At 40.3% G+C, this 1,075,231-nt stretch overlaps 1 protein-coding gene and 1 pseudogene across 1 annotated transcript; both read right to left on the minus strand.

The window, feature by feature from the left end:
* Positions 1-363,151: 363,151 nt before the first annotated feature.
* NALF1 (NALCN channel auxiliary factor 1) lies at positions 363,152-970,600 on the minus strand. The gene is made up of 3 exons (XM_088022221.1): positions 969,716-970,600; positions 393,779-393,950; positions 363,152-363,441 (listed from the first exon to the last, which is right to left on the minus strand). Exons 1-3 carry the CDS (start codon positions 970,598-970,600, stop codon positions 363,152-363,154), a joined length of 1,347 nt encoding a protein of 448 aa, XP_087878347.1.
* On the minus strand, positions 874,110-875,138 carry LOC114196645 (PIH1 domain-containing protein 2 pseudogene; annotated as a pseudogene).
* Positions 970,601-1,075,231: the final 104,631 nt, after the last annotated feature.

Consider the following 1,075,231-nt stretch of genomic DNA (forward strand, 5'->3'; position numbering starts at 1 on the left):
CCCTGTGATCCCGGGATATGTCCCCAAGGTTAAGCTGGTGATTGCTTCCCATTACTGGGTGGTGGTGTGATAGTGGTTTTACTGGGTAATGCCATGACTTGCATGTTTAAAATCAATGTATGTATGTTTCAGATAAGTCATTATTGTTGGTGTTCACATTACCATCTTGAGGCATAACTTGCAATCTTGTAATGGTTAGAATTCAAACGGTCACAACAGCACTTCCTGGGAATCATGATCTAATGCAAGGAACAATACCGTGCAAATAAATAGATTTCCTCCCCTCTGGCCACTGGCGTTTCCCCTATTGTGTACGTCTTCCCTGGGCATTGAAAACTAGGAAATGTCTTCACAAAAGATTCCTCTCACTTCCAGGTTAGAAGGCTCTTTCTTTCACCAGTCTTTGTTTCTCAGACAAATTCATATGCTTTTTCTCCCCATTCATCCAAGACCATGACTAAGTTTGGAGACACTCACCCCCGAAGACTGTACCAATTGTTGGGGTGTTGAATGAAGGTCAGGCGGGACTGGTGGGTACTCCTTGGAAATGTCTGCCTGTTGTATTTATAGAATGGACCTCTTTCATTTTTGCTTCCGGCTGATCAAAATGATGAAAGTTGAGGACCAAAGGGTGGACTTCGTATATGGTTATCAGGCCATTAAGAAATAAGAAGGTAGAAGGGCCCCTTGGTGGCTCAGTCCGTTAAGCATCTGCCTTCAGCTCAGGTCATGTTCTCAGGGTCCTGGGATCAAGCCCCATGTCGGGCTGTCTCCTCAGCGGCAAGTCTGCTTCTCTCTCTCCCTCTGTGATCTCTCTCTCTCTCTCTCTCAAATAAATAAAATCTTTAAAAAAAAAAAGAAATAAGAGGGTACAATGTATCCTGTTTTCTGTTTTGCATGCAAGGGAAATTTGTGCCTTCCTTCTCCAGCTTGGAGGAGGGAGAAACTTTCTGGAGTCCCTCCCCTAGGATTTCTCCTGTGGTCCGGTTCATGTGGGAGTAGAGAAGAGTATCTTACTTCCCTGCTGAGGGCCACCTCTGACCATCCTGCAGATAGATAGCAGATGCCACCACAGGGGCTGTCCTTGAACAAACCCAAGGAGAACACTGATTCATTCACTGAATCAATAAACATTTATTGTAGGCAGAGCATTGTGAAAGAGACAGATGTGTTTAAGACGTGCTCCCACACAACGGGGGTTACATCACTGCCTAATTTAAACTCACGCCAGGTCTACATGACTTCATCACAGAAATGCAATTGTCTTGGCTCTCTCCACACTGCACTATTCTTTTCCTGAACATTCCCGAACATTCTCCGCACATCATCTCTGCTTTTGTCATTTCCCCCGAACCCTGGACACATTTTGCCAAGAACGAATTGTGTGTTCTTGTGATGGCAACTCAGCCCTTCGTCTTTCAGTGTCTTCATCTCTAAAATGAGAGTATAAGCCATATCAGATGATGCTGCCATCACTTCCCTCAGTGGGTGTCTGCGGGGGGGCGGTGGGGCTGAGGTGACAAGGTCCAGGTGTTTGGCTCACAGAGCCACTTCTTTTTATCTGTTCTATGTATTGTTAATATTGCTTCTAATGCATGGAACTCGATAGTATCATAGACTCCCATGGCTATAAAGTCATATTCATAATTACTATCTAATTCCAGAATGCTTTAATCACCCCCAAAGAAATCCTGGCCCCATTAGCAATCACTTCCCATTCTATCCCCCACCCTGTCCCTGGAGAACGCTAATCTAATTTCTGTCCCTATGGATTTGCCTGTTCTGGGCATTTCATATAAATGGAATCATACAGTCAGTGATCATTTGTGACTGTATTCTATTATTTATCACGATGTGCACTTTGAGAAAGTTTCATCCATGTTGTAGCGTGTATTGATACTTGATTCCTTTGAATTGATGAATAATCATCCATTGTATGGATATACCACATTTTGTTTATTCATTCAACAGATATTTGGATTGTTTTCACTTTTTGGCCATTATGACTAATACTGCTATGAATACGCATGTATACTTTTTGTGTGTGTGAACGTATATATTCTGTTTTCTTGGATACATACCCAAGAGTGAAATCGTTGGGTTATATGGTGTGATGTTTAACTTCTTGAGGAAATGCCAAACCCTTTTCCACAGTCGCTGAGCCATTTTACATTCCCACCAGCAACGTATGAGCTTTCCCCACATCCTCACCAACAGTCTCTATTGTACGTCTTTTCAATTATAGCCATCAAAGTGGGTGTGAAGTGACATCTCACTGTGGTTTTTATTTGCATTTCCCTAATGACTAATGATGTTGAGCATCTTTTCATGAATTTGTAAGCCAGTTGCATATCTTCTTTGGAACAATGTCCATTCACATCTTTTTACCATTTTAAAAGTGGATTGTTTATATTTTTATTGTTGAGCTGTGTTCTTTATGTATTCTGGATACAAGAACCTTTTCAGATATGTAATTTGTTAATATTTTTTACCACCCTGTGGCTTATATTTTCACTTTCTTGATGGAGTCCTTTAAAACATAAAAGCATTTCATTTTGAAGGTCAATTTATCTTTTCTCCTTTCATTACTTATGTTTTGTTGTCACATCTAAGAACTATTGCCTCATTCAAGTTCATGAAGATTTAAGTGTGTATTTTCTTACAAGATTTTTCTCTCACATTTAGGTGTTTGATCTATTTTGAGTTACATTTTGCATATGGTCTAGGTAGAGATGGAACTTCATTATTTGGAATGTGGATATCCAGTTGTCCAGCATCATTTATTGAAAAGATGATTCTTTCCATATTGAATTTTCTTGGCACCCTTGCTGAAAATCAACTGACCACAAATGTAAGAGTTTATTTCTGGATGCTCAGTTATTTTCTATTGATCTATATGTCTGTCCTTAGGCCCATACCTCACTGTCTTGATTACTGCAGTTTTGTAATAAATTATGAACTCCAGAAGTGTGAGTCTTCCAATTTGCTCTTCTTTTCCAAGACTGTTTTGGCTGTCATGGTTCTCTTGCATTTTCATAAGAACTTTAGGATTAGTTTGTCAATTTCTGCAACAACAACAAAAAAGCTAGCTAGAATTTTGATAGGCACTGTATTAAATCTGTAAATCAAATCGGGAATATTTGCCATATTAACAATATTAAGTCTTCTGACTCATGAGCATGGAATGTTTTTCCATTTACTTGGCTCTCCTTTAATTTCTTTAACAGTGTTTTGTAGTTTTCAGTGTTTGTCTTGCACTTATTTTGTTAAGTTTACTTGTAGATATTTTATTCCTTTTGATACTATTGTTAATGGAATCATTAATTTTTATGTTCAAACTGGGTTTTTAGTTTACAGAAATACCATTTATATTTGTATAATTGATTTGGTATCTTGTAATCTTACAGATCTTGTTCATTAGTTCTTACAGTATTTTTCCCTGTGTGCGTGTGTTCTTTAGCATTTTCTATATTCAAGGCCATGCCATCTAAGAATAGAAATAGTTTACTTATTTCTTTCTTCTTTGGGTGTCTTTTTATTATTTTTCTTGCCTAATCTTCCTGGCTAGAACTTCCAGCACAATGTTGCCTAAATGTGTCAGGAGTAAGCATCCTGTCTTGTTTCCTATCTAAGGGATAAAGCTTTCATTTGTTCACCATTAAGTATGATATTTTTTGTGGGGTTATTTTGGTAGATTCCTTCCTCAGGTTGTGGAAGTCCCTTTTTATTCATGTTTATTAACTTTCCTTACCATGAAAGGATTTTGGATTTTGTCAAATGCTTTTTCCTCAATGGACACGCTCATGTGCTTTTTTTGGTTCTTTATTCTATTACTATAATGTACTACATTGATCGATTGCCATATGTTGAATTAACCTTGCCTTTCTGGAATAAATCTTAGTTGGTAATAGTATATAATCCCCTTAGGATGTTGCTGGATTGCTTTTGTTAGTGCACTATTGAGAATTTTTATGTCTATTTCATAATGGGTATTGGATTGTAGTCTTCGTTTCTTGTGATGTCTTTGTTTTTATTATCAGAGTAATATTGGTCTCAGAGAATGAGTTGGGATGTCTTCCTTCCTAGCCTAGATTTGGAAGACTTCGTGAAGGATTGGTATTAATCTTTAAATGTTCTAGAATTTACCAGTGAAGATATAGGAGCCTGAACTTTTATTTGTGGGGAGTTTTCTTTGGTTGATTTTTTTTTTTTGAACTTGTTATAGCTTTATTCAAACTTTCGAATTTTTCTTTAGTCAGTTTTGGTAGTTTATGTCTTTCTAGGAATTTGTCTATTTCATCGAAGTTGTCGAATCTGTTTGGCATGTACTAGTTCATAGTATTCCATATAATCCCTTTTATTTCTGTAAAGATGGTAGTAATATTCCTCGTTTCATTTTTTATTTTAATTAGTCTTCTCTCTTTTTCTCTTTGTCAGACCAGTTAAGGGTTGTCAGTTTTGTTGATCTTTTCAAAAAACCAATTTTTTATTTTCTATATTGTTTTTTCTATTCTCTATTTCATTTATTTCTGCTCCAATTATTATTATTTCCTTCCTTTGGCTAGCTCTTCTTTTGCCGACATTTTAAGGTGGAAGGTTAGGATAATTATTTGAGATCTTCCTTCTTTTTTCTATAGGCACTTACAGCCTCAAATTTCTTTCTAAGCTTTGGACGCATCACATACATTTTGGTATGTTATTTTTATTTTCATTCATCTAAAAGTATTTTATAATTTTACTTGTGATTTCTTACTTAACCTATTGATTATGTGGAAATGCATAATTTAATTTTAATGTATTTGTGAATTCTCCAACTTTCCTTCTGTTATTGATTACTAATTTCATTTCACTGTGTTTGGAGAACATACTTTTTATGATTTCAGCCCTTTTTAATTTTTGGAGACTTGTTTTATGGCCTAACATATGGTCTATTCTAGAAAATATATATTTTTTAAGATTTATTTATTTATTTTAGAGGGGGGAGGGGCAGAGAGAGAGAAAGAATCCCAAGCAGACTCCCCGCTGAGCACAGAACCTGACACAGGGCTAGATCCCACAACCCTAAGACCATGACCTGAGCCAAGATCAGGAGTCAGATGCTTAACTGACTGAGCCACCCAGGTCCCCAATCCTAAAGAATATTTCATGTGTCTTTGTAAATATGTATATTCTGTCGTTATTGAATGAACTGTTCTATATAAGTTTTTTAGGTCTTGTTGGTGTATGGTGTTGTTCAAGAATTGTAATTCCTTGTTACCTGCTGTCTAGCTCTTCTCTCCATAATTGAAAATGGAGTGTTGAAGTCTCCAAGTACTATTATTATAATGTTTACTTGTCCCTTGAATTCTGTCAGGCTCTTGTTATGTGCATACATATTTAGAATTTTTTTTTCTGATGGATGGATTCTTTTATCATGACAGAATGTTCTTTTTGTCTGTAGCATCATTTTTTTTAAGGCTTTTTATCTGATACAGCAATTCCACTTCTCTTTTGGTTACTGTTTACATGGTATATATTTTTCCATCCTTTTATTTTCAACATATTTGTGTTTTAATCTAATGTGTGTTACTTGGAGAGAATATATAGTTAGGTCATGCTTGTTTTTTTTTTTTCTTTTCCCAATTCATTCTGTCCATTTCTGCTTTTTAATTGGAGTGTTTAATCCATTTGCATTTAGTGTGTTTACTAATGTCTACTTGTATTAGTTCTCTAGGGCAGCTGTAAAAAAGAACCACAGACTACGTGGCTTAAATAATAAAAAATAATTTCCTCAGTTCTCAGAAACTATTAAGGGTTAGCAGGTTGGATGTCTTCTGAGGCTTCTCTTTTTGGCTTGCAGATGGCTGCTTTCACATTGTGTCCTCATATGGTCTTTTTCCGTGTATGTACATCCCTCCTGTTTCTTCTGCACGTACAAATTTCCTTTTTTATAGACACCAGTCAGATTGGATTAAGTCCCATCCCAATGGACTAATTTAATTTAATGAGCTCTTTTAAGAACATATCTTCTAATACAGTCACATTCTGAGATACTAGAGATTACGGCTTCCACACATGAATTTGGGGGAGGACAGAATTCAGCCCAAGACATTGTCATTTTGCTATGTTTTTTTAAATGTCTGATATCTGTTTTCTTCATCTTTTCCTCCATTACTGCATTTTTTTTGTGTTAAATAGATGTTTCTTTGTGTACTATTTCAATTCCCTTTTTGTTTCTTTTATTATATTTTTTGGGTTATTTTCTTAGTGACTTCCTGAGGATTAGAATTAACATCCTAGTTAATAGCAATCAAGTTCATATTAGTAACAATTTAAATTCAATAGTATACAAAAATGTTGCCTCTACATAGCTCTGTTGCATCTTCCATCCTTTGTGCTATTATTGTCATACAAATGACATCTTTACACATTATAAACCCACGGAAACAACTTTACAACTTTATTATTTTATTCAATTATCTTTTAGAAGAGAAAAGAGCTATAAACCAAAAACATACATTTATATTGCTTTTATATTTAGCTATGAGTTACCTTCACTGATGCTCTTTCTTCTTCATGTGTTTTTGAGTACTGTATAATGTCCTTTCATTTCAGGCCAGTAGACTCCCTTTAGTATTCCTTATAGGACACTTATGTTAGTGAGCAACTCTTTCAGCTTGTTTATCTGGAAATGTCTTAGTTTCTCCTTCATTTTTGAAGAAGAGTTTTTCTGGATACAGAATTCTTGGTTGACAATCTTTTTCTTTCAGCACTTTAAATATGGCATCTCTCTGTATCTGGCTTCCATGGTTTCTGATGAAAAACCAACTGTTAATCTTTTTTTTTTTTTTCTCCAACTGTTGATCTTACTGAGGATTCTGTACATGCAGGGAGTCACACTTTTCCCTTGTTGCTTTTAAGATTCTCTTTTTGTCTTTGGCTTTCTACAGTCTGATTATTTAAATGAAGTGTCTAGGTATGGATGTTTTTGAACTTACTCTACTTGGAGTTTGTTGAGCTTCTTGGATATGTATATTAATGTTTTTCATCAAATATTGGAAGTTTTCAGCCATTATTTATTCAAATGTTCTTTCTTTCTCTTTTCTTTCTCTCTCCTTCTAGCATTCACATTATGCCTGTATTGATAGGTTGGATTGTGTTGCACAGGTCTCCAAGGCTCTGTTCATGTTTTATTGTTACTATTTCTCTCTCCTCTTCAGACTGGATAATTTCAATTGACCTATCTCAAAATTTACTGGTTCTTTCTTCTGCCAGTTCAAATCTGCTGTTGAGACCTCTAGTGAATTTTTCATTTTAGTTATTGTATATTTCAGCTCCAGAATTTCTCCTTGGTTCCTTTTTATAATTTGTATCTTTTTATTCACATTCTTTATTTTGTGAAACACCATTTTCATACTTTTCTTTAGTTCTTTAGATGTAGTTTCATTTAGTACTTTGGTTATATGTATAAGAGCTGATTTAAAGTAATTGTCTAGTAAGTCCAGTATCTAGGCTTCTTCAGGGAAGTTTCTACTGACTGCTTTTTACAAGATGTGTATTGGCCATCCTTTCCTCTTTTATAAAGTTGTTGTTGTTTAATGATTTTATTGAACTAATTCTGTAAAGTCTCTGTTCTTTGTTTATGACCACTGAGGTCTCTGTTCAGTTAGCTTAGTGGCCAGCTAATGATTACACCAAGATTTCCTGAAATGCCTTGAGTGGATAACTATCCCAGCCCTGTCAACAGGCTATGAGCCTCCTGGAGCATCTAGCTTCAACACTCCAGGAGGCAGGTTAGTACTCTTTGATAGCTTTTACTTTCCGTGCAGAAGCTCAAGGTCCACCAGAGGGGAGATATTAAGGCTTACTCAATTCTTTCCTAAACCTGTCCACAGTACTGCATATGCAGGTGGACCTCTTGATTTTCGGGAATACGTCAGAATTCTTCAAAGATTCTACATACATCTCGGGGCACCTGGGTGGCTCAGTCAGTAAGTGGTTGCCTTCGACTCAGGTCATGGTCCCAGGGTCCTGGGATTGAGCCCCACATCGGGCTCCCTGCTCGGCAGGAAGCCTGCTTCTCCCTCTCCCACTCCCCCTGCTTGTGTTCCCTCTCTCACTGTCTTTCTCTGTCAAATAAATAAAATCTTAAAAAAAAAAGATTCTACGTACATCTCATTCCTTAGATTTTCCCATAAGTTTCTTGAGCAGCTTCTCATTTGCCTCAACTGTATCACTTCCTCAGGCAGCCACCATGTTAAGCAATTGTGAGTAATTGTTTTTGAAAAGTGTTCTGGGAAGAGATTGTTTTTGGTGAGTTTATTTTGACTGTCAAATGAAGAGAAGCTTTACGGTTTAGGGTTCCCATGGAACTTCCAGACAGGTCAAACAATGACAATTTTCTGAGATGGGGGATTTGGGGGTAATTCCAAATTCTTTCTGCACCCACCAGTGGCTTCCAAGCTACTGGTTTTCATGGCTTTCATGATTGCAAGGCTGTTGGTTTTCAAGGTTCCTGCAGAGATAAAGAGTAAAGGATGGAAATAGAGCAAGTTAAAATGCCCAAAACTCACTGTTCTTACTGAGATTCAGCTGTTTTTATTGAACAAACATTCTTCATATTGTTGCAAAATTTGGATAATTTCCACAGTTCTGAAAAAATTGATTTTGATAATTTTGCCAATGTTGTCATTGCTTTTATGGAGAGGCAGATTTTGAGAGGCTCTTGCCATTCCAGAAGTGACTCTCTGACATTGTATTCTAATGTGTAAATATTTTCTTGTTTCCACTAATTCATTGTACACATTAGTCCAGTGCTTCTTTAAATCTTTTCGGTTGTTGTTGTTAATGTCAAGGTAACTATAAAATCCAATGGATCTTGTATGTTTTGAGTTCAGGAGTATTGGGATTTTGCATTAAGAGCTCTTTGGTAGAATCTTTTGGCAAAGAGTTACATTACAATGAAAGCATATTTTGGCATTGGCTTCCAGCCCCGGGACTCACATTTTTGGTATCTGATCAATTATTAACTTTTTGAGCAGAAGCATTGGTGGATGACATGGTAGAGAGACCATATTTTTCTTGACACAGCTGTGAGCTCTATTTATTTTTCAGGTACTCTTTCATCAGAATCCAGCAGGTTCTTAGTAAAACTATGTCAGCATACACAGGGGAGAATGGAGCTCATTTCTTCTTAAATTATAATATTGCTGTTATAATAATTAAATTAAAAGACAAATGAAAGCAAAACCTATTTAGTAATGGATGTTAAGATTGTAAAAGAAATTTTCAAAGAATACTGCTCTATTATTTTACATTTTAGCAAATAATATGCAAACACATATAACATTATGAGTTGGAATTCAATCTAATTAAACCACAAATAGCAATCCTCATACCATGAATTATGTCAGCCATAAGTGACAGTCAGGGATGCCAGGGAAATCATTCTCTATCCCTTTTGCACAAGTTAAAGCATATAATGAGGGAAAACAAAGGGTCGAACTGCATGTCTATTTCCAAATTGCTTTGCTAATGTATGATTTTATCAAGGAGTTGAGTACTACTCCTTTATATCTTGAAGAATGGCCGCAGTGGGAGAAATTAACTTTGTGTGTATGTGTGAGGAAAACGTTCTGTGTGCTTCTAAAGATATGCCAACTTTAACTCAAATTTTTGGGGTAAAAATATTAAGAACTAAGTTATATTTATTGCCATTTATGGATTTGATGAGATAACTCTTGGTCTGTGGTTCTTTAAAAAACTGGAAAGTTTCTTAAAGAAATTTAGATGACTTTCTACTTGAAGGTGAATTGTCATATTGAACTTGGTACGTTCAGGTGCTAAATGTAGACTCTTCTCAGGAACACATACGCTTTCTATTTTATACATACCCGTGTGAACACCTGTTCCATGTGTGTCATTGTGCTATGCCAAGGACTGAGGGTGTAATAGCAAACCAGGTTGTTCTTTTCCCCATGGAATTCTCACATGCTGGGAGAAACAACAGAGCAAGCAAATGTATTGCGACCAGCTGTTTTTGGTGGAAGGCTTAGAAGTAAGCAGGGTACAAAGGACTGAAGATAAATACAGTTGGGTTTTCTATGGAGAAAAAACCTAGACAGGTTGCATGGAACATGGAACGTTAGCTAGAGGTGAGGCAGGTGTGTTACATGGGATCATTTATTTGAAAACATAATTTAAGCTACATCTGAGCTATGGCAGCCACATTAAAAAATGTGAAATAGAAACCAGTGAGATAATTTTTAAAATATGTTTTAATTAAGCCAGCATATCCAAGATATTACCACTTAAACATATAATCAATATAAAAATTATTAATGGGTATTTTGTACTCCTATTTTTACTAGCTTTCAAAATGTGTGCTCTTTATAGCACACCCCAATTTGGGCATGGAATTTTCATTGGGAATAATCAATCTGCATTAAGATTTCATAAAATTAACAGCTAAAAATTAAATTTAACTGCTCAAGTTGTTCCAAACATACTTAAAGTTTTCTAATGACCGAACAAAATATCAGCTTTTCAATTTAAATTTAAATTAATGAAAATTAAAATGTGAAATTCAGTTTCTCAGTCTCACCAGCTACATTTCAAGTGTTTATTTTTGTTTTTTGTTCTTTGGTTTTTCTTAGAGAGCTCGCTCCCTCTTGAGCAGGGCAGGGGAGGGGCAGAGGGAGAGGGAGAGGGAGAATCTTAAGCAGGCTCCACACCCAGCACGGAGCTGACAGGAGGCTCGATCTCATGACCCCGAAATCATGACCCCAGCCCAAATCAAGAGTTGGACACTTAACTGCCACCCAGGTGCCCCCAAACCCCTCAACTGTTTAATAGCCACACTATTGAGCACGTGAAAGGTTCAAGTCAGGTAACTGGCATAGGTCCTCTCCTTGAACTGGCAAGGTGCCTAGTTGATAGTGGATACTGGGTAAGTATTTGTTGAAAATGAAGCAGTTGGGACCCAGTCAAGTTAAATGACATGCTCAGCATTCCCCAGATAATAAGAGATGGTGAGGATAAACTAGCACCCAAGCCTCTTGCTAACTAGTAAAATCCTAGAATCCTATCAGTGTTTGGGTTTCAGAAAATGAGTCCCTGAAATAGTTGCCAAATCTACTCGGTTCTTGAGTTTGGACAGAGAACTTCAACAGGAAGAGTTCAGTTAGCAATACCTGCATTTACACTGTTAAAAGCTAGGAAATGCAGTATAATAGAATAAAGGAGCAATGCACTTCACTTAGCCTCTTTTACCTACAAAGCATTACTATGGCTGTGCGGAGAATCTAATTCGAGTCTGAATTACATCTTCCTCTTTAACAGTGAAGGTCAGTAGAAGCGTGCAAAGATGTGTGAAAGGGGTTTAGATTCAAGGTTGGAGCAGAAGCAAATGATCTGGGAGAGGGGGCAGGGTATTGACTTGTGCAACTGCCTTCAAGAGAGGTGGTTACAGTTCAGCTTGTTGGCTTCCTGGAGGAGCGAGTAGGAACCAATCACTTAGCCATACTTAGTTATGGAACTTTAAGAGCTGGAGAAAGCCGCCGTCAGTCTGTTCAGGCTGCTGTGACAGAAAAACCATACACTGGTGGCTTATAAACAACGTAAATTTATTTCTCACCGTTCCGGAGGCTGGGAAGTGCAAGATCAAGGCCCTGGCAGATTGGGAGTCTGCTGAAGATCCACTTCCTGGATGGCTGGTCTTTTTGCCCTGTCTTCCTTCACAGGATGGAAGGAGCTGTGGAGCTCTCTGGGGTCTTTTAAATCAAAGCACTAATCCCATTCAATAGGGTTCCACCCCCATGACCTAATCACCTTCCAAAGGCCTCACCTCCTAATACCAACACCTTGGGGCTTAGAATTTCCACATATGAATTTATGGGAGACATAAGCATTCAGTCCATTTGACATAAGCCTGCAGTCACATTTGGATTGAGAGTTTTTCCTGGGAGAAATATATGATATGATGAATGAAAGAACTAAGTCAGGAGGCTTCTTTTATTTGCCGTTCCTACATTGAAAAATTGATTCCACTCAACTTATCAAGAACTCTTCCCTTTAATTTTTCATTTAGAGGGAGGACAGTTAAGCAATCACAATATCATTAGCTAGAAATAATTGTTTTTGGTTTATCAAACTTTATTTGGTATGATTAGAGTATTAGTTTTCATCAGAATTGGGATGAAAACAATCAATAACAAGACATTGCATTTTAAACAAATAGGGCCCTTTTCAAATGAACTACCTTATAGAAAGCCTGTTGAAATGTTTAAAAAGGACTGCAGGGTTTTTGCATCACGCATATTTATTTATTCAGCTTTTGGAATGTTTGTAATTAGAGAGAAAACATTACCACTCCATAGATGGATACATCTCTAACAAATACACCCAAGACAAATGACAACTACCATTTGGGGTCATATAGTCCCTTGCTCTCCTCTGGGGCATCCATGACTCCATATGAATGATCCCCTTATGGTTGTCCCTGTTGATGTCATCGAGAGGGACCCATCTGTGTCAACTCATATTCTTTCCAAACTTTACCTACTTCTCTACAATGTCACGCTTAATTTCACCTTCATAATGAATTATTTTGACAAAGAGATGGTAATGAGCTTTTAAGAGATTTAAGAGACCACACCGCTGCCTGAGTGGTGCAGTCAGTTGAGCAACCGACTCTTGGTTTCAAGCCGGGTTACAATCTCATGATCGTGAAATCGAGCCCCGCATCTGGCTCCACACTCAGTGCAGAGTCTGCTTGAGATTCTCTCTCCCTCTCCCTCTGCCCCTCCCGCTCATGCTCTCTCTCCCTCTCTCCCATAAATAAATCTTAAAAAAGAGAGAGAGAGAGAGACTAATGGAGGCTAAACCATGGTACTATTATTTTTAGCATTATGACGGCTTCAGCTAGTTGACATTGAGTTTTTTGCTTGGGAGCAGAATGGTATACCCCCCAAATGTCTAAATCATCCTGACCTCTGATGTGTTAAAAGTCCACTGTACTGGTCATTAAACAACTGTCTGCAAGAACAGGAGTGATGTTTAATGGAAACTTGAGACATATTTGGATGCTGACATGAGTACATTTTGCGAGTAGCCATAATCTTGAAAGTTTCCTGAGCTTGCTCATTTATCTTCTCCCAATTTAACAAGCATGGGTTTCTTCAACTTTTCAAGTGCATATTTTGATATCTACCATGAACTAAAAATAACTCTGAATGGCATGCACTTAAAATAAATGGTTGTCTCCTTAGTATAATTAAAGAGATCAGTATCATCCAAAATCCTCATTTATTTCAGGGAAACCTAGACAAAATCATCTACTTAAGTAAGGTATAGTCTATAAATTAGATTAATTTGCTAATATGCATTTAGAGTGATAAAAATTCTGAAATTTAAAATTGACATGGAAATCAGTCTTGATAATGCTTACTGAAGTAAAACTATTTTCTGGAGGAAATTTCTGAAGTTATGAATGCTTGGATTTTGAGTAGAAATCTGCTCTAATTACAATTATGGCATGTGTATTGATGGAAGTCTGCAGTTTGCTGTGTAGAATTTTCTTCCCTTATACCTGAACTGTGTGTGGAGGGGGTTTGACGAATGTTCCATCCTGACCTGAGGTGACTCCCCAGATGATGCCAGGAGCCCGAGTATAAGAAGTGCCGGGCTTTAGCAGGAGAAGAGAAATAATAAAGATCAGAGCAGAAATCAATGAACTAGAAACCAAAAGAACAGTAGAACAGATCAACGAAACTAGGAGCTGGTTCATTTGAAAGAATTAACAAGATTGATAAACCCCTGGCCAGACTTATCAAAAAGAAAAGAGAAATGACCCAAATCAACAAAATCATGAATGAAAGAGGAGAGATCAGAACCAACACCAAAGAAATACAAACAATTATAAGAACATATTATGAGCAACTCTATGCCAGCAAATTAGATAACCTGGAAGAAATGGGTGCATTCCTAGAGATGTATCAACTACCAAAATTGAACCAGGAAGAAATAGAAAACCTGAACAGACCTATAACCACTAAGGAAATTGAAGCAGTCATCAAAAATCTCCCAACAAACAAAAGCCCAGGGCCAGATGGCTTCCCAGGGGAATTCTATCAGACATTTAAAGAAGAATTAATGCCTATTCTCCTGAAACTGTTCCAAAAAATAGAAATGGAAGGAAAACTTCCAAACTCATTTTATGAGGCCACCATTTCCTTGATCCCAAAACCAGACAAAGACCCCATCAAAAAGGACAATTACAAACCAATATCCTTGATGAACATGGATGCAAAAATTCTCACCAAAATACTAGCCAGTAGGATCCAACAGTACATTAAAAGGATTATTCACCACGACCAAGTGGGATTTATCCCTGGGCTGCAAGGCTGGTTCAACATCCGCAAATCAATCAATGTGATACAATACATTAACAAAAGAAAGAACAAGAATCATATGATCCTCTCAATAGATGCAGAAAAAGCATTTGACAAAGTACAGCATCCTTTCTTGATCAAAACTCTTCAGAGTATAGGGATAGAGAGTACCTACCTCAATATCATAAAAGCCATCTATGAAAAACCTACAGCGAATATCATTCTCAATGGGGAAAAGCTGAGAGCTTTTCCCCTAAGGTCAGGAACGCAACAGGGATGTCCACTGTCACCACTGCTATTCAACATAGTATTAGAAGTCCTAGCCACAGCAATCAGACAACAAAAAGAAATCAAAGGCATCCAAATCGGCAAAGAGGAAGTCAAACTCTCACTCTTTGCAGATGATATGATACTGTAGGTGGAAAACCCAAAAGACTCCACCCCAAAACTGCTAGAACTCATACAGGAATTCAGTAAAGTAGCAGGATATAAAATCAATGCACAGAAATCAGTGGCATTCCTATACACCAACCACAAGACAGAAGAGAGACAAATCAAGGAGTCGATCCCATTTACAATCGCACCCAAAACCATAAGATACCTAGGAATAAATTTAACCAAAGAGGCAAAGGATCTGTACTCAGAAAACTATAAAATACTCATGAAAGAAATTGCAGAAGACACAAAGAAATGGAAAAACGTTCCATGCTCATGGATTGGAAGAACAAACATTGTGAAGATGTCAATGCTACCTAGAGCAATCTACACATTCAATGCAATCCCCATCAAAATACCATCCACTTTTTTCAATGAAATGGAACAAATAATCCTAAAACTTGTATGGAACCAGAAGAGACCCCGAATAGCCAGAGGAATCTTGAAAAAGAAAAGCAAAGCTGGCGGCATCACAATTCCGGACTTCCAGCTCTGTTACAAAGCGCTCATCATCAAGACAGTATGGTACTGGCACAAAAACAAACACATAGATCAATGGAACAGAATCGAGAGCCCAGACATGGACCCTCAACTCTATGGTCAACTCATCTTTGACAAAGCAGGAAAGAATGTCCAATGGAAAAAAGACAGGCTATTCAACAAATGTTGTTGGGAAAATTGGACAGCCACATGCAGAAGAATGAAACTGGACCATTTCCTTACACCACACACAAAAATAGACTCCAAATGGTTGAAAGACCTAAACGTGAGACAGGAGTCCATCAAAATCCTAATGGAGAACACAGGTAGCAACCTCTTCGACCTCAGCCGCAGCAACTTCTTCCTAGAAACATCGCCAAAGGCAAGGGAAGCAAGGGCAAAAATGAACTATTGGGATTTCATCAAGATAAAAAGCTTTTGCACAGAAAAGAAACAGTCCACAAAACCAAAAGACAACCGACAGAATGGGAGAAAATATTTGCAAATGACATATCAGATAAAGGGCTAGTATCCAAAATCTATAAAGAACTTATCAAACTCAACACCCAAAGAACAAATAATCCAATCAAGAAATGGGCAGAAGACATGTACAGACATTTTTCCAAAGAAGACATCCAAATGGCCAACAGACACATGGAAAAGTGCTCCACATCACTCGGCATCAGGGAAATCCAAATCAAAACCTCAATGAGATACCACCTCACACCAGTCAGAATGGCTAAAATTAACAAGTCAGGAAACGACAGATGCTGGCGGGGATGTGGAGAAAGGGGAACCCTCCTACACTGTCGGTGGGAATGCAAGCTGGTGCAGCCACTCTGGAAAACAGTATGGAGGTTCCTCAAAGAGTTGAAAATAGAGCTACCATACGATCCAGCAATTGCACTACTGGGTGTTTACCACAAAGATACAAATGTAGGGATCCGAAGGAGTATGTGCACCCCAATGTTTATAGCAGCAATGTCCACAATAGCCAAACTGTGGAAAGAGCCAAGATGTCCATCAACAGATGAATGGATACAGAAGAGGTGGTATATATACACAATGGAATATTATGCAGCCATCAAAAGGAATGAGATCTTGCCATTTGCAACGACGTGGATGGAACTGGAGGGTGTTATGCTGAGTGAAATAAGTCAATCAGAGAAAGACATGTATCCTATGACCTCACTGATATGAGGAATTCTTAATCTCAGGAAACAAACTGAGGGTTGCTGGAGTGGTGGGGGGTGGGAGGGATGGGGTGGCTGGGTGATAGACATTGGGGAGGGTACGTGCTATGGTGAGCGCTGTGAATTGTGCAAGACTGTTGAATCACAGATCTGTACCTCTGAGACAAATAATGCAATATATGTTAAGAAAAAAAAGAAGAAGAAGAAGATAGCAGGATGGGAAAAATGAAGGGGAGTAAATCGGAGGGGGAGACGAACCATGAGAGTCGATGGACTCTGAAAAACAAACTGAGGGTTCTAGAGGGGAGGGGGGTGGGGGGATGGGTTAGCCTGGTGATGGGTATTAAAAAGGGCACGTTCTGCGTGGAGCACTGGGTGTTATGCACAAACAATGAATCATGGAACAGTACATCAAAAACTAATGATGTAATGTATGGTGATTAACATAACAATAAAAAATTAAAATATATATATATAAAAAAAAAGAAGTGCTGGGCTTGCATTTGGCCCACGTGGACATGACTGGGAGAGCCAGCCCATCGAGTTCGTGAGAAAAGCCCTGGGCTTTGGGAGCCGGAATGCAACTTGAAAATATATGGACACCAAACACCGCTATCACTGGTATTAAACACGAATTTTTAAAAATCTTTGCTTTCATGAGGTACAGGGAATAAATAAGAAAACCTGCCAAGAGAAAAAAATCTAAAATTAGACCCTACATTTCTTACATTTTAAGCATGTAAGCTCCGACTATCTCCTTTTTATTTAGAAGCAGACAGATTTACTTGAGTATGGGTAGATAGAATCTCTCCATAGCTTAGAAAATTTGGGAACTTTCAACTCTATTTTGAAGGAAATATCTTATTTTTGTGATACAACGGGTAATATATACCTAAGCAGACACTGATACAGTAACATCTTCTTTAACTAACATCTTTAAGGAATGAAGTCTTCCACATACACAATTTTCCTGATAACAAAAACTTCTCTCTCTGAAATAAAATGAACTTAGAAATTTCTTCATTTTTTGTCAGACATCAGTTTACGAGGGCATTTGCGCTTCTCAGCTACCTACACAGAATTAGTAAACATTGTTTAACTTTTCCTTGACGGTTTAGGGACATTTATAGAGAATTATAATTATAATATTTTAAGTCCAGTGTGCCTTTAAGTTTAGTGCACATAAGAACAAACTTGTAGCCTGTCAGAAATATATATTCTCAGGACCCTTTACAGAATTTCTTATTCAGTAGTGTGGAATCTTCATCTGTGATAAGCTTTCCTCCTGGTTTCTCCTGCTTCTGGTCCAAGCAGTCAGGAGACTCACACGTGGAGAAACCTTCGCTTCGAGAGCATCCTTCAGAAAATGCCAATAATCGGGGCGCCTGGGTGGCTCAGTCGTTAAGCATCCGCCTTCGGCTCAGGTCATGATCCCAGGGTCCTGGGATCGAGCCCCGCATCGGGCTCCCTGCTCCACGGGGAGCCCGCTTCTCCCTCTCCCACTCCCCGGGCTTGTATTCCCTCTCCTGCTGTGTCTCTCTTTGTCAGATAAATAAATAAAATCTTTAAAAAAAAAAGAAAACGGCAATAATCATAACAACCAAACCTCATTGTCAAGCGCTATTCTATAGTCTTCCACGAATTAGCTCATAGCAACACTACGGAGTAGGCATTATATTCGTCCCTGTTTTTCTGATCTGCAGCTGAGCACCAGAATGATGGAAATGTCTTACTAGATCTCCTCACCACCAAGTGGCAAAATTGAGGTTCCAAGCCAGCCCTCCTGACTCTGGGGCTTGACCGTCATGTCATATGCTCAATTCAGATATGCAGAGATAAGCCTTTTTCAACATTTTATGGAGGTATTGGCTTCCATTCTCCATTTCTGGTTCTTGGAGGGTCTGCTAAAGGATCAGACTTACCAGCAGGAAGACCTGATGTCCTCCAGGTGAGACGGACCCCACTGGGTGGGGCTTGCTGAGAAGCATTGCTGCAATTAGTTTACCGCCCTCCCCTTTTTCATGGACGGATCCTAATCGCGGACACAGCAGGAAACCACATGGCCATCTGCAAAGGAAGTGGGCCCATAACATACAGCAACTGGGCTCTGAGCGGCATTTTAAATTAATTATATTTAATGAGTCATTTTTCTAAGTATATTGTATAATACTGATTATATAATAATAATATGGACTCATTGTGGAAACTGAAAAAAAAAAAACAGAAAAGGATCATGGAAAATGTAATATGCAAACTAGTCAGAGATGATACTACTACCTTTGGAGTCTCTTTAAGGTGGTTTCCGTATATATTTACTCATAAACCTGCAAATACATTTTGTGTGTTTATATGTAAATATGCAGGCATTATTTACACATATAATGCTGTCATCTGTATTATACCACTTACACGATTGAGATAAAGCTGCACATAATACTTTGCATTATTCATTCTTCACTTAACATTGTTCTATGAGCATTTTCCCAGGATGTTAATAATTTTTTAGAACTTTTTTTTCCATTAAAATTGCAGGCATAATTTTCAATCATGGCTGTAGTTTAATTTGCATAAATCTGAACTTATTTTTGAATTTATCTTGTTTCCATTTTTAGCTATTATAAATAGGGCTGGAAGAATCATCTTTGTACACCAGTTTTGTCTGCAGCTTGAATTGCTTCTTTAAAATGGCATGTTAGAAGGGGAGCTACCTTGTTACAGAGGATAACTCTTCTTAAGGAACTTAACAAATATTTCCCACATTACTTTTCAGAATGGCTCTGTGGCTTTATGTGTCCATACCCAGGATGGGAGAGACAGACTTCACCCTGCCCCCGAACTACTGCATGCGCTCGGTACAATCATTACAAATAAATATTCCCTTGTTTAACAATTAAAATAATATGTCTTTTATTTCAATTTGCAGTTCTTTGATTACTCCTGAAATTGAAACTTTTTCCCATATATTTCTTAGCCACTTGTTTTTCTTCTTGCGTGACTACTCTATAGTTGTTTCCTTGTGTCTTTTTCATTTATCTATAGTAGCATCTTACATATAAATTGTGGCCATGTTTTCTATAAATATTGTACTTTTAACTCTTTTAGGATTGAGAGAGGGAGCTTAAGGCCCCTGATTTCATGATAGCGTTTTTGGGTGGCTAGAAGGGTTCTGATTTATTTCTGAGCTCTTGGCTCTGTTAGAAACAGTTGACACTAGTAGCCTAGTAAAAGAATAACTTAATGTAAAGCATGATATATATATATATATGTATATATATACATATATATTTAAAGATTTTACTTATTTATTATTTGAGAGAGAGAGAGAGAGAGCGAGAGAGAGAGAGCACGACCACAAGCAGGGGGAGGCAGAGGGAGAAGCAGACTCTCCACTGAGCAGGGAGGCCAATGTAGGGCTTGATCCCAGGACCCCGGGATCATGACCTCAGCCAAAGGCAGACGCTTAACCGACTGAGCCACCCAGATGCCCCTAGCATGTTATATTTTGTACTGAATGACAATTGAAGGTCAGATTGATTTTTACTAAAACCATTGCTTTTCCAGAAAGTTTTGCAGAGATATAAGATAAATCAAGTTTTTAACTTTCTCTTTTATTTCAGCTGCATGGTTTCAGCCTCTACCTATTTTGTACCCCAAACCCCATCTCTGTTTACAATACAGAATATCAAACTCAGAGAAGATCAATGGCTTGGCCAGGGTATCATCAAGTATCCATCTTCAAAGTTTTTACTTTTGCTATTACATCAATTTCTTTAATATTACAAGTAAGATCCCATAGTATGTGCTTCGGCATTTTCTGACAATTTAAATATACGTTTTAATAGTGTGACTCAACCTTTTATAGAAACATTTTACAGAATTACTTTTAAATACCTGTAGAAGAAATAAATAGTCCCAGGCTTACAGTTGTTGTGGAGTAAGTAAGAACAGTGGTTGGCTCAGGCTGACTTTCAGAGAGTTAAAATTGTACACCATGAAGCCCCACACTTAACTCTGTAATTAAAAATTCATTTCTTACTTCGGTAAAATAAAATAAAATAAAATATTTTATTTTATTTCAAAAGGAGAAAAGGAAGAAGAAGAAGAAGTAGAGGAAGCTATAGCAGTGAATTAACTAACTTCCATAAAAGACAGTAAAATTCTCACTGGTTCCAGTTTTCCAAATTTATCTCAAAGTCTTATATGACTAGTTTTTCTACTTAAGGTGAAAAAAAAAAGAAAACAAAAACTAAAGGAAAGTACAAAAAAAAAAAAATACTGGGGGAGGGACATCAAGGTCTTAGTAAAGACCTTAATGGCTTAAACAATTCCTAAAGTAGGGATAGGAAAAAATAGGAAAATTAAACAGGTTTTTCTGAAGAGAGTACATTCTTAAAAACTCCACACCCAAAAGAATGGGTTGTATGCAGAGATTTTTTAATAAATCTTATTAAGGTGAACACTGCCCTGTGTCTATAAACCTAGTGACTGAGGTAAACAGCCAAGGGCTGCGGGTTAGCTCAAATGGCCAGAGAGCACATGACCGTCCCCAGTGATGGAGCTGTTCCCTGCCTACGTTCGTTACTCACACTCCGCTGGGGCCCCGGGGAATGTGGACCGGCCAGGCCTCATCTTGTTGATCTCACAAAAAAACATCTTGTGACGGTTTCAACATGTTTCATTGGGTGATTCAGCCCAGGTCAGGCCATTCCCCACTCCCCATGCCCGCCCTTTCCCGGGCCACCAGGCTTAGCACCCCAGCTGCCTCTTCGCCAGAGAAGAGGTGTTTTGGAAGTACAGGGTGCAGGAAGATTTGAGTGAACAGTTACTGTTATTCTTTCCTGTCTGAAAGCTGGGCCCCCTTCTCCCCAGTGGGTACAGAACTCAGGGACTCCACCACCCCGTGGTCTCTCACTGTTTGTCCCAGACGCCTGGTGGCCTGTGTCCAGCCAATGCATCCCCTCCAGGGAGAAGAGACACCCCTCTGTTTCTTACCTGGTGGCGTTCTCCTCCCCCCACACCCCCACCTCGGGCGAGTTCCCTTCTCTTAATCTATTCAGAGGACCAGAAAGTGCTCTAGAGAAGATGCCAGGGCTCTTGCTCTTCACTCTCACATCCCAGTACTTGTTGGAAGGATTCTTTTTGAAAAGGTGCTTCTTACCTTGTTTTACTTTGAAACTCCTTCCAAGGAGAGTTCAGACCGCTGCAGCCAGGCAGATGTGAGGTAAGTTCTGCGTTGGGAACGGAGTTCTGAGCTGTGGGAGGCGAGCGGGAGAGGGCGGTGTGCGGAGGACACGGTTTCCCACTGACAGGAGGAAGGACAGGAAGGCCACCTCCGTGTCACCTTTGTGAGACCCTTCTGGATTTTTGAGGAGGAATTGCTGGTCAGAAGCTTTTTCTTCCTCAAATCAGGCTCTTTTACTAAGATTCATGTCTCTTTTTAATTCTTTAGGAACTTTGGTTTATCTAAAAGCCTCTATCTGTGGTGTCCTTGCACAACGTTTTATAAATTACGGTTGTTTCTTTTTTATTTTATTTTATAATTATGTGCCAGTGTGAGTAAATAGGGTATTACCCTGGCAATGATGTTTTCCTAAAGATTAAAGTATATATGAAGTGAATATATTTTAATGATAAGATCCTAATAATTGTCAGCATCGACACACTTAGCTATACCATAGCGTGGCTAAGGGACAGTGAGAAAAATTAGTTTTATCAGCCCGCAGTAAGATATGATCCTTTCAGCTTATATTGCAAGTTATCACTGCTCTGCTAGATCTTGGAAATGCAATTCGTCCTACTTCAAGGTCGAATCTATTAGTTTGGGGTTTTTAAAATTTTTCCCCCCCACACAATAATTAGGGATTTTCTTTTCAACTCTTACCACAGAAAAGATTTCTGCAAGAAATGAGTTCTAAAAAATGGCCAACTTACTTCATTCCTATTAGTGGTTAAAGTTAAAAAAAAAAAAAAAAAGCCCGTGGGACTAAATCTTGTTACTTGTTAACTGAAAGTAGACACATCTGAGTAGGAAAGGAAAATTTGCCAAAGCGATGCATTTTGGTGTGCTGCTTTGCTTGACTGACCCACCGAACCTGAGGTTATTGTGTTGGATTCTGTCTTTGCTTTGAATTTAAGCATCTGCGGGGAAGGTGTGTGTTGATGATCTCCAGTTGAGAAGAGCTATCTGCCAAGTACCGGGATGGCACTGCTCACTCGCAGTGTGGCCTGTGGGGGTTGCGAGGGTTGACAGAGGAAAGTCGCTTGTGCCATGAGCTCAGCCTTCTCTGGAGTCATAGCAAGGAGTCCAGCCAGGGCCCAGGTATGATTGCTTACACTTGCCCTCTCATGGCCAAAAAAAAAAAGAGAGAACCCCAGGATCTTGTGGGCATTAAGGTGAGTAAAGCAACAAAGTCTAATTCTCACTGTGATTTTAAGTTGTTTTGCACGGTTTAGAAATTTTGGCAGCACATTCATAAATGGGACTAAATACGAGAGAGGCCGTGCTAAATTGGTCCTCGCAGAACATCCCAGCAATCTTCCCCCAGGAAGGCCCTTGTTTAAGTAGAATTTGGAAGCACCGTTTTTGCTGTTTCTGCAATATTAAAATAGCGTGAGAAAAGCAGGCTGGAGGAATTTTGGAGTTCGGGCACAGGGGTGCTACCATTGTACACGCAGCTTAAAATCCATCACAGTAAAAATGTGGATTGAACAGGAATTCATTCAGAAAGGAATTAGAAAGCCTGGCATGTTTTTACAAGGTGTTTCAAATTGATTGATTAATCCTCATAACATCTGGAGTGAGGAACCACAGAGAGTAGCCCGCGGAGGCTGCAGCAAAAACTGAGATGAGAACCTAGCCAGAGTGATTAGCCCATTAAACCCAAGAAAGAGGTGAAGGGGTTTCTTACACTGTACTTGGTTGATAGACTGCGAGTGATACTTCATTGTGGGGGAAAATGAACTTGAAATATATTCGGCACAATTAAGGGAGATCTTTAAGCCTTTGCATTCTGAGCAAGATAAGCAGAATGACTTCTGAGACTGTTTCATCATACTCTTTAAATGGAAACATTTTCCACTTCTCTTTATTTACCCAACTTCTCTCATCCTTGAAAGATGTCCTCAAATTGTCTCCTCCATGAAGTCCTTTTAGCTTATAGAAATACCTATGATTTGCTGAGAAATGCTTTATTTCTCCTTTTCATGAAAACTTCGTGAACACTTGTGAAATAAAAAGAGCTGGGATTTAGAGCATTTCTTTACTAATGAAAGTTCGAGTCAGAATTCAACCTCATGAAAGCTAATGCAGGTGTCTTCAGAAAAGACGATGCCCGCCCCCTTCCCCCGCCATAGTGTATAATTAATCTACCATTGCATTCCACTTTATTCATCATTATTTAAATAGTTTAATATTAATCTTACAATTTATCAATATTTCAATTTTTCAAAAGGAGAAACTATGGTTATATTTCTAATGAAAACTCACTAGTGGTTGGCACAGGTTACCAAATATATATATTTAAATACTGGTGATTTGACTTTCCTATTTAAAAAAAAAATGGAGGAAAAGGTCATAAGTGCTGGGCCAATGTCATCCTTTCCTCAACTGGAATGACCCATGTGTGGTGTGGAAGGGAGAAACTCTGTGCCTGGTCCCGTTCTGAACCTTCTCCGTGTTCATGGAATCTTCACTCCAGGTCAGTGAATAGTCCTTGAGGGGCTGCATGACCTTGTATAGAGCCTAGTGTGGAAAGAGATATCTTTATTGAGTAAATAAATGTTTGAATGCAAAGACAACCCTTACATGAGGCTACTATAACAGAGAGAACCAATCAGCATGCATCATTAGAGCGAAATTTCATCTCCTTGTAGAGAAATTTCTGGAAAAATCAGCTTTAATAGGGCCAGTGTATGACTTCACTCTTCTGAGATTTCTGTTTTGCTCATGAATGTGTTGATGATCATTTTCATTTCTTCCCTATTTTTTAACGGAATTTACCATGTTTACCTCCAAGTGAATTTTCTTTCTCTGGCGAGATGCTATTTTGATTGGTAGGGTCATCTTTCCCTGTAGAAATTCAAAATCTGCTTTAGTAGGAAAACATCATGAGAGGCTTCATCTTGAGAACTATAGATGATCTCAAAGAACGTGGTTAATAATACAACCAAAGTCAACACAAAGTAACCTCTCCCAGAGCCCCAGGTAAAGGCTGTTGTGAGTCTCTTGGCACCGGAGTGTGGGGGCCAGTGCAGGATTGCTGTGTTAGGGTGTCCGCTGCTTCAAGGAGAGAGGAAAGGACCCGGTATCTGCCTGGACAGCAGAGAGAGCTCATCTGCTTCTCTAACTTCTAAAAAAGGCAGTGAAGAGAAAAATATGCCAAAATAATACCACGACTCGGGGCGCCTGCCTGGCTCCGTTGGTGGAGCATGTGACTCTTGATCTCGGCTTGGGGTTGTGAATTCAAGCCCCACTTTGAGTGTAGAGATTACCTAAAAAATAAGATGTTAAGAAAATATAATACCACAACTCTACTACTCTTCATACATCTGACACCATACATGAGCAAAGGGACACAGGAGATGGCTCACTACTTAAATGCCTAAAAATCAGAAAATCACAGGATGCTAGAGCTCGAAAAGATTGTAGAAATAGTTTAGGTTGGCTCATGTTTGTTTGCGATTGTCTCTTCCTGCATCCTGCATGAGAATCCTGTAAGGTCTTATGATTTTGATATGATTCTGACATGAGGAGAACTAAACAGCCTTGATTTCAGAGTACTGGTTTCGTTCTCTCCTCGGTCCATTCATCCAGCAAACAGGCATTAAATGACCACTATCGGTCAGTCTCTGTACCACTACTTTCCAGGGGCAGAAGGGTGAATATGTCAAGGGCTTTGCTAGCATTGGAATTCCACATGTAAACATTTAATTCGGATACCACAGAATATTTGTTAAAAGGTGGGTGTTTATAAAATGCTATGGAAATGCAGAGGAGGGGATCATTTCTCCTGCTTGACATAGTTGGAGAAAGCCAGAAGAAGTGGCACTGGAATTAAGGAAGCTTAGAAGATGAGTAGGTGTTCGTTAGTTAGAGAAAGGAAGCAAAGGGGAATGGTATCTCAGACAAAAGGAAGAGGTGAATTACACAGTGAGTTCACAGGATAATCTGATGCTGTTACATGGGAAGGTAGAAATGAGATGTCTCATTAACCTAAGACATTACTGATCATCCCTGTTGCTATGATTTTAGTGTATCGGAATACTGCATGGCCCATTTCTTCTTTTCGGTTTTGAGCAGGCAGCATACTCATTCCCAGAATCAGAGGTGTGTTATGTAAACAGCCCCGGGTAGCCTTCACAATAACCTTGTTTTCCCTAACTTAGGTAAACAGGAACCAAACCCTGACACATTGTCAAAAGCAAAGACAGCGGGTGATCATCACACTCTGCAAATACGGAGCATTTTTATGCTTTTATCTTTGTAAAAGAATAAAGAATAAAGAATAAAAATGGACACATTTCCTAAATAGTGACTCTTGACACTGGAATCTGTTACATGTCCCATCTCCTCTTTCTAACCTTTTGGAAACCACATCTTTAGTTAATGTTTGAATTTCGATTTTTACAAGTCCTGTAGAAAGAGTTCTACCGTTCCATTTGACCTTGAATCTCAAAGTTTAAGTTGATGGTAAAGTCATCAGAATTTTTGAGAAAACGCATTTAGCGAAATGGAGACAGCCCCTCACAGAGCTGAAGAAGTTTCAAGTGATCGACCTTAAGCGAGTTGTGAGAAACATGATGGCTTTTAAGGACAAGTAGCAAATTTAAAAACATGAATAAAGTCCCAGAACATTTCTGTAAGACATACTAGTACACTTGAGAACCCTTTGCATCTTATTTTTGTGTTTGCATTTTCTCTTTGGAAATAGACTTGGCAAAGTGCCTGCAGAATGGTATGTAGGAAGAATAATTAAAACCATTGTCTGCCAGACTTTCCTTCACTTAACTGAGCCATTCATTCCAAGTAGACTCAGTCCTCTTGCTGTGGAGCTTTTGCAAAGGTCAGGGTTCTGCCCGAGAATAGTTTTTATTTAAATAGAGCCACAAGTTTATTTCTTTATCTTCCTTCCAACTTTCAAAAGCCCCAAGGATTCCCGACTTCCTCTAGGGCTCAATCTTTTGGTTCCTCCACCGGCACAAAAACTTTACATTTGTAAGGCAATCCTTGATCTTCACCCAAAATTGGATGTGCCAGCTTGTTATTCCTTCTTTTAAATGCTATTTTCAAGGAGCACCATAAGAGTGGCAAGAGAAGTAGGGTAACTGGGAGATTTTCAACAGAAACAAAAAATTATGAGGTGTGTAGGCACCACACTACCCACAGAAGCCCGTGGCTGGAATGATACCCACCCAAACACAGTCCTTACGTCGGAAGAATCTGTGGGATTACGTCAGTTCTCCGGTCTGCTTTCTTCACATAGGACCTTCTATTTGTCCCGTCTCTTGTGAGCTGTGGTCTCTTCCTCAATTCCTCTTTTTTATTTTCTTGTGGAAACAACTGTACGTAACTTCACATCTGTCCCTCAGTTAGGTCCACCGTTGCTCCCCAGCCCGTGGTCGGCCAGCCTTACACTACAGGGTGGGGGGGTGCACTCAGCCGTCTTCGGTGCTGTGCTCAAACACGTCAGCTTGCTAGAGAAGGGACCTCTGGTGTCGGTATCCGTTTTCCCTCCTCCTGTGTTCTCATAAAAATGGAGACTTTCTCTCTGTCCATTTGTTTATATCATAAGGTTCTTAGGGGCTGATATCCTTTTGGTTAATTTTCTATAGCAGCTAACTACTGAGGCACTTCCAGGACATCAACTGTTTTATTTTAATTTTACTGGTGAGCAAGACATTTTTCTTGGGTCACTCTAAGTGAATTTTAAGACATGCATTTTTTAGCTCCTTGCAGTAAGCTGGAAAACATCCTTTGCGTAAAATCACCTTTACCTCGCTTACACATCTTTGTTTGCCCTTCGGATTTTCACAGAAATACAACAGTTTTCAATCCCGGCAGTTGGCGCTTTTTGATCCAATTCGTACTTGATTTGAAAACAGTGAATGACAAAGGAGGGTTTGCCAAACCAGTATCATTATTGCCTCCCGTTAGAAATCTCATTTAGGTAAGGTTTCAAATATTTAAAAGATGCTGTCATAATGGAAAAGATCTGACACCAAAGTATGCATTTAAACAAAAGAGGTTAGAAAGTTTTAAAAGTGAGAAAGTCTGAGAAACAGGCAAAAGAAGTATCATTCTGGGGAGAGTATTTCAAAAGAGACCACCAATGAGCATCTATTGACATTTCTTTGATATTCGGTTCCATTCCAAGAAAAGGAACTCTTACACGGGTGTGTGATGGGCTGGCTACTATTTTGTTTATTATTACCATTTTGTCACCAACAATTTGTTCTTCACTGTCACCTCAATTTTTTTTGTCACCACAGCTGAGTTTATTTTCCTTATTGACTTCTTAGATTATTCTTTTCCAAAAGTATTATTTTTCATTCATCTGGGATGTATTTCATTTTTGTAAAATGACTTGATAAGACACCTCGCACTGGAGGCCAACATGAGGCATTCTGAACTGTCCGAGGTGAGCTGCATTATTCTCTCCTCATGTGCAACACGTCTCCATGTTCCCTAACTTTATTATTTTTGCCTTATTGCCTTTGAAGTCCATTTTTTTTTCTTAGTTGATCCGTGGGTGAACAACTCTACTGCTCTTCTAGGAAAAACTTTGCCTAGAGCTCTTAGGTCATTTCTCGAAGGTCACCTACCAATGACATGATGCTAGACAGTGTGATTAGGCTAGAGTCACACTAATGAACGTTGAGTAGCCGGAAAGGAAGATAGCTCAAGTTAGCTTGACTTTCCTGACACATGAGAAGCAAGTCCTCCAGAGAGAAACTCAAGAGGAGAAAGCTTTTGGGCAGTATACACCTCATTGCAGAGAAGTTGAAAATGAAGAGATGTTTGTCTGGGGGCAGATTTACTGAAGTTTTTCAAGCACCAGAGCTGGACCTTGATTGGAAGACTTTGGCAACTTCCTTCTACCTGATTTAAGTCACCGTGGATTTAGACGTAAAGACTGATGGTTAGTCTTTGGTGTTCCAGTGTGTTGGCTGGAAGGGCATCCCAGTGACCATTTTTATGCCCTTTAAAATATATAACTAATTATCAAGGATAGCTACATTTGGAAGCGAAAGTGACATTTGAGGGGGGAACAGTCAGATGACCTAGAAGAAAGAGGTAAATGTAGATAATGCATAAATGTTTCATTTCTCTGAGGACTTACTGTAGTTGGTTGGGGTGCACTCATACCAGAAAGGTGAATGTCTGTATGGTCCTGCGGTAACTCAGCTCCCAGGCCGCATGCCATGTAGCTGGTTTCTTTGCTTTAAAAATCTGAACTAAGATAGGACCAATGAAGGCGTTGCTTCAGCTCTCAGTTTAGGTTCAACCAGGGATGCACTAAAAAAAAAAAGTAAAAGCGCACAACAAATCTGGTGAGAATTAAAAATAAGCAATTTATTAATCATTTCTCTTTACTTATACTTAACAATTTACAAAAAACAAGTTTGAGGCATATTAAATGTTAAAGCATATCTAAAACAGAGAAATTAAAATACAAGGAGAACAAAGCTAAAGTGACAAAGAGAAATGAATTATACCTTAATAGTGTTGAACAGCAAACTGAGCTTTGAGTTTCTAGAAAGTCTGTTTTAAGGACAAGATTACATTAGATTAGATTAGAGTTGGTCTTTGTCAGATGAAAGGCCAAAAAAAAAAAAAAAAAGCTGCAAAAAACACACAACCAAGTAGTGAAACATATTTTTTGAAACATGTTTTAATTAACCTAATTCTACAAAGAATGCTTCATATATGAATCTTAACAAAAACAGGTAGTTTATATTTTGCAGGATCATTTTTGACTATGGTTTTGTAGGAGAATTTCCTGCCTAGGTCAAACCCTATCATAATCCACTCTTAAAGCATCATGTTTCTCTCCTTCAAAGTACTTAGCAGAGTGGTAATTTGTGCACGAGCATTTTCTGTATCTTGCAGTCATTGAATGTAAATTTGATGAGAGTAGAAGCCAAATATACTTTTGTTCAACACTGTATTTCAGACACCGGGCTGGCATAAAGCATAAACTCAGTAAAGGTTTGTTTAATGAGTGAATTTTTCTGATGAAAGCCTTCTATACTATCCTTCAAACCTCAGGACATTATATTAAATTTCAACTTGTGTTAAGAAATTTCTCTAAGAGAGAGAAGATAATATAATCTAATTGTTTGGGTTTTGATGATATCATTATTCAGGAATACGGCTTAGAAAATCCGGAGGAACGAGTAAATCACATGCCCCTTAGATTGTCCCTTCAATTACCGGGTATCTCTGGTACATTTTGGCAGATACTGGCCCATAGGAATTTATGGTTACATTTTCTGAAAACAAAATGCTTGAACTGTAATTCATTAAAGAAAAATCAATACCGACATTAAAATGGAAGAGTGAACTTTTTTTTTTTTCTGTAAGAATTCAGAGATCTGGACTGCCTGCTTGCTTTGATGGAGAGCTGTGTCCCCTCCCTATGAGACAGTGCGGCGCCCTGAATGGGGACGGGACCTCAGAGCCAGTCAACGGTGAGTTCAAGTTCCGTTCTGCCATTTAATCTGTGAGATGTTGAGCAGAATTTCCTGGCTAAGGCACAGGTTGATTAATTGTAAGTGGGACAGCAACACCTGAAACTCCTCAGAATTGTTGTAGAGATACGTGACAATGAATGAGAAGTGTCCAGCACATAGTAGGTTAATAAATAGAATTTTTTTTTAATGAATGTGTTTTTGGAGGTCATCTAGGTAATCAAGTTGACTAATGACATTCAGCTTCACCAAAGGTACAACTAATGCATCTGGAACCAAGATGACTTCTGGGGTCAATAATATGTTAATGACAGTTTCCAGAAGTTTCCAGAATACTGTCACATACTGGAGCTCAATCAAGAGTTGCTAAATTAAGAGTGAATGAATAAATCAATAAATTTGGATCTGAAATCTCTTGATTTTCTTTTACCCTGGCTGGAATAAAACTCTGGGGCCAATAAATGGAATTCAGTTTAGCATTTACATTACTTTTCTCCACCTATGGACTGAAATTTTGAAATGGGGTTTTGAATAGCCTTGAAGATTAGTGAATTTACAAGTATTTTAAGAGCCAAATGTGTCTCGTCTCCTTTTTGCTGTTGTATAAGCACGTCTTAAAACAGTCTTTCTATGTGACTAGGCTGCACTAACATAACATAAGGTTTATTTGCCCCCATATTAAGTATTTAATGGAAAGAAAAATATTATTTATTTTCACAGCATATTTTCTGGTAAATCTTTCTATTCCTGGAATCCAGCAGGCATCCAGTGAACTTGGGGAATAAATGAATGAGTGCCTTCTCCTTAAGTTCATTTAGAACCAACCTCACTTTTATTAGAGTCTAGGTGTCCCCAGCTGTATAATTGCTTCAGTTACTAAAACTGGAATATCCAAAATTTCCTTTATGAGAAATCTATGTTTCATTGAGAGGTCAACAATTCTCTTTTTGTTTGGAAAACAGATTCAGATTTTAATAACCAGCACTCTGCCATCTGCTCCGACTCTGAATTGTATATACAATTTATCATCCTGACAGGATGATGCCGGGTTAGAATCATTGAGCAGGAACCGTGTCTGGGGTCCACTCGCTTCTGAAAAAGTCACTGGGCCCTTTTTCACTCAGCACAGATCATGTAGATAGCTTAGAGAGCCACATCGTGATACAAAGAAGGGCAGGTACCCCAGATACATCTCAGAAGCGCTAAGCCTTTTTGAAAAAGATACAGCTGAATGTAAAATAGTGCGCTTATTCCAGTGTATCAATTCTTATATCTTCAAGCAATTATCCTCATAATCTATAAGCAGCTCAAACAAATGAATTAATCCAAGCTTAAGATATTAAAGTCTTTGTGTAAAAACATATTTGGGGGAAAAAGAGCATCTGCACCATGATTTCCAAATCTTTGAAAAGAAACACAAATTGATGAAAATAGTTTTGAGTTTTAGATACTGACTCTAGAGTCCACAAAAAATACAGTAGACCATGAGTAGGCTTTTCTTAAAGTCGATGGCTTTGTAACTTTTAGAAAGCCAGACTGGAGTCATCCCAGGAACATCAGGTGTTTTGAAATTCTCCTCAGAACTTGGGAGTGGAGGAAACCAGCCTGCTGCAGGTGTTACCATGTGTTTACTAATGCGGATAAAATATGAGCTGCATTGTTGTTATTTTTTTAAAAATCTGCTTCATGTAAATCTTGCACAAGACTGTGAACACCGTGGCAGAGACAAAGAAAATTTGAACAGCTCCTTCATTAATGACCACAGTGGCTCTTGGGTGTAGGCAACAATTTCCCTGTCAGTCTTGAAAGTGCAAAATCTGCTATTATAAGGATGATCACCTCGAGGCATTCGATACCTTTTTATTTGTATTTTTAAGTCCAGTTTCTGCAACTTAAAGGCTCAGGATAAGACAGTGGAATCTGGTCATTCAACCCTGGCATTTCTCTCGAAAGTGCACCTGTGCCCACCCCTGGGTAGGGTAGGATGCTTCTGGGTAGGATGGCGTTCCCCACCCCAGACACGGACTGCAGGAAGGTGAGATTAGAGTGTGAACAGAGTAGTCGTCCCTATTGGTACACATGCCTCGTGGACCTTTCTTGCCAACAATGTGTTTTTTGACTCCCTTTCAAATGAAAGCTAGAGCCCCAGATCAAAAGGCGAGCCAGTGCGATGGTCAGCCGCTCAGTCCTATCGTTGGCCTGGGTTTCAGTTGGAGCTCTGCCTCTCTGGGCCCAAGTGGCCTCATCCAACAGTGTGTGCCTCATGGGGTTTGGGCGTATTGACAGACTGAGTATGTGAAAAGCTGCTGGGACGTGCTAGGTGTGCAGGGTGAGCGTTGCCCTTGGGTCTGGCATGGGCCTTGTGCATCCAGAGGAGACTCACAGAAGGGGATACTGAGGCCCAAAGAAGGGAAGTGATTTGTTGCTGGCATGTTGGTCTGGTCAAGGTGGGGGTGCAGGGCTCCCAGGTGCTACCCTGACTTCTATCTACTCTGACCACTTTTCTTTCTTTTTAAAGTTTTAACCTTCCTTACTATTAACACAGAACAGAAACGAATTTTCAAGGGGATTTTTTTAAAATTTCAGGACACATCCACATGAGCAAGATTTTCTTTATTTTGAAAGATAAAGGTTAGCAGATAAGCCACTTTCTATATTTTATTTTCCAGCTACAGGTTTTTATTGGCATTAAAGTCATTATAAAACATTTTTATAGTCAGATCTAGAAACTTTGTGAATCACTAACTGCTACACGATCCCATGAGCACTAGACCTGAGCCATCCAAGTAGAGATGTTGCAGGAGAAAGCTTATTTGTGCCCATCGACCTAAATGTTGACATCTCCTCATAGGCTTTTAAGAAGCATTAATCCTACCGTAAGATCTGAAGAGGTGAGATGACAAAGATCTTAAAGGAATAGTGACTTAAAAGAAGACACCTGCATTTCTTAGATCTTGGCATCGAATACTTTCATTTGTTGTCCCAATAGTAAGAAAAGGATTTCAACCGAATAGAAATAACATACACTACTTATAAATAAAATATCTCAGTAAAGTGAGTTGGCGTCTAAGAAGTCAAACGTAAAGGATTCACACTGAATCTGATCTTGCAATGACAACAGACTGTTTAAGGGCCATTTTCGGTTACAAGTTGTACTATGTTCACTCCAATATTTGTGTGATGGTTTGTTTTTATTAGTAAATACAGGATCTTATTTTATATTTTCCTGTTGAGTCAAAATGAGTAAAATATTCTTAGGTTAATCTCATGAACGATCAGTTCATATCATCGGATTTTCTTTTAGATACATTTACTGCAGTTTTCTACAGAATGATAAAAATGTAGACTTCAGCCAGGCAGCTGCAAGTTAGCATGGAAAAAGGTTCATATACATTTGCTATGGACAGGTATATCTTCCCTCCCACACCCAGCCAGGATAGAAAAAAAGAAATTACAATAAATCCACCCTTTTCTAATAACTTCCTTTCTATAGTCCCTCTGCTGCATTATAGTATTTCTTTCCACCAAGGAGAAAAGCCAGCTAAAAAAAGTCAAGGTGGGTCTCCGAACACGAGCGAGCAATTCCCACAGGGGAGTGTGTGTTCGACTTTTACACAGAGCCCAGACTGGTGGGAAATTGGAAATTAGATTTATGAGAAACTGATGTTGATTCTTAACTGTTCTCCATTTACAGTCCATTGTTTTCAGGGGAGTATCTGTTTCTCACAGGCGGAGGAGAGAATCCAAAGTGAGATGCTACAGAGAGGTGGGAAGTCGTAGATTGGCATGATGTCAAGATGCCTGCTACAGTCTGGGGTTCATAAGCACAGGGCTGAGGTTGAACCATTTCTTTGGTGGCACAGAGGGACGTCGTGAGACCTTTAAAAACCTAAGGGGGTAGCAACTGGGCAAATGTGTCAGGACCCTAGAGCTACAAGAAAAACTAACAGCTGGGTCTGAATAAAACGGTCCTCCCCGCCCTTCTGGTGGTTTCTAGGTAAAAGAGGGAAGGCCCATAACAGAGTTATTGTGTTTCTCTAACCTAGGGAAGGAAATCCAACACTCTGCAGCATTCACCTTCTGAACAGGCTTCATTTTATTCCCGGGGAAACAAACTGAAATTTCAGCATAGGCAAGATGACTGTTTCTGATGCAGAAACACGGAGAATATCCCTAGCAGAGTGTAACTCTTAATCAGCGTTGTTTATCCACACTGGGAGCCATGGCAGGTCATGCTGCTTGCCTGATGCCTTTGGGTCTGCTCTGACGCCTTTCTGGACAGGAAGTCCTTAAGATTAAAGATTATATTTTTATGGGCTTGTGCTTGCCTACTCCAAGCTATTAACTGAAAAGAAATGCAACTAGAAGCCAAATTCTAGAAAGCATATTAACAATCATTTGTGTGTATGTCAGGATGAAAAATAGGAGGAAATCAAGGTGGAGAAACAGAGGGAAGAAGCACTAAATAGAAACCAGCAAAGTCATTGGAATATTGGGAATAAAAATATTTTCTCACTTGGGATCGGTGATGCATCGAGAATGAAAACAAACTTGATGAAGAACTTAGGATGGATACCGTGACACTAACAGGCTAAGAGATTTCATCTTACTCTCTGCGGCTGCCTGTCACAAAGGACCTTTTATTTTCTTATTTTCCCCCAAAACAACATCTTGGCAAGTGGAAACAAAATAAATATTTGAAGAAAATACAACTTCACACGAGTGCCAGGAGTGAGAGGCTGTTTGTTCTCGTCCAGTCACCTTGACGTTGTGGCTCATTCTACAAGGGTTTAAATGGAACACGTTTTGAAAATTGAGTTGCTTCATACAAATCTGGTGGATGACTTGTAGTTCTGTACTTGATGGGCACGCCGCGTGGGTTCCATATTTCCATGCCCGCTAGTCAAGCTAAATCCGGAAGAGCGTACGAGGTGCCACGTCCGATTAAATGATACTTGAAAAAATGCCTTAGCTTTTCGGAAGAAATAGTTCATGCAATAGGAAACTCATATTTATTGCCCATGTTTGGTGTTTTATTCTAATGGTTTTAAAACTCATAGCTTTGCATATACATTTTTAGAAATGACTGAAATTTTTGGCATTTTGTATGCACGTGCGTACACGTGGACGTGTTCACTTCAACATAAAGGTGACACTGAATCAACATGGAACATGAAGAAAGTTCTGAAACATGTGATTTCCTTCTAATCCTCTTTTAAACTTCGATGAAACCAATACTCACCTAATGCCTTTTCTTCAGGTCAAGTCACAAAAAATAGTAAAACAGTCCTTGAAGTGGAAAATAAGTTACTCAGCCAATTTCTTTATTATCAATAAAGCGACTGTTTATTAATACAGGACAGCCATCATGTGCATGAACTTAATGTTCCTTTGAAAACGAAGAGATGAAAAGTTTGGCGTTGATAAAAGAAATTATTTCTAAGAGGAGTAGCAACAGCAGCTCTGCGTGCTGGGAAGACAAAAGAACCCCTAGAAATTTAAAAAATAATAGCCGGTATATATTCAATATAGAAAAATGTTTTTAAAAATGCAGAGAAAAATGGAAAGAAAACAGCAGTTGGCCATAATCTCATCTGCTGGTAGGTGCTGTTGACATTTTGGTTTGCCTGATTTCAACCCCTTTTCTGTGCACCTGTCTGTCTTGAGGTAGCTCTGTATTAATCTACCAATGCCGGTAGTCTTCCAGAGGGATCCTCTTGCGTCATTTGCTTTTCTACACTGTAACAAGAATATTTTCTGATGCCATTTGCTTTTCTCACAACTGACATTACGCTTTATTTAACCAACCCTGCATTGCTGGGCATAGGGTTGGGATTTTTCCCAGCGGGTACTGTCGATGGGAAGTGGCCGTAATGCTAACACTCTGGGCTCCTCCCAGCATGGCCATGGCCGTGGCCGTGGCCGTGGCCATGGGCAGGAAGGCAGAGAGACAGGGAGGCACTGAGGGCAATGCTTTTGTGAGCCTTTCCTCGGAGGAAACTCCTTCACGCTCCCCACCTGGTATTTCTGCCTGGAGCTCTTCTTTACAGACCCCTCTTCCTCTGCTCTCCTATTAGCTGGAATCACACCGCTCAAGTTATTTGGGACTGTACACTATTGTTAAAAAAACAAATCTAAACAGTTGTCTTGGAGGTTCCCGTTGGATCGTGTGTGTTTTTCAGACACAGGAGATGATTTGTATCCATTTTAGGTGCACTGCTTCAATGCTGTAATACGAAAATAGATTGTCCTTGTGCAGATTTCCTCGGACACCCTGAAGGCAGCTTCCTTCCAGCTTATAAAAGCCAATTTTGCACTTATCTGACAGGGCTAAGAATGCTTGTTTTCCTGTTATTTTCCTCCTTTTTGTCTTTATATAGATAATATTTTGTAAACAAAAGGTGGACATTTGAGGCCGGGGTCTGAGAAATCCAGTTGGCTGGGAACAGGAAGGGGTGATGGGACAGGGCCCTTGCTCCCTGGAAACACGCTCTGCAGGTGGATGCTCTCTCTGGCTCAGCTGGACCCCTTGCTGGATGCACCTTTGTGTCCGTACGTTCAAGGAAAGGGAAGGTTCTCACAGTTCACACACAGAACTAAGGAAATGTGAACAGGGTCCACGGTGAGCTACAAATCCTAGAGATTTTTGGAGCCTCATCCATAAATGTTCTTCCTATTGTTCTCTGTGTCAACTGAGGATGTGGAACACAGAAGCGATGTTGAAGGAATCATTCTCCTGATGTATACTTCCTAGTCTTTACATCATGTTTTTATTTTCCCTTTGAGAAGGAGAGAATGAGTGATCCCTGATTACTTAGTTCCTTCCCCAGGATTCCTCTTGAAAGCCACACTCATGAGTGGACTGGTGATGGACACCGGAAGAAAGCAAAGTGCCTGGCAGGCGAGGCTCTGATGACCACTCTTTCCACGGAATCTGTCTCCGAACCAGTTGAGTTCTCACAGGTATCAATAAGTGCCTGTGCACCGTGCGAGAAACCCATGAACGAGAATCTACACCCAGGATCTGAGGCTGTTGCCAGGGCCACACAACACACACACACACACACACACACACACACACAAGCAAAGGAAAGAAAAAAGACAAAGAAAAAAAAGAAAGCCCAGTGATAAAAGCATGTGGAATTTTGTTCACTTAAATGTAGTACATTAAAATGAACTAGAGTGAGCACAGAGTGAAAACCAAAAAACAACAACAACAAACCCAAACTACGCAGACTAATTAAACTTGTCACACTCCTCGAGCTGCTTTGATTGACACTTAATAGCTAAGCTAGTTCATTTGCTTGCAAGGCCCAAGTTCCCACCAGAGGAGAATTGCACAATAGGCCGGGCGTGGCAGCTTTTGTGGACAAGTGCAGGGAGCATGGCAAGCCCGAGGAGTCTATTGACGAAGCAGGGGTTTGCGCCCCCACTTCCGACCGGCTGGCCATGCGGGCCGGCTCTGCTCAAAGCACCGCCCCCCCGCCCCCGTTCCCCTCCATGCTGCTTGCTGTGCACCGAACAGAAGCCAGGCGTGCACTGGTTTCGGCGGCTTCCAGGAGCCGATGCTGCAGGTGCCTTCCGAAGCAGGAGCGAGACGGACATTGAGCGGCTCTGGCTTTCAGGATGTGTCCATGCAGGGGTGACCTTCCCTGCTGCTCAGCCTTCTACGTCGTCACCACCACTGGTCCTCTTGACTTCCCGCCACTGTCAACACAGGCCCCGGGCTCGGAATGCAGGGAAGACAAATCCTCCTTGCGTTCCTACGTTTATATCTGCATGGAGAGATTCAAATACGATCGCAAAAAAGATCATCATATTTTATCTGTGTGTTGTTAAAACTAACCAGGACACCTACCCTGACTCAGAGAGAGACTAATGGTAAAGATTTTACACGTGTGAACTACAGAGATGTGGATGAGCAGGTTATCCATACAAACCTATATATGCGAAGAGCGTATCCATGAAAGAGAAGATTTAAAACGTAGACTTGTTTTTGTAACAAATTGCTAAACTCTTTTTTTTTAAGATTTAATTTATTTATTTGAAGGAAAGAGACCATGAGTGGGGGGAGGGGAAGAGGGATAAGGAGAAGCAGACTCCCTGCGGAGCAGGGAGCCCCACGCTGGGGTTCAATCCCTCAGATCCGGAGATCATGACCTGAGCTGAAGGGAGACGCTTAACCGACTGAGCCACCCAGGCGCCGCTTGCTAACTTCTTTATATGGCAGTTACATTGCCAATAGGAAGAGTTTGAAATCATTTCCTTATTTTAAAAAATGAAAAGTGTGCTTGGTTGTGAGTTCTCACAGAATGTGAGAACAACAGCTATCAACGTTGTGCATATAGATTCACAGGACAGGTTTGTGGGGGTCTCGGATGCCCTCAGACATGCTGACCCTGCACGGACTCCCGCGTGCTCACCTTGGGGAGCTTGCCTGAGGTCTGCTGCCGGACCATGACCGCATCTGGAGGAGCCCAGCCACGGAAGTCCATGAACCACTCCCTGTGGGCTCCTTCCTCGCTCCAGCCCTGGAGGTTCATGCCCAGACCTGCTACCCGCACCTGCTGTCCTGTCTTCCAGATTGTTCGCTCCTCACCCAGTCTGCTCCTTCCCGGGACTCAATCAAAGATCACTCTTGCCTCGAGCTGCCCCTCGGGCTACATTCCTCCTTTGGTTGTGGATGAGACAGTGTCAGGATGTCCCCATCAAAGCTCTTGGAGGCTTTTCAACACGTCTTACCGGTCTACCATTCTGTGCACCAGCTGTGGGCAGTTACTGCTGCCTTCCTAGCAGGTGTGCCCACAGCCCGACACTGTCCTAGCACTGTTGGCACCCCATCCAGGTGTGCGGTGTGAAGGGTAGATACTAGTGGGGGGCTCACAAAGACAGGAAGGACAGAAAGAAGGAAGCCAGCGGCAGTGGTGTGCTGGGTGCTGAGTCACACTCCACGAGTCCTTCCTTTTGAAACCAAGGTACTGGCGCCCCACTGCTGGCCGTCAGCCTGCTGAGGGCTGCCACTCAGTGCTTGCCAACCTCTCCCTTTCCCGGGGCGGCCATCACCTATCATGGTGACAAGCATTTATGACAGAAACATAAACAACTGAAGTGCATCCCTCATGGTGCTGGAGGGCGGAAGTCTGGGATCCAGTGTCCAGCAGAGCCAGGCTCCCCCCCCGAAGGTCCTGGGGCAGACGCCTTCTTTGCCTCGTCCAGCTTCTGGTGGCCCCAGGAGCTCCTTGGCTTGCAGCCACACTGCTCCAATCTCTCTTCGTCTTCCCATGGCCTTCTCCTCTTTCCATATCTTCCTCTGCGTGTCTCTGGTAAGGACACTTATTATTGGATTTAGGGCACTCATAATCCAGAAGGATCTCATCTCTAGATCCATCACTTGTTCGCATCTGCTAACTCTTTTGCCAAATAAGCGCATGGTTTTCAGGGCTTAGGACATGGACATATCTATAAGGGGCGCACACAAGTCTGTGGTAATTTGCTAAGGCAGCTCTAGGCAACTGCACTGGGGACGCCCCTCACACAAGGAAGCTGCCTTGGCTGAGGCTGTGCCCCTACCCCAGGGAGACCCCACCTAGTGACTGGTCGAGGGTGGGGTATAGAAAGGCCAGTTTGGGTATAGAAAGGCCAGTTTCCTTGTGTCAGTTGGTGACAAGTCTGAAGGATCCTCTTAGCTCCAGAGGCTCTCTGTGGGACAGGCTGGGGTCTCCACTGCCACCCCACGTGTCCCATCCCTCCACTAACTCCTCCCTTCAGCACTTGCTGACTTGGTCTTTTGTAGCTTTCCTAGGCTTTGACCTTTCCTCTGTAACATGAAGGTAATGACAGCTGAGACAGGGTAGTCTTGAGATTTAAAGGTGGCCCTTTAGCTGGGCGCTGGCATGCAGACACTGCTAGTACAGAGCAGCTGCGGTCACTCCTTTGGCTCGCCCTCCTCCCCCTCCCTGGGTGTTTTTGATGCTGGCCTGTTGAGGGTCATCGTCACTGAGGTTCCCGAAGAGGAAAGGAATCGGCTCCAAATCCCAGTTTAGTTCACGTACAAGGGGGGTTGTAAAAGGCAATGAACTTGCTGTTTTCTCCTTTAGTCCCTGGGGATCATTAGCTCTGGTCCTTGGCCTAAGAAAAGAGTCTCATTGGTGTGCTGTTGGGGACACACAGGTGAAGCTCCCTGTGAGCTGCCCACGTCCCTTGGTTTTCAGGTCGAAGCCGCCTAGTTGGAAGGAAGATGGCCTGGCCCCCAGGTCCCTCTTCTGAGGCTGGGTGTGTGGCTGCTCGGAAAGCATGTGGCCGAGTCCACAGGGCTGAGGTGATGATGCTCGTGTGGGATACCAGGGAGCGAAAGTGCTGCTGGTTAGCCTGCCTTCTGTGGGCAGAGGGTGTGTCTCCAACGTCGAGCTTCAGGGTACCATATTTGATCTACAGTGGGCCGGTCTTCCAAATCTTATCTCTTTTCTGCTCAAGTTTGGCTGTCTATGTTAATTCAAACAAATAACTGCCAAATCTCCTCTTTACTATGTATAAGTGTGGTAAAGTGTAAGCTCCTGATCTGAAACTAACCCATATTCAGTAGAATGAGAACTATGAACACATGCGTTCATTACTGTATGCTCTGTACAATATTCTCAGATACTTCATTGACTTTTTAAGCTCTTTTTCTGAAAGATAACATGATAAAGTAAAGGGTACAAGTTTTAAGTGTACAGCATGATGAAGTTTTATAAATATCTACATTCATTTAACTAACACACAGATGAAGACATACCAGGATAATCAAAGCTGGCTTAGGAGCCTCCATCTTGCCCTTCCCATTCAACGCTTCTCCATTGGGGTATCCACGACCCTGACCTCTACATCCTTCCCATCTTTCATGCTGATCCTCGAAGGCTAATTACATGTTACCACTGAACCCTTCAATATACATTATCATTACAATTCATTATAATTTATTATTTTATTTATTCTATAATAAATATGTAATAATTTATTTATAAATATCATAACATTATTATTTATAATAATTTATTATTATAATTTTTCTTAAAGATTTACTTATTTGTTTTAGATAGAGACTGCGAGCCTACACAAGCCGGGGGAGGGGCAGAAGGAGAGGGAGAGAGAGGATCTCCAGCAGACCCCATGCCGAGTGTGGAGCCCGACTCAGAACTCAATCTCAGACCCTCAGATCATGACCTGAGCTGAATCAAGAGACCAATGCTTAACCGACTGAGCCACCCAGGTGCCCCTACAATTAATTATAATTTAAAAAGAGAAACTGTATGAAGTGGTTAAGAGAAAGAGCACATAAGGCCCATGTTCAATTGCAGGTTTGCTACTTGCTCTGTGAACTTGGGCCAGTAACTGATATTAAACAAAAAAGCTAATAGAAGGTGAAAGCTAGACAGCAAACTCATTGAAGGTGGTCAGGAGGATTATTTGCTAGATGTAATCTTCCTTGTATATATGAGGCCTTGAATGCCAAGGTGAGTTAGAAGGTGTTTCGTGCGTCTATTCATAACATTATGATTGCGGTACCTCATCTCAGCTCTGTGCCAGGTGTTATCGCACATGTGTTCCCCTCCTGACTCAACACAACATGGCTTCCAGAGGGAAGGGCCCACATCCTCACTATCTTACAGGGGATGAGGCAGAAACACAGAATCATTACGTAATTTGTCCGAGATTGCAGAGCTAGTACCTGAGGCATCCTGGATTTTAACCCACAGCTTGTACTCCTGAGTACTGCACTGTTTTTTTGTTTTTGTTTTTGTTTTTTGCCTTTTCCATTTCATTTCAAAATGGATAAGCATATCATATGATTAAAGAAAAGCAATTAAAGATATTTCATGAAAGTTGAAGTACCAATTCTTTAGCCTAAATTGACTTTGATTTCATCCTATCATTGACATCTAGATTTGAAGAAACTATTTATTAGCTGATTCATAAGCATACCTTTTAGCCTTCCTGATAAACTCAAGCAGGTAAGAGTCCTAGAAATATAACATAATCAAAGCTACAGTTACCATCACGCAGGCCCACAGAACTTAGGGAATCTTTGTGGGCTGTATTCCCAAGAAACCACCCCAGAAGCCTGGGAAGCCGCTGATGTACAAATGATTGGACGAGGGGTACAGATGGAGGCTCATGAAAGAGAGTGCTTCCCAGTGCTTTGGGTAACGCCAAGAGGTGGTGCTAAGTCAACTCCATCACTTTCCCATACGACATGGTCTAACCATTATCACCCACATCCTTTTGACTTATGACCCTGCCTTTGTTTGCCATGGAACTGGATCTCTCCCTGAACCTGGATATCGTACCATCTAAACCCAAACACCATGGCTACTGAATCGCCATTCATGTGTCTTCTCAATTTTCATGACCAGATACGAACGTTTCACAAGTGTAGGCCTTGCCCCTCAAATGATTTTCCTCAAATGAAACATCTCTCAACACAAATGATTTATGTGTGTTGGGGGTGAGGATGAGGCCCCCCCAACCTTCCCCAAGTACGTCAAAGCAAATCAGAAATAGTAGGAAGCTAAATCTGTGCAGAGTTATCCATTTATATGCAGTACCCATTTCAACTAAAGCTTCTAAAATCGTGCTCGCCACTTCCTGAGGATCAGTTACCCAGCTTGCTGTGCGTTAATGACTCCTGTAGCTCTGATATGTGCAGTGAAGATTCGGATCTAAAGGAGAGCACGCCAGAGTCGGAGCAATAAACACAGCTCCAGCTGCTTCTTTATTTTTATTTTTCTAATCAATGGAATATTTATTCTCTCTACTGACACACACCCACATACACACCCACACAGACATACACACACAGTATATGGGGTACCCCCAGAATGAACACTTGAACTGCTTCAAACTGAATGTGTCCCCCTCCCCCAAATTCATATGCTGAAGTTCTCATCCCCCAAAGGTGATGGTGTTAGTACAGGAGAACTTTGAGACATGCTTAGGTCATGAGGGGAGAGCTTCCTGAAGAATATCAGTGCCTTTTAAAGACCTCACAGAGCTCCCCAGGCCTTTCCCTCCCACCGTGTGAGGACACAGTGAGAAGTCTGCATGTGACCCAGAAGAGAGCTGTCACCCTCTGTGCTGACCCTGATCTTAGACTTAGAGCTTTCAGACCTGTGAGAGGTAAATTTCTGTTGTTTATGAGCTACCCAATCTGTGATATTTTGTTGTAGCAGCCCTAAGGCATGAATCATACTTAGGAAGTGATAAAGCATAGTATGTACATTAAAGGCATATAAAGCAAAATTCCAAGAGGGTCAAGATCAAGGACAATGCAGAATTTGAGTTTGTCTTTGAAGAATGAGCAGGCTCTTTGTGAACAATGAAAGAAGCAGTAAACTATTTTGGTGTAAAGCCACATGAACACAGGTGGGAACATGGTTTTTGTTGGGAAGAATGAGGCTAACTCAAAAAAAAAAAAAAGAGAGAGAGAGAGAGAGAGGGAGAAAGCTTTACTATGGAGATTTACTTTGGATAAAGTTGGATTTGTAATTTGGGGGCAAATTATAAAAGGACTGAAATTTTTAATGTCAGATACATACAGAAATGTTGAAGTTCAGGATGAAGGAATGGCTTTATGAAAGAGACCTTGCAGTATATTATTTGTGTGGATCAACCCCATGGTGGAGAATTCAGGCAGAGGCCACTTTGAAAACTGAAATACCAAGGAATAGTGAATGTTAACGAAGGGATCAAACAGAAAGATGAATCTGATGGATCCCAAGGTACTAAGTCTCTGGATACTGACAAAAGGAAGAAATAAGGGACAGGAAGCTGGATGGCTTGAAAGGTGGTGAATTTAGTCTTGTATATTTTAATCTTGACATCCATGTTGTCACCTGCTGTCTGCATGTCCTCTGGGATGGGAAATATTGGCAGCAAATTTCAGATGTCGTGGCATTTTGAAGAGGGCAGTTAGCTGGGACTAGCTGCTGTAGGCTCCAAACTCCTGCACGAAAGCAAAGAAAGGCCTCCCTTAATTCAATGATGTTTCATTACGTTCCAATTATGCATGAATCACAATGTGAGGAGCACAGATTCCTTTTCTTGTATTGATCACGAGGGGAAATGACACCCAACAGAATGAGGTGGTGAGCACTTTCACAAGCAGCTCTGGAGGGAGAAGAGAGAAGGGGGGTCTGGCAGCACCTGGGTGAATGCTGGGAGAGGAGACCCACTGGAGGGACAGGCTCACGGGGGAGGCAACCCATGAGTTGGGTTGTAGTGGTTCTAGGATACATTTTTAAGAAGACAGGATGAGAGATGCAAAGACTTAAAGCAAAGGAACAGCTTCTTGCTTTTCCCAATAATCGCCAAATCACCCATAGCATTTGACAAATTCATTCACAAAACTTACTGGTCAGGTCATGGGGATCTGAAGCTAAAGAATTGGCAGGGGTTTGTATGCTGTACAAAGAATTTTAGATTTCAGTCTGTAGGTGATGAGGAAACATGGAACAATCTTTTAGCCCGGGGGGCGATTTGATCACTGTTAGGTTCTAGAACGATCAGCGTGGTCTTGGTATAGACGACGCATTAGATGAGGCATGACCACAAGACTGTCAGGAATCTCATGTAGGTAACTCCCAGAGAGAAATGAGATGATTTGAAATACAAATGTTGAGGAAGGACGGGAGGGGTGGAATGGAGTAGACGAGAGATTTGATGTCTGCTTGATATGAGAGTTCAGAGAGAGAGAGCGCCGTCTAGCATCACTCAGCTCTTGGGTCACTGGGCTCTGCTCTGTGGTGAGACGGGCCACAGAGAAGCAGCAAGTTGAAGGGATTAGGGTCAACATGGGGGCTTCATGAGTTCAGTGGGGGGGCATGTTGAATTTGAGGTGGGGTGTAGGCGATGTTCATGTTCCTTCCAAATTCATATGTTGAAATCTAATGTGATTGTATGTGGAGTTGGGGCCTCTGGCCGGCGATCAGGTCATGAAGGTGGGGCCTCTCCCAAATGGGATTAGTGCCCTGGTAAAACGGACCCCAGAGAGCTCCCTCCACCCTTCTGCCTTGTGAGCCGGGAAAGGGGCTCTCACCAGATACCAAATCCATAGCTTCTGAATGGAGGGCAATAGATGTCTGTTGTCTGTAAGTTCCTCAGCCCACAGTCGCCAGCGACAGGTGCCCAGAGGGACTGACGTGAGGTGCCGAGCTGGAGCTGTTTGGAAGGCAAGTTTTTATGTTGGTCTGGAGCTTAGAGGACATGTCTGCCTGGAGATGAGATTTTCAAGGTCATCAACACATAGGCGATTGCGACAGGAGCTGCTCCAATGCCCTCAGGTGCCATGTAGGCTGAGAGGCTGGGGGTGGGGGGGCCAAGTGCAGACTCGCGGTGGGGGGAACAGGAGTCTTGTTGCTGGTGCTAGACTCCTATTCCCTGATTGTCTCCCCTAGCCCCAGGTCCCTAAAGTGACACATTCACTTCAGATGTATATATTATTTCCTGCTGGCTTTTTTTGTTTGTTTCTAATAGAAAGGCCAATTTACGTAATGGGAACCAGAGTAACGTCTGGAAGAATTTATCCTCATAATGCCCATCTCAGCTTTTTAACTGCATTCGCTTTGGGCATGGGCCGGTCTCACAGATTTGGTGAAAGCTGGTCCTACCCCTTCTAGCAGGCTGATGGTGTCAACAGGTGGGAGTTTTTGCTGAACGGGGAAGGGAGCGCCCTCTGGGAGGGAGAAAGAAGGGAGCTCCTATTTAAGTGCTCATTGTGCCAGGTACTGCACATTCCTCATCACCTAGCCCCTAGGGCTCCACGTGAAGTGGGTGTTGTTCTCCCAGTTTTCAGATGAGAAAACCCGGCTCACTGTGTTGTTGGGGATCACACCGTTCATAAGGACTGTGGATCGTGTTCTGGAATTGCCTCTCGCCCTTTCAGACTAGGTTTCCTATCTTCTGCCTTTCTTCAAACCTTTGCCCGGTGAGTCCTAACCAAGCGAGGCTGTGTCCCATAACCCTCTTCCAGGTCAGAGAAAGTTTGGGCACATCCAGGATGGGGTTTAGGCACGTTAGGGCACAGGATGGGGACTGGGGTCCTCCGGGAAGACCGCTGAGTCTCCTTCCAGACACTGGCTACATTGCAAAGGGCAGCCCTGGTCCTCGAGTCTTTCCTTCCTGACATGTGGGTTCCTGTTCAAGACACAGAATCAGAACCTTTGAGATCTGGAGGAAATCACCCGCTTTTAAAAGATGTATTTACTTGGGACGCCTGGGTGGCTCAGTCAGTTAGGCATCCAGCTCTCGATTTCACTCAGGTCATGATCTCAGGGTCATGAGATTGAGCCCTATGTCAGGCTGCGCACAGTGTCTGCTTGGGATTCTCTCTCCCCCTCCCTCCCCCTTTGCTCCTCCCCCACCCCAGCTTGCCTGCACATTTTCTCTCTCTCTCTAAAGAAAAAAAAAAAGGAGAGAAAGTATTTGTTCTATTAAAAAAGATAGTACGTACCTACATACCCATGGAGCAACATCTAAATGTACAAAAGGAAATATGGTGAGAAGTAATTGTTGCCTTTGGCCCTAATTTAGCTGTCTATGTTTTCCAGGGTGATTAATCAGTTTGGACTTCTCTCTTCCTTTTATAATTCTGTGAGTTAGACCCTTACCTCATTTATGTTTACTCTTTATTGTGATAAATATAAACACTTAACATAGTACCTTTTCTCTGGCTTTAGGCATTACAATATTTCAGCTATATAATATTAAATTTTATTAAATTATGTAAAATGTTAAATACAGCATTTTCTATTTATATTATAACATAGACTATTAAGTATTAAGATATCTTAGCTCTATGCTATTTTCTACAGCCTGTGCTTTTTTACCTCTTCTGTTATCAACAGTTGTTTAAGGTTGCAAAACTTTAAAATCTTAAGTGGATAGCTTTTTATATTTTGTTTTTAAAAAATACATTATATTATATTATGATTAGAAAATGCTGGTTTATGTCAGTGACTCTGCTGGCGAGGCTCCTTGGAATTCCAGATATTTGGACACCACAGGATTAGTAATTGGCAATGGGCTCCAGCCCTGCCCTAGTCCCAGGTCCCAGTTGGGGTGGGCTGGTGCTTTTCTTGCCCATGGAGCAAGGGGTTAAGAAGTAACTACTTAATGATGCTTAAGACTTGCTTAATTCCGGAGATGACAAATTTTGTAACATTATACGTTTACTCTCTTTGTAACAGACCAAAAGATAAATATTGTTTTTCACTGACCTTACAGTAATAATGTGTCACCCACATTCTGTGTTCTCAAATGTATTATTCAGGGTTTCAATCTCCTTCCTTTACTGATTTTTGAAGTCCAGTAACTATCACTGAGGTATGTCCTATTGTTGACAGTTGCCTTTTGTTTCTGCTATTGTTTCTTTCTAAAGCATATGCCATTTCAGTAAGTCTTTGAGTTATGGAAAGTTTATAGAGCCTCCTTTCTTCGGAGTTGGGGATTCTCTCTCTTTTTAATTATTCATATGTTGGATTTCCTTTGTCTTGCATTACCCATGATTACCATTTTCTCTCTAATTCTTTTGGTACTTAGTTCATTTGCATTTCATTTGCCTTAAGTTATACCTTCCATGGCCTTCATTAGGTTTCTATAAGATATCTGTTTTCTATTTTGCTACCTCCAATATGGCCTTCATCTCTGAGATAGTATTTTGCTAATTTCCCACTTATTTCCTGATCTCTGCTAGCTCAAGTCTCAATTCCTGTTTTCCTGGCAGATCTTCCCTGAAATTTTATATTACTTTGTGGAACTTTTGTTTTATAGAAGCAATTTCCTGGTCTGGTTTTACTTGATGGATTCATATTTTTTGAACGTGTGTGTGGCTATATATTGAGTCATACTTTTATATCTGCTTGTGTCATTGTCTTCTGATGAGCGTTCCTTTGTTTTGTTCTTTTTCTTACAGTTGTGTGCTTCGGTACCATCTCCCCCTACACCCCCTCCTCCTTCCTTCCCTTCTTAGCTGTTTTTGCCTTTGGATGCGATGACTTCCAGGCTAGCAGGAATTCTCCTTATGAAATAGGATGTGTGAGTGATCGAGTTCCTTCACCAGAGGCAGGGGCCGAAGGGCTACCTGCAATGCAGAGACTCTTCCTTCCGCTCTGCCTCAACTGCACAGGGCTTCCTGGAAACATGGTGTGTGTGTTTCCCCCCTCGGGTGGCTCAACCACATATCTGCACACCAGTAACTCTGACTACCAGCCCTTCCCATGGCTCTACATCAGGCTGTGGATGTGACAGTTTCTTGGAAAATGAGTGTTTTCCTGACTGAGTCTGGTCTGAGGTCTGCAACTGCAGACACTGTCTCTCTGTATCTCCCCCGCCCCCCACTGCCACCCCCATTTGACCTTCACTGGGTTGAACAGCTTTTTCTCACATATTACTGACTTTTCAGGTGTTACTATTTTCTATAAAAATGGAATGTGCATTATTTTTGTAATCTTCCTAGTTGCTTTGGGTGGTTAGGATGGGAGAAGAGGAAAATGTTGTCCTGTTGTTTGTCCTGCAAATTGGAAGTGAAAACGGGCCTTAAATCAATTAGTTAATAAGGCATATGTTACATATTAAGAGATAAGAAGGATGAATTGGACATTCTCTTCTTAAGAATCATACAATGTATTAATGTGGCCAAGAAATAACAAATACGAATAGAAGACCAACCCAGTAACAGGCAACAGAAGATTGCTTTCTAAAGAGACAATAAAATTTGGGGAATTTGGACAAAGGGAAAATCGTGGGGGCATAGTGGTCACACCTGGAAATTACCCCTGCTTTCTGCTTCTCCTCTCCAGAAAGGCTGCCAGCAACCAGGCTCTGACCAGGCTCTTCCCTCCTCTGCTCCCTGCTCTCCCTCCCTGGCTTCCCCTGCAGATGGTGAAGGAGAATGCCCCATTGAGAGAAAAGGGTGGAGCAACATGGCATCATGAAGTGTTTCCCAAACAGTGCCTGCCCCTAAGAATCACCTGGGAAGGTCATTACGGCAGACTCAGGATCTGCAAAGACCAGGACCTGTGCTTTTCACCAGGGCCCTTTGGAATGTGAGCAAGCAGGCAATTTTGGAAATCCCTGGAACGATGCACACAGCGCTCTGCCGGACGGTGAAGGGGCTGTGTTTTACTTCTGCAGGGCTGCTAACTAGGTGTAGGGTTTGGATGCGTTTCAATGTATCAGAGCCTCAAATTTCTTGTCTATAAAAGGAGGGAACTGGGCTTGATGGCTAAAAGCTCTTCCAACTTTAATATTCCACAAATCTCTAAAATACACAGAGCTGGTATAAAACACTGCAAGTCCCTTATAAAATGGCAAAAGAGAAAGAGGAGAAGTGGGAGCAGGGGACTAAGGAAGGAAATAAGAGGGCGTTCCCCTTGCACACAAAGGGATTGGAATGAAGCCCTTTCTCCTGCTTTGTTTGAAACACGAACCTGTAGGAGCAGAGCTTAAATTGGACCAAAGTTCAGTAAGATTCCAGTTTTAAGTGATGGCGTTGGACCAGAAGAAGGAGATGCACCCATGATCTGTATTTGAGACTATTCATTTTTAGAACATGAATTTTCTCAAAAGAAACCCCCCAAAAGCACCAACAAGGTATTTTCTCTTTTCCCGGAGTGTGTGAAAACATGGGTCTCCACCTAAGTGAGATCCCAAGTTTCCCCTGGGTTGCCTTTTGGTGAGAATGGCCATTTTCTTACTTTAGGAGTTTGATTGACAGGTCCCTACTGAGGAGGGAAAATGAATCGCAAAGACAGGCTTAAGAAACACTGTTCTTCCTGCTCTCTCTGGACTTCTGTTGCTCCAGGTGTTCCAGGAAAAACAAATTTTTCACTGCTCTAGTCCCTGATAATGGCATTATTAAGAACCCCAAGCACATCTGATATTGCTCTTCTCAAGCCTTGGGAGTGCCTTGCATTTATTGATGTGGTCGCCACAAAGAGACCACATCTTGCTTTGTTTGAAGGAGCCGAGTGCCCCTAATATTTTTATTTGTAGACACGGGGTATACTTGAAAGCAGGGGGGAGGGCAGGGAGCCGCGGAGAAGAAAACAGCCCAGGATCTGGCTGCCAATTGCCTTTTTTTATTTGCTTGGCAAGGCTGTGGGTTGCTCGATTGGTGATTTGGGCACTGCTTCTCCCTCCTCTCTGCAGCCTGTGCCTGCGGTGTTCAGTAGCACACGCAGAAGGCGGTGAGTAGGCTGTGGATGCTAATTGGTTTGTCCCACCGCATTTTCCTTGGAAGTGTAGCCGACTTGGCATTTTCGCCATGGGGGGCTGGAACAGCATGTGTAAAACTTCCTGCTTTTCTGAATTGTTTCCAAAGTTCCCCTGGATCAAAAGTGGACTAATCCCGAAAGCGAGGGCCGGCGGGCGGTGGGTGAGATTTCAGTGGACGCAGGGGAGGAACAGGAAGGCTGGTAGGACACGAGCTTGTCGTGGCAAGAGCTCAGCAGGAGGCTGGGGAGAGCCCCCGGCGGTTCAGCCTCAGTGGTGTGATGGTGGGTATTTGAACAACTCGGATCAGGACAGACTCCAAGAGGCCCTACTTGCAAGGAAATTTCACTTCTGGAAAACTCCGTCTTCTGCAAGAGCTATGAGCCTTCCCCAGATGAGTCCAAGGAGCCTAATAACCCTAATCCCCAAACCAGTGGCACCTTATCACGCATGGAGAGAACTCTGCAACCTGCACCACGGCTTTCGAAGCAATGGATAGCAAGCTGTGAGGACAAACTCCAGACGCGCAGCAGGGAGAAAAGACAGGTGCCTGAGAAGCCCATTCTGAACCTGACACTGGTTACAGTAGCAGAGAGAGAGTCGTGAGCTGGAAAATGACCAGGGGAAGACAGTACCCCAGCACAGAGAGGTCACTGGGAATGCACAGCCCCAGCGAAATGACTTCCGTGTTGTCCAGGTTGACTCGTTCACCTTCATGGCTGCTCTCCCAGACCCGTGGGAAGCCTGGAGTCCCAGACCAGGGGCGCCTGGCTCTGGAGCAGGGCCTTGGCACGCGTGAGGTTCTGCCTCTTGTTCACACAGGTGCCCCGAGGCTGGCTGGCTTCCCCCACTCTTGCTTCCCCTCCTCAGCATCCAGGAGAGTTTCCACTTCACCCCAGCCCCTTTTGATGACTTCTTTGATGCTATTTACACTGTCTCCATGGTTGCTAGCTCTTCCCTCTTGTCTTCCCTTGCTCCCCGCCCATCCCCACCGGCAGCCCTGACCTCGGCCCCTCGGGGCCTCTGCTCACCAGGCAGTTTGAACAAGCAGCCCCTGTATGAGCAGGTGGGAAAATGTGGAAGGATGGATATATCAATGACACCGCTTTTCACAGAAGGTACAAACTCAGAGCTTCAGTTGAGAGCGCAAAAGCAGAGTAGATCTCCCTTTTCCCGCCCTGCCATGGGGCTCGGGGCCCTCAATGGCCTCTGCAGGTTTACCAGAGGGTGCCTGCGAGAGGGGGAAAGATTCGGAATGGGTAGGTGGACCCGAGTTCGAGTCCCAGCTCTGCCCCTGAGCCGCTGTCTGTTCTGGCAAACCCAATCACCTCTCTGGGCCCAGCGTTCCCATCAATTGATGACAAGGGTGGGATGTAGAGTGTTAATAACAACACCATTTGGGGAGTTTGCTATGGGGGAGGGTTGTGCTTGGCCCATTGCAGGCTCTCGAAAACATAATTCTTCGTTAATCCAGTCCTCACATATCCGAGCACCTCCCTCGTGCCGGGGAGGGAGCTCCAGTCACCGTGCAAGAATGAACAGAAAGAGTTCCTTTCTCGCACCTTTCTCTTTTCCCGAGCACCTGCCCCCTTCTGCTGTAGTCACGTGGAAGCAGAGGGGGTAAGGCTCCTCTCTCTAAGAATCCCTTCCGCCCTTATGTGGAGGTTGTTCCTGCTATAGGAAGCTGGGGGCTCAAGGAAGCCCTTGCTCAGCGCCCTTCCGCCTGTCTATTCCAGGATTACACGATGCTGTCCCAGAGCCTCTCAGTCTCTGTCTCTCTCTGCACACCTGTCCCTTGCTCTAATTCTCTCTTTCTTACATACACATGCACACACACACACACACATGCCCACACGCACCACCTCCCTACCGACTGGGTCACACCCGTGCTCCCCAGTGGAGCTTAACCCCTTCCGTGGCCTCTCGTGAGGTCCCTCTATGCATTCCCTCCAACAGCTGGTACACACATTTCCCACAGCCAAGCCCCAGTCTGGACTTTTTTCCACTCAGCAGATGACCCTACTCTTTGGGTTTCTAAAAAAAATTTCCTACCAAATTCTCCAGGGTCTCAGTTTAATCAGGATCCTGTATAGACTCCTGTGCTGCTAAAAATCTACGATTAGATGCATTCCATTTGTTGTAAAGTTCCCAAAGTCCTTTGCTGCACGTATCTCTGACCTCAGGATTTCTCGGCATCTCCAACCATTTCCTCCTCCTTGGTGCCTGGAGAGAGACAGGGTTCCCTGGAGCTTTTTGAGGGGAACCCTCCTCCCCGAGCTCCCCAGTGCTGTCCCCTGGTCCCTCGGAGCTTGCGCACATTCGTTACTTTCCCATACCCCCTGTTCCAGCAATCTCTCGCTCCTAGTTTGTCTACATTTTCCCGTCTTTGTTGACATAATCAAACATTATCGTAAGCCTACCTTTATTTTCACCCTGCTTCACGAACATATTCCCATTCTAATTTTCCCCTTTAGCGACATACACAAACTTCGTGAAAAGTCTTTTCAAGCAAATATATTTCACCAATGAATATGTAATTAGTAAATATACATATTTGTATACATATGTATATATGAATATAGGGGATAATGAATGTTTTATTAAGCCAATAACGAAATATTTTACTAATATCCATTTTCTTAGCATTTTCTTCTTAATACCTGTTATCTACTTTCACCATTTTGATAAAATATTTTTATGCCAGACGATAAGCTCTAAACTGTAAGATCCAATGGCATTTTCTAGGATTTTTTTGTAGGTTTTCCTCCCACCGATCTTCTCAGCCACACATGACTGCTGATTATTTGTAAATGAAAACATCTCCCTAGGATGATTCTGTCACATTCTTGGTCTAACCCAGAGACTGGCACACTTTTTCTGTAAAGGGCCAGACAGTAAACATTTTCAGCTTTGAGGACCATATGGTTATTGTCGAAACGACTCAACTCTGCCCTGTAGCAGGAAAACAGCCAGAGACGATATGTAAACAAGTTGGCATGACGGCGCTCTCAAAAACTGTTCACACGCAGATATTGGCCTCCAGCCTGTGGTCTGCAGACCCCGCTTCTTACCGAATTCTAGCTCCTTCCTGGGGACGCTCCTTAACCTCTACTTTACCATTTGTGATAGACTGAACTAAGGCCCTGCAAAGGATAGCCACGTCCTCATCTCTGGATCTTGCAAATGCTAATTTCTATGGTTAAGAAAAAAGAGAGAAAGAGAGGTCCTTGCAGACGTGCTTAAAGATCTTGCTTGAGGTGGGGAGGTTTTCTTCTGAACTATCTAGGTAGATCCCAAATGCAGCCACATTTGCCCTTACGAGAGAGAGGCAGACACGTGCTCCCCGGGGGAGAGGGCAATGTGGACACGGAGGGAAAGTCTACATTTATGAGGCTTCATAACAAGGAATGCTAGTGGCCACCAGAAGAAGCCAGAGGAAGTGAGAGGCGGGATCTGCTGCTCCTTGCTGGGCGGGCCCGGAAGACTCAGGTTGAACTTTCAGCCCCCAGAATTGCGACAGGACGCATTTCTGTTGTTTGAAGCCACCAGATCTGTGGAGGTTTTCATAGCCTCGCTAAGAACCGAACGGGTCATGGCCACTGATTGACCCTTACCTCACGTTCCAAACATCTTCCTCCTTTGAGGTTCTTGCCCTCAGGTCCTACCCTCATGTACCTTTCTTCTCCACCTTCAACGACCGGAGTCTTGAACATGCCCTCAAATTATTGCGGACTTTGGCTTCTGACTCATCCTTTTCTACCCTGCATCCAGCCATTGTCCTGTTGTTTTAACACCCCTGGGGATATCCAGTCTGATTCCTAGCGTCCAAACTCCTTGGTCCACGTGGCTTCAAGGAAGGTCCTTACCCCCTCACCGATTCCACATCCCCGGCTTAATTGTCTGCTATGGACTGAATGTTTGTGTCCCCCAACCCCCTCCCCCATATTTATATATCGAAATCCTAACCCCCAACTGGGGAAATCCTAACTCCAGGGTTAGGAGGTGAGGCCTTGGGGAAGTGATTAGGTCATGAAGGGGAGCCCTCCTGAACGGAAATTAGTGCCTTTATAGAAGAGACCCCAGAGAGGTCTCCTGTCTCTCCCACCCCGTGAGGACACACCGGAACTGGGAGCAATAGCGTTCTGTTGCCTGTCAGCCTCCCGGTCTATGGGATTCCTGTTCTAGCAGCCTAAAGGGACGGAGACAGAAGCAGGATCAGCCCCGTGTGGACTGTGCAATACTGAGAAATCATTCTCAGCACACCCTTCCTGAGATCACCCCACGTCTCGGCCTTCTCATTCCTCTTTCCAGGCAAGCGCTTTCCCTTCTTGGACTCACATCTGTCACATGCTTCTGAAAGGCAACATAAATGAGATGTCCCGGCGTCAGATTCTTACTCACTGTGGGAACTACGGCAAATTACTTAATGTCTCTGAGCCTCCGTCTTCTTGTCTTTAATCATGCAAGGGTGTAATTACAGCTGTGACCATGAAATGACGTCACATGTAGAAAAGGCTCAGGACAGGACACGGCCTGTGGTTAATGCTCTGTACATTTTCGTTGCTATTATGGGAGAATCAAAGCATCTCAGGTGGTTGAAAAGTGTGAGATCCAGCCTTGCCATGTTTGAAATCTCCGACAAGGTTCTTGGTGAAGAGTCATACAACTCCTTCAATGCCCCGAGTGAAAGGAGACTCAGCACCTTTACAGGTAATTCATTCTCTTGTTGGAGAGTTCTGGATATTGTAATGCTCTCCTTTATCTTGAGGAAACCTCCATCCCCCTGAAATAGCTATTCATTATTTCTAGAAAGGCTTCTTGGGGCCATTTTGGATAAGTCTATTTCCTCTTCCATCAGAGAGCCTTTTTAATATTTGAAGAGAGCCAGGATGCCTCTTTCCCCTTCATATTCTGTTCTCCTATGAGTTAAACGGCCGCATATCTCTAACGGGCCCCCCTATGATGTGGCTTAGGTCCCCTGACCACGTAGACATAGAAGGTCATATAAGCTGTCCTTACTCTAGCAAGATCCCATTATCCTTACAACAGATGGATTAGGAACAACTACTTTTGTTGCTTAACAGCAGAGAACAGGAAAATTCTATTTTAGCTCTTTGGAAATCATAGTTCGCATGCAAGCATGGTAATTCTCTCTTTATCCAATGTCATTCAGGAACGAACTGTTCTACATTTGAGAATTTTCCAAATAATTTAACATTAACCTTTAAAGTGCCAACTTTTTTTTTTTTTAGTAACCATTCATTTTGCAAGTGAGATCTGAATACTTCCCAAATTCTAAAATCTTATGGTAGGTGCTAGCAGTGCATCAATAGAATACATAGTCCTTACCACCTGACAGCTTAAAAATCTGAGTCAGGGACATACACGCACACAACTCATCATAGAGCTTGGCAGCAGTGATCCATGTCAGCTGGAGCAACCAGAAAATGCACCCAAGATTTAGAGGAGGGGATGGGCAGGAGTGAACAGGGTGGCAGCATTTCTCCATCAAGGGGGAAGAAAGAATGGCCCTCCAAAAGGACTCGAGTCCTAACAGGTGGAAATGGGAAGTATAACATGACAGGAGAAATGGCACTGGAGTGGTCAACAGTGGATATGTCCAAGAAATGAGGGGGCATAAAGTCAAGTCGGGAAACTGAAGAGTAGCACGGAGGCACTGAGTGGTAAAACTTCGAGTATTACGGTCTGGATCTTGTTTGTCCTGGGGGTACAGCGCTGAGTGAGCACAGCCTGGCTTTAGGTCTGGCGGTGCTTATAGACTATTGGGACAAGGAGGAAGAAGGCAAATATTGCACAGATTTGCACAAATAAATTTGTTATACTTTTGATAGTTCCGTGAAGGAAAAATACAAGCTGCTGGGAGAATGGATAACAGCACATCCTGCAGAATCAGGGAAGGCTTCCTGAGGTCGCCATTTCGTCTGGGGGGCAGTGGCAATAGGCTGGGTGCTAGAGGAAGGCGGGAATGAAGAAACATTGCAAACCCCAAGAATCTCACAGAGCACAACTTATTGGAGGAACACTACTCCAGACTAGTGTTCAGAGAGCAAAGAGGTGAAAAGCAAGCGAGGGGTGGGGCATCCGATTTTGGATGTTCATCCTAACAGCAGTAGAGTTGATACACTCTAAGCAGGCCCTGTCAGAATCAGATTTGCATTTTTTTAATAATGTGTGGTCAGAAAGTTGAGGGGGCATGATAGATTTGCCATCAGGGTAGATGAGCTTGCCTAAGGAATGAGTGTTGCATCAGGGGGGAGAAAAAGAACCTTAAAAACTCTGATGTTTAAGAGTCAGAGGATAGAAGAGCAGCCAGATATGAAGATCTTGGAAGACCGGGGACCATGGAACGTCAAGAACCTGACCAACAAGATCAAGATGTCATTTTGGCATCTCCTTCCAACTCACATACAGCTTTCCCAACAAAGACGTTGTAGACCCATGAAGCTAAAAGTCGCCTCTCCAGGTCCTAAAACTCCCAATATTCCTTTTTGCTTTTCCTTCCTAACACTCTTATTACTCACTAGCCAGAAATACGTATTTTTTTACAAACTGTCCTTTCTATAGACTACAAGCTCCTAATGTCAGAATCTATTTCTTATTCATTCTTGAATCACCAAAGCACCTAACAGAGATTTGCGCACAAGGAGTACTTAGTTTTTATTGAATAAAAGAATGATCTAATTTGTGCAAAATGAAGATAAATTGAAGTTATGATCAAGAAGGACGGCTGAGGAGAGAGACCACACACCAGGTACAGAAGTACCTCAGTGGGGCTTCGGGAAGCAAAGATTAAGGGCAGTACAAATAAGAGGAAGGATGGCTTTCTAAGAGAAATTAATAGGGTTAGGTGATCTCATCCCATTGTATGGTTTAAACGCTTTTATATATTGATGATACCCTTATTTACATATCCAGACTTAGCCTCTCCTTTGAGCTCCAAATTCATATATTCAGCTGTTGACTTGGTGCGTCCACATGATTCCCCCATCCTGGGTTCTGTTCTCCCTCTAGTCTTCCCTACGTCCTTTGCTGTCATCACAACAATGACTTGCTCAGGAACCATGTCTGATTCTGGACTTTCTCTCGTCTCATCTTCCCTGGGCCCTCCCCTCCCACTTGGCCCCATGTCGAGCCCACAAGTGAATCTGGTTCTATATTAAATTATATTCTAAAGTGGACTTTTGTCATCACCTCCCACTCTTTGGCTTGTCATCTTTCCTCTGGAATAACTTAGAAGCCTCCTGACCAAGGGCCTTTTTTCTTTCCTCTCTTGTCTTTGTGTAGTCCGCTCTTCCAACAGCAACCAATGATCTATAAACGTAAGAGTGTAGCATCTAACTGCTTAAAGCCCTCTAGCCCTTGCCCCTGTGCATAGACAAAACTCGGGATCCTGAGCTGGCGACTGCCTACCTACCTCACCGACTTCATCTAAGTGCCTCTTGACATCCCTCCCTCCAGCTAGCCCTTCTCCGTTGTGGTTCTTTTAGAGAATTAGTCATAGTGCCCTAAGCATGCTTTGTGCATAATAGCTTCTCTCTGGAGCATCTAGAATGGTACCAAACTTGAGAGAGCTGAGAAAACTGTCATTCAGGTCAATTCCCACAGGGCTTAATTCTCTTGGCAATCCTGGTGGAGAAAGCCTTCCAGACTTGCCGACACAGAGATGTTCTTCTTGTTCCTTGAACACCAATACCTGCCTCCAGGCCCTTGCATTTGCTCTTTCCTTTGCCAGGACTTCACTTTTCCTGGAACCTCCAAGAGCTGGCTCCTTGCTGTCATCAAGACTCAGCTCAAAAGTTTCAAAAGTTCAAGTGTCGCTTCCCCAAACGGCTGCCCAGACCCACCCTTTATAAGGTAGCTCCATCTGCCTAGTCTTCTCTGTCCATTGCCCTCATAAATTACACTGTGAACATAGTCATTTTTTGTTTCCTTAACTAGATTAAAAATAGTATAGCGCAGATCAGGTGTGCACAAATGTAGCCTTCCACATTTCTCTTTAATGGGATCATATGTCTTAATTTTGCATCTATCGTAGACACCACCACTACCAAGTCTAATCCTGGGTAATAGAGTCAGTCACGGTTTACCTCCATCGATTCTGATCCGGATGTCAATGTTCAGTCTTTCCTTCGGCCTCTGTTCCTCCCTCTCGATCCCTCCTTCCGAGGTGGTCTTTGGGACTCACACCCTTAGGACGCTTTGGAAAGGCCTCTCATCAATGTCTGGCCGAGAGGAGGTCCACTGTGCTTGGTCTTTGAGCCTCAATGTGTGTGCATTAGCTGCAGTTACCTGTTGTCCTTGAGGCAACTTATGGTCATCAGAAACACATTTTTTTAAATCTTCTCTGAACGTACAGTTTGTCTCTTCCAGTTTGCTTGTCTTTGCCTTTTGGCTGCCAACCTTCCTTTCTTGGGAAGCCCAGGGATGCTCTACTGCTACCTTGGCATTGAAAGTGCCTGGGATGGATGTAGCTGCGCTTGTGGGCTGCTCTGGGCGGCAGCGCATGGTCCCTGGATCTCTCGGACCAGTGAGGATGGGCTAGGTAAGATCAGTGGCGTAAAGAAGTACTGGTTCGTTTTTGCTCATGTGACATATCAACCAAGCTCCAGCAGGGTTTTGCTCCTAATCCCCCTGGGACCCAGCAGGTGCAGCCCCTGGCATCTCCAACATGACACGTGGCATTTCCACTCACATTTGATCGACCAAGGCAAACTACATGGCCACTCCTAACTTTTAGGATGAGGCAAATACAATCCCACTGCAGGCCCAGGAAGATATCCGGGGAGGAGTGCTAAGTGCTAATGACCCCCGCAGAGGTCTTGCTTGACACCTGTCTCATTGTACCTCCACAGCAGTGGCTCTTAAGCCGAAGGTGCGTCAGGGCCACTGGAGGCCTTGATAGAGCGCTGAGCCTCACCCCAGGGTTTCTGATTCAGTAGGTCTGACGTGGGGCCCCAATGTGCATTTCACAGGTGCAGGTGACACTGGTGGCGGGGGGGAGCATCTTGGAGAGAGCCGCTACGCTAGCGCTCAGAACCTCTGTTGGTCGTGAGGCCTCTCTGAGAGGAGGTGGCTGCCAGAGACTGCATCCTGGGAGTAAATTCATCCTTGCAATGCCTTCTAGAAATCAGGATTTCCCCAAGAACTTCTGTGATCCCGGCACCTCCCACCACACGCTCGTGCTCCGGGGATCATGTGCTGGTCCGCCTTCCATGTCCAGGCCGTAGACCTTAGTCACAACCAATTTTCCCTCCAATACACGTTTAAAAAGCAAATATTGGGGCGCCTGGGTGGCTCAGTCGTTAAGCGTCTGCCTTCGGCTCAGGTCATGATCCCGGGGTCCTGGGATCGAGCCCCGCATCGGGCTCCCTGCTCGGCGGGAAGCCTGCTTCTCCCTCTCCCACTCCCACTGCTTGTATTCCCTCTCTCGCTGTGTCTCTCTCTGTCAAATAAATAAATAAAATCTTTAAAATAAATAAATAAATAAAAAGCAAATATTGACAATTAGTTTCTATTCCACAAAGTATGCATACAGAGGCTTGATTCCCTTTGCTGGTGATCTTGAAGAGGTTTAGAGAGCAACTGACACAATTCATTAGGAGCAAACAGTTTATTACTGTGAAGTACATACAGTGTAAGTTAGGGAAAAGAATTCTGTAAGGAAGTCGCGTTAATAAAAAAAAAAAGATTCTGTTTGAAAGGGTTTTTGTGAATTGTCAACATCGGCACTGTAATTCATTTGCAACACAGAGAAAGATTTTGCTAAGGTGAAAATTTGCCCCAGCTTTCCGGAAGGACACATTATGGGAGTGTGCTTCGGTAGGTAAGGTGTGGCTCTATCACAGGTCCCATCGGACACACTGGAGTTGGGATGTAGAGGCACAGTGTTCTCAAGGGTAACTCTGTTTCATCAGAGTAGGATTCCCCCCCCGCCCCGCGTGAATCATAATACCCTGAAATGCCAGGTGCTTTCTGCAGCATTTGGTGAAGCCAGCTGATGTTTTTAAGTAGATGTTTATGACCTCTCCACTCAGTCCTCCGCTCGGGCTGGAGGAGAGGGCTGGGGTGCAGAGAATCACCTGATGACTCTGTGACAGCATTTTCTTTTCAAGAATGTTAATCTGTTCCTCACCATTAAGACACAACGTTCTTTACTTTTATAATAGCTTTTGCTTCTCATTATGCAATAATACATATTCATTGTAGAAAGTTTAAGAAAACACAAGACAAAAATCCACCTTTAATTCTATCACTGAGCAATATTGCTAAATATTAGTTTATATTCTTTTATTCTTTTTTTTCCTTCTAGTTATAAACATGTCTCTTTTTAAAAAAAAGACAAAATGGTAATTTACATAGTTAGGTAATCTACTTTTTAAAAAAAAAAAAAACAATATATCAGCAACTTTTCCCCAAATCATTAAATATTATTCTACACAAATAATCACTGCACTGAATTCTATGTCAATAAATATTTCGAGTTTTATTGAAAAGAAGACAATGCACTAGACTTACTTAAGTCACTCACTGGGAAAGAGTTTTCTGGGTAATTCATGATTAAAGTGCAGGACGTGGGATACATTAACAGTCATATTAGAATTTTTAAATGCTTTTACTATCACTAGTCTCCATGATATCCACCAAATTATTTTGTAGTAGTAATTTCCTGTAACAAGGAGCTGCAAGAATTTAATGCAGAATCAAATTCCTAAGATTTGCAGAAAGTTTGAGGTAAGTCTAAGCACCATAGGACTCCTCAATACTTGCATGCTTAAAAGTGTTGCAGTGCTATGGGATAGAAGACATCTCAGAACAGCACTCAGTTTACTCTAACCCATTTGCTTTATTTTTTATTTTATTTTTTAAAGATTTTATTTATTTATTTGAGGGAGAGAATGAGAGAGAGAGAGCATGAGAGGGGGGAGGGTCAGAGGGAGAAGCAGACTCCCCGCTGAGCAGGGAGCCCGATGCGGGACTCGATCCCAGGACTCCAGGATCATGACCTGAGCTGAAGGCAGTCGCTTAACCAACTGAGCCACCCAGGCACCCTAACCCATTTGCTTTCATCCATATGCCTTAATTTGAAGCATCCATGTACATGAATCTTCACAGATTTTATCTCTGGTCTTTTAATATTTTTAAAGAAGATCCTACAATTATGTTCGCTAATACCTGTGTGGGTTGAGTACCCTCTACTGTCTGTGAACACTTCGTATCTCCCATGTAACTGAAATCCCTCCCTCTGCATTTTCGCTACCTTTCTCCTCCCTTTTAATGGGGGAGGAAGAACAACTGGTCACTAATTCTCTCTCTCAAAAGGCTTCTCACTCATCCAAGAGTATAACTGGGCCAAGTAGAATAGACATCCAGTTGGGTTTCCACGCATTCCAGCTGAGATGATTGTCAACATGTCAGACATAAGACACCTTGGGTATAAGGAACATTTCCATCGAATATTTATTCTCCCCACTGGGTGTCTGGCACTCTAAACAAAGTGTTTACTGGGAAAGTGATCTTTAGATTCAGTGAGACCAGTGTCACTTAACGTGCTACCTGAGTCTTAATTGTAGTATATTTGACACCGCTGAAAGTGACAAAATGAAACCATTTAGAAGTGCCGACTTGCCCTTCTGTGTTTACTTAGCACGGGAGGCCTAATTGTGGTGTTGACAACCCATGGCTTTTACTTCACTGACTCATTCTGTGCTCATTTGAAAAGTTCATTATAGTTTTCATGATGCCATTGTTTCTTCTTCCATGTTTTTAGATGGAATGGGGGCCTTAACTTTATCATGTTTGAATGTCTTGACCTTACTGAAAAGAAGTGGTGTTGGCTTATTTACCTGTCAGTTTTTTACCTATGAGAGAGGAAAATCTTTTGTCTAGGACACATGCAAGAGTTCCTCTCAAACTCTCAGAATCCCATTAGCTACCGTATTAGAGTGAAGAGAGCATAAATCACATTGGCATTTCACTCCAGTTCATTTCCACCATCTTGTTATTGGATTTAGAGTGACTTTTATACGTTTAGGAAATAACCACCTGCTCTAATTTTCAGACTGAATCTTTTTCCTCCTTTTATTTTGTATCCCACTCCCTATTTAAGCCGTTAATAAATGCATGAATTAGTAATAACTGATATTATAGAGTCTCTCTATGTGCCTGGCATCGTTATAAATGTTTCCAAAGATAAACTTTACTCATTCAACTCCCTTTTCCTAAAAAAAAAACTCTCTGAGGTGGAGACTGTCCTTGTCCCTTCCTTACAGACAAGGAGAGTTTTTAATTAGAATAGATAACTTGTCCAAAGGTACACAACCAGGTTGTCCACATTGTGGTCATTGTCTTAACATAGGGCTAGACTTGAAAAATGAAAATCTTTAAGGGAACTTAGTAAAGTCAAGGCTTAGACGAGAGAGTTGGGTGGATGATCAAGACAAAGAGCTCCCCTCTCTGCCCTGGAGGAAAAGATCTCCCTGGGCTGGTGGAATGGCCATGGGAAAGGGCATGAGATAAGAGCAGGATGTTCCTGCAACCTGCTTCTTCTTCCCTGGGGAGTTCTGGGGAGGCATGAAGCTTGAGGCAGACGGGAACAAAGAAATGGTCTCAGAGATCCCAGGGCCTCACACAGCCTAGACACAGCAGGGAGAATTCTCAGGAATCTCAGAAGCTCAGGAAACAGAGCTGAGAGCTGAGCTGTTCCATGGCCCAACGTGGACTAACGGCCCACAGTCAGAGGCCATGGACATCTCAGCACACACCTGCAGAGATGAGGTGACCCAGAGATCCATAAACCTTCTCCAGGCCTCTCCACCACATAGCTCCCCAGAACTTAGACCCAACCTCCAGGAAATATAACATTGACAGTGGTTAAGGTTCTACTGTCCTAGTGGAATGCTGGCTTAGAATTAGAAATTAGGGGGGCAGGGCGTCTGGGTGGCTCAGTTGGTTGAGCGTCTACCTTTGGCTCGGGTTGTGATCCCAGGGTCTTGGGATCGAGTCCCGCTTTGGGCTCCCTGCTCTGCAGGGAACCTGCTTCCCTCTCTCTCTCTCTCTCTCTCTCTCTCTGTCTCTCATGAATAAATAAATAAAATCTTAAAAAAAATAATTTAGGAGAGGTGACTTTCTTGCACACCTGACCCTACAGATGTTGGGGAGCTGAACTGAATGTATCTGATGCATCCATATAAAGTTTTGCCACTTCTATAGAACCATTGCTTATAAACAAGCTTACTTTGCCTTCTTCTGTGGAGGAGAAAAACTTTTACTCCACCCTCTTAGGGTCCCTGCCTTGGTCTGAAATCAGACTGACAAGGACAAATTCACAGGACAAAAGCACACACATGTATTTAATATGTGACAATATGAAGACATGAAGAAAGAGTTAAACGTGTTTCTATGCTAGGTTTGATGACGACTGGGCGGTCCTGGAAAGATATGATAGGTTAAGGAGTGTTAGGCAAGGGTAGTAAACTGGAGGAAACTGAACAGGTCCTGTTGGCTCAGCTTCTTTGTGTCATCCCTCCATCTTGGAGAGAGGTTGCGCCTTTCCTCTGGGGAGGGTGAGGGCACCTCTCGCATAAGGGTCCTCTGTACCAGAGAAGGGGCAGGAGGAGTCCATTTCTCAAAGTTCCTTCAGCTCAGAATGTTCAGTATTCCAAGGTGCCATAGTTTGGGGTAGCTTGTTCTGAACCCCCTCACTTCTCTTCCATAATAATTGCATAATTATTTTATGATTGGTTAACTGATTTGTGATACTATACACTCTTTATGTAATTAATTGCTAATCAGGAGTATTAACTGTGGGGCCAGTTCAGAGAATCTGAGTGACTAGTAACATTTGGGAAGCCTACCCTTAAGAGTCGTATCTTAGCACAAAGGTTGGTATCACTCAAATAAAGCTCAAATGATAAACTGTGCTGTCAGAAGTCACGACAGTGGTTGTCCTGGGTTGGGGGGAGGAGAGTTATTGGAAAGGAGGGAGTGAGGGTGTCTGGAAAATGATTGTTATGGGCTGAATTGTGCCCCTCCAAAAGAGATGGTGAAGGCTTTATCCCCAGTACCTGGGAATGTGACCTAATTTGGAAATAAGAGTTTTTGCTGATGTCATCAGGTTAAGGCGCATCATCAGAGTGTCCTCAAAAGAAGAAAAGAGGACACACAGGGAGAAGGTCATGGGAAGAGAGAGGCAGAGACTGGAGGGACGCATTGACAAGCCAAGGAACCCCAAGGATTACCAGCCGTCCCTCCAGCTAAGGGAGAGGCCCACAACAGACAGCTTCCAGAAGGAACCAGCCTTGCTAATGCCTTAACTGGGGACGCCTAGCCTCTAGAACTGTGAGACTTGAGCCCCTTGTTTCTGTAGCTGGCCACATTCTGTCCTTAACCTGGGTGCTGCTTAGATGGGAGTTTTCCGCTTGCGAAAACCTGGAGGGCTGCACATTTAGGAACTGTGCACTCTTCTTTCGTGTATGCTACTCCAACAAAAAGGCAAAAGTGTATCTCACAAAGCGTATGCTTGGGTGGCGCCGAGGGAAAGGCTCTTTCTTGTGCTCAGTTGACGGAAAGAATGTCATGGCTCTGTTGCCCTTTCCTTGAGGTGCTTTTGAGGAAACCATGTGGGAAAGTGATAAAATGATTTTAAAAAGATGGTAAAACAGAAGGGCACAGAGGAACGGAGTGTAACCGAGAGGGTTCACATTAGGGCAGAGGAAGACTCCTCTTCAGAAGGTGAATACAAGAAAACAATAGTTTGCAAATTTAAAGGAAATTTGATTTCTCTCTTAAGAGCTTATCTGTTCACGGAACCAACACTTTTAGGTCAGCTGTAATTACAGCTAGTTCTTTGCCAGACCCTTCGCTAATGAGGCTCTTCACACTCCTATTAGGGGCTGGCTTTGTTTCCTGAGAGGTGGCCCTGGTTTGTCATGGAAGCTTCCACACATATGAGACAAGGGGAGTGGAAGGAAAGGCTGAGAACCCAGAGCCACAGGGAGCCTCTTCAGGCACTGGAAACACTTGGTAACTTTCCTTAGAACTGTCACTGTATTAACTTCTAACCCATTAAACTCGCTTACAGGATAGCTTTAGTCAATGAAGCAGGAGATGGCCTTTCCTTGGCCTCTCCAATTCCAATTCTAGCAAAATGAATGAAACACAAGAAGTTCACAGGGGAGGCGGCTGGGGAGGCAGTGTTGGGAGCTGGTGTCGGGAAGAGCTTTTAACTTGTCTTAACATTACTGTCCTTTCCCGTTTCAACTTTTATCTGCTCATTAGCTCCTTAAAGTTTGCTCATCCATCCATCAAAAAGAAGAAAAAGAGAAGAAAAAACCAAATGATGTGTGAAGAGATCTTCTAGGTGTTGCTAGGTCTGGAATGTCATCTCCTAAATTTGTCTAAACATGATGGGCTTCTCATCAGGGACAGAAGCGCTCCTTTTCATGAATGGTTAATGGTCATTTGTGATTTTTTTTTAAAAGCACTTATGTATGAAATGGCTTTAGAAGTATTTGGAATCATTTCTTTTTCTGAACAGAAGGAAGCGGTAACTATCCCAACACATTGGTCTTTACAAATGACGAAGTGTGTTTAAGGTTACTTTTTAATGATTGCACAAAGTAAAGATGTTTCAGATCGTGAGATATCGCCCACCCAATCTCACAGAACTTTTTCCTGGAATGCATCATGTTAATTTTGTGTATGGGCCAAGAGCCAAGTATTGAATAAAGGAATCAGGGCTTTGATTACAAAGCATACAAGTTTATTGGTCACACGAATTTGTGTCTGTTTACTAAATTCATACATAGGACCCTGCTCAGATCTTTGCAGACTCATTTCTCTTAACTTCCAAAAAGGAACCTGATTCTTTAGAGGGAAAGGGGAGATACTGATTAGAAAGGTTTTTTTCAATTGACTAATAGGCTCAAAGTGAAGAAGAGCATCAGTGCTGTGGAATCCAAATAGAGCTAGCATTCAGTCTACATCAAAGATACTCTTCATTCATTCATTCGTTCATTCATTCATTCGTTCAGATAACTATCAACAAGGACATTAGTATAAAAGATGCGAAAGTTTAAGTTCTCACACCAAAATCTCAATAGTCCTGTAGGAGATATAAACATAAGTTTAAGGCAATTTAAATACTTAAATACACTTCCAGACAGAACATGAAGTTGTTGTAATCTATAAATATTAATTGCTGAGATAGTGGGGGTATAAAGAAAATCTTCAAAGCCCCAGATGGACGCATTTACCCATCATTATAGAGACAAGGACATTCTCCAATGTTTCAACCATGAGCCCTATCTGGACTCAGTGTTCCCAGCCACACACACACACGCAAAAGGAAGGTTGGACTGCTAGATAATCTCTTTACACATTTTTCCCACTGACATGACTACTATCCTGATTATTTTGTGGAGATTGAGAACAGGTTCTAGTATTGACATTGAAGAACCTTGCTTGCTCATGTATCTTTAGGACAGCATCATTTTAAGGCAGTACCCCTTTTTTTACATAGATCATCTATTTTCAGTAGTAGTCAACTGACAGGTCAGAGGCAGGGCCAAATGTTAAATCTAAGTTGGACTTTAGACACAAGCACACACTTACTTAATTTGCAGGGCAAACCCAGTTCCCAGTGCGCGCCGAGTGCTGTGCTGCATGCTGGGACTCTAAGTACAAAGGTGCCAGTTGCTTGATCTCAGTGAGATCTAGTACCCTTTCTCCTCCCGTTGGCTTACCATAACCGCATATATCTAGCCAGCTTCCTTGGAGCAGAGAAAATGACATCGCTTGAATGAATGGGTGAATGTAGGCTAGAGGCCTGGCCCCTGTTTTGGAGCCGTTCAGAGTCTCCTAGAGGAGACAAGTACATACACAACAATGACAGAGCCAAACCAAGTACACCAGCGGCCATCTAAACAGCGTGTCACTCGGGTCCAGAGGTGGATGAACTAATTCTGACTCCAGGAGCAGGCTGGCCGTGGAGGGGAAGGGTATTCAGTTTAAGTGGGGAAAAGAAAACCCTTTTATGTAGAAAATTATGCTTAACAGATGCCTCCCTGCCTAAGTAATTACTTCAGAGACCCTGGAACGTGTGTAGTCCGCCACCCTCATCCCAGCTCCCCACGGTCATGGCCGCCCTTCCAAGCAAGCAGAGTGACTTTGCGTTCCTGGTGAGGCGGTGGCAGGGAGCTCTTTGAACATCGTATTCCTGAGTTTACAGAAGGTCTAATGTGTGTGCGTGCTCCAAATCGTCTCTTCTGTTGGTGTGCTATGGCAGCTTCCTTTCTGAAGGACCGGCACGACACTCCCTCTGGGGAAGTCGCATCTCCAGGCTGCACACTCAGAGCTTGGTCCCTGTGGAGCTCTGGGAGGATTACCCGAGTGCCTGCAGGTGCTCAGGTGTTGAGTTCACCTTGAGAATACATGCGGTCAGAGTTTGAGAGCAAAAGAGGGGGGAGATACAGTGTGGAATATAAACACTTGAGAATGCTAAGGCAGGACGGTGGGTCCAGGTGGAGGAAGCAGAGGCTTAAGCGACGGAGCCACCCGGGTGCCCTAAACCTCCTCTGTTTTAAAATGTTGTCTGCAGCAACCCTGAGCCTAACCGTACTGGCATTTGAAGATCCTCACCACAAGCCGTGAATTCTGTTTAATTCCCCGCCCAGTGTGTTCTTTGTCTTTTTTTTCCTGTATTAAAATTGTTCAGACTTTTCAAATTCCTGAGAAATTGAGATTTCCAAAGAGAGAGACATCTCAGGATAGCTGATAACACTACACTGGGCAAGATCCTCCTCTGGGGGGGGCGGGGGGAGAAAAGGCGGAAGGGAGAGAAGGAGGGAGGGAAGGAAGGAAGAAAAGAAAGGAAGGTTGAAATATTATTTTGTGTCTTCTCTTTCTTCTGCATTTTCCTCTGCAGGTAACTGTTGCTTTGGGAGATTTTGCCTGAGGAACTTCTGCAGGGCTGGAAAGTAGAAACCGCTTCTGCCCTGAGGCTGGGTCTCTCTTTTGCAGAAGGAAAGCGCACGGAGGGATCATCCCTGACGGGCTTTTGCGTGGACTGAGGGCTCAGGGAAAGAAAGAGCTGGTTCTGGATTTAGAAGGGGGAGGGGGTCTTTGGTCTCTCCCCGACCCCAGCAGGAACCTGACCCTCCAAGGAACCTGCCAGTGCAGAGGCATCGGAGCCTGTTACCTAACCTGCAAGGACCATGTGGGAAACTGGGTGGCCGCTTCTGGAACAATCTCCACAGTTCTGGGGACAGGGGGTGATGCAGTCATAGCTGAGACTGCATTTCCCATAAGGCTGGAAACATGGGGCAGGGAGAGCCAGAGAAGCTGACTTCCAGAAAATAAAGGAACATTTCCGACACACTTCATCCTGTTGGCCAAAAGACATTCTTTCTATAATAATTATGTTATACTTACTCTTTTATGTAAAACACACTGAGGGCTGCAGCTAAATAGCTAGCCAGATATATGCAGCAATGGCAAGCCAAATCAATTTCCAATTTACCAATTTATCAAAATTATAAATATGCTCATGAACTGATTTTAACTAAAGCCCTGTTGCTAAGGGAAATGAAATCTTATATAAGTACCAAGACACCCCGATGGCTCCTCATTAGTTAATGTATTTTATATCTAACGATGTTAATTTATAGTTTTTAACAGAGCAACAAGGGAAAGAACCCAAAATATTTTTTTTAATGTAGGATGTTACAATTTTAAAATGTAAGAATTTCTTTTGAAAATTCTCTTTAATGTATTTTATATTTTGACAATAGGGCCTTTTACAACAAGAACATGGTACATGCAAGTGTGTCTCGAATGTTTTTCTGTTGAATGGCCTATCTAATTAAGGAAGGGACATCCCAGACGCTCTCCAAAGTGGCTTATTAGAGTGCACAGCGGCACAAATCTTGGGAGTGATTTGGCAACATTTACAGACATCCTAAAATTATCCATAGCTCTTGACTCAGAAATCCCACTTCTAGGTATTTATGCTAAGGGAATAATTACAGAAATATGCTACAATGAAGAGGAAGAATGCCTGGCTGATCACTTGTTTTAAAAAACAACATTTAAGATTGTAAAGAATGCTAATGTCCCAAAGTAATGCATGATCCATCATATAACGCTGGGCTCTGCAGTTCTTGGAAGTCATGTGTGTACAAATTGTATACTCTTTGTCTATTTTCAAGCTACATCCAGCCACTCAAACACACGAAGTATCCTTTCACTACCAGATCTAACTCACTTGTATATGGCTATGTAATTTCAATTGTCTTCTTTTTGCTATGACCAATGACTACTCTTAATATAAGGAAACTATTCTCAATAAAATTAATTAGGACCATAAATTTAAAAAGAAAAAGGACATGAATATGGATTGTTGCATTTTTTGTTCAATAAAAAGAAAAATATCTTAAAAGAGTAATGATCATGTTTAGTAATATGATGACCATTATTGTCAATGATAATAATTAGTATTAATGATTATCAAGGTTTAGTAATAACTGCAATATCAATATATAGACATTTTTTCATTTTAGTCTTAAGTAGACTATGTTTTAGAGCAGTTTTAAATATACAGAAAAGTTAGGGAGACAGCATAGAGAGTTTTCATATATCCTCTGCCACTTTCTGCTATTGTTAACATCCTCAATTTGTTATAATTAATTATTTCTACTGGGAGTCCTTAGCTTCTCTAGAGCCTCCTTAGTTTTCGCCCCGTGTCCTTTTTTGTTCTAGAATCTCATCGGGGATACTACATGACATGCAGTCGTCCTGTCGCCTTAGGGTCCTTACGGCTGTGACCCTTTCTCGGGCTTTTCTTGTTTCAATGTCCCTGACAGTTTTGAGGAGGGCTGGCCAGGTCTTTTGCAGAATGTCCCTCTAACGGAATTTGGCTGATGTTTTTCTCATGAGTAGACTGGGGTTTCAGTAACACGTTTTTAAAAATCTTCCCTCCAGCTTTCCCTTCGAAAAAAAAATAATAAAAAAAAAGAATTCATATCCTTAAACATCACAAAATCCCCAAGTTGAAACCCAGGACAACGTCTTGTGTCTTCCAGTTCTTTGACAAATATGTAAAATGACAAGGTTCCCAGGCTGCAGGCCTCTCCATTAGTAACCTAACCCCTGGGTGCAAATAAACATCAAATTTGATGGCAGTCACAACCACGGACGGGCGGGGGCTCTGGCCTCCGGGGCTATAGGACACTCCTGCCGCCTCCCCACAACCCTTCCATGTTTGAATTGTGACGAGGTGTAGACCGTGGGCTCGAAGTGCACTGCTGTTTCCTGTTTCTGTTTCAATCAGCCTCTCAGCCTCGGGACTTGACACGAGTTTCAAGCCTGAGCGTGACGTAAACAACTAGAGACAAACGCCTAATTATTTTTCAGTTCCTTAATATTGCAACTTATAAGAGAACATACAACTTTTCAAATAGGCATTCTTATCACATCATGAGGAAGAAGACTTTGCATAAGACTTGTTGAAAGGTGCCGAGAGGGCCAACTCCCATTAGTGGCTTTTGGGTGAGCGCTCAGCGGGGAAGCTCGGTCCAGGGGTCTGTACACTTACCCTTTACCAGATGAGAGCAAACTCCTTTTTCTGCTCCACACGCGGGGTCTCATGTCCTTTGGAAAACTCCAAATCTCTTAATGCAGATCCCGGACAACCCCTTGGTTAGGAGACGAGAAAATGTACTTTTGCCATTTAAAAGAAACACTGATGTCCTTTTTAGTGTTGTTGTCGCCATCAGTGGGCTAAGCTCTGGGGCTGCTTGAATCTTGGCAGCAGATCGCTGGGGAGGGATCCTGGGGTAGATGGAAAATTAACAGAGCTAACTTCGGAAGCAAGGTGCCAGTAGCGGAATTTATATTAGAAGGGAAATGGGACTGGGCCCGCCCTAATGCAAAAGATGGTTTGGGCTGGACTGAGCCTTTACTCAGAATGTGATAGGGTCTGGGCTGGGGAAGGGGCATGGTAAGAATCCCACTGGGCATTGGGACCAGAGCCAGGCAGTCAAGTGTTCGGGGACAAATTCTAAAATCAGTATCAGGACACTGGGGCAACAATCCAGACGCGGGGATAAAGCAGCCAGTGCCAGATCCGCTATCAACTGACAGTGGGGGGCGGCTTGCGGGAGGGCTCAGGGTCCTACAGAGCAGCAAGGTGGATTCCAGATTGCTGACTTCTTGCCTTTATTTCAGATGTTTTTCCTGGTTTGTTATCTTCATATTGACTTAGAAATATATTCATTTTGATTTACTATCATAATCTTTTAAAAATTTTTTTCTGAACTTCTGCGTTTGGAAAGTTCATTCTACCAGCGTATCAGATAATTATTCATTTATAGTTTCTATTTGGGTTTTTTTGGGGGGGGCTTGTTTTACATTTTTAAAAAAGACTTCATTTATTTATTTTAGAGAGAGAGCAGGAGAGAACACAAGCAGGGGGAGTGGCAGAGGGAGAAGCAGATTCCCCACTGAGTGGGGAGCCCTGTGCTAAGCGGGGAGCCCTATGCTGACCAGGGAGCCCGATGCTAAGCAGGGAGCCTGATGTGGGGCTTGATCCAGGACCCTGGGACCATGACCGGTGCTGAAGGCAGACGCTTAAGGGACTGAGCCACCCAGGCGCCCCTGTTTTTTGTTTTACCTTTAAGACACTTAAGATTCCATTTTAATGTGTGGTGCAAGGTGAGGATCTAGATTCATCCTCCATCCTTACGTGGCTAACCACGGTCCTCAGCATCAACCGCTGAAGAAAGACCCTGATCCCAAGACTGGAAACCCCTGGCCTTACGTAGCTTGGCATCACAAACACCGACACGTAGTGTGGTATCTGGTCCCTAGTAGTGGCTCAATGAAGTATCTGTTGGGTAAGCAAATACTTGCTCAACTTGTCCCTGTCCCCTCCCCAAGCTGTTTGGTCGCATCTCACAGATTACACCATTACTTTAATAAGGAGTTCTTTTGGAGACAGATCTCTAGATAGATGGGTGCATAACGACAATGATTAATAAGGAAAGAACTGACTTTCTCTAACGCGGCCAGATGCTGGGAATGAATCCTTCCCATCAAGGCCTCGCTCAGGCCACTTCCCGGTGGGAACAGCTTCTCAAGCAAAGACGTCGGGGTACCTGTGACTCCCGGGTGTCTGCCCTCCAGAGCAGCTCCTGCATGTCCCTGGCTTGCCTTGGGTGCCTCTCCTAAGCGGGGTAGCATATCTACCATTCGTTCCTCTAAACAACATCTGTCCATCCCCTATGGCTGTCCTCTGTTCCGGGAAGAAAACATTTTCGTATTTCATATTTTAGGGCATCTCGGCATAGTGTTTAAGAGTTGGATAACCTCCCCATTCACCACCTGTGACATGGAGTCCCCATACCTCAGATTTGTCACCTGCAAAATGAGTGTAATACCAACTCCCACTTACTTACCATCCACTCTGTGCCCGGCACTGTTCCTGGGGCCTTACGCCCAGTGATTATTTAGTGCTCCTAGGAGGGATGCGCTGTCTCTATCCTGTCTTTACAGAGGAGGACAGACCGGGACACATACAGGGGTAACTGACTTGCCTACGCTAAACAGCCAAGACTGACGGAGCCGGGATTAAAATGCAGGCACTTCCGGCTCCAAAGTCCGAAATCTCAGGGCAGGGTTATGCTCTGTCGGGCCCCACAAATTAAGCCACCTTAGAAAGCTGCCGTGAAGATGGAGTGAGGCTCCCGGGCAAGACACACAGTGAACGTGGGAGAGCTGTTGGCTCTGTGACACGAAGTGGTACCCCCTCCCTCACTTCCGTAGGGATACAGACGCTCGAAACGTCACTCCCCACTCAGCGGCACAAGAGAGCAAGAAATACAGGAGGCGGGGACCCCATAGCAGGGCCCCGGTCAGATCTGGAGGATAAGGAAATACATCCCTTTGCAGGGGGACATTATCTGTATCCATTATTATTGGAGGGGGGAAGAAACGCCCCAGTGCAAAACTCCCCTCCTTTCCCTGTTCCAATCTCAGGGATTATTTGCCCTCAACAGCCTCTGTGGGTTTCTCTTCCTCTTTCTCCATCCATTTCTACTGCTGCTCAGCCTGTCCGCTTTTGCAGACTTCCCCCCCGGGGGACAGGGTGTACGCAAAGACACAATCATGCATTTCCATCCGTCTCACAACCCGGTGGGTGAGGATGCGCCCAGACGAGGGTAGTTGGCTCATAGCACGTGCTATAAGGAGAGGGAAGTGGGGAGAGGAGTCAGTGTTTTCGGAAGCATTCAGACTTTTTATGTTTTACATGATGTCAGTTTCTCGAGCGTTAGCCTGGATGGGTCTCATCGCGATTTTCCAAAGGCAGCCCCAAATGAGCCTTGTTCCGAAAGCCATCGGAGTCCCAGGTAAACGTATATACACACACCTGACATGACAGCCTCCTGACTCACTCATGATGTTCTGGAACATAACGTATCACACTGAGACAGACCTTAGGGGCTCTCTAGTTCCACTGCCTGCCCATAAAGACTTCCTTTGACTGGACAGGTGTTTTTTCTTGTTTTCCTCTTTTCTCTTAAATAATCGCAGTGATACGAAGCTTACCAGAAATCAGAGCAGCCATTTTGACTGTGGAGCAGCTAAAATTTTAAATGTCTCAAATTACACTGACCTAAAGTCTACCTGGAATTGCAATTTCCAACATTGGTCCTTGTTCTGTCCTTCGCAGAGGGAAAAAAACACAACAAAACAAAAACAAAAAAACTTTTTTTTTTCCTGTAAGTTCACACAATTTCATGGTTTCTCTTTGTTCTTTGGATGAAATAATGATGCCAGTTGTCGAGGTCTTCTTTATTTTCCAGGAAGCAAGCTGTGCTAAGTACGATAACGAAGGATTCCGTTTTATATGTTAATCTGTTTGGTTTACTTTAACGATGTTGTTACCTGGAAACTTTTGCGTAATCTTGAGAAAGTTAAACATGTGACATTATAAATTATTTTTAAAAACAGAATTACACAAAACAGTTAAGACTTAAACAAAACATATGCGTGAGAAATGCATTTTTTTAACTGTTGCTTTATAAGTTGTGTTCATTTCTACTTAATCAATATAAAAATGACACCCTGGGAAATGAAAATGGTTTAAATAATAAGCTCAAATATAAACTCACTAATGCAATTCAAAAGGAATCTCTTATAAACATATTTATTTTTCTGATTCATTTATAAATGCAAAAAATGATATATCCTTTAGAGATGAAGATGTCTTATTTGCTCATTCTATTAAACAACAGAAATGACAGTGGTAAATACGTTTTCAAATGGCACTTACACTTCACTATGATTTTTATATCACCTCTTTAAGTTCAGATGTACTTTTAAAAGCTATGTGTAAATTTAAGAATCTTTTGTAAGAAGGTTGCTTTATAGTTTGATATAAAACATTCCTCTGTAAAATATGTTTCCATATTAACATTTCAAATTAGGAAAGCGAACTGAAAATTGCCATTAAGATAAACCTTTCTCTTAGAAAACCTTAAAAACATTCAGTTGGATTTAGGACAAGCCTAATTTAACATTCTGATGGTAACATCCCCCCATGTCCACTACCCATTCTCCAAAAGGCTGTGATATTACTTTTATTTGGTTCTTATTACTTTGTTTTCCAGATCTTTCCATTCATTCAGTTGTGGAGCGTGGCATAATCAAGGCCGGTTTATGTGATGTAGTCTGGACTCTAATCCCTGGGGATTTTCATGTGTTTAATGATGTGCTGAAGATACGCTATTGAATTCAAAGAACATGGTTCGTTCTCAGAAATATTAATTTGGCTTGAATAACGCCAGCCCACCCCCCACCCCCCAAGGTTATGGTTGATCTCTTACCTTGGGAAAATCCTAACTGAATTTAATTCACTCCCAGTTTGAAAGTTCAGCTTTGCAAGGCAGAGCTTTGCAAACTTATGCAAAGCAGAGCCATACTCTTAAATGTAACCCTTTTGGACCGAATCTTATTCTTCTGACTTTATATGTCAGCTATAATAATGTAGATTACGCAGTTGAAAATAAATGATTATTTCAAAGCACTTTGATCATTCATCAAACGTGTAAATTTTATCTTTTCAACTTTGGAACATTAAATAAAATGACATTTCCTCTCCGTTCTACAAAATAATATCATTGTAACCTCCGTTGAATGCATGGTTTGGCTCTCAGAGCCTCTTAGGTCTTGGGTCGAATTCTGTGTCTTCTTAAGTATCGGTATTGTCACGCTCCTTTTGTTTTGTCGTTCGAGAAGAAAATGAAGATCTTCGACATCATTTATTCTGGAAACAAGTACCCAAGTGTGTTTCACCAGAAAAACCAAGGATGTAACTTCTGCCCCACTGGTTTGAAAATCCAAAATCTTCTTTGCAAATAGAGTCATTCATTAGGTACAACCGGATGAAAAAGTAGCAAGTTTTGTCTAAGTCTTTAGCCCCACACCTCCCCAGCCGTCTCCCAGATTAACTCTGTTGTGCCTGGATTAACCTCTCAGAATCCTGGTATTGTTTCTCGTCATTACATTCATCCCCATGTCTCCTGTTGTTCTTGCTTTTCAGGAGGAGGAGTAAACAGTAGAGGGTTTAGCCATGATAAGCTTCTCCAGCTTGGAGTATCTGTTTGAGCTTCATATTTGACGCTTGTTTCCCCTTTCAATGTAAACATTTCACTTTGAATCCAATAACCTTGTCAATAGAAATCGTTAATACTGGAGTGTAGAACAGACTGTGTGAGTAAATACCAGTGAAGTCTCATTAGTCGCACAAATCCTAAAGCCAGAGATGACAGTTTTGCAACTGAATTAATGGTCCGTTGACCCATTTTGTTGTAAACAAATTGGAAAGGGTATTAGCATATGAGAACCATATCCGTTTTAATATGATGAATTTAAAACGAGTACAGTATGTCCCTGGAGCCTGTCAACAGACAGTTATTCATAATACACTCTATTCTTTCATTTTCTACCAAATCTTTTAAACAGATTGGAATATTACATGCATTTAATATAAATTCGTTGGCAGTGCCCTGGATTAAAAGAGACAAAGTAAACATAACTTTATGCTGGCTGTGGATAGAAACGATTCCATCCTGATCTCCAGTTATTGTTTCAGTTAAGACCGCTATTCCTGACCTGGCCCCAGAGGAAATTTAACATTGATTAGAAAGGCCACGAGCATAGGCCTCTGAACTAAATCCTGGGGAAGGACGAGAGTGATGTTATTTTTCTTAGAGATGGCATGACAAAGAATCGATACTGGGAACATTCTATGATGTCATAATTTGATTTACTAGCTGACCTGCCCGCCAACCAATGACTGATTAAGATCCAAGAGAGCCTCATTGGGCTCATCAGACAAAACTTGCTTTTCTATTTACATGTGAATTTAATCTCGACATAAGTTTGGAACCCCCCCAAAGATTAGTCACCCTGTCATGATTAAGTGAAAATACTTACAAAGCTGGAGTCTTGAGGTCACAGATTATCTATGGTTTTCCATAGTTTAGTGACCTTTTCTGTTCCGTTCTTCCGCTAACAGTGCAGAGAGCCCAGGGTTTTTACTTCATCTCTGAAAGTAATTCTCAAATGCAAACCTATAGTCAGGTGCAAAAAATAAGGGCTCAGAAAGCTTCCTGGGAAAGAGAGACAGTTCTTCTTACTATTATTTGTCCAAAAGGAAAGAGATACTCCTATGTTCTTTTCCCAGTACACGAAACGAATTTATCTGTATGTGACTCGTGACTTGGCCACATGTTTTATCAGAAAGAACATTCGGTGTTTGACGCTGGGGCTAAAACCAGCTACACAATTTGAGAGGCCGGGGGTCTTTTGTCCAAAAATCTCTAAAGAATTCAAGACGGCAACAGCATAGCATTAAACCAAGCTCAGGGCCATTCTCGGAGCGGAGCCTACGTGACAACCCAGATCAAGGGCCCATGACGCCTGGGCTGGTTGGGGCAAAATCTTCAAGTTATTCAGCAGTGTTTGCTTAGGGGACTGAGGAATGCCTGATTCCTACTTCAAATCCCAGTGTCCCCTACTTAGGAGGCTCGCAGGGAGTTACAGACATAAGTAACAATGGCAGAAAAATAAGACAGGACACGCCACCTCTCACTGGAGGGGCTGGTGCAGGAAAACTGCAGAGTACGTTGGCAAATGGGGCTGGAGTAGGCCGCCCCATAAGGCCACAGTGTCCCCTGCACAGAACCCAAGCCCAGTTTTGGAATCTTGCCCTTCCGCACCAAGGCTGCCTGATTCCGGGTGAGCGGGGAGCTGGGGGAAGAATCCAAACCCAAACAACCGAGTTTGAAGACAGTCAGACTGACAAAGAAAGTGAGCCGGCCTTGGACTCAGGAGGGAGCCTGGGTTCAGCGAGCTATTTGGCCAAAAAGAAGCAAGAAGAAGCCAAAAAGAGATACCCCATTGATGAGTGTGATGTTTGGCTGTACAGTAGTCTCACTCCTGATGCAAATGGTCACGGAGTGTGACCCAGTGGGTCCGCTGCCACCTCTGGCCGGGGCAGGGCATGTGGGGGGAGAAGGGTACGCAAGGGCATCCTCCCACCTCTCCCGAACACAGTAGGGGAACCATGCAAGGACAATGTCGTTTCTATTAAACATTCTCCCAATTACAGGCTACTAAGCTCTCTTAGCGCCACAGAAATAACAGATGTTCTCTGAAGAAAATATAAAAATAAATAAAAACAAAACGCAACAATAATAAAAAAAGATAAACCAAATTCAATCTCCCATTGTCTCACAAGTCAAGCATGAGTGATGCTAACATTTCGGGCTATATCTGATCTTACTTTCGATCCCGGCATTTCCAATACTACATGTAAGTTAGTAAAAATTGCCATTCTGCTGTCTGTGGCCTGCTCCTTTTGTTAGTGGTGCATCATGAGTGCCTTTCCACGCTACCAAATACCTCTCTCTACCTTTATTTTAAATGGCTACCCAGTGTTTTTTCATGGGTACTTCCTTAAATACTTTGAATATTTATGCTGTTTATTAACTTTACCTACTATAAATGATTGGGCATGGATGTCCTTGTGCATGTAACTTTCCAACATTTCTGGTTATTTGCTTAGATTAAATTCCTAGAAGTAAAATTAGAGGGTATGTGTATTTTAAAGACTTTTCCTACACGAGTGAGTGGCATGATAGTTTGTGATTCCCCCAACACGGTTAGAGATTGCTGCCCTGGATGGTGCTAGGCATGGTCCTTCTGTTTTAATTTTTGCCAGTCTGTTAGGCGAAACTGTTACCTTTTTATTTTAATTGCATTTAAAAATATTCTTGATGAAGTTATTCCCCTTCTGTAATTCTTAGGCAATATGCACAAAATATAAATTCTCTTTCAATTTTTAAAATTATCCTTCTTATAAGGATGCCTACATTTCAGAGGAAAAAATTTAACCCACAGAGTTTCTGAAATAACAAAATGTTTTCATTTCAAGAAGTTCAGTCACATATGTCAAATTACAGGGGCTTTTTTTTTTAGAATACATCGGGGTTTTGATTGCAAAATGTGTTTTAGAAATCATAAGATATAGAATAAAAGTATGGTAGTAGGCTGAACTGAAATTGGGGGTTCATTTGGCATGAAAGTGTGGATGAAAATCTGGAAATTAAGCCCAGCATGATCAACGTCAAAAATACACATGGAGCACGTATTCAAGTAAATTAGGTTAGGAAATATATAAAAAAGTTAATCACATTAGCAATCCTGAATATCTACAAACATTCAATTAAACCAAAATTAAAGATAATGAACTAGTGCGAATATGTAACCTGCAAATAAATATGTTTAATGCAAATGCACCTGTCACCTCATTATTTAAATGGAAGAAAAGAGAGATTTAATAGACACCTGGTAGAACTCCTCATTGACTCTTGACATTAGCCTTCTCCTGGTCATGACCCTGAAAAACAAATTCTTTATCTTTCTTCTTGAAGTTTCCTAAATACCATTTTTTTCAATCAGTCTTTCAATTTTTAGCATCTTTTGGAAGGCTGATGCCTGGGAAAATCGATGCATATTCCAGCCTAAGCACCTTCCTTTTCAGCACATGGAATGCAGGGAGGAGGTGAAATCAGATGGCAGAGGTGCTGATGATGGCATCTCTGTGTCTCACTCGGAGTGTCGCCAAGATACCACGGGCAGGACACGCCACATTTGGAACAATATCCATTAATGCTTTCCTTTCTCTCTGAGCGCAAGCTTCTAGGGTCTGGGAGAGGTGAGGGGTTTGTGATTTTCTGCTCTCATTGTTACGATCTAACGTTTCTATCTACAGAGGCACTGACACATGAGCCGTGAATCCGAAACAGAGAAGGTGAGGGAGGATGTTCCTAAGTGAGCCGTGAGGGAGGGATAAATATTCGTGTAACCTAAGGGTCAAACTCTGGAGCGCAGGTCAGCTACCATCACTCCTTAGATTTATTATTGAACAGGGACACTATCCAACAGCAGAGGTCTTATGACGGCCCTGGGATCCAAACAGGAGGGAATTTTTTTTTTTTTTTTTGTACTCAAATAGGATAAGCAAAATATTTTAAGCAATATGTCTTGGAAATACACCTTGTAACAACAGGCTTCCATGTGTGCATGTGTGGCCATAAGAGTATTTTGTGTGTTGTATTGCGTTGGTAGAGATAGAATACGTTGTATGGCTGCAACTGGGAAGGCATGCTTCGCTTCGTAGGACACTTGGAGAGGCAGGGAGGATGTAGGTGTGAAGGCTCTGCACTGTTTTGGCTTCCTTGTGACCACAGAACAATCTGGAGTCCCTGGGGAGGTTTGTGCATAGACCAAAGGCTGAAGCCATGCTGCTAAGTGTTTACGCTGTGAAGAGGAAATATAGTGAAACACAGCTGTTGAGAACACCTTGGCCTCGAGCTAACCCATCATTTCTTTCCTCAGTATGATATTCAGATTAAATTGCAAATGTGTGTGGCTACATATAGCTTTCCTTTCCTCCAGCGGACCATTGCTGCATAGAAGAAAATCTTAAAGGAATCAAGGCTGGGAAGACAGCATAATCAATGTCTAATTTTGGTTGATGACCCCTAGTCCTTCTTCAAACCCTGCAACAGGGTCCATTTCTCTTTGGAGATGTTAGTATCCCTGCTTGACATGTCAGGAGGTTGTAGAAAGAACAGTTCGACCTCATCAGTCTCATTTTGCACAGTAAAGAAGTCTCCAAGGAGAATGTTTAATTTATTACCTTTGTGAAAAACAAAGTTCTGAATTATAGATTATCATTATTTTCGTGTGATTTCTTTCTGAGGATTTTAAAGATCTATTTGCTTTGTGCCTCTTTATCCACAAAAAACGTTTAAAGATAAAATTTAGATATTTTTATTAAATTACTAAATATAGAGCTGTATGGCTTAGTTATACACAGAATGTTATAGTACAGAGTTTTTAAAATTGTATGCTATTATTTTTGTATATAGGTACATACAATGCTTTTGAGTTGGAATTACGAGGAAGAACAGGCCAGTTTTCCTAATGCAAATATGCTACTCAGAAGGACCCTTGGGTGGTGCGTCTAAAGTTCATCAAGAGTTGAAGTTTGGGGGCTCCTAGGTGGCTCAGTCGGTTGAGCCTCTGCCTTCAGTCAGTTCATGATCTCGGGGTCTTGGGGTCAAGCCCCGCATTGGGCTCCATGCTCAGTGGGCAGCCTGCTTGTCCCTCCGTACCCCCCCGTCCCAACTGTGCTTGTGCCTTCTCTTTCTCTTTCTCTCTCTCAAATAAATACATAAAATCTTAAAAAAAAAAAAAGAGTTGAAGTTTGGCTTATGCCACTCACTTGGAGAGCCTCCCCTTGCAGTAAACAGAGCAAGGTGGCCACACGGAGGAGATCCCACAGCTTGTGACCATCAAACATATATTCAATTCCCCAAGTTTGAAACTACCTAAGCCAAACAAGCAATGCATACATTTCTACACTACTAAAGGTTAAGGTAAAAACCAGTTAATCTGAAAGAAATAATTGTTCATTATAGGAAGGGAGCATTAAACTTCCCCTACCTACCCTTAAAAATATCTATACCTCTATCGTCTACTTATTGGCTATCATCTACCTATCATCTGTCTATCTAAACACACGCACGTGTGTATAGGTGGGTACATAGACTTATATATCTATATGTCATTTCTGTATGTATGCGTAGTATGTCTAAATGCATAGCCATATATCTATATATTTATGTACCTCAGTATATAGAAAGAGATGTCTAGGAGCTTTGAATTGTCGTCGTCAAGGAATAAACGCCCATTGCAAATATCGTTCCATCTCAAAAACCTGTCTCTTTTTGAATGTCTGCAACTGAGGGCACCCTCGCACAGTGAATCCTCCGTACCGGAAAAGACAGAAGATATGTATGGGCACATATAGATACATGGAAATGGAGACAGAGACAGGGAAACAGACGCAGGTATATAGACATACGCTTGTTTCTCCCATTTCATCCTGAACCCTGAAGAAGAGAGAGGTAAACAGTCAGGGTAGAAATACAGGTCTGGGACTGGAGTAGCCTCTCCCAAGAGATTTAAGAATAGAAAATGAAGTCAGAGCTGGTTAATTGGTATGTCACGCCAGAAAATTCTGCCCCCACACAGAAGAATTGGCAAGATTGAAAGTGCATACTGCGCATTTTGGGGACGAGGCAGTGTATCTGAGTTGACAGGCATGTGACTGATCTCAGCAATGGATCGTATCTGGGTGTGAACCCAGCTCCACCAGCAGGATGACCTTGGGCGAGTCCCCTAACTACTTGTGTCCCAGTGCCCTCAACTCTAAAACGTGGAGTGTTACATGCTGCATCTAATGGGCTAAAACGGTGCCTGGCACACAGTAAGCACTCAATAAAAGCTAATTGTTATTTATATGGAGAGGAGAGTATGGGTAATGCTCTGGGATGATGCCCCCCCCACCTCCTGATTTCTAAATTAAATGGGGGCAAGTTCGCCCAAGAATGTTTACTTTACCTTCTTATAAAATTCTCCAAAATACTTTCATTCTCCTCAGTTTTTCTTATACATCAAGAGAGTTAAAATTCTTTAATTCTAGTCCAAATGACTCATTATTAGAGACGTTTTAGAACACATAACAATACCTGGGAAAAAAAATTATTTACTTCACCCAATCCTGACCTTAAGACTTGCTTCCATACCAGGTACAGTTAATTAATTCAGCATCACAGAAGGGCCGGCTCCAGAAGGGGCTCAGCCCACGGACCAGGGAACCACACACCCACCCATTCCAACCTCTGTGTCTTATTGGTCATGTAGACTCGGGCATTTAACCTAATCCCTACCTCTCCACTTTCGTATCAGTACAATATGGGGAAAATAGCACCTACCTCGTAAAATTATTAGGAGAATTTCTCTACTACTAGTAGAAAAGTAACAGAGTACCTTAAAATGTATTCCATACATGTGTGTAAGATTAGAAAATATGTATTCATGTTTCTTTCTCTAAATCCAATATTAAGCTACTACACGGAAGTTACTGATCTTTAAAGTATTCATTCACAACCTAAGATTGTATTTGTAACTTACATTTGGCATCCTAAGGGAGAGGTACTTTGGACTACTTTATCTTTATATGTATATTTTCTTATGACACACTATTCTGTTTATTTTTTTCACTATATCTTTGCATTGTCCCTCAGCAAGGCAGAAAGTTCTTAAGAGTAGGCGTTCATTTTAATCTATTCGTACGGCGTCTTTAACTGTCATTGATAGAAAACCCCCCAAAGTTAAGGGTTCCGTCTATACCTCTATAACTTCCCAGAGAGGCTATCTGGTGCCCTATAGGATGTAGACGATTGTTTTATTTTATTTACTGACTGAATTAGATAATCAGGCTATATATTTGAATGGTCTGCACCAAATGGTTTACTATCCCAGCTGCACGGAGGTAATGTTAAATTTAAGGGAGACATATATTTTCAGTGTTTAGTTAACTGCAGTCACGGCAATGTATAATGACCCTCACCGGGAAATCTTTGATTACTTGGACAACTCTAAGGAAATATATAACATGTTATAGATTGATTATTCCTATCTTCTACATTTCTGTTGCTTTTACATACAGATCATTAGGCAGAAATAGCTCTTGTTTCAGACCTACGTAAATCTTTCAATGGGAAGCCAAGGCAGTCTGGGTTTAAAATGTTACACTACTATATTTAATGGGATTACCTTCTAGTATATGAAGTGAGAAATAAATTATTTGGGGAAATCTAATCAATGATGCTATAAAAAGTAATTGCAAAAGACTAGGCTCATTTAACTTTTGTTCTATAAAAATGGTCAATGAAAAAAATATGGTTAGTGCTGGTGTATGTAGGGTAAATCCAGCAATAATTGTCAGGCAATATATGATATGGACTTTCAAAGAACTAAAGGAAACTTGCTTGGGTTTACTTGCACAGGAAAATACAAGTGTGAAATCATTTTACCTGAAGATAATCTAAATTAGTATTTTTGTCAGACGTCTTTTGTATTTTTTTTCTCCCAACATTTATCGTGAAAATGTTCAGATACAGCAAAGTGGACAGCATTTTTAGGTGAATATCCGTAGACTCACCAACTGGATTCTAGCATTAACATTTAACTAAAGTTTCTTTACCATATGTCCTACCCATTTTTCCATTCCCGTATCCAGCAATGAATGAATCATTGTACGTTCCTAATGTATTTCAAAGTACCTTGCAGATAGTACAATTCCTCCTAAATACCTACGCAGTGCATCATGATTTTGAATTTAAGACTTATTTATATCCTTTTGGTATAAGATGTACACAGAATGAAATGTACTGATTTTAAGTGTACATTCTCAGAACGTTGGCGAATGCCTACAACCCAATACCTGATCATGACACAGAGCATCACCATCACCCCAGAAGCGTCCTGCCCCTCATGCTCCTTCCCAGTCATCCTCAACCACTTTCCCAGAGGCCAGCATGATTCTTTCCTTCTGCCACAGATGGTTGTCTTCCTCCTCTAGATTTTTATATCAGTGCAGTCCATTTTCTTCTGTGCAGCACCTCGTTCACTTAGCCTAATGCCTTTGAAACCCACCCACACCTGTACCAGCAGTCCACTCCCTGTTAGTGCTAAGCTGCATCCATGTGTGGACACACGGAGGCTTGCTGGCGTGCCTTCCTATGGATGGATGCCTGGGCTCTCCTCAGTTCGGGGCTGTCATGAATAAAGCTGTTATGGACATTTGGTTCTAGTCTTTCTGTGAACTTAATGTTTTCATTTCTGTTCGGCAAACCCCTGGGGATGGGCTTGCTGGATCACACTGTAGGTAGATATCTAGTTGTTTTTCTTTCTGCCCCCTAATTTTCTAAGCTTTCAAATTTTTTTTTAGAGGGGGAAGTGGCAGAGGAAGAGGGAGGGGGAGAATCCCAAGCAGGCTCCACGCCCAGCAGAGAGCCCGATGTGGGGCTCAATCTCACAACCCTGAGATCACGACCTGAGACAAACTCAAAAGAGTCAGATGTTCATCCGACTGAGCCACCCAGGTGCCCCATCCCCTTAATTTTCTCAAAACACCATCTGTGAGGTGGGTACAATTATTATCATCATTTTGCAAATGATCACAGAAATTCTGTGGACGCACGGGCAGTAAGCAATAAAGCCAAAGTTTGACCCCAGGAATTTCGTTCCAAGATTCATGCCTCTAGCACATGATAGATTGGTGACAAAACGCGACTGGAGAAATGTCCAGGAGGTAGGTCACAAGTGCCCTGTAAACCAGTTTGAGGGATTCGGGATCAGTCTTATGTGAGGGGTCTCCTAAGGTATTCATTTCTCTGTTTGCTATTGAAGGTTTGAACATAAGGGAGTGACATGCTTGGATCTGTGCTCTAGAAAGATGACCACATTCCTAGTGGTGCAGAGAAAACTCGAAGCTCAGAGGAGCTTTAATGATGATAGCTTCACTCAACTCTTCAGCCAATATTTATTGAGCACCTACTATGTGCAAGAAGGTATTTCAAGAACTGGGAATCCAGCACCGAACGAAACGGCCTCCCTCATGGAGCTTACATTTTAGTGGATAGAGAAAAATGATAAACCGATAAACAAAAATACAGTCTGCCAGGTGGAAACAAATATCTGGAGAATAATAAAGCAGTAAGAGAGAAACGGGTTTTTTTCAGGACATGAGGAAGAGTTAAAATTGTATTGAGTGACCCAGGAAAGACTCCAATCTGCAATGAAGGCAGAGCCTGAGGAGCTGAGAAGTAAGTTACACAGATATCTGGAGAGTCTTCTATCGAGAGTAACAGCATATGCAAAGGTCCTGAGTGGGGAGCGTGTGTGGCATGTTGGAGGGACAGACAAGGAAGAGAGGGTGGGAGAAGTTGCTTTCAAAACATGGCCATGAAAACACATATAGATCCGTTCCAGAGTAGTTGCTGCGAACACCAGAGGACAGTTTATGGTTTGATCCTGTCTGGGGGCTACTGTCAGGGAGATGAAGAAAAGATGCCTGGGTATTTCTGCTGGTGTGAATTGGGCTCTGTTCCCTCTCTTGGTGCTGTTAAGATTAAATGATGAGTGGTAGGGGCGCCTGGGTGGCTCTGTCTGTTAAGTGGCCCTCTCTTGATTTTGGCTCAGGTCATGATCTCAAGGTTGTGAGATGGAACCTGGAGTCGGGCTCAGTGCTCAGCAGGGGGGTCTGCTTGGGGTTCTCTCTCTCCTCTCCCTCTACCCCTTCCCCTCCCTCTCTTAAATGAATATGTGAATAAATAAATAAATAAAATAATGGGTGGTGGAAGTACGGAAGAGTTTATCACTCTCGTAAAGTATCTATGTATTTATGACCTTCCTATCATTTTTTTTAGCAATATATTATACCCTCAGTCCTTTGCCCTTTTTGAGAACATGTTGCACATCTAGAGCGAATCTATTGAAATAAAGCCACCCGTGTGTCCCCATCTTGGTATCTTTTTTCAGTATCGTACTTATCATCGCAAACATACATTTGTTGTCTCCTGGTTGTTTCTTCATTTCTGGTTTCAAACACGGCGACTTGGACTTCTTAAATAAATGGAAGAAAGATCCTCACCAGAAACCAGTCTTTTCCCGTACTCTGCTTGGCTTTATCAACTAAATCTGTAGAGTTTGCATAGGCTTTGTCTTATGCTGATGATCCTGTAAAGAACATTCTGGAAGAAATCATCTGGTTGATATCTATGGAGATTTGAATTTCAGCAGTTGACTACAAAACTCACTTAGGACCTGCAGGCCATCCTGTGATCTATCTGGAACACTTTTAAGGGGAAGATTTTGCAGCACATGGAGCTGTCACATCCAATGGAGCAGAGCTGCCATGCTCCTAGAAATCACGTGAGAGGGTTCTGAGTGCCTGGGTAGATGTTCCCAAGCACCAGAATAACATGAAACATGTCCTTATATATTTCAAAGAGAAAAGTTGGTGATATCACATGGTATTGAGGTTTGTGTGTGTAATATATTCAAATCACTTCATGTCCCTTCCTCTTCTCCACATTCTGCTTTTTCTATTGAAGTAAACATTAGGCACTATTTCTGTTCTTTCAGCTAATTTTTAAATTAAAAAAAAAAATACTCCATAGCCAGTCTTCACAGCTAAGGCATGAGGGTACTGCCTACAGTTTGGTTTACTAATGTAATTATCATGTTTTTATTAAGTTTTTGTTTGTATAAACAATTATATGTTTTTAATAAGTTTATGCGCCTTGTCATGTGCTGCCAGGTGGTGGAAAGAACTTTCTGGAAGAAATTACAGCACCCCAGATTCAGGCGTTGAATCTCACCGGTCTTCCATGAAGATGACTCTGATATCTAGCGGGTTTGAAAAGGGACACAGTTCAAAGAGAAAACGGTGCTGTTGTTCTCCTTTTAGGCTGAAAACTTTGCAATGCACCTTCTCTAATTATGTCTCTTACTCTGAGCTGATGCACAGAAAATTGCCAGTGCAAACCTGTTTTCCCTCATATTTCATTTGGAGCACACATGGCCCCTCTCCCACCCCGCTGTTTCCCCCTGGGCTCTCTTCCTCATTTGTTTGCACATCTACCTTTCCACTGGAAGCGACGGCTTGAAACCCCACCATCTGTTTCTGTCAGAGAACTCACATCCCAGGCCTGCAGAGGCAAGGAGGCGCATGCTCAGATGTGTGCCGGCTCCCCGGGCCTGCAGCCTGGACGCGGTCCCGAACTGAGTGCGACGGAGCAAGCTGGCATTCAGGCAGCTTAGAGCAGGCCAGGCACAGAGCTCAGTGGCTGTTCAGGGCTTTTCTTCTGGAAAGTTGTGGATGAACCCCAGAGAAATTAGTGAAATGTTCCCCTGGCCTCCTGGGGCCCTTTGTCTTGACACAGAATGTCAGGCTTCTAAGGACTTGACTCAGTGAGCACAGCATCCACTTGCTCCTGAGGAGCCTCCTGAGGACTGTCTGAAGGGTGACGAGGTCCCCACAGTGACAGCTCTGTCAGGGATGAGGAGAGAGGCCCAGGGGGGACGAGGGGCACAGCCTGGGGCTCCCCCAGCTCAGAGCCTATGTCTCCTCAAGGAATCCTTCAGGGGAGGAAGGAAGGATCCTGTAGTTTTAAAAGTTCCTCTCGCTGCAGCCATCAACACAGAGCAGAGGACCAGGAAAACGTTCATACTCCCTACTTCTCTTGGCCTGCTTTCTCTTCATTTTTTTTAGCTTATCTCTCTGCAGAATCCCTCACCTGGCTCCAGGAGGACAAGGTGAACTCCCTGTAGCCTCCCACATGGGCTGTTTTTTCTTCCAGAGAACTTACCCCACATTTATCTGTGGGAGCACAAAAAGGCAGGTTTGCGAAGTGGCAGAGGGACTGATTCCAAAACCTAGGTTTTCATCTTTCTAGAGATTTTAAGGTTGGAGTTGAATCCACTCTAATTTATTCCAATTGAGTATGTATTCTAAAAAAATCTTACTTTTTGATACTAACACAATTGACTCAACCTTGATGTTACGAATTCAGAGAGGACTTTTTTCATTTCATATTAAACACCACATGAATTATTTGTATATAATTTCAATTAAAAATAGATGACAATGTTTAGAAATAGGGTAATTTAATATTATGCTTTCCCCTCTTTTAGTTCTACATTCTACATTTAATTTCCCAATCCACATTTTGATCAGTGTGTTAAAACAGTAATTTTAAAAAATAAATGGGTATTTTGCCCATTTCACATCTTATTTGTAGTCCATATAAGCTATGTCATATCCTGTATTTGACGACATTCCTTGCAATAGTATTTTTCTTCTATTTAAAAAAAAAAAATTTTTTTTTCTAGAACAGTAGCCTGCTTTCCAGCCTGCTCTGATCCTGCCCTCTTCCTTCATCTGCTTTTTTTAGGCACATTGCCCTTCACCTCAGCGCACTTCGTACAGCCTCCCCACCCCCAGCAACTCATCACTCAGCAATAAATATCTTGGGAACACTGGTTGAAAAAAATGAATTAGATTCTGGAGCTTTCTATTTCACATTTTAATTTAGCTTTAATAAAAACTATTTAGAGATCACTTTTTGATAATTCACTTTAAAAAAAATGTAAGCCCCATCACAAAAATAAAAAAACAGCATTTGAAGAAAGAAGTTATTTGCCTATCTTTTCTGAGCCCCAGCATCTCAGAAGCTCAGAAAGCACCTGCCCACGGTCAAGGTGGCCCCCAGGTTCACTCCACCCCACACTGGCCATGAACCTGCTGTGCTGTGTGGGGAGCTTCAGGAAACCTCTCCACAGGCGTCCTGGTGCAGGAGAAAAATGGACATCAAAGGGGAAATGGAGGGAAATTTATCTTTGTTTTTTTCTGGCATATTTTGTTTAATAAGGTATGTTAACACCTCTTGAAGAAGAGCAGCAAACTCTAAAGAGAGAGGCCTGAATAGATCCTCTCAAAAAAGTCTATTCTGCAATTGTCTTGGAATGTGAAGACAAGATTAGTTTCTTCTTTTCCACGCTACATGTGGATTACAGAATGAGCCTTTGTTCTTGTTTTTATTGTTATTACAATTAAGTGGAAGGATTTAGAGAATCCTCACACTTGTGAGCGTTTCCAAGTACTTTTCTTCATCATGTTTGGGCCAAAGCTCTTCTAGCTCTTTGCCTTATTCATTAATTCTCTCATATTAACACACTAAATTCTCACAGGAAGTCGAGAAGATGCTAATTTGCTTCTAAGATCAATAAAGGTACACGCCTAGTATTAACGTGGAGGAATGATGATGAACAAGGGTTCATTAAATGAAGACCTGATTGTCTCCTTTCCCTGCTCAGGACTCTGCCCTCATTCCCTTTGGCCTTCAACAGAGCATGGGCCCGTTGGTGAGTCGGGGGTTCAGCAGTCCGCCTACAACGCCCTCCCGAGTCTGGGTCACCCCCACTCAGACCTCAGCCTGCCTCACCCCTCACATTTTGTCCTGTGGCTCCTTGCACTTTCTAAACTGCACCCTGAACTCACTGCTGCCTCCAGATCTTTCCCGCAGCTTGATTCCTTCACGAAGGTGGTCTATCTCTCTCCTCATCTCTTGAAAGAAGATTTTATCTATCATCCAAGACTGAGGTTTCTGAGAACTATCTTGGCATTGTCGAGATGAGTATTTCCCTACGTCAATCTTTCCCAGCCATTTATCGGTTCCTCTGCTACGAATAGCAGGACAATTAGCTTTGTATTAGAGACACCACCCCTACTGCCACCTTCTCCAAGAGACTCCATGTTCCTTGAAGACCACACTCCATGCGTATGGAATTGAAATAGCTAGTATCTATCAAATGTGTATGCACGTTGCCCTATTCATAGATGTTTTCCAGTGTTCATATGAACTGTGGCTATGTCATAAAATACTAATGAGTTCTAATTTCTTCCCTTCCGACCCATACAAATAAGCACCTACCCAGATAGCATGTTACCCAGCAATACACCGTGATGGCGCCAAAAGAAATATTGCTTATTAACTTAAAAATATGTGCAAAACTGTTTTGGAAATTATAAAGTGCAGTGCTTACACTAACTGGTATTGCACAGAGAGCTTTAAGTAGTGGCCCCCCAAAATCACACCTACTTCTCTCTCTCTCTTTTGCAACTATAGAAATTTTATTTTACAAACTTTTACAAACCATTTCCCTTTCCTTTGTGGGCTAGCATTCTTTCTGAGGGCCTGAGAGCCCAGTGCATTGGTAGGGCAGACTAGCACTGTCAACTCTCCCCGGATGAGACACCTGCTCTGGTCAGTCTAATGCGAGGCTGTGAGTTTAAGCCAGCTCCTGTGTCCAAATCTGTAGGCTGGTTCTTCAAGCACCCTGCTCTCCTGACTTGCCCTTGACATTAACTTGGGACTGAGGTAGGCCTAATGGTTTCCTTTTTCCTAAGGATGCTGGTCTTGTTCGTCCTGAGGACGTGGAGGATTTCTGGATAGTTCTTGGAGGTATCCCGGGATCCTGATTTACTTGCGGTCTCAAAGGCATACTGTGGTACTTTTAAAATATGTCCACAAAATCTTTGGCACTCTTCCTATAAAAGGAAGAGACCAACTCTTCTCCCCTTGAATATGGGCCTGACTTACAAGTTTGATTTTAACAAACAGAATGTGGCAGAGGTGGTGGTGAGTAACTTCTGAAGCCAGGTCGTAAAAGACAGCATCGCTTCTGCCTTGATCTCTCTCTCAGATCAATAGCCAGGTCTCAAGCGTAACCTCTCAGCTATTGGAAAAGCTGTCACAGCATGGAACTGAGATTTCTCACCAACTACCAGCACCGCCTCCCAAAATGGCGGACCCGTCAGTCCCAGTCAAGCCCTGGCCGACCTCTTGAGTATGACCACAGGGGAGACTCTGGTTGAGCTGAGCCAGAACTTACCCGCCCACCTGTGGGGCTCTTAAGGTCCTGAGCTACGGAAAATAGAAGACGATAGATGATCAGCTTTATTTTAAGCACCCTTAGTTTTGGGGCAGTTTGTCATCCAGCTGTCGGTGACTAACACAGAATGTGGTACCTGGAAGTGGGGTATTGCCATAGCAAAAACCTTAAATGTAGACTTGGATCTGGAATTGTCCAGGCAGTGGGGGCTCGCAGGGATTACCTGGCTTCTGCTTGCTGCTTGCAGAAGAAGGTACAGTAGAGGAAGTTCTGGAATCCTCAAGGACACAGGAATTGCTGTTTAGAAAATCCCAGACTCTCTATCAAATGATGCCAAAGCTAAAAATGGCTTTGGGGCAAAGAGGAAGTCCAGAGCACAGCCAGGGAAACATGATGTGAAAAGCTAGCCAAGGGTGTGGCTGTAAATTCCTTTGTTAAGACTGCAGAAATACCTAATCCATGCCTCAGAGGGCCATTCGGAAAACAAGGTTTCTGAAAATCTTAAAAGTGTTGTCTCTTAGCAGTCTCAGAGGATGTCCAGGGTAGAGAAATATTTATCTCCAAGAGATTTGTGGTTATGGCTTTTGTCTAAAGGACTGAATGCTTGCAGGGATCATAGGAGACCCACAAAATTTTTCAAAGAATTTTATTGGCAAAAACATTGCTTGCTTGAACTACAAGGGACAAAAACAGTAGACTCGAAGAGACCTCTAGAACCCCAAAATTGCTACAAGCAAGAAGCAGGCTGAGAAAACTATTCCGCTGAAAACATGAGCTGCTTTTCATGGAAAAGAAAAACTAATCCAGAGGAAAACCAAGTGCTTGGAGGGCAGAGCCACAAGCTGTGGATGGAGATTATTCCCAGACCTTGACTCTTCATCAAGGAACTGTCCACACGCACCCTGCCAGATTTCAAAATCGCCATGGACCGGTGCCTCCTGTGTGTCTTCTGTTTGGCCATTTTTAAAAGGGGAGGTGTGTACACTGGGTGCTTAAGTCTGTCTCACCGTTACATATTGGCGTGTGGCACAATGTGATGTGTCTCTTCAGGGGCAGGTCTTCAGATAGGGAGGAGCAGTAAGCAAGCCAGCACATTCAAAGAGCTTTGCTTGTGGCCAAGCTTGACTTGGGTTCCAAGATCCTCTAATGTGAGTCTCCGTTGCTGCTGTAATAGATGAGATTTGGAGGAGTGTGGGGAGAAGGTTAATAATTCTTAGAGGGCAGACTCTGGTGGTTTTCAATATTTATTTATTTATTTCAGTGAGAGAACATGCGTGTGCATGAAGTGGGGGGAGGGGCAGAGGGAGAGGGAGAGAGAGAATCTCAAGCAGACTCCCCGCTGAGCGAGGAGCCCGACACAGGGCTCTCGCCTCCCTGAGACCATGATCTGAGCTGAAATCAAGGGCCAGGCGCTTAACTGACTGAGCCACCCGGGCGTCCCTCTGCTGGTTTTATAATACGTTCCTGAGGTGGGAATCTTCTGTGGACCATTTTGAAAGTTGACTATTAGAGTGAGATAACAAGTGGTTGTTCTTTATTCTGCTAAGTTTGGGCATAATTTATTAGGCAGCAACAGATAACTAATATGCAAACAGACTATTATGGAATACTTTGTTTCTAATATACAAACAGACCAGTATGGAATGCTTTGCTCATTCCTCATGATTCTGAACGAGAGGGGTGTTGTTGCTTCCTGCCTCCTCTGTTCATGGAGCACTGGGAGCCAGCGTGGGCCAGAAGGACGCACACCGGCGCCTGTTTTAGTAGAGCTCTCTAGTTGGAGAGGGGTACTAGGCACCCCAGCATCTCTGGAACTGGCCTGACATCTTAGCAGCTGGGGCTGGGGCATACATCGTGACAATTCGTTAGCCAGTTTTATTTATCTATTTTCTAATTTTGCAAACTTCAGATTTTCCCGTTTTGCCTAAATTCCAATCTTGGCTTCTAACGCCTTTGTATTCCTTTTGGTAAACAAATGTCATATGCTTTTAGAATAAGCTTTTTACACCATGTCTTTTTAAATATGAAAGCTACTGAGTTTGCTCCCTACCCAGGCTTTTTTCAGAACACTGTAATGTAAATCAGCCTCCCCAGATAGAAGCCCAGAAAAAAAGAAGATCAGAGAGGTACAGCATGTTGTTTCCAGCAAGGTGGAAACTTCATCTGAAATGACAGAAATCCTGTATAATGATGAATCTCTGAGGATTCATGTGTCACAGCAAACTGGCTGATCCGTATGTGCAATTGAGCTATAGCTTAATATCAATACTTACACTCCCGTTTGGATTGAAAATGAGGCAATTAAAATTTCCTAAATTCCTTGTTTTGAATTGCTTCTGGTCCCCCTGGGTTTGCCATAGAGCCCAGTTTTGTGCCCCTTATTTTGAGAAGCCCTGTCTTGGAAATCTGAAAGTTCATAGACTCTATTTTGAAATAGACTTCATTCCAGAAATAGATTTTACTTTATTATTTTTCACTCCCTCGGGGATGTCTTGACAAAAATGGCAAAACCCAAAGACTTCCTGAAGGCTAATCTTTTTTCTGGGTTGTATGATTCTTTTCAGTTTTCATCTGGAGAGGGTTTTCTGCTCACAACAGGTTTGGCTGTCGGTGAACTGGAGAAAATCCTGTTGCTTCAGCATTAACAATGAGTAGGATGCCAGTGTGGTGTGGTTGTTTGCTCAACACAATAGAAGTTGGGAGAGAGTGGGCTTGCAGGAGTCCAAGAGATCACGTGGGAAAATCCGTATTACTGCCACAGAGTCAAAAAGCAGTTTCTGAATGCAGAAACGCTGACGGGACTGCAGCAAACAATTTGACCAACTTGAATTCGTATCCTAGGATTAAATAGGATTAAAAAGATCCCTGTCAAGAAATGGTTAAATATTGCAATCAGCAGGGATCTGCAAACCCAGAGGGGGGGGGGGAAGAGAGGAGTCAGTGAAATGAAACATGAGACACACAAAACAATATGCAATTAATAATAGCTGTCTCAGAGTCGGGTTTGTTACAAGGTGGGGGCGATGAAAGCACGAGTGATCCGGAGATGCTGAAGTCCTCACACTCATTACTCACACGCGTCGTGAAGTGTAAAACAGACAGTGATTAGGTGACAGAGATGCTCTATCTTTGGCTAGTTTTAAGCTTTTCTTTTTTTTTTTTTTTTTACGTTTTTTAGTTTTGTTAAAAAAAATTCAGACAATTCAGGAAATACGAGTTTCGGAGAGTTTTAAGCTTTTCGCTCTGTTGGCTAAACAGTTTCCAAGTGGATATGAATTGAGTTGAACCTGGTGTGTCTGAGTCTACTGGCCAGACGTAGCCCCTCAGATAGGGCTTGAATCCATCACTGCCTTCCAGCATGCAAACATGCAGGCTCACAGCCCAGGAAGGCTTAGGAGGTTGTGGGTCAAGAGCGAGACCTGGGCTAGCAGTCAGGAAGCAGAGGTTCTGGGCTGCCTCAACAACTGGGCATGAGTGGATTGAATGCCGTGGGTCCCAATTTCCTGTAGACGAAATGCGAGACTCGGCTCCTTACCTGTCTGCTTCACAAGGTTTTTGAGAAGGAATCAAAGGTAGTTGCACGCATGGGTGCACACACTCTCACACTCACATACAAACACACACACACACACACACACAGGAAAGCACTGTAGAATCCTTTTTTTTTTTTTCCACTCCTCCAGTCAACGAAGGGAAACTTTATGAGGCCCCCCCCTGCCAAGCTCAAGCTTGGGGCTCCAGCGGAAAGCCAGTCCTCAGGAGGGGAGAACAGCACACTGGTTGATCCAAATGAAAACAAACATCATATATTCAAATATTTAAGGTAAATACTATTATTGCCTTCATGATTCAAATGACACCATGACATCATGATGTCCAACGACGTCCCTTGCCTTCAGGCAAGCAAGTAGAAATGGTGGGTCCCAAGTCTGAGTTAGGCTTGAGGACTCCAAACCACAGGCCGGTAAACACCATCCTAAAACCCGGGGAAAGGAGGAACTGCTCTGATCACGGAGAATCCTGATCAGTGCACAGCCCACGTGCTTGAGGTCTTGCCTGCAATAAAAACCAGTTAAAGTCAAGGTGGAAATGAAGCTTAAGCTTTAGGTACAGTCAGTCATCTGGGGGCAATTCATACTTTGTTTGGAGATCTCAATCAGAGATGGCACTGGTCATGCCAGGGATGAAGAGAATGCTGGAACAGCATGATCTCTCAGTGTGGTTCTAAAACAGGGTTTCTCGACCTCGGACCTGTTGACAGTTGGGCCAGATGGAACTTTGTGGTGGGTGGTTCCGAACGCTGTAGGGTGATTAGCAGCATCCCTGGCCTCTGCCCACTAGATGCCAATAACACACAGTCTTCTCCCCCGAGTCGTGACAACCAGGAAACGTCTGCAGATGTAGTCGAATGTCCCCAGGGGTACAAGATTACTCCTATTTGAGAAACTTTGCTCTAAAAACATCTCAAAAAACGAACCCATGGACGGCCACTCACTCGGTATATTTGTATAGCAGTTGGAAGAGCCCAAGCCTTGTATGCAGATTTTATATTAGTAAAAGGTCAATAGCATATTAGACTATTTTTAAAGCAATTTTAAATGTGTATATGCTTCAATTACTAATGTGTTTTTGAAATTGAAAAGACTGTTGCCTTCTTATTAATAGACTCTTTTATATTTTAATCAATAAGCAGGGCCATCCACTTATTGTATTACTCTCTTTTTAATTCTGCTTGCTTTATTCCAAATAAGATCCTGAAAATAGAGTATCAAGAAATAAAGTAATACAATATAAAATCAAACACATTAAAATCTAACAGCTGCAGTTTCTCCTTCAAACTTTATATATCTGAGACACTTTTTTATCACCATACTAGCCAGATGCCATTTTGAAGAAAAAACTTAAGAAAAAAAAAAACAAAACAAAAACAGATTTCCAATTTCCATACACCTACAACAGGAACATGTCTAACGCACGCACATATGTGTGATGGTTAATTTTATGTGTCCACATGACAAGGCCAAGGGAGGCCCAGATAGCTGGTTGAATATTATTTCTGGGTGTGTCCGTGAGGGTGTTTCCAGAAGAGATTAGCATTTAAACTGGTGGGCTGAGTAAAGCAGACTGTCCTCATCAAGTGGGTGGGCATCATCCAATCCTCTGAGAGACCCAACAGAACAAAAAGATGGAGGGAGTTTGGACTCACTCTGCCTGACTGCTTAGCCGAGGCATCAATGTTCCCTTGCCCTCAGCACTCGTGGACTATACAACATCTCAAAGCTCTCAGGCCCTGGAAGAAAGTACTGGTTTTCCCGTGTCACCAGCTAGCAGACGCCAGATGGTGGGACTTCTCAGTTCCCATAATCGCATAAGTCAATACCGTATAATAAATATACAAATATAAATATGTGAATATACATACATATATATATATGAATATGTGCAATCTCTCTCTCTTCCTATAGATCTGCATCTATGTCTCTATATCTCATTGGCTCTGTTGCTGGGAGAGCCCTCACTAATATGTATGAGTGTGTATATGTGTTTAGTGGGTTGACTATTTCCCCCTCAAAACTCAAGTCCATTTTTAACTTCAGAATGTGACTTTACTTGAAAAGAGGATCTTCGCAGATGTAATGAAGTTAAGGATCTGAAGGTGAGATCATCCTGGATTTAGGTGGATCCTAAATCCAATGATTCCTTATAAGAAGAGAGGCCATAGACGGGGGTGCAGGGGGAAGCCACGTGAAGATGGAGACAAAGATTGGAGGGACATGTCTATAGGCCAAGGAATGCCGAGGACTATCTGGAAACCCCAGAATCTGGAGAGAGACATGGGATAAATCCTCCCTTAGAGACTCCAGAAGGAACCATCCCTTTGGCACCCTAATTTCAGACTTCCCAAAGGCCTCACCTCCAAACACCATCACACTGGGGATTTGGGGTTCAACATACGAATCTTGAGGGGACACAAACATTCAGTCTATTGCAATCGTATTCCCATGAATTCCTGAGGAATTCATTGATTCCCTACATCCTTGCTCAGGCCTATGTGGATTTTTATTTTGGTTAATTCATCAGTGAGCAGAGAGAACATTCTGCACATGGAAGGGATAGAGTACTTTTTTGAGCATTAGGACACATGGAAATGTCTTCTAACCGCATAGGATGTCTGGTCATTTGTGAAGATGCTATAGGAAAACCATGTTGGGAAGGTCACTGTCTCTCACTTAAGTGGGTTCAGTAGATTCAATTAACACAGATGACCAACAAGTAATCATCAAGTTTTGCATGACGTATTCTGCTCCAGAAATGCGATAATTGTTGAGGGAAATCCAGTTTGCTGAGTCACAAGACCTACAGAAGCTTTGTCCCAAAGAGGATGGATATGCATTTGAAGTCCTGTAATTGTGGGATAGATGGAAGACTGACCAACAAAAGTAGCTTGTGCCTAATGCAGAAGACCCCAAAATAAGGAAGGATTATAAAAGCAACTCAGAGCAGTTGGGCCCAGACTTGATGAAGAGGAAGCAAGGTCTAGCACAAACTCAGGGTCTTTGGGGTCAGATAGAGCTGCCTTGGATCTTCTTTCTGCTTCATCTTCGCTGTGGGCTACTGATACGAAATCAATAAACTGTGGGTTTCACATCTATAAGAAAGCATGCACCATGGGAAGAGCCAAGGACGTTCGGGCTAGTTTCTGCTGAATGACGCCCCAACACACACACACACCCATTTCACAAGTGAGGAAAATAAATCAGGAAAAACAATTGTCATGGAATTCCGTGACCGTCTGCTCAGCCACCATCTTTAAACTGATTGTTTACAAGGCCCAGATGTGCAAAGTGTGATGCACTTTCCTCCAGTAATCCCAAGCTGACTTTGCATAAGAAAGAACATTTATGAAAATCCCAGCTGGCTCTCTGCCTTTTGAGGGACTCACTCTGGGTTAAGAGAATTTGGAGAAAATGTCACAAGTTTTCAATTTATAAAGTAGTACTCTCCCTTTTAAAGTATTTGTGATCTTCAGAAAATGGAATTTAATGTGTCCATGTTTCTCTTTTTGACAATTAGATATTTAAACACTAGTTAAAATAATGAAATCTGAAATTATAACTCACTGCCATATTATAATGCTCAGGATTGAAAGTTCCAAAAGGATAAATATAAAGTAAAATAAATGAAAGGTCTTTTATTGCCCCGTTCCCTATTGCTATTGAAGAGAACCCAGCTTCAAAGCAGAATCTCCTTAACTTTTCTAAGGGAAGTCTATTTGTTTCTAAAGCCTAGACGTCAATGGATCTGCAGAAAACCCAGCCAACATTTTAAAACATGACAGCTATAGTACAAACATCAACATACCTTGGGTCAAATTAGATTAAATTGTATTATCTGGGGGCGCCCCTGTGGCTCAGTTGGTTAAGCGTCTGCCTTTGGCTCAGGTCATGATCCCAGGGTCCTTTCTCAGCAGGAAGCCTGCTTCTCCCTCTCTGCCTGCCTGCCGCTCTGCCTACTTGTGATTCCTCTCTCTCTCTGTGTCAAATAAATAAATAAAATCTTTAAAAGAAAAACGTCTTTAAAAAAATAAACTGTATTATCTGACTCTTCTGTCAATGAAAGTACATTGCAAAATGCGTGCTATCTAGTACAATATAAGATCAAGCAATTTCGATGTTGTACTGGTAAAGTTTTCAAATAAGAGGCTCTGGCTATCTTTGAAAAAAAATTAAACCGAATTACTTATTTTTAGTGCAAAGTTTATTTTTGATGCGTACACTTGTCTTGAATACTAAAGGAAAGTCCGTGGAGGAAGCAGACGTGCCGCTGAAATTCACAAGGGGGAAATCTGAACTCATTTCTCTTCTCCTTCCCCCTATTTAAAAAAAATAACATTTTCTTAACTAGCTTATTTTTGGCACACAAAGAATACTCAATTTCTTTTCTTTTCATTCTGTTCATTGACAGGACCTCCAGGTAAAAGAAATGTTTTTAATAAAATATATTCCCTCACCCAGTGTGGAGTAGAGGTAGCTGAGCAGGGATAAAGATGTTCGTGCTGACTCCTCTGAGACATATAAGATGTTCACTTTAATCTATTTGATTGTCCCTGAATTGCTGGTTGCTGCTCTTTTCTCTCCAAGGCACAAAAGGGAAGCTTAATATATTTATATATGTACACACACAGAATGTACGGCCTGCATTAGGCATGCTCATTTGCTTTCTTTTTTACCTCTCTCTGTTTCTGCCTTTCTTCTCACTGTGAGCTGAAAAATGGAAGCAATTTGCTGGAGCCATTCCTAAAGTTCTCCTACCCAGCATCCTGAGTTTTATAATTGCTGTGATATTTCACCCATGCCAGCCGAGATGAGTGAAAACTGTTAGTGGCCCGTGTGGGGGTGCTGATGTGCTGATGTGCCACGGGCAGCAACCCAGAAACTTGTGTCCCATTTCTCCTTGTACGCAGACGAGCTGCTCCTGCGGCCACGCAGGGCTCTGTGGGTTTGGCCACACGATCCCCCGTGTCCGCTGAGCCCCGAGACATGAGTGGTCATCGCTGGAATGGCTCTTCAGCCGAAGTGAGCATCTTGGGTGAGACCCCTCCCCTGCTCTGTATGGAAATCCACACTGTGTAGAGATATCTGGTACCTGTTATAAAAATTAAGCATCCAAATAAACCATCGATTTTAGGATAACAAGTTTATCTGTGGGCTTTCTTTTTTTCAATGTTACAGTTAAAGCCCTGTATTTCTTTGACCAGTATCTGCACTGATGGTTACTTGGGAATTCCACAGTGTTTCTCCTGCTCGCCCAGACCCAGGGCCATTCAATAGCCCTCATTACGTGCCTTTCCCCAAGACAGATTTATTTCCTTCCACCTTCCAAATGGATGATTCCCTTTGCTGTTTAATTACGACATTGACAACTTCCCCCAATTGTATTTTACTTCGCGGATCAATCACTGTCCCATTGTCCCGCTACTGCACATAAATATATTTAATCAAAAAAGATTGGATTACCTCTCCATCATTTGTGGTGTTGATTACATGAAAGCTAGACTCAAAGGCAGCCGAGCAAGGCGATGTGCCTCTGTTGGCAGCCCCCAACTTAAGTCGTTCCCCAAATCTGCCTTTCTGGCTCCTGGCATCTCGTTATGCTTTGTGTTTCTAGGACTCACGACGGTTCTGGATGCATTTGTCCATGATCGTAAGTTGCATATTCTTTGGTCACATAATGATGAACTGACAGTAACTATATATATATGTATACTTTTCTTTCTTTCTTTCTTTCTTTCTTTCTTTCTTTCTTTCTTTCTTTCTTTCTTTCTTTCTTTCTTTCTTTCTTTCTTCTTTCTTTCTTTCTTTCTTTCTTTCTTTCTTTCTTTCTTCTTTTTTTTTCTTTCTTTCTTTCTTCTTTCTTTCTTTCTTTCTTTCTTTCTTTTCTTTCTTTCTTTCTTTCTTCTCTTTCTTTCTTTCTTTCTTTCTTTCTTTCTTTCTTTCTTTCTTTCTTTCTTTCTTTCTTTCTTTCTCTCTCTCTCTCTCTTTCTTTCTTTCTTCCTTCCTTCCTTCTTGACAGTTATTGAAGAAACATGAAGCCCTAGGCTCACCTGCGCTTTCAAGTCATTTACAGTAGTTTGACATCAGGTAGTTTCATTTATTCCTTCGGTCCAGGACGGGCACCTTCGTGGGATAAAGAAGACAAGGCAGAGATGAGTAAGATATCGCTTCTGCTTGAAGGATCTCCAGTCTGACAGCCGACAAGTAGATACAACTCTGCACTGCTGGCTTGTTGGGTAGGAAGCTCCCGGTTCTGCTAGGAGCTCATCAGGCCCCAGTAGGCTTGAGGGAATATTCAAGGGCCCCCATCCCGCATTCGCTCTCACAGCGTCTTCCCTCCCTGAGCTGATCTGCAGATTGGATGCTCCGGGCTCAGGTGTTGGGGGAAGCACTGATGCAACAGACCTAACACAACACCAGGGCACCTGGGTGGCTCAGTCGTTAAGCGTCTGCCTTCGGCTCAGGTCATGATCCCAGGGTCCTGGGATCGAGCCCCACATTGGGCTCCCTGCTCAGCGGGAAGCCTGCTTCTCCCTCTGCCTGCCGCTCACCCTGCTTGTGCTCTCTCTCTCTCTGCGTGTCAAATAAGTAACTAATGTCTTTTAAAAAGCCAAAAAACAGACCTAACACAACGAGGACATTTATTTCTGCTTCCAATGTAGGGGCCACCACATGAGGGCCTGAGGTCTGGTCATCTGCAGAAGATAGAAGGAGCGGCTCACGTGTGCACGTGTGCAAACGCCAGGCAGGAGACACCTATCCATGACTGCACTTCAAACCACGCTCAGAGGTGGAATATAGTGATAAAAATGCCAGTAAGAGATTTAAGAGACTATATCAACAGATACCCACACATTCCTATAATGTGAACGGGATAGAAACGATGTGATTTGAAAAGAATATTTTCTGTGTCTCTTTTACAATTTATGTAGCATTATAGACAGCATCAGCCTCCACACATAAAGCTACATATCGTGTATGGCACGTCTTATTTCATTTACGAAGTTTTGCTCTTTAAATCGATTTAAACTAGGTTTTATTCCCATTAGGTTTCTACAGTTGTCTTTTCTATTTGCCTGTCTTTAATTTCGTTTTACAGATGAACTTCAGCTTTGGGGTGCACTTTTATCCCCACCCTTGCATGTCTCAGTCTCGAGTTAATAAAGCAGAGAATGTTGCCAGAACAAAGCCACAAGGTTCCGTGCTGCATGCAGAGACGTGGGACACACGTGTGAATGTAGGTTACACACAGTGGGATACAAGAGAATGTGGTGGGCTTGAGGTAAAATGCATACATTCCGGGCTGGCTTTGTCCATGTCCTGGCTGTGTGATCTGAGGTGGTTCACTAGCCACACCAGTTAGCAGTGCCTTCATCTACAGAAATATAGTCACGCCTTCTTCAAGATTCCCTGTGAGGATTAAACTAGATGTTATAGACAAAATGCATGCAGTAGATCATAGTCATATAACACTTAACGGGTTCATTCCTACAAATGCGATTGATAACTACAAGTGGGTAACATCTTCAAGGCTGGTAGTGCTTATTACCGGATTTTTCTCCAGAAAGGTTACATTCCCAAAGAATCATGTACCTGGTGTTTCCACATGCCTGTCAACACTGGGTAGTGTTATGTTCGCCAAGGGACTAGGTTGAAAAGATACATGTATTTAAGTGTTGTATTTTGAATTCTCTTGATTTTTAGTAGGTTGAGCATTACAGCAAAACAAAATGGAGTTAAGGTCATTTGAATGCTTTTGCCACTTACCATTTTGGTTTTTCCCCATTATTCTATTATGGCATTCATTTCTTTCTTAAGGATAACTTTTTTAAAGAGATTTTATTTATTTATTTGACAGAGAGAGGCAGCGAAAGAGGGAACACAGCAGGGGGCGTGAGAAAGGGAGAAACAGGCTTCCCGTGGAGCAGGGAGCCCGATGCGGGGCTCGATGCGGGCCTCGATGTGGGGCTCGATCCCAGGACCCCGGGATCATGAACCGAGCCGAAGTCAGACGCTTAACGACTGAGCCACCCAGGCGCCCCTAAAGGTGACTTTTTAACAACACTTTCTATACATTAAAGGCATTAAAGCTTTCTCGGTCTTCTACATTGCAAATATGTTTCCAGTTTGTTGTTATTGTTGTTTGCATTCATAGCTTTTAATAACTTTGTTTTTCCCTCCCAGAAGTTTTTACTTTTTATAAAGTCAAATATGTTGGACTTTTCTTCATGGCTCCTTTTCCCTAAAATTATAAGACCTCCCTCACCACAAGATTTTAGAGGAGATTTTCTGGTGTTTTGTTGTCAAAACATCCGGTTACTGGCAGGCTCTGCTTTCCCTGCCTTGTTTTGACTTCTGGAATGTTCCACGCTGACCAAGCCATCTTCTTTTTAATCCCAGATATCGTGTATCTCAGAAGTTCTTCAAAATTTCTGGCCCATCGATGGGCCTATGCTCTATGTTAAGAATACTGTAGATTTTCTTTCTTTCTTTCTTATTTTTGTGTGCCTTCTGTCATTGCCATGGGATTTGAAGCAAGATTTGGGCCTTACCATCGGCTCAGTCTGCCATCTGATAAACAGAGGCCAGCACTCCTTAAATAATAGATATTTAAAAATGCTGGTTGAGTAGGAAAATGGACACATGTGGGAGCTGTGGATTTTATGTGTCCTCCAAAGGCATCAAATAAATTCATTTCTTTCCGTTTGGAGCTTTGGAATGGCTTAATGAAGCCTTACAAATCTGGGCTCTTCTTTATAAAAATAAAACAAACAATAAATACTTAGAAGATGAAGGCAATATTACAGGTTTTCAGTTGGAAATATAAACTTTCATTTAGTACTTAAAATAATAGTTGGTTTTTTTTTAGAAAGTATGCTAGTTCTCTGTCTACTCCAGCCCCTACTGAAAGCAGTTAACCACCTACCAAAATGCTTCTGTCATGTGCTTTCAATGTTAACTGGCTTTTTCCACACTGCAGCTCATAGTTGGAGGGTTTTTAGACCAAAGTGAGCAATTTCTGCTGTTATTCTCATTGCAGATCCAATGGTGTCACACCCTGCTTCACCCTTCAGTGGCCTCCTTCTGCTCTTACCCGAAGTGGAATCCCTGGACTTGTTGGGAAACCCTCTAGTCCCCACATGCGAAGAGCTCCCCTTGCTGTGCGGAAGACTAGCCCCGGAATGTCCCGTATGTCCCAACACATAGAAGTAAAAGCAAACGATGTGCAGTTGGTATTTCCCCACCAGATCAGTGTCCTTGTTTTTCCCATGTTAACATCTTCACTTCAGTATGAGTAACGTATTTAAAACACCCAAAACACTTGCTTTTTTACTAACTTCTTCTTTAGGAAAACCTTCAAACCTACAGAGGGCACGTCTGGACGATCCTCCTCTGTCTGCCCTGTGACATTGTGACCCAGCCTCTCGTCTTTCTTTTCAAGTAAATGTGAACAGTTCACAAGGTAAGCCAGAGAAAAACAGATTTCCAAACTGTCACGAGTGACTTCGTCCGTCTTCTATAGGGAATTGGCTCATAATGTGGGTCAACCCCCCCAAAGAGGAGCTGTCTTTTTTTTTTTTAATTTTATTTATCTATTTGAGAGAGAGAGAGCATGAGCAGGGGGAGGATCAGAGGGAGAAGCAGGTTCCCTGTTGAGCAGGGAGCCCGATGCCGGGCTGGATCCCAGGACCCTGGGATCATGACCTGAGCCAAAGGCAGACGCTTAACTGACCGAACCATCCAGATGCCCCAAAGGAGCTGTCTTTATGACTTTTCTTCACCATGTTTGCCCAAGTATTATATGCATCCATGTGAGGCATCTCATGAAATTTCCCACCTCATTCTCCTTCTCTGTCTCTTTCAGAAATAGGACGCTATGGCCAGTGTCATGACGACTGAGTGGTGTGCTAGAGTCTATGCAGACCTGCTCACGAGATAATTGTTGTCTTTTAGGTACTTGTGGGCCTGTAGATGCTATGTTGGTAGCTCCACATCACCCATGGCAGGAGTCTCACCACAAAAATAAGCAAATGCTGTGAACCAGGGCTCGGCTAACTCCCTCTGGAGAGCCAGGTATGAGGCCTTTACCCGCACACCAAGAAGGCTGTGTGAAAGGCCTGGCCTGCCCTCTGCAGGCCTCCGCTCTTCCATCCCGTCTTCCAGGAAGCCACGTGAGGGAGCCCCTGGTTTCTTTGTCCACACGTATGCTATTCCAGGTAAGTCTGCATCTCTGCGGTGTCTTCAATTGCTGGTGACCTGGGAACCCAAGTTCTTCCTCGAACATGTATCTGTAATACACTGAAGAATCATAATTGAACTGATTCTTATTAAAAATGAGCAAAGAAACCTGGGGAAAGTTTCAGAAGATTCAGCGTGGCTCGGTCCTAAGTCTGGTTCTGGCGTTTCCCAGGTGTGTGTGCGGCCTGGAGCAAGTGACCTAACTTCCTTTGTGTCTTAGTTACCTCGTCAGCAAAAGGAGCTGAACATTGCTTATCTTTTTGGACTTTGCGAGGATTAAATGAAATTATATTATATATATGTATTTATATACATGTACTTTGTACGTCTATAGATAGGATTACATGTAGGTGCGTTAGAACAGTGTCTAGCACAGAGTGATCACTAAAACTTAATTAGCATTATTGTCTATTGAAATAATTTTAGACTTACAGAAAAGTCACCAAGACAGTATAGAGAATGCCTCTGAGTCTTTCAGCCTCTCCTCCGAACACCTCACATAACCATAGCAACCTTTTTGGAATGGAGAAGAAATTACTGCTGTTAACGGATCTGCAGACCTTCTGGTAGTTGCCATGCTCAGGTTCTTCTGAGCTCTTCCTCTTCCAGAGTGGCACCTGTTGGCACGTCTGCTCCAGTGTGTTACACGCCCGTGCTGGGAGGGGAAGAGAGTCACTGGCTGGCTTCACCAAGACAGAGCGTGAGGCTTGGGATAAAGCACAGTGAGGGAGGGTGGAAGACATCTCCCCGTGCGTGGAAACGTGGCCTGCAAACACATATCCTCAGGGACCTAGGTATTAGTGTACAGAGCACTGGTCAGAGATGGGGTCCTGGAAACCTTGGTGAGCTGCTCCATGCTTCAGAGATAGCCACAGAAGAGTGCTTTGTGGCCACACTTCTCAGCAACTGTGTTGTGGTGTCAGCATCTGGCAGTGAAGGCTTTGCATCCTTTCTTCCCCAAGGAGGCGAGTTTGGTGAGTTGCCTCCACACAAGTGTGTGTTGGCCTTTTCCGGCGCTCCATGGCTGCGCAAGCCGGCTTGTTAAGTAAGCCCTTCGATTCCGTGGGCGCAACGGACGGAAGTCAAGTCCCCAGGGAGATCTAGAGCAAATGTTTTATAAAAGCCACGTGTGACTACACAGGACAATGATGTGCATGTTTCGGGCAATAGAGGGTGTAACATATATTATCGAGGAGAAAAAAATAGTTATCTTTGCATCAATTTTTTGTTCATAATTTGTTTTCAACATAACCTAAATCCACCTGGCTCTACTTCAACTTTCTAGTTACTTGAAAATCAACCAAGATGGCAGTGGCTCAGGCAGTAGCCCTGTGATTCTCTATTCCAATGCTTTGCTGGTTTCCATAGTCTTTTTCCCCTGCAATTAGGTAAGAAAAAAACACTCCCGTTTAAATGCTGGTGGACAGATTCATACATATTAGCTTCTGGACACCACGATAATTAAGACACCATCTGTGTGTCGGCGAGATTTGCACTCAGAAAAGGCTGGAATAATCTGCTCTTCTAGCTAACAAAAAGGGTGGGTTAGACACACTGAGCCAAAATCAAACATCAATGTTGAAAATGAAGAAAATATCTTGGTAAAATATGAGCTGTCTTGTGTCCCGTTCCATCTGAACTCACACCCACTCCATGCTTTCAAGGTGCAGGAAAGGGGTCTATTTCAGGTTTGGAGATCTTTAACATCGAGGTTCTTCTTTAACAGAAGAATAAAAATACCAGGATTGAAAGGCTTCCACGGTCACTGGGCGAGACAGGGGTCACACGCCAATGCCGAAGGGGAAGGTCAGGTGTATCTCACACAGGCAAAGTTTTCAGCACAAAATCAACCAGGGGATAATTTTCATTCGTTTGGCTACATACACACACAGACGCTTACACACACACACACACACACACACACACACACACACACGTGTACACATTGCACATGCATTTGGGCACACGGAAGACCCGCGTGAGGATGGAACAGGGAAGACAAGAATTTCTCAGCTTCAGTCCTTCTTAGGCACAAGATTTCTGGCCCAATTCTGCAGCTCTGGACGGGTTAGAATGTCTGCAAAAGATCTCAAGAACCACAGGAGCCTGAGAACTTGGATTCCTTCTTCCTTCTCTACCTCCAAGCGTCCCATCCCTTACAGGACGCCCGCCATCACTAATCAGAACAAGGATTGTTTTCCTTCCCCTCACAAGCTCCCCAATTAAAAGTGAAAAACTGGACTTCAGCTGTGGAAGGTTCCAGCTTCTAAAGAAGATAAACTGGAACGAAAGGCCCTCTTGTTCATTTTTCTTTTCTCTGGGAAAGCTACCTTTAAGGTTGCGAGAATATAGCATGCAATTATTCTAAAAGGATGTGCTTTGAGATTTTTAATTCATTTTCATCTTCCTTGTATTGTGAAAGTTATACTTCTTTTGAAGGCTTTCAGACTACCAGCTTAATTTTCATATTGATTCATTCGGGGACAAAACAAAACTTTGTATAAACTGAATGGAAAATGACTCTTTTGTGGTGAAGAATCTGTGCTCGCATTTAATTATAATGCATGGAAGCGTTCCTTCCTAATTAAACATTTAAATGAAGAGGGAGTATAAATAGAAATTTTAAAAAGCGAGTGAGCATGACACCGTTCACCCGTCCCAAGATGAAGGTCCTCGTCAGATCGTACTTTTTCCCATACTCAAAGCTGATGTGATTGTCCGGGGTTTTAAAGTGTGCCCGCACATTCTGGGGGGGGAATTTTTCAGTGCATGTGACAATTACCATATTAGCAATATTCTTCACCTACATAGGCTTGTCAGGGTGGAGCCTCAAAGTGCTTTATTATCTTAAATAAACCTCACAACCTGATGCAATTTTATTAAGACATAAAGTGAAACCCAGGACAGTTGAGTGTCTGCCTTTACGGTGTAGGATGGGAAAAAGGATAAAAATATAAATTTGAGTTTGGAAAAAGAGAACACAGTTCAGCCCCTGGACCCCTCAGCAGCCTCCCAGCTCAAGGAGCACACATTTCTGCATCTTAGAAAATGTGGGAAAAAATGTAAAATCTGTTCATGTACAGATGCTCATATTTCACATGAAAGGTAACAACAGCCTTACCTTATTGAGTCATTTTGTACATTATGTACTATGAGATTTTACGTCTCTCTGTCATTGTATTCTACTTTTATTCCCAACCACACCTTCTTGAGCCAGAGAGTGATTCTCTGCCTCTGGTTATCAGAGCAATATTTGCTTTGCTGTAGGAGAGGGCATCCACATCTTTTTATTTTCTAGCAGAGTCACTCAGTATGCGAAGTGCTGAGAGCTCAAGTGACCCCAGCACGCTGTTTCACGCGCATCCTTTGACCTGCGGTAGAATCTAGTACGGTCCCGTGCGTGTAGGAGGTACTGAACAGAAATTTACTGAAGGAAGCAAAAAGCCCCCCAGAAGCATTTAGGGGATGTGGGAGAATATGTGACATACCAAACAGAGGATTGTCTGGTAGTCACCACACCTTACAGTGTCCATGGCTAAGAATTTGGCAGAAAATCAGCAATAGATTGGAAACGATATAGAAATATAATCTGCAGAAACATCCCCAGAACCGAGAGAACACAGTAAAGTCCAGAAAACTTGCATGTACATAAGAAAATTGAGTGTAGGTAACAGCATCTATTGTTTAATGAAATCTCAGACGCTTATAATAACAAGCATTTCTTACTGCTCATGAATCTGCGGGCCAACCCTGTGGAAGGTTGGCTGGTTGTAAGCCGGTTCAAAATGGCCTACGACGAGGACCGTGGGCTCTTCTCTACATGGTCTCTGGAGCCCCGACAGTCTGATCCAAAATATGTTGAGAGAGAGAGAGACAGAGAGAGAAGCCCACATGGCTGCTTGAGATGGGCACACCATCACTTCAGCTCCCTTCCTCTGGCCAAAGTGACAAGGCCAGCCCAGAGGAACGATGGTGAAAGACAGTGCGGTAGCTGATGGAGATGCAGGACACAGATGCAGGGAAACCATTAATTAGGGGCTTCAAGGTAGGCACTCCACCACCGCAGGTGGCTGTCCCATGGGCATTTCAAGTCACTGCGGAGAGAAGCGTACGTCCAGTGAGGGAAACAAGTAAACATCTGGACCCAAAGAAATAAAACTCTCTGGGTAACAGAAAAGAGAGAACTTATCTTTATAAACTTGAGATGGAGAAGGCCTTTCTAAGAAAGACACAGATGTTAGGATTTGCACTGAAGAGGATAAACAGATACATAGAAAGTGAAACGGATAGAGTCGCTTTCACGCACTATCAGTGGGAGTGTAAATTGAAATGGACTTTTCATCTGTAAATCACACAGATACAGGAATATTACTTTGTTAATTACTGGAATCTTGCAATGAATTAAATTTTATTTTTGTATTAACCTTTTGTTTGTTTGCTTAACCATTACGTTATCCTTATATGCTACTTCACAGGCGGCAAAGCAAAAGTAAATTAAGCTTTTTACCAAAATGGTGACTGTAAGTTACATGCCTGCTCTTAGAGATTTTCAATGCCTTGTAAAATGTACTTGAGCTTTTCAGCCTCACCGTTTCATCTGCAAAATTAAAAAAAAAAAAAATCTTGCTATCTTTCTCCTCTGAAAGTTGAAGGTGAGTTAATTTGCCCAAATTAGTGAAATCTGATACTCTTCTGAGCAAGGTGGTTGTTTATGGGTAGCGGTTGGCCCTGTATTGATCCAGACGTACATGGGTAAAAATTAATACATCCCTCTAATAATGGCTTTTTTTTTTTTTTTGAGAGCTGGGTTTCAGACACAGTATCTGGTAATTAGCAATTACTCAGAAACTTTTGATAGATGATTGTTTTATTAATTGATGGCCTCATTCAATTATGACTGGTTAGGTTTCATAACCCCGCCTTTTACAGGAGATAGCTGAAGGCAAACACCTGCCAAAGGTCACCCACCTGGGAAAGGGTGGACTTCATGGGACTTCACGTGGAGGGGGCGCCTCTGTGGTTTCTGTTTGCAGCCACGGGCAAACTGAATTCAAACACCCAGGTTGTGCCTCGTTTCCACACGCTCCTTGTGATAGACACAGGAACTCAGAACCCTCAAACCAACATATCACACATTTTAAATAAAATTAAGTGTAATAAAATGTTTGCACTCTCTTTTCAAAAGTCAGTGATTAACTTGAAGTTTTTTACAAAGCCATCATGAATTTAGATCACAAGTCCAGGGGGCATGTTCAAATTGTTAAATGAAAGAAATCTTCCTATGAGAGTCAAGTACACCTTTCCCTAGGCTTTCCTGAAGCAACCTATTAAAATGAAAAAGCAGAAATAAAGTGATTTTCCCATCATTTAGACATATTTGAGTGGTTATTTGAACCGTCGTGAAAGAACCTGACCCTCACAGGACCGTACATCTGCTTCTGACAGTCCACCAAACCAGAAAGCATAGTTCTTGCATGCTTGAGAGTAAGCCGGAAGTCACTGTAATGTTTATTGCCTCTTTGCTGATTTTCTAGTACATCTGAGGATGGTTCTCCAGGTCTGCTTTCTGTGTTCCATCACCGTCCCCACCAAACTGGTGTCAGGAACCTTTGACGGTGAGAGAGATCTCAAGGTGCTGCAACCTTTTCTCTGTGTAGAAATCAGTAAAGGGCTTTCGCGGTGAACAGTCCAAATAAATGAATGACAGACAGCGGCATGTGCCTTTTCTTTTTCTTTCTTTCTTTCTTTCTTTTCCTTTTCTTTGCATTGAGATGTCCCTGTTTACTCTGGAAAGATAATCAGAAGAAACACTGGGGGACGTTTCATTTTTAAATCCACCGAGTAGTACTGTGTTAGGTTGATATAATGATTTTTAAAATAGCGATTTCACTTTGCTTCTTTGTTTAAGTGGAAATGTGATTACTCAAAGGCTCACTTGTGTGGCAATCACAAATAATATATTTTTTCCCAAAGCTCAGTGTAGTAGGGTATCAAAGTAGTTTATAATCACCCAAACAAATATCCTTTTGGAGACTTCCGGTTAGGAGGGCTGAAATGTTTTCATTAGGAGGAAGGGATTTATTCATCGGTAAATCTGTTTCAAGGTAGTAAAACATCTGAACATTTGCATAAATAACCACGAAAGAAATGTAAATGACAAAGGAGGATTTCATTGTCATAAAACTCTCAGGCTACCTGAAGGGCTTGGAATGTGGGCAGATCTGGTTTCAAGCACCCTCTCACCTTTACAAGACAATTAGTTTAGGCATTTCTCGGGAGAGAAAGAACCCTACATGCTTCTTGGCAACAGCCCTCACATATTAACTAGCTGGATCCTCAAAACGGAAGGGCTGCTTTTGACTATTTGTATATTAAATATCTATCTGCAAAATCCTCCTGTGTCTCATCGCGCGTGCGGGCATTAGGTTGCTCTGAGAATATTTCCCGAATTACTCCTGGAAAACCAGTGATCATAACAGGACTGGACTAATCAGAATGCTCTCTCTGCAGCATGGTACATTTTGCAAATCACTAGCACACAGATTTCAATTTGCTCGCATCATGAAGAAGGAAACTCATATGGATTTAGAAGGGAGACTGTCGGATCCATGATGGCAGCGCCGACTGATGCGGAACATTAGCCCCAGAAGGCTGAAAACGAGGAGACATTCCCCTTCTGCGCTGTGTACACAGGCATGAGGTGTTTAGCAAACACAGAATTTTCGAAGGGCAGGATCCTGCAGTTGATTAGAGTGCTAGGATTTCACCCTTGGGCTCTGCCACTAGGTCTGCTCTGGTTTCAAGGGTTGGGGGTCTGGGCTTCAGCAGACCTGCTTTAGGAGATTAGTTCCTTTTAGAAAGGATCCTGGAACTTCTCAGCCCATCCGGAATTGCATGTCTGTGTGTGTGTGTGTGTGTGTGTGTGTGTGGGTGGGGGGGGGTGGGTGTGTGTGTGGGTGCGCGTGCGTGCATGTGTAAGTTCGTGCACACATGTGGATGTGGGGACTGCACAGAGACTATCGCCCTTACCTCCAGAGCCAAGCTATGCTCTCCCTATCAAATTTCCAAGAATCCCCCCTCCAACCTGCCGCCACCTCTTACCCTGGCTTCCATTGTTTTGCTCCCTACCTGCAATGGATTTCTAAAAGCTTGGTTGCTGGGTTGACTGCTTCCTCATTCCGTCTACTTCCCCTTCTGCCTTCACTCCAGCCTAAGCAACAGTACTGTGATGTCTAAGAAAAAAGAAAGAAGGCGTTTCCGTGCTGGCTAAATCAGAGAAAGCATACATCCACATTGTCCCCCACTAGAAAGGAAGTTAAAAAATAAACTGAAATGCTCAAAAAGTCAGGTGTTTTTCAGCCAGAAAATTAGCTCTGCTCTTCGGCGGAAATTCTCATTTAGTCATATTGCTTCTGGTGGTTCACAAATGGTAGCTTTGGTTTTTTTCACTGTGTGCAGTGACCAGTGTGGGACAGTTTTATGGTTTTATATGGGACATCTGGTACATTCATAAGAAAAATGTATTACGAAAATGGTTACAACCTCTTGCGTAACTTTCTGTTCTCTAACTCTCTTGAAAATACGAAGTGATATTTAATACAAATATTGAGAATTATGGCATTTTAACAATATTCATTATTTATTTGGCTCAAAATACCAGCACTAACAGAGAACATTTCTTGGGTCTAAATATGAGACATTGTACTAATCTTCTTATGAATATTATTTCATTAAATTCTTCCATCAACTCTATGATGTAGGTTTGATTATTGTCCATATTTTGTCAAAAAATATGAAGCCTGAGGGTTTTTTGTTTTTTGGTTTTTGGTTTTTTTTGATTCTTACTGGTTGGTACTTTTATTTCCGAAAATGGGTTGATAGATCACAAAGTGCATTCAGTTTTCCCTTTAATAGGTTACAGTCGTTCACACTCTCACAAGTCATGTAGAAAGATGTCCATTTCCCCACATTCTGTGTTTTTTATTTTATTTTTATTAGTTTTTAATTTAATTCCAGTTAGCTAACATACAGCGTTGCATTAGTTTCAGTTGTATAGTATACTGATTTAAGACTTCCATACATCACACGGTGCTCATCATGACAGGTGCACGTCTCCATCCCCATCACCTAATTCCCCCATCCTCCCACCCACCTCCCCTCTGGTGACCATCAGTGTGTTCTCTATAGTTAAGAGTCTGTTTCTTGGTTTGCCTTCCTCTCTCTCCCCACCCCTTTGTTTGTTTGCTTTGTTTCTTAAATTCCACATCTGAGTGAAATCATACGGTATTTATTTGTCTTTCTCTGACTGACTTATTTTGCTTAGTGTAATACTCTCCAGCTCCATCCATGTTATCACAAATGGCAAGATCTCACTTCTTTTCATGGCTGAATAGTATTCCATTATATATATCTATATATATACACCACATACATCTTCTTCATCCATTCGTCTATCAATGGACACTTGGGCTGCTTTCATATCTTGGCTATTGTAAATAATGCTGCAACGAACATAGGAGTGTGTGTATCCCTTTGAATGAGTATTTTTGGGATTTGGGGTAAATACTCAGTAGTGTGATTATAGGGTAGTTTTTAGCTTTTTGAGGAGCCTGCATACTGTCTTGCATAGTGGCTGCCCCAGTTTGCATTCCCACCAACAGTGTAGGACAGTTCCCTTTTCTCCACATCCTCTCTAAGGCTTGTTTCTTGTGTTGTTGGTTTTCGCCACTCTGACAGGTGTGAGTTGATATTTTAGAGGCCTAAAGAGTTTTTAACAACTTCTCCAGTCTCACAGCCAGCCATGGTGGAGCTGGGCAGCATCTGGTGGCGCCAGTCCATCATGTGATGGTACAATGCTGCCCGATAGTTGCAAAAGTAAAATAGTAGTAGAAGCAAGGATGCATGCCGAGCAAGTTGTCTAGCCACCTACACATTGGTGTGGGATGGTTTGATGTCATGGGGCAGGGGTGTACACGTGGTTAGAAATCATGTGTTTAGCAAACTTAAATGAAGAGCTATGCCCCAGGCAGGATGTTTTAAGTCAGCGTGTTTCTTCTCTGATTCCCCACTGGAGTTCTAACTGGGGAGATGGACAATCCATGACGAACATGCCGCAATGTTAGTTAGTGCTATGTGTGAACACAACGTGCTCTGGCATGGACTCAGTGACATCCTTGGACACAGAGCAGGCTGGAGCAAACACTTCTCATTTCTCCCTTCAGCGAACAGGCCACCATGTTTTCCTCTACTGAGACAAAGTGGCCTAAGTCAACGTGCACAGGTCAGATTTCTTGGATGTCTCTTTATGGTTGTACTTTTTATCTGTACTCTGTGTTTACCTGCATCTGCTACCTTTACTTCTTTCAAGATACATAGACTGGTCAATCTGGTCTCATGAAACAAGCAAGACTAAAGAGTTACACAAATGTGAGGTCGAATCCTGGTTTAACCTCTTAATAGTTGTATGTATGGTCTCAAGCAGATCTTTCTAATCTGCTTGTATCTCTGGATCATCTAGTAAGTGAGGTTAAGTTATTATGAGGACTCATCAGATAATGTATGCAAATTTTGAGGACTCAAATTTTTTAAACTCTTATTAGAGTTTCTGTTACCTCAAATAATATGTGAGGTTAAACTGTTATAAGGACTGGATTAGGTAATATATAAAAATTGTGAAAACCCAATTAGATAATATATACAAATGGTCTTAAACAATTCCTGGCATATAGCTGGTACTCAATAAATACTAGCTATTACTCCCTTATATACCCTGCTCCATATCACTATTGTTGTTGCTTGTTTTGTTTTGTCAGAAAAAAAATCGTCAAAGATTTGGAAATGGACATCACAGAGCACTGGGCAGCCTTTCAGTTGAGCACCGGTCATCTGGTAGTACAGTGTTGTTCAGTAGAACTTTCTATGGGGATATTCTACACCTGCCCTGTCCACATGTGGCTAGTGGCCATGCGATTGAGCAGTGTGGGTTGAGCCAGATTTCTGGGGACCTACTTCAAAGGAGTGTAGGATTTTAAATACCTTTCTGTTGACTAAGCCATTTTATAACTCTTTAGGGTGGAAGTTAAGTTGCAGAAAACTGATAATGGAAATGATTCTTGTCCTTAGCAAAGCAAATGAATTTTATCCAACACATGTAACTGATATCTACCTTACTGAAAAGACAACCCAAACACTGCTTTTTATCTCCCCATTGGATATTAGTCAGTTTAACATCTGTTTATAAATTCATTTCGGCTCTCCTGACTGGCTCTGTTGATGTCTACTCTTTAAACCCATTTTTGAGCTGATTTTAACATCTGGCTAGTTTCCACTGTTATAAATGAGTTAAATAAAATCTTTGCCTGTATTCACTTTATGTTTACATGAAAATGATGATTTTACCTTGAAAAATCAAGGGTCCTCTCCCACTTATGTCCTAATAATGGTTTTATTCCAGCTCAGTTGACTGGGGAAATGGGACGTTTTTTCAATGTAACCTGTGTTTGTGGTTGCTTCTTTTACCATACCTATTTTTCACTTAGGGGAAGGTGTGGTAGGAAATTACTTGACGGGGTTATTGCAGGGTTGAGGAATAGTATCGGGAAACAACACAAAACAAAGAAATAAATTCCGAGCTTGGTGCATGAGTTAGCCATTTCTCCTCTCGCTCTAGAAAACTGTTTTCATGGATTAGAAATTGTGAGGCTTTAACTACAATGTCGCTGCTCATGTTGTTGGTTTATATTTCATTGCCATATGAATGGAACAACGTGAGTCTTGAGTGTGTTCGTAATACCCAGCCAGAACCCGGAAGGGGAGCATTACTGGATGGTGTGGCATGACACACAGAAGCACAGGGAATGTGGGTCCATGGCGAGAGGAGAAAATGCTGATCACAGAGCTCAGTTTATTCTCCCTGGCTTCCTGTTTCTAGGCAAGCTGGACACATAAATATAAATACAGCTGCTTCTTAAGAAAATTGCTTGAGAATTAGAAACAGAACTATTGTGCCTATCTAGAAAAAAATGGAATTGAATTACGCCTTAAAGAGTTTTAAAAGTGGGGCGACTGGGTGGCTCAGCCAGTTAAGCGTCTGCCTTCGGCTCAGGTCATGATCCCAGGGTCCTGGGATCGAGCCCCGCATCGGGCTCCCTGCTCGGCGGGAGGCTTGCTTCTCCTTCTCCCTCTGTCCCTCCCCCCCTGCTCCTGTTTTCTCTCTCTCAAACAAATAAATAATTAAATCTCTAAAAAGAAAAAAAAAAAGGAAAGAGAGTTCCAAAAGTGGAGTACAAGTGTGAGAAATGGCAAAGGCTTTAAAATAACTGACACAACACATGTCCACCTCAACTTCTATGTAGCTGACAAGGTATCATGAACCATAACCCTTAGCCTCTGCCTGGAATGGTTTTTTGGGGACCAGAAATAGTAACCTGATGTGAGCTTTCCAACAGTGGTTAAGGCGGAAATCCTACTGGCTTTATGTTTACCACATACCATCGATAGTCCTTAACATGGCCCCAAAGTCTGTGACTAGAAACGGATGAACTCCAGGTTAGTTAAAATCAGCTACATGAAAGTTACAATAGAGTTTTCCATCACCTGTTGCCATGACAAACGTAACGCGTGACTCAAGCAGAGATCATGAAAGCAGAGATTCCTGAGCATGTTAAAAGGAAGGAGGAGAGGAAAAGAAGAGGCATCTTGACAAAATAGATGATCACCTAATTATGAAAACAGTCACTATCCTAACATTATGGGGAAGGAAGAAGTGTTCACCAAAGAATGTTGAGTGAAAAAACAGAACACAATTTTGATGGATATGGTGACCACTAAAGATACAAAACTATATAATTCTATGGACTAAAAGTCACAAGGAAACATAAAAAGCTTCCTTCTTTTAACTTAAGTTTTTTTCTCTCACCATCCTTTAAACGTGGTTTAACAACACATTATTTATCTTTGAAAACAAAGTGGAAAAAGACAAAAAGCAGGAGAGAAAGGATGAAAAGGAGACACTAAAAGAATCAGGAGAGACAAAAGAACGGGCAGAAAGCCTCAGCAGCGCTGCCTCTCCTTTGACGGCCAGGGCGGCCGGGGCAGCCAGGGCCCAGGGTGCAGGGTCTGGGACCAGGGGTGGCCTGTCCCCTTCCCTTCCCCACTCCTTGCTTAAAATGCCTGCCCGCCCGACCGCGACGGGTCCGACAGACTTTCTGGGGTTTGCTCCCTCTCCTTCTTGTGTCATGCAGGGAAAGGGAGTTTATGCGCCTTAGGTAACCTCTGACATAGGGAATTCGATTGTCTGAACAGAAGCCTGAAGAGATGGGCTCTGTTCGCAGCCAAGTCATCCACTGAAGGCGCCGGAGAACAGGGAGGGGCTGAGGGCAAGAGCTGAGACTCCTGCCCGTTGAAGAAGTTCCGGTAAACTTAGCTCTATTGGTGGTCGGAGAGCAAAGATCTCCTTTGTGACCTTTCTAAACACAATCAAGCAAAGGTGTTAGACAAACATAAGCCAACAGGGAGGCGCTTACTGCATTTCTGATGCAGGACACGACAGCCAGAGAAGAACACACCCTGAAGATTGTAGCTGCTGGTGGATGCTGGTGGCTCCAAGCAGACAGATACACACATGTGCAGCTCCCTCCAGAACACTTGGAAAGAACTACAGAGTATTTATATGACAGTTTATAATGCAATATTCACAGTTCTTCAATACAACTCTCTTATTACCAATTAGGATTCCAGCTTGGCAGAGCTAGTAATTTTTTTATGTTTCCTTAGGGCAGTAATCAAAACTCTCCTCTATGTAACCCTTGCAGTTTGCATGACAGTGTTTTACAAGTTGTAGATGTTCAGTTGGGGACCCATGTAGTGGAAAGATGGCTTTGCAGTCAGAAAGAGTTCAGCTCTAAGCTCCGCCCCCCCATCCTTTTATGACCTTGGGTGAGTTCCTCACTCTCTCTAACGCTCACCCGTACACAGGAGATTTAGTGTGGATCCAGTGAGATGACACAGCAGGTATAGTGTCCAACACACAGCAGGACCATCGCAGGATTTATCTTGTGAGGGTGTTTTGACAGTGGGGTGTCTGAGTGGAACTCTTGCTTAACATTTTGTAGTCCAATTTGAATGGTCATGTATCAGACACATGGATCTAGAACCTGGTATCAATGAAAAGAGTGGAACAGAGTATGACTAGACACTATTAGAAGAAGTAAGAATTCCTTTTTTGCCTATATATAAAAAGAAGAAAATAACATTCAGCAAGGATATTGGGAGCCCACACTTAAGGAATTGGGCTGAGAAATTAACATGAGTTATCTCATTTAATCCCCATACCAACTTTGGGAGAAAAAGTGCTACACTCATCTCATTTTACCAGGAACTGAGTTAATAAGATAAAGTGCCCAAAGCGCTTTGAGAAAGTGGAGGGATTCTGGAATGATGACTTCAACTGTCTGAGTGTAGATGCCAAGATTTAACAAAAAATAGATACTGGAATTGTACAGGGAAGAGATACTACATGCCTACATTAAGCACGCACAACCCTAAGCTTGAATATGGAGAAATGATGTTGTTCTAGAAGAATGTACCTATGGGGCCCACTGATAGTAGGTTAGAACACAGAAGGAGAGAACTCTTCAGTACAGAGAAGGGGGTTAGCAAGAAGCGGGGAAAGAGGTTGGGTCAACATTGGAAACAAAAGGGAGTGACCAGGAGGCCAACTTGGCAGTGAGTCTCCAGCAGTGCAGTAGGATACCAGGTTCCACAATTTGATCAAGGCACTATGGTCCGAGCTGCGCCTAGAGTCTACGGAACCACAAAGGTACGTGCTGACCTGTGAGGAGGGCGGTGCTACTGCCCCTAGGCAGGAAAGTCCTCCAGACTCTGGAGACAGAGAGTGCTCTGTGGAGGAGCCACCCCAACAAGAGGACCGGTCCCCTATTGAGGAAGGTGAGGTGAGAATGCAGGGAGGGAGCTGGAGCGAAGGTAGTCTGACAGGCACTCCGTTCCTTTCCTCCAATATGCATGCCTGTACTCCCTATCGGCGGAGCCCAACTGGAAACAAGGAGTCTGCCGAAATAATGCACATGGATCAGCCTGATGGGACAAAGAGAAGATATCCATGGGCACGTCATAGAAAGATTCGCTAGGATGTCAAAGAGTTGGGTTCGTATCCTATAGGTGATTGAAAGACATTAAAAGTTTCAGGAGAGAGGGCTTATCAGCACCATACCCCAAAGGGCACATCCAGCTAGTATGCTTTGTGGCCACCCAACTAACTTCCCTTGCTCTGATTCAGTGGACCGTGACTATGAAAATAATGGAATTAAGGTGCACAAAGCTGGAGGCCTTGTGCCATAAGGATGTTAATGCAGTGGTTAACAAGATGAGAGCCTGAACAAGATTAGTATTGATGCGGATGTGAAGGAGAGATTGAGCTTATATTTTGGAGACAGGATATGAATGTTGAGAGGGAGAAGTCAAGGATGGGTCTAGGTCTATTGCTCGAAAATATGAGTAGATAGCTATACCAACAAATGAGATAGCGAACACAGGCTTAGGAGGAGGTTTAGTGATGAATATGATCAATTTAATAAATTTAAATTTGTAAAGTATGATTATAAGAGTCTTATATAAATTTAAAGTCGTCTTGATCTTAATCAACATTAAGACGGATGATTCCGCTTCAAGACCATTCACTATCTGGTCTTTATCTTTGCCGTTGCTATAGCATCTAAAATCATAGACTCTGAAGAATATTATGGGTATCGTAATCTTTTTTTGTCCCATTTCTTCCCCCTATTCAACCCATATTCCATATCTTTTGGTTGAAGAGTAATTCAAATTGGATTGCAAAGGCTTGACTACAGATAATCTTAACTAAATCACAAAATAATGTATATTTAAGTTTATTTTATCCAAATAAACTTAAAAATTAATAGCCTGATGCTCCTGAATTTTTCTCCTTTTTGGAACTGTTATTATGAGTGGCCTTAGGCAAGCTACTTCTTACTCAGTTTCAATAATACATAGCCACTTGCAGTGTTATAAACAAGTTTTCACAAAACACTCCCTTATAGGCAAAATAGAATTAATAATACTTTGCAACATTGAGGTCATAGGTATTAATTATTTCAGGTTCTAAGCAGGGATGCAGCAGACATTTTATTTCTAGGACAGAATGTTTGCTGCAATGCTTTGTTCTCCCACGTAATTATAGATCACTTAAAAAGCATATTTAAAATACGATTTTATGTTTAAATCTTCCAAATAACATGTTCAAGGATAACAATTTAATTATGGAAACAGGATTTTCTTTATTATCATATTCTCTCCTGTAAATACTGGATTATGAGTGCCTTAGATTCATACATGGAGATAGCTATTCAATATTCATTCTTGCTTTGCTCTACTGATTACTTGTGATTCTGCCAGTTAATAAAATAAGATTTTATTTGCAAGGTGTCTATACCCTTTAGAAAGAGTTTCTTTCTTGGCACTAGGTTGGTCATTTCAATGGCTGCCACAATAGTCGCATCTGTTAAAAAACCCAGTACTTACAGTTAAGATGACTTTCCAGTCATGAGTATTTTAGGACACATATTAGCAGACTCATCTAATGTTACTCAGAAAAATATATTTAAAATCCTTGCAAATCAGTACCATTTGTGCAGAATCAATTTCTTAACAGGGATTCTTTCTTTTTTTTTTTTTTACTATATAAAAGTAAATGCTTAAATAAACAAACAAACAAAATCCAGATAAATGTAAGCACCTTCTTCCTTTAAATTCCGCCATTATTGCCACGACTTTGGGACCTGATGTTTGTTCAGTGTTTGTGGGCTCAAGGTCCCCTTCTCCTGGGATTGCCTTTTTCGATACTGGTACTGCTTTGGTGGTAAACTGGGACTTAGAAAAAAGCTCTGAAATGTGTTGACTCCCTAACTTCTGGCAAGAAATCCTTTAATTGGATGTTTACCCCGATTACCCCAAATAGAACTTAACATATTCTTGCTAGTTTTAGGGGCTTTAAGCCTTTCCTAGGGCCTGGCAAAATCCTTCCAAAAGCTCTTGCTTCCTGTCCTGTCTTATCTTGTCACTCAGTAACATGGTGTGGGGAAACACCATGGATCACAGCATCCCCTGATCCTCCAAGATGGACTTTTCCCCTAATCAGTGAGATAGTTACTCTGTAATAACCACCCTCCAGTTTTTTTCTGCAGGTGGTTGAGGAGTAGGACCTTTGCCCTATTGCTTTAGAGTATGGCCATCAGAAAAGAGGACAAAAGGCTATAACGTCTTGAATTATTCACATACAATCCAGATATTTTTCTGGCAAACAAGGTAGTACATAAGAAAGTATAGAAGACAGTAATTTCCTTATCACCATGATTCAAAGACCACAGCCTAGTCATTGAAGGCATATTCCTGGCCAGTTTGTTTGCCTGAAAAAATATAGCTATTTTCCTCTTGTGAAGCTGCAATTTGTGATGATAAATAATGTGGAACATGGAGAGTTCCAGATTCTAGAAAATCTGATCCCTTGCACATGGGAATGAACTACAAAGGTATAATCAAGTTTACCTTTAAGTCTACTGTTAAAGAACTCTACCAGAAAAAAAAAAAAAAAGAAACAAAACACACGTCCTACTGAAACAGCCATAAGCTTTAAACATGTTGTCTTTAGAGTTTAGCAGGAGGCGGGGTTGGGAGGCTCACTTACTAAAATCGCCCTCTCAGTAGGAAGACTGCCATGTGCAAACCAAGAAGTGGGCCCTCACCCAGAACCAAATCTGCTGGCACCTTGAGCTTGGACTTCCAGCCTCCAGAACCATGAGAGATAATTATCTGTTTTTAAGCTCCCAGTCTATGGTGTTTTGTTATAGCAGCCTGAGCTGGCTAAACCATCTACTTGAAAAATTTTTTCTACTTGAAAAGAGACTTAAGAAATCCACAATTTCATGGTTTTTAAGCTAGACCTGCTGGATGAAGGTGGTTGGGACCTGGCCTCCATTTCCTTCTTTTGGGATATAGTTTATTCTCACCCTGGATCAGCATGAAGAACCACAATAATTGAAAATCAAGCATGCACCTTTTTATGAAAAGGTTAGACAGTTTGAGGAGTGAGATACCATTGCTACAGCAGCTCAACAGATGCTGTTGGCGGCAACTTCACCATCGTCCGAGTTTGAAGGAAGTGAGAGTCTCAGGGACAGAAGGTGAAATCTAATATGCACATCTTCTGAACTACTCAGGGCAATTGATTTTTGCAGAACTACCCTGTGTTGCTTTGCATTTTGATTTTATTGTCAAGTAATTAATCTAAGAAGGGAATGGAAGGTCCAAAGAAGCAAAGTTAAGAGTCTTTGAGTTAAAGGAACCTTGATGGACCACCAAGATCCTCTCCTTACCCAAAGAAAGAATCGTTGGACTGCCACCTCTGGAATCTCTCCCTGCCCAGCCCTCAAGCCTTGAGTCCCACAGAGACAGAGTTAATCGGCCGAAGTTTTTGCATCTGCGCGGCACTCGCTTCTACTTCCCTCTGCGCTCCCTGCCCTCACCTTCCCAGCTCCAAATAAGAACAAGTCCGTTGGTAGACCTTCGATTCAAGAGATGTCAAAATTCCTGATCAAACTTAGTCTGCACTTTTTTTTTTAAAAGCACTGCAATTTTAAGGCCGACTTCATTGCTGAGTCTCAGAAAACTATAGAAGAACAGTTGTACTTGAAGAACAATTCTTGAGCCACTGGGTTCATGGCATTCTTGGGGCCAAGGAGCTCCTGTTGGGGGATGCATAGGGGAGGAAGGGCTATTGCTTTGTTCTATTTACAGAATTGGCTCTCTCTTGACTTCAAAAGCCATTAAAAAAACAAAAACAAAAACAAAAAAATCAGAGCAGGCTTCCAGTCATGATGCTTTAATTTCAGGCTGTTTTTCATTCTAGGAGAATGAAAATTCTCTATTTGGTAATTTCCTTTCTTGCTCAAGGTTTGTACTTTTAAAAGGTTTTCCCTTCTTATTAGCTTGGCCACTGTCACTGTTACTGTAACCCAAATGTTGACAAAAGGTAAAGAAAAAAAACCACAACAAAACACCCGAACTTCTCCAAAACAAAACCAGAGAAACAAATAAAAAAAGATTTCTGTTTGGCGTGTTGCCTTGGAAAGGGTGCAGTTCTGTTGCCAAAGAGGGCAACGGGTCCCAGGAGTACCAGTGGAGGCCGGAATGGACAGAGCCCACTGCAATCTTCATGGAAAATAAACAACGTGCAGATAATCTCACATGTTTTCAAAGGAACTGCTGTACTTGTAAGTTCTCATAGCCTGCAAGACTGAGTTATTTACTCACAACTGTCGAAAACTTTTACTTCAAACACTTTCAAGATATTCCTCGGCCATCGACCAGTATGTCACACAGTGACATCAACCCGCAAGGGCTTACATCATCCGTGACCTCAATGACCATGTCTTGTAGCTGTTACAGCTCAGGGGCGTATCTTAGAGAGCTAGAAATAGATTCAAGAAAAAGCTTAGTCAGATATTCAGCTCGCTTTTCCTGTGACATGTGAGTTATTTTGGGGACTCATGAGCTTTGCCTACCGATAATGTAGTATTTCTGCTTGTGTCAGGAACTGAGCTGGGCTCTGAAAATAGGAACCAACGGGACACCGCCCTGCTTTCAGAGTCTACAGAGGAGAGACAGGTAAAGGGGAACCCACACAGAAAGGCAGGGACCACAGAGTGAGCGTTGTGCACAAACTCAGCTGGATGAGCGCAGGGAGCAGGGCTAGTCCCATCTGTCAAGTTGCTAGAGAAGAAGTGAAGGGACCAACCAACCAGTGTTTTCCCTGAAATAACCTTAATGGCAGTGAGGAGCGAATGCAAAATCCCAAAGCTTTCCCATCACCTCCAAGGCAACCATTGGCACACTCAAAAGAATATGTGAATGCTTGGGGCATCAGGGTGACGCAGTCTGTTGAGCGTCCGACTCTTGGTTTTGGCTCAGGTCATGATTTCAGGATTGGGTTCTGTGCTCAGCAGGAAGTCTGCCTGAGATTCTCTCTCCTCTCCCTCTGCGCCCCACCCCCAAATACATAAAATCTTAAAAAAAAAAAAAAGAGTATGTGAATTCTCATATTTCAACTCAAAAGTGAAGGGAGAATTTGTATTGTCTTCCATACATTAGATGGGCTCATACAAAATTGCTGGCTTGGCAGGTCAAACACATACAAAGAATGGTAATTTCATGGAGTACAGACGTCTGGAGAGACGGCTTTGCATGGTTTGCCCTCTGTCTGTTGTCCTGCTGTTTCCTGTGCCTGGGGGACGAGCTTGGGTGGTGGCAACCAGGGGCCCACGTGGGGAGCTGCGCCTGGGTGGGGTGTCCACGTGGGGAGCTAAGCTGGGCTGCAGCCGGGACAGAGCGCAGATGCGGCATCTTTCTGGGCGGACAACTCCCCCTGGATGCTGGAAGTGAGAGAAGGAAGCCCGGGAGGGGTGGGAGCAGGGATCTGACCTCCTTACGCCCGAGAATCCCGTTCCAGCGGAGGGCTGCACATGGCCCACAGAGCCAAGGGCTGGGGTACCAGGCTCAACAGGAGATGAAAGATACAAGGTGGGAGGCACTGCAAGGAAGAAGGGAGCTGCTCGAGAGTTTTCTCAGGGTTGGAAGCAACAAAATTTGCTAAATGATTAGAAATGGGAGCTAGGGGGAGGAAGAGTCTAAGATCAGAGTAGCAATTGCTTACCTTCACTTCACTCTGGCCGCAAGCCCTCCGCCTTCTGCTCGGGTCGTCTCAATAAGTGCGTATTAGAAATCTCTGTCAAGCCCATTTCCCAGATGAGGAATGAGGCTCTCAAATAGGTGAAGTCACTTGCCCAAGGTCACCAAGCCTGTCAGTGTTTGGTCCCTGAGTTGGATCCACGTTTAAATTGCTGGGCGACTCCTGGAGCCATTCACTGAAACAGAGAAGAAGAATCACAACAAGACAATTCAGCAGTTATTGAGTGCTTGCTATGTGTCAGGCAGTTTTCTAAGCCCCTTTCACAAACTAACTGACTTAATTCTCAAATCACTCTGTGACAGCATATTACTATTTCCCCCATTTTATAGATGAAGAAACTAAGGAACAGAGAGGCTAAGTAATCTGGCCAAGGTCACACAGCTTGTAAGGTAGAAGAGTCAGGATTTAAATTGGGCAATTTGGCTCTAGAACCCATGCTTTTTTTCTTTTTTAAGATTTATTTATTTATTTTTTAGAGAGAGAGAGTACATGAGAGAGAGAGAGAGGGCATGAGAGAGAGAGCATGCAGTGGGGAGGGGCAGAGGGAGAGGGAGAGAGAGAATCCTCAAGTAGACTCCCCACTAAGCACGGAGCCCGATGTGGGGCTCGATCCCACAAACCATGAGGCCATGACCTGAGTCAAAACCAAGAGTCGGATGCTTGACTGACTGCACCACCTAGAAGCCTCTAGAGCCCCTGCTTTTAAAGACTTCATGATACCAGAAGTTTAGAAACGTGGTGGAAGGGACCTGCCCATATCCCAAGAGCAAAGACCTCCAGGCAGTTGGATTTATTGGTTGGAACTCAGAATAGTGATCTGGTCTAGGGATGTGCATTTGGGAGTCACTGCCTTACAGCTGAATTCAGACTCTGGGAAGAATGTGGGACCACCCACATATTACAGCTGCACATACTTCATACCCACAACTTCGGCGCTCCGGAAAGTTCCTCCAGCTGGCAGAGCACCACCTGAACGCCCGTCCGTCTCCAGCGCGAGGCACCACCAGCCCCTGCTCTCTCTCAGAGAAGTTGTCACTGTTGCCTCTGATGCATTCATCTCATAAACAGGAACATTTGTTTACATGTAAAAACAAAGTATACTTGAGTCTTGGCGATACATTTATTTTGTCACAGGTTTTTATTTTGTCTAACGCCCAGGTTTTTTTTTTGGCAGACAGAAAATCATAGTCTCTTGCTTTCTGAGGCTGTGGTGCTTCACGTGTTTTCCATCAGAGGCAATTAATTACATAATTAAGGGAAAAATATCATTTGAGATAGTGCAATAGTGGTGGGAAGAGTACTTATTTTTAAATATTGGATTATCTCTCAAGTGGTCTCTATTCTCCAGTCTGTGACTATGCCCACAGCAGCATCTGTGATCACTGCAAACAAAACCTAACCTTTCGCAAGATGGGTGTGCAGTGATGGCAAGGGGGTCCACAGGAATTCTCTCCCAAAGCTGCCTTTTTTCTCAGAAGGGAGGATTCCAGAATAAGTTGAAAATAACAAAAATACCATCAGGGGATGCTGGTTGAAAGGTCAACATTTGCTCCTCCTTGGGTCCTCCATGAACGTGCTTAAACAATTTCAGAATCATTAGTTAGGAAGTTACGTGTCCAGTGAAATAGCTATTTAGTTTATGAGAAATTGAATCCGGTAAATCAACTGAATCCCATTCTGTTTCTTTCTCTTGTGGAATCATCTAAATTGTTTTTAGAATGTAGAAGCACTCTAAAGGAAAGTGAGGATCTCTCAAAATTGGATGTAGTGTCTTAAAGCAGCCCCACAAATCTTTATTTTACTTGTTTTTGCTCACTTAATGTTTAGGATAGATGTTTTGATGCTCACGATGAAGAAGAGACACCAAGTTTCTGAATGTTGAGGGGATTTTCTCAAGGTCATTCAGCCTTCAGGGACACAGACAAGATTTTGGGCAAGATTTAAGTCTTCAATGAGAAATCCAACTTTCCTTACTGGCTCAGATACGTCTAGATAAACACTTTCTAAATCACAGCCAACACTTGATAATACGATTTCTACTTTTAGTTGTTGGTGATTTAGTAGCACAAGAGGGAAATTGTTAACATGATGGCAATTTGTTAACTGCTAAGACAAATGCCTTGTGTTCATACCCACAGAGCTTACAGTACTTCTAAAAATAAGCACCACCTTAGCTGAGGATTTACCGTGTGAACTGAGGATTTACCGTGTGCTCAGGCTGTGTGGGGAGCCGGTCAACAATAACAGTAGCAGAAGAGGAAAGACCATTTTTATTTTGGTCTGTCATTTCAATCAGAGAACTCACTAACCCTTTCAGGGGAGACTACTGCTATTAAGGAAAAGTAGTTTTCCGGGATGGCAACACACCTCAAGAGACACATGACACCTGTGACTGGGCGAGGACCAGCCTTCAGGACTTCTGACAAGCTCCTTGGCAGATGAGCTCTTATACCAGGAGGGTTCGGTCCTTTAAGTCTGTTTAGCTGTCATCCGTAATAGGTGTCCACTCTCGATTTTTCTTTTCTTCTTCCCTGTGAGAGAGTATTAAACACACACACACACACACACACACACACACAGACACACACACACACACACACACACCCAAACAAAAGATACATCTGCGTTAAGCCAACTCAGCCTTAAACCGACATCCACTGAAGTGTAGAGCTGGTATCAGCAGACACCCCAGTGAGAGTCACACTCCTGATGGCCTACACAGAAAATCCTCTATCAGTGAATTCATCGCTAAGTATGCACAGATCGACTCATGACACGTCACGATGGTCACTGCGTCCTTTCCATAGCACGAAGCCACGCGCTGAAAAATCACGGAAGGAAACCAGCAAATGTGTCTGGCAATAATGTCCACGTGAGAGTCGAAGACTTTGTTCTGATTGAGAAAAACAGGTGGCCTTCCAAAATCATTCAGCTAATTGAAAACTCTCATATTTTCTGCTTAACAAAGTCCTCATTGCCTGAACCGTGACCCTCGTCTGTTCCTATTTTTTAAATTTTTTTTCAAGATTTTTATTTATTAATTTGACAGAGAAAGACAGTGAGAGAGGGAACACAAGCAAGGGGAGGGGGAAACGGAGAAGCAGGCCTCCCGCGGAGCAGGGAACCCAATGCGGGGCTCGATCCCAGGACCCCGGGATCATGACCTGAGCCGAAGGCAGACGCTTTCCAACTGAGCCACCCAGGCGCCCCTGTTCTTATTTTTAAATTCCTTTCAGGGCGGATTCTTCCTGTAGGAGAGGAGAGCTCTGTTGGCTCTCCTGTCACAGATTTGTGCACATGTAGTCATGATTGTGACAGACATTCCTGAATGTCTCTCCTTTGGTGGGAAAAATGTAAAATGGATCTGCATTCAGGAAATTTTTTCAGAAAGTCTGATTTTCCTGATCCTGGGATCTTGGTGTTTCTGCATTGCAGATTGGGAATGGACAACGTAGATTTCATTGCCGACAGCGTCAGGGAAATGTGCCCAACGGAAGCTGAGTCTCCCCCATGACTCTCACGCACTGACTTGTATGAAGTGAAGCGAGTGATAAGAGTTCCAAAGGTTCATGGTCACTTTTCTGAAAAGTCTGGGTAGGTATTTTATGTACACACGTGCACACACATGTGTAACTGAATCCACATCTGCTCAAATGTGAGCCAACAGGTCATTTCATACATTCATTGTTGCTTTTCCCACTTAAGCTGTATTATAAAATCCGCCAGAAAAAAAATATGCTTGTTATGTTGGTTCCCAAATCAAAACCGTCTCGGCTGTGCTGTATCTGAAGACTGTTAAAAATATTTTAAGATCATGTAAACAATCCCAAGGTCTCTAGGAATGAACACTGGGAAGTACTCAGTAAACTGGGCTATTTTAGTTCCTGTCCAACTACGCGTTGTCTCTTTCTACTTCCAAAAGCATGCTCCTTGTTGCTCTCTTATTAAGGATAGCGAGGGTTACTTTCTAGTAGGCTCCCATACGTAAAATGCTGTGCCTTTTGTTTTAAAAAGTTTATCACTTCGTTAAACGAAGGAAATCGTGTGAGTGTTGCTAGCCCTACCAATTTGGGCTGCACTGAAGTGTAAGCTAGAACTTTGGCTGCAACCCTGAAGACCATTAGCAAAGAGAAACAAATGGTGGCTTATGTGTATTTGTATTCAATCCAGTGCTGGTTGTCTGTTTACAAAATACACTCAGTTCCTCAAAACGACTTCCTGGAGCCTTCACACTGGGGTCGGGTTTCGGGTTTCGTAGCCAGCACACACAATGCCCTGGGATTTCAAAAGTGGTCCTGGATTACCCACTCAGCCAAGCAGAGGGTGTGAGCGAAAACAAAGTAGAAAGAAAAAGGATTTCAACAAGAATCCTTTTGAGTTGTCTGTGCCTAGAACTTCCCTGAAGTACTGCTAGATGGACTTCATTCTTCAGAGAGGCCAAAGGTCACATTCTTCCTTTTCTTTTTTAAAAGCACTACAAATAACAGTTGGTTATTGAAGGCCTGGCCTTCCCACTAGTTTCAGAACTTTTATTTTCCACCGGTTTGCAGGGGGGGGCTGTGCCCATGGGACAGGGCTTGGCCGGGATCTGACTTGGAGCCTTCAGTGGCTTTCTCTGGGCCTTTCCTCGCTACCTGCAGGTGGAAATCAATGGATCATGCTCATAACCGATGATTCGAGGCAGCGATACGGCCATGTTCCTTAGTGATACAAAAATAACCAGCAGAAAAATTAAAGACAAAAGGTGTCAAAGTGATCATCTCTGGGAAGCAGCCTTACTGAAGGAGGTGGATCAGGGAAATACTGTTTCTCTTTGGAAACCCTGAAAGTAACTGCTCTTTGTTTTTATTATTAAAGACATTATATGTGTGACTTCTATTAAAAATCAATCTGTTTGAAGTTTAAAATTTTGGATTTGTTTCTTTTTAAAAATTGTTTTCCACATGTCTCATTCCATTTTTTAAATGTAATGTAATTTTTACCTGTAATTTATCTGCCCAGATTAAGGTATTTTCCCCATTAATAAATGTTTGTTGTCTGGGCCCCCGGGGATAAAAAAAAGGTCAAAAGCACTCTGTTATAATATATTTTGTAGCAACACAGTAGTTGAATGAAGAGAAAAAAGGAGTCTGTGATAAGAAACAATGGAAAATGCTGAGCCTTCTACATTTTTTTTTTTTACTACTATAGAAAGAATTCAGAATACAGCTTAATAGACTTATTGGAATATATTTTTCTCCCACTTTTATTATCTCCCTAAAACACTGTATCATTCTTTGGCCATACTTATGACATATCATAAACCTGGTTAAGAATATGTACTTGGATTCATACAGACCTTGCACTTGGCTCTGTGAGTTCACTCCCCCCACAGCCTGCATAAAGGGCATCTCACACTAGCACCTGCCTTAAAGGGTGGTCGTAAGAATTAAATGGATGACTTATTCAAAGGGCTTTGCACAGAATAAGCATGCACTGCATTTTTTTATTATTGATAAGAAAAACAAGTAATCTGGTAATGATGTTGGGCAGGCGTACAAGTATACAAAACACACGTGGAGTTACCGTAATGTGGGTCAGATACATTTTGCTAGACTGCCCAGTGTCACGGGGGATACCACTTTGTGGCGGCCCAGTGGAGAGACCACGCCCATCCACGGTTGACACCTACCAAGGCCTAAGTTCAGTGTGGATCCAAGTAACTTCATAAAACAGTTGTGGCCCGCTTCCTAGTCTTACAGCCATGATTTTATTTTCTTACAAAATTAGGCCTGCGTAGTACTTGCCCAAATTGATACCCACTAAATCATTTAAAAATTATGTCCCTAAAGACAAGACCTTCCGGAAATTAGGACCCAAGGGAAGATTGCTTTTTCTCTAATTTCTTTTCTCCTTCTGGTTTCATAGAACAGCCCCATGTTCTCCGTGGCCAGAAGATGGCAGGGAAGGAAAACTGCTTCCCTTGGATCCGCTGCGCCTTCTATTTGAACTGGTTCATGACTTGGCTGTCTGATTTTCTACCTCGGGCAAAACCACATAATGTGTTCCCATGTGTTCTCTGACAGGCTTCAGAGGACCGGGGCTCAGGGTGAGATCGACAGTCGCAGTGACTGTCTCTATGTTTCACACATACACACACACACACACACACACACACACACACACACACACACACTCATGCACACACAGGCACACGCCCGCACATAAACACAGATGCTTATAACAATAAAGCACATGCATGTTGGTACTCTACCTCGAAATGCAAAGTCTAATTTTGGCCTTTTCTAACTTTGCCTTTAGGTTTTCCAGGAATATAAGTCGTCTTCTTTTTTTTTTTTTTTAAGATTTTATTTATTTATTTGACAGAGAGATAGGGAAAGATAGCACAAGCAGGGGGAGCAGTGGATAGAGGCAGAGGGAGAAGCAACCTCCCCACTGAGCAGGGAGCCCAACGCAGGGCTTGATCCCAGGACCCTGGGATCATGACCTGAGCCGAAGGCAGATGCTTAACTGAAGAAGCCACCCAGGCACTCCTAAAAATCTTGTATTTTTATTTATAATGCAAATGCAAATAGAAAGTCAAAAGACAGAGGACAGTGGGCTATTGTTCAAGGAAGTGTAGGTTGCTCACACATTTCTTGGGGCTTCTTTAAGTACAGAAGCATTTGGTCCCAATAAGTCTGTGGAGGAAAATCGATTGCATCTTTACCTGATTACCTCTCTGTGGTGCTTTAAGAATCTGAGTACCTAATCCATAACAGAGATACTAGCTCTCACATCCGAAAATGGAAAATATTCCTACTAGTTCATAAGAGCTGATTTCCGGTCTGGATGTGTTCAAGAAGGGTGCTGTCACTTGTCACCCTCTGTCCTGCCCTCTGCTGTCACTGTCCTTTCCCTGTTCTCCTCCCAAGTTCCCAGGCTCTCCTGAGCTCCCACCAGGAGTGTGGACCCCACTGCTCTTCCCTCCAAAGCCCACAAAAGCTACCATGTACTGCAGACGTTAAGTGCACTCTGTAGGATAGTAGCAAAGAATTAAGATACAAGGCAGCTATCCTCTCATAAGCCCAGAATCACTGCACTGGACATCAGTTGGCCGTACCCATGTTCAGGGACACTCAAACAGGCCAATATTTTCCTAGCCATGGATTATTGGTCTCTTTCTGGAGACTCATTTTCTTCTGAAGAGAGTCCCGTATTTCCAGATTCCTTTAGATCTCATTTAACTTACCAAGTGTTCGACTTGAATAGTTGAGTCATATGGTGCCCAGCGGTATAAAGAACACTCCTCTTCAATCCAGGACAGACAAGCTTGTAAGGCATTAGGTTTTGCTGTGGGAGGGAAGTCATGACCCAGAGGGAGGCAGGAAGGCTGTCCCTCTGGGACCAGAGACTTGTGGGGAAAGAGAAATCAGAGAGGATGGCAAAGCAGTCAACACTGCTCTGGTTTCCTCTTTCAAGATGTCAACTCAGAGAGAGGGACATAGTGTCGCTGGGTAAGCAAGAGCTTTGAAGAAAAGGTACTCCTGCTGCCTTCCTGACTTGGGGCTCAGAAATTGCTTCGACATCTTCTTGGCCCCCATGTGGAGAGCATCCAGGTCAAAGCAGACTGACACCGCAGAAGGAGATTGCATGGGTTGTTCAAGGCTGCCATGACCAAGTACCACAGACTGTGTGGCTTAAAATAACACACACTTATTGTCTCACAGTCTAGAAGTCTGACATAATAGTATTTGTAGGAACACGCTGTGTTGGGAACCTGTACGAGCTAATTTTTCTTGCCTCTTCTAGCTTCTAGTATTTGCTGACAATTCTCGGCCTTCCTCGGCTTGTAGATGTGTCCCTGCAATCTCTGCCTCCATTATCACCAGAGCCTTCTCTCTGGGTCTCTCTCTTGTCATAAGGACACCAGTCATATTTGATGAAGGCCCCCCTACTCTAGTATGACTTCATTTTAGCTTAACTAATTCTATCTGCAACAACCTTATTTACAAATCGGGTCCCATTCTTAGGTCCTGGGGGTTAGGATTTTAACATACTGTTTTTGGAGAGGATATAATTCACAGAAATTGAGATTTGCTCTGTCAGTTTTGGTTCCTATGTGGCAGAGATGGGGTAAAGGAAGTCCCCAAATTCCTTCCTGTAAGACTAAGAAGATAACTGGACCCTGCCTAAGGCCATCTATGTTAAGAGATGAGGTCACCCTTCAGAAAAGACTATGGGAGGGCTTCTTGACAAGATATGGTCTATGCGAGGCATCTGCAACACTGGTGAGAACCACGGTAAGATTCAGTTTCTCAGAGAAGGTATAGGCTCTGGTGGTGAGGGAGACCGGACTTCATGCTAAACTACTATAGCTTTCAATGCCAGATAGATAGGAACACCCCTCAGGAGACCAGAGGAGGCAAACACCAAACCCAAGAGGTCATAAGTGTTCCAAGCCTACCCAAATGCTCCTGAAAAAAACTAAAAGGCTTAATAGTATGTAAAGGACTGTTTCAATTATTGGATTGGATTGGGTTCAAGGCCACTTCAGAACCTTCAGGTTTACAACTGCAAAATGGAACCATGTCTACATAGGTACCTGTCATCTGGTCAACCTATACTAACCTATGTGAGATGGTGAAGGGCCCTTGCAGGCAGGTTGGGGCATCATCCTGGGGGTATGCATTCACTCTTCTCTGCTTTTATAGGTGTACAGGTTGAAAGACTGAGAAGCACAATTGCAGTGTCTCCTCAAGGATCCTTGTCTGGGAACCGGGACTGATGAGATGGCATCCAGGACCAGGGCACAGCCAAGACTGATGTTCTCACAAGAATTTCTTCTGAATATGCAGACTTAAGGGTGCAGGAGTAGAATACAGCCAAGAGGGAAAGAAAGGAATGGGGGTCAGGAAGGTTGGTCTGAGTGGAGTTGAAGACGTAAGGCTGAGCTGAAATGCTAACCAGGCAGCAGGTTGGTGGTCAGTGAAGTTGAGAGAGGGGTCAGCAAACGTATTGTTATGGAGCTAGATGCTCCTACACTATAGACCCTCTGCTTAGGGAAGGTCAGTTCCTAGGAACAACTGGACTGGACCACACTCCATAATGATCCACATTCTCTGCACCAAGAACCAGGAAATGAAAATGTCCCAAGGGAGTTAGGATTGAAGCTCTAATAACTTTGATTGGCCATCAATCAGAAAACCCAGCCCAACTGGCTGAGTCACAATTCATTAATATTCTTTAAATTTATCATATTTATTTCATTAGAATTTTTAAGATCTCACAAAGGTACTGCAACGTAATTATAGGCTGAATTTAAAAGTTTTAAATCTGACATTTCAACTCCCTTTTCCTTTTCGTTTGTGAATACATGCTCTGTATACATCACCCACGATCTGTTAAGAAGCAGATAAAGAACCACTTCCTGGTGATCTATTTCCCCAACATTTTTAGGCATAATCTCGGAAATTTTATCCTTGAAGAAAAATTGAGACAACCTGCAAGTATCTTAAAATTGCGACTTGAAACAGAAAGCGTTTTGTATCCTTAAATACAGCATTTTCTGCCATGCGTGCCTCGTGGGTAGGGTTAGTCTCTGCACACATTGTTATGGAAATATTTCCTTTCCCTCACATCTTATTATTAGTTATGTTCTTTTTGTTCAAACATTTAAATTTGAGCTAGATTGGGGAAGAAGAGAATTATTATTCCTGACAAAACGTTATTTAGAAAGAATGATTTATTTTTTTTCCCAAGCGTATGTAGGAAGTAAATTTATCTTTAAAAAAAGGCACAAAGGCACCCCTAGGCTTAGCAAATAAGAATATTTAAATATTTTAAACGTCTATTTATAGTTTATTATTTAAACGTACTTATTCCCCTTAATATCCTAGAGAGATAAGGAATGTTTATTTGCCCAGGAGGAGATATCCACAGGCGATATGTACATTCACAACCGGGTTTAAAAATGCTTCTTTCAGAGAGATCTTAAGATCTTTTGCTACAATATCACCTGAGATGCTTATTAAATATGCAGATTCCTGATCTTCTATAAGAACTGCACAATCAGAACCTTGGGAATGGAACCAGGAAACATGCATTTAAAAAAACCCCAAACCTCCCCTCTCCCTGCCTCCATGCACCGATATATTCTAATGCAGGCGTTAGCAATCTTTTTCTGGAAAGGACTAGAGAGTAAATATTTTGGAGTTTGAGGACTACACTTTCTCTGCTGCAACCCCTAACTCAGCTGTTGTACCACAGAAACAGAGACAATCTATAAACCACTGGGCAGGGCTGCATTCCTATAAAACTTCACTCATGCACATCTCCATTTGATTTCACAAATGTCCAACGTCATGAAATGTTACTCTTCTTCTGACTTTTTAAAAAAGATTTTATTTACTTATTTGAGAGAGGGAGAGAACAGGAGGGAGGGGCAGAGAGAGGGAGAAGCCTCAAAGCAGGGTCCAACACGGGTCCCACGTGGGGCTCATTGCAGGGTCCAACCCCGGGGCTCATTGAGGGGCTCCATCCCAGGACGCTGAGATCATGTCCTGAGCTGAAGGCAGATGCTTAACCGACTGAGCCACCTAGGTGCCCCCTTCTTTTGACTTTTAAAAAATAATTTATATATGTAACAACCATTCTTAGCTCTGGTGCTCAAGCTGCAGTTTGCGAACCCTTGAAATTGGAGGACAGGTAAGCCAGAAAGATGGTGAATGATGAACACGAGGCATTCATAAATATTTGTCCAGAGCACAAGATAGTTATGGTATCTTCTTACTTCAAAAAGAAGAGCACCCTAGTTCTTTCTATTTAGTCATGCTACATTTTTAGCAAAATGTTAATAACTTCAACCAATCATTTGTACATGTTCAATTCTTACAGCTCTTATGAATGAGTAGCAATATTTTCTCAACCTATACATCAAGCAGATTAAAATAAGTGGCTACGGTCTCACATCTTATGCCTTTTCTAGCAGAGGGTAAAGGAAAGTGATGAGACCATGACTGTGGGCTGATGGTCTGGACCAGTCCATTCTTGCATCATCACCAGTGTAGTCGTGCAGGGCACCATTCCACACTTTTTCCTCATTTGTTTTCAAATCTTTTCTGCTACCATCACTTCAAAAGGCTGTATAGTAAACTGTTGTTGTCTTGCGGATTCATGTGTAACAGGATGACTGAATGAGATACTAATTTGCCCTATTTCCCTGTGTTTTTCCCACCTCCAATGAGAAAACCTCATTGATGTTTCTACTACGGAGGCTGAAACAAAAGTTACCTGTAGACACCCAATCCTGGTCTTATATTCTAAAATCTCTGTTTACTGAGAAGATGATGTTGGTTTGTTCTAGAGAGGAGGAGAAAGGAGATCTTGCTCTTGCATGGAGAAGAAACTAAAGCAAGAAAGAATGGATATATTGAGCATCTCAAGAGGATGACCCTACCACCAAGACTTGACCCAAAATCCCAGAACCCAAGCTTGACCCCAAAGAGGTAGCCAAGGAGTCCTGTTGAGTTGGACAATGAGCTTATCAGTCATGACCAGACTGAACAGATGACCACAGGAATGCTTGCACTGTATAAACCTTCATCTTCACACAAATCTGGAAGCAGAGAGATAGTGATAGAGCATCACCACCTTGGTGAACGGGATTAGGAGTTAGATTTAATAAGACTGGAATAAAATTCATCCCTACTCCACAAGGATTTGTTTATCAGTTGAGTATAATTTAGATTTAGCTTGTCTACTTTCTTGTGACAATTTTTTGAGATAAATTATATCCACATCACTAATTCTATATCAGCAATCTCAGAAATTTTAGCAATAATAATCAATTTGAGTAAAGTGATTTATTTCAACAACTGTGGAGAAATATAACATTTATGCAACAACGCTTAATAATATGAACAACCCAGAATAAGAAAATAGATTCTGATCAGATTCTGATATTTCTATGATATTGAGCACTACTATGAGGTATAACTGAAGAAAAGAGAAGGACAGGTAAAGTTGAATGAATGGTAAATTATTTAAAAGGTAATTGAACCACAGGACTTTTCTTCTATTTTGCTTTATCAAATTAGCAATTGCTGTTGTTTGACTTCGAGGAAATTGAATTTACTCACAGAGATTGGCTAAGGCAAGACGGAGTTTGTTGGTGTAAGAGGTAGATGGTGCTGATGCAGTTATTATCTGGTCTTCTCTATGGAGCTACTTTCAAAATCTCCTTTGCCACGTTGTAATTATAATGTCATAAAGAATTCGCCAATGCTTTCGCACGAATTCATGTTTTGTTAATTGTAACGACACGTGAACAGGTGTATAGATATATGCGAAAGGCATTGTTTCATCGGCCGACAACCCATGAGAGAGATGTGGGTGAGGGTGCTCATGGTGACCCATGCCCTCTATAGCTCAGTCAAGCTCCCAACTTCTTGACTTATCTCCCCTCTTGCTGTCTGTGTGATCATTGCCACATAAACAAACCTTTTAATTTCCTGGGTCTTCAGATTTTTCATTTGTAAATGCAACATTAACTACATCACTGGTTTCCGAATCTAGCTTATCAGGATCTCCCATGTCTTAAAAAAAACATGGTTTCTCTGTCTGAATTCCCAAAATTCTTATTCAGTACACAGTGAAGAATGAACCTTACCTAAAAAGTGGTCTGGGGGCGCCTGAGTGGCTCAGTCTGTTAAGCATCTGGCTCATGATTTCAGCTCAGGTCATGATCTCGGGGTCATGAGATGGAGTTCTGAGTTGGGCTCCACTAAAATTCTCTCTCTCTGTCCCCTCTGGCTCTCCCCCTTGTTTGCCTTTACTCTCTGCTACTGAGAAGTGATGTCTAGGCATCTCTAGGCACCTGGAGTGCCCTGCCTGATAGGCATGTCTTTGTCTGCCCGGGACTTTGGCCACTGGACAGTCTAAACAATGCACTTACAATGGGGACCTTGGAGGGTAAGCGATATTAATTTCAACCTTTGGAGGAGCCGGAGAAAAAATGGTTTTAGCCCAAACACCCAGGAGGGGCTGGAGAATAAAGCTCAGCCGTGCAGGCAGTATGCGACTGAGACCTCACAAAAACCCCGGACATCAGAAGTCTGGGTGAGCTTCCTCAGTTGACTTACAATGAAGGGACGGTAATGCGTCCGGACCCTGTCCTGTCAGTGTCTTCCTCTGGCTGGTCCTAATTTGCATCCTTTGCCCTAAAAAACATGACCATGAGTGTAAGAGTTGTCAAGTGAGTTCTGTGAGTCTTTCTAGTGAGTTACTGAACCTGAGGGTGCGTGTGGAGACCCTCAAATGTGTAGTCAGCTGTTGGCAGCAAAGGCAGTTCCTGAACTTGCTGCTGATGTCTGTGGTGATGGTCTCGTGGGGTTTGCTTCTTCAGACTTGGAGCTTGTCCCACTCATTGCATTCAGTACATTCGAAAGGAGCTAGAAATTGTTAAAAAGAATTTGAAGGGCACTGCTGAACTATATTCTATCGAAGGTCCTTTGCAGGTCTAGACTTTATTTCTTTATATATTTTGTCTATTTGGCTTATGCACTTGTTTAGTATTTGGATCTCAAGCGCAGAAAGTTGAGTGATCCGTGCTCCTTACTTCATGGAGCACTATGATTCTAGGGTTTGTTGTAATTCTCTGTTTCACTGACTTACCCTCGTATGTGTTTTCTTTGTTTCCAACTCGTTCCTTTGAGTTTACCCCCTTGTTTTTTTTTTCAACTTCTTAAGTTTCTTAGCTCATTTTTTTCCAAATTTCTAGCTCACCAAATAATTCATCACAAGCTACAGGCTGTTTAGGATGTGTTGCACACATTTTGACATGGAGAATTCTACTGTTCAGCTTAGATATTCCATAATTTCCCATGTAATTTACTCTTTAACCCAAAACTCATCTAATAATAATCTCTTGAGTTTCCAGGTATGTGAAATTTTGTTCAGTCTTTTTTTTTTTTTTTGTTATTGATTTCTAATTTTGCTAAACTTAAAGTCAGAGATCTTGGGTCATTGTTGTCTAAATTTATTATGTCATTAGAAATAGCAAAATTGTGATTTTGTGATTCTCATTCCTCTTGCCTTTATTAGCTGGAATTCTTTCGTACGGAAGACATATCCCTCAGCAACCATTTTCTTACCCTGAAATAGAGTTGGCAAAAGTAATTCAGAATGAATGTTTGATTTTCTTGCCTTTATCAATTTTCAGAATCATGGGCTGGTGTCCTAGCAACCTCCAATGGTGACCAATGTGTGCATTTTCATACCAAAAACTCAGGCACATAAATATGCTCGAAGCATCTCCATTTATTGTCATGACTCTTTTTCATGCTCCAGTTTCTCTCTCTTAGGCCAACGGAAGCACCTTTAGGTGAGTTCCTGTGTCCTTTTAATAGATTTCTGTTGGTCTTTGATAATTTCCTTACTTTCTGGCATAACAAAAGTTTATGCCAGAAAGATATAACTGTATGAACTTTCCACCCCAGGCCTGGCATCAGCTGTATATCTATGCGCCCAGGCCTCTTTCATGGGAATTATTTTGGGAGAGCATAGGTGCGAGGAGCTAGCAGTGATCTTAAGCTCCTTGCTCCTCGTCTGGAAGAGACATACGATTTTAAAAGCCAAACACATCATAAAACTGTGCTGATATTTCCAATTCAAATTCAATACTGTAAGATTTTCAACGTATCTATTTTATGTTATTTGCTCAGAAATTTACTTCTCTCCTTCTATCCCAGAGATAACCAGTTTATTATTTATCTTACATTGTTTCTTTTGAAAAAAAAATATATTGCCTTCCCCCCTTACTTACTGGAGAGTTTGTAAAAAGTAACCATTGTCAGGGCGCCTGGGTGGCTCAGGCAGTTAAGTGTCTGCCTTCAGCTCAGGGTCCTGGGATCAAACCCCGCATCCGGCTCCCTGCTCAGTGGGGAGTCTGCTTCTCTCTCTCCCTCTGACCCTCCCCCTGCTCATGCTCTCTCTTTATTTCTTTCTCTCAAATAAATAAAATCTTTAAAAAAAAGTAACCACTGTCTCCACTTTGCCTCTTTCATTAACGACATAGCTTGGAGATCGTATCACTTTCTAGAGCTCCTCTGTGGTGCTTGTTATACTTGGTTGCATGTTTTCCATCTTGTGGATATGTTCAAGTTTTTCAGCTGTTCTGTTGGTGGTCATCTGGGTTGTCTCCACTATTTTGCTCTGAGAAATAAATGCTGAAAAGGTGCCCTGTGTAAATTTCATCTTGTGTTTTTGTCAGTGCGTCTTTGAGATAGGTTTCAAAGAGTAAGACTGCTGGGTCAGAGTTAATTCATATAGAACTTTTCTATATAGAGACAAAACCTTTTCCAAAGTTTTGAATGATTTTGCATTCCCACCAGCAGTGAGCAAGCACACACATTTCCCCATGGTCTCACTAATAAAATATGTTGTCAAATATTTGGATTTTTACTGCGCATATAAATAATGCACAGTATCTCAGTGAAGTTTAATATACTTTCTTTTCCCTACGAGCAAGACTAATTAACTTTTTTGAGTTATCTTTTTCTTCTTATAGTTTTGTTAGTTGTTTCTTTATATTTTGTGAGGCAATATTGTCAGGTCAATAAATGTTTATAAAAATAATATCCTAAGATCTGTTGTTATTTTATTATTTAATGTCAGCTATGAAATTTTTACCTTGAGTTTTTACTTTTTGTGATTTTAAAATCACTATCTTGGTTTTCTTATGGCTTACCTCTGTCTGGTTATATCTTTCTCAATCCCTTGACTTACAAACCTCCTGGATCCTTTGGTTTTAACTGGGTCTCTTATAGACAACATATTGTCCGATCTGTTGTATTGGAGGATTTCAGGTCTGAGAATGTCTTGATCACAGAGTGTAACCATTTATATATTCCCGTAAGTCTTACAGTCGGATTTACTATGGCATTTTTTTAATGTGTTTTTTGAACCATATGTTTAAATTTTTCTCTTTTTCTGTTTTTTTAAAAAGATTAATATTTTATTCTTTTGGTTTAAAAATTATGTTGTGGGCGCCTGGATGGCTCAGTTGGTTAAGTGTCTGCCCTTGGCTCAGGTCATGATCCCAGGGTCCTGGGATCGAGTCCCACTTCGGGCTCCCAGCTCAGTAGAGAGTCTGCTTCTCCCTCTCCCTCTTGCTCTGTGCTCTCTCTCTCTCAAATAATTAGTTAACTGAATCTTTAAAAAAAGAATAAAAATTATGTTGTATTTTTTATGCTTATGGCAAGTACCCCTTGTTTTTTAAAGGCCCATAATTATTTATATTTTCTTCCATGAAGTCTTAGGCTTATCAATATCTGTATCTGTATCCCTAAACAAACCAAACCAAACACAACTAAAACCAAACTCTAGCCTGGTCTTTTACCCCCAAACAAACTCATCCTTTCCCCTGATCTGCTTTTCTGCCTTTAACCCGAACAGCACATGGTAATAAGCTATTTATTCATTGGTAATTACATGAAATATATATTTCATAGAATCTAAATTTATTTTCCTTATTTTTTAAAAGATTCTATTTATTTATTTGAGAGAGAGAGAGGAAGAGAGCATGAGTGAGGGAGAGAGAGCACGAGGGGGCGGGGCAGAGGGAGAGGGAGAAGCAGCCCCCCTCCCCCGAGAGGAGAACCTGATGTGGGGCTCGATCCCGGGATCCCAGGACCGTGACCCGAGCCGAAGGTAACCGACTGAGCCACCCAGGTGCCCCATATTTTCCTTATTTCTGACCTGTTTCTTTTATGAGAGTTTTGTCTACTGAAACTTCTGTGGATGCAAATGATTGATAATACAATTGAGTGGGAAAATTCTCGTTTCAATGTTACCAAACTGAAAATACTTACTCCATCGTTGTTTTTAACACTATCACTTGATCCTTTCAATATTCCAAAAAACCTACATCTATTTCCTTGATACATGATAATTACAAATTACAAAATATTTGTAACAGAGACAATCAAGTTTCTCTTATTATTAAAAATATTTTTCATCAGTTTGGTTGTTTTATTATTATGCCAGATAACAAGCTACATTTATTTTTTTAACTTTACTTATTTATTCATTTGTTTGTATGTTTTTTTATTTATTTTAGGGGGAAGGAGGAACAAGGGGAGAGGGAGGGGACAGACTCCCAGCCAAGCATGGAGCCCCATGCAGGACTCGATCCCTCCACCCGGAGATCATGACCTGAGCCGTAACCCACTGAGCCACCTAGATGCCCCACAAGCGACATTCAATACGTTTAATCTGATTTAGAAAAAATTCAACCTTCGGTCATCTGATCTGGATGTATATTCTTTATTTGTTACCAATAAGCAGAGGAAACCCTCTCAGTGGTTTTGGCGAAAGGAGATTTTATTTCTCTTCATCCAGATCAGACTGATTCTCCATAGAGCTGTGCATACCCTCCCAGATATTTTCCCCAGGCAAGCCTATGGGCTGGAATTTTATGCTCTGAGATTTTTTTTTTAAGTGATGACAGAGTTAGATGTGTCGCAAACTGAAAGCCAAAAGCGTCTGCTGTGACATCCAGCATGGAGAAGAGAATGTTTGAAGTCACTAATCTTCTACACTCCTTTCCATATGTAGGGAACACAGATGTGAGAGAAAAGCAGGGAGATTATTACCCATAAATTATCAGGAGGAATTGCTAGTTTTTGAAAGTTTGATTTAAATATCCTGCATTTTGAACTCCCCTTCTTATACTTTCTGTCCATCTGGCCGTCTCCACTTTGAAAGATAATTTTGACAAAAGAGAACTTAAGATGAGAGGGAGAGGCTCCCTGACAGAGGGAACCGTGACACCTAAGGGAGAAAAGTAGTAAATGTAGGAAGAATACTGGAGTCGGAACATCTGTTTGAGAACACACAGATGATACAACCATAAGAACGGGGGTACATCGGAAGCAGCCAGGCTACAATGATGAATTTTAACCAGGTCTCTGCAAAAATGAAACCAAATTCTTTGAAGTACTAAGCCTTCACAACATATTATTCATGTGTGTATGTGTGCCTATATATCTGCCTCTACTACCAAGGCTTTAATGTACTCGCAACTTCTCTTCCTACATCAGGTTGTATGGATCACATGCAGACTGCGGTGTAGACTCCAACATCTGCCAGGACTGATCCCCAGCAAGAAACACAGATACGTGGCACCGAAGTGCTCATTACAGAATGTGTGCCGTTCCCGCCTTCCCTGCACTGGATGCCCCATAAGGAATGCTTCACCACTTCAATAGCAAAATCTTGCCATTATTTAATAGACAATAATTAATTAAAATGATTGATTTCACTTTTTGTGTGTGTGTGTGTGTGTGCTGCCAAAGCAAGCACTTGATTTCATTTTTTTGCAAAAAGTTTTAGGTGTACAAATAATACATAATAGCTATAGAAATTTAGAGCAAAAATCGCCTATAACTCCACAACCCAGAGATAAACACTACTTAGGATTTGTGGACGTTTCCCACAATATTTTTTTTCTGTATGTTTTATAAATCAGATTATATGTATGGAATTCTCTAGCCTGCTTTTGGTGATTATATATATCACTTTCCTTGTTGCACTAATTACTTCATAACACAATTTTCTGTGGCTGTGTAAGATTCCATTTTATGAATATGCAATCATTTACTTTCCCTGATGCCTTTTAATTTTGAGACATTATTGTTTGGGGAGTTTTCACCAAGCCTAGAGGTTCAACCAAGAAGGAATAATTAATTTAACTCTTTTTTTTTTTTTAGAATTTATTTATTTATTTGAGAGAGAGACAGAGATAGTGAGAGAGAGCACAAGCGGGGAGCAGAGGGAGAAGCAGGCTCCCTGCAGAGCCAGGAGCCCGACGCGGGGCTCGACCCCAGGACCCCAGCATCATGACCTGAGCCGAAGGCAGACGCTTACCTGACTGAGCCACCCGGGCGCCCTAATTTAACTCTTTTTGATATATCATTTAAATTATTTTGGCTTTTCACTTCTTAAAAGGGGGTCAATTATACATGTATGACATCTACTAAGATAACAAGACCTGCTCAGGAGAAAAGGCTGAAGGTAACTACTACAACCAGTTGAAATTGCTTCAATTACTTTATTCATCTTTTAACTGAAATAGAGTTTATTTTAAACATTTTTAGTATTCCTGAGGCTTGTCAAGAGATGGCCCCACTCTTACAGTTTGTTTGGCTCTGCTAGAGTGTGTGCTTACATTCATGCACACCTGTGTAATTTCCATGTTTCAAGACATGGCTTAAGCTGAAGTACTGAAGCTTTCTTTTGAGGACCCAATGATTTATTATGCTTAGCATTTCATTTGAGGGGCGCCTGGGGGGCTCAGTCGTTCAGCGTCTGCCTTCGGCTCGGGTCATGATCCCGCGGTCCTGGGATCGAGCCCCGCATCGGGCTCCCTGCCCCACGGGGAGCCTGCTTCTCCCTCTCCCACTCCCCCTGCTTGTGTTCCCTCTCTCGCTGTCTCTCTTTCTGTCAAATAAACAAATAAAATCTTTAAAAAAAAAAGAATTTCATTTGAAATACAATGAAAAAAAATATTTGAAAAGCTCATCCATCTTGCGTAGTGACGTCCTTCAAAATCAATGGCAGGATTATGTCACCTACAATGGCAACAAAATTAAACAGCTGTTTTCCCTAGTGTGTTATGTGTACAAAATAAAATGACATTTTTTTAGAACACTTTCTTTTGCCCATGAAAATCCAATAATCCACATACACGTTTTTCTGAAAAATATAGTGGATCAGTCAGGGTTCAACCAGAGAAGCAGAACCAATAGGGGAGAGCGGTGGGAGGGGAAAGAGAGTAGAGAGATACACGTATAGATGGATGGATAGAGAGAAAACAGGTATTTTCATTTATTGCAAAGAATTGGCTTACACCATTGCGGGAATTGTCTAGGTAAGTCTGAAGTCCATAGGGTGGGAATCAGGAAGGGAAGATGATGAGTAGACCCATGAGGATGAGCTAAAGCCTGGAGTCATCAGGCTCAGTGAAGCCCTAAACCCTCTTTTTTTTAGGGGCATACCTGATCAGGTCAGACACATCTAGGATAATCTCCCTTTTGATTAACTTAAAGTCAAATAATTGGGGATTCTAATCACATCCCCCAAAACCCTAGATTCATGTTTGATTGAATAACTGAAGACTACATTTTAGCTTAGCCAATTTGCCACATCAAAAAGTCATCCCATATAAGGGTAAAATAAATTGAGTTTAAAGTCCGATTTTCAGTGCTTATTGGAAAAAGTTTGACCATCTTGTTTTTTTGTTATTTGTTTTGAGCTGAAAGAGTTAACAAAGATGGACAACATGACTTCCAGCAATTCATTAGTTGTCTTCAGCGTGTTGGGTTTGCCTGATATGCATAGTTAGAAATACACGAATTTTGTATACTTTTGCTCCATTTGTTATTGACTGCTACAGTTCTTCTTTAAGCTTTTAGCCACCATTTGCATTAATATTAATATTTAATACAATTATGGCTAATATTATCCTCTGAATGCTTTTATATAATAATAGCTTTGCATTTACACAATACCACTCTACCAAAGATCTGTGAGTGCTTTGTCCACAGTGAGCCAGATTTCTTCCCCTGAGTAAGCTATTCTCCACCTATCCCTAGAGAAATATTAACACTTTAGAACAGGACCTTGATTTGTGCTTATCACAGAAATAAAGTAATCAGTGTTCTTATAGCATAAGGTACTTCTCCAATAGGTCCTGGGAGGATTATTCAGTGTTTTAAGCACTTCACAAAATCTCATATGGAATAGTTCTTCATTACACTCTGAAATTAAACACAGAACATTGGACAATGTGAAAGTCAGTATTTTTGAATGATGGATAAGCCGTGGCTAGAACAATCCACTGTTCAGGTCAGTGGGATTTTCCATTGGTTTTAGGAAAGAAGTGGGTGTAGTTTGGTTAGGGTAGCAGCCTTCTTATTATGTGCACAAAAGAGAATTTTTATAACCAGGAGGAGGAAAGTTCTTGGTTGTAAAGATTGGGATAACCTAAATACTTTCTTTTTGGCTGGAAAAATAAGGACCATCTATTGTGTTCGGACTAAGATGCTATCAGTGAAATGTCCCAGGGGACAGTATCATTCTATTAAACAATAAGCCAATCTGATGATACTGTACAGAAAATACTCAACTGAGGGCTCATGAAATATCTTGCTGGCTTTGTCCCTAAGTAGCTCTGTAGTTTGAGCAAACCACTTAACTTCTTTTAAGTTGTCTCTCTTTCTTCATTTATGTTGTTAGGAGCTGATTTAATGACATTGCTCAACCTGTTTGTGTCTAAAACTCTAGAAAAGAGGAGGTCAGATATCTTGAGGGCTGCAAAAATTACTTAGAAAAGGGGTATGGACATTTTTACTTGATATTAGCAATGCTTCAATTTTTTTGTCCTTAAATGCCAAATAATTTCCATATCGGGGCAAAGCCATGGCATGCAACATAGTACAAATGAACCAGTTTAATATTTATTCTAGACAACTTGGTGATTTTAGCTGGTTTTATATATTCTAGTATAATTTAAAAACTTGGTCAAATTCTCTTTTATCTTCCAACCTAAAATTATAAATTTAAATCAGTTACTTAATTACACTTAAAAAATTGTGGATTCTCTCGCTAAGTCTCTTAAACATTGCAAGTACTCTACATACTTGTTAGTCCCAAACTTAACACAAAATCTTCATCCTATGAATTTGATTTATGTCATCAGTATAGTTAATTCCAAACCTTCCTGGGTTATTTATAGTGCCTATTTATCTTTTATGGAAACGATTTCTTATCCCAAGTAAATTGGGTTATGTCATTAACAGGCTGAGTTTTTGCGTTCAGAGATTCTGGCTGGAGTAGGAGATCTGCAGAGGTCGACATCCAGGGCAATTTTTCTCCCAACTGTGAGAGACAGACTGACGGAGACTTCCTGGAATAGTTTCAGGGTGGAACTGGGTGCACTTTGATTTGCATCTGCAACATCTCCAAGTCCCAGCGGACATGAGTTTGCAACGCGTCTAGGCTACTTCACCCCGCCTGTGGAAGCAACTAATGATGAATACTAAACAGCACTTACTGTGTGGTGTTCTTCTGAATTTCCCTCCTACTCATCGCTATTTAAAAGTTACTGAATTTGATTCTGCTCAGCTCGTGTGTTTGTATCTGGTGATGTCATAGACGCAGCTTCTTCATTCATTCCGATGACAAGACAGATTTTCACTTTGAAATGTACTGTGTCATTTGAACCTTGCCCCTTACAAACGCTTTGGGATGGGGAGAAAAATAACAATAGGCTAAAGAATAAATAGAAGTTAAGAAGTCAACACATTTTCTTGCAACATGTATTTTGAATTATTATCATAAAATAATTTACATTTACATAGTGAAATGTAATGTACATTTACTGGTGCATATGACACTCCCTATTTAAATGTAAATTAAAATATATTATATAAATATAAAATATTATATTAAATATTTTATGCGCCTTCATGTACACACCGTATTTAATCCTTGTAATACTTTGTCAAGTCAAGTAAGAAGTTACAGCCCCTGTTCTGTCAATGATCAATCGGAGACGCAAGGAAGGTAAGTGCTGTCTTAGTCTCACAACCTGAAGTGTGTGTGCGCGCGCGTGTGTGCTTGTGTGAGTGTTCTCCACAGTGGTTGTGCATTAGAACAACAGGGGAGTCAACAGATGATGCCCACACAGAGGACTTGACTTCAGTGAATTACATGCAAGTCTCTGGAAGTGGCCTGGCCTTGTTATTTCCATTTTGGTTTCCAGATAATTCTGATATGCAAGTGGGGATGGGTACAAGAATTGAACTTAAAATGTAGGTTTTTCTCATTGCAAATGCCATGGTTTTCATGTCAGAGCCCAGTAATCATTTGAATCTGGCTATCGAGGAGGTTAAGTCTGGCTCCATGAGGTGGAGGAGAAATGGTTTCATCAGGCATTTCTCGGAGCACTCAGCCGTCCAGGGGAGGACCTGGTGTCCCTAAGTGCTGCGGTGTCATGAAGCTTAGGGAATTTCGAGTTTACAGACACAAACCCTGCTCACCGAGCCCCACAGCATTACCCTGCGTCCCGGGGAAGAAGAAGAAGGTCTAAGAAGATGACAACAGAATTCTCCAAAGACGGAATGGATTAGCTAGGGAGGTAGTGAACATCTATTCACAGAAGGTTCAGGTATAAGCTGGATGACAACGTGATATGAATTGACCAATTAATTAAACAAGTATTGACCCAGTGCTTTCTGCGTTCCCGACACTAGATTCTGCACTGGGGATTCAGCAGTGCACAAACAGACTAAAATCCATCTGGGGACTAAATTCTAGTTGAGAAAAACAAATTCTGGTTGGGAGAAACTAACAAGTAAAATAATAATATATTTTGTTATAGTTAATATAATATTTGTGTCCTCTTCTGTGGAAGGAACTGACAAGAGGGCTCCACTAGGGTGATGAACAGTGTTCTTTTCATGACAGCGAGGATTTCGGGCTTCTCTCTGCTATTAGGCTTCTTTGTCATCACCATCTTATTTCCATCACCTTCGTTCCCCCAGCATCTATTTAGTACATGGGGAGGGGTCAAGAATGGAAGAAAAGCAAAGCGGTGATTTCTTGCTCTGCTTTTGCTGCATTATTTATGATGCAGGTTCTTAGGGAGGGCTGAGACCCCGCGTTGCCATGATGAGCAAGCAGCACTCTAACGTCTGCAAGGACAGCCGTCCTGCTTCAGGACTCCAGGCTTTCCATTTGGGTGACACTCACTTCCCTCCTCAGCCAGCTGGGAAAATATATTTAGCAATGCAGTTGAACTCCTTTAAAATGTACCTGCTTTATCGAGTGAAAGATGAGAATCTTATGTACCCAAGAGAAAGGTCAGATGATTAAGGGGAAAACTATACAAAATATGAGCTTTCAATCCTTCTGAGGTTTGGTTTTTAAGACTTACGATCTGTGTAAAATGGTAGAACCCCTTTCACTAAGTATGGAGAAGCTTGAAGGTCGCAAGGGAGTTAATAACAAAAGTCTTTGTTTGGAAAATAGAGATTTGATCAGGGAAGAGGAAAACCAGGGAGGGAATGGTTTCCAAAAGAAAGAGAAAGAAAAGAAAAGGCAGCAAGTAAAGAAAATCCCTTGAGGCAGTCAGGTGTGAAGGGGTCTTCTAGACTCAGAGATAAAAAGCAGACTGGTTTCTTATTACTTTAATTGCTTCCTGCCTGCTTGGGTCCCTGGTCGAAAGTAGAGCCAGGGGATGGGAAGGGAGAGAAAGCACCTTCTGGAATGGTAAGGACAAGCACACTGAGAGACCTGCCATTTAATTAGCACGAGTGGCCTTAATTGGTGAGTGGATTTGGGGTAAGCAGTGGAGAGAAAACCTTTGGCAGGTGTAAGAAGCCGGAGGGCCGCAAGAAGACAAGATGGTCTAACGTCCCACGGACACAGGTTCCTAAGATATAGGTCAGCCCCGGAGCGCTACGACCCTAAAATCCAACCTCACACCTGGCAGGGAGGACGCTTTCCAAAGACAGACAGGGAGGATGGCCACATGAAGCTGTACACTAGAGTAAGCAAACACTGACAAATGGACGTCTGACTTGAGCATTTAAAAAGATCATCGTCCGTAAACGCACGTAACGTAGTCTTCTTTGATTTCTAGCCTATTTAATGATTAGACCATGTATAAAAGATCAGTGCATAAAAATCTGTACTAGCTGATTTCCTTATCACTCCCTGGTTAAAAGCTTGGTCGTCAGGCCAGTCCAAGGAAGGAAGAAGCATCCTCTGTAATCGCCTGGGGAAAGCCTGTCCTTCGATGAGGGACATTAACGCTTTGTAGTTAAAACCACTACCTAAGCGGTAATGTGGGCCATTACCAATGTTGTTTTACAGCGCTGAAAAGCAATTCAGAGAAGAATCTTTTATTCATTCAGCCAGTAATTGAGTCTACTGGGTGCCAAGCACTTGCAGAGAACGGAGGGTCGAGAGATGCGGGACACTCCGCCCTTCAGGAGCTCGGGTCTGCAGAAGCAGCCCGTGCAAAAGGCTCAACTCAACATGCTCTTCCAGAAGGAAATGGTTTGGGGTCCAGCCAGAGACACAAGATGGGAGTTATGGGAAGAGGCGTGGGCTGCCTTCTTCGCCAAAGAGAATTTATTGACAGATTTTCAGATTTATTTGGTTTTACAGATTTTTAGGAGAAAGCTTTTCTCTAGCACATGTGGCACGAAGAGGGTGAGTTGTACACCCGCTCCGGGAGTCAGATGTGCATTTGACAGGTTGTTTACCTCCTCTGAGCTGCAGGGAGAAGTCCACATCTGTAACAGAGACAGTTGGGTGCTCTATGGAGTACGTGAGGTAGTGCAGGTAAAACAGCACACAGGACCTGGTTAAGAGTTCAGGGCTATCATCATAACGCTGGGGGAGGGGCACGTCTTCCCCAGGACCTCCCGGTCCCCGTCCCCGTCCCCGTCTGGTGATGAGGCTCACTAGCTTCAGACCTTGCCACCAGAATGAGCCATGGAAAGCTCAGAGCCCCCAATGATGTTTCCAGATTGAAACACTTTCCTGAGTCCCCTGCCTGAAGACAAAATCGCTAGTCCCCGCTTGATACATAAGGTTGCCCGTGACCCGCTGAGTCGCGCTTTTCGCATCTTACCCCCCACTTCTCTTCTGCCTCTTTGAAGCTTCTCCTCCACCAGGACCGGAGAGAGTGCAGAGCCTGAGCACAGGACGTCATTCCACCACCCTCTACCTTGATTACCTGCCGTTTCTCCTCTTGGGATGCCCCTTCACCTCCTCTTGCCATAGACAGGGTTTCTGGTTTCTAAATGCCAAGCATTATGGAGAATCTCCCTGGCCATGTCCTTTCCATGACAACGTGTCTGTGCTCTGTCTCTCACGCGTGGAATTCTGAGCTGTTTCCGTGGTCTGTCTCCCCGTCTATAGTGCAGACTCCTCACTGTCTCATATTTGTGCTGTGCCTCCATTTCTCAGGCCAGCGCCTGACCTGTGGTGGACATTCAGTAATGTCTACTGGAGGGGACCCAGCTGCGGGTACCTCCCCCACGCCTTACACACACACGCACGCGCACGCACGCACACACATGCACGCATGCACACACGTGTGCACGCACACGTGCAAGCGCGCACACACGCACATAACTTTTTGGGGGGCTGATTTAGTACAATGTGTATTACAAATTCTTGTGTCCCTTAAGCTCAAGTCCTGACAACCGCTACTGTGTGTTGTTAGCATTGTTGATAATTATAAATCTTGCTTCAGGCCGTTTATCTCCATTACTGCGTAACTCAGAATCAATCGGCTCTGCGTTACCTCGTGCATCTCGCTCTCCTCCGTGTCCTTCCACTGCCCTGCAGTGACCTGGGTGAGGATCCAAAGCTGTGTTGCCCTCTCCTCTTTCCTGGTCTTGCCAACAACTCTGTGCCCTCTGACACCTTTGACCGTTTGCTTTAATTACACTCCATCTTTCTTATGATTCACACTATATTGCCTTGAGGTCTCCTATCTCCAGTGTCATTGGCGTCCCCTGATGATATATTCTGGAACCAGTTCACCGTGTCTGGAATATGCGTCTATTTGTCAGAATAACCTGCGCTCATCACCTACACTGTCACACTAATGGCACTTGGGGATATTTATGGGTCTTTGCAAAGACCACAATGGCTCCTACTGCATCTGCTGATTGTTCTTCTGATGCTAATGTTTGGATGTTGGCTAATTTTCTTAAGGATAATTCTGATAAAATAGGGCTCTTACAGAAAAGTCCTCTCCACAGAGATATCTATTAGCTCCTTCCTTCTGCATGATTTCTTGAGTCTTTTTTCAGACTTTCTAATCTTCGAATCACCTTTGGCTTTGAGTTTCCTTGTAGGACGTATTTGAAACAAATCATTGTTTGCATGATTGTCTTTAGGTCGCTGTCTTAAATTTAAGTCCCTGACACATGTGATGAGAATCGAAATGACACACCAACAGTGTGGGCAGGTGTTATCACCTCTCACACCCAGATCTAAATGGGAACTGATGCACGGATCATCTCGCTGAACCCTCCCGTTAGTGTTCTGTCCCCACTTAGCGTGATGACACACCTTCTGCTCCCAGGCTAATAGGCAGTTCCATCCTTCTCTTGAATACTAACATTTTCCTGTCATTCCTTTCCTTGTCCTCGGAAAATCTGCATCACTGATTTCCCCCATGGACTTTCTGGGTTTCTTTCATCTGACCCTTCTCTCCAAGATTATTTTACTTCATCTTGGATTCTTACAAAATCTTGCAAGTTAACCCTCCACACCTTCAGGAGTTGGGCTCGTTCAGGGCACTGTCAGTGGAAGGACATCTTTTTCTTCTGTGACTTAGAGACAGACCAACCCCAGAATCCACCCAATTCAGTCTGTGGAGACCCAAGCCCACAGCACTTCTCTTCCTTGCCTTCATTCGTCAGTGCCTCAGGCCAGGCCCCGCCATCTTCCAGTACTGCTTGGTGGTCCCCACTCCCTGTGCCCAGCCTCTGCCATCACCCACCTCCCACAGCCCTCTGTGATGTAGACACCTTGCATCCCCCAACGCTTCTTACTTGGCTCTCATCCGGGGCCACAATCTGCCCTGCAGCCCCCCACAGCTGCCGTGTGTTGTCCGGCACTTCACGTCCCCCAGGGATGGGGCAAGGTCTGGGCTCTCTCCTGGCCCCCCATTGCTGCCTTCTGACCACAGCTCCTCCTTCTCCCGTAAACAGAAAATGAAGCTACGGCAACAGCGGATCTTGGTTTTTTGAGGCTCAAGACATTTCTCACGAATCTCCAACTCTTTCTCCCCATTGCTATCACCTACTTTCTAACCTCAAAAATGGCATGGCTTTTGCACTTGACTTAGAGTCGTTGCTTTCCACAAGGCCTATCGGCAGCGTGGGTGCCTCCCCTACCTGTGGGCCCCTGGCCACCCCCGGCTTTCTCACCTCATCATTACTCTGTGTCCTAACTGGACCACAATTTGTTTCCAATTTTTTGCTTGTCCTAAAGTTTATAGTGATGTGCCCTTTCCTCAGTGATCCCAGCTGGACAGCAGTCTTCTGGGTCTTCTCTGCACTTGAGCTGCTCTCATCCTGGGATGGGCTGTACCTGCTCTTCGTCTGGATCCATCATTGCCTGAATCCCATGGCTTTTATCCTTTTGCATTCACCCCGCCCCTTTTGGTGGCTTATATTTGCACCGATTTTCAGAGAAGTGTCCATGAGAAGTAAACTTTAGCGATCTCTGAATGGTTAGCAAGGTGGCTGGCATCTCACATTTGATTTCTAGTTTGAGTCCCAAATCATTTTCCATTAGGTCTTAAAGGCGTTTCTCCATTTTCTCCTTCCACCAGAGTTACCGACAAGGGATCTAACTGGGTGGCATGTTTGTTCTTTGATAGGACACCTCTCCCACCCCTTACAAAAGCACGCAAGACTTTCATCTCTGCTCTTGGGTGAATGCATGGCACTGCACCTCAGCATGGGCCTTCTTGCATCCATTTTCCTTTATACTTATTGGATTCTTTTGATCCGAAGACAGGTGACTTTTTTCAGGTTTGGGGAATTCTTTTTCTGTTATGTCTTAATAATCTCCTTTTATTTTTTTCTTTTCTCCATTTGTGACATGCATTATTTGCATATTAGTCCTCCTGGATTTGTCCTCTATGCTGCAAATATTCTTCTAGACTTTCTACCTCTGTTGTGTGGTTCCACATTCTGGCAGATTGTCTGGATTTTATTTCCTGTCTCTTTCATGGATGTATTTGTCTTCAATTTCATCAATCCTATGTAGTTTCCCAGCTATCTGCATTGTAACCTTTTCTTTTTTTTTAAATTGAAATTCAATTAGCCAACATATAGTACATCATTAGTTTCAGAGGTAGCTCTCAATAATTTATCAGTTGTGTATAACACCCAGTGCTCCTCACATCAGGTGCCCCTCTTAATGCCCATCCCCCAACTACCCCATCCCCCCACCCCCCTTCCCTCCAGCAGCCCTCAGTTTGTTTCTTAGAGTTAAGAGTCTCTCGTGGTTTGTCTCCTTCTCTGGCTTCTTTCCATTCAGTTTTCCTTCCCTAGACCCTCTGATCCACTGTGCTGTTTCTTATGTTCCACATATGAGTGAAACCATATGATAACTCTCTTTCTCTGATTGAGTTATTTCGCTCAGCATAACTTTTTTGTAGAATTCTGTTTGAAACAGATTTTTTCCTCAAATCTCTAATTTTATCAATAAGACATTTACTTCCCTTTCTTCTTCTTCTCCTTCCCCACCTCCTCCTCCCTCTTCTTTCTCTTTTTCTTTTTTTAAAAGGTCTCTTTCTTCTCTGAATCGGGTGTTTCCTTGTAGGTTTTCTGTTTTCTCTGTCTTGCTTTTTCACCCTGATGAGCTTCCTCCTTGACAGCCAGCCCCTTTATACGACTGAAAGCCTGGGGCGCTGGTTGGGTTTTCTCCACTGCGACGCACCCACACTTTCAGGCTTCTCCCTCCTGTGGGCAGATGGACAGAAGCCCCTGCGATGTGGGGGAGCCTGTCTCCTGGCTGGCTTCCCTCCAGCCTGCTGTTGGCTGCAAGCGCGAACCCCTCCCAAAAGAAAATGTCACAGCTCAAGACTGTCACACCCACATTGTTCCTCCTATTGTTGTTGTTTTAGTGATAACAACTCCCCGGTTACCTATGCATGGAAGATCTTCAGTGAAAATAAGTATTCACATGGTTCCCCTGTTTTTAGCCATATTGCTCTCCCCATGCTCTCCCACACCTGCGGAGTTTTCTGTTAAACCACCACCTCTGGGTGCAGAGGCACCGAATGGCTTCACCTTCCCTGGGGCCCCTGCACAGACGAGTGGATTCTGGGCTGTGTTGCCTTCGTTCTGTTCCATATGCCCATAGACTTGGCTTGGCTTTCTGTCTTCCTGTAACTCATTGATAACGTACATCTGATAATGACTTCCTTTCCCTTTCTCTTCTTTTTCTGTATAGCTATGGATTTATTCCTTTTTATACTTCTGATGGACTTTAAGAGAAATGGGAAGTGATCCACGCGCTTACTCCTGCCAACTTGAACTTGAAGCTCTCATACCTAGTTAAAAAATTCATGAATGAAGAATCATTTTTGAGGAATTATTAATTATTAAGCACAACGCTTGAGATTTTCCTGTGTCAGCTCACTAACTTCTTATAATGACCCGAAGCCTTCTCATTTTACAAGTGAGGAAATTAAGGTTCAGAGAGGTCTAGAGCCCAGGGTTGCACAGCTTTTGAATGGTAGAGTCAGTATTTCATCTCAGGCTTCTGATTCTAAGGCGTGTGTGCTTTTATTTACACTACAGTTGAAAAGAAACTGGCCATCATAGACCTTGGGGAGGGTTGGCAACAATACAGGGAAAGGAGAATTTTGTACACAATCACGTCTGTGAACTACGGGGCCTGGATCTCTTTCTACGGCTGGCGTACAAACATCAACTCTGAACCTGTCCCTGGAAGTTTACATAAACAGGGATTGTAACTTGACAGTCAGAAACAGGAGCAGTATTTTTGAGAACCAAAAACACTTGAGGACAGAATGAGGATCCAAACTGGTCACAACAGGCATGACTAGAAAAATTATATTTAATCAGAATATGTTACATAAGATGAGCAGATTTAGCAAATAAAAATATGCGAGTTAAATTTGAATTTCAGGTAGACGATGAAGAATGTTTTGGTATAGATGGGTCCCACTAAGAAAAATGATTTATTGTTTATCTGAAATACAAATTTTACTGGGTTTCCTGTGTTTTATCTGGCAACACTACATAGAAATAAATGCATTTTCATGAATTTCAGCCTTAAAACTCAGTCATACAATTGTAGGATGGGGAACTCTGATAGGGGTTCCTGTAAGAAGACTTATTGTTTGGGTGGATTGTAATATCACTATGAGTCTGTAGTGTGGTGAAAAAAAATAGTAAGGTCTGGGCGCCTGGGTGGCTCAGTCGTTAAGCGTCTGCCTTGGGCTTCGGTCATGGTCCCAGGGTCCTGGGATCGAGCCCCGCATCGGGCTCCCTGCTCGGCGGGAAGCCTGCTTCTCCCTCTGCCGCCCCCCCTGCTTATGTTCCCGCTCTCGCTGTGTCTGTCAAACAAATAAATAAAATCTTTAAAAAAAGAAAAAAAAGAAAAAAATAGTAAGGTCTGAGGCCAGATTTAAAAAAAAAAAGAATAGACCCTCCCCCCTCTCATGCTCTATTTCATTCTCTCTCTCAAATAAATAAATAAAATCTTAAAAAAAAAAAATAGACCGCCCCCCCCCCCCAGGAAAGGTTTCTGAAATATGAGCTGAGGGAATCCTGTCCATGAAATCTGGGTTATTTTGTTTCAAATGTAGCTTTCTGGGCTCCTAGAGACCTGAATGTCTAGGAAGGGAGCTTAGAAGTGTCCATTTTTAACAAGTTCCCCAGGGAATCGTTGGACACAAGAAAGTTTGAGAACTACTTGATAAAGGAAAATGAGCTGTCTCATCAGGAGCTGGTCCGCCCCCCGGCCCGCCCCGCGAGGACTGGATCGTGTTCAGTGCCCGGTGCTTCCATAGACGGAACACACATCCTGAGACATGAGGCTGGGTCTGCCTTGCTTCTCCATGCACAACAGAGAAAACTGCCCCGTCCAGCCCAGAGAATTCAGAAGAAGCTATGAGGTTTTTGTTCAATCTGATTGTAGAAGACTGTTTGGATTTTTGCCCAATGCGTGCCCAGGAGTTATAATTAGGATAAATTAATAGAAATTATGAGCAAACTTGGGTTTACTGTAAGGACTGATTACCTTGCCGTTAGAGTATCTAAACAGAGGGGGTCTCCTTTTGAGAGAGTGACTTCTCCATCACTGGGTGTTTTGAAAATGAAAGATGAAGGCTTGTGAGAGATTCTGTTGATGGGCTTCTCTCAGAGGCCAGCCTGAGGGTTAACTGAGCAAGTGAGCGCCAGGCACAGCCCTGCTCCCAAATCTCAGGCTCAGTGTGGAGAACCCGCATGTTTACACTGAGGGGGGTGAACATAATTAAACTGTTGAAATTGTGTACAAAATTAAATAAGCAGGCTTCTGAATTTCAAGCAGAGTAGAAAATGTTGAGAGTGATATAATGATTTTCAAAATCACGCTGCCCAAAGGAGTCTAGGGCTCCTCATTTTGGAAATACGGGCGAAGAAACGCCACTGTGGACAGATTTTTTTTTTTTTTCCCCCAAAGGTAGGCTTGTTGGGGCAAACAGCAGAATCTTTTCTTTTTGCAGGGTGAAAGCTTTCTGAAAAGATTAAGTTCAGCTGAGGTGTGAGGTGGGTAGTGAGATGCAGGGGAACCTGAAGATTTTGTATTAACCCTTGGAAATCACATGACCCGTAGGTAGCACTTAAAAATACCCTCTCTTTAAAATTAAACATGCATAATCTGGATGGTGACATCGATTTCTTTTAAGAGTGTGAATGCTTACATTTATTCTTTTCGACTCAGAAGCATCTGCGTATGCAAATAAAGGCCATATTTCCCCTTTCTGAAAAGCCCGGTGCCCTCCAGCAGCCTCCGGGCCCTATTTGAAGTGAATCTTGCTCAACTATCTGAGGAGGGGAAGGCCGCTGGAGAGGCAGCTGCTTAGGAACTAAATTGTTTGTTTGCTTGCTGGTTTTTTCCTTCTCATAATACAAAGAATTTTAATTTTACTCATATTACCAAGGTCTTACTCACCAGGGGACCTGGATTCCCTGGAGTCCTGGGAGTTAAGTAATGCCCTTAGACCCTGGGGAGCCTGAACCTTCTTCTTCTTGTGATGATTTTAAGAGTCCGCTTTGGCCTTTGCCCTCTCCTTCGCTTTCCCGAGGAAGAGACTGAAACAAAAAAGGTGAGCATAAGGAAGGAGGCCCAGGAGCGGGGAGAGTAAGCCGCTGGGGCAGTGAGCGCGGGTCGGGTCACAGCAGAGGGCTTGAGAGGTCAGGGCCCAACAGGCCAGCCCGGGACGCGTCCAGGCGCAGGGTGCGAGTCGGGACGGGGACCAGCGAGTGAGGGCCGCGGGGGGGTGGAGGGGCCTTGAGGGAGGGCGGGCTGCCGCGGGAGGGGAGTCCGCGGGGAGCTGGCCTTGGAGCCGCGGAGCGGGGACACGGGAGGGCCAACGCCTGAGCTCTGAATGCAAGCAGGCTATTTTTAATTTCAATGACTCTATTAAAAGATCTAGAAGACCCTGAGGACCAAACTGGAGGTACAGCCTCCTGGGAGGACTGGGGCTTTCTGTGCAATCATCTGCTGTCCCTCCGGGCACGGGAGGGGGGCCGCGAGACCTGAGCCTGAGCCGGGGAGCCGGGGAGCCGGGGAGCCGGGGAGCCGGGGAGCCGGGGAGCCGGGGGGCCGGGGAGCGGGGGAGCCGGGGAAGGCCGGCGGGGTTGGCGCGGGGCGGGAGCCGGGGCAGCGCGCAGCTCTGTGGGCAGAGGAGCAGGCCCAGCCTGTCTGCGGCTTTGTGGCATCGAATCGAAATGACGCACGGAGCGGAGATGAAGAAGTCAATTACTAGTTTTTGCTGAGAGACAAAATGGAGTGGGGGGTGTGGAGGTGACTTCCTGGGGGAATGTCACCAACGGCGGCGGATTTTCTGGGAAGCCTCAAATCCTCCTACTGCATTTAAATTCGTATTTTGATGCCAGCGTTTTTGTTTCTTCCGTCAGAAATTGCTTCACGTGAAACTATATATTTTTGGGGGGGGGTCTTGTAGAACTAATAGGATTTACTGTCCAGATGAACAGACGGTTTCTGCTGTGATCTACTGCCCTCTGCTGGCCACTTCCGTTGTGTTTTTTTTCCCAGTGGCTCAGTGGGTTTAAGAAGGAGGTTGGATTAATTTAAATAAATAAATTCGACTTTTTTTTAACTCTTTATGGGCAAACCTAAAAAAAAATCTAGGCTGTTACCACATTTAAAATAATAAATAGACTGAAGAATGTTATCTCTTAACCTTGCTGTATCCTCCTAAAAGTATAGTGGACATTTTATTTCAGACTAAAACTAGCGTTTGGCTCCCGGGTATTATCTTTCTGCTCTAATGTACCGAAGACTATTCGTATGAGACTAGAAGTTCTCGGGCTAATTTTTATTTATAAAGACTAAGTCATATAACTTTCCAAAATATTAGGCTCTACCAGTAATCCATGATGTGGAAAGAGAATATCTAAGTCCAAAATAAAAGGGTACAATGAATAATGCAGAGAAATGTCTTTGAAGCCCACACAAAACTTTGCAAGGCACACTTGAGAGACAGCTTCTAAATACTAGGTTATGTAGAATTGCTCACTAGCAACAAGCGCCGAACCATTTCGTGCTTTGTAATAACTTAAAACAAATGTTCATAAACGATGCAGTAGATTCATGCTTACTTGTCAAAGCAACTGTGATAGAATGAGAGTTAGTGACAAAGTGTGGATTGGAATTAATTGTCTCAGAATCCCCCAGCCTACTGCTTTGTCTACCGAGCAACGTTCTGCCTTTAATAGAAATTAGGAGAAAGAATTTGGTGTGTCACACACTTTATTGCAAAACCAAGGTTCAGTGGTGAATTCTAATTAAAGTCATTTTATTATTTAAAAAAAAAAACCCATAAACTTTAAAGCATCTTTAGAAAGGGAAGCTACTATGGCATGGAAATGGATTGATCATTGTTGATTTAGCTGAGGTCTGTTTTAGAGTTAGTTATCTTCTGTTGTTTATAATTATTTGGGGTTTTGGAGGATCTCTTGTGGCTTTTCCTCGGGTTCTTTAGAAAGAGCTGAGTTGCACACATTTCCATTTGGTTCTGGTTGAGTAAACTTCTTCAGTGTATTGGGGTGTCACATCACTTCCTGGATGAACAGTTGGTTGCTGAGAGCAGGTTTATTTAAAGCAAGAAACTCCTTTAAATAAGTCTTTGGTCACGCTGTCGAGGGGGTTGTTAATGCACTGTGAGCACCAACTATACAAGCGTGGGGACGTTTGTAAAAGGCTCTCTGGTTTTCTGATGATGTAGGTCTTAACGAAGTCCTTTTTGTACATCTAAGACTTTATGTTCATTTTATTATACACAGTCTTAATTTGAGTCTGAAAAGGGGAGCTCCAGGGCAGACATAAAATTAACTTCTCTTTCAGTGTCCTAACCTTTTGGTTTTAATTTATTCACTTGTCAATCTTATGAATGCCTCATGAACTCCAGCCATTGATTTCCGGGGCCAATGCTATCTTTCCTGTTTATTATAATATATTGTCCCATTGTTGCTGGCCGTTTGCACTCAGTTAAATTTCCCACACAGCGGACAGGAAACCGTTCCATGGCATCAGACTTCCTTGGATTGATTTTCACAGAGGCAGGGAGGGACCTGCCCACTTCTGGCCCCAGTAAACGGCCTGTAGGCCTGTATGGACACTTCCTTCCAGGCACCCAGAGCAGACGACCGGCCTGGGCAGGCCCTCCCCTGCAGTCCCACGCAGCTCCTGGGAAAAGCCTCTTATCAGCGCCGAAGATTATGTCATTTCTTTTTACATATGATGTTTATTGTCTTTAGAGCCCGCTCTGTGGGAATGTTCTTTTCAAGGGCGACAATGGGGAACCACAGAACAAACCTGGTGAAATCACTCAGGCCCGGAGGAGCAGGCCTTCCAGGCGCTTTATAATTAGAAAACAAGATGCTCGGCCACAATACAAACGATGTTTTTACACTCGCTGGCTACTGAATTATTTATTAATAAAAAGCTTTATCACCAGTGTATTATCTACCATCCTAAATGTAGTTATAAAAAACACTGAGAACCCATTTGGGATGAACCAGAGGACCTAAAGGGCTCTCTTTTTTTTTTTTTTAAAGTCAATATTTATGTTACTATTTTGAGTTTCACTAAACACTCCAAAGCTTTTCTGGGCAAATGTCAGCATGTATCCCAGTTAGTTGGGATTTAAGAGACACCTGCCATACATAGACTCAGCTCTTAGTTTGGAATACTTGTAAACTCAACAAGTTGTCTTAGGCAACACGTACGGGTGTTTGGTATCTTAAAGAAGTAGATTGCCACAATGGCTGATTTGCTGACATGTGTGCCATCAAAGTCAAACATTTAAACGTCTTTCTGTAAATTTGCCTTTCTTTCTAGCAACTTGTTTGCCTTTTCGGGACTAGTTTATTGCAAAAGATGACACAAAATGTAGCAGATAACTTTCTAAAAAGCAGGTGTCATCCTTTGAACATGCTGATGAATCCTGTTCCGTCCAGAGCTCATTCTCATTAGAACACCCCCGCCCCCCCCATACACGCAGGAGATAAATAGATAAATAGAAACCAGTTCCACAACCATAGCTGCAATCCCATGGAAGAACCTGTAGGTACAACCCACTTTGGGTTTCTTTCCTTCTCCCCCCACCCACCCAAGTGTAGAAGATTTCAGAGGTCATAGGGGGAAAGAGGTAAAATTTACTTGGACTTTACCAAGGGAACTCCAAAACAGCTCAATCTATTGGAGGGGGGCGTGGCTGGGGTGGGGGGAGCGGGGTAAGGAGGGGCTCAATTTCCATTTCAGCGTTTTAATTGTTTGGGATGAATGTTTCCCTCTGAAAATCGATGGCCAATTTATAGAGGTATTGAATGAGGTAATAATGGTTTTGATCAATTGAAAATGAAATCTTGTTCATTTGCATCAGCAATGGGCAGGACTTGTAGGGTTTGACCAAGTTTCATTAAATCATTTCCAAGGTTTAGACTTAGTTGAATGGGCCAAGTGACACCTAGGTTCTCAGACGAAGAAGTTATAGACATACACATTTCTATTTTACTGATTTGGAAAGTGAAAGTCACAGGTATCTTGTGTGCAACTGAATCCCATGTATATCTCTGGATGGGAGGCAAGCTCTTCTTTTTACCACCCTGTTTGTTCAATTGTACTGTTTCCCTGTTGGGGGTGGGGAGGGGTTCTTTTATAGTGAATACATATGAGGAATCAAAACGAGATGACCAGATAATTTAATTTTACATAAATAGATATAGGAAAATGGCCCAAATAGGTAGACTCTGCTTTAGGGTGACATACTGGTAAGTAGAATACATATTGGGAGAATTTTTCTCCCTCTAGTAAAGTGACTGATATTGTAGTTTATAGATTTGATCCAATTAATAGTAGAGACAGGCAAGCCATGCAGAAGGTGAGCTACCAGTTTAATTATGGATTTGTGTTCTTTCTCTAATGGATGTACTTGGTGTCATACTTCTTGTGTGCTTTCTTCTTAAACCATAGTTTCAATCTCTTATGGGCCTTGGGCAGTATCAATAGATTATGTGTATTGGATCCAAGTATTTTTGCTCACATATTTCCCTACATGGTGATTGAAAAAAATCCCAGACTTAAGGCTACAAAAAATAGGTCGAGCTACCTCCAAGAGAAACTCTCCCTTTCTCCTGGAGGCAAGCATAAGCTAGTGGGTTTCTCTGTGCTCTAACTTTAGAGTCAGGGGTTGATCCAGGGAAGATTGGGAAACAAATTTGTGAGGAACAAAGTCTACTGAAGAGCCAGGTTAAGGGATATATGCAGAGTTAACGAAGTGTTCATTTTGCGGGAGTAACCTAGGAATACCCTAAAATTTCTGGCTTGAGTGATTGGCTTGTTGAGAGTGCTAATATTTAAGACTGGGAGACTGTTAAGGGGTACCAGTTTCGGTTGGGAAGTTGAGGAGACCACAGGCCCAGTTTAGGATGTGTTGGATAACACAGGTGGCCAGCCTATGGCACATCCGGATATTTGTATCCAGAAGGTGATGGCTCTGAGCACAGTTAGAGAGAAAGGGACAGGGCAAGTTTGTGAATGTCGGTCTGCACACATCATCAAAACCTTGAGAATATCAAGGTCACCCAGGATGGTGAGAGAAAGGAGACCAGCGGGCCGAGGAAGTAACTCAGGGCACACCCGTTTTGAAGGTACGGCGAGGAGGACCCCAACATGAGATAGAGAAACATTACATAGAAGAAGGAGCGTAAAGGAATAATGTCAGGGTCATAACTGTGCCCATGAATCCTTCTACAGTCTTTACACAGGGAGCATTTGTCATAGAAGAGTGTCTGTTTATCTGGAAACTTCATCAGGAGTTGATAAACTCTGGCAAGGAGAGTGTGGGGTTATGGCGCTCGATCCATATATTCCCTACAGATAACTTACATAAATTGTATAATGAGGAGGAACTATCATCATAGGAATGTTTTCACTCTGTATCAATTGGTCGGCCTTTGAGAATTTTTTTTTTTTTGAAACTCTAATTGGTTTGGTTAAATGATTCATGAATAGGGCAGCACCCCACGGAGCAACTAGAGGGAAACTCCCCTTGAAAATGGTTTTTATGCTTTGTATTTCATACTGTTTTTGTTAAAGTAGAGAGGAAACGCCCTTCTCAGGGTCCCAGAGGACACAGAAGAGATTGAAACACCATCGCAACATTGTGAATCATCTTCAGAATGAGAGAGGGAGGCCGGTCACCCCACAAGGGAAGAACATCCATTAGGCTATGTTCACGGAGACCGTGGGTGAATTTCTTTTCTGAGGTAGCTTTTTCTCTCTATCTAAATTGTGAAATGGCTTAAGGACATTCCTAGCAAAGGGCAAAGAAAGCTGTATTTCTAGTAAATAGAATCTGTTAAAAGTCAAACAGACAAAAAAAAAAAAAAAACTTCCGACTGAGGTCTGTCTCTGAAGTTTTAAAAATCCACCCATCAGTGACATAATTAAAACAAACAAACAAACAAACTTTTTTTGTTTTTTATTCAGTTTTTTTTCAGTACACTGAATACATGTGTACTTTGGAAAGGAGATTGACATGTGGCCAAGGACAGTTCTGAAATACTGAGTGATTGTGGAGACCCAGGAAGACAAGGGCTGGAGGGTGCCTAGGAGCTCTGACAAGAACGACGACTTTGCTACCCTTTGCCAGAGTCATTTCTGTCGTGTTGAAGAGGCAGAGCGCAGATGGTCCTTGGTACAAACATGCACGCGAGGTGAGGAAGATGTCACTTTCATCACTTTCGAGCAACTTGGCTGAGAAAGGAATGAAAGCTAAAGGTGGGAGCTAGGAAGTGACTAGGAGTCAGAGTGACTCTGTTTTATTTTATTTTGTGAAAGAAAGGGGGTTGCTTAGAAGTTAGGGAGAGGGGCGACGGAGGGAGGGAGGCTGGGAGAGAGATACCAGGAGGGTGTAAGGACAAGTGAGCAAAGGAATGGGGACAAGATGAGCCTTTTCTCTTCTCCCTCCTCACTATGGGATGTTAATAAGCACGATCCCCACCCTCCGTGCCTCTTACCTGCTCATCTCTCACCCCAGTTCCAAAGGAGACCACCACCAGGATACACTCTCCTGAAACTATGGCTCCTTGCTCCTCACTAACTCTATGGAAGAGATACCTGGGCTTGATGAGTGACAGGAGACTTTCTTGGACTTGTGTCCCCTGGCTTTTCCTTTGCAATTGCCCTGTAACTTCTCCCCATTCCTTTGGTCCCATGCACATAGGCTCCCAGAACCATTTTTCTAGAACACATTGAATTCTCTTGGTCTAAAATTCTGTAATGATTCTCCATCAGTTCCATCTGGATAAACTCCAAGCTCCTTAGCTTGGGAGATGAGACAAGGCACACGACACGGGTGTCCTTGCGCATCTGGTCCTCCCCTTCTTCACATGTATCTAATGTCTGCTCACATCAACCTGTAGCTCATTAACCACACGCATGGGCCCTGGAGAGTGTCCGCCTGGGTCCAGCCTCTCATTCACCACTTCGGGGTTTTGTAAACTTGGGCAGATTACTGTCCGTGTCGCCAGGCTTTCTTACCGGTCCAGTGGGGGCAAGTAGCACTTACCTTATTGGGTTGTTGGCAGGATCAAATAAGGCACTAGTTAAAGACCTTTGAACAGGCTTGGGCTCAGAAGACACATTCCAGTTTAGCTGTCCTTATCAGTGCATTTCTTCCCTCCTTTCTGTCTGCCCACGGGGTCCTCCCACAGTCCTTCCAGTGCAAAATTCCTGTCTTCTCAAGATTCAGTCTAAAGGCTCACCCTGCTGCCAGGCTCTCCCAAATGTCTTCCCACCTGAGCCTGGCCCGCACTTGCGTCCGTGTTCTACTTTTCTGCCCTGTTTTCTGTGAGCATCTGTGGAGCCCCATGCTAGCCCTCTGCCTAGTGGAATGAATCCCATGCCTGTCTCCACCAGAGAATTATAAAGCCTTTGCGAGAGCAAAGGTCAGGTCGTAGTCACTGCTGTACGTCCAGCACTTTATAAAAATGTTATCTTCTCATTAATCTTAATAAAATACAAATGTTATCCTTCGATGGTTAATGTGTCTGTGTTTCAGATAGTATTATCCAGACAAATCAGAGATCAGACTCAAGTAGAGAGTTCATTTTGCGGGGCCTCTAGCACAACGTTGAAAGAAGAATTGTTGGAGCCAAAACAAAATAAAAAGTGTGGTGAATCCTAAAGACCGATAGCATGGTTTCTAAGAGAAAAAATGTTGCAATCAGAGAGGTCCTTGTTAGAGCCTTAATTTAACTTCGATAAAGTGGAAAATGGCACCATGTCTGGTGTGCGTAGGGAATTTAAGAATAGAGGTTATAACTAGGAGTTTCCAACTCGAAATGTTCAAGTTGGAGAGGTTGAGACAATCAGCCTCCTGCACGGACTTATGATAACTTACACTGTAGCGATTTCATCCACCTGTCACCCTTTTAACAAGCTGACAAATATTCAGACACTGCTCACCCCAACTAGTTCCCTCACCCCAAAATATTAAGGTTTCCTATTCACTATTCGGTGTTCAAAAGAGATATTACGAGCTTGAGTGATAATGCACAGCCAACAAGGTGAGCCTTTAGGGGAGCGTGTTGAACACAGGATATTTGCAGCTGTAGGGCTGTTTTCCATACTAGATTTTGTAAGGCAGCAAATAATCAGCACTGGCTTTTACTAATACATAGAAATCTGCTCCATCTGAGAATGCTTAGACGCTAAAAGTAGACCAAATTAAAACTTCCATGAGATAAAACTCACAATAAATTTAACTAAAATTTTCAACACTTAAAATTTGTTTGATGTTAGGATCTGATGGCAGAGTTATCTCAGGCTGTGGTGAGACCCCCTTGCAGGACTGCTGTGAACTTCTTCCAGTTTGTTGCTAATTTCCCCTCAGTTTTATTTGGATCAGGGTCTTGTCTCTTTCCCCCCAGGAGACATGGCTGGCCTCTCTGATGGTCGCCGGGGCCAACTGTCCCCTCCTGGCTGGACGCCTCACTGGGATCGGCTCCATGTAGATTTCCAGACATGATTCTTTCTGCATCCAACTCTGGTCCCTTGAAAATTGTGCAACTTTTTACGTCCATCCTTATACATCCTTACCAGTTTTCCTTGGTTATGACCACTAGTGGTGCTATTAGTAACCCTCATTAGTATTTTTGCCATTGTTATTTTATCTAAGGAATATGTTTTGAAAAAAGACAGATAGCTCTAATGAGAAACCCAAACCTTGAGGCTGCTGACCTAATTGTTTTTGTGGTTACCTGGATCATCTGTCACACTGTCACCATCAATGCATGAGTAATATTTCCTTACTTACCTATAATATTTCCTCTCTCAAATAGGATTCTTTTAAATATAAGTAGTGGGTAAAAACCTGGATTCTGACACAAATGATACACTAGTTTTGGAAGCGTGTCAGCAAGGTGTGAGTCTGGGACTGGGTTCTACCTAAAGGCTTAGGGAAATAGTCTTAGTATCATTAAGCACTTCCAGCCTGAAAATGAGAAAGCTGCCTTCAGCATCGACATCGTCCCAACAAGGGCAGGTCGCCACATCTATGCGATTGATCCCTGGAAACCGCTGCTTCTGGTAATATTCTTCATCGGTGTTGGTGACTCTGTGAAGACAAGAAAAAGTTTTTTTTTTTTTTAAAGATTTTATTTATTTATTTGAGAGAGCGAGAATGAGAGAGAGAGAGCACATGAGAGGGGGGAGGGTCAGAGGGAGAAGCAGACTCCCCACCGAGCAGGGAGCTCGATGCGGGACTCGATCCCGGGACTCCAGGACCACGACCTGAGCCGAAGGCAGTCGCTTAACCAACTGAGCCACCCAGGCGCCCAAGAAAAAGTTTTATTCCCTTCCTCCCTTTGTCTTCCTTTACCTTCATCAAATCCAGTTTGTCTGTGTTCCAAACTCTTCCTCCATTGTGTCTTCCGATTGCTGTAGGTGAAAGCAAGACAAATTTCCTTTTGGAGAAGCTACGTCAATCTATTATTACTCTCCAGTTACCCTCAACTAATGTATTCATTCACAACACATGTCCCATAAATTTGAATCAGAAATAGGAATAGTCATAAATGTAATTGTTTATTTATCACTGTTCATGTACATGGAAATAAATGAAAGTACATGTGATTCTACAAGTGTCTATTTTACCTAATGAATTACATATCCAGTTAGAGTGCCTTCACCAAGGTGGCCACATAGGTGGTTCCTGACTTTGCCTCCCTTCACGACACCACCGAGAGAATCTTAGAACGCAGGGGTGAGGCTGAAGCACCCCCTGAACCTCAGGGACCAAGACAGATTGCATTGGAAGGGGAAGAGGAGAGGCTGCTTGTCAACTGCATTGCCCTTCCTCCAGGACAGCCCTGCACCACATGGAGAGGTCCCCCCTTGAGCCTCCGGTTTCTCCAGCAGGAAAAGAGAACCAGTGGGGAAAAGCAGCCCCTCCCCAGCATTATGGGTCACTTTGTGGGAACCTGTACTCAGATCTCCCACCACGGAGATTACAGGGGAATCTCAGGGCTCAGCCACTTGGAATCTGACTGTGATGGGAAAGGAGGGAGGGGCTTGCAAGAGCCTGTACATGGTCCTTGGAAGACTGAATTCACACCTGCAGGGCCCAAGTAGTAATCCCAACCAACAGTTTTGCTCATCCGCAGAACCACGATGGGGATGCACCTGAGAACTTGGCAGGGTGCAGATCTGCCTTATTCGGATCATCAAACAAAGAATTTTGCCAGCCCCAGTTCCTTGTTTGTCCATGTCCAGGCAAGGTGCTGAGTCATAGCACCAGGTGCTATGGAGTGTGTCTTCCAGCCCCATCTGACCAGAAGGCTGGTGACAACTTCTGGAAGCTCTGTGACCCAAGGGTGCTCAAGCTGAGAGGCAGGTAGGCAGGGCTGACTGCCCCCAGAACAAAGTCAGTACCGGGTATAGACGCTTGCTGTGCAAGAGCTTTCTGAATTAGGTGAGCTAATTCACTTGTCCATGTACTCCTGAATATAATGCCCAGTCCTGATCATCTTGAAAGCCTGACCAGAGAATTCACACAACCATGGAGCCTATCCTATAGCCTCACTTGGGTAGAGAACCAAGCCAAGAGTCCTATCCAACTGTCCTCAACCGGCAGCACATGCTTCCATCCCCATCCTCAGAGTTCAAACAATTGCCTTACTTCAAATAGACCATAACAGCAGGCCCCACCTGCCCAGAGAAATTACCATCAGAAACACCCAGAAACCCAAAGTGAGCTGATGCGTGAAGAGTTGTCTCTGCCAAAGCAGACCTGTAAAGTCTGAAAGAAGAGGCTCATTACACAAATGCACAAATTCCAATATAGGAATCAAGGATCATAAAAGTCAGGTAAATATGACACCAGCAAAGGAAACTAATAAAGCTCTAACAACTGACCCTAAAAAATGATCTATGAACCGTCAGACAAAGAATTCAGAATAATCCTTTTAAGGAAGTTTAGTGAACTACAAGAAAACACAGAGAGACAACTAAATGAAATAGGAAAATAATGCATGAACAAAACAAGAAGTTTGACAAGGAAATAGCACCCATTAAACACCGCTGTCCTGAACAACCACTCGAAGAGTGGGAAACACTCCCAAACTCATTCTACAAGGCCAGCATTATCTTCATACCAAAACCAGAAAAGGATGCTGCTAGAAAACTATAGGCCAATATCCTTGATGAGTAGAGACAAAAAAATCCTCAATAAAATACTATCATACCAAATTTGTAGCATATTTAAAGAACTATTCACCATGATCAGGTAGGATTTATCCCTGGGGTAAAAGGATGGTTCAACACAAAGCAATACACAAATGAATCAACGTGATACATCCCATTAATAGAACAGAATAAAAGAATCTTACAACTATCTCAATAGATGCAAAAAAAGCATTTGACAAAATTCATCAATGATTTAATTCATCAATGATTAATGATAAAAAGTCTTAACAGATCAGGCATAGGAGGAACATTTCTCAACATGATAAAGTTCATATATGACAAGCCTACGTAATAACTAATGGTGAAAGATTGAAAGCTTTTCCTCTAAGATCAAGAACGACATAAGGGTGCCTGTTCTCATCATTCATATTCATTGTAGAATGGGAAGTCCCAGCCAAAGCAATCAGGCAAGAAAAAGAAATATAAGGTATTAGAACTTGAAAGGATGAAGTAAAATTGTCTATATTTGCAGATGACATAATTTATGTACAGCTCAGTCAGTTAAGTATCTGCCTTTGGCTCAGGTCATGAGCCGAGGGTCCTCTCTCAAATAAACAAATAAAATCTTAAAAAAAAAAGAAAAAAAGAAAATCCTGAAGACTTTTAGACCAAGCCAAAAAACTATCAGTTCTAATCCACAAATTCAGTACAGTTGTAGGATACAAAATTAATATACAAAAATCAGTAATGTTTCTATGTACTAGCAATAAAATTTCTGAAAAAGAACTAAAGAAATCGATCCCATTTACCATAGCATCAAAAGCAATAAAATACTTAGAACTAAATTTAACTGAAGAGGTGAAAGATCTCTACACTGAAAACCATAAGATATTAGTGAAAGAAATTGAAGAAGATACAAATAAATGGAAAGGCATTCTGCGTTCATGGACTGGAAGAATTAGTATCATTAAAATGCCAATACAACTAAAACCCATCTATAGATTCAGTGCACTCCCTATTGAGATTCCAGTGGCATATTTTACGAAAGTAGCAAAACACTCCTAAATTCTCTAGGGAACCACAAAAGGCCCCAAATATCCAAAGAAACCCTGAAAAAGAAGAACAATGCAGGAAGTAAGACATTTCCTAATTTCAAGCTATACTCTAAAGCTATAGTCATCAGGACAGTATGGTACTGGCATGAAAACAGACAAATGACCAATGGAACAGAATCAAGAGCCCAGAAATACACCCAAGCACAGATGGTCAACTGATATTTGACATGGGAGCCAAGAATGTTCATTGGAGAAAAGACAGTCTTTTCAGTAAATGGTGCTGGGATGATTGGATATTCACATGTAAAAGAGTGAAACTGGACCCATATCTTAAGCCACTCATGAAAACTAATTCAAAATAAATTAGAGACTCAAATGTAAGACCAGAGACCATGAAACTCCTAGAAGAAAACATAGGAACGAAACTCCTTGTCATGGGTCTTACTAATGAGTTTTTCGATATGACACTCAAGCACAGCAACAAAATAAAAAATACACAAGCAGGACTAAATCAAACTTAAAAGCTACACAGAAAAATAAACCATCAACAAAGTGAAAAGATGAACTGTGGAATGGGAAAAAAATATTTGCAAGCCATGTATTTGATAAAGGGTTAACATTGAAAACACATAAAGAACTTGTACAACTCAATAGCAATAATAATAATAATAATAACAATAATTAAAAGGGACGCCTGGGTGGCTCAGTCGGTTAAGCGTCTGCCTTCGGCTCAGGTCGTGATCCCAGGGACCTGAGTTCGAGTCCTGCATCGGGCTCCCTGCTCCGCGGGGAGCCTGCTTCTCCCTCTCTCTCTGCCATTTCTCTCACCCCCACTCGTGCTCGCTCTCTCTCTTTCATATAAATAAATAAATAAAATGTTTAAAAATTAAAAATTAATAATAATGATCTAATTAAAATGGGCAAAAGGCCTGAATAGACAGTTCTCCGAAGAAACTTCAAAAAGCCAAAAAGTACATAAAAAGGTGCTCAACATCACTAGTCATTAGGGAAATGTAAATTAAAACCTTAATGAGATATCATCTCTCTCCTGTCAGGATGGTTATTATCAAAAAGACAAGAGAGAAATTTTGGCATGGATGTGGAGTAAAGAGAACCCTTGTGCGCTGTTGGTGGAAATGTAAATTGGTAGAATGTAAATTGGTGGAAAACAGTATGGAGGTTCCTTGAAAACTTAAAGATAGAGCTACCATATGATCCAGCAATTCCACTTCTGGGCATATAGCCAAAGGAAAAGAAAACACTAACTCAAAAAGATATATGGAGCCCCATGTTCAAAGCGGCATTATTTATAATAGCCAGGACATGGAAACTACCTCTGTGCCCATCGGTGGATGAGTGGGTAAAGAAGTTGTGGTATATAGATATAATGGGATATTATTCAACCATGAGAAATGAGGAAATCCTATCATTTACAACAACATAGATGAACCTTGAGGTCATTATGCTAAGTGAAATAAGTCAGACAGAGAAAGACAAATACTGTATGAGCTCACTTATATGTGGAATCTAAAAGAAAAAAAAAGTGAAACTCATTAAAAAAGAGAGAGAGAGAGAGAGAGAGAGATCAGACATTTGGTTCCCGGAGGAGACAGGGTATTTGGGGAGGGGAACTGGAGGAAGGTGGTCAAAAGGTGCAAACTTCTGGTTATAAGATAAATAAGTGCGAGGGATGTAACGTTCACCATGATGACGATAGTTAACCAGTGCCTTTGCTTTTCCCACAGGAAGCCAAGTGGATCAGCCTCCAAACAGGACTCTGGCAACTTCTTCATGGGTAATTCATGCCAGGAAACTTTTCCACCTCAACCCCTTTGCCTGTAAGTAACCGTATGTCTATACGTCATGGAGAATTGTAGGATATTCTCATATAATTACCTCTTCTTCCCAGATCCTGTTCAGGGTTAAATTGTAGTTTTTGAAATAATAGATCCCATCAGTTTCCCCCTATAGTTCACTTTGAAACTTTTGGGTCATTTGAAAATCTGATGAAATATTTTTTTGTAGAAAATGTACATGATTAGCAGATTTTACTTTCCACTTGAGGGATTTCAGGGATCCTGACCTCATCCAATGTCCAGGTATCTTCTGCTTTAGAGATGGTCTTCGTGGAAACACTTTGTCTCCCATGAACAAAAAATGGAATTTTTTTCCTTCTGTCTCTTTTCTGGATTCACTCAGAAGTCTTCCCAATGAATTCTATCTTTGTGTCCAAGGAAATTAGTTAAGTACTGATATTTAATTTCATCTGTGATAAGGAGAGATATATTTATCCGAAATGAACAAACAATAGCTTCTTTCTTTTCTGCCCTTTTAAGGAACATCAGTACAGTAAAATAATGGCATTACATGATTGCATCCACAAACACCCAGAACAACACCAAAAGGAAGCATTAGGAGGACATCATTATAGTAAGGTCGATAGTTCCAAATTACATGCAATAGATAGAAGGCTACATCTTATAGAGGCATAGTTCAACAGCATTATCCAGAAGTGCGATTTCACCTTTGAGGGAGGTGACAAGTTGGAAAAAATGAATGGCTCAAGGTGAAGTGCTTTTTGTCACAGCACTTTGATGGGGGTGGTTTCTCTAGATTTCTCACGTATGTTTGTAGAGTTCTCTGTTCAAAGTGACCACTGTATTGGGAAAGGAAGAGAGGAGGGACATCATATTAGAAAAGCAGGAGGAATAAGCCATAAGGGGGCATGCTCTGTATGGTTACAACTATATTTATACCCATAAGAACACTGAGGAAGGAAAATGGAATAGAAAAAGTCAGTGGATAGTAGCAACTAATTTCTGGCAAAATAGGTAAGTTCAGCCAATTTTGCATTTATGATGGGCCTAATTTGTCTTAAAAGACAGTACTTTGTTCAGCTTAAATCCAAAAGAATATTGCCTAGCTTCAATCTAGAAGCTTCACTTTCCCCAAAAAGGGTTAGGTTTCCCATTTCAGAAAAATAACTTTCTTATGCACAGTCTTTAAAAGTGTCGGACCGTAAAGCATCTCCTCTTTGCCGAGTAGAGCATCCCGAGCTGACCCCGTCTCACACTGCACCCCGGGCAGAGCTTTTGGGAAGAGAAGTTCTATCAAGATTCTCTTGTTCAATCTCATCACACGATCATTTATTTCCCTTCACACACAGTGAGACACAGCCCTGCACTTAACTATTTAACCAGCCAAGGCTAAAACAATTAGGCTCATCTTTTTTTTGATGTCCTAGAAGAGATGCTTGGATGAAACTCAGCTGCCCTGTGGTGATGGAAATGTAGTTCCAGCTGCCTGCAGATGTTTTTACAGTTGTTCCTTCTTAGTGAAACTCTCCAAACAAATAATGGTTGGCCTTGCAGCATTTTATTTTTCACATTTATCCCCGGACTAGAAATCATGTTAGTTGATTCCACTTAATGCGCTCTACTGATTAATCCATTTCCTTAACTGAGACACTCTAAGACAACATTACAGATGCAATACTTATTTCTAAAGATTTCTTCTTCTTTTTATTACTTTCCAAGTCTTTGAATTTGCTTTTAAGTCTCTTCACTAACTGATTAGGTTCCTTAAAGAATTCTCTCTTTATTACAATAATTTCCTTTTCTTTCTGGAAGTGACGGAGGGAGTGAAGAGTCCTTGAAATAGTGTGAGGATATTAGCTACATAAAATTAGAAAACAGGAGCTGATCTATGAATTTAGAGAAGAACTTGTGATATGTGGATATGTGCCACTAAGAGACCATCACAGGAAGTCAGGTAATTGCAATGCTAAGTTACGATTTCTCCTCTGGTGTTGGTTTAAGAGAACATTCATTCTCAGGCGAGGACACTGCTCCCCATTGCTAGTAGTGATTTCTTTCTTGCTTAAGGTCAAATGCTGAGCCAAGTACTCACTCAGAAACATGAGTGAGGTGGGGGTGAGAGAGAGAGAGAGAGAGATGGGGGAAGAATATATTGCTTTGATATGATCATTAGCAGGAAAGATCTATTGAAATTTGCAAAAATGATTTCTTCGTCACTTTGCATCACTTTTTGCCTGTAGGATGGGGTGCTACTTTTGATGCAATGGAGAGGAGTTATATAGAAATAAATGAAGATAAAGATGATGTAGCGAGTAATTCCAGCCCATCCATGAAAAAACCCACAGAATCAAAGCACAGGGAGCTGTGGAGAAACACCCATGGAGCTCTTGCAAACATGGCCCCGTGTCTATACACTGCTCGCCTTTGCAGCACTAGGGGCAAATCCAGCCGAAGGCAAGTTATCATTCACGTTCATACATTTTTAAAATTTCCTTACCTGAGGATCATTTGATATTGGTTCCACAATGATCATGGGGTCAGATGTCATGAATTTTGATGATTTTATTGGATTTTTGTGAATTTAGCAAAAATGTCCCGAACCTCGGTAATTTATATGTAATTCCATTTAAAGGGGCCAAGCTAAAATATGAGAAGATATCAAAGGTAGAAACACCAAGACAGGTTATAGTCCCTTAATTCTTTTTTAAGTTAAAACTCCAGGAATTTGATGGCAATTCCTTGGCATTTTTTCCCCAGGAGATAGATCTATTTATTCCCTTTCTGTATTAGTACCGCTTTCCAGATAAATGAAGGAGGAGGGGCAAAGAACAATTCAGCCATCAACTCACCTTTTATCTATTTTTAAAGGGTCTTTATTTTTAAAAATCTTTTTGAGACATTTCTTCAGAGTCAAGGAATCTTGAAAATGATTATATGGAATAAGAAAAATCATTTTCCCCTAAAGTCTCAAACAGAAGCTGGCAGGATGCCTTTGTCATCAGTCAGGAAAGATGTTATTTAAGTGACAGAAATCGTCTTGCCCTTCGTCGTCTGAGGGTTGTCTGTATTCTCACGGGTCTTTTTTCTCAAACTATTGTGAAAATCCACTCACACCATTATAATTTTACTTTCATCTTTCCCGCTAATTGACTATCACACAGTCTCGAATCAAGGAAAGATGAAATCTGCTCCTGAGTTCGCAAGAGTACGGCAAGGTAAGGGCACGGCAGCACTGACCGTTTCGAAGGTTGGCTACTGTCCTGACCAGGATGATAAGGGCACCGCGGCTGGGCTGTGGACCATGCCTTCACTTCACTTCTTATCTTAAATAACTTCCTATTCCAGAAGACTCTTTTACCTCTCACATGTGCTTCTCCGAGACCTCCCATCCTCCAGTGCGTCAACCTGGGTATAGGAAACTTCCTCCCATAAAAAAGTACTTTCCAGTTTTGTCTTGAAAAATGTCCAGATGGCCTCTTTGGCTCGGCGAGGGTGTGGGCGGTGGGTTTTCTCCGTCATCCCCTTGCTTCCAGGAAGACCCCGGAGTACGGAAACCACAAAACTAAGGTCTGAACTTTTCTTCTCCTTGCAAGAGCCTGAGTTCTTACGGGTCAGACAACCTGATGTGAAGAAAGGGAGATGGCTTTAGATGCGAGCAAGCTCGCTGCCTCGGAGAGCCACGGAGGAGAGCTTTAGACACAACCGACTCTGACAGGAGGCATTCCTTGAAGTGGAAAGTAAGCGAGAGAGGACGAAGTGGGAAATTGAGCGTAAAAATAAAGGAATGTATGATCAAATTTTTATATCCTGAGAAGCTCTAAATATAGATTAAAAAGTGTTTTAAAGCCACATGGGCCATGCCAGTGTATGACAGGGTACTGGAGCGGGGCCTGGCGGGATGTCATAGCCGAATCCTTCTCATGGCAATTTTTATGATCTGTTAAGGTAGCAAAAGATCGTTTATTTTACATGGACATAACATAGACAGTATGCGTGTTCTGCACAGCCACACCAAAGTATTTCTCTGGATGCTGTGGAAAGGGAGTTTAGCGATAATACATTTCTACAGAATCCACAGAGAATTGAGGAGGGAGAAAGTTTGCTTTTATGTCAATCTTCAGTCTAACTTAAAACCTAAAATAATAGTATGCTTTTTTTTTTGATGCATTGCTGATTGTAGGGTACCAGTCATGCTTGTTGTTAATATAAAGAGTCCTTGATATAGCATAGGACTCAAAATTAAGGTGGAACATTCTTCTAGTGTAAAAGTAAATGCTCTCTTGGTTCTGAGGTGTGAGCAAAAGTTTGTTTTGGGGTCCTTGCCATTTATCCTAGGGGGAGGCACGTTGTGGGCTGCAGAATGTCGCAGACGTGTGAGAGACATGGACCCACCCAGAGTTGCTGGGGAGGCTTGCTTTAGACTGATAGTCTAGGGGTTCTCTTTTTAAAAAATACAAATTGGCTGCTATAGCAACTCTTATTTCCATTAGAAAGGAGAATGTTATTTTTCTTACACATGGAGTTGGACTCCACCGTCTGTGAAAAAGGATTCTTTGTCCCAGGGAGGTGTGTGTGTGTGTGTGTGTGTGTGTGTGTATGTGCATGTGCTCACGCAGGTGCAAGGTGCACGGATACTTAGGGGTGTGTGTGTGCATGTGTGCACACGTGTACATACTCACACAGGTGCAAGGTGCACAGGTACTTTGGTGTGTGTGTGTGTGTGTGCGTGCGTGCACTCACACAGGAGCAAGGTACATGAAGGCTTAGGGGTGTGTGTGTGTGTGTGTGTGTGTGTGTGCACTCATGCAGGTGCAAGGTGCACAGGTACTTTGGTGTGTGTGTGTGCGTGTGTGTGCTGCACTCATGCAGGTGCAAGGTGCACAGATACTTAGGGGTGTGTGTGTGTGTGTGCGTGCGTGCACTCACGCAGGAGCAAGGTACATGAATGCTTAGAGGTGTGTGTGTGTGTATGTGTGTGTGTGTGTGTGTGCACTCACACAGGTGCAAGGTGCACAGGTGCTTTCTGTCCTGGGATGATCACAAGATGCAGGAGCATCTCTGAGCCATAGCAGGAAAGGATGAAGAGCCCGTTCTTGACCTCTGGCCACAGAGGAGACAGAGACGGTGCAGCAGCCCGCCTTGGACCGGCCTGCAGAAGACTTCCGTGGCTTTGCTCTGGACTGTAAACCACACTTGGGAAATATTCCCTAGGACACCAGAATTGGATGAATAGTCACCTACTGCCATTCACCCGGGGGTCTAACCTGCAACATCAACTCCTCATTGCCTTCAAAGCCACTCCCTCTGCATTCTCCCGTGTCCCAGTAAAAGGCACATTTATCCTCTCGGGCTGCTCAGGCCACAAAAAACTTTAATTTTTCTCTTTCACTTGCAGTTTGCATTCAGTTGATCTACCCTCAAAATACTGCTACTCTGTTGCTAATTTCAAAGGCTAATTTACCATCATCTTTTCCATACACGGTTTCAAAGATGTTTTAATAGGTCCCCCTGCTTCTGTCCTTGTCCCCACAGTATGTTCATAACATAGCGACCTAAGCATATAATTCTCGTCAAATCCTCCAGTGTCCTCTCATTTCACTCTGAGTAAGAGGCAAAATCTTTACTCTGGCCTTAATGATCCTGTAGCTCTACACCCACCCTCTGACAATGTCTTGATCAAGATTCCCCCTCTCATTCACTCACTTCCTAGTTAAATCAGCCTCATTGCTGTTCCTTCGACACAGCAACAAGCCCTACCTCAGGGCCTTTGCATGTGCTGTGCCTTCTGCTTGGACACTCACCTCCTAATTAGCTGCATGTAAAATCCCTTACATCTCAGAGGTCTTTGCTCAATTATATGGTATATGAATCCTTCCCTGGTAAACTCCATTTAAACCTGTAAACCCTCCTGAACACCTTTTCTCTTTTCTTGCTTTAGTTTAGTGATTTACTTGATGTTTTCCTTACATATTTTTAATGCACTATACTCCAAAGAATGTAAACTCTATAAGGACACAAATTTTTATTTTTTTAAAAATTTATTACTATATCCTACTGCCTAGATTTTTGCCTGGAACTAATACATATTGAATAAATAATTTGTGGTCAAAATAATGTTTCCATATCCCTGTCCTTATGAGTCATACCCTAAGGTAGGCAGAAATTTAAGTTAGAATGGGGAGAGAAATGATAAACCTCTTTTCTTTTTAGCATAGGTGACATTTTTTATAGAGATGCTCTGGACATTTTCTGGCCAAGAACAAGCATGTCACGAGGCAATTGAAATTCTGCAGATTGCAATGCTCTATCCTAGATCGGTTTCAGAGAATTGGTAAATATGGGTGTTTGGGGAGGTTAAAGCAGGTTGGGCTGTGTAGACCAACGGTTAGATACCCAGCATCCTTAGACTCAGGGGAGGCTTACGTGGTGGTGATGATATAGAAACACGTAGGGAAGTTTCAATTCACTCCTAAAGGGCAATAAACTCCAGAAAAAAAGATCTATCAAGACCCTCAAACAAGCAAAACAAACCACAATATGTCATTTCATACTGCGTATATTGAATCTTAAAGCAAGGAATATAGTTTGATTCACTTTTTATAAAGACATGATAAGGACTCTTGCACTCTCATGAAATAGCCAATATTAAAAATATATATTTAGTAGTACAAGGGAGAAAGGGACCTGGAGGAAGAGGAAAGGAAATGTATGGAAAGGGGTGGAGATCAAAGCAAAGAGCTTTGAGGGGAGCTCCCCGCCCCTCACTGCCTTGTTACGGTTGACCTCTTCTGCATTTGTGAACTGGCATCTCTAGCTTCCTATGGGAGACAACATGTTCACGATCTACTAGAAACCCAAATTCCAGGTCATTCTGGTGACATTTGGTCATTTTGGGGCGCCTGGGTGGCTCAGTTGGTTAAGCGTCTGACTTCAGCTCAGGTCATGACCTCAGGGTCCTGGGATGGAGCTCAGCAGGGAGTCTGCTTCTCCCTCTGCTCCTCCCTCTGCTCATGCTCTCTCTCTCTCAAATAAATTAATAAGATCTTAAGGAAAAAAAAAAGGGGGCAAAGTGTTTTGTACTTTCAAGTAACTCACAAGAAATTGAGCATGTCCAAAACAGGATTTGCTGTCTCTCCATTTAAAGGTGCTATAACTGAAATATAAAATATGTGAATTGAAAAAAAAAGTAAATAAAAAATAAAGGTACTATGTTTCCTTTATCTTAATATTGCTTCCTTTGAGCCATAAAATCTCAGGCTGCTGTCTTATATGTTGCTTTATGTTGATTTAATTGTCAAATCGTGTTGAATTTGACATTAAAATAGATTTGTTTAATCTCTAATTTTGCACTCCCCCCGCTAGGACTGCATAACTTTGCTGGGTGACCCTACTGCAACTGACCTTTGCCTCCAGTCTCTTTCTTTTCCATCCTGGATCCCGCTATTGACTTACCTTCCTATGCCAAAAGCTCTCAGTCTTGTATGAGCTCTGACTGTCACGTAAGCACACAATCCCATGCCCATGGACGGAAATTCACCCTCCCTCCGCACCACGGTATGCAGAAATAAAGCAAAGACTGCCACATTTTTTTGGTGTGATCATCATTAAAATATTTAAAAGCACGCAAGTAATGAAATCAACCATTTGAAGATATAAAAAAAAAAGTCATTTAACTGGAAAAATAAATAAATGGACAATTTTGATTTTAAGGATTTTTATTTTTATACGAAATAATTCAAACATACCAAAAAGCAATGAAAATAATATAACAGTTAACGACGTGTCGACCACCCAGAGTTAACAGATGTTAACAGTTTGCTACATTGGCTTCAGAGTCCTTTTCTTTGTTTTCAAGAAAAAAAAGTTAGAGATACAGTAAAACTGGCCTCCTGTCCATTTTCCTTCTCTTTCTCCCTGGAGGCTGAAGTTTTGTATATCATTGCTGTGCAGATATTTGCATTCCTGGATATGTTTATATTCGTAAGCAACTTATATTATTGTTCTGCTTATATTTTTACTTAAATTATATCACACTATATTTGCCCTTTTGCACCCTACTTTTTGTCATCAACATATGTTGATATGTGTTAATATGGTTCATCCAATCAATTGTCTTATGGAATTCCAATATCAGAATAAACCCGTTTATTTATCTCTTCCCCTACTGAGGGGTAGGCATTTTGTTCCAGCTCTCATTATTTCACTGTTACAAATACTGCTGCAAAAGTCTTCCTGAATATCCTTGTGCGGTGTCTGGCCGACATTCTGGGGCCAGAGTAGAAAGTTTGCTATCTAGAAACAGATCTCCTAAATGTAGGGAATAGACATCTTTAGCTTTGTTGGGTATTGCTGGATTGCTCACCTAGGAGCATTCTCTGCCAGTTCCGTCTTCCTCATTGTCACACACGGAGCCACTGATGGTTTAGTTTAGAATTGAAATAGAATCTCATCATCGGCTTGATTTGCATTTCCTTGATTCCTAATGATGTTGCAGGAATATATTCATATGTTTATTGGCTAATCCCATTTTTCTTTTCTGAGAATGGCAGAATATTCACAACTTTTGCCCACTCTTATTGGGTTGTTTGTCCTGTTTTTTTTTTTTTTTAATTAACTTGTAACATATTCTATATTCTAATTTAATTAAGCCAATTTTGTCAAATTTCATTTTTGTGTGTGTATGAGCTTTACTTAAAAGCTGTTCAACAACGGTGACAAAACATTATATTTTTTCTGAAGTTTTTTAGTTTATTTTATCTAAAAAATCTTAATCCAAATCAAAGTGTGAGCATATGTGTGTGTGCACATGTATTAAAGTGTGTAATTTCATTAGTTCATGTATGGTCTATGATCTCAGTATTTCTGTTTCCACTGATTTGCCACATCTATCACATATCCTGTTTCCAGGTCTGGGGGTCTGTCTTTTGATCAAATATATATTAAAATTATTTTATGTAAAAATAATTTTAAATATCCATTTTACATGTGCTTTTCTTTGTTTATAGCATATTTTATAAAAGAAAAGATTTAAAACATCATTTTGAGGTTTTTCCAGATCTCAATCACATGCATTATATAAATTTTTAAAAAAGCAAGCACAAAGTATTAAACCATAACTATACAAATTCTTATTTTGTTTAAAAACATACATAATAGAATTTACATAATTTAACATATTATTTGTAATATAAATATAATATTGCCAATTTCACACAAATAATGTCTTTGTCTACCTCTGATTTTGTTAGAGTAAATGATATACTTATAGAATTAATCTAACCCAGGTACAATACAGAAGCAAATGTCCTTTGAATGGACATTTAAAAACCCTTTTTGTCTTCCTAAATTATGTATAGTTTAAAATTGGGAGATAAGCTAAGTATGATAAATTAATATTAGTATGAGGACTATTAGCACAGTCGTACGTATGTTTTCCTACAGCCGTGTCAGAGACCAGCCGGCTGAACAAGACCAATTCTGTGAAGGCTCCCGGTACTTTCTGCTCCTCCTCTCACATCAGATATTTTGAAGGGCGTGATCTAGAGAGATGTTATTATAGGTGAATGTTTTGGCAGAGATATTTACTGCTTCCGAATATCCCTGAGCTCTCCCCAGTTTCCCACCTTCCCCAGTAGTGATGTGGGGGCCAAGTGATCAGTTCTAGAAGTTAGGAGATGAGCAGAAGTGCAATGTGTTCACTTATGAACCAAGGTGTCTTGGAGCTGAGGTAGAGCACTCTAGCCCGGCTTCCCTCTGGCCGCAAACGTCAGGCCACGTTGCAGATGGCAGACTTGCGAGATTTTACAGGCCTGGATCCCTGAGCCTGGGGAGCTGCTGTTGGAGAGATACTGTTGAATGCACATTACTTCACAGGGCAGTGGTCTTGGCACGTAACAGAAATACATTGCTGTTTGTTAAGCACTGATATTCCCGGGGGGGGGGTTGCGAACACAGCCCTCTGTGCCCGTCTACACCAATGGGCATGTAACTCAGACTGATGTATCTCTTGCGGTGCGGGTCAGGGCTCCATACTCTCACTAAAGGTTTTAAAAAGATTTCTATCAAGTTATGAAGAAATGTAAAATAAGCACATGTCCGATGGGTCATTTACATCCTTTTTTCTCAAACTGTGGTCCAGCAACATTGACGTCACCTGGGTGGGGACTTGCTTGCTAGACTCTCCGACCGCGCCCAGAAGATGCCCAGATCTGTTGCTGCACACCGAAGTGTAAGGAGCACTGTTTTAGGGGCTCACCTGTAAACATTACTGACTCCCACTGGTGTCTGGGTTCACTCTTTCATTGCCACCAATTAGTTGTCTTTTAATTTCAAAGGTTAATGAGAAAAGGACAGACACAGCCTGTGTATGTGAACAGTAAATATTTAGCGTGGTGGGCTTCCCTGAGGTCTTGCAGTGGTTCAACGGGGGAAAAGTGCTGGGAGATTTAAATCCGCGTATGGCTTCTGGTGCTTTAAGCAGGTACCATTTAGGAGAACTTGGCCCATGGCTCTCAGAGTTGTATCCCTGGTGCAAACGGTGACAAATTTTGCAATCATCGTGCATTTTACATTCCTTTTATTGGTTAGTTTCCTTTTTATTTAATTTATAAATTAGTTGGGATTTTTGCAGATGTATTATAGACATAAGAATAGGGAATTTATCCATTCTTTGATGTTTATACATCAACTTTATAATATAAATAACTGGTAGCTGTATTTGTTTCTTAAGGCTGCTGCAATAAATCCCCACAAACTTGGTGATTTAAAACAACAGAAATGTATTCTCTCACAGTCCTGGGGACCTCAAGTCCCAAATCGCTAACCCTGGGCCAATCTCAAGGCATGAGCAGGGCCCCCCTCCTTCCAGAAACCCCAGGGGAGAATCTACGCCTTGCCTCTCCCAGCTTTTGATGGTGACCAGTCTTCCTTGGCTTGTGGCTGCATCTTCAAACTTTTCTTTCCTGTGCCTTCACACTGCCTTCTCTGTGTGTGCAAAACTGTCTTATGCCTCCTTCCTGTGGGGGTACACATGACTGCATTTAGGGCCCACCAAGATAATCCAGGATAACCTCCCCATTTCAAATTCTCCATTTAATCATGTCTCCAAGCTACCTTCCCTTTTCTGGTTCTATAGGCTAGTATTTACAGGTTCCAGAAAATAGGACCTGAATATCTTTGAGAGAGGGGGATGCATGTTCAGACTGCCATAATAACTTTATAATGAAAATAATTGGTCACCATTAAAAGTCGGTTTGCTCTCTCTCTCCCTTTTAGTATATATACTACTCAAGTTTGAGACATTCCATTATTATGGGAATAATATTGGTTGCACTTTACTTTATACGGCAAATACGTCATTTACAAAATTGGGCACTTGCGACATTCAGACGTAAGCCTGGTGGCTCACATGAGTGTTAGGGGATCCGGGATACGAGCAATAGTTTTCCGAGACAGATCAGACCCTCCCGTCCACTCTCTGCTGGCACCCGAGGCCTCTCCCAGTCTCTCAACTACTTTCCTACTCTCAGGTTTTCACTGCACCTCTGTATCTTCTTCCTCACCTCTCCACCCATGCAGTCGGTAGGGGGGCCTTGCAGGTGAAAATAGGATAATTGTCTGAACTCCAGTTTTAACCAAGGCTCACCACACCCATGGAGGCACCTGGGGGAGGGCTGGGGCAGAGGAGGCCACCAAAACCCCAAACCCCTGGAGGTTAGGGACGAGGGCATGCTGCCCATCAACACGGGCATGCCTGGCATGCTCCTCCATGGAAGGTGGGGTTGAAAGTCCACCAGTTATGAAGAGTGACTGAGGTTCTTAATGTTTCCAGAGGAAGAGTAGAATTCTGCTATGAACACCTCAAAGATTGCTCAGGGATGGGTCCATGGCTGGGATAGGACCCAACTTTTATTTATTTTTGGATTTATTGATATGTTTATCTCTTCTATTTGTGTAATTGCTGAATTATTAATTGGTGAACTTTGATAAAATAAGGCATCATATTCATGTTTTGCTTTTGTATCTAGAACCATGAAGACTAAAATGTTGGGTATACAGAAGGAGCAGCTTAAAAACACCACAAATACCTTTGTTTGGGTCAAAGACCATTTCGCATCAAACACTTTTCATCAGGAGATTGAAATTTTTCTAGAAAGAGAAGCTTCAAACAAAATAGAAAAAAATTAAACTCAAAAACTGACTAATTATAGGTTCCAGAGGACCAGCTGAGATTTTTGTTGACAGGAAATTATGAAGTTTTTTTTGGCTAAGTTCAAAGACAGCTATTGTAACAACTTTCGGATGTTTCTAGATCAGTTGTGTGGGAGTCCCTGCTGCACATGAAGTTAACCTCGCAGTTTCCTCTGATATCTGAAGTGTGTGATTTTATTCTCAGTGGCAAATTGGAATAGAATATAGTCCAATCCTAGAAATTTATTACAATGGAAAAATAATGCTGCCTTAAAATTATATGGACAACATTTTAAAATCAAAATTAATCTAATGCACTTTGTCTGTGAGGATTAACTCCAGATTCCTGTTATGTGTGTAATTTTGAAGACTCTTCAAATCGATGGTTTCTTGATGTAAAATATTCATGGTTCAATTCCATTTCTTCACTGGCATTTGAGGGGAAATATAATCAATAATGCACTATAGATTCAGTTGGATCTCAAATAAAGCAGTGTGATGACTCTAATTCCATTTGTTGGAATATTATTATATTCAAGTTGTTATATTATCATACATCACATAGTTCAAAACCAGACATAAAATGATTAGATCCTTCAGTTTAGCTCTCCTTCCTGAATTTGAATCCAAGGGCCAGTGAATACAAAATTCCATTTACTTTGTCTTCTTTATAGGGTCTGACAACTGTTCAGCATGTGGGTAGGATGGACAGCCACATGGGAAATGGTGAAGATGTAAAGATATGCCTTACTGAGAGGGTAGGCTTGTGTATTCTTTTTCTAGGGTTGCTGGGACAAAATACCACATAACTGGGTGGATTAAAACAACGGGATTTATTTTCATGCAGTTCTGGAGGCTGGAAGTCTAGATGGGGTATTGGTGGGGTTGGTTCCTTCTGGGAGCTCTGAGTAGAATCCTCCCTTGCTTCTTCCCAGTCTCTGGTGGCAGCCATCTCCTTGGTGTTCCACGGCTGGATGCCACGTCATTCCGGTCCCTGCTCCATCCTCACGTGGCCTTCCGCTGTATCTCTGAGTCTTCATATAGATGCTTCTCTCTCGCCTCCCTCTTCTTCTTATAAGGACACCGGTCATCTTGGCTTAGTTACCCACCCTACTCCAGCAGTAGGACCTCATGCTAACCTAAGTCATCACATCTGCCTGTTTCCAAATCACGTTATGTTCTGAGGTACTGGAGCATAGGACTGCACCGCATCTTTTTGTGGGGACCCAATTCAGCCCATAAGCTTCTGAGGCAGGATTCCTTTCTAGAAACAACTCTGTCAATTTGTAGAGCAGCCCTTTTCACAGGTGACTTTTAATATTTGCAAGTACTGGACAAGAAGGGAGGTAGACTCACAGGAGACAGAATCACAGAACCTTAGAGCTGAGAGGTACCTCAGAAATCTTAAAGTCTGATGACTTCCTTGTCTTTTATTTGATAAGTGATAATGATAAAAATAACACATATCATTATAATGATAAACATGTCACATGTTTATGGTAAATATATATATATGTATAAAATATATATATATATGATCAATGTATTAAAGAATGTCATTCTTTCCTCATATACTTTTCCTGGTCTTGGAGGGAAATCAGTGTTAATTTCCATATTCGATTTCCCCCAAATATTCTATGTTTATTCAAGAATGTATGTATGTATAAATGGAGTGATACTGAATGTATGCCTGTGCAATTTGCCTCTTTTATTTTATAATAAATCATGTAGCCTGAAGGAATAGCATAGCAGTTCTCAAAATAAGCCCTGTGGCACCCTGGGTGACAGAGGTGTTTCTGGGGCTATGAAAATTAAACATTTGCTTCTGCCAAACAATTGAAATGGATACTGCCTGAGGGCCTCTTTTATCACTTTCATCTATTTTTAATGTTGAGGATTCCTTAATAAGATGTCACACAAAAATAAGAGTCTTATTGGGGCGCCTGGGTGTCTCAGTTGGTTGAGTGTCTGACTCTTGATTTTGGCTCAGGTTGAGATCTCAGGGTCGTGGGATCGAGCCCTACGTCAAGCTCTGTGCTCAGTGGGGCGTCTGCTTGTGGACTCTCTCCATCTCTCTCTGCCCCTCCCCCCTGCTCAAGTGTGCATGCTCACGCTGTATCTCTAAATAAATAATCTTAAAAAAATAAGAGTTCTATTGCAAAAAGGGAAGGTAGAGAAAAATAGAAAGAACCCATTAAACAGGATTAAATCTAGAGGCCCAGATTCAACTAGAGGTCCAGAAAAGGCACTGGAGGGCTAACGGGAAGCAGTCATGCGCTCTGCTGTGCCTGGCACTCTGCCCAATAGGCACCTCGCACACCTTGGTGGACATCAGGTATTGGTGGGACCCTCTTATCTCTTACTTTTGTTCCTCAAAGCCCGGGTCACTTGGCTCTAGGCTCTTCACTTCAGGATCCTGGAAATGAGCAAGGGTTGGGATTTTGTGAGAGTGGTGCGTGGATAGACGTGGGGATGCAGGAAACTAAGGGTCCCAGTGAGAACATCGTTCAGGTGATCACACAGAGAGACCAAACCTCGAGGAGAAGGAGGGGAAACTGAGAGGGTCTAGTCAACGAGGAGAAATGGAGGAACGGGGAGCACGGAGACTTAGCAGAAAAAGTGGGTATGAGGGTGGGAAAACTGACAGACCAGGAGGCCGTTGGTCAGATGGAGGGTATGATGGAGAAAGGGAGTTCTGGGTGAGGAGACTACGGACTCCGCATGACGGCGAATGAACCAGAAAGGACATGGAATGGAGGAAAAGGACATAGGCGACATTAGGGGGAAGATGTACCGACGGGGGCTCGGAGGAGCGTAGTTTCCAGGCAGGACCAACAAGAGGAAGAAGGCGCAGGGAAGTACGTTCCAGAGCAGCATCTGTGACAGATGCCACCAAAATGAAAGCACAGAGAATTGCAGAGTGACAGCTTAAATGTCCTCAAGAGAGAGCTAATGAGCAGAGAAACCTACATTCTGGATAGTAGGGAGGGAGAATAAGGCCATGGGACGTGGAGTGGTTCATTGGTTCCTAATGGATTCCCATACAGAGGCTGACCACTCCATCTGATGTGTCCGGGCCCAGAAGGTGAGGAGGTATGCTCAGAAAGCAAGCTCATCAGTGTGTGCCAGGCACCAGGAAGACCAAGACAAGGGACGCCGCTCCAGGCTGTGAAGGAGCTGTCAGTTGTGGGGTCACGGAGGGAAAGAACCGTGTAAACACAATGTAATAGGGGCATATATAAGGGGCCTAGCCCTGACCAGGAAGATATGAGGCTGCCGAACCTGGACAGATGGCTACACTGCAGCTGGAGGAAGGCTGGTGACGGTGTAAGAGCAGAGGGCATTCCAGAAAGTTGCAGGGCACAGCGGACTCGAGACGTCTGGGTGGACCCAAGCAAGAGGCCCGGATGCCACAGCTGTACAGTGGTGGCATTCCTGAATGCTGGGCTGCAGTGTTTGGGTAAGTCTTCTGGGCTTGAGCCTTTGAGGAGGAACTGAATGGGCTTCTCTGAAGTAGTTCAGCAGGAGTCAAATACTAATGAGGCCCCAGCTTCTTGATGAGGGCAGTGTTCTGTTCTTCAGATGGTCTCCATGATTGCTCCTTGGGTGGTCACTGAGAAACTCACGACTGGTCCTAACAGAGCAGAAGGGACCCACATCAACAGGGTCTATAAATCAACGGTACAAACAGCGTCCTACTGGCAAATGTTTGGCCATGCACATGTTTCATTTAGGTTGGTATGTGCATATTTCAGCTAACAACACCAGTGTGATTTGTATGGGAACTCACTGTTGTCATTCCCTGGGGATATCAAAGGCTAGAGTGTTATGAAAATGGTAGATGGAAAAGATGAGATGAACTTTTGCCCATCAGGCTATTAACTTGTGGGTGTTTTCGTATGGTTCTTCTCATTATCTTTACATTTGGAAGACCCTCCATTATGTATTACTGTAAAGTGACATGTAGAAGGTGTGAGCTTGGATGGAAAGTGGCCCCCTTGATAGATAAAAGAGAATGCCAATCAGGCCTGAACCTAGAGAAATAAGGTGTGAGGGATTGCCCCAGTTCCTCCCCCAGCCTACTCTCACTGCGCTCTGTGGGGAGCGATAGGAACATAGATAAGGGGAAACAATCGGTGTGGACTTCAGGCTTTTGATCATGGATAGCACCTAACAACTGATTCCACAATGACTCTAGATATAAACAAGGACAGGACCAGAACTGCTTGATATTTTAATAAATAATCTATTAAAATGAAGAATGTGAAGAACATTACTACCATGACCATTGATAATAAAATAAACATGCTTGCTTTAAGTGTTCTGGAAGAGAGAAAGACATTTAAAAACGACCCTGAAGACCTAGAAAGATGATACCACAAACAGAAAGATATTTAAAGAGATCGTTTTATGCCCATAGGTTGAGAATATACGGATTGGTCTTATATCTCACTTGGGGACCAAATTCATAATTCTGAATCTTTTTGATATTTTTTCACATATTGCAGTCTGTTTTCTGGAAATGGTCTTAAATAAACCAAACGTGTTAATATAATGACGGAATTTAATTTTTTCATTTTTTTATGCACTGTATATCAATTTTTCTCAAACTATCTTGGTGAGAAGCCCGGTTTTTAAATTTCCAACTCATTGCAAAACCATATATTTGTAAACTACAAAAGAAGTGAAATGCTAGGAAAATGAAAAGAAAAGGTACACAAAATATAAGTTTAATTTTTTATTATTGGATTCAACACATGTAGAATCACACTGTCAAAATGTTCTAGATGTTTCTGAATGGTTGCTCTCAATTCCAGTGCCTGTCTAATCAAGGACAGGTAGCAGTTTTGAACTAGCATCCAAGCATGGAGGATATTTATATTTATATATATTTAGACACTCTGAGCAGGGAGGGGCCTGAGGTCTAACCCTGGCACGCCCTCCGGGTGCTTGCTGGGGAGTACAACTCGCTGTCCCCGGTGAGGGAGACCCACGTCCCACCCGGAATCGGCTCACAGTTTAATGCGAAATTTCAGGCAAATCAGGTGCTAGTCCACTCAACCCTATGTAATTTTGTTGGAAACCTCTTTTTTAAAACTGTTATATTAAAACGTAAAATCATAAATTTGATCATTTTATTTTTATTTTTTTTAATTTGATCATTTTAAAAGTGCTTTTTTATCTCCAAATTTCCGTTTCTATACTGATTTTTGTTGCTGCTGCTGCTGCTGCACAATTATCCAGTTGAAACCCTAGGACTTTTTTTTTCTTCTAATTTATACTTGAAAATTCCTTGATGATCCTTTCTTCATAGATTTCTTGTTTTTCAACAAGAAAAATATCCTGTATCTTTCCCTTCACTGCTAAATTCCACTCTGTTTATTATTTCAGTGGTATTTTGAATTCTAACTCTGTGGCTAACGGTGATAATTATACCTCTTAGACTATCACTGGTTCACATAACAAGCGTACAGTCTATTTTGTATGTGGTCAAATTGAAAATATCAAATAAGACTAGATCCCAACTGGACCTCTTACAAAATCCCACTTTTAAGCAATAAACCTGAAATGGAATTATTCATTAATGAACAGTTCAGTGAAATGCCACAGTTATGTCTCTGACCATGTAACTTTATTATGACCTCCAGCCCTAGTTCATATTTACTCAGATTCTATGGGAATAAGAGACAATAAACTTTATTAGGGAAGAAATACGATGCCATTTCTGCCCTCTAATTTACCAGGCTATCACTATCGTAGGAAGAAATTATAAAACTTTGACAACCTTTTGCTTCACAACGGCCGATGAATTATTAGCTAGCACGATGTGCTCTCCTTGTTGCTTGCAAATTGATTTTTGGATGATTTGTTCTGGTTTTTCCAGGTAAGGAAAATAAGCTGACGCCTGTAGTTTCAGGGTCATTGTTCAATCCTATTTTTAAATATAGACACTACATTTGCCCTTTTAAGTCCTCCAGAGCTTCACGAGCGTCCTCCACGAGTTCTTACAAATAATAGCTGGTCAGCTGATAAATATTTCAGCTGAGTCCTCTGACATGCGACGCTGTTAGTCCCGTGCATTTGAAAACTCTATGCTTTTAAAATGTTTTTTAAGTAGAAGGGAGCCAAAAATGGCACATCTAACAAGACAAAGGCAGAAAACCATTTGCTGGCGGGAACCTGTTTATGCTGGTGAGGGAACATCGTCAAGCTTTGATAGGAAAGGACCATTCAGTGCAATTTCTATCTTTTCTTATATAAACACAACATCATGCTCACATAGTGACCTGCTAATTTCATGCCCCTCCCACAACAGATGCAAAAAGTGAATAGCACGTGTTCCTCTTACCAAGATTTTCATCGGGTTTGCAAATCCGTATGGGCTGAAAGAGAAGTCCTGGCCCTTGGCAAGAATTGGCTCAGCCCATCAGACCTAGGACCAATATCTAGGCACCAGGAAAGGCACCGTGAGCTCTGTGTGGGCAACACTGTGTTTCCACAAGAGGCTCAGGGCATTTTGTGAATGCTCAGTGAGTGAGTGGCTACAGTGCTGGCCTCGGGCTCTGCTGGGGTTGGGTCAGGTGACCCTGTGGTCTGATCTTATCCCCCGGAAGGTGCGGGTTCCTTCTAACTTGTATTAGGGTGCTCTCAGATGCTCCTCCCCCAAATCAACTCTGGTCCTCATTCACTGTGGGGATGGGATTTGGTCCAGAACTCCTCTTAGATTTCCATTAACCTCTCTGCATCACCCTGATGACGGGCTTAGACCCTCAAGGAGGCCTGTTGCATTGACGTGTCATTTCAAGGTGATTTGCCATCTCTGCCATGACAAAAACCTAAAGCACAGGGGCCTCAGACTCAAGTATTATGTGTCTGTGTCTTCTGGTACCTATTCCTGAGAAATAGATGTCAAATTAGTCATCTGGCAAGCTTGGTTTATGGGTTAATTTGCTTATAAAATATTTAAGAAGAGAGTATCTGTTTCCTGAAGCATCTAGACATTTATATACATAAATCTGGCTACTTGGAGCAGATGATTTTGCAAGATTCCTCCTAACTCTGCACTTCTGGGAGAAATAGAATGCATGTTTTCTAGGCTTTCAAAACCATCTGGAGTTGTGGGGGCTGGGAAGAAGCATTTACTGAATGAAGCTCTAAATCTCTCCACTCTAGCCAACCTTCTTTCCCCCTTCTCGCAGCAAAAAGTGATAGGAGGAAGAGGGATGCAATGCACATCCTTAATTTAAATACCAAACACCACTTCTGACTAGGCTCTGCCTCCCACATAAGCGCATCATCGATCATCTATTTCTATTGGAATCCCAAAGAGAGACACTTAACACGCGGGGATGCATCAGTTATGCCCAAGTTCTTAATGACCAATTATCAGACAGTCAGATATTTAGCATACTTAGACCCCAGCTCTATCTAGCTGAGTAGTTGGAGAACGTTAAGGTAACTGTGGTTAATATGTTTTTGTCTTCATGTGTTCAGAAGCATCAGGTCTCTTCCATCAGAGGGCACAAGAAAGTGCATTTGGTCACAGTGAGCGTTTAAACCTCACTTGGCGTCGTGTGAAAAACGATCGTATCCGTTTTGTCACAATCGATGGCCATTCCTGTGTTTCCCCTTTGGTATTGCTGTTTAAAATACTATAAATACATTTTTGGGAAAACTTCTATGGATGGAAAGCACATAATTGCAACTTGGCATCATTTTTATAAAGAATTTAATTTTGGGTCTTGGGGGTTACATACACTTGTTTTGTGTCACCAAGGAAATTTCAACTTCAGCTAAAAAAAAAAAGGAAATGGAAAGGTAGACATTAAGGTAACACCACAGAGAGAGAGAGAGAGAGAGAGAGAGAGAGAGAAGAGACCTATTTCATCTTTTGCCTAATTGTAAGGGAAAGAGAGGCATTCGGCACATCTTGAACCAAAGGTGACCTGGAAAAGCCAATTGTTATATAATTTAATGACCCTCACATACTTCTATCAAGGTATCCAAGGCAGTTTTCCTCTTTCATACAAATCTCATGGTAACCTTTGCTCCCCAGTGGTTTAAATCACATTCTTAAGGGATTAAACTGTTATGACAAAAGAGGAATGTTTAGATACTGTGCTTTGCAGCTCAAAATTTGTCAGATTAGAAACGGTGTATTTTATAATCTTTAGATCAAAGAAACTCTCCATCAAAGCTTTATGTCTACTACAATATTTTCCCAACCTTTGTTGAACCTGAATTGTTTTGGATTATCTCACATCGGGTTCACTGAGTATGCCTGGACTAATGTGGAAGGAAAAGCTTTCTTCCAAATATTTTAAACATTTCGCATGTGCAGGGCTTGGGAGCTAAGCTCCAGATATTCGTTTATGGAGTGGTGCGGCCTGCCTTGACAGTCTTTTTAACTCTAGTTTTATGTGAGACGCTTTTTGAGATTAGTATGACAGATAAAACCCTATAGGGCAACCGTTTATCTTCCATTAAGAACACTGCTCACTTTCTTTAACCAGCTGACCGAGTGCTCTGTAAAGAGGCCTTTTTTTATAGTTTTTACATCTCGATGGATTAGGTATCATTACCCTGTTGGAAAAAGAACAGTTCAATTTTCTCAGAAGAATGGTTTGTTGGAGCAGAGCGGTTTGTCTTTATCCGTCTCTAAATCCAGCAATCATGTTTCCCAAACAGGCACAAAGCCATGATCATTCAAAGTTCAAATTGCTGATTAATTTCGAGTCTGTTCCCTGAATTCCTTCGTTATTGTACTGCCATGAATCCAGTGAGGCAAGCAGGAGGTCAACTTGATAGTATCTGTTATAAATATTTTTGTATGTTAAAGGAAAAAAAATCGAATCTATTGATGGATAAGATGTTTTTAAGGAACACCAAAATTCAGACGAAGTGCTTTAAAAATTACTTTTTTGATAAACGAATGAGAGACACCTTAGTTGCAGAAATAAACACAGTTGAAGTATGTGTTTCACATGCCTCATCTTTGCATTTCTTTTCTCATTATATCAAAAAACGAGAATGCAAGGATGTGGCACGTAGAAAATATACTTCAATTGCATTTATTTCTGCAAGTAAGATGTCTTTCATTCATACATCACAGAGTGTGATGTACCTTGCCAAAGAGGTGCATGACTGATCACTGTATTCCAGAAAAACAGAAGACTATAAATATGGATGTTGGTTTTGCTTTAGACCATCACCTTTATTGTACCATGCGAGTGTATTTCTCAAATGAGTTAATGAAGATCAGTTTTGAAAGGATGTTGTTCTTAAAATCATTGTTATTCATAGAATTATGTTCATCCCCTGAAACCCACAGGAGAAATTTCTTCAGTTTTTAATATTTTTTTAATAAATTTTTATTGTTATGTTAATCACCATATATTACATCATTTGTTTTGATGTAGTGTTCCATGATTCATTGTTTGTGCATAACACCCAGTGCTCCACGCAGAATGTGCCCTCTTTAATACCCATCACCAGGCTAACCCATCCCCCCACCCCCCTCCCCTCTAGAACCCTCAGTTTGTTTTTCAGAGTCCATCATCTCTCCTGGTTCATCTCCCCCTCTGACTTACTCCCCTTCATTCTTCCCCTCCTGCTATCTTCTTCTTTTTCTTTTTCTTTAATATTAGAAAGGCCTGTGGTCCTTTTGAGCAACTGCTTTGTTTGTAATTTCAGAGCAGGTAACTCCTGCATCTGCTCATTCTAGAACACTTCAGTCCGGGTTTGTGGTCCGGCTCCAGGGAGGTGCAGGAAATTTATGGCAAGCATTTTGCAATCTGACTTCACTCCAGATTCCATTTCACTTTTCAACCTTTTAAGTTACTTTTAGATTTTCATGACCTATATTAATTAATTTTTTGTTATATCGTACGCATCTTTGTAACTTAACATGCTCTCGGAAGCAAGGAAAGGGTAAAATTTTAAAAACGGAGGGTTTTTTTGGTGTGTGAATAATCTTGTGAAATCAAAGGCAAAAGTTGAAAATGTCCAGATGAATCAGTCGGAGCAAATCGTGAAGCTGTATTGGTCTAGAATCTCTTACGGTACTGGGAGCTGTACCTCAACTCGGGTCTGGCCAGAGGCGTCCACCAGCTTTGGGGACCCGGCCTCGGCCTCCAAAGCAGCTAGTCAAGCAGCAAGAAGCTGTCCCATACAGAGGTCTGTAGTATGACTGTAAGAAGTTTCATGGCAGCAGAAAATATCCTCCCTGCTCTTGAGGATCCAGTGCTTCCCTGAGAGAGAGACTAAGTACGCAGGAATAGAATTTCTATCAACACAATTAACATTTCTGTTATCTCATAACATCATAACGAATTGTACTTTTACAGAGGTACTGACTAAGGAGGAGCAGCTGGGATGGCTGAGGACAAGGAAGTTGAGGAATGCTGGGTGAAGCTATTGGAATCTTAAGTTAGGGGTCAAGGAGAATAGGAAAACGCTTCATAGGATACTTGTCAGGCCTGGGTGACAAAACTAGATTTGGTATATCTGTTTTTTCTCCAAGTTAGGATCATTAGAAGGGTAAGCTGATTCAATTTGGGAACGGGTTTGTTTTTAAGAAAACATCGAAGAGATGTTTAAAATTACAAATTATAGGAAAAAATAACTTACTACTTTAAAAATTAATGTCCATAACAACTACTATTTATTGAATAGAATTTTGTTGTTGCTTTCCATTTTATAGTCGCTATTACCAGGAGAGGGCGGGGCCGCAGGGTGGATGCCATGGTGCAGGAAGGGAGCGGAGCCCCAGGGTGGGTGCCATGGTGCAGGAGGAAGGCGGGGTCCCAGGGTGGGTGCCATGGTACAGAAAAGGAGCAGGGCCCCAGGGTGGGTGCCATGGTGCAGGAAGGGGCGGGGCCCCAGGGTGGGTGCCATGGTACAAAAAAGGAGCAGGGCCCCAGGGTGGGTGCCATGGTGCAGGAGGAGGGCGGGGCCCTAGGGTGGATGCCATGGTGCAAGAGGAGGGCGGGGCCCCAGGGTGGGTGCCATGGTGCAGGAAGGGGGCGGGGCCCCAGGTGGGTGCCATGGTGAGGGAAAAGGGTGCAGGCTGAGAGGCAGAGAGAGGACAGAGAGCTTAGGAGACCAACACTGAATGGGCAAACTTGAGGAGGAAGACAATGAAGGGAACTAGAAGGCACAGGCTGAGATGCGCAGCAGCTTTAGGGGACACCTGTGCAGGTGGCCAGTGCCAACTCTCCGGAGGAAGACCGAAGTAGCAGAGCTGGAACAGAGACTGTGGACTCCAACAAGGGAGTGGTCCCGAGTGACTTCAGTGGAGTTCTGAACTTAGGGGAGGAGGTCAGGTTTCCAGAGAGCTGAGAAGCTAAGGGTACAGATGGCACAGGACAGTGTCCCCAGGGATTTGCTGTGTAGAAGGGATGACGGCGGGGGGTGGAGGAAAAGAAACTCTGTGAGGGTAAAACTGTGCTGTGATGGCGGCTGAGACGCAACTCTCCCTCCCCCCATGACTGTTCCCAGCCTGGTCCTGAGCGTCCTGCTACCCTCAGCCTCCTTGGCTCCCGCAGGTGGTGCTCAGCCTGGGGACCACCCTGCAAGTTCCCGCAGTGCCAAGTCGGGAATCTGAACGCGTTTCTCTCAAATGCTGGTTAGATGGGGTTGTACTCACAGGGCTCTAATCCAGTTAGATTTTTAACTGAGTGGATTTCTCAGGGTCCCATCATAAGTAAAAAATTCCTATGGAAAATGTGTTTCAGTTTCCAAACAACTTTTTTGGAACAGAATCATTTATGTCCTGCATGGTATCCACTCCCCTGTGTACTCTTTATTGAGGATTTTCATTCATCGGTTCTTGGTAAATTACAACTTCAGTTAATTCTTAACCTTTTTGGGGGTGATGTGGGGGGAGCATGTCATGACTTGAATGTTTAACTACAGCCTGCATACACATACAAGAAGTGGGGACGCTAAAGCCCAGGACCTAGAAAGATTAAACACACAACACATGGGCCAATATATCTACAAAACATTCACAATGCTTACTGTATTGGTTTGTTTTGGTCCTTTTGGCTCTTTTGTTACTGTTTATGTTAGCCTGTATGGCCATTCACTGGGTAGTGGAGGTGGACCATTCATTTATACGTTTTGGTTCCCTTTCCTTTTCCCAAAGTTTACAAGCATCACTAGTGAGATGGGGGAACTTTATGTCTGGTCTGGTTTCCCTTTATATGAAGAGCTGACAGCACATCACAGGGCCAGAGGGGGGCTATGTTCTCCGGAAGAGAAAATGATGCTCTCCCGACAGTCACCCCGTGATTTGGGGAAGAGGCAAAAGGAAACCCATGGGATCTCAATTGTGAGCCCCTCCCATGTTCCCTGGCATGCTGACACACCCACATTTTTAACAACTTAGTGATTTTCAAGGTCCCCATCTTCATTAAACAAAAAGAAGTCATATAATATTTAAATTGGAATTTTTGCTCTTCGTTGGGACACCAAGAAGGCATGGAGCTATGACCCCAGACAAGTGCATGGCATCAGCAGCCTCTTCAATCACAAGCCAGGCAGCTAAAAGTTTACCTACTCGCCTTGGACACATTTTGCCCAAAACCGAGAGTTCCAGACCAAAGTTTTATCTTTCATGTATTTACACAAGTTCAAAATGGTATCACAGAATCTTCTATATTTTGGCCCAAGAGTTTAAAAGAAAAATGCATTTCAACTTTGGACCGTGCCCATGTCGAAAGAAAACTGACCTAACCACAGATAGGGTAGATACCCGAGAATCGAACGGCTTAGAAAATCAAGAGAAACTGAAAAGCTTCTTCAGCCAGTTTATGAACTTGTTGTGGGACCTCTAGGGGGACACATTCACAACAGAGAGACAGATCCACCTAAGTGGTACCTGCGCCTTCCACTTTTTGCTGAGCCTGCTTCTACCCCATTTTTCTATTTTCCATTGAATCTTTAGTAGAGTTAGAATTGGTTCATTCAGGGAAAGAAGAGGTCAAAAGGTACATTTATGTGTTTTAAATAATCAAAGGTGAGTATATGCTCTGGGAATCCCATTTATTGTGATCAGAGAAGGGAGGAAGCAGATGGAAATTGGAATAGCTGAGAAATCCTCATCACCAGGATCCCAGCCCAGCTAGATGTGTGCTCCAGTCACTAGAGAAGCATCCTGACCTGGGTCTGCATGTCTGGCTCTCCATTTCTCTTACTCCGTGCTGCCCACATTTCACGGACTAAGTGGCAGTGCCTAAAGATAGGGTTTTATCATACTTTCTTTGTTTGAAACATTGGCCCTTCTTCATGCTTCCTCATTCCTTTGGTAGACTTGACTTTTTTTTTTTTAATAATGCAATGTATGTTGAATTTTCCTGTTGGTCAGTTGGACTCTTACTTTGTCTTTCTTGATCCATCTTATAGGAGATAAATCTGGTATACAATTTTAAAGAAAACTCCTAATTCTCTTCTTCAATACTTTGTTATCTGGACATGACTCTTAGAAAAATCTGTATGGAAATAACTGATGTAAATGCTCTGAGGGGGGAAAATTCTTAAATGGCAATTTCTATTCTTGCAACCTACTTTTCCTCACTAAGAAATGCGCCTATGGAAAAATCCATATACTTTGGCAGATATACGTATGCAAAAGGCTTTGAATTCACATCTTTTTGTTGGAGTTCTGATTTTAGGGCAACATGGCAATTGGGGATGCAGTTCTTTTTTTTAAGATTTTATTTATTTATTAGAGGGAGAGCGCACAATCAGGGGGAGCAGCGGAGGGAGAAGAAGACTTCCCGCTGAAGCCCAATGCGGGGCTCGATCCCAGGACCCTGGGATCATGACATGAGCCGAAGGCAGATGCTTAACTGACTGAGCCACCCAGGCGCCCCGAGGATGCATTTCTACTTACTTTCCGTATGATCCAGAAGAACCTAAAAATTTTCATTATAGACAGGCAACTCTTTGAAAGTTTTAGTCATCACTAGATGTCATTCTGAATAAAAACTTTTAGGGAAAATAAATATATAAACGATCTCAATTTTATACACACATGTTAGATGATAGTGGTTGAATATATAGGTAATTTGGAGAGTGACAAAAGAACTAATGTTCTAAAAGACCTTTGTGTACTATAACACACTGAATAAATGTGAGGCATTATTATTATCATTACTATTTTTAATGAAGATCCTACTTTTATGCATAGTGGATCTATTTCTGCCCACCTTCTAACCACTTTCCTTGTGATACATGCTGCAAAAAGAAAGTATTTTAATACTTCACTTAGTACTCAAGGTGTGGTTGGTGGACCATCAGCATCGTCAATACCTGGGAACTTGTTAGATGCAGAGTCTCAGTACAGGTCCCAGGCTGAGCACATTTTAACAGGATCTCCACGTGATTCTTACTCTTGAGAAGCATGGCTTTGACCATACAAGCTGCTAACAGTACTTCAGGTGGCAGCACGGGCGTGGGTGGGAAATGTAGTAAGACTGGAATCGGGTGTACTTAATCACTTGATCTTCAGCTTTCCCATGTGAAAAATGAGGTCTAGTTAAAATTCTATGTATAACTTGTAAAGGTATCTCCCTGTATAGATAAGTGGCAGTTGGTTATCAACCAGATGCCCACATTGTCATTCCATAAGCTCCTTATAGCAAGGAGTGGAACTTGGAGAAGCTTGGAGCTTGTTACTAATAGATGAATCAGACATCACTGATCTTTTCCCTAGTTCACTCCACTCTCTCCCACATCCTTGCTTTTCCTCCAGCTTCTCTCCCTGGTTGACAAGCTAGCTCTCACCATGTCTCCACTCCCCTGGGACACCTTCTGGCGCTCCTCAGTGACCATCAAATGAAGTAAATACAGATTGCTCGCAGTGGCTTTTATCATCATCCATATTAAGACCCAAAGTGACTTTCTCTGGTTTCTCTCTCTCCCCTTTTCCTGCCCACACATGATCCTTCAGACGCTGCAAAATCCAAGGGCGTTTTCCTCTTCTTTGCAATCCTTGCCACTCCTGGGACCTTGGCCTGTTCTGAGTGACTGCTTGAAAGCATGTTCAGTGCCCTGAATGGAACTGGAGTTCTCAGAAACATGAATTTGGTTTGGTCCAGAGAGCTGGGCATCTGGGAACGCTCAGGCCCACTGTCCTCCACGCCCAGATTTCCGACCCATCCCAAACATCACTGTCTTTCCTGGGCACACATCTCTCGCAACACACAGGCACGTCAACATCAAGAAGAGAGGAGTTCAGTCCAGTGGAACATTTTTCCTTCTTATTTCTTTGAAAACCTCTTTTGGCAGCATTTTACATCTTAATTTCATAGCATTTCATGCCACATTTTACAAGTCAAGATTAAATTTTCTGCTCAGCCTTCAGAGTCAAACTATTCTCTCTTGAACAAAAATAAAATGACTCACTATCCAGAGTGTACTTTGCCATGTGAAATAGAATTTAGTCATGTGAGCATTTTTAATCAAACTACCTCAGTAGTCTGTGAACACTAGTTACAAAAATTGGGCTATGAGAAAATCTATAGAAACACTTCATCATTAAAGAAATGCATTGTATGCTCTTGAGTTCAGTTTAGCAAGAAGGCAATTTACATCATTGGAACGTTTCAACTGAAATACTTTTTAAACCCAAATTAAACATTAGGACTAATACTGGAATCAATCATTCTTTTTTTAATGATTTTTTTTTCTCTAGTTTCACTGTAGTTTTATTTGTTCAGTGGAAGCATTTTTAGGTCTAATAATTTTTGGCAAATATTGGAGCATTTGATACAATAAAGCAAGTTCCTTTGCTTTCATGTTACCTACAAAAGCACGTCTTAACTTGTTGGGCCATAAAAAATATTAATGAATTTGTGATTTGTCATAGAGATGAAATTCTTTTCACAGAGAAATGAGTTGTAGGAAACACATGTGGCTCAAACCCTCTAGAATACTTTCTCCTCTGCTTTACAAGGGAGAGTAACATATTCATAATCAAGGGAATTTAGAGGACTCTGCTTGAAGTTAGCTGGAATAAGGTTTCAGAACAATGTTGGGCTCTTCATGCTTGAGCGGCACAAAGATAATTATTTGTCATAGCTGTTTCTGGCTTCGGGAATGATAGAATTAGGGAATTGTATTTACAAACAGATGCAGTTTATTACTGTTCACATTACTTTCAGCTAAAGTCAGTGTATAACTAAAGGGGAATATTTGGTTTTCTTTCTTTTCTTTCTTTCTTTCTTTCCTCCTTTTTCTTTTTTCTTTGAATGAACTTCACAGGTTTATGCACAGTAGCAACTGTTCCAGTTTTTAAAAATTTGTCAAGTTTCACCATAAGACTAACCCAAACACCTCTTACTTCAAATGCATGAGCACCTGGTTAGCTCACTCTAGGCCTCTGTGACCAATTGTCATCTTCTTGGTCATCAGGGCCGCTCACCAAGTTTCATTGCGTGCCACACTCTCGAGGACACTGGACCAGAGAAGACTTGCAGAATTTTGGTGAGGATTGGATTCATCCTGGAGAAATTAACAAAGTCTGGAAGAACTGATCCTTTTCTAATTTATGCATGGACCCACTTGTCAAGGAAGCATGTCCTACCCTTCGAGTTTTAGTTCAAGGGTTCATATTGGAAATTGGCTATTAACTCAAATTGTGATGGGTATCGTTCTGTCATGCTATGTTTTTGGAAAAGTCTTCATGTGTATGAGTTGCTCGTCCTTCAGTTATAATCCCTGTGTTTGTCATCAGGATCTGGGAAGGCACCTTGTCTGACATCATAGTCCTTAGCTCATTTTCTTGAGACTTTCTGGGTTAGCAGCCAGTATATTTACTGAACAGTTCTCCATGGCCATGGTATATGCTCAGCGTAGGAAACCACAACGTCATCTAGATGATTATAATCTTGTGTAAATGTTGACAGATGTGATATCTATGCAATATATATATTTATAAAACTATATTGTAAATACAGTTATACACATCTGTATTTATTTGTCTTTAATATGTATTATGCTGGTAACATTATAAATATTTAATGAAACATTTAATCAGACCTCTTTGAATGAAGATATAATGCTATGTTGCAAAAGGTGATATTACATCATGTATAAACAGTAGTCATTTCCTACATGTAGAACCTAAGAAAGAAACCTCAAAAAGGAATAGTGACAAAGAGGTTAATAACATCAAAGCTGATTTATGTTTATTCCTTTGTCTAAAAAACAAATAAAACATATGCTTGTTTGATAAAAAACCTTAGACCATGCCAAAATTTAAAGTAAACAAAAAGATAGAAAAGATCTTTGATCCCAGTGAGGTGATACCTTTTTATCATCTGGTGATACAATTCTAACTTAATATCGTTAGGATACATGAAGTACGTATGTTGAGCCCATGGATATTTAGTTCCTTGTTAACATAATTAAGATAATATATTACCCAACGAAACTCTCCCAAAGTGAAAATGTTCTTAAGCGTAGGACCGTAGTTCACAGATCATCCAATGTTTTAGAAGATCTTTGTTACAACATTTCTTTATTTACATCTTGGATCCAGACTCCTGTGAGTAAAAAGCAAAAGCATCATATCTAACATTTTCCCCAGCAGCTTCAGAATGTTCATTACCTGCTCTTACTTAAGAACCATTATAAAGCATTGTTTAGATAAGGAGGCCCCGCTATCGGCGAAACTGACCTTACAATGCAGCTCATTTGATAAAATGGCTTTAAGTTGTAGTCAATAAATAATCCTGCTGCTCAGGAAACTATCTCAGGCCAGCCCTTGGATGAAAGTCTGTATAAAACAAGATGTCAAAACCTTACTCTCTCTTTGTCCCTCCCCACTCTGCAGACCCATATCCTCCTCGGTTAATTAAGACAGATTTCAAGTTCTCGGCATCTATAATAAAAAACAAAAGCCAGAGAACAAGAACAATGACAACCCCCAACAATCACAACTTAGGTTCTTAAATTGGTAAGTGTTTTCTGGTTGGTTTGAGACGTTAATGCAAGCCAAAGAGCTCACTAGTCGGTGGATCTCAAACTTGACCATGTATCAGAATTGCGAGGCCCCACCCCCCAGGTCTGTGATTCGGGAGCTCTGGGTGGGACCCGAGGGTTTGCAAGTCTAGCAGGGCACAGATGACACTAAGGTGTAGACCCTTAGGTGTAGCACCACATTTGGAAATCACTGCTTTTCTTAACTATTACTTCTGGGTTCAGTTTAGAAAGAGTTTTGTATCATGTTTTTAAAAAATAGTGCTATCTTAAAGCAAGGTTTTTTTTTCCTTTCGCCATTCCAGCAAGGAATCGCATAAATACTGTTCATGTTTGTGATGAATTTTGTTTTGTGATGCTGTTCTGGGTTGCCAGATAAAATACGGAAGACCCAGTTAAATTTGACTGTAAGATAAACAGCTGATGGCTTTTCAGTGTAAGTATATCCTATGGATAAATTTGTTAAATTTGCAAACCTTGCATTGAGCCACAAAATGTAAGTTCATAGCCTCTTTAATTTGCCCGTTTTCAATTAAGCAAATTACCATTTTAATGGAAAAATAGATATAGTCTATGAGTATATTCAAGTTTCCATAATTTCTGAAAGTATAACTAAGATTTGAGGTGATTTTGTAGTTTAATAATGCTACAAGTTTGGGGTGCTCATTTTAGTTAATTATGAGACCTAAGTATATGCCTTAAATGCCTTTTAAGAATGGTTATCCCCAATTAAGGCAAGTGTTGCCGTGTTAGATTGGCAAACTGACTTAACCTTGCTGAAAGAGGTCTGGAACAGGATGCAGCTTTGTGGAGTGAGAAACACAATGACAACTGTGTAGACTCGGAGCTGTGTATCAGTCATAATCACAGGTCACTGGGGGGCTTCGAGGAAGGCAGTGGTCTCCATTTTCTGACTTGTGAAGAGGATTGCATGGGATCAAGGCTGCACCTTTGTTAAATATTAGACTTCAGGAACTCAATGTTGAATTGGGACTTCTTGATCACAGGAGAGCTGATGGATGACAATCCAAGTTACAAAGGTGTTGCCCATGTGGATATCAAATGATGATTGAAGAGAGGACCCCGTTTCCTATTGACGCAGAACTTCTAACAACACTGGTTGGCATTTCAGGAGTTAAACAGCATCAGATCTACGCTTTCTTAAATGTATCAAAATTCTACTGCCAAAGCTCATGTTTTTGTCTTTCCTCTCATGCAAAAGAAACTTTCCAGTAGTCAGAAATTGATTACAGGGCACTTTGGCAGACACCCATGTGCTTCTCATTCACCAGAAAGGGAGTGAGGCATTATTAGAAAGCCAAGGGGCGGCTATCATTCGTGAGATTTTGTTAATACTTTTTACCGCGGTATAATCCCTTTAATTGTCTCAAACGAGAGCCCCCTGTACTATTGCATTTGCAGGTAGAGAACACACACTGTTACTTGTCTTTTGGCACAGAAACTTCTTAATTGAGCCCAGGATCTACTACTTGAAGATATGTCTCCTGACTTTTTTCTCTATAGTACTTGAGGTTGATGTAGCTTTTATTTTTCCAGAGTGCAAATTTGACTCGCTCCCAGGTTGAGAAATATTTTCCATGAAGGGCTATGGAAACGAAAAGAAAAATGATGTTGACTTTGGTATTTTGGAACTTATACATGAGAAAAAGCTTTCAGGAGATTATTCCTAAAAAAAGAAAATGCTGGCTTTCCAGGATTTTTCAGTAATCATACTCCAGCCTACCATTTTCAAGGGAAAAAAAAATGCCTCAAGATTTTTGGATTGAAAGCTAACTTGAGCGTTGTTTTGGAACATCCTTATTGAAGGAATTTTGCCACTGGTCTTGCTGGAAATGAGACTGCCTTTGCCAAGCTGCTCAAGTAACACCTTAGCTAAACAAGTGTCCTTGTGTCTTTCAAATCCTTTTTTTTTTTTTTTGAGAAAACAACGCATTTATTTCTTTGGTGAAAAAAAATACTTATTGCCAATCCACTCAATAAAAGAAAGGTTTGGAGGAAAGCGCCTAATGCTTAAGAAGCCAATTTCTCTTTTCCCTTTTTGCCTGAGTCCACTGCGATTTAGTTTCCTAAAGCCACCATCCATCTCAGTTATCATTAGCCTTCGTGTTGCAAATCCAGTGGCCATTTCTGAGTCCCTGAGTCCCTTTTCCCCTAGTAGCATTTAACAGGCATGGTGCTCTGCTTTCAGATGTTCTCTTTCCTTGGTTTTCAGGATGTCACATTGTCTGGGTTTTTCTTCTGGCTTCCCAGCTCCTCTGCAGATTTCTCCGTCTCCCTGACCTTTGCAGGGCTTAGACCTTCTGCTCTTCTCCTACCTGTTCGCACCCTGGGGATCTTAAAGTCACCCAGACACATGACTTTAACCAGCATCGGGAGGTTGTTTCCCGGATCGATCTCTCCAATCCACACGTCTCCCTCTACATCCAAGTGTCCAACTATCTTCTCGACATTCCCCTTGATCTCATACTGAAAATAGGCAATGGGTCTAAAACCTGATATTTCCTGATAGTTGAACACACTCTGAACCCAATTCCTTCCAGGTAATTCTTCTGGTCGCTCAGACCAAATGCCATGGTGTCATCCTTGACATTTCCCTCTTTCTCTCTTTTCTCATTCTTGGGCCATCCTATCTAAAATGTCATCTCAACCGCTGTCCTGGTATTTCCTTTTTTTTTTTTTTTTTACTTCTTCACATTTAGGAATATCTGACACATTATATGTTTACTTTTCATCCTATTGCCTGCCTCCCTCCAGGCAAATAAAGTTTTATCAGAGCAAAGATGTTTGTCTGTTTTGTTTACTACCATATCTCTAGATCAGAGGCAGTACCTAATGCAGAGGAGTTGCCAAATAAGTTTATTTAAAAAGTGAATGAGTGGACAGTAATTACAGTGAAGATAGCCTTTACGAAATTTAAGTGAGATTAACACAGTTAAATAGACAGAACCCAGTGAAGTAGAAGAGTTATCTCTTTAGCCCCAGATCCTGCAGTGGGAAAAAGGGATTGCCAACGTTGGCAGAGATGCAGGGAACAGTCATAACAATCAGAGAATGATTAATTACTTCAGGTGTCCTTCTACTTTGTAGTCCACCTAGAAATTATTCTGTCTCTGCCCAAACCAGAGAATTCTATAACATTTCCCACCTATTTGATTACCTTCTTTTTAATAACAGGTGTTTTTTTTTTTTTCCAGAGGACATTAATATTAGGAGAGATTTGTTTTTTCTGGCACCTCAAGGATATTAGCAGGAGAGAGTGCTGAGATGACAGAAATTCAGTAGGTGAAATTAATATAATTTGAAGACAACTTTGAGACAGAAGACAGAGTACCCTCTGCAATTAACACATCCATCCTTATTAAGGAATTTGGCCAAGTCACAAGACTACTGAGAACTAATAGTCGAACCAAAACAAGAGGAAAGACATTCTGAAGACTGAGGATTTTATTAGTGGCTGATCATTTCCTATGGCTCATTTCACACATATTTATTCTTTAGTACCCTGCTAACGATGCTTCATCAGAGTGTTCTAGTATTTTAACTTTCTTGTCATATATGATACTCAGCTCAAAGTTGCACTTAAGGTACAGAGAGAAGTAGGCACGTAATCACTATCCTACACATTCACGATAGAAGGCAACCAAATAAGACCCATTGTTTAGAAGAACTGCCCCCTTTCCTATGCATAGATCACAAGGGTTTCAAATGTTCAGAAAAGATGCATACTGGGTTGTGAACTGGGCCACAAAAGACTTCGCACTAAATTCTTATCTTCACTGACAGGTAGCGAAGTACCAGGACTTGTGGCAAGAACCGTCTGTGTACAACCCCATTTATTGTTTACAACTACCCTACGGCATCGAAAGAAATCGGCATGAGTGAGAATATGATGATAGAGACTTTCATAATGAGTCTGGCGAACAGTGATTAGCTTTAGTTAGCACTAAGAATTTGTTTTTCAAGGTAAGGAAAATTGAGTTTGGAAAGGAAGGTGGATTTACCATGGTAGTGGGCGCTGTCTGCCACTCATATTTCCCTATTGCCCTAGACATTATTTGGGTCTCTCTTCTGCTTATATTCCCAGGGTCTCCTGCATGATAAGGTTTATTTCCAGGGCCACTGTTCTTGGGTAAGAGCATGGCAAATTGTCCCTGGGTTTCAGCAGTAGAGAAAAGAAAGCTCCCCAACAAATCTCAAGGGAGGAAACTTTATATGGTGAAGGCAGGAAATTAGTAGTCGATCTATGATTCTTTGTCATAAATCTCAACTCCACCCATGTAATTAAAATAATATAATCTGATCCAATGACCAGTATATATGTATGAGAAACAATATCTTGGGACCAAGTAACTAAATTTTTGGAAGAGGTCTTTGGAAGATCCATGACTTTTTTCTTATCACTAAAATAATAAATCCTATTTCTCCCAATTTTTCATAAATTTATTAGCTATGAGGTATAACAGACAAAACTTGCTTCTATTCATCTTTCTACCTTCTTTACTCCTCTTCGTCTAAGCCTACCTGCTCTGCAAAACTTATTGGGGATTACTCCCCTCTCTCCTTGCCCCCATCAATAGTTTATTTAGCACTGAAAGAATTTAGCTCATTAGGATCATCGGTACAAAGTCCATTCCTTGAAAGAGACGTTTCCTTCCCTGTCTTCCTCCTTCCCTACCATCCCTACCTGCCATATTGCCTCGTACTCCACACACAGAAGGTGCTTAACATATGCATTTTGTTGCGTATTTAGTAACATTTGTGAGGTATGTTGCTATTGTCGCTGCCCACAGAGGGGGAAAAAAATGAGAAGGTGTTTTACAGTAATGTGGTGATATCACGAAGTTCACGGATAAATTGTCCTGCTGAAACATTTTTAAATTAATGTATGACCCTTCACTGGGTATCATTTTGAATACAGCTATAACTTTTTAAGAAAATAAATCACTGAATCAGACAGTGTTTATTGGTCAATGTTCTCTTACTTCTTAAAGCACTGCTTCTACTTATGATAAAATTGGCAGCCAGGGGAGATAAAAAGGGTATTTGAAAGTGTTGTATCCACAGGTCCCAGATGAATTGCAAAAATATGTTCTTTAATTTCACTTTGATGTCTTAAAAAACACTATTTAAAAATATTAGTTATCTTTCCTCCAACTGTGTTTAATGAAAATATTTCATGATTCTGTATTGAGGGAAATCAGCATTCATTCACATAGTCTCCTCCTGCCTTTCCACCACTGGTCTCTGATGTCTGTAAATTATAAATTTGTCTTTTATCGGTTTTCCATTCCATGTTCTACAATAATTACACCACTGGTTACCTTGCCTTCTCCCCAGTCGTGGGCAGCACATCTAAGATATATATATATGTATTTTTTTTTTTTTTGGTCAGACTGAGAGAAAGAGAGGGAGAGAGCACAAGCAGGGGGAGCTGCAGGCAGAGACAGAGGAAGAAGCAGGCTCCCCGATGTGGGACTCGATCCCAGGACCCCAGGGTCATGACCTGAGCCCAAGGCAGTCGCTTAACTGACCGAGCCACCCATGTGTCCCAACACATTTAAGTTTTATGATAGCTTTTTGTTGCACTTGTGGAAAGATAAAAGGGCCCATCACATCTCAAGAGATGGAAGGCCAATGAATCACAACGTAGTTAGGAGGCAGGTCGGAAGGATGATGTCCTGTTGGAACACTGCAGGGTTCTCTGGGATGGCGGGCCTTGACACATGGCCTTCCATTGTGTTCGATGAACTTGCTCATGACCAGTGATTTTTAGGTTTTGCCATGCATGTTGGGTTTGGGAGTTGACATGGCACACTCTAAACAAGCAATTCCAGGAAGCCAACATGTGGGTTGCTAAGTGGTCTGTGCCTTTCTGACAAAGGCGAAACCTCTGTGTATTCTCCCTGTTTTCTCCTTTACTTTTGCCCAGAGGTCAAGATGTCGGCTCATCTGTAGGCCTTGGCAGCATCTCAGATGGTGTGAATCACCTCAGAGAATCTTGCAAACATCCCATTTTCTAGTAAATCATCCTTCACTCTTATCCTCCCCATCTCACCGAGCTGCCAGGACCAATGAGGCACAAAGAACAAATGCTCTGCGAGGAAATATTTAGGGGTGGGGTGGGAGATGGTATCAGAGGAGTTTCTGGAGGGACCAGGGAGGGACTGGAGTTTTGCAGTGTACATTCAGGGTTAGATAAGAAATCAGCCTTAAAAAGTATAAATTCAAAACATAAAAAACGACCAACGAAATGCATTCCTCTTCCTCAGGAAAATATAACATGCACATCTCTAAAAGGCGATGTGACCCTCGTGCTTTCTAAGAGAAATGGTCTGGTGCCTTCCCTGGCCACCCCGACACATAAGCTTGGAGATTGTATCTCCAATCTTCCAGATAGGATGTGCGCTTCAGTCTTTGAAATGCGTAGCCTCCTTTCCGAATTTCACTTCAAATTCAGAGCTCTTTTTTTTTTTTTTTTAAACTATTACTGTAAATATTGTTTGGTGCATCTTCTGCCGGAAACAAGCTACCGAGCAAGGTGATGTCCTTGTGTTGGGTCCTGTGGGGGTGCAGGGAGAGGCATCTCCTGGCCGCCTGTCTACATGGGCTGTGCTGGGGCTGGTGGCGATCAGGTAGCCCTGGGGACACCCCCCTCACACACGCACCCCACGCCCGGGTGCAGAACTGAGATTCCCCCTTTTGTGCACTATTTACAGCTTGAGGCACTACGTGCTCTAGGGCTTCTTAACCTTACCCAAATGTAACTCCGTTCAGGGCTAGGCATCAAGTGCATGAAGTGCTCCACGTGGCAAGAAGTAGCCATCAGGGGAAGCGTTATTTTGTTGGGATGGAGCTCAAGCCAAAATGGCTTAGAAGGAAAATTGGTGAGCAACAACAGTTCTCTCCTTTCTTCTGCCTAACAGCTGGGAGAAATCAGCTCCTTCTGCGAGCTTAGGTTGCTGCTGACCGGTTGGCACAGAGCCCCGTGGAGCAAGAGCGCCAGATACTTAACAGCCGTATCACTGCGTACCTAGTACCCATCTGTACCACACACCATATGCCAAACCCCAAAGTAGCTGGGGAGGAGATCCCCTGAAAAAGAGATTTTTCAAAGCCACAGAGAAAAAGCATTTTCTCCTATCATGTACATGCTTTGATCTCATATTCTCATGCTCTTTCTTTCCCCCTTTCCTCACCCAATTTGGACATCCCACATCCTTTAGATTTGATGCAAAATAGTAACGGAGCAGTTTACTCGGTCAGCTTCAGGAAATCATTTTTCAGGTAACTGCAAAGAAACCGAACACCTGTATCCGTTTTTTTGTTTTTTTTTTTTTTTTAAGAATCGTGTAATCCTTTAATTTGGAAAAGCCTCTTAGGATGTTTAAAAATCATTATTTATGTTTTAATGTTTCATCATCATGCCACATTTTGAACTGACTTTGAAAAGCACAGACTAAGTACCTTCAGGACATATTCCAAGATTTTCTTCATCTTCGTAATTTTAGAAGTTCATAATCGACAGTTAAGGAACACCATATCCCAGCAAGCCCCTCCAGGCTAGTTCTTTCCTTTCCAAGGTCATGGGAGACCGTGAGAATTGAACTGTGGGACAGTCTGAACGGATACTCCATTTTATAAAAGGAGATGCTCGTCTAAGTAAATGTGGATTCTAGAATGGAGACTGTTTAGAGCAATCGCTTGCAGAAATTATTTCCTGCTGGAAATGAGAGGAAAATATTTTCCCACTCTTTTGTGAACATCTCAAAATACACATGGCCAGGGGCCAGTGGACGCGGGAATGGGGATGGGCCACCCCGGTCCCTCAGAGATGGCCGAGCTGCCTTGTGACCCAGAGCCCAGCCGCACTGGGCAGCCAGGGGCTCTCGGGGACACATTTGCTGTAACTTCCCTCGGTGCAGACCTCATCGTGGTCCTGGTGGAGCCGATGGCAAGGGCTAGATCGTCATTGTGCCTTCCCTCCTCATCCACGTTTTACTTGGATGTCTGAGTTTTCCCTCCATTACTATTACAAACACTATTTCACATTTACATACTACTTTATTGTTTAAAAAGTGCCTGTTCATGAAATATTTCCTTTAAAGAGACCGTGCAAAAAACAATGAAGCCCTTTGGAAAGTGACACCTGCTGGAATAGAACTGACCTCGTCAGCACCATTTGGTGGTGTAGCTTTTATATTATCCTGAATGTAAGCAAGGGGCCACATGACGTAGTCTTTGCATGGAGTGGTATTCGGAGAGGAGTCCAGCTGTCGAGCAGTAAACATAAAGGAATTCTAATTTTTATTTTCATTTTTCAAAGAACATTAAAGGGAATCCATTTTCTAATTTTCAACAACATTTCCTATAAACTCCTTTTCTCCCCTTTCCAATTGTATGTTCTTTCTCTAGATTCTGAATCACAAAGAATCTGGGTTGGCAGAATCCTTTGCTGACATATAGGTGCAGTGTGTGTGTGTGCGCGCGTGTATATATATAAAATACGCGTGCAGATGTATCAGAGTGTATACATACATATACATACATTTCTGCTAGACTCACACATATATGATACACATGAATATATAATAATAATATATGCCTAAACATACCCACAGGAAACATATGCATATATGGGCTTCAGTTTAAGCATAGATAAGCATATTTAAAAGGCTGGAAGTAATCTTAGCAACACATGCTTGTTATTTATCTTAGGATGGTGGAATTATAGATAATATCATGTCCATTTCCATTTATTCTCCAAAAAGTCTACAACGAATCCGTGAGAAACATGCCCCAAATAGCAGTATTGCATACAGCAGAAGCAGTCTTTGCCTTAGACGTGAGTCACCAGAGTTTAAGGAATCCAGAGGAATATATCGATGTGGTCAATAGAGTCAGTAGGGCCCCAAATGCAGGAAGGGTCCCCTACCGCGTCTCTAGAGGACATCATGGGACCTACAGAGAGGTAACAGTGACAATCTCTGCAACAAAGATCCTTTGTCCCCTAGGGCTGCTGTAACAAAATATTATACACTGGGTGGCTTAAACAGCTGTGATTTAACAATTGTGATTTGAGTGAAGCAATTGTGATTTTGTATCCCGTTCTGAGGACTGGAAATAGAAGGTCAAGGTGCGAGCGGGGTCAGGTTCTGGTGTGAGCTCTCCTCCTGGCTCACAGACAGCCACACCTGGCTGCGTCCTCACAAGGGCAGAGCCAGAGCTCTCCGGAGAGCTCTCTGGTGTCTCCTCTTATAAAGGCACTAATCCCGCTGTCATGAGGATGCCACCCTCTGACCTCTGACCTCCTCTAACCTTCATTGCCTCCCTAAGACCCCATCTCCAAATACCATCACGTTGGGGTCTAAGGCTTCAGCATAAGATTTGGGGGATGCTACAAGGTGAATATGGGCTTCATAACAGGGGCCATCCATCATTTTATGTCAGTAAGTATTCCAGGCTTATGACATACTTGGTGGGAGGTTTCTAGGGACACACAGCTCTGTTTCAGGCCCTTGATGCGGAGGCTACATTGCCCTGACCATGTGATCCACAGACAGGGAGCGCAAATGCCCTTCTGGAGTCCCCTGAGGGAAAGATAGTATTATTCTGGAAGTGGCAAGAAGCCCTTCAACCCCATATGTTATTTTCAATTCGGGGCAGATGATAGGAAAAAGAGGCACACACAGAAATTAAAAGAAAAACAAATTCAAAACAGATGTCAGGAAATACTTTGCTCCCCCGAGGAGGAAAAAATATAGACGAGAGGAATATTTAAACGAGGCAGTTTACCGGACTGAGAAACGGGGATCATCATGTAGGAACCGCGAGCGGGTGCAGGGCAGCAGGTGCGGCAGGCAGACGCTGGCTTTGGAAGGAGAAGCGTGACCCTCCCTGGCTGAGGACGAGCCCGGTGTGCAGGAGCCCCAGTGCTCACGGCCCGCTGCCCCCCGTGCTCCGTCTGTCCTTGGGGCTGTGAAAAGGTGTGCTCAGGTCACGGTTAGGAGACAGGAAAGACACGTGTTAGCAGGAAACAAATCCGAATGTCAGAGAGATTCTCGCTGGGTGAGGTCCTCCCTTCAGCTGAGTGTTTCACACGCTGTCATTTCAAGGTGAAGGTGAAGGTGAAGGTAGTGGTTTGAGAAGCTAAGGGGAAGTGTGGAGCCAAGAACAGCTGGTTATTTTAGAAATTCGTGTCCAAGAATGCCAAACTTTTTTAAGCTCCTCAGATAGACACATCAGTGTGGGTCCCTTCGTCTCTACAGCAAGTCACTCCTCAGAAATGGCTCAGCTGAAGAATCTCAGACCCGTACCTCTGAAACAAATAATACATTATATGTTAAAAAAAAAAAAAGATAGTAGGAAGGGAAAACTGAAAGGGGGGAAATCGGAGGGGGAGACGAACCATGAGAAGCTATGGACTCTGAGAAACAAACTGAAGGTTCTAGAGGGGAGAGGGTTGGGGGGAAGGGTTAGGGTGGTGATGGGTATTAAAGAGGGCACGTACTGAATGGAGCACTGGGTGTTATACGCAAACAATGAATTATGGAACACTACATCAAAAACTAATGATGTAATGTATGGTGATTAACATAACATAATAAAATTAAATTAAAAAAAGAAAAAAATGGCTTAAGACATGATGCTGCCTAATAATAGCTAGAGTAAGAAATTAGAAATGGGAGATTTTTGCCCAAATCTGCACGAAATTAAAAAAGAAAAAGAAAAAAAACACACCACAAGAAAATGTCATCCCTGATGTGAAAATGTTCACTGTCTAGCGGAAAGTCAGTGATGTACCTGGGGCATAGAACAGTGGGTCCTGACAATTTCATACAAAATGCCATTTTCTTCACTGACTCAGTCCCAGTGCCACGCGGGAACTGTGGCACATAGTAAGTGCCCTGTAAGTCACGCGGAAGAAATAAATATTCCATGATTTTAGTCTTTGTTCAGATTGCTTCTGCTTTTCTTTTATTTTTTATGCAGCACACCATTATTTGATACACCTAGCATCAGTTTAAACACCTTTTCTAGAAGCATTCTAAAACAGATTCCCTGCCTCCACTGCCCCTCACCCCACAAAGAATTTGTTGTTCCCTCTTTGGAGGAACCATAAACCTTTGGACATAGCATTTTTATAGCAATTACAGTATTGTATTGTGATGATGTGTCTCTTTGTGTCGCTCCGTCAAAGAAAGCTCCCACTCTTTGGGATCAGAATGTGCTATAACACTGCTTATCTTCAAACCTGAGCACATTTCCCAGCATAGAGTTAATAGCCAAACAGAGTTTATTGAACTGAAGTGTTGTGGGAAATGTCTTAGTTTGACTTCACTCAAAAAGAGAGCCTGAGATTAGATCTTGGGTGCAGGCGGTCTATTTGGGACATGATTCCAGGGGTAAGGGCATGGGGAAGGAAAAAGCCAATAAAGGATGTGTCATTGAAAAAGGCAATAAATAATTTAAAGATTGGGATTACACAAAAGCGGCTCTGGTCCTCCGGGGACCCTCTGAGAAATGTCATTGCATGGATCCCAAAACTCTCCTCCGAAGGAAGACAGGTTGGAGCATTTATCTGCCCATGCCCCCACCCACCAGGAATGGTTGTCCTGGGGAGCCACCCTCCCAACTTCTTGGATACTCCCAGGCTTTGGAGAAAGCACAGAGACAAAAGAGCTAAAAGTCACACAGGGCTGATTGTGGAGGGAAGCTGTCAGAAAACAGGGATCTGTCCATCCAGCCACAGTTGAAGCCAGAGGTGGGCAGAGGAGGCATGGCGTGGAGTATGCCAGTGTCTGTTCAACCCCCAGTAAGACCTTGGTGAATGCACAGATGGAGGAATGAGTGAGAGAGAAGCCTGGAGAAGGTTGTGAGTAGATGGACATGTTTGTGTCCAGCTACAGTGCTGTGATGAACGTGGAGAGATAGAATTCCTGGATGCGTCTAGTGGTCTTCCCCTCAGGCTGACAGTAACCTCTGTAGAGGGCTATAGCTTAAGACAATGCAGAACCATAAGGAGATTTACAACTGCGTATGTGAGCTTTACAGAGACCTGATGAAACAATAGGGCATTTTCCCTCAAAGAACTTACTAGGGCATGCTTCCATGTTTTACATTTTCACAGGTTTTATTAGTTCCTTCATTCATAACCATCCCATGAGATCCCTAGGACCTCATGTTAAGTTGTAGAACTAATATAAAAATCTGTGTCATAATCTGTCTAGTGTCTTTGAAAACACTTGGATATTCATTTACTAATCCTAATCACATTTTCTGCTTGGACCAGAGTTACCTTACAGCTAGGAGATGTCTGATACAGAAATGAAATGATTCACGATTAGTGCTGATGAGAAAAACAAATTTCCTGACTTTTAACTTCAACACCATCTACTAAATTCAACAACAGTATTGAGTCAAGCAAGGAAATTTATGCATATAAGACAAAGTGAAGAAACTTGCTGAGGAGGGCCAATGAAAATTTTGACAATAATGGAATCATCTGACAAATTATGGGCTCTTGGTGGTAGACTTTTATCAGATGAATTCATTTGTAGAGTACTTTTGACCTCAAATTATGTTTGACTTTGGAGTGAGAGGAAACCTGATATTTTACTTGGTAGAGAATTAACCTGATTTAGAATTTAAAGATTGGGATCACACAAAAGAGTATGAGTGATATTTAAACAAGAGAGGATTTCAAAGATTTGGAATGTTTTCTAACAAGATATAATGCTATGTTTTAAAAATAAAAGAGCTATGGGTTTTCTGCAAGAAATATTAAGACCAGTGCATGTCGGCCATCTTCAGGTTGAACTGGAAACAAAACAAAAAGTTACATTTTTAAGTTAGCATACATCATATTCTGGAAGTGTACTATATAATAGGGACCCAAGAATGCTATGGCATCAAGTCACTTTGGCCTCACAAGTGACTCAAACCTAATACTTGAGACATAAGTGATTAAGAAGACCCTATTTATGAATAGGTTGACCCAAGAAATAAGGAATGCTAGGGCTAGCAGGTAATTCTGGAAGTTTGTGTTTGAGAACATCTTCACAAGCCCGCTGAATGAGAACAGCTTTATTGGTGGGGTCCTTCAACTGGATCTGATCAGACCCTCAGTGGTGACCTTCTCATGGATAAACCCAAGCTGTGCAAATAATGATGCACTGGGTAACAAAGATTAAGGCTATTTAGAAAAGATAAATTCTGTTGTATTAGAACAGAATAGTCAATAATTTATTTGGTCTGAACCACATTCTGCATATCTGCAGAAGCCAAGTAGCGTTCACCAGGGGCTTGCTATTTATCCTGTTCTTAAGAGAACGAGACCACGAGAAGAAGATGCTTGTAAAAGAGTATTGAGTTATTCATGTGCATATGAAATCAAAATACAAAGTGCAGTGAGGGTTCATTCCCCACTGATGGCTGGGAAGACCCATCCCAGCACACTTCTGGTCCTGGTCTTCTTCTTCTTATTATTTTTAAAGATTTTATTTATTTATTTGAGAGTGAGAGAACACAAACAGGGGAACGGGCAGAGGGAAAGGGAGAAGTAGACTCCCTGCTGAGCTGGGACCCCCCCCCCCCAACTCAGGGGTCAATCCCAGGACCCTGAGATCATGACCTGAGCCGAAGGCAGACACTTAACCGACTGAGCCACCCAGGCACCCTCTGGTCCTGGTCTAAAATGGGCCAGAGAGAAAAAAATGAATGATCGTTTTAAGGAATCACATTTAATGGGGATTAGGAGGGGCAACAGTATCCAAGTTTAATTACTCATGTGGAATTTAAGTCTTTTTTTCTATAACATTCTTATCAATGGTCTTTATGTGTGTGCTTGCATTTCAATAGTATTAAAACATTTCATACCTCCTGAGACAGTTACTCTGTTTTGAGCTGAATGATTTCTCTGATTGTTTACAATTCCTTGAGTATTTCCCACTATATGCCTAGATATTCTTAAAATGTAGTCTCAGGATATTCCAGAAATTAAAGTGCAGAGTATTAAGTCTGCCATTTAATAAATTACGCAACTCTTAATGCAGCTAAAGATCAAATCGGTCAGATTGGAGTCGGTTTGGCAGTCGGCCACATTGCACTGTTGATTTATAAAAAGTTTCATGTACCTATGACCCCACATGGCTCTCTTATGCCTATAACCACTAAGGCATGGGTTCTCAACTGTTTTAAACTTCAAAAGTTTAAAAAATAGAAATGCTGTCTCCTAATTTTGAATCCAGTGGGTAATTTTATCAGATTCTAGGTAGAATCTATGCTCTGTGTATACCCCTTTCTGCCCTCACTGGCCCTGCACACCAAGATCCTATGGCTGCAATGTGGCCTGGGCTACAGCCTTCCTCTGCCGTGGTCGCCCCTATGACAAGCCATTGTGCCTGCACATCTTCAGAGGGGTGGTTCTCAGCTGAGGGCGATTCTGTCCCCCACAGGACATCTGGCAATGTCTGAAGACATTTTGGGTCGGCACCACAGGGGTGGGGGGTGTAACTGACACTGAGAGGGTGGGGGCCACGCGAGGCCAGCCCCCCACTCAGTGCATTACACAGCCCATAGCGTCAATAGTGCCGAGTTAAAAACCCCTGATGCTAATCATTTTCATGACCAACAATATCCCAATGAAGTGCCCTCCTGTGTGCACTGCTATACGTAGAAGTTGGATTTAGTTCTTGTTCTCGGGTATTTGCGCTCTCAAACAGCTAATTCTGATCAGTGGCATATCGGATGTATTGAGAAAGAGCACAGGAATAAATACAAATATGTTTATCCCTGTATTTCACACTGACATCTTTATAAAGCTGTGGCCACGTCCTCTGAGAGATTTGGCGTCTGAAGTTCTTTAAGTTTGATTCACGATTCAACACACATGAGTCAAAATTGTGAATGCAATGTGAGTCTTAAGTGCTGGTTTCCATAATTCGGACTCTGAGTATTATAATGTCTATTACTCATGTTTCTCCCCTGGTAAGGTTTTAAGTAGAAGAATGACACAATCAGGCAGCTGATGACCGTGTTTCGGGTCCTGTCTCTTGCAGGACACCCATTCAAGGCCCTGGAAGGTCCCTCGTGATATATTAAGCATTTTGTTTTCCTTTTGTTAAAGAAGATCCAAAAAATTGTTAAGCTTCAGGCTCTACAGAACCTAGATCGGCCCTGATCTTTATCATTACTCGTGAAAAGAGACTGATGGACATACTGTTTGTATTTAAGAAAATTGTTAAGCATAAGTTTGCTTTGTATAATACACTGTGAATTTAGTTCTATTCAATGAATTGTTTGCTCATTTTTAAAAAACATTCCGCTAAAGAAACCGCCATAGGTCTTAGAAGAAGTACCAGATACGTCCCACCGTCACATGGTGTCATTCCATGGTGTCAAGACTGCACAGGTGAAATATAATATGCACTCAGTTTGTGGCAGGAGGAATGGGTCTCTGTCAGCCTAACATAAGCGATATGTTTGGGTTGTGACTAGTTTAAAATGCAAACTTCTAAAAGTAAAGCTGCCCAGGTTTGCGGCAAAATACTGGAGGATAAAGATGTGAACTGTTTTCCTTAAGAATGTACTTGGAAGTTAATGCTTAGAGTTACACACTCCCAGGTCGGACCACATGCTGAACATAGGCAAGTTTCGTTTGTCAGAAACAAATTAATACGTATTCCAAGCAGCAACGCAGAATGTGAAGAATGCTCCCTTTATGATTTATTTCAGGAGACCACTCTAAAGATTGGTAAAACCAACAGCCTCTTGTTGACATTTGCAGGAAAGGCGTTGGATGAAATAGTTTTTTTCTGGCTTTTTGACCCGGCCTATCGGGCTTCCCTTGGGCACACCTGTCCGCATATGAGCCGATGCACCAGCAGAAGGAAACAACACTCGCCCCGCACAGTGTCTGGGTCTGGGTGCTCTGAGGTCGGGCGCAGCCCTTTCCCCTCCACACACGGCCCAGCGGGCTTGAGCACCGTGCCATGGGGCTTCAGGGGCTCCGCGGAGCACCAGCCAGACACCACGGCCGAGATGGCGATCGGGGACTGCGAGCCGCGTGGGCAGCGCGGGCCGCCGGCACAGAGTGCCGGGGAGCAGACATTTATTCTCACGCGCCGGAAGCCGGCGAGTCTGAGCTGAAGACGGCAGCCTGGCGGGGTTCTGGCTGGGTCCTCGTCCGGGCTTGTGGAGCGGGGCCTCTCACCTTGTGGCCGGTGGTGGAGCGAGAGCGCTGGCCTCTCTTCCTCTTCTTACACGGGCCCCCGCTGCTGTCACCTCCCACAGGTCCCGCCTGCTAATGCCGCCCCGTTAGGGGCTGGGCCTTCACCGCGCGGCTCGGCGAGGCGCCGACGTGCGCTGCGCAGCAGCGAGCGGGGCCAAAAGCCGGAAACAACGCGCCGTGGAACTCGGCGCCACCTGTGCATCCACAGCGTCACTCCATTTTATTAAATAATAATTCTCTTGTTTGATTTTCATTTTTTCTTCTCAGTTTTTTTTCCTCCCTCCCTCCTGCCTTCCCACTTCTCCTCACTCCCCCTCCTCTCTTCCTCCTTCCTTCCTCCTTCCTTCCTTCCTTCCTTCCTTCCTTCCTTCCTTCCTTCCTTCTTCCTTCCTTCCTCTTTTCCTTCCTTCCTTTTCTTCTTTCTTTCTTTCTTTCTTTCTTTCTTTCTTTTTCTTTCTTTCTTTCTTTTCTTTCTTTCTTTCTTTCTTTCTTTCTTTCTTTCTTTCTTTCTTCTTTCTTTCTTTCTTCTTTCTCTCTCTCTCTCTCTCTCCCTTCCTTCCTTCCTTCCTTCTTCCTTCCTTCCTTCTTCCTTCCTTCCTTCCTTCTTCCTTCCTTCCTTCCTTCCTTCTTCCTTCTTCCTCTTCCTTCCTTCCTTCCTCTTCCTTCCTTCCTTCCTTCCTTCTTCCTTCCTTCCTTCCTTCCTTCCTCTTCCTTGCTTCCTTCCTTCTTCCTTCCTCTTCCTTCCTTCCTTCCTTCCTCTTCCTTGCTTCCTTCCTTCCTCTTCCTTCCTTCCTTCCTTCCTTCTTCCTTCCTTCCTCTTCCTTCCTTCCTTCCTTCCTTCTTCCTTCCTTCCTTCCTTCCTTCTTCCTTCCTTCCTCTTCCTTCCTTCCTTCCTTCTTCCTTCCTTCCTCCTTCCTTCCTTCCTTCCTTCCTTCCTTCCTTCCTTCTTTCTTTCTTTCTTTCTTTCTTTCTTTCTTTCTTTCTTTCTTTCTTTCTTTCTTTCTTTCTTTCTTTCCTTTTCTTTCTTTCTTTCTTTCATGAAACGGCATTGTACCATCCAATTCAGCTGCTGCTGACACCAACAATGTGCAATGAATGGACAGAAAGTTGCTTTGCTTTTGTTTTTCCTGAGGTTAAACCCATTAATGGCAAATGGGCTTTAAGCATTTCATCCAACCGTACCTTGATTTGTAATTTTCTATTTTTAATTTAGAAAAAAAAACTCTATGCAGAACATTAAATATGAATTAGACAATTACTTCATATTAAAAAGATGAAAGTTTAAGGAATAAAAGAATACCAGCATGTCATATTAGAAATGAGGGTATATAATGTTTTAAAAAAGTGTTGTTTCAGATGTTTAAAAGAACAAACCTGAGGATGCATGAAGCACGGGTGAGAATAGTCACTGTAGTGGTCATAATTAAACTCTCCAAAATGAAAATTTTAGTTGCATCCTTAAAAGAAGTAACCATCAAATATTGTAAAGATTTCTTCTAGAAAACACACATACATGTTTCTTTACATAAGGCCAACACTGGCCAAATAATATGCCAAAAAATAGATGCTTGACCATTTATAAAACTTAAAAAAAAGGCATTTAAAATCATTTAGTGTATATTAGCACAGGAAGTATAGGTGTCTCGCTCTTTTGATTCCTATATATTTGGCAGATTTCTTCACATGTCCTCAGTTATTGATATTGATGGGACAGCTCTTCATTGTAATATGGCAGGTTATTAAATCTCAGGGCCACCCACCATAATTTATGTTGCCATAGTTTGAAATATTGGAATAGAAATTGGTGCTTATGATATTCTTGGATGTGGGGAGGAGAGGAATGAATAGTCCCTTGTTCTCACTGAAAGTCTCCCCATTTCTCTTTCTCCAGTTTGGGGTAGTTTGGGATATACAGGAGCTTGATGGGGCATTTTTATCTCTTTCAGTGTCTAAGTAGACCCTCGGGAAACTTCTCCTATTGACTTGGCATTATGAAATTTCCATAGCCTGCTTCACAGAAATAATTTGTCTTTAGGCATTCCCTCATCTCTGCTGCCCAACTATTTTATTCACCTCTATGTCATGCTAAAAAGAAAACAACCAAAATAAAATACGATGATTAACACGGGCAATACTGGGTTCTTTAGAGAGGTAAAGTGTTTGTACGACTTTATCTCAGTATAAAAGCATAATTAATAAGAACAATTAACAAATAATGGATGAATAATTAATGACTACATGTAACAGACCAGGCACCAAAATAGACATATTCTGACTGCTCTCCACCCCAGATTGCTCCTCCCGCTGTCTTTTCTTTCCAGTGCAGGACAACTCTGTTTTCGATGGTGTGGGTCTAAAACTCTGGAGTTATCTTAGACCCGCTATTCCTTGCACACCTCCACAGCAAATCCTGTCAACTTTACCTTCAAAGTATCCAGGGCCTGATCACTTTCCATCTCTCCACTCATACCACACTGGTCCCAGCCACCATGACCACTTGCAGACGTTCCACCACCTTGCAGCTCTTCCCTTGGCTCCCACCCTTGCCCTCTAGAACACATGCTCCAGAGATGATCCTTTAATTATCGAGGGAGATGGAGTCACTCTCTGAGATTTCCCATACCAACCCGAGTGAGAGCCAGAGCCTTGAGAGTAGCCTACCTCTTCAAGTTCTGCTTGCCGTGCCTCCACATTGCCTCCCTCACCCCCTTCTCCCTCAGCCCTTGCTTACTCCTCTCCAACTACACCAGCCCCTCCCTGTTCTTCCGACACCCCAGGCACGTACTCAGCTCAGGGCCTTTGCACTGGCTGTGTTCTGTGCCTGGAATCTTCTTCCCTCGTCTATCTTTCGGTCTTGCTACTTCACCTCTTCCTGGTTGGTTGTTACTCAAACGTCACTTCATGGGGCCATCCCTGACAGCCTACTTAGAATGCTCAGCCCTCATATAATACACCATATACACATTTATAGTGTGTGTTTATGTTGTTGTCCATCTCCCCCACTCTCACCCCGCATCACCGTAGAATGTAAATTCTATGACGGCAGGGATTAGGGTGTGTTTTATTCACTGCTGCACTAAGAGTACAGAAAAAAAGGCCTGGTCCATGTATAGAACCCCCAAAATACTGGTGGACTTTATTACTGACAACAAATAGTTCTAAAATCTGCTAAAATCTCAAAAATTTCTGTAATCCTGTTTTCAATGCCCCACAGTATGGCCCCTTTACATTATTTACATCCTCCTGCCTCTAGAATGCCCCGTCATCCATCTCCGCCTGTCCCACTCGGTCCAGCTGCTACTTCTCCATCAAGCTTTAGAGATAACACCGGATGCAAGTTTACTCTCTTCCTGGTTTTGGATACTTATGTGTCTTGACTTACATGTACGTTATATTCCTCCAAAGCAGGGACGTATCTTACCCAGCCCCTGGTGCACATTGTTATTCCCATTTGGTAAATTAACCCTTGTTGACAGACTAAATGAAGATTCAAATAAAGGAAAAAAATGAATGAATGAAAAATACTTTGCTTTTTAGCGAATGGGAAGAGCGTATAAAATCTGGAATTTATTTATGGGTGTATTAGCAATATCCCGAATACACATTGATGGATTAGGCTGCTGATACCTTTTAATCATACACATCTTGGGTGCTTTTTCATTTGATTGAACTTCTTTTGGAAGAGATTTTATTGAAAACTTATATTATCAAAGCTAAGAGCCAAATTTTAAAGGTGAAACGCCCCCTTTCTTCCTGCCCCAATAATGATTCTTTTTTTTATATATAATTGGAAGTTAAATTTTGTATGACTTTTTGTTTTATTATCTTTAATTACCTTCAGATTAAGTAAATTAAACTTAAAGAAATTTTCTAAGGAAAGTTAAAACCATCATTACATTGTCCTGAAAGGAAACATTTTTTTTTCGTACTAATTCAGCTGCTTTTTACAAATTTGATTTTTGATAACAATTTAATGACACAAACTTATAAAACCCATAATTAGACTACTCTAAAAATGCAATAATTTTTAAGCTATTGCAACAGCAAAGTTTTTGATGTTCAGTAAAGATTATTATGCAAATTCCAGCTGGACAAATTCTCACAGATTTTACAAAGTATGTGAGTTTGTGGAAGTTTATAGTGTGTTTATCATGTGTATGAGTCAGTGTATCCGTCTGCATTTTACATGTAAAATACCTATAAAACGATATAGCTATATGGAATGCACCCACTGAAAAAAATAAGAAGCTCAAGTATCAAAATGAGTTCTCACCTAAAAATCAGAAGACATTAGTTCTTAAATAATATTTACATAACTGCAACTATTTATTAAATGTCTATTTTGTGCTAAGTGCTTTGCATGTGTACTACCTTAATCCTCCCAACATATGTGTGAAACAAGTACTATTATCCTCTTTTGCAGTTTAGGAGACAGGTACAAAGAATAAATGACGAGGATGATGATAAACATCAGGATCGAGACCACCCAGCTGGGAAATGCCCACGAGACTCTAATGCCTACATTCTGAAGCTTTGCCAGTGAGATCCGCCTCGGTCATTAACTGTCTTTGCTATTTGATGAAAGTCACCTGATAGTTAGAATGTGACTAGTGCCCACTGGAATTTTGCAATACAGCTGCCATGCTTCTGTGGGTCCTCAGTGTCTTTGCCTGTAAACCAGGAACAGTAATAGCTGTTCTGTTATCTCAGGGTTGACTGGTGGTGTAGAACTTGCATAAAATTCAAGAAATGACACCAGTTTGAATGGCAGCACTATGGTTGCATTTTATTTTTTTAGAGATTTATTTATTTATTTGAGAGAGAGAGGGAGCTTGCAGGGAGGTGGGGCAGAGGGAGAGGGAGAGAGAGAATCTCGAGCAGACTCCCCACTGAGTGAGGAGCCCAACGCTGATGCAGGGCTTGATCCCATGACTCTGAGATCATGACCTGAGATGAAATCGTGAGTCGGATGCTTAACTGATTGAACCATCCAGGTGCCCAGTACGGTTGCATTTTAAAGACCCAAGTATAGGAATGTCAGTGTTCCAATTTGAATTATTAATCATTATTTTATACAATTATTCATTATTAGGAGTGCAGATACTATTATCCTCAGCTCAAACAACCCTTTCCTGACTGCTAATTCCTCTCTTTCCAACCTGTTACTCATGAACATTGATTTTTCCCATCCCGACTGTTTGCCTCTTGAAGAAAAAGCTGCGCATTTTTCACCATCCCCAGTCTTTCCAGGTTGCTCAGTTCCCACATGCATCTATGTCATCTACTTGGATCTACTCAATCTCAAACGTTTCCTCGATTTATGTTTTCCGAATTTACTTAAGTCCTTTAATTTCCAAGTTGACCAACAATACGAACATGTCATCCAGTGGCCTGGTTTCTACTCCACACTGTAGCTCCGGTAGGTCAGATTCTTTCAGATTTCTTGGTCAAATGAATACAGGTTAATAAACGAATGTTTTGATCATGTGCTCTTAATTGTCTCTGCTTTTACAAAATGTGATTAAAATGGTGATTTAAAATATAGGGTTTAACTATTTGCATCTCAACTGACGAGGATTATGATGAGTAACATCTCACTTTCATAAATCAATAATTTTTAACTTTTTTAAGTACATTTACCATATATGGATTTTTTTTTAATATTTGGAAGTAACATTACATACCATTGCTTTGAAGAATTCCTGTTGACAAATGGATCCTTTAGATCTGCATAGGATGGTATTTGTTATGTAGCCACCTGGAGTGGAGAGAAGACTTCAACTTCTGAACTCTATTCCCCGTCCTCGTCCCTACCTCCCCAGCGGGGAGGGTAGGAGGCTCCAGAGTGGCGTGTGGGCTCAGCCCGAGATGGTGGGAAGCCAGGTGCTTGCCCAGCTGTGGCACAGCTGCAAGGGCTCTCGACCTCAGCTAATGGGGGGAGCATAAGCCATCTTGAAGTAATCATAATTTTACCTTCTTGGAGGAACCTCTGCAGCTGAATTTATACTTGACCTTGGACCAAGTCCTTCTTAATGGCTCTCATGCATGGACAGAGACGGGGTATGCTACAACAAAATTGCAGTGATGATGCTAATCCTTCTCCGCAGCACACCAGGCAGAAGGACGTGACTTGTTAAGGTCTGTATGAAACCAGAAATGGAATGAAGAAACTGTGTCGAACATTTTTTTTTTTTGGTTGACTTCTCCATTTTCAATTTAGAATCGATCATTGACTCTTAGGCACTTCAACTCATGAGCTGTTAACAGTGTATAGCCATTTTCTGGGCTTTGTTTTGTTTTGTTGTAAAAACCATGACATCTGTGTTTGGGTAGCAACCACCTGAGTACCATTCAGTGCCCGCCCACCACGTGCCTGACACTGAAGTAACAATTCTGGATCTGGTGCAGGCTAAAGGGGATCTAACACGTGTTTTCCACTTCATAGCCTCTGAAGTCTGTGTTAGCTTAATTGGGGAGTAGTTAATAAATTATCGGAAAGAATTTACCCATGTGTAGCATTAATAGTCTTTTATCATATCCCCACAAACTATAAAGCAATAAAACACAATAAAGTCATTCTAATCTTTTAAACATAAATTTGGAAACAATAGAATTCACTGACCACCTATGTCTGAAAATTTTTGTTACAAGACCAAGTGTGATACCTTTCTCTTGACTTCTTTCCGTTCATTTTCTGGAGGCTTCCATCTTTTATAAATGTATATTGACATATAACTTGCCTAAGGAATTCCACTGCAGTTAAAACATGGACCTCAGTGAATGTCCCCATAAATAAACTGTAGTGAAAACATACTTTACATTCTCAACATGAAATGTTACATACAGAAGTAACTCTATTTGGGACACTAATTCTTGTGGCCAATATAAACTTATGTTCTTTCTACAAAGGACTAAAAAATAAATGTTCACAGATCGGACAAACATGGCCAGTGAAGTTCATTCATTTAAATACAAAATTTAAAGCCCGTTCTATATGCTTGATGCTTTTGCTTTGGAAAAATGTGTACTGTCTCAGAAAGCTAGGGAAACAGATTCCTCGATACAAATACCAAGTAGAATTCTGTAATAAGCAATACATAAAAGCAAATATAGTTTAACCAGACATAAAAATGAACAAGAAGAATTTTTGCTCTAGAGTTGAGAAAAGACACCAATCTGAATCAGACATAATTTAGAAAATATATGTCTTCAGCAAATGTGGAACACACACACAACAAACATGCACATATACACACACACACACACGCATACTCGCATGCACATACAGGCAGGTACACACACACACACACACACACACACACAGCATACACTGACATATTGACACACATTAGCTCTGAGTTAACTCTTGGTCAATAATAAATTGCAAACTATTTTTTCTTTCTCCTGAATTCCAGTATTTTCTGTTCCATAAGACCAAGCATATCTTCAGCACATATTTGGGACACTCAGTAAATATTTGTTAAGTTGGACTTACTGGAATGAGCTCAGGATTATGTATAGACTCCTGGTGTATGGAAAGCCACTCAAACTGGCAGTAGTAGTTTGGACTGAGTAAACACTTTTTTTAATTGTCAAATTCTCGTACCATCTTCCCTAGTATGTTTAACACTGACATAGACACAGGACCAGTGGACAGAACATTCTCAGGTTGTGAAAAGGTGCCAGGCAGTGGCTGCTAAAGTTATACCTTTAAAAAACAGAAAAGCACGTGACTCTTTTGAATTCCTTTGTCTGTTCATATTTGCAGCTTTTCTGTCACAGTATAGATTTTTCTAGTAAGTCTCCGGTCCAGAAAGGAAACAATGCCTAGCCTTCTGAAGTCAGAGGAACTGTTACCTGAAAGGAGAGTCCATCATGTTGCCCAACTTGGGACAAATTAACATGAAAAGAGGACAAGCTAAGACAATTCTTAGGATTCTTTTGTGTCGATTCCCAAATGTGGCCTATATTTCCACATCAGGACTTTTGTAGAATCGCCTTTCTCTTTCAAAGCTTTCTTTTTTTATTTTTATTTTTCTCATAGAGGAGTAAACTACAAAGTGGGCTTCTATATTTTGCTTTTGGGGTTAAACTGGCAGAAGCAAAAGGTCACCAGTTTTCCTTAAGTGCAACGCTGTCTGCAGGGAGACAGGTCACGTGCCACCCGCAGTATCTAAAATGATCTTTTCCGGGCAGGATGTGGAGACATGAGGTGTCTCCTTCAGCAAGACCTTCCAAAGTGCCTAATCTAAAGTAAATAATGTCTCAAGATCCTCAGGTAGAGTACCCACACTTTTGAAAGCTTTCTTGGGCAAGGAAAAGGTCAGCAGAAAGAACCAAAATAAAATGGCAAACCAGATAAGATTATCACTTCACAGACCTAAGAACTGCTTGGGGGTGACGGTCAGTTTCTGTGGGAATGTTTGGTCAACAAGCAAGCCATAAAAAGAATCAGGGGCACACCTAGTTTATCGGTGTTGTAGAAACAGAATATTGATCAGACAGGTAATTCCACTTGATAATCTTCAAACACTAGTCAAAAACTGGTGACCGATTTGAGGAATACAATAGATAATTTTTAATAATTGCTTTGCTTTAATAAGTCCCGATTTCATTCAGTAGATAGGACTCTGAAGAATGTGAGGAATTATGAGGTATAATGCTCTCTTAAGATAGAACAGGGAGATGTTCGGTCGTAGGTCTTTCTTTGCCCTCTGAAACAAACAGACAGATAGAAGAGAAGAGCCAATGCCCAGCTATTTGCCTATACACAGATGCCCACATACAGATATCTTAATGTGCATTCATAGGCTCCTCCCTCAATTTTGCATTTACCTTAAAAGGATGGGGAATCTTCATTTTAATCAGAGAATAGATTCGACTCTATCTGGATTCCAGGTAGGAATACTTATTTTGTGTAGAGTCCTTTCAAAGTCTAAGGAAACAAGAAGAGACGAGGGCTAGTGCCTTTCTCTGGGGACTGATCTTAACCATCTGGCTCACTGGTTAGTATGGACCAGGAAAAGCATTTTCACAAAAGCTGGGCTCGTTATGATTTTCAGCTTGCTCTTTAGAATGAAGCAAATCAACAATATTACTTTCTGACGTACAAAGACAGTCTCTTTTCCTCATCCTATGATTTGCCTGGTTTTAGAATCTAGTCTGTATTTCCCAGACACCAAAATACCTTCGGAAAGTCTCCTCCACACGATGTGTCTCTAACCCACTTGCAGTTGATTTTGTGTTCAGAATTTGTGCAGAGCTGCCAATTCCGGGATAAAAAAAGAAAAAGTGAAAAGAGTTTGTTTTTGCTTCTTTGGTTTAAATTAACATCTGCCATCTTCCTGACCTGAATTCTGACAACACAATTGCTATGAAATATTGGTTTGAACTTAAAACCAGAAATCCTGAATGTAGCTTTCTGCCAAGTAGGTGCTAGTTAGAACCAGCTGCATGAAGCGGAACTGCTGAGTGCTTCAAGGTTGCCTGTGATCTGAGCTGGTCTCCCTTTTCAAAGGAGAAACTGCTAGTTCAGATACTTCTGGATGGATGAAGATTTATCTATAGCCCAGGTTAATGTATCATTGTGTAGATCCCACACCGAAGCAGGAACAATACCTTGTTGCTATATTTAGGAACGTCAAGCAATTATCGTAGGCTGTAAGTGGGGGGTGGGAGGTATGTATGTGTGAGGGGCGTCAAGGGAAAGAGACGGCATGCCAATAAATCTGTGGAGGATTGTCATGGAACACACGTTCTGGAAAGAGGCTTTAAACTGGTGTATAATGGAAAGTGCAAGTCAAAACAGGCTCAACTCACACCTCTCCATATCTTTTCGTGCAACAGGTGACCCTGGATCATCAAACACAGTCAGAAGTTTAACTAATAGAAAAAATTCTCTGTGGGTGGAATTGGCCGTGGTCATCTCATTAACCACACAGTTCTGTTTTCAACATAATTAGCCATCTAATTACTCATCTAAAATTAGTTAGTGCATTCAGATGCCTAATTAATTATAATTTCATTCAAAGTACTCTGTTGGTAATGCTTTTGTTCTCTGTTCCGACAAATCAAATTACTAAGGGACAGATTTGATTTGAAAATTGGTTTGGGTCGAGTCTTATCGTAAACATATTAAAATATTAATGAATAAAACAGTGAGAGTATTAATTTCCATAATAAAGATAACCCCGCAAATGTTAACTATTTCCAAGGAACACTACAAACATCGGAGCCGTGGATCTCCTAGAGTCTTGGGTTGGGTGCTGAGGTGGAAAGATCGAGACCTAAGTTCAAACGCCCCCCCTCCCCCCACCCCCTGACTGGTGATAAAGTTCTGTGCCCCTAGGACTGGACACTGAGCGTGGAGTCCAGCAGACCTGGGGGTATGGAGGGCTGTCTGGTGTCTTACGATCCATGGACAATGGGCAAACCATAGTGAACAGTCCATGGTTAACCAGGTCCAATTATTCTAGAAGATAATCTCATCTAGAATGTGTATGATAATTCATCTATAACTTTAGCATATTTCCAGGGAAAAATTGTAAACAGCTGTTATTTGGGTCTGATCATGCACCCGTCATTCCTCTAAAGGCTTTGAATTTTCGCTCATTTAATCCTCACGGCTAAGCCTTTGAGGTACGGACGGTTGTTAGCCTCACTTCACAGAGGAGGAAAGGAAGACACAGAGAGGTGGGGTCACTGGGCTGAAGCCACCAGAGGGAAGTAATAAAGAGCTGCTCTCTTAGAAAATCAACTTGAATGCAACGTATCCTGAGTTTTTTCTGAGAAATGTCATAAAAATAAAACATGTCTGAAAACGAAGATTGATTATGAAAATATTCATGAGGATCTGCTCTTTTCTCTTTTTTGGGGGCCCTGCTGTGATGTGCATCCACATCCAATGTGAGTGATAAAGGAGCCCACAGATGCCCACTGCCTCAACGTCATGTGTACTTACAGGACAGTGGATGAGATTGCGCTCTTGTTTTTTCAGAAAATATCAAGGAGAATGACTGAGGCTTTGAAGGAAAGCTGACTTGAAATAGGGAGTGAGAGAAGAGATGAAGAGAACTCCAGCTGCATTCAGCAATCGTGGGGAGAAAGACAGGAGTGAGGGGCCTACTTTGAGATGTCTTACCCTCCTCACCACCCCCCCCCCCGCCCCCGGTGTCTGTTCCTCATTGCTGTCCTGGCAAACCTTACAGGTCCTGGAATACTGGAGGTGCTTTAGTGCGGCCCAGGGCTGCCCCTGAATTACCGTCTCGACCTTAGAATCTTCTGAGGTCTCTGGCCCTGGCCAACCCATCCCAACTAGTTTGTATGCAGGAGTTCTCTGCTCTGTGATCTAGTTAAAAAGAATGCAAACACGTGTAAAATACCCCTGTTCCCATGCCGATGGATCACTGTGAGGCCAAATAAAAGGTAGCTTCATCTAATGGCCAGCGCACGCTGAAAGGCCGGACTTCTGGCTCCATGTCTACTCCCAATTAGCATGGTAACCTGGGCGAGGCCCTGGATTTCCCTGCAACCTCTATTCCTCTTTGCAAGACGAAGGAATTGGGCTTTTCAGTCTAAAAATGTATGACATGAATGACCCCACCTAACATCTTTAACCTCAATTGCCTTATATACATGAAAGAAGTAAAAATGCAAATAATAAAGAACATACCATAATAATAATAATAATTATGAATAGTAGTCATGAACACCAGGGGCTGACGCCGGACAGTAAGTACAACGGTGGTTTTGATAATATAAAACCACTGGATGAATATCGCTTTGATATGTAATATAATATTATAGTACCTAGTTTCCTTTTTCTCTTCATTCAAAGTTAGCTTCATGGATGCTTTATGCACAAGAGAAGACCCTCGCATGAATTGGGGCCATTCTTTTCCAAATATACTGTAAACTACATTTAAAAAAAAAAATCTACTTTTTAAAAAACTGGGCCACTGACTCATCTTTCTATTATGGTTCTAAAAGGAAAAATTTAAACTCCTCAAGGGAAAGAGACAAAACCAGAGAACCCAATTACCCAGCTGAAACTGTACAAATATCTGCTCGCACGCCCAGCCTCAGAACAATAGGTATTGTAATGAATGACCCCCTTCCCTGAAAGCCCTCTGTTTCCAGCCCCTGGTTTGCGATTTTCTCCGAAGGTGGCCGTCCCGTCTGAGCTATAAAGAGGTGATGCATTGCTCCCTTTTCCTCATTGCCACCTCCTGAAGTCGGTATAGAAATTAAACCATTCATTTGCATTTTTCTCAAGAGTTTTCTGGCCTTAATGAATGCTTTTACAAGAAGAGAGGAAAGAAAGGAGTGAAGATGGGATATAGGAAGAGACTAGAGAAGATCTTGAAGGGACAAAGTGTCAAAGGATGACTTGGAGCGAGGGGAGAGTCCAAGCAAGGAGTGGGGAGCTGCGAGCCAGAGGAGGGCTAAGCCCCCACGCTTCGTGCTCATCTTTCTTCATTTGTTAGTTTTCTACATCCCTCTCTCCTCCCTTTCATCTCCGGTCCTCCTCTGTTTCTGATTGTGCCCTTCAGAACTCACCCGAACTAGAAAGGCTCCATGTCTTTCTTCCCAGATCCTCTTTGAATGATGAAATAATATAAGGTCTATGCATAATTGCTCTGTGCTGTTCAAAAAGCATTTTCTTGAAGGGAGCTTTACACTTTATCCATTTCAGCTATTAATGTGTGTATAATATGCCTTCATTCCTAATTATTTTGTCACCATTTTGTTAAGCGTCCAGGATCTACATTTGAACTAAGACACTTTAATTATCAAATTAACACAATTTCATGGTTGATATGTTCAATTTCTCACCACTGGACTTTTTAATTTTTTTATTAACTGGCTCCTTTCTGGTCCTTTCCCCCAATCATACAAAGAAGCGAATAATGCCCTTGTTTCACATTCATGAATACTTTCCATAAATATCCAGAAATTAAGGGTTGCTTAAGAGCACCCATTCTTGCAACAAAGTCTTCCTTGTAGTTTTTCTTTATTGATTTCTAGCCATCAATGACATTTATTTATTCACAGGTTAGGAGCTTCAGTTCACTTGGAAATATAAAATTTTCATAGCTTTTTCTACAACTAATTGCTTGAACTCAGTAGTCTCATGTACACAAAGAAAGGAACTTTGCATTAATGAAAAGAAAAGGGGCATCTAAAACTCTAGCTGACATTAAACTATGAAAAGAAGAAAGATAAGGGGTTATTTTTTTAAAAGTTGTCAAACAGAAATGATAGAAGTGAAGGAGTAATGGCTGAATAAAACTGAAAGTAATTACAAGATCCAGAATAATTAATTTCTGAAGCTCTCTGTAGAGCTGATTCATTGTAAAGTACTTTGCAGTTTCTATCATGTATTAAGCAGCCTGAACACATTTGTTCCTACACACTAAGATTGCAATTTGCCCCCTGTGAAATTCAGAGCCGATTCGGAGGCAAAGTAACTATAATAGCACTCAAGTTTAGAAATTTATCTTGGTGAAGTCAAACTGGCTGAGTTATCCGCCTGCACCGCCATCTTGTCAAGCGTCATTTTTAAATTACTGAGGTGTAAGTTATTGAGGTACAATTTACATGCTACTAAATGTACCCTTTTAAGTGTGTAATTCAATGAATTCTTGTAAATTTGCATAATTAGGAAAACATTACCATAATCCAGATTGAGAACTTTTCCATCACCCAAAGAAGCGAGGTATTCATTTTCAGTCAATCCATTTCCACCCCCTGATCCTGGGCATCACTGGTCTTTATATATATTTTTCTTTGTATATTTGCCTTTACAGATATCTCATGTAAATAGAGTCATATAATACGTGGTCTTTTGTGTCTGACTTCCTCCGCTTACCGCAGTGTTTCTGGGGTTTACCCATGCTCTGGAACCATCGTTTCATTAACCTCAATCTACTGTTGCAACAGTCCTTCTGACAGGTTTTGGTCCAAATTATAGTTCCTCCTACAAACAGTTTTGTGGGAGTCTGCCATATTGTGTGGTACATTTCCCTGGTTGCAAAAATGAACAAATACCAAATTTTGTTGCAGTGGAAAGATATTTTTTGCATGATCTAAAGAATCTTACTCAGAGTGAGTACAACGGCAAGAATGGGTTGGATAGAGATAGATGATATTTAGTGACAAAACGTTAAAGAAAAGCCACCCTGAATGGACACATACAGGCAATGTCTGTGAGAAATACTTTGGATGAAATATTTGCATACTTCAATGTGAAAAGATTAGAAATGGGAATATTTTCATTTGAAGAATGAAGAGTTAAGATGCATCAGACGAGATTGAGTAATAAAAACAAAATGAATGCAAACTATTTCTTGGGTATCCATCAGATTAGATACTAGGAAAATGTACAAAGGGATTTTTTTTTCCACTAAAGTATTCACAAAATATAAAAATTTCTCTATCAGGAATACATAGAAAGTGAGTGCCCTCACACTGGTTATGAGTCTTTAAGATTAAGAGTAAGTTCAGTAGAAGTAATTGGTAGGAGAGGGAAAACAGCAAAGGCATTTAACATTGATATATGGCACAGATGTTTTTCTGAAGACATTTTTCAATAGTGTACTATCATTTTTAATTTTTAAAATAAAATTACCAGCAATTTTTTTCAAAGCATCATTCTATGGCTACTGAATTTGAAATTGGCGCTTCTTTGTAGATGATGATTTCTTTTTACAAAATATCTACTTACTAAGGGTTTTGACTGCCCCAAATCATAGCATACTGTAGTATTTTTAGATCTGGGATTGTTTCTTGAAGGAAATCCTGGCTCAAATTCAGTGGAAATACAGACAATCTTTTTTTTTTTTAAAGATTTTATTTATTTATTTGGCAGAGAGAGACACAGCGAGAGAGGGAACACAAGCAGGGGGAGTGGGAGAGGGAGAAGCAGGCTTCCCGCGGAGCAGGGAGCCTGATGTGGGGCTCGATCCCAGGACCCTGGGATCATGACCTGAGCTGAAGGCAGACACTTAACGACTGAGCCACCCAGGTGCCCCTACATTGACAATCTTAGAATGAATATACAAAATATTGGGATCTTCCAGCTGAATGAGTTGGGGATACAGCCATTGTCAGCTGAGCCATATTGGCGCTCAAGGTGCAAGGGAAAATATGAGTCCTTGTATATACACTTTTATTATTTTTTAAAAATAGATTTTACTTTTAACACAGTTTTAGAATAGCAGAAGAATTTAAAAAATAGTCCAGAGATCTCCCATGTACCTCCTCACCCAGTTTCCTGCTATTAATATATTAGATTAGTATGATACATTTGTTACAATTAGTGAACCGATATGGGCACATTATTATTAACTAAAGTCCACAGCTTATTCAGACTGACTTTGTTTTAACCTAATGTTCTTTTTCTATTCCAGGATTCTTTTCAGGATGCTACAGAGCACATAACCATCATGTCTTCTTAGGTCCTTCTTGGCTTGATAGTTTCTTAACCCTGTTTTTGATGCTCTTGACTGTTTTGAAGAGGACTGGCCAGATATTTTGCAGGATGCCCCTCTATTGGAATTTGTCTAGTTTTTGTTTGTTTGTTTGTTTGTTCTCAAGATCGCACTGGGATAAAATGTTTTGAGGAGGAAGAGCACGAAAGTAGAGTCTCATTCTTGTATCATATCAAGGTTACATGCTACCAGCATGAATTATCGCTGTTGATACCAACACAGATCACATGACTGAGGTAGTCAGAAACCTTGTCAGGTTTCTTCACCAGAAAGTTACTCCCCCAGCCTTCCGTACTGTCCTTTTTGGGAGAAAGTCACTGTTCACAGTCCATACTTAAGCAGAAGTGGGTTATGCTCTACCTCCTTGAGGGGAGAATATCCACATAAATTATTGGGAATTATGCTGCATGGGACATTCATGTAGTCTCTCCTGTTTGTTTGTTTGTTTAGTCAGTTACTTATATTAGTAGGATCTCATGGATATTTAGACATTTATTTTATCATTTTGGTTATATTCCAATACTATTTTATATTGTTGCTCAACTTGTTCCAGTTTTGGCCATTGAGAACTCCTTTAGTTGGCTCCCATGTCCCACTGACATAACCCCATCAGTGTAGATATTTATCTTTGTTAGCACTGCCTTGTTTTCTGGCACTGCCAGATGCTACAGGCTCATCAAATATATCTGCTGCACAGTCCTCCATTCAGCCAATTCCCTCTGGAACCCTGATTTCTCTTCTTAGAGAATGGTATTAGAAACCAAGATCTAGCCATTAGGTGTACTTATTGCTACTGGAGTATCACTGCTTCCAGTCACCTAGCTGACAGAACAAGGAAATACATGTATGACCATAATATTTTTACATGAGGAAATACACTTTTTATGGGAGCTAAGCTAGCTGGTAATCTGAAAGCGAATTATTCTACATGGATAATAGTCTCATTTCTGATTTGTTTTCATATTAAGTTATGTAAATATTTCAGATTAACTCTTTACCCCGATACTTCCGTTTTGGAAACTTTTATTCAACAGATACTTTCACAAGATTTTTTTCAGTGCTTTTTAGGAGAATGAAATTTAGAAGCTTCTTAGTTTACTTTAATTTGCTACAAATTACTGATTTACCCAATTAAAAATAGGAGCTCCATCAAGTGAAATTTATGCTGAATCGATTTATTTCAAAATGCAGGTATAAAAGACTACATTTAAATCTTGAAAACCTTTTGAATTCTCACCACTTAATTTGTTGGTTCATCCCTTGCTTTTTAGAAACAATTTATAGTATCTTCCAATTTGGAAGCTTTGAATTATTGCATTTGCTAAAAGTTTCCTAAGTTGACTTTCTTTGGATACTCAATATATTAAATAATATGAGTAAAAATTTTCATGTGACTTTGAACAAAATTGTAACTAAAGTTCAATATTATTTTAGTTATGAAACTAATTCTTCAGGGCGTCTGGATGCCTTAGTCGTTAAACGTCTGCCTTTGGCTCAGGTGATGATCCCAGGGTCCGGGGATCGAGTCCCACATGGGGCTCCCTGCTCGGCAGGGGGCCTGCTTCTCCCTCTCCCACTCCCCCTGCTTGTGTTCCTGCTCTCGCCATCTCTCTCTCTGTCAAATAAATAAAATCTAAAAAAAAAAACTAATTCTTCAAAGGCTTAAACATTTCAAAACCTGACTGATGCTGGGTGGCAGAGTGAACTGCCATGCCAAAGGATTTTTTGTATTCTTATCAGTTTCCTTCAAAAATTTGGAGTTGAGTCTTTCTAAGTGTAAAAAATAAAAATATTTATAATCATTCTATATTTGATAGAATATTAAAACTTATTTGGATGTAATTATGAATCATGTGTACACTACCACCAAGCTCCTAGGTTTCTTAATTTAGTGAAAGAATTGCTTTACCTCAAAGCTGTGCTTGACCAAAATTTGTATTATCTGTTATCATCAAAAACAAACAGATAAAACAACAGAACAACACATTGTCCTATCTTCAATGTTGAACTTTTCATTTGACTTTATAATAGCATTTACAATCATGTTTCACCTTTGACAGAAACTCCAAGAGCCTTCCTTTGATTCTGTGAACTGGATGAAAACTTAGAACTCTTATTAGGATTAACTTCTTTCCCCTTTGGATCACCTGATGGCACTGATATAAAACTGACGGTGTTTATTTAACTCTTTGACATATTCTTCCTCCACTGGAGCCAACACATGGAAAGGTTTCACTTTTTATGGGTGCATATGAAAATCTGGAATCAAAAAGAAAGAGTGTGGAGTACCTGGCTGGCTCAGTCAGTGGAACATGTGGCTCTTGATGTCAGGGTTGTGAGTTCCAGCCCCATGTTGGGTGTAGAGATTACTAAAAAAAAAAAAAGAAAAGAAAAGAAAGAAGTGAAATTAATTGAAAGAGTCATTGATCTAAATGAAACATCATGCTTTACTGAGTGATATGTAAATGACCTTTTCTAAAGCTGTCGCATAATATTTGGGTCAAGTCTCAAAAATAAAAACTAACTTTGGAAGTAGATACTGGGGCTCTTTCAGAAGCGGTTGGTAACATCATTAGGACCCCGCTGCTCTCTCTCTGTGAATGGTGAACTTTGAAAAACAACCCAATCCATGCAAATGCATCAGCAACTTTCTTAGAAAATGAAAACTCAGTGCCTTATTTTCAATGAAAATAATTTTTTTTTAGTTTTTCGATGTCCAAAGTATTTATTGGAAAATGAGGAAAAGCGTCATAAAGCAGTATTAAACAGTTGCATTTTTTCACTGTATGTTAAAGAGGGGACAGATTTTCTCTCTCTGCCCTGTGTCATGATGGCTCCGCCCTTATTTCCTACTTGTATTTTCACATCTATACAGCCTAGAGTTTCTCATATTTCCTGCGGAGCCAACTGACTCGCAGCTCAGTGGCTTGATGACTCGCACAGCACAAAGCCGTGGCCACTCACAGCTAGCTGTTGTTTGGGGTTGGCAGGCTGAAACTGTAGCGCAAGCCACTTTTCTGCTACGCTGGAGACAGAAGAGTTAGCTGGCCCAATCACCTGAGTTTGAATCCACTTTGTTTGTCCTGGGTATCCTGCACATTCTCCTTGAAAAGAAAACCAAGATACATGGTCAGCCTGGTTGTGACCAGATGTCTCCTGTCTTGAGCACATGTTTCAGCCATGGGGAATAAGGACCAGGAGCTCCCACTCTTGGGTTCGTGGACCACAGGGGGACCTGTGGATGGGCTTCAGGGAGACCCCAAACCTCCTAAATTAGTAGGCATAATGTTGTGAGTGAGTGATCCATAACTTTCATCAATTTTCAGAGGCTAACCACTACTAAGAAAAATTATTTGAAACTTGGAAATTAGGCAAAAATGTGAATTGTATGTCTTTTCCATATCATATTGGGTTATTGCTCATCGAGTTCACCCAATCCTTATTCAACATGTTTGACTTGGTTGTTTGCTCTTTTACTACAAGGATAGGCACCATGAAGTTACATGTTAATTGCAGATTTCTTTTTGGTAGGAAAAAAATAATCCCAAAAGACTTTGGGTTTTGTTTTTGTTGTTCTATAGAATATTAATCAGTTTTATATTTAACTTAACTTGTATTTCATTCAATATTCAGCTTTTTTAATGCATCTCCAGAGGATGTATCCAAAACCCTCTTCCTCAGATGTTCTTGGGTCCAGATTTATCATCTTCCTAGTCCCCCCCCCCCAATTAAGGAGGTAAATAAAACCCTTGAACACCTTCCTTCTATATGGGTACACAGAACATATTTTTAACTTTCTGGAAATTATACATTGACAGTCCGAAATATTAAGAGCTTCTGGTGTAGAGAGCTATCTGAAAGACACGAGGGGTTAAGCTTCTTCTTTATCTCCCTACCCCCGCCATGGAGATTATCAAGCAAGAACAAGGATGTGTCCTAATCTATAATTGTTATTCTGGAAGAAAGCAAAGGTAACTGCCTTTTATTCAGGAATCAGTGAAAGCAAGGGCCTCCCTATACGGTTGGGATAGCTCTGTAGAACATAACTCCTGAGATCCTCTGAACTCTCAGTCTATATGCTCGTTTATTGTTATACCAAATTCACAGCTGCAAGCGACTGCACTCAAGAAGGAAGTTTTTCAGGATGAGGATCAACAAACAACCCTTCTTTCCATATCCAAAGCATGTCTACACATAGAAGACCCATATCGGGGGAGGGGGGAGATCAATCATAGGGAAATAAAAAATGCAATATAATCTATGGTGGGCTCAGAGAGACATTCATGGATAATTTTATCCATCCACACATGCATTAATTTATTATTTCATTCAAAAAGCGTTTGTGAGTGCTTTCTTAATGTCAGGTGCCAGTTTAGGTTCTGGGGTTTCAAGGCAGATGTGGGTGGGGATTAAGCAATTAATATACAGTTAAGATACAGTAGGGCTTCAGGGAATATAATGGGGGCTAGGTGGGGACGGCCCTCACCCATATTATGGAGGAGATGACAACCTTCCTCAACCTTTATATCCTGTTTTCTCTTTCATGAACTTCGAACTTCGATTGGAAACATAGGCACTGATTCAACCTCAAGGCTGGGCAATCGATCTGCATTCCTAAAATCACTACACACTGATAAAAATAGAAGTTGGGCATCTGGGTGGCTCAGTCGGTTAGGCGTCCGACTCTGGGTCTCAGCTCAAGTCTCCATCTCATGGTTGTGAGTTCAAGCCCCGCATTGGCCTCCACACTGGGTGTGGCACCTACTTAAAAAAAGAAAGAGAGAAAGAAAGAAACAGGTGTTAACCAAATCATAAACTCTTCTGTATGGGAAGTAAGCTGGCAAGCGAGGTAATAAACAGGTTGAGAGAGGGAGGCTCTTGGGCTGGACAGTTCAAAGGTCTGCACATCCAGCGGTTAAAAGGAAGAGGAGGGTGCATTCAGGGAAGGATTTTTAGAACTCACATTTCAAAAAGTTTAAAAAGCAATTTGAAACATTTTAGAAAGTAAATGTTTTCCATTTGTTTCTAAGCAGCAGGAAACAAGGGACCACAGACTTGTTATACCACATATATTAAGGTGCACTATATAAATAGTAAAAAAAGCACTTTATTTTAGAATCTCTCTCCCCCCCGCAAACAACCATGTAGTAGTGCCTTTGTGCATTTAAAAATATAGTTCACAATGTACAAATATTTGTAGTGCAAACTTTCTTGGTAATAAATCTACTTCAAAGGAATGTATGAAAAGACCAGAGGGTAATTTATCTCATGTGAAATTACAAATTTGTGATTCCAAATGTGTTAGTTTTATGAAATCATCTTCTCAGACTATATATTAGTGTAGTTCCCTATTTTTTTTTAATTTTAGGTTTTTTTTAAATTTAGTATACATTTGCTTATCAATTAGAAAGATTAACTGCGATTGATTTCTTTGGCTAGCCTTTCGCTGTTGGGTCATAACTGAGCCTTTTCTCAGAATAAACCCCTTCGGCCTGTCAATCAAACATTTGCTGTTTGCTGCACACCCTAAGGAGCCATAACCTGCTTACCAGCCTGCATCCATCTGCTCAGCAGGCACTAGAAGCCGAGTGGAGTGGAGGAGAAACATTTAGATTTCCCTTAATTAATTCTCTGACCTACTGGTGTTTGTGTTCAGAATAATCAATCACAACCTAGCTACAGAAAAGAAACTTCAGTGAATTTAAGGGATGAGGTCACCACTGAAAAGACTTAAGGCCATTTTTATTCAAGATTTCTTCAGAGTCCTACCTGTTGGATGCATATCACAGCCATCTTGGTGATAAATTGTTGAAGGCTATGGAGGCCAATCATTTTTACTTAGATTTTACAAGTAATTATTTACATGCAAACGTAATACATGATACAAAATTTCCAAACCATATTGTGCTTTTCATATAAGCAGGATGATGCTCTGAATTCAATCTTTGTCTCAATATAAATGTAGATATAGATATATAAATATGTTTTATATATAAGTGTATATAAATTTATATATGTACAACATTTATATGGAGAGGGAGAAAGATGAACAGTAGGAACATTGCACAGTCTATTCAGAAATCTGCAGTGTACTTTTTTTCACTTATCAGGAAAATATTTTTTCATTATTACAAAGAAAATTGTAAACTTACTTCTTCTGACATCTGTTTCAAGCAGTTAACATACCTCTTCAGAAACTCCACAGCACAAAAATAAATATGCAAACTCTCAAGAACTATTTTATATTCTTTGAAAAAGAATACAAATTGGAAAGAAAGGTATCTATGTAATCAAAGAAGAGTCACAGCTCATGTCTGAACTTAGCCAACGAAGACAGATGATCTGAAGAGTTATTTTCATTTGGAAGTCCATTAACAGTCCGTAAGTCCTGTTCTGTAAGAAGTGACAGTCGGACCAGAAGTTTCAAGCCACCAAGCAGAGCAACTTCAGCTCCTGGCAATAAATGTACTTTCAACTTTAAAACATGCTATTTGAGGGACACCTGGGTGGCTCAGTCGGTGAAACATCTGCCTTTGGCTCAGGTCATGATCCCAAGGTCCTGGGATCGAGCCCCACATCGGGCTCCTTGCTCAGTGGGGAGCCTGCTTCTCCCTCTGCCTGCTGCGCTCTCTTTCACACAAATAAATAAATACATAAAATCTTTAAAAAAAGAAACCATGTTATTTGATGAGCAGGAAAATTCTGTGGTATTCTTCCCATAAAATAAAGCATAGGTCAAAATGAATGCGTGTATCAGCCCCTGGGCTAAGCATGCTCTATAAAGTCTTTAGGGAAGAAAAGTTAATAGAGCTTACCTTGAAGATGAGCAAAGTTTTCAGGAGTGGAGGCAAAAACCTTCCTCCATGTTTTAAGAGTCAAGAGAAGAGATTTAAGCAAAAGCAAAGGAATAAAAGAGCTCCCGTTGTGTCCCAGGACAGGAGAGTTACAAAGATCTGTGCTGGAGATGATAGGAAAGGTGATTTTGTCCCATCACAGAGCACTAAGGAGTGTGTACCACCTGCTAGAGGCAGAAGGAACGGTTGAAGTCCTGTGAGGACATGGTGCCCACATAGCAGCCTGGTGGGAGGGTGGGGACCTGAGGACTTGAGCCAAGGTGAGGCAGAGGAAGGTAACAGCCAAGTTGAGCTGACCTGGCCAAAGGGGAGGAGAAGAACGAAGAAGATTGGGTTTGGACAGTTTCAATGTCCGGGTTGCTCATCACTGTGGATGCTAAGGGCTAAGGCAGTGCCTGACACAGTGCAGACCATAAGTAGGCGTGGCGTTAATGAACAGAAGGACCGAATGGAAGAAAACACAGTACTTTGACTTTAGGCAACTGAACAGGATAATTGTATCATTTAGGGGAAAAGAAGCTGGGACTTGAAGCTGGTTTGAAGGTAAATACAATAATTTAATACACTGAGTTGGATGTGAAGGTGATCTGCCCAAGAAAAAATATTCAGCAAGCAATGCAATTCAGGTGGGAATTTAGGCCTGCAGAGAAAGGATTTGGTAATCTTCTGTCTAAAGACAATAGGGAAAGTCTTGGGACTAGATGTATGTTCAAGGAGTAGAGAACGGAAAGAACAAATTTAGATTCAAATTTAATGCAACCGCCATTTTGGTTCATACTACACACGTACATGACCTCATGGAATTACCAGCATAATCTGGTGAGGTGGGCATGAAAACCTCACACGTGGTGGAGGAGCAGCCTGGGGATGAGAAAGGTAGCATGGCCTGTTGAGGAAAATGGGGTTTGGGGAGAGTACGACCAAGGGCAGCTCTTTGTGCTCCAGCAGCCTCAGAGCGGGGCCAAGGGGTGGATACTGGAAACTGAGCACAGAGTTGACAGTTGTCATTGACAATCTTACATGTGGTTTGGTTTGGCTGGCTTTGACTTCCAAAGCAAATACAAACCAGACCCTGCGTTATACCTATTCTCACTGCTTATTCCTTTCCCTACAAAATTTTCCTGTTCTGTTTGGAACTCTCTGTGTATTTTTAGTCACTAGTTTAGATATCACATCTTAGTTCAAACATAAGCCATTAAAATGACTTATAAGGTAAAATGTAAATCTTTTCCCAGCAAGCGGTCTATTTATACATTTTTTTCTTGAAAATAATTAAGGGCTTATTCATGCTTTTGGATTTCTTTCTCTTGACATGCATTTTTATATCACTATTAGCAAATGGTATCAGACGCAAGATAATCTCCTCCAGCTATCCACAGGAGGAAAGCAAATATGTACTGAACCACACTGAAAGTTATCTACACCTTGGCTTTCTGAAGTCTTTTCTGCATTACATTTATTTAACAGTGAGGTGGATACTGGCCCCGGAGCAGAGCACTGAGATGGGCAGAATGGATTTATTAAGGTATCGTGTCCCCCCCCATGCACTGAGCATCACCGAGAAGAATCTCAAAGGGTCCTTCCAGAGAGGGGTGAGGATCTGAAATCAAGAAGGAAAGAGTGGTTTGAAGTAAGCCTTGACTAGTTCAGGGCTGGGGATACCTTAAGCTCAAATCACCTCCCCACCACGAAGGTAGTGCAACTACTGGGCCTGGAAATGTATCTTTCCATCGACTGGAATTTGAATATCACTACAACTTGTCTTATAGCAGTTTATTGAACTGAGATATGTTTCACTCAGATGGGGACACTGAGATCTAAAGAACAGGTTGATTTTTCAAAATAATGCCTTCTTAATTTTTCCCACATTGCTCTCCTTCCCAGCTTGTGAGCATATTTAGGTCAGAAATCTGTATTTCATCTTTGAATCCCCATGGCCTAGCACAGAACTTGACAGTTACTGAGTGCCACAGAATGTCTGTTGAATGGATGCGCAAAAGAGTCAAAAATCAAGGTGAAGGTCCAAGAATGTTAAGATGGATGACACCAAAGTCCCATTTACCTTCTAGGATTCCCAGACGTAATACACTTTTACCCCGAGACAAGGCTCGCGTGGTCTGGCATTCCAATCTCTCTCTCTCATCACTCGCTCCCACCACAAACAAAACAAAATGACAAAACTCGACAAAAAGAATTTGAGAGATAAAATTAATCACAGAAAGAAGAGCCTGACATTTGACTGACTCGATCAGCTGGGTTAAGGAAATTAAGGAAAAGAGCAAACACAGATATAATGGTGGGACCGCAGAGTGTACTCTGGAGACCATGGCTTCGGTGTTCCTGCCATGTTGTAGCGCAGGGTAGTTAGCAAAGCGATGCTTCCCACATTGTGACTGAGACCCCCTCATGGCTGAGAACTCAGTGTATGGGTTGGAGTGGACCTCACAAAGATTAACAGAAGAACAGTGAAGTGAAGTGAGCTGTAAAAGAAGAAAGTTCATGAAACTTCTGATACACTTACTTATGCATGTAGAAACGGCTAGGTCGTCATTACATGGGTACTTGTTAAAAAGGTCTAAAGAGGGATGCTAAAATAAATTATGCTCTTAGAGTTAGGAGATTTAAGTTTTTCTAGGCCTAGATAAAAGGCACAAGAGCTTTCTCCCTAATCACTCTGGAAGACCATATCCGAGCTGTGACAAGTCACTAGCAGACCAGTTCTATGAAGTCACCCACTTGGTGTGGCTACAAGCATAGCCTCGCCATAGAAAAGGCATTGCCATCCATGTGGCATTTTTCAAACACTCTAAAGACGTTACTAGTTGCGGGCAAGGTCAGGCTGATACGGTTCTACAACAGAAAACCTGTTCAAGAACACATGAAAAGAAAACCGTTTCATTACTCTCTTACCCCCTTGGCTGTCAGCTGACAGGCAAAGGCTTTGTGCGTCTCTTAAGTGCTTCACAGAATAACTTAGAAGCAATCCCGAGGAGGACATTTATTGTTTGAATGCAAATTTTGGCTAGAATGGCTTAACCAGAATTTGTTGACCTTTGCTGCAAAAAGTGTTCATTAATTAGCTTTCTTTTTTTCTTTTTCTTAGAAGACCCATTTTTACATAGCTTGCTATAAATATGCTATGTCCATGTTTCATTTACGATTTTGTTGCTTTTTTAAAGATTTATTTGAGAGAGAGAAAAAGAGCACACACGCACAAGTGGGAGGAGGGGCAGAGAGAGAAAATCTCAAGCAGACTCCCCGCTGAGTGGGGAGCCTTCTGGGGCTCAGTCTCATGACCCATGAGATCATGACTTGAGCCAAAATCACCAGTCGGGCATTTAACAGACTGAGCCACCCAGACGCACCATAATTTTGTTATTTACATCAATAGTATTCAGTTAGCTTCTCTATTTGTTGGCTGATTCATTCACCTTCATTCATCTTCACTGAGCTCTAACAATGTTCCAGGTTATGTGCTAGAGGCCAGGGAATGAAGAGACATGGTTCTGCCTTAGGAAGGCTGCAGCTTAGCTGGGGAGAAAGACAAGTAGATACGCCAGTGTGATGAGTTTCTTGATAGGCTGCTCTGGAAATACTGAGAAGGGATATTAAAATTTGACCAGGTTTCAAGGAGAGCAATCCCAGAAAAGGGATACTTGAGTTTCTTTACAGTTCATCCTGCACTCTATGAACAGTTTGAGATTGCAACACGATTGATCGTGTTCATCTTATCATTTCCTTCGGTGGGAAGGTAAGGTGTATTCTAACAGCTAAGAGCCTTCGTGACTGGCCCCCGGGCCCCTTCTAACCTTGTCTCCCACTCTCACACGCGAGTGATACGCCTTCCTGACGCTTGCCCATGGGCTGCTTCTACTTCTATTCTTCCCTTATTTCTGACTAATCATCTCAAAACCCACATCAGAGAAAGTAGAAATCATTAAATACATCAACGCTTTACCTTCTTCCGAGCTACAGCTTTGGGTTGTATTCATACTCATTCCAAGTTCCATCCCTCTTGTTTCAGGGAAAAATACATACGTTCCCCTTCCTCTTCCTGACCTCCATCCTGCGAATTTGTCCTCACCTCCCTTCCCTCCTCCTCTCTCTTCCCTGCTCTCGCTCTTCCTCTCCCTCTGTCTCTCTGTATTTTACTAGGTGGTTTCATCCCTATGTGTGGCTTCAATTACTGCACGATGACCCACAACTCTGAAAGCAATGTCCAGTTAAGACTTTTCACCCCAAATCCCCACCTGTGTTTCCAGCTGCCCACTTACTCTAAGACACATGATTGAGATTGGAATCAGTCCCGCTTCTCAGCTTGAAGGAAATCGTTTTAATGAGATGGAAATAGATTCATCACCTATTATTCACGCAGTAGTCAATGGTCTTCAGTGCCACCTGAGTCCCGAGATCCAGGATATATGCCAAATGCCCTTTCCTACCTCATATAATCCTCATGACAACTCGATATGGTAGGTATGATTGTTATCCTGATTTTACAGATAAGGAGTTTTAGAGAGGCTAAATTACAATTTCCTCCAGGCCACATACTTCAGAGTGAGCAGAATCCAGTCACAAACGCAGGCCTAATCATAGTCCAAAATCCTTATCTTTAAACAACTCACTATACTGCTCTCAAATATAAGACTTTTTGTTGTTGTTGTTGTTTAAGCATTCTGCAGTGATCTGTGTTCATCTCACTAAAACTCCTATGGGTAAATATGTTGTTTATCCTCCTACTTTGCCAACTAAAGACTCGAATACAAGGAACGTGAGGAGAGCCGTTCAAATTAAGTGTGTTCACACAGTGAATGGCATGTCTGGGGATTAAATGCAAATTTAGCAATGCATATTACAGAGCATAAAGGAACAGCACAGGCTACACAAGTGAACTTTAAAAATTTGACTCTAACTTCATATACAGTTTGAATTCCAATGAATTTTGAAGACTGTTTACAATATTGATATAAAAATATTTATTTGCTAGAATATAGCTTTCCTGAACTCAAATAGAAGCAAGAGCTACTAATTCTCAAAATCACTAACCAAGAGAGCTTGCCTTTCTTTTTTTAGTATTATTTTAAAATGAGCGTCCTTAGGAACTGTTCTCTTTCAGTACATTACGAGCTGCAACTCTTTTGTGATTTGTTATCTGTGATGACAAAATGAAATATTACTGTACAAATTCTTTTTTCCCTAAAATAAGAGCTAACTGCTGAGACAGCTCCCACAAATAGGCAGATAAGACTGGCTTCAAATGACAGAAAAAGCAAAACCAACCTAGCAAATGCCTTACAAAGTCAAGCAAAGAGAGATAATTTTGTTCTTGAATAATCATAAGGTCATGGAAAGAAACAATATTAAATTGCTTGCTGACAGACAATCTAGAGTCCTGGGTTTTTATTCCGGGGGATAGATACCTATGTCCTGATTCTATGCACTCTCTCACAGGGTCATAAAATGTCTTATCCCATGTAGTTGACAAATCAAAAAAAAAAAAAATCCTTAAAGAAGTAATGCTAAAGGACAAAATAAACAGGAAGAAGCTAAAATGACAAATGTTAAAGTTGAATAAACTCTATGGGTGATGGATGTTAAAGTCATTTATGGAAAAGTTTTGGTTATTTTCAAAGACCAGTGCAAAATAGCATCATTTCTCACAATTTCCGCCCAAAAGTAGTGGGCTTAAACATAAGTAGTGCCTAAGTATAAGCTTTTATCAGCATTTGTATTATTTTCATTCCTGAAGAAAACACTATTCAACTTCCCTAATTTATACCTTCTCCCATCAATTGTCTCCAGAACACTCCAGACAGGTCCTGGTTGATCCTCCTTAGTTTACTGCTTGGATTCCAGCAAACATCCTGTCTCTGGTTGTTGCAGTCAACATTTTAGGTTGAGGCCGAGAGTCTCTGAGTGACTTCTACTCTTGTGTGATTATTCAGACAGCCACAGGCTATGTATGGGCCAAACCACTCATGACAACCAGCTTCCACTGCCTAAGGAATGGCATTTGGCAGGGAGCTAGACATCCAATAGGTTCTTACTAACAACTTTCATTACAGCTTAGTAGGTTACTCTCTGGCTATGTTTACATTGTGCAACCAAATTATCCTTAGGTAAGAGGTTTTGTGCTTCCTGACTCTCTCTCTCATTTTAAAGTCATGTCTACCTATCTTGACTCTTAAACTCACAGTCTCACTTGTGCTGCATGCAATACCATGTTTTCAATTTGAAATGTATTTTAAGAAGAGGTGACAAAATTTTCCTTGAACGCTGTTCTGATATTTTTCTTGGATATAATGAATGTAGATACTGATTAATTAAGACGAAAGTCCCAATGTCCTGTCTGAAGTAGTTTGGGACCTAGAACAGAAAGAAAGGTATAGAAGTTGTTACAGCATGAACGTAGTGAGGTAACGTTGGATTGAAATATATCGTTCCAAAACCATCATAACATCAAATGAAATATGAAATATAAGCATTCAATTTCACATAAGCTTACGTTTTCCTTTTTAAAAATTATCTTTAATAATTTATTATGACTTTATATCCAAAATGCCAGTCATATTGCTGATATGACCTTGAAATCCCTAATACTTACATTTAGAAAATAATCACCTACACAGTAGTTATGGTCTTTAGAAAAAATATGAGTCCTTACGCATAAAAATAACATCCCATACCACCTATGCACATCAGGCTACTATTTATCACTTTGGAAAAATCTGATTCACTTGGGAATCTGGTTAATGGTGATGAGCCCATCCTTAAAAAGATCCTCCTTTGAATTCCTACACTAGTGGTTTTTAAAGCAAGTTCCATGGGCCGATCAGCTCTTCAAACCATTGTCTCTCAAGTCCTTGGTTATCAGTTGTGGTTCCTGCAATGAGTCATTGTTCTCACCAGCCAAGGAGAGCCATCTTCTGAGCAGTTTCTCTTTATTGTGTCAGAGGGAACAAAGTTGACTCTATTCTAGAAGTATCTCTGAAGCCTTCACAGCAACACTGCAACAAAAGGTAATCTTAAAATATGCAGTCCTAGATAATTTCTAGCCAAGAAAGATGAATTCATTTGAGAAGTTCAAACAAGCTATGCTATCAGCTGCTGGTACTCTTAATGGCAGGATTTATTCATATTTAGTTCATCAAAATAAATGGTGATTACAATTTATCAAGAGGCATTTCTGTTTTGGATGCTTCATACAGATCATTTGGAATTTCCAAGACCTTCTATCAGGATAGATGGTATTATACTTGTTTCATAGATGGGGAGAAAGGCTCAGAAAGGTCTATGTAATTTGCTCAAAAGCATAGTACCTTGTTGAGGTGGGGTTTAAGCCCAAGATTGTATTGTTACAGAGGCCAGTCTTAGAAAAACAGTCTTGATCACTTTACAATATTTGAGAACTGGCTGGATAGTTATATTAGGCAGGGTTTTTCAGAGAAACAGAATCTATATATACTCTCTCTCTCTCTCTATATATATATATATACATATATATACACATACATATATATATGTGTGTGTGTGTGTGTGTGTATATATATATATACATAGTATGGGTAAATATGAGATTATGGGGTCTGGCAAGTCCCAAATCTACAGAGTAGGCTGGCAGACTAAGACCCAGGGAAGAGTTGATGTTGTGATGTTACAGTCTTGGATCCAAAGGCCATCTGGACACAGAATTCTTTCTTCCTGGGGGAGCACGATCTTTTCTCCCAAGGCCTTTCACTGATGGGATGAAGCCTACCCACATTAAGAAGGGTAATCCACTTTACTCAAAGTCTACTGATTTAAATGGTAATCTCATCTAAAAAACACCTTCACAGTAACATCTAGATTCGTGTTTTGACCAAAAACTGGTACTGTAGCCTAGCCAAGCTGACACGGAAAATTAACCACTGCCATGCACATTAAGCAGAAATGTAGTTAAATGTCAAGAATCTGGCTGGTGATTAACAGTTTGGGAGAGCCTTTCTGAGGTTCTGTGATTTCATCATTTTCCACGTGAAGCAAAATACAGGTGGTATGGATGATTACAACTGAGCCAGGAGACAGGTCCTCAAGGAGTTCACCATCAAATACGAGAATGAACATGAACACAAAGAAGTCCCAGTAAAGATGAAGTTCACAAAGTGATTTTCTTGATTTCTTATAAATAGATTGTGGACGTTTGCCAGTGCTTTTTGGTCTTGACCTCTTTCCTGAACCATAGTGGCTGGCCAGGTTTCAGAGTAAGGAAGCTGAGATCAACAAGGTCAAGATCATAAGTCAGCACGACTAAGGCTGAACGGAGATGTATCATCTAGCTGCCAGCCCTTTTCCTGCTGTCTTGGTTTCTGCCCCTGCTTTATCCGTCCAGTGTAGTTGGGGTAACACAGTGATTCTGGGCAGGAAGTCAGCATTTGCAAATAAGTCTGCCTGCACTTCTAGTGGAGTTGCAGAACTACTTAAATATTCTTGACCAAATAGTAACCCTCTTGTTTTGGGCCATGTGCCTTCACCACATGCTCCATTTCAGGAGGAGAGTGTGGGTAGCAGTGTGTGAGGAGGGCAGGCCTTGCTAAGCAGAGGTCAATTGCCCTGGCTCTGGAGCTACTGGATATTGCAGACAGATGACCTTGACGTCTGTCCGTGATCTAATCTTGACGTAGGAAGCTCCCCCTGGAGGGGGTTTCGTTCTTGTCTGAGGCCCCTCAACGAAACCTACACCTGGGAGTAACACTTACCAGATTTCAAGTGTAAAGTCACTCACAGCAAAGAGGATGAAATATGCTTCCCTACCCCTGCCGGCTCCAAAATTATTCTTCCAGGAAATATCAGTAATGGCTGGAAAACAAACAGTCCTCTTTTATTCCTACCCAAATTTATTGTGCCACCTGGTTTACAGTCTCTTCGTCTTGCGAAGGGTCCCAAATCATGATGTGAAGAACAGCAACAAAATTTTATTAGTAAGGCTTTTTGTAAACATTCTGAATTTACTTTTAAAGTGAAGAAGCCATTAAAAACCAAGCCTGTCTTCTGAAAACCAAATCAGTCTCCAGCACCTTAGCGTTTCTAATGTAAAGATAAGATTTTAAAAACCAAGTTACTTAAAAATCTGAACAGAAACTTCACACCTGCAGATCATCTTAGAAATGTGCAAAATGCAGACACATTTTTAACAAATATAGAAATAACATCCACACTTTGGAAATAGAAACTGAGAAACATGAAATCTTACAAACTTGCAATAAACTTTTGAGATGAAGAAATTAAATGGCCCCCAAAAGAACAGATCGGTGACTTTTAATCATTCTAATGCTAAGATGGGAAGACATTTACTATCTTTCTTAACACATTAATTTTTATATGAAGACATTTCAAAAATCACTTGACTGAAAATATAAATTTAAAAGAAAGATTTTTTGTAAGAGGGAGGCTTTACTATTGCAAAACATGAATGATGAAATTAATTACATTAATTTCATTATTTTACCCCACCTTATGTTAAGCCATCTCTAACCTACAAAGAGGAACTTGCCCTCACGGTGATTATAAAAGGAGTATCGGTGACTTAGTAGTAGAAATAATTAGAAAGCTGTATATGACCAAGCATTAAGAAACGTGTTAAAAGTGTTTGAACGCAGCGGACGTTTAGACAAAGACGGGACAGTGGGAGCAGCCGGGGGGTACCGTGGTAAATTCAAAAATCTTCATGAAGGAAACGAAGTGTGCGTTGAATTCAACATGTACAGATATAGCAACAGATTTCATGTTTATTAGGCTTTCAGGGAATAACAGGTGAAAAAAAATGCTTTTTCAATTTTTCAGAATCATTACCTATATTCTACGGTTAACCCAAGAATGGACACTATGGTCACTCAAATGAAATTCAAAGGAAGCAATACATAATTTTCAGTACTTCTGTCATTAGCCATAAACGAAATTTAAATTTAAAAATCCAACCAGTCCTCAAGTCCATCAGTTTTTATTCCCCAAGTATTTTTTGATGTGCTCCCACATTTCATTCCCATTGTCCTGGCCATCATCCACCCAAAGCCTGGCCCACCGCGCAAGTCCGGGGGCAGCTGTGCACCTGCACAGTGAGTGGTTCCATTGGAATCCGTCCAGCTCCTTGGGCTGAGGCCCTGCAAGGCTCTGATTCTCAACCTGGGGCTCTTGCTGCTTTTTTATCTGGCCCCCTCCATCCTGGTTGCTTTATTTTCCCCATTCAAATCTACTTTCTAAAATGACACAATAATTCTCTTTTTGAAAATGCAAATCCGACTCTGTTCTAGTTCTTTATGCCTCTCATTCCTTCCTCCATTTATTCATCAAAAACTACCCATAAACTCCTAGTTTTTATAAGAACTACTGTGCTTCTCAGGCACCTGGGTCAGTTAAGCAGTCAGTTAAAGTGTCTGCCTTCAGCTCAGGTCATGATCCAGGGGTCCTGGGATGGAGCCCCACATGGGGCTCCCTGCTCAGTGGGGAGTCTGCTTCCCCCTTTGCCCCTCCCACCCCAGCTTGTGCTAGCTTTCTCTCTCTCAAATAAATAAATAAAATCTTAAAAAAAAAGAACTACTGTGCTTCTCAAAATACCATTTAAACTGCATGTATTAGCTTTTTTGCTTCATTTCAACAAATATTTAGTTATCCTAAGTAGGAATGTTGGCGGACCCAGCAACACTCAGAGCCTCCTTGATGGGACCATCCTGTCTCTCCAGACTCCTGGCCACTCTTCATCTCGTACATTCCGTTCCAGCGTGTTTGAAGAATGTGCAGAGATTTCTGGTAAAACACCAGTCTGTTCTGTGGCTCCCAGCTTTAGTGTGTGCTGGGGGTTTTTTTCTCTGAGGTTTCTTTTCTCTATCTTTTGTGTCCTTGGAGATCCACCGGAATGCCTATAATGTCAAGCTGGGGAGGGCAGGGTTTTTGTCTTTTGTTCCCTGAGATACTCTAGGTGCCCAGAACAGTGCCTGGGACATGCAGGAGGCACTCAATAAATATCAGGTGAATGAATGAATGAGTGAATGAATGAGGAATGAACAAATGAATGAAGGCCCAGTTCCTATTGCTTCTTCTGGGAAGCATGGGGAGTTTCTTAAAACCAACACTCTGCAGCTGGAAGGGGTGAAGCTGGGGAGGCGGTTCAGGGGACACTAGGGGCTTCCCGTCCCAGAGCGAGTGGAGCTGCTGCCAGAAACTTTCCCAGGAAGACTCTCCTGAGGAATGACCTCTGAAGGAGAAGGAGAGGGTAAGCATTAGGAAACAGGGTTCTGGAAAGTTGTGTGTACTCGTCTTCAGATGTGCCAATCCCATAAGCATTTTTGCTTCTTGTTGCGTTCACTTGATTTTCTTCATGTCTGACCCAACTTCTGACGAATCACACAAAACATGCTAATCTTCTGTTATGTGGGACCTATACATGCAAAACTAAATGGAAGCATGAGGAAAGCATAAAACAGACCTATAAGAACAATGTCAGGAAGGCTCAAACCCATGACAAATGAAATTCATGAAAAATGCTAGGAAAAAAAATAGAACTTTTTTTGTTTGAAGCAACAAGAACAAAGAAGGCATAGGCCTTTGGGAAATATGATGCAATGTTGACCGAAGGTAAAACTGTGCAATTTCCATTTGGCTTTAGTGCCTTCAACTCAGAGAGTGGTCCCAAACTGTGAAGGGTAGGGCAAATCTGATGGGCAAAACCCAAAACTCAAGTTAGATGCAAAGGACATATACGACAAAATCTATCAATTTAAATAAATTCAAATTTCTATGTACATGAGAATTACATCTAAATGTGTTAAATAAATTTGTGTAATCTCAGAAAAACTTTATAATTTTTAAAAACCTTTGGATTATATGAGGAGTTTTTTTTGTTTTTGTTGGAGAATGGCAAATATTGCAAATCTTCTGGAATTTCCAGAACCTATAGACTATTGTGAATTTTGTCCAAAATATGCAGTTAACTCTTTTTAGTGGATTGTGAGTATTTAGAACAGAATTTTTATTTTTTTTAAAAAAATTTTAAAGATTCTAATTATTTATTTGAGAGAGAGAGCACAAGCAGGGAGAGCTGCAGAGGGAAAGGGAGAAGCAGGCTCCTTGGGAGCCTGACATGGGACTCGATCCCAGGACCCCGAGATCATGACCTGAGCTGAAGGCAGATGCTTAACCAACTGAGCCACCCAGGCGCCCCTAGAAAAGAATCTTTAGAAAAGAATCTTGTGGGTTTATTAACAACATGTCATGTCAGGCCAGAGCAATTTAAAAAATTGTTGTCAGTATTACTAGGCACCTGTTTGCTACATGCCTGATGCAGTTGACGGTTACTCTCCTATATATTAAAATGTCAAAGGAACAGAAGATATTGGGACTAGCACAGAGTGATAATGTCAGGATTCCATCTGCTGTTTAATTATTCGAGGCCTCTATGGAATTCCTAAGTTCAAAACGTTCCTGCCCTTAGATCTGCCTGTCTCAAGGTGTTTATTAATATCTAAAACTAAGGCATAAAAAGACAGGCAAATCTATTTTATGTTGACAAATATATTTGAGGAACATTTAAGATACTGTACTGCATGCACTGTGATGCTTATAATTTATTTTGGAATACCTGAGACTCAGAATAAAAGCATGTTTTGGGGATTACATCCAATTAACCATGCTGTGTGACATAGGAAATTTAAGATTTTGGAAAATTTGAAACACTTCTGTTATGATACAGCTATGTAGGTATTAATAAGATTTTCCTTACCCTATGACATTTCAGAAACTGGACTGAGATCTACGGAGGAGAGACCATCTTTATGGCCATTATGACCAGGACTAGCTTCGCCAAACCTTTGAGCACACCTCTCTCTAGGTGGTACTCAGCTAGACCCTTTGTAGATCCTACCCCACTGCAAAGCTTCAGTAGGAATGTCATAGAGAGGAAGCTGATGATGGTAGAAACCACATTCAGATGTGAGAATGAGCGCTGGAACTGAGACCCGGTTCTGGAATTGCCTCCTGGGTGAGGGTTCCCAAGTCAACCTGCAATCCCAGCTCCAGACTTCTCATCAGGTACACTAAGGGTGTTGTGTGATATCATGATAAAAATACTCACATAATTGCTATCATCTTTATAGAGGTTCTGAAAGTGCCTCCACATGTGTTACTGATTTGATACTCACGGTGACTACATGAGGGATTGTCATGAATCCCTCTTTTACAGGTGAGGCTACGGGGAACTCGGGGAGGTTGAAGGCTTTGTTGTGAACCATGACCAAGCCGCTCCCCCATGGTGGCACCAGGACTGAGACCCAGGATGGCCTGGCAGCCCGTGCCACACATTCTGAGCCCTGCTCGACCACCAGCAAAGCAGGTTCCTGACAAGCCACGTGACCTCCCAAACCACCAAGGCCCTTCTTTCCGAAAAGAAAGATTCGAGGCCCCTAAATTTCCCACCATCAAGTCATGGGATAATTTTGTCTCAAGAACTATGTTTTCTTAAACTGTTTCACTTATTCATCTTGGTACAAAATGGTAGTAATTCTGAAATATCATAGAAGATACAGAATCTCAGTACTGACCCACATGTCTTCATTTTTTCCTACCTGAACCCATTTTAAAGGCAGTTTTCTAAGAATGTTTTAAAAACAATCCTGGCAGCTGGTTGACGTTCCTGCCCATTTTTACAAGACCTTGTTTTTCAAAGTTCTGACCCACATCTTAATTTTCAACTCAAAAAAATGTGGTTGCTTCAATAGATGATGGATCCCTCACCTTTTTTTTTTTTTCTTTTCAAAAATCTAGTACATTTCTAGAAAGAAAAAAGAAACAGTGCAGGCTTTTCAGGATAATCTGAAACAGCAAATCCATCCCTAGGAAGTTCAAATAAAGGCTAGCATCTATAGATACAACTTTAAAATAAACTAAGAAACGGAACTATTTAGACTTTCCATTCTTGGTATATAATACTTTTATTTTAACAAAGAGAAGGACTATGAGAACTTCTGAAAGAGGTCAGAAGTTACGTTCCACCCTCCAGCCTGACTTGCCCCAACTAGAGGGCATTCTCAACACCATGTGAGCCGTTTTCAGCCATCCTTCCAGATCCTTTCAACTCTCTGGTTTCCTTGTAGGGCAGGTGAGTGGACACATATGTTAATGAAGCATTTTTACTGCCAAAGCCCATGTAGATGCAGAGCTAGTGGCTAGCCTTCCATGTGCTTTTTACCTCTGTTGTAGGCACGGCCAGAACGACTTTCCTTTTCAGCTTTTATATTTCCTTTCCCCCTTACCCTCTCTCCTTCTACCCCAAGGAGACAGTTCACAGGGACCTTGAGCTGCTTCCTCAGCCCCCTCCACTACCCGGAGTGCACCCCATGCTCCAAATTGCATGTAATGCTGTAGAAAAGATTTCCGCCTATGACTCACTCCTTCAGTTTCTGATTTCCAAATTTCACATTTGATGAGCTGATACCCCAAGGCAAGCCACATATGAAGATTCAGTCGGGACCCTGAAAGAAGCAGCTGCTACACTCACAGAGGTTACTAAAGGGACTCTGCGGATGGGAGGCAGGGTTGAGAGAGGGTTGGGAGAATGAGGGAGAGTGAAGGGTCCAGGAGCTGGCTATCACGGGAAGCTGTCACCATCCTGAGCCTGAAAAAGTAGGGTATGGAACCATCTTTCTGAAGCCTAGAGAAAGACTGGAGGCCTGGAGAAAGGGTTTTTCAGTGGAAACACTAACAAACGAGCCTCCGTAAGAACCAAAGTCATGGGGGAGCCTCCAGTAGAACCCAGAAGAAGCCAGAGGACCAGAGACCCTGGACAATGTAGAGGTCTCCTGAGATGTGAAGCAGGCAGAAAGGGGTGAAGGATGATCTTGGCATGGGGGCGGGGGGTGTTGGCAATGGGGAATAGCAGCTCATAGCAAAAGAAGGAATACTGGAGACTGAGTACTTCAACCCAAAGAAAAATTTGTTTCCCCTGGAAAAGGAGTTTCAGGCATGAAAAGGAGGGCTCGCTTTATGACAACACTCATAGGAACTGATCCCAAAGTTTGCATAATGCACCGTGGGATGTGTTTAAATTGAAATGTACTGGCTGATTTCTTGAATTGTTCAATTCATATAGTAATGTGAATTCCCACTGGAAATCCTGGGAAGATAAAGTGATTCACAGCTGATACTGAGATGTGACCATCATGAAATGTGAGACACAGCAACCTGTCCCTGACAACAGGTGAGGGAGCTCACCAAACATTCTTTTCAAGAGCAATGCCATCTCACTTGAAGAGCCATGCAAAGTCAAGCTCGGAAGTGTTTGGGTTTCCTCTTGCTCAGACCAAATTCCTTGATTGTCAGGGGTCAGGCTGAACTGCAAGAGACACCACCATACAATGCAGTTTCACTTCGATGACTTTTTCTTTTTCTTTATTTTTTAAGATTTTATTTATTTATTTATGAGAGACAGAGGGAGGGAGAGAGAGAGAGAGAGAGGCAGAGGGAGAAGCAGGCTCTCTACTGAGCAGGGAGCCCAATGCGGGACTTGATCCCAGGACCCTGGGATCACAACCTGAGCTGAAGGCAGACACTCAACCGACTCGAGCCACCCAGGTGCCCTCGATGACTTTTTCTTTAATTTTAATTTTAATTTTTATTTTTTTTTAACTTTGATACAAGCTTTTCCTATAAAAAAGTTGCAAGGACAGTGTATGGAAACATTTTTTCCCCTGAGCTATCTGAGGATATGTTCCCATGGAGGTGCCCTATTCCTCCTTCACACGTTAGCTCGTATTTTCCTGTAAACGTAGACACTCTTGGAGGTACAGACCTCGGATGAGGAAAGCCCCATTCATGCCATATCACCATCCAGTCCTCAGACCCCTTTTCAGATCTTTCCATTTGTCCCCAAAATGTTCTTTACAGCAAAATCTTTTGTCTCAGAATCACAAATGCATTTCGTTGTTATGATCGTTAGCTCATTGAACCTGGAAGAGTTTCTAATCATTCCTTGGCTTTTATGATCTTGAACGTTTTGAGGATTCCAGATCATTTGTTTAGTAGCACGTCCCTCGACTGAGGTTTGTCTGAGGGTTTCGTGATTGAGTTCAGGTTATATACATTTTTCAGGAATATTTCAGAAGCAGCGATGCTTGGAACACACTTTTCAATTTGTTGCATTGTTGATTAAATTAATCTTGAGCATTGGATTAGATACTATCTGCCGACCTTCCTCACTCTAAAATGTCATTTTTCTCTTGGTAATTGATAGTTCCTTGGTTTGCTTGGAGAGGGGGGCATGGAGTTTTTGAGATCATATGAAAATCTCGTTCTTCATCAGATTGTCAATTTATTCGTGTATACATAATACCAGTGGGCACTCATAGGTAGTTTGGGTTACAATCTGTTATTGAAATTATTTATTTTAATGCTGAAACTGTCCCAGATTGACCAGTGGGAGCCTCTTTAAGAAGACCTCCATGTGTTTGTAACATGCTCTCACAATTTTTTTACACATTTCTTTACTATCTGGCCCAAGACGTCCAAGAGTCATTGTGTTCTCTCCTTGCCCCTCTCGTGGAATCAACTGTTTTCTTCCAGAAGCCCTGGCTCCTTGCAGAGGAAAATCGTTTTGAAGCTACAGTCTGAGTACAAGCCGTGCTGGTTGTTTTGTGCTGTTGCTAATCTCGGATCCTCTTAGTGGACAGAGGGAAGAACCATAGCAGATAAAGACATAAAGTCAGGAATACATGAGATGATTTTTCTCACTGTTGGGAGAAGGGAATTATAAACATACATACATACATTTACATCTAAATTATTTCTGTATCTATTTATTTTTACTGAAAGCAATGAGTTCACTCTGATACCTTATTTCTAATGCAAACACACAGGATTCTTTCTAGTTTTCCTTCTTTTCCTATTTGTGATTCTTCTCTTCCAACAGTGAGAAACCTGCCTCATACAACCTTTAAACTATTTGCTTATGTGATCAGTTCCCCCTTTTGTAGCCAATCTTCCCTTCCTACGACCCTGAGCTGTTTGAGAATAGCCTCACTCGGGCTGTGGCCCCCCTGCCTGGCTAGCCACCACAGAGCCATCTCCCTCACACTGCTTGAGCTGTAGCACCCTGGGGGCTGGAGCATTTCCTCATGGGAATGCCATCCCGACTCTGCAGGGGCTCAGCCTCCCTGCCCTGGGCCGCCCTCCCACCAGCAACCCCCCTCACCTCCTTTGGGTCCCAACTCCCTGTGCTGGGCTGGGCAGGAGAACTTATAAAAAGCAAAGGGTACAGGTAAATATTGCAATCAAATATCAGGAAGGTAGAGAAACATGACATGCAAATTGTTCTAGATTTTTTTTTTTTATTTCATTCAATAATCTCTACACTCCAGTGTGGGGCTTGAACTCAACACCCAGAGATCAAGAGTCACATGCCTACCGACTGAGCCAGGTGCTCCTAGAACTTTTGTTTTTGCCAGATGATCATCAAATTCAAAATAATTCATGTCACTGTGAACCAAAAGATTCATCACAAAAATCTCCACTTTAGTAGTGGTGGTAGAAGCTGCGTCTTCTACATCTTTAAGTATTTTGTTGAAAAGTGCATTTTTCTCTTCCAGTTTTTACATTTGCACTATAGGAACACTATTACAAAGCAGTGGAAACATCCTATGGTCACAGGGCTATTCCTACTATCTTATCTACAAAAACCAACCTTTTGTGAAATGCAAATATTTAAAAGTAAAATTTACATTCAAAGGAGAGTCTTTAAAGTACAATTTTATTTCGACAAAATTATTTTTCTCTTTCTAAAGACTTTTGACCCCTACTGAAATGGTGTGCATTCACTTTTCATGCACTTTTGTGGTGTGATGTTGAATGCTCCATCTAATAATTCATTCTCAAACCCCCGGATTTTAGAAATGCTTCCATCCAAAAGTCTCCCCCTGCCACCGCATTTTGTCTGCCTCTGGTCCCAAATGCAGCTTAAATAATATTGCCAGCAGTTAAAGAGAAAATAGCATCTTTTATTTTCTTTCTCTACTCTTTATTCTAAAATGACCTGCTTCTAAGGATAAAACCTTTGGGGAAAACCCTTTTGCCTCAATCAGAGAACACATTGTTCAGTTTTATCTATTTTGGAGGAAGAGGAGGGGCTCTCACCCCACCCACCGTTTTGATCTCTGGCCGTAACTCTGAGGTCAGTTCAGCAAGAGGACCGAGTAGATCACATTTAGCAACGTTTCACGGCATGCTCCATTGTGAACATAATCCTCGGGGAAAAGTGGTCTTTTTTTTTTTTTTTAACACTAGATTAAGCTAGATGATTGCAAGTGGGGTTATAATGTTCTTAAAATATGGAACAGATTTTATTGCCGTTGCTTATATTTTATGGCTGATACGCTTGACCAAAAACCCGTCTCCAGCCTGTATATTTCTACGGGATGCGCATGCAAGGAGCCATGACACGATGCCGGTGGAAAGCACAGAGATCGCTTTCAGTGTGTTACAAGCACACCTGAACTTTTAGCTTCATTGTTCGGGCAGGAAATCACCCCATTTCCCTGCATTTTGTATTTTCTTTCTTCCAGTGTGTATATTTAAAGTTATTATTTTATAAACGGCTATCATGCCATCTCCTTTCGCAGATGACAAAGGCCTTGGGGGAAGTTAATGTTTTGCTACTATTAACTTATCAAGCAACCGCAGTCCCAAGGCATTCTCTCAGGCAATAAACTATATTCCTTTTATTGTTGGCTCACCCTTTATTTTTATGGCCCATTAACCAGTGCTGAATTAAAATCAAATTTGTATAAGTGATATAATGCTGATATAAATAGTTTTGCAACCTAGTTAGTCATCTGAATATCCAGTACATTGCAATGCCGGGATGAGGTTATGAATCAAATACAGTCATAGATTTTAAATGATTGATGGTCAAAAATATTCCTTTTCTTTTTTTTAACCGGTGGCCAAAAATGTGAGAGAAAATGTTCAGGAGTGCCAAACAAGACAAATTTGGCATCAACTTTAGCACACGTCTCATTTACACAGCCGAGCAGGAACTCGTGGCTAAATGAATCCCCTGCTCGCATTGGCGAAGGTACAGTTTCTAGTTTCTTCGTGACACTTCATGTTGGCATTTGGAGGAGCCGAAGGTTTCTGGATGAATTTTTCTACTTTGCAATATGAATACCATCAAAATACACTAAAGCTTTTCTTTGTAAATCCATTCACCATCCTGGAAAAAAAAAATGAAGACTAAACAGAATTTTCAAAAGGGAAAATTTCTGTGATTCTAATGAGAGGTTTGGAGCTCACTGAACCACGAATTAAAATGATTCGATTCTAATTCTCTTCCTCAAATAATAAGCGGTTCCTATTTTTGAGAGAATTTAACTAATTGATTTCCTCCTAACTTAAGGAGAGTGAGTTTCTTAGCTTCTGTGTGACTTTTCACAGAGGTGCCCCCTGGCCTGGCTCAACTGTGGCCACTTGAGTCTTGGGAGAGGCAGTGAGTGGCCCTGGAGGCTCGTGTAGTCTTGCAATGATATCATCACTAAGCAGAGGACTTCTCTGGGTGGCGGGGAGGGGTGTAGAACTGTGGTGCTTTGTGCTCTCAGGTATTTCTCTCGGAGGGCATAAAAGATGTCATTTCACTTTTTCCTTCTGCAGGGAAGTTTGCCAAGCAGACATCCATTTGGACTGAGACACTACACCTTGCAGAAGGGGGGAGGTTGTGTGACAGAAAGAGAGGATCTTTGAGTTAGAGGAACTTCACCCCAATCTTGACTTCACCATTGAATGTATGGGCTCGCTGATCTGTTCTGTAAAATGCAGGCGAGGCACTGGATTAAATGAGATAAGACAGGGGATGCTGTTTGATGCCTGGACATTATAAAAACTCGAGATAGAGATTTCTATTCATCGAATAAAACAGATATGAAAAGCCTCAGGTATTTGAATCAGTTGATAGAAAAGCCAAACAGTTTATCCAGATTATGCATTCTGTTTTGTCCAAAATTGAAAACATCGGTTGTCTTCATCAATAACGTGTTTCTTAGCCCATCTTCACGTCCCGGAAGTACAGTTACTAGAAATCCTGCCCTGACCAACCAATTGTATCATATCGTGGCCCATTTATCTGCATTTCTGTGTGTCCTTGTGTCTCTGGGACTCTGGAGGACCTACATCAGACTCCTGTAACCCACATGCTTTGTCCTGTTCTTAGGCATGTAGATGCAGGGAAGTTGGCTTGTTCATCTTTGTATCCACAGCGTCTAGAATAGTTCCAGACATAGATTAAGCACCTATAAATAGTTGTTAAATAATCAAATGACAGGAATCAATTTTCTAAATGTATGTTTTTTTGCTCAGCTTTCCAAGCCCCATCCATTTATGTTTTAATGTGACAGTTTGATGAGATATAAATCCCCACACTACACAATTCATCCTTTTAAAGTGTACCATCCAATGATTTGTGGTATATTCAGAGTTATGCAACCATTACGGTAATCAATTTGAGAACATTTTCATCACCCCCAGAAGAAACTCTGTACACATTAGTGGGCCTTTCCCGTTTCCCCACAGACCTTAACTCTACACAACCACTGACGAACATTCTGTTTCTATAAATGTGCCTCTTCTGGACAGTTCATACAAACTGAATCATGTGGGATTTTGTGTCTGGCTTCTTTCACTTAGCATAATATTTTAAAAGTTCATCTATGTTGTAGCAGATCAGCACTTCACTCCTTTTGATGACTGAATAATATTCCTTTGTGTGGGGTATTCCACATTTTGTATGTTCATTTACCATGTCAAGAAAACTTTGATTGTTTCTACTTTCTGAATATTTTGAATAATGTTGCTTTGAACATTCATATACATATTCTAGTGTGAACATATGTTTGTAATTCCCTCAATATATACATGGACGTAGAATTCTTAGGTTGTATAATAACCCTCAGTTTCACATTTTGAGGAATTGCCAAAATGTTTTCCAAGTGACGGTACCATGTTAAACTTATACAGGCAATGTATAAAGGATTCAATTTCTCCACATCCTCACTGATACCTGGTATTGTCCATCTTTTAGGTTATAATCACCTTAGTGGGTTAATGTGGTATCTCACTGCAGTTTTGGTTTGCATCTCCCTAAAAACTAATAATTTTGAGTCTTTTCATGTGCTTCTTGGCCATTTGTATACCTTCTTTGAATGTTTATTCAAGTACTTTGATCATTTTGTAATTGTATTGTATTTGTATTGTTGAGTTGTAAGAATTCTGTTTGTTTTGGTTATTGGACCCTTATCAGGTATGTGCAAATACTTTCTCCTCTTCTGTGGGTATCTTTTGACTTCCTTGATAGTGGCCTTTGGAACACAAAAGTTTTAATTTTGATGTAGTCCAATTTATTTCTTTTGTCTTTTGTTGCTTGTGCTTTGGTGCCATGTTTAAAAAACCATTGCCTAATCCAAGGACACAGAGACTTATACCTGTTTTATTTTTACTCCATTTTGAGTTAAGTTTTGATATGATGAGAGGTAGGGTCCAACTTCAATCTTTTACATGTGGATATCTAGTTGTTCCAGCACCATTTGTGGAAAAGACTTTTCTGTCCCCATAAAATTTTCTGAACACTTTTATCAAAAATCAATTAATCGTAGTGTTTAAGCTTATTTGTGGTCTCTCAGTTATATTCCAGTGACCTGCAAGCATATCAGTATGCCAGCACCATGCCGTCTTGTTTACTGTAGCTTTGTTAAAAATTTTGAATTGGGAAGGGTGAGTTTTCCAACTTTCTTTTTTCTCTCTCTCAAGATTCTTTGATATTCTGGGTCCTTTGCATTTCCATGTGAATTTTAGAATCAGCTTGTTAATTTCTACAACATGGCAGCTGGGATTTTGATAGTGCTTTTTTGAACCTACAAATCAACATGGAGAGTATTGTTATCTTAACATATTGTCTTCCAGTCTTCAATTTCTTTCAGTGATATATTATAGTTTTCACTGTACAAGTCTTGCAATTCCTTTGCTAAATTAATTCCAAAGTTTTATTTTTTGATGCAGTCAACAGTGGATGGAATTGATTTCTTAATTTAACTTTTGTATTGTTCATTTCCAGTGTATAGAAACACAGTTGATTTTTGTATACTGGTCTTGTGTTCTGCAGTGTTGATGAACTTCTTTATTTTCCCTAATAGTTTCTTATGTGGACTCCTTAGAATTTTCTACGTACAGTATTATGTCATCTGAAAATGAGACTGTTTTACTTTCTCCTTTGCAATCTTTATTTTTTTTCTTGCCTAATTTCCCTCACTAGAACCTCTAGTTGATGTTGAATAGAAGTAGTAGAGTGGTTATCTTTGTCTTATTCCTAATATCATATGGAAAGCTCTTAGGCTTTTACCAGTAAGTATGGTTGATATTAGCTGTTGGGGTTTCATAGATATAGTTTATTGGGTTGAGAAAATTCTCTTCTATTCCTAGTTTGTTGGGTGTTTTTATCATTGAGGAATGTTGGATTTTGTCAAATACTGTTTTTTCATCTACCTAGATGATCATGCAGTTGTTCTTTTTTTTTTTTCTTAGAGAGAGCAAGAAAGAGAGTGTGTGGTGTGCATGCAAGTGTGAGTGAGTGTGGGGGTGGGCAGAGGGAGAGGGAGAGAGCGAATCCCAAGCAGACTTCACCCTGAGCATGGAGCCAGATGGGGTTCTCAATCTCAGGACACTGAGATCATGACCTAGCTGAAATCAAGAGCCAACCACTTAACCCTCTGAGCCACCCAGGCACCCCTGTTCACTCCTCTTCTCTTTTTTGGAAAAGTTTGCTGAGACCTGGCATTAAATTCTCTTTGAATATCTGTACAATTCAACAGTAAAGCCATCTGAAACTGAAGTTTTGTTTGTGGGATGTTTTTTGATTACTTATTTAATCTCTTCACTTGTTATTGCTCTATTTAGATTTTTTATTTCTTTTGAGTCAATTTTGTTAGTTCATTTCTCTCTAGGAATTTATCCAATTCATCTAAGTTATTAAATTTTTGACATATAATTGTTTATAGTATCCCCTAATAATCATTATTTCCATAAGGTCAGTACCAATACCCTCTCTTTCAGTCCTGATTTTAGTAGTTTGAGTCTTTTCTCTCTTTTCTTTCTTTTCTTGGACAGTTGAGCTAATGATTGCACATTTTGTTGACCTTACGAAAAACAGCTTCGCATTTTGTTGATTTTCATTATTGATTTTCTATTTTCTATTTCATTTATTTCTACCCTAATACTTTTTTATTTCCTTCCCTCTGCTCATTTTGTGTGTAGTTTGCTCCTCTTTTCCTAGTTTCTTACAGTAATGGTTAGGTTATTGATTTGTCATCTTTCTTACTTTTTATATACATCTTTATATACATCTATACATTTCCCTCTAAGCTCTTCTTTGGCTACATTCCATAAATTTTTGTATTTCATGTTTTTGTTTTAATTCACCTTAAAACAATTTCTAATTTCTTTGACCCCACTGGTTATTTAAGAGGATGCCATTTAATTATTACACATTTGAATTTTTTTTCAGATTTCCTTCTATGATTAATCTCTAATTTCATTCCGTTGTGTTTGGAGAGCATAATTTGTAGGGCTTCAATCTTTTTAATTCATTGAGATTTGTTTGATGGCCTAACTTATGGTCTATCCTGCAACACACACACACACACACACACACACACACACACACGTATAGTAATACTAGCCTATGATTTATAAATGCTCATTAAAAAGCCAGTTTTAATCCACAGCTCTACAATATGTATTCTATCAAGGACAATGACCACTACAGAGAACACAGTGAAGAATGGAACTTATCTCCATAGAGTCTATCTGGAGACAAATAAAAAGAAAAGGTAATATAAGTCAGGCCCAGAACTATGAGATAACTAGAAACTATATAATATCAGAAATAACTGAAGTCTTAGGGTATTAAGCCAGGAGACTGGGAAACACATAAGAATTTGTCTTAAACACGTAAGGGACCATAATTTTGTGGCGGGGTTATTGTTTCCACCCTGAATACACTTAGAACCATGAGAGTAAACTAAAGTAAATGAGGAGGAGATTATTGCTAGTAAAATATTTACAAAGATGGAAGGGGTAGTAAGCTCCTTGTCACTGCCAAGTTCAAATATGGCCTGGGTATATGCTTGATTGGAGGAGGCTCATGCGTCAGACCAGGTTGGTATTTGAACAACTTGGTTTTCAGTATTCCTCCAAAACCTGGGAACTCTTGATTCTGTGAGACAGAGTACCAAGAGTACCAAGAATTATTAAGCTATAAAACTAATTGTGGTACTGGCTCTAAGAGGGAAGTTCCGAGGAAAGTGAGAGGGTCTAAGGTAGCTCTGGGCTGAATAAGGGAGGGAAATATTTGTGGAGGATATGGGAGGCTATTCAGGGTTGGGAGAATGCTCTGAGGAAATCTGCAGAGGAGGAAAAAGTTATCAAACACACTCAGATCAATTTGACTAAGATGAAGATTCATGTAGTATTGTATAAAAACTGGACTCAGTGAGGTACACTGTGATACTGCCTACGGGAAGGGGGCAGATTTTGTCAACTCAGAAATGTTTTACAAGTGTTAAGTTTATTCTATTCTCACCAAGAGACCTGAACTGGCAGGTGGAACGTCAAGAAGCCTGGCAGCAGGTAATGCTCAGGTCTAAGGGTTGCCAAAAGTGTGTGTCCCAGCAGAAATGGAGAGCTATGAAACCTTTAAGTTTCCAGGTAATAGGTAACACAAGAAGTTGGCATCAGGGAAAGGACTCTGGCCTTCTAGAGAGCCTATTAAGAATAAAGAAACACCAAAATCCCAAAGAAATGATGTATCCTCAGCAAGTAACCAAGATATAAACTCAGATCTGACACTATATGCCAAGGATCTCAAGGAATCCGTCAAAGCCCAGTGAATAGAACTAACGTGTAAGATCAATAACTTGTGGCAGCAATGAAGAGGCTGACTTCTTTCTGAGCCTCTGCAATTCTGACTTATGGCTCCTTAAACTTTTTTCCTTACTGGAAAGGCTGACCTCAGAACCTGTATTAGAGTTGAACTGGAGATGGAAGTTCAGGGGTCCTAGCCACAAAGACTGGGAAATAAGGGAAGAGAGCAGCAGATCTATTTGAGCTGGCATTCCCACTCCGATCAGCTGCTAGCCACTGCCTGGAACAAAATGCTGAGAAGGCTTGAGAGCCTGTGTTACTACTTCGTGTGAAGAAACACCACAGTCCAGTGATGGCGACTTCTGTGGGCATGGGACAGAAGTCAACACTTGCATCACCTGTTCTTTGTTCCTGCACCAGAACATTCCAAATTAGGCTCAGGGATGAATTAGAGTCAGTGTGGCAGATCTTGGTTACCAGATGAAAGGATCACAATTTTCCGTGAGCGCTAAAGGCCACCACCGGAAGCTCGTGGCCAGTAGGGATGTGCCCTCCTGATGTTGAATTGGGTCAACCGAATAGGTTTGCAGAGAAGACACGTTGGTCGGCATAGCAGTGGTTCTTAAACATCTGTGTGTGGCTCTCAGTTTTCACTCTAGTGTGAGAAATGGGATTCCGCACCCTCATGTTAAATTTTCTGTGCAGTGAATTGTAAAAGCAATTGCCAATAAGAATTATTTCATGTAACGCATAATCCCCTGTGCAGCATGCTGCAAATTTATTCATGATCTTCTCCAGCTAATATGAGGAAACTCAGCTGCAGTGCCAAAATGACAGGATGATTTATATATAAAACTGAAATCCACATTAAAATTCCTCTACTTGATCTCCTGCTCTGGAATGTGAAGGGAAATACAAGGGATGCTTAAAAACTAACCTTCCTAAGGTAAGATGCGCAGGTAGGAAATTAGCATCATTAGATAGAATTTGTGTGTTTCTTATGAATATATGGGACAAAAGTACTGAAGAATGTGCAAGCTTGGTAAAAATTATAGAATTTTAATCTGAAGATGAAAAATATATATATCCTCTGCAATACATTCTATAGATGAAGGAAATGAGGCCCAGAGAACTATACTCATCAAAGGCTCCATAACAGAGGCAGAAACATGACTTGATTTAGATCTGCCATGTCGAGAGCCTTTGTGTTTTTCCCCACATTGTGATGTATTTTGAGTTTTCTATTTTTAAAGTACCTTCATTAGCCCCAGTTGCTAAGATTGAAAATCTCTGTTTCTGTTGACCATGCTCACTCTGTGTTCCTTCCTTCAATCTCTGCTGCCTTCTCTCAGGTGTGGGTATCTGCCTACCTTCTGTTGACCTAACTTTTGCATTTGCCTCTGGTTTTCTTTTTCATTTTTCTTGAGTTTCTAAAATGGACTTGTGTAAGAACATCCTCGTTGGCTTGGTGGTTCTTATAATTTTTCTTCTTTGTTGAGTACCATATACCATCATCAGCACAGTTTGTACCGTCTCTCCCAGGATCAAAAGCTTTCAGAAGCACCCCGTTTCCTACTGATTCAGGTCCAGTGGCTTTATCCTCACACGGAAGAATAATACTCCATCACCTAGTCCCAACTCATGACCCACTGCCAGAAAAAAAATCACTCCTTTTATGTCCCATTCCATATTTTATATATATTAATTTTAATTTTATATATAGTTAACACATTGTTAATATATTGTTAATACAAATGTGTGTCACCTTGTAAACTTGAACATATTTATGACATTTCATTTACTCCACTGAATTCCCCAGAGGCTTTTTACTCAAGGAGCACATCAAACCTGTTGCCTCTGCGCTGGGCTTGTTGACTGCCTCATTATAGACACTCAGGCATTTCATGAGTAAATGAAATTTCCCTCCCAACTTACATGCTCCACCAATTTCTTACACAAGTTTTTCTGGTCCACTCCAAGAACATGTACTATACTGCCCCTCTTCTACTCACTCTTGCCCACCAAGCTCTTTCCCTTCCTCCCTTCATGGCTATCCAGACTAGGTTCTTTTCTACCATTTCAATTCCTACCCAATGTACTCGAGTGCTATTTTTCTTTATGCAGCCTTTCTTGATTATTACAACTGAAAGAAATTTTTCCTGCTTCAGGCATCCTGTCACTTAAGGATTGCAATACAAGACACTTAATGATAAGTGCCCTAAATGCTCTGTATTGCAATTATTTTTTTGTATGTTTTATTTCCTTGTGGATGACGAGAGTTGTCCTATCAATATTTGTGTTTCCTAGAGCAGTTAGTGCCAAATGAAAGAGAAAATACAGAATGCTAGTTCAAGATGGAACACTAACCACATTACTTAATAACAAAAATGGAACTGACTGTGAAAAGGAAGAGGCTTATTAGCAAACCAAAACTCTGAGGAATCTCTGAAAAGTAGGAAAACAACTCACATATAGACATCGCATGATGGGCATTTCAGATGTCCACAGCTAGAGAAAAATGCTAAGCTTTATTTAAAAAAAAATAAGCAGCAAATATTAAACAAACACCGGACTTCTCATTAGCAAAATCTGATGTTTGTCAACAACGGAGCAACAACTGTAATGAAGGAAACCACATTAGCCTTCAAGCTTGAGGGCAAAAGTAGGTGCTTTCCAACATAGAGACTCAGAGAGTTTACTTGGTCATGCACATTTTCTTTGACTATAAACAATTAAAAATAAATCCAAAAAATAAATTCAAAAAGAAATACGCAGAAGAGGAGGATATAAGTTTTAAGAAAGGTGGGACTAACTTATGAATGGGGATAACAGGTAAATTTCAGAGTGACTTCTTTACCGCTGGTAAAGAAATAATCATTCCAAACTAGAAGATGAAATCTGAGGACTGCATGAAAATGTCTTCAAGAAGAAAATAGATAGTGTTCATCCAAAATGAGTGATTATCTTTTTTGTCAAGAAAAAAAAAAGGCAATTACAAAGTGAGGTTAAAAATAAACCCAAAATGAAAATAAATCATGGTCTCCAAAATGAAAGTTTGACATAATTTTTAAACAATTGATGGAGTTTAAAGAGCAATGCCTTTTGAAATAATAAAGTCAAACAAACAATATTCAGGTAATTCCTAGGAAGAGAGAAGGCTGACTGATATTCTCAGTTCAGGTATATAATCACGGTGGATTTATGATAGCCACAAGCCATAATTACTTGACCATCATTTTCTTTCCTAGAGAATGATTTATCACTTTTTGGATAATGACCAACTTAGTAAAGTTTTTGAAAAATTTTATACTTTATTGTAACCTTTAAAAATTTATACATAGTGTTGAGAGAAATTTTTATTTTATGTTTAGCAATTTCTTCAGTTTTATTTCTTTTTTTCCAGTAAATCTGAGTAAAATCAAACACTTTAAGGTATTAACAGTTGTTTTCTCATGATTATTCTTTTCTCTACTTTTCCAAGTTTTATAGCATGAGTACATATTATTTTTAAAACAAAAACATAATATATCATTTTAAGCAAATAAATGTGTTAAAAGTACCAAACAAATATCTTTAATGCTTTTATTTACAGTATTGTAACCCAATTCCAGAAAGAGCTCAGAACTAGTAAGAGATGAGGTAGATTTTCAGTCTATCATGCTGTTTATTTCTTTAACTTTTTAAAAATTCAGTAAATCAAATTGCCCTATTTACTTTGAATGTAGAGTTTCATTACTTCTGAGTGAATTTAATTAATAATATTATTAATGTTTAATCCAAAATTATTTTTCTTTTCATTTTAGGAAAAATAAATCTCAGAAGTTTTAATTAAATTCATCAAGATTAAATACAAAAAAAATCTTGCTGCAAAGGTAAGGGAAAAGATAATCCATTTATATTAGGCTTTTTTATTTTATTGATCAAACATGAAGCATTTAAGCATAGACCAACCTACACAGAAATGTTATTACAATGATGAAAAGGAAAATCCAAGAGGTAGAAAGGACAGAGGAGCCTGGATTGGTCAGTAGTAAATGAGAAAGAGAAGATGGTGTGTAGATTTGGCCCTCTTGTAATTCAGGGGTGATGGGACTGGCCTCAGAAACATCCTCCAGTGGGAAGGAAGAGGCTGATGGAACTGGCTGGAGCTGGAGGGGGCCAGAGTTGCAGAACTGGTTCCTCTCTAGAGAAGTTAGATCCAGATTTGAGAGAGAGGAGCTGTAAATCAATGTTCCTGGCTAAAACAGGCAAATGTCGACTTTGGAGTCAGAGAGATGGGATGAAATCTAGCACCACAATTACACAATCAAATTGTTTGACCTCTTGAAGCTTTATTTCTCCCTATCTTCAAAATGGTGATTATAATTCTTACCTCCTATTTGCTATGAGGCTGGTCAAGTCTGAACAGGTGACATTTTTGTGATCCTAGAGAATTCATTTTGTACAGCAAAGGAATTTGAAGATTGGCAGGGGTTCGGAGACAAGCTTTGGTCTACATAGAACCAGCGTGCTAGCAGGATATTTATGCAGAAAATTTGCATGAAATGGATACACACAGAAAATGTTGGAAAAAAAACCGGGCCTTGTTGAACCCAAGGTGCCTGGTTCACGGTAGGCACACTGGCTACTGGATGCATGACAAAGCCAATTTGTTTCAGCCTTCAGTTGACTTGCGGGGAGTCTGGGTCCCTTATGCCCTCCAGGCTTCCTCAGGTTTAGCTCAAAATTCAGTTGAACTGAATTTACAAAGAACTCCTCTCAACTGTACATTTGGATGATAGATAGCACCTTAAAAATACATTCATATCTGGGTCCTGGTCCCTACAATTTTTATTTAATTGGTCTAATGTGTAACCGGGAATGAGAACTGCTAAGCAAAATTCATTAGTGCCCACAACTAAATGGAGTTGAAAAATTGGGGATTGCAAATTGATTCCTCAGTTATAAAAAGATGCTGCCACCCACTTGCTTTTGATTCTAGTTCTAGAAATGACTATTGTCTCGGGTTCAGTATCAGTTTTTAATTTAATTTAGGTAATATGAATGCATTCCACAGTTTAAAGGCTATGGGATAACTCTTTAAGTAACTCACCGTAATAAATCCTCATGAATATACCTCGGAATAACAGAGAATACTGGATTGAACAAGGTTGCTGGGAAAGTCTAATGTGTGAACATGACATTAAGATCACTGCCTCATTTGCCAAGTAGTCTAGTGCACTTTATATATATTTAGACCAAAACATTCTCCCTCAGCGATTTGCTTGTCTACGCAAGGCTCCCAAAACAGAGTGAGACGGTATTAGAGCCTTGCTCATGGATGTTCTTGCCTTAGTTTTCAAATTAATCAACAAAGAGACACTTTTTCCGACTGACAGGACTCCTGAGGCTAGTGTCTGTGACATTAGCAGATTGCTGTGTATAGATTTATTCTAGTTCCACCCTGACAAATATATATTGATTCATTAATTGATTGACCAGTTGATCGATTTATGGAATTATTTACTTATTTATTCTATTCCACTTTCCAGTAAAAAGTTAAGACAATATGGCGTCTAATGCATAGCCATGACCCCACTTCCTTCCCCTTCCGTTGCAGGGTTCCAATCTAGGCGGAAGTGGCTAGGGAGTGGCATGTTGGTTTGCCTGTTTAAACACTCCGGGCCTGTGTGATGTGGTTGCAATCTGTTCGTTACTCATCCTTCCATATGGCCCATTGACGGCTGATAGCAACTTTGCTCATCATTACAGTTGGGGAGTTGACAGATGACAGATGTCAGTTGGAGATGGCTCTCTCACACATGGCGGACCAATCACCAGGCAAGGTGGGGACAAGATCCCAGCCAACAGATGGCTTGGCCTGTCTTGATTAGGCGGTAATTAAACATTTTGGGTAGAAACCTCCTTTTTTAGGTTTTCCTTAAGAAGTTGTCACTCAATCCCATATGCCCTGATGTTTTCCATCCCCAAACATTCTTTCACACTGTCATTCAGGCGCTTGACAGAAGTTCACACGAGTACATTTTCAGAGGTTCTGATCAAACAAACTCTAGAAAATCTAAAGAGAAAACCACTAATGTTTAATGCATCACAAAGAAACAATTGAACTATAAATAGCAGCTATATGAATGTCAGAGGTGGTTTTAGCAGAAGACTCATTGCTTCCTATTAAAAAAAACAGATGTTCTAAAAGGCATTTATTTTTCTTACAGCTTTCTTCATGTTCTTGCTAATGTTTATGTTTTAAGAAGATTGTTCTTTTTCCCAACTGGGTTTCTCCATCTGATTATTTGTGTAAAAAAGTCCCATGAATTTGGCCAAAGGCATGCTATTTCAGATCAGGTCCAAGCTCATTGCAGGCCCCCCACAGGTGAGTGGAAGGAACAACTTCATTCGTAATGAAAGGAAGCAGCTTTATCTGGGTACTCCTCATCTGAACTCTTCACCCAGACCCACTTCTGGGGACTCTGCTTTAGAGTTTCTTTTTTTCCATTTTATAGAATTCTTCTTGTGACTGATTCCTCTGTTTCACAAATATAGAAAGCATTTTAAAAATGCCACGTATGGACCTAATGGAGGAATACAATATATAACTAAAAAAGTTATACTATATTTTGACATCAAAATATAAAAAGCATTCTAAAAGGTAAAGTTCTGCTTATTTTGTTTTCCTCTAGTAGGAAGTGAATTAAGTTTCCCTGAGACAAATGGTAATGTTTTTTTAAAAATCATGTTGAATATAGGTTTTCCTAAAGGAAAGAAAAATTATCTCTTCAAGAATCAGAGTATCTTTGTCTCAGTGAGCAGGCTAGAGAAAAAAATACATATTTAAAATAAATTCATATCCATGATTTATTGAAGGAAAAACCGGCCACATTTTAATTATGATGATCAACATGCTTGCTTTCATCAAACCCTGTGCTTATAGGACTCCAATCCAATTCAATTTTTTTTTTCCTTAAAGAAAAATTAAGCACACAGGACCATGATCCATAGAAATGCGCCTGTGGAATTGTGCTGTGTATGTGCTGCTTCTTCACGTTCTCACCACCGGTAGCCACAGCCCTCACGTCTGTTGTGGCCCCCACAGTTTGTTGATCCCTCACGCAATGGGACTTCATGCCTTCCACAGTGATCACCATGTGCAGCTCAAGTATGTAGTATGGGGCTCTCCATCCATGGATCAAGGACAGGACAAGGAGACATACACCTTCAAAAATCTACATCAGACCAAGCCAGAGAACACTACCTGTTAATTGTGCATTACTGGTACATTTTTTTTTTTATCATGTTTCTTTTAGAGTTGTCCTCATTCATAATATTGAAGTTCACTCAAGAGTTCTCACCTTTGGGTGGTATTAGAAGCCTTTAGGAGTTCATGCATTATGTATAATCTACATATATATAATCCACACACTTGAAAATTAAGCCATGAGAAGTAATATTAAAAGTACTGTAAAATAATTGATGCTCTGTCAATTTTACCTTCAAATATTTTTATTTAACAGAATCCCCACCTGTAAGGGTCTATAGAATTAGTTGGTCCAAATGATGCTACACATAAATAGCATTTCTAGACGCTGATTCTTTATGATTCTGTAGCTATTGGTTTGTGTGATGTAATGCAGCCAGTAAAAGCAGATCAAATACAGGTTTGGTATCCTTTTAGTCTTACTGCTGATATGACTAAGTTTGGGTTCTTCCAGTAACAGTGCCTGAGCGAAGGATCTGAGTGCAAGCAATTAATTAGGAAGTGCTCCAGGGTGCCAGGGAGAGCAAGACAGAGGAAGGAACAGAGCCAGGCAAGGGTGGGATTTCAGATGAAGACCCAGACTCCCCAGGATTCTGCAAGGGTTCTGAGAGTGTGTCCAGATTCAAGCCAAGTCCTGGGTGTTTGTACTTCCGTACCAGTTGTTGACCTTGAGCCGCTGCTGCTGGTGGTAGTCAAGAGGATTTCTGGTTCTCTTTACAAGTTGGGCAGTGAATTGGACGGCCGAGACCAGCCTGAAGGTGGCTGATGTGAGCCATAGTGGAACAAGGATGCACAGAACTGGTGAAAGACACAGATTCTGTATTACCTGGGGAGGGGGAAGTGAGCACAAACTCTGCCTGCTTACACTACTCACACTTTCAGAAGATCGGGTTCCTTACCTGTGTGCGTGTATGTGGGGGACGGGGAGGGGTTGCCAGCAAAGATGGCGCTAGTGGAGGATAAAGGGACAGTAAATGCTGTGTAAAAGCGCCTGGCACAGTGCCTCAAGTGCGCTCATCCGTTGTCCGTGGTAACTGTCTCTCCATACTTCCTGCGCTAAACTGCTTTTTTGCATCATTCCCAGTTGAGGAATATTCTGTGCTTCCTTTTTCCCACAGGAGGCACCACATTTGGCATTTTTAACAAATACCTTACAGGTCGAAACTGCTGAATCCTGAAGCTGTGGAGACCCTCAAAGTCCACGAACCCACTGAAATTGTATGGGGAAATACAGATTGCAGCTTTTCTTTTTCTGGAAAAAGGGCCTGTCTTGGAAAGGCAGGGGTGGAGCTGAGCTCAAATTCCAGGTTGTCTACTTCTTGCCGAGGGACTTTTATGCCGCTGGTACGAAGAGGAATGATGGGGTTGGAAGGATGGAATTAGGAGAAAGAACTTGTATGAAACACAGCAGGCAGCACATTGAAATCGTGCGCTCATGCACGTGTGTGTGTTACTGTTTGTTACCACTGCTCTTGTTATTACTATTATTGGCCTCATCACATCAATATGCGCTGCTCTCTAAAAGCCCCGATCCCTATTCCTGCAACTGTGCCTCTGCTCATGTGCTCCCTTCCCTGAACTTTGCTGTCCAAGTAACACACTTGCACCCATTCGAGGACCAGCTCCTCCCCCACCAGGCACTGGCGCTCCCTCCGCAGCTGTGAGTCTAATGTCCCAGGTCACTCTGCCAGTAGCCAGTACTCGGTGATCCCGCACTTCCCAGGCTCCCATCAAAGTTCCCAACCCTGTATGTCTCATCCTTCTTAAAAAACTAAACCCTGTAGGAAGAGAGACCTTCCTTCTATGACCCGATGCTCTACTCATCAAGGTCTCGTAGAACCAGTAAATCCTAAGCATGCGGAGTAGACCCTCACCTACTGTGTGTTCAATGCATCATTTTAATGTAGCTCATCCCTGTTGCCAAAGGAAATCTCAAACAAAGAGTGAGTTACTTCCTCACTAACAGTGACCAGGGACACCAAGTTTATGGGTGCCTCACTGAATGCCCGGCGCACCGTAGGTGCTCAGTCAATATTATTGAGTGGGTCAAATAAGCAGTAGAAAGGTTTTACTTAAACTACTGGGAGGGGCACCTGGGTGGCTCAGTTGAACAAGCGTTTGAATCTTGATTTCGGCTCAGGTCATGATCTCAGGGTTGTCAGCGGGAAGTCTGCTCGAGATTTTTTTCTCTCGCTATCTCTCTGCCCCCCGCATATGCCCGTTCTCTCTCTCTCTCTCTCTCTCAAATAAATAAACCTTTAACAAAATGACTGTGTTTGGCATGGATACCAGCATTGATGAATTTATGGTATCTTTACATTTAAAATGTATTAAATAAGGGAGGGAGAACATTATTTCCATCATAGTCATGGAGAAGTTAAAGTATCAAAACAGAGCTGGAAGTAAGAGAAGACAGACTTTTCCAGACACTACAGTTTGTGAAGCAGCCAAGTGTCCCCAACTATACAGCACGACACTAAAATAACTGTTGGCTTTAGGGCTGGTTAATGATACCTCATTACTGATAGAGATAATGAGATGATAAGGGCAAGATTCATTGACCTTTCAAAGGCTTTTGATTTAGTAAATGACACTGTTGGATAAGATAATTAATTTTGGCTTTTCTCCTGTAGTGATGTAGGAGTTCTGATCTCATTTGATTAGTAGGAAAAATCAGGGACTGTTTTAAGGCTATCAGCCTGATTTATTGCTCTTCTTATCTGATGGTGCCTTAGGGCTCAAGAACTGATTGACTTTATTATTTATTTTAAAATTATCTTTCTGATGCTAGCGATAAGCCAAGAATTCACTTACAGAACAATGATAATACCCTGCTGCAAATAACGTTTCCCTTAGTGTCCCAGGACTTAGTATGTTTTTGCCTCTGAGTCCCTACATTTGCCAATAAGGAAGACTCTGGAAGATAAGCTTGCTAATGGTGGAAACATTGCTCGGTGACAAACTCCCCCTACACAGGTGAGAGCAAACAAATTGGAACCTAAGAAAAGCAGGAAGGCAAGCAGTTTGGTGGAGTTGAGTTAGTCAAAGAGTCTACCTAATTCTCAGTTTCTAGGTAATTCGAGGCATGTTCCCACAGCTCTATTTCAATGGTAAAAGCTTGGCCTTTTTTTTTTTTTTTTTCCAATAAATACTGGTCTGGCCTGCTAAACCAGGTCCTACATTGCACTGCAGACAACTCCATAATGGGAACAGATGACTACATTTATTCTTTAGACTGAGGCATATATTTAAAAATGTTTGACACCTACAAAAAGCCTGTAATTTTATTCTTCGTTGAGTTTGATTCTATTCTTCACTGACTGAAGTTAAATGGAAGGAATGTAAAGCAATCTTCTTTTTAACTGAAGTGAGTGTATTTTTTAGAACTTGCGAGTTTAGGTTTATTTCCCTTTGACTTTCAAAGATATACCTGTAAATAGTCATTCAAAAAATGTGGAGCTGAACTCTAATGAGGAAATAAATCATAATTCAAAGCTAGAATTTATAGGAGAATGATACATGGGGCTTCTGATCTCTCTATTATATAATAGACAACGGCAGAGTTAAAAGCCTATTAGCCACATACATCTACCACATGACCCCAAGCCATCATCCTAGGCATTTATCCAAGAGAGCTGAAAGCATATTTCTACTCGCAAATGTTCATAGAAAATTATTCATAAAAGCTGAAAACTGGAAACTACTCCAGTGTCCAGTAATGAACAAATGGATAAAAAAATTGCAGCATATACATACTACACTATATGACTCAGCAATAACAAGTCAAATTATCAATACACACAACACTGACGGATCTCCAACTAATGGCGACGAATGAGAGCCAGACAATAAAAGAGCACATACTGTATTGCTTCATTTGTATCAAGTTCTTAAAAATCCAAGTTAATCTATAGTAACAGAGAGCACATCAGTGTTGCCTGGGGTTTGGGTGGGGAGTGGGCTGGGGCCAGTGTGGAAATGGGGAATGTATTAATCATGGTTCTCCAGAGAAACGGGACCAACAGGAAGTGGAGAGATGAAGATTTATTTTGAGGACAGACTCACATGATTGTGCAGGTGTAAGTCCGAAATCTGGAGGGAAGAGTAGTTGCTGCAGTCCAAAGGCCTTCTGAAGGCAGGATTCCCTCTCACTTGGGAGCTCAGTCTTTTCTCTTAAGAGAAAAAAGACTCTCTCTCCATCAGCTGATTGGATGAGGCCCACCCACATAATAGAGGGCAATCTGTTTTACTCAGCATCTACCAATGTAAATGTTACTCATCCAAAAAACACCTTCACAGAAATATCCAGAATAATGTTTGACCAAATATCTGGGCACCGTTGGCCCAGACAAGTTAACACAAAATTAAACCATCACAGGAAGGGACAAGAGTGAGGATTGCCAAGACCATGAGGGAATTTGGGGCGTTGTATATATGCTGATTATCTTAATCGCAGTGATCAGTTTTATGTATACGTAAGGTGAAGTTTATAAATCTGTACACTTTACATATGTACAGCTTTATTATATGCCAAACATATTTCAATAAAGTTCTTAAAAAACAAAGTCAGCCTTACTCAAAAGACACTCACTGAGCAGGCTGGTTGCCACCGGGGAGGGAGAGATCTCTGAGGCCTCATCTATGTGCCCCTTAAATAACTTCTTTAAAAAAATGCTCATCAGCAGAGAAATGAAGTGTTGCCATATGAAAATAACCTGTGCACAGTAATAATGGTCCATAGGTTCTACTATTGAAAAATTGCATGCTAAAAAAATAAAACACGTATGGGATACTGTACTGTTGACATCCCTCTGAGCATCATGGCAGACCTCACACTTCTGGTGTTAACTATTTTCTTTCGATACAGTAGTTTTTATTTTATTTTATTTATTTTATTTTTTATTTTTATTCATTTTTTTATTTATTTGAGAGAGGGAGAGCACAAGAGGGGGGAGCATCAGAGGGAGAAGCAGACTCCCCGCTGAGCAGGGAGCCCGATGCGGGACTCGATCCCGGGACTCCAGGATCATGACCTGAGCCGAAGGCAGTCGCTTAACCACCTGAGCCACCCAAGCGCCCTCAATACAGTCGTTTTTAAAAAGAGCCCATTCTTTGGGATGTGGTTATCTGGTGCTGTGAAATGGATTAGGGCATGTCATACCCTGGCATACAAATCCACGTTGACAGGGGCACCGCGTGCCCGTGGAGGATGACTTCTGGCGTGATAATTAACTCCTAAATGGAACGCACCACTTGTCTCTCCCTCTCTCCCCATCCTGCTCCCAGTAATTGGCAGATAATTATTTTAGTAGCAAAACAAACCTTCAAATTATACACTCTTTCTTGTGAAAAAAAAATGAATTAAACTCATTTCATGGTTGTAAATGCTAATGAGATTCTGAGAGATGGGTTAAATGAAAGTCCAAGTGGTAGGTTAATATTATTTAGGTCCAGTAGGCTCAAGGCCTTCAAAAAGAATGATGAGTTATTCTTGAAAGTAAAGAGAAGCTTTAAAATAATAACTAAGTTGAATTTTTTTAAACTTTGTTTTTAAGAGTTTTCTAGTCTTTCTTCAGCATTTAGAAGTGATATGACTCCTTATCTTTAGGATCACTGAAATGTGTCTTCTTATGGCTGCTTTTCTCATTGATCTTCCTCTCTTATAATCAGTGCCCTGAGTTGATGCAGGTGAAAATGCCCTCCGAATCTGCCTTGCACAGCAGAATAAAATAAGGAGTCTTTCAAAGGTCAGGCAGACTCAGAATCCTCCTGGACACAGCGTTCCGGGAATCACTGACAACTGTACGGTGACGAGGCAATTGAAACAAATTTATTATCAGCAGTGCAAATGGCACAGTGAATATAGAAAGATCAACTCTGAAAACAAACAGTAGAATCACAGGTAGAAAATATCATCATACCCAAATACTTCCTCCCTCTTCCAGCGACACCCCTTTCTCAGCCCACATATACAGAGATACCGTACTCTGTCCACGTCTAGAAAGCTCGTGTTGGGGAAAGGAGGACGGATTACGCCAGAATATTCTCCCTCTCTGAGGGAAAACAGGATTCTTGGGCCCGGCATTCCGTTCAAGGTGTGCGATTCCAGGAGACATGACTCAAGGCTGTGATCCCTCATTAGTATTCTCCAGGGGGTGGTGGTGCCACTGTCATTAATAACCCAAAGGGGATATTTCACTTGTGAATCTTAAATACCTTTGTAGTTGTTGAATAATTTACATTTTTTCATAACACTCCTGTAAAAGAGGAAGGACTGGTCCACCTCATTGCTTCCATGTCACATGTGAGGGAGCAGAGCCCAAAGGAGGTTAAGTGACTGGGGCGTGGGGATGGGCCAAGGGAGAGCGGAGCTTTGCCTCCTCTTATGGTTGCAAATGAGTTTCTTTCTCCTGGGGAGCCTCCTTCCCTCACACCCCCCAATCCACCACTTGCTAGCTCCTTAATACGCAAAAGCTGGTGCTCCTCCCTGAAATACGTGTCCTCCCTTGGACACTGTAACTAGGACTTAGAGAAATGGGACCCAGGCACTCACGCTCTTTCTCGAGACAAGCCATTTATCGACTGCTTTTTCTTCAACAGCGCTAGTCACCACAGTAGGGTTTGGACTCTCTTTTAAATAGAGATGCAAGTTTTCCGTGTATTCTGAGAGTAGGGACAGGGACGACATGGGCGGGGGGAGGGGGGCCAGGAGTTGCTTCATGTTCCTTTCCTTTGCACGTCTCCAGGCAAAGGGATGCTTCTCCAAAATGCTTGTCTGATGTCCCCAGATGAAAGCCTGTGTTTTTCAGCAAGCTTTTCCACTTTCCCCTAGTATGTGTCTCCTGTGATCACTTCATATCCAGACAGGAGAAAACAACTTCAGTAATTGCTGACTTAATTGGCAAGCATGGATCTCCAGGCTGTACTTACGTGTCTTGTCACGTCAGGTTGCTCCACGATTCTTGGCTGCTCCAGAATCACGTTACTCCCCAGATGCGTGCTGTACATGCCTTTCATTTTCCAGTCACTGTGCTAAATCCCACCCTCCGCTTCCCGCTGGTCTCAACTACCTAGATTGTGAGATGGGGGAGGGGACACCTGCAGCCACTTGGCCGTGTCACAAGAAGGCTTCTTTGTGTGCGTGCGTGTGTTTGTTTGCAGACCCTGCTCATGCAACCCACCCACTGAAGGCCTTCAGCCAGCAGGGAGTGAGGGGTCCCTCAGGGGTCTTCACAGTACAGGGCCCGTGAGGTTGTGACAGGGGACGTGGGCGAAGAATTTCTCAGCAGGCTGAGGATGAAATTGCTTATTGAAACTGGAAATAAAAATAATGAAACCACAAGATCACAGAAATCCAAGGATTGTAGACTTGAAAGGGGCCATGGAGAACATCTAATTTAATTCCCTCTTCTGGGATAAAACGCGGGTCTGAGTCCCAGTGAGGTTAAAAGATTTTAAAAGGATAATTTCATGTTTCTCTTTGCTTTCTTCCTCGAGGGCTTTCAATACTTTTTGTTTGTTTTTGTCTATATGATGTCTTCTCTGAGAATCAACTCTTAATTACACGGGACACGGGCTGGGAAAGGCAGATAAAAGGAAGGTCACTTACGTCTTTCTTTTTGGACTTCACGTGTGAGTGCCTGCTGTCCGAGAAATCCATTAAAGAATGAAGCCATATTCCTCAGACCATCGTCACGTCAGATGTAAACTTACCAAATCTCTTACTGGACTGCTGTCCCTATTTAAATCCAACTCCTTTCTTCCTCTTCCCCGTACCCTAGTTTAGATAATGTCAAATTAAGCCATGAGGAATGAGAGTCGATTGTCTCCCTAAACCCTCTGAAATAACTGTATATTTCTGCTCATGTAAAAATTAGGTATTTATATATTATCCCCAAGGCAGGCCACATCTGTGAACAGAGGACGTGAGAAGATCAACAAAAATTTCACAAATTTCAGAGCTCTCCTTGCTTCTGCTCCAGATTCAGCACTTATTTCTAAAATAGTCACTATTCCTTTGGAGTCCTAGACCTTTTGGGGGAATCTGATAAAGATATGTTCCCTCAACCAGAAAAATAACATATCCATGTGCACCGAATTCTGTTTATAACTTATAGGGAATATAAAGATCTCTCAGGTCAAGAACCCCTATTAGGTATTATCTGTAAGGAACTTAGTCCATTTTTCAGAGTGATTTAATAGCTGAACTTGTGTTTGGAGTCAGGCTGAACTAATGGTAGGTCAACCAATGATAAGAATTAAGATTTTTAGCTAGGACTGATGACTGAGTCTAGTGAAAAAGCCACTAGCCAGACCAAAGATATTTGAAATAACCAAGACTTCTTGCAAATTGGCATCATGGAGACTCATCAATGAAGAATTTGGGAAAACTTCATGATAATTTACCTTAATGGTAAATATACATAAAAATACAAATGACATGAAAAGTTCCTAAGGAAATGTTTTTGTAAATTTTATTACTTCCATAGAATCAAAAGTATGGGGTACAGATGTGCTTAAAATAAAAGGTTTTTTGAACCGCCCTCCCACCAAAGGTGAGCCAGAGGTCAAAACCATCTAATCCATGTAGAATGTATATATTCCAAGAAAAGCAGATTATGTGATGAAGTTGCAATGCACACAGAGTTAAAGAAAACAAATGGAGTGCACTGGACCTTGAAAATTCCTAAGTTTATTCTTTGATGAAATTCCAGAAACAGTTAAGAGGTGGGATCTGGAAGAGGAGAACCCATCAGTTGGGTGGATTTTAGGAATTGTAGAAATACCTTTTAAGAATGGTAGAAGACAGAGAGGAGACACATTTCTTTGAAAAACACAGACACTTCGGTAAGTATACAACACAAGGACACACTGCAAGTTATGCATTTAAAAAGCCATAATTTAATGCAATTATTTATTGACATATATATATAATATGTATTATATATTATACATATATATACTATATATATATTATACGTATATAATAAAAACTTTTTTGGGCATGGGTCCAGACAAGATAAGCAGGGAGGGCAGTAAACCCAGTTAAATATAAATCACAATTTCTACCATCAACAAGATGTACATAAGACTGTTAAATAATAACACAAGGTGGCATTTGAGTATTGGCACATAGAGCAATTTTAAAAATAGAACAAGAAATGTGCGGGAAGAAGGGGATCAGCAAAGACATATGTGAGGGAAATCGCTGTGTAGGAGCTGGGAGTTAAGATGGATTTGAGGTCTGGAGAGAATCTGCATGAGAGTCGGAATGCTGGCTTTAGTTTTATGAACCTTAGTGACAGGCTGCCCTCTCAGTGGCAGGCCGAAGGAGGTACTGTAGTCCGGGACAAGTCACCAAGCAGCACTAAGGAGATGAGGACTGCACAGCCGAACTCCCGAAGTGATAACTTCGAACAGAGACTGGCGTGCCCACCCCCCAGGGCTGCATGGGATGGTGCATTGCAAAATCAGGGTGCGCCTGACGCTTTGTCCAATTAATTCCACATAAATATTGGCCACCAGGATTGTTGGGTGTGAGGTAGACAAAAAGACAATGCAGTGGCCGAATCTGTCATTTTTATCAAGCTATTATTTTGAAGACATGCAATTACAGAGCCCACTTCTTACTGTAGGCTCTGTGGATGTTGATCTTAACGAGGGTATGGGAGTAAGGTATTCTGGGGGCGGGACGGGCGGTTATATATTTCCTCAAGGGATGGTCTTTTCTAGGGGAAATTCTTGCATGGCAATTTTCAAGGAAGAAGTGAGGAAAGGAAAGGTTTATTATTTATTCATTTGAGAGAGAGAGAGAGAGCACAAGCAGGGGGAGAGGCAGAGGCAGAGGGAGGAGCAGACTCTGTGCTGAGCAGGGAGCCTCGCTCGATCCCAGGACCCCGGGATCATGACCTGAGCTGAAAGCAGACGCTTAACCTTCTGAGCCCCCCAGGCACCCCAATTGTTTGTACTTTTTAAAAACCTCTTCGACCTTCTGGTAAACAAAGAAAATCTTTCTTTAATGTCACTTGAAATCTGCACATGTACAAAAAACAGCCAAAGAAACCAATTATAGTACAGAGGGTGCCTTTGCAACTACTCAATCCCTGGAGATTCAGAAATGCCCCATTGGTCAGCTGGACCCGCCACAACCATATTTGTCACGCCCTACAGAGAGCCCAAGGGATTTCAGTGGCTACGATCTTGGGAATTTATTCTTATTCTTATTTTTCTGTCCCTTCTTTTAACAACACACTTTCAGATAGGTCTTCATAAGTTCAAAATTACCACTTACCACTTTGAAACAGGGAGAAGCAAATCATAAGAAGAAAATAACACAAATAACTCTTAACCTATGCAAACAGAAAAATAGTCAAGGGCAATCATTTCCGTGTTTGCTTTCTTCCCCTGTCAAGAATTGGGTTTTTTGCATGGGAGGCTAAGCTCTGTCTGCAGGTGCTGTCTTCCTGGGGGTGAGGGGGCCAGCTGCACAGGGGGGATGCAGAGCAGAGCGAGGGGTCCAGTGCACAGGGTGGAACCCCCAGCCTGTTTCTGGAGTGAAGGCACATGCATGGAGGCAGACCTCAAAGACCCAGATGATTTTCACAGGGAGGAGAAACCTCACCACAGTGGCCGGGGACACCTCATGTGACACCACAGTCAACCCCAAAGCTCTGCCCAATTTGGAAAGTCCTCAAGGGATTAGAGACAGTCTCTCCATTCTCCAACTGGGGACTGAGTCAGAGTTGCTGTTATCGTTACCCCAGGAGAACACGGGACACTCATATTCTCGGTCCAGGCCAAGATTCTGAAGGGGAGAAATGTTTCTCATGTCTCTGATTTCCACTGGATAATAAACCATTTCAGTTTCATTGAGTTCTACCAATAGTAGACTCCCAGGGTTTGAATTCTCTAGACATCTGGCTTTGCTCAGGTTGTTTAAGCTTTCTGAACCTCACTGTTTTTTGTTTGTTTGATTCTTATGGTAGAGCATGGATAAAGTCACTACCTTATCAAATTTCGGGTCCAGTGATATGTATGTAAAGTGTTTCTGTGTGTGGCTGGTGACGCTGGCTGCTAAACTGGACCCCTCAGCTTGACCAGCGCCGCTGTGTTGATGGTTCTCTTGCTTACACCTCCTGGTCCAACCTCAACCCCGAGTTCTAGGCTTCTTTACCTAGCTGTCTACATGATCACTGGAGAGGTGGCAGCTTTAAGAGAAGGGATAGGATTGCTTAGACTCTGCCCCCTCCAATGCTATGTGCTACTGCAAAAGTCACTATGTGCCTTAGCTGCTTCATTGGTTCATTGGGTAATAATAATGCCAATTTTTGTGTGTTATGAAGATTAAATTCGTTAATATACATACAATGCTTAAAGCACGCTTGGTCCATGGTAAGTACTCAGTGCATTCTGGACCATATTACCTCCACTGAATTTCTGATAGGCATCTTGGTTCCTGCCATGTGCAACTTCCTTCACTCATTCAGTAATTCAACTGTTACAGAGCACCTGCCTGATGCAACTGGGGACATGGTGGTTAAGTAGACAGGATTTCTTTGCTCATAGAGCTGACATTCCAGGGCAGAGGCACACAGTAACTAGACAAACACACAATGCAATCTCAGCTTCCTCATTTCTGCCAGGACCCCCCAGGCAGGTTCTGCCACATGGCTGTATCTCATGCCTCATGACACTCCTAGCCTCTTCCCCTCACTGCTTCCCCTCATGCTATTCACCTCTCTTTCTCGAGTGTCCTGGCCCTGAACACACTGCTCTCTCTGCCAGGAGCATCCTTTCCCTGAATTTTCCCATGATTGGCTCCATCTTGGCATCCAGAGCTCACTCCCAATACCACCTCCTCTAGGAGTCTTCCATGGCCTGATGTTGCCCAGTGCCCAGCCTCAGTGATGTGCTGGGTCTTGATCCTGTTTATTCTCTTTCTTGTACTTGCCCACTCTGAAATCATTAATGCTTCTTTCGTTCTTTCTTTCTCTTTCTTTCTTTTGTTCTTTCTTTCGTTCTTTCATTCTTTCGTTCTTTCTTTCTTTCTCTCTTTCTTATTTATTTATTTTTAAAGATTTATTTATTTGAGAGAGCAGGAGGAGGGACAGAGGGAGACAAGCAAACTCCCCACTGAGTGGGGAACCTGACGTGGGGCTCAATCCCAGGACCCTGAGATCATGACCTGAGCCGAAATCAAGAGTCAGAAGCTCAACTGACTGAGCCATCCAGTTACCTATTTGTTTCTATCTTGCCTTCTTGCCACCAGAATGCAAGTTCCATGAGGATAAGGATCTCCATCTGGTGTATTGCTCTGTCACCTGCTTGCATGGTGCCTGGCCTTGGGAAAAGCTCAGCAACATTTACACATAGAGAGAAATGATTCCTCATGTGCCACCACCCCCCCCCCAAGTGAGACCCAATCAACATGTCTACTTGTCCAGGTTCCATCTTAAAAGAGGACCTCATGTGGTCACGATTCAATAGAGGTGGCAAAGCTGGCACGGGTCTGAGTCGAGACTCCTAGGAGATCTTACTAGTGGCACTAACCAGGAAACAAAATGACTGAAGGACAAGAAGCAATTTGCCTAAAGCCACCTGTCAAGTCAGCAGCAGAACCAGAATGGGCCAGCATGTCTGTTGACCTCCAGTCCAGAGGTACCACCATACCACATGTGGTCAGACCCAGTCCTGAGCAGAGACTTGACTCCTCCCGGCAACCCACAGTCTGCTTTGCTCCACCCATGGGAACGCTGTGGGCTCCAGCCTCGTGGCTGGGGCCTTGTGTGGCTTGGTGGTCAGTGATCACCTTGGGTGGGGGCTGACCCCAGCTTCCAGGGGACTGTCACTGTGGACACCAAAACGGCTTAAATGAGTTAAGGTGAGTAAGTCACAATTAAGTCAACTTTTTAAAAACAAACAAAAAACGAGGGCCTCAAATTCAGACTCTAAATAAGTTAATACATACATTAATTCTCTGTGTTAAAATATTATTAATGAGATAAAAGGCAGCTTTGAAATATTACAAATTGTATGATCCTGTTTGAGCATTTCCTCATTGTGAAATATAAGTGGCTCTGCTTTGCCGAATGTCTAAGGAGCCTGCCAATCAGCATCCGCCATGCCTCAAGTACTTTTGAGCTCTCTTCTTTCTCTAATTGCTGCAAACCTTAGCTCTGCTATTTTTGAGGAGACAGAGGTATACCCCTTGTTAGTGGTCATTCCTGAACCATATGTCTATATAACAACATAATCAGATGTCACACATGAAGTAAAAGTAGTGAGGTTGGGTTCAATGCACACACCTAAATTTTTTAAAATCATTACATATGTATACATTATACATAAATTATTTATATATGTTATATATAATGTCTATTATATTTTATAATTATTTTAGCTATCTAATTTTATAATTATTCTAGCTATCAAATACTACTGAGGTTTTTGCTCTGTGATGAATATCATGTTAATTGTTAGAAATGGAAGGAGAATGCAAAACGATCTTCAGGAGTGTGAAATTAAACAGAAGAGATATGTATGAGAAATACGATATCATACAGTATGGGCGACACAAGTAGATAAATATATACAATTGTATAGCAATACAGGAAAAAAAGGAAGTTTCGGGCCTGCAGAGTCAGGGAAAGCTCCGTGAAGAGGGTAATTTGATCTGAGCCCATAGTAGGAGTTTTCCCAGTGAGGAAGGGTGTGAGGAGATGTGAATGGAAGTTGTGAGGCATGCATGGCTTATACGGTGGCAGAAGAAATTGAAAAGTCTGGGGAATGTGGCAGAGACAGAATATGCAGTGACAAGCAGAAGCAGATGCCCCCAAAAGGGTAGGTTGTTGCTGAGTTGAAGGTCCTCATTGCGCGGAGTTTACATTTTTGTTCTGGAAAGCCAACAGAATATTATAAGCATTGGAGTTGCTGGATGACTCTTTTTTTTGAAGGATTATTTTGATAGGGATATGATAAAGGAATTGAACTGTGCATGTTTGGAAGTCGGGACTAAACTATTGTCAGTAAATCCTGATGGAAACTCTTTTAATACTTCAGGGGGAACAAAAATACCAGGGTCACACAGTGTTAGGGTAAGTGGAATACAGTGGCAAAAATTTAGAACCCACAAGAGAATGGACACCATTTGGTTGTTGTTTAGAAGTGAGAGGTTGCAAATTTTCTAGTTTCGAAGGCTAGATGACAATGAGGTTATTAACTGAGATCCAGAACATAGAAGGAAGACCATGATTTAGGAGGAAGGGAATACGTTCCATTCTGTACCTATGAAATGCACAAGTAGCTCTACCTATGGCAGTTAGATATTGAGATCTAAAAAGTAGAAGGGAGTAGGGCAAGTAATTCATTATTCATATAGATGGTATTTACCAATATAAGCAGAGAGAAGCAATGCTGGAGGAAAAGGAGCCAGGTCCAAAATGTGTCATGATATGCCCAGGTTTTGAAGAAGGGAAAATGACAAGGGGGTGGGGCATAGTTTTTTTTTATTTAAATTCAATTAGCCAACATAGACTACATCATTAGTTTCAGTTGTAGAGTTCAATAATCATCGGGTGCATATAACAGCCAGTGCTCGTCACATCATGTGCCCTCCTTAATGCCCATCACCCAATAACCCCATCTCCCCGCCCACTTCCCCTCCAGCAACCCTCAGTTTGTTTCCTAGAGTTAAGAGTCTCGCAAGGTTTTTCTCCCTCTCTGATGACTTCCCATTCAGTTTTCCTTGCCTTCCCCTATGATCCTCTGCACTGTTTCTTATATTCCACATATGAGTGAAACTATATGGTAGTTGTCTTTCTCTGATTGAGTTATTTCACTCAGCGTAATACGCTCCAGTTCAATCCACATCAATGTAAATGGTAAGTATTCATCCTTTTTGATGGCTGAGTAGTATTCCATTGTATATATGAACCACATCTTCTTTATCCATTCATCTGTCGATGGACATCTGGGCTCTATCCATAGTTTGGCTATTGTGGACATGGCTGCTCTGATCATTGGGGTCCAAGTGTGCCATTGGATCACTACATTTGTGTCTTTGGGGTAAATACCTAGTAGTGCAATTGCTCGGTCATAGGGTAGCTCTATTTTTAACTTCTTGAGGAACCTCCACACTGTTTTCCAGAGTGGCTGCACCAGCTTGCATTCCCACTAACGATGTAGGAAGGTTCCCCTTTCTCCAAATCCTCGCCAACATTTGTTGTTTCCTGTCTTGTTAATTTTAACCATTCTGACTGGTGTGAGGTGGTATCTCATTGTGGTTTTGATTTGTATTTCCCAGATACCGAGAGATGTGGAGCATTTTTTTCATGTGTCTGTTGGCCATTTGTATGTCTTCTTTAGAGAAATGTCTGTTCATGTCTTCTGCCCATTTCTTGACTGGATTATTTGTTTTTTTGGGTGTTGAGTTTGATAAGTTCTTTGTAGATCTTGGACACTACCCCTATATCTGATATGTCATTTGCAAATATCTTCTTTCATTCCATAGGTTGACTTTTAGTTTTTTTGACTGTTTCTTTTGCTGTGCAGAAGATTTTATTTTGATGAAGTCCCAATAGTTCATTTTGCTTTTGTTTCCCTTACCTTTGGAGACATGTCTAGCAAGAAGTTGCTGCAGCTGAGGTCAAAGGGGTTGCCACCTGTGTTCTCCTCTAGGATTTTGAAGGATTCCTGTCTCACATTTAGGTCTTTCATCCATTTTGAGTTTATCTTTGTGTATGGTGTAAAAAAAATGGTCCAGTTTCATTCTTCTACATGTTAGCTGTCCAATTTTCCCAGAACTATTTATTGAAGAGACTGTCCTTTTTCCATTGAATATTCTTTCCTACTGTTGAAAATCAGTTGATCATAGAGTTGAAGGTCCATTTCTGGGTTCTCTAATCTGTTCCACTGATCTATGTGTCTGTTTTTGTGCCAGTACCATACTGTCTTGAAGATTGCAATAGAGCTTGTAATAGAGCTTCAAGTCCGGAATTGTGATGCCACTGGCTTTGGTTTTCTTTTTCAACATTCCTCTGGCTATTCAGAGTCTTTTTTGGTTCCATACAAATTTTAGGATTATTTGTTCCAGCTCTGTGAAAAATGTTGGTGGTATTTTGATAGGTATTGCTTTGAATGTGTAGATTGCTCTGGGTAGCATAGACATTGTCACAATATTTATTCTTCCAATCCGTAAGCATGGAATGTTTTTCCATTTCTTTGTATCTTCCTCAATTTCTTTCACAGTGTTCTGTAGTTTTTAGAGTACAGACCTTTTACCTCTTTGGTTAGGTTTATTCCTAGGTATCTTATGGTTTTTGTGCACTGTAAATGTTATCAGTTCCTTAATTACTCTTTCTTCTGTCTCATTGTTAGTGTATAGAAATGCAACTGATTTCTGTGCATTGATTTTATATTGCCACGTTGCTGAATTCCTGTATGAGTTCTAGCAATTTTGGGGTCTAGTTTTTTGAGTTTTCCACATAATGTATCATGTCATCTGTGAAGAGTGAGAGTTTGACTTCTTTGCCAATTTGAATGCCTTTTATTTCTTTTTGTTTTCTGATTGCTGAGGCTAGGACTTCTAGTAACATGTTGAACAACAGTGGCAAGACTGGGCATCCCTGTCCTGTTCCTGACCTTAGGGGAAAGGTCAGGAACTCAATTTCTCCCCATTGAGGATGATATTCACTGTGGGCTTTTCCTAAATGGCTTTTATGATACTGAGGTATGTTCCCTTTAACCCCACCTGTGGAGTGCTTTAATCAAGAAAGGATGCTGTATTTTTGTCAAATGCTTTTTCTGAATCAACTGAGAGGATCATATGGTTTTTGTCCTTTCTTTCATTAATGTGAGGTATCACATTGATTGAGTTGTAAATGTTGAACCACACTTGCAGCCCAGGAATAAATCCCACTTGGTCATGGTGAGTAATCCTTTTAATGTTGTGTTGTATCTTATTGGCTAATATCTTGGTGAGAATTTTGGCATCCGTGTTCGTCATGTATATTGGTCTGTAATTCTCCTTTTTGGTGGGGTCTTTGTCTGGTTTTGGGATCAAGGTAATGCTAGCCTCACAGAATGAGTTTGGAAGTTTTCCTTCCATTTCTATTTTTTGAAACAGCGTCAGAAGAATAGGTATTAGTTCTTCTTTAAATATTTGGCAGAATTCCCCTGGGAAGCCATCTGGCCCTAGACTCCTGTTTGTTGGGAGATTTTTATGGGTCTGTTCAGGTTTTCTATTTCTTCCTGTTTCAGTTTTGGTAGTTTATAAATTTCCAGGAATGCATCCATTTCTTCCAGATTGCCTAATTTGTTGGCATGTAGTTCTCACAATATGTTCTTAAAATTGTTTGTATTTCCTTGGTGTTGGTCATGATCTCTCCTCTTTCATTCATGATTTTATTAATTTGGGTCCTTTCTGTTTTCTTTTTGATAAGTCTGGCTAGGGGTTTATCAATCTTATTAATTCTTTTAATGAACGAGTTTCTAGTTTCATTGATTTGTTCTACTGTTCTTCTGGTTTCCATTTCTGCTCTAATTTTTATAATTTCTCTCCTCCTGCTTGGTTTAGGCTTTATTTGCTGTTCTTTCTCCAGCTCCTTTATGTATAAGGTTAGCTTGTGTATTTGAGACTCTTCTAATTTTTTGAGAAAGCCCTGTATTGCTATGTACTTCCCTCTTAGGACCACCTTTGCTGTATCCCGGAGGTTTTGAACAGTTGTGTTTTCTGTTTGTTTGTTTTTAAGATTTTATTTATTTATTTATTTGTCAGAGAGAAAGAACACAAGCAAGGGGCATGGCAGAGGGAAAAGCAGTCTCCCTGCTGAGCAGGGAGCCTGATGCAGGACTTGATCCCAGGACTCTGGGATCATGACCTGAGCCGAAGGCAGCTGCTTAACCGACTGAGCCACCCAGGCATCCCTGAACAGTTGTGTTTTCATTTTCATTTGTTTCCATGTTTTTTTTTTATTCTCTAATTTCCAGGTCGACCCATTCATTCTTTAGTAGGACGTTCTTTAACCTACAAGTGTTTGAGTTCCTTTTAAATTTCCTCTTGTGATTGAGCTCAATTTTCAAAGCAGTGCGGTCTGAAACTATGCAGAAAATCATTCCTGTCTTTTGGTACGGTTTGAGATCTGATTTGTGACCCAGTATGTGATCTATTCTGGGGCATGTTCCATGTGCACTTGGGAAGAATGTGTATTCTTTTCCTTAAGGATGGAATGTTCTGTATATATCTGTGAAGTCCATCTCACCCAGTGTGTCATTCCAAGCCCTTGTTTCCTTGTTGATCTTCTGATCAGATGATCTGTCCATTGTTGTGAGTGGGGTGTTGAAGTCCCCTACTATTATTGTATTATTATAAAGTGTTTGTTTAATTTTGTTATTAATTGGTTTATATAATTGACTGTTCCCAAGTTAGGAGCATAAATATTTATAATGTTCTTATTGGATAAACCCTTTAAATACGGTATAGTGTCCCTCTTCATCCCTTACTACAGCCTTTGGTTTAAAATCTAATTTGTCTGATATGAGGATTGCTACCCCAGCTTTCTTTTGATGTCCATTAGCATGATCGATGGTTTTCTTCCACCTCATTTTCAATCTGGAGTTGTCTTTGGGTCTAAAATGAATCTTTTGTAGACAGCATATGGATGGGGCTTGCTTTTTTATCCAGTCTGATACCCTGTGTATTTTGATTGGAACATTTAGCCCATTTACATTCAGAGTAACTATTGAAAGATATGAATTTAGTGCCATTGTATTACCTGTAAAGTCCCTGTTTCTGTAGATTGTCTCTGTTTCTTCCTGGTCTATGGTACTTTTGGTCTCTCTCTTCACTTACAGGATCCCCTTTAATATTTCTTGCAGAGCTGGTGTAGTGATCAGGAATTCTTTTAGTTTCTGTTTGTCCTGAAAGCTCTTTATCTCACCCTCCATTCTGAATGACAGCCTTGCTGGATAAAGTACTCTTGGCTGCATATTTTTCTCATTTCTCATTTAGCCAGGTCTCTGTGGATAGGTCTGCTGCCAGTCTAATGTTCCTACCCCTGTAGTTTAAGGAGTCTTATCTCAAGCTGCTTCAGGATTTTCTATTTACCTCTGAAATTTGCAAGTTCCACTATTATATGTTGGGGTATTTATATATTTTTATTTATTTTGAGGGGGGTTCTCTGTGCCTCCTGGACTTGAATGCCTGTTTCCTTCCCCACATTAGAGAAGTTCTCAGCTATGATTTGCTCAAATATACCTTCTGTCCCTCTCTCTCTTTCTTCTTCCTCTGGAACCCGAATAATTCAAATTATTGTTTCACTTTATGGTATCACTGATTTCTCAAAGCCTCCTCTCATGATCCATTGGTTGTTTTTCTCTCTTTTCCTCAGCTTCCTTCCTTTCCATCATCTTGTCTTCTATGTCACTGACTTTCTCCTCTGCTTCATTTACCCTACATGTTAGAGCATCCATTTTGTTTTATTTTATTTTTTTTTAAGATTTTATTTATTTATTTGACAGAGAGATAGAGAGAAAGCACAGGTAGGCAGAGAGGCAGGCAGAAGGAGAGGGAGAAGCAGACTCTCCACAGCAGGGAGCCCGACGTGGGGCTTGATCCCAGGACCCTGGGATCATGACCTGAGCCGAAGGCAGCTGCTTAACCAACTGAGCCACCCAGGCGCCCCTAGAGCATCCATTTTAGATTGCATCTCAGTTAAAGCATTTTTAATTTCAGCCTGATTATATATATATAGATATAGATGATAGATAGATAGATAGATAGATAGATAGATAGATAGATAGATGAGATTATATATATTTCTGCACTAAGAGATTCTCTCTTTTATACTTTTTTTAAGCACAACTAGTAACTTTATAATCATTTTCCTGAATTCCAGCTCTGACACTTTACTTATATCCATATTGATTAAATCTGTGGCAGAGAGTATTACCTCTGGTTCTTTCTTTTGTTGTGAATGCATCCTTCTAGTCATTTTGTCCAGGAAAAAAAATGGGTGAAAGAGAGAATAAAATAGAAAATATCTTCCATGACCCAAGAGACACTAGACAAATCTGAAGAGATCAGAAACCAAAAAAGAAAAGAAAAAAGAAAAAAAGGATAAAAGAGAGAATATAATCTCCCTGGTGGGCAAAACAGTGTGATCCATTTGGTTCTGGGTGTATTTTGGCCTGTTTGTTAGAAGACACTAAATCCCAACATTGTAAAGAAAGCAAAACTTACATATATATATATATACAAAAATGAAATTGAATATAGGGAAAGGAAACCAGAAATGAAAAATATATATATAAAATGTAAATGTGAAAATGAAAATTAAAAAAAAGTACCTAAAAACAAAGAGTTGACAAAATAAGAAACTAGTTGAAAAGGGGAAAAAAAGAAAAAAGAAAAAATTTTAAACAGAAAGACTAAATGCTCATGTGCTAAAACCTCTAATTCTATATACTATTTTTCCCTTGTGCAGGAGTTTTTGGGTTCTGAGTCATCTATAAACTTGATATTCACCTGAGGATCCTGCTGGTCTTCTGGGGGGAGGGGCCTCTTGCACTGATTCTCAGGTGTCTTTGCCTGGGTGGAGCTGCACCACCCCTTGCCAGGGGGCTGGGCTCAGTGTAAGATGCTCTGGGTTGCCCTATGTGGCTTCTGTTCCCTGAAGGTTTTTTATACCATTTTAGAGGATGAGAAAAAGTAAAAAATGGCGGTGCCTCCGTCTCCAGCTCCAGAGCCAAATGTTCATGGCTCCAAGTCTTTAGTGCATCCTCAGGGAAAAAGCAATCAATCCGTCTCAGGTGGGCCAAACTCCACAGACTCCTGCAGTGCACAGGGGAGGAGGTGGGGGGGTCTCACCGCCGCCCTGCCACTGGCTGGGCTCCTGCTCAGGTGGCATTTGCCCAGTCCTGTGCACACTAGAGCCACTCCTCCCAAGTGAAGGAGCCGGATCCCCCAGAGATTGTCACTTGCTGGGCCCCCGCTTAGAGAGCAGTCACCCCATCAGTCAGCAGTTCACAGTGTATGGCCACACCTAGCTGAGGGGTCATTCCAGGGCTCGCTAATTGCAGCCATCTTCTCTGCTCCAATGCTTGGGAACTCTGCCTACTCAGGCACCACCCCCTCATTCTTTCTGTGACCCTGGGTACCCTGAGACCACACTGTCCCATCTAGGATTCTGCCCCACATTGCCACCTGGGCACCTTTCAGGCAGGGATGTTCCTCACAGGATCAGACTTCTGAAAGTTCTGATTTTGTGCTCTGCTGCTATATCACTTTCCAGTAGCTGGCTTATGGAGGCTCCCTCCCCCCGGGATTTATCTACCCACATATCTCCTCAATTCACATCTCTGTACCTCCTGCCCTGCAAAAAGTGGTTGCTTTTCTATTTGTAGAATTCCAGCAATTCTTTTCTTAGATCTCAGGTTGAATTCACAGGTGCTCAGAATGATTTAATAGATATCTTGCTGAATTCAAGGGACCAGATGAAACGTGGGTCCCCTACTCTTCCTCCATCTTCCCTCCCTTGGGGCACAGAGAAATTAACAGATAAAATGAAAACACTAAGCAACCAGCAGCAGAAAAAACATGAAGTGGGAATATCTACAAAAGTGAATGCAGAAAACAATAGGATCATAGTCACAGTGGAGAGGTATAATGAAAATCCAGGAGCATGTACAAACTTGTGGTTCCCATTTTTAGGGTCATTGAAAATGGTCTCTTTATGGTCCTTGTCCATTCTGTTCTCTGATAACCTGGCTTTTCCGCAGGCTCCCTTTCTCACGTGTCTTTGTACTACTCCCACATCCTCCGCAGTACTTAAGAAACTTGAATAGGTCATTGTTTCTTTCAATTAAAAGAAGCTAGCCTTTAAACTGAATGCGGGAGAATAAATTGATTTGTATGCATATTTAGCTATATAAGTTATTATAACTCTATGTACATATGGATCCAGGAATTCCAAAGGAAATGATCAGAGATGTGCAAAACATTTGCACATGAGGGTAGATATTCATGAGAATGTTGTTTCCATTAACAGAAATTTGGGAAATGTCTCACTATATACACTAACGTTAAATAATATAACAAGTGTGTACCATGTGTTAAGGAAGGCTGTACTATGACATAATATGGTATTAGGCAAAATTAAAAAGATTTCAAAACTGTATGTATTGTATGATTCAATTAAAAATACCGATCTATTCCTCGAGGCAGGCAGGTACACAGCAAATGCAAAACACGTTAGTTATCCTATGAGATTGGGACCTTTTCTTATTTATATACTCTAAGATAATGATTATACATCAAGGTTTTAGTGAGATAATCACAAGACAAAACGCAGAAAGGCAAAGGTGGAGAGAAGGCCTTATCTATCCACGGCTGAGAGGGCACAGGAAGGGTGTGGATCTAGGTTGTCTGATTAAAAATTGTAGCTTAGGTGTAAGGATGGAATAGTTTCATTTTATCCTGACTTTAAGCTCATCACTCAGTACCATAGCTTTCTCTCCCTGTGTCTTTTCCAAACACCTGTAAGTTCCCTGGGTGCAGAGGAATGCATGGAGCATTCCTGGGACAGTGTTTGGCATAAACCTGAAAATCACCAGATACTTGAAGGAAAAGTGAATAAAGAGAGGTTAGTCTAGGAGAGGAGCAGTGGTACTTCTCTCTGGTCAGAGGGAAAGAGAAACGAGTCATTCTGAAATCAATTTATTCAAGTGGAAGGAGTGGAAAACTGAGGGCGTTTCTCCAGGGAGGACCCTACATTCCTGTGAGTGGGTGGAAGGTCATGTGCTGAGACCAGGGTGCTGAGAGATGGAGACAGAAGGGAAGGACAATCACTGTGGGTTGGAGTCCAGGATTCCAGTGACTTTAAGGGACGGGAAGATGTCTTCCTGACCTATGTGACTGGTCTGGAAGATGTGTCTATGTGAAAGAGCAGGGGATGATTTTGGCTTTGCTCTGATGAGAATACATCTGCAAAGCTTGTGTATTCTAGGGAAGTCTGTGCTATGACCACTCAGTGTGTCCTGAGATGGAAAAATCCTTGAAAAAAGGGTGTTCCCTGGAAAGGGTCTAAGAGGGATATAGTTTAGTGGAATAGTTGTCTCCTGTCACTCGCATTCACATCACCTTACTTACTTGGCAGGCAGCCCCTTTTGCATGGTCAGTCTTCACTCTCCCGACACTGGCATTCACCTTTATGTGTGTCCTCAGTTACTTGAAACTTGGAGCCCCTGGGTGTGTACACCTTCCTTTTTCAAAAGAGGATCACATTAATTATGATGGCTGTTTCGTTATGAATGTGGCTGTATTCGTTTTCCCGGGGCTGCTATAATAAAATGCCACAAACTGAGAGGCTTAAAACAACAGAAATTTATTGCCTCACAGTTCTAGAGGTTAAAAGTATGAAATCAAGTTGTCAGCAGGGTCATGATCCTTTAAGAATCTGGGCAAAATTCTTCCCACCTTTTCCTAGCTTCTGGGGGTTTGCTAGCAATCTTTGGTGTTCCTTAGCTTGTAGAAGCCTCACTCTGATCCTTGTCTTCATCTTCACATGGTGGTCTCTGTTTCTAATCTTCCCTTTCATGTAAGGCCACCAGTCATGTTGGGTTAGGCCCCCACCCTAATGACCTCATTTTAACTGGATCACTCCCATAAAACCCTATCTCCAAATAAGATCATATTCTGAGGCCTGGGGGTTAGGACTCCAACCTACCTTTTTGGGGGTGTACAAGTCAATCCATAGCACTGATATTAAAGACCCATGGTTTGGCTCAGATATTTTTTGAGTTATTCCCATTCTTGTATGAAAGGCTCTATGAATCTAGCAGAACCTTCACCTTCTAACCTTGAGAGTGGCATCCCAGGCAGTAAACCCTGCATGATGCCCTGTGCTGTCACTGGTCAGAAGTTTCATGGTCACCTGACTCTGGTAGGTCATGTGAACCCCACCACTGTAACACTGATCTCTTTGTCCAAGATGAAACTTCAGTGGAACATGTTTCACATCACCCAAAGGAAAGAGCTGGACCCTCACAGCTCATGTAACGGGTAGCTGTCCATTTTGTGTGCCGTCGAAGGTCTGAGAGTTTGGCTGAAATTTGCCGAGATCAATGACCCTCATAACAAAGGTGACCGTGAGACCTGATTTGCCTGCAGTGTCTTCGTTTGTGCCTGTTGTCCAGGTATAATTACAAATCGCCCTCCACTTCCAGTCCCCAGGGGAGTCTGATTTGGGAGCAAGGCTGGGGAGATATCTCTAATCCCCATCTACCTCTATGGCATTAGTAGTACATGATGCCTGGGCATTATCCAGTTGTCTTAAATGAGGGTATAACAGGGAATCACAAGGACTCTGGTGGATGGAACCCCAGATAGGCATACTGGAGCTGCAGCAGAGCAGTCCTGCATCCTCGTTAGCTATGGGCAGAGAGGAACAGTCTATCTTGAAGGGAAACTGGTGTTTGGATGTGGAGCTGGGTAAACAATGCTGCCTGGAAGCCTAGAGGACCTTTCTCCAAGTCACAGAGCTTAACAGCTGCGCTTATCTCTATGCACAGACTCCTCATAATGGCAGATATCAAACAGATTTCATGTCTCAAGGTTTTAAGCCAAATTCAATGTAATATAGTAAATTTTTGACGGTTCTGATTCCTATATTTGTCAGTGTCATTTATGTCCATTACAGTAGTCTTAAGAGAAAGTAATTCGAATTATTCTAAGTCAATGATGTACAACGATGCTGAATCAAAATGGAAAGACTGTTATCTTTGGCCTACTTTCAGGTTGACCAACACAGACATCAGTTTAACCCAATGGAGGTTCACTGACTGAGGAGATGCCCCCCACTCATCCTGCCCTCAAGGTATATTTTAACCACGTTTGTACTAACTTAGTTCTAATTCATAGTTACATGGTCTTTAATACTTCATAGGGTAGACAACTACCTCATTTCTTTTTTGGATACTGAAACTTCAATATCATTTGGTTTATTGACTGACATGTAGTAGACATCAAATATTTGCCAGACTGAATTTAGGCCTGAGATTCTGTTCATTCACACTGAGGTTAGATGCCGGTACCCACTAGCAACCAATAGCATGGGGCTGATATAGCTTGTCCCCTTGTAGGCAGGCTATAGAATACTTTGTGTGTTTTCTGTGAATAGTCTGTAATGTGTGACCTTCATGTGCATGACCTCGGAGCTGACCAGAGGCCTAGGATAATAGCTCCCACAAACTCAGCACTTAAAACATGTCTGTCTTCTTCTAATTTCCATGGGGCTAAAGTACAAACCAGGTAACCTGGGGTCTCATCCCAGGTTCTCATCCAGGTATGAATCCTGGTCTAGCTGGGCCTGTGGTCCCATCCGAGGCTCACACCCTTGCCCCAGTTCACTGGTTGTTGGTAGAAGCTGTTCTCTGTGGTTGTGGGACTGTGACCTCGGCTTCCAGAGGCTGTCTGTCACTCTCTGTCACGTGGTCCTCTCCATACCATGGCAATTTCCTTCTTCAAGGAGGGCATTTATTGCTGCTCTGATGTTCTCCGGCCTCTGGGTTCACTTTTAAAGTGCTTACCTGATTGGCCAGATGCATTCAGCTTAATCTCCCCTTTGATTAACTTCTCTCCTTTGATTGGAGACCTTAATGACATCTGCAAATCTCTTTCCCTTTACCATGTATTCAGAGGTCTTACCCATGCCCAGAGGGTTCAGTTATAGAGGGTGTGTACACGAGGGGGCAGGAATCTCAGGGGCCATCTGAGAATAAGGGTAACACCCTATGTTCCATTGGAGAGAGGCAAAACTCTTGTACTCAGAGTGCACAGTAATACCTTCACCCGTGCATGTATCATGAGGATTAAGTGACATAAACCATGTATTCATCAAAGTACCTAGCAACATGGTCAGGCTCAGGGTGACTTATTAAAAAGAGCAACACTGAACCTACCAGAGACTTAGCATTGTTTCATATTTCTGTTGCACCAGAACATAATATATTTTAAGGCCACAATGGTGCCCTGCATTCTACTCTTCCTCCCAGGGCTGCCCAGGTAGATGGATGACTACATGGGGGATGAAAAGGTGCCAGGCATTCCTGCAGACTCAAATAGCATTCCACTCTGTATTGTTGGGGGTAAAATTTAAGAATGTAAGATTTGGTGGGGCACCTGGGTGGCTCAGTTTGTTAAGCGTCTGCCTTCGGCTCCTGGGATCGAGCCCTACATTGGGTTCCCTGCTCGCCAGGGATCCTTCTTCTCCCTCTCCCTCTAGCTCTGCCCCTCTCCCTGGCTCATGCTCTCTCTTTCTCTCTGTTTCAAATAAATAAAAAAATAAAATCTTTAAAAAAAAAAAGAATGTAAGATTTGGGGGTTGAAGCAACCACCCAGACTTCATATTCCAAATATATCACAACCAGTAAGGCACAAGAAATTTCCAATAAGGACAGGCCAGATTGATATCTGGAGCTGAACCTAAAGACTCCTTGTGGAGTAACTCTTCAGTTACTGGATGATGATGAGGTTCCAGAATCGAAGGTGGAGTCTAGGGCTTATGAGCAATTTATTTACCAAAAGGTATAGAGATGTTTGGGTATTTTATCAGTCAGTATGCAACATGAGCATACTGGCTATAGACTGGCCCTATTTGTAGTTTAAGAATATTCACCTCCCAAGAGATTTCCCAGGAGAGGTAACCTGTCAAGCCCTCATCAGGGCTAGTGATTAAACTATCAGACTGTAGGAGAAAGGCTGCCTTATGCAAATGCCTTGATATGGTCCAGGTCCTTGTGGTGGGGAAGGGAGAAAAAACTCTCAGAGAATAAAAGGGGGTTGTTCCAGAGTCCAGCCAGCTCTCCTCCCCTGGGCCTTGTTCTGTCTCCAGGAATACCTCTAACATCTGTTACATGCACCAGCTACATCGTTGCAGAGCCTGGTAGCACTCTTGCATACACGAGACCATGGGAAACTGGCTTTATTAATTAGAGCGCTTGCCCAATGGAACTATTTATTTCCATTCATAATTCATCGACATCCTTGCTAAATAAATATTGGGATATTCATTCATCCCGACCAATTATCTAAAAGAAGATACATCCATCACAAGGCTTCACAAACTGGGAGACTAGAGTATAAAAAGTTCTAATTAAAGGAAGCCTACTTTTAATGGCTCATATGCCCATTCTCATCCATATGTGTTCAGTACTTCCCAGTACTGGAAATGAGGGACCAGCCAGGATGACACATTAGAACACAGCAGCAGGCCCTCTCTAATGGAGCATGGCTGTTACGGTGGCACTTGTGGACAGGGAACAGCGGAGGTTCTGGTTGTCCCCCTTGAGGCATCTTCATTCCTCCTTTTGCACCAGGATTGCGGCAGAACAAGCCCGGGGCCCCAGCAGTGTGTCTGTGTCACAGATGGATACAAGGTTTCCATGACCCGCTCCCACTACTTGGACACCCAAGCAGCCATGCTGGCCCACTTTCAACATTCAGTGAAAGTCAGGCAAGTTTGAAAATCAGACTCCACACGAGTTCCAGGGTATCAGAGATTGGAGGGTCTCCACAGGAGATTCCTGCTTCCCCCCAGCTCTGAGAGCCTTGAGGGATAACTTCGCGCCAGCCACCATGCCCCCCTTCCTTCTTTGGGCTTTGAATGGCAAATCATTAGGGCTTCCTCTAGGGCCTGAGTCAGTCCCTAAGTTACGTAAATGATGCATGGAAACAGACAGTTTCTTGCTCCATTTTCCCTCTCAGAGGGTTACAGCAGCCTTCCCACATGAGGTCTCTGCCTTTGTGAGTATTGTAACACGAACCTCCTGTTGACTTGATGTAGAGGCTTGGGCAGCCTTCCAAACGGGTTCTTTGCACCATCTCTTTCCTGATTTTATCCCTATGAAAATGGCCTCCCTATCATTATCCTCGAAAATATCATTGAGTCCGGTAGAGGGTTATGCACCAATATCTCTGCCATGGTCAGTCCTAGAAATTGTTTAAAAAAACTTAGCTTCCCACCTACCTGTTGCCACCTCTGGCTCAGGTGTTTCTTCACAGATTGCTACAACATACACAATGAAGTCCTGAGTTTCCAGAGAATGCATTGTTCTTCCCCGCTGCCTTGTATTTTATCAAACGCTGATGGTGATGGGGAAGGTGATGAATTAAACATTCCATTTTCTTAAAAATAGAACAAGAAATCAATGCACAAGTTTGTTTTTAATATTTCACCAGATCCTATAAACTAACAACAAGTTACCTTCCGTTTCCTGGTTTGAACAAAGTGGTTTTGAGCCTCTGCAGCCAAGTCTTTGGGAGAAGGCATGGGATGATCACTGCTTTAGAAGTTTGTGAAAATAAATATTGATAATGATGATTTGAAAAGGCAGCACCGTTCTAATGAACTTGTGTAAAGGGTTTTCAGAATGGAGGCTGACATGCAAGTACCAGGTGGCTGCCATTATTAGTCTCTCATTGGCTCCATATTGGAAGGCTCCTTTGTTTGCTTCCCATCTTGCACAGGGAAATAATATGGTCTGCCTGCCACCTCCTGGTAACGATGAATGGAAGAGCACTCGCTTGGCCCTTGGAAATTTTGCCTAAGAGTCTTTCTGAGTATTGAATGGTTTTATGTATTTCATTTGTTTAAAAGATTGTGGAATGAAACCTCTCTTCTGGGATTCTTTTCCAGAGTCACACACTGCTGTCAATTGTCATTCACAGTTAACATTAGCGAGGGAATGATTATTGAATCTTTTCTGATGCTCTGCGTTGCATGGCCCAGCAACATTGCACGTCCAAATGACAAAACAGCAGTTCCCTGTTGTAAACTCAAGTGTGCACTGTTACTCTTCATTTTGAGAGCAGCTCTCACGTCCTCGGGAGGCTTTTTCTCCAGAAAAAACAAATCAAGCCTGTGTGAGGCTCTCTGTCAGTCTTCAGAATTTCAAACAGCATCTTCCAAAGAAAGAAATTTACCATTCATATTAAGAATGGTGGGGTTTTTTTGAGAAATGTACATTTCTGAGAAAATGTGTCTTTCGGATTTCAAAAGATGGCTTACTGCTTCCTGATGAGTCATTGCAAGGTGTCAATTGCCTGCATAGCATGATTCAAAGTAATGTCAGCAAAATAAAATTCTTATAATGATAACATCTTGAACTCATATAACATTTATTCTGAAGAATAGAGAGAGAGTCATATAATCACATTTGCTTGTAAAACCTCTGAAAGTTAGTGGGATGTTGTATTCCCAAAGACAGTAATACAAAGAAATGCTATGTAATGCTAAAGTTGACACTAAGTTGAAGGTATATTCATACTTCCTATCTCCTTCAAAATGATTTTTCGTCAATAATTGTTTATAAAATTTTGGTTTGGAAAAAAGTGATGAGTTTTTCTCCTCTTGTTTCTTCTTCCCCTCTCTTTCCTTCATTCTTTCTTCCTCTGCCTTCCATGAACATTCACTGAAGTTATTGAATCATTCAACAAAGTATTTATAGATGACCTACTGTGTGCTCCACATTGTACTAGGTCCTGGGATGTAGCAGTAAATCAAAGAGGAAAAATTCCTCTTTGTCTTCCGGTGCCAGGCACCTCGGGAGCCACTGGCTTCGGTACAGACACAGTCAAGTCCAAGAACAATGCCATGCACAACTAGCCATGAAAATGGTACTGAAATGGCATCAAGAAATCTCCATCACAAAGACATGAATCTCTGAAGAGCGTGGACCCCAAGCTCCTGGGGAACATGAGCTTTGCCAAGAAGCACAACAAGAAGGGCCTGAAGGAGATGCAAGCTGGCACTGCCAAGGCCATTGTACATGTGCTGAGGCCACATCAGGACCCTCATCAAGCCCAGTGAGGTCAAGCCAACGTCCCAAAAGGTGGTAGCCGCAAGCTCAATCGACTTGCCTGCGTCATTCACCCCAAGTTCAGGAAACATGTTCATGCCCATCTTGCCAAGGGTCTCAGGCTCTGCCAGCCAAAGGCCAAGGCCAAGGATTAAACCAAGGCCAAGGCTTAGCTGTGGTTCCAGGTCAAGCTCTCAAAGATATCTAGGGCCCCACAAAGGCTCCAGCCAATGTGAGGATGGAAGGACTGGTGCGACCCCTGAGCTTCTGTCTGCATCGGACTGGTGTCCTCCTATGGTATCTGCATAAAGAAACCTGAAATCTGAGGCAAGATCTGTTAAAAAAAAAAAAAGAAGGCAAAATTCATATATCTCTGAGCTTGTATTAGAGTTGGTATATATACGGAGAGAGAGAGTATTAGATGTTAACAATTGTCCTTGGAGAAAGAATGAGCAAGAAAAGAGGTAAGGAGGGCCAATGTGGGAACAATTAATAATGTTATAAGTTTAAAATAGAGTGTTTGCAGAGGAACCCCCTCAGACCATGGAGCCAGGCACAGGGATAGGCACAAGGATGAAGACAGAATGTTAGGCAGGTCCTCACTGTGGAGGGGGCTATGGTGACGGGTGGGAGAGGTGTAAGGGACAATGGTTGGTGCACTAACGAATGCACATGCCAGATGCCATGGGTTTGCTCTCTGAAGTCCATTGCAACCCTTTTCCCTTCCCTCTTCCAGTGCTGTAATGGCTAGGAAGGTAAAATCCTTACTATTACAGCCTTCTTGCAACTGGGATAGTCACATGACCCAGTTCCAGTCAGTAAGGGACAAACAGAAGTCCCTGGGGAAGGCTTCCCTTTCCAAAGAAGAAGGACACATCTAGTAGGAGAACGTCCACCCCCTTTCCCCTCCTGCCCCCTGGCGTGCTGGTGTAATGCCTGGAAGCTCCACAGGGAACTTGGGATCCTGAAAATGAGAAAGAGAGGCCCTGGGTGAAGGAAGAAGAAAGATGCCACATCCCATAACATCGCGTGCAGCTACCCACCCTGGACCACAGATACCGTACTTCTTTTATGGGAAGAAAAACAACTCTTTATTAGCATAATAATAATAATAGTAATAATAATAATAATAATAATAACAGTGTTAATTTCAAGGCCTTTCATTAACAGTGATGGCCTAAACAAATCAGGTCTGTTCTACTGCAGTGAAAGCTTGAGCAAGCATCTGAGCAAGAGGAAATCAGGAGAAGCTCCCCTTCAGAAAGAATGGCCTGAGGGCTGGGCCCTGGAAATAGCAAAGACTTTTCTAGGTACAGAACCAGGGAGCATGGCAGACCACGTCTCCATCCTGTAACCGACGCCATCAATGTATTGCTCTGACAGGGGAGCACTTACTTCTCAGAGGAAGGTGAAATTTACTGGGGACCCCAAGAACTTTTGTTTGTGTGAGTTATAACTATGGACACTTGTGATATTAGGCTTTAAAATTTTAATGTATTTATTAACTAACTCTTTAAAAAATAGCAATAATAAAACCATCATACATTAAGATAAACAACACCTCCGTATGAAAATAACCATATTTTCCAACATGTAAAAGAGTGAGAAGCATGACATTGTTTTTGCATTTTGCAAATTTCTTAATGTCTGACTTAACAGAAGACAGCTGTGTTCTCAGATCTGCTTTTGCATTCAATCTGCTGTAAGCCATTGTTTTGGCTTAGGTCTAGGAGAAAAAATCTGGCCTCACACAAATACAAGATGTAAGAAAGGTGTGCTATGGCAGCCTTTTCAGATAATTCTGGGTGTTCTTTGATACTTCGGCAAAACTCAACAAGTACTTGTCTTGGAAAGGTCAGGTGAAACATGGAAGCCAAAATCCTATCTTTGAACTTTCCATGTGCTCTTCCTTTAGAAGCCTTCAGTCTGGCTTGCACTTTGGTTGGCTATTTTACTGGTGCACAAATTTGTTAAAGTATGCAGCTAACATACACATATATATTTTAAAAATCACATTTGTCATTATCTTAACTGATCTAATTAGAAAGATAGTCAAGCACTGGAAAACCATTAAGCTCAGAGTGACAAATACCAGGTGTCCAAAATTCTAATTTTTGCTCTAAACTCAACATTTGGCAACAAATACTGGCAATTTTTTTTTTGTGTGCATGTGATGATGAACTCACTTTATTCATTTTGGAGAAAATGTCTGCCAGGTACTCACATCTAAATAACCAGTCTGTCTGTCAGTTTTTCTTTCAAGTAAAAATATTGCTCCATGAATAAAAGCTGCTAGTTCAGCTCACAACTCAAGTGATATCGTTACTTTTCTTTCAGACAACCACCCCCTCTTGGTGTGCACCAAGTACTTCATGCGTACTTCCCATTTCATCACACAAAATAATAAAAAGTAGGCACCCAAGGGTCAAGTTCTAATAAAAGTAATTTTTTTTACTGTGTAATAAAGAATGTATTCAAGTGAAATTAGCATTTCTTTGTAAAACTGCATATTCATGCTGGTAAAATATATATTGACTATTAATATAGTTTGGTGCCACTGCCTTGATTGGTGTTAAGGAATTGGCGGTGTCATTCATCCTTGCTTTTATAGCAAGAGGGCAAATTCTAACACAGTATAAAAGGCAAATAACATCTTGGTATTATTATAAAAGTAGTTTTCCTTGCAGCTCGAAAAGTTTGGGGATCCGCGGAGGCCTGCAGCCATGCTTTGAGAACCACTGCTACAAAACTGTTGGTTCTCAGATCAGTGTGTATCAGAATCTTGTTGTTAAAATGCAGATTTCTGGCTCCAACACAAGAGTTCCTGACTCAGTTCCTGGATGAGCTCAAGAATCTGCGTTCCTAACAACTTCCCAGGTGGTGCTGCTGATCTGGAGACGATGGTTTGAGAACCAGTGCTATAAAGGGAAATCCAGTCCTTTAATATAAAATTCCTACAATATATGTCTCTTACTTGGAAGTTATGATCCATACCCGTGCAGTTATAAGCCTGTCCTACATCCTTGTACCATCTAGCATTGCATTTTGCACAAAATTAACATTATGTCCATAATTTGGGAATAAAAATCACTTGAATAGTGTTATTGCTATTGAAATGTCTTTTCTGACTCGCAACTTGTAAGAAGATAGGATATTATAAATATACCATGGACATGTTATGAGGGTACCTGATGCACCACTTCTAAAATCAAGAAATTATCATGAGCTAAGATCATGTTCAAGAACAACTTAGCTTTTTTTTTTTAAGATTTTATTTATTTATTTGACAGAGAGAGAGAGAGAGCATAAGCAGGGGGAGTGGGAGAGGGAGAAATAGTTTCTCCACTGAGCCCGATCGCAGCACCCTGGGATCATGACCTGAGCTAAAGGCAGATGCTTAACCGACTGAGACACCCAGGTGCCCCTCAAGAACAACATAGCTTTTGCTTCCTGTTGGCAATGTTTCTGGAACCAGAAAGAGGTGACTGGGTGGTTGTGTCTATCTGATCCATAAAACATTGCCTTTGAGGACAAGCTCTTTCAGTGCAGAGCGTGGATTTCTCTTATGGCCTCAGTTTCCAGTGAAAATGAATGAGCCCTTGATTTTATTGTACCTGTCCAGGAACTCTTACTAAAATAAAGAAGGGCTGCTTATCAAAGTTTCAGAACTGGTCTTCAAGGTTACAGTGTCTAAATAACGTTAAGATCACTTGAAGCTAAGAAAAGAAAAAAAAAAAGAAGGTTGATGGTTGAGGAACAGTAAGGTAGACCAGTTCTCGTTTCAAATATCAAAATAACTCAAAACGTCCACACTTTAATTACTTTTGTCAAAGCACATATTTTAGATTCATTGAGTTCAGGAAAGGATGGTTAAACGTCATGAAAAATTGAAAATGTATTTTTATTTCTGCAATGATGAAGTGACATTGCATTTCCCAGTACTCTGCTGTTAGCTGGTTTTTCAAAATTTATTGGCATGATATCCCAGTCAGCCCCAGCATCAATCAAACGTATTAAATATTTGTTTTCTGCTAAAGAAAAACAACACGAATGTGAGACATACTAATAATCAAAGTGCATGAATGAATATTGAAAGAAGCAATTTTTAAGTGTCTGGTATCAAATGTGTCACTTCTCATTTCACTTATAAACAATATTCCTCAATCTTTAACACATTTTCTTTTCTCATAGATACGATTTTATGTTAGAATAGTACAAAGAAATTTTTACATATTGTGTTTAGGCTTTAAGACAGTCATTACACACTTCTGAATTAGAGAAGGACTTAAGTATAAAACTTAATAGTATGCCGTCAAAGAAGGAGGTTGAATGCTGGAAAGAGAAGATGCTCAATCACACATTTTGGCTGTGGTGGATGAATAATTCTCAGGAAAGAATATGTCCAAGTTCTTCGGACCAATGAAGGTTTTATTTATCTGAAGTTATCGCCACCAACATTGACTTTCAGAAAGTCACAGAACTGGAATGGGTCATTCTGGCTACTCTTGCCTATTTTCAAACCAAAGGACTAATGTACTTTAGATAATCTTGAGCTGTAACACGGCCACGTCCAATGTAAAGCTCACTAGCTGGTGGCTGACACAACTCATTCACCTCAGCAGATGTTGGCGTGAGTTGCCTTTCATGGGAAGTTCTGTGCTAAACCATAAAGGCTCCCTCAGTTTTCCTCAGGAGCATCACTGAGGTTGTGCAAGCTGGCAGAATCCTGGTTTTCCCTGAAATGGGCCTTTTACATTGGAGAAGTAATCAGAGTGTGTTGGACCCCTCGGTACCATTTTGGATGCAGCATCGCCGTGAACTTAGCCAGCTGCATCTGGGACGCCCACACAGTCTCTGCTCATCTGAAAGGCGGCTCATTTGGGGACACATGGGAGACTTCTAATGAAGTGAAAAAAACATATTGAAATAGCCCCAAATAACGGCTTGACGGCAGCAGCGGTGAACCAGAATGAATGGACCTAGTTCACCCCATTATCAACCTCCCCCCTTCTCCACCAGCTCCCGTCCCGCATGAGGCTTGAGGGCTTTTGGCAGGAGGCTGCATGCAGAGAGCACAGGGTAATGGCGTGGTGGTGGGGGTTTCTCAGCATTAGCTTTGTACTTTTCTATCTGGGGAGGGTTGCTTTTAAAGCATATGGCTGTGAAGAGGGAAAAAAAGCAAAGACTGTCTTCCCGAGGAGAATGTTTGAGAACTGTTGGAGGCAGAGAGCTGTGTGAAGGTCCAGGACTGTCCGTGGCTGAACCCCACCTTCCCCGAAGTTTACACTCCATGCTCAGCCCTGCATTTCAGGGGAAAGACTGCTCGATAATTTGAAAAAAAATCAATTTCATAAAAACTTTTAAATACTTCTTTCACGCCTAAGCAACGGGAAAGGATTTTGGGGAGATACTGTTTATCTATGGGATTCAGAAAATGTACTCAAAGTAGTTAATTCTGTGAGGAAAAAAACATAGTCAGAGTTGACCCTTAGCACTGGGTAGACCAAAAATAGGTGACCGTCTATGGTTTTCACTCTGTATTTGATTGTGTTAATAATCATCTGTCACCTTTTCCAGAGCTTAGTACTGAGCTGGAGGTTATGGAGAGCATGACCCAACTGAAACAATGGTCTCATCCGATTTGAGTTCGATGAATATTGATCTATAGAAATATGACCCTAGAAACTATAAATAAGTTGAATCCTTAGGAAATAACCTATGGAAACTTAACTTACATGAGTGATAGCTAACTGCAGATGTGTCTCCATCCAAATTGGAAAGGCAGAGGATAGAAATCTAAGGCTGGAAGGATTAATTGGGATTTTCTGTGATAGAACTAGTGTATTGACTATATGAGAAAAGGTCAGTATCAACCAAAGAGGGAAAATCTGTACAGAGCAAAGAAAAATGGAAGTCAGAAAACACAACATTATAGTATTCATTCAACGTTTAACAGAAAGAAATCATACATCTCCCATATCTGAATATTCAGTCACTAGAGAAGTGTGCTCAATTTCAAGACCTGCAGAGTCCACTAGGTTTATATATTCTCTGGGACAATTATTATTAACATTATTGAACCTATGCTCTTATACCCCCCTATCCTCGGGTTCCTGAAAACTGCAGAGTGATCCTGTAAATTCTGCATCGTAAGTTCAAGTATTTTGATCTCTATAAAAGACTCTCTCTCCTTTAATATTATAACATGGAATATTGGCTTATACATTGATCTCTTGTAAGTTTTATCAGTGTAAGTTGGTCCTCCAAATCTAAGCCTTTCTAAATGTACTGACAAAAATTAAGCTTCTAGACAAGGACTCTGAGAGCCCAAACCTTTCACTTGGGGACCCCACTGAATCCTATACAATGAGTGAAGTCCCAGTTTAACAGAAAGCCGATCATTATCCTCTGTGTCCTAACGACATCAGTAAATTAAATTTTGTTCTGAAGTCACTATTGCCAACATCTAATTATGCACATGCATCCTATAATCTCTGGAACCTACGGCTGAGCATAAACGTGAGTCTGCATGGCTACCTGAGATTTGAATGTCCTTTGTGTGTTCACACTTCTTGGGGTAGGGTTTGGGGTTTTGCCACATTTCCTAGACACCTGTGTCATCACAAGTCTCGACTGTAGTCCCACTTGAAGAAGAGCTGTGGAAAACGTGCACTGAAGGTGATGCCTTGAAGTGGGACTCAGTCGGCGCTGGGGCGTGCAGCCTCTGGTCAAGTCTCGTGCAGGAGCTCTTGGGCCTCACAGACACCATGTGGCACTCTGCTGTCATCTGTCCTGTGCAGGTTGTGGTGAGAGGTAACCCCCTGGAAACTTGGGTCCTACAGATCTGCAGAAGTCATGGCTGAGTATGTTGCTTCCACTATTGTGGCAGGAATGACTGTTCTGTTCCACTGCTGGAAGTGACTGTTTGCAACCCCACCAACCGTGTGTTTCTGATGCTCCTTTTGGAGTTACCACTGTGTGGGGTAGGTGGTATGCCAGATTAAGGTGAAGTCCCTGCTCAGAGAGCACGGAGGTGGGGCATTTAAGGAGCATGGACTTAGAGAGTATCTTGGGGAAAGACAAACAGGTCTCAGCTCCCAGGTTGTAGCTGCCAACCCAGTGGATGATGCTCTGTGCTAAGTCTGAAGCTCTATCTAGATTCAGTGTTAAAAGTGCCCTGTTGATTCATCATGTTGGCCATGTGTGTAAAAGGCACTTCTTGAAATATCTTCCAAATGTAAGCCATTCCTCAGCTTGTTCAAACCTCTCACTTTACAACTGAGGAAACAGATTTAAAAAGAAGTGCCTGTAGTCTGCTTTTCCTCCCTGCAATGAATCAGGGGGGAAGAATCATTGACTTCCTAACCCTGGGGGTAGCTGCTCTTCCATTATCCTCTTCGCTACGAAGAATAACAAAAAAAAAAAAAAAAAAAAAAAAAAAAAAAATCACTCCTTACAGGGAATTCTGTTGGATTTGGAAGTTCAGTGTCTCTGGTTTAGGTATGCCATTGTTATAATGACCTTGAGCTACAGTATGCAACTAAGTCTTAGTGAATATTTAGAAGAAGAAAGTTTTATGTCTAAGGAACTGCTATAGTGTTTAATTCGGGTCCTACGGATTATTAAAAATTACACTGGCAAGACATAATATGTGAGGAGGAAATCAGGGACATTTTTGAAGAACTCCAGTGGTATGTGGGTAAGTTTCTGATGAAGGGCTTGAATACCGGGCAGGATGTCAGAATCACTTGGGGTTTCTCACACCTTAGGTCAGGGTTTTTCAACCTCAGCACCATTGACATCTGGGGCTGGATAATTTTTTGTGGGGGTCTGTCCTGGACATTGTAGGATATTTAGCAACATCCCTAGTCTCTGCTCACTAGAGTAAAGAAGTACCCCTCTATCCCAGTTGTCAGAACCAAAAATGTTTCCAGATATTGCCACATGTCCCTTGGGGGGCAAAAGCATCTCGGCAGAGAGCTGCTGATCTAACTGCATCAGTAGCTAGAAGCTTTGGGGAATTATTAAGGAAGGAAGTACACAATGATGGCTTTAAGGAGGATTACTCTGTCATCTCTAGCAGGATGGATTCTTAATTTAAACTTTATAACCTCTCGATTAGTGTGGTATTTTAGAGTGTTTAAGATGGATGCTCTTATTTTTTATTTGATTTTCTTTTTAAAAGATTTTATAGAGAGCGAGAGCAGAAGGGGCAGAGGGAGAGGGAGGGAGAATCCGAAACAGATTCCCCACTTAGCATGAAGCCCTACATGGGGCTCCATCTCACAGCCCTGACATCAGGACCTGAGATCACTGGGAAGTGTGGTTGCTGCATACGGTGGAGCTGACCGTCTGCAGGGCATGCAAGGGAACAATGGAGACAAAGCGGTGGTTCTTAGGAGTCAGCAGAATCCGAATCACCTGGAAGGCTTGTTCCACCACAGATCGCTGGGTCACCCTCCCAGTACTACTGCTTCCATAGGTCTGGGGTGGGGCCAGAGAATTTGCATTCTAACCAGTCCCAGGTGATGCTACTGCCCTCAGAGGTACCCTCTGAGAACCGTGGCTATGGAGCGTGCTGGGACGAAGTCATGGCCAGTTGCAATGGAAGTTGGCCTGAAGCACTGGTGGGATTTAGCTAGGTGAAGGGGGAAGGGGCCCTGGTGGGGAGGAGGGTTTCAGACACAGGCCTAGAACCCAGAGCCAACATGGCACATGTAAAAGGTACTTTTTTCACCTTTTTTAACGGAAAGCTGTTACCAAAGTTATGTCCGTATTATTCATAGATGGACTTTCAGCTCAGCAAACAAGGCTGTGTTTTACGGACATGAAAATACACACAGAATATTAGGAAGAAGGCGCCTGGGTGACTCAGTTGGTTAAGCGACTGCCTTCGGCTCAGGTCATGATCCTGGAGTCTCGGGATCGAGTCCCGCATCAGGCTTCCTGCTCGGCAGGGAGTCTGTTTCTCCCTCTGACCCTCCCCCTCTCATGCTCTCTCTCTCATTCTCTCTCTCTCAAATAAATAAAATCTTTTAAAAAAAGAATATTAGGAAGAAATCTTTGTTACAATATTGATCACACTGTAGTTCAATTGTCTATTTATTTGTACGGCTTTCCAACAGAGGTTGGGTTGGGTTGATTATACCCCAGCCTCAGCCCAATGTCTGGCACAAGGGGGAGTTTTTATATTCAGGTTGCAACTTGAAAATACTAACACAAGTATGATTTCCAAAAATATATCAACATACACCTCTCCTTATTTCCACTTTCCCATTTTCGTGGGAATCTTGTTGGCAGACAATGTTGTAAGTTGAAAACCATGCCAGAGCTTAGATGTATTGAACCAGAGGTTAGGTGCATTGACTTTTAAACATGGAGCGTTAGAAGTGACTTCAGTGACTGTCTTGTCCAGAGTCCTCCATGTGACGCTGACAAACAGGCTCATCTGGTTCAGGGACTTGACTCAGAGCACGCAGCTAGGTACAGGAATCTCTGGGATACAAAGCCAGGGCTCCTGAAGCACCATCAGGTGTTCTTATTTCTCTTTGTCAAGTGGGTCATGTCAGATGAGACAATTACCTCTGATTAATTTGATAAGATACACTAATTACCCCTGGCATCTAACTCCTGAAAGTTAGGAGTTTCTAAGCAGGGTTGGATCTGCTCTAAAAGCAGTCATCCTTGGTTGCCCCTCTGTGACAGCTCCTCACAGGTCCGCCGAGGTCTGTGCATGCAGGTAAGGAGAGAAGTCCATTATCTCTAGCGAAGACGAATCACAGCCGCCATTCTCTGAAATGTCTCCTCCGTCGGAGCATTTTCAGGACGGTGGGATTCGGTATTCTGTTCCCACCTTGGACTCAATCTTCATCCACCGCATTCTTGTTAGACTGTGGAGTTTCTGATGGCTCCCTTAAATTGTTCTCAATTCCAAATATTGATAACAGCCTTCCCATTCCCCAAAAGATTAATTTTGTAATATTTTGGTTGTGAGAGTGTTCTTTTAAATGGTTGCAGTTAAGGGTGCCTCACACTGTCAGGATAATAATAACACTTTGTCCTCATCAAGAGCTTATCCTCGCCAGGGACCACGGTGCTTTCCAACGCGCCCAGCAGGACCCTCGCAGCCTCCCGCCGTCCTGGAAATTCAGCTTATGTGTCTGAAAGGAAAGCCTTTACCCAGAACCTGACCACATTTTGCTTCTTCGCCTTCTTAATCTCAAAGTGAAGCATTTCTGTTAAATCTATCATGGCATTTTTGCACGCGAATATTAAAATCTGGTACTTTTGAACATTGGGAAGGTTAGTTTTAACATCCAATCCTATGGCCTGCTTTTAAAATGCAATCATCGTCACATTTCCCGTTCCATCTTTGATTATCTTGTTCTTCCAAGCATTATGTGAATTTCTGAAAATGCACTTACTTTAGGCAAATCTTATAAAAATGCTCTATCAGTGTGTTGTAAAACAATATGGTCTCAAGCAGTGTAAAGGGCCTTGAGAGAACAAAGTCCGTTTCCAGCTCTTTGCTTCATTAAACAGTCTGAAGGGCCCATCTAAAGGGCAAAGCCTTGAATGGTTAGGTTATCACAACGAAAACCTCAGTCCCGAGGAACCTACTTCAGCCAAGAGACCCCTTGATGCCTGTGTGTAGATGATAAAAAAGAACAAAGCCCTAGCCCATTCACAGAGGAAGCATTCACCCAGCCAGGCTTCACTGGGAAAGCAGAGTTTAGAATGTGCTTAAAGCACAACATAATCGAGGGAATGATTTACTCCGGTGTTTTTCCAAACTTAGGGAAAAAATCACTTCCAACCGGGGGACTCCGGTTTTGAGAGGACATGCAGCAATGTAATTGGTAAGCACCCATGTCATGATCATAAAGGTGACCTATCTGATCCTGATTCTAGGTACAGATACGGGTAACAGTGTGGGCCTTTGGATAGCAGCCCCAGTTTGTTGCTTGCCTATATCCTTGTGATTAATAAAATAAATGGTAAGGTGACCAAAGGACAGAACCATATACATTAATAATAAATCCTGCTTGGAAAATACATTTCGAGAAGTATTATAAGCTTTTAGAATTCTACTGATCCAAGCATGCAGTAAAAGAGATAAGTGACGTATATGGCTCACCCATGAAGGTAGGCATTTCACTAGTTCTTTGCCAAGTTGACATAAATCATAAAACCTTTTGATCTTCCCTGGGGAAGATAGAAAGGAAATAAATTACAAATATTTACGTAGTGTCTAATGTCCCAGGCAGAACGGTTGTAAAATACTGAGACCTACTTAATAAGTAGCAAAATACTAGGAATTTTTTGGAAAGAATGCTTGATACCCATCTCAACATCGTCCAGTTTCTACAGCAAACAAAACTGATGCTGGACAAGTGGTTTAAATATATAAATGCCGAGTTTCTTACTCCTGGGGAAGTTACCCTATTCTTGATATTTATTGTCAACTTAATTAGTAATTACAAGTCTTTTTTTTTTAAAGATTTTATTTATTTATCTGACAGAGAGAGACATAGCGAGAGACGGAACACAAGCAGGGGGAGTGGGAGAGGGAGAAGCAGGCTTCCCGCCGAGCAGGGAGCCCGAAGTGAGGCTCGATCCCAGGACCCGGGGATCACGACCTGAGCCGAAGGCAGATGCTTAACGACTGAGCCACCCAGGCGCCCAGTAATTACAAATCTTAAATAATTTTTAAGAACTTTTGCTTTTATTTATATGATAATCAGAGTAAGACTGCATGAGTGTCATTGATGGATCCTTCTGATTATTATATGTCTTGGGAGTTTGGACAGGAGTCATTCCATTGCTAGGCACCTAGTCCTTTCTCAACGACACTTGCTCTCTGGATACAAAATATTGCATTTGAGGCGGGGGAAAAGAGTTGTTTCTGAGTCTTGCTCCTACATATAAGTCTTCAAAAAATAAAATTTATTTTTTGTGGTGGGGAAAAATATTACAAAAATAGGTCATATATAAATTGAAATACAAGAAAATAAACAAGTGTTGTTTGCTTGATTTTAAACGTGCGTGCGCGCACGCGCGCGCGCGCGCACACACACACACACACACACACACACACACACACACACACACACACAATTACCCTGTAAAAGCATTCTGCTTAGTGCTGAAACTTCAGTGCACCCACCCCGCACACTCAGTTCTCCTCTTTTATTCTTAAAGCTCTCCTGATCCCTTTATATTGTTCCCACTTCAGATGCTCTATATAGCTGGGAGTAAATTGAACTGAAATGGAATTCTAAGTAGGCATAATTTTCTCCACCTTTATAAAGAAGAATTCTAGGCCAGAATCTGATGAGCTGATCTTTTGCTTCTGCAAAGTTAGATAAGCTTAGAACTGATTCACTCATTGCTAGAATAGACAGAGTCTGAGAAAATCAAGCCTCAGCCTATATCAAATGCCCTTAGCCCCTGTTTACATATATTTCTGTTTTCTTCAAGTTGAAACCCAATTTATAGAAAACATTGTTTTCAACATCATATGTTGCAATAATCATTAGGAAGTTCTATCTGTGATGCTTGTTTAAAGTCCTGCTATCAGCCTAAGTGTCTGTCTTGGGTTTTTTGCTCACATTTCCTGCACCTTTATGTGATATTTATTGACTCAGAGGATCAGTGTGATGCTCATGGGAGCAGGGACACAGCTTCTGGAGTCATCTCATTTGGGAGGTTAACCATGCAGAGACTTGATTGTCCTGACAGCCTGGCATTCTGCTGTGAGTATATCTAATCCCCGGGAAGCTCAGAAATCCAGCTGGGCTGGGGCTTTTTCAGGTTCTGTCTGTTTCTTCCAGCGTCTTCCATATGGGTCACCTTCCTAATATTGTCCATTCCGTATAGAATGGGTTGGGGAAATGTAGAAATGGTGTTGAAAACCTGAGCACAAATGTAATGAGGTCATGATGAAGCAATTTATGAGCACGGGGCCTGGCATAGAGTTGGAGACAAATGAATGCTCACTGAATGGAATTGGCTGGCTACACTGTCATTTCGGAATTGCATTTTGCTTGTGACTTCATGAACCTAGTAGGGCAGGGATCTATTATTTGACCCTTTTGTTTCTTGATCAGCGTGCTGTCATGAAATTAATTAAACAAAGGATTAGCTTTGGTCTACTATACCCAATAACGTAAAAAAGTCAGTTGATCAGTCAGTCAATCCTGGCTCATAATGATTTTTGACTTATGTCAATATAAATTCCCAAGCAAAATAAATTTGAAGTGAGGAAAGCTAGAGAATGTCCATCAAAGTATTTTATACACTTTCACTCTTTTTTTCCCATTGGGCTCAGTACCTGATTATCATTAATTCCACTCTTTTTTCCTTAAAGCCAAAGGCATGTGGAATACGACTTATTTCATAGTTTCATTGCAATACATTTAATTTTTATATTTCATTAACAAAATGCCAATAAAATTGACACTAAATTTATGTAGCCAGGCAGAGATGGTGTCTGAGATGCTTGATAGTTTTGTGTCAGCAGAATGAAATATGATGTTTGACAAAATCCTCCTTATGATATATGACACTTAGATTTGCTGTCACACATTTCATCATCACTAAAACGTGATTTATATTGTATTCTCCATCATTGAAATAAAGCCCTGAGCAAATCCCCCTCACTGTATATCTAGGTCTTTCACCTTATTAGTGGTCTTTTATGGCTGAGAAGAGTGACTGCTAATCATCACTCTATGCAGATTACAATATAGTGATAAATAATTATCTTCTAAGGTGATGTATGTGGTGATTTCCTCCACACTCAAAGTTACAGGAGGATAATTATAAGAGTACACAAAGACAGGATTTCCAGTGCTTACGTGTAGACAATTGGGTGATTCTAATTAAATGAAACACCAAAGTCTGCAAAGCCTTTCACTGCCTGCTCCAGACTACCTTTGAGTGTAAAGAACAGATATTTCTTCCCCATCTCCATGGGGCCATCTCTGTGCTGTTTCCAAAATATTTTTTTGCCATTATCCTAGGTGCACCTGTGCCTGGGAGAGTTTTCTTGAATTCTTCGTGCATAATGAAATTCTGCTTAACTCCATTGAAACATTCTTCTTGGAAGCCCTCCTTCATCTTATGTCTGGCACACAAAATTGAGCACTCCTTCTTGTGAATTCCTCTAGTGAGATATCTATCATCTATCTATCTATCTATCTATCTATCTATCTATCTATCTATCTATCAGCACATTCAGTAATGCTGTTTAGATGCACGATTCCTCAAAGCAGACACTTGTCAAGTTTGTAGTCATATCACCTCACAAAGTGTCTGGCATTAGGCACTCGACAGGTAGTTGGATGAATGAATGAACGAATGAAATAGAATGGAAGAATTTGAAAAATATTTTAAAGAAGGAGCTAGTAGTATTAGCTTTTATTTCTAAGACTGGTGCTGGGTTTTAACATCTTTAAATATGCTGTTTGATTGCTTCTGGCCAACTAGTACTGCTATTGCTGTGAGTGCTCTTTTGTGATTTCTTGCTTGTTTTGTGTGTGTGTGTGTGTGTTTGTGTGTGCGTGTATGTGTGTGTTTCCCATAAAAGTGGAAGGTCCTTGAAGTTAGAACCTTTGACTTAGGCTTCCGTGTATCCCCAGCTTACACTCCATGTGGCATGGAGCAGGTGCTCTATAAAAATTTGTTGAATGAATGAACACTCTGTCCTGATTCACTGGTGATTCAGTGTATACTTCTAAAACTCCCTTCATCCATCTAAGTATTCCATACATTTCAGTTATGGTAGGAGAATAGATATTTTCTTGCTGTCAGAGACCCTCCAGATCAGTTTTTCAGAATATCGCCTGTGGCCATCCTGGTGGTCCTTCTTCGGCAGGGCATAACACAAGACTCACCATACAGATCTTCATCAACTTACAGTGAGATTACATTTTGAAAAACCTATTGTAGGTCGCCTGGGTGGCTCAGCCCATTAAGTGTCTGACTCTTTACTTCAGCTCAGGTCATGATCTCAGGGTTGTGAGATCCAGCCCTGCGTTGGGCTCCACGCTGGGCATGGAGCCTCCTTAAGAGTCTCTTTCTCCCTCTCCCTCTGACCATCCCCCCTCTAAAAAAAACCGATTGTAGGTTGAAAATATCATACATCAAAAATGCATTTAATACACCCAACCTACCAAACACCATAGCTTAAACTAGTCTGCCTTAAACATGCTCAGAACACTTATATTAGCCTACAGTTGGGCAAAATCATTGAGAAAACAGCCTATTTGATAAGGAAATGTGGAATATCTCATGTAATGTATTGAACATAGTATGAAAGTGATGCACAGGTACACAAGGGTTGTCAGCATATCAGTTGTTGACCCTCATGACCACGTGGCTGACTGGGAAATGTGCTGCCACTTTCCAGAATTGGGACAAAGGATTGACCCGCATATCGCTGGCCTGGGACAAGATCCCAAATTCCAAATTTGAAGTTCAGTTTCTCCTGAATGTGTATCACTTTTGCATCATTGTAAAGTCTTGTCAAACCATCCTAAGTCGGGGATCATCTGTATACCCGATAGGTAAAAATATTGAGTCAGCTCATATTTACATGAAATACAAATCAAATAATTTTTTAGCAATTGCTAACATTCCCAGTAGACTTTTGGGTACTCGGGGTACAAGAAAACTAAAGCCATAATCTTTGTCAGCAACCCCTGCAGGAAATGCTCTTTATGTAACCTCTTAAAAATGTGGATTGCTTTAGCAGTTTATAGTATAAAAAAAATCACTGAAATTAGAAAAATCTGGAAATACTTGGAAAATGGTATTATTCTGATGTTCAACCTTAACCTAAAAATTTCAATTGATGAATTATTTTGCCACATATCAGAAAATAGTTCAAAAGAGTTCACTTTAAATCTCCAGGATATTTGATCTACTTGACCATATATCTGAGTATCGTATAGACAAGGCTAAATTCTAATTTCAGGTTCACCAACTTCAGAAAGATTTTAATCCCTCTTTCACATCTGAGGGGGATAATACTATGGATGCTTATTGAGTGACAGGAATACACTGAAGATAACAATTAACTGTCTTACTTTGTTAGAAGGTATAATCAACTTGGACATCTTCTATAACATTCACAGTAATCTAAATTTTGGACAGAGGGAAAACATGAAAGTTTCAGAGATAAAAGTTAACTTTAAAAATACAGACCAAAATTGACTACTTAGGAGACACCATGTGATGATTGTGATCCAAAGGCTAAGCCTCAGTTCGTCTTGGTTAAGTCCCACCCAGATACAGATGCTCTTCAGCTGGCGGATCCATTCTTCACTGGATGGGGTCTAAAGTTAGTCTCAGCTCATGACTGTCCTTCCTGGAGTCCATGCAGAACCGCTATTCACTCCCTGTGCATCAAGTTATAATTCTGCCCCACTACTCCCCTGTGTTTGTTTAGTCTGGGGCTGGGTGTCTGTCTTGGTTTCCTGTCTTGTACCATTAGTCCCTTCTGAGAATGGAATTCTGCCCTGGATTCTAGCTGACTTGGTTTGGCTGACCAGCCCTCTCCCCAGGGACTGGATTGTTGCCCATCTCCCCAGCCGCTCACTGTTTCAAATCCCAAGGTTGTGTCTGGAGGAAAGATTCTGGAGAGGACTGATTATGTCTTGTTCGTCATTGTCTTCTCCATGCTTTGCATTCATCTACTAGCGAGGAGATGACAATTATCTGGTCAATGGATGAAAGAATGCATTCAGTCCTTTTCCACTTTTGTCCTCCACTGTATACTCTTTGTCTTTACAGTCAGCTTTCTTGAAGGCTCATCCTCACTAGATCTCTCCACTTCTCTGTTGCAGAGGTACTAAGTCTCCTAGAAGTCTTACACTTAAGATTCCTCTTAGGTGTCCATCTGCCAGGTCAGGCTTCTCATACATAGGGAGAAATGCAGATTGAAATTCATAACTTAGGAAATTGTGGTTTGGACGACTTGTCACCCATCCTGGATCTCTGTTCTACAGCCATGCCCCCTAACTCCACTTGGATTATTCATATTTTCCAACCATCACAGCCTCTCACTCTTGGGATGACAGAAAATTATTCTAGGATCTGGATCTGCCTCAAATGAGGATGAAGATACAAACCAGAATCTTCACAGTGGTTTTCAGGCTTTATAGTGGTCTGTGGAAAAGTCAATACTTCTCCTAAGCAAGGAGAAGCACTAGAGATGCGACCGGGTAGAAAAAAGTTGAGACCTTTTGTGATAATTAACCTTTGTAGGATCAATTTCCTCATCTTAAATATAGGTATTATAAAGTTCATCTTAAAAGTTTTGGGATTGATATTTAATAAAGTACTAAACAAAATCACTGTAAAGTGTTATTTAAATTAGGCTAATAATATCTGAAGTGTGCCAGGCCTTCACATGATATTTACAAAATTCATTCATTTCATTACAGATTATAGTTGACCCTCGAACAATGTGGGCTGAGGGGTGTCCAATCCCCATACAGTCAAAAACCCATATATAACTTTGGACTCCCCAAACGCTTAACTGCTAGTAGCCTACTATTAACCAGAAGCCTTACCGATAATATAAACAGTGGATTAACACTTGTGATGTTTTATGTTATACTTATTTTATATTATCACACAATAAAATAAGCCAGAGAAAAGAAAATGTTATTAAGAAAATCATTAGAAAGAGAAAATACATTTATAGTAGGAACTATAAAAAGTCCATGTGTAAGTGGACCCACACAGTTCAAACTTGTGTTGTTCAGGAGTCAACTATATGTTAAATATGGAATCCAAAATATTCTTATTAAAAAAAAATCTCTAAAAACTTAGTCTGTAGGATGAAATGATCTTAGAACAATTGAAATAATGTTAACCACTAATTTTCTGAGATTTTAAAACTAATTCATGTGCTTCACAATTAGGAAAAAAGAGTTCACAATTGCCTTATATTCATATTGACCTAGTCATAGGGTAGAATCCTTTTTCCTTATCTGTTATTAATTTTGAAATAAAAGTCTTTTTCCTTCAAATGATAGTAAAGAAAGTTAATTAACACTTAAAAAAAATTCTTGCTCTCTTTGTTAGCATAAAAACACGTAGAGTGAAAAAACCCCAGCATTGCATTGAATCACAAGTAGGTGAGCAGACACACAAGCAAGCTCTGGTTCTTGATGGTTTGCTCTCTCACGTGAAGAAATGGACTCTCTCATGGCTTCAACCTGACCCTTTAGTTTGTCACATGGACCAGAACTTGCAGTTGATTTAGGCCAGGATATAACTGTGTTGAAAACCAGGATATAACTGAGTGTTGACCACCATACCTTTTAAAACTGAGATCTACATTCCAAAAGGATTGGGAGGTGAGGGGAGAGGGAGACAAATGTGGAGGGTCTGGTATGTGCCGGGGCACCCTAGTATGGTGTGCGTGAATCTGTCTCATTTCCACTTGTATCACAATCCTGAAGGGGGATATTAATCTCCTCATTTTAAAAATAACAGAACTGAATCTCAGAGAGATTAAATTACCTATAAAAAGATTAAGTTATAAGTAAGTAGCTAAGAAGAATCTGAGCTGAGGGTTGAACCCAGACCTGTGTGTTCCTCCATCAGATGCTCTGTCTACAGTGCTGTGCTCCTATCCATGTCTTATCTTCACAATGTAACCTGAATTCCTAAACTTTCTTCTCACACTTCTCCACTGACACAACCTCTCCAAGAGCATCAACGCCCCTCACACTCCAAGCCAACGGGTCTCCTATCAGTTTGTGTCCTCTGGGACTGTTGAGCAGCACAGCATCCTGTTGACCTGACTGCTTCTTCTTCAAACTCCTCAGTCTTCAGCTCCTCAGGAAACATTTTCTTCTCTATTATCCTCTTGTTTCCTGGGTCACACCTTTTGTGACTTCCACATTCTTCTGTTCTCTAAAGGGGTGTGTTCCAGGACTTAACACTGAAGTTCCTTATTTTCTCTAATTTCTCCCAAGACAAGTCGAACTCATAGAGTCAGTCATCAAATTCCTATAGGTAGTTCCATAATATCAACCTATGATTTATCCACTTCAGGTTATCTCTGCCTGGATGCTCTCTTCCCATGTCTGCCACTTGTTTTGACTAGCTAATACAACATTTATTTTTAACGTTTTGAGTTTAAATTGAATTTAAATACACATAACGTATACTTTTCATTTTGCTGCCATTTTGCTACCCCACTATTCTTTATTACTTACATTGAACTGACTGACACATTTGTGGTACCTGCCAGACATTGTAAGCATTTAAGTTTGTGATTTGTCAAAAATCAACTTTTCATATGTCAACTCATCTAGCATAGGGGTCAGCGAATTACCATCCATGGGCCAAATCTGGTCTACTGTCTGTTTTTATAAATAAAGTTTTACTGGAACTCAGCCATGACCATCTGTTTACATGTTATCTACAGCTACCATTGTGCTGTAACAGCAGAATTAAGCAACGTTGACAGAGACACTATGGCCACAGAAAATTTTTACTATCTGGTCTTTCACAGAAAATGTTTGTCATCCCCAGATCCTGCTCCTATTCCAAATGTCTTAATTGTGAGTGATGGCACTATCATTCTTGCTATAACTCAGTTAAAACCTCTGTCATTACGACTTTTTCTTTTCACCTCTTCTATTTCTAATTACAAAAACATACTGTAAATTTCCTTCTTTTTAAAGTCTCTCACATTCTATTCTGTTTTCTTATACTCACCACACTAGCCCACATTACAATTATAAAAGCCCTTTGGCTAATTTCCCTACTGTTACATTTTTGCCCACTTGCTCATCATGTGATGTACTCCTTATTGATTTTTTAACTCCATAAAATCATCTTTCCTTCTGAATTCTTACAGAATCCCTCAGAATATGTCACAAAGTCACCTTATTACATAATGCTTTATCACAAAAATCATTACTGATCATGTCTACACATGCCTTAATGCCTCAAACATGAATTAAATTAGGTCACTGGGAGATAAATAACTTGTCTAAAACTGTACATCCTGTCCAAGGCAGAGCCGGGATTATAACCCAATTCTCTTGGCTGTCAATGGAGACCTATTTTTACTACTTAGCCTAGTATACAACCCTGTCTGACTTCACTGAAGTCTCTGAAGATTTGTTATCACCTCCTAGGTGAAACCCATCCCTCTGCAAAATGTTTCCGCTTCCCACCTTTGCATGTTAGTTTTAGTCCTTGTTCCTACCTACTATGCCCCTCTCTCTACTTCGTATTCATTGTTAGGCCCACTCAGAACACTTGTCTCTATGAGTCGACTGCAAGTTTCCTACTTTCTCACGGTCCCTTCTTCCCCTGTTGTGAAATTGCTTGTTTGTAGCACTGCTATAAACATAACCGACTCGTAATGTAAGTCTTTCTAACCATATTATGTGCCTACTTCTTCATGGAGTTATGAGTGAGGTGGAAGGAGTTGGTGGGACACACTGAAACCCGGAACCCAAAGCAGGTGTGAAGCCCGGTCCGGAAGGGCTGTGTGTGGGGAAGAGCAAAGCTGACCACCCTTGAGGAGGGTGACCAGAAGTCCACTCCAGTTTCCTTCTGGCGAGTGTTTCTGTGCACACAGTCTCCGTCTTGGTTGAGAGGCACACTGACAAACATGCATATGCAGAATGCTGGAGTCAGGTGGGACACAGGAGGGGACCCTGGCACCTGGCCTCAGGATGCAGTTTGAGGTCAAGCATAGAAGATGGAGCTGATAAGACCCTGGTGTGATGGCATGACACCAGCTCCTGGGGCTTGGAGTTATGTTAAGACCTTAATCCCAATAAGGGAAAAGAGAGCTGAACTGAAAATAGTTATAAAGGCTGGTCCAGTGTGCTGGGCAGAGGAGGGTGCTGTGACTGTATGAGCACGGCGGGGGGGGGGGTCTCATCCTCATAGGATAGTACCCCCGTGGGCACGTTGTCAGAGAAGACTGACACACAAGCTCCTTGGTCACTTTGGGCTTGTGGACCAGTGAGGCTAGACCTTTATGCCGAAGTTGAGAGTGTTCCCTGATGAAAGGCTCTGGGGACACAGGGACTGGTGTCCTTCTATGATGACCCTTTTTATCCTAAGCACTTAGCTCTGTGCTTGATTCACATGAGCCTCTCAACCCATTTACTGCTGTTGCTCAAGAGAATCGCAAGTCATCTTGGGTGGACTTACCACCTTGCAGGAGGAGACAATGTATGGAGGACCGGGGGACAGAGACAGAGCAAGAGAGGGGGACAGTGGGAGACAGAGATGGAGTGACAAACGACCAATACAGACAGGAGACGAAATGTCCATTCTCTGAACCTGCCCGCATTGGGGTAAGCAGTGGACGGCAGAGACCAGCTTTTGATTATTTTGCACTAAAATGCAAACATTTTACCAGTGAAAATGAAAGAGAGACAGAGAAGAAAGGACGCAGAAGGCAGTGAAGGACCCCCAAGGCCAGAGCTCTCACGCAGTGGTCCCCAGTGCAGACCTGGCCCATGCGTGGAGGATGCCTGGGAAGATGATCATTAACCAATGGAAAGAGAAAGCGGCATTTCTGAGAGGGAAAAAGGATACTCAGGAGGAAGTGGTGGGGTGGAAATTGACCACCATTTGAGGAAATATGCAGAAGAGATGTTTGCTCAGTGTGCCCACCCCATCTCATTCCCAGGCCCTTAAAGACAGAGCAAGGACGCTGTAGGTAGAAAGTGTGACAACCTCGGCCATCTGATGACTTCTGTTTAAACAGGCAAATGGCATCACCGAGAGGCTATGTGTCCAGACTATGGCCACCCACCAGGCACTCGGTGGAGCCAAGAACATGTTTCATGTTAAGTTGACTCCTACTCACCTGTTACTTAGCACTCTTTGCCACGAGAGAAGCGAATGGAACATACGATCAGACAGGAAAGCAATATCCTTCCCCTAAAGAAATGGGTAGCTTGCATGATGCTTCTGCCTAACCAAGTAATGGATTGACCTTTAAAGTGAGGGAAGAAAAGTCCTGCTTGGTTTAAAATCCTATTTTTAAGGCCCTTTCAAAGTCTGTTAATATTTAAATTCCACTGGCATTTTCTGAGCAATATGGAGCCCAAATTCAGCCCCCCTGGAGTCTCTTGTCAGCCCTCCCACACTGAAACCCGACTCCACATAAAGCTCACAAGAGTGTTTATTTAAACTATATTCTTTTATAACAAACTGGGATTTATTCCTAGACCAGCTGATTGAATGCTTTAATTTACAAACGGGTTTCCCAAACCTCGGCGAAGCCACCAGATGCAAAGAGAGTGGCCGCATGGCCGTGCTCTGCCTGTTTAATGCAGGCAATATTGTAAACAGCACTCTGGGGACAGGTTTCAGGAGTGCATTTAATTGCATTTTCCACTTCTCATGGCAGCAAGGGATTAAGCCGAGATGGAACGTAATGGATACCTGCTCCATCCTGTCACCTTAGAGCAGGAAGAGGAGAGGAATACACAATGGTGAGTTTGTCAGGAAGAAATGCCATCATCTTTACCCGAGCAAGTTCGTGAACCTGCAAGAGCAAACGCGTCAGTTTATATTTTATGTTTTCTGGTGGTCAGTTTGCAGCGACAAACACCCAGAGGTAACTCACATTTATTCAAAATACCTTCCCACTCTTACAACAACATCTTGATTTCAGAAATAGATTCCAATACGTATTTTATATGTAGCACTATTTAAATTATTTACGCCATCCTGATCTGTACAATAGATAACGGGAGTATATGGCCTGGAGAAACCGGTGGGTCCTCTTTGCTAACCTCTCCAGTTATTGGGACCGTTGCGATGCCATGTGGCTTAAGAAGAAGCTGTTCCAGGTGAACAAAGGTGAATCGGGCCTTTGCTCGCAACACTCGCACTGGGACCGCATCCCCCTCAGGGCTGCACTCCTGTCATGCCCCAGGGATTATGCCTGTGCAGTCCTTCTTAGAGCAGGCTGAATGGTGCTCTTTTTATTCTCATATTTAGTCTCAGAAAGTCTGGACCCCATCTGTAGATTAGGCCTTAGGCATCTTTTTCCAAAATGGGGTTAGCCCTTAACCATCTGTGTCAGAATCGCTTGGATGATTGTTAGAAGTAGAAACGATCAGGTCTCAAACCTTGTGAGTTAAAAATCAGAATTCGTCCCCAGGTGCTTATTGTACACGGTAAATTTGAGAGCTGGTGTTCTACAAGAATCCTAAAGACCCTATTTTGTCAATTTATAGGTTTTTATTGGGCCGGTTAGAAATTGTTTCAATGAGAATTGGCAAGCAGTCCCAAAATGGCATAAACTAATGTTTATGACTTAAATTGGAAGAACATCAGAACTTTCATGTTTTTCCCCCATAATTTGTCACAAGCATCAGTTCCTGCCAAATAGCAGACTCTTCAGATCCATCTTCAAAACACATACTGTCTCCCCCTCTAAAACCAAACCAACAACCAAGATGTGTAGGGTAAGCTCGTGGCTGTAACAAGCTCCAACCCCCAGCAGCTTAGTCCCATGCAGGATGATTTGTCCCTCCCGCCATTATTCAGAGACACAGGCTTCTTCCATATGGTGGTCCCACTGTGCCCTGTGGCTTAGAGTCCGCGTGGGATGCTCTGTTTCCAGCTAGCAGATAAGGGAAAGGAGAAGGGGCAGGAGGAGTTGTAGGGGCCAGGCCCAGACATGGTGAGTATCACTTAAACTCACACTCCACTGGCCAGAAATCAGTCCCAGGAGCCCACTTCACTCAAGGAAGGCTGGGAAATGGGTCTGGCTGGGTGCCCGCCTGGAGAAAGTCCTGGTGCTTGATGAACCCGTAGCCAACTTTGCCATGTGGAGGACCCACTGAGTGTCCATTCATTAAGTGAGAGGCCTCTCCAGTCTGTTCCCCAACCATCCCCAGCCACCGCTCCTGAGCCTCATTGTTCCTCTGCATTTCTAGATGGGTCAATAATAGCTTCCTTAGAAACTTAATTTGATCCTTAAATGACATAACATCTGCAAGGTGCCCAGAATGGTAGAAGGCACACAGTAGGAACTTAAGGTCAGCCAATCCCCATCCTGTAACACTTAGTAAATAACGGCATTTTGAAACTAATCATATTATAATTATCTTCTTTGTTTCTATGTCATCTTCTAGCTTTTTCTACATAGCAGGAGATTTCTTGGATTTTTTACATTTCTAGTGCTTGAGCAAAATGCTTAGCAAAAGTTCGGACGTGAAGGCTCTGGGCTAAAATCTAACACCTGCCACTTAGCAGCTGCTTGTTATCTCTTAGTCTCAAATCTTCAAACTTCTCTTCTGGAGATAACAGCACTGCTTACTTCACGGAACGAGAAGCAACAAACACAAATGCTTACCAGAGTGTCTAGCAAATAATCGACAATAAATTTCAGTTAACATAAATCTTGACTCTACGGTGTGTGGCTGAAAGTTTATGAGGGAGTGTGTGTGAGACAGAAAAAGCTGGTGAAAGCAGCACAATGCTGTTCCGAAAAAGCCCCACGAAGTGACTTATAGATGCTAGTAGTACATGAAACAACTTACCGGAAAATCTAGAAGAGTGCAGAAGGATGCACACAAATGGCATTTTAATTTTATTGGCAAGACTGGAAATGCTCCGAGTAAGACCATCTATGCTCCTGATTTAATTTTTTTTAAATAGAGGGATGTTACATTCATTTTCTCATATTGCAAAATTTAACTCCCAGTTAGGAATGAACAAATCTGAACTCTTACATGTTGAAGTGGGGGTGGGAATGATGGGGAAGCTTCCAAAATATGTATGAGTCAGCCGTAGACAAAAAAACATCCAATCAGTTCTCTGGGAAAATATTGTCCTGATTCATTGTCTGGAGCTAAAGTCTAAACACTGGTTAATATTGCATTTGAAAGATTAGAAAAAATAAGTAGTATAGTTGTCAACACATTGATGCACCTTAGTATCAGTCATTTACTAATACTTCAAAGTATAGTTGAATTTGAGTAAGCCTGGTTAATAAGAAAACCGTCTTTCTTTTCGCTCTTTACAAAATTAAGCATTAACCAGGCGTTTCTCATAACAATATGCTGGGTGAGCCATACTATGCACTCTCATCCCAACACAGACAATCATCTTGATCCTATGCATGCATGACCCAAGTCATAGGAGAAGAAAGAATTAGCTGTATGATTCAGTGAGATTATGTGGAGGTTAAGCTCGGGTAACACCTTGCTCTACCACCTTCCCATATCCCACCCCAGGGATGATCTGCAATACTGAGGGGGAAAAAAAAAAAAAACAACAAAAAAACCCTCATGTTAATGGTTAAGATAAATGGTCTTCTAAAGTGTCATGTTGACAAACATGTTTCTGGGCACTGATGGACAAAAAGAAGTCACTTGGACAACAAACCCTGTGCAAGGGATTAAGTGGGGGCAGAAGAGAACTGAAGAACAGCTCAGCCCCTGTGCCCAAACAAGAGGCAGGTGCAATGGACAAAGTCTGGTTTTTCTTGCTCACAGTGAAGAGCTTGTATATCCTCAGAACATCAATGGGCACAGGTTTAGGAAAGGACATTTAGAAAGGCATGGGGCATTTTGATGGCCCATTTTGACAGTGTGACTACTCACCTGTAGTCACCTGAGAAAGTGGAACAAAGATGCACCTATTCTACACTTTCCTTCGTTAGAGATTGTACCTACCTGTGAGATTCAGAAGCCAGCAGGGAATTCAGATCTATGGGTCAATTAAAATTGAACGGGAAGGGAAACCCACTGAGTATTTCCTCAAGCATTGGCTCTAGAATTGACACCAGAGTAGGATTTAGGGTGTGATAAAGGCGCTAGGGCTCATGGAAGGAGGGACTTGCACATAGCAGATGTTCAACAAATATGTCTTGCCTTTATAGCATTCTCGATTTGTCAACTGACTTAAAGATATCCTGCTTGAACTTCATTAGCTACTTCAGTCTTTAATCACTAATTCATTTCTCATGGAAGCCTTATTCTTTCATTCCCTGGCCCTGGTTGTTATAAAACTGTCTGAAATCTGCCCTGAAATCTGCTTCCTTGTGGTTTCCATCCATTGTTCTTAGTTCCGCTACACTGGACTTGAATTTGGGTGTATTGGTGCCCAAATGGTTGAGAGTGCCCCAGATAGTTGCTTACTTGAGAATTTTGCCTTGGGATCCCCTGTTCTTCAGGGTCTGAGAATGTTATTTCTTCTGCAACAACATGTTCCTCTTGCTGATACATCTTACATTCAAATTAACTCACACCATTTCCAAGACTCAGGGAGAGTCGTGACTCAAACGCACACACGGCCACAATCACCCATTGAGCCAGATCAGAACCCATGCCAAATCCATTATTTTTAGTTTTCCTGAATACATGAAACTGTAAGAAAAGTATCTGGTTTACAAAAAACTACATTTACTGCTTTGTTTGGTTTCATTTCACTCAAGTAAATTTAAGTGTCCTTGCTGAGAAAATCAGAGGGTACAAAAACATAGTAATTTCATTTGAAGTGATCTAAGTTTTAGAGATAACAAATCAAATATTTGAATTAAACTACAATACACAGAATTTAATCCATGAAGGATACTGGTAGCTACTCTTTGTCTCTCCAATGATAGTCCATTTAAAGATGAAGAGTAAAACCAAGAAGAAACAAGCAGTTCCAGAGTATACAATACTAATTTTACATGTAATTAGAACTAACAATTTCTTTTCATTTATAGAACATACTCTGATGACCTTTGAGGCTGGTGGCAGAATAGGACATTAGCTTATAATTATGCTTTGATTTGCATGAAAAATTGAAATGACTATTCCTGTTCAAGCTAAGAAAGAGCAGAATGTGGAAGTACGAAGCATGACTGCCCTCTCCTGGTAGTATCAGGCCTAACATCTCTAAAAAGGATTTCAAAAAAGAAACCAAATTTTAAAAATCATTTTGCACACTAGAAACATTCTCCTTTATGAATTTACATATAACTTATTTTAAAATTATTATTTCTTGTGGCTTTCCAAAATTAGAAATGGCGCACAAATATTTTGAAATCTGGATATAAATTAATGAGTCAGAAAATATAGGAAAAATAATGACGATTGTTAATACCATGCATTGAGACATTTTCAAAGAGCATTTAATACATGTTTCCTCATTTAGTCTCACATTATCCCCAGGAGGAAGCAAATTATTATATCTTATTTGTTCAACTTCTTAGGTCTGTTGTGGCAGCTCATAATTGATTTTTCAAATGCAAGTTGTAGACCTCTAATTGCTTTTGTGATTCAGTTATGTTTTTCCATCCTACGATAGCAGCAAAAGACAGTGCCCAAACATATGTACATAAATGACGACGTCTCTTGGAATAACACTGATCTCCATCCAGAACCAAAGGGACACATCCACATTTCCAAAGAAACATAACTCGTCTAGGGATTTCTACCATTTCACTTTGTCTTTAAAAAGAAAAAACTCAGATCAAAAGATGAGATAAGGCACCATTTGTATTTAATTATGATTTATGATCCACTTAAGCATGGACACCTGCTCCAAATCAGCGTTTACTTTTTTATTTTTGTATCCAGAAGAGAAAATTGCATTTATCCTTTGCTTAAGGACTTGAGAGATTATGGAATGATTGTTGTACTCTGGTTTATATCCATGGCTGCACAAAGGGAAGCCCAGATGGGGAATAGTTGCTTTGGATTTGTGCAAGAAATTTCCAGGGTTTTGTTTATGTTTGTCTTCTCTTCTGTCTTCTGGAAAAGTCCCATTTTTAGGGTCTGCAACCATGCTTGCAGGATATTCTTGACTGTACATTTGGGTCGTTTCATTAATAAGGCTCACCTGGGTAATGGGTAATGCAGTGACAAAATCTTAAAGCTTTATCCTAATTGTACTGCTAAATAAAAACCAATGGCCTTTTATATGTCTTATTTTACAAAGCCCTAGAGTATTCTCATGTTAAAGTGTTTTACAGCAAGTTTGTTTTAGTACTTAAGGACTGAAGTCTAGGGTGAAAATCAAAGTCGATGGTCTTTTACTTCATTGTAGCCTATAGCAACTAACATTCTGTTACTGACATGCAGTGAACTTCCCAAAGGAGGTTTTCATCCACTGATTCAGTAAACCCACAAGTATGTAGTGAAAGCCCATCATGAGCCAGGCACTGTTGGCAGAATGTACACTGCGTGAACCAAACAGGTACGGCTTTGCCTTCAAAGACCCTAGCTGCAGAGATGGTTACACAGCAGATAAAGAGACAAAGAAATTTAGGATTGGAATAAGCACCTGGAGGATACAAGAAGAGTGTTCCGGTTGGGGAGAGGAGCAAGGTACGCCTGGTGATCAGCGAAGGTGTCTGTACATCTGTGGTAAGTTTCCCATCACAACTCAGATGCACTGATTAGAGGACACATTGATATTATATGTTCCACCGGGGAAAAATGTAGCTAATTAAACTATAACCCAAAGCTGTCCTTTAATTAGAATCTCTCTTTATACTTATCAGCAGATATTGTTCTAGACATAGATTTTTCAAACCATAGGTCACCTTTGAGTGAACATAAAAAAGAAATGTGAGCACAATAAATTACAATAATACAATAATTCTAAAACTTGCACCTGTTCAGAGTTCAGATGGGAGTAGGTGGGAGGAGAAGAAGCAGGAAGACCTGGTATAGAACATGTCGAGAAACCTGGCTGTCTGCAGAGCAGAGACATCGGGCCACTGTTGTAGGAGAACAGGTAGACAAGAGTACATGAGTAGGGGGTGGAATCGAAACGCTGGTGAGAGTAATCAGCAGAAGGCAGAGTGGACAGAGGCAGGAGGGGCAGATGGCTAAGGAAGCCACATCCCTGGGCAGGTATAAGGGGGTGGGACCCTGGACGGTGTGTATTGCTCTTTGATGAGAGAAGTCTCGTCCCTTTCTCTGAAAGGACAGAGACAAGTAGGAGGTGACTCAGGTAGGGATTTAGATTTGAGATGACATGGTCGCAGGGTTTCAGTGTGAAGTTTTCTGGTCTCTTGATTGAACACGAGGCCAAGTCATCAGCTGAAAACGGGGATTTGTGGGAAGGAGGTTACAAGAGGTTTGAGAATTGAGAAAAGTTATCAAAAAATCTTTGCGTTATGACTAAGAAACCTGGCATTTTGTTGGACAATGTTGCAAGCCCACTGGAGCCTAGGGCTTACATAATCAGTCCACTTGTACGCTCGAAGGACCTGGGACTATTTTCTGTATGGGACAAGCCACAGATTGTGTACATTTGTATTTTTCCTGTATTAGAGTTTGCCCAATAAAGATCTTAGGAGAAACATCAAGGGACTCTGAGCAATTGCAAGGAAATAATGTAATAAATAGTGGACCACACCTTCAGAGCACTCAGTATGTGCCGAGCTCTTTTTTTTAACCACTTTGCATGAATTACCCATTCAGTCCTTAAAATAGGACCATGAGCTAGGACTATTATTACTAACATCCCCATTTTACAGGTGAGGAAACTAAGACACGAATAGGTCAAATAACTTGCCCAAGGTCTCATCCAGTAATTGGGAAAGCCCAGGACCAAAACATGGCTGTGTTGGAAAACCCTGTGTGATGGTTTTTCTAATTGGAATACTTGCTTAATCCTGTGATTTCAATGAAATGCTGTCGTAAACAAGAAAAAGAAGACATTGGTGGATGACAAATGGGGGATTTGGTAAGATCCTCATCAGCCATGTTAAGGCTGATTGTTGCCAATGTGTGACCAAAAAACATAACAATAATGTTATACAAAAGGAAAGGATAATCAGATTTGTGTCTTTTAAGAAAGTCATGCTGCCACTGTGGATAAGGGACAAAGGATAATCAAGCCTGGAGCACAAAGATCCTTTAGAAAGCTCTTCCAACAATTCACTAGAAAAGTTAGTATCATCCTAGGGGATGGATTGTTCGAATAAGAAACAATGAATACATAAGAGAGACATTTAAGAGGTAGAATCAACAGGACTTTAGATTTATTTAAAGGAGGAGGGGTCAGTGAAGAGTCTCAACTTTCCGGGTAATTTAACTGGATATTGGAACCATCCATCAAGGCAGAAGCAGAAGTCTGAGGACCCTTCCACTTTGGATATTTTGAGTTTCAGATGCCAAAAGGATATTTCGATGGAGAGCTTTTGTTGGGTTTGTTGGGATTTTGTTGGGACTATGAAGCACAACAGAAATACAGCCTGGATTGAAACCTGAAAAGTTGACAGCTTGTTGGTTGTAACTGTCATGGGTGGGCTCCTCAAGGGACACTGTGACAAGGGGGAGGGATTAGGACCAAAACTGGAGATGGGCTGGGAGGATGGAGGAAGCAAGAAAGAAGGCAAAAGAGGACTGGCTAAAAGAGGCAGGAGACCAGTCAGAGGAGTTTGCAGTCATGGAAGCGATGAGAGGAAATATTTCAAGAAGCAGGGAGTGACCAAGAGCTGCAGAAAGGTCAAGAAAGATAAAGCTAGAAGTGTCTACTGGATTTATTGACAAGGAAGTCATGGTGATCTCAATGAGAGGCATGATATTGAAGCAACAGGGTGGATGGCGGATTTCAGGGGCCAGAGTAGGGCAGGAAGGGGAAGAGCTAGAGATAGCAAGTGTAAACAAGCCTTTGCGAAAGTTAGTTGAAGTGGAGGAAAGAGATACAGCTCTAACTAGCAGGGTCAAGTATTTATTTTAAGATGGAGGATGAAGAATGTTCAAGTAGTGCTTAGAAGAATCCAATAGAGAAAAATAAGCTAAAGATATAAGGGAAAAATCATCAAGAGAAAAAAGTCCCTGAAAATATCAGGAGGGGACAGTGTCCTGAAGCAGAAGAAGGGATCGCTCCAGATGGGGACAGACATGTTGCCCATTGCAAGCAGAGGAAGAATCCATGTGTGTGAATGATTCTGTGTGTGTGTGTGTGTGTGTGTGTGTGTGTGTTTGGGTACAAGTAGATAGTCATCACTAGGGACGGAAAGTGAAAACATCTCCTATGATGGCTTGTTTTTCCTTTGAGAAGGGGAAGGTGAGGTCATTTGCTTAAATTAAGTGGGTAATAAGAAGTCAATGATCTGAGAAGGGAAAAGATGGTTTGAAATAACCACTGGAGAGTAGAGGAGAGAAAAGGCATAGTTAGCACAGCAGAAGCATTTATTGTCATTGGTAGCCATTCTGTATTTGTAATGGCGGCATCGAACAGCATGACTGTACTTTTTTTTTTTCTTCTGGCACTCTCAGCATCTTGGGTACAAATGTGGAGAAACATTGATCAAGGATGGGATTTTGACTGGCAAGAGTAATAGAGAATATCTGAGTCAAAGGAGGGGGATTACCCAAAAAGAGTAAAACGGGAAACATGGATCATATGTAGCTACTTTAAGAGCATTTCTCTCATGCTCCCTTTTTCTTTTGAGTAGTCTTTTGTTTCTCTCTGGTTGCAGTCTATTAATTACCTCACTTATGGGAAAATGGTTAGGCTTATTTATATTTCATAGGCCAGATTGTTGGGTTTCCATTTTCTGTTATCTGGTCCCTTCAGGGAAGAGTACAGCTAGATGTTACTCCACCATAGCCAACTCAACAGACTTAGGTTTTTGTTTTTTTTCTTTTTATCTTATCTTTTCTTTCTTTCTTCTTCTTCTTCTTCTTTTTTTTTTTTTTTTGGCTATGTCCTATTACTTACTCTCTACTATCCAGAAAGTTCCTGTATCAGCTCCAGATGCATAAAGGTTCTCAAAAGGCATTAGAATCAGGACGCGTCAAGAATTAGGACATGGAGTCATCATGGGGAGATTTAGGTCACATGAAATTCTGTAGCTCTCAGCAAAAGGAATCTCCACAGGAATCGGAAGACTTTCCTTCATAGCCAAGCTGGTGCCCTCTCCATGTGGCAAATACTGACAGCTGTCAATATTCTACTGTTCAAACATTTCCAGGAATTATCCACTTTGCTCTAGTAACATGTTTTTAAATTCAAGGGCAGCTTCTCTCAAGCTGTTTCCTTCCCCTGCCATCATCTGTCAGTGCCTAGGGAATATAATTTTTAATATTAATTGAATGTAATTGTTAAGGGGAGCCAGGTCCGGAAAAGACATAGAGTGCATACGAGAGCCAGACAAAAATGCTTTGGGGTTATTCATGCTTTTGCAATGTCTCTACTTCCTCTCTCCGCCATGAGCATGGGTAACTAACAGTTGATTGAAATTCCAAAGCAGCATGCCCAACTCCTAGAACTCAATAGTGATCATTGTGTTCCCTACTTTGAAAATATCCTCTTCACTAATTTGCTTTATAATCTCTCCGAGATGTGTCCCTTCTGATTTGAGTAAACTGGAATAGAGTGGCCCATTTGGCTCAATCAGATATATATATATATTTTTTTGGCTTATAATCTCATAACATAGCACTACAATTGACTTCACTTTCAAAGCAGAAAACTTGCTCTGCCAACAGTAGCTATTAACACTATCTCTCTTTACCACTGGGCAGCTAATCATCCTCTAGGTACAACCAGGAACATAAAAGAAATGTTCATCATTTTTTATAAACTTGTTTATAAACCAGAGTGTGTATATAAATCAGAACTATTTTTTTTAAATAAAGGAATTCTTGAACTTTCAGAAAAAGAATTGGTTATGATCCAAAAGTTGATATTAAAATTGTTTGGCTGGAATATTATAATGCGTTTTCCGGTAGATGCAGTGATACAAATTGTGGTTAGGTTTCTAGCATCATAATAACAACAATCATTTATCAACCGCCTACTATTTGTTAAATACTGCCTGTGATTTGTGTGCTGCCTACCTCATCAGGTTTTTTCACTGTTCTACTCTTCTCTGAATTTTTGTGTTTTATCTTTCAGAGGTTGGCAAACGTTTTCTGCAAAGATGCAGATAGTACATACTTTAGGCTTTGTAGGCCACTGATCTCTGTTGCAACCACTCAAAGCTACCATCATAATGCGGAAGCAGTCACAGACAGTAAGTAAGTGAATGACCACGTTCTAATAAAACTTTATGGAAACTGAAATTTGAATTTCACATCTTGTTCATGTGTCACAAAATATTATCTTTTTAAACTATTTTATTTTATGTTATTTTATTGTGGTAAGAAAACAACGTGGGCTCTAAACATTTTTAACCATTTAACAATGTAAAAATTGTTCTTAGCTCACCAGCTGTACAGAAAGAGGGGGCAGCAGGATTTGGCTCACGGGCCATCACTTGCTTATCTACATGAGTTTTCTTCCAATTCCTGAAAACTACAAATGCCTCCACGCCATGTCCCCGTGTCCATTCCTTTCCCTCTACCTGGTAGACTCCATAGTTTTCCACTTTTCCCTTTGTTTTCTCCTCATTGTATCAAAGTACTGCATCTTCAGCCCCACGCCCTTCAGAGCCCACCTTGACTGCTGTGAAGGAAGTCTGCATGAACGCCAACACCAGTTCTGACTTCATCCCCACCCGTGGTCTGCTGTCACAGTGCGTCCTGTGCTTCTCCCTGGAAGAGTTACCACAACTATAAATAAATTACAAACAAAAAGGTCCCCATGTAGTATCTGTCTATACCGCAATAATCTGTATCTGTGAGCTTCTTGAGAAGGTGATTATATTTGTGTTGTTCACAGCTGTATGCCCTGGGCTTAACATGTTGGCACCCACAGAGTAGGGCTTGATACATGTTTGTGAAATTAGCCGATCACTTAATGCCTAATGTAACTCTGCAACATAAATATCCCCACTTTACAGACAAATAAACTGGGGTTTTGGTAACATAGATTCTTTTCTGGAGGCCATTAGATTAAAAAGGTTATATCTGTCTAACTCCAAAGTTCTTGCTGTTTCCACCATGCTACTACTGTATTAAAATATTGTGTTAATTTGTATTAAAACACTATGCATTTTCATTAAATGATGAAATCCATTGATTTCATTTAAAAGAGTAGAAAGCATTGTGCAAAACATAAAATTAAGAGTACAAGAACTTGTTTTTCTATCTCTGTATATGTTAATAAGGATTCTTGTTTATCCTTGAAGCTTGGAGATTTTGGACCAAGTCTATACTTGGATATTTGTCTTTTCTCACCAATCCCATCTGGAATTCAATAATCCCTCTCAATTTCCAGATATAATTCCTCGTCAGAGGGAAATTTTCTTCTCTTAATTTGTTTAATTGGCTATCTTCTACTCATTACATCTTTTCATAAGTCTTATGAATCTCTCCTTAAAGTCCCTTAGCTTTGCCTTTGTGATTTCTACTTTTTCATATATTTTTCTATGATTTGAAATTTTCCTACTTGACCTACTAGATCTCCACAACATTCAATTTAGTACCTGACTCTTTATTTCAATAATCAGATTTTTTTTAATCTCCCAAAACATGTGTTTTCTGATGTGTTTTATCCTTGAGCACTCTCATTTAATTTTTAAAAAGTTGTCATTGAGGGGCGCCTAGGTGGCTCAGTCATTAAGCGTCTGCCTTTGGCTCAGGTCATGATCTCAGGGTCCTGGGATCGAGCCCCGCATCGGGCTCCCTGCTCTGCGGGAAGCCTGCTTCTCCCTCTCCCGCTCCCCCTGCTTGTGTTCCCTCTCTCGCTGTCTCTCTCTCTGTCAAATAAATAAATAAAATCTTAAAAAAAAAAAGTTGTCTTTGAACTCTTCCATCCACTCTAATTCACCAGGGAGCTGTTCTGTTTCTTACACCCCAGCTGCCAAGGCCTCTTAGACCCACAGTTCTCTGGTATGTTAAGTGGCAGAGGTGAGCTACCTCAGCATCTTATGGGTTAGCATTTCAGTGTGATGGAAAGGATAGCATTTTCTGCTCTTGGGACCTGTAGTGTGGCAGACTGGAAATGAGAAGTTTCCTGTTGAGACTCCAGAAACATGCTATTTCTGTTCCCATATATCTTTGCTCTTTCTCCACCCAGATGTTGAGTTCCCCTCATTTCCACAGGGGCCAAAGGACAGTCCACTCACATAGCCTATGGACCCTTTTGCCTGGAGGGAGGAAGGATCACTGAAGTTCAAGGTCCTGCATGGATCTCTGCCCCTCCTCACCCAGCACTCCGTTCAGGTCCCAGTCTCCCCTCTGCTCCTCATATGAGAAAATACCTTCCTCATATGAATATTTTCCTGAAATGTAGGTGAAGCTCCTTTATTAAGGCACTTCCTCCTAAGTAGCTCACCATTGGAATCTAGGTCACTGATAGTCCTTTATATTATTTTGGATGGAATAATTCTGTACCCGATGCTGTGAACCTCTCTTCTTAGTAAACTGAGTGGTAGATGAAAAATTCAGAATTATATTTTGATGAACTCTGAAAGCACCAATCTGTTTATTCCTAGATTATATCAAGCAATAGTCTGACCACAGGCCTGTTGCACAGCCCTGGTTATGAGAGGGTCCTCTGTATTGGAGTGGTGGTATAATAACTAAGAAGCTGCCCTCATTAAGAAGATTCCAGGCACACTTTCCACCACAGAGCATAGCAAAGTCGTCTTGAAAAAATGTTAATTTTCGTTAAGAACCGAAACCTTAGTTTCCAGCATTTGTACCCTTATAGATTAGGTGAAATATTTTTTATATCGTACTGACAATGCACACAATAACTTGAGCATGTTCTTTGCTTTTCAGCTTATAGTTTTATTGATGTTTTGGCCCACCTTCAGATTCACAAAATAAGTCTTTATGATTTCACAATAGCCTTACAATTTTTTCTTTTTGTATTCTACTTCCCTGAAATTATATTTTATTGAAGTATAATCAAGATACAACATTTTATCAGTTTCAGGTGAACAACATGGTGATTTGATATTTATATAAATAATGAAATGATCACTATGATAAATCTAATTATGTTATTTACTATATTCCCTGTGCTATACATTATATCCCTGTGTCTTATTTATACTGCACCTCTTAATCCCCTTCACTTATTCATCCCTGAAATTCTTTTTTTTTAATTGTAGATTGCTTTGGTAATGCTTCAGTTTTGGTATTGTTTTCTGTTTGTTGTTTGAGACTCCTAGCAGCAATACCTACTTGTGTTTATTAGGACAACAACTTCCTTTTTTAAAATAAAAGCTTAACTATTTATGGAACTCAGAAGACATGAGCTTCAAGGGTAGTCAAATACTTATGATCACAAATATTTATGAATACAAATATGAACTTCAGGGGATAGCCCTTGTAAGTGGCCCATAATAGTAGGTAAGAGTCTCTTAGGTTTGGGTTGCTAAGATTGATTATTTATGTAGAAAACAGTCACCTCATGACTCAGAATGGTATTGACTTATTTGGTTAATGAATATGGACACTACTTCCATTGCATGGCATATCGATCACGAGTATTTCAGAGTTTTGTGACAGATTTTTCATCAGTATATGAAGAAGTAAAACTGTATGCCTGTTGTATAAAAACAAAACAATAAATAATGAGCTGTCACAACTAGGTCAATTATTTTATTCCTTCTAAATTAGTTTCCTTACCTGAAAGAAAATAAAAGAAAGCAAAACAATTTTTAAAAACATATGGAAGCATCTACCATCCTAAAGTTCATTCCCCTCCTCCCTGTGCTTGTTTATTTCACTTGTAGCTGTTGAGCAAATGATTTTAATTAGGGCACAACTATGGCTTCTTAAATTGAATTTCAAACCGGTGTGGGACAATGAAGAGTTCAGATTTTAATCACAAAACACCACCAAACAAAACTCCTTCAAAGTGCCTACAAATAAAATGTTTATCAATAAATAATGCCATGTTGGGGCACATGGGTGGCTCAGTTTGTTAAGTGTCTGACTTGATGTCGCTCAGGTCGTGATCTCTGTGTTGTGGGATGGAGCCCTGCATTGAGCTCAGTGCTCAGCGGGGAGTTGACTTTAGATTCTCTCTCTCTCTCTCCTCTCTGACTCTCCCCTGCTCATGCGCTCTCTAAATAATAAATAAAATATTTAAAAATAAATAAATAATGCATGTTATCAATAACAATAATATCAATATTATCTTTCCAGTATCAATAAATAATGCCAACACTTACTGCATGTATTTTTAAAGATTCTTTCTTGGAAAAATAAAAACATTAAGGGGTGCCTAGGTGGCTCAGTCTGCCAGCTCAGATCATGATCCCAGGGTCCAGGGATTGAGCACACATCGGGCTCCCTGCTCCGCGGGAAGCCTGCTTCTCCCTCTCCCACTCCCCCTGCTTGTGTCCCTGCTCTTGCTGTTTCTCTCTCTGTCAAATAAATAAAATCTTTAAAAATAAAAAAAAACTCTTATCTATAAAAAAATAAAAACATTAAGAGCTATAAGATTATTTCCGGGGGCACCTGGGTGGCTCAGTCGTTAAGCGTCTGCCTTCGGCTCAGGTCATGATCCCAGGGTCCTGGGATCGAGCCCCACATCGGGCTCCCTGCTCGGTGGGGAGCCTGCTTCTCCCTCTCCCACTCCCCCTGCTTGTGTTCCCTCTCTCACTGTGTCTCTCTGTCAAATAAATAAATAAAATCTTTTAAAAAAAGATTATTTCCAACATTTTTGGCATTTCTGTATAAGTGAGAGCCCAACCAGTTTCCTTCAATGGGTCCATAATTCAATCTAGGGCAGGAGTTCTCAAAAACGGATGATTTTTCTCCTCACAGGTTATTTGGCAATGTCTGAAGATGCTTTGGTGGTCACAATACAAGAGTGGGGGTGTTTCTGGCATCTAGTGGTAGGGACCAGGGATGCAGATAAATATCCTGCAATGTACAGGACAGCCCCCATGACAAAAAATTATTGAGCCCAGAATGTCAGCGGTGCACAGGTTGGAAATACCTAGAGGCATGCTCTGTGAGGAGGGACCATAGGGTTAGGGGTGCTTTCCTTTGTTACATAAAGTGTTGTTAAGCCCAGTGATAGTCAAATGCCTCAGGATGGGTCTGCAATATAAATTTGTAAAGAAAAAAAAATTAGGACTCTTGATATCCAGGAAGAAAAACTTACTTTAAGAGTCAACTTGAGCATGGAGGAAAGAATTAGATGATGGGCAGAACAAGGGACGGAGATTCCGGAATGATCATTCCTCGTAACCCAGTCAGTAACCCACTCGTAACCCACTACGGACCTTCCAGTTTGATGAAACAAACATGTCTGAGCAAATTATGGTTAGTCCTTGGACAAAAATCTCATCGATACTGAACATTTGAACAATTAACTGATCAAATCAGTATTAAATGACATTGCTAATCAGAGCTAGTTTGTAGATACTGTTCCTATATATGAACAAGTGCTCCTTGCTGAATTCAACAAAATTATAGTTAAGTCTATTGATTAGGTCTTAGAGACCAATCAGACAATGCACAAATATGCACAGGAAAATGAGAGGGAAAATACTACCAATTCAAATTCCTTTATTAGAAAATGAATACAAAGTGCTTGATCCACTTACTAAGAATGTTTGGTATTGATCCTGCAGGCAAATAATGTTATTCGTTATGGGTTGAATCACATCCCCCCAAAAGATACGTTGAAATCCTTAGGTCCAGTACCTGTGAATATGACCTTATTTGGAAACTGGATCTCAGCAGATGTAATCAAGTTAAGATGAGGTCATTAGGATGGACCATAATCCAATATAACTGGTGTCTTTCCAAGTAGAGGAGAAACACAGAGAAGAGAATGTGAAGTCAAAGACAGAATTAAGGAAGATGGCCATATGAAGATAGAGGCAGAGATTGAAATGAAGCTGTCACAAAGCAAGGAGCGCCTAGGGTTACCAGAAGCTGGAAGAGGCAGGAAGGATTCTTCCCTAGAGGTTTCAGAGGCAGCATGGCTCTGCCAACACCTTGATACCTGCCAACACCATAATTAGTACCACTATTTGCCAGATAAAAAACATAGATAATGTTTATAGCTAGAAAGCCTATCTTATAATATTATAAAATTGTATAGGAAATGAAAAAGCTATATACATAAATATTTAAATGCTCTTTATAATATTTAATTTAATCAGGCTACTTTACTCATTAAACATAAAAAGTATACATATATCCACATCTATTATTAACTATTCCACATAATTCTTTTTGGTTTATTTGGTCTTTTGGGGGGATGCCCATATAAGGAAATATTGATTAGTATTGACCTATCCAGCAATTATTCAGCCGAGTTTAAAAATATATATATTTGGGGGCAATTGACCTTTATTTGTTTATGTACTTGTAACTTTTTGAGTAATTATGGTATTTATTAATATTGTGAAAAACAGTGAAAATTTTTTATTTAATTTTCTGCTATTTCAACACACACAAAATCTTATAAGCACGTAACTAAATTTAGAAATTGTGCACTTGTATTGACCATGTCAATAAAACTTCGTTTTGATTGAAAATCAATTCAAACAAATAAAAAGATTAAACTTCCTTTAATTTGTCAGCATCTGCACGTCAGACTTTACAAAGGAAAGGAGCTAGATTGCCTATAAGGCTACCACAAAGTGTTCATCCATTCTGACTGACAAGACCCAGAGATTTTTCAGCCATATTCATGAAGGAGATCATTTTTGTTACTTTATTTTTTCTTATAAAATCAAATGGTTTTGGTGGGATACTACTGGCCCCATAAAATAAGTTGGTGAATGTTCCCTCATTATATTTTCTGAAAGACTTTGTATGGAATTGGTATTATTATTTTCTTAAATGTTTGAAAGATTCACTAATGAAACCACCTTGTACTGGAGTTTCTTTTTGAAAGGCTTGGACTGGGGCATTCAATTTTCTTTACTAGATACAGGGCTGTTTGAGTTATTGATTTCTTCTTGAGTGAATTTCTGTAGTTTATGAGATCTTTGGGGGAATTTTTGTATTTCTTTTTTCTTGGAATTTTTGTATTTCAACTCACTTGAAATCATTGGCATAAAGTTGTTTGTAATATTATAGTACCCTTTTAATGTCTGTAGAATCTGTGTTAGTAACCCATTATTTATGTGTTATATTGGTGATTTGTGTTCTTTCCTTTTTAGATGAGTCTAACTAGTGTGCTGTCAATGTCGATCACTTCAAAAGGCAAGCTTTTGGATTGGCTACTTTTCTCTATTTTATTTTACAATCTTGTTGTACCTGTCTTACTCAGTTCGGACTGCTATAACAAACTATTATAGAATGAGTGGCTTGAACAACAGAAATGTATTGCTCACAGTTCTGGAGGCTGGGAAGTCCAGAATGAAGGTACCAACAGGTTCAATGTCTAGTGAGAGCCTTCTTTCTTGTTTGTAATGGCAGCCTTCCTGCTGTGTCCTTGCTGTGTCCTCACATGGCAGGTGGGCATCATTTCTCTCATGTGTCTTTTATAAGGGTAATACTAACATCAGGAAAGCTCTAATTTTATGACCTAATTACATTTCAAAGGTGCCATCTTCAAATACCATAACACTGATTATTAGGGCTTCAACATATGAATTTTGAGGGGACACAAACATTAAGCCCATAGCAACAACTCTTCTTATTTTTATTATTTTTTTCTTTCTACATGCTTTGAGTATACTTTGCCCTTTTTCTACTATCTTGCAGTAGAACCTTAGAATATTGATGTTAAACCTTTCTTATTGTCTGAAATAAGCATTTGAATTATACACATTTGTCTGAATACGACTTTAGTTATACCTTACAAATTTTGATCTCATATTTTTATTATCATGAATTCAAATATTTTCTAATTTCATAAGTGATTTCTTTGAATGTGTTTAACTTTTAAATACTTAAAAAATAATTTCTAATTATGAGTTTTCCTAGCATCTTACTGTTATTGGCTTTTTATTTAATTCACTTGTGATCATGTAACACATGCTGAATTACATTAGTCTTTGAAAAATTTTAAAGACATGTTTCATGGCACTGTATATATCCTATTGTTTATACAGTTTATTGTATTGTTTACATAATACTATCAGCACTTGAAAAGAACATGTACTCTACCATTGTTCTATAAGTATCAAGAACAGCTAGGTGATTGTTAGTGCTCTGATCTTTTTTCTTTTTTTAATTTAAATTCAATTAACCAACATATAATGCATCATTAGTTTCAGATGTAGAGTTCAATAATTCATCAGTTGCATATAACACCCAGTGCTCATTCCATCACATGCCCTCCTTAATGCCCATCACCCAGTTACCCCATCCCCCCACCCACCTCCCTTTCCGCAGCCCTCAGCTTGTTTCCTGTAGTTAAGAGTCTCTCATGGTTTGTCTCCCTTTCTGATTTCTTTCCATTCCGTTTTCCCTCCCTTCCCCCATGATCTTCTGCACTATTTCTTATATTCCACATATGAGTGAAACCATATGATGATTGTCTTTCTCTGATTGGGTTATTTCGCTCAGCATAATACCCTCCAGTTCTATCTACGTCGATGTGAATTGCAAGTATTCATCCTTTCTAATGGCTGAGTAATATTCCATTGTGTATATATATATATCACACTTTCTTTATCCATTCATCTGTTGATGGACATCTGGGCTCATTCCATAGTTTGGCTATTGTGGACAGTGCTGCTATATACATTGGGGTGCATCTGTCTCTTCAGATCATAACATTTGTATCCTTGGGGTAAATACCTAGTAGTGCAAATGCTGGGTCGTAGGGTAGCTCTATTTTCAACTGCTTGAGGAACCTCCATACTCTTTTCCAGAGTGACTGTACCAGCTTGCATTCCCACCAGCAGTGTAGGAGGGTTCCCCTTTCTCTGCATCTTTGCCAACATTTGTTGTTTCCCATCTTGTTAATTTTAGTCATTCTGACTGGTGTGAGGTGGTATCTCAGTGGTTTTGATCTGTATTTCCCTGATGCAGGCGCCTTTTTAGAGGATAAAAATAAAAATGGGGGCTCCCCGATCTCCAGCCCTGGAGCTGAAAGATCACAGCTCCCACTCTTCAGTGAACCTTCAGGGAAAAGCAGTCAATCACTTTTATGTTGCCAAACTCTGCAGACCCCTGCAGTGTGCACCCCTGCCGATCCTCCCCGGGGGAAGGAGGAGGGTCACCACAGTTTTGCCACTTTCAGGGCCCCTGCTTGGGAGTGGCCACCCAATCATGAAGTGGTCTGTGGTTTATGGCAAATCAAGCTTGAGAGCTCATTACTGGGCTTGCTGATTGTAGCCAGTTTCCCTGCTCCAATGCTTGGGAATTCTGCCCACTCAGACACCCCTACTTTTTCTGTGACCCTGGGGATCCTGAGACCACATTGCCCCACCTAGGCTTCTGCCACTAGGCTTCTGCCACTTTGCCACCTGAGCACCTTTCAGGCAGGGACGTCCTTCATGGGAGCAGCTTCTGAAGGTTCCGATTTTGTGCTCCCCTGCTATATCACTTTTCCGAGAGCTGGTTTTCTGATGCTCTCTCCCCCTGACAGTTATTTTCTGATATATTCCCTCAGATTCACTTCTCCCACTTCCCACCTTGCAAAAAGTGGTCGCTTTTCTATTTGTAGAATTCCAGCAATTTGTTTCTTAGGGCTCAGGTTAAATTCACAAGGGTTTAGAATGATTTGATAGAGATCTAGCTGAATTCAAGGGACCAGATGAAGCAAGGTCCCCTACTCTTCTGCCATCTTCCATCCTCCTGATAGTGCTCTGATCTTTATATCTTTGCTGTTTTTTCAGGTCCGTCAATTGCTGAAGGAGAAGTATTAGAGTTTCTTACTATAATCGTAGAATTTCTCACTGTAATTCTGTTAATTTTTGCTTCATCAGTTTTGAATATCTCATTAGAGACATTCACATTTATGACTGTTATGAATTATCATTATGTCCATCATTATATTATATCCATTTCTTTATAAATACCCCCCTTTTAACTTTGATAATACTGGATTTTCAAAGTCTGTTTTAACTGATATAGCCATTTCACCTTTCTTAAGCTTACTGCTTGCACAGCATATACATTTTTTTACATCTATTTGCTTTCAACCTGGTTATGTTTTTATAATTAAAGTGTCTCTTTTGAGGAAGTCAAACTCTCACTCTTTGCAGATGATATGATACTGTATGTGGAAAACCCAAAAGACTCCACCCCAAAACTGCTAGAACTCATACAGGAATTCAGTAAAGTGTCAGGATATAAAATCAATGCACAGAAATCAGTGGCATTCCTATACACCAACAACAAGACAGAAGAGAGACAAATCAAGGAATCGATCCCATTTACAATTGCACCCAAAACCATAAGATACCTAGGAATAAATTTAACCAAAGAGGCAAAGGATCTGTACTCAGAAAACTATAAAATACTCATGAAAGAAATTGAAGAAGACACAAAGAAATGGAAAAACGTTCCACGCTCCTGGATTGGAAGAACAAACATTGTGAAGATGTCAGTGCTACCTAGAGCAATCTACACATTCAATGCAATCCCCATCAAAATACCATCCACCTTTTGCAAAGAAATGGGACAAATAATCCTAAAATTTATTTGGAACCAGAAGAGACCCCGAATAGCCAGAGGAATCTTGAAAAAGAAAAGCAAAGCTGGCGGCATCACAATTCCGGACTTCCAGCTCTATTACAAAGCTGTCATCATCAAGACAGTATGGTACTGGCACAAAAACAGACACATAGATCAATGGAACAGAATCGAGAGCCCAGACATGGACCCTCAACTCTATGGTCAACTCATCTTTGACAAAGCAGGAAAGAATGGCCAATGGCAAAAAGACAGTCTCTTCAACAAATGGTGTTGGGAAAATTGGACAGCCACATGCAGAAGAATGAAACTGGACCATTTCCTTACACCACACACAAAAATAGACTCCAAATGGTTGAAAGACTTAAACGTGAGACAGGAGTCCATCAAAATCCTAAAGGAGAACACAGGCAGCAACCTCTTCCACCTCAGCCACAGCAACTTCTTCCTAGAAACATCGCCAAAGGCAAGGGAAGCCAGGGCAAAAATGAACTATTGGGACTTCATCAAGATAAAAAGCTTTTGCACAGCAAAAGAAACAGTCCACAAAACCAAAAGACAACCGACAGAATGGGAGAAAATATTTGCAAATGACATCTCAGATAAAGGGCTAGTATCCAAAATCTCTAAAGAACTTATCAAACTCAACACCCAAAGAACAAATAATCCAATCAAGAAATGGGCAGAAGACATGAACAGACATTTTTCCAAAGAAGACATCCAAATCGCCAACAGACACGTGAAAAAGTGCTCAACATCGCTCGGCATCAGGGAAATCCAAATCAAAACCTCAATGAGATACCACCTCACACCCGTCAGAATGGCTAAAATTAACAAGTCAGGAAACGACAGATGTTGGCGGGGATGTGGAGAAAGGGGAACCCTCCTACACTGTCGGTGGGAATGGAAGCTGGTGCAACCCCTCTGGAAAACAGTATGGAGGTTCCTCAAACAGTTGAAAATAGAGCTACCATACGATCCAGCAATTGCACTACTGGGTATTTACCACAAAGATACAAATGTAAGGATCCGAAGGGCTACGTGCACCCCAATGTTTATAGCAGCAATGTCCACAATAGCCAAACTGTGGAAAGAGCCAAGATGTCTATCGACAGATGAATGGATACAGAAGAGGTGGTATATATACGCAATGGAATATTATGCAGCCATCAAAAGGAATGAGATCTTGCCATTTGCAATGACGTCGATAGAACTGGAGGGTGTTATGCTGAGTGAAATAAGTCAATCAGAGAAAGACATCTATCATATAACCTCACTGATATGAGGAATTCTTAATCTCAGGAAACAAACTGAGGGTTGCTGGAGTGGTGGGGGGGTGGAAGGGATGGGGTGGCTGGGTGATAGACATTGGGGAGGGTATGTGCTATGGTGAGCGCTGTGAATTGTACAAGACTGATGAATCACGGATCTGTACTTCTGAAACAAATAATGCAATATATGTTAAGAAAAAAAAAGAAGAAGATAGCAGGAGGGGAAGAATGAAGGGGAGTAAGTCGGAGGGGGATACGAACCATGAGAGACGATGGACTCTGAAAAACAAACTGAAGGTTCTAGAGGGGAGGGGCGTGGGGGGATGGGTTAGCCTGGTGATGGGTATTAAAGAGGGCACGTTCTGCTTGGAGCACTGGGTGTTATGCACAAACAATGAATCATGGAACACTACATCAAAAACTAATGATGTAATGTATGGTGATTAACATAACAATAAAAATTATTAAAAAAAATAAAGTGTCTCTTTTGTAGACAGCATATAGTTGGGTTTTGTTAGTACTTACTCTGTCAGATAATCTCTGCCTTTTTATTGGAATATTTATTCCATTAGCATTTAATGTAATTATTGATATAGTTGGATTTGGGTCGATATTTTACTATTTATTTTCTGTTTGTCCCTCTGTTTTGTTCCTTTGTTCTCTCTTTTCTGTCTTCTTTTGGATTTTTTGAATACTTTTGGAATTTTGCTTTATTTTATTTATTTATTTATTTATTTATTTATTTATTTATATTTTATTTTATTATGTTATTGGAATTTCACTTTAATTTATGATGTCTTCTTAGCTATGTCTCTTGTACTTGTTTTTTTTTTGTAATTGTTCTTGGGGTTACAGTATGCATCTTTATCTTTTCACAATACTTAGAATTAATATTGTACCAATTTATATAAAATGTAGAACTCTTGAAACTGTGTGGATCCATTTCCCCTCCACCATCATAGTGGTTGTCCTGTTATTGTTGTTTTATATATTACAACTAATAACCTGCAAATACCCTGATGCAATGTTATACTTTTTGTTCTCAACAGTAACTTCTTAAAGGAAATTAAGAAAAAAATTATTTTCTATATATACCCATATATTTACCCTTTCCAGTGCTCCTCATTTATTCCTGACAATCCTGATTTCCCACTGAGACCATTTTCCTCCGTCTCAAAAACTTCTCTTAACATTTTTTATAGTACAGGTCTGGTTTTTATAAATGCTCTTAGTTTAACTTTGGCTGTAAATGTTTTTGTTTCATCTTAATTCTTGAAGGTTGTTTTCACTGTTATAGAAGGCTTGATGGACATTTCATTTTTTTTTTCTTTCAGAATTTTAAAAATGTTGTTCTGGTCCCATAATTTCTGCTGAGGTGTTGATAGTTCTTTGCTTGACTGTTCTCTATTTATAAAGTGTTGTTTTGTTCTGGCTGCTTTCACAATTTTTCTCTTTATTTGAATTTATTTTGGCTTTTCTATTTATGTTGGATTTTACTATGATGTCCCCTGGCATGGGGCTGGCAACCACTTTTATCATGTAGTCAAAGTGAAGATCATCATTGATGAGACAGGTTGAAATCATGTTTTACGTGATAGGATAAACATTTTTGACATTCCCTCAATATAATACTGTGAAATGATCAGAAAAAAAAAAACAAATCAAGGGAATTTCTAAAAAATAACTGGCCTATAACTTTCAAATTATCAAGGTCATAAAAGTAAGAGACATACTAAGGAACTGTTTTGCATTGAAGGAGACAAAAGAGGATTGACAACTCAATGTAACATGTGATTCTAAATTGGATTATTGTACCCTATAGGTCACTTTTGGGACAATAGGTGAAATTTTGAATAGGATCCAAGGATTCGATGGTAGAAAGTTTCAGTATTAGCCTTCTGATTTTGAAGATTGTATTGTAGTTATGAAGAAGAACGTTTTTATTCATAGGAAATACACACTTAATCAGAGAAGATACTTCAGGTTGGCAATTTATTCTCAAGTGGTTTGGAAAAGAGGGGAAAGGTTGATAAGACTATTCTTGCAACTGTTCTGCAAGGTTGTGATTGTTTCAGTGTAACAAAAAAGACTATACAGTTTTCCATAATCAGAACTAAATTATATTAAAATAATAGAAACTCTAAACCAAAGGGGCAAAGTTGGCTAAGAACACCACCAAATTATTATGTTTAGAAGTTTCACACCAGAAATTTAGGTAAAACTGGAATATTTGGATTAGTGAACAAGTGACCTGGCTTTCTCTTTTTTATTTGATGATGAAAAAAGAATTTTAGTTCATATACTCGGCAGGTAACAAAAATTTACAATTTTGATTTTATTATCTAAAATATCGGGCAGGGCGCCTGGGTGGCTCAGTTGGTTAAGCGACTGCCTTCGGCTCAGGTCATGATCCTGGAGTCCCAGGATCAAGTCCCGCATTGGGCTTCCTGCTCAGCGAGGAGCCTGCTTCTCCCTCTAACCCTCCCCCTTCTCATGTACTCTCTCTCTCTCATTCTCTCTCAAAATAAATAAATAAATCTTTAAAAAAATAAAATAAAAAATAAAATATCGGGCAATGTTTCATTTCCATTAAAATTTTAATATGTCTATATTGTTTTATAATACTTTTACTATATAGTTATATTTGACAGTGGCCCAGTGGTATCTCTTTTGGGTATGTAATTGGTAAGTATCTGTATATTGTGTTCATGATATTAAGTAACTGATATGTTAGCTATCTGTTAGTTATTGATGTGCTGTGTAGGTAGGGTTACTTTAAATGATTAATTCTACAATGCTAAGTAATACTGAAATGCATTGCCATTGACTTTTTTCTAAATCTTACTACAAATAATTAAATTACCGTTAGCAAACGCACTGGTTTAAATGTACACTGAAATAGAGATATTCCATTAAGCAGAAATGTATTAATATTAAACTGGGAATTGAGTTTTGACATAATCTGAGATAATCTAAATACAGGTCTATTAGTTTAGCCTTTCCAAATGTATTCTTCCTCAACCAGATTTATGTTGAACAACTTTCCTATAAGAACAACAATATAGAGATTCTTTAATTATGAGTGAATTCTTATTCAGTGTGTTAACTCACAAATAAGCTTGGGATTTTCATAATAGTCCCATTACCATATTGAATGATGCAAGTAACTTATACTTTCTGCACATAAAACCTAGCACATGTTATGAAGATGCTTAATTTTGGCTTATTATCAGAACTTAGGCTAAAACCAACATAGTCTATTATACCCAGAACCTCCATTTTGCTCGCATAGACAATTGTACTCATTAATATCATCTAACTGAAAGTGAGTACAATGCATACTTCTTCTCTTACCAGTTAGTAAAATCAACTACCTAGTGCTTTCCAAACCTGCTTATTACATGTTATTTTGGAATAGAGAGGCAGGCTTTAAAGATTTCACAAGTTAGAAGGACCAAGCCTAAAAACAATAAAATCCAGAATATGTCTTTTTTTAAAAATTCATATATTGTGTTATCTTTGATTCTGAAAAAAAGTAAAAAATAGATTAAAGAGTCACTTAGAAAAGTTAAATGTTTTCTTGAAAAATAGGTTTTTATGAAATTATAGGAATTTTCCTAGGCACCCCAACATGTATAGGCTTCACAAAGAATTTCCACCTTGTCCACAAATGACCATTGTTGTCACTGAGCTGGATATAATGTTGGGTTTATAATGAGCCACTCTTTAATTTTATATCTCTTTAGTAATATCATTTATATTCTCTCTTTTAATATATTTCCTTCTGGAGAAAAGTAATTTTCACTATCAGTTTTGAAAGAATGAAACCCAACCACTAAATAATTGAGTGCAAAGATAACTTGGTGATTTGGCAACAACAGACCAAGAATATAAAGTGAAAAGCAGGGCTGCCAGTTATCTTTAAGGCATATAATATGCCTGTAGCATTCACTAAGTTGTAAAGTTGTCAAAATTAAACATAATGTCTATTATTCATCTTGATCATTGATTTGAACACTACGGTAGCTTATTTTAATTAATGTCAACTAATTTTCTTTGGAATTCCATAGCCATGTGATATGATCATATTTAATCAATATTGAAGCCAGACCTTCATTCTAAGGCCGGAGATTTGACAAGTATAAATCTGTGGAGAGAACACTCTGTAAGTTCACTAACTCTGAAGACCAAAAGGCAAGAATGGAAAAATGGGGACGCTTTCACCAGACAATTCCACTGCATTTCTCCCATATTTTTTTTCATTTCTCCCATATTTTTAACAATTAAAAATGCAATTTGTTTTTTATTATTTAAGGTTAAAATTGAATTTTAACTAGTTTGATTTATTCTGGTCTCTTCCCAGATGAAGGAGAGCAGGGTTATACTAAATGTTTTGTGAGGCAAGCAAAATGGTCTGGCATTAGAAAAATCACACCTAAGTCCAAACACAGGTGTTCACTACTTGTGTGACCTTGACCTGTTTCCATGCTCTCTCCGAGACTTGTACCTCCTCCAAAAATCTAGGATGAAAAACACCTTTTATGAGTTTTTTTTGTGAGAACCAGAAATGAATTATGAGAAGTGCCTGATCTTGACAGATGCTTAAAGAAAAAGTTATGTCTCCTTTCAGCATTCTTTGTCTTTTTAACCACTGTGCCCGACATCACTCATTTCCCCCAGAGCTCTTATCTCCAAAGCTTTCGTCACTGTCGTGTTTAGGAGTGGATGCCCTTTTCCCACACTGACCCCTTCAGTGGGATTGATACAGGCCCAGACGAGGCCGTGGGTTTGGTGGAAGGTCAAGACACAAGAAGTCTGGGTGTTGGACGTGGCCACAGGAGAGGCATACACTGGGTGTCCAGGGAAGCAAAATGTAAACGTACTGTGTGAGCTGATGACATTTTGTTGTCTACTTCACAGAACAGGTAGTGTTATCCTAACTAACAGCATGCATTATGTTGCTGGGAGGCAATTTCTCTGACCCTTGCAACATTTCCAACATTGTCCATGGTCCCAAGGCTATTCTTCTTCCTGGATGGTTTATTTGATGAATGGCCACACTGGAAAACTGAGATTGCTTTTCATGCATGTCTCTTTTTTTTTTTTTTTTGGCATTTCACTTGTCTTTATCACTCATATTTGGAAGATCATCAAGCCCCAACAACTCTACATATACTATTTCTTGGATCCATCCCTCTTCTTGGTCTCATTCACTGCTGTGGTTACTCAGAGTCGCATTATTCCCCACGAATGTTACAGTCTCTTACTGCCTTACTTCCCTCAATCTGGGCTCTATACTCCTGCCGAGGGAAAAATTTTAAATGCATGAAGTTCCTTATGCAGTATAATTTTTAAAATATTCTCTAATGATTTTTTTTCTTACTCTGAGAGCCAAATCCAAACTTTTAAGCTGGGCTACAAGAGCGGCCTTTTGTCTCTCCAACCATGAGGCTGTCCCGCCTCATCTCTGTGCTCAGCACACAGAGGTCCCTTCAGTTTTGGTCTTCTGCACGGGTCGACATACTCTGCCCTTCACTTGCTAACCTCCTATTTGATTATGAGGGTGTCACTTTAGCTGTGAAACTTTAACTTCTGTGGATCAGAGTTCAAAGGTCCCAGAGTACTCTAAGTTTGCCACCTTCTTGACTTACTCTCTGCATCATCCTCATAAGTCCTTCTTCCTCACTAGTCCCAGGACTCCTGGAAGTAACCAAAATTACTTCTTTTATATCAATTTCTCCAAAGCCTAGCTTCGTCCCAGTGACTGGAGGCTTCTCAAAAATTTTTTCCAATCAATCATTGGAAATCATGAATGTGGGCAGTTTATATGTCTGTCCTAAATAAACTAATAATTGGAAATGTAAGATATACCTACTCTTCTCAAAATGAAAGGCATTAGGTATTGATTTTAACCCCCAGAGCTCCCCCCTTCCTTTCTGGAAACTTTAATAAAATAAAACGGAAGAGAAGAAATTTATATCATGCTCTCTTTGAATACCTGAAGACATATTTTTTATTGCCCAGAAATTTTACTGGTGTTCATCATATGATTTACAAAAGAAATGTATTCTCTCCCCCCACATCTTTTTCTGATGTGAGCTTGATTGCTGCTTCAAGATGGGTTCCCAATCCTCGGTGGTCAAAGAGCTTAGTCATCAGGAGCGCGTGCTGGCTGGGAGATGTGGGGTTGCTTCCTCAGATGTTGAGTGCTGAGTATACCAGAGACTTTTTGACAGGGGTACAAATAATATTGTGCCTGAGCTTCATCGTTTCTCCTCTAATGACCCAAGAAATAAATTTTCACTTTACACTTACCTTTGAGAAAAGCTTGAGGGAGAAATAGATTAATTGATTGGCCAAGTTCACAGGGAAAAGAAGGAAGAAATCTGGTATTTATCTGTTTCTCCGGATGAAATCACATGCTGATTTGATACATTAAATAAATATTCTGCAGGATTGGGCTGTTATTTGTCACTGCACAGGGTTATAAAATTCGAGATGGATTACTCTTATTTTATTTTAAAGCTTTTATTTATTTGTTTGTCAGAGAGAGAGCGAGCGCAAGCAGGGGGAGTGGCAGGCAGAGGGAGAAGCAGGCTCCCCGCCGAGCAGGGAGCCCAATGCCGGACTTGATCCCAGGACCCTGGGATCATGACCTGAGCCAAAGGCAGATGCTTAACCAACTGAGCCACCCAGCAGTCCCAAGATGGATTACCCTTAAAAGAAAGAATCCTTTAATGTATTTTCTTTAGCTTTAGATCTTTCAAAATATATCTACCCATTTGAAGGCGCAGTGTTACTTACCACTGCAGAGTTTACAAATTATTCAGATAAATACAAAATCTGTGGTGTTGTGGGTGTTGATAAAGAGGGCCAGGCTCTTGTTAAGATGCTACTTCTCCATAAAAATACAAAAATGAAAATTTCTCAATATTTTAAAAAATGTATGCAATACAATTAGGTTTCTGTGGGGGTTAAATTTCCATTTCAGTTGAAACATATTTTTTCCAAAATCAAATTTTGAAAGTAAATTTTCTGTATTTTATTACAATATATATAAATCCAAAAGTGTAACCCTGAGAAAGTCAGTCCCTGTTTGCCTCTTTAAATGTGCTCTTGTAAAGGCATTATATTAGTGCTTCTCACATGCTCTGACAGCTTCCCTAACTCATTTGGAAAAGAATGTTTCTTTGTGAGTCATCGTAAGAAATTAGAGCATCAAAGTTTTTCACTAGGAAATTAAAAGGTCTTGGTTGCACAGCCAAACTTATTCTAATGATGCATTATTTAATATATTTCACATCTTTTAAAAATATAATTTTTTTCTGGTAGGATCATTTAAGCCTCTTTTCAAGTCTGAGAATCCTAGACAGTCCACATGGTTCCACAATGGCATTGACATTAATCCTTTTTAAAAAGATGATGTTTATTTATTTATTTGAGGGAGAGACAGAGATAGCAAGAGAGAGAACAGCAGGAGGAGAGGGAGAAGCAGGCTCCCCGCGGAGCAGGGAACCCACACCAGGGCTCGACCCCAAGACCCTGGGATCACGACCTGAGCCGGAGGCAGACGCTTCACCGACTGAGCCACTCAGGAGCTCCTCATTTCAAAATCCTGAATTTGAGAGAGAGACAGAGAGACAGAGAGGCAGGGAAAGAGACAGAGAGGAGAGAGAAATAGAGATTTGGAAGGAGGAGGAAACGGGGAAAGAGAACAGAATCAAAGCAGGTAATTAAATCTACTTCTAACAACTTGTAACAACATGAGTTTGATACATATTGGGCCTAACAGATGAGTAGAAATTTTAATTTCAAGCCTCTTACTGAACATAAGTATGACTCTGCAAGGTTCCATATGAAATTTGAAGAATCCAGAAGGCTATACAAAGACAGCTTCTGAAAAACCACATAAATTAAATAAAAAGTTACATTGCTTTAAGGAGAAAGGAAAACTGCAATAAAAAGAAAGTACCAAATTTTAGATTCTAATTATGGCAAAAATACCTGAGTATATTTTGAATATATTTGATTACTTATTCATCGCAGTATATGTTTTGCGTATCCAAAACCTTATTTCTCTGTATCGCATTTCAGAAAAAGAAAATCACATTAAATCAAAATGCTTTGGCTCAACTTGATTTTTGCTTGGGGATATAGCAGATGTTTTACCAAGATTTTCATCAAAATAGAATCATTGTTTAAAAGCTTAGAAACAATTTTTTTTTGCTGTTAGATTTCATTTACTGATAACGTTTGTGTGCCCTTCAAATGAAGGGGAAGGGAAAAATAGGTAGACATGTTATTTCTGGTATTACAAGATAATGACATTCTTGCCAAGTGCCTCAGTGGGAGCCCTGGTTTATATGGCCACATCAGCATCTGGTTGATCCAGAGACATCACGTCAGTGGCTGTTCACTTTGGGAGCAAGATTGTAGCCGGACTGACTGACCATTTAGGTCATTCCCAATCCATAAACGTGGTTCCCTTGTCCAAGGATTGACAAAGTTAGCAGAAATGATTACCTTAGCTTGCTGCTCCATTTTTGCAAACTACATATAGGAGAAGGCCAAGAATAAAAAAAACAAAAAACAAAAATAAGACACAAAGGAAAGAATCTAAATAAAGCACTGAAAACTTCATATATAACTAGATAAAATTTTTAAGCCTCAATCAACAATCAAGCTTAATAACATATTTACATCGGCCAATTCTATTTTGAGGGGGAGTCACTTGGGTCAGCACCATAATGGTGGTAAGAGGAAAAGCAAATGAACAATTTAGCCGACTAAAGAAACAAGGCATAAACAAAACTTACCAGTGACTTTCATAACTTTTTAAAAATTTCTTTTCAATATGTCTAATATTTTAATGATTTTAGAATTTGCAATTTAAGAAATAAAGCCTTCTGCCACCTGCTAGCATCTTACATAACAGCTTAGTGAAATTTGCTTGTTTTTATATTATTCTTAGACCTTATCCCTACCATGGTGTTGGTAGTTCTTTCTATGTCTCTATTCACTTAAAAGTATATTTGAATGAACTCAGAAAAAAAATTAAAATCATCTATGTGTTTGTAGAGCCATCCCTATCTTTAATAAATCATAGATCATCAATAAATCCATGAAAATGGAAATATGGCCCATTAAGTTCCAGTGCCTTCAGATGCTTATCATGATATTGAAATAAAAATTATACAGAGTAAAAGGAAGAAAAGTAAAGAGAAAAAGTAACAGGGATGTAGTCTTCATTTCAGACTTTTCCTAACGTCCACATAGAACTTTAACTTTTGCTTGGATGTTCACTTCGTGTTAGGCGACACAGTCAAAGAGAAATGGACCTACACTGAAAATTTGCTTTTCAAACCAAAGGCCCTTCTAGTTAGCTAGTGCTCAGACAGATGGCAGCTTGAGGCAGCCTTTGTGGTGGAAGCTGGAAGTTTCCAGAGAAACGGTCACCGTTTCTATACCTGCTGATCCACAGCCTCCATGCATAGATGGATATCCATAGTCTGACTTCCCACTACACTTGTAAATGGGAAAGAATTTCAAGATATCAGTAGTTGTCAGAAATAGGGAGTGGGTCGAACATATGCAAATACATTAAAACGTCTAGTAGATGGAGGAGAGGTGGCGGGAGGGGCAGAGAGACTAGAATTAGTGAAATTTGAAAGTTCACTCAAGAACCCTGCTCCATTTTCTCAGAGAGTGGATTCTTAGAAGAATCCATTTTCTTAGACTTTTTCAAAAACTTCTCAGGCTTCCTAAATTTTTTTCACTGTGATTTCTTTCCATGGGGATTATGGTATTATTTTAAGACAAACATATCAATCCAGTTTAGATATATATTCATGTAGAATAAGTTTAAATTTACAGTAGTGTTTTTGTTTATGGAATCCAGAGGTGTCAAAGATTAAAAAAAAAATCCACGAGCAGTTTAAAAATCATTTTGAGTCTCCACTATTATTTTCAGGACCATCTTAAATCAATTCACACTTGCACAGGGGTCACCTCTCAGTTCTTATGGATTTCTTTTACTATTCATCTTTGTGAGGTTTTTTTGTGTGTGTGGGAGGGGGGAGACATAAAGAAACAAAAGTTATTTACATTAAAAGTCATTAACATTCATTTTAATTCTATAACTTATATAATTAGAAAAAGAGAATCTGTTGGAAAGTCATCCATGGTCAGTTTGCTAGATTGAAGATGTAAAGTGTTGGGATGCCTGGGTGGCTCAGTCGGTTAACCATCAGCCTTCTGCTCAGGTCATGATCTCAGAGCCCTGGGATCGAGTCCTGGGGGGGGCTCCCTGCTCAGGGGGGGTGTCTGCTTCTCCCTCTGCCCGCCCGTCGCTCCTTCTGCTTGTGCTCTTTCTCTGTCAAATAAATAAATAAAATCTTTAAAAAAATAAAGATGTGAAGTGTTTCCAAAAACATGCTGTTAAGAGAAAAACCAGTACAATCCTGTGACTCTGAAACACTTGCAGGAGCAGTCCCCATAAGTAAGCAGTGAGTTTCCCTTCGTGAATGAGTAACCATCACAACTAACCGTAACCGAGGACCCCATTTTGTCTAGGCACATTTATGTCATTCATCTCACTTCAGCCTCCAGTGGTCTCATGAGGTATTTTCACCTGGTGTGACCTCATATTCAAATATGTCCTTGACCCCTTTGTGCCGTATGTTCGCGGGTATCCAAACCATGGCTTTGCCCCTGAGATCCTGTGCCTCTTCTCTATGGTAAAAAAAAGAATCTTAAAAGCACATAACACTACGATTCTTAGCTAGGGATTTCATCAAGATGTTTCCATTGACCCCCTTCTCATTTACTTCACCACATTGACCAGAGAAGCAGCAAAATTAAATGTGAGCAGATGTGGCTTAAGACATCGGAGAGCCTTTTTTTTGATCGTTTTTAACTTTTTAAGTTTAAAACTTAGGAATTTTATAATTTTCTTAGAATTTGGAGAAAATACATTATATGCCCAAAGCGTGTGTGAGACCTAAGGTTCTCACTAGGCTCCGGAACCCACATTTGGAATTCACCATCGGATGTGGTGGGAGCTCCAACTTTCTCCCACCGACCTGTGTGGCCCCGGGTGACACAGCAGGTGATTTACAATTTGTAACTTTAATCTGAATATTTTATGTCAGGTAAACACGGCCCTGAAGTATGTCAGAACATCTTTCATATTTGGCTTCATGCCTTAAGTTTTCTTCCAAGACCAAGAGGATTATCTCTCCATTTTACCATGGTACGGAGAATTTCTAGGCTCTGAAGCAGTTTGAAAGTTCTTATAAATGTTGTGGGTTTTTTTTACTTCCTCCCATTTAAAGACTTGTTATTCACCATCGCTCAATACCTGCATGCCATATTCAATTTTTTCTAAACATCATTAATGCTTGAAAGAGAAGATTCTGAAAAATTGTTATTCCTTTGTTAATGGAGACATTCCGAGAGTCTGTTTTCCACATCAAAGTAGGTATAGTCTTTAAATGAGCATGCTGCCCAAACTTCAGCAAAAAAAAAAAGAAAAAAAAAAAGGAATCATTCATTATAATGTTACGTGTGTGTTGTCATGGACGGAATAATTTTGTGGTTCAAGTTTTACTTGTAAGCAGTATATGTGTATGTTATACACCCACATATCACTATGGGAGCATGCCAGAGCTGCATAGACTCTCCCTTATATGTACATTTGCATGTGTATATAATTAAGTACCCTGTCTGCAATTCTAGTAAAAGCAAGATGTACCCTTCATATCTCTGACTGAATGCTTCCAGTAGCAAATTTAGTTGTTACCCAGGAAGAGCACAAATGGTGCCTCAGGCTGATCAATGCTTTAATGTTGTCCAGGCATCAAATGCCATCTCTTCGGCATGTGGATCTGACACCCAACTACATCTTTCATTTATTTATTTGTCCTGGCAGAAATGATGTTCTTATTAATTCATATAAAAATCCATTTTTGTTTTCCTTCCTTCCTTCCTTCCTTCCTTCCTTCGTTCGTTCCTTCCTTCCTTCTTTCATTCGCTCGTTCGTTCCTTCCTTCTTTCCTCTCTCTCTCCCTCTTTCCCTCTCTCTCTCTTTCTTTCTCCTTTACTTTCTTTCCTGTCTTCTTTTCTTTCCTTGCTGCCTGCCTTCTTTTATTTTAATAACTACAGGTTCTAGTACTTAATGGCACCAATCCATTGGTAAGGAACTACATTCCCTTGTCCCTAATGATGCCGTTTAAATGAGCAACTTTCACTTGTGGGAGAGGAGAACAACCCCATCTTTTTTAATGAAAGAACAGTCAGTATAAAGTTTCACTGAAAGCAAATGCTATAAGGAATGACATCCAACCCCACTATGTTGCTTGACATTTGGTTTTGCAGAATCAAAATCTTCCACAAGCCGGAATTTCTCTATTGCAGAAAAAAAGACAGTTATAAACATGGGGAAACCTGTTCTATACATTTGTGGATGAAATATCATTTTCTTGATTTTCAACTTGCTTTCAGAAATAATTGTTTCAATATCGTAATTCAACACCTACTATGCAATGGATATCCACCCTGAGAAAAATAGAACGGGATGATGATCACAAAGGTGCAGGGTCTGATCTTCTTGTGCCAGAATTAATGTGCATGCATATGTTGATCAAGTAGAAAAACTTCTTTCAAATGATCCATGGGTATGGTGAGATTGGCATCTTCAATGGCCATTTCTTGACTCTGTCTGGGAGTCATCGTCTGTTTGGATCCTTTGGCTGAACCCAGGAAAAGCTGTTTTAATTCACTGTGTCAGTGAAATGTCATAGGGAAGTGCTTATATATTTAATAATTACTGGGCACTGAGATCATTCTCATATAAGAATAAATGTATTTGGCAAGAAAAGAATCCTACCAGAATGAGAGACAGTTCCAATGCTGGTTGACATGCGGGAAACAACCAGTCCCCTTCTCTCCTTACCAGCCCTTCCTCACCTAAATTATAGTTTCATAGTACAATTAAATACTGTGCTGTTTCTCCCGATTCTTGAAATTGTCTTCTGGAGGACTTACCTATCAGATAAAGTAGTCATGGTTTCTGGTCTCTCTCTTTTGGCTGCCATTCTCCCCAAACTAAAGCTAAAACATGGTCCCCTGGAATCTTCCAATCCCTCTATATTTGAAAAGAATTGTAACAAGTTGCAAAAGATATCAAGAGAAAATGAAACCCTGTTTTTTATGGGATACTGGTGTTTTTTTTTTAATCATTGTCTAGAAATGATTTTTTTTTTAATCAGTGTCTAGAAATAGTAACTTCTTGTCATGAGAGTGGGTGGAATTTGCATCTGTGTTGGTTTGTCATTTTCCCAAAGAATGGAAATTCCCATGGCACAAACAAAAGCATGAGGAACACTGAAGGAATGGCCCGTGGTGTGGCCTTGCCCGGCAGAGGTAGGGGAAAGTCAGAACGGACCTTTTCCTGGCTATATATCCTAAAGCCTTTAAGAGGTTAGTTGAAAAAGAGCTCACCTTAAGTCCTTTGTTAGGAGTCAGCACCCCTTCACCCTCCACGCACTGCTCCCCTACTTCTGTCACCCCCCAACTCCACCGAAATCTGTGGCCCACCAGGAGGGGCTTTAAACATGCTCATTTCTCCCAGTGTTTAACACTTGCCGCAACTCAATGCCCCCGAGGCTCTTCCCACCCACTTGTGGCCCCAGAAATAGCAAGGCATTTCTCTAAATTAAAAACACTGTGCCTGTTATGTGTGTGTGTGTGTGTGTGTGTGTGTGTGTGTGTGCGCGCGCGCGCGCGCGCGCGCGCGCACTTGTGAATATGTGTTGACATTTGCATGAAAAAAACAATTTTTTAAAAAGGAACAAAAACTGGAGAATTTTGCATTTTTGGTGGGTTTTTTTTTGTATTTGCGCAGACCATTTTAGGATTTTCAGTCTCAACAAAACACTATTAAAACGAAGAATCTAGTAAAATATTTGTGCATGTACTGCTAAACAATTCTAGCAATTTTATTAAGCAATACCTTTATTATTTTTGAATATTCTTAACAGACTGGAACAAAACATTTTTTTTATTCAAAACAAAATATGCATACTGTACGCATGTCGCAGGGTTAAGTATGATGCAGAGATTAAAGTTTGTTTGAACAAAAACGAATGCCAGGGGGGAATTTCATAGCTATAAAGTTAATAACTAAATTTTGTTCGCTACGAGGACCTTTTCTATGATTTTCCTTCATCTCCCATCTGAAGAGCAAACACATCTGAAGAGCACTTCCCAAATGTAGTTAGAGTATAGGAAGGAATGTAAAGTGGTTTTTTTTTTAATTATTTGTTTTGTTTGTTTGTTTTTTTTTAAAAACAGCCCTTATGAACTCTTCCTTCCACTGATTCTACTGTAAACTCATAAAAGCCTTTTTTAGAAAGCAAATTCATATACACTCAGCAGGTGAAATGTTCCCACAAAAAGAAAAAATACAAACAGAGCGATCTGATTTCTCCTCTTCTCATCGACTATCTAGAGCGTGTTCGAAGTGACAAAGTTTTTGCACTTGAATGAAAATGGCTAACCTATTTTTTTTTAAACGAGTTCTTTTGTGATAATGCAGAATTGCATACACTTTATACCTGGAATAATTTAAAATTATAGGTTGGGGAGATACTGGGGTAAAATTGTATATATTCTGTATACTGCAGGTGTTGGGGCATCTCTACGGTCTCCTCCACAACGGCAACGGAGGAGAGAGAAACCCAGATTTGTGTCCTCACTCCCTCTGCTGCCATCCAAGGGCCCACAGGCGCCGAAATGTGCCCCACCGTGACTCGGGGCGGGCCCCCAGCCACCTGACAACCAGCGAGGAACGGGGCCTCGGGGAAGGGGAGCTGGAGCAACATAGTTTATGGTGGTTTTTCTTTGCTTTTATTTTGTTGTCAACATAAAAAATGTGTTAACTGTCTGATTCCGCCTACCATGGAGAGCACTTGTTTGTTCAGCTAAAAAGGAATCTCTTGTTCTGCTCCTGGCGGGAGGTGGGGGTGGGGGCCTGCGGCCCCGGAGCCCTGGAGCGTGCGCGCCCAAACTGCGGCTGCGCAGACAGACAGAAGCAAGCCATGTTGTCTGCTGGGGGCAGGGGGGCGGGGAGGGCAAGGAGGGTGGGGAGACCAGGGAGGCGGGGCGGGGGGGGGGAGAGGGAGGCTGGGGGGAGGACGCGGGGCGGGAGGAGGCCGGGGGGGGGAGGGGCAGTCGGTTCGGGAGGCAGGAGCAAAGAGTTCGGGGGGGGGGTTTTTTATTTGTATTTTTTGTTGTTTTCTTTTTTTTGTCTTTTTTATCTTTTATGATTTTTTTTTGTTGTTGTTGTATTTTGCTATACCGTGAGGTCATAGCGATCATTCCTCTAATAGAAACTGACAGGACAGAGAGACAGAACTATCTGATGAACACACACAATGACTAGAAATATATATATAGAGAGAGAGAGACAGTGAAGACTTAGTTTACCTCTGAGAAACCATCCCCAAAAATAAATCCTGTAGTAACAAGTGCAAAAAAGTAAACGAACAAATAAACCCAAACCAAAGGAAAGCAAAGAAAACCTCCAAACATTAAAACACAGTGTATAAAATGGTGTGAGAAATTTAAGTCACTTTACAGCCTTTTAGTCAATAAAAAGCTGTGTTTGTGTCCTCGTTTGGATCCAGGCCCATCTTCCTCGGTTTTACCCTAAAGGCCTCGCGGGAAGCGGCGGGAGGGTAAGAGCACCCCGTGTGTGTCCGAGAGGCAGCGGGCGCGGGGGCTGGGGGGGCCCCCTCCTGGGCTACTCGTCGCGCGGCGAGCTCTCTTCCAGCGCGTGGATGCCCCCCAAGCCCAGCGCCGTGCTGTTCTGCGCCACGGAGGCCGTGAGCACTGTGTGCAGGAGAATCAGTACGAGAACGCACAGTTTGAGTCTGCTGTTGCACAGTCTGGCTGCTGATGACACTGTGAGTGATGTCCTGTGACAGGGGCTGCTGGTCCCCAGCGTCCCTCTGGAGGGCTTGCTCGGGCGCTCTTCTCTCCTGATATCACAGCATTCGGGTTCCTCCGTGGTTAGAAAGGTTTCATAGAGCCCTGGGGGAGGAAGACAGGGGCGCGGTTAAAACCAAGGCGGAGCTGCGGGGAGGAGCGCACAGTAGAGAGAAGCTGTTACTGTAACGTTCTGAGCCACAGCCCCTTAGGAGCAGTTAGGCATTTTGTAACTTCGTAAGGGGGAGGCAAGGCCACACAATCTGGATGCAGAGTCAACTGCGCTCTCAGACCAGTACTTTTAGGTCCCCCACTGTGCTCTCTTTATATTCCCGGAGGTCATGCCAGGGGAAGTTCTGGGTTGTCATGAATATAGGATGAAAGGTTTCATTAGGTCCAAAAGCAGAACCTGAGGTTCTTGGATCAACTTGGTGACCACGGTTGCACAACCATCCTTTTTCTTTACCAGGAATGTGATTAACTGAGGCAACACAATCAAGGAACAGTAACTAGTTGTGCTAAGTGAAACAACCCACCGATGACAGCATCATAGCTCTAGGAACTGCCTCTCCCCATCACTTCCTCTCCTCAACCTCACCCTGTCTTTGCTTTCCTTCTTGGTGGGTGCGCAGAGCCACTAAACATCCAAGGGGGGGACTATTCCCTTTGGATTCATTTTTTAAATATTGCTCTTATTCATCCATTTGCTATTCTACTGAAGAATATCTGTCTTGGGCCTGGACCATTGTGGGAAGAGTCTCTCTGTTCTTGGTGTTCTGTTTCCAACCTCCCGGCTGGTCTGCCTTCCCATGAATGTCTGTCTCACTCACTCTCTCTCTCTTTTCTTCCCTCCTCAAAAGATCTCTTCTCTTTCCCTCTCCTCCTACCCACCCCCCGTTCCTCTACAAGAAGACATTGTTCTGGGGCGCCTGGGTGGCTCAGTCGGTTAAGCGGCTGCCTTCGGCTCAGGTCATGATGCCAGGGTCCTGGGATTGAGTCCCACATCGGGCTCCCTGCTCGGCGGAGAGCCTGCTTCTCCCTCTCCCTCTGCCTGCCACTCTGCCTGCTTGTGCTGTCTCTCTATCTGTCGAATAAATAAATAAAATCTTAAAAAAAAAAGGAGACATTGTTCTTAGTTTTAAATTGATAAATGGATATTTTAGAAACTTTCAAAGTGGTGAAAAGAATAACACACTTTATCTTTCCAATCTTGTTTCTTGTTCTATTATATATAATGTTAAGTAGCTACATAAACCATTGTGTATCCTTTTTTTTTTTTTACTTGACAGCAACATTTTCTCAAGAGTGTTAGAAAAAAGTTTCTACACAAATTTTACTATGCTATCCTTAAGCTTGAAACTTTAAAAGCGAGGATAGAGTAGTTGTAAGGATTAAATAAGATTTTGTATATGTAAAGAGCTTGGCTCAGTGCCTAGCATAGAGAAGCAATTTGAAAATTTTTGGCTACTGTTAATAATAATAGCTATTCCTAGTGTCTCCTTGCCTCCACCTACATAATACAATCTAAAAAATCTTTTCCTGTCTCTTCAGACTCCTTGACCAGTAGCTCCAGACATCCTCCCAAAACACGTGATACTTTCCCCACAGCCCAAGCTGCTTTCTCTTCCTGGAATTTTCCCCATCAACCCATGGACTTTACTCTCATCTATGCTTCAAGGTCAGCTCCCCTGAAATTCCCTGCATGAAGTCTATACGCTCTCCCGGGCTGCTAGTGCATTCTATGTAACTCTTCAATAGAGCAATTGTTATCTGTCCTTTTCAGCACAATTGCTAATTTTAGGTCAGTTTCTTTATTCACCTGTCACCTTAAAAGCAAGAAGTATTTTGGCTTTGTGTTCCCAATATGTAGTAGAACGCTTGAACAAAATAGATCTTTAATAAGCATTTATTACATGAATACGCTCAATATATATTTGTTTAAAAAAAGAGAATCTATTAAATAAGATATTATACACTGCAATCTTCAGTTTCTTTTAAAGAAATGACCAAGATATCCTTATAATGATGCTTACAATATTCATTTCTTCTTAGGCATTCAAAGGTAAACTTCACCTTCTCCTAGATAGAATATGGAAAAAAAACTGAATTAATGAGGTCTGCAGCTCTGACATTTTTAATGTATGATATTTTCTTTTTTCATATATGATACCTCACTAGTAGACTAATCATTTATTGAAGTATACGTTTTCCAAAATTATATTCTACAAAGAAGAGAGTTTATAGTTAAGATTATAAGAATAGATCATTTAGATCAACATTTTAGAATGATAATAACGAGAATATATTTAACGATTTCGCCCAAATAAGAAGCTCTCCCAAACTCGCTCAGAAGCTAGTTTGCTGATTTATAACTAAAGTCGTTTCAGAAAGAATAAGGCAGTTCATTCAGGCCAATAAATATACTCTTCTCGACTGATATAATTCATACTCCTTCTTTTCCCCTTGTCCATCCTTTTAATAAGATATTTTCCAGAGTTATACATGCATATACATTAGTAATCAAATAATTCCACAAGCTCTTTCTTTAAAAATGCCTCCACCTCCCCCATCCCCAATTTTTTCCTTTTCAGAGGCAAATACTTAAACCTCTTTTCGCTGTTTCTATATTTAGCTACATTTCTATAAATAACCTGTTTTATGCTTTTCTTATGCAGTCTCCAGAAAGACTTCCCCCTGGGACCCATGACAGCAACATTATCGGGGATAATATTCATTTTTCGGCTCATATGCGCCCCCATCCCTGCATGGTAGTATGTTCAACAAGGCTCCCTTTATTAGGATGTTACACAAATAATTCTTAACTTAGACATGCAGTAAACTTGAGTTTTCTGTTCCTTACGGCTCCGGTTTTCCTAGAGTTAACCATTAGCTTACAGTTTCCTATGTACTTACTACTTCAAACCCCAAACACTTCCCAGTTGTTTCAGCAGAATAGGGGGTTCTATCAGCTTTATCACCTGGAGTCTTTGACCATCTGGACCTGTTGCTTTGACGCCTGGTGCCCAGCTACCGGCCCGACAGCCTCAGTGAATGCCCTTGTGGGGGATGCTTGTGGCTTCTGTCCGTAGGTTTGCTCTTCAGGAATAGCCTCTATATTCTTCCTTGGTTTGGTGGACCATGCATCTAGGATCTTCCTAAGGAAAAGCTCGTGGGAGCGAATTTCTGAGACGCTGCATGCCCAAAAATGTGTTTATTCTACCTTGTATTTAATTGTTTGGCTGAGCATGGAATTCTAGTTCAGAAATTCTTATCCTTCAGATTTCCGAGCATGACTGCCACCTTCACTTGTCGGGCACCTGGGACCTATCCTTTAATTCTCTTATCTCTCCTACTTTATGCCACTTCATCTCTTTGCTCTACTTTATGGAGGATTCGGTGAGCTTTATCATGTAATGACTTTATTGAGTTTTTTTCTACATTTTAATTTCCGAGAGCTCTTCTATGTACTCTGAACGTTGGGTTTTTCTTTCTTTCTTTTTTTTTTTTTTTGAACTGACTGTTCTCATTTCACAGTTGCAATCTACCCTTTTATCGCTGAGATATTTGCAGTGCTTTTATTTGTCATGTTTTATTTCCTCCCTGCATGGGCCCTGTTTTCTCCAAGCCATTTTTTCTTCTTTGTTTGTTTCTCTTTTATTTTTTATGTGGGAAGGCTGTGCGTTCTTGATTGAATGCCCATCATAAAAAGCACTGCAATCTGGACACCTAGGCAGATGTTGTGAGGGGCCGGGTAAGGCGATCTGCCGGAACTGTTTAGATGGAGAAACTTGTGCATTTCTTCCCTTTATGTTGGTCAGATTTCACCGAACACATTGAGCGTTATGTGTCCAGGATGGCAAAGGCTATGCTGCCGGTTTTCTGAGAACCAGATGGGAGAAGACAGCTGGGGACGGGGGAGTCTGCATCCAGGGTGCACACATTCATTTAACCCACATTTCGGTTCTCCCATCTGACCTCCCCCTGGTGGCACCCAATCCAACAACTTTCTCCAGCCATCTCCAAAAAAGAGTCCTCCCTGCATAAAGAAATAAGCAGCTGCCTTTCTCTGGGGTGAGGGAGAGCAACAGGTCGGTTGGAGGGGCGGGCATGGGCTGTGGAGATCTGATGACTTCTGAACAGATTTCCACTTTCCACCCTATGCTCACGCTGCTGCCTCCTCCACAGTGTCGACTGCCCTCCGTCCCTGTATTTGGAGGGTCTGGGACGTGAATCTGGTTTGCTGGTTACCCTCTGCTATGTCAGCAAAGGTTTCAACAAACCCTTTACTGCGCACCAGTTTTCGTTCTAGTTTCTAAGAGGTTTGGGTTCTTGTCTCCTTATCCATCCTTCCATTCTTTCAGATTTATGCCTAAAAACAGTTTCTTTTCTGTTGGGTCTGCCTAGAAAACATTACCATCCTTTTCTCTACCGGGTTCTGCTCTGTTCCATCCTGACTCACACCCTCAGCTGGGAATGCGGCTGGCAGGTAGAAACTGACTCTGGGCCCCTGGGCGGCTGCCTCCAAACATCAGAGTATCTGTGAAGGGCCATCCCAGCTCCAGATACTGTTCCTCCGCCGAATCCTCCTTTCCTGACCCAGGAATAGGTGCACTTCCCGGATAAACCACCTGCACACTGATGCGCTTCCCGGGAAGCCGACCCAGAGCAGCTAACTCTTCCACACCATTCAAGGGACTATAAGAACTTGTTTCCAGATGAAAATAAGTCATTTCTCAAGCAATCATTTCTTTGCACAGATATGTAAGTGATTGGGGTTTCAAATGGAAAAAGGAAATTGTCAGTGAATGAAATGTTCTGATACATTTTGCTTACAAAATGCTCTATTTGCAATCTCTAATAAATCATTAGTTGCCATTTGACATTGAATAATAATAATGGCAATTATTATTCTATCTTATAGTGCAACCTCATGGAGATTTTCTGGAAAATTAGGTAATACACATAAGTTGCTTAGAACAGGCCCTGACAGATAGTAAAATCTCACATAATAATTATTATTCCTATTGTAACTTGGGATAAATAGCGGAATCAGAATTTATTATGAGGAAAGACTTTAAAGAACATCCAATTCAACTTCTTTTTCTGTTTTCTATTCATATGAGCCACTCATGGAAAAACCTCATTTTTCATAGCTCAGAACAATTACACTAGTATGGTCATAATAAATATTATCTTAAGTACAGGAAAGCCAAATATTCTAAGGAAATATTTAAAATAACCACAGGAAATATAATCCTTCATTATCTCAGTGATTTACCTTTTACTATCAAATATGAGACCAATTTTTTCAGATATATGAACGAGTGATATACTTAATATTTTTCTGAATGCAAAAGTTTAAAAAACAGTAAAATAAAAAGAAGGGGGGGAATCACCCCAAGTCTGACTTCATTAGGATGAAAAGAGAAACAAGAAGAAACTGCTGGAATTTGTTTCCCCAACTTTTTTATTAATACAGACACATATATATACACAGAGAGTGTGCATGTAATTTCTAGATTTCACATGGAAAATTCTATTCAGCATGTGTGACTGTACTTTACAACATTATTCTTTATTTGATTTGGTAGTATTAACTTTAAATGTTGTGTGTATATTACTAAGTGAGATTATATATGTAATATACATATAATATAAATGTATAGTCTATATACATTATTATCGTGTTTTAGTAACTAGAATATTTTATATGGCGTGGAATCCATAAAACTTTCTGGATACAAGCTCTTTCTTTAGGGTAATCTGCATAATTTTATAGTTTCTTTCATGGCTCTTAATCTGTCAAGGTTGTTTTGTGTCAGGTTTGATCATTCATATTTATCTAAAAATAGCCTTTTTATTGAGAGTTTGACATTAATTCACGTAGAGTTATACATATTTGAAGACCAGTTTTCTAATCCTCTCCTTCACTGTTAATACGTCATTTCATCTTTTTTTTGTCTTGCAAGATTTTTTTGCATACTTTCTTTTGCATTATCAAGGAATCAGCTCTTGAACATTGATATGTTCTGACATTGATATGTTCTGTTTGTTAATGCATCAATTTCTTAATCATCTTATCTTTTGTTTAATTTTCTACTATTCACCTTCTAACTATACTGAATTGAATGCAACTTTACTCATTTAAATTCATGTTTTTTCTTAATAAATTAGTTATTGCTCTAAATTTCCATCTGAGAATGATTCAGCCAACTCTCTTATGTTTTAATATGCAGTGATTTTGCATATTCTGTAATTGTAATATATGTTTCATTTTATATCTAAATGACTTAAAGGAGTTTCATGGCTTTTAAAAAATGTCACTGATACATTTTCAAAACTATTTTAGTCACTAATTTCAAGTTTTAGTTACCTTAGTTTCATGAATGTGGCCTTTAAAAAGTTGATTTTCTCTAATTGTTTTCTTTGTGGTTTTTCTTTGTGTTATGTAAAATTATTATTATTTTTTGCAAATATTAACACTGGTAACAATGCTTAGTCTTTATGTTTATATATTTTTTCTATTCAGAATGTCATCAACTGAGAAATATATCTTCTACAACTGTTTCTGATGATTCTGTTTTATACATTTGGCTATTAAGTCAGTAGGTACAGAAAAATAATAAATCTTCACATTTTTCACTAAACCTTTACTATTAATCAAGAAAACATGATACTCTTTGTTCTTACAAAGTACATATATATATACTTTTTTTTTTCAGTGAAGTTCTGTTGTTTTTGTTCCTGTTGTGGTTTTGAACATATTTTGTCTGGTATTAATGTAAACTCCATGCATATTAGCACAGTCATCTGATATATCTTTGTCCATTGTTTTAATTCTCTGGTCTCTATATTTTCTCTGTACTGTGTTCTACATATAAGCATTTCACAATGATCAAAAAGGAGAGTTTAATCCATTTACATTTATTGTCAGAACTGTAGTGTTTGATCTTACCTTTATCATCATATAATAGCATTTCCAAACATTTAAAAATGTTTCTTTACCACTCCCTTTGTTTTCCATCTTTTTCTTTGTGAGCATATTTAAATGCTATTTTTTCATGACTTGTTGAATGCTTGCTGTTGTTAATTCTATTGGACCTTTGCTTTTAAAAAACCACACACAGCTGAACCTTTACTTGTCTAATTATCAGAATCACTGATAAGGAAATTAACAAAATTTTGTTTCCTTCAACTCCTTATTCTTTATCATTTGTTGGCTACCATCAGATGTTTTAAACTCAGTTATTGTCAAATTACTCATATTTTATATCCTGTCTCCTATTAATTATTAATAATATTTGCATATTACTTTACATGGATCTTATTCCGGGATTATGTGGTTGCAACGAACAGAAACTCACAGGAGCTAATTTATATGAAAAATGAAAAGAACGAGAACAGGTGGTGGGGGTAATATTGGAAAAATTCAAGCCTTTTTCATGAAATACAAGGCACACCAGGTGACACGAAGACTAAATCACAAGACTGACCATCAGTAAGGGATGTGCCCTCCACCTAGTGGAGATGAGCAACGTAATCTCAATTTCCTGCTGCACACCTCCTTAGGCAGGCAGGCTTGGCTCCCTTTTCGTGCATATGCGCACACAGGACTTCATCGTTTTGTTCTCTCAGTTCAATACCAACAGGTTGTGACACAATCCCGCAGAGGCAAGTCCGTGTGACTTGTTCCACTTATCCACACCGGTCCAATCAGCCACAGGCTAGAGAGAGATTCCCACAGAACAGACACAGCCATGGACAACCGTCCACTCTTTTTGAGAGAGACATGTAATGTCAGTGGTCAAATGTGGTAGTTTCCCCCCGGAGCTTGTAGGATACTTCCTTCATTCTCAAATTTCAAAAATGTTGGGAACTGAATCCAATTTCTTTAATTTTGCCAGATGGGGAGAATCCTTTAATCTGCCAATGAGAGTGTCCTGAGGCTCAGGAAAGATATTTCCTGTCATTACTTTGATTGTTTCTTTCCTCACTTTTATGTTTTGTATGTTTTCAACTAGTCACATTCTCTGTCATCATTTCTACATTGTTGATCTCCTCCTTGGACCTTGCCCCTGCAAGGGGAAGAATTGCAAGGAAGTCTTCAGTGTGCTCGAATCTGATTTCTCTTCCTTTTGAGGAAATGGCTCAGTTTCTTGCACGTGGATGGCCCCTTTCTGATAATGGCTCAGTTTCTTGCACGTGGATGGCCCCTTTCTGAGGACCTAGAGTTTCCATGACCCCTTAGTTATTTCACTGGAGTCAGAAGTAAGACAGTCAGATGCTTCTCTTTACTTTGTCACTGACTGTCTGCTCCTTTTTTCCCTTTAATAGCAATTGTTAAAGGTACTAAGGATAAGACGGCATGATAACCTTTTACTAATACCCACCTAGGTGAGTTTAACTGGAATGCATTTTATAATAAAAAGTAAATATTTTGAAAATAAACAGGCAATAATGGCAATGAGAAAATTATTACATGAGTATGGACATAAAAATGTTCAAACAACATCAAAAGTATAAAATGGAAAGCGAACAATTACCTTTCTCTTCAAACCTAATCCTCTTCTCCAAAGATAAACACTTTTGATGGATTATTTCTTCTTTTTGTTTGCTTTTGTGTGGGAGTGTTTATATTCATGGCTCTATACAACAAATTCTTTCATCTATTTCTTAATCCAGTGATTTTAGACCCACTAAGGAACCCATTACAGTTCTCTCCGCCCCCACTGATCCCTAAATGTGGCCAATCATTGTTTTCTTTCTAAAACTACATTTTCCTTTGTGTTTGTGTTATATATATTAATTTTGAATATTGGAAGTACAAAAAGGTACATCCTGAGAATTCATTTAATCCCATTTCATTACAATATTATTCAAGATTGTTTAATTATTAGGCAAGACGGATTCTCACTTTTAATGCTTCATCAATTTATAAAAATCATGAAAATTTTAGATAGCTTTCTTTGTGACCCATGAGTCTCTTGTACACTTTTCTCGAGGTTCTCATTGTCTTGCATTTTTCATAGAATCAGAAAAAATGTTTTCCCTTCTTCCCTGTATCACTGATGCATCCAGTCTCATAATCATTCCAGTTTCAATGTTCTAATATATTTTTGTTGCACAGATATTATCTTATGCTTGATTTTTCACTATACCACTACTGTGAGATCCTACAGTACCCTCTTAGACTACTCTTGTTTCAGTAGAGTAAAACTTCAAGTTATGTTCCAGATGGGATGTGTGGAAGGTAAACTTTCAAGAGTATACATATTTAATTTAAACAAATAAACTTCATTCTCACATTTGAAAGACAGTTTGTCAGGTATATGTCCTAGTTCACAATCTCTTTGGTTCTAATAACTTTGGAGGCATCCATCAGCTGTGTCTCAGGGTCCAGTGCTGTGGGGAAAGTTCTAGTTGTACATGTTTCCTGTTGATGGAGTAAGAGCTCACCACACATTCCAACTGTGAAACTAGCCAGCTCACTTAGCTGCTCACACCTGTGTGGTTCAGAAGTCTAGCAGGGCTGACGGGTTCCTCTGGCTTGGGTTCACAAACCAAAATCAAGTTTTTGGTAGGGCTGAGTTCCTTTCCGGAGATTCTCAGGGAGAATTCACTTCTAAGCCCATTCGGTGTGTTGGCAGAATTTGGTTCTCTCTGTGTGTAGAACTGGGGTCCTGCTGTCCTCACACACTGTTGGCAGGGTAACTCTCAGCATCCAGAAGGTGTCCGTCCCCACTTCTTGGCTAACAGCCCCTTTCTCCACCTTCAAAGCCAGCGATGGCTCGTGGAGTCCTCTCATTCTCTCTGACCTCTCCTTTTGTGTCATCTCTCCTGCCTCTCATACTGTGTTCCTGGCTGACTGTCTGCCTTCTTCTGTGGTTTTGGGGGCTCATGTGATCAGAATGGGCACACCCAGATGATCCAGGATGATCTTCCCCCCAAGGTCCACAACCTCAATCCTACCTGCAAAATCTCTTTTGCCATGCAATGCGTTCACAGGCTCTGAGGATTAGGTCATGGGCATCTTTTTTTTTTTTTTTTTTTAGGGGAGCATTATTCAGCCTACCACTCTGCCCTCTGGCTTCTGAAGATTCACATCCATGCCACATGTGAATCACATCCCAAGATTCCAAATGTCTCCACCCAATGCAGCATCAACTCAAAGTGTGGAAATCTCTAAATCTTAGTTCCAAATCCCCAAATCTCCCGACCCAAATCACCTAAATTAGGTATGGATGGGACTCTGGGCAAAGTCCATCCTGGGACAAAATTCCTCTCCATCTGTGGAGATTGTAGAAAGCAAGTTATCTGCTCCCAGCCTCCAATGGTGAGTTAGGCACAGGCTGGGACTTACAGACGCTAAGCTTCAAAAAGGAAGACGATGGAAGGAGAAAACATCATCAGTCCAAATCAGTTTTGAAGTCCTGCACAAACTCCATGCGGTTTCCGGGCTTGGGAATTATCCTGTGTGGTTCTCAGCTTCCCCTCGGGGCTCAGAGCTCTGCCCTCTGACTCATCCTTCCTCTTTCATGATGAGCAGCACGTGTTAACAGCTGAGAGCTTTCATTAGCATGTCTGGGGGTGTCCAGCACCCTTTATTCTTTCCATCCTGCCTCTGTCCCTGCCAGCCCAAGCTGGTGGTGTTTTTGCTGATATTAACTCTCAAGAACTGTGTGAAACTCTTGCCTGTGTCCCAAGGATTCGCTCCCTCAGACAAGGAGTGCCTCCACAGATCTTTCCTAGATAATCCCTTCGCTGTTTTTGGCCACTTCTCAGGTGGCTGAGAGACTCTATGAGTCACACCTGTCACCTCTTCAGAGAGCCTTTGTGTAACTTCATGCTCGGACCATTCAGACTTTCTGAGGTATTGGCCCTGGTTGTGTCACCACACCTTCTGTTCTGTTCTGCTTTCTCTAGAGCATACTTTCCTGACAGGACATTTTTTTAATCTTTCGCCATCTTGGAACATAGAGATTTTTCCCAAATCATCAAATCCTGGATTTATATTGTTTAACAGTTCCCTTAATTTATCTCTCTCTTGCATTTTATTATAAACAGCAAGAAAAGGCTATATCTGAAACACTTTGCTGGGAAATCTCTTCAGCTGTAGAGCCAACTCCATTGCTTACAATCTCTGTCTTCCATGCTTCTGCAGGACCCAGTTCTGCTAGGCTTCCCGATACCACATAACATGTTCCTAGTTTCCATTAACACCCCCCTCATTTCCCTCTGAGCCCTGGCTGGTGGTCTTTAATGCCACACTTCTACCAACATCCTGTTCAAGGCAATCTGGGATTTTCGTTATCACCATTCAAACTTCTCCCAGCTTTCCCCACTGTCTGGTTCCAAGGCCACAGCCACGTTTCCTGGTTGGTTGCACAGCCCCAGACTCCCAATACCAAGATGTGCGTTGGCTTTCTATTGCTACTGTAAAAAATTGTCACAGATACAGTGGCTTAAAATGGCATCCATTTATCACATCCCAGTTCTGTGGATCAGAAACCTGGGCTGGTTTGACCGGGTTCCCCACTCGGGGTTTCGTGAGGCTGAAATCAAGGTGTTGGCCTTGACTATCTAGGCTGATTCGGGGCGTTAGCAAAATTCACTCTCCTGTGGTTGTAAGACTGCGATCCCTGTTTTCTTGCTGGCTCTTGACTGGAGATTCTGCTTCTAGAGGCCACCTGCATCCCTGGCTGGTGGCCCCTTTCCCTGTCACAAAATCTAGCAACAGTGGGGATGAGTCCTTTCCACCTTCCATTTCTCTGATCCTCCTGACTCATCTTTCTGGCCCGCACTTCTCTCTTCTGGGATGACATTGGGCCCACCTGGATAATCCAGGACAGTCTTCCTATTTTAAGATGAGCTAGTTAGCGATCTTAATTCCACATGTAGCATGCTTTCTGCCTTGTAATGTCATGTGCCCACAGGCATACCATCGGGGGAGAAGACCAAGGAGGCCCAAATCCTGCCTCCACACTGATGTCAACATTCCTCTCGTTTCATGAGAGGCTTGCTATCCTCAATGATGCCTTTTTGGATATTGCATGTATCTGTTGTATTCTGAAATCTCAAGAGGATATGTTTGCCCGTGGTTTCTTCATGGCTTCTTCTGCTGAGCTCCTTCCATCTGAAACCACATTTTTCTTCCACTCTGGAGAAAGTCCTTTGCGCATTGCTTTGATAACCCATCCCTCCCCCACTCTCACTTTGTATCCTTTTTTGTTTGGCTTTGTTTTGTTTTGTTTTCTCCAAAAAGCTTATACTGGGTGGATCCCAGCCCTTCCATATAATGTTTCTATCTCTCATTGCCTTCGGTTTGCAGGTCTCTCTACGGGGCAGCATTTTCCTTGGGTGAGTGAACGGGGATGAAAAGGAAGGCTGAGGCTCCCTTTCCCACCACTCCCAAAGGCACTGCTGAAAAGGCTTCCTCACACTCCTCTCGGGAGCTCATTCAATGTCATCACAAGGCAGATCCTTGGGTTTTGTGGGCGAACACCACCACTGTGTGTGGAGGAATGCGATAACCAGTTGGCTCAGGGTCTGCTGAGAGCCTTCACTCCATCAGAGCACTTCTGGTCTCCGTGTTCTCCTGATCCTGGCACATCCTCAGAACAAGCCATGATCAGCAGAGGGTCTTGCTGGAAGAACCGTGCCCTTCCCTGCTGTGGGCTCTCAGTGCTCCGCCAATTCTGACTGTCTTGGAAAGTCTTACAACTGCTTTTTTCCTTCTAGAGAAGAAAACGTGCAAGTGTCCATTTTAATAGTGTCCCACTTTCTAAACAAAACAAAACAAAATGGTTTTACCGCTCCTATGAATATATTTCATTTTGTAGTTTTTATTTCAATTTCGATGAGATTTAGAGACAGATGGGAAGTAAAATTTTGGCTTCAGTCTGTCAGCTTAGACCAGAAGTCACACCCATGGTTTGCAATGCAATGGTTTACTCATTACCAAGATAATTTTTCACCACCATGTAAATCCTTAGTGTCACAGAACATAGTGTCTCAATTTTAGTATCTCTTCATTTTATATTGGCTAGAATAGTGATTTCACATGAATGCAATGTAGGATTTATTCAGAAATAACCTACAAAAACTATAAAATCAGCACTGGTATCCAAATTGTGTCTACATTTTTTAAGATAAAAATACTAAAATAAGTCATCTCTTGAGAATTTGCTAGTTTTCTAGGGTTCTTTTATAATTAGGCTGGTAAAACAATATAAAATGAGAGGTCAAGCTAAGAAATTTAGAACTCATACTGACCAAATCACAATGACCCTCTACAGAAAAGAATTAGAATCAGATTTATGAGTATCTGTATATTAATAATTTTTATTATCTTTTTAGTATCTTTTTAAAGCAAGAGCAAATTTTAGGTAATTAAGGTATTCACTTGAATAGTTTTTTTGAGGGGAGCAGTAGTATCTGCTGTATCATACTGTATCAGATCAGTATGATGAGCAAATGTTAGCGTGGCCTTGCATCTAATATTAATAGCATTGTATTACTTTTCATCTAGTTGACATTCTTGAGAGTAAGGATCACTCCTTCACCATCCTGGAGCTCTAAACACCTAACAGGCTGTTTATCCCCCCAAGAACAATACGTATTTGTTTGACGAGGGGAAGGAATCAAGGGATAATGCACCATGAGTTGTAAGAGAATGTTTCGGTAAGATGAGTATATTAGATGAAAAAGCACAAATACCTGGTTATATAAAGGCCATTCAGAGTTGAAAGCTAACTGTGCATTAGCTAGAATATAAATTGCTCTAAAAACTGAAAATGATGCTAAATGAAATGAAAATCAAAAGCCCACATTAAAATGGCAGAGATGTTCTACAGAGAATTCACTCATTCATTAAAGCCATCAGCTGAGTCAAGAAATAAATCGGGCATTTGAAATGTCTTCATAATGGGTCCTAAAGTTTTCCAGGACTGTGCTAGAAAAACAAAGACTGTCTGCAGCCGGAGGGAATAAAATCTAAACAGAAATCTAACACACGCTGTTAAATATCACATTTCACATTGTTATTTTCCTGAAAATGGTTATGGTGACATTCTAATTTAAAATTTATTCTAAGAAAATAGACAAGAAAGAAAAAAGTAATGGACAAAGAAGATACATTCTCACCAAATGTATCATTTTAATTTTCCACCCCTTCCCTAATGAATCCTTTGCTGGCAGCCTTGAAGGAAACTTTAGTGGATGCGGTGGAGGAGAGCCATACAGATTCCTGGAGAAGTCAGCACGCTATGGGGTCTCCACAAAGCATCAAAACAAGGCAGGGCTCAGGGCCGTGGGTACTGTTGGGACAGGAAGACTCAAGTTCCTCTTCTTTATTTTTTATTTTTTTAAATTTTATTATGTTATGTTAGTCACCATATAATACATCATTAATTTTTGATGTGGTGATCCACGATCCATTGTTTTCGTATAACACCCGGTGCTCCGTGCAGTACGTGCCCTCCTTAATACCCATCACCGGGCTAACCCATCCCCCCCCTCCCCTCTAGAACCGTTTGTTTCTCAGAGCCCGCAGTCTCTCGTGGTTCGTCTCTCCCTCCGATTCCCCCCCCTTCATTTTTCCCTTCCTTCTCCTAATGTCCTCCGTGCTGTTCCTTATGTTCCACAAATAAGTGAAACCATATGATAATTGACTTTCTCTGCTTGACTTATTTCACTGAGCATCACCTCCTCCAGTCCCATCCATGTGGATGTAAAAGTTGGGTATCCATCCTTTCTGACGGCTGAGTGATATTCCATTGTATCTGTGGACCACATCTTCTTGATCCATTCGTCTGTTGAAGGGCATCTCGGCTTCTTTATTCTAATAAGCTACCAAGTACCAGGGGCTCAAGCAGAGCTTACAAGAGTCAGCAGAGAAAGGAATAAAAAATCTCAACTCCTTCTCTTTCTTTGTTATGAACCAACCCCGCTGCGAGATGCTTCTGGGGTCCGACTGCTCTCACAGATGGGAAGAGTGTTGGAGGAACTTCACGAAGTGCATTTCAGAAATTCCGAGAAATTTGTGTAAGTGTGTCATACGACTTCACATCCCAGGAGGATGTGAAAACGTTGGCTCTTTCTCATAGATGTTTCTGTGACTTCGTGCTCAGCACTAGCTAGTTCAGCAGCATTGCCCAAGAAGCCCCATGCAGAAAACTGTATGGTCCTTGTTAAGAACATGACCTATTATGCTCTGTTTCTATTTATTTTTGTTATTTTTTCTGTGACATGGCACGGTGGGCTCACTGATTATAAATCAGTGTCTTTGTTTAGTGTATATCCCACAGTCCTTTTTTAATTTGGAAATCCTTGGTAACTATGAGTCTGCAAAGGAAATATCTTTGCAAACAGGAAACTATATAAATAATTCTGTGGCTGTGGTGTCTCAAACCAGGAGTTGTAATTGAAGAGACAGTTTTGCTAATGCTTTGATCGGTCAATGTTTTTAGAATACGAACAACATTTCCTGCTTTTCTTTCTAAAAAGAAAACCAGACTTTCTCTGTAATCACAGAGCACATACAGAACTATCTCAATGTCTGCTTACACTCATGCATGTGCAGACAAACATTAATGGCTTCAAGGCAGGGAAACACTTCATAAGTAGACTCTGACTTGAAAAATAGGCTTTCTTTTCAATGAGCGAGGGGAAAATTATTTTCCTAATTTCATGTACCAGTTTTTGAAACATTACATGTGAAGAAAAACAGTTGTGACTTCAGTCAAAATGTCTTTACTCAAAACAAATGCCAAAACTTAAATTGGTAATGCTCTGACTCTAAAAAAAAAAAGCAAATATATGAGGCCAGCTTGTGGACCAGAGGAGAAAATCGGTCTCAGTACTTTAGAGTCAATATTAAATTTAACAAAAAGAATATTAACTGGAACTATTGTCCACCTTTATTTGTCTGATTTGAATTGAACTGACTTCCTGTAGTTTCAACATGTAAAGTAGGGCATTCAAAGGAAAATACAGTCATATAAGATAACAATTTTCAAAAAGGAATTACAGAAACATTGGAAGCAATCACATCGGTGGCAGGCAGGTGGGATTTGGTGGACGGAGTGTAGGTCCATTTGAAGACGATATCACTCATGGTTAGAAGGCACACTTCCATGAAAAATAAAGTTATATCTTATATTCACACATATTTTCCACTGAGTGAGATTCTGGCATGTCAGTTGCCAAAGGGAATGTCTCAGGCTGCAGCCCATTAATTGTTTATTTCCTTAGTTACAATGCCAGGTAGAGCGGCATAATCATGATTCATTTCATCCAATGACATCTTGAATTATTTCTGTTTTGCTTTCTGATTGTCGCCCTCTGGGGTTATTGGCTTACGTCCATCACTGAAAAAAAAAACCCAAGTTTTAACAGAATGCAAAGGAGCCTGACAATGGTTGCCAATTCGCCAAAGAATGAGTTTAAGGTGATAGAGATGAAACACTGGGAAATAATAATAACAACTCTTCTTCTTCTTCTTCTTCTTCTTCTTCTTCTTCTTCTTCTTCTTCTTCTTCTTCTTCTTCTTCTTCTCCTTCTTCTTCCTCTTCTTCTTCCTCCTCTTTCCCTTTGCTTTCTTCTTCTTCCCCTTCCCTTTCCCCTTCTTCTTCTTTTTGAAAAATAACAGGATTTAACACTCAGTTATAACTCTTATTTGAGAGACTGAGAATATGGGTTTGGTAGAAGACCTACTAAGCTGGGAAGATAGGAAGACTAGTAGTAATGCGTTGTGAAGTAAATGTCTCTCAGAGGCAAGACAATATAAACTGCTGTGTGGAGAAGGTGCGCTCCCTGGGTCCCCTCCACTTGACATCTGTGCTGTTTGATTCGTCAGCCAGCCTATCCCATGTGGGTAAGACAGCATTCTTAAAAATTCTGTTTCATGCAAGAAACAGATGCAGGAAAAGGAGAATGTGCATGGCTGACGACAGAAAGAAAGGAAGGAAAAAAGAAAAGATTATGTATTAAATTAAAAGTAGATGCTAGGAGGCAATAGAAGGAGAAATAAAAAGAACCAATGTAAAAAAGTGCTAATATTGGTATCGAAAGAATTGAAAAGCAGTGAATTAAATCTTCCTCATGGATTTTATCTTTGCTTGGGAAATAACCTGTTTAAACCCGGGGGAATCTAGTTTTCCTATAGCCCCTTCTCATGTCTGTGCATTTGTGATGATAATACTCTCTCCATATTTACTTCCAAGAAAAGTTATGGAGATACAGTGAATTGTGCCCTTCCTCCTCTGTGCTCAGTTCGTATTTTACATGTAATAACGCCAGTCCAGCTTCTCCGTAATTTGTTCACTTCTACAAATGAACATGTGTTTCTTAGGTTAGGAACCACATCGATTAATCTACCACCAGCGTCTGGCACAATGCTTGATAATAGACATATGCGAAATGATGCCCCCCCCGCCCCAGAGATGTCCGCATCTGAATCCCAGAACCTGTGACTATCTGGTTAGATGGTAAAAAGGAATTAGGGATGCAGATGGAATTAAGGTTGCTCATTAGCCGACCTTCCAATAGGGAGATTATCCAAGTGAGACTAATCTAATCACATGCACTCTTAAAATGGAAAGAAAGAGTCTAAATCATGGGTAAGAGAGATGTGATGGGTGAACCTTCTCCACTGTTGCTGACTCTGGACATGGAGATGGGGAACCACAAACCAAGGGATGTGGGTGGCTTCTAGAAGCTGGGAGCTCTCCTAGCACACAGCCAGCACGAAAAGGGGACCTTGGTCCGACAACAGCAAGGGAATGAATTCTGCCAACAATCAGAATGATCAGGAATCCAGATCTTCTTCTCAAGCCTCTAGAAGGAACACAGCCTTCAGACATCTTGATTTTAGCCTGGTGAGATCTGTGTCCACAACTGTAAGATAACATATTTGTGTTGTTTTAAGCCTCTAAACACTATGTTAGTGACAGTTTGTTAGGGCAGCAATAGAAAATTCATGCAATGGATCCTTAGAAATTTTTGTTGAATGTGTGAAAATGCAAAAAAAAAAAATACTTAGGAGGAAAGGACATAGAACATGCTTTTCAAGAGGTAAAATATGGAGGAGAAAGAATATAATTTTTTAAAAGATTTATTTATTTATTTGAGAGATGGGTTGGGGGAGGCACAGAGGGAGAGGGAGAGAGAATCTTAAGCAGGCTTCATGCCCAGTGTGATCTCAGGATGCTGAGATCATGACCTGAGCCAAAACCAAGAGTCAGATACCTAACCAACTGAGCCACCCAGGCGCCCCAAGAATATGATTTTAAATACTTTTACCACATTTAAGCTTGGACATTTCTCTCTAGCATAGCAGGCATTTTACAATAAAAGCCAGAAGAGCTCATGACCTTCTGTAGTCAAGTGTGTGGTAAGAAAGTCACAGTGAAGAGAAGGTCAGCTATGGTAGTACAAAGTAAAGGCCTGGTGAAAAGGACCAGTGAGCAAGAGCAGGTGCTGTGCTGGGCAGGAAGTCAGATGCCGTGGCTTCTGTGGCTTTTCTTGTGGTTTCTCCCACTGGCTTCCATGGAAACTTGGGAAGGCGTCCTAATTTCCCTACTCTTCAGTGTTCTTATCTGCCAGATTTAACCATTGAGCTATTGTGTTGGACAAATATGAGTCAGGCAAGGCCCTGCCTGCTTCTTCACCCTGCAGACATTTCTGAGTGATCACTGGACTGGTTCCTAGTGACACTTCAGTTCTCCCTCAGTCCAGGGAACTGTCCTCGGAGCCAGCATGAGACACACCATGGAGCTGGGTGACAGCCAGGGTCCTTTTAGCCAGAGACTTCACAATTTCACAAAAGGAGTCCCCTAGTTACATGCTCACGTTTGTTTCTGTTTGTGCTACTTGATGGAGCTCATGATTTTTCAATACATTCAATGCTTTTCCCTGATGGCAGTTTCTCCAAGCTTTCAAAAGTTATCTCTTTTTGGAAAGAATATCATCAATGAACATAGATGTAAACCATTCTTTTTGAAAGGATTAAGATTTAGAATTCAAAAGCTGTCCACAAATTTAGTACAACTGTTATATGTTATATTTCCATCCGCTACAAAAGTAGGTTAGAAGTGATTAGAACAATGACATTTCCAAATGGAAGACAACTTATCTAGAGATGGAAAGTTTATTTGGCTAGAGTTCCCCCCCCCATTTACAATAGACTTAATATTTTTAGAGGAGTTTTAGGTTCACAGCAATACTGAACAGGAAGTACAGAGAGTGGCTAGACTTTTCCAAAACCAAAATGCTCTAACAGCAGTTTCCTGAGAACCACAGATTTCAGATTCAGACTTTAAAATCTTCTAATTGTTGGACCATGAAAATGTGGACACAGAACACTCGACAGCCTTGCAAACTGATTGTGCTTCTAAACTCCCTCAAAAGGAGATTCATGAAATTTACTAAAATAATTTTATCTTACAATTAAAAATGATCTGTAATGGTTAATACTCTCTCTTCTTCATTATTACTCTCCCTACATAAGTATTACCCTCTAAATCCTCTCTGCTGAGCTCTCTCATTGCCTTTATAATTCCTTTTTATTGCTTCCTCTCCTCTAATCCTCCAGAACTTTTGAAGTACGCAAAATTTGTCTTCATATAAGACTTAGACATTATTCTATTCTTGAACAAACAATATTGAATGTATCTGTTTTACTCCAAAATTGCTAGTCATTGCTTGGAACTGCCATGACACAGTGCCACAGAGGGGGCCTTGAACAACAGGGATGTCTGGTCTCCTGGTTCTGGGTGCCAGGGGTCCAAGGTCAGGGTGTTGGCTGGTTGGTTTGCAGATGACTGTCTTCTCCCTGTGCCTCTTCACAGCGTCTTCTCTCTATGTGTCCAAATTTCCCTATTTTATGAGCCTGCTCTTATGGGACAGCTCTGTCCCCTAAAATTATATGTTAAGCCCTAATTTCCAGTACCACAAAATGTGGTCATATTTGGAGATAGGCTCTTTAAAGGGGTGATTATTTTAAAATGAGGTATGGGGGGGGGCTCCTAATCTGATCTGACCGATATCCTTAGAGAAAGAGGACATTTGGACACAGAGGGAGGCACCAGGAGCACATACGAAGGGAAGACAATGTGAAGACACCACAAGAAAACGGACAAACAGGAGACCTTGGGAGAAACCAAACCTGCCAGTCCTTTGATTTTGGACTCCAGCCTCCAGGACTGTAAAGAAGTTAATTTCTGTTGTTTTAATCACCCTGTCAGTGGCATTTTGTCTTGGCAGTCCTAGCAAACTAATGCATACATTAATCAATATTGGATGAGGGCCCAGGCTAATGACCTTATTTTAACGTGATTACTTCCATAAGGACCCTACTTTCAAATAAGGTCACATTCTGAGGCACTAGGTGATTAGGACATTAACCTATGAATTTAGGGGGCCGGGGACAGAATTATGACACTCAGTTTGATGGGGGGGGTGGCATTTAAAATGTAAATCCCATAAGGTGAGATATCACAGCATTTACTAGGCTTTTGTAAAGTCTCAGTGCTCCAGGCTGTGCTGAGTAAGCAAGGTGCGGGATGATGGTCTGAACTCCATTCAGCACGAGTCTTCATAATGCATATGGCGGGGATGGAAAATGAAGGAACAGATTGCTTTAAAGTGAAATGCTGACTTTCTCTTGTCTCCACAGGGGGAACATTTTGTTAAAGTGCACCAACTGTCAGTTCCCTTTTTGTGTGCGTCCCCGTGATGTCACGGGCAGAGGGATACAGGCAGAAGACACCTGCACGCTCTCAGGACATTCCTCACACCACCCTGCCTTCCTGAGGCACTTCCCCACCTCGGAGGGACTCTCCTTGCTTACAACGGGGACCACCACAGACCCCCTTGGGCTGTTACCCATTAATTCATCCATTAGGTAGTTGCCTACTGATCACTGTGTCAGGCACTTTTGTGGGCCCTGGAGACACGGTCAGAAGCAACGTTAAGTTCTGGCCCCATCCAGTTCACTGTGAGGCGGGGAGGATGGGCCGGTCCTGCATGAGGAAGTGCCCTCCAGCACAGCGGGGTTACAAGACAGGGGCACAGTCCAAACTCAGGGTGTCAGGGGCCTCCTAGGAGAATGACAGATGCAAAGGGTTAGCCAGGTGAAGGTATGGGGGCGGGCAGGCCTGGCAGGGCAAGTGGGCCACAGGGGATGGATCTAACCTGGTGCAGGAGCTTAGGGACCATCTAAGGGCATCAGGACTTTGAGAAAGGGATGATCCTTGCCCTGAATGGGCCACACGGTGAGTTTCTTCCAAACACTGACCCAGCAAGCCCACCTCCACCTCTTGGTGCAGCATTTACCCCACAGATAACATCACAAGTGTAGGAAATGATACAGCACCAAAAACAGCCCTTGCCAAACTGGATTTAGTAAGAGATTAGAAATTACCTAAATGCCATCGATTTGGAACTGGTTGGATAATGATACATTTCTAGCTGACAACTGTGTTGCCAGGTGGAGTGGGGAAGGACTTGGCTTCATTTCCACTCCTTAGTATCTTTTAAACATTGTGCATGTGCACGTATTACCAATTCAAAAATAAGCAAATACAGTGTGTGTTCTAGCTGCTTTCGTCTCGGTGATCATCAGTGGGATCATAAGATTTTGCTCCTATCCATGGATGCAGTGCACATGTCTACCCCCCATCCCGGCAGACAGAGAAGGACATTGCAAGAGAAAAGACAGCTGGTGAAAAACTAGTGTGGCTTTGTATCCAGTTCCTGAAAACTGGCCTATACCACACCGTGTGTTTGGCAAAGATGTGGACTTTATCTATTTATGTGCATGTAACATTAGACCTTGGAAGAGATCAGACTCCACATTGGCTCTGCACATTCAAAATGGGACTCTACATTTTTAAATGATCTCTGCAAGAATTCGTGATGCAGGAAGAAGTAGATACTATCTCAGGACAATTATTTCTTGTGGTTGAAATTATTTTAATTTCCTTTGCAATGTTTGTCCCCAAAGGTGGAGGAGGGACCTGGACTTTCTGGGGCTTTCCGAGTCCACATACACAAAGAAAGACTGAATCATGGCAAATGTCCCAAGTCAACCCAACAAAGCATTTTTCCCCTCTGATAATGAAATATTCGGTAAGGAGGGAATGCTAATGAAGGGCACCCGGAACCCCACACTCACTAGAGGGCATGAGTGTCGTGGTGAGGCCAGGGTTTCCAGACTCTGTGCTTGACTTTGGGCAGCAACAACCGGTTAATGAAGAGACAGTATGGTGCATTTGGGACTGGAAGGTAGTGCAACCAATAGGGTAATTAAGGCAATAAAACCATTGTCTCAAATAGCAACCTAGAAGTTTTATTCTCAACTGGGCTTTGTGTGTTCAAGCTTTCCTTTGGGGAGGTTAAACATTAAATTCCATCCGTTCTGTCTTTCCTAAATTGGACTCACTCCTGTTTTTGGAATTGGCTTTAAAGCTAATTTTAAAGCCGTGCTTAAAAACCGACTGTCGATTTTTAAACATATTTCCTTTTATAATTACCTGCATTACTTGTGAAATTTAGCTCTTTATATGCATATTTAAATTGTATATGTGACTTGTATGCATAAATTAATTTTATATATATATATATGGCTACATGTCTGTGTATGTGTGCATGTGTACACACTTACACATTCAGATAAATCTCCTAAAGCATAAAAAGAATGTTGAAGACTGAAAATCCTTTTCTTTTTGTTTAAAGACTTTATTTATCTGAGAGAGAGCATGAGTGGGAAGGTGGGGCAGAGGGACAAACAGACCCCCCACTGAGCAGGGAGCTTGATTTGGGGCTCGATCCCAGGACCCCGGTATCATGACCTGAGCCAAGGGCAGATGCTTACAGTTGGAGCCACTTAGGCACCCCGATGAAAATTATTTTCAAAGAAAATTTAAAAATTATTTTGGACAGTGACTGCATCATAAGTATAAAAACTGTTTCTAAATTAAACTAATTTGAAGAAACTGCACATTGAAGACATGTTCTAATATTCTTTTCCTAAAGAGTAGACATTATGATTACCTGATAATCATATTATTATCAATTAACAATCACCATCTCATCTGGTAATTTCAAGCCAAACCATCAAAAAAAAAAACAGAAAAAAAAAACAGAGGAGTTCAAAATTGAGAAAATTTCATTCATTTTCCTTTTTAAAGTTTATCTAATGTATTATTTCTTTACAGGACACAAACACACATTTATGACCAAATACAAAATAGAAGAAGGTCATTTAGATGGACAATATTTACACGAACATTTTAGAGACTTTGGGTCTTTGTCATGACCCTTCACACTAACACGTGTGCATGTCTGTGTGTACGCAACCTAAAAACCTTGTTCACTGATCTGAAAAAGTTAGCCATCTCAGCACATTTTCCAGAGAAGAGAGCTTGGCAGTTCTCTTTCCTTCAACCAGAAAAAAAATGGGCTGGGCAGAGAACATTTGTAATGCTCATTTTTAATGTGATACGTGAGGTCGGGAAGGAGGGCGTGTGTGTTCAACGGCTGAAGACGTGTTACACAGGCTGTGAGCTGGGGTCGGTCTTCTCTTTCACCTCTGGACCCGCTCTCTCCAGTTGTTGTGTGGGAAGAAAGCAACAGCTTGCAGGCTAATCTCAGGATGGACTGACGGGTCATTTCCTGTCGCCCTAGTAATACAAACACTGAACTAACAGCCAGGGAATGTGGATCTAGTCTTCTTTCTGGAATAACAGTGTTCTTTTTGGGGAGGAGGGTGTTGGGGGGGGCTCTGTATAATCCTCTGTGAAGGCGAACATCAGACTGCATGACTTCTGTAATTCGGGCTGGTTCTGAAATTGACTGACTTCTATCATCCTGTAAGGTACTTGCAATGTCTAAAGCAGCTCAGTATCCAGAACAGCTCCAAGGAGGATACAGATGACTCACAGAGATGTCGAATCCAGACAAAGCAGGGACACACCTTCATTAAATAAGATTTTGCTTGTTCTGGAAGATCCTTCTTTGCCCAACCCTTCCTAACTGAAGTTTCAGACTTTGCATTCCCCCCTTGCCTTACCTCCGTACCCACCGCCACGCCAGCTCTAAGTACTTCTGCGTCTTATCAGTCCCATGCGGGTCTGGGAAACCTGCCCGAGGACGTGTACGTCATCCCCTTTCTTGCTCTAGGGAGAATCTCTGACAGTTTGATTCAACTTCCACCTAAGTCTACACTAACCAACTTGCCGTCCCGGTGCCCAGCACCGCCCCTCTGTTAGGGTTGCAGTCCGCAGTTCTGGCTTGAGCAAGGGGTGGCTCTCCATCCTGGGTGGTTCAGAGAGGACTAGACATAGCTGTCAGAGACAGGAAGGGTCCCTTGTGCTGTAGGTTAACGGGCGACTATGGGCGGATGTCACTTGCAGCCTCCCTAGGAGGTGGCATCAGAGAGGCTAGCTTTCTGCTCAGTCCACCCTCAGGGCTCACCTACCCAATGGCAGGCCAGGAAACGGCCACAGGTGCGGCCCTTGTTGGCTCTCCGGAGCAGCAAACTCCGAGCTCACCGTAACCCAGGCTGCATGCTTCTTGGGGCTGGTTCCACGCCTGGTTCCTCGACGTTCCCTGGTCTAACCCCTTCCAGTTCTTCTCTTTGACCGGATGAGGCATACAGATGGAACACAGGGGGACACCTTGAGCTCTGTTAGAATTCCCCCAGAGTTGGTCTCGGTGAGCAGGCTTGTTAAGGGTATGATCCCTGTTATCGGCAAGGTGGGAACTAGATGATTTTATCCACAGTTCCTCCTGGGATCATTCAGGAGCCAGGTGTCTTTCTGCCCTGGTGGGAATGAGCGTGGTCTTCCTTTTGCTCTGGAGCCACAGCACTTTCCACAAGGACCATGATGGACCAGAGACGGTCCCCATTAAACTCCAGATTCTGTTAGCCACTTGGAAAGATGAGGACATGGAAACCTTCTAGAGGGCATGACTTTCCAAAATTCACAGTTACGGGTAGGATCCGGACATCCTAACCGCTATTCAGTGCCTGTTCCCCACATTAACCCTCTGTTCGAGGCTAGCCTGAGCTGCTGGGAGTATGTCGGAACGGCATCGGGAAAGACCGTCTTGAGGATGAAGACCTGAACTCAGACCTGAATATGTGAAGTTGAATAAACCTCAAAAAGTACCATGTTTTAATGGAAGAAGACGTCCCCAATACACAAAGTTGCTACATTCTACTTTTTTTTTAATAACCCAATTTCGTATTTCCTTATTTTATCCTAGTCACGCCATCTCCCCTCAGATTTCTCTTTTGGCCTTATTTTTTATATATTGATTAGAAGGTCTGTGACCATAAATGGCGCTGTGACAAAAGTGTCAGTTGGTTATTCTGTTCTCGGAACTGCCCCTCCTCCACGTTCTAGGAAACAGTGAAACGTATTCACACACTGAGGAAAATACAGGAATTTAAGACAGTGCAGGTGCACAAACTAAAACCCCTGGGCAGCTGGTTTTTCCACTAACATACTTCTTTTAATGAGGAGATCTTTTATGTTACTAAAAAAAAAAAAATCTTTATCAGCTCCCAGTCATGTCAGAAGTGGATTTTGGAAATAATCTTTCCCAGTTGTGAATGCTCTCATGTGAATTATGAGACATAAGACATTAAAAAATTCCTCTCTAATGTGAACGATATGCACATCAAAGGATTTCCTCCCCTTTCTCTCCGGACGTCCCTCTGCTCCTCATGCCTGCAGGCGACCACCGCCGGCTGCAGTAGCGCAGAGGCGCCACCAGGGGGTGAGCGTCCTCCACCACGTCTAATCAGCCCTGTCACCATCACCAGCAACAGCACCACTGCGTTCCCCCCAGGGACAGAAACATAACCTTATTCTTGTCACAGCCCCCAAAAATGAAATGCAGAATTTACAGAGATTTCTCAAAATATGTTTTATCTCCTTTGTCAGTAACCCCCAGCAGACCAACTTTACTTTCTTTCTACCTATAATTTATGAAAAACAGAGCAGCAAATCCTGTCGACTCTCTTTTATCTATCAATCAAATGGTAATTTTCATAATGTTTGTCACCATAGCACACACAGCCTGTGATCCTCTGTTACTTCTGTTTTCCTCATGTTGGTTCACTGTTACAGGTAAGCAATCAGGGATTTCTCCCGGGTATTCTAGAACAAGGCGAGGGAGGGTGCAGGGGGAAATCCGCATAATTACCACAGTGATGGGTTGACATCTAGAATCTACGAACGACTCCACCGCTGCACTTTGAAGATGAAGAAACGGAGTTTCTAAAATAGCAGTGCATTATGTGAACTGAGCTCAAGAACAGAACCCACCTTGGAAAGTTTTAGCCTAACACTAAAAGACAGCTTTCACCCTGACAGCACGTCAGAATTTTTCCCCAGTTAATTTTCCAAATATGCCTTCAGTAATGTGTCCGTTCTATTCTTTAAAAGAAAAAAAAAACCCAAAAGCAATCTCAGGCAAAGTGTCTTTCCGTTGTCTCCTAAAACAGAATCAAAATTAAACATACACAGAGGCATTCTTCCTGTTGTCTACGTTTGTGGTTAGAACATTTGGCCATGACCTTCTGCAAAATCCTCGGTCAAAGACACTGAATAACAGTAGATACGCATTCTTGGATATTTTGGCTTTTTTCATAAGTGACAGGCTTACTAAGGATCATAGACACATGAAGTAGCAGGTGATCAAAACAAAAAAAAAAAATTAAAACATTCAAATTTAGGAGATGGGTAAGTAGTGTAAACATCATAAACAATGATGCACTAAACATTGAATCTAATAACTGTCACCAAAGCTGAACCCAAGGGCTGAGATGCCCTTTTGGGGCAGATGACAGGAATCCTGAGTGTCAGTATATAGGTAATAAAAGTATCTATGAGAGGAAGAACTGAATGTCCTATAATCCCACATCCCTAAAAGGCTGGATGCCGAGGACTCTACAAAAAAGTCATCACCACACCACTGGTTTGTTACCATGGAGAAGAACCTTGAACAAAATTGATCCTCCCTCAGACAGCATCTGGCAACAAGCCATCTGTAGGAATGTGCTTACTGAATTCTTTTTTGAGGCTGATTCTAGAGGGGGTCTCTATCCTTCTGGAATTTGTGAATTGGATGTATTTCCAATAGTAGGGAAACCTCCATATTAAAATATGTGGAATTTGAAGGGCACTCCATCTATTCATTCAACTCTTGATGATAAATGATTATATACTTTTCACTATACAGAATGGAAAAATTATCAAATTAAAACAAAAAAGACGAATTACTGAAGGCGAGATTAAGACCAACCTATTGGTTAATTTCTTTTCATAGAACTGTGTTTAGTTCTATTTCAATAAGGAAAAAGTCCTACAGGTCTACAACCACTTGAGAACATACAGAGTTGCTGTGAGCCTGCCATCCCAGGGGCCTTAGGTTATCTGCAGCCAGTTGGGAAACTAGAAAAAAAAATTCCTATTTCTCTACTATATTTAGTCCAATCCTGCCTGAGTACTGAAGACATTTCATTCAAAATGCATAAAGGCACCTGACATGATTCATATGCACTCCATCTAAAAGGTGACTTATTTAGACCTTCATGTCCATCTGTTAAGAGATGAGGAGCCAAAAATTGTGTGACAATGTTCGAGAATAAATGCTATACTTATAAAAGTCTTCCTAGTTTCTCTAGAAGTGTGACAAGCCCCTTGGGTCCCTAGGTTTGACCAGTGGTCCCTGGGAGCTGTGCTTTGGGCTAACTTCTTCCCAGAAGGATGCTCTTCTGGGGGTTGTGTTTGGAACCATCTTCAGTAATGACAAGCCAGCAGGTGACTGGCCTCAGTAGAAACATCTCTCTTGTTCAGGTCCAGCAGCACAATTCAAGGGACATCTAAGGGAGAAATGGTGGCTGCTAGTTACCAAGAGAGATAAGAATTCTTCAAGAAGGCCTGGGTCACACCGTAGAAAAGAAGCTCAATCTGAAGATTAGTATCTTTTCTGCCAAAAAAAATTTGTAGAACTTCAAAGTAAAATGCCTTCAGAATTTATTCTGCACATTTTTGAGAAGCTGAGTAGTGAAAGGAACAAGAGCTCAATGGAGAGTGGTGAATGAAGAGTTAGGTTCTGGGTACTGAGTGATGCTCTCAAAAATCTTCTAGGCTCCATGGCATTTTCTCTGAACCCAATGACACCTCCCTTTTCCTGTCTCTTTCTTGTAATGATGTAGCCATGGCTATGAAAAGGCTGAATTTTCAAAACTCAAAGACAATTTAGACTATAAGGAGGAAGACAAATACCATATGATTTCACTTACATGTGAAATCTAAAAAAACCAACCAGCCAACCAACCAACGAACCAACCAAACAAACAAAAGCAGAAACAGACCCATAAATACAGAGAATAAACTGATAGTTGCCAGAAGGGAAGGGTGCAGAGGATGAACAAAATGGGCGAAGGAGAGTGGGGGGTACAGACTCCCATTTACGAAATGAATAAGTCACAGGAATAAGGCATAAGAATATAGTCAGTGATATTGCAATATCATGGTGTTGCATGGTGATGGATGGTAGTTATTCTTGCCGGGTGAGCACAACATAATGTATAAACTTGTTGAGTCACTGTGTTGTACACTTGAAACTAATGTAACACTGGGTGTCAACTCTACCCTAAAGACCAGGTACAGGAGAAGATCAAGACAATGATCTAGTCCTTCATTTGAGGTTTTGAGGTTGTTGTCTACTTTGAGAACCTGGTGAAAGCTTCTGACCTTCTCTAGGAAAAAAATCTATATGCATGTGAATGAACAAACACACAACCTTTACATGAAATGCCACAAGTTTCTCTGAAGTCCTAAAATCATGGACACCTGCTTGACCGCAGAGTCAAGAGCTGAAGACCTTATCTGGATGACCATTTATGGAAAGTTTTTTGTGAATGTCAAGTAAATTAAAAGCCTGTATCTGATGAATTTTGGCTTAAATTCAAGGGAGATGATACTAATTTCTTTCTTTCCTTCTCTCCTTCTTCCTTTCCTTCCTCTTTCCCCTTTCTTTTTTGTCTCTTTCCCTCTTCTCTCTCTCTCACTCTTGCCGTGTCTTCCCACCAGAGAGGAGCTGGAAAAATGGCCTCAGCATTCAGTGAGTAACAAAAATGATTGGTAAATCCATTTACGTTCTACCAATCACTTTCTTATGTACAATGGCTATTGCCTTTTGATGATGTATCTTGTGCTTCTCTCTTATCCATAATCTTCATAGCAAATGTGCCTGCAGGGTATTTGCTATTACTAATTTACTAATGAGGAGCTACCTAATGGCTCAGAGAGAATGTATTTAATAGAAATGGGACAAAAGTCCACGTCTCGTAACTTTCACTTAGATGTTCTTCCCACAAAACTGGGCAGCACAGGAAACAGTCATCCAGTTCTTAAGGCAGATTCTTAAGGGACAAATTTGGTCAAATGTCTCTTGATAGCTATCACTTAGAACAGTATGGGTAATGGATAGGTATATGAATACGCGCTCTAGACCTAATTTGATAAACTCTCATGTGGAGCGTCTCAATATGGCACCCTCTTAGGGGGTTTCATAAAGTCTAATGCATGAAGGAGCCTTTCATGTTTCTTGATACGTATGGTAGCATTTTATCCTTAAAACTTGAAAACTAATCCTGCCACAACTGAAGCCATCTAGTGACAAGGACCACACAGCACTTTTTGTACTGATGTACTGTAGAGCTGCATCACCATGGCAAAGTGTCTTCTTCTCACTTGTCTACTCACCATTTATTAAAAAAAATTACTTTTATTCTTTACATTTTATTCTGTGTCTAAATTATGTAATGCTTATAAATATCCAGAAACTGAATGCTGATATTGGTGTTTGGCCCAGTCTGAGACATTTGCTGAAAGAAGTAAACATTGTTAATGGGGAATATAATATAAAATTGTATCCAGCCCTTATTGTGCATCACACACACACACACACACACACGAGTAACTTAGGTAGACAGTTCTTTATGTTCTTGACACTTATTTAAGATAAAGTAACACAAAACTTCTCAGAAAAATAGCCCCATGTGAAGAAGCAGCATAATTTTACTGGCCTTGTCACGTCCTCTGTTCTTATGTAATGCAAAGATGCACACAGAATCCAACTACTCTAAGTCAGATTCAAGCATACCTCATGATTGCTAACATTTTCCCCTCAGAATTATCCTTTTGCAAAGCTAATGCTTGTGGGTCACAGGCACTCTGTAGATAATGTGATCTTTCCAGACCAAGTTCTTTCAGGGCACCTATGAGGAAAGCATGGAAAACTACCAGGCATATCTTCAAGGTTACATCCATCCGCAGAAGGAAACAACAAAGCCAGCCAGCGTCCCCCAGGAAAGTGGAGCAGCGGGGGAGGCTGTGGGCCACACCCGCCATCACTATACCTGTACAGATGAAGCTGGAGAGTCCCCCGTAGATGACTTCATCATTGTCAGGCAATATAAACGGACACCTCGTCTGAACCTCCAAACAGTATTGCTTGCAAGGAATTGTCTTTCTGCAGTTAAACTGAGCGACTTCAAAGTACTGGGAACACAGCCAGGCTTTGTAGACAATCTGAAAAAAGAGAAGAATCAAAAATCGGGAGGGGTGACAAGAGTTCTGTCTCTAATACAGGACATGCTGTACTGGGAGAAGCATGCTTTGGTGCCAAGTGGATCATAAGGAAACTCTCATTTCCAGAAAGCTCTTTTACACAATAACAGCTGCAAGTGATAACAACGTAGCAACAGAAGTCTGCAATAGAGCAAAACATTATTGGAGTGAGCCTTTAAGAGAATGCAGACGGTAACATGGCTTTTGAGTCGATGTAGCTCCTTTGAAAAACAACGGAGCTCGTCAGAACCTGAAGTTTCAAAATCCAATGATACAGAAAGTTAAAAAAGAAAAAAACAAAACATAATCAACTCTGTGGTCCCCTGTAGTCATTGGCATTGACCGCAGTGTGGGAGGGGAGTCCGTTCTGAGCAGAAGTCCGTCTAGCTATGCTTCCAGTGGACACTAGATGGCGCTGAGTCCTCTACCACCAGGACGAGCAGGCGGTGCAGACCGCCGGCCAGCAAGACCTTCAGCTCCAGGCGCCCGGAGCAAGCAGCAGTGGGCACTGCATTTAGGACTCATATCCAGTGCATTAAAAACCTCATCGTCCCAAAGCCCAGAAACACCCAACCTTGGTCAGACCTAACATGCGCTGGTGTGTTTCGGAGTCCGGGAAGGAAACCCCATCAAAACCACAACCTGGACCTTTGAGAAGTACTGCACGATCCACATGAACATGTGTTAAGTGTTTAGTTAACTTGATAAAATGTGAAACGATTATGGCTTCATTTATCTCTTTGTTTTTGATAGCTATTTAGGAAAATACATATTGAAAAAACACCTTTTTCTATTATAAGGAAACAAGCTGCACCTAAATCCAAATAAAGAGAAAAGCACCCATCTACAGTATAAATCACTGTGATTCGGGTAGTTCCCAGATCCTAGGCATGGAGGGTTGCTGTCTATCTGTTTCTGGGGTTAATAATATTCAGGGAAGATTCTGTCAACTCTGTCTTACTGTGAAACGTGAATGTTTTACAGTTACACGTCGCTAAGAGCTCATGAACACTTGCCAGTAAGAGCAAGAACAGTACCTAGGATTTATCAACTTCATACCCTGTTCTAAGCATGGTTCGTACTTTTTCCCCAGGTAGTTCTTAGCACACACCTAGAAGGTAACTATGAGTCATGATTTGCGTGCAAATAATAATTAGTAATGGAAGTAAATTAAAAATCCAGAATTCAAACCCACTTCCTATCAAATTCCAAATCCTGCATCTTCAAAATTATGCTATGTTTAATTGAAAATGCCTTTTAAGAAAAACTTACAAAATCACAAGGGAGTTGGCGAAATCAATCTGACATCAGCACCAAACTGACGTGCCTGGCCGATGTCCGTTTGGTGTTGAGTTTTGATTCATAACTTTGCATTAGTTTGATCAAAATGAAGCTTTATTCTTTGATCAAAGATGCCTTCGTGGGGATAAAATGGGATGCGTGTGAAATTCAGATATAAGTTTAGACAGCTAAGAGTAATTTACTTGCTGTCATCAGTTATTTATTTATTTATTTATTTATTTTAAGTGGGCTCCACGCTCCCAACGGGGGGCCTGAACTCACAACCCTGAGATCAAGACCTGAGCTGCGATCAAGTGTCGGATGCCCAACCAACTGAACCACCCAGGCTGCCCCCATCAGTAATTTTTTATAAGGGTTTATAATTCCTTAAAACTTGATAGGAAAATATACAAATAATTTGTACTCCCACAGGTCTTTTGAACAGGTCTTCACATAAAAGCATACATTAGAAAAAAAATGCAACAGCTGAGGGAACCCCTGATTTCTTAAATTTCAATGTGGAAACTACGGGTGTGTGAATGTGGGCCACAGAGACAGAGGTGGCGGGTGGGGGCAGATCTGCCATGCTGTCAGAAAGAGGTTGGAAGGATGAGTTTCAGAAGAAAGGAGAGTGAATGGTTTTCCAACCATACTTCGGGGCAGTTGCAGATTGCTTTTCAAACTGCCATTGGTACTTATGCAATCTGACATAAGATATCATCTGATAAAGGACATTTATGACATAAACCAAGTCGTAATCTAGGGATGGCAGTTTCTGTCTTGTGATTCCTGGTTCTAATTTCCTTTTCTCAGCATTAGGGGAGGTTGAGTATATATACAGTACTAACAGTAAAGTGCCATTATAAGGAATGCTCACATTCTGCATACTTCTGGGTGGGTTGTAAAAAGTAGAGTTCTCTCTTTGCCCTTAGGGAATGCTGCTACGTAATTCCAGAAAGTTGCAGGTACTTTTATGGGCCAGACTGTGCTCTCTGTTCTGCCTCCTACTTTGCTTTTACACCATTTTTCAAATTCAAGTGGTTTCTGAACAGCAAGTCCCATCCTGGCCCTGGTGGACATCATCTTGGGCAGGACACTGTCCCCTCTCAGAGACAACGGGGTATCGCATACCGGAGTCTGCCGGGAAATATACACATTCTCTTTGCAGTCGGCCTCCTTGGCATCACCCAACTGGAATGGATCCATTTTTATCCTGGTTCCTTAAATGCTACTTCAACTATATTTCCTTTGCAGATTTTTACGTAAAGGCCTAGTAAGTAACGAAAGTGGTTTTTATAAATATCAGGTAGTAGTTACGGACAAAAGTGCTCAGGACTCTGGACCTTCCACAGGGTGATAACCACCTCTCTGGCCAGGTTTCAACGCATCATCAGTTCTTATGCATGAACTCTGAGACTTTCGAAATGTAATGGAAGATTCCTCCTCTGAGCCTTAAACATCTTCTAAAATTTTAGTGCTGGGGATGCGAAAGTACGAAAGGATTTTCAAACTAAAGCCCATGATGAAAAGTAAATATAGTCATCTCTTTTCACAAAAATTCTGTATTGTGAGGAAGGTTAGGAGTCTTTGCTTAGGATGGCCTCGTCTTCTCCTCCAGAGAGAAGAATTAGGTAATTGCTTTTCTAGGTGTCCTAAATGGTTTAAATGATTATACGATGCTGAACAATAATTTGGGGAAAAAACAACAGGCGTTCCATTAAAAGTTATTTTAGGGACTCCAACGCCCACCACCATCCCCCCAATGTGGAAAATGTATGTAAATGAGTCAGCCTAAAGGAACAGTTTCTTAAGAAGTATGTTTAGAGTTTCATTCTGGGCTCAGGCGAGGGGACGGGGTGAGGAGACAAACTCCTGGCTGAACCACATCCACCCACACCCCTCCTTGAGGGCAAGGGACACTTTTGTGTCTGGAGAGCAATATTTGCCAGGGAATCATGCTCAGGAAGGACATCTCAAATGATCCCATACAGCTCACAGGGAACATTCTCAAGTCATAGTCTACCAAAGCAACAGACTAAGTGATAAACACGGCCTAAAGTTTCCCCCTAAAGTCAGGAACATGGCAGGGATGTCCACTATCACCACTGCTATTCAACATAGTATTAGAAGTCCTAGCCACAGCAATCAGACAACAAAAAGAAAAGGCATCCGAATCGGCAAAGAAGAAGTCAAACTCTCACTCTTTGCAGATGATATGATACTGTATGTGGAAAACCCAAAAGACTCCACCCCAAAACTGCTAGAACTCACACAGGAATTCAGTAAAGTGGCAGGATATAAAATCAATGCACAAAAATCAATGCATTCCTATACATCAACAACAAGCCAGAAGAGAGACAAATTAAGGAGTTGATCCCATTTACAACTGCACCCAAAACCAAAAGATACCTAGGAATAAATCCAACCAAAGAGGCAAAGAATCTGTACTCAGAAAACTATAAAATACTCATGAAAGAAATTGAGGAAGACACAAAGAAATGGAAAAACGTTCCATGCTCATGGACTGGGAGAACCAACATTGTGAAGATGTCAATGCTACCTAGAGCAATCTACACATTCAATGCAATCCCCATCAAAATACCATCCACTTTTTTCAAAGAAATGGAACAAATAATCCTAAAATTTGTATGGAACCAGAAAAGACCCCAAATAGCCAGAGGAATGTTGAAAAAGAAAAGCAAAGCTGGCGGCATCACAATTCCGGACTTCCAGCTCTATTACAAAGCTGTCATCATCAAGACAGTATGGTACTGGCACAAAAACAGACACATAGATCAATGGAACAGAATCGAGAGCCCAGAAATGGACCCTCAACTCTATGGTCAACTAATCTTCAACAAAGCAGGAAAGAATGGCCAATGGCAAAAAGACAGTCTCTTCAACAAATGGTGTTGGGAAAATTGGACAGCCACATGCAGAAGAATGAGACTGGACCATTTCCTTACACCACACACAAAAATAGACTCAAAATGGTTGAAAGACCTAAATGTGCAACAGGAGTCCATCAAAATCCTAAAGGAGAACACAGGCAGCAACCTCTTCGACCTCAGCACAGCAACTTCTTCCTAGAAACATTGCCAAAGGCAAGGGAAGCAAGGGCAAAAATGAACTATTGGGACTTCATCAAGATAAGAAGCTTTTGCACAGGGGTACCTGGGTGGCTCAGTTATTAAGCGTCTGCCTTCAGCTCAGGTCATGATCCCAGGGTCCTGGGATCAAGTCCCACATCGGGCTCCCTCCTCGGAGGGAAGCCTGCTTCTCCCTCTCCCATTCCCGCTGCTTGTGTTCCTGCTCTCGCTATCTCCGTCTGTGTCAAATAAATAAATAAAATCTTAAAAAAAGAAAAAGCTTTTGCACAGCAAAAGAAACAGTCAACAAAACCAAAAGACAACTGATGGAATGGGAGAAGATATTTGCAAATGACATATCAGATAAAGGGATAGTATCCAAAATCTATAAAGAACTTATCAAACTCAACACCCAAAGAACAAATGATCCAATCAAGAAATGGGCAGAAGACATGAACAGACATTTTTCCAAAGAAGACATCCAAATGGCCAACAGACACATGGGAATGTGCTCAACATCGCTCGGCATCAGGGAAATCCAAATCAAAACCTCCATGAGATACCACCTCACACCAGTCAGAATGGCTAGAATTAACAAGTCAGGAAACGACAGATGTTGGCGGGGATGCGGAGAAAGGGGAACCCTCCTACACTGTTGGTGGGAATGCAAGCTGGTGCAGCCACTCTGGAAAACAGTATGGAGGTTCCTCAAACAGTTGAAAATAGAGCTACCATACGATCCAGCAATTGCACTACTGGGTATTTACCCCAAAGATACAAATGTAGGGACCTGAAGGGGTATGTGCACCCCAATGTTTATAGCAGCAATGTCCACAATAGCCAAACTGTGGAAAGAGCCAAGATGTCCATCGACAGATGAATGGATAAAGAAGATGTGGTATACACACACACAATGGAATATTATGCAGCCATCAAAAGGAATGAAATCTTGCCATTTGCAACGACGTGGATGGAACTGGAGGGTGTTATGCTGAGCGAAATAAGTCAATCAGAGAAAGACATGTATGATCTCGCTGATATGAGGAATTCTCAATCTCAGGAAACAAACTGAGGGTTGCTGGAGGGGTGGGGGGTGGGAGGGATTGGGTGGCTGGGTGATAGACACTGGGGAGGGTATGTGCTATGGTGCGCACTGTGAATTGTGCAAGACTGTTGAATCGCAGACCTGTACTTCTGAAACAAATAATACATTGTATGTTAAAAAAAAAAAAAGAAGATAGCAGGAGGGGAAGACTGAAGGGGGGGGAATCGGAGGGGGAGACGAACCATGAGAGACGATGGACTCTGGAAAACAAACTGAGGGTTCTAGAGGGGGGATGGGTTAGCCTGGTGATGGGTATTAAAGAGGGCACATTCTGCGTGGAGCACCGGGTGTTATGCACAAACAATGAATCATGGAACACTGCATCAAAAACTCATGATGTAATGTATGGTGATTAACATAACAATAATAATTTAAAAAAACCACAGCCTAAAGGAGAATGTCATTTTTGCTTGATTTCAGGGTAACAATACTCTCTCTTTCTCCCAAACCATTTTCTCACTTGTTATTCTTTCCCCAGGAAAGCTTGGAGATGTGTCTTGGAAATCTTTTACAAATAAAAAACCAAGCGAGGAAAGACTATAGCAGCGAACGGATGGCACTCAGGTCTTGACAGCTGGACCCACTGTTTCCAGTAGGAACTCTGGAGCTCCCCGGAGGATGCGGGGTGGTCACTACCTGAACATGTGCGCATGTCTGGAGTCACCGAGTCAGGCAGGAGAGGTTCTAGCGGTGGTCCTGCTGGGCCTCTCATTTTAAAGTGGAAATTGGGGCCTTGAAACATCACAGTTGATGGCAACCAGACTTCCAGGCCCTTGTTTTAATAAAGCACCACATTATCTGGAAGGCACTGTGCCTTTCTAACATCCTCTTTTTCTTCCCACAAATCACTTCATTTCAGGACTGCACCTTGGAAACTTTCTCTTGTAATTCCGCACCGGGAGCTATCGTGAGCCAGCCCACCTGGCCCTCAGTCTGGCTTCTAGGTCCTCTCTGCACGCACATCCCCTGGACACACAGGACTATTTGACGATGTGAGCGAGGATAGCCAAGACAGCAGAGAGGCAATCCAAGGGAGCCTGGTCTACAGAACTCATCTCCAGACTCACGATGAAGAACGATGTGTTTTAAAGATAATTCTTAGTATTCAGCAAAGTTTTGGGTATACTGGCACAAGCGTGGTTGAGCGGAAAATCTCAAGAGGTGGACCAGGTGGTGGGGGGTTCTTTGCTTCCCAATTATGGGAAGTGATGTTAAGCTATCGGGCTCTGGAAGGGAATGCTTTACGTGGATAGGAGGATGAGCCTAAAATAGTCACCATTTTGTTCATTGGGAGTTACGCATGGGGCCCTGAATAATCATGGTTAACAGGATTGCTATTATAAATGACCCGAAGCATAAACCATGTCAGGTTCTCATTACTTCTCCTGGTTCTGGACATTCCATTTGGATATGGCTAATCTTGTGGCGAGCCTTTCAAAAACACGTAAGATTGATGTTTCCAATAGAAGCGGGGATTCTCATTCCTGTTAAATATGCTCGCCTTCCTCTCCCAGATCTATATCTATGTTTCAGAGCCAGATAGCAGATTTATATTGTAAATATACATTGGCCTGCTGAAAAAAAAATATCATGCTGGTTACAATTTTTTATCATTAGGAAAAATGTCAGGTATCGAAAATGGTTATCATCTTCATATTAGGAGGTTGCTTACCTATTTCCCCAAGTATTAGCAAGGATGGCTTCTTTCTACATTTATAACATGTGTTGATACATTTTATTAGATCCTTTCCTGTCAGCTCTAATGCATTCCTGGCCTGAGTTTTGCGTGTGTGAGGGTGAAATGATTGGTTATGTAAGCGATAGTCGGCTCTAGCAATTGCCCCCGGGCTCGTGCACTTTGATGCACGCCACGTGCTGCTGCGATTGTAAATGGAGGCAGAAGTCAAAATAAACGTCCTGTGTCTCAACGTCTGCTTTCTTCTTTATTTGAGTCCATATCTCGTTAAAGCACATTGCACCCAGAAATCAGAAATACTGATGTATTCTGCGAGGGAAACAAGAAAACAAACCCCTGCCTAACGATGAGCTAAGGCTTCTGCGGAATATATTAAGGGATGGACAGTGCGCTGAGCACCAAGCTTCTTGATCCTCCAATGTCAGCACACCTTGTCCTCCAGGGCTATGTCTTGGCTCTGTTTCCTAAATAAGATGCAAATGTCTTCCAGTTTCTGTCGGTGACCCACTTTGGGATCCTGTTATAACACGTGGTCTATTCCCCTGAACTTCAGAACTCCCCTGGCTTCCTGGCACTGCCCTACATTTTGAAGTCCACCCAAACCGTGCTCACCACCATTCCAGAGCCCCGGGCTCATTCGGCACAGGACAGGGGGCCAGTCAGAAGAAGGGCTGTGGCTGGGCCAGTCTGCTATTGTGGAGGTCTGTGGACACACATGAGATGCTACTGATGACAGAAAGCAAAGCAACTCTATGGAGCTTTCGTAAACAGAGAAGCTCCATCCAAAGAGGAAACAAACAGCAAGCAGAGCATTTGTCCCTGTGTCTCTAGAGCTTTCCACGGGATACAAAGCCAGCTCGGTTTCTCCTTCCCCCATCCTCCTCATCCCCAGCTGCCTGGCTTTGCCCCCGCTTCCTTATCTCACCTTCTTTTCCCTGATTTGGCGTCAGCCCCCAACCACTCCACAGAAGCTGTTCTTTCTAAGCAAGCTGGCTGCTCTAATGGCAAACCCAGCTGCTAACATGGATTATCGTCTTACTTGACCTCTTGGCAGCACTGACTGCTCCTGACAGTGCCATGCTGGTGGGACTCCAGCTCTCCACTCGCCGCCACGCCTCCCGCCATCTGCACTTGTCACTGTTGTCTCCTCGGCCACTCCCCAAAATGCTCCTGTTTTAAACTTTCCTCCGCGCGTTCTCTCAGGGCAAATCTTCCACTCCCGTGATGATTCAGTGGTCATCTGACAAACAGAAGCTGAACTCTTGGTTTCCAAAGCATCTTTCTCTCTGTGTGCCCTTCTCGCTCTCTCTCTCTCTCTCAAGCATCTGGTTTCTCTTGAATGGTCTCTGGAATGTCTCGGTTTTAGCCCTCTAACCTCTTCATCACTGCAGGTCCACAGTGGAGAGGCAAGAGTAAGAAATCTGGGAGTCACACCTGACACCTCCTTCTGCTCCCTCCCGCAACTGTTTAAGCTCCAAGTCCACCTCCTACATATCTCCATACCTGCTCACACCTCCCGATTCCTATCACCACCATCACCATGTCACCATCACTCTCCCTCCTAGACCACCACATGGACACATCTGTGGACCTCCACGTTGTGACTTCAGGCATGGACTCCTCCTCCATGCCACTCTCCACCCTGAACAGGCTGGTTCCTCCTACCCTGTGTGGCTGCATCTGTGGGTCAACATGGGCCTCTCAAGATCTGAAATGGACTATCCCTAAGGGCTTGCACTAAACCGGAAGCTCCTTCCTCCTCCGCCTTCCCAGCCAGGAGTGCTTGTGCACTTTTGTGTCCCAGCGCCCTGGGGGTGCCTTCCTCAGAATGCTTATTGGAAATTTGTCCCATGGGCCTCCGGTCTGCACAGCCCCATCTTGTGATTTGGTTAGCATGAGCCAGTCCTTCTGGCTCTGAGCTCCTGTGCAGAATAGGGCCTGGAACCGGAACCTTGACAAGCTTCCGAGATAGTGAATCCTATGGACCTCTTCTAGGTGATCAGCTAACTCTTCTACTGGAGGCCAAATAAAACCTTAAGAAATAAGATTTTTAAAGCCCACTTCATGAATGGAACCTCTCTTTCCAAACAGCTAGCGTGGTTTAGGTCCTGTGGCACAGTGGGAGTTGGGATGCAAGAAGACAGGGTTCCCATGCAGAGAGGAGGCAGGGTGTGGAGTGATGCACGGGGCTCGGGAAGGTCTGCAGAGCTTCAAAGGGCAGAGTTTATTCTGTACTTGTTTTTAAAAATGGACATGCTGGGGATGCCTGGGTGGCTTCATCTGTTAAGTGTCTGCCTTCGGCTCGGGTCGTGATCCCTGGGTCCTGGGATCGAGTCCCAAGTTGGGCTCCCTGCTTATTTGGGGAGCCTGCTTCTCCCTCTCCTCTCTGCTTATGCTTTATCTCCTGCTCTCTCGCTCTCTCTCTCTCTCTCTCTCTCAAATAAACAAATCAAATCTTTTAAAAAATGGATATGCTGCTTTGGCTGAGATTTTGGCTAAAAAAGGTTTGGCAGACAGATTACACTAATTCATACCTTTCCCAAACTGTTCCACCATACACTTAGAAATGAATATGAAGATGATAGTAGTAGGTGAATTCAGTTTACAGTGAACAGCCATTTCTTACAGTGTAAGAAAGATCTTTTCCAAGGAGCCACAGTCACCAGATTTTCATGTTGGTGACAAAGACTTCAGGAGCTCTGGTATGGACATCGGAAAGGAAAGAATTCCTTTCACGGACACTACCTCTTAGTCTCAGGCATGAGTGGACGTAGCTGTAGGAATAGGAGTAGATGAAGTTCCTTTTGTAGACCATCAGCCAGTCAAACCTGGGAAGGCGGCAGTATTGCTTGTCACATGGCCCTCTAAACACACCATGTATTTAAACCTGGCTTATATGAACTGCCATCAAAGTACCAGTGACCCTATCAGAATTTATAGCTTTAAAAAAGCAGTGAGCAGACACTTCAATATAAATTCAGTTTTGGGTTCCATGCCTTGAGCAAGCTTAGAATGTTGGAAAGGGTTGAAAAGGCGGGAAATCAGCCTTTGGAAGGAAGAGAAATGACACAAGTCTGTAGACAAGAAATCTATAACCAGTCCTAGGCATATAAAGGGATTATTTACCAAGTAAAGAAGGAGAATGAATGTGTTATTGTGTCAAATTTCCCTTATTCTGTTGGACTCACACAGGAATACGTGGAGCACTTGAGGATTAATACATGAATGAGTGTTATAATCCAGAATCTAGAATATATTTAGAAAATACCGATGCATTCAGTAGAACTATAATAAGTAATCAGCACATTCACTAGAAAGTTCAGATGTGTTCATTTCTTCATAGACTGAATAGAATGGGACTTACTGTAAGGCCCTCACTTAAAAGAAACACACAAAAAGGTCTGAAGAAAGTTAATGCCTGACTTTGTCATAGAACCCAAAGTAAAATATGGAAAATCTGAAATAATAAAGTAAAATTAGTTATCTAATTTCTAGTTATTTCTAACAATATTTCTAATGCGTGTATTCTGATAATTTTTCATAGTTGAATACCTTAAAAAACTGTACTATAAAATGCTTTGGGTATATATCCAAATTTCCTACTTCTTGGCCGTATTGTCAGGACATTTCTGTACCAGCAATGCACAACAGCAGCCCTACTTTACCAAGAGCTGATTCACAAGAGTTATCAATTTTTTTAAGATTTTATTTTTATTTATTTATATGACAGAGAGAGAGAACACAAGCAGGGGCAGTGAGAGAGGGAGAAGCAGGCTTCCCGCTGAGCAGGGAGCCCGACGTGGGGCTCGATCCCAGGACCCTGGAATCATGACCTGAGCCGAAGGCAGACGCTTAACCAACTGAGCCATCCAGGCGCCCCCACAAGTTATCAATGAAAATAATAATAATCTATCTTTGCTCCAAGAAGGTGCACTGTCCCTTGGCTAGCGGAACCTTCGCAGTCTTTTATGTTTCCCACGGATGTGAGCACTTCTGATTTTGGCATTGAAGTCTACGTACAACTAGTGCCAACATGGAGTCATCAGTATGGTTTTCTGCTATAACCCAACGTGTCTGTTAGCAATGAGGGGCGGGGGCGGGAGAGAAGACAGCTGTCCTTGTAGATTAGGAGCAAACCAGCACCTTGGGACCACAGCAACATTGCGTGTCACACGGCCCTTGAAACATGCTATTTACTTAAACCTGGTCTGTACTGACTGTCAGAAAAGTGCCAGTGATCCTATTAGAATTTATAGCTTTAAAAAGTCACAGAGTGAGGGGCGTCTGGGTGGCTCAGTTGGTGAAGCATCTGCCTTTGGCTCAGGTCATGATTCCAGGGTCCTGGAATCGAACCCTGCCTGGCATCGTGCTCCCTGCTCAGTGGGGAGTCTGCTTCTCCCTCTCTCTTCTGTCCCTCTCCCCTGCTCATGCTCCATCTCTGTCTTTCTCTCAAATAAATAAATAAAAATCTTAAAAAAAAAAGTCACAGAGTGAACATTTCAAAATTCCAATTAGGATACAGACTTATAGCCCTTTATCTTGAAACAGAAGAAGCTAACTGAGGCTTCAAAGGTATCATTCCATCTATCTGTTAATCCAAAATTATTTATTGAGAGCGGGCTATGGGCCTGACATTAGATAAATACTCTTGAGAGCAGGGGGTGGAGGGCAGGTTAAAAATGTCATTATAGGACATTTTTCCTGGCATCAAAAATAATATCGTCAAATGAAAGGAGACAAGGCAAGACGTGCTAGGTGGCGTGTTCTGATCAGGGCTCTTGCATTTGGAGAAAGCAGAAGTCACTGATGACCGAAGGGGAGGAGGTTTTTGGACCAGAGAAGGGGACAGTCCATGAGAGGGAGTGACATGGTTCGTCAAAGAGAGGGAGGGAGTAGGGGCCGGTGGGCCTGTGACACAGGAAGGAAGGAAGCAGGACAGAGGGCAGGAGGAAGATGGGGGGTGGAAGCAGATAATTAAATATTTACTAGGATCAGTTATGCTGCTCTGTGTCTTCAATGCATCAGCTATGTTGGAGGAGTGTGATTATTCCAACTTTACAAGTATGAAGACTCAGGCTCAGAGAATCTCAGCAACTTGGCCAAAGTCCCACAGCAGAAAAGAACAGAGCCAGGCTGAGAATTGGGGTCATTTTCCCCTGCTCCCACCCATCACCCATATGCGTTTTATTGTACACCACCCACATCAGGTGTAAGGAAACACCGACCCCTAGGAGTTTCTGTGAGTTGTTCCGGCGCTGGGAGAAGCCCCTCCTCTGGGGGTAAGCTTTGGAGATTCAAACTTTTTCTACACTTCGTAATCTACTGCATATTTCAGTAAGACATTTTAGCAACTGCTCTGCAGTTTACTTGATAGTGAAAGATTTTAAATACTGCAAAGGATCACGTTTGCGGTCTTACTGACAGCTTGAAGCTCTAGCATCGGTGACACAAGTAAGGAACCAGAATTATTTCTGAAAAAAAAAAATGCCTCTCACTAGAACTAATGGCTACCACCAATTAGGAAGCTTATGTTTCTAGTCCTGGTCCTAAATCCACCCCCCACCCCACCCTGGTTATTTCCCCCATAACCATTTATTCAACTATTACATTATACAGAAGTGACATTAAACTGTATATATCTTAAACAGTACTTGCTGAAAATTTGTATTACTCACGTGTTTAAAAATTTTTAGCATATTTCCCTTGCATAAATATTAATTTATAAAGTATACACATGAACCATTGTATAATATGCCTATTATAAAACAGACAGAAAACATAAGTGATTGCAAAGAATGGGCTAGATGATAACTCTGAGTAGAATTTTACTATTTTCCTGTCACATTCCAATGGATCATCTTGTGAATGGCCTGGGTGTGTACACCCCCTTATGAGAAGGCTGAATTAGTTAAAAAAGCAATTATAAACTTTTTAAGTACTGGAAAAAGTCATGTCAATTGTGAAATTGTGTTGGCCAGACATTTAAACTGAGCATTTGCTTGAATTGCACTAGCATATTTTAATGGATTTTATCTAACTGACTCGAAAAAAAATAAAATCATAAAAGGCCTGCCCTTGCTCATCAATGAATAAACCATCAGTGGGAGGTCCCGCCTGGGCAGGACTTGGTTATTACTTCCTGAATGATGAATGAGTTGATGCATATGTCAGTTGAAGGTGAGTCCAAATGGCATAGGCCAATGAAGTGAATCCCTCCTGCTCTATTTAGTAGAATTTATTTTCTCGACCTTAATTATTACTATTACTAATCTAGAAACTGAATGGCATCCATTTCTCCCGATGCACTCTTTTGAGGCTGAGCAGTAGAAGCTGGGCATATAAATACAATTTTGGGGGGCCCCTGGGTGGCTCAGTTGGTTAAGTATGTGCCTTCAGCTCAGGTCATGATCCTGGAGTCCCGGGATCGAGCCCCGCAGGGGGCTCCCTGCTCAGCGGGGAGTCCGCTTCTCCCTCTGCCCCTCCACCTGCTTGTGCTCTCTCTCTCACTGACTCTCTCAAATGAATAAATAAAATCTTTAAAAATAATAATAAATAAATAAATACAATTTTGAATAAGCCATCATGGTTCTGACCTTAATTAGCACTGATAGTGGTAAAAGCTACTATTTCTTTGTTCTGATTGGTATTACTTAGCCGACTCAGCTGCTAAGACTTAAATCTGTAACTAATACTACATTTATTGGCAGGCATCCTGTGAAAATTAAATAATTCGTTGAGTCTAATGAAAGTAGATTGTTAATAACTCCTTTTTTTTTTGCATTCTTAACTGTTTCAACAATTTGGGGGGGACAGCAGAAGAGGGAAACATTTTGCTTCCTGAATTTTTCTGTTCGTGCAGATCCTCAGTAAGCACTGAGATTAAGCAAGATGTATTCTGTTAACATTTTAGATCCTGTAGTTGTCTAAGAAATCAGAAAACACATGCCTTCGAATGGTAAAGTTAAGATGTCTCGGGTAACATAGAAACAAATTCACTCAGGTACAATGGCTTCATAATTCAAATTAAGGCAAACAGGTTAAAAGGTTAAAGGTAGGACTTTTTAATTCCTCCCTAAAACATTTCCTAAGACGATTTTTAATCGGGTGTTCTTATGTCCCATACTTTCATGGTCTTATCCGGTAGGTTAGTAAAATATAGTGCATTTTCTGTTGTCCAAGTATGTTGTGTATGTCTTGGAGAAAAATAAGCCATGCTATTCATAGAGTTAGGAATATGAATATAGGCTAATAGACCCTTTCCACTCACTCTGCAAATGCTGTGCTTAAGAGCATAAGACTCTAGGACGAGAAGACATTTTGTCCCCACTTCCGCAGATACAGATGTGGTATAATAGTCAGTAGGCAGGCTGGCCACTCTTACTGCTATGTCTCCTTTCACCCAGGGCTCAGCATCATCTCAGAAATATGTTCGTAATATAGAATAATGCCTTGTTTCAGGCAATACAATATTCACTACTCCTGAAAACTCTGATTAATAGAATTCATTATAGTAATAAAATGGCTGGTAACAGTAGAAGGGGCAGCCTCAGAGCAGAGTTGATTATTACATATTATTACATATGGTTCAGAATGAAGAGAGTGGCACCTAGTCTCACACTCAGAGTAAAGCCGACAGAAAGTCTGTAACTGTACTGGAATATACCTAAATTAAATCAAGAAAGTACTTTTTCATATCGTTATGTAGACTTACAACAGAACATCTGGATATTGAATTTGAAGAATTTTCTGTACTGAGAATGCATGTTCATATGAATCAATAAAATAGAAATCATTGCATAGACAAATGATGCTTCCATATTTGAGTATCAGTTATATATTGTAGCCCAAAGCAAGGCTGATTGGTAGACAGCTCGTTAGGCGTGTGTCCCTGACAGGCCTTAAAGCTTAAAACTAACAGTTGGCTTCTTTATAGTGCTTTGCTGTGGTGACTGCCATAATCCCTAAAATAATTATTCATCTTTTAATAAGTTGGTTTTATTCAATTTCAAATAATAAGGCTTAAATATCATTTTATTTATTTATTTATTTTTTAAGATTTTATTTATTTATTTGACAGAGAGAGGGCACAAGCAGGGGGAGTGGGAGGGGGAGAAGCAGGCTTCCCGCGGAGCAGGGAGCCCGATGTGGGGCTCGATCCCAGGACCCTGGGATCTGAGCCGAAGGCAGACCCTTCACTGGCTGAGCCACCCAGGTGCCCCTTAAAGATCATTTTCATTTTAAAAATCAACAGCAGTGATAGTTTTGTGGCTTAGAACTGATGTGATTTTTAATACACAAATCCTAATTGTTTGGTTTAAAAACCAAACAAGAGCTGCCAAATATAAAGCTGGGACATCACTAAAACTAAGAAAAGACAACTGAAAAAATAAAATACATAAATACATAAATAAAAACCAAATAAGTTCTTCTTAAAAGTTTATCACTACGTAAGTGAGAGAATCTGTAATGAAGAAATTGATATTCTTTGTGATTCTCAGTGGAAAACAATAAGAACAAATGGAGACAAAATAAAACAAACACTGCAATATGAAAATGGGAAGATTCAAGGGGACATTTAAAATGTAAATGCCACCAACAGCAAGGGTGGGGGTGGGGAGAGGACAGTCAAGGGTGTAAATGGAATACTTTTTTTTTTTTTTTTTCCCCAACACGGGGCTTGAACTCAATGACCCTGAGATGGAGACCTGAGCAGAGATCAAGAGTCAGATACTTCACCAACGGAGCCACCCAGGCGCCCCCGAAATACATTTTAAAATACCTATTCTGAAACTCCCGTAACAAAGTTATCTTATCATTCGGCTTTATTACATCAAGATACTAAAAAATAAAATCAAAGTACCATCATCTTCTCATACTTTCACTACACACACACATACACATAGACACACATTTTCTTTACATTGGGCCAAATTTTATTACCACATCAAGGGGGAAGACACCACTAGCCTGTTAACCTTATGCTGAAACTAGAGCTGAGCTGTTCCTTACAGGTTAAAACAACAACCAACCAAACAAGAACACCCAAAACCTTACTTTCCATATCCATGAACACTCCTTACATTTTTCTCCCGGGTAGAACTATGACTCCAAGAGTCTTTACAGAGCTTAGTACCCTTCATAAAGGTTGTTCTCTTGAGGGTCAGTGAGCCAGAAGGAAAACGATTTACTGCAGTGAGTGCCTGGGGTTTAGACCCACGTCACTGCTGACGTCGCTGTGGGCACTCTGAGAACAGACTGGAGGGAAGACTCTGGGGAAGATGTATATTATCAAGTGAAGAAATCAGAAAATCCTGGCAAAAGTCTCGTTTAATTTCAGTCATGGGGATAAAAAAGTGCAGCCTAAAGAATGTAGTCAATGGTATTGTAACAGCCCTGGGTGGTGACAAATGGTAGACGCACTTGTGAGTGCAGCATAAGGTATAGACTTGTCGAATCACTAAGTTGTACACCTGAAACTCATGTAACATTGTGTGTCCACTGTAGTTCAACTAAAAAAAAAAAATAAATAAATAATGAAGAGTTCAGTATGTGGGAGGCACTGTGCCAGGCAACTAAAACATATATTTTCTCATTAAAAAATAAAAAACTATATATATATATATATATATATATATATAGTTTGATTTTATTCATTAAAATTTATATCTATAGTTTGATTTTATTTATTAAAATTTACAGTACTCTCCATGATTTAAAATCATATTCAGCTAGAAAATGTCTTTTCCATTTTCTGTTCCAAGAGCAAAATAATGTTAATTACATATTTATTGGAATGTGTAAACATTTAGATGGGAAGTGCTTTTTTATAGTGAGAATTAGCCAGTAGCCTGTTTCTTTCACATTGTACTCATGTAAGAAGCCACTCAGCAAGGATTCTCATTAGCTGTGGCATAAAGTGAGTGAGTAACAAAATATGAGATCCTGATGCTTGTATTTCTTAGACCTACAGTCTAAAAAATGTTAACATCCAGGGCGCATGAGTGGCTCAGTCGGTTGGTCATCTGCCTTCAGCTCAGGTCATAATCTCAGGGTCCTGGGATTGAGCCCCACGTTGGACTCCCTGCTCAGTGGGGAGCCTGCTTCTCCCTCTCCCTCTGTGTGTGCTCTCTCTCTCTCAAATAATAAATAAATCTTAAAACAATTAAAAAAATAAAAAATGTTAGCATGCGATTCATGACTTTTCATAACCACTGTCAGTCTGAAAGAGCAGAAGGAAGTTGACAGGTTGAGCCAAGCAAAGATGGTGGACACGAACGCGCAGCGTTTCCTCTGTGCCAGAAACAGTTGGGAGAAATATTCCAGGTCGTAGCTTGTTTGATCCTCACGGCAGTCCTCTGAGGTAAATAGCAACATCTACCTCCTTTTCTTGTGGGTATGAAAAATGAGGCCCAGAAAGTTTAAATCCCTGACCAAAGCAACCAGGCTAAGCCAGAATTTAAAACCCAGACTATTTTCAGACCCCGCCACCCAGCTGCTCTGTTACATGGTGTCTGTGGAGACGAGATAATTTCCGTTCACCAGTATGTGGTTCATTTGTCACTATGTATATTGTAGGTAGATACACTTGTGTTCTATCATTTCAGGAGATTTTTTTTTTTTTCAAAATAGAAGTATAGACTGAACACCTCAACACATCATCAGAGATGCGTGGAAAATTCCTTGAATTTTCCATATGCACCAATCCATCTGCAACAGCTCTCTTCTTATTTCAGTCAAAGTCCTAATCCCTTTCCACATATTTTCCATCTTGCAAAACAGATATTGTGTACTTTTACGCAGACCTTCACTTGTGTGTGCAAATCTCCCCAATATTTTTTTGTAGGCAATAAGCATGGCCATCCTCAGTTACCCCTCAGACGGCCACTACAGATGCTTCTAAATCCTGTGGTTCTCACTGCTTGTGAATCATGTAATACCTGCCTTGTGGCTGCCTTAGTTTCTCCTTTGACAATGATAGTGCTAAGGCAGTTTTTCGTCTACTGGACTTGCCATTAGGACATTTTTTCTGGCATATGTAGAGAGTTCTCCACGTCTAGCACTAAGCCTCACTCATCTATGAAGATTTATTGAATGGGCTTGCTTATTGCAAGCTCCTAAAGATGTTCAAGACACAAGGTGTGTAAGACTCCTAAGGAAAGTGTTTGGTAAACACCATATCTGTAGAGGGCTTTTAAACATCAAAACAGTGATTATGAATGAATTCAGACCTTCTGATCAACTATTCTTGGTAATTATCCAAGAATAAAATTCTTGGATATCCAAGTTGAAATTCTAGCAAACTGCTTTTCTGAAATATCTCTATTACATAATTCAAGATTGCATAGTACTGGTGATTTTCATGTCTTGATCAACAAGAAAGTAGGTATGGTTAAAACAATCGCACACTCTCCCATATGTGCCAGTTTTACAAGAGGAGATTGACAATATAATGGAGAGGATACATAATGGAGAAATAGATTCCTTCACACGAGAAAGAGCCACGGGAAGACACGAGCTATGGCATTTTTACTTGGTACATGTTAAAGAAGTGCATTTATTTGCACTTAGCTTATTCACTTGAGCTTCCATGAGTAATACCAACCTCATAGGATTTTAGGAAGGATAAAATAATCGTATATATGTAAGAAAAATCAAATCTAATAAGAATTTGCCAATGGTATGTGTTGGCAAAGACCCATATTTCAAATTGTGAGCTCTCTCTGTGTAACACACACTGGTAGAATAACGAGTTGCATCTTTTTACTGACTTTCTCCTTCCACCAATATTTGTGAGTATCTATCATGTCAGAAGCATATGCCAGATACATTGGTAAGAGGAATGGGACCATTTTGATTAATTTGTATTCTGGATTAATTTAGATAAACAGTGATATCCATGAAGGTGAATCTCAAAGAAGGCTAATGGCAGCTCCAATCTATCATAGCCTGTTTGAAACACATATAATATAGGTAACGAGGCAGCTTGGAATTATAAAGGAAGCTCCTATAATTCTATTGAAGTGGTCTCCTTGTTGCCAGATTGACAGTCTAATTCAGGGAAATCAAATCATTAAACATCTCTTGTATAATCTTAGATCCTGCATCTCAAAGGGGTAGAAGGGAGGGAAGAACGCAGTGTCGGGAGAGTAGGGAGGTAAGGGAAAGCAGGCAAGAAAAGACCATTGCATCATCACAGGGAAAAGATATCGAGAAGTTACATGTATATCTCTGTTGGAGAGACAAAGCAATGACCTGACCCATCCAATGCGCTCTGTCGTCAAGTTCATCTCAAACACACGTCAAAAAGAATCTGGCCCTTTTGAGTCATTTGTATTGTTATTTGGAACAACATAAACACAGAGAGTAACATAAGGGTAATATACAAGTTGGAGGATTTTGGAAACTCTTGGTTGATGATGCTTCTTCTTGTCTCCCTGAAAAACCCTCCATTTTAATTATGAAGATTATCTTCTGAAAATTGATTATCTTCTACGGTTCAAGCCAACCAGCTTCATAGAAGCTAAGTCATGTGAATGTTTTATAGAATTTCCTAATATTGTCTTGCCTTTAGCTTCTGGCATAAAACTATTTGAGAGTCAGAGATATGTCAGATAAAAATATAAGCCATCTTTTAAACACAGGTACTCAACTATTTGGAAGTAATAGTCAATGTAGGTGAGCAAATTCATTTTGAATTTCACTTTAAAAAGTTTAATGAGGAAATACATCATGGGAAATACATGCTAATCTAACATCAATACCAATTATGATGACGGAGACGAAGGGCTGCTGGAGAAAGGCATTCTCTCTCTGAGGACAGGGAGTTTTCATTATGTCAGCCCTGTGATAAAGAAAGTGTGAGGATCACTTCTCATGCTGGGGGACAAGCAACACCTGCAGCATAATTAGGTACTCAAAATCCGTTTGTATTCTAAAAGTGCTTTATATAACTGTTATTATGCATCAAAGAATGCCTTTGGCTCAGCTGCTAACCTTTGCACGCCATAGTTCAAGAGAGCGGGATGAGGGGTCGACAGGAGATTCAGGGTGCATGAGAAATAATCTGGAGGAAAGCCTGTTTACCAAGAGAAAGCAAAGCTTCCACAGAAAAAGCAGCACAGCGGACCCATGAACATTTATATTTTTATTCCTGGTGTTAAATCAATTCCCTTCTCTACACCCTGACTCAGGGAGCAGAGATCATTAAGAACACATTTAAGTGCTTAATTGGGTTTTGAAGGAGGTTTCTCCATTAACATTAATTAAAGTCTCCCAGAGCTCAAGAAAGCTCATTTACCAGGTAGGGCTTTTCCAGGTTCACTTATGTTCTCACTGCTGTCTCAGCAAAACGATTTTTCTTGCCTCAGATTCCAAACTAAGCTTCAAGTGTATGCGAGGAAAAAGGAAATCCAAAGGAGCACTGTTCCATTCTGTGATGGAAGATTTGCCACATTATAGAGAAGACTTTTCGCCTATGCTTTTGCCCTTGAGAAGAAAGACCATTAGAATTATCGCGACATAATGTGTGTGAGTCGCTGCTGACTGCGTGCAGTTAACTTGACACGGAGATGCCAACGTCTGTCTTCATGGACAGAAACACTTCTGAATTGAAATTACTATTTCATGCATATGCTAATCTTAGGAGGTTGAGCCGTAAGAAATTCCTGATATTCAAGTATTTTGCTCTGCAGTAATGGCTTGATCTAATGGTTCAATCTAATAAACTAGAGACTCTGGATTTTGTACATGAAGAAAAACTATATGCACAAAATCTTCTCTCCTTCATTTCTATATGCCCTTGAATTTCAAAAGCATTTTCATATCTATGCATGTGGATTAGAAGCACAGAATAAGTCAGCAACTTTATCCTTGGTTGCCTGTTGGGGTGGAAAAGCCTTTAAGATTCTTCTGTGTGAATATATTAGCCTTATTGTATTTACTTCCATACCACCTGTCTTCTCTTTGTTTTTTGTTTTTTTTTTCCCCTTCAATATGTAAGGAACAGTACAATTAAGTAGGAAAATTACAAACTTCAAGATAATAAATATTTATTGCCTGTCTAGTAGGTATTGTGAGGAATACAAAGAAGACAAGATATGGAAAAATGAAAGAAAACCCAAGAAAGAGCCAGATAAGAGAAGGTAAAAGAGAAAGCCAGCCAGCCAAATGGTCTGGGCAGTAGAGAACAAGGATCCTGGGGTGACTTGGATGTCGACAAACCAGGGATGGCTGTGTATTCACGGGTTTGCAAATTACCAAATGGAAGCTCAGTAGCATGTATTTGGAATGGAAAATTGGCAAATACAGGTTTTATACAAATGTGTGCCCAGGACAGGGTAAAGAAGGGACAAGACCATCCACATATAAATGACATACAAATCTTTACACAAAAAGCTTCACATCTCCTCACTTATTTGCACATTTTTGTCTGTGTTATCTCAAATGTCTTCTACAATATTAATGATTTTAAATGTTACGTTGGTAAAAATTCATTAGAGAGTAAAGTCTTCCAGATGGTGGCTCTCTTAATGGTTCATATAATCTGTGGTTTTCCCACTATGTTGTGAAGAATTGTGCGTATTGGAAGTTGCCTTAATTTCAGACTAGAATTTCCTTCACATGGAAGAGCTCCACACACACACACAAAAACGCACGCCCCATATTTTTCACCTTTTTGCTTTTCAGCATTGCTATTAATCAACTACAATTTGGTCTTAATGGCAGCTCTTCGTAAAGGCTTTCTGACTATGATATACAAAAAAGCAGTTTTTGAGCTGTGCAAAAATTTCTTTGCCCTCAAGAGAGAGCTGTTAATTTTTGTAATTTTGAATACTAAACGGATTTGTGCTTTGAAGAGCAACCCCAAACCATAGGATATGGCATCAAGGTCAAAGGAAGGAGAACTGAAAAATATTAGCTGTCCTTCAAAAATCTTTTAAATCTCCTGCTTAACTGGTGACTGCAGACAGCATCCTTTGCAGCAGAGAAGTTCTGATGTTTCATTTCATGGGAAAGTAGTCCAACATTTTTAAACAATTTTAATCTATTTCCTTTTATTTTCCAATAATAGAGTTCAAAATGGCTGGGTGTAAAGAAATGTGTCGGGGCAGCTATGAAAGTCGGGGCACTTATAATGAGCAAGCTTGATCAAGCACTTTGATCTAAATTTAAACATTTACAAATAACGTCTGGGAAGACTGGAGAGACAAGGATGTCAGTCCTACAAATCATGGTCATTTCCTCCTTCGTAGTCACCATTTACATAAGCCCTTAGAAATAAAGCCAAGGTAATTAGGTGGGGAAGGGCATGCCCTATTATTCCTATCACAGTGCCTGGCATCCACATCAGAAGATGAACAAACAGAGAGTTCCCAATAAGGGGAACAATGGAGCTAATCAGGGAGACTATCCGGTAAAGGAAAGACTATCCCAAAGCGTAGTCATCTTGATATCTACCTCATCTTCGACATTATAGCGAGTACAAAATATCTCAACTATGGGAGAACACGGAAACGAAGATGGGATCACACAGATACCTTCCATCTCTAAGCTTCTATGCTCTTTCACTTAGCACAAATGACAGACCCTGAAACCAACTGAATGCATCGTCCTAACCATAATCCTTTGAGAAGAGACACAAAAGGGCTCTTCTTCACAATACCTACAATTTGATAGGCTCACAGTGCTAGATGTGTACTTAAAATGTAGGAAATTTCATGATTTTAATAATGTTCCTCACTTCCCTAGTGATCTAGGCTGAAATGATGAGGGCACTTGTTTGGGCTAGATGCAGAACACTCAGAGAGACAGAGAGCTAAAACCCCATGCAAAAAGATTTTGTACATAGTTCCTGGAAAAGCTAATAAGACAGATAATAGAAAGAGCCTACACTTTTTGAGCACTTGCTCCTTTTAAATTATCATTCTAGATACTTGATATGAGGAGACTCATGTCATCCTCCAAATAATTCCAAGCAAGAGGTACTGTCATAGCTCCATCTTTATAGGGGAAAGAATTGAGACACAGAGAAATGAAGTAACCTGTCTAAGATCACATACACAGGTGGATGGTATTGGAGCAAGACCTGGAGCTCAAAGAGACTAGCTTCTGAATCCACGTTCTTCTTGTTCAATACACTGCTTCTCTTTTGGAGACTTTTTTAAGTTCAAAGGGAAGCTTTTTGGTTCTATGCCATTGAGAATTGACATAAAACAACGAAAATAGTTAAGTTGAAAAGTGATGTACTTTAATTCTGAAATTTGAGCAGTGCAAATCTAAAGACAGTCATAGCCTAAGATTGCATCGAGCAGGAAGAGACATGGCAGGATGGGCCCCGGGGTGTGGGGGGAGGTGAGACACAGTGACCAAGGCAGGACACAAGCCAAAGACCACAGTGGGAGGGATTCAGAGTCGTCTCCAATGAGTAGAATCAACTTCTTCTAGGGAGAAAGGACCACAAGTTAAAACAAGAAGCATCTCTAGTTCGCTGTATCTGAAAACAACCCACCACGTAGAAGGCACACAGGTACACCCTTCCCAGCCCAGAGTGTGGGTCGGCGCATCCTCAACCCATTTTGATCTTCAGGAGAGCTTGAGTTAAAGGACCTTTTTGGGTATTGAAATAGATATCTGAGTGGAAAACATCCCCAACAGACAATCACAGCCAAAATTTGGGAGCATAAAAAAGGACAAAAATACCCGTCAGTGGTTTGCTTACAGAGTTACGAAGGCGTATTTCTGTCTGGCTCTGCTACATGTTACATAAGCAGATCTTAGGCAGGAAGAGCAGAACAACAATCAATACCAGCCAAATTGAATTCAGTGCCTGAACAACTACATTTACCACACAAGGCCAGAGAGAGAGAGAGAGGGAGGGAGAGATTTAAATAACACACAAAGTGCTATTTGTTCCCAATATAAATGATCAAATAATGAAGTGAACAATAATTTTATCCCCTTACCTTTAAAAATATTTTATTATTGAAATGTAATTATAGAAACCTAGCCTTCATTCTACAAACGACTTTTGCATCCCACCATGTACCCAAGGAAAGAATAATTTCTTCTGCGTCTTTTTTCTTGAAAGTCTTTATCTAAAAATTATTTGCTATTTAAAAATGCATGCCTTTCTAAAAGTCAATGGAAAATTGACTGTAAACGTATTTCAAATGCAAAAATGAGTCAAATAATCATAATTGGAAGGAGTATAATTCATAAAATATGCATAAGACAGCTAACAAATCACTTTTTAAAGTTGTTATTCGTTCCCAAACTAAATGAAAAAAGATACCCTGATTATAAAAATGTACAGTATAGTCATAAAATGTCAAAGAATAAGAGTCTTAGATGATAAGTACCATTATTGTGTCCAATCACTACATTCCTTTTGTTACATTGCTATTTGAATTACTGCATTACTGTAAAAATTATATGAGAAATAGAACAGTAATAGAAATAAAGAAGAATACTGCTGAAAAATCTTTAGTTTTCCAGTAGTACCAACTATGGTTTCCAAGACTCTGAGTCTCCAATGAGAAGTTAGATATCATGGCCAATGTTATATTTTAAATGGAACCAGCACAATTCAGTGGCGATTTTTGTATGTTCCACTTTTAAAGAGTGATAAATCAACATCCTCTTTCAAACACTCTCTCTCTCTGCTCCTTGTATCTTTAAACAAAGAAAATTTGCGTCTGGTCGAAATCAAACGGCAGACAGGACTTTCCCCAGAGCCTCGGTGAGCCCCCTCTTGCTAGGGAAACCGGGTGACTGGCTGAGCCTGCGTCTTCAGACGCAAGCCAACGCCACCTGCGCGGGGAGTCTGTGCCAACCGTGACCTGGTTACCCTCTCACAAGGGGGGAACGTGTCCTTGAGGGGGCAGGAGTCTGTGTTCTCCGCTTTAATGAGGATGCCATTTTTATAAACATCAAAGACAGGCTGGACAGCCAGCCCAGCAGGCCTGAGAGGTTCTGTCAGCCGACCCTGCGCTCAGCAGTGTACTGGGTCATGTGGAAAAGGAGCGGAACAGGCTCCTCCAAGATCAGCTGTTCTCCTTCACCGAGGGCTATGTGGCCTTGCCAAGAGCACCTCAGGTGACCTCCCCTGAGGCCCCACTGCTGTATCCAGGTATGAGCTCAGTAAAAAAGAGATACTAAAGCTTTGCTACTCTTTTACTTGATAATTTTTTTTAAGATTTTATTTATTTATTTGAGAGAGAGGGAGAGACTACAAGCAGGGGGAGAGGGAGAGGGAGACGCAGGCTTCCCGCGGAGCAGGGAGCCGGATGCGGGGCTCGATCCCAGGACCCCGGGACCGTGACCTGAGCCGAAGGCAGACGCTTAACGACTGAGCCACCCAGTCTCCCCAAACTTGATACTTTTGAAATGCCTTCCAACACGGTTATTCCTAAGAACTCGTTTCTGACATCTCTATTTTGGGTAATTCGTTTGACTGACTGACACCCAGAATCCCCTCCTTAGACATCAGACAGACTTGATGACATGACAGTCCTAATGCTCTGCTTTCTCGAATGCTAACAAGCCCCAGTACAGCCTCTGCCACCCCCTCTTCCCCTTGACTTCCTTCATCCTGATGATCCTCACATCAAATTATCTCCATGCAACTTTCCTCCGAAATGGAAGCTCGAAACTCTCCACAAACAGCCACCTTTTCTTTTCCACATTCTTTTTCTATAGAATTCTGACTTTAACTACTTTAATAGACTAATGTACCACGATACCATTAATCATTTTATAACTTATTAGAAACCTTATTACCAAATCAATAAAACAAGTAATATTTACTAATGAAGTATACCACCTTCTATTATTCAAATGATCCCTGAAAGTAGTTAGTTGTTATATATTTACTAATAATTCCACCTATTAAAAATTTTGGCTGCCTAAACAGTAACATAAAAATAATCCGAGTTTTTAAAAGCACACTTTTAAAAAAAGTCATTGCACCCAGTGCTAAGTAATGTTTTTATAATCCAAAGAAACATCACTTCCAAGAACACTTTTAATCAAATGTTTTTCGAAGAATCGTGACAGAATTACATTAACTATAGAGATTGATATTATTCTATTCGGTTCACTTAATACTTAGTGTGGGTCTCCTCTCTGAAACGCATCAGTTATTATTACTGCCTTCCACATTTTGAAGGCATGTGCAGGAGTTTTCTGCACTTGTAAATATTATCATGCAGAATGATGTCATTTTACAAAGAGAAAATATTCCAAAAGAAAAGCACATGACTCATACATGAATTCCATCACTCACTCTCTCCTCACCGTGCTCGGGAGCACACGACTGCGGTACCCACGTCTGCTACCTCCTCCTCCTCCTCGGAGCTCCGCCCCCAGCCCATCTGCCAGAGATAACGGGAAGGCTGGTGGTGACAAGGACCGGAGTCCCCAGGGCCTGCTACTGTTGGGTGTTCTCCGTTTCGTGCTGCAGTTTGCACCAGGGCACGGCATTTTGTCTGGTGTCAGACGTGCCGTCTGCAGAAGGACACAGAGAAGGGCGACGCGATGGGGATAAAGGTCCAATGAAGTACCACAGTCCCTTAGGCTTGCAAAGCAGAAAGCCTCCACTTTTTCCGCAGAGAAGTGCATTTCAAATGTTCCAGGGGACCTGCATTTGACTGGAGGTCAGTCTCGTCCAATAACGTGCGAGGCTCTTGCCAGGATGTGGAAGAAGGAAAGGATGGTTCCTCTACCTGGCACAGCCCAGAGAGAGCAGAACCGTAAACTCCCAGCCTAGGGGAGGAATAGTCTCACTCTGAAAACTGGAACACAGACATGAAGGCGTGTGTTTCTCAATGTTACATATCAAATTAGTGGAACATAAATGCACATCTCCTCTCCAGTGGTTTAATTATATTCGACCAATATAACTGACCAGTTACATTCCTGGGACATGTTATATAATATTCCTCACTCTATTATTTTTCTGTCCTTGATTATTTTATGAGAAAGTATTATAAACACACAGAAAATATAGAAGTTGTACATTATAAGTAATTTCAACTAGCAACTTAATTTGGAATTACAGAACTAGAAATATTTAATAATAAAAGGTGGAGATAGGTAATAGAGAAAGTTAAACTGTTGATAGTGAGTTCTAGAATACACATTTAGACTATGAGGATGTAGAATGTTAAAGTTTTAAGTATGAAGAAAAGTATAAAAATATTTAGAAATATTCAGTGTCTTAACATTGCTGTGGTTGTCTCAAGTATATCCACAGAAGATATGCATATGATTCATAAATACTGATATACATGACCAATATACAATAAATATATATGTATGATACACATATACCTGTATCATACTGGAAGAAAAACAGCTAAAAGACAGCTGGACACACTGGTCTAGAGTTCTGGAGGGAAATTGGATTTTAAGATATAAATCCAGGAGCCACCAACACACACACACACACACACACACACGTGGGAGTAAAGTCTCCCATAGGAGACACGTACACAGGACGAACAAATTTATTATCTCTAATCGGGAAGATTTTTAAAGTCTAGGCTAATGGTGTAAAATAAGATTTCTTTTCCAGGATGGAGTTGAACTTCGTACAAGAGGGATACTGTCTGTTAAGTAAATGTAATTTATTGCAAGTGTCAAAATTATAAAACACAGAGCCAGCGTGGTGGTGCTGTGTGACATGTCGAGGGTTTGAAATTACCACTTACCAACCTCGTGGCCTTAGACGAGTCATTTAGCTCCTAAAACCTCATCTTACAACCAGAATCAGGTGATGGGCACTTTCAGTAGTGTCCACCCAGTCAATGCTGTTTGAGGGATGAGAAGGACATGGGTGTCATGGCTTTTTTTTAAAATGGACAGCTTGGGGCGCCTGGGTGGTTCAGTCATTAAGCGTCTGCCTTCAGCTCAGGTCATGATCTCGGGGTCCTGGGATCAAGCCCCATGTCGGGTTCCCTGCTCAGCGGGGAGTCAGTTTCTCCCTCTCCCACTCCCCCTGCTTGTGTTCCCTCTCTCGCTGTGTCTCTCTCTGTCAAATAAATAAATAAAATCTTAAAAAAAATAAAATGGATAGCTGTGTATGCGCCAGTAAGGAGACAGTTCGGGTACGCATAGTTGCATTGAGCACCGTCAGCTCTGCAGGCACTCTGCTGGTTGAGAATGGCTCGGGCCACCAGGGAGCTCTCAGTCCACTGGGGGATGGGGCCGGGACAACATCGCAATAGAAAGAGCTGTAGGAACACGTATGGCCAGATGTGGGCAAGTTCAAGGTGCCTTCATGCAGGGGACTGATCCTGAGCTGAATCTGGGGTAATGAGTGGATTTCAGCTCAGGGAATCAAGAAGGAAAGGGCTTTCCAGACAGATGGTATAAGAGCAACAATAGAGAGTCATGGAACGATGTGCTTTTGTGTGGGCAGAATATCAGCAATTTGCTGTTCTTGTAAATTGCTGGGCAGGCAGTGGCAATGAAACCCAACAATCAGACAGAGAAACAGGGCCTTGTAAGTCATTGCAAGAAACTTGGACTTTATCATGTACTGGAAGATAAGCCACAGAATAATACAGCATTTTAAGAAAGGGGGAGCTTTACACAGAGATGTTTTAGTAGATTATGATAACAGCTGTACGGAGGACAGATTTAAATGGGGCAAGATTATAGAAAGAGAAACAAGGGACATGCAATATTCAGGAGAAGTCATGAAGACCTGAGCTAGCACAGTGGTGTTGGAACGGAAGGAGGAAATGCATTTGAGAATTTGCGGGATAAATAATACAGGACAAAGGGATTGATTGAATGTGGAAGGCAAGAGGAAAGAGAAAAAATGATTTTAGATTGAGCATTGTGTCAGTTCCCCGGGGCTAGTGTAACAAAGGACCACAGACTGGGGGGCTTCAAACAACATGCATTTTCTCATACCTCTGGAGACTGAAGCCCAAGATGGAGGTGTCAGCAGAGTCATGCTCTCTGGAAGGCTCTGCGGAGACACTCCACGTCTCCCTCCCAGCTTCTGGTGTCACTGGCATCTGCACCCTCCACACTCTCTGCCTGTCATCACATGGCTTTCTGGGTACATCTGTGTCCTCACATGGTAGCTTCCTCTTCTTTCAAGGCCCCTGGCCATATTGGTTTAGGGCCCACCCGAATGACCTTGTCTTAGTTTGATTATATCTACAAAGACCCTATTTCCACATAAGGCCACATTCACAAGTACTTAGGACTTCAACAACTATTTTGTGGGGGGGGGCAGATACAATTCAACCTATAACAAGTTTCTAGTTTGGATAAGTTAGTGACATTTATTGTAAGAGAGCATTAAAAGCTGATTTGGAGAGGAAGCCCATTAGTTTAGTAAGACACGTTGGATGAACAGAGCTAATGAACAGTTGGACACACTATTCTAGAGCTCAGGAGAGAGATTGGGGTTTAAGATACAAATCCGGGAGCTGTTGACATACACAAACATACGTGTTTCCCCAGGAAGAATGAGGGGAAAGAACAGTAGCAGAGGACGTCAGGAACAAATTCCTCATGAAGCCAGAGGAAAGCGCCCTGGGGAGAATGTTTGTGAGCAGACAGCCAGGAGGCAGGCATCATGGTGGCCAAAGGAGTCAGGAGAGTTCTAAGTTTCTGAATTTGAGAGCGCTGTTAAGGCAAATCTGGTTAATTTTTGTTGCTAGAAATGTAACTTAGGAGTCACTCTAAATTGAAATGAAGCGTTAATGGTTTTACGGGCTGAATTGTGTCTCCCCCCAAATCCATATGCTGAAGCCATGACCTCAGTACCTCAGAATGTGACTGTACTTGGAGAGAGGCCTGTAAAGTGGTAATTAAGTTAAAATGAGGTCAATAGGGTAGGAATCCATCATGACTGGTGTCCTTATGAGACAAGGAAATTAGGACACAGACACACACAGAGGGAAGACCGTGCGAAGACAGAAGCTGAAGATGGCCAACTCTAAGTCAAGAGGACAGGCCTCCCCTCGAGGCCTCTCTAACCCTGCCAACACCTTGATCTTGGACTTCTAGTTCCCAGAACTATGAGAAAATAAACTTCTGTCGTTTCAGCCACCATGTCTGTGGTACTTTGTGATGGCAGCCCTGGTAAACCATTACAAATGGTCTCTACGAAAATATTGAATAGAAATAGTGCCTACAGTAGGTGGAAATTAAATAATATATTAAAACAACTACTTCAAGATAATGAGATTTCCATTCATTCACACAGTAATTATTTCTTGGGTTCCAACTTCACTCCCTAGCAGGGGGATGGTGCTCTACCTTTATGACGTTAACAGTATCACAGGAAAATAGGCATCAAACAGGTTACTGACAAGTGTCATACTTATTTTAAAATATGGGGATGAGCCATATGGAAACCAGGCACGTGGCTGGGTGTTTCCATGCACTGTTTCAGTTGTCCCTCCCAACCATCCGGGGAGCTGGTGGATTGTGCTTCCGAGCGCCCGACCTCCCTCCCAGGTTCCCAGGTCACGGGGACCGTTTACTGCGAAGAAGACCTGGGACACACTACTTTATTTCTCTCTCAGTTTCCCTCATCTATAAAGCAGAGATAACAATAATAATGGTTAGATTGAAGGACTTCAGCCCTTCAGGGAATGTATTTAGCAAGTGCTCATCTATGACCATCTGTGTTACACAGGAGGAGACTGAAATCTACAAAGATAAGGGCTCTTTCCTGAGACCACCCGGGCTCTTAACAATCCCATGTTCTCTAGAAAATACACGAAAAAACCACCTCAGCCCAAGTGGAAATTTCTGTGTCCATTTCTGTGTCAGAGCACATTTTTAAGAATTCTGTGGAGACTATAAATCAGACTTTTTTTTTTTTTGGTTAGGACACAATTTCAGAATTTAAAGTGTTTAGACTTTATTCAAAGAAGAAATGCTTTGTCTAAAGATATCCTTTGCTTCACCTATTTTTTTTAGACTGAATGCAAAAGGAAAGGGAGTGTCGGAAGGCATCATAACATAGGAAATATGTCTCAGAATGGTTAATAGAAACTCTGTCTTTCCCAAATCTTCCTCTGCCTGTGAACCGCCAGAAGACCATGCCCCCCACCCCCCTTTTTGGGCTATTCCTGTTCCTCTCAGCGCCATGGCCTGAGCACATGGACGCCCCCCCCGCCCCCAACTTGCTTACCTACCACAACTTGTACTCAACAGACAAATTCTTCATAGATGGCCCTTTATTTCACCAGATGTAAAACCATCAATCTAAATCCATTCAATTAGTGATGAATACATAATCTATGACTAAGAGTGGAATACATAATCTATGACAGATTAAGAGTGGAACTATAGGTTATAATCCTCTCAGTAAGAGAGAAAATCTGTTTATATACAGAAACCGAATATTTATTTCTAAACAATGGCAGCTTCGTTATGAATCCTTGCGGGGAAGACACAAACTACAAAAATGTGTATTTGTTATGGCAAAAAAGGAGATCTGATATACCTTTTACCTTGAAGCTTAAGAATCAACAGAAGTGGTAGCAAAATAAATTTTCAGAGTACCTTTCTGGGGCCAACCCGATTTCCTCAGAGTTTAATTAGACTCTAATGTTACTCCAATACCATCCCTCCTCTATAGGATCATGGTATTTTACCAAACACTCCTGATTTCACTTTTGTTTTTTCCCTCTGTATAGCGCAGGCGAGAGGGCGTGGTATTAGACAAAGCAGGGTCAGGGGTCAGAGCACCTGGGTTTGCACCTCAGACTCCTGTCCCTGGCACTTACTCTCCATTTTAAACACATTGCTTAATCCATTTAAACTTAAACTGCTTGCACCAAAATCAAACTTAACATTTCCCCTGCTGCCTCGATGTTCTTCCAGCTCCGCTATTCTACAGTTGATTGAAATACGCTGTCAGCACAGCCAAAAACATAGTCATCGTAACCTCACATGGGATGTGAAGACCATCCTAACTGAAAAGTGCCATTGGTGTCCTGGCTGGTCACCCCTCAGTGACAGCGTCTCCTACACATTGGGATGAGATCATGGAGAAACCTGGAACGCTAGGTACTGGTTAGAAATAATTACCTGCCATTTGAATAAGTGTAGTGAAGCCTACTGGATAAGAACATGGATTCTCTTCAGCTCCCAGCCGAGCCACTTGCTAGCTCCGCAACCACGAGCATGCTACTGAGCTTGTGCCTGCCTCAGTTTCTCCCCAGGCAGTGTGCTATTAATGAGACTCAGCTGGTTGGCTGTTGTGAGGATTTCATGACTAACGTAAGAAGAGTCCTTCACACTGCCTGGCATGCAGTAGGCATCTGTTTATTGTTGTGTGCAAAGCTGGCACGCATGTCCTTACTGTTACTGAATGTCTGGTCCTATAAAAGTCATGTAATGATTCTAACACTCTGCTTCTTTGCCTGCCAAATGGGGACATCCATGTCACAGGTGTTACTGAAATAGGCAGTGTGAAATCCCTGAAAGTGAAGTGCTGAGGGGCATCGGTTAGCCGGGATGGCCGAGAGCGGGTCCCTTCCTTGCCACGCAGGACACCCCACCTGCGACTCTCCCTGAGACCCTGGCAGAAGCACTGGAGCGAATCAAACCAAGCTCCCTGATGGGCACACATGGGGGAGCCTGCTGCCTCCAGAGGTCTGAGAAATCTCATCTTCCCATTAGCACCACTCTTGAAAAACCTCTGAATTCTGAAGCCCTTGGACAAACGGAACATTTAGTCGCTCAACCAGACTTTTTAAATTAGTTCAAGTTGGCCTCAAGAGTCCATTTCGTGGTGGACACTCCCAGCTCAGAGGAGAATATAAACATTTCTCCAAAGAGGGTCTTGTGCGACCAGTGAATGATCTTGATCGAAGACCTTCTGGCTCTAAGCAAAGGAGCTGGCTCCTCTTCTCCTCTGCCTTCTCAGCACACTCCCGCGTGCAGCCCACTGTTCTCACTGTGCTGGCCGGACCCTTGCTGGGAAGGTCCTTCCGTCTTCCTCCTCCCTGCCCTGCTCCAGGTGAGCGCCCGGCGGGAGCTGTCAGCCTCGGACAGCAAGATGGAACGGAATGGAAACGTGGAACGACAGTGAGCTGCGTTTGGCACGAGGAGCTTTCTTCCACTTACTGTACAGAATCAAGGGCGTCGTGGTTTTCTTTGCTAGTGGTAAATTACTTTTCTTTCATAACATTTGAACAAGACACGAATGCTATGTTTTGAATTAATTTACATTTATTTTAATTAATTGATCAACATTAATTAACACAGAACTCATAAATAATTCAAAGAGTTAGCCGTGGGCACGGTATTGGCATCTCTCTGTTTACCTGAAGATTCATTCTGCAGGGCAGTGTGGTTGGAAAAAGACCACAGTAAGAAGACTTGGTTTAGAGACTCTGTCACTCTTTAGATGTGAGAGGTAAGCACGTTATATAAACTCCCTGAGTCGTCTCCTAAATAAATTGAATTTGTTGGACAGATGATCTCTCAACCATATTCCAACCTTGGCTCTGCCAGCAAAGAGACTGCTATTCTCACCTGTCATCAATCATACCTGCGAGGCACATCTGAACTATCTCCAAGCTGTCCCTTCCCACCATTCCCACTGCCAGCCTTAGGCAAGCCACCCTCCCCTTGGCCACCACTTACATTCTGGCCCCAGCGACATCCATCTGCACACACAGCAGGCAGGGCTCTTGACCCAAACCTCATCACTCCCTGCTTCCAAGCCTTCACTGCCCTCTCTCTTCTCACTGCCCTGGAAATCACTCCTGAGGTCTCACCTCCAAGACCGCGCCGTGATCTGACCACCGCGTAGCTCTGTGCTGTGTTCTGGGTCCCTCCCCGAGTCTGCAGGCTAAGCTCTTTAGGCATCTTTTGCGTTTTCCCTGCTGGAAGGCCACCTGCCCTGCTTTGCCTCTCATCCTCCTCCCTCTTCAGATCTCTGCTTAGACTCCATTTCCTCAGAGAGAGCCCCCAGACCACTCGACTGCCTTCAGCCCGGCCCCACTCCTCAGCCCCATCATTCCTGGTCAAAGCCCGGCTGGTTTCCTGCGTGGCTCTTGTCACAACCCGTGCTGTTATGTCTTCGTGGACTTGATGACTGCATACCCTCATCCAAATCCTGAGCCTATATGACTGAGGCATACGTCTAGGACCATATCTGTCCTCATTTTTTGGCTGGCATCAAACATAATGCTTGGAACATGCTAGACACTCACTACCTTTTTTTTTTTACCTTTATATATTTTTAAGATTTATTCTATGAACTTTTTATTTTATTTATTTTTTTGAGGGGGGTGGGGGGATGGGTTAGCCTGGTGATGGGTATTAAAGAGGGCACTCACTAAATATTTTTTAAGGAAATCAGTGGATAAATGAATGAATGCACACATCTGTATGGATAGAAAGAGCTAAAGAAAGGCCTTCAGATATTTCATGCTACCTCCCTTTCCAGTCTCCTTATTTCTTTTAAAGCTGGATTTTTATTTCTTTTCCCTACAGCGTTAGATGAACGGCCAGTGCTGTATGTGCGAGCAGGACTGACGGTCAGGGAGGAGCAAACTGAAGGACATTCTCTGTTGTGCCTCCGGGAGGCAGCTGGAAGCGAGAGAAAGATGTGATATCTCCATTTGATTCCCACGTTGTGGGTTCTGTGAGTCATTCAATGTTGCCAAAGAAAAGCTGTGTGGTTGAAGGTACTTCTCATTTATCCTCTCTGCTCCTCTCCTTCACTATTCCAGTCACTGAGGAAAAACACAGACAAAGCAGCGCCAAAAGCTTCAGAAGTCACAGAAATCAGGCTAGCCTTGTAGACCTACAGGAAAGTTGCCCTGTGTATTGGACTCATCCTTAAAAGGCACGTCAAGGACTTTGCAACAATCTGGGCCATCACTCGGTGGCAAGATTTGCTATAGAATTTTCCCTCAATAGGACATCATTTCAAATGCAATAAATTACTCCATTGTTCATATTGACTCTGGATAATGACACGGCAGAAATCTGAGTCAGAACAGTGCTATGATGTTGACAAAATAAATATTAATTGCTATAGTGGTTTTGCTGGGGAAAAGAGGCTTCTTGTAATTTTCTGATGGTCTCATATTCAAAGAAGCACACCATCAACAGAGTATGTACTGTCAGTTTCAAGAGTTGTGTATGCACGTCAAATCCACTACTTATTTATTTAAATGCTGGACGAGCTTTATCATAGTGACCTAGCGTCTTACCAGAATAGGCTCATTTTTCCTCTGAAAGAAAAAAAAAAGGTGAATATGAATTTTAGCCTTACTATGACTAACTTTCTTTTCTTCATGGGTAGATGTGTTCTTTCCTATGACATTCTTCTTGTCAATAGTTAAACATTGTCAGTGTTTTGGGGAACTTGCATGATCTGGTTCTTATATATCTTTGGAGGCTTGTCTCTCATTTCTCCCTACCTTGAATCTGAACGGTGCTGTTTGCAAAACTGACCCAAGGTCCTCATGGAGGAAAGTAACATCTCCCTGCTTCTTATACTGTTCTTGTAATGAAAATACTACAGACAGTATGTGGGCAGTACACGGGAAGCCAATTACTGAATTACGAAACTATTTCCAAATGTAAGCTATTGTTATAAAGTCAAAGGAAAGACATATTCAATCTTTGCTCACCAAGGAATAACTGACTTTCAAGTCAGTACAGTTTAATAATAATTTTGTCTAGGAATATATCCTTACTGTAGAATAAATCCAAAGAGGATCATTTTAGTCATTTTACACACCACTATACTCATTTTGCTGATTTTCTCCTTTGCATCTTTTTTTCCTAGAAATGTTTTCCAAAAGGGACTGAAACTACATCAAATAGAAAAAAACCTTCTGTTTGCCTATCAACCATGCAGGAAGAAGTCATATTTTCAATATTTTTCTCCCAAAATAATCCTTTCTTAAAAATTTTGAAACAATTCTTTCTTGGACATTCAGCCTAAATTAAGTCCCTCCCCCAATCTGGAGATTCATCGCTTAAGTGTGGATGATTCCCAAAGCCAAATGTCTATGCCGATGCTGTCTTGCTCCTGAGGCCCAACTCCACATCCTGAATGGAGGCTGGGCATTTCCTTCTGGAGGAGCGAGTTTCACCTCACCCCTGAACTCAGCTCACGGGAGACAGCCGCGGCAGCCTGCCCCCGGGACTGGCCTCTCCTCCCTCCGCATTTCCGCTTTTGCTGCTCTTGAGAGTGTCCCTCCCTCCACCCGGGGCGTCTCAGTCTGTACAAAAAAACAGCATCCCACTGCTCAGAAACCCTCAGCATTTGCACACTCTGCATCTGTGCATTTTTAAAAATTCATGCCAAGACATGCTTCACATGGTATGGGATATTTTTCTTGCAGATTTTCAGGTGCAAGAATTCCTTACACAGCCACAAAGACAAAAATCATTGTCTTCCCTCTTCAAGACGCGGCTTTCCCCGTTTACCTTCAGTCCGCACCGGAGGGCTATTTTTTTTTTTTTTTTTGTACATTATACATTAAATTCTAATGTATTATATTTAACAAACTTTTTTTTTTTTAAGAATCAAGACAGGGAGGGTTAGAATCCTGCTTGAATATCAAATGCTAATGCTTGAAATCCTGTTAGAGAATGTAGAATGTATTTTTTATTCTTTCATCTTCTTTGCTCTCTTTCAAAGATCAAGTTGTTTTTTAAAAGTCTTCGTTTTGTTTTTCAGAGCAGGATGAGAAGTGACACAGAATTCTCATGAGGTAAGAGATATACCTTTCAAAAAAAGGTATATTTATATATTTTGATGCCTCACGAGTATCTGCTAAAGATTGTAAAGTCTGATCAGAAAACATTTCCCTATTCAGATGCTTTTGCTGGAGTCTTTTGACACTAAAAATATAAGAACCAAAGACTATTCAAACATAAGAAAATTATGGTTTACATTAGCTCTGGGAGAAAACGCTACTTTGGAGATCATTCTTTATGATAAATTGCCAAACATCCTGCTTACGTTTGGATGTAGGAAAGAAGAAAGGAGAGAGTTTCATGTTTCAAAAGTATTTCCCCAAATCATTATAAACAACTAATTAAATGGTAACTCCCTGGATTAAAAAGTACATTTCCAACACTATCATTGCACACATTTATGACCGTTTCCACCAGAGTACTTTTATTTGAGAATTCTAGTGTTTCCATTAGGAGACCTATTCATAAGGATTTACTTCTCATCTGTAAAAATTTACTCAGAGTTGCAACTGAACATTTCTTAGCCAGGAAATAAGTTCTTCTCATCCAATTTAATTTTTAATTAGTTTGGCCTTTTTATCTCCTTGGATTAACATGAAGGAGGAAAAGGAAACAGTTGGAAATGCTACAGTGAATCCAGATTAATGCCACCCATAATCTACTGGTTGAGACACGTAATGGTAAAATATTATATAAGTCACTCTTAAGCCTGTGATTCCTTTTTCTTCTTTGATATTGACAGGGGAAGTTTTTTTAAGAATTAAGAATGAGGAGTCCATTTATCTTTCAATTTTATCTAGGGTTACCCACTGAAATAAAACTCTTGGGAAGACGGTGACAGACAAAAATCTGTTGACTTGCATTATCTTGACAGACATGGATAGTCGGTGCTCTTCATGATACATATACCCCAGAATGAATTTGATTTGCCTAAGCAATCAAAGCAATTGAAGAAAAGACAATACACTTGATTATTTTTAAATAAATCATAATATATAAGCAACTTTTAAATATCCTTGGTGAAAAGATGTTTAATATTAAGGAAAAAACAAAAAAGCTGCCTCAAACAGTAGGAAAGAAAAGAATATTATATACGAAGACCACAAGTTTCATGTGCCATTAAATTGCATATACTTGAAAGAACTCTCTACTTCCCCAGGGAGACATGGGGATATTTGTTATTTTGATTGAAAGGAACTGACTAAATTCAATGGAGCAAACAAAAGGTAATGATGATGGAATGAGATCAGTTATGAGGAAGGGGAAACAGGGATCTCAAATGACTGAGGGATTTTGAAGTCACAGAGGTAGAAACAAATCACAAAGTCCCTCCATGGGCTCAATCTGGCTGACTTCTGTAGCAGAAACATGCCGAATCGAAGTCAGTGTGTCATTATGCAGTGTCTGAAGAGGTCATTTTGCTCAAGTCTAGCACAAGAATGGCTTAGGAGGAGGTGGGAAGGAATGGAGAAATCGCTAACAATTATCAAGCATCATGGGGGATACTCACATTGGTGAGAGAACTTCAAGCATCTCAGATGAAAAGTACCCTGCCAGGTATCTTTACATTACTATTAATATTCCCACCACTTTGCTGAAGCAACAATGAATGGGTGAGGAAAATTATTTGGAAAAGTAAAGGTAAAAAGAGGGAATTAAGGCAGAAGAATATGGCTCTTCACAAGGGAAGGGAAAGGGTCCTGTCAGAAAACAAAAGAACATGCATTAAAAGGAAGAAAGACCCAAGTATTCTGCAGAATCTGGAAAGAAATTCTATGCAAAACTTTTACTGTACAAGACCCAGGTGCTCTCTGTTAGAAGAATACCACACTTAGCATTCAGGCTACAGCCTATCATTTCCCGCTGAGGTCTTGCTAGTTTAGTTATCCAACTGATTATGGCTTACTCTCAGGTATTATAGACACCCATTGAAAGTACTATTCAGAAGCTTAAATTCTCACAGAACTTAGCAAGTCAAAATGTGAAAAATTCCCTGTAGCCTAAGGAAAAGCTAACAGTAAAACTTAATAAAGTGTAACTTTTCTTAATTGTTTTCTGGAAGTTCATCATCCACTTTGGTAGCCACTGGCCACATCGGCATTTCAAATTTAAATTCATTAAAATTAAATAAAATTTAAAGTACACTTGTTTTTTTTAGTTGTACTAGCCACATGTCAAGTCCCCGGTAGCCATTTGAGACATAAACATTCTCATCTTTCCAGAAAGTTCTAATGGACAAGGATTTTTCTAGAGTTCAGTGGGACATTTTGATAATACGGAAACTTTGAGTGTACAGAGTAATGTACAGTCTTTGATACATAGGCTACAGAAACAGATAATTTCTAAGTGAATGGTGTTCACATTAATGAATGTGGATGGAGACACTGCAACAAATACAAAAATTTAAAAAATATTTCTGGAAGGCTGATTTAAGATGAGAAATATAAAACACATGAGAAAAAATGTGCCTTGTTTACATGACCATGTAAACGTATACAGGAACATGTAAACACATATTTTTAAAGCAAAACATGTATTTTTAGAACAGCAGTAACGTCTCGTAAGTTGGAACACGTCTCAGAAAGCATCTCAGAAAATTTCCTGATTCTACAAGTTGTATCTTTCTCCTTAGTCTTCAGTCTATTCAGAGTAAGATTGCTACTTTTATTTAATATCACCTGTACAAAATGACAGAAAATGACTCAGATTACTGTCAAAGCAAAATTTATCTTTTGGGACTTTATTGACAAAGACGTGATAGGGAGATAATTGTATTTTCAGTCACAGGTTTACACATTTGTGTATTGTGATGATTTACGGCAAGGAAATCAAGATTAAATAGAGTTCATTGAGAATCTTATCTTCTCACTGGGGAATAAATAGAGAAGAATGCAAAAAAAAAAAAAAAGATTATCTGAAAAAAAAGTCACATCCCAAATGGTCTTTACAATTTAGACAAGTAAAACTGCACAGGAGGATGCTAGGGGTTGAATCTATTTGATTAATGCTCTTTTAAAAAAACGATTTTATTTATTTATTTTAGAGAAAGAGAGAGCGCACGAGCAGGGGGAGCAGTAGAGGGAGAGGGAGAAGCAGGCTCCCCGCTGAGCAGGGAGCCCGATGCGGGGCTCGTTCCCAGGACCCGGGGATCATGACCTGAGCGGAAGGCAGACGCTTCACCGAATGAGCCACCCAGGCGCCCCTGATTAATGCTCTTATTCTAATGGAACTACCAACTTTGGGGAGCCAAGTGCTGTAAGTTGGATAGCTTTGTGTAAAACTAGCTCAGGTACTCAAGACACATCCTGAAGGGTAGTGACTCTTTCCCATCCACTTGTCATGTACAAATGTTTTGCTTTCACCTTTAGATTCAGAAGAGGTGAACGGTATCAGTTTTAAATATAAGATGTAAGGACATGGCCGAAACGATACTTTTCATTAAGCCATAGATACTTTCACTGTATCCTGAGCATCTCCCTGCTTTCCCTTCCTTTTCTGTCCTGTGGTCTTCTCCTTCCCTCCTTTTAGAATCTATCTTTTAAAAAACATATTGTTAATAAATCATGTTGTCCTTGGCCTTTTGTCTAAAAGTTTTTGTTTCATATAAGTTTTGGCTTAGGAGTTATATGTGTTAACTTAATCATAACGCTTGATTTTCATATGGACCAACTAATTGTGTATTAGTCTATCAGTTTACAAACACGCACCTGCTGTAAGGGACATTCTTTTGGTTATAAATCACTGGTTCTCAACCCTGGATGCTTATTAGTATCACTTGGGGGAGTTTTAAAATAGAATAATGCTTTGTCTCCTAATCAGAACAATTATAACAGATTCTCTGGGGGTTAGCTGGGGTGGTGGCATTTTCTTCCAAGCTCCTTAGTTAATACTATGTGCAGCTAGGGTTCAGAAGTCTGGATGAGATAAATTCTTCACTACCACTAGGACCCTAAATTTGAGTCACATGTAATACTGGTTATACATCAGAAAAAGTCATCTATTTATTGAAGAGACATATTACCAAGAGAAAATACCACAGGAAAAGTATATTTACATAATTGAGATTAGCTAAAAACTATTTTCTGTTGTTAACCAAACAAAAGGGTATTTAGTGTATTCATATCAGAAAAAAGAATTCAAAATATGACCCTCAGCAGTAGTAACAAGAATTTTCAAATACTTAACAACAACAACAAAACAAACGAAAAACTAAGGGAGCTGGAGAAGAGAATGCCAGAAGGAGGAAGATGTCATATCTTCTCTCCCCTGTGACCATAAGGGCACCATGGACAGTAGTAACATTAGATGTGGGAGATATGCGATAGGAATATTACCCATGTTTATTTCACTATCATCTTGTGCTATAATTTTCGGAGGATAGAAACATGCAAAGTGCCATTGTTGATTAGTCTGGGCACATCACGCAGCTGAATTTGTTCTCCAATGAATGCCTCCATTTCCACCTCATTAGACGGAGCCCGTTCAGAAAGCAGCAAACCCAGGAAGTCCAAGCAAGTCACATTTCTGGCCGATCGGAAATGAAGTCATGGAAATAAAGAGTAATATAAGACACAGGCTCGTTTTGTCTCCATTAAAAAGACACAAACCTGGTCAAAGTGGAACACCAGATTGTGCTCTGCAGACAGCGGGGGTTGGGGGGGGAGGGACTCGCAGCTTTCCCCAACGCAAACTAAGTGCCCTCAGGGAAGGGGAGGAGCACCTGTTGGCAGGGACAGCCAATGGGCCGTGGCCCCAGGACCCGCTGCCCAGGAAGAAGTCACAAACTTTGAGGTGGCTTCCAAGACAACTCTGAGGTACAGGTAGGAGAGCTCTGGAATTTAATTATGGAAGAGCCAAAGAAGGCAGGGTGTTGACACCATATAAGCTAAGGTAGGCTGGAAGGCTATGTTGACTTATCTGGGGTCGGCTACCAAGAGGGACTTTTTCTTGTCACATTCAATGGGGAGTTACAAGGTTGGATTTTGATAGAAAAGTGAGATTGTGTGTGTCTAATAAAGAATGGTGTTTAGAATGTGTACGTTTTCATTTCCTGGAAATATCTTCATTCTATTATTGTATAGCTTTTCATAACCAGTACCTAGAATTTTTAAAGCCAAGTTTGAACCAATTCATATTTACTAAGACTTTGAAGTGATGTTTTCTGCTCTCTTTTTGTACTAATCCTTTCTCTCCCTTTTTTTTTAATTTTTCTTTCTCATATGCTTTCTGAATTGTTACTTCCATTTATCAAGTGATAACTTTGTTTTTGGAACAATGAAGCACATCTACACAACTTAGACACCCAGCAGGTTGTTCCTAAATTCATTTGCCCATAAATCAAAAGAGACACCAAGTGACTGATGGCTTGCACTTCTCCAGATGGCAGACACACTTGGGACTGTCTTGCAGATGTTCCCATGCCCTCCTCGGAATCCACCCACAGCAGCAGAAACCCACCTTAGTTCCTAAATTCCACATGGAGGCAGGGGAGGCCCCGTCTTCCTACCCCTTTTCAACTCAGAGTTTGTGTTCCTAGCATCCCTGATGCTTGTTTACATACTGTCATCAAATCATATCATTCAAAATACGAATTCCACAGCATGGTCTATAAACCGACTTACGGAACACTGCTAGTTCCTTAGCATGAGTCCTGCCAATTTCTATAACCGAATCGGTCACTGTCGGAATTATTCTCTCTGGCCACCCAGGGCTTTGTGCATCTTTCTGAGCATATCAGCGCGTTCCTGACTCGGTACCTTTGCGCATGCAATTCCTCCCACCTCCTCATTGCCTCTCCGGGACCTTCACATGTCATCCAGTATCCCGCTCAAACGACAGCTCTCCAGGGGAGTCTTCCCTCTCAATGCCCCACACTGTCTCTGTACTCTTCACAGCTTACATTGTGCGCCATCCTACTGTGTATTCATGTCCTCACCTATTTATTGTGTGTCTCTCCCACTAGAATATAAGCTTGATGATGGCAAGGACTCTGTCTTGCACAAACCACTGTCTGTATTCCAAGTGCCTCCGATCATATCTTCAATATGACAGATGTTTAGTCAATAAGCATTAAATGTGTTTATCTAAACTCTAACCACACAGGAGCTTGGCAAGAATAAGATGAGTTAATAATCGTTAAATGCCAAGTTCACACAGCCAAAGTGTGGAGCACTTGACTTGTTCCGACCATTTAAACACCACCATGATCCTGTGAGGGAGATGTTTTCAATCTCACTTTATAGAACAGAGATCAAAAGGATTAGCTTGTCAAGGGGACACAGGTACAGAGTAACAAAGTCAGGAATCTGAACTCAGGTTGTTCCATCAGAAACTCACATCATTAGCCTTACACGACACTGAAATCATCCTGTGAGAAGTGAGACTTACACTGGGTATTGAACATTAAGTAGAAATTGGACGGACTAAGGAGCTGGAGGAGAGGCGTCCACATTATAAGACAGAGATGGGGATAAATGGAGGGCGGCAAAGTCATAAAAAAAAGGCTTATTAAAAGTTTCTAACACTATAACCAAAAAATCGTTATTGGAGTGAGAAATGGGGATCTCTAGAGCCACTAATCCCATTTGTAAAACACTTGTCCTCAAGTAAGTATGCCACCTATGGTAAGTGATACGACATAGCCTGCGTCCATGAGTCTTGTCCTTTAATCTTCTGGTTTTCACTGACAGAACTTTTAAAAATTCTTATTGCCAATTTCACCTCCCTAATGTGTCTCGAATTTCTGAAAGATTACGTTTCACTCTTGTATAATTCAATCAAGCAAATACTTTCTGGTTGTTACTAGCCTATTGGCTGATCACCCTAAAACATCCAGTTTAATTATACTAACTCAAGAAAAAGACACAGTAGTAGTTAATACATGTCATTGGACCTATGGCAATCTATATTTACTTAATCTTTTCCAAATTAGTTTACTGGCTTATTTGTATTAGTGTATTTCTTTAAAAGAGTAAGATTGCTCAACTCAGGACATGTTTAATTTCTCTTAATTTTCTCATTTACAGGCATTTCACAAATACTATACAATCTTCTACCCCTCGAGGAAGAGGATTAGAGGTACACAGAAAACATCTATTTCGTTCATAGACATACAATTCCTATTTCAAAGCAAGAAAAATAGACAAATTTTTTAAAGATTGTGTATCCTCTCCCTGAATGGTGGCATATTGGCAAAAAAACCCACAGTGAACTCTTTTAGACTTTCCTTCTTTTATTGGCAGAAAGTTTTTATCTATATTCATTATCATCAGGAAAGATCCTTCCTTTTTGTTTTTCTGTTCATCCCTTTATGTTTTAGTATCTCCTAATAGTGAAAAAACTATTACATCAGAGGATGGGTCAGCATTCAACTCCTCTGTCTCCAGTGGGTCCTGAGCAAGGTAAGACGCACCTATGGATGGACCCTTCACTCTCGGAGTGACAGAGAAATACTCACAGCCTTACTGAGTCATTTGCTGACATCCTTACAAGGTTTGAGAAAGGCAAAAATGACCAACTCTGTTTTATAGACCTTGAAATTCAACTGCTAAACGAACATTTGGAAGGACAAATCCAAAATTGACCATCATTAACATTTTCCAAGTTCTTACTATGTGCTCAATTCATATATGATATTCAGCCTCTGATTTAATGCTTACAACAACCTGTAAAGTTGTTCTTACTACTATCACCATGTTATAATGTGAAGCATCCTGGGTCATTTCCTTAGTTATGTCCCCCTAGTAGGTGGCAGACCCAAGATTTAAACTCAGTTTGTCTGCCTCTTAGTCACTTTTCTTTCGTGCCTCCAAATAAAAAGTAGAATCGTATCAACTGATCAACACAGTTACTGGCCTGTTAATATAGGCAAACATTATCAATATGTTAAGAAATTTGAGAAATCAGATACTGGCACAGGCAATAGTAACATTATCTGACACTGTATGTTCAGTGTGAAAATATGCTTCTCACACAACAAGGATATTCCATGATTCATGGAGGCAGTTCATATTGATGGGAAATCCCACTCTTAAATTTCTAGGGATTTTGCAAACGTTGTCAAGAACAGACATTATTAAAGATGAAATTATAGAAATTTATAGTCAAATAAATTATATTAGAAACAAAGACAATATATACTCAAAATGTATCACTTCTTATTGTACTGCATGTTACTGTTATCTGTGCTTGAGATTGTTTACCTCCCATCTGTTTGGGAAGGGGGGGAGCAGGGAGATACTACAAAGTGCATACTGATGTGTTATTGTGTATCTCTTTTCAACTCTGCATTCAGGGATGTTACATTGTACCTTGAGATCGGCGTGATGGAATTTTACAGCACAGAAATAGGTAAACGATATAAATCCAGCTTGATTCATTGTTGTGTTCATTGTCTAGTTCTAAGAAAGTGATGAAGAAAATATTTCAATCAAACTAAACTTAAAAGTGCTTTATGTATGTAACGGTCATGTTGTAAGTAGCACAAAAGTTGAGGAAATATGCTTCCAGTGTTCAAAAGATATCCAATCCAGAAAGGAAGTTGCTCTCATCATGACATTGACAAATGAGTGGAGCTTTAATACATTTCTTACGACATCACTTTCTTCTCATGGCTAATATAACTAAAAGTATCAACCAACATTCAATTTGGGATTACACACTTTTGTCAGGTGCAACCATAGTTTGGCTACTTATAGAAGAGTTTGCAAAAATAAGCAAAAACGTTCTGTGAGAATCAATTGGCTAAAAAGAATTTACAACAAAGAGTATTGCATATTTCTGTCTTGTAAATTGTGTGCTATGCATCCTTTATATCAGCAAAATATATAATAAACTTAGATGCATACACTCATGCATATCCCTTGACTCAGTTGTTGACCACTGACTAGTCCCCCCGGCCCCAACCGGGTATGGCAGTAAATAAGGCAGCCAAGATCTCACCTCTCATGGAGCACAGGATCGTTTCACTAATGATAGGAAATTTAGAATACTTGATGCATCTAACATATGCTTAATGTTTGGAGAAAATGCCAGTGTGTAAAAGAGCTATCATGAGCACTCATGAGACCTCAGAATCATCCTTCCCACATTTTTCTTTTTAATTTAGATTTAATCTCATATGCTCTGGTAAAAACCACTGGGATAGTTATAAAGAGCCTCAGAGCATGACTGAGATGGGTTTTTCTCTTTGATCTTGAGAAACTGCATCAGGGAACTCTCCCATCTGTGAAGAGGCCAGTGACTTATTTCCCACCACTTGATGCCCTGAGGTAGCCTCTCAGAGGCTTGGGCAGCCATCTCTGCAGATGAAACTTAGCAGCTGAGTGATATGACTGTGCAGAAAGACTGCCTTTGGGGTGTTGCAAGGATGGCAAGGGTGAGTGAGGGGTAATGAAACATTATAAAGACCCTTCCCTATCGGCTCTGAAAGTCTTTCTTCTATCAGGATTGGAGTAAGGGAAAATTTCAGCTCTAAGTAACTTAGGCTTTGCTGGATGCATTTAGCAAGTTACAGACCTCCTTTTCAGAGGGAAATACAATTTAGTAGCAATCAATAGTAAAGATCACAGCTTATATTTATTATATGTATATAACATATACACATACATACACAGTAATATTTAAATGAGTCTAATCTAGTGCATATTGAACTGGAGTAGTTTTTGAGTAAGATGATTTGCTTCCTGTTAGTATATACTTTTGTGAAACAACCTGGCATATCATTTTGGGCAACAGCAAATGACTGCAAAGATGATCTGGTTTGGATCTTAGGCAAAATCTACAGAAATTAAATGATAATTTAATAGTTTCTAATGAATTACAATTGAGTGTCACTTTTTATTTTAGGTTTTTATTTTTTAACTTCAGGGTACTAAATCAGTGTTTCAGGTAAGACGGACATTGTTTCTGTTTGTTTTGGTTTTACAGTGCAAAATCCCACTCCCATTGCCTCCCAAAGCATTTGAAATTCAAGGTAAACCAAAATGTTTCATGTTGCCATGTGTCATTCCTCCAGCTAAAGAGAGAGCTAATAGCTTCTGAGTCAAAGATCATAATTAGCTTGCACAATTGGTAAAATCTACCATGGTGAAATTTAATTAGGATACATACAAAGTCCCTTTGTAAGTCTAAAACCCAGCTGTGTAACTACCTGAGGTGTGATTTATCTGCAGCTAATTATGTAAGCTTGATGTGATCCGTTAGGATGATATGGACACCAAGATGCTAGCTGATCTTGGCGCTCTTGGAGAAGAGGGTGTCACCAGGATGAGATAATACTATAGCTTTATTCTGCACTGATGACACCACACAAAGAGCAAAGAGTGTTGTGTTAAATTCTTACCCTATACTAAGTGAAAAGCATCCAAAAACAAGGGGACCAGAATGATGAATGATCTATAAAAGGAAATATATTTATGAATAGATTGTGGAATCAAGGCACAGAGAGCAAAAGAACTCTTAAGTTGTTTTTCAATATTGAAGGATGTTCATGGTGAAACAGGACGTATGGTTCCGTAATACTAAATTAAAATTGCCAGGTGCGATTTTCAGGGAGTTAACTTTCAGTTTAAAGGTGAAAGAAGAGCTCACAGGAAAGCTCTCTGAGGCAGAAAGGGTCCTGAGCTCTCTATCTTTAAAAGGATTTAGGCAGAAACTAGATGATCCTTTTTTTTTTTTATTAGTTTCATAAGTAAGAGTTCAGTGATTCATCAGTTGCCTACAACACCCAATGCTCATCACGTCAAGTGCTCTCCTTAACAGTCAACAAAACTAAAAGGCAACCTATGGAATGGGAGAAGATATTTACAAATGTCCTATCAGATAAAGGGTTAGCACCCAAAATCTACAGACGGTCATTTTATAGAGGAACTTAGAGCCCCAAGATTGGGATAGATATCATTTAGTCCCTTTCCAAATATCGAGCCTGCAATCCTGTAAAACCCTACTCTCAGAGATCATCATAGCAAGATAATTGGATTCTAACCCACATTGTGCAAAAAGTTTCCATCAGGAAGCCATGAAAGGAAGTTTGCAAAACAAATACACACAGAGACTGGAAAAAGAGGACAAAGCAACAATGAAACATTTGTGGTCAGATAGTAAAAGTCAATGTTGAGAACCAGGGCTAGAAGCTTCAAGGGAATCAAGAGGGAATCCAGAATGAAGGGAAAGCAACAAGATGTCCCTGAGTCAACATATACAGAGGTCATAGCTAAGAAAATGACAAAATATAGAGAATAGGGCAGGAACCACTGGATTAAGTTGAGCTCAGAGACTGTACTACTAGATTTGCAGTTACTTGAGTAAATAAATCCCCTATTATTTAACAAAAAGTAATAAATACATCAGAGGACAAATAGCTTGACTATTGCAGCTTCAAAGTGGAAATTTCAAGGCACATTTTATAGGCATAGGACTTTCCTTTTTTTCCTCTCCATTTCAACAAAGTATCCGGGCATGAAAATCTATTTAGGTCACATGTATCTTTGCAAAGCATTTCTGGGATCATTTGTCCACAGCTAGATCATTAACTTCTGAAACCCAGATTAATGCTCCCCAGCGTTCAACATTACATTTCACTTAACTCATTTTGTACTCACTGTGTCAGATCTAACTTTGCATTTTATAAATGAATTTTAAAATTAAACAAAAAGTAGTATTTATTTCAATGCACTAATAATGTGACCTAACAACAAATCACATTTATCAATTTATTTCCTTATTTACTTACATGCTTAGCAGTCACATTAGGGAATAAATAAATAAGATTGAACAAGCTTCTACCTAAGATTATAATAAATAAAGCAAGTTATCATAAAGAACGCATGAAAACTGCAGTTTTTTTCAGATAATGCTTATACTATACATCAAAGCAAAATAGCAGTCCCTTCCATGGGATCTATTTTCCCAGATGAATACATTTACTTCTTTTTTTTTTTAAAGATTTTTTTTATTTATTTGACAGAGAGAGAGAGCACAAGCAGGGGAAGCAGCAGACAGAGGGAGACGGAGAAGCAGGCTTCCCGCGGAGCAGGGAGCCCCGATTCGGGGCTCGATCCCAGGACCCTGGGATCATGACCTGAGCCAAAGGCAGACGCTTAACCAACAGCCTCCCAGGCACCTGAATACATTCACTTCAAAACGTTATTTGATATAGGCACAGAAAACAACTGTTTACCCCAGCAAACCTGAAATTTTACATTATGCTAAAATTTTACATTTTGATAGAAATACATACTGCTTATATAACTCTATCACTTAGACTACCTGACTGGGTTGATGCTCCCCTCTCACATATATTTCCAATATTATCAGGGCAGAAACTACATGACTGGGCTGACTGAGTGGCATAGTCCTGGGCACTCTCTCACTCTTGGGCGAGATCATGCCATTGTACATAAGTGAATTCAATATATCATGAAAATCAAAGTGACAAGTGACCTTATAATATCTGCCACAATTTTACTGTTTGTGTGTGGTGTCCAACGTAGGAGTATTTGGGCAAAATGAAGAGCATTACAGAGTTGATGCTCATAATGGGATGACACGAGCCTCTTCTGTGAAATGTTCAAGAGCAGGAAGAATGACCTTAAGTGGGTAGCAAAGGTTAAAAAAAAAAAAAGGCCAGGGAGGGCTAGGATGACCAACCACCCTGGTTTTCCAGGGACTTCAGGAAAGTCCACATCCTAGAAATCATTCTTGGCAGACCAGGAAGGCTGGTCACCCTTGGAGGGCTCTTTTTAATCTAGCGGCTAAACTATATTCTATGCATAGATGTATAGGCTCCCAATACACCATAAAATGGCAGTAACAACATACATACACACACATATACATACATATATACAAGTATATATGTGTGAATCTGTATGTGCTAACACACACATACACACACATTTACATACAGCTGTGTGTGCGTACATACACTTACACAGTGGATTCACAGCAAACCTTCTGGTTATTACAAAAACCATTTTGTGTCACTGAAGTTCCTGAACATGTAGACTACCACATATTTTTATGGCTGCTATACTCCATTTATTTGTTAATGGTCTATAGGTGTCATCCTATTATATCACTCTACTGTAAAAGTTATTCTAGGTCTTTAATAGAGTGGAACCATGTGGGCAGGGTTTAAAGCCTCCCTTCATGCCTAACTGGCATTCACAGTCACCTCACAGCAGTAACTGATATTAATCCTTTGGTTGAATTAGAAATGTAGCTGACCGTTCCATATGAAATCCTGGCCAGATTAAATTTGATAATGAAGAGTGCATTTGGCAGATTCAGATACAAAATCAGTTTAAAAGAAAATGTGTTTAAATTTTTTCTCCATTCATGATATTGAAACCCCCAAATGGGAGAAACATGCCATTGTTTTTATGTTATAATCCTTATTTTCTATAATGACCATAGAATTTTTCAGTTGTGGTGAATTAATGATTTTCCCATTAACTCTGTTGGCAGTTTCTTAATAATTCTTGAGGTCATTTCAGATAAATAAGTAATTTAAAAGTTGGTTTAGAATCATTAGTTTATAACAAATAATTTGCTTTTCATCACATTTTAAAGATTAAATTCTTTTAACTGGTTTCTATTAGAAATGCACTGGGGAAGCATATGGTTCTTTGACTAAATTGAAACAATTACCTCAATCTTGTTTATAAACCAGTTAGCAAATTTAAATACAACTAAGGGCTGATCTCGCACAAGGGAGGCAACTTACCAGGTCAAGTGATGGGGAAATATTTAGTTGTTTTGTTTTGCTTTCGGTTCCCATTAATGCTATTACAAGCTTTACACACTCTATCATCAACTGGACTAATGTAGCTTTCTTTTGTTTGTTAATGACACAATTAGCCCATGATGCCACCCATGTTTAAAAATATTTTTTTATAAATATGGCTGTAGTGTGATTTAAAAAAAAAGACAAACATGCCTTTTGCAACCACCTCTACCCCGACCCAATGTCATGTCCCATTTCTTGCTCTGAGAGGAAGAGCAGTGACTAGTTTGGTGTTTATTATTCCAGCTGTTTTTCTATGCATTTACATTTATATGCACCTGTGTGGCCACTCAGATGTTTGTGCAAAAGTCACTTTTAACATGTAACTAGAACCACATTGTATGTTACGATTCTGTCGTTCAATTTGATTTTTTGATTCATGCTGACTTCGAGATTAATGTGATCATACAGTGCTCATCTTCAAGGCCATACATATGCTTTCTAAGCTAATCTATCACTTCCTGATCACCGGGCATTTGGTTAATTTCTGATCTTTCACTCCTTCAAATGCTGTTGCACTGCACAGGCTCGCCCTCAGGTTTGTGTGCTGTTTGGGAAGAACCTCTACAGGAGAAATTCCTTAAAGATGACCTACCAGGTTGGAAGGCATTTTATCTTTTGAGAAATGATGCCAGCACACCTTTATGAAGGCTAGTATCATCCACCTTTTTTTTTTATTTTGCCAACTGCCTGATTTTAAAAAGTGATTTAATTTTGGTTATATTACCTATTTCTTTGATTATGATGAGATTAAGTATCTTTTCTATTTCCGACCAATTATTTTTCTTTCATTAACTGCCTGCACTTTTTCCAACTTGCTATTGAGTTGCTTGTTCTTTTCCTCGTTGATTTGTTGAATTCCTATGTTATTCTCCATCCAGCCACATTATTGAATTTGGTTGTTACTAATATTAACATACCCCTCGATACTCTTTAGTTCACTATATTTTATTTTAATTCAACGGTTAAATGTCAAAATTCACTTTAAACATTAATTTAAAGGCATGCCATAGACCTGACATTTTCTAAAATGAACATATGTAGAAAAATTCCTTTGGTCTACGAATATGAAGTTATTTTCCCATGTAATTAATATCTTGGAACTCTTATCATTTTTTTCCACAAGGGAGTGGTATAAACGTAAACTAAATAATTTAAGTATTTCTGAAGTATTGTTTAAGAAAGAAATCAACAGTGTAGCTTCACTGTAGGGAATTACAAAAACATGAGATGGATAATATTTGGGTTTTCTTTACGGTGTTGAGAGATCAGTATTTCAGAGTCTCTCTGATTTAACCTCTCATGTTTCCTGGAACTAGTATCAGATGCTATCATCTCTATTCCTAAAACTAGCAAATTAGCCAGAGAAAGGTTAAATGTTCTTGCAAAGCAATCCAGCAAAAGGGAAAGATTCAGTGAACCAGGCAAGATAACATACACATTCCATAAGCAAGCTGAAGTTACAGGGTAAATCTATGTTCTTCCCATGCAAAGTACTCTTTTCTATCACCCCGATAGATTTTTAGCAACCTTGCTATTCCTGCATGACTTTGGCATGGGGACAAAATACTCATGTTTATTTTGTGTTTATATTTTATGTAAAATATAAAAACTTCCTCTAATACTTTATCCTCCTGAAATTAAAGAAATCACATTTTTATTGTGCAAAAGGATACAAGGTTGTTCACTGTAAGTTACCAGGGCGCTTTGTCCATACTGATCCTGGCAAATAGACGTCTGCCTATGTGGCTGATTAACAAGAGTTCACAGCGCTATACAAACACCAGCTTTCCCTGTTGGCTCTGATTCCTTCTTACTCAGTTTGCTCCCATTGCTCTAAGTGCCCCACCCTCTTGTGTTTGGCTTTCATCTGTGAAAGGTTTTCATATCTATGACTTTATAGATCATCTGTTTTTAATCTATGAACACAGAAGTGTAGTGTCATGGGAAAAGCACCCCAAGTAGTTGACCCAAGTCACAGCACACCACCCTGCAATTTCTAACTCTCCAAGGGGGCGGGGGGATAGACCATGAACCACAATTATGCACAAAATCAGCTATGTGAATTGTTAACAAAATTCCCTTCTATTGCTCAGTGATAGGCCAGTTTTGTCTTCAGGCTAGGTTCTAGCACCACAGTTCAAGTCTGAGCATGGTCTCCCAGAGAGAGGCATGGCTGCGGCTTCAGGCTCCCCAGCTTCTGACAAGGTGCGTGTGGTACAACCCAACTGGTCGTGACCCAAGAGCCCGACAGGTTCCACTTTCTGCCCAGGATGTTTACTGAACAAGCACTACTTCGAGGCCCGTTCTGCCTCGTTTTCTACAAGGGTTGACTGAGCTCTGCAAATCAGGCATTTCACTACGGGGCTAGTACTGGAATCCAGGCCTCCCCCAAATCACTCATTTCCTGGCCAAGGCTCCCTCGACCACACCTTGTTTATTTTGTTTTCCCTTAGAATCCATCGGTCGGTCAATAAATGCTGTTGATCACCTACCTTAAGCCATGCAATATGGAAGAAGCTGGATACACAGGGTCAACACGGAGTTTACAGTCTAGCTAGAACTGCAGATAAATGAAAATTGATGATGAGGATACCGCCTTGCAAAGTGATGACAGAAGTACAGATAAATAAAGGAGGGATTACAAGGGACCTGCATGAAGGCTTGCCATGGGTAAGGTGGGGGGGGGCGGGGGCTGGCTATAAAAATGTCTCATGAGTGGTTCTTCGGGTGACGGAACTGTGTTTTGTCTGGGGTGGTGTATACACAACCCCACGCATGCGATTAAATTGTATTACAAATAAACGCGAATGCACACACAAATGAGTACAGGTAAACCTGCGAAACATCACAGGATCGATGGAGAGCATCATCATCATCATTCTCGTTGTGATCTTTTAACTTTGCAAGATAAGACCATTGGGGGAACCTGAATAAGGGCCACATGGGATCTCTTTGTATTATTTTTACATATAAACAACCACATATTATTTTCACATGGGAACAAATCAGCATGAAATACTTAGAAATGGAACGTTGTTACTGAGAAGGGCATGGGGCATCCCAGGAGACAATGAGACTGGCAGCAATCTCCGCCAGGAGGACTTCTATCCAGAAACTGAGAGATGGTAATAGACTTTCACAGCACAACACACAACATGGAGTTATTCTGAGTCGTAACAATTCCTTCAGGTGGCCGTGTGTCTTGGAGGGCTAGCTCTGCAAACACACAACAGTGCATTTACAACCAACCACACACATTGCACCACCCGAGAACGAGTGAGCCACTAGGAGAGTCGTGATTTAGTAAGGATGTGACTTTTCACAAAGGTTTTTCATTTCTTCTCTTCCCTAATCTATTGGTAGATAACAGAATGGAACTTCTTTACCTTATCAGGCTCTAAAGATTACAGTCATCATTTAATTCTGCTCAACAAATTACATGCCAAGTTTTGACCAAATTTTCAATGTATGGTGCCAAGGATCAGACCAAAGATTAGAAAGGGCTGGCTTATTTGGCGGGAGCTTGTTTTTCTCAAAAATAGGAAATATATCCTGTTATTACATTAATTTAGAATTAGATTTAATTATGACCAATTCAGCATTGAGTTCCAACATTGTTTGCCTAGTCATTTGCAGTCAGACAGAGCAAGTTTATTTTTGGGTAAGCTCCTGGCTACCTTGTGTCACTTTGATTTTTTACCAAATCATTTATCAGCCAAGTTGTGTTTCTAAACTTTTCATTTTGCAAAATATTTATAAAATTGTCAAACACAGACACCCACACAAACACCCACACAGAGACACACACAAACACACACACACACCCACATCAGGAATATCTCTTTTAGCAGCTCATTGCTTCAGCTGCATTCCTTTCCCTCAGTCATAAACTACTTTCTAAAAATCTATACTGAGATAGACTTTAAGATAAAGACGTTAAAATAAACCATCATTACTCTCCTATGCATATGTCCATGATATCATCAAATTTTAACCGGCTGCATTCTCTTCCATCTAAAAGGTCACATTCCCTGTCTTTCCTTGCAGCTAGATATAGCATGGGATCTAAGTTCTTTTCCTGTGAGAAACCAGGAAGGAAAATTGAAATGTGCTTATGGGAACAAGTGTGCCTTCTTTGCTTTTCACCTTCTTCCAGCTGCTTTGCGGGCAGATGTGCTATCCGGAGCCACTGGAACTTCCTGGAACATGAACATCCCGGCAACCGCATGTGACACAACCACAGGGCAGCTGAGGTCCCTGCCACCATAAAGCTACCCTCCGGTCCTCACTGCCCAAGTCCCCTTTATCTGAGAGAGTAATGCATTCCCATTTTGCTTAAGGCACTAAGATTTAGGTCTTTGAAACTTGCAGCCAAGCCTAACTGCAGTTAATAGAGAACATCAGGACCTGCTAACACGGACGACAGGAAAGAAACCAGTAATTAATGAGTGGAAATAACTGTGTAAATAAATATGTTCTTATTTTCAATAGGTGTAAAGTTTTTATTTATGCAGCTCTGGTTATTAAATTTACTGAAAAATTTCCACCATTGGGCCAATAAAGCAGTCCTACCATACTACTTGAAAATAAAAATGAAATTGAACAGTGACATCTTTGGCTCCATATTTTTACTCAGTCGACAAGAAAAAAAAAGCCACTGTTACATTTATCTGCCCATATAGAAAGGGATTATTTCCACATTATACAAATATAAAGTTTTTGTTTTTCACCTGAAGAATTAACATATAATGTCATTAAGATGGACATTCAATTTGGTTACAGAGGAGAATTGCAAACATCGAGTTGGGACACCTAACGTGTTTACTGTCTTTTGGGTGCAAAGTGATAGTGCCCAGAAGAAAGAAAAATGACATAGGAGAGAAGAATTATGAAAAAGAAGAATGGTAGGCCGATTTCTTAGGGAAATAATCTCCTTTTACCTGGAATCCATAGTGAAAACAGGGTCAGCCTCTGAGAGAGAACAAAGCACTTTCCAAACAGAGGTGTTGAGCAGACATCCTGTGACCTCCCAGGATCACAGGGGTGGAGTGAAGTGTCCAAAGAGTACATTGAACTGTTTACAGATTTCTGTGGGAGCACTCCCCTGCATTTTGCTGGGGAGAGGAATCAGCATGCTTACTAGCTTCTCAATGGAGTCTGCAATACCAGTAAATTTAATAACTACCACTCTAGTGAGCTCTCAAAAGAAAAAGACCCAAATCTCCAGGGGTCTAGCGACCTATTTTAATTTTTTTTAATTTTAACCAATATTTCACTTTCATACAAAATTTTGTACCAGTGAATTTGTATTTTTTTTATAATCAATATCCCCAAAGCTTGTACCCGCCCTTGCTACTGCACGTCATGAATATATCCACATGGGGGATGATAGGCTGCATGTCACACACTTAGGTAACAATGGAGCCATTTTCTTTTGTGGAACCCCTACAGCAATGAGGGTACAGTGAACGATTTGGTAGAGCTAATGCCAAGGAAACAAGACAATATGGCCAAACAATGCAAACAAAAGATTAGAGCCACATTTTTAGGAGACATTACTTCTGGTCCAAATACTTTTCTGCCCAAACTCTGGTTTGTGGAAGACAAGTGAAGATTCTGGACCACGGAGGCTGTAGGATGACTGTGTATTTCAGGAAGGTGGACTCTGGCCTCATAGAGGGACCCTGGGCGTATAAAAGCATGCTGGCAGGGAGATCCGTTAGAAGGCCACCACCATAGTGGATTGGGCAGAATCGATAGGGGGTTGCTTTATCTGGCTGGCAGGAAAGAAGTGAGAAGAGAAAAGAAGGAAGGGTTTGAGAAATGTCACAGCGAATGGCACGCCAGTACCCGGGAACTGCTTAGTTATGGAGGAAGGGAGGAGACTCAGAGATGCCTCTCTGCTGGCAAAGCTGGTAGATGGGAGTAGTCTGTTACGTTGAGTGCATTATTCAGCAAGAGAGAAACATATCATTTATAAATTTAAGAAGTCTAAATGTATGCATTGATGTTTAAGATTTAGAACATCCTACAATCTGAAAGCCATCTTTTAATTTAACTAGCCATACATATAAGAATTGGAATTCCGAATTCTCTTTTACTAAAAATATTGATGTCTGTTTTGTTAACCTTAACAAGTATATTTTTTAAAAAATAAATACATAAAGGAAGAGAAAATATAAAAATATAAAAGAAAATTCTTCAGGAAAAATTTCAAAATTAAATTATCTTTCTCCTAAATAAGTTATACAAGATACAGAACACTGTGTTCATATTCCAGGTTTTTATTCAGTTCTACAAAATTATTTGAGTTTCATGGTAATTTAAAATAACTGTTTTCTTCAACTGTGATTTAGAATAACATACAGTGGGTATCAATTAGAAAACTTTCAACTTATTGACTTAAAATTACAAAGTCATTTGTAATGACTGAGCAGTATTTTGAGTGCTAGAGTTAAAAAATGTCTTAATTATTTCTGCAAGTCTCCTTCTCCTTTTACAATTGCCCTAGTTATTAATAAAACTGTAATTTCTGTCAGCATTCACCACACAATGTTAAGAGTTAGATAATAGGCATTCTTAGTTTTGCCTCAATTGTCTTCTGTCAGAAAAGGAAGAATGACATATTCATGTCTACTTTAGGCGATTTCCTTTTAAAACTCAGCTACCCAGAAGGGGAGCTTTCTATTTCTTCCCTTGGTCAAGATGTAGCTGTCTTAAGTTGTCTGCAGGACAAGAAGAGCCATTATCAGTATCTAAATTTGGATTTTGGCTGTCAGGTTCTCATTAACGTTGCATTGGAAAATGGCTACTCGAAGTCACTCATTCTACTACTGAAACTGGCTTTTAAAGCTAATGCCTAAAGGATGTAACTGTGTTTCCTATTTCCATCTATCTCCTCTGTGTCCCTAACTTCAACTTTGGTCCCGACCCACATCCTTATCAATCCATTCCTGGCATTTCTTCTACTCACCTGTTATTTCAAAAGCATCAGTGAGAGAGTTTCTGGATATGATATACTAAACTATATTCTAAACTATAACCATCAAGTCAAAATGGCTCTAAGAGAACCAGCAAGCTGGTAAGAGTTTCACAAATGAAATGAATATGATGGTAGGTGTTTATATTTTGCCCTACACTATGGTCAGGTAATTCTCCCATGAATCTTTCTAAGTAAATGTTCTCTTTCCCATTTACAGTGTGTAAAATTTTTACTACATATTTTTACAACGTCTGTGCCTTTAACTTTGCTGATGTAAAAACTGAAGAGAAAATCTGGCCAAAAGCAGCCGATGTGTTTCCTTTTTACCACGATCAATGGGTAAGTTTTTATAAGATATTTAAAAATGTGTTGCAAAATACCAGTTACCCATTTAATCATAGGTCACACTAATGATCAACTTGTCATTCAGGTAAATTTGTGGATTTGAGTGTATTTAGTAGAAGGAAGAGTCAGTCGCTACGTAGGTTGTTTTACATGTTTTGCTTTGTTTTGTTTTTAGCCCCATTCATACTCAAATTAGATCTATACTCAATGTTGAACTATGCCTTTCCTAAACTCCTGGTCTAATGTTAGGACTGCCATCTGTCTGCCAAAGCACAGTGGTTTGTTTGTTTTTTAAATTAGAAACGCTCCTAATAAGTCCATGCTATTTGATATTTGTTCATGCAGCATATACATGAAGATGGTACAAGACATCAAACAGTAAGCTCCCTGGAATTAAGGATTGTGTGGGGCTTTTTTCCTCCTCATTCTCTCTGATACTCCTTTCATACTCCCTGACACTCAGTATTCCAACAACATGATGAATAAGTGAATGAAAAAGTGAATGAATGGGTGAGTCTATCATGTTTCTCATAATCTAAAAACCTAGAGCAAAAAGGAATGCCAGAAACAATGAATCATGGAATACTACATTAAAAACTAATGATGTAATGTATGGTGATTAACATAACATAATAATAAAAAAGAAAAAAAAAAGGAACGCTAGATATTCTGAATATATTAGCTAATTTTGGATGCCCAGTAAAACAGTTTGTTTATATGAAATGAAACCACTTATCAGCTAATCACTACTGAGTTGTTGTTGTTGTTCTTTTAAATCTCACAATGATAATACTTTAACCTGATCCTATTAAGCTACAAACAACTGGCTAAGAAGCAGAAGTAAACTCCCCATGTTATATAAAATTCCCCTTTCCACATTGCAGCAAGGTTACCAGAAAAAGTCTGGAAAAAATAGTGATAAGATTCAAGGTAAATGAATGGCATCTGTTCTCAACTGTTCCTCTGCCTATTTGTATTTTTGGGATTTTTCTTTCTTTTTTTTTTTTACAAATCATCTGCACTTTCTTAACCTCCCAATTTCTACATCAGCCTCTAGCTGGACTGAGATCAAGGCCATCTTGATTTAAACTGTCAATTTTCTTTTACTCAAAACATTCATCTGCTTGCTCCTTCCTCCAGACACAGGGGAAGAAATGGCTACCCCATTCCTCCACCCTTTCTAGCGTAAATTTTTCCAGCTATGCTCTTGAAATATCCTCTTCCCAGACCTTGCACCAATTATCCTGTTATCTCTCTGTCTTTAATCTGTCCATCTCTACCCACTCAACTCTGCCTACGAAATGCTTCCTTGTTCTAAAAAGTCCCACCCAATCTTGCTTCTTTGCAACCTGCAGGCTTATAGTCCTTCTGTTTTATCATCAATTCCCACAATCTCCACTTTGTACCTGTCTTCTATATCACCTGTCTCTGGAAACTGGGGTGAAAATATGAATTTGTGTCTCAAACTGAAAAGTCTCACAACTAGATACCATGTCTCTAGTTTTCCTAATTGGCTTTCAAAGGCATGTGATCAGAAATAAAAGATTGTAGCACTTATCATTGACAGTTTGCCATAACAGAGCTTTATATTTGTTTAATTTAACTTAATATTCTCTATGAGATGTTCTATGATGCATGTCCATCTTTTTATATCCCTATACACATGCAAAAATAAAGATCTGTATCTATGTTAGTGTTGTACCCTGGCATATATTCATTGGCAAATATTTTAATTTATTCCAAAAATACCTTTTGAGTGCCTGCTACATGCAAGTACTGCTAGGTGCTTTGTGGATCTAAAGATGATTTAGACAAAAATCCTGCTCTTAAGGGACTCCCCAGATAACAGGGAACATAAGAAATATACACAAATAACTCTGGTGCAAGGTTGACAGTGATACATCCCATAAGAGCTTTATAGATGAAATGCCATGGGAGTTCTTGAAATAATGAGGTTCTTCCTGTAGCAAGAAGGAGCAGGAAAGGCATCACAGAATATGTGGAACTTGAGCTGATCCTTTATCAGCTGGTATAATTTGAACATGAGAGGGAAATATTTTAATTAGAGGAAATAAAATGAAAAGAGGCAAAGAGGATATTTCCACGTATCTACAGTTCTGCTATAAGCCTGATGATGCAGAAAGAAATAGAACAGAGACGTGAAGCAAGGAATGGTGAAAATGACCCTTGAGTGGTGATGAGGTATCTCTCCTGGCCCAAGTATATGAAGGCAAGGAGTCTAGAGCCCTGACTTCCTTGAACCTGACAGGGAAGGCTTTCACTCTGTACTGAACTGAATTGTCAGCTGAGCTGGTGCACCTCAGTTGAAGAAGAGGAAGGATCCAGGGAAGTGCAGACTCTTCCTTGGCTGTAAACTTATCTGGTATAATACACACCTGAGACTGCTGATTTGACCAACCCTATCCAAACTCCAAGTTGTCATCATTAACACCAATATTTTTTTTGAGGGGGGGTGGGGAGGGGGAGAAGGAGAGGAAGAGAGAGAATCTTAAACAGGCTCCATGCCCAGCATGGAGCCCAAGGCAGGGATTGATCTCACAACCCTGAGATCATGACCTGAGATGAAATCAAGAGTTGAATGCTTAACCGACTGAGCCACCCAGGTGCCCTGACACCAATATTCTAACCCAGACAAGCCTTTTGAGGTCAGGCTTAAATTATATGGCAAACAATGGAGTAAATAATCATAGCAGTTACTGAGTGCTTGCTACCAATGCCATTGGGTTCAGTGCTGGGTGCTTTAAGTAGAATATACAATGCTTTCACTTAAAGCCTAGATTAGGGTTACAGTAGAGGAATGGACTGGAGAAGATAAATGATAGAGGTGAAATCGGTGAAGTCTTGTTGGCTAATCAGATCCTTGGTGTGGTAGCCAGTTTTCAAGCTGGCCCCTAGTGATTCTGGCCTCTTGATGGGATTAGTGCCCTTATAAGAAGAGATACCAGAGACCTCTCTTTCTTTGTTTCTCTTCATGAAATCACAAAGAAGAGGTCTTGTGTACTTTCAGAGAGAGAGAATTCCACCCACAAGCCAAGAGAAGAGACTGCAGAATGAAACATACACGGTTGACAACTTGATCTTGGACTTACTAGTGGTACCATGGTATTTTGTTATGGCGGCTTGCTAACTCATACAGTAACCAAGTAGAAATTTAGGGGCTGAAAGTACAGTAACTGAAATGCAAAATTCATTAGAGAGATTCAACAACATATTTGAGCAGATGGAAAAAATAGTCAGCAAATTTGAAGAAGAGAGGATTTAAAGTATCCATCCCAAGGAGTCAAAAATAAAAAGAATGAAGAAATATGATCAGAGCCTAAATGATGGGAAATTTTAAAGTTAATCAATATAGGCATTATGGGAATCCCAGAAGGCAAGAAGAGGGAAAAGAAAGAAAAAAGACACAGAATATTTGAAGAAATAATGGCCCCAAATCCCCAAAGTTGTTGACACAAATCAATTTTTTTTCTAAGAAATTCTAAGAATTCCAAGTAGAATAAATTCAAAGAGGTCCACACTGAGACCCTTTATAATCAAACTGTTGAAAACCAAAGAAAAATAGAGAAACTCATTCATTGCTGGTGGGAATGTACATGAGCTCAGCTGCTGTGGAGAAGAGTTTGGCAGTTCCTCTAAAAGTTAATCATAGAATTATCATATGACCTTCCAATAACAGGTAACCAAATTCATGTACACACATACTCATAGCAGTACTACTAACATTAGCCAAAAGGTAGAAAGAGCTCAAATGCCCATGAGTTGATGAATAAACAAATTGTGATACATGCACACCCACACTCACACACCCCGCACACATATACACACAATGGAATACTATTTGGTCATAAAACAGAATGAAATTACTGACACGTTAAGACATGGATGAGCCTTGAAAACATTATGCTAAGGAAAACAAGCCAGACACAAAAGATCACATAGTGTATGATTCATTTTATATAAGATATCCAGAATAGAGATAGAATATAGATTGGTGGTTGCCAGGGACAAGGAATGGAGAGAAATTGATTAATGCGTGAGGGGTGTTACTTTGGAGTGATGATAACGTTTTAGAAGTAGATAGAGGTAGTGGTTGTACAACCTTGTGAATGCACTAAAATGCTACTGAATTGCTCATTTTAAAATGGTTTATTTTATGTTATATAAATTTCACTTCAATGAATTATTTTAAAAATAGACACATGAATCATATTCTTAGGAAGGTGTGAAATGATTACCTTGCTGTAGAAATTGATAAGAGCTGTTAGTGACTAAAAACATATGGTAACTATAGTCTTCACTCCATCTCTGCTACAATCCATCAACATATGCTGTTTGGAAAACCATTCTGGTACAAACAGATCCAGACTTTGTCAGTGGAATATTACAGCAAATACAACACCATCGAGTAATCAAGCTGGCCCCCTCTCTTAATGAGTGTGCATTATAAACACTTTCTAGCTCAGACTTTTCCCATTCTGCAGTAATGTACACAAATCATACATAATGCAAGCTAGTATGTCATGCTTCTCAACTGCTCTCCTAGAAGTTTGGGTTTTTATTTTGTTAGGGCCTCTCTGGTACTCTGAACCGGTCAAACAAAGGGCAAGCAATTTAGATTTCTTCCAGAATTCACAGAGCTTTTTTTGAAGACAGGTTTGTTACATTACATGGAATTCTGATTACCTAATATGAGATTTGTATCCTAACCTAAATGACCTTTTGATATTTGTTTAAATCATACAAGATCATTATTAATAAATGTAAGCTCCTAAGTGTTTCTGGTTCTATAATTTCACTGTGATATACAGATACTTCCAAAGACTTGATCCTTGCCTTCTAGGTCTATTAATATTGGATAATAAAGTACCAAATGTAAAATTTTAATAACTCTACGCTTTTATCATAAAATAATCCTTCTAACCAAAATTCATGGCTATTATTTAAAACACTTGAAGTCATGCCTCAATTGACCAATAGAAATCATATTTAATAGCAGACTAGTGTCATGTCTTGGTAGGAAAATACATGATCTGAAAATATTTTATGTGTGGATAAAAGAAAACAGTGAGACAGTGATACTCTCCCTCATTCCTGGTACAAGTCCTCTGTTAGCTATATTTTGAAGTTAAAACAATGACAAATCCATTAGACAAGACAAGCAGTTAGCTCAAAAAATTTCAAAGTATTAAAAAGACCATGTGAAATATACATGTGCCCTCGTTCTCCTTAACAGTGTCTCATTATCTACTAATATGTAAATTCTGTTTATCTTCATCCCGTCCCCCATTGTCTCAAGTCTTTGTACCTTCAATTCCCACGCTTCAAATACTGTTCTCTCCCTCTGCTTATTAAGGTCTTTGCTCAAGTGTTCCTGACCAGCCTAGCTAAAATAATACCCTCTCATCATGCTCTGAAAAACACCATATTTTTTCCTCCAAATACTTATCACTGGCACTATATTATAGATTTATGTATTTATTGTTTATCTACCCATTAAAATACACGCTCCACGAAGTACCAAAGTTTGTCCTGTTCACTGCTGAATCCTTGCCCCTTAGAATAGTACTCGGCACAAAACACGGGCTCAGTAAATACTCACTGAAAGAGTTGATAAATTCTCTGAAACATTGTATTTTCTGTTCTTTTTGTTTTATAATATAAGTATACATTATAGAGGCATATCATGGCATACCTTTATAACATATGAATACTATGATATGACATACTATATATGTATACACACACACACACACACAAACACACCTATTGGAGGGAGGTGCTCAAACTGTTTACTGATGGTTTAAAGACCAGTGAACTAGAAGATAATCAGATCCAAATTTACTGATCCTTTCAGGGAGTGTAGACATCTGAGTATACACACGCAAATCCATCAGTCTCCATCTGCAGTCATCCAGCTGAGAGCCATTTGGGGATAAAACAGGCTATTTCCTGGATGAATTCGTCACCATCACTCTACCAGAATAGCTTGGAATATAGATGCTTCAATGACTAAAAGAACATTAAAGAAATATGGCCATTCCATGACTCACAAAGTGTGAACGAATAGGTACGAAGAATAAATACATTTAAAACTCAAGCCATTTCCTAGGACCAGCAGTCACAGTAATGAGCCAGTTAGGATATGGGAGAGTTTTGACCATGATCTCACCCAGGAATGTTCAGGAGAACAAGGGTGGCAAGTAACAGGATATTGGCATTTCTGTGTTCTGACAAGATAATGGCAGAATTATCACATAGTGAGGAAGCGTGGACTTCAGTAGACTTCACTGACAGAATTCCTTTGTTAAGTTTTTGAATCTGCTAAGTAGCCCCCCTCTCAGAAACTTCCTCACCACCCCACTCTCTCATGGCAGCAGGAAACTGAAATACATCTTGTTACAAATTATGGTGGCTAATTTCATATCATGAAACTTGTTTTAGTGATTTGAGAAAGCAATGTATTTCCCTCTTCTCTTAAAAAGTGGGGATAAATTAAAAACAAAGTATTTCTGTATCAATATTTTATTTTAAAATGAACTCAGTGTGGTTTAACTAAAGAAATTGATATCAAAGCATGCCTCTATGTGCTACTTATATATATTTATGTAAATATTGTCTATAGTTTTTATAGCCTGGCATAGATTTCTGAGTTTATCTTCAAGTCTGCATGTCATTCAATACAAGGATTGTCTCTCCTTAGGCATACTCTCTTCTGTGCCATATTTTGTAGCTTGATTATGCTTACTGACTAGTTCAAGTATACAATCAAATATTCAAACTCATCTCCCCAAATGTATGCCTTTATTCTGGAAGCCAATTCTTTACCCATTAGCTATACCGATGTGAACAACAAATGACAACTATATCTGATTTAACATTTTCTAAAAGCATTAAGTGATAATAAGAAATAAAACTCCTCCTTTATGTGATTTATATGGATAAAGGATAACCTGAAGTTACCTTTAAAGCCAAAGATGGACAATTACTCATCTCTTGAGATACCTAGAAATTAGGTATCTAGAAAAGCAAGGAAAATATTTTTCAAAGGAATGTTCTGTTTATCTCAACTAAGTATTTCAGATATTTTACTTTCACAATTGGTACATATTCTAAATTGATTTAATTTCCAAATAGAACACAATCATGAGACGTTTTAACATCTTAAACAATTCAGTATGGAGGGATACTGAAATTTATAAATGAAAAGTAGTATCTCACCATATAGCTCTTCTGTCCCTACTGGAATATGATTCTTTGGAAAGCATGCTTTGATTTTGTTATTTTATGCTATTCCACCATAAACTGAAGGCGACTGAAGACTTTCCTGGCAGCCTCCAGTCCTCATTTCCCTGCTTCCCACTCACTGGGATCTGACTGAGCTCCATCACAACAACAAGCAAAAGGCTTCCAGAAGAAAAAAACTCAACCTCATGCATCCAGTGGTAATTAACAGAGTCATCTCCAGTTAGGGATGATGTAATATTTCCTTAGGCCCTTGAAAAAAAAAAAGTGAATTTCTAGGCCTGGACCAAAGAACTTTTGGAGTGGAGCCTGGGAATATGCATTTGTAAGAAGCACCCAAGGCTGTTTAGAGAAACCAGACTTCAGGGGGCACAAACCCAAACAAACCAGAAAATACAAAGCATCTTGCTGGAAAGGCAATTTTGTTTAAGGACTTGGAGGAAAAGACCTTATTATTTTACGTAAAAACAAGCACAGATATTTTATGGCACAGGGTGCAAGTTTAGCATACATTTTTTTAAATAATTTTTTATTGTTATGTTAGTCACCACACATTACATCATTAGTTCTTGATGTAGTGATCCATGATTCATTGTTTGTGCATAACACCCAGTGTTCCACGCAGAACGTGCCCTCTTTAATACCCATCACCGGGCTAACCCACGCCCCACCCGCCTCCCCTCTAGAACCTCAGTGTGTTTCTCAGGGTCCATCGTCTCTCATGGTTCGTCTCCCCCTCCGACTTACTCCCCTTCATTCTTCCCCTCCTGCTATCTTCTTTTTTTTTTCTTAACATATATTGCATACATTTTAAAGAGAAAACGAGAAGGTTTAAGCTCATGTTAGACCACCTTCGCGACACAGGACTGACAGGAACTTGCTCTGCCTTCTTTTACTGCAGGGTAAACTTAGTGGATATGTTTACCAACAGGGCCGGCTGGTGGCTGCCCAGCTGTGTGTGCTGTCCAGTTAACCCGAGAGACTTGCACTGGCTGGGGACCGGCCGGTGGCGGAACATGGCGAAGGAAGAAGTAAAGGAGGAAAGTTACACTACGGACCCTTCCGACAGGAAAACTAGTTGGATCCCGGGCACTGTTTCTTCCTTTTGACTTTTATTATTTTAATTAATCCTTAGACCCTTTGAGGGTAATGTTTTTCCCATTCAGTAAAGCCACGCTGAACCTCATGCTACATAACTTGTCCATGGTCACATGATTATAAGATATCCCATCCAAAATTCAAACTCAGACCTGGATCACATACGGGCTGTGGAACTTTGGAGAAGCTAATTAACGGTGATGGCAAAATAACAGCTAAAATTGTTGAAAAATTCATTCATTTCACAGATATCTATACAGTGGGTAATGTGTGCTGGCTACTCTTCTGAGCATCTTCCAGGTTCTAACTCACAGATTCAGCATGAACGCTATCTGGATGGGACTACAGGCATCCCCATCTTAAAGGTGTGGAAAGAGAGACGGGAGTTCAAGGAACACGTCTGAGGTCAGAAAGCTGTTGTCATGCCTGCCCTGCCTCTCTTCAGGGACATCTCCTCAAGGTCCCCCCTTTTGCAGGTGAGTGTCTCAGGCACTTTCCCTGGATGTGTGCTCACTCAACAACACAACACACCATCTTTTCACCCTGAGTAAGAGATACTGGAGATCCTTCTCCGTGCTGTCATGGTTCTCATGCTCTGTTGCTAAAGCCTCTCCCGGATCACTGAAACAGGAGGAGTAGGAGGGAGCAGAGGGCAAGGGGAGGGGCGAGCAGGAGGGATGGGTGCTTGGCTTCAAAACAGAAGTCGGTACTGAATGACTTTGATTTTGAACTAAATTACTGGGCTTTTTAAATCAAATTTTATTGTTTTATTTTAGAACCAAACCCTATGGGCATGAAATTCACCCTCATCTGTCAAAATCTGATTATTTAAAGAAACACTGTTTTAAAAGTTTCTCAAAAGTTTTTACAGAAATGACTGGTTATTTCAGTTCTTCTGTGCAAGTTGGTATTTTGAACTCTCAGTGTAAATTCTGAAACAAACTTTGAATTCCTTTAAAATGCAAGAGCTTAAAGAACTGAAGAAGAAAGCTTGCCAAAATATACTCTGAAAATTGTTAAGCAAAATACCGGGAACATTCAAAACATTTTTTTTAAACATTGCCAATTTGGCTCTATTTCCATTTTTATGTACATTTTCTTATCTAATTTAATAAGACATGAATTAATGAAAAAAACAAAAAAATTACACAATATCATCAAATTAATAACAGTCCCCAAACTATTTTCTTTGCCAAGAAACACTGCCAAAAGAGTCCTGTAATGCATCCAACTGCATTTTCAGTTGTAATCCATTATAGTGTTTATTTTTTTCATTTTCCTTGAATGTGTCAGAAGAACAGCTAGAAGATACCCAGACCTAGTGCTATTAAAAAGTAGTTACAGTTCAGGGCACCTGGGTGGCTCAGTCAGTTGGGCATCCGACTCTTGGTTTTGGCTCAGGTCATGATGGGTCGTGAGGTCAGGCTCCACGCTGTGTGTGGCGCCTGCTTAAGATTCACTCTCTGCCCCTCCCCACCCCTCTTTCTCTTTCTCTCTAAAAAAAAAAAAAAAAAAAAAATAGTTACAGTTAAATTTGCTCATAGCTTATTTTTGTGAGGCTGGCTACCTTTTAGAGGGATATCTGGTGAATATTCATCAGTGAGACCAAAACTCTATGATAGTATAATAATAATATGTTCCTCGAGAGTGACTAGGAGGGGAACCAGATCTAAGATAAAGGTGCTTCAGTTGCTAACTTGGGAACTAGCATTGCCCCAGAAAATAATCATTTCAGTAAAGCTTCTTCAAGTTATTGGTTTCAGCCACACTGAGGAACTTCTTAAGAGAAAGCATTTCACTTTAAATTGACAAGCAAGGGTATCCAGCTGATACCTGTATTTCACTCTCTTAACGAATATTTTGTAAGGACTGACTTGTCAGACAATCTTCTGGGTCACAGCAGAGTACAAATGTCAAGGTCTTTACAGGGGGAGATAGATAATTACCAGGTAAAAAGTGAGAACAGGTAGAATCTTAAAGAATGGCAGGAGCTGATCAAAACAAGGTAATGTGATTGGAAGTGTTCGCAGATTAGGTTTCAAGGGAGGGTGGGGGTCCTTAGCTCAACGGCTCTGTTCCAGTGTCAGGGGGGAGCCACCCACGCAAATGACTGGGAATAGATACTATCTTCAGATCACACCCAGGCAACAGGTGTCTGGGGAAAAGTTAGAAAACTAATGCAGCATTATCAGTCACCCTTGGACCCACATTAGACCAGAGTATCAGTTTTTTCATTGACTAATAGAGCTATAATAGAAATTACAAATGAAACTGATGTTGAGCATCCTTGACCTTCTCAGTCTGTACAGTGGGGCTCTTGTCCATGATTTTATTGTGACTCTCCTCTGGCCTTTATTGTAACAGTTGGTTTTCCTTCCTTTCTCACTAAATGGGAGGCTCTGTGGGAAAAAGGATCATATCTTTTCATTGCTCTTACCTCCAGTGTTGAGGATTTAGAAACACAAAATGAATGTTTGCTGAATGACTTAATGACTACCTTGATAATGAAAAGAAACAGTGTTTTTCTCAATTTACTAGTAAAATCACTGAGGTCTTGTACAATTCGTCTACCTGAGTTCTCACTGCCCTACCGCTAAAATGAGGTCTATCGCTGAAATTACTTCTGTGTCTGAAACTTACAGAGGAGGCTAACTGACTTCAGGATATTAAAATGAAGGGGCAAATTTATCTTTGCATTTTACCCAAGAATGTGGCCAGAAATTCCCAAAAGGCTGGATTTTGGAAAATGTAACTCACAAGGAGAAAGGGGGGGAAAAATCAAGGGATCTCAGAACTTCTGTAGAAAGGCAATGACCATCAGCACCACTGATGAAAAACTCTGAAAGCAGTCCAGCCTGGGAGATAGAATCCAAACTTGAGTTAAACTCATTCTGTGCATAATTTCCTACTTTAATAATCAGACTTATTTTTATATTTTAATAATGATTTTTGAAGTTATTTAACAGATGGCAACATAGAACAGGCTTAATGAATTATTGCTGAACAGATTATAGCCACATGGATGTGAACTGTGCATACATTAGCAGAAAAATGAGAAACAGGACCCATTTATAAATATCTCCATGGATCCACACAGGTCAGACAATGTTATCCAATTCACTGAGGAATTATTGAACAATTAAAGGGAGCCCTTATTACAGTAAAAGCCATCTGTTATCCACCCAAACATGTCCCCAACTGTAGTCAAAACCTTTTCTATATTTATGCACTGAAGCTTGGGCGAATTTAACAGATCAGGTTGTGAGTCAAGAAACATATATTTATAAACACACACATACATACACACACATAGACATATATTTATTTTTTCCACTGAAAGAACCTGAGGATTACAGAAAAATTACAAAGAGAGTATAGAGATTTCTCATATACTATTCACCCAGCTTTTCCTAACGATAATGACGTACATAACTTTGGCACAATTCTCAAAAACATTTAATTCACTTTGGAATAATATTCTTAAATAAATATAATGGTTTACCTACACCTACCAGTTTTTTTGTGGTTTTTTTTTTTTCGCCTTTTTTCTGCTCTAGGATCCAAGCCAGGATCCCACACTGCATTTTGTTATTGTCTGTTCATACCGTCTTTCTATCCAGGAGAGTTCATTCTTCCCTCATCTTTCATGATCTTGACACTCTGGAGGAGTACTGGTCAGTTTTTTTTGTAGACTGTCTCTCATTTTGGCTTTGCCTGCTATTTTCTCATGCTGAGAGCGATGTTTGGAAAGATTACCACAGAAGTGATCTTTTGCACCCAGTTTCAGGCTCCTCTGGTGTGCTCCCTGTCCGGCCTGAGGATCAGCCATTTCTCAACAAAACCCCGGTTCTTGTTCTTAGAGAACGGCATTTAGAAAAAGACTCTAGCTAAGAACTGGAAATGTAAGAATTTACGCTGAAAAGCAACATATTTACCCAAGGACCGTCAAACAATTTCTTTTCTCAAATAGATCCTAACTGTGCTTTCAGTTAATTTTAGATCAGTTAAATAGCAATGAGTATATTATTAGCTTGTTTTTGCAATTTTTACATCTGGATAATTCTATAATGGAAGTCTTAGCCTAAGCCGGAGAGATTTAGGCATACAGGTCATGTCGGACAAAGTAACCTGAGCCTCAGCCTCACAGGAAACCTAATTTTATTGGGACTGAAGAGATGTGAGGGGAATATTATTTACTTACACAGCACAGGAGTGCAGAGGGCACAAGGCACGTGTGGGTGAATGTGTGTGCGCCTGCGTGCATCTGTGTTGGAGGGGCAGGGCGGGGGGCAGAGACTGTGAATCTCCTGTGACAGACAGGAGGCAAAGTGATTTCAGCCTAAATTAAAAATGTTTCAGTTATTGGAGGGAGATGATAATCCTCATTCCAGAATAGAAACCGCAACATGAATGCATTCCTGTCAAGTTCCTTGTGAGGGAAAGAAGAGCTACAAGTTTTTTAAAATAAATTGTTCTCTAAATTCTAGCATTTTCTCATTCTGAAAGTACCAGGCAGACTCAGTTGGGCCCAAGGGCTCAGAGGACACTGGCGTAGGCAGCATCCGCGTTGGAAGAGGGTGCCTATAGCAAGAAAAAGGTGTTGTTCCTTAGTTCACGTTAAGACATCACCCCCTATAGGACTCCCCCCAAAATGTTTGCAGGAACTGGAGGTCCTGCTTAAACAGGATGGGGTGGTGAGTTCCGAAAATCTGGGCATAAACACCAACTGAGTCCACTCTTACCCACTGCCTGGCAAGGTTTGGGGGATCTGAGCATTACACCATTAAAGGCTATCACTCTAAATAATCAGAAATACCAATTACTCAAGTTCCTGCTCTGATCATTACTCATGCTGTAGCCCTGCCTTGGCTCTCCACTTAGAAAGCCAGCACTAAAATTGATCTAGAAAATTCCAGTCCAGGATAACAACATGATGTGAATATATTCCTTGCATTTACAGCCTCAGGCCCAAATTTTAATCAGATGTGCTTGTAGTTTCATTAAACAAGGTGAGTTATTTACCCTGCTGCTTTAATTAAGTTCATTTGGACAATTAGAATGATTCATATTAATATCTGCATTCTTTCTAAATGACAGGAAATGACATACAAGTATACTTTATTTTTTTACCATGTTCAAAGCATCCATACTCGATTATGATAAAAAACAGAACAGTATTATTTTCATCTTAAATTTTAACGGTAGGCCAAAAATTTCATGCTGTTTGAATATTTTAACAGTTGCCCCTTCCTTATTAACACGTCATGGAATAAAATACAAAAATATTGCATCTAAATGTCAATGAAAAACAATGTAATTGACTAAAGAAATAGCTCTAATATTCATGCTGGTTTACCCTCCAGGGGCAGTTTTAAAATGTATCAGCTAAAATACGGTCTTAGCAAAAGGAACAGATTAACTGTTCAAGTGTTTGTTTATTTCAGCAAGTCCCCCTAGAAGGACAAATATCCAGAGCAGTCAAAATTCAGGTGCAGGTTGAAAACCTTAATTCACATTATGTAACAAGTCTTTCTTACATATTCTTAAATCCATAAGGTTAAACTATTACAAAACAAGATGCCAACATTCAAGGTTTGGGATTTCCCTGAATTCTTCTCCTTTTTATTTTTTATTTTTTTGAAGACTGTATCTATTTACTTGAGAGAGAGAGAGAGAGCGCACAGAGGGAGAGGGAGAAGCAGACTCGCTGCTGAGCAGGGAGCCCGATGAGGGGCTCGATCCCAGGCCCCTGGGATCATGGCCTGAGCCGAAGGTTGACGCTTAACCCACTGAGCCACCCAGGCGCCCCTCTTCTTCTTTTTAAATACAGGTTGTGGTGTAAACTATTTTTTCCTTGTAGGCAGACTACCCATATAATTTAACAGAGGCTTCTGGGTTGAGTCCCCCATCCTGATCCCTAAACTCACTTTGGCAGTTCTTGGATTTGCACTGCAGTCCTCGCCTGTGTGACATTCACCCACGCGTTTGGTTGTTTGCTTACTCACGAATTCAAAACCGAGGACCACCGAGCATGGTGATGTGAAGAATTAAAAAATGAAAAGGTAAAAAACATACAAGGCGATGCTTCCAATAGAGTAAGAAATGTAAAACAAATGTAAAAATTATGGGAATTTGACATAAGTAGTAACATGAGGTAGTACCCTCCAAATATTGGCCCCCACAAAGTGCTAGAAAAGCAGACAACCACACTTCTGCTCTAGATTCACCTCTGCTCTTACTTACTGTGTGAATGCAGAAGGGTTGCTAACCCACTTGCCTGCATTTGTCCACACCAAAAGTGAGAATATTATATGGGATTACATTTTTACCAACTTACCATGGGAGTAATATACCTTGTATAATTACTTATCTTGTATAATTACTTCTTGGAATGGAATTATTTCCTACAAGTTAGGTCCGGCATTATTGTTTTTTTATTCCTTTCTGAACTTCTTCTGACCACTATTCTTATAGTTTATACTTAACCTTAGTTATTCTTAAATATTTTGCTCAGTTGAAAGAAGCAAAATTCATATATAACAACAAGAAGAAAAACCCTGAGACGTTCATCCTCCTAGCAGTGGCAGACTACCTTCTAAGCGATCAGCACTATGGCCAAGAACAACCAGAAAATTAGGAGGAAAATCTATTCTGTTTACACAATCAGAGTGTTGCCAAGGATGTGAGGATTTGAAGACTCCCAAACTGTAGAAACATGAGCGGAAGAGAGGCGGACCCTGTATTTAAAACAGTTTCTTCCTTGTCCGTTTTTGCCTTGAAGCATTTGCTGAATTATAAACTGGCCTAGAAGAGCGCAACCGAGCAATAATTGACCAAAATGGTGCCGTGGGCCAGGTTTGGGCTGCAGGCTGTAGTTTGCCTACTTCTGCCCTAGAGCCTTAAATGACCTTCTTTTTCTTAATGAACTGAACTTACATAACATACTCCACATCCTTGACAACACTCATGATTTTCCATTTTTTTCTAACTGTTGTTCCTTGTTTTGTTATGGGCATCCGAGTGGGGTATGAAGTGATGGTTTTGATGCATGATTTTTTTTTAAAGATTTTATTTATTTGACAGAGAAAGAAAGAGAGCACAAGCAGGGGGAGCGGCAGAGGGAGAAGCAGACTCCCCGTTGAGCAGAGAGCATGCGGGGCTCGATCCCGGGATCCCGGGATCATGACCTGAGCCGAAGGCAGACGCTTAACCGACTGAGCCACCTAGGCGCCCCAGATTCATGATGGTTTTGATTCACATTTCCCTAAGGGCTGACGAGGTGAGGATATTTTTCATACTCTCGTAGACCATCTGTAAATCTTCTTCGAAGAACCGTCTATTCAAGTCCTTTGTCTATTTTTGTTTGTCTTTTTGTTGTTGAGTTGTAGGAGTTCTTTGTATTCTGGATATTGAATGCTTTTCATAAAATTCAAACAAAAATGGCTTAACAAATTCAAGTAACCCAAACCAAGAGAGAAAACTTACCAAACTGCACATGTATGCTTTATGCACTTTTCCGTAGGTATATGATGTTTCAACTAAAAATGTGTAAGTGCCAAATAAAAACATTAGGAAGTTTGTGCCACAAGTGAATTACCATGATTTCCTCTTTTCTTCCTATTTGAGACACTTGTTATTAGAGATCTAGAATCAACATAGTCTGACCTGTTTCAATCTAGTTTCTCAAGTTCCTGAAAGTGGTGATATTACTGGACTCAACAGCATTTCCTATTTCAGTTGTTACAAGCTCCAAAGTGATGAAGTTTCCTTTTCCAACGCGGCCTTTCTTCTACACAATTATACAACACATTACCACACTAATCCTTTCTTGATGTTCCAGATTCATGAAGGATTAGCTGTTCTCTTCAATAAACATTTTCCCTTGTGAACAACTGAATTTTAAAAAAGGCAACTCAAAAGTACGGCAGACACTATCTTTTAAAAGACTGAGATTTTTTTTTTTTTCTGGGAGAACTTCATAGAGTTAAATTGTCTAAATACTATTGTATTTTAAGTAACTATATCTTAATTTACTTCCTTATTTTATTTTTCACTGTCAGGATCATTTTGAAAAATAAGTCAAAACACAGCCTGTTCCTCTACGTTCAGTTTCCCATTCAAGATTTACAAATAATTTGGATATATCCACAGTTTCTTATGGCCATATCATTTTTTTTACCATGTCATCTTATCCTATATGATTCAAGAGAGATAGCAAGAGTAATTACAAAATTAAAAATCAAATTTGGTGGGCCCCTGGGTGGCTCAGTAGGTTAAGCGTCTGCCTTCGGCTCAGGTCACGATCTCAGGGCCCTGGGATTGAGCTCCGCACTGGGCTCCTTGCTCAGCAGAAAGCCTGCTTCTCTCGATTTCTCTCTCTGCTGCTCCCCCTGCTTGTGTGCTCTCTCTCTCTGTCAAATAAATAAATAAAATCTTTAAAAAAAATCAAATTTGGTCACAGTGACATCTTTAATAATGCAGATATTAGACAGAGGGGAGCATCACCCTTCTCTAGCTAGATGTGTTATGTTCATATCTTCCTTTATATGCTTTGACTATGACAACTGGTTCCTCAACATTGAATTTGAGGTACTAATGAACATTAAGATATGAATTTTGGAGTTAAAAAATTGAAATTTAGGCCAAAAACAGAAAAATATATTTTTACATTTAGGAGTCATAAATACAGATGGAGCAGTGAAAAAGACATGCATTTGCTGAGACCATGCAGAGAGCAGAGTGGTTGCAGTGCTGTAAATTTGCACTACACTTTAAGGAACCTTGAGTGTTCAGAGTGTTGGACATGTGTTACCTCAATTGATAGTGACAACAAACCACAGAATTAATTTAAAAATATGAAAATGCCCATTTTATAGTGGAAGAAACTGCAGCTTGAGAGATTTAATGGCATCCACTATAAAAGCTTAAAATGTGGATTCAAGACTAGAATTCTTATTTTCTCATTCTTGGTCTACTGCTCCTTAAGAACCTTGAATAATAATTACACTTAGAAGCAGGGGGAAGATCCAATTAAAGAAGACAGAGTGAAGCAGGAAAGGAGATCCATAACATGCTGATAAGCCAAGGGAGCCCAGTGTCAACGAGATGGCAGTGATCAGAATGTCAATTGCCAGAGTGAGGTCGGGGTTTTATCAACTTTGTAGCCCTATGCAAATGTCATTTCGTATTTATCACTGTTGTTATTATTCCATGAACATACTAAACACCATTAGGTAGTTATGAGCACAGGTTAATTCCTGGAAAATAAATGCAGAAGCCTTCCAAGGTCTTACTGGAGGTCCTGTTCTGAATACAAAATGATAAGAACTCAGATGAAGTCCTTCAGCATGCACAGTGATAATAAGCTATTAAAAGGAATGTGACCAGGGGCGCCTGGGTGGCTCAGTCGGTTAAGCGGCTGCCTTCGGCTTGGGTCATGATCCCAGGGTCTTGGGATCGAGCCCTGCATCAGGCTCCCTGCTCAGCCGGGGGCCTGCTTCTCCCTCTCCCTCTGCTGTTCCCTCTGCTTGTGCGCTCTCTGTCAAATAGATAAATAAATCTCCAAAGAAAAAAAAAAGGAATGTGACCATTGGTTCCCAAACTAACAGCTGGTTGAAAAAAATCAACCCCCCAATTCAACCCGATGCCCACTCCTCCAAGTCATAGCCTTATACTCACCAATACGGTGGTCTTAAGTTAGCAAACCATACTATCTCCTACAGCTCAGTTAAAAAACATTTGTTGTATCTCTACAATGTGTCCAGGATATTGCGGAGGGATCAAACATGCTTAAAAAAAGCAGGTTTTCTCTTTAACTGTCTTTAGGTTAATTATATTAAGAAAAGCAACATAATAAATCACAAAATCTCATATTTAGCTGTTCCTTATCTAGGCGGGATTTTAGAGTATCAATTGTTTGGGCATAAAAATGAAATTTAAAAGCTGGTTGCCTATAGGTTAGTGAGATTTTTAAAACAAATAGCAACATTATATCCATATCCTTCATTTATTTATCCAAATGTTAATTTTATTTATTCCAGATTAAGTTTAAGAATTTCAACATTTTTAAAGTTTATCCCCTTCTCCTGCTTTAGATGTGGTCATGAAAGGACAGAACTTGTGTCCATGAAAAATTGCAACTTGGACACAGAGAAGTTGGTAGAAAGGAGCCTGGATCCTTGACGGCATCACTGAGTTGCCAGCCAACCCATATTTTCTCCCTGGATACTAAACAGCGATGAAAAAGAATAAAATACTCATACAAGGAGCAACATGGATAAATCTTACAGACTTTACATTGAGCACAAGAAGCCAGATATAAAAGAAATATATACTGCTATTTCCTTACATCTGAAATTCTAGAAAAAGCCAAAAATAATAAAACGTGACAAATATAAAAGCAGTGGTTGCCTCTGGAGGTTGGGGACTGACTGGGGAGTAATAAGAGGGAAATGTTTTAGAAGAGAAAATTTTCAATGCTGTGAAAAAGTGTAGATGACATTGGTATAACCATTTGTCAAAATTTCATGGCTGAGATGTATGCATTTTGATGTTTGTAATTTTTACCTTAAAAATAGTAAAAACGGTAACAAATTAAGCAAGCAGTGGTGTGGGGAGTGTGAAATAAGAATGGCAAAATGTTAATAACTGTTGAAGTTGGGTGATGTGTGTATGGCGATTCATTATTCTTATTCCTTCCAATATGTTTAAGGTTTTCCAAAATTACAAATCAAAAAAACTTAAAAACGATCAAATATTAAATAATTAAAAATTAAATTAAATTTAAAAATGAAAAACTATGACTAAAATATTACTCAAAGTAATTATTCAGTATATCCAGAAGAGTTTTTTTTTCTTTTTTTCTGATTAACTTCCTTGCAAATAAAGAGAAACCACTAGACAGTCCAAAAATAAAAAAACAAACCAAAAAACCCATGGTGTGACCTGTCACACTGACAGAAGATCAATATTGGAACGTGGTTATAGGAATGAATCACAAAGGTGTTCTCTACTTCCCGTCTGTTGCAGACGTACATACAGCAACAGTGGAATCATAAAGTCAAAGCTCACTACCATGGTCCACACACAGTGTGTTTCTGTGTGAGTAAATGGCAATGGTTTTGCTATCATTTAGTATCAATGAAGATTTAGTATCAAGGATGAAATCTGGCATTTCAATGATTTGCAAATACTCAATGTTGAGTGGATTATCATTTATCAGTTTTGGGGCTCAGGGGAAAAGCTCCGATCATGATCTGCCAACAAGAGTAACCACCACTGCCACTACAACAACAAAAATGAGTGACATCTTACTTTCGATCAAGAACTGATTGGAAACACCATCTTACCTGATATTTTTACCATGAGGACGAAGAGAAAGTTCTATTTAAAGAATACCGTGTCTTTGCAATGCACAAACTCACCTGAAACCCTGACTTGGCACTTCTTTCTTAATAACGTAAGATTTTGTTCATTTGTATGTCTATTTCCTTCTAAAGCATATACGCCCACTCCCCGTAGCAAAGCCAGGCTACATCTGGGCTCTTCGTCACTTTCATGGTCAGCCTGTACCTCTGCGATGACGGGTGGAGCCACAGACCAGTTGTTCTCAGCTTCTGCTGCCTTGAGAATCCTCCTGGGGAGCTTAGAAATGCCAGTGCCCAGGCTGCACACCATCAAATCAGAACCTTTGGGGACGTGATCCCCCAGGGGTTGTCGAAGGGCCCCAGATTATATCAATATGCAGCCAAGGGGGAGAGCCAGTAGCTTCGAGCGTCTGTCCTGCTTTGTGCCCACTTTCCCCCTTCTTAATCAGAAAGAATGTTTTGCTTCCTGTTGTTAGCCAGGACAACAGAAATTATTACCTACATTAAGAAAATGCATTATTTCTGGGGACTGAGATGGGAAGACAGAGAGAGGAGGTGGAAAGTTGCAGTTTAATTGCTTCAGTTTGGGCACGAACCTCAGGTTAGCAGCCCTGAACTGTGGAGAATATATTCACTGGAAGGGAGGATCATTTTTCCTGATTAGTTTGACTGATACATTTGGATTATATTTACATGATTCTTTTTTCTTCTTTTTTTAAAGAAAAAGCTGTTGGAGCTATGATGGCAGACATACAATCTAAGGACGGAAAATAAGCAGGTGAATGGCTTCAGTCTCAGACCCCCCACTGTCCTTCCTCATTCTCTGCAGCACCACGGAGAGTCCATTCACCCTGGACCTGTGGGGAGAGTTAGGTACTCTTCAACACAAACAGAACGGCTTTATGTCTAACGGCCAAAAAGAAACTTCCCTCGCTTTATACTATTTTCAGTGGACATATAAACTTGCTGTGATTAATGAATATAGGCAGTTAATTACTTAGAAGTGATATATTAAGCCATAATCTTAATATAAATTTCATTTTTTATAACTATCATTAATGATATTGTGATTGTCTTCTGAGGCACAGTTGGTATTATGAAATATGTCATCTTATATCCTTGGTATAACACCAATGTGGGGGAGGTAGTAAATACGGTAATTGTGCTGCTTAATGCCATTATTTTTCTATAGAATATCTCGCCCAGGGAAGCACTAGATTTCTGCATCCTGTTTCCTCTGTTTTTCCCTGTACCTTGTAGCTATGCTTTCCTTTGCTGTATTTCTTTAAGGGCCATAACAACCATAACCAAAATTGTAAAAAGGAACTGGGAAACATTTGTAACTATATGATATGTTACCACCAATTTCCCATAAATCGTAAATAAAGAGACCCTCTAAGTTTCCAAAAATTATTGGGTGCAGGACATGAAATGATGATTTGGAACAAAGGAAATACAAGCACCCACTCACATGATGACTGAGAAAAGTAATTCAACATCAATTGCTTTCAAATCGAAACCAAGTGTTCTCCTTTTTCCAAGAGAATGTTGTAAAAATAAACAAACAAACAAATCCTACCACAGTATTGGGGAAACCAGCACTCTCAGATATCATGAGTGAGCATCAACTGCATACTCTTTGGGAACGCGATTTGCAATATGTACTATAGGGGATTTTTAAAGCTCATACCTTTGACCTACTAGCTCTACTTTTGGAAGACTCTGTTAAAAAAATCAATCACAAATCTGAAAAATATTTATTAACTAACAGATTTATTGCAAAATGGTTTACATCAGCAAAAAAGTGGCGTGCTGGAGCAGGGATGATCCCTAGACTGTTTTCCTGAAGTCAATCCCCAATCAAAGATCTCCATACATTCATTTCTCTCCCCTCCTGAGCCACCAGCCTCTTCAGACTTGAATCCTGCCTTATCTGTCCATTTTTTAATTCCCATAAATTTTTTGAGGTGGGAAACTGGATTGACTTATAATCCAATTTAAGCCATGTAGGCTACAGACCAAATATGTCCTGTCTGCTTGTGTATCTCTCTTTTACAGCAGCATCGTTCCCAAAGAAATGTGTCCACCACTTCACTCTCCTCTTGGCTAACCAAGGAGTTCCCTACGGTGACTCATCCTCTCATTCATTTTGGTCTCTGCTTAAACCTTACAGTTTCATCAAAATGTGGATGAGTGAATGAACAATACGAGCAGGAGCAAACGGAGCTCTTTGTTCCGGACAAATGCTTTCTCCGGTTCACAGAAGTTTAGGAACCACAGGCTGGATGACGGTTTTCCTCACACATCCACTGATGTCCAGAGTTCTTGACCGCTTAAGTCACGCCCAGAAAAGCTCCTGCTTCTAAACGCCAAAGAGCAGGATCGCTTTTACTGCACATTTCTCAAAGCTCGGAGAGAAATCCTGAGGCAGAGAAGACTCGGATGTTGTTAAGAGAAGACAGAGTTTATCTGAGTTAGGAAAGCCTGAGCTGACAGGGAACGAACTGGCATCACCCCAAGAAGAGGGCAGCATGCACGTCTATAGTAAGAACGGCAGCAAGGAAGGTAAAGCTGGAGAACCTGTTCGGTTAGCGGACAATGTTGCTTGAGCTTAGCATGCAGACTGGTGCTTGGTACGAAGGATCAGTCCGCTTGACTACTCCCAGTTCTGGGTCTCTGTTAACATCTCCTTCACCAAGGCACTGGCTCGAATACGGTCAGAACACACAGCATATCCCTCTTAAAAAACACCTTGCTCAATGTAAGGGGTGAGGTTATCACGTGGCTCGCATTTCAGCCTCATGTTTGTTGTGGTGAAGTGGTTTTCTTTTACAACTTTATTCATTCTCTGAGTTTTCCAGTACAGAGGATTCCTCTTAAGTAAGCATGAAGTGCCATTTTATTTCTTTACTTTAAAAGCAGAATACCCTGAGAGATTATCTCCAACATCCCAGATGTCAATCCCATGGCACTTTGAGTCAGCAACTCCCAGCAAGTGGGGATACATTTGCAGGGCTAGGTGGTTTTGTGTTTTTGTGAGTGTGTTTTGCTTTTACTGTCTTTTTTTTTTTAAGTTTTTATATATTTGTTTGACAGAGAAAGAGAGAGAGAGCGTGCACAAGCGGGGGGGGCAGCAGAAGGAGAGGGAGAAGCAAGTTCTCCACTGGGCAGGGAGCCTGATGCAGGACTCAATCTCAGGACCCTGGGATCATGACCTGAGCCAAAGGCAGACGCTTAACGACTGAGCCACCCAGGCGTCCCTGCTTTTAATATCATCATGCTTCAGGTAGTAGAATGTGATTTCTCCTATAATATTGACAAAAAAACCAAAACGGATTTTCTTTTCTTCTCACCAGTGATGTTTCTTTATATCAAAGTATCACCATGAATTTCATTTCATCAAATGTAAAGGAAAAAGTTAGCTCTCATCACACAGAAGTAACGATACCAAAAAAGCCCTGACTTTCTTTTTATGTGAAATATGTAAATATATCCACCCACCCATCATAAGACACAATGGATAAAACAACACAAATGGATAAAATAACACAAAGGATTTTTTTAAAAAAAGGTCTCAATCTGATAAGAAAACAACTCTGAGCCAGCCAACTATCCGGAATGACGTTATAACACATTTTTGTTTTCTACCAAGTGAGCTCTTTCTTCAGCGGTTCCCATCTCTACTACCCGTACTGTTTGTAATATTTTTGCTTGATGGTACTTCATCTATGATCTAAATGAAAAAAGGAGCTGTACAAGAGTCTTAGCACAGACTGAGAATTCCTGTTACCTCCCAGCCTGTTTCTGTAAAGGATAAACATGTTTGCCATCCAAGTTTAAGCTGTGATTGAAGCTGTACGTCAATTTTCAAAGAACCCTCCGAAAAGTGAAATGGTTGGTGTTGCTCTTTTAATCTGAAAACTGTCAGATCTTAAAACACATGTCTCAGAACATATAAACTTTTAATTAATAAAACATCTATTTATTTGGCATTCTTTGGGTTTACCGGCTTAGAAGTGAGCATTGCAGCCCATTAGTCACAAAAGGGTTTTCTTAAGACTGAACTCTGTTGTCGCTCATTAAATAACATGATACTCTTTGAGCAAATTCACCACAATTCAGTTTCCCAAAAAGTGATCCATTAAAAAAAATAATTCAATGGCAGACTTCTGATTTTAAGGTGGCAAAATTCAGCCATTTCTAAAAGTGCTTTCTGTACTTAGAGATCATTAAAATAAAATCAAGGAGAACCAGAGCAGAAATACAAATTTCAGCTTCTATGAAACTCAGGGAGAGACACCAAAAACCCACAATCATAATCATTAAAAGACAAAATGCAGAAGTGACAAGTGACCTAGCAGAGAACTCTCAAGTGCCCACCTGTGCTGGAGCATTAGCGCCAAAAACTCTGGAATGACTCCAAGATCTCCACCCACCAGCAAGAGATGATCCAGTCAGTTTTTTAAGGGTCTCACTCCTGATCATGGGGGCGGGGGGGAAAGTATCACAAAATATTTGAGAAAAGCTCCTTACTTAAAAAGACTGGAACCAAAACAAATCAGAAGGGAGAACTTGGGAGATTATCATAATACTGAGAGCAGAAGAAAATGCTACTACTACAAAAATTATATTCTTGAGAAAAAAGAAAAAACCTGCATTCATGACAAACGGACTAAGTACTGTAAACAGAAATGGGAGGGGTAAGACCTCTTAGAAATTGAAAATATAAGAGCTGAAATAACAAAAGATCAATACAGTGTTTAAAGAATAAAATTAGGAAATCTCCAGGAAGTAACAACGAACAAAATAGAAGAAGGGAAGTAGAGAAATGGCCAAGAGCAGAATCAAGAGCAGGCATTAAAGGAGCAATGGAATAGAACACAGATAAGAAGGGACAAGATTTTCTTAAAAAGTAATGTCAATGTATTTTCCAGCACTTAAGGCGTGAGCTTCCAGATGGAAAAGACTAATCATAACCACAACCTAAATTAACTCTAAAACAAAATTAGAGCAATGAAAGAAGAAAGGAAAACACCTGTGAGTCACCTGTGAGGCTTTGTAATTTACCGAGTCTGACTGTCTTCTAAATAATTCTCAGATCTGCTCCCTTTCTCTCGAGCCCCTCTGCCATTGCCCCAACAGGGGCCCTCATCCTTGCTGTCCTAGAACACTCTGATTGCTTTCTAATTAGGCTTGGGGCCTCCAGCTGGCCTCCTGGAATCCACTTTCCTCAGGATGGTCTGAATCATCTAGAAATGCAAATCCTTTCCTCTCCCCATCGCCCCGGGATAATGAACTAGTTCCTTAATGAGACTGGGCAGGATGTGCCCTGACTTAGTGCTGTTAGCTTTATTTCGCACCCTCTCTGAACTCCCTTTCTCTCCGCCTAGTTATACCCTCTCCTAATTCTGTAGCAAGATTGGATTTCCATTAGGTCCTACATGAACTCATCTTCTTTCCCTCGCTTATCCCTTTGGGCAGGATCCCCCACCCTTCCCCTACACCAGGTCTCACCCCAATTAATTAACTTTTTCTTCTGAGCACCTCCTCCCTGTCCAGTCTAGGTTGGGCATACACTTCGTTGGATGTTGAACTTACTGCCTCGGGTTCTTACTGACTTTTACTTTGTTTATATTTTCCAATAAACTGCCTACGCCAGAAGGATCCTCTGTTTTCTCTTAGCATCTCTAGAACATAGCACCATGCAAAATACTTAGTAGTCACTCAAAAGTACTTGTGGATTTAAGAAACACACAAATGAGAAAAAGCTCATGCAGTTCATATCATGGAATCAAAGCCATACAGCTGCCAAGTGGGGGAGGAGGGTATCTGCATAGTTTGAAAAGAATTTCAGCATTCCTTCACTGTCCCCTCACAACGTCAACGCAGATTCTGCTGATGCGGTCATCCCCTGGGTTGCCACATGCTCTCCAACAATTAACTGGGCACTTCCAGGGGAATTCCCTGCCCTCATCTTCAGTGCAGCTTGAGCAACACTAAAAATATGACCTTTCCCTTCAGACTGTCTCTTTCCTCAACACCCTTTTTGTGTGTCGAGATAGAACATGTGAAAGAATTCAGGAATGTTCCTGCTTTTGCACAGTGCCTCAGTAATGAATTGAGGAATGTTCCTGCTTTTGCACAGTGCCTCAGTAATAAGTCCTTCATGCTTTCTGGAAAACGTCTCTCAGGTTGACCCCGCTTCCTGGCTAATCTCTAAGACAGGCTCTCTGCCCTGTTTGCTCCCTCTCCCGACTCCTTCCCATGCCTCTGGGGAACCATACTGATAAACTCGCTTCCTTAAGACACTGGGTTGCACTGAGCAGTTTTTATACGTAGGAGTTTATGATGTTTTGTGGCGCATGCTTCGCTTCCTCTGTGTGACTTGAAAAGCCTTCCAGAATCTCACCTCGACTGCCTTCTCTTGGTTGCCTATTTTGTCATATAGAGTAAAACGTTGCAGTCAACTTCATGCTGGCCTTGAGCAAAGCGATTTCCAATGTGCTTTGTCAGATTTACTTTTGAATAAGTGTTTTCTATTTTAGACACAAATTCAGTTCCTCCAGGTCTTCTAAACTTATCAGAAGTTAAGGATGAAAAATGTAGCCACTCTTTCCTACATTCAGCTTGAGTCTCTATTTCTGTTCAGTGGTGGTTTTTTGTTTTGTTTTGTTTTGTTTTTGTTTGTTTGTTTGTTTTAAGTCTATAGCATCTCTCTTGGCTGAAAATTATTTTTGCTTTTGGTTTCTTCTCCCCAAAGTAGTAGAAGTGAGCATTTCTTTTCCCAGTAAAAATGACAAATGAAATGGGAGTCCAATGTCTTAAAGTCTTACAACTTAAGTTGTAGTTCTCTTTTTTAAAAAATGTGCTTGCTTTGCATTTTGCTGATTTATTTGCCACTCGTCACCTCATTTTACATCCTCTGTTGTCAAAGAATAGTGCCTAACTCTTTAATTAAGCATCACTGCAACTATAACAGCAAGCAAGAAGTGGGAAGTACTGAAACATTTACTCAAGTAAACACCTAAGTTTTTATTTTATTTTTAGAAAAGTAAATGAAAGCTATTTTCTAGAAAGAAAAGACTGTGTGATAGATCTGGAACTTATCTAACATTATAGCTGAAACATTAGTGACCAAGACTCTAATTCTGATTTTGCAATCAGAATAATACTTTGTCTTACATTTAATTTTTTATCACCTTTGACAAAACTTGTCTAGGAAAATAGAAGATTATTTGGAAGGAGAGTGTGATTGGAGATACACTAATAGTCAAGATGACAATGTCACTATTTTCTGGAGTTAGCTAGCCCATGCATAAAATCCTTCACGGAGATAGGAACTCTTGTCTAGTTAAGTATATATCTTAATGCATTTCTAACAAATATTCAAGAACATAGGCACTTGGATGTCAAGCACTGGTTTTTAACAAAACCATTCTAAGATCCCAGTGAGAAAAAGACTGAGTTTTTATCCAATTCTTTCTGATACTGATAACAATTTTACATATGTGAGGTTTAAGCAAACTTGAGATTTGAGAACATGGAATTCCTGGGAATCATCTTTAGCTTCAAAATCAAGACAGCTCCTGAACCCTCTACTCAAAAACATAAAGTTTAATCTTAGTTCGGGCAAGATAAGTAACATGCCCAGAATAGATTGGATTTCTAGTCTCGCTTAAATCTTATCAATATTAAGAGTACATTCTAGAGTATTTATTATATCAAATAGTATTTAACATATGCATATTGATATTATGCACAAAATAGCTTAAAAACAGGAAATAATGAATGTATGTTTGGACCCTTAACCAGTAATTACATTAAGCCACAATCTCCATACCATAAAGATGATCTGGGATAACCGAGATAAAACAAAGGCACAAACTTTTAGATAAAATAAAGCATCAAAATATTAACTTTATAATTTTTTTTAAATAAAAAAGTCACAGAAATTCTTCATGGTAGTAATGGAAAAGAAGCAAAGACTAACAAAAGAGTTGAAGATAACCTAAAAAAAGCTGAATTTCTGGAATGAAAAGTGTTTCAAAAGCATGAAAAACCCAATACCACAAGTTAACAGAACTGATATAAGGAACAATCACTGAGGTTTCCAGTACTTTCCGGTTACCGCTCTTTGGTAAGAGGCATGCAGATGTGATGAGATAAGACTGTGCGTAAGAATTGTGCCAGGAAAAAAAAAAAAAGTAAAGGAAGCAAATAACTTTTTTTCCTATTAACTTACATTTCATTAGGAAAATACTTACATACTTACTTACATAAATAAGGATTTATTCATTTTATTAGGAAAATACATACTAAGGATTTATTTATGAATGACAGTTTTTATTTTTTATTTTTTTAATTTTTTAAAAGATTTTATTTATTTCACAGAGAGAGACACAGCGAGAGAGGGAACACAAGCAGGGGGAGGGGCAGAGGGAGAAGCAGGCTTCCCGCCGAGCAGGGAGCCCGATGCGGGGCTCGATCCCAGGACCCTGGGATCACGACCTGAGCCGAAGGCAGACGCTTAACCATCTGAGCCACCCAGGCGCCCTATGAATGACAGTTTTTAAAAAAGATTTTATTTTTTCATTTGACAGAAAGAGACAGCACAAGCAGAGGGAGCAGCAGGCAGAAGGAGAGGGAGAAGCAGAACCCCCAGAGCAGGGAGCCCGATGCAGGGCTCGATCCCAGGACCCTGGGATCATGACCTGAGCCGAAGGCAGATGCTTAATGACTGAGCCACCCAGGTGTCCCATGAAGGACAGTTTACTAAGAACATATGTGAATTACATCAATGTTGATTAGCACATAATAAGTCTTTTTGGAGTTTTTTCTCCCTCTTATTATCAACTGCAAAACTCATGCTTTAAAGAAATGAAAGCTAGAATTCATATTTGTACTATTTTTGCACAGAAACAGTCACTGCTTTAATAAGTTTCTCCAAGTTATTGAGTTGCTGAATGCATGCAACTTGCAAAAAATCTGGATTTATTCTATATTGAACCATAGTGTAACTACCACTTTTTTAAACCTAAAAAATCTCTGAGAAAGGCAGTATTTATAAAGTATAGCTGTCAAATGGGAATTCAGATTTATACAGACAAAAGCATCTGTACGCTCTGGGGCAGAGGATGGTAATGGGGTCTCATGTGTACTGTGGTGGGAGTAAAAAGCAGCCTCCCTCCGGAAGCACAACTTGGAAATAGTTATAAACATTTTAAATGTTCATACCCTTTGACTTAACAGTTCTCCTTCTGGTAATCTTCCCAGTTGATGTTCTTACACATGGAAGCAAAGACTATGTACAAGGAGGCTCATGGCCACACTGTATATACAGCAAAAATATGGGGACAAAGTAAAGGTCCATTACTGGGGAATGGCTTGCATAAAATTCATAAAACAAGAATTGAAAGGCTTCGATCTATATGGACTACCTATGGAAGTATGTCCGCTAGGTACTGTTAAATTACAGAAACAGGGTGAACGTGGAGGTGCTCCCGTTTGTAGGTACATTTCTAAAGTAAGTGAATGCATAGTTCAAAGACATATTTGTCCATGCATATTCCTATACAGACTTACACTTGTCTGGGAGAAGGAGATTAAGCAGCATAGTTCAGGAGCTCAGTTTCCTAAACCACCCCAAACCTAACAGCTTCACAAGATCCTAGATGATAGAGACAGAATATTGATCAGTATTGATTGAAAGATGTGAAAGAGAAAGTGCCAAGATACAAGGCTGGACCGACTGGTAAGCAGGCTATTCACGAATGGTTTCTTCAAAAATACCAAAAGATTTAGGTGTTAAAATGATGAGTCACAAAAGAATATTGAACTGATGAACATCGAATAGAATGCTATGATGATTAGCTTTATATGTTGGAAGATCACTCTGCCAGGAGCATGAAGAATGGGTTTCAGGCAAGACCAACCTAGGACGATTAATAAACTGGCAACTTCAGTACCTCATGGAGAGGTGACAAGGGCCTGAACTCAAGCACTGGCCGCGAGGACAGAAAGGATGGAATGGATGAAGAAAAAAATTAAAGGGGGAACTTGATGAAACTTGGTGACTGGTTACATGTGAGGAGAAAGTGTGATATGTCACGCATTGTTCTTAAAGGCGTATAAATAAAATAACATAGAGAATAGTAACTTAAAAATAGTAATTTGTTAAACCCTCAAAACATCTATGTATGGTAGGTTCTAATACAATCGTCCTCCTTGTACAGATGATTAAACAGTAGAATTTTAGGCTTAAATGACTTGCCCATGGGCATGCAGTCAGTGAATGGTGGTCCCAGAATTGGCAAGGAAGGCAGCCTCACACCACTGCGTAGGCCTGTTCCACTGCACTCTGCCCTCATGCTCACCCGAGGACTCTGAGGTGCTCAGATGATGCCAGGATTCCCATGTGGCTGAATGGTGAGAAGAGCCACCACCAACCTGATGCTGAAAATGGAGAACCTGGATTGAATGGACAGACCAGGAGGCCAGTTTAAAGAGTTTAAATTTAAAGTGTCTGTGACGCATCCAAGTTGAGACATTTAGCAGGAGCTTAGAGAAGAGAACAGGGCTCCAGATATATATTTCAAACCTCGTTGGCAAACATATGGTATATGAAGACATGGGCACGGAAGTGGTTTGCTAGGAAAGCAAATCCTGGGACTTTGGGCTTGTTGTGTGTAATGCTGTGCATAGACTTCTCTAGGATAAGTCTTTTAAATATGTGCATATAAAATAAACAGACATTCATTGGGAGTAGGAAGACATGGCCGTTTCACTCCTTTAAAGTAAAACTGAGAATACACAGTTAAAGAGAAAAACACCCCATCAGTGACCTTGTCTTTGGAAGGTTCCCCCCTAGTTCTTCCCACCCACCAAATACGAAACTACAAAAGAAAACCAACGAACCAAACAAAATTACCTTTTCCTGACCCACCCTGCTGTTGTCAGGGAAACCACAAATTCCAATGGGCATCTTCCAAATCTTTGAGGCATTTTCCTACTTCCCCACATTGATTTCATTGTTACTGAGAATGAAGTCGAAGGACCAAGGGACGGAAACAGAATTCAATAGTTAATCATGCAGAGTCTGAGACGGATAATAAGTAATCAGTACTACAAAACAAATCTTGCAACAATCAAGAATTATTTTGACAAGACTTTCGTTACTAATAAATAAATGTTTAATGTTGCAAGAACCATATTCTGTCGAGGACAGAGCCATGGCTTAATGAACATTTACTAAGTTCTATGTCCTGGGCACATGATCCGTGACAGGACAAGCTTACCCGCGTTACCTTTATCTACTGCAAATTTTCATCATACAACGAAAAAGTTACATCGCATGACCACTAACGCCCGTTCTAGCTATGCACCTTTGTGAACTTTTATTGATGACATTGTCTCAACAGGAACTATTATATATTTCAGAATATTATTTCCTGCGAGTATTTACAAAAAAGATTTTATGTGACTTCATAGGCTACAGATGTTTAAAACTTGGAGAAATTTACAATATTATCACACACTGGATCTTAAGATAAATAGCCAGAGTTACAGTGAATGAAGCAAGTCTACCGGATATTCATTCAAAACGTTGGCAAGTGTTTTTATTTTCGTTGGTAATGTATTCATTTTACTTTTTCCATCAATATTAAACATTCTAATTATGAGCCTTTAAATTTGAAAAGTGAAGTTTCCAAGATAAATTAATGAGTTGAAGGGAACAGGCTGCCTAAAAGAACAGAACAAGCAATTTTATTTTTCTGAATATTGAGACAAAAATATGAGAACATTGCTAGTGATTGATAATGAGTATTAATCATTTTCCCTGTAGTTTGGGCAATTTTCACTGCTAGAAGAACATCTCGAACTCCACTAGAAATGTTAAATTTGCTTTGTGTGTTGAAGAAAAAGCTACACTTAGCAAGTTTGTTCCAAGTGTTTAAATGCTGATTTCAGGAATAATTAGTATGATGACTTTCTGAGGATCAGGACGTTAGCCAACATTTTTCTCTTTGGAAAAGCAGTGCGTTCCATTTTCAGACAAATCCAAATGGTACAAAGGTTGTCCTCGTCTGGAACTGAACTCCGGTTTCCAGTAATTTCTGTGAATTTTTCCTGGTCCAACATCTGGAACGACACAGCCTTGGCCCACGATTTCTTTAAAACACACCATTTTGGTGTTTCCACAGACTTTCCACCTGTTAATGCTTTTTAAATTATACTTCACGTCGATTTCCCAGTTTACAATGTGACTTCCAAAACTTACTGAAAAGTATATTTCTGACATAGTGAATCAATTCAGGTAGAGGGAGAATTTTGCCTTCTTTTATAGAACCTAACACATTGTTATTATTTTTATTCTTATTTTAGTCTTAGTAGCCATACCATCTCCCCTATTGGTTTATACTGAACATGGTGTTTTTGTGAAACCAGTTCTCCTTGTCTTGCATTTGTGGAGATTGTCCTGGGACACTGGCACATTCTCTAAATTTGCCTTGTTGTTTTAGTCGGTTGATCACGCTAAGCCAAACGTTCCTAGCAAGCCCTCTAGTACGTAGCTCCCTTCAGACTGGTATTTTTCCTTCAACAACATTCCCTAGAAAAGAACTTCAAGCAGCGATAAACTCAACTACGTGCAATACGAACAAGCCTACATATCTGTATCTTCACCTATAAGGCTGTCAAAGGCTTTAACTTATTAAGTGCCTCTTTGGCATCAATAGAGACGCCTTAGAAGATAAGTAATCTTTGGCACCAGATTGGATAAACTGTGGATTCTTGTGATGACTTCTTGTTTCTTAAGTAACTGCAAACCAATGACTCAATATAAGAAACCAATCTTGGATTGTCATTATGTTACCTGTTCCCTAAATCCATTTCTCTTCCTTTTGAATTTCAGAAAAATATTCCACCTGTAATTTCTTGGGCAACTGCATGCTAATCCCTGGTTTCAGGGTTAATACCAAGGCGGATTTTACCAGCACTGACTTCACTTGCTCTTTTCAACCAATACTATGATTACAGCTGGTTCTCCCTTTTTAGGGCATGCATCTTTTCATGAAGAAATTGTTATCACTTCCTCAATACACCAGACGAGAACTGGCCAGCGAAGACCCATCAGGAGATTACTGGCCGGCGGACCCTCACTAGCCACATTTGCGGCAGGTCTCAGCTCCTCCCCCCCGACAAAACTGCAGATGCCCCCATCTACACAGCTTCTGGTTCACTTTAAGAGAGCTCAGTGAAAGAGTAATATGTCCGTGAACCCCAGTGTCTACTGAACAGCTTTAAAACCTCCACTCTGATTTCAGGACACTTAAAACAATCTTGCTTCAGTTGGGCTTCGATCTTCGGGTCGTCATTTTAGAATTCTTGAGAAAGGCCATCCTGCTCCTTCTAGTATTCCACAGCTCTGTTGCTTTTCTTGGGAATTGGAGGAAAGGTTATAGTATCAGCCTCTGAGTTAGTTCCTGATTTCGCCTTTCCAATTATTTGTCTCCTTTGTCCTCGGAGAAATCTTTTAAATGCAATTCGGCCTACAGCTTTCTCTGCTTAAAAATCTACCAATGGCTCCTAATTGTTCATTTCTCCTCACATCAGATTATAAGAGATGATTACCTGTTCCTCCAGCCCACCCATAAGCCTACTGGAGAACTTGTCCTAGGGTAGGTCTGCAGCAAATAAATAGAAATATTTGCTGTAGAATAAAATAAATGCACAATAACTGAATTATGAACACATATTCATTATATTTTTCCTTGGTCCTTTGTTTATCCTTACTTTTTCCCTAAATTTTTGCTTTAAATTTGAATATATCAGACAGACTGTTAGGATGTATCTGTCCTTTATTTCCCGTATGCTTTTTTTTTCCACCAGTAGCAAAGATATAAGTGGCTTTAGAAAGGATACATTTTTTATGATTGTCACAACACTTTGCCAAATATTTTCTAGTACTTCCTATTATTTTTATAATTCATAGTTATCTTATATTTTTTAATCAAACATATATTTCAAAATGTCTATCATTTTAAAACATTTTGCCTTTTATCCATGAAAAGCTTTAAACCCATTCTAACTTTTCCTCCTTCTGGGTTCAGGGTGCTTACCTAAACTCATCAGGGGCAATTTCAAATTTGCATATCTGAGGTCAAATTTGCATATTTGGCCTTGTAGTTAACTTTCCGGTTAGCAGATTAAAGTAGTACATTTCTATAAAAAACAAACAAACAGAAACTCTGTTTTTGTTTTTTTTTTAAGATTTTTATTTATTTATTTGACACCGAGAGAGAGAGCACAAGTAGGCAGAGAGGCAGGCAGAGGGAGAGGGAAAAGCAGGCTCTCCGTTGAGCAGGGAGTTTGACATGGGGCTCCATCCCAGGACCCCCGGACCATGACCTGAGCCGAAGGCAGACGCTTAACCGACTGAGCCACCCAGGTGCCCCCAAAACCTCCGTTTTAAAGAGCATCGGAACATCTCTACATATTCAGAGACAAACTTCTGGAAAATCCCTAAATTCCAAGAAAGTATCCTTACGCCAGGTACAAACATGGCATAAAGACTTAACTGCCAGTTAATCAAAGCATTGCATTTTCTCACCACACATATACATTACTTCATGGTATATCGTGTATGAGTTCAGTGTGCACACATGTTTGTGTGCGTGCATGCACGTGTGTGCAAAAGATGTACATGTAATCTCATGAAGCAGTGGCCAGACTTCCCTGAAATTGTTTTCACTTTTCAGTAGTTTATGTGACATCTAAAGAAATCATTATTCATTGCAAATGAGTTAAAACAAAATATATAGAACCAGGACAGTTATGCCAAGATATGTCCTGTCGATAGCTCAGGGTACATTCTTCAATACCACATAGACCATTTCTACACTATGCTGTTACCAAAACATGGATAAATCCAGTTGCTCACTTTAATCCTCTTAAATGATTTATGTTCATTGGCACAAAATGGATTTGCTGAAACAACTGAATCAATTGTAAAGAGGACTATTGCAATCCGTTTCATCCTGCCAAAGATAGTCTGTTCAATCAAATGTTGAAATTGTCAGTGTTTTCTTTAAAAATGTGGAAGTACTCTGTTAACATAGGACTTATTTTTCATGTTCTAAAATTATTCATGACACTTAACAAGTACCATATAGTTCGAAAAGCATAGTGTGCATATTGTACTATAAAATGGGATAATATAATACAATGTAAATAAAAAATAAAAATCTGATATACAAATGACATAATATAACAACCTGATTATAGAATGCATCATGAGTTACCTTTTCAAAGTGTTTGATTTTCCAAGTTCTTTCACGTCTATTTCTTAACTAATCTTCTAGATAATCCTGTGAGGCACATTTTATAGTCCTGATTTGACCAAAGAAAAAGGAATAAATGAAAAATAATGACTTGTTCAAAATCTGCTGGTTAGTTTCAGAGCTGAGAGGAGAAAACAAGTCAATTTCTCTCCTTTGACTTCTATCCTATAGTACCTGATAGTTTTTACGAAAATATTTCTATTTCCCATCAAATCAGTTAACTCGCAGCAGCAAGTCATCAGAAAAGGTGAATACGCAAATTTTTAACATTTTTTTTAAATTTGTGGTAGTAGAAAAAAATGTGGAAGACTGACAACCGAGGAAGCAGGAAGCAGGAGGTTGAGATTTGAACCTTATCTAAGTAATGCATCATCTGGTAAAATTAGCAGAAGGCATTTCTTTTTTTTTTTTATTTTTTTTTATTTTTTATTTTTTTTTTTTTTTTTAAAGATTTTATTTATTTATTCATGAGAGACACAGAGAGAGAGAGAGATAGAGAGGCAGAGGGAGAAGCAGGCTCCCAAGGAGCAGGGAGCCTGATGCGGGACTCAATCCCAGGACCCTGGGATCATGACCTGAGCCGAAGGCAGACGCTTAACCATCTGAGCCACCCAGGCGCCCTGCAGAAGGCATTTCTTAACGGCACGCCTAAAGCAAAGTTTAATATAGGTAAGCCCTGCTTACCCAATAAAAACACTTTTGTCCTTTCTCTTTCAGATAAACAGGACTGTCCAAGCATGGCTGACCCCAAAAGGCATTCCTGGACTGTGAGAATATTGCCAGCCACAGGCATTAGATCTTTTCTTAATTATTAACATTTCCCATGTGCAAGGCACTGTGTTAAGTGATTCGTATGCATTATTTCAATTAATTCTCAGAACAACTCTCTCTTTTGCCATTTTACAAAAATAACAACTGAAACTTGGCTAAGTAACTAGCTTATTCTTAGCAAGTCAAGAAGTCTGGATTTGGACTCAGGTTCTTTAGCTCAGACCACATCTGAAGGACTGAGTAGTAGAATGGGTATTGTAATGATCATCCTATTACAAGGAACGTTGAAGATTTGTCCACTGGCTATAAATATGGCCCGGGAGCTTCAGACCCCACAGGACCAGGGTATGGGGAAGTAACAAGCATGGAATCTGTGCTCTTCAGCATGGAGCTCTGTCCTCGCTAGAGCCCCCATTGGTCCTGAATGTGGCCTTAGACGATTCGCTCGCAGGATCCAACCACGTGAGGCAGATCTTGCCCCTGGAACACCTGCTCCGTTGGAAGCCTGAACTGACAGTTTTCACCACCAAGGAGGGCCAGGCCCGAGAGCTGGGTCTGGATGGAGCCAGAAGCACAGTCTTAATGATGGTCTTAATGCCAAGCTACTAATAAAAATATTTGCCTTTAGAGACAAATTTGATTCCACTGTAATAGTCTTCCTGATTTCAAAGTTACAAGAAAGGAGATCTCCAGCTCTTGCCAGTCTCTATATACCTGAAGCTACAAAATTATCAGACAGGTAGTCCAACAACTGTCTTAGGTTCATTGGTTACAGCTCTGCGGGCCACTTGCTTCCCGTACCTTAGGAGGCTAACCATAAGAGGGTTAACCTCTCTCTGCCTTCTATTCAACCCGAAGCTCTGTCGAGCTATGCTCATCGCAAGAGAGCTCATTTTACTAAACAGAGGCAATATGAATGAGAGGGCCAGGTCCAAACTATTCTATAATGGTTAATATTCTAATAGGTTGTCATTCACATATTTGAACGCATTCTTTCCTATTATCAGGCTTTTGGCGTAATTACCGCTTAATCAGATGTCACTGGGTGTCCTAGCTATGGTAATAGTTCAGGCTTGTGAATAATTGCAGGTTTTGAAACATGATGAAAACTTTCACTGACATGAGCCACCAGACCTCAAACGCATCTCACTGTGGGTGATCATTTCACTTTCTCTTTGTTTTGCCTATTGGGGGTTGCGATACCAGCATTCAAATGGCTAAAAATGCCCTCCTAAATACTTGGCAATTGGCATCATCAGCCATCAGATATCAATGGTGTGGTTATTGGTTGTATGTGACTGCTGACTCTATAGGTTGGCTGGGTAAACACTGATGTCCCTGCTCTTCCCTCTGAGAGTGTGGCTCCCTCCACCCAGCTCCAGGTCACCCTTCAGAGCTGAGTCGGATGTGACTTTCTCTTTCCTAAATCCCTTGTCTTTCTAAACCCCCTCCCCTCCGATGTGCGCCCGCACGCACACGCACACACATGCACATTTGGGCTCGGATCTCACTGCTCTATGTTCTTGTAATTTTCCTCCCTAGACTTGTCACACTCTACCTCCACTGCTTGGAATGCTTTTGATGCTTAGAACAAACTTTTCTTAAAGTTTATTCCAGTTGTTTTTTTTATAATTACCTAATTTAGTTCAACCTAAACGCAAGAGCCCCACCTGATCCAGAAGCCCTCACATAATGCATTTTCCTCTGTCAATTAGTTATAACCGGCACTTTGACGGGATGGCTTTGATACAACGTCTGCTCTCTCTGCTCCCTTCTTTTGCTTCGTGGATACCTTAGTGTCTGGAGGAATAAAATACATTTCTAAATGAACAGCATAATGCCTCATAAATATTTTTGCCCATGTTCTAGGAACACAATTTTCTCATCTCATTTTTTTAAAAAGATTTTATTTTAGGGCGAGAGATCAGAGTGAGAGAGAGAGAGAGAGAGAGAGAGAGAGAGAGAGACAGCACAAGCAAGGGGAGCAGCAGAGGGAAAGAGGGAGAAGCAGATTCCTGCTGAGCAGGGAGTCTGATGTGGGGCTCGATCTCAGGACCCTAGGATCATGACCTGAGCCAAAGGCAGATGCTTAACCGACTGAGCCACCCAGGTGCCCCTCTCATCTGATTTTTTTTAAAGGAAGAAATAGAAGAATAAACTTGCAATCCAAAGTCTAAGCCCTTACATTCACAGGAAGAAATAAATGAGACAACACACATGGTTTCTGGGCTCGTCCACACTGGTTATCTAAACCATCAGAAATTTACCTCTTTTGCAACATCTCAAGCAAACACAATTCCACTGAAGAACAAAAAGAATTTCAGAAAAAATACTCTAAGCTAAAATGTCTACAAAAATATTGTTAACTAGGTTTTAAATTAGAGATGTAACTTAGAGTTTGACATTATAACATTTATAAATGAGGCAGAGCTTCTCAGTCGAGCTACATTATCAGGATCATGAGATACTTAATAGTCAAGACCATAAACATAAAGTGACTACATTCCTATAAAATATTATTTTAAGCATAAAACTCAAAATAAGCCTTATGGAATTTAAAAAAGTACAATGTAAGAATAAAATCTCAGTGGACATTAAAGTTTGCTTTGGTATAATAGATTAAATTTTCAATGCAAGTAAGTCTGCAACATTTTCTGGAAATCCATGTAGCGATTTAATAATCAAATGGTGTGGAAATAATCAAACTAGCATTGCTCCCTAGTAAATGCAATCTGATGTTGAGTATCCAGGAAACATTATGTCCTGACCTAGGTAACTGTTTCTCAACAAACCTAATTTTCATCTCTTTAGCAGCTACTCTCCTAAGAAAATCTGACTTGACTCTTTAATTTACTTTCTGAGAGAAAGAAATTGTCCCCATGGGGTTTATTGCCTAACTTCACCTTTTGAAATTTTAGATCACTCTTTTCCTTCCGCTTTCCATGTCAGGCCTATCATGGACAGGGTGTGTCTCCCCCAAATCCATATGTGGAAGTCCTCACCCCCAGTGTGATGGTGTTAGGGGATGGGGCTTTGGAGAGGTGATTAGGGTTGGATGGGGTCATGAAGGTGGGGCCCTCATGAATGGGACTAGTGTTTTTATAAGAAGAGACCAGGGTGGTGTTTCTTCTCTCTCTCTCTCTCTCACCCTGCCACATGAGGGCACAGCAAAAAGGTAGCCATCTGTAAACCCCCCAGCACCTGACCATGAGGCACCCTGATCTTGGACTTCTTACCTACAGAGCCGTGGGAAATAACTGCCTGTTGTCTAAGCCCCCCGGTCTGTAGTATTTTATTAAAGCAGCCTGAGCTGGCTAAGGCAAGGTCCTAAGACTTGGAGAAGTGAAGTTGAGGGGTGAGACATTTGAAGTTTGCTTACAAGGCATCTTTGGTTCTGGAGAACTCAGGAGAAGAAGCTCAACGAGAAGCATCCCTCCCAACACGGCCTCCAGACTCAGGCTTCCCAAGGGAAGGGTGAAGGGAGCTTGAGGAAGTCGGCTGCATTGATTAGCTACACTGGCCAAAATCACAGGCAGTCACTTCAAGACAGTGCCCTTGTCCCAATTCTAGGATCTCTGACGAGAATATGCATTATGGTACCAACCCAGGAGATTTTGAACCCCCAGAAGGAAGAGGAGCTGATCGGTTATTCTGGCTCTGATGATGAGTCATTTGAGCCTTTTTTACTAGATGTCAAAAGGGAAAAGTCATTGACAAATATATAGATACTTGATATTTAGGATCTGTAATATCAGTACTATTTCAATTTTTATCTACATCCTTGATATTATGATAAAATAGATGAAATTGTAGGGAATAAAAGCCTGAATCACGCTAACACTCATTTGATTCTCAATTGGGGTGAAAAATTCATCAAGGTAACTCTGAGAGGAAATGTTTATATATGTGAGCCCAAATGGGAAAGCATCAAAAAGGCACTGCGTATTCTGGGGTTTAAGTACATTGTGCTTCCACCCTCTTCTCTCGGCTGATTCAGAATTACAGCATGAGGCTTTTTCATAGACGCAAGTCCTGTGCAATTTTTCAAGCTGTGGGGCTGTGTCACCATGGTTACACAGGGATACTGGAATAAATGTGCTTCCAGCAATAATTGTTTCATATTTGTGTACAAACAGCTGAACTGGATCTTTCAATTTCAAATGTGGTAAGTCTAAATTCAAATTCTGTCATGAAGAACATCATAGAATGGCCCAAACAAGAATAAAAATAAACATTTATGCTAACAAAAATTCTTTCAAATACATGAACACGTTCTTACCAACTTATCCTTTGGCACCACATCTTTTTCTCCTACACTGTCCTTTCTCTAAATTTTATAGTGAATCGCTTTTAATGGCTGACTACGACTGGTCTCACAAAATATAGAAATATAAGATGGCCCCAAACTTACAGGAAAATATGCAGTAATTGCAGTGACAGAGAATAAGACAGTAAGAGAACTAGAGAAGAAAATAAATACTAGTAGTTTCAAATATTCACTTTTTCTAAAGTGTTTCATATCAAGTTTACAAACAGTGGTAAAGCCAATCTGGAAAGTTCAGTTTTACAATATTGAACAAGAGTTTCTGCATATCGATTTCTTTTTTTAAATTTAAATTCAATTAGCCAACATATAGTACATCATTAGTTTCTGATGTAATGTTCAACGATTCATTAGTTGTGTATAACACCCAGGTGTGTACATATCAATTTCAATTTTTGTTATCATTTAGAGAAATTTCAAACCTAACTTCTTTTTCTGATACTTTTCTCAGTAATATGATATTTTGAAGACTGTAGAACAAGTGTTCAATTGTTTGTGAAACTGAGAAACAATTTGTTTGTAAATAATAAAAACGATATAAAGTTCCCATGGTGTGTGCACATTATCCTATTTTTTCCCAGATGACATGAATCAGAGAGGAAACTCTATGTCAACACCTCAATTCACAATTAGAGTTACTGAGTCCCAGAAAAATCAAGTATCTTGTAAAGATTTATACAGTGGACAGTCAGTACTAAACTCCTGTTCTCCTGATGGTTATCCTGGGCTCTTTCTCTGAACTTAGATAATTATTCATTAGAATATGGAGCAATTTCTTGTAATAGATGCAATGTTCTTTCAACTAATCATTAGAGGAAATTATTATGCATATTTTAAAGATTCATAAAGGGTCAGACATTTAGAAAAGAAAATCCAAATGCTCATGAATGTCTTCTTAAAGTGTTTCATTTTCCCTTGAATATTAACCCTTGGGAGGAAGAACATGTTTCAAAGGACATCAAAATAGCCTCTTAAAAAACAAAGGCAAAACTCACTAAGTATCCTGTTTCTATTATCTATTTCAAAAGAAAATTACATGTAAAATATTTCCTTTCCAAAGAAAACTGCCAGTAAATTTAAATTAAATATCAATAAAAGAGACATTTCTAGATATGGATATTATTGCTTAGTTCATGGAATTGTCCCTTTGCAAATAATCATATTGTTTATATAAGACAATCACTTTTGAATACATGGCTTTTGTTAAAATAGCAATAAACAACCTACTTATGAAAACATTCATTTACTGGTTCCATAACAACTCTGGACTGAACCTTTCCACCCCATACTGATTGCCCAGTTTGTAGAAGAGACAAAAGCACTTACATTCAACCACAGTGCCACCTGGCATACAGATAGAGGATTTAAACATGTGAAGAGGGTTAAATCAAAACTGTTTAAACAGTGAAAAAACTTGTATAGGGAAGCAGTAAAACTGGAGAAAACATAACCAGAGGGTATCCTTATCACCTCCTGTGACAGATGGCTTTCTTCAAGGCTACACAGAGGAGCAAAGCTCTTTCATCACCAGAGATGTGGCTCCAGATTGCCAAAATATAGATAGTAACCCTTCCACTCATGGTCACACTGAAGAACTGTGAAGACATGAGCATATTTCTACAGAAACCCACTACTGCAAATGACTTCTTATCAGCATTCAAAACTGATTCTAAAAGAATAAGGCAATTCTGTATCTAATATCAATTCTAAATAAACTGAGAAAAAAATTACCATAATTTCATTACTCCTGGTAATTATGTCAAGATGCCACAAACACCAAATTAGCAACTACTGAACCACTGCTCCCAGGAGACACATAAGGTTGGGTTCCTGAGAGCTTTCGGTCACAACATTTTCATCTACCAATGTGTACCTCACCTTGTTTATGTGTGTTTCTGTTTAAAGAGACCTTATTTAATATATAATGGTGACTCATTAACATTGAACTCAACCAACAGACTATAATTTGTGTCAGAATAAAGCTCATCTAGCAAATGTATTTTCTCTGTAAGGTATCTCACAGCTTCCTTGCACTGAAGAACACTGGACATCACTTCAGCAAGACTCTTGGGGGCCATTTTAAATGGCGAAATCACCAACAAAAACATTTAAAAAACCAAAAAACATGGCACTACCCAGACCACGAAAACAGTACTTGTTTACAGTATTAGAGCTAAAGCAAAAGGCAGAGTGTTGCCTTGTGTGACCTTTGCTGGGGATGCACCCATAGGGCAACCACAAACTTTTTGCTGCCCTGTGCGCGTCCCTGCATAGCCATGAAAACACCCGAGTATTGATTTGGGGGTTACAAATAATTTTTAGTGAGTAGGTAACTTCCAAAATATACAATCAATGAACAGTTGAGATTGATGGAACCTGAAAAAGCACATCAAATATTCCCATACTTGAGATATTCTAAAAGGTCTGCTCCATAAAATGTTTATTAATAAACAGTGTGCTAAAATGCAGAGCAAGGGAAAGTCACAGTGAGGATGATCAGCTGTCCTCCTTTCTTTTCCTGAGAGGACAGTAAATGCTTCCAATCTGTGGGAGGGATTACTTCTGTTGGTTGGTTTGGGCTGTATTTTCCCTGCTATTCAAGAACCTATTTTGATTCGCAAGTTTCAGAATTCCTCACTGATGAATAATTCAGGGAAAAGGATGTGTCTTTATTTTTGTGTATTTATTTTCTTTTGAGTTTCCCTTAAATAAAGGGAATGTATTCTGTTCATTCATGTCACTGTTTCATTCATGAAGTTATGTTTAGAAGTTAAGAAATGCCTCAGCAAATTTTAAAATCCTCATTGTAAAGGAAACTGAGCACTAATCAAATATTCTTGCTATATTTTAATGAATGTGATGCCAGATCACATTCAAGGAAGTCACTTTTCAACAAAACTTTAGGTAATGTAACATTAATATTCTAAGATTTGCATACAGGGATGTCATTATTACCTGGGAGATCTTCTCAAAACAGAAACCCCGAATGTGTGTATTTTAAAAAATGCTTCATTGGTGAATCTGATCATCTGATTTGATCACACAGTTAAGAACATGTGGCCCATAGCCCCAGCAACCAAGACTCAACTCAACTGGACCCTCACTTTCCTATTCAGAATCTTTTCCAATGCTTCCTTCATAAGCATCCTGCCAAATGAGCTCTGATTCTCTAGAATGTTCCTTTGCATCCCCCTTGATTTACCCATTCTTCCAGAAGGCTCTGTCACTCCCTTAGTGAAAGATTTTGAGAGTCCACCAGAAGTAAGATTATGCTTTTAACCTTGAAAAATGAAAGCAGGGATAAAATGTATTTAAAATTTGCAATTCTTACTAGAAATGGAGCCTTTATTTACCTTTAGGGATATGTGGGGGGTTTTGTTTGTTGTTTTTTTAACTTCTTGAATGCCTCTTTACACAAATTGAAAGCAATCACCTCCTTCTTTTTTTTGGGGGGGGGAGGTGTAAATCATGAAGCCACCTGAATACATACATGGCTGGGGAACAAAATGCTGGGTATGTTTACTAAGTTGTTGAGCCTGTCAATTTTGTGGTGTTTTGTTTTGCTGGGTGGAATGAAGAGCAATCTTCCTAGCCTCAGGCAGAATTCATGATGGAGGCTTATTATATCACTGCTTATTATTGGTAGTGGTGTTTTTATGGTTTAGGTTTTGAGATGTTGAGAGTTGCTGTCAGAGATGAGGAGCTGGGGAAACCTAAACAGCTCACTTTCCCGAGTCCTGGTAAATCTTCCCCATGGCAGAGTCAGCATGAAGTCCGGGGACACTGATTTGGAGAGAATGCTACTCTGCCCACGTCAGCTGCAAAGCCAGCATCCGTGTGCTCTCACACAAAAAGAGCTAGAGACAGTCTTTTGCTAAAGAGAGAGAATAAGATAAGACTCAGAAATTAATATCCATAATCTCATGTGAAATCCCCTGGAAGTTAAAATTGGTGGCTTGGCTACATGAGAATGAAAATTCCTCAAGACTGTATTAAATGACACCTGACAACTTCTGCTGGGCACTGTCACCAGGACAGCGGCCCCTGGATCTCCTGTATTACATGTACTACAGATAAAACTCGTGAAGTGTTTTGAAGCTATCGCCGATCTTTGCCAGCCTTCAGAAAATCTAGAGGAAGCACTTAGGAGACCTCCTATGAAATCCCACAGAGCAACGACCTTTTCCTTACTTTCATCTACAAATGACGGTCTCCTTTTAATTTTCCATCACTTTAAAAATTTAAAATCCCAACCGTGGGGCATGTGTGTGACTTCTTCAGGGCTAGCTCAAAATCTATAGCCATTTGCAGATATAACTGATTGCATTTCTTTTAATCTTAAGTAATTGACACTCATTTTTTATCCTCCCAACCAACTGTACTACACTTACGTTTAACTTCATTAACAAAGACATAACTTCCAAATTTTCACTAGTTCCGTTTTTTAGTCTTATAAATTGAGTCTTTCTAAATTTTAACTAATTAATTTTTCAGGTGTAGAAAATGCATCTTTCAAAATTAAACCATGAGGCAATTGTGGCAAAGAACCACGGGATGGCGAGCAAAAGGATGGGGAGCAGTGATGGACCTTTTTGGTAGTCTTCCTTTCTCTTGCATAATTAGTATCTTTTTATTATCTAAAATCTACTAATAAATTCATGAGTGGAAAAATTGTATTCCAGAACCTTCACAGTGCAAATATTAAGATAATTGAATTCTGTATATATTTAATCTGATGGTTGCTACCAGTGTAACAACCACCGAGGCTGTGAAGTTACTTGCCGAAACCACACAGAGTACAACACAGCTGCTGTTTTCTACCTTGTCAAGAAGAAGGGCTGGGGTCGGGGGGTGTCACACACTATCAACCTGCCGGACCTCATCTTCCTCTTCTGTATTAATGTGCTTGAACCTCAATTTCATGTAGTGCAAAACTGAGAGTAAAGCCCATTATAAGTAATAGTAGTAGTTGGTTTGGTTTTGTTTGGTTTTGTTTTGTTTTATGAAACTACCCTGAAAGTAATTTGTTACAGAACAGGTTTATATTGTGTTTTCCAATGGTCTGATTTCAAGCAAAACTGAATGGGAAAAAAATAAATTTAAATTCATGATTGAGTTTGGTTTGAAGTGTCTCCAAGTCATTTTGTTTCTCCTTAGTTTATTTTACAGTGACAAGGAGATCAAGATAGAAAAGGAAGAACACACCTTTGGACTGACCGTTTCTAATCAATATTAATTAATAATGCATAATGACCAATCAAAGAAAAAGAAACCAGCATTGCTGTTCCTTTATCTCAAATATTAGTTTGTCCTAAAAATAAAATGTTTCCTGCTGTTAACTATGAAAACGCATTAGAAGAACAGGCCTTATTCTGGGCATGACATCTATCATGGTGTGGCCCATACCTTGGAAAATGCATTTGTTTTGTTAGATCGGAAAGCCTAGAATGGGTCCCCTAGAATGCCAGGTGTTGATGTCCCTGTCACAGAGCACAGTGCAATATAATAATTAATAATTCTATTATTTCTTTAAACTTAGTGATAGGGCAATTACTTTGCAGCAGAACAAAATCTACTGTGTAAATACTTCAAAGACTAAAACCCAGTGGCCCTATCTGCATTGCTTTCAAATGTCACCTCTTTCTTTTTAATTTATTGTGTGTCCCTAATTCTTGAGGGAGTTGAGGTATATTTTGGGACTTCTCACTTAATTGCTGAAGTTTATTGATGTGTACTATATTTCCCGAGTGCAATTAATACTGATAAAGAGTTGAACCCTTGACTTTGTATCAGGCTGGATACACCATCCCTCAATGGTCTTGTCTGTTCCCTCCCTTGATCTTGCGACGCCCTTTGAGGTCATTGTTATGGTTGTTTCCTCTGCAAAAAAAAAATCAGGATCTCAGAGCTAAAAGACTTGCACAGAGAGAAGAGTGAAGAAAAGCATCCAGGGCTTGGGACCACTGATGCACCATAGCACAGGACAAAGGCTAGGTGGAATCAGTGAGACCGAATATCCATCCTGACTCTGTAGCTTAATGGTTTGATGTTGAAGGAGTTGCTTAATTTCTCTAAGCCTCAATTGTCTTATCTGTGCAGTGAAATAATAAAAATGCCTTAGCAGATTGCTGAGAAAAAAAATATATATATATATAAACCTGCCACCCTGTCATGTACATAATAACTTAAAACATTGGCTGCAGGTATGGTTATGCTGGGACAATCCAACATTCAACACTGATTGAAAACCTCATATGTAGAGAATGCCATATTTTATCCATTATAACATGCACGTATTTTCTCATTTTAACGTCTCTGAGATGGAGATGTTTCTTAGCTAAAACAACTTCCTAAACTCTATGAAATCAGCATAATCTTTGTATACTTAATATAATAATGAATAATCTTTGCTAAAGTTGAGCTTTTACTATGTGCAAAGCACTAAACTCCTTTTATGGGTTATTTGGACTAATTCTTACAACAATCTCAATAGGGTAGAATCTCTTTATATAAGAGGCTAAGGCCATTTTATGTGGTTAGTATTTAGGGAGGGGGCTGGAATAGGAGATGGTCAAGTTTGGGCAGGGAGGTAGAACTGGGTTGCCAAGTAGCAACTGTATGACTCTAAGAAAGTGTTGAACCTTCCACTTTTCTTGCTAGGGAAATACAAATAAAGTCACATACTTGGTGATTAAGACGTAACATCTGGAGCTAGACTGCATGCTTTGATTACTGACTTTGTTACTTTTTACGTGTGTGACCTTAGCCATTGACCGAACCTCTCAGAGTCTCAACTTTCCCATTTGGAAAATGGAGCCAATAATCGAACAACACATCATGGGTATGTTATAAGGATTCAGTCAGTTCATATTTGCAAAGCTTCTAGGAAAAGGCCTGCCACTCATGAAGCAGTAGTTAGGAGTGTTTACTACTATTATTATCTAACACAGAGGTGAGATTTAAAGGAGGGTTTGTTTAGAAATCGTTACTGCTGTGCAATGTTGGGCCTGTTTGCCTGTGGCTTTCTTGAAGCTCTATGCATAGACAGACAAACAAATGGAGTCATATCCTAAACTCACAAGGTATCCACAAATATCCATAATTTAAAATTTTATAATTTATTTCACATTTAAAAAATCTTATTTATTTATTTATTTATTTTGTTATTGGTATTGGCTTAGAGATTTATGTACCGGGTTTACTTAAATGTAGTAAATTTCTTCTAGGGGCACAGAAGGAAGGCCAGGATGTTAGGCTGTCAAATAATCACGTCTATGTACTTTGATGGTGCTTCTCAAATTTAAATGAGCATACAAGTCACCTGGAGGGGTTGTTGAACTAGAGATTCTTGCCCCTGCCCCATTCTGATTGAGTAGGTCTGAGGTGGGGTCCTAGAAATTTGCATTTTTAACAAGTCCCTGGTGATACTGATGGTGTTGGTCCATGGAGCACTCTTTGAGGAGCACTGGCCAAGGACTCCCCAAAAATGTTGTATAAAAATCACATCCCCCCCAAACAAAGGAATATGTGATTTCTTTAGTGACATCAGAGTCACACATGTAAATTTGGGGGAAATAGAGAGTTTAGTGGCGTTGGACAAGCCATGCCACTTATTTTATTAAAATGAGAAATTCCATACTTTATTTGCACTAATGGCAGAACATTTCCCAGTTAAGATAAACATCAATTTTAAAGAAGAAGTCATTACTTTCTCCTTCATTTCTAACCAGATTTGCAAACTAGTCAGAACATATTATGCTTTTGTCCTTTACAAATAACAGAATTAATAGAAATGCTGTTGTATAGGTCTGGTTCATTGGGCATATGTACACAAACACACATGTGTGCATGTATGTGAATATGCACACATTTCCTAATTGTGTTCCACTATAATTTTTCCCTCAAGAAAAACACTTTCTTCTTCAATTCCTTTATTATATTTCATATTCTTGGGTAATTCTACCTGCCTTTTGAGTCTAGACAACAATAAAATGCAGTTCTCGATTTACCATGTAAAATGGCTGTGAGGAAAGTCACTGCTGCCTTCTGCATTTCAAAGACGTTAGGACTCCCTCACAGATCTCTGTGTTCAGGTATGGCCATTTCTACGCCCAACATGACATTCCTTCTTACATTTGTGTCTTGTCATATGCATTCTTTTAAATGCTTCCTGTGTATTTTTTTCTTTTCTTTTTATTTTGTTAAGCTTAGAAACTAGAGTGAGAAAGGGAGAAAGCATTTGAGGGAAGAGAGGAATTATTGTATATTTCACTGACAGCAGAATACAGATTCATTGTGTTTGAAGGGTGCCAGGGGCCATGGGGCTGCACACAACTCAGGTGTCTCCTTTCCAATTCTACTGTGGGCTTTGGAAATCTATGCTTTGTTCATTTTCAGTTTCGGTGTTTTAATACTCTCTTTACATCCCTGGTTTATTTCCTCATAAATTCAATTTTAACAAAATACGCTATTTTAAACAAGTAGTCTCTGCCTCATCACAGACTGCAAAAGGCATCTCCTGAACCATCATGTCTGTGGGGCTTGGGCAAGCCACTCAATCACAACCCTGTCGCCCCGGGAAAGAACTCTGGTGACAGTTTTGGCTCTGCAGAACTCTAGTTGATTTATAGAATGAAAGTTAGTTGGAAAGATTTAGGAAAAGTTCTGTTACTGCCCAATTTTTCTTCCTCCTATTATCTTTTTTCCTGGAACACCCACATGTATCCTTCTATCTGCCAACATGCTGGAGAACAGCAGTGATTTCCAACAGACACTTGGTGCTAAGGACAAGAAGGCCTAGACTATATTGATGGCAAAAACAAGAAATGTCTTTGGACCTGAGACAGTCACTTTCTAGGAGCCTACCTTTGTATAAACTCTGAAATATTTAGAAAAGAGATCCTGTATAGAGGACTGCTTTTCATTTTCGGGGTACTTGAAAACATATGATACAATAAAGTGGCGTGATAAACACAGTTAGCTTATGTAAACTGACCTAAACACACTGAGCGTGTGTGTGTGTGTATTTGTGTGCGCACACACAGAGACAGAAAGAGAGAGAGACAGAGGGGAATAAGCCAACCACTTAAACGTATATAGTATACATTAGCTCTATAATCCTCACCATAATCCATGGCTGCTATCAGCACTATTATTTCCTTCACATTGTAAATATATATGTATTTACACAGAGACAAAGACACACAGAAGGAAGATACCCATATGGCAAGGGAGGAAGAGATTGGAGTGATGAGATTACAAGCCACTAATTGCCCAGGATTATGGGCAGCCTCCAGAATTTAGGACAGAGTCACAGACTAGGTTCTCCCTCTTAGCACCCAAGAAGGAACAACCCTGATTTCACACTTTTGGCCTCCCACACTGCAAGAGAATAAATTTCTGTTATTTTAAGCCCCAGTTGTGGTACTTTGTCATGGCAGTCCTACAAACTTATACACCACCCATAAGGGAGGGGCTGTTATTACCTTCCTCCATGGGAAAGAAAGTGAGGCACTGAGAGAGATAGCCTGCCCAAAGACCCACATGTGGTGAGCAGCTGAGCTGGAATTCAATTGCTTCAGAGTTCAAGCTTTTTACTACTCTGCTTCACTGCCTACATGAATGATATATGGCGAAGTATTTTTCACTAAAACTGGGAACTTAGTTGTGTTTCAAGTAAAGTTTTGTTTTCCTGTCAAGATCTGGCTGAAGGCCATTTTCCGACATTGCTATAGATCGATACTTGTAAGACCCTATTTTCACAGTTCAATTTTTTTTTTTTCTTTTTTGCTTGGAATGTACCATCCAGAAAAATAGTTCCTCTTACAGCAGGCTGGGTTGACAAGGCATGAATCTGCACAAAAAGAGTCTGTTCAGAGAGGTTAATTGCTCACTTGGGAAAGAAAGCCCATCCCCTAGCCCTGTTCTTTTTTTTTTTTTTAAAGATTTTATTTATTTATTTGAGAGAGAGAGAATGAGACACAGCATGAGAGGGAGGAGAGTCAGAGGGAGAAGCAGACTCCCTGCTGAGCAGGGAGCCCAATGTGGGACTCGATCCTGGGACTCCAGGATCATGACCTGAGCCGAAGGCAGTCGCTTAACCAACTGAGCCACCCAGGCGCCCATAGCCCTGTTCTCGATGTTTCAATTCCATGGCAGATATTATAGCCCAATTTTTATGAAGTTTTTCATTGGGATGTGACATTCTGTATTTTTCAAATTCTTTTGTCTGTTGTTTAACTATAAAGTGATAATTTAAATTGTTCTCATAACTGTGGGCAATAGATCCTTTTCTTTAATTTTTAGTTACAACATATATAAGGGTTATATTTCTTTGGGGTATAAAAACACATAATAGATCCTCTTGTAAGGACACCAGCCACACTGTACTTAGGGCCCACACTCCTCTAGTATGACTTTATCTTAACTTGATTATGTCTGCAAAGAGCTTCTTTCCAAATAAGGTCACATCCACAGATTCTGGGGGTTGGGACTTTAACATAGCTTTTTGGGTGATGCAATTCAACCCATCACGAATGGTTGTGGAGATTAAATGGGGATTGATATTTGTGAAAGTCTTAGAGATGTCATCATGTAAACACAGTATGTGTTTGCTAAATAGAATATAAATGGTGTCCAGTAGATATGTATGCAGATACAGCTGAAATGGAAGTAAACAGGGCTATTCCTGTTTTTGCAGTCATCTTTAAATGCTTGGGAACAAGCCATACAGAAAGGAAATTGACAAAAGATCGGTATATTAGGGCATACTTAAAATGTCTGATGTTGATGGTTTTTCTCCAAAATTATTAGTCTTAAGGAACAATCTCTGATTTTTGCACTGTCACAGATTCAGAATTCTGACAAAATTTGAGAAACAATGCAGCCAACTTTGTATTGTAGATTATGTAATGTGGGACAACTGCCTATTTTTCCCTTCTAGGAATTTGGGGAGGAGGCTCACAACTTTGCTAATGAGGTCTTTCAAACTACACTTATGTTCAGGAGTCAGGATTAGGTTAATTGTCTTAAATCCTTTCCAATTAGAGGCCCACAAGTGTTTTTTAATCAGAAAAGAAAATAAAAGGTGAATACAATCCAGCTTGGATGCCACCCATCTTTACACTAATGAAGCCATCAAGTATAACTTTTCATATATATATATATATATATATTTTATGGAGGACGGGCTGTAGAAGCCATAATGAGGTCTTGGAAGTGGGTACATTTTTTCTTTGGTTTTACCAGCTTTCTCTCCAAGGAGCCTCTACTGATGGCTGGGCAGTGGCACTGCTCCCAGACGTGGGGGTTGCTTACTGCCTTGACTTCTGGGTTCAGCCTTTTTCACTTACCTGTGGAGTCACCGCATCACTCTATTCTTGACATCAGGGATGCCTGCTCGTCCAGGGGACTACCAACCATCTGATACCCTTTCCTTAGTATACTTCTTTCTACCTGTTAAATCGAGCATTCTTTGGCACATGGAATTTCAAGTGGACATGTCTAAATTCTATGCCTTCCTAGAAAAGCAAACAATGTCTTGAGTTATGTAACAAGGTGCACAAAGTAGTCTGTGTAATTATTACAAGCTTATGACAGGCTCTACAACACGCTATACTTTAAAATTCCATCATCTTCTCTTTCACGGGCAGACTATCCAGCCAAGTCAACTAATGACGAGCGTGAAATGCCCGACCTCAAGTCCATGGGCCTGTCCTCATTTTTGGGTTCTTGTTTAATAATACAGAGTGCAAATAGAAAAGTCTGTGTTTGCGTGAAATGAAAAGAAAAAGACTTCCTAATTACTAACCATACCTCTAGAAGTGGCTGCAAATATTGTACTTATGCTAATAACAATGTATAAACGTAAACTTCAGCAATGTCCGCTGAGCATGTTACAGTGATGAGAGCTAATTGTTGGTTGTCCATGAAATGTTCCAAGCTTTTAAGATGCAACGGCCTTATGACGCAAATGCTGTTAGCAAGAACACTCCCCACACCAGCAGTTACTGTGCACCAGGATGGATGTGGTCTGGTTTGTCCTACGTCCCAGCAGAAGAAAAGCCTGACCATCCCTTTTGATTCTAAGTAAGACATGTCCAACACCACTGACATTCTTCCCCAAGACACCCATTTCAGAATATTCCGGTTATTCCATTCGCTGCATTTAAATATCTGGAAACATTTTTCAATTGTCTTAATGCTGTGTGGAACTAGCTTCGAATGTTATTTATTTTATTTCACTTCTGTAGAAAACAAAAGAGCTTCTCAATATTTGATTGGTTGACTGATTTGCCCTGGGCATTTTCAAAGGAAAATTAAGAGTAATATCACTTGTGCACTTTATTGGATCAAATAATTTAAAATAATTCATATAAGTTATGAATTATCAGACTTAAAAAAACATTTAATTGGCATTAAAAAGGAAAGTTCATTCAGAAGTAACTTTAACACTTCAACAGATATCGATAAATGTCTCAAATCAACTGGGTAAATTTAAAATGCGTATAATAAACATCCTTTACTTAATCATTAATGAAGAATGTTCACTGACTTCATTTGGTGACAAGTCATTTATTTTCAGAAGAAGCCAACATTTAATATTTTAATGATATTAAAATATTTGCAATCTGTGTAGGATGATATTTTTAGGTCAGAAAAATATAAGGATAAAAATTAATGAAATCTGATACAATGCATTCTTCATATGTTGCTCATTTTCGTTTTGCTCTTCTTAAATACCCATTCTGTTTCAGATGCTAACTTCCTTTGTAAGGAGTAGAAAGCAAAGATGTCCAGACGGGGACCCCACCTTTGCAGATGTAAGTATGGCGACACTGAAAACAGGGAGACTGTTTTAGATGATCAGATTGGTCCCAATCTAATCACATTCATCCTTACAAGCAAAGAACTTTTTTTTCCCCCACTGGAAACAGAAGAATGCAGCAGAAGGTAAAGTCAGAGGGACCTGAGGTGTGAGCATAACTGGGGTGCTGATTCTGGTTCTGAGACGTAGGGCCCACATGTAAGGATTGGAGAGAATCTTCTAGGAACTACGGGCAGCCCCCCAGCTGACAGCCAGAAAGGAAATGGGGACCTTTGTCCTACAACACCGAGGACCTGGATTCTGCTATGCCCTGAGCGTGCCTGGTGGGGAATCTGTCCCAGAGCTGGTAAGAGCCAGTACAAACCCGCATTTCAGCCTATGATTTCCCACAGCTGAGCCAATGAGGAATTCTGACCCGCAGAACCATGTGATAAGATATTGGTGTTCTTTTCTTTTCTTTTTGCAATATATTTGTATTCTTTTAAGTTGTAAACATTATGGTGATTTGTTATGGCTGTAATAAACTATCCCGATGTTGGCATGCTCACATGTGCCAGTAACTGTGTGAGACATACTGGTGAGGGTTGGTTTATAATCAAGGATCACCTGTTAATTTATCTGTCAACTTGATGGGTATTCATAGTTATACTTTACTTTGAACAAGAAAGACAAGCGACAGTATCTATTGAGCATCTAATATGTGTCAGGCATCATCCTAAATGCGGAACATGTGTTGACACTTTCACTTCTCACAACAACCTCAGAGTACGGTCCCGTTTCCAGCTGAGGGAACCAAAGCTCTGAAAATATGAATAGCTTGTTTAAATTCACACAGAAATTAGAGCCAGGATCCCCTTGATATCAAAGCTATAATTCTTAAACTTCACTTAAAAGAAATGTTTAGAACTGTGAAAAACGTGAACAGCATTTTTATTTTATTCACTTGCCGAGCTAGCTACTTGCACTCTACCTTCTCCGGAGGCAGGAATGAATGGATGGTGTCGCTGGCTGGCAGGGGCTTGGGCAGCACCAGGGGGAGAGCCATAGACGGCCCTGCCTGATGTGAGGGAGGTGTCATGGGGGGTCCGTGGACTCTGAGGGAGGAAGGAGTGAAGGGCAGGAAGAGGGGGCAAGACAAAACTAAGAAATCTGGGAGCCTCTTGGGGGGTGAGAGTCTATTCCTGGAGATGAGATGGCTCAGAGAGATTTTGGAGACTGAGAATTTGACCTCCACTCCCCCCAGCCCCCGGGGGACCCTTCCTGATGCCCTTGGCTCCTCAGTAAAGTCTCCTGTGTTGAGAAGTGTCTGCGAGAGTCATCAATGAGTTTTGGCTCCGCATCTGCAATGACATGGGATACAACAGCAATTCTGCTGGAGAGGAAGATTCCAGAAAGAGAAGATAGAACACAATCGCCCACCGCAGCTAAGAGCGCCAATCCCGGGATTTCACAGACGGTTGAGAGGAGGAAGGGTTTCAGAAGGCCATGGGATTGGGAACTGCAAACCCATCTTCTGGGCAGGGAGGCCCCAGCAGGCGTCTGGGCAAAGCCGGCATCTGTCCTCAGTTTTCTGTGCCTGTGGTTAGGCAAGGTGTCACTGCCTTTCTGGGGACAGCACTTTTCAGCGAGCTAACGGGTGTCCCAGAAAACAGTGCCTGCATAACTAGGTTTGTAAACTCAAATGTACCGGTATGTCATCTCAGGGAACAACAAGTAATTGGGCATAGAAAGTCAGTTTTTGAAGCAGAAGGGAAAAAATAAAAGAACCGGGAGGTGGGGGGAAACTAAGTTACAAGGTGTTCCAAGCAAGGCTATGTATGGGAATCAGTCTCGAATTTCAGTTTGAGAACTACTGGTCTTGGCAAACTTTCATTCTGGCAAAACGATGACAGGTTCTAGAATACACTTATTTTACATTTTTCTAAAGAAGACTCCTGTGCAGAAAAAAATGCCGAGTATAAATTGAGAAAATAAAAGATGAAAAATTTTGCTATTGTAGCCTATCTGTTTCTCAACAAGGTGCGTGGTTGCCTTTAATCATCACGATTCCTGGCATCTAACAATTTCAATGAAAATCTAGGGTTGGTGGCGACATACCTTCCATCTACATAAAGGCTCTCTCTACTGTGACAAATTACTGTCCCTCTGAGAGCCTGTTCCATGGGGTCCTGGGAGCCTACTGCTTCAACAAACACAGACGCAGATGCAATGCTCCTACGCAGGCCTAGTCAGCAGAGATTAAAACCTCAGAGACATCACAGATTTTCTGTGAGCTGTACAGATGTGACCACTGATCAGAAAGGAGCCATACTATACTACTGGTTCATATCTACAATTTACAGATTTTATTTATTTATTTGAGAGAGAGAATGTGAGAGAGAGCGAGAGAGCACGAGCAGTGGGGAGGGGGAGGGGCAGAGGGAGGAGCAGACTCCCCACTGAGCAGGGAGCCTGATGCGGGACTCGATCCCAGGACCCTGAGATCATGACCTGAGCCGAAGACAGATGCTTAACCCACGGAGCCACCCAGGTGGCCCTCATGTCTACAGTTTAGTTCTCAAAGACAATCTGTGTTAGATATTTTAGGCAGGGGGAGTTTAATGCAAATAGAGACTCCACTACACCACAGGGATGCTCAGTTAATTAAGTTTTCAAAAATGTCGGGGGTCTACAACGAAATAGGAACTTAGGTCTCTAGAGAGCTCGGGACCGAGGTGGTTTCCTAAAACTCAGATTCTTTCAGATTGCTGTATGTCTACCAAGGAATCTTAAATGGCTTGGAGAGAAGAATTACATTTTGGGTAGTCTTAATCAATCCAAAATTAACCCGATCTTTTTGCCCTATTCTTCTAGAATGTGTCTGTTCTGTTGCTGACTTCTCTACTCATCCCCTACCTTCACCGGTTGCCTAGCACTCATGCTCAGGAGAGGCAACACAAATGCACAGATCAGGCAGTTTACTGCACCAGGCAAAGCTTTAGGATGAAATGACTTCGGGTAATAACTGGCACCTGTGCTTTTTAAAAGTTCACGATCAAACAAGAAATGGAAGTACATAAAGCTCTCCCTAAAATAAAATTTATCTTGTTAGAGAGGACCTAACTCTTGTTACAATTAATTAACTCTTGTTAAAGTCGTCTTGTTAGCCACGCTGGACAGGGATATGTTCTGTGGTCAAATTCAGCAAGGGCCAAAACAAATTTCAATCAGATTGTCAAACTCATTAGGAGACACGTTAGTTCGCCTTTTGAACAACAATTTGAAAAACAGAGACCAACCACACAAAATTCACTGATTCTGCTTCTACTCAGGCCTTTTCTGTGTGACAATCCCGCTGTTCAGACACATTTTTGGTGACCACCATAGTGTCCTACTCATGCACATGCGCTGAGAGGCAGGAAGATGAATCAAACATAAAGTGGCCCGAAATCTAATAAAGGAGAAAGGAGATGTACATGAATACATATAATGCAAAACAGAAAGCAGACCGATGTTGTGCAACATTATGGCAGATCTTCAGAGAGAGACGGCTTCCGAGATACGTCACAAAGGAAGTAGCTTTGACGTGTGTGAACACAGAGACAGGGCAGGGGGCATGGCCTGTGGACGATCCTTTTATTTTCTCCATGGTACGCATTCCCTCCTCCAAAAAAATGTTGCCACCCAAGTGCTGAGACATAATCAGGAGATAATAATGGGAAATGGTTCCACATTTTCTTGCAGAGAGCAATGCAGTAACATGGGCATGGATCAGAGAGTTTAGTCTAATGGATCATTTCTTGAAGAGTTTTCGAATAAACTCAGCATAGCTCACTGCTATTCAGGAGTAACTCTGTGAGCTTTCTCCTGAAAGCTTTCTGTGGCTTTTTATTTGCATGGACAGTATTAAGGTTAGTCAGATAATCGTCTCAGCAGACCATCTGGGCTATGCCCTTATTGGGGTTGTAATAAATAAATAAAAAAGGAATTATATATATATATATAGTGAATATACGTACACACATGAATATACATTTGTGTAACTATACATGTACATATGTGTGTGTATACACATGCACATATGTGTTTCTCTGTGTTTCTATATGTATACATACACACTCATGTGTGTTTTTCTACCTATTTATCTACCTAATACATATTGTATTATATAATTCAAATTTATTACTGACTTATGCAATTATTATTAATTTAGTATCATTACTATAATTTCTTTCCTTCCTTCATCATTTGCTTGCTGTGTTACCTTCTGAAAATGACCTCTTTTGGGCCTCAGTTTTCCCACCTGCCACAGACAGTGACTGATGGTAATTACCACACAAAGTATGTAAGCTTCAGTGAGGTAGAGATGAGAATTGCTCTGCAGTGCATGGCACTTGGTAAATGCTGGGAAACAGACTCCCCATCTATGTTGAACCCCCATTACTGTATGCGCAGTCATGCCAACCACACTCTAAGAGATATGGAAAGCTCATTAAACTATTGGAACACTAGGCCTACTAGACTCCCAGAAGCATGTCTTTCTAAAATATCCAAAGAAACACATTGTTGCAAATTAAAAAAACAATATCTTCTGTGATCGCCTGGAGAATAAACCATATGTGTGGCCCCTGCATCGTTGAACACACTGTATTATGCAAGCAAATTTAGTCAACATCCCTGAAGTGAGATCTATGTTAATGTACAAGCTGGAAAACCATGACAATATGCATAATTGAAATGTTGATTTTGATGGGTGATGTGTTATGTTTTCTATTCACGTACAGGTTCCTTTGGGACCGGATGAAAGACAAGGTGGCACAGAGAGAATGCTCACCTTTGCAGCTACTTTTTACCAGCATTTCAACCATGAGAGCAAGTTCTTAAGTATCACTTTGTGTTAATTCCTGGTTTTAAAAGCTGCTTAAAGTCCTGGATATTATTGGAGATCCTGAACCACTTCACTGAATTTCCCTTTAATCTTACCTTCGGTACTGTTGCCAGGCTGGTCCAGTAAGTCCCTCAAACAGGCTCTGAACATTCCCTTCACCGGAATTGTGTGCCCAGCTCTCTTATTCTTGTAATGCACTCTTACCTCTTCCCCCAGATCAAAGGATTCCCATTTGTCTCTTCCAGTCTCCTTCCTCTCCCGGGGATTACTCTCTGGACACTGAAACCCATGATGAACATCTCCCACCTTACCATTAGTGTGCTGCCCTGCTGGTTTGCTGGGTGTTGCTCATTGATGTATGTTGTGATTGTCCTGACTCTTCTACTCGACTTCAAAGTATGAGTTAGAGTGGGCTTTGTCTTCCCATCCCTCAGTGTTTAAAATGGAATAAATGGGTGATCTCGTCAGATTCGTAGCTAAAGAGCTGTTGAATAGCTGCTGTGATGTCACTTCATAAAAGACACAAAGAATATGCCTTTACAAGTGGCCAATCTAATCAATATTAAGGAAGTACTGAGTGTCCTATTGATAAAAATTACAAAGTTCTACTTCCTAAAAGGTTTTTTCCCCTTCTTCCCTTCCTGTTTGCTTAATGGCAATCTCTCTCCACTTTAGGAACCAAGTGAAAAATGCTGCCGCCTCTAGAGTGTAACATTTTAATCACTTTCTAAGTGCGGTTGAAATCAAAGCGCCCTAAGAGCTTTGGAGATTCTGTCTTTGTCAGTGTCCCATCAGAAGGGAGGGTGTTGTCTGCGCAAAACCCTGCGACCACGCAGAAAAAACCTATCCGACCACCTTCCACTGTAATTTGTTTGTGTGCACTTTAATGACTAAATTAGTATGCCACATCAGTTCTGCTCCACTGTCATGATAAAACTTGCATTTATATAACCTGTAATCATTTTCACTACGGGCACAAGGGAGAAATTGAGTTTTAAAGTTGACGACCACAAATGTGGTTATGCTATTGCATAGATGTGAGAATTTGCAAATGACTTGTAGCAACATGCAAGAGACAAGTTAAAATTAAATGCATGGCAGTACAAATAATTACTTTGATGATGGCGGCTATGACACTAATAAAGAGAAAATATAAGTAGACTCTTGTAAGCATTCACAAGTCGACAAATTGCACTGGAAATGAAATGAATCAGAGCGAAAGGAAGTTTGTGTAAAGTTGCTAGTTATTTCTGACTCAACAGTTTGTTAGAGCCTAAACTTGATTTAAATTGTAATGAAATCCACTAAACTATGGTTCTCAGATCCCAAAAGAATTCAGGCACCAAATTATCTTTCCTCTTCACTTCCATATCAAAAACCCATCGGATTCCTCAAATCCACTTGGAACTGAACTGCTAATGAGATATCTCACCTTTTCACATCAGGAAAATTGGTGGAGGCTTAGTTGTTCACCAAGGTCAGCCAATCTTTTTTTTTTTAATTATGAAAAATTTTGGACATATAGAAAGAAAAGAGAATAATACATGAACAGTCACATATTATCATTCAGCTTCAACTCGTACCAAATTATACTTGATCTATATCCCCACCCACTTTTTTACACTCTGGGTTCTTTGAATACCAGACATTATATTAATGTGTTTTATTTAAAAAACATTTAAATATACTTTTTAGAACATAACCTCAATACAATTATCATACCTGAAAATTAAAATAATACCTTAATACAGTCAAATTTCTTTTACTTCATGATTTTTAATGGGTCATTCAAATCAGGATGCAACATTTGTAGTTGGTTGATTTTTAAAAGTCTTTTCTAATCTACAGCTACCTCTCCTCCCCCCGTCCCCACTGCTCTCCTCTCCCTTTCTCTTCTCTTCCTCTCTCTCTCTCTCTCTTTTGCATATAATATGCTTGGCTAATAAAAGTTTCTCTTCCTGTAGTTTCCTATAGTCTCAGGTCACAGACTGCTTATCAATGGTGTTGGTAATGTTTTCTCCCAAGCTTCCCGTAAATTGACAGTTAAATCTATAGGCTTGATCAGTTTCAGGTTCTATTCTTTTCAGCCAAGTCTTTCTTACACACGTAGAAATATTTTACTCTGTATATCAGCAACCAAGAACTTGCTGTCCTTACTTGCCAATTTATGGTCCAGCCTTCTTTTCGTGAGTACATACTAAGATAGGTACACAAAAAGTACTTGTTACTTAAACAGCATATCTAAATAGGCTGGAGGAATTCAGGCAGTGTCTTTGAAAGGAAGTGACGTTTGGTGCAAACTTCAAAGCCTGGTGGAGGCTGCTGCAGAAAGGAACACAGGGAACACAGCTGGTTTGGGAAATTTTAAGTCTCAGGTAGTTGGAAATCTGGTTCTGCTGTTCAAGGAGAGTTAGAGACCAGAGATATCTATGCAAAGATGCAGTAATAGACATGAAAGAGACCACTGAAAGAGGAAGCCCGACAGATAAGAAGATATTGCAGAGAGCCTGGATTTCAGAGTTTGGAAGAGGAAGGGGAGTCAAGAGAAAACATAAGGGCTGAGGATGGGAGGCAATGGACAGATCACTGAATGCACCAGAGGAGAATTTTCAAGTCAAAGGATGGTGCAACAGAGGGCACAGTTCTGCACAAAAGATGCAGAAACAAGGTGGAAAGGGAAGGAATTCATATTTGTTGTGGTCTACACACTTTCATTGGGATCTCAGAACAACCAAATAAGATATGTATTGAGATCCTCATTTATAAGTGAGAAAATGAAGTTAAGCAATTAGCAAATGTGGTAACATGACTGGTGGTCATCACTGTGTTTTGCTCCTCTCTGCCTCTGGGCACACTCTCTCATCTCCTAGAAATTAGGCAAGGCCAAATAACTTGCTCTGGGGCAATGAAATGTGAGTGAAAGATAAGCTGTCCCTCTGGCTTGAACCATTTAGAAGTTGGTGCATGATTTTCCCGTCTAAGAAAATCCCAAATCCCTGTTTCGAGATGGCATAGTTATAGCTGGGGCCTGAAAAACAGTGATAAACAGAATTCCCACTGCTGAGCTGCATTCCATGGGTAAAGAAGGGAGAATTAAACTCACATTTTCTTAGGCTGCTGAATTTTGGAGATGTTTGTTAGTAGACCATAATCTATCCTATATTGGTTGATTCAACAAATGGCAAGGCTACCCTGATGGTTCAAGAACCGGGTCAGGTCATGGCTTTGGCTATGATTCGCGTAAAGGGGAAAGAGCAGTCCTGTTGGTTTTCTAGGACTGCTATAACAAAGTATCACCAACTGGGGGGTTTAAAACAACAGATATTTCTTGCCTTATAATTCTGGAGGCTGGAAGCCTAAAATCTGGATGTCGTCTGGGTCATTCCCCCTCTGCAACCTGTAGGGGAGAATCCCTCCTGGCGTCTCCCAGGGGCCAGGGGTCACACTCCTACAGTATGCAGATACCCAGCATGTATAAGGATGGATGTGGTTTTATTGTGAAAGTTATCAGACCAAGTTTGAAAAGGAGCAGAAAAGTCATAGCTGCGAAAAGAAAGAAAGAAAGAAAGGAAAGAAAGAAAGAAAGAAAGAACGAACGAAAGAACAGAAAGAACGAAAGAACGAAAAGAAGAAAGAAAGAAAGAACGAAAGAACGAAAGAACGAAAAGAAGAAAGAAAGAAAGAAAGAAAGAAAGAAAGAAAGAACGAAAGAGAAAGAGAAAGAAAGAAAGAAAGAGAAAAAAAGAAAAGAAAGAAGGAAGGAAGGAAAGAAAGAAAGAAAGAAAGAAAGAAAGAAAGAAAGAAAGAAAGAAAGAAAGAAAGAAGAAAGAAGAAAGAAAGAAAATTCTCCATTGCAAGCAAGGAGTACTCTCCAGGTGTGAAGACAAATGTGAGTTGGGTTTTCTGTTTTCCTCTTGCCAAAGACCCTTAAGTATTCCCCAAAGTTCAAAGTTATTCACTCAAAGCTCTCTTTGCTCTAAGCTTTTCCTCTGGCCCCTGTACAAAGGAACTTTACACCACAAATGTGCATCTCTCAGTTCAATCTTCCTCTGCTTTAGAGGGTTCTCTCTAGAGTTTTTGACCTGAGGAAACATGGCCAAAGTGGAGAAGCAGAAAAGAACAAGGGATGCATGGAAACAATAGTTATGGATTTTTGCTGTTCTGACAATGCTTACTAATGCACTATGCTGCACTCAGGTCGCTGGAAAGTTAGATCTTCTCTTGAGGAGACATTCTGAGTAACAAAGAGAATGAAATCTTGTAGCTTTGCTGGGGGACTGAATCCAACAGTCAACTCGCCATTTAAATCCAAGCAGAGAGATCCTCCTCTAGAAATAGCACGAATTTCAATAGATCTTTCTAGCTACAACCTCACTGGCTTGTCAAATAACCCCCACAACCATGCACTTGCATATACTTGTCCCTATTCCCATCCATTGTTCAGCATGCTATCCCCACACACCATGCACCTGGCTGTTTGGCAAGACTGGAAGTTCAATGACCAACAGTGGGGTCATGAAGGCAACTGTGAGTCTGTTATATTTCTCTGTGTGCTGAATACAACAAAAGAAGTTACATAACCAATACAGAAACCATCCTGAAGCACATGGAGACAGAGAGAGTGATAATCACAATTTATTTTGATAGAAAGAACAAAGTCATTCTTAGCATGTACTATGGCTCAATACCAGGAAGAGAGTTGATGTAGAGCCTCATTCACGGAGAACTTCTCTTGTACTAATGGTTTCTGTGAAATCTGGATTCGTAGCTACAGATGTGGGGGACAGAAAGCGTTCAGTGTGCTATGATTTTAATACCAAAAAAAAAAAAAATCAGGTTATACAAAGAGATGCATTGTTCCTTATGATGAGACATGATTTCAAATATCTAAACTTAAAGGGGGAATTATAATCATTTTGGCTTTTGTTTAAGATTTTATTTATTTATTTGACAGAGAGACGCAGCGAGAGAGGGAACACAAGCAGGGGGAGTGGGAGAGGGAGAAGCAGGCTTCCCGCCGAGCAGGGAGCCCGATGCGGGGCTCGATCCCAGGACCCTGGCATCATGACCGGAGCCGAAGGCAGACGCTTAACTACTGAGCCACCCAGGTGCCCCGCATTTTGGCCTTTTTAACATTCCTCATTCTTTCCCTTTTATTCTGTGTCTGCTACTAAACTCTCTAATGCAAAGCCCACTGTAAGCCCGCAATCAAAAAGAAGGGGGCATATATGGGATGAATAAGCTCATCATGAGGATATCAACAAAAGGTCTCAGGCCAACTTATTTTTGGGGCAAGAGATTCTCATGGTGGCTATTATTTCCCCTTTGTTTTATTCCTTCAATGACCCATTGTCAGTATGGCCACACGCCTTCAACTCTGCCATCTGCATTTTGCTTTGAGAGATTAAACAGTGGGACAGAAAATCCAGAATAACAGTGGCTTAAACAATGTAGAAGTTTATAGGTCTGTCAATTAATTATAAGCCATCATGGCTGGTCTGAGCTTCCCACATCATGAGGGACCCCCACCTCTCTCTCCTTAGTTGATCCATTGGCCTTGATATAGTTTCCATATCCAGGTATCACCTAAAGGTTGGACCATACAGAAAAAGAAGAAATAGACAAAACAGAGGCATCCCTTTACGACGCTTCCTGAATGTTCCATGTCACTCCCATTTTAATCCCACTGGCCCGAACTTCGTTATGTGGGAAATGGAGTCTTTATTCTGAGTGTCCCTGGGCACGGCTAACCTCTGGGGAAGAGAAGAAGGGATGCTGGGGAGAGCTAGTCTTGTACTCAAGGGTGACAATGGGTAGGACAAGAGCGGGTAGCATAAGTTAGGCCAAGGAAAGAAACACTACAATTCAGTTGTATGTGCTTAAATTTGGGATTTAATTTAAAGAAATCACTGAGTGATGAGAACTGAGGGCTAACTACACGGACCGTGTTCATCGTAAATATGCAATTCAGGAATGAATCGCAGTGATAAAAGAGTGAGTGGTAAAGCAAAGCTCATAGAGAGAACCATGGCTCACTCTCTGCCATAACGCAGGCCCCGCGCCTCATCAGCTGGAGTCTCTTCAGTGCGCACAGGGTGCTCAGTCCTGAATGAGCCTGGCCTGAGTATTGTTCCAGAATTCACATTGTCCTGACTTCCTATTTTAGGCCAGGAAGCTAGAGGACAAAGCCTCGCCTTCATTTCCTGTTTGGATGTACTGATCATGTTTCCCAATTGTTTAGCATCTCTCCTGGCTGACAGAAGAAAACCAAACTTGGGCAGAATTCATTGTGAAGGTGGCCTGAATTTTGGTCCACCTGGCAGACACACACAAAGCCTGTGGCTTCGTTAGGACCTTCGTCGGCCCACAGGACAAGCTCTCTAGCAGATTTCCATCACATTACATCAATAGCATGTGCAGAAGCATACCCATGGGGACCCATGTTCTCACATCCGGTTCCACACCCCCTTGTGCAAAATAATAGAAGATTTCATTTTGATATTGATAACTATCCTGAGAGGCAAAGAGGCAAAATATCATTATCCTTTGACAGAGTACTAGGCGAATGTTCAGATGGGCTAAGAAAATTGCTCAAATCAGGATAGGGCTTAAGGAACTCAGCTAGACTACCTCACTCTGACAAAAAAAAAAAAAAAATGCATTTATCTCAGTAATATTTCTTTAAGTGGGATGTCTTTTTGAAGACACTATCTCTGATTTCAGCACAGCCATTATACTGAGCACCCAGGTTTCCTATGGAAAGTGCTAATGATTGAGTATTTTAACCGTATGTATATAAAATATGTGGTTCTGTGTAATTATTTTGAGATAAACAGACCTAAATTGGCTCTTTATGACTCATTATAATTCTTAGAAAAACCCATGAGCTCTTGCATCTAAGCTGCAGAGGGTTATTTTCCTCTATGTAGAGTTGTAACGCAAATACGATGGCTTCACTCCCAACGGAAGTCCAAATAAAGTTCTTCATTATATGGCAAATGATGCCTTTTGTTTTAGTTTCCTATGGCTGCCAAAGCAAGTCACCACGAACTTGGTGGCTTAAAACAACAGAAATGTATTGTCTCATGGTTCTGGAAGACAGAAGTCCAAAACTGCTGGGCTCTCTCCAGAGGCTCTTGGAGAGTTTCTGTTCTTGGCCTTTTCTAGCTTCTGGTGGCTGCAGACAACCCTTGGCATTCCTTGTAGCCCTGTCCTCGGATATCCGCCCCTGTCTCTCGGTGGGCGTCTCCTCTGCGGCTTCTCTTCTGAGTGTCTCCTATGAGGTCACTCGTGAATGGAATTAGGGCTCATCCAGGTAATCTAGCATGATCTCTTCATCTCAAGATCTGTACCTTAATTATATCTATAAAGGTCCTTTTCCCAAAGGTGACAGTAACAGGTTCCAGTGATTAGGGTGTGAATATATCTTTTGGGGGGCGGCGGTTCAGCCCACTACTCCCTTTATGGTGTAGCTTCCTGTGCACATTTTAATCTCATCTCCTGTCACATCCCCCAACATTTTGACCTATTTACTCATCACTATCAAATATGTCAACTCTTCATATAGTTTTGTGCGTTTGTACATTCCATTCCTTCTACGTGAAATTTTGCTCCCTTCTCGCTCTACTTGTGATCTACTCATCATCTGCCGCCAAATTCCCAGTTTTGGCCTCCATGCCCCATTGTCCCAAGGGCAGCTCAGTGCTCTTCCTCTGACCTCCCACAACACCTAACGCACAACCACACTAGACCACTCATGATGCGTTTCTGACACGTTTTCCAACTGTCTTCAACCAGACGTTCCTACACCACAGAATGTCAAGATTCATCTTTGGACATATGTTTCACTATCTGGAATATAATAGTTTTTCCTAGGTGCTCCATAATGTTTTTCAAAACCTTTTTCTCATTACAAGTAAATTTAGATTAGTTAGGTAAGCATAAAAAAAAAAGTGTAACTGCCTGTAACCCTAACATTAAGAGGTAAAAACAGCAAACATTTAATGGATGTATATCTTTCCAATACATATATCTTTTTTTAATAGGTGTATTTATTCATTTTAGAGAGCAAGTGCGTGTGTGAAGGCATGAGTGGGGGGAGGGGCAGAAGGAGAGAATCCCAAGCAGACTCCGTGCTGAGGTGCTGAGCCCAGAACCCACCACAGGGCTCGATCTCAGGACTCTGAGATCATGGCTTGAACTGAAATTAAGAGTCAGATGCTTTAACTGACTGAGCCACCCAGGTGCCCCTATATCTTTTTCATTGTGTGTATACAAATTTGCGTGTACATAAAAAGTCACTGAACATGTTCTGTCCTCCTAAAACAGTATATTTAATAAATATGGGTTGAGTAAATTAACAGATTGCTATATTAAAAATTAAGAACTACCACCTACAGAAAGCTAACATGGTGGGGGAATAAAAGGTTTGGAGAAGTCATTACTCTGGCCCAAACATAAGCCTCTGCTTGGGTTCCTAAAGATTTGTTTTTAAGACCCTATTAAAGGGGGTTTAATTACTATCCAAGTTGTTTACAGTTTTTAAGAATAGAAAGAGATGAAATTCTTCTGGAGAGTGGATACTATAAAAGTAGTTTATTCTTAAAATTACCTCTTCTTTATGATGTTCTAAAATATAAGAAAAGACAGTTGGGATGTTTTCTCCATGCTCTGAGATTTAGTGCCTTTTCAAAGATGGTCTTAGGGCAAATGTGAGAAGATAGCAATTAAGGCCTTATTATAAATGTCTGGTCCATTCATTTACTAAACCAAAGGAAGAACAGAAAATAAACAAGCTATCATGAACTTTTATTTTTTATGAATTCACATTAACATGAATTGCCCTGCAGGGGGAAGAGTGATCATGGAAAGCTTGTGCATAGAGTGCCAATCTTCTGAAAGCTATAAATTTTATTTTCAAAAAGTTAAATGTCTATTAGCCAGAGGCACAGAGATTGCAAGTCTATGAACTTGACAAAGAATAAAAACCCCAGTTTCACTTTCTGCCTTCCAAATTATAGTTTGGGGGAAGGTTAGCTTTGCTGCATACACTTGCCTGGCAGCAATCACTGAGTAATCCCTACCCGGCGTATACCAACCACGTGCAGTGAGTTGAATTGGCATTGGCCAGGAGGCATACTTCCTCAAACCCAAATGGTCTGACTCCACTCTGAAAGAAACTTGAGTCTCCTGACTTCTAGAGAGAATTCGAACACGCTCTTGCAAAGGTCTGTGTATTTTCCTGTGTTCTGAAAATGAGGACTCTCGAAGACTTACAAAGGCTGACTCAGTAGGTGGTAGACAGCCAAGGTCTATCCTTGGTAGTCATCATGAACTCAGACTGACATTGGCTTCAATCTCTCAGATGGAGGCTGCTTTACATGTCCATCTAAAAGTGACTTCATAGGAAGAAAAAGATGAAAGCTTCATAAGTTTTAATGTCTCATCCATTAAACGACTTATTTCTCCTCACCCACCCCTCGATGCTAGGATTTGACTTTAACCAAAAACGTGGCAGAGAATATTGGAAAGTAAAACAACGAACTTGGAGTTAAGAGATCCAGATTTTAGCCCTTTTTCTTTGAGCCCATGTCTCTTCCACTGCACACCTAGGAGGGGGGGTCTGGAAACAAGAGTTTTGAGATACCATCACAGGAAAAACCCAAAATATAAACCAGCAAAGGTTTCTTCATTCTTCATGAGAATAAGCATATTTCATGAGACTGTCCTTAAAACTTTTATTATGAGAAAGCCCATTGGCCAGAAGTGGTGGTTTTGGCAAAGACATCATTTTGAAGTTAGGAGTCATGACATAGGGTTGTGAGTTTATCAAGGTCCAATTTATGTTCTTGGGATTGTACTGACCCTGGGGAATCATAATAAAAAATTAGTAATTAACCCTCCAATCCAGGACACTGTTTAATCGGGGAGAAATGGCAGAAGTTGAAAACTTGCAGCACCAGTCAAAGGAAAAGTGGTACCTGGTGTGTTAAAATGTTAGTTAAGTGTTAGACATATTTAAACATATCTTGTGAAATAGAAATTGAATCACTTTCCAGACTTTCCTTGTCCCAGGATCCTACACAGTTTCAAAATAATCTAGCAAGACGGCCTCTAAGAGCTCTTCCAAGCCTCTAAATTCTGTGACTCTGTCTTTGCTCTTAGACCCGAATAGGGCTCAGTGAAGGGGGGCGGGGGGTGGACTCCGGCTTCGGAGCTCTGCAAGCTCAAGAAAGCCTCGTGTAGCCGCAGAGGACAGGTGCCGGGAGAATAAATCATTACAGATGAACTAAGTCTCTCTTTCTTTCATCTCTCAGATTCTTCTAAGCCCCTCTGATGCTAAGGTTCTAACAATGGGCTTGTGATTTCAAGGGCCCTGAAACCTCCTTTCGATCAGATCCATCTGCCAGTGTCATGATGCCTGCAATTTCTATTTTAGACACCCTTTTGGGTGAGACCTGCAAGGCCTCTGTTGAAACTATAATAACTTGTCAGGGACATCTGACATGCCAGCCATCAATGTCCCAGGCAAACTGAAATATGAATTGTAATTTGCCTAAGCACAGCCTTTTATTCTCACATTCCACAACTATTTACCAAGAGCCTATTCCTTTTGAAAGGCACTATACTTATCTCTAGACTGATGCGGGTCCTCTAGGAATTTAAAATCTAAGCAGAGGAGAAATACTTGAAATTACCAAATAAATAACGATAAATATTGTTAAAGACCGTCATGGAAAGAAACACGAATTAGAACAAAAGCTTGCAGAGGTGGAGGAAATAATCAGGGAAGATCTTTGATTCGGTGAGACAGTGAAAAAGCAATGTGTGGACACCCATCGGTGCTTTCCAAATATGCCCCGAAGAGCGCTAATCTATGGTCAAAGATGTTTGGAAAGGGGCACCCACCGATGGCTGTGGGCATTTAGGTATCAAACGCCAAAAGAAACGCTGGAGAAAATCTACCTGACTTTGTTCAGCTCGGCATTTCTCAAACATAGGCATCTACTAATGTAACTCGCCCACTCTAGTGACACTCGTTACTATGTTAACAGAGACATCCGGATTGGACCCTATGTATCAAAGACATCCAGATTCGTCCACTGCTCGCCTCTGTTAACTCAATGAAGTCATTTAACCTTTGCCTTGATTTCCTTATCTGGAAACTGGGGATAATAATGCTTACTCCGTTTGATCCCTTTAGGATCCGTTCCTATAATTATCGGAGTGACATAATCATCGTATGAATAATGATACATTCATAAAAGGTGGACAGAATACCTAGGAGAGAAAACAAGATTCTTGCTAGGAGCTCAACAAGCCTGGGCTCCCCTTATCTCTTCCTTTTATTCTTTATTAAAGAGTAATAAGGTGGAGCAGGAAAGTAACTTTGTAAGGACTACAAGTGAGAAGCAAATCTGAGACCTCGTAATTGTGACAGCCAGGCCACCGTCCTTGGGAAGGAGGACAGGTTCATCGATGATGCAGATTTCCAGCAGGGAAGCGGACTCCAGACCAGGCTGAAGGTCCAAAATGGAATGGATATGAGAAAAAGAATTCAAATCTTGATTTCTAAGAGTTTCCACTTGAGAGTCTGTTTAGTGACTTAGCAAGATTCCAGTGAGAGCATCCTAACCAAACCTGACTCACTTTGCACTCCACTGCAGCTCCTACAGCGGCTGGAAGATGGGACCTCAGCTGGGTCAGAACTCACTGGTCCAGTGGCTTTCCTAAACCGGACCAAATAAAACAGGCTGCCCACATTTCCAGGGCTAACTCATCTGAGTAAAAGATACTCCTCCTATCACACCTTTCTAAGCATCATCCTGGTCTTTGAAACAGCCACAAGAGGGCAACATGATCATCTTTTCTTTCTTTCCTTTCCTTTCCTTATTTTTATTTTATTTTATTTATTTTATTTTATTTATTTTTTGAACATGAAGATTTAGTCTGATTCACCACACAGAAGCACGTAGTTTCAATTCATAAAAGCCAAGGAAATCTGAATGAGCATGGTAGAAGGGTAAGATTATCAGTCAAAACAGCTTATTTAAAGTGATTTCTATTCATTTAACAAATATTTATGAAAAACAGATTGCACCTGATAATCAAAATTTGAAGCATCATACTTATTACTGAAAATGAAACATCGTTTTTCCTCTTACCACCTAAAAAAATACATTTGGGATGTTTTCTTCTCAATGAACATAATTAAGTTATGTTAAAATATTCATTTTTCTGACTTTTCCAATATTTCTTGAATTAGCGTGTTTTCCAGGCTATTTTATAACAATTCCATGTCCTCGATGGTGAACTGTTCCCCACAGAACATGCTGGTTCCGTGGACAATTCAAGCAAAGGGATGTTGGGAAACATGGTGAGTTCCTGGGAAGATAATAGGTCCAGGTTCACTGAATTGGAAGGATTTGCATAGGAAAACAGGAAGAATAGAGGACATTGGTGGATTTTGTAATATACGTTCTTGACAATTATAAAATAACATTAATTGAGCAGCTTACACTTGAGAAACACATTCTGTAATCATCATGCAATTGCTCACAGAAATACTGAATGAGACGCTAAAAGTTACCCTGATCTTTTGGACACAGAAGTGGGGCTTTGCCCTAATCTCAGAAGGTCAACAAAAGAGAATTTGTTGTGTACAGTTTTCAACTATTTTATTCTCTGCGATAATTTGACTGATGATTTATTTTGATGAAATGAGAAAGGTCATCTGATTATTTTTATGTAGGCTTGGCAAAGAGGTACACTTTTGTAACTGAAATGGTACCCTTCACTGATGGGTAGAATTTTTTTTTTAAATCAAATCTTGTAGCCTCTAAATATATATATGTTTCAGTTATGTTTTCTTCAGTTTTATAGGGGGAAAAAGTGTGCATAAATCTAATTGCATTAACTATGGTAGAATAAGTGTAACACATTTAACATTTTAGCAATTATGATTCAAGGAATAAAAATGAGTAAACTATATAACTGGGATAGGCTGTGATAGCTCATGCGTGTGTTTAGCTTTCAAGTATGTGGTTTTAAAAATACCATTTTCTTACCTAATCATATCCATTAAGTATGTGCAAGCCGCACTTGACATTTTCTTTTCCACCAAGCCAATGAAGATAAATTGGAAATTCTCTTCATATTTTTCATGTTCTCAAAGAGTAAATCTGGGAAATGCTTGGTCACATTCCACAAAAATATCACTATGTATGAAAATATATATTAAAGAAGGAAAAAAAAAAAAGCAGGGGCGCCTGCCTGGCTCAGCCACTTAAGCGTCTGCCTTTGGCTCAGGTCATGATCTTGGGGTCCTGGGATCCATCGAGCCCTGTGTCTGGGCTCCCTGCTCAGCAGGGAGTCTGCTTCTCCCTCTCCCTCTCTGTCCACCCCCCTCCAATGCTCGTGCTCTCTCAAATGAATAAATAAAATCTTCAAAAAAATCTATTAAAAAAAAAGAAGACAAAAACACTCCAGAAAATATCTGAAAAATTTGCAATTTTTCAATAGCAAAAAAAATCAGGAAATATCTCATCTTTGTGCTTTGTCCAATTTCAGTGATGAACTGCCTCACACTGCATATTTCCCCATCATCAATTGAGAAAAAAATAGAATAGGAATAGAACAAATTGGATTAAGCTTCAGTTTTAAATTTTTAATAGTTTAATATTCTAATATTTTTTATCAGTATAAGAACTCTATAAAGAAAAGTACAAAGAACAAAAAAAGTAGCTCCAGGTTTGAAGAAAGGGTCAACACGGAACATTATTACTCCTTTATCTTGATAAACACTCACAGCACAAAGAAAAGAATGTTCTAGATATATATATATATATATAGCTATATAAAGGATATATCAAACTGGGGTAGGGAGTGGAATTGGGAAAATGGAAAATGGGTGGATAGACAGGTTCCAAGATGACACCAATGATCCTTCCCCGCTATTCACACCCTTATGAACACCCTCCCACCCCATGCATAGAAGAACCTTCCCTTTCTCTTCCTAATATTTTCTTGTCTTTTTTTTAAAAAGGCAATTAGCATGTATTCATGTAAGCATCACAAAAGCAACAACTTTGCCTACCTTGTTTATCTCTGTATTCCCATGCCTAGAAAACTACCTGGCACATAACAGGTTCTCAATAAATGTTTGTTGACTCAACTAAGTGAGTAATTGTTTGAATTATAGGAATGCCACTGGGCCCATATGAAAACCAGAAGACCTTGCAAATATAATCAACCACCTTCTGTCTTCAGGGAGTTGCTGAAGATTGTAATGTAACAGAGTCCACAAATTATGTCCAATATTTCAAAAATACCTTAGCTCCCGCCTACAATAAGGTAGGCTATAAATACGTAAATGTTTCAAAACCCTAAAAAAAAAGAGAGTCCATTTACTAATGATAGGGCTGTAACCCACACCTGCCACATTGGAAAGGAGGATACAAATTCACTTACTTTATCACATCTGCTCTGGACAAAAACGGGGAGAATCGCCCAATCAGGAAGATTGATTGCCCTGTAAGCCCATGGTCACCGACCTCAGCCAGCTCTCAACACCCAACAACCGTCCTGCGTTTGTCTTGTCACCTCCTTCCTGTTCAGCACAGTGATGGCTATAAAGCCTCTTTTACTCTCCCCAGCCTCTTAGTATCAGCCAACATCTCTGTTCTCCCTCCCAGACAATTAAGTCACTTTGCCTCCTATTTAGAAAAGAAGACAAAAACCATGGAAAGCAATTTACACTTCGGCAGTAAGCCCACACATTGTCCTTCCCTCCTCTGAGGGGGAAGGAGCCTTGCCTTAGGACCTCCGTAGGACCAAGGGCTTGTCAGAAACCAGGATTAGGACTGTTACTGGTCCTCAGATGTTTCCCACCTCCCGAGGAAGGCTTAGGTGAGCCCAGGAGGCTTGGCAGATGGGCAAGTGACAGGTGCAAGGGCGAGAAGGAGACACTTCCGCCTCTGGCACTTGGGAGCGGCTCAGGAACCAGGTCTCCTCCTGAGGCACCATGTCACCCAGCCCTGCACCTGCATCCCCAAAGGGGGTGGTGGAGACCGCATACAGGGACCGCATACAGAACAAGACTGCTTGTTCACCCGACAGGGGTCTTCTCGGTGGGTCATAGAAATAAAAGGAATTCCAGAGGTTCACACAGACCAGAAAGGAGGCGGGGAATGGGGGTTGCGGATGGCAGGGTCTGTCCCCTGACTCAGGGCCCTGGCATAAAAGGCCCTGAGAGATAGGCATCTGTTTATTTTCAAAATAGTCCAGCATATTGGACTAATTTTTCAATAGCAATACATGAACCACTTGTAACTCCAAATTTAAGTGAGAACTGAGGGCAGCTAATGGACTCAGTGAATGCATGTTCACATTCCTGTCCCCAAAACAGCCTTTTCTTCTTTCTTGTTGCTCTAGCTTCTACCAGATATGATTTCTCCGCTTAAATTCTGTCTCCTCACTCTTCCTGCTCTTCGTTTGTGGACACCTCAGAGTTTAAGCAGAGCGGGGGGAATTCAAAATGCGACCGACGGTAAATTCTGGCCTGCCATGCCCAGGAGGTGGCTGCAACTTCAAAGGTACACCAGTTTTTGTTTTATCTTCTCTATGAGGCTAGAGAGAACGGTAAAGACAACTTTTCCCCCAAGAGTAAACCAAGGGGTTCTCACCAATTTGAATAATGCCAGGAAGTACTGGACCTGTATAATTGATATATATATATAGCAGCGAATGGTAATTATTATTAAGTACCTGCTCCTTGGCAGGTTAAAAAATGAGAGATACATAACATATATACGTATTTGTAATAGGGCCAATTTTGAGGTTACTATATGTTCGGATTAAACACGGACATGGACACATCTCACCAAGTGCTTTTGAACACTCTGAAGTAAAATCCATTTCTAAACTTATTCTGAGAATAAAACTTCTCTGAGGATCAGGACACATTTTCTAGCCATAAACACTATGAGAAATTAGCACAAATTCTGTTTCAAAGTGATAAAACATTTAGCTGAGTCTTTAGAAGCCTGGAGATTCATTTGAATTATTGTCGGTGCTATTGTTGAAAAATAAAGGTAAGAGCAGAATAAAAAGTACATAATTAACCTTACAAGAAATCTTAGGTAACAAGCAGATTTGTTCCCCTGATTTTTAACATTGTTGAAAAATAAGACGGAGACGGATTGACTCTTTAAAAAAAAAATTCAGGTTCTTTGAAGAAAAACAAATGGTGTATTGATTACCTTGAAACCTGGAAAATCAGGGCTTAATATTGTAAGTGAAAGACAAAATTAAGATCTCATTAATTTAGGATGCTTTCATTCTTTGCAGCTTTTGGCCGAAGTAACGATCACCACGGTAGGGTGGTAAGTCGCAGCTAACACAACTTGGTATTGTATCGTGAAGGAATAATTGCTTTGCTAGGTAACTTGCAGGGCCTCCTCTAAAGAGAAATTATTTTATCTTTATAGACCACCTTGTCTGTTAAAAATTATTTTCAATAGAGTTGGAAGGTACCCAGCTCAAAAAATCACTCTGTGTTCTGTTCAGTGATAACCCAGAAATAACCATAGTAGTAGGCTGTTAATTAATTATAGCTTCTCTTATCACCAAGGAAACGGACAAAAACAAATCACAATGACTTTAAATGTCCTAGTCCCAAGCCAGGCCTGATTTGGTTATTGCTATAGTAACTCTCCATTAGTTGCTCAAAACAGTCTAGGATTTGTACGTTTCCACAAAGCCAGAAGGGTCATGGGCTGATAGGATGTTTTTCCACTCTGAGGATGCTTCAGAGTGCGTGGAGCCCTCTGAGAATGCCAGGTGACGGGGAGATACCGCAGAGGAGCTCTGTCCCCACACGGGGGGCATCGGGAGCCCCCTCCCTTCTGAGGGAGGATTCTTCGTCCTCCTCAGCACACCTCACCCAGGAAACCTCCTCCTCTGAGGAGCTGCGTCCCAGCCTGAGCACTGTATTCGACACCTGCTCGGAACTAATTAAACCTGCAGACAAACGACAAGCCTTAAGACAACCTCGCACAGAACACGTTGTTATTTAGACAGAAGGGATCGAAAGAAGAGACCACACGCGCTTTATACTCAAGGCTGAAATGGAGAGTCTCTCTGTTTGATCAATAGGACATGCAGACGCCCAAAATGCCAAGACAGAGGTGAATAAATGCTCTAGTCTAAAGACCCACACTTAGCTCTGCATTTATTATAAACTCCTTTTAAGTCTCAAGAAAACAAAGTTACGCACATGCCAAGATTTTTTTTTTTTTTTTTTGTTAATGGCAGATAAGTCCTTTTCCCGTCTCTACGATACTGAGAAAGGAATAGATTCTTCTGTAGTTATTGAATCAGTACATTCAGTACTAATTTGTTGTATCTTTATGTGTGGCATATCTGAGTTGTTAACTGGACATACCTATGAAAATAAACATTTTTAAAAAGCATTAGTATTTTTAATGTGCTGGTACTGTGATTTAAATCAACATAGCCTGAAAAATTCTAACTTTCCCAGCCTTTAGCAGATTTTTGCATACTGGTAAACTATGTTTCCTTCAGAGTTGTATTTTTTTAAACTCTGGTTATTTATTTATTTATGTGATAGTGATTGCAAAAACAGAAAAGCATAAGCCTACATAAACAAATCGTCTTAAGAAAAAAATCTTACATGAGGAGGAAGTAAGGAAGTTTGACTTGACGGTCTTATGCAATGAAGCATAAAACTTGAGTGCATGTTTACACGGCAGGGAGACATACAAGTATTAATTTAAGGCGGTTCTGAGACATCAAATAACATGATCTCTTTCCCTGAAATTCCCCCCCCCCGACACACACACCCCTTTCAGTACAAGAGACATGGGTTGTTATTTTGTTGAGGGAGCATTTTCCAGAAACAGAGAAAACAGAATATTCTGTCTCTGAGGAAAAGAGAAAGGATTTTGTTAAAAAATGGAGATTAAAAAGTGGATACATGTTAGTAGTACTGGTGGAGTCCCATTTCATTACATTCATATTTTAGAAGAGTTTTATTCTAGAAGGAAATGAGGCTTGAGGAAGAAAAGGAAGAAAGGAGAAAAGGAATCTTAGCCCTTTCTGCCTCTCCATGACCACGTTCTGAGAGGAAGGCCTGGGCTGAGAGATACTGGGGATCCCGGAATAGTTTACGGGGGTCTGAGAGTAGGAGGCTGTTTCTCAGCCAAGTTCCTGCTGATGACACGGGGTCCAGCAGGCACAACAGAATGGGAGTGGTCATTCTTCTCTTCCTGGTGCTTAGTTCCTCTTGGTGCCCACACCCCAAACCGCAGGAGTATTCCTCAGCCATCTCCCGTGCCGCGTCGATCCCCATCCTTGGCCCTCCACCAAATCCATTGTTGCTATTTGAGCTGTACCCCCAACTTCACCTCCACTCCCCACCACTGGCCGCTGTTCCTCAACTAGCCCTTCCCCTCTCGGGAAATGGCACCACCATTCATGAAACCACAGGATTGATCCATGTTTTCTCTCCTCTACTTCTCACCTAACCTATTAACAGATTATTCGGGCTTCTTACAGGGGTACCAGCCTCGCTCAAGCCACCATTCTCTCTGGCTGAGCGTCTATAATTGCCTTCTCACTCCCTTCCCTTGGTCCACCCTTCCAATCTCGAGTATCATCTGCCCAAAGCAGCCCCAGTGACCCGTCCAAAAGCCCCGTGAATCAGATCAGTTACACTTCATCCCAATACCCTCCAATGGCTTACCTTGCATTCAGAATTAAGTGCGACCTCCTTATCAAAGGTTGTAAGGCCCTAATAACCTAGACCCTGATTCTTCAACATCCAACTTATCTCTGCTTTGCTGATTCCCTGGTAGTCACATTGGTCTTCCTGTTGGTTCTCAAATTATTCCAACTGATTCCTAACTTTCTCGAGGCCATTGCTCATTCCTCTCACACCACCTAACCTTTATGTTTAGATCTTCATGCAAATGTCATTTCCTCAAAGATCTCATCTTTGACCACTGTACTTACAATGGTCTGTCCCTCTTCACATCCAACTGCTTACCCTACTTTATATCATAGTGCTCATCACTGTTTGCGATTACATTGGATATTTATTTATTTATTGTCTAACCTCTCCTTATGGAGCTATACTTTCTATAAGGGCAGAAACTTCCTTTTTTTTTTTTTTCCAAGTGTATAGTTAGTATTTAAAACAGTGCCTGGAACAAAGCAGAGTGCTCCAAGTAGCTGTTGGGCAAATGAATAAAAACAAAATAAAGATATGCTGCCTCTAGGCATGTGCAGTGCCTCCAATCCTCTCCGCAACAAAAGAAACATTTTCTATCCAGCCTATCATTTCCAATAAATTGGAAGTCTACACAAATAGTTAATCTAATTCAGAGTCTATCTGAATTCTGAGAAACTTTAAAAATGGAACTCTGTCAAATAAATTACACAAGTGGAATTTCATAACAATTTGAAAAAATAATTTAATGAATAAAACTATAATCTATCAATTGTATTTATATTTTTGCTAAAAGATTAGTAAATTCATGAGAGTTATGAAACGAAAATGCCCCATACTAATTCATGCCACTAAAATAAATTCATTTAATAACATTAATATTGTCACTTTCTATAATTTTCAATGAATGGGTTATAATCTTGGGTTCTTGAGAACATTAGCTAATGACATAGGAAGTGAGATATCCATTAGGTACGGTACATAAACTCAGACCTGTTGGTCTACTTGGTTTTACTGTCACTCTAAAAGCTCTTTAGGCTACATGTTCCCAGGAAAACGAAGGGGACCGTAGATTTGAAATATGATATTTACTAAAAGTGTTCAAGTGTATAACATTTTATGTGTGAAAGCACGAAACCATTAGAAAATGATGGCCTATGGGGTGCCTGGGTGGCTCAGGCGTCAAGCGTCTGCCTTTGGCTCAGGTCATGATCCCGGGGTCCTGGGATCGAGTCCCGCATCGGGCTCCCTGCCCCGCCAGAAGCCTGCTTCTCCCTCTCCCACTCCCCCTGCTTGTGTTCCCTCTCTCGCTGTGTCTCTCTCTGTCAAATAAATAAATAAATAAATAAACAAATAAATAAATAAAATCTTCAAAAAAAATGATGACCTGGTTGATATATACCCGGTGGCATACACATGACAGGCCCACAGCTTATATACAGTACATGTATGCTGCACATAGTGATATTTAATGATGACTTAAAAGTAAAAACCATGTTCGAATAGTTGTATTAACAACCCACTACAAAAAGAGGAGTTTGGCCGAATATTCTATTGTCTTAGTCTGTTCAGGCTGCTAGAACAGGATACTGTAGCCTCGTGGCTCGTAAGCAGCCATTTATTTCTCAGTATTCTGAAGGCTGCAGAGTCCGAGACCACGGCCCAGGCAGATTTGCTGTCTGTTCTTCTTCCTGGCTCATAGTCCTTCCCTGTTGGTCTCAACTGGTGGAAGGAGTGAGGGAGCCCTGTGGGGTCTCTTTCATAAGAGCACAGACCCCATTTGTGAGGGCCCCACCCTCATGACCAAAGGCCCCACCTCCTGATACCATCACCTTGGGGTTTAGATTTCAGCACATACATTTTTAGGAGACATAATGTATGATTTGGAATCATACAACTCTATCTTCCTTAGTGTGTTTTACTTCTCACCTGTTTATAGTTCTAATTTTGAAATAATTTTAGCCTTGCAGAAGAGTTGCAAAGAGTTCCAAGAACTCCCATATAGCCTTCCCCTGGCCTCTCCTAGTATTAACGTCTTATGTAATCACGGTTTGATTATGAGAATTAAGAAACAAACATCAGTGCAATGCTATTAACTAAACAACAACCCTTCTTCTACCCCCAGTGTCTTTGTTATGTCAGGAAGGAATTCAAGACCTCACATTGCTTTAACCGCCCCACCTCCCAAGTGTCCTCTGACCTGAGACCATTCCTCTGTTCTTCCTCGTTCAGGGACTCTGACACTTTGGGAGAATACTGGTTCGTTGTTTGGTAGAGTGTCCCTCCATTTGCCAGTGGACACAAAGCACAGTGTCATCTGATGTTGAGTTCCATTTCTTTTCCCCTGACCTGTTCCACCCTTACATGATTCATTAGCTTGTGGCTCCGTGGCTCATGTTAGCGCTGCTGTAGGGAATAAACACGGATATGGAAGAGACAGCAGAGAGCTAGTAGATGAAGAATTGATTGCCAGATTCTCAGAGACAGCAGGCCCAGAGCTCCCAGATGCAGCCGCCAGGGACCAGGGAAAGGCAACACCAGGATTGATAGCTGGCACATCTCAGCTCTTTGCAGACGTCCTCAGTCTTTAGATACTGAAACTTCATAATTGGGTTCATTTTGAACATTTCGCGGCCTGTTTAAACTGTAAAGATGCTTTTCAGCACAAGTCTGCAAGAAGTCTACAGCTCTGAAATAATAACAGTTGTTGAGGGTATTATGTGATCCCTGCTATTTAACACACAGCTTTAGGAATAAAATGGCAAAATCAGCTGGTGACCCTTTTCTCCATCTGGTGGTGTTCTACTAACCTGGTTAAGATTTGACACGCTTGCTCAATTTACATAAACCTCCATCTCTGTGCATATATTCATTCTGTGTATTTTACATTTAAGATTCATTTACTTTTGATCTCCCTTTCTTTTAATTCTAAAAGTATTAAATTTTGAAGTTCTACATGTTCCAAAGAGCTAAACTTCTCAGAAAAAAGTTCTCACTTTCTTTGTGGATAATAATCAATGTTTATATCTTTGTTGTGTTTAAAAATGTTTTGTAGGGATAACAATCAGATTTTGGGAATACAATTTCCATTGTCATACACTAAAGAAACAATTTGCCTGGCAACCTTTGCTCTCTCTCTTTTTTTTTTTTCCTGAGACCACAACAAATCCATGGTATTTAAGTGTAGTCAAGTTTAAGAAATGGGGAAAAAAGCTTTTAAAAGATGAGTAACTTGTAAAATTAAGAACTAATTCTAAAAGTTACAAATACAGGGGCCTGACTAGCTCAGTCGGTAGAGTGTGAGACTCTTGATCTCGGGGTTGTGAGTTTGAGCCCCAAATTGGATATAGAGATTACTTAAAAAAATAAATCTTTAGAAAATAAGTAAAATAAAAATAAAAATTACAAATAAATTTTTATCTATGTGAAAGATAAATTGGTTGGTTCATTTTTAATGCACTCTCAGCGCAGGGAGGTACTATTTGCCTTATAAATTCAAGTTAAATGCAATTTAAAAATTAAAAGCACTGTGTTTTTTTTGTTTTGCTTTGTTTTTAAAAGCACTATTTTAATCCAAACACAGCTATACCTCAAATGTCAGTGTGCCTCTAGAGAAGACTAGATTTGGCCTCTCACTTTACTTATTAGGAAATCTCGGAGTTTAGTGCCAGAGCCACTAAACAATTATTACATTTTTGAAGAAGCAAGTTACTCCCCTGAAATTTTATTTGGACTGGGAACAATTTGTTATTTCTTTTCTCCCCCCTATAATTTACATACCTTTATAGTGACTGAAATGAAATAATAATTCTTCCCAAATTAGAAGTAAATCCATCATAATAAATAAATCAGTGAAATCAAGCAAAGCATATTTTCCCATCTGATATAAGATAATAAATGAACCTTTATTTGCAAGTATCTTACATTGATTTTTTCCAATCAACTTCCCTCCTTCCAAGTGTGACTTTATGAACAAAACCAGCTGAATCAGAGCCATGAGAGAAAAGGTTAAGGAACATGTCTTCATCTACATGATTCAAAAATGAAAATAAGCCACACAAATAAATAATTTCAAATGGAAGATATGTTACTGTTTCTTCCTAAAGCATGATGTGATGCCTAGTTTACTTCCCGATGATTCTGCCTTGAGGACTGGGAGTCCGGCTGCCTGGGTCCGCATCTCAGTCCCACCCACCACTGGGGGCTTCGGGCAAGCAAAGTAGTCCTTGTCAATCTGTGTCTCCATCTGTAGAAAGCAGATGATAATGTCCATATCTACCTTATATGGTTATAAAAATTAAATTATAGAGTCAGAGTAAAGTGGTTAACATAGTTCTGGCCCATATTAAGAAGTAATTAAATGTTAGCTATTATTCCCATCCTTGTTATTTCAAAAATCTCTGAAGTTAACACAAAGAATAGCTCATTTTTTTTTTTACATTCAGTTGAAAAAAAAAAAAAAAGTAAGTCTCTGCCCCTCCCTTGTTTTCTTTTTCTTTTCTGAAAGAGTTCCTTTCTTTAACTGAAAACACGTCAATGACGAGGAGAGGTAAAGCCAATGTTTTTAAGTTCTTGGAAATTAATTGCACTGACAGGATCTTAAAATAACATGTTTCCATGCTACTTGGAGGACAAGATTTTGTTTTGTTCAATAGTTTGCAATTTGTGTATGCCAATTCTTGGAAAACAGTGTGAAAGGAGCAAATTCCGTATTTCCACATTCTAGTTCCATTGATAGAAAAATGCTATTTCATGGTGCATTTTAAAATTTTGTTCTCGCTTGTTAATGATATGACATTCAAGTTGAATAAAAATGACCTTTCTTAGTTCAATCCAGATATGGTATGACAAAATAATACCTCAAAACTGCAGATTAAAATGTGGGTCCCCTCCATGGATGAAGACGCCTTTGATTCTGTTAAAACCAGATACTTTCCATTGTTTAGTTTTGAAATAGGGAAAAACTTTAGCCTCTAACGGACAAAAAAATCACACTTCTCATAAACACTATTGAACAAGAGATTGTTATTCCTTTGCATGTTCTGTCTTCTCAATGAAAACATGCTTAGTAAGCTTGACATTGAAGCTGGTGCATCAATAACAGCTCAAAGATAGATATCTTCGCTCAAAATATATTTTCTTCAGAATTGAGTTAATGTAGTGTCTAGAATTTTTACAAAATAAAGTGTCTAAAGTCGATATTTACAGACAAAGTCTCCTTGATTGGTTTTCTGTAAGTCAAACTGATACCCCGATTAATGTGGAGCCACTTCTTCCTTTCTGAGATAGGACTGTGTGAGTGACATCTTTTCTTCAGTTGTGAGCAATTTGCTCTCTGCCAACTGGGCTTTTTACACAATTCTTCGGCTACTTGGAAAGTCCCTCCGTATTTCCTCTCCCATAGTCCATCCAGGCTTCTGTAACAAAGTACTACAGCCTGGGTGGCTTATGAGCAACAGAAATGATTTCTCACAGTCCTGGAGGCCGCACGTCCGGGCCCAGGCTGCCCTCACAGAGGGGTCCCGTGAGAGCCCTCTTCCTCACTGAGGACGACAGCCTCGTGTGGTGGTCCTCCCGCGGCAGAGGGGTGATGGAGCTCTCTGAGGTCCCCTTCGTGGGGGGCGCAAATCCCCTTCACGGGGGCCTCACCCTCAGGATCGAATCTCCTCCCCTCCTAATGCTATCATGTGGGGGCCTAGGGTTTCAACATCTGGATGTGGGGGACTCACACATTTGGTCCACAGCACTCTCCAAACTATTCCTTCCCTTTAATGCCACTGAAATGTCACCTGCTCTGGGAAGATTTTCCTGAGTCTCCAATTTTCTCCTGATTTCGAGATCAGTGCTTAGTCTCTGAGCTGGTTTCCTAGTCGCTAACTACAGGGTCCTTGACAATCCTCTGAATTCTGCAAAGTGAGGGAAGTGGCTTGATGACCCCAAACTTTGACTATTCTAAGGACGTTCTGATGACTCTTGCAAACAGGTCCACGGATTTTTTCACAGGCCACTCCCTAGAGTTAACTGAGATGCCCCACTCAAGTGCTGTCACCTGTGCCTCAGAAAGCACTTAGTTCCCACACGGTGAGAGTAGAGGTCAAACGGAAGTAATAGAAGGAGACAGATATCCCAGGGAATGGATAAGGACAAAGTTATCTTTTAAGTAGAAGTGACACGTTAAACAGAAAGCTGCAAATAGTCTCTTCATGTGGTAGCTGGCGCTGCCGACCAGAGGCTGACACATTTGCTCAGTCTGGAGAGACTGCAGTCCTTGTAGGAGATGAGCCCCCCCCCCCTCCGCCCCCACACAAAACACTTCTCCACAGCATCAATAAGGATGACAGAGGACACATCCCTGGGGAGGGAGAAGAAAATGTTTCTTTCAAACGGCACTTTGGCCTTTTAAAAGATTTGAACAAACCTGATGGAAATTAGGTTTCGAGATTTGGACAAATCTGATGGAGATTAAGTTATTTTCTGGAAGGTATCCAAATGTGAACTTTTTAAAACGCAGACATTTCGGAAATCTGTATCACTCCTGGTATAAATTGATTCGTCTCGTTCCATGACCGCAGGTGGGATGGTATTTGACAGAGAGTTTCCCTCGAAGGCTCGGCCCCCGTCAGGCACGAGCAACCAGCAGGTTCTTCCTTACCTCCCAGAGCTCCAGTCTCCCGAACAAGAACAAGACATGACTTATCTTCACACCTTTAATGGGCTACTGTCAACCCGACTGATTGGGGTTCGCCACTTGCCTGTCTACTGCCGTCTTGTTCAATCGACAGCACGTTGCTGGATTCAAAAAAGTTTTCTGGGACCATACAGAGGATCTGCTCAGTGTCAGGGAAATGAGCCGCCCCCTCCCACCCCCCACTGCGATACAATTTCAAAGATCAATTCTGATCTGAGATGAGATTTATATAACCGTGGTGTCATCAGAGGCCAAGCCTTCCCCCAAACTGACAGAGGCAGAGACTCGGAATGTGTGCAGGAGGAAGGGTGCCAAATTTGCAAATCTGTGATGGTAACAATTGGTTAGGCAGCAGCCCCAATTTTGCATAAAGTTGGCTGGAATTATAGGTATTTGCATTTTTAAGCTAAGTCATTCCTCAGCGTGATTAAAACAGAAGTCTTGGTGCCCTTGGCCTGCGGGCAGGAGGTAGGAGCTATGGGAAGTACCATCACTGACCTTCTCCCCAGGGCCCATCTCTCTTCTCTCTGCTCTCTTATTTGGTACACAAGGATTGAACATCCCCCGCCACACACTTCCTCTCTCTGTCCTCTGCCTTCTGCTAATGCATATAGTATGGCAGCCACACCAAGCTCCATTCCCATCCACCTACTCTGAGAAATAAAAACGTTGCTAATCTTCGGTCTAGTTTTTAAAGGATCGGAGGTATAATGTAATGCTCCTGGAATTTCTCTTACAATGCTTAATCATTCATCACATAGATCATCTGGAATCTACTCAAAACAGATTTTTTTCATCTATGATCTGAAGCAAGAGAAAAACTGTCATGTATATTTCATTATGCTGAATGTGTCCCCTGGACAGGGTACTGTACAAAGATATAAAACCTTAGATGCCTCTATTTCTTAAAAGTCCTATGCTAAAGGCTCTATTCCCAAATACTTTGAAAACTGTAAAGCTACAGGGGACCAAGAAGCTATGCTCACACATAACTCTGTTATATTCTCAACAACATTTCTGTCCTTAATGCTACCTCTTTTTGAATACTTAAGAAATTAGGGGGGAAAAAAGGTCCTATAATCTGAGAAAGTAAACATCTCTTAATAAATAAGACCTCCAGGCCCCTGGGTGGCTCAGTCAGTTAAGCATCTGCCTTTGGTTCGGGTCATGGTCCCAGGGCCCTGGGATCGAGTCCCACATGGGGCTCCCTGCTCCAAGGGGAGCCTGCTTCTCCATCTCCCTCTGTCTACCGCTCTGCCTACTTGTGTTCTCTCTCTGTCAAATAAATAAATGAAATCTTAAAAAAATAAATAAGACCTCAATGCCATGCAAAACAAATCAGGTATAATTTGACACAAGATTTTACAACCTAAGGGAGAAATTCTTGCCCTGGATAGAGGCACTGCAGGTGGCACACTCAACTCCTTTTAAATAAAATGCACTCCATAAAGTAAAATATATTAAGAGGGAATGGTGCTTGCTTCTCCACACTGTCGGAACGTGGGGGAAAGAAAGAGGGACGGCGCCAGAGCCTGTAAGCTGCTGTAATCCGGGAGACCACTGGGCAGGGGGAGCAAGGTCATTCCAGTCTATAAGGAAAGACATCTCCAGAAAGTTGTGCAGCAAGAAATGCAAGAATAGGCCCTAGATCACATTAAGCATTTCTTGTTTATTCTTCTTAAACTCATTGCAACTATAAATATCTTTAAAACATCACAGCACTCATGACATTGGAACGTGTCTGCATAATGCGATTTTCCAGCCTCAGAGACGGAAGGGGTCCTATAGCAGAGTCTTTGCCACACCGAAAGGGCCACCCCCGTTCACCCGTGGCAGCTCAGGCTTTCCCTGATCCTTGACATTCAGACACAAAGCAGCTGCTGGGAGGTGTGATAACGCGCTGTAGCTTACCCGTCACAAAGATGCTCCCTCCACGGACAGCCACACACACGGCTCCCTTCTGCACTCCAGGTCCCTGTCCAAAATACTAATCACCTTCTCACACACATTGTTATGGGTTGAACTGTGTCCCCACATCAAGAAAGATAATGGTGGAGCCCTAACCCCTAGACCTCAGAATGTGACCTTATTAGAGACAGAGTCTTTACAGAGGTAATCAGGTTCAAACGAGGCATTAGGGCAGGTCCTAACACAGTATGGTTGGTGTCCTGATTTGTCAAAATGGGAAAATTGCATAGAGGGAAGACAATGTAAAAATTTAGAGAGCAGATCGCCATATACAAGCCTAGGAGAGAGGCCGGGGGACAGATTCTCCCTCGTGGCCACAGACAGAACCGATCCTGCCGACACCTTGATTTCAGACTTTAGACATCAGGACTGAGAATAAATTTCGGCTGTTTGAGCCACCCAGACTGTGGTAATTTCTTGTGGTAGAGCTAGAAAATGAACACACTCACTATCTAATTTATATAGCTATTTATGATTTCATGATTTATGGTGTGCCCGCCCCACCTACACGCAAACATGGAAGTTCCTGATGGCAAGATTTTGTCTATTTTGTTCATTGATCATCTGACGTTTGGAGCTGCTGAGAACAGCGCCCGGCATTCAGCTCTGTTCCATTAACACTTACTGAATGAGTAAATTATTTCAAGGGTCAGAATTTATAATATTCACATGTAATTTGCTGTGACAGTTGGAGCTAAGAACTAAAAAAAGAAGTTGGATTTAATGGCCCAATTATTAGTTAATATTGTCCCTCAATGTGACTTGTCAGATGTTGAAACGTGAAAATAAGACTCATAGGTTTGAATTTTTTTCTAATTATAACTCTACTTATCTCACAATTTCTAGGTGAAGTTAGTGGTTGGCTCACTGTCTGCTTTTGATCAGAAACTTAATTTGACATTGGAGTCTTATAATCATTAAATCCTGAATCAATTAAGCATCTTGAAGCATAACTAAGATGCAAAACAACAAACAAACAAAAGAAAAACACCAAAACAGAAATAAATAAGAAATACTATTGAAAAACTGGTGCTATCAGAATTAACTTGAGAAAAGGCTGATTTGTGGACATCATTAACGATCTGAAACCAACCCTGGTTGGTTGCTGTCATTTTATTGATGAGAGAGGGAAACACACAGAGAAATTAACTCAATGGTCAGCTTTTTGGACAAGACTCTCTTTTAAAGAATGGAAGGAAAGGTAGAGATTGCTCGCTACAATAATATATTTTTAGAAAAATGTTAACCATCTAATATGTGCCAGGCACAATAATTGGCTCTGGGGACAAAATGTGGAGGAAGGAACATCGAAAATGACATACGCACTACCTGCACGGGTAAGATATTTAGGGGTATCATCATAAAGCAGCTCTTTCCTTCTCTTAAGCATCCATTTACATTCTATGTGGTAGTTTCTTCTCACCTCTGTCAGTGGAACCCGGGACGGGTTCCAAGAAGTGTCTCCTCATTCCCAGATGATGAAACAGTGCCCTAAACACTTTAAGTCAAGTCATGGTCTCAGAGCAGGAATTCAAGTACCCAGCCCAGTGTAATAATAAAAATTCCAAACTTTGAGATTCTGATTGCTCCCCTGCCTCTTGTCATTGGCTTCTCTCTTTCCTGCTTCCTGTCTTCCCTTCTTGCTTAACCCCTGGCATCGGCACTCCTCAGTCGCAGGCTGATGGAAGGAGAACCTCTGTTACATGGGGTACTTTTGTGGAATCTTCAGGACTCCTCCCTTCCCAGTCCCTGGAGGCCCACCCCAGGCCCACCCCTGCACCCAGGCCAGTGCATCACTGGTCTAGCTGGTCCGCTGTGGTTGTTTCCCCGTCCCCAGGCATCTGACAGCACCTCTAGCTTCTTTGCACTATGCCCTTTGTCCCTTCAGCTGCTCTCTGACAGGATCTAAAGCAATCCCTTGCTTGCTGTCTCCTGTACAAGCCACGTGCTAAAGACTCATGCATCTCTTTTCCTGTCAAATTCTGTTAGTCGACAGGACAAATATCAGACAGAGACAGCCCCTTCATGCAGCAATTTTTCACGCCTCTGTTTCCAGTAGCGGCTGGCCAGGCTCTCATGGGTCAGATTTTCCAGGGGGTAAAGGACACATCAGTGTTTCTCTGTCTCTCTAAGTGTGTATCTACGGGCTCATTCTGGAAGGTGACATCTATCGTTTTGGGCCTTGGTGGGATCTGGGTGAAACAGTTCCATTTAATATCCTGTTTTATCAAGATTGCAAGAAGGATCTAGCCAGAGTGGACAGATGAGCATCCCATGCAGGAGTCGCACCCCAGAGGCGGTTGGGGTGGACGGGACAAATCATGGCTCGTGTCAGGAGCCGGAAGAATGTCAGTGTGTGGCAGAGTGTCGCGCAGTCCGGTGGAGGGAGGGAAGGAAGAGATGGAGAGGAAGATGCAGGAGGAAGGCACATTGTGAGGTCTTGTTATATCCGTGTTAACGTAGGAATTCATTAGAGACGTTTAAGATTTGCACTGATATTTTACTTACTGTAAAGAGTTATGTGGGAAAGAAGAAGATTCCCTTAACTTTGATTTATAGCTTACTGAACTTTCGGAAATTCCAGGATGGTTTTTCGATGTGAGTCATTCTGTTAAGGAGGAGGAAAAAGAAAAGGAGGAGGAAGGGGGAGAGCGGTAGAGGAGGTCAACCGCTTATTACCACGCTCACTGCGCTAGTCATTCGGCTTCATGGCAATTCACCCAGATCTTACACATTTTTCAAACTTATCACTACTTGCTATGAGCAGTGATGCTGTAAAGGTCTTTATCCATCAGGCCGGAATGATGAACTTGCGAGGTGACCAAAAGCCAATTTCTATACTCATTAGGAGTGCCTTTCCTCCTATGGGGGAGGATGTTATTTAATTTCTAATAACTCCATGGATCAATAGGCCCATGGCTTCCATTCCCATCGGTAGGAAAAGAACAGAAACAATTAAGATAAAATAGCTCGAAAAAACCATAGGGATTGTGTTTATGTCAACCAACAAAAGTTATTGATGATTAAATAAACCACAAAATATGAAAACAATCCTCTGATAGCCATCTCAGAGAAGTTGACAATGGATTCAGCCAAAGGGGGGAGCTGGGATTCTTGTTTTGTTTTTTTTAATGTAAAATCTTACCTGAACATAACTTTGTGTATTTTAAATAAAAACTGATAGAAAGGAAAAAATGATTTTCAAAATATATCTCCATCTAGAATTTTGGGTATCACAGCTGACAAAGAAATGAAAAGGAAACACTTTCCAAGATATTTGACTAAAACACTAAAAATCAAAATGCCACAAAATAAATGTCCAGACTGACAGCTGGGAAGATAGCTTTAAAGTGGTTAAGAAGCACAGACCAGAGGAAACTGTGGGATAATGTAACATACAAATAAAGTCACACCAAAGATACTTCTCAGATTTGTACTAAGTCTTTTAGCAACTTGTGTTACTCCTGTCCCTGTAAGCAGTGCACTTGAGTTACTATTTTGGTGGATGCTCACATGAAGGTATCAATTAAAAATTGTAATCTGCATTTTACTAGATGTCCCTAGTTCAGTAACTTGTTAAAATTATACTGGGAAATATTACTACGGCTTTCAGACTGACTCTGGTAGTAAGTAACTAATCTATTGGAGATCTCAGCCATGTAAAATAAATGAGACCTTAAAATAATGGTTTTTGGGAGTCAACACTGCCCTTACAAATGTGGGGACTCTGTGGTGTGACCACATAATACATCATTCAAAATGGGGCACTTGAGAGTGAAGGAGGAGCTATTAAAGATTTATTTTCTTTGTTTATTTTGAGAGTGAGTGAGCAGGGGGATGGTCAGAGGAGGAGGGAGAGAGAGCATCTCAAGCAGACTCCCCACTGAGTGAGGAACCTGACACAGGGCTCGATCCCACGACCCTGAGATCATGACCTGAGCCAAATCAAGAGTCGGACGCTTAACTGAACAAGCCCCAAGGAAGAGCTATGAATATTCAAGCTAAGATAAAGGAATAGATTGGCATCGTCTGAGGCCCACATATACACAAACCTTTCTGATGACCAGTCGGTAAGGTTGCTGACACTGCAGAGACTAATATCATTATGAAAGTGTTTCCTTTAGCATCTTTTTCTGAAATAAAAATGTACCTGTAGAGATATTATATATTCTTAACATTACTGAAACTTCAGGACAAATTCTGTCATTAGAGACTTTTTCTGTGAAAATCAATGAGATTTTCATAGGAGAGAAAAAAAAAACTGGTCATCAGAAAGGTTTGTGTATATGTGGGCCTCAGACGATGTCAATTTATTCCTTTATCTTAGCTTAAATATCATGACCAATGATGTCCCACTTCATTAAGCTGAAGAACATATTTTTGGGTTCCCATTTTGTGCTGGGTGCTAAGAGAGACACAAAAATATAAGGCATAGTTTCCTTCCACCCCAAAGAAATGAATAGGCCACCGAGGAGCTACATCAGCAATGAGAATGTTAATGTCTTCCAAGAAGACCAGCTTTTATAAGACAAGAAAAACGAATTAGTCTAGTTGGTTGCCTTTGTGTTCATGGCAGCAGGTAGCTGAAATGTCATTTTCAAAAACTGAGATAATCTTATTGACTGTTCTAAATGAGTTGATTCCACTGGTGACACTTTTACCTATGGTGGTGTTTCTTGAGTTGACTGATGACCATGCTCACTTGGTCAGCCACGGGGTGACACTAGGAAAAGTCAAGATCTTCCCAACACTGAGGTCTGTAACAGCCTCAGTGAAGGTCTTCAACTGAAGGCCATGGTAAACCTCCCAGTAACTATTCAGGGCTTCCCAGGAGATGCGACAAAAATCAGAACCACCTCCTAGTTCCTGTTGAGGTTCCAAGGACTACAGGGCTAAGCCTTTGAGATCGTCACCATGAACTCATAGGCATGTCTTTCTGAGGTTTACCCCTTTATGTTATTGCTGCTTCTGCTAGACAGCAAGTTTGTAATTTTCTCTGAAACTCTAATAGTTGGCTAGGGCTGTCATAACAAAATACTATAGACAGGAGGCTTAAAAAAATAGAAATTTATTGTCTCACAGTTCTGAAGCTTAGAAATCAGAGATCAAAGTGTCGGCAGGTTTGGTTACTTCTGAAGCCTCTCTTTAAGGTGTATAGAGGGTCACATTTTCCCTGTGTCTTCATGTCATCTCTCCTCTGTGTCTGTTTCCAAATTTCTTATTATAAGGATACCAATCATACTGGGTTAGGGTGCCCTCTAATGACCTCATTTTAACTTACTTACATCTTTACAGACCCTATATATCGCCACATTTCAAAGTCTGGGGTTAAGACTGTCTTTGTGAACTCAGATGCCATAACAAAATACCTTAGACTGAGTGGCGTAAACAACAGAAATTTACTTTCTCACAGTTCTGAAGACTGGAAGTCCAAGATCAAGGTGCCAGCAGGTTATGTGTCTGGTGAGACATCTCTCCTTAGGTTGCAGAAGGCTGTTTTCCTGTTCATCCTCATGCAGTGTAGAGAGAGAGAACTGGTGTCTCTTCCTCTTCTTATAAGGGCACCAGCCCTATCAGATTAGGGCTCCATCTTTATGACCTCACTTAACCTTTGTCATCTCCTCAGTCTCTATTTACAAATACAGTCACACTGAGGATTAGCCCTTCAACATACAAATGGGGAAGGCAGCACAATTCGACCAACAATGGAAATATCCTGTTATCAAAAGAACTCTATTGTGGCCACTTCCACCTTTAGTTTTGGAGGCATGCAAGAGAGAACATTCAGGGAAGCTTCCCAATACCAGTGATCCAGGAGGCACTGTGGTCCCAGGAAGAACACATACACGGCTCTTTTCAATCAAGAGAAATCTTGATAACCCATTCCAATGCTGAAAGCACTCAAGGAAGCTGAGCTCCTATGACTGATTGCCAGGAGCGCAGTGACAGAAAATGATCATCACAGTGAGGACGACACTGCAAGGTATCACAGAGGCTCGGGAATAATGACATAGGGCACTCACAGAAAGTATCATGAAAAGCTCCATCACTAGCACTGAATGAAAGAACTGAAATAAAGTGCTCCAGTGTCATCCTTGTTCATTTAAGCTGCATCACATCAGAAAAGGTATTGTGGTTAGTGCAAGTCCCTCACAGTCCCGAGGATGGGTTTCTCAGCCTTCTCTCCTGCTCACACTCTCATTTCAGACTTCCTGAGGAGTGTGTGTGTACGTGTGTGCATGTGTGTGTGTGTCTGTGTGCGTATGTGTGGTGTGAGAAAGATTATGAAGTAAGAATTATAAATATTGTTTGATTGATATTAGTCACACTGCATGTGTGTGTTCAATAAATAAATAAATAAATATATATATATATATGAGATCAGTTAAGATAATGGCAGAGGCTAAAGGAAGCAAGGTGGCCCTGGGAAAATATTTGGAGGAGAGAACTCTTCTACCCTTTGTGGAAGGGAACACCTGTGACTGTAAGCCAAGGATTTGTTTTACATTGCCCTCAACACCACAAACATTGGTGGTCTCTAAGCACTGAGCTAGCCATCCCAGTAGGGAAACTACTTCAAGAAGCACCACGAGCACCAGTCCTGAAGTCTGCCATTCCAGAGTCCATCCACAAGTGTCTGCTTCTTCTCTTTCTAACCCCATTTAGGGACTGTAGCTGATTGCCTTCTTCCTGTCCCTTATATTTCCCTTCTCTTCTCCAGGCCTAGAGATGCCAAGAGGAAGAAGAATCACTTAGAGACGCTCCAGGACTTTGCCCGTAATCTGTGCGTTCCCGACATGAAGGTAAAACTTCCATGGAAGGTCAAGGAACCTGGATGAAAACTTGGAAGTGCTTTTCAAACACACTGCACCCACCTGGTACTTTTCCTGTAGACTGGCATGTCTGCTGTTAATTGCATGCATGTGTCAGCCAACAGAAAGGATTCCCAGGCACTCTGGTGTTATTGGAGGCAATCCCCCCAGGATTCTATTCTCATTTTGTGTGTGAGCTGTTCCCCAGTCTGCCAGAGTCTCTGTTTGCATTCAAACATTACTTGATATTAACATTTGGATTCCAACACTTTGATTTTTAGAGCTCCCCAAAGACATGACCTTGGGTTCATCCCTTTGCTCTATATTTGTCAAGTAGAATAACCTATTACAGTTTCCAATTTGTGGCCCTAAGGACTGAATTCCTGGTTCTTGTCTATTTAATTAGTGGTCATAGAAAGGAGGGGAATCAAAAACTTACTGTGATGTTTAATATTAATCTGTCTTCCTATACATAGAAAATTCCAACATCCTAAAAATAACCCAGGGATTGGCATATAAGGCTTATGATATAAATGATGGCCATCCTGAAAAGTGGTTAAAATTGGGGTGGCTAATATGCTGTTACATAATTGATCCTGATATAGATGAACTTGGCTGGTATTTATTCATTCTCCCTCCACCAGCCTGACAATGTTCCAGAAGCAGAAAAATAATGGGCAATTCATTTTTCACCCTGGTTGTCCTCTTCAAAAAAAGAATTTGGTACTTTTTCTCTAAACTTCATGGTAAAGGTTATAATTCCCACCTTTAAAAATCATTTTGAAAGAAGTGTGGAATGCTTCTCCTTGCAAAATGATTCTCTTTTCCGCATATTTTCTTACTATTTTAGCTATCTAAAGCAATAACCACAAAAGCTTAACATTGTTAAAATTCAGATTTTTCCCAGTTATCCAATGGATTCAGAAGAGAGAGATTCCACCCTCACCCCAAAGAAGAGGCATGTAATCTTAAATGTTGGCAGTTGTAACGAATTCATTCTTTTTTTTTTTTAAGGTGATTTGTTAGGTTTTCTTTTTTTTAAGATTTTATTTATTTATTTGAGAGAGAGAGAATGAGAGATAGAGAGCACGAGAGGGAAGAGGGTCAGAGGGGGGAGCAGACTCCCTGCCGAGCAGGGAGCCCGATGTGGGACTCGATCCCAGGACTCTGGGATCATGACCTGAGCCGAAGGCAGTCGCTTAACCAACTGAGCCACCCAGGCGCCCACGAATTCATTCTTAAACAAATATCCCCCCAAAAATCCTAAACAACACAGAATAAATGGACAATGTGAATACTAATGTTTAAGAACATATATACCCTCTGTGGACACTTCTCAAAACTGAGTGGAAGCATTTTTAAATGGTGGCCCTTGGGGTAATTCTTCTTTTGTGGAATAAATAAATATTCCACATATTTAGCAAGTTTTTCTAGATTGGAAATTCATTTATTTTTCTTTGCTTATTGCTGTCCCCAGTACAAATTATGTCCACACGTTATTTATGATAAGCAGACTTGACCTATTAATATTGAGTAATTTGATACCCATAAGTGTCTTTTTTTAAAGATTTTATTTATTTATTTGAGAGAGAGAGAGAGAGAGAGAGCCCAAGAGGGGGTAGGGTCAGAGGGAGAAGCAGACACCCTGCTGAGCAGGGAGCCCGATGTGGTACTCAATCCTGGGACTCCGGGATCATGACCTGAGCCGAAGGCAGTCGCTTAACCAACTGAGCCACCCAGGCATCCCCCATAAGTGTCTTGATGACTGACATTTCTCTCAACACAAAATATAACGTTCAGCATATAATTAATACTTAACATATATTTGTTATATGAATAAGAGAATGAATTGATGGTAAGAAAACCTAAGCAATACATTCTTCCAAGTTGAAGACAAGAGAAACAAAATCATTCTCTTTGAATTTTGACCAATTAGAAAATTCATTTCCTCACTCTTGGCCCTGAGCATTTCTATAAGTGAAGAAGGCTGAATCCTGGGAGTGGTAGAAAAGCTTCTGTTTTAGAGCAGAATGCCTTGGTGGCACTGAAAAATGTCTATCTTAATGAGTAGGCTGGCCATAGATTACAGGAAATACAACTCTTGCAACCAAAACCCCCACAAACCAATCCAGCTATGGGTTGCATGCCTGGCATTACTGTAGAAGCCTCAACTCAGTGCCATGGCTAGACATAGAGACCCGCAATAAAAATTTCAGAATCAGCTCTCTTACTATTTGCTTAGTGCAGAAAAAAATGGACGTGGGGAGCTACTCAGAAAATATATATATATACCTAAGATAGATATGTGTTATGTCATATTCTGAGGAAAGAAATGTTATTCAACCTTTCACATAAACATATATGTATATACAATTATATATCACATGAACACATATATACTATGTATTTGCACAATGGAGATACACACACATATAAAGTAGAAAAATGTTCAAACTTGCCTGAGTGTGTGCACGTGTGTTTGTGTGCTTTGTGTGTGTGCACAGGTGTGTGTGCGTGTCTCCATATAAATGAACACTTACTCTGAGATACACAATAAAACACCCACAATAGAGTGAGATGTTCAACATTCACAGCTCATCTAACCCGTACTGTACTTCCCTAAAAATAAACCATCAAAATTAAAAGAAAACAAAACAAGACACACACACACACACACACACACACACACACACACAGTGCCGGAGAGAAGAAATCAGTTTAGTTGATGAAAAAAAGGTCCCCTCTCCTGTCTGCTCTGTCCCAGGGCCCCTCAGAATTCCATGGTCTGGCCACATCACCACCATGATACATCTGCCCTGAGTCTCTTGCCTGCAGAACGCTGATGAATTCAAATTCCCGGGATTTCCACTCCAGAGAAGAGTTTAGACCTTCTTAAGACCCCACCAACACTCTCAGGGTTTAAAGTAATGGGGAGGGGCGCCTGGGTGGCTCAGTCATTAAGCGTCTGCCTTCGGCTCAGGTCATGATCCCAGGGTCCTGGGATCGAGCCCCATGTTGGGTTCCCTGCTCAGCGGGAAGCCTGCTTCTCCCTCCCCCACTCCCCCTGCTTGTGTTCCCTCTCTCGCTGTGTCTCTCTCTGTCAAATAAATAAATAAAATGTTTAAAAAAAAATAAAGTAATGGGGAAATCCTGAGACACATTACAAAGAGGAAAGAAGTAGCAGGATGCCCCAAATCTTGGCTTTGATTTCTATTAAAATGGCTTTGATTCTTCCTTTATAAACATGCCATTAAAAAGACCAAAGTAAAACAACCATTGAAAGCGGGAAAAAACAAGAAGGTATGCAATAATTACATTGTTCTGTGTATCTTATTGCTGCAAAATTAAGTTATTTATATAAAATGATGTTAACTAAAGTCAATGCATAATAATACTCCTTTTAAAAGACCATAATGTTGCATTTAAACAATTTTACAAGACCATAATGTACGATAAAAATGAGACTAGACTTAAAATTTTGCTAATTGTCTGTATGACATTTGCTTAATACCATATTTATACCTCTACCTCAGAATTGTGCACTGTCTCATGCATGTAATTGTTTAATAAATGATTCACAAATTATCTAATTTTCTAGCTTTTCAAACATAATTAGGCATATTAACATATATGAATTTAGCCTATTATCAATTAGTTATGCAAATTGAGGCATGGATTATTCAATAGAGTAGCTAAGTTTTTTTTTTAATAGTAAACAATTTACTTGCTGGTTATTTTTTTTTCGATATAAGTATGCTTACCTTAGATAACCTTAAGAAAAATTTGCATTCACAGAATAAATATCAACAGGGAGAAGGGAGAACACTGATTGCTAGCCTCTTAGGAGGTCTGGGTTGGAGCCTGAGAAACTGTTTTTCTAACAAATTTCTGGTTGACAATGATGCTGCTGATTTGGGATCCACACTTTGAAAACTGCTTCAGGACAAAGTTAACCTCAAGGAATTGCCAACACTGAGATTTCAAGGTACAGATCACCAGCAGTTAACATTTATGAGTGGAGATTAAAAAGGGCAGGATCATCAGATATTCCAAATTAAAAATCAGTTCATTCCAGTAAGTTTGATTTTTTTCAACCAATTCATGAAATCTAAGCAAAGCTTTTGGAAATTAGTTCTGCTAATAGTGAAATGTGTTATTCTTGTTCTTTTAGATTAAGTTTACCCATTCTCAATTACAATGTTTAAGTACAATGGAAAGTTAGCTATAGATCAGATTTTAGAAATGTTTGAACTATTGAAGAACAACTCTGCAAATTATTCCAAGCATACTACGAACTGTCATCGAACTCTTTTGAAAATAAAGCCTGTAAATTTTTGCTCTATTCAGTCAAAATAAAGTGGAAAATTTAATCAAAATATTTGATAAATAAATCACCAAAAACACTTCAGCTTTGGATTTTTTGTAGCGCTTTTTAGTATTTTTAGCAATAGAAAACAAAGTGTGTAAAAAGGAAAAATAAAACTATAGTTTTATAAAAGCAAGGAAGGAACAGAACAGATTAGTCTGAACAAAATAATGTAATAAGAGTTCAAACAGTGTTCAAGATTTAATTTTGATATTCTAGCATAAAGCCTTGGAATATCGCAACTCATAGAAAGAATCTTTCGAAGGAACTCCTACTTTTAATTAGATAAATTTATACTCTGTAGCAGAATTGCATGGTATTTGGAAAGCCTACAGTTTTGAAGCACCCAAAATCCACAAAGTATTTAAAATAATAATAAGTACACATTGTTCAGTTTTGTCACAAAAATATTTTCAAACAAAGGTGGTATGACTTGAAACAAAAAATGTGATGTTTGCATTCAAATATTTATCCATTTAAATATAAACAAAGTTATATTGAGAATAAGCTCCAATTAGTAAAATTGTCTCTGAATTTCTCAGCTAAAGACATTTTTTCTAAATTAAAAATAGTATAGCATGATCAGAGTTAATTGGACACGTTGATATTTTCAAATTTTATGAACATAAAACAAGACAATGTAAAAATGCATCTTTGATGAAGATTGCAGAAAATTATATTTTTAAAAAATTAAGATCATATTTTAAAAAGCATCCCACAGGAAAATACCACAGAGATAGAGTGTTTGGAGAGACACAGCCAATACACCAATTAAAAGTATGTGAGAATATATCAAGAATAATTTTTCTGTTTGTGTTACTATTTAATGTTCCACTAATTTGTATGAGGTTATTAAGGGCTGTTTTTAAATATGCATGGATTCTTCTCTTTTTTATTTTTGAAAGGAATTTCATTAAAAATGATTTTTGTATATAACTCTTTTCTAAGTCAACCAATTTAATAAAACAATTTGTTGGTTAATACATATATCTTTTAAGTACATATTTCAAACACCCTTTTTCATATTCAAAATTGTCTCCAAATGGGCAACAAATGATATGGTTGATCAAATTTTACTATACTGCTCTTGTATTTTTCCAAAATGTGTTTTATCTCTTTTCTGAACTGTCCTATCTTTGAACGTTAGTAAAAAAATAGCACACATTTAAAAATTTGCTTTTATTAACTTGCCTTAACACTATCAATTTTACTTTTTATCTTTAAAAGTCTCTTACAATCTTTTGAAGTTTTTTTTATTTATTTCTTTGAGAGAGTGAGAATGAGAGATAGAGAGCACGAGAGGGAAGAGGGTCAGAGGGAGAAGCAGACTCCCCGCTGAGCAGGGAGCCCGATGCGAGACTCGATCCCGGGACTCCAGGATCATGACCTGAGCCGAAGGCAGTCGCTCAACCAACCGAGCCACCCAGGCGCCCTCTTGCAATCTTTTGTAACAACACAGTTTGTCAAACAAACCTTGATATATCACTGTGCTCAAAAGTAACTAACTGGGCCAGTTTAGGTAAGACCCCACATAGGCATTCCTTTCCCTCTGAAATTATTTAGATACCTGATTAGCACAACCCCATGACATGGGCTCAAGAATGTGGCAGAATAAATGATGTCTTGATTATGTGTATATTTTGATTTGGTCAACATGTTGAACCCAGGGAACCTAGCATCAACTCTGGAATGCTAAAAAGATTTCATTTTCTTGTCCAGCAGTCCACTGATGACTATGCTGTCTCTTTAAAATAAAATCTGAAATATCTTTATCAAAACAAATACTGGAGATAAATTAAAGCAAATTATTATTTTGTCAACTGGTTTTTGTATGACAGGCTTTTCTCTAGAGCTGCTCATTTCCATGTCAAAGGAAAAAATATTATGCATCTCTAAAATAAACAGACCACTTTTAAATTATCCTCACCCAACTGAAAGAATTGTCACTTTAAAAAACAATGTTGAGCATCTTTTTTTGCTGTAATAATTGCCATTCAGCTCTAATAGCATGTGACTGGGGACACATGATTGGGTAACACATGTAGACCAGGGTGAAGGCTACAAGGACTTTTCACACAAGCAATCTGACCTTTTAATTGTTCTTGAATTAATTCATTAAGTTATTTATTTTAGCATTAAGCTGAATTGTGAGATGACACCCTTATCATTTCTTATAAAAAGGCATTTTGATCTCCATATCTGTTGAGGGTAGACGTTCAGACGGCCCCCAGGGACCCCACCTTTGTGCTTATGTGTACTCCCCTCCTCCTCAATGTGGGCTGGCCTAGCAAAACTGATGGGATGTGCTAAGGCCCCATAAGGCAGAAATTTCACCCTTACCAACTGACTCTCTCCTTTGCTGGCTTTGATGGGACAAGCAGCCACACTGGAGAGGCCCATGTAATCAGGAACTGAGCAAGGCCTCCAGGCAGTGGTCCTTAGTCCAACAACCCTCAGAACTTGAGTTCTGCTAACAACTACATGAACTTAGAAATGGATCCTTCCACAGTCAAGGCTTCAGATGAGGCTTCATCTCTGCCCAAGACCTTGAACCCAGAGCAAAGGAACCAGTTAAGCTGGAGTCCAGGGGAAACCCAGAGCAGAGAAGCCAGTTAAGCTGGGCCTGCACTCCTGTGCCTGGACTCCTGACCCACAGACACTGTGAGATAAGCCAGTATCGTTTTAAGCCTCTACATTTGTGGCAGTTCATTATGCAGCAATAGATAACTAATACAATACTTGACACTATATCCAGGTTTTATTTGAGTTACGTAAGTCATTCATGGCTTTTGCTTATAAATACATCAACTAGAGGTATCGTGCTGCAATTGCATGTTCACTAAGAGACACAGAAAAGTACGGGCTTCGAAGCAGGAGCTAAATGTGAAATCTGTGTGTTTATGCAAAGCATTTAAATTCTTTAGGCCTCAGCTTCCTTGCTTGTAGAAGGGGTTATTATATTATTCTTACCTAAGAGGGCTGGCTTCTTGAAGTATATGAAGTGACTATGTATCCACTTAACAGGTTATCTAGAATTACCACTATTAGTAGTTCAAATGATAACAATGTAATCTATGATTTTTAGGGTTTTTTTCCTTGTTTCTGGCTATTCTGCCATTCTGCTACCCCAACTCATCAGCTTTTCAGCCCAATCTATTGCCCCAAATGTCAGGCCTCAGCAAAAACTGTGTAAGAATTGTCTTGCTAGAGCCAGAGTTTTGTCACTATCAAGGTGTCTAGGTTTGGGTGCCCACAGGCCTGATGGTTTAGCCTCTGAGTTGAGTAATTGCAGCTTCTTGCCCCACATAGGGCTGGTGCTCCCTATCTGACCCCAAATTCTGCTTCCCACCCTTTCTTTTTCTTTTGCTCTGCCTTTTCACTCTGTTTCCATAATCTCTTCTGGTCTGGATGCATAGAAGGGTGATCATGGACAGAATTCAAAGTTTCTAATTCTTGTATTTAAAAATTATTTTAAGCTATTTATGAATCCCCAGTATCTTGCTTTCCTGTGTAATGAATGCACTTGCTCTAACAGAGCACATAGGCAGCTGGTAGAAATCCTGCTGAGTAAAGAGCCACTCTGCAGGCGAATCTGGTCTGGGGAAAAAAAAACAACAACAACCGGTATGTCTGGAGTGATTAGACATCCAGGCTACTCAATAACACTGTTTATTTGGTCTTTAAGATGCAAAATTCAATGTTTTAAATGTTCTCTGAAGATGAAAAAGAATGCATTTTTCATAGCTTATATGACATGCTGGATGTAATACTTAAGCAAGTTGCTAAATCAGTCCTGCAAAGCAGGGGGAAAAAGTGGTCAGTAGTTTTAATAAATGCTAAGCACTGAAGGCAGATGCTTCCACAAGGAAATCCAATACTTTCTCTCCCCTCAAAGATCAAAGAAAAGCAATGACTCACCTTGTTTAGGAACACTATATTTTTGATTGAAATTATATGCCTTTTCAGTTTTTTTTCCTTTTTATACCCAAACTAAGAGAATCTTATTTTTACTTCATATAACCATAATGAAGGTCATATGAAGTAACTAAAAAAAAGTGGTCCTAAGATTGTTTTAGTTTGTGGAAAGGAATACAAGCATAGAGTGCTATTATCCTTTAACCCTCTTAATTGGCTAACATAAAAGTAAGGCTGAAGATTTTTCAGTGTTAATTGATGATTTTATCATGCATCAGAGTGCAACTCATAAAAGTTTTGAAAAGATAAGTTTATTTACTGATCTTTCTGTAAAACACACACATGAAAATGTCATTGTCATGATAAAGGTAAACGTAAAACCCACTCTGAATTAGAACTTTTTGAAAGAGATATTAACCAAAATCATCCGCCCACTCCTACCTCGGGGTGGGATATTTTTCTCCTAACTAACATTTAATTCTGAAAAATCTTCTGACTGAAATTCTGTCAGTGTGCAACTTACAATTTGGAGGTTAAAACAACTCCTGAAACCTGCACGAACCATTCCAGAATGGAGGGAGTTAGAGAGTAAATGGCCGTTGAGGTCTCTCAGGAGCCCCATGACAGCTCCCCTGAATTAACAATGGCTTCAGTGGATTTTCCCACCGAGACAATACGGTTTATGTTCAGAAAATAAAAATAAATATTTTTGCAATTACTGTAATGGTCAGGTAGAGCTTTGAAAAAATTGTAAGGTTAAATTGACCCATAGAAAGCAAATTCTGAAGAAGAAACAGTTGATTCCTAAGAAGGCAGTTATCAAAAGAGCTTGCAGTATGTGTTCATGAAAACTTAGAGAACGAATTTCAGTACTAAATAATAAACAGGGATGTCAGAGATGAAGCTGGAAAACCAGCAAATATTCCAATGCTATCCATCATGTGTACTTCAGTAGGAATGGAAATTTGCTACAGAATGAATCCTATGGATTCTATACAGCATGGCCAAATAATATTGAGCCAGATAATGACAAAGGGTTTAAAAAGATGAATCAACAAAGAAAACCCAAGTGAACAGACTATCAGCTTTATGTTGAAAAAAGTTCTCAGGGCAGGAGGATTGGCTGCTGGCTGGGCCCCGAATGGTAGATGTCAGATCTTACCTCAATCAAATAGGTTCCTTAAAAAGGACCTACCACCCAATCACCACTGCAATGAAATAAAGATAATATTCATCGAACATTCAGTCAACAAACATTGATGGAATGTCAGGCTCTGGGATAGATGTTGGAGATACGATGAGGCACAAAACAGAAATGATCCTTCATTGAACTTATGGTCTTAGAAAGAAATTAATCAAATCACCACGTGAATATTGTAAAAAGGCAAAGTGTGAGAAGAAAAGGCCAGGTAGAAGGAAATCTGGGAAAGAGTCTGGGCAATCAGGGGAGATTTTGTTGAGGAACTGCTGTCTGGGATCCACCATGATTGATGAGCAGAGGTTGCTCAGTGAGGAACATGAGGCTTAGAAGCACAGTCTGCACGATCTCAGGGAGAATGACGACTCGGGCACATTCACGGCACTCGAAGAACATCAGTGGTGGTGAACCAGATGAGAGGAGTGAACATTCTCTACGAGCTCTGCATGCTGTCGCAAGTGTCCATCACAACAACCGATGAAATTGGTTTGAATACAGTTCTCATTATGTACATGTGGAAACCATGGCTTACAGAAAGTTTAAGCAACTTACATGTAGATATCCAGAAAGTAAACTGCAGATCTTGATCTGATGACATCAGTTAGTGTGAATTACATAAAGATACCAGACAGCCAGAATGGAGATTGCTACCCACACCCTCATCTGTCCAATATATCGCCTCTTGTAGTGCCCCAACCCTACACAAGCTTTCTTCAGAGCAAACCCAACGACTGTCAACGGGCCACCTTTCCCTGTCGATTGATTACTCCAGAGAGGGATAGCTTTTTAATTTGGATCATCAGATGCTGGGAATGGGACACACCATAACTGCAGATGAGAAGGGGTTTAATAGAAGTATATGTGATAATGAAATGAATACATACATTAATTCCTATAAATTCCAAAATACCAGAATTGGAAGGTATACCATCAGCTTCCAAAGGTGTAGTTTTATTACAAATTTATGAAAAAGTCTCTCTCTCTCTCTGTATGTGTGTGTGTATATATATATATACACATATATAATATATATAATACATATATGTAATATATTATATTATATATATATATTACCTTGGGCCACACTGTAAAATGGATTTACACCAGTGGTTAATGGTCAAAACATGTGAAAGATGCTGCCTTATAATCTGTCATCCACAGAACAGCCAGGGAAATTCTTTTATGATGCAAGTGTGAGCACGCCACCGTCTTGTTCAACTCTCCATGGCTTCTGCCACTGCAATTCAGAACCCGTGTCCTGGTGCCCAAATTCACCACTTACATCACTGCCGTTCTGCTCCAGGCACACTGACTGCTTGCTGTTCTTGGAACACGTCAAGCACCCCCTGCCTTTTCACACTTGCTCTTTCTCTTCCTGGAATGTTCTTCTCTCTGTATACCCTCACGATTTGTCCTATATCATCAGAGACGTGTCTCTTATCCACACGACCTAAGTAATAGCATGCTCCCAACCTTCTCGCTTTTTATCCTTTTGGACTTCTTTCCCCCCCTTCATTTCCATATCAATACCTGATATTATGATATGTATTTGTTTAGTTGTTTATATGGTGTCATCACCCCCTAGAATGTCAACCATTAGAGAACAGGAATTTTGTATGTTTTATTCACTTTGCAGCTCAGTGTCTAGAACAAAACATGTTCTTGGCACATAAAGAGCGGTCAACCAATATTTATGGAATGGATGGATACATTTCAATTCACCCTATCTGACTGCAAAACCTGAACTTTTAACTTATGTTAGTTTTCCCATGCATTAGGAAGATTGGACACAAACTGAAATTGGTTAAAACAATGATGAGAAGCAATTTATGATTAAAGGTGAAAAGTTGAATTAGAAGTTCAAGGAAGAAAGTGATACAGGAAAATGACATATTCAGTGTTTTCATAAAGAGAAAGGAATTGAAGTAAACCCTCAGTGATGCGAAGGCCAAAATAGGCAGGGATTATAACATTCAGGGAGAGGGTCATGATGCAAATGTAATGATTACCATTTCTAACCTAGCAGCCAATACAATATTCAAAGAGTCTCATTTTTAATGACATACTTTCAGTATTAGCATTGCTAAATATGCAGATTCCCTGTTGTTATTTTTCTGATTTGCACTATGGGAATTCTCCTTCCCCAAATTATAAGAGCGAAGATGGCAAAGCAAATCCGAATACAATCTACTAAAAGAATCAACTGACAGATATGATTTATACTGAGACTGAAACGTACGTCTGTCAAGCCAAGACCACATATGGTCCTTTGGGAAGATATTGGCTCTGCCCAACGGCCCTGGACAATCATGTACGAGAGCCTGGCCCTTATGAATTGGAATAGTTGCATTTAGAAAGGCTCAAAGGGTCAAACACACACACGCAAATAACAATTAAAGCTCTTAAGACACTTGAAAGTTTTTCTGGACTAGGGAGATGGATTCTAAATGTCTCAGAAAGAAATAGTAAACCAGACGCTATATGGCACTTAGGTGCAGACAATCTGGAATTTGTGTCAATCAATTCCAGAATATTTACTTCAGCTATGGCTCATACTTCTTTTTCAAAACCATAAAGGAGGGGTGGGTGGTGGTGTAAAAAACACAGGGAAAATCATAGCAATTCTGCATCTATTGTAAAAAAGATCTACGCAGATCTACAACTTCCACCTGTATTGAAGACATTTGTTCTGGAAGAGACTTTAAAACTCAGTTCAGAAATGCTCAGCAGTCATCAGATTTTCAATAACAGTTAGATTTGGAGGTGGGAGGCAGTACAGCAAATTCAAAGTCAAAACACTACTGACAGTTGGGAATGCAAGCTGGTGCAGCCACTCTGGAAAACAGTATGGAGGTTCCTCAAAAAGTTGAAAACAGATCTACCCTATGTCCCAGCAATTGCACTACTGGGTATTTACCCCAAAGATACAGATGTAGTTACCGAAGGGGCACCTGCACCCCAATGTTCATAACAGCAATGTCCACAATAGCCAAACTGTGGAAAGAGCCCAGATGTCCGTCGACAGATGAATGGATACAGAAGATGATATGTGCACACACACACACACACACGCATGGAATATTACATAGCCATAAAAAATGAAATCTTGCCATTTGCAATGACATGGATGGAACTAGAGGGTGTATGCTAAGCAAAATAAGTCAATCAGAGAAAGACGATTATCACATGATCTACTGATAGGTGGAATTTAAGAAACAAAACAGAATCATAAGGGAAGAGAGGAAAAATAAAACAAGATGGAACCAGAGAGGGAGACAAATCATGAGACTCTTAATCATAGGAAACAAACTGAGGGTTGCTGGAGGGGAGGAGCGGGGAGGGATGGGGTAACCAGGTGGTGGACATTAAGGAGGGCATGTGATGGAATGAGCACTGGGTGTTATATAAGACTGATGAATCATAGGTCTATACCTCTGACACCAATAATGCATTACATGTTAATTAATCGAATTTAAATAAAAAATGTAAAAAAATACACGATCAACAGAAATGCTTGAAACTAGGCATCTGATTTGTTTAGGTTGTATTTTTAGAATGTGAAAGAAATATATATATATTTTTACAACAAAATTACATCTCAGCTTTTAAGATCCTAAGGGTGGTTGGAGAAGCCTCATGAACAAAAGGAAGGAATGTGAAATTCAAGGAAATGTAAGGAGGTTGTGGGTTTCCCTATGTGGCAGGGCCAATGATACATTTCTTCTGGGAATGGTCTGTTGCAATCCTGCCCACAGGCTGAAGATAAAATATAAAATCTGAAGTTGACTTGAAATCATGGATTTACCCCTCATGCAGACAGTCAGGTGTGGGCTAGCTCCTGCAGATGGGGCGTGCACACAGACCACAGCACTCCCGCCCCTCGGTGCTTCACTGCACTGAGGATAAGTGACCAGAGTATGATGACAGTCACCAAGAAGAGCAAAGTATTAGGGGCTCAAAAGAAAGCAAGAAGAGATACTTACTGAGCACTTAAAGCGAGCTAGGAGCACCCTCCCCCCTCCCCCCTGCACACACGATGGTCTCACCGCTGCATTGGCATGGGCTGGGCTTGGGGCTAACTTCTCGGGAGATGTCACTTTTAAAAGAATGAGAACAGCTAGCCAGGTAAATAGGACTGGAAAGAAGGGGCCATTGCAGGTCAAAGGACAGCCTGGGAGAAGTCCAGAAAGACAACAAAGAATGCCGGCGAGAGGTTCCTCTGGGGCACCCCTGCAGATTTGGGGGTGCGGGAGGAGTGGTGTGGCAAAGGGAGAAGCTGGAGCTGAGGCCAGAGAGGTTGGCAAAGGTCTACCTCTCGTCACTATTTTATTCTAAGAACAATGGGAAGCCGCGGACACAATCCGATTTGCACTTTTAAAAACCTGACAATCCACAAATTATTAAAATCTGTCCAACTCACAATTTCACAGCTAAATGAGCTGTGACTCCAAGTGACAGAGACAGAAACACCATAAGGTCCAGATTCCCACAGACTGAAATGAGTTTCCCAGATGAACCTCAGCTTTCTCTGACACAATAGCAACAAGAATGGCTCACACTGAACGGAAGATTTATTTATACCAAGCACCATGCTAACCACCTCATTTAATCCTGAGCATAATGCTACGCATCGGGGACTGTTATTATTTTCATTTTGTGCATAAAATACTTGAATATTAGTGATATGAAAAAAAACTCACACCAAATTCAAAAATGTTAGTAAATGATCACTGTGATTTGGTGTGCATTACACCTGCTGCCTACAAGGCAACCGTTTCCCATGTTACCAGAATATTGACTTGTTGCTGCCATTGAAGTGTTATTATTGGACCCCCAGATTGCTAGATATGCTGTCTTCACCAGCAACATAGATCTTCCGAAAGGATAGTGGCAGGGGTACCACTTGCTCTGTTTATGTCCCCTGCAGCAAGTCACAATTGCTGAGTTCGTATTGCATTTGATGTGTTTTGCATGTCACTGTCACATAACGTTATGGGCGCAGCACAGCATCTGACAGTGGTTCCATCGGATCTTGCCTCGAGAATATTTGCAAACTGTAATATCAAGAAGATGCAGTCTCACCCATTAACACATTAACGCAGCACACTGCGAGGGCTCTGGTTCAAGCTGTACCACAAGAGAGCATCTGGCCTCGGAAAGGCGTCCCGGAAATGAAGTCATAGACCTCATGTTATATTTGAACTTGTAGAATCTTCATTTGTAATAGTAAAAGAAATATGCTTTTGTAGTGCTGTACAGTGTCTACCTCACAAAGGGCAGAGTGTCACTTTGCTTTCCTGCAAAAACACACATTTTTCTCATTAGGGAAATATTACGAGAAGAATTTCCCATTGTGTGTAGTCTACGAAAGCCATGTGAAATTAAAAAAAAAAAAAAAAAAAAGACCTAACCTGGATTTGGTGAATATATTAACAGCAGTTTTCTTGCCAAAAGGAGGAACATCTTTTCCAGACCCAGTCAGAAGGGAACACAAAGAAGAAGAGAATAATCCCATTTCTATCTGCCAGGGTGAAAAGGAGCCTTTGGCTTTTATGGGAAATATTTAACATGTATTATTGTACAATTTATGTTTATGTATTAATATTGTATTTTAGCAAGTGGTTCTGAATAAATAAACTTGAAAAGAATAATTAATTACCACCTAATTCTAAGTGCATGTTATTTGCAATGACAAAAAGGTTAGATGATAATAGTCTTAAGTCATATTTTGATTATAAGAAACAATTTCTGCACGTAGATCTCATCCACCAATAAGGCCTACTTGCCTATTACGGGTAAATAAGAGGAAAATGGCAAAAGCAAACACATCAATCTTCTTAAATCATCTCTGTACTATTTTTAGAGTATATATGTTTAAAAAACAGAAATGATATAATTGAATTGTGGATACAATTGAGGTAAAATTACAGGATAACTAAAAAGGTGAATATCTCATGTTTTTCTCCCTTTGTGAATTAATTCTGTGTATTTACTATATTTTCTACTGTTAGGATTTTCTCTTCACATTGATCACATATTAGGAATACATACTAAGGACAGAGGAACGTCATATATATTGAAAAAACTTTTTTCTCAGGTTTTCATTCAACTTCCATTCATTTAAATGGGAATTTTGTTAGACAGACATATTTTTCATATTTTGTTTTAAAAATTTTATGTCGTCAAAATTATATGTTAAAATCATTTCTTGTAATAATAATGTGCTTTAAAAAGTCTTCCTATACCGAACGTTATTTTTGAAGAACCCTATATATATATATATATATATATACATATATATATTTGTTGTATTTTCATGATGTCACTTTTGAATATTTAAATCCATATTAAATAACTATTAAATAATTGATTAAATAAATATCAAATACCAAATAATAACTCGGTAAAAAGCATGAAGCCTTTCTTCCTTCCATCCCTCCCTCCTTCCTTTTCTCCTCCCTCTTTCTGTCTTTGAGTTTTTATTTCAAATGGCTGCCCCACCATCCCACCGGCATCTCCCACTGGGAGATGGTTTTGTTTTTAATTCTATTTCCCCAACAAATGCCAGTGAACCAATTCTTTCCTCAAATCTTATTCCTCTGCCCATTTGCTCCTGTTTATTCCTCCATCTAAATTTCGGAATTGTTTTCTGGACTTGAAAACGAAAAGCTTTTGTAAGATTGAGACTGAGCTTAAGTTGAATCTATATATGAGATTTTGGATTAATCAATGTTTTGTAACACGGAGCTTCACAGCAAGAAATAATGTTTCTGCATTTATTCTTTTTCTTTTGTTTGCTCCAATAGTTATATGGCATTCTTTTTATTGATTCTGGATATTCCTTGTTAAATTTCTACCTATGTATTTTATGAGTAATTGTTATTGTTTCCAAATTAAATTTGTAGGCCATTTTCTTCCATTATATTCAGTAATTATATATATAATTTATTTTATATATTAATCATATAGTCTGTTTTCTCACTGACCTCTATTTTTTTCAACTAGATTTTCATTAAATTACCTTGCATTTTCCAAGGATAAAAATCATATCATCCCTAAATAATAATATTTTTTCTTCTTTCCAGTTAAAAAGAATGGTGCCAAATCTTATCAAATGCATTGCTCCCAGTAAACTAAGTTTTTATTTATTTTTTACCATAGGTTAACTTAAATCTTACTTTTCAATCTTGACTACAAATGTTTCTGTAAAATCATGTTTATACATAGGTAAGTGGCATTTTTTTGGAAGGGAACACTTCTTAAAAGTGGAAGTCATAAATAATCAGGCTATTAAAATAATATTTTAAAAATAGACATTCTAAAATTTACTTTTTATCAATAGCTACAGATGATTTTACCTTTGATCAACATTCTAGAAGCAAGTGTTTCATAACTTCAATATATATAAAGATAAAAGCACAACTGTCATTGCCAGATAAAAATTCAAGTGATGAATTACAATGTTTAACTGCAGATAAAACCCACAGGAGAAAAACAATAGTCTAGCAATATCTGCATTTTCAGAACAAACTCTGTGGGACATTTTAGTAAGTATAACTTAACATAGTTCTTTAAATTTACTTTTGCTAACTTATTTTTTAAAACATGTCATAGATCGGTGAACCGAGATACACAAAGTTAACTGATTTATTACAATTTGTATGTAGGAAACGCATCTATGAATTTCTCTCTGCCTTGTACATATCCTGTCTTCATAAAAAAGTGCTAACTTTCTCCTTTTTTATTATGAGGATGAGGGACCAGTGTGTTAAAAAAGTAAAAAGATTCATCAAAGAATATATTAAATCCAAGATAGTAAAATTTTATTGGATTTTATGTCCACTTCCAAATGCCCGACATCCTAAGGAAAAAAAAATGAGGTCCAAAATAAGAGACTCTTTTTCTGTGCACAACAAAATCTCCTCTGCTTGGAAACAACAGTACATACTGTACTACCTAGATTGAAGCAGATTTAGGATTAGGGGTGGGCGAAAGCTGGCAAGCTTTCCTTCACATGAACCTTACTGACAACATAGCAGATTTCATCATTCTGGGGAAAAAAAAAACTCCAAACTTCCAAAAATCAATAAAAAAATAGTATGTTTGTGACATTTCACCCCAATTAGTTACTGTTGCCATAAAAGGACCTCACTCTGAATATGAGGAAAATGAAATTGTCTGATCACATATGTGGCGTTATAACTTAGCTTTTCTCTCGCTAAAAGTGCAACCAAATTAGGTCATCCAATTCTGCATTGTACTTTCCATTTAGCATCATCTATAATACATTTTGAAAGACCCACCGAAGTGATGGGTTCCACTATGATCCGGCAGCTCCGTAGGTTTTCCAGTGCCTAACTACAGCATTGAGAAATCCTACCTGGGCACATTAACTCCAGTGTGGGTGACACCTATAATCCGACATCTAAGACCCACCTGAGGTTAAGGGCCGTCCCAGCCCTTGTAAATACTTCACACTGACCTCTTCCCAGACTCTTGCCTTCTCCCTGCCAGTCTTTACATTTTTACTTGTACTATTTCTCATGCTTCCATTATCCCATATCAATCTGACTTTCTCAACCTATGCTTGAAGGAAGAAATCAGTCCTCACTCTCTGCCTATGAAGACCTGTTGCTGAGCTGCCCTGCCTCTCCAGGACTCCGGTTCCCATCACGCCAGTGTTCATGCCTAGTTTGCTTCCAACATTCACCTGGCCAACCTGGGGACCTTTCCTCCCATCCCTGATGCCCTCCATTACAGCTACCTCATTCGTTCAATTTTGTGCAATGGATCAGTGACCCAATGCTTTGTTTAACTTTTCTTCAAAACACCATTCTTTCTCTCAATTATCCTTCTTGATATAATGTAGAATTTACTTCCTGGGACTGGCTGGAAAAGATTCTTAATAACCTGTCCCATGATCTACTCAGAGTCATCCTGTGTTGGACTCCCAACCACCCCCCATGCTCTGAAAACTTGATTCTAATTTCCCAGGGTGAGTTCTTCTCCTGTTGATCAGGTATTTATCCCATTTACATGGAATATCCTTCATTATCCCTTCCCTTTCAGTCTCTGTGTGTCTTTTTTAATGGAAGTATAGTTAACAGAGAGTGTTCTGTTCACTTTAGGTGTATTGATTCGACAGTTCTACACATTACTCAATGCTCTCACTACGATAAGTGTGGTCTCCATCTGTCACCATACAACTTTATTACAATATTATTGACTATATTCCCCATGCTGTACACTTTGTCTCCATGACTTATTTACTTTATAGGTTACAAAAAGACTGACCCTTGTGACTTAGGCTCTCTCTCTTTCTCTTGCTCTTAGATCACTTACTGCTAGGGAAAGCTAGGAGGGAGCTGTGCGTTAAGGCCCATGGAAGCCGGGAAGTACATCTTTTCCTGAAGGCACCTTGTGATAACCACAAATCCACAACACCTGCCACCAGGGAGACCCCGAGCAGGAACCACTCAGCTACATTGCTCCTGGATTCCTGATGCACAGAAACTGTGAGATGAAACATGTTTGTTTTTCTCAGTTGTTAAGTTTTGGGGATAATTTGTATGCAGCAAGAGATAACACACAATCTATTTTTTCGTACACGTCCATGCAATACCACAAAAATAAAGATCACTTATATATACTCTAAAAATGAAACGTAAGTGATCTAAAAAAAAAAAGAAACACAAGCGATCTAGAATCAGAATTCTTAACTTTTCCTCAAAGAACTGTCTGACAGACACTAAATTTTATCTCCTATTGCCCTATATGGGGAAGAAAAGTCGGTGGCAAGAGTGGCACTTTGTACCAAGCTGAGTATATGAAATTGTAATTCTACTCAAACCCAATACATAAATAACCTGACACCATCAGTGGAATTTCTTGCCTTTTGGAACTAAGGTTAATTGGTCCCACAGACTGAAGATTCATTGAACTGCCTATGGTCTGAGTAGAATTTTTTTTTTCTTCGTAGGCGTTTATGGTTCTAATTTTGGTTTGTAGATTTGTATATGATTGATTTAAAAGTAATTCTCCAATTAAAAAGTAACTGAATAGAAACAGTTACATTATTTCTAAAAATTTCTAGAATTTTAAAGCTGCATTTGAGAATGAAAGTCCTCTAACATAATATCAGCTATTGGGTATATCATCCATGCCCATATCCAAAATCAGGCAATTTTTCTGCAGTTAGGACATGACTCATATAATATTGCTATAAAGCTAATCCTGGAATGTACCAAAAAAGAGATACAAGTTTTGGATAAGAAAGAATAGCTTTAAATACAAACGGAACTGCCTCTTATAAGAGGCAGCAGACTTCACATCCTAGAGAAGTTTCGAGCACAGATTGGATCAGCACTGGGCAAAGATACTGAGGCACAGGTGGATGTCCCAACTGAGTGGTTCAATTTTGAGGCCCCTTCCAGATTCAGAACCTACAATTCTAATGAAATAATTAAATGGCAAAAAATTTTAATTTCTTTCCCTAGCCCTTCTAAAGCCATTTCTTTCCAAATATTTAATCAACATGATATGTGAACTATTTCCTTAAGAAAAAAGAGGCAAAATTATAAAATATGTGAAGATAGCAATTATGATGGTAACTGAAATAAGCAAAATAATTACCGAAGTATTTCCCTGATTTTAACGTTTGTAAAAATACATAGCTTTTAGGGGCGCCTGGGTGGCTCAGTTGGTTAGGCGTCTGCCTTCAGCTCAGGTCATGACCTCAGTCAGGGTCCTGGGATCGAGTCCCACATCAGTGGGGTGTCTGCTTGTCCCTTTCCCTCTGCCCACCCCCCAACTCGTGCTCTTGCTCTGCTCTCTCTCTCTTTCAAATAAATAAAAAATCTTTATATATGTATGGCTTTTGTTGTTATCTGAATGTTCAATTGCTCTTCAGTGAATTGTAAAAATATTTGAAAAAATCAGGAGTCAATTTGCTATGGACTGTCGGATGACAATTTACTTACATGTTACATGTCTGGTGTTCATGAGGACAGCCTCAATTACATTTGCAAAATTGCAAAAATTGCAAAGAAATGGAGTGAGTCTGAATTTATAGCCTAGAGAGACAACTGGCCTCTTGTTTTCTCTACCCGATTGCTACTAGGGCACTATAGTTATAAAATTCAATTCAGGTATATCGCAAAGAGAATTAAAAGATGAATGCTGGTTCAAATGGATACTGCTTTGAATCGCTTGCATGTTTTTATAATCAACAAAGGCAATAAGAATTTTTTTCAGTTTTAGAAAAAAATTTAAAAAATAACAAATGAATATAATCATTGGACTGTTTTAAAGCCATCCTTGTTTTATTTAGCTGAATTCCCTAATATAAATTTTTCAAAGATTATTGACTTGACACTGTTAATAATGCATTCCTTCTATCCTAGAGACAATTTAATTAATAAAATAATAATCATGTGCAAGGGAAAACAAAAAAAATACACGTTTAAGATTATTCTTATTATGAGGCCGGATATTGTCCACGTCTAGCTGATAAAAATGATTTCTGTCAAAGCTCATGTGCCTGACACAATTCCTAGAGAAGTTACAGCTGACAAATGAGGGCACAGTGGCAATCACCCAGAAGAGACGAGAACTGCATAGATGGCTTTCATTTCCAAAATGATTACGTCTCTTTTGGGTTTCTAGTGGAACCTATTCCATACATCCTTCTAGGGAATCAGCCACACGCACGGGCATACACAGAGACATTTTCATTTCTGTGCACCTTATTTATCACTGGCTAGGGAACATTGTATAACTTCCCATTTTTTTGTGTTTTTATGCATTTCTCTAGGCATGCCATCCAATATCCCCCTGGTGTTGTGCCATTATTTTTATTTTAGGGACTGCCTTAACTATTTTTATGAAACAATGCGAATAAAAGGTCACAAAGGGGAGCTGTGATCAGTTTTTACCTCACCAACATTCAGCGCTAAAGTGGCTTGAAACACGGGAGGAAATAGCACGCTTTCCCTGAAGTGCACACCTCTCAGCAATGCATGCGCTCTACTCCAAGAGTGGAAAAAGGGAATGATTTCACATAACCTCATGTTTGGTGCTGAGATCTTAAACAGTAGTCTCCTCTGAGCTCTGATGACTTATAATCTTCCTAAGCACAGATTTGTTTTGCATTTTCTTTGGGGTTTGCTCAACATTTATATCCCAATTCTCGTTGAAAGGAAGAATTTTAACTGCTCCAGTGTGAGTTCCTTGTCAGCCAGTCATAGTTTTATTTGTTTACTGGGGGTGTGTTGTGCCATTTAGGCATGTAAAATTACTCCTTAGTCAAATGGCACGATAACTCTGATTCAGAAAACAGTAAATTATAAATGCGAGATAAAACAAATTGTTCCAAACAAATTTTATTTCATTCCATAAATATGAAGAGCCAGAAGGATAGACACGAGGGTTGTTATGCCCATTTCTGTAGCAATGCTTCCTTGAACTAAATTACCCTGATTGATCTCACAGGTGCAGCAGCGGGGAGCTCCACGTTGCTCCTTAGGACGCTGGCAGCGAGGGCTGGGGAGCAGCAGCCGTACCCTTCACCACAAGCTCGCCCTCCTGTTGACCGAGTGGATTTCCCCCTCTTCTGCAGACCCTGGAAAGAATGGTCCTGGGTGGTGTAAAAGGTCAGAGTGTTGCTGGTTTTCAGCCCAGTCTTCACCAAGGCCCTGACTCACACACATCTTTGGAAAAGGCTGACAGGTGGGGATTTAGAAGCAGAGCAAATCGAGCTGTGTTTTCTGACGGTGACGTCAACGAGGCACGGGGATTCTGTTTTGGGATCCTTTTCCCTAGGGAGTAGCAGTTCTCTCCATGTCACTGTTCCATTCTTACTCGCCAACCATCCCGTGTACTTTACAGATCCCTTTTTAAAGGAAGGGGCACTATTCCCATTCATCATCGTGGTTGCAATAATTCTCATGAAAACCTTTATCAAATTCCTCTCTCTACATGTGACTATGCCAGGCATCATACCAAAAAATTAAACTCATTTTCCTCCCCATTAGCAGTTTACTATTCAGTACTGATATGATCGATGTGAAAATATATCCTTCATTGTCTCTTAGCCTTAGGATCTCAACTGTTTTGTCGTGTGTTTTACCTTAGTACATGCCGGTGATGAAGAAGAGTGCCAATCAACAAACTACTCATCGACCAGACTTTATCTGAAACTAGCCAGAGAGATACTCCATGCACCTTAGTGTCTCATGAAATAGAGTTTAAAAACCACTGCATGAATATTAATAATCTTATTCAGCACATCAATGGACCCTAGTAGGGCAGATTGTTCTGCACAGCTTCAAAATCCTGCTTTTTCAACACATCCTTACTGCATATTGGTGGCAGGTTGAGTATTATAAGCAGAGCAATGGGCCCCCCCCAAAGGCCCACTTCCTAATCCCCAGAACCTGCAAATAGATTACCTTCCATGGCCAAAGGGACTTTGCAGATATGTGTATGTTCAGGCTCCCGAGACACAGAGATTATTCTGGACTACCTGGATGAGCCCAGGGGTCACCACACGGGTCCTCACAAGAGAAATAAGTGGCTGGGGGAGTCAAGGTCAGATTAATGTGATAGCTGCCTGGAGACCAGGAGCCAGGGAAGGCAGGCAATCTCTGGAGGGGGGTAAAGGGAAGGAATGCAATCTTCCCGAAAGCCTCCAGAAGGTAGGCAATCCTGTCAACATCTTGACATTGGCCTAGTGAAGCCTATTTTGGTCTTCTGACCTCCAGAACTGTCTATTAATAAAGTCATGTTGTTTTAAGCCACCAAATTAGTGATGATTTGTCACAGCAGCTATGGGAGACTAATAAAGTGATGATATACTGACTCCGAAATACATCAGTTTTGTTCACCTCGGGGACGTGACTACATGGACTCCTGCCTTGGGAGGCAGCAACACACTGATGCATTTCTTAGCCCTACCGACGTCACAAGGAAAACCCAATCTGGAACTAGAAACGTCGTTATTGAGACTGGACTCCAACCAGCAGAGGTCAGAAAAGTAAGGAAAGATAAGAAGGAAGAGATAATTTGGAGCCAAATTTCCTAAGTCTAGGAAGCCCAAGACGGAGTCGGTGGCGCAACGAGCCAGAATCCGGAAAGGGAGCTATTTGTCTGCTGTCTTCTGCAGCCCTAGCTGTCGCCACCGATGGTTCAGGAATATTCCACTTCCGCTGACGGGGGAGACCAGAGCTCTGAAAGAGAAGCCTCTCTCTCAGACAGCAAATATTATTTCAAAAAGAGAAGAACACCATGAAAAAAATGCATTTTTCTTTATTTTCTTCTCAAATGACAGAAGGGAAAACACAAGAGAGAGAAAACGCGCAAATAAATCCTGCAGTAAGCTTCCCTGGTACACCTTGGTTGCTTCTGATGGAAAATCCTATAATATTTTCATATAAACTAGCTTCGGCTCCTGTAAAAAATAAAATAAATTTTGGAGCCCTAATAACACGTTTGGTTTTGAAATTGCTCTGGAAAGGCAATAAGTTATTATTATGAATTTAGTTAAGACATATGGATAATTCTGTGTATCTGCCAGAAGCTTTAGAATAATTCCATATGCTGAATACAAATCTTCTCATTATTTATTTGCAAGATGTTTTTACTGCAAAGCAAGATTGGATTATATGCTCAGGATGATTTGTTTAAGTAATCCCCAGAAAATAATTATTTTTACTTTTAGAATGTCCCTCAATTTGGGTTTGTCTAATGCTTCATCAAGATTAAATTCAGAGTCTGCCTTTTGCCCTGCTCTTTACATCATATCAGGGAATGTGTGGTGTTGACACATCTCATTACTTGTGATGTTCACTTTGATTACTTGGTTAATGTGGTATCTGCCAGGTTTCTCCACTGTAAAGTTATTATTTTCCTCCTTTACAATTAATAAGTATCTTATGGAAAGATACTTTCAGAACATGCAAACGTCTTCTTTTTCATCTTACTATAGGCTAGTACATTTAGCATCCATCGATGCCAGTTGTCTGAAATAATTACTACTGGGATGTTTGCTCAATGTGCTATTTCCATCACCCCTTCTGTATGTGTTAACTGCACTTCTACTGTAATGAAAAAAACATAGCTATTAATACCCCCTTATGATCCCTGAGTGATGTCATGGGGCAGGGCTGGGGATACTGGGATTTCTACTTCCAAACACAGTAGTCAAATGTCAAACTCCTTTGGCTGCTACACATGAGAACCAAAGGGGAGGGTGCTCCAGGTGGAGGGAGGACAAGAAAGGGGGAAAAGAAGCAAAAGAGGAGTCGGAAGGCGAGCAATAGCACCACTTGGAAGATGGACACATTCCAATTTCCCAGCTGAGAACCCTGGCCAGCTTCCAGCAAGCCCTAGAGACACACGGGGAGTTGTCCTCTACTACTCGGACACAGCTAGCATCCCCGGTCCCCTAACGGCTTCCCCAAGACAACCCGTCCACCGCCTTTCTTTCAATCTCTTGGGATTCCTTCTTAATACTTAATATTAGCACAGATTAAATCCTCTCCATCTTGCACTGGAAACAAAAGAAAAATCTTCCTTGAAGGGGAAAAACAAATTTGAAATCACCTACGCCTTTCTACGGGACTGAGACACCCCCACAGGCGTACGCTGATGGGTTGACAGGAATCACCCATGTCCGCCCACTCAATGAACAATAGACCCAGTGGCCTTTTCTCGCTTGTCTGACAGATGCTTTTCCTTGCAGATAATAGGAGCTCACCTTCACTGGGTGCCCACCCACTGCATACCACGGACACTCTGTAGGAAATCTCCCCAACCACAGTATGAGTTTGGCACATAAAGACAAAGACGATGAGGCAGAACTCTTACAGTAAACCACACTGTTGGGTCTCCCAGGAGCTAAGAGTCAAAGCAACCTGACTCCAGAACCCACCACCTCCCAAGGAGAATGTCCACCAGGGGGAGGCACTCCCTGCTGCCTCTCAAGTATTGTCGTCAATTATGTAAGAACTTTTTACCACCTATCCACCTACCATTTATCCAGAATGTCCTACAAGGGCTAAAAAGAAACCTCTCCCATCTTTTTCCCTCATAAGAGCAGTACCTACCAGTTTACAGAGCAGTTATTCACAACAGATCCCGTGCCTGCCCTGAACACTCATATCCACCCGTTGAGGAGTGTACTGAGATTATCTCCCTTTAGCAAATAGGAGGTGGCTGAAAGCACTAAGATAATTTCCCCCAAGTAATTGACATATTTAGTGGCCAAGCCAGGACTTGATGCCAGACTACCCTCTTCCAAAGTCTGCTTATAACCATTTTGCTATATTGACTAACAAGCATCTTCTTTGAAGATTTATCGGGTACGAAGGATTAATAAGCTAGAGAGAGAAGCATTCAATCTTCATTGACTCTAGAACCAGAGTCAGACTACCTCAGTAACGTGATGCAAACACAAACACACCAACACACTGCTACCTCCAGAAACTCACTGTAGACCTCCGTTTGCCAGTTTCCTGGGGCGACCAATGGCATATGCCATTTAACTTATCAAGTTATTTTTAAAGAACACCAAATTATCAATTGAACAGAAACATTTATATCTGTCAGCATTCATCTAGATTTTAAGAAACAGTGTTTCTAACAGAATCGTTTCACTGCTTCAGATTTCAGGTTTTTTTCCTAAATGCAGGCATCTTGGATCAGATCTCATAAAATAGGAGACACACCAAGGGACCCGGTGTAGCTGATTCCTGCAAAACTTCCCGAAGTGGTTGGGGATCGTTTAGTCTGTCTGGACAAGCTGCCTTCTCGAACACACGTGGGCGGTTCTGAGAGACCACGTGTTTGCAGATTGCTTTTGCACACAATTAACAGCATAGTATCTTAAGTGATTATTGATGACCTTATAAAGACCAATTTATCACCTCATCCCACTTAAAAAAAATAATGAGATTGTGTAAAGTAATTGATGTCATTGTTGGGGAGAAGCATTTAGCATTTCAGATTTTCCTTAGATATGCGCCATCGATACCAGGCCATCTTTCTGTTCAAGCCCCTATTGATCTCAACTTTTGTGATTTCTGTGAAAGGTCATTCGATTTTCAGAACTTTCCAGAGATTTTTAAGATTTCCCATGTAGTGAGTTATTGACATGTCACTAAAATGTTCGTTAAGCGCTTTGGTATTCCACGTGAAGAAATGTCATTTTGCCACGTCTGCAATCTCTCTGTTCCTTAGTATTTCCCCTATAAATGGGACACACAAAATATACATCCTTTCACTTGTCAGCTGCAAAGTTCCTTAATCTTCTTGTTGGGTGAGAAAGAAGTATCTGTTCTACAGCCTTGCACTGTTGAGCAGATCAAACCTTCTCTAGCAAATAAGAGTTGTGTTTTGCTCCTAATTTTTCCCTACTGGAAACATTAAGAGAGTTGGGTGGAATAAAGTCCAGACTAGCAGTCAAGAGTAAACTTTGAGACAAGGATGCCTTTTACGAAAGGCAGAGAACTGGGGAGCTATACTGCTGGAAGCAATATGCATGACCACAAATCAAACATGGGCGAACACGTAGATATGTTCTTGCTGGTGGTTGGTAATTCGTTATAGAAGAGGTGCATTTCTAAAGAGAAAAATGTCATCAGTGAATCTGGACTAGAAGATTGTAAAATCAGTTGCAGAATAGCAAAGAGAGCATATGTTTCTAGAAAAAGTATAGAAGGAGAAAAAAAGAGAATGACTAAGTTAGGGCTAAATTATTAGGAAAAGTTTGACCTCCTACTCACTCCGGTTTTTATTTTTATTATTTTTTTCAAAAAATCTCAAATATCTCTGTACCAGAGACTGTGACATATTTTCCATTCAATCTCTTGCTTAAAATCCTGTCAACCACACAGCCTTCTCTTCTTCCTGGAAGAGGCATGCTAGCCCCCACTCCAGGAGGTGAGTACTTCCTGTTTCTTCTGTATGAGATGCTGCCCAGTGGGTTCTTTCCATCCTACACCCCAACTTTACTCCTACACCCCCTCAAATTTCAAGATCACTCCTTCAGAGAAGGCTTCCTTGACATGTCATACCAGGTAAGGATTTCTGTTATATGCTATTAAACATTGGGATTCCTTTTCTCATACCCTCCAAGGTGTCAGCACTTGATTACTGTCACCTGTGTTCATTGGTAAGCTCCAAGAGAACAGGAATTATCGAATAAATGGATAAATGTGGCACAACACTTTAGAGGGTTTAAGAAACTTACAGACAGAACAGATACTTGAAACTTGACCTGAGAGTCACATGAGATTCACATGAGATTTCACCACATCTGAATATTCATGCTCCTGCACCAGTTTTGAAATGCAAAAGAATGTCTGGGAGGATTTTTTTCCTCATATTTTCACAAGGAATAATTGAATATACGGGGGGGGAAAAAAGGGGGAAACTTGTAAAAGGTCCAATCAGATGTGCTTTTGAGAGAGGTCAGAGTGGCCTCTATAACTGCTTCTGTGTGACCAGGTTCTATATTCAAAGTGGCACTGCAGCTTCTTTGAATTTCTAGATTTTTCCACCAAAGAAGCACTATCTTCAAGGACACAGACCAAAGATTTTCATGAGGTTGCTTCCAAGATTTATTTCTCTTCTTTACCCCACAGCAGCTTGCTTCTTGGAAACACTGGCTCGATGACATCATGCTACCTTGAGTCATAAAATAATTCAGATTTCAGGCTCCTGATATAACATGATGAAGTATAATACAGTTATTAAAACTGATCATTGTAGAGACTATAAAACTAAGATAATATATATCATTTTATATGATGTGAAATAATTACTTAGCCCATTATATAACTTAAACAAGTTAGCCAATTACCTCAATTATTATTATAATCATGTGATGATGTGTGTTAATGGAGAATTTCATTATTTTTAATATATGTTGGCATTTCAAATAGATAAATATGCAGATGAGGTTGTTGAAATTTCTTTTTTCACTACAAATAATTATTTTATTCAATTTAACATACCTGATTATACCATTTGTCCATTGTTTTCCAGAACAACATAGATGTTTATGGTTTTGTTCACTTTTTTATACTCTTACTACATTTCTTCCAAAATATTTTTTAGCTCCAGAATGTAACAAGCAGAACATTTTATTTTACATTTTAAAAAGCACTCTTATAATTTGGTAAGAGGTTATCATAGTCATTTTGGCTGGGGAATTTTATTTTATTTTTTCCAAGAGACATACTACTTGAAGTATAAACATGCACATTTCTTTGAATTTCATTTCTTAAAAGCTGAACTTCTTAAGAAACAGAAGGACGATCCAGGGAACCAGAGCAGAGTAGTCAGCTCTAGATAATTTCTTAAATAGTACCTCAAATCAATCAACTTTGAACAGGAAGAAAGAAAAAAGAGAGAGAGAGAGGAAGAGATATGAAGAGATGAAAAAGAGATTTAAAGAAAGTTCTCTGACGTCTTTGCCCTCTTTAATTAAAAAAAAAAAGAAAAAAGAAAAAATATATATACCAAGCAAAACCCCCTGCCGTCTGATTTCTCTCAGCTTGCTCAGGACTGGGACAATTAGGCTCAGGAAACAGGGCTTCCTTTTCAGATCCAGTTATGAGCTTCCTCTTTCAGGAGGCCTAACAGGAATTGTTCATAAGCTCGCTGAGAGGCTCTGTTTCAGGAATAAAAATTCTCCATGAAAAACTATTAAGAATGTGAAAAAAAAGATAAAGCTATCTCTAAAATTCAGTACCCTAATGGAAAATGTACTTCCACTCAATCAGCATGTATTTGATTTGAAATATTCCATTGGGTCTATAGGGCAGGCAACCGTATCCAGGGAGAAAGACATTGAGTTATCGAAGGCAGAACGAACTAATCAGCAAAACAGAATTACTGTGGAAGAAATGGGTGAAATGGCTGGACAGATTTCTTGGAAGAGGGGTTCAAGAGCTGCCTCCTGAAGGCGGTGGGAGGGTAATACTGACAAGAGTGGAACCTAACTCATACATGGCACCCCCTCTTCTAAGACTTTCACATTTATTAGCTCAAGCTGATCCTGGTAACAGCCCAATGAGGCCAGGGATGTGATTATCCCATTTTGGAGATGGGGAAACTGAGGTCCAGTCATTCGGCCGAGATCATACGGCTTCTGTAAATGACCTAACCAGGATCTGAACTCTGGCAATCTGGACCCAGAACCTGGGATCTTCCCCGTGATCTATGGTGCCCTTTGCCCTGGAAGTCAGCAGATGAGAGCTACTGACAGCTGCAGGTCAAAGGCCATTTTCTGGATCTCCTTCTTACCACCAATTATTGGAGAGGTATACAGAAGTAATATAAGAGTAATACAGAAGACTAAGACTGTATTATTGTTTGGTCTTTTCCAGCTCTGACATTCTGAGGACAGAACCTCCCAGAATCAGGAAATAGCCCAAGAATAGGCACTGGGCAACAAAATAATGGCGAATGGTACAACAGAGAGCAACATGCTGGTATGTTGTTAAATTCTGGATTCTCAAGTGTCAAAGCAAATATTCTGAAAAAAATTCAGTGCTTTTGAGGAAGTTTTAAGTTCAATATTTCATTGTTAATTAACTGTTTATGGTGCCCTCTTGGTCTCTTATATTAACAAGCTAGGAATATTCTGGTGCAATGTAACACCTATCTGGCTAATAACAAACCTTAATCCTTTCCATTATTTAAAGTGAAATCCTCTAAGCGCTTAAGTAGATCATCAGACATTTAAAGATGCATTCTTTAAATGTATTTTGAGTGTGTACTACGGACCAGGTGTTATATTGGGTCCTAATCATATAACCACGTCTTTGAGAGGCTTGCGGTATGGATTTTTCAGATCTCTTAAAGAAAAGATTATAAAGCAGTCAAAATGTTTTCCATGTATTTATTTATTTTTTAATTTATTTTTATTGTGTTATGTTAATCACCATACCTTACATCATTAGTTTTTGATGTAGTGTTCCACAATTCATTGTTTGCGTATAACACCCGGTGCTCCATTCAGTACGTGACCTCTTGAATACCCATCACCAGGCTAACCCATCCCCCCACCCTCTCCCCTCTAGAACCCTCAGTTTGTTTCTCAGAGTCCATAGTCTCTCATGGTTTGTCTCCCCCTCCGACTCCCCCCCTTCATTTTTCCTTTCCTACTATCTTCTTCTTTTTTTTTTTTAACATATAATGTATTTTTTGTTTCAGAGGTGCAGGTCTGTGATTCATCAGTCTTACACAATTCACAGAGCTCACCATAGCATGTATTTATTATGCTTGCCTGCCAAATATAAATTAAGGCGATTGGTAGAGTACCAATCGCTAAAGCAATTGAGGGGGAATGCAGAGCGCACCTAAAATGCCTCTCTAAGATTCTGTTTAGATAATACGATAAAATCAGTGTGGGCTGATAGCACTGTTGGGTTGATTTGCTATTGACAGGAGAACCACACTCACTAATGTTTATGAACTAAGTAAAGTCAATGGAGAGAAGAGCCTAAGGGGAGAGCACTGTATTCTTTCCTTCTCCCCTTCTTATTCAGTAATGTTATCAATGACCTAAGACTGCTTACTAATTCTCAGTACAGCCACGCTGGTAAGAAACATGATGATAAAGACAGAATAAAACTTAAAGCAATCAAATGTAGGGGAAACACAGAATCAAAATACCTGAGATGAATTGAACAGGGATAAACGTAAAAATCCTCAATTCAGTCTATCAAACATGCATGTACACTCTGGAGACAATTAAGGCAATTTGATGTACAAAGACTTGGGGGTTTAATATATCCCAATTTAATAAGGACAACATTTGATGAAGCTATTAAATAAACATATAAAATATTAGACTGCTTAACTTCCTTATGTAAGGGCTGAGAGATTGTATTTCGATTTGGGTGTTCAGTTATGAGTCCTAATAATAAGAGAGACATCAGTTTCTACAGAATACATTCACAGCAGGGCAAATCAAATGGAGAGAGAGTCTGGAATATTTTTACTCATTCATTTGTCCATATATTCAAACATACCTATTGAAAAGCTATTCCATGGCAATCAGGCAGTTGGAATATAATGTTGACCGAGATAGCTAATTCAAGTACCTAGCACTGGACATACCAAGGCCAGGAGAGCTAATCGATGTGGAAGTTTGTAACTAAACCCAGTTCTGTCTGACTCCAGGGAACCTACTACTTTTCTCTTCATAATGTGGTCCTCTTGGTGTTGGCCAAGTGAGTCTCCCTCCTAATAGCACTCTTACTGTCCAGAACTGGGGTAAGTCTGCCTCTTGGTGTGCTTGAAGAGGTCCTGGTTGACCTCTTGTGTTTCAGCTTAACCATCATGGTGCTTCCTGAACACACAAAGGTACACACTGCCCCAGTTGGGACAATGAATAATTTGGTCACCTTGCTTACTTAGTACCATGATGCTACTAGTTTCTATGCATAGCATAACCTAAACTGACCGGGTGTTGGCTGCTAGTAGGAGCAAATGTTAAGGAGGTTTATGTGACAGAGGTTTTCCCAACTTTGAAAAGTGCCATGATTACTTAGCTATGTCCTTAATGGGCACAGGAGTGACTGTCTCAAGAATATGAAATGCACCCCCCAATATTTATGCCTCTTTGTGTGCAGTTTTCACTCTTTGTAAAGCCCCTGTCTTCTATGACCAGATAACGGGGATTCTGTGAGAAAATTAAGCCCTAATTGCCCCAAGACTGTCATTGTATATGATGAATTCATTTCGTTCATATGCATCTAGATGGCAGTGGTTACACGAATCCTTGGAGGAACAAAAAAGGTAATCACCTAAAATAATTGTGGCTGTTCTGTGATTCAATGAGGAACCTCATTTGAGAGAGTGGACCATTCCAAATTCCTTGTTTGTACGACATGATCAGCATTAAATTCTCTGCTGTCACAAAGTTCAGTACTCCTTAATCTTGGCTGCAGGCTAGAATTATCTGGGAAGCTTTAAAATAATATGATTTAAAATAAATGATGATCATGTTCCAGCCCCCCCAAGAAGTCAAACTCTCTGGGCTGGGGCTCAGGCATTAGTAGGTATTAAAAGCTACCCAGGCATCTTCCAAAATGTGGCCAAGGTTAAGAATTACTTCTGAGAATAAATCAAAGTGTGAGGAAACCAGTTGTCAGCTGCACCTCAAGCTTTGACCTCTAGATAGGGTGGGCATGGATCCAAAATTGCTTGCCTATGTAAATTCACAACGCTCGACAAGATACTTCAACTTCCTTGGGGCCTTTATTTCTCACAGTCACCTCTGACCCTAGGCAGTCACTACCTGCATTATCTATTTTCACTTTTTCTTTGGGATTTCCATAATTTGCCCAGTCAAATAATTTCAGATTATGATTGGTTTTGTTTACTACTTTGGACAATGGAAAAGGAATTTACATTCATGAAGGCAAAAATGTTATGACTATAAATATTCTTTGGTTGCCTATCACGAAGATGCCGCACTTCCGCCCACCGAGCCCCAAAGCCTCCTCCTGATCACTGACCCTTCTCCCCACCCCTCTCTCACATTGTGATCTTTTCTTTCATCCCCATCTCAAGGTTAGCTTTTATGTTTGATCTTACAGAGAAGTCTGACCAATCTCTTGTTTTGGCCATGAATAGGCATCCATTCCCCACTGTCCTAACTTCATTTTTCAGCAAATTATGTAGGCGTTTTCTCAAAAACCGTCTGACCCTAAAAATTCTGGTATCTGTAGCTACCATGATAAAATGCTCATTTTGTTATGCCTGCTAGATAAATGAAAAAAACTGGAATAAATTAATTTTATCATTGTACATTATTTTTTTAATTATGTTATGTTAGTCACCATACAGTCCATCATTAGTTTTTGATGTTGTCCCATGATCCATTGTTTGCGTATAACACCCGATGCTCCATGCAGTATGTGCTCCTTAATACCCATCACCGGGCTAACCTACCCCCCCACCCCCTCCCCTCTAGAACCCTCCATTTGTTTCTTGGAGTCCATAGTCTCTCATGGTTTGTCTCCCCCTCTGATCCACCCCCCCTTCATTTTTCCCTTCTTTCTCCTAATGTCCTCCATGCTGGGTATTTACCCCAAAGATACAGATGTAGTGAAAAGAAGGACCACATGCACCCCAATGTCCATAGCAGCAATGTCCACAATAGCCAAACTGTGGAAGGAGTCCGAGATGCCCTTCAACAGACGAATGGATAAAGATGGGGAACATATATACAATGGAATATTACTCAGCCATCAGAAAGGATGAATACCCAACTTTTGTATCAACATGGATGGAACTGGAGAAGATTATGCTAAGTGGAATAAGTCAAGCAGAGAAACTCAATTATCATTATACGTTATTGTACATAATTTATCATTTTACAATGCAATTTATGTATTATAATAACTTTGGGCTAGAAAAGAGATCAGGTGCTACATAATAACAACTGGTAACTTTCTAAGGTTACACTAAGTATTTCTCCTACAAATAAGGTTATCTTAAATTGTCTGAGTCTACATCTTCTTACCTGGTCACAGATTTAGTTTTTATGATAATTTACCCAAATTTATCCCAAATTAATCTGCTGCTAGAGTCACAGATTATGGAGGGGAGATTCAGGAGATAATTAGTTCTCTTTTTTTCCCGGAACACACTCTCCATTTCTTCAGTTAAAGGATGGTTCACTTTTGTGTCATGAAAGAAGGACTATAATCACTGATCATACCCTACCGAAAATTCCTGGAGAAGTGAAAGGAAAAGATTTCCCTAGAGATCATTTTCCATTAAGTGTGTAAGGTTAGATAGACTCCCTGATGCTCTGCTGAAATAGAGAAATGCATCTCAAAAACATGCAAGGGACCAGTTTGCCAGCTGATGTGAAGATGAGCACTCAGGAGCTGGCAGACCTCTTTGCACGTTCAGAGGGACATACGATCTCGTGGCCAACGAGCCTTGTCCACTTAATACTCTGTACCACCAGGAAATGTGAGCAAATTAGCTGTCCATTGAACAAGGAGGATGTGCTAGGACATCAGGAAAATGTCAAGAACCAAGGGCCTGACATCCCTGCCCTATGAAAATATTAAAATATCAAGTGAATTTGCCAACTGCATATCCACTTTTAGAATTCCAACAGTGTGTCATTTTTTGAAGAACAGGTCTGATTTCAGTGCCATGTAATCCCATTCAGTTGAAAATTATTTTGCTAATGTGCAAAGAAATCTTGGAGCGATGAACTCCACTGTTTCGATTTCTATATTTATGAAATTAAGAATTTTATGCCAATTTACTGTAGGTTGATTTTCATTGATGCTTAAACTTAACATTCATTTTTACTCCTCTCTTAGTAGGTGACAAGACATGGGATCTTCTCTTCACCTGTGCGTAAAGATCCATCATCATAAAGATGATGAAATTCACACTAACTCTATAGTCGTAGAAGAAGTCCATACAACTCGTAGGAGGCTGTTTTGTTAGATTTTTCTCTGTTCATTTTGCCAGCCTGGCCCTTCTGCACCTTTCTGCCAGTTGGCTCTGGAATCCCAAAATGATTTATGCTTTTCCAAAAATGAACACTAGTAAGAGCTCACAGACACAAGACCACTTAGATCATTGGACCCATGTCATAGAAGGAGAGCAGCATTCAGCATTTGAGAACACAAAGCTGGGAGTCAGATACATCTCACTGTATTTGAGCTCTGCGCTCACTAGCCTTCACTTCGAGGGACGGAAATGTCCTTGCCAAGATACGTTTCCCCCGCTTTTCAAATGCAGAAAGTATTTGATCTTGCAGAATTCTTGTCAAGTTTGAACAGGATGGTGAATACAAAAAGCTTAGCAGAGGGCCCAGAATTCGGAGAGTGTTCAGTAAACATCGTTACCATCATCAGCCTTTACAGAAGAGTGGACAGGACAGACACACAGAAACACCACCTCACTGCCTGGTGAACCCCCTCTTCCATGACATCAAACTTCTCACCTCCAAGTTGGCTTCCAAATGGTTAAGCATCCAACTCTTGATTTCAGCTCAGGTCATGACCTCATGGTTGTGAGACCAAGGCCCACGTTGGGCTTATCGCTGGGCGTGGAGCCTGCTTAAGATTCTCTCTCTCCCTCTGCCTCTCCCCTGCTTGTGCACTCCTTCTCTCTCTCTCTCTCAAAAAATGAAAAGAAGAGAAGGGAAAGGAAATAATAAAATAGGCATGTTCCCCTAGTTCTGGTCCTGAAACAGACCATAGAGCTGCTTCATGGGCTCCTGAAAATCTTTCCCAGCTGTGGAGCTGAGATGATGTTAAAACTAATAGCGTCTTAGAGGTTGATTAGGAGGAAAAAAAAGTCAAGTTAGCTCAAAAGGATGTTAGCAGATCCATCTGAGGTGTTTTCCTTCATTATATCAATAAACGCATGCAGCAGTTTACCTGCTTTCCTGAGTGACGGATCTATTCGTTTCTTAAATGTGTTCTGCATGATTCTATAGGGATATAAAGGCCTATTTTCCATTCATGAAATGATTACATTTTGTGTTAACTTGCCGACAAATCGAGCAGTTTCTCGGTAGATATTCACCCGGCCATTTGCTACCTGAAGGCCGCGAGCTTTCCCTCTGTTCAAATGGGCGGATGGTACAGTGTTCTGAAAGGCGGAAAGCGGGACCGTGGATGGCGTAACAGTCTGATGCCTGTGATGTGGAGGCCTTTGCTAAATGCTCCCATCTCCACTACCTAACTGAAGACAGGCCATGAGAAAGACTTGGGGGGTGGGGGGGAGGGGAGACATTACATAATCAGAACAACCCTCTGACCAGGAGGGCTGCTTCCTTTCTGAGAGCTTGGCTTATGGAGTGCAGGGCTCCATGGGTCCCAGGAGGCCTTCCTACAGGCTCGCCAGCCCCTGGAGGGCCCCGTGCCTCCTCGCCCCGCTCACAGCAGTGTGCTGGTGCTTCGGAGCTGGGCATTTTCTGTCACATACACACAAAACTAGGTCAGCGCTCACCTCGTTAAGAGGCCCACCTTTCTAAAACCCCGAGATGAAAACCTCATCTTAGAGGGCCAGACAGACCAACGAGAACAGTAGACAAGCAATTCTGGCCAAGGGACATTGTGCATGTATTAATATGTTTGTTCTGCATTTTATGGTGTCTTCCTAACACATTTTTAAATACTGCTTGCACACGGTCTCAGAAATAAAACTTGCAGTTACAATTAGTAGCTCAGAGCATTTTCCAAGTAGAAAATTCTCTTTGTTGAAAAAACTGTGAGCAAGCAATTAAAAAACACATCGAAACTCTTGAAAATTTTTAAAAGAGGTAGCATTCACCAGTATGTTAAAAGGATAATAGGTCATGACCGAGCATGGATGATCTCGAACAAAGTGACTTGTCTAATATTTGAGAATAAATTCATGACATTTACCGTATTAGCAATATAACAATGACAAGAAAAAACTTGGGATCATTTTAATCAATGTAAAAAAGGCATTTGACAAAATTCAACACCTATCCGTGATAACAAACAAACAAACAAACAAACAAAAAACTGTCAGCAAACAAATAATAAAAGGGAATTTACTCTGTCTCCCAAGGAGCATCTGTGAAAACTACGACCAGAGTTAATGGTGAAATGCTGGATGTTTCCCCTAAGCCTGGGAACAAGGCAAGCGTGTGCCCTCTCACCACTGTGCCTATGTTTGCTTTTTTTCTTTTTTTTTTAAAGATTTTATTTATTTATTTGACAGAGAGAGACACACAGTGAGATAGGGAACACAAGCAGGGGGAGCGGGAGAGGGAGAAGCAGGCTTCCCGCGGAGCAGAGAACCTGATGTGGGGCTCGATCCCAGGAGCCTGGGATCATGACCTGAGCCGAAGACAGACGCTTAATGACTGAGCCACCCAGGCGCCCCCTATGTTTGCTTTTTAAGACTCTTAATATTGCACACCAGCAACATGATCTTATACAGGCTGTGGCCATTCATTTTAAAGCATTTTATTATGTTTTTGGTATTTCTGTTTAAATTCAGAGATGTCTTCTCTTGTTAACAGGTTGAGGAAAAGAGAGTTCATATAACCCAAAAGCTAAAAGGCAAATGTCTTTTTTTTTTAATTTTACAAATGTCTAAACTCTTTTTAAAATTATTTATTTTGTTAAAGATTTTGTTTATTTATTTGAGAGAGAGAGAGGGAGCACAAGAGCGGTGAGGAGCAGAGGGAAAGAGAGAAGCAGACTCTCCGTTGAGTTGGAGAGCCCCACGCAGGGCTCGATCCCAGGACCCTGAGATCATGACATGAGCCGAGGTCAGACGCTTAACCGACAGACAGAGACACCCAGATGCCCCCAAATATCTAAACCCTTATATTAGGTATATTTAATGCCCAGCAACCACAGTGCTGGGTGGTTGGTGCCCTTATTCCAACATAGTCTTACGTGTTAATTTAGTATCAAGAGCACAAAGACCGAGATCATATTTTTGCCATATCCTGTGATTCTCATCCTGAGCACTTACCATAATATTACGCCCATGTGGCAACCAGAGGAATTAGAGCATCTAAAGGAAAATATATACCAAGTTCTTAGAAGGAAGACAGTGGGAACATTCCATGTTAACAGGACTCGCGCTAACAAACCCTCTTTAGCCCGTCCCCTTTGTGGCTGCTTTTCCCCAGGACCCAGGTCTTGGCTACCTTCTCGTCCCATCGCTGGTACTAATATGTTGGTCTGAGTCTTCCCAGTAGGAACGACAATATTCCCAAGATATCTAAGGGAGACTTCACTCGCCCTGGGATAGTGATTTTAGATGAAAAGACAACTAGCATGTCTTCCCTCCCCATTGCAACGCCACCCCACATCCGTTCCAGTTTCTTCGCCTTGTGTACTGCCTTCCCCCGATCATCCCGTTCTCTGTGTTCAGTAATCTCCCCATCACTCCAGTTGGTTAGGGAAGGCTGTTTTCAGCTGGATATGTTGAAACCAGTTACTGCACTCCTGAAGGATACTTCCTAGGGTTTCAGTTTTTGTCTCGTGAATCTCTGCTCAATAAGCCACCTTCATCGTGAGGCCAGATTTTGCCGCCAAAGTAAATGAGTTTCCCTGGAAATAGTCTCAGATGATTCTGGGCAGGGGTGAAGAAGCCAGGGGAGGGGAGGGAGGAAGAAAAACAATTTACCCTTGACTGTATTACCCTTCCACTGTGATTGAAACTGCAAACGCGAATTATAGACCACTGACAATTTAAAAGGAAAATACGTGCCTTAATTATATGTATGCTTTAATATCTGAACTTTTAAAAACAAATGCTTCCATTTAATATTTCAGAATATGCACTTTCTATCCATTATCACTGCAGTTTGTGCAGGATCAGAGAATCATGGAAAGAAGAGACAAGAGGTTTTCTAGCCCAACATCCTTTGGTGACAGAGGAGGCTTTAGAAATATATTTTGAAGCTCTAGGAGATGCTGACTAATTTCCATCTCTTTATATCTTTGCATGAACATGCTACCTTTTGCCAACAACAGTGGAGTATCCTAGCTACCTGAGTTGAGGAGAGGGTTTCGTGGAATATATACATAGGTGAGGACAGTGGAGGACAAGCAGGGCATAAACAGTCACCACATCAGAATATCAACCGAATGGAGTTGCTTTAACTGGAGCGTGTTAAAGTTTAGGATAGGTGGCTCAACTAAGTCAGCCAGGAGAAGTTAAAGAATGTGTCCCATTACTACGTTAAGTCAACGAGTGTTTATTTAGCACCTACTATGTACACCGTTCCAAGTGCTGGAGAAGCCTGGGGGAACATTTTTGCGGAAGTCTGTGATAGTGTTTGAACTGAGCGTTGGGAGGAAGGGCAGACGGCGGCGCGTGTGGTGAGCGACTCGTAGGTCTGGTGCTGAAGCAGAAAGTCTGAAGAAGGACACACTCAGAAATCAAGCATTTGTTGACTGTGCATGTTTATTGCAATTTATTCTTATTTGTGAGGACGTTAACACGGCATCTTGCTTGAAATTGGATTTTAGTGAACTAATGAAATTCTATAAATTTAAAATCTAAGTGTTTAAGCCAATTTCTGTCACCGGACTGAACTTGTTTCATAATTCTTGTGCTGTGTTGTTGTTCAAGGAACTCCTGTAGACACAGCCTTAGCTCAATCGCAGACAATCTTTGCAGTTATAATTTCCATTTGGCTGCTATTGTATAAAATAAAAAAATGTCCCTGTCTTCAACCAATGTGACCAGATTACCGATTGTGACGTGTCATCTGACCTTGGGCAGATGCTACCTAAAAGGTCCCTTCCCAACCCCCTCAATCGATGCCTTTAAAAATTGTGTGGGGATTCTGGTAGGACTTGCTTCAAGTGTCTGGTTCTGTGTAATTTGCCATCTTGACCAACTCCTGGGAAATTCTGCATAATCAGAGAATCATGGAAGGAGGTCTTCCAAGTCATTCTCTATGTGAACACCCTCCAGTACAGAGAAGCCTCAGAAATATATTTAAAACTCTAAGAAATGTTAATTTCTATCTTTATATATTTTTGCATTAAAATTCTACTACCCTTAGTCGACACCAGTGGAGTGCCCTAGTTACTTCAGATTTAGTTTGATGTAAACTGAGTGAATCTGTGTTGTAAGTTTCATTCTAAAATATTTATAGAATAAGCAAGACAGTCAAAGCTTTTCCTGGCCATGCCTTTGATCCCATCTACAAGTTACTCATTGTTCTTCAGTGTGTGTTTACCTTTTCTTCTTAAGAGGATTCTTTGGGGGTAGTTTGGAAAAATTGATTTACTTTGCTTAGAGTAATAAAAATATATAGTTAATATTTACAAATCAAAAATGACTTGCAATTTTCAAAAATAAGTAAGTTATTTCCTTTAGAATATATGACGAAGACAAATCATCACTTTAAAAAATGTATAGCATAATTGTATCAGTAAGTTTTTTTCTCTCAAAGCATGAGTTAAATCTTTTTTTTAAATGTAACAGGAAGGAAGTCCAACACTGGAATGAGCAAAACCACTATCAATTTATTAGAGTCCTAATTTAATTCTGAAAGCTAAACAAACATAACAACGGAAGAGTTCCACCATTCCCAGTGCTTAGGTTCTAAAGGCTGAAAAATCTCTTCCTCTTCTCACTACCACACTGTATTTACTCGCATACAAAGACAGTCCTACTTTACTCAAGCAGGTTTCAAGGCTTCCTGGGAGTCTGGGGGCCATGTGTCTACAAAATGGGGCAAAGCTGCGGGCGTATGTGCTCGATGGCGACGCGCCCGCCTGAAGGCACACACCCATCTAAGTCAACACCTCAGACCCTGCTAACTTTTGCCCTGTCGGAATTCAGGCCAGGTGCTGCCACAATTTCAACTTTTTCCAAAGAAGCTAGGAATCTGGAGTCTTAGATAGAATTCTTGGATTTCTAAAAATATTGTCCACTAATTCAACTTTTTTAAAGCACTATGCCAGGCTCTGTGTTGGTGGGTAACTTAACCTCGTCGTGCTCCTGTTTTCTCATTTATAAGGTGAAATTTTCAATGAGATCTGCTTTACAGAGGTGTTGGAAATGTTAAATGAATTTTAACTGCTTAAGATATCATGTAACATCTAGTAACAGTCACTGCTAACTATTGAATTGGTACTCTTGTTATATTATTATTATTATTATTATTATTATTATTACATACAAGACAAAGACCATGGTTGGAGTTGAGCATGGCTCTACTTAGTCGTTGGGGTCAGAAGAGTGAACAGTATCATGGGAAGGAATAGACCTCTTAGAAAACTATTATTTTCTAGACACATTCTATAATCTCATTATTTATTCCTCATGACATTTCTAGATGAGGTAGATATTATTTTCATGTTACCAGTGAGGAACCGGAAGCTCCAAGGTTTTAAGTAATTTATGCAAGCTTACACAGTGCTTCTTATAATCAGGATTGTGTGAATAACAATTCCCTGCTCTAGTGGTGCACATTAGTGCCTTTCTCAAGAAGTGGGAATTTAAGTTGATAGAAGGGCCTGGTGAACTGGCCATGAGTCACTGATCATGTCTTGGAGACTGGAAATTAGACTCATTAAAAGAGCAGCAAGTTGAAGCCAAGGGGACTAAACCCAGGCTGGGAGCCTCAGGACCCAGGTGTTGGATCCAGATGAGGTGCCAAGGGCTCAAAGGCCACCAGTTTGACAAAATCAGATTTATTTGACTAGATGCAAGGAGAGAGGACACTCCAGAACCATGGAATGCCATTCCATGAGGGTGAAACAGGAAACATCTTATCTTTTGGTGAAGGGGAAGAAGGACTCAAAGGAGGGTCTAAAGGAAATGGGATCGATTTTAGATTGGTTGCTGCTTCTGAGTCAGAAATGGGGGAAGCGGGAGAGACCAGGGACTGGGTGCCACCACGGAGCTAGCGCCGTTCAACGTTTGCATATACCAGTGATAGAGGAGAACACCAAAGTGGGCATGTGGCATTAACGGTAAGAAAGAAGGCATCATTAGGGCAATCTTTAGCTGCTCCAGGACCTTAGGAGACATGGCATTTCCTGTTCACTTTGCAGCTGGATCTAAGTCTGTTAGCAACTGGATACTCTACCGAGCTCCTTGCTTTCCTTTTCAGTCCACGGGCTTATTTCCATGAGCCTTAGACAGGATTTCACCTTTCCAGGGTGTGTAGGAGTATCAGTAGTGTTGATTAAAGACCTGAAGGCTGGTACAGCCAGAAAGGACTTACATTCTGGAACTGGTCTCGTAACAGGAACAAATAGAAGCAAGAAGGCAAGTAGCAAAGTGATGGAGTGGGCCGGCCCATGCAATGCACCAATGATGGTGGGTCATGGCCATGGGGTCAGTGACCATGGCTCAGGCTTGGCCTTCAGCTCTGTGGGTCCACAAATGTCACCTTTCAGCAAATCAAGAGGAAATGGTTTAGAGGGATTTCATTAAATAAGACAGATGATTAAAACCAAAATGCTGATTTAATATTTAACCCTTTGAAGTAAAGCGATCAGTCAGATTGGACAACATGATTTCTGTAGGCAGAACTACATGGCAAAACTTCTCATCATTAGAAGGTTGCATTTCGAACATCAGAGAAGTCAAGTTGGCCTGTAAGGGCAGGACTACTTATGGTATCAGGTGAGATTGCCGGGGCAGTTCATCTTACCCGGGTGGAGCACAGACTGTGGACCAGATGACCTCTCTTGAAATTCTGGTTCTACTTCTCTATGACCTTGAATAACTTAAGTTCTCTGGGTCTCAGTTTTCTCATGTGAAGTGGGGATAATAATCTACTTCATAGGGGTTCAGGGGGATTAGCGGAGTTAATATAGGTAAAGTACCTAGTACAAAGTCTGGCTCATAGTAATAAAAGCAAGTTGGTTGTCCTTGCTGTTCCAATTACCTGTGTCAGGGTTACAGATTGGTAATGCCCATCAGATTCTGTTCCTGCCATGGTCTCGTGGATACTGCCAATGTTTTCTCTGCAATTCTCATTTTACTAAGTTTCCTGGCTGACCAAACTTTCTTCTAATTAACACTTTCATTTTAAAAATATGCTGATATTTCAATTTGGCAAAAACCAAGTCTTATTGGCCTGGATGGCATTATTTAGAGGCAATTTTGAAACTGTGTGCTCTAATTATATGCCGGTGTTATCTGTAATTTAACTATGAACGGAGAGCTATGTCTCCAGATTTCCAGACAGAAGTGATGATGTGCTGGCCTGAGGCATTTGGGGGTGGTTCTGGGTCCGGGCCTGGCTAAAGGAGACCCATCTTCCCATCTGCCCTTATATATTTTTTTTCTAGTGGAAATTATTATTCTTTGCACATTTTCATTTACATCTCAATAATCTGCTCAGATCGCCATATGTTTTTCAGTTACTGGGCTTCACTTTGAAGGAAAGAATCCCCTCCTAAAAGACATTTGAAAACCACTGATCAAAAACACGCCCCTATGATACTACATGCAGGTGTATCGAAATGATCTTGTTACGTGTGGTCCTGCCGAGCTAAAGCTGGGTAAGTTCTTTCTCTGGTTAGAGGAAGCTACACATGCATGGGGCAATCCTAGAAGATACAGGACACACGGAACACTAGTCACCGAAAACGTTTTACTGCACCCTGGTTTCCCATGCACACTGCTTGGCCCTCACCGTGTCACACCAGGATGTGGAGGCACCCCGTGACGGTGACTGAGCCAACGGGGGAACCGGCGTGGAGTGGGGCTCGATGCTTGGGACAGACAAGAGCCTCCCCCTGAGGCCTCCTCTGCCACCGGGGGGCGCAGCTGTAGCCGGCTACGAGAACCACTATAGTGCATAGCACATTCGGTTTGAAAAGCCAGGAAGCAGAGATGAAGAGAGCAGAGATTCGATGTGAAATCATCTTCCCACTTCTCTCAGCACTAAAGAGTTCTCATCTGTGATACCCAATTCTATTTCCTATTTTTTGGAGGACTAGAAGGAATCAGCCGGCAAATCCTATTGGTACTGCAGCCTCAGCAACCTTCCCATCCACACCTCGTCCCCCGCCCCCCAGCACCCCCGACCATTTAACTAATCTTCGTCACCTCTTCACCCAAAGATCCCTCAGGCCTCTTAATAAGTTTCTCTCCACTCTTCTATTTCAAAATGAAGGCATCAAGACACGTTCACCTAAGTAGCAATCTTTCCCAAATCCTCAGTAGCTCATGATACTCAGCTGTGGATCAGTGTGAAATCATCTCAGACGCATTCCGAGGTAGGTCTGTATCCCTGCAGCTTACCAGCGGTGGGCACTTCTAAACCTGTTTCTCACCTTTGCAAGGAGGGGTCATACCCGATTCTCAGGTTGTTATGAGGATGAGATGATACGATAAATGCGTTTATCATACAACTATTTTAATAAATACCAAAGACACTTCACTTATTATCGTGACACACATTTTAGGCAGATGGCAAGAAAAAAGTCCAACCGTTTTGGTCAAGAGAATGCCAAACAACGTATTTTGTTTGACACCATGTGAAAATGCTTTAATGGCTGTCAACTGAGAGGTTGTTTTATGGCAAAAGGCAATTTCGGGTCCTGTCATCATTCTAACGATTAAATGAAGAACCAAGAACATCAGCTAACAGGGTAGCTGAAACGCACAGTAATGTTAAGTGAGTTTTCCAAAAGTTTGAAACCAGTCAAGCCTCGGGACCAATATCCCATATACAAACAAAAATGTTCAGAAACTATAAAATGGGCGTGAATGAGTCACGATCCAGGGGAGGTGTTGGTGTCTGGTATTTGTGAAAGGAAAAGGGTTAGTCCATGACTACATGACCAACCCAAATGACTCCGGCTAAGGAAAGTGTCCTCAGTCATGAAAGTAAATAGTCCAGGCTTCCGATGATGGAATGAATAAGTCATGGGAAGAAAAGGCACAGCATAGGGACTACCGTCAATGGTACTGAGAAAGCATTGCGTGGTGGCGGATGTAGCTACCCTCCTGGTGAGCACAGCGCACGTGTACAGATGCTGAATCGTTACGTTGTACACCTGAAACTAATGTAACACTGTGCCAACTACACTTCAATCGAAAAAAAATGTTTAACAAATCCTGAATTGAAGAATCTATAATTTTTTGAAGCATCTACAATTTTTATTTGGTAGTATTTTATTATGCACGTACAAAGACAGAAGCGACGAAATTAGTTTTCAGATATGGACATTACATTCAAGTAAGTAATATTCTTAAGCTTTTATTCCTTTCACCTAGCAAGATGCTGCGTGTTTGAGATCTTTCACATTTTAAGAGTATTATTTCTAATTAGTAATAAGTTTTTAAAATCTCAAATTGCTTCATGTGTCAAATGGATACTCTTTAAATGTTTTCTTTATCTTTCTAAAAGTGCTGTAGGGTTCTCATTCTCTTTGTTCAGTGTTCCGCTGGGTAGTCTTGGTGCTGGATAAATACAAGTAAGACGGTGATCCAAGGGTGTCAACCACAAAGGTGGACATTACAGTAATTATGGACAGGTCAAATTACAGAAGAATGGGACAGTTTTCTTGTAAGTTTATTTTCTAGTTGAGATGATTTTTAGTTTCCCCTCAGCTAGTGAAAAAGATTGAGAACTTATGCCACGTGGTTTGCGCACGACATAGGAATAAAACTGAAATTCAGAAAGGTATTCATAATAATTAAAAAATCTTCATTTGGGGGCGCCTGGGTGGCTCAGTTGGTTGAGCGACTGCCTTCGGCTCGGGTCATGATCCTGGAGCCCCGGAATCGAGTCCCGCGTCGGGCTCCCTGCTCCGCGGGGAGTCCGCTTCTCCCCCTGACCCTCCCCCCTCTCATGTGCTCTCTCTCTGTCTCATTCTTTCTCTCAAATAAATAAATAAAAAAAATTTTAAAAATTAAAAATCTTCATTTGGACTAAAAGAAGATGTATATTCTCAGATACTATCTTGTTGGTGAGCGGGCATTACAAATTCTCTCAGTTCGTATTTACTGCCTGCGTACGTGTGCAAGGGCAAAGACAAGGTTCCTGCTCTCAGATACCTGACGTTCCAGAGTGCGGAGTGTGTGATGGGCGGGGACCTTAGGGCTTAAGGTAGAAATTCATTACTGCAATATAGACGAATGAATATAAAGATCCAAGCTTTCCAGCTGATTTGCCTCACAGTGTTGGGTAGGGTAGTTAAAAGGAAGCAAAGAAATTCATGGGCAGACTGCTTTGGTGGTGCAGGCAATGGCCTATTGCAGGCTTTTGGCTCAGGGATAGAGAGGAAGAGTCAGATGTGAGTGACAAGGAAGAAGCATGAATAATGGTCCATGAGAGGAAAAATAGAGCAAGACTTAGTCCTTGTGTGGGTGACTGGGAATATAGCATTACCAAATCAAAAAACAAAACAAAACAAAAAACAAAACCAAGAAAAACTAGGCATTTGGGGGGGGGTTACCTGGAAGAGAAGGAACAGCAGTGAATTCACTTCAGCATCTGCTAAATGTGAGGTCCCACCAGGGCATTCAGGAAGGCAGCGTCCGTGGGCGGCTAGGCCCTGGAACTGTGGGAATGCAGAGGGGGCAGGGAAGAGGCTGTCCCCTTGAGTGCCCTGGACAGAGATGCATGTTCACGGGGCACCTCCACACTGTTTTCCAAAGTCACTGTAGGGTGCCTGGGTGGCTCAGTTGGTTAAGCGACTGCCTTCGGCTCAGGTCATGATCCTGGAGTCCCGGGATCGAGTCCCACATCAGGCTCCCTGCTCGGCAGGGAGTCTGCTTCTCCCTCTGACCCTCTGCCCTCTCGTGCTCTCTCTCTCTCTCATTCTCTCTCTCTCAAATAAATAAATAAATAAATCTTTAAAAAAAAAAAAAAACAAAGTCACTGTACACATGGGATGTGGGAAGCCCTTCACCACTCCAGCGGTGCCCGTCTGAGACAGCTCCTTCTGGGCGAATATCAGATCAGTAGGTTTGATAATATAAATAAATGTGTGAGAGGAAACACTGAGAGAGAAAAAACAAGGTGTAAAATAAGGCTGAGGAAAAAGATAAAAGGAAAATGAGAAAAATAGCAATTAAAGTCAACAAGAGTTCAGCGTTATTAAAGACCAAGAGATCATGTAGGAAAGCCAGAATAGGATGAACTCCCCCCAGAAGTATTATTTGGGGAATATTTGTGGAAGGCGAGATTTCAGATGGAGCCTTAAGTGGCAGAGAGAAACTAAGGCAGGTGCCTGAAAAACCCAGTTAAGAGAGACACAGAGAGAAAGAGAGAGCAAGCACAAGTGAGCCCTGTTCTCTTGGGGCCCCGAACACCTAGCAATATTTGGGTCTGGGCAGAAACTACTTTTTTTTAAGATTTTTTTTTTAATTTTATTTTATTATGTTAATCACCATACAGTACAGCATTAGTTTTTGATGTGCTGATCCACGATCCATTGTTTTCGTGTAACACCCAGCGCTCCGTGCGGTACGTGCCCTCCTTAATACCCATCACCAGGCTAACCCATCCCCCCACCGCCCTCCCCTCTAGAACCCTCAGTTTGTTTCTCAGAGTCCATGGTCTCTCATGGTTCGTCTCTCCCTCCGATTCCCTCCCTTCATTTTTCCCTTCCTTCTCCTAATGTCCTCCCTGCTGTTCCTTATGTTCCACAAATAAGGGAAACCATACGATAATTTCTCTGCCTGACTTATTTCACTGAGCATCATCTCCTCCAGTCCCATCCATGTGGATGTAAAAGTTGGGTATCCATCCTTTCTGACGGCTGAGTCATATTCCATTGTATCTATGGACCACATCTTCTTGATCCATTCGTCTGCTGAAGGGCATGTCGGGTCTTTCCACAGTTTGGCTATTGCGGACATGGCTGCTATGAACATTGGGGTGCATGTGGCCCTTCTTTTCACTACATCTGTGTCTTTGGGGTAAATACCCAGAAGTGCAATTGCTGGGCCATAGGGTAGCTCTATTTTTAATTTTTTGAGGCACCTCCACACTGTTTTCCAAAGTGGCTGTACCAACTTGCATTCCCACCAACAGGGTAAGAGGGTTCCCCTTTCTCCACAACTTTATTTATTTGAGAGAGAGAGAGAGAGAGCACAGAGGGAGTGGGAGCAGACTCCCTGCTGAGCAGAAAGCCCGCTGTGGCGCTCAATCCCAGGACCCCGAGATCATGGCCCGAGCCGGAGGCAGACGCTTAGTGGGTTGAGCCACCCAGGCGCCCCTGGGCAGGAAAAATTTAGAATGAGGACAGGAATTCTGTCCATTTGGTTCACTACTGTATAGCTAGCACTAATGTGTCACTGCTTTTTAAATGGTTTTTGCATAGATAAGCTAGAAAAAACAAAGCAAGAGAAAGACCAGCGTTGGCAATGCACAAGTTTTTCTCACTGTCTGTGTCCCCCTAGTTTGACTAGTTTGTCTGTTTGTGAATGCCTATACATTTTCACATGATCAAAGAGACTTTTTCTGACTGTACAAGCCACCGCATTTGATGGAGCGGATGACTACAGAGTCGTGGAAGGGAATTCAAGAACAGAAACACCTGGCATTGATGTGACCACGGCCAACATCATGTCTCCTGGTGTTCACTCGCAACTGTCCTGTTCTCACACCATACCTTTGAATAATATCCAACATCTCCGTTTTAGTTTTCAGGAGAGAGGTTAAGCACACTAATATTTTAACTATTTAAATTTTTGAATCATATGAAAATGCTTTAGGGTCACAATTTTTAAAAATGCTGATTAAGAAAAAAATCAAACATGAAAAAACAAAAGAAAATGGCAAATCTATGCTGAAATAGTGGCTAAAATTTCAACTGAAACAGCAGTCTCACAGTGTAGATTCCTACGATGCTGAAGACAATATTTTAAAATCCTGTATTTAAGACTAAAGCATAAAAGCATAATTTATCAGAGTAGTCCCTAAACACAGCCATTCTGGAAAATAGTTTGCTAGTCTCTTTCAAAACTAAACACACACTTGCCACGTGACCCAACAGTTATCCCAGGGAGATGAAAATTTATGTTCACGCAAACAACGTACGTGAATGGTTCTAAAAGCTCTATTTGCAAGCAGCCCAAACTGGAAACAACCCAAATGCCCTTCAGTGAATAAATGGTTTAACAAACAGTGGTTTATCCATGCAGTGGAAAGAAAACACCAAACCACTGCTACAAGCAACTAACTACTTGGATGAATCTCAAAGGAATGAAACGGTAGTTTCACGAGCAAGACAGTAAAATAAAAAAGCTTAAAAATAAATTTTCCTGACATGTAGAATAATTTACATAAAAAACAGCCTTTCTAATGGTTGAAAGCGTGAAAGAGCATGAAGTCAATTTGTTTCAGGAAAGAAAGATTCATTACGACACTGGAAACACCACCTATATGAACGTAAATATTAATGCCCATTTGTAGAAAATTTCTCATTTATAAATAGGTCCAAATATAGGAACATCTTCTCTTAAAACTAATTTTATTTATTTGCAATTATGTTTAGCTACCGGGAAAGGTTTTGGAGTCTCTGATTTGCAAATGGGTGTGCCTATAAAATGCAATCTCAGCATATTGTGGTTCACACAATGGCAGTGCATAGTAGGTGCTCACAGACTAAGTTTTAAATAAATACTTGGTAGGAGGTTTATGTTAAGCAATTCACTAAAAAAGGACCTAGAAAAATTATTAGTGACGTTTAATTTGTTTTCAGATGTGCGCATTTAAATGTGCTTTGCATAATCCGAGCAGTCCTTCTGGTAATGTATTTAAATTTGCATCTTCCAATTTTATTAGCAACATGAGGCATTTCATTTTTAGTATTCGTATTAACTGTCCTAAATAGTTTTCTTTTTAGATTTGGTTTCCCTGGAATTATCTTTTCCCATTTTTCCTCGCACATACTGACCACTCTGATATGTCTAAGATAAAAATTGATTATTTAGTCACAGAATACCCACCAAAATCTTTTGCTAAGAATATTACTGAAAATTTTCTGCCTATCATACTAAGATAAAGAAAAAGATGTTTACTTGATGCTTTCCTGTGAGCATTTTAACCTAGTCATCTTATGGTATGCATTGCTAACATGGATTTTCATCAAGATTTGGGTTATTTAGAGAGAAAAAAACCTAGAAGAGCAGTCTGTGACTTGGTGTCCTTGCCTTTTAGCAGATCTGAATTGATTGATGGGTTTAAGTTTGTAATTCGGTGCGGCCAATTCTATTGCTCACAAGTTTCTAGAGACTATTAGCTTTTCTGAGGGGAGAGGAAGCAGCTCTTATGAACCTGGCAAAACAGAAACCACCTTAACATTCTTACATTTAGTATACTGACATTCTCCAAATGAAAAGAGAATGCTGGAATAATGCAGAAAAAATTACATTAATGAAAAGTAAAAGGGAAAAAATAGGACGTAGAATAAACCTCAACTAAATTCACATGATCCTTAAACCTCTTTTTTTTTTTTTTTTTTTGATGGGCTATCCCAGAGCCATGTCTGACTATAATACAGGACTCTGAGATCATGACCTGACCTGAAATCAAGAGTCAGATGCTTAACCCACTGAGCCACCCAGGCCCAATCCCTAAAATTTCATTTTAAAAAATGCTTTTCTTTACTGTTTTACAAAGGAAATTTTCAAATATACGAAAAATAAAATATAAGATAATTAACCTGCCGCTACCCATTAGCTTCAATGATTACCAACATTTTGCCAATTTTATTTCATCTCTTCCTACACATATACTTTTTAAATTTTTCATCTTGAAATAATTACGGATTCACAGGATGGTGGCAAACAACAACAACAACAAAAAACACCGCAATATACAAGGAGGTTCCATGCACTGTCCATCAAGCTTCCTGCACCGGTATATCTTACATAATTACAGTATACTATTAAACCAGAAAACTGACCGACCGACATGGGTATAATCCATTTTACAAGCACATGTGTGTGCATTCGTGTGTGTGTGCATGCATGCACATGCATGTTCTGTGCAATTTTATCACTTGTGTAGCTTCACGTAACCACCATCCCTAATTCCTCAAAACCACAAATCTGTTCTTTGTCTCTATAGTTTTGTTATTTCCCAAATGCTATACAAATGGAGTCATACAGCATGCACCCTGCTGAGACTGACTTTCCCACTCTGTAGAATTCCTTTGAGATTCATCCAAGTAGTTGCTTGTAGCAGTGGTTTGGTGTTTTCTTTCCACTGCACGGATAAACCACTGTTTGTTAAACCATTTATTCACTGAAGGGCATTTGGGTTGTTTCCAGTTTGGGCTGCTTGCAAATAGAGCTTTTAGAACCATTCATATACGTTGTTTGCGTGAACATAAATTTTCATCTCCCTGGGATAACTGTTGGGTCACGTGGCAAGTGTGTGTGTAGTTTTGAAAGAGACCAGCAAACTATTTTCCAGAATGGCTGTGACATTCTACAGTCCCGCTAGCAGGGTATGAGTGATCCCATTTCTCTGCATCCTCACCAGCATGGAGTTATCATCCTGTATTCATTTCAGTCATTCTGATAGATGTGTTGTGGTAGATCATGGTGGTTTTAATTTGCCTTTCCCCTGCAGCTAATGGTGCTGAGCAGAAAAATTCATTTTTAATTTGAATGACCCCATCCAATTCACCTGTGATTTACTTTTTAACTGGACTCTTTATTGTAATGTTTTAAAAAAATATATGTCACATTCATATTTGGGACAGATTGCTTTTCATAGCAAAGAGGAATTCCAGTATGTTCTTTTATCTAAATCCATTTAGTATCATTTTATGTTCTTATTTCCCTAAAATTTTGGTGTGTTTACACATTTCTGATTATAAAGTAATTTATGTTCAGTGGAGAAATATGAAACAAAAGCCTGTAGGAGGAGACAAAGAAAAACACATGCCTGAAATCTCATCTCTCAGGAGTAATCTCATGTAATCCCCACCAACACACACACACACATTGTTACAAAATTGGAATTGTACTCTCTGTATTTTGCTTCCTGCCTTTTTAAAATCTCATGTATCATGACTTTTTCTCCATCACTGTTCTTCTACATTATTATTTTTCTTGGCAGCATAGTATTTCATTTCATGGATAGAATATAATTTATTGAAGGAATTCCCATTTTCTCGGTATTATAACTACTGTACTGATGACACTTTTACTCACCTGTCTTTGTAATGCTGCATACTTATTTTTGGAGGTTAATTTCCCAGAGGAGGTATTGTTTCCTCAAGGACGACCTATAATTTATGATGGTTACTCCCTTCCCACATCTTTTTTGTGTCTTGGTTTGCCTATTCTTATACTGAAATAAAGAAATGGTGAAGAGGATAAGTTGACTCTATGGCAAAATCCTCTTCTACTTTGTTCTGCGAGCTTATTACTCATGTTTCCGGGTGGAAAAAAAAATATAGAACACCGCTCAATCATTGCAGAGAACATCAGTACCTCAGTTGTGCAGAGGCATTTATAGGTTAAGAAGTCTGGCAATGTCTGCAGTAATCACATGGTTCATTCTGAGCCAGTAGGACGTATGTTTGCCTTGTGAGAGCAGGAGCAGAGACCTTTTTCCTCACCATTGTACACTTAGCACCTGGCATTGCTCGACAAATAGTAGATACAAAATAAATATTTGTCTGATGAACGGAGGAGGTACTGCATAGCTGTTTGCATTTCAAAAACGTGTGCTCAGTCTTTTGGTGGGCCCTTTCATGAACAAGAATGTTTCCCGAAGTAACTTTTCCTGGTTGGCCATGCTGGTTAAGTCAGGAGTGGCCAGTGGCTAAGTTATAAAGTAACAACATTTTGCTTTCCAAGATTTGTCATTATTATTATTATTATTATTATTATTATTATTACAATTATTATTTCCCCAACAAGATTTCTGCCAACTCTGGGTGCCCTCTTGCTGCCTTGGTCCTTCTCTGCAGATTCACCCAAACTAGACCCAACAGGGCCTTCACACTTAACTGCATCTCTCCTCTCTCCACAAAACCTACCATTCTGAGTCCAGTCACTCTGGGAAGCTTATTTCTACGAGTGACACAATCTGCTGGACACATTCCCCTTTCTGCACTACTAGTAGGAATAACGAGAGCTAGCTTTTATGGAGCTTTGGCAATACGCACCCTACTGAGCACTTTACAGGTATTATTTTATCCATCCCTTTTTCTAGCTCTCTCAGGGGGCTGTTTCTATTAGTCCCATTTCACAGAGGAAGAAATGAGGCATAGCAAGTAGAAGTAAATGGCCAGGGGTCACTCACCCAATGAAGTGCAGATGTGTGTTGTGTGCGCTGTGAGCTCAACCACAGGGCAGCATCCACAATCAACTCGGCTGCATTTGAAGCCAGCCGTCTGGTGTCAGGGCTCACAGCGATTAAGCAGCTGCAGAGGCTGGAGCATGAGAACCTACCTGATGATCGCAGCCACTGCCGAAGTGCAGGGACTGTCCGCACTTGACCTTTCTGGGCTGCACTTGGGAGGCAGTGGTATGAGCTTGCTGCAGTCAGGAGCATTGAAAGGGCTCCTAATCCAACTCCAGGTCCCAGGGAACAGCATGGTTGCTCTTTCAGATACAGGGTGACTTTGACCCTTTGTCTTCTGTTTACCTTCTGCCACCCCCCCCACCCACCCAAGCTTGAATTTGCTCCCTTTCTTTCTCATACAGTGTTCATTAGCACAGCCTCTGGCCCTCAGCCTTCCCGCTCTTTCCTGAATTCTAGTCGCCCTGTGTCTTGGCCCCACATGGCGCATACCTGGCTCCAACTTGGCACCAAGCCGTATCTCTCAACCAGTGCCCACTCACTGTGTGACAATGACTGGAGCTAATTGGATCAAAAGAGGGAAAAAAATGATGCAGATGTATTAAAGAGATCATTTGAATTTTTAATAGTGTTCTTCTCTTTCCGGTACTTGAACCTAAAGAGAAATTCCTGTATTAGGAATTTCAGTCACATGGCATGGAAGTCGAGGAGATAATTTTTGGTAGTCTGGTACGCTGGATCACTTCATCCTACCTTGGCATAGAGTTGGCCTTGTTCACGGAAGTGGAGAAATAGAATATTTATACAATATTTCATGGAGAAATGGGAGGGACGGTGTCTAAGATGGGTCATGGCCCTGACACTCATTTGTTGTGTTTCCTTTACGCACTTTTGCATGCATTACTGATTTATTCAATCATTTGAAACACCTAGAACGAGCACCTACGACCTGCCAGGAGCTATTTTAGGGGACAGGGTCCATAATGGACCCACACTTGTGTACACCAGCAGCCCTGGGATTGCTTTTGAAAGTTAAATGTCGGGCGCCTGGGTGGCTCAGTTGGTTAAGCGACTGCCTTCGGCTCAGGTCATGATCCTGGAGTCCTGGGATCGAGTCCCACATCGGGCTCCCTGCTCAGCAGGGAGTCTGCTTCTCCCTCTGACCCTCTTCCCTCTCGTGCTCTCTATCTCTCAGTCTCTCTCAAATAAATAAATAAAATCTTTAAAAAAAAAAAGAAAGTTAAATGTCTGAAAGTGGCACAACAGACTTACATGTTAGAGATTTGAGGGAATAACAATGTTATGCACCAAATAGGGTTCACGTAGGCATTGCCCTTTTCAAGCTGATGTGATCGGAGCAGAAGGGCTCTTTCTGGCTCTCCCCCCGAACGCTGCAGAGCCCAGCGGTGCTGTCTGAACATCGCACGGGCTGAGGCGGGGAGGACCGGAGGATGGGTGGGGTGGTATGGAGAAAGGGAAGAAGAACCGGTTGGGAGACCTTCCATTGTCCAAACTAGAGAAGAAAGCCTGACCTAGATCACTGACAATGGAACTAGAAGAATGAAATGGATAAAAAGGGAAGAGGTAACATTGCAGAGGGTATATTTGGAGGGTAAAAGAGATAAAGAAATTAAAGTGACTGAGGAGGTTCAAACAAGAATGCTGGGGGAATCTAATGATGATTTTTCTCTAAAAGCCCAGGAAGATAACGCTCAAGCAGACTGGTAGACGTAGGTAAAGAGAAATTGGATTTTGATCCTGTTGTCAGGAGCTTGGGGAGCATGGAGGTCAAGACACTAATCTGCCCCTAGAGCTCAGGAGAGAGAATGGTGCTAGAAATGTAGGTTAGCGAACAAAACTGTGTTTAATAATAATAGCGGACGACCACACAGCTCTTAATATGTGTCGGAGGCTATTCTCAGTCTTTTAAACATAGTAACTCATTGTATGATCATAACAACCTATGCAGTAGGGCTCATTAACATTCCACATGTTACAGATAGGGGAAACAGAGGCACACGGAGGTTGGATGCCTTGCTAGGATTCCGCAGCTGGGAAGGGAGCAGATAGGGGAAACAGAGGCACACGGAGGTTGGATGCCTTGCTAGGATTCCGCAGCCGGGAAGGGAGCAGAGCAGACAGCTCTCCATGACCTGTCTCATTCACTACCTCGCACTGGCCAATTTAGACACCTGCAGTTTTCTTCCAGGTGTTTCTCCAGGGGGATGTGGGGGTTGAGAGACAGCGAGGAAGGGTGACCGGAACAAGGCACACGAACTGAGAAGAGGACAGAAATAGTGACACGCCTTCCACCACCAGTCCCCCTGGAAGCCAAGCCCGGAGCCGCATTCCACTTAGTGCCCTGCACAGGAGACAGATCTCGGAGTTGGCTCTGAGTTGGAGCTAAGATCCAGCGTGCTAGACAGCGCTGTGAAGAGGAGAGTGTAGCCAGATCTTAAAGAACACCTACAGCTGAAGGACTGGGGAAAGGAAACGGGTGAATGAGGAAGACAGGGGGGAGGAATCATCCGAAGGGAGGTGGGGAAACAAGAACGTGTCCATCCCAGAACCGCAGAGACCGACAGGCCCCTGGACGAGAAGGTGGCTTCGGGCCACCTCTGGAGAGGGAAGGAAGACGGGGGTGGTGAGGACTAAGAAGAGAATGGAACAAAGGCAGTTGAAAGAGTGGATGCGCCTAAAGCCTGAGACCTTAATAGAACTGTTTCTGCAGTGATTCAGGGAAGGAATACCAGGGGGTGAAGTACAGGAGTCAGATGACCAGGCAGAAGCATGACGTTTCGACTGCTGCCCAGAGTGACTTGGGCTCCGGGAACGACGAGAAGCCAGACGTGTGCTGCGCACAGGGACACAGGAACAGAGGGTGGCCGGGCTGCCCCGTGTAAGGTGTCTTACGGATGCCATGCGCGCAGCCCCCAGCCCCCGGGGCCCGAAGCAGCTTAAAATTGAGGAACGAAGTAAGGCTGTGCCAATCTCACTAGACATCCCTAATAGTCACAAAGAGCTAATCTGCCAGAGGATGAAAGAATCCAAATTCATGTTGCCAACACTAAATATTTAACCAACGGAAAATATAGGCTTTGAACGGGCTGTGGAAACCTCCAACGATGCGCTACATTTTAAATACTTGGTGGCCCAGAGACGATGTTTCACTTCCCGGCTGTGCCAGATGGGGTGTGAGTCACAGAACAGGAAATCACACTGGGTTTCGTATTATTTTGCTTCCACAAAGGATGCGGACCTTCGGAAACCAGCTCCCCTGTAGATGAAATGAAAACCCAAAGGGAGGCAATTAGGACAGCCGGGCTCTGCTGAGCAGACCGGGCGTGCGGACCGCAGGCTGGCTCCGAGTTCTGGGGCTGCACACCAGGGATGGCAGGAGGCAGCCAGCACATCAGCAGGTGGAAATGTCTGCCTCTCTTGCGCCAGGATGCGGGTGCAGATAGACGGACCCATCCGTGAGATTTATAGAACCGTGCAGACTCGTCAGTTGGGGTGGGGGGGAGGGGAAGGTCTGGGATGAGTTAATTAGGTTTTCCTGATCTCCCCTCCTAGTTATTATATTGTGGGTGTCTAAAGATACCTTCTCTTGAAGCACAGGAGCTAGATTAGATGAATTCAAAGCTTGATAATAACATGCTGTGTCCAGATCACTTAGGGGTTATAATCCCCAGAACAAACTGCACTTAATAAGCCGTGAGTGTGTGAAATAATAGGAGCTTCCAGAATGATAGGGCATAGTGTCATTTTAAAAATAAGTGCAAGCAGAAGCATATTTAAATAAACTCTTGGGAGATTTCAGCCCATTTCCTCTTTTCCTCCGGCACTTTTCATTCACTGTCCTCCTTGCTGCTTTTCTCACTTCTGCTTTGCACTTGAGCAGATCTCTTCCCTTAACTAGGAAAATTATTTCTCTCTTGACTTCACCTTATCTCCATAGTCTCTGATCACTTTCTTTCCCTTAACGGTCAGGCTTCTCAAATAAGTAAAGTGCGCATAATGCTTTCCAATTTCCCACCATCTGTGTCTTTTTCCCGTCCCTAAACGACATTTATCCCCCTAACGCTTGACTCCTATCAGTGGCAAAGGTCAAAAGTAACCTTAGGGGCCCAATACGGTGGATTGCCTTCAGCCTTATCTGTTAGGATGTGAATTCCAGGAACAGGGTGCAGATCTCACCTCATCCTGCTTGCTTGCCCTCTGCTTTATCACTCGCCTGATTTCACACTGTTTTCTTCCTTCCCTTCTCTCTCTCCCCGTCCGCCCCATCTCTTCCTTTTCTCATGCACCGATGCACTTTATTTCACTGACCTCCCCGCTGCCTCCTTCTCCTTCTGCTTTCCCACCCGCTCCTCCCAGCTCCACTCCACCTTAGGTCGGCACTCCTCAAGAGTCTCTTTCTCAAACCATCTCTCTCACTTTAGCAGGTGGGACACTGGTGACCCAAGGCCACACTGGGCTTGTGGACATGCTTGTTTTCGTCTGCCAGGATTCACTTAACATTGAGGCATGATTTTTAAATTGGGAGGTTTTTACGCTCTGGTTTCTGTTGAAAACATGAAAAATCTGGAAATATTTCTGCCATGACCAGTTTAACAGCATCGTTCTGGACAGAATATGATCCTTACACACTCACCCCGGAGGTCCCTCGGGAAACTGTCCACCATTCAGATGATTTTCCTAGGCCCACAGACCCTTTCTCGTGATTGTGTTGTTATGGTGGTGGTTTGCAAGGGGTTAAATCTTTTTGCCATTAGGCAGATGAAAGAGACTTATGTATTATTACCAGTACATTAGGGCTGGCTAGTGACCATTTTTATTAAGTTAAATTAAAGTGGAATGGGAGTTTTTTTAATAATCCAATTTTTGCTTTACTTGTCAATATAACACACTGTCTCCCAGTTAAACTAAGTTCTTCAATGTTAATGTTTAATGAAATCACAGGTTAAATTGGACACCTCAAAAATTCTATAACTGCCCATAAGTATTGCCTTATTTTTTAAAAAAAATAGATTTAGAACACTTTGAGAGTCACAACAAAATTGACTGTAACATAAAGGGATTTCCTATATGGCCCCCGCCCCCACACTTGCACAGCCTCCCCCACTGTCGACATCCCCTGACCGAATGGTATATTTGCTATAACTGATGAACCTCCCATGGTACACCATCACCACCCACAGTCCATAGCTTCCGTTAGGGTTCACTCTTAACTGCTGCATATTCTATTAGGTTTGGACAAATGTATAATGACATGTAACCACCATTGTAGTATCATACACAGCAGTTTCACGGCCTCAGAAATCCCCTATGGCTCACCTGTTCAACCCTTCTTCCTTCCCAGCCCCTAATGAGTACCGACCCTTTCGCCATCTCCATAGTTTTACCTTGTCCTGAATGTCACAGAGTTGGAATCTTACAGTAGACAGTCTTTTCAGACTGACTTCCTTCATTTAGTAATATGTATTTAAGGTTCCTCTGTGTCTTTTCATGGCTTCATTGCATATTTCTTTTTAGCTCTGAATAAAGTCCATTGTCTGAATATTTATTTATACACTCACCTACTGGACATCTTGGTTGCTTTATTATGAATAAAGCTCCCATAAACATCCATGTGCAAGTTTTTGTGTGGACATGAGTTTTCAGCTCACTGGGTAAAAACCCTGGATCGCCGTACCTTATTTTGCAGTGCTCCCTGTTTGACTGCAGGATTGTCAAAACCCTGAGCGAAATAAGTCAATCAGAGAAAGACACTGATCATGTGGTCTCACTGATAGGTGGAATTTAAGAAACAAAACAGAGGAGCATAGGGGAAGAGAGGAAAAAATAAAACAAGACAAAACCAGAGAGGGAGACAAATCATAAGAGACTCTTAATCATAGGAAACAAGCTGAGGGTTGCTGGAGGGGAGGGGGGCGGTGGGGGGATGGGGTAACTGGGTGATGGACATTGGGGAGGGCACGTGATGGAATGAACACTGGGTGTTATATAAGACTGATGCATCACAGACCTGTCCCTCTGAAACCAATACATTATACATTATTTAAATAAATATAAAATATAAAACAAAGCATATTTTTTAAAAAACGCTAGGTGGTGGGGGAAGGGAGCTGTAAGGACCTTCTTCAGTGCTACAGACTGTAAGCAATCCATGTCAGAGGGCGGAAGAATAGCCTAGAATTGAAATTTGTCAAGAGTTAGGGCTTTCTCTCCCGACACCACTGCCCCTGTTTAATGCAGAGCTTGAGCACAAGATATTATTTTTCCCTAAACTGCAATCCATAAAAGTGAAAGCAATGGTCAACAACTAGATCACACTATCACGGAGATTTATGTTGCCCAGGACATTTACCATTAATTTTTCAGAATGTGCTTGTTATCTGAGTAATCTAACAACTTAAGAATTCTTTGCTTGGGACCAGTAGGAATCGCCCAAATAAATCAGACCACATCTGAATGAAACTCTCTACTTGGCCTATTCAGTTTGATAAAATATTTAGAGATTTTAAACAGTAGTCCCTGTCTCTGCATCAGGCTTTTACTCCCTGGTGCACAAATGGGGAAACTCTTCCCACCATGAGAGTTTCCAGCAGTCTTATTTTCAGCGACAAGACAGGTCTTATGAACCCTTTGACTTCCTTATGCACCCCCAGATTTCTTATGGGCTTTATTTCAAAAAAATGAAACAGAACTCGTCTATGCTCAGAGTGGTTTATATGGTTGGCTTGTGAGAAGTATACTGTCATGTTCATATTTTTTTTAAAAAATGGTATTTAAAATCAAAGGGTATCATCTCATTAGAGAGATGAGATTTGATCGATGAGAAATTTCCACCACAGTTGCCATAATATGTTCTCTGTCACCACTGAGCAGCTCTGTAAGTTACTGTCTTCATTTCGTTAGGGAGTTTAAGATGTTAACATTTATATGGTATCTGTTGACTTGAGAGCAGAAGGCAGAAGGATGCCAGGAAGAAGGTAACACACAGAAAGATTCAATGATCAAATTGCTGGAAAGAGTGTTTCCTTACTTAATTTTCCCATTAAAGTTGACTAGAACCTGCTTTAATAGTGAAGAAGGGTACATCCCGACAGTGATGGTCTGGTTTAAAGTAGAACCTCTTCACGAGGCGATGACACAATAATGTGTCCATGGAAGATGAGCATTGGAGGAGGCATTCAAGGATTTTCTCTAAATTCCTCATTTTGCTGGTGAAGAATCTAAAACCTGCCGTGATGAGGTAGTTTACCCATGACACCCCATTAACCAGCCAGAAGCCAGCCAGAACTAGCATTCCCATTGGACCTGTGAGAAACACAGCATGTGAAATCAAGAGACTGTAGAAGAACACTGAGATTTTCACACATGCAGAACTAATATCGGTATTGATATAATTGATGAAATAATTGGTTAAGCAAATTTGCATCTACAAACAATGTGCTGAGGCCCAAGAATTTGTGGTCAGCAGGAGAGAAGCAGGAATAATTTGAACACTTACTAGCATAAAACCCCATTAGGAACATGCTTAATATTCCATTTGCTGAACTGGTAACTTTATCTTTCTAGGCTAAGATAAAAGAAAAGCATATATGTGGTTTTGAACACACTACGATTTATTTATTGCTCAAGGCTAAATGGCCAATTGAAGATAATATGAACAGATGTAAACAGAAATCTAAGGTAGTCTTTTAAACAAATGTTCTAACATTTGTTTTGGTTAAGAAAGCCCAACAAATAAACACTTTCCAAGCATGCTTCCATTGATTTATTTATTTATCTTTGGCAACGCTGTTCAAATTTATTTCTCCACTTGTTACAAGTGCAGACTCTGGTAGTCTTCAGAGATATTTCCAAATGCAAACACAGACGTCGCCTCCACCTTGCCTGCTCATTTCTGTGTGGCGAATTCTTCTTTATGGTGTGCAGGCCACATGGTTTAACTGACAAACACTCTGCAGCACTATCCTTGAGTAATCACTCATGCTCTATACTTATCATTTTACTGCTCTAAAAAAAAAAGCAAGAGGAAGAAAATAATACAGAGGGAAGCATTTTGCATTTTTGCATGTGTTCATTTGTTATTTGGTTCAAAAAAGACCATCTACTTATTGCCGATTTCATTCTAGACGCAATATAGGAAAACAAAGGAAAGGCATATCCTACAACAGAAGGAACAGTTCAGAAGATAAATAAGTGACCAGCCCTCACATATGGCATAATGAGCATTGTAGAACCACTGTGGCAAGAGAGATAAGGGACACTTTATTAAATAGAGGGGACCAGAGAAGGTCTCTGGCAGAAATAGTACCTGAGCTGGTCTTTACCTAGCATTTGTAAGCAAAAAGAAGCAATATCTCATTGTGGTTTTGATTTGCATTTCCCTGATGATTTGTGATGTTGAGCACCTTTTTATATACCTGTTGGCCATTTGTAACTATTAGGGTGGCTTTATCAAAAACAAACAAACAAACAAACAACAACAAAAAAACCAAACAACAAACAAGAAAACAAATGTCAGAGAGGATGTGGAAAAAAAAAAGGAGCCCTTGTGCACTGTTGGTAGAAATATAAATTGGTGTAGCCACTGTGGAAAACAGCATGCAGGTTCCTCAAAAAACTAAAATAGAGGTACCAGATGACCCAGAAATTCTACTTTGAGTAGAAGTTCAAAGGACTTGGAATCAGGATCTCAAAGAGATACCCACACCCCCATATTCATTGTAGCATAATTCACAAAACAGCCAAGACATAGAAGCAACATAAATGTCCACTGACAGATGAATGGATAAAGAAAATATGGTATCTACATGCAATGGAACATTATTCAGCCTTAAAAAAAGAAGGAAATCCTGCCATTTGTGACAACATGGATGAACCTGGAGGTCATTACGCTAAGTGAAATAAGCCAATCACAGAAGGACAAATACTGCATGATCCCACTTACATGATGAATCTAAAACTACCAAAGTCTTGGAAGTAGAGAGTGGAATGGTTGGTGCCAGGGGTTGGGGGGAGGAAAAACGGGGAGGTGATGGTCAAAGGGTACAAAGTTTTGGCTAAACAGGATGAATGAATCCTAGAAATCTATTGCACAGCATAGTGCCTATTGTTAACAATACTGGACAGCAATCTTAAAATTTGGCAAGAGGGTAGATCTTATGTTAGGTGTTCTTACTAGATAGATGATAGATAGATAGAAAGATAGATAGATGACAGATGATGATGAGAGATAGATAGATAGATCGATAGATAGATAAAAGGGTGGGAGGAAACTTTTGGATGGATAGGTGTATGGCATAGATTATTCCGATTGTTTCACTGATGTACACTTACCTCCAAACTCATCAAAGTGTATATATTAATTATGTACAGTTCTTGTATGTCATATATATGTGTATATACATGTATATGTGTGGAGAGAGGTAGATGACAGCAACAGAAGGAAAAAGAAACAGTGGGAAAGGCACTCCAGGCAGAAGAAACAGGGTGTGCAAACCCCAACAGCCTTGGGCTGCCTCATTCTCAGGAGTGGCCAGGGACACAGGGAGCACGCACCAGAATGTGGACTGACAGAATGAGGGATGAAACTATCAAAGGAGGAGTGTGCTGCTCTGGACAGGAAATGCCTGCCAGGCAAAGTCAAGGGCCACTAGTTCCCGGGGTTGTGATAGAAAAAGGAGCAGGTGATAGATCAGGCACAAAGTGAAGTTCAACAGGAAGGCATTTAAAGTTTAAAAAGAAACTTCCTTGACCTTCAACATGTTTTGGGACCTAAGGAAAACTGCTTTGATTTATTCACTCTTAAAAGGTTTAAATTAAAATTTTCCAAAGAGTATACCGATGGAGCAAAATGGACATACAGAGACAAAGAACAGAAGGTCTGGAACGAAGTTTTCATTTTCCACCTATGACTAAGTGTTATTTCAATATAAAGAAAGTAGTTACTTAATATTTGTCACCAGCCTAGTAATTTTTTTTTCATTACTAGACTATTTTTAAGAGCAGTTTAGATAGAGCATCAAAAGCATAATCCAGGAAAGAAAAAAATTGGTAAGTTAGACTTCATTAAATTAACAACTTGTGCTCTATAAAGACACGGTCAAGAAGACAAGCCAAGGACTGGGGAGAAGGTATTCCCAAAACACATATCTGAAAAAGGACTGGTATCCAAAGTATACAAAGAAAACTCAACAATGAGAAAAGAAAGAACCCAATTTAAAAATGGGCAAAAGGTCTGAACAGACACTTCTCCAAAGAAGGTATGCAGATGGAAAATAAGCATCAATTACTTTTAAAATAGTTCTTTTCACTTTACACAAGTGTGCTAATAAATTACACATTGATAAAAGCTTTTAAAATACAATATAGACATAAATAAACAGATCCATTTTGCAAACAGGCCGTGAAAGAAGGCTTTCTCAGATGAAACATGAAAGACAATAAAGCCAAAGACTGACAAATATTTCATACATAATATACATATAAAATAGAAAATATTTTTTATCAGAGATCACAATAATATTATAGGGTTGTACTCTTAGGGTGCATGACACTTGGTTGCACTGACAGAGTTCAAGAAATATCCTCATTCCAAGGCTACAATATGTGAAAGCCAATTGGGTCCAAGCAGAAGTTTTTTTCTGCTAAAGCAAAAGTAAGTATAAGTCCCTTGTGTGTACGAAAACCATTTCTAGGTTTAACTACCCCCCCCACACACACACACACTTTTCTGTGCATGTGAAGTGAAGTCTTGTATTTTGGAACCAAAGCAAATGTTTAATTAAAAAGTGAAATGAATATTCCTTTATACCTCATTTCTTTCATCTCACCCCCAAAGAGGCAAGAGTGGGAGGTGACAAAATGATAAATTAAAAAGCCAGAAGCCCGGGCATCTCCAGGGTTTCACAACCTCCACATTTATCCCCAAGAGGCACAGCTGTGCATCCCTCAAACCAGGCTCTGCACCCAGAGGGACTGTAGATGGGAGCTCGGTAGCTGGGGTTAGCGACTCTTTATATAACATCCAATTATTTTTCTAATTTAACACATATCTCAAAAATTCTCAGACTTAGCACCTACCTCTAATATTATGAACTAACAACTGACATCCAGGGTATTATTCTGTGCTAAGAGTGGGTGTGCTCTGTCCCAATATGCTTACTTGTTTCAAGGCCTTTTGTTCTATAAAAGATCTTTCCGGGCATCAAATTCAATTTCTGCAAAAGGCACACAATTCTGTGGTTAAGCAAAGCATTGATCTGTTTTGCACCTGGTCAATCTCATGAGAGATTTCAACATGTGCTATCTTTTGAAAGGTGACACATTTTGCAGATCTAAAAGTTCATAGCTATTATAGTTGTATTTAGTATTATAAATGTACCAGACCGTGTATAATGAAAATAAAAAGTTACCATAGTTTTTTTTTTTTTTTTTTTAGTTTTTATTTATTTATTTTTGGTGGGGAGGGAAGGGGCAGATGGAGAGGGAGAGGGACAAGCAGACTCCATGCTGAGTACAAAGCCTGACACAGGGCTCCATCCCAGGACACTGAGATCAAGACCTGAGCTGAAATCAAGAGTCAGCCGTTTAACCGACTGAGCCACCCATGTGCCCCTTTACCACAGGTTTTATAAATGTGATTTTGCTCCTCTCTAAACTCGTATTTCTCAAGGCAAAGTTATTCTAAAATTACTTTTCTTCTAAAGATTCTTTACGGGGGCATCAAATTTAGCCTTTAGATGCAAGAATGCCTTTGACTAATGGCAGTATAATCTAATCATGGGTATTAGAAAGAAATACATGACATTAAGGTTGTTTTCAATGTAATCTTATTCTTTACAAAGGAATCAGTTGTCACATGAGGACACATCTTTTAGTACTTAACGTGGAACTTAAAAACACCTTATAAAATATGGAGTATAAAATCAGAGTATACTGACTGATTTTAACTGATCACCTAAAAGACCAAAATTCAGAGGATATTTTTGTTAAAAGGGCAATAACAAAACCAGAAGGCTGAATAAAGACCAAAGGTATGGATTAGGCCCCAAGGTTTCAGACTTGTCATTCAATATCATTGTTTTAAGTAGAAATAATCTATATTCCTTTTTTTAAAAATTAGATCTAGTAAAATTAACTTTGAGAAATTATAGTTTAATTGAGTGGAAAAATATACTGATGATAAATGTCCTTGTATTAATGAAAACTATCATTAACATTAAGTAAAACTGGGTGAAATCATGCTATGCCTTACATAAATATTCACCTGTCATGTCATTTATGAACTAAATACCTAGAATATTAGACCTGGCCAGCTGAAGAACACGAGATTTAAGAGATGTTTTAGAAACATTCGCTCACCTCTGTGTCTGAACTTCCAAAACCCTGTGTTCTCCATAAAAGCCCTCTACATACTGCCTGACCGTGAGGTAGGAAGAATAAAAAATGTGCCCTTTTCCTGCATGCATTTTTTGTCTCCAACTAGGTCAGAGGCATTTTTAAGAAATTATATCTGCTTTTTTCTTTCCTTTTATTCACCCATTTCAGTAAGGATCCTCCACAAGTTTTCAAAACACGTTTTTTGATGATACTGTTAAGATCCAAGGAAGTACTAAATTGAACCAAGTGGAGAAGCCTGGGCATGGTCTTCTTCCTACTTTTGCCCTCAGATCCCAGGCCCTGCCAATCATCACAAAGACGGAGTTTAAAAAAGGCATCAGGTTCATCCCACTCATGTCTTTAGGCAGTCACTTATCTCACTTTAGCTTCACAAACATCAGCTTTGACCCTTATCTTTTTAGTGGTTTTTGTTGAGGTCGAAGCCTTCCAAGGAAGGTAGTCTCTGTTCGCCTAGAAATGGTGCATTTTGCCCTGTGTGCGCTCTGAATTAAAGTAAAGATCAAAATGTTGAGTTCCTTTGCTTTCTCCTGTACCTTCAAATCGCTAAGAATCTTTGAAGGCTCTCTGAGAATCCGAAGAAATACAAAGTTTGAAGTTGGAACAAATACAAAGTTCATGTTGTAGTCAGTTCCCTGAAACTAAAAGAGAAACAAAAGAAACTTGTCTCTGAATTATTATACTCAATGATGAACCAAGAAATGCAGAATGAATATTACATATGGATAACGAAATGGGAGGCCATGGTAGGAGTTTCAGATATGCACTCAGGTATTAATTCACCCACTCAGTATAAAATGCTACACAGTGGAAAGATAGAAGAAATAGGCATGTGATATCATCGTAATAAAACAGTATGCAGCCAAGGGTTACTTCGGCAGGCTCATTGGTCCAAGTCCTGCACATTCTGGAAAAAGACCTGCTTCAGGAGGGCTGGTCTTGGATGGGCTCCTGAGGTATAACTTCTCAGCCCTTGGAAGGTCCTACCTGATCATGGTGACTGGGTGTGTCTGCAGCCTTGGGGCCACACTGTATGGGTTTAACCAGATAGTTCATGCTGACAGTGTGAGTTATAGGAAAGGCCTTTTTTAGATATCCCTGAGGTCTTCAGCCCCCACCGTTCAGTGGTTTGACTTATTCGGAGCTTGAGAGTGAGTAGCTGGGGTCAGTGTCGCGTGCCTATGGTACTGGCCCTCAACAAAACCCTGAACCCCAAGGCCCCATGAGCTTCCTGGCTGGTGCACTTCCCAGGTGCTGTCTCATCCCTGCTGAGAGGACGAAGGCTATCAGTAGGATGTCACCGGGAGAGGACACCTGGAAGCTGGTGCCTGGTTTCTCCTGGTCTTCACCCTATGTACCTTTTCCCTTGGCTGATTGTAATTCTGCGTCCTTTTGCTGTAAGAAACCATGACCATGAGCACAATAGCTTTTCTGAGTCCTGTGAGACCCACTAGCGAATCATCAAACAGGAGGATGGTCTGGGGACCCCTGAAGTGGGTATGCACACCACGACAGAAGCACAGAAGGAGAGATGGTTCCCCACAGAGATTCAGGACTGACCTGAGATAGAAGGACACGTGTGGTTCTCCAAGAAGGGAAGGAAAGGGACTCTCGTTTCTGAGTAGCTACTCATACTAGAAATGGTGCTTCATGATTTTACATCAATTATTTCGTGCTGTCCTCAGAGTGTCCCTTGATGTAGGAATTATTGTCTTCATTTTACGAATGAGGAAAGCACGTAGACAGAAGGAAAGGATGTAAGATTTCAAGGCAGGTGGTTTAGACTACCAAGTCCATGCTTCACCGTCCCTGGGGGCACCGAGGCATCTGCTACGGAAATTGTGAATATCTCGGTGACGGTACACAGCAGAGTGAGGGAAAAGGACAGAGCTGGACAAAAAAAAAAAGCATTCGTGTCAGAATTTGAACTTTACTCTGTGGGCAACACAGATATACTGAATAAGGTGGAAGAAAGAGATTTTGTTTTTTGTCTTCGAAAAGTTTATGAACCAAGAAGCTTAGACATAAATGGAGAGTACAAAATAAAAGAGATATAAAGGTCCCCTAATATCATGCACCAAAAATAAGGTTCATTTATTGTACATGATGGAAGTAGTGTTATGGAGGCTCAAAATGGAGGCGCGGTGGTTGTGGAGAGCAGGGAGCTTTCACAGGGTAAGGGACACTCAGTAGAGAAGGGAAGAAGCATGGATGGTATTTACACAGACAAGGGAAAAAGGAAAAAAAAGAAAGGGGGAGTCCAAAGAAGCAGGAACAGCAGTTAGCGAGCCCTTGCACGAAACCAGAAACTGCGCTTGCTGCTGGCATAATGAGAAGGAAGGCTGGCTTTCTTGCCCTTCGAATGCTCCTAAGCAAGTTGTGAAGAACTTTAGTGTAAAGAGACCACTTCTGACGTGGATCAGGATAATACAAGAGCCAGGGGCAAAGGGCTATATCAACTTGAGAAGCAGGACTACCAATCAGGCTTAGAAAGTGAGACAGTCCTAGACCCCAACCCACCGGTCAGACACCAAACCTGTGCTCCCCTTCAGGCAGGTGGCTGACTCCTTTCTCCTCAACGTCCTAAATCATGCTACCATGGACAAGTTACCAAGTTCCTTGGTGGCTATTTTGCCCATCAGTAAAATAAAGATAATTCATTCACCAAGTCACATAAGAAACTGGCATATCAAAGCAGACCAATACAAGATAATCACTGAGTGATGGTCAGCTGTTCCTGTGATTACAAAAGAGAAGGAAGGAAATTTGAATGTGAACTATTTGACAGTGGTGTAGACAGTGTATGTTGCTGGGAGGGGGAAAGTCAAAATGACACTGTGGTGACAAAACAAGGAGCCTGGAAGAGAGTATCCCACTGTGAGCTCCGAATGCTTAGGAGACTTACTTTGGAATCTTTATGTTATGGGAAATCCTGCGTGGTTTAAACATATGCAATATGAAATTTTAAATGAGTAAAATAAGAATGATTTGATCTTCACTTCTCTATCAGGTGGCCTTATGTTTTATTTTTCACAAAGGATTGACCCTACAGGACACACTTTGCCCTTTTTATTAAATTTACATTTTGGGGTATAAGCTTTACTTTTAACTTTTATTAATAGCACAAAAATCAGCAAGTCTGATTTATATTTACTTATTTATTGCATCTATCATTAAAATTATCTGGAGCTTTGGTAATATCATAGACGTTTTTAACCTAGATTTTTTAGTATAAAAGGAAATCACATAGAGCCTCCTGGTTTATTAAATACTTCTTGGTTTCTGGTTTATTAAATATTTTTATATTATTAATGTATACCATTAATCAAATCGTGTAGTTATTTAGATATCTCTGTTTATTTTCTTTGTTCAGCAAAAACCTTAAAGTTTTCCCATTTTTCCTTTGAATTTTTCTGCACCCCCCACCCGACCCTGTTCAAACTCCTGTTACTCATATCTTAGCACCTGCCCGGTCCTCTGTGTTCTGTGAGTACCTCTATCCCAGAAAACTGTAAGAACGAAGCAACTCCGAGGCGATCTGTTGGTCCAATGCTTGCGCTGGCACATCTGTGCTAATGCTTTCCTATATAATGAGCTTCTGCCCATTTTCACCAACCAGAACCAAGAAAGGAATCCTACTCCACACCTAAAATAGTGCTATAGCTATTGATGAGATGGAGTCCTGGAGGCGAGTTCAGGAATGTGATGGATCTGGTAATGAGGGCAAGACTGGCTGGGGGGAGAGCAGAGGCGAGAAGAGCAAACTGGGGCGGGGTGGGGATGGTCATCAAGAATCTCAGCACTGGGTCTAGAGCAAATGGGGCAAAGAACTTCTTGCTTCCTGGAGCCCAACCATAGCCCAGCCCTTGTGGCCTAGAGCACATGGACATCTTATAAAATCTTCAGATTTTGAGTTGTCTGGTCTTTTCGACTTCAGGCAGAATCAGGGATGGAGAGAGTTATTTCATGGTTCAAGGCCTGTTCCCCAAGATAAGAGAGAGAGAGAGAAAAAAAACAAACATTGAATTAAGCTGGAAATGGGCTTTGAACTGGGGAAATCTCTTTGTATCATATGGTTTTTCAAAACTTCTCGTAAAGTTGTGTGTGTGTGTTTTTCTTTTCAGGGTGTTTTCTCAGTTTTTCCTCTATTTGGGGGTTGTTTAGGCAATGTGCAGATGGGGTGATGGTGTTGCAATCTGCTCTTGCCTCTTTCAAATTGCTCTACCAACTTCATTCACTCCAAGTTTCCCATTCACTTATGTCCACGTTGTGCTGCACTCAACTGACAGTTCCTGGCAATCACTTACAGACTTGACTCCCTCTCCCACCAAAACTTCACAGGACAGTTGTGACCACTTTATCTTTCTTGGGAATTTTTATTATTCTTTTCATCTATTACTTCAATATGTTCTCTAAACACACGTGTAAACTTTTTATATATAGTATAACATATGTTCTTGGCCACTGGAATTTACAGACAAGCTACATCGTTCCACCCCGACACAGAAGTAGGTGAATCCTGGTGACATTTCTATTATGGATAGAAATGACAAATAATCAAGTTAAAATCTATATAATTTTGGCCCCTGGCATAGATATACTTTCTTTACTGAAAAGTGAAGGTCAAAAATATGCCTCTGGTTCTCTAAAAGAACTATTTGTACTCCATATTCTCCCATTTCTCTGTAAAATAAATACAAAAATTCTACAATCCACCTACAAAGGGGTAGCAGTGCATTCAAGTCCCACTTACTCTTTAATGTGGCTGTGCAATCAAGCTACTGAAATCCACAATAAAAATTCCATTACCTTCTTCCAATTCTTATGGTACAATTTTTTAATGATTAATGAAAATAAAAAATCAATTAAGAAGTTTGTTGTTAATATTGTATTTAGCAGGGTAATAGCTATGTGCGTAGCAAATAAGATCACAGAAAAGTCAAATACTTTAAACTATCAGTGAAATTTTTATACAAACTAACAATCAATATTTTGGAACTGTTAAAATCAGTAATTGTCAGGCTAAGAAAGGTCACGTGACGGTTCCTTACCTCTGTCTTGTGCCAGGGCAATGCACTGAACTAATGCAAATAAGAAACAAATTGCTGATGTGTTGTACAATTCAAAGAAGAGAAGTGCTAATACTTCAAAGAAGTATAGTGATTTTTGTTTCAATTTCACTCAATACTAACTTATTAAAATGTACTTGTAATTACAGGCAAATGGAGCCCACAGTCTAAAAAGCTAGATTCCACTCAACAAATGTTTGCAGGTACCAAGAAGAATAGCTGTTCATGTCTCTACCTTCAAAGACCTTAATATCTGGAGAAGAAGGAGGCAGCAACCCTTGACACTAGTCCACGGCAGGATAAAGTCAGTGCTGAGCATGTGCTGTTCAGAGTCTTCAGAGCCACGCCTGTCACCAGTGTTTCCTCCACTTAAAATTCTGTGCCTGTTTCCTCTCTTGAACACTAGTCATAAGAAAAATATGAGAGTGCAATGAAACAAGATGTGAACAGGTGTCTATTTTCAGCAATAGACTGGCCAGTATGTGTTTTAAACTGCAGATGCAGAACACCTAGAACTTCTGGATAAAATAAACATATAATGTACACCTTTTAATGAGTGAGTGAGCTTGTGGAATAGTACGGGAGGAATCAAATATGGAGACACATAACTATAAGAATGGCTAATATCGAAAAAATAAGGAATATCAAGTGTTGACTGAGGATAGAAGAAAAGGGGGCCCTTGTACACTGTTGGTGGGAATGTAAATGGGTGCAGCAACTGTGGAAAACAGTATGGAGGGTCCTCAAAAACTTTAAAGTAGCAATGCTATCAATCTAGCCATTCCACTACTGGGTATCTACCCAAAGGAAACAAAAACTCTAATCTGAAAAGATATCCACACCCCTATGTTCATTATAGCATTATTTACAATAGCCAAGATATGGAAGCAACCTAAGTGCTCATCAATAGCTGAATGGATAAGGAAGATGTAACACACACACGCTGGAATGTTAGTCAGCCATAAAAAAAATGGTATTTTGCCATTTGTGACAACACGGATGGACCTAGAGGGTATTATGCTAAGGGAAACAAGCCAGAGAAAGAGAAATAACCATGTGATTTCCCTTCTATGTATAATCTAAAGAGCGAAACCAATGAACAAACAAACAAATAGGAAACAGAATCATAAATACAGAGAGCAAACTTTTGGTTGCCAGAAGAGAGGGTTTGGGCGATGTGGGCTGGATGAATTAGATGAAGAGGACCAAGAAGGACAACCTTCTAGTTATAAAATAAATAAGGCAAGGAAAGAAAAGTACAGCATGGGGAATAGAGTCTATATTGCAATAACGTTGTATGGTGATGGGTGGTAACTACACTTACTGTGGTAAGCATAGCTTACCATGCAGAACTGTGGAATTACTATTGTACACCTGAAATTAATATAACACTGTATGTCAATTAGACTTCAATAAAAAGAAAAAGATAGAAAGCATGGAGTAATGTATAGAATTGTTGAATAATTATATTGTACACTTGACACTAATATAACACGGAATGTTAATTATATTTAAATTTAAAGAAAAGAAAGGAAGGAAGGAAGGGAGGGAGGAAGGGGATATGAGCAAAGCACTTTGGAAACAAAGAAGAGGGAAAATATTCACAGTGAGAGAAAATAATTATCTTATAGGTATATTTGCATGGTATCAGATCAAAATGCACATAACATACACAATTAGCTACTGAAATTAAACTATCTGATGATTTTTAAATAAGTGCACAGAAGTATGATTATAGTTAATAGTACATAAAAGATGGCATGTTTTGCTGAATTTTGAGTTCCTCGATACAATTTTTATCATAAAATATGACCTTGACTTCTCTCAAAGCTCTGAGGTCTTACTTTCATAGATATACTGATTTTTTTTCTTAAAGATTTTATTTATTTATTCATAAGAGACAGAGAGAGAGGCAGAGGGAGAAGCAGGCTCCCCGCTGAGCAGGGAGCCTGATGCGGGACTCGATCCCAGGACCCTGGGATCACGACCAGAGCCGAAGGCAGAAGCCTAACCATCTGAGCCACCCAGCAGCCCCGATATACTGATTTTTTTAATGTGATTTAAAAATCTACTCAATATTTGAAAAACACAGTGATGAAAAAGTGTTAATAAGTTCCCCTCTTGAACAAGATATTCTACTTTAAAATATATTTTATTATTTTACAACCCAGCTACATGTAAAGTCTGAACACATCCTTTGACTAAGAGATAAAAGACTGTTTTGTTTATAGACAATCATGTTCATAGATGATGTTTCAAGTCATATTTTTTAAGCTTACAAAATAGGCACATGATTTCTACAAGTCTAACCATAGGAACAGAAGAAATTCAAAGTGTCTACTATGGATGTATATCATTTTAGTCAAGATAAATTTATGGCATATTTCTTAGAGGGTATAAATCAATACCTATGGCTATTTTGGATCTCATAGTAATTATTTAATTAATTAAATTAATTATTAAAAATATTTAAATTATATTAAATTATATTTAAAATATAATTATTTTTAAAAAGCCAAATTATTTTAAAACATGCTCGAATGATTAAGTCTTAGCTGGAAGGGTCTAATGATCCCTACCTCAACCCCTTCCTAAATTTTTTGCATATACTTATTATTTAACTATTTTTATTGAGGTATAATTGACACATAACATTATGTTAGTTTCAGGCATACAGCATAATGATTCAATGTTAGTACATATTGCAAAATGATCACTATAGTATGTACAGCTAGCTAACATTCATCACCAAAGTTAAAAAATTTTTTTCTTGTGGTGAGAAGTTTTAAGATCTACTCTCCCGGCAACCTCCATGTATGCAATACGGTATCCTGACTATAGTTAATTAACTATTCCTGTTCTTTTTTTTAAGATTTTATTAATTTATTTGACAGAGAGAGACAAAGCGAGAGAAGGAACACAAGCAGGGGGAGTGGGAGAGGGAGAAGCAGGCTTCCCGCGGAGCAGGGAGCCCAATGCGGGGCTCGATCCCAGGACCCTGGGATCATGACCTGAGCCGCAGGCAGACGCTTAACGACTGAGCCACCCAGGCGCCCCTAATTAATTAACTATTTAACTTACTGCTTTACTGATTTGACAGTGCAGTTAGGTAGTATAGGAAAGTTTTGAGTTCTCAATGCTTTAGGTCAATTATTTAAACATACTCATTTTCAAAAGGAAAATGAAACTGTCTCTCAGGCAGATGGTAGAGCACAAAGGCTATTCTGGGATGGAAAGAGTCATAAATACTTGTTAATAGTAATGTGCTGTAATATGTAATAGTAATATGCTCATGAAAGTCAGGGCATTTTCTTACACTGCTCAGTCATAATCTCTTAGGAATAAAAATAGAAGTTAAATTGACCAAAAATTTTCCTTTCTAGAAGCTATCCTTCACCAATATTTATATACATGCACGTGTATATATGTATGCTATATATTCACTGTGTCCCCCTCCAAATCCATATGTTAAAGCCCTAACCCCTAATGCGGTGGTAGCCAGAGGTGGGGCCTCTGGAAGGCAATTAGGTTTAGATGAGGCCATGAGGGTGGGGTCCTCATATGAGATTAGTGTCCTTATGAGAAGAGACAGGAGCGCTCCCTCCCTCCCTCCCTCCCTCCCTCCCTCCCTCTCACACACACACACATCATGTGAAGACACACTAAGAAGGCGGCAGTCTGCCAGCCAGGAAGATGATCTTCAGAATCAAATCTGTCAGTACCTTTATCTTCCAGCCTCCCACACTGTGAGAAATACATGTCCCTGTCTAAACCCCCCAAGTCTATGGTATTTTGTTACAGCAGCCCAGGCTGACTAAGACAATGTACGAAAATGTTTATTGAAGAATTTGTTCTAAAACTAAGGAAGCTGGAAAAACCTAATTGCCCCTTCACGGTATGTACACCAATGAATTATTTTATGTACATACCATAGAATATAATGTGGTCATGAAAAATAGTAAGATGATTCTGTATGAACTGATATAGGGGATGCCCATTAAATATTTTTTAAAGATTTATTTATTTATTTGAGAGAGAGAGAGAGAGCGCGTGTGCAAGTGAACGAGTGCGGGGAGGCACAGAGGGAGCCTGAGAGAACCTTCAAGCCAGCTCCCCACTGAGCGTGGAGCCCCACTTGGGCCTCGACCCCACAGCCCATGAGGTCATGATCTGAGCCAAAACCAAGAGTCAGATGCTCATCTGACTAAGCCACCCAGAAGTCCCACCCCATCCATGAAATATTTTTATTAAAAATATTTTATATAATTATATTACTTATAAGGCATTTATATGTACACACATATTTATACATACACAAAAGGATAATATTAAATTATTAATAACAGATATTATGAATAATTTGAGAGGCAACTTTGACTTCATATTTTCCAGGTCTTTATATCTATTGAGGGTTTGCAGAGTACATATCGCTTTTGCAATTTGAGATAAAGATGAACATAAACAGCTTATGACTGAGAAGGAGCAATGATTCACAGAGCTAGGAAATGAAGCACGGTGGATGATGACATTAAGCCCCTCTTATCTGAACCCTGGTGATAAAGCTATCCATCTTACGTGGAGATCCTGAGAGACAAACCCATGGGTCTCTAGGCACAATATTAGGAACTGGTTCCATCCAGAAAAATGGAAGAAAAGATTCTCCTCAGAGAGCCAGGGGGCTCTAGATTGTTCGAGAGGAGAGTGGAAGAGCTGAAGCATGGGAGGCAGTCACAGCCATGGGCGGCAGCTCTGAACTCTACATTCAAATACACGGGAAAGATACCACTCCCTCCGGTTTGCACACAGCATTTTTGTTTCCATGCATACGTGTTAATTACCATAAGGTGATCAAATGCCTGATCTTCTCGACAATGGGCTTATTGGCGATTCGTTGGATAATAAGAATTTACTCTTCAAATCAGTGTTTTAAAGACACCCTTGAAGAGGCAAGTAATAAAGTAATGAAAACAAGTATAATTATAACTTAATGCTATTTTAGAAACTGCTAAAGAAATTCTCAGGAAACTTACTGTCTCTTTCAGTTCAATTAAATGGACACAATTACATCAGAAAGCAAAGGACCTCAAGGGAGAAATTATTTTCTCACAGGAGCTCTTTGTTGAGGGTTGTTCAACCAATGCCTTGTAGGAGCGCACAGAGAAATGCACCCCCACAGCCTTCACCCAGTGCAAAAATACCATTTTCCCCTGTATTCTTTTTAAGAGACAAGGAGAAGTAGAAACACACGGAGAACTGACAGAGAAAGCAGCCAAAAACCCTATAAATGGCTGGCCCAGGACGCCTCTGGGGACACACTCATTGGGAAGAGGAGATTCTAGGTCTGCAGACAACCCCATTCTTTTGGGGGACAAAACAGTACTCAGTTTGCACAATGAGTTTGTGGAAGAAATACATATTTCGAAAATGAAGGCTTTTAGGATTAATACCTCCTTGAGTGACAAAGTCCTGTTCTCGTAGGCAGCAAGCCTCTTGATGACTGAGTCGACAATCTATGGACCCAAATGATCTGTCATAGCTCTGAATTTTAAAAATATGAACCACTCATCAAAACAGTGATTGAAAAAGGTCAGCTATACTGACCTAGCCAACTACATGATATAGAATAAAGAGCTATAACACACAAGTTTAAAAAGTCTGATTTCCCCTACCAACTATCTGACCACATCCTTAACCACTTGAGCATTTTTTTCTCATGCACAAAATGTAAGAGAAAAATAAGATAAGATAAACTAAATTAAATTTTGGTGGCAAAAGTATATTTCTCTTTCTTTAAAAATATTGATAATATTAAATTAATTTTTAGTATATTATAAGCAAATTGATGATCATTCTAAGAGTAAGAACTTTAAAGTATTTCTTTGATATTTGGACAGAATCAAACCATCCAAAACATTTAATCTTTCACATAGCAGTGACTGAAGTATAGATAACTTTTGGTCTTTGATTGATTCTGTTTATAACTACATTTCACTTTAGGCACATGAAGTTGGGATTTTTTGCATTCAGTCTCATACGGATGTGATCATAGATTTATACTGGAATCCCTAAATGGACTCACCTGGTAAAAATTATCTGGCAGCAGAGACGACCACAGAGATCCTCTGCTGAGTCAATTAATACAAGTGTTCCTGTAATGAGCCAAGAGGTATTTAGAAACTCAGGGATCAATTAATTTGTAAGTCAACAATTTAGGAGAGTAACTAGAGCATTTAAATGGACATTAATTCCTTTAAAAATACAAATCATATTGATGTGACCTTAAAAAGTATTTTCATGTGATACCTGAAGCTCTTAGGAATGGCATTTGTAGTTGGGGAAACTGAGTCAATAAACAAGTCCAAGTCAAATGAAAACCATCTTTGTCTTCTATTTCAATTTCTAACACACACACACACACACACACACACACACACACACCACACACACACACACACACAGAGTTGAATCGTCAATTAACTACTGAAAATTGAGACCTCAAGTATTCCCATAGTTTCATGACCAGGACTAAGATGAAGGCTTTCTACAACAATCTGATTTTATTATTTGTTCCAGCAAATTCTGTCTCAGGAAGACGAGGCTATGTAAGCCAGTAAATAACTTCATTGTATGCTTCTGGAACTTTGCCCAAACCAACAAACTGCCCAAACAGTGTCCTTCTCTAAACCACTGTTCATTTGTAAATACCTGCTTCAAGACACTTGCCTTTCTGGGTCTACCAGTCCTGAATTACAGTATCACGACCTTGACTTAATCTCAATCAGATCCCTGCATTGAAAGACTCATTTTAAATTCTTGAGTCCAGACCTCAAAAGCACATCAACCTGTCCGTGGGTCTCTCTTCGGAAGCCACTGAAAGACTTGTCACGCATCCTTCCACAGTGGAAGTAACGAACAGAACCTGACGTGGTCAACACGTTAGTCTGGTGGTTGACCATGATGACCCTAATGTTCTCCATGCGCTGAAACCACAGACACAGACTTCTTCCTGATTCTAGGCCCCTGACCTCCTTTTTCTTTTCTTAGAACACTTTTTTTTTTCACTTGTAATTGTAAATATTGCAAGTTTTGTCCTTTCGAGATGTACATTGTTGTAAAGCCTCTTGCCACTTCTACAACCCAGGAGGCCTTCCTGAGGACCTGGGAGCCATCACTTTGAAATGTAGTCATCAGACGAGATAGTGCCCTATCTCCTAGTCTCTGTTGGTGGGGGGGTGGGGGGAGGCTGCCTTCTGCAGGTGCACAGCTACAAGTGGTAACAGTACCTCCTGTCATGGAAAATTGACTTTTTGGGGTAGGGGGTAAAAACAATCAGCACATTCAGATAGTCTACAATCCCACCCCACACTTTGTTTTGGCAGAGCGGACTCAGGTGGGGTTCTGGCTCCTCTCCTCTATTACAACAGCCTTGAAAAAATTCATGCCGGCTTTTTTAACCTCATCAGGTGCAAGTTTTGTTTTGGCGTGGTCTTTCAAGTATTTGCTGGTCAAAGTTAATTTTCTCACATGAAAATGTACACTTTTAATGCACAACTCAAACATGCTTCAGTTTAATGCAAATGCTTTTTATTTCTAGTTGGACCTCATTTTTTTTCTTCAGGGAATTCAACAAAATCTAGTTAATTATGCAATTTGATAAACACATATTTGGAAATGATACAAAACACATATACTTCGAATGAAATTATTTTATAAACGTAATATAATGTATCAAGATAAAGCACACATATGTGAACTTATAGGTAATAATATATGCCATTATTTATTGAATATTCAATAAGTAACAGGCCACACAAAAATCTCCCTGTTATATGAGTATCTTATGCAGTTGCATTAAGTATTAAAAATATGCATTAGGTTTAATATACAGGATCTTTAGAAATAAATGTGCTTGTTCCAGATCCTAAAATGAAATAATTTCTGACTTTCCATAAAAGTTGCAGTTCAAAATTTTCTCTAGAGTTTCATCATGTGGAATACTTGGCAAACCAGGAGAATTAAAAATTCTTCACATCAAAGTTACTTTTTTATCCAAATGGGTTCTGAGTGCCAAAGGGATTGCTTACGTTGCCAGTTCCAGTCTTCCCTTCATAGAAGATGCAATTCATATCGGTCCCTGAAACCAAGGGAGGACCAGCCACCCCCTTCTGGTCCATTTCTGCCCTCCCTGCCCAGGCATCTTAAACATCTGACTGTCAAAAGTGGCAAGGCAAAATCCCAAAGATATCTAATGTATAACCAAGTTCTGCCTTTGGGAATTTCAAAACTCCTGACATCATAACAATGAGCTTCTTATGAATAATTTTTCTTCATAATATCCCTGTCTTGTTTTACTTTTAGAGTCACATTAAAGAAACAGGAATAGTATATTCATCCCCTGTATTACAGAACACTCCATTGCTTTCACCTCTCTGTCAAAGGAGACACCCTAATTCTGCGCTCCTCCACACCAGCTTTTTAAACAGTTCCATTTGTCACTGGCATTTATTCTATACGTACCCATTTTCACAATTGTGGCTTTTTGCTCTTTGGTGGTTAGAACTGTTAAATAATTAATTTCTAAACTGAATTCAAGTGCTAACCGAGGTTTTAAGTGAGATCTGCTCTAGGGGAAAAAATTGGAAAGAGGACTAGCTGATGCTTACTAATTAAACAATAATAATGAGGATATTATGTTCCTACCAGATTTGGCCTATTGTAAAATGATTACCGTAGACACGTGAAATGTGACCGTCATGTATTTGAGACTTGTCGGAAACTCTATTTAAATCAAAGTGGATTTTTAAAGAAAGTTAATACTGTGGAAGAACTTCACAATCATTTTTGGAAAGTTATACACAATTATTTCCACTCAGTTTCTGCCCCCCAGCCCCCTGTGCCTAAGTTTTACCTCCCTGAGAAGTGCTGTAACAGCAAGGATGAGATCGAAGCTCTGGAAGATGAGCCAATTACAAAATTTCTGCCTTGAGGGATGGCAGGAAAAAAAAAAATACATGTATGTTTCAAAGGGTCCAATTTTCATAATCAGTGGAGGGGAATTACTTTACTCATAATGTGGAGACAAAACTTCAAAGCCAAGTCAGGTTATTGAAAGCTAACTTCTTTTAGCATGCCTGCTGCTGGTACCATTCTTTGTGGAGGACAGCAAGGCTCAAGGAGGTGAAGTGGAGGGGCCAAGGACACATGGCTAATGAGGGGGCAGCTGAAGTTCAACCCTGGCAGCTGGTGTCAGAGACTGACTTTTCAAAGCACTAAGTTTGCCTCTGTAGAGGTTAAGCTCACCCATTGGCTAAGTCATTCATTCACTAGGTCATTCATTAGCTAAGTTGTTCATTAGCTAAATCATTCTAGTCTATCTGCCATGCAGATATTCTGACTCCAGCCTGTTCTTCAGTAAGATTCTAAGTTGTTCCATGACATGGATCTTCGGAGTGTCTATAAAACAGGTAAGCCTGTTTATACTGGAGGCCTACTGTACTTTTTATTCTGGCCTGAAATGAAGTATTTTCGAAGCTGAATAGCAGCAGTTATACGAGACAAGGTAAACTCTAGAGCCCTACTCACTAAATGTAGGATTACCATTAAACCTCCAATTTTGAACAAAATGTACCGATGAAGGCATTCTCATATCCTTTGGTTAATATATCTACTAATTGTACCATATTCTTCAAAAATATTTCAAAGTTTCCAAACATTCCAAGCAAACAATGTGGGAAAAAGTTTTGATCATTTGGTACTGATGGAACCCTTTTCATGTTCCTTAAGATGACCAAGACCTGAATATGTCGGTTCTTCCGACCATCCCGGAGGTTCTGCGGCAGCATTTGCCTCTTTGAGGCTGAAGATCTTCTTATTAATTACATTTAAACTGATCTGACAAACGTATAACCACTGGATTGACTGCTAAGAGTTTGATTAGCACAATTAGACAGCAATTGCTTTTTAATGCTTGGAGATTAAGAGAAAGCCACTGAAGGAAAGTGTTCATTTCACACCCAGTTGAATGGATTTCCTGTCATGACACTTCTCTCCAAGAGTGGAAATTGCCCATACATAAAATTCCTAATAAATGAAATGCTATCTTTGTCACAACGGTATATCTGGAATGATTTAATAACATAAAAGTCTTCTTGCTTTCCTTTCAAACACTCGTGGAAAAAGAAGACCTAGTGATATTTTCTTCTCTATTAAAAATAGGTTATTATATGAAAGTAATCATACTGAACTAACAATTGTTTATGTTACTTCTCCCAGAAGCATATATACAGATACACTAAACTGGACTTTTTAATTGATTTTGTAGTTCACTTAAAAACTATTAAGGGCCTGTTATGAAAGGTACTGCTTAGGAGGACAAAGCATGAAGAAGAGCATTGTCTTTAGGGGAAGGGTTATGGGTGAAGCAATGTGAGTGAAAACCGGAGGGGGAGAATGTGTGAGGCGCTACGGGGGCTCAGTGGAAGGGCTGTGTCGGTCTAATTAACAGCATAAGCCACACTTGTCAAAGGTGACATTTGATGGTGCCAAGAAGATCAGGAGTGTTGACAGGAGTCCTCTGTTCCACAACACTGTAATTTTTAAGTGGTCCGACCTAATCAATAATAGAAATACCAGGAGCTTTAGCGGAAAAAGAGGCTGTTGACTTAGGCCATACCGAAAGTATTCCATTATCCATATTTCTACCATCTGCATGAAACTGATGATCTCAGTGTGATGGTGAATTTTACACGTCAGCTTGGCTAGGCTAGTGTGCCCAGATAGTTGGGATGGATAAAGAGAAAGACTGCAGCAAGTTTCACTTTAAGCAAAGCAGGGAGCCACATTTTTGTAGCACATAGGAGAAATCAACAAGCCTTTTAAGCAGAATAATTAATGAAACCTATACATTAGGTGAATTTGCAGCAAGAGCGTAGGACGTGGCCTGGCATCATGCATTTGAACGTATTCAACATGGCGGATGGGTAGTGGTCTACGTCGGAGAGAAAATGGGGGCCTCAGGCAGGCAAAGAGAAGACGGGCACAGGCGACACCAACCCGCAGCAGTTCCCTGGCCACGGTGCCAAAGTGCAGTATGGACAGTAATTTCAAAACAGAAATCACCATCTCCTGCTGCTCCTCCCCAATTAATATCCCGTCATCCTCCTGGCCGCAGCTTCATGCAACTCTCTGCCCTGCCAGGACCATGTGACCCAGTAGGACCTAGGAGGGTGGGGGTTTTACATATATCCGTGGGATGACGGCATTAGTGTCTGCCTCCCACACAACACGTGGGTTCCATATAAAAATATGCCGCACTGAGTGTGCCTGTTCTCATGCGTCGAGCATCATGGCTGCACACGGCAAACATTCTCAGTACCCACCAGCAAGTGAGTGCATGAATGAACGTGTTTATGTATATGTATAGAATATGTATATAATGCGTATATAATCAGCATAATGGATGCTTTGGCTAGCAGATAAAATACATATAAATCCCATCCCACGACCCAAATTTCTTTGATTCTGAGACTTTACCCACTGCATCTTCAGATTTCTAAAATCTGGTTGTGTAATAAAGTCAGTAGCTTGTCATATTTTAATTGTTTATTTTTTCCTGGCCTGCTAATAGAGAGCATATTTGATTTCATGACCTGCAGTGTACTTTGGTCTTCATCTAATCAGATTTCCACCCATGACATAGAGAAATCTGATTTATTAAAGCTACTAAGGCAGCAATAAGTAAAGGGTATTTCTTACCTTTTTTTTTTTTTTTTTAATCCACAGACACAAATATAGGCCTTCCAAGGAGGAAACCATAAGACAAAGTAGACTTCAGATTTCTTTAGGACTGGCATGATTTTTTAAACCATGCAATTTTTATTCAGGGAGCTTGGAACCAATCATTATTATTATATTAGATAAGAATGAGATTACATAGAAAGGGATTAGAGCTTCAACCTGGAACCTGTTTTTTTTAAAGATTTATTTATTTATTTATTTATTTATTTATTTATTTATTTATTTGAGAGAGCACATGCACGAGCAGGGGTAGGGGCAGAGGGAGAGAAGCAGACTCCTCACTAAGTGGGAGTCTCTCCCTCAACTTGGGGCTCGATCTCTGGACCCTGATATCATGACCTGAGCCAAAATCAAGAGCCTGATACTTAAAGGACTGAGCCACCCAGGCACCTCTAGAGCCTAATTTTTAAACTCTTATGCTAGTGACATTACAAAACTGTAGCACTAATAAGGAATGCAATTTTACAAATATAAGTATGTTACACGAATATTATAGCTAAAACATCTTTGGAGTTTAGAAAAATATTTTTCAATAATATATAGGTATATATAATATATATTTAAAGTATGCATATAAAATCTTGTAAGAGTCTCAAAAAATTCAAAGGAATAGCTACTGGTTTATTTTTATTATTCCCTCTGTTCACAATTCTGAAGGTTAAATGTTTGACCCATAGTCCCCGAGCAAGTAAATGGAAAAACCAATATTGAGTGCAAATTTCCTAGCTCCAAAATCTCATTTTTTTCCCTCAAATCACTCTAGCACATTGTAGAAGGCCAATAAAGAATGAGAAATTCATCATTCATTACAGCTCACTGACAGTAAGAAGGTAATTGAAATAAAGAAATATGTGTCCAATATCCCTATATATTATAGTACTCCTAGAAAAAAGCAAATTATTCATTTTCCCTGCATATCCTATATTTAATATCGAACTGAACTAGTTTTGTGTTCATTTGTGACTCTCTTGCTTTATAAACACTTTCTGGAAAATTACTTTGGGGAACGGTCATATTTTCAATCATAAAAACACATTAGATGTCTGAACTTTAAATTATTCTTCAGTATTTTGAAATCCCCGAAAGACCTTGGCAAGGAGAACGAGGTGAGCAGGGGCAGAGTGTGCAGTCTGGACTGGGAGGGCCCTTCTTCCTTCTCCTTCTTTTCCCTTCTCCCTCATCGAGGTTAAATGAAGAACAGGGAAGGCTCAAACAGGGCTTCTTAGTACCCCTCTTTGGATTCCCTGTGCCATGCAATCAGTACTTGTGAAATGAATGCCCATAGGAATCAATGTTTCTAGTCTGTTGGCGGTTCTGGTTACCACCCTGCATGCATGCAGTACAGCCCATTTCGGAGCCGTCGGGCAGAGGTGAGGAAAGCAGCGATGCATGAGGTGCTCTGACGTTTGCACGGACTTCTCAACAGAAGAAGGGTGCCATGAGTCCTGAGAACGGCTCTCCTGCGAGCAGCAGAAGGCAGTCCTTCCTGTTTGAATCACAACTCCACAGCCACTGAAGAGAGACAATCTGCAAAGACACCGGCGTTCACAGCCATGATGATCCATTTTTAGTCTGAAGCTTCTCAGAGGGTTCACGTTGCAGAGTATTTGTCTCTAGGGTATTTCCAATGATCAGAGTACTTGACCGGGGGAACACGACTGCGGGTCAGTTTCTGCTTCTGTCTATACCCTCCCAGGATGCACCAGCCTCAGAGATGCTCGTTAACGTGCTCAGGACTTCAAATGGATCTTATTCTTCAGCACACCTCCTAAAGGTGCAGCTCCGGTACTCACATGAGGAAGTAGGGCTTCACGGGTAATAATGAAATTATGAAGGCTTCGCCAGTTGTGTCTGAGTTCCTTCTCAAGATGACTGCAGTGCCTTTCATTGCCGCCTCGCTCGGTGATGGTTAATTAGGAAAAAATAATTAGACACTTCAGTGGCACTTGGGCTGGAGCTGCAGCAGGCTTGGGACTTGGACCCCATTAGTCCCTTCCACGTCTCCCAGCATTCTAAAGCCCCAAACATCTGCAGGGACAGCAGTCCTCTTGTTCTGGAAGCTCGATCCACCAGCGCCAAGCAGCTCATCGCAGGGCAGACGTCTGAGTGGATATCATTACCTTGTAAACAAGGACTCCACCTTCCTCCAAAGGAGCGTAGTGCATTTCCCACACCTCATTCCCCTCACATACTCAGCGATGACACTGGAAATGCTTCAGGGACGGAACTGCTCGGAAGCAGGCAGAGGTGGGGTCTCAGTCGCTTCGAAATGCCCAGTACCCAGCAGACAGACGAATCTGAGAGAGGTTTCAGTAACCATTCACTTAAGGCACAAACGAACAATCGTTTGACTAGAACTATAGATGCATCTTCACGCAGCTTCTGGAAACGGTTTCATGTGGTGTTTACCTCAAATTGAACTGAAGTCGAAAACCTTTTATGTACTTTCAGGGTCTTTGGTTGTGGGGCCTTTGCTCAGATCCGAAAACGCCATGCTCCTTCTCCAGGGTGGGGTGAGAGGAGTGTGCAAACGCACAGGTTCGCACCCTGTCTCCCCATCCCCTCTGACAGCTCACGCCCCTCATATGCTTACGTCCTTGAGGACACACGCCCGAATCCCTGGCCCATGACACGTATCCCTGTTACATGCTCTCCAAGCACTAGGATGGTTAAAAGTTTCTATAAATCTGTGAAATCACTTGTCTAGTCTACATCTATCTCCTCCTCTACCCCCCCTCCCTGCCCAATGGTGCAACTCCCATGTTTTTACTCCCCAGTTTGTCTCTCAAAGGTCGCTCAGTGTCAGGCATAAAGTCGAGCACCCGGGCGCCTGGGTGGCTCAGTTGGTTAAGCGACTGCCTTCGGCTCAGGTCATGATCCTGGAGTCCTGGGATCGAGTCCCGCATCGGGCTCCCTGCTCAGCGGGGAGTCTGCTTCTCCCTCTGACCCTCTTCCCTCTCGTGCTCTCTCTCATTCTCTCTCTCTCAAATAAATAAATAAAATCTTTATAAATAAATAAAGTTGAGTACCCAAAACATTTAGTCATTGTGTATAAGGCTCAGTTCCCTCTTGGCCAAAACTGCACACGTGCAGGATGACCCTCTGCTCCGTGGATCGTACGGGAGCCGAGTTCAACAGACAAATGGGCCTCTCCTCTAGGCCTTGATCTGACATGTACTAGTTAGCTGGATGCATCTCATGATTAGAAACTTCTAAAGAGAAAAAAACAAAGCTTGGTTTCTAGTTGTTAAACCACGGATTAAAGGTAATAGGAGCAGACAGGAATTATGAGGGAAAGATCAGGGGAGGAGCTCTCAGTGGGAACACGGTTTCCCTCGATCCCCGTGTCTCTGGGAGCAGGGGGCAGGCTAAAGGGAGAGAAAAGTCCTTCCTATGTGTGAGATGCTTCCCAGCCTGCTGTGGGCAAGTGGCCACTCTAGCTGGCGACCCGGGGAGGGCTGCCCAAAGGTCGGCGGGGAAGCCTCCCTGGAACAGAGGGTGTGCACGAGTGGGAGCGCTCTTTACGGCCTTCTCATGCCCTCTTTCCAGTTGGAGTTTTCCTAGGGAGGAATCAAGAAAATGAACATAGTATTTCCTTCCTCCCTCTCATTCCCTCCTTCTCATAAAATATTTCAACTCTGTCTTTGGAGACCCCAGGGGGTCAATTTTTCTATCATGTTTTCTTAGAGGTAGTTAATTTTATTGAGAAATATTACAACTGTGTGAAGAATAAAATTGACACTAAGGGCCAAAAATATATATATTTATATTTTTTTAATTGAATTTAATTTTATATATATATCATATATATATCCATAAAGATACTAAATCCTAATTTTATAAAGGCCTGTAGCAACATACAAGGAGAGACAGCTCATTATATATAAATATATATATATATATATTTTAATATAGTAGAAAGTGATGTGGGTGCAGAACGTAAACTCCTCTGGTGTAGTTAAGCCTATCTGTCTGGTTCCTGGTGTTCCCAAGACCTCCTGGGGTGACTATTGTCAACATCATTTGATTAGCTTGAGATCATCCAAGGGTGAAGATTATCATCTACTACCTCCTACTACACACGCACCCCAACAGACTTACAGCAACTCAAAAAATGTGTATTTTCAAATGCACAGACTTTCCCTTCCGGTGGACATCGCTAATAATGGAAAACTGTCTCGGGTAACCGGGAGCAGACGACCCACTGGGAATTTTCACACACAGTGCCATACAGATAAGACTTAGGAAACGAGTTTCCAGGTATTTGAATATGTCTTATTCTCTTGGACAGCGAATGTGTTTTGATGAGGTGCTTAAAAATAAACAGGAGGCCTTTGTGAAAAGATAGGGAATTTACGACTGACAGTATGAAACCTTCAGTATTCCCTGATTCAGCACACATTTATGCCATGTGGCGGATCCACGGTGTTGGAAACGTATAGCTACTTGCTGGTAAACTCTGTGTAACATTTTATGATTTTTGCACAAGCTGTCACATTTTAAAAAAGGGTACCATTATTTACACGAGCATCGCTCTCTTGGGGCTTACTCTTCAGGTTTATTATGCAAGAACTCATTGCAGCCTATCGAAATGGTAAATGGTAATATAATGTACTTGAGAGACTAATAAAAACATTAATTAATTCCACGCATCTCCTACATATTCTGCAGAGAAAGCTTGCAAAGTTGCCTAGACCCCTTGGTTTCCAGGGATAAGGACACCCATGTGCCTACCCCAACTTACTGTTTTACTTCAACAAAATTAAGCCACGCATCTTAACATAGTCAACTTAAAAAGCAACACGGATGCGTAAGAGCAAATGCCTTTTGAGCCTAACAAGACAGTGAATTATAGCTGAAGATGTTTGTTTCAAAAAGAAAGGAAAAAAGAAATTGCGGCAGAGACCCTGTCCTGACTCACTGCGTAGCAAAGCGGTAGGCCCGACAGAGATGGAACCAAATGACAGGATATTTTGTGCAGTGCAGGTGGTAAGCCAGGACTTGGGAACTTAGAGCACTTACAGAGCCTTGAAGAACCCCTCTAGGGTCCCAGGCAAATGACCTTGTCAGTCATAATGGGTGACAAACATGGCGCTAGGGGACTGATTCCAGGTCTGAAACAGAAAGGAAAAAGTGAATGATACCTACAAGAAGACAAGGTTTCCAGAGGAGCCTAGAATCTGCATTTGTAGTTGAATTGATAGCTTTGGAGGGTCCAGGGTGCCCTGCCACGAGAGCAAGGGGGAAGGGAAGGCCAGCCACCTGGTCTGTGCCCACTGGAAGGGCAAACTCAATCCACGTCCAAAAGGTGCCGTGTGAGTCAGGGCGGCCCTATCTGTCTACCCCTGCCAAGACTAAATTAAAGATGCAACAGGAGAAGGCAGAAATGATAAGTGGATTATGAAAGCCATGGAAATAACCACATGAGAAATGCTGCTAATACACCTCGCCCGGCTCTCATTTATGCTGCATGTAATTTCTGGTTAACTGATACACACTTCCACTCACTCCCACTTCCCCCCGGCCCTGACACACAGGCTCTCTTTAGAACACCCCACAAGTTTGGAGTAAACATGAATTAGTAGGAGCCTTGCAGATTACATTTAATTCATTCTTAACAAAGATTGTGTAGAAAGGAGAAAAAGAAGAGGAAAAAAAACCCTGAAGATAACAGATAAAATGAGCCAAAGTGAAGAAACGATAGGATCAATCATTTTAAATGATAAAATAATTATAATCATAATATGTAATTATTTTATAATCATAATTCTAGTACTGCCATTATTACCATCCTGATAAACGATGTCTGCACCCGTGTACCCGTCAGGGCGCGCTGCCTGGCTCCAAATGTATTTTGGCCTTGTTTCTACGGGCCTGTCTAAATGCACCCTGACTCAGAGGATGGATGGCACCAGAAATAGTACCAGATGGATGGTCTGAAAACTGAAATATCTACTCTTGCTTTCACTTGTGCTTTTCTCTGCACCACGGCCTCCCTAAATTTCCCATTCTGCAAAACCTCACTTTGTGAAGTTTTCCTCCCAGAAGCCTTCACTGCCTTCCCTGACAGCTGGCTACAGTATCTCCACCCCAGCCCTGGAATTCTAGGCCTATGATCCCACAGTATTTTTAATAACTGGCTGTTTCTTTGTCCTCGCTCCTACTTTTCTACCAGTTCCTGCTGTCTACCAGGAGGATGTTTTCTTAGATACCAAAGGAATAAAGTATGACGGAAAAGATTAACGTTTAGGCTCTGCTAATAGATGCCCATCATGGATAGGCAACAATAGATCCTTTGTAGTTATTTAGATCCCCAACTGGTTCAGACAAAACTCCAGAAAAATAAAGTACACAATTTCATTTTCTTTGAGGGTAAAACATCTGCAGCCCAAAGAGACAGCTGTTGAAATGACTTCACAGTGATATTAATATGTAGAATAATTATGGAAAATGGAGCAATCTGTTATTAAGAACAAGTCTGATTGAATTAGAATTTATCGCTGGAATTTTAATAGAGGATCATCCACCATCTTATAGTCTTTAGAATTGTCTGAAGTGCTTTCATGACCAGTATTTTGTTTATGGTTTTATCCTCTCGTGATAGCCCTGAGATGTAGGAAAAGATATTATCATTTCCATTTTATGTATGAGGAAAATAGCATCCACAATGCTAAAGTGATTTCCCTGAGCCAAGGCTCAGGACTGTCACACAAACTAAAAATGGCGATGAATGGACAGACAGGCATTACCTGTGAAAATCTGCACCCAGAAAAGAAGCCCCCAAAATGACGCAAATGGATATTTATATTGAGTCTTTTATTTATATTGTGTGGAATCTAAGAAATGGGCAAGTCAGGCTCCCAGGTCGGCTGCCATATTGTAGCATTTGCTTTGGAGTCTCAACAGGTAAATGCAGAAGGAATTGGTGCATTTCATCCCCCTGCACAAATACTGACGGCAGTGAAATGCAGGGTTAGGAATGTTTACAAATAAAGAAATGCAAGGGCTCTGAGGGGTTGGGGGGAAAAAGCAGATAAAAACAGGACAAAAATTTTAGAAGAAACTATAGACTAGGCAGAAGATGGTATCAGTTGGTTTCATCAGCATTTAACTATTTTGCTTGTTTATAAATAGGTCTAATGATTAGTTCGGCAAATGGATATGATTTGAGATTAACATTTAGAAATACTGATAAGAAGATGTTGCTGAATCAAAAGCATATTCATACAGGGCCAGCGTTTACGCCTTGTCATGGCTGAACTGATGGGTGAAAGTGGCCACAAGAATCTGGATAGACAGAAGTATCTGCTTTTGACGGAGAGGACACACTGATTCTGCGGCTAGGGCGGCTAGCGTCCACAGGTGGGTAGACAGAAGAGTTAGTGGGATTATTAGTCACTCAGTTCCAAACAGAAATGGCTGGATGTAAAGACAGACTTCCTTGAAAAGGGGAAACAAGAAACAGAATGAAAAGACACACCCAGAATTTCAACTCAGCACAGAGGCCGAACTGCTGCCTAGCCTCTGTTTGCACCGCACCCACTTCTTCCACCACGACTGCCGCACTGGTCTGCTTTCAGTTCCTCAAAATCAATATACTGCTTTCCACCACAGGGCCTTTGCACATGCCGTTCTTCTGATCAACACTGTAGCCTTTGGCCCAAGGGACTCCTAATCTTTCAGATATCAGCTCAGCGGTCTTCTTCCCAGATAAACCTTTCTTGATCTCTCTTGACCAGGTCAATTGCCCTTTATCACACACCCAAAAACCACGTGCCTCCCCTCTGGAACTCTTACTATGGCTGACATTTAAAATGCTCTGTGAGGACAAAAGCCAAATCTTAATTTTGGATTTTATCTATCTGTACTAGTCATCCCTGACTGGTACAGTAGCTGGAATTTAATGTTCTACTTGAGATTACTTTAAACAGCTTCATCCCCATTCCCAAGGCCAACTGCTTTTTTTTTTTAAGATTTTATTTATTTATTTGAGAGAGAGAATGAGAGACAGAGAGCACAAGAGGGAAGAGGGTCAGAGGGAGAAGCAGACCCCTCACTGAGCAGGGAGCCTGATGTGGGACTCGATCCCGGGACTCCAGGATCATAACCTGAGCTGAAGGCAGTCGCTTAACCAACTGAGCCACCCAGGTGCCCCATCCCAAGGCCAACTGCTCTTTTGCTGGAGATTCCATATTCCCTTCTTTCTGCTAAAGTTTCCTTCTAAAGAAAAAAAAAAATGCATTAGGGTCCCTTAGAAGGGAAGGAACTGTAGGCAACATTTTGGGGTGGAGAGGTTTGTCTATTATATTCCCAGATCTCCCTTCTAGAGTAACGGATGATTTGCTCAATCTATCCCACAAACCAGTCCACTTAAAGAGCTCCTACTAGCTCGTGCTTCATTCTCTGGCAGACTCATTTATAACAAGAGTATAAACAAATGGTAGTCTTCATCTTTCATATCTGTAATATATGCGTTTTAGCACAGAGAAAAGACCTAAGCTAAAAGAATGTTTATTTGTGGGATTATAAACCATTGGTGCACCTTCCCACCCCAAGCAGTCAAGATGCATAAATTATTGGGCTGACCAACATTCTGCTCTGCCTGGGGAGTCCCGTATCCCAGGAAAAGCCTCCTGAGAAATACACACTTCCAGTGTCAGTCCAAAAAGATGAGGGCTGAGAGCAGCACAGTTTTTAGTTTCAGGTGCCTATGGTGTAGATCATTTGCCTTCTGCAGTCACCCATTCTGGTTTTCCCTGACCACGGATGTAGACAACCGTGACTTGGCTCACGGGTTGGACCATCTATTCCTGAATCACTCAGAGTGGTCCAGCTTACCGGCATCAATCGTGAATCTTAACAGTCTGGCTGTTTGCCTGTGGCTTAACTATTGTGCTCTGTATCAAGAAGATAACAGTTCAATTGTTTAAGGTAATAGACATTGTGGTCATGTTTCCCAAGTGTTGACATGGGGTAAACAACGATTACAACAAGCCAGCATGACCCAGACACCATGGAAAAGCAAAGCAAAATGAAGGTGTTATTTTAATGGCAGGTGGAAGGACACGTATGACCAGATCAGGAAGGTAAATAACCAGAAGAGAGCGTACTTCACAGCATGCGGAGAAGGATCTCGGTTTGGACATGGCGGAGAAGGGGATGTGAAAGTGCGTATGGGGACCAACTCTCCCTATCAGCACAAAACAGGCAAAGTTTCTAAGTCAATCAAAAAAATTTGGCTCCCCGAAAGACACTGATACTCAGTTAAACATAGCAGCCACTGCACAAACAAACACACATTACCATACCATTCTCTCAGTAGCTCAATGAAACCGAGTGGAGTTACATTTCCTAAATCAGAAGCTATGACTAAAGTATCAAAAAGAATTTTGACAACAGATATGTTGGCCTTTATCGTGTAGAGCTGATTTTGCCAGATCCTACTAACAATCATGCTTCCTGTAATGTATCAAATGGTGTGTCCAATGACAGCAAGAAAAATGTCAAAAATGGTCTTCCTAGCTCTTGGGTACCTTGATCTGAAAAATGGAGTCTGAAGATGTCATCTTGATGTCTATGAAGATTTAACGAACGTAATGCAAACATAAAACAAAAGTTACTGACTATTGATGTCTTGTCCAAATGCAAACTAGACATTGCTCACCTATCTGCATACGTGGAAGAAAGCACAAATGTAAATTCTGGCACCTTGTATTCAGACTATAAACGGTATATTCGGTCCCACCCTAAAATTACCTTCCAGATGTGCTGTATACCTCGTATACAACACTGCTAAATGGGGTGTGATTTGCTACCCTGGGATGTTGAGGCTTTCACACTGAAAGTTGTGGTCACTGTTCAGTTGCCTCAAAATATGTGGAAGCACCTAATGAGGTTTTTTTGAATTCACATCTCTGGAAGAAGATAGGACCCATAGACCACGGGTTGTCAGCCACAGAAGATGCTAAAAATGTTGACTTGCTCGAAGATTATACTTTCAAAGTATGACAAAGAATGACGCCCTTCATTAATGTGGAAGTTCAGTGAGAATGAGAACAGAGGACAGGATGACAGTTCCATAGAAATGTATACACTGCTCCTCCACACTGGCCGAAGACCTCTGAAGGGGCCAGAGGGAGACTCAGGAAGAATAAACTGACCACACCTGAGTTTTGCGAAGTTCTGTGTAGGCCATGTCCAAAACTCATCAAGACTGCTTAAGAATTAAAAAGGAAAAGAAAAGTTACCAGAAAAGGGAAAATGAATTAAATAGTCCTTTCTCAATTTCTTTACTAAACATGATAACTTAGTTGGAAACCAACTTTGATTTCACAAATTCAAATTACGTTTGCGCTTTGAGAGCATGTTTCCTGAGAAAGAGCTGTTTAACTAATGATGACAACCAATGTACTCTTGAGTGTTTAAAAATGTCAACCATTCTGGGGGCGCCTGGGTGGCTCAGTCATTAAGCATCTGAATTCCACTCAGATCATGATCCCAGGGTCCTGGGATCGAGCCCCGCATCGGGCTCCCTGCTCAGCGGGGAGTCTGCTTCTCCCTCTCCCACTCTCCCTGCTTGTGTTCCCTCTCTCGCCGTGTCTCTCTCTCTGTCAAATAAATAAATAAAATCTTTTAAAAAAATGTCAACCATTCTGGGCACAGAGAGCCAGTGTGATGAATTTTTCGATGCAGAGAACCTAATTGACAAACAGCTGGACTCCCAAAACAAGCCCATAGGTACAAATTGGAGGGCCATCTGTGGAGAGCTGGAAATTAATTCCTGCAAGTCTAAAACCTGCTGTGGCTAATAAGGAAAATCCTCAGTTGCTCCTGCATTGAAGCCTTTGTTGAGAGGATCGTTAGCCTGATGTCATCACATGGGGCTGACACCAGCAATCAGTCTCTTGTGGGTCTGACAAGAACTCAAAGTGAAATTCAATTTTCCTACCACACACAAGAAAAGAAGGTTGCAGACGCTCCGGAGAAGTATTATTGCACATGGAAACAAAGGGTAAAAATACCCTACTGTACCACAGAGTAGAAAGCAACAGTCAGCATTGTTTTTTATTAAATATAGGTAGTATCTGGTTAATTAGTCCTGTTTTCATGTATTTCCTTTCTAAAATTATCACATTTACAAATGTTAGGAATACACTATAATACAGCCTGTGAATTTTAAACATCCAATAGCAGGTTTAACAAAAGTTAAGATCAGTTGCTGTACCCAAGAACAAAAATAAATGCTATAAAAATATTGTTACATTTTGGGGCGCCTGGGTGGCTCAGTCAGTAAGTGTCTGCCTTCAGCTCGGGTCATGATCCCAGGGTGCTGGGATCCAGCTCCCTTTTCCACGGGAAGCCTGCTTCTCCCTCTCCCACTCCCCCTGCTTGTGTTCCTGCTCTGTGTGTCTCTCTGTCTAATAAATAAATAAAATCTTTAAAAATATGTTGTTATATTTCTATTATATATATTTGACTAATCAGTCCTATTTAATTAATATTAATGGACACTGTTAATTCATCCTATTATTTGTGTTTGTTTTTTATTCTATTTATTTATTTGAGAGAGAGAGAGAAGGAGGGCAAGTGGGGAGGGGCAGAGGGAGAGAGAGAGAAAGAATCCGAAGCAGATTCCACACCGAGCACAGAGAACGATGTGGAGCTCGATTCCACGACCACGAGGTCATGGTCTGAGCTTAAACCAAAGGTAGGACGCTTAACCAACAGAGCCACCCAGTCGCCCCCAACCTATTATTTATATAGCATTTATATAATAGAAAAGTAAATAATACAGAATGTCATCTCAAATAAACACCAATATTTCCTAATTTTGTTAACACAATAACTCATAGGCACACCATCACTGATTATATATAATGCTGTCGTGTTTCTGTTTTATCTGGTATGGCTGTATCCTGAGTTGTCTCCTTAGAAAGGTGGTCATTCTGGTCACCAAGGTTATATCAGGAAAGTCACTCTCTCCTTCTGATGTATACTTTCCTTCAGTTATATCTTTCCAGATGATTTTAGATCCATATCCAATGCTACTCCATCAATGAAGGCTTTTATAATCAAAGCAATAAAAATTAATCACTCTCAGCAGCCTCTACAGCTCTGTGGGTATAACTTTCCCATAATTTGGTTGGTGTTACAGACACTAGTGGGCATGCAAATCTTCCTCATCAAACACGGTCAGAAGCCAGGCCTCAACTACCTTCACAAGCTTCTAGCACCTTTCGTAGGTAGAGGCCATTAATCGACGATGACTGAATTTGTCTTTGTTACATCTGATAACTGAAGAGAACAAAACAACCAAAATCGAATCAGCACCACTACCACCTGCATGCCATAAAGCCAGTAGTTGTGAACCTTACCTGCTACCTGTTTATCAGAATCTTTGTAAGATCAGGTACTGTTTTATAAAATACAACCACCTGGTTTGGCCGCCCCCACGTCCTGACTGCTATCCAAAAGAACTAAGATGAAGCCACTCAGATGAGGGCCTATCGATGATCTAAACAGAGGGATTTCACATAAAACAAAATCCCGTACACAGACTCTATGTGTAACCATTAGGGAAGAATGAAAAAGCTGTATTTGATGATGGACTTATTCCTACATCCAAACAAAGAAGATGGGAAAATACTTAATCACATAGCGAAAAAGTCATGCCGATAAGATGTGTTAGGCAGGGGAAAACCCAAGAAGAGGCTCCCATTGTTGGTTACACATCAGAATAGGTACAGGAGATGAATTCAAGGGCTTGGGAAAGAATTCTGGGAGAAAAGGAACAACCGATGTTGGGGAAAATAAGAAAGCCCTGGGGATGTCTCTTCCTGATCATCATTAAAGATGGCTTCAGGTTTCTAAAAGTCAATTGAATTCAGGCAGTGATTTCAGAGGGTAAGCAAGTTTTGCGCAGAAAGAGATATGGGAAGATGATGACTAATGATCAAAGAGTAAGATTTATCGCTGCAATTTCAAGGAGAGAAAATTTGGGGAAGGAGACACCGGGAGAACAGTGTGGAGCTGGGAAGTAATTGCAGACGGAGGAGATGCCTTTGCAAATGAGACTCCCTCAATCACGAAGGGAAGAAAAATGAAAGGATACGTGTGGATTATGAGAAAATTAAACAGGAGTTTGATTTTTGTTCATGTTGCTGTCATTATTTTTGCAAGCAGTCCAAGTTTCTTCAACAAGAGAAAGAGAAACAGCAATCCCTGACGATTGTTTATAGTAAGAGCCTAGAAAGGATTTTTTTCAGGTTTAAAAAAAAAATCTTCGGTAGAACAGTTAGAAGCAGTTTTCACGCAGAACAACTGAATGACAACGGACATATGCGGGAAGAGCAGTGGTAACACGTTTTTTTAAACGTTATTAGGATTTTGTCGTCTATGTCTATTGCTACATATCTATCACGCACACATGCGGGCGCACACGCCTCATGACCCAGCCGAGATGATGATGATTTCTTATTATCTCAATTATTTTAGTAAATTAATGCCAGCAGGGGAAAAAAAAAACTTATATATCGTCACTTAATAAAATTTATTAATGTGGTTCACTTCAAAGACAATTCTTCAAACACTGAAATCATTGTTTTCTCAAACATTTTGAGAATTATAGACCCATGGTATTCACATACAATTAGAATTAAATCACTGTCTTATATCCAGAGGTCATATACAATGAAGTCTTTTTTTAAGTCACTGTGTCTCAGAAGCAATGGAAATTCTACTTTTCGGTTGGAAATTCTAGGGTCTGTGTCTCATGCATAAACTTGATTAAGTCACTATTTCACACCATTTTAATAATGTGTGATTTTTACAGTATCATTCTGAAAATTGAGAACACTGTAAAAAAGACTGATATTTAGAGACCAAGGGAGAGATAATCAGTTACTTCCTGATGCCTTGGGTTTGTCTTTCCTGCTATTCTTAATTCGACATAGTCTTCTCTAATTATTCTAAATTTCTTTTATGCGTGTGTATTTTCTCTTTTCCTCAAGATACAAGTGACTTCGGGACTTTACCTTCTGTCTACCTCTAGTACAATTTTTATTCATTCTTTTCAAGTCATACGCTGATAGACAACTCTATTGTTTCTCTGAGGCAACTCATTATCTTTAAAACTCATCCTAACATTCCGTTTAAAAGGTCAGATATAAAAGTAGCATCAAAATTATCTATACCATCAAAACAGATCACACACAGCTTATAGGTCAACTGTATCAATTATTATGTATGAGGTTAGAAGCTTACAATCGAGCTTGTCAGCAAGAATATGAGAAGGCTCGACATTCCAATATATATTAATTCTAAAGTGGACAGAGATACAAAAAAGTGCCCAACTTTTTTTTGTTACTTGTGGCTGTAAAAACTAACATCACTTTACGCTACTCTCATTTTTCTCATCGTGTTCATTTATTTATTTTTCTTTTCTTTTCTTTTCTTTTCTTTTTGGTCATTTCCATTGTGTCCTCTGTCTTGGTGTGAAGATGTCTGCTGGGAAGTAAGCTGCTGGAACAGCAAATATTTTGCACAGCGACTCAATAAGCTGAAGTATTTAAAGAGAAGCTCCATTTTCCAAATGTCAAACATATCAGGTGGATGTGATTTCATGCACTTACCAAGTCAATTTCCTCAGACAATGTTAAGCAGCGGCGTGTGAATTATTTACGCTGCATACAGACAGGAAGTGAATTCTCCTTTTTGGTGAATGTGGTGGTTTAAGGAGGATACCTGAAACAGTGATTTACCAGAAAATAAGAGAGAAGGGAATTCTTTTTTTCTTTGCATTCTTCGAGCCTATGAAAGATACGCTTTCAGGCATTCCTTTTAATGTGAGTAAGTCTTTTTGATGTATAATAGGAACAACTAACTATCTCCAGTGGAAAAAATGGGGCCTCTGAAGGGCATTTCACAGCTTTCCGCATGAACAAATGCAAAAGGGTTATGATTTGGGGCTCTCTTCTGAGGAGGCAGGAAGAATCCCCTCAAATTTAAAAGGACTGGATAAATGTTTTGTCATTTGCCGGCTGCTTGACCTAGAACAAGACAGATTATTTCCAGGACCCAAACTGTGGGCAGAGCAATCCATTTCTACGACTGAGTACCTGCCCCATAAGGTCAAGGGTACAAAGGATGCATAATCTCAGGTGATGTGTATGTTAAGGCTTCCTTCTTATTTCATGTTTTGGAGAGTCTGATGAAAATATAAACATGAGAAAAACACGTTGAGAAGGTTTTATATTGACGGTGTGACAATTAGAAACATACAGTTAATACCACTTTTGGTTTTTCAGGAAAGGTCTGTAAGAGATGTCTGAGCATTCTGGGCTCCCCTTCATTCCCCCAACACCCCACCCCTTAGTCCACAGTCTAAATCATCCTTACACGTCTCTGAGTTAGGTCCCTTGGGAGATTTTTATTTAAAGATATACATTCTGGTATAGCTCAGTTGTTATTAATCTAGACGAGTAAGACGCATGAAAGGTCTTATCTGAGATCATAAAACTGATGAGAAATGTGATGGCCTGGATGAGGGCCGCCCACCTGCTCCCACCTGATTACCAGTACTGCAGGTACCACCCAGGACGCCAGAGCACCTTAACACAGCCCATGGCACTGTGCATGCACCTCTACTTCAAACAAAATCTCCATAGGGTACTATGCTTCCTATGACCAAACACTAAATTCTAGAACATCAGCAGTTGTTTTAGACAGGGAAGTGAACGTGAAAACAGACACAGAAGTAAATCTAGACTTCCCTCCTACATTTGCGCTTTTGGAAATTTGACTTCCTAAAAGCTTTTGGAAAATATAGCCAGACTACTATTGATACTGTTATTTGAAGAGTATTTTTTCTTTAAAAAAAAAAAGAAAAGATCTATAAAAATGGGGACACAGTTTGCTCACTTACGTATCTGTAAATAACCACTGTAGGGTGGACAGGCAATGCTGCCCTGAACAGAGCTCGTTCTGAGGTGCGTCCAGCCCCAGGGGTGGCCTGTATCCTGCTGACTGGAGTCTGCAGAAAACTCTGGAAGGGTCAAGGCCCTCCGGCCGAAGGCTTCCAGCATACTGGTGCTGTCTGACTCCAAGTTCAAACAAGTCAGACTAGACACGAATGCCTTCAGGTGGCCACCAAGCAGATCAGCTCATGCATTTAGTTTTTCTGCTCCCCCATCTATCCTTAGAGACATTCAAAACTGTGGTCTGAACAGTGGCCTTTAACAGAACACAGATGCAATGAGACAAAACAGGCCGACTTTTTGATAGACCCTCCAGTGGCTATTATCGCTCTTTGTAAGTTTTAAAGACAACCGATTTCTTATCAGTAAGGCTTAATTACAAAAAAAAAGGTCTAATAACATCACTATTCAGTTTCACGTTCCCTAATATAAATTTATATATTGCTTATAACCTGAAGGCCAAAGTTCTTGATGCTGGTATTGAAGGCTTCTCCAAACCCTGCCTTTAACCTATTTTTTTCAATTTTATGCTATGCACGAACCTCACCCCAAACCTAGTATTTTTATTGAGTATAAATATCTTTTCACTCAGTCCTTTCCCCCATCTCGCCTTCAGCTCTCATCACAGCGTATGCTGTCATTCTAAGTGTCTTGTCTAGGGCAAGAGGTCATCCTGGGCAAAGCCGCTTTGAGCCCCCAGGCCTAGATACTACCCCCTCCGCATGTGTTTACCCAACAAATACTCAGCGAATGCCTACCTACCCCCGGCCCTGCTTCCAGCCCAGAGACGCAGTGTTGAACAAAACAGACAGAAGTCCCTGGCTGCAGGGAGCTTATGCTCCAGCAGGGAAAACAGAAAAATGTGGATAAACCAGTATGTACCTGGGTACCTGCCAGAAGCTGTAAGGGCCAAGGAGAGTTACACGGAGAGGAGAGAGAGAGTGACTGGAGCTCAGAAGGAGCTCTGAGCAGGTGACTGAGAGGGAGCAGAGGAAAGCAGGTGGGGGGAGAATGCTCCAGAAAGACAGCACAGCAAACTGGAAGGGAGCCCTTGCGGGGCATGTCGGGGCCCCGGGAGAGACTGAGGTGACACGAGTACGGGAGAAGGCCCTCGGGGCACGGCTCGGAAGAGTGGATTCCTCCCCAGTGTGCACAGGGCTGAGGGACACGTTCTGATGCCTGGCTGGGGAGGCAGGAGGCTCTCAGCGCAGGCAGGGAGCAGAGAGTGGGGAGCTGACCTGGCACTGGTCCAAGTGAGCGAGGCGAGCACCGGGAGCACCCCAGTAAGAGCTGCCTGAGGTCTGATTTACCGGAAAGTAGGACGGCAGGTTTGCTGATGCTGGACTGGACGTGGGAGTGAGGGAGAACACCAGGCATGACTTCGATGTGTGAGACCCAACAACCGGGGGTGGGGAAGACTGGGAGAACAGAGACCGGAGAGCCAGTCTGTGGGCAGCGGAGGCTGAGAGGTCCGCTGGATCCATATGGAACTTGAGGTGCCTCTCATGTGTCCAGATGGTGATTGCCAAGGAGAGATTCTTAGCATGCCACTGCATGAGTGAGTCTTGAATTTCCAGAGCTGGGCACAGAAATTCGGGAGGTACCCACTTTGACATATCCATATTATTGTGTTTTTTTCAAGTTGTCACATCTCAATTGTGTACGGACAACATATCCCTCAGAGCGTAGTGCCTACAGTTAATATACTGTGTTGTAGACTTCAAATTTGCTAAGAGGGTAGATCTTATGTTAAGTGCTCTTAATACACATACATCATCATCATCATCATCATCATCATCATCATGACAATGATAATGGGGCAAGAGGGAACTCTGGGAGGTGATGAATATGCCTACGCCCTTGATGGTGGAGACAGTTTCCCGGGTGTGTATTTACCGCTAACTAACTGAGCTGGCTATGTTATATATTAGTCATACCTCAATGAAGCGTTTTATAAATGTCATAAAATTAAAAATAAAATAGTATACTTCTAAAACGGAATAGCTTTATTGAGATATAGTTCACGTATAATAGAGTTCACCCATTTAAAGTGTACAATTCAATGATTTTTAGTGCAGTTACTAAATTGTACTAAACTGTGCAACCATCACCACAATCTAATTTTAGAACATTCTTCTCCCCCCAAAATAAAATCTCTGTGTATTAGCAGTCAACCACACCAACGCAACACAACACAATTCTACTTTCTTTTTTTTTTAAAGATTTTATTTATTTGAGAGAGAGATAATGAGAGATAGAGAGCACGAGAGGGAAGAGGGTCAGAGGGGGAAGCAGACTCCCTGCTGAGCAGGGAGCCCAACGTGGGATTCGATCCCGGGACTCCAGGATCATGACCTGAGCCGAAGGCAGTCGCTTAACCTACTGAGCCACCCAGGTGCCCACGATTCTACTTTCTGTTTCTCTATATTTCCTATTTTGGAAATCCCATATAAACAGAATAACAGACTATGTGGTCTCTTGGGATGATTTGTCTCTTCCAATGAGCATATTTCCAAGGCTCCATGTTATAACTGGTATCAGAACTTCATTCTTACTTTGCTGAATAAAATTTAACTCTATGATAAACACTTTATTTATCCATTCATCACTTGATGAACAATTGGGTTGTTCGCACTTTTGGCTATGATGAATAAAACTGCCATGAATATTCACATATAATTGTTTTTTCACTTACAGTTTTTTTTTAAATCTTATTTATTTTGAGAGATAGAGAGCAAGCAGGGGAGGAGGCACAGTGAGAGGGAAAGAGAGAATCTCAAGCCGACGCCACACTCAGCATGGAGCCCAATGCGGGCTCAATCTCATGACCCTGAGATCATGATCTGAGCCCAAATCAAGAGTCGGACACTTAACCGACTGAGCTACCCAGATACCCCTTCACGTACAATTTTTTGAGCGGACATACATTTTCACTTCTCTTTGAGTATTTAATTAGGAGCATAAATGTTGGCTAATAGTATTTTTACATTTATTTTTAAACTATTACACATTTAAGAAACTCTTTAACTTATCAGGAAAATCATCTTTTTTTAAAAGATTTTATTTATTTATTTGAGAGAGAGAGGATGAGAGATAGAGAGCACGAGAGGGAAGAGGGTCAGAGGGAGAAGCAGACTCCCTGCTGAGCAGGGAGCCCGATGTGGGACTCGATCCCGGGTCTCCAGGATCATGACCTGAGCCGAAGGCAGTCGCTTAACCAACTGAGCCACCCAGGCGCCCAGGAAAATCATCTTTTATTGGCAAATATAGAGGAAAAAGAATACTACGTTTCTGGGATATTACTAATTTCTCATTGAATTGGGAGTGCTTTCACAGGGCTTCCATGTATAAAATACATGGAACACTAAATGGATGCATATGAAAATTCTAAGCTATTTCCCAGGGAGGAAATCATTATTTATATTGTAAATAGAACTTTATAAATAGAATTTTATGTTAAGCTGACCTAGTTTAAGCATTTTATTAGGGATTTCCTAGTCAGCGGGTTTGGGGTATTTGCAGATTTTTAAGCTAAAAAATGGCAGCAAAATGTAAGAGGAAGATAAGCTTTCTTCAAACTTACTTGCCTTTATTTACTTAGAATGGCAGGCATGTGTTTTTAACTAGCCACAGAAAAGATTCGTGCATTTCATGTGCTTGAATTTTTTTTTTAATGGCTGAGGAAAGAAAAGTTGCACAAGAAACAAGCAATTGAGGGAAACAAAGGTTAATAAACCTGTTCATGAATGTTTAAAAGTCCAAGTCACGTCCTTTGAAAAAACTTAAAAAAAAAGTCGCCTCAGTATGTTTTCGTTTTCCATCCTCTATACAGACAGCAAAGGCAGAAACACTCCAGACAGTGATGTTCACCGTAGCTGTAAGTACCCACTTTTTCTCGGGGCAGTGAACTGGCTTTGGAATCGGGACTTTGGGTTCTAGGTATCTTAAATGATCTTAGCTTCTTGCTATTGAGATTCCTTCAAACCATATCTGCCATGCTTATGAAAACAGTAGGGAATGATTAGCACTTGTTGAATAGATGATTGCAAAGCCAAATGAAAAGCCTTAAGTGAAAAGGACCCTGGGATCACGACCTGAGCTGAAGGCAGATGCTTAACCGACCAAGCCATCCAGGTGCCCCCATAAAGTGTGTATTCTTGAGTAGCACCTACTCAAGGCTCAAATATGTTTGTGACGATGGTGCTATTTAAGTGATGTTTCCACACCTAATTCCCCGGTCTTCCTCTCATTAACTCTTGGGGAGGGCCCACAGTTCTACCTGGTTCCTACCGTGATTCCCAAGAGCAGCAGCCCAGGTGAAGTTGTGAGTAGGATAGAAGAGGAATGTTCTCCAATTTGAGTTGACAACAGAGGGTTTCGTTTCTTTGCTTTCAACACAAAATCAAGGTCAGAATCACCAGAGCTGGATATGGCTTGGGGTCTGGGTGTTTCCTTTTCTTTTCTTTTTTTTTTAAAGGTTTTATTTATTTATTTGACAGAGAGAAACAGGGCGAGAGAGGGAACACAAGCAGGGGGAGTGGGAGAGGGAGAAGCAGGCTCCCCGCGGAGCAGGGAGCCCGATGCGGGGCTTGATCCCAGACCCTGAGATCATGACCTGAGCCGAAGGGAGGCGCCTAACGACTGAGCCACCCAGGCGCCCCCTGGTGTTTTCTAAGCTAACAATGAAATAATACTAAATGTTATCAAGGGCTTAATATTATTCAGATACCATGTCAAATACTCTAACACCTATTCAATGGAGTTCTTACCTATCATCCTGCAACAACAGTATCATCATACCCCATGTATGGATGACAAAATAGTTAAGAAAGAGGAGAGCTGCCTCTGGCATCTGGAGTTTGTGGTCACTCATAACCAAGCCTTGGCACTCTGCTATTGAACACAAACAATTGCATAGAACATCCACATCAGCCAAGGCCACTCTGTGACCATGACAGGTCAAGAGCACTCTGTAATCATGTCTGAACCCAGACAAAACAGGAACGTTGTTCGAATCACAGAGGGTCCCTCCTCTCCATCCTGGCTAATGCGTAACGGCTACTTTCTCACATGTTACGGGGGGTCCCACTCCTGTCTTCCCTCTTTCTACATAAGATTGATTAAGATCTCCTATCACAGAATCCCCCACCCCTGTCCTCCTTCTCGACAGCCTCCAGAGCAAAGCCCCACTTAAGCCCTTCCCAAATCACCCAACACAAACCTCAATGCATATGATCGGTCCTTTCTAACACCCTCCTGCTGAGACACCCATGAGTCCCCGCGGTGTGCTTTCCCTTGCTAGGCAACAAGTGATAACCCCTTGCTTCACTACAGGTGTGTTCTTGGCGGTACTCAGTGCCTCCAGTGCTAGACGGCATTGACGCAGTTAACTCAGGGAGTTTTAAGTGACTTCATCAGGGACTAAATATTTAATTAGAAGCAGGTCGCAAACCCTTGTCTTCTACTGTCTGCACCTTGCCATAACTACATCATATCGTGGCCCAAGATTTATTATACATAACCTTAGAATATATGGCATGTGCTTGGAGTCGTAAGACACTCAAATATCGATTAATGGACTATCAGTAAGGAAAGAAACTCACATAGAGCTGGTAGAAAGAGTTGGCAAACCAAATTCATAGAGGAGGTGAAAGTGTCTTCGAATGTGCAGAGGTAGGAAAGGATAAGAAATGTTATAATAGTGCATAAATGACCCAGTACAGACCACCTCCAATAAAATGATAAGAGACAGTAATTCTATAACAGTGAGCACAGTCTTAGGTGCCTTATATGGATTAGCACATCTTTCTCATAATACCACCATGAGTCAGAGAACTATTTTCTTCAGATTCTACAAATGGAGAAATTAAGGCACCAAGAAGCTAAATATCTTGGCAAACATCTTATGCTGCTGCTAGGAAATGACCATGCCAGGATCCAATTTTTAGAATAGACAAAATAACTGTGTATCTACTTACAAGATTTAATTTGTTAGTTTTGTCCCATATACTGGACACTGGATACAATGATACAGTCCTTTTACAAGTATTATAGTTGCCATGCCCCTAGTCCATGAACATGGTTCATCTCTTCACCTGCATCTAGTGCGTTCATGTTCAATCATTTTCTGAATATCTAAGAGTAGTTAACCAAAACATATCACCTTCACATCCCAAATGTCTACGAGGTGGTAACTTTGACTCTCCTTGATGACTTTCTTGAAAAATCAAATGCCAAACCACAAAAAAACTCTGGATAAAGCCAGTGTTTGTGGTTGTTTTCATTTCCTTGTGCAGTTATATATCTGAATCACATACTACACTGCGTTGCTTTTAGAAAAAGCTTGTTTACTTTAATATCTAAAGTTCATTAACATTCTAGGATCACAACCCCGAGGAGTAAATATTAGACCTGTGTTAAATTTCTTTGATTTTTTAAATATCATTAGGTGAGTTATTGTAACAGGCACCAAAACAGTATTGCTTGAATATACTTCAAACCAGTATGTCTTTCCAGAACAATCCCTGCAAAGGAAGGATTTAAAAGAATGCATCATAGTCGGAAGGACATCATGAGGACTCAAATGCCATCTTTTTTGAAGGATAATCTTAGGGGGAAAAAACAAAGCTCTCCTTGATATTTGGGCACTTGAGGTGGTTACTGATTACTGCACGCTTAACATATAAATCATTCTTCTACGTGCTCTGTGGCAAAATAAATTATTAAGCTATTAATTTGGTTACAAAAAAACTGTTATTTTTTCAACTTTTTTTTTTGAGAAAATTCAAGCCTACAGCAAAGTTGCCTGAACAATATTTTTTGTGCTGTTGTCATGCCATGAATGGTCTTGCTCTCCCTCTCCAAGCCCTTTGTGAGGTGTCTGTATTTCCCTGCCTCAGAGGAGGTTTGTATCATGGAGAAAGAAGCAGCAATTAAGACCAGAGCATCCTGGCTTTTTTCCTCGCTGAAATCTGAACTAACTAAGGGTGTATTGTTATTGTAAGAGAGAAGAGAAGTGTCTTTGAAGTATGGTGGTAGAAGTAAGAACAGAAAGCAAAACTATTGCCTTGAGCCTAGGGAAATGGCGAAGATGCGAAACCAGAGGAGACCCCAGGTCTCTTCCTCACATTGGACCCATGTCTCGTGTAGGCGGCATTCTCGTGAACTGTTTGAGAAAGATTTACACCTTTCATATGGCAGTGTGAAATCAAGTCATACATACTGTTTTTATTTGCTGAATCCTATCTTTCTTTGCTCAGAGGGTTTAAGGAATTTGTGCAAGTTCAGGGAGGAAATGGTTGAACCCATAATCAAACTCTGGTCTGTCTGATCTAAAGCCCAGAATGTACCTACTTAGTTGTCCACGCCAGTGTGGTTGAATCCCTGGACCCACAACAGGATATAAAGGTAAGAAACAAAACAAAACAAAACAACAACAAAAAACACAAAAAGCAAAAAAACAAAAACAATTGGTCAGGCTAAGGAATTACATAGGTCATTGGTAGACAATGGACAATGTGGTCAGATCTGACCTTTGTTTACAAAAAAGATATTAATCCTGCACTTCCTGCAATAAATAAGAATAGACCCTGTCCTCAAGTAACTCCAAGAAGGTTAAATAGGCTATGTGACCCACCGGTTGTGTGGTATAAGCAGGTCACTTAACTCCTCTGAGCAACAGTTGACTCACTCACAGAATCTGGGCAATAGTGGAACACTCCACATGGAAGCTTTGGGGACCAAATATGCAGCTTCTGTAAAAGTGAACCATCAGACTATGTTCAGATGAGAAAGCCCGACCTGTACCAGCAGCTGAGTGGTGCCTGTTGCCAAAACCTTTGTGCCGACAGCAAGGATGGGAAGGTTAGTGGTGGGGCGTTGTTTGAGTGAAAGAGAGAAAAGTTAAAGATTGCCAGAAATGTTTTTCTTTGGAAATTCACGCTTAGAGGATACTGAGCATCAAATATCAATATGCTGAGCACTTAACCATGCATCCGGCCCCATGAGAAGCCCTTTACATCAATAAACCTGCTCCTCCCGTGGTAGGTGCTGCCATGATCCCCATGGAACAGGAAAGGAAACAGAAAAGATTTACTAGGAAATCAGCGAGACTTGCCCCAAATCAGACAGTTTCATAACAACAAAGGCTGGGTTTGAAATCACAAACCTGTTATGCTTACCTGTTACTATTATTGATAACAATAAGCAGGTACTGTTACACAGAGTGCCGTAACACGCCACAGAAACTGTGAGTTAAAGATATTTATTCCCCTTTCCTCTCCGTACCTTCTTCACAGCCCGTGAGCTGCACACCTCCCGCGTCCCAGGCACTGGGATAGCTCCCTGATCAGGCCCATTTCTGGAGTCGGACTGGAGCGGAAATGGTCCTATTTTAGCCATGGTGTGAAAACAGGTTTCAGGAAAAAGAAATAATTCCAGGTCTCGGAAGATGGGAGAAAAGGTAGCCCCACCGATGTAGAAGGAAACTGAATCTCAGACATTGAGTTGGGTGTGAAAGGGACCAGGAAACCCTCACAAGAGAGGGTGAATTTGCTCTTTCAGGCTAAGTCCAGTGGGGGAAAGCCACCTTTCCAGCATGGCCTCACTCGGTGGTTCTGGAAACAAAATGAAAACACTCATTCTGCGGTGGAAGTGACCGGCATGACCTGCAGAGTTTTCAGGAGAAAAAGGCAGGTGTTTGATCCACAAACAATAAAGAGTTCCCATCCAGGTTTCTAAAATGACAGAAAACAAAGGCGACCATGAACAGAGTCTGGGTTTGAAGACTCAGAAGGGGAGAAAGAAAGGGCAGACCCCAGAATAAAGACAAGGTGAACTAGCCCACTAATGTGGCAGACAGCACAGTGTATCCTGTGGGCTGGCTGTCCCAAACACACGCAACATACCATAGTAAAAAGTAACTGCCGTTATGTCAAGAACAGAGAAGCCATGTTTGCACACAAGCACTGGCCATGAAATGAACAAAGAACTTTATTTCATCTGACAACCAAGTTTGATTTTTCTCAGTTTTATTCCCGTATGCTGCTCTCCCAACTTACTGTCAGCCTCCAGATCCTGCGTGAAGTAATGAACCAAGTCATTTAGGCAATCCTGTAGGTGTCAGTGATCACTGTTAGAAAAACAACAACAACAACAACAACAATAAACCTTTCCAGGGTGGTGGCTACTCTACTACGGTCTCCATTATTAAAAGACAAATTGAATTTAGCTCGTGGGAATAATGAACCCGGCCACATTCCCACACCACAGGGAGATTCTCTGAAGCACCATTCACTGTGACTTCCAGCCAGCTCATCACAGTTTTCCTAAATATTAGGACATTCACTGATATTTTCCAAAATAAACATTTAAATTTATGTTTTATCAGTTTGTAAAAGTGGGCATGGGTTCCTTAATAAACCTCAGATTCTAGAGCTTCTGAGTTTCAAGAGTTTGGATAATCTAAGATTGTATAAATAAAGGTATTACCATGCCGACATTGGAAGATGAGGATGAAGGATGGTGCCTAGCTGGACTCTGACAAACCCCTTCCATTGTGTGAAACAGAAAGATGTTGCTCACTAACCCTCTATTCCTTCCTTACTCTTTACTATGTCTCTTTTAAGTAGTGTGTGTGTGTGCTTGTGTGTGTATACGTGTCTTTGTGTGTGTGCCTTGGATCCTATCCCCACTGGTCTTCAATGATGTTTTAAAAAGATTCTGTGCTCTTTAGTACATACTTTCAATGCACTGAAAGTAGAACTGAAAAGATCAGAATTTTTTATAAAATAGGGAAAATATAATTGAAAAAACAAAGGAAAAGAAATAGAAAGAAGCAAAATACTGGTGCTGTTGGCAAAAGCAACCCCGAATTAACTTCTTCCCCCATAACAATGGGAAATTCTTTTTTAAAGTAGAAAACAAAAGGATATTACAAGTTCACGTAAGCTCAGAGAAGTAGTTCAGAGTAAGGCAAGATCATAGTACACCCAGAAACAATGCATGACGCTTGCGCAGAATGCAGCTGAGATGACATGTTGCTTTGGATCACAAGTCTGAATGGTTAGGAAGAACTGAGGTATAAAATGATTTTCTCACCTATGAGAAAAACAGTTGTTTAATTTTCTCTCCTGCAAAATTATGTTACTTTTCTATTGTTTAATTTCAATCTGAAGACTTAAATGTTGGCACAGAAAGGGCAGAAGAGGAACAGAATAGATGAGGTCAAATGTTGCCCCCAAATGATTAAATATAAAGTAGATCATTTCCCTGGGGCCGCACACGGCTTGGGTTTCATTTAGCCCTTTACACAGACTCTATGCGCAAACGCACATGTGGGGGTTCGGGCTGCTGGGGAGTTTTTGTGGAACTGGTGAAATGCGAGTCGAGGGGCTCGTCCAAGTGTTTTGAAAGAAAGATGCTCTCTTCATTTCTACGAAATGACGTTAAGGTCTGTGACGCTAAAGCAGCTGACAGTTCCCAGGAGAAGGACCCCATGAAGGCGGCAGTGAAGTGAATGGTGAATTGAAAATTCATACCTTAGAGTTCAGCAACACACAGATACACTTTGGTGGGACAGTCTATAAAAACAGAATAGTAATTCTGTTTCCAATTAGAGAAAATTCTAGGCCATTTTCTCAATTTTAAGTTTCTTTCTTCTACACACACATATATATTTTTTTCACTCACGTATTCATTTAACAGATATTTCTTGGTTGCCCTGCGTGTCACTCTGCTCGTTACTTGGGATACTTCAGGTTACAGAACGAGGTTGCCTGTTCTCCTGGAGCTTCCGTCCTAGTGGGGACAGACAGAAGATCCGTGCAAACATGATAAACAAGTAAGTGCGTGGCATCTTAGAAGTGATAACTGCTTTAGGAGAAAATATAAGCAGCAGAGCAGGGTGAGGAGCTGGTGGGTGGGGTAGGGGTGGTGAAGAGCGGTTGTCCATTAAGTGAAGCCTAGACCCGACAGACTTCGGCTGTCGCTTTATCCTAGAGGCGAGTGAAAGAGGGTATTGGAGTCAGCCTGACACCACACATTTGCTGTCAGCTCTCCTTCCACAGGCACGATGATTTTCAGGTGGAGCGTCCGAAACGAGACCGTTTCAACACCATGGTCATTCATTCAGGCAAGTGGACCTGAAGTGGAATTATTCAAGTTTACGAGGCCTCGAGGGATTCATGGGAGAAATGTAAGTAAGATGGGACTCCCACGTGAAGATGGGACCACAGTGACCCTCGTGGGGAAACCAAGTGGGATGGGGCTGACATTCAGACGACAAAGCAAACACAGAAATGGACCAGCACAAGGACGGTGTGGCTCAAAGCTCAGCTTCCGGTAGAAAGGGTAATGTGCAGAACTACAGCGCATCTTCCAAGGGGGCTTTAATATCTGGTAAAAATCATTAGGCAATGGCTTATGATCTGTGTTCATAACCAGTCACAGGAACAGATAAAACATGACCATTGCTCACATTGATCTCCAATCAGAATGATAGTATTTCAGATTCTCAAAAAGAGATGAAAACTTCTTTGGGCACTGAATTCCAATTGCGCTGGGTTACTTAACAATGAAGTTGTAGTATGTGGATGACAAAGGTAAAGAGGACTTTTATGTAATGCCATATGAGTTGAAGATGTAGGGAAAGAAAAGAGAACTCTCCAAAGAAGCCGGTATAACTGTAAGTTATAACTTATAAAGTACTTTGTGCTTTAAGAACCATGTGGAGTGATGGCTCCAGGGATCATTTTAGCAGGACACAACATCCAGTGTGTAGCTTCCCAAGGCGTGGCCATTTGCCCATTATTAGAAAGGTGATCTGAGAGTCGTTAAAGAGTTGCTGCTTTTTGCTGGGACAGAGAAAGTTGCTGAAGGACCCTATTTTAACTCTTCCTTAGCCACAGAAACTGAAGTGTCAAAATACAAATATCTAACCTCAAAATATTAAATGAAACAAAATCTACATGAATTAATAAAACGAACCATCCTTTCAGCCAAAATAATGCTTTTCTTCCACTGAACTTGTCTCCTGACATTCCCAAGACAGACAGGGAGAGAGAAAAGGAATAGCTTGGGGAACGATGTCCAGGCATTATTCGGTTAAAATGAACTACGAGTTAATTCTGGAGATAGCAATCATCTCTAACTAGAGTTAGAGAATGGACATTTTAATAAATGAAGTACTCTGGTTAGATTAAAATTGCCAGTAACATCATACACTCATTCATATGGACAGCAGCTTGAAAATTAGAATTCAATGGCCAACAGACACATGAAAAGATGCTCAACATCACTCATCATCAGGGAAATGCAGATCAAACCCACAATGAGATATCACCTCATGCTTTTTAGAATGGCTAGAATCCACAACTCAAGAAGTAACAGGTGTTGGTGAGGATGGAGAAAAGGGAACCCTCGTGCACTGTTGGTGGGAACGTAACTTAGTGTAGCCACCATGGAAGACAGTATGCAGGTGTCTTAAAAAATTAAAAATAGAACTATCATAGGATCCAGCAAGTCCACTTCTGGGTATCTGGGTCTTTATTCCCCCCAAATGAAAACACTAATTCAAAAAGACATATGCACCCCTGTGTTCATTACAGCACTATTTACAATAGCCAAGATATGGAAGCAAAGGAAGTGTTGACCAGTAGATGAATGGGCAAAGAAGATACATATATACACAATAGAATATTATTCAGCTATAAAAAGAATAAAATCTTGCCATTGCGACAATGACAACATGGATGGGCCCAGAGGGTATTAGGCCAAGTGAAATGAGTCAGACAGAGGAAGACAAATCCCTCATGATTTCACTCATATGTGGAATCTGAAAAACAAACAAACAAAACAAAATAGAAACCAACTCAGGTACAGAGAATAAACTGATGGTTGCCAGAGGGGAGGGCAGCGGAGGGATGGGAAACATAAGTGAAGGGGATTAAAAGGCACAGACCCCCAGTTGTAAAATAAGGAAGTCACGAGGTTGTAAAGTACGGCCCGGGGGATCTAGTCAAGAATACAGTAATAGTTTTGTATGGTGACAGGTGGCAGCTCGATCTATTGTGATGACATCATAATGTATAGATGTGTCAGACCACCACACTGTACACCTGGCACTAATATAATATTGTTTGCCAAATATGCTTCAATAAGAAAAATAAAATTCCAGAAGTAAAACGAATACTATGATGATTAGACTTTGTTTTCTGATGACTCAGGAAGGTCTTCAGTAGTCAGTAGGATAGCATCATAAATAGCACTTGTAGGTTGTACGGGAAGAAATGATAGGAAATTGAAGTTCATTTGTACTGGCCCAAGTCATACCTTTGAAGTTGCTTTTGGAGATCAAGTGAATACAACCGTTTTCATGCATGTACAAAGGGAAATGTGCATGAAGATAAAAACAATCTGTTGTTAAAGCTGTCAGGTTCATCGGTTTTCACTTAGATAAGGATTCTATACTCTAAAATCACGATTAAAAGAATGTAAATGAGTTTCAGGACTCCCGTGTAATTTACATTTCTTCATTCAGTGTATTTTCACATTGAATGTCCAGAAATAAAATGTTGAAGAAGAAAGATTGTTGCAATAGGAGATAGGCAGAGATTGAAGACTCACCTGGAGAAAATGAGCTCCAAGATTGTGAAACGCCTTTGGACCAAAATCTGAAAGCAGGGAAACCTTTCCTAACCTAGTGTTCTTAGTAACTGCATTAGAGTTACCCAAGTGCTTGCCACCTGAATTAGCATTTTACATTCAATTTCTCGTGCATGAACTTTATTCACTCAATCGCTAATTAACGTACCAAACCTTTCCAATATGCAAGCCGCCGTACCCAGGAATTTTTAACGGGGCTACTTCTGTCATTTGCTCCAACAGGTCTTCATGGTGTGTGACGGGCCCGTGCACTGCAGAGTCATCAGCATCTCTACCCACAGATCCTGCTAGGGTTCCCCAGTCCTGCCTGACAACCCCATGTGCCTCCCTACACATCTCTAAACACATAGGGGTGAGGCGGCCTACCAACCCCAACCGTAAACCCCTATCTGCTGGAGCTAGAAGGACAGATCCCTGCCCTCCAGGAGCTGGGCTTGTGACTGCCGTAGCCTCGCCTCGTGTATTTAGAATTGTATGGAGAGGTGTATAAACTGAATCAGGCAACAAGCCATCATCATCCTCCTAGCTAACGCTGGTATGTTTTCTGAGCCACTAATATAAGTACCTTAGACATATTATCCGCTCCTAAACTTGTAAGAGAGTTCTTACTGTTACCCCCATGGAGAGGTGAGGACCCCGAGGCACAGAGAGGTTGAGTAACTGCTGTGCATCCCATAACTCGGAAGTCCTACAGGAGGTTCCAAGAGGCAAGCAGGCTGCCGAGTCCACTTGTAAGCCCCAGGGAGCAGACGTTCGAGAAATCCCTCCCAGGACAGCATTTCCAAGCATGCTAGATGGTTTTAATTTTAAAAAATTTAAATGCATGTGTGATATTGTGATGTATAATAAGAAATATGTATTTGGCCTTTGTCCCTGTTTCTGGGACAGAGCTCCTAAAACCCTAGGGATTTCCAAAGTGATGAGAGGGATAAAGGTGTCTTTTGTTATGTAATGAGGTGACTTTGGCCCACAGCTAAGGACGGTTATTCATGAAATTATGCAGGAACTGAGAAGGAATAACGAGGAAGGAACGGAATCCAGAGCTGCGGTCCTCAACGTGGTTATTGCTCTGGATCACCCACAGATGGAGTAACACTGGGGTCAGCGATAGACTTCAACGCGCAGAAGGATTCTCAAGGTGGCACAGGGGAACAGTTCACAGACAATCAGCCGAAAAAGTGCGCCCATACGCCATTCCACAATGGAAATTTTTATCTGTACAGCTGCATCCCCAGCATCTGCAACACTGTTGCAGATTTCCAAGTGTCCAGACTTGTCAAGGGTGTGAAGGCTGGAGAAGGAGAAATCACCTTCTTAAGCTCACTGCTCTTAGGCTTCAGTGTGTGTGTCAGGAGGACTGTGCTTCCTAACGGCGGCAATAAGGCAAATTGGAATGATGAGTACATTGAAGATGAAAGTAAAATTATTTTTTTGCTTAAATTGCATCACCAATTTGTTTAAAATGTTATCCATTTTTTCTGATTGTAAAAATAATATCTGATGAAGCCCATGAAAAGCAAAATTAGAAAGAAGCATTGTATGCTAGGCTATATTAAATAATAAGATGTGGGCATATTTTAGGTTAATAAACGTAAACCTTCAATGGCTATCCAGAAGAGCATTACAGGGAATTATCTTTACTTAGACAATTGCCAACCTACAGATATTAAAGCTTTTTTCAATTTTTTGGCTATAAAATGAGGATGAGCCTTGATTATATATCCATGTACATGTTTTTTATTCCACAAGGTGGTACTGCGGCTCAAAGGGCAAGCCACTGAAACGCTGGGCACCATTTGGCAACCTGAATTCCCAAATTGCTTCTAGCTTTAATTTCTACCAATAAAGCAAGAGAATTTCTATTCCGACCCTCAGCAGCAATGGGATTTTTTTCAAATACAGGAAGTGTAAGGTGTTGTCGGAAAAGTCAAGTTCAGAAGACCCAACCGATTAGAAACGGGTGTCCACAGTTCATGGAAGAGGTCAGAGCAGATGTGTTACAACAAGTCACAACAGTTAATGCCATTTTTCAAAGGAAAAAAAAAGTGTGTAAGGGAAGAGAATTGATAGATCCAAGTTTCGATCTCAACAAAACGTCAACATTTGCAGAGTGAGAGAAAGTAGATCTCCAGAAAGAAAGTTAGAATAAAATGATCAGTAAAGTGGGTGAGAAAATAAGAAGAAAGCAGTTATAACAGCAGGCTAAGTAGGTGAGATTTTTTTTTAGAATACCTCATAATAATAATTAGCACTTGAATCATTCTGTATCCCAAAGCCTCAAAGCACACTGCAGTCTAATGATCAGAATTTTAGAATACCCTTGGTACGGAGAGAGTAAATCAATAGGAAAAGTTGACTAAAAAGAGGTTTGTTCGATGGACAGCTCAAAAATTTACTCAACCCTGGTGATATCAGGGACTCCAAACCTTGGGTTAAGACAGGAAACATGGACTCCCTTCTAGATTACCGCATATATAATATTTACACATTCCCACTGTCACATGATTTCCAGAGCCAGAGTTCAGCAACTGCAGATTAAAAGCTGAGAATTTAAACATTTCAGTATAACAGCAGAGGAAGTGTTTCACAGAAAACAGAGATCTCGGGAGACACAGCGTACTTCCAAGCTTTGTAAATTCACCCCACATCTCTGACTTCGTTTTCCTTATGGGGCTTCAGAGAGATTAACCCACACGTGAGTCAGTGAATCTTGAACATTTGAAGAGACTATGTGAACCCTCTTTTTAAAAGAGTTTACACTTAAATTAGCATACAGCTAAACAGATCCTTTTGTGTGTAAGTTTCCACAATTTTTGACTCCTGTAGTTCATGTAACAACCACCACAATCAGGGTACAAAACAGTCCCGCCACCCCCCAAAACCTCCTTTAAAGTCACACAACCCCCGCTCCCTGGCCCCTAGCAAGTACTACTATGTTTCCCATCTCTACAGAGCTTTGGGTTTTCCAAAATGTAATAAAACAGAATTGGAATCATACAGTATGTAACCTTTCAAGACTAACTTCTCTCTTTCAACTCTGCACCAGAGATGCATCTATGTTGTTGTATGTACCAATATTTCATTGTACTTAATTGCTGAGTGGTATTCCATGGTCTGGAAGTACCACAGTTTGTTTATCTATTCATCCACTGGAAGATATTTGAGTTGATTCTAGGTTTTGGCCATTATGAATAGTCTTCATAAATTTATATGCAAGGGAGAGGATCTTGAGCAGACTCCCTGCTGAGTGTGCAACTGGACACCAGGCTTGATTCCAGGACCCTGAGATCATGACCTGAGCTGAAATCAAGAGTCAGATGTTTAACCAACTAAGACACCTAGGCGCCCCCCAAAAAATGCTTTCAAAAGAAAGGGGTGGGGTTTCTAGGGCACAGGATAAGTATGTATTTAATTTTACAAGAAACTGACAAACTTTTCCAGGGAGGCTCTACTAGTTTGTACTCTTTTGCACTACTTTACTTCCGCAGTGTATGACAGATCCAGTTGTCTGCATATGCACCAGCACGTGATATTGTCTATATATATATATATATATATATATATATATACTTGCAAGTATACGTGGACTTAATGTTAGTCATTCTAATATGTCGGCGTATCTTATAGTGGGCTTTAATTTGCATTTCTGTACGGCTAATAATGTTGAACATCTTGTCATGTGCTATCCATACATCCTCCTTGCTGGAGTGTCCGTACACGTTTTCTTCCCATTTTTTGATTGGGTTGTTGCTTTTCTTACTAATGGTTTTGAGTGTTCTTTGTCTACTCTCGATGCAGGATCGGCTTTGCAAATATCACTCCCCTACCCAGTTTTTAGTTTCTTTTTTCTCTTTAACTGTCATTTATAGAGCAAAAGTTTCAAATTTCCTTTTTATCTTGTTCTTTCATTTAGTTTTCTGTCTAGAAATACTTATTCTCTGCCTACATTTTTTTTTCTTGAGCATCTGTGTGTTCAGATAAACTAAAATATATTATTAAGGTAATTTGACCTTTTAGCTAGACCTAAAAAAGTGACTTAGAGCTCATCTCTGCTGTATCACTGTCTGAAAGCTTTCCCTGGCAGTAGCTGATGTACCACTTTCTGATGGCTTTATCTCTTAACTTTGTTTCAATTGATTGTTTGATGTCATCTATGAATCCCCCAGCTGAGAAAACGGGAGTCCTTGTACAGGGTGGTTATTTGTGCAAATAATTTAATATTATTATTCATCTTGTGCATGATTTTCCAAGGCAATGTGGTAAACCTGACAATTTTTGAGGATTGAGTTACACTGTAACTACAAATAAGATTACTGTAGTAGGATAAACAGTGAGAAATTGTTTAGCAAGGGGATCCTAAAAGAGTGATAGGAATTGCTGTGTTATCGATGTTACTGATATGATTTAAAGGTCAAAACAAGAGAAGATAATCTAAAATTACAGGCCTGGGATTAGCCCTCTGAAGAGGCGCAGCTCATGCCTGTGTTTTTAGAGAACATTCAACCTAAGACATTTAAAATCAGTGGAAATCTATTCAATTTTAGAGATCCTTAATGATTAAGAAACAGCATCTGCTATTCAGATAAAAACTAGTCCAACATGAGACAGCTTGGAAAATGTTTGTCTACCAAATGACAAGAGGAAATTAAACTGAGAACAAGTAGAGTCTAACCTAGTTACGACCCAATCGATCTGCTGAAGACCCACTGAGGCTCTTAGACAACAACACTAGCCGTGATTCGTATAAGCCACGGTACTCGCGATGCGCCTTTTGGAGCTTTCTAATTAACTCCAGTGAAATTTCAAACATGATTTTCTATCACCGTGAGTGGTAAGGAAAAGAGAAAGCGTCAGGTAGGGCTATGATGTGCTGATGTTTACTTGGAAAATCACAGCCCCTGACCCACTGTCATGGGGGATCATTCTGATGTGGGGAAGGATGAAGAGGTTTGTGCTTGATACACTTCCATGCTTAACTTGGCTCTTCCGTGAAAAACTGTTAACATATGCAAGAGGTTCAGAGGACATCTGTGGGAATGTAACAGAGGAACCCTGATGGTCCAGGGGGAAAAAAAAGTAGGGTTCTCAGAGCTTGCATAGATACGTTCCATTTTGGAAGCATAAATCTTGAATTTTCAAACCCAAAGTATTATTGTTAATCACATTTACGTATAAGCAGGAATGTGCAGCTACACGCATGTATGCTTTTCATGGCTAAACGTTAACTACCTAAATTTTTGCCTCAATTTAAAAAAATTCTGCAGAGCTTAAGCCTGCCTGGATTTTTTTCTCTTTAAAAAAGAAGATTTCTGATATGTCAAAAGTACTTAGTTGATTACAAAGGAATGTAAATGTAACATACTTTAAAATGAATGAGGTCATTACTAATATAATTGAAAGAACATTGACTAATTAAAAAATGTAAGTGTATAAAAACATAAATGTTCTTAAATTACCAGCAGATTATGTGATAAAGATAGCTCAAAATTATTCTCTGCAATTAATCTAGACAATAATACAATAATTTGCATGTTGGTAATAGCAATTAAAAAACCATCAACATGTTTTACTGATTAGAAAGGAATAGTGTTCACAATGGGCCTAATTTGCTCATCTACATAATAAGGTAAATAGAAACTCCATTTGTGTTGTAATAAAAATAAGTTAAAACCACATATTCTGGTTAAGAAAAAGTATATAAATATATTCTAACAGTGTGGGATATCAGTTACTTACAATCTGAATGGAAGCATATGCGTTTTTAATTAGAAATCATCCAATTAATCAGGGATTCACTACCTGAGTCCCTGGAACATTTGTTTCTTTTTTGTCCTATGAAATTACTGGAATTATCTGAGGCTCCAAAATCTGCTCTCGACAAGCCTCCAGGATAAGTGTCCAGTTTCAAAGAAGTCAGCATCCTGGAGGGATCTGAAGGCACTGTCCTGCTCTCAGGAGGGTGAGCACGAGTTGAGGATGAGTCAGGGTCAAAACGGAGAACCCATTTGGCCCTGAGGTGTTACCCCATCTGATAAGGACAACCGATGACATTCCTTTCTAACAAAAGCTGCTGTCAGCAGTTGCTGATGCATCTAGGAAAGTCATTTATAGTCCCGCTTATAATACAGATGTGATTCTTCAGGGTGTGCAGAGAAGGACCAAGCGTCGATCACTTGCAATCAAACTTCTACTTCTGTGTTGTTCAAAAATTGGGGACACAACTTAATCATTGAAGAAACCAGAGAAGAGCTTAATAGTTTAATGGATAAAAAAAGGGCGTAATACCTTGTATCGTGAACTTCTGTAGACAGGCTGTGTGTGGCCCTTGCCCACAGACTTCTTCCTCCTCCTGGCTAATTCATCTTGTCAGGGCTTAGCACATGGCAAGCAGACCACCCCCCCAAACCCCCACATTGGAAGAGAGGAATGAGTCACAGAAGATGTGACCTCAGCTCTGGTATTAACAAGTTGTGCGTGGCTTTGACAAGTCACTTAACTCCTTGGCCTTAAAAAGGGTGAGTAGGAATTGAGTAGGGAGTCAGGAAAAGAGAACATTCCAGAGAGGGAAATGGGAATTTGGAAATAGATATAAGGGAGTGAGGTATTTCCATGGAATAGTTAATGATTCAGCAAGTTTGGATGGTCCTCAAACTTCATGCTTTTGACTCTTCATACAACCCTGCATTTTCACACTATCTGCACTGAAACCCCTAACTATGGTTCCGTTGCTCTAATTTGGACTCTCAGAAAAAAGGTACAGAATGCTGGCTTCCAGCTCTTCCAGGACGGCCCTGGGTGGTACCAGCCAAACGTTTGTTAGCTTTGCCCACATTGCATTGATTGCAAGACTCATTTTGTTCAGATCTGGAATCCAGCACAGACAGCCATGTGAGAGCTGCCCAGGCATCACCTGGTGGAGAGGATGATGTCTCGGTAGATTCTGATAGGATAGACATTATCCATGGTGTGAGTGCAACTGGCTGGTCTCTTGGCTGGATATCCCTTCATCTAGTGGCCATGGGTTTCAAGGTCATTTTCATAAAGAAGAAAGAAAGCCAAATTCACAGGTGGCCTAACCCAGAAGTCTCATCTCTCAAAGAGAAGGGAATGGCCAATAGCCATGGGTAAAAAGCAAGGGTTCGACTGCCACCCGATGGGCACTTTCCCCGCGGGTCATTCTCCTTCAGCTGCGCTGGGGTCCCTTAGAGCCAGCCCTTTGACCCCTCCAACTCCCAGGCTCAGACCTCCACCCTGCTCTCTCTCCAGAGAACCAGCTCAGTCCCATAGTTACATCTACTCACCTGCCCAAAGTGCCTGCCGACTCTATCCAGAGCAAAGCCCCCGCCACAAGACACTCTCCTTTTGTTCAATTCATAACACAAATCCCAGTCAATAAGTATCCCTGCATGGTTTCATATTTCCTGCCTGCACCCCCACTAGCACGGAAAGCATGAAGAACCTGGTGCTTAGTAAGTGAGGAATTTTTATGTGAATGACATATATGCACACTGGAAGAAGCAGAATCGACAAATTTCTCTTACTTAATATTTCTAAGGTTGAAAGAAATGGCCTAAGTTTAAATGTAGTCAATGTGATTATTTTAATATGTCCATAGCATGCACAGGCATATAATGTATGCACATGCACATTTAAACACTCGGTCCACTCAAGTATGCCAGGGCAGAAACCCTCCCTGTTGGGGCAAACGAATAGCTATGACATGACAAACAGGAGGCAAAACAATATTGCAAATCACCAAAGCTATTGGGAAAACATAATACCAATTACATTATAATTATATGAACTGAAACCCCTCCAGAACACTGGGGCTAATCATCTATGAAAAGCAGCTGACACGATACAAAGAAAAACAAGCATTTCTAAGTAATGGATGAACTGTGAACCGTTTCCCCCATTCTGTCCGTAAAATTTCAGAAATCATACAGAAACAGCATAAATGTCAGAAATGTATCTGGCCCTGTGCAAAGAATACTCCCTATGTTTATTGCAATTTTTAGTGAAGAAATTCTAAGTGTGTGAAAACTCTAATTAAAGAGACAGAACTCTGTCCTCTGCCGTCTTATATAAATAACCCCCTGCTGAGCATTTACAAATATTTCTCTTGCACCTGAGATGTTACCTTAAAGTATATCCCTATGAAAAGAAATACTGAATCAAAAAGTATGGACTTTCATATATATTTTTAATATATTTTAATGTGTTCCTCTAAAAAAAGAAGCATCAATTTTATCATCAATTCTCCCCATTTACTCTAACTCAAAATTTAAAATGGTAGTTTTTGGTTAAATTTACATCGAACATTTGGGGGTTTTTATGGTTTTTTTGTTAATACGTATTTTTTTTCCACTTTTCTGTCAGCATGCTCATCTTGGTTTGAATTTGACAGCCAGATATCCTGCAAATAATTTTCTCAGGTTTTCACTTGCATCTTAATTTAACAGTGCTTAGCTAAAAATAACATTTTGGGAATTGGATTGTTTTACCTAGATCCAATTGTTGCCTGTCCTTTGAATTAAAAGGACATGCCAAGGTTTTGAATTTTCTAAAGACTTATCTGTTGGTATTTTCCCTTGAATTTTTCACTACTTTCATGCTTATGAAGTTCTTCATCATTTGGCAACTGGATATTCATGTATTTGTTTTTTATGTGATTAAGGCATCATCTTTTATAATTAAGTCTTTAATATAGCTAATTTAGTGTACTGATTTAACTTAAATTTTTTCTCTCACATAGCTAGCTAGCAACCCAAGAATAAACTGAAAAATGCTTTATTTTTTAACGGATTTACAAGTCACCTTATCGTACACTAAAAACCCTTTTTAAGTGCTGGGGTCTGAATACAGTTTCTTGTAGTCAACCAAGAACAGAAGGAAAGAGAAATAAGAGAAATTGAACGGAAGTAGAATCTCAAAAACTACAGATGCTCAAGGGCAAATTTTTAAAGTAAAACTGTATCAGAGCCTCTGAAATATTGTGAATTCCCCCAATGTGAAATGTGCTCCTATTCAAGGATAAGTCTTGAAGAATCCATTAACAATGTTCAGTGATCTTTATTTCCTTTGAACGAACGGTCATCACGGATTATTGTGCTACTTACTTTCTTAATGAGTAACAAACATTGATAGTATTGTTTCTTTGCTATGATGTTTTTCAAAGAAGTGTTTTCTCTAGTCGCCTGTATGTGTACATCCTCATCAATAAATATGGAATTCCTCTTATTAAATATTGAGAGTTCAGGTTCTGTGAAACATCAGGCTTTTGGTGTGATCTAGTCCAGATTCACACTTCATAAACTCCTGGAAAATGAATAAAAATGCACTTCATGAAGTTACTATATACCCAAATCTTTTGATATGATTTATCTAAAATGTCTGATTATTTCTTGTATATATCATTTGAGTTTGATTTTCCCATCTCATATGCCTAGCCCATTTATATGATGAGACTTGGATGTTAATGGACTTCTCAAGAACTTCAATTTAAAGAAAATATAAATCCCTGAAAAGATAGCAATTTAGAAATTAATTTAGGAGTATAGCCATATTTTCAGGCTGGTTTTTAAGATAAAATTGCAATCATGTTGACCAAAGACAAGATGTCGGCCCCTAAATAGGCCTCAAAAATTACATTAATGTTAGAAACAGAATTATTCTTAATCTCAGGAAACAAACTGAGGGTTGCTGGAGTGGTGGGGGGTGGGAGGGGTGGGGTGCCTGGGTGATAGACATTGGGTAGGGTATGTGCTATGGTGAGTGCTGTGAATTGTGCAAGACTGTTGAATCACAGACCTGTACCTCTGAAACAAATAATACATTATATGTTAAAAAGAAAAAAAGAAGAAGAAGATAGCAGGAGGGGAAGAATGAAGGGGAGTAAGTCGGAGGGGGAGACGAACCATGAGAGAGGATGGACTCTGAAAAACAAACTGAGGGTTCTAGAGGGGAGGGGGTTTGGGGGGATGGGTTAGCCCGGTGATGGGTATTAAAGAGGGCACACACTGAATGGAGCACTGGGTGTTATATGCAAACAATGAATCATGGAACACTACATCAAAAACTAATGATGTAATGTATGGTGATTAACATAACAAAATAAAAAAATTAAAAAATTAAAAAAAGAAACAGATTAGAAAACCTATATAAAAACAATAGCTACACAGTATTTTAAATAATATGATAAAAAGTTAAATAAATGATATGAAAACAAATTAAGTATAAATACTAAGCCAAAATGTAAAATAACTTTTAAGAAACGGTTTTGCTTTGCCTAGATCCGACTGCTGTCTGTCTTTTCAATGAAAACTTTTAATCTATACATTTGAACTGCAGAATGGTAAACTCATGGTCATAGCATCATTTCTTTAAGGTGTGTCCAGGAATCTTTTGAATTGGAATTTAAGGGAGTATTAGAAAGGCTTTCCTTTGGAAAACAAAACAAACTCACCAACTACAACGACCTCTCCACACCCCCGCCCCCGTGTTACATGCAGCCCCACGGTGCCTGCAAAGGCACCACCAAAGATCGTGGCTTTGGTTAAGGACTCCTTAATAGTTTAATACTTCTAAAGGAGTGTTTCCCTATGTCCCTGGATGGCATGAGTGAAAGCAGCTGTTCAGATTGTTTGATGACATAAGGAGCTGATTTATTGGACAGTGGGGAAGAGAAGGGAGAGATCTATTGTTGCCTGGGGAGAACCAGGGAAGTAAATATCCTGCCAGACGAAGGGCTGCAAGAAGGAAGTTCTTTGCACCACCGTCGGAGAAAATAAAGGTGGAAAGGATAGAGTGTGAGAGGGAAGCTAGAGTCGTGGTTTCCAAAGTGTGGTCCTTGGACCGGCAGAATCAGCAACACGTGGAAACTTGTGAGAAACACAAGTGCTCACGTCCCATCCAGTCTTACTGACTCAGAAACTCTGCAGTGGGCAGGACATCTGTTTCAGCAAGCCCCCAGGGAGATCCTCGTGCAGGCTCAAGCTGGAGAACCACTAATGCGTTTACCTCACAATTTTGGCCTCATCTCCTGATTATTGACCTCAGGGCCTTTAGACCTCCAAATGAGCCTTTTATGGGAGTGCTTTGTATGTAATCAGTTACTCCAATTCGGAAACTAACTTGAACAGGTATTCCCTTTACACGTGTATTGTTTTGTAACTGAGATGCAACATTTGATTATTCTTTGGCTTCATTACCATAGCTTGTTTACTTAGTGACCGGGGTGCATGTTCATCATTCCACTTGGGAATTTCAATGGAAATAGCATTCCCTTAACATCTGATTTCTATAATCCAAGGGAATGGTTTTACACTTTGCCATCTCAACAACACTTTACAGACTTGTGTTATAGATGATATTATTGGCATCCAACATCGGGATGGCCAGCTCAAAAGCCCCTAGGGATCAGCCAGGCAACGTGAATGAGAGAAGGAAACCAAAGCTACACAAATAGTGTGAGGACCACAACTGACCCACAATCTATCTGTTTTCTGCATCTGACTGGCTTACCTTCCAATTAAGTCATTTAATAAATGCATCCTTACTTTTTCTTTTATAGTCTATATTCTTTATTTGGCTCTTTGAAATGGTCCACATCACATAAGTATGTGTTCATAACTACAGTTTTTATGACTTGGTGTCTACATTATAATTGGTGAAGCTGAGATTTTTAAAGCCAGTTCTTTCTGACTCCCAAGCAGGTATTCTCTTTTATTTTTTAAAGATTTTATTTATTTATTTGACAGAGAGAGAGACACAGCGAGAGAGGGAACACAAGCGGGGGTGGGGGGTGGGAGAGGGAGAAGCAGACTCCCCGTGGAGCGGAGAGCCCGATGTGGGACTCGATCCCAGCACCCCGGGACCATGACCTGAGCCGAAGGCAGCTGCTTAACGACTGAGCCACCCAGGCGCCCACAAGCAGGTATTCTTAACTAGCCTGAAGCATTGGTCCTGCTCTACATTACTGACATGTATACACTTACAAAGTCTTTTTTTTGAAGTTCCTAATGATAGTATAATTTTAAGAATAATTTTAGTTTATAAAGAGTTTCTTAAAATATCATTAAAAACCAAGAAAACACAAAGAAGCAGATAGTCACTAGTTATTGTTAGCCCAATCAGAATTTAAAGTGTTCCTAAGTTATATAATAATTATTGCAGGGCAATTTCTAAAAGAAGTATGATTCTGTAGGAAATTCCCAGCAGAATAACACTAAGTCATTCTTTGTCGTGGTTGAGAAATGTCCTTTGGACCTTAGGTAGGTGTGAATGGGATTCTCTTTGGGTACAGCAGAGACTGGTTTTTACATCAACTCCTGTTCCTCACAGTAAGGCTCCAGGACCCTGGAAAGCAATGTTATTCCATATTCGTCAGCCTCTGCTAAAGCTGGAAATACCTAATATATAAAAAGTATCGTTAAATTTGAAGAGACCACCTCTGATTTTGATTTCACCACTTATCAGCATACTGCTACATAAGTAACATTTGAAATTCTAATTTCTCTATCATGATCAAAAGATCATATCATGTATCCTAAAGTTGCATTCTTGATGTCCAAAAATGGATATTTTATATGAGTAAATATATGCTGACTGGGAGGTAGAAAATACAGACCTTCCAGGGAAGTGGAGGATTTGCTTTTGTAATGCACAATTGATTGAATGTCCTGGTGTCAATTTCCACAGAGACTGCTGATCATTGAATTTTAAGAGACTGAATTCATTAGGAATAAAAATCATTTAATCTTTCATACTCAGAACACCTTATATAATCTAGTCATCCAGTTTCCAAATTCCTGACAATATAGCAACCATTAATGTCTGCAAGATGTACCTACTCCGTGGCATATGCAATATAGGCCAAAAGTGTTTTGAGATATGCTCAAACTAAAAATCTAAAAATACACAAGCTTGAACACATGAACTAACTGAGATGATAGGGGGTTCTGATTAAGAATCCATGAAAGCCTGTGGCATTCTTTTTATAAAGACAATTCCAATAACACTCCATTAGGATTTCCCCCTGTTAAATTAACTTTACAGACTTCTAATGGATTTCTTAATTAGACTTGTTATTAACAAGAATATTAAATGAATTAAAAACAGTCCTGACAGCCACTTGTAATAAACAAAAAATGAAAAGCAAGATTTATGCTCCTTGGTTTCCCCCACCCAATCCAAAGCTTTTAATAACCTTACAAATGTATTGCAATTAATTATTCAACTGTCAAAGAATACAAAGCTAGTATCATTATATGAATGTTTGAAGAAGGCCTTCTTGGTATTTCAAAATGGAAGCTGGTTCCTGAGGCGGCTGTTCTAGCCCTGTTCTTAAAGTGGCTGCTACAGTTCGAGTGGTCCATTGTCCCGTTATGGCTTTCATATATTAATTTGGTATGTCTGTATCTGCAAAAGTATCCTTTCTCGACCTTCATTTTCTAGATCAAAAGGAGCTTTTCAGCAGAAGAAAAGCATAGCTTTTATTCCAAACTCAAGACATCTGAATGACCAATGACCAATCTCTTGACATTTAGAGAGAGAAAGAGAGAGAGATATTGAGGTTTATGCCCCCTATTGACCACAATCAAACCCTGAACTTTCATTATATATAGCTTGAAACCTGCATTATGCATTTCATTTTTATTTCAGGGATATGTATATATAATTTGAAGTAATAGATAGAAGTGTTACAGACAAAAACTAGGTAGAACAAAGATGATCTTATTAAAATGAGTGACCCCACAGCCAAAAGTCCTTTAGATGGAAAGTGTCTTCAAATTCCAGCCAATAGCCTATAATAGCAGTGACATGACAGCCTTCCAATACAAGCATGGAACCGCAGATAAAGAAAGGGGAAAATGTTAAGTTTTCCCAAGATGAAGAAAATTAGTAGACTCTGCTCTACTTATTCATCAAACCTCTATCCATGGATGACTGCTTTGCCTCAATGAGATTTTAAGTCAGTGTAGCTCAAAGAACTAATCATGTGGTCACCACTGCACTGTTCCTTTTACCTTAGCAAGAAATCAGAAGGATTCCTTGATAACTAAGAATAGGGACACTCCAGAAATGTGTCTCTGGAATAAATTTCTATAGATCAATTGCTTTTTATACTTAGCATATATATATAAACAAAAGGGTACAGGTTTTTCTTTGTAGTGATGAAAACGTTCTAAAGGTAACTGGGGTGAAGGTTGCATACATCTGTTGAGTACGTTACAACCCATTCAACTGTACACTTTAAACAGCTGAGCTGAATTGTATTGAATTATATCTCTATAAAGCTGAGTTGTTGTTGTTGTTTTTAATTAGTTGAATGAGATTTGGTCCAAAGGTGTTTTCATCACTTAAAAGAACATCAATATTTCTACCCAAGCAAAATCTACTTATTTGTTTGTTTGGTTTAACATGTGGTTTGGTATGAAGTCCAAGGCCATAGACTTTCATCAGTATACACATTAACTGAAAATAAAATTAAAGCAAAACATGAGTTATTCTCTACGTATTGCTGCTAGAGTAGATTATGATGATCCTACACGGCTTTTCAAAAAATTAACAACAAAAGTTGAATTAGGAACTTGAAGCTCTTAGAAAATATGCTAAACTATTATAAATGCAGACTTTTAAAATGATGCTGTAATTTATCATTTTAATTCAGGTTTTGAAAACATTAGAAGCCGTGGCATTCAGATAGCCGGTATTCCCTGGCGATTTATATAAACTCTCTTAATGCCTTCATTACAGTACAGGCTTCCCTCAGCCTGTACTGCAATCGCTGGGTACCCAGCACCCTGGCAACATCATTGCTACTAAGTTTCTTATCTCTGTTTTCTGAAAAGCCCTGATAACTTACTCAGTTACAGAGATCCGTTAAACCACCCACATGCATTCTGAGTAAAAACTACCTAACAGACTTCCTGAATATTAGAAGTCAAATTGTCTTTTGAAAAAGTAAAATGCAAACTAGAAATACATTTAATTATTGTAAAGCTATAGGATTTACACTGAACAGGGCTATCACTAAGCTGGTATACTCTGAAACATATAACAAACATTACTATTTCTCAGAGTAAATTCTGTTCTTAGATTCAGAATAAGTAGTTCCTGTGTCAGATACCAAACTTGAATAAATATAGTTCAAGGTAGGTTTAGCATCAAAACCTGAAATTAATAATACATCATATGTTATGATTCAACTGAAGCTCACTTTATTTAAAATACTAACAACCACCAAACAACAATCTCATATTACGAATTGAAGTATATAATTCTGAGATGTTATGCAGACCTACTCATGGGGAAAATGACTCCAGTAGGCACTGAAACTGATATATGAGAAAGCAGGTATAATCCATTCAACCATCGGAGAATATTTGTTTAGTAGATATCTTCCTAAAGAAAAAAAAATGTGTCACATATATGACCAGTTTTAGAGTTCTGCACCTGAACAGCACTTCAGTGTTGCTGAGAAAACTAGAAGTGAAATAGTGAGATATAGAGCAGTTTACAGTGTTAAAATATCTACGGCTTATAAAGTATTTTTATTATCAATATGTACAGCTGAAATTTTCTGAATCCAAAAGTGGGTGATGTTTCTAGCCAGAGAACAACAATCAAAATCAATCCAAAAGGCAAAATAAAAACAAAGAATCTTGATACTCAAGTCTACCACACGCACCATTTCTGCTGGAATTAGATAATCCAAGTGTGCACATCCAATCCTAATAACAGCAAGCCACATGCACAGCAAGTTAAATTATGAAAAATCACTCTAAACAAACTGTCTAATAGCAATTCACAAACATAAAGGAGGTGGGCTGACACATGCTTTTAGATAAGCGGCCTCGAATCTCCAAACACATCCTCCGGGGCATCCAAAGAGAATAACATTTTGATTTTTCCAAATCCTTAGTTAGAAAGGCTCAGCATTTGTGATGGTATTTTAATGTGCTTTATATTCCCAGTTCAGAGACTTCTTTACTTCAAATGAGTCTGGCTATAAATGAGAATAGATGTCTTAACTACCCAGAATGAAGAAAAACAGCAATTTTCCTCAAAATTTTCCACTACAATAAACAAAAATGTCTCAAAGGCAAAATAGAAGCATGAGCAATTTCCAAAGCCAGAATTCCAGTTTCTTCTAAGCCATTTTGCTGCTAAACTTAGACTAGTCTGGAGTCTAACAATATGTACTTCGATCGAACTGGCCAGAATGCCAACGTGGACATTGACCAGCAACAACCACAACGTGCCCTCTGCTTTTGGCATAGTCTCTCTGTGGAAGCTTTCCCCGCTCAGATCCAAGGAGGACACCATCACTGACATCTGCCTTTGGGGGAGAAAGAGATGGGGAATATTTCACACATACGGTAAGGAATAGCAAAGACATTCGTTCATAAACATTTTTGAGCCACTGTGCACCAAGCCCGGGGTGGGAAACTGACAGAGCTGGGGGTGGACAAATGTAGCTCGCAGTCCACCAGACAGGCTCGACACAATTCAGCACCACACAATCAACACACAGCGGCAGACTGTCCTGGGCGCTCTGAAGGACAAATACAGGTTGCTGTATGTTAGGGGTTGAACGGTATCTCCCCAAAAGATAGGGTAAAGTCCTATCCAGTGTCTATAAACGTAGCCTTATTTGGAAATAGGATCTTTGCCGACATACCCAAGTTCAGCTGAGGTCATTAGGGTGGAGACACAGCTGGTCTCTTTGAAAGAAGAGAAAGACAGAGAGAGAGATTCTTGGGGAGGGGAGAAGATGTGAAGAAACACAGGGAGAATGTCCTGTGATGACAGGCAGACTGGAGCGGTGCATCTAGAAGCCAAGGAACACCAAGGACCACCAGCACACCAGAAGCTAGGAGCAAGGCGAGGAAAAGATTCTCCTCTGGAGGCTTCAGAGAACGTGGCCCTGTCGACACCATGATGTCAAGCTTCAAGCCTCTGGAACTGAGAGAAATGTCCGTTGTTTTAAGTGACCCAGCTTGTGGGATTTTGTTCCAGCAGTCCCGGGAAAATAATCGGCTATGGGTCACGAGAGAGGCAGGAAGGGCAAGGTCATGAAGGCCCTTTGAACTGAGAAAGGAATCTCTGCTCCTTTAAGCTCTAACACCCAGGAATAGATCTAACATGGGGACACACAGATGCAGGGCTTCCCCGCTGTCCAAAAGTAGAGCATTCCCATAAAGCCTTCTGAAGCTGAAACGGCATAAAACAAAGAAGCGATCGCTATTAATTTATACGGAAAAAAATTTTTTTGAGAATTCCTAGGCCCAAAAAATCACCCGTCTTGGCTTTTCTGGTACCTTCAGATGCATCCTGCTAACGGATACGCAAAATCCATGGCGATAAAGCCCAGACGCTCAGAGCCAGCCACAGTTCGGAGTTCTGGGGCTTGCTGCTGAGATGCTGAGCGCAGTTCCCAGGGAAGGCGCTGGGCGGCGCTGCTGTCACCGCGTGGGCTTCCTGCTGCCTCCATGGGGGCTGGCTGCAAAACTTAACACTACGTGCATCAAACAGAGAATCCAATGTGGGTTTCTTCCCATTAGGGAAAACAGGTACCCCTGTTGGTCTTTCGTAAAGGCAGTGTAGGAACAGAAACTCTGGGAAAGCAGGAGATACCTGTATCTCTAATAACTAACTCGTTTGCCTCTGCAGGGTCCCTTTGCCCCAATAGCAAATACCTTTCCAGAAAGAATGATGTTGCATTTTTGCAAGCTTCTGTTCAGCAAATAAAAACAAGAGCTTCCCTTGACATTGAAATGTTCACAGTCTCTAGGTCAGGCATCTGAGGACACTCTCTAGCTTTCTCACGCCCACCCACAAATAGCCCGAAGTCCCTGGGGCTTCCTTCAGCCAACAACCCAGTAATGCTTGCAAACTCCCACTTGGCCTTGGGCATCCTGGGGCCCCATGCTGGTGCTGGTGCTGGGGAGGGCCATTCTGATTCACCCCATTCTGCTGCTCTGTGCGGGCCTTACATAAGAGGGAAAGTTGCCACTTGAACTTAGTGCTCTTAACAGATACCTGCTGTGTTTGTCCTCCAGGCAAGAGGAATCAATAGGAGGCACAAACACTGGTCCCAGGTTTTCCAGCCTTCCCTAGAGCAGGTCTGCCCGCAAAATCTCTTACGTGTTTCTCCTTCATTGACCTCATGGGTGTTAAGTGTCCAGTATAATGGTCGGAGTTATTTTCATTTTAAATTAGGATCAGCTCCCCTAAATACGGCATTCATTTGTAGATTCATGCTCTATATTGACCTTTTTATTTGCACTTCCAGGGGGCAAAGAGCTCTAGCTGCAACCTCAAGCACTGCAAATACAAATCAATAATACTTCACTTTGAGGCGAGTTTCCATTATTTGGTTTCTCTTTCTTTCTCTTGGCTAGCTTTCTTCAACCTAGCCATCCAGCCTTGCTCTGCCTACAAAAAACCCCTGAAGACCATTACTGAATTTTAAAAAATAGGTTTAACAAAATCCTACCGATATAGAATATAAATGAAGTTACCTTTTAGTAAAGAACAGAAATGCTGTCACATATATTAGCACTACCATAAAAAAAGAATAGAAATGTTGCGATAGATGATAACCAAGATATATATCTATTATATGTATAAATATATATAAAATACATAAGTCTATAAAAATGATATATATATATATATATATAGCTGCGAGATATATATGTGTATGTGTGTGTGTGCGCGTATGTGCATCGTTCTGTCTCATATATGTGCATGTGTTGTTTTATGTATCCAAGCAGTACTTCCCACAGCACTCAGTACTACTGGGTCCCTAATATATTTGCCATTTTCTTGTATAGGGAACGACCATGGTAGAGGACCTGCCGAGAGACACTGACAGGCCTGATTTTCTAAATCCAAGTCAAATGTGAGCTGTGTGATATTCACTAAGTCACTTCATCTTTCTTACCAGTTAAGCTCCTAATTTGCAAGTGAGGACAATAAATACTTGCCTCATAGTTTCGTTAAGTAAAGTAAGTGAAGGTATTTGTGAAGCTCTTTGTTCAGTGCCCAACACTTGGAGAGTATGCAATAAAAGGTCATTAATAATAATCACACTTTAGAAATAGAACGTACATCATATGTTGTCCTTCTAGTAGCATTGGAAAGTAACTCACATGTAGAATCATAGGGTTTACCATGTTCATATGACTGGGAGGGGAGAGGTGGTGAAGTAGGCGTTCCAGTCTTTTCCCCAAAGAGAAATGCTCCATTGAAACTGAAATCCAGAAAAGCTGAATTCTATTATGGAATCCCAGACCCTTGCATTTCACACTATTTACTGGAATAACATAAATTTCAAATGTTTTGAAATTTAAGAGAGTTTACAATAGATACCACCCATGGATTACCAAATTAATATAGCTAATGACTATTCTGTGTTTCCTATTGGCTCGGTTCTATGCAAAGTACTTTATATGCATTTGCTTAATTCATCCTCACTACAGCTCTAAGAGGTAGCAGCTATCATTATCCCCAATTTACAGGTGAGGTCATCGAGGCATGATCTGCCAACATGACACAGGTAGCAAATGGCGGGACCAAGTTTAAAGGCAGGCCGGCAGCTCCAGACCCCCTGCTCCCGACACCTACACATACAGCCCCTCCCCACGGATGAGTCTCAGCATGTCACACCAGGGGCCACGTTAGAGTCATTTCATCTAGGGCTAACACAGGTTTTAACAAATTGGTGAATACACACTTGTATTAAATTGAAATGTATTGATCTAGCCTAAAATTCATGAGACCACTGGTGAAACAATATTTTAAAAAAATCAAGATAGAAGAGCTGTGTCTGCAAGACCACGTGCAGAAGGACAAGTGATTACAGAATAGAAAAGCTCCATCAGCTCCAACTAGGAGGCACCTGTCCTTGCCACTGTTAGCACTCTCTAGAAATCCTTGCCCCATCTTGGCGCCAACCTAGGGCTTCCTCCTCCCCCACCATCCATCAAGTACCACGCTCCCTTCGAGATGTCTCCTGACACCCCTCCGGAAGGTTCTGCAACCCTCCTCTGTCCCTCTTTTAATTCCCTGACACACTCCCTGTAGCACTAAGGGTGCTGTTTGGAAACCACTGATGCTCTTCTTTACCATCTGCCTGCAACCTGTGACCTAGGTGATCTCCTACTTTGCATATATATTTATGACATTTATAATATATACAATACATAATATATCTAACAAATGATGCCTATACTATGCATATATGTGTGTGTTATACGTGTAAATGATGATATGCAATATGTACTAAATATATCACATGCTTGTTGCCAAGACTCGAAATACGCCTATAGAGTTACTTAATTAAATTAATGCACTGGGGAAATTATGCATTAGCAAATTAAATTATATCAGGAAAGCAGATCATTTAATCGAGATACAGATCATTTAATAGAATTTCCTCCTTTACAGAGGAGAATTTAAATGCCTTCCCAAAAGATAAGGGAACCATGAGGCTGCAGGCATATGAATGGGGCTCACGTGTGCACACTGCCTTCTCATAAACAGAGGATGTGGGGAGAGCCTCTTGCAGGTGCCACAGAAACACTCCCGACTTCAGTCTTTCTAAGTTTCAGCCCCACTCCACTGTAGAACATTCTGGGAACTATAACATGTTTATTCATAATGAGTAGTTGTCCTACAAAGGGAAAGAACGTACGAAAATGATGGATAATTATCTTATAGTCCTGCATTAAGCATTTCTAGTTTTCAGATGGTACTTTAATCTTAGGGTTTTTAGAATATGTTTATAGAGTTACAGCACATTTTTGGGAATTAAAAATGTATGATGTACCAGTGATTTACTTCTATTCATATATCCAAATATAGTGTATACTCAAATAGTGTGAAGGGTATATAACCCATTACCTCAATTTCCACTTACATAACTCTGAACTCTTCTCTAGCAAACCAATGAATTAAAACCAGATATTCAGTGACCCTCATTTAATTTTGTAAGGTTTAGAAGCCCTATCTCATAAATACAAATAGATGAATCTTCAACAACATCTATATTTAGTAAATGAAAAGAAACACAGGCGAAGTAAGGGGACAGAAATTTTCTGAGAGAAAATTCTACCTACAGGTTAAAGATAAGGTGTGTTTGCTGGCCTATAAAAGCTAGGAACTCATTACTCAATTTTTTAATAAAACTGTTTTACAGCATGTAAGAAATCCCATTGTAACTAATGCACTTCATTTAAAAAAAAAATAACGTTTTTGTAATCATGCTTTGGGCAATCATCAATAATCACATCCCGTGCCAGGCCACAGCTCCAGACTCTCTACCTGTTACCCAACACTCTTGACAGGAGATGCATGCGGAGTTGCACTGTATTAAAAATATAACTACATTTTGAAGCTAATATTTAGAGTTTTTATTATGTTCTATTGTAGGAAACCTATATGCATCATCTAATCTTTGAATAAATCTAGCAATTGCTTCTGAAGTTAACATTATGGTTTGCTATACATTACATTTATCTTAATTTTATTCTTAAAATTTATGTTTAAATTATGATCACTTTCTATTCTCAAGGTCCTAGCTGAATTGTCCTATCAATAAAACCTCACCAATCAAAATATCCATTGATTTACTTGACATTTAATTAACATACACGAGTTAATTAAGCTTCATTAATTCACACAAACTTATTGATCTATTTAGAGCAAATAGTAAGGCACCAAAGCTATGCCAAATAGAGAGTCTTTCAACTCTGATTTAATTATAAGTAGGCCAGACCTGAATCTCCCAGGTTTGAAGCGTCAACATGCTACCCGCACCCCTGCTCTGTTACTCCAGGTCACGTTAGTCCTCATCCTAGACTTGACTCTACCTCAGTGAAGCAGGTGCACAGAGGAATTCACGCGTACTTAAAGAGCATATTCATGAAGTGACAGAGCCAGGAAGGCAGCTGCTCCAGTCTCAGCATCCCCACTCGCTTCAGACTGTCTGTTAAGTGCCATATGGCTGATCAGCCCCTGTGGGCCTCAGTTTCCCCTTCTGCAGTTGAAGATATTCCTGTGGCCTTATGTGGTTGGGCCGATGAGTGGATCATGTTGGCGAAAAGCACCAGGCGCCCTGTAGGGTCTCCTGATGTGCGGCGGAGAGTCTGAGCTGAGCTCTGAGCCAAGTTCAGAGCCAGAGTCAGGCTGTTACAAGTCGTAGCTGGAGGAGCCCTGAGCTTCTCTTTGCAGGAAGCTTTGTTTTTAGCTTTCTGTAGATTAACAATGCCTGTCCTTCTGTCCAGTTCCATGGTCTAGGCCAGAAACCCCAAGGAGAAGGCTACCAGGAAAGGTTAAAGATACCCCTTCAGGTATGGATATTGTGAGGCCTGAGTCAGAGGCTTAGCTGCTTCGGAGAGCGCGTGAGGAAGGTCACAGCCGGGCTGATGCGTCCTGCACTGAACACAGAGTGTCTCCTGCCACGGGAGCGTGGAGGGAAGGCCGTGCAATTAGTCACCGTGAGACTCTGCAGCTTGGGGACATGGGACAGCCTCATCTGGGTGGCAGCAGCAGGCCCAGCGATGCTGAGAGGAGAAGCTGACACGTGGGCGCGGGAGAGGAGTCGTCAGAGCAGGCCGTGGTCCCCGTCAAACTGGATACATTATTTTCACACGTTTGACTTCAGAGTTTGAAATGCACTCTTCCTCTCTAATAGGCCCTGAGCGGGGCTCACCGTCCACATTTGCTACCACAGTGTCATATTGTATCTCTCTCCCCGAGCAGCTGCAACCAAGGCAGAATGATAAATATTGCCATTCCTTCAGGGGAGGGAAGGTCTTCCTCTCTGCCGAATTCACAGTCAGGCTGGCTCACAGGGATGGAGCGGGGCAGTGCGCTGGCTAACAGTGTAGAGAATGCTTATGCGGAGAGAGGCCAGTGCCGGCTGGCCAGGCAGCAGGAGGACCTGCAGGAGGTCTGTGGCCCTCTCCCCCGCAGGAAGCATCCCAAGGACCCAAGTCCCAGGGCCCTGACAACAGTGCAGAAAAGGCTATGAGCCCCGGCTGCCCAGGGAGGCTGTTCTCAGTTCCCTAAATATTACAGGTAAAGACAAGGTGGAGTGTAAAACAATCACTTTAATTTGAGTGATTATTGCAATTCTCTAATTATTCCAGTCGGCAGCAACCGAAATAATGCAATGGATCATTCAGCAAGCTGTTTAATTATATTGTGATTCACAACCTCTAACCATTAGAATAGGGCTCTGGAACAGGATAATACAAATTTCTTCATGCAAATTATCACTCAAAGTTTATTTTGTGAGCGGAGAGAATATTTGATTGTAGTAAAACAAATTTGGGAAGCTCTCTAGAAACCCAAATTCAACTTTGGATAACAACCATTGACTTTGCTCTGCTTATTCAAATTGCCTTATTGTTAATTTGTGCATCATTCATCAGGTATCCTCCTTAAGAATAATGAAAAATAACTGTGAATAACTGGGGGGAGTCTACTTAAATTAGAAAAAAGTAGGTTTTATAGAATAATTTTAGAAGAAATTTAGTTCTACCACCTGCAAGCTTATACAGTTAGATAAAAATTAGTAGCTAGCAAAATATAACACCAGTACAATCTACACGGATCTTTCTTATTGTTTTTGTGGCAAAAACACCCAGCATGAGATCCAACCTCTTAAAGTTTTAAGTATATTGTCACTGCAGACACAATGCAGTACAGCAGATGTCTAGAACTTTTTCATCATGCAGGGCTGAAACTTAGTAGCTATTTAACAAGTCCTCATCCTTGCCCAAGCACCACCCTCCCCAAGCACCACCCTCCCCAAGCACCACCCTCCCCAAGCACCACCCTCCCCAAGCACCATTCTACTTCCTGCTTCAATGTATTTGTCTACTTTAGATAGTTCATGAAAGTGGTGGAATCATGCAGTGTTTGTCCTTTTGTGACTGGCTCATTTCTCTTTATATAATGTCCTTAAACTCATCCATGTTGTAGCATGGGGCAGGATTTCCTTCTTTTATAAGGCTAATATTCCATTGTACGGATACACCAATCTTCTGTATCCAATAACCTCTCAGTGGAGATTTGGGTTGTTTCCAGATCTTGGCTATTGTGAATAATGCTACAATGGCGTGGAGGTGCGGATATCTCCTCAAGATCCTGATTTTAATCCCTTTTCCCACAGGCGGGGTTGCTGGATCATATGGTAGCTCTAGTTTTATTTTTTTGAGGAATTTCCATGTGTTTTCCATAATGGCTGTACCAGTTTACATTCCCACCAACAGTTATGAAGGTCTCTTTTAATGATGGGGTACAAACGATAGGTATTTAGAATACTGTTTAAATCAAAACAAGTGTCCCAATGTTACTTAAAACAACTTGGTTTAAGAATATTCTTAAATGACTCCTTTACTCAAATGATTCCTGAATATTCTCAAACTCTAAATCAATAAAATTCGATCTAAGTCTAGTCTAAGATTGTATTCTATTTTCAAAAAAAGTAGGATATATTCCTCTCTTGAAAGTTATTCTGGTTTTATAGTTAAACTAAACTTGTTTTAGCTGAAGAGAATTCAACAAAATTCTTACACATCTGAGCTCGTTGGAGACATACTTATTAGTTAATAAAAGAGAGGAGAGGGAGAGATGGGGGAAGGGAGGTTTATATTGGCCATAGATGTGGACCAGTAATAGTTCTTTTTGCTTATCTTAGAAAATGTGCCAAAAACATATTTTTGTATGTAAATGGAGAAATATTTGGGTTAGAACATTTTTTTCCATTTTTTTCTTTAACATTAAACTCGGAGGCCTCATAGATACAGACTGAACTCATACCTGTTTTATTGTTCAACCGTTCCTTCATATTAAGCTCTGCTTATCTGCCAGCATTTGATGGAAGGAGGAAGGAGAGATGGAGGAGGTGAGGAAGGAAAGGAGGAGCGGAGAGGAGAAAGGGGAGGAGGGAGAGGCGCAGGAGGGTGTGGGACAGGGGCGAGGGAAGGAATACTCCAATAACACACAGAAAAGAAGCAAGTGCATTCGATACTACATTATCTACATACTGCCAAATTCCAGCCTCTGACATGCAGGTATGCGTTGGGTTATGGTTCAGTGTACAGCAGTTTACTTTCCCCAAATAGTCATATGGTTCAATTCGATTTTTAAGTATTTCCCCCAAAAATAGTATCTAAAAAGTTTTTAATCAGTTCTTATGACCGGGGCCTTGCTTCTTAGTAAGAATATTGTTTTGGTAGTATTTTTTTTAAGATTTTATTTATTTATTTGAGAGAGAGAGAGAGAGAGCAGAGGGGGAGGAACAAGCCGAGCAGGAAGCCTGATGAAGGGCTCAATCCCAAGACCCTGAGATCATGACCTGAGCTGAAATCAAGAGTCAAACGTTCAAGCGAATGAGCCACCCAGGTGCCCCTTGTCAGTATTTTTTAGAGATCACTCATTCATCCATCTATTCATTCACCTAAACTGAGTGCGGACCACACCTTGAACTCGTCTAAGCTCTAAACACGACAAACACGTGAACAAACACAGTCTGTATAGAGTTCTTACTTAGCTCCTCTAGAAGCCTATGGAGGATGTAATGATAATTGCACACAAATTCAGGAAAACATGGAAACTTTGGGAAGGCATATGAGTGTTAAAGGTCTCCATGCAGCTGGTGGGAGAGGAAGAGTCTGATCTTTACTAGTTATATCTTGTCCCAACTGCCTCCTCTGGGCTGCAATGAAGAACCCCCCCAAACTTGAACCTCCCCACATCTAGCTCAACTTGGAATATTTTATTTTTCTTTGCCCCAAGATCTTTTAATGTTCTTTAAAAGGATCTTGAGAGGCTGTTAGTATTTATTTTGCCAAATTTTTATTTGACATATGTCTTTGAGGACCTTTAATTATATGTCATTTTTACTCATTTTACAAATCTATTAAAAGTAAGCTATTTTTTGTTCTTTTCAACATCAAAGAGAACTTACTGAAACTGGACTAGTTGGCCAGCTCCTCTTTGTACCAAAGAGTGACCACGGATGTCTTTCCTCCCAGTGGGTAAACCCATAAAAATCGTGCTGGTGTGTTATGGCTGAGCTACTCTACCTATTCAAAATGGTCCCCTGGGCCTAAACATCAACCCACTCGTAGAGATTAACAACTTCACAGCTCAATTCATCAGGACTCTAAAACTGAGTGCTTACCACTCAGCTGAAGCTAACGCCAGGAGACACGGAGGTCATCTCTACGAGCAGTAGTTGTGTAAGTCTTATCTTTCCTTCTGAGCATGAAGGAGATTTACTAGAGTTGGGGTTACTATGAATAGAGCACAGGACTTGAGACACTTCCAACAAGCTCTGTTATATATGGGTTTTGACCCTAACTGTGATTCTCATCATTCCAGATGTTGTCGTCATATTGTAATTGTCATCATCATCATCCTCCAGTCGATTGTAGGCCATGTCTTTCTTTTTTTTAAAAGATTTTTTATTTATTTATTTTTGACAGAGAGAGAGAGACGGCGAGAGAGGGAACCCAAGCAGGGGGAGTGGGAGAGGGAGAAGCAGGCTTCCCGCGGAGCAGGGAGCCCGACGCGGGGCTCGATCCCAGGACCCCGGGATCATGACCTGAGCCGAAGGCAGGCGCTTAACGACTGAGCCACCCAGGCGCCCCTAGGCCATGTCTTTCATCTGGCTCATTTTCACCAGAAAATGAGTTCCTGTCTCTTGGAGTTCCTATATCTTCCATGAATTATAGGAAATAACGCATATAAAGGCTTAATACAGCTCCTAACACATAGTATGTTAGGATGTTATAGTATATCAGTATGTTATAGTATATCAATAAATCTATTTTTATTAGCAGTAGTAATATTAATATTATTATCTATAAACTCCAAGAGTTGCTGCAGTTCCAAACATGAAACGTTCAGTCAGTATTAGTCTAATTTTACTCTAAATTTTTGCTGTAGATGATTGATGACCATATAAAGTTGACTGTATGGCTTTTAACTTCCAACACAAAGGAAATGGGTTTGGGCTGATGATAGCAGAAAATAAATGTAAAATTGCCTAAAAACTTGGGGAACCAGACTTGGAGAATGAGAAGCAATATGGCCCCAATCACTGCCCAACACTGTGCAAATCACCCTTCAGAACCAACTGTGGACAATGCTGCCCACCATAAGGGACTCTAGACGCTTCGTTTGTGCCACTGCCACCAAATGATGGGGTGCTCCAGCCCCATGGTCACCGCTGTCCCGGGAAATGGATGGTGGTCCTTCTTCCTTTAATTATTTTGGTTTCTCAGAAGGATGGTCTTCTCAAGATGAAAGAAAACACATTTTGTAGAACAGAACACTCAGGCACAGAAGATTTAAGGCTTTTCCTAAGGCACAAAATCTGTGGTTCCCAAATCCCATTTCAATATGCTTTCTACCATACAACACTGTGTAAGAAAATACAAACAAACAACTGAAACACGTGTCTGACGAATAGAAAAGAGGATCCGCAGTGACTCCAATTTCCTTTATTGTTAAACAAAAACATTTAAAATGTCATCAAAAGTGCCTGTTCTCAAGGTTCCATCTACGCACTCTAGTTGTGGGCTTGTGTTTTCGTGGGATGGGTCATAGTCACAGTGGTCACTCAAATTGGAAAGGTGCTGGCATTCAGAAAGAGGAAACGCAGCTCAAACCCGAACCACAGCCGTATGGAGACGCTCAGGTCACTGGCCCAGTACCACTGAGAGCCTCCCCTGACAATCTCTTAAGGAAAAAAAGTTATTTAAATGTTGATGATGGGTTCAGAGGGAGAAATTAATTGCCCCCAAATACTGCAGAAAACAAGTGGTAAATCTGTGGATAAACTTGGGTTTCTTCTTCCCTTTATAGAATACCAATAAGCTAAATTTATGTCCAAATACAGTATTCTAGATTTCTTAAAAGAAGATACTAATGTGACCACATAAATAAAACAGTAAGAACAACTGTGGTTACTTGCAAGTATTTTCATGATGAGAGCATAACTAAATCAGTCCCTATGCTTGCTGCTGGTTTCAAGGGTGGCCTGAACTGAAATTTGGTTTGGAGAGGTGGAGGTGGTAGGTGGAGCTGCATGCATGGACATATCTCGTGGGGAGGAAACCACAGAAGCAAATGCAGGCAAGCAGAGAGGATGGACTATGTCCAAGGGACAGCCTGTGTGGTCAAAAACAGATGGTAGAGAAGGCTTTGGTCAGTGGCCCCCAAATCCTTGCGTAGGATGGATGGGACTGGACAAAGAGAATAGCCCAGCTAAGGAATAGTTCTTTAATTGCTTAAGATTTTGCTTTATAAATAGAAAACAAGTTAAAGTAGCTGACAAAGATACCAAGAGTATAGTAAAATGTAAGAACAACCGAAAAAATGTTGGGAACAAGAAAAATATGTACAAGAGAAATAAGATGAAATCAAAAGAAAATACCCAATACTATATTAGTGGTTGTTATCTGAGCGTCCTAGAGCCAAAGTGAGGGACGAAGCACGATCGGCTTTGATAGTCATAACGTCTGTAGGGGTGATACACACGGTCCATGTGCATTGTTAGTTAAGTTGTTCGGGGGGGGGGGGAAGCTACTCATCAAGATGGAGATTCTCCTCCTCCTTGGGGATTTAAAGGCCATGCAATGCACTATACACTCAGCATTAGATCTATGCAAAAAAGAGTAACAAAATCTATAGGGCTGTTACTTGTATCATCTTTCAATGTTCACTCGTGATAAAATTTTAAATTAAAGGCAAAGATATTTTATAAAAGGGAAAGGATAATAATAATTAAAATAGAACAATACCGGCGTGAGAAAAGCAGGGAAAGAGGAAGAACATTGCGGAGAGACAGAATCAGGGGTGATGAGGCCAGAACCGGCTGAGAGCAGAAAGTCGGACTGTTCCAGGGTCTCCCCCATCACAAGGGAGAGTGAGAGCCCATTCAGCAAGGTAAGGAGCTCCAGGGAAATGACCACATCACTTGGAACTGGGGTCAGGGAGAGAATGCAGACAACAAGTAGGTTTGCACATGTTGAGTTTGAAAGCCAGTAAAAGTTTTGAGCAGAGTTGATCGAATCCACAGGCTTCCTGGAACATGCATTTGGAAACACCAGGGGAACGGGCTGGAGGAGATAAGGTCCAAAGTGGACTCCGTTACTCAGCCCCACGAAAGGAATGAGACTGTACCATTTGTGACATGGGTGGACCTCAAGGGTGTTATGCTAAGTGAAATACGTCACATAGAGAAAGATAAATACCGTATGGTCTCTCTCATATGTGGAATCTAAAGCAAAACAACAACAACAAAAAAAACTCACACACACAAAAAAAGCAAGCTCATAGATGCAGAGAATAAATTAGTGGCAGGGTGTTGGGAGAAATACATGAAGGGGATTTCAAGGTAAAAAGAAAGAAACAGTAGACTCCAGACAGGAAAGGAGAGGAGAAGGGGTCTTTGAGGAGAGGCAGGGTGGGCTGGGGGGGGGGGGGGGGAGATGTGAGGATCCAAAGAGCTAGAACAGAGAACTCTCTGAAGTGAATAAATATTCAAGAATTTGATGATTTTCTTTGAAGGACCCTGCAAATAACAAAGCAAAATAGCTCCTGGCATTATATTCTGTACTTAGAAGTCCTTCCTCAGTCCAAGATTTAAAATATTTTATGTTTTCTTTTAGTACTTTTGTTTACTCTTTATGTTTTAGTCTTTTAAAGGGTCTGAAGTATATTTTTAATATGGTATGAAGTAGGGTTAGACTTTATATTCTTTTAAATGGAGAGCAGTTTCCCAAAACTATGTGTTTATTAGTGCATTCTTTCTGCTTATGTCTTCATAGTAATAAATCCACTCTCTCACACACACACACACACACACACACACACACACACACACAGAGGTACATGCACTCTATGCCCCCCAGTGATCTACTGGTGCTCTGTCAAGACCAGTGTATTTTTATTTTTATTTTATTTTTTTTAAGATTTTATTTATTTATTTGACAGAGAGAGACACAGCGAGAGAGGGAACACAAGCAGGGGGAGGGGGAGAGGGAGAAGCAGGCTTCCCGCGGAGCAGGGAGCCCGACGCGGGGCTCGATCCCAGGACCCCGGGATCATGACCTGAGCCGAAGGCAGATGCCCAACGACTGAGCCACCCAGGCGCCCCAAGACCAGTGTATTTTTAAATGTTCATATATTTACATTTGCAAAGGCACAGAAACAACTTACTTAAAAATATACCTTGAAAGTCTTCACTGGGAACATTATAAACACAAGATAAACTCCCCATCATGGTTGAGAAGAAAGTTGATTACTTATTCTCAACATACCTTTCCCTACCTTATTTCCTACCACCTACTACTAATCCCATGTTTTTGTGAAGAGCATTTTTATTTTTAAGACTACGTCATGTCAGTTCATTACTCTGTGTCATTACATGTGTGTTCTGAATGTTGTGTGACCTTGCCAACTGTTTGCTTGTTTGTTTGTTTTTTCCCTGAACCATGTGGGAGAAGGTTATGTATATAGATCAGGTCCCTTTACCCCTTAATACACATTTAAGTTTTATTTCGTTTCTTTTTTTAAAAGATTTTATTTATTTATTTGAGAGAGAGAGAACAAGTGGTGGGAACAGGCAGAGGGAGAGAGAGAAGCAGACTTTCTGTCGAGCAGGGAGCCCGATGTGGGGCTCCATCCCAGGACCCTGAGATGATGACCTGAGCCAAAGGCAGACGCTTAACGACTGAGCCACCCAGGTGCCCCTAAGTTCTTATGTCTTGAGAGCAAGGATACCCTCCTACCCGTGCAGCTATCAAAGTTAGCAAGTGTAACCATGGTTCTCATGGTTTCATCCAATATACATCCCACATTGCAACAGTGACAAATCCATTGATGACCCAGTGATACCCCCATCATGTTTCCCCTGTTCTGATAGGAATGCACTTCCAGATCACATACTGTACTTAGTCACCATGTCTCTTCCATCTCCTTTTAACCTGGAGCAGCTCCTCAACTTTGCTCAGTCCTTCATGACACTGACGTTTCAAAAAAGTAAGTTATTTTGTGGAGTTTCTCACTTTGGGCTTGTCTGAGGCACCCTCCGGAAGAACACATACCTGATTCTCAGGGCACCATGTTTGAAGGCAGACAGTGTCTCTCCGCTCCCTCTGGAGACACTAATTTTGAATTTCTGGTCAAGGGGAGTGCAGTTGCCACTTCCCCACTACCCTACAAGCAATATGTAGGGAGAAACTTCGAGCACATGCAAATTCTCTGCTCCTTGTTGGATTTTTAGTTCATGAATTCCTACTTATTATTTTTGAAGATTGTCATCTTTTTGTATGAAATTTTCACAAGTCCCAAAGCACCACTGATACTATCCCTTTCTTTGCTTCCAGCACAGTCCGCGTGTGCCCCTGCTGTAGGATGCAGCGCAAATATGCACTTACATAATGCTCTCCTCCTTCTGTTGACTTTTCAAAGGCAGGGACAACATATCGCCAGCACTTACTTCTCAGTCTCGCAAATTAGTGACATTATTATTAAGGGACTTACATGTTATTGTTGAAAGAAATCCTCCAACGTTTGCCATTTTAGACTAACAGGATGCAAAAGGGAGCCCATTTTGTAATCCCTTGAATTTAAGCATTATTATAAAATCACATTCACAGAATCTAACAGTGACTGACTAATAGACTATCGGAAAATTTTAAAAAGAGGTTTTGCTATTTGACTTTGCTTTGAGGTCATGGAAATAAGAAAATGTTGTCTTTTACTTCTGGGCCCACTGCATTGCATGGCTGGAAGGCGTGTACACACTTTCTCAGAATGGTCAGAAACCAGTGGAATTAGTGTATTTTGGCAGACTGAACCTTCATTGTCATTCTACAACACATGCCACTTTGAATGAGTCCTTCAGCTAGCATCCACGCAGCTTTATTTCTCACAGAAATGACAGTAAGAGGCGTGTGTGTAATGTGTCTTCCATCCTTACCTGCCACTCCATTTCTGGCTGCAGGACCGTTCTAAAGCTAGGAGATGGTAACTTCACAGTGCCTGTACTTGCACAGATTCCTCCCCTGCTGGGCCTCTTCTGCTCTGTACGTACTTCGCTGCAGCTGCAGCACCGGCTTGGGGCAGATATCTGATATCATTACAGAAGTTTCCATTTTATTTTGCTCTGAAAAAAATCAGTTGATAAGTGCTATGGAGCTCATGGGTCTTTAAAACCGTAATCTCCTTTGTACTGTCCCCAGGTATCAGCCTCCAGATGTAAACTTCAGAACCCTAATGCTCTTTGTTTCCAAGACCCTATGAACTCACTCTTTGGACGTTTTTGACCATCGTCCAAGCTCCAGGCTGAAGGAGGCTACAAGGATAAGTTAAACGGATCCCTGCCCTCAAGAGCTGTGCAATAATCTGATGCAGCAGGACTGGGTGCTAGGAGCTCTCTTTTATTTTTAAAGAAAACGTTACCTCCCAGCCAACTGGAGTCTTCACAGTTTCAACATCCAAGTTCCGCTCTCTTCTGCCTGAGAACTGCCAATGCCGACTTCTGGAATTCTGGAGCTGGCCCTACCAAGAACTCTGATGGGCAAGCTTTCTGAACTCAAGAGTTGGGAAGGCTTCTGCAAACGAATAGGTTAATGTGAGTGGAAATATGTCCAATGAGTTTTAACAACTGTTTATTCGAATTTGATTTTTTTTTTTTTCAATTTACTGAGCACAAAGTTAGTTTCAGGCATGTTACTCGGAGGAGTGAAAACATGGAAGGCGACACGGTTCTTGCCTCAAGGTGACTCTTGTATAGTAAGGAAATGGCCACTTGATGTGGACTGGAGCTGCTGGTTAAAATCACAAGCTCGCCCCCCAAAATAGTCAGCCCTCGCAGATCTGTCCCCCCCAAGTCAGGCCAGAGCACAGCGATCAGTTCTGACAAACACCATCAGTGGGGTGGACTCCTGTCCCGAGAAGAGCAGGTCTAGGACCACATTTATTCAAAAGCTCCTTCGAAAAGCAGAATCTCGGGCCCAAGCCAGAACTTGGAAATAAATCCTGCAGGTGACATGCTTCTGAGGTGCCTCGGATACACACGCGGACCCGAAATGCACTCATGTGGTGGTGGTATTCTTTTATTTACATTTGAAACGGTGACATACGTTTGCCCAGTGGACTTCATATGAGAGGAGACTGCAGTGACTACAGCAACACAGAACTTATTAGAACTTATTGGTTCCTGTAAAGCCCTCATGTCCCTTAGCTCGGCCCCTCTTTGTGGAAGGTCTTTGAAGACAGTGGGGTTGCAAGGGAATCAAAAGAAAACATCACCATTCTGGTCACTGATGACAGCACCAGCTGTTACGTAATTTTGTTATAAAGCTATTTCCTGCTACTGGAGGATTTGAAAAAACATTTACTTGTGTAATTCTAATTCTATTTAGTTTATCCATCCAGGGCCAAATAAAAAGCATAAATTAATCCCCTATGAATATGTCAGGCACGTAACCATTTTAGGAGAGAGAATTAAGTGTTATTTACAAATCCTTTACAACCTTATCAAAATACCTTTCCAAAGATCTCTCAACATCTGCCGGATGGCGCACATTTGACCTGGCGTTGTTTGCCAGAGCAGGAGTTTGAAACTCTCGCCATCCTTAGCACGCTCTGGAACACGTGGGCCACACTGGAAAAGGCAGCCCGTCAGGAAAGCAGCTGCGGAAGGAAGGGAGCTGACATCCGTTCTGACGGAGCTAGGATCCTCTATTTCTACGATCCAGCATGTAGATCCGTAACTCACCAATGGTAAGATCTTGTCAGCTCTAAAACCCAGTGATTCTAATTTATTTTTTGTTCCATTTCAAAGGTTTTAGAAACGCATACTGTAACATAAAGTGGTTATGAATGGGGGAGGGGCGGCTACGCAGAGAGAGAGAGAGAGACACCGATTCCTCCAAACAGTCTTACTTCCTCAAACTGGGAATCTTCATGAACGATAAGCAGTTGCCATGACCCTTCAAGCGTGTCCTGGGGGAAACATAAGCCATGTCCTTTCACCAGTGAGGTGGTTCTGTGTGGCCGGGCCTTCCTGAGCTCACCCTGTCTGCTCCTTCCCATCCCCAGGATACAGGCTGATATCCCGGGCTCCAACCACCTAGATCTTGGAGCTTTATTCTTAGGCTAAACCCCGCTTCTCTTCAGACAAAACCCCACACGGGAAGCCCCTTGGACACGGCAAACTGCTCCTACCAGAGCCTCTGCCCATTTTCCTCCCTCCCTCCTAGAGGGGACCACTGGCTCTGAATCAGCCTGTCACTTATGCGGCTCTAGGGATGGATGGATGGGGGCCAGGAGACAGGGATTCACCCTTGGTCAGTTTTCCTCTCCACAGTCCGGCTAGTGGCAGCAGGGCCTCTATATCCTTTGGATCTAAGACAGCCATTGGAATTCTGAGCCCAAATCCCCCTCCACTCCCCCCCCAACACACACACAGGTAAAGCTGTTCCAAGGAGTTGATGTTGCTTTTATTGGGACCATGCATGACAACTCACCACAAGAATTTCTGCATGTTCCCAAATCTAAGAGAACATTATCGATGTATTTTGGGATCAGGATTATATATAAAAGCATAAATATTTTAACTCTTACAGTGGCCAATGCAATTGAACAGCAAGGCCTTCCAAAAAAGACACTGCCCTTGGTTTTCACCTTACATATAATCATGTTTACATCTGAGAAGAACAGGAAGGTGAAACTGGTTATAGCGAGAGAAAAAAACATGTATTACCAGGAAATGTGTCATCTGATGAAGTGAGAGCAAATAGAAGGGGAAGAGGCAGAAGGAGAAAGAAACAGAATAGAGGCAAAGATACAGATGAACGGTAACTCGAAATACAGGCAGGAGGGAGGGCGAGGCAGGAACGAAGGAGGATGAATGAATGTAGAGACAGAGGGAGAGCTGGGGTAAAACTAGCCTACTCAGAGGGAAAGAGAAAAGAGCAAAATCAAAGACAAGCAACCAACACAAGATGAAAATAAGCAGCGTCACACAAGAAACAGAAATCTAGAGGTTGCCAGAGGAAACCAAAAAAATGGCCCAAAAGAAGAAATTACTGAAACGAAGAGGAATAATACAATAGGAACTCTAGGAATGTGATACACAAAATATGCCAAGAAGGAAGCCATGTTCAAATCAAACAGAAACCAAAAACCAAAACAGAATCCCCGTTTACAACGGACGAGAGAAGAGGCACAGAGATATTTTGGAAAGAAAGCAATCCTGAGAGTTGGCACATCTCTCCAGGCTTAAATCCGCCACAAATACGTTCCGGCGCAGGCTATTATTTTCAGTGGGCTTTGATTTCCTCGTCCGTAACAGCAGACGGTTGTCACCGCGCTACAGGATGTACCTGTGCGTGGGCGCGCCTGCGCGTGCCTGTGGGCGCGCCTGCGCGTGCGGGCGTGCCGGCGTGGGCGTGTGGGCGTGTGCGCGCCTGCGCGTGCGGGCGTGCCGGCGTGGGCGTGTGCGTGAGCGCATCTACATGTGTGTACCTATCAGTATATCAGGGTGTGGCCTGTTTTTGCTCTTTTTTTTTTTTTTGGTTGTGGTTTGTTGTTTTTTCCTGTAACTTACAACCTCTTGGGGTTTCTCTTTCTTCCAACATGAGAAGAGTTGGACTTTTCTCCTCAGTCTGACTGTTCTCCAAACCGGTGAGTCTGTAATACTTTGTCAGGTACAATGTTGAATTACCCTATGAAACCTGGCAATGGCTTCACTCGCGACCTCCAGCAGCCTCTTACAGGGAAAGATCTGGAACATTTAAGTTTCTCTTTAAAACGGAAGAGCAAACGAATGTACCCGTATGCTAGCATACGTGAACTGTACCTTACTTGAGGTGGGCCAGAATGTTCTTTCCTGCCGAGAAGCCGTTGTTAGAAGAGGGCTTCCCGGTGAGAGGGAAACTTTTCCCGGCAACATTAAGCTGAGAAGATACCCTTTTCCCGCCTGAAGTGAAGAATTTCTATAAAAAACACTCATCCTATTCCCGGCACCAGGGAGGATTTCGTGAGCGGCTTTTCAGAGATGTTCACAGTCGCACCGGCCAGGAGGGACCGGACGGAGGGACCGGACGGCAGGCTCGGGCGGAGCACATGCTCCCGGAAATGAGGTGCACCGGCGGCGTCTCGCACGCCGCACGTCTGCGCAATGATAAATACGAACCTAAACTGCCTCCCTCCCGGAAGAGAGGTGAGGCGGCCTCTGTAGTCACAGCCACGCCGCTCTGCACTTTAAAGACGGTACGAGGCCCAGCTGCCCAGCCGCAAGGAGGGGCCTGGGAGGTTTGAGCTGGGACGGCCAGAGGCACCCCGTGACCCCTGCCGGGCCCGGGGGCAGGACAGCCCTCAGCCCGCTGTGCAGCCCCAGGTGCTGGGCCAGCCCCCCCTCGACGGTCTCCCGCCTCCCCCGGAGCGGGGTGCTGCCGAGGCCAGCCCACGGCAGAGTATCGCGGGGGGCCCCTAGAGTTCGCTTCCTGCAGACGTTTCTTCCGTGCTTACTCATCCCATGATTGCTCTGGATCCCTTCCATAACAAATTATTTTGTCATATTTTTTATGATGCCCAATTTTATAGGTCACCATTAGGGAATCTGAAAGAGAGCCGTGTGAACCGAGGGAATGTGACATCTGTCAGCAAGATCCATTTTCCAAGGCTGGGAGCCTCAGAGGCTGTGCCCCTGAGCAGCTGAGGGCTGGGCAGCCGACCTCGGCTAGGTTATGTTAGTGCATTTTGAATCTTTTTATCTAATGAAAGGCAACAATGTTTTGGTGTATAGCTAGGTGCCAGATTTCATTTTCTTTTCTCCTGATTTTTACTTTTTCTTCCAACTAAAAGAAAATTACTAAGGTATACAAATGTCAAATGCTAATGAAATATGCAATGCAGAAAGTAAAAAAGAAAAACAGCCCATGTTCTATACCCCAAAATTAACTTATCTCCTACAGTACAATGTACATTCTCCCAATTTTGTCCATACGTATTGTTAGAATTATTTAAAAAAAAAAACCCAGATTACTCATATATGTATATGTACACATATAAACGTTTGCTTTAAGAATCAAAATGGTCTATGTGTATTGTATATGTACATACCTACTACAAGTACATTTTTCCATTACTTATCAAAATACATTAGACATTTGATAACAAACTTTAAATTCTGTCAAATTTAGCAATGGCAATCCCAGCTAACATTAATATTAAATTTAGCCTTTAAAAAATAATAGTTATTTGGGATGCCGGAGTGGCCCAGTCGGTTAAGTGTCTGCTTTTGGTTCAGGTCGTGGTCTCAGGGTCCCGGGACTGAGCCCCATGTTGGGCTCCCTGCTCAGCGGGCAGTCTGCTTCTTCCTCTGCCCCTCCCCTCACCCCCGCCCACCCCCGCTGGTACTCTCCTGCTTGCTCTCTTTCAGATGAATACATAAAATCTTTAAAAAAGATAATAATAATAGTTATTAGGACCCAAAGTCAGAAAATAATTAGAATTAAGTCTAACATACTTTTTTTTTTTTTTAAGTGGCCTCCACGCCAAGCATGGAGCCCAGTGTGGGGCTTAAACTCACAACCCTGAGGTCAAGACCTGAGCTGAGATCAAGAGCCGGATGCTCAACTGACTGAGCCGCCCAGGCGCCCCAAGTATAACATACTTGATTGACTTGACAGTCTACTTGAAATGGCACCCACTTTTATGTCTTTTTTAAATTTGTGATGGAGGGCGCCTGGGTGGCTCAGTCGGTTAAGCAGCTGTCTTCAGCTCAGGTCATGATCCCGGGGTCCTGGGATCGAGCCCCCGCATCAGGCTCCTTGCTCCGCGGGGAGCCTGCTTCTCCTTCTCCCTCTGACTGCCGCTCCCCCTGCTTGTGCTTTCTCTGTCTCTCTGTCAAATAAATAAGTAAAATCTTTAAAAATAAATAAATAAATAAATAAATAAATTTGTGATGGGTATTAAGGAGGGCACGTACTACATGGAGCACTGGGTGTTATACGAAAACAATAAATCGTGGATCACTACATCAAAAACTAATGCTGTATTGTATGGTGACTAATATAATAAAATTAAAATTAAATTTAAAAAAAAAAAATTCATTTTTAAATAATTATAGATATGCAGAAAATTACACGGAAGTATACAGAGAAACTCAGGATACCGTTCCCCCAGCTAACCCCAATGTTAACATCTTATACAAGTAGGGTAAAAACATCAAAAGCAAGAAATTGACATTGCTACAATCCATAGAACTTATTAAGATTTCACCATGCTACATGGATTTATCTGTGTGGTTGTGTGTATGTATGTGTGTGGTCTATGTAATGTTATTATATGCGTAGCTTTGTGTAGCCACCACTGCAATCAACATATTCAACTGAAGCATCACCGTACACCTCCCTGAAGCTACCACTTTTATATCTGCATCCATCCCATCCCCCAGCCCTAACTGCTAGCCCACTAACTTATTCTCCATCCCTACAGTTATGTCAGCTCGGGAATGCTATGTACATGGAATCAGGCAGTATGATGACGGAGACTGGCTTTTTATCACTCACGTAATTTCCTTGAGGTTCATCCAAGTTGTGTGTTATCAGTACTTTATTCCTTTTTATTGCTGAGTACGATCTCATACCATGGGGTATATAGCAGGCTGTTTAACCATATACCCATTGAAGGACATTTGGGAAGTTTCCAGTTTTTGGCAGCTATGAACATTCATGTACAAGTTCTTACATGAAAATAAACGTTCATCTGGGATAAGTGCCCAAGAGTGCAATTACTGGGTCCTTTGTAAGTGCATTCTTAGTTTTGAAAGGAAGTATCAAACTATTTCTGGAGTGGCCGTGCCATTTTATACACCTATGAGCCAGGGATGAGTGATGCAGTTCTCCATCCCCTCACCAGCATCTGCCATTGTCACTGCTCACTGTTTGGGTCATTTTGAGAGGTATGTAGTGACCTCTCACTGTGGTCTAACACACACGTCTCTACTAGATAATGATGCTGAACATCGTCTCATGAACTTGTTTACCGTCTGTCTGTCCTCTTCAGTGAAATGACTGTGAGTGTATTTTGCACATTTTTAATTGTTTTCTAATTTTGAGTTTTGAGAGTTCTTTCTACATTCTTGACACAATGTAATAGTGTCATAGTGACAAAGTAAGCGCTTTTATCATCAATGGATATGGTATTTTGTCCCCTGCCTTTTCTGTGTAAATTAATTGACCGTTAGGTTTTTCTCTTTAACCTGTTGATATGGAGGATTACACAGATTGGGTTTCAACTACTGAACTAGTCTGGCATACCTGAAATAAGTCCCACGTGGTCCGTGTTTACTTCTAACAGCAAAGAAAATATATCGCCAGGTGCATGAGAAAGAAAATATTAGCTGATGTAAAGAAAATATTACCTGATGTATTTCATAGAGGAAATACCAAAGTAATTTCAACATTACACAATGGAGACTTGCAGGAAAAAAATCAGAATTTACTTTATATCCTAACATGTATTTTATTTAAAGTGAATACAAATGACTATGTCTTTTGGACTAAGGTTTTGTTGGAATTTAGTTAAATAATCAGAAGCACCTCAACTGTATGTTGAGGAGACAAAAAAGATAGAAAATTTTAGAATTCTTAAGTGAGATTTGTATACTTTAGTCCCTATAAATTGCTATGGCAAGAAAATCCTAATATTACAGCTATAATGGATGGGAAAACATTTGACATGAAAATACTTTCATAAACATCAGTGTGTAAGACAAGAAATGAATATTGCCTTTTTTTAAAATCCAAAGTGTTCCAAATCATTGACTTATAAGAATACTATTGTGAATGGGGGGGGGGGAGAGGAAACCCTTAACTACAGAGAATATACTGATGGTTACCAGAGGGGTGGTGGGTGGAGGGATGGGTGAGCTAGGTGATGGGGATTAAGGAGTGTATTAAGGGTACATCAGCACCCGGTGATGTATGGAGGGGCTGAATCACTATCTAGTACATCTGAAACTGATACTGTACTGTATGTTAACTAACTGGAATTTAAATAAAAACTTAAAAAAAATAAAATGGCCAAAAGGATGGAAATAAATACAAAAAATACATTTAAAAAATCAGCAAGTAAAAAAATAAATGTCATGAGGATGAAAAGTACAGCATAGGGACTATAGTCAATAATATTGTAAGTTGTATGGTGACAGATGGTAACTACGCTTATTGTGGGAAGCACTGAAGAAGGTACAAAATTGTTGAATCACTATGTTGTACACCTGAAATTAATAGAACATCGTATGTTAATTATACTTCAATAATAAAAAATTAAATCAGAAAGAAAAGTATTCTTATGTATAAAGAACAAGAATATCATCATGGAACCTGTTTGGCATATTACAAAAAGTTCTCGATGCTTCTAAGGAACGTCACATTCCAGATGTCGATCTAATAGCATTTCAGATTACCCTAAGATGCTGTACGAAAATTTATAATTCACAATAAAATGGTTATTCATAAATAACGGGATTGTTATATCTTGCACAAATACTTTCAAATGATACTACTAAAATTGTATTTTTGGGAAATAATACTCCAAGTGTCTCCTACATTTCTGCATATCTTGTAAAAAGGTACTGATTCCCTTTGGTCTACTTTTCTAAGGACGTTTCTATAGAGAATGGCCTTGGGGAGATAGAGATCTGTCTCTATCATGTGTCACATTATCTTGGTCTCTCCAGAGAGCAAAGAGCAGGCATGCCTACAACCCATTATAAAAGATGTGGTTTCTCAAAGTTTAGGGTTCCCCTCCTGTAATGCAACCCACTACGTGGGTTGGTGGCACTGGACTCTTTGTGTTGCCCTATGGGGACTGGGACTCAGCAACAGGTACAAAGTGGTAATAGTCTGGATGTTGCTATTTGGTAATAAACTGCCCTTTGTTCTGACTCAGGATTCCTATGATTTCCACCATTGAAACTGTCAGGCTAACTTGTAAGCTTGTAGGTAGGGTAAAGTCTTAGGCCCTTCATAGTTCCTGAGTGACATATAATTTCTTTAGCTTTACACTGAGTAAACTCATTGGCAAGTAAACTTTTCATTCATGAGAGACAAAAGTCATTTTTCAAGTCTCTGGAAAAAGGTAACTTACAAAATGGCACGTTTATGTCCAGGAATAAAATTCATCATTCATTCTGATTTTAATGTATCTCTTTAAAAAAGAAATTTATACCAAAAATACGTTTTTTCTAAAACATGTCAAATTGTGTCACTCTCCTTCAAAGTATGTCAGTGATTTTTCCATCCCACTTAGAAAAAAATCCAAAGTGCTACCCATAGCCTACAAGACACTTTGGAATCTGGCGTCCTGTTACTTCTCAGAAATCATCATGAACCATGCCCCCCTTTGGAAACTCTGCAGTCACACAATACCCATGTCCCCTGCAAGATCCTCCTCATTTTTCTGCTCATGCCTCTAGAGTTGTTCTTGACCCAACAACCACATCAAGAAATAGCCCATGGACCTCCTGTTGAAACAGAATTGTATCATGTGATAATTAGACCAAATAGTTTTATCATCTTCCCAATGTGGTTCTGCTCATAGTTATCTATTTTTTCTTATTTTGTACCTTTTTATGTAGATGTCTCTCATGCTGTGACCCAAATTTGGCTTTCTTTAGAACTCTTAGCTCGCCAGGGTACAGGGTAGGAGAAATAATTGTCTTGGGTAATCAGAATACCCACAGTACTTAGCACATAATTGGTGTCTGAGGAAGGAACTTTCTGCCCCAAATATACCTCTTCTTTTTTTGTCAGTGTTTTCAGGTAAGAACTGCAGTTCCCAGTCACTCTTGTAATTAGGTGTGGAAACTAAGTTCTGGTCCATGGGGTGTAAACAAAACTTGTAGGTGATGTCCAAGAATGCTGCTTAGAGAGCACTTAACCACTCTTTCTTGCTTGCTCTTGCCTGGAATGTGGACTCGCTGGCTTGAGCTCCACACCAATGAGATGACTTTGAAGACAGAAGTTACTTCTTACGATAGTAGACCATAAAGATAGAAGACCATAAATATTTGTTAGTCAGGTCCCTGATATAACAGCTCTAGACCACCTGCCTCTGAACTTCTATCACATGAGAAACAAATTTCAGTCCTGGTTAAGCCAGTGTTATTTTGGAGTCTCCATTTTATGCAGCAAGACATGATCCTAAATGAGACAGTGCTCAGAGATTTGACCAAATAGACTAATGCAAATAGCAAACCAATTCCCTTACACAGGCCCATCATTCTGTCCCCTCATCCTGCACCATTTTTCTTCTGCCACTTATCATCACCTGACATGATGAATTTGTCATTTATTGTTCCTCTGTGCCTTGCCTGTTGTTTCCCCCCCCTCACTCCTACTAGAATGAGAAACTCCATAAGGACAGAGGCTCTTTCTTGACAACAGGTCTATTCCTAACACCAACAAAAACAAGTACTCAATAAATATTTGCTGAAAGTGTGAATGAATGAATCGGGTTGAATTTTTACAATTGATACGGTACTATGGACAAATCAAGAACAGACTTATTTGATGCTAAAACCATACCTCTGCTTTAGAATCCCTTACTGGAGATCATGCTTTGCTTTTTCATGTTAAGCGAGGCACACAGATAAAACTTGGTGACTCCTTGGTAGTAGATCAAAGGCTCACAAGGTAAAAGGCTCTGTGGCCCTATTGTTCTGGAGGCCTGTGGTTGATTCCACAGCCTGAAACTCCTAAAAGACACGCCCAATGCTTCAATCTGTGTATCAATGAACAGACCCTTCTTTAGCAGAGACATTATCTTTGAGTTACAAGCAGAAGCTTGCCCTCTAAGCAGAACAGAGGGCTGGCAAAGAAAGTCAGAACCACCTAGGGTAGGCACAGAAGTTCTTGTTAAATAGAACAATGACCAATAAATATTCTTACATTTGAAGTATCTTGCACTTATACTTTATATTACAATGTTCTCAGGTAATAAAATTCCTGGATGCATGCCATTAAGTTCTTCTTGAGATTTAGAAAGGAGGGGTTAACCCTTTCTGCTGTACTAAAAGTAAAGGAAAAGTTGAGGCTTACATGGACAAGGCTTACTGTGAAATTCTGTTTTCTACTAGCAATAGAAAATTATTTGGATATAAAATATAAAATTATGTGTAGTAGACTGGAGTCTTAGGACTTTAATGAATCTTAGACATTAACAAATTTAGTAAGTAGAGTCCAGAGTTAAAAAAAACAAAATCTTAAGACTCAGAGGGACTTCAAGCCCATCTGGTGGAAAGCATTCATTTTGCATTTGAGAAGACTGAGGAGCAAAGAGATGGAGGGAGTAGCCAGAGGCCGATCAGGTCAGGGCAGAGCCAGAACCAGCAAGCCACCCAGGACTCCCACCTGTCCATGGCACCATCCTAGGAGCTCTGTTCTACAATGTAAATCAGTTCAGCAAACATGCTCTGATGCTCTACCTGGTTCTTCTATGCATGCAGGAGTGCAAAATCACCTCAAAACACTAAGGCTAACAGCACAGAGTTCATGAGTATAGCCGGTGGTGCTGGGAAATGGCAAGCTGTATTTGTTTCTACGCAGAAATGACTTGCTGCTGTCACCCACAATATGCCATTGTCGCTCATGAATGTGGTCTATTTCTTCTACCCTCTCGGCCTGCCTCATGGTCCCTTTTCTCTTTCCTTTGGTTAAAGATGGACACCTGCCTGCCACTTTCTGCCACCTGCCTTTGTTTGGGGAGGGTTTGTTAAAAGATCAGATTTTTGTAGTATAACCAAAATCATAGTGTTTTAAGGTGATAATTTTTTCTCTATCTATAACACAGGCCTTGGACTCTGAATTGCAATTTGAGACTATGAAGGTACATTTGGGAAGAGTTGTGTATGCACGTGTTTGTGTCCGTGTGACTGTGTGTGTGTGTGTGTGTGTGTGTGTGTGAGTGTGCTGGTTTAATACATTTAACGTCTGACTCCTGATCAAGAGCAAAGGCATAAAACAGCGACAAGCTCAGATGTGATTAGTTCTCTGCCCTGCTCAAATCAGGAAAGTAGAGTACAATCTACCATCCTCTTCAACGTGTTATGCCAGGATGAAAGGGAATCTCTCTGACAGGTCTTATCATTGTAGATAATGATTCAGCTCTTGTTAGACCAGAGTTAAATGCACAATGAAGTTCCATTTCAGAATATAACCATTGAATTAGTAATCTGTACCTATTCACTGATAACCTTCTTTCCTGGGTCTAAAATTCCTAATAGGGAAACAATCATTACCCCAAAGAAGAGAACATTTTTCTTTCTCTATTCTCCTGAGAATTCTCTGCTTGGACCAAGTTTTAAAGCCTTCTATGTGTCAGAAACTCTAAAGGGTGAGCTGGGTGGGAAAACAAAGAGGAAAAAATCATACTACCTACTCAACCAGGAGGAATAGTCTGATAGAGGAAGCTAATGTCAAAAGATAATCACCACACAGTGTGATACGCTAGAGTAAGACTATGTGCGAAGTCCTGCATGTGGGTCACCTCTATATAGGTCAAGGAAGAGGATGACTCATTGTCTGGCTAATTCAGGGAAGGTTTCACCATCTAGGTCTCCTAGAATTGGGTGGGAGAAGCCAGGCAAAGAAGGTGAAAGACGATTCTAGGAAGAGAAGACAACTGCACAATAGCAAGGACGGGTGAAATGGCATGCTGTGTGTGACAAATGGCAAATGATCAGGAGTCTAGAAGGAGAGAAGTACAGAAACTAAATATTTCCCAGTTTCAATTGGAGATTGACTTAACAATGGCTCAAAATCTTCGGAATCTTCTGTGGCTGAGAGTTTTCACGAGAGGGGGTAAATCGTAGCCATCCCTACAGAGACTAGCGGTATGTGAACTCCGTACTGTGTCCCTTCTTTTATAAGTTTTTATTTAAAATCCAGTGTAGTTGACATCCAGTGTTATATTTGTTTCAGGTGTACAATCTAGTGATTCAACACTTCCATACAACCCCTGGTGCTCTTCACAAGTGCACTCCATCCCCATCACCTATTTAACCCATTCCCCCACCCACCTCCCCTCTGGTGACCATCAGTGTGTTCTCTATAGTTAAGAGTCTGCTTCTTGGCTTGTCTCTCTCTCCCTTTTTTTCCCCTTTGCTCATTTGTTTTATTTCTTAAATTCCACATATGAGTGATACCATATGGTATTTGTCTTTCTCTGACTGACTTGTTTCCCTTAGCATTATATTCCCTAGCTCTATCCATGTTGTTGCAAATGGCAAGATTTAATTCTTTTTCATGGCTGGGTAATATCCCAGGACTGTATCCCTTTTATAAATTAGAGGTTAGGCAAAGCTTTCAGAACAAAAAAGCACTTAGTATTCTATGTCCTAAATAATATAAAAGTTTGTTTCTCCCTCACATAAGAGGCTGGGAGTGGGCAAATAAGGCTGGCATGATGGCTTTGCTTTATGAAGATATTCTAGATTCTAGTTTATTTCCATCTTCTAACTCTGTCCTCATCTTGGACATTCTTGTCATTCTCAGCTGCATTACAGAAGTTGGGCCACCAGCAAGCCCAAGTTCCATTTGGGAATGGGAAAGAGTGAAGAACAAGGAGCAATTTCAAGAGCCCAGATGTCCATCGACAGATGAATGGATAAAGAAGATGTGGTGTGTGTGTGTATGTATATATATATATATACATACACACAATGGAATGTTACACAGCGATGAAAAAAATGAAATTTTGCCATTTGCAATGATGTGGATGGAACTAGAGGGTATTATGCTAAGCGAGATAAGTCAACCAGGGAAAGACAATTAAATGATCTCACTGATATGCGGAATTTAAGAAACAAGGGAAAGAGGGAAAAATGAAACAAGACAGAACTAGAGAGGGAGACAAACCATAAGAGACTCTTAATCATAGGAAACAGACTGAGGGTTGCTGGAGGGGATGGAGGTAGAGGGATGGGTAGCTGGGTGGTGGGCACTGCGGAGGGTATGTGTTGTAATGAGCACTGGGCATAAGACTGATGAATCACAGACCTGTACCCCTGACACAAATAGTAGATTTAAAAAAAAAAAAATACGCAAATCCTATATGTCTCTTTTTCACCTTCCATTGGCTAGGACTTGGTCACGTGGCTATACCTAGCTGCAAGGAGAGTGGTATGTATGTGCTAGTTGGTCAGCTACTGACCCAGGATGAAAGGCGAAATGAATTTGGGGAAAAAAGCTAGCAGTCTGCATACCCCAAGCTAGTAAAGTCACAACATTTCCAAACCAAGTAATTTGTAGACTGGGAAATACATGTTCATAACTACTTTGCAAAGTCAAGGCATGTACCACATGGCTTCTCCCTCAACTTATTACCTCTTTGGTTTAAAGGATTTACGTAAATCTTCTTGCCTCTGCTGCAAAGATCGCCTTATTAGATGATTGGGTGAATTTGTTTTATTGGCATATTTTCTCTCTCCCTCAAATTTTTTGTAACCTCCAATGTTGTATAAACCATCATGTTCTTAAGACTCTCCCAACCCAACCCTATTAGCTTCTTTTTTTTAAATAATTTTTTATTGTTATGTTAATCACCGTACATTACATCATTAGGTTTCGATGTAGTGTTCCAGGATTCATTGTTCGTGCATAACACCCAGTGCTCCACGCAGAACGTGCCCTCTTTAATACCCATCACCAGGCTAACCCATCCCCCCACCCCCCTCCACCCTAGAAACCTCAGTTTGTTTTTCAGAGTCCATCGTCTCTAACGGTTCGTCTCCCCCTCCCAACCCTATTAGCTTCTTGAATGTTGTATTATTCCGAATCTCTTCAAGTTCTCCTTCTACTCTCTACCTTTTCTGGTTCTTCCTCTTCCTTCCTGCCTTGAGCTCAGCTTTTGTTTTTGTCTGTTTTGTTAGAAGACGTTCATCTTTTTCATCAGTATCATCCCTCTTTCCATCCTCAAGTATCACTTCTAATATTCTACCTTTAGAAGCAAATCCCCAGCCTAAAACTCTCTGAATCTCCATTCATTTAAAAAATAGCTCCCACAGATTTCACTGAGACCTAAAATTCTATGGGTCCAAAATTGAGTTGATGCTATATTCTCTTCTCCAACTCATGTGGGAGTCCCTTCTGAATCACTAGAACTTAAAATCTGAATCCTTGACCCCCTCCACTTATTTGTTTTTATTATCCAACTTGTTCTACCATCTTTAACTTTTTAAATAATTCCTAAATTAGTCAATTTATATCTCTTCTGACTGTTTCTACTGTAGCACAGTGCCCTGGTCCCCAACATGTGCCTGTCTCCTAACTGGTTCTTGAACATCAGTCATGCCTCATTTAAACTTACTAATTTCAGACTAGTCTTTTTAATTTACTCTTCAATCCATTCAACATTCTGATTGAGTAATTTTTCATCCTCCCTTGTGATGCTTTTGTTACCAAGTATGATTTCCTCTCTTAAATTTATTTGAATTGAACAATTATGCTTATTGAATTGAAGTCTGTCTCAAAACATCTTCTGTGGTCTCTTCAACAATAATTGCTGCCTAGGTAAATATTCTGACAGTTAATTCATACTCATTATATATTGCCTTGATACTTTCAATAAACAAAATCATATTTATTACCTATCAACTAGATTATTATCTCATTGTTAAATGAATCATACTTATATTCATCTCTCTCTCTTTTTTAAGACTTTTTATGTAATTATTAGAGAGAGAGAGAGAGAGAGAGAGCACAAGCAGGGGGAGCTGCAGGCAGAGGGAGAGGGAGAAGCAGGTTCACTGCTGAGCAGAGAGTCCAACGCGGCACTCGGTCCCAGGACCCTGGGATTATGACCTGAGCCCAAGGTAGAAGTTTGACTGAGCCACTGAGGCACCCTATTTTTATTTTTCTTTACTCCATAGAAAACAGTAAAATGAGTTATCCTTGGCACATAATAATAAATATTTGCTCTTTAAGTACCATCTGAATTCTGGGGGATGAAACCATATATACAAATATTCAGATCTAGACTATTACTAACCACTGATTCTTAGCTGAATTTTACTTCATTTCTTAAATAGGCTCTGATGTTTGTACAAGTTAGAGCCTCAAGCCAAAAACTGGTCTCATCTGGCATTTTTCCTCTCCCCCATCATCCACATGAATCAATCAGCAAGCCCTGTTCTTTCTGCTGTACTCCTTTCTCAACTATTATCCCTTTGATACAAGCCATCTTTGTATCTTGTCTGAATGACTATAATAACTTATTAATTGGACATCAAGCTTCCTTGCTGAGACCCCTACAATCCATATCCTGTCCCCTTTCTATTTCAATATTCATTTCAAAATCCATATTCATTATTTACTTTTCTTTTCAAATACTATGTTTTAGTCTGTCTTCCCTTTGCTCCTTAACACATTTGCCTGGTTGCTACCCAAGAGCTTTTGCACCTGTTTTTCTTCTCCCCTGGAATGCTCTGCTTCCGTTCTGGATACACTGCGTCCTTTTTCAGTCACTCATGTCCCAACTTCAGTGGCACCCCTGAGAGGTCTGCCCTGGCTGATGGCTCCAAAGTAGCACTTCCCCACCTCAGGTGCTCTTCATGACATGACCTCTCTCAGTGTCTTTACAGTCCCTTTCACTCTCTGAAATTATACTATTGTATACTTGTTCAGTTTTTCTGTGTCTTCTCTTAAAAATATGTTTCATGAAAGAAGGGGCTTTTTGGGGGGGGGGGCTTGTTGCTCTATTTCCTTGGCCTGGAAGGGTGCCTAGCACACAGGAGACAGTCAATCGATATTTGCCTAATAAATAAAGCTATTTATTTAAAAACAACAACAACGACAACTGTTTTTTTCTGAGTTTGGAGGAAGAAGCTGAAAACTTCAGGAGATTGTGTTGAATGCACAGCTTTTTCTCCTCTTTCTGAATCATAACTGAACAGTTTAACGATGCGGGAAAAGGATGCCAGGGTTTGACCCACAAGGTCTAGAGGCTTGGTGGCAACTCAGGAGTCAAAGAAAAAGCAGCTGAAGAACAGAAGGAAAGAGAAAACCACGGCAACAACAGAAGAAAAACTGCTCTTTGCTGTGCCCGCCAGAACAGGAGCCAACAGAGGCATTAAATGAGCTGGAGACCAGAGAAAAATGGCCAAAACACAGTAAACCCAGATAAGACCTGAGTAAAAGGCTCTGGCACTGAAAACCAAGACCTAGAAATGATTTTCTGAAGAAAAATAGAGTTACCTCTCCCGTTTCGTTGGTACTGTTTGTTCCTTGGAGGCATTTCGATTAGGCCACGGCAAGCTAACCACTGATTCAAGACAGCATTTGTCAAAGGCTGGGTAGTGGCTGTGTTACTGTTTCAGTTTGAATTCCTTGAATGTGAACATGTGGAATTTTTTTTCCTATAGGAAAAAGTAACCCCATTAAAGGACAAAAAAGAGGGGCACAGATTCAACAGAGGAGAGCTCTGTAACTTGGACTGTAACTCGTTTCTGATTCAAACCTTTTTTGAGTTCCCTACTTAGCACTTACCTTAGTTATTATATATGCCTCAAAAGGTTAATGTAGTGTCTGTTTGTTGTCCAGAATGAGGCAATCCCAAGATATCGATGAGCTTTCAAAGTCAGCGGTCTTGATGATTTAACTAAAAACTAACACGAAAAGCTTGTGTCATACGATAAAATTGTGTAATGAGAGAGGAAATTGAACATATGAACAAAGCAGATCGCGGTGGTTCCAGTTAATAAAGCAAAACGAAAGTATATTCCATGAGGTGTCCAGATAATAGACATAAACTTGCAAGTAAGTGCTTGAGTCCTTTGCATCTTCCCTCCTGAGTGATGCCTCTCCCTAGGTCCAGTCCGTACCCATTCAGACCCTCATTGGTTCACATCAAACACACCCCCACTCTCTGTGACTCCATTCTCACGCACCACCTTATGTCCATGATAATGGCAACTGCTCTTCTTCCTAATGATTCCATCCGATGGAGATCAATTGCTCATCAGCTCTCTCTGGGTACTTACTTCCCCGATGACCCATTTGCTCTAGAATTATAGGCTTTCTTCTAGCAATCTTTGTATTTTGGTCAACAAAGTCTCCTATGCCATAGGTTGTTCAGCACAAAGCCCTGGACATGGTATCAATCATCTATTTTTAAAAAGCAATAAGAAAGGTAATTTTGTTGACTGGATGGTGTCCAAAAATTATTAAAATGACATGAACACCTAAGACAGATTTGTTTTTCAGTCCTTACAAACATACTCTGAATAAGCTCTGAGGACAAAACTAAGAAGGCAGGCCTGGAGAACACGTGGATCCTGCTCCACTGATGGAATAAGAGTGATGTGGAAACACACAAATTCTGTACAGACTGACAAACACAATAATGGTGGAGATACAATTGTTACAGAAGCACCGATAAAGAAGTGCCTCTGTTATTTTCAGAGAAGCAGGAAAGGTTTCACAGACAGCTAACAATTGAATCTGTTCTCACAGACTGAAAGCATTCCAGACCCAAAAGAGAGGTCTTGCCAAGCCTATTTTTCTGGGCCAAGAAAAAATAAAGGAATGTCAAAAGTCCAGCATGGTGAGGTGTAAGTTGAATTTGGACCAGGAAACATAACCAGTTATTGGGTCAAAATGTATAGACTGTTTTAACTACACAAATTGTTTCTTAAGTTTTCATTTAGGGAAAGATTTAAGGTAAATTTGAAATCAAATATATAAAATATTTTTTCAGGTAAGCAAATGTATGTACCCCAAACATGGAAAAGTTCATATTTAAGAACAAAGAATTCTAAGAACAATACTTTAATTATTATTTTCCTCCTTTAATGGAAAAGTTTATGTATAGTCCAGACGGTTTCCAATTTTTCATCTGCAATCTACATGCAGCCTGAAATGTGTCTGCACCTGTGTATTCAGGCAGTGTTCTCTCACTTTGGTTTTGCTCTTGAGAGATCCAAAGCTGTTCTGATTCCCAATTCATCATATGTCCCTTCTTTCCCTGCTCTGGAAGATTTCAGAGCTTTCCTTTCTTCATTGATGATCTGAAATTTCCCAGTAATACATCTAGAGGTGGGGGTTATTGTCATCATTTCATGAACTATTCCATTATGATTTCCTTCTTCTTGCCTTTGTCTCTTTTTCTGAGTCACCCAGTATTTTGATATAGAAAGAAAGATTCTGAATTTGACAGGTAAAACATTTTATATATACATATAAAATACAATATATAGTTCTAAAATATACAATTTATAAAATATGGTATTTATAATATATAGGTATTTTTGCAAGAATCACTTTAGTGATGTGCTTCTTAGACTTTAGAATCTGTGCATGTATTTTATCAGATGAAAAAGTTTTCAGATAATTTTATTAGTATGTTTTATATCACAAACTATTTTATTTCAGATCAGTTATAAACTATGAAGGATGGTTTGGTAAAACGTACATGATCTCAGTCTCTGAATAATAAATACTAGCTGCCTATGGTTGTGTGGCTGGTGATGGTAAAATGCAGGGAGAGTATCCATTACAATGATTAGTCTGAGTTGGCTGCTAGGACTTTTAAGTCAAGTGTCCTCCAACAAGCACCTCTGGGGAAGAAACAAGCTGTTTGAGCCCTCAGCTTCATTGATATTGAAAATAGACTAGGTTAGCATATATGACTGTTGGCAGTTTTTTACCTAAAGAGACCCAGGCTTCTTAATCCAACATCAATGAGGAACATTTCAGGAGGGACTTCAACTTCCAGGAATTGTACACAGAGTTTTGTGTGTATATACGTTCTACAGGGATGCAAATTCCTGGCTTTCATTGTATTCTGAAAACTGAGTGTCCCTAAGAGTTCCTACCCACTGACATATACTGCAACGTTCCCTCCACCTGCTCACTCACGTGGCCTTTTCTCTGTGCTCCTCCCCTCTCCTCATTGCCTCTTCCTTTGGCTTCCAGTGACAGAGAGAGGCTTTCTCCAGCACATTCCCATGAACAAAAAAAGTTTCCCTTAATTTTCCATTCTCTGTCCTAAGGGAGGGCACAGCAGTGAGGCCTAAGGACTGTATAGGATATAGGTTGCATTCTAAAATGTCCATGGTATCTGGACATATAGAACCTATGGGTTTTTGTTTATTTGTTTGTTTGTTTTTAAGATTTTTATTTATTTGAGAGAGAGAGAGAGAGACCATGAGCAGGGAGGAGGGGCAGAGGGAGAGGGAGAAGCAGGCTCCCTGCTCTGAGCAGGGAGCCTGATGTGGGGCTCGATCCCAGGACCCTGGGATCCTGACCTGAGCTGAGGGCAGATGCTTAACAGACTGAGCCACCCAGGCATCCCATAGAACCTACGGTTTCAACTAAGAAAATTATTTAAAGATGGGTAACAACCTATGGGCTTTCCAATAAATGATTTTCCTTTCTTGTTTCTAAAAGGAGTACTGTATTTGCTTAAATGAATAACACATAAGGACAAGGGGGTCAGTCAAGTGAACACAAGACTAATATGGTCACATGCATAAGACAATTAGATGAGAAACCAAAGCTATTTAAGAGATTTGATAGAAACTGTGATTTGGAATGGCAGGGAGTCTATAAAGCTACCACTCTTAAGCAAGGTACTTACAAAGTAGACTCACTGAGAAGTATTTTAATGCATGGTTGTTTCAGGAAATGAGCTATTTTCTTCTAAATCTTGGATTTGAAGAGCTCATTTTTCGCATTCATTTATCAGTTCATACCTGTATTTAACATCATAAATTAAACCTCAAAGAATCAGTGATCCATGTGTCAAATACAGGCAACAGTGGGAAGAGGCTTTTAAATGATTGCTTCTTGTGAGAATGTCAAATATCTAAGCAGTTCTCATTCTTTATCATGGCAGTAAATAATATTAAACCAAATATCAACTGAACTGTCACATGCTTTCAGCTTGTTTAGACTTTTAACTCGTGATAAATAGAGAGAGGGTCATTTCTGATAGGAGGTAGGTCTCAGTATTATTTTCATAGCTGCTCAGGTAGAAGTCTCTGCATCACACATTGTTCCATCTGAAGCCCACAGGCTGGGTAGCTCTCACGTTCCTCCTGATTCCATGCCTGTTTCTTCCACTATATCGTATTCTTGATATTATTAGTATTAGTGTTAGTTTTACTACTGCTAGTGCTGTCACTACCACGTCATATCTGGCTACCATTTCTTAAATGCCTATGAGCTACTACGTAGTATAGCAACTGGTTCCTTAAATAATTAAAATAATGTATCCTCACAGTAGCCTTGGGAGATTTTTTTTTTTTCATTTTCCAGATGATGAAGAGAGGCCCAGAAAGATAAAGTGACTGACTATGGACACACAGACAGAATGTTATAAAATTGCAATTTGGACTCATTTTCTGTTCTGTATAGGCACCAATCTCCTTTCAAAATGGAACCTGTACAATCAATTGGTGAAACAAATCAAATAAAGCATCTCTTCTGTTCCTTCGCCTGAAAATGGATACAAATAAATTTGGGAATTGAATCACAAGATCAAACCTTTAACCAAAGGGCAAAACCCAACACGGACGGCCAGCAAACAAGAAGTCTTGAGCAAACAAGAAGTCTTGGGTCAAGCCAAGTGCTTATAAAGGGAAAAAAAAAAAATATCCAACTCATCTTGCAAGAACAATGCAGTTTTACCTTTCAGATAAGGCCGATAATCTTATTTTGGGGGCAAACAAATTGTCAGTTTTCTGAAGAAGATTTCACAAAGGCAAAGGACGAGACTTCTGCGTTTTCTTTCCTTAGAGAAAAAATGAAGTATTGGACAAGATCCTGTCGATGATGTCTCAGCCCAGCATGTATTTATCTCGGCAGAGGCTTCTGCATAGTTGCTCCACTGTGGGAAATTACCCATCATTTATCATCACCTACTTCCTGCTTGCCGGGGCCTCACCACCCAGCTGACAGCCTCCTCCATCTGTTCTTGGATCCCAGTCAGGGACACTAAATACCTCGGAACAACAAAGCAACGCTCTTTTTGTTTATCTTCTGCCATCGCCACATACCAACCTCGTAAACACTCTGGCTGGGATTTCATTAGTTTGATCCCTCCTTTCAAAAAATTCTTTCTGTTGGGGACAAATATCAGTTCTCTGAAATCTCAAGCAAAGTATATATTTTAATTACTTTTGACCATATGTTTGGCACTGGAACATTTGCCTACGATAGGATTTAAAGGTAATACTCCAAAACACCTAATGGGGAAGCTTAAGCTCTGGAAGAATGCCTGTCACCTCGGCAGGTGACAAAATGCAGTCAAGCAATAACATTCATCTTACACTTGCTGAGTCTAGAAGGATGTGTGTGAAGGAAAGGAGGAAGCGAGGAGGCCCCTGCTGATGCCGCGGTGCTGTGGGAAGTCGCTGAAGTGAGGCGGCTAACCATCCCGCCAACTTCACAGAGGGGTTATTCAGAGAGGAAAGCACTAAGAGCTGTAGTCCTTCCATCCTTCACTAATGAGCATCCCAGCGGTCAGTGTGGCTTAAAGACAGATGCACCAAAGGGCGTGTGGGTGGCTCAGTCTGTTCAGCATCGGACTCTTGGTTTTGGCTCAGGTCATGATCTCAGGATCCTGAGATCCAGCCCCGCGTCGGGCTCTGCACTCAGTGGGGAGTCTCTTGAGATTCTCTCTCTCCCTCTGCCTCTCCCCCCACGCATGTTTTCTCTCTCTCGAATAAATAAATAAATCTTAAAAAAAAAAAAAAAAGACATATGCACCAAAAGTTTGAATGTCACCGGGACTTACGACTTCAGGTGGCTCCAATGTTGAATGCAATGGCCCCAACATACTGTTGGGACACCAATATTCTGGGGTCCATTTCCAATTATTTTGCTGGTTATTTAAATAAATAACTGTATTTAGCTCTTTATGGGGGTAGGTTTTTTAACCGGCATTTTAGGAATATAATTTCAGAGAGCCATCACTCAGACGATGCTGTACTCAGAGCTCTCCTGAGCAGATTTCTGCTACGAGAGAGTTTACAAAATGCATTAGGGCAAGGAGCAAAGACACATGTAAGGAATATTGTCCACGGGACCACAACCAGATCGCCAAACACTGCCACTTCTTCATATTCTCCTATTGTCAACATTCTGCCTTGGTTGCCTTTGGGTAAAATTTATGGACAGAGAACAGGAATGGATGAGATGTGAAGAGGAAGAACTAAGGCACGACAGCAGAAGGGCAAACAGGAAGCTCCTTACATTTGTTGTGACTCTTCCGTCATGCACAGACACTTCTGTGAAGCCGTAAAGGAGTGGTGTTACGTGGCGTGTGCATAATGAAAGCTGCTGAGAGTTCAAGTGCTCCCCTCATGGCTTGGAGGTTCAAGAGGGTAGGCGTGGTGTGAGGGAGACCCAGAAATTCCACAAGACTAATTAACCATTCTACCTGAATTACAGGGATTGAGGTGCTTTGCTCAGCTAAGCATGGATCCTTCAGAAGCACAAGACTTAAAAACTATGTTTTGCAAAAGTCAGTAATCATGGAGCACCTGGGTGGTTCAGTCGTTAAGCGTCTGCCTTCGGCTCAGGTCATGGTCCCAGGGTCCTGGGATCAAGCCCCACATCGGGCTCCCTGCTCCGCGGGAAGCCTGCTTCTCCCTCTCCCACTCCCCCTGCTTGTGTTCCCTCTCTCGCTGTCTCTGTCAAATAAATAAATAAAATCTTAAAAAAAAAAAGTCACTAATCAGGTCAGTTACCAACTTACAAAATATACTTCTGAGCTCTGTTTTTCAGGATCATCCTTCCCTATTGCAATTACGGTTGTTTTTAAATCCCAGGTTCTCTGTAAAGAAAGTAAGGTTTCAAATCTAAATGTTGCTTTTGAGATGGTAACTGTTGCCAAAAGCTCAATTCAATCTTCAGCTCCTGGGCAGCCGGGGGTGAGAAGAAAGGACAGGAAGAACGGATAAAAAGCAGGCAGATTTAGAAGGGGATCTGAGAACCTGATGCAGGTACACCTGACAGGAGGGGAAAGGCCAGCCAACAGGAAGGGAAGTGAATGAAATGTACCTTGTCTAGGGATGAATGAGGCATGTGTCTGGCTCCTATTCAACCCTCAAGCAGTAACTTTTATAGTTACTGCTTTTCACATGATTGGTGTCTCTATTTTTACTTCTCCCTGGACTGAGGGGGTGAGTCACACAGACAGGAGCGCAGCCCTGCTGGACGGTAAAGTACACGGGGATTCAGATGGTCTTTATCCCACTCTCCCACATCTTCAGAGCACAGCACAACACAGTGTGGTGAAGAAATGAATGGATGGAGGCGCCTGGGTGGCACAGTCCGTTAAGCCTCCGATTCTTGTTTTTGGCTCGGGTTGTGATCTCAGGGTCATGAGATCGAGCCCCACGTCAGGCTCCACGCTCAGGGTAGAGTCTGCTTCTCTCTCCCTCTCGGTCTGCTCCTCCCGCCCTCTTAAATAAATAAATCTTTTTTTAAAAAAAGAAAATGAATGAATGATTGAATGACTTGTAAAGATTTTCCTGTTGACTTTAACAAGACTTTATTCCCAGCGACATTTTTTTAAAAAGATTTTATTTATTTATTTATTTGACAGAGAGAGACAGGGCGAGAGAGGGAACACAAGCAGGGGGAGTGGGAGAGGGAGAAGCAGGCTTCCCGCGGAGCAGGGAGCCCGATGCGGGGCTCGATCCCAGGACCCTGGGATCATGACCTGAGCCGAAGGCAGACGCTTAATGACTGAGCCACCCAGGCGTTCCCCCAGCAACTTTTTTATTAAGCTACCCTAATCCACCCATCAAGGGCTATTTCCACGGTGCCCACGTGAAATGGGTATGTCACCAACATCCTCCTTTATTGTCTCACGGTGATACCATCCAAGAGCTTCCAAACGTAGAAGGTCAACAGTAGGCTATCGACATACACACCTTGTAGCTGAGATTTAAAGTACAAAGAGCATGAAGAGAAGTGAGCTTCTCAACTAATTTAACAGTCCATATCACGTTAGACAATTTTAGTCTCTGACTGGATACAATATGACAATGCACACTGGTATGTTGTAAAGGCCTGGAAAGGATGAGTTGACAAACATGACCATAATAGCCTAAAGCATCTAAGATGTCTGGCGACTATGAGGAAAGTCCTAGATAACTGGACCAGTTAAGCACAGCTGGGAAAAAAAAAAAAAAAAGATAACCCCCGAATAATTAGGATTGAAAAAGGAAACTGAGATATGATGGGTTGAGCACAAATGGAAGAGAGACAGGAGTCATCAAAGAACCACTCTGCTCATTATGGTGTTTTGGTATTGATGAATCTTGTTATTTGTGAATGGAAAAGGCATAATATAACTAAATTTCCCTTGAACTATTTCTGTTGTGTACTCTGAGGATTTTTAATTTCTATATCTGCATAATTTTGGCTGCTGCAAAAAAAAGTAATGTCTTTTTAATTTTTGTTTTTTTCTGACTGGGGTATACTTGGCACCATGTTGATGGCATTCTGCATGTGTAAAAGACTGAATCAATCATATTTTCCAGGAGTAATGAACAAAGAGAAAGAGAGCCAAATCTTTAAATGCACCAAGAGCAAGTAAACTTCCATAAATGGCGATATCACAACTTGATGTCATTTTAACAGATTAAGCATTTAAAAACGCCGAGATGATCAACTTAATCAAAGGCTAGGGCACATTTCTGCCCAAAATAATTTAATTACAATCCATTTTAATTGAAAATTTGCTTAAAATATTCAGGACAGAAAATAGCAAACAGGTTACTGCCAAGATATTTTGGACCACAGATTTTTGTTCATGGTTTCTCTCTCTCTTTCTCTATTTTTGTGGTATGATGAATTCTTAAGAAGTCCAAAATCAAAAGTCAATTGGTGAATTATCCAAATTGTTGTTTATCTAGTGTCTTATCTTTTTCTGCCTTAACATTTTCATGAATATTGGCTCCCTAAGAGTGGCTGGAAAATCAAGGTGAAGATAAATTTACATGTACTATGTTCACCACCATTAAATTTTTGGTTACTTTTCCAGGTTACGAGAGAAGCCAAAAGCAAATTCCAACTGTCTAAATTCTGGTAGCTTTTTACTAAACAGCAGCTAAAACACTTTCTACTATAATAAATTCATTTAGGAAAATAATTCCTCAAGTATTTTGTGATTTTACAAGTGCACTGAATCATGGCATATTTAATTAAGTTTTTGGAAATTTCAAAATTTTATTTTATACATTTATTTGACACAGAGAGACACAGCAAGAGAGGGAACACAAGCAGGGGGAGTGGGAGAGGGAGAAACAGGCTCCCTGCTGAGCAGGGATTGAATCCTGGGACTTTGGGATCATGACCTGAGCTGAAGGCAGATGCTTAACAACTGAACCACCCAGGTACCCCTCAAAACTTTATTTTATGAATTTGCTGCCATATGCAAAAATTATCAATGGCTTGAGGGAAGATGATCTCTCCAAGATTTTTTTCCTGTATAGTAGAGAATTACTGCTATTTGCCCCTAAACATTAAATTAAGGTTATTAGAGTATATCTGCTATTGCTTAGTTTTTGTAACATTTAACAAAATACCTCTAAATTCCATGTAATTAAGCTGCAATTGTGAAATGAAACATTAAAGTAAAATATTTCCAAAACACAACAATCCATGTAAAATTAGATACTGATTAAGGAGGTAGATTATCTAGTAGTTTCTTCATTGATTGCCTGATTTGGGCAATTCCCCTGAGGCAGTGATTATCTGCTGTGATTGGGCATGTGATAGTTGCTTAAACTTATAATATCCGGCAGGATGACCAAACAGATCACATATTTAGAGCAGATGGATTACTGACATCTCAGCTAATAGAAGGGAGTGGTAGGTTCTTAGGCACTTCTATTTCTATCAGTCAACAGGCTAATAGTCTTTATCTTATACTTGGATAGAATTAAATTTTCTTTTGCTCTGTTGGCAAAAAAGATACTAGAGATACATCAAGATTATAATTATAATAGTCACAAATACTGTTTTGACAAATATTCTTATCCTGAAAAATACCACCATCATATAGTTAGAAAATGTTTAATCTTCATTGGTCATATAAAGATAAATAAAAGGATTTAGTGTTTTTAACAAATAGTAACAATTGCATGGAAATCACAACATTCGATATCTGCTTTGTAAAGCGAGAATTTTATTTGCATGATTTCTTCTTATAGGAAACAGAAATGAGTTCAGAAATGAGTTCATTAACCTCTTGATTTCTAAAATATCTTAGAGTTGCTTAAGAAAGAAAACAGTAAACATATGATATTGAGGATTATTATTGTACTGTGTGGCATTTTATTGTCTTAAATATCATGTGCTGAATAAATCTCATTGGTTCAAAGAAAATAAAGTTGCTTGAATTATAGATTATTAATTATATAATCTTCATAACTATTATCCATAAGTATAAAAAATCTTTCTGGAGTACAACAGCATAGAGTAAACAACTTTGTATATTTGGTGACATCAAGAAATATTTCGAACACAGAAAAAATTGTTATTTAAAATAGGTGGAGGGCGCCTGGGTGGCTCAGTTGGTTAAGCAACTGCCTTCAGCTCAGGTCAGGATCCTGGAGTCCCGGGATCGAGTCCCGCATCGGGCTCCCTGCTCAGCGGGGAGTCTGCTTCTCCCTCTGACCCTCCCCCCCTCTCATGCTCTCTCTCTGTCTCTCATTCTTTCTCTCAAATAAATAAATAAAATATTTTAAAAAAGACTCTCTAAAAAAATTAAAAAATTAAAAAATTAAAAATAAAATAAAATAGGTGGAGTCCTTCTCAGAGGTTAGGAACAAGCTTCAAGCATCCCTAAGCCCTTTCTTTATTTATCTATGACTTGTGAATTTCTCTTAGCTGTCTTTGGCAGCAGTACATGGGTATCATTTTAATTGTCCTACAGGTAAGAAATTCAGGCTATGTTTGTCTCATCAGAGCAAGAACTTCGATGGACCCAGATACTTTCTTCACGTGCGGGTTTGATAACTCCCCTGCTCATCAGCTACCTACTTCCCGCTACCTCCACCTGCAGCATGGCCCCGTCTTACAGACCCCTGGAAACCCCTGTACTTAAACTATGGTTGATTAATAAACTCTGAAGTCATGGGGTTTGTGTGACTCTTTTCTAAGCCTACAATTAAAACTCTGTAACAGAGTTTATAAGGACTGTTATAAAACTTGTTGAGAGAAAGAACATGTGAATGTGAAACGGAGAGGCAGAGGAAAGAGACCAACCGGTAGACCAAATACTTAATGGGGTGAATAAGAATGAGAAACACATTAGAATTCACATCAGGGTGATTCCATATTTCAAAGGTTCCCAGGTATTTTTTATATAAGCAATGTATCTTTACATAGACCTCCTAGTAAAGTTATGTTCAGCACTGAAAACAAAAAAAAGAAGACTGTCAACTGAGTGTAAGATGGGCATGAATGACAGAGTGTAGATGGAATATTCCAGAAACGTCTTCCTTCCCATGGCTGGAGTAAATGCAGTGGCAAAAGAATAAGGATTCTCATTTGAGTGACCAAGTTTAACATTGACTCTGCAACATAATAGGCTAAGGGCAGTCAGCACTGTTTGAGACCTCTTCAAAGACTGATGGAAATATTTGAGTATATAGAGAAACTACCTCTTAGATGAATGACAGTATGCAAATGTAAAATTTGATTAGAGCATTTTTACTTATTTCATCACACATGTCAATTAAATGCCGGATGCAACATAAGAAGTAATTCATATTCATTTTATTTTAATTTTTATTACAAGGGTGACTTTACTTCAAAATGACTGAAGTGTAACTAGATTTAGGATTGATTGATTTTGTATCTCTTCCCACTGGGGAAAGAAGAAAGCCACTTTATTTTCTTCAACCATTTGTGGTTTTAGAATTGTAGATAAACACTCCATTCTGAGAGAAACAAAGTAAAAAAAAAAAGGCTTCTGAATGATTGACTTGGTATCATTTTTTTCAAATATGTAAATTAAACAAATTAAAACATTTGATAAAGTAGCCTCTAAAAATTAAACTTAGTTTGCACATTTCCCCCAACAACGAACCTATATGAAAGAACTATTATTTCTGATGTATTAAAGGTAGATGAGATTCTATAGCCTGTGGGACACACAAGTAGAAAACTGACAACATTTTCTCTATAATTTCAAATATTTATCTAATCAAATGCAAAGATTTCACTTTCTAGTTCTTTTATTTAATGTTTCTTGCAAATCCGCTACACCATGACCCCATTTCTTTTTGGCCAAAAAAAAAAAAAAAAAAAGAATATTTGTATTTGTGTGTGTGAGTGTATCCAAACAACAAAAACATTTTTATTTTTTAGGAAAGGCCAAATGAAAGTATTTTAACTACTTCTAAGCTTTGTAATCTATATATATATAGCTAAAAATATACTAATAAATTGCTAGAATGTCACTTAAAGAAGGAATTTAATTACTTTTAATCTACTTCAAAATGTTACATTTACTATCATGCCTATGAACGAAAAGATGCAAGAATGGCAAAACTAGTTAATCTACAGATATATCAAAAATCCTACTAATAAGTTTGCAATTGTCATCATGAAGTTTATATTTTTTCTAGCAAAAAGAATCCATTAAAAAATACTTTAGGGCGCCTGGGTGGCTCAGTCAGTTAAGCGTCTGCCTTCGGCTCAGGTCATGATCCCAGGGTCTGGGATAGAGTCCTGCATCAGCTCCCTGCTCAGCGGGGTCTGCTTCACCCTCTGCCTGCCGCTCCCCCTGCTTGTGCTCTCTCTCTCCGACAAATAAATAAATAAAATCTTTAAAAAATAAAATAAAATAAATACTTTATTATCCCAACTATTTTTAATATGTTGTGCCACACTTTCATAAAAAGTATGACTTGTCCTTTGACATTATTTTTATCACTACTATTTCAAAATTATTACTTAATTCCAAGAAGAAAGGAAGAGATGGGATAAAATTACCATGACACGTAAAACCAGTAAGGTCTACTAGCAGAGTGAAAATTATAGGGGTAACTGCATTTCATGGCAGAAATAACAGGACGCTTTGCTTTGGTTTGACCCAGGTCCATCTTGATGTATTTGGAATTAAAATTCTATTTAAAAAACATCCACAAATTTTTGGGTTAGCATCATCAGGCTCTGAAATCAGTAGGTATACAGGTCTAGACAGATACTTCACGCATTTCTAAAGAATCTTCTTTGCATGACTTTTAACAGTATTTGTAGTTACTAGTGAATTCTAAAAAATATACATAAGAAATGAAAGCCTCCAGGATGCGAGCCATCTGTCCTTACATGACATTCATACATCTTTTTATGTCCTTTTGCCCGAATCAAAATTTTTAATATTGTTGGCATTTGGGTAATAGTCTAAAGAAATACAAGCAAGCATATGTCTTTTATAAATATGTGAAAATAGTCTTTAACACTACTGAGGTTTTCAGCCAATGTGATCTTTATATATATATATATATATATATAATTCTAAAAGTATAAGAGGGTAATGTTAAGAATTAATACCTCCTTAACAGAATACATATTCGGCTATTTTTTCATTAATTATCTAAACAATAGGTTCCAAATAAAGAGACATCCCCAACACATTTAGGATCATTTATTTAATCTAGAAAGTTAAATGATGATCCATTCATCCCTCTGTCTTCATAATCAAATTTCTCAAAACTGTCCACCTAACCGAATCCTTTTCTTTCCTCTGTAGTTCATTGAAATTGGGCTGAAAGTGGGCTCTTGGGCCCACTACCCTACTGAAACAGACACACTGAATGGATATTCCAGTTGTGATTTTAAGTAATTTCCCTTCTACATTCCATATTGTTGACCTTCTTGAGACTCGCTACCTACTTGGCTTTCTTGACAACCAATACTTTAACTCAACATAGTCTGTTTTTTTTTTTTTCCCTCCATAGTTGACTCTTTTACTCTATGCCTTCACAAATCCAAGTCTCCTTTTTTATTCTACCCTGGTAGAAGCATGCCAGAGGCAAGACCAGTCTGGCCTTTGCTGACAACTGATTTTTCTCCCTGGAGTTACAGTGCTGACTCTTCTTCTAAGCGCTGGTTTTCTGTAGGGTTCCATCCTTCCACTACTCTGCTTTCTCTATACTTTCTTCCGTGATCCCATGTACTCTATTTCAACTTTCACCTGCACAGTGATACCCCCCACATCACTATTTTCAGCCCTCTGAGGTTCTGAGGTTTTGATGTTGTATCTGTCTGAGAAGTGCACACCTCATGTACAATATGTCAATCAGAGACTTGGCAACTGTTCTTTTTTAGCTTTTCCTTGGGATCGTTACGAAGTCGACTATTCTAGAAATATGAGTCAACTTTGACTCCTTTCCAATCATCCCCAAATATCTAACTAATTGTCTATTCCTCAGTGTTTCTACAAGCCAACCCTCCCTCACCATCGCAACTCCTGAATCTGGTTCTGTGCTGCCTTCCACAAGGCCGTCATCATGACAGAGCAAGAGCGCCAAGCTTACTACGTCAGTCCTACATCAGTCCTCCTCTGAACATGCTATCCGCTGTGTTATTGCTTGGGAACTAGACACTCAGTAAATATTTGATGGGCTAATTTATGAATAATGAATAATTAATTCTTTGCATGAATTTGAGCAGTGAAATATATAGTCAATCACTTTGTGGCATTAAGACTACCAATCTGTCTTCTTTCCCCTCTTCTTCACTTATTTTTCTTTCTCTGTGTAGAATTTGATCAGTTTGGCATGTTACCTAAACTTCCTACATTACTGCCCTTTAGATGATCCTAAAAATAGTTTTTACGCACTAGAGTTTAATTTATCAGAGCCAGAAGTGATAACCAGAAGAGCCAAAATAATTTCATATATTCATGTAAGTTTATGTTTAAAGTAAAATTTTCTACATAAAAACACAATGGTATTTGAGTTACCCAAAATTCAACTAGGACCATTATCCTTAAAGTTGGAAAATAAAAGTAAATCGATGTTACTGTTTTTCCTTAAAAAAATATGTTAAAATGGTGCTTCCCCACTGACAACTCTGTTAAAAGTTAGAAAATCTTGGCACAAAGTTAGCATGCACTGAACCTTCTGTATACTCTCAGGCCAGGAGTTTATTCTCTCTTAAATGGTATGATTTCCAGTGTTAGATGTTCCAGAAGCTTACGAGCCTGTTATCCTTTTCACACACACACATGCATGCATACACACATGCACAAACACACACACACAAATACATGGACACATACACCCAGGCATCCACAGGCACACACATGCACATAAATACATGCACACACACAGGCACACGTATAAGCACTAATGCTCATGCATGCACACGCGTGTGTGCGCGCACACACACACTACACACACATTCACACACTCTGTTAGAGAACATTCCAGAACATGAGCCGCCTAGACAGTTACTCATTCATCTGAAGTGTTCTAGTGTCAAAATAAAGGGAAACGGAAATCCTTCAGCCTCTTTAAATTAAAACTGCAACTTCATTGTTTTAAAATTGTCACACTGCTCGTAAGGAGGGAAAAGTTTTCCTTTTAATTGGAGTACATCAAATCTAGGACACAATGAGAACATAATACGGCCCCAAGAAAGATTATTCTTGTACAGAACATTCTAAACAATGAGAACAAATTCAGGGTATCTCCTTACTTATCCAGAAACTTTAGTAGATTAAAATTGTTAGAAGGCAGTTTCTCATGTTTTCTATTGATCGCACTAAAAACAGCCATGGCGTAGCTCGCAGAGGGAAGTTTTTCTATTACTGCCTGGATATTTATGCTTTTCGTACTGAGTTAAGGGCGGTACCATGGCTGATTATACTTCTATAAAAGAAAGGACGGATGTGTTTCTAATGCGTGTTTTCTAATTGCCATATTTTCCAGATAATCACTTCTTAAAAGGATAAATACAAAGCTCTGATTAACACGTCTCGTCTGGGATGGCCATCATGTGTATCACCTGTGACCATAAGTGGTGTGTGAGAGAAAATGCAGCATTCCAAATAACTGGAAAATTAAGGCTCAAAGAATTAGACACATTTTAACACAAGGAGTAGGGAAGTCCTACCCTACAGACTCTTGTAGGATCTGTTTTGCCGCCATTTTCTAAAAGTCTGCCCTTAAGGGGACAGTGCACCATTTGGCTTTTTTTGCTTATTTTTGGGATATTTCTGGGGCTTCGGTTTAGATAGTTGGCCACTAGCTACTGAGATGATAAACAAAATGAGTAACATTAGAGACTTTCAGGCAGAGACTGTGGAAACTCAGATCACGTGTGAAAGCCTATGTGTGTCTGTGTGCCTGTGTGTGCACGTTGGGGGGGTTATGGGCATGTGTGTGGAAGGGATCAGGCTTTGAGAGCAACCGGAGGAGGAATCTTCATGAAGGAGCTGTAATCTAAGGGAGGGAGCATCTCTGCAAATACAGTGTCGCAGATGTCCCACGATATTAAGGTCTCCCTGAATCCTTTTTTTTAAAGATTTTATTTGTCAGAGAGAGAGAGCACAAGCAGGGGGAGTGGGCAGAGGGAGAAACAGGCTCCCCGCTGAGCAGGGAGCCCGATGCGGGACTCGATCCCAGGACCCCGGGATCATGACCTGAGCCGAAGGCAGACGCTTAACTGACTGAGCCACCCAGGTGTCCCAAGGTCTCTCTGAATCTCACCAGGAAGATAACCATGCTGTCAGATGCTCTAAAGAAGTTTAAGTGCCTCCTTACAGGAAAAAGCAATTTTCTTTCCTGTTTCTTGGTGGTTGTTTTTTTTTCCTAATTGGCAACATAGTCAACGTTATACTTATCTTAGGAAAGACATTATGCCTGTTCTTTTAAAAAGCTGAACTTCTTGAAATTATGTCACATCACTTAAAGTCAGAGCGATGATTTGCTCGTCTAGGCATGTGACTCTCTCTGTCCTGCTTTCATTTGGCATTTAAGATATTTTGATCTATGTTAAAATTGAGATAAACCCAATAATTCACACATTCTGAGAGGGCTACTTTTCATATTTCCCCTCCGAGAATATGAGAAGTGCTCTTGCAGATAAAGTGTTCTTCAAGTCAGTCTTTGAAAATGTCTACTTATTATTGAAGATACTAGCAGAAAGCAGCACGTTACTGTCGTAATGCCTCGTGATTTGTGTAACGCACCCTACACACACACCACACACACATTCACACATACACAGGGCACTCCTGCCTGTGTAGTACAAGGTGAAATAAGGTAAAAGTGGTTTAAATTATGCTTTTGGAGCAAGATTTAGGTAATGTCTGCAGCGGATTCTCCTCAACTCCCACATCATTCATTCCAAAGCTTTCTTTCATGTAATAAAGACAGTGAACATGCATGAGTTTCACTGTGTACATTAAGGTCCAGTAGAGACTATCAATCTCATAGTCATGAAAATTCTTTCTCTCCAGGGCTTTTGTTCATATAAATAATAGAGGTAACAGAAAGGGTACTGAACTGTGCAAATGACCAGCTTCGAGAGAGAAAATACAAAAGCTACAAAGAAAAATAATCAAGGTTAGGATGTTCAATAGAATGGTAAATGAGAAGAGAAACTTATCCTGAGATTGAGTCTATGAAAAGCCTGCCTGATTTTTTTTTTCTAATGCAGAAAGCTTTTGCTGCTAATTGTAAAAACAAAACATAATTACTTAAAAAACCAATCAGTACAGTAATGAATAAAAAATAACATAATACATATCCTAACCCCTGTTCCTATCACTTTAGATAGTGTTAGTTACTGCTAACATTGTGCTGTCTGTCCACATAACGCTTTATGGATACACGCACACATTCCTAATTTTTCATAGATGTGTGATTTCCATTTTATCTAATTTTTATATTACGGCACCAAGCACTCCTGGCTCTCTGCCTTCATCTTTGTAACAATTTCATATTCTCTTTTCGCTGAATTCTCTTATCTCCTCATCTCGAAATATTTAAATAACCCAAGGCTCAGTCCTTAATGTCTACACCCAGCTTTTGGATGATCAGAGCCAATCTCAGAGGTTTAAATCAATTTATGGACCAAAGCTCCCAAATATATACCTCCAATCCTGAACTTTCTCCTTGAACACCAGCTTCATTTATTCTGTTGCCAAGACAACATTACTGAATGGATTCTGATGTGCATAACACATCTAATATTTCCAAAACCAAATGTTTTATTCTTCCCCTCTCCAAAATGCTCCCTCCTCGGTCTTGTGCATAGGCGCAGAATGGAAGGTCCACTGCTCCACTTTCTCTAGCCAGGAACTGCCATCTATGACTTCTCTGATGTCCACGCTTAGGTGTTCACTGGCCCTTCTGCTTAAGATCTTCTTCCTCCACAAGATGCCTGGGTTTGCTCCCTGACTTAATGCAGGATCAGGAGCTAACAAATGCTAATTATTAAAGAGAAATCCAATGAAGAAATATTACTTGGTTTCTTTATTTAAATAAGTTGTATGGGACAGGTTAGAATAATTATACCTGAATACCTACAGGCAGTTGGTAAGTCCCTGGCTAATTAAATGGATCGTGTGTGTGTGTGTATACAATTCTGTGCAAATAAGCAAATTTAAAAACTTTAAACATTTTTCCATTATATAGGCTAACTCCAATATCATATGTTATTATCACTCAAGCAAAACCATAATATCTTACAAAATATAATCACAAAAACTGCAGACCAATGTCTCAATAGCCTATCACCTGGTGGTTAATTATAGCAATCAAATTCTCATCTCCAGTTAAGAAGCTGTAGGAAACTCATCTCTCTAGGAAATATCATAGATAAGAGAATAATCATGACATCTGTGGTTAACGTTTAAAGATTATGTGTTATAATGACAATTAAGACAGACATCCAAAACCAATTCAATTGTTTTTCTAGCTAATGTGATAGTCTCTTATATAATACTCATGGATATGCAACCAGTAGCGAGCAAAGACAGAACAATGTGAACTTGTCAATGTCTCTGTCCGGTTATCAATATTTTAGAGGGACTTTTTAAAAAATATTTATTTATTTTATTTTGAGAGAGAGAGAACACACATGTTCAAGCAGGGGGAGGGGCAGAGGGGGAGGAAGAGAGAATCCTCAAGCAGACTCCCTGCTGAGTCCAGAGCCCGACGCAGGGCTTGATCCCAGGACCCCGAGATTGTGACCCAAGCACAAATCAAGAGTCAGCCACTTAACCAACTGAGCCACCCAGCTGCCCAGAGGTAGTTTTAAGATTTTCATCCCACAGGGAAATCTGCAAATTGTACAGGAAGTTCATAGAAATAGATCTCCCAAAATTACAGTGTAGGTTTAATACCTTCTAAAATAATGGCCATGTGTTTTCATAGCAAATATATTATTTTAATATATAATATTTTAATACAATACTCAGAAGAACACTTGTTAATAGCCCACTTACCCCACAGACTGAGATACTAGCTAGGCCACCAATTTATCGTGTAACAGTTACTTTCAGCCAATGGCACCTACTATATACCTTCCTAAAGTTATACATGAAACATCCCTCCAACATTGGGAAGAATTATTTTAGAGTCTCTTGGGCTCTCTTCCTTGATTAACTCCAATGCAGTTAGCATTCATATTTTTTACTAAGAGGCTTTGTTTGAGTGTCATTGACTAAATTATTAGATTACCTACCTCCTGACTACAATCTCACAAGTTTGTATGAATACCCTAAGAAAAGGTAATGTCTTTATCACATTTTTTAAAAAGATTTTATTTATTTATTTGACAGAGAGAGAGACACAGCGAGAGCAGGAACACAAGCAGGGGGAGTGGGAGAGGGAGAAGCAGGCTTCCTGCCGAGCAGGGAGCCCGATGTGGGACTCGATCCCAGGACCCTGGGATCATGACCTGAGCCGAAGGCAGACGCTTAACGACTGAGCCACCCAGGCGCCCCTCTTTATCGCATTTTTAAAAGGACTAATGCAGTACCTCATTCACAGCTAGTTTACAGCATTTTCTTTTCTTAGGCACAATTTTGAAGCTTCCAAGAAAAAAAAAAAAGACAAAACACATGCACACATACGTTCACACATATAAACAACGAAGGATCATCTTTGCTAAGAAAGTTAGACCCAAAGTTGTTTCTTCATATAGACAAATCCTTACCTATGAATCAATTATATTGTGACTTAAAACCAGTGACCATTTAACCCAGTTAGAGGGAAAATACTGAACCTTCCTTTGCTCTTTCTCCCTCCTCTCTTTAATAGGAAAAGCTTCCCATTGTTGCCTTAAGGGTTTTTTTTTTTTTTTAATCTTATAGATCAACAATATGATTTGGACAATTGCATTAAAGTAAGGTTCACACGGTTTGATTATATAGAAAGGCTTCTGTACTGCATGAGATACACCAGGTTGTGATTGCCAGCTCTGTCACTCAAAAGCTCTACATTTTTGAGTAAATCCTTTAAACTCCTATTGCCTTAATGGGCATATGTATTAAATAACAATGTTGGACAAAAAGAGCTATAGATCACTCAATTCTAATAATCTATAAATCCATGAGATTTTAATCTGCTGCACGCTCAAGCCATAAGAGGGAAGGATTTGTACTCGTTATAATAGGAAAAGGGTCGAGAAAGGATTAAGTTTTTGGAGAGAAGGTACAGCCTGTTATGATGTAAGGTGCCCCAGACTAGAGTCACATCAGAGATCTAGCTAGATGTGTCTCTGTCACTACTAGCTTAGGGTTTGTGGCCCTGTTACCCAACCTCCCTGAAGTGAGGTGTTATTTTCTCATCTCTTAAAAGAATAATGATAAACCTGTTCTCTTTACCTCAAATATTTCTTAGGTAGATCAGATGAGAAACTATAATGATCTATAATGCAGATATTTATATCATTGTGATATGGCTTATTAATACTTTCCTACTTTCCTTCAATATTATACAACAGATTTCCAATTGTATTGTAGTTTATGTTTAAACATTTGAGAAGTATTTAAAGGCTTAACCTAATCTTTAGTTTGATTCTATAAAAGACTGAATTCATTAAATTTTTCCCAGGTATTTAGCCTTGCAATTCATATGCTCATATCTGCAAGTTTTCACATCAATCCAGGCATCTCACCAATATTGCTCATAGGCTGGTAGGACCAAAAAGGATAAACACACAAAAGCACATGATTCTCTATATTTATATTTCATTATAGATTTAACAATATATGCTTATTTCATAACTTGTCTAGTAATTGTGTAACAAATCTTTTCATTCTACAGAATTGACTTAGAAAAGAGGTTTATTTATTTTTTTTAAGATTTTATTTATTTGAGAGAGAGAAAATGAGCAGTGGGGAGGGGCAGAGAGACAGAGAGGAGAGAGAGAGAGAGAGAGAGAGAGAGAGAAGCAGACTCCCCACTGAACAAGGAGCCCGACGCAGGGCTCGATCCCAGGACCCGGAGATCATAACCTGAGCTGAAGGCAGATGCTTAACCGACTAAGTCACCCAGTTGCCCTGAAAAGAGTTTTATTTAGAGGAATAAAGGTGAGGATGGTATGAGCAGTTGTCCTAATACAGATTCTCTGAGCACAGCACTGTCTGTGAAGAGAAATTTTGGTAAATTCAAAATTCTTCCTTCTTGAGATTTTAAAAAAGATACTCCTTAATTGTTTCCTAAAGCAATGTTAAGATTAATCCAAATGATCATTGTCCTTTTTTCTTGAACATGTCTGTAACTTAATAATTAGTTGTGAAATTTAAATGCTACTGAAATGGTATTGTCAAAGCTTTTCTAATGAAAATGCACTTTCTATTCTCATTTTCCAGGTGACTTATGGACTCAGGACTTCATTTCCTGTTTGTCCAAAATCTGTAGAGGCACAAGCTCATATCTCAAGAAGAAAGATTGACATGTTCTACCCAAAACTGCTCAAATGTAAGAACTTACTCTCAGGTTAATCAGAAACATTGGCCAAATATGAGGGGTTCTTTTTATAATTTTGAAGCAGTAATGAATCACTACTGCTGCTTTTAAAAGACTAAAGTCATCGACCATGTAAATACCACAGTCTGAAATCAATGAATAAGGAGTTATTTTTTACACATGCCAACGTGTATAAAAAATGAAAGAGGAAAACGAATTAAATGGTATCATATAAAAATTTCACTCCTCTCCTTTTAATAACAGACTCGTAATAGCACATGAACAAAGAGCCAATTTAAAAATCTGACCAGAAGAACTAAATTGAAGAAAGCAATGATTAAAATGAAAATCCTTTGACTACCATGGGGTTGCCCAGTGAACCATGGTACCTGTGTATAGCTGCTCCATTTTCCATATTTTATTTCTGTTACTCCAAATGCCAACAGGATTTGGGTGAATACAGTTATCTATTTTGAAAATGCCAGCTTTTTTGTACCTTTTGACACTCCGATGACTTACATTTCATTCACTGAGCACCAGGAGACTGTTCCGTGATGCCACCTGGAGGCAGGAGCATGGTCCCACGGGGCAGGGGGCTGTGTTTTAACTCACAGATTTTATTTTTAATTGAAGAATAAGTCGTTTTCAATCTCAAGTCTTCCAGAAGTAATTTGTCCTCTAATCATACTTGAAGTCAAAAATGAACCATGTAGCTAAATATTTAAGTCATTGCAAAAGCGTCCAAGCAGAAGGTAAAATACAAATGTCACTCCTCCTCCAAACATTTTCTAAACCAATGACCCTTAGATCAGAAATGATCATACTCCTGATAATTGCATCCTTGCCAATCATGATCATCATCACCATCACCATCATCACCATCACCATCCCCAAAATGCAAGCCGGCTAAAATTGCTTTTTTGCTATTGAGGGGAATTGAGAGGCCACTTTCAAAATAGCTAGTCCTTTACCTAAACAATTATTTGCTTATTTTTTTCCATCTACATTTAGATTTCAGTATTTTTCTATTTCTAAGGAACTGAGAAACAATTTTTCTTATTTGTATAATTAGGCATTTCAGAAGAGTCAGAATCAAAGTGAAAATACTCAAAGCAATGTGATTTAAATCTGAATTAGTGGATTTCTGGGGAAATGTATCTGAAAAAAACATTGCTTATTTCAGAAAAGTCTAGAAGGCATGCTACATGTTTAATTGTTTGATATTCTTTTGGAAGACTTTGGTGAAAACACAAATAGAAAAGTTATTCTAAGCCTGGGGGTAAAACATCGGCTGAGAAAAGAGGCAGACTATGGCAATTTGCCTCATTAATATTCCGTAATATTTCGATTTAAAAAATTTAAGTCCTTGGGGGACCTGAGTGGCTCAGTTGGTAGAGCGTCCGACTCTGGATTTTGGCTCAGGTCATGATCTCAGGGTGGTGAGATGGAGCCCTACCTCAGGCTCTATGCTCAGCGCAGTCTGCTTGATATTCTCCCCTTCTTCCTCTGCCCCTCCCCCCCACTCACACACATGCACTGTCTCTTGCTCTCTCTCTAAAATAAATAAATAAATGAATAAATAAATAAATAAATAAATAAAATCTTTATTAAAAAAAAGTCCTCAGGACGAAATTTATCTAAGAAAAGTTTCTGTGCTACTTCCAAGTTACCTGGTGACAATGAATAATGGTAGAACGGTCTCAAAGCTCTGCTGTGTGCTTATTACATGGCTGAATTCTGTCATAAAGCAGACATCGGTGTTTTCCTTTGCAATCACCTTGTTAGCCTTAAAATAATAATAATGTCATACATAATAATGATAACATTCACTGAGTGCTTACTATATGTGCTAAACCTCATGCTAAGTACTTTATATGTATATTCTTATTTTTAAAAATATATGCTAGAGTAGATACAGGATAGCTTCTTTTTTACAGATGAGAGAAAATCATGAATTAGACGTTTCATAATTTGCCCAAGGTCACAGGACAACTGGGTTGCAGGGCCTGACCACGCATCAGCTCCAGAGATGGGTTCTAAACTGCTTTGCCCTGAACTTCAAAAAGATGATTTATAGAAAGTGTTGGTCAAAGCATGACTTCCATTTGTGACAAGGACATCATTTCATATAATCACATCTAATAACATCCTGTGTTTTTCTTAAATCAGAATTCTAAGAACTTGATGTGCTTCTCTTCCGTGAAATAGTTTAAGCTATTATTACTTCATGGCACCGAATACGTAACACTGCCTCCTGCTCTCTTTCCAGCTTAACGGGCGTCATAGCCAACTGCTCCTAAAAGAAGTAAAGATGTATTTCAACCTCCCTGTTAACGGATTCAGGACTTGCCTGTGCAGATTTGTAACAGACTCAACAATAAAGTCACTATTAGGCCTATTTACTTACTTTTATATCATTATAATTTTGTTTTTAATATTTCCACTTATTTGCTTCTTCAATGGGTATTACTTATGAGTTTCATTTAAAAAATAAGACTTGTTAAAGAAAATAAAATGCTATTCCTAGGAAAGGAAGAAGCCCAACTGGAGCCTTCTTGGAAATTTCCATCCATGTGCATATGACACCACAGTGTTCTACAGGCTGAAAATATGGCGTATTTTCCCATATGGTCTGTTTCAAGAGAGCTAGACGAGGGTGTCTCCCATTAAGCAGAGAGAGCAGAATGGAGTCATTGCTGCGGGGAAACATCCCCTCCACACAGTGAAACACATTAGTTGAAAAAAAAACATTTGTTGAAACATTTTCTAGCAGACAACCTGTTCCCCCATGCTGAGAAGCTAATGCCTTACCTCTAATGCACCAGTTAATTCCTTCCAAAAACACATGTAGACCCAGCCAGGCTATATCATTCAAATCATGATCAATCATGGGACACAAACCTAGAGATGTTTGAATTTTAGTATTCAATAGTTAAATCTCCAACAGCTTTCCTGACATAACCCTCAAGAACATAATTCTTCGCTCATATCTACACCGCAGGCAAAATGCACAATCTGAGAAAAATATGTTTTCTACTGCTTAAACTCACATGTACATTAAAGGCCCCCAAATGAGCACTTTTCAGCCCTTGCTACAATTATGACTGTTTACAATGACCAAATTAAGCCTAGATGTGGACTGACTACATCCTGAGGAAACATTCTCTTATCTTCCTATTGGTTTTCTATTTCTTAATGTCTTTTGAGAAGAAACATTTGAAGTACATTTAGTGATAAATAAAAACAAAATCTAACTTAAAACTTAATTTCTTAACACAAGTTTTGTTTCCAAGCTGAATATTTACTCAGTTGGTGGGCAGTTTTTCTTTGCAATCTCTGATGTTTCTCTAAGGCACTCGTGATTTGGATTTCTTTAAAATGATTTTTTTCTGTCCCGGAAAGTTTAACAATTTATTAGTCTTAATTTGTTTTCATTTCAAAGCAATCTAATTTTGCTCAATTAACAAAGGGCACTATTTGAACTTTGCCCCAGTCCTTTTGTAACTGGAGGTAATTCCCCCTGTGATACCAGGAAGGCTAATTGTTACTGTAGTTAGTCTACAGTTCCTGGGGACTTTCTAGAAAATACTCTCTGAGGGGCTATAATGTATAAGCCTTCATCCCAATGTGGCTGGAGATTTTCTAGGTGTATCAACAAAAAAAAGAGAACCAAAAGGAAACTGTAATGAACTTGTAAAGTATTTAGATGTGAACAGCAACAAGAGTGCTGTATACCGAAACATTAGAAAGTCAACTACACTGGTCTCAGACATGTGTAAACTTGAATGAATTTGTGGTATAAATATAAGAAGGGTTATAAACAAATAACCTAACCATTCCATTCTAAAGGCTGGAACAAAAACTTATGGAAAACCCAAAGAAAGAAGAAAGAAATGAAGAATGAAAAGAAGGTGGAATTAAATACTTAGCAAAAGAAGAAGAGATTTTCAACAAATCAGAGGCTAGTTCTTTGAAGCTAATAATAAAATGGAAAAACTTCAGGGCAGCATAGTTTGTATTTTTTTAAAGAAATAAGTCTAAAATAAAAAATAAACAGAGGTAGTTCATTTCATTCCATTGGCTCACTTAAGGACAACCACTTAGTCCTGTGCCCCCTCCCTGTCCCTTGTGTGCCCCAGCCTGTATCTACTACACAGAGAAAATCAGGATGTAACTAAAACCTGGGTTCTGGAAAGACCATATGGGTTTGAGTCCCGATTCTCTCCTACTACCTGTGCAACGCTGGACAACTTACTTATTATCACCTTTGACTCATTCTCCGCATCTTAAAAATGGGGATAATCAGAGAACCTAACTCGTAGGGTTTTATGAGGACTTTGTGAACAAAATTCGTAAAGTACCTGGACACAGAAAACATACTTACCCAATAAATAAAATTCCCTGATTTTTCTTTACAGAAGGACGGGAGTTTTTCCATGGACCACATCGTACACTGAAACATTGGATGCTGTTCCTTGAGAAATTCTGTTCTTTCCTTAATGTCCATTTCATATTATGTTAAAACATGTCTTCAAATTCTTTGACATTTCTACCAAACCAAAGGTGGTGTAACTTCTCTCCCTTTAAGTATGGACCAATGTCGGTGTCTTGTTTGAGGAACAGAATGTGAGGGCTGCATGGCTTCTGAGGTTAGGTCATAAAATTTGGCATAGCTTCCACGGGTTCTTTCTTAGGATTCTTGCCCTTGGGACCCAGCCACCGTACTGTGAGGACCCATAATAGTGTTCCGTCCAACAGCTCCAGCTAAGGGTCCTACGAACAGCCAGTATCAATGACGAGATATTCCAATGAGACCATGTCTCAGATGATTCCAGGCCTCCTTTGAGCCACTTCAGCTGCTGCCAAGTGGAGCCCACCCAATTTGCAGATTTAAGGTAAAATAATGACCGCTGTAAATTAAGCTCTGGGTCCTTGGTACAGAGCAATATGTTAACACAACAGATTGTGTTGTTAAAGGTGGGGCGTTGCTCTATCAAAAAACCTGACATGTGCATGAGTAGTCTTGTGATTGGGTGGCAGGTAGAAGCTGTACTTGGTGATATACAACTAATTCTAGAAATGCAAGCGTGGATTATACTGTATTTGACATATATCAAATATAATCAACCACATTTAAAAATTATAGCAGAAAAATCACATGATCATGTCAAGTGATTCAGAAAAAGAAGGCTCCCCATTCCTTTAAAAAAAATCTTAACAACTGTTGTCAAAGAATATCACAGATTTAAAAGACAAGCAGCACACTTGGTGAAAATATTTGCATCTGCACAACAATTATCCCAAATATATCTACATTTTTCTAACATGTGTATGTATGTGTCCCATCTTGGATAAATATATCTATGTTAACGTGTGTGTGTGTGTGTGTGTGTGTGTAAGTATTTTTAAAAATCAATTTTTGAGAAAGGGAAAAATTAAAAATTAGAGAACAACAGAAGCGAGAGAATGCCCAATTTATAGATTTAAGATAAAATAATTATTATTGTTGTAAATTAAGCTCTGGGTGTCTTGGCACATAGCATACAACAGCAGAGAAAACATAAATAATGAAAGGACGATGGACAGATACCGGTCCTGATGGAGAGAGATGACACAGAGTTTCCCTCATCGGTAATGAAGAAAACACAAATTAGAGCTACAATGAAATTCTCTTCCTGCTCCCAGATTCACACAAATGTAAGTGGTTGGAAACATCGAATGCTGACGAAGCCATGTGGAAAAGGAGCTGCTACAGCTACTTTGACCAGCAGCTTGGCAGTATCTAGTGTAATTGGATATGTATGTCCTCCTTTACAGCCTATCCGTTCTCCTTGCAAGAGTATATACTAGAAAAACACTCATTTTGTACAGTGAGGTTGAAGATTTATGGAAGGGTGTCCAACGCACCACTATTTAGAAAAAGAAAGAATTCAAAAAAAGCCTAAATATTCACTTATCTAAGCGGATGAATAACACTTAAGAGGAATATTATCTATATCAACGAAAAGATCTCATACACATAATTTTAAGGGCAAAAACACAGTATGATGCATTCAGTATTTTGTCATTCATAAACTTTAAATAGGCATATGTTATTTCTGAATATAATATGTATACAAATTTTTTGAAAATTGTACTGGATGGTAATATGTCAAATCCACGAGTCAACAGTGACATAAGAGGATCTGAAGTTTATTTGCCTTATAAAAGTTAAGTTACATTAAGATGCTTAGAAACAAATACTTTTTTAAGTGGAAATGAAAAGTAGGAAAGGAGTACATGAGCTTTTTGTGGTTGTTGTCAACCCTTGGGTCCAGCCATCAGCATCCCCTAATTCTGCAAACAGTATTTGAGGAAGGAAGGAGTCACCACGGAGAATGGCTTTTCATCAGTCCGAGAGCAGGTGCACAGCAAGCAAGCTGACACTAGGGAGCCTTGAGAATTAAGTTGGCACTGTCCGCGAAGGAGTGAGGTGTCAGGGAAAGCTCTCCCTTATGTCTGCAGCACAGGGCTGTCTGCCACGTGTAGACGTTGCAGGAACGTGGAGTGAGAAAAACAGAGCAGAGTGCAAGAAACATTTAGCTTCCTCTTTGTGCCTAGAACATGGATCCTCAGAGCAGAAACTGCCCGTTTAGATTTAACTATTTTTATGTTGCACGTTGTGCAATTATTTTTGGTACTTGATAGTTTTTTGTAAGTGTCAGTCTGCCTCAGCTGACAAGAGAAAACAAGAAAAGGTGTTTTAGTTGGAGTTTTAAAAAGAGTAGAGTTTCTGTTGGGGATTGTAAATGGTGCCATCGCTATGGAAAACACTATGGAGTTTCCTCAAAAAGATTTGAAAATAGAACTGCCGTAGGATCCAGCCATCCGGCTTCCGGGGGTATAGCCACAAGAATTGAAAACAAGGGGCGCCTGGGCGGCTCAGTCGCTAAGCATCTGCCTTCAGCTCAGGTCATGATCCCGGGGTCCTGGGATTGAGCCCCACATCGGGCTCCCTGCTCCGCGGGAAGCCTGCTTCTCCCTCTCCCGCTCCTCCTGCTTGTGTTCCCTCTCTTGCTGTGTCTCTGTCAGATAAATAAATAAAATCTTAAAAAAAAAAAAGAATTGAAAACAAAATGTTGAAGACCTCTGATTAGAGGATTATTTACAACAGTAAGATCTGGAAACAACCTAAGTGTCCATGAATGGATAAATTTCAAAAACGTGGTGCATATATACAATGGAGAATTACTCAGCCTTAAAAAAAGAAGGAAATCCTGTCATATGTGACAACATGGATGAACCTTGAAGACACTATGCTCAGTGAAATAAGCCAATCACAAAAAGAAAATCCTGCCTGTTTCCCCTTATATGAGATATCTAAAGGAGTCAAACTCATAGAAACAGAAAATAGAATGGTGGATGGCAGAGGCCAGGTCTGGGACAGGGGCAGGGAGATAGGGAGTTACTGTTCAATGCATACAGACTTAGTTAGCAAGATGAAAAAGGTAGCAAGAGGTCCACGGTACAGCAAAGAGCATATGGTTAACGAAAGCGTAATGTACGCTTAATAATTGTTAAGAGGCTGTAATAGCTAATTTTATGTGTCAATTGGACTGGGCCACAGGATGCCTAGGGATTTGGTCAAGCGTGATTCTGGGTATGTCTGTGAGGGTGTATGGGTGAGATTAACATTTGAATCAGTAGAGCCAGTAAAGCACTTTGCCCTCCCTCAATGTTGGTGGGCTCCGTCCAATCCAGTGAAGGTCTGGATAAAACAAAAAGCCCAATTAAGAAGGAACTGCTTGACTGAGCTGAGAAGCCGGTATTTTCTGTCCTTTGGACTCTGAAACATCAGCTCTTCCTCGGTCTCTAGCCAGCTTTCAGACTGGACCTTATCCCATTGGCTCTCCTGGCTCTGAGCTCTTCCACTCAGACTGGAACTACACCATCCATGCTTCTCCTGGGTCTCTACCTTGCCAGCTACAGATCTTGTGACATGTCAGTCTCCCTATTTGTGAGAGCCAATTCCTTATAATGACTCTATTAGATCTATACATACATAGCGATAGATACAAACATATCAAATCACCTATTGGTTCTGCTTCTCTAGAGAACCCGACTAACACAACAACTAAATTTATGTCTTTTTTTACCACAGTAAATAAAAAGAAAGAAGTGAAGTCTCTCCTGATGGAAGTTATGAGGATCTGATGAATCAGTATCGATAAACCACTTAAAAACATACCAGGAAAATAGAAAGCTATTATTTAAATGTTCAGGAAATAAGAAAATTTATTCTCGGTTCTCTGGAGAAAGATGGGAGTTTGTCCACCAAGCACATGCACTCTTTTTCTACTCTGACAATGGAGTGCAGGCTCCTTAATTTCAATCCCATTTATCTTTTTGTTTCTAATCACCAATACCTAAATAGGAAGCCATGATTTCAAAATTCAGTCTGCGTAAGTTTGACCTCCTCTCTTCCTCCCTCAATTCAACCAACACTCTGTACATTTATTTTTTCCAATCAAGGGATAAAAATCATGCCTGTGAATGTATGCATTCTCTCTATAACCGCACAGTGCCCTGTCTACAGTAAGTATTCAGTAAAACCTACCCTCCCTTTCCTGGTCTTTGCACCTGGGGTCCACTGTTTGCAGGTTTACCTACTGATGCTTGCTCTTACTAGCCCCTCAGCCTAGTTCTTCTCCCACAACTGTCCGCTTGTCCAAATCCCAGCATTATTTCATAACCCCCACCTGCATCATAAAAAGACCTGCTCCTTGCAGACTTCCCTCCTTCAATTTCTAAGGCACCGATAGTGTATAATTTGAAGTCGTCAGCCATGAGTCAGGAAATAGCTGAAAAGGGTGTTAATTTATCAATCCCCTCCACCTCCAAGTCAATGGGACATGGCCAGGAGGTGCTAGAGCCCATGGACTAGTCACTTCCTTCTGAACCAGCCCCATCAATTCTGTGTGCACCCAACACGAAAAGGTTGAGTAGCACTGGTCTATAGCCATCTAAACTTAGAAATGATTATCTTGAATGACTTTTTCTTTTTTTATTTATTGATTTGACAGAGAGAGAGAGTGCACAAGCAGGGGGGAGCTGCAGGCGGAGGGAGAGGGAGAAGCAGGCTCCCCGCTGAGCAGAGAGCCTGACACGGGGCTCGATCCAGGACCCCGAGATCATGACCTGAGCCGAAGGCAGATGCTTAACCGACTGAGCCACCCAGGCGCCCCTTGAATGGCTTTTTCTTTTAATGCAGATGTGCACTCTGCTCAGCTAAATTATAAACCCTTCCAGGTCTGATGAACACTATTGCTTACGTAGTCTCTGTCTAGCAGAAAGCCAAACATATGGTAGTTGCTCAGAAGAACGCACTCCTCAAAGCAAGTCTCCCATGCCTGGGTTTATAATCCCACCCTTGCCATTTTAAAGCTTCCAGGATGCCTTGAAATTTCATAATGCCCAGTCTGTGAGGTCCTACTCTGTAAAGTGGGTGCACTGATATACTCCACACAGGGCCATAGGGAGGACCAAAGGAGCAAGTGCATCAGGAGTGCCATGCCAGTCACACAGTTGATGCTCAGTAAGTGACAGTTGCTTTCTTACATGATTTCTATGCTGCTGATGAAATTAAAGGAGCAGATGTGAAAGGCCATGCCTGCATCAACAAGACAGGAACTCCCTGGAAAATAAAAATCTATTTTTAAGATAAGAGTTCATAAGACTAGAAAATGAAAATGTGAATGTCGAGCTTAAAATTCCAGAACACAGACCCACACACATGCCCAGGTTTAAAGTGAGCACCTGATGTCCCCGTGCCTGATTCTGTCGCTCTGCCTGATGATCCCCCTGTTCTTGGTGGGAAGCCTCCCCGTCATGCTGATGCCATCACACTTAGTAATAACCCAAGAGCACTAGCCAGTTTCAGTTCAACACGTGCTAAGCATTTTGTTGCCATCTATGTTGTGACCAGATTTTTTAAGTGTCTCTTTCCAAGCCATCAGTCTCCACTTTTTTGACAGAAAAATGTTAAAAGTGAAAACAAAATACAAACTTGGTTTTGCAACAGAATTCAGGGAAGCCTCCTGAAAGCCCACCTGTGACAAGACTGAACTCAGATAACAAGATGTCTATTCTCCCTTCCTTTAGGCCAATGCAGATGTCAGCAGCTGCCAATTCATCAGCCTCTGTAGAACAAACGCCAGGCATGTTGACATATGCAGAGACACAGAGTACTCTGGGGTCACCAGGAAAAGCGAGAGAAGGAAAGGACAAGCCAGTGGCCATGCTGCTGGGGACTCACCCACTACAGTGAGGGAGCACGACCAGCAGACCCAGGTCCAAAAACATCATGCTGGACTGTAGGTGAACGGGATAGGCAGCCACATGCCACTGAGCATAGAAACACTCAAGTAAAACATCTAGGTATGGCAAAGGAAGAGCAGTTATAGAACAATGATTGGTTTTCCCGTGTAGGGCATGAAACGTAATCATTCTTAAAAATTCTTTCTAATAGAAAGATGCCAAGGTATATACAAGATGGGATTTCTCCAGTATATATAAACAAGCTGATATGAAACAAGCTAAATTCATGGCAGATACATTCATTTTGTCATGGGATTTAATCATCCAAATAAAAGAAATTAGGCATTTTACATTTTACATTTTGCTTCCTCAAATTTGAACATATTTATGTCCCTCTAAATTCAACAATGAAAATTTTCTGTAAACCTGAATTCATTTGAGGAAGCAATCCAGGTGCACTTCATGATATGGAGCCCTTTTTAAAATGTCTGATGAAAAGAATTTTTTTTTTTATTTACAATCCATTGATTACATGGAACTGTCCTACCAAAGTATCTTCAGGTACTATCATTCTGTGAAAAGACTTTATAGGTTTCCATTTCACATTGATGAGGAAGAAGAGAATGCCCCTATAACACGTTGTTTGAATAGCAACTTATCAGAAGCTGAATGAATATTTGGCTTTTATTACCTGTATGTGAGCTAAGACAAAACAACTCTCCAGAATTAACAATAGTCTATTATCATAGCGGGGTGGTCAATGGCCAGTCACAAAAAGCTCCAGTAAAGATGAGCTGCAAAAAAGGCACCCGGGGACATCACTGGGTTAGAGAAGGGCAAAAAGTAAGGAAAGGGCCACAAATTCACAAAATAAGTTGAGGCAGATGAGGCAGATGAAACAGCACGGAAATGACAAATGGGAAGAAGCAGCTCGCTGGAAAAGCAAGCCTATGGAGGGGTACGTGTTTTAGGCGTCCTGATATTGTCTCCATCTTGCCCTTCGATTTTCTCGTTAGCATTCCTACAGCACTCTGCCCCCCAGAGTTCCCACGCTACTCCAGATTGCCCGTGATTTGCCATTCTGAATAACTTAACATGCTTTAGAATTTTTGTGATCCCCTTTTCTTCCTGAAATTTTCCTGTATCTCATTCTTAGAAGTGTCTGATGCAGGTAACTGGACTGATAAATGCATTTTGTTCATTTATTTATTCATTCATTCAACACGTTTATTAGAATATTCCACAATGAATAAGACAAGCATGATCCCTGCTCTCATCAAGCAAAAATAAAAAAGTAACACAAACACGTTAAAAGCTATGCATAGGTTGCAGTAAGTGCTTTGGAACATAGAAATATGGTACTGAGACAGAAAATACAGGAAGGACTAAAGTAAGATGGTCAGGAAAAGTCTCTTCAGATAAAGATTTCCACAGAGATTGGAAGAAACCAGCTATTCACAGTGTGGGCAAAACTTTCATAGAGAAGGCAAAAGAAGTTAGGATTTGGAGCGCTGTGGGCCATGAAGTCAGAGGGCCATAAGATCGTGTTTTGTCATAAGTGCAAAGGAAAAACCCTTGAGTTTTATTTATCTTTTTAAAGATTTACTTGTTTATATTACAGAGAGAGAGAGAGCATGAGCAGGAGGAGCAGAGAGAGAGAGAATCTCAAGCAGACTCCCCACTGAGTGCAGAGCTTGAGGTGGGGCTCCACCCCACGACCCTGAGATCATGACCTGAGCCAAAAATCAAGAGTCAGATGCCTAACTGCCTGAGCCAGCCAGGCACCCCAACCCTTGAATTTCAAATCAAAGAATGACATAATTCTAACTTATACTTTTATTTTTTAAATTTTTTTAAAAAGATTTTGTTTTATTTGAGAGAAAGGGAGAGAGCGAGAGAGAGCGAGAGAGGGCAAGGGGGGACGGGCAGAGGGAGAGGGAGAGAGAGAATCTCCAGCAGACTCCCCGCGGAGCTGGTTGTGGGCTCGATCCCATGACCCTGCGATCACGACCGGAGCTGAGTCCAAGTGACCAAGAGTCGGCCATGCCCAACCGAGTGAGCTACCCAGGTGCCCCTCTAACTTATACTTTTAAAAGAGCACCTGGCCATTGTGTGGATTGAGGACAAGAGCTGAAAATCGGAGACTACTCTGAACGCTTCTGCAGCCACGCAGGCAGGAATGCTGGTGCTGGCTTCGGAGATGAGAAGAGCTGATCTGAGAAGTGTTTTGGAAGACTGGCTGTGGTGGACTTCACGTGTGTCAGGGTCGTGAGGGAGAAGTTTGAGGATCAGGGTGTACAGGGTGGGAAAGAAACAGAACTGACAGTCTGAGGATGGGCTAAGATGTGGCAACAATGGCCAATGCTTGCTAATGTATTTCTAAATATTTCTGGTATCTGCCCCCTGCTCCTTAGTCCTATAGTCGTGCTCCTCTGGAAGGTCCTCTTCCGATACCTGGACCAACGCTGGGAGCCGTATTCCGCCCTAAAGCACCACATTGCCTCACAGCAAAACCACGTTCCTCCCGAGGCCTCCTAACCAGTGGGGATATTGGAAGGAAGGCAGCTCAATGACAGAAAATTCAGAGGGGATTGCCTCAGAACGTAAAAGGAACTTTTTGTGCACTGTCCTTTTCTTTTTTAGATCACAGCCAAACATACAATCCTTCCCGACAGTCAAATTTGTAAAGATAAGAAAAAATATTAGTCATCAAGTAAATTCCAATTTTAGAGAAAATTGCAGATTTTGAACTCGAAGGTACTCAGAGATCATGGAGTCCCGCCACCTGGCTTACAGGACGAATGGCTTGCTGGGTGACACACCTCAAGGTCCACATCTAGCTAATGGCAGGATTGGGACAAGAAAACAGGTCCCCTTATTCGCAGCATGTATCATCCAAACTTCTAACGTAACCATGTCATATGGTAAGATTTAACCAAAACAACAGCAGCCAAACTCCCCTCCCCTGCCCTGGAGGAGGCCAATAGAGACATTTCAGATGCCCTAGTGCCTGGACATTCTGTTTTCTTGTCAAATTTCCCATATCATTAATAGATTAGGGGGTTGGAAAGAAACAGGTGTCCTTTTTGTGTGTTCATTATTAAGTAATCTGGCACACATCAATTGAACATTTTTTTCTTGGAATTTTCCAATTGGCTTTTATAAGGCCTTTAAAACTGAATAATCCCTAACTGTGATGTTTGAAACCTGTTCCAAAAAAACCTCCTCTAGGACAGAGGAGAGGAAGAAAAAAAATGAAAAGAAAAAAAGCTGCCTATCCTTAGCCAGGAAGCTTATCACTGAAGTCCAAAGTACACATTGGAACCACAATTTGATAGTGAGCCAGAGAAAGGATTTCAAAACAATGGTGGTGATTTGGTCAAGTGGGACATACCCTTGGTATTTAAAGCTATCAATACCTGAGCCACAAAGAGCCATCATACACTAACAGAGACAATCTATGTGGGGAATGATGTGCTATTGTTTGAATGAAACAGGATAATCTCTAATTGTATGTGTCATCTGGAAATTCTAGGAGGAACTGAAAAGTCTCCAGCCTTGCAATTCTATAACTGAATGTTCACAAATCTCTTAACAGGATTCTTTACCAGCTGGACTCTTTATCCACCACATTCCTTTCCTTTATCAGCCACAGGATGTCTTTCTCATCTGTGGGTTCCCTGGTAGATGGGCAGTGGTTTCCGATACTATTGAACAAAATGACTTGGTCACAGCAGTAAGACCCCTGGTGCATATGCATTGTTTTCCACCATATGTCCTCTTTTCTCTTGTCCACTCTTTGGACATTTAGGGTATAAAATGGCAATCAATTTTATGTATTTAGGAAACAGTGACACTCAACCAACAAATCATGCCAGATGTAGGCTCCTAAATATTACATGTATTTCCAGCTCAACCATTTTTCCTTTGATATTCCATTCCCATAGGACCATGTGGTAGAGAAATCTAGACTATCTTTGCAGGGAGGGAATGATGGAAATTTGCCCATCTTATGAACTTAAAGCTTCCCTCGTCTCAATTAATAACCATTCCTGTGTGTTTCTAAGTTTTCTAAAATGTCTTTGATTTTTTTGAAAAAAAACTTTGGTCCCCAGTGCTAGAAGCAATTCTTTCTCACCCTCACTCCAGGTCACACTTTCTCTCTCTCTTCTCTGTTTTAAGTTCATTAGGAAGGGCTCATGCCGTTCCCCTTTTGGTAGCTTTCATGACACCTAGCTTAGTAGAGGCTCAAATGCAGGGTACACTTGACTGATAGTCCCAGGAAGCATCAATCTATCAAGCAGAACATGTGATTACGATCAGACCAACTCATGATCTTGAAAATTTTGCTGCTGGCATATGCCATAACGGAAGGTATGTGGTGCTCTGATGGATCAAGTCAGTAATTACATCTGACTGCCTTAACTCTTCCTGCAATTTCACCAAATTCTTCCTGTCCTAAATTACCGTGTGAACACATCAGTCCACTATGAGGTAGTTTGCATATTTCATGGTAAGACTAGATTCCGAATATATTTTTGATTTGATAAATATTTTGATATTATTAAGGTTCCTTGAGGTTAAAAGAATTGTAGAAGCATGAGAGCACATGTCTCTGATTAATGACAATGTTAACTTTTCTACTCTCAATCTAGAAACTTTGAACTCTGAGAAACAGGACAGTAAGAGTCATGTTTGGTGAACTTTTAAGCTAAATTAGACAGATGTAAAAATATAGAGAGGTGGTCTTTGAGTCATCGAAAGCCCTTTGTCCTAGCAAAAGGCAATTGTGCTTTTCATGCCTGCTGTCCCCCATTCCAATACCACGCTGCTTACTGTTAACAGGTCTCACTTTCAGATGGTTGTATTGTTGTATTGGTTTTTTTCCTCCACTATGGTTGTTAGGATGTTACCTTAAAGCATCTAGGTATTCTCATTCCTCCTGGACAATACACATTTAACTCAGGTGTACCTCAAAGCCATGCCTTGGCTAACTGACCTATCACCCCTATTCAAATACTGAACACTCGAAACCCAAGACAAAAAAATGAGACACACTCCACTCCACTGAGGCTATAATGAAGACAAGGCTCTGACTTCCTGAGCATAAATCATGTTGGAATAAAATAGCTGGGGTTGTGATCCAAGTGTCATCATGGACAGACAGCTGAGTGATCGAGACTTTATCTCCCTCTTTGTTCTAAGACTCAGTTCTGCCCCATGTAACTAGGAATGAAATTGTCCTCTCCCTAGGAGATGTTGCTGTGATTCATGGGATGATATCAGAAAAATGCCCATGACAGTCTACCCAAGGATGAATATTCTACCAATCCTCTGTCTCTGATGAGTTTCGCCTGCTTACCTCATAGGTAAGCTTCTGATAAGAGAAACATATAGTGTACAGAATCCTGGAGTTGCTTTCACCCCAGGGATTTACAAATCAATCTGCCCAGGTGGAATGCCAGTGAACAGTGAACAACAGTGAACAAATCAGTATTCACCAGCAAAACTCATTCCATTTCAGATCTAGTTCAGGTGCAGTATTGATTTTTTTATTGTTATTTATTTATTTATTTATTTATTCATTGCTTCCTTTAAACAGTATATCCCATAGGGAATGATATTCAGAAACTATCACAGAAACTTGTCATAGCAGTGGAATTGGGAGTGATTGATACCATCTTCATTGGTTTTCTGTCAAAGTGAGAAACATACATTGATATGAGACCATGTATATCTGGGAAACAGTCACTGCACCTTGCAAACTTCCTGAGATCACTGAATAAACCTGATCTGACCAGCAAAATCTATAATATGCCAGTATATCAAAGACAAATAGTGTATGATATCACTTAAATGTGGAATATAAAAAAGCTGAACTCATAGAAACAGTAGATCGGTGGTTGTCAGGGTGGGGGAAATGAGAAGATGTTGGTCAAAGGGTACAAACTTCCAGTAATAAGATGAATACCTTCTGGGGATCTAATGTACAGCATGGCAATTAGAGTTATTAATACTCTATTATATACTTGAAAGTTGCTAGGAGAGGAGATCTTAAATGTTCTCACTACAAAAAAGAAATGGTGATTATGTGATGTGATGAAGGTGTTAGCTAGCACTACAGTAGTAACCATTCTGCAGTATTTAAGTGTATCAAATCAACATGTTGTATACCTTAAACTTACACAATATGTCAATTATATCTCAGTAATGCTGGAAGAAAATTAAAAATAAATTATTTTTAAATGAAAAAAGAATAACTTCTGTAATAGGTTGCCACTTTTACCAAAGACATCTTAAGAATGCAGTGAGTCCTGCTCCAAGCTTGATCACAAGGGCTGGAGTTGCCTGGGCCTATGGCTCCCTCATAAGAATGCATGGATAGCATTATTATAAAACATAAGTAGTCACCTCTGTATTATTTACGATTAGTCTTTCTTTCAAATTCCTATTAATATAACTCAGAAGGTTTATAAATCTTCCACTGTTTTAATATGTCCTATCATGACTTATTTATTTAATCTATATTCAAAAGAGCAAACCACATAGCAATTTTTCTTTACATGAATTTTTTTTCAAGAAAACATTGTTTTTCGTGCAAGATCACATTGTTTAGGCTGAAGGCCTACATCATTCAGAAAGGAAATATTTCTGAGCTTTAGAACAGGTTAAATAAATTAGAAAATAATTTAACTCCCTTGAGCCATATCTCTAAAGTTATTCTTGGAAATGTTTTGAATGTTTAAGAATTTTAAATTAACAAATATCCCAACGTCTTAAGTGAAATATAGGCAAATGTTCTATCTGCACCACTGTTTCTTCTGGTTGTATATGTAGGAGAGCAAAATTTGCCATTCCAAAATGTACCTCTTTGGCATGTGGATTGTTTTAGGCTGATTATTTTTAAGAAATAGAAAGCTCAGGAAAAACCTCTGACCTACCCCCAAATGCCTAAAAGAATATGGATAGAGGACCTCCTCCAGGAAGGAAGCTTTCATGATAGATAACTAGAGTATAATATGAGCTAGGTGCAGTAGATAGGGAGGAACCTAGCAAAGTCTGTTTGCTAAAATCCCCCTCTATGTCCCATTGTTTCTGTAGAGCCCAACAAACACTTGTTTGCCAAACGTTTACTCTTTTTCAACCTCCTGTGAGTCGCTTTCCTTCCTTTTGAAGTCTCTTCCTTTTGAAGACCACTACCCCCTTCTCCTTAGCTCCAGGTGGCATAAAAGCCTCAACTGCTTGACTGCCTGCGGGCCTCCTATTCTTACGGACGTAATTAAATTTGATTTTCTTTTGTTAACCTGTCTCAGGTCAATTTAATGCTTAGAAGAGCCAAAATAATCTTGAACGGTAGAGGGAAATTTTCCCCTCCCCAACATATGCACCATTTGAGTCAACTCCACAAAATCTCTGCAGAAATGCAGAGATACAGCATGCTTGCTGTGAAGTCAGGTGGGTGAGGTGGGGTTGATTCCTTGTGCTCCCCAACCCCCAACATCTCTTGAGAATTCTAAAACATAGGAAATGGTCATAAATATCTATTCATTAATTAAACAAGTGAAATGGCCCCAAATAGAAGACAATATTAATTAGGAAAGACTTTGGGGACTAGATAATATTTAGTCAAGGGACAGAAGAAAAGAAATTGATTTGGCCCAAAGGATGAGGAAGTAATTTCCAGAAGTAGAGAAAATGACATGCAGAAACATTTTAAAGCAAGACAGTGGATAAGAACATTTACAGGGGATGTGCATAGTGTGTCAACACATAGACTAGGTTTATTGAAGCGTAAGTGCCGCTCAGTAGTATAATGAAATAACCGTAATATCATTAAATTCCATTTGCAGGGTACTTTACCATTTTAAAAGGTTTTTGAATATTACAGCATTAAGTTCTTGATGGAGAATAACTCAGTGATGGAGGAATCATCATCTTCATTTTGCAAACAAAGGAATGAAGGCTCAGAAATGTTAGTCAACTATCTAAAGGTACTAAAAGAGAGTGGAAGAGGTTATATGAAAATTACTTTTGAGTTACTATCTGATGTTCTTCTCCCAAGCTATTGTGTGGTTTATACAAATTTAAGTACATATTATATGTGGCCAGTGGGGAGGAAGGATAAGGAAAAACCCAGTAGACAATTACTGGAGCTCCTAAAATTCAAATTATTTATTATAAGTCTTGCCCTCCATAATATATTGGAATTTCATGGTAAAAATTCTTCAGAAATCAGAGATGCCTCCACCTGTAGTTCTGGGGAAAACCACAGGATGTCATCTCGTGTAACACTTTTTTTTCAAGCAAGTTATTTGAGGAGGAGAACATAATTTTTTTAAATGGTGTAAAGCTTCTCTCTCTTTTTAATATTTTGTCTATTTATTTGACAAACAGAGACACAGCGAGAGAGGGAACACGAGCAGGGGGAGCGGGAGAGGGAGCAGCAGGCTTCCCGCGGAGCAGGGAGCCCGACGCGGGGCTCGATTCCAGGACCCTGGGACCATGACCGGAGCCGAAGGCAGACGCTCAACGACTGAGCCACCCAGGCGCCCCAAGCTTCTCTTTTTCTAAGTGAACTTTATTATTTTGAAGAGTAATTCATCCATATGGCTTAGTAATCAAAATGACTTAATAAATTATAGATTAAAAATCCTGCTCTTACTGATTTCTGTTGCCCTCAATCTTCACACCCACCAGCCCGTTCTAACCTCACCGTGCGTATCGCCCAGGCCGCTCATACACACAGACACACAAACGCACATGCGCCCATACAGACACATGCGCACACACTCACATTCCCCTCTTTATCACATTAATGGTAGAATAACAGACACCTTATCCTATACTGTTTTAACATTTAACCTATCCTGAGATAATTTATAGCCCATACAATATAATCAGTTTCCTTTTTTTTTTTTTTTTTTCCCTAAAAGCTACAGAGTATTTCAATGTGTGGATGTTAATGGATGAGTGCTTGGGCTCTTTCTAATTTTTGGTGTAAAACTTCTGAACACAGAATCATAGAACAGACATCATTAAATTGTAAATTTGGGTTTACCCATATCTATGGACTTTGCCCTTCAGTCCTCCCTCCATCCCTCTTCTGATCCGCTGGCTCTTGGACTGCCTACCATCACCGATATTACCCTCACCAGTCTTCTCATTAGAGGAGGAGGGGAGACCAAGGCAGGATGAGAGTTAGATGCTCAAGCTCCAAATTTTCAAGGCAAATGCAAGGTTGCAGTTCAGGCCAAAGTTAAAAGTAACACATCCAAATGTGCTAAACGGTGGACATGGACAAATCTCTACTTTTAATACAGGGATTTCTTCTGCATAACGCCCTGCTTTTATACACGCGTGATTCCTTTGGCCTCTCAAGGCTTGGAGTCATTTATGCTAAGGAATGAGCAAAGATCACGGCGCAGACACAGAACTCCCATGTAGATTGAACACCTTCTTGCCTTTAGAGCTTAAATTTCCACAAGCACCTGATAATTTGATCCTAACCGACTCTACTTTGCAGCTTTATGTAGATGAGGCATTAGATTTATCTCCACCCAGAGGCGATGTAACTTGAAAAATAATATATATATATATATATATATATATATATGGCTCAATGTTTTTGATAAAAATAACTAAATGGGGAGCATCCGAAAGATTCAGAAAAGATGTTGACTCTCTTGCACCTAGCAGACAACGGTACACATATATGAACCTTCCACTCCAAATAATCAGCTATATCGTAAGCAATTATGCAACATCACTACATGTTTAAAAGTATCTTGGGGATATTGCAAAAAACCATAATTTCCCATCTCTCATTTCTACCTATGTTAGTGCTGCATTTCATGTGAGGCACTGTTTGTCTCACAAAATGTTTCTGGAAAAGGAAAGTTTATAAATGACGCGCTGAGAAAAAAAAAATAACCCGGTCTCTTTTGCTCCATTTAATCCCAATGTTCAGTTCCTCTTCATCATTTCCTAATATGGCCTTTCCATCTGTCTTCCAGGCCAAGGGAATGTGATAGTTTCCTAGGAAGGACAATGTTTCTGGAATAAATGTGCCTTCTAAGTCTGAGCTACACGACACCGGCAAAACCTGTTGAAAAGAGAAAATTCATTCCTACCTGACACCAAATAACTGTTTTGACTGATTATTTTCTCTGAACTGACAGGTTGTTTTGGCAATGTCGACACCAGCTTAGTCAATTTAGTGCATGAATGATACATGAGGGGCTTCATATTCAAAGCGGAGAAATTGTACAGTTGTTCACTCAACACTCAGAGTGTTTATTTGGTTCCATAGCACCTATTTAAACAGTACTGACTACTTAGAAGACAAAGGGCTTTTTTTTGACTTGTTGATCGTATGCCCTGTAGAAAATAATGGCATGGGTGTTTAATAGATTCTGTTAATAACCGATCAGGTGACAGATGTGTCGAAATCTTCCAAAAATATGTGGAGCGCCTGCTTTTACAAATCTATCCGCATCACAGACGCTGTGAAGGAGTTATATGCAAAGATGCTCCTTGCATTATTATTTATAACTAGGCAGTGGAAACAAGCAAGAAGATCTACAGTAAGCAAGTGGCTCCATAAACAAAGGCACCTTCTGGGTCTCCTTCCTCTCTGCCACACCCTGCGAGCACGAATCCCACAAGCCGAGTCCATCTCAGGGAGCATCGCACACTAGACCTGGAGTCAAAACCTACAGGAGGAGATTTCTGTTCCCAGTTCAAATATTTCTCATCTTACTGACGTAGCCAGTGTTCTATGTACCAGTGACCCCAGGCGAGTTTTAATTACCTAGAAAAATATGATCACTTCCCCCGAGATATGGGAATTAGAGAGTGACTTTCAAACAACTTACGAAAGGAAATGAGTACCTTGTGGGATTAAGTGCTGCACCAGCTCGATTTCATGAAACAAATGGATCAGACCCTGTATTATTAAAATGAACAGACTTTGTGAGGTTTGTGAGGTTTCCTCCTCCTTATGATTATTATCAGAAAAGCCCATAATGGAGCCCACGTTTTAACATAAAGTCATATCCCTTTCAGCGTTCTTTACCAAGGGTGGGTGTGGGAGCTGGGAGGCTCTCTTCTCATAGGTACTAGTGAAACCTTAATGCAGAAGCCCTTTTGCTCCTACATTTTCTCTACAGGAAAGCTGCCTGAATGTCAGCAACCGGGTCACAGTCTTCCCTATAAGCCCAGGAGTGCAATTTCCTATAAAACTTATATTTGAAAGCCTACACATAATGCTACTCAGAAAGCAATTTGGAACAAAGAAGCAAATGAAATACACCATTATGCAGAAAGAACTGTAACTGTGGCTTCTGTTTTCTTCCCCCTCTTCTATTATTATTGATTCCCAGCTTAGTTCTGAAAACAGCCTGCTTTCCATAGAGAAAGTACAGATTTGCTGCATTCAATATGAATACCTTCCATAGGTTTGCTTCGTTTGCCTTCAACAGGAGGCTAGTTACCACCTTGGAGTTGTTCTGAAACCCAGTTCACTTGGACAATAGGAAATGCAATTTGAAAGGCTTTTTTATGCCTTGAATCTAGAAAAGCAAAAAAAAATATATATCACAAAGAAAGCAATCACCTTCATATCTCAGTAATGTCTATATGGACTCTGTAAATGTTATGAAGAAGAGATTTTATCTATCTGTAATTTCATCCTCACAGCATTTATGGATTCCATATAACATCTGAAAATATACAAGCTATCACACAAAGTAGACTTCCTTTGCTTCTGGGGCATGGACAGCCTCCTCGTCCATGTGATTGATCTCTTCTGTCTGTCTGTTTGTCGGTTTGCTTTTTAATAAACTAGAATGAAGGCCTGCTGCCCTTGTAACAGACACTTGACATCTTCCCAAAGCAAGGCATTTAAAGAAGACAGCCAAGATTCATGCTCTGGTCATTTGGTGTTATGCATCAACAGACAGTTCTGACTGCTTCACTTTGCATTTCTTACAGTGCATTTGAGCTGCTTTAAGGCAAAATCCAAAGCCCTTTCCATGTAAGGGACATAATACATCCCCAACCCCCACTATCCTTTCATTAGGCTATCCCTTTATGTCACTACTTTTTTCAAGAAGAATGTCAAGTGAGTGTACTAATTGATCTCTTGCTGTTTTGTGAGTCTCAGTTAGAAACTGAGGCCACTGGCAACCAGTTCGAGTGAACATGCTTTCACTCAAGGCAGTCTACCCTTTACTTCCTCTGCTTTTGTGTCACAGAAATGTCTGAGAAGCACTTTACCTCTTTAATTTTCCTAAGATGTGTTTCACATTGTTAAGAGGTGTATCGATTCAATGTGCTCACAACTATACAGCAAATGGGAAAAATAATTAGCTAAAATAAGTTTGCTAAAGTATTTTGCATATCAAAAGGTAACACGGTTTTTCAGTTGCTTGAGGTTAATTCTCAATGCTCTTTTTTAAAATGAGACGATCAGAGTTCTAAGGAATAGCTTGAACATTCTCCCAGTCACACATTTTTTTCCTTATTCAGGGAAGAAGCCACTGTCTTTTTCTTTTTCTCCTAAGATTTTTAATTTTTTTTTAAGTAATCTCCATACCCAACCTGGGTCTTGAACCTTGAGATCAAGAGTCACATGCTCCTCCAGGAACCCCAAGAAGCCATTGTTTAAAGCGATACCGCCAATCTGCAAATGTTACCTAAAAATATCTAAACAAACAAAACCCTGATTAGCTTGCACATGGAATGCCAAACGTGATCTATCTTTTTAAGTAATTATTGATGTTTTTATTTCAAAATAATTTACTAAAAACCTTGGGCAATTTTTAATAATCAGGCACTGGGACATCAAAGTGCTTCTTGGACAAACATATTTAACCTTGGATTAAGAAGTGATGCTAGTAGGGCACCTGGGTGGCTCAGTCAGTTGAGCATCACTCTTGATTTCTGCTCGGGTCATGGTCTCAGGGTTGTGAGACTGAGCCCCGCATCGGGCTCTGTGCCGGGCATGGAGGATCCTGCTTGGGATTCTCTCTCTCCCTCTGGCCCTCCTCTCTCTCTTAAAAAAAAAGGGGGGGTGTTACTGTGCTCTTTCTCTGTGAATTTTTTTCCTTCTTTACCTTTACCTGCTTCCCAGTTAAATTTCTTATCTCTTAGGACATTCGTTTTACTTTTGCCTGTTATTACAAGTAAGAGTGTTATAGACTGCCCTCTATTTCATAAAGATTTACTTGAGACAAGTTGTGTTTTCCATTATCTTATCCCTCTCTCATAAACCAAGCATGGGGATGAATTAGATCCCCTAAGACTAATGTGCATTAAAAAAAAAAAGAAAAAAGAAAAAATTCTAGACATATCATCCAAGGCCAACTTTATGAAATGCTCATGTTTATATCAATGGTCATAACTGACTTTATTTATTTGATCATTGGCTCTAGGATACTATTTTTGAAAACAATACTCATAAAGTTATAATCATTACTATATCATTCTACTCTCACCCATTACACATCTATTTATCCAGGTCAACATAAACAAACGAAATCTTTAAAATCTATTTTACAATTATCTGCAAGGAATTTATAATATTGTTCTCTGCAGTGTGAAAACCATCACTGAAACCTGTGATTGAGATTTTTGGCAATTTTTTCATCCCAACTAAAATACTCTTTTGATTCCTAGATCCACATTGGGCATCAACCCCAAACCTTCTCTTGAGCTTTGCCATCATTATTTTCTGATTGTCTACTAGAAATCACCCCTTGGCTAATGGACTTGGACTTGCTGTGTCAAAATTGGTTCCAAACTCAGGATTTCCCCCCACCCAATTCTCCCATTTGTTCTGTCTCCCCATCACTTGATTAATGATGGCCTCATTCATCTTGGGACTCAGCTACAAATTTTGCAGTAATTCTCAAAAACTTTTTTCCTCTACTGCATTCATTTTCAGTTGATCACCAAATCCCATGAATTCTACTTCGGATGTAGATAGATGATAGATAGATCTATCTACTTCAGATTGTGTGTATCTCTGTGTGTGTGTGTGTGTGTGTGTGTGTGTGTGTGTGTGTATTCATTCCCATCTTATTTTTTTCTATTTTCAATGTAAATCACATCATTACTTTCTGGATTAGCGTGACAGCTGCCTATCTACTATCTTTGCCTCCAAGATCTTCTCACTCCAACCAAAAATAATCAAGATGTCTGTTCTAAAATATCTATCATCTATGTATCTATGTATCTATCTCTATCCCTTTGATGAATTCCCTTTGTCTAATTAAATTAAGTCCGTTGTCTTACCCAATCAGCGCTTCACAGTTTGCTAAGCTGTCTGTCTTCTCCTACCTCTCTCTGCCCCCTCGAGGTTGCTGCACCTCTGGCAGGGATTCTGGCCCACTCATCGTCCTTGATGACTTCTTGATCATGACTTCTCTGATTCGGGGGCCCTTTGTTGAGTTCATTATTGTCCCTGAAGCACTTCAACATCCATATGACTGGAAAGAACCTCAAATGTCATGCTCTGCCCCAAGCACACCACTAAACTACAGGGATTTCTCAGAGTACGCAAAAGCCATCATTGTGCAAAGTTCATGTATCATTCTCATCCACTAGAACCCCCCAAAGTAGGGACACTATTTTTACCCTCTTTCTACCTGCTGTCTCTGTCATAGAGTAAGCTCTCAATATGTATTTGTTGAATGAATAATTGGGAAAAAAATTGTTTTTTTAGTTATAATTATTAATAGCTTGTTTACAGGTTATTTTGCACATACTGGTATGACCTAAGTCCAGCATAAAAAGGCAAATGTTTTGAGACAAAAAAGGAGTGCTGAGATGTAGTTTGTAAAACATGTATGGTTTGTTGTGTTCTGACATATTTTTAATATTCTCATCTTTGGGGTGATTGACAGCTCAATTAGTGAACAGGAAAGATGAGGATTTCTGCTCATCCACCAGGCAGCCGAGGCAGTCACCTCGGTAATTTAACTCAAACCACTCAGTGTTCTGAATCTGTAGACCTACATGTGTAAATAGAATGTTATTCTGGAAATATTACCTTATGTCGGCAAAATGCTTTATTTTTCCCATTGCTGTGCTTTCACACAGTCTTTAAGGAGCCGTAATAAAACCGGACACAATGTGGCGCGTGCCCTGCTACCGTGTGCTGGGGGCTCAGGTGCACATCCTACAGCTTCTAAGCAGATACTGTTTGTTACTTGACAAATGAGAACTTGGGTCTGAGCGTGTAATATTTTCAGAATGTGAAAAAAAGAAACTTAAAGGGGGAAAATACCGTCTTTTGAGATAGCAGCCGAAAAATCATCGTAATTTTGAGTTTTAGTCAAGATATGAGAAAATGACTTTCAAAATTTGGCAAACATAGCAGAAGCAGTACCAGCCAGGCTCCTGAACCCCCCGAATTCCGACTGGAGGCAGTCTTCAGAGCTTGCCATTCCAGAAGGCAGGCTATGAGCAAGCAGAAAGCACAGCAGGACTTGCTCCTAAAAGTTGCTGGGCTGGCGGATTCCATGGACTTTAGTCACGCCCGGACCTGCCAGGACTTCAGGTAGCAGTGATTTGTTTTCTTTATCCTAAGCTCCCACGAATCCTTGCTGACATCAAATTGAGGGACAACCCAGCTTGTCTGATACAGATTATATAGAGCTGGAAATGTTAGAGATATTTCCCATGAGCTCCTTTTTATTTTCCAAAGGCAACTCAGCTACATTCTAATATTCTTGCCTTTCTCTCCCCCTGCCTCCTAAGTCTCCATGCCCCACCCCCAACTCTCTCTTCTTCTTTCTCCTCTTTGATTTCCTCATCAAAGTTTTGGCCTATAGACCTCAGAAAATGACAAACACCCAATGTCTTAGTCCTCCACATTTCATATTCTGGGTACAAAATTTAAAATTTACGTGTTAATATGTTAATAACAATACATGAGAGCTATCATTTACATGACATGTGTAATTGACAGAAATCTTTGCATGTGCTATTTAATTTACACTAGGTCTGATGCACCACATTCAAGTACTGTTAAGTGTCTGTAATAGGATATACATATTTTCAATGCTCTGGTGACAAATGCTGTCTATCTCTATATCTTTGTATCTATGTATCTTTCTCTATGTATCTATGTATTTGTCTATCTCCATCTAGCCATTCACACACACACACACACACGCACACACACGCACACACACGCACACACACGCACACATACGCACACACACACGCACAGACACACATTTTGATTGCTTTATCTGTCTTTCTCTCCTTGGGTTATACATACATCTGTGTGGCCCTTCTGGATTCTGGTCCCTAGGGGAGGAAGCACGCAAAGGTGAGCTGGGAAGGCCTGACTGTGGCTGACTCCTGCACAAGACCCCTTTCTGTGTCTTCTTGTCTCTCCTCTGACCGCTCTTCGCTCCCCTTCCTTAAGAACCCACCTTCCTAATAACACTTCACGGAACACTTCATGTTCCGAGGGCATGTTCTGATCCTCTCGTACCTTCTCCTCCATCTTTTTTTTAAGTAAGTTCTATGCCCAACGTGGGGCTCGAACTCACCACCCCAAGATCAAGAGTTGCATGCTCCACTGACTGAGCCAGCCAGGTGCCCGTTTCTTCCATCCTTTAATGACTTGTTCTTCACCGTGTCTCCACCTGCCTCTCCAGGCTGACATCACGTCCCCTAATTCCCTCACCAAACCAAATAATAGAGGGTGAAAAAATAAATTCCACTTTTAGCTGCTTCCATCCAGAAGTCTTAAAGGCTAAATTTGATGGCAGTTTATATCTAAGTAGATTATGATGCAAATATATATGTGTCAATGACTTTAAGACAAAATGAGCATAAACGTTAGAGTAAAAATGAATGAGGGAATAAATTGAATATGATTATTGTATTATGTGTTCTCTGGAGAAAGAAAGCCCAGGAAAACAAAAATGGATGCAGAAACTTGTATGCAGGTCTCACAAAAAAACATGGAAGTGCAGGTGTGTAGATTCATTGATGAATTTCAATTAATGCAGCTCTTTTTAAAAATTAGCACCTGTCTTTAGGGAGGATTGGCATGCTAAAGAAGACATGTGTGTACTTTTAGAAAAGGGGGAATAATCAATCTGGTGATTTTACCATTTATACCCCATTTTGAAATGTCTGGAAGGGAGGAAATAGGCTTTGCTTACAAGCAAAAGAATGGTTGAGCAACACTTTCAGATATACAGAAGTGTATAGTTTGATATAAAGGCAGACAATTGCTGATGTTAGTGACATTTCAAAACTGATTATTTAAAGCTCTCCATGTATATAAAGCACACATATAAAATACAGATATAAGAAATTCTCAAAACAATAACGTAAAATGGAAAGAAAATCAGGTCAGGCCATGTAGGCACTTGTAAGAGCTGTGCTGACCCAGAGCCAATCACATCCCTTTGCTCTTCAGGCGTCACACCTGGAGTGTAAGGAGCTGGGGTGTCATTTCTAGGGTCATTTCAAGCTCCCTCGTTCTACCAATGCCACATGTTAGAGATCATCCTTGTGAAATGATCATCCTCTGCAGTTAATGCTGAAACATGAGCCTATCGCTAATTTTACTCCCACCCAATTCATTCACTCCCTCCCCTGATCTCTGTGATGCTCTGTGCCTGGACCTCATCACAGGTCACATTACCACCTGTCTACACCTTCTTTCTCTTTTCTTTCCTTCTTATTAAGACATTCAGTAGGGGCACCTGGGTGGCTCAGTCAGTTGGGCCCACCTGTCTTCTGCTCAGGTTATGGCCTCACAGTCCTGAGATTGAGCCCTGCATCAGGCTCCCTGCTCAGTGGGGAGTCTGCTTCTCCCTTTTTCTCTGTCCCTCCCCCTACTTGTGCTCTCTGGCTCGTGCGCGTGCTCTCTCTCTCTCTCTCTCTCAAATAAATAAAATCTTAAAGACATTCAGTAATAAGAAGAAAACAAATCCAGACAATTTTCTTTTAAGTTTACCATACATTTGTCCAACATTTTATTTTTCACTTATATGTATACTTGTATAAATATATGACAGTATATATGTGTGTGTGTGTATATATATATATTATAATCGTATACATACACACAACAGTACATGCATATGTAGATCACAAAATTGGTCAGTTCACCTCATGTTGCTCTGGATACTATATTGCTCAGAGAATTATTGCGTTTTAATAGTATATTTTTATTTTTTTTAAAGATTTTATTTATTTATTTGAGAGAGAGAGAGAGAGAAACAGCATGAGAGGGGAGAAGGTCAGAGGGAGAAGCGGGCTCCCCGCTGAGCCGGGAGCCTGATGTGGGACTCGATCCCAGCACTCTGGGATCATGACCTGAGCCGAAGGCAGTCGCTTAACCAACTGAGCCACCCAGGCGCCCTAATAGTATATTTTTAAATCAAGATATGCTAAGTACCTGCCCTTTAGTCCATTATGAAATTGTGTAGAATTATAGGACTGACTCCAAGCAGGGAACATCAGCTGGTTAATAAACACTTACTCTCCAGTAAGGTGTATTTAGTGAATAGTCACTGGGAAGGGAGGTAAGGATGATGGGGAGGCAGTGAATAACTAACATGCTAATTTATTTTCCCTTCTTTTACACGTATTTCTATTCCATCTGGAAAAATGTAATTAATATATGCGAGCAAGCCGGAGAACAAATTTGTGTCTAAAACATTTGGTGTTGCTGCAGAGGTTTAGAAAAAAGAGAAAACTCTAGAGCTTGGAGCAAAGGAAAAGACGGATTTCTGGAGGTGGGATTTCAGCTCATGTGTGAAAAATGTAGACACACAGAGAGAAAAAAGCAAAAAAGAGAAAAACTTAAAAGAAAATTGTCTGGATCTGTTTTTTTCTTGTTAGTGAATGTCCTAATAAGGAGGAAAGAAAAGAGAAAAGAAGTTTAGACAGGTGGTAATGTGACCTGTGATGAGGTCCAGGCACAGAGCATCACAGAGATCAGGGGAGGGAGTGAATGAATTGGGTGGGAGTAAAATTAGCGATAGGCTCATGTCTCAGCATTAACAGCAGAGCACGATCATCATCCCACTGTGGGGCTGTTGACGTTCACACCCTGCAAACTCAAGTTCCTTCGTGACTTGATGACTACCTTGGAGGCTAATGCACATTTCTAATGTGGTCTCTGTCTGAAGTGCATTACTTACCAGCTGCTTGTTCTTGGCTCATGTACTTAGCCTTTCGAAATTTCAATCCCCCATCCACAAAATTGCAGTGGGAATAAGAGCAATGAACTTGTAGGTTTGTTTGAGGAATACAACAGTGCATGGAGAACACCTAACCCCATGAACAGCAGATAGCTGCTAATTTAATGCTCACAGTGATAATTAGTAGCAGCCCCCCAAAAGCAAAACTATTAGTTGCACAGCTAAATGACTGGCTTAAATAGGAAGCAAAAGCTTTTTTCGAATTCATAATTATAATTTGGTCTCTCCACTCTAGCTTACTCAGTTATTAAACTTGTAGCCCCAAATCATATTGAGAGATGTTGGAAGGAAAGCCATCTACATGAGATGTAAACAAAAACATTTTTGGGGAAGTATGGAAGGAAAGATAAGTAGGAAACTCCAGCAATTCAAAGAATGAGTGCTCTAATTAGTGCAGTTTGAATCTGTACCAAAGGAAGCATAAAGCAGAAGGTCAACTGAGTTCCTCCTACATGGCTGAGAAGCACAAACTGTCACTGTACCAAACAGTTGAATTATTGAATCCATTAACCAGCATAATTTGATCCAAAAATCAAAGTTGCCAAACAAGAAGTAAACTGGAATGAAATATGGATAGGTTCGCTCATGCATCCATCCATTGAAATCTTTTAAACAAACACATAATTGTTTGGAACTGTCTGGTGCCAATTCCATAGAACTTGTAAAATGAACTAAAACATCTCTTCTTTGCATATTATTTAAAAGCTTGATTTGTGGTTGCTCAAGATAGAGACTAATCGAGAAGACTATACGATTATCTATTTATTCTCAGAAAAAGAAATGTTAAAGGATAAACGCTTTTCGTGATTTCTCTAACAGAATCAGATGCCTTTGTAACTCAGAAATACATTTGTCTTATTTTTTTATTTATTTTTAACAGGCTTCATTTGTTTTGCTTTTTGATGACTCCTGGAAGTAATGGTGGCCTTTTTTTTTTTAAAGTCTTCTTATACAATTTTGTATGGAAAGGGGAAATATGTTTCCAAGTGTGAAATTATAGTAGTCTTTAAATCAGTCTTAATCTTATAATTTACTTATTAGTCTTCCTGTGTATACCAAACTCATTTTCTATTTTTTTAATACTCGCTAGTCTGTATACATCTCACTTTCTCTCATACTTGTAAATCCATAATATATGAAGTAAGCCTGATCCATCGACCTGATTTTGTTGTACCCCCAAGAGAGTTTTCGCATTGCCATTCATTCAACAAACCTTCACTGAATGCTTGTTGTGTGCCAGACTCTGCCCAAAGTGCTGGGGGGCGGTGGGGGGGGGTGGCTGTGGTGAATAAAGCAGGAGAGGTCCCTGCTTCCATGAGTCTTATAACTGGGACAAGGCCTAGGAAGAAGAGAATGCCAGGTAACAACAAACTTAGGTCATCGCTGAATAAGGCAATTTCAGAGAGTGGGGCATCCTTTAAAGGAGCAAACATACAAGAGAGTAATGAAATAAGGGGGCAGCTGAGGGCACTTCTATGGTGTAATCAGGAAAGACCTCTGAAGAGCTGGAACCTGAATGAGTCAGAAGGCAACCATCTGAAGATTTTGGAGAAAAGCTCTCTGGGCAGAAGGAGGGAGCAGTGGCCCTGGGCCAGATGGAGAGGGTGTGCTGGAAGCACTGAGAGGGCTGGAGAGTCAGAAGAGGAAGCTGCAGGGAGGGGGATGGGCAACGAGCTCATAGGCGCAGGGGGGCCAGGCCCCCTCCCACAGGGATGGCAAAACCAGGGGCACTCATGAGGCTTCCGTGTCTGCACATACCATGTAAAATGCTTTTTATTAACAGGGGCTCAATAAACAGTTGCTGATTGATTATTGTTGGAACAGCTGATTGATTACAGTACATTCCCAGTGAAAGCAAATTGTTCTCCTGAGAGAAATAATGAAAAAGATAGCTGTCCCATGGAAGAGATAATTTACCTAATATAGCCATTTATTTTGCTGGAGGCCAAATGGATTACTTCTAATCCATCCTCCATGGCAGCCAGACTGACTTGCGAAGCAAAGTGGAATGCCATGTCCCTCTGCTCCTCCACGGAATACAGCCATTACCCAGAACGCAAGAGCCTGCGTGATCTGACCCTTCCCTACTTTTTCAAAAGTATCTGTCATCAAAGTCACCTCTCTTCTCTCCCAGTGGTCCAGCCAAACAAATGTTATAGCTCTGCAGACACACCATGTCAGCTCTACATTTGCTCACACTTTGGCCTCTACCTGGAGAGTCCTTAACCTACGCCTCCAACTAGGTGACATCTCATCTAAGAGACCTCCCTTACTGCCTCACATGCACTCTGTCTTCTTCCCTTCCCCCACCCCACCATGTCCTCACTATAGCTTCTGCATATTTTTTACACCATTGTTCGTTTAGGAATGTACGTTAACCTCATCAGATCACAGGCTATCTTGGGACATGGATTTTGAGCATATAAATCTTTGTATCCTTAATACCTAGGAGCAAAACTTGATATAGAATGGATATTCAATAAGTAGTTAGAAGTAAATGGACTTGCTTGACTCATATCTAAGGTATATACGCTTCAGTGCCATGCCTCATACCCCAAGGGGAAATGAGCATGCTTGGCTTCATGTCCTCATAATACCCATGTATTGTTTCATTTTTATATCTGTAGCAACCTAGAAAGATTTATTATGAGTGGCACTGTGTTCTACTTATGTTGGTATTCTCAGTACCTGAGAAAGAGAGTTGGAATGTAATAAGTATTTGTTGAATGTATAAATACTTGAGAAATATCATTCAACTTATTTCATATTATCGTTGTTTTAAACCAATCTTTAAAATCAAACATCATCCAAGAAAATGCAGGAGAAGATCACAGAAAAGATTAGAATCATTTAATTCTTCAAATATTTATAGTTTACCTTGCCTTCTTATTATGGCGTTGCTTTGGTGAGTGCAAAGGAAATCATTTAAAATTATAATTAGAAGAGGCTTCCGCCAAAGAAGAAGAAAACAAGTTTACACAGTGTTGGAGGTTATAAACACATTCCATGTCTCAACTGCGAAGTACCAAGGCATTAGTCAGAGGAACAAAATAAAAATTATAACCTGCCCTAGATGACATAGCCTACAGCCAAACTGATGAGAATGTGGCTTGTTTACACAGCAGTGCAAGTATTTTTAGGATTTAAAAAGTCAAGACAAGGAATTTTAGAATATAAGTTAAAATGAAATATTCCTGGATGTATCAGCTTTATTTGGTGTTATTTCTTGTAATATATATATTTTTATGATAAAGTGAGAATGTGTTCCAATTGTTTGAGCAACATTCTTATAATCTTTCATTACTCCAAATCAGTTTGAATTCCTAAAATTTGGGATTAATAAATACGAGGCTGAAACAATGACCTAGAGATCAAGTGTTATTCAGAGTGGACTTTGATCCATCACTTTATGGAAATATGTATAAGCAAGGAAACAGTATTTGTGAAAATACTCCTAGAAGAACTTTTTTCCCAAAGACTTCATTTCCATAAACATTTTTCTAACAATAACGTTTTAGTGAAAGAAATACATGTGAAGTGTGTGATGCATCATTCTGAGACCTGAGAGCAGAAATAATAAAAGATCCCCAAATGCAAGGTGTTAACATTCACTGTGCTACCCCTGGACCGCAACTCAATGAGTACCGTAAGTATGAGGCCCCACACTGAGATGGGAAGGATTAAAAGGCATAAGAAGTCAGCATTTCTAGTTGGAGAAGAGAAATACAAATGTGAAGATAAAAATAATGGTGAGAGCAAGAACAGTAATAATGGCTAGAAACAACTGTTCACTACCACAGGCACAGAGGGTCCGGGCCCAAGCCCTTGATCTAAAATCACTGAATCCTGTCAATATCCCCCTGAGGGGGAAACTTTTATCCCTCCATTTCACAGACGCAGAAATGGAAGTCCAGAGCTATGATCTGAACGTACTTGAAGAGGCTCTAAATCCTGAATGTCTGTCTATCCTATCAGCACCTATAAAATGATGTTCAAGTAAAAGAAACTGTTTTGGGGGCTCCTCAAAAGTAGGGACCATGAATATAAAGCACTTTTGCCTCTGCAAATTATGTACCATAGTGCTAAGAAAAGAAGTTCATAGCACCAAACCCATGCATCAGTTTTCATTTTCCAGGGATCTCCAGCTACTGTGGCAGGAAGAAGCTTCCTTAGGGAAACCTGTGCATGCATCCCGCCCTCTTCCAGGAGAGTGGAGAGGACAAAATGAAGAGGGCCAAACCTGTTAAGATACAGGGTTATAAACTCCCACATGGAGGAGAGTTGTATGCTCCTTATATAACTTTTACCCACACTTTCGGTCTCTCTTTGGTGATTTGCGACAAACGTTCAGAATCATCCAATGTATCTGTAGGGTCAAAATGGTCCGGTGTCATCAGGAAAGATGTGGCTGCCCTTTTACCTAGCATCCTTTCTCTCTCATGCATTCACCTTCCTATTTTTTTCATCAAAGATGCCATTGTGACAGTGTATTTCTATGAAGAATATGTGAGCATATGTATTCATTTATAATTTAATAATCAGTGGGATTTTTAAATCCTTTTAAACCTTGTTGCTTAAACTGATCAGTTATGATCTTAGTAAGAATCGCTTGATAGTAGCTAGCTAACCGCCAAAGGGGTGTTCCTTTCAAAGATGTAGAAATATTTTGTAGAAGCTAAAGGCAGTAAGTGTAGCTGGATCTCAAAAGAGAGGAACCAAAACCCTGGGCCCCAAGACCTCAATTCTTATGTGTTTGGTTAATTCTTCAATCTCCATACAGACCAATGCTACTGTTTCTCAAGGGTCAGATAGCAGCCGCCCAACCAGATTTACCTCACCTTCCAGGCTGCACTAGGTTCACACAGGCCTGACTTAGGAGCTCGTGAACTACATCAGCCCCATATCCTGGAACTGGCGTGGCCGGGGAGGGGGAAGGAGGGGCAGGGGCGACTCAGCAGGCTTGAGGACAACCATCTAGGAGAGGTTTATGAGCTGGTTCTCTAAACACAGTGCTCTCACATTTCTGTATGTTGAAAGTACATAAAAAGCTAAAAGGGCTTCTGAGTTCAACTCAAGGGAACTCCCACAACTTCAATACCCACTTCTGACACCACACCAATCAAATCCCAGTATCTCCGGAGTGGGATTCAGCATCAGCAGCTGCTTTTCTAGCTCCCTAGGTAACTCCAAAGCACAGCCAAGCATGGCAAACAATGCAGAGACCGAGTGAGGTCCTCGGACCAGCACCACCAAACTCTGTGGGAGCTTCCTGGAAATAGAGAATCCCCCAGGATTACTGGATTCCAATCTGCATGTTACCAAAATCCCCTGGAGATTTCTCTGCCCAGTAAAAGCTGAGAAGCATTGCTCTGGATGCATATCTGGTAGGGAGTGATTGCCATAACTCATGGAGTTGTATTTTCACTAAAAGTAAAGGCTGAGTTTCACTTTTTATTTGTCTATGGTTCAGTTAACCAAATTAAAAATCTTGACTTAGTTTTGCACAATAAGAAAGTATTTTAATTGAAATAAGCATTTATGCATTTATCCAATGAGTATTTATTAAGTGTGTCTGGTACTGTATCAGACATTGTAAAGTTTCAGTTTCCAATAAATTAAAAAAAAAACACAGACTTTATCTGACCAGGAGGTAAGATGGTAACCATTATGCACATTGCATATTGTCCGAGCTGAAATTCGTCTATTTTGTTCTTCCTTAAGAATCAGTTCCTAACATTTTCCACAAATATCAACGTAAACTCCTGAAAATATGAATGAGATTTATCCTAGATGAATCCCGTGTTTGCATATTTATTTGTTTCTGAAATGTCTACCGTTTCTGAGAAGGGGCAGACCGGCACATCAAGGAGGGACGTGTGGGCGGTGGATGACAAAGAGGAAAGTCAGCAGAAGCTGCTGCAAGGGGGAGATGAGTGAGTGGGGGCAGATGCAGGAGTCAGTGCTTAGCACCTGACACAGCCACCAGCCACGCCGTGCTGTTCATCAACCGACGCCTTGTTTCATCGTTCTCATTGTGTTTCCTTAACTCAGAAGCCCCTTTCGCTTTACTTAAACACAGCTGCTGTGCCCTCTCTCGCATCACGGGTAGCTGAGGAAAAGAAGCGTACGCGAGACCGCGTCTTGGAGTTTCTGCCTTGTCATAATGCCACATGTACAAGTGAGAGCCACAGCGCGTGGAGACAGACAGCAAATCTCAGCATTGGTCAGCAGATGGCACATACCACAGCAGGCCGTTGGCTCAAGAGCCCCGTTACGTCGTTAAGTTTTGCAGTTCATTCTCTGCTCAGTGCATCTAACCCAAGGCGTGGAAGGGGCTGCATTCACCAACGCAACCGCTGAGCCCTGGCATGGGGTGGGGTCTAACAGAAGGAAGGGGTCATCTGTTCCAATCCCCATGAAGATGATCTATGGGCTCTTCCTCAAAGACACGGTCCCTTAAGTAGGTTGTGAAACCCAAATAAATGGTTTGTGTTATAAAGGAATAAATGATTCATGGTTACCTCCACGGGTGGGACAGAATATAATAGTTACAATACGCTTTCAACAAGTATGTAAGTTATATTTAAAAAAAGAGCCTTCCAATAGAATGAGATGAAGAAACACTCAGGATATAGAAACCTCCATGTAGAGTGGTGGGATGGGTGGGGGAAAATGAAAGGAAGTGAAGACAATTTAAAATACAGTGACTACAGCTAGTAATATATTACTATATTTGAAATTTGCTAAGAAAATAGATCTTAAGCGTTCTCACCACACATAAAAGCCACCTACGTCAGGGGATGGATGCGTCAGTTAACTTGACCATGGTGTTCATTTCACATATATACTTACATCAAAATGTCACATTGCACACATGAAATATATGTATAATTCTATGTGTCAATTATCCCTCAGTAAACCTGGGAAAAAATAAAATATGGTTATCTGGGGAAAGGTAATAAATAAAAGGGGATGATCAATTAGGAAAAGGAGTAATTTTATTTTCTCCCCCATAATTTTATTTCAAATTTTCAAATTTTAATACATCTAATATAATAATTTTTATGATGAGAAAAAAACATTTTCAATTTCAAAAGAGGAGAGGGTTTTTTGAACCACAGAGAAAGTAGCACCATGCCTAATGCCACAAAATATCTGAATCTTGCAAATAAATCCCTTTGCTGCCTTTCCTGCTCACTTGGCAACCTTGGATCTTCTTTTAAAAAAAAAAAGATTTTATTTATGTATTTGACAGAGAGAGAGAGAGAGACAGCAAGATTGGGAACACAAGCAGGGAGAGTGGGAGAAGGAGAAGCAGGCTTCCCGCGGAGCAGGGAGCCCGATGCGGGGCTCGATCCCAGGACCCTGGGATCATGACCTGAGCCGAAGGCAGACGCTTAATGACTGAGCCACCCAGGCGCCCCCAACCTTGGATCTTCTGATAACTCACTTCCTCCAGAGCCTACAGGAGATCAGGTGCCAAAGCAGCAGGGACACTGCCTGCCCTCCCAGCAGCTGGATGTCGCACTGAGAAAGAGAGAAGTTCCTAGTCAGGAGTCTGAAACTCCTTCTCCCACTGAATTTCCGATGAATGCTTAATGACAACAGTCCACAGGTGTGTGACAGCTTCTGCTAATCCTGGAACGGGCCTGGGTGCTCAGAACCGTGCTTCCGCTGGTTCCAATTTTCACACCAGCCCATCAGGTTTGGTGGTCCTTCCCTCTGTTTACATACACAGAAACGGAGGTAAAAAAAAAAAAAAAAAAAAAATGTGTCCAGTGATGAGTGGCCAATAAGTGTCAGAGGTCGGATTGGAACCGAATTCTAATCAACTTTAAAGCACATGGCCTCTTCCATTCAACTACCCTTCAGTGAACTTACTGAAAGAACGCTCCCTTATTTCAGGACCATGGACAAGAAAGAACAGTGTATGCAAAGATACTTAGCTGCTCTTAATTCAGTTACAAATGATGGAATGTCCCAGTAGTCTGAGGGCACAGTTTGTAAGTCTACATGTTGTCGGAAAAAGTATTTTCATTTTTAAGTGTTCGTTTTTATTTTTTTAAGATATTTGTCAGAGAGAGAGAGCGAGCAAGCACAAGCAGGGGGGGAACTGCAGGCAGAGGCAGAGGGAGAAGCAGGCTCCCAGCCAAGCAAGGATCCCGATGGGGGACTCGATCCCAGGACCCTGGGATTATGACCTGACTCAAAAGCAGACGCTTAACCGACTGAGCCACCCGGGTGTCCCAAGTGTTCGTTTTTAAAGTAAACCTTTTAAAAAAAAAATTTTTTTTTATCATACATAAATTAAACGTACTTTTGGAAACCCAATCGGTACTATCTATCCCTGTCGCATCCTGTTTTCCTAGAAAAAGTAACCACTACTCTGAGACTCTAGCATTGCACGTTCATTTTGCTTGACTTTGAACTTTACAGAACTGGAATCATACTGTCAAGAGATCACTCAATCTCATTGCTTTGTCTGATTATATATCAACGACCACAATTTACTTGTCCTTTTTGCTACTGATGAACATTTGAAGTTTCCAGTTTGGGGCTACTATGGCTAGTGCCGCTATAAACATATATAAGCATTTCCGTGCGTGTACACCGAGAGGTGAAATTGCCGAGTCTAAAGGTATAGAGAGAGCTTTAGTAGAAACTACCAGCTTTTCACTGATTGTTCTAGTTTCCAATCCCCCCAGCAAGTATGGCTGCTCCACAGCCTCCCCGGTTTCGGTGTTGTGGTTTTCAACTGAGCAACCTGGTGGACATGGAGAGGTGCCAACCTGTAATTTCAACCTGCATTTCTTCGATGACTGTGGTGAGTAGAATAATGGTCCTTCCAAAGGTGTTCACTTCTTTATCCCCAGAACTTGGGAAGATATTATGTGACAAAGCAATTAAGATTGCTAATCAGCCAATTCTTAAATAATGAAATAATTTTCTAGAAACTTTCCATTTTACTTGTATTTTCAAGTTTATTGCCATAGCTATTTTTGATAACTTCCTAGGAACTTTTAAATATCTGTAGAATTTATCATACTGCTCCATTTTTGTTTCCTCATATTGATAATTTATGGGGTTTTTTGTTGTTGTTCTAGACCTTGACCAGATTTGCCAATTTTTTAAAAGATTTTACTTATTCGTTTGTTTGTCTGGAACAAGAAAGTGGGGGGAGGGGCAGGAGAGGAGGGAGAGAGAGAATCTCAAGCAGATTCCCCCCCGCTTAGCACAGAGCCTGACACAGGGCTCGATCTCACAAACCTGAGATCATGACCTGAGCCGGAATCAAGACTCGGATGCTCAACCAACTGAGCCACCCAGGTGCCCCAAGCATCTGTCAATTTTATTAATCTATTCAAAGATCTGATTTAGAGAGATCTTGTCTACATATAGTCACTCAATATTTATATTCAATTAACGTCAACTCATATTTATTATTGTCTACCTACTTTCTCTGAATGCAACGTGCTCGTGTTTCTCTGACTTCCGAGATGGTTATTTAGTTCACTGACTTTTCACCTCTCTTTTTTAGTAATGTATCTGTGGATTAAGATGTCCCTCTAAGTACAGTTTTGGCTACATTCTGTAACTTTTCATATATCATCTTTCCATTATCATTCAGTTTCAAATGTTTGCACCCTGAAAGATATAAATCCTTTGCATGTAGTTGAGACTTGCTTCATTTTTGTACTGAGATAGCCTATGGTTAATTTTTGTACGTGTTTCATATGAACTTGAAAAGAACACGTAAACTCAATTTATTGGTGGTAGCGGAAATTAAGTTTGCTAATCATGCCATTCAAGTCCCCAAATCTTAATTTTCTTTTTCTGCTTGTTCTAACAGTTTCTGAGGGAGGTTGGCTAAAGTTTTAGCTTTCTTCCTTCATGATGACATTCTCACTACAGGGGCCCTGACAAAGAGCAAAACCATGCTGTTTACATAGTTTACTTAATAAGAGCCTGCAATAACCTATAGCTTTGCATCTCATGCAGGCCTGTTGGACTTGAGTTGTCAGGATCAACTGTGAAACCGAAGTTTGGTCCCTCCTCTTTATCATGTTTTTTCTCTTGGAGCAGTTGTGTTTGATGTCATTACAGAGAAATAAAAGTTTAAAAAAAAAAAGTTTTCTTCTAGGATTGTGAAGTTGGCCATTTTCCATTTTACTTCTATGATTGTTTATTTTGAAGCTAGAATATTAGTTACGTACACATTGTTATGTCTTTCCGTGAAATAATTTGAATCTATGAAATGCTATTATTTATTTATATAATCTATCTTGATGGATGTTAGTGTAGCTAAGCCAGTTTTCTGTTTGAAGTCTTACGATATATTTTTCCCATTTCTTTACTTTCCATTGTTAGGTTGAATCTCTTTGAATGTCATACAGTCATATATTGTATCCAATTCAAAATTGTCAAGCGGAATATTTTGGCTGTTTATATATATTTTGCTCATTTTACTAATATGTTTGGGTTTATGTCTACCATATTACTATTTATAACCTATTGGACCTGCCCATTTAGTATTATTATTGTTTTTCTGCTCTCTTGCCTTCCTTTGACAATGGACAGACAACCTGGGTTTTCTACAGCTTCTCCTCTTTTGCAGTCTCCAAACTCTAGCTTCTCTGTCCTTAGCATCCTGAAAATGCTAGAAGAAAAAAAAAAGCTTTGCTTTTTGGCTGTATTATGCGTGGTCTCTTAGATTCTTGCCCTGAGCAGCTAAATCAGCAAATAACTCAAAATGAAATTGGTACTGAGAGCTGGGCTCACTGCTTTGTGTCTCTCTTCTCCCTGTGTTCCTCATTCCTGGGTCTCATGGCAAAGCTCAACTCCAAGTTTTCTCTTTCAAGCTCCAAGGGGCTGCAGAGAGCCCAGGTGCCTTCTCTCCCTCAGCAGCTGCTCTCAGCCCCCATTCCTGGTCTGCTGCCCTGCATCAGCAGGCGACAGATGCCACTATGGGCAACGGACGCAGCACAGCGAGTTTGGCTCACATCAGTGTCTTCCCTTCACTCTTGGTCATGGTCTTTCAAGTTCTGGTGGCTTCAGCAGCCGATACTCTCAAAAACTTTTTTACTAATTTTATAGAACTACTCTACTTATTCTCAGAAGGAGCACTGTCAACCACAGACTATTGGATCGCAACTGGAAAGTAAGTAGTTGCATGTTCTAAATGGAAAACATGAACATCCCCTACCTTGTTCTTCACACATACTCCCTGGATACCTATATATAGAGGAGAAAAGTAACAATAAGGGTATAGAGAGGTAAGAACCTTTCCAGATTCTAAATACTAGAGGGGGGATTTTCTAATGATGTGGTGAAATAAAATGCCATGAAATGGGATTCTAATTTTCCCAACTATTGTAAAGTTGTTCCCTTAAAATAAAAATATTAGAAGAGATCTTTATTCTTTCCTTTTTATTGCTTATCATCTTGTACTATATTCTCAACAGTTAAAATGTCCAATGATTTGATCAAATGACTTAGATGATTACCCTATGCTTAAATAATGAGTGAAACATTCTTTTTATGTGAATTATTACCCTCTACGTATTATACACAATAATGTATTTGATTTCTGAAAAGTTGAGTAGATCATACAGAGTCCAGTATACTTCTCCTCCCACCAAAGTATCCTATATTAACATATGACATTAGCACACTTGTTATAATTGATGCAACAATATTGCACCATGATGAACTAAAGTCTGTGAGTTTACACGAGGGCTTACTCCTGGTGTCGTACATCCTACGGTTTTAATAATGCATACTGTCATGTATCCATCATTACAGTATTATACAAAATCATTTCACTGCCCTAAAGACCCCTTGTGCTCCACCTATTTATCCTTCCCCCACCACCCCAAAGTCCTGGCAACCCTGACTTCATTACTCTCTCCATAGTTTTGTCTTTTCCAGAATATCTAAACTTGGAACCATACAGTATGAAGCCTTTTCAGACTGGCTTCTTTCACTTAGCAACATCCACTTAGTGTTTCTCCATGTCTTTTTGTGGCTTGACAGGTCATTTCTTTTGAAATAATATCCCATTGTACGGATGTACCAAGGTTTGTTTATCCACTGACTGTAGGACATTCTGGTTACTTCCAAGTTTTGGCAATATGAACAAGCCTGCTATAAACATTCATGGGCAGGATTGTGTGTGGAGAGAACTTTTCAACTCATTTGGGTACCTACCAAGGAGCATGACTGCTGCATCATATGGTATGAGTGTGTTTAATTTAGTAAGAAACTGCCAAGCCATATTCCATACTAGGTGTACCATTTTGCATTCCGACCATCAGTGAATGAGAGTTCCTATTTTTCCACATCTTTACCAGCATTTGGGGATGTCCATGTTTGGGATTTTAATCATTCTAATAGGTATGTAGAGGTACTTCACTGTGATTTCAATTTGCAATGCCCAAATGACCTATGTTGTTGAGCATCTTATCATACGCTTATTTTCCATCTGAATACCTTCTTTGCTGACGAATCTGTTCAGATCTTCTGCCCATTTTTTAGTTGGGCTGTTTGTTTTCTTAGAGTTGAATTTTTTTGTACATTTTAGACACAAGTCCTTTATCAGGTATGTGTTTTGTAAATATTTCTTGTGGTCTATGCCTTGTTTTTCTCATTCTCTTTAATATCACTGTTTTAAAATGTAAAAAATGATATTACCAGCTATAACCATGCATAAACTTTGTTACTTTCTTTTTCATCTCAATCTGTGGGAACTTTCAATTTTCATTGCTTACACAGATGTTCAGCTTCTCCTATAGGGACTTTGGTTTCTTGAATCTGGAGATTAAAATGTCAAGATACATATGAAGATATAGAGCTATGTTCTGTTTACACCAAACACATTCTTAAAGATTACATTTTGGGGCACCTGGGTGGCTCAGTCGTTAAGCGTCTGCCTCCGGCTCAGGTCATGATCCCAGGGTCATGGGATGGAGCCCCACATCCGGCTCCCTGCTCCGCGGGAAGCCTGCTTCTCCCTCTCCCACTCCCCCTGCTTGTGTTCCTTCTCTTGCTTTGTCTGTGTCAAATAAATAAATAAAATCTTTAAAAAATAATTTAAAAAGATGACATCTTGGCTTTAAAGCTTGCACAATACAATTTACATAAATAGTTTTTTTAAATGTACTGACTGTGTAGTTATTATTTTTTCCCAAGTTATGTTTTTGTACAAAATTCTTAAAGCAGATGTTTCCTTTGTCAAGCACTTACATTTGAGTCCTGGGTTATAGAGTTAATTATCTCATCTCATCCCTTTTCCATGAGGCACATCTACCAGACACTGCATATATTTACCTATATCCAATCTTTATTTAGTGCAAATAAAATTTTTCACAAAAGTAAGAAAGTGATCAGTCACAGGAGAAAAACGAGAACAATGAACATATACCGGAGAATTATTTTTAAAAAACTCATGCTATGTTATAGAGTAGTTAGGAGGGATGCTATTTAGCATAGACTATTTGACACCGTACAGGAGATTTAACTTTTTTTTTTTTTAGGAGATTTAACTGTTTATAAAACAGACGTTCTTTTAGGAGACCTTGTATTTTGGGGTGTGCTGTAGTCCCTGCTACAAAGATGATCCCAAGCACAATGTTATAGGCACAGGGCAGGCTCTGGTTCCTAAAAGTCAGCTTGTTTAGAAATACAACTCTGCGTAGACTGTTGCTGATACTTGTGAGTTACTTCGGCTTATAAACTATGGGCCTTAAAAGGAGAACTACAGACAGAAAAGAACACTTGATAATACGCTCTAAATGTTAAAGAGGTTAAATTTATCCTTCCCATCTCTCCATTGAGTATTTTAAAGTTACTGGTTAAGTCCAGAATTGGAGGAGTTCGTGCCAGTTAGAGCATACCCTACATGGTTATCAATAATCTACTGTTGATCTGCCTGATAAATAAAATTAAGCAGACACAGATGCTCCCCAAGTTAACAACAGCGTTTGCAAAGGAAGGTCACTTCAGCTTCAGTGGAGCCAGGAGTCTCCCCATCTGAAGGGACCAAGGGCCTGGCAGTCCAGACCCAACCCCGTGGAGGGTGCAAGCACCCAGTGGTAGTAATTTGGTCTCCTAGAACAAAACCAACTGACTCATTCTTTTTTTGAGAGAGCGAGAGAGCACGAGCTAGAGCGCACAAGCAGGGGGAGCTGCAGGCAGAGGGAGAAGCAGACTCTCCCCTGAGCAGGGAGTCCAATGCGGGACTCGATCCCAGGACCCTGAGATCATGATCTGAGCTGAAGGCAGATGCTTGATCGACTGAGCCACAGAGGTAACCCCCCCCCACTGCCAACTAACTCATTCTTGGCAGATATTTAAATAGCAGTATCTGTTTATCGAAATATTACAAATCCATCATTGAATTCAATCTTAAAAACTTAGGAGGGAAGAGAAAAAGGAGTCATTTTCCTTATTTTCTATATGGAGAGAGAGGGGGTAAGGGACTCGCCCGGGGATATACGATGCACTAGCCCTGACTTGAGGCATTTGGTCCAGGGTCCTTCCAGCCTCATTCTTCTTCTGTGCAGAGCAATCATCGGGAAGCACTGGACATAGATCACATCAGGACTTCTTTTAAACGTTTCACTATTCTCACTGGACACTGCCAAAATGGTGAGTCACCAAGCTCAGTTTTGTATTCTCTCATTTAAATGAATATCTGAGACTTTCACGAGTATTTTGAGTCTCGGAGACTTGATTTCTTTCTGGGGTGGGTTTGGGGAGGGGGTGAGAGAAATCCCTGAAACAAACACAACCTGCATATGACAGTATTGAGATTGCCCTTGCAATTACAAGAGTGAAAATTTGATAGATGCAAGTATTAAACAGCAATTTCAAAACTAGCCTGCTCAATGGCATAGCCTATTATTCACCTTGGAAATGGACTGAATGGTTCAGCTTGCTTGTCTCTTTTCAGGAAAGGAAACAAAAACCCCACCCACACCCCCATCTTCCAGCACTTTCAACTGTCTCCGGACACAGCTGAAGCCTCAGTCTATTACATGAGGTTCCTAATGAACTGTTCCACAGTGCTGGGTTTTCAGTAATATACATTTGAAGATTATTAAATTTCAAATACAAAGATCGAGCCTAATCGAAATAAGATTCAGGGTTGAGCGAAGGAGAGAGGATGCATCTTTCCACCCTGGTGTTCAGATGTTTCACCAGGGTGATGGTGAGTGCCCTCTGTGAATACATCAAGGCTAATTTTAAACTTGGAAGTTTTCCATTTTAATGAATGTGGGATCATAAACAAAAAGAAATAATATGTGACTTTAAAAAAATCTTATGGGGTGCCTGGGTGGCTCAGTCGTTAAGCGTCTGCCTTTGGCTCGGGTCATGATCCCAGGGTCCTGGGATCGAGCCCCGCATCGGGCTCCCTGCTCAGCGGGAAGCCTGCTTCTCCCTCTTCCACTCCCCCCCCCCGCTTGTGTTCCCTCTCTCGCTGTGTCTCTCTCTGTCAAATAAACAAATAAAATCTTAAAAAAAAAACTTCATGGATGTAGGCATGATCATCTCTATAAATAGCTTTGTCATGCTTAGCTGAGAAAAGTAAACTTTTAGTTATGATGCAGAATATTGTATTATTTTTTATTTACTTTGTCTTCAGACTGGGGAACCTACTGGTCAAAACAAGCTGTTACTTCGATTCCAAGTATTTTGCAACTTAATGCCATACAGCAGGTGAGAGCAGAAAATATAAAAATAAGTAAGACACAAGGTAGCAAATAGGAAAATAATGGCCACACTTGTTCAAAGCATCAAATTACTTAATGCACTTGGCATTTTTAAACTCTCCCCCAGAAGGTATGTGTGGGCGCAGGGAACACAGCATTTAAAAAGACATTTTTTTTTTCTCTTTTATCACTTTTTTAAATGTTGAAATGTTGAGCCATAGCCCTTTGAATATTCCAGGAGCATTATTCCATTTTTATTTTTCTGCCTGCTTCTTTCTTGATAAATTTTTCATCCTCACATTGTCAATACAGGACTTGATCCTTGGAAACACTTTATCAATTAATCCCTTTCACAATATGGAAGCACCAATGATAAGAAGCACTGTATCACTGGATGCCTCAGACTGAAACATCCTGAATTTACCCACAACTTGCTCTGTGTCCACTGGGTTAACTTTCTTTTCCCCTTCATGACATCTGCCAACTATGTGTCAACAGAGGCAAATGAAGGTCAGAGTAAATCTTATTCTCCAAGGATTCCAGAGTGGGAATAACTATGACATTCCCCCCACTTGTCAGGAAATAAAATTCCAAACTCAAAAAAAATAAGCAATTAGAAGAGGTAAAAAAAATTCTCAAGCCATGCTTATGGTTCCATGTTCCCATCTAAGTCTTAGATATCACTATTGTGGTTGAATTAATTAAATAAAAAGAAAGATATATTTTTCCAATTAAGAGTATCTCGGAGCACCTGGGTGGCTCAGTCAGTTAAGCACCTGACTCTTGATTTTGGCTCAGGTCATCATCTCTGGGTCATGAGATCAAGCCCCACATCGGGCTCCATGCTCAGTGGGGAGTCTCTTTGAGATTCTCTGTCCCTCTCCCTCAGCGCCCGACCCCCCACGCTCATGTATACACTCATGCACTCCCACGTGCTCGCTCTCTCTTTCTCTCTCTCTCAAATAAATAAATCTTTAAAAAAAAGAGAGACTATCCTGTAGTGGGGAAAAGAACATTAATATACAGTCGTCAAGCTTGGTAACCCTCTAGTTGATTCTAGAAAACCCAATAAAAATCACACATTGATTTAAAAAAAAAACACCTTAAGTTCTGCCAGGAAATCCCCAAAACCCAGTTTCTTTTGCTGGTGGAAACCCTTCCATAATATTTTTTTCTTCACATTTAAAGATTCCAGTACTGTGATTTTTCTGTATTTTTAATGATTGTTTTGTGTAATTTCAAGAAGCAGATATGCTGGATGAAATCAAATATCTTCAGAAAACAAAGCCCTTTCCTTGTGAAAGAATAGCATCAGAAAATTTCATTTATCTTTAATAATAATGAAAGGTTCTTTGTTATTGGGGAAAAAGAGATTGACATAAAACAATTTAGAGCTACTTGAATGGTAAATGTAGGCTTCATTGGCCTTGATTTCATTTTTACCACCTAATCACCTGACACTCTCCGCCAATCTGACCATCTTCACCACCCTACTAATCACACAAATTGCACAAAATTAGAAGAAATCAGAATAATTTGTGATTTCTTATATGCTTTACCAGTTTAATTTTCTAATTTTTTTTTCCTGAAGCTAGTAGGAGACATTACAAAATGTGTCTCGGTTCCTGACTTTGCAGGATAAGAGAAATAAAGAAAAAAATCAGTACTTTCTTGAGTTCAATACTAACATAACACCATATAATTTTGGTAGCCTTTGTGTCCCTAAGTTTCAGTTGCCTTTTCTCTGAAAACCGGACTGCCGAATGAAATCAGTACTCTTTTGCATGTACAGAAAACTCTGCATATATTTCCAAGCCTTTTTGGCAGAGGCTCAGTGTTCATTTATTCTGCTGTTATTGTGTATACATGTGTGGGAGTCTGATATGTGGTAGGGATCAGAGTAGCAAGACAAAGGTGTAGGTTATGAAAATAAATGCAATATTCATCTCTGTAAATACTTTGACACAAAGATGCTATGGTCAAATGGCATCTTTGAGAGGTACTCTCTAGCCTCAGGGGCTATCAGAAGATATGCTGCCATAGGGAATAACACAGATGCAACAAAGTGGAAACAGGAATGAAGACTGATGAAAAATCAAATGGGCAACTTTCAGTGTGATTAAAACGTCACTGTTTGGTCAAGACTAACTTTGTTAATGCTAAAATGAAAAATAAGATGTTGACGCTGATTCAAACATAATTTACAGAAAATATAGTACTGATTTAAATATATATAAGCATACTTAATAATGTCCAAGTGAAGGATCCCTAAAACATTAGGTACGATATATTCTTATTTCACTTACTTTGTTAAATTCTTCCATCAGAATGTCTTAATGCCAATAACTATTTTGAAACATAAGCATTTGAAAAATCCAGGTAATTTTGAATGAGTCTCTTAAATAAATGAAGTTTACTTAGATATGCTGTGCAATTTGAATATCTACTCAGAAGACCCATGTTGTTCCAAAATCGTATTTCATTTGCGCAGTATCTCTTAGATTACACCAGTTAAACTTATTTAAATTGCAAAATCACTGCATATATATGGCAACCCTATAGCTTTCTATTTTCATTTCCACTTTTACCACAAACATGAGAAGGAGCTAGTGGCAATGTAATATTTGAAGACACATAGATGTTGGAGTTAATACATTTTAAAAAGCAATAAACATTGCTATATATAAACAATAATTTTGATGATTATTTTATGATGACTGTTCTATATAATAAATATGTACTCTGCTTTAAAGAAAATACTGAAATTTAAACAGGTAGTAGCAAATAGACTTTAGCTAACAGAAATTAAGGACCCCAAAACTCTTCCTTTTTACATTTTCTAATGTACCTAGCTTGCATTATGCCACTTAAAAATGTCCAAATGCTATCACATTAAGGACAGGGATGCACACACATATACCCTCAGCATAGAGGAAAAGTAGAGACTCAACAATGCTATGGGTTCTTCTACCATAACACATATTATTCTGTATATTATTGCTTACCTAATGACTTACTTTGCCTGTAAGACTAACCCTTGGTGAGGGAAGACTATATGCACCTATTTGCTATTGTATCCCCAACTCATAGAACATCAATTTCACACAGTCAAACCTCAATCAGCATCCATTGAAATGATGCATAAATGGATAAAATAAATCAGATATATGGGGGAAAATAAATTAAGGATTTTGCATTACAGAAAATTAGTTTTTGATTTGCAAACAAATTCATCATGGATTTCTTTAAGAAGCAAATGTCCTTTGTGAGATTAAAATGGAATACTATAAACAAAAGCAGACATTTTGATGCATTTGTAAGCACACTGTATTTCAAGAAAAATAATCTGTTTTGCTTTATTTTACCACATTTGAATTAAATATATAAATTTTATATATTGAGTTGGTTTTACAGTTAACCTGGTAACTAATACACCCCCATTTTCCATATATTTTTGTAGGGGGAAAAGGTAATTGAGAATTACTGAACGGTAAAGCTAATTCTCTGAAAGGTTCCTGACTGTTAAAAGAGGAAATGAAGGGAATTTGGTGATGAGAAGAATTACCTACTAATCATCTGGCTATTTTTATATTGGGGCATTATTTATTTTAGTTGCTAGTCATCAAACTCTGATAAATATAATCAAGTCTTTGTTATTCTTAGCATAAAGTAAAATTTCTCTCTTTTAAAAAAAAATGAATTCCAGTATGGATAACACACAGTGTTATATTAATTTCAGGTGTACAATACAGTGATTCAACAGTTCTATACATTACTCAGTGCCCATCATGATAGTGTACTCTTAATCCCCAACACCTATTTCTACCATCGCCCACCCACCTCCCCTCTGGTGACCATCAGTGTGTTCTCTACAGTTAAGAGTCAATAGCCAAACCGTGGAAGGAGCCGAGATGCCCTTCAACAGATGAATGGATAAAGAAGATGTGGTTCATATACACAATGGGATATTACTCAGCCATCAGAAAGGACAAATACCCACAATTTGCATCCACATGGATGGAACTGGAGGGGATTATGCTAAATGAAATAAGTCAAGCAGAAAAAGACAATTATCATATGGTTTCACTCATATGTGGAACATAAGGAATAGAGTGGAGGACCACAGGGGAAGGGAGGGAAAACTGAAGGGGGGTGGGAATCAGAGAGGGGGACACACCATGAGAGACTATGGACTCCAGGAAACAAACTGAGGGTTCAGAGGGGAGGGGAGTGGGGGGGGGAGGGTAACTGGGTGATGGTATTAAGGAGGGCATGTGTTATGATGAGCACTGGGTGTTATACACAACTAATGAATTGGTGATCATCAAAAACTAATGATATACTGTATGGTGGCTAACTTAACATTAAAGAAAAAGAGGGGCGCCTGGGTGGCTCAGTTGTTAAGCATCTGCCTTCAGCTCGAGTCATGGTCCCGGGGTCCTAGGATCGAGCCCCGCATCAGGCTCCTTGCTCAGCGGGAGACCTGCTTCTCCCTCTCCCACTCCCCCTGCTTGCGTTCCCTCTCTTGCTCACTCTCTCTCTCCATCAAATAAATAAATAAAATGTTAAAAAAAAAAAGAGTCATCTTTTGGTTTGTCTTTTTTTCTTTGCTCATTTGTTTCTCAAATGAGTGAAATCATATGGTATTTGTCTTTCTCTGACTGACTTATTTCACTTACTATTATACTCTCTAGATGCATCCATGTTGCTGCAAATGGCAAGATTTCATTCGTTTTTATGGCTGAGTAATATTCCATTTTATATACATATATACCATGTCTTCTTTATCCATTCATCTATCGGTAGACACTTGGGCTACTTCCATAATTTGGCTATTGTAAATAATGTCGCAATACACATAGGGGTGCATGTATCTCTTTGAATTACTGTTTTTGTATTTTGGGGGGTAAATACCCAGTAGTGCAATTGCTGGATCATAGGGTAGTTCTATTTTAAACTTTTTGAGGACCCTCCATACTGTTTTCCACAGTGGCTGCATCAGCTTGCATTCCCACCAACAATGAAAAAGGGCTCCTTTCTTTCCACATCCTAACACTTGTGTTTTTTATTTTAGCCGTTCTGACAGGTGTGAGGTGATACCTCACTGTGGTTTTTATTTGCATTTCCCTGATGATTAGTGATGCTGAACAGCTTTTCATGTGTCTGTTGGCCATCTGGATGTCTTCTTTGAAGAAATGTCTGTTCATGTCTTCTGCTCATTTTTAATTGGATTATTTGTTTTATTCTGCTGAGTTGTACAAGGCCTTTATATGTTTTGGATACTAACCCTTTATCAATATGTAACTTGGAAATGTCTTCTCCCATTTAGTAGGTTGTCTTTTAGTTTTGTTGCTTGTTTCCTTTACTATGCAGAAGCTTTTTTATTTTGATGTAGTCCCAACAGTTTATTGTTGCCTTTGTTTCCCTTGCCTCAGGAGATATATTTAGAAAAATATTCATACAATCAATGTCAGAGAAATTACTGTCCAGTTTTCCCAACACCATTTGTTGAAGAGATTTTCTCTTTCCCATTGTACATTTTTGCCTCCACTGTGGAAGATTAATTGACCATATAATTGTGGATTTATTTCTGGGCTCTATTCTGTTTCATTGATCTATGTATCTATTTTTGTGTCATTACCATACTGTTTTGATTAGTATAGCTTTGTAGTATACCTTGAAATCTGGGATTGTGATACCTCCAGTTTTGTTCTTCTTTTTCAAGATTGCTTTGGCTATTTGGGATCTTTTTTAAAAATTTTAGGATGGCTTGTTCTAGTTCTGTGAGAAATGCTATTGGTAGTTTGATGGGGATTGCACTAAATATAGATTGCTTTGCGTACTCTGGACATTTTAACAATATCTGTTCTTCTAATCCATGGGTATAGAATACCCTTCCGTTTGTTTTTGTCATCTTCAATTTCTTTTAGCCATGTTTTACAGTTTTCAGAGTACAGGTCTTTCACCTCCTTAGTTAAATTTATTCCTAGCTATTTTATTCTCTTTGGTGCGATTGTAAATGGGATTTTTTTTTTTAATTTCTCTTTCTGCTACTTCATTATTAGTGTATAGAAATTTACTTACCACTTCTGGTCGTTTTTTTGGTAGGGTCTTTAGGGTTTTCTATATACAGTATCAGATCATCTGCAAATAGTGAAAGTTATGCTTCTTCCTTACCAATTTTGATGCCTTTTATTTCTTTTTTCTTAACTGATTGCTGTAGCTAGCACTTTGGTATTATGTGGAACAAAAGCAGTGACAGTGGACATCCTTGTCTTGTTCCTGATCTTAGGCAAAAGCTCTCATTTTTTTCACTATTAACTATGATGTTAGTTGTGGGTTTTTTATATATGGCCTTTATTATGTTGAGGTATGTTCCCTCTAAACTTAATTTTGTTGAGGGTTTTATCATGAATGGATATTGTACTTTGTCAAATGCTTTTTCTGTAATGATCATATGGTTTTTATCCTTTCTGTTGTTGATGCGATGTATCACATTGATTGGTGAATATTGAACCACACTTGCAACACAGGAATAAATCCCATTTGATCATGGTGAATGATTTTTTAAATATATTGTTGCATTTGGTTTGCTAATATTTTATTAAGGATTTTTGCATTTATGTTAATCAGAGATGTCAGCCTGTAGTTCTTTTTTCCCTAGTGTCTTTATCTGATTTGGGTATCAGGGTAATGCTGGCCACACCGAATGAATTTGGAAGATATCCTTCCTGTTCCATTTTTTTTTTTTAATAGTTTGACAAGAATAGGTGTTAACTCTTCTTTAAATGTTTGGTAGAATTCACTTCTGAAGCCCTCTGGTCCTGGACTTTTGTCTGCTGGGAATTTTGTTGTTTTGTTTTTGTTGTTGTTGTTTTTACTGTTAGTTTCATTACTGGTAATCAGTCTGTTTAAATTTTCTTTCCTCTTGATTCTGTTTTGGGAGATTATATGTTTCTAGAAATTTATTCATTTCTTCTATGTTGTCCAATTTGTTGGCATATAATTTTTTATAAAGTTCTCTTATAACCCTTTGTATTTTTGTGGTGTCTGTTGTTATCTCTCCTCTTTGATTTCTGATTCTGCTTGAGTCCTTTTTTTTTTTTTTTTTAATGAATCTTGCTAGAGGATTTTATCAATTTTGTTGAGTTTTTCAAAGAAACAGCTCCTGGTTTCATTGATCTGTTCCATTGTTTTTTGGGGTTTTTTTAGTTTCTATTTCACTTATTTCTGATATCATCTTTATCATTTCCTTCTTTCTATTGCTTTTGAGTTTTGTTTGTTCTTGTTTTTCTAGCTACTTTAGGGGTAAGGCTAGATTGTTTATTTGAGATTTTTCTTGCTTCTTGAGGTAGGCCTGTATTGCTATAAACTTCCCTCTTAGAAGAGCTTTTGCTGCTTCCCAAAGATTCTGGACCATTGTGTTTTCATTTTCATTTGTCTCCACGTATTATTTTAATCTCTTCTTTGATTTCTCTGTTGACCCATTCATCATTTAGTAGCATGTTATTTAACCTCCATGAACTTGTGCTCTTTTCACATATTTTTCTTGTGGTTGATTTTGAGTTTTGTGGTTAGAAAAGATGCATGGTATAACTTCAATCTTTTTTAATTTGTTGAGATTTGTTTTGTGGCTTAATACGTCATTTACTCTGAAGAACGTTCAATTTGCACTTGAAAAGAATGCGTATTCTCCTGTTTTAGGATATGATATTCTGAATATGTTTGTTAGATCAGCCTGGTCCAAACTGTCATTCAAAGCCACTATTTCCTTGTTGATTTTCTGTTTGGATGATCTATCCATTGATGTAAGTGGGGTGTTAAAGTCCTCTACTATTGTTGTATTACTAGCAATTACTTCTTTTATGTTGTTATTAGCTGATTTAAATATTTGGGTGCTCCCATGTTGGATACATATTTATTTACAATTGTTATGTCTTCTTGTGGGATTGTTCCCTTTATGATTATATAGTGTTCTTCTTTGTCTCTTGTAACAATCATTGTTTTACAGTCTATTTTGTCCAATATAAGTATTGCTACTCTAATTTTCTTTTCACTTCCATCTGCATGATAAATGCTTTTCCACCCCTTCACTTTGAATCTTAGGTCTGAAATGAGTCTCTTGTAGGCAGCATGTAGATGGGTTTTGCTTTTTTATTCATTCAGTCACCCTATGTCTTTTGATTGGAGCATTTAGTCCATTTATATTTGAAGTAATTACTGACAGGCATGTACTTATTGTCATTTTATTACTTGTGGTTGTTTTTGTAGTCTTCTCTTTTTCCTTCTTCTCTTGCTGTCTTCTCTCATGGTTTGCTGGCTTTCTTTAGTAATATATTGGATTTCTTTCTCTTTATTTTTTCATATCTATTACTGGTTTTTGATTTGTAGTTACCATAAGTCTGTATATAACATCTTTGGCATATAGCAGTCTATGTTAACTTTTGGTCTCTTAAGTTTGAATCCATTCTTTATTCTTCTTCCCCCTCCCACATTTTAGTTATAGGGTGTCATTCTTTACATTCTTTTATTTTGTTAATCCCTTGATTGATTTTTATAGATATACTGAATTTTACTGCTTTCGTGTTTCCTACTTTTCTGACTCCTACTTAGGGTCTTTCTTTTCCACTCAAGAGTCCCCTGTAACATTTCTTGTACAGCTGGCTTAGTGGCCATAAATTTCTTTAATTTTTGTTCATCTGGGAAACTCTTTATCTCTCCTTATTCTGAATGATAGCCTTGCTGGATAGAAAATTCTTGGCTGCAGGTTGTTTTTTTCTTTCAGCACTTTGAATATATTATGCCACCCTCTTCTGGCCTGCAAAGTTTCTGCTAAAAACTCAGCTGATAGCCTGATCGGGTTTCCCTTGTATGCAACTGTTTTCTTTTCTCTTGCTTCTTGTAAAATTCTCTCTTTATCACCACTTTTTGCCATTTTAATTATTATGTGTCTTGGTGTGGACTTCCTTCAGTTGATTTTGTTGGGGTTTCCCCATGCCTCCTGGATCTGGATTTCCGTTTCCTTCCCCAGCTCTTATTTCTTCAAATAAATTTTCTGCCCCCCTTTTCTCTCTCTTGTCCTTCTGGAGTACCTATAATGCAAATGTTATTATGCTTAATCACGTCACTGAGCTCCCTATGTCTATTTTCACTTTTTATTATTTTTTCTCTCTCGTTTAGCCTGATTGCTTTCCATTACTCTGTCCTCCAGGTTGCTGATCTGTTCTTCTGCTTCCTCTAGTCTACTCTTTATTCCATCTAGTGTATTTTTAATTTCATTTATTGAGTTCTTCATCTCTGTTTGGTTCTTTTTTTTTAATGTTTTCTAATTCTATGTTAAGGGTCTCACTGACATCTTCCACTCTCCTCTCAAGTCCCATGAGTATCCTTATGACCATTACTTCAAATTCTCTATCAGGTGTATTACTTGTCTCTGTTTTGTTTAGATATCTTGCTGTGATTTTGTCCTGTTTTTTCATTTGGGACATATTCTTCTGTCGCCTCATTTTGTGTAACTCTCTGTGTCTGTTTCTATGTGTTAGGAAAGTCAGCTACATCTCCTGCTCTTGAAATGGTGGCCTTATGAAGAAGAGGTCCTGTAGTGCCCACAGTGCAATGTTTCTTGTTCATCAGAACCTGGTGCCTCAGGGGTGTCTCCTATGTGTGCTGTGTGTGCCCCACTGCTGTGGCTGAGCCACTTTGCCTCAGTCCAGTTGGCTGCAATGGCTCTCTTTACCTGTTGTGGGCATTGTTTAGTCCCTGTGTTGTTAATGGGCCAGTCTAGGGCTGCCGTGGGCTTAAGCTGAGTTAGACCAGTGTTTGCCAGAGGTGCAGTACAACTGAACTGCAGGAAAACACAGAGGTGTACTGCAGGTGCAGTACAACTGAACTGCAGGAAAACACATGGTGCCAGCAAGGTCTGCACTGATGAGAGCGGAACTTCAGCTGCCAGACCAAGGCAGGTCAGGTTGGAGGGGTGGATCTGTAGCAGGGAGATGGAGATGGAGGACACAAGGTGTTAGCAAGGTTTGCCCATGTCTGCTGTGGGAGGGGACCTGGATGGGAGGCCTGGCTGGAGGGGCACTTCCTCACAGGAACAGTTGGGTGGGGCGGGCTGTTAGCAAGGTAAGTAGCACAGTGGGGTGGGGTGGGCTGTTAGCAAGGTAAGTAGCACAGTGCTGCCTCCTGCAGGTGTCCCTGTGTTTGTGCTGAGAGGTGGGAGAAGAAAAGGATGCCCAGCATCTCCTTTGTTCCTGGAGAAGTCTCCCAAGGATCCCTGCCCCTCCAGCACACACCCTGAGATTAGTAAACAAATCTCCCTCCTGTATACCCCAGGCATTTTTTTAAATGCTGCTTCTATGCTGTATCTCCCCAGAGCTATTTGTCTCTTAAAGAGCAGGGACTCACTTTCCTCTTGCCCTCCTGAGTCTCCCAGGAGCCTGCTGATTTTTAAAGTTCCTGGTTTTAAACCCCACTGGTTGTAAGAAATCATGAAATTCGGCCCCTCTGGTTTTCAAGGCCAAATGTTATGGGGATTCATCTTTCCCATGCGAGCTCCCTGGTGTGTGAATCTGTTTCTCTCCTCTCTCTGCCACAACATTCCTCCCTCCCACTGAGGATTTGGTAGTCTATTTAGCTCCTGACTGCATATCTACCCTTCCTACCCTCTTCAAAGTTGCCTCTTCTCTACCTTTAGCTGTGGAGAGTCTGTCTGTTAGTCTTCAGGTCATTTTCTGGGTTATTTACACTGATATGGCAGTTATCTAGTTGTATCTGTGGGACAAGGTGAGCACAGGATCCTCCTACTGCATCATCTTCCCCAGAAGTCTCTTCTTTTTTTTTAATTACAACTTAAAGTGTAGAAATGTTGGAATCTGTCAGCTAAGTCATTAGCTCCATTTTCACTTTCAGTAAAATGCATCTTGAGTTTTCTGTATAGGTAAGTTACCCTTAAATAGAATATATTCCTTCTACTTCTCCCCTCAGTACACAAAGAACAAGATTCTGAGGGATGACCTCCACAGCTGAGGTTTCCAGAGAACACCACAACTGCTCCACTGGAAACAATCCTGGGAGTATTTTCAAGGTCAAGCTTACTTGCCTTCGACTACTTGACCTTCACACATATGCACACATGCGTACACACACCGAAGGGGGGAAATTATAAATAAAAATTAAAAAATGAAGCAAGTGAGAATATAAATGTCCATATTAAATACAGTGAGCCCACTTCCTGCTGTTGCATCTGAAAGTGAGGAAGACCTGAAAGGGAGAGCATCTTTCCGCCCAGGTCACAGGGTGTTGTGCCTGGCTGCCCAGTTAGTCACCTGTCTGTGGCAGGCAGGGAAGGATGTCTCAGTGCAGGACAGCAGGGAAAATAAGGTAATTCCACCTGCCAGGGATTCCATAAGTCACACTGTATGGGCACTGTGTGCTTTGACCCAGACCCTGAGCATAATGCAGTTCAAAGTGTGCAAAGGGAATGAAAATCATCTGTTGACAGTGACCAGGTTCCGTGTTGTGAGCAGTCAGTAAGTCCTTCAGTCAAGGAGGAGGTACTTTGGGATCCCAAATGAAGGAGAAAAATTTCTATGTAACAAAAGTGAGAAAGGAAGAATATATGAGCAAGGTCCTCAAAAGTCTCTCTCTTTATTTGCAACTCAGAAAACAGCATTCTTATTGCTCCTTATCTCAGAGTAAAAAAATTAAACTAAACATTAAACATTACTCTGAGGACTGAATCACAGCCCCTTTTCTCTTTCTTTCTAGAAGCTTTGTAGAACTTGCACAGTACAATTGTGGTACTTGAAGGTTATGCAGCACTCTTCTTAGAATGGGTTCAAACTCCACATGCAAGGGTTATTTATTTCTGTGTTTGGCAAACCCCTATGAGGGGAAGATGCTCTCTTGTTGGGTGTTATTAAATGGCTGTGTCTACATGCTGCCTATATACATAACTCAGAAGTTGAATAACCTCTCAGATTTTGTGTTTACATAACACTAACATTCTGATTTAGTGAACTATTTTTGTGCTCTACATATTATAAACACAATAAATATTTATCAAATCCTTTCATGAAATTTCTATAGCCGAAACATTCTCTCCCCCAAAAGAGCAGCTCTTCAGGTGGTTCTTTTTGTTGATAGTTCACTCTGTGCATCATGTTGACAAAATATAGAGCAACCAGACTATTTCACTCATCTGTTAGAATGTATTTTTCCCACCAAATTCCCAATTTTACAAAAATGGCAAGGTTTATTTATAAAAGCAGTGTAAATTGAATACAATATTTTTTTTTCTATTTATGTTAGCTCTTCAAAAGGAAGAACTGCTTGCTCAGCGCTTGTCCACCACAGCTTCCAGCAGTGTGCCTGGCATGTGGCCATAATCACACAACTACTCAGCAATTAGAATACAGTTTGTAAGTTAAAAAGATGGGAAACTTAACTTTGGAAAGAGGCACCAGTCAAATTTCACAGGTTGAGGGAGCAAAATTAATTACTAATGGAATAGCAGGTAATTGAAAATCAACTGGCATTCGGCTTTGATTTCTATGCCATATTTCCAAAGACTGAAGAGGAGAAGGATAAGGAGTAAAAGAAGCAAGGAAAGAGAGGAAGGGCTGAACTCAATTATCACCAACACTTTGTGCCTTTGTAAATGTCAAAACACAGGCTTATTTTTATCCTTCAATTTCAGCCTATCCTTTCATTGTTCAATATTACAAGTGAACTTAGAAAAATACCAAATAGTTACCCACAAACTCAGTCCACTACTTCCTCTCAATAAAAAAGTAGTGTTATTAGTTGGTGAATTATATATGTGATTCTGTTGATACACCATATTAATTTTTCTTGTGCTTGTATATCATAAATGAAGAAAAACGTCTTCGTAAATTTACATCTTTCGTTTCAGACGGTGCCCTGAGCCCCAGACAATATATCCAATTCTTTTATGTGACTACACATTGTGAAATTCTGTAAGTACTACAAATATTCCCCTCTCCCTCAAAAACCAACCACTCCTTCCCCTACTGCTATAATCACCACCACCATACACAGCAGCTCTTAAGAAAGGACTTGGGTTGACATTTTTTTGCGGGGGGGAGGGCTGGTATTTTGTGTAAGAATATGTGTTGTGTGGATGTGTCTGTGTGTGTGTGCATACACGTGTGTGTGTGTGTGTGTGTGTGTGTGTATTTGGGAGGAAAAGGGACTGATCATTGACCTCAGTGAGAAGAGAAAGTTTGCCAAGAGAGTTGTGGAGAGAAGGCTCCATTTTATTGGCTATGATTTTAATGCTGTGGGTACATGTGTCAAGGCTGTGTAGTTGTATTTTTCCTTCATTGCTGCCCAGGGACTATGACTGAATACTCTTGAGCGTCTGCTTTCAATCAAGAACCTATACCCCACCCTCCCTCCTGAGACAGAATGTGAGTCTGTACAGACTTTTAAGATGTGAGTGATTTTTCCTGAGCACTTTGTCCTCTGGTTTCCACTGATGCTTTAAGTGGCAGTGGTTCCCTTGCAGGTTGCTCTTACCACCTCTCTCTTTGTTTTGCAGTTTTGCTCTGTTGTCACTAGGTGTAACTCTTTTTATTTATCTTTGTTAAAATTTGGTGAGCCTCCTTGGGGCACCTGGGTGGCTCAGTCGTTAAGCGTCTGCCCTCAGCTCAGGTCATGATCCCAGGGTCCTGGGATCAAGCCCCGCATCAGGCTCCCTGCTCCGCGGGAAGCCTGCTTCTCCCTCTCCCACTCCCCCTGCTTGTGTTCCCTCTCTCGCTGTGTCTCTCTCTCTGTCAAATAAATAAATAAAATCTTAAAAAACATAAATAAAAATAAAAATTTGGTGAGCCTCCTGAATATGAGGATTGGTGAGTTTTTCTGATTCTGCAAAATTCTCATCTATTTTTTAACTTTGCCTTCTGCCAATTATTTCCACTCTCTAGCAACTTTCATTAGCTTACACAAGGGTGATTCTTGGTCTCTTTTCATACTCTTCATCTATTTGGTCTGCTTTTTAATCTATATGGCTTTCTATCACCTCCTCACTAGTATCTACAATTTTCAGGTCAGTTTGTATCATGTATCAAAACATTGTTCCTTAAACTATATTTCATGTTGAATACTGAATTTATACCTTAATTACAAAATGAATTGACACCTTTATCTCAACCACTATGACTTTTGAAAAACTTAGCATCATTTTCAAGCCCCGCTTCTTGTCGTCATTCAAAATTGTTCTATTTCTGAAGAATTAAGCTCCAAATTCTTACCCTGCCCACAGTCTTATATTGTTCTAAACTCAGATCCTTTACTTTGTACCAGTCCTTCAACCACGTGGAAGCTGTCTTACCCTTGTCCACATTTATCATTTCTTACCAGTATTACTAAAACGACCGCCCTGCCGTGATTCACTCCTCAATTGTGATCCTTCTCCCTTACTATCACTAGAATATTTCTGTAACAAAAATGTGATTGTCGTCCCCTACTCAATTTTTTTTTATTCAATAGGTCCCCATTACTCCTTCATGAAATGCAAGGAGGCCCATAAACAACCTAAAACTGGACTACATCTCCAGCTAATCTTGTCCATGTGCTCCATAATGCTCCAAGTCTATACGATTTGTCATTAACCATATGCACTGTTATTTTTTTTCCATGTTGTTGTGTCCTTTCGTGTTAAATATTATATTTGAAATACCCTCCTCAACTAGCCACAGCTCACCATACACGTGCATGCACATGTACACACATACTCTCCCTCCTTAATTCCTAGTTATCATTTTAAGACTCCACTGAAGTGTCTCTTCCCACTGGGAAGCCAACCACACCTCCCAGGGTGAATCAAGAGTCTTTTCTTTGTGCTACATACCATCCCATTTCTACTCCTAGCCTATAATTTGTACATAATCTACTGTATTTATCTTTTCCCCTCACCGGATTGCTGGTGCCTTATCAGTACAGAGTGTCTTTTATCTTTGTATCTTTGGCACACAGTGAAGTGTCTTCCATGTTGCTGGCATTAAAAGAAAAAAGTCAGATGGATGAGTATTTAAAAAAGACTGTCCTTCTTACCCCTCAAACTGCCAACACTGTGCTTATTCCTGAGACCCTGTCTCCCTCCTCTCCTCTAGAGCATGTGGCTGGCATCTTTATTGAAGACTTACAGAATGAACTCTATTTTGTCAGAAGGGAAAATGAAGCAAGCATATCTCAAACAAAATGTGTTCAGTACTCTGAGCTTCTTAAGTCTAGGAAGTTTTCAACAGGTTTGCATTCATCATTAGAAGATATATACTGAACAGCCGTGTAAATTTGATTCCAGGATTCCTCATCCGCTTCCAGTTCCACTCCACACTTAACGCCCCCACCACCAAAGCTTATCAGCCTGTAGCAGAATCCATTCCATTATCAGCAGTGGGTGCTAGCAACTATATTCAATCAGGCTCCATCAGATACTTTTAATTTAATCTGTAAAGTATATGCTTTTCCTTAGCTTAAGAAATCAGTTTGATTAGGTTGCTTTTACTTTTGCATCTATTGTTCATGACATATTCAAGGAAGTAAAGAATACTGACCCAAAGATGCCCAACAACCAAACTATAGCCATGTCTTTTGCAAGCAGCCATTTGAACTAGGCCATTTATCAGCTAAATATGAAGTACATGATAGAAAACCTTCCTTCAAAATAGAAGCACTAGGCGTGTAATACCTTAAACAAATGCCACACAGCCCAAGGATTAATTCAATTAGCATTACATAAATGTTCTGTGAAAACTGAATTACCTCCCATCTCACAGTTTGAGATAACATCCTGTCATCCATCATCGCTGGGAAAATCATGGGTTCCCCAGCCCAATTCACATTGAGGTACTTATGCTAGCTAATAAGAAATGTCAAGGAGTAAATATATTCCACAACACTAATTTTATACAAATTTTAAGCCTGATACTTAAATCTGTTACAGCCTTATCTAGAAGGGAAGAAAAAAAGACGATGAAGAAAAGACCAGCAAGAAATCTATGTAGATTCTTAAATTCTCTCAACGCCTTGACCCAATCCCTAATTATATAATTCTGTGGATTACTCCAGCGGCTACAGTTTTTGGAAAAATTGCAGGAAGGAACTATTAACATTCACTTTTTCTCAAGGAAGGATTAAATTCAAGAATCCCCATTATGTATAGTCACAGAACAAAAGCTTCTCTCATTCCATTCAAATTAAATTCCTTCTTTTGATATTTTTGGGCATGGAAGTCTTCTGACTTATGTTTCTCTCCCCTCGCACACTGGCTACCTCTCTTCTCTCACCCTATGTCCCATGGCCCGGTCATCATAGCCTGGCCAGGGAGGGCAAAGAGCATGTTGGAGGTACCCACGGGTATACCAGAAAACATCCACGTGGTGACGTGGGCACTAGAGTCAACCAGTTACCAGTGAAACTTATTATTTCCAGGGTATGTCTCTGTAATAGGACAGAGCAGCAAATAAAGTTTATTATCTACTAACCCTCGACATTTTATTTAGTAGGCTTTAAAAATTATTGAGAGCATTAATAGTATTTCTTTAGGGAAAACTAACTCTGATAGCAATCAGGGAAAAAGTACCCCCGAAAAAATACAGGGAGGGGCGCCTGGGTGGCTGGGGCATTGAGTGTCTGCCTTCGGCTCAGGTCAGGATCCCAGGGTCCTGGGATCGAGCCCCACATCCAGCTCCCTGCTCGGCGGGAAGCCTGCTTCTCCCTCTCCCACTCCCCCTGCTTGTGTTTCCTCTCTCGCTGTGTCTGTCTCTGTCAAATAAATAAATAAAATCTTTAAAAAAAGAGAGAGAGAGAAAGAAAAAATTCAGGGGATGCCTGGGTGGCTCAGTTGTTGAAGCATCTGCCTTTGGCTCAGGTCATGACCTCAGGGTCCTGGGATTGAGCCCCACATAGGGCTCCCTTCTCAGCGGGGAGTCTGCTTCTTCCTCTCCCTCTGCTTGCTGCTCCCCGTTTGTGAGCGGTCTCTCTCTCTCTCTCTCTCTCTCTCTCTGTCAAATAAATAAATAAAATCTTAAAAAAAAAAGAAAACATACAGGAATAATCTTCCTTTACAATTGGGATTATTTTCGGCCATCATAAAATCATTTCCTACAAATGTGTTTCATGTCGTTCTCAAGTACCATGTCCATTAAAAATAATCTGAAAACAGAATTAATGTCACATAATTCACCTTTTCATGATGTTATATAATTTCAAAGATTCTAAAAATTGAAATTAGCAAATCAACAGGAAGTTTTTATGCAAGATGTTATTAGGTAAGTTTTTATTTTTAAGCAATGAAAGAAAAGGGAATCTGCATTCATGAATATATTCTAATTAAATGTTAAGGAATACTATTATTAGTTGTAAAAATATACTCTCAGTTTTCAGGGGCTCAGAGAACAGGTATAAAATTGAAAACAGATTTAGTCCAGCTAAAATAAGACTATGTTTTTCCAGGATAAGTATCTTTTAAAGATTTTGGAGATTAAAATGAAATTAAATTAGTTATTTTAAATTAATTTAAATTCTAATCTAATTTTTCAAGTTTTTGGTGTTTGTACATTATTCATTTTGACATATTATGCAAGTTTAAATAAATTAATCTAAACAAGATAGATATTCCCTTCCCACTATGACACTAAATATTCAGTTTGAATGATTCTTTTTAACTAAAAGAGAAATTATGATTCTCTTGTCACATAGGTACCGTCTCAGAGTCACAGAGTAATAAGCCTTTACACTAAAATGTGCTGTGATATGTTCTACTGTGTTTACAGGGGACAAATTTTTGTGATTCTTCTCATAACTTAGCACACAAAATTCAATCATCAGTTCCTTAGGGAACAAATTTTCTCCTCTGTGTCCAAAGGTAATAGCCCTGAGTAGAAAACTGATGAAATAAAATTGTTTTATCCTACAGCCAAGAGAGACCTCCAGAAGGTGTGCGGTGGGTCCCGCTACTGCAGGGAAGACACACAATTAAGGTATTTTCAGTAATTGGGAACCTAGTTCATTTTTAAAGATTTTCAAAGCAGAAAACTCCAATGAAAACTGCCAAGATATTAGTCCTTTTTTAAAATGTAGAACTTAATACATGCCACAGTTTAACTACAGCCACACATGTTAAATTCTCAGTATCAGTAGCTCAGGAAATACATTAAAATGTGTTTCGGGCATTTAGAACACAATACAATATTTTGTCACAGAAAATCTAAAAGGTTTCATCATCATCATCATCATTTCACCTCCCATGAGACATTCCAGTCAGGTTTTGCCCTCCTCCTTCTATAAAGATTCCTCTTGACAAAGTCACCAGCAGCCTCCTTAGCCCCCACAGTAATGGCGGGTGACCACCTGGTGTGCTCAGCAGCATGAGCACAGCGGGTCCCTCCTTCCTAAAACCACCTCCCACACTTGGCCTCCCGGACACCACACTGTCCAGTCCTCCTGCCCATTCTCCATTTATGGTTTCTCTTCAACTCTTGTTTTTCTCATTATATTACCTCCAGGTGTACAACATAATGATTCGATATTTGTGTATACTGTGCAATGATCACCACAAGTCTACGTAACACCCACCACCACATGTAGTTAGAGAATTGTTTTTCTTATGATGAGAACTTCTAAGATTTACTCTCTTAGCAACTTTCAATATAAAATATGGTATTAACTTCAGTTATCATGCTGTACCTCACATCCCCATGGCTTATCTATTTTATAACTGGAAGTTTGTACCTTTTGACTCCCCTCCCCCATTTTTCCCACCCCTATACCCTGCCTCTGGCAACCACCAATCTGTTCTCTGTACCTTTAAGCTTGTTTTTTTATTGTTGTTGTTGTTGTTGTTTTTTAAGGTTCCACATATAAGTGAGATCCTCCAGTATTTCTCTTTCTCTATTTCACTTAGCATAAGGCCTTCAATATTCATCCATGTTGTTGCAAATGGCAAGATTCCGTTCTTCTTTATGGCTGAATAATATTCCATTGTATATATATATACCACATTTCTTTATGTACTCATCTCTCAATGGATGAGGTTGTTTCCAGTCTTGGCTACTGTAAGTAATGCTGCAATGAACATGGGGTACATTATCTTTCCAAGTTAGTGTTTTTGTGTTTTTTGCATAAATACCCAGGTGTAGAATTGCTGGATCATATGGTAGTTCTATTTTTAATATTTTGAGGAACCCCCATACTGTTTTTCATAGTGGCTGTGACAAATTACATTCCCACCAACGGTGTGCAAAATTTCCTTTTCTCCACATCCTTGCCAACACTTGTCTTTTAAATAACAGCCATTCTAACAGGTGTGAGGTGATATCTCACTGTGGCTTTTATTTGGTTTCCTTGATGATTAATAATGTTGAGCATCTTTTCATGTAACTATTGGCCATCTGTATGTGTTTGGGAAAATATCTGCCACCCATTATTTTAATTGAATTGTTTATTTTTTGCTGTTGAGTTATAGGAGTTCTTTATAAATTTTGGACATTAACTCCTTATCAGATACATGATTTGCAAATATTTTCTCCCATTCAGTAGGTTACTTTTTCATTTTGTTGATGGTTTCCTTTGCTGTGCAGATGTTTTTTAGTTTGATGTGTTCCCACTTGTTTGTTTTTGCTATTGTTGCCTTTGTTCTTGGTGTCAAACCAAAAAAAATAAATTAAATAAATAAATAAATAAACTGTTGCCAAGACCAGTACCAAGGAGCTTACCGCCTATGTTTTCTTCTAGGAATGTTATGGTTTCAGGTCTTACATTTGAGTCTTTAATCCATTTTGAGTTAATTTTTATGTATGGTATAAGAAAGTGGTCCAGTTTCATTCTTTTGCATGTGGCTGTCCAGTTTTCCCAACACCATTTATTGAAGAGATCTCCTCAACTCTTAAACTTCTTAGTGTTGTAGTAGTTCATAGCTCTCTACTTGGACCTCTTTTTTCTCTACATTTACTCTTTTGTGAACCCACCTAATGCAATGGCTTTCAGTGTCCTCTCTACACTGAGAACTTCTAAATGTACATCTCTAGCTCAAAAATCTTTACTGAAGACTAAGCCCTTATGTGCACTACCTATTTCATGTCTACCAGACAAAACCGTGTTCTGAGACTGAGTCCTGACCCACAAAGTCTTCTCCATTGCAGTTAGTGGGGATTCCATTTTTTTCAGTTTTCAGGAGAGACTTCTATTCTTCTTCTCACACATATATCCCATCTGTCCACACATCATCTGTCAGTCCTGCCTTCCAATTATACTCACAACCCAACCAACTTCTCACACCCTTCTCCATCTTCTCAAAGCCCCTCTCAAGGCTCACTTGGGTCACCACATTAACCTCCAAACTGATGTCCACTTGCACTCTTGCCACCATAGCCAACATAAGTTGGATTGTGTCCCCCTTCCAAACAAAACCTTCCATTTTTTCTTACTTCATTCAAGCCAACATCATTATGACGACCTGCACACCGTGCATCTGATCTGCATTTCCCACAACATCTCAACCCAAGTTATGCACCTCTTTCTATTACTTTTTCCTGAACAAACGTCTCTCCTACTCCAATCATCTCCAGTCCATGGCTGGTTTTACATACTTTTGTTACCAATACAAACACAAGAAAATATTCCCCTGGATGCATCTGAGTAGAGGCACCCAACTATTCTTTATTTGTTGCACAGTACTCTGTTAATCTGGAGCGATATTCTGTATTCATCCTTATTTCATTTGACCCTAGCATGTTTTTCTGTAGGCACTGTTACAACTTCCCAAGGGCACCTTGAATTTGAGGTCTATCTGCCCAACTGATGTTGTCCCCCTTCGGGGACATCGGTACTTTGTTGGCACCAACTGACCACACAGACAACTCAGGACAAAGTGGAACAACAGCAGGTGAGTGAAACAGAAAGTGAAAAGAGACGACAAAACCCCCAGTGGACAAATGGGTGCTTAGAACTTGACATACTATGGTTGTTGTATGCGATAATAAATTTAGCTCTGAACTTCTTGATATTTGTAAATTTGACTAGTTCTACATTTCTCATTATTTGACTATAGAAGACACATCTGTACTTCAGCCCCCTTTCTGATACTTAGCACTAATGTTTTACATACAATATAAAATAACAATTATCATAACAAGCAACTGATGAGATTTATCATTGTGTTTACTCCAAGACTGTGGAGGATATTGCTAAACACACACAAGTGAAGACATACATTGTTAGTATCATGACAGTTCTTTTTCTTGAGCGAGAGTTTTGTTTTTTACAATATGGACTTTGTAAATAAGATAACTTGACAGGTTTTTGTACCAGCTTTGATTGCAGTAAATCTTAAAGATAAATTTGTGGATCATTTCTAATAAGTATAATGTCATTCATGGTGTGCTAACTCTTCAGAAAGTGTCCCAGCTCAAAGTTCTAAGCATAACTTACAGTTGAATGTCTTACTTACTGATGGAAGTATTTGCTCTCCTACATTATTTTTTATACTTGTTTGTATTTATCTCACTTTGTCATGTTGCTTGTATTCTGTGAATTGCCTTAAATGTTTTTTTTTAAATATTGAGAACAAAGAAAAGTATGTAAAGAGCCACAGAATAAAAGAAATGATTAAAACATTTTAAATAGATAAGCAACTGTACTTACGAATTTTTTTCAGATTTCTATAGTATCTTGATCTCAATTCTTCCTTCATCAATATTAATCACTCAATAAATGCATTTTCAGCTAATAAAAGGATACCCAACAATCTAATTGTATTTAATGTTGAATTTAGTTACCATAAAGGATATTTTTTAAGATTATTTATTTATTTAGAGAGAGTGGGTGCACACATGAGCCGGGGGGGAGGGGTAAAAGGAGAGAGAGAATCTTAGGCAGGCTCACGCTGCTCACAGAGCCCAGCGTAGGGCTCAATCCCAGGACCCCAAGATCATGACATGAGCCGAAATCAAGAGTTGGATGCTTAACCGACAGCCTCCCAGGCACCCCACCATAAAGGCTATTTTTAATTTGAGAGTCAAAATAAGTTTTATGGGAACCTGCCCCCTGAATGCTAAAAATTAAATATGCATAAACCATATCAGTCTTCTTTAATTCACAAAATCATGCCACAGAATAGATCCTATCATCACCCCTCCCACAGAAGTTTTCCTTCAGGGGTGCCTGAAGCGTCGGCCTTTGGCTCAGGTCACAGTCCTGGGGTCCTGGGATCGAGCCCCGCATAAAGCTCCTGGCTCAGCGGGAGTCTGCTTCTCCCTCTCCCTCTGCCCCTGGCCCCTGCTTGTGCTTGTGCTCACTCTCTCTCTCAAATAAATAAAATTTTTTAAAGAAAGAAGTTTTACTTCATATTATTGAAAGATTTTTCCTCTCCAATTTTAAGTTCAAGTCTAAGGGAAAAGAAGGTCTAATATCAATGCTGGTTATTGGTTATTTAAAATGAGAGCAAGATCTGTTTTCTATTTCATTATTTATGTCACTTAACAATTTGGGCCTCAGTTTCCTTATTAAATTATGCAAAGCTTTAAGCTAGAAGATTCCTAAGATTCTTAAAGCCTATCTGAAGGTAGAGAAGCAGTATAAAGGAAAGCAAAATATTAATATTCTTGATTCAATGTATGTTTTCAAGCAAATTTTCGTTTTCAAAGTCAATTTTTAAAAATTCCATTCTTACAATTTTCCTTTTAGAAAAAAGCCAAGTGCCTATCCATCAGCAATAAAGTTAATTTGTGTAACTTCTACGGATGTCAGAATGAAGTTCTTTATAGAAAAGGTGGGGCACTGTAATTATTTCCTGTCATAACAGTCATCTCATCAAACCATTACTAAACCATAGAAGACGCTTTGAATTTTTGAAAAATATCCTCTCTGTATAATGGAAAACATTTTCTTATTTTTTTTGTGATGGTAGGATAAGCCATTCTTATTACATATTTATTCTTATATCATATATCCATAAATCCAATTTAATTAACATCTATAAAATTATAAAAATACACGGCTATGTGAAAATTTGTAGCAATAATTTGTTTTTTTTTTTTTTTTTAGTAGACATGCTGAGTCCCATATTTAACTGAAAACTTATACTGGTCGTTTAAGTAGTTTGCAATTTATTTTGAAACCGCCCTTTCTCCCGGTCCTGGAGGGCACTGCAGCATATACCACTGAAACATCCACCAAATAAAACCAGATATTTCATTTTATCTCCCCAAACAAGAAGCATGCAGGATTTAAAGAAAGGAGAATAGTATCTAGTCCTCTGTTCGGTTGGGCTTTCCATCTCCACCTACTCAGTCAGGTCCTTTCTAGGATCTGGAAAGTCCCTGAGCCTTTTCTCCCTCTTGTACCTCAGTGAGGCCCAGCCCCCAGGTGGTTTCAGGGCTGGGGGGCGCTGGTTGGGGGTGGCAGGTGGTGCTGCCCAAGCTGGCCCCAGTCCCCCTAGAGCAGCCCCCACCAGAAGCTAGTCTGGTCTGTGTACCCAACACCCTCCTAACTCCGTCTGTCTATGTTGGTTTGTCTCCATTTGCATAGGGGAGCTGCAACATTCATGAGGTAGGGGTCCTGAGTAAACACTGGCCATGGGTCCTCTCGTCGCGTCCCACCCCAGCACTTACACAACTGAGGGCACCATTATCAGGAGCAAGTCGGCCCTGTGATTTCTAAGTTGTGCTCATGGAGAGTCCAGGCCTCTCCGCCCTCTGAGACTCCATGCATGAAATACTCTGTCATAAATCTAATGGCTTTTCATTTATAATTTAGCCATGGCTCATCATCTACCCCAGAGGAATGGTATGAAAGTTAATGAGATTGGATCTGGAGGATGCCGAGATCTTCTTGGAAGACACAGAGCCCTTAAACAGAGCACTAAATATTGGAATGATCTCCTGAGTTTTCACTTTCAGATAACACATTTAAAAAAAAAAAAAAAAGCTCTAATAGCTTCAAAATCAAAAGTCACTAACCATCCTCTAAAACCCTTACTTTCATACTTTCCTTTTCATGTTTATACTCTACAAATACTTTCTGGAAAAGTTAATTATGCAGCATTGATGTTAACTTTGTATTTTTTTCTTATGTTTGTAATTGCATATTCATTTATACGATCTATAAACACTTTGTGAGACCCCTCTATAAGTTAGCACAGTCCTCGGCCTGAGATCCAGGAGAAAGGGGAGTGATCTAACTCTAGTATTCGGGAGATACTCAGTGTAAATGGGACATGCTAGTGATCTCTTTTCTTATGCCTGATTTTTGCATTTTTATTTGCATTTACTTATTACTTCCTCGTGTAACAACCAGTAATAACAGTCACTGTTTTAAAGGTTTTGCAGAAAAGCGTATATCACAGAAAAGGCTTGAAAATTATGAAATGTCAAACTTTGAATGTTACTTTAAACCTGCTTTGTACATATTTACCCAAGTCCCAACCTGATTCCAAATAAACAGGAACATGTGATGCAAACCCAGGGCATTCATGGAGCAAACCAATGCAACACCACAGAAATGAGTGGCTGGGGCCTGCTGGAAGGATTGGATTCCCTGAAGGAACACATAGCTGCTGCATGAACAATTGAACACCTGTTATTTACAGCAGGTTTACAAGTGGAGCTCATGTGAGCTCATCACAAAGGTTTACCAACACAACCGCGTTTTTCAGAGAGGAGCCACATAGCAGCGTATTCGTCTCCCTCATTTCAACAGTGTTTTCTGTTCGTGTTCCTGAGCTCAGTGTAGGAACCAAACACTAAGGAGGCAATTGCTGGTTCTTTTTTTTCGGAGAGAAGCTAGTGAGGAAAAGTGAAAGTGCTTGGGGATGTAATACAAGTCAGAACAAACACGAGGACCATTCAGAAGTCCCATTTCCGCATCCACCCTCCCACTTGCTAGCAGCGCCAGTTTTATTATTCTCTCCAGGTCGGGGAATTGTGCAGATAATAATGCTACAAATTCTCAGTGATGAAAGCTTGACTCGACTTAAATGATGTTTGGAATTATTTGGTCTCACCCTATGATTTTTAATGATTCACGGAAAACGTAAAATAGCTGCTGTTAAACCCTCTTTAAGGAAATTAATCCTTTGAACTTCACCAGATGTTGGCGCACAGTGATAAGTTTATGCCTCCAGTTTAGACTCACTTATGAAAATTGCTTATAAAGTTTGGAAAATCTGAGACCATCTGAAGATAATTAGCTCATTTGCATACAAGTGAATCCATTATATAGAGGGATGGACTGAGACAGGCATTAGCAAGGTGAATTTAAATAAAATTCTGAAACACTAGAAAAAAACACAGAGAACAATCTCTTTGACATCGGCCACAGAAATATTTTTCTGGACACATCTCCTCGGGTGAGGGAAATAAAAGCAAAAATAAACTATTGGGACTACACCGAAATTTTATTTTGCTTTTGCACAGTGAAAGAAACCATTAATGAAACGAAAAGACAACCTACTGAACGGGAGAAGATATCTGCAAATGATGTATCTAATAAGGGGTTAAAATCCAAAATGTATGAAGAATTTCTACAACTCAACACCAAAAAGCACAAATAATCCAATTAAAATGGATAGAGGACCCAAATAGACATTTTTAAAAGAAGACATACCGATGGCCAGCAGGTACATGAAAAGATAGTCAACATCACTGATCATCAGGGAAATGCAAATCAGAATCACAGTGAGAGATCACCTCACGTCAATCAGAATGGCTAGGATCAAGAAGACAACAAGCGTTGGCAGGGATGTGGAGAAAGGGGAACCCTCATGCCCTGTTGGTGGGAATGCAAACAGGTACAGCCATCGTGGAAAACAGTATGGAGATTCTTCAAAAAATTAAAAATAGAAAAGTGTATTTACCAAATATAATGAAAACATTAACACAAAAAGATACATGTACCCCTATATTTATTGAAGCATTATTTACAATAGCCAAGATTTGGAAGCAACTTAAGTGTCCATCAACAGATGAATGGATAAAAAAGAATGGACTATTACTCAGCCATAAAAAAGAATGAGATCTTGCCATCTGTGACAACATGGATGCCTGTCTCAGTCCTTCTATATAATGAATTAACCTTTAGGCAGACCAGCTAATTATCTTCAGATGGTCTTAGATTTACAAAGAAAATTCCACAAATGTCAAACAACCAGTGGCCAATAATTCCACTAAAAATGTGCAGAAACTCTTCAGTAATCAAATAATAGAAGTTAGGAGGCTATAATAGTTCCCGCCCAGGAGATGGTCATATGTCTAGAAGGACACGCACCAAAATGTTAATAGTGTCCATTACTGTGTGCTGGGAAATGTTTTGGTTTTTTCCTATCCTTTCCTGAGCTTTTATTTTTCAAAAGATATAAATGATTTTTATAATAAAAGGAAAAAATGGCCCTACTTCTGCTTTTAGGGTAAAACTACATTGAAAATGTTGACCTTCTAAGTCTGTGAAAGAATGAAAATCAAGCCTGTGAAGCCCCACAGTGCCCAGCAGAGTGGACATTCGGACAATGTAAGCTCTCCTGTTTCTCATTCCTAAGACTCCAGTCTCCCTGGCCACACATTTATCAATGACCGCGCTTGTGTCTGCGAACCAGCTGTGAGTCATTATTAAATACATCATCCAATCCTTTCTCCAATATGTTCAGAGTCACGAGACTTTCCCAAATACCTTGCTAAAACATAAGACTTATTAACATAGCTATTATACTTTCGATCTAATAATACCTTTCACCTATCTGTCCAGCCCTTTACCTTTCAGAAGGAACATGACACGCATTACCCCAGAAGGTAAGGTAAGCTCTGGTTCGGGTCTTGCTCACAGTGTCCAGCATAGGACAGGGCATGGAGCGTAGATGCTCAGCACTGACACAGAGCATGGAAACGTGGTTCTCATTCGACTACAGTTAGGCCAGTGTGATTCTTATTACAGTTTTGTAGAAAAGGAAACAGAGGGCCAGAGAGGATGCCTGCTGGGACACTCACTTATGTTTCACGGGACCCTTAAGTGAAATGGAAATTATTGCCTTTCTTAACTCTATGGTTCTCTGACATTATTCTTTGTCTCATTACTTCGAAAAGCTCTACTTTCTTATGTCCACTGCCAGTGAAATCAGTGAAACTAGCTCCATCAGTAGGTTCCCTCCTTCTCCACCAACTCACTCACTGAAGTCTGGGAGGCGAACGTAACCTTCTCCAAGAAGACCTTTCTGAAGGTCACCACGGACCCGCTCATCACAGACCGTCATCCCAACACTTTTTGCCTCCCATCGGCCCCTTCCTGTCCCTGCCCTTCTCCTCCACTGGCTCTGACTGGTTCCCGCAGACAGGCATTCATCCCACAAAGTTTACCCCGCAATGCTGATGGCAGCCACACAGCCGTGTGTGGCCTCAGAGACGCCTAAAGCCCCAACCCCAAAATGTCCCGTGCACTGCCTTCCCATTTTCGCATCAGCGCTGCTGTCTGTTCGGGTCGTCCCATCTGCTAGAGATATCCAAGCGTCACTCTGAGGCTTCCCTCCCCCTCTGTTCCTCCTCTTTTCCTCTCCTGCTTCTCAGTTGTTAGTTTAGAGGATTATAGTTCTCGGGGCAAATGTTTAAACAAATTTGGGGGAAAATATATACAAATAGCCCACATCACTCCCCCTTCTTGTAGCCAGCAGTGTGGCTTGTCCCCGGGACTCAGGCCTGTTCCATCCTCTGGCAGGTGACGGGGGCAGACTCCACAGGAGAAATGTGGTGATTCTGCCACTCCTAACCACGCTGTGCTTCTCCTGTTCTCTCAGGATCGAGACTTACAGTCCTTTGGCCATGCTGGGGAAAGGGGCCTGTGAGCACAGGATCGTAGGGTTTGTCAACTAAATAAACAACAGTACTGGGCGCCTGGGTGGCTCAGTTGGTTAAGCGACTGCCTTCGGCTCAGGTCATGATCCTGGAGTCCCGGGATCGAGTCCCGCATCGGGCTCCCTGCTCAGCGGGGAGTCTGCTTCTCCCTCTGACCCTCTTCCCTCTCATGCTCTCTCTCTCTCTCTCATTCTCTCTCTCAAATGAATAAATAAAATCTTTAAAAAAAAAACAAAAAAACAAAAAAAAAACAAAAAAAAACAACAGTACTGAAGGAAAGCATGAGGCGGGACACAGCTGTGGTCACTCGGGTGCACCTGCTGGGACTGAGCCACGTGGGGTGGCGGAGACAAGGAGACAGTACGTGTTCTCCCCGTGTTGGGTCCAGCACCTCATGCTCTGAGCAGAGGCTAGTAACTGCTGTCATCTAAAGAGGATCTACTGTCCTCATGATGAGTGACACAGAGACGGGAGGCAGCACCAACCTGCCCCCTTATTTTCACTTCCAGTTTCAGCACGGAGCTCGGTATCTAATCTGGTTTCCTGGCGTTGCCTGCTCCTTAGACCCAGCGTGCCCAGTGGGAAAATTCAAGCACACAGAACAAAAACCAAGAGCCTGAAAAGAGTCCTTGCCTCCATTCTCTACCATTCTCCTCCACTACCCTGCACTGCAATCTGAACGTGACCCACAAAGATAAGAGGGAGTGTCACTTTCCTTTTCTAAAACCTGCATTATAGCAAATCCTGTTCTCAGCAACACGAGCGTGCTACCCACCATCTTCACGGACGCCAACATCCCACCTTCGTTTTCCATCTCGCGCCTGGGCACAGCTGCTTCTTGATGGTGTGCTTTCCTAACTAGAAGCTCCCGTTCACACTGTGCCCTCTGAACTGTATGCCCCTCTTTCCACTTTACCTCTATTGGAACTGTCAGCATTTATCCATGCGTTGTTTGTTTTTCAAGCAGCCTTTACGTGGTCCATTCTGCACATCCCACACCGTGGCGGACCCTGGGCCCGCTCTCGGGGGGACTCCCGGGGAGAACCAACGCAACCCCACAACCTGTGCTACGATGCACACATGCGCGAAGAACGCGGAGGCTAAACAAAAACTGACTCCAAAAAACGTACGACTATAAAACAAGATGTTCACAAATAGAGAGGCTTTCCTGATTCAGAGACCACGGGCAAGTTGAGGGTGGCAGGAATGGAGAGCCAAGCAGTGGCGAAAATGCTGTCAACGTTGTTTTATCTTGCTGCTGCCTCTCCCGCTCCAGCTACTCGGAAGCAAGGTTCTGGTGGAGGCTTGGAGCTCGTCCGTGAGGACTAGTTTTTACCAGCAGAGAAGGAGGCAGGTGGCAGGGAACCAGGAGGTGCGATGGGGTTGGTCACCAAGTGCACAGAGTCCTCTGCTGCGTGTGGAAAAGGGCGCCGTCAGGGGCTAGGGCAGCTGGGACCGAGAGATACTGCTACAATTTTTTTTTAAAGGTCCAATCCAAATATCACCTCTCATATTAAACTTCCCTTCTAAAAGAAAAATGGCATTCTGCGCACCATTTCCATGGCAATGAGCTTCTGTCTGCTGTGACGTTCCCGCGGTTGGTCCGGCCCGGCATCAGTAGACTGGTGTGAGCTCTCCGTACCGGGGTAGAGGCCCCTGTGTCCCCACTGCCCACCCCCAGACAGCAGACGCCTGCTGAAAAAATGTGATCAGAGTTGTTCTAATGGCTTGTTGGGGAGAGGGGGGATATGTCTTTATGTATCTGCTAAAAATGCTAAAAGTGTCTTCATCATATTGCACTGTAACTTCTTTATCCTTTGTTTCTTCTTCGGGAATCTCTAGAAATGTGAAAATGCATCATTAATCATATCGAAGTCCTAAAATAAGTGTTGACCACAGCATTCTGCCCAAGCCAAGAAGGATTTTCAAAGTTAAAGTAATACTAAGGGGAAATTTCTCAAGCTGAAGAAAGGCTCCAACAATGTTAGCAATCACATTATATGTGTACACAGAGAATCCTTACCTTCCTTCTCCCTAAAAGCTAACCTTCGATGACCTGTGGTCTAACCCAAACAATCTGTCTAGAGTGTAATATTTTTAAGGTTCTCTGTCCTGAACAAATGGAGCACATACAGGCTGGAGACAGCTACGTGGCCACTGGGAGATCATGCACAGGTGCGGCAGACCCCTGTCCTTACCGGTTACATAAGCCAGAGACCACTGGAACAACAAATCCCGGACAGCAAGCAAGGCCTGTGACCTGGAAAATGACCCTGACAGCTGCCAGGAGGGAGGCCAGACACCCCGAGGGCCTCCTTTCTGGAAGCGAGCACAGGGGTGGAGCACAGGGCTCTGGGGCCTCTCGTCTGCACGTGTGTTTATAAATCCATAAATCCACTTGTCAGGGGGATTCCAGTTGGCTCTTTGTCCAATACCAGAATTCTTTTTTTTTTTAATTTTTTAAAGATTTTATCTATTTGTGAGAGACACAGAGAGAGCATGAGCAAGGGGAGCGGCAGGCAGAGGGAGAAGCAGACTCCCCACAGAGCAGGGAGCCCGATGTGGGGCTCGATCCTAGGACCCTGGGATCATGACCTGAGCCGAAGGCAGATGCTTCACTGACTGAGCCACCCAGGCGCCCCTAAAAATCAGAATTTTGTTTGTGAAAATATAACCACTCACTGCCCAGCACACAGAAGGGGGCCTCTCCATCAACCTACTGTTTTTGGTGTAAATCTTTCTAGGCAAAACCCCCCTGTCGTTTGGAAGGTAAAGTAGCATAATGTTCAATTTCATATTAGGAAAGGTTCATGAACGAAAGCACATGTAGCAAGGAAATGCTCCTGTGACTCTGGAATTAAACAGATTTGAAAAACATAAAGCACATGGACTGTTATTCTTCAGGCATTAACTGTTTAACTGAATCCTTGTCTGCCTTCCTCTGAACAACACAAACATTCCTTAATTAACATTTTTGTCTCATTAAATAGTTTATCTGCTATCAGGGGGGCATGAGATATGCTGCGTGTAGTGTGTCAGCAAAGGAATGTTTTTACTGCCCTTTGTCTGGTTTTTCCATCTTCTTGGCTGCTGCCCTTTCATTTCCCGCACCAACCTTTTAAATATGTGCATTTTCCCAGGCTTCCCCAGAGCCTAGCTCCACTTCCCGTCGTTCCTCCTCTCCCAACCCCCACCCGCTGGACCATCTCCCATCTACGTGCATGGCTTCTAATGTCCTGTGTACCTTGTCCTCTCCAAATTTACTTCCCTGTGGGCCCTGCCTGTCCAGCCTGGTGTCCCCTCTCACCCGCCCCCTGCCCCCCTCCCTGGGGGCCTGCTCCATGCTGCAGGAGGTGGAGATTCCTGCAGGAACTGTCTTCCCCACCCCATGTGCCTGTGCGTCTTACTCCCCCACACCAATGGCTCCTATTGATTAACAGAATGATGCACCGCACAGCCTCTGAGCCCTTGGTTTTGCCGCAAATGCCATCATGCTCTCATTTCATCCTCACCAATACAAAGAAGTAGGTTCCATTCCCTTCTTACAAAGAAAATGAGGTTTGCAGATTCAAGTGGTTTTCCAAGGTCACACAATAATACAGGGAGCCAGGACAGCACCCGCCTCTGGGCTGGGCGTGTGCACAGTCTGCCTTCACGCCCGCCCCACAGAATCCAACCCAGGTGCTCCCCCCAGGAACGCCCTTCCTGGCCCCACTGGAAATGCCAGGGCCCCTTCTGTGGACTTCCATTTCAAATCGGGTTGTAAATTTCTGTCTGCCACCCCCTCACGCATCCAATCACATACAAATAAGAATACGCAGCCCTTGTCTTTGATTGTCAAGAATTAGTTAATTGTGCTGCATCTATCCTGGAAGGTTTTGCTATACATTTATTGTCAAAAGAGTCGGATCTGGTGAATACATAAGGTGATGTGGTCAGGACAAAGGACTTCGAGCTGTTGCCAACGCTGCCCTCAGATGCGTGCTGTAGCTCATGCCAACCCTTGTCTTTGCACGGTTTTGTGTTATTATTACAAGGAAGCAAGTAAGACCAAAGGTCACTATTACGGAGCAAATCCAGGTGAGGCCAGGACTGTCAGTCACATACAGGGCTTTAAACACACACATGTACACACAACAATGGATTCTCTTCCTCCACCCTGTCCTTGCCACTAACTGCAGGGGGTCTGGCACGAGGGACTATCAGGATTTTCCTTCCAAGAATGAGGAACCACCCACTATCGGATTTCTAGAAGGGCTAATTAGAAACGGCCAGCATCAGGGAGAATTTCAGAGCCTGTGAAGGGACAAGTGCACTGCCCCCATCCTGTGACCCTACCTTTCCCAAGGTCGCTAAGCACCTTCAGGGACTGTCACTTCCTTTCATGGAAGAACACCAGGCCTGATCAGAGGGGACAGTGTGACTTGTTCCTTTCCTGCCTTGAGAGTGTGTAATCGAACTAAACCAATTCACATGAAGATCAAATGACCATTCCAGACCTCACAGCCTTGCCAGCGCACCTGCATTAAAAATACTACTTTTGGGGGGAGGCTGGATGGCTTTGTTGGTTAAGCGTCTGCCTTTGGCTCAGGTCATGATCCTGGAGTCCTGGGATCGAGTCCCGCATCGGGCTCCCTGCTCAGCGGGGAGTCTGCTTCTCCCTCTGCCTTTCATATCACTTGTGCTCTCTCTTGCTCTCTCAAATAAATAAAATCTTGAAAAATCCAAGGCACACTCACTTTGGGCCTCGTGGACAATACAAAAATATGTGGGTTATTTGGGAAAACGAAAGGATTCAAGGCTGGCCAGATGGGCTGAGACTCACTCAGAGGGCCACTCTGCCCTCTGTCATGTCAGCAAGACATTGTTATGACAGCATTTTTAAATGAGCAGATTTACATGATATTTATCTTTTAGAAATATAATTCTAGCTACACTTTAGAGGAAGGATTCTAGGGAAGAAGATCTATATTCAGAATACATACATATTCCAAACATAAATAATATAAATAGATATATAAATAGATATACCATTCTAATGTATGTGTCAAACATGCACATGTCTATACACACATATGTGTATATATCTCACACTCGAACACATATATACACATCAAATTTTTAAAAACATATAAAATCATGCTTATGTTTATTTTTGGTTGTAAGACTACAAAATGATCTCACTTTTAAAATCATGTAAACTACTTTAATAAAGCAAAAAGGGGGATAATAAAATACCAAAATGATAAAAAAAAAAATCCCTATAGAATATGAACTACCTACCTGTTCGAACACCCTCCAGATGATGAGACACTGCCTGTAATTTGGGCAGTTTACTCTAGATTTACTATAGAAAGAATAAATTGGACTTGTGAGCTATATAAATTGCTATAAACCTAACAGAGGAAAATACAGCAATATTTATCAAGATTCTTTAAAAGGCTAAGCATTCTATTTTATAGTCCCCTTCCTAAAATTGTATCATAGGCCGTTAACCAGACTCGGGTCAAAGCTGTGTCATCAACTATGTTAACAACAGTATTATTTATAGTATTTAAAAACCAAAAGTAAACTTAATGTTCCACAACAGGGAACGAGTAAAATACTTCATGGCAAGGGGCGCCTGGGTGGCTCAGTCGGTTAAGCGGCTGCCTTCGGCTCAGGTCATGATCTTGGGGTCCTGGGATCGAGCCCCGCGTCGGGCTCCCTGCTCAGCAGAGAGCCTGCTTCTCCCTCTCTGCCTGCCTCTCTGCTTACTTGTGCTCTCTATCTCTCTGTCAAATAAAACAAAATCTTTAAAAAAAAAAAATACTTCATGGCAAAATCACATCACAGAATATTATATAGACATTAAAATTATTTCTTACAATATGTGAGGATCTAACCATAAACTGTCAAGTGAAAAAATAAAAAACAATATGAAATTATCAAAATATTGCTTAAAAGGCTTTTTAATCATGTGACTCACCTACTGCTTTTTTTAAAAGATTTATTTATTTATTTGTGAGAGAGAGAGAGCGCAAGCAGGGGAAGCGGCAGGCAGAAGGAGAAGCAGACTCCCTGCTGAGCAGGGACCCCCCCCCCCCCCGCTCCCGATGCGGGACTCGATCCCAGACCCCAGGATCATGACCTGAGCTGAAGGCAGATGCTTCACCCACTGAGCCACCCAGGAGCCCCTCACCTACTCCTGTTAATCATGTTCAGTCACCCCAAGTCTGTGATTACAGGGTAAAGGATTAAAATGTGAAATCTAAGATAATGAAAGCAGAAACCATCAAGCAAACAAAACAAAATAGTAGACACCTTTGCTCCAGATGCCTTAAGGAAGTTTGAACTGAACTTTCTAGAACACTTCCCGTGTGTGGGTTCAGAGTGAACTCTTATTTCGTGACCTTTCATGTGTGTTTCTGCCACAGTAAATTGTGAAAAATGCCCATACACAGCCGTGGCCTACTTTCTCAGTGGAATCATAAATTTTTGAATTTCTTACTAACCAGGCCATGAACAATTACAGAAACCACAAAGTCCATTTTGTGTGTGTGTGTCAAAATGAAAAATAATCCTGGCTAGACTATTTTTGAAGCCGGTGACCTTCTTTGAAGCACTTACAGAGCCGTAGGGCTTACACATTCAGCTTGTGCTTTAAACAGCTTTCTCCTCCCCCAAGGAACCTGATACACTGGAGGACGTTTCTGACGCGGGGGATTAATTGTGCGCCAGCATGTCGCTGCTGGGAAGGTGGGGAGGTGCGGAATGCGGGGGACAGACGGGGCATATGGGCAGCCAATCTCCAGGTCTCAACTGCAAAAAACATTCTAGAATGCCCCATTCACTTTGTCTAAATGTTCCCACAGCAGGATGCCCGGGTGGCTCAGTCAGTTAAGCGTCTGCCTTCAGCTCAGGTCATGATCTCAGGGTCCTGGGAACGAGCCCCTCATTGGGCTCCCTGCTTGGCGGGGAACCTGCTTTTCCCTCTCCCTCAATTGTTCCCCCTGCTTGTGCTCTCTCACTCTCTCTGTCAAATAAATAAATAAAATCTTTAAAAAAAAAAAAAGATGATGGGCCCCTTTAAAATATAAATCTATTTCTGGGGCGCCTGTGTGGCTCAGTCAGTTAAGCATCTGCCTTCAGCTCAGGTCATGATCTCGGGGTCCTGGGATCCAGTCCCACGTGGCGCTCCCTGCTTAGCCGGGAGTCTGCTTCTCCCTCTGCCTCTGCTGTTTCACCTGCTTGTGCTCTCTCGTTACCTCTCTCTCTGTCAAATAAATAAATACAATCTTTAAAAATAAATAAATAAATGTTCCCACAGCTCCTGAATGTAGGCAGGGAGATTTCCTACCTGGTCGTGGGGGCAACACCAAGTCTCACTCAGTGACTTCAAGCAGGTCACCAAAACCTCTGAACGTCTGTTTCATCTGTTGTACCTCACAAGGCAAGCCAAAAGCATTTGGCAAAGCATTGGGAGTTTGATACGTATTTTGTTCTCCTTTCAGGGAAGAACTTAAGGCAGCTTAAATGATGATTTATCTGACTTTCATCTCTGGCCTGCACATTTTATATATTCTGGAATCGCTTAGCTTCCTAGAGTTTTTTTTTTTTATTTCAAAGTGATATTTTATTAGATCAAGAATTTAATATTTCATTTTTCACAAGCTTGTCATTCTTTTCACATAAATTTACAGCAAAAAAAGACCCCTGTTTCAGATTGTTTTATTTAGTAACTGTAGTTATCATTAGCTACAAATGATGCAAGCATAGGACTCAGGGTGTTTTCTTCTCTATTAATCACCCCTTCGGTATACCTAGTGCTTAGCATACAATGATTGCTCACGGAATATTTGATGAAGGAAAGACTATCTGTGCTCTGCTAAACGACAGCAGAACCTGGGAGTGGGTGGGAGGGGGGTACTCACTGTGCAGGTGATTTCACCCTCACCTCACCTATTGTGCAGGTGAAGCCTGATTAGAATGATGGTAATCACCACAGACTGCAGCCCCTGGCAGCTGAGAACCTGTCTGAGCAGAGGGGGAGAGCGCCACGCAGGGCCCCACGCCCTGACGGATGCGTGCCCCAGCCTCAGGGCCTCTGCAGGGCCTCTGCAGAGCCTCTGGCAGATCCCCTCCTGCCCACGCCAGAGCCCCATCATCACATGCTTCTGTGCCTTCAGCTGTCCTGCTTTTACCTGGTTTCTGTCACCTGGCCTCTGTGGGTTTTTATAGCACTGACCAATCTACCTCTCAAAGACGTTCACAGTGAAGCTGCATGCAGCTCACTGTTAGTGGACTTCACAGGGCACCTGAGTTTAACTAAGAATTCGAGTTCTTAAGCAAAGCCTCCAGGCTCTGCGCTGGGGCATATTTGAGTCTAGCGATTCCCCCACTTGGATGGACATAGTACCTCTGAAAGCGGTTCCCCAGTGGCTATGGAGGATGGTGATGGCAGGAGGTCCTTGCGAGGGGACTGGGGCTCCCAGAAGCTCTGCAGCCTCAGCTCCTCCCACTCCAGGCTCAGCAGCAAGGCCAAGAGGAGCCACTGCTGCCAAGCCAACCTCTTCCTAAAATTTGTTGTTCTACTTTCACAGAGAGCAAAACTTCTCTCTGTACAAAAGCCTATGATGACTGTGGTGGCAAGCAGCCAAGGAAGTTTCAGCACTGGAGTGCACAGGACAGCAACTTCTGGGCTTCTGGGGGCAGGGGGGCGGGGAGGGGGTGCTGCAGAGCTCCTCCTCAGACACCAAAGCCCTGTGCATGTGCGTGCATGTGTTGGTCAATTTTTCAGTTTTTTCAGGTTTTTTTTGGAAGTACGTATTTTCAATTTAGTTGCAGATGAGTAAATGTTTAAAGAATTGAGTTTTTAAACAATCACTATCAATAATATTATTGCCCTTAAATGATCTTTTCCATAATATCGGCACATGACCCTATGTTACTTAGCAACATACTTGGAAGGATACACACAGTATTCAAGAGATCAGCCTCTCTGAGGCAGGCACTGTGTTTCTCTACCAGTAAAATAAAGAAGTTGACTAGGTCAGGGGACCAAAACGTTCTTTCTTTTCTTTGCTTTTCTTCCTTTCTTTTCTTTCTTTTTCTTTCTTTTCTTTCTTTCTTTTTCTTTCTTTCTTTTTCTCTTTCTTTCTTTCTTTTTCTCCTTACTTACTCATTAATTCGTTTGTTCATTCATTCACTCATTCATTCATTCTGTTTATTCATGTATGCGTGTATGTATAAAACTGTCCATACCAACTTCAAATGAGATATGTGGGCAAACTCTAATTAATGTGATTGAAATCAAACAGATGCTGATTTGGTTAAGCTTAGGTTTGGGGGGCAGACTGCTGGATCTAACCCATCACTCCCTAAAAAGCCCCAGGGTACGTTCAGGAACCCGTGGTTCCAAAGAGAAAAGTTTGGGGAAAACATGACCATTTGATACAATCTCAATGTCCTGTTCATCTTGAAACCTGATTATCAAATCAGATCCCGCAGACATGAGCGAGAGCCAGGACAGCCCCTGGGGTGAGCAGGGTAAGCCAGGCCAGAGGATACGCAGGAACATATTGTCCATATCCCACAGGCTGCTCCATCTTGTGACACTTAATGTTGCCACCTGGATCCCACACTATCCTGACCACATGGCACCAACGGGAGCCTATCCTCTTTAGGGAGCCCAAAGTGCTCTGGAGCACCCCCCCACCCCGGGTCTCCTGTCATCAGCCTTGACGATGCTTGTCCCAGAAGCATTGCCTATTTATAGATGCAGAAGGCCAGGAAGCAGCAAAGGAGAGGAGTGGAAATAATGCAGTGGCCTAATTGATTCACTCCTCTCCAGAACCACTGAGAGCATCCTGAGGCCGCTGCTCATAGTCTGTCCCGGACCATGTGCACCCTGGACTCCCACTGGAACCCGAAATCACAGAGCATCCAAACGACCCCCGGTCATTTCACTGACAGACATGGCTAGATAGTGGATAGTGCACCTGAAACATCGAAAGAGACAGTTCCAGGATAAGTTATGCAGTTTGTAAATGTCCATCCCCATCTCTCATAAACTCCATATATACTCAGATTCAACTAACATCGAATGAGCTCTGTCCTGTCCTCGCCTTGTGTAAATCCCTCCACATGGTATTTATTCTTCTAAACCCTAACAATTCTGTGGTCAGGACGATGTATCATTGTCTCCATTTTGAAGATAAAAGGAAAAAGAAAATATAAAATGTGTTGTAAGAAGGCAAACAACAGCACAGGACACCTGGCTGGTTCAGGCGGTAGAGCAGGAGACTCTTGATCTTGGAGTTGTTGGTTTGAGCCTTGTGTTGGACGCAGAGATTGCTTAGATAAATAAAGAAGAAGAAGGAGGAGGAGGAAGAAGAGGAAGAGGAAGAGGAAGAGGAAGAAGAAGAAGAAGAAGAAGAAGAAGAAGAAGAAGAAGAAGAAGAAGAAGAAGAAGAAGAAGAAGCCTCCACCACATAAAAGCAAATGTGACTTCAACATCAGCATCAGGATGGGATCTCCCACCTGCCTCCTGCCCATCTGGGGTCCCAGGCCCTGTCCTAACCCCGCTGCCCTTCCAGTTCCTCTGCCAGGCCACCATCTTTCCCTCCAGCCTCAGCCCCACAACACACATGCTGTTCCTTTGCAGGGACTGAGCTTTCTCCAACCCACCGCCCATCTGTCTACACCCTCTGGGAGCTCAGCTCAAATATTACAGCCCTGGGAAGCCCCAGGGTCTCCCAGCCAAAACCCAGCTGCATGATCATGCTTTCTAGGGGCTTCCCATGATCTGCTTTCTCAACATTTTTTCCAAATGCGCAATCATTTCAGTAAAGATGTATTCACTTATTTAATATCTGTCACTCACACTGGACTCTAAACTCTGCAAGGGCCAGACCCTGTCTACCTTGTCCATTCTGCACATCTGTTTAGTAGACGTCCCACTGAAAGTGCCACATCAGCACACGGATGAGACAGTCTGAGACTTGTCAAGATCATCTTAACACAAGTCTAGCATGCTTTCCAATCCACCACTGGTGTGTAGATGGCCTCAACCTATTTCAAAAGTCTAATTATTTTCATATAAGTCTAAAAGTAAATTATGTTTAGGATTAATTTTAGTAACAGTTACTCTTTTTTTTAATTCAAATGTTTGAAATTGATGCAATGTGTAAAAAGTAAGTTAAAGAAACATAACCCATGATGTAAGAATGCATGATTCTGACTTTCCACCAACCCTTTAAAATACACTTGGTGGAGTAATCTTTCCTTGCCACCACTAAAACCTCTGGCAGAGTCTCTGTGCCATGTATGTTCATGCATGGTCAAGAGACAGGGCCAAGATCATTTTACATTGCAAAATAGTCTCAATTCTGTAGTTAGAATCTATAATTACACGTGCTATTCCAAACTCCAAAATTAACTTCGCACTGAGTCTTCCCACATGCATTTCAGCTCAGTGGTCTCTCCTGGATTCTTCAGCTATCGAGGATGAGAGATTTCAGGATACTCAATCAAAAAGCATAAATGTGGGCAGATATCTCCAATCTGGTGCAAAGTTTCTAAATAGAGTAGCATCTCTGCCTCTTTTGGCCTAGCTAGTGTTAGTGGACCTTAATCCCAAAGGTCTCTAAAGGCCCATGGAGCCCTCCGCTGCCTCACTGAGCCCCTTCTTCCCCATTGCCAAGCAGTCCTTCGCTGCCCAGGCTCATGGGAGTCTGCGGTACATCGCGCCCTCTCCTACAGGTATTTGTGTGCACACTGTATCTTCCCTCCTAGTAAAAACAAAAACAAAACAAAACAAAACAAAAACCTCCTTAGAAACACAAACTCAAACTTTATCATTTTTATTTCCTCAATATTACTAAAGACAGGAAGGACCATGATGAGTACACTGAATATTAAAGTACTTTTTAAATGTATGCCAATTGGTTACATAGAAAAACAAGTGTTAAAAATTCAAGCACAGAATGACAACAGCTTGAAGTAAAGAATGGTCTAATTTTTTTTTTTTGAAAAAGAACGAGTTTGCATATTAGCTTGGATTTTTGATGGATGTGTATAGATGCAAAGTTTAGGTAGAGAAAGGAGGAAAAGACACGACACTATATTATTTTCCAAAAGCACATTTATACTGTAAGTGGGGATTAATAAAAAATTGTATAAATTACTCTAACCCAGTCTCTATTCTTTTATGACAAAACTTAACTGAAGCTAAATTTATTTCAGCAACATCCCTCTAAATCATTCATGGGTCAGTGGATTTCTCTACACATACTATATTCAAACCAAATAAAAGACAACAGCACAGAGGGAAAAGGGATGATACATGAATGCAAAGTACAGAAATGCAAGTGATGACATCATCCTGTTGATTCATGTAACCAGTCTAATTGGAGCACCTGGTCTCTGCCAGCTCTGTTCTGAGCTACTGGGGTTCAACAGTGACCATTAGAAAGGGTTCCTCTCTCAAGAACTTGCATTCTAGTTGCGGGGAGTAGTTAACAAACATATAAACCACAAATATTATTACCAGAGGTGCAGTGAAGACCATGCAACAGACGGATGTGTAAAAACACAATGGGGCAGGGGCGCCTGGGTAGCTCAGTCGGTTAAGTGTCCGATTCTTGATTTCGGCTCAGGTCATGATTTCAGGGTTGTGAGATCAAGCCCTGTATCAGGCTCTGTGCTGGGCATGGAGGCAGCTCCCTGCTGCCTCTCTCTCTCAAAAAAAAAAAAAAAAAAGAGAGAGAGAGAGAGAAATAAAAGAAAAACCACAACCAACGGGGCAAGGATGATGAAGCTGGGCATGAAGTGGTGGGTGGTAAGGGATGGCCTCTTTGAAGGAGTGGTGTTTGATCTAAGAACTTGATGTAAGGCCTTGGGAATGTCTGGGGGTAGGACATTCCAGAACATTCTGTCCTGGGGTTGCAGGGTAAGAGCAAGCCTGCTATGTGGGAGAGACAGCACGAGGGCCAGTGGGAAGGGGCATAGGGTGGGGAGAGTGGAGCAGAGTGGCAGATGGGGTGGGATGGGGTGGGAGGACTGCACGTGCCCTCCCCGGGGGCCAGGTGAGGACTTTATTTCAACCATGATGAGGCCGTGGGAGTGGATGTAAGCAGGGATGTGTTTACAGAGTGTGCTGGGATTGTTGCACGTAAGATCGTAACAATGAAAGCAGGGCAAACACGGTGGCCTTGCAGAAGTCCAGGGGGTTACAGTGAAGACTGAGACAGGACTGCAGGCAGAAAGAAGACAAGAAGATTTGAGACCAACGGCCACTTGACTCGGCATGAGGGACAAGGAAACGAGAGGTACGCACAGGATCACAGGTACGCAGACTACATATCATAAATACACCTTACAACTGTGTGAGGTCTGAACGTCTATAAAATACACTCACTCCTTTAGTGCCGCCCCCATGATCATCCCACTAGGGAGCTCTTGTTACTCGCCTTTGTCTGCCGTCCCCTACGGTTTTGTGCCATGATTATGGAAACTTCCTTATCTTAGTAGTTTTAATAATTTAGTAAGAAACAGTATCTAACCAATTTTGAGGTCTCAGAATATGAAATACATTCGATGATAATGATGAGCATTCAATAGTTTCTCTTTAAGAGAAATTCAAAAGATACTCTACAGAGACGAGGGATCAAAAACTACCTCATTCACTCCTGCTACCTCTCTGGAGAGCAAATGATGGCTGGTATTTCAGATTCCTTATGCTTGGGACTTACACGTGTGGGTTATTAAGGAATGAACATTGTTTTATTGAAATCTGTCACCCCTGCTCATTCTGTCTCTACCTACGGTCCAGTGCCTCATCCCACCCGGGTGTTCAACGTTCCCTGTACCCCACCTAACACCTGTACGTTATCCTGGTGTTCAACGTTCCCTATACCCCACCTAACACCTGTACGTTATCCTGGTGTTCAACGTTCCCTGTACCCCACCTAACACCTGTACGTTATCCTGGTGTTCAACGTTCCCTGTACCCCACCTAACACCTGTACGTTATCCTGGTGTTCAACGTTCCCTGTACCCCACCTAACACCTGTACGTTATCCTGGTGTTCAACGTTCCCTGTACCCCACCTAACACCTGTACGTTATCCTGGTGTTCAACGTTCCCTGTACCCCACCTAACACCTGTACGTTATCCTGGTGTTCAACGTTCCCTGTACCCCACCTAACACCTGTACGTTATCCTGGTGTTCAACGTTCCCTGTACCCCACCTAACACCTGTACGTTATCCTGGTGTTCAACGTTCCCTGTACCCCACCTAACACCTGTACGTTATCCTGGTGTTCAACGTTCCCTGTACCCCACCTAACACCTGTACGTTATCCTGGTGTTCAACGTTCCCTATACCCCACCTAACACCTGTACGTTATCCTACTTGACTCAAAGGACACAAGTCCTTTCCTGAAGTTAACCACCATTTCACTGATGTGACTTCTCTTTTGGAAGAAATTACAAATGGGTTCAGTTTAACATTATTTAAATCTCTGACTCTACCCAGAATATCACCGAACTGTGGCATTTTGGTCTTAGAGAATAAATCACAAAATGAGGTGGGGGAGATTAATTATAGAGATACATCTTACATGTTCTCATTAAATGAGTATGGCAATTTCAATTCCTGTAAAAAAAAAAATGAGTTGCCTAGAGCCACACTGCCCAATACTGTAAACACTAGTGACATGTAGCTATTTTATATTTGCAGATAAAATACTTAGTAAAAGTATGTCCCGTGCAATTGTTGGGATACTTATACTAAGAAGGTATTTGCCGTTTATCTAAATTTAAAGTTGAATTAGATATCCTGTATTTTTTATTTGCAAAATCTGGCCACCCTAGGTTATTACAATAAAACTACTAAAATTAAATAAAATTAGAAATTCAGATAGTCAATTGCAATAGCCATAGCTCAAGTGCTGAACAGCCACACAGAGCACCTGGTTCTGCAGACCTGGGCCAGCTCCCTCATAATAGACAGGACTACTGGACAGCACTGGGAAGAACACCTGAAATCCCCAAACCAAACTTTAAGCAAGAAATAAGTATAATTCTAAAAATAACAATCTTCCTCTAAAGACCTCTCATGTAGCATTTTATATTTCGAAATTAAATATAATCTACTAATGTGATACTTCTCAACACTATAATAATGGCTGACAATTCTGGATTGTTTTGTACGTGGCCGAGTCGATCCTAAACATCGTAACCACATTCTCAAGTCACTGTCATTCCAATCGGATGCTACAGGCTCTCTTACAGTAACAGTGATCTGAGGGCCACGGAGACCAAGGCCGGGGGCCACTCATTCACCTCCTTGAGGCTGCTGCCACGTGAAGCAGGGGCACCAAACAGAACCGGCCACACACATGTTCTACAATCATTCCTCCCACCTGACACTGCCGAGAATTTGAAAACCTTTCAGGTGAGGGTTAAGGGAGGATTTTGCCTCAAGCGGTGACGAGCTCAACATTAGTAAATTTCAGTTCTGTGCCATCTCCGTTTGCTTGGGTGAGTGGAAGACCATCACGGAGAGACCAACAGTGGGAAAATACATTAACTATGTCTTGAACAATATAAAGTGCCTTAGATACGCATGGCAAAGCAATTGTTTTTGGAACTTAAAGAGGGAAAAATGATAAAGGATGACAGTTCTGAGGTGCCTGCTCAAATAAAATACAACCAGACCTCTTTTTTCTGCATAAGGAAGATTTTTCGGGGAGAAAACCCAGGTGCCATGTCAAAGGCAATGTTTCCCAGTGTCATCCTATAGCTCCTCTGCAGCCAACTCTGGCCCCAAGGCCAAGGACCCACAGCCTAAGAACGGCAGGAATTTGCTCAGGGAATTGAGAGGTCAAAGGCAGAGACTAGCAGGACGTCCGGTGGCATAGCGGCATTACCTGATGAAAATGTCACCAAAGCCGGGCAGACAAGCATCTCCTCACAGAGGTCGCTGGTGAGGGTGACGGTAATGAGGAGGAGCAGGAAGGCACTTTTAAATGGAGTGGAAGGACAAAATGTCACAGAACAAAAAGACCCAGCCCGAAAAGCCCAGAATGGTGTTCTGTCATTGGACTGGGCAGGAAGGTTGATCAGACAGCTTGCTTCCCTGGGGATATTGCCTCTCTAGTCCCCTTGAAACATCCAGAGAGAAGTCACCCTGCCAACAATCCGGGCGACGCGGGACATCTGCAAGCGCTCTCCAGGGGTCAGAATTTTTAATTCCCCCTCCTCTGTCCCAGCCAAAGCTGTCTCACCTTCTTACCCTTGGCCTGCCCTCCCCCAGCCGGCCGTCTGCCCTTCTCTTTCGCCTTTCTTTTTTCTCTTACCAGGTCCTACTGCTTAATTTTTATGACAATTTTTATAACTGATGTAACTCATAATCTATGGCTCTTCTTTGTTTTAGGATCCCAGTAAACAAAGAATCACACTGGAGTTGGATTTTTGTAGCAGCTTTCTGATACGTGAAATTAAAACTATCCTGGTGATAGTTTGGCAACTAAAAGGAATCTACATACCTCAGTCCTATGGAGCCCTGCAAAAAGGAATTTCAAGGGATGGTCATTTAAGCCTAAACTGGAACTCTAACAATAATAATACTGAAAGATTTCATTTAAAAAAATCAGACTCCAGAGATTAAGAATTCCTCGTATCATTGAGGTCATATGATACATGAGGGTTGCTGGTGTGGTGGGGGGTGGGAGGGATGGGGTGGCTGGGTGATAGACACTGGGGAGGGTATGTGCTATGGTGAGCGCTGTGAATTGTGCAAGACTGTTGAATCACAGACCTGTACCTCTGAAACAAATAACGCAATATATGTTAAGAAAAAAAAAAAGGAAGATACCAGGAGGGGAAGAATGAAGGGGAGTAAGTCGGAGGGGGAGACGAACCATGAGAGACAATGGACTCTGAGGAACAAACTGAGGGTTCTAGAGGGGAGGGGGGTGGGGGGATGGGTTAGCCTGGTGATGGGTATTAAAGAGGGCACGTTCTGCGTGGAGCAGTGGGTGTTATGCACAAACAATGAATCATGGAACACTACATCAAAAACCAATGATGTAATGTATGGTGATTAACATAACAATAAAATTAAAAATAAATAAATAAAAATAAAAATTACAAAATTAAACGCAAAAAAAAAAAATCAGACTCCAAAGAGTCAAGACAGATTTTTTTTTTAAATGGCTTTAATTAGGGGATTCTTAAATTCTCCATGCAAATCTGGGAATGCAATAGCAATGGAAAGAGACATTTCTTTTGTTCTAGAAAGTCTTCAGATTCTTGAAATGTGTTAAGTAAGTTACGGTAAGTGTGAAAACATTCCATTCCTGTCTTTTTTGATTTATTTGCTTCCATTCCTTCTCTCAAATTGAAGACACTGTCAAAGGTCACATCTTGAGTGGCATATATATTACCCTTTAAATGATTAAACAATATAGCTCCCTGTAGATATAACTAAATCTTAACTTGCAATCTTCTTGAAGCAATTATTATTTAATATAGCATTTGAGTATGTAAAAGTATGTGAAAAAAATACAGAAAGGTAAGTTCAGGAAAGGAACTAAACATTGTGTCGTTAAGTGTTAGATAATTAGTACTCATAGCAAACCTCAGAAGTTAATCTTCCTGTCTGGATTTTACAGATGAAGCACAGGAGCATAGGGGCATTGATGGAATTGCTCCAGAGGTTAAGAAGAAACTGAGAATCCAATTCGGTTCTGCTGTGCTCCCAAGTCCTTGCTTGGTGCATTTTATTACGCTTTGAGGATTAATGCAATCAAAGCTTCCAATGAGACTGCTCCCAGTGCAAGAAGAAGCCACACAGTGCTTCACCAAGAGGGAAAGGATGTAAATTAGGGAATAGCAAATTCTTAATATGCAGTTCACAGGTTCAACAGCATCTAAAAGTTTCCAGGGCTTGACTTCTCCTGGGAGAATCAATGTAGGACATTCAGAATGACAGCTTTTAGGTGTATTCGTTCTGAGAAGCTAAAGTGGTTTTTGCATTGTCTCCTGGGGAATTAGTGAGTGATTTGAACTAAAGAAAGCATTCAAAATTAAAGATATTTTGATTAAGTGGAACAGATCAACTGTTTATGTTGAGAGTGCTCATCTTAAAATCTAGGAAATAAAAACTAAATGGTAGGCAATGGGAGTGCCTCAAGTGAAAGTAGTAGTTGGGAAAACACCTTCTGGTCTAGTTCACCAAATCTGGTCAGAACAAACACTTTGAAGGCACAGCGGAGGATGGGTGATGGATGGCATCTTAACCAAGGGGTCAAATGCTACGGTTGAGAGGATGAAGAAACAATGACAGGTAGAAATGTAATTATTCAACTATAAACACGTGTGGGGATTTTCTAACAGTCATGAGGAAGGTAAATAACAAAACAAGAGGATGGTAAGAATATAGGTCACTCATGCATTCTTGCAGAAATTGGGAAAATCCATTTTAAAACCCAGTTTTATGTAAATCTGAGCCAAGAATTCATGATCTGTTATGGGTTGAATTATATTCCCCCAGAATTCATATACTGAAGTCCTAAACCCAAAAACCTTAGAATGTACCCCTAGATAGAAAAAGGATCCTTATAAATGCAATTAATCAAATTAAGATGAGATCATTAGGGTGGGCCCCTAATCCAATGTGACTGCCATCCTTATTATAAAAAGGGAAAATTTGGACAGAGACACACACAGGGAGAATGCCACAGGACGATGAAGGCAGAAATTAGGGTGATGCTGGGGAAGCCAAGGAATGCCAAAGATTGCCAGCAAGCACTAGAAGCTGAGGGAGAGTCTAGGAACGTCTTCTCCCTCACCCGCCCTCAGAAGGAATCGACATCTTGATCTTGGACTCCTAAGCTCCAGGCTATTTCTGTTATGTGAGGTCTATAGTACTTTAACTACGGCCGCCCTAGCAAGGCCAATAAAGTGCCCAAGGAAGCGTTCCTCATCTGGTTTTCTATACGGACTGCATGGGATCATGAAAGTGTCACCCACACACACTTTACAGTCTACATTAGAGTCAAAGTAAACAAAAAGCTCATCGTCTGTCTCACATGAATCAGAGTTTTGTTTTTCTTAGTAATACAATCTTCTATTATTCACTCAGTTGGTTAAGCAACCAACTCTTGATTTCAGCTCAGGTCATGATCATAGGGTCGTGAGATCGAGCCCCGAGTGAAGCTCCACACTCAGCAGGGAGTCCGCTTGAGATTCTCTCTCTCCCTCTCTCTCTGCCTCTCCGCCTGCTAACACATTCTCTCTCTAAAATAAATAAATAATTTAAAAAAAAAGTCTTAAACAAATAATACAATCTTTTCAAACTAAAATATATTCAGAACCAAATTAATAATTGAATATTAAAAAAGGCAAGCATCTGAAATCCATTTATACCATACAATATATTCTCAAATATAACATATGAATGTTATGCTTTGTTGGATGGTTTGTGATCTATTCCACAAATGTGAAAATAACAAAAAAGCTATATGAATAAAACACACATAGGCAGGGTCTGAACAAGATCTGGTAAAAAACATTACTTCAAACCCTCCATTACCATGTGGGTAGAATGAGAACAAGCTGATGGCATAGCTATCAGTTTTACCTTCACCTGTAGCAACAGTTCGCAGCACACTGTACATGTTTCCTAAGTGTCTGTCATGTCATGAGACAGTCACATGTTGGCATGTCCAAAATCAAATTACTTTATATTCACTGTGTACATGTATGACATCTTTTTTCCTGGGAAACACATTCTTTGTTTTAGGATCCCAGTAAACAAAAAATCACACTGGAGTTGGATTTTTGCAGCAGGTAGAAAGGTAATGGAATAAATGAAGCAAAATAAAGCCTTACGGACACATGAGCATACCACAATTTTAACCATAATTGTTTATATAAAAAAGCGATGAGTAGAAATGTATTGAGACCCACAGATACTTAAAATCATTCACCTGATGATTCTGACCTATGAGAAGGGCACAAATAGATAAAAACTTTAATCCGTCCCTCCCTGAATAAGATTTGAGTGAGAAAGTGTTGTCATCAATGCCAATTTCCTGGTACCTCCCTATGATCCACAAGCATATGGGATTCCTAACTTACTATGTATAAAATATAATAATTTTTTCCAAATACTGGTATTTTGTAAAAAACAAATTTGGTAATGTACTGGGTACTACATTTTGATACAAATATGAAATGTAGCCAAACACAAACTTTTTTTCATTTAAAATCTCAATTTTCTTGAGAAATCAAATCTAAATTGTTTTTATATTATGCAAATCAGGCCCAGTTTGAAGTAATCTAGAAATTACTTTAATTCTGGCTATTTATGGATTTAAAGTGTTATACTTGCTGCTAAAGAAACCCAGACTCTGTGATTCTTAGTTGTTTCTTCTGGGATCTCAATCAAAATCAAATAAAAATGTGATAAGTCTAAAGCCCAACTACTCATTATGAGTAAAAACTTTCTCACAAACCTCAACAAAAAACCGTGCAGATGACATATTTGAAAATAATCTTTTTAATCTGACATATATTTATGGCTATGCCAAACTAATGAGGTCTACTTCATATAGATGCCTGGCTAGAAATCTACCAATTCGCTATGTATACAAATGACTGAAAAACAACAGCAGTCTTTATATGAACATTAATAAAATTTCTGGGTTTATAAGGAAAAAAAACAGCACATATCTAGAAGAAATAAGAGAAACATTTTTCAGTGAGAGTTGCATGGGAATCACCATTATTTTATATGGAAGTCAAATCTCTTTTAGAAACTCATTTTTCTTCCTTTTCTTTATAGTGGGGGTAAAGGGAGAACTGGCTGCACCCGGTTCCTCAGCTAAATAATGATTGATTCCTGAGGACTTCCTGCCATATCGCCATTCTTAAGTGCCACTGACTCTGACCATATGAAGGGAATAGAATATGTTTCCCAGGAAAAAAGATGTCATACATGTACACAGTGAATATAAAATAATTCGATATTGGACATGCTAACATGTGACTCTCAGACTCAAGAGCCACAGGCTTTTCTAAGGTCTGGACTAGCTGTTTCACACACTTACTTCATGGGTCCTCGCAAGACCTCATGTGGTAAACATGGTCACCCTCATTTACAGATGAGGAAACTGAGATGGAGAACGATCCAATCCCACACACAAGGTCATGGAAGGAGAGGTGATACTGCAAACCACTTTATCACACCGTCTGGCTTCTCTGTGCTTCAGCGTGAAAAGACAAAACTAGATGGAAAAAGGCTTGTGCTACAGACAGAATAACTCTATGCAATAATGGGCGGCCAGGAGCTTGTTACAGACAAGGACAGGGGGTTTTCAAAAAGATGCTGAGGCAAGGAAGGGCTGGGACAGGCTGGAGATCCCGCCTCAAATCCTACATACTCAGGAATTAAACTTCTCAGCCTCGATCCTGATTTTAAAATTGGTTGTCAACTATGCTTCACGTATACTTCCTCCAACGCTCCTGACTCTCCCACAGACTTCATGAATTCACTTTTTTTCTGGCTCTCCAGTTCATTTTTAATTTGATAATTTGATAAGTTAGGGAAAGGCAGACTGCATTTGCTTCTAGTCTCTCTCCCCCTCTCCATCTCTTTCTCCGTCTATCATCTATCTCACTGAAAACTCCAAATCAACTGTGAAGCCACGAGTTTGCATGGGAATGGATTCCTGAGGATTCTCCGGATTTTCTTTCAGGGGCCAGGAGATCTGCATGTAACAAAGACTGAGACCCGCCAACAAGCCACTCAGGTACCCCACCAAATGACTAATGATTTATTTGTTTGTGACACATTTTATTAATTGTTGCAATTTTCTTACTCAGACTCTAACTACATCAAACTATTCCTGATTTCTTCAGCAAAAACAAAACAAAAGCTATATAATTAAATTTTCTTTTAAAAATAGTTATTTTTTCTCCTCTGCAAATTCTCTGCTTCTGTGACATTATTCTAGAGTTGGTTCTGGTTATAGATTACAGCTCCCCAACTAACTTGAACTTAAGGAAGCCCTTTACCCTCCAAGCCTGTGTTGTCACATCTGACATAGGACCAATAATATCTACCTTTAGAATGAAGGGAAATAAAAATACAAAAGCAACTCCCACAGGCCAATAAGTCAGAGAAAAATAAGTATGTTCTGTAAGCGCTGGCAAGAAAGAGTCACCATGAATCTGGATGTGTAAGTAAGGTTAGAACACTTTTTATACCATAACTCCAGCTTTGTAGACACCATAGGCAAGGAAATCATAACTGGCCGTGAACTATAATAAAGTTACACACTGACCAACTCAACTGGCCCAATGTTTCTCTGAAAGCAAAGCACACTGCACTATTTACTGAAGCAGAGAGAACAGGCATTCATACGTATATGGAATCATTGATAACACCGCGTTACTGTTGGAAGTATGGAATTTTGAAGTCGGAAAGATTTGATTTCAATTATACTTCTTTCACTTACCATCTGAATGACACTAGCAAACTTACTAAATTTTCTTGACTTTCAGTTCCATTCTGTAAAAGTAATGATGTGAGTAGCAACTACTATAATTAATACAGGCAACAGAAAGTTTAAAATATCCATTTCTATTACAAAGCTTATTATGACAAGTGTCTCCTCTCCACCCTTCTGACTCACTAGTCTGGCTTCTCAGAAGCAATCATTATTACTCATTTTAGCTGTTTCTTTTAGCATTTAAAGTTATATTTCTTTAAAAATGGACTCTTTAAAAATTAATTCTTGAATTCTACATTTTAGAAATGTTCTACTTATTTTCCATTATGGTGGATGGATATTGTGTCCTCTCGAGCAATATCTTAGTTAAATTAGTAATTAGCTTGTATATTCTATGACTATTTAAATATTATTCCCTGCTGGACCCAAGCTATTAGGTACTTATTCTTTGCACAAATGCTTTCTTAAGGTTAACAAATGATGTTATCTCTTTGTTTGCTTAACTGTTCTTAACATATCCATTGTAAAAAATTTCCCCAAGATCCTTGTAAAAACCCTACCAATCCAATCCACGTATTTTCAAATGCACCTGATAACCCATACATTTCACTTTCTTTGCATTTTTTCTGGAGTCCTTCACCCTGGAACTTTTCCAGACCTGCCTCATAGGGAAGCCCTCTTTCCTCTCTTCACCATTAAATAGCTTGTTTCTTGGAATTTGTGCTTTTTCTTTCATGATTTACTCCATTGTTTTTGGTGAAGGACAGCCTCTGCAGCTTCATGATAAATATTGAAAGGGAGTTAAAAAATTTTTTTGAGAATTTTAAGTGTTCAGAACTGTTTTTATTTTTTCTCTCACTCTTAGTGATAACTGGCTGTCTGTGTAATTCCAGTACAAAATAAATGGAAAAACATTGTTCTCTGTCTTCTAGTTTCCAGTGTTGCTCTTAAGACATTTAAATAAATCTGAGGCATGGGCATGAAACTTTTCTTTTTTAGACACTGTTGGCTCTCAATATTACGTTTGGCTGTTTTAAATTGCATGGCTGTGTACCTTACAGAGAGTTTCCTACCCCACCCCCCACCCACTGTTCTGGATGCCGGGGTCTTTTTAATCTGAAGACTTGTATTTTACAATTCTAGATTATTGAATTATTTCTTTCTTTGATATTATTCCGTTCATTTTCCTTTATTTCCCCTTGCTGAAATTCCAAATAGTTAGAGCTAAGACTTCCTGGATTGTTTTTATCTCATCTACTAATCTCTTCTGTGTTATTGTCTCTTTCCTTTTCACTGTACTTTTTGGGAAATTCCCTCACCTTTAGATAAGAGTTAATTTTTTTCAGTGAATATAAATTCCTAGTTTACAAGAGTTCTTCTCAGTTCTCTGACAATTATTTACATACTATCCTCTTCTTATCCCATAATGCAGCAGTGTTTTTCCAGCTGTATTTGTTGGGGGTTCCCAAACCCCAAATTTTCATGTCACCAGAGTTTTGGTTTGGGGTTACTCATTTATCAGAAGAAACTATTTAAAATCTCGTTATGATGAATATATGCATGGCCACAGGCATTTTCAGGTAAAAGGATGTGAGGACAGAGAACCCCACCTTTCAGTATGTAGAATGTAATGCACTCATTGTGTTTTTAATTCTAAACTTTAGTCTAGAATTGAGGTGCCCTAAGTATCAATTTCTCTGGCTCACTTACTCCAGAGAACAATCTGGGGTCGGGAGGCAGGGAGGGAGGTGAAGAAACGGAAGAATGCTCTCCAGATGTCTAGGACCCTACCCATGTGTCTAATTAATGTGCAGATGGACTTTGAACCAGTCTTCCTATGATCAGTCTCACACCTGGCCTATAGAACTCATGAAAGTTGGTTCTTCCATGTTCTGACTTTCCTGCGTACATGACATGCCTAGCTTTAAAGACATTCTCTCATTTCAACTTTATATCATCCATATGAAAGAGATGCACATATTAATCTCTTTTATAGACAAGGAAAGAGGTATTCCCAAGGTCAAGACTCTATAAAATGATGGTGACAAGACCCAAACCAAGTTTCATCCAGCTTGAAAGTTCATACTAGTGTGTGTGTGTGTGTGTGTGTGTGTGTGTGTGTGTATAGATGAAGTATATGGGTAATGTGTGTGTGTGTGTGTGTGTGTGTGTGTGTGTATATATTTATAGTCATAATACAAATTGGGGCATGTTTGCACAGTGACACATAAGTATAAAACAACACAGAATTTGGCATTGATCATAATAAGTAATATAATTGTCCTTAAATTTATTCCAGTCAAGGTTCTAACATAAAAATAAAAAGCTTGAATTAGTTACCACCCTCTGCTGAGGACAAATGAAAACAATGATACCTTTCAGCATAAGAAAACATAAACAGATACATACAGAAAACATAAACAGAAAACAGAAAACTTGGGAGGCTTGCTTTTATTGCTATTTTTTCCACTGAGAACTTATATTTGGGAATAGATTTGCAGCAGTGAGCTAGGGTTTGGCTAGTGACGCTTCCCGCTGATACGTCCTGTGGGTACGGAACAGGGTACTGCTCAGGGCTGCAGTGGTTATAACTCTGAAGGAACCACGGAAAGCTGAACTTGACAGGGAAGCCTGAGGTTTAACTCCAGCAACACCACTGACTACATAACGTAGGCATCTGGAATAATGACAAGTTATTCAGTTTAAGGACACATTCCCAGCATCCTGCTAATCTGCAGAGAAAGAGAAAGCTGGATGTCTGCAGTATTCCGAAACATTCAGATTCCATCTCTAGTGGCAATAAAACACCTGACTCTATGCAGGAGGGAAAGTCAAATTATTAATCAGAAATGTAGCCAGAACTCTACTCCCTTCCAGACATTATGAATGTCTTCTTTCATCCTGTAGCTCTTTTTGCTAGGGATACGTGATGTGTGGAGGGTAAGGACAAGCAGCTTTGCAAGACAGATCATATTGGCAGTTACTTCATTAAACCTGATAAGGATTCATGTTATATTGAGATTTCTCACACACACTCCTTTAAGTAAATGAGTTTTATCCTGAGGAGATTTCATTTATACCTGCCTATTTGCCCCTCCCCACAAGATCTTTTCTCAATGCAAATTTAAATTTAGCATTTAACGTAATCTATTTCATCTGGTAACCTGCAAGCAGGAGTACTCCTGAGCAAAATAGTGTCATCCAAAGAAACAAAAGAATGGATTTTTTAAAATAGACTATAATCCCAGCTCCCACTCACACGGGGCAGGCTGTATTGGAAGGAGTAGAATGAGTGTTTGTCCTCAGGCTGCTTCAGTGATTGGATACACTGAAGGTCTCCACTTCTTTGGCCTTAAACTTCCTATCTTCCAACCCAAAATATCAACAGGAAAATGTTTCTTTCTTAATAGTTCTAATCTCATTAGTAGTTTAATGCAATTGCTTCGTTGTTTAACGTACATGGAGAGAGAATTTTGTCCCCCAGCTTTGTTAAAACAAGTGCATTCATACGAATATTGTTTCACTTGGCTATTCAGGTAGGCCAAAGCAAATCTAATGATCTGGCAAAATGTAATTTCCTTGCTTTCTTGAGTCATAAAAATGATGCATCTGATGTCAGTGATAAAGAGATTTAACCAGATTTTAGGCAGAATAGGCTTTTTCATTATTTGCAGTTGCTTCATTTCAGAATCCCCTTCCAACATTTAATCCCCTACCTCATTTGGCAGAATCCAATTTTCACAAGCAAACTGAAAATTTCAGATGCTCCCTTTCCCCACCAGCACCATGGGTGGCAGGTCATAGGACTTGAGCTCTGCCAACCCAGCAGCACTCACTTTCCCTACTTTGAGCGGGAAGCTAATGATGCAAAGCAGGAAGGAATTGCACGAAACAGGGTCTGGGAGGGTTTACAGTGGCAGAAGTGTCCACTGTCCCACAGATGGTTATGGTGACGTCCTCATCTGACTAGGTATATAGAGGACAAATTGCATGGTCCCGAGCTGCATAGTTTTCAGGCTGGGTTAGCTGGCTTTCCTAGAGTTTCCATTAGCTACCTAATAGCCTTAAATGCAATTTACTTTTATGCTTAAATTAGTCACCCAATTGGCCAATGTCTATTGCTTGTAAATAGGAACTCTGACTGATATTCTATGTTTTCTGTTTGCTCTAATTTTTCAGCTTTGGGACTTCTATCTAGATCAAGAAGATATACAATAATCCCTGATTTGGAAATGCATGTTATTCTAATACAATAATTATAATTTCCCTCAACTTGTTTGCATGGATAGGTGTGTTTTCTGGGTGGTGGCAAAGAAAGGATGCATGAAGTCAATTTGCAGCCATCTAGAAAATGCTCGTATAAATTTTTTATATCAAGACAATGATGGGACCTTGGAAAGCCATGATAAAATTTGCTTCCAGGGAATAGTCTACCCTTGGGTAAAAATATATTGCTTTCATTTTCTTCCCTTACATCAGGAATCAGGGTAATCTTGCTGTGGAAAAAGAGCAATTTTTATTTGCGACTACAACTATACAACTACTCCTTAACATCGCTGTCTTTCTTTTTGGCTGAAAGTATATTTTGCGGATACTCCCTCAGTTATATTTACCTGCTCTCCTGAAACATTCTCACCCCTAACATACATGCTGTCAGAGAAGGGCACTGGCTAAGCAGACAGCATATAAGTTGTGGAAGAGAGGGAAAGACACCTAAGTCAAACTCTTCATCCTCAAGAATCTTACAGTATAATCTTAAGGGTAAGATTAGTATTAAATAATAGTAATTAAAAAACAAGCTTTCATTATCTTAAGAGAGATATATGCCAAATATCATTGTGGTTTAATGACAGAAGAAGTCCTCGCTCTTTTGGGGACTCACGGAAGGAATCATGAAGGATATGATTCTAGACAAATAATCCATTTAAAATTTGATATTGTGGGTACAACTTCAACCACAAACATAACCCAACAACTTCACCACCAACCAATTATTTTATAACACTTTCTCTCCTTCCGTGTTTTAGAAGTTTTCATTTTAAAAATAAAATGTATGTATTAATAACTAACACATTTATATCTATCAGAAGTACATAACAAGCAGAGCTTTGGCGGCAACACAAAAATAAACTGTGTACAGAAACCAGAAAACAATATGATGATACCATCAATGACATTTTAAAAGGAAAAATGGCTAAATCTAAGCTCAAAAAGCTCTGACATGATCACACTTGACATGATCTGTTTCAGCTTTACTAAAAGACAAGTCTTTCATATGTATTATGGAATATTAAAAATAAAGTAATGCAGAGTCTATAAATATCACTTCCAGAGACTCAGCTTCACTTATCGTTGGATAAGGATGTCAACAAAACACCATCAAGACATATACTTAAGTATATTACAATAAAAAACAGGTGGGTGTGAGTGATGTTTATATGGCAGGAAAAATGAGGGATGGGAATTCATTCATGTGTAGCCAGCACTGTCCCAGGAGCTGGGCAGAATCTCTGGTTACCATGTGAGATGTGCTCTGCAGTGAGAATGGGCATAATTCATCACATTCTCGCAGGCCTCTAGATCAAATGAGTCTGAAAGGCTTCAACTCTGACTGCATGTTAACCAGGTAGCTGTCTCACTACAAGTGTGCTTCATGAGGTAACTTACTCTGGAACGGAGATAATCTAGATTGCAAACGTATCCCTATAATCTTGGAGAAGACATCTCCTCTAAAGTAAAATCCTTGGGAAAATCTTGGTTTATCCATCAGTCCCTTGTGAAGCGGGTTTTCATTAGTCGGTAACTGGAATTGAGTCAAACGCCTTAGCCCTGAGATGGATCACAGAAACTCTTCTAAACCATTTAACATTTTAAGAAGCTCGGACTAAACATTCAACAATGCCTTCTCTACAACCATTTAAAATAACTGCAGCATATGATAATCCCAACCAGGCATCAGGGGTAGACCACGGCACAGGGCCATACACACATTCTAGGTCTATTCCATAGCACTCGGCCCCAAATATATAACATTTCTAATGCAAGTTTTCACCAGCCTTCAGATGTGATGAAAACATCTCCGTGTACATAAATGGGCCCGAAACAAACTTCCCCACTGGAAGAGCTGGCAACAGTCACTCATTACATAACAAAAATTCAAGCCCCCCCACCCAGGTTGGCTCGCTCTTCATTCTCATTTTATTATCATCACTAACAGCCTCATCATCATTATCGGTCCATCATCCTCAACATCACCACCATCAACACCCAGAGTCATCACAACTTACTGTTTATACTGAACCAAAGACAGGAATTTTCAAAGCCCAAAAAGAAACCCCAGGGAATCAAAAGTTCTAGATTAGTGCTACCTTTCAATGCATTATTAAAATAGATATGTTTGTTTAATCTCCTAAGCAGGGGGAAATGATGGCTAACGCTCAAAGGAACTTCAGTGCACCTGCCATCCCACAGAACTTTCTAACAAAAATGGAAATGCTCTGTATCTGCACTGTCCATACAGAAGCCACTCCCCACATGTTGCATTTGAGCACCTGAAACATGGCTAGTGTGAGTGAGAAAATGAATTTTTAATTTAATTTAATTCTAATGAATTGAAATTGAAATTGAAGTAGCCAAACCTGGCCAGTGGCTGCTGTAAGGGACAACGCAGGTTTCGTGGACAATGCTAAGGAAGTAATTTTAGAGAGGGTCACAAAATATTTCTCTTTTATTATTTTCAACATTTGCTATTTAGGATATAAACAATATGGTTATTTTATAAATTTTCTTTTCATGATAAAACAATTAAAATGTTACCATCAGAAAAGGAACAAAGAGTGAGTTTTTCCCATTAATTAATTCTATTTGGTTTTACACATAAAAAAACAGAGAGACTTTTATAAATGCATACGAAATCTTCATTATTAATTTGATGTCTGTTCCTGTGATGATAGCGTCACTGAAACTTGATAAGTTGGTCAAATTTACGAGCACAGGCATTCCAGTGTTAAGGAGATAGGGAGGACCCATAATCCCAAGATATTTGTAGAAAAGCCTATGCTTGATGTTTCTGATAGAAAGTTAAACTTCATGGCCTTAATATGATTCTATAAAATCAACATGGATACTTCCTTCTGGCATCTACCCTATGTGGAACAGCAAACTTTCCTCAGGTTTTATATCTCTGTGGGTCTTATTTGCTTGGGAATGACTGAAGCTAGGTGTTAGTAATAATTTTATGAAAACCAGCTCAAATGATAATTGTTTATTCTTTTCTTTATCCTCCAAATAATGTGACTCTTCCTTTTTCTGAAATGCTCAGTAACTGACCACTCACGGACAGACGTCTGTTTGAGAAGTTGTACATTGACCTTATTTCCTGACGATGGTAAGCAACTTGCAAGAAGAGGCTGTATCTTGCACATCACAGTGTTATCCACATGGACTAAATGAGTGCCATTTCTTTGTAGATATTCCAGAAATGTCTATGGAATTGAAGAGTGTTGTAGTGTGAGACTATAGCACACTCATAATCCTTCTACAGTGCTCCCTCTATACTTATACTATACACACCACAACCTGGTGTGAAGTATATGCATTTACAAAGGAAAAAGCAATCAGTTATGTAAGTAGCAGGGAAAGTATCCATGAATATGATATCACATGCTTTCTTTATCATCTTGGGGATATCTACCTTCCATGAGGGTTTGTATGGCAGCTTTTGTAAAGAGAAGAAGAAATATCTTATTAATCTATGACAACCTCAGGGTGTTCAACTGGAATTTCAAACAGCATTCTCAGGAGTACTTCTAAATACTACCTCCTAAAGAAACAGACTGGGAGATGGGCTAAGAAAGCACAATTTTGCTGTAACTATTAATCTTGTTTTTTATTTCCAGTTAATAGGAAACATGTATTTAGCAAGAGTAGAATATTGCTAATGAAAACAATACTTTAGGTCTGCTGCTTGAAATAAAAATGTATTGATATGAAACAATTTTCATTTATTTTCAGAGAAGAGAAACAGGTTTTTATATGGATTACCTAAAATCACACGCCAAAAATCCCCAGCCACAATACATAAATAAGGCCTTAATTACATCAATCCCTTCCATACCAAAAAATAAGCCCTTTGAATTTTTACCTTAATTAAATTACGTTAATGCATACCTACTTCTATTAAGTTATCTCTTAATCCTATAATAAGCACACAAGCTATAAAGTGTACCTTGATTTGATAATAAGGATCTAAATAAAAATTGTCCAAGTGGACCAGTGACTCCATTAAAATTAGATGCTAACATTTGGATTTGGAGAACGTTCAATGCCTGTGTTCCATCTTTTCCTGCTCTCCCCCTGGAAGAGACATTAATCAGCAGGGACATTCCCAAACAGGATGCAAGAACGAGAAGGAACTCTAAACAAACAAACAGAGGATAATAACAGCAATAAGTAAAGGACGGGGGCAATACCCCGCCTAAAACATGTGACATGTGAGCCATAAACATAAACTAAGTTCTGAGATCCCGAATGAAGCCGAGGCCTAGGGAGCCCCAGAAATTAATTTTGCAGGTCCTTTTTCAAGATTTGATTAAGCAGGAGAAGAGACAACACAGAGCGATGCAGATGTGGGAGAGCAGAAACGTAAAATGCAGAGCATCCTCCACAGCCCCACCTTCGTTTCGGGGAGAATGAGTCTCGCCAGATGGTGGACTGCTATACTTGTAATTTTACTGTGGCATGTGCTAGAAGGATTAAAAAAAAATGCAAGTACTGAAAATGTCACGCAGTGTGAAAGGCTTGTACGAAAAGGTACAGAGCTGTCTTTCAGCAGACAGTCTACAAAAGCTTTTCAAACTGTAGCCTCATAACAGCTGCAGTGGTTTGATTCCTTAAATTCAAAAGACTTTCTCTTGTATGCTATCAAAGGCGGAAGCTGACTCGTTAACCCACAAACCAAACAGGCCCTGAGTCTCAAGGTCCACCCAGGCTTCATTCCCACGTGGCCAGACCGCGTCCAGCCTGGTAACCTGGCTCCAAGATGCAAGCCCCTGCCTTGTGCTTCCGTCCGAGCAGGGCCTGGAAAGTTGTGCTGTCCGTCTGATTTTGTTTTCTCTGTAGAATTTATGAATATAAACTTACAAGGGCAAGGGGGCTGTTTATTGCCTGTGTGTTGCAAGGCAGGCATTACGCCACGTGCCTCAGCGAATGACCCCAGATCATCCTCACGTGGGACTGTAGGGTGGATGCTTGTCATCTACATTCTACAGATGAGGCAACCGAGGATTACAGAGATTAAATGTGCCATCTGAGGCTGCACCCCCAGATTTAAGAGCAGGTTGTATAAGCTGGGGTTCTTCACTGCACTATCACAACCTTACCTCCATCGGTCAGCTGGACCCCTGATCATTTAGTTAACAGACAGCAAGGAGGCAAGAGTTTGATAAAATGGAGAGTTCGAGCTCACCAGCAAGTACAGTATGCGTATTATTAGACACTTATCAGACATTTTTCTGTGTCTGTGTTTTTAAAGACAAGGGTGAATGGCAGCCCTCCCTGCCTCATCAGAAAAAAAGATCGTTGATACTGAAAAAAAAAAGATTGCATAATGGGCAGTACTCTGCAGAGAGTAAAGAAGTGGTCTTTTGGTTTGTTTGGTTTTTTTTTAAGATTTTATTTATTTATTTGACAGACACAGAGAGATGGTGAAAGGGGGAACACAAGCAGGAGGAGTGTGAGGGGGAGTGGGAGAGGGAGAAGCAGGCTTCCCACTGAGCAGGGAACCTGATGTGGGGCTGGATCCCAAGACCCGAGCTGAAGGCAGACGCTTAATGACTGAGCCACCCAGGTGCCCAAAGAGAGAAGTGTTTTTAAACAATTAAGAGAAAAGAATAAAAATCAAGATGGAGAGAAAGACAGAAGAGGACACAGGGTAGAACTCATATATGGAGCAGAAGCTCTGGGTAAGGACCTGACTTTAGCTTTTACTATCAGCGCACCCTTCACTCTACAGACTTAAGTTGACCTCACAATATAATGTATAGATCATCATCAAAGCCTCTTGCAGGTTTTAATTCTAGGATTACAGATTTTTATGTAAAGAATCCATTTCGTGGCCAACATTCCATCCATCACTGATCATGAGATAGGATAATGAGTCCACTGCGAAAAGCTTCGAGTCAACAAGGTCCAAAGCTGTCCTTCAGTGCTTTCTGGCTGGCTCCTTTGCCCAGCTTCTTCCCACCACCAGGGCGGACACCCTGAACCTGCCCTAAGTCACTTCCTCCACACACAGTTGAGCAGCTCCTTAATCTGAACAGAACATTTATCTCTCTTGTGTATTTGTGTTCTGCTTTGACATTCCAAGCTTACCTCCTACGAGTTTGATATAGATGTGTCTGTAGCAATATATTTCCTACTTTAAATTCCAAGAATCCAGGGATGAGGTCCATGGCAACATTCTTCACCTAGAATTTTTGTGCCTGAAATAGTTTCACATTATGAAATGTCTCAAAAATTAACCAGCTTCTTCAATAAAGAACATTCTATTCCAAGTGTGGCCACTGGCAGTAAGTTATCATCCATGGCAACACAATGGCAGAAAGTGACGGTGTTTGGGAACTGTTTGATAACAACTTGATAATGCATGGCATTCCTGTGCATGGTCAGTGGAGTCACCTTATTGAACAGCGTACCGCATACCTGGAGGGTTTGGGGACTCAGTGATGAGCTGCCTGTGGCATGAGCTCTGTATGCTCACATGCAGGAGACCAGCACGGGTTGAGATGCAAGGGCAAAGGTGAGCAGAGAGAGTTTGCAAAGCACAGTAACGCACACACGTCTGCCACGGAGGCCTCTACTGTCCCTTTGCTTTGCCACTATGGTTGGCCACAGTTGGCCGGATCAGCAGTGACATCTGATGTTTTTAAATGAAAACAAAAGCTCAAAAGATTGGGATGCAGGGCTTCGTGCAAAAGGACAAAATTACTTCCTGTAATGATAAGGATCTCTCCAAAGAAAAGGAAATAAATGCCTGTAAAGGATATAGCATGCTAGCCATTTTTTCTGACTTTGCTTGATCAAAGTTAGCTAATCAATGCAATGGAACACAGTTAACTTGGGGAAGTTAAAAGATGGATGCTACCTGTAAAGATGAGGGTGTCCATCTCAGACGGTAATTCAAACCCATGCATGTCACCCTTCAAGGCAAAATTAATATCCTGGCTCACCCTTATCAATGCTTCCATCAAGACAATTCAAGATTTCTCAAAGGCATCAGACTCATTTGCACTCCTTAGCAGGAGTCACTACCATAAGAGAGTGCTGAAAGGTTCAAGATTCATCAGAGTCTGTGCTTTTGGAAAAGAGAACCTTCAGTCCCTCCGGAACACTGCTCCATGATTTCAGCCAGACGTGAGACCCACCAGGGAAAGAGTCAGTGTGTTACATCTCACCGCACACCCCCCTCTGTCCTCCGTGCCAAGGCCTTCTCAGCACTCAGTGGGGAGGGCAGGAGGGGACAGCTTGATTGGGCTTCCCCCCTGCTCTCGCTCTCAGTCCACCCAGGGGCATGGCTTGATGAGGGAGAGAGACTCTGCGCTTGGTACAGACAAGATGTCTCGGCAACCCATGTTCTCTTCACTTCATGCATAGGATGGCGGCACATTTTGAAATCTTTACTGGACCTCATGCTGAAAATACCTCTTTCCCAAGAGCAGATAACGCAGCAGCAGCTTAGCTGGAGACAGGAGATGCGGGTTTATTTCCACATAGACTTATTTCTTTCAGAAGACATTTCTGGAAAGGCTGGCTCCCTGGGCCACGCGCCGGGTCGGAGCACTGTTTGGTAGAAGGAGTTCAACAGCAGCTCCATGACCATCGGTGGTGAGAGGGAGGCTGGTTTTGTGAAGAGGAACTCATTTTCACACCTTGTTGATTGTTTTAATATTGTGGGGGGTGTTTGGGGGAAGGTAAGGGGGTCCGGGCCACTCGATAAAAACGTTGAACATGACGAGAGAATCAAAATCACTGCATGTCAGAGTCCAGAGGCAGCTGGAAGATGCCCTGCCCCACGCTGGAGGCTTCGGCAGCACCTGGTAGTGTCCTCCCGGCTCCCGCACGTCGTCCACCGCTGCCCACGTCCACTCACCCTCCCTTTGAGTTCAGTTCTTTCTTTCCTGTATGCTCTGCACTTGGGTTCTTGTCCATCCGCTTCGACCAAACATCAGCAAAATCCCTCTTCTGACTGACAACCACATAGATCCTGAAGCCCTTGACATCCTCCCCGAGGTCCATCCAATATTCCTAAACTGCAAAACTAACTCCCCTGACCGGCAGTATGAGCACCACCTTGGAACTTACTAGAGATGCAGAAGCTCGGGTCTCATCATAACTCTACTGAGTCAGAAGCACTGGTTTGACAACCCCTCTGAAGGACTCTGATGCACCCCAGGGTGTGAGAACACCTGGGCTGGAGAATCCTTGAAGGGAAGGAGAGGAAAACTGTGAAACCATGAGCGACAGCACTGCGAGGGACTCTGTTCACGGGGCAGCTGGGGGATGCTGAGTAAGAAGCGAGGTCCAGTCCGCAGGGCACTGCAGTCAGAACCAGGAAGGGTCAAGGAGGGGCGGGGCTGCATCCAGAAGGGAAAGGGCCCATTTTTAGAAATGAAACAAGGTTCTACCTTCTGCTTTTATCATCTTTCAGACTGCTGAAGGCAGAAGAGGGTGACGTGAGACCCTCCGTGCCTTCATCTCTTTCCGTCCACCCGAATCCTTAGTCATGACTGTGCCTTCAAATTAACTGAGGTGAGTTACACATAGTGCCTGGCCCCTAGCAGACACTAGGGAAGAAGGGTATTATCATAATCACTTTCCAGGTTATCAAGTTTGTTGTTGTTGTTTTTACAGATCACAAACATTTTTTTTTAAAGATTTTATTTATTCATTTGAGACACAGAGATACAGAGAGAGAGAGAGCATGAACAGGGGGAGAGGCAGAGGGAGAGGGAGAAGCAGGCTTCCCGCCCAGCCAGGAGCCCGATGCGGGGCTCAATCCCAGGACCCCGGGATCATGACCTGAGCCGAAGGCAGACGCTTAACGACGGAGCCACCCAGGCGCCCCCAGATCACAAACATTTTTAAAGAGCTATCTATTCCTATTTTCTCATACCTAAGCTCTGCAAATACCTAAAATCTGACGACTGTCTGCAGATCTTACCAATAACCTCTTGGTTTGCAAGTTCACACACACAGTTCTTCGAAGTCTGTATTGTTTAATTGTGTTGAGTCCTTGCATCTCTGCGAAATGTTCCAACAGGGCCTGCCTGTCTGCCCATGGCTCCCATGACTACTCCTGGACACCACGTCTGGATCTCTTTCTTCCTCCTCCCTGAGTGCAAGCATGAATCTTTCTTCCTCTACAATCACCCTCTATTTTGGTAATATGATCATGGTAATATCACATGGGCCATGCCTTTTGAAAGAAATTTCCAAAGTCTATTTATCCCATCTCAGCTCCAGATCCACATTTCTACCTGCCCACTAGACACCTGTTCTAGATGCTCCAGCAACACAAACTCACATAATTCTGACCCAGTCCCTGATCTTCTCCTCTCACCTCCAACTACATTCTCTCTTTCAGACAGTGTGCCACTGGTAATGGAATGCTTGCAGGGATCCAGCTTTGAAAGTCCACTGTTGGGGCACCTGGGGGGTGGCTCAGTCGGTTAAGTGTCCAACTCTTGGTTTTAGCTAAGGTCATAATCTCAGGGTCATGGCGATTGAGCCCCATGTCGGGCTCTGAGCTCAGAGGGGAGTCTGCTTGAGATTCTCTCTCCCTCTCCCTTTGCCCCACCCCCCCAAATAAATTAATTAATATTAAAAAAAAGAAAAGAAAGCCCATTGTCATAGTATACTATTTTTCCTCCTTTCCCCACATATACTCATGTGCTTCTGACCGCACCCCCCAGCCCTTCCTCACCTCTAACCCAGACTCCAATAAAATGGCTCTTCATGGGCATGTTCCTGGGCTTCCCACACCCATATTCATTGCAGATGTGGCCGCATGACTGATTTCTCTAAAAACGGTGGCATCGTGTTTCTCTCCCTTCCCTCCAATGATCATTCTCTACTCTCTCCCTTTGCCCATGTCTCTCTCTTTTTTTTTGGAGTGCCCTCCCCATCCCCAACTACTATGCCCCCACCCCCACATCATCCCACATTTGTCATTTGTCACCACCTCCATGGAGCCTCTACTGTTCCCCTCCAACTAGACAAAATTTTTATCCCCTGGCACTGTGGTGCCCTCCACCCTATTAGCGTGCCCCTCATTAGATCTGTACATGGCTCCTGCGCATTATTACATCCTCGAAGACAACCATATGCTCTGTTCAATTTCGTAGCAGCCACAAATCCAAATAGCATACCTGAGTACTGAGTTCAGTTAATGCCTGTTGAACTGAATTTTTAAGTTCTGCATTTGACCACCTAAAAGACTGCAGCAGCAAATTAGCCAAATCAAATGATAGAACGAACTTGGCTGGAGACACAGACAGAGTTCGTTATTTCCCAAGCATTACCCTTCTGTCTGCACCGCAGTTCTAATCCACGTCCTTTTAATGACTGATCACTTTGGAGCAAAACCCTGCTGGGCTGAGGCTAGTGATCCCTCTCACCTTCTGGGTAAACACAGGTTGAAACACATCTGTCCACACCAAAGGTTGCATACATGCTTTTGCTTTCCATCCTGGGAGAATAACCCAACGCAATTTCATTTGTGCCGTCAGATCTGAACTGAACCCTGAGATAACGGAAGACACTGTTTTTGAAATCCATTTGTATCCCCATGAATGTTAGTGCTGCTTGTGGGCACTTCATCATGCACATCATGTGAATGTCACCTTGGGATGTGAGAATTGCATTATTTACTCTGAAGCAGGTGAGTTTAAGACTAGTTTGACACTGGATCTCAACACATATAAAGGAACATATAACAAAGTAATCGTAACTTTCATTTCTGGAATAGATACCAACGGCAGGATTGTAAATGTTCTGGATAACACCCACCAAATCACACAAATTAAGTTAATACATGAAAATGATGTAGCTTCTTAGGGGATACTGTATACAAGGAAGGTTGCTGCATTACTACTTGTTTCTGCTTGTCCTCCCCACAAGTGAGCCGGTCCCTCATCATCTTCCACCAGCACCCAGGACTAAGTACCAGGAAAATACAGTCCTCCCCAGTCCAGCCCAGAGCCCTGGCAGGCCTGCAGGAGCAAAGCAAAAACAAACTGCTCACATCTTCAGGAGGAAACAATGCAAGCAGCCTGAGTCCATACAGACGTCCTCATTTTCAATGCCAGACAGCATTTCAAATACAGCAGGTTTAATATTTCAAGTTTTATGTGTTCCTGAAAAAATATGCAGAATAGAGCTCTTTCTAGTGTGGTGCAAATGTGACACTCTCTCTCTCTCTCTCTCTCTCTCTCCATACGGATGGGAAAAGCCCCAGCCTGGTCCGTGCATGGCCCTGTGCTGCAGGAAATTGCAGGCAGGCTCATCCATCCTGAGAAGGGATTTCCCGCTTCTGGGCTCTGCCCACAATGTCCCCAGACTGCTTCTTTGGCAGAATCCAAACACCTGACTCCCGGGGAGTGATGGATGCCTGGGATAGCCTCGATCTACATTTCAGCTTCTTGTTACACTGATCTGACTGCCTAGCTGCGGCAAGCAGAATATGTAACTTCCTCGCTCCTCTCTACAGTGTGCAGAGAGGCATTCTGGTGACTGTGAATCGCTCAGGTACATTCCTACTGTCCTTTCATGATTATTTTTAAACTTTCTTCAACGACCTATGCATTCACCAGGCTTTTGGCATGCTCTGTTTATCCACACATTCTGGCTAATGACAAGTTAAAGAAATCATCATTGAGGGTTTTATTCAACCTTTGAGATTTAAGGCCATTATAAATGCAAAATGAAGCATTTAGCTGGTTAAGAAATGGAGACATTCCAGTGGAGTCATATGTAGACCATGACCTCAACAGAGACAGACAGAGGAAGGGAGAGAACATTTAGGAACTGATCATGTGATCCTATCACAAAGAAAAGTGGGGTGTCCATATCCTTTTTCTATTCAGAGAACCCAAACCAAAGGAAACAAGGAGAAACAGTCTATGAAACTGAATGATTTGATGGCTCATGGAACAGGAATTTGAGAGGAAGCTCAGCCACATCCTTTCCTGCTCTGGCTGCCTTCACTTTCTTATTCCAGAACCAAGGGGGCAGAAGTAACACCATCTGACTCAGGCGTGAAGCCGTGCGTCTGTTCCTCAATGGAGTGTTTTCTGTGGAGCCTTCCTGCAGTCCCCTTACAACACCAATATTTCCCTCCTTCAAATGTCTGCGATAGCTCTAGCAGCTCAGTGTGGGAGAAAGGCTTCTCGTCCAGGCCGACTTGAGATCAAACCTGGTATATCTAGCACCAGGCAGGTCACTAAATGACCCAAACCCTAACCCTAACCTTTTATTTTCATCTGTAATAGGGATGCAGTAAAATGCCACTTCCAGGGTCACGGTAATGATCTCAAATACTGCATTTAAAGCATTCAGCCCGAGTAGGTCAGATCATTACAATGCTGGATGGATGTCAGTGGACCCACACCTGGGTCGTGATGAAACGGCACTACAATACACGTTGGCACTGGGGGGACCCCAAAGGGTAGTTATAATGATCACACAATTTAGGATTTTCTATGCATGTATTTGCCGTAGATTTTCAATATTTAAGAAAACCTTACAAGCCATCTAGTTAAAATTTATACCCAAAGCTGCAATCCTTGTGCAATAAATTCTCATTAATTATTGCATTCATTTATAATATTGAGTCAGTATGCTGGGTACCCAGGAAGATGATAAATGTGAAATCGGGCATGTGATTCCTAGGGTGTACCTTTATGGATGCCTCTGTACCAGAATGCCTGATTGCTTTTGTGGTCCCCGGTAATTCTCTGTATCTTTTGTCCTGCATCTTCCCATCTAAACACGAGTAGGTCTCCCCCAGCACCTGGAAACTCACAGTCTACTGCACCAGTTCAAAAAATCCATTTTGGCAATCCCTTAACATATGCTAAAAAGTAAATTTTTTGGACAAAGCTAAAATGAATGCAGCTGAGAAATTCTCAAAGACTGAAACAGTAAAATTAAGAGACCCTGTATGGGGTCCCTGGGTGGCCCAGTCAGTGAAGCGTCTGCCTTCGGCTCAGGTCATGATCCCAGGGTCCTGGGATCGAGTCCAGGGATTGAGCCCTGCATCGGTCTCCCTGCTCAGCGGCGTGTCTGATCTCCCTCTGCCTTTCATCCGCTCATGCTCTCTCTCAAATAGATAAATAAAATCTTAAAAAAGAGAGAGAGAGAGACCCTGTATATCTCCTGTGCACTAGGCATTTTGCTGGCAGCTGGGGGGGAACACAGGCAACAAAACATCCTCTCTGCTTACATAACTAATATCCGATGACCTGCTTCGAAACCTTTCTAAATGTAAAACATGGATAAATCAGAACAAGTAACATATGACTGGAAGCAAGATAAATGTTAAGACAAACTTTTTAAGATTAAACTATTCCAGTATCATATCCTTTATTACCCTTAGCCACTTCCAACTACTTGTTCATCATATACTATGCCTTAACCCTGCGTTCTCTTAATGAGTTTCCTTCTCGCTTTCTTTTCCTTCCTCTTTAGCCACCAAGTTCAGTCTGGCAATTTCTAAGACTTGGTTTTTGCTTTTTTTTTTAAGATTTTTCTATTTATTTGACAGAGACAGAGCAAGAGAGAGAACACAAGCACGGGGAGTGGGAGAGGGAGAAGCAGGCTTCCTGCGGAGCAGGGAGCCCGATGCGGGGCTCGATCCCAGGACCCCGGGATCATGGCCTGAGCCGAAGGCAGACGCTTAACGACTGAGCCAGCCAGGCGCCCCTCTAAGACTTGGTTTTAAACACTCTTTAAATATCATGTGCGTTCATTCATTCAGCCAATGATTGAATGCCTAACATGTAACAGGTAGAAGAGACACACTCTCTGTCCTCATTGAATTATGTGTACATACATACATATATATATACGCGTGTATACACACATGAACACACACATAAGCTCTGTGATAAAAATAAGGCGTTGCACAAGATAATTATGAGAGTACAAGTTAGAGCAAGTTGGTCAACCTTCCAGCCTGCTGGGTCTTAACTGCCTGATAAGAAGCAGACCACACATGCAAACCTCTAAGGCAGGAAATGCATTTCCTTGAGTTACTGAATGAACAATGGAAACAAAAAGTGCACTTTTGATGTTTTCCAAATGGAAAAGTCTAGAATTTATACTATATAAATAGGGATTATGTATAACAGTCAGCATTACAGATTGTTTATTAAATACAGAAAGAGATCAGCAACGATGCTAACGTTACACTGCATCTCTCTTCCAACCATACCTATCCCCACATCCCAAAAATTCATTTTAAATTGTGGAATCCCAATATATGTCTGATACATTTCTGTTTCTTGGTCATTAGAGAAAGAAGCAGTTAGTTCAAAATTTTTAACATACATGTATTAAATTTTGATGTTAGGCATTCAAAAGGAGCAAAATCTCTCTCCCAATGCTGGCCAGACCAGTATGTACGTGGTCAGGATGTAGTTAACTTACACTTAATACATTGATTCAATTCCCATAGCTACATGCTACCAGCATCCTGTGTGAATATATATATATATATATTTTAATTGGTTTGCTTTTATTAAACAAGGTCTGATTTGGCATGACTGAACTATAGAAAACAGAATGGCATACATGCTGTTATACACAGATACATTTTTAATGAAATCACAGTTTGCATTTATGTCAAATTAAACTCTCCTCCGTATAACTGACTTATATTAACAAGTTTCTTTGTTATTTGGGACATACGAAGCTAACTGAGTTCAATTAATTGGAGTCTTACTTTCTCTACAGATAAGACTAAACACACATTACCCCGATGTCCTCTGTCCGTGACTGTAAGGACACGTACCGAAGGTGGAGTCAACAACCACATCCATCCCTAACGTGTTGGAGAACCGGACAGGTCCGTCTGCCCGGAACCGCTACAGTCTTACTACCATCTGTTTAACTGGCGCGGATGTCAAGAGTTCTCCAGTGGTGTATAAACACGCTAGGGCTAACCCTATCCAGCTAGCTTTCGGAGAATAACGCCTAGTTAACAATAAAAAATAAAAATATTTGGATGAGACAGTGGACAGGCAAGAAAAGGAAGGCAGCAAAGACAGACAATGTCTACTTTATAGGACTCTCCTTGGTGAACCTAGGGAAGCTTTGCGAAGTGATTTTTGCATTCATCAACTCTGAAGGCTGCAGAGACACACTGGACCCCTAGAGTTAAGTCTATATTTTTAAAATCTAAATTAAATAATCAGTACCTAACACGTTATTTTAATTTAACTTACGACAGTTAAATATGTATTATATATACTGGATGTATAAAATAATATATAAATATATGATATATACTATACGATACATGGCTATAGTTTATATATATTAAATAATACACTGTATGAATACATACTATACTATATAGAAGTATATACTATATAAAAGCAGTATTAATATTTACCACAAAAGTACATGTAATATAATACATTTTCTTGCTAATTTCTTATGGATTGTCTGAAAGTTCAGTCTCACTACCTACCAGAACTGCACGTTTTTATTATGCATTACCCACAAATGCAGAGAGGGTAAATTCGAAATCAATACGGTCCAGTAATTTTTTTTAAGATTTTAGTTATTTGAGAGAGTGAGTGAGTGAGCTAGAGCGCACAAGCAGGGGAATGGACCAAGGAGAGAGGGAGAAGCAGAAACCTGCTGAGCGGGGAGCCCGGCACGGGGCTCAATCCCAGGACCTGGGATCATGACCTGAGCTGAAGGCAGACCTTAACCGACTGAGACACACAGGCGCCCCAGTAATTTTTTAAAATAAAATGTCCCCTTGTAGCTCACACGCAAACAGAATGGACTTGCCGAGAAGGAAAAGATTGGGCCAACAGAAGTACAAGGCTGGGTAACGAATGTGGGTGAAAACGGAAAAATGCCAATCATGTAATTCCGAGTTAAAAAGTCTATCTAAAGCCATCAGGCAAGCATTAGTTCAGGGGCTTGACTGACTGAGTTACCCATAAAACAATCCTAAATGTCCAACTGGGCTTCACAGAAGGAGCATTAAAATAAAGTGGGAATGCAAGTCAGTACAGCCACTTTGGGAAACAGTGTGGAGGTTCCTCAAAAATTTAAAAATAGAGCTACCCTATGACCCAGCAATTGCACTTCTGGGTATTTACCCCAAAGACACAGATGTAGTGAAAAGAAGGGCCACATGCACCCCAATGTCCATAGCAGCCATGTCCGCAATAGCCAAACTGTGGAAAGAGCTGAGATGCCCTTCAGCAGATGAATGGATAAAGAAGATGTGGTCCACAGATACAATGGAATATCACTCAGCCATCAGAAAGGATGGATACCCAACTTTTACATCAGCATGGATGGGACTGGAGGAGATGATGCTCAGTGAAATAAGTCAGGCAGAGAAAGTCAATTATCATATGGTTTCACTTATTTGTGGAACATAAGGAATAGCTTGGAGGACGTTAGGAGAAGGAAGGGAAAAATGAGAAGGGGGATTGGAGGGAGAGATGAACCATGAGAGACGATGGACTCTGAGGAACACACTGAGGTTCTAGAGGGGAGGGGGAGGGGGGATGGGTTAGCCTGGTGATGGGTATTAAGGAGGGCACGTTCTGCATGGAGCACTGGGTGTTATGCACAAACAATGAATCATGGAACACTACATCAAAAACTAATGATGTAATGTGTGGTGACTAACAAAACATAATAAAATTACATTAAATTTAACAAAATAAAGTGGACCTACACCTGGGTTGTGATTTTTCCATTGTTTCCCCCAGCACACTCCCATTTTTATTGGACTTCTTTCTGAAGCCTTTTTTATATTCCACCTTTGATACATGTTTCCTAGTCACCACTTTTACTATTTATCTAACTTTAATATGAAAAACTATCTAAAGAGTCAAAATGCTCTTATGTATTGTTTTATTTATCAAAATTCCTTACCAATCTGTTGGAATTTGATATTGATAAAGATAGATTCACAGTTAAATTTTAAGCTGAATAATTGAAGTTGAAAAATAAGGGATTCTTTTTTCATAGGGGGACAGATGGTTGCAAATTATTTGCAAAGACACACTACTGCTTACAAAGAAAACACAGAAAATTAAAGATGAGAATATGAGGTTTGTTTCACGTATATTTTTAAGGAGAAACTCAAGACTATTTTGCACCCCCAATTTCCAAAAAGTTCTGCCTCAGTTGGTTTTCTTTTCTAAGAGCTGTTATTTTCAACATTTGGCAGTTCATGTTTTTACCAGTTCTTCATTTTTGTTTTTCCAGGTTTGGGATTCATGCTCCCTTTATGGTATAAACTATACGACCCTAAGATTTCAACATGGCAGAGCAGAAAATTGACCAAAAAAGTAAAAAAAAAAAAAGATGTTTAAATGATATAAGAGACTGAATGATGACAAAGAGGCACAGACTTGAGAACAGTGTGTCTTCTGCTCAAAGGAAGGACAGAAGCACAGCTTGCCATGGTGGGGAGAAGGTGACAACATCCATAAAGAAACAAACTAAAATAATCCTGTAAAAATTTCATCTGAAAAGATTTAAATGGGTAGATGCATTACTTCCTTATCTCTATTTGACTTCCTATGGGTTGTTCCAAAAATGCTCCATGAAGAATATTCGGGGTCTTGTGGCACTTCTCATGAGAGTTACACAGGCTGAGGTTTTCAGAACTTAGAAGTGCTATCCTTCCCTTAAGACCTGCACGCCATCACACCCCAGTACTCCGTGGTCTCAGGAGTATCCCTGAGGATAACAGGGAAAGGTAATAAGTTTCCATGAGTCCAACAGGGGGCATCTAGTAGAGTCCCTGCACTGGCACCCGTTCCTGTAATTTATTCAGATTCTGAATCTGGAGAGGGAGAAGAATCCAGCTGCGCTGTTAGTCCTTGAAATGCACAAACTGGGAAGAGAGTATGAAACCAGTCTCCTTCCGAAGCAGGCATAGCAGCAATGTCAGGTCCAAGGGCAAGGGAAAGGTTTAGAGCCAACAGGCCAAAAGACATCCATTATAGGATAGGCTACAAGAAGAGAAAACTTAGGGCATGTAGTAGTTGGAAGATACTCTGATTAACTTCTTGACATTAATAAATGGTCTATGTATGATATATTTTTCCATCATGGCAGAGAATGCCAATTGAAATGCCTCCCCTTATGGGATGTACCAAGTAGCCCTTGAAAAGAACGCACTTATTCTTTGGGCCACCGACTATACACTGAATTTGGTTGAGCTGGCAAACTACAGACCCAGATCCAAATGCACCTGTTTTGTATTGCAATGATCTAAGAATACTTTTACATTTTTAAATGGTTGTTTCAAAAATAACACAAAGAAGAATATGTGACGGAGACTGCAAAGCCTAAAGCCTGAAACATTTACTGTCTTGCCCTTTACAGAAAAGTGCCCATCCCTGACCTAAGCCCTTATTTGGCTGATCATAAATTATTTTTCTGCCTCATCCTTATGAGATGCTATTTGTGATATGCTGCATTGCTCTTGAGAAAACATAAATACGGAATCTAATATATAATGATACTCTTAAGATGTTAGGTATTAACGTATTTTTAATTTTGCAAACTGCTTTAAAATAAATCCAACTAACTAGAACTGTGCAGCTCCCCTTGGCCATGTATAATTATACACCAGATGGGTTTTGGGGGACACCTCAAGCATTTACTGTCTACTCTAGGCAACATAGTCAAAATACATTCCATTTTCTAAATCTGTAAAATTCTTGGTCAGTTTAACAAAAGCCATTCTTGCTGATTATCAATAACATAATCTCTATGGCATATGTTTTCTGAGTCTGCTACTAAAGTTGCTACAGGAAAGATCAAAGACCTGTCTGTTCCAGAAAAAAAGATAGAGCACGTTCATAATGTAGACTTGTACATAACAGACTTACTGCCAAGAATCTTCCTCTCATTATTATTATATGTTATTATTATTTTGTTTTAAGTAAAGTGACTTCCCTTCATGGAAGTCAGCACAAATAAATTATTAAAATATTGCTGATACATGAATGCTTTTCACAGTTTGCTTATCACAGTGGGATTCTGGCTAAATCAACACTCTCCTATCTAAGAACTGAGCCACATTCTTTATAACATGAAAATTAAACAGACCATGGTTCCTGAATTTTTGTTTTTGTTGTGAGTGACATTAGCTGCTGAGTTGTTTTTTGTTGGTTTGTTTGGTTGGTTGGTGGGTTGCATTCGGTTTTTGGTTTTGGTGTTTTTATGTTTTTTGTTTTTTGTTTTCTAACTTTTAGCCATGACATAAATTCAACTTGGGACTTCAGTTTGATTTAATATTTCCCAGTTTTGCTGTGTTCATTGATTTAACTCATTGGTTGGAGTTAGAAATGAGTCTCTAATAATTCCTAGTGTTCCAATCCTAAAAGACTTTCAGTTACTTTCCTTAAAAGACATTCAGTATTACTTTGTATTAATCTATGATATCCCAGAAACAATTTTTAAAATGTCATGCAGCCATCAAAAAAAAAATGAAATCTTGCCATTTGCAACGACATGGATGGAACTAGAGGGTATTATGCTAAACGAAATAAGTCATTCAGAGAAAGACAAGTATCATATGATCTCACTGATATGAGGAATTTGAGAAATAAGACAGAGGATCACAGGGGAAGGGAGGGAAAAATAAAACAAGATGAAACCAGAGAGAGAGAGAGAGACAAACCATGAGAGACTCTTAATCTCAGCAAACAAACTGAGGGTTGGTGAAGTGGAGGGGGGTGGGAGGGATGGGGTGGCTGGACGATGGGCACTGGGGAGGGTATGTGCTATGGTGAGCGCTGTGAATTGTGTAAGACTGATGAATCACAGACCTGTACCTCTGAAACAAATAATACATTATATGTTAATAAAAAAAATTTTTTAAATGTCATAGAGAAATCATACTCAATGTGTTTTTCAATAAAAATGTCATATTTCTTTAATGTTTTGGAGTATCTGTTATTATTGTATAAAATCAAGTAAACATCTTGGAATGACTTGTCAGCATGCATTTAACTTTTATTATAAGTCAGTAAGTAAGTAATATAATCTAAAATAGGTGCTAGTGATATTGCAGGAACCAAGCAACATTCTTCCCTGTAGGCTAATGTGCATTGAAATGCTTGGTTTCAAACTCTGGGCACAATTACGGGCACCTAACATACAAACCCTGCAAATTACCTCCGGGTTTTCAGCCTCAGACCAGTGATGAAGTGCTCAGCACCACATACCACCTGTATGCTAATGAACAGAGAGCGTGGGATAGCATGCCAAAAACGTCGGAAGAGTGTAAGAGCTATTCCTACAGTACAAAGTACAGGAATCTGTGTTATTAGAGAATTAGAGAAAAAGAAAGATTTTATTTATTTATTTTAGAAGGAGAGAGAGAGCACCCGAGTAAGGGGAGGGACAGTGGCAGAGGGAGAGAGAATCTCAAACAGACTCTCCACTGAGCATGGAGTCCGATGCAGGGCTCAATCCCACGACCCTGAGATCATGACCTGAGCTGAAATCAAGAGTCGGACCCTTAACTGACTGAGCCACCCAGGCGCCCCCTCATTATGTGATGATTTTGCTGTGGCCTTGCTTAGAAAGTTAGTATGCCGACTAGCTCTCCAGAAAGCAAACTGTGGGAGGAATCCTTGCACAAGGTGTAAAAGGCCTCCTGTGTCTTCACGAGGAAACAATTTAAATTATATCCCTGTGTACTGTAAGGAAATTTTAATCCTTAACAACAATGCCACGGTTCGTTTGTAATAGCCTTTATATTACACGGAAATTCTCAACAAAATGTTATGCCCTGGGGGTAAAAGTTGAGGATCCACATATTAATTTATGCTATAGTAAGTTTAAAAATTCTGAAAAACCTTCCGCTCCTGCTTCCTGTGCCCTAGGGAATTCTCCATCAAGCTATCTAGAGTTGGAACTGTAGGAATCTGTATGGTAAGGAAAACCAGACACGTGAAAACTGACTTATTTCTCACAGGTTAACTCCTCACATATTATCCCCCTTATTTCTAGCAGTTCTTGGCTCTTGCCGACCTCCCTGAAGAGCAACGTACTTCATCCTTCTTCACGAAGAATTTCTGGATTCTTTTCACTTGATTTTGAACACTGTACAATATATACCATACTACATATCCTATAAATATGAATATATACCTATAGGTAACATATATACATGGCATACATTTATAATAGTATACATATGCCATATGTATACAAACACAAAGATGATCTGCACCAGTATCGATTCATTTGATAGAACGTCTGTATTGTGCACAGTACACATAGTGAATCGTTCATTTGCGGGGGTGCTTTGAACACCGCGGGCACTTGGAAAGATGCATTAGCTACCTAATGCTACCCACTGTGTCTAGGACATATCCTCTATAAATGTGCTGGCGGCTTCTCTTAAGGATTACAGATGACTGGAGGAGAGAGGAGAATCCGTGCCTCCTGGGATTTATTTATTCTAATGTACTTTTCTTTAAAAAATATATAAATAATCCCAGATTTATTGAGATATAATTCACATACCATACAATTCATCCATTTAAAGTGTACAACTCAGGGCGCCTGGGAGGCTCAGTTGGTTAAGCATCTGCCTTCGGCTCAGGTCATGGTCCTGGAGTCCTGGGATCGAGTCCCACATCGGGCTCCCAGCTCAGCGGGGGGTCTGCTTCTCCCTCTCCCTTGTGCTACCTCTCTCTCTCTTTCTCTCAAATAAATACATAAAATCTTTAAAGAAAATAAAAATAAAGTGTACAGCTCAATGTCTTTTAGTATATTCGCATAGTTGTGCAGCCACCAGCACAATGCTGGAATACTTTCATTGCTCTGAAAAAGAAACCCTGTGCCTTTTAGCCACCCCCCTCTCGAGCTCCTCCATTTCCCTCAGCCCTGGGCAACCGCTCATCTGCTCTCTGTTTTGATAGAGTTACTTATTCTGGACATTTTATGTAAGTGGGACCGTGCAATACGTGGTCTTTGCGTCTGACTTCTTCACTTGGCATGTTTTCAAGGTTCACCACATTGTTCAGGTACTGATATTTCATTGTTTTCTTACAACAGAATACTATTCATTATACGGATAGACCACATTTTATTTACCCATTCATTAGCTGGTAGGACTTTTGAGTTGTTCCCACTTTTGGGTTGGGAATGATTGGATAATTTTTGTCCTTCGTTTTGGTTTTTCTGCTCTCTCCTCTGCACTTGCTGCAGTTTGGATGATGACCTTCCTGAACAGGCCCTCCATTTGAGCAAATGTTGGAGGGATGACAGGCAGAGAGAAGGGGCAGCCTGCCCTCCACCATTTGGCAAAGATGTGTGTTTACCATGAGTGGACACAGGAGCCTCGCCGAGCCCTCCACAGGCAAAGGGACCCCAACAACATGGGGGCCTGGGGTTGGAAGGAGCCATACAAGAAAGCATCTCCCCTGTCAGGTGCCAGACAGTGGAGAGACCCCTAGCAGCACCACTGAAGAAAGCTCATCTTCCCCAGGACAGAGTTACGTCCCCTGGGGCATCAGAGTCTTGGTGCACCATAACTGCATCCTTTGGGAGAAAAGACTTGATCCTTCCCATTCTTTCTTCCTTCCCAGATGTCCTATTCAAGTGGTTTGGGGGAAGGTCACTTGCTGACCATTGAGCTGCCCCTCCAGGGACAGCTTGCTAGCTAACCTACTTTTATTAATAGCAAGATCTGAGGTTTTGTCTCATCTGCCTGCTTTTGGCGTCATGATAAATAAGTATGCAAAGCAATATAAATCTATTACACAGGACATGTAAACACACAGAATAACATACATGACAGGTCTTAACCAATCAATCTTTCCTCCAAGCCTCCTCCTTCTTCCATAGAGATATGTGCATGCAAATTTGTATCTGGCTCATCTGTTTGGTAGAAACTTGGTTTTCTCTGAGTTATTTTTAGAGTTCAGAGAAAGGTAAGGAGCCAGAGTGAGGGCACCACTGCTTGAAAAAAAAACCTGTTGATTCAATGGATTAATATGAAAATTTGTGAATTAAATAAACACAGCCCCCTGGAGAAGAGAAGGAACTCCTGGATCAAAAGCACTTTCATTCAAATCCTCTAGAAATAGTGGGCATTTCTTTGGGTTAATAAATTCTTTTATTAGGATTAAAAAAATGCCTGGAGCACTAATACATTAGTCACTCATTACTTATGGCAGTTTCTTTTTTTTTTTTAAGATTTTATTTATTTATTTGACAGAGAGAGAACGAGTGGAGGGAGAAGCAGAGGCAGAAGCAGAGTCTCTGCTGAGCAGGGAGCCTGACTTGGGGCTTGATCCCAGGATCCCAGGATCATGACCTGAGCTGAAGGCAGACAACGCTTAACCATTTGAGCCACCCAGGTGCCCCATGGGCTGCAGAAGTTCAAGCAGCACCTTGAGAACCACTTTCCCATCACCACCTTCCAGAATATCCCCATGGTTTACTGCAGATATTCCTGGATCGCTATGCTCAAGAGCGGAAAATCATACTATAACTATGTTGAAGGCTTCTGTTTATTCAGAGTGGCTTATATCTTAGGTATTTTGTCTTCTTGTTGAATTTCTACATGCAGTGACAGAATTTTGGTCATGTGGGAGATTTCAACAGCTTGCAATTATATGCATTTTAGTTTATCTTGATGTGCCTTTAAAAAGCAAAATTACATAAATATTAATACATCTTAAACCTATTACTTTTTTAAAAAGCAAAGGCATATATTAGTATTCATCTACCATAGGGATATATTTGTATTCCCTTAAAACTAAGGAAAGGAGTTTACTTGTTACTAATCTTCATAATGAAGATAAGTCCATGACTTTTTTTTAAACCTAGTAGAGAAATTATGCCATTAAAAGCCACCACGGTCATCACTAAAGCTTAAGTTACATAGTTACCTTGAGATGCCATGCGACATTAAAGTTGTCCCTAGGATATAATTCATATCTACTTCCCAAAATAAGGAGGCAAAATGACAGAAGACATATGAAGAACTTGGCCTTGCTACCACGTCACTTAATCATGCTTGCACATATAATAACATCAGCCACGGATGACTCCTACAACTGAACCTTGGGGATGGTCATCACCAGGGAGAATCTATGGGGTTGCACTGTGAGGCAAGAGAAAACCCTAGGACTTTTTTCATGCCTTAAACAGCATCGCAATGAACTTAAAGAGCCAAGAGCTAGCTGCAGAATCATGAAAATACATTTACTTTTCTGCTGCAATACCAATGGTCTTAAAAAAAAAAACCATAAGTTTTGGATCCAGAAAGATGCAGTTTAGCTCTTCCTGCCAATAGATGGGTGACTTGAATAAGACGCTGATTTCTTTGAGCCTAGTTTTCTCAGACATATAATATGGATAACAATGCTTATCTTAAAAAACACTATTAGGATGAAATTAAAAAGGCATGGAATGTACTCACATTACTAATAATGATGATGACTACCACTGGCACTCCAGTCCTCTCACTGTATCCTGGCGATCTGTATAAATAAGATTACATTAGACCCTCCAAATGATGGTTTATTTCTGCTTCCGCCCACGCAGGACACTCCAGACACCATTTTAGGACAAACTGCAGACACTGCTGTACAGCCCCCTCTCGAAGGGGAAGTAAGACAGTAGCTGACTGGGAAGGCAAGTGCCACCTGGGTGTCCACGGGGTCAAAGGCCTGGGAGCAGAAACGACAGGTGTGAACGAGAGCGCCTGCATGCCCATCACAAAACTGATTTTCCACCCGCAAACCTGGTCAAGGAACACGGATCACTCAGAAGCACTGATCAAGACCCCACCCAGTTGCTGGACCCTTGGTGGGAGCAGCAACCTAGACCACACCACCCATTCTCATCAGTGTCCCAGAGACAAAGGATGTTCATAACACCGTCGGGTTTTCACCAAGTTGTAGCTCATCTATGCAGTAAGGGCACACGGACGCCAACACGCCTTTGTGGCAGCATAAGTAACGGGCATCCCGAGATTCCAAGTGATCAGGAATATAACATGGCTGGATGAATGAAATAATTAATTTCCAGAGAGTGGCCAAATGTTTTCAGCCAATATTTGAGTTCTGGCAGCTTGCCTTGTTCTCCTGGCTTTAGAATGCTGACTAGCCCACTTTATTCAGGAAGATACTATGAAACCACAGAAGCTCGCCTCTCCAAATTCCCCATCTGAACGCACATATGTTTCATTTTTCTCTACTCTTCGATGGAGCTGGGAGAAGGGTAAATGACAAAAGAGGAAGAACGAAAGGATTCCCTGCACTGCCTCAAACAGACCCCTTGAAAGCCATGGTCACAAAGTCCTATTTTTACCAAAATATTTTACCATGTTAGTAAAAACAGTAGAATCCGTCACCTCACTGACAGATTATTGTCAAAAGAAGACAGGCTTGTCTTTCAACATCCCCTTGCCCACAAACTGTTCATGCTGTGAGGATAACAGGGATGCGCAACAAGCCCTGGAATCTGGAAGGTGCATCCACACAGCTAAACGATGAGTTATTGATCACAGCTGAGTTATTGATCACAGTCTTACCTGAGAATAACAGTCATGCGCTCTTGAACTCCTAAGCTTTCGTTGGCAATTTTTCTCTATTCTGACTCCTAGGCCTCTGTCTGGGCATTTTCTCATTTTACCGTATTGAAGGTATTTTTGTGTTAATTTCACGTTCCCTCGTAGACTACAAAGACCCTGAGGGTAGGGACAGTCCCAGCATATTGACAATATCCATGTGATTTATAGCCCAATGGGAAGTTGGAGAATGAAGGTGTTGTTTTATGGCTCCTTTGACAATTGCATTCACACACACACACACACACACACACACACACACACACACCCCTAATAAGCTGTACCCAACAGTTGTGCCCTTGCGTGTGAGAAAGTTGGGCGCCCTCGTGAGAGCACGGTGGCAGTAATGGGAGCCGCATGTCGCAGGCTCTACAATGTTCCCCTGCTGGAGTTTGCTCGTTGGATTGTTCCCACAGGTTGATTACACCTTTTCTATTGCTGCTGTCAGTAGGTTTCCCTGAAAATAAGATGCTGCAATTCACAGGCAGGAGTAAATCTGCACAAATAAGGAGCAAACCTACTCATTCCTTTGTGCTTAGTTATGACTCTCTTCAAAATGTTCCTACTGTTAGTTCTCTAAACAACCTGCAAGTATGGAGCGTGGCCCCAAGTGACATGTTACATTCCCACTGTTCAATTTGGGTGTTAGATCACCGTTCAAATGGGAAGGGTTTTAGATGGTCCCTTTTTTCAGCTCAGTCCTGCTGCTTACAAATTCTGGTCATTTAAGTTAGTGCTTTTAGTTAACAAGTTATGAAAAAAGCCAGAGGGAATCAAAGACTCACGGGCTAATTGTGAGTTTTAAGAGGCACTGATCGAGGAGCAACATAAAGGCTAACAAAGAAGTGCCCATGTAGAGGCAGGCAAGACCCTTCTCCGAAATTTAAAAGAGAAAAAACAAAATGAATGCCACCCCACCATATTAAGCTCATGTTTTCTATACTGACTTGGCAAGTGAGACCCAGAGACCTCAAAGGCCTGTCCCAACCCCTGGAACAGGTCTGCATTTCTAATTACATACAATTCCATGAACTGTAATTTCATGGTTTGCCTGGTCAACCAGTTTAGTAGCCAGCTGAGGACCACATCAACCTTTCCATGACCTTTCTTTGTTCTAAACATTAAAGTAGGGGCGCCTGGGTGGCTCAGTCATTAAGCATCTGCCTTCGGCTCAGGTCATGATCTCAGGGTCCTGGGATCGAGCCCCGCATCGGGCTCCCTGCTCGGCGGGAAGCCTGCTTCTCCCTCTCCCACTCTCCCTGCTTGTGTTCCCTCTCTCGCTGTGTCTCTCTCTCTCAAATAAATAAGTAAAATCTTTTTAAAAAAATTAAAGTATTATTATTAAGTCCTTGTGAACAGCACTGTTAATAACTGCAGGACAGTAGATCATAAGAAGCACCAGGAACCTCCTTATTAGGCATTATGTAGTTTCCTGTTTTTGTGATTATTATTAATGATTTCATGAGACCATTTCTCAACAATCTGCTGTTGCTTCTATTATGCAACTAACAATAAATGAAATTCCTGGGTCAAAAGTGATGAATATTTATGAGCTTACTGAGCCAAATGACTTTTGAAATAGGTGTTATCCACATTCCAGTGCAAAGCAGAATTCCCATTCATTGGATCCTAAACTGCATCCGATATGCTCATTTTTAAAACTAACTGATTTCCAAACTAGGGGACAAACTGGAAGATCGCTATTAGTGCAATCTGTATAACTTGATCATGATATGTGGCCAATTTCCATGTTTGTTAACCACTTACCTTTCCTATCTTATATTCATTTTTTTCTTAATCCTAAAAGATTTGCTGGTTTCTTGAAAAAGTAGTAAAATAAAACACTAAATTGTATTTAGTTTCTTTAATAAATAACTTTCAGAGGAGCTAAAAGTACCAGAGTAGAGACACATTTCCTAATTCCTTGTAGATTTCTTTTCACATTTTTGGATAAGGTATCAGTTATCTCTAAAGTATTGCAAGTGATCCATCGTACCATCTGTGTGCCTGGCGGAAACAATTTCCTTCTTCTTTTAATGTAGAGGTCAGAATATTCTTTCTGAAGAACACAAAATGCATCCATGTATGATTTGGGAGGAGACAGATTAAGTCACTTGGACAGTACAAAATTTCTGCAGAATCATAAACATGAGCACAGAAGAAGCAGGGAAAATGGTACTAGTTCAGTCAGTTTGATACTAAGGTGCAACATTAAAACATTTAAAAATATAAATCTCTGCATTCAGCACTATTTTACTGTGTAAAGTCAACAAAATGAGAAATGTAAATCAGCATCACCTGCTTATCATAGGTCTCATTCAAGTGTTGTTTCTAGGAGAAACTTGATGATATTTTCGAGAATTTTTTTTGACTGAGAATTCTTATTAACATTGTTAATAGTGGGGTGCCTGGGTGGCTCAGTTGGTTAAGCATCTGACTCTTGATTTCGGCTTGGTTCATGATCTCAGGGTCCTGAGATTGAGCCCCACATCAGGCTCCATGCTCAACATTGGAGTCTGCTTGCGATTCTCTCGCTCCCTCTCCCTTTGAACCCCCCTGCTCATGCTCTCTCTCTAAATAAATAAAATCTTAAAAAAATTAATAGCATATACATTTTATTTATGTCCAGCCACAAAAGGAAAGGATACCGTAATGCTTTCTAAAATGTTTCCATTTAGGGACGCCTAGGTGGCTCAGTCAGCTGAACGTCTGCCTTCAGCTCAGGTCATGATCCCAGGGGCCTAGGATCAAGCCCTGCATAGGGTCGGCTTCTCCCTTTCTCTCTCCCTCTGCCTCCCCCCCTGCTCGTGCTTACGCACACTCTCTCTCTCTCAAATAAATAAATAAAATCTTTAGGAAAAAATGTTTTCAATTAATATTTATTTCTACATATGGGAAGTCTGCTTTGGATAAAAGGTCACCATTTTCTGTTCTGATGAGCTTTTATATTTTCTGTATAAAATGACCTTGATGGAGAGCCTCCATTGGACTAAAGGCATGGCAACTGTATGAGTGTTACATGAGCCTGCACTTTGCCCAATCTCCCTGCTTCTCCTCATTCCCTGTCCCTAAACCCTTTCTCATCCTCCTAACACTCAACTTGGGTCAAATAATCAGTAACTTGGGAATACACAAGGACAAAATGACAATACCAGTCTGCTCAACAACAACAGATTAGTAAGAGCTTTCCCCTACAACTTTAAAATGGGTAAATAAAAAGGCAGTTGGAAATGGAGTCAATACCTTTTCAAAAGGGCTGTGTATAATTTGCAAAAAGAAAAGTGAAGTTTAAATTTTATCATCAAAGATCACGTTTGCTCAAAAATCTGACTGCAGAGTTTTTCTGGTCATACATTGGACAAACTCTAACCTGCTGGTACTGACCTCACTGAATCATCAGGAACATGGGATGACAAACACGTATCTAATGTATTACTGGACTAATGCCAAACTGATTGTACAAGGTAAACTGTGTTATTTATTAGGGCCTAGGGGAACTGAACTCCACCGTGGTATTCAAATCAGTATGACTTTATATATGCTTTGCAGAAATTCTATTCCAAAAATAATGTTTTTATATCATCTCAGATAACACATGAATGAATGAATGTATGAATATAGAAAACTATGCATTTTCCCGTTGGAAATGATAGATGCAGGATGAGAATACCCCTTTAGGAATAGAAACAAAGCCATAGAATAGAATCAGGATAGACACAACCTGTGAGGTATCTGTTGATAACATTGTATCTACTCTCTTTATCTCTGGAGATTAAAGAACGGAGATTTTGAATTACTACTTTTGGTTTTGGGGGGAATTAGTGAAGAAATACTTAAAAATCAGTGAAATGTCATTTACCCTGAATTTCTTGAAATTACATAGCCTCTGTCATTGGATTATTAATCACTATTCATCTTTCAGATTCATTAAGTATAATAAAATTAATACTTGTAATTATAAAGCTAAAAATGTTTGCATATCAGCTTCACCTACTTTACCATAAGTCAAATGATTAGTAACCTAGATGACTCTCAGATATTAGTGAATGTACTCACTTTGTCCACATGATCATTTTATAAATAGGCAACATTTTGGCACCCATCACTAGACCAAGAATGCTTTGCCACCTGGCTGGAACAGTCTGTTAGTTCCTGCCAGTTTTCTTGGGGAATCAGAAAAATAAGATTACAGCATATGTATGAATGAGCGAGGGATAACATATATGCTTTGAAATGTAAACAAAAGAAGGTAAACTATTTGTGTGGGTTAAAGGGTGAAGTGGGGGTGGGTGCACATGAAGGTAGTAGTAGAAAACAACTTCAGATATCGTTAAATTTAAGAGCCAGAGTGGCAGTGACCATCATATTTATTCATTCATTCATTCATTCATTCAGTATACTTTAATGTGTTCCTACTACATGCTAGGCATAACATTCATTCCCTTCGGTATCATTTTATTAGTTATAAAACAAAATCAAATCAGTATTAAGATAATTCATTCATGGCAATATGTATAGACTCATCAATGGCATATGTGACATACAATTCCCACACCTATTCTTTACATCAGGTTATGGTGCTAACTGGATGTTGAATTCCATCAACTCTTAATGACTTTCTGTGAGTGTTGGTATCCCAAATGGCAAATGGGGTTAGAATATTTCCTACCATTTCACAGGGAAACCTTACTAAATAGTAATTCTACATTGGAAAATAATTTAACCTCTCCTAGGAGAAATATTTGCAAAAGCATAAATTGATCAAGGACAGAATCAATTTATTTTTAATTTAATTATTGTTTTGTGGATAAAGTTATGAAAAAGGATAAGTGCTTTCATCATTAATAAGAAACAGCTATTGAGCACCTGCTTAACTACTTTTATACAGTCTTCCTGAAAGGCAATCTTATTGAATTCCTATACCTAAAACCACTATATAATAATTGAAAAAAAATGCTTTAAGTAAATAAGGTAGGTATTTTTATTTAAGTGTGAAAAGACAGCCATTTAAAATCATGCTGACTGGCATGCATCTCAATCCTGAAGACATACTAACCGGATTTAAAAAAAATTCTCTTGATGTAGTTTTTGCTTCTTTAACTTAGCACAGACTCACAAAATTTTGCTTACAGGTGTCCCTTACTTAGTGTATGCAGAAGCATCCGTTTGTTTATTTCCTTCCTTCTTTCCTGACCCTTTCTCACGGTGTGTGAACTTCACACGAGCAGCACTGATATCCATCTTGTTCGTGGATATAGCCACAATCCCCAGAGCACAGGGCCTGGCATCTAATAGACACCAGATAGATCGTTTTTAAATGAAGGAGCAAATGAGTGAACTGCATCATGTGAAGAATTAGGGACACCACTGGGAATATAGAGATAAATCCACAGAATTTTGCCCTGGAGGCAAGAGGCAGACACTGTCAGTCCTACCCACACACATTCCCCGGGCACGCACATTTCCTGGCACGCACATTTCCCAGGCACACCGTGTGGTTCTGTCTGACTGCTTCCTCTGGCTTTCCTGGCTCAGACTGCACAGGCCAGGTGGGGAGGACCAGGGAGTTAAGTGTACCTGGGTGTCGCCCTCAACCAGTGCCAAAGGGAACTTAGCATATAAAGAACCCAGCTTCTTCCTCCCTGGCAGGAACACGCAAAAACTCTTACAGATTTCCAGAGGACTGAATCTCAGTTTCTCAGAGCATCAACCTGCTCCTTAACACACATCCTTCCCTCCCCTCTTCACACCTCCCCTGCCCCCACAAGGGAATCAACTCCAAAATAAATTACTTGTACTCAAATCCTTGTTTCGGTCTTAACTTCTGGGACAAGGTGCTTATATTCTGGTAGGAAAAGGCACACTTAAACCACTCTGGTATAATACTAACAGTAATAGAGGCCGTAATGGAAGTGCAGATCCAGTGCTAGGGAAGGTCATGGGAGGGACAGGACCTGAAGCATCAACTGAGACGAGAGGGTATTTAAAGAAGAAAGGAACCACGGATGATATCCCAAGTCCATTACTATAGGTTAAACCTCATAGGGTTAAGTCATGAGTGACGGATGGGATATAGACATGAAGAAGTTGAGGATATTCCTAACCAAGTAAAAGGGATGAGAAATATATGGGGGCCATAGGGCAGATTTGTATGGAGAACACAGTGAATGTTTCTGTTTGTCTGGCCACGGGCTGTGCAAAGGGGGTTAGGAGGAAGATGGTTAGAAAGGGCACTCTGACACTAGACACAGAGCATATTGTATATCTGACCAAGAACTGTGATTATTCTATGGAGGGGACAGGAAGCCTTAATGATTTCTTTTAAAAGGTAAGTGACACGACCTGCATGTGCCTTAGGAAAATTGATCTTTCAACTGTGTAAAGTAGATTAGCACCGGGAAAGTGAGCTGTGAAATCCGTGTAGAAGGCTAGCCCAAGAGTCTAGGTAGCAAATAATGACACCCAGAGTTAAGACTGCAACAGAGAGCCTGGGAAAGAAAAGACAGAGGTGTATGTATTAGAAGGAGCCTGGTTGGCAGTTAGGCAAGGGCATGACTATGAGAAGGAAGCACAGAAAGTAAGCAGACAGAGAAGGCTTTGACTCAGACAGACTTGGGTTTAATCCAACGTGAGATCTCGCAGGCTCTTTAAATCCTCTGAGATATGAACATTTTCATTTTCAAGAAAGGAAAGAAGACATACCCCATAGTGAGGCTTCAAACAGATAATGCATTTAAAGTCCAGAATGGGGCCTGGAGAACATTAAGCACGTGATTAATTGAGGATAGTTACTGTCACTGTTGTGAAAGCATAAAGAAGTATTCAAAGTCTTAAAAAAATGATATCCCCAAGGCCAAAACTTAGCCAAAGCCATTAACACCTCAAAATAAAGAATTTACCAATCAGAAGAAAGGTGTCGTTTATCAGCCTGGAACTAGTGATTAAAGAAAGCACAGCAAAAGGCAGGCGCATGCCCATAGCCCAGTTCAGCACACTGGTCTACGTGAATCATGCAATTCACGCTTCTTCCTCTGCTTCCATGATCTTGAAACAACCTTGAGATTATACTTCGGTTTCACTCCTTGGTCTGCCTACAGGAACACAAAATGCTGGTTATGCCAACCTGAGAAATCTGTTTTCTGTGAAAGCGGTATTTTTATTGAAGTTCGATAAATTCCCATTGGAAATTCATGCATATTCTCCTACAACAAGGTTTAGCATGATTATACTCTCCATACCAAGACAAATTCAAGTTTCTAAGGGTACAAACCTTAAGATTGCACTCTAGGCCGAGAAGAACTTAGCAGAAAGGATCTGTTAGTACATTTCATCTCTCTCACGGTGGGTGGCACACGGAAGCCCTCAACACTCCTAAATGAATGATTCAACTGTACAGCTTTTTCATTCTCCTTCATTAATATTCATAACCATCTCATCGGCCATGAGTAGGTTGGAACCATTATGAACATCAGGAGAAATCTCTAACGAACATGACACTATGGGTATTCCAATCTTTCGTGGGAAGTTCCACAGCCCAAAGAGTCAAAGGTAGCTCTTCACTGCCACTAGAACACACATAACAGAGAAACAAGATAACCCATGGTTTTATTATTTTCTTATAACTACTGAGGCAAGATTTTCTTTCTACCTAGAGAAAGTGAGGCAGAGCAAGACTAAAGGCAGGGAGTCTCCCGACACAGTGGGAAGAAGAAGCAAGGAGAGAAGTCGGCTGGCACGTCAGTCTCAGCGGAGCCGGCGAGACCAACGGCAGAAGCTTGCCAGCACTCAGTTTCCATAAACGCTCATGAGACTGTTGCAGGAGATTATGGAAGCCTCTTAAAGTTCTAACATCCTCCCTGCAGCTCCTATCGTCCCGACCTGATTTCTCACTCCTTTTTATTTCATAATGGGATTCAGAGAGAAAAAAAACTAAAAAATTATAAAATATCATGACTGATGTTATTTTTTTTCTGATTAAAAAAAAAACCTCAAATGAGGGTATTCCTGTTCTCAAACATCGGGCCAATATTTATTATTTATTGTAGCCAGTGAGGCAGGCAATAACTCAGATCCTGGGCTCACCTCAAGGTGTTTAATAAATATTGATGACTCAATCTGTGTCTAAAGGAAATAGATATTCTGTTTGGGGAGAAAAAAGTCGTTTCCTCTGAAGACATTACACAAAAACATTCCATTACAGCACTCAATTTTTCACTGTTTAGCACTTTGTTTTAGCATAGGCTTTTGAGATCAATTGTTCTTTAATTCATCCACAATGGCACTTAGGGTTTACTCTCTTATTTACCTTGGGACGTTGCCGTCAGAAAGTCTGTGTTCTTACAGAGTTATTTTCTACATCTTTGCTGGAGATACACTAAAATTTTGAAGCTTCATCTCAAGATTCTATTGGAAAGGGACACAATGTAATAACTCTTTAAACAGGGCCTTTCAAGCAAGTGTTCACATATTTCTCCCAAATCAGACTGAATGAAGAGTAAAGGTTCTGCTCTTCATGCAGGTGGCTCCATTCTGAGATAGAAGAGGTTCCTACTGTAATAAACGTGCCCAAAAGACTACCACGGCTTCTACTTTCTATCTGAACATTTGTGAACATGTATACCACAATCCAAACTCAAAGGCACAATATTTGGCCTTCGCAGAAAATTGGCCGTGATATTATAAAATTGCCTAAAAACATACAACACCAGGTTGTGCTCAGTAGCCTACGAAGCACAAAAGCTCCTTCACTGGTACTCTGTTCCAGGTCCACGAGAACATCTAAACCCACAGAGTCAAGCCACGGCTCACAGTCTGGGAGGGGCCTACGACGGTAAGGAGGGGGACCACTGACACACCTGTGTCATTATCCCCCAAGGTGCCACTACTGGGATTTGTAAAGACATCTCCAGAGCTGCCAGGGACAGAACCAGGGACAGCAACATGGTGTAGCCTGTGTCCAATGTCATCGCTGTCACCCAAACCACTCAACACCAGAGAGGATTTTGCCTTTTTTTTTCCCATCCGCATTTTCCTGATCCCTCTCTCCATTTCCCAGTTACTGTGTGCCCTTCTGCCCTTTATCTTACACGTTCCCTTCCACCCCTACTCCATTCTGGCTCTCTATCCAGACAAGGTCTTGCCATGCTCAAAAAAGACTACTTCCTTCCCTATTGCGCCCCTACTGCACAAAACTATGCTTCTCGGTAATAGCAAATTCTTAGATCATTTTACCATGTTCCAGGCACTGTACCAAGTACATCCCATATGTTAATTTATGGAACACTCCCAGTAACTCTATAAAATCGGTACTATTATGATCTCTATTTGCAGTTGGGAAAATAGGTAGAAAAAGAATATTCATCTTCCCAAAGTCTTCAGTAAGTGAAGAACACAGGGTTTGAGACTGGGCAGTGGGACTTAGGGGCCCATCCTCGTCCACTAAACCCTGCTACCCCACCGTGTCCCCAATGTGTAATATAAATTCTTCGAAATTTACTTAGATTTGTTGAGATCTGCTTTATGCACGGCTTAATAGATGGTTTTAAAAAGTAAATGCATAATATATAACTAAAAAGCATCTATATGTAAGGACACCTGGTGGCAAAGTCAACTAAGTGTCCAACTCATGCTTGCAGCTCAGGCCATGACCCCCGGTTGTGAGACGGAGCCCCAGGTCAGGGCTCCGCAGGGAGTGTGCTTGGGATTCTGTCTTTCCCTCCCATTCTCCCTCTGTTCCTCCCACTCTCTCTCCTTTTCAAATTAATAAATCTTGTTTTAAAAAATGTTTATATATAAACACTAATTTTATGAGTTTTTAATAAATCACATTTGTTATTCAAACCTTCTTTATTTTTGCTTCTTTTTCATTTTCTTGACCTATCAGTAATTGAGAGACATATACTGAAATCTCCCATTATGACAGCAAAGTTCTACAGTTCTACCAGTTTTGCTCTGTCACTACTTTAGGCTTTTTTTATTAATTGTACCCCATTCTAAATTATTATGTCTGTCTGGGGAATTACAGTGAACTCAGATGGGAAGAAGAAAATTGATTAAACTGATTTGTACTTGAGTGTGAAGGAATCCCCACTCAAATTTTCCAAGGCCATTTACATTTTGAATCAAATGATTAAATAATCTTTTTAATTTAAAAATCTAAATAAAATCTAAATAAACCTTTTACTTGTGAATGTTTTTAAAAGTTATTGATGGAAATATTTCCATGCAGCCTAGTTCCCCGAACTGCATGAATCTCACCAGGACTTTGATCTCAAAGAAAGCTGGCTTCAGTGCTCACAAAACTTGTCTACATCCAAACCAATACTTCTCCAAATTCTATCCACTCTAATCCATTCTACTGACAGATAAATGTTCCTACAGTTCCATCACTAATTTTATTTTTTTCATTGTCCATTGAATAAAATAGTTGTCACAATAGTCAAAACCTTTACAACTTGACTTCAATTTCCATCTTGAGCCCTGATGCTTACACTTACCTTATGCTATAATCAAAGCATTATTTGCTGTACGCTGATCATGATTTACATTTTCTTCCTTAGGTCCACATGGTCTTTTCTGTTTGTAAGACATTCTGTTCCTTCTCTACCTGTAAATACCTGCCATCCTATGCAGCTAATTTTTAATGCTTATTTTGTGAAGATCAAGGCTTTTACCAGGTGGGACCTTTCTCCTAATCTACTGAAACAAGGTTCTCTTCCAGCTATTAGGAAATGAACATCCATCCTTTGGTTTTGTTAATTATACATTTGTTTTACCTCACTCTGCCTTATTCTACTCTATGAATTCTGAGTGCAAAGAGTATTTTACTTATTTCTCCATTTCCCCAAATACCTCGCTCAGTAAGTATTTTTTCAACAGGCCCAAACTTTTGCAAGATGGCCAAACCCTGGTGTAAATCTAATATACGGAAGGGATTGAAGAGTCTCATATGCCCATATTCTATAATCCAAACTCACCGTGTCTTCCACTTTTGTTCGACACTGATAACTAAAATTATGTCATGTAACAGTCTTCTGGAAGATAACTCTTAAGGAAAGAGCAGTGTTTCTTCAAGAAGAGTTCTGGACATTTTTTAAATCTAATAACTCACTGTTAAAATGTATATATGACTCTCTACTGAGACTGTAAAAAGTTAAAGTTAAGAAAACTTAAAGGTAAAATACTTAATCCTAAATTTAATTATTTTTGATTTGTTTCCTGCATAGGATCAGCAGCACATTTCATAGAAGGATTTTGTCTCACCAAATACTGTCCCTGTTCTGATTACTAATCAGAAGAAACTTAAGTGAACCAGTTATCAATTGAAAGAGCTCAGGCTATTACTGTAAGTGATGCTTTCAATTCTAACAAAAGGACAAAGTTGAATCTCAACTATGGTACTTTTAAAGATTTATTTTGTATTTTAGAGAGAGAGAGAGAGAGTGTTGGGGGGGAGGGGAGAGAGGGAGAAGAAGAGGGAGTCCCAAGCCGACTTGAGTGCAGAGCCTGACATGGGGCTCAATACCACGACCCTGATACCACAACCTGCACCAAGAGTCGGACGCCCAACTGACTGAGCTATCCAGTAATTTAACCACTCTCTTCCGTGGCATGGTGAAAAACATTCCCAGATTTCCCATTTTTTTATCAGGTAGCAAATGGGATATTATGTGTTAAATCACTCTGAAAAGAGTAAAAGGTACAAGAAAATGAAAAGCATGTAAATTCTATCAAGTACTAGTCCATCTAGTTTCTCAGTAGGTAATTTTATATTCTTTACTAATTTGAAGTATGTAAAAATCTTTCAATTGTAGTTTGCAGTTCATAAGACACAAACTCAGCATTCTATTACTTGTATTATGTACAAAAGGTTGTTTTGCAGTTGCACATAAGATATCCTGTTTAACATAAGAAACAGAATAGAAATCTCAAAATAATAAATGAACAAGTCTGTATGCTTTACCAGCATTGGCTATTTTTGCTAAATATACTGCATTCATTCACTGATACAATTATTCTCTGTGAGTTCAGATTATTAAATTTCATGTGTTTCTATTTCTGCCGAATCACTAGTGTAGACAACACAGTTCCTTGAACAATGTAAACTCAACAAATATTTGTTAACTGACCTGAGAATTAATTAATACTCATTAGTCAGGAATAATTTTTGAATCAGAAGCATTGAATGCCTGCTGGTATTTAACTTAATGTCTTGAATATTTAATTGAAGCTTCTAATAAGAATTAGAAATGTTTGGCATATGAAAATCTATGTGCTAAATCCTGGGGTAGGGAATCTCACACACATTCTTTGATTTACTCATGTTATTTGTTCTTTTACCTGCCAAGGATGAGTCTGAGGATGAAGGACAGAATGAAAGAAGGAAAGTGAGGAATCTAAATTCAGCCAGCTGAAAAAGGCCATTTAGCTGCAGGGGAAAGTATCAATATAAAATATACATGTCACATCCATGGGGACATTATATAATATCACAAATGACATTAGAATAGACGAGAAGCAAAAAATGAGTAGTATCACCATTATTACACTCCCCAATATCTGATCATCTTTTTGTCTGTTTTCTAAAGATTTATTTATTTATTTGGGGGGGAAGGGGCAGAGGAAGAGGGAGAGAATCTTAAGCAGACTCCCTGCTGAGTGGGGAGCTTGACAGGGGACTCAATCTCATGATCCTGAGATCATGACCTCAGTGGAAATCAAGAGTCAGCTGTTTAACTGACTGAGCCACCCAGGTGCCCCTGATCATCTGATCCACAGAATGCTGTATGTGGTGATTCTCCCTGGAAATCAACTGGGGAGCAGCCTCAGGGTATAATGTTTAGATATGTATGGCATGTGGCATATTAAAACCCTGAGAAGATTTATTAACATTGCCAAAAACATATTTTGGGAAATCTGCATTATAAGGGATTTTCTCTTAAGTTAGAAAAGGAAAGAATGTGTAACGACAGAGGAAATTTTAAGTCATGTGTGAATTCACTGCCAAGTTCACCTGTGCGTAGAGAACTACCAGAGTCTTCACCATCTGAACCACCAGAGCTGTACACATAATAGAAATACAATGCAAAGCACATAGGTAATTTTAACTATTCTGGTAGTCACATTAAAAAAGTGAAAAAGGAACAGGTGAAATTAACTTTAATAGTATATTTTATTTCACATAATATATCCAAGATCTTATCATTCAGCATGTAATCAAAATAAAAATTTTCCCTGAGATGGTCCACTTTCTCATCTTATACCTTATCTTTGAAATCTTGTATTTTACATTTGCAGCATATCTTAATCATAGGCTAAAATGTCAACAGTCAAATACAGTCCTAGCAAAACAAGAAAGGTATGCTTAATGTAAATTTATTTTACACTGCATACCTAATTTAAATCAATAATTTAATTTAAATTGATCAAAATGAAATAAAAATTGTAAAACTGCATGCCCCCAGTCGTAGTTAACACCATTTCCAGGGCTCAATAGCCACGTGTGGCCAATGGCTGCCACATGCTGAGAGCATGGGTCTAGGGGCTCCGTGTATCATCTGCAGGGAAACAGAGCGAGCTCACAGCAAGGAGATCATCACTGAGACCAGAATATGCTGCAAGAACTTCAAGCTGTCCCACAGGAAGGTCTGTCTGGGTCCTACACAAAGTAACCATGGGAATGGAATTTCTCAAGGAAGGGAGGCAACATTACTTAACTCGTGTTTAACTGATACTAAAATGAACTGGATCACATTTTTTAAAAGTCTCCTCATAAACTATCATCCATTTAAACTTTTGATATCTGGATGTGTTTTAGAATGAAATGGATAATATGAATTCCTACTTTTATGTTTAAAAAAGGCAGAGAAAAGGAAATAAAAGTTAGTCTTTGGGACAAATCCTGAACCACAATACTGCAGATTTCCTTAACATCAAAAACAAAACAAAACAAAGAAAAGCAGTAAGCAAACAAAAATTCACAGTGATGTTACAGTGATAAGTAACAATACTTTTAAGTAGATATTAGTTTTCCACTAAAATAATAATTATACTGTATTACTTAATTGGATAATTCTAGTAGAGAATCGTAGCTCCAAGTGGTATTTTTTTAAATGTTACCATGGAAGTCCTTTACACTAAAATGTCATAAAATAAAATATTTAAAATTAGAAAATAAGCTTCTATAAGGAATATTTATTTTCTTTAGAAGGATAAAAAGTGTTAAATTTGAGAGGCACCTGGGTGGCTCAGTTGTTAAGCGTCTGCCTTCAGCTCAGGTCATGATCCCAGGGTCCTGGGATCGAGCCCCGCATCGGGCTCCCTGCTCAGCAGGAAGCCTGCTTCTCCCTCTCCCACTCCCCCTGCTTGTGTTCCCTCTCTCGCTGTGTCTATCTCTGTCAAATAAATAAATAAACTCTTTAAAAAAAAGTGTTAGATTTGAAATAACTGATTTTAAAATCTGTTCTATAAACAAAGGACCAAAAAAAAAAAAGCAACGGAGAAAGCCTACTTTATTTAAAGGCTGGATCCTAGAGTGCATAGGTGCAAGTCTGAAGGTTGGCAACCATATTTTGGAAGCCGCTTGACTGAGTGATGAAACAGCAGAAACTGATTAATCTCCGAGTTACAATGCTGAGTGGAAGGTGTTATTGAGCATTCTAAAGCGGCAACTTCATTTCCTCCAGGGCAAAGCACACTTGGAAAGGAAAGCTGCTTTACCATAAAATAATCTATTTTGTAGGCTTAGGAGGTTTTAGCGGGATGACATGACTTAACCTTTCTGGAGTGGGTAAATTATTGTAAGACTCATAGCAAAACAGCAGAGTATGTTCCAATAATATTTCACATTGCTCTGCCCAAGGTAGAGGTAAAAGAGAAGTCATATTTGTATTCTTACGGAAGCCTTCTTTCAGGTTAAAGATAATGAAAAAGCGACCTTGAAGAATAGCTGCTTTGTAAAGAGTTGGAGAACATTATTTAATTAAAAAAGTAACAGCTATATGGTGCCAAATAACTGGTCTTTGGATGAACCACAAAGAACTAACTGGCTTGACCATTTTATTTTAAAAACATCTATTTATTTATCAATTATGAGATTAGATCAGGTTATCTCATGCATGCACAGTTTACTGAATAAATAATAAATATTAATTGTTCTTTAAAACAGACCTACTTAATTTTAATAGAACTTTCTACTGTATATATTGCCTGCTCACTGGTACTGAATATGCACAAAGGCAAGTCCTGTTAAGGCACTACCTTGTCAAATAGTTATGTCGCTAATGCTAAATCGTGATGAGAAATATACGGCAGAAATTCATAGATATACAGTGTGAAGTGGTTGCCCACCACAAAATAACTTAAAAGAAACTCAAACTAACTCAATGCTTTATTATTGACTATAAACATATTATACATATTTATACATATTTACATTTATAATTTAAATTACCCTCAAATGAAATTCATGTAATCAAGACGCACAGAACTTTTGCATATATAACAAAAATATAAATTTTAAATTTTGCAAAATATATTCATTTTTATTACTTTATCAGTGTCAATTTTTGAAAAATGGTATTATATGTAAGAAAGACTTAATCATTGCTACATGATTCACAATGAAACAAAAATATTAAATGACTTAAATTTAATAATTAATGGCATGTCAGATGTCTTAACTATGTATCCAATGTTATATTCATTACACAAATTATACAACACTTTCTTTTCTTCTACATTAGAGTGTCAATCTATTAATCTCCTAATTATCTTTCACCACTGTTATTAGCCTACATTTAGACTTTGGCTGTAACATAAGCACCACGGTTTAATAAGATGAAAGCAGATTTTATGAGATTCTTGGTTGCTTTTTAAAGTCAATTCATTTATGCTCTAAATCTTTCCAAAGAGATTTTAGACTCTTAACAATTTGTTCATAGTCAACTTATCATCTTTAGATAAATGGTCCACACAAGGACAAAACTGCTTTCTTCTGAAATACTCCTTCTAGCCCTGAGTCTCTCTGTGGCCATCTGCCCTTTGGATGTTTGTCTTCCTATCTAAGACCTTTTCTAGGATCCTGACACATTTCTAACTTCTTGAAGTCATTACTTTTCTAAGTGTTTATAGCCATTTTTCCTATTTTTAACTGGCTTCTGCTACAGGTTACCAATGAACTTTAGCCCCTGATTCTTCCTGACCCCAAATTAGTTGTTGAGTTTCTTGGCAGCAAAATAATAAATCTTCTTTCTTGTTATTGTTTTAATTTAAATGTGTTTGATCATGACAGAAACAATGGAGACATTTCTTGAAAATGTTGAACAGATGATGAAGAAATACAAAGCTATGTTTGCCAAAACTTGAAAAATTCATGCATTTATGGTCAGCTGAACTTCAACAAAAGTGCCAAGAACACACAAGGGGGAAAGCGTAGTCTCTTCACTAAGTGGTGCTGGGAAAACAAGTTTCCCAAATGCAGAAGAATGAAATTGGACCCTTAACTCACGCAGATCAACTCACAATGGATTAAAGTCTTAAATGTAAGACCTGAAACCATAAAACTTTTAGAAGAAAATATAGGGGGAAAGCTTCTTGACAGTTGGCCAAGGCAATGACTTTTTGGATGTGATCTCAAAACTACAGTCAACAAAACAAAAACAGACAAGTGTTATTACATCAAACTGAAAACCTTCTGCACAATAAAGGAAACAGAATAAAGAGGAAATCTAAAAAATGGGAGAAAATATTTGTAAGTCATACATCTGATAAGTGGTTAATATCCAAAATACATAAGGAGTTCAAAAAAATCAATAGTAAGAAAACGAATAACCTGATTAAAAAATGGTCACTGATATGAGGAATTCTTAATCTCAGGAAAGAATCTGAGTGTTACTGGAGTGGTTGGGGGTGGGAGGGATGGGGTGGCTGGGTGATAGATATTGGGGAGGGTATGTGCTATGGTGAGCGCTGTGAATTGTGCAAGACTGTTGAATCACAGATCTGTACTTCGGAAACAAATAACGCAACATATTTTAAGAAAAAAGAAAAAGAAGAAGATAACAGGAGAGGAAGAAAAGGGGAGTATGTCAGAGGGGGAGACGAACCATGAGAGATGATGGACTCTGAAAAACAAACTGAGGGTTCTAGAGGGGAGGGGGGTAGGGGGATGGGTTAGCCTGGTGATGGGTATTGAGGAGGGCACGTTCTGCATGGAGCACTGGGTGTTATGAACAAACAATGAATCATGGAACACTGCACCAAAAACTAATGATGTAATATATGGTGATTAACATAACAATAAAAAATTAAAAAAAAAAAATAAAATAAAAAATGGTCAAAAGATCTGAATAGACATTTCTCAAGAGAAGACATATAAATGGCCATTAGATACAGGAAAAGGTGCTCAACATCAATGATTATCAGAAAAATACAAGTCAAAACCACAATGAGATATCATCTCATATTCTTAGGTATTATGAAAAGGACAAAAGATAACAAATGTTGGAGAGGATGTGAAGAAAACGGAACCCTGGTGCACTCTTGATGGGAATGCAAGTTGGTACAGCCATCATGGAAAACCTTATGGAGATTCCTCAAAAACTTAAAAATAGAACTACCATATGATCCAAAATTTCCACTTCTGGGTATACATCCAAAGGAAACAAAATTAGTATCTCAAAGAAATATCTGCACTCCCATGTTCATTGCAGCATTATTCATAATAAGGATAATAATCAGGATATGGAAACAACCTAAATGTCCATCGAAAGATGAATGGATAAAGAAGATATACACACACAGTGGAATATTATTCATTCCTCAGAAAGAAGTAAATCTTGCCATTTGTGACAACATGGATGAACTTGGAAGACATGATGCTAAGTGAAATAAGTCAGAGAAAGACAAATGCTGAATGATCTCACTTATATGAGGAATTAAAAAAAAAAAAAAAGTCCAACCCATAGAAGCAGAGAGTAGAATGGTGATTACAAGGGGCTGGGGTCGGGGGAGAAATGGGGAGATGTTGGTCAAAGGGTGCAAATTTGCAGTGGTGTAGGATAAATAAGATATCAAAATACAGACATGAGTATACTTAATAATACTGTACCCTCATCACACACCAAAATATGCTGACTGTGAAAAGATGTTGGTTAGCTTAATGGTAGTAATCATTTCACTATGTGTGTTTATATCAAATCATCACGGTTGTACACCTTAAATAAATAGAATTTTTATTTTTAAAAACCTCCTCATAAAAGAAAAAAAAAAGAAAAAACGTTGAACAGGTGATGAAGAAATACAAAGCTGCATTTGCCAAAACTCCAAACTGGCAGAATTTTTTTAAAGTACATAAAGCTGATTCAATTTTTATTTATGTCAAGCAAAAGAGAAAATGACATACTATTGATCCATGGAATATGTTCTATGAGGAGTTCTATATAATTTTTCTGCTCAAATTTTTTTGACAGCCTGAAGACATTGTAAATAAAATTTATAGAGATCCATCGCCATTATTTTTAGAGTGTTCAACAGAACGCAACACTGCGGCAGATGAACAGGATACAGGTGAATGAAAATAAATACAAAGTGTTGCCTTAAGGTTCAAAAACTTCACTGCACAGATAAAGATGTGAGTGGTGGCTCTGAGAGTGTGAGTGCGAGGTGAGCAAACAGATTGACAATGCCAAGAAGAGGGTCTGTGGCTGCTCAAGGGCAGGTCCAAAAAGGAGAAGACTATGCTGGAGAATACAGTGTTCTTTTTTTTTTTTTTTAAGATTTATTTATTTGTGAGAGAGAGAGAGGAAGAGAGAGCATGCAGGAGTTGGGGCAGGGGCGGAGAGAGAGAGAGAACCCACAAACAGACTCCCCGCTGAGCACGGAGCCCTACATGGGGCTCGATCCCAGGACCCTAAGATCGCGTGCCCTGAGCCGAAATCAAGAGTCAGCTGCTTAACTGACAGAGCCACCCAGATGCCCCAGGTGTTCAGCTCTGACAGGACATTTTAACCAGAGATATTTACAAAATAGAGGTCACACAGAAGAGTGCTTTCAAAATGTCGGTCTGCCGATGATAAAATAAATTTTCTCTAATCCATGGAAAAATGTGAGAAACATAAGAACTATAGTGTGCATATTTTTACAACATATGATAAGATTAAGTTGTGGTCAAATATGGGCTGTTTCATTCTGAGATGATTTTCTTCCCACTTTTTAAGTGAAATTTATATTTTTATTTATGCAATGGAAGTGAAATTAGATCCACAATAGTGATTTTTTTAAATGCAATCACATGATTTGAATTTACTGGTCCATTAGATTCAAAAGTCTGGGAACTACTCCAAAAAAGGGATACCAGAGTATTCAGAATTATTATACTGATTTATACACAGAGTATACAACACACACACATTTCAGGTCTAAGGAGAAGAAAAGAATGTGTTCCCAATTTCTTAATTTGGAACTCGGGGATGGACAGACAAGTAGATCCCTGAATGGTTTTCCTCTGATTTCCAATCAACTCAAGAAAGCAAACAGCTTTCCAAAAGTTATCTCCCAAATTTCAGTGAAGAAACCTGTCATGAAATGAATTTAAGCAAAACGGGAATGGAAACCATAAAGGAGACCAGAAAGGATTTCTGTCCTTTGTATGAAAGTGGGGGAAGAGGTCTCTCAATGATGTTTTCGTTCTGAGACCACGTGATTTTGTAGTTAACTATTTTAAGAAATGTCTTTGCACATTTGTCTTCTAAATTCACTGCAGTATTTTCATCTGCCAGTATTAATGAGAATGAGGCCTTCATATACTAAGCTCTTAGAAAGGCTAGAAGATGTGCATACTATGGAGTAGTGGCAAGTAGAGCATTCGGTCTTCAATTTTTGGTATTTTTTAAAACATCTTTCACTTTACATTTCTGGGAATTTGTCCTTTTCTCTCCATGGCTCATCATTTTTGGTTTTCTTGTCTTTGTTCCTACTGTTGCTTCCCAGTTAAAATGCTCTTCCTTTTTTCTACCTGTTAGACTATCACGTATCTTTCAAAGTTCAATTAAATACCAGTTTATCAAAGAATGTATTTTTGATTACCCTGTCCAAAAGTAATCAGGGGCTCTTTTGTTGCATTTCATACCAAAGTGATTTCTGTTCAATTTATTTTTGCATACTGGTTTATAAATGTCCAGAAAGCAGGAACTGTCCTCTACTTATCTCTGTAAACGCCACAGCTCCTGTAATGAACTTAGGTTAGTTCATTATAGACAAAACTATTAGAGCTGCTCAAAATTAATTTCAAATATGCTTGAGTGCAGCTGTGTTTGCACACATGTATAAACATGTAGGAGAAAAGTTACAGTCTACTGCAGACTTAGGACTGACCCAAAGTTGCAGTTGGTAGCATTCGTCAGAATATAAAATCGTGTGCGGGACAACTAGGAGCCCTGTTACTTAAGGAGCAATAAAAATCAGACCCCGTAAACTCACCTGGCCACAATTTTTATTTATATACAATTCTATGACAATACTATAGATTTCTACGTAAAATATAGATGTTACAAGTAAGGAAAAATGGGTCACTACTGAGGAAAAAAAAACTACTTTCAATAATATTTAGTTCTATTAAACACAGAGTGTCTAATGAAATCTTGCTTTTCAGGTAACCAAAGACATCATGTCTAATGTTTCTTTGTAATATTTCATCTGTGTGACCCCAAAGTAAAATCTCTATCTGCCAGGTGGAAGCTAGAAGACATTTTTGTGTGTGTAAAATGTTAAAATATTTTTCTGGGGGCTCTACGTTCCCAAAAACAATGGCAATGTTTCAAAACCAAACACTAATTCACATCTAAGAAGAGTATATTTCATAGAGATGCAGAAGAGTGCTCAAACTTTAATGTGCATAGAAAACATCAAGAAAAAGCTTCTTATGAATTACAACTTTGATGTAGTAGTTCAGGGCTGCACCTGAACTCTGCTTTCTTCTTTTTAAATAAATGAAATAAATAAATTATTTAAAATATTTTATTTATTTTAAATAAATAAAATAAATAAAATTTTTAAAAAATAAAAATTTTATTTTTATTTCCTGATGTAAAAATTTCCTAGACAAAAAAAAAAAAATTTTTTTCAACCAGTAAGCCAAGAATTCTCCCATGTTACCTGAAAACAAACAGAATTTCCCAAATCATATTTGTTACTTTAAGACCATTAGAAGACCTTCAAAAAAAAGTGTATCACGGCAATACTGTTTTTAGTAGATTCTGCTTCACATCAAGTTTGAGAAGGAGAAAGAGTGAGTTTAAAAAAAAAAGATAAACAGTTGATGAGAAAACATCATTGGGTGAAAAAGAACTCTTACAAAATACAAAACTAGTATTTAAGATAAACCACTGCCTCTTCACCCATCATGAAGGTCCTGTAATTCATCTGCCGTTAGCACTGAAAACCCAAAGCAGATGATGCTCTTGACTTCCACCAGTGGCACTGTTGATGATTAATGTAGCTTTCTCTTTGAAAAATTTTGCTGTAGTCATTTCAGTATGCACAGATTCTGGAAGATTCAGATGTAATCTGTACTTCTCAGAGACCTCGATCAATAAATCATCTTCAGAAACACTAAGGTCACAGAGACATACTGAATTACTACCAGGTGATTTAACTTCTATTTCAATTTTCAGAGGTTTCTCATTCTGATCAGCCACAATCTTTAATTCGTAGGCTGGTCTCTTCATCTCCACCTGGGTCTCGGTGGTGGAAATGTCTTCCGTCAGATACCTTGTTTTGCTTGAAACTTGGTCTCTTGGCAAAAAAATGCTGAGGAAGGGGACCTGGATTGCTCACCGTACTGCTTCTGATCTGCTCAAGGGTCAGGTCTTCTCTCGTTTTCTCTCTTAAACCCATGGGGTCAGTTTGGGCTCTGGTCAGATTTTGTTTCATCCTTTGAGTGTTTCCTTTTTATTCTAAATTTAGTAATATTGTGAGACTAATAATAATAGTAGTAATAGTAATAAGTTCATTGAGTTCTCCTCAACGCATTTCATGGCCATCCATATTAACTGATCTTTCTGTGCATGGCGCTTTTCTCCGCCTGGAGAACACCAGCATTGTAGGCGACGTCAACAACCATGTACAATTCTGATGTCTCAGACATATCTTCTGGTTGGCCAGTACTTAGAGGTACTGGATGAGTGGTTGACTGGGCAGCTGGGGGAATGGTTAACTGTTCTTTTCCACTGACAAAGCTTGATAAAAAAATTTTTGTTTTCTTTCATTTTCAGGATCCTGGCGTGCAGACAGAGCTAATGGTTCTGGGGCACACTGAGCTGTCTCCCCTCTTCCAGTGGCTCTTGAAGGAACTCCTTAGAGCTCTCAGGGCTGCTTCCAGCTAGATCATCTTGGAGGTTCCAGAACTGAGTAACTTCAGTGAGCAGCCCCTTTCAGGAAGACTCCATGATTGAGGTAAATAGGCCTCTGAAGTCCCTTCTCTTGGTCTCTTGACCTGAATTCTGCAGGTTTACCAAGCTTCTCCGGTGATGCAACGTTGCTGGTCCAGAGACTGTACTTTGAGGAGCAAAGATGCAGAGTGTGGACTTGCACTTGAATCGATCATAACAAAATATTAAATTTGTTTAATGTCACTGTGTAGAAAGCATAAATACAAAAATGCATGTAAAACAGAAAGAAGTAGATAAATCATGATGGACACACCACATTTTAATGTACAGTAAGTGGGAGCCCAGGAAGTCCAGACAGAGCTTTTCTATCTTCACAACTGTCATCTTAAAACACACATGCTTAACCATACTGCCCACCTCCAGGGATCCATCATCATTTGAATTATTCCTGTCGCCCATAAGCCATGGATATCAATTTTCACAAGAACGTCATAGGTCAGAGACAATCCTACAGGGTGCAAGGGAAGAGGGTGAGTGAGCTGTGAAAGCAACAATTAACCTCAGAGAGAAGATCTGCACTTCCTCTTTGTGCACAGCAAAATGAATCGTTTGGTCCCCATCAAAGGTGTACGGATCTGATTTTGTTGTAATGATATCTGATATGGTGGTCACACAAATCTTCACAATGAGTCTCATGAATTCTTTATTGCCTTGTTAGCACAAGTTTCATATGAAAGGCTACAAACTGACATGTGTGTTCACTTCCAGTTGTCCCTCAGGATAAATATTCACTCAAAATTACTTTGTAGAGGAAAATATCAGATGCAAACGTGACTCTGGACTGAAGACTTACCTTCACACAAAAGCTTTGCCCTACACAGGCTTTGAGGAGACACCGGATGCAGTCTGTGCTTTGAACCAGGAGCAGGGTTGTGATGAGGCACCATGAGCCGGGGTGCAGCCCCTCCAGATAAACTCAGGAAGATAGGAAAGCAGCAAGTCCGTGTAAGAATGTACGAGCGCATCTGTATCAGCAATAGGGAAGGAAGACATTCCGTGGAGGTTGTCGCCATGAGAGAAAGGGTCAGAAGCTGGTGGACAGAAGGGACATCACCGTCATACAGAGCCTTCATTGGGGAGAAATAGCAATTCGGAGGAGACGAGGAGCAACATATGGACAGCTTCACATTCTGGATTTCATTCCCTCCACAGGTACTAGTGAAAGTCTATTTGAACAGTAAGGAGAGTAGATCTGTAAAGATGCAGGCTGAACTCTGAAAAACTGAATTTTATCAGAGAGGAACAATGTCAGTTGCCTGGTGGGGAGCCATGGAGGTCTCCAAGCAGAGGCACGAAGGCATCGATGCTTGTGGGTTTTGTAAGAGACTCCGTCGTATGCCAAAGAGTCAGTGGGTTCAGAAGATATAGCAAGCTGCAAGGTCAGGACACTTATCTGCAATGGTCTTTTAAGGCTGCCCCTTTATCTTGGTAGAAGTGGGTAGAGGAAAGGGGGCAATGCGTGCTTCTGAGGTCTTGCACATGAACCTGGTTCTTGTGAGTCCAGACCCATACTCCAACTAGTCCCGGGGACTGCCTGCCACATTAGGTGCTAATCCCAGCCCTTCCACATCGACAGAAGCCATCAGCCAACACTCTACCTGTGCTTTCTCCGTCCTGCCTGCTCCGCACCTCCATCCATCCTCTTCGTTTGGTGCCTCAATGAGCTACCTTCAGTGGCTTTAACTTTTGCCCCTCTCTTTGAGACTTCATTGCTTGGGATTGCTGATCTCTTCCCAGAGGATCTGTCACTCTTCCCAGAGTGCCTTTTGCTCGGCCCTATTGCCTCTTTCCCCCAGCTGTGTCCTGCAGGGAATGTGGAAGCTATCCAGATACCACCATGTTCTGTAGTTTATGTAAAGCCATGTTCTGTAGTTTATGTAAAGCCAGAGCAGGTTAGAGTAAAAACTTCTTTGTCATTCTCAACATTCTGGAGTGTAAACGATCTATCTTGTAATAATCTATAATTCTATTAAAATACCAAACTATTTCCCATTTCAATCAGCAACTATTCATGACTAAGACATTATGTAAATAAATACATTTATCAATAGAGCACTAATATAATTTTGTTAATTTTAAAAGGAAAATAATTTTCATATCTTTTAAACACAACAGGTGAAGAAAATAATTTAGGCAAAACGCTAATTTTGTAGTAACTCTGTTTATCATTCTTGTCTATGAAATTGTATCCTGTCACCAGGTAATGAACAGGGACGGTCACTATGAGGTTATATCTTCAGCAGACACAACTAGTTCTTATATTTTCTTGCTTTCCTAAGACACAGATGATTGCAAAAGAGAGACTGATACAGGCTGCAACGCTGGCAAATTCTTCCATATATAATTGGTTTTGGTTGTTCTTACTAACTAATTGTTATAATGGCCCCCTGCCACAAAAAAAAAAAATAAAAAGTTGAATTTCTAACCCCTAGTCCTTCAGATTGTGACCTGATTTGGAAGCAGGACCACTGCAAACATAAGGTCAAGATGAGGACAATACTGGAGCAGGATGGGTCCCTAATTCCATATGACTGTAGATGACCATTGTAAAGACACAGACACACAGGAGATGACATGGGAAGACAGGGAGGACCGAAGTGATGTGTCTTATCTGCAAGGCAAGGTAAGCATGGGCGTGACCAGAGGCTAGGACAGAGATTGAGGAGTTTCTCCCTCAAAAGCCTGTGAAAATACCAACCCCCACAAACAACTTGATTTTGGACTTCTAGCTTTCAGCATTGTAAGACAATATATGTCTGTTCTTTTAAGACATCTAGTTTATGGCACTTTGGTACAGCAGTATAAGGAAACTAATACATGATTCAACGTAACTGATAAAAAAGGAGGTTCAACAGAGCAAAAGGGAAGTTCCATCGTAGAAGCAAACCAAGCCAAGTATGCTAGCCTCTCATCCTTGATCTCAAACACACCCACACGCATGCACGCACGTACACACACATATGTGTGTGCAGTCATTGCATCAGGGTAAATTTCTCATTCTTTTCAAATAGATAATGTTTGATTTTCACAATGTGGAACGTTGTGTATATAGCAAATGGAACTATGGACACCCTGAGAAGGAGAACTCATTCTCTGGATCAAGGAAGAAGAATATTTTAAGTCAGTGTGATGCTTGTGGGGCAAGAGAAAAGGTGAAAAAGAGAAGGGAGAATCTGCTGAGCAGAAGAAAGGGGCCCCATACGTCCTCCCGGACCCTGGACAGACCCAGCTTATGTCTGTTCTCCTAACTTAACCGTTACCTTTCCTCTGCCACTCTCAAAAACATCCCGGTTCGAGGATGAATTACCTTTTGACATTAACAATTTCTAGTTCTTCTTTGTACCCAAACTACTCTTATCTTTGGTAAGTCACTGAGGATTCTTTGTAACATGGGAATTGGGATATTATGTCTTTTCTCCCAAGGCCAACCATGAGATAAAAATGACATGAGAAATTGAACATGCTTTCAAAATTAGAAATATTATTCAAATGGCAGACGTTTTTATCACAATCCCAGCAAAGCATGAGCGCACAGTTACAGGAGGCTGTTTTCTGAAACTTGTGCTCTTCTTCCCCAGCTTGTACAAGTTATTACCCTTCGTCTTGGTGGCCACTGCAGTATGCTCCTGACCTAACCCCTCGGCACCAGTAGTTGCCTCTGACTTGCTCTAATTAAGGAGAAAGAGAGAAGAGGCAGCTCGCGTTTATTGAAAGCCTACAGGCTTATAAGCACCAAACAAGGCACTTGACATATATTACAGCAATAAATGCTGTTATTTATTAAACTTTCATTACGAATCAGGCCCTGTGCTAAGCCGCTCGCATAGATTAGAACACTTAATGCTCATCACCCAATTTTGAAATAGTTACAATACAATAACCCTTATTATAAATAAAGAAACAGAGGTCCACCCCAGAAAGCAGTGATATTTCTGAACATGAGTTCAGATTCAAAGTGTCTGATTCCAGGAACAATTCTGTTCTTTGGAGCTAAGTAACCTTGAACAAATCACTCTGCATTCCTGTCCTCTCTACTTATCTGTCAACAGGCTTAATCATAGTACCTCATGAATAGGGTTATTAGGAAGAGTAAATGAGTTAATGCATGTAAAGGTTTAAAAAGTGCCTCATACATGGGAAGTGTTGTGTCAGTGACAGCCAGGGCTGCTTGCTGTCATTAATGTTGTAATTAATATCATCAACATCATCATCTTTATGTATCCAAGGGCACACAGCCAGTAGGTGACAAAAGAATATTCAAATACTCAAAGGTATTTTGAACACTGACCCGCTTATCCAGTCAACAATTATTTATTTAGTGTGTGCTATGGTGCCAAGAATAAAATGATGGGCTGGACTAGATATTCTTCTTTATGTAGCTATTGGTTTGACTTTTGAAGCGCTCACATTCTATCAAAAAAAAAAAAGTTTTAAGCTAATTGTTGTGATAACTGGAAATGAAGGGTGCATATAGGAGCACATAGTAGGTGTACATCTCCCATTCTGGGAGAGTCTTGTAAGTCTGTATCTGAAAGTTGAGTCAGAAGTTAACCATACAAAAACAAATGATGTAATATATGGTGATTAACATAACAATAAAAAATTAAAAAAAAAAAAAAAGAAGTTAACCATACAATGGCTGGGGAAAGAATGCGGATGAAGGTCTTAAAACTGGAGCCTGAATGGGGAATGGGAAGTTTTGTGTGCCTGAATGGCAGGTTTTGAGATGAGTTAGAGAAAATCCAAAAAGCAGAGACAGGAGTCAGAGGAAGAAAGTCTCACAGAGTGGTGGCTGTCAGGGGCTGGGGAAAGAGGAAATGGGCAGTTGTCTACCTGCTTTGGGGTTGCAGTTTTGTAAGGGACTTTTGAAGAAGTTTTAGAGATCAGTTACAGAACAGTGTGACTATCCTAGTCAATACAGAACTGTACACTTAAAATGGCTAGGAAGGTAAATTTTAGGTTATGTGGGGTTTTTTTTACCACAATTAAAAATAAAATAATAAAAAAGAAAGTCATATAGTTTCTTAGGGAATTGGATTTTATCTGTGTGGCTATGAGAACGGATTGATTATGAGGTTTTGAGAGAGAGAACTGAGACAAGCGAAATCATCATAGAATTTCTAACCTCCAGATATCAGCCTCAGAGGACGCTGCAAAGAATAACAAGAAGCACATCTGTTTTGATAATTTTTTAATTAATAGGTGTCAAATTTTATCCTAAACAAAGAAAAATGAATTAATCATTTTCTGGCATCCAACAAATCATTTGAAACCATTTTATATATTTTGTAAATATCCTAAACATAATACAAGAGAATGATAAAAATGAGAAAATCAATTATCTATACAAATAAGAAATATCCAGTTAAAGTGCTCTTAAACCTCTTCCTCCTCCTCCCCCAAGAATTAGTCACCAGTCAGACCTCGAGGGGTAAAAATAGCAACTCCAGTAAATTAAGTATCACTAGATGCCATCTTCCATATAATGTCCACTTATAGCCTTAAAATAGTTATTTAGTTGTCCTATTATTATTTTCTTCAGACTAAATCACTGGTTCTCTAATTATGTACTTTCAGAACATCTGGGATCCTATACTACAGTTTTCCATACTGAAATTAAGAAAAAAAAAATGGCAGGCCTTCCTGGTTCACTGGGGAGAAAAATAGTAGATGTGATTGTTTCCATTTTAAGTTTCCTTCAAAACTATTTCTTAAGGCTCTGGGGCCTATTTCTGCATGTCTGAAACACACAACATTAATAAGAAAAGCAGCAAATAGGTATTCCTAGAAAATATATAGAATGATTTCTGTCATTGACTTGTGTACTAGTTATATGCAGAAATATAACACACATATTCTACCAGTACAATCCCTACTATTTTGTATCACTGCATTAAAACACTGATAGTACACTGAATTATATAAATACCAGACTAGCAGGTGTCTGGCCACCTGGACGAGTTTCCCACCAAAGGCCAACAGGTCTACCTTACTTGACCACAAGCTGCCCCCCTCCTCTGGCACCCCATCCGAAGTATGTTACCTACCACTTTCTTCCTCCTACTTCGCACTGCACGTTTACATTGATGTGATCGTCTCGGCAATCCCATCTTCTTGGTTTGGTCTTTGAACCCTTCTGTTCTATGCCCTCTGGGAACGCTTTCCAGACAGCAAGTGCCCCCACTGTGGTGACCTCTTTGTTTCCTGTTCCCCCTTCTTTAGCCACGGTGGAAATATTATGAGCATATTAGGAGAGGGAACAGGTAGATATTGCAACACCATTAGGTCAAGCTTTATTGTATGTGTATATGCACACATACGCCCCTCACAATATCTGTAAACATCTCTCTCTGTGTATCTGTGCCTTTATTATATCTATGCATGGAAAGAGCCAGAAAGAGAGACAGAGACTTTGACATCAATATGTGATAAAGTACTCAAATGAAGGGACTGTCTCATCTAAGTTACAGTAATATAAGAAAAATCAAAAAAGGGAAAACCAAGTACGTCTGACTTTTTAAAACCAGCACCCAGAAATTACCATGATTATGTCAAAATGGGCCATTCTGTGTTGTCAAACATGTAAAGCCTAACAGCTCATACTGAGAAGTCTCTTCCATTCCAAAAATACTCATAAGATGACCAAGATCAGTAAAATCAGTGGAAATAGTGCAAAACATCCAGGGACAGACTGGGACATATTTCAGTGGAGTTTACAATTTTTCCAGCAAAACATTCTCTGTGCTAAGGTCAACTATATGATATCAAGTCAAGCTCTTTGAACAGCTATATTTGATTAGTAATTTCCCAGCCATTGGACTGGAAGAACCAGTACAGATTATAAAGTGATTTATCTCACAACTTGGGAATAGCTTATACATGGAAGACATCTAACCCCTGCTTTTCAAGTCAGTGCAAATTACTGTCCTTAGTAAGTGCTCTCTAAAGCAAGCAATGTTCCTCACCCACTGAAAGAGACGTCTAGCAGATGTATCTGTCACTTCACTGAATGAGACATAACCACTGCATGGAAATAAAACATGCAGCTAGGACTAGAATACCAGACACCCCACCACCACACTTGTAAGCCGCTCAGCAGAAGGATAGTGAAATCACAACTTCCTGCATATTCCAGCTTTGTTGTGTTAATCGCAATTTATGGATTTTCACTGCACCACAAATGTTCCACAAGCCATAAATACCCATTTTCAAAATGCTGGGTATCATTAGAATGTGTGCTGAATAAATACAGTCCAACAGGGTTTCTAAATTTCTCCCTAAAATATTTATTTACCTAACAGCAAAATTCCAAGGTGATTATCTGCTTGATATACATGGAACAGGGTAGCTTGGTTATGTAAGTAATGGCATAGTGAAGTGCCATCTTATCTTGATTAGTTCCTAGAGCTTAGCACAGAAGCTTACAAACCTACTTACATAATATTTACCTATTTAGTTCCAATTATGTGTGTATGTATATAAATGTGTATGTTTCTGCCTATATATACACATACAAATGGTTACACTATTTAAGGACAGATTTTAAAATGAGAATAGGCTTAAAAATGAGGACAGATTTGAAAATGAAATTGAATGGTCTCTCACGAGACCATTCGGTAAATAGAATTCCTATGTTTATATTCATAATAAATGAAAATAGATGCTTTGCTTGCATCATTTATAAAACCTGGTCTCACTGAATAGTCCTGAAATATCATCTTAGTTTATTTAAGCCTACTAAATTAATAACTATTTAAACTAATGAATATTACCTAGATTTTGGGGGGTTGAAGGGAATGAAATATGTAGAGCACACCTATTATTAAGCCTTTATAAATATTTGAGGAACATATTATGTCTATGACAAATCACATCCTTTAGAGTCTCATCAACTAGCTGTTTTAAATTCCTCTTTATCTAGGTCACATTAGCCTCTTTTTAAAAATAGCTATATATTAGCTGCATCTTTTTCTTTGTTCATTGTAAAAATAAAAAAAAATAAAGAAGAGAACAATCATCCATAATAGCTCCATCAGAGGCCATCAGTAGTTACGTATGATGATTATCTTTCATCTTCAGTTACAAAGTGCAGTAGATGTAATTGCACATAAAGATGTACCTAGGATGAGCTTTTTTGCAGTCCCACCCTTTCTACCGGGAGGGGACTGTGGCTAATGACCACCTGAGAACCTTGGTCAGTGTCACTGAGGGCAGTGTTGGTAAGATGAGTCTGTATCAACCCTAGAAATCAAGGAAATAAAATAGACACCTCTCAGAGTCGACACCAAACTAATGCAAACAATGGCTTAGCAGATGGGTTAGAAATGCTGCTTTGAAAAAGACTAAGTTGTAGATAACAATGTGCTCACCCAAACATTATCTTTTCTAAATCAAGTGAAAATCAGACATAAAGAAAATGTAGGATTAGGTCACTAAAAATTAATTTTCTTTCCAGTGAAATGGTGCTACAAGACAGGTCGAAATGCAGATCTATTAGCATTAACAGTGACAGGAGAAATACATCCTGAAATCTGCAATCAATTCATTGTCTCAAATATTGGTGGGTTAATGGTATGTATGAGACTTAAGCAGATGGATTATGGGTCAAACAGAATATTTAAGAATTGTGACCAGCCTATGAGAAGATTTATATTTGTATACATAAGACATAAGAAAAATCTCCTATTATGAACATACTGCTACTTCGTGTTAGAGCAACAAAGAGCGCTGATTCAATTTAAAACACAAGACAAACTCCATTAAAATAAATTGATGGAATCCAACTTCTAAACTGCTGATTGTCATATATTGATTTCATGGATTCAGTTCAAAACAGTCACAGAAAGGCACAAGATGTGGACTTCTGCCCCATTCTTTGTTTTAATGGGCATCTGATCCATAAAAAGAATCAACGAAAAGCTACAGAAATAAAAGCAAATTAGTTTTTGCTGTCATATCACAGGAAGAGCTCAAAAGCAACTCAGAGTTATCTTTTACAATTTCATTTTATATTATGGCTAAAGGAAGCAGAAAACTAACAACAGAAAGAATTAGAAATTGGGGTGGTGGGGGAAAAAGTGTAATAGACTCAGAGGGAAAATGCAACAGGAGAGGGGCAACCATAAAGAGAGACTCAGGTACAGAAAATGATGCAGAAGTACGCCCGGTGCGCTTCTCTCACATAGAAATAAAATAAATGTCACATGCGCACAAAAACAGGGAAAAAATTTACAACATGGAAATGCACACCACATAACCCTCTAAGGTAGTTTTTCATAAGTTAGATTTATACCGTGCTTTGTGACTAGGTGCATAAATGGTTTGGGGCTTCCTGTTACTTGCCTCCAAGGTGAGATGAATGAATTCAAAGGCCGGGATTCCATGTCCCTGCGCTATGTCCAAGTGTGGTTAGGCAGCAGAGGCAGATTCTAGCCCTGTGTTAGTGTCCTGTGGCAATAACTGGTTATTAAATGCTATTCTAGCACCCTAAATTTCTCTACAATGGTTTATAAGATTTAGTTTGGTGATCCACATCAGAATAATCTATGGTCACATATCTATGTATCAGTTAGGGGACAAGGGCATTCCTTCTGAGAAGAAACTCACAATCACATTTATACCTTAAAGTTAGGGAGAATGTAGGAATAATCACACGCTTTCATGTAATAGTGTAAGAGTTATATGGATGCCACTATATACATGTGTGTGTACAGTTGACCGTTGAACACCACGGGGTCCACTTACATGCGGATTTTTAACAGTACAGCACTATAAATGTATTTTCCCTTCCTTATGATTTTCTCAATAACACTTTTCTCCCTATCTTAGTTTATTGTAAGAATACACTATATAATGCATATAACATACAAAATATGTGTTAATCAACTGTTCGTGTTATCGGTAAGGCTCCTGGTCAACAGTAGGCTCTTAGTAGTTAAGTTTATAGGAGGCAAATTCATATGCAGATTTTCAACTACATCGGGGATTGGAAGCCCTAGCCCCCCAGTTGTCTGACGGCCAGCATATATATATATATACACACACACATACACACATCCCCAATAACGCCATTTATAATAGACATTTTCTCTGTTTGTTATCTCACCCTGCTGTAGAATATCCCGTAAGACACTGCTAAATCTTTACAGAGTGTTTTTCTCTTTCTATGTTTCTATGTAAGAAGAGATCCATTTAAAGAATGGGGAGACCTTTATAAAGAAAGAGACATGGAGAAAGCAAGGATTCCCAGCAATCGTTACTAGGAGGTCATTCCAGCAAATACACCTAGGGACCTACGGAGAGCAGGAGAAACAGGGAGTAAAACTGACCTGAATGCAAATCTCAGCTCATCACTTGAGTCCCAGGTCCCTGAACAAGTCATTGCACTGTTTAAACCTCAGTTTCCATAACTGGAAATGAAGTCCATGAAACTGCCTTCTAGGATTCATTCCAGAATAAAATTAGACATTACATCTACAGTGCTTTGAAGAGTATCTGGCCTATCGTGAGCACTCAAAACATGGATCATGGTTTCTTTCTAAAATTATGGTCCTGAGCTAAATACTGCACACTAGTGGAAAGTTATTTGACTACTGATTCTTGGCTTTTCTCCTGTAAAATGAAAATAAACATACGCATCTATAACCAGAACTCCTTTCCAGGGGTAGGGATATCCTGTGAAAATACCCTAACGTGAAGGAAAACAATAACACTATACAGTAGGTTCAAAAACACTTAGGATACGAACAAAACCACTGAGACGTATTTCTTTCTACTAAGAGAGATCTCCAGAAAACATTTATTAAGAACAGGGTTGGGGGCGGAGCAAGATGGCGGAGGAGTGGGAGACCTGGATTTTGTCTGGTCTCAGGAATTCAGCTGAATAGGGATCAAACCATTGTGAACACCTACGAACTCAAGAGGAGATAGAAGAGGAGAGTAGCAACAACTCTCTGAACAGAGAAGTGACCACTTACTGGAAGGACAAAATGACAAGATGAAAAAAATCACCTCAGCAAAAAGAACAAGAGGTAGTACCGTCTGCCAGGGACCTACTCAATACAGACATTAGTACAATGTCGGACCTAGAATTCAGAATCATGACTTTAAAGATGCTAGCTGGGCTTGAAAAAAAGCGTGGAAGTTATTAGAAAAACCCTTTCTGGAGAAATAAAAGAACTAAAATCTAACCAAGTCGAAATCAAAAAGGCTATTAATGAGGTGCAATCAAAAATGGGGGCACTAACTGCTAGGCTAAATGAGGCAGAAGAGAGAATCAGTGATATAGAAGACCAAATGATGGAAAATAAAGAGGCTGAGAAAAAGAGAGAAACAACTACAGGATCACGAGGGCAGAATTCGAGAGACAAGCGATACGATAAGATGAAACAACATTAGAATAATTGGGATCCCAGAAGAAGAAGAAAGAGAGAGAGGAGCAGAAAGTATATTGGAGCAAATTATAGCAGAGAACTTCCCTAATGTGGGGGAGGAAACAGGCATCAAAATCCAGGAGGCACAGAGCACACCTCTCAAAATCAATAAAAATAGGTCAACACCCCGACATCTAATAGTAAAACTTACGAGTCTCAGAGACAAAGAGAAAATCCTGAAAGCAGCTTGGGAGAAGAGATATGTAACCTACAATGGTAGAAACATTAGACTGGCAACAGACCTATCCACAGAGACCTGGCAGGCCAGAGAGGACTGGCATGATATCTTCAGAGCACTAAACGAGAAAAATATGCAGGCAAGAATACTATATCCAGCTAGGCTGTCATTGAAAATAGAAGGAGAGAGAAAAAGCTTCCAGGACAAACAAAAACTAAAGGAATTTGCAAACACAAAACCAGCCCTAAAAGAAATATTGAAAGGGGTCCTCTAAGCAAAGAGAGAGCCTAAAAGCAGCATAGATCAGAAAGGAACACAGACAATATACAGTAACCGTCACCTTACAGGCAATACAATGGCACTAAATTCGTATCTTTCAATAGTTAACCTGAATGTAAATGGGCTAAATGCCCCAGGCAAGAGACACGGGCTATCAGATTGGATTAAAAAACAAGACCCATCGATATGCTGTCTGCAAGAGACTCATTTTAGACCCAAAGACACCCCCACATTGAAAGTGAGGGGGTGGAAAACCATTTACCATGCTAATGGACACCAAAAGAAAGCTGGGGTGGCAATCCTTATATCAGACAAATTAGATTTTAAAACAAAGACTGTAATAAGAGATGAGGAAGGACACTATATCCTACTTAAAGGGTCTATCCAACAAGAAGATCTAACAATAGTAAATATCTATGCCCCTAATATGGGAGCAGCCAATTATATAAGGCAATTAATAACAAAAGCAAAGAAACACATTGACAACAATACAATAATAGTGGGGGACTTTAAGACCCCCTGACTGAAATGGACAGATCATCTAAGCAAAAGATCAACAAGGAAATAAAGACTTTAAATGAAACCCTGGACCAAATGGACTTCACAGACATATTCAGAACATTCCATCCCAAAGCAACGGAATACACGTTCTTCTCTAGTGCCCATGGAACATTCTCCAGAATTGATCACATCCTAGGTCACAAATCAGGTCTCCACCGATACCAAGAGATTGGGATTATTCCCTGCATATTTTCAGATCACAATGCTTTGAAACTAGGACTCAATCACAAGAGGAAAGTCGGAAAGAATTCAAATACATGGAGGCTAAAGAGCATCCTACGAAAGAATGAATGGGTCAACCAGGAAATTAAAGAAGAATTAAAAAAATTCATGGAAACAAATGAAAATGAAAACACAACTGTTCAAAATCTTTGGGATACAGCAAAGGCAGTCCTGAGAGGAAAGTATATAGCAATACAAGCCTTTCTCAAGAAACAAGAAAGGTCTCAAATAAACAACTTAACTCTACACCTAAAGGAGCTGGAGAAAGAACAGCAAATAAAGCCTAAACCCAGCAGGAGAAGAGAAATAATAAAGATCAGAGCAGAAATCAATGAACTAGAAACCAAAAGAACAGTAGAACAGATCAACGAAACTAGGAGCTGGTTCTTTGAAAGAATTCACAAGATTGAAAAACCCCTGGCCAGACTTAGCAAAAAGAAAAGAGGAATGACCCAAATCAACAAAATCATGCATGAAAGAGGAGAGATCACAACCAACACCAAAGAAATACAAACAATTATAAGAACATATTATGAGCAACTCTATGCCAGCAAATTAGATAACCTGGAAGAAATGGGTGCATTCCTAGAGATGTATCAACTACCAAAATTGAACCAGGAGGAAATAGAAAACCTGAACAGACCTATAACCACTAAGGAAATTGAAGCAATCATCAAAAATCTCCCAACAAACAAAAGCCCAGGGCCAGATGGCTTCCCAGGGGAATTCTATCAAACATTTAAAGAAGAATTAATACCTATTCTCCTGAAAGTGTTCCAAAAAATAGAAATGGAAGGAAAACTTCCAAACTCATTTTATGAGGCCACCATTACCTTGATCCCAAATCCAGGCAAAGACCCCATCAAAAAGGAGAATTACAGACCAATATCCTTGATGAACATGGATGCAAAAATTCTCACCAAAATACTAGCCAACAGGATCCAACAGTATATTAAAAGGATTATTCACCATGACCAAGTGGGATTTATCTGTGGGCTGCAAGGTTGGTTCAACATCCGCAAATCACTCAACGTGATACAATACATTAACAAAAGAAAGAACAAGAATCATATGATCCTCTCAATAGATGCAGAAAAAGCATTTGTCAAAGTACAGCATCCTTTCTTGATCAAAACTCTTCAGAGTATAGGGATAGAGGGTACCTACCTCAATATCATAAAAGCCATCTATGAAAAACCTACAGCGAATATCATCCTCAATGGAGAAAAGCTGAGAGCTTTCCCCCTAAGGTCAGGAACGCGGCAGGGATGTCCACTCTCACCGCTGCTATTCAACATAGTATTAGAAGTCCTAGCCCCAGCAATCAGACAACAAAAAGAAATCAAAGGCATCCAAATCGGCAAAGAAGAAGTCAAACTCTCACTCTTTGCCTATGATATGATACTGTATGTGGAAAACCCAAAAGACTCCACCCCAAAACTGCTAGAACTCATACAGGAATTCAGTAAAGTGGCAGGATATAAAATCAATGCACAGAAATCAGTGGCATTCCTATACACCAACCACAAGACAGAAGAGAGACAAATCAAGGAGTCGATCCCATTTACAATGGCACCCAAAACCATAAGATACCTAGGAATAAATTGAACCAAAGAGGCAAAGGATCTGTACTCAGAACACTATAAAATACTCATGAAAGAAATTGAAGAAGACACAAAGAAATGGAAAAACGTGCCATGCTCATGGATTGGAAGAACAAACATTGTGAAGATGTCAATGCTACCTAGAGCAATCTACACATTCAATGCAATCCCCATCAAAATACCATCCACTTTTTTCAAAGAAATGGAACAAATAATCCTAAAATTTGTATGGAACCAGAAGAGACCCCGAATAGTCAGGGGAATATTGAAAAAGAAAAGCAAAGCTGGAGGCATCACAATTCCGGACTTCCAGCTCTATTACAAAGCTGTCATCATCAAGACAGTATGGTACTGGCACAAAAACAGACACATCGATCAATGGAACAGAATCGAGAGCCCAGAAATGGACCCTCAACTCTATGGTCAACTAATCTTTGACAAAGCAGGAAAGAATGTCCAATGGAAAAAAGACAGTCTCTTCAACAAATGGTATTGGGAAAATTGGGCAGCCACATGCAGAAGAATGAAACTGGACCATTTCCTTACATCACACACAAAAATAGACTCCAAATGGTTGAAAGACCTAAACGTGAGACAGGAGTCCATCAAAATCCCAAAGGAGAACACAGGCAGCAACCTCTTCGACCTCAGCTGCAGCAATTTCTTCCTAGAAACATCACCAAAGGCAAGGGAAGCAAGGGCAAAAATGAACTATTGGGATTTCATCAAGATAAAAAGCTTTTGCACAGCAAATGAAACAGTCAAAAACCAAAAGACAACTGACAGAATGGGAGAAAATATTTGCAAATGACATATCAGATAAAGGGCTAGTATCCAAAATCTATAAAGAACTTATCAAACTCAACACCCAAAGAACAAATAATCCAATCAAGAAATGGGCAGAAGACATGAACAGACATTTTTCCAAAGAAGACATCCAAATGGCCAACAGACACATGAAAAAGTGTTCCACGTCGTTCGGTATCAGGGAAATCCAAACCAAAACCTCAATGAGATACCACCTCACACCCGTCAGAATGGCTAAAATTAACAAGTCAGGAAACGACAGATGTTGGCAGGGATGTGGAGAAAGGGGAACCCTCCTACGCTGTTGGTGGGAATGCAAGCTGGTGCAACCACGCTGGAAAACAGTATGGAGGTTCCTCAAACAGTTGAAAATAGAGCTACCATATGATCCAGCAATTGCACTACTGGGTGTTTACCACAAAGATACAAATGTAGGGATCCGAAGGGGTACATGCACCCCGATGTGTATAGCAGCAATGTCCACAATAGCCAAACTGTGGAAAGAGCCAAGATGTCCATTGACAGATGAATGGATAGAGAAGATGTGGTATATATACACAATGGAATATTATGCAGCCATAAAAAGGAATGAGATCTTGCCATTTGCAACGACATGGATGGAACTGGAGGGTGTTATGCTGAGTGAAGTAAGTCAATCAGAGAAAGACATGTATCATATGACCTCACTGATATAAGGAATTTTTAACCTCAGGAAACAAACTGAGGGTTGCTGGAGAGGTGGGGGGTGGGAGGGATGGGGTGGCTGGGTGATAGGCATTGGGGAGGGTATGTGCTATGGTGAGCGCTGTGAATTGTGCAACACTGTTGAATCACAGATCTGTACTTCTGAAACAAATAATGAAATATATGTTAAGAAAAAAAAAAGAAGAAGATAGCAGGAGGGGAAGAATGAAGGGGAGTAAGTCGGAGGGGGAGACGAACCATGAGAGACGATGGACTCTGAAAAACAAACTGAGGTTTCTAGAGGGGAGGGGGGTGGGGGGATGGATTAGCCTGGTGATGGGTATTAAAGAGGGCACGTTCTGCGTGGAGCACTGGGTGTTATGCACAAACAATGAATCATGGAACACTACATCAAAAACTAATGATGTAATGTATGGTGATTAACATAACAATTAAAAAATTAAAAAAAAATAGAACAGGTTGGACAATTTGAACTATCCTCTGATAAGTTCTCCTCTATCTTTAACACCTAATAAACACGTAGAAAAAAATGAAATCTAATCTTGTTTGGAAGTAGGAGGGTCAATTCTTAAAATTCACACTACCAATAAAATTGAGAAACAAGCGTAACTGATTGGGAGATACAGAAATTCTTCAGAATTCAGAAATAGAGTGCTTATTTGAAGAACTGCTCCATTAACCTTAATTAAACCAGTCAGTCCCCCTTAGATCAATGCCTGCACGTGGATACAACTATGTCCTGCTCCTGAGCCTAAAATGTAGTGGGCTGTGGTCACTACTTTAAAAATTTCATCAAAAAATTTTTTCATCAGTGTAGATGCTCCAAATTAGAAATCTAAACTTCAAAATCTAGTTTGTCCTATAATTTTGATAATCTTCAATAGAAGCTAGGTTTTTCCAAGACATTCTCTTGATTATTTCTGTTGTTGGGAGCTACCTGAAACTCAGGGGTGATCATGTGAGGTCTCATGACCCATTCAGTCTTGCATTTTAAGTGTCGATAAGGGCCGAGGTCGACTGTAAATGCAGCTGTTGTACACCTAAAGTTTTAAAGGTCAAAGAGTTATTTAACATTATTCATGCATAGTAAATTATCCAGAGATACATAGAATCGTAATTCTAGTTCACCAATCAAGAAGAGCGCTACATCTTCAGGAAAGTTATTTTTCATAATTATTTATAACTGGGCTTTAACTTCTGAAATAGACTTACCATGGTCTCACAGGTAAATAATACAGAATCTCTTATCCAATGATCCTCCTAATTGTTTTCAAGCCATTATCCAATTATTTTTGTCAAAAAGTGCAGGGTTTAACAGTAGCCTGTCTGAGAGTTGCCTAGCGTAATTAGGAAGATATGTTAATGGCTGGGGTAAAATCTCAATAGGACTGTTGTAAAAGGTCTTCAGACTGCTTTGTTCTTCTGACTTTGAGGAGTCAATTAAATCTCCAATGACCTAAACTGTCATTTTTTTTCCTTCCCTTTTCAAAGAATTTCCTTTTCATTGTGTCTTCTTTGCTTCTGTTAATTCTTCTTTTGTTGCATTCTTGGTTTTGGCCTAAATTTTCCTTGACCTTTCAAGGTCCTTGCAGTCATTTCGCTTCTTCCTTCTGAGGAAGAAGGGAATCTGCATTTAACACCTTACATAAAATCACTTGACCTGCACTTTTTCTTTTTTTTTTTCCCAAAGGGGCATAAAATAATTTCATGTGAAAATGTACTTATAGGGACGCCTGGGTGGCTCAGTTGTTAAGCATCTGTCTTCAGCTCAGGTCATGGTCCCAGGGTCCCGGGATCGAGCCCCCCATCAGGCTCCCTGCTCAGCGGGAAGTCTGCTTCTCCCTCTCCCACTCCCCCTGCTTGTGTTCCCTCTCTCGCTGTCAAATAAATTATCTTTAAAAAAAAATAAAGAAAATGTACTTATAGGGACACCTGGGTGGCGCAGTCCATTGAATATCCAACCTTTGGTTTCATCTCAAGTCATGATCTCAGGGTCATGAGATTGAGCCCTCCCTTGGGCTCTGAGCTCAGCGGGGAATCTGCTTGAGATTCTCTCTCCCTCTGCCCCTCCCCACTCATTCTCTCTCTCTCAAATAAATAAATAAATCTTTAAAAAAGAGAGAAAATGTACTTTTAATAGATGCAATATTTTATCTCACAGTTTAGATTTGTATTGTTAGTGATTAAAGCTCAAAAAAATCTAACAAAATTACAAAACTAATACAACTTTTAACTTTACTTTTTGGATGTTTCCAAATCCCAAATTTCTAGACTGGTTTGAGTTTATATTTTAATATGAAGTTTTTATTAGTGTATGATAAGCATTTGAATTTTTATTTTTAAAATGTTTTGCAATTGAACATATAAATAGATTTTAGGTCTATAAATTATGATCACAATGAATATATAACACTTAATGGCTATCAAATAGATTGAAAGCCATCATATCTACCTATTATATATATACATATGTAAGATATATATATGTACATACATATTCAACCTGAAATATAAGTTCAGTGAGGTATTTGGGGAGTTATATGAAATGTTATGTGAAAAAAAATCTCTTATTCACAAAGTAGGAAACATATCAGCAAAGGATAAGTTAACCAATCTGAAATCTGCAACATCATTCACTGTGGCCTTTCCTAAAATATACTGAACAAAAAAAGAAACTCTGCAGTGAAATGATGGTAGGAAATACAGTGATTAGATCTCTTCTTGGGTCATGGTATTGCATACTAGCCCATTAAAATAAAAGCTCTGAAAAGCTCGCGTCCTATGTAAGAGAAACACCTGTTAGCAACCCTTGAAAGCAGTGTTCTATGGAACACACTTTTAAAAATGCAGCATTTAAAAATTGTATGCAAACTCTCTACCATTTATGATTGTTTCCAGTTAAAAATTAATGTTAAATTTTATGGAACGGAAAATTTCAGGATAGATCTTTATTACCTGTTACATTAAAAAAAGGATTCTTACAACTTATATTTGCTTTATTTAATGAACATTAAATGAGTATCTAGAATGTACTTTACTAAGCACAAGTAATTTAGGATAAATAATTCACCATACTTACTTTTAAAGAGCTCAATTTCATCAAAGAATAAAGTGAAAGTACTAGTTCTTAATTAAGGTAAACAGTATATTGACTATGTGTCTACAAAAGCTATTGACTTGTGATATGTATTTTATTCAGATCTTTGACATACTCCAGTTTGGTCATATTCCACCTTGATGGATTATTTTCAATTTTCTTAACAGAAATATGAGGTGAAAACAAAGACAGAGCTAGAATATGTGAAGCTATCTTACAACATATGATAAATCACAGTTCAGGATTATAGATAATACTCATGGAATAAGCTAGGTAAAAAATGTTGAGGGGCGCCTGGGTGGCTCAGTCGGTTGAGTGTCCGACTCTTGGTTTCGGCTCAGGTCGTGACCTCAGGGTCATGAGATCAAGTCCTGAGTCAGGCTCTGCACTCAGCAGGGAGTCTGCTTCAGATTCTCTCTCTCTCTGCCCTTCCCCACACCCTCTCTAAAAAATAAATAAATAATAATAATAATAATAATGTTGAATAGAGACAGCTATTTTTGTTTAAAGCTATTATATGTTTATACTTTGAAGTTATTAATAGAATAATCTTGTGATTACTTTGCCATGGGGTCAACAAAATAAAAGTCTTATAAAATAATCTCAGGGGATTGATATTTTCTTCTTGTTCTAATCATCTATCTCCATTTCTGCACAAATTTTCTAAAATGAACAAAACAAAAAATTATCCTACAAAAAATTTTCTCCTTTGTTTAATAAAAACATGTTTGCATGTTTGTGTTTTAAGTTGGTTTCTTTATAATTTAAAAATGACAATAAATATCACTATTTTGTATGAGTTTAAGATCAACAAGGTTGTAAAGGTCATTTTATGCTTTCAATCCTGCTAAAGACAGTTTTTTCCCCCTTAAATGATCAATTTCAAGTATTTTTAAGCATTCATTATTAAATTAATTGCTTAATTAAGTCAGCCTGTTATGCTTCTATTCATCAACCATTAATTGTCTACTATGCTACAGATACCAAGCTAGAATATTTACCCCCTAATGAATGAGAGAAGAGCAGCCACTTAATTCTATCACTTCTCTTGACATTTCCAATGTACTGAAGAAGGCTCGTTGCGGAAGCAGGAATTCTGAGTCAGTCTGAATGTGTGCGTTTTTCTTCATGTGCCTACGTGTGTTGCAGAGCCCCAGTTTTGTACGTCATGACATACATTCTTCTAATGGTTTGCAAATCCTCGTGGCAACTCCTTATTAGGGGAGCTCTCAAAAGATTCAATGGACTTCTAAATCAGGTAGGAAAATCAGGACCATTAGAAATCACCACTGGTGGGGCACCTGGGTGGCTCAGTCCTTAAGCGTCTGCCTTCGGCTCAGATCATGATCTCAGGGTCCTGGGATCGAGCCCCGCATCGGGCTCCCCGCTCAGCAGGAAGCCTGCTTCTCCCTCTCTCACTCCCCCTGCTTGTGTTCCCTCTCTCGCTGTGTCTCTCTCTCTGTCAAATAAATAAATAAAATCTGTAAAAAAAAAAAAAAAAAAAGAAAGAAAAAAGAAATCATCACTGGATTCCAAAGCAGTTTGAACACGATCTTTTTTCTGGCATTTCTTTCCAAATTAGGAGGACAAGACCCTTAAAAAAAATAGTCACAGATTTTACAGAAATTCTATGTTCAGTTCACTATTCCTGACTAGATGAACTATGTAGACAAATTACAACCTCTCTAATTTGTTCAGCAGTAAAATGGGAGTTAAAAATACCTCTTACTGTGTTATATGTTATACAACACAGTATAGCCCTTTGGTTGTGACATTCCCTATCGTTTACTAATTCATCCAACAGATATTTATTGAATTCCTATTGTGTGTAAGGCTTGGCTGCTGGGCAGTAGGGATGGGCGTGTTGGGAAAACAGTCCTGTTTCTGCACCCATGCAGTCGAGGGGAACAGATCACTATTAAATTAGCCATGCTCTTTCGAAGCCAAAAATTTCCTTCAAGGACCAGGCAGAAATCCCAATTTTTATGAACCTTCCTCCTTCTTTTTGGAGTGGGGCGGGATCTTTCCTCCCTGATATCTCCGTATTCTGCATACACCGTGTACACTACGTCTCAGAGACTACATCAAACTAGGGTTATCGATGTGAATTCCTATGCTTCCCATTGGGTTATCATGTCATTCGGGCGAGAAAAACAAGTTTTACTCTAAGCTAAACAACATGTTAGATGCTCTAACATGTTATCTCCCTCACTGTAACAATGTGAGAAAGCACGTCCACCATTTCAAAGACAAGGGAACCATGGTTTTAGGGAGGCTGAATCTATTTCAGGTGAGTTACAGAAAGTGACTGTGCAGGTTGGCTATGATGCACCTGGCCTGGAACAGCTCAATGGTGATATCTTAGTAACACTGACACAGTAAAACTGTCCTAAAGTGACAGTTGACCTTGTTTATCTCACGTGCACAACTCGCTGGGCTTGGCAAACAGAGGGAAGAAGGAAGGGCCATGGTCCATCAGCTGTAGCTTCCGAAAGCAGTCAGGAAAGAACCAAATAAATGTACAAATTGACCTAAATCTGGGGCAAAGTCTTTTTTGTTTAAATCCTTAGTATCAGTAGAAACCCGGGGCTTGAGCAAATCAGCAGGGTGTGGGGCCACAGAGGGCAGTGATGCGTTATCTGGGCTCTGGAGGCGGACAGGGTGTGGGTTCTGGTTCTGTCGCCATTCCGCCCCAGCTGAGTGAGCCCCTGTTCCTCTGTTCCTCTTCTGGAAGAGGAGGCTAGTGATCAAACCTATGTCAGAGTTTGGTAGTGAGTATTAAGGAGAAAGTGCCCATAAACGGTTTCTGGCACATGGTAATAAGCTCTTAGCAATGAGAGTAACATAGTCATTAACAGGTAAAGAACAGGTCACAGGCTCTCAGGAGCATTATATCCTGATAAGCGCCATCACCAAGCCGTAGTCAAGTCGACACACAAGCTCATAGAGCGCCTCACATCTTCATTTATTAATCCATGTATTACATGAATTTCAGGAGCATTTTTTGAGGACCCACTGGGTACCAGGAACCGTGACAGATCTTAGGGATACAAAGCTGAGGAGGCAACAGTTTCTTTCGGACATAATAGATTTTAGAAGAAGCAAAAATGTGAACGCATATTTGGAAAATGCTTGAAATGTGCTTTGATGTAAGTGCTGAAATATAAAAAAAAAAAAAAATTCCAGATTCAGTGGTAGTCCAATAAAAATAGCTCATATTTACCAAGGCCTTTCTGTCTGCGGCAGTTTGTCAAACACTTCATATAAGGTGTCTTGGGCAATCGTCCCAGCATCCTTCCAAGAAACATAATATTATTGTACCCAGTTTACAGGTAAGGAAACTCAGGTTAAAAGACAATGTCAGATTCACCGGAGCCACAAAGGTAGTAAGTGGTGCTGCCAGAAGGCGGCCTCCTAAGCTCTGTCACTGTTTGGAGAAGAGTAGTGAAGAAAGGGAGAGGCCACCACCGGTGCCCTTCAAGGACAGAACTTTAATTTTATGTATGTTAGAGGAAAGGAAGCAAAAGAGCCCTTAAAGAAACTGGAGAAAATAAACATCAAAAAACTCATCACATTTTATATGGATTTTATGTAACAGACTGCTAAAAATTGGTAAACATATTTTTCCTTCCATATTCCCCAAAAATGCTCCTCATGCCTGTGAATCACATTGTGCTTACTCCGTATCTTGCTCAAATTCTCTTGTTGATTTGTTTGCTGGTGAATTAAGAATGTAATTTAATAAAATAGACTTAATTTGCACATTTTAAGTTTTAAAGAATTGACTCCGAATCCCAAAATGAAGGAGATCTAGATGAATAAAAGAACTTGCTAAACACACACAGGGCTTTTGGGGCAGCTGCATATTTAACATTAACAGGAGTGAACTGGGACACCTGGCTGCCAAACTCCCCTGCAAACTCGGCTGTGGGAACAGAAACAAAGGATTCGGAACAAAGGAAACATCTGTCTCCCTCTATTCCTCGGTGTGTGGAATGTATTTGGAGCATCATGTTTAAATCTGGGCACCACATTTTAGGAAGGAACTTAATTAGAGTGTGCCCAGAGGAGGAGAATCAGGAAAGCAGAAAGTGAAGGTGATACCACGTGAGGAGAGTTTGGAGGAAACAGGACCACGGGACCTTGGGGGGGGCCCAACACTCAGAAGGGGCGTGACCGCCCAGTTCACACCTTGAAAGACCTGAAGGAAGAAGAGGGACCACCACGGGGATGACTCCCGAATGCACGCCACAATCCAGGTCTGGACGTTTGATAAAGGCAGACTTCAAGACAGGGCTAAGACAGGAATGGGGCATCTTAGTGTGAACTCCCTATGTCCAGAAGGATCTAAGCACAAATTTTCTGTAGGGACACGAGATGGAGGCCATAAACCCTAAAGTCCTTCCCAGCTGTTGCTCAATGCTCTTCTTTCTCTTGCCTCTCATTGTCCAGGACGTGCAGCTCTGGTCAGCATCCTGCTCTCAGGGACTCTTACTCAACAGCCAATGGCTCTCAACAGCTTCAGCTCTCTCTCTCCAACTATCACCTCCTAAATCTATATTTTTTATCCACAAACTCTGATTTTTCCAGTACCAAATATTTTTTACTAAAAAAAAAGTATACCTGTTCCTAATCTTTAAAAATTTTGTTTATTTATTTATTTGAGAGACAGAGCATGAGCAGGAGGAGGGGCAGAGGCAGAGGGAGAAGCAGACTCCCCGTGGAGCAGGGAGCCTGATGTGGGGCTCAATCCCAGGACCCCGAGGTCATGACCTGAGTCAAAGGCAGACACTTAACTGACTGAGCCACCCAGGCGCCCCTTAACTGTTCCTAATTTTACATTCGCTATAGTCAATATGTCATCAAGTTCTTTCTTTTGTAGGTCAATAAGATTTGTATGAACATCATTATTTTAGATTGAGAATATTTTGGCTGGATTACTACAGAGAAATACAATATTTTCACAGCTCTGTTTTTTCATACATAAATCTCACTGACCCTTTTGCATGTCTCTGCTGTGTATTCCGTCGTCCCATCATATTGATCTAAATGAGGATAAACACCTTCACATCAGCATTGTTATGGAATTAATTCAAATATCTGAGTTTGTGATTTCTTCATAGGCAATTTCAACCCTGCCAATTGTTGTTCTGAATTAGAAAAGTCCATCTCTGGTAACTGGCATCATGTCTTCAAGTAATTTTGTTTTTTTTTTATACGATTTTTTTTAAAGATTTATTTACTTATTTTAGAGAGAGAGAGAGAGAGAGCATGAATAGGAGGAGCAGAGGAAGAGAGAGCGAGATTCGGGAACAGACTCCTTGCCGAGCTCAGAGTCCAACACAGGCTCTATCTGACAACCCTGAGATCATGACCTGAACTGAAACCAAGAGTTGGGTGATTAACCTACTGCACCAGCCAGGTGCCCCTCTTCAAGTAATTTTCATTTCCATATTTCATTGAGGGAACATACAGTTACAGACCAGAGACTTCACAATCTGTGATTCACACATAGAATAATATTGTTTCCAAAGCACATTTAGTGGCTCTCAAACACTGGTATGTTTCCATGTGCCTTTTTGACTATAACGAGCAGAGGGAAGAAGTCAAGTCCTAATTCTCTCCCTGGACATGATTATCCCTTCTCACATTCTCTCCGCCAAACCATTCATAGCTGGTGAAAGAACATCAATTCTACGCATGCCAAAAGCTAGCTCTCTACTACTCTGACTTTCAGACTAGGTTTTACATTGGTATTTTCATACAGTAAGCTGAGATCTCCGGTGATTTAATTAGTCCTGTCAAGCTGTCTTTTGAATTTCTTCTCTTACTCTCTTTCCACCTTCTCCTAAAACCTCAAGTAACTTCCTTTGACTTAGGAAGCAAATACTAACGATTCAGTATTTCCTTTCCATGTCATGCTGAGACCTTGAAGTTGGGACACCTTCTGCTATAAAAGTGAAGATGATTCATGGTCTTAAGCCCTCTGGAAAACACAGCTGTATTTATTAAAATGAATACCGAATATTTTTTTTAATTTTCATACAAAATGTGCTAGTATTTGTTCTCTGTATCTAAAACATGTATTTTTTTCCCTAAATTCACAATTTTTGTTGCTGTTGTGGTTATTGGAGCAACATTTTGTCCTTGGTACTCCTTTATACAAATTGTTGTTCTTAAATTTGAAAACTTCTGGCAGTTGGCCGATCTCAGGCTTTGCTTACTACTTACAATCTTTTAACTATTTGTATTTTGCTTTCTTTCTTCATTTTTTCCTCTGAATTTCCCTATCTTCTACTCCCCACTCATCTAAATAACTTTAACTTTTATTCAAGTTTTTTTCTTTTATTTTTAAAAGTATTTTATTTATTTATTTGAGAGAGAGAGAGAGCACCAGCAGGGGGGAGAGGGAGAAGCAGGCTTCCCGCTGAGCAGGGAGCCAGACACGGGGAGCCAGACACGGGGCTCCATCCCAGGACTGTGGGATCATGACCTAAGCTAAAGGCAGACGCTTAACTGACTGAGCCACTCAGGCGCCCCATTCAAGTTTTATCTATTGTTCAAAGTTTTGGCTTACTCCAACACTACCATCTAGCATAATTCTTCCCTGCCTTAGAGGATAGTCCTGACTCTAGTTTCAAGTTCCTGATCCATAATATGAGAGTGATAAAAATGATAGTTATTTCTCAGAAGTGTGGAAAGTATCAAATGAGTTCATGTATTTGAAAAGAGTATAAATTTCTCAAAAGCCCTACGCAAGGATGGCTCTCACCATTTTACACGGGCCCCAAACTGACATTAAAAGCCTCATGTGGAAAGACATCCTTGTTCATGGATTGGAAGGGTTAATATGGTTAAAATATCCACACTATCTCAAACCATCTACAGATTCAAAGCAATTCCTATTAAAACTCCAATAGCATGCTACACAGAAATAGAACAAATAGTCCTAAATTTGTATGGAACCTCAAAACCTCAAATAACCAAAGCACAAGCATGTTTGGGAAAGAACAAGCTGACAACATTATACTTCCTAATTTCAAATTATATTTACAAAGCTATAGTAATCAAAACAGTATGGTACTGGCATAAAAGTAGACACATAGATTAATAGAACAGAATTGAGAGCACAGAAATAAACCCATGCATATATGGTCAACTAATATTTGACCAGGGAGCCAAGAACAATCATTGAAGAAAGGGAAGTCTTTTCAAGAAATGGTGTAGGGAGGTAAGCCATGAGAGACTATGGACTCCAAGAAACAAACTGAGGGTTTTAGAGGGGTGGGGGGGTGGGGGGATGGGTTAGCCCAGTGATGGGTATTAAGGAGGGCACGTATTGCATGGAGCACCGGGTGTTATACGCAAACAATGAATAGTGGATCACTACATCAAAAACTAATGATGTACCGTATGGTGACTAACATAACATAAAAAAAAAAAAGAAAAGAAAAGAAATGGTGTAGGGAAAACCAGATAGTCACATGCAAAAGAATGAAATTGGAGCCCCATCTTACACTAATCACAGTATTAGCCGAAATTGGTTTAAGGATTCAAACGTTAAGACCTAAAACCATAAAACTCCTGGAAGAAAACATAGGAAAAAATCTCCTTGACACTGGGCTTGGCAATGACTGGATATGACACCAAAAGCACAAGTAACAAAAGCAAAAATCACTAAGAGGGACTACATCACACTAAAAAGCTACCACATAGCAAATAAAATAAAATAAATAAAATAAAATAAAAATAAAATAAAATAAAATAAATAAAATAAAATAAGAAATAAAAAACCATAATAAAAAGGTAACCCATGGAATGGGAGAAATTATTTGCAAATCAGATGTCTGATAAGGGCCAATATCCAAATATAAAGAACTCATACAACAGCAAAAAAACAAAAAATCCAATTGAAAAAATAGAGGACATGAATAGACATTTTTCCAAAGAAGACACAGAAATAGTGAACAAGTATATGAAAAGGTGCTCAACATGACTCATCATTAAAGAAATGCAAATCAAAACCATGAGGAGCTGTCACTTTGCACCTGTTAGGATGGCTATTATCAAAAAGACAAGAGATAAATCCTGGTGATGAGATGGGAAAAAGAGAACACTGTGCACTGTTGGCAGGAAAGTAAACTGATGTAGTCACTATGGCAAACAGTATGGAGGTTCCTCAAAAAATTCAAACAGACCTACCATACGATCTGGCAATTCCATCTCTGTGTATTTAAGCAAAGGAAATAAAATTACTCTCTCATTGAGATAGCTACTAGTGGTCACTGCAACATTATTAGCCAAGACATGGAAACAACGTAAGTGTCCATTGACTGATATGGATACAGAAAAAAAAAATGTGATATATGCTACACAATGGAATATTATTCAGCCATAAGAAAGAAGGAAATCCTACCACTGGCAACAACATTGCTGAACCTTGAGAGCACTGTGTTAGGTGAAATATATCAGACAAAGAAAGACAAATACTGTCTGACCTCCTTTTATGTGGAATCTGAAAAAGCCAAACTCACAGACACAGGGAGTAAACTGGTGGTTGCCAGGGACCGGGGATGGAAGAAATGAGATGTTCCTCAAAGGATACAAACTTCCAGTTATAAGATGAATACATTCTGGGGATCTAATATACAGCCCCAGGTGACTATAGTTAGTACTTTATTGCATAACTGAAAATTCCTAACAGAGTAGATCTTTTTTTTTTTAAAGATTTTATTTATTTATTTGAGAGAGAGAGAGAGAGAGTGAGAGAGACAGCCCAAGAGGGGGTAGGGTCAGAGGGTCAGAAGAACTCTTACTACCTAAGAGAGTAGATCTTAAATGTTCTCACCATAACAACAACAACAAAAATGGTAAGTCTATGAAGTGAAGGATGCTAACTAAACTTCATTGTGGTAATCATGTTGCAGTATTATAAGTGTATCAAATCATCACAGTGTATACCTTAAACTATTATTATATGTCAGTTACAACTCCATAAAGCTGGAGGGAAAAATCCTCTTTTGCAATGCCTTCAGTGATAGGATGTGAGTTCTTAGATTATGAAGAACAGGTTTTTACTCTTTATATTCCTAGCATTTAGTATGTTGCCCATCACAATTTAGATGCTCATTAACTGAATTACTTAATCAATATGTATTTTATCAGTTGCATAAACTAGGACTAGCAAAAATGCTAAATATTTATCAAATTTATGGTGGATCTGCAGCTTACTTTCTACTTGTGCTAATATTACAAATTTATTCTTATGCAAGGGGAAAAATAACCAGTATTTTCTATGCCAATAGTATTATACAAAAGATCTAAATCAATTTGTGTATTTTTGGAACCAGAGATGTCTCTACAAAAAAGAAACCTCATTTTTAAGTCAATGAATCTTTCCCACATTAATCATTCTAATCTAAATCAAGGTGTTATATGAGAGTACATCCACCTGAAGCAGAGACTGTGTGACCCAAGCCTTAACAGATTTAAAAATCAACATTCAGGTGAAGAAACAGCCTGGGTAATTACTTTTCATCTGATTTACATGTTAGATCTGTACAAAACTTGAATTCAGCTCGCCCCCACCCTCCACATGTAAACTTGTCCCTTTCCTAACTTCAGGTGCTCCTTGAGTCTGTCCATGTCTGTTCCCATCACTAATAATATTACATGTTTAAATTGTGTTTTAAGAGTGTGATGTTTGTCTGATCACTTAAAATTTATCAACAACTCCTGTTAATTGACAGAGGCAGAAATTTTCCAGTTGACTAGACCTGTCAGAGCCTACCCTATCCTTCAGCTCTTCCTTACAGCACTGCATCTGGAAGTCTAATTTTTAGTTTGATGCCTCTAAAAGCTCTGTCCTCTGATTTTTATTCTTTTTATTTATTTATTTGAGAGAGAGAGAGACAGTGAGACAGGGAACACAAGCAGGGGGAGTGGGAGAGGGAGAAGCAGGCTTCCCGCTGAGCAGGGAGCCCGATGCGGGGCTCGATCCCAGGACCCTGGGATCATGACCTGAACCGAAGGAAGACACCCAACGACTGAGCCACCCAGACGTCCCAGATTTTAATTATTTATTGAACTGAATGTTGCCTGCATTAACTGTAACCATTATATGGACAATTAGGTATATATGTTTTCATCATTATAATATCCTCAGTGTCTGGCTCAGTAAAACTTGTTGAATGAATAAATAAACCAAACAACTGATTATCTATGGTCATATTTGTGATTATTTTTCTGCCCGATCCTGACTCCTGTGAACCAAACACTGGGATTTTTATGTTTGTTTACTCCCTGTTAGATGATGAAAATTAGAGAGAAGGCCAAGTTACATTTCTGTGCACCAATTTTATAAGGAAATCTTATGAAAACCCCTTCGCTAATAGAAGTGCTCTCAGTCCCTCCTCTCTAGGGCTCAGTGACAGAGCTGAGCTCCCAGGAGATAAGCAGGTCACAGAGAGGCAATTCCATACCACCCCTCCCCTCAGTGGGGGTGGGACTCTCTCCCCGAGAGCCTTAAACAGATGACATCTGCAGATGGTATATGAGATGACAAGCTACACAGGACATCAGGAAAACCTGCACACATTAGGCTCTACACATTTTCTTCTGCTTTAGAAAAGATTTTCATGAAGACATGGCCGACACAACTCTTACCCTATTTTACTCAAGTGATGTATCTCAAACAAAAGTCATGATTTTGAGCAACCAAAACAAGAGGAGCAGCTATGGAAATTGCGTGTTGCTAGTGACCACTGATCCAGAAGAGCCATTCCTAGTGTTGGTTTATGAAGATTTTCCTCAGCAAATCATTGACTCTTGGTTTTCTTTATATAGAATAGAAAACTCAGGTTGTATAAAAGTGTCACAGGTGAACCGGTTGAAGGCTTACTCTGATCAATATTTAAAATGACACTGGTAAGAAGTGTTGTTCCACTGAGATGGTGCCTACAGTAACTGTTCTCCTGAACAAACTTGCTAATGGCTTTATTCTGAAGATGGCAGTTCTCAAAACCTACAGAAGCAAAGAAAAATTTTCCTGGATGGACCTCTAGAGACTCTAGGATTTGATGGGATACAGATGGTACTCAAATTGGCATAATGTGGGGAGGTTTTTTTGTACCAAGGGACAGTTGTGGGCAGGATGTAGGGAGACCATAAGGGGCAGTATAGAATCCAGGGGCTAGCGGATCCTAGCTTTTCCCACAACCAGTACCCAAAAAGGGGAGGGTGAGTGGGAGAGAAAGTTTCAGAAGGGTCTCCTTTGGAAGATCAAAGGCCTGTTGAGAACCCAGCCAAGGCAAGACAACATCCAGGAAGAGAATTAAGGGATGACCCTAACCACAGGCTCCTCCCTCTCTCTCATCTTCTCCTGAAGCAACCACTTTCCTGGCCCAAATGATGAAGGACCTCACTAAGATACAGCTTAGAGTAGATGTGATGGGTCCATGCCCCATGGCAGAGCAGACAATGGCCGAGAGTAGATCTGGTAGGACAAACAGATGTCTGGTGTATCTGTCATCTTCCTTTTGGGATAAGAACACTGAATTCCAGGGAGTCTAACAAAGCTACTGAGTAAAGAGATACCCTAGAGCCTTCATATAGTCACTTCACACAATCTGTCTCCTACTCTATGCTTACTACTGACCTACACTGAAAATCTTCCGGGCCTTAAATTATTACATACATTTACTATTATTTCTTTATTATTATATTAAGCTCTCATCACTATTTGCTACTGAGAAGTAAAATTTCTTTGAAGCAATTCTATCATATAGCCATAACAGAAAATATTCTTATGCTGATGAGAAATCCATATAAAGGCATACACACCAATATTTTGGCCAATCTGAAACTCCAGCCTTACATTTTTCCAGTAATAGCTACATATGGCAGAAAATATTATCATCACAGTTCTATGAATAAGAATGTCTAAGTAGGTGGGCTTATTCGAAGACACAAACTTCATCAGATGCTCCAAAGCTCTGCAAATTCCCGTGAGCTGAGAGCCCTGATTACGCTCTTTTGTTCCCTCTCTGATTCACAGTTTATATGTCTTCAATTTTACAGAAAAAGATACCAGACCTAATGTTATGTGGCTCCTGGTAAAGGAATTAACAGTACTGTCAATGTTTGTATGTCTCAGGGGTTTTTGGAAACGGGATTCAGAGCTATGTGACTCTGCTTACCTAACTATAATTACTATGTCATTTAGCCTAGTGAGTTTGTAAGTAAAACAGAGTATTTCTAAAGTTGTCTCTTTAGAAAAAAATTGCTACCAGGGTGAAACCTCTTGAAAACTAACATACAGAGCTCATGGACTAAGGAATAAAACCACTCTTCTCGGAACACTCTACTGTAGGTGCTTCAGTTAATCAAATATTCCTAGGTGACATCATTCATTCTTTTAGACCCCGTGGTTTCATCCATTGCCATGACTCATGAAACCTGGAATCATATTTATATTCCTATCTCCAGATTAGGTGTGCATCTGCCACAGCTATGGTCACTAACTAAAGCCAGTATGCCCATGACTCTATGCTACATGTTTAGTTTGCCCAGTGGAACCACCATTGAAACATTTGGGTCCACCTTAACTTTGGGTGCCATCCATAGCATTTAAACCATTCCCGCCTTCCATATCAGAATCCTGCCAGTTCTGCCTCCATATGTTTCTCTTTCCCTCCGTCCTGTCGCCACAGTCCTAGCTGATCCTAACTGTTTCTCAACTGCAACAGTCTCCTAATTATTATCTCAGCTGCTAAATTTGCCCCTATCAATCTATTGTCCACATGGGGGCCCCAATGCTAGTTCTTAAATGTCGGCCTGATCATGATGTTTCCCATTTTCAATCCTTCTATTTGAGCCATTCCATGCCCTGGCCTCATCTCTCTGCTCTCCTTCCGCTGATGACTATAGGGTGAGTCTTGTGGAAAGAAGGCATGTGCTACAATCACTACCTTCCTGCCTGAAAGAGCCCCTCCTCTTGCTTCCAATGGCAGCCCCTACTTGAACATCCACATCCACTCCCATCCTCTCTGTTGTTCCTCCCATGTGATTCCACAGCTCCACACGATCACAGTTACTACTCAGCACTGGTCCACTTGCAATATCACCCAAGGAGAGATCCAGCGACCAAGGGCTTACCTTGGGGACCCCAGCATGATTAGATGCGGTGACTGGGACATGTCTGCCAATCAATGATTGCATGGTTTTGTCCTGGCTTGTTTTTGTCCTCTAAGGGAAGCATTTTGTCAAGTTGTTGAAGGACAGGGAAAGTTGGAAAACTGGTGAAGAAAAATTCAGAAATTTTTGACAGTTACTAAAAATGCTGTCCTAGAGGTTGATCATAACAGAAAACAAGTATGTTTAGCCTAGTTAAGTTCGTGGAACCTTAATTAGATTGAAGAGAAACCCAAGTGTCTGTCACAAATGGTACTGGGACTGGAGTGAAGAAACAGGGGTGACAGAGGGGCTCTGGTCCCACGGCACTGTTCCCTCGGGTCCCAGGGGGAAGAATCAGAGCCTCAAATGAACTGGACGAAGAGTAGAAGTTAGGAAATGTTCTGAAACAAAAGGGAGAAATTGTGTGTGTGTGTGTGTGCACGTGAGTGTGCATATGTGTGTGCATGAGCACTCTACAATACCAACGGAAGTCTTCACTGTCCACCCTAAAATTGGTTCTGCTGTACGAACTGTTCCAACATACGAGTTAGGGTGTGAATTTAGGGTCAGTGCCATCTCAGTGTATTTACCAAATAAAACGATCAACCCAATATCATGCAAGATGCAATCTGGAATGTTTTACTCAACCTATTTTTATAATTTCCCCAAACTATATGAGTTGACACCAAGCACAGAGCAAGTAATTCCTGATTCTGCTTCTATTAAGAAGTAGGTTTATGTCAAGATTTTAGTGTTAGCACTTTTTAAATCTCATCTTTAAAGTTTCTACCCATTAACGAGTCACAAGTTTGATTCAGATTTAGTTATTCTGAATCAATTTCTACTGTAATTTTAGGTTATAAAGTCTCTCCCACCTACATAGCCTATTATAAATTCTGGTATCCAGACATAAATAAACCCACCGCAGCTTAACTACTTTCTTTAGTCTATAAATTGACAATGAATCACTACACTTTTTTTTTAATTTTAGTCTTTAAAAGTTGCCTGAAATTTTCTGAAAAAAAAAATATATATGAGCCTGAATATGAATTTCATTAACTCATCCCAGTCCCTCTTATTTTCAGGCATGGGGACCAATATCTAAGCCGTTCCCAACAGGGGAGAGAATCATCACTATTTTCAAATATGTCCAGAAAAAAGAGTCAAATCTCTTAAGTAAATCATTCCCACAGTTTCTATTTAACTTACAGCCCATTTGTCTGAAGGAAAGCCATCGTACAGCAGCATACCCCTTATTTCTTGGTGTGTGCCCATGGAAATGAGGAACAGCTCCCTGTCACCCTTTCATTCCGTCTGAAAGCCCTTGGTTATGTCACTCCTCTGGGGTTTTTTTTAAAAAAAAAAACCTAGTGAGTTTGTAAGTAAAACAGAGTATTTCTGTTTTCCTGTGAGCTTCTGGCCTCTCTCCTCTTGAATCACTGCTGTGTCCTTCTTTCCCCCGAACTGTCTTAACTGTTAGAATCTGGAAATGGACAGAGACCCATGGGATCTGATCATCATGATTATAATAGAAAAAGTCTTTTGTTCTCTATTCTGAGTGCCATGCAGTTTTTTTAACTGTCAATATTAAATACTTAACATGAAATATGCCAATATATTTTAAGACCATTTTTCCAAAACTCCCCTCATCCACCAAAAAAAAAAAAAAAACCCTACTAAAATCTTTTTTTTTTAAGATTTTATTTATTTATTTGAGAGAGAGAGAGCACATGAGAGAGGGGGAGGGTCAGAGGGAGAAGCAGACTCCCTGCTGAGCGGAGAGCCCGATGCAGGACTCGATCCTGGGACTCCCGGATCATGACCTGAGCCAAAGGCAGTCGCTTAACCAACTGAGCCACCCAGGCGCCCAGCCCTACTAAGATCTGACATGTATTGCCAGTTTCAACAAGTATTCTTGGAACTTACATAATTAGATTTAGAAAAATCTTACTGTCCCTATTTTCTACCAATGGGATATTAGGAACAATGGCAACTCCATCAGAGGATCATTTTAAGAATTTAACGTCCCGTAAGGCAAACTTCTATCACAAAGGAAGCAATGAATAACTACTCTACTTACACTCTTTGAGTTATATTATACAACATATTCATGCCTAAAGCTATGTTTCAGTTGAAGCAAATAATTGGTGTAAGTTCTCAAACAGTAGGGAAAAAAATCTGTCCAAACAGGTTCTTCTAACAGTTAAGAGACAAGAATATCTACGGATCCATCTATTCCCAGTCACCTTATCTCCAGAGAGCTTTAACAATGAGAGCAAAAAGAAAAAAACAAACTAAAAGAGGCAAAGTGAATACACGGCATTCATTTCACAAGGTATTTATTTGCATATCCAAATAATTGCAAAAACAGAGCGCATGCTAAGTAAAACAGGCAAAAATTAGCCAAGGTAATGTTAGAACCACACATCTGCAATTTCTACTCAGAACACAAGAGTAATCAGGAACCGTGCCTATGTTTCTGGATAAAATAAACTACAGTCGAGCAATATTTAGGTCAATCTAATTGGCTCATTCTCAGGCCAAATATAAATAAATAAGAAATCAGTACACGTCTTGTGGAAGCAGGAATAAGCCACCGATCTAGGGAAGGAGGAAAAAGGTGTTAACAAGGTTCATCCTTCAGATGCAGTTTGCCCAGTTAGGCATCCTTCTGTGTAAGCCACACATCAGCACAGAGACGGAAAGTCTCACTGAAATGACCAGTCCGTCCCCCTGGGTTAGCTCAGCCCCTGTGCGGCCACACATCCCTAGCCTTTTACCAGGCTGAAGTGCACAAAGTTGGAAGAAAGGGCCTTTAAGTTTTTCTGTATAAAGTCATTCTCCTCAAGCAAACTCCATATTCAGAAAGAAGAAGGCTCTGTTCTTTTATGATTTCCACCTATCCCTTTATCTTAGCATACTGCTGAACACACGGTGATTATCACGGTTATTATCCCTAATAACACCATAGTGCATAGAGCACTTTACACTGTGCAATTCGTAAACCCAAATTACCCCGAGCTAATAATGACTGAAGGCTTAACATACATTTTCAGGATTCCAAGGCTATAACATTCGGGAAAAAAAATTTTTTTCCCCTCCAATTTTCTTCACAGTAGTCCTGTGCTGAGTCAGTACAAGCGAGGAAAATTCTCCTACCCTACAGAACATTTTTTGTTCTTTTTCCCCTCCTTCCCCTTCTTCTGGAGTCTTAAAACCCATCCTGTTTCTTACCAGATCGACTGCTGCCAGATTCAAAAGTATATCACTAGAGTATATTTGTATATTATTATATTTCTATGCAAACATTTTTAAAACATCAAATATTGATAGCGAAATCATTTTTTATCAAAACATGTTTTGATGCTAGTGTAAGGTAATCTTTGTGTGTGCTAATTATATAGACTAATAATTCACCTTAAATAAATTTCCCTTTTCAGCTTAAAGTCATGATTATTGGATTTTTGAGTCCTATAATAAATTGAGTGCAGCTTTTAGTCACATCAGATAGCATCCGACTTGCTAACATTCATCTCTCCCCTTTATGGAACTGCTCAGCTATATGTCTTAAATTGATTTTTTTTCTAGCCTAATATAATACTTTGTTTAGTGTTTTGCTTGTATTTAATTTAAAGGATTCTCTTTGACATGGATGTTATCCAAATTTTCTCCTATTTGATATGAACAAATGCCTGAGATATGTTTAACCTTCATTTCCACTGGCCAAGATATGTTATCTTCCATCTAAGTATTTTCCAATGCCATCTAAATATTTTCCATGATTTCTCCCAATAATTATAATAATCTCTGTTTTACTGGTCTCTATTATTCCTTCACCTACTCTAAATGCCAGTGTTATTTTATGCTTTTAGTGTGTTCCTTCTCCTTCTACCAATCATACACTATCCTCCCTGTTTCCACCTGATGGTCCCAAATCCAATTCTTTCTCCAAGATGCTATGAGAGTTATCTTTTTAAAATACCATTCTAACTTGACGCTTAAATGAAAAAACTTTTCAATGGCATCACTCTATGGGATGAAGAAAAATTCCTTAGCAGGAATTACAACAGTCTAACCCATGCATACTCCTCCAGCATTAAAAAAATGCACCATGGGCGCCTGGGTGGCTCAGCTGGTTAAGCGACTGCCTTCGGCTCAGGTCATGATCCTGGAGTCCCAGGATCGAGTCCCGCATCGGGCTCCCTGCTCAGCGGGGAGTCTGCTTCTCCCTCTGACCTTCCCTCTCCTGATGCTTTCTCTATCTCATTCTCTCTCTCAAATAAATTAAATAAAATCTTAAAAAAAAAAAGTGCACCATACTTCTTCTGTTATTTTCGTATTCTGCACCTGAATTTTCAACAGACTTAACAAAACGCATTTTAATAGTCAAGGCGACTATTTCGTTTTTCTCTGTATTTAAAAAGTTTGAAAGCAATTAGCACCAATTTAAATAATCTCCCTGTTTTCCTCCGTTTGGGTTACACGGGTTCGGTGGAAGTTTTTCAAAAGCGAGGCATATTGCTAGGATTTGGAAAACAATATTCTTGGCCACAGAGATGTGTTGATATGTAAGAAAGTATACACAATTTTCCCCGTAATTCATGCTTCCTGCTTCTATCCTCACATAGACAGGACGCTTTGGCAGCTATCCACTCACTAACAGTCATTGCAGATCATCACTCCCTGATGGCAGGCAATTTTAGTTGTGTGTACTTTCTTCTCCTTTGTGTGCAAAATTATTTTTCAGAGGGCACAACAAAATAAAATGCACATTAAGTCTATGTTGGCAGTTGAGTGTGCTAACTTCTTGTCTCTAGAGCTTAAGATATTTTTCATTCAGAATTGAAACACTATTATTCATTGTATTCATGTATCATGAGTAACACAATTCTCCTACTAGATGAACAGAAATTTCTGAAACACAGCTGCCAAGTTCCATCTGATGACAGTCACCGACCGCCTCCTTCTCCTTCAATCAATTCTTTTTTCCTTCATGTGTGTTTTTCCTGTCCTTCCTTCTGAACCTGAAGTATGCCCAAGAAGCAGATGAGCCAAGTGATGGTGTGATATAAACGATTAGGAATTTTATCCAGAGTGGAAATTATTTCAGTTGGAATACTTTTACAGTTTCATTTTAGGCATTTCTAAGTAGAGTTTGCTCGTGTGAGATAAAACAATGCTTCATTTCCAAACTACGTCTTTCTGGCTAGTCTGACTTTGAATGCATCCCACAGCATATAAAGTCCTGGCAATAAGAAAAAACAATCTACCCAAAATATTGTGAAATGACATGCGATGTTTGCCAAATTAGTGAAAAGAGTAAAAACATAAATTCTGGCCTTTTGAGCACGTATAAATGCCAGGAACTTTATGTTTTCTCTTTTAAGCTCACAACAACTCTCTCTCATAATTAGCCTCATTTTACAGAAAAGCCCAGGCTTCGAGAGCCTAATAAATTTAAAACCTCACAACCAGGAAATGGCAGACTTGAGCATCCTGGGGCTGGTTGATCCCAAAAGCCCACGTTCCCAACAATGGCATAGCCTCCTCATCCTCTTAGCACAGAATCCTCCCACGCCACACCAGGGGACACCCTGCAGAGATGTCTGTGGCCTTCAACATTCACCGCAGTGAGTGAAATACCTTCTGTTGCAATATGAAAACATGCACTGCAAAATCAGGAGCAAATTGTTTCTGGTGCAGCCACCAGCCTCCTCTCATTACACCCTATTTACAGCCTCTGCCATGGGGCTGGAGCGGCCAGGATCCTCTCCCTGCTGCTGTTGCTGTGGAGGGGGCCTGCCTCTGGATGAGGTGATCTGGGGTCCCCTTCAGTGTAGGACCAGGGTGTGCACTCCCTAAATACTGGCTTTCCTGAACCTCCTTTTCATCTCCCGTCCCCTCGGATATGTAAGTGTGGGAATGATGGAAGCAGAACGGCCATTATTTCATCAGCTTTTCTCCAGCGCCTTCAGACCCCCACCCTGCCCCCAACCATCACCAGTTCAAGGCTAGAAAGGTGGACTCATTACTTTTACAAGTAATGCTTACAAGTGACAGGGCTTGTTTCGCTTATAATAAATTTTAGGGTGGGAGGTCAACAGACTTATTCTTAAGTGCTTTTAAAAATAGAATGGACGCAGAAAACTGTTTTATGCAAAAGATCATCGAAAGAATGCCAAAAATTTGAAAACTGTATGATGATTGGGTTAGTGGTTGAAAGCAAAAGGCTAAGGGTGAAGATCCCCACGTTGCTCAGCTTCCTTTTACTTCACCAAGGAAGAAGAAATAAACGCAGGTAAACAATCTCGGGCTTTAGTTACACAGTTTTTGACTAATTATTAGAGACAGGAGAAAATCAGTGTCAGCTGAAGAAAAACACAGGGAGAGAGGGTATGAAAGAGAGAGAGGAGAAAAGGAAAAACAGGGAGAAGGGAGGGAGGGGAGAAGAAGCAGGAAGGGAGGAGGAGGGAGGGGCGTGGGGGGGAGGAGCGGGGAGGGGGAGGGGGCAACAGGGAGGGAGACAGGGAAGGGGGGAGGGGGAAGGAGGTAGGGGGAGGATGGGGCTTAATAAATGTTTTTAAGAACCAAACTATGTCTAACACTTCTTTTGCAATCCTCATACTTAAAGGGCATACCATTGTGTGTTCATTGACTAGAATTTAGGACTCAGAAGGAAAGAGAAAGAGAAAGAAAAGAAGAAAAAGCCAGTAGAGTACTGCTAGAGCTTGGACTTAGACATTGCCTAACTTTTGTGGGCAAGATACCCTTAGCTCAAGTGAAGAAGGAAGTCCAAGACACCTAACTCTCAGATTTCATATTTTATACAAAGTCTTCTTCAATTGGCTTATTGTGCTGTTATTATGGTTATTTATATTATTTTTCTAGAAGCTCTGTCATGGCTTGCATTCATGCAATTAAATAAAATGAGTTTAAAAACAGTCAAAGTAATTTCTAATTTACAAATGAAATAACACCCAGCATCACTTGGACTGAGAATACTTTGCTCCTTCTCTAGAATAATAAACTAGATCTTTGGGGCAAAGCCTCATCAGGTGCTCTAGAATTATCTTTCATCCAACAGAAGAATGTTAGCAAAATGAACAAAAGATTTTATACTCACTCCAGCTCCTCAATCACATTTCAAGGGAACCAGCTTGCATAATTTATTTTGCTACAGTTCTACACAATCTGCCAGCTAAACTGTTTAAATGCCCTTAAATACCACTGGCCCTCACTTACTTTGACTGTCCCGTAGTCTTATCTACACATAAATAAAAAAAAATAAAGGCACACTACGTAGCATAATATTAAGATATTTGTTAGAGAAGCTAGTTAGAAGATTTAGAACTACAATGTCATTTGCTGTCACAGAAATCTGGAGATTCCAGATCACTGGAAATAATTATTTCATTAAAATATTCTCCACTGCCTCCCTAACTAATTTTCTTTCCTAGGTACCCATGCATACAAAGCACAGCAGTAAGACATCTACCAGATATTTCAGAAGAGCGGATGAACTGTACCATGATGATGTCAATTTGTTTTAAAATATTTGCAAGAAAGGTTCTGAACAGATGAGCAATCACTAAGGGAGGTACCGTTACAATGCAGACAGGGGTAACACTCAGGTACCATTCTCTAATATACAAGGAATTCGAAGAAAATCCAATGACAGGTACTAAGAATAACACAGATGGTTTTGGCAGGACCTTGGCAGCTGCCGATAGAAATTATAGATCAGTACATTCCCTCCCTCACAAGTTTTTCTGGAAACTGATGGCAGAAATTAAAATCCTGTCAGGGCCAACTAAATATGTGCCCTATATCGCTAACATCATATTCAGTTGGATGTGAACAGATTTTAATTTCATATCCTAATTAACACTGATAGAGAGCAATTTCAAAAATGTTTCACAAGGATGAACCAAGTCTTCTCAGCTCTCCCAAATTGGCCGTGAATATATGCATACACTCAGCTTCCCCAGTCGGTTGCCTGCCTTCTTCCTCCTTCCCAACACGCCCTTTGCTGCACTGGCTGAATGGAAGCATTGTGAATTACTCTCTGTTTTTTGCACATTTCACTGCCTGAATTCTGTAACTATGTTTATCAGCGATTTGAGGAGCTATCTCATTTGCTTATGTGTTTAGGTGGGAATGTGTTTTAGAAATTTCAAAAAAAAAAAAAGGAAATTTGCATGATGTACATCTTACGCAAAAGCCTCAATATGAAAAGCTCTTCAGGGGAAATGTCTTTAGCTCTATTATTCTATTATTAAGGAATTACTTGCTAGATGGCTCCTTGCACAGGTAAAAGATATTTTATCAAAGATCAATATAGGCTACCAGTCTTTTCTGTCATAATTTTTACAACTGTTTTGTTTCAATGTGTAAGACACTCCCTTTTTGTTCCATTTGAGAAAATTTATTATTCATTTAGCATGTTATAAATTAGTATGCTGTGTAGATATCCTCAGAAAAATATTTTATTATCACAAGTAGAAAGGACAACATTTCCAACACATGCCTTTGGGATATTTTCATTTTGAATTTTATTAGCTACATCTATTTTATCTGCATACAATACAAACTGTTAAAATAAAAACTTCTACAAACAATACCAAAATCATACTATTTATGAAATATATCCTTATAAACACCTTGCATGTACATTTTCTAATAATTTGTGAATGATTCTATAAATATTAGAATAAGTAAAATATGGAACATTTTATATTTGACTTTTCTCTAACCGTTTTCTCATCTTTTTTCTGTAGTCGCCTAAAATTCACTCAAGCACATAACATATATAGATATATATATATGTTGCCCAACGGGAACGGGAAACAGTTGCCCAAAACATGGGCTTCTTGAGGAAAGAGACCATGTTTTCTGTTATATCAGTTGTAGTACCTAACACAGAGTATACAGTTAATAAATTTTAGAATGTGGATCAATGACTGAATAAGAGGAAGGTTCCTGAATGTGCCAGACCAAATAAAAAGGAAAAAGCCAATTGAATACCATCCCCACTGCTAGAAATTTTATCAGTTCAAATGCTTGGCTCTAAGATTAAGGGTGATCATTACCATGAGAGAGCAAAAGAAAAAATTCTTAGTGGAAAGTTGGGATCGAATGAACTAATCAACTCAATTGCACTAGATATTCAAGCCTCCATCTGCACCCTTCAGGTAGAAATGGAAAGATCTCTTATATGGAGCCAAAGGAAAAACTGCCTGGGAAATCTCCAATTTGGCGTCATTCAATCATGCATGCAGTTATTCAAGAATATTTACTAAGCCCTTTCTCACTAAGAGCTAGAAGGGTGCTGCAGGAGGGGATAACGCTCCCAGACATGGAAGAAATGGGTCTCATCCTCTCACATTAGGATGTCTATGAGTTGTGCCTATTATCTGAGATAAGCAAATGAAAACCAGAGGAGACTGGATTCAATATGTGAACTATGTTGGCATGAATTGAAGGGGAAATGACAACAATTTAATGACATCGAAATCCTAAATTAAACACTCCTTCTTTTTTTTTTTAAAGATTTTATTTATTTTTTTGTCAGAGAGAGAGAGAGCACAAGCATGGGGCGCGGCAGGCAGAAGGAGAGGGAGAAGCAGGCTCTCCGCCAAGCAAGGAGCCCGATGCAGGACTCGATCCCAGGACCCTGGGATCATGACCTGAGCCGAAGGCAGACGCCTAACCGACTGAGCCACCCAAGGTCCCTAAATTAAACATTTCTAAAATTAACATAGTTTGGTCAATATTTCTCTCCGAATCCTACTTGGTTTCCAGGAAATAATAATGAAAACTGCTCAGACACAGGTAACTTGTTCAGACATAGGTAGCCACTTTATGAAGTCAGGTTATTTTCTAGCCTAGTCTAAATAAGAACTTTAAAAAATGGCTTTGTATTCTTCAGCACAAAAACCATTCAGAAAGACTTGATGAAAACTTCTCATTGTCCGAATATTTATTCTCAGAAATACTACATTTACACTTTGCTGGGCTTTATCTGCACACATTAGTGTAATGATTACCAGCATGGAACAATACCTTCTACATAGACAAGTACTAAACCTCTGAACCAAAAGTCCCCTTAGAAAAGTTATATCAAAATATGGAGATTTTGTTTACGGTTTTGATTTGCTAAACTAACTAGAAATAAAATGACTCTGAAACAAATTGAGCAAGCCTTTAATCAGCACCATTATATACCAGGGAACTCATCTGCATTCATTTACCCTTAGAGTAACGCATGATGGACTCCAGGGGGCAGCACCCTGCCCGAGGACAGATGAAAATGGCAGCACCTCGGGGTGCCTGGGTGGCTCAGTTGGTTAGGCGGCTGCCTTCGGCTCAGGTCATGACCCCGGGGTCCTGGGATCGAGCCCCACGTCGGGCTCCCTGCTCAGCGGAGAGCCTGCTTCTCCCTTTCCCTCTGCCTGCCGCTCTGCCTGCTTGTGCTATCTCTCTGTCAAATAAATAAAAAAAAAAGAAAATGGCAGCGCCTCATCCAAATGCGGGCCTCTGATGTCAGTCGAGCCTCCCTCCATACACAATGGAGCTGCTTCTGTAAGTCACCTCAACTAATGGCTTCTGGAACATATGAGTAACTTCTGAAATCTAATGTGAGAATGGGGCATCTGGCCGGCTCAGTCAGGAGAGTAAGGAACGCTGGATCTCAGGGTTGTAAGGTTCAAGCCCCATGTTGGCTGTAGAGACTACTTAAAACAAAAAAAAAACAACAACAAGAACAACAACAAAAAAAAAAAAACTTAAAAAAAATAAAGTGTGAAGTGTTCGCTCCAGATTCAGTGAACTCCGACCATTCTGCTTTGGTCTTTGCCATCACAGAAGCCTTTCCAGAAGTTTACGATTTTGATCCTGACAGCTGAGGGTTTCCAATGGCTGGTTGAGTGAGGGGTGTTGTCGTATTTTTTGTTTACTCTCCAAAGCAACAAATAGCGTTGGGAGTAATTTAGGCATGGAATCGACCATTTTAGATTTGTGTAGGATGCCATGTAGTAAGGCTCTGAACCAAGCCTGGGTAGTCTGGAAGACAGAGGAAAGGATTTCACAGAAATGGTCAGGGAGGAGTGAGAGCTTGAAGTTTCTAGCCTTGCTGACGTGGGAACAAGGGTGAAGGACGGCATTAGTTCTGCCTCAGCTGAACGTGAAAATTCACCAGGGGAAAACATGTCAAAGACATCATGGCCATACCTCAGTCTCAGAAAGTGCCTCAGAGTATTATGCGTTTGGTCCTGGCAGAGAGGGAGCGTGGGCCAGGGGCGTGGACAGGTACCTGGAATGTGGAGGTCTGTGCAGATAATTTAGACAAGTGTTTGCTCGGTTTTTCCCCCACCGACCCTAAATGGTTCTTCACCTCTGCCATACATTCTGTGAGTCCTACAGAGAACATCTTTCCTTTGCTTCTCTCCTCGTGTGGGCCATCACCCCACACTGGACTGCCTCAAGGATCAGCTAGACAGACCCAGGAGCTCTGTTTCTGTTTTCTGAGTGGGAGTGGACACCCAGGGAGGATACGCATTTAGGCAGGAAATTAACTGCTTTCCTTGAAGGAGGAGTTCACCTGCCCATTCGTCTCATTATTGGCCCAGAGCTTACGATTAATGAGTAATGGTCTCTCTTGGCTTTCAGAGCTCACCCTGGAGGCAGTTCAACTTTTCTAGACCCAGAATGGCACTAAGCTTTCTAAATTGATTGGGTTTTGTTACCCAGACCTTAGTCTTTTGATCTCCTGTATCCTTAATTATAAAGAAGTTACTCTAAGTGCATGGCTAGGGCTAGAGACCCCAAGGAAAACCTCAAACTAAGACTTCGGGAGCCAGCAACCTGAGCAAAGACAAAAGGACCAGAAACTCATAAGAGTCAGGGAATCTGCTTTAGTTTTCCACACCTGCTTTTCTGCAAAACAAACTTAGCATGCCCCGCACGGTAAACATCTTCCTCTTGAAACCACTGATCCAGATAGAGGGTAAAATCTAGTATCGTCTTCTTTGTCCATTATTTTCAAAGTGAGCTCGTCCATCTCCCCTGCCTCCCATCTCAGGGGATCGCCTACAGCTTAAAACTGGTCGTTTCACTGACTTTCCCCTGATCACGATGAACTGCCAAGTCCTGTCCATTCTCTACTCAACTTCTCACAGTTATGTCTCTCCTGTAGTTTCCCCAGGATGATCTTTCCTAAGCAGAGATGCAATCACACAAATCCCCCTCGATGAGCCCTCGAGCTAACACGAAACGCAGCACAGACTAAAGTATAGCCCTGCCTGCCTGTCCCCCATCGCATGGCTCTTCTCTGTGTCTTCGCAACCTCACACGCACCCACCTTCTGGCTGGCAGGCTCCTCAGGCCTCCACTGACAAAGTGCCGTCAGCATCAGTGAAACCCAAGGCACTGGTCCAGGGCCGGAAGGCAGGGGCAAAGAGACTAGCAAGCTCTCTCCTCATTCCTTGCCCTTACTCCTTCTTCAATGGAGCTTAAAGGCTATTTTCTTTCTCTGAGAAGCTTTCTCCAGTCTTTGCACAGTATCAACTCATCTCACATCATCCCAAGGCACACAGCCTTGGGCATCTACAGTAGAATGACCAACCCCCCCCCCCCACCCCGCCACAAGTAGGTGAGCTTCTCCTTCCTGAAGAAAGGGACGATCCACCTCAAACCCCTCACAAACCCGCCATGCGGGGAACACCAATGCATACGTGCTGAACTGAACATCACCATGGAAGAATATTTCTGCACTCTTATATTCTGTATATTACTCTTATATGTTATATGTAGTCTTCTGAAATGTGCATATGTTGCCATCAGTTTCCAAAACCTATCAGTGTCACTAGCACTGAAAATTCCAAACCAGGTTCGCTCTGCACTGTTTCACCTGCAGGCTCGTTAGCACAAGTACAGAGAAGATTTCAGGATGCCCAAGATACTCTTACTCCTTGGAAATTACAAAATAAACAAGTTCACTGTCCTTCCTGATAGGAGCTCTTTTATTCCAACTGAGGAAAAGGACATGGGAGAAGCTATAATAGACTTCAGAGTCTGTCCACCTTCTACTGACCCTTTCCTTATTTCCACGCACAAAAAAAAAAAAGCGTGGTTTCAACATTTCTAAATTACATTCCATGAGTAAATACACATTTACTTGAGAAATGGTATGCTTTATTTAATCCTATGTGCAATTAACCCTCAAGATTAGGACCACAGGAACAAATGATATGCAAATACAGCATTGTTTTATAGTTTCAGAAGTCTTGGATAAATATTTTGCGAGCATCTTCTTAATGAACTGCTAACAGTTCTAACCCCTGTCAATGTTGGATTTTCAGTTTAACGGTCTGTGGCTTCTTCTGGCCTAGATCCCTGACGTGGACAGGGCTGCTGAACATAATATCATAGGAGATGTTCCATGCACCAAATTAAAAGGGTCAGGCCTAGCACCTATAGGTTTGAAGTAAGGTATAAACTGAAAACAGACTGACTGCTTGAAAATACATTTTTTATTGTTATTCAATGTTCTAAATAGATTTTGTAGAATTATATAGAAAGAAATACAGAGAAACATTCAGAAAGCTCACCCTTTTGTAAGAGTTTCAGATTGCAAGTATTTTGAACTGAGCATATAAATCTCAAAGTGACCTAGAGAGACAAGGAAGGTACATGAATTTGTGCAGGGATGACCTAGTTTCTAATACTAAATATTCTGCTGTGCTCCAGGTTCTGTTACTGACAGCTTTAAAATTCTCTATGCCTTTAGGGTGTTTCCTTAATGCTTGATGCTGACCTTTTAATTTGGAAGAAGATGAAATAGAATATATTGTGCTTTACTACTTCTAAAAATGTTAAAACACTGAAATGCTAAAACATTCTAGATGAAATTAAAGAAATTATCTCAGAAGAGAACCAAAAAAAAGTAATGACTCTTGGGGCACACCATTTAAAAAAAAAAAAGTCAATTATGGATTGTGTCCATCTCTTAATATGATTTCATAAATCTTTTAAATGATAATAATATATAATTTCATGAGTTTTACAAAGCAGTGGATTGTTCATTGATCATTAAGTATGGTGTCAAAATGTGACATCTTGTAGGAAAAGCAAAAATGCCTTTACATGGGGTCGATTCAGTATACCAAGTAGATGAGAAAATCTGAAATTCACTGTGAGAATATTTCTTACAAAAGTCATGTCTTAATCTTTGACCTACCATTATGATAATTTCCAATGAAACTGAAATGTCTGCATTTTATTTTCTGTATGTGTCTCCAACTACAAGTAATTGGGAAAAAAAAGCTATTTTTAACCCCAAGAATTTAAACGCAAGAAATCAGTAACACACGCTTAAAAACTCCTGACTCATAGGTACTACGCTATGCTTTCTTTCTTTTCTTTGAAAATCATCCTTATAAATCATATTACTTTGCTAGTAGACATTCTGTAATTCTTTTTCAAAGTTAAAACAATTTTTGGCAGGTTCCTCTTATTTCTATTTTGGTGATTTCTAATATGTATTTAAAACTTTAATATCAAGTCAGTGACACTTATTAAAATACCTGATAGTGAAACATACTTGCAAAAAACATAATAATGTATTTAGTTTCTTCTAGTATTAATCTTCTCATGACTTCTCTGTAAGTTCAGTTATAAAGTACTCAGTATATAAGTATGATTTCATTGATCTGAGAAGTTTGCTTATTCAGCTTCATAAAACACTTTGTATTATGGCAAAATGTTATTCTCAAAATCTAATATATACTATGTGCATCCAGAATACAAATTATCACCAAGCATAAATGTACATTGTGGTAAGTCACTGAATAACATTTCTGCACCTGGCTGATTCCGCAAAAATCAAATATCAAATAAATAAAAACAAAAGGTTTAACGCTTCAACTAAATGATCCACAAGCATCTAAAAATGCCAATGAAGATATGAACATTTTCAAAACAGATCAGCATTGATTTTGACCAAAAAGACAAATCAGAGCCAATAGATAGTAATCACCAAAGCACCTTTGTAGATTTGATATTATTCTTCCCACACTGCATTACCTACCTACATACTGTGATAAAATAGTAAATGTATCGTTGACATATGAACTCAGAGATTTCAATGCAGCTCCTTCTACAGACAATAATATATGCAGGAAGCAAACGTTACCTACTGAGTTCTAGGCTTTCCTCACCGAGGCTGATTTTTTCTTTTCAGCCCTCATGTAGTTTATTTATCCAAGGGGACCATAATGATAACCTAATCTGCAAAGGTAGGTACTGTGGGACCCCAGTGCTTCTAGAGCCAAGATACGTACTCCACAGGGAATACTTTAATAAGACTACCATGTAAATGACTGTAGCAAACAATGTTTACAATGAAATGCTTGTGATATTTATTTAGATTTTTCAATACCGAAGGGATCTCTCCCTATCCTTCCTTTCTCCAACCCCCCCCCAAAATACAAATTTCACTTAGGTTTTTGAAAATTTCTTCCAAGATTGTTCTTACCTTTGGCTCATTTCAACCTGTCTTTCTCTTTCTCCTGAGTTCTAGACAACAGCCCTGGTTTAGCTTCAACAGATCCCCTTGCTATGAACATCAGCCATGAACAGAGGCTCTTAGAGAAATACAGGACTCGAGAAAAGAAAGCTGAGCTGACAGAGGGTGTGGTCTTGCCTATTTCCATGTTCACTCCTAGTTGTGACAGAATCCTCATTATTTGGATAAAAAGTACTCCTTGGAAAGATTGGGAGAACAATGTAGAAAACAATGTAGTAAGAGAAAAGACATTTGGAAGATCACTTCCTAAAATCTCTTGAAATTGATCTCCCTGCTTCTGCTCACAACATTAGACGTAGCTGGGAAGAAGGTCAAGCTACCTCAAAAGGCAGGTCCAAATCAAAGTGTTTGTGACCAGATTGTCCCATTCAGGACCCACTCCTGGGGCTGGAAACCTGTGACTAATCAGTCTGCTTTTATTTACTAACATTAAGACCAGGGCTAAGAAACTTCATTTTTTGACATCAAAGACCACTCAATGTCTTCAGTGAAAACCATACCAGGGAAAAAGAAATAATCTACTCTGGGAATATGAGCCCGGGCAACGGCAAGCACCCTCAATGTCAACGTATGGTACAGAGCTACAGATTGGAAGCTTTTGGATACAATATTCCACATTTCTCTTAATCGTGTAGTTTGCAAAGAAATAAAACCCCAAATCCACTCCTTTTTTTAAAATTATTTATTTAAATTCAATTAATTAACATATAATGTATTATTGGTTTCAGGGGTAGAGGTCAGTGATGCATCAGTCTTATATAACACCCAGTGCTCATTCCATCACATGCCCTCCCTAACGTCCATCACCCAGTTACCCCATCCCCCCACCCCCTCCCCTCCAGCAACCCTCAGCTTGTTTCCTATGATTAAGAGTTTCTTATGGTTTTTCTCCCTCTCTGATTTCGTCTTGTTTTGTTTTTCCCTCTCTTTTTTTTCTTTCCCCAAATCTACTTCCTAACCCCACTGTGAATCAGACCATGAATTTCCTAACAAAACCTAAAAGTATGTTGTCAACTAGACAGGGACCAGTTACACAAGTTTTCTTCCCAAGCCACAGGTGCACCCTAACCATCACCACTTCCTTTCCAAAGACAAGCCTCTCAGGGCCCCACAACCTCCTGCAGTTACTGAAAAAAGCAACTGATGCCATTCAAAGTCATTCTCCAATACTGTGGACCTGCTTACAACATCCTTACAGTTTTCAGCAAAACCCCAGACCCTGAAAGGCCCTTCTCCACTGCCTCTGCCCATATGAACTGCAGGCATGCTTCCCTTTCCACAGCAGGTGAAAAGAGCCACCAGGCCCACTGGAAATTTAATTGCCACTGAAACATGGGGTATAATCACACACTTGCTTCACTCATGCTCTTTCCTCAGGAGGAAAGCTAGTCCCCTTTTGTCCACTTAAGAAATTCTACCAACCCATCAAACCCCAACTTAAATGCCACGGTTCTGTGACTGTCCCTGATTCCCCAATCAGAAATAATTGTTGCTTTCATTCTGATTATATGCCTTTTTAGTCTCTATGTTACACTTTTTATATTTTATGTTGATGGACATCATTTACATAAGACATATGCACCCACTCTAATTATGAGTTCACAGAAGACAGAAAATGCATCTTCTTAATGTTTACAGCTCCCCTATGGCCTAAAATTTGCTTTTTGCTTAGGCAAAACTTAAATCTCTTTGCATTTTTGCAAAACTGCATATGCAGTTTCCACTGCATCTAGAAAAATTAATCCTAGCAGTCAAAACTTTTCTCTACTCAATATTTTTATAAAGCTTGAGAAATGAAATCTAAGAAATAGAAACTATTTCAGTGTTGGATACCATATAGAGTCAAACACTTAAGCATGATTATTAACAACCGATGAAATCTTAAGTCCCACAAAAAAATAAAGCTTCACTCATTTTAGCAAGATACATGCTCCATTAACAAAAAAGTCTGGATATAGTGTAAATGCTATAATACCATGTATAAATGCAGTTTTATTTTCATTAATAAACATAACTACCAACCACATTCTACCAGTATAAACACTTTGGACGTGCTTTAATGAGTTAAATGTTTCTATTGCAACAGTATCTCTTGACTGTTCACGTGAACACCTCTAAGATATTCGAAGACTGTTTTTTCACTTAGTGAAAGATACCACTCGAAATGGGTTCATTTAATTAAGGAGCAGAGAATATGCAACCCTGACATATCTCAGTCTAGCTCCACTGAACAATGTAATGTTTTCATCACGTTGATGAAAAAGTATCTCTGATGGTGACTACAAAGTTTGTATTAAAATATTAACACTCAAACTTCTCCTTATTGATATATGTATAGTACCCATGGATCAATCTAGAACTTTATACAATTTATTTAATATCTGGCATGTAAAACATCTCAGGATTATAAGTAGTCAGTATTTATTTTTATTTTTCTCAAGCCACAGCTTCTGTTTTCAAGGAGTAGAGTATTACGGAAATTTCTAAATAATGCTACATTATTTCCATCCATAATATTATGAGATTTTAGAAAGCTCATTCTGCCTTGGCCTCATAAGGATAAGATGAGCCACTATGTTAATATATATAATCATTGTGGCACAGGGTTGGCCAAATTTTCATAAATTTTGAATCAAAGCTTTGAATAAATATGTTTATTTGTATGTGTCATTTGCCCACAGCAAATTATCACAATGAACAAAGAAACCAAAGCCATAATTAAGTTGATAAAAATGACTATTATATTCTGCAGCAGCATTACAGGTCTTGAAGGTGACTGATTTAGAAACACAGACTACTACCTAAATAAACAACACACGAATCATAGAAACCTACCTGGAGAAGACCAAAGTATTTCATTCCTCCCATAACACTGCCATTTTGGAAAGCTCATAAAATAAATTTCAGAAAACTCAAATTTGTTTTACTATTTGCTTCTTTCTGTAATTTTATATTTTCCTCTAAGGTTGGCTATATATCAGGTGTTGTTTATTACATATTAACATTACACAGAATACATGTTATATATTTTTTAAATTTTTTATTGTTGTGTAAATGGCCCATATGCTCATCAGCTGGGGAATGGATAAGAAATATGGGGCAGAGCCACACCATGGACTATTATTAGGCAATAAAAATGAATATAGTACTGATACAAACATGTTAGTGATCTACCACCTAAAATCTATTTTAGAAACTGTGGCCAAACCTGTCTTCCTAAAGTACACATCTGTTTATGTTCCTCTACTACTTACAAATATTAATCAGTTCCCACTGAGCACTTAGTAAGATCAAGACATAAATTCCTTTAGAAGTATATTACTAGTTCTCAGACACTACGGTCCGTGAAATGAAGACAAAGCCTCCACCTGGGAATTCTGTCTCTGCTTCCCTCTGTCTCTTCCGGTCTCTCCCTTGATCTCCTTTCCTTCTTTCTTCCATCCTTCCCTTAAGTCTCTCACACAGATTTCCTTATCTATACCTTCCTGTGGCCCTTGCCACCAGCTATTTTGCAGGGCCTCTGATTTGCACCTATTTGTTTATACAGTTGTTGGAACTGATCCTATCTTCCTACAAACAATACATTGATTCACTGGGAATCTAGAAGCTAAATCCTTGAAATGCACATTACCGATTTCCCGCCCAGATCTCAAAGTCAATGCTTTTTCTTCTATTACCTAGCCCTGTTTCATGTAACCCAGCTTGGCAGAAACCTATGTCCCCTTCTTGGCCCAAAAAAGACGTTCAGACATCTACACTTTTACTCACACACTTCAAAGTAGATGCTTTCTCTCTTATACCATTCACAACGTCTATGGTGCCACACATGGTGTTTTGAACAAGGCAAGGTCTCAATAAATGCATGTTTCATGATGATGTGTGTGATGTTTTGTGAATGCAAGATTTTCCTATTCTTCCAAAGAAATTTTAGAGTCACCAAACTCGTTGATAACCATATATTTTCATGAGTATGACTGACTCCAATGTCCTGAATCACTTTCATATTTTTTAAAATTGAATGTGCATACAATCTGACATTTACTTTGAATGGGTTATTCCAGACTTCATAATGCATCACACAAGCCGGCTAAAATTGCTCCCTAAAATTGCCCCCAGCCTTGCTACCTGCAGCTTCCTATCTACCTTGTAAAGGTGCTGACACGCAAACTTATTTTTTCAAAACCTGCCAGGAGGAAGCTTATGGTATTCAGGGAGTGCAAAATCCTAAATGACAATTTCCAAATGAATATTGAGTTAATCTGTTTCCCCTTATCTATTATATAAATCTTTCTCTTCATGCTGAAGGGCTTCACATTTTAATAAAAAATAGTTTCCCCATACTCACTACATTGATATTTCTGTCACAGGGTCTGCTGCTTACAGAGATTTTCCAATTCTACTCTGTAGCCTAATGACCACAGGAGACACTGATTTGGCAAAATATGATATTATTTCATCATGTCGTTCATAATCAATGTTAGAAACATGGCGGCAAAATGCCCCACCACAAATTTACTCCAGGTATTGGCAAAAATCACCCATGTTCTGTGCACTCTCGAGTACAGAGATAAAATGCAAAGCTCCTTATTTTGCATACTCCCTCCCTTCCCATTTTATCAAAAAATGGGAATATAAGCATATACCTGTGCATCCCCACCTGTTCTTTACCCTAAAATGTGTCTCTAGAGCTGAAAACAATGTTTAAAAAAAAAAAGAAAAATATTTCTGTGCTTAAGTATGATTTTTACTTATTTGTAGTTTTATCAACATGTTTATTAAATATCGATTTATCATAGCAATATTTATAATAAAGAAAATTTTCTACCTGATTTCCTGATGGCTTACACCCTGATATGCTTCAGCTACTGAAATGGGACTTTGCTCACTTGTTTACTATTATGTGTTTATTACCACTTAGCATCAGTAATTCTGCCTGTCGTTATATAAACACAGGCATCAATCTAAAGTAGATGATGCATACCTCCTCTTTTATGATGTGATGAGGTAATTTCTTCTCTGTGGTATGCTTTTCAAAAACTCATGACCCCAGTCAAATCTTGAGAAAATTATCGACAAATCTGGCTTGGAGACATTCTATAGGATGCCTGGCCAGTATTCTTCAAACTGTCATGGTCATAAAAAGTAAAGAAGTATCGCGAACCGTCACAGACCAGAGGAGACTGGAGAGGCGTGACAACTAAATGCAATGTGGTAGTATGGATTGGATTTGATCCTGGAACAGAAAGACAACATTGATGGGGTAACTGGTGATACCCAAATAAAGCTGAATCATGAACCATGTTAACAAAAAAGAAAATAAGAGTTTAAACCAATCATTGAATAGAATTCGTTTGTGACGACTGTGTCGTGCACATAAAAAATTAACTGCAAGTGTGGCTCTTTTAGGAAGTGTGCATGCATGTCATTTTGAGAGGAGTGAGTTCACCAAGAACGTGGGTCAATCTTTTCTACCAGCAAAGCCTCTTGCTGTCAGAGCGTCAGCACACGTAGGACAGGGTCCATCGCCTTCACCTTCTGCAGCAACAACAAAGCCCAACTCGTGTGACACCCCTTCTCTCTAACCTTGGCAGTGGCCCAGCGTCATGGAAAAGTGGTTTAAGACCACCTTCCCTTCCCGGCTGCCGCTCTCAATGTGTGGTTTCTACACTAGCAGCATCAGCATCAACCAGAACTCCTTCCGGATACAAGTTTTAAGCCCTAGTGAACCAGAAACCCTCTAGGATAGGCACAACTATCTGTGTTCTTAGTAGCCCTATAGGGGATCCCGGGACACACCCAATTGTGAGAGTCTCTGCTTCACCATTAAAGCAATTTAACATGGAAACGCTTTGATACCATTAACCTGGACAGCGATACAGTCTTATCATTGCAGCTGACAAATCATGCACATTGTTAGAACCTGGGCTCCTTCTATTTACAGCCTTTTTCACTGTTTTCTTTCTACTTTAGCACTAAGGTGATTGAAAATGTTCCAAATTTTGGCACTACAGTTAAAGGAATAGATAGCATTAGCCTTCTGGAAAGATAGCAAGACCTAAAGAAATTGTTAAATGTAAAAAGAACAATGAAAAGTTCTAGGGTAAAAGTATTACCCCAACGATTGAAATGGGCAGTTAAACTGCTCTACTTAGACCAGAAATTGATGGTGTGTGAATATTAGTTCCCTCTTCTGAGGAAGTCTGCTCTCTCTTCAAATTGGGTTGTAATAAACTGTTTGCCAGTGGCCATCACACGTAAGCGAGCACCACGGCAGGATGCTGAGAACAAGAACCTGTGTAAATGTGCCGGGCGCCACTGACCAAGGGAAATGCCGCTGTTAAGAGCATTTGTCTGGTTTTACTGTGACAGCCCAATTACCCAAAGTTCCTCTGTCAATATATCTCTCTTTCCTCAATGGAGAGGAGCCGGTCACCCCCCAGGTCTATCTGGTGAACCCCTGCCTTTCGTGCCCAGTACGGCTGTTACTTCTCTGTTGGGTCTTTCTTTAACAGAGACTCAAGTACAACTGAAACTCCTTTGTAGGTGGTTAGCAAACTGTGGGCTGTCCCCATTCTCGTGCACACCACCATCATTTCTCACTGGGGAAGTCCAACAGCCACCCTGCCTACCCTCCACCAGCCCCTCTGCCTCGCAGCCAAATGCTCTTCATACGGAATCATGCCGACCCACTGGCTTCCTCACCACAGTCAAGAAACCTGTGCCTCCTGCCTCACCTTCCACTGTGTTCTGGCCCCCCGGCTTTCACTGACATTTCCTACAGCCTGCACACCCTCTCCAGGGGCCTTGCTTTGTCCCCCTGCCTGCGATCATCTCTTCCTTCTCCACCAAGTGGACTCCACCAGCTTGTGTTCTACACCATTGTTCAAAGGTTACCTATTCAGCGAAGCCTCCGTGACCTTCCAGAGACCTTCTGTGGTCTTCCTTTGATGCAATTTTACATAAGTTTGTGTGATAAGCATAAGATTTTGGAGCCAGAAAACTTGGATTTGAATACTGTTTATTACTCATAAGCTGTGTGATCCTGGGCAAGGAATTTAACCTACCTGTTCTCAGCTGTCTCATCTATAAATGGGGATCATCTATACATAGCGTATCCTTCATAAAGCTGCTGTGAGGAGTCAATGGGTTGGGACACATCAAGTGTTTCTTGTACCACTAAGTGTCTGGAAACTGCTCGATGTTATTACTGTGGTTATTGCTCTGATTATCATCCCCCATCAGACTGCACATGCCTCAAAGACAAGGATGTTTTCTATTTTTTAGTCTTATATCTCACGTTAATGGTACATGGCTGGTTTTCAATATATGTTCACTGAATAAACAAGTGGCTATTTCTACTATCATCTTTAGCACATTTTAAAATAATTATGATAGGTATGTAATTCTGTTCTTCCATGAGACAAACTGACTGTTAATAGCAGGAACCGTATCAAAGTCCTCTGCTTTGACTCCCGCACCTAATAGTGCCAGACACAGAGTAAGTCCTTATTGAATGAGTACCCAATTCAGAAAATAAATGAAAATAAAGTGTGAATAGATTGACTTAAAGCCATTTTCTTCTATAATTTCCTTAACAACTTACCTTTCGGCCGATGGTACACTGAAAAGTCTGTAACGGAATTCATTCTCCATTAATGTTTCTGGAGAAGTATTCCTCGGGTTTGAGAACACAAGCAAGACAGAAGAACAGAAGCCATGGATGTGATGTTCCAGGCAGGAAACTCTGGCCTCAGCTAATCCAGGTTAAAGGATTTCAAGAAGCAATTCCAACCGAAACAGCTCATCTCGGGACTCCACTGCACATGTGTGGGTTCCTCCATCCTTCACACATAAATATAGGTAACCACATAGCTCTAGGGAAAGAAGCATGATGACCATGCACAGGAGAGAAAGCAGGAATAAAATCTGCATTCTCAGAACAGAAGAGCATACCATAGAAATAGCAGTCCACCTGTGTGACTGTGCACTCTTTCCATCGGTATGGAGTCGTGCACCACACCTGCTTTGCACCACTTTTATGAATTTTGGTTTCTCACTTCAGTGGCTAATGCCGGAAATGTGAAAGTAGAAGACAAAGGAAAAAATTGGTTTCCACCTCTCCTGAATTCAAGGACATAATCCAAAACCGTGAATTGAGGAGTTACACTGCTATTGTGATTTATTTTCTTGTTCATTTAGATTCCAACAGTATTTCGGATGCTTAGAAAGGAAAAGCAACGCTGGGAGGAGTAAACTCATCATTCACAAAAGGAAAATGCAATTGTCAGTCACCATATTTATAATATTTCATGAGAACCTGCTTTCCTTCCTCTGAACTCTAACCCCAATCCACTCCTAGGCCACAGTCTGAGGCACCCTGTTAAAAATACAGTTCATGCCATGAGAGACGATGGACTCTGAAAAACAAACTGAGGGTTCTAGAGGGGAGGGGGGTGGGGGGATGGGTTAGCCTGGTGATGGGTATTAAAGAGGGCACGTCCTGCGTGGAGCACTGGGTGTTATGCACAAACAATGAATCATGGAACACTACACCAAAAACTCATGATGTAATGTATGGTGATTAACATACCAATAAAAAAGTAAAAAAACAGTCGGGAATGAAAAGAAAAAAAAATACAGTTCATGGAGAGCACTAATTGAGTAACTCCTGAAATATTTATTTAATGATCAAAGCTGGGAGATAATGAAAAATAAATAAATAAATCCACATAACTTGTAGAAAATAATCAACTTCCCATATCACTCGTATAAGCCATGCTTCACCCACAGAAAACCATGAAAAAATGAGAGGCTTCATAAACCTTTTAAAAGAGCAGTTACCGGGCGCCTGGGTGGCTCAGTCGGTTGAGCCATTGCCTTCGGCTCAGCTCATGATCCTGAACTCCCGGAATCGAGTCCCGCATCGGGCTCCCTGTTCGGCGGGGAGTCTGCTTCTCCCTCTGCCCCTCCCCCCTCTCATGCGCTCTCTCTCTCTCTCTCTCTCTCAAATAAATAAATAAAATCTTAAAAATAAAAAAATAAAAGAGCAGTTACCATTCCAAACAAAGTTCAATAATGTGTCTGCATTTTGACTACAACCAGTGTAACTCATTACAGACTAAAAGCATCCTGCTGGTAGTCTTTTAAATGTAGCCACACTGCTGGAGACTGACAGGATGGGTAGGGAGGGCAGAGGACGCGCACTCATCTGAGATCCTTGGCAAGTGGTCTTTCTGAACTCGTCCATTTCTGTGCAGGTGCACGCATGTGTGTGTGTGCACGTTTGTGCACGCGCTCGTAGCCCCTACCACAGTGCAAGTCACTCAACCAACAAGACAACCTGAGAGAGAATGCCTTGGGGAATGCCAGCAGTCAAAAAGCTGTCAAACACAGCATGAGGACCATGCACAGTAGAGAAAGCAGGAATACAATCTGCATTCTCAAAACAGAAGAGCATACCATAGGAATAGCAGGAAAGAAGTTATCATCTGTAACAGTCCAGTGCGAACAGAAAGATGCCAAGAGGGCTCCAGGATGAACATGTGAAGCAGAAAAAAAAATCTTTCATGAAAAAAGACGGCTTATAAACACTTTTTCAACAAGAGTAGCATTTGTCTATCAGAATCTTCCTACTGCCAATTAGCTCGAAGTAGCACCACAACTGGTAACATTGAAGCAACTGCCTGCATAAAGCACATACAAGACCAGTGAAGACCACAATCAACTCAGAGAAGACGACACCTCTAACTGGACACCTGCTTTTTTTTTTTTTAAGATTTTATTTATTTATTTGACAGAGAGACACAGCGAGAGAGAACACAAGCAGGGGAAGTGGGAGAGGGAGAAGCAGGCTTCCCGCAGAGGAGGGAGCCCGATGCGGGGCTTGATCCCAGGACCCTGGGATTATGACCTGAGCCGAAGGCAGACGCTTAACCACTGAGCCACCCAGGTACCCCTGGACACCTGCTTTAATCAATCGAATCTAATGCTTTTTGAGTCATCTTATGAAAGAAATAATTTTTTATATTTCATAAATGATAAAAATAAATAGTTGTGGAGTATGCATTTAAAAAATAAGGTTTTTTCCTAATAAAAGGCCACTCCAAGTAATCCTAACTACATTTATAGACTCACTTTGCATTTCCTTCTTCTGTTCTCTGCTACTTTTCAGCGAGCTGAGAGTTTGCCTTAGCTGAAGGAACATAACGACTCCTTATTAATGAGTTATATCTTTCCTTTAGAATAATTCCACCTAGGCACCCAAGAATAATGTTTGTCAGAGTCAGAGTGTGCTACAGAATCACTGAGAACTGATCTATTCCTAGGAACTAAACCCAGTCTTCCCACGAGGATCCCTGGTCATAAGGAAGCATTAGAATTCAACGGCCAAAACCCACCTTCCCAGGCTGGCAACATTAGGCCACCTCTGGGCCAATTCATTCCAGGAGGAGCGAGGGACCCTGGGGCACTCATCACATTCGTGATGCTACACCCTTCTGACCTAATCACCTCCTGAAGGCCCCACCTCCAAATATCATCACCTTGGGAGTTAGGTTTCAACATATGAATTTTGGGGAGACACATTTAGTCCATGGCATCCTGCAAACCGGCAGTCTAATTTTATGCAACAAACATGTCTAAGACAACATTCTATTTGTACACACTCTGCTTTATGCCACAGACATATAAAAATGGGATAAATCACATCTTTCTTAGTATAGTAGGGAATTGGAAAAAAAAACTAACAATCTTGTAATTACTGGCTACAGTTTTAAGAAAATTGAACTTGTGTACATTTTGGAAAGGGCAGTGTAAAAATATGTCAGCACAGAAAAGATCAATTCTTCTGGGAATATCCATGCTCCACTTATTTCTTTGAGCAAAACTACAGCAAGGCCACAAGCAAGGGAGCAAGCATTTGTCCTTCTGTCAGAGTCTCCTGCTGCCATCGAGCTTACCGTGCCAGTGTGTGATATTGCCGGGCACGTGGCAGGTGACAGAGGTCTGTCTTACAGGGTCCAAGCAAACCGAAGGCATCTGTGAATTAGACTTCACATCGTTTCTCATTTGGGCCATTTTTCAGCTTAGTCTAAAAATGCTAGTAGCACTTTAATTAAACTACACAACCTTATCTTTCTTTCTGCAAAGGTTTTCCTGAGTAATTAGCATGAAGATTCCCCTTTGCAGCATCTGCTTTCCCAACTTCGTTATCATTAGATAGTCTACATTTGTGTCCTTGTGTGTGGTTCTAATCTGCAGTCACCGCGGTGAGCACAGGAAGCAAAAAGGCCCCAGGTCAGGCTCTGTGTAGAAAGGCACCTGCATACATCAGTGTGTGCTCACCGTGTTTTTGTAATCCATCTTACTTAATTTGATTACAGCAAATCACTCCTCAGAAAGTAGTGTTTTTTGAAAGTTGAACCACAGGGATCTTTTTTCCCCCCCAAAGAGAATACTATTAGGAAATTCAGAGTATGTAATAATGCACAACAAATTGAATCAGAACACATACACACACACACACACACACACACACAAAATCTCCCATAACAACAAACATGATTTCCATTTCTAGTGCATCCAATTCAATACCTCTTTTCAGAGAAGATTTATTTCTGCTTACAGAAGCAGATAAAAGAACAACAGCTTAACAATTGCTCACCTATTCAAGAACTATACAAAACAGATGTGAATTCAAATTTTCACTTGAAAACTAGCAACTCAGTCTATGTGAATAGGGCTGTGGTTTCAGATCAGCATGGAGGAACACTGCCAAGTTCCACAGTTTGGGTTAAGGGTGTATCATTACCAAGACAAAGACATTTCTCTAAGCAGTAGATTATGTGCACGGTTTTTTTTTTTTTTCCTGGCCCAGAGTTTAATACAACTTGTATTCATTGTCTCAGCTTAGAACTGAGTTTTCAAAGCTAGCTGCCGCATGAAGATGCCCACTCTTTTTCTGCAGGTTAAGACTGGCTGGCCAAATGAACAAAAGTGAAGATGCAAACCTGAGACATAAGGCATATATACCACAGAGATTTCCCGTTATTAGTTATTCAAAGCAAAGAGAAGAAAGGGTCTTTGGCAGGTGTCAGAATGACATGAAGGTGGACTAAAAGTCCCTACCTCTTCACCCTGCTTCCATATGTGCTCACAGTATTGGCAGCGACGGATGTGCTTCTAATAGGGTTGGTTGGTCAAAGCCTGTGACTCTGATGTGCCATGAAAACCACATGCAGACTTCAGAAATGTACTCGACCAGAAACACAAGGGTGAACTTGACATTTCAATGTTGACTTTGTATGCGTCCACAACAGAAAGGAAAAAACGTCAAGAACCTGAGCTATTTGTTTTCTCAGCACTGGTTGCATAACGCCAGGCCTTCAAATACTTTCAGACAAAAGCATTGACACGGAAGGGGTCATATCATCAGTGGAACTTCCTTTTTGCATTTTGATATTATAATAATTATAAACAACTGGATTAATTATGAAACAAAGTATTATCAGTGCATCAGAATCAATTATGAAAAAAAGATCATGAGCTTACTCACGTCTGAACATTTTCTAACATATTATTAAATTTCCCTATTTTTCTCCAGTAAAGTTTACATGTATATACTTTTTGAAATCATTTATTCACCATGTTCTATAAGGTTTGCATTGTGACAGAAGGCTATATTGGATTAAACATATAAATCATCTCTCTTGATGCAACTGTCATCTATAACAGAGGTGGTGTATAGTTTTCAAGTTATTCATAGTGTCACTGTGTTGAGGACACTGAAGTCACAGTGAGACTTAGCAAGAAGGACTAACCATGATCATTTCACAACCTATGCCAACCCTAATCCACAGAAATTGATTTTTTTCTTTTTACGTGACCCCCCAAAATGCTGTCATTACCCCCCTGGGAACTCTCATCAAATAAGCAAGAAAAGTACTTTGACACCACCTGGAGCCACCTGCCTATGACCCCTTACCCTTTCTACCTTCTGTTGTAGTATGTTCACAGCAGTCCTACTCAGTGTATGGTCTGCAAATTCGTAAGATGGATAGTCTACATTGTGCAAACCAAAATATCTGTCTTCCCAAACTGAAACTCCATACCCAATAAACAAGAAGTCCCCATTTCTCCATCACTCCAGCCCACCATTCTACTTCCTGTCTCTCTGAATTTGGAACTTTTAACCCTAGGAAGACAGATATGTTTTTTGAGTAAAAATATGAATGTTTTGGTATCATTTTATATCAGGTTCAAAATAAGCTCTCTCTGTACTGTGTGCTAGTTGGATTAATAGTCACCTCCTTTTTTTTCCCCACTTAGAGAATTTTTCTTGGAGAACTATTCTTGCTAGTTCTCATCTTATATGGGTTACTTCCATTTGTTAAAATTCGTCCTGTACATTCCAATCTCCAGATCATGATTTGAACTATATCAAATTTATTTAGCTTTCTTGTATGCCATGTTTATTTTTCACTCATGCTCAGTGGTCACCACTCACCATTACCATTGTCTCTGATTGACAGGTATTAAAAACAAGATGCTTTGTGTAGCAAAGCAATGGAAGACCACAAGATTAAATAAGTCAAAATCTTCTCAGCTGGTTACTGAAAGTGCCAAAATGAAAGCCGAGATTTCTGCAACCTAAATTTCCACTGCTGGATGAACGGATAAAGAAAATGTAGTATATCTACACAACGGAATATATCCAGTCTTAAAAAAGAAGGAAATTCTACCATATGTGACAATATGGATGAACCCTATGCTAAGTGAAATCAGCCAGACACAAAAGGACAAATACTGCAAGACTGCACTTAATGAGGCATCTGAAATAGTCTAAATAAATAAACAGTCAAACTTCTACAGAGTAGAAGGCCGGTTACCGGAGGCGGGGGAGGAGGGAGCTAGGGTGGAGGAGAAAATTGGGAGTTGTTATGGGGGTGTAAAGTTTCATTTATACAAGAAAAATAAGTGTTAGAGACCATCTGTAACAATTCAGTGCTTATATTTAGCTATACTGTACTGTGCACTTAAAGTTTTGTTAAGAGGGTAGATCTCAAGTTAAGTGTTCTTAACCACAGTACAAAAAATGAAAGAAAGAAAATCAAGGTTTCCGACCACCTCATCATCTATGCCATCATAAATGCTTTCTGTGAAAAGGTACTGTACCAGGATGCCATTTTAATTTCTTCTCATAGTAATATTTAAATTTTCAGTATTTTGCATAGTTAATATAAAGTACCTCTTTCTTTTAATAATGCCATTCACTAACATGTATTAATGCTGGCAACTGTGAGGAACAAATTTCTAACATAAAAATTAAATGAGATGATTTCTGTCTTATATTTTAGTCAGGGAACACAAGACTGAATTTATTAATATATATAATTAATATATATATTAATAACAGTAAATCTCTAAACATTAATGTCAAGAGAGTGGAGGAAAATGTGGTGAATCATCCCCTACTTATCAGCCAAGCTGTGAGATGATAGTCATCTGGGTCCTGGCCCAGCAAGGGTGGCAATTAATGATGTAATAACTGGGTAAACAATTAATGAGTGTAATTAAAAAGATTCTGAATTTCATGTCTCAACGTTACCCCAGACAGCTGGATCATTTGCCTGGAGAAAAGCTCTGCTCTCCAATTTTTGATAAGAAAAATAGAATCATTTTCCATTCTCATTTCCCCTCTTTGGATGAGAAAAAGAACTCTCTCAGGAGCATATACATTAAGATATTTCAACTCTGCTAAGGTATGGTATGCAATTTAAGTTTGAAAATTCTGTCAAAACATCATTCACCTATAACATTACTTTCCTAACTGTGGGATGATAATTTCCTGTATAACGAATTACTCAGGAAAGTTCCTAAGGAAACGAGACAAGAGAGCAGACTAATTCCAGGTTTAATATGACAGCAAGTGGCACCGAGGAGTAAGGGAAGAGAATATATAGGAGAACCACTCGAAGTGACAGCCTTTAAGGACTGACTTTGGAACAACACAGCAGACACAAACACCTTAGTCCCTTCCTTTTTCTTCTGCTTCCTCCTTTCATGGAAGGATATGATCATATATCATCCACGGTGTTTGACATAGGGTTAATTACAAGTTAATTACTGGTTTATTTCCTTTGATGTAGCACGGTGTTTATTTACAAGATGGTTGTCAAGCTGGAGTGCCAAGAGACACAGAGCAGTAAGAACACAAGTGTACATGTACAATGGCTCACAGAACTATTGTTTCTATTCTAAATACACACAAAAATAAAACCCTGGAACGCCTGGGCGGCTCAGTCAGTGAAGCATCGGACTCTTGATTTTGGCTCAGGTCATGATCTCAGGGTCATGGGATCCATTCTCTCTCTCTCTCTTTTTGTCCCTCCCCCAGGTCATGCACACGCGCACTCTCTCTCACAAATAAATCTTTAGATAGATGATAGATGATAGATAGAAAGATTTAAAAAATAATAAAACCCTTAAAAATTCCTTTACACACGTCATCAATGTCTTCCCCTACTGAAGGGTGAAGACAGATCAAACTCGCCTTTCCCCTCCTAACTTCGTGCACCGTGAAAGCTCTGACAAATGAGTATGATTTACCTTAATGAGGAAAAGGAGCCATTTTATCCAGCTGCTCTCTGCCCCCCAAAACAGGAGGAGTAAGCCCTGACTTTGGGACTGTCCCTTCCCTCAACTGACTGCCCTGAGAATGAGAAAACCAGGGACATTTGTCACTGAATCTTTTGTGACACAGATTTTGAGACAACGCAAAACACAAAACTCGGTGAGTTAGTCCACTCGAGCAAACATAAGGGCAGGCTCAAGATCAACAGGAAAGCCAGTGACCCAGGACTTAGCCTGTTATTACTATTTTTGAAGTATATAAATGATATGTGACATAAAATATGTGAAATGACAATGTTAATTAAAAGAGCCAGCACTCAGTCATGCTTACTCTCTACGGGCTATGTGCTTTACATTATTATTTCAATCCTCACAACAACAATTTGAACCCAGGCAGTGACACAGAGAGCCAGCCCGACCTTGAGCACAATACAATGTTATGTCAATTTTAGGAAACATCCTGTTTGCTTGCAACACTGTCTTAAATTGCCTGTATTTGGTACAAGAAGCCCTTGGAAGAGTATAAATACACCGTGAAATAAAGGTAGTTAGTGGCACGGTAAGATTTTTATGGTGCTCTTTTCCTACTGACTGTGCCAACAAGGACATCATCAAGAATGAGAAATTACTCTCTGAAAAGTGGATGAGCCCATTTGCTCATGAAACGGAACTTTTAAAAATTTTTTTATCAAATTATGGTTTTAATTAGGAGAACAGTCGAAATATACCATAACATAGAAAAGAAGAAACTCAGGATTGCATGATAATAAGTACTAGTCTGTGCCGGAAGACTATGTATGTGACAGCATTTACCAGCAGTGACGGCCCCGACCTGGCTTCAGAACACCTTTAAGATCCACACTAGCCAAGTGACCTCAGGCCAGGCACCCAACATCCCTCGTTGAGACAATTTATGTGAAAAGCTTTGTAAATGGTAAAGCACTCTATGAATGCTGCTAACAGGGGATGTTATTCACAACCCTTTTTACAAGCTCACCAGTCTTGAAGAGCATCCGCCATGTAGAAGAAACATGTGGGCTGGTGCCCAGAGCAGATGAGACAGAGCAGCAGATACTCTCCCAGCTTCAAGTTTTGATCTACTAAATGAAGAACTCTGTGGGCTCATGAGAACTCTTTCCAGAAATGAAGGGCCCTTCCCTCCCACGGTCAGTGCACCTCCACACGTTTCCTGGGGCACCCCCGTTTTAGGGGGATTTGGGGTAAGTCTGCAAGTACAGAAGATGCTGCATAGAGTGGGTCCTGAAAACGGGAAGGGAGGCACCGGAAACACAGAAAAATATCACGGGTTGAGCCACGCAAAGACCTGGCATAGTCTGGGGAGGGTCTCAGGAGCCCGCGTGACATCTGCCTCCCATTACTCAACACAGCACTTCATGGCCCCAACCGGGTTTCAGAAAAGACACTTGATGAGGAGGATGAATGGAAATGATACTTTACCAGTTCTTTCTGGAGAAAAAAAAAAGGTAGCCTGAAAACTTCCGAGATCATTTCACAGAGGCTTCTCCATGAGAAAGCAGTCATAAGTGACTTACAAGAGACATAGATCCAAAAACTCCTGTTCGACCCATGTGCTGCACACATGGGCTCTGGTTTGGTATTTATATCTGATGCTCCGAATGTGAGCAGCAGCACCTGAGACTTCTGTTTTTGGTTGACTTTCCAGAGGCCGGAAGCCCAGTCAACCAAGCTCAAGAACCACTCACGGCAGAGTAGGGTTCCTTTCTCACATCTACTAACAAGGGCATTCCCTTGTGCCACCGATGCACCGCAAACTAGAATCATCAGCGTCACCTGGGAGCCTGTCAGAAATGCACTCTCAGACCCTGCCCCAATTATGGAGTCAGAATCTGCATTTTAACACCCCAGGTGATGCACATGCACAATACCAGAAGCACTGGATTACTTTTTCATTAAGACGATGAAATGACATTCAATGTTTCTTGAACTCCAGTTATTTCTTTTTTCTGTAATTACTTACACTGTACAGAGCATCCCAATTGGAAATTTGGAAATTATTTTGTTCTTCCTATCCAAAGGGGGCTCAGGGACACAGTTCTTAAAGGCATTTCAGACTGCACTGCACGCAACAGCTAAAATTGGTGGGAAGCACGCTTGCATGAATATGCATCCAGGCGATAACACTATTAAAGAGGTCTCAGCAGAAACAGTGAAGACAGCAAGAGTGTAAAAAGTGCTTTGGAGATAGATCTGTTTTATTCAAGCTATCATTTAAATGAATGCCAAACACACCACCTCCACTGTAGTCTTCCCCCCATTGTGATCTCACTTGGCTTTAAAAATTGCTGTTAGAGGTTCCAGTTATTCCTGAGCAGGTGGGAGGGTAAGGGAGCTCTTCAATCATTCATCTGCAAGGAGTTTGGGGATGTTTTGAGTACAGAAGTCATTATACAAAAACACATCCTCTTCTATCACATTTTATTGGTGAATAATTATTATGTTCTAGCGAGTGAAGAATTAACAGCACTGCCTCGTGGAGAGACAGCGTATCAGATGTTTCTCCCACACAAATCTCGGGTGCCTTATCTTTGGCTGCAAAATTCAGATTCAGATTCTGATTCTGGGTCTTGCCCTCTCAGAGAGCAAGGATTCATGATGACCTTTGCCACCCTAAGTTAAAAACTGCCATCCCTGTGGGAGAAATACACTTGATTTGTTAAAAAGACTGTGGGCAAAAGGTTGATATTTAGTTGACCTAACAAAGTTAGGGCTTAAAACCAACCTTATGCCAGACAGACGAGAAAGCAGGCTTATTGCTCTGATTCTGGTCACCTGTGTAAGCTCCTAGTTCTTATTTAAATGATGTTCTAACATCTGTACTTTATCCATGTTTCAGTCCCTCTTCCAAAGTCCAATCTCTTTAACTGACCTAAAATTCCAGTTCCCTCATTCAGTATGCTTCTGCTTCCAATTTAAATTGTTTTGCTATTTTATATGGGGATCAATCAAGTCTAAACTCTATGGCTTCTCATGAAGAGCCACTACAATAATTGCTCATCATTTGATAGTGTTTATTGGTGCCAATCACCGTACAAGCACCTGCCATATATTAATTCCATCTCTGGGGTAAGTTCTATTATTCCCCATTTTACCTGTGACACAATTAAAGGAAAGTTTAAGAAACCTGCCGAAGGTTACCCAGCCAGAAAGCAGTAGAGTTGGATTCCCAACTCTGGGTCCATGGTGTAAAAATGTGTGCAAGTTTAAGACAAAAACATCTCTTAAATATTATTTACATATTAGATGAGGGATCTTTATGACCCATAAAAAATTTGGAAACCAAGGAATACATTTGGAAGCCAAGGAATAAATGGAGAAGATAATAAAGATGGTGAAAGGCCATTATTTGTAATGACTCAGGTATAACTTCAAGACTATTCTGTGCATAATTTCAAATGGTAAAATGATATCGTATGTTATATTCAGTTTGCATTTAAACTTGTAACCCCCTCCCCTTAATATTCAAAGACACAAACACAAGTACTCTACGAATACATACCTACCATGGACTTCCTATATTCAAATGCGATCTACAGAGTGATCTTATAACTATCCCAAGATCTAAGTATAAAGAAACTAAAAGAAATGAGCACAGCCTCTTCAGCAACGTCACTGCCATATGGATATTTTCAGTCACTTATTCAAGCAAGCTACATGTTAACAGTAAAATCCCAAAATAATAGTGATTTCAAGCAGGTGGTTTATTTCTCTGCTGGCTTAAAGTATAGTCCACCTTGGTTTAGTGGCTCCAAATACTCACCAGGTCCCTGGCTGAACTGCACCTTCTGTAGGATAACCACCTTCCTCGTCAGGGTTCGAGATGCCTGCGGGTGCTGGAGAGCACCATACTAGCCTTCAGGTAGCCAAGCAGAGCCATCAAAGGGAAAAGAAATGCCCTTCCCTTGAAGATGACCCCACTGAAGGACTACCATGAATTTCTGTGTGCATTTTATTCACTGGTACTTGACTTGATCATATGGCCCCATGTAACTGCAAATGACTTCAGGATATTGGGGTTCTATTAGAAACCAGGAAAGAGAGAATGACGATTTCTCTGTAATGTATGATCCCACTCATCCTTATGGCTCAATTTAAAAACCACTTCCTAAATAAAATCTTTCCTAATCCTTCCTTGTTGAATTTGACCATTTTCTAGTGATTCACAGCATTCTGGCCTGGAATACAAATGGTTTTAAGCAACTCTGTTTCTCCCCTTAAATTATATGCCATTGGAGGACAGGGGTCACGGGCGCGTTTATTCATACACGCATTCAAAAGCATGAATGGAGTGACTATTATAGGCACTTCCCCATGATCTGCATATAGAACATGTTCAAAACATATTTGTCAATTTATGCAATTATACCTAAGCAGATTTCAAATAATGAATTTTTAACAGCCCTGTAGGTCTCCCAATCCAGTGACAGTCAAGGCAATCTGGGAATGCCGGTGCCTCCATCTGCCACGGCCAAACCTACCGCCAAAGGATCTTGCCATGGAGTGAGCACCCTGGCTGTGTGTGCTCGCAGGTACCATCCTAAAGGGGAAGGGCCGGTCAAAGACAAACATCACCATTTAGCAAAGCTGATGACATTAGGATGTGCCACTCAGGAGTATTTTCACTCCAACAGAAAAACAATAATAATATTAACTATAATAAAATAATTAACAATATTAATAAATAATAATAAAATGCTTGAGGGTAAGACATGGGAAAATGCCAATGCTGAGATTGACTGTTAAGTATTACCGGTTGCAAATGTTCTTTTACTAGTTCTTGGTTCTCTATGGAAATGACGCAGGACTCTTGGGGCCCATACAAAACAGAAATGCAAAAGAAAAGCTAAAATCTATTAAAAATTTTAAAAAGCCCAAACTGGAGGGGCACTTGGGTGGCTCAGTCAGTTGAACATCTGGTCTTGATTTCAGCTGGGGGCACGACCTCAGGGTCCCGAGACTGAGCCCTGCGGCGGGCTCTGGGCCGCGTGTGGAGCCCCCCTGAGAGTCTCGCTCTGCCTTTTGCTTCCACTCGTGTGTGCACGTGCGCGGGCACGCTCTCTCTCCAAAATAATAAATAAATCTTTTAAAAACCGCAAACTGGAAAAAATTAAAATGTCTTCAATTTTTTTAACTTTGTTTTGCTTTGTTTTGTTTTTACACATCATATTTCACAAAGACTGTTTTTACACTGCCATGGGGGAAGCATATTGTTTGAGTAAGTTCTGGGAAAGACGTTGATTGTATGCCTGTCTTACTACCTGTAATAGTTCCTGAATGCTTGAAGTATCACTGAAATCTCAAATGTTCTTGCAAAAGAATGCTTTTCACAAACCATATGTATAAATGTGCATCTATATTTAAATTTCTATCTTTGACAGAAAATATTAATGAATAGGGGGAGCCTGGGTGGCTCAGTCAGTTGAGTGCTCAATTCCTGATCTCAGCTCAGGTCATCTCAGGATTTGTGAGATGGAGCCCTGCATTGGGCTGTGTGCCGGGCATGGAGCCTGCTTAAGAATCTCTCTCTCTCCCTCTCCCTCTGCCCCGCCCCTCCTGCGCAGACTCTCTCTCTCAAAAAAAAAAAAATATATATATATGTTATATATATATATGAACAGTTACATATGAAGAATCAAAATATACTGCCTTCTGCTTATATTTATGAAATTTCTTATTTATAATGTGGTGAAATATCATATTCTTTTCATATATACATGGTAGTTTTAAAAAAATTATTTTGGAACATTTTAGCCAATTTGACTTCTAAATATAGTAAGGTCACACAAGCAATTTTACTTTTTATACTCTTCTTTAAAATACCAAATATATCATGAAAGTGAATGTGATCCAAAATTCATATATTCAAAAATATCAGAATTGAAACATTAAAAACAGATCTTTCATCATTTACTTGTATGCAAACAAGGCCTAGCTTATAGATAAGAAATTCAAAACTGAGAGAGACCAAATTACTTGTACAAGGTCACAAAGAAATAATGTGTCTACTACAGATATTGGTACATTGCCTTTTTAAAGTTCATTAAGTGATGGCAATCATTACGATGTGAACTTAGAATTGCTTTCAAAATCAAATATATAGATTAAAAGTATATTACATATAAAGATAGAAGGCAGAAATTTGTACATTTACCAACAAATAATAGCATTTGTTCAAATGCCCTTTACTGTTGTTTGATTTATTTTACAGTGTCTTGAGTTGTACTGGGCCTAAGTCCCTCATAATGCCTTTAAAAAAGACTTTCATGCTTAAGCAAGTTTGGAGATTCACAAAACATGGTGATACACGAAAGACTCTGAGTAGACCTGCCACAAAGAAATATAATTAACTTTTCCTTTTAAAGCTACTAATTTAAAGCACAACATCTTTTGTCTTTCAACATCTTGTAACCTCCTGTGTAATTAGTCATTCCCCAGCACACTCTTTGGGAAGACTTGACAGTGATTTAATCCAACCTTGACAACTCTCTGGGAGGAAGACATCTGCCAGTGTGATATTTATGTCCGGCTTGTTATTTGGGTATCGCTAGGACACTCCCCTCCCTGGCACCCCAATCAGCTCTCACATGTTCTCTTCAATAAGAACATCACCCAGATATTCCTGGATGAGGCAAGGAAGGGCTCAGGCTCAAGGGCCCAAGTACATGCTTTCCAGGCCACCGACCCTTGCCTAAGTAGCAGAAATACAGGTAAGGTTTAATGAATGACGTTTAGCAGATCATCAGTAGTGACTGACGGCTGACGGCTATGTTTTCTATGCCAGGTATATTTTGTTTAACAACTAATTCTATGGCACTAACAATGTGCCAGACACTCTTCTAAGTGCTTTAGTAACCTGGATTTACTTAATCTTGATAACAACCCTGGGAGTTAGGTGCTATTTTTCTCCCCTTATTAGAGAAGAAACAGAGTCAGAGAAATTAAGTAAATGCCTCGAGGTCACACCGATTTTAAACATGAAGACATCCTGGCTATGAAATTCAGGCACCACTTACAGAATCATCCCTACGACCCACTGCTCCACCAAAGGAGACATGGTCATAAGGCAGGAGCTCCTCAAAGCTTACCATACTGACAGCCAAGTCTGCCTATTCGTGGCACGTGACACAATCACATAATCGTGGAACTTATAATATTGATCTTACAACTATTGCAGCAAACTCATATGACTTTATCAAAGAACTGACAATCAGCTAAGAGCTTCTTATTGAAGGTCTTATACTCTTTCATGTGGATAAAAATGACTTTGTAGGAAGGACTGGCGCACAGTGTATTTTTAGCAACACATCACATCATTCATCACTAACCGAGCACAGGGTGTATGCAAGTCACCCCGATACGGTCATGGAGCTGCAACAGACATTCATGAACTTGCTGCCATTCTCAAGAATTACGCTGCTCAATATGGGAGCCACCAGCCACATGTGGATATTGCAATTCAACTTTAATTGCATTTAGGTAAAACTAAAGATTTATTGAGTCTCTGTGTTGCTGGTCACCTTTCAAGTCCTCAACCGCCACAAGTGGCTAGTGGCTACTGTACTAGACAGTGAAGATACAGAACATTTCTATTCTTGGGAAAGTTCTGGGAAGCAGCACCGCTCTTGAACATCCTCAGCTGAAATAAGGTTAAGCACCTGGAAGTTCCTTGCAAAATAAAGGGCAAGGGAACCTCACTGAAACTAATGAATTCTTAGTCTCTTTTATATAACTTTTAAAGGACTGTTTTACATTTAAGATAAAAATATATATCACTTTGAGATTATAAAAGTGGCAATTTTGTGAAATGATTAAAATTCTGAAACTTGATCTAAAAAAATGAAAGCTTCTACTGGTGTTTTTTGAAGATGCCTGAATAATTTTCCGTACGTGTGTAGCTTTCTAATTTTGCAACTGTTTTTCTGAGCCTCATTTGACTGATCTCACCCTCCTTTTCTCCCATAAGGGCTCTGAATTCTATCAGTAATCTCCTGGATATAAGAAATTAATACTATACTAGCAGGAGACTGTGGCCAGGACAGCACATGGGAAGTCCCAAGTGAACAGAGATAGAAATCGAGAGCTAAACCCGAGTAGGCAAGGAGGGGAGCTCTAGTGCTTGCATGAGATACACTTAAAAGTCCAGAATGTCCTGCTGATACGAGAGTTTAGACGAGTATCAGTGATTTCTGTGCTGATATAGCTGCAGGTAGAAAAGGCAGCAACCCACAGTGAGTGGATGTGTCTCCACACACCTTTCTCCTATCCACGGAGATGTCTCGAAAACACTCCCACCCATGTCTCCACCTTATTTATATTTTCAAATTGCTTCTTTCCTGATACCCAAGAGCAAAATCTACCTTGATCCAAGTCCAAGTCAGAAGTTCCTGGGAGACATCATGGTCTGGCCCAGTACCATATCAGACCCATGATTCAGCATCGGATTCAGATTTTGACACTGAAAACGAAACACATTATATTCAATGAGCCTAAACTGCTCCAAACCATCATAGAAAACCCTAAGCTGAAAATGGAAAAATATCATGGATGCTAGGGTCTTTCACATTATTGTCATAACAAATGAGCAATCTCTCGGTCTAAATATGGCTATTTTTAGGAGATTCCCCATCTAAAATGGACTTTTATGCAAACAATCCAATAGAGCTTGACAACTTTTATAAATTATGGATGACTCGTTAAACAAATTAGGCTTCTCACATTGAGATATTTCAAAGTTATGGTAATAATTAACATTTCAGGTCACAGAGAAGAAAAGTCATACATCTAAGTGGAATAAGATATATTTCTTAAATAGCATCAGGTAAAAGAAAGAAGAAAGAAAGAAAAAGAGAGAGAGAGACGGAGGGAAAGAGGAAGGAAGGAAGGAAATGTTTACCATCGCATAAGCTAAATATAGAACGGCTTTAAAATAGAGTAACTGAAAATAAAATGCTCAGGATGCTAAACTTGACAAGTAAAACCTCAGTTACTTTTAATTTTTGTTTGTTTTTTAGAGCAGGGGGAGGGGCAGAGGGAGAGACAGAATCCTAAGCAGGCTCCATGCCTGGTGGAGCCCAAGGCGGGGCTGGATCTCACAGCCCTGAGATCGTGACCTGAGCTGAAATCGAGAGTCAGATGCTTTAATCACCCAGGTTCCCCCAGACTCAGTGACTTTTTTTTTTTAATTTTTACTTTTTTAATTTTTTTATCAGTTACTTTTAAAACAAATTCTTAGCTATGGACTTTACAGCATATGAAATTTACTTTCTTCATTATTATGTGCAAGTGTCTAGCCTTTTCCTCTTATTCACTTTTTATAGGTCATGTATTAAATACAAACCATCTAATGAGTCTAATGAAAAATAGTATCCTTGAATACATTAGTTATGATCCAAGGATACTGGATGGTTGGATGGAATATAAAGTGGATTTGTGAGAGGCAACTTTTTACCACAAGTAAACTGGATGGACTTCTGAAAGTTACAATATATCTAACTTAAAGCAAATAACTATCTTTGCAGTAGGCAACCAACAAATACGGCTGAATTTAGAAAGACTATGTCTGCTTTGTGCTTTTACATGATGACTCTTACATTTCTGAGATCCTAGCCTATTTAGTTTGAAAGCTGAAATTAAATAGGGCACATCTGTTAGGGAGAACCAAAGCATCACCTGCATCCCTGGAAATGAATGCCCACATGAAGTGCAGCATGTGGACTATGAGCGAGGGTAGGAAAAAGGCTTTTCTTGGAGTAGGTTGGCATAAGCAATAGTCCTTATGGCTGGCATAAGAATGAAAGGTTTTTCAAACAGAGATTGTTCCCTGAATGACCCAGTACAGAGACTTTAGTAAAGCACCTGAAGCCAGAGAAGTCCAACTCTGATAACAAGCCCCATTTCAGACAGTGGTAGCGCTCCCAGCTAACAATGGACTTTGTACCCAGCCTTTCCAGCCGTTTTTATCAGTTAATTAAAAATAATACAAAGAATGTACACTTTGTGATAAACTAACAAAGAAACTCAAGAATAATCTCTTTCACTAACTGGCCTTCAAGGTACCAGCTTCAAGGTACTGTTAGCAGTCTCCTCCAGTGAGGTCAATGTCCCTGCTCTCTCCCCTACAGCCAGTGTTCCCTTGACTAAGTTATCGGAGGACCTTGTGAAAATGCAGATTCTGATTCTGGGATGCCATTGGTCTGGGGAGGGACCCACGACTCAATTTCTACCAAGCTCTGCATTCAGGTCTATGTTGTTGATCTACGGAGCACACTCTGGGAAGCAGGGCATCCGGGATACATCTCTCTGCCCTGTGCCATTTATGTCCTCGCTGCCTTCAGGCTTCAGCCTACCCATCATTTCCTCTGAGCAGACTTTCCAAAGCCTCACATACTACCCGGACACTCCGTAAATAGCCATAATCACACTGTATTACAATGATCTCTACTTGTCTGAGTCTTTTGTGCCTTTGTGACCCAGCTCCTAAGAGAATGTCTAGCACATAGTAGGATATCAGTACATATTTGTTTAATTGATGAATGATTTATTCTTATAGTGTACAATTCAAAATTGAACCTCAGGGGTAGTATAAATTAAACCTACAGGTAATAAGCTGTCAAACTCTGGATGTTACATCAGAATTGTCAAGGGTCTGCTAAAACAAAGGAGGGCGAGATGGAAGCCTTCTCATCGGTATTATCATCTCAAATACCACACAACTGCAGCACAAAATAGGGTCCATTCCATGCACTTGTTTCATAGCAATGACCCAAAAACTCGGAAATGCAAAGCTCAGGCCCCACCCCAAGGCTACTAATCAAGCTTGATGTTTTAATAAGATCCCCAAGTGGTTCACCTGGTAAAGGTACATGAAATCCACAAGTGAGTAAGCCTAATCAGTCCAACTCCTTGTTTGGGTTTAAACTTCCAATGCGCATATGGAAGACCTCTGTGCTGCCTTCCTGGGATAGAGCCAGATTGACCCCAAAGTCACTAAAGACAGCTAGTAGAAACTGAAGTCATCTGGGGGTGGAATCAAGAAAAAAAAAAAAATTAAAAAACTGAATAGCACTTTATAGATGTTTGGAGAGAAACTACATACTAACTGATGATCAAAATCTTATTTTATAAAACAGACACTGTTCCTTAACATCAAATGCTATTGTTTCCAAAGAAACAAAGTACTGCAAAAAGTATTGCCTTATTTTCCACTCAAGTACTGAAGCACCAAAACAGGCTTGGTCTTTACTTTCTGCATAATTAAACCTGATGTGAATTAGCAAATAATGGATATTAAAACTCACTCTCCTCTTACCAAATTTCTAAAGGAATGTCCTTCTTGAAGGGTTCTAAAAATTATCAATTAGAATAACTTAACATTCCCTTCTCTAATATTTATCACTGGGAATAACAGCAGTCTGTTGAGGAGCAAGTTGTAAGTAGCTGTAAATAATATATAGGGTTTTTTTTAAATCTACAAAATCAATAACTTCAACAGATTCTTATGAAATGACTGGAAGAAAACATAATAACAAGCATGAATTTAAAATGAAAAGTCAGGTCGTTATGCCAGAGTTCTTTTTTTTGTCTTTTTTGCAGGATGTTAATAAGAATTTAAAAATTCATTATTATGGGCACCTGGGTGGCTCAGACGGTTGAGCGTCTGCCTTCAGCTCAGGTCGTGATCCCAGGGTCCTGGGGTCGAGTCCCGCATCGGGCTCCCTGCTCCTTGGGAGCCTGCTTCTCCCTCTGCCTCTCTCTCTCTCTCTCTCTCTCTCTGTCTCTCACAATGAATAAATAAAATCTTTAAAAAAATTCATTATTATGTAAGTCATTCTTAAAATCTACTTCAGTGGAATTTTAAGGAACAAAACGTCTTGAGTCTGGATTCAATCATAGTAAGAGAATATTCAACAATAACTATAACTAAATTCAATATCCAGCAGTTCTCACTCAGACAAGTTCTTCATACTTCATCTTCTCTTCATTCGTCACAAACCATTAAAATACCTTCATCCCTTTAATAAAGCGAATCATAATACAGTAATTACATGAATCATGCTTTGATTTGAAGAATTCCAACAACTACTGATAGTTTGACAGTGGGATGAATATACTTTGAAATGAAAAGATGGTTTATTTAACTTCTTTTTCCCTAATTCAAACAAGATTTTGACATTGTGATCCAGAACTTCATCTAAAACCCACAGAGAAAAAGACCATAACTGAACTGTGCCAAATTTCCTCAAGAGTGTAGCATATGGATAGGGATTTCTGGGATCACAACAGATTTGGCTACCCAGCTTTTTTATATGTTTATGGAATTAAAAGTAGATTTTATCCAAATGAATAATATCTAATCAGTGAATATTTAGTGAACAGTACCAAGTGTACCAAGTGTAGCACGAGGATAAATAATAGAGTCCTGGACCTAATTTTACATAGCACGTAATTTCTAAGTCAGCAACTATACATAGGGGGAGAAAAAGAACAATATACATATAGCTTAATAGTCAGTTCAGAATGTCCAGAAGACGGTTCCATTTATGGCCAGAGAAAACCCAGAAATATATATTTTTTAATCCTTAACTTTGCACATTTTCATCACTTTGGCATGACCCAAGGCCAGACGAAGGACTGCTAATTCCATTTTTCCTTAAATACTAAGATGATGCTATTGGGTGGCATATGCTTGGAACCATTTCTCAAATAGTAATGAGGTATTGCAGTGGTCCATTTCAACTTCCTTAGACAGAAGATCAGTCTGTGCTGTGGAATCGAGCTACCTAATGTCAAGGAATAGCTGGAAGTTGAGGTGCATAGGGCAGCAGTAAACTTGACTCTTACCCTGTCTGCCCAATAAACCAATCTAATTTACTTCCCCTCCATACAGAAACATACCAGTTCCTCAATGAGTAGGAACCCAGAAACTAGAACCTTATCTCCAAACCGTGTTTTTCATTTTCTATGTGCTAATAAGCCACTACTTTAATGAGGATCAAGATCTAAAGACAAAAATGCAGCCCCCAGAAGAATATCTGGCTCTCCAGAAAGCGTAAAAAGAAAAAAAAAATCTTCTAATAGGGTCGGAAGAGTTGAAAAGAGAGAGTTTCCTGGCCTCTGTTCATAAAGACAGTTGCCCTAACATGCCTTCATGTTTATTTCAAATCCCACTGCTGAAACCTTTAATGTGAAGTTAGCATTATGGGCAGCATTCCAGACGAATGAGATTTATATAGATGAATAAATTGGCATATGTGTTTGCTGTATTAGTCTAGATAATTCAATGTTTTTATGAGAATTATAAGTCACCACTTAGAAACTACAGGTTCTAAAGATTCATTAATTGACCTTAAAATACTTTTTTAGGAAACAGACTGTATTCTTCTAAAGCAATTATGTGACATTTATTATTCCATAATCATAGCAAAATTTTTAAATGTTAAGGAAACATTTCAAGGCAAATTTAGGATTTAATTTTATACAGAAACAATTTTGGGAGAAGTAAGAAGGCTTGAAAATGACTATTTTCAATTTCTTTGGTTAAAATACCATTTTCCTTATGCGGATCATGCCTAATAAATTTTTACTTACCTATGTTCCTACAGTAAAACATATTTGTACTTAATAATGCTGATGGTTTCCTACATTTACAATTAAAGATTTATCAAATATTTCTTGATTTAGTAGCAACATAAAACAAAAACAAACATTTATCTTGTCTGAGATGATTAAATAATATGTGAAACTGTCTTTGATTATCTAAAGAATAATGTATTTGAGGGACCTTTAAAAGGAATGGGTGTGCAAATAGTCTCTAAGGTGGCCCCATCATCTCCCTTTAACATCATTGTGTACTTGTGTTGACTCCACTGGACTTGCTTCCAACAAACAGAATAGAACAAAGAAGGATATCATTTCATGATGACATGACATACAATTATAAATCTGTCTTGCTGAGAATCCTTCCCTTATGGCTTTAAAGAAGTAAACTGCCCCACAGAGGGTCATATGGCAGAGAACCAATGGGCAGGCGACCAGCAAGTGTCTGAAGTTCTCGGTTCCACAGTCTGCAAGGCCCATATTCTGCCAACAACCACATGGGCTTTATCTGATCTTTTCAGATAAACAGTAGAGTCAAGTCTCAGATGAGGCCCCAGCCTGGACCACAACTTGACTGTGTGTTTGCTGAGGACATATCCAAGCCATGTCCGGACTTCTGGCCCACAGACGTTGTGAGATAATAAACATGCATTGCTTTAAATCTCTAAGTTTGTAGTAATTTGTTACACAGCAATAGATAACTGATACAACAGAATTCTCTACTTTTTTTTTTTCCTTTTTGGAAAGCAAAGAAAATAAACTCAGGCTGCTTCACTTCGATCTACACTTTGAAAGAAAATCTAATGCATGATTTCATTTTCATGATTTTGGAAATCTAATACATGCCCCTGAAAAAATGGCAACCACTCCATTGAATAAAAAGCCTAGTAAGTCCTTCAGAAAACTAGTTGGTGCTTTCATGACAATTGCTCACCTCTTCATAGCCTACCTAGTGGTTAGATGATGCTACTTGCTACCGATTGGCCCATACCCAGTTTTCTTTTGTGATTTCTATGAATATTAACCTTTAATGCTTCCCAAAATATAACAGATAAATTGAATGTGCAAATTTGTGCAAGCACTGTTTACAATATTCCAAAGTTATGGCTAAAGTGCAGGAGCAAAGAGGTGATACTGTAACACATGCATGAAACTGTGACTACTTTCTCCTAAAGAACAATAGAAACTTGGTGGCTACCAGAAAATCAGGGTAATCGCCCACTTGAAAATGCTTCATGTTATAAATGCACAGTAAATAATTCAATTTCAAGAGGACTCACTATAGTTTCTTAATTAAAAAAAAATTAAAATGAGGCTGAGGATTTCACCAGACTTTCCCAAATAGTGCAGTCTTTAAAACTGCTTCTCTAAAAAATTTCAGCAGATATATTTTAATTGAACAGTTACATTAATTTCCATTTTATCTGCCACATATGGATACACAGTGGAAACATATTAGTAAAAAATCCAGGGAAAGAAGTAAGAAGCTGTTCTATCCTGAATTCCCAGAGGAGTGTGCTAATCCCTCCATGGCATTGTTCATGTATGTGGTGTCAAACTGTGTCTTTTCAGTTATATTTTACACAACCTGCTCACAGGCATTGTATCTTTTCATACATCTCCTAACTCCTCAGATGATGAACTGTGCACAAGAGTCAATGCATGAATATTTGCTCCTAAATGAATTAAATGAACCGGCAGGGGGAAAACGTCACAATAAAAGTTTCAAGAAACTACTTACCAGCATTACTAACCAGAGAGGGAAAGAATTCAATAAAATATATGAGGCCAGATCAGTTGTGTAGTTTTTGGGGTTTTTTTCAATTTTCATTAGTTTTATTCAGTGGAACCTCTCACACAATGGAGAATCATTCAACAATTACTGATCAACACTTAGTTTATTGCTGCCTAACAAACCACTCAAAAATGTAGTTTAAAACAGCAACCTTTTCATTACAGTCTAAGAGTCTGTGGATCAGGAAGTTAAACTACATAAAGGGGGAAGCTTTTCTCTCCTTTAAAGAGTCTGGTGCTTTGAGAAGATCTGAGGGGCCCAGGGTGACCTAAATGGCTGGCGTCTGACACTCATCTGGAGGTTCTACCCACATGTCTGAACCTGGCCTGGAACAACTCGAAGTCTGGGTTCAACTGAGACTATCTACAAGAAAGCCTACCCTAGCCTCTCTCTGTGCCTTGGGCTTCCTTACAGTAGGGTGGTCTTGGGTTACTTAAACGTCTTATATGACAGCTCAAATCTTCCAGAATACATGTCCCGGCAAACAGGGCTAAAAATGCATGGCCATCTATCAGCTCCCATGGAAGTCCCAGAGCATTACCTATGCCCCAGTCTTTTCTATGGAGCAGTCACAACCATGCCCAGATTCCTCTTTGTTGGAGGAATACCAAAAAATCTGCAGGATAGACTTTCCACCAAAGCCTTTGAATGGCCATTCAGAGTTGAGTTTCTTCCTTGTTTTATTTCTAACACTCTAGCTCATTTCATAATGTGAAGTAATAAGAACAATGTTTGGAAAGTATTATTTTAAAACATTTGCCTATGAGCAATTTGAATTTTGGGAACTATTTGAACTGTCTGGGTGATTTCTCAGGTAATATAATAATTTTGCTGCTCTGAACATCCTAGTTAGGTACCTGAATAGAATCTTGTAATAAAAAAATATCTACAGCTTTCATTTTATGCTTGGATTGATGAAAAAGTTTCTATTATGCTGTCAAATAGTCTCTCTTTTGCTTTTTTCTATTAAGTGGAATGTTTTCTCTTTCAGTCTCTTCCTGACTTTGGTGCACAATATGATCAAGGTGCAGTATCTTTCTAGTTTCTTAAAAATCATAAACTAATCAGCAAAACCAAACAGTGATATATTTTGCTAAAGTCTTCTAAATTTGGGAAACATCGGATTTTAAGAATTGCTTCTCTGGAAAGGTTCAGAGATGAACAGTTATTTCTTTCTTTAAGTGGCTAGTTTAAGGAAACACACATCCCCCACTGCAAGCTATGGAGTAATTACACTGCTGTTTATGACTTTTCAAACCCATAATTACCCATAAAGAAGCATGTATAAATAAAATACTCTGTTTATGGTTCCCGTATAAAAAGCTGTTGTTCAGGAACGAAGATATCAAACACCATATTTTATAAAATTGGTATTTTATAATTATCGGACTTATAGCCTCCTGTATTTTAAGAGAAAAACCATGAAGTTTTCATAAGCGATTTGCAGCATGGTCCTAATTTCAAGGCTCTTTGAGTAAAATCTAATTTTCACCTATAGGGTGAAAGTGGGACCGTATGAAAAAGAAAATTTGTTGCCAGGATTGTTTTTTTCAGTAAAACATTATGAGCACAACAGCTTTTGGATTAAGATATTTACATGCCTTTAACCTTGTTCTCATTTATGTGCATCTTGGAGGGAAAAAAAAAGCAAGTATTTTCCTGGGTTTTCTCTCACATTCCTTTCTTCCCTTGCTTTAACAATTACCCTGTTTATATATAAATTTCCTACTTTTTTTTTGCATGTCCATTTATGAGTCACACATGATGAAATGTCTGATTATTCTTTATTTAACTAGGTGCACTGAGGGATATTTTTTATCTCAGTGTCTAAATTACTGTTGCCATATAATAGCGCTCAGACTATCCAACAACAGTTTCCACTAAAGATCCATTTTTAGAAAGTAATATTACTTGTCCCCATACAATTTTTTTCCTATATAGTACACAAAAATTGTATAACAAAATGCATTCCCAGAGGCAATGATTACAAATTAAATTATTAAAATGTTCTTTACACAATATCCTTTAACATATCTGGATGACAACTATCATATCTTCTGCTAATAATCACTGTGATCATTCTTTGAAAACGCATGCATTCTCTTCAATGCCAACACTTCTTTGGCCCCTCTGATTCACCTGCTTGGTCCACAACAAATAACAGCAACCCTAGAGGACAACCCTTAACGATTAATTAGAGAAGTCAGAGGAACTTGGTTGGACAGCTGCTTGGGAAACTATCCTTAATAATTTACCACATTAAATGCAGCACATATTATCATGTATTTTTAAAAATGTAGAATAAGAATAGGTTCAAGTAGCTCAGAATGGAGACAGCACTACATAGGCAAGAGTAAATTGTAGTAATCGGTCAAAGGTAGAAAATGGGAACTCTCAAATATCATTGCATGTTTTCCTTGCTCTACTGGAAGCATGAATTCAGCTACTTCATCTGGACCCATGCATTTCAAATGTCAGGCCATTAAGATAAATTAATATATCTGGATGAAGATAAGATTTTTTTCTCTGAACCCTATCTATCACAAGTTAATTTTTCTACAATTCCTCATCTACCCTAGTCTTGACTTGGGGAAAAAAAAAAAGGAAATTGTTGAGTGCTATGAGCCTTTAGCTGTACTGTTTTCGTATTATTCATATAATCAAGTCATTAAAGAAATGCAAATTTGCACTGCTTAGCTTTTGCACTTTTCTGTTTAAAGTGGATACCGTGAGAAAATTAAACAGCCATCCAATTAACATGTAATATTGGAGAAGCGAGCATCATTTCCTCCGCAGGGATGCACCATATTTCTGACAAACACCGTTCGCCAAAAAGGTGAGGAACAAAACAGCATTTCAAATCTTTGGGAATCTGTATTTGTCTTAACTGTAGTTATTTATTGGTCTTAGTTTTCTTTTCCTGTGTGGACACAGCCAAATAGAAGCTAGGAAAAGCTGACAGCACCAACACTCACGCGGTGGAACCATGGGACAGTGAACTCTCCAGCCAACACATCTGCAGTGCTGCCCATCTGGACTGGGCGACTGGGACAAAGACGGACCCCTTCGTCAATGTGAAGACTTGCTCCTGCAATTAAGACCTTTCAAACATCTCTACCTTTATGAAATAATTGAGGAACATCAAAAATTTTTTAATCTCCAAAGCTTTAAGGAAACATTTTAGACTTTTATTATGAAAAAGCTCAAGTTCTTTTTTTTTTTTTTTGAAGTTCAAGTTCTTAATATCACATATGAAACATAAGATCAAAGATTTGGGACTATAAATATCAAGGGATTTTGTTAACTTTCCTCAGATTTGGAAGTATTTGGATTTGAGAAAATTATCTGTCAACAAACAAAAAAGTTTAGGTACTCTTATAGTATGCTTGTTTTTGCCAAAAAAAAAAAATATATAGATAGATAAAGAGCTTCCTTTGACTCCTGGGAGGTAAAACTGTATTATACATGATTGGTCTGTTTCATCCATTAAGTCATAAGAACAAAAACTATCAACATATCTAAAGATTGGATTAGTTGTTTTAATAATCTTAAAGAGCCAATGAACTGAAGGGGGAAAGCAATCCATGGTTGAGCAGGTGAAAAACACAAATAATCTATATTCATCATTGAAATCAAACTATGCCCACAAGGATTTTGTTTACTCAGACTTGAATTCCCTCTTCTTTACTGGAATTTTTCAGCCACATTGAATAAAAATGAAAAGTTTAAAAATTCTAAACCGAAGTGATATGGAAGGATTCATTTTTTCCTAAGTGACTTCTAAAATTTCAATATATATGGAGACACTTCATGGGACAAAGAGAACGTATCTGAATTGTCATAATTTGCCAACCCTTCACAGAGCAGATCAGAGCCAGAGACTCGCAGCTCCAATGGGCAGCAAGATCACGTGCATTTGCATGTGGGTCTCTTTCCCCATGACTCCCCTTGGACTTGGGCTGAAGCCACCGCGTCAGAAAGCACAGCTGCCCCACACCTTCACGCCCAATGGCTCCCAGCAGCCAGCCCAGTTTTCCCTGCAGGGAAGGAGAAATCCTGTTTTTAAATGGTTTAAGATTCAGATCGACCTTTTTAAAATACATTTGTTTCTCTTCAGGCAGAAGACCACTGCTTATCTAGTAGGGTCTCTGAGATTCCAAAGGTTAAACATACCACAGTGCTTCTAAAAACGCCTCTATGAAAACTAAGTTCGAGATCTCTTAGGCAGCTGATCTGAACTAGGAGGACAGCTTTGATTGGCAGCTAATGACTAGATGAGAAGGACAAACTTGTCGGTGCTTCCTACCAGCTCAGCGTCTAAACAGTGTTGGTGCCGTGCGGTACGAAGCCATCACCTCCTTTCAGAGTGGCTTGAGCTGAGAGGACAAGTCGCCAGTTACATCTTACTCTCCACCTGCTCCGCTCCTGCTCTTGGGGACTCCTCGAACTAGACAGAAGCACCCGATCTCACAGGACCTGGTGGAACAGCAATTTGTATCCCGGCCATTCTTTTAGGCCCCTATTTATTCCCCACACGAAGCTGCTGCAGCAGCAAGAAAGCTGGATGAAGGGTGTTGTTTGTTTTGATGTGCCAAAGAACTTTATATTCCCTCTACTCCTGCCTCTTTCCTCCCACAGTCTCCACCCTTAAAAAAAAAGACAAAAACAAAAACAAAAACACCTAGACAGGAGCAACAATTTGTGACAGAATGGACAGTGTCATCGAAGAGCTAAATTCAGCCTCTGAGATTTAAGCTCCAGATACTACTGGGTTTAACTTCTGGCTACGCCACAGCTATCTGTGAGCACTTGAGCACATTCTTTAACTTCTCTAAACCTCAGTCACCATCACCCTGTTTGTTGAAAATGCTAGTTTTGCCCATGATTTTGGACTGTTGTGGGAAATAAACAAGATAAGGATGCTAGAGTCATCTGCCTAGGGCTTATTTATGGTAAAAACTTAATGAGTATAATTCCATGAGAGTGGGGAATTTAATACAGTGATTTTGTCCCTGGTGATAATATCCCCAAAGAACTGGATATGGGATGACTTAATGCCTGAAAAGAAGGGCCACAAAACCAATACGGAAAGGTCATTATCCACCTTCTCCTTCCCAGTCTGACCATGTTGTTGAGTCCTGTGTGAGAGTCTATAGCAGTGATTGATGTTTGTGATCAGAAGATAATGAGTATTTCTGCAAATGAGCAATAACAAAAAACAAATTTTCTTCATAGATGAGTCTAACTCTGTTCCTATACATCTTCAGGATAAGCATATGTCATTGATTCATTCTTTTTTTTTTAAGATTTTATTTATTTATTTGACAGAGAGACACAGCGAGAGAGGGAACACAAGCAGGGGGAGTGGGAGAGGGAGAAGCAGGCTTCCCGCGGAGCAGGGAGCCCGATGCGGGACTCGATCCCAGGACTCTGGGATCATGACCTGAGCCAAAGGCAGATGCTTAACAACTGAGCCACCCAGGCGCCCCTGATTCATTCTTTTTAAAAGTTATTCAGACTGATAACAATATAAACAGAAACCAGAGAAATAATTTAAAGTTGATATTGTCAAGACTTTCATTTTTTAAAGGGAAGTATTACTATGAGTGAGGTGCTAGGCTAGGAAATTAGTTATATTTTGTGTGTAAGAAAATTTTTCTTTGGCAGGAATTAGTAATAAGTACAATCTCACTGTGCAAGCTTATCACTTCTGGGTGCCTCATCTTATGCCAAAGGCTGTTGGATGGAATATTTATAATCATCTGGTCAACCTGCAACACCCAGGCAAGACATCCTGCAGGGTCACAGAAGATAGCTCCCATCCCATTTGTACATCTTCTGTAGCAATGTGCTCTGATTGCCTCAGGCAACTCCTGCCATTGTACCCGTTAATAAAACACTCTTCCTTATAGAGAGTAGAGATATTTTTGCATAAAATATCTATGTACAGATCCTCATTCTCACCCCTAGAGCCACTTGAAGTACTGGATAATAAGACTCCCCTTCCACATGCTAATTTTTATCTGATTAAAGAATCTTGCTGTGTGTCCCTGTGTCTTCTCTTTCTGAGGGCAATCATGTTGCCACACATGGAGCACAGTCTCATATTTTATTCTCCCCATTCAGTCTTCTATGTCTTGGCACTTGCCATGTTTGCCTTGTCTGCTAGCTCTAGTTCAATATCAAGGCAAACTTTTACCCGACTTCCTCTCCTTCCCCAATCAATAAAAATACTAAATTTGGCTGAGTGGGTAAATGCGGGTCAGAGCAGAAAATAACAGGGACACAAAAAACGAAAACAAAGCCAAGTATCTAGAGGGCAGGGCAAAGGGCCTCATCTTTTAAAATGGACTGTGAAGGCACGACTTTGCAATGCCTTACAAACTACTTTCCCCAAGATTTATTTTTTTAACCAAGAGGGTTCCAGGAGATGGACAATCATTACAATGGTCTCTCCACTTGTCCTCTCAAAAAGGTCTGTGCATAAAAGGGCTCAAATCCCTCTGGGGTAACCTAAGGGGATCCACTCAGTCTAAAACCCGGCAGATGTAAATTTTTAATCTAAAATAGGGGAAAACTTCGAGGTTTAGGAATGGAACATTTTCACTCCAGCTGAACTTATGTTTTCTACTTTATTTTAGCATTGTTCAATAATTTATTCACCTTTCTAGAGAAGCATGTAGATGTAATAAAACTGAGAATTTTATCATGCAAAATACAAAGTCTGCTTATAAAACCCTTGTAAGTGAGTATTGTTTACCAGACAATTTCTATGAGACCTCAAGTGAAGACTATGTTAATTTTACTGATTTTCTTATGGTTTTTTTCCCCATGGTTTTTAATGAATTGTCCCATTTACTGAGCATCAGCAAGCCCTAGGTTGGGCACATTTATATGCATGGGAGTCTTCTGATTTCTTCCTTGTAACCATGTTATGAAAGAGATACTAAAATCCCTATTTTAAGTAACTAGGGTGATGTCATGTAACTAATAAATGGTGAATCTGAGGGCCGAACCCAGGCTATCCTCAACTGTTCTTTTAACCATTTTATGATATTCTCTATTAGGTTTAAAATTAATTTCTATTTCTATTTCAGTATTTTTTAAAGAAATCCTATAAAGAGATGGCCATATTTAATTCAGTGGGTTCCCTAAATATATGATTAAACCCCAGAGCAACACAACCTAAGAAAGTATAGGTAACACATATTATGTAACTGTTGATATTTACAATCAATAATTATTTTGTATTATTTGAAAATGAATTTTCTACTTCATTTAAGCATATTCAAAATGACAAATGTGTTTATTTTTGAAATCCTGGAATTAAAACTTTGTTCCTGTTTAAAACATAAAATAAAGGATCTGTGATGTATAGCAAAATGCACAGACACAATCTCTCTTCCTCCCCAAGGCTGGGAATAGATGGGAGCCATCACCTCTTCTTTGGGATCTGGTGCCTTCACTATTTTTTTTCTGAATCTGGTACTTTCTATCTCATATTCTCATCCAGGTCCTAGATCAAAAGTTACAAATATCCTAAAGTTTATTTCATCGTAAAATATTTACTTCTTTAAATTCACATCTTCCCACCTACTCCATTCTCTCTTTTCTCTCCTAAGGAAGAGTCATTCAGACTAGTCTTTATCTCAGCTCCAAGTCATTCCTTAATCCATCACAACTTGACATCTCTCCCTACCAAGCTACTGAAACTACTCTTGTAAGGTTGACAAGAGCTAATTGCCAAATCCGGTGACCTATTCCTAGGCTTCACCCCACAAGACCTTTCTGCAAGATAAAACAGACCTGACTAATTCTGCATCTTTCTTAAAGTCCTGCCCCATACCCTTCAGATGATCACATTGTTGTGATTCCCTCTCCCTTCCCTCTGCCTCTGCTTCTCCCTCTTCCTCCTCTCACTTGTGTATTCATGCCCCACCCCCTCATATTTTTACTCTCATCCCTTGTGCTCCTCTGTCTCCTTCCCTGGTCCCTTTTCTGCCCAAACGCTTAGATGTTGTTCTTCCTCAGGATTTATCTTTGGTCTTCTCTCCATATAATTTATTTTGGTTAAGTCATCTAATCTCTGTCCACAGCTTCCCAAATCAAACCTACATGGAGAGAGTGAACTTCACTACCAAACTCCCTCAACCGAACCCACATGGCATGCTATCTACTGTACATCTTCTGCTATCATTTTCTACAAAAATGAACTCCTTGTTTCTTTCAACAATGCCAATCCCAACTTGCTCTTCCCTCTATGTCTCTTTTCTCTTTCAATGGTATCAACTCCCATAATCTCACCTTTTATAAATCTTGAACCATATCCTTCCTCTACAGTCAGTACGTCTGGACTGAGAAAAGTCCCTGGAATCTTGCCTTTCTTCTCCATTCCCGTAGCCACGGTAGTCATTTAGAATTTTCTGCCCAACATGGTAGCCACTAGACACTGAGGCTATTTAAATTTAGACTAATTAAAGTTAAATAAAATTTAAAATTCAGATCTTCATTCACTCTAGCCACATTTCAACTGCTCAGTAGCCACACATAGCTAGGAGCTACCATTTTGGACAGGGTGGAGTATAGAACATTTCCTTTGTCACAGAAAGTTCTGTTGAAGAGTACTGATTTAGAGCCATCATATTACCCCAAAGGAAGACAGCAGATTCTGAATTAATCTCTCTGGCATTACTTCAACCTATCCCACCCTATTATCACATTACCATTAGAGATAATTTTTGAGAAAAACAAAGCATCCCAAATGAATCCCCCTTGATCAAAATTCTTCTCTGATATTTTTTCATCCAGAAAATAAAATTCAAAGGCCTTAGCATGGGATATATGATCCTTCACAATTGAGCACAAACACCTCCCCAGAGGTATCTCCTACAGCAAGACTTTTTAACAGTTGTTAAATCTACGTGAAAGTATGTGTGGGCTTACTATACTAATCTTTTCATTCTTTGATATGTTAGTAATGCTCATAATAAAAGAAAAAGACAAAATACATTAAAGTGACAAAGTGAACTTGATCTTTAACACTGCCCAGCTGTTTGACCTTGGAATAGTTAACTTCCTGTCCTTGCTTTACTCATCAATAAAAACTGTGATAAAATTACCTCATATAGAGATGATGTAAAGATTAAATGAATTAGACAAGTTTCGGACTTCCAATAAGCTCTAAAGCTTATTAAACAGCTTGTGTTGAAGCCTGTTCCAGCACTTAAATCTATGAGTGATTCAAATCATTTTCTGTGAGAGCTAATACTTTGCCATGATCATCCATCTACATCTCAGTTCAATTTTCTTTTCAAATAAACTAAGTCAGTGATAGTTCAGTAAGAAAGAGCCTGATCATTTCTGATGGCAGTAGAGACGCAAAGAAAGACCCCTGAACTTTGGGTCTCCCATGGGACACAGCCCCTGGAAATGCCACAAGACTCAGCCAGGGGATAATAAGAAGGCATACTGAGAGGAAGGTAAGAAAACCGAGGGATAAAGACACAGTTTTGACTAGAGCCCATTTCCCCTCCTGGGAGGGGTGGAGCTGGTGACATACAGAATCCCCATGCATTTCCATAGAACTAATTTGTTGCATTCACCCTCATATATTATGTGTGGATATGCTACTGTCACTGCTAAAATCAGTAACAGTACTTAAACAGATATTAAACTTCTATTTTTGCAAGACATTTTTTTTTTTTTTTTACCATCTGTGGTAGCTTATACAACATTTTGTTTATAAATGACTGAATGTAGAAACAGACTACCAAGAGGTGGCAGTGGGGTGGGGGAGTCAACTATTACCTTTTAACACTTGAAACAGCCAAGAATTAAATATTTTCATGTATTCCAACAAAATACATACTATAAATCAGTAACCATTTATTACAAAAAAGGCAAGTGTTTCCAGTTTTAAAGAATCAGAGTAAATTCACATTTCATTAAAGAAATTCCATTTTTTGGACTATATTAATATTCCCTTTTTCCTTGGATAAAACTTAGATTTAATGTTTCACAGCACCTTATAATCTAAAAAGTTAAAAAATAAAATATTATTGACATTATAATTACTTCCAAACAGAATAATAAGATCCTCTTGAAACTAATTCCTAAATTAAGTTTTGTCATAATCTGTGACTACTTAGCATTTGTACCTTCAAAAAACTGTATGGATGTCAAGTAGTTATTGTAGTAATATAGAAATAAGTTTAAAAAATGGCTTATCATTACAATGAAAGAAAAGTGAAAAAGAATTAGTGATTTCCTAGGATTAATAAAGTGAACAGATGAAGAACAGACCAGAATCATGCAAAGTATTACAAAAAGCGAAAAGGTCTTCTCTAAAACCAACCATGTATTTTTTTAAAAAGTCTAAATTTTGGCCATTTATATGGGCTAAAATTAGAGAAAAAATAATGAGGCTGGGCCTCCTCTAATAAAGTAATTGATCAGTCTCAGAAAGACAATCATTCAGTTTCTGCACTCATGTCATCAACCCATTATTGAACATTAGTATAATGACTCAGTTCTACCTAAAAGAAAGAATAGGCATAGCCAGTGGGCCCATTCTTAGACATTCAAAACTCGGGTCTTCTCTGCATCCACCTCCCTCTCTCCATGTTCTCTTTGGCCATATCCCTTAACCCTTACATCCAGTTGGTTCACTTTTCATCTAATTCCTCAGTCTAGTTACTACATATGTGCTCCCCTGCCCTCTGGCTATGTCCTGTTGCCTCTGCCACTTTTCAAAAATATCTTGAGTTCCATTCTCATCAGTTGAGCAAATGAAATTATTATGTATTACAGAGGCACAGGAACTGGAAGGTTTTTGCACTTGAGCTGTCCCTGACAACTAGAACAGTGGTTCTCAACCTTTGCCACACACATGAGTCACCAGGGAAACTGGACATCCCAAGCCCATGACACAAACCAGATCAATGAAATCAGAATCTCTTTCAGGGCTAGGGGGCTTCTTCAAAGATCCCCCAGGATATTCCAGTGTGACCCCAAGGACCATTGATCCAGACTAAATGTTTACTGATTTTGAAGAAACATCTTTGCAGTATAAATCAATATAAAATAAACAACAAAAATGTTTGGTGCTGAGTTAATGTGATGTTGATATACAAGATGAAGATTAAGCAGGAAACTAGGACTTGAAATTAAAGCAATAGGTCAGATAATTCAAACCAAAATATTCTCTTGTTTGAAACAGCTATCTGTATATTTGTTCTTGCAAATTTAATCTAGCAAGAAAAGATATCTTAATGTATTATGATTTATATGTGGGGGAGCATGAGGCTGAAAGCACTGTTTGATCTCCTTTCGTTCATATTTTAATTCACCTTGCATATGCAGTCACCATCTTCATCTAATTAAAGTGATTAAACCAATGTATAACAGCAATTATTGAAACTTTGTGGTTATGCCCTATATAGCTACTAATTTGACCCAGTTACAAGTTCAAAGTAAAAATATTCATTCTTTAGTCTATAAAATAACAGGTATCTAATATTAAGATAAAATTTGGGGTGTTTCCTTATAAAAATAAAACACAAATCATAAATCAGTAGTTGCATATAGAGGAAAAATATAATAAAGAAAAAATCTGGGTCATAAAAATGATTATGATCATGGCTTTGACCTTATAAATGGCCTTATTAATGGTCAAAGTGATCATCTGCAAGGTTAGACTATTTGATTTTGCAGATTTGAAAATAATAAAGTGGTAGAATATAAAAGAGCTGTATTTGCAGACGTATTCCACAGTTCTGGACAGCGTCATAATACACAAAATAGTACTTCATCAACAGCAAAATAATACTTTAGTGGAAAGAATTGTTAGATATTTGAATTTCTTTAAAAAAAACTATTTTTTAAGAATCTATAGTGCATGACACCAAAATAAATAAGAACCTAAGAAATGCCTTTTTTTCAAGGAGCACATTATGTAATCTAAATTCTATGTTATCAAACTGGTTACTGTTTGTGTTTCCTGCAGACAATACAGAAAGCTTCAGGTATCACAACTGTTGTATATACCTAACACTGGCAGGGTTATCTCTTTGGTCAGTGATTGTTAAAAATAAGCAAGAGAATCTGCTTTAATATGACTTATAAAAATTAAAATATGAGAATGCATACGTTCATGAGAGTATAAAGATCAGACTTTGTGCTGACAGAACTAAAATACAGATGACGTAATGATTTATGTTAGAATCTAATCTCAAATCTGCTTTCACTGACCATCTGTCTAAAGGTATACTAAGTAAATAGCAGTAACAAAAGTTCACCTGTTCACACAGAAATCTGTATTTCCTAAGTATCACAAGTTTTTATAATACACATTTTCAAGAATGCTTAGGAGCTAAAGAATGGCATATTTAACGGAAAGATCTTTATTTACGTTAAAAAATCCAGCATGTTAATAATATGCATATGTAATTTTGTATCTTAGAATAGTGTATTCTTTTTTTTAGAATAGTGTATTTTTTAATAATACCACCCAACTTGAAGTTTTTTACAGATTTGTTAGATTCTTATTAAGCATATATCAAAAACAGTATTTTGAATAACACTGTAAACTACAGAGAATTACTGTCATAATTCTTGCTACCTGGTTTATGTAATATAGCAGCTTGAATGCTATAATATAAATGATACATGCAATGGTTTTTGTTCTTTATTTTTTCATAAATTACTTCCTAGATAAATGTGCATATTTTCTTTTAAAAAATTAAACCAGTTATTTCTCAGAATATTAGGAAATATTCTTGGATACAAATGATTTCTATTATATGTTGTAATACAAAGGTTTGTTAAAGTAAATCTAAGTTGTTTTTGATCTCCAATTACTTTGGACTCAAGACATTATGATTGTATTAGATCAATATTAAGAGTTTTTTTTTTCAGCATAATGAGCCAAAAAAGCCTTTTTAAAAAGTTAAATAAAAATTAAATTTGATCTATTTTAATTTTATACATATATGCTATGTGGCATTTTTCTTAATGGAGTGAAGAATATAAAACTAGAAGGTAATAATAATACATGCCCTAACTTTTAAAAGTTAGAAATCACAGCATTAATCATTTGATTATATATGGGTATAATAAAGTTAATATATTTCTCCTAAAATATGAATTCTAATAGTTTGTTTAGCTAATATGATTAAATATATTCTGTCTATAATTCTATAAATATATTCATAAACTATCAAAATTGGATCTTTTTCATGAATATATTACCAATCCCAGAAATATAATGCATTTACTTTTAATGTAGCCTAGGACTTTGTGGCTACCTTAAAATTTGGAAAATTTTGCATGGAATGTATATTTAGAACAAGGCCCCTGATGATAGTCCCCTTTTCATAATTTTAAGTATGTTTGAAATCATTATGTTTAGAAAGAACTCAGACACATCCTTCAAATGCGTACAAGTAGCATGTTAAGCCATGTAATATAATTTGCATGTAGATATGTTTGTGACTTTTGCAGAATCATAAAGAAATCATCCATTAAACTAAGAAACTAAGCACTCAACTTGTGAGTTATTAGCCCAAAAACACTGACACCTTAGAATTGAAATTGTAATTTTTGAAAACAGTTATTGTGGGATAAATATGTCAAATTAACAAATCTAACTGAAATCACACAACCAAGAAATAGCTACAAGACATCATGGGTAATAAATTCTGTGTTGTGGTAATGAAAAACTCAAATGTCTGTATTTACTTTTCCATGTGAGGAAGAAATTTTTCTAAAAAGCAATTAATATTTTTATGATACACTTTTGTGTATACAGGTAATGATGACTCTTTTATACAGAAACACAATCCAGGAGTACTTTACAACATGACAAATTAGTTTAACCTACACTATACCTATGATAATATAAATATCAAGTTGAGATTTTGTTCAGGTCAAGGACAAAATAAACATTTATATATATTTAAAATCTGGGTATGTGAACAAATATATATTTGACATGTTTATTTGAAAATATGCTGCAGTCTATTGACAATGAAAACTATCTTAAATACTGAACCTACGCAAATTAGAATTACTGGAAATTTCTATAAAAGTTTGCATTCAGGGAAGCAAGCAAATTCATATTATTACATAATATGTAGTATTACATATTACAAGGTACCACTTTTAAACCTAACTATACTAAAGCCCTTGCACCCTTTTCATTAGTAGTGGAATTAGTGTTCTCATCTTTATAATTCTGATGCAACGTATCTTGTCAAAATAAACAACTGTGCAAATGTGCTAGTCATTCACCAACTTCTGCCATTAAGAATAACTTTGATCCCCAGGCATGAATTATTGTGGTATGGTTAAGAAAAATAGGTAGAAAGTTTAAGAGCCATTTATCTAGTGAAGTAGCATTCCAAGTTAATGTTGTAAACTCAACATTACTATTTGCAAAGAAGATCTGTTTCTGGTCTTTTAAAGAATCTTGACAAAGCAAGTTTACTTTAAGTTTAGCTTAATTGTCAAAAGCACAATCAATCAATCCAAAATATAAAAAAAAAAAAGCCCTTGAACTATGTTCATTTTAAACAGATTATCTCTTAGCCCAGTTCTCTTGTCAAAGTATCACAAAAGCCTTTGATCCACACCACCCTGATTACACTTCCCCAGTACAAAGTAAGTGAGGCAGAAGACAGTTGTTCGGTCCCTGTGTGGGGTTGGGGGAATAGTGAGGAGAAAGGAAGAGAATGTGGTATATTATTTATTTTGAAAAGCAATACTGTTTTGTTGTGTTGTTTAAGAATTACCCTTGGAATGAAACATAAAGGCTCATTGAGATTCTGTCATCATTTCTTCCCTACTAAGAGGTCACTGCAGTATCTTCAACAGAGCTATCAAGCAAATCTCATTTCAGCACCATGGACAGGGACACTTCTACTAGCAGAAGCACCCATGATTACATTGACCATTTCTTGAGAAACTTGGCAATCTCTTCTCCTTTGTCAATCAGCAAGGATTATATCCACCATTATATTCAACAGGAAGAGGTTGAATATAATACACATGATTAAGGAGATCAGTATTTTTCATTCACAGCATCTAACACTTGCCATTTAGCCGTTCTGAAGAGCATCCTGGAAATTAAAGCTAATATTACATAAGGTGTCTGATAAATAAGTTAACACTGATCATCGATCACCAGATATTTAATTAAAACTTTCTACGCATAGTGAGTCTCAGATCAATCATTATACAAATGTCTAAGAGAAAACAGGAAACTTCTGGTGAATAAATATGCTTAGGTAGGCCTCCATACTTTGCAAACAACCAGAATTACCCCATAAAAAAGGCAAAATGCTTTTCCGTTCTTCCTATGTAAACAACTACAAACACTGTCTATTGTCCCTCTGGTCAACCAACTTAATGATGTCACTACGAGAGAGATCACGTGTGCAGGTCCATAAGCCAAACCACACATGCCTGTCACCGACTCTGGTTTTATCTGGGGTCATCAGGATGCAGTCCCATGTCTGTCTTCCCAGCAAGCTGCATTCAAATTCCATTTTTCTTTTTTTAAAAAGGGGAACAGAGTTTGAACCAATTGCATAGCCGTAAGAGTTAAAGCATCAGCTTTATGATCTCAGAACACCAGGGTCTTCCCTGAGCTTCCAAGGATTCCCAGAAGAAGGCACCAGTCCACAAGCAATCCTTGAGGTATTCCCAACTCAAGCAGCAAGTCAAGCCCTCACAACTACAAAAGCAACAACAGAAGTAACAAAACCAGCAGAGAAAAAAAAACTATTTTAAAACTCTAGAAGACATCTCAGCTAAACACACACAAGACAGAAAAGCGCAAGAAGGGAGGGGGGGGTGGAAATACACTGTTCCTACCTTACAGTCCTCAGGACACGATTTCACCGAGTACTCCTCCGACTGTAAATATTTATGGAGCACACTCTCAAACTCTTCGTATTTCTCCTGAGCGTGGTGGTCGTAGTCTTGGTAAGCCTCGACGCACTGCCTGCAAGTGGTCATCTCGCCGCCCTCCTTGAGCACCACATCCAGACTACAGTTCAAAGTGTTGGGACTGGACAACCCCGAGAACAACTCCCAAAGTGTGTAGGAATTACAAAACGAAAGGTAAAAATCCGACAAGTTCCAGAGCGGAGCTGGATGCGTCCCCCTCACCGGCTGCTCCTCCCCCGCGGCCGCCACCCCCCGACTCCAGTTCCTGGCGCACACGGCGTCCGCGCTCTCCACCGTGAAGCACTGGCCCGAGGAGGCGCCCTGGGGGTAACAAGTCTCCAGGCGCCACACGGGTTTGGCAGAGTTTCCTAGAAAAAGAGCCTTGCTCCGGTTGTTTTTGCCTCGGTTGCCCTTGCCGCCGCCGCCGCCGCCGTCTCCCGGGGAGGGGGGCAGGGTGGGGGACGAGGAGGCGGAGAGGAGTCTGTGTGCCTGGGCGGCGGGCGAGGACTCCCCCATGCTCGCCAGGAGCGCGGGCCAGGAGGGCTCGTGCTGCCGGTGCCGCTGCTGCTGCTGCCGCCGCTGCCGATGCTGATGCTGCTCCTTGTCGCGGGTCCGGGTCAGCTTGGCCTCGGCGCAGAACCACAAGTGATCAGAGAGCAGGACTGTGAAGAACAAGAGAGATGCCAGAGACAGTCGCCATTTCTGAGCCCTCTCTGAATCGATGAACGGTTTCTCGTTCTCCCGGGGTGCTGCCAACCAGATTTTTAAGCCGTCGTCATACTGCCGACACATCCAAGCACCCCTGGTCATATTTTGGGAACGCACAGCCCTGGCCGACTCCACCGTGAGGGCTCCTGTGCCGGTGTCACCACAATATGCATTGACTTAAAGGGTTTAATTTCCTTATCCCCTCCTCCCGGTTCTCTCTCTCTCTCTCTCTCTCTCCCTCTCTCTCCCTCTCTCTCCCTCTCTCTCTCTCTCTGTTCTCTCTCTCTCTTTGCCTACATAAATATTACCGGGCTTTGGAGGAAGATCTGACTTGCTCCCGACCTAATCATAAGCCGACCCCATCCTCTGTAGAGTGGAAAACAATAATGGAGAGAGAGAGAGAGAGAGAGAGAGGGGAGAGAGAGAGAGGGGGAGAGAGAGGGAGACGGAGAGGCAGTCGGAGGAGGCTGGGGCTGGTGGCCGGCGGTGAGCTGAGTGCAGGAGGTGATGCTGGTGGAGGTGGCGGGCTGGCTGGCGCTGCTCCTCTCACCCAGGCATTGTCACAGCGCGGGTCCCCATGGCCCTGCTGAGGACAGCCCGCTCTCCCCCGCCAGGGGCATGCCGCGTCTCCGCTGCCCACTGACGGCGACCGGAGCGCCCCCCCAGCTCCTCTCCTCCTCCTTCCTTTCCTTCTCCTTTCTCTCCTCCTCCGCCTGCTCCTACTTCTCGCTCGCTCTCCCCGAGTCCGGAGCCTGGGCAGCCGCCGCCGGCAGGGCTCTCCCTCCCCCCCACCCCCCACCCCGCGCTCGAACTGCCGCCGCCGCCGCCGCCGCTGCAGGTCTGCCCGCGGGCGCCGCCGCCGCCGCCGCCGCCGCCGCCGCCGCCGCCGGGCTCCGACTGCTGACGCCGCCTCCCCCGGACCTCGGGGCCGAATCGCCTGGGCTGGGCCTCCCGAGAGCCACAGTCATCTTCAGTCCCCGGCTAAGTTGCCGCCATCTTCGTCCTGGAGAAACACTTTTTTGGGGGGGAGCACTGGCTTTTGCGTCATCTCCTCCCGCGCCGAGATCTCTCCATCCTGGCGCATTGGCACCGGGCTGGGCCCGGGCGCAGCAGGAGGGCGAGGACGCACGGGGGCTGTGCCCGCGGGCCCCGCCTGGACTTCTGGGCTCCCGGCGCCCTCCCCACCTTTCGGTTTTTCTTTTCTGTTACCACTGATAAAAGTCAGAATGCGGACCGCAGGGCTGAGGATGCTGGCTAATTTCTACAGCCTCCCCGGCTCCCGCTCTGCCTCCGGAAAAAGTCCGAGCTGCGGGCTGGCGGTTAGAGGTTTCTCGTGGGGCGAGGGTCTGGGTATTGCCTTCTTAACTAAGGAATGATCGACTTCAGATGAAAGGATAGAGGACGGGAGTAAACAAGAATTGGCCAGAGAAGACAGGAGGTGACATTTGGTCTCTGCATGTGCCTAGGGATACCTAGACAACTAGAGATCAACAGCTACTAGTGCGTTAAATTATTTTGTCAAATGATTTTAGTGTTTGGAAGGGATGGCGTGTGCGTGCATCTATATCTAAGGTTGTAGCTGTATATATTACAGCGACATATTTCACATTACAAAGTAAAAGGAGATTAGAAGCAACCTCGCAGAGTCTTAGGGGAAAAAAACCTAAGAAGACCTAGGCTATCGGGCGGTCACCACCTAGCCCTCTGCTCCGGGCTCGACGTCTTGACCTCCGCCGCTTCTTCCTCCGATCTGGAGCATCCCAAACTCCCGTGACCCGCCCCCCCCCCCCCCACACTCCGACGGCCTGCGCCCCAGCCCCCACTGAGCTGGGCTCTGCTGCCGCTAGTTCTTCCGCAGCAGCGGGCTACCGGGCTGCCCGAGAAGCAGCCGCTGCAGTCCGAGCCTCTGGTGCCCCTTAGCGTTGGCTCTCGGAGTTCCGAGAATGGAAAGCAACAGACGCGCTGGGAAAATCTGGGGTCCCCTCCATCCCGACTCGTGCCGGACGATGCTGTGAGCAAAGCTCTCATTTTCCCTGAGGACCCTGCCCACTCCGCCCCTCCCTCGCACCCCAGCGGCAGGAGCAGGAGGCTGAGCGGGTGCCAGCTCCCCTGCGCGCGCACCCGGAGCGCAGCGCTGTCTCGAGCTCTCTCTAGCTGTCTCGTAGGGCAGCGACTTGCTCCACCCGGCCACTCACTGTGTCAACGTCCCTCCTCTGCTTTCTAATGACCCAAATACTCTGTCCGGTGCACATTTACATGGGCAATACTAGGGTGCCATCGATCTAAGTCAATATCATGGGGAACCAAAAGGATGGATCGTCATCCATATTCATTTTCCTTGCCGAGGCGCTGTGAGTGTTGGGACACGGGAGAACGGGGTATCTTTTAAAATGGCTAGTCGAAAAAAATAATGGGCAGGATTAAACCAGCCAGCCCTTTCCTCAGCATAATAAGGTATATACTAAATTTTACTCACAGAAATCCTAAGTTCCTAAACACTGTATGCACTGACCATCAAAGCTTGGTGCAGTTTGAGGGCTTGGTTGATCTTTAGGTGTCCTGTAATGTTTTTAAAAGACCATTTGTGTGGGTATATCATTCCGGCACCTTGGATTTCAACACTCTAATCTTTTTTAACTACATATAAGATCTAGAAACTAACTGATATATGTTTTATGGCAAGTTTATCCTTACCTCAAAGCATCTTTAAATAAGCAAAAATTGAGGTTCTGTTGAAGATTAAACATGAAATAAAACTTTTTTCTGAGCTTCGTATCTGAACCCAGCTTAAGCTTTGGAGATAGTCTTTTAATTCTTCTCTCTTTTGATAGCTTAAATATCTTGACATTGAATAAAATATTCTTTTCTCAACCAGTGATGTATGTAGATGAAGATATCCTTGGAAAAATCCCTTAAAATTTTAGAGAGCATTCTTCTACTACCCTCTTATCATGATTACTCTTTTCTTAAATGTAAAACTCCAACATTCTTAAACCAAGTCAGATTTAAATACAACATAAAGTCTGCTTTTGGACATGAGTTTAGGTTCTGGCATTTTCTATCGTATAAATAAATACATGTGGAAGATATCAGAAGTCTGCATTTCTGTTACTCAATAAAAGATGTGCAGAACATGAAACTGAACATATCATATTCTAAATTGAGATGATTCCCTCTCCTTTTTGTTTTGAACCAGTTGGCCGTTTGTAATGAAATATAGATGAAATGCAATAACACAAGGCCTTTCTTTTTATAAGCTCAAAGCGAGGATTTTTTAAAAACTTTAGATAATGTTAAAAGGAATTTTTCTTGATTATCTCTGTTATCTGTCTTTATCTCTATCTCTACATTGAGTGGTTTAAAACCTGGGTGACAGGATTTAATTTCTCTGCTTTCTCATATCTACCCTTTCATTTTTCTTCACTTTGTTTCTTCCTAATTTGACAGGTTTATATTTCTCTTGATCTCTTCTGTGCAAGAATACAAAGCTCAGAAAATGCTTGGCTAGGGAAGCGCACAGGGTCCCTGAGCTAAAAAGCTCACACAGAAAGCTTCCAGGCAGATCAGACTGAGTTTCAAAACAGAAATATAATCTGAGGGCAACTGGCTTTTTCACATGAAAATGGAAAATCCATCAGAGTCCTTCTGCTACCCCAAAAGGAAAAAGGTGGGCCAAGTAGCTGTGTAAGGGATCCAAGGCTGAAATTCCTAAACAGACAGCAACTCTCCAGCTATGCAGCATCCCATCACTGCCCAACCCAGTGACCTATGCACCCCATATGCCTCCAGTCTTGGCACTTTCAACTCAGGTCACACATACTCTTGTTCACACTCATTAAAAGCACCTTGGTTGAATATGAAAAGACCTTAAGTACCTCTTCCAAGAAAAATAAAAAGGGCAAAAGGTATGCTGAAATGAACTATCCTATTTGTTCTTAAAATATATATTCTGTCTTTCTTCTCCCAATTCCAGTGTACTATAATTTTTTACCAACCCCCTTCCCCAACCCAACCACTCCATGTTTATTTTCAGCTTCAAATTTCACATACAAGCCTGGAGCTGAGCTCTGGTGAGCACTCCTGTTATCGACAGACAGGACCATAAAAACTCCTAAGGGAGGTATTTTAAAGCTAAGGACCAACACAGCTACTGAGATCAAACTATTTATAGTTACTGCACACAGTGTGTCTCAGCATCACTTCTATCGACATTCAGGGTCAGATCATTCTCTGTTGTGGGGGGGGGGGGGGCTTGTCCTATATTTTGGACAAGGTAGAGCAGCCTCCATAGCCTCTACTCACGAAACACCAGTAGCACGCCCACCTCTCCCCAGTTCTGGCACCTAAAAATGTCTGCAAGCATTGCCAAATGCCTGGGAGCAAAATCGCCCCTGTTGAGAACCACTGCTCTGGAAACATACCAAAGTCATAGTTACTTAATTCATGTCTGTATGGGAGAAGCTCTGGAATCAGAGATAAAGCCATAATGTTTTCTTTATATTCAAGGAATTTATAATCTCAAAACTCCTCACCTAGAATCACCACCTCATCATACATCTCATTACAGAATTATTTTCAAGAGAACTCTCTAGAAAATCTCTTAACCTCTCTGCCCAATACAAAGTTAAGGGGGTAACTGACAATTATCATTCAAGTCTGATTAATGTCAGAATTTTTCTTCATAATTCAGATAAAAATGTTATTTGTTAACCATATTATTTATTAATCAGGCAACTGTCTGTTCTTTATATGTGGACTCTCAGCCACAATATATCATAAATTAAACTAAATCTATGTGTGTTCATACATATATATTGTTACGCAACTACTGCATGCACAATATAGACAATTACAACAAATAAGCAATTTTAGAAGTCATAAATAATCCCATCACCCATATACAGTCATTATTTCCATTTTGCAGTATCTAACAGTTATTTTATATCATAAGTTCCATTTTAGGATATTTACTAAACCAGATTTTTGAGGATTTAAGTAAGATATATCATAGCATACATATCCACATTTGTTAGATAATAATGCAAATTTCCCTTCAGTGTCGCCTTGTTAATTTTAATCAGAGACACACGAATTCTAATGGTGTCAGAATATTACCCCCTCTTTTCTCTAAGTGTGTGATTGAATCAGAAAGAGGACTAGGAATGAGGAAATCAAAAAAATGAACAAGATATAAAATTAAAGGTCCATTACTCTCAAACAAGGGGAAGAAGCGAAACCAGGCACTGTTGTTTTTATCTTGCTGTTATTCATATCTAGTCAAATTATGCCTCACAAAATATTTCAATGATGCTTAGCAGAAGTCTGATATACTGCATTAAAATAACAGAGGCTATGGAGCCTGCTGTTTTATCTGATTTTTTTATAATTGAGACAGTAATACTTTCTTTCTACAATAGACTATAGTCAATTCTTTGTTTGTAAGTAATCTGGACCTTGCCTTCCTGTAATAGTTCCCATGAATTAAGATGCTTTAAAGTAAAACAACTTCAAGGGTGCATGCCCTCTGAAAGTAAAACCTTCTCAACCAATCCCACCTCTGCTTGCTCTACATGGGTTCTCTACGGGGAGATCAGATGAAAGACCGTGTCTGACCTCATGTAGCTTAGTCCCAGAGTAGAGGAAATGACAAGTCCAGCAACCACAATTCAATGGGGAATGCTCAAGGATTACCAATTTGAGAGACTTGAGAGGAGCCCATCTGATTTTGAGAGGGACAAGGATTATTGGGAGGCATGGCGGGGGGGGGGGGGCGTTGAATGACATTAGGAAGTATTCTTGAAGAAGACCTCCAATGTTCAAGGACTCTGGAGCTCAAAGGAGGCCAGGGGGAGAATTTATGGGTGAGTGGGCTGTGCTAGAGTGTTGGAGCATGTGCGAAAGGGCAAGGAAGAGATTAGAGAGAAAGGGTGGAGCTCCATCGGGAATCACAATGCATAATAAGCAAAGGAAATTGGCTCTTCGGAATGTGCTTGGGATTCACTGAGGAAATGTAGATAATGGTTGGAAAGTTCGTTGTCATTAACATCACTGTTCGCTAAAATCAAAATGAGAAATATGTTCCGAGAAGGTGTTAACCAGATTAGTAAATGTTGATTCTTGTTAGCTTATCAGCTCAAATGTAGCATAGTAAAAAGGAAGAGCAAATAGCTTGGCTGGAATGTAGGTTTCATTTATCAGAAAAAGCAGGCTGTGGAGTCTAGAAACTCCTACGTGGGTTTCACCTAAGAGTGTGACTAATGGCACAGAGTAGTTTAATAACACAGGCACATTTCAGAAGGTTGCTGAATAGTACACAGTTGCAAATACATTATATTGAGGGATCTGGCAACAGGATGTGCTTTTTACAAGAGAACACTGCAGAAATGATCTACACATACACCATAGCAACTTTTGCTCTGTTCAGGGTATCATCTATGCTTCTGTCTTTCAAAGAATTCAAAGTTGTTACAATATTTGATTAGACTTATTTTCATGGGAATCTGTACTTTTATTCCTATTTAAATGGCTAAATTTGTCATGTATTGGAAGAGAGACAGTTTTCTTACTCTGTTCTTATATTATAAAACATGTAAAATAATACACTGTTGTCATCTCAAACATTTGCCCCAATTCCTTAGAGTTAACATCTGCCAAATAATTTCACCATGGAAAGTGAAATCTAACATCTTCCTTTCTAGTGAGAACCACTACTTGAATATTTCCACTCCAAAAATCAAATATATAACAACCCTGAGATGTTTCCTTTTTTTCATTTTGAATGTCTTCTGGATGCCCCAAAACAGTCACATCCTCTTTGATTTTATTATACACTATTTATATGCCACAAATAAGTGAAAATAAATTAGACTCTTGAATACCTATTAATCTAGAAAGGAATGTTGTGCTTTTGGAATTCATAGATAATGTGCAAATGCTTGACAAGCATATCTATATTTTTAAAAGCAAATTAAACTCAAAGAACTAATAAAGAATAGCCTGCTTATTTATAAAGAAAATAAGATTAAACCTTTAGCTTTTAGGCCTACTATAGTTTACTAATATAACCTCTCTTTGAAGAAAAAGGCAGGTTCTGGCCTCATCAGGTGTCTGAGGACTCTGGTTAATTAGCAATGGTAAATGTGCCAGAGTCTCTTGATAACCTCAAATAACCTTGACTTGATTATTGATTGGTCAAAACTAGAACTTGCTCTCTCTCTGTATACTTCCAATGTGCTGTAGCTCCGTGGTTTCCAAATGCTGGTGGGCACAGAATCAAGTGAGGTCTTAGTAAACTTGGGCCCCTCCCCAGAGACGTGCTTCAGTAGGACTAAGATGAGGTCTAGGGAAACCACATTTTTAAAAGGGTCCCTCTCAGTAACTTGGTAAAACCAATGAACCCTTCTGTCCAAGGTGAAGGCCCCACTGGATGGAGTTTCCAGTGTTGGTCAAATTAGAATATGTACTCTAAACCAAATCAAGATTCATCCATTGGAGAAGGTCATGTTAAGTAATATTTGTGATTAAGAATTAGCACATACAGAGTTATATGCTTCTGTGAACACTTTACATAGAATGCAAATATATTACACCACACATAACATTAAAAACCTGTAAGATCATCATCATCATAGAAACTAAGTTTTCCCCAAACTTCATGCTGAGTATGTGTGTAAACAAACACACAGTTCTGCAAGTAAAAAAGTGACAAAGATAAAACATTTCTTTCAAGATTCACAAAGCAAGGTCCATATGGAGAAATGAACAGAAGTTACTGAGGAATATAAGAGATCTGAACAGTAGGAAAAAGCTGCCTGTTCTAAATAGGAAGATGGTCATTATAAATATGGAAATTCTCTCCAAGTTAATTTACATATACCTGAAAAAAAGTGAGATTATTTTTCCTGAAAGATATCATCCCTCATAAAAGTAAAAGAAGGAGCTACCTTTATTTGAATCCTTACAAAATTTCTCATATAATGGGGGGCTCTGTTTTACTTCAAACTTCTTGTTGGGAAGACACATTCCCCTAAAATAATATCCACTAATGTTGGTTTTAGATGCTTAAAAAGGTTACCCAATGAAGCTGTTACTGCAAATTCCTGACAAGTAACATGGACTGTTGGACTTACTGTCATTCATCATAGCCTCCACCCAGATATATCTTATCTCTTATTCAGCCTTTCTACCTGTAATGAACTTGTTTTCCAAAAATGGATGTGAAAATATCTCTTCATTTATTAAAAGAAATAGTAGTTCACTTCCCACGATACCATTTGGGCGAATTTGGGAGTGGGCAGACATACTGTTTATGTGTGCGTGGTCAGGAGTATTTATTGATACATCCACAGTTGTCAGGCCTTGAGAAACCACATCCATACCTGAGATTATGGCCTATTAGTCAGAGATCCAGAGATCTTCTTCCTATTTAGACACAGGCAGCTTTTTCCTACTGTTTAAGAAAATTTTTTTAAAGAAGGTAAATTCAGTGATTATTTCTGGGATAATGATTCCACAATAGCAAGTATTAGATGTCATTCTAAATAAGGATTTTTAAGATCACAGTAGAAAACAATATGATAAAATGTTCATGTGGCAGCAGTTAAGAATACATTTTCAGGGATTTTTTTTTCTTTTAAAAGAAAAGAACAGTCCCATCATTACACAAATGGATTCTCGGGTTTGGTACAATATTTCCCAGTGACATTCTCACCGAACCATCAAAGTGCTGCTTGACCATACCAGAGCTCTTTGTTCATTAATCCATTTAACCAGTATATATTGAGTTATACCCTATTTACTTTCCCAGGAATATAAACCTGAACATGTCCTCAACATGTCCTAAATATAGCTGCAATTTGACTATTGACTACCTTCCTTTCTGGTGTTTCCACAATAATGTCTACAGCAGTGACTGTTTAATTGATTAACCATTTAGGGAGAGAGGAATCTCTTTGATACTCTAACAAAAGCTCTGCAGAGTCTCCCCAGAAGAGAGTCTATCTACTCATACACTCAATATCCTGCCTGCAATTCTGCAGGGTTCCCAGACTTCCCAAAACTCCATCCTGAATCATTCACATCAGGTGCGCACTACCTGCTGTAGACCTTCCAGTCCTGATATGTGCCTGTAAGCACTGCCTGTGTTGCTCATACATCTGCCCCTTCTGAAAACAAAACAAAACAAAACAAAACAAAACAAAAAAACACTCTGTTATAAGCTCCTCATGGGGCAGAAAGTCTTTTTGCAGTGGCTGCTGCTCACAGAGGAGCAGCACAGATCAGTATTTATTGAGTGAAAGCAGATATGTGTAAAGAATAATTGACCAGGATCTCACATATCTTCTCCTCTAATACATGCTCCATGAAAGATGCTTATGCCTCTAGGACAGAACTACCCCAGAGACAGCGAGCCACATGCAGCATCAGTTAAGACTCCTTCCAAACAAAGTGACGGGGAAAAAATCCTAAACAGGCCCAAATAGAGATCACTTTATTGGTTCATGTAACTGAATAGTCCAGGAGAAAGCCCTCTTTCAGGCATAGCTGTCTTCTTGGGGTGAAAACTGACTTCTCTGCCAATTTTACTGTCTAACTCTCTGCTCTGACTTCTAATTTGTTGACTCTTCTCACATGCAGGTGCTTCACTCATGGAAAAGGAGTGTGTAAGCAGCCACCACCTCGTGTGCTTCAAAGTTCAAGACCGTCAGGAATGATTGATCTTCTATAGCTCCTACAGAAATCCTGAAATGCCCTGTGATTGGAGAGGCTGAAGTCCTGTACTCACTCCTGATCCAATCACTGTAGCCTCACATGATCCTCATCTAGAGCGGGGCGATCTCCACCCCAGCCAGACACACTGAAGTGAAGAGTGATTGACCTACAAATGGCCATCCAAGGCTGTTATCAGGATTAGGTAAGTGGATGCACAACACTCCGGAGAAAGCAAAAAGTCTGTAGTGTTGTTCCCAAACATCCAAATACTCTCCTTCCCATCCATACTCCTTCAAAATACACAGGTCTACATAAGTTGTTCTCTCCCTTCTCCAAAAAGAGCCTCCATCAGTGAGGTCTGTTTAATTTGCATGGCATTTATAACAAATCTAAGAAATGAAAAAGGAATATATTGATTTTTATTACCAAAATGCCCAGGGACAGAGCTGGCTTCATAGGCATCTGTATTCAGTCAACCAACATCAGTAAAACTCAGACTCTTTTCTGGGCTCATCCTTCCGCTGTGCTAGCTTCATTGTTAGGGTCCAATTGTGACCTCTGGGAGCTCTAAGGCTAAATAAACTTCCTTTAAATCTCAAGTTTTGAGATGTCTTGCTCCTGCTCAGTGTGTCTTGGTCCTTGGCTCATCATCCTTGAACCAAATCCCTGTGCTCAAGAGGATGGAATGTGTCGAAGGAATTAATCTGAGTCATGTGTCATATTCAGTGACTTAGGGGTGAAGTTCATTTTCAGAAATCTTGTGGGCTGAGGAGAGATCCCCCAAATAAAGTCAGGGTACATTGATGGAAAGAAAAAAGTGGATACTGAGCAGAAAAAAAATTGTTCAAATAATATAACCTACTCTCCCATCTACTTCCAGCATATGACTCCAAGCCCTGGATCTCTGACCAATAGGCCCTAATCTCAGGTATGGATGTGGTTTCTCAAGGCCTAACAACTGTGGATGTATCAATAAATACTCCTGACCACGCACACACAAACAGTATGTCTGCCCACTCCCAAATTCACCCAAATGGTATCGTGGGAAGTGAACTACTATTTCTTTTAATAAATGAAGAGATATTTTCACATCCATTTTTGGAAAACAAGTTCATTACAGGTAGAAAGGCTGAATAGAGATAAGATATATCTGGGTGGAGGCTATGATGAATGACAGTAAGTCCAACAGTCCGTGTTACTCTTCAGGAATTTGCAGGTTCAAAGCAAGAGTGGGGAGGCTTTAAAGCTAAAATGAGAGAGGCAGCTGAGAGACTGAACAAGCTCTCAGATCTCTTGGGGCTGGAAGGGAGGGTAGGGCAATGTCCAGTAAAGAGGAGAGACCCTGGTAGTATCTCAAGATATCTATCCAAGACAGATGGGAACCTCAACCATTTACACGCTGTACGTAAGAAAGAAGACTAGAAAAAGACATCCCTCATAGGGCCTGAAGCCCAAATCTGAAGCAGTTCAATTCCTGATCAGATCGAGGGGCTCTCTGTCTATCCTAAGGAGCTACCTGGTGCAAAAAGCAAACCTACGGTGAGGACTCTAACATCAGCCAGAGTCTCAAACTATGTCTCCAGTGGCTCATACCAATATTTGAAATGTAATAAAAATGACCAAGAATATCAGGAAATATCATGACAGAATTTCAGGAGAAAAATCAAATTTTAGAAACAGATCTGCAAGAGATACAGAAACTGGAGTATTGGGCATAGAATTTAAAATAATGTTTGACTTGTTAAAGAGATTAGAGAACATGATGAAAAATTTTATCAGAGAACTAGAAACCATGAAGTTGAATCAAACAGAAATTTTGTCACTATAATTATAAAAGTAGAAGTAATAGATGTACATTGTAATATCTGGAACAACTACTAAATAAAAGAAAATGAATGCATTAAAAACAAGCTGGTGTTTTTCTGGTCATCATGAAAATGATGAGATACTGACCATGGGATATAGACCAAAGCCAGAAATCTTGTTCAGTTATAATCTCTAAATTTAGAATCCAGCCTGTGAATGTCCATTTCTTTATTCACAAGCATCCACGCTCAGACCTTTGAATTACAGGTCTCTAATTCAGAGTACACCTCAAGGCAATGTGGATCATTGGCTTGGGGTCAGAAGGCACAGATCTTCCTCTGGCCCCTGAGCTGCATTCCAGAGCCATCCTGACCAGGAGGATAATAGGCTCCTTGTCTGGCAGAAATGAACAGGAGGTGCTGAGATACTTCAAAATGTCTATCCTCTCTGTCTGTGTTTTCTCTAAATTAGCTTAGGACTTCAGCTTTTCTAGCCAGGCAAAAATCCCAATGATTAGACATCTAAGTCATTTCAATCACAGGCTGAAAGTAGAGTTGTCATTGTTTCAGACAGGCCAGTGTCAGCCTCCTGACGCTCCTTCCTTCCTGTAGACCGTAACATCCTGAATTTTTCCGACTAAGTTTTCGTGCTTGCCCTCCCAGGTGTATGTCCTAAGTCTTGATATTTACAAGGTATGCTTAACTATCTGTTTTACCTGTTTCATCTATTTTTTCCGGCCCACTGGAATTCTGAGGGTTTTCCCCCCACTGCACGTTTTTCCATGGACTGGAATTAGTTACTATGGGTCATAAACATAACAGCTGATCAATGGACACAAGTTGAAGAGAAGTTTAGAAGAAACGGCACTGTATTTGTCGCAGTACTACTATTCTAGTTCAAATATCACCTTCAGGCTACATCTAAATACCAAATTCTCTGGCATTGTACATCTCCGATTAATTGAATTCGATACTAGAGGTAATGGGTGAAGTGAAGTCATTCTTAGTAAATTCATTGTTAGTGAGAATGTCAATTCATATGACTGTGTTACAAAGTAATTTAACAGTATTGATGAAAAGTAATTTAACAGTATTGTTTAAAAGTAAAAATCCTCATATTCTTTGGTAACCTCTAAAAATCTATTTTTAAAAATAGATTATTTTGTAAAAAATGGCATGTGTGAGATTGAATAAAGTAAAAACATGAATATACTGGTATTTTGTTAGCTTGGGCTGCCACAACAAAATCCCGTGGTCTGGGGGCTTAAACAATAGAAATTGATTTCTCACAGTTCTACAGGCTCAGAAGTCCAAGATCAAGGTGCGATTTGGTTTTTAGGCGAGGGCTTTCTTCCTGGCTGGCAAACAGTGGCTTTCTCACGCTGTCCTCACTGGTGGAGACAGAGAGGAAGCAGGCTTTCTAAGTGTCTCTTGCTGTAATGGCACTAACCTCATCATGAGGACCCTACCCTCTGACCTCATTTCATCTTAATTCCTTTCCAAAGGCCCCATCTCCCAATACCATTCAGTGGTTGGGGCTTCAACAGTACAAATTTTGGGATGACACACTTCAATCCATAGGAAACAGAATATATTGCTTTTAAGTTTATAAAAAATATTTTAAAAATCCAAAAAAAAAAAAAAGCTTAATAGTGGTTCCTTCTGAGGCCTGGGTTTGAGAGGCAGAGCGGGAACTTCTAGTTTGTATCATTTAATGAAAATCAATGGGTAATTAACCAGAGATGGGATCATTTCGGCAGCATAATTTTTGAATATGCAAAATATACTTTCTTTATCTCTGTGATAAGAACTTTTTTTAATTATGTTATGTTAATCACCATACATTACATCATTAGTTTTTGATGTAGTGTTCCATGATTCATTGTGTGCATATAACACCCAGTGCTCCACGCAGTACCAAAATATACTTTCTGAAAAAAAAATCAAGTAGGATTGTGAAAGGAATAATGATGATGGCATATTCCACAAAACTAGATGAGTAAAAAATCTCAAAAGACCCCACAAAATGTATGGGTGAGGTCAAACCAGCACAAATCAGTATCTATGGGGTGGGAGTAACAGTACATGAAAGGGCCAATCCACTGCCTATAAATGCTGCAGAAACCACTGTACCGTCAACCTCTACGTGCCCCCAAAGAGGGGGCTCAAAGAGGGGGCAGCGTCTTGAGTTTGGAAGCCTGGGAGGGCCAAGATCTACAGGCACAACTCGGAGCGCTCCGCCTGCTGGCTTCAAACGCTCCTGCGGCAGAAGGAGCCCAAGGGCCCCAGAAGCACCTGCAAATGGTCTAGATGAGAGGCTCATCCTGAGGGACGAGTAGAAAGCGGAAGTCCAAACTGAGCAGAGAAGGAAGACCGGGGAGAGAAGGTTCAGATGGCCCAAAGGGGAGACGCCCAGGAGAAGCAGGTCCCAGAAGTACTGGGAAGCAAAATGAGAGCCTGTCCAGAGGCAGCAAAGCCCACGAGCCCCGGGGCTGGGGCCTGGGGCAGAAGGGAAAAAGTCATCCTGAAAACAACCTCATTTTCAGAGACCGAGGAACAGCTACCTTAGAGAGGTGAGGCCACGTTGTGAATACCCTCAGGCAAACAGCACAGCGGGGAGCCCACAAGCCAGCCAGGAAATGGGGAAAGCCTCCCTCACCCAACCCTGTCATCTCTTCATCTCTAACAACTGAGGAACAAAAAGGGAATATATTCTAATCCATATAAAAGTTAAAAGGAGAATTATAAGGAGAAAGGTAAAAATAATCCTATTAATACTATGACAGATAGTGAAAACACACCAAAAACACGTAGCCACAAAGAGGATGGAACTGTAGCCTAATATTTCATAGTGATCTAGAAGAATTAAGAAAACAATCAAAACCTTGAAGTAACCAATCAAAAGTGACAAAGTTCAGAAACGGTGTGGCCAAATCAAAATGATAATATATGATTGAATTATTATGTAAACGAGTTCTCAAAAAATTGGTCCCCTTTTGTTCAAAATTGACTGGAAATCTTTAATCCAAATGTTCAGTAAATAGAGTGCTAAGAAACTTCAGCTTTTGAATAACTGGTGAACTGCAATTATTGAAGACAGACCTTGCAAGCAAGAAGACATTGAAAATCACCCTGACAAAAGCAAGAGAGAAAGCGAACATATCAAAGAGACCTCAGATGGCGTACAGAATTTAATTCTGAACTTCTTTAAGTGCAATTTGGAATATCTTGGATTGTGAGAAGAATTTTTGATGAAGTTCCTATTTTAATTAGGTAAATTTATGTTCTGACTGGGACAGAATGAAACAGAGAAGGCCTATGATTTCTGAGCATATAAATTTGGTAAAATATTCAAAAGAGTCATAAATAGAATCAACTGATTTAAAGTGATTTTTTTCTTATAAAACTTGTTTTCAAAGAAAGATGATTTGTATAGAGACTACAAAACAGTACCCGGTAAACATTTTGGTAAAATACACACTTAATGTTTTTTAAAGAGACAAGAAAATTAATCTGGTTAACAGAATTTGCTGTGATCCTACCAGTTAACTCAACGCCTGAAAAGAGCATTTTCTCAAAAATATTTGGGTTTACAAAGAAAAGTCAATCAGAGATCCCAACAAACAAAATTATTAACCATAAATCAAAATACTGAAACTTTCAGTAAATTTCCAACAAATTATACATAAGATCACATTGAAAAAAAAACAAGAACAAAACAAAACTTTATTTCTGAAAACTACCAGTGACAGACTATTACAAACAGATGTAGGTAAGAAATGATTTTGTGAATATTACCAAGACAAATTATTCTGCTTTTATTATCATTTAACGCTGACAGTCAAAAAAGATTTTAAAGATCTGCTTTAATATGTATTGTTTGTGTCCCCCGGCCCCCAAATTCATACGTTGAAACCTAATCCCCAATGTGATGGCATTTGGAAGTGGGGCCTCTAAAAAGTGATTAGATCAGGAGCACAGAGCCAACAGGAATGGGATTAGTGCCCTTACAAAGAGGCTCAAGAGAGCTCCCTTGCCCCTCCCAACACGTGAGGACACTGAGAAAACGTGGCCCATGAGCCAGGAAGCCCTCTCCCAACAGACTCTGAATCTGCTGGTGCCCTCATCTTGGACATTCCAGACTTCAGAACTGTGAGAAATAAATTTCTGTTGTTTATAAGCCACACAGGGTATGGTATTTCATTGTAGCAACTGGAACAGACTAAAACAATACATACATTATATAAATGTTATTTTATTTTTCAGAAATAATTTTATTTGTTTTAGGATCTTTGGTCATTTTTTTTTCATCATGCTAAGTGTACTCTTTAATCTCCACCCCCTATTAGGTCCATCCCCCCACCCACAGAAATACTTTTCTTTTTAAAAATCATTTTGAATAGAACTTTCTATAGGTTCACCAATATAATAAAATTGAGTTACACATAAATAATATTTCTAAAATTCACATAAATTTATTTTTTATGCCTCTTTTACTCTCATAACAGTCCAGTTTGGAAAACAAATTATATGGCCATCTTCATTATTAAGCTATAATAAGTAATACACTGTAGCATTAGATGATAGATATTCATAGAGACCAAGGGACAGAATGGAAGGTACAAAAGCAGAAAGAAATCCTTCTTACGTGGAAGCTTGGTGTACAAGAGACGTCACCATATAAGGCAGTGGAAAATTTTTCAGTGAACATTTTGATAACTGATATCAATACATGGTTATAGTACTAACATATGGTAACAGCAAAGGTTGACATTAACCTTACAAAAAAATCAACTCCGACTTGATTAAGATCAACTGTAAAAGGGAAAATGATAAAACTAAGAAAACAGGGAAATAACTTCCTTATTTAAGATAGGAAGTAATTGTTTAAGCAAGATACAAGAAATGCTACCCATAATTTATATTATTTAGGCATCAATGAATTAGTATCATAATACATATAAAAACTACCTAAATCTGTAAAAAGAGAGAAACTGGCAGCATATACATGAGAAAGACACAGAAGCCAACATAAATGTGCAAAAGAATAAAGAGGAACTTCAGAAAAAAGGACATTCACATGATTAATAAACATGTGGTGAGGTTGCTTAACTTCACCAATCAGAGAACTACCAAGGACAATAACAATTTGATACAATTATGTATCAACAGATTGACAAAGAATTTTTTTTTAAATCTAACAGTACTGAGTAGTGAAGATGTAAAGCAACAGGAATTCTCATACATTTCTGGTAGCAGGTGAACACTGATGTAAAACATGTAAAAACATGCACATCCTGTGACCCAGAAGCTCAGTTCTAGGTATATGTTCTAGCAAAATGTGTGCTCTTCATATAGGATATATGTATGTGATCACCACATTATTTTTGTAGTTTCCTCAGGCTGGAAACAACCCCCCAAAAATGTTTCATCCATACTATAGTATGGGTAAGTACAGTGTTGTCTATTCATAAATTGGAATATAATACATCAATGACAATGAATAAACCACAACTTCAATCAATACTTTGCACAAACAAAACCACAATACCGGGGTATGCTGTTCAGGGATGCATACAGGCAGTATAATTATAAAGAAATATTACGAGATAGAGGTTACCTCCAGTGGGAAAGGAGGAAGGGGGCCACCCATCCCTCACTCTCAGTCCAGTATAAACTCTCTGCCATCCACCAGAGGTGAGCCTGGAGCCCAGACCTGCTACATCAATACCACATCTGATTAAAGGGGGAGACTGTTTAACACAGGCCTGAATTCCGAAGGGCCAGCAGAGGTTCAAGCTCAGGATTTTTAGAACTTCTGAGAAGAGAGAACAGTACTCAAGTGTGGATCTGCCAGCGGCTGAATGGCTACAGCAAGAAGACAAGACTACACAATAGGAGACCCAAGGACGGTGAGGGAGAGCTAAACATGAAAAACGTGGGACTGTGTTCAGGAAATCCTCGCAATTTCTGAATCTAAACTGGACAAGATAAAGCCTGCATCTGGCGCTGACTGCTAGTTAGGCCAACATGTTGACTCTTCACTTAGGACAGTTTGATTCTTCTGTCCCCGGCAGCTAAGATATCTGAAGTCCCATTTGTCACCAAAATGTAACAGCCCACAGTTTCATCTTCCAGTGTTCATGTCTGACTGTCTCTGGCCCTGATATGTGGTACACAAGTAATTACATAAAATCCAAATACTTTGTACTTGAAATGCAGGAAGCAAAGTGGGTCTTGAGCCCCAAAGCTTTTCTTTTCTTTTTTTTTTTAAGATTTTATTTATTTATGTGAGAGAGAGAGAATGAGAGATAGAGAGCATGAGAGGGAAGAGGGTCAGAGGGAGAAGCAGACTCCCTGCTGAGCAGGGAGCCCGATGTGGGACTCGATCCCGGGACTCCAGGATCATGACCTGAGCCGAAGGCAGTCGCTTAACCAACTGAGCCACCCAGGCGCCCCTCAAAGCTTTTCTTTAAGCATCACATATGCCTTTGGTTCCCCATGACAGTTAGCACCCATGCGAGACCCACAGCGCACTCCCTCCCCACCCCGGCTTTACTTCACTATCTTGAAGCATAATGAACACACAAGCCTCACATGCTTCATAAAGTTTTTGATGTCACACTTAGGTTTAAATCTGTCTTCACAGATTACTACGTTTGTGACTTGTTGCAAGTTAATTAACCCAAGTTAATTCACTCAAGTTAATTGAAACACAACGGCCTCATCTGTAAAACTGGTATTCATAATAGTACTTGCTCACAAAGTTGCTGTGAGGGTTAAATGAATTACATGCAGCATCTCGTAGTGAAGTGTTTCCAAGTACCTGTTCTGGGCCGCTCAGAGTGTGCGTAGACCCTGGTGTGCTCTACCAGCCGTGAGCCCCCGTGCAGACTAGTGCTTCAGGGCTCTCATCTTGAAAGTCAGGATAATAACAGCAACAAATCCACAGCATTGCTGCAAGATTTAGATAATAAGGGTGCCTAGAACAGTTCTCACCAGTTAGTAATTGTCCAGTAATTATTTCTCTTATTATTAGAGAATAATACTATGGAAGTATGTTGGCACATAATAAAAGTTAACCACTAATATTAAGCATTACTAATATCAAGCCTGAAAGATCAGAGGTAACCACTGATACTACAAGCACTGGGGAATAACAAGACAACTATTAGAAACAACGCCATGACAATAAACCTGGCAGCTTAGATAAAACTGACAAATCTCGTGGGACACAAAACTTACCCAAACTAACACAGTAAGAAATAGAAAGTCTGAATAGCCTCATACCTATTAAAGGTATTTAATTCACAATCAGAAAATTTTCCACAAAGAAAATTCTGGTCCCAGACGGTTTCACTGTTGAATTCTACCAAACATTTAAGGAAAGAATAATACTAATACACAAAATGTTTTTCAGATAATAGAGGAGGAAAACTCTGCGCCTACATTTTTTAAGGCTGGCATAACTGTTGCCAAAACCTAAAAATGATATCACAAGTAAAAAAAAAGTGCAGACCAAGAGCCCTCATGAACATTAACAAAATATTAGAAAATCAAGGGGCGCCTGGGTGGCTCAGTGGTTAAGCGGCTGCCTTTGGCTCAGATCGTGGTCCCAGGGTCCTGGGATCGAGCCCCGCATCGGGCTCCCTGCTCGGCGGGAAGCCTGCTTCTCCCTCTCCCACTCCCCCTGCTTCCTTTCCCTCTCTCGCTGTGTCTCTCTCTGTCAATAAATAAAATCTTTTAAAAAATATATTAGAAAATAAAATCAAGCAATATATCCAAAGTACAATCCATGACAACCGTGTACTTTTAACCATGAAATGCAAGGTTCATTTAACAACTGAAAACCAAAAAGGTAATTCAACATATTAACAAAATGAAGGATATCAAGATTAGAAATATTTCAATAAATTCAGAAAAAACATTTGACAAAATTCAACACTGATTCATGATAAAAATTCTTAGCAAATTAAGCCATAAGGGAACCTCCTCAATCTCATTCAGGGTATGCAGTAGATGAAAGATATAAAATTCAAAAGATAAAATTCAGAAAATAAAATTCAAGACCTCCATTTACAGTAACATAAACATAAACTACTCAGGAAGAAATTTAACAAAAAGCATGAAACTTTTGTACACTGGAAAAATATATCTAACCTTGTTGAGAGAGATCAAAGAAGATCTAAATAAATGGAGACATGTACCATGTTTATGGAATGGAAAACTCAAAATTGTTAAGATACCAAATGCCTTCAAATTTATCTATAGATCTGATGCAACCCCGGTGAAAATTCCCTATAGGCTTTTAAGAAGATACTGACTATTTAATTCTAAAATGAAAAAGAAAATGGAAAGGATCTAGAATAGCCAAAAATACATTGTAAATCTGTTTGAGAGAGCTGTGTGTCTTGCTGTAATGCTACAGTAATCAAAGAGAGGGTGGTATGACGAAAAAGATAAAGTGGTACATGGACGGGACGGCACAGAGATTTCAAAGTGGAAAAGAGACTCTTCTAACAAACGGCACTAAAACAACAAAATGGAGAATGCCTAGATGGAAGCATGAATGGACAAAGACAGAGGGTGTCATGTTCACACAACGGAATGGGTCCTTGCCAATAGGATGAAACTGCCGGCATGAGCATCGACCTGGATGAATCTGCGGAAACGCTGTACTGACCCCCATACACGAGATCACACACTAAATGATTCCATTTACATGAAGTTCAAGAAGAAGAACAAAAACAATGAAGCTATACGACAGAAAGAACAGTGGTTATCTACAGAGGGTAAAGGTTTACTGAAGGAACTTCTACCATGACAAATGATTCATACCATGAATGGAGATACAAAGGTACATTAGCTGTCAAAACTCATCAAATTTTACATTTTTGGAAAAAACTCACATGGAAATAGTGAAATGGGAAAAAATGAAACAAGACTTAAATACTCAAGTGGAGCAGAAGGAAAATGAACCCATAAAATAACAGGACCCGGAAGCTGGGCTTCCCACAATAATGGGGTAGATTCAGGGCGCCTGGGTGGCTCAATCAGTTAAGCGTCTGCCTTCAGCTCAGGTCATGACCCCAGGATCCTGGGATCGAGTCCCACATCAGGCTCCCTGCTCAGCGGAGAGTCTGCTTCTCCCTCTGCTGCTCCCCCTGCTTGTGCTCGCTCTCTCCCTCTCTCTCAAATAAATAAAATCTTAAAAAATAAATAATAATGGGGTAGATTGGTTTAGAAAAGTCCTCCTGTTGGATATATCCCAAAATATTTTTTTTTAAAAAAAAAGGAAAATCCAGGAAAGTGAGCTTAATATTTGGTGTCATTTTCCCCATCAGTAAACTGCTTAAAATTTAAATTCTGAAACCAAGAGACTTAAGCCAAAATGACAGCTGAGAGGCTGAGAAGTTGAGTAGAGCTTTAGGTCTTTGCACAGGATTGAAGAGATAAAACTTAGACACAGTATAGGACAAGGATCATCAAAAGACCCCAAAGGGAGTTCTTTTTTTTTTTTTTTTTTAATTTCTAGGATGAATCCCACTGCTACTAAGTCTTCTAGGAGAGTGAGGCAGTAGATTCAAATGGGCTCAAGCCTGCCCTTTTGTGACCAGCTCCTACATCAGAAAGAAGTCACTGGGAAGGGAAGGGAAAAATAAAATAAGATGAAAACAGAGAGGGAGGCAAACCATAAAAGACTCTTAACTCTAGGGAACAAACTGAGGGTTGCTGGAGGGGACGGGGGTAATGGAGTGATGGGCATTAAGGAGGGCACTTGAAGTAATGAGCACTGGGTGTTGTATGCAACTGATGGATCACTAAATTCTAGCCCTGTAACTAATAATACAGTATATGTTAACTAAATTGAATTTAAATTAAAAAAAGAAAGAAAGAAAGAAATCATGGGTTGCCAGCCAGAGCCCTGAGCAGGGCGAGCAGTAGCAGGAGCCTTCCCTCACCCCAAGGATTTCCACGGGGGCTAAGTCACACCCGTACCAACCCCAGCTTTGGATCCCAGGCGGGTGCTATTGATGCTGACATCGCTGCGGGAATCTGTTTCCTGCCTATCAGCCCTACCTTCTACTCCTGTTTCTCCTGAATTTGCTTCAATAATTGCAAGGATCCAGAATATTCTTTCATCTCTCACAGAAGTCTCTTTTGGTTTTCATTTCTAAACCCTTTATTCAATATAGAGTGAGCTTGCTTCCACAGCAGTTTTATCGATAGGGCTGATTTTCTAAACTGCATTACAGCCGAAGTATTGGCTGTGGTTTTTGCTGTGTGAGAAAATGAACATCAAGATTCTGGGAACCCTCCACATCACTTCATACTAGTTCACATGCTCTGCGCATCAGTTTAGAAATGGAGGAATTTGAGGGTATGAGACCAGATATAATTCTTAATGCCAGGCCCTGCAAACTTTCCATTTATATCTGTCACTTCCTGTATAGGCCTGTCATTTCTCTAAAATCTTAGTGACATATTGTAACGCCAACTCACAACTCTCCACTCCTGTTTCTGGCACTGCATTTCCTGCAAATGTTTCTAGGTTCTGGTGACACCAGGAGTTCAGAACTGAGCTTGAGAGCCAGTCCCACAGCAGCTAACTAGCCTCGAGGGTCTCCTGAGTCAGGGAAAGGGGCTTTTGTCACAAAATGCGCACACTGTATCCATCCTTTTCGTGGAGAGACAAGTCCAATCTCCTGATAAAAGTTTTCACTCTCAAAGCCTGTTTACACTTCAGCGTCTACATTTTCCTATCACCACATGGTTTCTTAGCCTTCCTCTTGTAAGCTCACACACAGGCCTCCAGGGTCTGTCTCTTCACCTTGAAACACCAACGTACAACTCATAAAAGTTCCAATTAAGATCTCCGAGTTTTCACAGCACCTGACTTAAAGGTGGTGCACTAAGGATCCTCACAGGCCAGGCTTAAGTGTCTCGGCGTCTGATCACCTCACATGCAAGCATGTGACGGGCATGGTCAAAGTCCATTCTCAATTTAATCCTATGGGATGGTTTCATCTAAAATATAGTTGGTCTTTCATTTTAGTACAAAAACCCTATGTGAAAAGGTACGTGCCACGGAAGACTCCTTAGATACTTCAGGAATGGAAAAATTTAGCTCTGAGCACCTCCTCCATAGCTTTGAAAAATCCAAGCTGTCTCTGGAGGTTCTCTGAAAACCTTAATCTTGTTCATTTTGTTATGGTAAGAAAATTTAATCTTATTTTTTATCTGTTCTGCTTCCAAGTCTGTGTCGTGGTTGCATTTCTGCTTAGCTTACCCAGGTCTCAATCGATGCACCCTTTCCACAACAATTACTGGGATATTGGACACATTTCTGAAAAAGTAAAAGTTTATGAAGAGGGACTCGATGAAGCAGTGGCTGGCTTCCCCACCATCTTCCTGGCTCTTTCCTTCTGCTGCGTCTCCACACTGACATCTTTCTCCTACGCTGTTCAGGGTTAAAAGTCCTGAGAAGTGAAAAGTACCTCATTCGGGTGCCTGCCTCACCTTGTTGTTCAGCCTTCTAGATATCTTTGAAGGAACTATTGTTCACAGACACTTGTGGATCACTGAATACGCAAGGCTGTCTTAGTGGGCATTATGTAGGGTTCACGTACGAATTTTCATTCTAGTAAGGAACGTGTGCTCAATTCTTCACCTTTCCCCAATGTTCCCAGCCCAGTGGTTACATCATTGACTGCCCTGGTGGCTATCTTAGACATTCTTATCAATTATTTCAATGGCACCTTCTCCAGCATCCTAGATGTCTAAATTTCCCCTCCCCAGCCCTCTCCGTGAGCTCAGAATACAATGACCAACTCAAGACGTCACATTATTGCAATTCATTTCTCCTTTGGTGTTTGTAGTTCATAAGGAAGACGTAGAATTGTACTGACTTGCTCTATTACAGAGTTATGCTTTTGAACCATTATGCCTTTCTACCATTTTGTAATCATTTTATTCATCCTGATTCACTTTCAATCACAATTCTCAAAGCAGTTATTCTATATTTTAATTTTTCTGTTTAATCTATTCTTCCAACTCCAAATTTTAGTCAAAGGACCACCCTCTATAGAGAACCCTAAAATAAACAGCAATTGTCCAAGCTACATGTCACCCTCTCTTCTTGAATTTTCACTACTCTCATACCATCTTCGAATACTTCCCTCTCTTACCAGAGTGTTATTAACAAAGAGTATGAATGGTTTCTCTCAAGCACTATGGATGGTTGTAAAAACTTAAAGAACCTTTCGGGAGACCAGTTTGGCAATATACATCAAAATGTAAAATGAGTACAACATGTGATTCAAAAATGGTCTTTTCCATGAAATAGTCTGAAAAAATATATTCCTACAAAACAAAATTCTATGTATAAGGATGTTCATTGGGATTTTTAAAATAATAGTAACAAGTAAAAAGGGGGGGAAGCCTAATCTCATAATCTATTCAAAAAAAAAAAGACTGGTACATAAATTATGATGTGTACACATGTAACAGAATCTTTTTTTTTTAAAAAAAAGAACCAATTTTGATCAATTAACTCATGTGATTTTAAGTCTTACAGTTTTTGTGATCCTGTTTAATAGATAATTTTCATATTTTGGATGACCAGTATCTGGTCTCCTTCCTGTTAGCATCCTGGGGAATAATGGCTGTCTTTATCTACAGAAGCCAGAGAGACTTGATCCTCATCTTCCCAATGGCACAAACAAGAGGCACACATGAGACAGTCTTGGCCAGTTGAGTGCTGTCTCACAGATGTGGGAATTTAGGCTAATAACAAAGGATGGTTGGTGAGCACATCCATAATGGTTTAATGCAAAACATGACACTGTCCTGCACTTGCCCATAGCTAGTGCTCTCTGATGTTCAACAGGATCCTTGTCTCCTGTGCCTGGACATCTAGTTCCCATTAAACACATATTTTTAAAAAATGTACAAAGTGGATAATGAAATGTATATACTTAATTGAAAGAGAAACAATACATCTGTTTTACTTCTGTCCATTTCCTGAAAACATTTTCTGGGTGAGTCTAGTTAAAATGTATACTTTCTAACTCATGTGTTTGTGGCAACCTGGGATCTGTCATCAGTCATGCCCCATTACATTTTGCTCTATAAAATAGTAGTTTCCACACATTTTTTCCTGCTGCAGGCATAAATGAAGATATTGCCATGCGTGACACACTTCCGTGATACATCCAGATTTTCTATATCCAACCCTGCTAATTTTGTTGGAAAAATCAATCTACTACTTTTTTTTTTTTTGCAACAAATCGTGAAGGAATAGCAGTATTTATCCAAAGTTAACTGACTACATATTTCAATTATTTTTGGTATGCACGTATTTCTGTATCTTGTGTAAACCACCTCTTTCTCTCCAATTCAAAAGAGGCAATTCTGAAATGCTATGTCCCAATGCGAGAGGTGGAAATTTTAAGGGTACAGTGTTTTATAGAATAAAAGCTTTGAGTTCCAATGTTAAGTTGAATAGGAAACAATTATGTCTTTTGCACACCTGAAACTATACACTGAGATTTTCATCTTCTCCACACATTCCATAATTGATCAAGACACAAGTGTGTCCTGACTCTGCTAAGAAAAGCTGCTTCCATGGGCAATGAGGGTATGAACACCTGATGCTCTGTTAGTAAAGCATCTGCTTCAATTGTCATGTTCTGCCATTCTTAGTGGGGTTTTTCAACCAACATGTCTCATGTTAGCTTTCAATGAAAGAAATATAAATGAACTAGGGCCATGTTTCTACATATACATACTAGTTTAAGAGGGTTTTTCTTTTTTAATTAGATTCAATCAGACTGAAACATATTTTATCATCAGACTCTAAGTAGGTGCACCTTGATCAAACTCAGTTTTGAATGGCTCTTATGTCATGCCTGTATTACGAGTATAATCAATTACTGAGTCAAAAAGAACAAGTGATACACTAGAAAAAGATGAATCATTAGGAAAGGGTAGGCAATGCTTTTACAGCGATTGAGGACAGTCCAGACGACTAGGGAGCTGGGACTTTATACACAGAGTTATAACGGTGTGGTTCATTGAGAAGCACATTGATGGGGAGCCTGGGTGGCTTAGTCGTTAAGTGTCTGCCTTTGGCTCAGGTCATGATCCCAGGGTCCTGGGATCGAGCCCCGCATCGGGCTCCCTGCTCTGCGGGAAGCCTGCTTCTCCCTCTCCCACTCCCCCTGCTTGTGTTCCCTCTCTTGCTGTGTCTCTCTCTGTCCAATAAATAAATAAAATCTTAAAAAAAAAGCACATTGATAACCACAAATACTAAAATAGAAGACAGAACAGACTAGAACCTATTTCAACAAGTTGATTGTTTATATAACAGGACATGTGGGGTACACATTATTTCATAAAGGAATAATTATGAAATCTATCACTCTGTGTCAATTTCATTCAGTCAATTTTGGAATGTCTACTTTAGGCAAGCAACTGTAATTTTTTTGGATATAAAAAAGTTAATATAAATTTTTACATAATGTCAGGAAGCTCCCAACCTAGTAAGGAATATAGGCAGAGAAAGAACTAAAAATAAAGTATGTTTATATATCCATAATAATCAAGGAGTTCTTGAAAATCAACAGGGAATAGAGGAAGGATGCAATGACAAAGCATATGGGCAAAGATAAATGGTCTTCACAGATGAAGTTCAACTTTTAGCTACTAGTAAAGATGAAATTCACTATTAAAAAAGAAAAGAAAATATTAAGAAAAAAGGGGCAGGGGAAGAAATTAGCCCCCAACAATTTGGCAAAATTTAAAAGAATGAGATACAACAGCGGTGAGAAGGATAGGAGTTTTGAGCAGGTAGCAGTCATAAAATTTTGAAGCATTTATTAATAATACTTATTTGTAAATATAATCTGGAAATATTTATAACCAGTTAAAATTAATGTTCTTTTTGAGTCAAAAATTCCAGTCCTGGAAATAATCACACAAAGATATGAGATAAATGTATTTCTCATATATATTTAGGTTGTTCATCCCATGATTTTTTGAAGGAATGGCCATCAATAGAAGATTATTTGGATACATTTTGGTAATGATGTAAAGGATACATCATTCAGCCATTGAAGATAATAAAGCAGAGTTATATGAACTACTTTAGAGAGATCTGTCCAGGAAGATAAGGGGAAACTGTTAAAAAAGCAAACTGCAAAATAAAAATAGTAACTGGGTTCATGTGAAAGTCTCTTGTTCCCATTGAAACAAGAAAATTACTGAGTAAAATAAAAGCATGTTTCTCTTTTATGCCATCAAGAGCCATGTATGTGAACAAATCTAAATTAAATAAATTCTGGAGAGGATAAGCCCTTCTTTGGGGAGCAAAGAGACACAGCTGCCTAAACTAAGTTAAGTAGAAGCACATGACTGATGAAACTAGAGAAATCTTTCTAGGAAAAGGAGAAAGAGGCCAAACTTTTATTAACATTGTTGCTTGGAAAATCTTGATAGTAACTGGAAGAGAGTCAAACACACAAAAAAGGTTATCTTCATTGACAGTCCTCCTCCACTAGGATTTGGTAAGTTAACTTGAGGTGGAGCTGAGCTGGAAAACAGGGCACCTCTGGAGGTGAATTCAGAGCTGCGTTGAATATAACTGAAGCTACCAACAGACTCAGTCGCAGGTAACATAAAAGATCAAAGACAACGTTCCCTCTGTCAACTCAAGAAGTTTAAGATTGGGAAGAAAAGCAAAGATATTTCCTTGTATCTCATTTGAAACCAGAGATAAAGTAAAACTTTATAAATTTGCAATTGCCCAGCCTCATTTCCTTTTGATTCATGCTGTTAGCTACTTCAGTTAGGCTCCTAACAGGGGAAAGTATGTTTTCCAGAGTAGAAAAACAAAACAAAATAAAACGACCTATTTTAGTGTCTGCTGAATCTTTATATAAAATGTCTAGCATACCATAGAGACATATAAATATATAAGGAAATGGTACCCATAATCAAAAATAAGAATAAGGATAATAATAGTCAATAGGGCCCGTACAAAAGATGTCCTAGATGTTGGAATTAGGAATCAAGAATTAAAGGCTAAGATAAAATCAATAACAATTAAATGACTAAATGAAAAGACTACTGGAGACAAGGATTATTAATTTATAGGAAAAGATGGTTAGAATATGTGGACAGGGATTTTTAGCAGAGAAACAAAGACTTTAAACTAATACTAAGTAGACATTGTAGAACTAAAAGATTAAAAATATCAAATGAAATATGTAATGACTTTAACAACACACTTGACATAGCAGAAGAAATAATCAGTGAACTTGAATAAAGGTAAATGAGAAATATTCAAATCATTAAACATGAAAATAAAGAAAAAGAAATCAAACATAGTATCAGGGAACTGTAGGAAATCAAATAAGCCTACAATATTTGACACTGGATTTCCAGAAAGAAAGGAAAGAGAATGAAGTAAAAAAGGATCAGAAGAGAAACAGAGCTAAGTTTATCAAAACTGATAAAAAGATCAACTCATAAATCTAAGAAGTCTGGCAAACCCCAAGAACAATAACCCCTGGAAATCACATTCATGTATGTCATAGTCTAAGGATAAACACTAAAAATGAAGAATAAATCTTTAAGCATCAGAGAAAAAGGCCTTTTCACATTCATGAGAAGTGTAGTAAGAATGATAGCTGACATCTCATCAGAAACAATGGAAACACAAAGTTAATGAATGACATCTTTAAAGTGTTGACTAAAAATTACCAATATGAAATCCTATTTTCAGCAAAATAACTTTAAAAGACAAAGACTAAATATAAAAGTTTTTAGGGAGACCTGAGTTTTTGTCTGGTAGTTTTTCTTTTCAGCCTGAAGAACCTCACTTAGCATTTCTTAAGGTGGCTCAGCTGTCCACAAATTTTCTCAGTATTTATTTATCTGAAAGCTCTTATTTCACCTTTATCATTTAAAATGAACTTTACGGGGCACCTGGGAGGCTCAGTCAGTTAACCATCTGCCTTGGGCTCACATCATGGTCTCAAGGGTCCTGGGATCCCCCCAAGTCAGGGCTCTCTGCTCAGCGGGGAGTCTGCTTCTCCCTCTCCCTCTGACCCCCCACCCCCACTCGTGTTCATGCACTCTCTCTCTCTCAAAAAAATAAAATCTTTAAAAAAGTAAATAAAATTAACTTTATAAATTACACTTTACATAAAATAAGCAAAATCTAAATATATAATCAGATGAATACTGACAAAGGCATACACCTATGTAGCTACCACATAATTCAAGGTATAGAACATTTCCATCACTCCAGAGAGTGTGCTGCCTACTTTGAATGTAATCCCAGCCCACTTGTCACCCAAACAATTTATCTGGTTTGTATCACCATATATTACATTCTCTGTTTTGGAACTTCACATAAGTAGAATCATGAAGTACGTATTCTTTGGTTTCTAGCTTGTTTCACATAGCACGTTTTGGAGTTTCATTGATGTGTAAATCAGCATTTCATTAATTTTTACTGATGAGTAGTATTACATTTTATAAATATAAATTACTTATTCATTCACTTATGGATCAATATTTAGATTAGTTCCATTTGAAGCCATTATGAATAAAGTGGTAGTTGTGTGTTATAGTCTTCCTGACCGTATTTTTATTTCCTTTGGAAAAACACCTAGTATACGTTTAAAGAAAATGCAATAAAATTTGCCAAAGTACCATTTTACTCTACTATTAACAAAATATTAGGGTTCTAGTTGTTTTATATTCTGGCCAATACTTTTTTTAATTGTATTCACTCTAGTGTCAATTGTGAAATAGTATGTTGTCATGGTTTTAATTTGCATTCCCCTAATCACCAATGCATTTGAGCAAATTGGCCAATCTTATGTCTTTTTTGTATACTGTCTAAACAGGACAGAACTTATGTACAGAATACAAAACCAATTCTTACAATTAAGTAATTAGAAGATAAAACCTCCACAAAAACAATGGGCAGAAGACCTGTTTGGCCTCCTAAATACAGTTATAGCTATAGAAGTCCATAAAGAACCATGCTATCTCACAAACTGTGTAAAGAAAGGCACGGAATAGGTTATTTGAAATAGTGAGGGAATTTCACTGACCAGCTAGAACTCTGTATTTATTGTATCAGGTGTTGTGATCAATAATACACCATTTTGTGTGTGTGGTACTGCCATGTGATGACAGCAAAATTAAATGTTTATCTGGTTCCTAAGACGTTACAAGTCTTTTAGAATACATTATATTATTTACTATCAAAATATTTCTATAAGAACAAAGATTATAAGTTTTCCTATTTTTTGTCTTTTTCTTTTTTTCTCTTTATAGGTAAACAAACTGAGCTCCTGCAAATTTATGAACGTCCCTGGGCCAAATAGAAGATGATAATTTTTTTAAATGTGATAAATTTCTGCAGGGCTGACTGAAATCTAGTTCCTCTGTCTCCATAAAAAATTATCTTCTCACTACAACCAAATTTTAAGCCCATTCTTGAGATAAAGTAAAATTTATAACTTAAGACATACCCAAAATTGAATTTGCAAAGAAGAGAAAATGGGCTACCCCTACCCCGTCTTCATGCACCATTACATGCTTCCCTGAGTGTCTGAGAGGAGGTGCTGACTCTCACACTTAACTTGACTGCATTAAAGGATGACGGCTGTTAGTTTACTTCATATTAGCATTCATTTTCTAGATTCTCCTTTCTGACTAGAAATATCGCTTCCACTCCACTCACCATGGCAACAAAACAGCTGAAGATTCTTACAGCTTGCCTAGTGAAGAAAAATACTTGAAAATATCTTTTGATGCTAAAATTGGTTTTGTTTTCACAGTACCACATGAAGGAACCAAGGATGAGGGCTATCACCATACATTTCAGATGGATTTACCCAGCAGGAGCATTGAGGGGATACAGGAGAGGAGACGGAAGGGGAGGGAGGAAGGAGGCAATATCATGTTTATATACTTGAAGACAGAGTTATCTACACATGTGCTCCCACAAACCATCCTTCATTTATATCACTGCATTCACTTTGTTGTTGGGTATTTCCTGTTTCTCTGGCTGTCTCCACCAATTAGACTATGATATCCTTAGGGGCAGAGACCACTCCTTATTCATCTTTGAACCTCCATCATTATTTTTAAGTGTGTGTTAGATAAAAGAATAAATTAAGACTTTTACATAAGAATAAAAAACATAGAAACCAAAGAGTAGTTAATTTCAAACAACTTTAGAAATCTTGGCATAAAAGGAATTGCAAGAATATAATTTTTCTTATGTATTATTTGTGGCAAAATACATTAATCAAGCTATTTTCTTTTCTCCCAAGAAAGGCTGCAGAGCCCTTCAGTCAAAGGTATTTGCTCAGCTACTTAACATCTGACTCAGTTAAGTTAAACACGTTTGGAAAGGTAAATACCTTGCCAAATAAGGTGGATAATGAATTACAAAGCCACACTGAAATGATTATTTTTCTTCTCATAGTTCTTGTTGGTGCATATAACTGAGCTTTGATTATGCATCTTGAAGAAAGGCTATGTTGCAGTTCAGTACTGTAACAGTCTTCTGTGTTTCCTATGCAGGAGAAAGAGTTTCATGAAGCCAAGCTTTTGAGTCTGACAGCCATGTTGATAGTTCTCTGCTCTGGCTCCTAATCAGCAACAAACAATGGTCTCCACTTTGGGAGAGACAGATCAGTGGTGCGCTGTCCAATGTTTATCAGCTCTCCAGGAGAAAAAAAACAAAGCCTGTGTTTGTAGGGTTTGCCTTTTTCTATAGGGTAAATACTCCTACCATGACCAATTTCAGGCCGACAACACAATGCCACTGAAAGCAGACCTGGGAAGAAGCATGCAGTAGTACATCCTGATGTAGGAGCTCCATCACAGAGATAAATGTCCACAATCTCAAGAGCACAGATAGTAATAAAATTGTTAATAAGCGATGTGCCTTGAGTATGTATTATTCTTGTTTTGATATAATTCATTTAATTTTATATCATTTAATTTGCAACAAAGGCTATTTAAAGCTTTAACAATCTTCTGTCATGAGTGGGCAGAAGCCCACTCCAGCATACCACTGGATATTGGCTGTTTCCCTAAAATGGCTCCTCTTGGCCTGAGTAAGGGAGTAAGGAGGTGTGCAGTGTTCCTCTCATTCTACAACTATGGCACAGACATATTGCAACAGGCATACCTGTGTCCTTTATCGGTAAAACCAGGGATTTTCAGAAAATCCGAGACAGAGAACTAGTATAGTGCCATGTTGCCATATTCTCTTGCCATTCTTGCCATTGTGTTGGGCAGGGCTGACCACATCAAGAAAGTACACAATAAAAGGATCCAATCCTCCACATCAGCCTGTGTTATTATTATCATAGAGAGAGGAGGGCAGAGAACATGAAGTCTACTACATAACAATGGGATCTTCCTGCTAAGGACATAACCTTGTTTGAAAATAAGAATTCTTAGAGCTGCCATTGAATCAACTTATACATGCTGACTCAAGATTCTGGTGGACTCCTGGAAGGGAGAAGGAAATGAACCTCTAGAGCATTTTGGATGTGCTTTGCTTTATCCCACACAAACTTAGGAGATTCACTAAATAGAGTAACCTTGGGTATATGATGTAATTGTTTCTTCTCTCAGGCTAGATATTAGCTTTCCCATTTTCTTGAGTGGTTTAGACTGGTCCCAGAAGTTCTTGAGTCTCTATAAAGTAGGTAGTCAGGTTCAGGTCTACTTGTGGAGTCTGAACTGTTGAAGGGAGTGGGGACTTCACAGTCAATTCTCTGCCATTGATAGCCTGGCCAGAAGACAGAAAGTAGCAGTGGAGGTAACTGAGAGAGGGTCTCAAAACCAGCAAGCACCCAAGTGTAAAGCATTGCAAGATGTCCAGGCTTTAATTAAGCTAAAAGGAAGCTACATGCTTTACCAGCTACCATTTCTAGCAGAAATTCCAGCCAGGATGACCAGGGAGTAAACTTAACCAACTACTATATAGAGAAAATCAGTAAGAAACCACAGTAACAAACTAGAAAATGGAAGACCCCTACTCTGCTACCATGTGATACAGCAAGCCCCTCATACACATGGGCATCGTCTGGGTGGAGGAATGAGGATGGGGTAATATTAGAGACTGAATATGTTTTTCTAAAAGCATTGAGTGATTATTCAAAGGACTATTTGAATGATCCCATGGGACCGAGGTTAACACATTGGAGTTAAATTATATTTTCCCACTTACCAGTGGGAAGAGAGTTATAAAAGAAAGGAATGCCTCAAAAAAGAGAGAAGAAAGAAGCTAAGTTGACTTTGCACATTTGGGCATGGTATTGATAAACCCAGACTTTTCCATAAAATGTTCTTAGCAATTCAAGGCAAGGCTCCCATAGGGAGTGGTACCAATCTTGCTCCATCCACTTAGGTAAGACATTAAATGTTCCTATTATTTTAATATTTCAACTTATTATTATTTAAGCATCCTTCAAACACTGGTGAGAAACCAATTAATATACAGTATTTTAAAAAGCCAAATGTCTTCCATTGGCACAAAGAAAATGAAATTCACAAAAACAGTTAAAGGACTTGCTCAAGGTCAGTCATTGATAATGGAACTAGTATATAGCCCAACTCTCCTGATGCTTACTGTGAGGCTATATGCATTTAAATGTGTCATTCCATTTACTACAAACATTTACTGGGCTGCTACTCATTTGTTCCAGGCCCAGGAATCCTGTTCTTTTAGAGAATTCACAGGAGACTTCCTGTCTCTCACCAGCAACTCATTTATTTAATTGGTAGTTTTTATAAGGCTTTGAATGCAAGATTTAGAAGGACCAGAATCAGATATCAGAAAAAAAAAAAAACAACTTTTTCATCAAAGTCTCTTTCATTTCCACACAAGAAAATGTTAATAAATAATCCAAACATTTTACCTGCACAGATTTCACCACTCTGCTCAGGAAAGCACCCAGATTAAAACATCCTTCAGGTTTTTGCTGTTTGACTATTTTCCCTAATTTCTTCCAAGCTAACAGGTTTGTTTAGGATTTCTATATCTTCACTGATTAGTTTTGGTTATTTCCAGTTTTCTAGACAATAATGTATTTCACCCATGTTTTCAAAATGATTTGCTTAGCATTGAACAAAAAAGCCTCTTGAGTTTAAATTTCCTGTCTGTGGCTCTCTCCCCTTATCACGTCTGGCTTTCCATAGTTACGCTTTGCCTCTTCTCCCTTTTATCTTTTCCTTGGAAAGAGTTCTCTAACAATTTGTATACTTTATTGTGCCTTTTTTCCCCTACAAAGATCAAACTATAATATTTTATTGGAATTGTTCTGGAGATACTCTGCAGTAACACTTTTTCCTCCCTCCACCATGCCTAGGCTTCCAGTCTTAGCCAAAAGACTTTAAAGAAAGTGTTCAAATGCTGGTAATATAGCTTATTTCCTTGTTTTTCTTCACTCACTGTTGTTGCATTTTGATAATATCTTTATTTCTTCTTTTTGGGATAGACTGAGGTTTTCTCTGTCAACTTTTGTGACTACTTAAGGATAAATGGCCACTTTGTTGACAAGAGTCAATAGTAAGTAAGGTACAGGTAAATCAACCAGTGTTTAATTACCTACAAGATACAGATCTATCTATCAGCACACTACTGGCAGGTAGCAAGGAGATCAGCATTATTTTTACAGACAAGATGAACATTTGGCCCTGAAATTCCTCACTGGAGAAAACAAGGCTGCAGACTACTGACAATATGGGAGTGAATGAAGGTCACTCCAGAACTCCTCGGAGCTTGAGTGTCTCCTAGATCCAATTTAGTATATGAGGTTTAAAATCCTAATGGGAGTCAAATCTGAATCCATGCCAGGGAACTTCTCACCTGGGCCAGGTGTGCTTCATCAATCTCTGAGATATCCTGTGCAATTCATCAATGCGCGGTAATAGTGCCCTCAGACCTGAAGAAGCCCTCATCCATCACTCACGGACTCAGGTTGTACAATCTGCCCCAAGTCAATTCATAATTTTCGTGTCTGAGAACCAAGACAGGGGACTATTTCCAAACAGCTACAAGAGTCACGTTGAAAATGCCTTAGTTGACCCACAGTTTCCTTGGGCTTGTGGATGAGCATATGGTCACTTGGAAAAAAAAAAAAAAAGGCATATTCTCTGTTTTCAAGGTACAGAATTCATTGTATCAAGTACAACTTTTTATTCATCAAATTATCTGGGTCACCTTTATCATTATTTTGTACACATACTGTGTCACAAGACAAGTATGCATCAAATCACCTCCTGCATTGCTTCTATTTGTCCTTGAATCACCTGTTATTTTGTTTCATGAATGTTTATGATATTTTATTACATGAAAAACTATTAGATTTTTGTTGTGGATTTCACATGTAAGGGATGATAATTGTCCTTCTTTGTGTCCTATCATGTTTAATAACTCTAAATTGAACACTGGCTGATAACAGGACCACTGCTTTCAATTTGTGCCCGGAATATTTTAAACATCTGATTATCATCAGTGTTTTTGAGGCACTTTGTTTTGGTGATTTAGATATAATACAGCCACATTTTATTCTGTAATGCTATTTGGGAGTGTTTTTATTTTAATAGATTAGTTGAAACAATCCAAGTTTCTTGATATGAAAAACATGGCTTTTCTTGGTTTTACATTAATATTCCATGAAATGTTTTGTTTTTATTGTTTCTTATTTTTTTAACATATTGCCTGTGTTGTGTGTCTTAGCGTGTGTTTTTCTTCTGATTGATTGGAATTTTTGTAATTTTATTCTATTAGTAAACTTTGCAATAAAACGTTAGGTACATATTCTGGTTTACTTTTCTCTGACTTATATCAATTAATTATGTAAGTCCAAAATGAATATCAGAAATATCTTATAAATAAATGTAGAGTTAATAAATGATGATTAATAGTAATGATAGTAGAAATATTAAATTACTTTAGTTATATATTTCTTCCTACAAAGTATCATCTCTATATTATAAATTTTGCTGGTATCCCCGCACAACTGTGTGTTTTTCTAGATGTTTCTCTAATCAGTTCTCAAGTTGGATAAGCTGGATCAGAGTGAAAGAACTGGAAGTCACGAGTGAGGTTTCACTGAATTTTGATACCATGAAACATAGTAAGTCTGCATGAAAATAACTTACACGATGAACATTATTTGGTTTTGCTTGTTTTGCTGACTGAAGTCTTCTACCTACACCCATTTTTCCTTCTATTCCTGGTTCCTCACTTTCTTCTCCCTCACATTCCCTATGTGAGATAAATATAGGGTTTACATTCCCTGTTTTCTCTTTCCTCCTTGTCTCCCATCCCTCACACTCTGTGTTAATTCATTGAGTCATGACGTCCATCACCCTTACTGACTCCATCTTATAAAGATAACATAATGAAACTTGTAGTAACTGAAGAGGAACTAGAGCATCAAAAATACTCAGTCTGTGATTGGGATCAAACTTTGGTTATCAAACAACCAATTAATGCTGCTGAGGCTTTCAATTCTAATGAACTACCAGAGGGCCATCAGATTCTTTTAAAATTTTGTTAATATAAACGCAAGGAGAAAAAGCTGACCACAAGTACAGTCAATATTTTTTAAACTAAGCAAAGAACAAAAGATGACTACTCAGAATTTTAAATTATTACTTTTGAATACTTAGTATAGTGCTGCTTAATTAGAAAACAAAATAATATATTTACCTCTGACAATAATTTTTCAAAAATAACAAAATTTTATTCATTAATTCATGTATCCATCCATAGATTCATTAAATATAAACTGAATTCCAACAATATTCTAGGGGATATGACTGTCAGAAATGCAAATATGACATAGCCCTTCCAATACTTATATATTTTTTAATTATAAAATTCATGTACTTACAGAAAATGCAAAAAAAATGACAAAGCAAAAAAATATATAGTACATAGCTAAATATATACAGATAAAATGAACACTGTGTTCATTGCAATACATAACCTTCCATTTTCTAACTCACATGAAAACATGAAATAATACATTAAACATGTGTATTACATTTATAAGTGCTTTCTTAAGCTTTTTTCACTTAGTAGGAAATACAATTATTTTCCATGTAATTCAATGGTGAATTTAATGATATATAGTAAGTTATTAAAACAGATACACCTAATTTCTTTTTTTAATTTAATTTTATTACGTTATGTTAGTCACCATACAGTACATCATTAGTTTTTGATGTAGTGTTCCATGATTCATTGTTTGTGTAACACCCAGTGCTCCACGCAGAACGTGCCCTCTTTAATACCCATCATCAGGCTAACCATGCCCCCTCCCCCCTCCCCTCTAGAACCCTCAGTTTGTTCCTCAGAGTCCATAGTCTCTCATGGTTCGTCTCCCTCTCCAACCCCCCCCCTCATTTTTCCCTTCCTTCTCCTAATGTCCTCCAAACTATTCCTTATGTTCCACAAATAAGTGAAACCATATGATAATTGACTTTCTCTGCTTGACTTATTTCACTTAGCATCATCTTCTCCAGTCCCATCCATGCTGATGCAAATGTTGGGTATTCATCCTTTCTGATGGCTGAGTGATATTCCATTGTATCTGTGGACCACATCTTCTTTATCCATTCGTCTGCTGAAGGGCTAGATACACCTAATTTCTTTAAATGGCCCACTATCATTGGATTCAGTTTAGACTGAATCCTACCCTCAACATTATGAACAACTGATCTACAATCTTTAGATTGTACAATTCTTCCAGCAAAATTCTGAGCATGAACCCAATATACAAATATTTATTTATAAATTATGTACCACTTCATATATCTGTTTTTAATTTATGAAGAAAATTTTAATTATTTTTTTTTCCAAAATTGTGTAAAGAAAAAAAAAACTGGATGGATGTTAAAAAGCTTTTTACTGTGAAACTTCCTATGGCCAAAAAAAAAAAAAAAAATCTATATTTCCTTTGCAGTCTACTTTCGTGCTTTGCTAGTATGAGTATAAGGTAGCCTTTACTCCATAGACAGTTCTACTCTTCTACAAGGCATGACCATAGGGGTTCCTGTGAAAGGCCTCAGTGAAGCACTGAGAATTCCCCAAGTGGTACAGTCATAGTTCAAACAATCCCCTACCATGTGTGAGCTCTGGGGAGCTTTCAGTTTACCATCCCTTGGTGATATTTCACCCAGCATTTTTAAGGTCCACCCTTCCCATTCATGGTCTCGTACCTGTACCGACCACTAACGCTTCTTCACGGAGACTTCCTTCCTTCTAGAGTTCTGTCCTGCAACTTCTGGGCCCCTCAGCCTCGCAAACATCCCATCAACTTCTCTTCAATCCCGTGAGAATTCTGGGCTCTGTGCGCAGGCCCTCTCCTTTTGCTCCTGGTCCAGAAGTTACCTCCAGGCAAAAAGTTGGGTAACAATCGCAGGACTCACCTCATGTTTGCTTTCTCTCAGAAACCACAGTGAGAGGCTACTTGTTATCCAGTGTCTGAAAACAGTTGCTTCATGTATTTTCCCCATTTTTCTAATTAGTTATGACAGTAGGTTAAGTGTAGTCCCTGTCACTCCGACACAGCTAGGAGCAAATTTCTATCCATTTAAATTTAGCTAGGAAAATAAAATTCACTGGAGGCACTTTTTTTTTTTCTTCTACAACTTTTCTGTTTTTATCTTTCAATCTTGCTTTGATGCCATTTCCTTTTGTTTAGAGAAATCACCTGGTCAGTTTCTTCAGAATGATACCATGGATGGTACGCCTACCAAGCACATGCACATCAGATTATATCCTTCTGTTCTCAGATGATTGCTATACTGCTGGGTATGTAATAATCTTGGATGGCAGCTCTGTCGATGCATAATCTATAAATATTGTTCCTCTGCCTTCTAGTTTCCAGGATTGTAAACAAGAATTCTGATGATGCAGGTCATGATAAATTTGTTCAAGCACAGTCAGTATCAAATACCTTGAAGCTATCGCAAGATAGGTATGGGCATTAGAGCTCTTGGGCACGGTGGTCCAGATCCTGACACTTCTGCTTAGCAGTGAGTGACCATGGGTGAGTGACACAGTATTTTTGTACCTTATTTCCCTCACCTGTAAAATGAGGATGCATGCTAGTACCAATCAGAGGGTTATAGTGAAGATTAAATGAGTTTTTATGTATGAAAGGCTCAGAATATTACCTGGCACACAGTCACTACTCACTTAATGTTAAATGATAGCATTATGTGAAACATCACTGCAAAGTCTCTTTGCACTAACCTAGACCAATTCACAATCCTTCATGAATAATTTCCTTTACCTACTAACCACAGTGAAAATAAGCATCAACCACACAGTCTGCTTCCCTCTGAGAACTGACCCCTGCATAAGGGAGCTTGATCTTTCTTGTTCACTGTTATCTTAAAAAGCCACACTTGATAACTTAGCACCTTCACTTAAAAATTTGTTTTTGGGGGCGCCTGGGTGGCTCGGTTGGTTAAGCGACTGCCTTCGGCTCAGGTCATGATCCTGGAGTCCCCGGGATCGAATCCCACGTTGGGCTCCCTGGTCAGCAGGGAGTCTGCTTCTCCCTCTGACCCTACCCGCTCTTGGGCTCTCTCTCTCACTCTCTCACTCTCTCAAATAAATAAATCTTTAAAAAAAAAAAAAAGAAAATTTGTTTTTGGAACAAACATTATATGAAGTATTGTTTATAACAGATAAAATTGGGATGCAATCCTAAGGTCTAATTACTGGAAAACAGTGAGATGGTCTCTCAGAATAGTATGAAGCCACTATAAAACATTTTTTGCATAACAGATAATATATGGTTGTGCTGGTAATATAATTTTAAATCATAAAGGTAGAATTATATATATAACTTATGTATCTTACGAATCCATACATGTATTCAAAAAAGTCAACACACATCACGTTACTGCACAGTGACTACTTTAGGGTATCTTGGTTCATTTTATAACTAATTCTTAAAAATCGAACATGCACGCATGTTCTCTTTCTCTCTCCAAAATAAATAACAATGAATCGTGGATCGCTACATCAAAAACTAATGATGTATTGTATGGTGACTAACATAATAAAGTTAAAAAAGAATGGAAAAAATAAAATAAATAAATCTTTTTAAAGAACACATATTACATTTAAATTCAGAGGAAAAAAATGTTTGGACCAGTAATTCTAGGAAGTTGTTATTTATTATCCTTCTCTGCCTTTGGTGCTACTGGTCCTGTGCGTCCTCTAGTTGTCTTGATGTATTCTCTGTCCTAAGTATGGACTCAAAGACTATTTTTGCAATATCCTTACCCAACCACGTACATATACACACATTGATAAATATTAAAATAACAGCATAGTAGCTTTAATATACATATACGCATTTACATTATTCTTCATTCTTTTTACATAATTCTATCATGTTGCTTCTACATTACCCTGCTCTTTCTACTGCTTTCTTCTCTCTCCTTTTGTAAGCCTTTGGGAACATCTCAAGAAAGAAGTGGTAGAGATAATTTGTTTTTTTTATTGTGTGAAAACACTGACAAATGAAACAAGACAGCTTAAAAACAATCTTCTCTCTCCCAATAGTTTAAATTTGGTGCATTTCATAACCAAAACCAATCCTGTTTGCAAAGAAAGAATTCCCATGGTGATGACTCCTTGAAATCTGATTATCCATTTGATGCATGGCCAAAATGTCTTCACAATGTATCTTCTTGTCAGAATCACCAAATTTCCCCCTGGTTCTCAAAATTCACTTTAAGCCCTAAGTTTGGCATCACTTCAGACCATCAAATCCCATATCCAGAATTTTTTTGGCCACAAATTTTCCATGATGAAGAAAAGACTAGGTAACACGAATGGAGTATCAAAGGTTTTTAACTGCTCATTTCTGAAATAATCATGGTTCTTTATTCTAGCAATTTTCAGCCAAAAAGAAGTCCTGGGATGATTTGCCACAATTTCATAATTGCCATTCATTTTAATAAACCATGTTCTGTTGGGGGCACAGTCACAGATGTAGGTTATGTAGGTGTTCTTTCTTCCTGTTTATTCTCATGACTAATGCTCAAGGGCACATCTATTTTACTCCCAGAATACAATAATAGAAGCCTGGATGGTTGATAGGTACAGACAGACAGAACTAGTAATTTTTGGAAATATGCGCTCAAATATTTTACAAATCTTGTTGCTTTTTGCTTACATGAATTTCTGTGAAATAGCTGTTCTGCTTCCGTTTATAGCTATTAGAAAATTAAGACTGAGACTAACTAAGAAGCTTGGCTGGGTCACATAATTTACAAGTTGGGGGAACTACTATGTTTTTCCATGTTCGTGCTCATGCTCATTCTACTCTGCTTCACAGTTCACTCAACCTCTTACTGCCAGCCACTTACATTCACCCCAAACCTTGATCCTAGGTTATGCTTCTCAAGTGCAGTTCTGAGAACACTGATCCCTGGCTCAAAGTCATCATGCATTCCATATTACCCACAAAGCTTACTAAAATACAGTCCCCAGACTAGCCTTGCACACTTACCTGCCACCAATCAAATCAAACTATTATCCACAAATTCTATTTCATATTTTATAATGCATTGGTTCTAGAAGATAATGCTGTCCACAACTCCCAAAATGATTTCACTCCTAAACTTTACCACAAATGTCCTATCAATGGAGCTTATCTGATTACCTCTCATGTTGCAATGAACTCTTAGGGCACTTTTAATTCCAAATTGTATTATGAATATTGGTCTACTCTGGATTTCCAAATTTATACTCTACCTCGTAACAAAAAAAAGTCAACGTTTCTCTCCAAGATACCAAAAGTAACAAAATTAAATAAAAATGGACTCTTAATTCATCCAGGTCTGAACCATGAGGGCAGGTATTCTCTCTCCCTCATATCTTCATCTCCTCATATTCTTAAATCTTTTTTAAAAAATTTATTTACTTGAGAGTGAGAGGTAGCGCATCAGTGGGGGAGGGAGAGGGAGAGAATCTCCAGCAGACTCCCCACTGAGCACGGAGCCCATCTCAGCGCTCAATCTCTGAAATCATGACCTGAGCTAAAACCAAGATTCGGATGCTCAACCAACTGAGCCACCCAGGCACCCCACCTCCTCATATTCTTAAACAATTTCTTATTAGAAGTATGAATTCAGGAAATGCCTGTTAGCTTCATTTCCACTTTTTTATATATATAAGCATTCCCTTAAAAATTAAAATAGGCCAAGAATGCAATTAACTGTGTTTTTAATATTCATGTTTCTCTCTTTTATCCCATTTTTTTCTTCTAGTGATAATGTCATCCTCAGAAGTCCTATTTCAAAATAGTGAAGAATTTGATACTTACATTGGCATTATTTACTTGAACTCATTTTTACATGTATGTGAAATTTCCACTTTAATGGTTTTACTTTACTCTTTAATTGTGTAATGAAAGGAAGAAAATGTTCACTGCATGGAGATGGACATGATCACTTGCGGAGGAAGAGAAGTCCCTTCATCACTGAAGTCATAGGAGTAAGCATGTTTGTAAATCATTTTCTGATGGGGTCAGGATCGGCATTATGAGGCTTGGCTACACTCTTCTTGTTACTTCTTTCCTTTCCTCCATATACATAACCCAGAGGCTTTCATGGTTCCAGAGACATCCATGGCGCATTCTCTCAACACACCTCTGTGCCCATCTTGTTGTGGATCCAACTCTCCTGCAGCAACCTCACTGACTAGAGTTTCAACCCTATGCCCACTGATCTCCCTGGAAGGAGGAAGAGAAGGGGACATCAGCCTCTGGTCCAGGATGCCTGAGTTAGTTAGGACCCAGGAGCGAAAAACCCATTGGCTACAGCTGCCACACACCTTGCTTGCTGCTACACCTCTTCCACAGAGGCCATGATCCAAAGACAGGATGGTGAAAGTACAAAGGTCTGGCTCTCTTGGTCCTACTCAAGACCATTATGAAAGGCCATGCTGTTTCCAGAGCCTAATTTCCTATGCATTGTAGTTTGGGTTCCCGAGAAGCACAATCTGTGAGAGAGTTTAGCATGAAGGACAAGTTATTAAGACATGCCCTTGGGGCCAAAACTTGTGGAAAGAAGGAGAAGAACAGAATCAAAGAATCTAAGTACTTTGAGTGTCTATCCCTGTGTGTATACACACACACACACACACACACGTGCACATGTCCTGGTGCTCAGTTTCTACCCAAAGTCATGATAGAGGAAAAAAGGGTAAAACACAAAACAGGACTTGATTATGTAAAAGCAATAATATTTCCATTTCTACATAACATTCGGGGGTTATTAAATATTGGGCTTATCTTGTGGATCATCATTTTGTGTTTGGGGAATAGAGGTCACATCCCAGGGTGTCACTCAGGTAATTATAATTGAGGATGTCTATTTGCACACTTGCTTTCTATCTGCCTCTGCCCCTAAGATGGGAGCTCTGTGAAGGCAGGGGTATTTTCTGATGGTCCAGAAGCTAAAAGTTTACATCACAAAAAATTATTAACAATTAATCCTTAACAACTGTTGAATGAGTTATCAAATTGTTTTAATATGATGGTGTGAATAAAAGCGATATATACACCCAATCTTTATTGTCTGGTGTTCATTTTTCATGGCTGTCTGCTCACAATTTAAACAAATTAGGCAGCACATTGCCCTGAGACATTTTTGTTACATGATTATTGCCAGAACGGCATGGTGAATACTTAAAATTTAGGGCCATGTCTACAGGAAAAGCTGCTAAACTGACTGTCAAACTCCAGTCTGTTGGCATTGGAGCACTGGTAAAAGAAAAGATCAAAAACACAGACCATGTGCCAGAAATGGCCTGGTGGCCTGGTGCCACATTCTACGTACCACATGGCCCTGTCACTATGGTATACTTCCCCTCTGTCCTTCTTTTATTTAGTACTAATTAGCACCCATATTATCAATGTAGTTCATTTTCAAAATTAGCTTTAATAAGAGAAAGAATATTAAATTCAGAAGAAATCATGGCAGGCTTTTTCCAACAGCCTGTAGGAAGGCAGAAAGAATGATTATAGGCTAGTTTATATTCTTCCTGTTAATATTTTTCCAATAACAAATGTAGTAATTGCTCATTGTAAAAAACACATAAAAGTAAAAAGAAAATAATTGCTTCCTTTATTCCCACTAGTAAGAGAGAAGCATGTTTTTAAACATTTTGGTATTTGGGGTATTTTTCCCTTAAGGTCTTTGTGTGTGTGTGTGCGCGCGCGCGCACATACAGGGTGCATGTGTGTTCAATCTGGATTTCTCTATGGCATTTAAAGAAGAAGAAGTGCCACTGTTTAATTTATGTAATCAAAGCAACTCCGCCTGAAGAGCCCTCTCCTCAATGTTGGAGAGAATGTAGTTTTCAGGGTTCCTTATCAAGTTCTTTTATCAGAGGAACCTCAGCATTTCCATCAGTCCTGAAAGCCTGGAAGGCCACAGGCCTCTGGTCATTGTGCTGCTCTCATCATCAGGCAGATGCCTGACCTAAGGTGTGAAATCTGTTGGAGGGTCGACAGCTTCTCTACCAATGTCAAGTTTGGTCACCTGGGGATCTCACCTCAGCTCTAGGATCTCTTTAATTGGTTCTTATAGTTAGTCTTAATTACATTTTATATTTGTACCTAGTTTTCGAGCAAATTCACAATGCCTACAAGAAAAAAATTTGAACCATTTATCTGAGCTTTCAGGACAATGTTATCTTCCCCTTCTTCAAAAATATACCTTTATAAATCTCCTGTTGGAGTACTCTATTGATTATCCTTAGAAATAAAAATTTTCCTTAACCAAATGCAAGCCTGTGGCTGTCTAATGATTTGATTTCGAGCCAAATCCTCTTAGGTCTCTCAATGGATAGCACAACGTTGTGCAGTGTTCCTAAATGATTTCCCCGTGTCTGGAGGGTTTTAGCTAGTGCCACTTTGCTACTGGAAATGGGATCATCCCCTGCCTCAATTGTCTGGGTGTCTAACATGCTGCATGAACGGCATACAGACATCTTATTACTTCTCTCATAAGATAAAAATAGTTACCAAAGAAGAGAGCATCTGAGCATTGCCAACCCAACTTCCCCTCTTCATCCATCAGTCACTGAGAAGGGGATGTCAAAGACACAAAGTCACTCCTCTCAAGTTTATCAAGCAGTAGGCTTAATGTTTCTGAGCACGATGAAGCAGCAGGGACTCCCAAACGCACGCCAAGAGCTGGAGGGAGATTGATGGACTTGCCAACTAACAAAGGCCTGTTGGAGCGTATATATGGCCACAGAAACTGTCGGGGTGATGGTGTGAGGCAGAAAGTGCAGACCAGAATGAAGGCAGGCTCAGACCAGGGAGGGGGCACGGGCGAAGAGAGACACCACTGCTGTGGGAAGACCACCAGCTGCATCATCGCAGTATGGAACTCAGGGTGGAGAGAAGGGATGGATAGGTACAAATTAACCCACTGACATTTCCGAATCCACTAAATCCTAAATCGCTTTCCACACCTCAAGCGCCAAGATGACGACAGCGGAGGAAGATCACCTTTGAAAAACAGCAGCTTAAGGTCAGGGGTGCAAAGGTAGAATGCCCGAGAACTTCTGTCTTGAGATTTGCCCCCGACCCCCTAAAATCATCACAAGGAGCCTGAGACACGCACAGCATTTACAAAACCCTTTGCAGCCCTCACACCAGTGGGGGGAACGCACTGAGGACGACAGTGCTGGCGCCTCAGCCTAGACACCACGTGCTCCGCGGGGGACCCCCCAGCTAAGCTCTCCACCACCTCCGCCCAGGTCTCACCTGGCGCACACCTTGCTCTGCATCTCCATCGTCCTCCCTGCGCCTTCATCGCTGCTCCCCGGAACGTCCCCTGAGGGGAGGGTGGAGAACCTCTCGGACCCCGGTCTCCCAGCCACAGAGGGCTCCCCTGGCGGACCCAGGAAAGCACGGAAAGTTGCCGCGGAGCGCGTGCACCTAGGCTGATGGGAGCCTCGTCCACTCAGGAGTAGTGGGCGGGGCCTCCGACAAAGGCATGCGCCACCTCCTGCGCCTGCGCACTGCAGAGAAAGAGGCTCCAGGCCTTTCCCACCGCTTCCTTAGGCGTGGTGCCGCGTTGCATTGTGGGAGCTACGTGACCCGAGGGGCCGGGGGCTGCGGGGCCCTGAGGTCAGTTTCCCCCCCAGCACGGGCTGGAGCTGTACGGGGTGAGCCCGGTTCCAGTAAAGGGAAGGGGTAGGCAGCGGCCTGCGTGGCTGGGCTCCAAGCCCTGAGGGGAGGGAGGCGGGGGTTGGCGGCGCGTGCGCCGCTGAAACCTCAGGGTGGGACGCGCCCCCGACGCCGGGAGCGTGCTTGAGGGACGCCTGCAGCTCGGAGGCGGCGGGGCTTCTGCTTCGGACGTTGTGTTATGGGTTTGAGACGGTGAGTCGTGCTGGTTGGTGCCGAGCTGATGTGGCTGCGGTGACGGCAGGGTTATCGCGCCCCGGGAGCCTGTGCCTCGGGACGCGGCCTCGCCGCCGTCGCGCGCGGCGGCCGCAGAACTTTGCACGGTGACACGTTGCCTGTTGGCGGCGAGCAGGCCCCCGGCGGCCTTGCGGCGGGAAGCGAGCCGTGAACGGCCGCCCGGCGCGCTCCGGGGAGCGGGGCGGTGGCGGGGCCGAAGCGTAGGGCAAGCGCCGGCGGGCCCCCGGGCGGCCGTCTTGGGCGCCCCGTCCTGCCTCAGGCCGCGGGTTCCCGAGGTGCTGCCGCCGTTCGCGGGCGACGCCGGAGCCCTGTCACTTCGGCCGGTTCGTGAATGACTCGAAGCCGGGGGGCAGCCGGGCGTCGCCGGAGTTCAGCCGCGGTTTGCGCGGAAGGAGAACCGGGTGGTATGTTGGGGGGTTTGAGTCGGTGACCTAACCCTTTACTTTCGTGTTCAACTCAGTTATCGCTAGGTTATTCTCTTTCCGGAAAGACTTAGCCTAGACCGCCCGCTGGGAGTCGGCCTGCCTTGGGGTCACGGTGCCGGGTCCCTGGACCAGGCCGCGCCGCCCCGCCTCGGGCCGCCCGTTTCGCCCACTCCATCCGCCCTTCCCCCTCACTCGTGCTCTCGCTCGCTCGCTCTCAAAATAAGAAATAAATGAAAATTAAAAAAAAAAAGACTTGGACTGATGCCCCCAAAAATGACCCAAATGACCCCATCAAATCTAAACCTATGCCATTTATTAAAGACAAGTGGAGCTCAGATAAACGTTCAGCTTTTCAAGACATCAGATGGGCTGCCGCACCGAGACCTCCCTACAGTCCCTCCCGGGAAGGCGCTCGAGGAAGAAGGAAGCCGCGTCGCGGAGGGTGGTAGCAGCAGATGGAAGTAACGGTTCCACACGGCTTAGTGAAAGCTAATGTTTTCACATAGAACACGGAGAAAAATAAAACAAAAAAGCAAGCAACAGATGTATATCCTTAACAATTCAGTTGCAAAGTCCTGGATGTTTCGCGCATTGGCTGAGGACGGGTGGAGCATATGCGCAAACGGGGAAGGAAACCGTGAGTGTGGGAACCAGCAAGCGTGCCCGTTTTGCCCAAGTGAGGACGTGGACAGTGGCAAACGGCAGTTGGCGGGGAGGATAATTTTACCATCTATTAAGGAGAGAAGAAGAAGGACTCCTGAGACTCCAGATTTCCAAGAATCACTACTTTTGAGCAACGAAAATGTTGAAACAGGGTACGCAAATCATCTTGGGTGAATCCAAAAACAATGCTGAGAAATACAAAGCATGGCCCGAGAAGAAGAAATGCAGTACCAGTCCACTTTTATAAAGCTGACAAACAAGCAAAGTTAAAACATGTATGTGTTTTTTAGGGCTATCTACTATTGTGGTAAATCTACAAAGAAAAAGGAGGAAATAAATATCACCAAATTAAAAAGAGCTGACACTGGTGTGAGGGAGTGCCTGGGGAGTAGCCCACAGATACTTCAGAGTGCTAATTATTTATCTTAGCGAAGCATTGGTTCTATTCGTTATTCTCTCACTTCACATACTTGTCATACACGTTTTTAGGCACAATATATTTTCCAATATATTTTAAAAGCCAGATATTTATTACAGTTGCTGGATTTTCTCTGCTTAATGGGTGTCGACGTACAAATTTTCATAAATAACTAACTACATGCTAAGGAAAAATTTTCATTATTGCCAATGACCAAAAAATTACATGAGTGGAGGCACATTCTTATTTTAATCTGAGACACCATGCAATTTTTTAATCTGTGAGGGGTTTGACAAGTTTGCACCACGCATTTTGATGTTTCAAACACAGCAACAAAAATTATATAAAGTTCCCATGCAGTGATAATATGACAGTGCTTATAAGCTGAGGCACAAAATTATTTTGGAAACCAAAGTATATATAACGAAATATTGTGAGTGGTGGAGAAATTATAAACATTACTTGTTTGTTTTCTCTTTGGACTTATATATAGGCCTATCCAATCTAATGTCTTCTTACCTAAAAAGATTGTTTCATATACTAAGACAGTTGTCCAATCTAATGTCTTCTTACCCAAAAAGATTGTTTCATATACTAAGAAAGTTACAATAATTTTCATATTTGGTTATTGCTATTCCATCCATCCATTCATTCAACAAATATGTGTTGAATCCCCCACAGTGTCTCGTATGTTGTGCTAAGTATTTCACATACGTTACCTTTAATACAATATTAAAAACAAAGGGACAGGGTAAGTATGATAACATGAGATTCCAGTAGGTAAATTCCTGGCTTACCTTAGGCTATTTTAAATATTTATTGAATAATGATCTGTCCTTGAAAATGAATGAATAAATTAGAAGTTGACAAAAATTATCACCCAATGAGTCAGCATCAAAACTGGGATTTGAGCCCACGGTTCTGTATCTGAAGGCTTTATATCTGTGATGTCTTCATTTAGTACATATATGAATTGTACCTTAATCTCCAATTTGGGCTGCTATTTTCAGAAAATACCACTGCTCTCCGATTGTTTCTCTTATTTGCATTCAGACTACCTTATGCCTTAGAATATTAGCTTAAATGAATCAACATATTATCGAGCTACTGTGAGATCCCAAGTGGTACCATTCCTTGTGGTTAGACACAAATATTCGAGTCAGGGAAAAATTTGTATCAACAAACACATGGAATGTTTGGGGGAGATGGATGGGTTTCTGAGGAAGGAGGGCATGACCAAATCTCATCATAATATTTTAAAAATTGCATTTGAGATGTAAATTTAACCAAGAGCCTAAATTTTTTACTGATGTATGAAGATTGTCTCACTAGTATTCTGGCTTCTCTACTAATACTCTGACTTCTTCTTCTACCATATTAGTGAATCACTGGGGAGATATTTTCATGACAAGAAATGTACTGAAGGACTATGAAGGCCTACTTTCATTTATGCCAGAGATACCAAATGTTAAAAATGCAAATAGACACATTCCTTTCTCTGCATGCCTAACAGGATGCAAATACAAACTTAGAGAAAGGCCCAATATAATATGCGACAGAAAAGTAAGCAAGCAACTCTCTTGACATATTTTGTGGTTCAATAATACAAGTCTTTCTGTTTACAAAGGAATTTGAAAATGCTAGTCTTTGTGTTTATACTCTGCTGCAAGATGTCTGAGTTGGAATCTTTTTTTCTTATGTGTTTTTACACAAAACTCACATGAGATTATTGATCTAAAATAAATGTCAATATTTTTGTAAGAGCCTGCATGATAAGGGTAATCTTTCATTATGTAAAGAGCAGCAACCAGCACTGCCAGCTAATGTTTAATACACACTAAAGGAAGGAAAAATAATCAAGAAATTAAATGTAATAAGTAATGTATGATATTAACACATATTGAGTTACAATGAATATTTACTGCAATTCTGATTGATTTTACTATTTCCTAAACCATGTTATTTCAGAAGGCTATTGCTTTTACTGTTCAAAATATCTTCTTTAGAATATATAATGCTTACATAAAAAGTGTGTATACCAGAATAGTACAGTTTTCATTATGTATGCATAAACACATGGGTGTGTACAGGAAATAAAAATGTTCTAGAGATGTATTCAATTCAGAAGGAAGGCATTAGCATTTTTCTAAAGTGCATCATCTCAAAAGAACAAAACCAGTGTTATATAATATTATAAACATATAATATATATTTCATATATCATTTCACAATTGAATCATGTTGGAATAGCTGACCCAGACATGGCCCAGTATTTTTGTGGCCGGTACTTCTCCTCTGAAGGATGTGAAAAATATTAGGAAAATGCATCAGAGAAGAAAGAAGCTATGTTTGAGGCACATTATTTGGCAGGGGCCACAATGCTTCAGTCACAGCCTCTTTAATGTGTTTTCCACGTGGTTCTCAAGAGTTCTTTTTCTAAGATGAAGGTGTAATTATGTCACTGTCCTTTCCGATTTTTTTTCAATGCCTCTTTCTTTTCTGCAGGATAAGACAAAATTTCTTTGTTATAATATCATGGTCAGTTGAATGTAAAAGGATAGAAAGAGATATTTCATGCAAATAGTAACCAGAAGAGAACTGAGGTGGCTACACTAATATTAAATAAAAAGACTCAAAGTCAAAAATTATTATAAGAGTCAAAGAAGAACATAATATATTGATAAAAGTGTCAATGCACCAAGAAAATATAACAACTGTAAACATATGTGCACCAAACAACAGAGAGCCAAAATATGTAAAACAAACATTGACGGAGTTCAAGGCTCAAATAGACAGTTCAACAATAAAAGGTGGATACTTCAGTACCCCATTTTCAATAGTGGATAGAACAATTAGAAGATTAACAAGGAACTAGAGGACTTGGCCACACTGTAAATCAATTAGACCTAAGAGATGGATGTAGAACACTCCACCTGACAACAGGAGGGTACACATTTTCCTCAAGTGCACATAGAACATTCTCCAGGATTGGTCATCTAGGGCCACAAAACAAGTCTCAATAAATGTAAAAATATTGAAATCACACAAAGTGTCTTCTCCAGCCACAATGAAATGATATTAGAAATTAAAAACATAAGGAAATCTGGAAATTTCACAAGTATGTAGAGGGGCTTCTGGGTGGCTCAGTCAGTAGATGCTTTCAGCTCAGGTCATGATCTCAGGGTCCTGGGATCAAGCCCTGCATCAAGCTCCCTGCTCAGTGGGGAGTCAGCTTCTCCCTCTCACTCTCCCTCTGTGTTCTCTCTCTCTCTCTCTCTCTCAAATAAATAAATAAAATCTTTAAAAAAATATGTGGAAATTAAACAACTTGGTCTCAAGCAATCAATGGGCCAAAAAAGAAATCACAAGGGAAATTAGAAAATACTGTGAAATAAATGAAAATGGAAATACAACATAACAAAACAAAACTTATGAGATATGGCAAAATCAGTACTTCAAGAGAAATTTAGAACTGTAAATACCTACATTAAAAATGAGAAAGATTACAAATTAATTACTTATCTTCCCACCTTAAGGAAGAAGGAAAGGAAGAGCAAACTAAACCCAAAGCAGGTAGTAGGAAAAAAGTTTAGAATGGAAATAAAGAATAGAAAAACAATAGAATCAGATTGCTAAAAATTTCATTTTTCAAAATACCAACAAAATGACAATTCTTTAGGTAGACTGACCCAGGAAAAAAAGAGAGAAGACTCAAATTACTAAAATCAAGACTGAAAGTAGACATTACTACAGACTCTACAGAAATTTAAAAATTAAAAAACAATTAAAATGTCAGGACTCTCCAAAGGGGAATGAACAGTCTTTTCAACAAGTGATGCTAGGACAACTCATAGCCAAATGGGAAAGAATGAATTGGCCTACTCACATTCTATTGTGGATTCAGAATGGATCCACATGGATCCCAATGGATATTGTGGATTCAAAATGGATCAGAGATCTAAACACAAGAGTTAAAACTATCAAACCTTTAGAAGAAAATATAGCAGTAAGTCTTTGTGACCTTTCAGTAAGTAACACTTTCTTAAATATGGCACCAAAAGCACAAGCAAAAAAAAGAAAATTGGATACATTGGACATCATCAAAATTAAAAATTTTTGTGTTTCAGTGATTATTATCAGAGAAATCAAAAGACAAGCCACAGATGGCAGAAAATGTTTGCAAATCATATATCTGAGAAGAGTCATGTATCCAGAATATATAAAGAATTTTGCAACTCAGCAGCAGAAGACAAACTACATTACAAAATGAGCAAAAACTTCCATAGATATTTCTCTAAAGAATATATACCTATGTCCAACAAACACATGAAAATATTCTCAACATCATTAGCCATTATGGAAAACCAAATAAAAAATAGAATAAGACACCATTTCATTTCACTCACGAGGGTGGCTATAGTCAGAAAAATTTTCATTCAGTATTGGCAAAGATGTGGAGAAATTAGAATCCCCAAACACTGAGGAATGTTAAACAGTGAACCTACCATGGAAAACAGAACCAGAATATTACACAGAATAACCATACAACCCAGTAAATTTACTCTTAGGTATATACACAAGAGAATTGAAAACAAGTACAAAAACTTGTACATAAATCTTCATAACAGCATTAGTTGTAATCTCTAAAAAGTGAGAATAACTCATATATTTGTATTATGACTAGATACACAAAAAGTGGCATAGCCATACAACAAAATATTTGAACATAAAAATGAAATACTGAGGGGCGTCTGGGTGGCTCAGTCAGTTAAGTGTCTGCCTTTGGCTCAGGTCATGATCCCAGGGTCCCTGGGACAGAGTCCTGCATTGGGCTCCCTGCTCAGCCGGGAGCCTGCTTCTCCCTCTGCCTGACGCTTCTGCTCTCTCTCTCTCTCTCTCTCTCTCTCTCTCTCTCTCTCTTTCAAATAAATAAAATCTTTAAAAAATAAAATAAAATACTGATATATACTCCAACATGGATGAATCTTGAAAAGAATTCTTTCACTGCTCAGTGAAAGAAGCCACATACATTTTGTCTGTCTCTATTATTATGAAATTGCTAGAATAGGGAAGTCCGTAGAGACAGCAAACAGATTTGTTGTTGCCAGGGGCTGAGGGCAGGGCAGGAAATAGGGAGTGGCTGCTTAATGATTAAAACGTTTCTTTGTAAAGTGATAGATGGTGTTGATAGTTACACAACATTTTTAATTTAGTGAAGGTCATTCAGTTGTACACTTCAGAATGGCTTGAGTGGCAATTTTTATGTTATGTGAATTTTATCTCCAATTTGAAAAATAATCCAAGGTACAATGGAAGTAAACAATATAGGTCCTGACAAATTATGTTAATGATTTCTCAATTATTTAAATACTGATTGAGGCAATTTCTTATATCATCTAAAATCTTTATTTCCTTCCGCTTAGCATAATTACTAGTTTTGGGGACATTAATGTGAATATATTAATATGTGTAATTACCTTGTCTTCTGCCCACTTGAAATGAAGAATCACTCAAATATTGTCTTCTGCCCACTTGAAATGAAGAATCACTCAAATAACTTCAATAATAAATAACTTTTTTGTAACTTCAGTTAGTCATGTTTTTTTACCGAAATCTCTCTTTTTTTAAGACTGTTTTTTTTTTAAGATTATATTTATTTATTTATTTGAGAGAGAGAGGCAGATAGTGACAGAGATAGCGAGAGAGAGCACAAGCAGGGAGGAGAGGGAGAAGCAGGCTCCTGCAGAGCAGCAAGCCTGACATGGAGCTCAATCCCAGGACCCTGGGACCATGACCTGAGCCGAAGGCAGACGCTTAACCGACTGAGCCACCCAGGCGCCCCTTACCGAAATCTCTTAAGCAGACATATTTTTTGAAAGAATAAATACGTGGCAAAAGTCTACACCCTGAAAACTGTATTTTTTTTCTGTACTGTTGACAAGGGCAAAATAAGTGAACGGATAGATCTTAACTATTTAGGTGACACTGTAGAGAGACCCTGGAAAATCACTAAGGAAGAAATGTGTGGAAGAAACACAATGTGGGAAGATTTTCCAAGGAGATTTCCTATGATGTAACCAGGATATGGCAGGACAAGCAAAAAAAGAGTAAGGCGTTATAAGTTCTGGGTTCTGGAAGAATGTAGAGGGTAGAGGAAATCAGTCATTCAAGAGTTCTTTTGTTTGTTGCTTTGTTTCATTTTTAATTTGATCTAGAAAGAAATGTTTGATTTTGAGAGGGGAAAGTGTACAGAAGGAGATCTTGGGTGAAGTGAGTTCTAGAAAAATTTGGTGGTTAGTTGAGTTGGTTCCTCATTTCCCATTCATCCCCCAGATCTGGTCAACAATTACCATAGAATAAAGAAAAATAGAATAAAACCCAAAACATGAAAGATTTTGACATTCTCTTCTTCATATAAAACTTGTTTGTAAAACCTTAGAAGTAATTGTTTTTTTTTTTTTTTCCCATAATCAGGGTCGGGGCAACATCACTAAAAAACAATCCTGATATCTTACAGTTGACAGTCATGAGCTGGGTGAATTTCACCATCCATGCAGCTTCACTGATAAGTCATATGCCAACATGAACACTGCCATGAATATTGTTCTGCCAGTACTTAGTTTCCTCAAAATATTCTCCAATTAAGCAAAGCCCTAGGTGAAAAACATATCATTTGGGAAAGAGAGTAGCTTGAAAATTTAAGAAGAAAAGGATCTATTTGAAACAAGGCAAAATACCAATAAGATGAAATACAAACAAAATACATTACCCTATTAATTTCCATTTCCATTGCTTAGGTAAATTTTAGAGTGCTCTTTTCTCTTTTCATAGTATATTAGCAGATTAAACCTATCAGAGTGAATGTAGTGAGGTGTATTCTTCTCTTTAACACACAATTATCTACTAAATACTATGCACATATGTACCTCGAGATGGACTTCTTCCCCTATATGCAGACTTTCATCTTTGTTTGAAAATGAGACAAATAAGACAGATTTCCTAAAACAATGTCTTACTATGGGGCACCTGGGTGGCTCAGTTGGTTAAGCGACTGCCTTCGGCTCAGGTCATGATCCTGGCGTCCCGGGATCGAGTCCCGCATCAGGCTCCCTGCTTGGCAGGGAGTCGGCTTCTCCCTCTGACCTTCCCCCCCTCTCATGTACTCTCTCTCTCTCTCAAATAAATAAAATTAAAAAAAAAAAAACAATGTCTTACTATGAATGAACACTCTTCTATTTTTGCTCCTTTAAATCTGTTATTTCTATTCTGTAACATTTATCTAAAAATGGAAGGGAATGATGTAGTGAACAACCAGCTAATAGTGCAGCTTTGTAACATTCAGAGGACTAATACCAACACAAATCCTAAGTCTATTTCAGAATATGCGAAACTAGGTTTTGCACCTGGTCATCAGTTCCACAGTACGGCACTGGAGGAAAAAGATACACCACCACTTAACATTGTCAAGTATGATGCACAAATAATAATTATTAGAAGCACTCTTCATTGTTTCTGACCATAAATATAATATGCATTACAAACAAGTCCTAATCACATCTAATGCTGCTTATGTAAGAAAAGCAAAAACATTCATTTTGTAGCTAATATTAAAGCAGTTGACATCAAAATAAGTCTAAAGAGTAATTTAAATTAGGTGTATTGGGTTTAACTAGTGAATTAAAAGCAAATCAATGCTTTTGTACACATGTGGATGGCTAGGTTATATCTTCTAAGATACTCCTCTGGTAAGGGATATTTCTCTCTTTCTCTAAAGGTTGGCTATTTACTGGCAAGTGAACTCAGAGGGCCAGATGGCCAAAGCCATACGAGATCATTAGACAGTTCCTGTTAAGATTTTGGACAACAATTAACAGAAGCCCAGCAGGAGTTCCCCACTGTTGACCCCTAAAGGGTGGCTAATCAGCAGCATATGTGTTTATTTATACCAGCAGGTCCTTTTAATTAACAGCTCTGAGGTGTGTACTTTTTAGAATTTAGTACAGTATATTAGGAAACAGTTTTGACAAGACCCAGTTATAAAGCATAATTCATATTAAAATTGAAGACAGAAGATGACAGAATGTCAAGAGGTCTAGTCACAGTACAGATGGATCAAATATTTATAGGATCCCCAAAAAAGCCAGTTCCAAGGATTGCCAACAGTTGGTCCTGTTTTCACTCTCCTACCCCAATCTAGACAAGTTTACATCATCTATGATCATAGTACTGCCTGATACTCAGAATGTTATTGCAGATACCGAGTCCATAATATTCTCTTCCCTGTATATTGCAAGTAAATATTTTATCAACATTAATGCAAATAACATTGCAAGTATTAGATGGGCCTCATGATATATGCACAATGTACTCTAGGCAGTGGATCACTGAGGATTTGACAGCAATGTTACTTCTTTATCGAAAAGACAGACTTAGTGTAATTAATGCCTTTTCCCTGAGAGATTATAGACTTTTCCCTTCTTGGTCTCAACCTAATATTTACTCTTTAAGCACATGAGATGTTATGGTTGAAGACTGATACATAAAAAAATAGCAACACCATCTTCAACATCAAATTTACTCCTGTGTGAGTCATTGAATTATGATTATGTCATAAACAATGTGTCCCTGTGGCAAGAACTCCCATCAGTCTTGATCACATGAATTTCTGAAAAGCTTTGGACTTAATTTCAAGGTCTCCAAAGGTAACAGTAACCAGTAATATTAATGATACAAAAATTAGTATTAATGTTAATGATATTGGTGCTAATATAAGCCAATATTGGGATTATTTACTTTATTTTGGAATGTTTACTTAATTTCATCCTCAATAAGGTAATTTTTATTCTGAAAGTACCTCTGAAAATCGTATTGGTATCTCGTATTTGTATGACTATCTTTGATCTTTGAACATGCATTTCATTCCCACATTTTTCAAGTTGGTTTGATATCTAATATTCCATTTTAATTTGGCCATAAGTGGGTAATGGCCAAAGGAGGTTTATTTATTTCACAGGTGAGAATAAGTCCTACAAACCTCTCAGCTTGTTAAGGGATTCCAACCCTGGATCCTGATTCTGTAAGGAATGTTTTCCTCACAGGAGATGTTTTCTCCTGACAAACTCCTAGCCCCCTCGTCTCTTTAGGGAACTGCAGGGTCCCTGATTTCTAGGATAAGTATAAATACCTTTTCTTGAAGTACTAATTATTTCCACATTCTTAAACATGTAGAGATGATGCACAATAGTCGCTTTTAAAATGTTTTCACAATATTGTTAAGATGAAAAAGACATCCAACAAGTATATTGATTTATTGTTATTGTGTGAGATAAGAAGTTTTGCAAGACCCAGATGATATTGGGTGGATAACACTCCCTCCATATGGTAACTCAAATGTGCATTGTCAAATTGAGTAAGAACCTCGTGTTGGCCTTGCTTGAGATCAAATAACAGTTTATGTGTTTAGGGAATAAAGCAGTAGATGACTATATCACATTTGATAAATGGGACCCTGGTGTTTTCACCACAATAATAACAAATTTTACTTGATACTATATTTGGGGGAAGATGAAGTTTTAATTAACCATTAATATAAAACAAAGTGGTTTTGATCAATTGGAATGTTAATGGATATATGTTTTGGTGAGTTTCTTTAAAATTCATGCTGAATTTCTTTAAAAATAAAGCAGTTTTAGTTCATCTCCTTTCTAGTGACCTCTCCAAATCACCAAACAAGCTGTAATGATATGAATCACTTATAAAATGCTTCAGTTGAGAAAGAGTGTAAGCAATGGGAAGAGAGCAGTTCCACCCTAACTGTGATATATAAAGGAAAAGACATAGTTACTTGCAGTGTTAACTGATTAGATCTGGATTTTAAATTACATTTGAGCAAGTCACAATTTTCACTTAAAATAGAATGGATGCCAAGACAATGTCAAAATGTTCTGAACAGGTAACACCTTATTCACACACCTGCTATATAGGTGCCTTACATTCTGCAAAGACTGGACAGTATTATGTTACTTCATTTAAAAGGGATAGACATGAAAATGACACCATAACGTGTAGGCAACCATGTCTCACATCACTGCAGACAGCTCTAAAATCCTACAAGGTTCATTAAAATCATCCTTGTATCAAAGAATGATGATGAGACTTCATCTTACAATCTGTGATTACATTTTAAAATCCGTTGCCTTGCATTTTTATTTATTGGTTAATAATGTTTTTCTTAGATAATGAGGCAGTAAATCCTAGTCAAACAATAAACTACTAAAAGTGGAAATAGTATTTTATATATTATAGTAGACCAGTTTATATCATAGAATCAGAGGTTTTCAATACTGTTAGGAATTTGAGCAATAATTTATCAAAGTTGTTTAACATCTCTGGGATGTCAGATTCTTCATTTTAATTATAGTAACCTAACCAAAAACCTACAACTAATTTTGGTAGAGCAAAAATTGGAATCTAGGCCTTATAACTTGTTCGATACAATTTCAGCCTCTATATAGTATGCCCTAAATATTGGGTGGTCCATTAATTGTTTGGATCCTAGGAATTAGGTAAATCAAATAGTATCATTTTATATTACAAACTTCATGGGAAAATAATCCATATGCTAGTGATAGAATTCTTGAGATAATCTTATACAGAAAATTTATAGCCAAAGACTATCCGTATGTAAACACAATGTATGTTTTTCAAGAGCAAGTAAAATTTTGATAAGGTATCATTCTTAAGTGGAAGTAAAACTTTGTCTAATTGTGAATAGATTATTTTCCTTATAATCACTTGTGCATTTGTAATTATGTTTGTTTAGAAATGGACATGTTATTTTCAGAATGTAAGTTTTCCAGTAATTTTTATTTTTTAGTACCACATTTGTTAGAACTTCTAAAGACAAACACTGTAATGGCAAAGATGAAAGCAAACACAGAAATTAGGAAAACACTTTCATGCTGGCTTCTTGGAATTCACTTCCTCCATATCCGAAAGAAATTTACCGTACCAGTGTTAGTGACGGCAGTGAAATGATGTAACTTCTTTACATTGTACTATCAGGTATGAATTTTAAAGATCGGAGACATATTAAAGTGACTTCACTGGATGAAGTCTATTTTCAGGCCAAATAAAGAGTAAGTCAAGGGTCAGAAACCACCTTAATAGTGGCACAGTGGCCTCAGTTGAATCTAATGCTCTGGAGGAGCCACATGCATGCCCGTGATGGGGACAGATGTCTCTCACCTCAGCAGCAATAGTCTCCTGCTTCCTGTGCTAGCGCCCTGCCGTCACGTTGAGCCGATTACTCTCTGTATCTGCTTTTATTAGCTCTCGTGTTCTGGCTGCTACCAAATATTTCATTTCCTCCAAACCGAAACAGTCTTTTGGGAATGAGCCTTTGATTGGATCAGCAGATCTCCATCAGGTATTGAGTACCTTACTGGACACACCTTTTCTGCCGTAGCTTATAGAACAATGGTGAGCTTGTAGCTTCTGTGTTTGAATGGGTAGTTATCTCTCATCCAACCATCTGTGGCCAGGTTCATTTGAAACAAAGCATAGTAACATTCATATAGGAAAAAGGTTTGTTTGCATTCTGTAGCATTTGGGAAGGAAGTAATAAAACCTTCAGGTATTGGTCTTCAATTACTACCATAGGAACTCACTATGTTAGCTATCATCACCGTCACCGTAGTTAAAATGTGATGATGATGCTTGCTACAAGACTTTTCAATTCAAATCATGACAAATTCAAAGGCAGAATAATGTACTCTTAATAAAAATACCTTTTAAGCAGACTTGATCCACTGAATTGAAATAGATATGGATTGAAGCTGATGAAATGGATGGTAATCCCTCTTGATTCATGCTTAAATTTGGGGCTTGGTTTACGCTTTCCATTTTGTTCCCTTACTAATGAAAGTGCTCGCACAAGGGACTCACCCAGGTCTAAGAATGAAGTTATCAGCAGCCACATCTGTCTCCATCGTTAGAGTCGGTTCTCTGGTCTTAAATGATAACTCACGCATTTTTCCTACGTGAAGCTAGCAAAATTTCATGGGTGCTTTATTGTATGGGACAGGTTGTCACATTTTTCATTTTTGTCTTGGTTACAGAGTGAATGGTACATTTTCATCAGCCCCTCTGCTGATTCTTATCTGAGTATCCAGTCTTCAGTGATTGCCAACATGGCCATTAATCACAGAATCACTCAAGCTAATATGACACTGCTATTTTGCTGATGACCACTTTTGAGTTTTAGCATTTCTTATGCTTAAAAGTACTGCAGAAATGCAGAAAGTAATGCTAAAACACACCATTTTCTACTAGCATTTTATTGGGCAAAAATGTACTCTATATGCAAAATAGAAAGTAGAAAACTGAACCAATTATTTAGATAATAAAGGCAAAACAAGGCTATATCCAAATAATTGAAATACTACTATAGTTGACCTCTGAACAACTTGGGGGTTGAGTCCCGACCTCCTGCACAGCCAAAAACCAAATATCTTTTCCTCCCCCAAAACTTAACTATTAACAGCCTACGGTCTACCAGAAGCCTTACCGGATACATAAACAGTCGATTAACATCTATTTTGTGTATTATATACTATATTTTTACCAAAAACTAAGATGGAGAAAAGTAAATGTTATTAAAAAAATCATAACAGAAGAGAAAATACAGAAACAGTGCTAAACGGTGTCAAAAAAAAATCCATGTATCAGTTGGACCCATGCAGATCAAACCCACATTGTCCAAGGGTCAGCTGTATTTTAAACTATTCAAAACATTCATTTTTATTTTATTAACATTCTATGAAATATTTTGTGGTTTCTTCATTACATGATGCTTGAATGTTGCCCAAACTAAATCTGCTAGTGACATCGACCCTGGATTTATTTTATAAGGGACTTTACTCAGAAGGACTCAAAAACATTATGTTATCATTGAAAAATATACACTAAATTATTCTAATTTGTAAACATGCATGTTACATTTGTTAAATCTTAGTAAAGTCCAGCTATGTTTTAAAATCAGGAAAAAAGAAAAAGGTCATTTTCTATAATTAACTCATGATCAAGTTGGAGGCTTTATTTTTTTTTTTTAAGATTTTATTTATTTATTTGACAGAGAGAGACACAGCAAGAGAGGGAACACAAGCAGGGGGAGAGAGAGAGAAGCAGGCTTCCAGCGGAGCAGGGAGTCCGATCCGGGGCGCAATCCCAGGACCATGGGAATCATGGCCCGAGCGGAAGGCAGATGCTTAATGACTGAGCCACCCAGGCGCCCAAGTTGGAGGCTTTAATTAAAATTTTAAAATCTTCAATTTGGAATTTAAGGCATTCTCACCGCTGCAAGGAGGAAGAATTTTAGTAACGTTATGTACAGGGGCACCTGGGTGCCTTAGTTAGTTATGCGTCTCCCTTCAGCTCAGGTCATGAGGTCCTGGGGATGGAGCCCCGCTCAGTCAGGAGTCTGCTTCTCCCTCTGCCTCCCCCACCCCTAGCTTGTGTTCTTTCTCTCGCTCACTCTCTCTCTCTCTCAAATAAATATCTAAAAAAAGGAAAAATATTATGTATAGATTAATATAAATTCAGTTATGGGTTAAATTGTGTCCCCCCCCCAAAAAAAAAGTTGTTGGAGTCCTAAACTCCACTACTTCAGAATTTGACCTTGTTTGGAAATAGGGTCTTACAAATATAATTAATTACATTAAGGTGAGGTGTACTGGAGTAGAGAGGGTCCTTAATCCAAAATCGCTGTGTCCTTACAAGAAGCCAGCCATGTGAAAAAGAAAATTGGAGTAATATATCTATAAGTCAAGGAATGTCAAAGATGGCCTGCAAACCTCAGAGCAGAAGAGACAAGAAAGCATTCTCCCCTACAGGTTTCAAAGGGAGCATGGCCCTCCATCTTTTTTTTTTTTTATAGATTTTATTTATTTATTTGACAGAGACAGCGAGAGCAGGAACACAAGCAGAGGGAGTGGGAGAGGGAGAAGCAGGCTTCCCACGGAGCAGGGAGCCCAATGCGGGAGTCAATCCCAGGACCCTGAGACCATGACCTGAGCGGAAGGCAGACGCTTAACGACTGAGCCACCCAGACGCCCGGCCCTCCATCTTGATTTTAGACCTCTCGCAGCTGAAATTGTTAGACAATATATTTCTACTGTGCTAAGCCACTCAGTTTGTGGTACTTTGTCATACCCATCCTAGGAAACTAATACGAGGTCTTTCATAAATGATTAGTAAACGTTTACCAAATTGAAGCCCCTCTGTGATATGGTGAAGGAGGTAAACCGAGAGAAATATCAATGTATCTAAATAGTTTGCTCAGTCTCAGCAACAGATCACTGATGACTCAACACTTCTTGTTCATATCCTGTTAGGTAAAATAAAATCACATGGATAAATACATATAAATGCCTTTGGGATCACATTGAGGGGCCAAATTACAGGCCTTTCTCCAGTAGGTCTTTTGAAAAGTAAGTTTTCTTGAATCTTGTTTGGGTCCTCAGTGAGGCTCTCTGTTTAGAAGAGAGGCACATGATTATTAACAGTGAAAAGAGCAAAAAATAAAAGCAAAGGTAAGAATGTGGTGACTTGAGTTGGAAGAGGCAGGATAACTTACTGAAGAAGATGACTTGTGGGCTAGGTTTAAGACTGAATGCAATTATTCCCTGAACAAGGGCATTCCAGAAGAAAATGTGAACCGAGGTCCAGAGGCCTCGATGCTTACCCTGTTGCCCTTGTGCTTTAGCCTGGTCCCCTGTACTAATCAGGGTGTCCATCAGGTTCCAGGCTGACTGTAGGCTTTTGCCCTCTGTAGCATCAAACATTCCCTTTGTACATGAATATAAAATAGTGACACATTGATTAAATCAGTGTTCCTCCAAAGGAAGCTTCTGCAAAAACTGGAAAGGAATTGCAAATCTCAGGCCCTTGGCTGGTTGGTAGCCATAGAGCAGATCCCTCTCTAAGATCAGCAAATGTGTAATACACTTTCCTTTAACCTCCCTTCCCTGCCTCCACCATCAGCATCCCCCTCTACGGTGAGATGTGGTTAATCAATCAACTCACTTCCCTGCTGCCAAGAGTGCAACTCTTGTGTTGCTGCCAAGAGTCCTCATTCCCAGCACCAATGTGGCCACGGTTACTCGGGTGATGTGTGTATGTACGTACACGTGTGGGTGTAAATGGAAAGGGAAGGTGGAGGTCTTACAACCATAGGTCCCTGCAGAAGGAGTGGAAGACATGGAGTGGGGAAGGAGCTGAAAAAAGATAGAAGAAGAAAGTGAGTGTTGTTTCATATGAAGCTGAGAGGAATACATTTTTACTTCCTAGAAAATATGTGCTCTCTGGTCCATGTTTTATTCATTTATAAAAAGCTTTTGATAGCCTTCACATAGGCCTGCAGCAGCTCACCATCATTAGCAGATGTTGCCAGCTTGCTTTCATAAGTGTGTTTAATATAGGATAATTTATGGATTTTAGTTTCAAAATAAGTACCATTTATCCCGTCTGGCACCTCTTCCTCCTTCGTCTTCTCTATCCCAAAGTTTCAACTGTGATAGAGTTGCTGTGGCCTCCAGCAATGAGACCACTGGACAGCTGTTCTTCCCGACCTGCTCAACTTAAACACACCACTCCCATGAGCAAATACGGTGCTGGGTGAGCACCGCAGGATGACCTTTCCACGTTTTTCATAAGAACCGGTGACTGTCTTGTACTATCTGCCAAGAATTAAGTAAATTGAACAAAATGATGATGCTGAGTTAGAAGTTTGCACGGATTCTTTCAGCTGTTTGACTACACCCACCATAAGGCACACGTTGTCATATTTTATGCACACGGAGAGGAAATGTTTCAACAAAGGAGGACAATGAAAGCAGAACTATTATGGTAAAGGACCACCTTTCTCCAGATACTATTATCTTTGTAAAGTGCTGGCTACCTAAGTTGATGGGCCCAGTGCAAAATAAAATCGTGGGGCCCCTTGCTAAAAAATCATTACGAATATCAGGATGACAACCGGAGAACATGAAACCAGATGTGGACCCTTACTAACTGTATTCCGTGTTGATTTAATCACTGTTGGATCTAGCATTTCCATTTACAGTAAGCCCTTCTCTTTTTACCTTAAGATGGACGAACTCTTCTCCCCATTATTCATTGTCTTTCTTGAAAATGAGAAAATAAATGTTAAATACAGTTTTTAATGTATTCACTATTGACAAATTATCAGATTCTTCTTAGGTACACAGGATATCTAAGATAAATGCACAATTACATGCTATGCTTAAAAGAAAAAGAAGACATAACCTACTTGAAAATTAATTATTTTTAGGCATATTTGACATATACTAATAATATGCAAAGAGTAATTCAGATGACCTCACATTGTGTAATTCTTATGTTATTTTGCACTGATTTACCATTCTGATATCAGCACTGCTGAATAGAGAAATTATCTCCCCAGTTATTAGAAACATTAAAAAGAAGGGATGTGAAATTTTATAAACCAGATGTGTTCCAGTATGTCCCTCTGTGCTGATTGATGTGTGACTATGGGCTGCTTTACTATTTGCTGCTAAAAGTTCAGTCACACTTATAAATTGTTGCATGCAGAACCTATTGACTTTAAGTTCTTCATCGAGACAGAACAATTAATATCCAAATTAATTAATCTGACTGCATATATTACTTTTACCAAGTTTATTGATAATAAATCCATTAAAAATCAGTTTTAGAATGCTTTCATCCCACTAATAACGTTCCTCATACTCATTTACGGTAAATCCCCATTCCTACCCTCAGCCTCAGGCAACCACTAATCTATTTTCTGTCTTTAAAAATTTATCTTTTCCACACAGTTTATGTAAATAGAATCATACAATATATATTATCTTGAATATGGCTTCTTTTTCTTAGTATGATGTTTTAAGATCCATCTATGATGTGGCATATGTCAGTAGTTTGTTTACTGATGAATAATAATCCATTGTATAAATGTGCCACATTTGCCTGTCCATTCCTAGTTGATGAACATTTAGGTTATTTCCAGTTTGGGCTATTAAAAATAATGCTGTTATGAACATTCACATGTAAGTCTTAATGTATATGTGAATGGATATAAAATATCCATTTTGGATATATAAAAAAATATAAAAAAAATATATATTTTTTTCTCTTGGGTAAATACCTCGCAGCGGAGATAATGGGTCATACGGTAGTTTTATGTTTATCTTCTTGAGAAATTGCTAAAGAAATTTTCCAAAGTGATTGCACCATTTTACATTCCCACAAGAAATGCGTGAGGGTGTTCATTTTCTCCACATTCCTGCCAACACTTGTTTTTGGCTAGCATTTAATATAACCATTTTTGTAGGTGTGAAATAGTACCTCATTGTGGTTTTCATTTGCATTTCTTTAATAATTAATGACTTTAAACATCTTTTCATTGTGCTTCCTAGCCATTCATATGCCTTATTCTATATGTCTGTTCATATGTCTTATCCATTTCTTTTATCAGTTTATCTTATTGAGTTATAAGTGTTCTTTGTAACTTGTGGCTATAAGTCCTTTATCAGATAAATGTTCTACAAATATTCTCTCCCAACCTGTCGCTTGTCTTCTCATTTTCTTAATGGTGATTTTCTTGACTGTGACTTTTTTTTTTTAGAGCAGTTTCATGTTCACAGCAAAATTAAGAGGAAGGTAGAAAGACATCCCATATCAAAAATGAACTACTGGGACTTCATCAAGATAAAAAGCTTTTGCACAGCAAAAGAAACAGTCCACAAAACCAAAAGACAACTGACAGAATGGGAGAAGATATTTGCAAATGACATATCAGATAAAGGGCTAGTATCCAAAATCTCTAAAGAACTTATCAAACTCAACACCCAAAGAACAAATAATCCAATCAAGAAATGGGCAGAAGACATGAACAGACATTTTTCCAAAGAAGACATCCAAATGGCCAACAGACACATGAAAAAGTGCTCAATATCACTCAGCATCAGGGAAATCCAAATCAAAACCTCAGTGAGATACCACCTCACACCAGTCAGAATGGCTAAAATTAACAAGTCAGGAAACGACAGATGTTGGCGGGGATGTGGAGAAAGGGGAACCCTCCTACGCTGTTGGTGGGAGTGCAAGCTGGTGCAGCCGCTCTGGAAAACAGTGTGGAGGTTCCTCAAACAGTTGAAAATAAAGCTGCCCTATGACCCAGCAATTGCACTACTGGGTATTTACCCCAAAGATACAAATGTAGGGATCCGAAGGGGTACGTGCACCCCAATGTTTATAGCAGCAATGTCCACAATAGCCAAACTCTGGAAAGAGCCAAGATGTCCATCGACAGATGAATGGATAAAGAAGATGTGGTATATATACACAATGGAATATTATGCAGCCATCAAAAGGAATGAGATCTTGCCATTTGCAATGACATGGATGGAACTGGAGGGTATTATGCTGAGTGAAGTAAGTCAATCAGAGAAAGACATGTATCATATGACCTCACTGATATGAGGAATTCTTAATCTCAGGAAACAAACTGAGGGTTGCTGGAGTGGTGGAGGGTGGGAGGGATGGGGTGGCTGGGTGATAGGCATTGGGGAGGGTATGTGCTATGGTGAGTGCTGTGAATTGTGCAAGACTGTTGAATCACAGACCTGTACCTCTGAAACAAATAATAAATTATATGTTAAAAAAAAAAAAGAAGAGAGCAGGAAAGGAAAAATGAAGGGGGGGGAATTGGAGGAGGAGATGAACCATGAGAGACTATGGACCCTGAGAAACAAACTGAGGGTTCTAGTAGGAGGGGGTGGGGGGATGGGTTAGCCTGGCAATGGGTATTAAAAAGGGCATGTACTGAATGGAGCACCGGGTGTTATACGCAAATAATGAATCATGGAACACTACATCAAAAACTAATGATGTAATGTATGGTGATTAACAAAACATAATAAAAATAAACTAAAAAAAAAAAAAAGAAAAATATCCCATATACTCTCTGCCCCAACACATGCACAGCCTCCCCTTATCAACATCCTCCACCAGCGGGGTACATTTGTTACAATGGATAAACCTACATTGAGACATCATTACCACCCAAAGTCCATAGTTTACATCAAGGTTCGCTCCTGGTGTTGTACATTCTATGGCTTTGTACAAATGGATAACAACATGTACCTACTATTATCGTATCATATAGAGTGTTCACTGTCCTAAAAGTCTTCTGTGCTCTGCCTATTCACCCCTCCTTTCCCCCTAACCACCCTGGCAACCACTGACCTTTTCACTGCCCCCATAGTTTTGCCTTTTTCAGAATGCATATGGTTGGCATCTCATAGTGTGTGGCCTCTTCAGACTCGTTTCTTTCACTTAGTAATATGTATTTAAGATTCCTCCATGTCTCTTCATGGCTCGATAGCCCATTTATTTTTAGGACTAAGTAATACTTCCTTGTCTGGATATTCCACTGTTTAACAATTCACCTACTGAAGGACATCTTGGTTGCTTCCAAATTTTGACAATTTTGAATAAAGCTGCTATAAACATCCATGTGCAAGTTTTTGTGTGCACATAAGTTTTCAGATCCTTTGGGTAAATACCAAGGAGTGTGATTCCAAGATCATATGGTAAGAGTATGTTTAGCTTTGTAAGAAACCACCAAACGTATTCCAAAGTAGCTATACCATTTTTCACTCCCACCAGCAGTGAATGAGAATTTCTGTTGCTCCACATCCTTTCCAGCATTTGGTGATGTCAATGTGATGAATTTTGGCCATTCTAATGGATGTGTATTAATGGTGATTTCTGGTGAGATCCCGTTGATCTGTTCTCTTCTTTTATGGCCTGGGTTTTTAGTGTCACGTTGAAGAAATATTTGCCTAACCCAAGGTCTCAGTGATTTTCTCCTGTGTTTTCTTCTGCAGGTTTCATTGTTTTAGTTATTTCATTTAGCTCTATGATCCATTCTGAGTTAATTTTGTAGGTGGTGTGAGGTATAGGTCTAAGTTCATCTTTTTGCACATGGATATGCAGTTGTCCTAGCACTATTTGTTGAACATATTGTCCTTTTCCCAAATATTCTTGTCACCGTTGTCAAAAACAAATGGACTATAAATACAATTATTTCTTTCCTGCATTCTCAATTCTGTTTTTGCCTATATGACTATCTTTACTATCTTGATAAATGGAGCTTTACACCAAGTTTTGAAACTGGTAAGTGAAAAGTCCTCCAACTTTACCTTTTTCCAAATTGTTTTGACTATTCTATGTGTTTTGCATCCCCATATAAAGATTTTATTTGCTTGTTAATTTAGACACACACCAAAAAATTCTGAAATTTTTATAGTGAGTAAATTGAAACTATAGATCAATTTGGGGAGAATTGCCCTCTTAACAACATGGAGGCTTTCAATTATGAGCATGCAATGTATCTCCATTTATTTATATTTTCCTTGATTTCTCTTAGCAAAGTTTTGTAATTTTTAGTTTGTAAGCCTTTGCTTCTTTTTATTGAACATATTCCTAAGTATTTTTAATGCTATTTTGAGTGGAACTTTATTCTTAATTTTGATTTTGAATTGGTCATCACTTACAAGCAAGTACTACTTTCGTAATAAACCTGAGACAAGAGGGAGTGAAAGGTTTTGGCTGCATTTATGGAGGAGAGGAGAAAAAAAACTCAGAAAAATCCCAGGCTAATACCCAAATGAATTCATGTGCTGTACGTATACGTTTTTAAAACAAAAGCCCTGTATTTCTTTGTTCTTAGTTTTTTGAGCCATAAATACTCATCGTAGAAAATATGCTTATAAGACAAGAGTCACTGGAAGCTGCAGTAACAGGAAGCTGAGTCACGTCTCCCTCCGCCTGAGTTCTCTGGACCCTCTACCTACCTGTACAGCCAAGACGATGGCTTTCACCAATTTCCAGATTCCTTTTGTGCCGTCCTTTCTACAAAGTATTATCTTAACAAGCTGAGGAGCTTGGTGGGGAGGCACCACACACAGTAGTGAGAAATGACCCTGAAGAAGTTTACTCTAAGGAGCCCCATTTCCCCACTCGTAAACGGGGATGCCAGAACCTTTCCGTTCCCCACCTGCCTGTCTTTTTTCCTTTCTTTCCTTCCCACTGGATTCCATCTCCCTCCCTCGTATGTCCATATCGGGCTCCAGCCCTCCAACGTGCTTCCCAGTTTCCCCTCTCCGGACCCCAGATTATGACCGGGGTGCAGTTTGGGACAGCCTGCCCTTAGAGTGCGAGGCAAGGGCACAGTTCCCCAGCCTCGGTGACTCCAGCGTCCCGCCTCCCCGTATTTCCTCTGGGGTCTTGGCCTCCACTTTTCCACCTGTGCACATTGTTTTATCGCAGCTCTGTGCCAATGGATATACAGATACGGGCTCCTTTACTGTTCTACCGTGCTAAAAGTCCAGCCACACTCACGTGTTCTTGAATTTTAAAACTCCTAGGAAGACACAGAGGCATAGAAGGGAAAGCTTGCATCATAGATCAAGGGTCATCTGCAGTTTTGCTGCCCCTCCCTAACTGTCATTCACCTAGGACAGCCCCTGCTCCCATATGTCACCAGTGCAGAGAAGGACCCCTGCTTCCTCCCCACGCTGAAACTGCCTGGTGGGGAGAATCTCTGCCAAGTGCATTTGACTTCCTCAGCCCCTGTGAATTTCTGAAAAATGATAACAGGGTACTTAAAAAGGAAAAGAACCAAGAAGAAAAGTACCTGTATTTGTGTTGCCTGGAATTCAGCACTATTATTAGGATCATTGTAAACACTTTCCTTTTCATATGGCTTTTGAGTTTTCAGATATAACCAAATATGTACAATGATTGAGACTCTTATGGTTAAAGCAATCAGATGATTAAACCACATTGATGTAACCCCTCATACACACACAAATATAAGTCAAGTTGACTTGTTTTTCTTTGCATGTGACAGCACTAAATTAAAGTCAGAAATCCTAATCTTTGCCAGGTACTACTTGCATGCTCTAGAGGAAGGCACTTTACTTTGGGGGCTCCAGTTTCCCTAAGGAAACAAAGAGGTTGTTTTACTTAATCTCAATGGTTCTACCACAGCAGCAATCTACAGCTCAGTAACTGTGCATACTTGTACAAGTTTCATACAACCTAAGCTGAAAATGTCTCCATTTTGAAAAAAAATTTTATTTCTATTATTTAGTCCCAAGTGGAACTCTGTAACCATGGATAAAGATAATTGTATCACAGTATTTTGTGATCCTTCTAAATTCAAAAGAGTTTATACAATGTAATTTTAAAAGTTAACTTAAAAACCAAACTGATGCAGAAAATTAAAATATCATATCTTGGCTCTTTCTACTGCAGATTATAAGACCTGTGTGGTACTTGTGTACTGTTGGTGCTTGACAGTGTAGAACACTGGTCCTTGACTTACATTTGGAGAGAGGATTTAATGGGTTTATACCACAATTTCTCCATCTTTTTCAAAGGAAGAGTAATTGCAAGTTGTTTCTCATAGTCAGCTTCATATGTTTAGTGATTTAAATGATTTTGGAACTCCAATGACAATAACTTATCAAGGACAAAATGTCCTACCACCACTTAAAGTGAAAAGAAGGGCTTTGTTCATTCAGAGGGCTAAAAATTGTTCAGTGAAAGAGTTGAAAATAAATGGTCTTCAGTGACATAAATCTTGACTTTCAGTCCCTTGAGAATGAACAGGGGACATTTATGCCGTTGTTCTGCATAATAAACAGAAAACAATTTAGTTAAAAAAAAAATCCTTGCTCACTGGGACTAAACCTCCATATCCTTTTGCCTGTCAGGGTCAGCCATTTTTGATGAAACAAACAACCTACTTTTGCCATTTGGAGTGGCTTTCATTCTGTCGCTCATGAATTAAGAGCTGTTATTAAACTTATCCTTAAAACCCTCATACCTGCCTTTTTCTTTTTCCTTTTTTTAAAATTTAAATTCAGTTAGCCAACATATAGTATATCATTAGCTTGAGATGTTAGTGCTCAATAATTTATCGGTTGCCTGTAACACCCATCGCTCATCACATCACATGCCCTTAAAGCCCATCACCCAATTACCTCCTCCCCCCACTCCCCTCCCCTCCAGCAACCCTCAGTTTGTTTCCTGGAGTTTTTCCTCCCTCCCCTATGATCTTCTGCACTGTTTCTTATATTCCACATATGAGTGAAACCATATAATTGTCTTTCACTCCTTGACTAATTTCACTCAGCATAATCCCCTCCAGTTCCATTCAGGTTGATGTAAATTGTGGGTATCCATCCTTTCTGATGGCTGACTAATATTCCATTGTATATATGAACCACATCTTCTTTATCCATTCATCTGTTGATGGACATCTTGGCTCTTTCCACAGTTTGGCTATTGCGGACATTGCTGCTATGAACATTGGGGTGCAGGTGTCCCTTCGGATCACTACATTTGTATCTTTGGGGTAAATACCTAGTAGTGCAATTGCTGGGTCATAGGGTAGCTCTATTTTTACCTTCTTGAGGAACATCACGCCTGCTTTTTTACATTTACTGGCTCTAACTGTTGATGTGCCTCCAGATAGAATTCAAAGAATTCAAAGAAGATAGAATTGGTCTTTACTACTTAGTTCTTAAAAACAGCTCTGTGGTCATTTTTTAAGAGATCACTAGTACAGAAACTGAGTTCCCTAAGTTATGAAGACAACTTAGTGATCAGTGGTATAAACAATGCTAGCACGGATAACAGAAACATCTTCTAAGTGAATGCAGCAGTAAGAACCAGCTGTTGAATCTTCCCCACATACAAGTGGTTCAGTCAACAATCTGTTGCAAACTGAGGAGGATGACATACCCAGCAAAACCAGTTAGGTAAGGCAGGGTGATGCTCAGAATTTGGGTCTGGAAGGCTTAGAACTGCTGTCAACCATCCCCTATACCAACCTTCCACCCCTGCCTAACACAACAAAGCAAGACTTTTTGAAAGTATGGCCTAAGATAATGGACTTATTTTAAGTTTCTATGAAATCAGAATATAGTTTCCAAGTTCTTTCTGGCTCCATATTTGTGGTGTTATGAAAGAGATGTGTAGGGTCACCATTGCTGCTTATGGATATGTGATGTGGGAAGTCACACAGAACAGCCCCATGCCTTGTGTCATACACTTTTGTGGTCATCTTAACATTTCTAGTAGTTTTTGAGCAAGAGGCCTAAATTTTTACTTTGCATCGTGTCTTATAAATTTTGTAGCCAATCTTGGCATATTATTTGTATCAAAAGTTTTAGATCAAGTTCTATGACTGTGTGATCTACAAAAATAACACTAACCTTTCTTATGAAAAAAAGATGAGTGTGAACCTAATGAAACCACAGAACTTCAGTGAAGCATGGCTTAAAAGAGATGGGCAGCACTATTCCAGATTATATAAGAGAACAAAAGCTGCTAACTTATTTGAAGAAAAATACCAATAAATAATAACAATGAAAAGATGAGCCCAAAAGGATGTTTTCAGACCAATCCCTTTATAAATAGGAAATGAAAATCCTTTTAGCACATGGAATCCAGGAAAATTTTAAAGGAATAATAGAACTTGACTAAATTTGGGTGAATCCGACATGCAAGTTTTTTAGAACTAAGGAATGTATTAATATCATTCATCATATTCACAGAGCTAAGGTGAAAAATAAAAGATCTTTGTTTATATAGGAAGAACATCTTAAGATTCAAAATCTGTTCTTTGTAAAAATGCATATCGATAAAATAGAAGTAGACTGGTATTTTTTAATACAATATAAACAAAAGCAACAGTATCAGGTTTAGTTGGGAGCATTATACACCTCAGGAGAAGGTTTGATGTATAAGATTTAACACTGTGCATAGCACTACCCATGCAATCCGATGCTTTACATTGAAGTACAACAGTGATATTTTCTCCTACTTATTTTATAAAAATTGGGCTGTTATATTTCATATCACCCCTGGAATCATTTTAGAAAGTTATATTTTTCCAATAAAGTATTTAACCCAGATTAAAACATGTATTAGTAATAGATTAAGAATATTATTCTCAGGGTGCCAAATCATATTGTATTACGATTTTTTTTGTCACACAAAGTAAACCTAATCTGTAGCAAATAAGGATATCACGGGAAATAACTTTCAGAGCTATGACTCTTATTCTTTTAAATTATTTTTTTGCTATCTTTTTTTTAACTTTTTTTTTTCAAAATTTGAGCTTTTTTGTTTTTTTCTTCTTTTAAATTAGAAATTGATATCTTTTGTGTATTAATTTTTCAAAAAAACAGCTTTTGGGGGGCACCTGGGTGGCTCAGTAGATTAAGCGTCCAACTCTTGACTTTGGCTCAGGTCATGATTTCAGGGTTGTGAGATTGAGCACCATGTTGTTGGGCTCTGCGATGGGCATGGAACCTGCTTAAGATTCTCTCTCCCCTTCTGCCCTTCCCCCCTCCTCTAAAAAAAATCAACTTTTACATTTATTTACTACTCTTTACAATCTCTACCTTCTAACTCATTAAATTTTGTTTTATGCATCCATGTATTCTGATCTCCTTTGCTTTATTGTATTGCTCATTCTCTAATCAACATAGCAAATCAACATAGATCCTTTTACTCTACCTTCCATGTGGAAAATTCTCTTTTCTTTCTACTACTTGGCGAGGACCCACTGAAGCTGCCATAATTTAATCTGTAAATATTTTCACTGCAGAACATCTCACTACTCTATTGATGATGTCATGCTAATTGAACCTGATGAGCAGGTAGTAGCGAAAACTAAAAATCCCTTACTAGCAGACATGGCCAGAGTGTGTGGGATACACCGCATGAAAATTCAGAAGCCTATCCGCTCTGAACGTCCAGGGATCTGGAGTATGTTTATCTACCCTTCTAAAGTGAGAAATGAAATGGTGCACATTGCACCCCGTATTACTCAAATGGGACATATTATCTATGTGAGTCTTTTTATCTTTGTAGTCATACTATATTTAGGGAGCTGGTCTGATCTATCTGCTATGTATCTCTTTCAGCAGCTATTTTGAGTGAGGCATAGAACAAGAAAAGGCTTTGCATCAGGCCCAGGCTGGTGGAGCTTCTCTGACATTTCGGCCTTAAAACCCAGAATATCCAGTGCTAACTGAACATTTATGGAAGATGAACCTGCTTCTGGCAGGCTCCAGCAGGATCACACCAGCACAGACCTGTAAATGTTTGCAGACAAGTTATCTCCTATTGCACACATACCCATCCTCCTTTAAGGTAACTGCTTCTGTCTTGTCCTGAGACTGAGTAGAGACCGAACGCATGTCTCTCCAGACTTTACATAACCATTGCCCATCATGAGCTGGAGATATCTGACCCCAACACCTAAGGCTGGGTGTGCTCAACAGCAACCCATAATCATGTGGAAATGGCATTTAAGAGATCAGGTCTGATCCGGTTTGGAGGGTCCAAATGAGTTTGCATTAACCGATGGCTTGAATGCAGACCAGTGGCCTCATTAAGAATTCTATAAGAACAATCACCTAAGGAATAAAAACAGGGGCCTCTGCAGAATCCATGCCCAGTGGGAAGTGGACTGCTGTGTGGTTACAGCCTTCTCAGGAATGTGGCTGAAAGGTAGTAACGAGGCAAACCTTCCCTGTTGACGGAATGTCTGGCTGCATATACAGTTGTTTACTTTGGGTGGCTTGAGAGAGGCAAGAATATAGCGGCCTCCTGAAATAGCTGATGTGAAGTACCATTAAAAAGGAAAAGGAGGGGCACCTGGGTGGCTCAGTCTGTTAAGTGTCTGACTCTTGGTTTGGCTCAGCTCATGATCCTCGGGGTTGTGAGATTGAGCCCCACGTCAAGCTCTGCACTCAGCGTAGAGTCTGCTTCTCCCTCTCCCTCTGCCCCTCCCCCTGCTTGTGCTCTCTCTTTCTCTAAAGTAAATAAATAAATAAAATCTTTAAAAAAAAACAGGAATGGGAAAACATGAAAAGTCACAGAAATTATGAACAAAGTCTGTTTTATTATAAAAGATTAGCAGTTTAATATCCAGTGAGTCATAAAACTTAAGTGTTTGTCCCACTTACATACTAATCCGTGAAGAAATATTACCTCTAAATCCTGTAAATGAACAGAATCTAGTTTTTAAAGTTTCACTTTGGCAGAGGCTGTTCATCTATTGAATTTTCTTTCAGAGATTTAGAGAACAGATTGCAGTAGATGTATGCTGGCAATGTTAAAAGAGTGCAGTCTCGATTTGACATCTTCTAAGGTCTTCATTCGGGGACCAGGGTAAGGCAAATTGCTCCAAGGACTGGATGGCCATCTCAGTGAAACCCCTTTCACAATAACAGTCACAACAAAGCTTAAATTACTGCAAGGGGACAAGAGCTGATTATGAAGTCTTTGGGAGAACTGTTCTGGAAGTGGGGCCAGTGTCTGCCGTGCAGAGCCCACCCCTGATCCAGGGGTCGGGGACTGCTCGTAGAGTCCACCGGGGAGGAGGTGAGCCCCCTGCAGGACTCTTTATCAGTGTACTGCCAAGGCTGATGTTCTTCACATTAAAAAATTTTTTGAGGAAATGGGAGTCTTAGAAATGAAAAATGTCTCAGTTGACTCTTTCCCTTTAAATCAAGTATCTTTCCCATTTTAGAAAGTTGGAAAAAGTGGCTAATATGGTTAACAAGTGCTCAGGATCAGGGAGCCTGGGTGGCTCAGTCAGTTAAGTATCTGACTCTCCATCTCGGCTCAAGTCTTGATCTCAGGGTCCTGAGTTTGAGCCTCACATTGGGCTCCACGCTGGGCATAGAGTCCACATAACAAACAAACAAGTGTTCAGGATCACATCTGGAATATGGTAAAGTTGAAATGCAAACTCAGATATAATAATGCAAGGTCCATAATTTTAATTTTTAAAATGTCATAGATGTAAAATTTCTGCATATATTTATAAAATGCCATACACATATATATGTCATCATATATGACTTGTATGTAACGTATGTACACACACAATTTAAAATAGTATTAGGAGCACCTAGGTGGCACAATGAGTTAAGCATCCAACTCTTGGTTTCAGCTCAGGTCGTGATCGCAGGGTTTTGAGATAGGCTCCATGCTCGGTGCCAAGTCTGCTTGAGTTTCTCAATCTGCCTCTCCTTCTTCCCCTCCCGCCTGCTCTTTCTCCCTCTTTCTCTCTCTCTAAAATAAATAAATACATCTTTAAAAAATAGTATTTTATATACTATTAATATACTACAAATTATATACTATTATATACTACAAATAATACATTTGTGCCTACCACACAGTTTAAGAAATTGAAAATGAGCAGTGCTTTTATTTCTTTTTCCTGTTCTTTCTTTTTTTTTATTTTTTATTATGTTAATCACCATACATTACATCATTAGGTTTTGATGTAGTGTTCCAGGATTCATTGTTTGTGCATAACACCCAGTGCTCCACGCAGAATGTGCCCTCTTTAATACCCATCACCAGGCTAACCCATCCCCCCCACCCCCCTCCACCCTAGAAACCTCAGTTTGTTTTTCAGAGTCCATCGTCTCTCATGGTTCGTCTCCCCCTCTGACTTACTCCCCTTCATTCTTCCCCTCCTGCTATCTTCTTCTTTTTCTTAACATATATTGCATTATTTGTTTCAGAGGTACAGATCTGTGATTCAACAGTCTTGCACAATTCACAGCGCTCACCATAGCACATACACTCCCCAATGTCTATCACCCAGCCACCCCATCCCTCCCACCCCCCACCACTCCAGCAACCCTCAGTTTGTTTCCTGAGATTAAGAATTCCTCATATCAGTGAGGTTATATGATACATGTCTTTCTCTGATTGACTTATTTCACTCAGCATAACACCCTCCAGTTCCATCCACGTCGTTGCAAATGGCAAGATCTCATTCCTTTTGATGGCTGCATAATATTCCATTGTGTATATATACCACCTCTTCTCTATCCATTCATCTGTCAATGGACATCTTGGCTCTTTCCACAGTTTGGCTATTGTGGACATTGCTCCTATAGACATTGGGGTGCACGTACCCCTTCGGATCCCTACATTTGCATCTTTGTGGTAAATACCCAGTAGTGCAATTGCTGGATCGTATGGTAGTTCTATTTTCAACTGTTTGAGGAACCTCCATACTGTTTTCCAGAGGGGTTGCACCAGCTTGCATTCCCACCAACAGTGTAGGAGGGTTCCCCTTTCTCCGCATCCCCGCCAACATCTGTCATTTCCTGACTTGTTAATTTTAGCCATTCTGACTGGTGTGAGGTGGTATCTCATTGAGGTGTTGATTTGGATTTCTCTGATGCCGAGCGATGTTGAGCACTTTTTCTCCATGTGTCTGTTGGCCATCTGAATGTCTTCTTTGGAAAAATGTCTGTTCATGTCTTCTGCCCATTTCTTGATTGGATTATTTGTTCTTTGGGTGTTGAGTTTGATAAGTTCTTTAGAGATTTTGGATACTAGCCCTTTATCTGATATGTCATTTGCAAATATTTTCTCCCATTCTGTCGGTTGTCTTTTGGTTTTGTGGACTGTTTCTTTTGCTGTGCTAAAGCTTTTTATCTTGATGAAATCCCAATAGTTCATTTTTGCCCTGGCTTCCCTTGCCTTTGGGGATGTTTCTAGGAAGAAGTTGCTGCGGCTGACGTCGAAGAGGTTGCTACCTGTCTTCTCCTTTAGGATTTTGATGGACTCCTGTCTCATGTTTAGGTCTTTCAACCATTTGGAGTCTATTTTTGTGTGTGGTGTAAGGAAATGGTCCAGTTTCATTCTTCTGCATGTGGCTGTCCAATTTTCCCAACACCATTTGTTGAAGACACTGTCATTTTTCCAGTGGACATTCTTTCCTGCTTTATCAAAGATTAGTAGACCATAGAGTTGAGGGTCCATTTCTGGGCTCTCGATTCTGTTCCATTGATCAAAGTGTCTGTTTTTGTGCCAGTACCATACCGTCTTGATGATGACAGCTTTGTAATAGAGCTGGAAGTCCGGAATTGTGATGCCTCCAGCTTTGCTTTTCTTTTTCAATATTCCCCTGGCTATTCGGGGTCTCTTCTGGTTCCATACAAATTTTAGGATTATTTGTTCCATTTCTTTGAAAAAAGTGGATGGTATTTTGATGGGGATTGCATTGAATGTGTAGATTGCTCTAGGTAGCATTGACATCTTCACAATGTTTGTTCTTCCAATCCATGAGCATGGCACGTTTTTCCATTTCTTTGTGTCTTCTTCAATTACTTTCATGAGTATTTTATAGTTTTCTGAGTACAGATCCTTTGCCTCTTTGGTTAAATTTATTCCTAGGTATCTTACGGTTTTGGGTGCCATTGTAAATGGGATCGACTCATTGATTTGTCTCTCTTCTGTCTTGTCATTGGTGTATAGGAATGCCACTGATTTCTGTGCATTGATTTTATATCCTGCCACTTTACTGAATTCCTGTATGAGTTCTAGCAGTTTTGGGGTGGAGTCTTTTGGGTTTTCCACATACAGTATCATATCATCTGCAAAGAGTGAAAATTTGACTTCTTCTTTGCCGATTTGGATGCCTTTGATTTCTTTTTGTTGTCTGATTGCTGTGGCTAGGACTTCTAATGCTATGTTGAATAGCAATGGTGACAGTGGACATCCCTGCCACGTTCCTGACCTTAGGGGAAAAGCTCTCAGCTTTTCCCATTGAGAATGATATTCACTGTAGGTTTTTCATAGATGGCTTTTATGATATTGAGGTGGGTACCCTCTATCCCTATACTCTGAAGAGTTTTGATCAAGAAAGGATGCTGTACTTTGTCAAATGCTTTTTCTGCATCTATTGAGAGGACCATATGATTCTTGTTCTTTCTTTTCTTAATGTATTGTATCACGTTGATTGATTTGCGGATGTTGAACCAACCTTGCAGCCCAGGGATAAATCCCACTTGGTCATGGTGAATAATCCTTTTAATGTACTGTTGGATCCTATTGCCTAGTATTTTGGTGAGAATTTTTGCATCCATGTTCATCAAGGATATTGGTCTGTAATTCTCCTTTTTGATGGGGTCTTTGCCTGGATTTGGGATCAAGGTAATGGTGGCCTCATAAAATGAGTTTGGATGTTTTCCTTCCATTTCTATTTTTTGGAACAGTTTCAGGAGAATAGGTATTAATTCTTCTTTAAATGTTTGGTAGAATTCCCCTGGGAAGCCATCTGGCCCTGGGCTTTTATTTGTTGGGAGATTTTTGATGACTGCTTCAATTTCCTGAGTGGTTATAGGTCTGTTCAGGTTTTCTATTTCTTCCTGGTTCAATTTTGGTAGTTGATACACATCTAGGAATGCACCCATTTCTTCCAGGTTATCTAATTTGCTGGCATAGAGTTGCTCATAATATGTTCTTATAATTGTTTGTGTTTCTTTGGTGTTGGTTGTCATCTCTCCTCTTTCATTCATGATTTTGTTGATTTGGGTCATTTCTCTTTTCTTTTTGATAAGTCTGGCCAGGGGTTTTTCAATCTTGTGAATTCTTTCAAAGAACCAGCTCCTTGTTTCGTTGATCTGTTCTACTGTTCTTTTGGTTTCTATTTCATTGATTTCTGCTCTGATGTTTATTATTTCTCTTCTCCTGCTGGGTTTAGGCTTTATTTGCTGTTTTTTCTCTACCTTTTTAGGTGTAGGGTTAGGTTGTGTATTTGAGACCTTTCTTGTTTCTTGAGAAAGGCTTGTATTGCTATATACTTTCATCTTAGGACAGCCTTTGCTGTATCCCAAAGATTTTGAACAGTTGTGTTTTCATTTTCATTGGTTTCAATGAATTTTTTTAATTCTTCTTTAATTTCCTGGTTGAGCCATTCATTCTTTGGTAGGATGCTCTTTAGCCTCCATGTATTGGAGTTCTATTCGACTTTCCTCTTGTGATTGAGTTCTAGATTCAAAGCATTGTGGTCTGAAAATATGCAGGGAATAATCCCAATCTTTTGGTACTGGTGGAGACCTGATTTGTGACCTAGGATGTGATCAATTCTGGAGAATGTTCCATGGGCACTAGAGAAGAATGTGTATTCCATTGCTTTGGGATGGAATGTTCTGAATATGTCTGTGAAGTCCATTTGGTCCAGTGTTTCATTTAAAGTCTTTATTTCCTTGTTGATCTTTTGCTTAGATGATCTGTCCATTTCAGTCAGGGGGTCTTAAAGTCCCCCACTATTATTGTATTGTTGTCAATGTGTTTCTTTGCTTTTGTTATTAATTGCCTTATATAATTGGCTGCTCCCATATTAGGGGCATAGATATTTACTATTGTTAGATCTTCTTGTTGGATAGACCCTTTAAGTAGGATATAGTGTCCTTCTTCATCTCTTATTACAGTCTTTGTTTTAAAATCTAATTTGTCTGATATAAGGATTGCCACCCCAGCTTTCTTTTGGTGTCCATTAGCATGGTAAATGGTTTTCCACCCCCCCACAATGTGGGGGTGTCTTTGGGTCTAAAATGAGTCTCTTGCAGACAGCATATTGATGGGTCTTGTTTTTTAATCCAATCTTATATCTTGTGTCTTTTGATTGGGGCATTTAGCCCATTTACATTCAGGGTGACTATTGAAAGATATGAATTTAGTGCCATTGTATTGCCTGTAAGGTGACGGTTACTGTATATTGTGTGTGTTCCTTTCTGATCTATGCTGCTTTTAGGCTCTCTCTTTGCTTAGAGGACCCCTTTCAATATTTCTTATAGAGCTGGTTTCGTGTTTGCAAATTCCTTTAGTTTTTGTTTGTCCTGGAAGCTTTTTCTCTCTCCTTCTATTTTCAATGACAGCCTAGCTGGATATAGTATTCTTGCCTGCATATTTTTCTTGTTTAGTGCTCTGAAGATATCATGCCAGTCCTCTCTGGCCTGCCAGGTCTCTGTGGATAGGTCTGTTGCCAGTCTAATGTTTCTACCATTGTAGGTTACATATCTCTTCTCCTGAGTTGCTTTCAGGATTTTCTCTTTGTCTCTGAGACTCGTAAGTTTTACTATTAGATGTCGGGGTGTTGACCTATTTTTATTGATTTTGAGAGGTGTGCTCTGTGCCTCCTGGATTTTGATGCCTGTTTCCTCCCCCACATTAGGGAAGTTCTCTGCTATAATTTGCTCCAATATACCTTCTGCTCCTCTCTTTCTTCTTCTTCTGGGATCCCAATTATTCTAATGTTGTTTCATCTTATCGTATCGCTTGTCTCTCGAATTCTGCCCTCGTGATCCTGTAGTTGTTTCTCTCTCTTTTTCTCAGCCTCTTTATTTTCCATCATTTGGTCTTCTATATCACTGATTTTCTCTTCTGCCTCATTTATCCTAGCAGTTAGTGCCCCCATTTTTGATTGCACCTCATTAATAGCCTTTTTGATTTCGACTTGGTTAGATTTTAGTTCTTTTATTTCTCCAGAAAGGGTGTCTCTAATAACTTCCACGCTTTTTTCAAGCCCAGCTAATATCTTTAAAGTCATGATTCTGAACTCTAGGTCCAACATCGTACTAATGTCCGTATTGAGTAGGTCCCTGGCAGACGGTACTACCTCTTGTTCTTTTTGCTGAGGTGACTTTTTTCGTCTTGTCATTTTGTCCAGAGGAGAATAGATGAATGAGAGAACAAAATGCTAACAGGTTAACAATGTCCCCAGGAAGTATACTCCATACAAATCAGAAAAGACCTGAAACCAGAGGAAAAGAAAGGGAAAGAAAGAAAAAAGAAAGAGAAAAAGAAAAGAAAAAGATAAAGATAAAAACAAACAAAAACAGAACAAAACAAAAGAAACAGAATATGATCAAATATGATCAGGTTAGTGCATAGATCAGTGCCACACACTAGATTTTGGGCATATTTTGGTCTGTTGGAAGAAAGTGCCTCCTAAAATTTTAAACGAAGAAAGACTTATATATGTACAAAATAAGGGTTGATACAATGAAGGGATGGAAGATGACTATAAAGATGAAAGTTATAAAAGATTTTATAAAAGGAATTGATAAGTAGTTGTTTGAAAAAAGAAAGAAGGTTTAAAAAAAAAAAGAAAAAGGAGAGAATGTGATCAGGCAGGAGACTAGAACAAAGCCATACACTAATGATTTAGGGTATATTTTGATCTGTTAGAAGAAACTATCTCAAAATTTTAAAGAGAGAACAACTTATATATATATGCCAAAAATAAGGGTAACTACTATGAAGGGATAAAATATGACTCTAAAAATGAAAAATAAGAAATGTTTTTTTAAAAAAGGGATTGATAAGATGTTGGTTGAAGAACGGAAAAAGAAAAATTAAAAAAAAAACAGTTACAAAAAATTAACTTTGAAAGACTATTGAATCATGGTAAAAAAGCCATGAATTCTATGGGCAGTATTCACCTAGCGCTGGAGTTCTCCCAATCTCCTTGATCGGTAACCTTGGTCTTGGCTTGCTAGCTGTTCATGCTGATCTTCTGGGGGAGGGGCCCGTTGCCGTGGTTCCCAAATGTCTTTGCCGGAGGCGGAATTGCCCCGCCCTTGTCGGTCTGGGCTAAGCAATCTGCTTGGGTTTGCTCTCAGGAGCTTTTGTTCCCTGCAAGCTCTCGGTACAGCTTTGGAGGACCAGAGTGAAAATGGTGGCCTCCCAATCTCCGCCCAGAGGAGCTGAGAACTCGGGGCCCCGCTCCTCAGTGCACCCCTAGAGAAAAGCAGTCAGTCACTCCCATCTCCCCGGTCTCCGGCCGCACTCCGTGCTCACCCGGCCTGTGACCGGGCGTTTCTCTCTCTGGCACCCGACCCCGTGTGGAGTCTCCAAACCCAGCAGGTCCCTGCGGTGCGCTCCCGCGCCGCTCCTCCCGGGGGAGGAAGGGGAGTCTCCCCGGCTCTGCCGCTTGTTGGGTCCCTGCTGGAGGAGCAGTGGCCCGACTGGGCCGCGGATCACAGTCTATGGCAACCCCGAGCTGAGAGCCCGCGCCTCGGCTCCGTCTCTGCAGCCGGCTTCCCCGCTCCGATACCTGGGAGCTCTGCCGCACTCAGGCACCCCCGGTCTTTCTGTGACCCCAAGGGTCCTGCGACCACACTGTCCCGGGAGGGTTCCACCCCCCGCTTAGCCACTGGAGCGACGTCCCTCCGCGGAGCCGGCTTCTAAAAGGTCCGATTTTGTGCTCCGCGGCTCTAGCACTTGCCAGAAGCGGCCGACGGAGGCCCCCTCCCCCGCCGTCTATCCTCCCGAATATCGCCTCGGATTCACTTCTCCGCACGTCCTACCTTCCAGAAAGTGGTCGCTTCTCTGTTCAGAGAGTTGCTGCTATTCTTCTCTTCGATCGCCTGTTGAGTTCGTAGGTGTTCAGAATGGTTGGATCCCTATTCAGCTGAATTCCTGAGACCAGACGAAAGCCGGGTCTCCTACTCCTCCGCCATCTTGCTCCACCCCTGCGTGGTGCTTTTGACAGCTCCTAATTCTTTGCTTTTGCTGACTCTTCCTTCACCCAGATATAACCCTTAATCTCAGTTTCATTTTAGTCCCTTCTGTGTTTTCTTTTATATTTTGCTGTGTGTTCAGTCCTTAAGGTGTATATTAGTCACTTCACTCTGTTTTCAGGGGATGGAAGTGCTGTATGTGTTTTCATTGTACTCCATGGTCTGGGGATCTAATTTGTCCATTTTCCATCTGTGACCATTTGAGTTTTTTACCTTTTTTTTTTTTTACCATGAACCATGCTGCCGCCACACTGTAGCCCATGCTGTCTTGTACACGTGTACAAGAGGGAGAAGGGGTGGGGTGAGGGCAGAAGCAGGTGGCTGCTTGCCCGTGTGGCATGCTCCTTTCACACTCTGCTCCCCAGGTGGGTAGATACTGGCCTCGGAGGAAGCTGCTATACCGAGTCCTAAAAGGGGGATCTCGATGCTGCCTCAGTCAGTTGTTGGATATGCACCCCCCAACTTTGGGCATCAGGATATTGGGCTGCCTCCACCTCCCTACCTGATTCCTTTCCAAGACCCCTCATCTTTCTTTAACTCCATCCTTGCCGTATCTTCTACCTGTATGCTGTCGCAGGCAGAACTTAGGTTTCCTACACTGTGGGAGAATTCCAAGGGCAATCAGCAGTGGGCATGGTTGTGGATGCGAAATGCTGGGGAAAAGGGGAAGAAAAACCGTAGTGCTTAGCCACATGATAAATGGGCTTGCACAGGGAACTGTTCTGCTGCAAAATTCTGTTTTTCACAGCAGAAACTTTTTATCTGCATTCCTTCTGTAATATTACTAATCTCTGCAGGCAAATGAACCACCTGGGGCAACCAGGTCTCCAGTCCTGCATTAAAGATGTTTCGCAAAGACACATTAATACTTCTCAGCTTTTTCTCTGTTGGAAAAATTGTACTGAAAATGTGCCATGGACCAGCATTAGGTTGGGAAAGTTCATATTCAAGCTGAAAGGAAAATAGCAGTGGGATTTAAAAAAATAAACCCAGTTTGGGATAAACACTAAGACCCAGGAGGAGTATCTGTACAGCTTAGGCGCTGAGATGCCTATAGGCTAAAGATGGACGGGAAACCTCCCTAAAACAGGGTTCGTCAAAAACCAGTCGAGATTATCACCTCAAAATCATGAGTTGAGCATTTTTAATTTTTTTAATTTTTTTAAGATTTATTCATTTATTTGAGAGAGAGAAAGCAAGGAGGGGGGGGCGGGTGCAGAGGAAGAGAAGCAGACTCCACGCTGAGCATGGAGCCCATCACAGGGACCCTGAGATCATGCCCTGAGCAGAAACCCAGGCTGACGCTTAACCGACTGAGCCACCGAGCACCCTGAGTTGAGGATTTTTTAAAAAATCAAACCATGGGCACTCACTTACCCATTGGGAATATCTTAAATCCATGAGTTTGGATTGGTGCAAGATTCTGCATTGTAAGAAATGACAGTTCTCCAGATGATTGGACGAGTTGCTTAAAGGAGAGAGTTCACAGTCTACAAGAAGCACACACACGAGCACACGCACACACACAGACACACACACATTTCTCCCTTGCACCCCTATTTTTACAATGACCATTTGTGTGAGGGAAGTGGAGCTTTGCAGGCACTAAGGAAAAATGTCCTCATACATCCTCCTAAAAGAATAATTATACAGGATGATGGTTACAGTTACCACTGCTGTCTGGTGTGTTTGACGACTGACAGAGTTCTCAACGCAAGGGAAAATAACATTTTTTTCTTTCTCTCTTTCTTTTTTTTCTCATATCTATATGGGATGACAGAAGTTAACTAAACTCATCGTGGTCATTTCACAATATGTGTTAAATTTCATCATAATGCCTTAAACTTACCCAGCGCTGCTTGTCAATTTTATCACAATAGAACTAGGGGGGAAAGGAAACCACTTGTGAAGCATTGGGCAAAATTTTTAATCTGGAAATGCTATTTCTCACCTGTTTGCAGTATGCCAATGAACAGGAAAAATCTGATAGCTCTAAATCACTCTATTTCATGAGCAAATGTTTTACAACTGCAACTTTTTTGCAATCAGTACCTTCCTTTTTGCCAGCTGATGAGTCCGACTCTGTCCCATGCCTCAGCTACCGATGAGAATGTGGCTGGACACATTGCCAAGGGCTCAAAATGTAAAATCTGCATGGGGTTTCAAAGACTCAGTATAAAATAACAATGTAGCATATTTCAATAATTTGTATATTAACTACTTGTTGACATAAAGATGTTTTGGACATTTGGCATTACATAAAACGTATTACTAAAATTGTCAATTACTCAAATTACTCAAATTCACCTGTTTCCATTTACTTTTTAAATATGGTAATTAGAAAATTGTAAATGCCCCACGTGACTCTCATTTACAACCCTCCTTGTATTAACTTCTGTTTCATGGTACTGCTCTCACATGTTAATCCTTCATGATTACTTAAATAAAATTATACTTTTCCTTGGATGTGTGAAATAAATCTTTATGTAAACAAGAGAAAGCATAACCAGCACCTAAATAAAGCAATTAAGCAATAAGCTGCAAGAAAAATCTTATATGAGTGTTTTGAAAGAGAAATGTGCATTAAAATTCAATCTGGATAATTTAAATGTTCCCTGGCTTTAGAAAGCATGAATCTACTTTTAAATTATTGTAATGTCTTTACACATATATAGGCATATATAATTGTACCTGACTGCATGAAAAATCAACCCAGTATCTTAAGTGCCTTTATGCTTAACTGTCCCTGTTCCTACATCAGATTCTCCATCCTCACCTTTTCATGTCAGCAAAGTGAATGGTCTAGTACAGTCTTTGTATGTTTCCATGCTCACATATATCATACGAGCATATTCATAAATTGATGTATGTATGTATGCACATATTATGTATGTACGTGCATAAATGTATTATTTCCCACTTTTGCTTTGCTAAAAATGGGTTCACTTCATGCACATTTTTCTAAATCTTTCATTTTTCACTCATAACTCTGTGTGGGCACCATTCCAAGTCAACTTCTGATGTTTTAACTTATTTTCAATTGCTGTAGACTATTCCAGGATGTGAGTGCAATGTAATATATTCCTCTGCTTCTCTTTTGATGGGCAATCTTTGTTTTTAGGTTTTACTTTTGTTTATGTGTTTTCCTTTCTTATTCTGGGGGAGGGATCATGGCAAGCGAGGGCTTCATAAACAACTGCATAAGTATGTCATGTGGACTTGCACTTTTATTTCTATGGGACAGATTGCCAGGGTTGATGGTGCTGTCAAGAGATTTATACATGGCATATACATACACAAGTATGTTATTAAATAAATATTGTTATTTTGCATTTGAAACTGATACACTGATCTGTAGTTCTCTGGTAATGGTGAGAATAAATGAATCCCTGGCAGAGAGAATATTCTTGTTCTTCTCTAGCTTTGCCAGTCTGGTGCGTGATCAGTAGTACTCTGAGCCCCTTAAATCGCTGTTGCGCCCACTACTTGTGAATGTGGGCTTTTTTTTTTGTTTGCTAGTTGGCCATTTATATTTGCTCTTCTGTAAAGTGGCCATGTAAGACAGCACTCTTCAGTAGAATTTTCAGATACAAGAAATATTCTTTTTTTTAAGATTTTATTTATTTATTTGAGACAGAGAGAATGAGAGAGAGAGCACATGAGAGGGGGGAGGGTCAGAGGGAGAAGCAGACTCCCTGCCGAGCAGGGAGCCTGATGTGGGACTCGATCCCGGGACTCCAGGATCATGACCTGAGCCGAAGGCAGTTGCTTAACCAACTGAGCCACCCAGGTGCCCCAAGAAATATTCTTTTAAAATGTACCAACGTGACTGAGAAACTGAATTTTTAAATTTTGTCTAATTTTAATTACTTTAAATTTAAATGGCTACAACATATCTACTGGTTATCATAGTGGACCTTGCAGACTTAGATCCTTATCTTCTTGATATGAGATATTCATTCATTAGAATACATTGTATGTCAAAAACAACCTGTGATTTTATTGTTCTACAAATTAAACCACTGTACAAGCTAGAAAGTCATGTGAACCAGATTGCTGAGTAGTAAACTGAAGTTAGATGATATATATAAAAAAAAAAATGAAGATCTTATATCATTGACTGGAAACCTTTACTGTGGGAACATGGCAACTGACTGGGAGTATATAAGATAAAAGCACAAAGGATTCTGATTTAATCTCTCTTTATAAAAATACAGTGAATTCATGTGTGTCAGTCAGTTAAGGAAGAGTTATATTTTTATTGCTTCTCTGCAATAAAAATAAGACAGTTGTAGTTTTTTTCACACCAGGAAAATTGTGAATGCTTGCACATATGTTACCAAGACTTTACTTGTGCAGAGACACAACATTGCAAATTTTCTTTGAGGGCACAATGCACTGTTGATTCAACAGACATTCTACTTATACCATTTCATGAGAATAATTATTCCTCATTCATTTTGAGTTAAAGGATTGACATTTAGCTCATATTTTACTGTTGTCTCAATGGTAAAAATTTTTTATAAAATAATTGATAATATTCTATTAATTAATAATAATAAAGTAATACTAATAATACCTACTTATTGAAAGAAGTTTAGAAAGTCTGAAAAAATAATAAAGCACTAAAAACTAAAAAAATGTAGAAAAAACATGAAGAATGAAATAAAACTCAACTCTCATTTCAAATTACAGATCCATTTTTTATTTATTGAAATGACACTGTGTAAACTGTTTTGTAAAGGACTAATGAATAATTATGTAACATATTATTAGCAACATAGTTTTATTTTGCTACATGGTATTTCATCCTATGACAGACCAAAAATATCATTTTGTCATTTGATGCCATCACCCACACAGGTGGCAAATTGGAGGCTCTACTCATGATAACAGGGCAGCAATCAATCCAGTTCCTTAAATCTGAGTGCCAGGTATCCTAGAGCAAAATGACTTGTAGGCCAACAAGGTAAAAGTGCCATTTACTCAAAGAATCTGGTTGCTGCTAGGATTTTTACTACTAAATCCCCTATTAAATTTTTTAAAGTTTCCTTTTAGAATAAAACATTAATCTCTAAAATTTTTATGTGTATCTGAATCAGAGGCTAATTAATATATTTAAGCTTCCAGGCCCCGCATTTATACACATTCCTTCCAAGCCCCTATATCTGTGTTTTTATTTCTAACTCTGCGTATGCTTTTTCTCCCTTCAAATTGGCTGTCCAAATTATATAAACTTCAGGCCCCATAAAACTTGGATGCATTGCTAGTATCAGCTAAATATGTTTGCATCCAACTTTTTATCTTAGAGAATGTTATCAATCAAAATATCTTGCAAAGTATGAAGATGTCAATCTTCTCTGATAGAAGCTGTGTAAAGCATGTCAAGTTGATAACTTACAATATTCTCTGTATTATATTTAATTTGCTTCTCTCCTCCAGCTCCCTGCCCCTGCCTTTTTTCCCCTCAATACTCTACTGATAAATTACAAAACATTTATCTCAGGCATTTGACTTCATGGCCTCTTGGTGTATTTTTGAATTTAACAGACTTAGAGATCCATAGTTTTTAGATTTATACATGACAGATACAGGTAGCAAAGATGTTTGCAAAGAAAATGGAATTTCACATTGAAAGAAAAATCCTACCTTGATTAAAATGAACATAAGCTGATACCATTCTCCAACGCCATAGAATCGTTTCCTGACTCTAGCTGCAAGGCAAGGAGATGAAATCATTGTCTCCTGCAATAAGGGTTTGGGGGCGCTGAGCCTGTTTTCTCACCTACGGATGTAAACAAATGCTCTCCCCCACAATGGAGGGAAGTTTCCTAAGGAATAAGTAGACTGAAATGCCATATTCAGCTCTGCTCTTCCCTAAATGCAATCTAAAGCATCTTGCAGTAGGTTTTAGTAAATTCATGCATACAATCTCAAATTCTTTTGGAAACCAGATGGAATACTGGTATTTCATTTGCTTCCTTGTGGAAGATCAACATTTCCTAACCACATTTCTCTAATTACTGATTTCATCATTAGGGCCATCTCTAATTCTCCTATGCAGTATTGATGGTTTCAGCAATCCTGATTCTTTGGAATTTTATAGTTACATCTGCTTTGTCAGATGTAATATAAATTATAAATTCTTACATAGTTACTTTCAGGGAAGTGAGGCAATACAATGTCTATTAGTGACATCAATTTATGGTTTCCATAACCTTGGAGACTTAAAATGGAACTTACTAGCAAAATGGTATGTATAGAATTAATTCTTGGAGGTAGTTTGATATGATAGGAAAAAATCTACATTGTAAATACATTAAATCTTTGCTCTGCTATTTACTTCACCCTCAGCAAGTTATTGATTCATGATTTCAATTTCTCATCTGTAAAATGGGAATGATAATTTCAGCCTCCTTTGGCCACTTCATCTTTACTCCCTCCTTGACAACCAGGTAGGAAGTAACAGGATTGTTTTCAGCATCATTTCCTTGGATCTGTTGCTCTATCTGCATGGTGTTATGCCTTTGAATTGTAGTGGACGACTCCCCAGATCTCTACATTCTATGCACATTCCTTCTTCCTCATGGCACTCTCTAATTCACATGGATTCTCTTCCCTGTTTGTCCAGAATATTCAGGAAGAAGGACTCTTGGTGACCTTGTTGAGTGTCTGGCATTTATTAAATTGTCAATAATAGTAACAATAATAATATTATTATGCCACCAATATTTGCCAATCTGTCAGTAAGTATTCTTCAAAGCAGTTGGGTTAAAACCCACATATTTTGCCCAAATTTGAAGAGCAAATGTTTTAGGAATGTATAGAAATCGAAATCACAAATTCTCTTTTCTTTCCAGAAATTATTATACGTCTGGCAAGACATGGTAATGGTGGCTTCATCTGAACCACTGAAAGACTCTAGGGTGCATCCCTCCACCCTCCACCTTCCTCCCACGCTATGTTTTAATAACTATGGAAACCAATTATGCTGAAAAAAAAGGCAAAAATAATCCTAACCTATCACTAATGGTCAGATGTTAAAATAACTGTTCACTCTAAATGTCAGTTATTCTAGGATAGAGAAAAATATTCATGTCTAGAGATTGCGTAATAAATGTAAATATGTTAAATATTTAATTTTAAATACCTTTTTCTCAAGGGAAATTTTAAGCAAAAAGGAACAAAGTAGATGCAAAGCCAAATATTACATTTAAATGAATTGTGGCTTTATTTTATTTTTTTTTTTTAAGATTCTATTTATTTATTAGAGAGCGAGCGAGAGAGAAACAGCATGAGAGGGGAGAAGGTCAGAGGGAGAAGCAGGCTCCCCGCTGAGCCGGGAGCCCGATGCGGGACTCGATCCCAGGACCCCGGGATCATGACCTGAGCCGAAGGCAGTCGCTTAACCAACTGAGCCACCCAGGCGCCCTGAATTGTGGTTTTATATAACAAAAGATCTACTACAAAAATTTATTTCCCCATACCATTCGTGATGATCATATATGCCTAGATGTTACAAGCAAGTCCTATTTTTGTATTCATTTTTCATTCATTTATTAATTACAGGCATCTATGCTGTGTGATGCACAATGCTTGTCAGTTTATTTATTATATCTCCCATTGGAGGGATCAGAAAATACAGTTTTTTTAAATCTATACTGCATCTATATAGATTTACCAAATTTGTACTTAATCCTTATCTTTATTTAATGACGCCATATGCACTCATTTTTCCCCCCTAGTCCAGAGTTCATTCTCATGAATGAGTAAGTGGTATCAAACTAGTATGTAAGCTGCAACCACTTTTCTACATTATTATGAGACAAGTTTGAAAAAGAATGTGAAAAGACTTCCAGGGAAGATGGCGAAATAGGAGGATCCTAAGCAATCCCTCAACTTCCTAAGCAATCCCTCTACTTGTGAATACACCTAGATAACACCACATCGCTGTAAATAACCCACAAAATGACCCGGAGACTGGTAGAACAGGCTCTCCATGGCTAACTGGAGAGAGGAGGCCACTTTGAAAATGGGGGGGGGAGAAAAGAGAATGTGAAGTAAAAGTTAATTGTGGTGATGAGGAATGGCCATTTTTTTGGTTCGTTCATTTATCCAACCTAGAGACAAGCAAGATACAGTGATGTGTAAGAGTTTGGGCTTTAAATTTAGGTGGGGGTCAAAATCCTGGCTTTCTCTGTAACTTAAAATTTGACCCAGGGCAAGTTCACTTCTCTAATTTACCTCATCTGAAAAATAACCTCAGAATGTGGGTGGTGGTGTGAGAAAAGAGGCGGATGTTTCTGCCCAGTCAGGGCTTTCCTTGCTGGATCTTGGACCTGAACTGAAAGCAAGCCCCAGAAGTGAACTTGGTGCTGTCTAGCCTGGGAGAACGCCAGAGCCCTACCTAAACAGAGACATTGACATTCTACATGGGGAGGACCCGGACCATGGTGACATCCTTAATGTCCTTCAAAACTGGAGAAACCAGGCTTTTCACTTCCCCAGGGAGATTTATTTCCATCCCAAAGGGTTAGAGTAAGATGGTTCAAAGCAGACTCTATAAAGGGAGACAGAGCCGTGGTCTCCTTCCCATTCTATGCACGTAACATGGATTTTCCTCTGTTCCTTGCCTACAACGCAGACTTTTCTAAGTAGGGCATTTGCCCTGGCTTTCTTCGTGATGGTCCAGGGATAAGAACTAGGAGAAGGGACTGTCTCTGATCCAAAACCCCGGCAGGTGCATTTACGACAAATTAATAAAGAGGAATATTAAAAAGTTGGATGTGTGAAAATGCTCATCACAGTACCTGGTCCATCCTAAGTACTCAGTTATGGTTTGCTATAATCATAACCTGCTTCTTTGAGTGAAAGGCAGTTTTCTAGGCACTGAATCATGGCATATCCATAGGAAATATAGAAAATGACAGAGTTATTCAAAGTTGTCTGCACACTTCATACAATTTCAAAACAAAACATTCATGAGGACCCCCAGAAGAAAGTCTGAATTTCACCAGTCTCTGTATGCTTGCTTTCACAAGTCTGACCACTTTCTCTGAGAGCCTGGCTCATGGCTCATTTCATTGCCAATTTCAATATTTACACGTACAGGAAACTTGATACCAAATTAACTTGATTTCCAACTTTCATGTTACGGTTGTTTCTATCAATATCATAACACAACAATAATAGTACTGCCGGTTTCTTAGGATGGAGCTCAAGCCATTAAAATACAAAAAAACAATATGGGATGCTAGTGCACAGCTGTTGTTTCAACAGAGCAAGAAATCACATTAGCAATCAGAACATTTTAACATCTAAAAATGGTTCCAAGATAAATTTAAACACTCTTTAAATACTCTATGCCTTGGAAAGTGATGAAAGATAAACAAAAGAAGAATTAAAAGAACAGGAGGTCTGAATATAGACAATCACAGGGACATACACACACACACAAGCCTCCACTTTCATTTGTAAATAAAATATTCAGCAAAGTTTTAACTTAAGCATATAAAGTGAAAGAAAACTCAGTCCGCAGTTCTATAACTAAACTTCCAAATGAGAGCTTGGTTACTGAAAATGAGCATTTTTCCCCCAAAGGACTGAGTCTGAACTGTTGGTGGGGGCGTACCCAATGTGAGTACCAGGGGAGCAGAAGTGGGAGGGGTTCCTTACCCTCCATGTTCTGCGATCCAGGTGGTCTCTGTTGGCCTATTCTAGGCTTTTCATTTATCATTTAGGATTTGTCAGCAGGGTCCCTGGAGGACCTGTGACTTTCTGCTTTTGAGGAGAGGGGGATGATTTAATACTTCCTGCCACGCTGTAACCCAGCGCATTTCATCAGACTCCTTGTCACCCTTTACTTACTGGGTTCTACTTTGGAACCATGGAAATTGTTGTGTTTCTCTTGTGCACTGATGGAATGAAGAGGAATATTGTAGGACTGCTTTAGGCCTGTCCTTCCAGACACACCCCACAGCCCTTCCTCTGGGTACTTGCTGCCTCCCCAGGGCTCCAGCTGGAGCACTGAGTACACATACCCTCCACTCTCAGATCGCACGAACCTTTCTGTTCATTCTGGCCTCCCCATCTCAAGGCTTCCTCCTGGCCCCACCGGGTCTGCACTCTTCCTGCTGGCCCCTGATTCCTTTTCTTCCATCTGGCCAGAGGACCATTAAATGGGTTGGGGAGGGATGGTGAGGAAAATCTGCAATATTCTTTAAAAGCTACAGATAAACACTTTTTTTTTTTTTTTTTTGCTGTCTCCTATTTCAAACTTTCCTCCAGGGAAAGAATTTGATATTTTATTTGACTGAATGCTGAAAGGACCAAGGATTAGAAATAAATTCCAGGGAGAATCATGACACCAGAGAAATTTGACATGATCTAACAAACGCCAGCAAGCTGCCTGTTGCAAGGCAGCTTTCAGAATATAACATCAGAAAGATGGCTAACGTTTCCAGGGTTCAGTTTGCTAAACCAGAGGAAAATGACCCCATATTTTAAAGAAGAGTTAAATATTTTAATGTGTTGTGTACAATGTGTTTTAAAAATAACTATCTCAACACCTGATTAATAGCATTAATAATTAGTAACTGATAATTATAATAATGTATCAACACTGATTTATAATACTAATGAAAGATGTTAAAGGTCAATGAAACCGTATATAATGCATGGAAACTCTTGGCACTCTCTCTGCAACTTTTAAGTTCAAAACAATTCTAAAATGAAAGGATTTTTAAATAGATTTTGAACTTTTATTTCCAAGGGAAAGGTGACATTGCATTTAACCGAGAATTATTTATTTCATATTCAGAGCCTATTAATTGTGTCCTACACAGTGCCCAAGCTAAAGCTCTTCCATGATTGAATCAGAAACTAGGAACAAGTCCACCAGCATTTAAGAGTTACGCTTTCATGCTCATTTAAGTGGCCGTTTCAAGTTCCAATTATAGATTGCCAACATGGACAATGGGGCTCCCTTTTAAAACTCAGTAGACAGTTATCTGTGTTTTATTTCTCACATATTAAAGGGAAAAAGAAAATCCCATTGGTTATTATGTTTATATTAGCCTACACCTGCTAATTTTTCCTTTTTTCACATACATTAAAATACAGGGGCTTTGAAGTATGAACAACAGTTAAGAAAAATAGCCCTTGTGTAAAAACTGAGCCTCCCAAATTATATGTCTCACATCAGATTCCTGCTACAACCCTGGACCCATGATGTCTTTCCCTTGAAGTGTTTCTAGTTTTATTGTGATACCTTCCCAGAAAATATGCATTTGTTTTGCTGGTCACCTAAAATCACTAGAGTTTTAGGTTTGTGAATTACACGTAACTGACCTTTATTTACAGAAGTCATAAAAGTATTCTGTCTTGTTTTATACCCTGGACTTTAACAGGATCAAATCCTGGGGCAGCAAATGAATTATAAATTTGGTAAAAATGTCATTTATTTCAGAGTCTCTAAGTGACTTCATTGATGGTGGGTTTTTTCTCCCAAATTTAAGAAACTAAAAAAAAACCCCAGATATTTTAAAAACGTATTTTCAGAGTTGTGTGGCTTTAGAGAAACTTTAAAATACAATAGTTGCACACACTTTTGCTTTTACTAAAAAAATAAATCCAGGTATCTGGATTCCTTTTCGGTTCTGAAAATTGTTTGATTATCCATTAATTTTCCTTATTAATAAAATAAATAATAAATTCAACTTTATTATTATCCTAAAGGATTTGCAAAGATGAACCAGAAATGTTAAAAATCTACATGACTTAAAAAGGCGTATATATAGCACAAACAGAAAACTTGACATTGCAGTTTTCTATTATCATCAGCTTTCACAGCATGTGTGTTTTCCAGGAGGGTTATTTTCAGAGAGCATGTTGGGATGCAGAATCTTTAGTTATTTAGAAATATTTGGCATGTCCAACACTGACTGATACTAACTAAAGAAAGAAAAGCAGGAAGAAGAAGGCAGTGCCTGTTCACGCCGGCCACACTGGAAATTCCATGATTCATGGTGCTTTGGGCAGTGTGCAGAGGGTCTGGCCTCAAGAGCAAGCAACAATGGGCCCTAGACTCATCACTTCTCCGGTCCTGCCTGACAGGTCTGCAACCCAACATCTGAAAGGATGAAACTGTTTCTGAATAACTTAACTATGTCCTAGAATGCAGAGCAGTAATACTTTTAGGGATATAATATTATTCACTCTTGAGTAAGGTAAATTCACAATGGCTAGGATCCCGTAATAAATTACCAGGGATGCAAAGAAGCAGGGAAACAGGGCCCCAAATGGGGAGACAATCACTCAATTGATCGATGTGAAAATTAACAGACACTAAAGCAATTATTATAACTGTATTTCCTAGTTACAAAAGTTAAGGAGAGACAGAAAAGATATGAAAAGAACCAAATTAAATTTCTACAAACTACAATGTCTGAGATACAAAACACATCATATTAAAGGCAGATTAGACATTGTAAACAGAAAGATTAGAGAATTTAATAACTAGCAACAAATACTATCCAAAATGACACACAAGGAGAAAAGAGGTTTTGGGGTTTGTTTGTTTGTTTGTTTTTCATCATTTTTAAATGTACTATTTAGTAGCATTAAGAGCTTTCGCCTTGTTCACGTGGTCCAGCTATCACTACCATCCCTCTGTATCACTCATCATCCCACACCGAACTCTGGACCCACGAAATAATAACTGTGCATTCCCCACCGTCCCAGCCCCTGGCAATCACCATTCCACTTTCTCTCTGAATTTGCCTGTCATATGGGTCCGTTATGTAGATGGAATCATGCAACATTTGCCCTATCTGTGTCTGGCTTATTTCACTTGCTATAATGTCTTCCAGGTTCGTCCACACTACAGCCTGTGTAGCCCCCTCTCACCCATTTCTAAGGCTGAATAATGTTCCAATGTGTGTACATACTTTTGTTTATCCACCCATCTGTTGGTGGGCACTGGGATGGTTTCTACCTTCCTGGGGGTACAGGTATCTGTTCTAATCCCAGCTTGCCACTCTTCTAGGCATATACCGGAAGAGGAATTGCTGGATCATATGGTAATTCTATGTTTAATTGTTTGAGAACTATGCTATTGTTTTCCACAGGGATGGCACCATTTTACATTCGCACTAGCAATGTGCAAGTTCTAGAATTTCTCCACATCCCTACCCAACTCTTCTCCTTATCCATCTATTTGATGTCTTTTCAGTAAATGATATTGGAGCAATTTAACCTCCAAACAAACTTAATTATATCTATCATCTCTCTTTCCTTAAGGCAAAGTTTTTTAAGTCTTTGTAATTTTCCAGGACTCTGAAAAATCTTAGAGATAGTTTCATATGTGGAAGATAGATGGACACTTTTTCCTTTTCCTAAATGTATGATGTGATATTGGAAAGACAGCTCACTTGGTTAAGGTAGGATTATGCATGCCTGAGAAACAATACTTGAATACCCATTTCATTAATGTGACAATAATATATTTTTGTAAGATTTATTTATTTACTTTTAGAGAGAGAGAGAAAGTGTGGGGGCTGGGGGCAGAGGGAGAGAGAGAATTCCCAGCCGACTCCCAGCTGAGCATAGAGTCCTATGCAGACTCTATCCGAGACCTGAACTGAAATCAGGAGTCTGATGCCTAACCAACCAATTGAGGCAACCAAGCACCCCATCAATAACATATTTTAAAACAAACAGAAGATACCTTAGCTCATTCAAAAGTGAAGGAGTTAAGTTATAGGACAATTTTTTAAAGTCAGTGATATAGTAAAGTTAGCAGATAAATTATTCTAGTGAGATACAGAGTCTCTGTTACTTGGGAAGATTACCTAGAAGGTAATTAAGAATTTCTATTACCCATTGTCAAGAAACAGCTTATAGTTTTAACAGAGAGAATGCTGAAGTCTGGTTTTGCATTCCTAAATATTTATAGTTTCACAAACATTTTATTCCTTATGAGTAAGAGCCAATTTTGACAAAATTTTGACACATTTTATTTCTTCTTTTCAGAATCTTTATTTACAGTTATTATAAATGAAAAATATTTTAAAATTTCCTTCCTTCTACAACATTTTCTATCCATACATTTGTGTCTGTCACATTCTCTTTTATTCTGGGGGAGACCACACTTCATGACAAAGTACGCGTTTTCTCTCTTGAACAACAAAAGCTCACCTTAATAGCTTGCATACACAGCTGAATGTCTGTCACTCTACACTCCCGGGTGTACTTTCAACAATCAATATTAATTATAACTTTTAGCCAAAGAAACTCACTTATATTCCACAAAGTAAAACTGGAAGTTACGACCTGACAATGTGCAGAATATACTATCATTTTACAGATTAGCAAAATGTCTGACACCTGTTACACATCCTTCTACATCCTCAGATGCTGCCCATCTGCCATGTTTAGCAACATGGCCCAAAGATAGAGCCACTCTATAGCAGATCAAGATTTAAAAAAACAGCAGTATCCGAATACCAAATAATGTTTAATAGTCAAAGTTTTTTTTTTTAATAGTCAAAGTTTTAGTACTCACAGATACTTAGAAATTATTTAGGTATTCATGGATTATTCATTAATCTACTCAATGTACTGTAAAACCAAGCTCATAAGTGATCCAAGGATCTTTAATATTATGTTTAAGCTGACATTCTACAAAACATAATTACTGTTGATATTAAAAAGTTGCCAGAGTAACGATTCAATGTAGTCGAATAAAGTAAATGAGTTTTTGTAATTGTATATATTATATAGGGATGATGTTAGCTTATTTGATCAGTAAACACATTAGAAAAGCTTAGGAAGTTCAGATTATTAGGGTTTTTTTTTTTTTCATGATGAAACAAACCCAGAACTTATTTTTAAAATCAGATGTATACAGGGCCCCTGGGTGGCTCTGTCAGTTAAGCATCTGCCTCTTGATCTCAGCTCAGGTCTTAATCTCAGGGTTGTGAGTTCAAGACTCACATTGGGCTCCACACGGGACGTGGAGCCTACTTAAAAAAAAAATCAAATGTGTAGTTGTATTATACTTCACATGGATAAATCCAAGCAAAGATGTTTTTCTTTCTTAAGCAAAAATTATTAAGTTGGTCTTATTTACTAAAAGATTCACCTTAATTATTTGTCTTGGATTCCTAAAATATATCTGAACCAGCAAGGTTTTTTTTTTCTTAAAAGTCTGGCACATGTACAGAATCAGAAGTTTCTTATTTTGGGTGAATTTTGAAACTATTAAATTTTTTTAAAGTGCCAATCAAAGAGAGCACCTTTAACTACTGGGTATTTACCACAAAGATACAAATGTAGGGATCCGAAGGGGTACATGCACCCCAATGTTTATAGCAGCAATGTCCACAATAGCCAAACTGTGGAAAGAGCCAAGATGTCCATCGACAGATGAATGGATAAAGAAGAGGTGGTATATTTACACAATGGAATATTATGCAGCCATCAAAAGGAATGAGATCTTGCCATTTGCAACGACGTGGACAGAACTGGAGGGTGTTATGCTGAGCGAAATAAGTCAATCAGAGAAAGACATGTATCCTATGACCTCACTGATATGAGGAATTCTTAATCTCAGGAAACAAACTGAGTGTTGCTGGAGTGGTGGGGGGTGGGAGGGATGGGGTGGCTGGGTGATAGACATTGGGGAGGGTATGTGCTATGGTGAGCGCTGTGAATTGTGCAAGACTGTTGAATCACAGATCTGTACTTCTGAAACAAATAATGCAACATATGTTAAGAAAAAAGAAAAAGAAGAAGATAGCAGGAGGGGAAGAATGAAGGGGAGTAAGTCGGAGGGGGAGACGAACCATGAGAGACGATGGACTCTGAAAAACAAACTGAGGGTTCTAGAGGGGAGGGGGTGGGGGGATGGGTTAGCCTGGTGATGGGTATTAAAGAGGGCACATTCTGCATGGAGCACTGGATGTTATATGCAAACAATGTATCCTGGAACACTACATCAAAAACTAATGATGTAATGTATGGTGATAAACATAACAATAAAAAATTTAAAGTAAAAAAAAAACAGAGAGCACCTTTAATTCAAAAGGTGTTCCCTCATATTTATACATGTCTCCTGCAGTTAGGAAAATAGTTCACACTCCTCTGGGAGCTAGTTCTGAAACACAGACATACAGGCCCACAGACACAGAGAGAGTGCATAACTTCAGTTCAACCTCAGCCAGCAGTGAAAATAAAGACAGAAAGACAATTACACCAGATAGAAAAAGCTATTCCCCTCCCGGGGAACACAAATATCTTAATGGACCTAAGCAAGCTCACAATCAGACAAAACCCCAAAGACTGACAAACTGAATTCTCTGCCTTCTCTCACCCAGCAGACAATAGCTGCCCAAATTTTATCCAGTAGAGATCACCGAATGCTCAGACCACTAGATCGAATTTCCCACCGATGCTACCTCTGAAGGGGAGTGACTTACTCACAATGCACAAGGCAGAAACAAAACATCAGAAAAAGGAGACGGGGAGTTCAGCTTTATTGCTGCTTGGAATGCACTCTGGGATGGGAGAAAAGGTGCACTTGAGCTTAAGCAGCCCTTCAGCGCTTTTTCTAAACAACATGGTTGACTTAGCTCCTGTTGGGTTCTTGGTTAAACTTCCAAAACTTTCAATGTGTCATTATCAAATATGCTTTTAAAGATTTACTTATTTATTTGAGAGAGAGAAAGCTGGGGGGTGGGGAGCAGAGAAAGAGGGAGAGAATCCCAGGCAGACTCCCCACTGAGCACAGAGCCCGACAGGGGGTTTGATCCCAGGACCCTGAGATCATGACCTCAGCAGAAACCAAGAGTCAGACACTTGACTGAGTGAACCATCCGAGCACCCCTCAAATACCCTTTTAAAATGAAGTTTATAAAAGAAAGATGAATATATGCCAAAGATTTGTCTAACCTATCAGTTAAAGGAACTGGTAAGATATTATGACCAGTTCAAAAGGCCCTTAAGAAGGCAGATATAAATAGGTAATCAGAGGGTAAGAATGTTAGGTTAAGATACAAAACTGATTAATGTCAAAAAAGCCATATACACATAACCTTCTGGTTTATCTCGGAAGAAAAATCATTTGCATCGCTACCAGACAAAAATCTACAAGTTAAAATAGAACTTTATTTATTTATTTATTTATTTTTACAACTTTAGGTACTCTTTCTTTATTTGAGAACCCTCCTGGAATCAGTCTCTTTTTTTTTTTGTTTGCTTTTTGTTGTTGTTGTTGTTTTATTAACATTTAAGATATTATTTATTTCAGGGGTAAAGGTCTGTGATTCATCAGTCTTACTCAATTCACAGCGTTCACCATAGCACATACCCTCCCCAATGTCCATCACCCAGCCACCCATCCTTCCCACCCCGCTCCACTCCAGGAACCCTCAGTTTGTTTCCTGAGATTAAGAGTCTCTTATGGTTTGTCTCCCCCTCTGGTTTCATCTTGTTTCATTTTTCCCTCCCTTCCTCTATGGTCTTCTGTCTTGTTTCTCAAATTCCTCATATCCATGAGATCATATGATAATTGTTTTTCTCTGATTGACTTATTTTGCTTGGCATAATACCCTCCAGTTCCATCCACGTCATTGCAAATGGCAAGATTTCATTCCTTTTGATGGCTGCATAATATTCCTGTGTGTGTGTGTGTGTGTGTGTGTGTGTGTGTGTGTGTGTGTGTGTGTACCACTTCTTTATCCATTCATCTGTCAAAGGACATCTTGGCTCTTTCCATTGTTCCATTGTTTGGCTATTGTGGACATTGCTGCTATAAACATCGGGGTGCATGTAGCCCTTCAGATCACTACATTGTATCTTTGGGGTAAATACCCAGTAGTGCAATTGCTGGGTCGTAGGGTAGCTCTATTTTCAACTTTTTGAGGAACCTCCATACTGTTTCCAGAGTGGCTGCACCAGCTTGCATTCCCACCAACAGTGTAGGAGGTTTCCCCTTGCTCCGCATCCTCGCCAGCATCTGTCATTTCCTGACTTATTAATTTTAGCCATTCTGACTGGTGTGAGGTGGTATCTCATTGAGGTTTTGATTTGGATTTCCCTGATGCCGAGTGATATTGAGCACTTTTTCATGTGTCTGTTGGCCATTTGGATGTCTTTGCAGAAATGTCTGTTCATGTCTTCTGCCCATTTCTTGATTGGATCATCTGTTCTTTGGGTGTTGAGTTTGATAAGTTATTTATAGATTTTGAATACTATCCTTTTATCTGATATGTCATTTGCAAATATCTTCTCCCATTCTGTCAGCTGTCTTTTGGTTTTGTTGACTGTTTCTTTTGCTGTGCAAAAGCTTTTAATCTTGATGAAGTCCCAATAGTTCATTTTTGCCCTTGCTTCCCTTACCCTTGGCGATGTGTCTAGGAAGAACTTGCTGCGGCTGAGGTCGAAGAGGTTGCTACCTGTGCTCTCCTCAAGGATTTTGATGGATTCCTGTCTCACACTGAGGTCTTTCATCCATTTTGAGTCTATTTTTGTGTGTGGTGTAAGGAAATGGTCCAGTTTCATTCTCCTGCATATGGCTGTCCAATTTTCCCAACACCATTTGTTGAAAAGACTGTATTTTTGGACATTCTTTCCTGCTTTGTCGAAGATGAGTTGACCATAGAGTTGAGGGTCCATTTCTGGGCTCTCTATTCTGTTCCATTGATCTATGTGTCTGTTTTTGTGCCAGTACCATACTGTCTTGATGATTACAGCTTTGTAATAGAGCTGGAAGTCCAGAAAAATGTAACTTTATTTAGTCTAGAACTTGTAATCAACAGTAAATAGTGAACAGAACTTGGCATATTCTTGTGGCTCTCAACCCCATGTGACATTAAAGGAATGTACCACACATACTTTTGCTACATTTCCACAGTGAGTTTAACTTTTCCTATCCCAAATTCATTTTTTTTTGGAACCTCAACAGAATTTCTAAATATTTAAATGGCATAATCAACAGATGCCTAAATCATTGAATTAGCCCAGCTCCTTCCCAACCCCCCCATTCCACACCCACCCACAGTTTCAGCTGCACGTTTCTCCTCTTTCTGGACATCAAGTCCTACCACAGTGATACATCCACACTGAATTGGGAAACAGAAGACCCGCATTCAAGTCCTAGGTTCACTACCAACTAATCTCTCGATCCATGGCAAATTATTTTTCCCTGTAAATTCCAATTTCCTTCTTTACAATATGAAGACAATAATCCCCACACATGTTGGATAAATAAAGCAGTAAAATGCACAATGGATGTCTTTCCCACGTGGTGTGATCCTCTCCTAGGCCCCGTGGCTCACCTCCCACCACTGTCTTCAGCTCAGATCATTTCTTGGAGGGGTTAACTGTGGGTTACCTAACAGGATTTTCTGAGATGATGAGAATGCATTATATCTGAGTCGTCCAATATAATAGCCTTGCATTCAAGTGACCGTTGCGCAATGAAACGTGGGTAGCCCAACAGAGAAATTGATTTTTTTAAAGTTATTTCATTTTAAGTGATGTAACTGTAAATAGCATCCTGTGGTTAGCGGAGCCCATAGGACAGTTTAGATAACAACAGCAGTTCAGAGCAGGAGGTCGTGAGGTTGTGGACGTCAGGCTACACAGTGAATAGTTAATTCTTGCCGATCAGAGTTGAAGAACTGGCGTAGCAATTAGGCTACCTGAAATACCCGCTTGACTGTATTTTAAGTGTAAGCTCAGTAAGGTCACTTTCACTTCCTGAAGAAAATTTTTAAAAAACAATCCTTAAGCCAATCTCTAAAGTTGGAGAGGAGGTGCTCCTGGTTCCTGGGCAGTTAGTGAATTCAATCTCTCAAACAACGTGTCCATAATTATGATATTATCTGTTTTTGTTTTTTGTTTTTGTTTTTTATTTTTTAGCCCCTTTGCCTGGTTGCCTTTTTAAAACTGTTTAGTCCCAAAACAGCTTAAATAATTTCTCTGGACGTTCTGTGTTTGGACATTCTTGCTGTGTGGCACCACGGGCTGAATTGCCTCTGTGTTTAAATGGCATGATATACACAGCGTTGCTTAGCTGGACTTCCTTGACTGCGTTGCTAAAACATCACAGCTGCAAATGATAATAGCACAAATGCAAAAGAGAAGCCGCTTATATGTATGTCACACAAAGTCTTGGTTTTCAGAAGCAGGCTTTATTTCAAATACTTTGATTTCCCACAAAGAACATGTGAATGTCAGATTAGATATTTTATTTTTTTAAGATTTTATTTATTTATTTGAGAGAGAGAGAGAGCAGGAGCAGAGGGAGAGGAAGAAGTAGACTCCCCACTGAGCAGAGAGCCTGATGCAGGACTTGATCCCAGGACCCTGAGATATGACTTGAGCCGAAGGCAGACGCTTAACGGACTGAGCCACCTAGGCACTGCAGATCAGATATTTTAAATCTTGATTCTTGGCTTGGAAAAATATAAACCTACCGATCCATAGGTGTTAAATGTGTGTATGTTGACTTACCCTATTCATTAATAAGTTATAAGATTTAAAAATTCACTGTACTCCAGTCATTCACCTATAAAAATGGAATATGGAAGCTCAAATGACCAAATTTAAATTCCAGGGAAACGGGCAGTCTTTTTATAAATGTAAGAGCCTTAATAAAAACAGAAAAAGTCAGTTTCCTGCCCATCTGAGAAATCGTTTCCTTAAAGTGGTACCATGTTCATCCCTGTATTCACCGTCTACCGGTAGAGTCCACCAGGCTGCCGGGACCCCAAGACCTCGGGATACTGCAAAGGACACAAGAGTATTGATTCTTACTGCCCCGGAACTCACTTTTTTAGTACTTAAAAACACAAATACCTTGAGTCGGGTAGATGATCATGCTACGTTAGAAACCACCTACACAGAAATACCTACACTGTTTGCAAACTGTAGTTGATGAAACGTGAGCCAGTTTGCATCAGCATGAGAGCAATAGAGAAAGTTCCATGGCTATATTGCCACCCTCACTAACAACACAGACAAGAATTCAAATAATCACAAATATTTATTAAAATGTTCCCTCGGTTTATCTTCGAAAATCTGATAGTCCATCCAACTCACAAACGTCGTGATTGTTTCATTTTCTCAGGTAATTCAAACACAAAACATTTTCAGATTTTCAAGATTTCAGTTTCTTACCATTCTAAATAAAACTTGTTTCTCTCTCTCAAGAATTTCACTCCTAACTTCTGCTCAAGTAATAGGCGTGTCTGCCAGTCAAGTGTTTTAGCCTTTAAGGGAACAACAAGTGACTGCCATTTTTTCTCAAATGAAATAAGAAAAAAGACAAAAGAACTAATAAAACTGGAACAATAAACGTTCCAAAACATAGCAATCAGATAATGACCTTTCTGGAGACTAATACTACAAACAATTTTGCAAATATACCACGTAGAAGAAAACCAAATAGTGGTGAAAATGTGAGCTGCCCTTTACTTTATAAACATCGCCACGCAAAATGTACACATTCATTATGCTGGTTGAATGCCAGGTGACAGTAGTGATTTATTTTTCTTGGAGAATTAAAAATTATGACCTAAAACTTTATACCGAATAATTAAAATATACATATGCCTTATTCTCTTCAGCTAACTCAGTGATGAACCAGAAATCTACATATTCTCTCCAATACTGTTAGATGTA

This window comes from Eumetopias jubatus, unplaced genomic scaffold (genome assembly GCF_037043125.1).
Source record: "Eumetopias jubatus isolate StellerSeaLion01/CBP00866 unplaced genomic scaffold, mEumJub1_p1.0 scaffold_3, whole genome shotgun sequence".
In the NCBI taxonomy this organism is placed as follows: domain Eukaryota; kingdom Metazoa; phylum Chordata; class Mammalia; order Carnivora; family Otariidae; genus Eumetopias; species Eumetopias jubatus.

What these genes read in the sequence shown, in the direction of transcription:
- NALF1 (XM_088022221.1), bottom strand. Translation starts at nt 970,600, where the DNA reads ATGACCAGGGGTGCTTGGATGTGTCGGCAGTATGACGACGGCTTAAAA. An exon ending in CGTGTCCTGAGGACTGTAAG is followed by an intron (nt 393,951 to 969,715) that starts GTAGGAACAGTG and finishes CTCTTTTTTCAG; the next exon opens with ATTGTCTACAAAGCCTGGCT. An exon ending in CTCCAGCTTCATCTGTACAG is followed by an intron (nt 363,442 to 393,778) that starts GTATAGTGATGG and finishes TTCCTCCCCCAG; the next exon opens with GGCTCTATGAAACCTTTCTA.